At 47.0% G+C, this 1,153,433-nt stretch overlaps 3 protein-coding genes, 1 long non-coding RNA gene and 1 pseudogene across 7 annotated transcripts; 3 read left to right on the plus strand and 2 right to left on the minus strand.

Moving 5' to 3' along the window:
- Positions 1-57,031: 57,031 nt before the first annotated feature.
- Positions 57,032-213,928, minus strand: MMACHC (metabolism of cobalamin associated C). The gene is made up of 4 exons (XM_069642378.1): positions 213,812-213,928; positions 187,546-187,740; positions 146,266-146,418; positions 57,032-57,592 (listed from the first exon to the last, which is right to left on the minus strand). Exons 1-4 carry the CDS (start codon positions 213,881-213,883, stop codon positions 57,281-57,283), a joined length of 732 nt encoding a protein of 243 aa, XP_069498479.1. The 5' UTR covers positions 213,884-213,928; the 3' UTR covers positions 57,032-57,280.
- LOC138549941 (rho GTPase-activating protein gacN-like) lies at positions 213,899-522,418 on the plus strand. Of its 4 annotated transcripts, XM_069642375.1 has the most exons (14): positions 214,027-214,108; positions 237,443-237,581; positions 257,347-257,380; positions 275,553-275,710; positions 289,720-289,869; positions 310,809-310,890; positions 320,042-320,234; positions 337,036-337,103; positions 339,450-339,526; positions 416,706-416,831; positions 426,569-426,669; positions 445,591-445,679; positions 487,894-488,055; positions 521,417-522,418. In XM_069642375.1, exons 2-14 carry the CDS (start codon positions 237,516-237,518, stop codon positions 521,569-521,571), a joined length of 1,461 nt encoding a protein of 486 aa, XP_069498476.1. In that variant the 5' UTR covers positions 214,027-214,108; positions 237,443-237,515; the 3' UTR covers positions 521,572-522,418. The 4 variants fall into 4 exon arrangements, with proteins under 4 accessions (XP_069498474.1, XP_069498475.1, XP_069498477.1 ...); XM_069642373.1 differs by lacking the exon at positions 237,443-237,581 and having other exon boundaries at positions 213,899-214,108; XM_069642374.1 differs by lacking the exons at positions 237,443-237,581; positions 416,706-416,831 and having other exon boundaries at positions 213,899-214,108.
- On the plus strand, positions 308,210-308,626 carry LOC138522620 (small ribosomal subunit protein uS10-like; annotated as a pseudogene).
- LOC138550019 (uncharacterized) lies at positions 317,634-319,039 on the plus strand. The gene is made up of 3 exons (XR_011293790.1): positions 317,634-318,202; positions 318,299-318,330; positions 318,425-319,039. It is a non-coding gene; the product is annotated as an uncharacterized lncRNA (long non-coding RNA).
- On the minus strand, positions 522,023-782,957 carry LOC138549987 (integumentary mucin A.1-like). Its single transcript, XM_069642377.1, has 5 exons — positions 782,791-782,957; positions 678,467-678,844; positions 614,510-614,836; positions 572,071-572,237; positions 522,023-525,724 (listed from the first exon to the last, which is right to left on the minus strand). Exons 1-5 carry the CDS (start codon positions 782,852-782,854, stop codon positions 525,680-525,682), a joined length of 981 nt encoding a protein of 326 aa, XP_069498478.1. The 5' UTR covers positions 782,855-782,957; the 3' UTR covers positions 522,023-525,679.
- Between the last annotated feature and the right edge of the window lie 370,476 nt (positions 782,958-1,153,433).

Below are 1,153,433 nucleotides of genomic sequence, written 5' to 3' on the forward strand. Positions count from 1 at the left end.
TATTGTATCGGCCAGGATTTCTCCCATAGCGGCTGTTAAATCTGCCTCTTCCTCTACTGTTGCAACACATCTTTCCAAAATGTCCTAAATGTCCACATCTGTAACATTCTGCTGACACAGCTGGACAATCTCTTTCTGGATTGGCATGTTTATACCATCCACAATTTAAACATCTGTTACTTTGTCTGTACGTCCCTCCTCTTTCTTGTCTAGGTCCACTATTAGTGTCTGACCTGACTAACTTCTTAACCATGGCAATCAATTCTTCTTCCTGAGCGCTATGCAGTCCATCATCCATATCTTGAACTGATTTGATTTCTGCATTCTCCAATTTGTTTTGGACCTCTTTCATACATTTTTCACCCAGTTCAATTGACCTTGCAATTTCAATTGTTTTCTCTAGCGTAGGATTCTTCGCCTGCCACAATCGTTGTTGAATTCGTGGATCTGCCACGTGTAAAACCAATTGATCTCTCAAATATTCATCTGCCACTCCTGTGAAAGCACACGTGGCCATCAATCCCCTCAATGCAGCCAAAAAGGAGTCTGTGGTTTCCTCTTTATGTTGTTTCCTTGTAAAAAATCTGTATCTTTCAATACTATGTTAGTTTTATTTCCAAAATTCTTATTAAGTTTGTTAATTGCTGTGTCATATTTTCTAGCTCCACTCGCAGATTCACCCCAGCTCTCCTCATCATGTTCCAATTCAGGCAAAGTCCTAAAAATTCTTAGTGCCTCTGCCCCTATACAATTTAGAAGTGTAGCCTCTTTTAGGTCATCATTGAACTTTGAGCCTCCTATAGCCCTCAGGTACACCTGGAAATTGTCTTGCCATTGTTTCCATGGGCATGTCGGATTTCCTGGCAATGGCAAATACTTCACTGGGGCAGCTATGCTCTGCATGACTAATTGTATGGCAGAGAAAGTTCTTGGTACCGTTTTCTTTATTTCTCCTCTTACACTTTATTATTCACTTTATTCACTTCTCTCCTTATTCTTGTATTTTATTTCCGTTTCCTTAGCAACACTTCATTCCCACAAATATGCTGCTTATATGCGTTTTTTCCCTCAAAATGTTCTGCATTCATGAATACATTTTTTCTTTCATCTGTGCGTACAATTAAAATGCTGCTTTCACTTAAAATGCTGTCAATCCATGTCCATAAAATCAGCACACGTTTCCTTATACGCGTCCGATTTCACAATATTCTGTGACCCTTGACTCAATCGTTACTCTTTTTTTTTTCCTTCGTATCTTTGATGCTACGCGATTTCTATAAGTTGTGCAGGCCGCGTACCATATTCTTAGGGTAGCCCAGCAACGCCTAAAATGGCGGCACGCACGGCACGTACAAAGGTGCCTTACTCTAATAATAACAGCGGTTGGTTCACCGCTCGTGAAGCATTCATCCGATGCTGCTGTCGCGAGCTACATCCATAGTCAACCCAAGGCTCTGGTTACTCAATTCCACTAAATCTTTCGGTATGCCGCTCACCTCATTATTTGCTCTGACTGCTGTGCTTCATTAGTTGTTTAAAGGGAAAACCGCGTCCCTGGAATGGCGGCAGCTTTCCTAGACACTTCTCGCTGCACCCGGGGGCTCCCTCCTCCGCACTAGTTCCTCGTCGCCAATTGTTGTGTTTTCAAGATACTTCGAAAAACACATTATGCGTGGTATTATATATACTTTAGTTTTAATGGAGGAGCCCCCAGGAGGCCAACTTCCTTTACACCAACATCTTCGTGTATGGCCTCATCAACATTCTGGAACCATACACGAAGATGTTGTCATGGTTATATTCACATGCTTATGACAACATTGAACTATGTACATTCAGTATAATTATATCCTCACAGTGCTGGACGAGTGAGCTCCCACACTGCTGATATCTCCACCAGTGACTTGTGTTGATAAAAAAAACGCAACCTCGCGATCATCAGTCGGAGTTTGTATTTGCAGATGGCAGCAGAGATGCAAAAAAACAAGCATGCAGACACCGTTTTAAATGCTACGGCTAATTTAGCAAATCTAACAGTGGAGTTACACCAGGGAGCTGGAAGTGCTGTTACCAGCGATCAGCAAAGTGGTACAGTCGCATCCATCTTGGATGATGTGGCAATGATGGAAAATGAAGGAAATGAGGAAAAAAGCCGATCTGCAACCAGCAGTCAAAGCATGAATGCTACAATGTCTGATTGGTCAATGCAGAAAATAGACTTGGTCGGGCGTGAAGCAAGATTGACTGAACACCTGAAGGAAGACTATTTGCTCCTTAAAGATAAACTGACCAAGAGCTACGCCCAAAATGCACAAAAAAAAAAGACTTTTTTAGAGGTTACACACTTGTCTTCCAAAATTGGTAGAAATACGGCGTCTCGTTTCACATTTTAAAACGGTGAAAGAACTAGTACGCCGCACGCCAAAAGTGCATAGGTGAAAGCTAGTGTCCTCGAAGATAGGGCCTTGGTAAATCTAACAGACCAACAGAATCGCTCTGACAATGCAACATTGGAGGGGTCTCAATATAACGCAGATGAAACAGTAGCAACTAACAATTACCTAGCCAACACAAAGAAGTTACCAAAAGCGTCTGACACGGAAAGTGCAATGAAGGAAAACATATCCGTGGCTGCTTCCATGCAGATACACAACAATGTGCTGGCTGCTACATCCCTGGCACTGATTTCGTTCATAAAATTATATGAATCATTGAATGACTCATTGAAGGATCAAGGAGCCTTGTTGTCACATTTAGATACGAAATTGGCAAACTTGACGCACAGTTATGCCTTACTACAACAAAAGAGCAAAATGGAAACTAATCTATCATTACAATGGCAAAATAGGCTAGGAGATCCCGCAATGAAAGAGCACACAAATTCTGTTGATCTCATGGATGCCATTCTTGAATGTATGAAGTGGTTTCGACATCTAGACAAGAATTGTCTAAACGAGATACCCAAAGTGAATATCCTAGCTGGGAGTCAGTGACTTAGTGTAGGAAGATCACCTGACAGGATAGAGTCCACCGGTGAAGTGATGGTCATCAAGAGCTCGAAAACTACCAACACTGTAACAGCTGTGCCAACTGATGCGAGTACAAAAATGGTGGAAAAGATGCACGAGCAGGCGGCTGATGAAGTGGTTAGAGAGGAAGTGGATCTGGTGACGCCCAGTAAACTATTTGCAGAGCAGCCTCAAATGGTTCCAAAAGAAACACAGCGGAATAAGTTTGGCATTTTTTCAGGTTGTGCAAAGACACTGGAGTTGAACATGAACAATCCGAAAGAAAATGCTAAAGTGAAACGTGTAATAAATAAACGCTGACGTAAGCAAAATCCGGCAAAAACCAAACAATTTATACGTAACCTGTCGACACCACAGAAGGTAGGACTTTTCCAGCGCGACAGCTCTACAAAGACACAGAATCCCTCGTTAGTAAAGGAAACAAAGGTCTTGGCACTGAATGAACTGGAGCCGGTGAATGAAAGACGGGTGATAAACCCAAAAAATTGGTTGCGGTTAGATTCTGAAACAAAAGCAAATGACTCTGCAAGTGGGTCAATAGACCAATGTGAGTGATCCACATACTCACTTGATTCAAATGAAGATTCAGGGAGTGTGGTTACTGTGGGTGCACAAGTGGTGACTTCTGTCCCTGGTATCCATGCCCTAGATACATCCATCCAGATGGGATGTGGTAGAAGCTTGAACAAAAGCATGATTAAACAGATGCCTGGGGGGAACTCCGAATTAATTATGGAGCAAAACAAATCATCTGGGAGCATGAAATCAATGAGGAAAAGTTATGAGAGTCAATCAAAGGAGGGAACAACAACAACAAATTATAAAAAATTACAGACTCAAGTAAATTTAAATCCGAGATTGACCTTGGCGCAAAGAACGAAGCAAAAAGATCAAAAACCACAGGTGCGGTTCGATAATCAAAGTGTACGCAAAAATGTGAATGGGAAGGTGCGGATTGAAAACATCTTCCCAGATGGAAATGAGGTAAATCTGAATAGAGGCAACGTGATGCGTTTACTACATGTAATTCCGTCATTGCGAACAATTACCTCAGAAGACATCCGAATTGTAGAATACATATCGGAGGACTGTTCCGACAAAGTTCTGCTGCACATCAGCTCACAGGCAGCAGAAAAAAACACTACTGTTAGCGAAAGATGAACTTCTTTCTTATGGATTCGACATTTCAATCCAAAAAGAGGAAAGCAGAATAAATCGATCTGAGAGCTTGTCACCGGATGAAGATCTTCGAACGACCAATGAAAAAAGAAGAGACATTTTAAAGGTGTTTAAATTACACCCATCAAGGCCCTACGTTGTTTCGCCAGCCAACCCTGCCGCCAACACAGACAGGATTCGTCTGAAGTAACTAGACCCACAGATTGGAAAAGTCCAATGTGGGGTGATTTCCTGGAACACACGTGGCTTTGTTCATCTCTTTCAAGAATTCCCAGTCGTCTTAGAAAGTAACTTTGCAATATGTTTACAAGAGACTTGGCTACGTTAGCCACCAGTCAGGGATGGATATTCAATATCATTAAACCCGGCTGGCAAAAATCAACGCGGCCGTCCATTCTCTGGGCTACTAATAATGTTGAACAATTCCTTTGGAAGGGCAATAAAGAAAGTATACATGCCTAACCTGTTTGTCCAAGGAATTTTGATAGAACTTAAGGCGGAAAACAACAAAGAAGCAAAAAAGTTGTTATTAATAAATACATACTGGAACCCAAAAATGGTATCGACAACATCTTACCTGAAGGCTCCAACTGCTGTAATAGATGATGGTATATTGAGTTGCCACAATCTGCAGATACTAATATGTGGTGATCTAAATTGCTCATGGTTCGATAATACACAGAAGGTAAACTGGATTACAAATGTGACTGCCGACGTGAATGCTGAGAGAAGACAGCAGTGGGCTTGGCGATGGAATACCGAGATTGCGAAATGCTAAATGGGATGACAAAAAGTGACAATCTGCCAAAATCCACACTGTGGGTCAATGCATAAAACGTTAGACTATATATGGATATCTAACAACTTATGGCCCGACATCGAGGATCTTGAAATCTGTAAGGCCGCAAATAGTGACCATGATCGATTGGAACTGTCCTGGATGATTGACAGGCAAAGACCTGAGGCAATTCTAGCAACAGCCGTCGAAGTCAATCATGGTGGAAATAGACTGAGAATAAATTCGGTGCAATTAAACAGGCTATCTCAAAATATACGACTGGGAAATTTGTCACCAAGAAGTAAAATTAACTTTGCACCGATGTTAACAAAATTCCGTGTTGAATTTAAATCAGGAGGCAGAGAGTCTCAGGTATGCAAATATGAATTTAGCTCCATTGTACTTCAGGAAAAAAAGAGGTTGCAAAAAGATCCAAGGCAACTCTGGAAATCAGCGGGCAATAGAGGTTGAACTTGAAATAAAACAAAGGAAAATGAGATACAGAAATTGGATGAAATCATTTGCCTTAATAAGGGATCAAGAAAGAGGCGAACATGTGATAAATCTGATTATGCATCACAAGTCTAGAGAAATTTGGAAGATCCGAAATAATGCCTCGTTAAATCAAGAGGTGATGCAATTAAATGGAATTTCTAGGCTGACATGGGAAGAACATTTTTGCAATGTATATAGAACTTCATCTCCATGTGGAAATGCTCCAATGGCAGCCAGTGCGGAAAAATGGGACGTTACTGAGTCTGCTGAGGACATTGCATTTGTAATTCAGCACCTGAAATTTTCTCGAGCAGCTGGACCTGATGGTATCACAAACGTCATGTTGACAGAGAAAAAGGAGCAATTGTCTTGCTTGATTGCACATATGTTTCAACTAATCGCGGCGATGAAAGAAGCACCTGCTCGTGGTTAACAGCGATTATTGTTCCACTGTATAAGAAGGGCAGTCAGGAAGAGCCATCAAATTACCGCCCGATTGCCCTTCTCGACACGATTGGTAAAATATTTGCTATCTGCTTACAACGAAAACTGTCACTGTGGGCAAACTGCGCAGGCTTGATGGATTGCCGACAAACAGGTTTCACCAAAGTTGTGGGGACGGAGGTGATCCTGTTAATATTAAATTTGTTAAAATTGGAGACGATGAAAAAAAAGACAAAGTTATTTCTGGTATTCATCAACATGCGTAAAGCCTTTGACTCGATAAATCGGGCCAAACTGTGGGGAAAGTTGGCTAAATGGCGGTGCGTGTGCAAACAAATGCACAGGGTGAGCTATCGAATGAAATCGCTACCAACAAAGGTGTTAAACAAGGTTGCCCTTTGGCGGCGTTATTGTTTAAACTATTTATCTCATATTCCAACAGCACTTGGGGAAGTCACGTGTTTTCCGCCATAGGTAAATGGACAGCACTTGAGTTGGGCAATATATGCTGACGACATCGTGCTAACGGATCTTACCCAAATTGGGTTACAAAGACTTCTCGCCAGATTCCAAGTTTACTGTGAAGAAAATGAACTGACAATAAATGAAAAAAAGACAAAGACATTGATCATTGGTAAAGCAATGACAAAGAAAGATCGAGCTTTTAGGTGGAAAATCGGCAATGAAACTATTGAAAATGTCTCTTCCATTCGCTATCTAGGAGTAATGTTCAATAACTCAATAAGAGAGTGGGATTGGGCTCTTGATTTAAAACATGGCTGGTTTTGCTCTGCAGGGCGCTCGTATACATGCCGAATATGGCAAATTTACAGTAATGCAAGTGCTGACATTTTACAAACAGAAGGTGGTCCCGGCGATTAGCTATGGTGCGGAAGCAGGGTGGAATTTAAACTACAAAGGTTGGGACACATTAGAAGGGAAGTTTTGGAGACGTGTCCTCAATTTGCCTTCTTACATCTTTATAAAAGTGATCAGACATGAACTTGGTCTTGATTCCTTATATGTTACGGTGTTATGGAGATCCATTAACACGCTAAGGAAAATACACTTGAAAGACTCCGCGCCAGCCTATCGAATCTTGGCTTCGACCTCACAACATCCCCATGAAAGTCTGCTGATTTGTTGGGCCAACAGAATAAAATCCATTGTTGAGAACGACGACATAAAATGGGAGACGGTGATGTCTGTCCCAAAAATAGCCAAACAAAACTGCCAGTGATCCTGGATACAGAACAATGAAAAGCGAGCAGCTCTGAAGACCTCGCTGTACTTAGGTCTAGCAGCAAATAGCCTAGATCTTTTACCAAAATATCTCAAGAGATTTCCGTCAAGATATCACCACAATAAGTTCCTGAGACTGCGGTTGAATGTATATCAAACAAAAGATGTACTCTGGATCAAAAATGATAGTAATACATTCGACAATATTTGTAGATTTTGTTAGATCGCAGAAGAATCCTTGAAACACTTGATAACTGAATGTGTGAAACTGATAAACGAGAGATATCTGTTTCTAGGGAACTATTCCCCTGTGAACAATAACACAGACGAGTGGTGGTTTACGATGCTATCAAGTAATAACGTGCATCAAACCTGCGCTGTGATTGACCTTTTGGATAAAATTCTTCCCGATGAAAGGAAGCGGTGATCAATGTCTTAGTCTGGTCTGTAGGATTGTTGGTGGTTTGTAATAAAAGTTTGAATAAACTAAATGTTACAACAAAAAAAAAAAATCTCAGTGAAAGGATTTGGACCAAGTGTATTCCACGCTTATAGTGCCGTAGCCAGAGCCTAATCAACCTCTGGAGGTGAATGGCCACAAGGATCAGTATTTCTCCACAGTAACAAGGGTGTAAAATCTTGCAATTCTAGGTCAAGACCGGAGGCTCGGATTATGCTTTCTCTCTTTACTATAAACTCGAGCAGCATTACAACCATTACAATACATAACAATTTACACAATAAAAAGCTTCTTAGAAATGTGTTTATGAAATTGTATAATGAATGTATTATTAAATTGCAGAGTAAAATGATTTAAGTTTTAAACTATACCAATGGGGATGTGAAGGCGAGCTGCGAGTTCGTCCATTGATAGACATGGTGCACCGTTCTGCCATGGTTCCTTATTTTTGCTTGATATAATATTTGGCTTCCCACTGAGGAAGAAGGTTCCATACCCCTGAGTGGGCTGAGCCCAAATGAGATTTGAGAACTTAGAACATGCGACAGTCCTGACCAATCCTCTCACTGTTCCTCCATTATCTTGCTCTCCTTTCTCTTGTCCTTCCTCTTTCTTTGCTGCTCGGGCAGCAGTTAAGTACATTTCATTAACTCTTCTTATCATTGTGTGTTTTACGAGTTATACAATGCTAGTATAACGCGCGCGCCGGAACGATTAGTGTAATTGTAATTACGCTGCGCGGGGCGAGTGCCCAATAGATAGTTCCGACGCGGCTCTACAGGGGTCCGGCGACTCATGGAACTTTACACAAGGGCACGCTTTCACAGAAGGATCCGTGTCATTTCCGTAGAGCCCCATCTCACAGAAACAATGTAGGGAAACTGCAGAGCACCCGAGGGGGCTATAAACAGATAAGGTGTACACTGCGTACACCAACGGGATAACAGAGCAGGTCTGAGACTAACAACGTGCCATATCTGAAATAGCAACAACGATCAGACTCAGCACAACGCCACCTGGTGGCAAAATAAAAATATCACGATTTGTGTAAAAAATTCTATCACCTGCAATACAGGCAGGGAAGGCAGCAGCTATTTCACTGTGAAAGTGCAAAGCGCTATAGACGGGCACAGTCCCAAGTCAAACTGCAACAGGCATAGCCAACCCAGACTCACAGAAGCTCCAATTGAACAGGCGCAGGCCCAAGAAATCTTTATTGACCCAACACTGTTAAGAAATGCACAGGTCCAGCGAAGAATATAAGGATCCCCATATTAGTGTAAAGAACAAGGGGCAGTCAGTACAGAGTACTGAGCGCAGGACTGGAAGCATTGTCCCAGGGAAGGAGCTTGGTGGAAGACCTAATCACTTTCTCCCAAGAGATGGAGGCCCTGAGGGGAGACGCCCGAGAGAGATATCAGGAGAGGCAAGGGGGAAGAAAGAAAGCCCAAAAGACCTGAAGCAGCCACCACCCCGGGCACACAACGCAGAAAGAGAGGTGGTTTGAAAAGAGACAGGTCCTGGGTGAGGAGAGGCAAGAAATACACAGATGAAGAGTCCAACTTGGGCGAGGAAAAGTGGGAGGGAACGTCTGATGAAAGCTCTGAGGAGCGCGATATATCATCCCAGAGCACTCCAAACAAGCGTAAGGCTGCCAAGAACAGGAGGATACAAAGGGAGGAGGAAGAGATGGGCAAAGTATTCGACCCGGGCTCTCTTATCCATCACAGGTCGGCGGAGTGGGAGCCACCCACCAAGATCGCTAGTTATATAAAGAGGAGGATTTGAAATCCTCTGTCGGAGAAGGCCAGGAGCAAGATCCGGGCAGAATGCCCCAGGCCCCAATTGCCGGAAGGTATGGCTGTCACGCCCAAAATCGACGAGAAGATGTTGTCCTTTATGGGACAATATGTCGGGGACATCAAGAAGGGCATAGACAAATCTGGGCGAACATGTCAGGATAAACTCCTAGGTGTCCTAGGCCCTCTAACAAAGATCTGACCTTTGGCAGAATAGGCGAAACAGCCGGAACAGAAAGTGGACCCAGACATATTAGCTGGATGGGCACAGAGGGCAATATGCCTTCTCGGCAATGCTAAGAATGCCCTGACAACAGAAAGACAGAGGTCTATCCTGGTCAAAATAGAAGGAACCATTAGCAAACTAACCACAGTAGAATCAACGTCCAACAGTAAAGGCAAACTCTTTGGAGATGCCTTCATCGAGGCGATGGCAAAGTTCGCAAATATTTACACTGCTATAGATAAAACACAGGCATCATTAAAAAGAGTCTTCCACTCAGAAGGTTTTTGGAAGTGCTGGCAGAGGAAGGGGCCGTCAGCCAACCGATACTCCTCCTACAGGTCCAACTACAATGGCAGGAACAACTGGAGGAATCAGGATGAGCGCAAACTCAACCCCTTCTTTCAGTTGAGAGGAAGGGGTAGAGGCAGAGGCTGGAGAGGCAATAGCAGAGGCCAGCAAGCACATACAGGGACCCGAGTGATAGGTGGGAGAATGGCACAATTCTTAGAAAGGTGGCGAGAGGTGGCGAGAGCTTTCAGGAGATGCATGGGTACAACAAACGGTACAGGGTACAGAACCAGTACAAATAGAATACCCAAGACCCATAAAGTTCAGCAAGGAAGACAAAACATTGTTAGGCAAAGAGACCATACTCTTCACTTAAATCTAACTATGTGCCTACTGTATGCAAACGTTCTCAATATGTCTGCCTGTAATTTATGCAATGTATGTATTAAGTCTGCAATGCTGTTTAAATGCCCTTCACAGGCCCCTTGTTACTAAGTGCATCATATGTAACAGCGCCTCGATGCCTAAGGGCTGTTTGCCCGCTTTATACATTTAAATTAATAAAATAAAAATGTATAGGGGTAGAGAGAAAGGGCGCCATCACACTAGTATCCAATTCTTCGATTGGGTTTTTAAGCAATATGTTCTTGGTAAAAGGCAAGAAGAAACAAAGACCAGTGATAAACCTGAGAAGTTTTAATGCATTCATCATATACAGACATTTCAAGATAGAGGGTATCCAGCTCTTGAGAGAGGTGTTACAAGCAGGGGATTGGCTAGTGAGGATAGACCTAAAATATGCCTACTTAATCCGAATCACGAGGGAACATCAGAAGTTCATTCAATGCTGGTGGGGAGGTCAGACTTGGGAATTTACATGCCTCCAATTCAGAGTAGCATCATCGCCTTGGGCCTTTACGAAACTGATGAGGACAGTAGTCAGCCACCTAAAGGGAACAGGGCATCAGGTTAATAGTATACGTAGACGACTTTTGTCTGATGGGATAGGACAAACTAAGACTGAAACAGCAGGCAGAGTTAAAGATTCAATTATTGCAGAACCTGGGTTTTCTAATAAATTGGGAATAATCAGCTTTGGAGCCGGAGCCGGGATTCGTGATAGAGACAAGAGCGACTACGCTTAGCTTACTAATAGCCAAAGTGAATCTTATCAAGTAAGAGATTAGCTCAATACTAGCGAGGGAAGAGATATCAATCGGAGAGCTAGCTAGATTGGTAGGGAGACTAGCATCATCCATTCAAGCGATATTCCCGGGGTCACTACACTACAGGGCACTGCAGCACCTGAAAATCCAATACCTTTGAAAGGGTTTATCGTACAAGCAGAAAGTACAGATTTCAACGGAAGTGAGGATGAAACTATGGTGGTGGTTCAGCCACATGAAGGCCTGGAACAGGAGAGCAAATCCCCCGACCTCGTCATATAATTAGATGCCAGCCATTGGGGATGGGTGGCCCCTTATGGAGAGTTGACAATGGGTCGGTGGTCAGAGGAGCTAGAGCTCCACATCAATTGTCTATAGTTTATGGCGACGAGGTACTTCGTGGTAAGGTGTTGGACCCAGGACAGGGTGAATTGTTGCGTCTTATTGAAGATGGACAACATCTCCGCAGTCCGCTACATAAACAGGCTAAGCGGGAGGAAGTCCATGATGCTAGCAGAGCTAGCAAAGGATTTCTGGCACATGTAACTGAAGAACAAGATCAGCAACAGTGGCCCGATATACATATGTGGATATAGAATTGAGACTAGACACATGGAGATAGATACATACATCAAACGACCATCTGAAAGTTCATGGAAACCAAGTGAAAATGGTTTCCCATGTGCCAAGATGAGTATGTTCCAACATAGAGATAAAATAATTATCGGCGGGTTTGCTGTCAGATTGAATATAAGGACAATACACATTTAAATGTTCAAACATTAAAAATGGCTGAAGTCTAACATTAAAATGTTGGTGACGATAGCTCTTGAAAACATTTATCATAACCACAAAGTGCATGAACAAGTACAATTTAATTAAGCATGTGGAAACACCATGGGCCTCATTACGAGGTGGGAGGTAAGGGATTACCGGCACCGGTAAGAGCACCGGTGCCGGTAATCCCTTACCTCCTTACTACGAGTTCCCTTTGCGGGTCCTTCCTTAACGCCTGGTTTTTGCAGGCGTTAAGGACGGGACCCACAAAGGGACACCGGGGTCAAAACAGTACCACAATTTGCGGTACCGTTATTGCCGCCTTCCCATTGAGCCCTACGGGGGCTCAAATGGGAATGGGGAATGGCCTTGGTGAATGGGGAATTACCGGTCCCTCTGACCTCGGAATGGACCGGTAATTACTCCATTCACCAGGCCGGAGTCGGAAGGGTTTTGTAGGCAGCCATGGCGCTAATTGCGCCATGGCTACCTCCAACTTCGTAATGAGGCCCCGTGTATTAACATTCTAAAAGGGCCGATTACATTACGGCACAGACAAAAACAAACACAGAGGACAGGTCGGACCGCATACGCAATGTGAATGTTGTTTACAACACGTGATGCTGCCACCCCGTTGTCCGAATATATTAGGTGACATGCCCTTGTGCTTAGCAAACTAAATACTGCACAAAAGGAAGGATTCACAGAGTATTGTGGCTCAGGAAATACACGAAAAAGAAAAACAGGAGAAAGAAAGCGGACGACTGCCAACAGACTGGGAGGAAGTGGGGGAAGTGTTCCCGCCGCTTCCATTTGAATTAGTTAAATGAATGAATTAAGCAAACCAAACAATGCCAGAGACTTGGCATAACATGCTATAACACAGGAGACAGTAATAACAGGACATAATAAGCACACACTTATTGGACCTTGTCATAGATGAGAACGCACTGGTAAGCGATAAGTAATGTGGCACATGCACAATGAGAAAGTAATATGACATTCAGCCACCAAAATGGCAATACTATGACACTGTTGTTTCTAATAACAGCATAGACAACACATCAATTTTTTTTCAGTGCAGGTAGACCGCCCAAAGCTGGTTAATCACAGAGATTCCACCACGTTGCCACTAAGGGTAAGATGATTGATATGGAGAATAACAACCCACATAAGTATTCTAATTAGGATACTAGAGACAGTGACGGTTCCTATGTTTATTTTGTGTTCCCATGTAGGGCCAAAAACACGAAAGAGTATTAAGAAGAGAACAAAACCTCCCCAAAGAAAATGATGGAGTCCTTGGCTACAAGACAAATGACGCCTCAATTTTACTAGTGATCCCAACCCTAGGGCTGGGACACTGTCCTGAAGGAAGCGGTAGGACTAAGGCAATTCCCGCTGAAACCGGTTGACTAGATTAGAGTTTCAGGGTGGAATGCTGAACCTCCAAGTCATTCCGATTAATTGAGAACTTGGGAAAAAGAAATAATAGTTGTTTTAAACAGCGGATTGGTAAGTCATTGACATATATATAGATTTTAATTTTAAAGTAGTGAGTAAGGCAAGGGACATTCTCTTCTCTATCCCCTTTTCTAGATCGGCGGCACTTCAGCGCCAATTAGGGATAGTGAATAATATCTAGGGATAGTTGGAATTTCCAATAGGGTAATGAAGTGAGACGCAGGCCACTGAAAAGATAGAAGTAATGAATACAATCTCTAATAACTTCTCCCTGTGTTGTGTTAAAAACTGTGAGCATCAGGCGGAAGTTGCTGCTCTTAGGTCCTTGTCCAAGATAGTGTGTTTAGTTGTTTTGATTACTTAACAGGAACAGAATCGAAGGTGGCTGGATCCTGAGGGATTCAGGAGGAGGCCACACTAAGTTTCAGCATCTAACAGTTGGGGCGCAGGAGTTAAGGTTTGAGGCAGTCAAAGAAAGAGGAAGGACAAGAGAAAGGAGAGTAGGTTAATGGAGGAACAGGGAGAGGATTGGTCAGGACTGTCACATGTTTTAAGTTAACATATCAAAAATGGACAACCAAAAAAAATACTTGCTTGGGAAATGTATTTTGTTTTATTGTGTACATTTTATATATTGTAATGGTTATAATGCTGTTTGAGTTTATAGTAAAGAGAGAAAGCATAATCCTTTGCCTTCGTGTCTTTAATAGAATCTTGACTTTCAATAACATTAGTATGGAAAATCAGTATGTACACCCACAACAATAGGCACACTTGCATACGCCCAGAGTGACTGCCCATGGAGAGCCAGAGAAGAATGCACAAACAGAAGGAGACTGAGGGCTTGTACTTCTTTTACTACTACAAAAAGACTTTTACTTTTTAAAATAAAACATGTTATTATTTTCAGATTACAAAACAACAAACATATACCATTGCCTGACTTAATATCAACAGTAAGTTACCAGCAACACATAAGTGGTACAAATAATGACACAGATACAAGGTGAAAGCTCGTAATATTCTATAACCCCTCCCAGTTACCCCAAACTTTATGAAATTTAGAGGAGCAGCCCTGTGTATTATAAACCTGTATCTTCTGGGCCATACATATGTCAACTTCAGCAGATCATTGGCTTATCCAGGGTGTAATGAATCAGTAATGACTCCTCCTAGAAACCTGGCCTGGGACCCTTCTCATGTGGCCAGGGAAGGGCAGACGTTTACTGATCACTACTCTGGGGGTGGTGTACTGTGAGACGATCACATGGGGGTGAAATCAGGCCATGGAGACTGGGAAACCCCCCTGTTAAACTTTTCCTGTAATCCAAACCTTTTAATGGTGGTTTGTCAAACAGCAGTCAGTAGAGTCTAAATCTGTTATTGGGGACTACAAGTCTCATAATCCCATAAGTACTGGGACGAGGAAGAGGGCCGATGAGTCATGTTGTAGTCGTAGTCAGGCAATGAAGCCTAATAGCCCACTCCTGAAGTAACCTGAGAGGCATAAAAGGCCCCCGAAGGTGCAGGCAGTTAGGAGGAGTTGGAACTGTGGCTGGAGTGTATGCAGCAGTGGCAGAAGCAGAAGAAAGAAGGCACAGTGTTAGCAATTCAGGCAGAAAAGGGAGAACCAAAGGGATGCCGGGACTCTGATGCAGCAGATTTCTCCTGCCTGTTCCGAGAGGGTCATGTTCCCCCAAACTCTGGTATGCAGAGGCTGCACTGCAGAAGGCATGCAGGAAGGCTGCCTTTTCCCATGTGAGCCTAATTGCAGAGATCGAGCAGTAAGAAGCGTATCGAAGACCCTCTTGAACAGCTGTTGTGAAGCCGTGGGTCTCAAGAGCAAGAAGGGCTCCTTAATTAAGTGGCTGGACCAGGGACAGCTTCAGCAAGGAAGAGTGTGGGTCCCAAGTGAAGCCAGAAGCTGCAGAAGGTGTGCATCACGTGGATAAATGAAAACAGAAGTCGGTGAGTTAAACTTGGCATTCTGATTCCTTGCGCAAGCACCGCCGGCAATAGCATCCAGCTTACAATTCACTCACGTATCAGCAGAAGTGAGGCAAAGTTGTTTGTTCATTCTATAACAATGGGACACTTGAAATGTAGCACTCGCATGTGATCGGGTAGTTCAAGTTCACTCACGTGAAAAGTGCACGCTACGGAAAAGCAATTGTTAAACCTTTAAACCTTGTATAACATATAAAGAAGTAGTCGTGTGTGTCTAGTTACATTTCTCAAAGGGAGAGTGAACTCTGAATTATTATTCACACAGACAATTGCTTATAAAGAAAGGTCAAGTGTTTAAGCATTTTATTGAAAGTTGGAGAGAGCAAGCATTGTCCAGTATTTGCTTATTGAAATTAGCCTATCCCGAAGCCAGAGAATTATTTAAACAATATTGTGAGCCCAACAGAACCTCAGTATTGCCCAAGATGCAGGTGTGCAAGCATTACCTGAAGCCGAGATAGTGGCACCAAAGCTTCTGGGTAATTATCCTGGCTAATGTTTGGTAGAGGGATAAAGGCAAGTTTGGAGAAGGGAATCTGGCAACCTATAATAATAAATAATAATAATAATAATAACAATTTGCATTTATATAGCGCTACAAACGCTCAGGCATTTGAGTGTTGCTTATTTGTGTGTGGTGCTCATTTATCGAACTCGGAAGGATGAAAGGCTGAGTTTGGCCCAGCCGGGATTCGAACCTGCGTCAGCATTCTCTGCCCGGATGTCAAAGCGAGCACTCTACTTGCTGTGCTATCTGACCAGCTAGCATTCTTAAATAGCCTATAAAATATTCTTTGAAGTTAATACAACCTACATTGGCAAATACTGTAAAAGGAGAAATAGAAGTGTGTTCTAAAGGCAATTATAGGCTGTTGTTGGTTGCAGGCAGACAAGAGAGGCAAAGAGGCTGCTCCTTTGAAAAAGGATATTCAGAGGAAGAGTGCCTTGCCTATTTGAAGGTTTTGAAGTACCTGAAAGTGAACCTTGTCAGAACCAGAACCTGTTTGAAGTTACAAAGTACAGAAGCTGTCATAGAACAAGGCATTCCCTCTTCTGTGCCCATTTCTTCATAATATAGTTTATGTACATGATTTTGCCAAATGGATTCAGGAATAGGGTTAATCTCATTTTTAACCATGTGTTCAGTCATATGCTTATTATAAATTGGCCAAAATGTACATTTATCCTGCGAGTGAATAGCATTAATAATAATCTGCCATTGAACAGTGGCCACAGAACCCTTATGGATTTTCAGCCTTTTGTATAACACATTTTTAATTTTGATGATAAAACCCGCTCCCCTACAAAGTGTTTTGCCTGCTTCTTAATAATTCTCCAATTTGGTTGGAGATCCTTTCCCTTAAAATCTATTAATGCGTCATAAATAAAACGTAGCTTCTGTTTAGAACAGGGAATCAGTTTATGAGAATTGGATACAATTCTATAGGCCTTGCTAATCTCCTCGTAAATGTTAGGAGAACCATTTAAATTTTCTTACCATCACAGAATTAAAATGATCAATAATCTCATTATGTGCTCCCCAGAAGTATTGTTCTTAATTTGTACCTAGCAGATTAAAACTACACTTCGAAATAACATGGTCACTAAGATCATTCAGAACAATCTTAAAATCAACAACATGGTTAAAAAGGAAATTAGAAAAAGTTATCTATCCAAGAAAAGGTACAAAGAACCATTTGACCAAGTATAGTTAACCATCACTGAGCAGATATTGTTCCAAACTAAAGCTCTCAAATAAAGGACACCAGATTTTAGCAGAAGTGGTTAATGAATCGTCCAAAAAACCAGCATCAAGGATAGTAATACCAAACCCTTTTGTTTGTATGGAATCAGTCCCCAAAGTTAAGACAGACTTATATCTCACCAGAATTGGGCGTTGAAAGTTAAACTCACCAAGGACTAAATTCTGAGAGCGATGATATTCAAATAATCGTTCATTAAGAATCAGATCCACATAATTCAAAATACTTGAGTATATGTTCCGTCAGGAGGATCATAAACATTGATAACCAAAATGAACTGAGAATGAAAGAAGATAGAACAGCCGCAAAATAAAATGTATCTTATGAAGTAAACATGCAGTTAGTTATTTCTAGTCCCAACTATAAGGCCACCAGAGGGCCTGCCAGCAGATTTCTTCCTTGCTACTCTCTGGACATTACAAAACCCAACAAGCTGTAGGGGATGCATAAGTCAAGTTTCAATAAAAAAAAGCCCTTTGTAAGAAAGGAATTAAAACCTCTGGTGTTTAATGAAATACTGGTAAAATTAGGTCAGTTACCTTATTCAGTCCCCTTGCAAAGGGATTGAGTGAATTCAAGTTACATCTATTTGTCAAACAACCTCTCAGTGCCAAAACAACTTTTTGTACAAAAGATTCCACTTCCTTTATCTATATATTTGAACTCCCGTGATGTCATGATGCCTACCCCCAGGCATCCGGATCAAGTCCATCAGCCCCCGGAGCAGGCATCCAGATACTGATTAAAACACCAACAGCCCCTGCTCGGGGCTGTTTGGATTCAGTCCTGGCGCCATAGGCGCCAGGCTCATAGACTTTACTTACCTTATGCAGACCATCCTGCAAATGAGTCCAAGCCAACGTGAGGCCTGGATGGGACTATTTTATTACAGGGACTATTTTTCACTCGGGTGAGGTTCTGGGGAACTTCTTACCTGGGACTACGTTGCAGGCTATTTAAACCATGCCCGGACAGCAGCCCATGCTTTGCGTTATTCTGCATCCAGCAGCGTGACGCTCACTGTGTCTGCAAGTCAGCATCCAGTCTTCTGCCACGCCCGCCTCGAATCCGGAGCTCCTAGACAAAAGGCAAAGAAAGGAGAAGAGGTTAGATCACAGACATTATTTGATTCCTTACCTGATTCCGGACCCAGCACATCTCCGAGCCTGGAAAGGACATTATTTCAGCACGCGTCGCTTCGCCAGCAGCAGCACCGCGTCATACTCACCAGTCCACCGCATCCTTCGACTCAGCGCTGCCTCCATCATTTTCTTTGTCGAAACCCAGCACCTGGAGGGGAAACAAAAGGAATAACAAGGTGAGCTGAGAAAACCAACAAGAACAATCTCTTTGCCACCATAGGCTTACCTGCTTTACCACCAGAGGTATTATTCTTTAATTCACCGCATCTTCCTATGCCGCACCTATAAAGGGAGAGAAAACAGCAAGTTAAACTCATGCAACTTTTACCGAACTGTGTTTGGTAATACAGACTCTTACCTGAACGCCATCAGCTGCCTCCAGGCAAAATTCTTTTGGACCCAGCTGCAACCTAACGAGGGAATGGAACAAGAGTGAACATCGGACATATTGAACTCTTTGAACTTTATAGACACTAGAGTCAATATTCCTCCGGAACTCCTCCAGTACCTTCTACCCAGTGAAGTAACTGGTATCTACGCGCCCCTGCATACCATGCAGGATGGAGAGCTCATCATTTAAAAACATAAGGTGAGGTTACCAAAAGGGAATATCGGAGGCGATTAGTGGGGAGAACGAGAACTGTTGGGAGGTCATCACTAAAGTCCACGGGTGGCTAAATCTCTTTCTCCACTTGCAGGAGAATACTTCTACGAGTCCAGCAGACAAGATTAGGCGGGCCAGTCCAGACTGTCATCTCTTCACTACGCATCACGTTGGTGGAGACTGCAGCTGTCCGGGTCCGATCGACGCCCCTGTGGGAACCAGGTGAGCGTAACAGAACGCAAAGCCTATCTACAAATCCCCACCCGGGTGTAATGAAGACCTCAGAAACCGACCAACTAGCCCAATTGTTAGGAGAACTTAGGGCAGAAGTGCACTCCACGCGCCAAGAAACTAATGCCCTCAGGAGAGAACTGATTGTGTCAAAGGAGCGCACTGATGATCTTGCCAGAAAACTGCTGCAAAACCAAGCCGGACAAACACCACTACTTGGACTTGGGGTAAATTCAACCCCCGTTTCATCGAGCAGCCCTGTGCAAGTGTTTCTACCAGGGAGCATTCGTTTAGCTCCACCCGAACACTTTTCTGGGGACCCGAAAAGGTTCGCCGTGTTCATGAACCAATGTCGCTTGCACTTTTTATGCAGACCAGGAGCTTTTCCAAACGACCAAGCGAAAGTAGCCTTTGTACTGTCATACCTCAGTGGCAGCACAACGAATTGGTCAATTCCATTAGTCAACCAGGATGACCCTCTTCTTCGGAATTTTCAGGGTTTTCAATTGAGCATGGAAAGATTATTCGCCAGACATTCACAGGGGCAGGCCCTGGATAACAAACTTCTATCCCTACGACAAGGAAACCAGGACCTGCTAACTTATAATGCAACCTTCAATAGGTTGGTGGTGGAAACCGGATGGCCAGAGGTAAAGCCAATTACATTATTTCATCGTGGACTTCGGGGTGAACTCAAAGATGTTTTGGCCCAAGTTGTGAACCCACCTCAGGATTGCGCAGAATATATAGACTTAGTGGTCCAGCTAGACCACCGACTTCAGAATAGAAAAGCTGATCGAGCTAAGTTCGAGAATCGGGTATTGGTTAAACCCAATGTTACTCCCAAAGGAACAGATGCATCAGAACCAATGCAGATCGGGGAGGTTAAGTGACCCTTAACTCAAAAAGAAAGAGAAAGGAGACGACAGATGCAGTTGTGTCTGTACTGTGGGGCCTCAGGACATTTTCTACGGGATTGCCCTATAAAACCATCCAGGAAAGTAGTCGGAGTTGCTGATAGAAATCAAACAGAACCTGATTCGGGAAACAACCACGCCCGACAAGCGTAAAGGTCCGCTTGCTGAGCTTAAAGAAGGACACTCGGACCTCGCACCTAATCATACCAATGGTCCTTATTGATCCAAGGCAGCCATCACGTATGCACGCAGTTAGGGCATACATTGATAACGGGGCCGTAGGAAACTATGTGGACCACGAATTGGCTTCTAGGATGAATCTACCTCTCTGCAAAAAGACCACTTCGGATGTTATCACCACAGTCGATGGAACTGAAATTGCATCTGGGCCTGTAACTCATTCCGCCACAGAGATGACACTGTTGGGTCAAGATGGGCATCAAGAGACTATTGTGTTTGACTTAATCAAAGCCCTGCAGTTCCAAATAATACTGGGGATACCTTGGTTGGAAACACATAATCCTTGTATTGATTGGCGAGAGAAGAGAGTAACCTTCCTGGAGTGTGCACACACCCGTTACCCGGAAAAAACCTTGAACAAAAGCCTGGCCACAGTTGCTAATCCAGTCATGCAGTTACCTCAGGAATATCAAGAATTCCAGGATGTTTTCCAAAAAGAACAGGCAAACACCTTACCACCTCATAGATCATACGATTGTCAAATCGACCTCATACCCGGTGCACAACCTCCATGCAGTAGAATCTACGCCCTTATGGAACCCGAAAACCGTCACCTACGACAATACTTGGACCAATACCTTGCTAATGGCTTCATTCGTCCATCTAAGTCCCCTGCATCTTCAGCTTTAGTCTTAGTGCCCAAAAAGGAAGGTGACCTCAGAACGTGCATAGACTACCGCGCATTAAACCAGATCACAGTGAAGAACCGATATCCATTGCCTCTGATCCCCGAACTACTAGACCAAGTAAAGGATGCTTGCATCTACACTAAATTAGATCTCCGAGGGGCATATCATCTGGTACGTGTAAAGAAGGGCGACGAATGGAAGACCGCTTTTCGCACCAAGTACGGATTATTCGAATATCAGGTGATGCCCTTCGGGTTGTGCAATGCACCAGCAGCCTTCCAGTATTTTATGAACGATGTCCTTCGTGAACTCATTGACGTCTGTGTTGTCGTATACATAAACAATATTCTAGTGTACTCCTCCTCAGAATCAGACCATGTTAAGCACGTTCGTGCAGTCCTTGAGAAACTACGCCAGTACAAGTTATATGCAAAATTGGAAAAATGTGTTTTTCATACTACAGAAGTTGAATTCCTTGGATTTATCCTGACTCCAAAAGGAGTCCGAATGGACTCTCGAAAGGTGGACGCAATTCTCAAGTGGCCATCACCCAGTTCTGTTAAAGGGGTGCAAAGCATGCTTGGATTTGCTAATTTCTACTGCAGATTTATTCCTGACTTCTCATATGTTGTACACCCCATCACAGCACTTTTGCGAAAAAACAAACACTTTTTGTGGACTGAAGAGGCTGAAAAAGCCTTCCAAGAACTGAAATTGAAATTCACGTCGGCACCTGTCTTAAAGCATCCACGCCCCGAGCTCCCATACATAGTTGAAACCGATGCATCCAGTTTAGCCATGAGGGCTGTCCTGTCCCAGAAGGATCCAGAAACCGGTAAACTTCAACCAGTAGCATTTTGGTCCAGAAAATTCTCGGCCCCCGAATTAAACTATGCGGTTACCGATAAAGAGTTGTTAGCCATCAAATCCGCCTTCAAGGCTTGGCGGCATTATCTTCTCGGTGCCAAGCATACCATTACTGTAATCACTGATCACAGGAACTTGCAGTATTTAAAAACAGCCAAGGCCCAATCATCGCGTCAACTTCGATGGGCCTTATTCCTTGCCGAATTCAATTTTGTGATCACTTACCGACCAGGTTGTAAGAATGGTAAGGCAGACGCTTTATCCCGAATCGGGATGGGAGAAGCATATTCGAACCCGGAACCAGTGCCTATAATTCCTGAACAAAGAATTCTTGGGATAACTACTCTACAGACCTTAGAAGATATTCATTTAAAGATCCAACAACCTTTCGATTCAGCAGCCCTGCAGGACTGGGTTAAAAAGGGCCAAGATTATTCAGTTGTCAATGACCTACCTTACTATCAAGGGCGTCTATTTCTACCACACAAGGAACTACAAGAACAAGTCATCTCCAATTACCATGAAGCTCTGATGGAAGGGCACCCAGGTATTGCAAAAACTGAAGCTAAAATTAAAAGACAATTCTGGTGGCCCACCTGGCGAAAAGATGTAAAGTCATTTGTACTGTCTTGTGGCATCTGCGCCCAGAGCAAAAGACAAAAGAAGAAACCAGCTGGTCTTTTACAACCTTTAGATATTCCACCCACACCATGGCACACTTTGTCTTTAGACTTTATTAAAGATCTACCGCCATGTAATGGATTCAACACCATTCTAGTTATTGTGGATCCTTTTTCCAAGATGGCCCACTTTATTCCTTTAAAAGGATTACCTTCTGCTTCAATCTTGGCCAAGGAATTTCTCGAAAATATTGTTCGAATACATGGATTTCCTTCCGTATTGATCTCTGACCGAGGTAGTCAGTTCATTTCACAATTTTGGCAGAAGTGTTGTCAATTGGCACAAATCGACGTAAGGTTATCAACCAGTCACCATCCCCAAACCGATGGTTAGACGGAGAGAACCAACCAGACTCTTGAACAATACCTACGTTGTATGCTCCACCAAACCGAAGGTAATTGGAAGTACATTTTATGGATTTCTGAATACGCATACAATAACTCTGTACATTCAGGAACCGGACAAAGCCCCTTTTATACTGTAACGCTCACCTGATTCCCGCAGAGGCGCCGGTCTTGACTGGGTGAATGCCGTATCTTCAAAGGTGATGTGTAACACACGGTTGGCTCTTTGGGCTGGACCTCTGTGCACTGTATGTCTGACTCGAAGAGTAAGATGTCTGCAGATAGAAAATATGGGATTAATGAACTGGGGTTATTGGGTGCCTCTCTCCTCTTCCCTTTCTCTTCTCCTGTAGAACCCCAAAGGTTAACACCCTCACCTTAGGTAAGTGAACGCCTGGCTCTCCATCTGCCTCGGGGCAGGGTGCCGTAACCAGTTTCTTCACTGGATAAGGGTGCAGGCCTCTTGACCTCAGAGGACTGCTGTCCGTCGTTAACTGCACGAACGGTAAGTTCTGGGCACTTCAAATGTCTTAAAAGTCTTTTGTAATGATATCTCTTGTTTTGCAGGGTTCCGGCGATGGCGGATGGCGGGCTGGAGTTGAGGATCGAACCCGCGTGAGGAATAGAAGCGCCTGGAAGCACGTAAGTAAGCGCTTGTAGCCTGCTTCACGATGCACACTAACTGCCCCTTTTATCTTGCAGGTACAAGTTCGGAGCTTTAGAGAAGCTGAAGGGTGCTGGAATACCCACTGGATTCGGCGTGGGAAGGAGTAATGGCACGTGAGTAATAAAGTTGCCCAATGTCTTTAAACGCACCTTCTTTTGTCTTTCAGATGAGGGATGCAGCGCCGAAGGCCTCCGGAGCGTGCGAAGAGCTGGTAAGCTTTTGTCTTTCAGATGCCGGAATGCAGTGCGAAGACCTCCGGAGCATGCAAAGAGTAGGTAAGCCTTTGTCTTTCAGATGCCGGAATGCAGCGCGAGGCGTTGGTGACAGCCGATGGACCAGGTAAGAGATGCGCTGCCACTGAAGACCGTAGTGCTAACCTGTTCTTTCTTTGTCTTTACAGGTGCTGCTGAAGACTGGATTCCAGGATGGTAAGCCTTTGTTCCCTTAGGCCCAGGATCAGAAGCAGAAGACACAATGAGCGTTCTGCTGCAGAGAATGCAGAATAACGCAAAGCAAGATTCATCCATCGGGTGTGGTTTAAATAGCCTCCTGTAGTGCTTAGGTGTCTCCTTCCACAGCCACGCCTAGGTAAGAAAAGAGTTCCTGCTTTCCAGAAGAGTTCCAGTGTTCTGAACCTAGGGAGTGGCTCCTGCCCCACCCAACAGGAAAAGTAGTCCCAAACAGAAGAGGATCAGGGGTTCAACTGGCAGATAAGTAAGCAGCATGGTCTGCTGCAGGTAAGTCCACCCAAGCATTATGAGCCCGGCGCTTCCAGCGCTGGGACTGGGCATCTTTATGAGCCTGGTGCCACTGGCGCCAGGACAGGGTCCAAAAGGTCCCAATTGGGACTGGCTGGCACTCGGAACCGGGGTTATGGGTCTGCTTCCAAGGGAGTCGGGCAAGTCCTGATCTTTTGGAAGCAGAGATCATGACAGCACCCCCCCTCAAGGCCCCTCCCAAACCGGGCTTCTCCGGGGGTTTGGGCTTGTTAGGAAATGTTCGATGAAATCTTTTGATTAGACGAGGCGCGTGGACATATTCTGCAGGTTCCCAGAATCTTTCTTGGGGACCGTAGCCTTTCCAGTCAATCAGGTAAAATAGTTTAGATTTGGAGATCTTGGAATCCAGGATGTTTTTGACTTCAAACTCGAGTTCTCCATCAACTAGAATAGGTTTTGGAGATGTAGTTAGTCGGGTTTGAGGTTGCACGGGTTTTAATAGAGAGAGTGGAAGACCGGATGTATCTTCATGTGAGGGGGCAATTCCAACTTGACCGCTACTGGATTTACTATGGTAGTGATGGAATAGGGACCATGGTATCTTGGGTTGAATGTGCGTGGTCCTTTTAGAGGTAGATATTTGGTGGATAACCAGACTTGATCTCCTACTTGATATTGGGGGGCTTCCTTCCGATGTTGGTCTGCTCCTTTCTTGTATTGTTCTTTAGCCCTTTGAAGGTGAGAAACGGCTTCCTTAAAGGCTTGGGAGATTGTAGAATGCAGGTGGTCTACTGCTGGTGTTCCAAGATCTTGGAGTGGATCCAACTCCGAGGTTCGAGGGTGACTACCGTATAAAAGAAAAAACGGGGTCTTCCCAGTTCCCGAGTGGACAGAGTTATTGTAGGCATATTCGGCTATCCAAAGGATATCTTTCCAAGTTTTTTCAGTTTGTTGTAGCATGCAGCGCAAATACTGTTCCAGAGTTTGATTGGTCCTCTCAGTTTGTCCGTCGGTTTGAGGGTGGTGGCTGGTCGAAAGTCTCACATCAATTTGAGCCGACCGACAGCAACTTCGCCAAAAATGAGAAATAAATGGACTACCTCGATCCGAAATTAGAACTGAAGGAAAACCGTGCAGTCGGACGATGTTTTCGAGAAATTCTCGGGCCAGAGTTGCTGCTGTTGGTAAGCCTTTGAGTGGAATGAAATGCGCCATCTTGGAGAATAGGTCCACGATTACTAGGATCGTATTGTATCCGGAGCATGGAGGTAGATCGGTGATGAAGTCCATAGAAAGCGTATGCCAAGGGCGAGGCGGGATGTCAATAGGGCGTAAGAGGCCGGCTGGTTTTTCCTTTTGACTCTTGTTTTGGGCACATACTCCACAGGACATTATAAAGTCTCTGATATCTTTTTTCCAAGACGGTCACCAGAAGTAGAGCTTGATCTTTTCCGAGGTCTTGGTCATACCGGGATGTCCTTCCATTAAAGAATCGTGATAACAAGAGATTACCTTTTTCTGTAAATCTGTGCTGGGCAGGTATAACCGTTCTTGGAAATATAATAGGTTGTCCTTCACCGTAAAGTCCTTTCCCTGCAGATGCCAATTCTGTATGTCTGCTGGAGTTACCAGTAGCTTGGCTTTATCCTTAACTTCCTCTATGGATTGTGTGGCGATTACACCTAGAATTCTTTGTTCGGGAATGATAGGTACAGGTTTAGGATTGATCAAATGTTCTTCCACTACCATCCGAGAAAGGGCATCAGCTTTACCGTTTTTTGTACCAGGTCGATAGGTAATTATGAAGTCAAACTCGGCAAAGAATAGTGCCCAACGGAGTTGCCTAGAGGATTGAGCTTTTGCGGTTTTCAAATATTGCAGGTTTCGGTGATCTGTAATCACAGTAACGGTGTGTCGGGTCCCCAGAAGATAATGCCGCCAAGCCTTAAAGGCGGACTTGATAGCTAGAAGTTCCTTATCAGTAATAGTGTAATTGACTTCAGGAGGCGAGAATTTGCGGGACCAAAATGCCACGGGATGCAACTGATTGGTTACTGGGTCCTTTTGTGATAGAACTGCCCCCATGGCAAGGCTCGAAGCATCAGTTTCAACGATGTAGGGGAGTTCTGGGCGAAGATGTTTTAAGATCGGTGCAGAGATAAATCTAGTCTTCAAATTCTGGAAAGCTTGTTCCGCCTCGGTAGACCATTCAAAACGTTTGTTTTTCTTTAACAAGGCGGTGATGGGCTGGACTATTCGAGAGAATTCGGGGATGAACCTGCGGTAAAAGTTAGCGAAGCCTAACATGCTTCGAACACCTTTTACGGAGGATGGCGATGGCCATTTGAGAATTGCATCGACCTTCTTTGAATCCATACGCACTCCGCTAGGTGATAATATGAATCCCAAGAATTCAACTTCAGTCACGTTCAAAACACATTTTTCCAACTTAGCGAAAAGTTTATGTTGACGCAATCTCTCGAGGACCATTTTCACGTGTTTCCGATGTTCAGTTTCCGATGAAGAATAAACGAGGATGTCGTCAATGTAAACAACAACACACACATCTATGAGCTCTCTGAGGACATCGTTCATAAAATATTGAAAGGCGGCCGGGGCATTGCAAACTCCGAAGGGCATGACCTGATATTCAAATAGCCCATACTTGGTGCGGAAGGCCGTCTTCCATTCATCGCCCTCTTTTACTCGTACCAAGTGGTAGGCTCCTCTAAGATCCAGCTTTGTATATATGCATGCTTTTCTGACTTGGTCCAGGAGTTCAGGGATCAAAGGTAACGGATATCTATTCTTAACGGTGATCTGGTTCAGGGCGTGATAATCTATACAAGTTCTAAGGTCCCCTTCTTTTTTTGGAACGAAGAACAAAGCTGAGGAAGCAGGGGACTTGGAAGGACTAATAAACCCATTCGCTAGGTATTGATCCAGGTATTGACGGAGGTGAAGATTCTCAGGCTCGGTGAGGGCATAAATTCTACTACAAGGAGGAGTAGATCCAGGTATCAGGTCTATCTGGCAGTCATAAGACCTATGAGGAGGTAGAGAGTTAGCCTGATCCTTCCGGAAAACATCTTTGAATTCTAGGTATTCAGGAGGTAACTGAGGAGCCTCCGAGGAAAATGCTGCCAGTGCAACACCAGGTCGAGGGTGACAAGTAGAGACACATTCTGGAAACTGAACCGTTCTTGCTCGCCAATCGATCTGAGGATTGTGCTTCTCTAACCAAGGAATTCCTAGAATAATCTGGAACTGGGGGCCTTGATCACATCGAACACGATCTTCTCATGGTGTCCATCTTGACTTACTAGCGTCACTTCTTGGGTGGTATGCGTTACTGGTCCGGGGGCTATCTCCGTACCATCCACCGTAGTAATGACGTCCTTTACAGCCTTTGGACAAAGAGTCAGATTCATCCTCAAAACCATTTCATGATCCACATAATTGCCGATGGCACTGCTGTCGACGTAAGCTTCAATCGCATGTAATCGATCCGGATGTTCAGGGCTAATGAGGACCATAGGTATCACGAAATGCGAGGTCACGGAACTGGTTTTAACGCTCGGCAAGAGGACCTCTATTCTTGTCGGGCGAGGTCGTTTCCCTGCTCAGAGTTTGTGACCCTGGTAACTGCAGCTCCTACTGCCTTCTTGGCTGGTTTCACCGGACAGTCTCGAAGAAAGTGCCCCGAGTTTCCGCAATAGAGGCATAATTGCAGCTGTTTTCTCCTTTCCCGCTCCTTTTGTGTTAGTGGTCCTTTCAGGCCCCCTATTTGCATGGGTTCCCCGGAGTCTACTCCTTTGGTAGGAGTTGGTGGTTTGGAAAATACTCGAGCATCAAACTTGGAACGATCGGCCTTCCTGTTCTGCAGTCTGTGGTCAATTTGAACGACTAAGTCAATATAGTCCGAACAGACTTGCGGGGGATTCACTACTTGGGCTAACACATCTTTGAGCTCTCCACGTAGACCTCTATAAAACAGCGTAATCCTTTTGTCCTCAGGCCATCGAGTTTCCACTATCAGTCTGTTGAAAGACGCAATATAAGCCAAAAGGTCTTGATTACCCTGTCGCAATGAAAGGAGCTCATTGTCCAAGGCCTGCCCCTGTGAATGTCTTGCAAACAGTTTTTCCATACTGAGCTGAAAAGCTTGAAAATCATGGAGAACCGGATCATCTTGATTAACTAGAGGGATCGACCAGTCTGCCGCATTGCCACTAAGGTACGAAAGCACGAAAGCTACCTTAGCTTGATCAGTTGGAAAGGCTGCTGGCCGGCATAAGAAGTGCAACCGGCATTGATTAATAAATACTGCAAACCTCTTTGGGTCACCAGAAAATCGTTCGGGCGGAGCCAGAGGTACATTCCCAGGTAGGTTGATCTACACTGGGTTCGTAGAGGATGTTGAAGGAACATTTGCCCCTGATGCGGGTAACGGAGTTTGTCCGGCTTGTGACTGTAGCAATTGTCTAGCGAGATCGTCTGTTCGCTCCTTGGAAATAATCAGTTCCCTTCTTAGAGCATTCGTTTCCTGACGGGCTGCATGCACTTCTGCTCTTAGTTCCCCAAGTAACTGGGCTAGCTGGTCGGTATCCGAGGTTTCCATAGCGCCTGCGTGGGAGTTTTGCGATAGGCTTTGCGTTCTGTAACGCTCACCTAATTCCCGCAGAGGCCCGGTCTTGACTGGGTGAATGCCGTATCTTCAAAGGTGATGTGTAACACACGGTTGGCTCTTTGGGCTGGACCTCTGTGCACTGTATGTCTGACTCGAAGAGTAAGATGTCTGCAGATAGAAAATATGGGATTAATGAACTGGGGTTGTTGGGTGCCTCTCTCCTCTTCCCTTTCTCTTCTCCTGTAGAACCCCAAAGGTTAACACCCTCACCTTAGGTAAGTGAACGCCGGGCTCTCCATCTGCCTCGGGGCAGGGTGCCGTAACCAGTTTCTTCACTGGATAAGGGTGCAGGCCTCTTGACCTCAGAGGACTGCTGTCCGTCGTTAACTGCACGAACGGTAAGTTCTGGGCACTTCAAATGTCTTAAAAGTCTTTTGTAATGATATCTCTTGTTTTGCAGGGTTCCGGCGATGGCGGATGGCGGGCTGGAGTTGAGGATCGAACCCGCGTGAGGAATAGAAGCGCCTGGAAGCACGTAAGTAAGCGCTTGTACCCTGCTTCACGATGCGCACTAACTGTCCCTTTTATCTTGCAGGTACAAGTTCGGAGCTTTAGAGAAGCTGAAGGGTGCTGGAATACCCACTGGATTTGGCGTGGGAAGGAGTAATGGCACGTGAGTAATAAAGTTGCCCAATGTCTTTAAACGCACCTTCTTTTGTCTTTCAGATGCGGGATGCAGCGCCAAAGGCCTCCGGAGCGTGCGAAGAGCTGGTAAGCTTTTGTCTTTCAGATGCCGGAATGCAGTGCGAAGACCTCCGGAGCATGCGAAGAGTAGGTAAGCCTTTGTCTTTCAGATGCCGGAATGCAGCGCGAGGCGTTGGTGACAGCCGATGGACCAGGTAAGAGATGCGCTGCCACTGAAGACGGTAGTGCTAACCTGTTCTTTCTTTGTCTTTACAGGTGCTGCTGAAGACTGGATTCCAGGATGGTAAGCCTTTGTTCCCTTAGGCCCAGGATCAGAAGCAGAAGACACGATGAGCGTTCTGCTGCAGAGAATGCAGAATAACGCAAAGCAAGATTCATCCATCGGGTGTGGTTTAAATAACCTCCTGTAGTGCTTAGGTGTCTCCTTCCACAGCCACGCCTAGGTAAGAAAAGAGTTCCTGCTTTCCAGAAGAGTTCTAGTGTTCTGAACCTTGGGAGTGGCTACTGCCCCACCCAACAGAAAAAGTAGTCCCAAACAGAAGAGGATCAGGGGTTCAACTGGCAGATAAGTAAGCAGCATGGTCTGCTGCAGGTAAGTCCACCCAAGCATTATGAGCCCGGCGCTTCCAGCGCTGGGACTGGGCATCTTTATGAGCCTGGTGCCACTGGCGCCAGGACAGGGTCCAAAAGGTCCCAATTGGAACTGGCTGGAACTCGGAACCGGGGTTATGGGTCTGCTTCCAAGGGAGTCGGGCAAGTCCTTATCTTTTGGAAGCAGAGATCATGACATATACCATGTATGGACATCATCCTCGAACCTCAGAACTCGATTCGCCCCAGCATTTAGAAATGCCGGCAGTAACTCATCTCCATTCTACTATTACACAAGCCTTTAAAGAGACAACAAAACATTTGAAACAAGCAAAAGAGAAATACAAGAAAAATGCTGATCAACATAGAAGTGAGACCCCACCATATCGAATCGGAGACCAAGTTTGGCTGGCTACAAGACATATTCCTCTTCAAGGAACTCGGACGTTTAATCCTAGATATTTGGGACCTTACACCATTAAGGCCATTATCCACCCGGTGGCCCTCAAATTAGAATTACCCTCCAATATGCGGATTCATCCTGTCTTTCAAGTTTCACTTCTAAAACCAGTTCAACCTGGGACAAGATTAACCAAACCACCTGACTCCATCCTAATAGATGGCGTACCTGAATTCGAGGTAAAAAACATCTTGGACTCTAAAATGGTTAAATCAAGACTTTTTTATTTAATCGACTGGAAGGGTTACGGACCACAAGAAAGGTCCTGGGAACCTAGTGACCACGTTCATGCTCCTCGATTGGTGAAAAAATTCCATCGGGACTTCCCAGACAAGCCGGGGCCAAGGGGAAGAACAACTTTAGGAGGGGCCTTGGGGGGGGGAGGGGGGAGTGCGGTCATGATGCCTACCCCCGGGCATCCGGATCGAGTCCATCAGCCCCCGGAGAGGCATCCAGATACTCATTAAAACCCCAACAGCCCCAGCTGGGGGCTGTTTGGATTCAGTCCTGGCGCCTTAGGTGCCAGGCTCATCATAGAAATCGGTCCTGGCACCATAGGCGCCAGTCTCATAGACTTTACTTACCTTATGCAGACCATGCTGCAAATTAGTCCAAGCCAACGTGAGGCCTGGATGGGACTATTTTATTACAGGGACTATTTTTCACTCGGGTGAGGTTCTAGGGAACTTCTTACCTGGGACTACTTTTCAGGCTATTTAAACCACGCCCGAACAGCAGCCCATGCTTTGCGTTATTCTGCATCCAGCAGCGTGACGATCACCATGTCTGCAAGTCAGCATCCAGTCTTCTGCCACGCCCGCCTAGAATCCAGAGCTCCTAGACAAAAGGCAAAGAAAGGAGAAGAGGTTAGATCACAGACATTATTTGATTCCTTACCTGATTCCGGACCCAGCACATCTCCGAGCCTGGAAAGGACATTATTTCAGCACGCGTCGCTTCGCCAGCAGCAGTGCTGCGTTATACTCACCAGTCCACCGCATCTTTCGACTCGGCGCTGCCTCCATCATTTTCTTCGTCGAAACCCAGCACCTGCGTGGAAAACAAAAGGAATAACAAGGTGAGCCGAGAAAACCAACAAGGACAATCTCTTTGCCACCATAGGCTTACCTGCTTTACCACCAGAGGTATTATTCTTTAATTCGCCGCATCTTCCTATACCGCACCTATAAAGGGAGAGAAAACAGCAAGTTAAACTCATGCAACTTTTACCGGACTGTGTTTGGTAATACAGACTCTTACCTGAACGCCATCAGCTGCCTCCAGGCAAAATTCTTTTGGACCCAGCTGCAACCTAACAAGGGAATGGAACATCAGACATATTGAACTCTTTGATTTTTTTAGACACTGGAGTCAATATTCCTCCGGAACTCCTCCAGTACCTTCAACCCAGTGAAGTAACTTATCTACGTGCCCCTGCATGCCATGCAGGATGGAGAGCTCATTTAAAAACATAAGGTGAGGTTACCAAAAGGGAATATCGGAGGTGATTAGTGGGGAGAACGAGAACTGTTGGGGAGCCAACACATGGCTAAATCCCTTTCTCCACTTGCAGGAGAATACTTCTACGAGTCCAGCAGACAAGATGAGGCGGGCCAGTCCAGACTGTCATCTCTTCACTATGCATCACGTTGGTGGAGACCGCAGCTGTCCGGGTCCGATCGACGCCCCTGTGGGAACCAGGTGAGCGTAACACATGAACAGCCTTATCTGCAGTAGTTTTAACATTATTATATCGTTATGAACTGGGAATGTTAATTCATAACCCATTTGTAAAAATTCCTGGGAAAAGGACATTAAAAGGTGTACAATTATGCGATTATGATAAGTAGCAAATAATTCAACAATTTTCACTTAATTCTATAGATGATTACTGTGATTCAGTGTATGTGACATTGACAGGGTGTTTTCATTAGTTTTCCAAGAACTTCTGCAAAAGAACGAGTGGGTAGACCTCTGTCAGCAGCTTCAATCAAATCTTGAGCATCCATAACATTTAATGCGTCACTTGTTTAGACTTGTGGAGGCACTGACTCACCAACCAAAGGTAACATAGGTAAAACCTTCTTTGATTGTTGAAGCCAAGAGTCCAGGGAGTCAGACTGTTGTTAAAGGCAGTGCTTTTACCTATTTCATTAGGTGATTTTACTGTTATGTATATCTGTTAGTAGTCGCAATACACTTAAGATCAGATGGAGAAGTGACTGCCAACGATTCCTTGTTCTTCTTTCCAGCTTTGTGTATTTACGAAGGAAGGGATTAGGGATCATTACTTTTTTTGTTTCCTTGTATTTGTACTTCCTCTAGGACACATATGTTTATCATTAGCAGCAATGGAAAAGGCCTGTGGTGAATTATCTATTTGGTGGGGTGATTTTGCAGATGAAATTAAAATAACCTGTGGCCCATCAGGTATAAAATGTGTTGGCTATATTATTGTCACTAAAAAAACAAGCAACTGCAGGACGCTATTAGAGATGCCCCAACAATCTCTTATTATTAGTAGTACTGATTAGTTTCCAAGCAACTTGCAATAATTACACCCAAAAGCCTGGCAACACCTTCTTTAACACACCGTTGCTTTTTATGGATATTTGAACAAAGCATAAATAAGGCATTAACAAGTAGTTCAGGTTCCATAACCTCAGATGTAGTGGACGTTGAGCTAAATGTGTTGTCAGTTGCGTGGGAGGAGGCATAAATGCCATTAGCTGTTTTCCCCAAATCCAGCGTTTTCGATAAATCAAACCCAATCATGTTAGCCATGGGATCCACCACAGGGATGGGGAGAACTGGGTACTGGAAAGCCCAGAGATTCTCTTTGAAGGCAGTAGCACATATTTAGGAGAGAGTTATTGTTTATAGGGGGGAAGAAACAATGTGTCTGAGAAGGCACTGTAACTGCCACAGTAGCTATAATAGTCTCTGTCCCTTTAAGAGAGGAAAGGTTGTGGTTCTGTGGTAAAAGAAATTCAGTAATCTGAACCATTATGGCTTATCAATTTGCTTCGATTTGAAGCTATAAGGTCCTAACTAGCAGGTGCTTTCTTACGGTAGGTATTCCTTTTAGAGCTCACATTATTGACTGGTTGTCTATTACTATTATTATGGTATTTATTGAACACTGACCTAGCTTTGAGAAGCAACAGAGCATTTACAGAGGTATACAACAGTAGAGATGCATAACAGAGCACTTTCAGAGGTATATAACAGTAGAGATCCATAACAGAGCACTTTCAGAGGTAACAACAGAACACAGATACAGTGGGGGCAGGATACAGCAGGGCACACAGTAGGGGGTATAGATGTACATGATGGCAATGAGAAGGGCGGACGGCGTTTAGTGAGTCAGGTGGCGCGGGGGGGGGGGTGAAGTGATGGCCAGGTGCTGTGGAGGAGAGACTATTTGAAGAGGTGGGTCTGGAGTTCTTTTTTTAATTGTAGGAGCGTGGGGGCGAGTCGGATGTGGACGGGTAGGACGTTCCATTGACTTGGGGCATAGGCAGAGAAGGCTTGTTTTCTGGTCTTTTCCTTTTAGCAGTGGCAGATTTCAAGTCTGTACATGTCCCGGCTTCTGGTGGTGCACTGTCTGCCAGAGATTAACAAGTTACTTACCAACTGTAACGTTCTTTCGACTGGATGTTCCTCCCACGTATTCCTCATCTTAGATAGATATAGTCTGCCAGCTTTGCTGCTTCTCTGAAAAGTTTTCGCCAGAGGGCGCTGTGCTCGAGGCCGCGTAGTCGCAGTCCCTGGTGGGCCCCCGTCGAGTGTCGACATCATCCATTGTATAAAGGGCTTGAGCCACCCACGTTGGTCTCAGTTCTGTTCTTTTGGTGTTAATGGTCGCATCAGTTGTATCAGGCATCGAAGGATGTCAGGCTCTTAAGGAAGTACAAGTGCAAAAAGTGTAAAAACTGTACGGAGGGGTAGGTTGGGATGGTCGATGAGGAATACGTGGGAGGAACATCCAGTCGAAAGAATGTTACAGTTGGGAAGTAACTTTTTATTCGAATGGATTGTGTCCTCCCACGCATTCCTCATCTTAGATAGACTCCCACAGCAGTTGTAATTTGGAGGAGGGAGTACCAGAGTTTTTAATTATGTACTGAATGAATGACGGCTTTTCCAAAAAGGCCTCCTTGGTAAGAAGTGGAGTCTAAACAATAATGTTTTACGAAGGTGTGCATGAATGACCAGGTGGCCGCTGCACAAATGTCCTGCACAGGAACACCCCTCTGAAGAGCCGTAGAAGTTGCTATGCCCCTGGTTGAATGAGCCCTTAATCCATCTGGAGGCTGTTTCCAAGCCGATTTGTAATACTCAGATATTGCTAGAATTATCCATCTGGATAAAGTTTGTTTGGACACCCCAAGGCCGAATTTGTGTCCAGTGTAACCGACAAACAACTGATCAGTTAAGTCTAGAGATAGAGAAGCTGAGAGACCTTTTAGGGTCCTGCCTGTGGAACTTTTCCTCCTCTTTACGAGAGTGCGGAGGAGGGTAAAAGGAAGGTAAAGTGATCTTTTGTGACAGATGGAAATCTGAAACTATTTTAGGTAAAAAAAAAGGTTTGACCCTCGAAATGACCTTATCCTTGTGGAAAATGGTGTGAGGAGGCTTGCAAGAGAGCGCCTACAACTCACCCACCCTACAGGCTGATGTTAAAGCCACTAGTAAAACAGTTTTAGTAGCTAGGAGCCTTAAAGGACAAGAATGTTAATATTCAAAGGGGGAACACATAAGAAAGTTTAAAACTAAATTTAAGTCCCAAATGGGAACCTGAAAAGGTGTAGGAGGGAACACATTTGTTAACACTTTATGAAATTGAACAACTAAAGACATTTTAAAATAAGAAACTTCTTCGGAGGAGCGCTTGAAGATAGATAGCGCTGCTAAATATCCTTTAATTGTGCCAACTTGGAGCCCCAAGTTGGCCAGATGTAAAAGAAAAGAAAGCACCATAGGAGTGCTACATTGAAAAGGATCCACATTCTTATCCCTGCACCAGTCACTGAATTTCTTCCAACGGCACCGGTACAAGGATTTTGTTGCTGGCCTTCTGGCCGAAAGCAAAATCTCCATAAGGTTGTCTGGAAGGTCCCAATCCTTGTATCTCAGCCTCTCAGAAGCCATGCGTGAAGGCTGAGAGCTTTGACCTCTGGATGGAGAACTTGGCCCTCCTTTTGCCAGAGGAGATCCTCTCTTTGTGGAAGACGATGTTACGCTCACCGGTTGGAGCCCTCCCTTGACTTGGCTCCCCTGGATCGCCTCTCTCCCCCTGTTGCTGCAGGGCCTGCTGTTCTGGATGCGGGTATTGCCCCTGAGAGAAGATGAGAGGCAATCAGAATGGCGTGGTGGTGTCGTGACTTCACTCGACCCTCTCGTGCCAAAATGAAGTGCGCAAGCATTTTCCCATGCAAGCTCACCTGTTGTGTTGTAATGTTGAGCTAGCTGTCCTGTTTCTTATAGCAGGGGCGCGTAGAGTGGACCTAGTTCCTTCGCTGGTCCCTGGAAGTGTTGATCCAGACCGGCTGCGACCAATCCACTTAGAAGGTAAGTCTTTTTGTTATGATTATAGTTTATTATAATGTCTTTTGTCTTGATCATAAATAGTAATTCTTGCAATGTCTCATCTCTTCCCAATAGGTGTGGAGATGCAGATCGGAGTCGTGGAGCAAATCCGGGGATTCCCCGGAGGATGATGGAGCTCCCAAAGTAGCTGGTAAATTGGCCTTTATGATGGAACTCTAGTCTCAAGTATGGCACGGCCAGGCGTTCATTATCTATATGATTTCTAAACTGTTGTGTTCTTTTTCCCTTGCAGGAGAAGGCCGGCGGCGTAGAGCGAAGCCTGGATGTTCGGCGCAGCTCCGCGGTTGCAGGATGAAGGTACAGCGAAGGAGAAGAAAAGAAGTGGAGCTCCGAGTAGCTGGGCGCCCGGATCAGTTGAGAAGGCTCCGACTCAGATAGAGATGGGATGCGGTAAGAGGCGCGCACAGCGATGGAGCAGCTGGAAGTAGGTAAGGTGCGTCTACAGCGGTGGAGTAGCTGGGTTCAGGTAAGAGGAGCCTTCAGCAATGGAGTAGCTCAAATCAGGTAAGATACGCCTTCAGCGGTGGAGTAGCTGGAATCAGGTAAGATAAGCCTTCAGCGGTGGAGTAGCTGGGTTCAGGTAAAAGGCGTCTTCAGCGATGGATTTGCTGGAATCCGGTAAGATGTCTTCAGAGATGAGCAGCTGGAATCAAGTGGATGCACAGGTAAGGACAGCGGTAAGCGTTACGCTGCAGAAAGCAGAATAACCGGAAGCGGAGGCATGTGGATGGGTTGGCCTTATATAGGCTGGCCCTGGACCCCCCTTTAGCCCCGCCTAGTGGCTCCTCCTTGCCCCTCCCAGGGACTCCTGCACGTGCCTTCCAATGATGTTCTATGGCCATGCCCGGCCCTGCTGCAGGTGCCCTAGGCAGTGTGTGCATGGCACACTTTTTCATAAGCCTGGTGCTGGAGGACTGGGTCCATTTGGACCCTTGGAGTGAGGAAGGACCGGACCCTTGTCCAGTGGCCATGACAGCCAAATTGGAGGGCAGATGGACATGTTTAGAAGGTCCGGGTACCACGTTCTCCTGGCCCAATCCGGGGCAATTAGGATCATGGTTTTCCTGAACTTTTTCAACCTCCTGATTACTTGAGGAAAACCGGGGACTGGAGGGAACGCGTATAGGAGTGAAAATACCCACCATGAACGCGTCCCCTAGAGCTCCTCTTGGGGGAAATTCCCTTGAGCAGTACCGTTCGCACTTCCGGTTGGTTTCGGTCATGAACAGATCCACTTGAGGGGTTCCCCAAAGGGCGAAGATCTCTAGAAGGACTTCCTGAGCTAGTTCCCACTCATGGGAGGCTGTGCTCTGCCTGCTCAGAGCATCTGCCGCCGTGTTCTTCTCTACGGCTAGGTGAACTGCCGATAAAGAGATTCCTTCTTGCATTGCCCAAAACCAGAGCTGCATTGCCTTTGCACAGCGGGAGTGATCCTACGCCTCCTCTTTTGTTGAGGTAATGCATAATCACTGTGTGGCCTGTCATTATCAGGACATTCTTTCCACGTACAGAGGGCAGAAATGTCTTCAGCGCTAGTCCGATTGCCCTCAGCTCCAAAAGGTTGATGTGTAGTTTGGACTCCGATGGAGACCAACGACAGCTGATTGTCAGATCCTTGGTATGGGTTCCCCACCCTGTGAGTGAGGCATCCGTCACTACTGTTATCTCCGGCCATGGTGGACAAAAAGGTTCTCCTTTGAGGATATTTTCCTTGCAAGCCCTCCCTAGAAGATCTTGGGCCACTCTAGCCGGGACTGGCAGAAGATCTGACATCCCTCCCGATCATTGAGTCCTGAGGGCCCATTGAAGGGATTGCATCGTCAACCTGGCCTCTGGCACCAGAAAGATGCAGGATGCCATGAGGCCTAGCAACCTTAAAAAATCGCAAGCCGGCAGATGTCGGGTATTTTGAAACCTTGTTACCGTCTGCAGAATGTGGTGAGCTCTCTCCTCGGGAGGCGAGGCTTTCCCTTGGTAGTATCCAGGACAGCTCCGATGAATTGGAGTCTTTGGCTTGGAATCATTTGTGACTTCTTGTAATTGAGGGAGAACCCCAGCTTGTGTAGGAAGTGACAGGTCATGGTTAGATGTTCCTTGGCTCGTTCGGGTGAACTTGCCCTGATTAGCCAATCATCTAGGTAAGGGTAGATTTAACTCCCCCAGCTCCTGAGACTCGCTGTCACTACCGCCATTAGCTTGGTGAAAACCCTTGGGCGGAGGTCAGCTCAAATGGCAGAACTCGAAACTGATAGTGAGATCCGCCAATTGCGAACCTCAGGTACTTTGTGTTTGCGATGGATTGGCACATGAAAGTAAGCATCCTGTAGGTCCAATGATACCAGCCAGTCTTGAAGTTGAAGAGCCTGAAGGATCTGAGAAAGGGTCACCATCTTGAACTCGTCCTTCCTGAGGAATTTGTTCAAATTTCTTAAGTCCAAGATGGGTCTCAATCCTCCATCCTTCTTGGGGATGAGACAAGAAAGGGAGTACCAACCCTTAATCCTCTCTGCTACAGGTACATGTCCTATTGTACCTTTCTGTAGCAGGGTTGAAATCTCCTGCACAAGGAGCAGAACTGGAATTTCGACAGAGCTGGCTCCCGGTGGATGATATTGAAGTCTTTGAAGAAAAGGAAGGCAGTAACCATGGGTCACTATCTCCAGCGATCAGGCATGCAACGTAATACCCCGCCATTCGTTCAGATACCGAGTGATCCCGTCTCCCACCGGGGTTTTGTGGATAAAGACCTCAGAGTGGCTTTGCAGCGGCTGCAGAAGCGGCTGAGGAGGAAGTAGCCGCTGCTGGGGCTGATCTAGCACCTATTCCCTTTCCATCACGAGGGGGTCTTTTCTGTTGACCTCTTTGACTGGCCTGCCCCTTCCCTCTTCCAAAAGAGGAGTAGAAATTAAAGGGACGGTTTCTCCAGGAAGATGACCTTGCATATGAATATTGTTGGGGCTGTTTTATAGCGGCGCTGAGTGATTTAGCTGCCACTTTCGAGGTCTGCAGTTTCTCCAAACTCTCGTCCGCCTTGCTGCTGAACAGCCTCAAGCCGTCAAAGGGCATATTGAGTAACCTGGACTGTACATCAGATGCAAAACCAGATTTCCTCAGCCAAGCAAATCTGCGTAAAACCGTGCTAGACACCATGGACCTGCTCACACTTTCAGCAGTGTCCAGTCCTGACGGTTCCATGTGTTAATAACCCGCAAAAATACCGCCATACAAAAATATCGGCATATTTTTGCGGCAAAATTAAGGCATGGAACCTGCAGGGGACACCCCCGCAATCCCCGATGACCATAAATACGGTGATATTTTTGTTGGGGATAATATTACGTGATACCGTCTCGACTTAAGGCACTCCTCCATAGCCTCCTTTCCATCCCTTACTATCGCCAGGAAACCATCCCGTTCCTCACCCTCGGGGATGTGTTCAGCCGCCGAGTTCAAACAGTCCCACAGGGTGTATGTAAATCTAGCTAAAGTACAAGTTACATTAATAGATTTAAGGGCCATACTGGCCGAAGTAAAGACTTTCCTCACCCAAGCATCAATCTTCTTATCGTCACTGTCAGGTGGCATGGAAGGATAAGCTGATTGCCTATTTGCAGTCGTCGCTTGAATCACCAAGCTCTCAGGTGAGGGATGCTTAGACAGATATTCTGGATCTGAAGATGAGGGTCTGTACTTTTCCACAAATGTTTTATTGACAGCTGGTAAAGATTCTGGGTTCTCCCAATACGCCATTACTCTTTTTTGCAGAGCTTTGTGGAAAGGAAGGATCGGGTCCTTCTGTGGCCCTTCATCAATAATATCTGTCATGTCATCCTGGTTGTAACTCAGGGACACCGTCTTCCACCCCATGAAGTCGATGACCCTTCCCATGAGGTTCCTATACCCAGGTTCTGCATGGTCTGCAGGGTCTGGTCTTTCAAATTCTACCTCAGGGGAGGTATCTAGGCCACTGGCTGATTGAAGGCAGTCATAAAGGTCAGCTATTTTGGTATTTGGGTCCATTAGTTCCGCAGGAACTTCTTTTGTCCCAAATTTAACACCAACTGATGTAATATGGAGTGCATGGAACAGCTTGAGTGCATGGAATGGTTGGTGTGCACGGACCTGTTGGAGTGCGCCCGGTCACAACCACCTAATGTAAACCACCATATCACATCTCCACGCTTACTCTCTTCTATACACCACCACTCAAATAGAACACAGCGATACTATGACACATTCGGTATAGCTGTTCTCATACCAACATCTGCCTCATACTCCCCATCATCCTAATTAAACACAGCTGGCTACACACCCGCCAGCCTAGGCTTTCTCTTCAGGCCTAACGCAGCCAGAATCGGTCTGGATAACACCTGCCAGAACGAACACATACGCATGATCTCCCAACCACCACACCTACCGCTAAGAAGAAGCTATCATACGAATACCATATCCGGTGCTCACACGCACCTTATGACTCTCTCTCTCCCTCTCTCTCTACTGACTTGAACTACAGTTCCCGAGGGCGTTCAACCTACCAGCGCCTTGAGATCATACCAATGGTACATAAGGCGTTATATAAATGCAAATTAACATAACATAACAATATCCTCACCAGAGGAGTGTTCCTCAAAGATAGAGGACATGGATTTAAAGAATTCCTGCCTGGGCTGAGGATGTAAGATTTTATCTGGTAAAGCTGTTGTCATTGATCAAGGTTTAGCCATAGGTGTCAATGTGGGTATCGGTATTAAAGATTTCCTCGACAAAGGCATCAATGGAATAGATGCTGGCTTCAATATACTCGAAGGAATTCTCGAGGTCATCGAGGAAGGCTTCGATGTCATTGAGAGAGGCTTCAACACTGTGGTCGAAGGTCCCAACGCCATCTTTGGCTTCGACATAGTCATCGAAGGACGCGTCAAGTCGATGCCCATCTTCAACGACAACGCCATTTTGTCCTCTGCTAATCTCGATTTATGCACCAGAGGTTTTTGTTTTGTCTCATGAGGCGCCAGAGAATCTTCCTCCGAGGACACCCTCGACACCCTCGACGGAGGACACCCTCGACACCCTCGACGGATTTTGCGTGTTTAGTTTTAGATTTCTCTCTGTCACTCTCGGACAGGGGCATGCTCTACACACAACTTTTTTGAGGGGGTCAGGGCCACCTTTTCAAAAATCTTTAGCATTAAAGCCCTAAAGGCCTCCCATTTTTTAGGGGAGTCATGCTTAGAAGGACATGAAATAAATCTTCTCTCAGGCGAGGAGGAAGAAGAGGAAGAAGACCTGTGATGTCGCTTCTTCAATTTTTTAGATGAAGAGGAGGAAGATTTCCTCGAGCGACTCTTCGACCTCTACCTTCTCGACTTGTGACGAGATTTTCTACTCGACTCTCCTGAGTCTTTTTGTCTTTTGGCAGACTTAAGACTCCTCTCCCACCGCTAGCTTACCTTGGCGTTTCCTTAAGAGCCTTACTTGACATTGCCTGACACGAACCGCACTCGTCGACCTGATGGTCAGGGCTGAGGCACCAAAGGCAGTTGCGGTGAGGATCGGTAATGGACATCTTCCTTCCACACTTCAGATATTTCTTAAAACCCGTCTTAGGTGTGGTAGGAGTTGAGGATGAAGACATTCTCAAAGAAAGAACTGACATGCCGTTTTGAAACACGAAGCAGAAGCTTGCAAAAATGGAACTGAGACCAACTGGCACAGCTTGAGCCCTTTATACAATGGATGACGTTGGCACTCGACGGCGGCCCTCGAGGGACTATGACTGCACAGCCTCAAGCACAGCATGCTCTGGCGAAATTATTTTTCCGAGATGCAGCAAATCTGGCAGACTATATCTATCTAAGATGAGGAATACGTGGGCGGACACAATCCATTTGAGGCTGAGTTTCTCCACGAGGTAGCTGTGTGACCTGAGGGTGACTGCCTTATAGGAAGATGCAGCAAAACGAACGCGATTTGTGCGTGCAGTAGGAGCCAGTGAAGATTGATGATGACCGTGGTGATATGGCCATATATGCGTTGATCCTTGTTGAGTCGTGCGTCCGTGTGCATGATGCTTTTCAGAGGCACAAGGGAGGAAGACGGAATGCCTTCAAGGAGGGCATTGCCCGCATCCAAGTGGGATAAGGCTAGTGCGTGAGCTGTTGATCTAAAGTTGTCCGGGGGGGGGGGAAGGACTGGACTTTCCACAGGAGGGGGGGAGTTGATACCAAGTTTTCTTAGCTATGTGTGTCTTGAAGTAGAGGTGTTAGTCGATTTAAAATCAGAGGGACTTGGCACAGGAGGTGAGCTCGAGTGTGAAGCCCTCAAGGTTCATGGTTGATAGGCAGGTCTGTACGTCTGGGTGTTCGGTGTTGTTCATGAGAAGAACAAGTTACTTACCAACTGTAACTTTCTTTCGACTGGATGTTCCTCCCATGTATTCCTCATCTTATGATAAATCGTTATCTCCAGCTTTGCTGCTTCAGAAAAAAAAAAATTCTCGGCAGAGGGCGCTGTGCTCGAGGTTGCGGCATCGACTGTCCCTCGACGGGCTCCGTACTCTGTCGACGTCACTGATGGTATAAATAGCTCGAGCCGCTCCCGTTGCTTCAGTTCTGTTTTTTCGATGAAACTATAGGAGGAACACCCAAGCGTGCCTCATGACTGATGCACTCTTCGTGAGAGGAAAGTGTAAGAAAACGTAAACTGTACTGCGGGGTAGGATGGGAGGGTCAATGAGGAATACGTGGGAGGAACATCCAGTCGAAAGAACGTTACAGTTTAAGTAACTTGTTCTTCGAATGGATTGTGTCCTCCCACGTCTTCCTCATTTTATGATAGACTCCCATAGCAGTGTCAATTTTGGAGGTGGGAGTACTAAATACTGTTTTCACGGACTGAGTGAAGTACCGCCTTGGCAAACAGCCCCTCATTGGAGGAAGCAGTATATAAACAGTAATGCATGTTGAAAGGATGAAAGTATGCATTGATTTCCAAGTTGCAGCTGAACAAATGTCTGCTGCAGGAACTCCCCTCTTTAGAGCCGCAGAAGTAGCCATTCCCCTTGTAGAATGGGCTCGAAGCCCATCTGGTGGGTCTTTTGCCGCTAATTTGTAGCATTCCAGTATAGCTAAAATGAGACAGCAGGATATGGTCTGTTTGGTCACTGATAAACCCAGTTTATGACCAGTATAACCCACAAAACGCTGGTCATCTTGGCGTAACTTTGACATCCTTGAAATATAGAAACTAAGAGCCCTCTTGGGGTCTAGTCTATGTAGTCTCTCCTCTTCTTTGCCCAAATGAGGAGGAGGAGGATAGAAAGCTGGTAATATTATTTTTTGTGACAAATGAAGTCGGAAACCACTTTTGGTAAAAAGGAAGGTTTAACTTTGAGAACTACCTTGTCCTTATAAAAAATAGTGTATGGAAGTTTGCATGAGAGAGACTGAAGTTCACTAAACCTGCGGGCTGATGATTATGACACAAGAAGAACAGTCTTTAATGTTAGAAGTCTCTATGGACAGGAGTGTAGAGGCTCAAAAGGTATACAAGTCAGAAACTTAAGTACCAAATTTAAATCCCAAGCTGGGACATGAAAAGGTACTGGAGGGTATACGTTAGTAAGTCCTTTTAGGAATTGTATTATTAATGGAATTTTGAAGTATGAAACCTCTTCCGAGGTGCGCTTGAAAATGGACACCGCAGCAAGATATCCTTTAATTGTTCCTATCTGGAGCCCCAGATTGGCTAGATGCAAAAGAAAAGAAAGCACCATTGGGGTGCCACATTGAAAAGGGTCCACATCCTTATCCTTGCACCAGTTACTGAACTTATTCCAGCGACATCGGTACAAAGACTTTGTTGCTGGCCTTCTGGCCGAAAGCAAGATCTCCATTATGTCATCTGGAAGATCCCAATCCTTGTATCTCAACCTCTCAGAAACCATGCGTGAAAGTTGAGTGTCTTGACCACTGGATGGAGAACCAGACCTTCCTCTTGCGAGAGAAGATCCTCTCTTTGTGGAAGATGTATTGGAGGGCAGATGGACATGTCTAGAAGGTCCAGGTACCACGTCCTCCTGGCCCAATCCGGGGCAATTAGGATTATGGTTTTCCTGAACTTTCTCAACCTCCTGATTACTTAAGGAATCACGGGGACTGGAGGAAACGCGTACAGCAGTGGAAACTTCCACTCCACTATGAATGCGTCTCCCAGAGCTCCTCTTTGAGGAAATTCCCTTGAGCAGTAGTGATCGCACTTCCGGTTGATCGCGGTGGCGAACAGATCCATTTGAGGGGTTCCTCAAAGGGTGAAGATCTCCAGAAGGACTTCCTGAGCTAGCTCCCACTCGTGGGAGATTGTGCTCTGCCTGCTCATAGCGTCTGCCGCCGTGTTCTGCTCTCCGGCTAGGTGAATTGCCGATAGAGAGATTCCTTCTCGTATTGCCCAGAACCAGAGCTGCATTGCCTCTCTGCACAGTGGTAGTGACCCTACACCTCCTCCCCTGTTGAGATAATACATGGCCACTGTGTTGTCCGTCATTATCAGAACATTTTTTCCCTGTACAGAGGGCAGAAAGTCCTTCAGCGCTAGTCTGATTGCCCTCAGCTCCAGTAGGTTGATGTGTAGTTTGAACTCCGATGGAGACCAACGACCGCCGATTGTCAGATCGTTGGTGTCCCCACCCTGTGAGTGAGGCATCCATCACTACTGTTATCTCCGGCCATGGTTGCCAAAAAGATTCTCCTTTGAGGATATTGTCATTGCAAGCCCACGATAGAAGATCCTGAGCAACTGCGCTCGGGACTTGCAGAAGATCCGACATATTCCCTGAGAACTGGGACCACTGAGTTCTGAGTGCCCATTGAAGGGATCTCATTCTCAATCTGGCTTCTGGCACTAGGAAAATGCAGGAAGCCATGAGGCCGAGCAACCGCAGAAAATCGAAGGCCGGTAGATGTTGGGCATTCTGGAACTTTGTCACCATCTGCAGAATGTGGAGAGCTCTCACCTCGGGAGGCGAGGCTTTTCCCAAGGAAGTATCCAAGACTGCTCCGATAAACTGGAGCTTTTGGGATGGTATCATGTGGTACTTCTTGAAATTGAGGGAGAAGCCCAATTTGTGAAGGAAGTGGCAGGTGATCGAAAGATGTTCCTGAGCTTGTTTGGGTGAACGTGCTCTGATCAACCAGTCGTCCAGGTAGGGGTAGACGTGAATCCCCCCTCTCCTGAGACTCGCTGCCACTACCGCCATCAGCTTGGTGAAAACCCTCGGGGCGGAGGTCAACCCGAATGGCAGAACTCAAAACTGATATGAGAGTTGCCAATCGCGAACCTCAGGTACTTTCTGTGCTTGGGATGGATTGGCACATGAAAGTAAGCATCCTGAAGGTCCAATGATACCAACCAGTCTTGGAGTTGTAGAGCCTGAAGGATCTGAGAAAGGGTCACCATCTTGAACTTGTCTATCCTGAGGAACTTGTTCAAGTTTCTTAAGCCCAAGATGGGTCTCAATCCTCTGTTCTTTTTTGGGATGAGAAAATATGGGGAGTACCAACCCCTGTTCCTCCCTGCTACAGGTACCTGTTCTATAGCACCTTTCTCTAGCAGGGTTAAAATTTCCTGCAACAGGAGTGGGTCTGGAATTTTGACAGAGTTGGCTCCCGGTGGATGATTCTGAGGCCTTTTTTGGAAGGGGAGACAGTAACCTTGAGCTACTGTTTCCAGTGCCCAAGCATCTGAGGTAATGCCCCGCCATTCCTTCAGATGCTGAGAGATCCTGCCTCCCACTGGGGTTTTGTGTAACAAGGTCTCAGAGTGATTTGAAGGCGGCTGCAGGAGCGGCTGAGGGCAAAGATGCTGCTCCTGAGGCTGGTTTCGCACCTCTTCCTCATGCTCCACGAGGGACATTTCTTTTGCCTCTTTGAAAAGCCTGTCCTCTTCCTCTACCAAAAGAGGGGTAGTATCGAAAAGAACGACCCCTCAGGAAGATGAGCCGGAATAGGGTTTCTGAGGCTGGCACATGGAGGCACTAAGATTTAGCTGCCGCTTTTGAGGTTTGGAGTTTTTCTAGGCTTTCATCAGCCTTACTGCCAAACAGCCTCAAGCCACCAAAGGGCATGTTGAGAAGTCTGGCCTGCACATCTGGTGCAAACTCGACTTCCTCAACCACGCAAATCTGCGTAGAACCGTGCTTGCAGCCATGGATCTGCTGATACTATCAACAGTATCCAGTCCAGACTGGAGACATTCCCCCATTGCCTCCTTCCCGTCTTTGACTATATTCAGGAAGCCTTCCCTTTCCTCGCCTTCCGGAATATGATTGGCCGCCGCCGAAATACAGTCCCACAGGGCATGGGTGAACCTGGCCAGGGTACAGGTAACATTGGTTGATTTAAGGGCCATGCTGCCTGAAGTGAAAACGTTACGGGCCCAAGCATCAATTTCTTTATCCTCTCTATCCGGAGGGATAGTGGGATATGCTGTTTGGTTTGATGTAGATGCTGCCTGAACAAATAGGCTTTCTGGAGTCGGATGCCTGTTTAAGTATTCAGGATCAGAACCAGCTGGTCTATATTTCCTGGGAAAATGACTGTTTGCAGCAGCAATAATTTCCGGATGTTCCCAGTTTTTTTTCCACTGTCCTCTGAAGAGCCCTATTGAAAGGGAGAACTGTATCTTTTTGAGGACCTCTGACAATTATATCTGTCATATCATCCTGTTTGAAAATGGGTGAAGTGTTACCCCAACCCATATATTCAATTACTCTAGTCATAAGACTCCTGTACCCTGAGTCTGCGTGTTCTGCAGGATCAGGTCTGGCAAATTCTAATTCTGGTGTCGTGTCAATGCCACTGGCAGAATGCAAGTTATCCCTCAGGTCTTTCATGTTAGCCTCTGGATCTATAAGTTCCTCTGTAACTTGGTTTATGCCATATTGAACTCCAAAAGGATTCCTCATAAATTGAGGACATAGACTTAAAAAAGTAAGATTTGGGTAAAGGAGTAAATCTCTTCTCTTCCTCCACAATACTTGTCGAAGGAATAGAAAAATCCTTCGAAGCTGTCGAAGGAATCTTCGATGACTTCGATGAAGACTTCGACACAGGCGTCGAAGACGCTTTTGGCTTCGATGCTGAAGCGATCGAAGCCGATGGCGTCGACAAAGTCGTGGAATCCTTCGATTACTTATGTTTTTTTATGTGGCACCGGAGAGGTACTCGACTCTCGAAGAGTCTTCGACGAGTTGGCGTCGACTCGAGTTTTTCAAGTATCCTTGACACTACTGGCTTTAACCATAGTAGTTTTCGACTTCCCTTTAAGTCTTCCAATGGAGCGACTTTAGGGGTATGGCTCTTCTGAGGTTTATTCGAGGGGGTCGGGGCCGCATTCTCGAATACCTCCATCATCTTTTTTCGAAATTCCTCCCATTTTCTAGGGGAATCCGATTTTGTCGGACATCGAATTTCTTCGGTCGATGACTCAGAAGATGATGGAGGAGACCTATGTCTCCTGTTCAGTTTTTTAGACGAGGAAGATGACTAGCATCTCGACCTGCTATGAGATTGAGATCTCTTGGAATGTTTACGGCGATCCGACTCCTTCGAATCGGTCGATTTTTTATGTTTTTTGGACACAGCCTTAGCTTTAGAAGCTTCCCTCTCCACCGACAGTTTACCTTTCCTCTCACGAAGGGCCTTCTCCGTCATAGACGGACAGGAGCCACAGTCGTCGGTTCGATGACTTGAACCGAGGCACCAGAGACAAACTCGGTGAGGATCCATAATCGACATTTTCGATCCACAATCGATGCACATCTTAAACCCAGTCTTGGGTGTCGAAGGTGTAGCGCGCCGTTCTCGATAGCAAAGCGATCGGAAAAACAGAACTGAAGCAACGGCCGCAACGCGAGCTATTTATACCATCAGTGACGTCGACAGAGTAAAGATCCCGTCGAGGGACAGTCGACACCGCAACCTCGAGCACAGCGCCCTCTGCCGAGAATTTATTTTCCCGAAGCAGCGAAACTGGAGATAACGATCTATCATAAGATGAGGAATACGTGGGAGGACACAATCCATTCGAAGTAGGAATTTGGTCTTGGAAGGGTTGAGCTTCAAGTATGCACTGGACATCCAAAATTGGATCAGCGAGAGGCAGGTTTTGAGCCTGCGGATGCGATTGATGGAGTCGATATTGAGGTATAGCTGTGTGTCATCAGCGTATTGGTGGATGTTGCGTGTGGCTGGGAGGGCTTGAAGCAGCTCCATGTACAGATTGAAGATCACTGGGGAGAGGATGGAACCCTGAGGGACTCCACAGGTGACGGGTATCATTGGAGATCTTGTGGATTCTATCTGAATAAACTGCTGATGGTTGGCGAGGTAGGACTTGAACCAGCGTAGGACAAGGTCGCTGATCCCTATGCGCCAATGTAGGGTGTCCGTGAGCACATGGTGGTCTACTGTGTCGAAAGCGGCCGAGAGGTTGAGTGGAACCGGGAGGCAGGCGTGGCCGTCATCAAGGATGTTGAGGGCATTGTCAAGCACCTGTATGGTTGCCATCTCTGGGCTGTATCTGGGTCTGAACCCGGTTTGATAAGTTTGGAGAACATTTTTGGTGTTGTGTTACTGTAGTTGTGTCGCTACCACTTTCTTGATGGTCTTACCTAGGAAGGGAAGATGAGTGATGGGCGATAGTTACCTAGGTTGTCGGAATCCAAATTTCTATAGTAGATGGAGGATTTGTCCTGTCTTTAGTGTCGTGGGAAGATGCCTTGAGTTAGGGAGCTGTTGATGATCCCAAGGTAGAGAAGGAGCGCTTCTGTGGAGAGGGTCTTGAGGATGGATGCTCAGAGGATGTTGTCTGTATATGATATGGCTTTGAGGACGGCCAGGATTTCTACCAGGTCCTCTTTAGAGAGTGTCTTGAATGTTGGCCAGGGTGTGGCAATTTCGCAAGGAGGGATGTGAGGCGGGTGTGAGGAATCAGAAATGTGAGGCGGACAACTTTTGGAGAATTTCTCAAAATACACCACTTTATTAAATCATAAGTTTCATCAAATGCCTCACTATCCCTACTCTGGCGAGGATTTCCCTGCCTATCAAAACTAAAGGAAAACACTAACACAGCATATCTGGCCCTCACACTTCGACACAAAACACACAAAGAATATATGGTAATTCACAACAATAGCAACAGTTGCACTTCTGATATATTCACAGTCTCTCTTGGTAACCTGGGCGAATTCCCCTTCCCCAGGTTTCAAGTTAGATTCAGTTCAAATGTTCAGCAAAAGGAAATCTGTGCTTTAAACAGTCTCATTTCAGTGGATCTATGTGATCACTGAGACCACACATAATTACGACGGCCGAAAACGGCGACTTTTTTTTTAATTAAACGCTCTTTGCACCACATAGATATGCGGGGGGGAGACCCCCGCAGCTCCCCATATTACTATTCTATCCCATACCCCCCCACATATATGTGTGGTGTAAGGGGGGGTATTAAAAAAAAAGGTCAGCATTTTCGGCCGTCGCAATTTTCAGGTCGACATTTTTGTATGATTCCATTTCAGTTCTTGGCTATTTCAAGATTTCAAAATAAAGATTTGTTAACCACAGTTCAACCAATCAAAAGGTTCCAATTCTTCCTTGAATAATGAATTTCCACTTGATCAAATAGCATCAATGTAATTTCAGGCCAAGATGCTTTGTCGCTAACTTATAAATGTCAAAGAAGAAATACAGTTCCCTATTAGGTTTCAATTGACACAACTTCTGGTTAGGTTATTAAAACACAGCGGGACTCATTACAAGTTTTCCGGTCCAGTAACTACGGTACCGGTAAGTTTACTGATACCGTAGTTACCGGACCGGCAAACTATGAGTTCTGCTTGCGGGTGCCTTCCTGCCCGTCAGGACTGGCCTGGCGGGCGTTCCCGCACCCGCGAGCAGAGCATGTCAGATGCACCACCACCATTCACGAATGGTGCCGTTGCATCCGGCTTCCCCATTCAAATGGGAATGCGGAAGAATATTTTTCCAACCCGCAAATGGGTAATTATAGGGTCCGGTGGGGCCGTAATGACCTGGTAAGTGCACATTCGTGGGTGCCGGAACTTTTCACAAGTTTGCCGGTAGCATGCCTCTTTTACCAGCAAGGCTACCACCAAACTTGTAGTGAGGCCCAGTGTATATCTTGGTCAGGATGACTACACAGAACTTCTACTTCACATGAACAACTACCATATCAGGTTACCTTCTGTTAGACTTCATTCTGCAGGTCTACTCATCTGCCCCATAGAGGTCAGCATTCTACTGTGCTTCTGAAGTTTGAAATCCACTGACCACAGACAGTAATACCACAGCTTCAACAATTGGTTTCTTTGTGACTTTAAACAGATAAGACAAGATTCACTTTAGTTAAGCTCAATGGCGTCGTAAGCAAGTCACTCTTCTTCTGACATTCACTTTCCAGAGGGCAGTCATGTAGTGTGAAGGAAGTTGCATTTTCCTTGGGCGCTTTAGCCTGCCGAGCTAACCATATTACATATTAGGTCCTTAGATGGCTGCATTAACAGCTAAGACTAATAGCTTATTCAAAGTGTGTACTAAATGCTGAGATAGACCTTTACAGAAGGATTAGTAATGCTTAGTAGCGCCTACATACCAAGCATAGTGAGCTACATTTAACGTGCAGGCATTAAAGGGGTGGAAGGTTACATTCATAGCTTGCAAAAGGCAGGGCAGAGGCCCAAGTTTAGTAGCTAATAGAGACCTGTATTTGAGTGCTTAAAGCATTATAGCGCTTAGATAGCCAGTCTTGTAGTATCAAGACACTAGCTAGCAGAGTGCAGGCCCAGTAAAGCTTGCTCACTAGGGTTAATGCAATGCATAATTATTTCAGCTTCTACTGGTATACTCTTTCTTTGCAACTGTAGTACTGCCAGCCTCCCTAAATAGGCCCATGAGAAGAAACAGCACAGCCTTGCCCGCGCTGATAAGACAAATTCCTGAATTGGCAGATGGGCTCCAACAGGGGGCGGGGAGCTTCTTAGAGAGTTAGCAAGCTGGGTTTTTCCATCAGTAAACCTGCTTTGCACAGAAAAAGTTCTAGAATATTGCGTCATGCTGACTGGCAGCCCGAAGGTACAAGAATGCACGCACACATGACCCAGGGGGGATTCTTCCTTGGACTGCCGTCGAGCAAGCGCCCGCAGCTTAATGTTGCCCCTGCAGCTCCTTCTAGCGCTACCATCTAAGAGCTGGCTGAAGGATATGAGGGAAGCCACCTGGTTGATGGGCAGCAATTCATTTAAAATGACCTGGGTCTCCAGCGCTAATTAGATACATGGAACGTGAGACTGTGTTCTGAGTATTTGTGATTTTCTCTAACTTGCATTTTGATTATTCCCAATTGCTACTAAATTACTGTTATTTCTTATAAGTTGCTTTCTTTCAAATAAATGCTAAGTTTTATGCTGAAGGTGTCATCTCTCCAACATTGAGTTCATGGTGAGTTCATGGCTGTCGCGCAGAGTCAGACCTGTATGGGGGGGAGGGGGTGATGGGGTGTTTTATTGCAATCAGGGCTGGTCCCTAGGTGAACAAATGCCCTTTTCACTACAAGCCTCTTTGCCACTCTTGTCTGTCTGCAACAACAACCAAAATGCCGTAAATATGCAATTCTCCTGCTCCCCTCTTGGCTTTAGTAATGTGAGGTATATCAAATTGTAGAGAACAATCACAAGCAGTAAACTTCTGTTCCCTACCTTGTCTTTGCCTCTTTGTATTTTGGCCAACCAGTTATAGAGCTTCTCTGCTCTCAGGACCCTTGACTGCAAGACTCTTCCCAGCCACGTTGTCCAGCACGTCTTCTGCTGTGCAATCTCTGCAATTAGGTTCACATGATGAAAAGCAGTCTTCCTTCATGCTATGATGTTCTGATAGTAGGAGGCCTTGGCTGTGTTAATAAGTTGTTGACGGATTACTCTGTATTGCTTGAGGATCGCCAGGTACAATGCGGTCCTGGAGCAGCGCCAGGTTTTCTCTTGCTTCCTGATGACTCTTTTTGCTGACGTTGACCAGGGTTTCAGTTTGTAGGTGCGTTGTTTCAGAGGCATGTGTCAGTCGATGGAGGCTGAGAGGGTGGTGATGAGTGCTTCCAGTAAATAGATGCAGGTCAGTTGGGGGTGTTCGGTCCATGTGAGGTGGAGTTTGCGAGGTCTTCAGTGAGGGCTTGCACCGGGAAGTTATGAAGGACTTGAGCAGAGCTTTGCAGTTGATAGCTTTTATGTTTTTATGTTATTGATAATCAGGACCCAGACACCAAGAGTCCAGGTGTTCTTTATGACCCAGACACCAAGAGTCTAGGTCCTCTTTATGCTCTCAATTAAGACTTCAATCGTTCACCCTGCTACAGAACCCGTTTTCTGTGTGGACTAAACGTACCATGTCAACCTGCCGAGCCGTGTAACTTCACTTATTGTGCACTTACGAAGCATTACCTTATAAAGTAATGCTCAGGCACTCGCTGGAATGACCACAATTCCAGTGACCATCGCAGACCTCTCTTTTTTCCCACTCCACTCCAAAAGAGAGCAGAGTATCAACTTCAAAACATCAACCGTACCAAACTATTAATAGAAAGCACAAGAGCATAGAATACCAACTTCAATGTACCAGAGTGCATGATTTTTAAATCAGATGCAATTGACGATAAAATAAGAGCCAAATGGCTCCAGGTGTACAGCACAGGGGTACAGAAGTGCGATGTTCTACTCAAGCTCAGCCAGTGTTACACACCCACACACCACACCTCACTCAACCTCGCTGACTTCCCTGCACTCAGCATTCCAGTTGGCTTAAGGCATGCAGCGTAAGGTCAACGTGCATGTACCGTGACCACACGGTCCATAGTGTTAAAGACAGTGCCTAGAGCTCACCCCAGCAAGACTCTGGCAGTACTCTGGCGGCCATCTCTGCTATTCACTACAGGCCATCTCTGCTACTCCTCTGAAAAGTCACCGGTTCACCGGCAACCTCAGCCTCAAGCTAGAGGAAAGAACCCTCTAACGTCTCGCATCAGCATCAAGCCACACTGCTCTGCTCTCCAAGATCCATAGCAGCCGCTTCCAACACCATTTAGTGCTAAAGTTGTCCACATTAAGTTGTCACTTAATCTAGTCTACTGTCAGAGAGAATATTAACTGTGAAATCCTAAAGATGCACAAGGGGGCAAGAACAGGTAACAAGAGAGGTAATCTCATAGTGCTGACACTGCAGAACCAAGTAGATTGTGTATATGATATTACACCATTTGTGCCTGGTATAGTCACAATATCACAGTTGTGATAAAACAATGCAATATGTGATGAATTCAATGGAGTCATCACAGATTCCCGGCAGTGACCGCCTCCCATGTGGCCAGGGGACGGTAGCCGCTGGCCGATCCTGTCCCTGGGGGTGGTGATATGAGGGATGATCACATGGTAGGAGAACTACTGGGGAGACGTTTTGACATTGGACAAGACATTATTCCCCCCTTTCCCATGAGGAGGACCCTCTGATACAGAGTTCTTAATTGCCTATTGTCATTCTGGTCAGGCCCTCACCTTTGACCCAAACACCAACAACTCCCACATGACGCCTTTTGTTTCTGATGTGCCTTTATGTGAAATCTTTGAGAAAAAACATCTTAGAGATAGACTCCAACTCCCATCACTACCCCCCAGGAACAGAGACGAGGAAGAGGATGAGGGAGTGTGTGCAAAGTGACAGGAGCTCAAAGTACAACATGCAGGTTAGTTGTTTTGCCAAGTCTTCAGTGCACGGTATATTTGAAGATGACGACCACACTGTTGCATCATGGAGTTCAACCTCAAAAGAGGTTGAACTCCATGCTGAGGCTCACGACCGCAAATTACATGGGCAGACTTGGTGGAACGTAGAAGGCCACCGGGACAGATGTAGAGAAGTCGCTTGCAAGCAAGAAGGGCCGTGAAGACTGGGAGCCGTGAAGGAGCTCCTGGATGTTGGGCTGCTCGAAGAGACAGCACCTTCAGGCCGGGCCGAAAAGGAAAGCAGGCGCGTGACATAGGAGCCGCGCAGGATGCTGGAAGAATGTCAACACACTCCAAAGTGGGTGAAGGAACCACACCACAGAGGCGCAAGCAGAATCAGAGATGCTGAAAGGAACCAGTAAGTCCAACCAAAAGCAGCTGGGGACCGCAGGGTGTTCTGACAAGCGCACCAACGAATGTTTGAATAGTACGAAATTGCTGATGCAGAAATATCCAAAGTTTGTTTGAAAGCAGTCAAGGCAAAGTACAAATTCAACACCCAATAAGAAGAATGTTTGAATGTAGACAAGGCAAAGTACAAAAGCAAACCCCAATCAAGTACAGATGCATAAGGTGCCAGTTTGGGGGGAAAGGATTGAGCAATTGTTACCATAGATACATATACAAAGCACCTCATGGTATATGCTATTGTGGTATAACAAAAGAACTGTGAAATGCTTAAGAAATCCTGGCAGACAAATGCACCAGGCAGCTGAAATTTTATAAAGATTCCTGTTAGGGGAGTGTACCAGGTGATATGAAAAACCATAACGGAAATCTTGGCAGTGGAGTACACCAGGTAGCTGAAATTGAAAGATTTCTGGCAGGAGAGTATACGAGGCAATATACAGAGTTAAAAGAAATTGTACAGAATGATGGTTACAGAACATAATGCTTAAAGCAGAACTTTGTGAGTCCAGTGAAGAGACAAATCTTCAAACTATTAGCTAAAGAGGCATTTTGCCGTCCTATTTAAGAATCCAGGATAAGAGGACCACCCTCTGGATCCAAAGGCCTTTACCTTGGAGAACATTTTCTTTGGAGTCATTGTTATACTATTTGTTTTGAACACTTTTGCCAACATTAAGGTAAAGACGTTTCCTTGCACCCCTTTGTTTTTCTGTTTGTATTGCAAGGGTCAGGATAGGATGTTTTGGACACAATGCACCTTTTCGGTTGCTGACATCCTGACACAGACAGATCCTTAGTTTTGATTTCTAGGTGGGGAAATTCCTCTTTAGAATAGTGCTAGAAAGGTACAAATGTCTTTGTTTGAAAACATGACTGCCTGTGTTCAACACTCATTTCTGACCCCTCACATATACCTCTTGGTCGAACCTTAGATTAAGCACTAATATGGCATGAGTCTTTACAGACTGCCTATTTCTTCTTGACATTTTAGTGCTGCAATGCTATAACTACTATTTATAATGGAGACTGCCATTTCATGGTGTCCATTTGTTCACTACTTACACAACCAGTTTTCGATAAGCGCCAAGCAAGAAAAGAATCCTCACATGTCAGAGAGCTGCTACAATGCCTCAGGGACTCCCTTCATGACTCAAAACACTTCTTAAACAGCTCAGAAACATCTACTATACATTGTAAGACAGCCTTCTACCGATGTCAAAGCAATGCAAAAGGCAGCCCAAACCAAGACAGCATCCCAGAAGGCCCAAAGCAGTGCCCTACATATAACTCAACCAAACGACCGCTACACGAGCCCAGGATATTACCCTAAATAACCCCAAAACACCAATACCCATAACATTATCAGTCCACATATATGACGCATACCACTTGCCAAAGTCAACTGAAGTGGGCTATTTGACTTTAGTGCGCCAGAAATCTGCAACTCAAATCTTCGACAAAAAAAAAAAAAAAAGGAGTGATCCATATCCATATCATCCTCCATATGACCCAAAAATCCATAACATCCTCCATATGACCCAAAAATCCAACATTTAAATAAAAAACAGCAAAACATTAATCTCTGACAAAAACCTTGAAATCAAGCAATTATTTTGGCCATCTTGTCAACTGGCCTGACAAAGAAACAGAACCCACCAGTGTCCCAGTTGTGACCCAGTGAGGCTACACAGCACTTGTGCACACACAGTGCAAGAGAGATAGGGCCTAATTCCGAGATTGGCGGCAGCCATGGCGGTATTAGCGCCATGGCTGCCTCCAATACCGGGTCCGGGTCTGGTCTTTTTGGTTGGGGACTTACCGGGTCATTCCGACCCTGGAGGACCCGGTAAGTCCCCATTCAACCAGCCATTCCCCATTCCCATTTGAGCCCCATAGGGCTCAATGGGAATGGGGAAGGCGGTAATTACGGGCCTGCTCATAGCAGGCCCGTAATTAGCGCCCTGGTCCCTTAGCGGGACCCGTAAAGAATGTGTGGTCAGACCACACGTCCTTTGCGGTTCCCGTTAAGGGACCTCGGAATTGGGCGGTAAGGGATTACCGGCACCGGTCTCCTTAACAGTGCCCGGGATCCCTTACCGCCCAACTCGGAATGAGGCCCATAGTGAGGGACACATTGTGAAGGACACATTATAAGTTGGATTCTCCACAGACACAACTCCACTGAATCACGTGCTATGGCTGCGTCTATAGACCCGATGCTCCATTTTGATTCAAGGAGGTGCTGAATCACCCATCCTGGCTACAATATTTGACACAAACAACAATGGAGGCAGACATAGGGCACCCTACAAATATACAGCAACCAGAATAACGCAACAGTGCGGCAGTGCCCACAACTTCTAGACCTATCCAAGAAAATAAAGAATAAAAGATGCAATTTCTAGAAATCAGGTTTCTCTAAGGCTTCAAGCACAACCATCACTTGAAGTACTCATATAGTGTGTAATCAATTCTAAATGCTTGAGGCACTTCTTTGGAAATGACTGCATTTGGTATCGTCTTCCTGGGAGGAGTAACATTGGAATCCTCCCTGATCAGCCAGTATCCTCTCTCCTGTTGCGAAGAATGTGGTGTTTAAAGAAAGGCTGTTGGAGTAGCTGAAATGTTAAAATAATTACTTGTATTATAAAAAAACTTTACAATGTACAACATGAAAAGTAGACACATATATCCAGTTACATCGCTGTGGTTTAAGGCAATGTTACCAGACATTATTTGACCTTATAGAAACGGGTAGTAAACACCAGTTTAGGAAGGCACTCTGCGAGCATATGTGCAGTGGGGCAGTGATGTAACAGATGGAGTGATGTGGACTTCCCCTGAGTCATTTGACCTTTGATGTTACTGTCTCAGTAGTGAGAACTCTCGGTTAACTCTCCATCCAGTCCAAGCAGTTTCAGCCTCTCAGAGGGAGGCGTGGCAAAGTAGGTCTTCTGCTCCTCCGAGTACCTCTCTTGCACGTCGACAATGTCTCGGTATTCCCAGTCCTGCCAGTGAAAATTGAAGCTTTCTAGCAATGCAATTCTCTTCTCGTTGGTGGTCACACAGTCAATTGGGGGTCTTTGCTCCAGGAATGGGACCAGGATATCCGGGAATACAAGTACAGCGCGAATTGCAAACCATCCCCCGAACTCTGGATGGATGCACACCCCATAGATTTTCTGAAAGGCAGAAAAAAACACATTTTTACTACAAAAACAAATGTCCTTTTACTTTAATGAAGAGGATAGATTAAGTAATATTTCTTGGGAACATCATTTCCCCGCTATGGTTAAAAACAATCAGATGGCACTTGATGACATCCAGGAATATCCTGCCTGCTCATAGCCCAGAAACCCAACTTGGTCTCCAACCTCATTCCTGGCAATTCAGTACTGGTGATCTTCTGTATGTTACAGACATTGTTGGATCTATTTCCTCTTTCTGGCCTAACCACTTGTATTTACACCTTAACTTTACTCTGGAGCCTCTACCTACCTCCCGCGAGCCTCAAATTCTGTCCTGGCTATTATGTGATGTCATACACAAAGTGTAAAACTATCCAGGATACGGATAGTGTTCTCCCAAGTAAAACCTTGGGAGTGTTCATTTACAAAAAGGTACCATTGTGAAATAAGATCATGTGGGACTTCCCGAACGGAGTGGCAAAGGTAAGAAGCAGCTCCTAGTAGGTCCCATGAAATCAAAATTGCACATTAGTGCATTGCCCAAATAAAGCGCTCCTGCATACGTAGATTTTGTTCCCTTCCCCTGCTTCACAGCCCGGCCCTAGTCCCTCCCTCCTTGCTCCCAGCCCCACCCCTGTTTGGTCCTTTCACCCTTTTAAACAGCCACCCAGGGCAGCCCTCTGCCCGTGCAGCCCTGCGGCGAAGGGCTCAAGGCAAAGGGCGGCTCCTGAAGTAGCGGCTACAGTCAGTGTCTGCAGGTGTCGCAAGGGGCCTCCCTCTAACACCCTCCAAAGACTACCCACTTCTTCCACCTTCCTGTGGCTTCCATAAGCAGCGTGCCCTTTCGCATAGCTAGCCCTGTTTAAGAAGCACAAGACTAATCCATAAACCCACTACTACAGCCATCTAACAGTGGCTGCATAGTCATCTCAACAAACCAGCAATTGTGACAGGCCACAGCACCCTGACAAGACCATGACAAGTAGGCTCCCATCTACCAGCATCAACGGATAAGGTAGGAACAGTCTATTCTAAATTCAACATACACTGACACCATCATACAAACCTGATACCATACTGCATTGTGAAACATAGGCCTCTTAGGCTTTATACTGCTTTTGAACTTGCTTTTTCTACTTAGGCCTCTCTACCACTATACAGGAGCCCTCCTCGGGTGCCCTGTATTTGAAAGTGCACTGAAACTGTTGAAACTGCATTTGAACTGCATTTGAAATCACATTTGAAATTGCTTTTTCTACTTAGGCCTCTCTCCCACTATACAGGAGCCCTCCTAGTGTGCCCTGTATTTGAAAGTGCACTGGAACCGTTTTAAATTGCATTTGAATTACATTGGAAATTGCTTTTCAATTTAGGCACCACTCCCACTATACCGGACACCTCCAAGTGTGCCCCTGTATTTTGAAAATGCCCCGAAACTGTTCAAACTGCATTTGAACTGCATTTAATATAGAAATTTAAGCTCAGGTCTCTTCCCAGTATACAGCACCTTCTAAGTGTGCCCCCCTATATTTGAGACTACACTGAAACCACATTTCAACTTTGAACCTCCTTTGAAACTTGGGCCTCTCTCCCACTATACAGGACTCCCGAATCTCAGCGTGCTCTCCTGTAATATACTGCACCCTGAAACCTAGGCCTCTCCACCTCAATACAAGAACCTCAGGTCTAATTTCCCTCCTGTATCAATGTGCACTGTGAAAAGACTACTCTAGGTGTCCCCCCTCCATCTCATAACTTAAACCTGCCACCTTGTGAGGCCAGAGCCTCTCCCGCTATCCAGGTACTCCAGCCTAGGCATCTCAATTGCTGCCTGGGTCTCCCAGTCTAGGTTTAATTGCTGCCGGCCACTTAGAGCCTTGAACCTTCCTCCCGATATCTAGACGTCAATTTTGGCCTTAATTACCACCATCATCCTTTCAAACCTAAACCACTCCTTATACCGAGGCATCTCCTACCTGATACTTCACCACCCCTGCCATCTGCGAGGCCAAACCCTCTCCCGATAGATTAAGGCTCAATCTTGATCACAGCCTGCCTTGCGGAACCAAACCTACCCAGTGCTGTCCAAGAATCAGAATCAAACCGTTCAATCAGCTTTGGATCCCGTTGAAACCTACATCGCTTCGGACTTCTGATACCCCACTCCCAATAATACAATCTCATTGTAGACCACCTGTAACATTTCTGAACTCTCAACCTCTTCTCCCGTAGTCGTCTATGTATTACCAGTAGCTGCTACTACTGAATCATAGGAACCTGACACCCAGGACATCCAGGAAGCACAGAAGCCTGTAACTAGTACCATAATCCCCTCCACAGTTACCTGCACCCTCAGCACAATCCATACGCCCTCCCTATAATGTACAATACCCCAGGACAGCCCTCCCGCTGTAATAGGAACACCATATCCAACTGACTGAACAACGACAAACCCTCGAAAACCTCCAGACAGAACAACTTAAGAGGACTGGAAACAACTGACAGATCAAAGTCCCACTGACCTAATACCCAACTGACTGGAAAAGACACACCCTCGGAAACTATCAGACGGAACAATTGAAGATTAAAATCTACACTAGCCTGGCACGAGGAACACCTAGATCAACTCCTCCCAAGTAAGACCAAAATGACCCGACGCGGAATTGGAGGCAGACAAAGAGAAAAGGAACACGGTACAAGCAACACGGATACACAAGCTGAACCAGTCCCAGCAGAAGAGGCCTCCAATACAGAACACACCCGCAAAACAATACTATCAACAGAACAAACTTCACAAGAGAAAAATCCTTATACCTTACACCGTACCTCGCACCAACCAAAGAACCTAGATACTCCAGCATTACCAGATGGATAAATAAAACACCAGAACAATGGAACAAAAGAAGAGGACCAGAGAAGAGAATGAGATGACGCCAACTCCTTACATCACAAGAACAGATGGGCACTATCGATACCCACACCAAATGACAAGAGATGAAGAAACAATAGTAGTCAGTGACCCAATTATCAATCTCACAGACCAATTCAACAACAAAGCCGCCTTCACAGAACCTCTACCGCTCGAAGGCAACATAAATCCACCCCCACTGAATGCCCACAAACCAAAACCGGGAACAAAAAATACACCAAAAAGAACCACTGTAATCTTAACGCAAGATAAATGTCCAAACACGCTACCGAAATCTATGACCTCCTAAAATACAGAGGCATCAACATCCTTTTTGTAACCGAAACATGGCTAGAGGACAACTACACGATCACCCTCAATAACTCCCTGCCCAATACCTTCAAGTGCATCCAGGTAAACAGAAAAACCAAAAGGAGGTGGTGGACTAGCAATCATCCACAGGGAACACCTGGAAATTAAAGCGGAAGACCCATTAAACATCAACAAATATGAATCCCTCATCATACGTCTATCAACAAATCCCAAAACAAACCTGAAATTCATACTGATATACAGACCACCAACGTACGATGCGGCCTTCCTAGACAACTACACAGAAGCAATCACCAACTAGCCATCGAGCGTAACCATCTGATTATCCTCGGAGACTTCAACATCTGGATTGATGAAGAAACCACAACCTCACAAAAATCGCTTACTGGCCAACTAACAACAATGGAACTACATCAGCTGGTCAAAGGAGCAACCCATACGACAGGACATACACTAGACACAATCTTCGCCAACAGAAAACTAATTACCACAGCACCACCGATTCAGATCCTCTGGAGCGACCACCTCATCATCCCATTCGTAATCAGATTGCCCTCCCCAACTACCAACCATCATGAAAAGAAACTGGAGAACCATAAAAAAACTCCAATTTAACGGAATGACTGGAGATCACCAAACCACAAACAGCGACCATGGGCAAAGCTGACCTAGACACTAAAATAAATATACTTCACAACTGGATCACCACAACAATTAACGAGATCGCAAAAGAAAAACCTTTCAAATCATCCCGCAAAACGGCAACAGCAAAATGGTTCACCCGACTACTAGACGCCATAAAAAGGAAAAAACGAAACTAGAACTAGAATGGAGGATCAATAAAGACTGCAGAAAAAAATTCAAACTTCAACAACATACCCGTTCATACAAAAAGGAAATACAAAAAGCAAAAAGGAAATATTACGGCATCAGAATTCTCAAAGCACCAAACACCCAAAAAGATGAAATAAAAATCCCACCCAGCTGCAACAACACTCCAATACCATCGAAGAAATTATGCAGTGACCTCGCAGACCACTTCAAAAATAAAATCATGACCATCCAACAGACCATACAAAACAGACCATGCAACCACTACACTGAAGACACTGACCGATGTAAGGAACAACGCGCGCACCTGTCGCAAGTACTCTTTAAGTACTGCTTGGCTGCCACGGCTACTCCTTCGGCTGCTCCTCTGCCGCTTTTGCTGCTCTTGCTGTTGGACCCTTTAAGGAGGTGAACTGGATTCAAGCACGAGCACTTTGTGAACATCGTTGACTTTGACTTTGTGGACTTCTTTCTCCATTTACTGATACACTATTTTCTTTCTTTTTAGAGCTCCTCCCCCCATTCAAATGAGTTTGGGCTCTTCCTACTTAAGCCATTTTATGCGCGCACCTGTCACAAGTACTGTTTATGTACTGCTTGGCTGCTTAGCTGCGCAGCCAGCGGCGATGGTGCCCTTTATTATATTTATTATTTTTTTTAAATTTATTGTATGTTTTATTCTCCTAATCGGTTTTGGGAGCGTTGGAAATTGCGTGTTAATCTGTGCCCGCTAAAAAGCCTGCTTGTTTGTTTTGCTGTACCAGTGTGTACTGTGTTGTGTTACTAATTATAACTTTCTTTACAGGCCAGTACACGCGTTCTTTTGTGCTAGTACACGCTTATGGCGTATTTGTTAACAGCGGGTATGCCCTTAACTTTACACCAGAAGGGGCTGACTATACCATTCGCACGCCTCTCATGCATATCTCGTAAGACCATCACTCTCTCTCCTGTAAATACGTTGGTCAGCACCAAAAGTACAACCGTGCTAGCTGGTACAAATACTGAAGTTCCACCAGATACACACACCTCATTTCTTTATGAACCGATAGCGCAGGTTCAATCAAAGTTTGATGCAAATGTGGCTGCGCTCCCTTTATCAGATAATACTATGTTGCACACTCCGCTGCCGTGTTTTTTCACCAAAAGGAAAGGTTCTCGACAGATGGTGAGGCCCCTAACTTCCTCCCCGTGTTTTTACCCTGATCTCTCAATTCATGCTAGCCACTGTGAGTCTCAAAACTCCTTGGTCACAGATCCACATGTAATAGATCTTATTTCAGGCACGGAGTCTTTGCTTAGCCTTCCATCCATTTCCTTTGTCTACCCCACTCCCAGAAGAGTGCAGGTTCAAGATACACAAGAGTGTTCCCCTCAGAGTCCGCTGGAAGATTGCATCTCTCCAAACATGCCTATCTCCCTCTCCCCCTGCACATTAGATTTGTTCGTTGCGGCCTCTATTGCCGCCCCTCCCGTGCTAACAATCCCCCCAGCCCAAAGTGTGCAGACTGTGCCCCCGCCTTCTACATTTGAAACTGTATTAGTGGTGGCTCTTGCCTCCTCTTCAGTGCTCAATGTCACCCTAGCCGCTATGCAGCTAAATCTGCAAAGTCTGTTCAAATTATTTGAAGGGCTAGATGCAAAAGTAACAGAACAATTGGTGCGGGCCCATCAAATCTTGTCTTTATTAAAAATCCTGGTTTGCCACCCCAAATCGAATTTGCATGGTACTCAGACTGCAGATAGAGCTTCAGGCGAAGAGGTCTCAATTATTACTATTGGCTCGCCCGGACCTCCGCCTTTCATCCATTTGCCCATTTCAGCTCTTCCTGCATTTGCTGACATTATCACTCCAGAGGGTCGCGTGAGTGCTCCCATTGGCCCTGCTCCTTTGAATAAATCGTGGGCTAGCCTCCCGCCTTCCCCACGTGCTTCTGGGCCCCTTCCTACCCCAATTTCGGTGACTCTCACGAATCTCACCAAGGAAGGGAATAGCATACCTTGTTTACCGGTTATGAGAAAAAGAAAAAAGGCCTTGAAGGTGTCTCGCCCCGCAACCAAGAAAAAACCCAAACACCTCACACTGAGGGTTCGGAAACAAACAATGAAAACCTTCTTTCAAACTTTGAAACCAGTGTCAGTGACAACAGATGACGTGCAAGCCACCCAGTCTTCAGTGCCTCTGCTAGTCCCTGCACTCCTGATGCCAATACCTGCCCCTGCTCTGCCATCCACTGCTAGCTTCGAGAAAACTGGCCCACCTGTGCATGCGCTCACAGCACCTTTGGCAGTTGACTCAGTGCTACCATTAAAAGAGAACCTGCCTGCTCCACCTTTGAGACAGGCCCTTTTGGAGCCCCTTCCCAGGCCCTTTGCCCCAGTGGTACAGCCAGCGTCTAGTATCACCGCAGCTTTGTTCTACCCTCGCTTGGATGTGCTATTCCGCAAATTAGATTTGGCAGCTGCGCGAAAGCAACCCATCCCTGATAAAAGCTCCATGGGCCAGGTTGAGTGCGATAATATCATGACCCCTGTTACCAACTCGAGATCCAAAACTGCTTCTGAACTCTCAACCACTCAAATACGTGAGGCGGTGGATGCATATTTAGCATCCTGTACCCAGCCCATCCTCTCTATTCCACCCCACAAGCCATGTGAAATAAATTCAAATTTGCACCAATGGCTCCTCCCAGGTCCCTTGCCAATGATAGCTGGCATTCCTCAGCATTCTATGTCATCTCTCAGTCTGCCCCAGGCTGCTCCAGCCCAGCGCATGGAAATGCCTAGACATCAACCTACCGATGCTCCTAAACCTGTTAATCTTCAGCCACGAAATGACTCGGCATTGACAAACAAACCCCATGCCCTAGCTTCCCGGAAATGTCACTCATTGATTTTAAAATGTCGGGGAGGGGTTTTTGGCACCTACGATCTCAATCGACGTAGCGTGCTTAATATTTTTTCCGAACTAGTGGAACTCGAAGATATTTGTTCAAGTGACATCGAACAAATTGAATTTATCTCTGAGAACACTTGTTCGGTTGTATGATTGTGGATACCTTCGGGAATCGTTCTAAATACTGTGTGGAAATCAAAAATGCAATTGTTTAACATGGGCTTTTTACTAGCACAAGATCTAGCACGTATGAATGTGGGAACCGATGTAAAACAAATGGCTTCTTACACCAATTCGATTGAATCAACTGTAAATAGCATCTATGGTGCTCAATCTCACATGTCATAACCATCAGTGACATCGAAAGAATGCCTCATTACTGTTGCTAGTTGGAACACCCGAGGCCACGCACATTTGCAAACTTCCATTGCTGGTTTTCCGACTGCATTTGATATAATAGCACTTCAAGAAACTTGGCTTTTGCAAACCCTAGCATGGAATAACTATGAGACAGTTCTACTTCCAGCTATGACTGGCCAAAAGGGCCCACCGTCATCAGGCCTACTAGTGGGAGTAAATATGTCTAGAGGCTTTGCTATCCAGGCCTGGGCCTCGGTATCAGTTTTTATTCAGCTTGTAAAAATCTCATGCCCATTGCATACTATTGCACTAATCAACATTTATCGTAACCCTCTTGGGCTAACTGATATTGCCTTCTATGCGAGCCTGACTAGACTTCTGGATTTGGTACTTCTCCCTTCAGACATTACGGACACCCTTATTGTGGGGGACCTCAATTTAGATTGTCTCCATCCTAAAGGGAAAACCACAATTGATAAGGTTAAGCGGTGGTCTTCCTTTATTATGGAACGCAATTTCCACATTACCAATGGTGCAATACAAGTTGATATCCCAGCCCAGCCAACGTGGCAAAGAGGGTCGGTATACACTACAATAGATTATATGTATACTCATACCAACCTAACTGGGCAGATAAAATCTTTCCAAATTATCCCTCAGGTACATAGTGATCACCATTTGCTGGTTCTCACAATAAATTGGAATTATGTAGCTCCTCACAAGTCCTACTATTCGTCTGAGCTGGTGGTCAACAATGCTAAGACGCGTTTTCGTTGGTCAGTTAATAACTTATCAGCCTTATTCCATTTGGTCATTTCGAACAATAACTCTGATAATCCAAAACAGTACGCTAATCTAATCACATTTTGGCATTTAGCGAAACATGGCAATCAAACAGAGACCCCCCCACAAACACTCTTTCAATCCTCTAGTCAAAGCTAGAAAGATTAAATTCCACTGTGAAAAAAGGGTAATCTGTAAATTAAATCAGGCTAATTGTATTCAGCAATTGAGAGCAGCCAAATGCAGATACCGCAATTGGATGTGTCAACATCGAGCACATATACTGCAAAGGGATAGTGAGCACATGCTCAGACTAATAGCGAACAAAAATACAGCTGAAACCTGGGTTATCTTCAACCAATGTGCCCACAAGAGCCAGAGTGCTCTACAGGTTCTTAGTGTATCTGAGGCCCAGTGGATCGAGCACTACACCAATCTATATGCGGATCCGTCCTTTGTGCATCAGGCCCAGTTACCTGATAGCCCTCAGAGTTGGTCTCTTGATTGCTGCCCGCTTATTCTTGAGTATTACATTAAACATATTAGCTCTTCTAGAGTCAAAGGACCTGATGGCCTTAGCAACTTTATGTTTAAATCGAATCCTTCAATGTGGACTAAAATCTTGAACAATCTTTTTCAAAATATTATTTTCTTTCGTAACATTCCACACTCATGGAAAACCTCCATCATCGTACTAATCCACAAGAAGGGTGATCGTACCCTTCCCTGCAACTATAGGCCTATTGCCCTTTTAGATGCTCCAGGTAAGCTGTTCTCCAAACTTATCCTTCGGGATTTTAACATATGGACTAAAGCTGCCCATACAAGAGACCCCTTTCAGACAGGCTTTCTTGCTGGCCTAGGTACAAACATCAATTTGCTTTGTCTTTATGCTATTAAATCCCAAGCACAAAGTTCCAAACAAGCACTATATTTTGCCTTTGTGGATCTTCATAGGGCATTTTTTTTTCTTAAATCAATTTTATTGAGTTTTCATGTGAACAAATGACACATCGAAATTAAACAACTGTAGGCGAAAGCCTGAAAAAAACACTCATGTGAGTCGGTGGTAGGCCGACTATCTTGGGTTAGTCATCAGATGTTCTGGGCTCGGATGGGTTTTGTGGGGCCGGGTCGCCCCTCTATGGGGGCATCAGGTTTCGTCCCCTTTGTTGCCAAACGCCTCCATAAACTGTAGCCACTCAGATTCTGTGCGTGAGCTCGAGCCCTGGATTGCTTCCGTTAGCTTTTCCATGTAGTAAATGTCCTTGGCCACTGCCACCCATTCTCTCTTACTGGGGAGGGCAGCTCTTATCCAGGTTCTGGCTCACGCGGGTCTGGCCGCCAATAAGAGGGAGTTTGTCAGGTCTGGAAGGTTTTCCCAATGTTCATCTTTCTGTTGTAATCCAAATATTACAAACCTGGGATCTAGTGGGTAGGGCCCCTCTCCTGCCTCTCTCAGCCAGCTGAGGACCTCCGTCCAGAATGCTTGGACCCTATCGCATGACCACCACATGTGCCAGTAGTTGGCTTTTTCTCCACAACCGTGCCAACACTTGGGGACCATATCGGGGAACATCTTGGAGAGTTTAACTGGATCATACTGCCACCTATGAAGAAGTTTGATGGCATGTGTCTTGTACTGGCAGGAGATTGAGGTCTTGTATGCCCTATTACAGAGGCGTCCCCAGAGTTTGTCTCCAAGTCTAATATTTAGATCCCCCTCCCATCTCCTCCTGAGGCCCCGGTTCGATCCTTCTATGGTAGACAATAAAGCTCCGTAAAGGAGAGATACGAGTCCCTTCATTTCCACTTGGGTGTCTTTCAACTGGGGTGAGCTTTCGTTGCACACATGGTTTTAGTTTGGGTTTCATTAGGATGCCTTTAAGTCGTAGATATAGGAGAGGGGAGAGAGTACCAATCCCCAGAGCCTCGTCTATTTCTTGGATACCTATGAATGTCTCCTCCTTTACAAGTTGGCCGGCCCTGCTTAGTCCGGCATCGAACCAGGGTTGATAGTGTTCGTTTCCCGGTATCATCTCCAGTACTGGTGTGGATCAAATGTGGCTCAAGGGGGAGGGCCATGTCATTATTTTGTCGCTGTTGCCCTTACCTGCCAATGCCTTCCACATAGTGCCTAGAATTGGATGGGCCTTAATTCTGTGAGGGAGCTTTTTCAGAGGGACCCATAGCCATTCTCCCACCGTGACCGGACTCAGAAGGGAGTTCTCTAGATATATCCATTGTTTATCAGGGTCTTCCCTGAGATGGGGGCCAACGCTCTAAGCTGGGCCGCTCTATGGTAGGCTTGAAGGTCCGGGAGGGCAAGTCCTCCTCTGTCTTTGGGGAGCGTGAGGGTTTCGTATCCCACTCTGGGTTTCTGGCCTTGCCATATGAATTTCAGCATACGTCGTTTAGCTTCTATGAGGTAGGCATCAGGGGCTTCGAGCGGGAGCATTTGAAAGACAAAGTACCCTGGGAAGAAGGTTCCATGTCTTTGAATATTTTATCAAACAGGGGAGGGTAATTGGCTTGATTCAAGTCTTTGTCGGGTCTGACAATCTTAATTCCCAGGTATGTTAACCCCTCGGTGCAAATTTGTAGTCCCGGAGGGTCCAGTTCTTCCAGGTTCCTGTCCGAGTCCGAGGCAAACAGGAAGATCATTGATTTAGCTATATTGATCTTAAACCCTGAGAAATCACCAAACCGTTCAATCACCTGTATGGGGGCGGGGACCGACCTAGCGGGGTCTCTCAAGTGTTGCAAGATATCATCGGCGTAAAGACCTAGTTTGAAGGTGCGGTCGCCTACATCAATGCCTCGTATACTAGCCGATCCTCTAATACATTCTGCTAGTACTTCCATAGTAATAGCGAACAGAAGCGGGGAAAGGGGGCAGCCCTGCCTGGTCCCCCGCTGGAGGTTGAAGATGCGAGATAGGCGCCCATTTACTGTAACTCTGGCTGATGGGGCCACATACAGGGCCCCAATCGCCCGGCGGATTCCCTCTCCTAGTCCCAGTTTTTGGAGCACGCTATGTAGGAAAACCCAATCAACCGGTCAAATGCCTTTTCGGGGTCAATGGACACCAGGACCGGGTTACTCCCCCTTGGCACTGCCTCCCTCATGAGATGTAAGGTCTTCCTAAGGGTGTCCGCCCCCCGTCTTCCTTTTATGAAACCCACTTGATCCGAGTGGATAAGCCCGGGCATATGATCCTCCAGCCGGTAGCAATGATTCTAGTGAACAATTTGGCATCCACATTCAAAAGAGAGATCGGTCTATAAGAGCGACAGTCTGTCGGGTCCTTCCCCTCCTTTGGAATCACTGTAATAAGAGCTTTCCCAGTTGTCATTATATTGGAAAAGAGGCCTTCCAGGAAGCCCGCCAGGTGGCCCGCAAAGGCCTTGTAGAAGCCTGCGGTGAACCCGTCCTCCACCGGGGCTCTATCCAGTTTCAGTCCCGCAACTGCCCCGAGTACCTCTTACTCTGTTATTGGGGTGTCTAAAGTGGTCACCACCGTGGGGCTAAGGGCTGGGAGAGTGACTTCTCTTGATCCATGTTCCCTTCCCTTGTGTACAGGGTCTCATAGAAACATGCAAAATTTTCGGCTATGCCTTCCGGGTCCGATCTCTGCTCCCACACTACTTGTTATCTTGGTCACCCATCTATCCGCTCTCTGGCCCCGCTGTTTGGCTGCCAGCATGGCGTCAGCCTTGTCACCTTTCTCGTAGTATCTTTGGCGGAGGTGTTGTAGGCCGGCCACCACTTTGCCCATTTCCAGTTCCCTCAGTTCCTGTCTCTTCCCTCTTGCATTATCCAGGTCTCTTTCCTTCTCCTCCTCCCCCCTTCCCTCCGACTGCTCTAGTTGGAGTATTTCCGACCTCAGTTTATGTGCGAGGAGGGTCCTGAGTCTTTTCTTGGAAGCCCCCTCTCTAATCAGTCTCCCCCTCCAAGTGGCCTTCGCTGCTTCCCAAACCATCTCACAGCTAACTTCGCCCGTATCATTAAATTCAAAGAATTCACTGATTGCTGTTATTTCCTCCTTGAAAACTGCATCTCTGAGGAGGAAGTCATTGCATTTCCATAGGGAGTCTCTGGGTTTCAGGCCTGCCATGCTGATGTCCGACCAGACCATGGCATGGTCCGACCAGCTGGACGGCCTTATCTCACAGGCCTCTATTCTACTCATAAGCTGATGTCCCGCAAATAGGTAGTCAATTCTGGTTCTCGTACCATTGGCCATGGAGAAGAAAGTGTATCCCCTCGTAGTAGGATGTAATTCCCTCCAAATATCTACCAGCCCATAACTCCACATCAGGTCTCTGAAGCCACCCTGGGGTCCTCTTCCATGATTGTCTCGGGGGGCGTTTTCACCGCTATGGTCTCGTTCCCAATCCGCCCACATATTGCAGTCTCCCCCCCATGAGTTGGAGTCCCTCCGCCTTTGCCATCACTTCTCCGAGCGCTTCTCTGAGGAATTCACTCTGGCCTACATTGGGGCAGTATATTGTTACCAGGGAAATCCTTGAATCACCTAGGTTACCCGACACCACCATGGCTCTCCCATCTTCTCTTTCCCACCGTGACACTTAGGTGATCTTTTGGTCTCTATGCAGAATGATGCCCGTACCCCCTTTTTTAGAGTGGCCAGATGCCCAAAAGGTCTGTCCCACGTGTGCTCCCGGAATGGCCCTCTCCTGCCCTTTTAATGTTCTAGTTTCTTGCACCATGAGGACATCTAATCTTGCGTTTTTCATTTCCCTCCCCAGCAGGGAGCGCTTCGCTGGCGAATTTAGCCCCTTAACATTGAGTGAACTCAGCGTAAGGGTCTCGACCCGGCCCCTCTTCTCACTGTCTAACATCAGGACTTTTCCTCATTGTCCCCTCCCATCCGGCGTTGTGGGAGCTGTACCATGCTGAATCCGTAAGCGTGAAAAAAGAGTGTTCCTGTCTCCACCCTCCCCCGCAAACTTAGGACGCCTGCCAACGGGCAAGCCATCAGGGTGAAAGTGTGACCATCCACCACAGTTCTCCTGCTTAACTCTGTGTCCCCGGTCGGGGGTGTAGAACTGTTACCTTAACCACTTTTGTTGGGACGCGATCATCCTCTACATCGTTCCTCGTTGGGGTATTTGGTTTCCTGTATTTTCTTCTACCCTTCGCTCTCTTCTTCGTGGACCAGGGGCCCTCCGGTTCTCTACTGTTCTCTGCTGAAGCTTGTATTTCCTCTTCATTGTTGTCTGTCTGAGTGTCCCCCTTTAACACTTACAACACTTGTGAGGCCTCCTTACCATTAATTACTCTGTAGTCCACTCCGGCCCTCTCAAAGGAAAGAGCGAAGGGGAACGACCATCTTTACCTTATGTCCTGACTTGTCAGCCATTGTGTGAGCGGGCGACAGTCTCTACGGGTGAGCGTGAGTGCGGACAAGTCTTGGAAGATTTTAATAGGGTCCCCTTCGAAGCAGAAGTTGCCCAGCTTCTTAGCTTTTTCCAAGACCTCCATCTTTCTCTGTAGTGGAGGAAGCGCACCACAATCGATCTAGAGCCTCCCCCTCTGGCACCAACGCCTCGATGCGCTCTTTCTAGCTGGACTTCCTTTCCCCCTTCCAATGCAAAGAGTTGATTTATTAGGCCCTGGACCTTCCGCCCCACCTCCGCTGCCGTCTCTCCTTTTTGCTGGGTCACTCCTATGATGCGTAGGTTGTTACGGCGTTCCCTGTTTTCGAGATCATCCATCTTCAGGAACATGTCCTCTTCTCTCACTTCCAGGTCCGTCAGCCTCGCCTCATATTTCATGTCCAGTAGATCCATTTGGAGATGATTGTTTTCCATGCCCTCCATTTTATCTTCAAGAGTTTCAACTCTCCCCCTTAGGTCTACCACAGCGGCCTGGATGTCTGTACGGATAGCCTTGATCTCGCAGAAGATGTCTTTGAGGTCATCTCTGATAAGTGCCGTGGTAGGGGGGGGCGTCCTCTGCCGACATGGTAGATCCGGGGTTGCCACTCTGGGTTGAGGGTGCCCAACGTAAACGTTGAAGTGAGCGGATTGAATTATGGGGCGAGGTTTGCTCCCGGGTGGCTCCCTCTATGTGTCCCTCAGGACGGTGTCTCTGGTGAGGCTCCTCCTGTGGGATTCCGTGGGTCCCCTTAATGTTGGGGCCACCTCTTCGCCCTGGGAGCGCCCCTCTCCGGTGTGGAGCTCTCTGGCGGCCCCGCAATGTTTTGCCGGTGGTGGTGTCATGGGCCGGGGGTTGTATCCCGTGTTCTTTTTAACACGGGTGAATTTGCTCCCACCCCCACACGGGGCTGGGGCGGGTCTGCGTTGTGTCACCAGGTGGCTGTGGCTGGGGGGGCTCCAGAACGGTGCTTTCCCATTTCACCGTGGCATTATGCAAGCGTTGATTTCATGGGTAGGGGGTATCCCCTGCTCCTTACACTGCCAGGCGTGTGGGTGATGCCTCTCAGGCCCAACCCCAGAACCGGGACAGGTCCGCGTTGTGGCGCTGGATAGATGTGGCCGGCGGGGTTTTCTTCTCCTAGCCCCCGTCAGCCCGGCTCCCTCCTCGCCTCTCGCCGTTTCCGGCGCGTGTCTCTGGGCCCAGGCTCGACCCGCATAGGATCACGAGGGAGGGGGGGGGGGGGTGCGCTGTTTCTGCCCGGGAGTCGACGGGCGTCTGGTGTGCCCTCCTCACCTCAGTTGGCCTGATGTTCCTCTCTTTGCTGCCGCCCCCCGGACAGCCTCCGTCTCCTCCTCTGTACCGTATTGCTGCAGTATTGTGCTCCGGTGCTCTCGCCAACACAGGATCCCTTCACGAGGGGTTGCGTCCTTCGGGGGAGCTTTTCTCGGCGTCTGGCCTCCGCGTACACCTCTGTGTGTGCAGCCGGGGGTCCCGCTCCTCCCGGTCTTCTCCGGGCTCTCCTCCGGGGCCCGGGACCCTAGGGTGCGAGACGCCACCCGGGTCCGGAAAGCGTGGTGCTCTGGGGGGGCGCACGCCCCGCGCCGCTCTCTCAGGCACTCAGGTGATTTGGGGTGATTTTGCGGGATGGGGTCTCAGCATCTGTGTGGCGCCTCGGGCGGGCCGCTCAGGGGCCGACCTCTCTCGGCTTTAGCTCCAAATCCCGGCCGGGGATTCTCTCAGCCTGCTAGGCCCTGTGGTGGTGGCGGAGCTCGAGTCTCAGAGGTCCGTCATGCTCCGCGCCCCCTGGTGGTCTCCCTTCATACGGCTTTTGACGCCATTTCTCATCCCATTCTTTTTGCCAAACTCACTAGAGATTAATGCCCCCAGACATTACAGCAAATTATTCAATCACTTCATTGCAAGACATCTGTGCGCATTAGACTAAATCTAGAAGGTCTACTATCTAGAGCCATTCCAACTGCCCGCGGCCTAAAGCAAGGCTGCCTCTTGGCATCCGCAATCTTTAATTATTTTATGTATGATGTGCGTCAGGTTTTCGAGGCAATATCATCGGACTCACCCAAAATAAACAACCATAAAATTCAGACTCTTATGTATGCTGACGATTTGGTGTTAATTTCCAAAACCCCACGTGGCCTTCAAAAACGACTTGATGGTTTTAACAGCTACATAGTGGCTAAAGAACTGCGGGTTAACACTGCTAAAACCCAAATTGTCATTTATAGACCACATAACACGGCTAGATCCGCGTCATGCTGGTCTATTAACCAAATAAAATTGGCTACGGTATCGAGTTATGTTTATCTGGGTATGATCTTTGATGGTAGTGCCTCAGTTGTTGCTCACTTGGATGTTATGAAGTGTAAACTTGATTCGGCCATCTCACAGACTAAAATCATAATGCACCGTTTTGGTGCTTTTACTATGAAACCGGCAGTACTCTATTGGAAACAAAAAGCGACTCCATGTATTCTATATGGGCTTGAGTCACAATCACCCTGGCAGTCAGGAGTCTTAGATAGGCTAGAAGGTAAATTTTGGAAAACAATTCTTCAACTTCCACAATGCATCCCAATAGTTTGGGTGCGTTATGAATTAGGCCTAACTTCCCTGAATGCACAATACCAGTGGAGAACTTGTGCCCTCCTTCGGAAATGTCTGATGCCTAATCGGGAATATAATGTTTTGCAATTCCTGTCGAATTATATTTTTCACACTACACATCATTTTGTCAAGCAGTGGTTACGTGCCATTTATCACATTCTAGTGGAAGCGGATGCATCTCTTAATATGCTTTTGACAAATCCCAACAAGGTAAAACAGCTAATTTATCGTAATGATTGGATCAAGACTCGATCCAAATGTCTTCAATACAAATCTGCAATACCCAAAAAATTTAGGCACAAAAGGTTGGGATATATAGAACCATATCTTCTAAAGTTACCTTGTAAAAAAATACGATCAGGTATTCTGAGAATGCATCTGAATTTATGGCATACTCGCGAACTACTTGCCCAACGCAAGAGTTGCGAGGGGGTTGTAACTTTCTGCAGGTACTGCCCAAACACTAAGGTCACAGAAACCCTGGAACACATTTTATCGTCATGCCCAGCTCTAGTTCAGGAGCGCCTGAAATATTTCTCTCGTCATTGTAGCTACTTGGGGAATTTAGATCCAGTACAAAGATGGTCCACTTTACTGTGCACGTCAAAGGTCTCCTTACAAATTGCAATTGTCAACTTTCTCTATGCAGTGAAATTGACTTGTTGAAGAATTGTGTTTACTTACTGGTACTCTTGTGTGTATCTCGTCAACTTTTAATTTGCTTGGTGTTTTATATTAATTGAATAATTCTTTCTTCCTTTTTTGTCTTTTAATGATAGCTAAATGTGTAGTATTCATATTATGAACAGTGTGTTAAATTTTATCTATCATTAATTCCATGTAAAGTCTTATATTGAAAAGTTGATTTATTTCAACGATATCAATAAAAAAAAACACCAGAACAAACTCCGAAACCTCCCGCACATATCAGTGGAGACTTTCATCAAACTAGTAAATCAAAGCAACAAATCTGGCTCCCCCACGGATCCCAGCCCCTGCTGACATCTACAAATCAATCCTCGCACAAGGAACACCAATGGAATACAACAGGAACGTCCTCAACCAATCAATTTCAACAGGAAGAGTGCCTTAAGCCTTCAAATCAGAAAACATCTAACCACTCCTCAAGGATACAACAGGAAACGTAGAGAACCTCTCCAACTACAGACCCATCTCCAACATCCCTTACCCAGCTAAACTCCTGGAAAGGCACATCTACAGAACAACACAAGACTTCATAGAAGAACATCACCTATTAAACCAGGCACAAGTTGGCTTCAGACCGATTAGATGAACAGAAACAGCACTTATTTCAATCTGGGAAGATCCAAAGGCGAACACAAACAGCAGCACCGCTTTGATACTTCTAGACCTCTCTGCAGTATTCCACACAGTTAACCACAACTTCCTCATCATGAGACTGGAAGGATTCGGAATCACCGACAACAGCTTACTTTGGGTCAGATCCTTCCTAACGAATAGAACAGAAACAATACGGATGAAACCTTACAAATCAAGTCCTCGAGAAACATCATGCAGAGTCCTGCAAGGATCATCCTTCTCGCCACTTCTATTCAACATCTACCTGTCACAGCTAATTAAAATCATCGAAAGACATGGCCTCACCTGCTATAACTATGCTGACGACACACCAATAATCTACAAAATACAAAGACTCACAAGAAGACAGCGCAACTCTAGAGAACTGCCTTCGTGAAATATACAACTGGATGAACTTAAACTACCTCAAACTCAACTCAGGCAAAACAGAAATAATGATCATCTCAAATAACATCCCATGGCCAACTGAACTTGGTGGAACCCCAGCCCCATCATCAACTGTAAAAAACCTGGGAGTCCTGATGGACAACAAACTCACTACAGCCACAAGTAAACTCCCTAATCAAGAAATCCTTCTTTCTCCTGTGATTGGTTAAAAGGATCCTACCATTCCTCTCAATCGCTGTCATCGCCCTCATCATGTCCAGACTAGACTACGCCAACAGCCTATATCTAGGCTTGCCTGAACTACTTCCAAATAAACTCCAATGCATACAAAATGCAGCGGCCAGACTGCTCCTTAAACTACCTCGAAGAGAACACATCACACCAGCGCTGAAAACGCTACACTGGCTACCCATCAAACAGTCGATCAAGTTCAAATCAATGTGCATAACCCACAGAGCAATCTACGACCAAGGTGCAGAGTTCATCAGAAGAAAATTAAACGTACATCACACTGCAAGGCCACTCCGATCCAGCAGCGACATCCGTTTGGAACCCAAAATCATACAACAAGAAAAAACTCGGAGGATCCTCTTTTTCTCAACTCGCCCCCAAAAACCTGGAACGAACTACCAAAGAACATATGGAACACAAGGGATCACCTACAATTCAAGAAACTCCTCAAATCATGGCTCTTCACCCCATAACCAGAAAGAATGCCCATAAAGAATGCCCATAATGCCCACAATGCCTCTGGGCTGTTGTGCGCTCTATAAATATATTCATAAAGAAACAAGGACATACACAGAGGAAATTACACAGAGGAAATAGGCCGAGACAAGAGCCTGCCCTGAATCCCTAAATCATCAACCCTTATTAAATAAGGATATACGGACATGTAACATATCCATTATCAATTAAAAACAAACCTCACCAATCATAACAAGAACACCCATAGATCAATCGGAAGGGAGAACAAGGTATTACCCAGCAATGGCACCTGGCAACCCTCGAGGGCACAGTCAAAAATGGATCATAGATAGTAACACATCGGAAAGAACAGGGAAAGATAATATAACTACTACCTAAGCAGGATCATGCCCGCCCCCCGGGTGTACCAAGTTTATTAATTTAGCTGGAGGCCAACCTCATTCCCTGGCCCGGATACTAGACAGTCAGGAAAGGGAAGAGAAGCTTATACCACCCAATAGACTACCGACAGTAAATAGATAGAAAGAAGCTGGGTAATGATAATAAAACACTATTGATCTAGGGACAAAGGATTACAGAACCTTGGGTACTTTGCCAATTAATATGCTGAACCAGCCAAAGTGTCACCACAGAAACTAGATAATCAGTAAACCTAGAGAGTGATATACCAACCCATTATGACTACCTGATACATAAACTATCATACATACATAAACTATGTAGCTCATCAGCGGTGGTGTGGCCTTCCCGCTCTGTCCTGTGGGGACAGTTGCCTCGCTCAGCCTTTTGCAGCCGCTTGCTTGCTACGGTGTTTACTCTGGCTCCTTCCTCCTCCTAGCCTGATCCCTGCAGGAGGGCGCCTCTCTCGGCATGCTGCTGCTCTGTGCCTGCTGCGGTGCTTCCCCCTGGTCTGCCCGTGGGCCGCGGCCACCGTTGCCCTGCTGGCTCTGCTCCACACGCCCTGAGGCCTCTCCTCTGTGCCCGCCCTTTCCTCCTTGGGCTCACGGCAGTGGTGTGGCCTTCCTGCACTATCCGGGGAGGGCGGGTACCTCTCTCTGCTTACTCCAGCCTACTCCAGCCGCCCGTCTGCTACAGTGATTCCTCCTACTGAACTGAGGGTTTGGGCTCTGTTCTTTTCTGCTGCTACCCCCTCCATCGGCTAGACTCCACCCTGCGGACGGGGCGCCTCTCTCAGAATTATGCTGCCATCAGCCTAATATGGCGCCTCCACCTGTTGGCCTGCCAATCCTATTGTGCTCCGTTCCTATCAGCTGCTGCCCCCTCTATTGTCTGCCCTGGTCCTTGCTCACTGCCTACATACTACCTTTGTGCTCCATTCCCGTCTGCTGTTGCCCCCCTCCATTGACTGCCCTGGACCTTGCTCTCTGCCTCATGCTGCCATCAGCCTGTTACGACGCTTCTACCTGCTGACCTGCCACTGAGGACCACTGCCTGTCTTCCTCTGCCGCAGTGTTGGCTCCTGTCTGGGCTCCAACCGTGACTCTCCGGGGAAGGGTCCCCCCCAAGCCTCCTCCTCCTCCTCATTGGTGCGACGTTGACTGCTCCTGGCCCTATTTGAACCTAGAAAACTGTTGCCTGTTTTCTTTAAGTGTGTACACTCCACCTCGCTGTTGGCTCCTTCCGCCTGAGCCTTTAACCTGGGATTACTTGCCTCCACCCCCCACCTCATTTATGTTCCTCCCTCTCTATCTCTCTTGATCACACCTTTGCTGTACTCTCCTCCTCCCTCTCTTCTCTATCTCTCGTTACTTTCTGTCCTTCTCCTATCTTTACACTCTCCTCCTCCTCTAATCTCTTTCCTTCTCCTCATCCCTCCCCTACCCGGTCATGCACATTGCTAGATTTCTCCTTTCTCACCTACCCTACTCCACTCCACTCCACTCCACTCCACCTTCCCACTCCCCCACTTCCCTCCTCCGTCTCCTCCTCATCCCTTTCCTTATACTCATTCCCTTGCTCAACCCCATTCCCCGCCCTCCTCCTTCCTTTTCTTCCCCTCCTTGCTGCCTAAACCTCATCTACCCTCCAATCAAACCTTCCAGCCTTCTCAACATTGCTCATTCGAATGCCAGATCCCTTTGCAATAAAACTGCTGCTGTTTTAGACATGTTCTTTCGGCTCAACCTCCACTTCCTCTGTCTAACTGAAACTTGGATCCCTCCTCACAACTCTATTGTTCCTGCCTCTCTCTCTCCACCTCTTCCTCCTCCTCCTTTCCTCATGTTTCTTGTCCCTCTGGTCGTGGCGGAGGTGTTGGTCTTCTCTTCCATTCGAAATACCGCTCAGCTACCTCCGCTTTGTCCCTTCCTACCTTCACTTCCTCTGAATACTTGTATAAATCCTTTTCATTCCCTCACCCCATTGCCTTCCTTATTATCTATAGACCTCCTGGCCCCCTCTCTTCCTTCTACGATGACCTTGACCATCTCTCTCTCTCTCATCTCCTCCTCTCGCTCTCCCCTCACTGTCCTTGGTGATTTTAATCTTCACCTTCCCACTCCGCCCCATCCCTCTCCTCTTCTCTCAATTCTCGACTCCTACCTTCTCTCTCCTCTCCCCTCTTCTCCTACCCACTCCTCAGGCTCCACACTTGATCTCATCTTTAATTCTACGTACTCCTCCTCCCCAGTTTCCTCTCTTCCTACTTATCTGTCTGATCATACTCTACTCTCCTTCTCCCTTACTCCTTGCTCCCCTCTTCCCTCTTCCTTACCCCCACCACTTCTTTCACTCGACGTGACCTTCGGAACTTTAATCCTTCACTCTTCCTTGATTCTTGCTCTTTGTCCCTTCCATCCCCTCTAATTTCTCCTCTCTCCCTGCTGAACTTGCCCTCTCTTCCTATTCTTATTCCCAAGGTGTACCCCCAACTTATCCCCTATCTAACCTCTTTCTTCAATACTTGTCTTTCTACGGCCACCTTCCCTACTGCCTTCAAGCATGCCACCATTATCCCTATCCTTAAGAAGCCTTCTGCCAATCCCCTTGTTGCGTCTAACTTTTGCCCAATCTCAATTTTACCTTTCTTCTCTAAACTACTCGAACGCCTTGCCTATTCTCAACTTTCGACTTTCATCTCTAACCTCTCTCTCCTTCCCCCCTCTCAATCTGGCTTCCACCCCAAACACTCCACTGAATCTGCCCTCACCTATGTCCTTAACTCTCTCCTCATCGCTTGCTTCGCTAAGCAATACTCAATCCTTGTCCTCCTTGACCTCTTCGCTGCTTTTCATACTGCCGCTCTCCCCTTATTACTCAATACTCTTTCCTCCTTTGGCTTCAGTGACTCAGTCTTTTACTGGCTCTCCTCTTACCTTTCTCACCGCTCATTCGCCGTCTCTTGGGCAGTCAAACCTCCTCCACCTTCCCTCTGAACTGCGGCGTTCCCCAAGGCTCCGTCCTCTGACCCTTCTTATTCTCTCTCTATACTTCACTTCTCGCTCCTCTCATCTCCTCTTTTGGAATTTCTCACCATTTCTACGCTGATGACACTCAGCTGTTCCTCTCCTTCTCTTCCTTCACCCCTGACTTTCATCTAAAACTCTCCTCCTGTCTCACTGACATTAAAAACTGGATGTCATTGCATTTTCTCTCTCTTAATACTGACAAGACTGAAGTCCTTTTCTTCCCATCCAACACACTTCCTCCTCCCTTCCCCCCTCCTTCCATTCATTTCCCCCCATTTCATCTTCCTATTTCCGCTCATGCCCGGAATCTAGGAATCTACTTTGACTCTTCCCTTTCCTTTACTTACCACATTTCCCTTACTACTCGCTCATGTCGCTATCCCCTCTTTAATATCCGTAAAGTCTGTTCCTCTCTCACTTTCCATGCTACCAAACTCTTAATCTCGTCCCTCATCTTTTCTTGCCTTTTCTACTGTTCTTCTCCCTTTTTCGGTCTCCCCTCTTCCCATCTCGCCCCCTTAAATCCCTCTACCACTCTGCCATCCGTACCCTCTGTCTTCTCTCGCCGCAGGATTCCATCTCCAATTCACTTTCCAACCTAGGCTGGCTTCCCTTCCACTCCCAACTTAAATTCCACTTCCTTCGTCTCATTTTTAAATCTCTTCATGACCTTGCCTCTCCTCTCTTCTCTCCTTCTATGCTCCCTCTCGCTCCGTACGCTCGGCAGATCTCTTTTTACTCTCTGCCCCCCCCCCCTCCTTCTGCCTCTTCTCGTTTCCGCTCCTTCCAGCTCCTTGCCCCCCTACACTGGAATTCCCTTACTTTCACTATCCGCTCCATGTCCACCTATTCCTCCTTCCGTTCCTCCTTAAAATCACTCCTTCTTCACCCCCCTCCCTGGCTTCTCTCCCCTTCCTCCTCTTCTTTCTCCCCACTCCATCTTCCTGTTCCTTTATCTTTCCCTGTCTCCCCTATGATCTCCTATGATCTCCATCCTCCATACTACTCGCTCTACTCCCTTTTCCTTTTCCCTTTTCTCCCATACCTCTCCTCTTCTCTTCCTTCCCAAATGCAAATTGTTCCACATGCTGTTTTTCTGGTTTGGTTCATGTAGATTTGATTGCTTCTATGTTCTATGTTTTTCTTGTTGTTAAACTGTAAAGCGCTTTGGAGTAAAGAACTATATAAACAAAAAATACAAATACAAACTAAACTACAGGGATTATGAGACATACAACCCACTAACCAAAACCTCTAATTTCCACTTACTTAATTCACACAAAACCCACACAACCACCTCTCTCACAGCAAACCGCACAGACTTCACCACACCGCAACAAACCACCAACACATAGATCGCAACAACAGCACGCAAGGACCAGCTTCGATCCTATTTGCACACCCAAGCTCAGCGCAGAGTGAAAACCGAACTGAAGCTGCCAACAGTACACCACCTCTCACTTTCCTACGCCCTCTTCACCCACTAACCCACCCAGTCCACCTTTTGTTTACAGATCCGCCTGAGCGTCTTGTGACCAACTCCGTTGGTTACGGAGAGCTATATAAATACCTTTAACATTAACATGTGTGAACATCTTGCACAGTTAGCACACGCTATCCGGTTATTATAATTTGCGAGGAAAGTCTGTTTTTTTTAAGGGTGTAACTATAAATATGTATTTATGAAAGCTGTTGGCATATGCTCATTTTTCTGTATGAGAAAAACATCCTGTTGGATCTGTCTCAAACTCTGCAAATTTGGTTGACCTGTTCGCCCGGATGAGTGATTATGGCTACTACTGGAAGGGAAAAATCTTAGGGCCCGAGTATGAGTGTGGCGGTAGTAGTAAAAACTCCTGGTAATTGCTATTATAGGTTTTTTCTTAACCACACCGCCTAAATACGTGTTTCTTTATAAAAACTCTTTAATGCCAGACTGCATGCAGTAATTACTTTGTGGCAATTACTTCATGCAGTAATTACCGGATCCTATGTAGTCCCTGTGATGCTGGAAATGCATCGGAGGGCCAGGGCCACCGTATCCTTGTCCTTTACTGCTTTTTATTGTGTGATCTGTCATGTTTTCCGCACAGGAGTTCATGTGGGACTCCTGGCGGTGCAGCTCTCTTTCTTTTGGTTTGGTGAACGGACCCGTGGGATACCCTTATGGCACTCATGGGTGGGGGTACAACCCTGTGCCCCTAGTGTATGTTTTTGGGCACCTGTGGGTGGCCCGCAGAGCAGGGTATGGGCTGATGGCAGCTCCGTGCTGAATGTGATAGGTGTGCGGCTTATCCTCCATTTTGGGATACCCCGGCCCTGCCATTGGAATCCGTTGATTCCTGACAGAAAACAAGATGGCCCCTCCCTGTGTCCTCTTGCTTTCTATTCCCCAATACCTTGTTTTCCCAAAGTCCTGGGAAGCCCGGACTCTGTCCCTTCCCCCTGACTGGCTGTTGGGTGGAAATGCCATATATGGTGGTGTTGTGAAGGCCCGGCCCGACTAGCTGGAGCCTTCCCGGTGATGTATGTTGTGGGTACCTCCTGTGGGTGGGACCTGGGTGAATAGAGTGTGTGACGAATATGCATTCTGTGTTGCGGGTGTCTAGTATCTGGTGGTTGACACAATGACTGAGACAACCCTGCCCGAAACCGGTATGAATGCAGCTTGGAGTGTTGAATGGCTCGGTCCTTGTCCCAATACACATAACTTGTTGTGAGTGTCTGGAGAGAAGTGAATGCCTGATTGGCTGCCTGCCTGCATGAATGCCCGTAGTCGTGATTGGATGCTTGAGTGTGACCCAGCGGAATGAATGGGAGATCAACAGTATATCTGGGGACCTCTCACTGCTAGGAATCGTGTTCAGAAGCTGAAGTCCACTACGACGAGTAACTGACGCTTGACCTTGAAACCCCCGCTGGACGAGAAGGAGTGCTGTGGCTCTCCCTCGCAATCTGAAGGCTGCTGTGTTTCCAAGGACTGACCCAGAGAGGACCTGGTAAGGCGCCCTCTTCCCGAGCTACGAGGGACCATCGTGCACAGCTGGTCTTTGCCAACGCTCCCTGGTAGACAGACCTTCGACAGGCTGCCGACCCGATACGGAGACTGCTGCGGAACTCCAAGGAGAAGCACCCGGACTGTTGTCCGCCACCGTCGAATGACCGCCGTCGCCGACCGGAGCCGCCGTGCTCCCGTTTGCCTAAGAACTTTAATTGATCATCGGACGCTCTCGTCTGCATCGTCATCTGCTCGTCTCCCGCTGGAGAAGGCCCGACCGTCGACGAGCATCCACCGGTGGGTTTCCCGCCATCTAAAGACCGCAGAGACGCCGACGACTCGACACCCTTGCTGGGCCACAGTTCTTCATCATCTCTTTGCGGTCCAGCACTATCATCACCGAGGTGCCCCGCACGCCTCTTCCTTTCAGGACGCCAACGCTCTGTCGTCGACCAGCACCGCTAGGAACGAAGCTGACACTTCCCTGTCGTAGTTCACCCTGTTCACCGTCGGACGTTCGACGACCCGTGACTCCTGCCTTAAAGGGAGGGCACTCAAGAAGGGTCATGGATTCCCCGACACCTCTCGACGATCCGTGGCTCCCGCCTGAAAGGGAGGCACTCAAGAAGGATCGGTCGGCGCATCGTCGGAGAACTCAACTCCACCAGGTACATTGGGGGGGGGGAAACCTTAATAGGAAGAAGTAAGACTATCGAACATTATATGGACTGGGCTTGTGCTATATATCTTTATTTACAGGTTGCCCAGGTGGGGGGATCTCCACTCAGGACTGCGCCTAGCGGTAGGGGTCAGTGTTCTGCCTATTGTTCCAACCATCTTACGTTCCTGCCTATCTCTATTGCTGGTTTCCTCGTTATTAATCTGTGTGACATTTAAACCGTACAGTTGATGCACTTTAATGAGATTCGATAACACTAGTGGTACCCCTTTAGAATTGTATATATTTATCATTATTGACTTCCAAGTACAAAGTGCGTTATTGTGATCGTGTACATACCTTTGAATATTAATTATATAAAGACTGTGTTTTCAGTAATACAGTGTGTGGACATTCCTTTGTGGGGGTTCAGGGACTACACTGTACGTAAGAACCAGCCTGCATCACCTCCTGAGAAGCTAGGCCTTGATTGCTCGAACACGTACCAATAATAGAGAATCTTGGCTGGGGTCCTCTGTGCCTCTCCTCTACCATATAGAGAGCAGAAGTACAGACACCCCCTACCAGTCCTTACACTCCTACGGGAAGACAAAATGGGGAATAACAGAAAGGTCCCAATGACTTTTAATTATGCTGACCTACCGTACCACCCGGTAATGAATGCATGAGGAAATAGTAATACCTTCAAACTCGTAATCAGACCCTTTGGGGCTCATGTTCCAATTGGGTGTAACGTTCATTTTCCATGCCTGCGCAAAGGCTTAAGATCCCTATGAAGTACACCTGCTTTATGCAATAGCATAAAGCAGGAAAACGCCTAGGGATCTATTGTACACGCTCCCTACCATGCTTGCATGGCAAGGAATGTGTACAATTACAATTAAACCCTCTTTGGGGGGGGGGGTTAATTTCAATTGGGAACACTGCTTACCATGCAAGCATATCGGGGAGGGTTTCATTTAATTTGTGAGTGCCGTCTGCCATGCGAGTATTGTAAGCAGCAGCGTTTACTCACTTTGCACTGCTGAGTGCAAATGTGGAGGGCAAAAGGCGGCATACACGCTTGTACGCCGCCTTTTGGCCTTTACATTTTCACTCTGCAGTGCAAATGAATATTTGGTGGCAGGAGGGTTGTTTATGTTGCTGTGCAAACATAACGGCTCTCTGTCATCAAATTACTCATTTATTGAAAATTAACAACTTTGTGTATGAACGGGGGATAAGGAAGATGAAACAGTCGGGACAGAGGGAGGGGCAAATGGCTGGAGCAGCTCCATAATCAGACTTTCTGTATTAAAATCATTAATGTTACATAATGTTTAATATAAGCCTACCTTCTACTTAACAAACATTTTGAATATTTAAACTTCGTTTAATTTTTCATGTGTAAATTATGCCTGGTAATATAACATATAATACCTGCACCCTGAGGAAGACAATCCACATTTAGGCTGAATATCTGAAGCATGTTAGATGTCGGTGAAGATAATACATGCTGCAGAAATTAATGGCTCTAGATCATTGACCAGTGCAGAAATAAATGGTCTGGGAATTTATTAACCCAATTTAGATTTCAATAGAACAGTAAAATCCTGTGGAAAAAAAAAGCATAGGCTCTAAAAGGAAAGGCAAACATATTTGAAAACTTATGACACTGGAAATTAATTGCGTTAATACTTTGTTAAATGTTTGCATATCTACTCTTTCGGCAGAAAGATTTATGTATGCACACATTTTATGAAGGATTTTAATGTGACTTTGATATGACTATGTTTCAATGTGATTTTGTTTCTTAGTTTGTATTGCTTGGTTGGATATCACAGTAATTGTTGTGTTTTGGAATTAAGACATTTATATTGTGACAACTCATTTTCTGGTTTGGTTTTTATACTGAAAAATGATCTAAGATTTGCGGATAATATTGGAAGTGCCGGGATCGGTAAGGAACTCATGGTGGCAACAGTAAAGACAGACACAAGTGATACAGTTTTAGGGTGTTTATTAGACTGTAAATGCAGGGTGGAAAAACACCTAACCTAAACCTAAATCTAAGATGGGAGCAAGCTTCGACCATCAAATAAAAATTAAGGCAGTCCTTGTGGAGTCTTGTCAAAGTAAAAGGCCTATACTAAATAAAACTACTGCCAAATCCTTACAACTAATTACAGACAGCGTAGGATAGGGAATTCAATAAAGAAAGAAGTGTTCACAAATAATAAGTCAGGATGCGATTGCCAGGGTCTCACTTCCCCACGTTTTCAGCACGGGACAAGGTGGATCTCCTGAGCAGAGCTCACACTCGAGTTTTCACAGCACAAGCCGACAGTTCTGTACCTGCTATCAGGTTCTTCGATGGTTAAATATGGCTTTTCTAGCATTTACAAATCTTAATGTCTTTTTCAAATAGTTCACTGTGGACATCCCTCGGTTGGGCTCACTCCTGTCAACACACTGTTCATGGGATTTCAGGCTTTGCCCCTTTTTGTTAGCATCCCTGCGTCGGGTTCACTCTTACCAACCTTTGCTACACACTGTTCATGTGCTAATTTCTCCAAGTGGGATTCATTTCCCTTAGCTTCACAATCATCTGTCGGTGAACTTTCAACTGTACAGAGGATTGTACAAGACCCCTGTATGACCACTTTGACCCCTTTTTGCCTTTTTCCAAGGCCTTCTGGTTATGGTAGCTTCAACAATCGGGTAATCGGCCAGAGTTCCCCGAGTGAGCACCCACGTGGTGCCAGACTCCCCTTCTTGCATCAACAGCTCTATCGGCCGTTCACAGTTCAATTTAGCCCTTTGTAGCAGTTTCTTATCGACTTTCTCCTTGACTCATCGGCTGTGATGAACCGCTTGGCTCTCATTCTCATTGGAGTCAAGCTTGGTACCACAGAGAGAAGCATCTCTCCCTATCTTGGTTATCAGCGGAGGAAGGTCTTGTGTACCGTTGACATTTGCTGCAACCTTTGCCTGACTCTTGCATTGGGACATGTCAGGTAAACGACTCTGGTGTTAGTCTGTTGTCTCTCGTGTTGTGCGAAAGCGTTCATGTCAGAAAAGGAGGGGAGCAGTGTTTTAAAATGCCCTACGTGGGGGATACTGCGTCTCACCCATCAGTGCCCCACTCCCCAAGGACCCCCCATCCAGGTGATCCTCCCTCACTGGTCCACCCCCAGGAACTGGATCCAATAGCGATGGCCATGTCCTGGCCATCTGGGTGACAGATCCCCGGGGACTAGCTAGGGAGACAACTTCAGGTTTCGCACAGATCTCATAAGAAAGGAACTGATACCTCTAGCCCCGGATTATTTAAAGAAGCCTCTCTTCTATATTCATATTTCTGAGACAGAATGCCTTCTGCAATTGCATATTGACTGGATTTCTTTTATTTCTGATATGTAAAATGAAGGAGACTATGTTCTGCTAAACAGACATGGTTTCTATGCATGCTCTTGGTAAAAGGTAACGTCTATGATTACACCAGAGCTGTTTCAAGGTCTGTTAGTAGACAACATAAAAACTGATACTCAAGTATTGTACAGATGTATACTTCTGTCATGCACGATTTACAGATACAACAGCTGCTGAAATGTGAATGAGCCACATTTCAAATCCAAAAGTATCTTGGCACTTTTAATGAGCACATTATGTAGCACCTTCCCAAATTAAGTTTGCCTTTAGCAACTCATTTTGGCAATTGGGATACCACTTAATCTCATATAATGTCTACTGACACCCATTCTATGAAAGTAATCTTCTAAAGTAAGACAAAATATGCTATGATTTTAAAGTTTTCTTATGCTACATTTGTATGTAAAATGATGCAGCCTGATTCCAAGTTGGCGGCTGGCGTAGGAGGACGTGTATGAGCGTCTCTCCCCACCGGGCCGCAACTGAAGCAATAAAATAAAGCTACGTGGTAAACACAGATTCTCCTCTTTTCCAGAAACAAACAAGCAGAAGGAGAGGAACCTCTGATACTGGTATTATGTTGATACACGGGCATGTGTGACCGGCAATGAAATCTAACATGGGAGAGGCCAAGAAAACATGTGGATAGTAGAAGCCATACAGCGAGCCCAACAGTAGCAACACGGCCGGAAACAAGCAGGGACCGTGAGAGGGAGAACACAAGGATTACTTGGTTGGCCTCCGGATTGCATTCAAAAGACACTGAGAATGCTCAAAGGGATACGCTGAAAGAATAACAAACAGGACGCGAAACAGGAACACCCGAGCAGTGGAGCAAAGTCACCTCTAGTCCATCCCTCCAAGTAAGATAGATAAAATGGACTGATCTACATTTTACATCTAAACGTCTCTAACATCAGGTAAGACTGTGGCAAGACACGCTCTGGTCGCACCATCACAACCCCTAAAACAAAATAAGCAGAACAGATATAGATCTGTGCCCCCTAGATAAGCTACGGCCAGGCCGTCATTGAAGGGAGGGGAATCCAATAAGGAATCCAATAAGGCGGCAAATATCAGCAATATATAGATCAAAGAAGCACCACAACCCACGTGAGGGATTTACAGACCACGGGGTGACCGCACGAGAGGAAACGCTGCCAAGAAGGCTGAATAGCATAACAGAGGAGATAGCCTCGCCCCAGCAAGAAAGAGGACTACAGCAATCCATTTTACAAAGGATTGCCGGAGCCGGGATAGCAACCAAAGGAGATATCTGCAGCGTATAGCAAGAGAAATCTCTCTCCCCAGCCAAACAATAAACCCATACAAGTGAATGGAGGCGGGCAGGCAAGAGGGAAATAAAGGAAAGCCCAATCTACTGGTTTCACACCACGAAAGAATCTCTAGGGATTAAAGAGAGAAATCCTAATAGACAGACCCGGCATATTGGGATACTAGTCACAGGAAACGCAAACAGGCGCAAAATCTGACTGAGAAGATCGCTACAAAGTGGGGTAAAACCCCTGGACGAAGTGTGGGATATATTTACCCACTCAGCTGTACTCCCTTCCATAACCCAGCTGCACTTCAGCAGAAGCAGCAAAATGGCTGCGCTGGCTCCTGTGAGCACCATTGCCTCACACCAAAACTGCGTTTTGCAACTGCAAAAAGATGGCTGCACTAACTTGCCAAGCACATATTGGGCAGGATGGAACAAGGGGCACACTGAAAAAGCCTGCCAGTATGCTGCTTACCTGTACAAAATGGGAAGGCAGATGGAAAAACCGAATTTGAAAGGAAAATGCGAGCAGCTGTCACCACATGTGTCAAAAATGGGCTTTTGCAAACTAAAGAAGAAAAGGCCTGTTTTAAAAGTACTATGTTGAACAAAAACTTATCCTTGCCTAGCAATGTGAAAGGGGATTGTGCTGTGAAATACATGTACGAGATGGTTTTATTCAGCAGGTTTTCTTCTAATTCAGAGCAAAAATAAATAAAATAATTTAAAATGCATTGGCAACCTGAGACAAATCAGCCCAAAACAGGTTTCTGCTTGGAGGGGGGGTGCTAGTAACAGAAGGCAATTCACAGTAGATCCTAACACACAAGTGATAAATGCTACCTTTATAGAATTTGGTCTGTGCTCCAGTCTCTTACAATGGAACTTCTGGGACACCAATCTGTGAAGTCCTAAACCTTCAATCAAACTGGGAAACCACCCCCGCCACAATGAGCTGAACTGACATTTGATGGGTAGCTGAAGAGAAAAAATGATTCCAGTGAAGGACAAAGGATGCCCATTTGTTTCAAAGACTATGTTATTAATAAAACTTGTAAGACTGTTATCTTTGCAGCAGGTCTTCGCAAAAATGTGAACGTTATACAGTTTAAATATGATTTTTGTGGCTTTCAAATAAGATATCTTGGCTGTCAATAGCATGTATGGGACACGAACGCCAGAAGAATGTCAATCATGGGGAAAGGACATATGATGGAACGTTAAAAATTAACAGAAATAGGCCCCATGATAGTATGTACACACACCTAAAGTTATAGAATTATAGGCCGAATGTTTCACATTAAAAATGACCAAAGATTATTAGAAGGGCGAAACAAGGTCCTACAACTGTGAGGATTGGACGGCCATGCTCTGCATAACATATATAATCTGCCCATCTGATTTGTTAAAGTGCCACAACTATACAAATGTGTAAATTATGTTACGACTGATTTTTGGCAAAAAAGACTGTCGGATGGCTTTTCACCTCATAAAACGGAACCTCAGAAACTGGGACTCCTACTCGAGGAGGCAAATAACTTAGGCTGACCTATCCGCGTCTTGGAGGTAGGCCTAGCTCAGTTCTGCCCACCAATAATTCTGTGATGTCACCCTGCTCTATATAAGGGGTGGTTGACAGAACTGTAGGGTTCTTCCTGAATTTCCTGTGCCTGCGTTCCTGATCTTCTACATTCATCTTGCCAGACTCCAGATCCCACTGAAAAGCCAGAGCATAGCTGATCCTATCCCAGCAAGGTCAACGCATTGCTGACCATCCCAGCAAGGCCTCAATCCTGATACCCAACAAAAAATCTCAAGACCCAAAGGGAGATGCTGTGGTATTTTTTTGGGAAGCGTTCTGGCACCAGCCTGGCTTTTGCCCACTAACTGCATGCCCGCTGCCACCCTGCCATCCAGTCACCCGAATTACCCAGCTGTACTTGCCATACGGTGACCAGAATTGCCCAGCTGTTTGATGTGAGGCGTGCCCGCCGTGTGGTGACCAGACCCAGTTGGCTGTTCCAAAATTCCAAACCCAAGCGTGGAATGAGAGTATCTCCTCATCCAAGAGAAACACATAGTCTCCTCATCTTGACCCTTTTGTCTTTATTCCACTCTGTAAGCAATCCTATTCATACCCTGATAACTTAGATAGACTGTTAGAATTCTCTGGGCACCCTATTCTTGTTTCCTAGTGTTAGCCCAATTCTTTCATTCATCTTCTTGAGTAACTCCTTTGTCATATTTTGAGTAATCAAACTAATTTTCACTTAAAGTTGAACGCTGGGGGTGACAAGGTTGACTTCACAAATAAACCTTGGATCTTACTGGATCTTGGATCTTACTGTGTCCCTCTTTAACAATTATAGTCTTAATAATCTAGTTTAAGTAAATTTTGCCTTTCATTTTAAAACCGATTTTCTCTTTGTAACTGCTCTATTTTCCTAAAAATGAACCTCATGCTACCTTCCAAATCTCTCTCGATTCACCACTTATACCCCTCATTTCACCTCTATATTGTCCCTGTGATATACATCTATCCCCCAGCCCAAAAATCGCATTCGAATTCTTTTTGCATTTAAAACTGCTTCTGTGTAAAAATGCTAATTTCCAACGTGTGATTTGACTTCACTGGGTTTTCAATTTAAAATCTGTTTTGTGAACTGTGTGCTTTTGTGATATCTTACCTTATGGTGGCTGGTGATATAACATCCCTGATACTGTGATAAAACGTATGCACAGCATTATTTCAAAACACATATGATTAATTATGTATCAAAATCCGAGTGTCATTTTAGGCCTTTGCAAAATTATTTTGTGAGGGAAGGTCAGATTTTGATTCTGTTTGCTGCCTCTTATTCCTGACTACCTGCTGCTTCTTTCTATCCACTCAGAATTCGATTATGTGTGGGTTGAGGGAACATTGCAGGGGGAAACCTTAACTTGGGTGCTATCTATCCTAATTCAAAAGATGCTCCTATTATGCTTTAGATGTGTTCTATTAGAAGGTTAACCACGTGCATTGCTTCTATTCCCATTGTAATTATCACCCCTTTGGTGATTGCTTGCCAATATAAAAATGTGTGTGATTTTTTGTGAATTTTCTAACTAAATAAATACATTTTGTATTTTCCACCAACCGGCTTGGTTCCTCACCCATTGTGACCCGGGGTGTATTTGTAAAATGGGGTGAGACGGGTCGGGTATTGGCTCAATTTGAATTAAAAAAGCATTACAATTGCGCGCCACATCACAGGATAAGACCAGAGGTCCTGGTCCGGTGTGTGACGCCCAATTCGTGTAGGAACTGAGAGTGGACGTGGCAAAACTGGAAGAACGGACATGTTGGAAAAAGTGGTACAAAACGTGGAAGAAGATGCACAATAAAGCGGGGAAGCCCTAGAAAAGTATTTCATGTCTCACACATAATCTAGAGACTCAATGCGAGGACCTGGAGAACCGCTGTCGAAAGTCCAACATTAGAATTCTAAACCTTGTGGAAACAGTGGAGGCTAAAGACCTGAAAGGTGCGTGCCAACAATTCTTCACAGACATTTCAGCAAGCAATGGGGAAGAAGAGATTAGACTGGACCAAGTTCACCGCGTGGGCCCACTGAAAACAGGAGATCCGGGCGTATGCCAAAGGGACGTATTAGTAGCACTTACCTCATTACTCCCAGAAGGAACACATTCTAAGGAAAGCGAGGAGGGCGGGTCAAATCCGAAATTAATGATGAGGAAATACAACTTTATCAAGACCTAGCACACTCCATGCTACAAAAGAGGAGAGGGATGAGCCCAGTGGTGACATTTCTAGCTACGAAACAAGTAAGATATAAATGGACATTCCCATTTGGCTAGCTATTTACATGGGAAGGAAGACAAACTAGAACTACGACATGTGAAGAGGGACTGCAGATTTTGAATATACAAGAAGTGAGTGAGGAATCGGCGGAGAAACAAAGAGGAGACAGCGGGTGTAGAAGATCATGGGAATGGAAAACCACGCACAAAAAGTGAAAAGCAGCTTTAAGAAATGAAACAATGAAACAGCGACACAAGAGGGCGAGCAATACCAGCACACAAGCCAAAGACAGAGGGGAAAACGGACACAAACGACTCCCCAGGAAGGGGGTAAGATGGTAACACGTACTATAAGGCATGCAGCCCACGTGGGTGGGGATGGGGGGAGAATCTTGGAATCCTTAGTGGGATTTAGAATTCCCCACAATGACTTCTCTGGGTGAGGTACCCAGCGACCATAGGAACCTGAGCCCTCCTCGGGGGAAGGGTAGGGATAGGAATCACTGAGTTGGGGGTTGTTGAAGGAAGGGGAGGGGCAACCAAGGGACATGGGGGGAACGCCTGAAGAGAAGAGGAGGGGTAAGGATCCGGAACAAAAGGGGGGAAACACAAATGGAGGAAATTAAAATTCTCACATACAATGTAAGGAGGCTGAATACCCCAGTAAAAAGGAAAAGGCTTGAAAACTTTCTGTGCAGGAAAAAATGTGATATCCTCATGTTGCAGGAAACACATCAGTAAAAAAGATAAGGGGAAAATGCGAATCAGTGGGTACACTCAAGTACATCAGGCAAACGCGGGAGTAAAGAAAGCAGGGGGTACTAATATCATTCCATGAATGACTGGGCATACAAATTCAAGACTCGAAGGTGGATAAAGAGGGAAGGTACATATTTTTGAACGTGACCCTGGAAGACAATTTGCTTACTTTGGTATCAGTATATCCCCTGAATACAGGTCAGGATGCATTTATATGAGGGATGTCATAGCTAAGTTATAGAACTTCACCAAACGAACTCCGCACAGAGATTGTCTCCTTTCTTGAACTCAACCAGGGCTCTGTCTCATCTGCTGGAACATTATGGGAGGCCCTGAAATGCTACATCAGAGGGGACAAAGAACTTGGAATACTGAAACTCATTAGACAAGAACTTACTCTAAGCGCAACCAACTTAAAATATCTTGAAAGGCAACCCTCGACATCAACCGACCCACACACAACCGCTGCATTAAAAAAGGAATTGGACAAATTTAGGGCAGCAGAAGACCGCAAAATAAAATTCCTATCACACGGCCACCGTATCCGGCAATACGGAGAAGGCCAGAAACCGAGTGCCCATCTCGCAAGACTGATTGCAGCAGACAGAAAGCCCCCGGCAATAGAGCAGATACGAGACTCGCAAGGCACACTGGTGCACACAGATAAATAAATCTCGGAAACCTTCTGAACATTCACAAGTCCAACTACACCGCCAGTCCAGAGGAGCTCAACCGACACCTGAATGACATCGAACTCTACTGGGTAAATGCCTCGCTAAGGGAGCCGCTAAACTAACCCATCTCATCAGAGGAAATCCTCCAAGCAATAAAAGATCTACCGAACACTAAGGCTCCTGGCCCAGACGGACTGATTGGTGAGTTTTACAAATCATTCGCCTCCATCCTTGCCCCCATAATGCTGCGGGTATTTGAGGAGGCGCTTGAGACAAGATCTCTACCCCCGAACCTCCGAGAAGCGAACATGATCCTACTGCGCAAAGCTGCTAAACCCCCAGAAGAATGCAGCTCATACAGACCAATCTAACTGATCAATCTCGAACAAGATCCTGGCCAAGATCCTTGCCACTAGATTACTTCCCCTGATGCCTGCACTGGTACTGGCAGACCAGGCCGGATTTATTCCTGGCCGTAATACTTTATTTGGGATAAGGCGCATGTTCGGTGTCATGGAAGCATTAGACCCATCACACCAAGCGATAGCAACCCTCCTAGACGCTGAAAAGGCCTTCGATTCCATTGAGTGGCCCTTCCTGTTCGAAGTCGTAGGGCGAATGGGCTTTGGAAATCACTACATTAGGCTGACCATCCTTGTGTACACACCACATGCAACCCTGGGAAGAACAAGTTACTTTCTTACCTGGTAACGTTCTTTCGATGGGATGGTCCGACGACGTATTCCATATCTATGACATGTAATCACCACAGCTGTGCTGCTTCGGAAACTTTTTTCGGCGTCTGCGTCCTGCATCGATGACGTCGATGCGCCGTCGTGGAGGACCTCCTCGACGTCCGACGTCATCCGATGTGATAAGTAGGACGCACGACGCCCGTAGCCTCAGTTGTAGTTTTTTCCCCCAGAACGTGTGACATTAGTCAACTGCCAGTCAGACACAAAGCCTTGCGGAACGTAAGTTGCAATCGCAAAAGAAATTATGCAGCGGGGAAGGCAGGGCGGGAGCGATATGGAATACGTCGTCGGACCATCCCATCGAAAGAACGTTACCAGGTTAGAAAGTAACTTGTTCTTCGAGGGGATTGGGTCCTCCGACGTATTCCATATCTATGACAGACTCCCAAAGCAGTACCAAGCAAGGAGGAGGGAAAGAATTTAGAATCAAAATTTAGAATAGCCAATCAAATAGCAGAGCAAAGGACCGCCTTGCCAAAGGCCAGATCCTGTCCTCGGATGGAATCGAGGGAATAGTGACGTACAAATGTATGTACTGAAGCCCAGGTGGCTGCATCACAGATGTTGCGAATAGGAACACCCCTCTGCAGGGCAGTAGATGCAGCCACATCCCTGGTAGAATGGGCCCGCAAGCCAGCCGGTGGGTCCTTACCCGCCAAGCGGTAACACTCCGAGATGGCTAAAATAATCCAGCGAGACAAAGTCTGTTTCGTCACAGCTTGCCCCAAACGCTTTCCAGCGTAACCAATAAAGAGTTGATCGTCCACTCTGACCCGGGACATGCGTGAAACATAAAAGCTTAAAGCTCTCCTAGGATCAAGCCTATGGAGCCTCTCCTCTTCCTTACCAGGATGCGGAGGAGGATAGAATGCCGGAAGAACAACCTTCTGGGCCAAATGAAATTCCATCACTACCTTCGGAAGAAAAGAAGGACGAACTCTAAGGACAACCCTGTCCTTGTGAAATACAGTGAAGGGTGGCTTAACTGAAAGTGCCTGTAACTCACTCACTCTGCGAGCGGAAGTAACCGCAACTAAAAACACAGTTTTCAGAGTTAACAGCCTCAAAGGGCAAGAATGTAAAGGCTCAAACGGAGCACCCATAAGAAACTTAAGAACAAGGTTTAAATCCCAACCGGGCACCAGGAAAGGTGACGGAGGGAACACATTAGTGAGCCCTTTCAGAAACTGCGAAATTAAAGGGATTTTAAAGTAAGAACACTCTTCAGACGAGCGCTTAAAGATGGACAGCGCCGCCAGGTAACCTTTAACGGTACCCACTTGCAAGCCCCTGTGGGCCAAAGAAAGTAAAAAGGACAGAACCATGGGGATGTCACATGCAAAAGGATCCACATTCTGAACTCTGCACCAGTCGCAGAACTTACGCCAACGGCAACGGTACAGAGACTTTGTTGCTGGCCTTCGGGCCGAAAGCAACACCTCCATCACGTCTTCAGGGAGGTCCCAATCCTTATACCTCACCCTTTCAGAAGCCAAGCGTGAAGGTTGAGGGATCTGACCTCTGGATGGAGAACCTGACCCCCCTCCCGTGAGAGCAGATCGTCTCGGTAGGGAAGACGACGTGGAGGGCAGATGGACAAGTCGAGAATGTCCGGGTACCACGTCCTCCGAGCCCACGCCGGAGCAATGAGGATCATCCGGGAACCGAACTTTCCGTAACCTCCGCAGCACTTGCGGGATGACGGGGACTGGAGGAAACGCGTACAGCAGCGGGAATGACCACTCCACCACAAAATTTTGGAGGAAATTCCCGCGAGCAAAACCTTTCGCACTTCCGGTTGACACTGGAGGCGAAGAGATCCACTTGAGGGGTCCCCCAAAGGGCGAAGATCTCCAGGAGAATCTCCTGAACCAACTCCCACTCGTGAGAGATCGCGCTCTGCCTGCTCAGAGCGTCCGCCATCACGTTTTCGTCTCCGGCCAGATGAACTGGCGAGATCGAAACTTTCTGCTGGATGGCCCAGAACTCGAGCTGCATCGCCTCCCTGCACAGGGGAAGTGACCCTGCCCCCCCCTTTTTGTTGAGGTAGTGCATGGCCACTGTGTTGTCCGTCAGGCTCAGGACACTCTTTCCTCGCACAGTCGGCAGAAAAGCCTTCAGGGCTAGCCTGACGGCCCTCAGCTCCAACAGATTGATATGGAGCCTGGACTCCGACGGAGACCAACGACCGCTGACTGTCAACCCGTTGGCATGAGCTCCCCATCCCGTGAGGGATGCATCCGTCACGATCGTCACCTCCGGCCAGGGAAGCCATAATGGAGCCCCCTTCATCAAGTTGCCTTCGACGGCCCACCACAGAAGGTCACGGGCGACCGAGGGCGGCACCTGAACCGGGTCCGACATCCTGCCGGAGGACTGCGACCATTGCGTCTTGAGTGCTCACTGCAAAGATCTCATCCGCAGGCGAGCCTCTGGTACCAGAAGAATGCAGGATGCCATGAGGCCGAGCAACCTCAAGAACTCGGACGCTGGGAGCGTCTGGGCATGCTGAAACTTGTGCACCATCTGCTGAATGTGAAGAGCCCTCACCTGGGGATAAAAACACTGCCCCAGGGAAGTGTTGAGCACTGCTCCGATGTACTGGAGCCGCTGTGTTGGCGTCAAATGGGACTTCTTTAAATTGAGGGAGAAGCCCAGCCTGTGAAGGGAGTGGCAGGTGACGGACAGATGATCCAGGACTTGCTCGGGAGAGCTCCCCCTGATCAACCAATCGTCCAGGTAGGGGTAGACGTGAATCCCCCCTTGCCTGAGATGCGCTGCCACCACCACCATGAGCTTGGTGAAAACCCTCGGGGCGGAGGTCAATCCGAACGGCAGGACCCAAAACTGAAAGTGCGAGTCGCCAACCGTGAACCTCTGGTACTTCTTGTGCTTGGGATGGATCGGCACATGGAAGTAAGCATCCTTGAGGTCGAGTGACACCAACCAGTCCTGAAGCTGAAGGGCCTGGAGGACTTGAGAGAGAGTAACCATCTTGAACTTGTCCTTCCTGAGGAGTTTGTTCAAACCGCGCAAGTCCATGATGGGTCTCAATCCCCCGTCTTTCTTCGAAATCAAAAAATAAGGGGAATACGATCCCTTGTTCCTCTCTGCTACAGGCACCAGTTCTATGGCGCCTTTCTCCAGCAGGGCTTGAATTTCCTGCGCAAGGAGCGGATCCGGACTCTGCAAAGAGAGGTTCCCCGGTGGATTGTCGCAAGGCCTGTGCCGAAAGGGAAGACAGTAGCCGTGGGTTATGATCTCCAGAACCCACACATCTGAAGTAATGGCTTGCCACTCTACAAGATGCTGCCCCAGCCTTCCCCCAACCGGCGAACCATGGGACATGGCCTCATGACTGAGAGGGAGCGGCTGCGGCGTTACCTGAGGGCATAGAGGCAACTGCCCGAGCGGCCTTGGCACCACGGGTACCCTGTCGTCCACCTCTGGTACCCCTGCGTTGGCCTCTTTGACTGCCAGCTCCTCTCGCTTTACTGAAGGACGAGTAATAGCGAAAGGAACCACCCCTCCACTGCTGTCCCCTAGGACGAAAAGGCAGAGGTTGGTGAACTGCAGCGCCCAACGACTTCGCTGCAGCTTTTGAGGTCTGCAACCTCTCAAGGCTCTCGTCAGCCTTGCTGCCAAAAAGGGGTTCACCGTCAAAGGGCATGTTCAGGAGCCGGGACTGCACATCAGGAGCAAACCCAGACTTCCCCAACCACGCAAACCTGCGTATCACGATGCTCGCCGCCATGGAGCTACTGACGCATTCAGCTAACTCCAAACCCGACTGAACGGACTCACACATGGCATCCTTACCATCCTGGACCATAGCAAGGAAACCATCCCATTCGTCCCCTTCAGTAATATGTTCAGCCGCTAACGCAACACAGTTCCACAGAGTGTGTGTGAAACTAGACAAGGCACAAATGGAGTTGGCCGCCTGAAGCGCCATACCACCAGAAGAAAACACTTTCATCGCCCAGCCATCAAAACGTTTGTCGTCCCTATCAGGAGGGATGGTAGGGTATGACGCCTGCTTTGCCGGGGCCGTGGCCGCCTGCACCACCAAACTCTCCGGAGTGGGGTGCCTGGTCAAGTAGCAGGGGTCGCTACTGGCTGGACGGTATTTTCGCGACATGGATCTACCCACTGCCGGGAGACTCTCCGGAGCAGTCCAAGCCACCGCCACCCTTCTCTGTAAAGCCATATGGAACGGCAGTACCGGGTCAGTTGGGGGACCAACATCAAGGATGTCCGTCAGATCATCCTGCACAAACTCCCCTGGGGGAGCAGACCATCCCAAGTACTCAGAAACCCTAGCCATAAGGCGCCGGTACGAGGAATCTGCATGAGAGCCAGACTCAGGCCTACAAAACTCCACCTCCGGAGAGGTGTCCAGTCCACTGGCATCATGCAGTGACTGCCTCAAATCGTCAAACTGACTATGGCCCGAGACAATTTCATCTGGAACCTGACTAGGAACCAGGCCATCAGAATCCTCATCCGCCTCTGAAATATATTCCAGGTGGCGAAAAGAAGGCACCCGAGAGTTCTTGCTCTTAACCAGAGCCTTCCTAGGGGGTTCCCCCGTGCCACGGGGTACCTCTGACACGAAAGGCGTCGATGGCGTCAAGCGAATCGGCGCCGACGTCGAGAGAACAGGCATCGGCGCCGAGAGGATCGGCGTCGAGGAAATCGGCGTCGACGTCAGATGCAGCGCCGCCAGCTTCGGCGGCGTCGACAGAGCCCTCAAAGCCGGAGCCCCGAGCGTGTCCCTCGACGACCTCAGCGTCGACGGCTTCGACGGCTTCCTCGGAGCCGGAGCCTCAAGAGAGCCTGTCGACGCCCTCGACGCCTCAGACGTCGATGTCTACCTCGAAGACCTCACAGGTGCACACGGTCTCGAACGCGTCGAGGACCGGGACCTGGAACGGGTACTTCGAGAACCAGTCTCCTTGTCCGAACGGGACCTCTCCCGTGACTCGTGCCGACCACTCTTCCGAGTGGTGTCTCTCGACCTCTCACGACCGACCCCACTCGGGGGCGCGGACGGCTTAGTACCCTGCGACTCAAGAATCGCAAGCATTTTCTTCCCGAAGGAAGCCCATTCCTCCGGCGTCGCACGGCTGGTGGGGTACGCGACGTGCCGGGCAGAGTCCTCCGAAGAGGACCTGGAAGACGACCGGTGTCGGCGCTTCCGAGAATGCCTTGAAGAGGCTGAGGAGTGGCGAGACCGACTCCTAGAAGGAGACCCACAAGACTTCCGACGATGACGCGGAGAGTCACCCCTCGAATCATCCGTCGAAAGCCCCGCAGACTTCGACTTCCGGGGCTTGGACACCCGACCTACCGACTTCTTCTTCTTACGTTCGCGTAAGCCTTTGGACGTGAGCGACTGGCAGTCGATACAGTCATCCGTGTCGTGGGCCTCCCCGAGGCACCAGAGGCAGGCGTCGTGCGAGTCCGTCACCGACATCTTGGACCCACACTCCCCGCACTTCTTGAAACCCGGACGCGGGGTCAAAGACGAAGTAGAAGACATCTTCACACAAAGGATTTTCACAAAACGAACAGGTTTGAAGAACCGAGAAGAACAGAACTCCAAAGAGTCGAGGCGTTAACCGAGATTCACGAAGCAACACGTTCGCGGAAAAAACGGAACTGAGGCTACGGGCGTCGTGCGTCCTACTTATCACATCGATGACGTCGGAGGAGGTCCTCGACGACGGCGCATCGACGTCATCGACGCAGGACGCAGACGCCGAAAAAAGATTCCGAAGCAGCACAGCTGTGGTGATTACATGTCATAGATATGGAATACGTCGGAGGACCCAATCCCCTCGAAAAACCAGATCAGCTCCTATAGACCTGCAGAGAGGGACCAGACAGGGAAGCCCCCTGTCTGCCATCTTGTTTGCGCTAGTGATGGAACCCCTCGCAGCAGACCTCCGTATGTGACATATACACAGAGGCCTCTCCTTCGGCCCATACACAAACTAATATTCTCCTTATATGCAGACGATGTTGCCCTCTACATCTGTGATCCTATCGAGAACCTAAACCCAATGATGCGGGACATCATTAAATTCAGATCCCTACCCGGCTTGTGAATAAACCACATCAAGTCGATAATATTTCCCCTGACCCCAGCAACCCGAGTATTCCCAGACGACTATGGTTTCAAATGGGAGCATACCAACATCGGATACTTAGGCATCAAACTGTCCAGAACCAACTAAAATCTCTTTCAAGAGAACTATGGCAAAGTAACTGCATTACTCCAAGAGAAAATAAGCAGATGGAAAACGCTACCACTCACCCTCTGGGGGCAGGTGTCGCTGGTCAAAATGGTGATCCTCCCCAAACTTCTATATCTCTTTGGGAACCTCCCTCTGCTGTTGTCCCAGACATTCCTCCAACAGTTGCAAAGTCTGGTCCTGGAACTGCTATGGGCTGGAAAACCAGCTAGAATAGCATATAAGGCATTGATCCAACCTAGATCAATACTACTGGGCAGCACAGGCCCAATTCCTTGGCCACTGGTATGCCACTCACTTTGTCTGACCTCATGTCCAGCTCGAGCGGGCTCTCGCATCACCTAATATGCTGAGGGCAGCTATCATCGGCCATACACACATACCGCACGATACTCTAAACACGGTGCTCTCCACCATTGCAATCTGGAAGAAAATAGCACAGAGATGCGACATTGCAGTCAGATTCTCCCCCCCTCCTCCCGATAAGATTTATCCCCGGAATTCCACTGACCTCGGAGAGAGTTTATCTTAACTGGACCAACAAGTTACAGCTCAATATCATGGGCGATCTGTTTAGCGACGAGAACTTCATCACTCCAGAACAGGCCAGGGCCCGTGGAGCCACCACCACCCTAGACACATTCATCTATTTCCGTCTCAGGTTTTCTCTCCAGGCCCTCTTCCCCTTGTTCCCACAACAACCCCCAACTTGGCAACTATTACACGGGGTAATCCAGTCACAAGGGGAGGGTAGACTTGTGTCATCAATCTACAAAACCCTGCTAGCTAACACGACTCTGCAGCCCACAGCGCCAAAAGCAAGATGGTAGAAGACCCTACAATTTGACCATACCAGATGAAGACTGGGACTACATCCTAGCCCAGACACAGAAGGTATCACTAAATACTCGATACAAACTAATTCACCTAAAATACGTACACCAGGTATATCACACCCCGCCAGATTTTTACACTCCCACCACCCCACTAACCCACCGTCTTGTAGCCGCTGCAACGCCCCATCAGCAGACTTTATCCATCTTGCATGGTCGTGCCCGGCAATACACCAATTCTGGAAGACGGTGCTCGAGAAGACAGCAGCAATCATAGATACACCCCTCGAGCCAGACCCCAAGATCACACTTCTAGGACTAACCAAACATCTGCCGCCCTCAGTACGCAAACTGTGCTGGTTGCAATTGTTACTGGCCCGTAGGAGGATCGCAATGACATGGGGGGAAAAGGACCTCTGCCGACAATACAGCAGTGGCTAAACGACATAACATACTGCCAAGATACAGAATCAAACTTCATTAGACTTTTGGCACTGCATGCTTGACCCCCCGATATCTGGGGCCCATATATCGCTTACCTAATGTCCACCTCGAACAATAACTCCTCACGAGACTCATCCCCACGACCCGCCACCAGCGAGTCTGCTCATACCATAGACCAAACCAGCGATGGGAATGACTTCCGACCATGAAGTGCATTGGATCCGGATCATCACCAGGGGGAGGTAGAGCGGGGGCGGGTCCGCGGGCTCTAAGGCACATGTTTCTGTTTTTATCGCTTTTTCTTTTTTATGTTTAATGTTGTATAACCTGTTGGAAATAATGTTTTTTTAAAAAAAAGAGAACTTCACCAAGTGAGAGATAATAATGGCAAGGGATCTTAATATGGCATGGCAGCCCCAACAGGATAGGAGTGGTAACTCGACAAAGGGAATACGAGCCCTATCAAAGTGACTGCGGCGGAAAATAGACACACTGACTCTCCAAGACGTATGGAGAGTAGTAAGGAGCCAAGAGCAGGGCTTCATCCATTATTCTCACGTGCATCTCTCTATATCCAGAATAGATTACATTTGGGCATCAACGGGGCTACTGGGGAAAGTGCGAAATATAGAATTGGGATCAATCTCACTATCAGATCATGCCTCTCTGTGTTTGGGCATCTCCTTGAAAAATAGAAAAACGGGGCTTTGGCAGTGGAAACTCCCCAAAGATCTCTTACACCACCCAATTCAGGTAGCTACTATCAGAGACAAGATCGAACGGTACTTTAGTCAAAACAAGACAGAAGAGGTCTCACAAGAAACAATATGTGAGCCTTCAAGGCAGTTACGAGGGGACATTTGATAGCATTTAAAGCAAGGAGAGATAAACAAAGAGATCAGTCAGAAAAGGAACTAGAGGGAAAACTATGTGATATCCAGGGAGAATTATCTAAGAATCCCAGCATTGTATTGAAAGGGTCATTGAATCACGTCTAGGGAACAATTGGAAGCTATTAGAATGAAACAGGCAGAGATAGGTCTTCTAGATCTAAAACATTGGCACTATGTGAAGGCTAATAAAGCTGATAGACATCTGGCCAGGCAATTGCGGGACAAACAAAGCACACAAACTATTACAACATTACAAAACAAACTAGAGCGGGCACAGACAAGGAATGAGGACGCTGGGGAAATATTTAGGGAGTACTACTAAACCCTATATACATCAGATAACCCATCAGGTCAGGATCAGGAAGATTATCTGATGAGACCATCACTCCCACAGATATGGAGAGAAGAGAAAAATCTCCTAGAAGAAGAAATAAGGGAGGAAGAAGTTAAAAAAGCAATATTAAAATTACTATTCAACTAAGCCTCTGGCCCGGATGGATTTACAGCGATCTTTTATAGAAGTATAGTGACATTTTGGCTCCAATTCTCACAAAACTATTCAATACATTTAAAATCAAAGTGAATAGCACGCCATCAATGAATGAGGCCGAATTGTTGGTTTTCCACAAACAGGGCAAAGACCCGACCTTCCCAGGGTCCTATAGGCCGATAGCGTTAATCAACCTAGATGCGAAATTATATACCACTCACATATTTGCTTCCCAAACTCATAGGATATGATCAATCAGGATTCATTCCATCAAGACAAACATTCAATAATATGCGCAGAATTATCCACTTGATAGAGAAAATTAGGATATCTCAAAGCCCTGCAATATTAGTTTCACTTGATGCAGAAAAAGCATTTGACAGGGTCGAATGGTTCCTTCTGTTTCGCATTCTAGAATACATGGGATTTGGGGAAAAATGTATTCAGATGATGCAGCCAATTTGTAGCACTGGGACGGGGAATTAAACAAGGCTGTCCCACATCACCCCTGCTCTATGCGATTTACCTAGATCCCTAGCTAAAATCTGGGTAAGCGACCAGCTTCGAGGAATAGGCTTGCGGATGACATGCTGATAGCACTGACAGACCCAAAACAATCACTCCGGGCGCTAAATACATGAGTTAGATATTTATGGAGGGATATCGGGTTTAAAAATCAATAGTCAGAAATCAGAAATTTTAAATCTCTCGGAAGACCAGGAAACGATGGATAGGCTAGCCACAAAAATGCAACTAAAACAAGCAGAAAAAAGTATTACATATTGAGGCATTACCCTTACTAAAACGATAGGGCAAAAGTATAGTGCTAATTACCTGCAACTATTAAAAAGAATCAAACTTGATCTTGTAAAATGGAACCCTCTGACAGTATCATTGTGGGAGAGGAGGACATCGGTAAAAATGAAGGTTTTGCCGCAATTATATTACTTCCAGGCATTGCCTATCAGAGTTCCAAAGACATTCTTCCAGTCCCTCAACAAGGCAATATCATCATTTATTTGGAAGAAAAGACCCCTGAGAGTAGCAATGATAACGTTAAGAGCAACAAAAAACAAGGGGGTCATGGCCCTTCCACATCTTTATAAATACTATGAAGGAGCACAGATACGGGTCGTGAGAAAATGGTCAGTGGAAGATTGTTAAAACAGAATGTTCCTCAGGCAGCTCAGGTAAGGCAGTGCTTCATACTTTATTAAGTTACATTAAACAGGTACACAAGTTGACAGAGCAAGTAGAGAAGCAGGGAGGAAGCCTACTGGCTCCCACCACCCAGGCTACATGGTTTCCTACTGCCTATGGTGGAACACTCATACCAGACAACATTCCACTCATCCAACATTCCACACATGACATCACTCAGCCACAGACATCAATCAAGCACTGCACACACTCCGGTCCAGTCAACATAATCAGGTTCAGTCATAACAAAGGCCTACACAAAATTTGGGCTAGAAAGGATAGAAAGTTTGCGGGAACTCCACTCTCGGGCTGAAACGAAATAGCCACCCTAATCTTAGGATCAGTGAAGTAATAGGGGTTGGGGTGGATGCATGGGATTCGGCAGTAGAAAAAGGGGTACTTACGGTGGATCCAGCCCCATTCTGTCCAACGTTCGGGAATCCTGATGTCCAACTGGGGATGGAAAAAGGGGCATACAAGAAGTGGGAGGAAGCAGGATTATTAAGATACAAGACATGTACCAGGGACAAACTAGAAGAGCATTTGAACACTGTATCCAAGAACTGGACCTGACAGGAAAAGATAGGTTTAAATACGAACAACTGAAGCACTGGCTGCCCTCCCCAACCATTAAACAAGCGGCAACAAGACAACCAACACCATTCAAAACATATATAACAGCCCACTCGGGCTCAAGTAATCTGATCTCTAACATCTATGGATTCCTGAATGAACACAAGGAAGAGATTCTATGGAATTATATGAAAATAAGGGGAAAACCCCTTAGGGAAGACAATTTCAAAGAACCACTGGGAATACCTGAGGGGGGCTACCCTAAAACTAACTCATGCCATACAGCTAAGAGAAATGTGGATATAAATCCTCTTACAATGGCACTACACCCTCGAGAGGATACATGTAATGTTCCCACAGGCATCAGAGCAATGCTGGAGAGGATGCACGAAAGTGGGGGCCTGGAAAAACATATGGAGGGAATGCCCAGAGTTACGTACATTCTGGGACACGGTTAAAACTCAAATGCAAGGGATGCTTCAGGGGGTGGATCAGCTAGAAGAAAAATTATGGTTGTGTGGTATGTGGGAACCTAAGACGAAAGTTCCAACTAAACCACAGAAAAGGGTGTTCATGATTTTATATTAATAGTGGCATGGCTGGTGATTGTGCAAAGATGGAAACAACAATCACCACCCACACTCCAAGACTGGATGCAGAAAGTTTGGACTTTCGAATCATTGGGAGGGGTAACATACAAGATCCAAGGAGACCAAGAGGGATTTAAGAAAGACTGGGGTTCTGTACTGAATTACCTACAAAGTGACTACATGGACCAAGAAGATTAGAATATTGGACATTGCGGGATCCTGAGAAAAATACATTTATACGGAAAGAGAGACTATTCTTCTGGTGGGGAGGGATGGAGTGTGTAGGGGGTGTTATCTCTTAAACTGTCATGACGAGGTTTTAAAATATGAAATCCAGCAAAAAATTATTTAAAATAAAATGTAAAGAAATGATGCAGCACAATCTAACTTAACATAGGCCCATCATTTTTGTCTAGAATACCTGCTGTGAGTCTCTTTGCATCCTCAGATTCGGGGGTAAAGGTCTAGCAACATAAAGAATCTTTCATGCAAAGAAACTATCTGTACTATACACAGAAACAAAGTTATGACTACTTCCGCATTTATTCTTTTTTTTATGTGAAGCAGTTATTCATGTTGGCATACATTGGCTTTTTAAATTGACTAACAACCGATGGCAAGTGTAAGGAACTCATGGTGGCAAGAGTAAAGACAGACAAAAGTGATCACAGTTCAAGGGTGTTTATTAAACTGTATAAATGGTTTGGAAAAATGCCTAATCTAAGCCTAAATCTAAAATGGGAGCAAGCTGCAACCATCAAATAATAATAAGGCAGTCCTAGTGACGTCTTGTTAAATAAAAGGGCCAATACTAAAAAAAACGATTGCCAAGCCTTACAGCTAAATTCAAAAAGAGTGTGGGATAGTGTTCACAAGAAAAGAAAAAAGTGTTCACAAGTGATAAGTCAGGATGTTATAGCCAGGGGTCTCCCTTCCCCATGTTTTTAGCACCGGACAAGGCAGAACTCCTGAGCACAGCAGACACTCAGGCTTTTCCAGCACAAGACTACAGTTCCGTTTTCTGGTATCAGGGTCTTCGGTGGTTAAGTCTCTTTTCTACAAAAAAGTCTCTTGCCTCCGAGGACCTGATGGGTTCAAAATAACAAAACAAAAAGTTCCTTTCCGCATGTACATTGGGTGATGACTTTTCACTCCTGGATCCCCCTCTTCAGGGCTCAGACCTTTCTCGAACGTTAGCCTCCCACCGTCGGGTACACTACGGCTTTTATTCTAGATTTCACCTGTTGCATTCACAAGTCCCCATGTCTTTTTAAACAATCCACTGTGGACCTCCCTCAGTCGGGTTCACTCATGTCAACACAATGTTCATTGGGGTTCTGCAAGCATCCCTGAGTCTGGTTCACGTTTGCCAGTTACACAGTTCCCTTTGCTGTATCACAATACAGTATTTATTTCCCTTAGCTCTCCAATTATTTGCGGGTCAAATACTTTCGACTGTACAGGGGTTTTTAATCGACCCTTGACCTTTTCCTTGCAGCGTTTCTAGGGCCTTCTTTTATTGGTAGTTTCAACAAAAGGGGGAAGGGCAGCCAGTCTTTCGAGTGACCACCCACATAGCACTGGAGCACTCTGCAGCTGGCCTTTCCCCTGAAGTTTTAACAGTTCTTTGATTCACCTTATTTTGCCATTTGCAAACTTTGCTCAACACAGTTCGGTTTTTTTACCGGTTCTCCCTCCGACTCACCGGCTATGATGAACCGCTTGGTTTTTCTTTTCTCTGGAGTCAGGATGGTACCACGGTAGCAAGCGTCTCTCCCCATCCTAGTTATCAGTGTAGGAGTTCTCTATGTACCGTTGACGTCTACAGCACACGCTGGCTAATCTTCGCGGTCTTATGAGGTCTCCTTTCACTGAAGCTTTCCAGGTCTTGGTCGAAAAGGGCATTGCCACTTCTCTCCTTGTCGTCCATTCGGTTCTAGCTGCCTTTCTGCTCCTCTTGAACGGCCATCCTGGAATAGCTGTCTCGTTGTGCGGTCTGCCTTGCTCGTAGTGTGCTCTCGTGCTCCACCTTTTATCCCTGTAGGGAAGGGAAAGGGCCGTCAGGTGTGTGTGGTTATTAATTGCCTGACTCTGCCTGACCCTTGTGTTGGGACATGTCAGGTAAACGGCTTTGGTGTTAGTCCGTTGTCTTTCGTGGTGTAAGAAAGGGTTTGTGTCGGAAAAGAGGGGGGTAGAGTTTTTTAGTATCCTACGTGGTAGGATGGGGAAAAGGGACTATAAGAAAGGGGATACCGCGTCTCACCCGTGGGTGTCCTACTTCTACTACCCGAGTACCCCCCATCCAGGTGATCCTCCCGCACCGGTCCACCCCCAGGATCCAATAGCGATGGCAGTGTCCTGGCTGCCTGGATGACAGATCCCTGGGGACTAGTTAGGGAGACACCTTCAGGTTTCTCACACAAGATCCTAGCCTCATATACTTCCTCCTACATCCCGTCACTTTTTCTCCATACTCATGGAAGATTTCAAAGCAACATACTTTAGAGGGTGTATAGAACCACTTATGAGCCAAAAAGGTTGTGCCGGACTACTTGACCAAAATGAGCAGGGAGCCTGCAACTGAGGTCCATGGCATAGTGCTTGCTAAAGACACGCACATTAGCCTAGATACAGTTATCTGGCAGGAGAACATGCCCCTGAAGGCCACTGAGGATTGCTTGGTGCCAACCAGACGCACATGACTGTCCTTAAAGGGCAACAAACTCCTGAGTTTGTATCATTCGACATTGTAGGCCACCTGCCTGTGATGGTATCCATAGATGCTTCAGTGACCCCAACTACGTGATCCAAATATCTGAGGGTCTTGAATATTTCAAGTAAAACGCGAAAGCCCTGGCCATATTCAAGCTGTGACAAATATGTTCCCTCTCCTGGTTGAAGTAAAAGAATAACACCACGTTGGGGATAAAGGAGGGGTGAGCGTGAATGGTCACAACAAAGAAAGGACAAATAAGGTTCCAAAGTGTACAGAGCTTGGAGCTTGTTGGTTGTCCAAAATGACATGACAGTGACCAACCACGGTGTCTCCCAAGTAACAAAGCACAATGTCACCAGTACCAAGGGTTCAAATGGCTTATGTGCTGGTGAGAAAAGAACAATGTCCACGTCTCAGGGATGGTGAGAAGTCCCTGTCAGAGGGTGAAGCCTCAATAGGCCACTTCAAATGTCTCTTGACCACAGGGTTTCCGAACGAAAAGCAGAAACACCTGCTCTGAGACACGAACCAATTGCTGAGAGATAGGTGCAGCATGAACCCAGCCTGTGGTTGCCACGGGCATGAATGACAATATCTAATCCAGTGAAGCAAAAGGGGTTACCACCCTGTCCAGACTCCCATAGCAGAACCAAGATCACTTACATTTTAACAGAGAATGAGTGGCATATGTTCTTGCTACCTTGGATGCCTAGAGTTTCTTAAGGTAGACAGAATGAGGTTGATGGTGCGACTGAGTTTCTCATGTGCAGTCTGGAGTGGGAAACTACCAGGTTGGCGGAGGCCATCAATCCCAGCACTGTCTCAAAGAAGAGGGCAAAAACATAGGAGTAATTGAGAAACAGATTGCACAGCTTGTGGGTGCCCCAGACCTTCTCCGAGGGGTGAGACCAATGAACTGACTGTTTGAGAAGGAGACAGGAAATGCTCCTTGTAATTCACTGACAGGCCCAGCACAGAGCCAAGTCAAAAGTGATCTGCATGGAAAGGAGAGTCTTCTGCTGTGTTGCTGCTCTCTCCAAACAGTTGTCCTATTAGGGATAGCTATCAAAGCCCCTCTGATGCAGAGCAGGCATGACGACTGCCATCATCTCTGTAAAAAACAAAACATGGGCTGAGCTGAGGTTGAAGGGGATATCCTTGAACTAATAATACTGACTGATGGCGTACAGCAAATACTTGCGGTCAGGCAGCCCAATAGGGATGTGCAAGTTAAAGTTCCGGAGATCTAGGGCGCATAGCCACTCCCCCCGTTTCAGGGATCTGCTAGATCTGAACTGAATTTACCATACTGAAACTCTTCTACTAGAAAGAATAGATTACGTTAGGTTAGATGATCTGCCAACCCCCTTGTCTTTCTTCAGTGCTGCAAAAGAGACAGACTTTTGCCTACAGATGAAGTAACTTTTTGATCTTACTATGAAGTTCAGATGGAAGTTGCTACAGTGGAAGGCAGTATCACAATCACAGAAAGGGTAATGACTGCCCCAAACATTAGCAGAAAAAGGTGGCCCTAGGCCTGGAGCTGATCAAATTTTAGGCTTGTCTACGGCCGAAACATGGTACCCATAAGGAACCCTTATTCCACTGCTGTTTCCTCTGAGGGCCCAATGGTGGTTTCCTTCTAATCCCTGTTCTGGGCCTTGACCAGAGTTAGGGAGAATTCTTCAGAATAGCTAATTTCCCTTACCTACTGAGTCCCTCAGCAGCTTTGCTGGATTTCTAGGATTTATTCTCACCTGGTAAGAGTGTGAGCCTTTTTTTCCCACTCTTACATGTGTTTTGCTGTGTGTGTTTTACCTTTTTGTGTGATCTTGGGATATGGAGCCTCACCTACTCCATAGGCATCATCTTTTTAATGTGTGTTACACAGCACCTTCAGTGCAGGGACACAGGGTTGTCTTTCCCACGGACTCAATTTTTCCTGGGACTGACTACTGTCTACCAGAAACATGTAAAGTTGCCATTAACTTTATTTCGTCTCTTTAAACCACAGACCCAGTACACCCATCTTACATGGAGTATTGGAAAGGGTTAATACTTATCCCTTTTTGTCTGTTTCTCTTGGAGCATTGTTTCTCTCCCTTTTCATCAAGACTTGGCTGGTGGCAGTGGTAACTACCCTATTTTTCATACCGTGGTTAACTTAAATAACCATGGTATTGTTTTAGGCTATCTTGGTATCCTCAAACTTAAACCGCTTGACCATATACGTTTTTATACGGCTCTGGCTGGGTTTAATTCACCATTTCTTTTTGTAAAAAAGTCTTTCTCGTGTTTTACTCTGCGCGTCAAACTAGGTTTGGCCCCTTTGTTCACCGTCTTTTCCCAGGCTTCTGCACAGAAGCCCTCCTTAAGGCACCTGAAAGTCTGGGTTGGCAGGATGTGAGGGAGGGATCAGGACCCCTGCCATGGGTTCCCTTGGTAACCCAAGTCACACTCCTGTCTGATTGTCTAGGTGACTGTGCGGCCAGGACCTGCTGTGTGATTGACAGCCAGGCTGTGTGAATGGGGGGGAAACTGCATAAAAAGCAGGTCTCTGGGATTGGAAAGACAAAGTCGCCACTGGCACAAAAGAACCGACGACCCCTACGACTGAACCGCCCGGTGAAGCCCTGCTGCAGGTCAAATCTTCAGAATCCAACGACAGAGAAGATCCTCCAGGAATCTTCTTCCCTTGAGCTGGTGGTACCAACCAGTTCGCCCAAACTGCAAGCCAGGACTCCCTCCTCTGGTCGAATTCGCTGTACAGAGCTACAATGGGCCGGATTGCCAGGAAGGTCGGACCCTGCTTGGGTTTTAAAGGAGCGCACCTTTTATTTGTTGCTGTGCTCTGCTGCTGGTTTCTTCCCTGGGTAGTGCAGGACCCTCCAGTTTTCCTACTTCGTGTCAGTCCGACAGTCGCTTCAGGAAACGTGAGCCTGCAGGAACTACCAGGAACGTCCGCCTCAGCTACAGCTTCTTCTCCATTTAAAAGGTACTGTGCAAATCCAGTTGTTCGTTTCGTTCAGCCGCGGTGAAAGTGTGTGAAGTCTTTCTCCAATCCAAGGGCTTGTCCTTCTCTAATCTTTAAACTAACTTTTCTGCTGACCAACTTTGTCCGGAACTCTTGGCAAAGACTTAACCTCGAACTTCCCTGAGCCGTGTGATCTTGAGCAAAATACTTTTGACCTATTGACTTTGGCCCCAAGCCTATTTGATTTGATCCTATCAGTGGAGTTCCTTTTTCTAGATTGCCCTGCTTACTTACCTGTTGGCGCTGCTCAATTTCTGCCTAACTTTGTCTTTCCCTCCCTTTTAAATTTTTGGAGTGCCATTTTGCTCCCACTTCATTTGTGAGCTTAACTTGTCTGAGTGGTGTGGTGTATTAAGAGGGTGATTTCTGAACTGCTTTACTTTAGTGAAATGTTATACAACTGATGTGTAAATAAATGTATATTCTTTTACTCAGAAACCTTGAGTCAGTGTAGTTTGAATCATAGTAATTGCTGTCCTTTGTATAACTATTTGATACTGCTCACTTACTCTTGAGATAAGTCTGGCTGCTCAGCCATCGCTACCACTTTACTGTGTAGTACAGGCTTGTACCAAATGTGAATTTGTACTGCCACTTGTAGTCTTAATTGCATGTGGTGTTCCCAAAGGGGACTGCATAAATTATGCCTAACAACCTAGAAGCTTCTGAATCCTCCAGAGCCATGCTTTCCATCCCACTTCAGGAACAAAGTTGAAGAGGTAGATTTTGATGACTGTTTCCTAATTGCGGAGAGTGATTTGGCTGTAATGGTATATATATATTTTTTTTTAAAAGGTCTTTGTCCTATGTACAATGTAATAGTGCTTTCCCAACCAACAGCAGAGCCCTAATTTCCCCCTGGGTGCACTGTATGAACTATGTGGTCCTCAGCCAACCTAACCTTGTTGTGTCCAGTCGAAAGCATTTTCTCATGTCCTTGGTAAACGTGACCCAAAGTCACCTCCAGGAAGTCATGGACCACCGACTTGGCCTCAACCAGTCCTGAAAGAAAGTGGTCTCGTACATCTGGGGGCAGATCTGGGGCTTCAGGTTGCAACACCCAATATGGGGTCGGCTTTGGCTTGGCACAGGTGAAGGGCGATGTTATGGTAAAAGGTTTCCCTAGCGAGTTTAAGAATGTATTCTCCATGTGGGATGTAGACAGTACCGAGTGTCCAAAGGATGAGGAGGATGTTTCTTCTGAGATAAGGCAGTTCAAAATAAGGCAGAGTCCAGGGTAGAAGCCGAAATTTGTAGGGGTCACCAAATGCAGAGAAACCCACAAAATCATTACAACCAACCGTATTTCTTGGAAAAAAAATAGATACTTGTAATTATCGGACCTATGGGCCTGGGACCAGAACCTCAGCAAGTACCCCTGACGCTGCTTGCGGTTATGCACAGGAGCTGTAACTGACATGCAAATGAAGAGCAGACCATGCAAAGTCCTAGGTGTGGTCTGCCTTTGGACACTCAAGACATACGTTGTGCAAGCCTACCACAGAAATACACCACTACAAGAAACACTGTTTAAATCCAGGATCATTTGGCAGAAACGCAAGGATCACATTGTAAAAAAGAGCATTTTTGAAAATGTAGGTACTTCAGAGCACAGCTGCCTCGCAGAGCTGTAGAATGAAATGTGGGGCAGTGACCATGTGTATGAAAGTGTCCAAGTGAGGGGCGAGCCCCATTGGTGTACTGGGTGCCCCCGCAGCCCCTGTTATGCGGGGGACCCGTAAGGAAATCATACTGACAATAGTAAAGTGATCACAGTTCAAGGGTGTTTATTGAACTATAAATGCAGGGTGGAAAAACACCTAACCTCAACCTAAATCTAAGATGGGAGCAAGCGTTGACCATCAAATGAAGACTAAGGCAGTCCCATTGTGTCAAAATAAAAAGGCCTATAGTAAGACAAACCTATTGCCAAATCCTTACAACTAATACAGAAAGAGTGTGGGATAGGGTTTCAATAAAGAAAAAGACGGGTTCCAAATAATAAGTCAGGATATGATCGCCAGGGGTCTCCCTTTCCCCACGTTTTCAGTAAAGAACAAGGTGGGGCCTTGGAGCACAGTATACGCTCGAGCTTTCTCAGCATGAGCAGACGGATCTGTTCCACCTAGCACAATACACGCTGAACATGTCTCAGCACAAGCCGACAGTTCCGTTCCAGCTGGCACAGCACACGCTTGAGCTTTCTCAGCACGAGACGACAGTTCTGTTCCAACTATCAATTTCTTCGATGGTACAGTCCCTTTTCAATAAAATCTCTTGCCCTCGAGGGCCTGATGTATTCCACAACAAACAAACACAAAGTTCTGCTTCACGTATACTTTGGGGGATGACTTCACCTCTGGGCCCCCTTCTGGGCGTAAATCCCTTTACGAATTGTATTCAACAAAACAAATGCAAAGTTCCTTTCCAACTGGAGCTTTGGGTTGTTGACTTTCCACCCCTGGATCTCCCTCCTTCGGGTTCGGACCCATTTCATATGTCAGCCTCCCTCATTTGGGTTTGGATGCCTTTCGTACGTCAGCCTCACTCCATCGGGTCCAGTGTGGCTTTTTTTACTTTCACGAATCTCTTTTTGAACAGTTCTTCAGGCTCTGGCCCCTTTTGTCGGCTTCCCTCTGCCAGTTTCAACCTCGCCGACTTTTACAGACAGTTCACTATGGGACTTTAGACTTCGCTCCTTCTCGTTAGCATCCCTCCGCCGGGTTCACTCTTGCCAACTTTTACGGACAGTTCACTGTGGACTACCCACTGCCGGGTTCACTCTATTCTGTGGGACTTTAGACTTTGCCCCTTTCCATCGGCATCTCTCTTTCGAGTTCACTCTTGCCAATTCTTGTCTACACACTGTTCATTCGCAAGTTTCACCAAGTGGGATTAATCTCCCTTTGCTTCTCATGATTCGGTTGGTCAAAGACCCTTGACGGTACAGAGGATTTTACAAGACCCCTGTATGACCACTTTGACCTCTTCTCAAGGGCTTATGGTTACGGCAGTCTTCCCATCATCGGGTAATCGCCCAGAGTTTCCTGCCTGAGCACCCACGTGGTGCTGGCCTCCTCCGTTGCTGGTTTTCCCCCTCTTTAGCTTTTTAAAGTTCAATTTTAGGCATTGGCTATTTATCGTTCAACACAGTTCGGTTTCTTATCAGCTCTCCCCTCGACTCACCAGCTCTGATGAACTGCTTGGCTTTCTTCTCCTTCGAGTCAAGGTTGGTACCACTGAGACAAGCGTCTCTCCCCGGCTTGACAATCAACGGAGGAGGGTCTTGGGTACCATTGACATCAGCTGCAACGCACGCTGGCCTTTGTTTGCAGTCTTATCTTTCCATTTGCGGGGGTTTCACTGGCCTGGCTAGTAAAGGGCAAGGTCACTTCACTCCTTCTCACCCTCTCGGTATTTGCCATCCTTCACCTCCTCTTGAACTGCCATGCTGAGTTAGCTCTCATGTTGTGCGGTCTGCCTTGCTCGTCCTGTGCTTCAGTGCTCCACCTTTATCCTTGTGGGGATGAGAAAGGGCCGCCAGGGGTGTGTGATTCTGGTTAATTGCTCGACTCTGCATGACCCTTGTGTCGGAACATGTCAGGTAAACAGTTTTAACATTCGCCCCTTTTCGGTTACCATGCAAGCAAGTGTTTGTGTTGGAAAAAGAAGGTGGTAGGATTTTTGAGTATCCTACGGAGTAGAATGGGGAAAAGGTATTTTCAGAAGGATGAGAATGGTGGGTTTGTGAAACAGACGAGAATGACTGGAGTTCTTATCGTGGCCTGAATAGGGGGAATTTTTGGAATGGTAGTGTGTTGTCAAAGCGGACAGGGAGTTTGGAAAATAAAAAGGAGAAGAATGATCAGGAGTATTCGGATAGGAAACAGTGATTCTGGGATATATACTTTGTGTGTGCAACCGGGTTTTGGACCTTAGAGGATTGGTTGAGTACGGAGGGGTTGCTGGATCTGGGCAAGAGAGTTTTAATGGGAGGAAGCGAGGCAGATGTAGTATAACCTATAAAAGATCTTCGGAATCTCGTCCTCTCCTTCCTCTTTGGTGCTATACCGTGTCTCACCTGGGGCTTTTCCCCGACCACCCTGAGGGTTGAGATCGGAGAGCGCCAGCCCTTCCCTGGCCACCTGAGTAAGGGACTCCCGAGGTCTACATGAGAGAATACCCTCAGGTTTCTCACAGCCACTGGTGGACCATGTTCTGGGGGAGGCCCTCAGAATTCAAAAGGAAATCATTTCTTTTTTAGCCAAATTATTTCCATTATGTTTTTCCATAACAGAAATAATTTCTTTTGGAAGTCAAGCAGGCCTTGTAAATTTGTACACATCCCACTAGACCTGCAGGGCACGTTCCTTAGTTTACATACTCGACCTAAGAAAATGCACTTGCCCCATGGTGACGGGTGACAAAATATTTACCAGTGTTTTATGCAAAATGGAGCATGTCATCATAAGCACATATCATATAATATCTTACTAGCTTGCGTCACATCTAGACAGGATTATGTATATTGCCAGTGCCACATTTAGATAGAATTGTGAATATTAGCTTGCGTCACATCTAGACAGGATTGTGAATATTAACCAGTACTGCTGCAAGATAGAAATGTGGAGAAAATTACAGAAAGAATTTGGAAAGAATTTGGAAATTATCAAGTATCAAGTATCACATCTAGATAGCGAGACAACTAACCAACCCACCAACAATCCCACCTTTCTGCATACACAAACTCTAACCAAACATAACACATCCCTAAAGCACAGCAAAACACACAAACTTCACTAAACCGCAACAACAAAACAAATCATAAATAGCTCTGTACAACAGAACACACCGGCTTCCAACCAAAAAGCACACCTTAATTTACTTTACTTTATGTTATTTTTAATGCGCACCGTGGACCCAGAGGCATTAGGGCGCGGACAATAAACAGAAACATAAAACATGATAGTGCAGCTGTGAAACCAAATAAACAGTGGCAGGGTATAGAGGGAGTCAATGCATGTATTTAAGAGAATAACAGGGTTTTTAGGTCTTTCCTAAATGCAGTCAAAAAGCTTTGGCTTCTTAAGGTTGCAGGTAACGGATTCCAAAGCATAGGTGCCACTAAAAAGAACACACTATTCTCGGCTTTCTTTGTTCTACTACGAGGGAGAAACAGGTAGTTCTGACCGCAGGACCTGAGCGGCCTTCCGTTAACTTTCTCAATGATGTGAGCCTGTAGGTAGGGAGGCATAAGGCCCAACCTGCGTTTAAAAGGTTATAAACAATAACCTGAACTTGGCTCATGCCTCCACCGGGAACCAATGCAAAGAGCGCCTAGCCTTTGAAACATGATTATGGCGGGACAAACCAACCATGACTCTGACTGCCCTGTTTTTACAATCTGTATTCGGTTTAGACCGACCAAGAGACTTCTACAGTAGTCTATCTTAGCCCCTATTATGGCTCTAGCAATGGTTTCCGAGCTGGCCTGTGTAATAAGGGGTCTGAGGTGCAACAATTTTACATAATAAACTGAGGCTGAAACCACACTGGTGAGATCTCATGGAGAGTGTCTGGTCAAGGACCACCCCCAGGACTTTTATTTTAGATAAGGAGGTGATATTGTCATCCCCCAGCCTAAAAGATCTATATGCCGGGTCCAGCTTGCCTAACAAGGCAGAAGAGCCCACAATCATCAGTTCCGTCTTCCCTTTATTCGATGCTAGATTATTAACCAGCATCCACTTCTCAATGAGAATGAGTTCCAGTTCGTCCTGCAAATGATTGCCTGTGAGAGGGACAACACACTGGGTATAGTCTGCATAGTTCGAGAACATGACCTCTTCTTGCTCTAAGAAAGAGAAGAAAGGAGCCATGAAGATGTTGTAAATGCAGGAGAATGTACTAGCCCCTTGCGTAATCCTAAAAAGGACAGGAATCGGGGTGGCTTCTGCTTCCTCAGAGCACCCTCTGCTACGTCTATGCACCTAAGCTCAGCGAATGATGCTAAGCGAACTGGAGCTGCCAACAACACATCACTGCTCTCTTGCACTTTTCCCGCTCGGTCCCACTAACTCACCCCAGACCCTTTCCTTTTCAGATCCGGCAGAGCGCCAGGGGACCACTCCGGTGGTGATAGTGCACAGTACAAATGTCCTTTAACATTACCATAGTTGGTGCAATGCTGCCACCTAAAAGGCCAGGCATGCACAGTGAACATTTTATTTGCCAGCTACTGGTTTGCCGTAAATGTCAAGTAAAACTTTCAAACATCACCATACTCGCCAGCAAGGTCGAATGGTATTCGTCTCTCATACAATCTACTTGCCAATGCGAGTGGGCTAGTACATTTTAAGTACTAAAGCCTATATGGCACGGCACCTGCATACCTTAAGAATAAATTCAGCTGGTACGAGCCGAGCCGTAGCTTGAGATCTGCAAAACAAGGATTGATCAATCCCAGCCCTCCAGGTAAAGCCACTGGTCTCGGCCGAGCCTTTCCGAACCTGGCGACTTTCCACTGGAACAAACTGCCTTGCAGCCTCAGATTGGAAAACAACCTCCAACGCTTTAGGAAACAATTGAAGACCTTTCTCTTCATATAATTAGACAACCTCCACACCGCTTCTAGTTGCCATCGTTCTGCTTCCTCCCTCTCTATGCTCTCTATGTGTTGTCCCGTTCTTCTTCGTCCTTGTGTCCTTGTCGCGCCCTGATGCTTGCGAGCTTCGGCGCGTTACAAATAAATAAATAAATAAATAAAAATAAGTCCAAGGCTCCCCCAACTACACACCAGGTCAAGGACAGAGGCCTGTTCCTGTCTATGTGGAGCAAGGACCCGAGGCCTGCCAGCAGAGTCCTTTGGAGCGACGGATTCGCTGAAAAAAGGTACTTTAAAAAAAAAAAAAGCCTGTGCATGTATGCATGCAAGGGTGTGGGCTTATGTATATTATGTTATGTGTGTGAATGAGTGGGTGTATTATGTATGGGTGTATGTATGTGCGAGTGTATGGTTAATGGGTGCACATGCAAATGAGTGAATGAATGGTGAGTGAATGTGTCTGTGCTTATGTTTAATGCTGGGCTGAGAAGCTGATTTTGGAAGTTGGGGAAGATGGTGGGAAGAAGAGGTGACGTGTGGGGCGCTTAGGGGGTACGGTAAATCTACTTTTAATGGGCATCAGTGATAAAGCAGGCACGATATGAGTTATTAGTGGCTAGACTGCATTTTGGGTCAGCCAGCCTAGTCAATTCTTATTGTGGCACAACATTTGTACTGCCCATCTATGATAAACCAAACATAATATGTGGTAATACTTGGCTAGACTGGCATTTTGATGCAGCCAGTTTGAACATGTTGTCTTACTGCGGCATGGTATTTTGAATTGCATAGCTAACAAGAGTATGTCCTTACATGGGGTACTCCCATATACTGGCAAAGCCAGCCTAGCCATGTTTTCATATAGTATCATTACTGGTATAATGCACACAGCACACACTGTTCTTATATGGGAATACTGGAATGCATAGGTGTATTCATCATGGACATGAATGGGCACAGACAGCGTGAAAGTGTTTTTGTACTGGCATATCCTGTGGGCAAAGGCATCAAAGAAATGTGTTTGGAAATGCTCGTGTGCACTGTTGGTGAATTGCATTTTTTTTATTAGAGTTAGTCAACAAGACCAATTCTACATTTTCTGGCTTTTTACCCAATTTTTCAAATCAAGTGTTAGGGAGAATTCTCCGTTTAGGCTGAATTTCCTAACCTAGTGAGTCCCCCAGCAGCTTTGCTGGATTTTTGGGGTTTATTTTTTTCTCCTGCCAAGAGTGAGACTCTTTTACCCTCACTCTTGGACAAGATTTGAGTGTGTTTCTTTGAATCTAGAAGTGTTTAATGGGCTATGGGGTCTTTTACTCCATAGGGTTTCATGTGTTTTTGTGATGTGTGTTACACAGCACCCTCAGTGCAGTGACACAGGGGTGTCATAGTGACCCCCCAGTATAGACTCCATACCCTGGGACGGACTACTGTCTCCCAGGGCATGTAAAGTCACCATTGACTTTACTAGTCTTAAATTCTGAACAGAACCAGTACAAACCATCATATTGTGGACGTACTGGCTGGGGCAATTCGATTGCCCCAGGGTCTTTTAGTCGAGGGGGCACGTCTCCATCCCCCCTGATCGAGTTTTGGCTGGTGGCAGTGGATACTACTTTTTATATTCAACCGCAAATATTTTCCTATGGGATTTCCCATTGTTTTAGGCTACTATCTTTATTTAATTATTTACGGTAGCCTCGAACATACTGCCGGTTTATTTAATTAATATTAATACTACGGTTGGTATTTTTTGCCAAAACTTGATTCTAAAATGGCGTTTGTGTTCTCTTCTGTGACTCCAACCCAAGTCGAGCCCTTTGTTGCACTTCTTGGCGGGCTTCTCCACAGAAGCCCTCCAAAGTGGTGCCACTCTGTCTGGGGTACTTAGGAGGGGTGGAGTGAAATTTAGGCACCCTGGACTGAGTTGCCTAGGCAACTCACGTCGCACTCCATCCTGATTGGCCCAAGTGGTGAGCCGGCCGGCTCACCACTTAGCATGTTTGAGTGACAGCTAGGCTGAGTGAATGGGGTTTTGCTGCATAAAAGCAGGGCTTTGGGGACTGAAACTTCAGAAGTCGCCACAGGACCTAAGAATCCAACGAGAGAGAAGCTGAGCCGACCTGCCACGACACCACCACCGGTGGAGCCCTGCTGGACTGCCTCACCACTTTTCCCAACGACAGAGGAGATCTCCCGCCGGAGAGTCTTCTTCCTTTGACTGGTGGGGATAACCAGCTTCACCGTCTTTTCGCTTTTCCGACGTATCTCGTGGCCGCCTTGCCCGTGCCAAGCACCCCGGCAACCGGGATACCACGTTTTACTACGACCGCGAAACAAAGGTACCAGCTTTAACTGGAAAACTCTGCAGCTGGTTTCTTCCCTGGTAGTGCAACGACCTTCATCTTTCCTCCAAGTCGAGATCTTCTCTTCCCCTGGACGATGACGCAACTTGCACCCACTACCCGGAACAACTGCCACCGCTGGAGGATCCTTCCCACTCCATGTCCCGCCTGGCTTCCCTTGCTACCGACTGTACGGGGTAGATTTAGCCCCCGGCTTTCGAACCTGGGTTAGCCTGGGACACCCGGGCTAAACTTTTCTAAGCCTCTCTCAACTCTTTTTGAACCCTCTGCAAGACCTTCTAAGCCTAGTGTAACTGTGTGATCTTGGGCGCATTTGTGCTCTGCTCTCTCTAAGAGTGGGCCCAGCCTTTGGACTTTGGCTCACCAGTGACGTTTTGCTCTCTGCCTTGCTAACAGTGTTCCTGAATCGTAGAGTGGTGTACCTCTTCATATTCTGTCTTTTTCCTTCCCTTTCTCACAAACTTATTAGAGTGCAATCTAGTTAAGCGCTCACCTCTGTATGAACATAAGTGGTGTTTTACTGTGATTTATCTGATAGGGAAAAAGGGGTGTATATATTACAATAGTAACTGTGTTTAGAATATTTTACAATAAAAGTGCTGGAGTGTTTCAACCGTGTGTTTTTAAATAAATAATTATATACTTTGATACCAAAGCTCTGGTCAGTGTTTGCTTGTATTATTGTATCTGAGTGCCTATTGAGTATACTTTGCATACTGCCTAACTCTTCTTGAGGGAAATCTGACTGCTCAGCCACAGCCAGGTAAATCTGGGTGGTACAGACTGCTACCAAGTGGGTTTACTGCCAACACCTGTAGTCTTAAATCTTTTGCAGTGGTCCCTAAGGGAACTGCACAGGTAAAGTATGCTTTATAATGTACCATTTTAACCCATTATTCAAAAATATTTCTCTGGGAGGATGGCACCCCCAGACCTCTGAACCACCTTTGGTTGGTTCGCGATCTCTTGCTAAGTTCTGGCATATTTGGGGGAAATGTGTACACACCCCAGCCACCAACGGGTGAGTGGCTGGGTATGAATGTATGCGTGCAAGACTGGGGCCCAGGCAAGGGGCAATGGAGCATGGATGTTTTTCGTACATGTTTTACTGGTATTTTTGGGCAAAGCCCACTTTATGAATGTTATTACATGGAGGAAGGTTTTGGGTGGGGGTGTATAGCACAACGGGGCCAAGCAGACTAGACATTTTCTTTGGCATGGCATTTTCTTACTTGCATAAGGGGCAACGCCAATATGATGTGTATTCTTACACACAGAGGGCACAGGCACTTGTGCAGTCAGCAAGTAAATGCTTTCTTACTATGGCAATGCATGTTTTACTGGTGTTTAAGGTAAGGTCAGCATAATGAGTGCTCCTACATGTTGGGAAGTGGTATAACCTATATCTAAATAAATAAATGGCTCCTTACTGTAGCACTGTATGTTTTACTGGTATTGAGGGCAAAGTCAACATGAGTATTCAACATGGTGGTGTGGGGGTTGGGCAAGCACTTGTATGACAGCAATAACATGTTTTTGTTCTTGTGGCAGTATAGTTTTACTGGCATTAAGGTCAAAGCAAAAAGAGAATGCTCGTACATGGGGATACTGGCAGATCCAGCATGAAAATGCTTTCTTATGGTATCATTACTGTGCATAATATGACTGGCCACGCAGATAGCTGGCTGGTATATTCAGGGTCAGGACTCAGGAGCCATGCACAGCCACCTTGTTTCTATGCTGGGTGAAAGATTTAAGGCTTGATTAAAACACATACTTCCATCTTTCGCCATTACAGTGCTCAGTGTGTCCCTACAGCAGCATGATCCTCATGGGGGTCCAGGCCTGCCCAAAGTGTGGCGCGGCCTGTGCTTTGTTGTCGGACTTTGAGGGGGGGGCCCTCAGCATGGCTCGCAGGGGACCCCCCCTACATTTTGTGTTACGCCACTGGTGAGTCCACCGGAGGAGCTTTCACCAAAGTGCTTTTCTTTTTTAGTTTGGGCTATTAGTCACGTATAAGCCAAAATGATTGGATTAGCGTACAGGTGGGGAGAAATGACGTTTGAAGAGGGACACACAGTTTGTAGGTGTTGTTTGGTTATTTGCCCACCCATTGACTGCCCATGGCCATGCTAATACCTATGGTCATTCCCACCCAGTTCTTGCCCCTACCCGCCCAAAACAAATCGTCATGGGAGCTCTTTGAGCTCACTTTAATCAAGCCTTACCATCAAACTTTGCACTCAAAGTGTCTGTCAGTGTTTTCAATGCAGTCTTCAGGGACTTCATTTCTTAATTGGCGCCGTCAACCACGGTACTGGTATAATTAAAATGTCTTAACCAGGTCTGCACTCGATCTATAAGCACAATGCAAGTCCTTCTCTGAAATCCTGTTAAAAACAAGAGTTGGCAAAGCAACCATTTAGTGTAGTGACCTGTTCATAAGTAGAGGCATTTGCCAGGCACTGCTATTAGATGCCCAGCTAGTCACGCCAGCACCTGCTACCATCAGTGGCCAGTTAATACCACTATGGCAGTGCCTGGCAAGTGTCTTTCCCAGGCCTAAACAAAACCACAAACTATTGGCATTGCCTATGCTTGTTCAATTAAATGCATCTGTGCATCATGCTCCCGTCTTGTCTTTGTTGCAGAAAATGTCCCAAGAGTAAAACTGGAGTGAAACGTGGGTGTAGGAAGTTATGGCCAATCTCTTTATATGAATCTTCTTTTGACTATTTACCTTCCCATGGATTGACTTCTTAGATGGAAGAAACAAATGCTGAATGCATTTCTCTTATTATAATGGAACCTGCAATTGAGAAGAGCAACATTGTTTCAATCCAATCTAAGAGTGGACCTACCGAAACATGCTTTTGTGATTCCAAGATGGCCGCTGCACTGCGAGGACGTGCATGCGGTCGCTCCGTCTCTCTTTTTGCAGCATTTCTGAAGTGAAGTACTCCGGGACAATATCTCCGGGGCCACATTTGACTGCAGCAATGACGCAAGATGGCCTATAGCAGTGGATAGCAGGGACTGACGCCCAATTTGGTGTGCAGTGAATCATCTAGCTGGCTGCTGCAATCCTCCCCCCTCCAAATGGAATGTGATCAGCCGGGACTCTTTCATAAAGCGCAGGAAGTACCGGTGCTCCCCAGCACAGGGATTGAAAGACCTGGAGTGCCGGGAGTCTCATAGATCAAGGTCAGTCACTGCTAGAGAGCACAACACTTCGAACACTGAGCAGTGTGGGGGGAGACATAACCCCTGTATTTGTCCATTTGCCCTTATTGCCAATTAGTCCTTTGCGCATGTGCATTCGCTGCGCCTTATTTCTTTCCAAGCAATGAATTGGCATGACACAGTATTTTCAAATGGCAAACTTGGCTGCAGTTTTATTTCCATAACAACAGAATTATTGTACTCATTTGTGAACTTCAGTCTGAAGTGTGGCGCTTGCTAAGTGTGGTGCTTGCTCCATGTCGGATCTCACCTGCTTGCCCCTATAACTTTGTATAGTTTTCATAGTAGACCCCCAACTCCTCCGACCCTTTGTACCTGAGCCTATCCTGTCCAGGCAGGTGTCCGTGGGTGGGGAGAGCGCAGTTTCTTTTTGGGGGAAGCAGAGCCTTAGTTGTTACCACTAGACGCCCCCACCGTTAGGCCCCCAAGAGGCGCTGGTCCGGAAGAGCGAAGACCCATTCCGGTTTCCTTCTGGCTCATCCGGAGTCTATCATTTGTGCTTGGTCGCCCAAACACCGCCACGCCACTAGGTGAGTTACCGCCCACCGTGGCTCCCCTTCTTCGTGTCTCCTTCTCACAACTCCAGCAATTTGGTACAAATGTTCCAGAAAAAGAGCTCCATTCCCATTGCAGATAGGTGCACCCCATCCTTTAGAAAGTACTCGGGAGAACATTCCCTTATAGAGGTATGGAGGTTCTGTCATCCAGGAGAGCGAGAATACACATTATTCTGCGGTGCACAGGGGATTCTCCAGGTTGGACATGTTCTTGGTGTCCGATAAATTAATAGCCCAAACAATTGATGTCGATATACTGCCCAAGGCATTGTCAGATCACGCCCCGGTCCTGCTCACGTTGGCTTCTCTTCAGACCCAGCCAAGCCCACCACGATCCTAGCAATTGAATGAATTCTTCCTGGAGGATCCCCAGTTCCGTTCAAGTATTTCAGAGGCAATTAACCTTTACTTTAGTGAGAATGAGACGGAGGCACTGCTGTATACAAAGATATGGGATGCAGCAAAGGCTGTGCCTCGGGGACAGGTAATTGCTTATTCTGCAGAGAAAAGTAGGGCCAGGAAACAAATACAAGCCCAGTTGGAGTAGGAGCTCCGGGAGAGGGAAGAGGCACATAGGTGTAGACCTACTCAGAGTCGGAAACGAGAGATGAGGATAGCCCAGAGAACCCTTGAGACCCATCATATGAGCCGTGCAGCGTATGCCATGATGACAGTTAAGCAATACTACTATTCTAAGGGTAACAAGGCCAATCGCGTATTAGCAGCCAAGTTGAAACAACGGGCGAGTCGCAACAGGTTTGAGGCACTTGTGGATGGGGAAGGAAAGAGGGTCACATCTGAGAGGGAGAAACTTCGGGTAGTGGAGGAGTATTTTAGGGCTCACTCGGCCCCGCAGCAGACAGATATAGGTATGGCGGAGGGGTTTATACGGGAAGCGCATTTGCCACAGCTGCCTCAAGCAACCCGTGAGCTTCTAGAGGAGCCAATTACAAGGGAAGAGATAGAAAACGTGATTCGCTCCCTTCCCCTGGGTAAGGCCCCAGGGCCTGATGGGTTCTCGAATAAATTCTATAAGATTTTCAGGGTTCATAGACATAATTTCGAATACAAAATATTCGAAAGTCAAAAAGTCAAAAAAAAACCGTCGAAATTTTTTTTTTTTTTTAATGACTTTTTTTTCGAAATGGGGGGTTCCCCCCACCCCCCCTTTTTTTTTATTTTTACCTTTTTTTTCACAGAAACTAGAGCCCAAAAAAAAATATTGAAAAAAAAAAACAATTCGACTTTTTTTTTCGACATTTTTGATTCGACTTTTTTGACTTTCGAAATTATGTTTTCGAAATTATGACTGGACACCGATTTTCAGGGCTGAGCTTTCCCCTGATTTGTCAAAACTGTTTAATAACATCTGGGCAACGGGGTTGATCTCGGAGTCTATGGCAGATTCCACTACGACATTGGTTTTGAAACCCGGGAGAAATCCGGTTGAATGTGCTTCCTACCGCCCAATTACTTTACTAAATACGGATGCAAAACTACTAAGTAGGGTGATAGCTGGGCGCCTTGGGGAGATTCTTCAGACGCTAGTGGAGAAAGATCAAACGGGGTTTATACGGAATCGTTCGACACAAGATAATATACGTCGGACGATAGATTCGATAGCTCTGGCCCTTAGACTGCCAGGCAAATTGTTGCTGTTATCATTAGATGCCCACCGGGCATTTGATAGTATGTCTTGGGGTTACTTACAGTTGGTGCTAGAGGGATTCGGGTTTGGCCCCAGATTCTTGAGGTTAATCCTTTCCAGTTATCAGTTTCCCTCCACTAAAGTCAGAGTGAATACGAACATGACCTCAGCGATCCGTTTATATAGGGGCACTAGGCAGGGTTGTCCCCTGTCCCCTTTTGTTTTTGCATTAGCTTTAGAGCCCTTAGCACAACATGTCCGTTTAAGTAGGGAGATCATGGGCTTTGAATTCGCAGGACAATACCATAAGATAGCGATATACGCTGATGACCTGCTATGCTTCTTAAAGGACGCAACTACAGGGCGGGGCAGGTGGCTCCTATGTTAGCCTGGTGTCATGATGCCTACCTCTAAGGAGCCAGGCCGGGCCCAGCAACCCCAGAGGCAGACATCATTTTCCCCAGGGAAGTCTCAGCGGGCCCAAGTCGGGGCCCTTTGGACTCAGTCCTGGCGCCTTAGGCGCCAGGCTCATAGCGGGCGCCAGGCTCATAGAAGAGGATATGTGTTTAAGTGCTTGGGTGCACACTTACCTGATGCAGACCTTGCTGCTTCATCCAGGCCCTCTTGAGGCCTGAATGGGACTACTTAACCTGTAGGACTACTTCACCACCCGGGTGTGGTCGGGGAAGGATACATACCTGATTGGTGGAAGGTTACATACCAGGAACATCTTCCAAGGCTATTAAACCCCACCCGAACAGCCACACATGCTTTGCGTTGTTCTGCACCTAGCAGCTGGATGCTCACCGTGTCAGCTCCTGCATCCTGACTTCAGCCACGCCTGCCAGCACCCTGGAACACCTGCAAGGGGAGAAAGGAAGAGATTAGGAGAAGAAAAGCCCTTACCTGCTAAATCTGCATCCCGGAGTCATTTCTCCAACGGCCCTGAAAAGGAAGACATCATTTTTAAGGCATTTCGTTTCGATTGCTGCAGTGCTGCATTTTACTCACCTTTGCAAAGCGCTTCCATCTTCAGCGGCGATCTTCCGGATTCAGCTACTCCCCGGCGCCTAGAGGAAAAAAACCAAGAACAAAGGTGAGAGGGAGAAAAGGAATAAGGAAAGCTCAGTTTCCTTTTAAGTCTTACCTGTTGGATTATTCCCACTGCATTTCGGGTCCTGCCACTTCCTGGCATCTCCGGACCCCGGCCTCTAGGGGGAAAAAGGCAAAGACATTAAATGAGCGAATGCAAAGACATTACCTGAGCGCTCATCCAGAACTGTTTCACTTCGGGTCGGCGCCACATCTCCGGCACTCCGAACCCCGGCCCCTAAGGGGAAAAAGACATAAGCATTAGCGCTTGCTGCAATTAGACAACGAACATTATTATTAAGCTTGAACTTTTGAACAGAACTTTTACAGCGCCTTACCTGAACAGTCAAGCTTACCTGAACTCCCATCAATCCTCAATCCATGAAGTAACTGGGTTTCAACGCGCCCCTGCATCAGAAGCAGGATGGAGAGCTCATCCTTCCAAACCCTAAGGAGGGTATCCAATGAGCCAGGGAAGCCAGAATAGAGGGGCCCTTCCTGTCCATCTTCAGAGGTCTGCGCCTTCGACGCCGCGCCTCCCTGGGAACCAGGTGAGCGTTACAGAACGCGAAGCCTTACCACAATTTCCCACCTGGGCGCTATGGAGACTTCCGAGACAGATCAGCTGGCCCATCTTTTAGGGGAATTACGGACAGAAGTGCACTCAGCCCGCCAGGAGGCTAATGCTCTCAGAAGGGAACTAATCCTATCCAAGGAAAGAACTGATGATCTGGCCAAAAGATTATTGCAGGGCCAGGCAGAGCACACTCCTTTACCTGTTTCCGAAGATATTTCTAAAACAATGGGTTCGAATAACCCGGTACAAATCAATCTACCTGGACACATGCCTTTGGCCCCGCCGGAACGTTTTGCGGGGGATCCCAAGAAATATGCCGTTTTTATGAACCAATGCCGTTTACACTTTTTATGCATGCCCGGGGCCTTCCCCAACGACCAGACCAAAGTAGCCTTTGTACTATCTTACCTCAGTGGCTGTGCTGCCGATTGGTCTATTCCATTGGTAAATCAGGATGATCCCATTCTCCGGGATTTCCAGGGCTTCCAGGCCAGCATGGAAAGATTGTTCGCTCGACACTCGCAGGGACAGGCCCTTAACAACGAACTGCTATCCTTACGACAAGGTAATCAGGATCTTTTGTCCTATATCGCCACCTTTAATAGACTAGTTGTGGAAACCGGATGGCCTGAAAATAAAAGGATCACATTGTTTCATCGAGGCCTGCGCGGAGAGCTTAAAGATGTTATAGCTCAGATAGTAGATCCACCCCAGGCCTGCGCAGACTACATAGACTTAGTGGTTCAACTTGATCACAGACTTCAAAATAGAAAAGCAGATCGGCTCAAGTATGAAACCAGAGTACCTATCAAGACCCACGTTAACTCCAAGAGTACTGACGTTTCCGAACCTATGCAAATTGGCAGTGTTAAAGGACCATTAACGCAGAAGGAACAAGAGAGAAGGGGACAAATGCAACTTTGTCTGTATTGCAGAACTTCTGGTCACTTTCTGCAAAGTTGTCCAGTTAAACCACCCAAGAAGGTGGTTGGAGCCACTGATAACGAGTTATTGACACCTGGTTCGGGAAACGACCTAGCCCGACAAGCGTAGGGGTCCGCTTGCCGAGCTTGAAAACAAACTCTTTGAACTCGCATTTTGTCATGCCAATGGTGCTTGTGAACCCAAAACAGCCTCAGCAGTTGCATGCTATAAAAGCATACATAGACAGTGGAGCTATTGGAAATTACATAGACCGTGAATTGGCTTCCAGTATTAAGCTTCCTCTCCGCCTGAAAGTAACCCAAGATGTAATTACTACAGTTGATGGAACCGAAATAGCCTCAGGGCCTGTAACGCATTCCACAGTTGGAACCGAAATAGCCTCAGGACCTGTAACGCATTCCACAGTTGAAATCACTCTGGTGGGTCAGGACGGACATCGGGAAGCAATCGTGTTTGATGTGATCAAGGCCCCACAATTTCAAGTACTTCTTGGAATCCCTTGGTTAGAAACACATAATACGAGAATAGACTGGCGAGCAAAGAAGATAACTTTTCCTGATTGTGAACCAACCTGTTACCCAAGGAATCCAGCTATGGGTCTAGCCTCTGTAACTTCCACCCCTGTACAGCTACCATCTGAATACCAAGAATTCCAAGACGTTTTTCAGAAAGAGCAGGCTAACACCTTACCTCCCCATCGATCTTACGATTGCCAAATCGACTTGGTACCCAATGCACAACTACCTTGTAGTAGGATTTATGCTCTTACTGAACCTGAGAACCTGCATTTGCGCCAGTATTTGGATCAATACCTGGCCAATGGTTTCATTCGCCCATCAAAGTCACCAGTCTCTTCCGCTTTGTTCTTCGTACCTAAAAAGGAAGGAGACCTTAGGGCCTGTATTGACTACCGCGCCCTAAATCAGATAACGATTAAGAATCGTTACCCTTTGCCCCTGATACCTGAGCTTATCGACCAAGTAAAAGATGCTCGTGTGTACACCAAGCTAGATCTCCGAGGAGCTTACCACCTGGTACGTATAAAAGAGGGCGACGAGTGGGAGACTGCATTCCGCACCAAATTTGGGCTCTTCGAATATCAAGTAATGCCCTTCGGTTTGTGCAACGCACCTGCCGCCTTTCAGTACTTTATGAATGATGTTCTTCGGGAACTTATCGATGTTTGTGTCATCGTTTATATTGACGACATCCTGGTGTATTCCTCCTCAGAATCTGATCACAGAAACCATGTTAGGGCAGTTCTTGAGAAATTGCGCCAGCACAAATTATTTGCCAAGCTCGAAAAATGCGTTTTTCATACCACAGAAGTGGAGTTTCTCGGATTCATCCTGACACCTCAAGGAATCCGAATGGACTCGCGGAAAGTGGACGCCATTCTCAAATGGCCATCTCCTAGCTCTGTGAAGGGAGTGCAAAGCATGCTTGGCTTTGCCAATTTCTATCGAAGGTTCATCCCGGAATTTTCTCGAACTGTTCAACCCATCACATCTCTCCTAAAGAAAAATAAACGCTTTGAATGGACTCTTGAGGCTGAACAAGCCTTTCAGGACCTGAAGACCAAATTCACCTCTGCACCTGTATTGAAGCACCCGCGCCCAGATCTCCCTTACATCGTGGAAACCGATGCATCCAGTTCGGCCATGGGAGCTGTCCTGTCGCAAAGAGACCCAGAAACTAACCAACTACACCCTGTAGCCTTTTGGTCCAGAAAATTCTCTCCACCTGAACTCAATTACGCAATTACCGACAAAGAACTACTGGCTATTAAATCAGCTTTCAAGGCTTGACGTCACTATCTTCTCGGTGCAAGACACACCATCACCGTAATTACGGACCACAGAAATTTGCAGTATTTAAAGACGGCCAAAGCTCAATCTTCGCGACAACTCCGATGGGCTTTATTCTTTGCGGAATTTGATTTTGTAATTACCTATCGCCCTGGCTGCAAGAATGGTAAGGCAGATGCCTTATCCCGGATAGGCATGGAAGAACCAAATTCGAGTTTAGAACCTGTGCCAATCATACCGGAACAAAGAATCCTGGGCTTGACTTCATTGCAAACCATTGAGGACATCCAAGCTCAAGTAAAACAGCTTTTTGACTCTTCTGCCTTACTGAAATGGAGTCAAAAGGGTCCTCACTACACCGTTAAGGATGATTTACCCTACTTCCAAGAGCGGTTATTTCTGCCAAGTAAAGAATTGCAGGAACTTGTCATTACCCGTCATCATGAATCATTAATGGAAGGACACCCCGGTATTGCGAAAACAGAAGAAAAGGTCAAACGCCACTTCTGGTGGCCTTCTTGGAGAAAAGACATAAAGTCATTTGTGTTGTCTTGCGGAATCTGTGCCCAAAATAAGAGTCAAAAGAAAAGGCCAGCCGGCCTACTTCAACCTTTGGACATTACACCAGCACCTTGGCACACCTTGTCAATGGACTTTATAACTGACCTGCCTCCTTGTGGTGGTTACAACACGATTCTCGTAATAGTGGATCTATTCTCCAAAATGGCCCATTTTATCCCTTTAAAAGGATTGCCGTCAGCTTCCACCTTGGCCAAGGAATTTATGGAAAATATAGTGCGGTTACATGGTTTCCCTTCCATATTAGTCTCAGACCGTGGAAGTCAATTTATCTCCCACTTTTGGAAGAAATGTTGCCAACTAGCACAAATAGACGTGCGGTTATCCACCAGCCACCAGCCACCACCCCCAGACCGACGGACAAACCGAGAGAACCAATCAGACTCTCGAGCAATATCTGCGGTGGATGTTACACCAATCCAAGTTGAATTGGAAGGACATCCTTTGGACTGCAGAATATGCATACAACAATTCAGTGCATTCTGGAACCGGACAGACTCCTTTTTATACCCTGTATGGTCACCATCCTCGGACCTCTGACCTAGATCCACCTCTGACCCTGGAGATGCCTGCAGTAAATCACCTACATTCCACAATAACCCAAGCCTTCAAAGAAGCTACAACCCACTTACAGCAAGCCAAGAAAAAGTATAAAGAAAACGCTGATTTGCACCGAAGTAAAACTCCTCCTTACCAAGTAGGAGATCAGGTATGGCTAGCAACTAAACATCTACCCCTCAAGGGTCAGCGAACTTTTAATCTCAGATTCATTGGGCCTTACCCCATCAAAGCTATTATCAACCCAGTGGCCTTTAAACTCGATTTACCATCCAACATGCGGATTCATCCCGTTTTTCACGCATCTCTTCTAAAACCAGTACAACCTGGAACCAGACTGTCTGAGCCCCCAGGCCCTGTCCAAATTGATGGAGAATTAGAATTCAAAGTGAAAGACATTTTAGATTCCAAGATAGTTAAGTCGAAACTCTTCTATCTTGTTGATTGGAAAGGATATGGACCTCAGGAAAGATCTTGGGAACCCAGTAACTATGTTCACGCACCACGATTAATTCAAAGATTCCATCGAAGATTCCCGCACAAACCAAAACCCCCGGAGGAAAAGACCTTGGGAGGGGCCTTGAGGGGGGGGTACTGTCATGATGCCTACCTCTAAGGAGCCAGGCCGGGCCCAGCAACCCCAGAGGCAGACATCATTTTCCCCAGGGAAGTCTCAGCGGGCCCAAGTCGGGGCCCTTTGGACTCAGTCCTGGCGCCTTAGGCGCCAGGCTCATAGCGGACCCCAGTCCTGGCGCCTTAGGCGCCAGGCTCATAGAGGAGGATATGTGTTTAAGTGCTTGGGTGCACACTTACCTGATGCAGACCTTGCTGCTTCATCCAGGCCCTCTTGAGGCCTGAATGGGACTACTTAACCTGTAGGACTACTTCACCACCCGGGTGTGGTCGGGGAAGGATACATACCTGATTGGTGGAAGGTTACATACCAGGAACATCTTCCAAGGCTATTAAACCCCACCCGAACAGCCACACATGCTTCGAGTTGTTCTGCACCTAGCAGCTGGACGCTCACCGTGTCAGCTCCTGCATCCTGACTTCAGCCACGCCTGCCAGCACCCTGGAACACCTGCAAGGGGAGAAAGGAAGAGAATAGGAGAAGAAAAGCCCTTACCTGCTAAATCTGCATCCCGGAGTCATTTCTCCAACGGCCCTGAAAAGGAATCATTTTAAAGGCATTTCGTTTCGATTGCTGCAGTGCTGCATTTTACTCACCTTTGCAAAGCGCTTCCATCTTCAGCAGCGATCTTCCGGATTCAGCTACGCCCCGGCGCCTAGAGGAAAAAAGACAAGAACAAAGGTGAGAGGGAGAAAAGGAATAAGTAAAGCTCAGTTTCCTTTTAAGTCTTACCTGTTGGATTATTCCCACTGCATTTCGGGTCCTGCCACTTCCTGGCATCTCCGGACCCCGGCCCCTAGGGGGAAAAAGGCAAAGACATTGAATGAGCGAATGCAAAGACATTACCTGAGCGCTCATCCAGAACTGTTTCACTTCGGGTCGGCGCCATATCTCCGGCACTCCGAACCCCGGCCCCTAAGGGGAAAAAGACATAAGCATTAGCGCTTGCTGCAATTAGACAACGAACATTATTATTACAGAACTTTTACAGCGCCTTACCTGAACAGTCAAGCTTACCTGAACTCCCATCAATCCTCAATCCAGTGAAGTAACTGGGTTTCAACGCGCCCCTGCATCAGAAGCAGGATGGAGAGCTCATCCTATCCAACGAGCCAGGGAAGCCAGAATAGAGGGGCCCTTCCTGTCCATCTTCAGAGGTCTGCACCTTCGACGCCGCGCCTCCGTGGGAACCAGGTGCGCGTTACACCTGGGGAAGCTCCACTGAAACTCCTAAATGGCAGGAAATAGAGCAGGAAGCTACTCCATTGCTGTTAGAACATTTCCCTTTCCTGCCCAAAGAGGCGCGAAATTATCAGGGGGAACTCCTGCCCACAACGCTTGCTACGCTTCAAAGCTGGGATAAGGCGAGAGTGCAAAGAGGGATAGCTTTAGGTCTGGGTCCACTGTCCCCTGTGGCACAAAACCAGGCATTTACACCGGGATTGGCTACCAACTCATTCCAAGGGTGGGAATCAAATGGACCACTGAGGCTTAGGGACTTGTCAGCAGAGTGCCCTTTGGGATGGAACTGAGAATTCTTGAGAGACAGAGCTCTCATAGGCTGGCGGCTTGTTATGGCCTTCTAGAAAGTGTCCCTGAGGGTGAAAAGCTCCCCTACATGTTATCGTGGGAAAGGGAGTTGGGGGTTGAAATCCCAGAGGAAGTGTGGCAGCGCATATGGCATAGGGCCCACAAGAGTTCTAGGTGTACATTGGTAAAGGAGAACGCAATTAAGATATGCTTCCGTTGGTACTTCCCGCTGACTAGATTGCATGCCATGAACCCTGAGTATCCGGATACATGTTGGCATGGGTGTGGAGAAAAGGGTGACTTGGGGCATATGTGGTGGCATTGTGCAGTCATCCGGGACTACTGGCTAGAGGTCTGCTCGAAGATCAAGGACATTACGGGCACGCTGCTTCCTATGGACCCGCGTGTACTAATCCTTGGGGATGTGGATGTGCCGGTGGATGGATCCTTCCCGATGACGGGGTCCAGAGCAGCCCTAATTGCGCAGTTGCTTACTGCGGCACGAATCACCAGGGCGTGGATCTGGAAAGCGGTGGAGGGACCACAGGTGGCATATTGGTGGGTGAAGGTGTGGGAATTGATGGGTCTTGAAAAGCTCAGCGCTATATTAGAAGGGAAGCTATCGAGGTTCAGGCGGATCTGGACCCCTTTCTTGAACTATGTGGAGGATATGGAGCAGATGTATTTTAGGTCAGATCTGATGAGGCACTTTATGAACTCCTGACAGACTTGAAACTGCGTACTTTGCACAGAACAGATATTGTTACGGATTGCGCAGCCTCCGATTTACTGTTTTTTTTTTTTTTTCTTTTCCCACTGTTTTTGTTTGTTCACGATTGCATTGTTCTCCAATTGATTGTTGACAAATGAATTGTTAATGACCTAGTTAAAGTTGAATTGATGAACTGATAATGCAACATGTTTTGCTGAATACAGATGGACTCGAGGGAAGGTATTCTGGACTGAAAATTGATGAATTGACATATGTGCTGCTTCTCTTTGCATTATTATTGTTGGATTAATTCTGTTTTCTTGAAAATGTATAAATAAATAAAAAAAATAAAAAAAAGAAAGTACTCAGGAGTTTTCCCGTTGATCAAGCCATGCCTGATTTGATGGAAGCCTCTGCCCCTGCAGAATTTTGCCACGGCCCTATTCAATTTTCTCCTCGATTTTTCGACTGCTGAATGGTTCTCGGCCCCTCTCCATTGCACCCTGGGATTCACCTCAGACCACACAATCTCCGTTTCGCCCCAACTGTGCCGAGATCTCCTGTAATAAGCGCATAATGTCCATCAACAAAACCCCCCCTCCCTAGGCTGGTTAAGTCGCCCCCCCCCCAGTGGATCACCAGCACTTCGGGCTTCTGCTGCCTCCCCAGCAATTTCTGCAACAACCCTTTTAGCTGTACCCATTTCATCCCCGGCACCCCGTGCCACTCAATCCGGAACTCGTCGGCTGTCAGCCCCTTCTACTGCCGAGTCCAGCTCGCCTTGGCCCTTGAGACGAACGGGTGCCCCACTACCCATACAGTGCGCTTCCTCTTTCCCTGTGGCACTGCGAAACGAGAAGTGGAGGGAACGGCATGGTTACTCACAAAAGATATATCAGGCCAGAAAAGATGTAACACCCCGAGGCCCATCTCCCCAACCTCATGATGTCCTCCGCCCCCAAACCCCCGGCTGCCGCGGAGGTGGCGGCTCCTATCCGGAATTAATGTGTCCCAAACCAGGCCCTCGGTTAACCCAATCTTTGCCAGGCCCTGGCCCATCACTTTTTTAAACTGGAAGCGGCTTAATGCTGACTCGTCCCTGTGTAAGAGCAACGGTGCCTCTGCCTCTGATGGCTGCCGTTGCTGGAGGAAGTTGGCCACCGCCGCCACTGGGCATACTCTGCTTGTTTGGATGGCCTGCAGTGTTAATGCCGCCCCTTTCCCCTTCTGATCAGTCTTTGTTTTTTTTTTTACCTTCTCACATAGATGACCACCTTGGAGCTGCTCACCTGTACGTCCCTCAACCGCAAAAACCCGCTCCCCTTGCCGTTTTTATTCTCCGGCACCAGCTCGCTGACCCCGAGAGCTGCAAAGAATGCCACCGTAAAGCCAGCTGTAAACAGTACCCTCTCGCCCTTGTCGTTACACACCGTGTCCAGGCATTTAATTAACCTATGCAGTTTTAAGATATCAATGGGGCGCCTTTCATCCGGTTTTGGTGCCGTTTGTTTAGCCCAGCCTCTCATGGCCAGCGTGATGCAGTGTTCCTTGGTGGGGTCCTTCTCCCCTGTAAGCTTGGCGTAATGTGCTACGGCCGCCAAGTGGTACGACACCCATGCTCGGGTCTTCCCCGTCCTCCAGCACCAGCCCACAAAGGCCCGTACCGGGTTCTCCCCCTGACCGCTTGGCAACACCTCTACTTGAAATAGCGTAAAACGCTCCCAACATGCCCTGTACCTCTTCGCCGTACCTGGCGCCAATGCAGTCTCTACCAGGGAGCTCAGATCACCCCAATCATCCCCCACCACTGGTCCTCGAACGGGGCCATTTCCTTCCTTGCTTCGGGGAACCTGTCCCACTGTAAACGAGACAGAGAATCAGCAGCCGTATTTTTTATACCGGGGATGTGCCGTGCCGTACCCTGACCTCAATGTTCAAAGTTAACATACTTTTGGTGAGTTCCCTGAGTAGCCTTAGCACCCTAAGGTTGCTAGAGGACCCCGTGTTGATAATCTCGACCACTGCCAAGTTGTCTGACCATAAGGCAACCCTTTTGTTCTCTAGGAGTGCCCCCCACAACTTGAATGCCACTACTATGGGGAATAGTTCCAACAGCGTAATGTCCTTTGTGACACCTTCTCTGTGCCATTCAGGTGGCCATGCCTTGCCACACCACCTGTCCTCCAGGATTGCACCAAAACCCAGGGACCCTGAAGAATCGGTAAAAGGTTTGAGCCTCCGACTGCTTGCCCAGTCTGCCCTCCAGATCGCCACCCCATTGGACTCAGTTAGGAAGGTATCCCACATCCTGAGATCCTCCCTTACCTCAGCTCCTTACCGGACGCGCTCCGAGGCGTGTTGCAACCCTACCGTTTTCATCTCCACACTTCTGGCAAACACCCTGCCCACTGGTATTACTCTCCCCGCAAAATTGAGGTTTCCCGCCAGCGACTGCAACTCCTTCAGGGTTGCCTTGCTTTTCCCCCCCAACAGGCCTCGTACCATGACCTATAGTTTCTGTACCTTGTCCTGTGGGAGCCTACACTCGCCTTTTACTGAATCAATCTCGACCCCAGAAATGTCAATGTAGTGGTTGGACCCATGGTCTTCCCTGGCGCCAAAGGCACCCCCAACTGTCCCATCATCCCCTGAAATTCCTCCATTAGAGCCCTGCATTCCTCCGTCCCCCTTCTACCAATGAAGAGGAAATCATCCAAGTAATGCAAAATTCCCCCCTCCTTTGTTTTCTGCCTCACTGTAAATTCCAAGAAGGTGCTGAACGCCTCGAAGTATGCGCATGATATAGCGCAGCCCATTGGTAGACATCTGTCGTAATAGTAGTCATTGCCCACCTTGAAACCCAGCAAATGGTAACTGTCTTTGTGAATTGGCAACAATCGAAATGCTGACTATGTCTGCTCTCCCCAACAGAGCCCCTTTCCCCGCTGCTTTCACCATTTGCACCGCATCCTCCAGCGAGGCGTACTGTACCCTGCACAATTCTTCAGGTATGCCATCATTCACTAACTGACCCTCGGGAAAGGAAAGGTGGTGGATTAGGCGGAACTGGCCCTCTTCCTTCTTTGGTAGCAACCCTAGTGGAGATATCACCAAATTGCCCATGGGTGGCGCAGGGAAAGGGCCTGCCACTCTTCCCAGTCCCCCTTCCTTTTCCACCTTCCTCTGCACCACCTCTGGCTTCTCCAATGCTGACCGTAGGTGGGCCGCCTCTTTCCCCCCCTGGCTACCTGCCCCCAGGATCTGAAAATCCCACCTGAACCCTTGCCACAACAACTTTGCATCAACCTTATTGTGATATACATTCAGAAAGGGAGTCATGGCCAGGAGGTTAACCGGCGTGGGTAAGTTCCATTTAATCACAATTTTGTCAATCACAGTTTCTCCCCCATTGCATTGCTTTGCCGGCACTTCAATCACTATTTGCTTTCTCCTTTGGTTTGCTACTGTCTTTGTTTCTGGCCTCGCCTGGGGTGGGTCTGTGAGGACCAGCGCCCCCTCCCCTCTGGTGCTTGTACTTGCATGCTTTACCATATGAGCAGTACCTCTCTGCAAAGCTCCAGCTGTTCTCTTGCTCCCCCTGGTTTGCTGCTGCCCGATACACCAAGGAGGAGGGCCCGCAAAAGGATCCCCTCCCCCGCTGTGTGTACCCCCCTCTGCCCCTCATGCCCGGGACATCTCCCCTTGTGGCTTGTCCTCCGGCTCCCTGGAGGGTACCACCTTGTCGATGTACCCCCCCACATCCAACTCATCCCATGACATTGCTGGCCATATTTGCATCTTCAGCCTGAAACCCCGGTCATAATCCAACCACCCATCACCCCCATATTTCAGATACAAGTCATGCACATACTGATCATAAGCTATCATTGCTAGTGCATCCTGTGGATACCTTTCCAACATCACTGACATGTACATCCTATACGCTTTGAGCCAATTGTTAATGAGTGCTCCACCTTGGTTCTCTCCATGTCCCTCTTTTCTTTCTCCTTTTCGGACAGCTCTTTCAGACCTCCCCCCACGGGAACAATCCCCAGCAATTCGAAGATTTCTATAAACTCTTTCCTCCACAACCTCTCTTTGACCGCCCATGGGATGTGCCATACCAAAGAATTCACTGTTGCCCACATTGGAGCAAACCCTGGCATTGGTCTACCATACTGGGTGGCCTGCCCCCAGGCTGCCCCTGGTGTAAAGGTGCTCGTGCCTGCTGCTGGAAGCTGAGCTGTGCTCTGAACTCCTAACAGGCCAACCCCGGGCCGCAGCCCCATTCACTCTGGCCTGCTTGCGCACTCGCTGGGGCCGGTACCACCGGCAGCTGTGCCACCCCAGTGGTGTTAGGCGCCCCTGGCCCTTGACTCCACCCCTCTTGTCCCCCTGGTTCCCCTGCTGCGGCGGCCATCTGAGCCTGTTGACTGCCGCCCCCCCCAGGTGGACCCACGCTAGGCAAGCCTACTGATAAAAAATCCCCAGGCGGAATCCCGCTTTTTTGAGGTAGTTGACTTATCATCCCTACTGGGGACCATGCCTGCCCCCCGGTTCCGCCCAGCGACCCCCCCCCCCCCAATGCCCTGGGATGTCCCTTGCTGTGACAACGCTCCCCCATTATTCATCATTCCTCCCATCATACTGGCATTAGTAATTACATTTGGCACTTGCCCATTCTTTCCCCATGCTTGCATGCATTCCATCACCATACCTTTTACCATCTCCAGGGATGTGGTTCCTTCCCTAGCTACGTCCACCGTTCTGGTTGCAGGAGTGCTGGGTGGGCTCACACGGTTCCCTGGAGCCTCAGCAGGTGTAGGTGCCGTTAAGGCCACTTCCTCCTGCGCCCTCCCTTTCTGACGTGGTCTCTTGCTGTTGCTGGCCTGTTCTTTGTTTGCTTTGGCATTTCGCCGTCATTGTCCTTTTCCTTTTCTTCACCTGGACCTCTTCTTCTTCGTCCTCCTCCACGCTGTGCATCTCCACCTCCACCACTGTCACCTCGCTGGCGCTGTCCTGAAACATTAGTGGTGAGATATCTACCACCTGGCTGAGCCCGTTCTGCTCCTGCCCCGGTTGGGCCACGATTGTCTTCATCCAGTCCGGCCCATGTGTGGCTGCTGCCGCCCTGGCCATCTCCAGAAAGGCTGCCAGTTCCATTGCTTGTGGGTATTTTGTTGGACGAACTGCCTGCTCCCTTTCCTCACTGGGTCGCCTGTTGCTGTTCCCCATGGCTGTTTACTGCTCAGTGCCTCTTTCCTACACCCTGGTACCACTTTGCTGGCTGCCTGCTTGTTACCAGCCCTTCAGGTAGTTCTGGTGCGTGGGCGGTTTGGGGCTGTGTGAGGGCGAACCCGGCCCTGCGCGTTGAAAAAAGGGGGCGGGATGATTTGGGATGATGTGCAGGCACCCGCCTGCCTGTTCGCCTCTTCGCTTCAGCTGATCCCCCGCCCTTCGGTGTGCTGATCAATGCGGCCCGCCAGCGGTAGCCCGCTCTGGCTGTCCGTGTTCTCCCGGCGGGCCGTAGCTTGCGCAGGGATGTGCGGGAGCCCGCAGTGCGGTATAAAGGCAGCCCGCTTGTGGCCACCCGCTTGGGTAGTCTGTGTCCTCCTGGCGGGGCCGCAGCTCCAAATGTATGAGCCGGCATCCGCGGGGTGGGCTTGACGCCGCCTGCCCGCGGATATCGGTCCTGGTCCACCGGGCAAGGCCGCGGCTTCAGGCCGTACCTGAGGTTCCCTCGCATGCCTGTGTTCACCTCAGTCGGCTTCCTGGTCCCCGCCTCCAGGTCGCCTCCTCCTTCCGGCCTCGTCAGCTGGGCTCACCCGCGTCGCCGCTGCCGATCCTCAGGTCACCTGAGCACCTGACGCCGAGCTGCCTTCGGGACCGTGTTGTTCACGCTGGTCCCTGGTTGCTTCGCGTTGCTTTCCCCGCGGCAGTAGGGGAGACTTCTGGGCAGCACTCCGTCCCGACAGACCGAAATCCTTCCTCCAGTCATGGCGAGTCAGCAGGGTACCACTGCAGGAGCGAGATGTTTCTGCAGTCGGACCCTGCTGATTTTAAAGAGGCTCACCCAGCCCCTTTCTTTTCTTTTGCCCTTTGCGGGCTTTGGGGAGTTTGGCGCAGTTCCGCCCTGGCACCCTCCCCTTTCCTAGGGGGAGGGGAACAAGTTGTATTGAGGACCCAAGTTGTATTGAGGACCCTGCAGCAGTTACCATGCTGCCTCCTCCATTTTTCTTCGGGTCTTTCCCGTCGTCAGCGGCAGAGTCCAGACCTTTGGAAAATTGGATAGGACGGGAGCACTACCTCGGTAAAGCAATGCGTGGTACCTAGATAGGGTAGACGGTTTCCAGATTTCTGTATTGGGCATAAGCCACTCCACGGCAGGGACAGATTATACTCGAGCTGCATTGCTCGCTGCACACCACAGCGCGTATTCTCTTTTTCAAATGTATCACGATAAGAAAATCTGAAGAAAACATCAAAACCTAGCGTCACTGGGGCATTCCCCTGTGACTTTGAACCTGCTGCTGCATGCCTCATTTTATTGTGGATATATGGACATTATAGGTGATTAGAGGAGTCAAGTACATGACAAGAGGTATGAAGAAGCAGACCCCGGCCAGCCGAACACAACCTCTCCGAAAACCAGCTGCCCCCTTAGAAAAACTCTGGGGGAAAGACAATGATAGAACTGCGACAGCCGACCGCTCTGTTGAATTACTCTCACCAGAACTACACTGAGAAGAAAGCCACATGGCAGCATCTAAGACAGACTTTCCAAAAGCCAAAAGCTTTTAAGACTTCCAGGACAAATTCTAAAATTTCCTTTCAGACACAATTCACTTTGTTTACCTCAGAAATAAGACATTTGCTTGCTGACTTTAGTACAGAAATCTCATTCCTGGGCGAGCGTCTAGATACAAATGAGCGGGCGATACAAGAACTGACAGAACAAGGTAAACAGGCCGAAATGGCTCTGGTGGACTTACCCAGAATTACACGTAACCTCGAAATTCAATGTGAAGATTTAGAAAATCGCTCTAAGCGCTCTAATATTTACATAAGAAACCTCCTGGAAACAGTGTCAGATAGGAACCTCAATGAGGCAGTCACTCAGATTTTGGTGGTTAAAACTCTTTGCACACGTGATATAAAATACAGATGGACATTCCCATTTGGATTGGCTTTTTCACTGGAGGGGAAGCAACATAGGATTAAATCCTGAGAGGTTGGAATTGCGCTTCTTTAAATTGAGAAAGAGGAATCAGATGATATTCCAGAAGGGGCTTCATGAACAATGGTATCTTGCACCAAAAAAGTCTAAACCGTGGGAATGGTCTACAGTAAATCGACGCAGGAGACAGAGAGGAGGTACACGGAATGAGAACTGGAGAGTCTGCCTTACAGGGCCTCACCCTCAAACAGAGGCATAGAGGCCTCTTAAAGGAACACAGAAGAGTACAGTTCAGGCACGGCAGAACTAAGAATACAATCAGAAGAGATGAAGTGTTCCATCCTGGAATTGCATCCATTCAGGTAGCGGATAGGAGTGTCAAGAAATCCTGCACTTTGCCTTGGGATAATAGGTGGTTCACGGCTGGGGCTCATCACTCCAGGATACAATAGGTACTGTGACTAGCCCCAGGGGACTATATGGGGTAGGGGGGGGGGGGGTTTTGGGGCAGAAGGTTGTGAATGTATGTTGGGGGAGGGGAACTGGGAGGTGGAGGAGGGCAACCGCTGTGCTATGAGGGCTTTAGGAGTTTGCAGGGATCAACGCCATGGAAACTATCACAATTTGTTTAATTCAAATGTTTCTCATTGAATATTAGGCGGCTTAACAACCCACCGAAATGCCGGAAACTGGAGGCCTTATTGGGATGCTACCACCCGGACTTGGCAGTGCTCCAAGAAACCCATATTCGGCAAGCGTTTAAGTATAAACTTCGCTTGCAAGATTACCCGACTATTGTACAGACAAATACAGAGGGGAAGGTTGCAGGCATGCTTATTGCAATTAGAGCTGGGGCTTGTATTCAAGTACACCATACTAAGATTCACAAAGAGGGCAGATTTATATTTATGAGCCTTGAATTACCTTCATTCTAGCTAACCATGGCTACTGTCTACACCTCTAATACTGGTCAGGAGGAATTTCTGAAGTCCACCCCGAGTCAGCTGGAAATTTTCAGAGAGGGGGAAATATTGCTTCTGGGAAACTTCAACCTGGCATGGGACCCTGCAATAGATCGTAGTACATTTACACGTTATGCTCAACCTCCCCCTTCTGTTTCACTGAAGCACAAATTTACACAACTATCCTTGGTCAATGTTTGGTTGGCTCACAGAGCAGCAGATAAGGGTTGTACGTTTTATTCACATGTACATCGCTCCTTTTCGCGTACAGGCTATGCATGGGCCTCGATCACATTGTTGGGTAGAATTATCCACATCACTACACATCCTATTACTCTGTTGGATCACGATAGTGACAGAGATAGATGTATCCCAAAGAAGTCAGTGCTTATGGACCTGGAGAATTCCTGGAGAGCAACTGAGAGATCTAGTTATTAGTAATTGCAGAGCAGATACAAGATTTCTTTTAGTTAAATCTGGTAGGCCAAACCGCTATAAATACTACATGGGACGCCTTTAAAGCGACCCTTCAGGGTCTTTTAATAGCAGAAGCGGCCAAATGACACAAGCAGAAATTAGCGTGGAAAATAAAATTGGAGGAAGATCTCAGTAGGGCAATTAAGAATTTTTAAACAAACACGGGTCCAATCATGCAAAAGACATATAGAGTCGCAGCAGGTAGGATCAATGTATACAATACAAAGAAAGCGGAAAAGTCCCTGCTATATCTTAAGCAAAGGTATTATGTCAAGGCTAATAAAATGGACAGATTGCTGGCCAATCAGCTTCGTCGTAAAATGATATCATGAACTATACAACATATTCGGCTACCCTCAGGTGGCATAATTACCGAAACGTCTGTCATACTCACACAATTTCACGCATTTTATTCAGATTTATATCTCTCAGAACATCTAGACTCCCAATTACAGAAGGAATATCGGCAAAAGATTGACCTTCCTTGCTTAACACCATTAGATAGAGAAGCGTTTGAACAGGATATCACACAAGACGAAATTCTTAGGGTTATTACAGATCTCGCTCTGAATAAATGTCCAAGTCTGGATGGATACCCGGCTATATTTTACAAAAGATATTAGAACTTATTAGCCCCCAGGTGAACCCAATTATACAATTCCTTTGCGCATACCAGCCGTATTTCCCTTACTATGGAAGAGGCGAAAATGGTTATATTCCCTAAGCTCGCGTAAGACCAGAGTAGCTGCAGGTCATATTTCCCAATTTCTCTAATAAATTTAGATGCAAAAACGTTTATAAAATACCTCGCCAATAGGATGGGGGATTTGTTACCCTCAATAATACACACACATCAGACAGGTTTTATTAAGCAGCGGCAGACACATGATAATATAATGAGAGTGTGTCACATTATAGAGAAGGTAGAAAAGAAAAAAAGATTCCCACACTGCTTTCTCAATGGACTCTGAAAAAGCTTTTGATCGGGTCGAGTGGTCATTTCTCTTTCTCACCCTGGCAAAAATGGGTTTTGCCCCAAAATATGTAAGTTACATCAAAGCCAACTATATAAAACCCACTGTGAGACTACTACTTAACGGTCAATTATCCCTTCCCATCATATAACAAAGGGGAACCAAACAAGGATACCCATTATCACCACTGTTATACGCACTTCACTTGGAACCATTATTGGCCAGGGACAGACAAATGGAGGAGATTAGGGGGATCGGCTTCGGGGGCTATGCGCCTAGTTATGGCTTACGCTGATGACATGCTTATGTTGGTAAAAACCCAGTAAGCACTTTGCATGCAGCAGCCGAAGAGTTTTGGTGGTTTGGAAAAGTAGCAGGCTTAAAGATAAATTAATCCAAATCCGTGATACGTGTTCCTCTCTCATATTGAAATACTAGAATTAAGCGCACAGACACACGCAATATGGTTGGGCACAGGAGGGGAACTTTTCGGGCTAACTATAACCCCAACATTAACAGGGTTGTACACAGCTAACTACCCTCCCTTGCTAAAAAATATTCAGGGTCAACTGTTGAGGTGGGGTCCAATGTCCGTTTCTCGGCTCGGATGGATTAACTCTGTCAAGATGGTCACACTGCCCAAGATACTCTATGTGTTCCAAGCCCTGCCAATTCGGGTCCCAAACTCCTTACTCAAGCAATTGCATGAAGCAATCTCAATTGCATAAAGCAAAAAGAGAGCATGTATCCAGTGCCCGCAAGGAATTGCACTGGCTTCCTGTTGCATCTAGGATCCGCTTTAAAGCCATCACCATGACTCACAAGTGCATTTCTGGCAACGCCTCTAAATACTTGAAGGAGCACCTAATGCCACACATTACACTGATGCCCCTCCGCTCCAGCACAAACGAGTTGCTTGAGTTACCTAGAGCAAAAACGTGTAGGGGACTGGGAAATACTTTCCCCGTTCTAGCAGCCCAACTTTGGAACAACATTCCACTTGGACTACAGAAAGAAACCCACTTGCAGTGTTTTAGAAAACTTCTAAAATCCCCCTCTTAACCTAGGCTACCCCCAGAGGCCATCTCCCCCACCCCCCCTTGAGTCTTATGTACGTCCTGTTTTTCACAGTCCTTGTGTCTTTTTGGCACTCTGATGCCTACGGGCTTTTGGCACCTGATAAATAAATAAATTAAATAAATAAATGCCACGATCAATGAGGGCTGCTGTCTGTAATTGAACGGCTGACTTAATAGGATCAAGGCTAGGATTGTAAACACAGGCACCAGGATGCAGACCTACTCTAGCGTCTACTCTCTGTCTACCCATCAGGAAACACACATCTATTACTGTCTAATATGAAACTCGAAAGAAACAATGTCAGGTGGCAGCCTTTGCAGTGACAGGACCTGTGTCCTATTAGAACGTCCTCTTGGTCCGAGTGTGAAAATATTGGCATCTTCTCTTTGGATGGTGGGTCCATATTGGGCTAGGTTACTTCCACATGCAATTGGATGATGTTCTCTTCCTAGTGGAAGGTTCCTTCTGGGCTGTGGTGGAACCTTGCTGCTGCCTTTAATCTCTCTTTAGAGCAGTACATGGCTGTCTGCAGTCGTGTTGCAGATTATGTTCTGTTCTGGCTATTCGTGTGTCCCTCTCTAAGTTTCTAATGAGCCCAGGCGCAGACTACTGCTTCTTTCAGCTGCCCCCTCTTAAAGAGCTCTGAGTAAGGCAGATTAATGTTTGATACACTGCCTGCCTATTGGCATCTGGGCAAAAAGTAGGCTCTAGTCTGAGGAATCTTTCACTTTACTTTTCATGCACCTCTACAACTAAAAGGCTCATTTAGATGGCTTCCTAGAGGAGATTGTCCATGGTTTCCGGTTCTCGGACCCTGTTTTTGACTCTCCTCCGAACTCATGGATGGCAAAGTCTTCTAGAGGATTTAGTAGGACCAGACCAACATGGCCAGGAGTAGACCTTTTCTATAGAATCAGTGCCCTTTCTCTGACCTCGACAATCCGTTTCACAGTAAGCAAGCCATTCAGTACCTGAGGATTTAAGGCCTTTGATTCTGCAAATGTGTCCCTGTACAAATTACTCTTGCTTGCCTGGGAGGTACCCTGAAAATGTGCTATCCCAATGTGTAACAAAAGAAGCGAAATTGAGTCAGACTTTAAAAGAAAGAACATGTTTTGATTTCTCTGAGGCAGAAGGCCCTGTCCTATGCAAACAGTCCTAGCGCAACTAGAAATAAATCAGTTGTAACAGTTATTAAGAAATTATGCCCCAAGTTGGGCACCCCAGTGCTTCCCCGTATGAAATGGTGCAGTCTGCCACCCCCAAAAATGTGGTCCTTTTGCATGAGCAGGACTTGCTTCTAGAGGCTAAGATTGTGCCCTTCTTGAGCTTTGACAGGTATATGTTTCTTGCCCAACCAGTCTTCCCAAGGATACCTTGTCCCCATTTCTTTGGATTGACCGCTTGAATGACGCCACTCTAAGGTCAGAGGATGGAGGAGTTTGTATGGATAGGCTGGAAGCATGGAGCATGCATTACAGGTGTATGTACAGTGATCTAATTGATGGCCCCCATTACATACACTAGTTTCACCTACATCTTAAAAACAGCTACTGGTCTGGTATCCTCAGGTATAGCCAGTGCCATATCTGCAAAGACGAGGAGCACACGTACACCTGCCAGCTCCGTTTCTCAGCAGTACTTTTATTCTTAGCAAAAGGTGCACCTACTACGCTACCATAACAGCGATGCGCTTTACCAAAGAATTGACCTTAAAGTAACATTGTTTCATGACTCCCCCACCTTTTCACCCCATGGGTCCTTCTGGACGTCTTTTCTTTGGTAGTAATAGGCCGCTCCAGACACATGCGCCGCCGTCTGGGCCAAGATTCTTGGACGCCGGTTTGGAAGCATCTCATAGTCATAGATCACGTCCAGCTTCTGGTCTGGGAAATTCTGAAAGGAAAGATCAGACAAAACCCAGTTAGACTTTTAATTGCCATAAACATGTAGCCTCTGCAATTAGCTGCTTTGTTTCACTGTCAGAATAGCGCAGTCTGGAGGTAATGTCTGACGGTGAAAGAATGATTGTTCAGGGGCATCTCCCTCTTCAAGAGTGCTGTAAGAGAAAGGAAACTTGAAGCACATATTTTAGGATCCAATGCTGACGTGCACGGGAAACAAGACACTAGATGAGCCAGGATCAAACCTCAGCACCAAAACATGGGGACTGGAGCATACAGCCAGTGGGTTAGCAACCCTGACAGGGGCATGCTGAAGAGGTATAGAGTTTAAAGCCCAGTATTAGGAGTAGCCAATCCGCAACCTGGGATGGCCTCTGTGAGCACAAAGTAGCCTCATCACAAAGAAAATACTTCTTTCAAGTGGGAAGGTAGAACATCACCAGGGTACAAACCGCTATAGCCCTTTCCCGGGTGAAGACACCCACCACTCGGGGAACAAGACTTCACGTAACTTGGCTTGTGGGTGGACAACATTAATTACAAGTGATGGAAATAACACTGAGAAGCTAAACGCAAAGGCTCTAAACACAGCAGGCTGTAACGTCCTGACCGATGCTGTCAATCTATCCGATCACATCAATCAAAGGCACATAATTCAACAAAGCCTTGCACCTTCAGGGTCAGAGCACTGCAGGTTGAAGGGGCAGCAAAGGCCCTTGGCCTCAGTGTTAATGATCACCCACTCCCTCACAAGTGACTGACTTCACATGAGACATTCTAAAAATAATGCAAGCCTGTTTCAGCATTACTGCTTTCATCCTCCCGACTACCCTCATCAACAGTGGAGGCACAGCAGCAGAGGGGGGGAAGCAGAGGTCTCGTGCAGAGGGGATGTGACTAAGCAGGCTGCACTGCCCCTTTTGGGGTGGGACCAAGACTGATTTGCATATGGTCTTTCCCCTTTTGGAATGGCTTGGCAGGCAAAGAACAATGTTCTGGATGGATGCCCAGAGCAATGCCAGAGGTTAAGATTTATTCTAAACCTTCGAGCCATTTATAAGTCATCTGTGCTTGTTGCAGGTTTGAAATGCCAATAAAAACACTTTAGAAATGAACCTTCGAGGGAGCCACCAGGGGGCGCCGAGATGTGCTGACGCTTCTCGGTCTGTCTCTGCCTCGGGTTGCCTAAAAAATCCAAGCGGAGAGGAGGGTGTCATCGGGTGAATCCCGTGTGGGATTGCACTATTCTAAAGATTTAGTGCTGAGGAAGTGCTGGTACGAGATCTGAGCTCCCTCCATCGTGTGACTATCCTTGAGATGGCCGGAGGTGATTTACTCCTCGCCGGCGCAATCGTAGCAGTGCCTGGGGGCGCTGCTCGGCGGTGGATCGGGGGCTGAGATCTTCCGGGGTGCCGTGAAGCAGCGAGGAACTCCACTCTGGGGAGCGCTGGCAGCTCGGCCCATGGAGTCTTGTGTCCTGCGTGGTCCACGTTGGTCGGCACCGGAGTACCTGGCACGGGAGGAGGAAGCCTGGAGAAAGCCTCCCGTTGGTAAGCACCGCCCGCCCCCTGGGGGCGTAAGTGGCCCGTGTGAGACTGTGGTCGGAGTGGCTGGGACTCTACCCCTGGGCATTTTTTTTTTTAAACAGCTCTGGCTTACCTGGTTTTGGGCTTGTTCCATGGATGTAGTCGCCCTACTGTTGCTTGGAAGCCTGCATGCACCGGGGTACTCTGGATGTTCTAATCTCTACTCTTGGTAGCTCATCTCACTGATCCTGAGTGCCCATCTCTGCCTTTGGAAAACCCTGGCCATCCCCTCTGGCAGGCTGCCCAATGCTGTCCTGAAACAACTTGCAGATGCCTGTTGCATCATGAGTGCAAAGTTATAGACCTGCTACATAATTAGAGCCAGACACAGACTCACCATTCAGGCCATCCAGAGACAGGCAGAGCAATAACACCGGCGTCAGCGCCAGAGGAGCCTCGCGCCACGATCGCCCTGTAGTGCACACCCCCTTGGACCCTCTGTGTCCTACAATACTGTAGACCATCAAACCCTCATTATACACCTGGAAGAGGTCAGGGACAGCTCTGGTCGGCGAACATACCTCATACGCTGCAGTTGCGCTCTTGTGTCTTGGGGGAGCTGGCCCGGTGAGGTGTTAGCTGTGCGGGCTAGCGGCCCCCTTTTGATTGGGCTGATCGGGTTCCTCCATTGCGGTGTCTTCCTGTTTGAGAGCTCGTTCCCCCCGGGCCTGGATTCCTGCGGTGGCCTGTGGCGGCCCCTTTCTCGAGTGTGGAGGGGAGAGTCTTTGGGCTCCCTGGTCCCCCCGCTGAAGGTGGTGGGGAAGGGAACGCCTCCAAGGACCAAGGCCACTCGTGTCGGCTTGGCCCGGCGGTCTCCGTGGCTGTGCGGTTGGGAGGTTCTGCCTGGGGGTTGGTGTGGGGGCCCTTGGAGTGCTGGCATTGGGGCGAAGCTGCTGGTCAAGTCGGTCAAGAAATTGGCAACAGTGTCTACCTGGTGGTTGGCCCGCTATTTAGAACTGCTTCTCATCACTGCCTTCTTCCCCTCTTCTGATGGACTGGTCTCAATCTTTACGGAGGTTTCGGCACTCCCCTGAGCAAAGTATGGATAGGAGCGATACACTGCCTGTGTCCCAGATGGATGCTATGGAAGCGCAAACAATGAGTCAGAATATGGCTGCCCTATTGGAGGAGATAAGAGGTTTCAGAGCAAACATCAGCAAGAGACTTGACTCCCTGGACAAGAAGCTAGATGCTGTTGATGATCGAGTCCAAGCCTTGGAGGCCAATCAAACGTCATTAGATCTCTTTAAAACTCAATTTGATATGCACCTAGCGGAGTTGGAGAGAAGGGAGGAGAAGATCTCCCTTAAATCGGACGATAAAAATAGGGAACAATGCTCTAACCTCAGATTTCTAGGCATTCCAGAGCAGGACGGAGAAACACAGGCCGACATCATGAGAGCTGTCAAAGCAATTATAAGTAAACTCTTTGACAGGGGTAATACTAGTGAGCCGACAATTGATAGAGCGCATAGAGCAGGAGGTCGTGCTGGAGCCCCTAGGTCAGTCCTCATCAAGTTTCACTATTTCTCCGAGAAGGTCAAGATCCTGGATTTAGCCCGGAAGAAAGGCCACATTGCCTGGGAGAGTTCTAAAATAATGATCTACAAGGATCTTTCGGCATTTCCTCTGGAGCGTCGGAGGCTTTGTGGCCCCTTGACTAAATGGTTGCAGTCTAAAGGGGTGCGATACAGATGGGGTCATCCCTTTTCTCTCGCTTTCGAAGTTGAAGGTTACAAGTACTCCCTCGTCATGGAAGCCGACATACAGAGGGTGACTGGCGAACTCTTAGGAGACTCAGATGGGGGTACTGGAAACCTAGACGGATCTGGAAAAAGGTTGCTGACCAGCGGAAGCCCTCTCGATTTGTGGAGAGGCGCCGCGTCCGAGGTCATAGGAAATTTAGAAGGGTGACACCACCTTCTCTGAGCAAGCCGGCCTCTTGACCCATCTGGGAGGGTTGTCTCTTATAAGGTGCTCTGAGGTGTCCCCGGGTTCCATTGTTCAATAGAGGGGAGGTCCTGGGGGTTCTTGGGGCTCTCTGGGGTGGGCTACGTCTTGAAGAGGGTAACTTAAGCTAGTGTGGAAATTGTATCCGTGAATGGGGGTCAAGAAGTGAGTTCGAGCACAGTGTGCGGGGGGGGTTCAGAAGGATGTGGTATTTTTTTCTTAATTTTTTACATCTTGGGCGGCCCAGGCGGAGGCGGCCAATGGTGGCCTGGTGTGGCAGCGGTTGGATGTTGCTGTCTCGCCAGGTGCTCAGTGAAGTAAGGGGTGGGGCGAAGGGGGGGGGTATGTTTTTTGTGGGTCATGGAGATCAGTTGGGTTCCATGTGGTTTGGGGTGTTATTGGTTATTGTAGTTGCTTATGCTTGGGGGAATTACTGGAGAGTTTTTTGTCAAGATTTTTTTCTGCGAGTTTACTCTTTCAGGGACCAATGCTTAGACTTTATTTTTTGAATGGGTTAATGTGATTTCCCTTTGGTGCAGGGCTCATTGACCGTGCGAGGCCTCAACTCTCCATATAAATGGTCTCTGGTGGCAAAGGAGCTCAATAGGCTGAAACTTAACATTTTGTTTCTTCAAGAGACTCATTGGGTGAGGGGAGCAGAACCTGTTTTGAAGGGAAGGTCCATACATAAGGTTTTCTATGCGTCTTCCAAGGTCAATAAGAGAGGGGTGGCAATAGTGATCTTCCAGAGGGCTCATTTCTCTCTTCGGGCCCAGGTCAGCGATCCTGAGGACATCTTGAGGGCCGCTTTGTTATGGTCAAGAGCGATTGTAGAGGAACCAAGGCGAGCTTGATCTCCGTTTATGCGCCCAACGAAGCCCAGGATCGCTTCTGGTCTGAGATGAAGCTCAAAATGATTACCTTTACTGAAGGGGCGTTAATGGTGGGGGCGACTTTAACATGGTCCTCGATTACTTGAGTGATAGGTTGCCCAGTCGCCCGGTTATAGATTCCCAGCTGCAAAGGCGCCTTGCGTCATCCTTCCAGAGCACCAATGATGTCTTAGGGCTTTTGGACTCGCACTCGGCCCGGGAAGGTCCTGAACCCCTTTTTTACTTTTTTCTCAAAACCCCACTTGTAATTCTCCAGAATCGATTATATCCTGGTCGATAGGGGGCTTTACGACAGAATTTCGGAGGTTCGAGTGGAGGTGACTCCGTGGTCTGACCACGACTTGGTAAGGGTCCAGTTGGGGATTCCCCTGGCACTCCCAGGGCCGAGGCAGTGGACCTGTAATGACCTCCTGCTGAAAGATAAGGAGCTAGCTCAGACTGGGGAGTTTTCTTTTAGTTTAATGATAATGGGCAGGTGAGCCTGGAGGGGGTCTGGGAAGCCTTCAAGGTAACGATCAGGGGTGTCCTTATCGGGTTGGGGGCGGCAAGGAAGCGAGAGAGAGGGAGAGAGGAAAAGCTTCTTAGGGAAAAGATTGGAGCTATCCAGCCGAGGGGTAAATTGAGATCCCAGATCTTCCCAGGGAAGTTGGCCGAGCTCGAACAGCTTAAGGCGAAGTTAGCGGCTCTCCTGGTGGGACAGCCCGAAAGGAAGCTGTCCTTTCTTAAGCAAAAGTATATGGAGAAGGGTGAAAAAGCTGACAAAATCCTAGCATGGAGACTGCGTGGGCTTAGGGAGAGTAGGCGAGTAGAGGCCCTTACCCTTCCGGATGGTAAGCGCTGCCGAGAGGACCCGGGGATAGCTGACGAATTTCGGAGGTATTATGAAAGCCTATATACGTCTGACTATAAAGGAGATGGGACCGACATAGATGAATTTTTGGAGGCCTTGCCGGTTCCTTCCCTTCCCCACGAGAAAGCCTCCCTCCTGGGAACCCCATTTCGCCCCAGGAGGTGATAGACACTATAGGCGCTATGAAATCGGGTACAGCCCCGGGGGATGATAGGTTCACTGTTTTTTTCTATAAAAGATTTTGTGTTGCCCTGGTCCCTTTCCTGGCCAAATTGTTTAATGGTGTCCTTGACTCGGGTCAACTCCCCCCGTCTATGCTTTCGGCCCGTATTGTAGTAATCCCCAAGGAAGGGAAGGACCCGAGAAGTTGTCAGTCGTACCGTCCCATCTCTTTGCTTAACACAGACGTGAAGATTTTAGCCAAGCTCTTGGCGAACAGGTTAGCGTTTCACCTTCCTGCCTTTGTTCATGGTGACCAGGTGGGTTTTGTCCCAGGGAGGCAAGGAAGCGACAACCTTAGGAAGTCGCTCGGGTTGATGCAGGAGGTGGCTCTGACCAGGGAGGAGGCTTATTTGCTATCTTTGGACTCGGAAAAAGCCTTTGACCGAGTTGAGTGGGCCTACCTGAGCAAGGTTTTGGTGAAAATGTGTCTTGGTCCTAGATTCTGTAGATGGATAGCAACTTTGTATAATGGCCCCTCGGCCAGGGTGGCTGTCAATGGGGTATCCTCGTTTCCTTTCTGTCTCTCGCGTGGCAGGGTTGTCCGATCTCACCTTTGCTTTATGCGTTAGGGATCGAGCCTCTAGCTATAGCGGTCAGAGAACATGGGGGTATATCGTGGTCAGGTGTGGTGAGCTGTCTTTAAGCTTTTGCTTTTTGCTGACGACCTTCTGGTGTATGTGACTAACCTTAGACAGTCGCTCCCGAGTCTCTTCAATCTGATGAGCGCCTTTGGTTCCTTTTACGGGCTGAAAATGTATCATACAAAATCGTGTTTAATGCCTAAGGTGGGGGAGAGGACTACTTGGGAGGGTATCAGGGTCGAGCGGGAGGCAACGCTTGATTTGGGGGTCTGGATCCCGAGAGACCTGACAAAGCTTTTTGAGGTCAATTTCCCTCCGGTTCTGGCGAGGATTTTCGCTGATCTTCCATGACGCTTTCTTGGTTCGGCCATATGGTGTCGATCAAAATGAATGTTCTTCCTCGTCTGCTTTACTTGTTTTCCTCCCTCCCGGTCATTATCCCAGAATCATTTTTTAAGGCTCACCAGTCGGAGGTGGTTCGCTTTATCTGGAGAGGAAAGAAGCCGAGGGTTAGATTTGATACTTTAACTCTCCCTCGTTCGCAAGGGGGCTTTAGCCTGCCTGATTTTCGTCGGTACCATAAGGCGGCTCAGTTAAGGGTGTTACTGGAGCATTTGAGGGATGAGATGAGAACTTACTGATCATACATTGAGGATGTCCATGTCCATCCCAGAAAAGTGAGAGTCTTCCTCTGGGCAGTAGGAACCCCCCTTCCTAGAGCAGTAAAAGTGCATCCCACCTTGTCCGTGTTGTGGTCGCTGTTGAAGAAGAACAAGCGGAATGCATCCCTTTCTTCTTGGCCCTCCCCCCTGTCCTCGGTGTGGGCACCCCCATTCGATTTGGGTAAAAGAAACCTTCAGGGTACTCAGGGATGGTCGGACAGAGGTTTGGAACGTGCAGCCCAGTTATTCAGGCAGGGGGTATTCATAGACTATGATCCCTGGGCTCTCCTTCAATTTCTATGTTTGACTACCTGCGAGTTAAGGGTATTATGACTGATACCCAGTGGGTTGAGGACCTAACCAGCCCCCCTACTCCGTTGGAGAAGGTGATAGTTGATTCCAAAAGTAGGAAAGGCTCCCTCTCTAAGATCTACAAAGCGCTGATCACGGCAGATGTAGAGCCTAGGCAGTCCTTTATGAAACATTGGGGGGGCTGGGTGAAAGGGGAAATAGGAGCGGCTACTTGGTCGGCCATTTTTAAGATCCTTTTTTCGGGATCCCTATACATGGCGGCAGCGGAGCATAACTTCAAGATGCTGCATGCGTGGCACCTTTCACCTGAGAGAATAGCTAAAATGTACTCAGGGTCCTCCCCGCTTTCCCCGAGAGGTCGTGGTCAACAAGGGTCCTGGTTCCACCTTTGGTGGGGATGTCCTTCTGCCCAGTTCTTTTGGTCTGAGCTCCTGAGCTGGATTAAGGAGATTACGGGGGCCGACTTACCCTTGCAGCCCCTTGTGCTTCTCTTTGGTGTGCTGGCCTCGGATGAGGGTAATGAACCTTTGTCATGTGTATGCCATGTTGCGGGCGGGGAGGTTGGCCTTGGCTCAGAAGTGGAAATGCTCTGTGATGCCTTCTAAAGCCGACTGGTTAGCTAAACTCTGGGTGATCTTTACGCATCAGAAACTCTCGGCGATCACTCATGACACCATGAACTCATTTTTGCAAGACTGGATGGTGTTTCTGCTCCATGAAGATTGTGAATCAATGAGACTTTAAATGATAACTTTCATTTGCCTGTAAAAGTTGTGAGGCCACTTGGGTTGCCACTGGCTGTCCTCTGTTTCCATGAATTGAGCCCGTTGTGCCAGTTTTGATTGCATATTTTGTTTTGCTATTGTCACCTCGAGTGTTACGGGTATGCACAGACGTGGATCCTGTGTCTGTTGGGCCAAGTGATCCAAGCTACTCCTTACTGGCGACACCCAATGAGGGCTAAACATGCCTGGGGGTGCTTGCGGTCTTGTGCAGAAGAGATGTGACCATTCTGTGAATTTGTACATTAATCCTAGGCTACAGTAATGGACATTAACATTCCCCTTTACTGTCCTGCATTTTAGGTATCTATGTATGATCATAGCTGAACTGCATAGGGAAGACTACAAGGGCACAGATTGGCAGCTAAAGGCAAACCTGTTGCCTGATCACTGTGTCAGCATAGTTGTCATCTACTATGATTGCCAAGCTCTGCGCTGCAAGTGGAAGACTGCATGTACTACTCTACCTCGCACCACTCTAGCATAGGAAAAAAGAAATCCTTGCAGCAAATTAGTACATTTAACAAAAGGCAGTGTCAGTTTATTACATTACAATGCAATTCAAAGACCAGCATCGTGTCCTCTTCTAAACTTCAGCCAAAAACTTCAGCCCCTGAAGCCACAACTGAACTTCTTATCTTGTCCGTAAAATGCTGACAATGCCCCCTTATTGAGTACATAATTTTGAGGAAAGTGTTGCAGGGGAAGTGCATCACAAAAGTGTAATCTATGAGAGTGACAAAAAGTGATCTTGCTCCCAATCATATTTACATTGAAGTGTATTATAACATTGTGCTGTATATTATCACCACCATGGTGATTGCTGCCCTAAATTTCGCTTGATTTTGCATTTGAATTTAAAAATAAATATTTCATTATTACACACCGGCCTGGTTCATGGTCCATTGCGACACAGGGTGTTTGTCAAGGAGTGCGTGAGACGGGTTGGGTGACTTCTCAAAGCAGAATCCGAAATAAATAAAATTAAAAGCATTTTTATTGTGCGCCACATCCTTTGCCAGTGGAAAGAGTCCTGGTCTGGAGTGTGCCGTGTCTTAAATCCATTACAAATAGGATAATCTGTAATCAGGATTTTCCTCTCCCTTAAGAAGGCGCCCCGTCAGAAGTTTCATTTCTTAAGGATCTTGGGTGTTTTCTCAATTCCCTTTTCCGCAGCCAGGTTGCTAGATCAAACTGGTATTTAAGGCTGAGAATTGTCTTTATTCCTCCCACCTGAGGTTTATCTAATTCCCAGAGGAAATATTTACATTTGTCTGGTTGGCACAGTGCTGTTAATTGTTCCTACGACTTAACCACGAGTGCATTTTTTAGATTTTTGTTTAACTGATCACCTTCTCGTTTAAACGTAACACAATTTCCACCCTTGTTCACCACAAGATTAGTCTTATACCCTCCTTCATAAACATCCTCAAGGTCAACATATTATGATCACTTCTCAGGGTGGATCTAACCTCTTTCCTAGAACTGCAAACAAGTAGATCTCTAGACTGAATTATATAATCAAGAATGGATGTTCCCTGGTTTCCCACCCAATTATAGGCTGGAGATAAGTCTTCATTTAAATTATGGTTACACACAACCAGATCCTAGTCATTGAAAATCCCCAACCATTTCTTGACGTTCACTACAGCTGAACCAATCCCATTCCTCCAGTGTATTTGGTCTAAACAACACACGTTAAGATCTCCCACAATTAAAATGTTCGTACCCTCACCCAAATCCACCACATCAGACATTTCAGATACTTTCTCCAGAAACTCATTCAAAAAGGGAACAAGAGGTGTTATAGTAAAGATTAAGCACCACTACACTCCTTTTACAGTGGTTAACAAAGAGCTCAATTTTTTAGGCTAACTCCATAACAAGAATTTGTTATTTTTACTATCTTCTTTATTTTGGAATTACGAGCAGCGGTTATTAAACCGACTGACGGTCAACCCCCTTTAGAATTGGTCGTAGGTTGCCTCAAAATGGTAAAACCATCCAACTTCAATTCTGTGAGCAACCACGTTTCCTGTAGCAACATCAGGTCAAATGAGCCAAAAATGTTGTGACTTGTTTCCTCCTCAATAAAGCCTTTATAACCCCTCGTGTTCCAACACAAAACATCCAAACTGCTATTCACTAAAGTAACACATTATTTTCATCCAGTTTCTGAAAGATATGGGCCAAAATCTCTGGCACCAAAGTCCAAACTGTACTTCTACTTTTCACCTCTTCGTCATTTGCCTTTGTTTGCATCACACTAGACTTTAGAGAGACTTCAGGGGAACCAACCTAGAGGGTCGTCCCTGAGAAACAGACTAGAATTATACAAAAGACCATTCTGGCATAGAAATTGTGGTTAACCGCAACACACATGCAGGACCTAAATTAATAAAGTTTGCTAACGCCATATTTAGATTAAAAATGCCCCTGAAGATGTTCTCAAAATATTTTCAATTTGTGTAACGAGAACGAAAAAAAGTTGGGTTATATTATCAGCTATATGAAGATAGTAGAATACTAATGAAAAATTCCATATGTGAACTGCAATATAGTGTTAGCCATATAATATTTTTTTTATAATTTAGTTATATCGTGAAATTGATGCACAAGACACTTTTTGGGATGCACTAGTCACATTGGATAAATTTATGTATTTAGAGAACTATATTTGTAATATATAAATCAGGAATATTTATCCTGGTTTGAGAGTGTCCTTTATTACTTTGAGACCTGCCTGTGTGTTGCTGTTAACTACAATTTCTAAGCCAGAGGGGTCTTTTGTTTGCACCACACCTGATTCTCGCTCCCGATTTCTTTTTCCACTTTCATCTAGGTTCAATTCTGGTGTCCTGTTTTCCTTGTCGGGACAAGTGACTAGGTCACGAATTTCCTTTGATGTATTATATTTATTCATGGCAGATTTTTCTCTTGTTACCTTAGGCCGAGCTCCTTTCCCGTGCCAAGTCAACTCCTCATCAGCTCTTATTTCATCGAATTGGTCCATGTTTCTCAGGTACTGTCTTGATCCCTTAACGTTTTTACCTGTTTTGTTGATTTTCTTTTCTTCCTTTTGACACCTGGCGTAGCATCACAATAAACCCTATCCCCTACTTCCAGGGTACCAGCGGAACCATTTGATTCGGGACACTCCTCTGACAGGCAGGATCCAAATTGCCCACAACCAGTTTGGTCACTTGCGAGGCGGCCTCGACACCAGCCGTACCTCTCACCACTTCCATGTTGAGGATCTGCCCCGAGAAAATCTCCTGAGTTTCATCTGCTGCATCTGGTGGGTCTTCTCTTACTATATTTTGTTTTAAATTGCGTCATTTTCAGACAATGATGCAGTTCTATCATGTTGGAGAGTCTTTCTACTTTCTGATTCAAAGCATCGTTTAGAGACACCATTTTTAAATTATGTAAATCATTCTTAGCCTGATATTTTCCCAGCGCTTTTACCATGGCACCAAGCTCATACTTTGGATCTCCTATTTCCGTAGAATTTATCAAGAGAGAGTCTTGTATATTCTCATAGAGATTGACAAAGGAACTTAGCACCAAATTTAGTGCAGATATTGTAGGAGCAGTTATTTATTTTTTCATCCATGCCTCTTAATGATTCATGTAACCCATTGCCAATGGAGTTAGCCCGTGCTTCCATTGAATCAAAGGTTAGATGTTCAGTCAATATTGAAGCCGGGTCACCCACAAAGTCGATGCCAGCCTCATCAGTGGGTTTGATTTGACTCAGGTCAATAGTTGCCACAGCGCCTACTAGTGTCTTACCTTGGAGGGTCCACTGGCGTCTCTGGGACACTCTGCAGCCTCGCCAATATGCCAATCGACCATCACTGTTGGGGGCCGCCATGTTGCACATTGGTCCAGTACCCGGATTCTGCGCATTTGCAGTGAACAGGGCATGGTTTGTTACCACAGCAACCAGCGCATCCGTTTCCAATCTTCATTGGCCTCGCTGCCCCATTTACCCTCGGCAACCACGGCGCTCGGTGCGTCGTAACCTTTTGTTGAGATGCTGCACTCCATTCCGTCCTTCCTTGCTCCTTCTTGTTCGCTGTGCCCTGGCTTGTCCCTTTCCTCCTTGCTGGCTTGGTCTCCCTTGATCTCCTCCCTCTGCAACCTGGGCTCCTGCTTGGCTGCTTGCAGTCTCCTTGCCTTGTCTTGCCTTGGGCGAATTTCTTCTTTCCTCTTCTTTACTCACCTGAGTATTAAGGCCTCCCACTTACAGTGCTTGCACTGCCTGGTACCATGTTCTAGTGGCAAGGTCAATTACCGTGGTGATGTGGAACCGTTCCCGTTTTCAGGCTGGTAGTTTATTTCCAGTCTGGCTCTGAGGATGGGATTCCACACTGCTCTCCCATCAGGACCGGAGGGGTACCCAGACTGGATTCCTCCACTGTATTGAACATACATTACCAGATTGAACATCCTGGATTCTCCACGTCGTTCCACAGGTATTCGGGAATCACGGGGCACAGCTTGACAAGTTTCAAAACTTTATTATTAAATGTTCAGATGGGTGGTCATATTCCGCCTTCTTGGCACTTTGATAACCCAATATCCTCTTTCTCATACATGCACAGTTCAACATAGGCTTCCCTCCGTCAAGCTTGAACCTGTCTTTCTCAATGGCAATTTTTGTGCACTTAAAAATAATGTTTGCTCTCTGTTCACTATAACAACCAGCATGTACTTCTTCCTTTGCCTTTTAACTTCATACTTAGAATGTCCACTTCCAGATCTCTGCCCCTCTTCAGTCACACGCATACCACTGGGTTCCTCTCTTTCTGACTCATCCAGGTAGCACAGCGCTGGCAGGTAGCCCCCTTTGGATCTGTGGGCTGGGGCCAGGGTCCCACCGCCTGCCCCTCAGAAACCCTGGGGACGGCACTGGCCCCAAGGTAACGAGCAACTGTCCGGGACTCGCCAGCAGGGTCCCGTCTGCCTGATTCCAATACTTAGGAGGCATGGCTCCTGTGACATGATGCAGCCCTTTATTCTCACCTGGCCAGCATCGTAGCACACTGTCCTTTGGATCTCATTAGCAGCCCCAGCCTTTTGGCTTCTCCACTCCAGACAACCTTCCCAGCTCGCTTCTGGTGTTTGGGATTTGAGGAGGCATCCTTTGTCAGTCTCAGCCCTGCAGCCTCCCTCCTGCTTTTCCAACTGCATCTGACTTCCCTCCCTCAGCGGCCTCCCTTTGTACACCATGTGATGTTGATTGTCTGCAGGTCTGCAGGTGTGTGGTAAGAGTTTGGCCTGCCTGACCTTGCCTGTCCTCGTTAAGGGGACAGCCTGCTGTCAGAGTGTTGTAATCTGTCCTCTGTGTCTTAGTGGCTTTTAACTGGTAATCTGCATCCCTGCAGGTTGCCTCTACTTCTTCTTAGTATTATGCGAAAATGGGGTCAGCGGGAGATGTTGTGCGTTTGAAAATACCCCAAAAAGACAGAGGGGGTGTGTGATTGTGGATAACAGGAAAAAGGGGGATACTGTGCCTGGCCTAATGTATTCCCATGAGAATGATCCCGGACACCCTTACAGAGGTGATCCCCTCCCCTGGCCACCGGAATAGAGGATTTTCGGGGTCCAAATAGGACAATACCCCCAGGTTTCTCACACCCCTCAAAAGTATCCAGTTGTCTTGTTGCAAAAAGGAGGGCTTCTAAGATACTTCTATCGGACACTTGTAAGGAAAGCATGGCATCAACAGTAAGACAGACACAAGTGACCACAGTTCCAGTTGTACTTCAAAAAGGGTATGACAAACGCCTATCTAATCCTAACTCTACAGATGGGAGCAAGCTACGACTATCAAATAATAATAACCTAGTGGTGTCTTGTAAAAAATAAAAGGTTTTATACTAAAACACCCATTTCCAGTCCTTACCTCTAAATACAAATCGTGTGGTAGATAATGTTTTGAAAAGAAAGAAGTGCTCGAAATGATATGTCAGGATGTTCAGGCTGGTGCCCTCCCTTTCTCACGTTTTTAGCAATGGACAAGGCAGTTCACTCGTGCATAGCACAGTCTCTGGCTTCTTTAGCACAAGGATACAGTTTGATCATTAGCATCAGGATCTCCTGTATGCAAGTCTCTTTACTTCTCAAAGTCTGCTCATTCAGAGGGCCTGATGCAACCAAACAAAAAAAACTGTTGTTTTCTTCTTGGGATTTTCAGACGTATTTACTTTAGGTGATTCACTATTTTCCATGCTCCCCCTCAGCCGGACTCAGATCTCTTTAGTACAATGTTTGTTTCCTTGTGATCCCCCCCACTCGTCTCAGATCCCTTTTTCACAATGTATGCATGATATTTTTTTCAGTTGACTAACAGTTCACCCATGATCTCCCCATAGCCGGGCTCAGATCCCTTTTCCACACAATTAGTCCCCCTAAACCGGGATAGGACCAATTTCAATTTTACATCAAGTTCTGAAGAGTTTCGAATGTGCATGGGGTTTGGCTTGACCCATCACACGACCAATTCGATTTTACAATTCCTTCTCTGTAATCCTATTTTATTTATTTTTTTATTAGAAAATTGTTTTTGGTTGACACATCAACCTTTGCAATACAATGATTTACATTATTCCTAAAACACCATGCTCTCACTAAGATTAACATCAGAAGCGATATTTCAGTCATGTTTCACAAATTGATTATGTAAACAATATTTGGTAAAATACTCTGTTTAGGATTTCATTTAGATGTAATTAACATCCATCAAAATAAACTCAAGATTAATTCCTAAAATAGAATACAATACACATAAAAATCATTCAAGATTTAATACAGAGTTATTTTTCTAAAACTTTGGTCTAAAAGCAGTACAGTATAATACAATTCACTATTTAAAATCATCATTGCATTTATCAATTTACTTCAATAAAATTCAATAAAATTCATAGACAATCTTTTATACATTAAAAGGTTTGAAAAGTTTACAAATGTTAATCCTCTGTAGTCTGTGAGCATTTAGGATCAGTCTACCTTGTTAGTCAGGTTATTCTCTATGTCCTAATTTAGGTCCCTAATGAATTGCACAGTATCTATGATTAACGCTGTTTTGGTAGCATTGAAAACCTCATTCCATAGCTGTTCCTTAGTAAGTAAACCTTTATTTAAAAAATGTTTGTGGAGATATCTGGCTCTCATTTTAATCGTCATTGAGCATTCTGTAATCAGATGTTGTAATGTCTCTTTGTAAATAATGTTTCCACAAAATCTGCAAGTTTGGTCTAAATTACAAGTCTTATTATATTTGGCTGAAACTACTTTTGTCCGAATCAAGTTCATGCACGATCTTAAAAAGTTGTCTGCATATATTCAATCATTCATGGCTTTGTCTAGGAAGGCACCCACCTTGAAAGAGTCATAGGTGTTGCATCTTTCCCTTGTGGTGATCCAATCCCATCGCCATAAATTTAATTTTCGCTTTTTCAGGGTTTTCTAACTAAAGGTCATGACTAATGTCGGCCTTAAGCAGTGTAGTTATGCAGATTTCTTTCCAATGCTGTAGAGGTCCTGGTAGAGGTGTTTCTATAAGCTTTTTCAATATCGGAAAAAGATTTTGGGTATTAGATGTTGCAAGAAGACACTTTCTGTATAAAGACAGCATTGACCATAATATTATTGTAAATAGTGACGTTAAGCCTAATTCACATCTAATTATTGCTATTGGCATACTTTGGGGTATTGGGAGTATGTACTTCCAATATATCCCTTCCACCGAGTCCCAGTTATGTGCATCAGGGCTATCTTTTGTCTGGTTACCATAAGTAATTATTGGGACAACTTTTTGGAGCTAGAAAATTCTTGCTGGCAGAATTGAAAATTTCCCAAATTTCTTTTGTAAGGTGCTCCCTTTAATTGCTAAGAGTCTCATTCTTGAATTGATTTCAATTTTATATGGTAAATCAGTAAGGTGAGAATTAGTATTAACCCCAAGATATTTATATTGCTGAATTTGAGTTAAGGACATTTTTGAAAGTTGCCAATTGAAATTATATTCTATTTTTTTGGCACAGTGTTGGAATATAAGTATATTTGAGTTTTGGATGTTAATGGTAAGATTATTCTTTAGGGCAGATTTGCTCAGAGCTGTTAATTTTCTTTGCAGACCAATGGGAGTTCTGTCCATTACAATCAGGTCGTCCGAATATAATAAGTAAGAGATTTCAGTGTTTCCTAACTTGGGTGGAAATGATCTGAGTTCAAAGCAAGGTGTAGATCATTAATAAAATTAAAAAGGATGGACACGAAGGGGCAGCCCCGTTTCAGGCCAGTATTTGTTAGAATAGATTTTGTTAAAAGTCCCTTCGTAGTCAGTTTTACTTTAATAGAGGTATTGGAGTAAAATTGTTGTATTAAAAAGGAAATGCAAGGAGGGCAGCTGTTTTTTGAACGTTTGGCCCATTAGATTTCACGTGGTACTGAATCAAAGGCTTGCTTGTAATCAATCATTGCCAAGAAAAGTGGTTGTTTTCGTAGGAATGCTTGTTTTTTTAATGCCAATCGAATTGTTTGATTTAGCGCTGTTCCAATGCCTGTTACGAATCCCGATTGATTAGAATCTGCTAGATTTTCCTGTGCTAACCATTTTAAAAAATCTCGGAGCGGGAGTCTTGTAAAAATGTTGCCAAGGGGGTCCAATAGGGCAATAGGTCTATAATGTTTTGTTTGATTTCCATCACCCTTCTTAAGAATGGGAATAATAATGGCTTCTTGACATGATGTTGGGATTTTACCATTAATAAGTTCCAGGGCTGATGACCATGCTTCAGGGTTGGCTTTAAATATATAGTTCGATACATTATCTGGTCCCGGAACTCTCAACATACTTAGTTTTTTATTATTTTATTATTTTTTATTATTATCAGAATGTCTAGGGAATCGAACATACATTTTGACAGATCAGGCGTTTCAGAAAATAATGGAGTTATTTCAACTGTATTGTCCATTAGAAGATATTCGAAGTGCGTCATTCAGTCTTTTTCACTTATGGTGTTTAATAGAATCCATTTGGTCGCACTTCTGGGAGGTGGATTAATTATACTCCATATTGCACCCGCTGATTTCTGCATAAGGGCTTGAAGCATTTTCTCTCCATCTTGTCGTTTTCTGGCTGCTTGAATTTGTTTGATACTATTTTTGTATCGAGTTCTAAGGTTAATTCGAGCTGCCTTTTGTGTTATGGGTGATAGGAGCCTTGTTGCTCTGTGATAATTCGTTTTTAGCTCTTTAATCTGCCAATCGTTGGAATATTTATGGCTATATTTGGGTTGGGTCTTTGATTGTATTGATTCTGTGATAAACTGAATCGAATTGATGTAACTGGTAGAGGAGTTCATCTCCGGCTTGTTTGCTTCTGTTAGATTAATTGTGAGAGATCTGACAAGTCTATAGTTCCAGCGGATTCGATTTCTGGCATTGTTCATTTCTAGGGGGTATGCAAAGAATTCTCCCTCCCGAGTGTCATGCGGAACCCAATGGGTTGCTAATATGTTATGATCACTGGACATAGTAGGTAATACTTCAAATGAGGCAATGTATTTATTAGCATTATTCGAGATAAAGACATAGTCTATCACAGAGGTACTCTTGCCTCTGGACCATGTCGTAGCTGGTGGAGAATCCTTTGATGATGATCCATTTAACATCTTAAAATGTCTTGTTTCCATTAAGGAAAGCCATCTTGCTGCCCGTGTGTTGGACTCAAGATTGATTGGTGTGATGCAATTCATGTTAAAATCTCCTGCAATTAGGGTAGTTTGAATGGAGTTGTCAATAAGTATCAACTCTAAAATGGTTTTTCCCAGAAATTGTAATACAGTTGGCGAGGTCGGATTGCAATAAATATTTAATATTACAGCTGAGGGGAACACAGGGATGACCTTTTATAGGTTTTATTGCCGTTATTGAAACAATTTCACGGTTGCTCCACATGGGGATAGTTGTCATCCATGTTTCTTGTAAAAGCACAAGATGAAAATCATCTAAGTCCGATGGAATATTTTTTAATAAGTGTGAAAACCCTCTTGTATTCCAGGAGGCCATTGTACCAGAGTGAGAAGTAATCTTTTTATCATGCTATTTGTTTTGTAGGTTATTGGTATTCTCTAGCGTTTCGGTGACCCATGACCACCTAGATTTTGGACGAGTTTGACACGTTTGCTGATTTACCTTACAATTGCAAGAGGAATTAGTGTTTGAATTGTTTTTAGGTTAGGTTCACCATTCGTTTGATTTTACGGTCCACTGCACCATTTTGCCTCAGGTTGCTCTGTACAATTTATTGCCTCTAATAGGAGGCCTTTACGGTGAAGCACTGTTCTTTCCTGCCACAGTAGGTTCTTGATGATTCTGGAGGGAATGTTTATTTCTACTGTGTCTTGGATTGCTGGGTTGGGGTAACAAAGCCAGCCAATATCATAGGATCTTATATGTTGTAAGGAAGGAACCGAGTTAAAGATAGTTAATAGGGTCATCCCATTAGGGTAGGTATCATAATAGGTACGTTGTAACATAGTGATCTTTATAGTTTCTTCATGTAAAGTTATTGAAGAACCTGTAATGTGCTTAGATGATGGACAGTTGTGATTGTCTAAGTTGTGCGGAGCAGGAAGGGCTGCAGGTTTGTCCAGTATCGCATCAATGATGATAGGAACTGATCAATCTGCATCTGTTCAACAGATGATGCAGGGCGTGATGGTACTACTTCGGGTCTTTGGTCCAAGGTTTTGAACGATGCCGGCGCACTGTTCAGATTTACAAAAAAAGTTTGGAGGGGTTTGCACTCTGAGTTATTCACATGGAGACTTTGATGGACCGAGTCTATAACTGATATGTCATTGTTAGAATAGACTGAAAGGTTCATAAGATCCTCATTAGAAATGTTATTTGCTTTAAGGTTATTTTCAGTTTCTTTTTTATTCATACGTGACTGTGGAGACAAGGACACTGCCTTACTGGGCTTACCTTGTGGTGGCACCACATTCGAGTCTGAAGGAAGCAGAGCCCTTTTTTCCGATCCAAAACATGACAGTCGTGGGGTTGAAGGACAGGCAAAATCTGTTTCCGGGGACAAGCTAGGATTGGGCTGTTTAACGGGAGAAGTCGAGTCGTTCAGATAGATTACTTTTTTGTTGTTTTTAGATTTTCTTTGAGCCAAAGGCATTTTATCTAATTTTTTGTTATTTTATTTAGTTTTTGGGATTTTTTGCTTTCAGATCAGCTGAGAGCACCGATGTGCGTAGTCTATTTCTTTTTCTTTTATTGCATTGTGCTTTTTGATTGAATACATCATAAAGTGGGATTTCGTCCACTGGAGCCTCCACTAGTGGGGGTTCAGGATCGAGTTCCATATTTATAAGTGAGAGGGGGTTGTTTCAGGCGAATAATTTGCAGTAGATGGAATAGAGGAAGGTTCATGGCAATTTTTTCTTATCTTGTGGCACCACCACTTTGGTATGCCCCATCAAATTGGGATCACAAGTGCTATTTGAAGCCTCTACAGGATTTAGATTCATGAGCGTTGGTAGATTACAAACTAACCAGTCCAATCTTTTAGTAAATATATCAATACCTAGCAACTGCGACATCACCTTTTGGTCAAGGACTTCAAATAACTTAGTGAGTGTGAAGATGCTAGTATTTATTGCTACTAGCGCTGCATCCAGGGCGCGGGATTGGGTTTGGGAAAGAAGCTACCAGAGAAGACTCTGAGTCCACAGAGGAAGTGGCGTTGTTACACTCTGGATAGTTGTTTGAGAAAAGCACCAGTGAGGTAGAAAGTCTAGAGGGAGTATTGCGACCAAGAGACAGGGGTTGACATGGTGAGCATTGAGCTTCATTCAGTGCACTTTGAATCTCGATGGAGGCCGCTTGGGTGGAAGAATGCCCCGGGGGTATCTGCCGCAGTAACGGATTTTAGTGGTGCGATAGTCGGCGACAAATTAAGTGTATGTTGTACCACCTGGGAGTAGAGTGAAGGCAGTGTTAGGGCATCTATAGCATGCAACATTATAGGGCCTTGCATGGAAGGGAGAGATTCCGCGGTGTAAGTTGGGGTGATGAACGCTTCTCCGTCTCCACCAACAGGTGAAGGCATGGTGCAAGCTTGCAATGTGGCGTCAGACAGCAGGGGGCAGTTTTCCTCATCCGAGGCCGGTTGTCTGGGCAATGAAACAGACAATACTGTTGGCCACTGGTGTATTGTGATTGATTTCGAAGGAGAAATTGGGGGTGGCATCAGCATTTTTTCGCTTTCCGCAAGGAACTTCCCGATGTCAGCGTTTGTCGCTCCGAAGTTCAGTGCCGGGCAAGGCCTGAATAAAGCATGTTGAAGTTGGGATTTTGAAGGCAACTTGCGCTGGGGAAGTCGCGGTGAAGGCAGCGGCATGTTGGTGGTAAATCTGTAGGCTGCCATGTTGTATAAGTAATAACAGGTGTAAAAAGAAGAGGGGAGAGAAATTGGAATGCTGCTTACTTGTGTGGTGTGAATGTGTGCGGCTATCCCTCAGATTTTATCAAGTGGCCCGACGCAAGACTGCTACGGTGAAGACAGTGAGAGTAAGAGCCCAACCGAGCACTGCACTGCTGCACACGGCACAGCAGTCAGTACTTGGTTGGTACTTGGGCGCCCTGGTGCGTGCAGCAACTGCCTTTGTGGCGGTCACATGGCATGTGGTGTGTCTAATTGAGGAATACAAAGAAATAGGCGCTTGATAGTGGAAATACTAACAAACATTTTACCAGTGTGTTTAGAGAGGGTATACAATAAATATTGTACCCAAAGAGCCGGAAGAGAGTTCAAACAGTCAATGGTTGTTGGTGCAGGCGTAGAGCGTTGATGCACAGCAGAGGAGCAGGGGATCCGAGCAGTACAGCAGGCAGTACTAGGTTGGTACACTGCCTGGTGCACGCCTATTAACCTTTATTACCTTTCAGTTTTGATACCTAACAGAGACTTTCGAATGAACACCCTTGTGGTGTCGGACCCCTCCGTTTATGGCATGGAATTTAGCTTCAAAGTTCAGTCACTCATCGGTTGCTTTAATTCTATTTCCCACTTACACTTCATGCAATATTCTTTTCAATTTCCTTTATACAATGTTGCCGCTTGCAACCTTGGTTTCCACACAGCCCGAGCTGGTATCAGTCTCCCCAACTCAACGGCTGTGCTGGCTTCACTGGTGTTACTTTGTTGTAGGAGCCAAGGACAGTACCACTGCAGCAAATGATTCTTCCAGCCTTGACTATCGACGCAGGAGTGCCCCGGGTACCTCTGACACACAATATAGGTTTCTTCAGCTTTAATTCCAGGTCTTACTTTTCCCATTCTCGAAGGCTCACGAAAGTTAGGTATTTCGGTGAAAAGGTCAAGGGCTCTTCCCTCCTTGCAATCCTCTTCTGTCTCGCCATATTTCGCCTTGTATTAAACTGCCATCTTGGAACTGCTGCTTCCTCGTGTGCTTTGCCTCGCTCAGCGTTTGTTTTCATGCCCCGCCTTTTATCCATGTGGGGGAAGTCTTCCTTTCCTCTCCTTCCCCCAGAAGCTCACTGTCTCCAGAGCTCTGGTTCCCTCTAGGCTGGACTACTGCAACAACCTCTTTCTAAATCTGCCTGCTTCTACTCTCTGCCCTCTGGAGCTCATCTACAACAGGACTGCAAGACGTGTCCCTGGTCTCAAGCCCAGGGATCGTATCTCTCCAGGACTGTAATCTCTGCACTGGCTCCCAGTGGCTGCGAGGATTAAGTTCATAACCCTCTGCATCGTCCACAAGGCCTTCTGGGGCCTTGGGCCTCAAAACCTTCAACTCTCTCTTCCTAAATATCTTCCTTTTCAAGCTCTTTGCTCATCCCCCTCCAACTCCCTCAGGGTCAGTCGTTACTCCAAGCAACGATTTGGTGGTCGATCTCTTTCTTTGGCGGGGGCCTCCCTCTGGAACAGCCTCCCTGCCTCCCTGAAACTTGAGGAGCACCATCTCCGGGTCCAGAAGCACTTAAAAACCTTCCTCTTTGCTTCTGCTTTCTCTCCTCCTCTCCCCTGCTGAACTCCTGGCAGAAACTGAAACTGCACTGGTCACCTGGCTACCCTCTGATCTCGGGCTCAGGTACCCTCCCGTCAGCTGCAAACCTGCACTGCCTCCCTGGCATCCCCCACACTTGGGGACTGTTTTCTGTATCCCTACAGTCCCCTACCAGCACTTGACACCTGATGTGTGCACTTACCCTTGCACTTCCCACCAGCTGGCCACACTTTTACTTATTACTTTTATTTATTCTATTTATCTTTACCGTCAATCCCATGTACTGCACTGCCCACTCCTCCTCCCCCCTCACTTTTCCCCTTCTCCTGCACTTGCACAATCTCAATGTCATCTGGCCTAGTAAGATCGTTGTCGGTCTTCCCTCTGTTCCCCCTCCCTTACCTCGTCGCACCGTGAAACACTTGTGGATAGGCGCGTTATAAAAGTCATATCATATCAAGTGTGATGGAAGTCAAGTGTGTGTAATGATCAGTAATTGCATGACCCTGCCTGACCATTGTATTGGGACCCGTCAGGTATACAGCACGGGTGTTCGTTTTCCCTCACAATCAGTTGTCCATGAAAACGTGTTTGTGTCGGAACCAGGGGGTGGGGGTGGAGTCTCTAAGGTAATCCTCCTGCACTGGTCCACCCCAGGAACTAGATCTAAAAGCGATGGCCATGTCCTGGCCACCTAGATGACAGATCCCCGGGGACTAGCGGGTGGTACACATTCAAGTTTCTCACACACTCCCAATGGGAAATCCAAGAGTTCTTGTCTCCCCAAGTGCCTGGCCATTATAGACCTACCTCCTCACTTTATAAAAAAAAGTCTTTCATCTTCCTCTGTGATTTACTTACAGATGTAATTGTTTCAACTGAAGCCACTAAAGGGGTGACGGGACGGAGGTTAAGGTTGTTGTGTACGTGCGCTTTAATTTCCGTTGTATGTGTGAGCTTTGATATATTTATATCTGGCAAAGCCTGACGGGCCACAGCCCCCATTTCTACTGTTGAAGCTAAAACTGCAATCGGAATCTAAAAATTCTGGCTTTAGGGGTTGACACTGAGCTAGCTAGGTAAATGTTTTCTGTTGTTCACGGTATTATGGTAAATCCAGCTCCCCTATGCTAGCGGCCAAATCATGGAATGCCCTACCCTTGACTATTAGAGCTGACACATCATTCTGGTCGTTCTGAGCTAAGGTCAAGGATTTACTTTCAACTCAGCACTAGATCCTCTTCTACACGCACTCCTCACTGGCACTCTGATACTCTGTGACATAAAGAGGTAGCTCCAGTTTTGGCAAAAAACCTGTTGTTACTAATACATAATTCTGCACAGACTTTATGTAACCGGGTCCCTCATACTAACTATTGTATTCCCTGTATGTGTGTGCAACCGTCTCTAACAGTGTGGTTCCCAAGAAAATGCGCCCAGCTAGCTGAGGATTCGGCAGCGCATTACTAATAAACATTCTAAACTAAACTAGGTCAGCTTACTTCCAGCTACTTCTTTCACATCCTTTTGTTGCGGTATATGTTGTTGTTTTACTTAAGATGAAAGGACCATCTCCCCCTTCATTTGATCCTTTCGAATCGATGTCAGACATGGCACAGCAATCTCAAGCGCATTCTCGGGTGCCATGCTCTCTCCCCCAGCCTCTGGAGCCAAACTCAAGGAGGCAGTCATTAAAGGGGCCAAGGCTGGGATCTTAGAATCTAAAAGTACAGCCTGAGTACTCAGAAAATTGTCAGTGCTTTTTTGACAATCCCAATGAACTTGTCGTTTGGTGTTTGTCCGTTGTAGTTGGAGGCCGCGTGCCTGCACATTTTTCAATCATTTTACACTGCGGTCCCACTGTTTACCACTTTGTAAATGTGACATGCGACAGTGGCTTCAGACTATATTTAAGCCAAGGTTCAAGAATCAAAAAGTAAAGTATACCAGCAGAGTAATTAGCCACACACATTCTGCCACTCTCCTACCGATGCCTCTCCTCTTCCCCAGACACAAGCACAGCCCTGGCAAAACCATGCTAATTCCAGCGTCCCGTCCTGTTTTTTTTAGTTTTTGTAAATAGAATTTTATTGTAAATCAACAGGTGCACATAACACAACAAAGCGGTACAGAGTGCATACAGCACGTGATTGATTTGGTTTTAATTTTTTCTTTTTCTCCCCCCACCTTTCCCCCTTTGCACTTAACAATCAACCCACAGCAACAACAGGAAGTTAGTGTCACGACCCTCAGCCCTGATCCCCACTGGCAAGCGCATTGGCCAGGTGGAATCAGAGCTCGGATCACTAATAAGGCCTGGCATCCACTTCTCAGGCCCTCTTGGGGCCAGTCCTGGCACCTTTGGCGCCAGGCTTATAAATAAGGAAAGACATCTGCTTGAGGAACTACTTTATTTAGGCTTTCAGGCAACATGGAGGCATCCACATAGCTTGATTCCCAGAAGCAAGCTATGCGGTATAGTGTTTTGGGTGTGGTGTCCTAGGGACTACTTTACCTGGACTACTTTGCAGTGGCTATTTAAACCACACCCGAGCAAGACAACACGCTTCGCGTTACTTTGCTTCTAGCAACTTGACGCTCACCGTGTCCAGCGTTCTCACGAGCCTGGCGAATTCCGGACCTGCAGAAAACAAAGAACATCGTTAGAAGCAGAATCTTACCTGCAATCATCATCCTTCACTGCTCGCAGCTCCTGGGCAGCTAAGTTTGAAGAGTTCGCCGCCCGGATCGAGGGACCTGAGAAAAGGAGAAAGACAACATAAAAAGGAGGTAGTATAGACATTGCAACCACAAAGCGCTTAAAGACTTACCGGGTTGGTTGCTTTTCGGCCGGCATAGCTCCGGAACTCCATCTGCGCTGGGAACTCGCCGCGACCTACGAAAAAGAGAAAAGCACAGGTCAGTGAGGACAAGACATTGTTGCGCTACGTAAAGCGCCTTCTTACCGCATCATAGCGCTATTGCGCGCCATCATCTACCAGTGAGACCCAGCCTACCAAGTTCTCCAACCGGACACTCCGCGCACCTAAGGGAGATGAACAGAGACATTTTAGAACATCGAAAAGGCATGCAAGAATAATAACGTCATCAATTGCAATAAGGCCTACCTGAAAAACACTACAAGGGTCGCAGTCAGTGAAGTAACTGGACCGCCCGCGCCCAGACAATGAGCACAGAAAATTGTTCACTATGCAAAGGATATATAGCTATGATTTGTAGAGCTGTCTATTGGGAAACCGCAATGGCACGTTACTGAGAGTCTGAGGGCTTTTTCATATGGGGCTTTAGGGCGTTAACTTGTTCCTTTCCCAATACTCCAGGAAGCCAAGCAAGTGAGAATCTATGTGTGAGTGGGATTCCAGTAGCGCGGCTGGAAGGCTCTCCATGTCATAGATTTCTTTTGCCTTTTGGAGACAATCTATTTTTCTCTACCGCCCACGCGACCCAAAAAAGGACCAGAAGGGGGTAGCTGCTCTTTCAATTCCTTCTATGTCATGAATCTAGCCCAGGATTTATTTCCAGAATATTTGGATACTGCGCGCACCCAAGGAAGTACAGAAAGTACTGTTGGCTGTTTGGAATCTCTGCTCTCCACGTTTGAAAAGTGAAAGAAAGTCGAGCAGGAGGACGTTTTTGAATGCTGCCCCGCTTTTGGACTAAAAGCCTGCTGGTCCTTTAAGAAAGTAAATACAAACCAACTTTTTAGAAAACTGTTGTGCTAACACAAGCACATTGTTTGGAGTTTTTTTTTTCTTTTTCCTCACTGTAGAATCCTGATCCTTTGATCACGTAACGTCCTTAACCCGCCCTCCAGGAATAGTCACGCGCACCCAAGGAAGTACAGAAAGTACTGTTGGCTGTTCGCTGGTGAGGCTGGGTTGACTCAATTGAAAATGTATGTTTGCTTTGAAGTTTAGCAGGTTGATATGAGTAAGTAAGCAGTTGCTATACCCTGTACTTCGAATTTATTGTGAAGACTTAGCTTCCCGTTGTGTCTAACAGTTGTCACGTGACTATTTGGCTGTGCCTCCCCCAGTTAGCCTTCTCCCAACAACTCTACATTAGGAGTACCACCCGCGCTTTCGTGTGCGTGCATATGTGTTAGGGATTTCAAAAGGGTTGTTTTAGCTGCTAGAGCGGGTGAGTGGCAAGGGGTGAGGCTTGATTACAAGTGTTGACTTGTTTTGTGTACAAATTAATTGTGTAAGTGGCTAGCCGTGGTTGATCCTAGTGAAGTGTTGTGAATTCCTCCACTAAGTTGAGTAAATGTTTACCTTATGCACAGGCATGCCACCAAAAGGCGCTAGAAATGATGATTTTGACACTGTACTGGTTACTCCCAAACGTGCTAATAGCATCCCGAGCGCTCCACGCAGGAACGTATCGCGTTCCAGATTGATATCCAACATGCCGGATATTCGGAAATTCTACCAAGAATGCACGTCTTTAAGTGTTTCAACAAAAGTGGTATCTAATGGCGGGCGGGCAGTTCAAAATCTAACTGATAAGGTGGAGGGTGAGGTAAATACTGCAATAGATTTATGCTCCCCCTCCGATTCCCTGATGATGGCCTTCTCTCTCTGGGACCTTTTGGGTGAATTTGTCGTGCCGGCAAAATCAGGGCCGGTCTTATCGCCCGCATTAAATGAAATAACCACTGTCCAGATTCATATACCGGTAACTGCCTGCCCTCAAGAGGGTTTTAAAGGGGCGAAAGGAGAGACCGTCAAGATTGAGGAATTACAGAATGGATGTGGGGATGTGTGTGTAGAGGAGGCTAATGATTCGAACATGAATATTCAGAATATGCAATCAGGCGAACTGGATGAAGGATATCACCTATCGCAATCCCCAGTGATGTTTCCTGACTCACAACATGAGTCCTCAGTACTTTCAATTTCTTTTACAGATCCTACACCACGACAAGGCAGGTCTAAAGAAATGGATATAAACGAAGGTGGAGGGCAAGCCGCACCATTAGGGACAGAAATTACTTTCAAGGCCATAAATACTGCCCTTTTTACACTGGCCAAACTATATGAATCTTTAGACTCTCGTCTTACAGATCAAAACTTTTTATTGAAAGGATTGGTTGAACCAAGATTGATAAATGATCAACGGGAAGTAAGGAATGTGCTGCTAATACAAGGGCACAATAAACAAAATGAAATCATACAAACTCAAATAGTAGAGGCTGTGCGAGCGATAATGCGTTCTGATAAAGAAGAGCAAGCCAATGAGGTGGAGGCAATAGTTACAAAACCAAAAAATTAAAAAAATGTAAAGGACAAACAAACGGTTGTGCGATCCATCAGGAAAAAGGTGAGGAAATTCTAGAGATAAGTGATCAAAAAGAACAAAATAAGGTAAATATCAATGTTCCGGAGCATAAGGTGGTCACATCAGAAACTCCAGTTTATAACATATTCTCTGCAGTTATATTCTAAAAAAACTGCTCATAGGTCTAAATCATTAACACAAAAAGAAAGAAAAGAATCCGAAAATAACGAAGCTGCAGAAAAGCAAAAACTCCAGGCAATTTATAAAGTTATTAACCTTGCCTGATAAACGAGTACAGGATAAAAGTGCGGAAATTGTGAGAAAATATGCGGCAATAGCTAAAATAAAAGGGCCTTTCAACGCAACACACCCAGGTTGCGATGGAAAAATCGGATACCTCTCAATCTGAACTAAAATAGGCCCCGTTGGATAATTTGGTGCTAGAAATTGGCAAAAGGAACGGGGAACAGGTGGGGGTTAAAAGAATCGAGGTTAGAACTGGCGAGGTTGAACAATCTTCAGAAGTCGGACGACTTGCACTGCTTAGTCAAGAGAAATATCTGACATGAGAGGAAATTGAAAAATCACTGCGGCAATATTTGATACAACCGGTAATGACCCCTAAACACATGGATGAAAACCCCCCAAAGTGGTTGAAAGAGGGGAGAATGAATGTGCCCTTGAAGGCTCAGTCGAGTCATGTGGAATTGAATAGAGGGGGGTGCCGGCAGGCAAGTTGAGGTGAGGTTACCTCAGATCCCCTGTGCCCAGAACACTCCCGGCATTAACAGAACTTTTAATGGGAGATACAGTGAAAAGAATGAGAGAATGAACGGCAGACATGGTAATTGTAATGACTTGACCCATGTAAGTTAGATAATGCAGTGCGGGGGTTGGGGGAGTTTGGGGTGTACGATCTAAATAGATCATCAGTTCTAAACATTCTGGGAAATGTTCCACGGCTACAAAGTGTGAAGTCATCTGATATAGCTCAAATTGAATTCATTCATGAATATGATAGAATGGTGGTTAATATCTGGATGACGTCTAATATGGTAAAGGATGCGATTTGGCAGGAAAGAATGGAAATCTATCAGATGGGATTCACGCTGCTAAATTTGGCTGAGAATACGCAGAGAATTGAACTAACTCAATCGAAATCGTTCAGCATGCCTGAAGGTAAACCTTGGAACCAAAACCCAGTTTCAGTCTCGTATTCTAATATGCCTGTCAAACAATCACGAGTAGTGACCTTTGCAGCTAATGATGTAATGCAGAGGAGATGCTAGCTAAATAACATCACAGAAAACCAACTTGTAAGGGCAGCATCTTGGAATACGAGAGGTAATGCACATTTGTCCTCCTCTTCTTGGGTACAATTGGAACAATATGATTTATTAATGCTCCAAGAAGTATGGTTGGAATTTGTGCCAGTCTGGGAAAATCATCAATTGGAATCGATACCAGCGACTAGTAAAAATCATGGTAGACCAAAGGGGGTCTTTTGGTGGTACTTAAGACTGGAAATGGATGGAAGTTGATGCCGTGGCACTCCCCAAACAAGCATATTCAAGTTGTAAAAATTACTTATGGCAAGAAAAACATAGCCTGTGTGAATATCTACTGGAATCATTTGGATATTAAAGATAGTACCTTTTTAAAAGATATGGGGGACTGTTTAGACTTATTAGCAAGAGATTCCACGATAAACCACACTATTGTGGCGAGTGTTTTGAATATGAACTGTTTGAAGAGTGACAGAGGCAAACTATCGGCAACTGCTAGGCAATGGAACTTGCTAATGAGTGAAAGAGGTCTAAATATGGTAAATGGTGCAATATCTGAAGACATTCCCCCTAAGCATACTTGGCGAAGAGGCAAGTCAACGTCTCTAATTGATTACATCTTTGTCGATAACAATATGTTCAATATGCTGACTGAGCTCAAAGTGTCAGAGCTTAAACAGAGTGATCACAGCATTTTGGCAATGAACTGGCAATGGAATGTTGACATGGTGGGGAAAGTCAGGGAATCATATCCCAACTCCGTAGCCGTTTCTGTGAAGGGCAATCGTTTCAGATGGACTCCGCCTATGTCATCAGACTTACTGAAAATCATCTCATACCCAAAAGATATGTTGGAGCCAAACCTACTATATCAAGAGGGGAACTATCTTCCGGCATTGCATTTACTCAAAAACAAAAGTGTTAATGGGGGGCAGAATGATCATAAAACTCGTAGACATGTGAGTGATAATGAGGTGTCCTTAAGAAAAACGCAACTCAGGAAGGATACGTAGAATTACGACATGGGACCCTGTACTACATAAAGCAGCAACTATTAAATTGAACAACTCTTACAAAAAATGGCTAAAACAACATCGAGCCCATATGATTTCTCAAGATGCAAAAATCATGCTATATTCACTGACAACTAAAAGCTCTGCTTTGATTTGGGGTTTGATAAAAAGTGTATATGTTCCTGTTCAATCGATTAGCCAAGTCAATGCTGTGCCGGAGGAAGTTTGGACAGAGTATTATTCATCTCTATATGCGAGTAGTGTTTGGGCAAAACATTTACCAGGCCAGGTTCCTAGGGGATTAGTACAACTAAAAATCATGGAGGAAGATATATTATACTATATAAAGAAATTGAGCTCTTCAAGAGCAATTGGCCCTGATGGGCTTTCAAATTCCATGCTAAAAGACCATCCGGAAGCATGGGCTTCCATTCTGCATGTAATATTTGAACAAGTAATATATACAAACAAACTACCAGCCTCATGGCAGAAATCGATACTAATCCCTATATATAAAAAAGGGGATAGAAGGAACCCCAGAAATTATAGGCCGGTGGCATTATTGGATGCACCTGGGAAAGTGTTTGCCCGTTTTGTGTTGGAAGAATTTAACCAGTGGACCATCAAATCTGGAATTAATGATCCATTTCAGACGGGCTTTCGCCCCGGGCTAGGAACAGCAGTTAATCTACAGGTCCTTCATGCCATCAAAAAACACGAAATCCAGATTAATCAAAATTTATACATGGCGTTCATAGATTTTTAAACCTTTGACTCTGTGTCTAGGCCCCGGTTATTTAGGAAGTTAGAACTCAGGAGGTGTCCAGAACATGTGAAACATTGGATTCAGGAGTTCCACACGAATACCTCGATTCAAGTGAAATTTCACTTGATGGCACCCTAACTCGCAGCATTCTTACCTTTAGAGGGTTGAAGCAGGGGTGCTGAATGGCTTCATCCTTGTTCAATTTCTATATTGCAAACATAGCTGAGGATTTTAAGACTGTGGTGGCGGACTCTCCACGGCTGGCTTCAAGTGTGATCCCCTGGTTGTTTTAAGCAGATGATTTGGTTCTGCTATCAAAAACAGCCAGGGGGTTACAGAGGCTGTTGGAAGTAGTAGGAACGTTTGTCAAACAAAATGAATTAAGTATAAACTTGGCAAAGTCAAAGACTATGATGATTGAAAATAAGCACAAGATAAAGACTGCTCATCTCTCCTGGTTTTTGTACGGTCAGCGGTTAGAAGATGTCAAGGAATATAAATACCTAGGCCTCAATGTAAATACTACTGAGGCGGACACACCTTATTACACTGAAATCAGACAAAAAATGAAAACAGCCAATGCCCAGGCTACTTTATTGAATCATAAATATGGAATGTTTTCATGGAAACCTATTATCATTTTTTACTGCCAGAAAGCAGTACCTACAGTAATCTATGGTGCTGAAACGAGATCCTGGAGAGATGATAGGTTTTGGTCTGTGTTAGAGGGTACTTATTAGAAAGCGCTATTGAAGCTTCCTAAATCGGTGTCAATATATCTAATTCGATATGAGCTCAGGTTGACATCTCTCTACACAATGTATATGTGGAAACTCTGCTGCATATATCGCAAATGTCTTATCTCAATAGCAGAAAACTCAATCATGTACATATTGTCAACATATATTCTAACGAAAACTGAAGGAAAAAAATGGCCAGTTTAAAAAAGAAATTGTTGAATGAAAGTGTGTCTTATTTAGTAATGTAAAGGGGTTATGTTGTTGGTGATAATACACACATGGGATAGTTTATTTTACAGGTTTGTTTAATTCAGGGCCCAAAATAAGAAAATAAAGATTTTAAAAACACATGGGCTGAATATGCAGGCTCTCAAAAAACAGTTATTCCAGATGGCAGAGATCTCAAAGCTTCCCCCTAAGGAAGGGAGCCACGCCATAAGCTCTCAGCATATGGAAATAACAGTTGGCAGTAGTTTAAGGGAAAAAAAGGATCCAGTGACAAAAGACTGCATTTGTTTCCAAAGACTATTTCATAAATAAACTTTAAAGACTTTTATCTCTGCAGCAAGACTTTGTAAAAATGGGGACAGAAATGGCAAAGGATGGCGGAATTTCAAGGAAAGTATCCATGTTGCAAATGCACTTTTTTTGCATGTACATCCCTTATGATAACCCACACCCATGTATAAAGTTTTAGAATTTTGACTAATATAAATCCCATTGAAAAGTGCGAAAAACTGGTAGAAAGGCAAAACAAGGTCTCACGGACTGGAGGACTGGATTAAAATGTGCTGCACAAAATCTGGAGCCTGTGTATATAATTTGTTAAGAGACTACAATTGTATAAATGTATGTTTGTGGCAAAATCTGATTTTAGTTAAAGTAACTGTGGGAGGTTTTTGCACATTGTAAAACTCGCACCATAAATCTGACATAATTTTCCTGAAATCCAACCAGCTGAGATCGAGGCAGAGACTTTCACCTTCGTCCAATCCCGTTTTTAGATGCGCGTTTAATTCAACCTGCCCCGGTCATATACTTTGATGATGTCACTAGGCATTATAAATAAGAGTCCCTGCCAAGACTCTAGACACACACACTCGTCCTGATTTTCCTGCGCCAGCGTGTCACGCCGCCGCCTTCGGGTGGCCGCTGGCGGCTATGGAACGCTTGCCGTTGGCGGCGCCATTAGGTGGTGCCGGGGTTTTCCTTCTCACTTCCTGGTTTGGCGGTCTAGTCTTTTTGTTTTGGTTGCCCATTTCCGTATTTAGCCTCGCCCCTCTCTGGGCTCTGTGCGTTGCAACTTTGTTTCTTTTGCTCTGCTGCCGTGCTTCTTCGTACTTTCACTCCGCTGCCTTTAATGTTGTTGCTTTTCGCTTCCCCTGTGCGCGTGGATCCCTTTTCCTGTGCCGGTTCTGCCCATTCCTTTTCTCCCCTCTCTCTCTCTCTCTCTCTCTCTCTCTCTCTCTCTCTCTCTCTCTCCTCTTGCGGTTTACGTACCTGCTTGTGGCTTCCCTTCCTTGTCTGTTTCTCTCTCTGGCATCTATCCCTTACCTTTTCTTCCCGATCCTGCCTGCTGCCATCCAGACTGCTTATTTCATTTCTGCTCCTGGTACCCTTGCAATCCGGTACCCGGACCCGGTGTACTTACTACGTAGTGGAACTCGCTCTCCTGTCCTGGACGCTGCTATCCGCTCCTTCTCCGATTCTGCTTCGGATCCGGACCTTGTTTTCCTGCTGCGTTATGGAACTTGTACCTCTGTCCAAGAGGCTGCCTTCTGCTCCTCTGCCTCGGAGCTATTGCCATCTAGTCCTGACTACCTTGACATCCATCACAATCTGGACGAGTCCATCTGCTGCTACATCCATCACGTTCTGGACGAGTTCAGTTGCTGCTACATCCACAGAGGTTTTTTTAAGCGGCTGCTTTTTTCCTCTCCAATTGGTCCCTGCGGGAAGGGGGTCGGCTGCTTCCCTGTTTAGCAGGGAATTGGGGTGGCTTCTTACCGCGGATGACCGTATCTCTTCTCAAAGAAGAAAGAATCAAAGAAGAAGCTTGCCAGGCGAGAAGTGTCCTCAGAAGATACAGGTAAGGCGGAGGGGAGGTGGACATTGATATTGCCGATAACCCATGTATCACGTCTGAGCTTGACACAGCGTCCTGTTCCTGTTGCATCCATCCAGATCCCAACTTCAAGACCAAAGCATTGCTGACCCTACTTCAGGGCCCACTGCAAAACCCAAGCATTGCTGATCCTGCTCCAGCAAGGCCTAAATTCTGAAAACCCACTAAAATTCCCAAATAACCAAAGGGGAAAGATGTGGTGTTTTTGGGAAGCATCCTGCAAACCTGCCTTCCAGCTGATCTTTAGCATCCAGTGACCAGACTTGGCAGTCCAGTGCCCTTCGGTGACCAGAACTGCCCAGCTGTTTGCCAGGCGCCCTGTCGTATAGAGACCAGAACCGTTGACTGTCGAAAATCCAAAACTAAAAAGTGGACTGAGTATTTCGCCAACCCATAGAAACACATAGCATATCTTGCCTTTGTCCTTATCCCACTCTCTAAGTCATCCTATCCATACCCCGATAACTTGTAAAGCTGTCGGAATCATTCTTGCAACCCTGTTCTTGATTTCTAGTGCCAACGCCATCTCTTTAGTAATTTTGTCTTGTGTAATCTTAAGCCATTAGTCCTATTTCGAGTGATCGGAGTAGTTCCGCCAGGGTTGGGTGCTGTGGTGATAGGATTGAACTCACAAATCAACCCTGGAGCTTACTGTGTCCTTCTTTGGTGGCCTAACCTGAATACTCTAGTGTAGAGTAAAACTGTTCTTGTCACAACTGATTTCCTTTCCTTTTTCACCGCTTCCTTTTACTCAAAGCGCACCTTTCTAGATCTTGCATAACTCACCCAATTTACCAGCTAGAGACTTACTTTCACTTCCATATTGTACGTGTGATCTATAGCCATCACCCAACCAAAAAAACTCTCCAAGTCAGTGTATTCCACCCATTTTTATTAAAAACCGTTTGGTTAATTTTAGGCGGGAATAAAAAAATGCAACTTGCACACATGTCATTTTGCTGCAATCTGTGTTAAACCTTCCACTCATTTTCGAACTGTATGCTCTTGGTATCCATTCTTTGTGATTATTAGTGTGTTTGCTTTGTTGCTTTAGTGAGGAATTATATTTGCTTCAGGGTTTTTAACACACATTCGTTATTTATTTGTCCATTTCCGAGTGTCATTTCATAACATTGCTAAGGGTTTAAAATCCGTTTTTCTCTCTTATTTGGGGAGGGAAGGACAGATTTTTAATCCGATTCTTGCCTATTATTTCTGATTACCTGCTGCTTCAGTTTATCCACTCGGAATTGATTATTTGTGGGTTGAGGGAACATTGCAGGGGGAAATTCTAACATGGATGCTATATTTCCCAAATCAAAAAGTGCTCCTATTCCGATGTGCTGTGTATCTGTTCCACTAGAAGGTTAAACCCAGTTTATTGCTCACCTTCTCATTGTAATTATCACCCCATTGGTGATTGTTGCCCCATATTAAAAAGTGTATGATTTCTTTTGAATTTTAAAATAAATAAATATTGTATTTTACCAACCAGCCTGGTTCTATCACGCCAATCAGGACTATAATGGCAATCAGATTTCAATGTATGCCACAAAGAGGGACTCGGAATCACTAACCTGGTCAGCAGATGTCTTTGCGAAGATGAGAATCCCCGTAGGGTCTCTACTGCCCCCAGCCTACCAACGGAGGAACTGGGTACCGTAGAAATCCCAGGGAAACCCTCTGGGGTAGAAAACCCTGGTGCTGCACGTCAGGAGACGGGTGGATTGTCGTCACTGGAATGGTGTGCGTAGAGGAGCCAACTCAGGCGAGACAGGGAGGTAAGGTGATCTTCCCGCGAGTGAAGGCTGGTGTCTAAGAGGTGGATATGAAATAAGGTAAGTGAATGAACACATTAGAGAAAGACAGCTGTTCAAAATGATCAGGAGTGAAGGAACGGATACCTGGGAACGAGTGAAATGCATAGAGCGGGAGAGACCTGATTCTCCTTCCACAGTTCCGGAGAATGGTCTGAATGCTTGAAAAACAACAGGATTTAAGAGGTATGTTTTCCTCCTGCTGATCGGCTCGAGTTTTAAGTCTAAGAGAGATAAAGGAAGGGGTTAGTATTGGATAGCTAGTAAAAGGTATCGAAACCTTCAAATATGTTTCCTACCGTTTCGAATTAAGAGTGATTCTTGGGCTGAAGATGTGCAACCGCAGAGAGGAAGGACCGGCGTCTGAGGAATGTACGCGGGGGGGAGGGCCCTGGTACACGTGCCGAGAAGGGAAGTGTGTTCAAGGGATAGAATCTCTGTGTAGATACAAAGGATTAATAGTAGGCAGAGGTAAGGAGTAGACAGAAATTATGAAGCTTCCAAAGAGGAGTCCTAGAAGCAAACTTACGGAGCGTCTGGCAACAGTGTAGCAACGCATGGAAGTGCGAGTTCCTGATTGAAATACGGTCACCTGACCGTCCGAGGGTGGAGACTCCACTGTGATAGAAACTGTAGAAGGCTGGAGCGGTATAGGTCTGTGAATTGGGTCAAGTATGAGATCTCTTATTGGGGGCGCCCAGATGCAACATAAGGGGAAGGCCAAGTGGTGAGTCCTCTCATGTCCGGTTTCTTTTTCCAGAGGGCCCACAACACCCTAATATCGGGTGTTCCCGGACTCTACGAGGCAATAGTTTATGTGGGACCCATAATCATTCTCCCAGTGTTAATGGTGAAAAAATAACCATTTTCTAATTTGACCCATTGCTTGCTTTCTGATTCTGTGAGGTGGTCAAGCAGTACCCTAAATTGGGCTGCCCTGTAGTACTCATACATTTTACGGGTACGCCATGCCCCCCTTGTTCTTTCAAAGGATCATGATTTTATAAGCGATTCAGGGCCTTTTCCCATCCCAAAGAAATGTTATCAAGACGTGTTTGATTTCAGCATGAAAGAAGTCTGGAACAACGACCAGGAGAAACTGAAAGAGAAAGAGAAGCAGCGGAAGCACATTCATTTTAATAGTTGTGAACCACCCCATGAAAGGTTTGGTTTCGACCGTTTTTGATATCCCTTTTTATTACTGACCAGAGCGGGCGTAATTGGTCTGATATAAATCTCCTAGCTGATTCGTTACCGTCACCCCTAGGTATTGTATAATGCTGTAAGACCGCTTTAGGCCCCATGTTTCTGTGCAAGTATCTAAAGGGGGGCACCATTGTCGAGTGGTAGGACAAGTGTTTTGTCACGATTCACACGGAAACATGAGTGGGTTCCGTACTCCTCCACTACAACTAGAAGTGCAGGAATAGACTAGGAAGGGGGAGTCAGATAAACTAGGACATCGTCCACAAATAACATAAGCTTATATTCCTTTCCGAACTTGGTAATCCCCGTGATTGAGGGATCTTTCCATATAGTTTGGGCTAAAGGCTCCATTACCAGTGCAGGGTGATGAGGGACAGCCCTGTCTGGTCTCCTGGCCTAGGGTAAAGGGGGGAGATACCATCTCGCAGACTATGACTTTTGTGTTGCGATACAAGGCTTGTGCACCAGTAATCCAACAAGTCCCCAGGTTAGCTTTCCTCAGGACCGGATGCATAAACGGCCACTCTGCCGGATCGAAAGCTTTCTCTGCATCGACCGAAACAAGGGTGGGGTCCTTGTCTCCGGGATCAATTGACGCCATCAGGTCTAGGGTCTTGCGGACATTGTCTGCGCCTTGTCGCCCCTTGACATACCAGACCTTGTGGTTATGTATTAGCTTTGGTAACACATCGCTTAGCCTGTTGACTAGGATGCTAGCGTATACTTTGGCATCAACGTTCAACAGGGAGATTGGCCTGTAAGAAGCACAGTCAAGCCTGTCTCTTCCTTCCTCTGGGAGAACAATTATTCTAGCCTCTGTAAAAGGACGCAGGAGCCTGGCCAGTCTCCATAATGTTGTTAAAGAGAAGGGTCAAGAGGGGTGTCATGGTGCCACAAAATATTTTGTAGAAAGCTGGGGTGAAGACGCCTTGTCCCGGTGCTGACCCTGCCTTCAATTTGGAAATGGCAGTGCTAACCTCCTCTGCCGTTATAGGAGCGCTCAGTTTGTCAATGTCTGGGCTCTACAGTGGATCAAATGCAGAGTTTTCTAGGAATGCATCTAAGCTGTCCTGGGTGGAAGCACAGTCAGAGGAAAATAGTTCTTCATATGTTATGTTATGTTAACCAAATTTATTAAGCGCACATATGCCCAAGGGCACCATGGCGCTGGAGCGTGAGCAGGAGTCTAGAACACAAGTGTTTCCAGTGATCCACGAAAGGAGAGGTGGTGGACAGTCTCACGCAAGGTTAGAGGAAGAGCGGTCCATGCCTTGGTGGCAACCACTGAGAAGGCACACCCGCCTATCCGAGACAATCTGAACCGAGGAACCACAGCAAGAGAAGCGGACTGTGAGCAGAGACAATGAGTAGGGGTAAAGTGTGGAAATTTAGCCCAAAGGTATTCTGCCCCCGTGCCATAAAAGGTGCAGTGCACAATACACATGGATTTAAACAAGATCTGACTTGCCACTGGAAGCCAGTGGAGCTGTCTCAACAATGGGATCATGTGGGATCCAAAAGGAGGATGAAGAATGGCCCTGGCAGTAGTGTTCTGCAATAGCTGGAGCCGATTTATCAAGTTACGCGTTCATAAAACTGGGCAAAGCAGGTTATGATCTCAGTGGGATTTTCTAGTATTGTCCCCTCTGGGTCTTTAATTTTGTATACTGCTCTCTCAGCTCTCTACTCCTAAAAGTGAGTATGCTTTATCTCCCTTTTTTGTAAAATGTTTGCTTAACGTAGCAGTGACTGGTCAGTGTTTTACTACTCCACACCTCTTTCAATTCTTGACTGAGCTCTTTAATTTCTGCTAACGCTTTGACTATGTCCCCACCCCACTTGACAGGATGGCCTCTTTGTTTCTCATTTCTCTCTTTAGGTGGTATTCCCGCAGGAGGCTGGCTCTCTTTACAAATGTCCCTCGCGATATCAGGAGCCCTCTTGTCGTGGCTTTGGCCGCTAACTAGATTACAACTCAAGAGAGGTCACCTATGTCATTACTTTAAAAACAATTCCCCGATTTCCTTATCAAGAAATTCTCTAAAGACCCGATCTTTAAAAAGTGTCTCATTACAGATCTCTCTTTTGTCTGTTTTTGTGCTTGAATCTAGGTCAAGATCAAGAGTGCTCATGTTGTAGTCCGACCAGCCCACTAGTTCGATGGCTGCCCCCTCTACATTAAGTTCCAGTGAGGCCTCTGTGAATATGTCATCTATGCGAGTGAATGCTTGGTGTGGGGGTTAATAAAATGTGTATGCTTTTGTTTGCGGATGACGTGCTCGCCACGTTTCTACCAGGAAATACTCACGCAAAAGATTTTGAAAAGCCCCTCTCTCCTGGGGAGGAACGTCCCCCTCCTGTAAGAGACCCAGTCAAGGTCTAGGTCCATCACCCTGTTAAAATCCCCTCCACAAATCAGGGCCCCGGTTCTCCATCCTTCCAGGAAAAGGAAGAGCTCCATACTGAACTCGATTTGATGGCTATTTGGTGCATAATCCAAACCGAATGTAATCGGCCTTGATCGAATAGAGCCGTTCAAGGCTATGAACCTGCTGTCTGTGTTTCTGTGGATCTTCACTATTTACAGCCCTAACGAAGCACGGTGCAAAATGCCAACTCCCCCTTTCTTGACAGGGCCTGATGCCCTTTCAACTCTGAAATGTAGTTTCCTCCACAAAGCGTATGTCTAGTTTAGACTGATTAATCACTGTCAACATATACTGCTTTTGGGGCGAGTTTAGGCCCTTCACATTGAAAGATCCGAAACGAACTGGGTCAATCACCATGGCTTCGAGATGTCTTGAACCTCATTTGTAGCTGTACGTCTGGGTCCAACTGCTGTTTATTCTTGCTCATGATCTCTACAACCGGATATCCTCTGCTTCTCTGTATGTGTGCTGTTAAAGTGCGTGCACTGCGTGTTATTTTGCGGTGTGGTACAGCCTGCTGAATTTCCTTGACATCTATCCCCCCCGCCACTCCTCCACCTGAGCCACCCTCCACGAATAGAGGGGTAAACTCTCCCCCCCCAGGATGGAGACGCCGTGGAAAATAAAAAGTGGATAGGGGGGAGGAATGCCTGCCATTGCAGTGAAGTTCAGAGTCTGTGACACAACCTTCCTCGCCACGGTCTCATGACTCCAGAAGATCAAACTATAAGGTTCCTGAACTCCCTGAGTATCAGAGAGTGTTGTATCTCCTAAAATTTCTTGAAACTTTAGCGCGTCCTCTCTTCGGCCAGGGCCCTATGTTTCCTAGATGGTTCCGAAGACGATGGAAGTTCTTCTCCTCAGCTCGGCTCGCTCCCCTGATAAGCCTTGTAGTACGCGGTTTGCGCCCTCTGCTGAAACTGCTCTGTATTCCTCATTTTCATGCTCGAAGGAAAGTGTAAAGGGAAAGTCCCACCTGTAGCGTAGTTTATGTTTGCACAACCAAGTGGTTAGTGGGTGACAGTCTCTTCTTTTGAAGAGGGTGGATGCTGACAGGTCTTGAAAAATTCGGACCTGCGAGCCTTCAAAGTCAATATGGTCTTGCTCTCTTGCCCGTTGTATGATATCAACTTTGTGTTTGTAGTGGTGGCATTTGGCTAGGATTGATCATGGGCCATTTGGAGGGCCTCCCCCCCCCCCCGGTGCACTCGTTCAAATTCCAAGTCTGGTGGTAAGGGAGAGGAAAAGAGGGAGTTCACCAAGGCTTTTCTCCAGGCTCGATGGCGTTTCATTGGGACATTCTTTCGGGCAGTCAGAGGGAACATCCACACTCTTCTCGTTTTATCCGCTGCTCTCATGCGCTCTGGCCGTCCGGCTGGGCTGCCGGCTCACATGCACACAGGCCTTCTTGTGTCGAGGCTGGGGGCAGGGCTGAGCGCTCATGCCACGTTGTGTTGAGGGGTTTGCCTTCACCGATTTTCCTTGGACCTGCTTGGGCCCGGCAACTTCCCCGACTCAATTCTCTGCCTGCTGGGACTCTAGGGTTGACAATGCTTTGGTGCGCTGCCGTTTTGTTGTGGGCTTTTTCGGGACGACGAAGGCTCAAGCAACCATTTAGTCTGCACTGTCTGGTGGTCTCCCGTCCGCTTTTAATGCAGGGTGCACTTACACTCACTGCACCCCACGGGACGTTGCAGGTCCGTTAATTGATCGGAAAGCTTAATGCTTTAAGCTTAGTGCGTTAATAAGAGGATTCTGGGGAGAGAGTGACGGGGAGAGGGGTGTCCTTAAACCATAAGCCATTACTTGGCCAGTGCGTGGAAAGCCAAACTCGTTCACAGGCTCCTTCAGACTTCCGGCTCACAGGTCAATGGTGCTGCGGGTCTGGCGGGCTGGAGAGAAGCACAATGTACTAGCGAAGACCTGTGACCCAGCACCTCCGTTGCTTCTCGCCTCTGCGTCTGGTCAGCTTTGCTCGCCCCTTCGGAGTAGCTATAGGGAAGAACCTCAAAGCATCCTAGAACGGATCATGTCTGCCAAGCGCACCACAGAGTAGCCGCTTCCCGCAAACCACTGCCAATCATGCAATTAATTATTTAATTTAATAATGATGCATAATGCAGACATAACATTGAAATTAAGACAGGTGAAATATTAAATCCTGCATTAGGTTATATCAAACTTAGCATACTTAATTACTGGTTGAGAATTTCATCAAGGAGCATGTTTCTCTTCCCAGTGAAGAGGAAGGACTGCTGAAACAGCTAGACCTTAAGAGATGGAAGATGCTCAATTTACTGAATGGAAGGGGCCATTAGTTGTGAGATTACCTGTGTAAGAAGAAAGTATAAGTGAAATGGCAATGTTCTCAAACAGTTCAGCTGGTAGCGCTTGCTGCTATACTAAATGGGATCAGAATGTGTCGGTTGAAACAGTATTCAAATTACATACATAGTCATGTTCCCTACATGGCACCTTCCATTTAGACATGTCACAAACTTCAAATACACAGCTATTCCCGGCAGGTGCTCAGAGTCTTACCCCCTTTAGAAGGGATAGGTGATAGGACACACACTCATCGACTGGGTCCCTCACTCGCTGCAACCGCTGCTGCTTCATGAAAGGCTTGAATGCTTTTTCAAACATGGATGGTGTGCTTAGAACAACGTAGGCCAATGCGTCTTCAGAGTATGGGAGATGAAATCCAGGCTGCAGAACACCATTGTACCACCCCACCTAAACAGAGACAAAAGGACATGCACGTTAGGTGGCGTTAGGTTCAGAAGCATGGTCTCCTCTGAAATAGCGACTTGGGCACAGGAGGCCTTCTACGGATAGGAAGTGTACAGAGAGACATGAGGCTGAAACATTCGCAGGCATTCTGATCTGATCATAAGCATTGCTTCACCCGAGACATGGGCAGCAGTAGCATTTTGCAGACAAGCATTGCTCCATCTGTGAGGTTGTCATTTTATTTGCTATACCACACCATCTTAAGTTGCTGCTTTTAAGCTACGGAACACTTTCATATAAATAGTGTTCCTTCTGGGGACGTGCACTAATCACATATTTACGAGTAGTGGGAAAAGAAACCACACAAGCACATAGTCACTTGCGAAGTCCAGCTACGTTTTTAGCTGTTAGCAGCTGATAAGGCAGAAAGCCTGTGTCTTAGAAAGGCTCAGCTTCACCTCACCGATGAGCCACGACTAGGCCAAAACACGTGTCTGGCGTTGATGATGGTACTCTTGCTCAGGGGAGATTTGCCTAGCATTTCGGTGCTGGACTACCCTTGTGGGTGGGACAAAGACTGATATGCAAATGGATTTTCTCCTCTGTGATGGGTGCAGTGAGCTCAAACCTGGCTTTAGACCCTCCCGAATGGAGGAAACGCCATAGAACAGGGTATTTGACCCATATTTGTTCTCAGTAGAGGGGCTCCCACACTCCTTTCTAACAATTATAATTAGGGGCTGAGAACCAAGGTTGCTAACCTTCCTCTTAGATAACAAGGCCACAAACAGAATGACAGATCCATTTTGGTCTTTAAGTTATTTCTAGCTTTTGAAATGTTAAGGGCTTTTTACGAATTACAAGTGTATTTTGGTTTGCCATTGTATATTTCTCTTCTCAGTTTTCAGCTATTCAGCTATGAAAGCTCCTGGAACAATAAGCACACTGCGCATTATACTAACACTGACAGTGTGTGGACCCTGTTTGTTCTACCAGAGTATTTGCATCCTTTCCATAATCTTCCCTACAGACCAGAGACAGCCGGATAATGCAAACCTGACACACCCACACTAAAGATGCAAACGAGGCATGGACATCAGGTGACACTATGTGATCATCCTTACTAGAGTCACACAGAGACATCTGAACAGAGTCACTCAACATGAGCATCATGAAGTATTGTGCAGAGATGCATTGTGTCACATTACTTAAGAAGAGACATGCATTATGGGGCATTCTGAATAGGATGAATGTCACCAGTGTTACTCAGAGCACACATGAACTTAACAACAATCACAGTGACTAATAAATAACCAGCAGCACTCACAAAGCAAATCAATCAATAACCAGTAAGACACATTGTGCATGCAAATCTATAACCAGCTTCACTTGCAGAGCCTATGAATCCATAATTAGGTGCCTCACGTAGCCTATGAATCTATAACCAGAATCACTCATAAAACCTATGAATGTATAACGAGCATAGCCAACATTACTAACAGGGCCTATAAATAAAATACACTTTGTGGCTCTCGTAATGTCTATATTACTCACATAACCCATCAATATATAACCAGCATGCCTCGGTACGGAGACGGACGGACGGACGGACGCACGCACGCACACGCACACACACACACACACACACACACACACACACACACACACACACACCCCCCCCCCCCCCCCCCCCCCAAGTCTATATCCTGTGTGATTCAGTGTCTATGGATCCATAACCAATGTAACACACAGGGTCTATGAATCTATAGTAAGTGTGACTCGCAGAGGCTATATATTATAGCTGCAGGTCATACTTTCATAGGCACCCATGGCGATTATGAAAGTATGGCTTGCAGGAACTCACAGAGAGCAAGAGATGTCTTTGCGAAAGCAGGAAGTGGCAGGAAAGTTTTTTTAGAAAGTGGATGGTGGCAGAATCCAGTTGGGTACATGGCCATGATGAACAATGGCACAGTCTCTGCCCATCTTGTTTGGATGGTCTTCTCATTGAATTCTTAAGCCATTGGGGATGAGGACATCTAGGATGCGGGTGGAGGTGGATGTCATCTATGTCTTGGTAATGAAGATGGCATCCAGGTTATACATGTAGATGAGGGTGGCGACTTTTGCTGCATGGTTGATTGCTAAGGGTACATTGGTGAACATCAGTTTTAGTGTAGTGGTGGATGATGGGGTGTATGGTGATGGGAGTGAAGTTGCTGCAATGCTCCATCCATGATGTTGCTTAGGAGCAGCATGGTTCGCAACAAGTGGCGCTGGTGGTTTGGGTTGTTGGGAGAGAAGGTGAAACACATCTTCGATGCTAAGCAGTTGAGGTGAAATCTGGTATGAAGCGGGGTAGATGAGAACCAGGGTAACTGTGAGGGGTCCGAAATGCAAGGTGGCAAGTAGAGTTTTTTCAAAAGTAGCCATTTTATTAAATATTAAGGGTGAGACAAACGCTTATCTTTCCCTAACCTAACAAGGATTTACCCACCTGCCAAACGAAGGCTATAGGAAAGGGATCTAATATCCAAAGGCACCTGTCCCTCACACTTATACATACAACAAAAATCAGAGAGGTAAAAATCATACAATAAAAATAAAAATAATAGAGGTTATCTGTCTGTTTAAACCTCAGAAAATAACAGTTCTATTCAAAGAGAAAATGTATAAACATGAATCCTTCTAACCAGGGTCGAATCCCCTTTCCCAGGATCAATTCAGGATATTTCAAACCAAAGTCCCAAAATCAAGAAATTTATTTTCAATAGCCAAGTTCTACTCTTTAATGACCCTCACAAGGAGACCAATGTTGCAAGCCTATGGACAGTTGAGCGCGTAGTGTAGACGTAGAATTATTCCCTACAATGCAACTCCCAAAAGTACAGAGGGACTATTTGGAAGGGGGATTGTTTGGAAGAAGGAAATCGCCCCGGGACACAGCTGGCTGCACAGAAAGAACACAATGTCAGGTTTCAATGAAACAAGAGAAAACAACATGAAAAACCAGTCCACTAGAAACTCACGTAATGTGTTTCTTTTTATGCCACTGTATTCAGGTAATAATCGGGCCGTTTCCTGCAGCAAAATAAACCATAAAGGGTATCTTAGCTAAGGCAATATAATGAATGTAATAGGATCACAATGATATCACAGGATCTTACCTAAACTACGTGGTAGATCGGGGATTAGATGAAGAATGAAGATGACCAGTTCTCCGTAAGTAGAAAATCCAAATAGAAGAACAATCCAAATATGGAAGCCAACCTAACCCCGCCGGCACGCGGATGCCTAAGGTGTGCAACGGCAGTCTCTAGTTTACACACCAATGTTCAGAGTTGGTTTGTGTTGTCCATAGATCCTTTAAAGATGAAACATAGGTTGAAAAATCTGTGCAGTTCCAAAAACAACATAGCAAATATCTTGAGGCTGAGGCGTGGTCAAGCAGAATTCCGTGGTTAGCAAGGAACCGGGCAAAAGGATTTCAGACGTGAAGCAAGAGCGGAAATATTTGTAGCGGTCCAAGAGTCGTCAACGTTCCGGGCAGACAAACAACAGGACGTGAGGCAAGAGAAGAGTGGTTTTCAGCGTTCCGCGGTCGAGTATTCCAAAAGTACAACAAGTTGAACAATAGCGAAGGGTGAAGCAGGGGAAATCCGTAGTCAAGAAAAAGGGTCAAGACGCTAAATAACAAGGTCCGTAATTCATAAAGCTCAAGAACAAACATTCAGAAGCAGCGTCCGTTGTCATGAGCGGTGCTTATATGGAAAGCAGCACGTTCATACGGCGGGACGCTGAGAACGATGTAACATTGCGCGTTGGTATTCCGGCAACCATCGTTTCCATTACAACCCCCAGCGTGGTCTGAATGAATGGAAATGTATGGGAACAGTGCGCCTGTGTATCTTCCTTGGTGCAAAGGCAGTAATGGATTTAGATGCGGACAAAGTGGTACGCAAACGAGAGGAAACACAAGCTGCTGGACGAGTGCTTTTCATAGAGGATGAATCATTACCTGATTTCCTGACATACTCCAAGTACAACATTATTTTAATTTTATAAGTCCTTTACTTGGCAATTTGATTTTCTTATTTCCAAACAGGATCTCCCATTCTTCAATACAATTGTTAACGTTTCCGCAAACTTCCAAATGGACTTCATCTTCACACACCAAGTCAATATTCAATGCAAGTATTCTCTTCTTTAAAGACCAATCACGTTTCCTCGCATCACATTTTTTCTTCATAAGCAACAAAGCTTTGTTAGGATGGTTCTACAACAGGTCATTAAAATACATTAGTGGACTTGCCACTTTCTTTCTACCACAACCTTCTACCACACTGCAGTACTTTAACTATCTGCTTCCTGCTCAACTCACCTGCCAGACTGACCACAAAAGTGATGGGTGGAAGGTTTCGAATGAATCTAAACCACTGGCAATTGCTCTGGGCAACCTTCCACACCACCGTTTTTTAGCCCGTCTGCGCCATTGCAAAAGGGGACCAGCCATGTGCAAATTAGTCAGCAGCTGCCGCCACCGAAGGTAGCAGCCCAGCCCGAACTGCTAGGCCAGGTCCCCTCTGCACAGAAAACCAAGCAACCCCAGACATGTTTCGGCTTTGTTGGACCTCCTCAGTGAGGTGCAGCCTGGTTCCCTGTGGCGCAGCGAGCAAGGGACCCACGTCTGGGCATACCCTCTCTCACAAGGAGAAACAAACTGACCACAAAAGTGATGGGTGGAAGGTTCTAACCACCAATTGTCCCTTTCCTGATGTACTCACTTGCCAGGATAAAACTCCTTCTATCACTACTACTACTACTACTAGTAATCTGTGGTAAGGTTTGCTTCAAACTCCCACAATTACATCCTCAATGGGGAAAGTTAAATCAATAACTGCTTCTTGTATAAGTCTTTTGACTTTCAGCTTCACACGCATAGAAATAGCATTTGCTAATTTACACAAGTTTAAATGTCAAAACGGTTTGAAAAACAGGTGAAATAGACAAAATCGGAATGCGGTTTTTATGCTGAGGGACAAATGCACATCACAGGGATAATATGAAGGTGAAAGAGTGACTCTAAATTACTGACAGGAGGAGATTCTCAATGGGAAAGGAAATTCGGCTTTAAAAGTGAAAGCAGTGGACGGAGAAAAATCGGTTTGAAAAGGAAAGGACAAGTCTCACTTAAACTAGATTGTAGTGGCTAGATAAGAGAGACGCCACCCGTGAATAGAAAGGTTAAGCTGCAGTTGTAACCCATCCAAGCTGTGTGCCTCTTTTAGGGAGAATTAATTAAATCAAAATAGTACTAAGGACAAAAATTAGTTGAAAGGATGGCGCTAACAGTTGGAGATCAAGAACAGGATGCACAGAGGATTTTGACAGTTTTAAAGATTTCTGCAAAGGCAGTTATGAGATTTCTATGGGATTGAACCTTATACAAGGTAACAGAGCCAGGATGCAGTTTGTGGTAGTTGGGGGAAGGGAAATACAACAAGCACTTGACCGTGTTTCTGGACACCAAGGCAATATCTGGTCACTGGTCACAGCGGCATGCTCTCCTAGAAAAGAACAGCTGGGCAAAGGTCTGTTCACAGCACAGTGGCACCTCAGCTGGATAAAGCAGGGAGCAAGGCAAGCAGGCAGCACTGGATACTCCTAATGAGGATTCAGCCACCTTTCCCCTTTTTCACTGAGATACCGGGATTTTTAGTGGGGTTTTTCTCGATCAATGGTCCTGCCTGGATAGGGTCAGCTATGCTCTGTTCTGGCAGTGGAATCTGGAACCTTGCAGAATGAACATGGAATGTCTGGATATGCAGGAGCTGGAAAATTCAGAAGAGTGTGCCTTTTGTCTCTGTGAGCCTCTACCTTTTATAAAGGTGGGTGACATCACAGGATTTACTCTGCGGCAGACCTAAGCTACAGCTACCTCTAAGAATCAAATAGGTCAGCCTATGTATGTCGCCTCCTCCCTAGAAGCAGATTGGACTGAAGGAGGGGACTCAGTTTTATGGGGTGTGTTTTTATGAGGTACAGCGCCATCCCACAGTCAATCTTGTCAAAATCAGTTATGACACAAAAATGCACCTTTTACAGTTGTGGCACTTTTGAAAATCACACATTTCACACAGAGCACGGCATTCCAACTCCCAAGTTTACACGGTATCATTTAGCCCTTCTAATAATCTTAATGTTTGGTGGGAAATATTTGACTTGAAATTCTACAATTTTATATATGTGTACCTATTATCATAGAGCATGTTTGCATTAAAGGATAGTTCCGGGACTTTTTTTTTTATTGTCCCTACGGTTCGGCCATGTGTTTTTAAGCATAAATCGGTAGATCGTAGAAAACTTTCCTATGGACCTTACCCGACTTTTCGTCCATTAACGCACTCGAAATCAGCCGCCATTTTCTGATAATCCTATCATTTCCCCCCATCGACCTGGCTCACCTGCTTTTGCGGCACTAAATCAAATCCCCCGCCCCTGAGCCTGACATCAGCAGACGCGTACCGCCCATTTCCCAACGCCAAAGCACATTTCGTGTCAACAATCGCTGCGCCTCAGCTAATGAAGTGTCGCCATGGAAATGGCAGGACGCCTCTTTCCTCAATAAGTATAAAACACACCGTTTCACAACACACAGCAGCAGATTTTCGATTCCATTACTCTCTGTGTGTTACTTTGAGTATTCTGTGACTAGTTTCTGTGCTCTGGTCAGCTACCTCTGCCGCTTCTAGGCCTTGGAAACACCTGTACCATCTCTGTAAATTATTTTACTTTCTTTACCACACAATGGCTACAATAATGCCGTATATGTACGAGCCCGAGTACACCGAGGAAGAACTACTGGAAAGGCAAGCACGCGAAAACGATGGGGATTCGGACGGCAGTTGGGAGGACCAGTCAACGGATGAAGAGCCTGGACCATGTCGCATGGACGGCGTCTCCACCTGGTGCACGTGCAATCGGTGCGAGCTAATGCCAACTGAGGAGGAGAACTGCTGCTGCCGTGAAAATTCCGGGTGCTTGGCCTACATTTCGGAAGGCGAGCCAAGTCCGCAATGCATCACCGAGCTGCCAGAGTTCAGGGAAGCCTGCCTCTCACGGACCGTGTTGAGGATGATGATGGTGCTTATGCACGAACTTCGCGGCACTGTTCGTCCGCGTAATCCGAGTAACGAGTAAGTATACTCTGGTTGTGATGTCAGTGATGCCACTACTATGTCATGGTCGTCTCCCACATATAAAATTACATCTACATATCATTCGAATGCATGTAAATTGGTTCCATATTGTGCATTTTCTAGATAGAATTTTTTTCAAAGCAGAATGACATTTTTTACCTGAATCGACAGTGATAAGAAAGTTTTGTCATTTTAATACAGTTTGCATCTTTCATTTTCACAGGTGGTACAGGCTGGTGGCCTATCGTTGCTTCACTTGGTGGCTTCAAGGGAGGCTCGGACACCGCGTTCGGAGAGTAATACCTGCCTGTGCGGTACTTGCCATTAGACAACATTTCCCCAGCGACAGTGGACAATACCGCGGATTTTCCCTGGATGTGCTGCAACCGGAACTTTACAATGTGTAATGTTTATTATTTATGTTCAATTGAAATTAATATCTAAAATAAAACCCAACATATATTTTAACAATGGTTGTTTTGATTTTTTAAATGAATCTAGTGTGTCTCCATTGAATTGTCTTCCTGTGCCTTGTCTTGTCACACCACATGTCTCCGACCAGCATCCTCCCTCACGCTGGCCGCCCACCTTCAATCCACATAACCGTTGAACCCATATGCAGCAGACATACATATGTTATTTTGCGGGTTGGCATCAAGCCTCCCAGCCTTGCCTCCTCCCCCAAAAATACTTACCACACCACTTTGTTCAAGCGTTGGCAATAAAAGGCCGTTGGATTTTATTGATACAAAACATGGTTATAGGTAAATAATCAATATGGTTGATCATAATAAATCATCCTTTTGGGCACCGGGTACAGAGATGACCCCCTCTGGCCCGTGCCGCCTTGCCACCACAGGCCAGCCTGCTGCTGACTAACTGCCTAGGCATCCAGGGTCTCCAGGGTGAACTGCACCCATATATTCTCCTGGGAGGGTGAGGTATTTATAAACTCACCCCCCTGCCTTCCATGTACTAGATCCTGCAGCCTGCCTCTTACATGCAGTTAGATGGCCTCTCCTTGGTGAGGCCCTGCGGCAAACGAGTCTTGTCTGCACGACCAAAGCACCAATCCACCCCCCCGCCCTATCAAAAGCAGTTCGCACCGGGGTACTTGCGCTGGCAAGTGGAGCTGTCAGGGAGCGATAAAGGCCAAGAGGTGCCAAAGACCATGTACACTTCAAAGTGGTCTATAGAGCATGGGTTGTTGTTCCCATGTCTACCTCCAGACCCCGTGTCTCCTGCCAAGCATCCCCCCTCACGCTGGACGCCCCCCTGCAATCCACATAAGTGTGTCTCCATTCACGAGTCTTCCTGTGTCTTGTCTGCACGACCACCGCCCCAATCCACCCCCCGCCCTATCGAAGGCAGTTCGCACCGGGGTACTTGTGCTGGCAAGTGGAGCTGTCAGGGAGCGATAAAGGCCAAGAGGTGCCAAAGACCATGTACACTTCAAAGTGGTCTATAGAGCATGGGTTGTTGTTCCCATGTCTACCTCCAGACCCCGTGTCTCCTGCCAAGCATCCCCCCTCACGCTGGACGGCCCCCTGCAAACCGCATAATGCCACGACATATACACGTCATTCATTCACAAACACACCCCTGTTTCGAATTCTTTATAACCCACTTCATATTTCTAATGAGAACTTCTTTGCGCTTTGCTAGTCAACCCGTGAAGGTGCTGGTTATCTGCTCTTCGTCTCTGTGAACTTCCGTGACCACTTCGAGGAAACTCGTCAGTTTGCAACCTGTGAACTGCTCCCTGTTCTACGACAAGAAACTGCTCTGATCCCTGCATCTAACTGTTTGTTCGTCAAGGTAAGGCCATGTACCATAATCATTTTGCGTCCAATTTCTTTTCGTTCAAGACAGTACATGCAAGGAACTAGTCACATGTTCTGAGTTTAGTCAAATTATTTTTCTATTTTTTTAAAGTTATTCAAATACTTATCCGCATGTGAATAACGTGTATAGTTACAAGAACCAAAACGAACCTTGCATTGAACCTTTTATGTGTCATTCAATTTTTTAACACATTGGTATTCATAGAGAATTGTTGATCTTTACTTTTCAGAACTTTCCACAATGCCTGCCTGTTCCATTGGCGGTTGCCCTTCGAAGACCCATAATAAATCTGAAGGTACTATAATGCATGTTTTCCCTAAGACAATAGATCAGATACGAGAATGGGTCCGATATTGCGTATATCCACCGTCTGAGCTTGAAAGTAGAGTCCTAGAAGTCTTTGCGGACAAGAGGGGTGATCGATACCGCATCTGCAGCAGGCACTTTACCTCTGACATGTACTCCACATCATTGCTAATAAAGAAGAACACACCGCGAGCGAGGCGAAAATTGCTCTCAACCGCTATTCCCACTCTATTCGTCCACATCCCTCCACTGGTGAGTCAAGTTTACGTATTTATCTCTCGGCCTTGCGGTAGTGTGTAGCATTAGCTAACAATAATTTCCCCATTTATGTATCCACTCAATATGAAGGCGGAAGATTCTCCATCCGTGTCGTTATTGCAGTCATCAGCCACTTCAAGCGCCTATCGGGTAATCTTACTTGGCTATTCTGCCACTGACTGTACTCGTCCTCTAGTCTTTGTTTTCAGTTATAATTATTGTTATCCAAAATAATGCAAGTACTGTCTTTCAGGGAGATGCTGAGGAGTCCAACGTATTGACGACTACCGTTGATGTCACTCAGATGCTCGAGGTACGTTTCCGGACAGTTCCATCGATGGAGATCATCAGATCTTGCATTCTTGTAGCGTGATTGTTACACACAATGTTTCTTTCGTTTTTAGTCATTGATATGTCCTTCTGTCGTCGCCCTCCTATGTCTCTTCTTTTTTCAATATTGAGTTCATTACTAACGAAAGTCCTATGTTTCAGGGAGTCGATGGAGCATTAGTCCAAGAAGAAGCGGGAGCATGCAGTTACGGGTCGGCGCAACAGCTTGCAGAAGTGTGCACCGCAGTTACATCGTCCCTTGATGTTCTTATGCATTTTGAGGTATGGATACTGACAGTTCGATCAAGCGAAATCATATGACGTGATTACATCCGCTATACTTCCTTCTTTATTAACGCAAGTACTATGTTTCAGGGAGATGACGGAGCTTCTTCTACAAGAACATCACCCCTAGTAGTTGATGCAGATCTCTGGGTGGTGACACTTCCAACGATCGAGCAAATCGAATCATATTTACATATTCATTATTTATTTTAGACAACTGATCATTTGTGCAGGTCTATTTAGATGAGCCGTTGACGCCTGCACAAAGTTTATGTTCTTTTTAACAAAATAGAAAACCATACTAATGCAATTACTGTGTTTCAGGGAGTTACTGAAGCATCATCTTCAATAATATCATCAATGGAAGTCTATGAGGAGCCCGAGGTATGGATCTTGACAGTTCCATCTAACTAGAAAAACAATGCGTGAATAATTGTGGTTTGAATGTCTACACAAAGCGTTCATTCGTGTTTTGCTATTGAGATGTACGTGGGTATTGGTCCCCAAGTACATTTTGTGTTTTCGATATTATTATACATACTAATGAAAGTTCTATGTTTCAGGGAGTCGATGGAGTGTCAGTGCGTGATGGATGTGCTTATCATGAAAATATAGTCGTTGCAGCGCAAGAGGAAGTGGAGACATGCACACACGAGTCGGAGCAACAGCGTCCTGATGTTGAAGTTCGAGGCAAGAAAGTTTCAAAGAAAAGAAAGCAAAAGAAGGTTAGTGTCCTGGTCACTATATTATGTTGTTTTTCACTGTTAATAGTTCAATACTGTAAGTTGTGTTTAAACTGAACATCCCTTTTCCAATCTGTCCTCTAGTTGCGAGTGGGTGTACGAACTAGATCTACACAGACAGTGAAGCGAACAAGAGATGTTGCTTGTCAAACCTTTTGGCAGGGACTTGAGACTGGAGATGCATCGTGCCAATGGGAAGAATATGAAGTGATTGACAACGGAGCTATACCACATCCAGCCATTGATAGTGAATGTCCTCCTGGTAGTTCGGATGCAGTCGGAGATCAATTCACAGAATCCACACCCGGAAAAACTAAGACCGCGAGAAAGTTGAAGAAATTGTTTTATTCACCCATCGCCGGAGAAGGAACAGATGTTGCAATGGAAGAGAATGAAGTGGACGACAATGAAACACCATCAATATCACTGAACATAGCGGAAGACGATATCAGAGATTCTATCTTTCATGTGAGTGACATGTCCTCAACGTTACAGGCCGAACCAGCTGGGATGCAGAGTGACAGTATAAGGAAAGAGGCCAAATTCATTGTATTCGATAGTTGTTTGATTGATATTATTATTCGGATGAAATGTGGGCATTCGGTTGGTGGGGAAGTATGTGGGGAGTCATTGATTAATGTGACTCGTGCAATTCGAGGCACTAACCTTAAAATACATGCCACCTGTACAAAATATCATCCTTTCTCATGGTCTGCACAACCCATGCTGGGGCAACTGCCAGCAGGCAATCTACTTTGTGCAGCGGCTGCACTTTTTAGTGGTTCAAGTTTTAAAAAGTTAGAGTCTTTCTTTCAGTTTGTGGGAATCCATTTCATTGCGAAAACTCAGTTCTACAAATACCAAACCGATTATCTATTTCCAGCCATTAGCGAAGCTTGGAGAATGGAAAAAATGTCTATTGATAGTACATTCGCGGGCAAACGGTTCAGGCTAGCCGGTGATGGACAGTGCGACAGCCCAGGATTTTCAGCCAAGTACTGCACCTACCACTTTCAGGACATGGAAAGTAAGAAAATTGTGAGTTCGGTGGTCGTGCAGGTGTCACAAAGTACATCCTCAGTGGCCATGGAGAAAGTTGGCTTTGTAGCATCATTGCAAGAACTACAATCGCGGGGAATGGTGATCGACCTGATAGCCACGGACAGACACGTTTCAATTGCCAAGACAATGAGAGAAGAGTACAAAAATATAAATCACCAATTTGACGTTTGGCATCTTGCAAAAACAATCAATAAAAAAATGTCGGCTGCAGGTAAAAAAAAAAAGATATGCAAGGTATTTCACAGTGGTCCAAGTCAATCAGCAACCATCTTTGGTGGAGCTCAAAAACATGTGGAGGGTCGTTGGAAATTCTACTGGAAAAATGGCGGTCAGTAATGCTATACTGTACCAACGTTCACCGTTGGAACACAAACCAACATTTCCACAATTGTGAACATGGCCATTTGTCCACAGAGGAGGCACGGAAGAAGAAGTGGTTGATTCCTTCATCACCCACTCACAAAGCCATTGAAAAGATTGTATTTGATAAAACTATAACAAGAGATTTGAGGGGACTCACGGAATTCTGCCACACAGGAGATTTGGAGGTGTTCCACAATATGTGCCTAAAGTACAGGCCAAAACGATTGCATTTTGGCATGGAGGGCATGATAAATCGGACTCTTCTAGCGGTCTTGGCACATAACCATAATGTTGGCCGTCAACAAAGTAGGACGACCGGAACTTTAGGGACGCTTCGCTACAATAAGGCCTTCACTAAAAGAAGTAAACAATGGGTGATCAAACCAGTGTTTGAGGATATGCAATATGAGTTTGAGAGACTTATTGTTGATGTCCTAGATAGGCACATACATGGAGTTGTGAATGAACCTGTGCAGGGGACAACTGCATTGCCACCCAACATTGCCTCTGTTCCATGTCCACCTAAAGAAGAGCTCATTGAGAAATACACATCACGGTTTAAATGATTGTAATTTGATTGTCTGTTCTCTCGAGTCTCCTCATGTCGCAGGCCCATTGAATATGTGTATCTATGTAATGTGTAAATAAAAGTGATTGCTCAGTGTACATGCAATGTGTCTCTCCACCCTTGCCCCTCCCTTCACCGTGCAGCAGTGCGAACCACCCGGGTGTCACCTGTGACTTTGCTCTCGAGTCTCCTCATGTCGCAGGCCCATTGAATATGTGTAGCTATGTATTGTGTAAATAAAAGTGATTGCTCAGTGTACATGCAATGTGTCTCTCCAGCCTTGCCCCTCCCTTTACCGTGCAGTAGTGCGAACCACCCGGGTGTCACCTGTGACTTTGCTCTCGAGTCTCCTCATGTCGCAGGCCCATTGAATATGTGTAGCTATGTATTGTGTAAATAAAAGTGATTGCTCAGTGTACATGCAATGTGTCTATCCAACCTTGTTCATTTGCGCATTAAATTAAACCAAACAGTAATATAAATCATTTTTCAAAAAATATAGAATGTCTCCGTATTTATGGTTCTCTGGGGCTGCAAAGCACGCAGACAAAATGCAAAGATGGAGTGTAAATTTCAAGTCCTGTGAGATGGCCTTACACTGAATGTAGCTAACTAGGAATGTGTGCTCGTTCAAAGTGAAGGTCAGCTGCTTTGATTTTTTGCTCGGGTGCCGGAATGGCCCACGACTCAGTATAAGGTTCTATTGTTATTTGACCTTGACAGGCCGGGACCATCCCGAAGAGACTTTTTTTTGGGGGTGTGGTGCAATAACGTAAGAAACGATAATGAATAAAATTTCAGAAACGATAGCCATTTAATGTTCGTTCATTAGAAGAAATAACGTCGGCATAGAAGGAGTGGTATTTCGGGGCTGCCCTACGCACAGAAACAATGGAAAATGCAAATATAATGTAAGTAACTCTTTAGATGAGTTTATACCGCAATTTAAACTTGTTCGTTCTATGTGGCATATTGTTTTGTACCGCGCACTATCTTGAGGAGAACCATCTCCTTTTACGGAAGCACCTCAAAACCTTCCTCTTTGCTTCTGCTTTCTCTCTCCCTCTCCCCTGCTACAACTGGTCCACTGTCTGCGACCTCGGTCCTGGGCCCTTCCACTCTCCACCTGCACTGCCTCCCTGTCAACCCCTGCACTGGGGGACTGTCTCAGTATCCTACAGCCCCCCCTTGACGTATAATACCCAGTTGCACTGTCCTAGCTATGAAATAATTTCCCGACCGAATATATAAAATGAATAATTTTAATAAAGATCTGATGGTGAGACTAATTTCATTTTTTATGTTTTTCAAACAGGTACATCCTTCATTATTGCATGTGTCACGAGTACCAGACACCGGCGGATGGGTTTTTCAACCACCAGTTGCTTCTCCGCGTGAACAACGTTACCACCCTGACCATTTTATGGGACGATCGCCAAGTACAAGTATGCCCTTACGCGGTACTAACGGCTAGATGCAACATACAGACCGTTGTGGTGGCCTAGTGCCTCGTTGTTGGAACAGCCATGCGATTATCAGTGCGACCGAAGAGCTTATTTTATCGTAAACCAACACCCTGTGTACTGCACACGTACATCGCTTGCCTCAAGACGAACTATTTTTGATCGAGAGCAAAGAAAAATGCAAATCGCTGAATATTCTCTAAACATTTGATGTCCAATAAATGTACTTTGCCAAATGTACAATCTTGCCGTTTGCTTTTAAACCACAGTTTCATATTCCGAATTGTGGCGCTGTATTGTGAGATGATCTAAGACCCTGTGTACAGCAAAGGAACATCGCGTGCCTCAAAACGAACTTTTTGGAACGTGAGCAAATAAAAATGCAAATCGCTGAATATTCTCAAAACATTTGATGTCAAATAAATGTACTTTACCAAATTTACAATCTTGCGGTTTAATTTAAAAGTACAGTTTCATATTCCCAATTGTGGCGCGCTGTGTTGTGTGAGCTCATCTGTGTTGATTTCCGGGTTCTGTGTGGAGTCGCGTAGAAAACGCCTGGGCGCGTTTGCCTATGCAGCTCAGTCACGTCACGGATAGAGGCAGGGAATATGAATGTTTTGATAAAGTCTGTTTCAGGGGCGGGGGATTTGATTTAGTGCCGCAAAAGCAGGTGAGCCAGGGCGATGGGGGGGAAATGATAGGATTATCAGAAAATGGCAGCTGATTTCGAGTGCGTTAATGGACGAAAAGTCGGGTAAGGTCCATAGGAAAGTTTTCTACGATCTACCGAGTTATGCTTAAAAACACATGGCCGAACCGTAGGGACAATAAAAAAAAAAGTCCCGGAACTATCCTTTAAATTTCAAAGTTATACCATGTACACTTTTCCCATGAATTACACTTTTCTGTCGTTTGCGTCCCATACATGCTAGGGAGAGCCACAATATCTTGTTTTAATGCCACAAAAAAAAATCACATTTAAACTGTTAAACTTTTGCAATCCTGCGTTTTACGGTTGCAGAAATAAAAGTCTTAAAGTTTATTCATTCAGAACAGTCTTTTTCCCCAAATGGACACGCACTGTCTTCCAAAGAAGGGCTTTTTTTTTTCAACCCACAGCCAACTGTCAGGCACTAGCCCTGTTTTGCCATGGATTTGTCTTTGAAACTCACACCCATGTGTCAAAGAAATCCATTGTACCCGGCTGGAGCACTGCCACAGAGTCTGATTAGGGTGTGAGATGCTTCACCCTTGCATATTCACATGCCCCAGATGCTGGTATACCTGGGGGTTCGGGGGGGGGGTAGATCCTGTAGTCAGTCCTTTGATGAAGCCAGGGCCTAAAAAAAACTGTCCTTCTGGTTTCACAGTAAATGTATTTATTTTTTCTTTCCTGAACCAGAAAGCAAGACTGTTGGACTTAAACATCTTATATATGTTTTAAAACAAGCCCCCGTCTCATTTATATGCAAGCACAGGGCCTTAATTCAACATTTCACTTTTAAACAGATATTTTCTTGTTTGTAAAAACACCAATTTACACGTGGTTCATTTTCCTTGGCTGTCACTTTACAATGCACATTTTCTGAGCATTTCCATGGCCATAGTCAATTTCTACTACACAGGAAAAGCAAGGGTCCAATGAAACTGACATGAGCAAAGAGAGCGAGAGCTTCTCATGAAGGGTTTATCTGTGTCATTTTGTTGCAAAAAGGAAAGCATTTTACGTACAGATTGAAGTAAAGCTCTTTATTATTTCACAGATCTTGCCTGACACAGCCAGTCATTCAATGAGAAATGCTCCCTTTTTGCTGGAGCACAACCTGAATATGGAGGGACCTAGCTGGATCTCATTGGATCAGAACTGTGTACTGTTGAACAAATGAAAAAGAGCATCAGGGCGCAGTCATTTTAAAAATGCAGACTATTTTCTTTCTCAGTGAAAAGGTTTGGAGCTGGCAGCATAGCAGTGCTGCCTTTGAATTATTTTCTTTGGTGCAATTGAAGAAAATACTGGCAGCAATTCTCGGGGTGTTCTGTGTTTCATCTTGCCCCATGTGTGGCTGGTAAAACGGCGCAGCCATCATTTTGGAGACTGCAAAACGCAGTTTTTATGCAAGGCGATAGTGCTCAACAGAGCCAACGCAGCCATTCTGCTGGTGACTGCTGAGATGTAGTTTGGGGAGGTTGGGGAGTTCTGCTGGGCTGGTCAATGTTCCCCACAATATGCTTGAAATATTGGAAATGGTATTGGTACCCACAATTGTAACACAACAAGTACAGCTAACTGAACCCTAAAACGCCCTAACTTTAATACAAATAATAGAGTTGCAAGGATGCACCCACAACTTGAGCAAGAGCTGTGGACTAGGAGAGGGTGCACTTTATCACTCACTGACAATGACCTTGTTTGGAGACAGAGGTCTGTGGTGAAAAGGGGGGTTACAAAAAAAAAAAGACAGGATTTTCAGCAGTTGGATTTCTCGAGGTGACATTTTGGTATGTTTCCGCCGGCCACAGATACCAGAGAAGAGGAAACACCACCAGAAGCATCAGCGCTGCTACCACCACCACAGATTTACCCGGGGGACCGGGTACTGATTAGGATTAGATTTCTAGGTCTGTTCATCACTGAGTATGCTACAACAAAGGTAGTGAAACTCCAGGGTCATAAGAGATGGGTCCATCTTTCTGACGTCAAGAGAGATAAGAGCAACGCCCCTCTTTCCAAAGACAAGGAGGGCGTGAAAGGGAAGTGTTGCGAGATGTAACTGTTTCGTACTGTATGCGTCCACTTATTAACAGTGACTCCGAACATTCTATCACACAGCACAGGAGGTGCAAAGAATGTATGGGAAATGTGCTCTGTGTAGCATTTATTATTATACTGTGGTGCAGAGCAATGGGTTAATAAAATAGAAATATATGAAAATAAAACTGAGTGAATGACCAGGACACAGAGAGAGGTCTTTGACCCTGAAAGATTTGAGGGAGATACAAGTGAGGGATTCTCTACTGAGATTGGAAATATGTGGTATGGCCATATGCAGGTAGTGGGAAAGGAGAGATCAAATGAAACCTGTTACATGTGCTCTCTTTTCCCCCATGCCACAGGCTTCCCCAAACTGTTTATAACGCAGGAAATAAAACCGGAAACTGCACACTGTCTAGCTCATCTTGCCTTATGCAAGACGAGAGGTTTATTTCAGGGACATTAGGCATATGTAAAATGGGAAGACAAGTCTGTATTTGTTGTTGACTTCATGAGGAAAATGGCAGGTATATTGGGACCAAAGGATAATGGAATGCACTATACACTCGAGGGTCCACACCTGGGGTCAGGGGTAGTAGCATTTAGGACTAGGAGATCAAGGAAACGCACAGATGCACAAGGAAAAGTGCTGTCCTGGTGCACAAAGAGACCAAAAGGTGCACATAATAGGGGATGTACTTCATTGAGGGAAATGGAAAAAGGTATAATTGGATGCAGAGCAGAGATTATGGTTGGATTAGCAAAAGAAACAATTACGCACCTGAACAATATATGTCTCACTGAATGGAGGCAATATGTAAAATTGTTAACATGTATGAATGCGAAAAAAGAACCGTTTCACATTAAACGTCTTATGCACCCTTCATTATGTTTCAGATATAACGGAACAGTCAAAGTGGGAACGACTACTGGGTGTAAAAGAATAATGGACATGCCAGCCTTTAAATTGGGGACACCAGTCCGTATGGACCAGTAATGGTCCTGTGGCACACAGGCCTACACGCAGCTCCAACCGAATTGGAGTGGTTCTTACAAGTGTACAACTCTTCATTCACCGGCATTGGTGGTGCACAAAGCCACATTGTTTCAATTGCCGACCACCGTGCCTTAACTGATGCGAACTATCGCAAACATTGAAAAGGAGTATGCAAGAAAATCACATTTCAATTGCTACTAAATAAAGATTATTCAGCAAGGCCGGTGTCGCCTTCTTCACAACGCAATTAGCACCTGGTATTCAAGAAGAAACAGACACGAAAGGGGGCAGATCACTAGATGGGAGCTGCTCCAGCTTGCTAAGACCACACAGAAAGGACTGAATTCAATAAAAGAAGAGCTTAGGGCTGTCAGATCAGCCACTCTCCAAATAAATAGGTCTGTTTTGAACCTCCTTACCACTATGGAAGGAGGTGTATGTGCAAAATCGGCACAAGCCGCTGTACATCCGCACCAGCAAACGATGCACAAAACGGCAGCTTAACAGACGCCATTGCTGCCCTGCACACGTTCCACACTACCATGGAGAAGGAGAGTGGTCCAGATGTTGATGAAGACTGGTATCATGTTATGTTTTCCTGGGTGCTCTCCGGACTGAGCAACATTTTTAAAGTACTGGTTCCAATCTTCATTGCCCTACTCGTAAGCCACTGCATTTTACAAGTGGTTTTAGGGAATTTAAAAGGGGATGGGAAGAACAAAGTACACACGCAAATGTTGTCACTTACATTAGGATCTCATGATGCCACTGTCCTCTAAATACATGCTCATTGTTAGGCAGAATAACATACCCTTGGGGAACACTACACGTTATTAAGATTACAAGTGTCAGTACAATTTCATCTTTGGTATAAAGTATAAGCCTGTACTACACAGTTATGTGGTAGCAGTGGCTGAGCAGCCAGACTTATCTCAAGAGTTGAGTGAGCAGTAGAACAAGTTACACATAGGACTAACAAATACATTGATTCAAACAAACACTTACTCAAGGTTTCCTGGTAAAAGAATATACATTTATTTACACAGTCAGTTTGAAAACATTACACTAGCAAGAGCAGGTCAATATCATCTACTAAAATACTACAAATACACAACCAATAAGTTACTGAACAAGTTCAGCTCCCCTGAAGTGGGAGCAAAATGGCACTTCAGATACTTTAAAAAGGGGTAAAAAGACAAGGTTATAAGAATCAACAGCACAAATACTTTCATAGGCAGGGGAAAGGGTTTCAGTAAACTACAACCAGCAATTCAGTTCATAGGCCTGGGCCAAAGTCAATGGTTCTGAGTCTTTGTATAGGATAGCACAGTTCTGGTAGTAAACGGTTAATTCTTTGCCATGGATCTTAGAATTTGGTCAGGCGAAAAGTTAGACGAATATTTAGGGAAGGGCAAGCCTTCGAAGTCGGGAAAGTTTCACAAACTTTCACCGTGGCCGAAAAGATTTCCAGTCCGCGTTTGCACAGTACCTTTAAAGTGAAGAAGAGAATTAGCTGAGGCAGTTGTTCCTGGCAGTTCGAGCAGATCTCGCTGTTCCTGAGCTTCAGTCGTGGGGACAAGGAGAATGTCGGGAGGTTCCTGCACTGCCCAGGGATGAGGCCACAAGCTTGGCAAACCGTCGGTTTAAGGTGTGAGTGTCTTAAAGTCCACGAGCTGGTTTCCTTCCCCCTGGCTATCCGGTTTTCAACAGCACTCTGAAGAAAATTCAACCAGGAGGGGGACGATGTCCAGGTGGCTTGCGAGTTGGTTGTTCCCACGAAACTCAAGGGAAGAAGTTAACCTTGAAGGGCTTCTCTGTCGATGGAGTTTCAGGCATTTCGGACCTGCAGCAGGGCTTCACCCAGGAGTTGCAGCGGTCCTCTTCCTTCAGCTCGTCTTCGGTTCTTTCATTCCAGTGGTCGACTCTGCTTTCCAAGTCCGAGAGACCTGCTTTTAAACAGTTTTCCACCATTCATTCCAGCTTGGCTGTCACTCACACAGCAGGGTGGCTGTCTTTGCCGGGGGTGTGTAATGCATTTACCCCAACAGATGCCTATGACAGAATGATGGCTGAAGGTTAGGTTTATCGGTTAGTAAACTAACCAGAGGAGGGAATGTAATGGCGCAAATAGGGCAAACATCACATCATGCACTGCACCCTCCGCCAACCCCAAAACATGAATGTAAATATAAGATAAGGGAGCCCATTTAAATGAAAGTTTTAGGCCTTTTATGCACCCAGACTGTTCTCATGAAGCCTGGAAAAAACAAGCAATACACTAACACAAGTAGAATAGGGACACGTGTTTTATTATGTTGCTTTTCAAATATAAACACAAGTAGAATAGAATTGGCCTGTAACGCTATAGGTAGTTGTGCCACATTGAGGGAGTTAAGTTGCAGTATACACAGAGAAGATCATTGAGATATATAGGGTGCCAAATACACTGAGACAATTACCAAGAGTTAAATAAACAAAGAAAGAGTATCACTGATGACCATAAAATGTAGCATTGAGCAGAGGATCCGCCATTTTGCAACAAACGTCCTATTAGAAGCTGCACAACCAGTTACTTTAGAGCTTGCGCTCTGCAGTGCTTAAATGTGTCCAACTTTAGGAAAAGCCCATTCTCGCCTGAAAGTATGAGACAGCCATGGTTACAGTGTAAGGGAGTATAAGATAGTATGTTGTTCCCATTTCTGGCCCAAACAATAATTGAATAAACATGCAGAAGCTTTGATTGCCAGGTGTATGGTGCTCCAAGGAGAAATATTGCCAAATACCCTAAATTACGTTGTGTACACAGTGCCCCCTATGCCAGTCAGTGCCATTACACCATGTATTAAATACAGTACAATGGCAGAAATCATCCGGCAGACAGTGCCTCACTGTTATTTATCCCATGATCCAATTAAAAGAGTATGCACATGCGTCTGCAGTTTATAAGGGACAGTAACATAAGGCAGGTCAAATCAGCATTGTATCATCCCCAAGCCAAAGGGCTTGTGGAAAGAACCAATAGATTTATAAAAGTGGCCATTCAGCTGGCACAGGCATCAGGTAAGGACCCACGTATGACAGTAAAAGCATAAGATGGTAAAGGAGGCAGTAGCCACTCATGGGCTCACTGCCAATGGAACCACCATGGTGTGTCCTTGCACATGCTAAGCAAGCAGCATAAGAGCAGCATTGATGTTACTGACCCAATGACTGTCCAGAGTGAGGGTAGACGATACGATTAACATGGAAGAGGTGGTGTGGAGGATCAGGAAAAGTAAGGACCACATGAAAGAGTGGCATGACAATCGCAGGGCAGTGCAAAGGACTGAGGTAGAGAGGGAGATCTGCTGAAGATCCCACTACTCCACAAGGACTAAGTGATATGGTCCCGCTACAGTCAACCCATCAAGGTCGTGAGGAAAGGCACAAATCATGTGTGCACCCAAATTAGTAAGAGAGAGTAGCAGTGTTTGGAAAGGGGACTGCAGTGCAAATCAGTTCACTGCCTCGCATGCAGGAAATCAAAGGAAGAAGGTCACTCAGGGAATGCGAAGAGAGCTCCGAAAAGAGCAAACAAGGAACAGCGGTAATCCTAAGGCACGAGATGTTCAGTTGAGTGGATTCAGTGACATTTCACATACACGTACATATTCGTGATAAATCCTGCTGACTGCGCATGCGTGTGCATGCTCAGTCATGACTTCTAGTTAAGCAGTGGGGGCAGGGCCGCCGAAATAGCAGAGGAAATCGTTAAAGTTTCATGTCGAGAAAAAAAAAAAAAAAAGAATATGTTTTCTGCATTTTCCACATCCTGAACGGAAGCCTACACCAGCATGAATGGTATTTCACAAGAAATAGTCAACGAAAATAGATTACGATCACCAGGTTCAAGTTATGGGGCACCATCTAATCTATGCATAAAAACAGCAAATGAAGCCTCGTTATAGGGGAGGAGAAGTGTTGAAATTGCACTTTGCAGGTGGAGACATTAATCCTTGCACCACCTTAACAACCATCATATCTGGACCTCTTGTTTGGGAAGGAAGCTCAAGGTACTGCTCCTGAAACGGTGTGATTGATAATGTAAATGCATCTGTCAGATAGCTCAGTGAGTTCAGTGCTCTCTGCTGAGAACTGTGCTCATCCTCAGATCTGTCAAGTCTGGCCAAGCTAAGATCAGTCAGGGTCTTCAAGACAAGCCCCTGCTGGGTTGCTACAAACCAAATGGCCTCACGCTACCCCTGTGAAGGCATGGGGTGGAGTGCGCCGAAAGCTGATGCCTTGCTTTCCCCTGCAAGCAGCGCTTAAAGGACACGCTCACCCTAATAATCATGCCCACCTCACCCTAGCATCTTCCAGCACCCCACCTAAACACCCATCATGCACCTCAGCACAGACCACCACCCACCCTGATTTGCTCCGGATCTACAACCCACACCCTCAAGCTCACCTCAGCAATGAACTATCCAAGCACTCTTGCCACCCACCACAACCCTTACTCACCGCAACAGCTCATGCCAGCCAACCTCTCCACACCACCCACATAACCCACCCACGCTACCTCAGCCCGCTTCCTCACCAACATCACCCCAGCCACCCTTAACCCACCATCTTGCCCACTCCATCCACTAACCAAAGCAAAACTCTCTTACCTAATCCCACACATCCTTACCGCACCACTTTACCCAACATGCACAGATCCTAACTCACTACAGCCCGCCACCCATTCACCTTACCTCACACAAACACACCCACGCCATGTCATCCCAGCATGCTACCCACCCTGGTTTGGTTCAACACACCAACCTGCACACCCAACAAAACTTACCCCAGAACACCTCAAACGACCCCTCCTACCTCATCCCCAGCACGGTATAGTCATTCCATCTCACTGCCTTCCACCGTATCTTGACACAGCATACCTCCCAGCGCTCTATACATCATTGGTATGACATCAAAGTGCTGGTAGGTTGAACGCCCTCAGGAACCGTAGTTCTGGTCAACAACTTAACTGCCTCAGCTTTGCCCTTCCTCCATCCATGTACCCTAGCACATGGCAGCCTAAAGCTCACCACACCCAACTTCACTTCATCCACCTAGCCTGTCCCAACGACCTCACCTCACCCTAAACCCTCACCCAGAAATCTCAGACTGCCCACAATCACCCCACTAATACACCTAATTCCACCCAACCACTGCCTCTCCTCAACCAAACCAACCCCCCCACTACCTCACATCACCCCATCTACAGCACCCACCCAACCATGTCACCTGCTCACCCAACCTCATCACATTTGTTCGCCTCATCCAACATAATATCACCCCACCACCTCACTGACCCCAGGACCCCTCTCACCTAGGCTAACAATAGCACATAAGCTTGAGGACTCTAGCTTACTCTAGCACAATACCCGCCTACCCTACCTCACCCAGGCACAACAACCCATTTTTCATAACTAGCCGCAGAACACCATAGCTCACCCCAACACCCCACTCACACATGCTAGGTCACCTCAAAGTAACACACCACCCACCCAACCCAGCGTGCCCCAGCAACCCAACCAGAGCTCATCCCAGGAGTCCACCCACCCAAGCATCTCAATAGCTCACCCACAGTTTCTACCCCAGGATCACACCTAATCCTCTACCCACTCTTCCTCACCTAGAATCCCCCCTGCTGGTTGCAACATCACACCAACACACACAACCTAAGAACCCACCCAAGCTCACTCCCATACACTAGCCCACCCCATACCCTATGACACCCTGATCACTCCCAGCCCGGCTACATCACTGCAACACATGCGGCTCACCCCAGCACCCCAACCACCCCTGCGCACCCTAGCAAACACTAGCTCACCACAGCAAACCTACCTCACCCCAGCACAACCCTAGCTCAGCCAAGCATTCACCCCAATGCAAATGCAATAAAAACAAGCATAACTCATTCAACATGGCTCATCCCAGGAGCCCACCGCTCGAATCACCATCAAACCCCTCCCCAGAAAACATGAGTTCACCCCAGCGCCCCATTCTCCCCAGTCACACAACCTCCCTCACACCACCAAACTTCAACAACCCACTTTGCCTCATCCTACACAAGCTTACCCAACAACGTCACCCTGCCCTAGCTCCCCAGCATAACACCGACGCACCCTAGCTCTCCGCAGCAAGCCACCCATCTACCCTAACTAATCCCTGCACAATACATATCCACCCTAGCTCCCTCCAGTACATAAACCTCCCGGCCTAGCTTGCCCTGGCACAATACTTATTGTAGCTCACCCAGGGCACCATAAGCTGCCTCAGCAAACCAATCCACACACCAATCCCAGCTTGCATCAGTACACTCCTGACTTTTCCTCTCTCAAGCTCAAGACCCACCCACCCTAGCTCATCACATAGCTCACCACAAAATAAACATTCCACTCACCCACCCTAGCGCACCCGTACAGTACAACCACCCTCCTCTAGCTCTTAGCAACACCCCCTGCACCCTAGATCACTCCAGCACAAGATCACTATAGCACCCAATCTGTCAACTCAAGCTCACCAAAGCATCCAAGTATCCTATCCACCATAAGCTGCCCAACACTGCGCACATGTTAACTCATCTCAGGCCCTAGCCACTCACTCTAGCTCACCACAACACAGCACACACCCACCTAGCTCATCAGGTACAACATCCACCGACCGTAGCTCACACCAGCAAAATGCCGCAGCCTAGCATGACACAGACTAGCACGCCGATCCTAATTCACCCCAGCAAACCATCCATCCTAGTTCACCCTAGCCCCACAGCCACCAGAGCTATTCCCACCAGCCCCACCCACCTACACTAATTCACCTCATGAGCCCACTGGACCTAAGCTCATACCACACCCAGCCCACTTAACCTAGCCACCCAGCATCTGAACAAGCTTACATAGCTTATCACAACACATCACCCACCCACCCTAGGACACTAGAGCAAATAACGACGTCACCGTGGCTCATCCAAGCACCCCACCGTAACTCACCCCAGCACAGCACCCACCCAGTATAGATCACCCCAGCAGCCCACCCACCCACATAAGCTCACCCGAGCTGTATAGCCAAGCACCCAATTACATCCCATACAGGCTCCTCTCAAGACATCACACACCACTCTAGATTGCATCTTCTTGAGGCCCGCCCACACTGCATTAACCGAGCAAACCCTAGCTCACACAAGCATCATATACCTCACACAAGCATCCCCTAGATCATACACGCATCCCATAGCACACACAAGCATCCCATAGCTCGACCGAGCACAACACACACCCAACTGAGCTAAAAGCAGCACACTTTAGCAAGACTAAAGCAATATAGATGTACAGTGCATTCAACTGTTCTGCATGCATGATGCATAGCATAATATGCATGCTGAATAAAGGGTCTCTCTAACCCATGTGTTGAATCACCTTTATCAGGCCACAAGAAGTACCATTTGGCACAACCAGATCATTAAAGTGCTCGGTTTACTGGACACATTCGGTGGGTCCTATGGGTAGGGCAAGAGCTACCAAGATTACCAAACAAACATATGGTCATTTATAGGTTTCTGTCTTTATTCTAGAGGCCCTTAAATTATTTTAGCACTAAAATTGGTTTTGCATACCGTACGTTTATATTTCTTCTTTAAACTCAATATAAAAAGATTATTTATTTATTTAAAACTCTAAAAATGCACTGCCTCACTGACACCAGAAGAAGCCTGACAATGGCTCCTCCCACACACTGAGAGAAGGCATGGAGCTGGAAGAGAGACAATGCACTTCTCCAGGCATGAAAGACAACCTGCATGCGGGCACTGCCTGTCATTAACCGTCTAGTTTTATCACGGGGTGGTCTGCTGCTGCTGCAGTCTCTGCTCTACCTTCAGCGGATAGACCTCAAATCCCAGAGGTGCCAATGAATCCCGAATCGCCTGCTCCAAGGGTGTCGCCATGATTCAGAGCCAAGTATGGCGTGCTACCTGTTGAGTCCAAAGCCCGATGGGAGCGCGAGTTCCACAATGAGAAATCCCCCCGCGCATGCTGATAACCTCACGCGGCGGCAGACCACAAGCCCCACGATGCTATGCGCGAGAGACGTAGAGGGGCGGGATCCTGCGTTGCCTGGAGACAGGAAGCGTTTGAATGCAGCCAGGGGCGTGACGTCACAGCGGCAGAAGGTAAGTCTGCTCTGCTCGGTGTTGTTATTATTTGTGATGCGTCGCAGCTTTATGCTGCACGGGACGGGGTTCTTTAGAAGGAGATGAGGGTAGGGATCGGACTGTTTGTAGTTATTTGCTAGGATAAGTGGCGATATGTGATGTGGGAGCACGTTTAGCATTCTATTAGTGGATGGGAATGGGCTACCCCGAGCCCTACTATCTTGTGTTGCCAGATCGAGAAAAAATAAGCTGAATGCCCTTCCAAAACAAGCCCAAACCAAGCGGCCTCTCCTTAAAATAAGCATCAAAACAAGCGCACACTTAAAACGCAGCGGATAGGTTTCAAAAGAAAAAAACAACACAAAAATAGCATAAATATACATAGAGAAATCCGACATAGTGTGTTAGAACAAAAATATTTGATTATAATTGCTTTTTTCTGACATTTAGTATCTCCATTTCTTCTCTATATGTTATTTAAATGTATCTCATTGGCTTCTCTGGTCCATCGCCCAACTGGTCCTTGGCGAACTGCTCTCTGAGCCCTCTGGTCCTTGGCTCCCTTACATAGTTGTCAGGTAGCCCCAGGTCATGTGTGACAATGTGGGCCAGTCTGGGCATCTCCAGTTGAAGGCTGAACTGCCATTTTTGTGCTTCCCGTGATAGGCATGGCCTGCAAGTACCAGCATGCAAGTGAAAATCAAGGACTGGATTCATACATGAATCGGGCCCACTTGCCAACTGTTCCCTTGTGAGCTGCGTGTTGCTCCTCTGGTCTGTCGTACTTCTGGTCTTTGACTCCCTGGTGTGTCATTCTCTTCTGGTCAGTCACCTTTCTGTTCCTCACACTACCATCCTTGCAAGCTCATACTTTGAAAAGCCTTTCCCTTGCATTGCAAGTTTTTTGACACTGCTAAGTAATCCCAACATACCTAATGTGACTGCACGTTCTGATGTAAACGCAGTGACTGGACAGGGGCTAGATAGGGCAACGTGCTTTGTCTGCAGGATAGTGCACTCGTAAAGCCTATTTACCGGAAAGGTACTGAGGCAGCCAGAGTGAGCAATTCCATAGGTCTTTGAATGTCATCAATAGGGCTGAAGTCCAGAAAAAAGCATGGGGGATCATTAACATTGACACAGGGACTGAACGCATCCTAAAGTGAAATACGCAAATTTAATTCAACTGGCCTTTTTTAATAGAAGAAAATTCAAAATAGAAATGAGCATTGTCTTTCACAAAATCATGCGCTGAAAAATAACAGCTAGAGGATATTTTTCTGGAACACTTCTGGCAAAGTAAAAAAGGTGTGCACCTTTTAACCCAAAATATATATTGAAATATTCTATGGAAAGCAAAATACCGATAGAAGGCGTGTGCTTTGAAGACACTTTCATGTGGTCTTGTGGGTTAGTGGGTTCAAATTCTGGTGGGCGAAAAATTGAACAAACAAGCTTTCTTTGCATGCTGGCCTCAAAACACCCATGGGGGATGGAGTCGGCACTGTGAAAAAAGTGGGCGGACACTGTAATCTCAACTTTTACCCTGAAAATCAGCAGTCCAGCAACCTCTCTTCCCACGTCCATGGACCCGGCAAATCATCCCAACAAATGTGCCCTCTTCACGACGTTTGGCTTTTAACAGCACTCCGTTTTATAAATCGGAATTGAAAAGTACACACATTATAATTGCAGTACTCCGGCAATATAGGAATCCTTATAGAAATATGTTAAGCAAAATATGATGCCAGGGAAAAGTGACATTCTTCCCAAAAAAAAAAAAACATTTATCACACCGAATGTGGACATATAAATACTATTGAAATAGTGCACAACTCTTTTTTTTTGGCAACATATTTTATGGCAATTAGATTTTCGATATGTGGTTTCAGTATCAAATGCGCCTTTTCAAGCACTTGTGCACAACAAAGGTTTTTAAAAGGACCATTACTTTAAAAACAAGAGTGTGAATAAAGAAGTAAACACTGATGCACTGCGATCAATGTGCTGCTGCTTGCTTTTGCTGCGTCCCGTCAGGGCGAGGCCTCATTCATAGAGTAGTTAACTTCCCCCAGCCGTCACTATAAGCTTTCTTATCTTCCCTTCAATGACCCCTGCTGCTAATGACACTTAGCAGCAGGGCTCGGACTTGGCGCTGCAGCAGTGATTTAAGAGGAAAGAAAACGCAGAAAGTGACGGACGGCCGTGGAAGTTAACTCTAGTGCATCCCTGTTTATTAACCAGTGCCGCGACGGTGAAGTCATTGTACTTGTTGCAGTTTTTGTCTGCTTATTACCACTATCAACTGAACAAGCGCAACAATACGTGGTTAATAGAGGTAAAAAGTGGACAAAAACTGCAACAAGCGACCTCTAAATATTATAAGCGACTTGTCGCTCATAATAAGCGGACCTGGCATCACTGCACAGGGACGTCATTTCACCAAGATGCCTGGGGTAGCAGAAGTGACATCAGATGACTCTTGACCGCTGATGACCGCACAGGCAGTAATGTCATGTGACCACAACCCGAAGTGGCATCACAGGGAAACGATAGAACACGACCGTTCACCCCTTGACAAAACAGGAAGTGGCATCACATAGCATTGTTAAGTACACTACGAAAAATATGGTTACGATATCACTGTAATGTGATATACATCTCATACAAAAATGGATCACCATATTTATCGTTAAATCAGTGTGTATAGGCCCATATTACCAAATTACTGTGAATGAAAGCAGACGTCCAAGGCCAAATGATAATGGTGTGTTATCATATAGCACTTATGCTTAAGCGCTTTGTATAGTACAAACATACATAAAATATCACCCAAACTGTATTGGTACTCATTTATCGACCTCAGAGGATGAAAGGCTGAGTTGGCCTTGCCGGGATTCGAACCTGCAACCTGCAGATCACACACACATCACAGTAGCGAGAGCTCAACCCTCTAGTAATGTTCTCAAAGTCAGAAAGCAAATTACATTCTGTAGTGGATACCATTAAACTGTTAATTGAGATTTAACAGCAGGCCAGTTCATCTGCAGGTCTGGTGCAAAGTTGGCCACATGTCAACCCTGCGTGGATCTACTTTTCAGGCTTCAGAGGTTGGCAAAATACATACCATTGGGAGGGTTCATAACACTGTATTAAAGAATTTTTAGATTAGCGTGGAAAATGCAGCGCACTCACCTCACATCCCGTACTCTGGGCCCTCTTTACCTGATACATGCAAACAAACATCCTGAACAGTGTGCCAGGGATATAGGAAAGATTCACACATTACAACAAAGCATTAATTGTGGCACAATGAAATCAAGGGCCACTTTGTGTTTTATGGTCAAATATTTCTACACTGTACACAAGCTTTTAGGCACAATGATTTTGTCAAGTGACTGAGGACACCGAGATGGAATGTCTTGTGATGATCGTAACAGAGACAACGGCAGAAAAAAACATGCCATAACTGCAACTTGCAAAAAGCAAAATACATAGTCCGAAATGGATGCTTATTCTAATATAAATGCTTTTTGGACGTTTTTGTCTGCATTCTGAATGTGAGGTGTTTAAGAACGGACCAAATCAGTGACTCGCCCCCTGAAGTGTGCCTGAAATAAACCTTTAATGAGTCTAGCAATTATTGTGTAGAATTCTAGAAAGACAAATTATTTGTTATTCCTATTCTTTCTGTTTGAGGGTCACTGCTCAAAGTATTACACTTGGGGAACTCCCTGTTTTTTTTAAGAGGCCTGAAAAAGAAAGCCAGCTGCTCCAGAAACAAAGAACCACATGGCGCTGGCCACAGCCCAGGAGCTTCCAGTTTCTTTTTTAACGGGTATAAAGGGAGACCATGGGGTCGTAACTACGACCCCTGCCGACCCCCAAATGACATCCCTGATACTACGATTTTTTAACTTCCACACGCAATGCCCGTTTGCGCTTTCAAACCACGACCAGACCATCTTAAACCACATTCCTGGTATTGTATCACTTGTTTTACATAATCTATAAGGAGAGAACCATGGCTAAAAATTGATGTCACTGTGAGTGACATAAGAAACTTCAGCCTGTGGAAGCACTATATAAATGTTCACTATTATTGTACGACAACGTTTTTATTCCGGAGACATTCGTATCCTTGATACTCACAAGAATTGACTATGCAAACAGCATCTACTTAGGAATGCCTAAAAGACTCACCAAGAAACTCCAAAGGGTGCAAAATACTGCAGCCAGAATCCTATTAAGACTAAACAGAAGAGACCACATCACTCCAGCACTGAAAAGCCTATACTTACTAGTCTAAACATGCATCAAATTTAAAGCACGCTGCATATCCCACAAGGCCTTGCACAACAAGGAGCTGAATTTCTCCAAGACAAGATTAGCTTGTATCGTCCAGGTCGGGACCTAAAATCCAGCAACGAACTACAAATAAAGGCAAAACACTAAAAAAAAAAGAAAATTTGGCAGAACAGCGTTCTTGCATCAATTTGCTAACATCTGGAACACCATGCCCAAAGAAATTAGAACCACAGAAGATCACATCATGTTCAGGAAACGGCTCAAAACCTGGCTATTCTACTGACAATGACAACCTCAAGGGACACCGGCAACAATAACACCAAAGACATAAAACTAGATTGGACACAGGAAGGGCCAAAAAACCACAACCAAGAACTGGGCAAGATATCGTCAAGCGGCAACCAAAGAGCCGCGCCAGAGGCTCCAATCAAACCAACCGACTTACTAATCCATTCTCCGCTTCCTGCTCCTCTAACATAACTGACGCCATACCAGACCTTGGGCCAGCCACACACACATAAACCAAGAATCAATTCTATGTTCACACCGAACGTCTCTCTATGCTGAAGCACACCTAGAGTGACCCACCCACATAGTGCATAAAACCATCAACAACGTGATTACACACCAAGACACCAGATAATATTACAGTTACGGCCACCTGTGACTCTGGATCCCTTATGGACATTATCTAACCAGTGCACACAACCAAACCCACCACAACCCGCCTCCACCCAGTAATACCAACACAAAACACTACCACACACCCGAGGCACCGAATCTCACCCATACGGTTACAACACACAAGGCCTCCCACACGAACTCCCACATGCAAAACAACACTCACAGACGCCAGTTCCTCCTGGTTCTGGGCCTATCCTCACTAATCTCCCCACACCTCGTTCTTGCAGAGATACAGGAGTGGCTGGAGACTGCCCCTGAGTAGTAACGGTGCGCAGTATAAATCAACATAACATAACATTCGTGCAATCCTGGCTTTAACTTTTCAGTCTGTGACTTGTGGTCCTGGCCTCAAACGGGCCAACTACAAGTCCCAGAATTGAAAGCTAACAGCAGGTCAGAGTCAGTGTTGGCATATATGACCTATTGAAGAACTGCAGTCTATTAAACCTGTATGAGTGAGTCGCTGTAGCACATACCTAAATTCACTAAAACCCAATCACAATTTTGACATATCGGGGAAACCTTAAGGCACAGTGATATATGTCTTCCTTTGCCCCCACTAACCCTGGTGAGATACGTGACCTCCTCAGGGCTAATCCTTTATGTACCCCCATCAATTCTTTCCCCACACATAGGTCCTCATTACAAGTATGGCGGTCCCGAATTAAGGGTGCCGGTAGCAACGTACCAGCACCCTTTCCAGACCAACATACTACAGCTGTGCCGGTAGGGGCCACGGATTCCCCGGCAGGCCTGACCTTCCGCGAGTTTAGGCCCCTACCGGCATGGTTGTCATGGAAGCATCGGCACTGTTAGTAACGGTGCAAGTGCTTCTGTGTCTCAATTTTCACGGAGTCCTATGGGACTCCATGGAAATGGGGAGTAACCGTTACTGGCGCCACTTGTGATATCTCAGTGGGTCCAGGCTATCATGTGGCAGTAACAGTGTTACAGGGTTGGTGGCAACCCGCCGGTACTACCAACCTCGTAATGAGGACCATATTGAACCTCATACCTCCAAGTGCTGCACCATATCTTACCTCTTAAACTCATCTCTTGACAGTGCCACTTTTCCATCATCCTACAAGTCGGCTATTGTCATCCATATCCTTAAGAAACCTAGCCTAGATCCAAACGGTCACTTTCACCCTGTCTTTCTTCTTCCTCAGTATTCCAAAATCCTAGAGCGTGTAGTTGTCATCTGAGTTCCTTGGCACACACAACCTCTGGGATCCTTTTCAATCTAGCTTCCGACCTCTGCCCTCCACTGAGTCAGCTCTCTCCAATATCAGCAACTACAGCTATTCCGCTTATCATGCTAACCACTCTTCTATTCTTATTCTTCTCGACCTCTGTTTCCTTGGATGGCATTAACCATTTTGACCATCTCTCGGCATTATCTGTCCTAGGCATCAGGGCAAGACCCTCACTTTGTTTGCTTCATCTCTTGCCCCCAGACACTTCTAGGTGCCCTGGGACATCCTTACCTCCCACTCATTCCCTCTTACTGTTGGTGTTCCCCAAGGGCCAGCCCTGGGTCCAACTCTCTTGACTCTCTATAGCCCCTGCTTTGGCACCTTGATCTCCTCCTATCGCTGACGATACTGAGATCTCCTTCTCCTCCTTACCTGATGAGCTATGGTAAAAAATGATTAACTGTCTCTCTGTCATCAAATAATGGATGGCATCTCACTCGCTCATGCTCCACTAAGACTGAAGTTCTCTACTTCCCATCCAAACAGGTTATTTCTTCCTCCCTATCGTTTCTGACTAAGATATGCCCCTGGCAGTAGTTTATAACCCGGTAGACTGTAATCTATCCCGTGTTTTCTGATTAGCAAAGCGGATTGGACCTAGTAGATGGCAGTTCCTGGCACGTAAATCGATCCCAGGAGTACAATGGCAAAGTGTGTGCACATTATAAACCATCGTTCTTTATTCTCACTGTATGTTTCTGATAGGTTGTATGATTAATTAAAATGATAATTGTTTTCCTAACCTTAGAAGTACGAAACATCATGTTAGATTAACTGACCTATATACGACACTTCTTCTTGAAAAATTGCAACTTCTCCTTGTCTACTTTACATCCCTTGTCTGCTAAAATAGTCATTAGCTGAATCGAATCTTGCCTGCACTCATCTTCTGGCATGCTACAAACAAGAATATCATCTACATACTGCAGCACAACACTTTGTAAATCAATATTGCTTGGGTACATCTGCAGGACCCTACTAAACATCAATGGAGACTCACAGTACCCTTGGGGCAAACGAGTGCTCTTCAGCTTAGTTTGCCAAAACGTAAATGACGTATGGTCTTGGGAGTCCTTATGTAACGGGATTGCGAAAAACACCTTTTTTGAATCAAGCTCTTTGAAATATCGTGCCTCTTCTGGGACACTACATAAAACGTCGCTGGATTCGGAACTAAAGCAAACTCTGACTCTACAATCTGGTATATTGGTGTCATTTCTTGAATAAATCACCACGACCCTCACTTCGATTTTATTTTTTAGAATTTTATTTTTATCGGATACACCGCGGTGTTACACAGTGACTCTGATGTTACTCAAATACCTTGTTCCATCAGGGCTGATATAGTCTTGAAAATACCCTCATCCGCCTCTCGAGACATTGGGTATTGTCTTGCTCGAGGTAAAATTGCTCCTGGCTTCAGTTTAATCTTAACCTCCCCTATCCCCTTCAATAGGCCTACGTCATAGGGGACTGTAGTCCATAAAGAATTTGGCACCTTTTCCAAATCTTCATCAAAAAATGTGGTGCGCTGCCGCACTATCGCCATTCACTGTGGGATTTCTCTCTTCTCTATTCTGATCCAATATGTAATACTCATCTCGAATACTACTTCATCATGTGTGGGATCATCTCTAAACATGTCTTCATCTGTGACATCAGTCAATCTATACCCTTCCCCAATAGCAATCACTGTTCTCCATGGCCTGCCCTCATCATCCGTGCCTGCCCTCGTCATCCGTTCCTTCGAGCATGACCAATTCCCCTTGTACTATGGCTGCATTTAACTCTAGGGGAATAGTCTGTCCCCCCTCTTTGTCCATAGGTATCTGTGACCTGAACAGAAACTCATCAGGTATTCTCCTAATCTTTCCCACTAATCTGGGAAGCCATGTCAACAAAATGCGTACCCCATAAAGAAAGATTTCTGGCTCTAATGGCATTTCTCATAGAGCAATTTGCCCTGTAAACGCCAATATAAATTCACCCACATTCATATAATTTATCCTGGGAGTAGAACACACTATGCCTTCATCGGTAAAAGAAATCGTCATATTTAGCTTTGTCATTAAATCTCGGCCCAGAATATTAAACAGTGTCTGCCTTGAATACAATAATGGAAGAGCCATGTCACACTCTCCTATGGAGACTGATAATTTATCAGTAAAAGGAACTCTGCTATTAGCTCCAGAGAAACCTTGTGCATTCATGGCATTTCCCGACATTGGCTATTTGCCCTCTCGTATACATGAACGACTAGCCCTAGTGTCTATTAGAAAGGAAAAAGACGTGCCTCCTATGGTCACATCAACCCTTGGTTCCTCTTGGGGGTCTGGTGTCACCGATAGTACTGAACACATCAAGTCACCCTGTGAGCTGTCATATTGTGGGTACATGCTTATCCCTGTACCTGTAAAAGGACTTCCTCCCACCACAGTGACACCCACTACTCTAGTTGTCACTAACTGTCCCGTGTTTGCATTCTGCTTTATCTGCATGGATGCGTGCTGTGACTACCATTGAGACAGATTCAATGTTGCTTGCTGTGGTTGCAATGCCTGTTGCATTTGCGGCGCTTTTGCTTGATACACTGTCTGATCTTGGGAAAACCTGTCCCTATTTTGTGAGCTAAATGCTGGAGTATAAGCTGTCCCTCATCTTGAAAATTGCCCATTCTGTACATACCCTTGGATTGTCCAACATACAAGAGGAGCTCTTCTGACTAGCCCCCCCTTGATTAAATCCTCCTTGCACATTTTGATTATCATTCTGCATATTCTGAAACTCACCTTGGTTATTTTAAAAACCACCCCTTCTTATGTAGCCCATTCCTATTCCCTCCTTGGTCCATCTGGCGTTGATTATTCGCCTGCAATGCACCCACTGCTTGCTGCGTTCCCAGCTCCTCTCTGCTTGTCAATACCGCCCCTTCTATGGCATACTTTGACAATTTCTTCTAAACTAACTTGGCTTCCTCAAGGTTTCTAGCATCTTTCTTCTTATTATTTTTCTTTTGTAACAGCCGGCAGTGATGCGCTATAGTCAACTGTATCTCTGCCCATGGCTTCGCTTCCATTCCCACTAATTTCTTGAGCTGTCTCTGCACCTGTTCTGGCAAAATGTGGTAAAATACTGCCACTGATTTCGCCCACGGCTCCCTCATTTCAAGAGTCCAGCGTTCCTGAATACTTTGAATGTAAGCAAGCAGATCCTCGTCATCTTTCATCTTACATGCCATAATTGCACCCATATCTGACGTATCAGGATACTGTACCCTGAGCGCTCTCCAGACATCTGCTCTACAATTATTAAATGGCACTCCATCGTGCACAGTGTTCTGTGCCGTGACACTTGAGTAACCTGCTCTCGTCCAAATGTCATCAGCCCTTTCCCCAAGAATGGCTGCTAGGAGACCCTTAATGTCCCCTATTGCTAGAGTATTTCCTCCGTCCTCTTTTCTAGCTCATAAATCCATTTCCCTGAACCCGCCGTTAAGCTGGGAAGTTTGCATCTTAAATTATCCTTATCCATTTGTGGACAAGGGATATTCTGCGGTCTGGCCCCTCCTTTCTCCAATAAAGGGAACTGCGTGAACCCAAATTCACATTGGCTCCCATCGTCTACCTATCCATAGTGGGGACAATGGTTCCTGGTCGCCTTCTACCTGGCAATGACGTCAGCCTACTCACATATGGTGGCGACTCTCCCTTCTCACTATGTGATCGTCCTTTAGGGTGCTCTGGATATGATATAGGATCTGGCGTCCTATCCTTAGGCAGTTCTAAATCCACCCATCTCACTTCCTTGTCTGTCTAGAGATATACAGTGCTTAATTTGTGCCGGTGTTTGCCGGTAGCCAACACCGGCACTCTTTTGCCGGCACCGGCACTCTTGAGTTGGCAGACTGCTGCAGAGTTGTTGGCATTTTTTTGGGTGGGTGGGGGAATCGGATCTCAGTGCAGGGTCGGACAGGCCCCATCAGCCTTTCCGCCGCCTGTGGCCGGGCTGGATTCACTTGGAGACACGAGGGGCTGGTTTCTAAGCCCACGCCTGGGCCTGTTTGTTACATTGCTCTGCAGGCAGCCCTGAGTCCGCGCGAGACACCATGGTGCCAGCCGCCAGGTCTTAGACAAGTGCAGTGTTACTTTTTTACAAAACACCTGGAGCGGGCGGGCTGGGCGGGGCCGCCTCAGCCCGCCCGCTCCCAGTGAATTGTAACATGAGTCCCTTCAGTTACTCGTGCATTAAGGTTGGGGGTTGGGGGTTGGGGGATGGGGTGGACTGTCTGTCACTGGGCGGGCCGGACTCATGAGAGAAGCTGAGCTGATCCTGTCCATCGACTCCGGTGCTGCAGACAGTGCGTTTCCAATCACGGAACATGCAGCGACAAGGCAGCAACTGCTCTTTGGTGCCCGATCCATGCCAGGAGACCTGGTGGGGGGTCCGCACACGTTCAGGTAGGGAGAGAGTAGATTAGGAATTTGGTTCCGTGTATATAACGGAGGATAGCAGCGATAACGCTTGCATGGAGCAAGGTGGTTAACAAGAACCTGCATACCCGCGATGCTCATTCTAATGGCCAGAATAGAATACACATTCACGAGTTTGTTTGCGAACGTGGTACCACACACCAAAGGGCACCTTGGGTATGATAGTTAGCAGTTACAAATTAGAGTGTAGGACCACAATTACCGTCATGCACCGTAATGGGGTTCACAGTGCGCTGGGGCTGGGGTTAACATCACTCGGGATCAGGAATGGCATCGAGTTTGCCTTGCTTGCTGTGTTTTTCATGTCGTTCCTAGGGGACTTATGCTGCCATTTACATGGTCGCTGGACACCCCTGGAGTTCCGCTATACTTCCCGCTGCATTGCATCCTTACAAGAAAGATAGAGCACCTTCTAACATAGGGCACTCGTAATCGATCCATATCGTCTTAATTTATTTTTATTTTTAAATAATGCCATTCAATTAGCTCCCATAATAGGAAATCTTAACTTGACACAAATATGACAAACAATGTTGCTAATGACAAAAGCCGAAATAACAAATCACGGTTCGCAAGGCGGTGACTGTGCCATTTACCAGGTTTTTTACATTGTTGAAGCAGCGATTAGCCTGAAATGTTCGAATGGACAGTGCACTCACATTTACTGTGGCTATAATGATGCAGTGTTACCGTTGTGTGCCGCCAGGCATACGAATTGCGGTAATATGTTATGGTGGCAGTCATCATATCTAGAATGATCTATCAACTAATAGCACGGCTTGTTTGAGAGGAGCTGGTGTAAATGGAAGCCCCGTGCATACAGATATATAGTTTAATATATTGGCCATGGTTCTGCTGATTACGGATATTTCACTAAGAAGCAAAGCGGCCACTGGGGCATCAGAGGGATATGGGTGCGGTTTGAATGAAGGGGTGATGTAAACCTATTCTCTGACCTCCAGTGGCTATTTTTTTTATTTGATGTTTACAGTTATAGAAAACGTTTACATATAAATTATCATTGCACTTATTACATTGTATCTACATACAAAAAAGCACATCAGTACAAACACAATTCTTATCACAAAATCCAGTGGCTACACGTTGTGCTGTCATTCATAGATGTATAGCTTAAAAGTTGGTTCACGCCTAGAGTCGCAGAGTAGCTATGGTGGGGAACTGCATTTATCGGTGCTGGGGAGCGGGTGAAGATTGCGGGCCCGGTGTCTGCACAAGCAATCATTTACCTGGGGGCTCCAATCACGGTTTGTAGTAGTTGGCTGCCACTTCCTGAGTGCTAATCGGCATTGCGAAGCGATAATTACAAATGACCTAGGGCCCATTCTTAATGAACAAGCACACCAAGACAGGACGTCTCATAGCTCCGAAGCTTCTAAATCCAAGATTAATGAAACAGTAATCAAGGCTGTTTTTTCATCATGTGACGATGGTACTTACTCCCTCGGCATCGGGATGGCCACAACCACAGCCGTAGGGTGTCATGCCTGCTGGACATACCTCTGGACCAGGAACGACCTCTCCATACAAAATGAGTTACGCCCATAGAACCATTAGACCATTCTACTCAAAATGGAGGTTGTTCGATGCATTGCCCGGAAAACGACGTCTGCATTTTTCACGTCGTTAAAATTCACGTGACTTAGGTCCGTCACGTGTATCACGGCAGTGCGTACATAAGCAGCGTGGAAACTCCGATCGCTGATTCTGATTAAGTCAATTTTGCCGTTTTGGTAGCTGAACTCCGGACCTGCGTTCTCGCATTCCCTTCAGCAACTTCTTTGGCCTATTTTGAGCGTGTTTCCCTACACACGCTAATTCCGGAGCTGCGTGAATCCTGTTCGCGTGCCAAATCTCCACGCGGACGCTGTCTGCAAGCGCGGCTGTCCTGTGCTGCGTGAATCCTGTCCGCGTGCCAAATCTCCACGCGGACGCTGTCTGCAAGCGCGGCTGTCCTGAGCTGCGTGAATCCTGTTTGCGTGCCAAATCTCCACGCGGACGCTGTCTGCAAGCGCAGCTGTCCTGAGCTACGTGTATCCTGTTCGCGTGCTAATATCTACATGCGAACGCTGTTTTCAAGCGCGGTTGGTCTGGCTGCGTGCATTCTATCGCTTGTTATCCTGCACGTAGTTTTCTGAACTATTTTTGAACTTTTGGTACCTGTGACAGTTAACAGGTGAAATTCTTATTTCTGTTCATTGTGGGAAAGGAAGTATTTCATGAACTATTGGAAAGCTATTGTGCACAGTACTTTGGACGCTATCCTGTGGTGCACCAACCCGGTATCTAGCGAGAGCCTCATGCCATTCGGGATAAGTCTCCCTTACTAATATTCCCTTCCTTTGTCGTTTGTTCAACTCCTGGTTTTCTTCAAGGAACTTCGTGGATTACTTCAGTTTTTGCCATAAGGTCAGTGTCTGAATTAATGCTAAAACTGTGTTATCTTAATAATTCGATTGGGACAGTTTCTTATGATACTTTATCTATCCTAGGCCTACTTCCTACACAATTCCCACGCCCTTTCCAGTGATCCATCTCTCTGCCTGTTTCATCCAGTCAGAGAGTTGTATCATTTGGAAGGTCTAAATTGACCTACCTACAATCAAGTCGTGTGAAAAAAGGATCCGGAAGAGCCCTACCAATTTGTATCCTTTTTTGGTTACCGTATCCTTTTCAATTGATACATTGGTGATTTATGACAGAATCAGAAGCCATGGAGGGTACGGATCCTTTAACTGTTTTGACAGTTAATCGCTGACTTGAGAAATGAAATGATTACGGCACAGGATGTGCTACGGCATCGAATGGATGTTATGCAAGATGCCATGCATGCCACTCCTCAGGGAGCACAGGTTCCAGTAGCCACGGCATCTGGATCTGGGACTACGGCACCATCATTATCACAGGAAACTCTTAAAGTGGTTATGCCCACACAGTTTCCCTTGGCTCCCCCGGAAAGGTTCACAGGTGATCCTAAAACCTATAGAACTTTTGTTAATCAGTGCCGACTTCATTTCCTTTGCCGACCTAATTCGTTTCCCGATCTAACTACTAAAGCAGCATTCGTGCTTTCCCATTTGGGGGGTACAGCTGCTGCTTGGGCAAATCCTTTATTGGAATCAAATAGCCCTTTGTTGTACGATTGCGATGATCTTCTGGCTGCTATGAACAAAGTCTTTGACATGCGCTATGCTACTCAAGCCACAGATGTGGAGTTGCTGAATTTACAACAAGGCACTCAAACTCTGTTGGCTTACATTGCACGATTTAACCAATTAACAGCCGAAACTCAATGGCCGGAAGACAAGAAGACGGCTGTTTTCTACAAGGGTCTTTCAGAAGAACTCAAAGATGCCTTGTCCACGGTCCCAGTGGTTCCGCAGGTTTTTCAGAATTTCTTGATTTAATCTTACAAATTGATGCCCGAAGAAATGCCCGCAAAGGGGAGAGAAAACCTTTCCTTCATGCACCAGTTCGTTCTGATACACCGGCACCTTCTTCGAATGATCCTGAACCAATGCAAATTGGTGCGGTGAGAGGCCGGTTGTCTAGAACCGAAAGAGAGAACCGAAGAAAAAATAACTTATGTATGTATTGCGGTTCATCTGAGCATTTATTGGCGGCATGTCCTAAAAGACCAAAAAAGCCTTCGGGAAACGCCAAAACTCGACAGTAGCAGGAGTCCCAGTGTCCAGTGTTACATCGGACTCCATTACGTTTCCAGCGCATGCACCAATAGCTGTTGAGATGACTTTACGTTTCAATGATCAAGACTTGGTTTCCAAGGCTATGGTTGACTCTGGAGCCACTAATAATTACATCGATATCACATATGCCAAGAAATGTTCTATACCCCTTATAGACAAGAACAAACCCGAAACTGTTAATACTGTGGATGGATCGGTCTTGATTTCCGGTATGGTAACTCAGGAGACTGTACCTATTCAGATGACTTTATCAAATGGTCATTCGGAGGAAATAGTCTTCGATGTCATTGCGGCTCCTCAATACAAAATATTACTTGGACTTAATTGGTTGACTCTTCATAATCCCGCCATAGACTGGGTTACGGGATTGATCCAATATCCTTCCGTTTTTTGCAACAAACATTGTTTTACCAGCCAGGTGGTGTCAAATAAATCACATATGTTGGCCTCTATTGAGGGAATTTCCACTATTAGTGTGGTACATCAGAGCGGTACACATATACCAAGTGAATATGCAGATTTTGCTGATGTGTTTGACAAAGGTCAGGCAGAACAGCTGCCTCCACATAGGCAGTATGATTGTCCAATTGAATTAATTCCTGGAGCTAAAATTCCTACTGGTCGAGTTTATTCTTTAACTCTCAAAGAAGATGTTGTCTTGAAAGAATACATCGATAAAGCTCTTGATATGGGATTTATACGGCCATCTCAATCGCCGGCTGCTTCTCCTTTATTCTTTGTTCCAAAGAAGGAAGGAGATCTAAGGCCTTGCATTGATTACAGGGCTATTAACGACATCACCATAAGGAATCAGTACCCTTTACCACTGATTAATGTTCTGTTAGATCAATTAGGAACTTCCAAGTATTTCTCTAAATTAGATTTGCGCGGTGCTTACAATCGCGAAGGAGACGAATGGAAGACCGCTTTTAAGACGCGGTACGGCCTTTATGAATATTTAGTGATGCCTTTTGGTCTTTGTAACGCTCCCGCCACATTTCAGTTCTTCATGAACGATATCTTCAAAGATATGATGGACCAATTCGTGGTGATTTACTTGGATGACATTTTGATATATTCATCATATTTTCCAGAACATGTTAAACACGTCTTAGCTGTCTTACAAAGACTGAGAGAGAACAAACTTTTTGTTAAAGCCGAGAAATGTGTCTTTCATACACAAGAAGTGGAATTTCTGGGTTACGACATTACCAATCAAGGTGTTCGAATGAGTCGTTCCAAAGTGAAGGCCATATTGAATTGGCCTGTTCCACACAATGTCAAGTCATTACAGTCATTTCTAGGTTTTGCGAATTTTTATCGCAGATTTATTCGTTCTTTCTCCAAAACAGTGGCCTCATTGACAGCTTTAACTAGTTCTAAAATTCCATTCTGTTGGAACCAGAATGCCCAAGCTTCTTTTGAGAGGTTAAAAGAAGCATTTACCACTGCACCTGTACTTCAACATCCTGATCCGGATGGTCAGTTTATCGTTGAAGCAGACGCCTCCAGTGTCGCTACAGGAGCTGTACTCTCGCAGGTTTGTGCAGAAACTAAGGAGGAGCATCCAGTTGCTTTCTTCTCACGCAAACTTACCCCATATGAACAAAACTATACTGTCACTGAGCGTGAATTACTTGCAATCAAGGATGCTTTCCAAGAATGGCGACATCATCTTCTTGGGGCCAAACATCAGGTGGTGGTGTATTCGGATCATAGAAATCTTCAGTCATTCAAAACTATGAAATGTCTTACAGCTAGACAGGCCAGATGGCATGTTTTTTTTGCTCAATACGATTTTCAAATTACTTATCGCCCTGCCAGACAACATGTCAAGTCGGATGCTTTGTCTCGCATCGGTGAAGAGGTGAAGGAAGAATCATCGCTACAAAATAAGTTGTTGGCAGATCACGTGATATGTAGTTGTTCTGCACAACCTTCCCTAAAAAACGAGTTACAGGAGTGGGTGAAACTAAATCCACAATTGATTCAGGAATTGAATATTGATATATACAATGGTTTGCCTTTTAAACAAGGAGTACTCTATTTACCAACTGGTACCACTCAGAACAAGGCCCTCAGTTGTGGTCATGATTCTTTGATTGCCGCCCATCCTGGACAGAAGACGACTCTGGAGTTACTGAAAAGATGGTGTTGGTGGCCGTCTATAACACAAGATGTTATAAATTATGTTTCAACATGTTCGGTATGCAGTCAATGCAAGAACACTCCTGGCAAACCAGTGGGTTTACTCCAGTCTGTACCTGTTCCCAAAAAACCATGGGACATGATATCAATGGATTTTGTGGTTGAACTTCCAAGAAATAAAGGCTACGATACCATATGGGTGGTCGTGGACTACTTTACAAAATTGGCGCTTTTTATCCCCTGTATTGGCAGCTGCTGGTCTGGCTGATCTATTCATCCGGCATATATTCCGGTTTTTTGGGCTACCTTCAGTGATAATCACTGACAGGGGCTCACAATTTGCGTCACGTTTTTGGAGAGCACTAAATTCGGCATTACTAATTGATGACAGATTGTCTAGTGCTTATCACCCTCAAACGGATGGACAGACTGAGAGAGTCAATAGCACTATGGAACAATATCTGGGATGTTTGTGTCTGCAGTTTCAGTCAGATTGGCTCAATGTTCTGCCGGCAGCGGAGTTCGCCTATAACAATTCCTATCATAGTGCCATAGGTACTTCACCTTTCTATGCTTTGTATGGGCAACACCCACGATCCATTCCTTTGGATTCCAGTTTGTCTCTGGATACTCCTGCAGCAGGACGTAATTTTAGAGATCTTAAGAGTCTACAGAAGAAAGTTAAGCAGCAATTGGAGCAAGCTAAAAAACGAGATAAGACCTATGCCGATGCTCATAGAACCCCTGCACCTATCTACAAAGCAGGTATGAAGGTATGGCTGTCCACAAAAAACTTGAGGATACCCGGTAAAAAGAAATTGTTGCCTAAATACATCGGGCCATATGAAGTGCTCCACGTTATAAATCCGGCTGCTGTCCGTCTGGCTTTGCCACAACGGTGGCGAGTGCATCCTGTATTCCACGTGTCACTCATCAAACCGTGCTCGGATGCTACTAGATTGCGTATACGGCCTGTTGCTATTTCTGTGAAAGGGTCAGACGAATATGAAGTACAAGACATTCTGGACATGAGGTTATGGTCTGGGAAACCATATTATCTGGTGGATTGGAAAGGATATGGTCCCGAGGATAGATCCTGGGAACCTCTGTCTAACATTCATGCTCCAGCTTTATTAAGGCGATTCCACTCGAAAAGGGGAGAGGCTGCTCCTTTGGGGGGTGGCACTGTCATGCCTGCTGGACATACCTCTGGACCAGGAACGACCTCTCCATACAAAATGAGTTACGCCCATAGAACCATTAGACCATTCTACTCAAAATGGAGGTTGTTCGATGCATTGCCCGGAAAACGACGTCTGCATTTTTGACATTGTTAAAATTCACGTGACTTAGGTCCGTCACGTGTATCACGGCAGTGCGTACATAAGCAGCGTGGAAACTCCAATCGCTGCTTCTGATTAAGTCAATTTTGGCGTTTTGGTAGCTGAACTCCAGACCTGCGTTCTCGCATTCCCTTCAGCAACTTCTTTGGCCTATTTTGAGCGTGTTTCCCTACACATGCTAATTCCGGAGCTGCGTGAATCCTGTTCGCGTGCCAAATCTCCACGCGGACGCTGTCTGCAAGCACGGCTGTCCTGAGCTGCGTGTATCCTGTTCGCGTGCCAAATCTCCACGCGGACGCTGTCTGCAAGCGCGGCTGTCCTGAGCTGCGTGAATCCTGTGCGCGTGCCAAATATCCAGGCGGACGCTGTCTGCAAGCGCGGCTGTCCTAAGCTGCGTGAATCCGGTTTGCGTGCCAAATCTCCACGCGGACGCTGACTGCAAGCGCAGCTGTCCTGAGCTGCGTGAATCCTGTTCGCGTGCCAAATCTCCACGCGGACGCTGTCTGCAAGCGCGGCTGTCCTGAGCTACGTGTATCCTGTTCGCGTGCTAATATCTACACGCGAACGCTGTTTTCAAGCGTGGCTGGTCTGGCTGCGTGCATTCTATCGCGTGTTATCCTGCACGTGGTTTTCTGAACTATTTTTGAACTTTTGGTACCTGTGACAGTTAACAGGTGAAATTCTTATTTCTGTTCATCGTGGGAAAGGAAGTATTTCATGAACTATTGGAAAGTTATTGTGCACAGTACTTTGGACGCTATCCTGTGGTGCACCAACCCGGTATCTAGCGAGATCCTCGTGCCGTTCGGGATAAGTCTCCCTTACTAATATTCCCTTCCTTTGTCGTTTGTTCAACTCCTGGTTTTCTTCAAGGAACTTCAGATTACTTCAGTTTTTGCCATAAGGTCAGTGTCTGAATTAATGCTAAAACTGTGTTATCTTAATAATTCGATTGGGACAGTTTCTTATGATACTTTATCTATCCTAGGCCTACTTCCTACACAATTCCCACGCCCTTTCCAGTGATCCATCTCTCTGCCTGTTTCATCCAGTCAGAGAGTTGTATCATTTGGAAGGTCTAAATTGACCTACCTACAATCAAGTCGTGTGAAAAAAGTATCCGGAAGAGCCCTACCAATTTGTATCCTTTTTTGGTTACCGTATCCTTTTCAGTTGATACATTGGTGATTTATGACATAGGGGTCTGGACACAGAGGAGATGAAAAGGCTAGGGAAGTGTCAGGAATAATGATGCTTCTCAAAGTACATTTGCTCTAAAGACCTGTGAAACAAAATAACGCCTACTGCACCCTTTCCACACATCTGAACCTGTGGACTGACAACACGTGGTGTGGATGATTGAGCGCTCCTTGTGTCTAGGGCAGAGAGGAGAACAAATCAGTGACAACAAAGAAAGGCCCCCGTTTCCCACAACGCATTTAGAGACTAGTCAGACAAGCCATATATGAGGTGGGAGGATATGGAAACATGCATGGCCAGCTCCTCAGCTTGCAATACAAGCCAGATACTTTTGGGAGGCCACCTTTGCCAACTTGCCATGACACAGCTTAGAAAAAGATGGCCAGAATAGAAATATTATGGTCAGAAATGATCCCCAGGCTCAAGCAGCATGAAGTGTGTGCCAAACTGCCATGGGCAAATCATGTGAGAAAATGAATATGGCGATGGGCAAACTCTGTAGAGAATTGGGCTTTAGCCCCGTTCCACATGGCCTCATTAATTAAGAGTGCCCGGGCACTATGGGGTACCTTGCATCCATCTCTTAGATGTAGGGCTGGACCTGTTCTTAAGGACTCCTTAGTCTACACAATATCACCTAGTAGGGGGTTAAATTCTCGGTTACCCGAGACCACAATCAGCAGTTTAGCCACTTGACCGTCTGCATAGTAGAGCCTTTCTACTGAAGGACAGAGTGCATTTCACAAGAGGCCAATATTTCATAAAGGCCACTCTTGCTGGGGCACAGTCAGTCACATGTTCTCAAACTTGCCACAGCCATATATGCTTTTGCACATGGTTCAGCCAGTCGCTGCCTGAAAAAGAGATAATCAGTGAGTAAGTGGAATGGCGCACGTTGGCTCAAAATACTCAGTACATAAGTAGGATAGGTCAGCAGGCTGACCTCTTGTTGTTGCCATCTGTGTGTGATATGCAGGTCGGAAGGGTCAAATCCCTCAAGGCCAATTTAGCCTTTCATCCTTCTGAGGTCGGTAAAAGAGTACAAACTTTGGTTGTGTGATAATGTTTTATGTTCTAAGTACAGTACTTTGGTGAACGTGCTATACAAATAACAAATCATCATTATACATGTTAGTATTAGTATATGTTAGCTGGGGTAGCAAGACTATAATACGTGAATGCAACATGCAAAACATGGTTGAAGAGCTCATACAATAATTGTATTTATTCGTAGGGTACACGAAGCAACACAGGCTCTAACATGATGCAGTGTGATTCTATTATTGTTTTATATATTTAACTGTAATACCTATGTACTGTCTTTACGTCAGTTTCTAAGTGTAATTGGTCCCATTGAGATGCACAGCGTTAAGTAGTTTTGTCCACAGTTGCAAAATGTAGTGCAATGTGGGGCGCGGGGGGGGGGATCAGGGTTAGAAAAAACGTCACCCCAACATAGTTTGCACTGCAAACCACATCTCTTGCCAACCATTTCCTTGTGGTACACTGGACTTGTTAACCGGGACCTAATATAAACTGGCCATGCCATGCTAACTGGACCTAATGAACCAGATAACACTGGGCCTAATGCAATACATTCATACTATGTTAACTGGGCATAATGGAATTTGGTCATGCTGCTCTAATTTGGCATATGGATCTCAGCGCTAACTGGGAATTCTGGAATGTTGACATTTTAAACTATTGCAGCTCATTGTGACATGGAGCAAGCAGCAGTATGATGCGCTGGTGGTGGGCCGATCTAGCACCGAGCTGGGCTGCCGGCGCCGCCGGGCTGGCATTAGTGAGCATGGCTTTCATCCCCATCACCCTTGTTTAAAGTCAGCCTGTCTAAGGACAAAGCTTTATGCTCAAGACTGAACGGGTCTCTTTTCCTCGCCTCGTGATTGAACGGCCAGGGATTGCTCTCCCTTCCCTCGGCTTCCCATTCTGCAAATTTCCCTTAAGTCTTGATAGGCTTTTTCGATTCTCTCCCCGATGCCCCCTATGTCAAAATTCTCTGTTAGGGTTATCCTAGATGGTCCTGCCGTTGCTTCCTGCGACGGGAGGAACTTCTCTATATGGCTCCATGATATTACTGGACTTGATTCCATTAACTCTTTCTGAATGTGATCAATATTGCATTCCCCTTGTCTTCTTTTTTGCTCCACAGCTTTGTCTAATTCTCTTTGCGTTCTTGCTTCACGTCTAACCCTATCTTCTTCTTGTCTCTTCCATTTTTTTCATTCTCTCTAGTCTCTTCTTCTTCTTCCCTTCGTCTTTGTATTCTTTTATCCCATAATTTCTGTGCTTCCTCCTCTTCTCTCTTCTTTTCTTGCCTATCTCGTTCTTCGATTGCTCTCTGTTGTCATACCTCCCTGTTCTTCCTGATACATCTGTTCTCGTCTCTGCCTATTATTTCTCTTGTGCTCATCTTCTTTCAATCTTTTCCCTCATTCCCTGTCTTTTCTATCCTTTTCATCTTGATCTTCCTTTTGCCAAACTACCTCGATACTTTTCCCATCGAGCTAGAGCAATATCTGTCCACCCATCCATTCGATCTGTACGAACGTTACCTCGTCAGCTTTATCCTTTTCTCCTTTCCATCTCTTAATCTCTCATTCTATGTCTGCTGATATATTTGTTCACTTTTTTCCTCCTTGTCCTGTAAGACCTTAAAGATCTCCTCCTTTCTTTTAGTCTTTTCTGGACTATCGTCACTGCAGTAGGCAGGCAGTTCATATATCGGATTACTATATCCTGTTGCCTTTTTTAGTTCCTTTAACGGATACAAACCTACGTCGTCTGTACTATTGCTGTTTACCTCGGGCGAGGTAAGGGGAGCAGAAGGCTCAACCCCTTCCTACCTACACTGATTAAGCATCCAGTCCTCCATTTTCCAAAGCTCAAAACCTCTATTACGCACTCTGCAGTGCAAGTTAAGTAAATTCTGCCTGCCATTTATGGATGACAGGCAGCATTTACAAAGGATTTGTACAGAATCTGCCTGTTTTTGCTGGTGTAAAAAGCAGGCAGATTCCATAGGAATCCAAAGCATTTGCACAAGCATGAAAATGTTTGGGCCAAATGCTAGTTTATTAGTTTGGGCTATTAGGTGGCGCTTGCCAGAAACTATTGCATTAGAGTACATATAGGGTGAAATGGCATATGAGGAGAGACACAAAGTTTGTAGGTGTCGTTTGGTTATCTGCTCACCCATTGACTGCCCATGGCCATGCTAATCCCTATGGCCATTCCCAACCAGTTCCTGCCCCTCATCTCCCAAAACCCCTCCTCATGGGAGCTCTTTGTGTTTGCTTTAATCAAGCCTTACCATCAAACTTTACACTCTAAGTGCCTGCCGGTATTCTTTCAAAGCAGTCTTTTCAGATTTAATGACTTAATTGGAGCTGTAAACCCGCTACTGGTGTAAATAAAATGTCTTAACTAAATCTGCCTTCAGCCACTCGATTCTGCCTTCAGCCACTCGATTCATAAGCACTAAGCATATTTTTCACTGAAGTCCTGTTAACAACAAGCATCGACAAAGCCAACAGTTTTGGCATGTGTATATGTATTAGGCATTTGCCAGGCACTGCTATTAGATGCCCAGACACTTCCACCATTTTGCACCAGCTACCATCAATGGCTAGTTAATACCACTACGGCAGTGCCTTGCAAGTGCCTACACAAGCCAAAACTATCAGCATTGCCAATGCTTGTTTATATTGCATAGAGGAAGGAAGAGGCAGAATCACAAATTATGATCTATGTCCCCTTCTCCGCCAATAAAATGAATGAACATGTGACGTGGCATCAAATGCATGCGAAACATTTTTACATATGCCTTTTGCGGTACTCATTGTGCATGTGCCCCACTCTGTTATAATATTGGACTCTTTACAAAGGGAAGAGCTTTTGTGCAAATAAAGCAACCGTCGTCATGCAAGAAGTTGTAAATAGTCACCTGAATATGGAGACTCAGTTGTATCAGAGTGTGAACTTAATAGTGTGAGCAATGGTGAAAATGTGATTGCTCTGTTCATATAATACTAGTGCCGGGCACCAAAGCACTATTGGGGATTTTTATGTCTGATCCTATCTTTGGAGGAGGGGGTACTGAAATTGAAGAAGGACAAATACAAGTGTATTTACCTATCTTTGAATATTTCAGTGACCTTTTACTTGTCCGTTTAAGCTTCCCTCAGAACGTTCTTAAAAGTTCCTATCGCCCTCCTGAAGGCTTTGACCCACTGCAATCCTGTCGGGCCATGAACTGGGACACACAGATCAACTCCATTTTGACTGCGACAGATAGCAATGTGGCCTCTATTAAGGTAAGTCCAATCTCTGGTCACTTCTATGGGAGAAACTTCATTTTTAAAAGACCTTTTACCTAGTTGCAACCTCCTAATGGTGTCCTTCAGTGATCGAACACGAGAGGAAACTTCAACTCCTTGAAGGAACCACCCGAGTACGATAACGCTTCAAAAAGATGAGTGATCCCCCCAGCCATCCTTTCGAGTAGGGAATGATTGGGAGACCCCAAGTATAACTTGGATTGCCCAAGATATGTCCTCCACATCACCTTTACTAATAACGTGGATCAAATGAGTCCTTCAATTTACATGCAAAGGCAACCTGTGTACCGTAAACCAAACTGTTCATATGTAAGACTTTTAAAACTACTGTCACACAAATACTGACACCGGTAATTGTTAAAGGGTTTTTATCACGCAACAGTAATACATAAAACTGTTGCATGGAAATTGGTTCAGTATGGCTGTAACTTAAAGCTCAGCAGGAAATGTGAACGTTAAACTTAGATTCAGATATGAATGACAGCAAACAGTGGTAAACAGACATTTCCATATAAGAAGATGTCCTGCTTAGTTTGTTTTAGAACTCGGTGCTTATCTCTTCTTCAGAGGACTACAAGGCACTGCTTCTGTTGTGATATTTTGGGGCTTCCTCCCCCTTGGCAAGTGTCTCAAAGGTCCTCCCCTTCACTGGTGCTTTACCTCTCTCTGTTACTTACTCGCCACTGCCAGGAACAAGTGCTGTCTCCCTCTTTTGCATGTTCACCCTTCCTGAATCACACCCACTCCCTCTCTCTCTTCACTGGAGCACCCCTATTCTGGGCCTCTCCTCTCCCTCCTTGGATCACATTTCTTTTCTGGGGTTGAAAGGGTGTACTTCGCTCTGTTATATATCCCCTCTCCCGGTTATCAAAATCAATCACTCTCTTGCTACATTTAATTTCCCCTCACCTCTCTTTGGTCACAGGTCTCTGGGGTATCTCATTCTTCTGGCCTCAAGGGGCACCCCTCCCTGTCACTGGAGCAGACACCCCTTCTGGGCTTAAAGGGGCTCTCTTCAAGATGCACAGTGCTCTCCTCCCCCTCCGCAGCACACCCCTCTTCTGGGGTTCATTGGACCTATCCTCTTCCTCACAAGAGCACATCCCTTTTCTAGGCTCAGTAGGTTCCGCTCCCCCTAAACTGGAGAACACCCCTCTTCCTGGGTCCCATTGGCTCCCCCCATACTCACTGACAAACACCCTCTTCAGGGGTCCAAGTGTTCACATCTTCTGCACTGATGCAGACCACTCTTCTGGGCTCAACAAAGGGTTCCCCTTCTCTGGTGCTCTCCAGCTTCATCGGTAAAATCTCCCCCCTCCCCCCCCCGTGCCCAGCCTACAGACAGTGTCCCTGATTTTTAGCCTCAGTTTTAAGACCCTTCCAATCTCTCATTGGCTGAGGCACACTTTCAAATTGAGTGGATAATTAGTTTCCTAAGTCCGGGGAAGGAAGTCTTTAAAAGGCAGCCATTTTGTATTTATTTCACTCCAAGGCGACTCCTGCTGGCCCCTCGACAGAGCCAGAGAAGACGTACATCCCACCATGTCCTCTAAGACCAGCAGGCAATCGGTTAAGGCTCTGACCCGCAGTCCTAAAAACCTGAGTATAAAGGCCTCTGAGATGTCTATTCGACTGGTGTTGACACCGCTGAGTCAGCATCACATCCTCTTCAAAGGAAGTTGAAGGTACCTTTGACGTCGGCCTCAGATTCGACATCCAGATATAACCCGCAATCAAAGACGGATTTCTTTAAATCCTTCAGTTCCATTTTGAAAGAGGAAGAAGTGGATGATGTTATTCACTTTAGGTATGAATGTTTTGGTACTCCGAATGTTCTGGAGGAATTAATTTCGGAAGGTTCAAGGCTGGAAGACCTAGTCTAATGCCTAAAAGATACAAGTGGTCTAGATACTTCCCCTGAGATTAAGCTTGAAACTTCAGATGTGCATGTGCATTCTCATCCAAATTGAGCCTATAGAACTGTAATGAACAGAGTCCTAGGGTATTTGGGATGGGGTAGTCCTGCGAAGGGCATTACCCACTGTGGCCTAACCGACGTCTTAGATAAGAGCCCTCGTAAAGAGCCTGTGCTACCCTTTCATACAGCACTAAAGAATCCACTTGTGGACCTCTGGAAGAAAACAGAAACTACTCTTGCTGTGAATAAGGAGTTGGTAAAAAAATACAAACCTCCAGTTGACCCTAATTTCTTATCTAATCAACCTACACCAGAAAGCTTGGTGGTACATACTGGTACTTCAACATTCAAAGCCGCAGCTTATCCTACCATCCCTCGAGATTGGGACAATGCACGTTATGATGCCCTTGCACAAAGGTTTTTTTTTCAGCTGGAAGTATTGCGTTAAAAGCCATCAACGCGGGGGCAGATTGGGGCACTGTTGCATGATGAACGAGTGAAGACATGACCTGCGGCGAGCCACCAATATCCTGCTGAAAATCCTGTTCTTTTTCCCAGGGTTGGCGTACAACCTTGCTGGTACTATGCGTAAAGGATCTGCAGGCACTGCAATGTTGTGTTTTCCTTGAAAATCGGAAAACAAAAAGCCCAGCAAATCTGTGCTGAATGTACCGACCCACGCCCAACGCCATCTTGTGAAAAACCAGCAGAAGCACAGATAGCTTGAGATTGGCTGCAAACCATCATCTTGAGGCAGGCTAGGAATGCTATACCTGCCGAGGATCCAGAGGTGCAAGTTATGGAAGGCGGTGCAGTCCGACGTGATAATCGGAGGCCCAGATGGGGTCAGAAGGAAGATCTGTTCTGCTCACCAACCGCAGTTGGACCAGTCGAGGGGAGTCAGTGGTTTCGGTGGCAGCCCGGCTGCCAGGATGAGTCCTTGAGCGAGCCTTCAAGTATCCGCTCCTCGCTGCAGGCCGATCCAGCCCACTGAGAGCACTGCGATTTACACCGGGATTTACACCGGGTCTGCATTGCACCGATAAAGGAAAGGAAAGTACAAGGACAGAAGGTATTTACCGAGCTGCAAATACTGCACAATCAAAGTGTTTTACAAATATGGGGCCCCATCCGACTTGAACAATAGTTAAATAACGGTCTGTGGAAGGGAGGAGCCATAGCTGTAGGAAGGACAAACTGGGTGACGGCCGGGGAATTCAAAACAATAAAGGAAAAACCGATCCACCATTTTGGAAGATACGATGGGGGAACCGAATCATGCTGGCGTTGCTGCTATTAAATGTCTTCCTTTGAACACTGTGTGCAGCAAATAAACTCCCTCCCCCCCCCCAACCTACCCCTGTCAAAACCTCCTCTTAACACTGCCAAGCACACAAATCGTTAATAACAAGGCGACTAGCGGTGCTTACTGGTTTCGAGTGGTATAAGATCTCCCACTATTGGAGAAGCTCCAAATATGACAGCAACACCATTCTGATGGGGTGATACAGTGACAGTGTTTTGGATCTGAATCATCCCCAACTTGAAGATGGACTGTGTGCTACCCATGAGGTGCAGGTGAGGAGGACAATTCCCGACTGGGTGGTGCTACTTTATGATAACCCGTTACCTTCTGATTTGACATTAAAGTACTGTAAAACAAGCTTGGATCAACGTCTTGTGCTGAGGTTGTGCTGGATACCTCACCCTTATAACATCCCCAGCCCAAATTGAAACGTTGGAAGTTGGCTTCCGAATACATTTCGTTGACCAGACGGCACTCCCCGGAGTCCCATGCATTAACACTGCGTCCTAACCCTCATCATCTTTGCGATTCATGGGCAATCAAGCAACATCCTCTGAGGCCAACAAACTACATCACGGTCAAAGGCAAATCTAAAAAAGTCTCCACCCAAAGTAAAATGGAACAGTATGCATCATGTATGGTCGGCATTCCCAATGAGCTGGCCGTGCACAGGGGAGTCACACCGATGGAAGAGAACATTTCTCTTAATATCATGATGGCAGCCTTTGGAAACACTCGGTCGTCCATGGAGGAGAAGATAGACGGCCTTATCTCATTGTATCTTTCTTACTGCATGACTTGCAGAAATTGGAGAGGCCGAACATCGCATTTCTGATACAGAGGATTCTGTTAGGGCTATGGAATGCCAAATGTCGACAGTGGTGCAACGGCTCAAACTGATGGAAAGTCGAGTTGATTAGGGAAAATGCAAATCTAGCGGAACAACATTCGCATTCTGCATCTCCCTGAGAAAACAGAGGGTCCTAATATGGAGCTATTCTTCGAACAATGGCTGGTAGGCCTGGTGGCACATTTTCAAATTTCTTCTCCACAGAAAGGGCCCACCGAATGCCGTCAGGACTACTAATGATCTCTGCCTCAATGCCAGTAAAACGGAGATCCTCCTCGTCGGAACACCAGCTCCCTCCTTCCCTCTCACTCTCTGGCTGCTCATTTAGTGTCCTCTTCCTTCTCCTACCTGTGAGGCAAACTATGGGGTCATCTTCGCCTCTTCCCTCTCCTTCTCTCCTCACATTTCTGACGTCTCTAAGAAGTCAAACTATCAGCTGCACCTCCTCAGAGGTATTCTTCCTTTCCTCACTTTCCCCCAGAAGCTCACTGTCTCCTGAGCTCTGGTCCTCTCAAGGCTGGACTACTGCAACAGCTTCTTTCTAAATATTCCTTCCTCTACTCTCCGTCCTCTACAGCTTATCCAGAATAGGACTGCAAGACTTGTCCTTGGCCTCAAGCCCAGGGATCGTATCTCTCCAGCTCTGAAATCTCTTTATTATCTCCCATTGGTGGCAAGGATCAAGTTCAAGACCCTATGCATTGTCCACAAGACTTTCTGGAGCCTGGGTCCACACTACCTCCAACTCTCTCTTCCTAAGTATCTCCCTTCTCTCGCTAACCGCTCATCCACCTTCAACTCTCTGAGGGTCAGCCGCTTTTCCAAGCAGAGAGTTGGGGGCAGATCTATTTCTTCGGCTGGGGCCTCCCTCTGTAACAGCCTCCCTCACTCTCTTAAACTTGAACAGCACTAGCTTTGGTTCCGGAAGCAACTCAAGACCTTTCACTTCGCTTCCGCTTCCTCTCTTCCTCTCCCCTGCTGATGACCTGTCTGTTCCATGCACTGGTCACCTGGCCACCCTCAGAATTTGGACACAGGTCCCTGCCTGTCCAGTTGCACATCACACTGCCTTTTGGCCCCCCAGCACTTGTGGTCTGTATCTGTAATCCTACAGCCCCCTCTCTATGCACTTATGAGCCACCTGTTGGCTACACCATCTGATTACCAGCACTTAGCCCCACGCTGGCTGCACCCTGTTACCTACACTTCTCCACGCCCCCCTCCCTTTTGCACTTCTCCACCCCCCTTTTGCACTTCTCCCTTCCCCCCTTCCTGCGCTTGCACAATCTGAATGACACAAGGCCTAGTAAGGTAATATTTTTGTCCTGCCTTTGTTTCCCCCTCCTTATCTTGCTGCGCCCAGAAAAACTTGTATACAGGTGCGTCATAAATGCCATATTATATCATGCATGTCGTAGCATCAAGGACTGCATGGACGTAACGTGAAAAGCTTGACCAGGGAAAGATTTTATGAAGGGGTCTACACTGGAAGTAACCGTTCTTGGTTATGCTTGGTATTTCATTGGAGAAGCAGGGGGTTGCATCAGAATGAAAGCCAGTTGCCTCACGTGTTGAATCAGCTGTGTTGGCGTCCTGAAGGCTGTCGATCTGACTGTCTTGTTATCCTAATTATGTTTCCTTTTGTTTGGGGAATTCCCCCATTTCCTTTCAGTTGGCCCCTGTGTTGAGTTAGAGAAATTCCCCATCCTTTTGTAGGAGAAGGACGAGTCACAGGGGACTGGGTTGCTCTGCTGTTTCCCGATGTGCCTGCCAGAGTAAATAGTGTTAGATTCTGTGGGCGTGTCTTCCCATCAGAGACGTGCTATCTCTTTGAAGTTGAAAGAATCAACTTGCTCTATAAAGAGGATTCGGAACTACATGTTTCAGCATGGCCTGGCAGAGTCAAAATCCAATTATTTAGACCGTGGCATATGTAACTGCAACATGGATAATATCAGAATGCCCACAATGAAAACAACAGAGGTTATAAAACACATCCCAGGGGTGGACGTGCCTATAGGGGACTCAAAGGAAAAGGGTTGGGCTTACTGAAAATGTGTAATTTGGGGCCACTGTGAAAAAAAATTCCAGGGCCTCTTTTGGTTCCCAGTATACCCGTGATCCCAGCAAGGATGCATAGGACTGCAGCTCCCATCCAGTAGTCCCAAAGACCCCTGCTATCCTAGTATTGTAACCGGCCTGCAACTCAAAGAAAGAATGAAGGCAGAGCTTCATTGCAGCGTGGAAAGAAACCAAACCATGTCGAACTCATTCAAATAGCTTGCCCTCTGAGTAAACTCTTTATACTCTCGCAATCGCATTGCTTTGATGTTTTTCTACCCTCCCCCCTCTGAAAAAATTTGAATCAGCACAAAACAGCCAAAGGGAAATGTATACGATCATCCAAAAATGTAAAAACGACAGCCTGCAACACAACACCTAATCTAGCATAAGAACTCTGCACATTTCTTTTTTTTTTAGAACTTTATTTTTAATATTTTCTGTATGTAACAAAAAGCGAAATCAAACATTGCACCAACAGGGTGCATATTAAACAATATCCCTCATACCCATCTCTTCCCAGTTACCCCCCCTCCCCCTCGCATCTCCCGTATTCTGTGCAGATGCCTTGTCAACACTGTGTTTGATGCTTTCACTCCTGAGTGATCTTCTCTAAAGGACCAATTATCCCGGTCTGTCCTATTTGAGAGTTTGGGGTTTCTGAGTCTGAGGATTCTATGCTGTTCGTCAGGTATGACACATATGGACCCCAGATATCAGGGGGACGCGCATGTAATGGAAGCGTTCTAATGAATTCTGTGTCTAGGTCTTGACAATATATGATATCTTTTTCCCAGTCTTCAATCTTGGGGAGCGGGCCTTTGCCCCATGTCATTGCTACTCTTCTCCGGGCCAGGACCATGAGGAGTGCCGTCAGTCTGCGTGATGCTGGTTGCATGTGTCTGGTAAGTCCCAGGAGGGCACCCAGAGGGAGCAGGGTTACCTGCTCTCCCACAATTTTGGAAGTTTTCTGAATGACGGCGGACAGAAGTGGTGCACGCATGGGCAGCTCCATGCCAGGTGGAAGAAATCTGCGTTATCGGATGAGCATCTTTCGCATTGGGCCGAAGTCTCTGGGTGGTGATACTTTTTCTTGGCTGGAGTATAGTACGTTTGGTAAATGAAGTTAAAGTGGATTAATTTATATCTTGTATTTAGTGCGATTTTTTGGGTTTGTCGGAGGATGTATGCCCAGTCTTCTGTGGGTATTGGCTCCAGAATGGCTGTTTCCCACTTCCGCTGGGCTCGGGGGTTGGGCTTTCGAGTGTCTTGTGTAAGGGATTTGTACAAGGTTGACACCAATCTTCCCTCTCCCTGAGCTTGGATCACACTGTGTAGCAGGGTCCACGTGGGAGGCTGCTGAGGGAACGTGGGGAATACCCCTTGGAGGGTGTGTCGTAGTCTAAAATAAAGGAATACATCTAGGGATGAATTAGCTCCTCTGTCCTTGGCCATTTGTGGGGTTAGAAAGGTGCCCTACGGGAACAGATCTCCCAGAGATTGAAGGTTCAGTTTGTCTACCCATATGAGAAACACTTTTTCATTTGTGAGGGGTATTCCGGGGATGAATTTAATGGGAAGTAGGGGGGAATACCGTATGGTTATGCCATATTCTTTGGCCATCTTTTTCCAGATAGCATATGTGGATAGTACTGTGTTTAGTGTCTTGTGTGGGACGGGGAGATTGCTAATAATGACCGCGCTGAGCAGGTCAGGGGACGCTAGGGCTCTTTCCACTTGCACATGCGGGCGGATGTAGTGAGCTGAATACCAATGACTCAGAAATTTTGCCTGGGCCGCCCAATAGTATTTTTCAACGTCTGGGAGGGCCAAGCCTCCCTTCGCTGTTGGCAAGGTTAGGGTGTTGTAGGCCACTCGTGCCGGTTTCCCGGCCCAGAGTAGTTCTAGAATCAAACTCTTAACCTTTTGAAAGAAGGATTTGGGTACGAGTAGTGGGATACTCGTAAAGAGATAGAGCAATTTGGGGAGGATAACTATTTTCGTCAGGGAAGTCTTGCCCCAGAGCGTCAGCAGAAGAGACTTCCATCTCTGGACACGTTCTTGTATGGAATGTAACACTGTTTGGTAGTTATCTCTAAATACCTCGTGATGATTGCGGGATATATAAATGCCCAGGTAGCGCACTTTGGACTTTTCCCATTTGAACCCATGGTCATCCCTGAATTCTGTCGTGTGAGGGGTTAAAGGAAACACTATTGATTTAGAATGATTTGTTTTGAGGCCTGACATTCTCCTGAATTTTATCACTTCCCTCATTACAGGGTTCAGATTGTTTTGGGGATCGCCGACGAATAGCATGACGTCGTCGGCGTAGAGGGAAACTATCAATTTATGGGGCCCTAGTTTCAATCCGCAGTGACGATGTTCGGCCCGTAGCCACGACGCCAAGGGCTCCATCACCAGGGCGAAGATGAGGGCTGAAAGCGGGCAGCCCTGTCTTGTTCCGCGTTCCGGTGTGATGCCTGGGGACCTAGCGTTACCTACTGTGATGTAAGAGCGTGGCTTGTTGTACAACAATGTACTAGTTTAAGGAAGAAGTTGCCTAGACCCATCTGCCTGAGCGTTGCAAACATAAAGGGCCACTCGACGGAATCAAGCGCTTTTTCGGCGTCCAAGAGGACTGCAATTGCCTGTTGTGACGGGTCAAGAGCCTCAATAACGCCGAACAGCCTCCTGATGCCATAGGTTGTGCTACGACCTGGGATGAAGCTGGCCTGGTCGCCGAGCACCAGGGCGGCATCAGAGGGAGCAACCTTGTTGCTAGAATCTTTGCCAGGATTTTATTGTCTAGATTTATTAAAGAGATCGGCCTGTATGAGGCACAATCCTCTGCAGGTTTGCCGGTCTTATATATTACCATCACATTGGCTTCGCACATCGTGGGTGGGAGTGAACCTCGTTCTATCGACTCCTCGAAGACCTGACCCAGAAGGGGAGCCACAATTGAAGCGTGTGCTTTGTAAAATTCTCCAGTAAGGCCACCTGGACCCGGAGCTTTCGTGTTTGGGAGGGCCTTTATTGCATCCTGGATCTCTTCCAGTGAGATCGGAGCGTTCAGGGGTTCTCGTAGTTCTGCGCTGACCCAGTAAAGTTCAGTGTCATTAAGAAACCCTTGTATTGCTCCTGGATCTGCAGCACCCTTTGAGCTGTACAAGGTGCGGTAGAAGTCGCAGAATGCCTCGCAGATGTTTTCTTCCGTATATACCAGTTGGCCTTGTGCATTCTTTATACGTTCGATGCGAGGCGGAGCTTTATCGATCGAGAGTAGGCGGGCCAGCAAGGCTCCAGGCTTTAGACCCTCTCCATGTTGCCTAATCTGATGTCTGCGGCCCAAGAATTTTAGTTCTCTTTCGGCTGTTTCTCCAAAGTTCTTGAGTTCCACTTTCATTTTAGCTTGGAGTCATGGGTCTGGGGAGACAGAGGATTTGAGCTCTAGGTCCTTTAATCGATGCTCACTATCCGTGAGTTCTCTGCTTTAGCATGCTGTTTTCTTTTGCCAGGCATATTCCTCTCACATAGCATTTGAGTGTTTCCCACACTGTACTGGCTGAGTCGACTGAGTCTTTGTTCGTATCAAGGAAGGAGATTATTTCCTGGCTTAGTTCTGCTGCGAAGACGGTGTCAGTTAATGAACCTGTTTTAAATCTCCAATGAAGACCAGGGATTGTGGAGCCTGCTAGGGTGGTTTCAAGTATGACCATGGAGTGGTCTGAAAAGGACCTTGGCATGATTTGGCTTTTCCCCCATTCAAACGGGCTGTGGGCTGAGGCTAGGATATAGTCGATTCGTGAACTAGAGTGGTGAACTGCCGAGTAGAATGTGTATTCTTTGGTGTTCTGGTTATGGTTCCTCCATGTGTCTGTTAGACCAAATGCGTGGCAGATCTCTTTGACTTGGGCACTGGCTTTCGAGGGCGACCCTGACGTATTGTGTGATTTGTCAAGCTTGGGGTCGAGTGGGGTATTGAGGTCTGCTCCCCGTATAATGCTTGTTGCGTTCATCTCTCCCAGTCTGGACAGCACCCAATTGAAGTTATCTGGTCCGTCTGTGTTGGGAGCGTAGGAGTTAACCAGGACCACCTCTTTCCCTGGTAGTATTCCTCTCACCAGCAGAGCTCTCCCATCGGTATTTCTCCTTGAGTCGATCAGACTGAAGTTCGTTCTCCTATCTATCAGTATCGCGACTCTCCTGGCATATGACAAGTAGGATGAGAAGTACCGGTGGCAGCCCAATGAGATTCCGAGGACTTCGTAAAATGTGTTTCTTGTAGAATGGCAATGTTAATTTTGTGTCTTCGCAAGTATTGGAGGATCTTTCTCGTTTTCGCCGGGTGGTTGCCTCCACGAATATTCCATGTGGCAATCTTATATGTCGTCATTGTCTCGTGAGGGAGATTTCATGGACATGCTGGGCCGAGATTCAACGGTAGGCGTGGAGTCAAGGCATTCGGGAGGGATCTGAGGTCTTGGCTTCTGCTTGCTTGATTTCCGTGGTGAGGTTAGCGGGAGATGAGGGTGCGAGATACTTGGTGACTTCTTGGAACTGGGATCTCTCCCTTGTGTGGCCAACCCCCAACTGGCCCATACTGAACTAACTCTGGTTGGCAAAACAGCCAACTTTGCTGTGCGTGGGGCGCTGGTGGCCCTCCAAGAGGGGCTGGTTCCCCACGTCTGTTACTAGATTTGTTCCGTGGTGGTGAACGTAGTTGCGCTTGGGTGATACTTTGCCTTAATAATGTGTAACCGTCTGGCGAAAGTTACGGAGGGTCTCTTCTGGGTCCATTGCCTCTTTGTGATCTGCCGTTATTTGTGACAGGTCTGCATTCGGAGCGGTCCAGATAGTCACTTGTTTCTTCTGGTGTATTAAAAAATTGGGTTCTGCCCTCGTGTTGGATGCAGAGATTGGCTGGGAACCGCATCGAGTATTGAATTTGATTTTCCTGCAGCCTGCATTTCACTGTTGTGAACGACCGTCTTTGCGCCTGTACCGCTTGAGAGAAGTCTGGGAAAAACTGAATTTTGTCCCCCTCGAATTGGAGGTCACCTTTGTCTCTGGCAGCTCTCAGAATTGTGTCGCGATCTTTGTAATTAAGCAACTTTGCTATGATTGGACGAGGGTTCGCTCCTGGGATTGGCCTTGTATTGGGTATTCTGTGGGCTCTTTCCACGACGAACATCTTGGAAAGGACCTCTTCTCCAAACAGCTCGATGCAGATTTTTTCTACATGATCTTCCATCCTGGTAGCCAATTGGTGCTCTCTAACGCCCACTATCCTGATGTTATTACGCCTAGAGCGGCCTTCCAAGTCTTCATTTTTGGCACACAGCGCTTTCATTTGCGATTCTAGTGTGGTCACTCTGGATGTTAGGGAGGTCGAGCCGTCTTCGAGGTCAGATACCCTTTGCTCCACTGTGTCCAATCTGTCTGCGTGCTTGTCTAGTCTATGCTGGAGCATGTCTACTTTGGATGAGAGGGTGTCGAGTTTGCTCCCAAGGCTGCCTATACCGGCTTTCAGGTCGAGTAGGATTTCTCTAATATCAAGATCCTGCGCCACAGCCTCATCTTGGATAGTGCTGTGAGTAGGGGACTGAGAGCGACTACTAGCCGCAGGTGCCTTGGTTGAAGAGCTGCCCTCGAAGTTGAGTTTTTTCTGAAGCCTGTCTGTCTTCCCCATAGTTGCTGTTGTTATGGAACCTCCTGTACCACCTTTGGTGAGCAGTGCGGGTCTAGGACCTACTGGTGGAAGTTCGGGAGGGGCTGTGGGAGCGTGCCGACTGGAAGCAGGAGCGTTGGCTAAGGCGTCTGCGTTCTCAAACTAATGTTAGTTCCACTGCTGGGACCGCTGTTCCTGGACCCCCACGGAGGGAAGCGTCGACTTGTTGCCTCGCAGGTTAGGTAAGGATTTGGCGTGTCTATGATGGCTTTTGAGAAGCTGGGTTGTTTAAGGTTGTGGTGGTCTTTTTCATTGGGGAGAGAAGGTGCAGTGCCGCCGGTGTCTGCCGCTTTACGGACCGCGGCCCCGTCTCCGCTGCCGCTCGCGTGTGCCCCTCCTCGCTCCTCGGGTTTTTGCAGCTGCCTGGGCCTCCTATGTTGCCCAGCGTCGCCTCCTGAGACCGCGCGACAGCGCTCCTGGAGCTCCACTCCAGGAGCTCCCGGGCTGGGAGCCGTCTAATGCTCCGATGGCCTCCGATCATATGATTGTCACTCGGGCAGACCCAGGGATTTGTGCGACGGCTGCTGCGGCCACGGGGACGTACCTGTCCGCCCGGGCCGGGCGTCTGCCTTCTTCTTTTTCTCTCCTGTCAGCTCGTCCAGGCTCCACTGGTTCCGTGTTGGCTCAGCGGCCGTCAGACCTCTTGCCGCTCGGAGCACCAGCTGGATGACGCTGACTCCCTCTGGGTCGAGTCAGCGCACGGCGGGCCGCTCCTTCGCTGGCCGCGCGGACGCCCGCGCAGGCCGCACCTTGCGTCCGCGGAGAAGGGGGGGCGGCACCTTCTTGTGGGAGATTCGCCACCCACGTCCACAGGATCGATGAAATGAATATATCCCCCTGCAAGGAATCGCTTTCTCTACAAGGGGGAGGCAGCGACTGTCGGAATACACCCCACGGAAGCAGCGATTTTTCAGGATATTCGTGGGAGCTACACCGAGCTCACAGGGAGGCCGCCATCTTGGACGGCTCTCTAGCGCCCTTGAACTCTGCACATTTCAACAAAAAGATCCTTGCCATCCAAGATCACATTGACATCAAAAGAAGCTCTCACACTCATATATCACAAACCACACTCCACTGGCTCCTTTCTTGACCTCCTCTCAAACTTCTCTATCCTCTTTCTAGACTTACTTACTACCATTAACTCATGTAACCCAACCAGATTGCCAGAAGATGTGTGTCCACCCCTACACTTTACATATCCGCCATGAAATATCCAGCACCTACGCCTATTTTCCCTTGCTTCCTCAATGACTCCATCAGTACCGGAAGTGTCCAGACTCAGTTGGAATCTGTATACATCAGACATCTGCTCAAAAATCTCGCAACATACACAAATCACCCAGCTAGCTACCGTCCAATATTAAACACTATTTTTATTGGGAAGCTACTGGAAACATAAATATACCGTCAACTGTAGGACTTCATCGAAACAAACAACTTCCTGCATGAGGCACAGCATGGTTTCACACAAACTGATCGGGGACACACTTAAAAACAATGCAGATGAAAATTCAGGACGCCCTCATCCTGCTGGACATCTGTGCTGCTTTTGACACCATCAGTCACAAAGTCTTCTCAAAAATGCTGGAAAACATTAGTATCCAATGAACAGCTCTATGCTAGATCACCTCCTTATGGGTAAAACCAAAACCACTATCATGGGCCCTTACAAACACCAGCCTCGCCTAATTACCTGTGGCGTACCCAAAGGTTCCATGCTCTTAACTCTTATATTCGACATTTTCAGGACACCCCTAGTGAACATCATCAGCAGATCTGGCCTAACCTGCTACAACTGGGTGGATTGCACACAAATAATCTACAAACTTAACAACAAACGCTCCAGATATTAAAACATGACTTGCAAACATGGAGGCATGAATGACAGCAAATAGATGAAAACTCAACCATACCAAAACAGAGCTGATGCTCTGCAATCCAGCAACCTCTAAAACCTCTACAAACCTTTTGCCTGATGAGATGGGCCCATTCCCAGTACCAAACACCGCAGTAAGAAATCTTGGAACCACAATGGACAACACCATCACTCATAAACCGCTGCTTTTTCCTACTCCACACTCTATGCCACATCTTCCCTTAATTAGCGTTCACTCACAGAGCCCTGGCCATGGTTTCACTAATACTATCCAGACTAGATTATGCTAACGGCCTCTATCTCAAACGTGCGGTTGAGGGAACTACAAAGAGTCCAAAATGCTGTGGCCAGATTACTCCTCGGAAGGAAGATATTTGAACATATGACACCATCACAATGTATTCTTCACTGTCTGCCCATCAAGAAAATGAAACCTTGTGCGTCACCCATCACTTATACCATCAAATTGGCCCTCTCCTTCAGAAGAAAGTTCCAGCACTGCACACTTTCCAGAACACCAAGGCCCAGGAATGCTGCACTAGTCCTAGTCCCCAGCTTCAATAAGAAATGACAAGCGGACCCCAATTCTCCATTTTGGCTATGAAACCCTGGAGCACCCGACCTAAATATCTTCACCTGGACGTGAACCACCTGATGTGCAGGAAACAGCTTAAGACTTGGCTCTTCAACCAACCATTGTGAAAGAAATGAATGAAAACAGCGACCAACCAAGCACCATGCAACAGATATCCCCTTGACCCTGGCACCATGCCAAGTAAATGGACAAAGGGGCCAGCACGTCACGCAAACACATCATGTTGTGAGAGCAACCTCCTTTTAAATCCTGTTAGGGAAGAGCGTAGACTCCCAGCACTTGCTACTTCATACGGATAGGCGTTATCTGGACTAATAACACCTCAATAACATATTCACATTCATATTCAAATCAACATTTTCTGATCCTTTTGAATCATGGTGATTATGTGTTAAGCGACACAAACCTCTCCAGGCTACCTTTCATGAGATATCCCATCGAATTGTTGATGCCTTGCTGGATGACAATGGACAGCACCTGCATCTTTCAAAGAAACCTACAACCAAGAGCCAGGAAGCAACAATATCTTAACCCCACCCCACCCACCAATCACTCCCATCCTTCAACTAACTCTGTACTTAAATCTTGCAACCTGACATATCACTCACCGTCTTCAGACGATCCACCAGGTCAAGTGTTACTCAAAAGATGTCTACCCTTTCATCTTTGATCAACAGCCACTCTCAATCGGTGCTTCACACTCTGGGGCAGTTGTGGCTAACCTGCACCTGTCTATACCCCTTACAGTTTTCATCTCAGCACACATGTAATGTGTACTTTAAATCTGCACCAATCAACACCAGGTTTTCCACATCTACCTTCCCGCTTCTAACAACACCCATCCGCTTTTCCTACAGAGCCTTGCGGAGCAGGGCCAACAATAGTGGCAGAAGTGTGCAATATAAGAACACTTAAATTACATTACATTACATCTTTTCTCAAATTGGCACCCCCTCAACTATGGACCTTTGATATTATATTCTTCCTTTGTATTGTCACAAAGTTCCCCATTTCACTTATTCCTTGTTTTGGGGACATTCATTCTTCAACCCTAATCATATGCCTCTTCTGTGGGTTGGCCTCCTATGTCTTAGTTGCTAAGCGGCCAGTTTTGGGCATAGTCAGTTGGACTGTGCTATCGACCTCTGCCGTTTCTTATTTTGAAACGTTTACCTCATAACAGTCTATTTTTGAATAGGCCAAACTTAGTCTTCAGACTTGGCAGTCCCTGAATTAATATTCTGGAATTCGACCTGTGGTATGAGGAAGTTATGCACAACCAAATAAATCACTGAAACCCAAAGGCCTGCCCATGGCCATCTCATGCCCCTCATGGAGCCAGATATTTCATAATGTACTAATTTCCTGTTCTATACATGTGCTTTGTATCACATTCCAATCATCCCCTACACTTTAGGACATTAGTCATAATTTCTTCATCATAAATCTATGGTCCAGATAACAAGAGTGACACGCACCCATGACATCACAAAACATTCTTCCCTGCTGCACCACTCCCTCCTTTATATCTGCGGCACCTGTTTCCTCTTTCCCATCCTCTTATCTTTACCCTGGCCCTCTCCCTTCTGCAGACTAAACAACATGTCAAGTTACAGACAAGCCTGGGCACTCTGAGGCTACTACATTGATGACCTGGCACAGTCTAAGAGCCTAACAACATAAGATAAACAACACAGCAACCCCTCTCCAAGATGTCATTTCTTCTCTGGTCACTGCTGTCAGCAATGGCTGTGGTGGCTCTGGCAAGTGTGCCCCTGGCAATGCAGATATCTTGAAGGAGGGAGCGATGCTGTTGTTTCTGGTTAATAGTAGAGTGAGAGCAGCAGTGACAGAGGCATCCCCCGTGGTGGTGACTGGCCTGGTATTTGCAGATGTACATTGTATTGCGTGTGTCCTGCAGGTAGGGTGCATTGTATATGGGAGGAATGTAAAGGCGGTTAAGCTCTGCGGGTACGTTTTTGATGGATCTTTTAAGGGAGCAGAGGACATGCAACTGCATTTGGTGGTTTCAATTATTTTAGAATTATTTGTTTCTGTACATATTGTAACAAATGTGCAGGCTCATTTGCACTACCAACCAATCATTAAAAACTGTGCATGCTTGAATCACTATTACCATCTCCAACAACTGACTCATCGCCAAATTACTAGACTGCACAGCCTATTCCCAGCTCAGCCTATTCTCTGAGGCCTGTGGCCTTCTCGACCCTGTCCAGTCTGACTTCAGACCTCTCCACGGAACTGAGTCATCCCTTGTCTCTATCTGGGACGACTTGAAAAGAACAGCAGATTCTGAGACTGCACTGCTCTCATCCTTCTTGACCTCTCAGCAGCCTTCCACACAATTGGTAACCACTCCATCCGCATGAACAGACACTTTGATTTTGGCATAAAGGACTCCACCCTCAGATGGACCCCCTCTTTCCTCTCTGACTGTTCCCAAATGGTCTATCTCGGTCCTTTCTCATCCGCCCTCTGCCCAGTCCACCACAGAGTCCCCCAGGGAGCCTCCCTCTACCCCCTTCTTTTCTACCTCTACCTCTCCGCCCTCCCCAAGCTCATCCGCTCCCACAATCTCACCTGTTACAACTATGTGGATGACACCAGGATTCTCCTCGAGATCCCCAACTCCACCTCCTCGCCCCTCCCAGACCTTGCATCCTGTCTTCAGACATTGACCTCTGGATGACGAAGAATCACCTGCTCCTCCACCCGGAAAAACAGAAATCATAATCTGTGTCAAAACAGCTCTCCTTCTCCAACCAATCCCTGGGCCGCATTCTGTCAAAAACCTAGGATGCACTCTTAGCTCTGACCTGTCCCTTTCCCGTCAAATCAATGCAGTCTCTAGATCATGCACATTCCAACTCGCCATCCTCAAGCAGATTTTTCCCTTACCCCATAGAGTATCCGCAGTCATGGCTATCATACTCTTGTGCCTCGATTACTCTAATTCCCTCTACCTGGATACGCCCACATACCAACTGAGAAAGATCCAATAGATCCAAAACTCTGCAGCAAGCGTCCTCCTCACACTCTACCCCAGATAACACATCTCCCTTGCACTCAGGACAACTCTACTGGCTGCCGATCAGTTGATAGACCTTTCTCAAGGCAATGTGCATTACCCACCGCACTATCCACAAGAAAGTCCCGGAATTGCTCCAAAACAAGCTCTCTCACTACCACCCCACCAGAAACCTCAGATCATGCTCTGCACACCTCCTGGTAGTCTCTCCTTTCAAGTTCGGCAGACTAGGAGGCGTCTCTGTCCTTGCACCCACATTCTGGAACTCCTTCCCACTCACGCTCCACCTCCTAGAAGATCACCTGGCCTTCAGGAAAGCCCTCAAAACCTGTCTGTCTCCCCCCCCAGCCTCATGACCTCCCCTCCCCTCCGCCCATTGCACACCGCCTGCCTAAGCCAGCAGACCCCTTCACACACCACCTGACCCACACCCTCCCCACCTGCCTACCTCAGCCACTTCTTCGTTTAAACACCCAGTTCTGGTATCCTACCACCTGGTGGAACGCCAAGCACACATGGAGGACGCAGGTAGTCACTCCAGCAACTTGCACCTGGACGACCCCTGACAGTGGGCCAGGTATTGCACCCATATCAGCTTGGAGGGTGGCAATGCATCGCACTTCAAATGCGCATCTCGGCCATCTCACTCATGGTTGGCACGGCATGTAACTCTAAAGCACAGGATGACGAGCCATCCTGCCACACGTAATCAGGAAACAGGCTTAGAAGGAACTAAGGATGACAATCTCTCCCTATAAGAACCCAGCAGCAGGAGAATATTGTGCATTTTCAAAGCACTTAAATCACCTGTGATATGCAGCAAAGCTCCTTGTATATAGATTGAACCCAGGAATTATTAATTGTTGTTTGTACAGATAGCCCATTTCTCCCCTTGCACGCTGCACTTTTGCAACTTAGTGGAAGGCACAGCTCCACTCCACACACCCTGCACACACATACAACGCAAACACAACGCACCTCACCTCTGCCATAAGAAGGAAGCTACTTTTATTATTATATATTTATTTATTTGTATTTGGTTCATTACAAGCTACTTTTAACAAAATAAAACAGAACTGTAGCTTCCCACATATTCTTCTATCGCCTTAAACACAATCCCCCCTTAGTCCATAGTATTCCTCCGCTTCGTCCATACACACGCCTTTTGGATATGGGTGACTACCAGAGTCATGGCCACCCTTTATCAACAATAATGGCTGAAATGCACACACTCCCCAACTTTCCCAACATTGTTTGGACTCCGATGCCTCTGAGGGCGTTCAACCAAAAGTGCGTTGTGACCATAATTATGGGAAAAAGCACTATAACAAATGATAGAATGAATGAATGAAGTACATAATGCACACTGGTCTTGGTGCTCATTTCATTTTTCACAACACTAACCCTTATATTAAAGTGTTTTTAGCTATGAACAATATATACTCATTCGGAAAGACTCCAGATATGGATGCGAGGATCGCATGGCTGTGTGCCTGGCTTACACTGAAACAGACGGTGCAGTTGTGCAGAAGTTTTAAAGAAGAGGGCAATCAGGCCCTCGGGCTAAGGAAATACCAGAGGAAGTTAGATGAATGATTTTGTAATGTCAGTATTTTCCTCAGAATCCCACACTCACATCTCAACACCCTTGAATTCCACAACACTAACACCTAGTTCCTCACGCTGATATGGCTGTGTTGGAAACATTGGAGTACAAATGCTGAGCTGGTTAGTGGAAGGGGTTTTCTTAATGACCTGGACTTAAAAAGTACCCAGTGATGTCCCTGTCCGAGAGGTGATACCATGAGTCATATTGGGGTCTGAGAAAGCAGGACCCAACTTATTCTTGCAAACCCTCAATTTTGCTTCCATTAATATTTTTATATTAATGTTAAAATCCATACTGTTGTGATGCCATGTTCTTTCTAGAGAGGAGCGCCTGCTACCTTTTTTGTACACTTTGCCTCATCGGTTTCATACCACCCAGCCGAAAACTATTCACACCATCTGCTGTATAATTCAAGTGCTGGACATCAGTGCACAGCCACATCCATATTTCAAAGGTGTGTCCTGCGCAGGTGATTATGACACATGGGCTATGTGCCATAGTTACCTTCACAGGACACACCTTTCAAATATGGATGTGACATATATGCACATAGCCTCAGACCATTATCTTTAGAACTAATTGGATGTAGAACAAACGTTTCTGGACAGAGAGGTGTTTTGCTTCTTAACTGCTCATTTTTGTCCAAGGATTCTAAAGCATTCATGTTTTGGTGAAATATTATTGTAATGTGAAGGTCCAAAGACAATAATCTAAGATGGCTGTTTTTCTTTCTTCTGTAGCAGAGACTGAACCCAGTACGCAACCTTACTAACGGTAAGTCTCTCTATCCGTCCTGTCAAGTTGCAATTTTTCTGTGTTTGTGGCTTATTCTGTCCATTCCCCTGGGCACAGCCGTAAACCATTGTAGCCGTGATGCATAATGAAGTCACCAATGAGATCTACTCCAGTTCTAGATTTGTCCATTATTAGGTGATGCAGTACTCTCTTGTTATGCAAGCTTTGACAGGTTGAAATTTGATGCCTAGTGATAGCTGTGTGAAACCTGAAAGTGTCTCACGGGGATCTGTTGTCCAGGTGGCCAGGACACGGCCATCGCTATTGGATCCAGTTCCTGGGGGTGGACCAGTGTGGGAGGATCACCTGGATGAGGGGTAATCAGGGGGTGGAAGTAGGACACCGAAGGGTGAGAAGCGGTACCCCTTCCCTATGACACCTTTTCCCCATCCTGCCAGGTAGAATATTTAGTAACTCAACCCCTTTCTCCCTTCCCGATACTTTCTCACGGACGACCCACCAAGAATGACAAGACTACCCCCCCCTTTCTCGAGAGTATTTCTCTGGATTTTCCTACACTTACTAGTCAAAACTACAATCCCCCTAATTCCTCATCTCTGTTCTTTTCTAAAGTCACTGAGACGAGGAGGAGAGAGATTGGGAGGATGAAGATTACCAACAGGGAACCACAGACACAGAAAACAGACTCTCCCCTTTTTACAGCAGTCTGTCCCATTAATGAGACCAGGCTAAGTCAGACCTCCTTCTTTAATTACTTGCACCTGACTCCACTTGTCTCTCCTCGACAGCATAAAAGGTGGAGCAGGAAAGCACACTTTGAGCGAGTCGGGGATGCTGGAAGTTGCTGGAAAGAAGGAGAAATCCAGAGTGATCTGCAGAAGCCCTGAAAGACCTGGAGGAGGAGAAAACCATCCAAACACTGGCCCTGCTATTTGAGAGGAGGCTGTAGTGTGGAGGAGGTAGTTGTACTTCCAGAAGGCAAGACCAGGGGCAGCTGGGATTGCATGGTGGTACCTGTAGCAGAACTCCTCCCCTGGGGCCAGACATACAAATCGAGGTACATGAGGGGCAGGAGGTAAAACACTGACATTATTGATACATCCTCATTGTGGCTCCTACAGCTCCCAGAACATTGAATTCCATTTTGGGGAGCTGTGAAGTGGGAGCAAAATTATCACAAGGGCATTCTGGGACTGGGGGTCCAGAAACTTTTGAAGATTGTGAACTTTTTGAGAGGAGTCCAAGCCTGGTAGAAGGAGACCTTGTGAACATTTGTTAGAGAAACTGGCACCAGTGATAGAGTGGTGCAGTGCCACGTGGGTGCTCATTCAAAGGTCTCTGGCTAGTGCCCCCTCTCCCGGACCAGGAGAAACAACAAGTACCAAGAGGCCTTAGGGGAGGATGGCGTGAGGTGTCAAGGTGGTCATACGGGGGTCTAACCAAACCCCTTGTACAGTCGGAAGTCTTTGACACGTTGTGGAGACAAACATGAACCCGACTGAGGGATGCCTGCGAATTGGGGTGAACCCTAACGCACCATATAACATTGTGATGAATGAACTGTGCGAAGCCTGATGGCGGCTTTAGAGAAAACCTGACTGGGGCTTTAGAGCAAGACTGACTTGTGGCTTAAGGGAAACACTGAATGGTGGCTGAGACCCGGACTCTGGTAAAAGGAAGAACCTAAGGAGTCTAGAAATGTGAACTTTGGAAAGTGTGAACCCGACTGAGGAAATTCTGAAACTGGCGTTTGCGTCCAGCTGAGGGGAACGCTGTGCGAACTGTGATATTGTGAAGCATGCACTTGCCATAGATTGAATAACAGAGTGACCCTGTGAGACATAGTTGCCCTTTTAAATTGGCAATTGCTTTGAGAGGCTAATGCTGAAAGAAGAATCGGAGCTCAGCTGAGGGGGATCCTAGGGGTGAAGAGTAATCACTCAACATGAAGGTTACCCGAAGGAACTGTTTGTTTTATTGTTTTTCGCATATCATGCCCTCTGAAGCAACTGACTTTGCATGAGAAGAGACTTGGGCACAAAAGGCCCTGATTTAGATAAAAGGGACTATAAACTTGTGCCAGAGAAGCCCAGAAATGTACTGTGCTCGAGTCCTGCCTTGTCCATGCTAAAAACGTGGGGAAGTGAGACCCCAGCCATAAAATCCTGGTTTATCATTTTGTGAACACTTTTCTTTTCTTGTGAACATTATCCCACACTATTTTTTAGCATAGCGGTAAGGATTGGCAATAGATTTGTTTTTGTCTAGGCCCTTTTATTTGACTACACTCCACTTGGACTACATTATTTTTATTTGATGGTCGTAGCCTGCTCCCATCTTAGATTTAGATCAGGCATTTATCTCACACATTTTTACAGTTTAATAAACACCCTTGAACTGTGATCACTTGTGTCTGTCTTGCTTTGATACCAAGCCTTCCTACATAGCCGTGATACATAATGAAGTCACCAATGAGATCTACACCAGTTCTAGGTGATCATTAGGTGATGCGACCGCTAGATATTCCTAGGAACCGAAGGAATCTCCTGTTATACAAGCGTGGCAAGTCGAGGTTCGATGCATAGTGATAGCTGTGATGCATGATGAAGTCACCAATGAGTTCTGCACCAGTTCCTAGACTCGTCTGTCATTAGGTGATGCTACTGCTAGATATTTCTGGGAACCGAAGAAATCTCCTGTTATACCAGCTTGTCAGGTCGAGGTTTGATGCATAGTGACAGCTGTGATGCATAATGAAGTCACCAATGAGATCTACCCCAGTTCCTAGTCTCGTCCATCATTATGTAACGTGACAGCTATGTCTTACTGGGAACAGCAGGACTCTCCTGTTATGCAAGCTTTGGCAGGTGGAGGTTTGATGCATAATGATAGCTGTGATGCATAATGAAGTCGCCAATGAGATCTATACCATTTCCTAGACTTGTCCATCATTAGATGATGCAACCGCTATATCTTCCTGGGAACCGCAGGACTCTCCTGTTATGCAAGCTTTGGGAGGTCGAGGTTTCACACCCACAGCTGCCAGGTTGCACAAGGCAGTAAGTGACATTAAGCATTGAGTCATTCGGCAGGAGGGTGGCAAGGGAAGTGGCTAGAAGATGAGTGCATCACCCATGTGCAACGGTCTTGTCATCTTCACAGTAACCTCCTGTGGTGTGTTGCGTACATCAATTTCATATGGGGTTAACATCCACACGTTTTTTGTATTTTCGGGACAGGAAATCAATCTCATTCCTGGATCTGATCAGGCTCAGGTAATATTCAGCAGGACTTCAGTTCCTTTTTCTCTCAAGTACACAGTACCAGGCCACCAGATCCTTTCCCTTTGGGCCTTCTCCAGCCCTGCAGCTTCAAGGACTTTGGGCTCTTTACTGCATACCCAGAGGTAACACTGTGGATTTTTATCTTCCACACATGGTTTGCTAAGATGGCTTCCATCCATGCCTGCCAGAAAGGGAAGGTCCAGTGAAATGTATCACAGAGGGGATACTGTAGCAAGGGCATAGGTTTAGGAGACTAGCCGATGGGCCTTTGACAGGCCAGTCAGTTGTATGGAAATTGGCGCGGAGGGATAGTGCGATGGATTACAGCAGGGTTGTTCATGGAAATAGATCCTGTAGAGAATGTTCAATGCAGTACATTCTCAGGGGACACACCTTGGACTCGATCAGAGATGAGCAGCAGATGGAGCTACAGTAAATAAGGCATTGTGGATGTTGAAGGGTATCAATCCAGGTATTGAAATTGTGAACACTGATGACAGCCGGTATCCACGACTGTCCCCACAGGCATCCCGAATGCACTGTGGGAACAGTAAGTGACAGCTGAGGAGGTGTGGGAAGTAGCTAGCAAAAGCCAGACTATGGTCTATTATGGGGGACACATAGATAGGCTAGGACAACTCAGTGAGTTTGAGTTCTAGCTATAGTAACAGGCACACTTTCTGCTGGTGATGGGGGTAGCATATGGGTGATTAAGGGTTGTAGAAGGACACATTGGGCGATGGCCAAGGGGCTTTGGCTACCAGCTGCAGTAACAGTTAATCTCTGGGCTAGTAATGGAGATGGTCTAGGTGAGTGAAAGGATCCAAGGACCCAGTGGTAGCTGATGGCGTGTTGGTACTGTCCATAATGGCAGTCTTTGGAGTAGTAATGGGAGGGTTCGGGGGTGTGAAGGGATCCAAGGACCCAGTAGGTGATAGCTGAGGGTGTGTTGGTACTATCTATAATGGCAGTCTTTGGACTAGTAATGGGCAGGGTTCGGGGGAGTAAAGGGATCCAAGTACCCAGTAGGTGACAGCTGAGGGTGTGTTGGTTCTATCTATAATGGCAGTCTCTGGGCTAGTAATGGGGATGGTTCAGGGAAGTGAAAGGATCCAAGGACCCAGAAGTTGATAGCTGAGGGTGTGTTGGTACTGTCTATAATGGCAGTCTTTGGGCTAGTAATGGGGAGGGTTCATGGGAGTGAAAGGATCCAAGGACCCAGTGGTAGCTGATGGTGTGTTGGTACTGTCCATAATGGCATTCTCTGGGGTTCGGGGGAGTGAAGGGATCCAAGGACCCAGTAGGTGATAGCTGAGGGTGTGTTGGTTCTATCTATAATGGCAGTCTCTGGGCTAGTAATGGGGCGGTTCAGGGGAGTGAAAGGATCCAAGGACCCAGTGGTAGCTGATGGTGTGTTTGTACTGTCCATAATGGCAGTCTTTGGGGTAGTAATGGGGAGGGTTCGGGGGTGTGAAGGGATCCAAGGACCCAGTAGGTGATAGCTGAGGTTTGTTTTTGAACCTTGTAGATAAAAAGATTCTCACGCTGGTTGCTGTGTCTCAGAATGTGTTTCTTTTATTGTTCATAGTATAGACATATTATCTAAAAAGGTGAACAGCCGACACGTGTTTCGACCCCGGAGGGTCCTTCTCAAGGCAAGTTAGGAATGGTTGGTCTGGGTGAAGTTAACCCATAGAAATCAAGGGATGCCGTGTGGCAAAGAGTTCAGGTGCAAAAGCGGTCGGTTTTCCTGGCTGTTGCTGTGTTCCTTCAGGTATGCTGTGTGGGAAAGATACGTGTTGGCTGACCACCTTTTTAGACTATGTCTATACTATGAACAATAAAAGAAACACATTTTGATACACAGCAACCAACCGCCCGCTGCAAGGCAGCCAGGACTTTCTGCAAATTCTCAGTTATTTTTAGCATCACAACATCAGAAATTTGAAATTGGGTACTTTTCAAAGGGGAAAGGGAAATTATAAGCACATGCGTTGTTTGATTTTTGCCACACATTATATTAAAGTATTATTGTTAGAATACCTTTAATTCGTATGTACGAATAATGGATTTCTTTCAGTAGAACCGTGGGATTGCATGGTGTACTGACCACTTTTGATTTGAAGTTCTTTCACATTTGAACATATTTATTTTGGTCAAAATATGTACACACATAAGCCTTATTTAAATACATCTTTTAAACCAGAATGTTTGCCCTTTGATTGCACATATGTAAACTCGATAGGCTCTGTTAGGTCACTCCTTTAATTACACAGGCCTCTCTTCTTATTAGCTACTTGGGATTGGAGGCTGCACAGACCCTTTTTTAGGAATCGCCCCCCAAATATTGCATCACAACGCATAAGAGTCCTCCCTCAGTTTCTTATCCCACTTTAATAGCCTGGCAGTTATAAAGCACTGGTTTTCTTGCACTGTGGTTCTTCTATTGAGTACTTTGGGGCCACTGCAGCTGTGTGGCATCAGTACGGTAATGGTGACTTTTCACAGATCCTAGTGCTAGGGAGTGTCAGCCAGCCCACATCGTTGTATGGGTGGACCGTCGTTGCTGTCCGCGCGTACACAACGCTACGCTATGCTGGGGCGTGGGAAGGGGCGTGATCCGGGGTTTGGCAGTTGCCGCCTAATGTTAAATAAAGAAGGTTCTGTTACACATCTCAGCTCCCGCGTATCATTGGGAGTGGGCCCTCCAGGTATGGCGCACGAGAGGTGCCGATCCAACAGGGAGCAGCGTAGGTCCAAGACGTAACTTTTTTTGGCACCATTTTGAATTCTCGTGCCACCAGAGTATTTTGCCCCATAGTATTTTGCCCCTTGTCCTCCCGAGGCGCCTTATGAAGGAGCCAGCTCTCACAAGGGCCGGGAACGTGACGAGCTGCGTTCCAATCGCAATTGCAATTGAAAAGGGACAGCATGCAGCAGTGGAACCATCATTCTGTCACTGCCGCGGAGCTGCTAGTCGCTATGCCCCAGGGCTCGGAGGAAAAGCTAGCCCTTGTGTTTGGGAGGAATAGCTTCGAAAGGTTAACAGCAATCTTGCATTGTTTTGTTTGCCTTTCTGCATAGTAATGTTGCACACAGGGTTGCGCAGCGCATTTGGAGATATTTCTTTAATTTCAAATGTCAAGTTGCAGCCTGAGCCTTATGAGGCCTGTCATACTATGGGCCTTGGTGCCCTGGTTTGGTAATCTCAGTTGATTAGCTTCATAAATTTATATTGTTTTCCCATATAGGTGGCAGTAGTACCAGAACATAGAAAATACCAAGGCCCTGATTCACAGAGTGTTTTCCAATGGAGTTTTGCCATTATAAAATGCTTCTGTAAATTAGGCCCTAAGTGTGAGAACCATCAGGTGGGAGCTGTTAATCACAGTGACAACCACTTAGTACAAATATGGGGAAGTAACCCGTTTATGTACAAGTTGGTAAAGTGATTATACTATGTGAATGATGCATCACAAGTGGAATGTTTTCCATCAGCCACCTTAACAATTACAGTGCCTGGTATGTGATAGGGCCATGAGGCTTGACCCCATGAGGGGGGACAGGGACCTCTCCCAGCCTCAGCCAGGAGGCCTGTCAGATTTTTATAAAACCAGGTCCTGCCCCAAAGGAGGGGTGAGTGAGTTTGGAGTCTCTGTCTCCCTGGCATGTACCGTGTTGAATGAATATGGTGCCGCTGTCAATCATTCAATACCTTCCATTTTGATGCTAAAGTTGTATTTGTATTTGAGGAATTTAGAAAGTGCAACATACTCCCAAAGGGCACCTTGGTACTAGGCAGCAAGCAGAGAGAACTATCATGACCCACCTCAAAACAGGTTAAATGACAGGTGGTCTCTGATGGAACTAAGTGGCAGAGGAAGCAAGTTCCACAGTTTGGCAGCAGCAACAGAGAATTCTAGTCCAGCAATACACACAAACTTGACACGAAGGACCAAGAAAAGACAGGCATGGGCTAAGCGCAATGCACGAGCTGGAATATAAGGGCGAAATTTCAATCGCAAATACTCCATGCTCAGCACAATGCACCAGAGGGAATTTGAAATGAATCTGCTTGCCCATAGGGAGACAGTGGAGGCGGCAGAGTACTAACATAGTATGAGAATAAGGAGGGGCGGAGATAGCCCCTCTGGCTGCAAAGCTCTGCAAAACTTGAAGTCAGTGTATGAGGTAGGCAGTTGTCCCAAACAACCCAGCATGAAGGAGGTGGTTGTTAGCAAAGATTTCGTAATTGTGGGTAATTTTCCTTCCATGTGGCAACCCCTAAACTTTTTGCTGTTGTTTTCACCAGGATCTAGGCTTTGCCAGAGAAGTGCAGCCTTCTGCCGCACTCCTCTGGGCTTTTGCTCCATTCTTACGGGGAAACTGTCATGCCCTTAAGACAGTCAGTACCGGGAAACGTTGTTTTCCGTAGTTTCTTTATCATGTTGCAGCTTTCGTGCAACATGACACAAGAGGGCACTGTAAGCTAAGTTACTGCTCTCTTGGGTCTCTAGTCTTCTACAGGCCCTAGATACTCTTTTTGGATTGTAAATGATCGGTGCAAGTGCATCACGGACGGGACTGGTGGCAGCGATCGTTTCTTGTGTTTTTGAGCTCCTTTTGGTGTTTTAAGCGCGTTTCTCGCGCTTAGCCCAAAATGGTGGCCTGGCTCCCAAAATGGCCAGATCACGAGGCTCTTTGTCCTGTCCGCTGACCGTCTTGCCCCCTTCACCTCCCCCAGCTCGAGCCGACCCGGGGCCTTCCTTATTTGGGCATGTACTTTCCCACGAAACACAGATGCTTTCGCGGGCTTCTACAGGCCTTGTGTGTGCCTCCAGGATGTGGGCTGGGATGAATGCCTGGGACCACTGTGGTCCGTGATAGGTCCACGTATGGTGTGAGTGTTTTGTGAGCAGATCTCCCATTGGGTCCCCTCCGTTTTGGCGCAAAGGGAACCGTGGATAAGAGGAGGCTGGAAACACCACTACCATGTCGATCTCCTGAGTTCTCACAAACAAAGGAATACAGGAGCCTAGTATCCTGCAACAACGAGGCTGAACCGAGGAATCACTGGTGACCCGCTGAAGGACTGCTCCTCTGCACTGCTGTCGCTTGGTGAAACCCTTTCTACCTCTGATCGAACGAGAAGGCCTGTACTGGTACTTCGACCCTTGGAATAGCGGGAACAGCTATTCTCGGCACCTTCACCATCTCCTGCACCTATGCCTTCGGAAGTGTCTCTGGGCCATCCAGTGGACTGACCAGCCTACACAGGAGCCTTGCTCTGTTACCGCCGTCAGGTTGCGTTGTATTCCGAGTCCCCGACACTCTCACCCGCTTCGTACACTTGGCGTTCCCAGGTCTGAAGTGAGAGTGTGCACCGGGCTGAAATACACACGGCTGCATCGTTGCCCTGCTGAGGTAACAATCTGTGCGGGTTCACTTCGTTTGGGACATCTTTAACTCAACTTCTGCTGCTGCGGAATCTACACGACGCCGAGAGTCCCCTGCTCGCATCTGAACCTGCCAGCACTGAAACGGACGCGGAGAAGCCTGGGTCTGTTTGCATTGGGGACCGGTGAGTAGCATAGCTAGGAACTGGTCGCCCTCCTGCAGGAGCCCATAGCTTTTCCCCGCTGTGTCAAAAAGCACACCTTTCCGCACTCGCGCTCTGCTTCTGCCCACAGTGGAGGCTGCGCTTGAGTCGCTGATCTTTGTCCTTCATTTGTTCACCGATCTGAACTGCCTGACGTCCTCGCAGAGACTTCCTTTTGCCCATTGGCACCCGTGTGTGCAGGTACTTTTGAGCACAAGGCTCCACTCTTCGTAGGGCTCGGACTTCCTTCTAGTTAGGTGCCTCTGAAGGCGGACTGGGTCTAACCTGTATTCGCACTGCCTGTTTTCCTCCCCATCTAGGTGGTCTGCATATTTCGTGCGTCTCTCTCGTTAGACTCTTTGGTATTGTGTATATATTGTATTGAGTGTGATGTATTGGTTTACTGGAGTTTTATTGTGATTTCTCGCTACGGTCAATGTTACAAAGGCCTTGTAATAAATGTGTCTATTTTTAATATAACACCTATTTGGAGTAATTTGTAAGTGTCCTTGCTTTGTGTGCTCATTGCAGGCTTTCAGTCACCCTCACCCCTCTTGAGACCTAGTCTTGACTGCCGCGATCGCTACCCTGATTGGTCTGGCTTGTCCAGAGGTTACCCTGTTCCAAGAAACTAGGCTGGCCTTCTGAACCTCTGCGCCTCCAGGACAGAGTTCAGAAATCCGTTTTAACAGTGGTCTCACAGAGAGTCGTATGGACCAGCAAGGACAGAGGGCCCACAGCCCTTCGGCCGGGACAGGCACAGAGAGGCTTAGCCTTGTACTCCGGGTGCCTTAGACGGATACTTTATGTTGTGTTCAATAAAAACCCTTGAACCACACCTTTGAGTATAGGATTTTGTAAAGCCATCCATGACGGATACAGCTTACGTCATATATCTTTTGATAGTTTTAGCACTGGGTATTATTTGCAACGGTCAGTATGATTAGGATCACTGTATTGCTCGGTGCAAATATGGTTATCCGCTTGACCGCATATCTGCATAAGAAAACCTCCCCAGATGAGGTTTCTAGACCAGTCCAATCCATGAAAGTCTTGTCAAAACAGGTTATCCCCCTTCCTCCAAAACCATCAAGGACCACATTGACACCCTGGCTCCTGCTCTGGCTGACTTCTGCAACCACTTGAGTCTTCCCTTCCCCCCTCAAGCAATCTCTTGTGCACCCTCTTCTTAAGAAACCCTCAGCCAACCCCTCCTGCCCGGCTAATTATCGCCCTATATCCATCACTCCTTTCCTGGACAAACTCTTGGAAAAGCTGGCCATCTCCCAACTTAATCTTCACACTGAATCTGTTGGTTGCCTCCATAACCATCAGTCTGGCCCCAGAGCTGCCAGAAACACGGAAACTGCTCTCCTGAACATCCGTGAATACCTGCTCTCCAACCTCGATTCTAATACACCCTGTTGCCTCATCTTACTTGACCTCTCTTTTGCCTTTGATACAGTCAACCATGCCATGCTGCTCAACCGTCTCCGTAATAACCTCGGTATCACCAATCAGGCCCTACCCTGGCTGAACTATTTCTCTCTGATCGACCCTCCCAGGTCCAACTTGGTTCCTTCCTCTCCTCTATCTCTCTCCTTACCTGTGGTGTTCCCCAGGGGTCTAACCTCTCTCCCTGGGTGTTCAACCAATACATGGCACTTTTTGTCCATGCAGCGCCCCTCTCTGCCTCAACCTTCAGTGCTATGTGGATGACACTCAGCTCATTGTCAGGCTCCACTCTGCCACCTCTTCTCCATCCCTCATTTCTGACTGACTGTCTGCTATCCAGGAGTGGTGGGCCGCCAATGATCTCTGCCTTAATGCCAGTAAGACTGAGATTCTCCTCATCTGCACACCTGCTCCCTCCTTTCCTGTCACTCTCTGGCTGGCCTCTCTAGGCCCTCTTCCTGCACCCACCTGTAAGTCTAAAAACCTCGGGCTCGTCTTTGACTCCACACTGTGCTTCTTTCCTCACATCTCTGACGTCTCTAAGAAGTCACACTACCACTGCACCTCCTCAGAGGTAGTCTTCCTTTCCTTTTCTTTCCCCCTAGATGCTCACTGTCTCCAGAGCTCTGGTTCTCTCTAGGCTGGACTACTGCAACAGCCTCTTTCTAAATCTGCCTGCTTCTACTCTCCACCCTCTGCAACTCATCCAAAACAGGACTGTGAGACTTGTCCTTGGCCTCAAGCCCAGGGATTGTATCTGTCCAGGACTGAAATCTCTTCCGGGCTCCCAGTGGCTGCAAGGATTAAGTTGAAAACCCTCTGCATTGTCCACAAGGCCTTCTGGGGCCTGGGGCCTCAATACCTTCAACTCCCTTTTCTTAAATATCTTCCTTATCGAGCCCTTCGCTCCTCCGCCTCCAACTCCCTCAGTGTCAGTCGCTTCTCCATGCAACAAGTTGGTCGTAGATCTCTTTCCTCGGCTGGGGTCTCTCTCTGGAACAGCCTCCCTGCCTCTCTGAAACTTGAGGAGAACCATCTCTGATTCCGGAAGCATCTCAAGACCTTCCTCTTCTGCTTTCTCGTCTCCTCTCCCCTGCTGAACTCCTGGCTGAAATTGAAACTGCACTGGTCATCTGGGTACCCTCTGATCTCGGGCCCAGGTCCCCTCCCCGCCAGTTGCACTCCTGCACTGGTTGCCCCCCTGGCAACCTTTGCACTCGGGGTCTGTTTCTGTATCCCTACAGTCCCTTACCAGCACTTGACATCTGCACTTACCCTTGTACCTCCCCTCTACACACCACTACTTCCCATTGCCACATTACTACTACTATTGCCTTCTTTGCACTACTCCACCCCTTTCATACAACTACTCCCCTCTCCACACTACTACTACTCCCCTCTCCACACCACTGCTACCCATCGCCTCATTACTACTACTATTGCCCTCTCTGCACTACTCCACCCCTCTCACATGGCAACTACTCCCCTCACGACTACTGCTCCCCTCTCCACACCACTACTACCCCTCCTCATTACTACTACTCCCTCTCCACACCACTACTAGCCCCCTCTCCACACTACTACTGCTCCCCTCTTCATACTACTCTCCTCCCATACCTTCTCTCACAGACGCCCTCTTTTCAATCTTCCAGTCACCTTACAAATCACTCCCTACTCTATCACTCTCACTCCTTTCATGCAGACTTATAAGAAAGTACCACTTTCACTCACCAGCCACTACCTCACCTTGCACACTCCTTCAGCAATTCCCTGCTACACTCTTCTCCACCGTCCTTCTTCTGTCTGGTCTCTGGGTCCACTTCTCCCACCCGAAATAGCCCACAACTTGCTGTTTCCTGTCCCCATCTTATCTCCCCCACCCCATTTTCCCTTTCTAATGGCTCTCTGTTTCGCCTGGTTCCCCCGGGCCAACCGCTTACTTTCCTTTCTCCAGTAAATGGATTGACAGCAGGACCGCTCTGCTTTGGATGAGCGCGTTGAAATGCTGGCTGGAGCGCTCTGTGGTATTGTGTTAGGTGAAAATGTTGTTAGAGTCTGGGGCGCGTGGGGCACTGGGGCTACCTGACTGGTGTATTGGTAATTCTTCAGTCTGGATCTTTCTTGCACTATCTTTCCCAGTCTGGCTGCTCGCTCGCTCGCTTGCTCGCTCTTCCACTGCTGGGTCTTCTGGGAGCTTTAGTTTCCTAGGGGAAACAGATGCATCTGCATCAGGAGGTACAGGCATGGGACAAGAGAATGTGCTACTCATTGCTTGCATGTATGCATTTGAGAGGTCTCGGAGACTGGGGTCCCACATTCCCTCCTGACAGGCTCATAACCCTGACCCACTTCTTATTGAGAAGGTAGTCTCTTCTTTCCCTTGGACGCGACAGGCATAAAACAGTCCTAGGCCAGGCGGCCACTTACCATCTGACAGGACCACTTGGGTGCAGAGGTCTCTCCCAGCTATTGTCCCCTCATGCCCTTTAAGCATTTTGGTGGGCTGAATCTTATAAACTAGACATGGGGCTCAGCCACTCGCCCCAGAGGGATGACAGGTTTCATTTACAGTTTACCCGATGTAAGGAACATGGTTCCACCTGGTGCGACACACAATAACAGCCATTATGGGGCTTTGTTTACATTTTTTCAAAACACAGATTCAGAGTATAATAAAGCAAACAAGTAATGTATTGCAGTTTAAGGGGAGCTACAATAAAACAACAAAGTGAAATTACAATAACATTTGCCTTTCCACGCTCCCATTTTTTCCATACAATATAATGTTTTACAATCATCCTTGAGTGTTTGTTTGTTTGTGACTTTCCACGAAGCACAGTGCTGACAATCGGCGGTGGTAACACTATTACTGCCGCATTTAAGAGTCTGTCCAATCTCGGGTTGGCAGCATTTACCTCCAGCTCTAAGCTCAGCCCAGCCGCGGACCATACCTGTACTTAATACTCACCAAGCCAATCCCGATCATAAACCCTTCTCCTTCTCCCCGCTCACCACCCTTGAAGTAGAAGGAATCATAAACAACCTCAAACCATCCAATTGCCAAGGCGACCCATGCCCGGCACCCATCATCAAGGAAGCACCTCATGACTTAGCCCCTTTCATCACAGCATTCATAAATGCCTCTTTTAAGACGGGTATAGTCCCAGATAACCTAAAGGATGCGTGGGTTATACCACTTCTCAAAAAACCCTCCCTTGACCCCAACATCCCAACCAATTTTAGACCAACCACCACGGTCCCGTTCCTTCTCAAGATCTTGGATCGTGCAGCCTACCTGCAGATTCAAGAATACCTCGAATCCAACAATCTTCTAGGGTTAAGACAATCTGGATTCCGTCCTAAACATGGCACGGAATCAGCCCTGATTGATCTAAAAACTCAGATGGACACACTAAAGGGCAATGGGAAGTTAGCCCTACTCCTTCTCCTTGACCTCTCTGCGGTCTTCGATTTGGTCAACCACCAAATACTATGCCAACATCTTAAATCTGCAGCCCACTTCTCTGACTCTGCTAATGCTTGGATCCACTCATTCCTGAGTAACAGATCCATGAGGGTCTTCTCACCTACAGCATCGGCAGAGCCCTCTCCCATTCATTGTGGCATTCCTCAAGGCTCTTGTGTGTCCCCTACGTTGTACAACGTATTTACCAAGCCATTCTTTGATGTGCTTGACTATCTGGGTGTATCCTACACCAACTACGCGGACGACACCCAGATACTCATTCATATCACAGGTGACTACACAGCCGACACTAAAGCCCTGAATGATGTCTACCTGGTCATCCAGGCCTGGATGGCACATCACGAACTTTGTCTTAACGACGATAAGACCGAGCTCTTACTACTAGGATCAAGCCACCGCCTTAACAAATTAGATCAAATCTACAAGTCTTTCACCATAGACGGCAATGTTATCAAGGTTTCCAAAGACACGAAAACCTTAGGCGTCTATCTCGACTCCACGCTTTCCTTGAACAGACAAACAAATGCAGTAAGGGCTGCCTCAGCTTACACCTGTAAGCTCATCACCGCCTGTAGACCATTTCTAAACACCATCAACTGCAGTAGTGCTCTCTACCTAGGGACTAGTCAATCCAACCTCAATAAATTACAAACTGTACAAAATAATGCCATAAGGTCAGCCTTAAACATCCCAAGACGATCTCATATCTCCACCGTCAGATCTGACTTACGATGGCTCCCGGTAAAACAAAGAATTGCCTTGAAAACACTAGCCTTAACCCACAAATGTCTGAATAACAACGCCCCACCCTACCTCTCCTCCCGCCTTACACTTCACTCCTCCACTTGACCTACTAGATCAGCACTAACTCATAGCCTCATCTTGCCCAAAAATGTAAGCTCCAAAAAGCGGGTGGCGTAAGATTCCCTGTCCTTGCCTCCAAACTGTGGAACACGTTGCCTACCCCTATTGGAACTGAACCGTCGTTCCTAACCTTCAAGAACAACACTAAAACCTGGCTGCTCTCACATGATTTATGAATCCCCTCACTCTGGCCTTGCTCCTAGTTTAATACTGATTCTGTGTATATACACTCTTATTGCACTTGTATTTTCGATTTGCCAATGTTACTTCTCTGTACTTTTTCTGTATATTTGTGAAAAGATTTTGCATATGTACTGATTATTGTAACCTGTTGTCAAGATTATGTGCCCGGTTGCCCCTGGGCCTGGTTGGCGTTTTATACATAAACTAAACTTCAAACTTCAAACTTCAACCCATGATCCGACGGGAATACAGTTGGGCGGAATCCCAGTGGGGATTCCGCCCAACTCGTGATGAGGCTCAATTAATGTCACTTGCGACAGAGCGACCCCTACTTTTATGTGAGGTTACAGCAGGAGCACAGACGTGGCTATTTAAGGAGTCCGCGAGGATTAGCTGTGGGACATTGAGGATCAGAGAGGATCTCTCCTGAGTGGGATCTGTCTGGCATCTGGTACTCATGACCAGGGGTCTTCTTCAGACCCTCTGTTCTGCGGCAAGGGTACCTGACACTGCTTGGACTGTATGTTATTCTTGAATCTGAACACACGCTGGTGTAATGCAGTCTTTCTCAGGGGTCTGCTCTTCCCCTTTGCATGTAATCTTTAAACAAAGACTTTCCACAATCTTTTTCAATGCATAAAGGTGATATACCACTGTTATCAGACGATTGGCAGCTATTTTGCCAAGGGTCATGACTTTGGACAACCTTCGCCTAAACAAGCTATTTGCTGATATAAAAAGCTGGCTGCTGCGAAATTGCACTAGCCTAAATGGTTGTCTAACCGAGCTTGCTGTTATCAACACTCTACGCAAAACGAAGAGAACAAAGGCCCTCACACATGATCTTGGACCAACACTTTGAAATGTCTATTCGTGTAAGTGTCTTAGGTAGCAGTAGTTGTCTAAACATTTTTATTTTTATGTTCAAGCAAATACACCCGTATCTGTGTGAAATACATCTTTGTAATATCACTAGAGCGAATGTTTCCACAAACCAGGATTTTGGAAACTCTCTTAATATTGGTGCAACCAAACATCTTAGCCAGAAAAAACAAATTGTGCAAAGTCATTTGGCCAGAACTGTCCCTAAATCTCATTTAACACCCATATCATGCCAATTGTACTTCATCCTAACTGGCTGCCTATATAATCAACAGTCAAACCTAGCACAGCCACTGTAGTCCATTAGTCACCATTGCACTGCCTCCAGGCCTACCACGCACTTAGGGGCTGCACCTGTAATCCTACAGTCCCTTGTTCTCCTTGCACTACCCAGAGCCGCGCTGCCCTGGCTGCACTTACTCAGAGCATTGCTGCCCTGTTTTCCCCTCCCCTCTCCTTGCACTTCCTCCTTCCCCTTTCCCCTTGCACTTCTCGCTCTCACACTTGCGCGATCTGAAAGACACAAGGCCTAGTAAGATTGTTTGTCTTGTTCGCCCTCTGTTTCCCCTCCTTGTCTTATTGCGCCTAGAAACACTTGTGTACAGGCGCATTATAAATGACATATCATATCATATAGCATCTGTGGATAGGCTGCCGATGAAGTGCCTAAGCAATTTAAACTCTACCTACCAATGGGCTCTTTAACCGCTCCTCCGCGGGAAGTAAGTGTATAGTTGTAAAGGATGCAAAGCTACAGAAGACATTTCCTAAGCATTTAAGAAAAGATTCCGATTTAAGAAGCTTTAAGAAACCATTAAAAATTCAATTGATTTGCTTACATCTACATTCTTAATACCTTAACTTGTCTCATGTCTGTATTATTTTAGCAACATTAAGATCTCTGTTTGCGCTATAATTTAGCAGTTTATAAATAAATATAGCAACAATAATATGTAATATTTTCTATAGGTTGCCCCGGGTCTATGTGATTTGGTTGAGTATTTTTCAACGATGTAGAATTCGATGATTTTTTTTTCTTTTCCTGGTTGATTTTGCCACAGATAAATGTGGGGGGGGGGGAGACCCCACAAAGCCCCTCCACATTAATTATTCACCTAACCCAAACCCCCACATATATTTGTGGCAATATCTGCTATAAATAATTCGATGAATTCTACTTCAATTAAACATACTGGGGAAAATCTCCCATTCCCGGTTGTCCTACCATCCCATATAGAAAGCTATATAGCTGGGCTATTACACAGAGAGCAGCATCGAATCCTTACCAAGCTAATATTAGTGTTCCTGTCAATCTCTGTAGTACCATTAGAATAAGGGTGCATTCCCCGACTTCACCTTCACAGGCTATAAGATATTCCTCCCACCTTTACTTTTGAGGAAGCTCCTACCCGCCTGTGTCTGGCCTTGTGAGTGAGGAGGACACCGCGGCTAAGAGCAGTACCTGGATCACAATACCTAGTCAGATCTGTGGAACTTAATATTACGTTATCCTGGGATAGATTAAGTAACATGCAAACAGTCCTGCTCTATTCTGTCCAGTTTCCGGGGCCCACAACAGTAAGCCAGTGTCACAATTGCTACTATCGTTGACTGTTCTGTCTGGAGGTCAAGTTTCTAATGTGCACTGCAGTGCCTATGATATTAGGCTGCAGATTCAACAATGTGCCCACCTGCCTGGGGATAGTAACACCCCGTTAAACAACCAGGTGTGCTGAGAAATTGCCCTCCAGCAAAATCCTTACAGACCAACAAAACATGGCAGCTAAAACCTGCCTTCAAGTCACCCAGCCAAAGACCTTTACCATGCAAACTAACACACATACTGATAGCACCCCCCCCCCCAAAGTCCAAACTAAGAGTAAAATGCTGCCGCACTACGCTGTGTAGGACTACATGTGAAACTAGGGAAACCTCACTTGCTACCAAAACCAACTGCAGCAACATAAACCTAAAACAAAGGCGGAAGCCACAATGGAGTCCGGGATATCCCGGGCAAGCTAGAAATCTTCACAGATCAGCCTACAGCCAACATGCACCTGCCCACCACAGAGCCTCCATAGTGCCCTGCTCTGTGCACAGGTGTCGGTTGAACACTTAACAGTCCAAGCCAAACAATGTGGGTTTAATAAGATTTCTGCTCCCGTCATGTTCTGGACATATGGCCACATTAGATAAGAACTTGGGTCCGGAGGGAAGACAGCACAGCGAGGCTGGCACTGCCTCTCCACCTGCTGTGGCTGCATGGGTTACTTTCAGCACTCACAATCTTTCACCTTTGATGTTCAGCAAATTTACACACAAGAAAAGGAAATGAGCACCAGGTGTAGCACCCTGTTGGACTGTCTAAAATCTATTTCATTTTGTATCTAATGTGAATAATTAACTTTGTTCCTGTTCTCTTTTTCCTCTTGATAGAGTCACTGTTTGATAAACTAGATGTCAACAAAAGCTGGATTGGTGACTCATTGGACAGACCGTGGGACTTTTGTGACACCTGTGCTGAAAAGGCACACCCGATAATGCCCTCGGAAGACTTGGCCGCCATGAGCAGCCAGCTCCAGTCCCAAGCCAAGGTACAGGCCCCGGATGCAAACATAAAAATACAAAAGCATTGATGTGAAAGTGTAGTTCAATGATTGTTTTCTGATATGGTTATTGTTTCTTAAATAGGTATCCTTTGATGGAGATCTGTGTAACTTCCTGAAATCCTGATACATTTAGACACCTGTTAATAAGAATATATGAGAACATTGGTGCTTTCATTGCTTGGCTCCTGTTTCTGGAGAAAGAGTTGACTTCTTGGGCCGAATGTATCCTCTGCATGCTACTTAGTGTGAGAAACCTAAGGGTATTGTCACTCCTACTCCCCTTGGATCCTCTAAGCAGGTGGCCAGAGAAAGGCCATTGCTTTTGGATCCTGACCCTGAGAGTGAAGGAGAAGCGAGGGAGGGTCACCTGGGTGGAGGGTCCTTGAGGATTGGGAGTGGATGCCCATGGGCGAGACATGGTATGCCGCTTTTTCCAGTGACAGTCAACCCCGGGGAGAGTTTGCACTCTCCCCCAACTTTCATAGGCTGTTTCTGGCCAGTTCCCCCTCCTTATTCCACACACAACACCTGACATAACTGAGACGAAGAAGAGTGATGAAGATTACCCCTCATCACCACTTGGGTACTGGGATGAGGAAGCTACATCCCGAACACTGGGAAGGTCAGGCATGTCTGCCTAACTATGGTCGGGCAGTTCCAAATGACCAGGCACACCTGCAGCTTGTTAGAAGGCTGCAGGTATATAAAATGAGAGGTGAGGGGCAGGGAAAAAGGAGTGATCCCGCCAGAGATCCTGCAAAGGAACCCGCAAGAGAGCCCACAAGGAGAAGCATGAAGAAGAAGCAGGGAGGCCAGCGTGACAGAGGCCAGTAGAAGACCCGGTCTTCGTGGGAGCAGCCATGGTGGGACTGGATGCCAAACCAGGCTCCCAGCAGACCCGGACCACAGAAGACATTGCCCGTGTCTGCGAGAGAGCTGAAGTGTGAGCAGGGTTTGCATTGGCGGTATTCCCCGCCCCAGAAACAGAGCGGAGATAGCAGCAAAAGCTGCTGGGAGGAGGGGCAGAGCACTGGTGAGTGTCAGAGGGACACGTAGTCACCGGGGAGCTCCAAAAAGGACTGCAGGCAAGTGCCCATCCATATATTGAATACCGAACTATATGAAAAGTTAACATTGCAAGAAACCAAGGTATACTGAATACCGACCTATATGAAACTTTTACACTGAAATGAAACCCATACCTATTGAACACCCCATTATAGGGAAAATTCCCATTGAAGTAACTGAGCACATTGAAGAGCAAACTTTAAAATGCTTTAACTTTGAGACAACGTGAGCGTGCAGTGAAACTTGAATTTAATTAAGCAACATAGGAACACTTTTTAACTCTGAACGGAAATCCAAATCATAGTAAACCTATGTTGCACAAGTTTCATCTAACCTTACAGTTGACTACATTACTGGCTATAGAAACATGAAAAATGAACTTTTAATGAGTGTATGCAGTGTGGCAACGCAATAACTTGGCAAAGGGTGTGTGATGGGTGGACTGCGTGGTCTGACATATGCGCCTAGACCAGAGGACCCTGAATGGTGATAGCTGAGGACACCATGAAACAAGCTCAACAAAACCACTGCAACACTTTTAAAAAGACTAAAGTGAGTGAAGTCTTGGGGAAGGGAATCCTGAGACTTCAAGAACTGTACTTGTTGTCTTGGGAACAGAGTCATGAGACCCTTTTTGTTTTGGATTATTCAACTTAAAACTTGGGGCAGGGAACCCCAAGGATTTGTCATGAACTATATTGCCTTGAACTGGAGAAGGTAACCTTTGAGACTTTTCTTTCATGGAACTTTCTTATGCTTGGGCAAGGGGAGCGGAATGAAACTTGTGAGCTGAAAGAAGCTCACAATTTTGAGTTGAACACTGTTTCTTTTGAGTGTGACATCCCTACACATTGGTTTATTATAGTTGTGAAGGCAAGGATAGGTTTTGGACATGGACAGACTTTTAAGTTGAACTCTTTGACACAGAGTTTCATTAGTTTCGTTCAGGTAGGGAAACCCCACCTTAGCATAGGGCAAGTTAGGCCTTCAACCATCCTCACATTTCAGTTCAATACCTTTTGTGTAAACATGAAATCTGTTTTCTGAGTCGTACTTCATGATACCTTCACAGTAGAAAGATCTGACTGGGTGTCTGTGATCAGACTTCACGTGTGTCTATTACCTCTAGAGATCTCTCTGACTGCATGTTACTTGTAGTGCTCCGTCTGATACCTGTCGAACATTGATTTCAAGTTCAGCTTGGACCAACCTGCTTTGAAAAACGAAGTATAGAATTTAGCACTGTAAACCAAGTAGCAATTTGCTGTGTTTGCGAATAGGCGTAATCAGTAAAATTCACCAGCAGCTAGTAACTAACTACATTATAAGTCATAATGAGTCATCCCAATACAGCACATGGACCAACTGGTAAGCTAGGTACAAAAAAGGGATTGTTGGGATCAGGTCACCCAGGTAAATGTATCAATTGGAGTCAACCAAGAAAGAAAAAGCTATGGGAGTGACTGCATTAGGCTAGCTGTGTTCTATTTAGTAGGCCCAACACTACCCAAAGCACACTGGCCATAGAACATGGGCATTCTAGAGTGTGTCATGTACTGGGGAGACTCTTGTCATTTTGAAGGGGTTCGATATTTGGTCTGAGTAACTTGACATGGCTAGAAAAAGTGAATATAAGGATTAAGAGGAGGATGAAAAAGTTCGCAGACCCCTGGTAAAGGGGTGTCCAATGGGACAGGAGCAATCAACGCTTACGTTTGCGTACACAATCGCATACACTCATGAAGTCATTGTAATTGGTTATTTATAACGCGCTTAATACCCAGAGGTTTCAAAGCGTGGACCCGTGGAACGAACCTGTGTTTCTCTGCATCGTTGGTTCCCAGCAGCGATGGCACCATAAAAAATCCTGAGATCTGTAGTAGGACTTGCCGACGTGGCGTCGGTGTGTCAACCTAACGCTGCAACCTCACTCTACTTTGAAATCTGGACTTCCAAAACACTCCTCCATAACTATGGGTACATTCCCTACTCGGGACAGGCTTGTCCCCTCTTTTGCCTCAGCCCCCTTCTCTGCTTGTCCCCCATGTTTGCACTTCTGATTACACTGCGTGTTCAAACCCACTGCTAACTTCTGTATCTGGGTGCTTCTCAAATTTGGCTGTGTTTTCTCATGCATTTAGCTAAATTCAAATATGGCTGTGTTTTCATGCATTTAGTTTAGTACATGTTTTGGCTGTGTTTTTATGCATTTAGCTAAGTTCAAGTTTGGCTGTGTTTTCATGCATTTAGTTTAGTACATGTTTTGGCTGTGTTTTATGCATTTCGCTTAGTTCAAGTTTGGCTGTGTTTTCATGCAACTTTGCACTCCTCCTGTTGGTTCAGAGTCAGATCAGAAGAAAGATTAACTCCTTCTATTTTTCCATCTAAAGGCTGTCCCCTGAGAAGGTCAGTTAGAGGCCCTCCTCTTGATCAGATGCTAATAGCAAAGCTCCCATTTCTGGTCTGGATACATATGCCTTTAGGCGGTTGGTGTGAAAGACCTTGGGGGCCTCCTTGGGATTGCCCAAGTTCACCAAATAATTGACCTCTCCAAGTTTGTCCCCAACCTTGAAGGGTCCAATCCATTTGTCCTGTAGGGCCCTCTGCCTTGTTGGTACCATAACTAGAACTAGCTGGTCCTGAGTAAACTCAACTATGTTGGCCTTCTGGTCATGCCAATGTTTAACCTGCTTTCAAGTTATCAGATGCTTCTGTCATCATGTGTGTCATTCTCCTTCGGATACCTAACACATAGTCAGTGACTCTCACTGGCTTGTGGGAAGGAACACACTCCAACCCTTCCTTGATTAGGGCCAATGGACCTCTTACGGGATGACCATAGAGAAGCTCAAAGGGGCTAAAGCCAACCCCTTCCTGAGGGACATTTCTATAAACAAAGAGAAGGCATGGCAGTAGAAGGTACCACTTTCTTCTAAAGGGTTCTTCTAAAGCATCTATCATGCTCTTCATAGTTTTATTAAACCTCTCCACCAACTCATTGGTTTGGGGATGGTAGGCTGTTGAGAACTTGTAGGTCACGCCACAGTTTTTCCACATGGCTTGCATGTAGTGGGACATAAAATTGCCCCTCCTGTCTGCGATAACCTCCTTAGGAAAACCAACCCTGGTAAAAATACCAAGGAGGGCCTTAGCTACTGCCTGATCAGTAACAATTCTCATAGGTATAGCTTCAGGATACCTGGTAGCATGGTCTACCACAACCAATATAAATCGGTTGCCTGAAGATGTGGGAGGGTCTAGGCGACCAACAATGTCAATCCCTACCCTCTAAAAGGACACTCCCCCCACTAGTAGAAGCACCAAAGGTGCCACATTCTTGGCCTAACTCCCTAACAAGGCTTCTGCGAGATGCTGTGTCTGTTTACAGTTTAGCCCGAGTGATGTACAATAGTCTAGGTTGTTTTGTTGGACGTCTGCTTACATTCAAAGTAATTTGGGCCTATACACACTGATATTAGCTCTACATATGGTGACCCATTCTTGTTTGAAATGTATATCATATTACAGTGATATTATGACTATATTATTGTGAGTGTACTGAGGAACAATGCTATGTGATGCCACTTACTGTTTTGTCAAGGGGTTAAAGGTTGTGTGTCACCACTTACCATGATGTCACTTGGGGTTGGGTCAAATGACACCACTTCCTGTGATGTCATCAGAGGTCAAGGGCCATGAGATGTCACTTCCGCTACCCCTGGCATTTTGGTGAAATGACGTCCCTGCTGATGGTTCTCATGGCACTTGGGAAATATTGACCCTAAAACAAGAGAAAAAAGAAGACCGAGAATAAATCGACTTTCTGCTCTAAGGTTAGTGTGCTACAAATGTGTGTGAGTTCACAGTTAAACAACTGCAGACCCAGGACTGTAGAACAGTTCAACAACATATTAGAAACCGGAGCTGAGTCCCTGATCGAATAACAGCTGTGAAAGCACTGCCCAGGAGAAGGTGGCCACTCTGGGAAGAAGTAACAGTCTTGAACCCGCTGCATATGTCCAACAAAGGTTGAGTGACAATTATATAGTCTAGTGTAGGGGTTGATTTATCTCTTTTCCATGTGAATTTGGGGGCATTAGTGTTCGATAACGCCAGATTTAGACAATGTAAATCCCACTCAGACATGAGATTCTCCCATCTTCACGTGCTAGCAGCTAGTATGGGGTCCTCACCGTATTGGTGTGGGCGTTTCGACTCATGATTTCTCCATAGTTACAATTTAGATCGCCCACAATGAGCAGGTTCTCCGAATTGCCACCACTGAACCATTTCACCAGTATCGGTAGTATAGGAGGCCTGATAATTTCAATATAAATTAATGATAAGGAGATTTCCCTCTGGACCATGCTCAATTAAAGTACTTGTTTATACCACTGCACAAATCCCTTGCAGGGATATAATCAATTGACTGCCGAGCACACTTAAATCATTCTTAATGGTGGTGAGTAATCCATCATTTAGGTACCTCCTGTAATGCAGGTTGAATGAATTTTTCTTATCTGTCTGTTAGCGGGGCCTCCTTTAGCCAGACGACCTAATGGTTAATAATATGATGATATAGGAGGGCACAGTGCTTTCCAGCGCTTAACAAATTACTATGGCCTTGCATGTTCCACAAGGCTATATACATAATATGCTTTACACCTAATCGCACCCTCAGTTATATCTGCAGCTAAGAACTTTGGGACCCATGTTCAGTCAATACCATGTGGAACTTTATTCACTATGCCATCCTCTGTGAATATCATTCTGCAGGGACTGTGTACTTTCCCGGGCTCCTCCCACTGCTCTAGGGGCATCCATCACAGGTATGTTCTGCGATTTTACATATATCATTCATAATCCATTGTTAAAAGGGCTTCTATTTCGGCGAGCATTAGATCCAACACAAGTTTAGACAGAATGTATAATAATAAAAGGTCAATTCATTTGTGGTCAGGAAACTTATCAGTGCTAGATCATTGGAATATAGATTTCTAAGAGTGGGAATGTTCGAGAAGAGATCCAAAACATTTTACCTGTTTAAAACAATATTGTGGTTCACCCTCAGAATATGTTCCAGCCCAGAATACTGTAGACACCGTTGTGATTCATAGCTTTCTCTGCACGTCCAGATCATATTCACTTTGCTGGATGCAAACTGGCCGATCTTGTGAAGGAGCCGAAGTTCTGTGTATAACAAATGGTTTTGATAGAATTACCGCCAACTCTTGGCCTTCATCCAGTAGGTTAGAGGTGTCAGTCTCTACCGTATTGGGAGGTTCGATAGAAGTCTGATTGGCTGGAATCTTCATCCTCATGAGTAGAGAGGTATTCTATGTCCAAAAGAGGATCTTGGATATGTGAGGGGTCCGAAATGTGAGGGGGACCACATGGTGAAGTTTTCTCAACAAATGCCATTTTATTTTAGTATAAGGTTGGATGACGACTCACAATCCCTACCCTGACGAGGATTTCCCTGCCTAACACAAAGTAATATCCTTTTGCTTAACAAAGGATATATGTCCCTCACACTTGTACATACAACAATTAAGCAAGGAAAACATATACGGCAGTTAAAAACAATAATGGTTGAATTCAAAATATGAACACAGTCTCTTTTCATAACCTGGGCGGACTCCTCTTCCCTAGGTTCCTACGTACTTCAGCTTCAAAGTTCAAGAAAGATCACAGTCTTGATTCGCAACAACACAGTTCAATATTGATTCAACTTAACATAAAAATCCCACAAAGAAGATACAAGTCTTTTCTTCTTTTTTGAATACGTTTTCAAATCCTCAATGGCAACAATGATAGTCTCTGTCAGGATGATTTACCCGTTTAACAACTCAAGAAATATAATATCTCTAAAAGCCTTGCTTGGCTCTTTCTTTGACTCCACGCACAACATAAAGTGACCACCTTGTAGCACTCTCTCCCTTGGCCTGCTCCGGCCACTCTTAAAGGTTGACCATCTGCATACACTCCACTGCCCGAACAGTTTTTCAACTGATAAGAATTCATAACAGCTTCACAGCATTTAACAAATTACAGCTTCAAAACATTCACCAACCTTTCAGGTTAACCCAGATTCACATTAATGCTCTTCAATGCGTTTCTGCAAATGATGCGCCTTTCCTTCTGGCTAACTGTTCCTAGAAGGGCAGTACTTTGGCCTCTGTACAAGCAACCAAAGAATGATAGGGATAGAGTCTCTTCCTGTCCCTCCCCTGGGTTTGGCAAGGTGTGGGTATCTCAGTTTGTACCAGATGTTGCATATAATACGAGCAACACGTTTTAGAATTTATATTTCTGATGTTTGTTAATCTGCTTAGAATCACATGCTGTGCATAGGTCCGACATCCAGTGGTCACTGCGGAGTATTGCATTTTGTTTTTCATAGTCGAAAAGGGGACGTCGACAAGGCGTGTCTGTAACACTATCCCTATAGTGACGTGCGTTGTACCCATAATCCCTCACGCGTCGAGGTCCCTCAGATTGTTTTTTTCCGCCCAGCTTCTGGTCGCCTTACGCGGAGCTCCTAGAGAGACATTGCAAATACTTACTACGGACCTCGGTCCTTAATTATACTTATTATATTGTTAAAGATCCCTCCCCTCGACGTTAGCTGTGAAGCTGTTTCTCCGCCGAGCAAGTTTTCGACGGAGGGGAAGAGACGGAGGAGATCCTTCGGCGCTGCCGAACACGTGGCCTGGCCTCGCCGGCCAACATACAGTAGGGAGAGTGGGGGTTCAAACTTTTATCTTCTCTTTGAGAATGTCTTTCTTTCTCCCCTATCTTTCCCTTGGGGTTGTTATCACCAGTTATTATTGCCTCAGCTATGGAGAGGACACCTTTTAAGTTTTGCCCACGGTGTAGGGGCAAATACACTTGGAAGGACAAACACAAGCTCTGTAATTGTTGCTTGCCCCTCAATCATAAGGAGGACAGCTGTGCGGCCTGTAAGCTCTTGAAACCAAGAACTCTTAAAGAACGCAAAGTTAAGAGGTGGGCGGACTACGCTATGTCGAAGTCAGTTTCCTCACCCGCCGCCGCTGTTACAGAAAGTGACGAGGAGGGTGATAACTCGACATCCGTTACGGAAGTCATTAACCCCCAGAAGGAGCGCTCGCGCTCCTCGACGTCCGTCCCCGGCCCCGACGGGCTCGGCTCACGCCCTGCTTATGGGGATGAACACCCCGGCGACAAGGACGCACACAGACCCCATAGGCCTAAGCACACAACCCACGGCTCTTCTTCGTCGAAGACGAAGGATCCATCAGCGCCGAAGGGGACGCAGGGCACTCCGGCGTCTACCTCAGACCGTAAGGGTCTCAAGCCCCACCCGCAAATGCAGCCGCGACCAGCGATTGGGCTTTCATCAAACACAGGCGCTACCCCAAAATCATCCGACGTAACGCTCCATAGAGCGGCTGTCGAGGAACAACGCGGAACGCAGGCTACGTCGACACCAGAGTCCTCTACTGACAAACTCGTTGTCGAGAGCCTGGCGAGAATTTTTTCCGAAGACAAACGTAAGCGGACGACGAAACAAACGTCGAATACCGCACAAAAAGCTATGGAAACGCCGAAAAAGCACAAGAGTAGCCAGGAACTGCCCCCTTCATCTAAGGGCACTTCTGAACTACCGGAGGGCTTTTCAGAGGGCGACGGAAACCTTTCTTCGACGTTGTGGGAGCGTTCTAAGCGTTTTGAAGGTGACAACACTGATTTCCCCCCTCTAGACTATTCAGGGGTCCCCCATGAGACCCTTGAAAGACTCCATTCTTGTATGGAGAAAATGGAAAGGTTTTTGGGAAACCAAAACCCACCCACACCCAAAAGACCAAGAGAATGGCCCCAGGATGACCCTAGGGTCAAGATTCCTAGGCTGTTTCCCCCATCTACAGACGTATATGACCTCACTGAAGAGGAGCAATACCTCCAGGAAGATGAGGAGTGTTTGGGTGGAGAGGAAGAACATGAGGAAGAGGGGTTTGAAGAAGATCCTTACACTAGTGCAGGAGTTTTCGAAGAAGATACAGCTACCTCGCAGCCCTGGCAATCCCCATCAGTGCAGCCTTGGCAATCCCCATCAGTGTACTCAGACCCTGATGTCTTTCACCCTTCTCCTCCCAAGGATTCACCTATTGGAAACACCTCTCCCATAGATGACCAACCTTCACTTAATGCACTATTGCGCAAGGCAGCAGCGCATTTTGAAATAGACAAATGGGAGACTCTTCCTGACATAGACTTTGTAGAGAAAGTTATTAAAGAAAAAGCCCCTTTTAGTCAGTCTATTCCGCTCCTGGCTTCTATAAAGAGAAGAATAACTCCTTGCCTTTCCAATCCTGCCTTAGTCAGAGGGGTCAACCCTCGGATAGAAAAGCTCTTCAGCCCTTCGTCCTCTGACCCCTTGTACATCAGAGGCCATTCTATTCCGGACTCCCTCGTAGTTACTAATACAAGGAAAAGAGCAGGGGTACCACTATCCACTAGTGAGGCACCACCTGACAAAGAGGGCAAAAAGCTCTATGCACTTGGGAAGAGAATCACGACGTCCGCCGCCTTTTCAACTAGGATTGCAAATAACAATTCCCTACTAGCTAGCTACGCAGATGCACAGTGGAGCAAGCTGCGCAGCGAAGCAGAGGACGCACCAGAACCCCTGCGTTCACGCCTGTTAGCTACAATCTCAGAGGGAACTCTTGTAAACCAGGGCATCGTAAAGAACTCCTTAGATGCCGCAGAGACGGCTGGCCGTTCCCTGGTTCAGGGAATACTTCTCAAACGCCATGTCTGGCTGCGCAATTCGGGATTTAAGCCGGAAACCCAGGCTTCCATGATAAATAAGCCCATAGAACAAACACATCTGTTTGGGAAAGCAGTTGATGAGGCCCTAGAACATGCGAAGAAAGAGTTTGATACCATCAAGACTCTTGACCAAATTTCTAGGCCCCCTAACGGACGCGGCTATGGCAATAGACGCTCCTTTCGTGGTAAACGCCAGCAGCAAAACCAACAGCAATTTTACTCTGCTACCAACTGGCCCTCTAACCAGGGTAACAACACCCAGTTCAGTCAAAGAGGCCAACGCCGTGGCAGAGGAAGAGGTCGCGGCTCCAGCCCCAAAGGTTCCACGCCCAATACCAACAAATGACCCGAAGATTCGGGTCCCTTCCCATGCATCACCGGTCGGGGGCCGGCTAACATCGTTCCTTTCAGCATGGGAGGGAATATCGTCAGACCGCTGGGTATTATACACCATAGCCCACGGATACTGCATCGAGTTCAACGGTTCCCCGAAGTACAGACCCCACGGAACCGACGCATGACACCGGAACACCTCACCATTCTTCAAGAAGTAGAAGAGCTACTGAAAAAAGAAGCTATAGAGGCTGTCCCCCTATCTCAGGTAACAGAAGGTATTTATTCAGTGTACTTCCTTGTACCCAAAAAGGACTTAACCATGCGCCCTGTATTAGATCTGCGCCCAGCGAACAAGTTTGTCAAACCCCAAAAGTTTCGTATGGTGACCTTGCAGGAAGTAATCCCACTGTTATCACAAGGGGATTACATGACAACACTAGACATGAAAGATGCATACTTTCATATTTTAATGTTGCCAGTGCACAGAAAATACCTCAGGTTCAAGATAGAGAACAAACACTACCAGTTCAGAGTACTACCCTTCGGGATAGCATCTGCACCAAGGGTATTCACGAAAGTACTGGCAGTGGCAGCGGCCCACCTGCGCAGGTTATCCATCCCGGTATACCCTTACCTCGACGACTGGCTCATAACTGGGGATTCTTACGAAACATGCTTCTCCAATACCCAAAAGACTGTAGACCTTTTGTTCCAACTGGGCTTCTCCATCAACGAAAAGAAGTCCAGCTTAGACCCCAGCCAAATCAAACAATTCCTAGGGGCTCTAATTCGAACAAAGGACGGCCTCGTCTTCCCCTCCAACGAGAGGGTCCAAAACATGCTGTTTCAGATCCCCCATTATGTGGCAGGTCGAGAGGTGACGGTACGCAAAGCAATGCGCTTGCTAGGGATGATGGCGTCATGTATTTATTTGGTACCTCACGCGCGCCTGCGCATGCGCCCAATGCAAGAGTGGCTCAACAGCCAGTGGTGTCAGGCCAGCGGACAATGGGATGATCTAGTGGTGGTCTCGCAGGCCTTGGTTCTCTCGCTACGGTGGTGGACAAAAGAAAACCTGTTATTAGGGAAAACTTTTGCCACACCCGCAGTGGAAGCCACTCTAACCACAGACGCATCCCTTACAGGATGGGGGGGCTCACCTATCCCATCAGACTGCTCACGGAGCGTGGACTCCGAGCTTAGCATCCAAGCATATAAACCTGCTGGAACTACTAGCGGTGTTCAAAGCACTGAAAGCCTTTCAGGAACACCTACAAGGAAAGACAGTGATGGTCCTCACAGACAGCACCACAGCCATGTACTACCTCAACAAGCAAGGGGGCACTCACTCTCCAGGACTGTTCAAGCTGTCCCAGAACATCTGGAAGTGGGCTCTCAAACACAACATGTTCCTACTATCACAACATGTACCAGGGGAACTCAATCTGCTAGCAGACAAACTCAGCAGAGACTTCCCCCTGCCCGTAGAGTACGAATGGCGGTTACAAGAAGACATCGTCTTTGACGTCTTCACACAATGGGGTTTCCCAGAAATAGACCTGTTCGCAACTCTGGAAAACTCTCAATGCCAAGATTACGCCTCCAGGTACCCCCAGAACCAGTCCAAGGGGAACGGTCTATCGATTCCATGGTCAGGGAAATTTGTTTACGCTTTTCCCCCGACTCCCCTTCTCAACAAGATAGTGCACAAGATGCACCAGGAACAAGTTACCATGATACTGGTGGGCCCGACAGCCATGGTTCGCTCACTTGTTGAAGATGTCTCTATCTCCTCCAGTGAGACTGCTCTGCCCGTACAACATGCTGTCACAAGACAAGGGCAGGACACTGCACCCATGCCCTCAGACCTTGAACTTAGCAGCCTGGCTCCTGAGGTCATAGAATTTGGACATTTACAACTTCCACAGAGGTGCATGGACATCCTCAGAGAGGCCAGAAAGCCTAACACTTGTCACTGCTATTCTAGCAAATGGAAAAGATTTGTCATCTGGTGTAGAGGGAAGAGTATCAACCCCGTTGACTGCTCTCCCACACAAATTATGCTGTACCTGACCCATTTACTGGACTCGGGTCTAGTATTCAATTCTATTAAAGTACACCTGGCAGCGCTTTCGGCTTACACCACTTCACAACACAAACTATCGTGGTGGAAGATCCCAGTAATCAAAGCCTTCATGGAAGGGGTAAAGAAAATACACCCTCCAATAGCAAACCCAGCTCCTGGCTGGGATCTAAATGTGGTACTCAATAGGCTCATGGGGTCACCCTTTGAACCCATGCACAAGGCAACTCTTAAAGATCTCACTCTTAAAACTGCTTTCCTAATCGCTATTACCTCCATTAGGAGAGTAAGTGAACTACAGGCCCTTTCGGTTTTAGACCCCTTTGTAACAGTTCACAAGGATAAAGTGGTTCTACGCACACACCCAAGGTTCGCACCGAAATTCATCTCCAAATTTCATGTCAACCAGTCTATAGAACTACCAACGTTCTTTCAAAATCCTTCAAATCTAGGAGAAAAAAGCCTGCATACACTTGATGTGCGCAGAGCTGTCATGTTTTACATGGAAAGAACTAGTCCACTGAGAAAGACTAATCAGTTCTTTGTCTTGGTGGCAGCAGGAAGAGAAGGAGATGCAGTTTCAAAATCCACTATATCTAGATGGATTGTACAATGCATCACTCTCTGTTACACTCTTGCTAAGAGAGAACTACCCTTCAAGCCAAGAGCACACTCTACTCGAGGCACTGGGGCATCCATAGCATTCATTGCAAATGTTCCCCTTGAGTCCATCTGCAAAGCGGCAACCTGGAGTTCTGTACACACCTTTACAAAACACTACTGTCTAGATGCCCACTCTAGATCTGATTCCCAGGTGGGACAAGCCGTATTAAGACATCTTTTCTCTACTGTTCCTTCTCACAACCCACCTCCAACTCCGGGTACTGCTCGCTAGTCTATGCACAGCATGTGATTCTAAGCAGATTAACAAACATCAGAAGACAATGCATTACTTACCGTAAAAGCATTTCTGATGGTTGTATCTGCTTAGATTCACATGCGCCCACCCTTCCTCCCCGCTCGGATGGAAGGAACATAGACATCCTTTTCTATATCTCTCTCTTTTCTGTACTCACTCACGTCTAGAAGGCTCCCTCAGGGCAGAAAAATACAAACAGAGGGACCTCGACGCGTGAGGGATTATGGGTACAACGCACGTCACTATAGGGATAGTGTTACAGACACGCCTTGTCGACGTCCCCTTTTCGACTACGAAAAACAAAATGCAATACTCCACAGTGACCACTGGATGTCGGACCTATGCACAGCATGTGAATCTAAGCAGATACAACCATCAGAAATGCTTTTACGATAAGTAATGCATTGTCATTTGGCATTAACCCCCTTCTGCTGTTGGCAATATTGTTTAAATTGTGTTTTTCTTGGCTATGGTAATGCTTGCCAACTCTTAATAAAGTCGCCCCCACAGTTGCTTGGGTTCTCCACAGCCTTGTACTTTCAGAATTACAATCACTTGACTTTGATTTGCGATAGTTTTACTGCTTTGACCTGGTTTGCTGTTTATATGAACTTGGGAATCACTTCCATTTGCAAAGGAATACTGCTGCTGCTGTTTTACAATAGTGCGATATGTATTAGTAACGTTTGATTCGCTTTCAGTCACACGCGCCTTCTGATACTGCTTCTTTCTATCAATACTGCTTCTACACGAGTGCAATTTACTTGCCAGGTCCCTGCTTTCACCACGTTGCTGGGTACAGAGCGCTCCCGGGTCACTAACAAGCAGCGGACTCACAGGAAGAGACGCTCACCTCTGTTTCCCTTGCTGATCACTGGACTTCAGCTGTTGTGGCTCCACTCAAACCAGCAAACCACTTTGGTAAGTCTGCCTTTGTCCACACCACTTCCAGATAGAGCGTCCCCTGCTCCCGATGCACTCTGGTGCACACCAGCTACCGGAGACAGCCTCCTACATGCTTCCTGCATTCTTCCTGCTCTGCCACATCTGCAGATCAGGGCACAAGGGGGAAAGCTTTCCTCCGATACACCTTCCGTTGCGCAAACTCTCCATTTCAGATTTCTGGAGGCACAGACCCTCTCAGAACCTGCAGTTGTTATCTGCCCAGAAAGGGTCCCAGTGTCGTCTTGCTCCTGCAGCTTCTGCCTGGGCTGCCAGCACAGACGACGCTGCTTCTTCTGCTGACTTCTTCTACTCTCCACCAAAATGCCAACTCTATGGCCTGCACCTGAGGGGGCCTTTTAAGCCTCTGTCTCCCTCGGGTGCGAGCCATCTGCTCTAATGAACGACCACTCCTACAACATTGTGCCTCTTCCTCCCTCTTCTTTGTCCCAGTACGTAGGGAATTATGGGACTTGAGCCCCAACAATAAAATAAGAGTTTTGCATTTCTGTTTTTACTTTTGAACCTCAATTTATTTTGTATACATTTTTTAAAATGGACATCAGTAGAGTTAGTCATTGGCTTTAGTTGTACAGGGGAAGGCAATTATTTTACGCTGATGTTCAAATTTCCTTTCACTGACCCTTTTGGTGTTAAGGAGTGTTTCAGTTTTAGAAATCTCCTGACCTTTAGAAGGATTTTGATTTCTCAGTCCCAGGAGTGTATGATTGAGTTCACCCCTATTTATATGGATACGTTGTGGACCAGCAAGATGGTAATTACAACAAGCCATTATATACTTGGGTATTGTAGAGCCATCCTCCTCAGAGGAAGACGCATACCCTGTCTCATCCCCCGGATTCCACTCTCTCTCCCTGGGCCTTTTCTCCTCACAGGTGTTCCTCCTGCAGAATACCGCCACCAAGGTCAGGATCAGAAAGTGTCTGCCTTTCCCTGGACACCTGGGAGGAGATTTTAGGCAGGGGTTTAGTGAGGGATCCATAGGATTCATCACAGATATCAACCCTTTGCAAAAAAGTTCAAATATTCCCCTCTGCTGATTTGGAGAAGAAGTCCTATCTCTGTTTGTGACAAGGATCCTTTTTTCACCTACTTTTTTTGTTATTTGTTGTAGAACACTGATTCAGTTTCTCCACATTGCCATCCACAGAATAGGTGTTTGTGAGCTGTTTCCATAAATTTCGCAAACATTTCCCAGAACCACGATTTTCTGGGAGTTTATTTGGTATGGGGAAAGCCATTGTGGGCGGTGAGGAGGCTTTGGTACGAGTCACCACTTCATTATCAAACCCTGTCTTAGCGCCATTCATTTCAAGGCTCATAGACCCATGGGTCAATACGTCATCTTCCGAATGGAACCTGATCAGGGACGAATTCAGGGCCGTCCGGAGGTCAGTTGTTTGGTAGGTCATCGACACATGTCGAATTTCATGACCAGAAATGTAAATTCCTGAGTTAACATGTGGAGTTGGGCAGGACATTTAGGTCCAGGGCTAGGATCCAGTCCAGACTGATGTTTTGTGCTCCATGTCTCAGATGTTTGTGCATTGATTAAGCTTTTCATGAATCTCATTTGGCGCTTATGGTTTTCAACTGTGTTTTGACGTCCCTCATGTCATAGTTGATATTCTCGTACACCCTTACCAGCCCAACACAAGGTTTAAGGCAGATATGGGTGACCCAGCGGCTATGTCAGGGGGAATGTTATAAGTTGAGTTCCTTAAATTAAGGTCCTCCTTGTTGGTTATGGACTCTTTTAAAGAGTGTGATAGTCTGAAAAGGTCAGGGATTTTTCAATTGAGTTAGGTGAGAGAGTAGTGTGCAATCGAGGAGGTCAGTGATAAAGGGACATTGTTGTCAGATTTGGTATCCGCTTTTAGAATACTGTCTGTTAGATTTGCCATGAAAAACTGGACCGTTTTAACAGGAATCTGCATGGCTACGGATGTAAAGATCCAGTGCAGCCGGGTAAGCCGTAGTGGTCAATTCCGATATCAAGCATGCCCCGGTGGGCGAAATACGGTCCAGGTAATTGAGAGTAGATGGGTCCCCGCCTGCGAACGTGCCCTCGACCAAGACAGCACCTGTACCTGAGGGAACAGTCATACTGACCGCCCCTGATGGCTACAAGTAGCTTTAGAGAAGTTGTTTGTAATTTTAAGAGCTCCCCGAGTTTTGGTGCATATTGATTTACTGCGGCTCAGTCTGCGGACTGTCTAATCCAACCGAGATATTTCTTCAGAAGCTGATAACACACCCGGTAGGTTCTCCCTCTTTTGCAATACTGCCTTTCTTCTGAGAGTATAAGATGACATTTTCGGGTTGGAACGTACTCCACTGCTAGGTCCAGGCCCCCTGCGTCAACTGTAACAACTGCACTTGGAGTTCACTTAGCGGACACTTTGCAACACTGGTTCCTTTTTATATCCTGCTCCTCTTCAGGAAATGGTGGGGTACAGAGAGAAAGGACTTCCAGTAGTTTGTACAACTACTCCTCAATACTTTAGTCCTATGGCACAACAGGATTCCAAGCAGAATCACGGGACACTAGAATAAGGCTCTGTTTCACTGCAACAACTGTGCTTGGAGTGCACTTCGTGGGCGAACAACCTGAAAGCATTCAAGAGTGTCATGTATAAAAATGTACAGGTAAAGCCTTTTATATGCCCTTGCAATGATTCCTCTCACACTTCCTCTGTGCTTTGATGGATCCACTTATCCTGGCCAAAGAAGTACAACGGGCAGCATAAGTTATCTTCATGCACTTTGCAGAAACTCAGTACCACTATAAGCTCAGTGTTTTACCAGCACAGGGAAAGGTGAAAGGCTTACCTAACAAAACTACATCATGGTGCCTCTTAATGGTTTAACCATGTAAAAGATAAATGTATCTTGCAAAAATGTGTTAACAATGGCATATTTCAGCCTGAAAATATTGAAACAATCAAATAACAAGAATTTGGAAAAACTGGCCAAGTTATGCCCTTGAGCAGTTTACTATCTCAAGGTGAAGGCAAATGGGAGCCTTTTGCTTCTTGTTTCCAAAGCTCTGTAATTTAGTTTTGCCTCTACATTACTGAAGCAAGCATTCAAAATCAGAAATTGGTATATTTGGCAAAATGCTAATCTTAGGCCATACACTAGAACTACAGACATGGCCCCACGATTACAGTTGCTGCTTACCCAGCAGTCAAATCCTGTGGGATAACCTGGGTCCTCCAAACTCTGCCCCCATCTGGACCTTGAATGCTTTTGTGAAGTGTGCCCTTGTGTTCTTGTACAGCTGGTTTAGAAAGGCTTATGACCGCCCCTTCAGCTCATCTGGTCTACCCCTATTTTCTTGTTAGGCAAGCCCCCTGGGCTCAACGGTACAGGTGTTTGCGCTCGCAGTATGCCGGCTGCATTTACTTTTCACCTGTGCTGGGGCTGACACCTGTTGTCATTTTAGGCATGCAGTGCCTTTCCCTACATAACCCACTCCATCAACCCGCAGTGGTGAAACCCGCTGTGGTCAAGGGCGTGGGTATTTGCACTGGCAGGGTGTTCGCGCTTTGGGTGTCCCAAGCTTTCTGGTCTGTTTATACTGTCCCTGGTGCAGCGGTTCTGCTGAGTTGTTCGGGACATTGGCTGCAGGCTAATCAGGTGAAAATCGACTTTATTCCTGGTGTTGCTGGACTCATTTAAAGATTTATGTATACTGAAGCCCAGCTGTGCAGGAGTTTCCAAGTAACTCTTGCACCCAATTGTATACAACTGCAGTGAACAGGGTTGGATTTCCAACAATGGTTACAAGCGGGGATAGGGAGACGGACAACATTCCCCAAGGTTTTGCTTTATGCTAACAGTGGGCCCCAACTGGCATTCTTTGCCGTTTGCGCATTATTAGTGAATAGTTGTTAGCTGTGTGGTTATTTATTTTATTCTTTTCACACGATTTTGTCCAGCTACGGGGAATTGATTGAATCTTTTAATCTGCCAATTTCTGTGTTGTTTTGTTTTGTTAGCCAATATTTTTCTCCAAGTTGCCCGCTGTGAGAATGGCCAAGACGAATGCTTCCATGTCCATCTCCTCGAGGAAAGGTCCGAATGAAGGTTTTCAAGATCTTTGAGTCGGATTGAAATGAATGTGCTCATCACTGAGGTTAAGGAGCTCTTAATATGGCATCGAAGTTGTGGGCTAAGGCAAGAACAGAAATAGGGGCAAGGATTATAGGGGGACCAAGTCCAATTGCACATCCAGTGCATTAGAAACTGATTTAATAATAATAATTGTTGTGTTGGTACTCATTAATCGACCTCAGAAGGGTGAAAGGCTGAGTTGAGGTGTTTTAAGAACAGGCTAAATCAGTGACTCACCACCTGAAGTGTGCCTGGAAATAAACCTCTATGAGTCTAGCAATTATTGGATAGAATTCCAGAAAGACAAATGATGTGCTATTCCTATTCTTTCTTATTTCGCGTCACTGCTCAAAGTCATTCACTTGTGGAACCCTGTTTTTTTTAAGAGGCCCGACCAAAAAGTCAGCCTCTCCAAAAATAAAGAGCCACATGACACTGGCCACAGCCCATGAGTTTACATAAAAAAAAAAAAAGAAGTTTAAAAAAAAAAAGATTGGAAATCTTTTTTTTTTTTTAGGGTTAGCAGGGTAGCAAGGGAGAACTCAGGGGTCGCAACTGACATCCCTGCCTGACAGCCAGAAAGAAAGCTCCACGGGTGTCAGAATGCCTGGGGAGTCAGCTGTATGAAATTGAAAGGTGGCGGAGCTCCCACGGAGGAGTTATGAAAGGAACAGTGGGAGCACAGCGGACCCCTGCCAAGATGGCGGACAGGACTGGTGTCAGAGTCGTGGGAGACGTTGGACTGCCCTTGGATAAATATAAATAAATATAAATATATAAATATGAAGAGAGCCGAGGAGTGGGCAATCTGACGTGGCCCTGAAGTCGAGGGAAGTGCCCCGCTGCGAGCTACCAATTGTCGGCTGCGGAGTGCCTCGTCTCGCAGAACGCAGGCAAAGTCGTTGCGACATGAAGCCCTTCTCCCGGCCGTGAGGGCAGGAAGCCTCAGGACAAGAAACCGGAGACCAGACCGCAGTCGGAACTCGCACATGACGAGCCCAGTAAGGAGGTGCTTATGGCGGCAGGGATAAAATAATACGCAGCAGCAAAGCTAAACATCTGAAAAGCAGACTGTTAAGATCACCCGTGCCCCAGCCGGTATGCCGCGAAGGATGTGCGGGGAAGGGCTGAGCTAGCGAGGGCAGCTCTGAGCTACCCTGGAATCACCCAGCAAATTAAAACTGTACACATTAAGTCTGCGAAAGTGGCTGGGGAACACGAGATAAGCAGCAAATGAAAAGCTCACAGATCACAACATGTTCTCAAGTGCCCTAGGTGGGGAAGAAATACCAGGGCATGCCACTGAGCAATGGAACTCTCCTAAGGGAGCTAAAAATAATCAAGGGCAACCCCGAGGCCCTTTAGCGGTGGCTAGGCAAACGCTCTCACTGTCACGGCAAGGTAGACAGGGAGCTCTGGCAGACACCTGCTAGCTAGCAAACTAAGGCATCCCCCAGAAGGTCCATAAACATGGTTGGGGACCATGTCATACCAAGACAAGCAGTAAAGGAAGGGCTCACTGATCGCCACATGAGCTCAAGCACCCAATGTGGCGAGGAAATATCATGGCATGCTCCTGAGCAATTGAACACTCCTTAGAGGACAAAACTAGCAAAGGCAACCCCCGAAGCCCGGCAGAGGTGGCTAGGCAAATATTACCACGATCACGGCAAGACGGACAGGGAGCTCTTGCAGATGTCCGCTACCCTGCAGGACAGTACCTATAGAGAATCAGTGTTGAGCAATAGGCAGGGCTCAATTGAAGGCCAGCAGTTCCTGGATCACACACGCTTGTCTCTAGGAGCGTACATAACACAGAAGTAACACCACATTGGAACAAGGGCGACATCATCATTAGTGCAGACTGGCAGAGGACCCACAACATCCAGGGTGCAGCCAGCTCAGCATAGGCAATAAAGGGACAATAATGGCGCTGCCCAATACTGGAATAGCAATCGGGAGCACTCCATGTCCCCTGCACAGACAAAATGGCCAAACGGGCAACAAAAGCGAAAAGTTCAGCGTCTGGGGATATTAAAGCCCTGATTCAATCTGCAGAGACCCACAAACGCAACCAGCTGCAGTTGACGGTCCAAATACACTCCCCTCCTCCAGAGGGGTCAAGAGAGTCTGATGGCCCACTTATACGAAAGTCGGACCTGCTGGGAATGCTGCAGGAGCTGAAAAGGGATTAAAGACAGCGCCTCCGACCTAGCTAAATCCATCGCGGACCTTAACAAAGGGGTCATGGCTGTAGAGAAAAAGGTCGACGAGGTGGAGACCACGATAGCAGAACAAGGGCAGGAGCAAGATGAAATGGCCAGAAGGGTACAAGAACTCGAACGACAAATGGACCGTGTCCAGAGCAAACAGGAAGACGCCGAGAACAGATCTAGGTGAAAGAACATACGGATCCGGGGGATCCCGAAGTCTGTGGCAGACACTGACCTGCAACAATATGTAGTAGACCTGTTCCTGCAGATCCTGGGCACGGCGGATGGAAGAGACATTGTATTGGACCGGACGCACAGGGTTTACTCCACATTTCAGCTCAACAAAAATCTGACCCCGGACGTGCTGACCCAGATACACTTATTCCAACTGAAGGAAGACATTATGCAGGCTGCTCGTGAAAAAGGAACCCATAAGCTTCCGATCTACACCCATCAAGCTATGACAAGATTTAACCCAAGCTACCCTCACAAAGATGAAATGTCTGAGGGTCATTACGAACTAGCTGAGAAAGGACAGCGATACACAATCACTAAGGAAGAGGACATTGACGACGACATGAGGGAGGACGATAGGATCGAAGGCAACGACAAAGAAAGAATCCCACCTGGATGCACCGAAAGAGAAGACAGACCGGAGAGGGAGCAATGGAAGCCAGTGCGGCCCCATCTGAGAGGTTGCAACAAAGGGCCCAAAACTATTGATCCCACATGAATAGTAGATCTGAAAGCAAGAGGGGATCCGCTTGGGAATCTGGAGGGCTAGGGACCGAGGGGGTTACTCACTCTCATAGTGCAAGCCACCACGGCGGATGGTAGAAATGTAACCGCTTCAGAAGATACGAGTGGGAGGGGTGGGTGCCGGCGGGGGCGATCAGTTCCTAAAATTCCCGGGGGGAAAACAAACCCGGTGATTCACTGTGGTGTAGCCATGGTGAGAGTTATTGGTGAAGTTCAAGGGGTTGTTGTAAGTTGGGGAGTTGGGGGGTGCACAAAGGAACATAGCATTTGGATTGATGTTCTGCACAACATAGGCGGGACAATCAGGTGGGCGGACTACATCCCACCAATGGCTGACCTAACATTTGTGACACTAACTGTCCAGGGGCTTCATTCTCCAATAAAAAGGAAATCAATCATGAAAAGGCTCTCTGATCTTCAGGCCTCAGTGGAGTGGGTACAAGAAACACACTTGATCCCTGAGGACGAGCACAGACTAATGCATAGAGCCTCACAATACCTAGCCTCAAGCGGGACCAAAAAAAGGGGAGTGTGCATACTGCTGGCCAAAGGAATTCGCTTTGAGAAGCAGTTCATAAAAAGGGACCCAGAGGGCCGTTACCTGGTGTTGGGGGGTTACTGATGGTCCAACAGGTCACCCTGGTGGCAAGTTACTCCCCCAATGAAATACAAGACTGGTTCTTGCTAGGGCTGCTGCCCAAAATCGCAGATTGGGTGGTGGGGCAGGTCATGATAGGAGGCGATTTCAATGGTGTAATGGATGCCTCAATGGACAAAACCCTCCCAGCCACCCCTAATAACAACATATACAGACAAGGCCTGGCCCGATTCCTTAGGTAACTACAGCTAATAGAAACTTGGTGGTTCTTTCTGCTCACACGAAAGATCCTATACTCATTATTCAGCCGCACACAAGGGCTTCTCACGGATCGACATGATACTTATCTCAGAGTCCATGGTCCCACAAATCACAGGGTTGGATACCGGGGTTCGTTGTTTATCAGACCATGCACAGGTCTCTCTAAAGATGGAGCCGATAACCCAACTGCCGCAGACTCGAAAGCCATGGTGTCTAAACTAAATAATCCCAAAAGACCAAGCTCTTAGAGCGGACATAGATTCGGCCCTGAGAAATTACTTTCAAGAAATTGTCACACAGGGGATCGACTGGGGAACTATCTGGGATGCTAGCAAAGCAGGGGTACGGGGCGAGTTCATTGCACACACATCAAACTACGTGAAAAGTATAGCGAAAGTGAGGCGGGAACTGGAGGCCGAAATAGGGACGGCTGAGGCACACTATAAAGATAAAGGATCATAGAAGGCTTGGCGGGAACTTAAAAAAGCTAGGGCGGCCCTAGAGACACATCTGGCTGATGAAGCCGCACAACTCCTCCTACAAACGAAACAATCCTACTATATAAATGGGGACATAGCTAACCGATTCCTTGCGGCCAAATTAAGAAAGCAGAAAACCAGCAACCACATCACCCAACTTAGAAATCAGGGAGGCGACATAATGAGGGGGGAAAAAGAGATAGCCGAAATCATGTATTCATGCTACACAAGTAACCTGAAGGGGGAGGACCTAGAGAGGGAAGCACAGGTAGTGTTTTTGGGACAAGTGGCCTTACCACAAATCACAGAATCAGACAGACAATTGTTAGAAGTGCCCGTATAGGAGGAAGAGGTAGGGGAGGTTATAAGCACTCTGAAAGGACACAAATCCCCAGGCTCAGACAAACTATGTAATGCATATTCTAAAACATTTAAGACCATCTTGGTGGGACCCTTAACAAACCCTTTTAATCACATACGAGACACGGGTGAACCTCTGGGGACATGGGCCCAGCCACCACTGCTCTTCTGCTAAAGCCGGATAGAGATCCATCAGAATGCACAAGTTACCGCCCTATCTCATTACTGAATGGGGATGCTAAAATCTATTCCACTATCTTGGCCCAGAGGTTAGCAAACATCCACCCGGATCAGGCAGGTTTTGTGAAAGGGCGGCACACTTACGACAACAATCGTGGAGCCATAGATGCCATCGAATGGGGGCGGATGACAGGCCAGCGGTTCTCGGTGCTGGCTCTGGACGCTTCTAGAGCCTTTGATAGCCTAAATTGGGTCTTCCTGCAACTGACACTTGAAAAATGTGGGTGGGGGCCGATCTTCACCCGTATGACCTTAGCTAATTATGGGAACCCAACCACACGGCTAATGATTAATGGGCAACTCACAAACAGTATCCCGATCCGCAAGTGTACGAGGCAGGGGTGTCCACTGTCACCACTGATCTTCGCCATGGCTATGGAACCCCCTGGCGCAGAGGGCTTGTGATGAACAGGGAATCCGAGGGGTGGAAGCAGGCACCAGCGGGTCCCAGAAAATAGCCCTCTATGCAGATGACATCCTCATGTTTTTGAAGGACACCTCACACTCACCCCCTGCTGCTGGATAGGTTTGCAAAGGTCTCCGGGTTCCATATTAACTACCCTAAATCCAAGGCACTCAACATTACTGAGGACCCAGAGCAAGTGTCAGAATGGGAAAGATGCTACCCACTGAAATGGGAATGAAGATCTATAAAATACCTAGGAATACACATAACATCCACGTATGGGAGGCTATATGGGGCAAACGCTCCAGACCCGCTGAAAACTCTGATAGAGGATCTTAAAAGATGGGATAGGCAGGAGCTATCCTGGCTCGCATGCATAACAGCAGTCAAGACGTCCCTCCTCCCCAGGTTCCTATACGTGATGGGAGCTCTCCCAATACGTATTCCAGGCCCAGCAATTAGAAACGTACAAAAGGAAGTTATGTCCTTCATCTGGAAAAAGCCCGGGGTACCAGGAAAGTTCTGTTATGGCCACAAGCACTAGGGGGTTGGGGTTAACAGAATTCTGCAGCTATCTATGGGCAGCTCAGATGGCGCTGATGTTGCAATGGGTGCCCAGAGAAAACCAAAACCGATGGGCAACCCTCGAAAGGGAGGCAACTAAGACCCCCCCCCTAGATAGTCTGGGATTCCTAACAGCAAGGTACAGAGGTAAAGGAGGTACACTATTGGAAACAGCTAAGGCCACCCTATGGTACTGGGATAAGACGCTATGGGGAAAAGGGACAAAAATAGGGGGAGGCCCTCTCACACCAATGGCCCATAACTCTGACTTCGCACCGGGAAATCAAACATAACTTTTGGACATATTGGGGAGGAGGGCAACCACTGACACTCAGGGAATTTTACATAGAGGGGATACCCTTAACATTCGAAGGATGCAAGGATAAATTCCAAGCGCCCGAAAGGGAACGCTTCCGCTACATCCAAATTAGACATTGGATCATGAACACAAAGGTACGGGAGGGGGCAACTCGGGGCCCAATAGGGCTGGAACTCACAGTAAAAGAGGGGATACCGTAGAAAGGGGTGTCTAGACTACCGGCTGATGTGTGGGGCGGATCCGGAAGAAACTCTATCATACATGCAGAAAGGGGAGCTAGATGTAGGGAAACCAATATCGGGGGAAACAAGGATCCAAATATGGCGCCGAGCCACAAAAAGCTCATAATGTGTCTCATTTAAAGAGGCGGCTTCGAAAATCTGTCTGGGGTGGTACATGACACCACAACGAATGCACTCCATCAATCCAAAATACCCCCCAACATGCTGGAGGGACTGTGGGCAACCCGGTGACTTAATCCATATGTGGTGGGCCTGCCCAGTGGCGGGGACGTACTGGAAGGAAATTCTGAGCCATATCAAAGAGCTGGTGGGTGTACAGCTGACTCTCGACCCAACAGGGGTTTTGCTGGGGGAGGCAGTGGAAGGAAGTTCTGCAAATACAGGGAATAGGGCTAGCCTCATCACCCACATGCTGAGTGTGGCCAGAATTTATCTGGCACAGGCGTGGAAAAATAAACAAGGACCGGTGATGGCCATGTGGTGGGTGAGACTGTGGGGAGGGATGGCTATGGAAAAGGTGACTGCACTGGCATACGGCTATTATTCGAAATACCTGAACACTTGGATGCTGTTTTATGAATTTATGGAGGACAGGGAACAAATGTACTTTAAACCCAGGCTTCTCCGCAAGTTCTCAATTCTATAACAATGTAAGCCCCGGGAGGATGGTCTGGTCCGCAGTACATTCAAATGTGTTGAGCAAAGACACTTGGCTTTATCCAAATGCTGTAAAGTTACAATGGTGAAAGGGGGGTAGGGGGGGAGAGAGAGAGTTATAACTGGTGAACTCATGTGCCTTTATAAACAGGGATGGGAACTGACAGAAAGAACGAGGACAAGGATATTGTATACTGCTCCCATATGTATGTCTGTAACTTGAGCTCTTGAGAAATAAAGTTTGTAAAAAAATAAAAATATTAACCACCTGGTATCCCTGCTAGACTAGTATGTATTAGTTGTAGGGAAAATGGCGGGTTGGGGGGGGGAGGAATTTTAAGATCCCTGTGCCTATAGCGGGGACAAGGAGGTGTGGTGGGTCATAAGCACGCAGGGTCATCAAAGTACATATCCCTTAGGATAGTTTTTTGTCTAGTTTATCTAAGTCATTAGATCTCCGTGATCTGACGCAAACTGTGGCCAAACTGCGAGAAGGTGGCGTACTAACCTCTTCAACCAACTCTGCTCACCCGCCTAATCTTATTTCTATTGCCCATTCTATTGTTGCCCCTGATATTGCTTTGTCCAACCGGTTTGCCATTTTAGAGGATGAAGCCGATTCAAATGGAGTAGATTCACAGGGGGTGGCGAACTACTGACATCCCCACCTCCTGTGCTTAAAGATGATACCTCACTTTACGTTCCTATGACAAGTGCATCCTATGTCCCCAGAGGAAGTACAATGTTGTCCATTACTAGGGAGGAACCCCAGTGCAAGGGGGTGAGTGGTTTGTTTGCATGCACAACAAGACTGGCTAGGGGCTGCTTTGAGAAGAGGAGGCACTGACCAACAAGTGGGTTATAGGTCAAAGGTTCGAATGAAAAGGATTGAATGACAAAAGGGTCGAATCAAAAGGACCGAAAACAAAAGGGTCGATTTTTTGGGCGGGGCCCCCCTCCAAGCCCCCTTTTTTGTGGTAAGAAAAACATTTTTTTCCTATACGGAAACCCCCCCCAAAAAAAAGAAATTAAAAAAAAAATGTGACCCTTTTGTTTTAGGTCCTATTGACTCGACCCTATGGCATTCGATCCTTTTGGATTCAAACCTTTGACCGGACACCCAACATGTGCATACATCGGATTCATCACACAAGGGAGTATTTCCTTTATACATGATGGCATTCTTCTGTATTGTGTGCGAGGGGCAATGCCTAATAGTAATAGTGATTTTAAAAATTGTGTTGAAGAATGCTTATCTTGTGGATGGGCTATTAACAATTGAGTGTCGGTCTTATCCACCCCGTGGTTCGAAGACCTCCATGAGACCCCATATGCAAACTTTCATGGGTATCCCTAGGGTACAAAACTATCTAACCCTAGTGCGATTGAGGTCAGAAGACTATCGGATGAGGACTTGGATGAGGTGGATTGACTCCTGATTCCTCCTGAGATTTCCCACGTGGGCAACCACCCAGCATGTATTATGCTGGTGTGCAATATTGGTGGGGTAGGGAAACGCGTAATCGACACAGATTGTTGCAGCTTTGTTCAGGGTTTCGATCTGGTATGTTTCCAAGAGTCTTGGTCCTTGGATTTGGTTGAGTACCAGAGATACAGAGTGTTAGTGGAGTCCCACTCGGAGGTAAGACTTTATTAAGCTATCGCAATGGTTGGTAGATCCCCAAAGCAAAACATCCCAAAACACAACCCTAGCTAAAGGCAGTTTGGAGAGGGCTTAATGTCTTAACAAGTATCCTGTGGATACTTTATAATCTCTAGTCTTTAGAATGTAACGAGATTAAACCAATGTCAGAGAGCCTGTTAAAGAATCGCTAAAGGGGCACAAGCAGTGGCTTGAGTTGAAGGTAAGAGGGGGTACCCTGGACACCTCTACGTTGACTCCAACGCTCTGGGGCGACTGCATGGATCAATGTAAGCACTACCTTTCTCCCCACAGTACCTTAGGTTAGAAGAAAAGATTGTGACTGGATTCTACTCGATGTGTCGGCGCTGGACCCGAACTCTGGCATCCTTAGTCTGATAATGAAAGGCGGGACAATGGAAGGGATCTCTCAGCAGCAGTCTCGAAGGAGGCTTTTATCAATTTCCCTGGTCACTCTGCGGTTTTATTGCCTTTTATGCAGCACCAACAAAGGGCACAATTCTCCCGGTCAATCTTCTTCAGTTCCTGCAGTCCCACCCTCTGCTGAAGGGGTCTGGACGAGTTGAATTGTGTCCTTGAGGGCTTAGCAAAGACTTGGACGAATTCGACCTCTCCACAACGACGCACTCGAAATGGGCAGCAGTTCTCTGGGTATTGGGGTTCCGCAGAGCTGGAAACTCAAAGGGCCTCGGGAGATGGCTCAAATCAAAGTTCGTTTTGGAACTGGTTGTTCCCACCAGTCAAAGGGAAGGTGTCCTCTTCGGAGCATCTCTGTCGCACAAAAAACCGGGTCAGGATCGCAGTGGTCGCTTCACTGTGTTTCAAAGGGTCTGCAGGCGTCTCTGGTCATCTTCTTCTCTGGTTACTTACTTATTCAGGATTAAAGAAAAAGGTCAAGAAGTCCAGCAAAAAGTGCTGTGGGTCTCACTAGGAGAGGGGGATGAAGCATACAAATGATAAATCTCCCTAAGCCAGAGCTTCTGGCGAACCAGCCCAGAAGGGCCCAAAGGGTAGCCCAAAAGGAGGATTGCTCACATGGGTCAACTCAAGCCTTAACTACTGGGATATACAAGCCGACGAGACTGGTTACTTGAGCTCCAACATCTAATTGTGAAAACCAAGCAAAGCAATATCTTAGTTAATTCAACGCTGGGCGCATCAGCATCATGTACACCATCACATTTTGGTTGAATTTTAGCCTCTGAGAATGCTAAATGAGGTACGGGACAACCACGATTGTGCTTGGAAGATCCCATCTCTTGTGGCTGACCAACTCCATCAAACTCATAAAAATGCTGTTGATACAGCTCAGATTTTATATGATTTAAATTCGAAGGGCCTGCAATGGCCGTATAACTCCTGATCTACCGGCTAAGAAAACTTATGCTGGCGATTATGGCTCATCCCTTATTGATTATGTCCTAATCCTTGCCAAGATTGCGGCCTAGTTGAAGCTTTTGAAGTCTTAGACTTAAAAACATGCAGGAGTTTGCAAAGCGCAAGGCTGCGGCACTTAAATCTTGCGATAGCGTGGTTTCAGGCCATGCCCAACTTACGGTCCAGTGGGCCAAGATTGATTTCTTAGAAGTGATTTGTTAAAGAAAAGGTAACTAATTTACAAAGTTGAGGTTTCTAATATCGAGACTATATGTGGCACATCAAGCTCTGATTGGCTTATATTAAGTATGTTCAATAGTTTGGTCGATTCTTTTTCCCCCTTTCTGACCAGTACGATCAGCAAAAAGAAGAACTCAGTGATCTGAAAAGAAGGTTGGTTTAATGCAGATTGTAGGGTGTCTAAAAGGGAATGAATGGCCTGCCTTGCGGATGGTACAGCCGTTGAAAAGCTGTGGCTGTGGGTACTTCAAGCTAATTATAAGTCAATGATTAGGAACAATGAAAGGTCCTTTGAACAAGCAAACTGGGATAAATTATTGGATGCTGCGAAAAGGGGTGACTCCTCCACATTCTGGAAAATCGTGTCTGGGTAGGAAGTGAATGGTGCTTAAACACTGCATTGTAGCATTGGACCTGACTTATGGTGGGACCATTTTAGCGGTTTGTATAAGGCCCCCCAGGCTATAGCCATCGATCACTCCCTTTCTGTCCTAAATGGCGAAGATGGTTTGGTAGTGACCCTGGGGATTTCCCCCTCTCATTAACCAAAGTTATAGAGGGTTTGCTAAGGCCACAGAAAGCCCCAGTCTCCGCTGACGTACATAAGGATGAGCCTTTAGTGTGGGCTCCAGTTTTATGTCGACGCTTCAATGCTGTGCTAAGATCTAATATTATCCCCTCCTCCTGCCGCCAGGTGATTATCATTGCAATTCATAAAAAGGGGGTGCAGGGATTTGCCAAGCAATTACTGCCCGATTCCCTTACTGGCCACAGCAGGCAAACCTTTTGCCAAAGTTATATTGAACCACTTCCAGTCGTGGGTTGACTCAAATTGTATAATCATTCACCTACAACCAGGGTTCCAGTCAGGAATGAGTACCATCGACCAGAGTTTTCGGCTCTCCCTAATTCCCCAAAGTTACGCTGACCTGAAAAAAGTAAATTTTTATGCAGTCTTCATAGCTCTGAAGACTGCGTTTGATAGTGTCCCCGTGATCTACTGTGTCAGGCACTTAGGAAGTTGGGCTTTGCGGGTCCTTTGCTGTCTGTTGTCTGCCAGCTGTATACCGACAACAAGGCGGTTGTGCGCTGGTAATTGGGTGGGGGGGGTGAGATGACAGATGAGTTCAAGGTTGTAAGAGGAGTGAGGAAGGGATATAACCTTGCTCCGCTCCTCTTCAATATTTTATTATTAATATTAATGAGATAATCAAGGAGCTCATTTTGAATTACCTCAAGCCTCCTAGGTTGGGTATGGACAGGTACCTGGGGCTATTCTTTGCCGATTATGCTGTTCTGCTCACCACCACCCCAATGGGATTGAAGCACACACTGGGTCGCTTTGTTGTTAAGTGCATTCCGCTAGGGTTCGAGCTAAATGGAAACAAAGTAACGGTCTTTAAAAAGAAATTGTCGCAAACTCATAGTCTGATTGTAGAGGTGGATAGCCAAAGATTGGAGCAAGTCAGCCATTCTAATTACTTAGGGATCCAACGCTAAGAGAATGGTCTTTGGCAAGCGCAGCTAACTAAAGCATGCGTCTCTTTGGAGAAAAACAGTAGAGGAGTACGGAGGTTTGCTGCAGAGCCGTGACTCCAGCCTTTGAGATTTATAATATGCAGGCCATATCGTCCGCTCTTTACAGTGCTGAAATGTTGGGCTATGTAAATTGCCAAACCTGGCCAGTAATTGAGAATACATTCTGGAAGTCGACTACCTAATAGCTCTCCAAATGCCCCTCTTCATCTGGAGTGTGGAATTTGTCTAATATTGGACCTAGAATAGCTCTCCAAATGCCCCTCTTAATCTGGAGTGTGGAATTTGTCTAATATTGGACCTAGAATAGCTCTCCAAATGCCCCTCTTCACCTGGAGTGTGGAATTTGTCTAATATTGGACCTAGAATAGCTCTCCCAATGCCCCTCTTCATCTGGAGTCTGGAGTTTGTCTAATATTGGACCTAAAATAGCTCTCTAAATGCCCCTCTTCATCTGGAGTGTGGAATTTGTCTAATATTGGACCTAGCCCTGTTTAAGCCTGCGTTGCTCTGGGTAAGAATGTGGGCAGCTCCTGAATTAGGCAACTTATATTAATGTGCTGAAGGCTAAAAGTCAAATAAAGCTGGAATGAACTGCACTGTTGGGCAATGCAATCCTAACAAATGGGGGTCATTTATTAATCAGCTGCACTGGTCGTCCTGTTTGTTTCCATTGAAGTCAATTTTACACTGTTAGCTGCGCATATTTAATCTCACACTCTGCCCAGAAAACTGGGCAGGATTGTGTTCAAACTGGGAATCCGAAGATTAGTGCTGCCCCTTCCTCACATACTTTCAGCTTATCTAATAAATTGTCCTTGCTTCACTTCTGTTTCTCATTGTATACCACGTAGTCCCCAAATGTTTACCTAACCAACTTTTCATGACATGTGCCGCATGCTATTAGTATCTGCTTCTTATGACTAACAGTTCATTAGTAAACATTTCTTCTGCTTTTCTTTTTTTAAAACATATTTTATTATATTTTTAACATGAATGACAGAAATAAGAACACATTGTACTTTTAAAAAACATTAAAAAAATTAATAAGAAAAAATCCAAACAGAAATTTCACATGAAAAGATAACATCCAGAATCTGAGGAAAAATATACGAAAAGCAACATATTTACAGAGAATTAAGAGGGTAAATGGGTAGAGAACAAGAGGTGAGAAAGAAGCAGGTGAAGAAAAGGAAGAAAGAAGAAAGAATACAAATCAAAGATGGAAGTGGAGGAGGGGGATGAAGCTAGGGAACCTAAGGAATATCAAACATATAAGTCATTAAAGGCATTCCAAATCGCAAGATAGTTTTCCATTCTTTTTATTCGTTGATAATTGGTTTTCTCTCTGTTTGATAGAATGGACAGATCATGTAACCAGCAGTGGTCGAAGTGTACGAAAAGAAGTAGTGGAACTATGTTCCCTACTGGCCTGCAACGCTCACCACAGACACCATCGCCGCGCCCCCTCCCATGCACAATAAAACCCCCAAAACACATGTGCCTGCTCTTTAAGGAAACGTCCTATGCAATACACTGGAAGTGCAAGTTTTAACTTCTTCCTAGACTTTTATTTTAAAACGAAACCATTCCGGAACAATTTCTTTTTAAAATAAAAGTATAGGAACGGTAAAACTTAATTAAAAGAAGTAGAGGAGCACTGCTCCCGACCGCTCCCACCCACTTCGACCACTGGTAACCAGCTATCAATCGTTGGACGAGTAGCACTTTTCCAATACTTCAAAATCTGTTTTTTAGCTATTAAAAGGGCTCTGTAAGCCCAGTAAGATTGATCAGACATAAGTTGGAGACTCAGTGGAAATAACCCTAACACACACATACGGTGTGAGCAAGGAAGTGACCGCCCAACCCCTGCTCCATTCGCTGCAAGATCCCCTCCCAAAAACTCACTACCTTTTGTACAGGACCAAAACATGTGTAAATAGTTTCCAACCTCCTTCTTACAATTCCAACATGTATCTATCTGCATCAGCTTACAGTTTCAACCTTGAAGGTGTCCAATAGATACCATGATTAACTCCCTTTTGAGTGAACCGCAGGTTCAAGTCAACCTTGCACTTAGAGGGCCCTGCGCATATTCGACTCCAATCTCTATCCAAAATTTCAAACCTCATGTCTCTTCTGCTTTTCGATCCACACAGTGAGCGTTAACGCATATTCGACTCCAATCTCTATCCAAAATTTCAAACCTCATGTCTCTTCTGCTTTTCGATCCACACAGTGAGCGTTAACGCCTGGTCCTGGCTCACCGCTGTTTGTGTCTTTGTAGGGACGAATAAGTTGGCCAGGAAACAAATCTAGCTATGGCATTTAAAGACGCCGGCAAAGCACCTGTCAAACAGGAAGTAGCAATCCACCGTATCAGAATCACACTGACCAGTCGCAATGTAAGTCACTCGAAAAAGTGTGTGCTGACCTAATTAGAGGTGCCAAGGAGAAGTACCTGAAAGTTAAGGGACCAGTATGTATGCCCACTAAGACTGTGCAAATCACTACCAGAAAAATACCCTCTGGTGAAGGTTCCAAGACATGGGATCATTCCAGAGCGAATTCACAAGCGCCTGATTGACCATCCTAGTCCTCCTGAGATTGTGAAGCAAAGCACATCATATCAGTATTACGCCTGGTGTAGAAGTGGAAGTAACAATTGCTGATGCATAAATGACATACTAAATTTCAATAAAATCTATTAACTTACACATAAAAAATAAAATGAAAAAGTCAACATTTCTTCTTAGCATGACATCACATTAAAATATGACAGATTTTTCAGATTTTCTGACTTGAATCTGGTAAAGCGAGAATGAATCTGACCACTTTCCAATTTACAAAGTGGTGCTATTGGACAGAATGAAAACACACTGCTCTTGCAGTTCTGTAATACATATTTCCAAAACAACACGTGTTTAACAAACAGTCGTGTTCTTCTGTGTGTTCATAATGAAGCAAGAGAAATTACACATAAGTCACTATGCACGCTAATTTTGGCAAAGCATGATGCAATTCTCTGACAAAAGGAGTTCTTTGCAAATAGAACATAGAATGACCCCTTTAGTCGTTCCTCTACCTCTTATGCTTTTTGCATACATCATTCTTCTGGTTTTAATTCAGAACCATCGCATGCCAATTGCAGTGGACTTTTGTTTTCTTATCACGCATTGGAATGGGTTTATAATAGTTTGTCTAGTTTACCTTGCTGAAAGGAAAAGCTGTGAAAGCAAATAGTTCTACATCTGTGTATGGGAATATGCACCTCTGTGTGTTTTACGCAACCCTGCCAGTCAATAGGCAGGTTCCAGGAATATGTGGCTTACATGAACCCTACACCCCCAGCAACAGTAAAACATGTCCTATACCTGTGCAAATCGAGAATAGAGCGAGAAACTGCAGCAGGTTCTCTCTTTCAGCCTCCTTACAGGAGTGTCTGGGTAACAGCTATGCAGGAGTATCTCTCTTTATTGTCCTTGCAGGAGTGTCTGGGTAACAGCTATGCAGGAGTATCTCTCTTTATTGTCCTTGCAGGAGTGTCTGGGTAACAGCTATGCAGGAGTATCTCTCTTTATTGTCCTTGCAGGAGTGTCTGGGTAACAGCTATGCAGGAGTATCTCTCTTTATTGTCCTTGCGGGAGTGTCTGGGTAACAGCTATGCAGGAGTATCTCTCTTTATTGTCCTTGCGGGAGTGTCTGGGTAACAGCTATGCAGGAGTATCTCTCTTTATTGTCCTTGCAGGAGTGTCTGGGTAACAGCTATGCAGGAGTATCTCTCTTTATTGTCCTTGCAGGAGTGTCTGGGTAACAGCTATGCAGGAGTATCTCTCTTTATTGTCCTTGCAGGAGTGTCTGGGTAACAGCTATGCAGGAGTATCTCTCTTTATTGTCCTTGCAGGAGTGTCTGGGTAACAGCTATGCAGGAGTATCTCTCTTTATTGTCCTTGCAGGAGTGTCTGGGTAACAGCTATGCAGGAGTATCTCTCTTTATTGTCCTTGCAGGAGTGTCTGGCGGTGTAATCCTTGCGAAAGAAGATCATGAAAAAAGTACTGGGTTTTAAGAGTGTGGCAAGTAGAGCTCACAATTGGTCACCGCTTGGCACCAATACAATGTGAGCTTTCCTATAAACCCAATGTCTAACGAGCCTATAGCTCATCGTCAAATTAATTATACAGTGAGCCTCCCCAATTGACAATGGTTTCTATACCTATAGGTACAATTCTAAAGGATTTGCATTAAACTAACATACTTATGCTCGAATGCAGGACTATACAGGATGCTACAGCAGGATATCTGGTCTCTAAGCCGAATTAAGCAGTTGTTCAAGTTTCTGTCTGTTACATCAGTTTACTCTGGCCAGCAGGTCCAACATTCTATTGTGCACCATATAGAACCAAAATGGAGCATGAACAGAGAAGGTTTGCATTGCTGGCTTTGGGCAATGACATTTCGCACAGACTCCAATCATTCTGTCTTGTGCTACGATCGGACTAAGATGTAATTGCCTGCTTCAACCCCAGATCACTTGTTTCTCTATCTTCTGGCTAACAGCGACCATCAGATCTATGTAAATATAGATTATATTACCAAGAAAATACAGCTAAGATGCCTCTGCAGCAGATGTGCAAATGTGCTAGTTGAATTGTATTGTGTGCTTTCTTAAGATATGCTAAATAATGTGTGTCCACATAGTCTGTTCGACTTAATGTAAAAGTTTAGACTGGTTTATGTGCTGTTAATGGACAGGTATGAGAAATAGTCCTGGAGACAAGGTGCATCTGGCTATGTTCGGTATATTGGTTTGTCTCAAGTATTATTGATATTTCTCACTCAAACTGAGTATTTCGCCCACAGACCATCATGTCCCTGAACCAGGCAGTCAAGAGGTTGGAGAAGGAGCGTGAATTCCAACACCAGAGGATCCAGAGTCTGGAAGGTGGGTGGGTCAGTACATTCATTCTGCACAGGCAAATTCACCATGCCACTCAGGTTGAACACAAACCCAGAAGTCCCAGACCAATCCATTCATTCTGCACAGGCAGATTCACCATGCCACTCAGGTTGAACACAAACTCAGAAGTCCCAGACGGATCCATTCATTCTGCACAGGCAGGTTCACCATGCCACAGAGGTTGAACACAAACCCAAATGTCCCAGACAGATGCTTTCATTCTGCACAGGCAGATTCACGATGCCACTGAGGTTGAACACAACCCAGAAGTCCCAGACCGATGCTTTCATTCTGCACAGGCAGATTCACGATGCCGCTGAGGTTGAACACAACCCAGAAATCCCAGACCGATGCTTTCATTCTGCACAGGCAGATTTACCATGCCACTGAGATTGAACACAAACCCAAATGTCCCAGACCGATGCTTTCATTCTGCACAGGCAGATTCACAATGCCACTGAGGGTGAACACAACCCAGAAGTCCAAGACCGATGCTTTCATTCTGCACAGGCAGATTCACTGTGACTCTGTGGTTGAACACAAACCCTGAAGACCCAGACTGATCCAAGCATTCTGCACAGGCAGATTCACCATGCCAGTGAGGTTGCACACACACCCAGAAGTCTCAGACCGATCCATTTATTCTTCACAGGCAGATTCACCATGCCACAGAGGCTGAACACAAACCCAAATGTCCCAGACCAATTCTTTTATTCTGCACAGGCAGATTCACCATGCCACTGAGGTTGAACACAAACCCAGAAGTCCCAGACCGATGCTTTCATTCTGCACAGGCAGATTCACCATGCCATGGAGGTTGAACACAAACCCAAATGTCCCATACAAATGCTTTTATTCTGCACAGGCAGATTCACCAGGCCACTGAGATTGAACACAAACCCAGAAGTCCCAGACCGATGCTTTCATTCTGCACGGGCAGATTCACCATGCCACTGAGGTTGAACACAAACCCAGAAGTCCCAGACGGGCGCTTTCATTCTGCACAGGCAGATCTACCATGCCACAGAGGTTGAAGACAAACCCAAATGTCCCAGACTGATGCTTTCTTTCTGCACAGGCAGATTCACGATGCCACTGAGGTTGAAGACAAACCCAGAAGTCCAAGACCGATGCTTTCATTCTGCACAGGCAGATTCACCATGCCACTGAGGTTGAACACAAACCCTGAAGACCCAGACCGATCCAAGCATTCTGCACAGGCAGATTCACCATGCCACTGAGGTTGAACACAAACCCAGAAGTCCCAGACCGATGCTTTCATCCTGTACAGGCAGATTCACAATGCCACTGAGGTTGAACACAAACCCAGAAGTCCCAGACCAATGCTTTCATTCTGCACAGGCAGATTCACCATGCCACTGAGGTTGAACACAAACCCAGAAGTCCCAGACGGGCGCTTTCATTCTGCACAGGCAGATCTACCATGCCACAGAGGTTGAAGACAAACCCAAATGTCCCAGACCGATGCTTTCATTCTGCACAGCAGATTCACGATGCCACTGAGGTTGAACACAAACCCAGAAGTGAAGTCCCAGACCGATGCTTTCATTCTGCACAGGCAGATTCACCATGCCACTGAGGTTGAACACAAACCCAGAAGTCCCAGACCAATGCTTTCATCCTGCACAGGCAGATTCACAATGGCACTGAGGTTGAACACAAACCCAGAAGTCCCAGACCGATGCTTTCATTCTGCACAGGCAGATTCACCATGCCACTGAGGTTGAACACAAACCCAGAAGTCCCAGACCGATGCTTTCATCCTGCACAGGGAGATTCACAATGCCACTGAGGTTGAACACAAACCCTGAAGACCCAGACCGATCCAAGCATTCTGCACAGGCAGATTCACCATGCCACTGAGGTTGAACACAAACCCAGAAGTCCCAGACCGATGCTTTCATCCTGCACAGGCAGATTCACAATGCCACTGAGGTTGAACACAAACCCGGAAGTCCCAGACCGATGCTTTCATCCTGCACAGGCAGATTCACAATGCCACTGAGGTTGAACACAAACCCGGAAGTCCAAGACCGATGCTTTCATTCTGCACAGGCAGATTCACCATGCCACTCAGGTTGAACACAAACCCAGAAGTCCCAGACCGATGCTTTCATCCTGCACAGGCAGATTCACAATGCCACTGAGGTTGAACACAAACCCAGAAGTCCAAGACCGATGCTTTCATCCTGCACAGGCAGATTCACAATGCCACTGAGGTTGACACAAACCCAGAAGTCCCAGACCGATGCTTTCATCCTGCACAGGCAGATTCACAATGCCACTCAGGTTGAACACAAACCCAGAAGTCCCAGACCGATGCTTTCATCCTGCACAGGCAGATTCACCATGCCACTCAGGTTGAACACAAACCCAAATGTCCCAGACGATGCTTTCATTCTGCACAGGCAGATTCACCATGCCACTCAGGTTGAACACAAACCCAGAAGTCCCAGACCGATGCTTTCATTCTGCACAGGCAGATTCACCATGCCACTCAGGTTGAACACAAACCCAGAAGTCCCAGACCGATGCTTTCATCCTGCACAGGCAGATTCACCATGCCACTCAGGTTGAACACAAACCCAAATGTCCCAGACGATGCTTTCATTCTGCAATGGCAGATTCACCATGCCACTCAGGTTGAACACAAACCCAGAAGTCCCAGACCGATGCTTTCATTCTGCACAGGCAGATTCACCATGCCACTCAGGTTGAACACAAACCCAGAAGTCCCAGACCGATGCTTTCATCCTGCACAGGCAGATTCACAATGCCACTCAGGTTGAACACAAACCCAGAAGTCCCAGACCGATGCTTTCATCCTGCACAGGCAGATTCACCATGCCACTCAGGTTGAACACAAACCCAAATGTCCCAGACGATGCTTTCATTCTGCACAGGCAGATTCACCATGCCACTCAGGTTGAACACAAGCCCAGAAGTCCCAGACCGATGCTTTCATCCTGCACAGGCAGATTCACCATGCCACTCAGGTTGAACACAAACCCAGACGTCCCAGACCGATGCTTTCATCCTGCACAGGCAGATTCACCATGCCACTCAGGTTGAACACAAACCCAAATGTCCCAGACGATGCTTTCATTCTGCACAGGCAGATTCACCATGCCACTCAGGTTGAACACAAACCCAGAAGTCCCAGACCGATGCTTTCATCCTGCACAGGCAGATTCACCATGCCACTCAGGTTGAACACAAACCCAGACGTCCCAGACCGATGCTTTCATCCTGCACAGGCAGATTCACCATGCCACTCAGGTTGAACACAAACCCAGAAGTCCCAGACCGATGCTTTCATCCTGCACAGGCAGATTCACCATGCCACTCAGGTTGAACACAAACCCAAATGTCCCAGACGATGCTTTCATTCTGCACAGGCAGATTCACCATGCCACTCAGGTTGAACACAAACCCAGAAGTCCCAGACCGATGCTTTCATCCTGCACAGGCAGATTCACCATGCCACTCAGGTTGAACACAAACCCAGAAGTCCCAGACCGATGCTTTCATCCTGCACAGGCAGATTCACAATGCCACTCAGGTTGAACACAAACCCAAATGTCTCAGACTGATGCTTTTATTCTGCACAGGCAGATTTTTGAATGCAAACTGAAAAGTCCCAGACCGATGCTTTCAGTAAAGGCAGTGATCTTTCTAGGGCTCCTAAGCAGGGTACAGTTTGCTGCCCTATTGAGTTCAGTTTTGTTACTCTTGGTGTATTTGCCCCCGACAGTACTTAAAATGGAAACGCCTATCTATCCTAAAGTCCTGGTAGATCATGTGTTTGTTTTACACGTCAAAACTTATGACTTGTGATCGTTGACATAATGCAAGTTTTTCCTGTGATCGTTTACACATTGTAAGTTTTCCACACAATGTAAGTTTTCCAACTTTGAATTAGTAAACGTTATGGCTATACAGGTCCCCATGCAGTCTCAAGCCTAATATTTGGTTGCTCGGTACGATGGCTTCTTCTTTTAAATGTTTTATTTCCGCTCTCAAAGCATTAACTGCATGTTGAGTTGTCTGACGTTTGCAGCACTTTTCGATCTAGACCAGAAAGCCAGTGAAATGTATTGCCCAAATGTGCTAAAGGTTTTGAGCCTGTGTTTTGGGTACCAATATTTCGGTCTTATTTTTGTAATTGTTTTTTTTTAATGTGCAACTGTTCTGCTAGCTGTAGTGTTCATGGGGCCGATAATAGTCAGTCCATCCTTCACCTGGAAGGAACACACACATCCTGGTTGCTTAAAAAGTACAATTGATACGTCACTGTGAAGTCGTTTCACTGTAAACACTGGCGTAAGTCCCTTTGTTAAAGGTGGGAATAAGCACTGAGGGGGTGAGGGTGTTCACACTAGAACTCACATTACATACTTAAATACCAGCTTACTTTGTTACAGATGCAGACTGTTTTGTATGTGCATCAGGTGAGATGCAGCCTGTTTTGTATGTGCATCATGTGAGATGCAGCCCTGTTTTGTATGTGCATCAGGTGAGATGCAGCCTGTTTTGTATGTGCATCATGTGAGATGCAGCCCTGTTTTGTATGTGCATCAGGTGGGATGCAGCCTGTTTTGTATGTGCATCATGTGAGATGCAGCCTATTTTGTATGTGCATCAGGTGAGATGCAGTCCTGTTTTGTATGTGCATCAGGTGAGATTCAGCCCTGTTTTGTCTGCATCAGGTGAGATGCAGCCTGTTTTGTCTGTGCATCAGGTGAGATTCATTCTGGTTTGTCTGTGCATCAGGTGAGATGCAGCCCTGTTTTGTCTGCATCAGGTGAGATGCGGCCTGTTTTGTCTGTGCATCAGGTGAGATGCAGCCCTGTTTTGTCTGCATCAGGTGAGATTCATTCTGGTTTGTCTGCATCAGGTGAGATGCAGCCCTGTTTTGTCTGTGCATCAGGTGAGATGCTGCCCTGTTTTGTCTGCATCAGGTGAGATGCAGTCCTGTTTTGTATGTGCATCAGGTGAGATGCAGCCCTGTTTTGTCTGTGCCTCTGGTGAGACCCATCCAGGTTTTGTTGAGCATCAGGTGAGACCCATCCCGGTTTTCATCCCGGTTTATTCTGTGCACCAGGTGAGACCCAGCCCGGTTTTGTCTGCATCAGGTGAGATCCACCCTGTTTTGTCTGCATCAGGTGAGAACCACCCTGTTTTGTCTGCATCAGGTGAGATGCAGCCCTGTTTTGTCTGCATCAGGTGAGATGCAGCCTGTTTTGTCTGTGCATCAGGTGAGATTCATTCTGGTTTGTCTGTGCATCAGGTGAGATGCAGCCCTGTTTTGCTGCATCAGGTGAGATGCGGCCTGTTTTGTCTGTGCATCAGGTGAGATGCAGCCCTGTTTTGTCTGCATCAGGTGAGATTCATTCTGGTTTGTCTGCATCAGGTGAGATGCAGCCCTGGTTTGTCTGCATCAGGTGAGATGCTGCCCTGGTTTGTCTGCATCAGGTGAGATGCTGCCCTGTTTTGTCTGCATCAGGTGAGATGCTGCCCTGTTTTGTCTGCATCAGGTGAGATGCTGCCCTGTTTTGTCTGTGCATCAGGTGAGATGCTGCCCTGTTTTGTCTGTGCATCAGGTGAGATGCTGCCCTGTTTTGTCTGTGCATCAGGTGAGATGCTGCCCTGTTTTGTCTGTGCATCAGGTGAGATGCTGCCCTGTTTTGTCTGTGCATCAGGTGAGATGCTGCCCTGTTTTGTCTGTGCATCAGGTGAGATGCAGCCTAGTTTATCTTTTGCATCAGGTGAGATGCAGCCTAGTTTATCTTATGCATCAGGTGAGATACAGCCTAGTTTTTCTTATGCATCAAGCGAGATTCAACCAGTTTTGTTTCTGGATCAGGTGAGATTTAGCCAGTTTTGTTGTGCATCAGGTGAGATTCATTCTGTTTTGTCTGCATCAGGTGAGATGCTGCTCTGTTTTGTCTGTGCATTAGGTGAGCTGTGCATCAGGTGAGATGCTGCCCTGTTTTGTCTGCATCAGGTGAGATGCTGCCCTGTTTTGTCTGCATCAGGTGAGATGCTGCCTTGTTTTGTCTGCATCAGGTGAGATGCTGCCGTGTTTTGTCTGTGTCTCTGGTGAGACCCATCCCGGTTTTTTCTGTGCACCAGGTGAGACCCAGCCCGGTTTTGTCTGCATCAGTTGAGATCCACCCTGTTTTGTCTGCATCAGGTGAGAACCACCCTGTTTTGTCTGCATCAGGTGAGATGCAGCCCTGTTTTGTCTGCATCAGGTGAGATGCAGCCTGTTTTGTATGTGCATCAGGTGAGATTCATTCTGTTTTGTCTGTGTATCAGGTGAGATGCAGCCCTGTTTTGTCTGCATCAGGTGAGATGCAGCCCTGTTTTGTCTGTGCATCAGGTGAGATGCTGTCCTGTTTTGTCTGCATCAGGTGAGATGCTGCCCTGTTTTGTCTGCATCAGGTGAGATGCTGCCCTGTTTTGTCTGCATCAGGTGAAGTGCATCCCTGTTTTGTCTGTGCCTCTGGTGAGACACAGCCAGGTTTTGTTGTGCATCAGGGGAGATGCAGCCTATTTTGTCTGTGCCTCTGGTGAGATCCAGCCCGGTTTTGTTGTGCATCAGGTGAGATTCAGCCGGTTTTATCTGTGCATCAGGTGAGATTCAGCCGGTTTTATCTGTGCATCATGCGAGATTCAGCCAGTTTTGTTGTGCATCAGGTGAGATGCAGCCTTTTTTGTCTGTGCATCAGGTGAGATGCAGCCTGTTTTGTTGTGCATCAGGGGAGATGCAGCCTATTTTGTCTGTGCCTCTGGTGAGACCCAGCCCGGTTTTGTTGTGCATCAGGTGAGATTCAGCCCGGTTTTATCTGTGCATCAGGTGAGATGCAGTCTGTTTTGTCTGTGCATCAGGTGAGATGCAGCCCTGTTTTGACTGCATCATGTGAGATTCAGCCCTGTTTTGTCTGTGCCCCAGGTGAGATTCAGCCTGTTTTGTCTGTGCATCAGGTGAGATGCAGCCTGTTTTGTCTGTGCATCAGGTGAGATGCAGCCCAGTTTTGTCTGTGGGTCAGGTAAGTGCAGCCCTGTTTTGTCTGCATCAGGTGAGATGCAGCCCAGTTTTTCTTATGCATCAAGCGAGATTCAACCAGTTTTGCTTCTGGATCAGGTGAGATTTAGCCAGTTTTGTTGTGCATCAAGTGAGATTCAGCCTGTTTTGTCTGTGCATCAGGTGAGTGCAGCCCTGTTTTGTCTGCATCATGTGAGATTCAGCCCTGTTTTGTCTGTGCATCAGGTGAGATGCAGCCTGTTTTGTCTGTGCATCAGGTGAGATGCAGCCCTGTTTTGACTGCATCATGTGAGATTCAGCCCTGTTTTGTCTGTGCCCCAGGTGAGATTCAGCCTGTTTTGTCTGTGCATCAGGTGAGATGCAGCCTGTTTTGTCTGCATCAGGTGAGATGCAGCCCTGTTTTGACTGCATCATGTGAGATTCAGCCCTGTTTTCTCTGTGCATCAGGTGAGCTGCAGCCTGTTTTGTCTGTGCCTCAGGCAAGATGCAGCCCTGTTTTGTCTGTTTCTTAGGTGAGATGCAGCCCTGTTTTGTCTGTGCCTCAGGTGAGATGCAGCCCTGTTTTGCCGAATGCATCAAGCAAGATTCAGCCAGTTTTGCTGTGCATTAGGCGAGATTCATCTTGTTTCGTTTGTCCATCAGGTGAGATGCAGCCTGTTTTGTCTGTGCATCATGCGAGATTCAGCCATGTTTTGTCTGCATCATGTGAGATTCAGCCCTGTTTTGTCTGCATCATGTGAGATTCAGTCCTGTTTTGTCTGTGCATCAGGTGAGCTGCATCCTATTTTGTCTGTGCCTCAGGTGAGATGCAGCCCTGTTTTATCTGTGGGTCAGGTAAGTGCAGCCCTGTTTTGTCTGTATCAGGTGAGATGCAGCCCAGTTTTTCTTATGCATCAAGCGAGATTCAACCAGTTTTGTTTCTGGATTAGGTGAGATTCAGCCTGTTTTGTCTGTGCATCAGGTGAGTGCAGCCCTGTTTTGTCTGCATCAGGTGAGATGCAGCCCAGTTTTTCCTATGCATCAAGCGAGATTCCTCTGGTTTTGTTTCTGCATTAGGTGAGATGCAGCTCTGTTTTGTTTGTGCATCAGTTGAGATTCAGCCAGTTTTGTCTGTGCATCAGGAGAGATGCAGCCTGTTTTGTCTGTGCATCAGGTGAGATGCAGCTCTGTTTTGTTTGCATCAGGTGAGATGCAGCCTTGTTTTGTCTGTGCATCATGTGAGAATCAGCAATGTTTTGGTTGTGCATCAGGTGAGAATCAGCCCTGTTTTGTCTATGCATCAAGTGAGATGCATCATGTTTTGTCTGTGCCTCAGGTGAGATGCAGCCTGTTTTGTCTGTGCATCAGGTGAGATGCAGCCTGTTTTGTCTGTGCATCAGGTGAGATGCAGCCTGTTTTGTCTGTGCATCAGGTGAGATGCAGCCCTGTTTTGACTGCATCATGTGAGATTCAGCCCTGTTTTGTCTGTGCATCAGGTGAGCTGCAGCCTGTTTTGTCTGTGCCTCAGGCGAGATGCAGCCCTGCTTTGTCTGTGTCTCAGGTGAGATGCAGCCCTGTTTTGTCTGTGCCTCAGGCGAGATGCAGCCCTGTTTTGTCTGTGCCTCAGGCGAGATGCAGCCCTGTTTTGTCTGTGTCTCAGGTGAGATGCAGCCCTGTTTTGTCTGTGCCTCAGGTGAGATGCAGCCCTGTTTTGCCGAATGCATCAAGCAAGATTCAGCCAGTTTTGCTGTGCATTAGGCGAGATTCATCTTGTTTTGTTTGTCCATCAGGTGAGATGCAGCCTGTTTTGTCTATGCATCATGTGAGATTCAGTCATGTTTTGTCTGTGCATCAGGTGATATTCAGCCATGTTTTGTCTGTGCATCAGGTGATATTCAGCTGCATCAGGTGATATTCAGGCGGTTTTGTCACTGCGTCAGATTAGACGCATCCTGTTTTGCATGTCCATTAGGTGAGATGCCCTCTGTTTTGTCTGTGCATCGGGTGAGATGCAGGTGTTCAGTCTGTGTCGTTGGTGGATTGTTGCTAATGTGTCTTTTCTCTCTCTTTATTGTGGGCTCTCAGAGGATGTTCAGCGGTTGCAGAGTTCTGCTCGTGGTGCCTCGGATGCTGCGCTGGAGAGGAAGATGGAAGACTTGAGGCGCGAGCTCTCCAGCCAGCTGTGGAGTCTGAGGGAGCAGGTGCTGGAGATTCCTGATCGAGGAATGACTCGAGGGCAGTCCTCGGTCACCACTCTGATAGAGGAAGTGAACCAGAGGTAAACGCAGAGTGAATATGTGTAAGATTACTAGAGAACTCTAAAACTGGGATGTATATGTATGTATATTTAATAAGGACGTAGTGTTTAGATCATACACACAGTACTCTAGGCAGTCCTGCAGAGAAGTGCCTCTCAACATTTTTTCCAACTGGGATCAGTTGGCACATAACCAGTTGCGGGTGAAGGTTAAGAGACCAGCAAACTGGGACAAAAAGAACGTAACATATATTTGATGGGTCTGAGGGGGATATTCACATGTAGATGTGATACGGAGACCGGCTACAAGGGATATTATATTTTCTTATGAAAAGTGGGCTCTTTCGAGGCACATTACATTGACCTTTGGGACTGAATTGAATCAGTGAATGTTGGTTGGATTTTTGATGTCAGCAGAAAGGGTCTTCCAGCGGAGGGGCTCAAGGAGTGAGAAGAAGTAGACAAGCGAGGCTGCACACGGCTGGAGGAGGATTGACAGATTGAAGAGGGTGTGAGATGAAAGGTTGTGAGGAAGACTGTAGTGGGAGATGACACAGACAGTCATGAAGATGGCAGGTGGGAGCGGAATGGGTAAGGTTTTACACGCTGTCTGTGGTGAAGTTGGGTGTTTTTCCAAGTAGAGTAAATGATTGGGGAGGGATGCCTAGAACGAGACATGAGCAGTAGTCATAACGACCGAGTACAGAGTAGAGGTTCGGTAGAATGGTAGGTTTAGATAGGACAGTTCTTCTGGGTGTTGTGAAGATTGATTCTAGCAACAGTGGCTGTAGAGGTGATGACCTGTTCGAGCTTTTGGTTGTTGTTAAAGAGAACCCCAATGCTTGTGTTCCTTGGAGGACAAGTGCGAGCATGACAGGGGGTAAAATCATTTGGAAATGTGGAAAAATGAGAGGCATTTAGGGCTGGGAGATAGATGACTTTGGTCTTCCAGGAGTTGAGCATAAGACAATGAAGTGCCATCTAGTGACGGGTGGTGGAGAGGCATTCGGTCTTCCTCAGGGAGAGGTCATGGTGGGAAAGGATAAAAGATTTGGTTCATAAGCAAACCCAAAAGGTGAAGGTGTTAAGCCTCAAAAGAAGTGTTTTCAGGGCAGAGCTTTTGGAGACACTCCCCTCCATATAAGATGGAAACAAAAGGCACATCCAGAATTTCAGCCTAAGTTTCATCTTTACTGCCCTTTCTTTATTTTCAATGTATCTAAGAGAACAGACTCAAGACAGCTTCTTGCCTCTTAGAGTGTGTACCTAATATAATCCATTGAGTATCCATTACTCAATGGGTTGTGTCTTCTGTCATATTGTTCGATCAGAAGGCAAACGGGCATGCCCGGCTGGTCTAGTGCTTGCTCCTTTCATCCAGAGCACAAGTGTCAGCCTTGCTATGGGCTGTTCCTCTAGTAAAACCTTTGAAGCTGACAAATGGAAATCCGTTCACACTTTCTGCAAGCATTACTCCTCCAACTGTAATGCTAGAATGGACTTGCAAGTCGACCGAGCATATTTCCTAGTAATCCATCTTGGCGAACAATGCCTCCACCTGACCTGCATTCTACACACACACTATTCAAGAGGTAATGAATAGAGGGAGGATTCCTGGCTGGAAAAGCAAATGGTATGGTTCCGTAACAATAGCTTTTCGGGGCGGATACCTGTGCCAGATTCCTTTTTGGACCTGCCATTCCTCTGCACCTCTTTGAAAGATACATTGAGGATGGGTAAATCTTGTGCAATGAGGCAAGCCCAACAGTCTTTAATAAAATGTCTAAAAATGCAACCTCTCTCTACCAGGTGCAGGCTGTAACAAAAAAATGTGTACTCCAGTTTATTAAGGAGAAGGAAAACATTGTTTTGAGTCTTATATTTTCAAGTATGAAAGTGTGCTGAGTCCAAATGGAAAGCCGGGAATGGTTTAAGATCTTATGATATTGGGTAGAAAGCAAATGCCTGAGAACTATTATTACAGGAAGTAGCTTTCCTTTTTCCTGATAACTCACATGACTTTTATGTTTTCTTTATTTACTATGTTAAATCTTCCTGATAGACTTAACTCAACCTGATCTATCATAATCTGTTTTGTAATATAGTGTAGACTTTTTCTCAATACATACTCATAGATTGCCTGTGACTTCTGTACAACAATTTGCCCATAACATGCTACTCAGACAGCGTAAAGTTAACCAAATTGCTCTACATAGACGTTGCTTCATAGGTAATTAACATGTACTGTAAATAGGCGAATGGCCAAATATTAAGGAAGATGGCAGAACCCTTCTAGGCTTCATGATGGCTCCCTCGTTCAGTGCCTAGTGTGTAAAGAAAACATTTATTCCTGCCAGAGCAGGAGCCGGCAAGCAGTGTGTGGAATGCAGTGGACCCGTTGTTTGACAATGAATGAGAAGGAGTGCACGGCTAAGTCGTATACCAAAGCGAATCGTTTTGTGGTAATTCACTTTGATGTAATTACTTTGTGTGGAGGTAATTTAAATATCTATCTTTGGGGGCAAGGGCGATAAGGGGTTGAGAATGGTATGGGGTGGGTGGGAGTTGGGTCAGGGGGCATGGGTGAAGAGCACTTCCGTTATATATAAAAAAAAAAAAAACTAAATAAAAGCTGAAGTAATTGCAATGAAGTCAATTACCACTAAGTAATTCTCTACAATGTATCAACTTAGAACCATAATTCACTACAATGTAACAACGTAGAACCGTGCAGAAGATCACTTCTGACCAAGAAAACTAGCCTTGGGATGGCATCCTCGCAATAAGATGGCATTTCTGCCCAAAGCGAGGAGGCCCCATGGCTGTACCTAGTAGAAATGGTAACAGGATCAGCAGCTGCTATACACCTGGGGGACCGGTTGCTGCAGTGGCGTTGACTGGGGAATCCAGTCACATGAGAACAAAAGGAGCTGACCCCCATGACAACTTTGAGTAGGTGATGCGGTTGCTGGTGAGCGGCCCATCTTGGCAGAAGAGAAGTTAAAACAAATTTTGGAAAGCGATGAACTGTGGAATTAGTGTAATTTCTTTGATATGATTAGCTACAGGAGATTTTGACTAAGATGGGCCGATCATGGCTTGTAAGAGAAAGGGAAGAGGTTCAGGCACGGACTTGACAACAGTGCAGCTATTACGCTATTAGTACAGAAGAAGAGGGCATCCCCAGATAAAGGGGCCACAAATGGTGAAATGGCAGGCCTGTCCATAGGTGACAGAGCACCTATGTATAGCCTCCATGCACTGTGATGAATCCAATGATGTCAACACGGATTCCCCCTCGGTTACCTCCTCCCATGTGGCCAAGGGACGGCACTCGCTACCTGATGCTGACCTGGGGCGGTTTTATGAGGGAGGCTCACATGGGAGTAGACAACTACCGGGGAGTTGTTTTGACTCCATTGGTCAAGATGCTGTATCCCTCCCCTCCCCCTTTCCCGTGAGGAAGACCCTTTGATACCTGAGTTCTTAATGGCCTATTGTCATTCTAGTCAGGCCCCCACCTTTGGCCCGAACACCCACATCACCTTCTGTTTTTAATATGCCTTAAGCTTATGTAAGGCAAAAGATTTGTCTTACTGTTGAACCAAATAAAGCCTTTATAATAATAATAATAATAAATAATAATAATATAAAAATATGCCTTATTGTAAAAATCCTGGGAAAACCATTTTGAGAGTTAAAAGCCCAATGACATTCATGGATTCCAACTCCCAAATCACCATGCAGGCTAGTTGTTTTTCAAAGCCTTCAATACGTTGGACATTTAAAAATGGTAACCACGCTGTCAAGTCGAGCAGTGTAGGAGAGGACGGTGAACTCCAGGCGACAGCTCGCGAAGGCGTGGCTCACAGAGAAGGCTACCGGGACAAAAGGAAAGACTCAACAGACTAGCAGTAAAGGCGGTGGGAACGCTGGGAGCTGCGCAGGAACTCCTGGTTGTTGGGCCGCTCAAGGAAGCAGTGTTCGTCAGTCCAGGCTGAGAAGGAAAGCTGGCATGTGATCACAGATGCACAGAAAGCTGGGGAGATTTCTGCTGACTCCAGAGTGGTAAGCGGGTAAAGTGGCTACTCCACAAAGGTGCAAGCAGAGTCGGATATGCTGGAAGAGATCAGTGAGTCTGCCAAAATCAGCTGGAAACCATGTGGCGTCCCGACGAGCGCACATGCAAGTGTTTGATTAATATGAGATTGTTAATACTGAAAAGAACAGAAGAAGGCTGTTTGAATGAAGTCAAGGCAAAGTCAAATTCAACATCCAATAAGAAGAATGTTTGAATGCAGTCAAGGCACAGTACAAAAACATATATGCCCAATCAAAACATAATCCAATCCAGTACAGATGCATTAGATGCCATTGTGGGGCAGAAGTTTGGGAAAGTGTTACCATAGGCAAATATACCAAGTACTTCACAGTATATGCTATTGCGGTGTAACTAAGAAACTGTGAAACGATGGAGAAGTCCTGGCATGCGAGCACACCCGGCGGTTGAAATTATATAAAGATTCCTGGCAGGAGAGTATACCAGGTGATCTGAAAAGAACTATGAAAGAAATCCCGGCAGGTGAGTACACCAGGTGGTTGAGATTGAATAAAGATTCGTGGCTGGGGAGTACACAGGTCAATCTGCAGAGTTAAATCCTACAGAAAAACTGTTACCGAAAGTATTGTTTAAACACAAACTTTGTGAGTCCAGTGAAGACACAAAGGAACTATTAAAGTGGAACCTTTGCCATCCTATTTAAGATTCCAGGGGAACAGGACCACTCTTTTGATCCAAGTGTCTCTAGCCTGGAGAACATTTTTGTTGAGTCATTATTATGTTTTAGTTTTGAAAACCTTTGCTAACATCAAGAAAAAGACATTTCCTTGCACCCCTTTGTTGTTTTGTTTTAGTGTGGGGGTCAGGATAGGATGTTTTGGACACAAGGACGGCTTTTCAGTTACTAAATTCCTGACACAGACTAATCCTTAGTTTTGATTACTAGGTAGGGAATTACCTCTTTAGAATAGGGCCAGTTATCCAACCCATTTTTATTTTAATAAATGTCTTTATTTGAGAATATGAATACCTTGTGTTCCCTCACAGCAGGCAATGCATAAGGCACTAAACAAGGTACGTTTGAACATGGCCATGGTGGAATCTAGAGTAGAGGCGACGGATGAGTGGCTAAATAGATTTGAAACCAGGCTGAAGTAATTGGAGAAATCCAGTACTTCAGTCTTAGGCGAGTAGGGGCGTTTCCAAGAGCACCAAGTATGACATACAGTGTTTAAGTATTGTGTGGCCCCTCCATCATCCAACTGGGACGCAAGGTGGATTGGCTAGAACATGAGAACTAAGCTGCGGATATTCGACTGGTTAAACTGCCAAGACTCTGAATGTTTCCATTTTATTTCTAAGGAGGTGAATCAGCGTTATGAAGGAGCTCCTATTGTTTTATCTAGAGCATTGGCGTGGCTAACGAGGAAACTGATTACGAGATGGAAGGTTCTGGGAACTGCCATTGCTACATCAGTCATTAGAGATAAGATTTTGCCTACTGCTGCAATTAGAAAAAGTGGGGAATTCAGGAGTTCCTGAATTCTGTTCTTCTCTCATTTATGCCCTGTAATTTTGACCAATCTGCTGCAAAACCTTTGGAAGGACAATAGAATGTCGTGGGAACAATCCACATTGTGACGTGCCAGCTAAACTGAGGGTGACGCATACAGGGAAAAACTTTGAAGTGAAAGGTTAAGAAAATCTTTTGGGGATATTATCTCGTCACCCCTTGAAGACTCCTGAATGGACTGTTTATATATAATGTTGCTTGCTTGTCCCTAACTTTCTTTTCCAGGGAGCTAATCTGTCAATGCTGTTATGATGTTTTATCATCTAAAATGTATATTTTTGTATGACTTGTATTTTTGATGCATTGAGTGGAAAGATATGGTATACTATTTGATGTGTTTGTCCGTCTCAAAAAAGATTTTTCAAAAATGCAGTAAATATTTCCTAATTGAAGGATCTACTTTCTGTTTAATTCCACACATTAAATATGTACAACATCCGACTCTAGCCTTTAATTATGTTTATAGTCCTTCCCTGGATTTGCTAATTTTCTATTTTTTGGTGTTTTTTTAAATTGTACTAATGCAACCAAAGTTATTATTGTCAAATACTGGGTAAAGTATGATTTACACATTTGCGTTACTCGTTATAACACTTGTAATACTAGCCATTGTTGCCTTTTGGATACCTGTGACCGGACAGATCATATCTAAGCTGTTGATCATGGTTTGTGCCCATATCCGGTACAGTTGCTGTAAGCTGGTCTTGTACAGCACATCTCTTACCTATAAGTTCAATTTTTAATTGTACAATAGCTCTGCTTGTCAAGAACCTGCCTCAGACTACTGTGTTGTCTTTGTCCCTCTTAGTTTTGTATACAATGTAGCCGGTTCTCAATCCACTCGTTGTATAAGTCCTACATCTCTTTTCTTGATATGAGTGCAGGGCCACTGTGTACCAGTACTTGTGTGGCAAGTGATCTTCATGTTTCATACACTCTTCCTCGTCATAGTACTTTCAGGTTTCCTATAGTTCTTTACCTGATAACAATACACAGATTTACTCTCCAGGAAGACGTTATTTAAGTAAAGGGAGGTAAGACTTTGTGGGGGTGTGTTTACACTGCAAGGGCTGTACCCGATAGGGTTGTGCTCATCCCTAGAGAGGTAGACCCTCCCCACGAGATCCTCCCACATTACACCACCCACAGGCGGACTGTTGGGTAGAAGCCTCACCTTCTTGGCCTCGTTGGAAGGGGCTCCCCCTTGGGGAGAAGTGACACCTTATTAAATAGTCACACAATGATTGTAGATTCCGATTCATATTGTTTTCAGAAATTGAAAAGGTTTCAGATGTGGTGTCCTTATAATGGTATATTCCAAGCCAAGCTGATGTTCTGTAGGGCATTTTGGGTATTTTGTTGAAATATCTGTAGCGTTCCACTTCTCTGAACTACGTTTGAAACTATGTTCCTCACAAGGCTCTACAACGCTCCTGTGGGCGTTGCTATTTAAACGTGCATGCGCGCGCACGCGTGGTGTCCTGGAGAGTCCTGCTTTTCCGCTTCCTCGCGAGATGCGGTGACCGGACAGGAAACGCGTTGGTTTGCTTTCTCGTGCCTATTTGTGTCACTGTTTGAACGTCTGTCAATTTTATCCTGTTTTTTAACGTGCATTGCACGTCGCATTTGGTTCAAGCAGTGTGATTGTGTGCCGGTGTTTAGTGTTCAGTGTTCAAGTTTGATTTAGCTGTTCTTACAAATCATGCATACCTTAAAATCTGGCATGCCTAGTGTGCCAGACCAAGTTCTTGAGAAATCAATTCTTGTGTAACCCCTACAACTCCTCTGTAACTCCAGTAAATGGCTCTGTACTAAAATCCAATGATAAAACTAAACGTGCCACTCGCACTTCTAAAAAAAAATATCACTCTCACGCCAGCCAATAAAACCCCCTCACATAACCGGGATATTCGTAATTTTTACGAATTTACGAATAAATAAGTGACACTCCCATTCTAAGTCAAGTGGCTCAACACATTGAAACTACCACACCTCAATTGGCTTATCATAATTCTGGCCCAATGGTTCCTGATCCCGTAAGGCCGGTTTTACCATTGTTTCCTATGATCATTCGCCCTGTGGAGTGTGTGGATCATACAACTGAAAAAAAGAATGATTCTTGGGTTAGTTGTTCCTCAAAAAATGAATTATTGTGAAGAGGTCCCTCAGCAAACACAAAAAAAAGGCAAGAAAGCGTTGATCACTAATAAAGCTAAAATACTGGCAAATAAATGGTCAGCTGTAGGTAAGGCTAATAAAATCAGTTCTAAAAATTCACATGAACCAAATCCTCCCTTAGCGGTGTCTTCTATTTCTGGTCATGATATAGCTGCATCTATACAAGCGACCCGAGGTAGCACTGCTCACCTCAAGATCCATACCCTTTCCGTTCCTAAAGTGCCTAAAGGCGTTACTTCCCTGTCTGTGCCACTGCCCTGTGTGGCAACACAGGTGCAGATTCTGCCTGCTTCGTATATTCCTCTGAATGAGCTGGTGGAATTACTTGATAATAACTCGCACATAGCGCCTCCCGCTCATCATAGAAGTCCTGCTGAGATTTTGCCATACATTCCTACTCGAACGGTTGCCACAAGCGTTGATGAATCTCATACGCCTGCACTTGCTTCTGATTCAGGCTTTGAAGATCGCTTGTCTAAACCAAAATCTGCGGTTGATGTATACCTACTCAGAATGTTAACAGAGGTGCTACCAGAGGCCACTCCGGTGAATGACAATCGTTTGACTATACAAAAAGATTCCTTAAGCAGCCAACTGACAGCCCTCCCATGTAAGGAAACTGCTATGGCATGCCTAAAAAAAACAGCTTAAGCCAATCATGGCAATATTTGTAATGCGACCCCACAAAATAATCTATTGACTAACGAGAATCGTAATTTAAACTCTAAACTTCATACCAATAAGCAGAAGGATTCCAATACACAGAGATTTAAGTCCTTCTACACTTTGATTCCGAAAGGTTGTGATGGTTTGTTCCCAAAATATGATCTATGTCGCTCAAGTGTACTAAACATCTTTGGAGATATTCAGGCACTAGAAGATTTATCCTCAAGTGACTTTTACCAAATTGAATTCCTGTGTGACAGAAACTTATCAATTGTCCGATTGTGGATCAAATCAGGTTTGGTACGTAACACCTTATGGAAGGCGAAAATTGATCTGTTTAATATGGGCTTTTTGTTAGCCCAAAATCCAGCCCGTCAGAACCAACAGGAGGTTGACTGCATGGTGGCGAATGTAGTTCCCTCAGCAGCACCTGTTTGTGCTTGCCCATTTTGTAGTACAGAGAACAGCACGCAGTTAGTGTTAGCCTGAAATAATCAATCGTAACCACTAACTAGCGATAAAAGTGTCGGAATTTCACTGGCAAGTTGGAATGCGCGAGGCTTTTCACATCTCCAATGGACCTTAAATGACCAGTTGAATTGTTTTAACATTGTGGCACTTCAAGAAACTGGATGCTACAATCCCCCATATGGGATGACCATGATCTCACCTTACTTCCTGCAGTGACCTCTGGTAAAGGCAGACCTACTTCAGGCTTGCTAGTAGCGGTGAAATCCAGTAGTGGCTTTTTGGCCTGGCTGTCACCAAACAGGTTTATGCAATTGGTCAAGGTCACTTTTGGATTACATACGTATGCACTGATCAATCTTTATCGCAACCCAGCTGGTATCACTGATGATGCTTTCTATCGTGCTTTGTCCCGTCTCTTTGAAACAATTGCTCAACACGAGAAGATCGCTGGTATTTTGTTGGTGGGTGATCTGAACCTAACATGTTTTCAGACAAACAATAAGGGCATTAGTAGTGCTAGTCTGAGATGGAATCTGTTTGTTAAAGATCTCAATCTAAAGATGGCTAATGGAGCTATTCAGGGTGACATTCCTCCTATGAACACGTGGGAGAGAGGAGACTCTAAATCCACATTTGATTATATTTTCTTGAGCAACAGCATTTTTGTGAACACCAACAAATTTGTTATTGTTAAGCAAACTCGAAGTGATCATCACTTGCTCTCTTTACTAAACATTGGACCATTTTAGACCAAACTTGTACAACATCCCAGAAATGGCCTAAACAAACCCTGATAATCAATAATGGTAAAAATCGATTTAGATGGTCTTCTGATAAGTTAACATTACTGAACTCCGCCATCCTGAACAATCAGAGGATGAATGGCGTCGATTCTTATGTGGATGTGCTAGACACATTTAGGAATATCTTTCCACCTCATAATAGATTGTCTAACACTCACACTCATGGTTTTGATCTCGCACTTTTTAAACAGAAAAAAACCTATAAAAGAGAGATATGAACAGTACGCAAATTGCCCTTGATTGACAAGATTTAAGCCATCAAAGCGGCCAGTTGCTCTTATCGCAACTGGACCCGATCTAGAAAAGCCCACCTTTTTCAAATTGATGGTGAAAACTTCATGTCAGCTTGCTATAAGAAAAATTCTGCCCAGGTGTGGGAACTATTAAACAAATGTAATTCTGCCTCACAAGTTGACTTTCAACTCAATGGGGTTACGGAAGCACAATGGTTTACCCATTTCACCAAACTCTATGCCGACGATGGGATGAAGAGCTTTATCTATAAAAACAGATCCTTTTTGTGCTGGCATTTAGCATGCTCGGAAGATATTGTGAAATATTTTATAAATAAATCTTCCTCATCAAGAGCAGCAGGTCCCGACGGCCTCACGAATCACGTGTTTAAGCAAAACCGCCATGAGTGGGCAACTGTCCTAAATAACACCTTTCAGCATATCTTGCAAAATAAAGCAATACCAAATTCCTGGCGCACATCATTAATAGTGCCTATATACAAAAATGGTGATCGTAAGGACCTTAAAAGCTTTCGCCCAATTGCATTGTTGGACGCCCCGGCGAAAATCTTCTCTCGGTTGGTCTCAAAAGGCATTCAATACATGGACGACTAAGGTTAAGCAGCGTGATCCAGCACAGACCGGTTTTGTAGCGGCATTGTGAACCTGATCACTTTAAATGCTATTAAACAGCGTGCACACATTATGAAACCACCAATCTATTTTGCATTCGTGGACTTGCACTCTGCTTTTGATTCAGTTTTGAGACCGAAACTTACGGACAAACTAAACAAAGCGGATTGCCCCTCCATATTGAGTGACATTATCTTTGCACTCCAATCACACACAGAGGTGTTTATAAGATTGAAGGCAGAAGGTTTGTTGTCAAAGGCTGTTGCAACTGAACGAGGATTAAAACAGGGATGCATTCTCGCCTCGGCTCTATTCAATTTCTTTATCAACGCTGTCAGATGGATCTTTACTAAGGTCCTTGCTGATGCTCCAAAATTGAATGGTGTGGAAGTGAAAGCCCTTTGGTACGCTGATGACCTTGTGTTGATTTCAAAAACGCCAATTGGCTTACAAAATCTATTGACTGCGCTCTGTTCCTATTTTAGAGCCAATGAGTTGGTAGTAAATATTTAAAAAACTCAAATTGTTTGGTATGCACCCAAAGGCTCCCGCCGACACAAATTGGAGTGGAAAATTGAAAACACGACACTTGAGGTAGTTTCAAATTATATATATCTAGGCCTCATATTTGATGGGTTCCCATCGTTCAACTCCCAATTGTGCAAAATTTAACAGAAATTAACTGCTGCTATACATCAAACAAGACTAATAGTGTTCAAATTTGGTAAATTTTCTATAAAGTCTGCTATTATATACTGGACACAGAATGTAGTAGCCACCATTCTATATGGTCTAGAAACGTACAAAGTCATTCAATCGACTTATTTGAATCTATTAGAAGCAAGGTTTTGGTGCACCACTCTTCATCTTCCTCATTGCATCCCTGGGGTTTTGATTCGATATGAACTAGGGCTAACGTCCTTAACTGCCATGTATAACTGGCGCTTGTGTACTTTATTCCGGAAATGCCTATTGTCTACTTGGAACAATTCCACACTAGCTACAGTATCAAGCTATCTACTTTCATCATCTGAAGAGTTCCCCAAGCAATGGTCTAAAAATATCTTGTCTATATTGGCAAATGCAGACATTTCCCTTGATAATCTTGTGTGCAACCCTGACCGAGCTAAGAAAAAACTCTACATGATGGATTGGATTGACACAAGAGCTATCTGTTTAAAGTACAAAGATTTCGATACCTCTGTGTTTGGCCCAAAGCGATACAGAGAAATAGCATCTTACCTCTGCATCGCACCTTCTCTCGTTGTCAGAAACGCAATATTGCGCTATCGATTCAATATATGGCCGACCTGTGAAGTTAAAGCACGAAGAAAACAGATTGACCCGGACTCCAAGTGGTGCCGCTATTGTAAAAACGTTGCCATTGTAGAAACATTGGAACACGTAATTGTAAATTGTCCAGATTTTATGTATTTGAGACAAATTCACTTTGGTAAACATTTGGCATACTTTGTACAAATTCAACCAGAAAACCGTTGGGTCGCAATAGCAGCCACCAATTGTATGAGCATTAGATTAGCAACAGTACATTTTTTAAAATCACTGAAAATGGAATACATTTTTTTAAAACAGTGAAGAATACATAATGACTATGTTAGGAACAACAATGGCAATATCATAGCAACTTGTATGACTTTGAGAAACATCAAAAGTAATATCATCGTCAAGCTTTAAGTACAAACTTTTAATCGCATCTGATCAATCAGCTCCTATGTTATTACTTTGGGAGAATTGCTTCTGTGAAGTATATTGAATTGTAATTTGTAGTTGTGATATATTATCTTGTATTTAGCTTTGCTGTTCCTTAGTTATTTTTGTCTAAGTTTAAAATATTTTAGGTAATTGGATTTTACTTGTTTTCCTTAACATTTGTGTTAAATTGATGTAATTGTGATTTGATCCTTGTTTCATGTCTTTGTATACTGTTTAATAATTTGATTGTTGAATTCTTATTTTGTAATATTTGAAAAAGTTGATATATTTCAGCTATATTCAATAAAAAGAATAAAAAAAAATATTTGCTGTCTCTTTATACGTAGTGGCAGCAGAAATAAATACTATTTGGCGTATCCTTAAAAGAATGTATCTGGGGCCATGGCTTGAAGCGCCGGCAATGTGGTCACTTCCCTGAGAGCCTCTGTGGGATGCCCTGGTTCCCGTTCAAATTCTGCTGCAATTGAGCTCTGTAAGAGGAATTGAGATTCACTGCAGGTGGCGTAGTACCAGCAAAATAAAGGGGCACAATCGTAATGTGCAGCACTGTGTAAACTGTGCAGCAATGAGGCGCCCACTATCCAACAGTCCAAAATGGTGCCTGCCAAAGCGCATGGGGTCCCTCGACCACCCCCAACCTGGTGCTCCCTCATCTGCAGCAACGCCAAATCGCCCAGTTGAGGGAAACACAGCACCCACTAGCAGCCTGACACCCCCCTCCCCCGAAACAGAGGGGCGAGCCAGGCAATACCCAGACATCAAGGGCGGTGTACCCCGGTGGGAGGGAGGCCACTGGGTCCCGAAGCCAAGGGGAGGAAAGGCTGCAACTTCCCAGCAGCAGAGGTCGGGCCCCTGCGGACGCTGAGAGAGCCGCTCGCAGCAGCATCATTCCAGCAACAGGAGACAGGCTCTTGAAGGCGCCGGGAGAGCCGCCAGCACGGGACTAGGGGCCGGGAAAATTCCAAGATGGAAGCGGCTGTGGGCAGAGGAGACATGCCACGGACCTCTCACCACACATAGCAGCCCCAGCAGCATCCACAATTGTAAGTCACCCCCAACAGCCCTGGAGGACAAGCTTGCAAAGTCGGCTCTGCCACACAAAGACAAGCCCCATCCTCATCTCCTGCCGGACTCGCGCACTGCAATACCAAAGAGAAGTGCAGCGGCAACCGTACACAGAGCTACTCTCTGGCTCCAGCTAACCTGGTAAGGCCAGCAGCTAGCCAACAGTAATGCCCCATAGAGGAGAAAAAAGGGACGCATTCCCCCCCCCACACCCCTGCAACACTTGACAGTGTGTCCAGGCCGGGGACAGAGCCCCCCCCCCCAACTCAGCGACACCCGATCTGGTCAACTACATCAGACTAAGAGACAATGGGGAGACTCGGGCCCGAAACGCATGGGCCGCAAGCCCCAAGACATAGACGATCCATTCCAATGGACCCACCAACTTCTGTCTCATCACATCACTCGCTTCCCCCCTGACCACCCCCTCGCCACATACAGCCACTAGGTAGGCGCAGGTACATACCCACAAACAGCCGGGGTGGCGGGGGACCCAGAAACTAACAAGACTCAAGCCGAAAACCTAGAGTGACTCTAGGCCCAAGCACCTCAGCCTCGCCCCAACAGCCATACTCGAGATGGCTAAATACCAGAAGCCTCATAAAGCAGGGGATATCACCAGCATGTTACAACGACTGGGAAAGAATAAGAAATCCGACCCTGAGAGCACCCAGGTCCAATCCCCCGAGAGATCTCCAGGCCAATGGGCCACATAGGACGATATACAAGCACTCCTATCGGACATCAAGTCGGAATTGCATGACTGAAGTTTCAGCCAAGATAGAAAGCCTGGACAACCAAATGGAGGAAATGGAGTGTAGGGTCAGCGAAACAGAGGCCCAATCCCTGGATCATGTGACACAACCCACAGACTTGCGGAGAAAGCTCCAGGCCCTGGAGGAAAAGAAAGAAGGGATGCAGCTCAAACAAGAAGACCTCGAGAAAAAGGGCCAACAGGAATAACATTCGGATTAGAGGAGTGCCGACCTCAATCTCGGACCAGGTAATTCCAGTATACATTGGCAACCTTTTTCAAACCCTCCTCCCTGACTGTGACAAAACGTTGCTTCTGCTGGACTGCACTCACAGACTGCAGAGTCGTAGGGGCTCCCCGGCAACAGACCCACCTGAAGTGATCACCCGGGTCCACTTCATTTTTACCAAGCAGGAAATCATGATGGCAAGTCACGCCGAAGGAGACCTAGCTTTTCAAGGTGCCCCACTACAAATCTACCAGGAACTAGTGGCCACAGCGGTCCAGAGGCGTAGAGCCCTTAAACCCCTCTCAACCTTCCTCCAGGACCGGAAAATTAAATATTGTTTGCTCTTCCCGGCATCTCTCCAATTCTCATTTGAAGAACAAGCTTGCATAATTCACTCATTGGAGGAGGCAGGTGGTATTCTCGGAGGGTAAGCTGCGACCCCGTACGAAGACCTAATGAGCCCTTCTCTGGCAAAAGGAACGGGAGATACGCTGAAACCGCAACAAAATGCCTGGATAAAGATTCCCAAAGAAGGTAAACCACCACAACATCTGAAACGCGTATGAACTGTCTACCCGCGCCCGGCGAGACTTTCTCCGCCAATACGGAGTCTGCATAGATCAACCCACACCTCTTGCAAGAACATATCGATGGAACTCGGATTTCCCACGGCCTGCCCCAGCCGAGTACATGGACATATACTACAGCCCAAGGCCCCAAGGGCCTAGTTTGGATTTATTTTTTTCTTGGTTTTCCTCATTTTCTGGTCAAGGTCGTTACCAGGTTGCAAAGTTAAAACCCTGGTCGCAGCAGAAATGGATGAACATCAATACTTGAGAAGGCAGAAGCTAGTCGATAACCCTCTTCCACTACCCCATCGATAGCTGAGATGGGCCGTCAGAAGCCGCCCCACCACGATATGTCTCTCTAAACGCCAGGGGCCTAAAATCGCCCAAGAAATGCAAATCAACCCTCCGACGCTTGGGTGACCTCCACAGCTCAGTAGTCTTCCTCCAGCAGGCACATTTACTCCCAGCATCTGCCCCGATTACGAGACAGAGCTTATCCCAAACAATACCTGGCATCCAGTGGCTATAGGAGGAGCAGCACAGCAATCCTGTTGGTAAGAGGAACACTGTTCACAGAACGTGAGGCCGTACAGAATCCAGAGGGAAGAAACATTGCGGTAAAAGGGGAGCTATTGGGCCTATTGCATACCCTTGTCTCAGTGTATGCTCACAGTGAAGGCCAGGAAACGTTCTTCACTGAACTAGAGTCCAAGCCGCTCCCCTTCCTGGAGGGCCAAGTGGTCATAGGAGGAGACTTTAATGGTATCCCAAAACCCTTAACAGATAAATCAAACCAGCTCATGCCCAGAGACCTCAAAATTACCTTGGGTCTATGCCACCTGTTCAGATCTCAGGGGGCAGTGGACACGTGGGGGGTCCTTCACCCGGAAGCAAACGGCTTTTTGTTTTTCTCTCACATCCACTGCCCCTCCTCTCGGATTGACATGCTACTGGCCAACCCCCAACTTCTCTCTCTTACTGAGTGAGACATTTTATACGTCCTCAGGGCCCCCTCCCTCAACATAGGAGGGCCACAGCTATCGGGAGGGTTCCTGAGCCTTGTTCTGGAGGGGAGAGGGTGGATGGAGGGGTGCAGTCTACATAATGTGATATCTGCCTCTCGTGGTAAATCTGTATGTAATGTGTTGCAACCAGACCTTTTAAACTTGTTAAAAAAAAAAATACTAAAAAAAAGAATGTAGCTATGTAATGGGAAACCGACAGCTTCATTCTTTGAATTAATTTGTTTGTTAACACTTTCTTCATCACTGACCTTTATATGTTGCTTTAATACCCTTTGAGGCTTTTTAGCTTTTAGTCTGATGGTGCCCCAAGATGATCTGTAAAGGATCAGCTACAGGTGGCAGCGCCTGCCTCTCATGATATGGAAACTGAAGTCACTGCAGCAGAGGACCCTTCACTCTGCTTTACCCTGTTCTGTAATGTGCACTGTGCATGCAGAGGTCTGCCTTAAGGGGCTTAAGCGATCTGTGCCGCATGAATGCCTTATGTTTGACACCCCTGATTTGGAAATCTCTGACAAGGCCTTAGGTTACTATCCAATGCATGTTTTTCTAGAAATGAGCCTGATGTTTGTTTACTTGTTATTGACATTATTGTTTATGAAAAACCTTTTATTCACCTAATCTTGTCATATATTTACTGCTGTTTAAATGAACGTCTGTTCTTTGGATCCTGTGCGAGAGATACAGTTTATGCTGCGGTACGATGACTTTGCCCCTCTCTATCATGTTATCAGCCTATCTGAGCTCTTTGCTAAATCCAATAGGAGGATATTGCTGGTCCCTTTGAGTTAGATTTACTAATATTTGTTCCCATATTTTTGTATTTTAGTAAACGGACTGTATGGAAGGAATGCGAAAGTGTGCGACGAGAGATAGACCAGATGAAGCAAAAGATCCGTAAGCATCACTTTTTGTAGGCGTTCTTCCCGCCAAATGTGAGCTCCATCTTTAGGGACTAGTGAGCCCTCTGTTGAGTTTCTAGTACGGCTTCTTCTGGGTACCCAGCAGGAATCTTGGATTTACTGCACAAGGCCTCTAGTAGGCGGCATGGTAAGTAACCAGCTGGGTATCTCAGTAGTGTTTGGCTGGCTGCCTCATATGCCTCTTGTTTGAGTGCCTTGTAAGTATCTCATGTAGTCGCTTGACATTTCATGGGTTTCTGGCCTGGTTGTACTCTCACCATATGCTAACGCATCAATTTCCTTAGTTGCTGAGGACAAATACAATGGTAATACTGTAACCAGCAAGGCTCTGTGGGTTTATTGTTGTTATTTGGCATTTATATGGCGCTCTATATATGATTGGTATGATCTCAAAGCGCTTGAGGGTTGTACGCCCTTGGGGACTGCAGTCCAGGTCGGTCAAGAGAGTAGGGTGGTATAGGGTGCTTGGGTGCACTCAGTATGTGTGCAGCTCGTGTGAATTGCCTGATGGTAGCTGCATCCAAACACTAGGTGCGGTCGTAGTGAGAGATCAGTTGAATGTGTGCAGTCAGGTGGTTGTTTCCGACTGCATTTTGGCACTCCTCACTGCAGGTCAAATTAAGTGGTTGTATGCTCTACTAATTTACCAGTTTACTGTCCCATACCAAGCCTATACTGTAAAGCCTTTAGTAAAATCTTGTGGTCGATTGAAACGCACCAAGAACAGAATAACTGGTTGGCCAATTAAAGGTGAGAGAGTGCCTTCCAAGGGCCAGACTCTGATGAGCCAATCATCTAGCGAGAGATAGATGTAGACCCCATTCAACATCCCTCGCCCCCCCAACCCCACCATCAGTTTAGTAAGACTGTGGAGTTAGTGAACAGACCAAATGGAAGAACACAGATTGGGAATCACTGATTTGTTGTCGCAACCTGGAAGAACGGGCAATGTCATTGGCATTTCAGTATATGCACCTTGCAGGTTTACGGCACAAAGCCAATCGTAACCTTGAGGAAAGTAGAGGATTTGAGCCTGGGTGATCCTCTTGAATCTCCCTCGAAGGAGGCATTGATTGAAATCCCATTGGTCGAGGGTTGTACACATCTTAACCTTCTTGTGTACTGCAAGAAAATGAAAGTAAGAACATTCTCAAGTCTCAGAAGCATGCACCATCTCGACTGCATTCATCCAAAGCTGTTTTGACGTCTCTGTCTTGAGATTCGACGAAAGGTGCTGATGAAGATGAAGAATTATGGGATGGGCAGTTGCAAGAATCAGTTTGCAACCCCTGCTGACCACCCAAATTAGCTATGGATTCTAGGAGATGTTTATCCAGGAGTCTAGAAAGAGGGATGATCCCCCTCTTCACTTGCCCCCACAAGGTGGTATGCTCCCAAGCCATTTGACAGACCTGTGTTCTCTTGTTGTCTGAGAAACAAATGCAGGGGGAAACTCATTGGAAGTTCACTATCATTTTATGGCAACAAACCTGAGAAGACATGACAGTGGTTCAGCTGCTCCTGGGCTTTGACCTTGAAGCCACAAACCTCCTGAAAAGAACCACCTCAGTCTCCCTCAAGCACAGCACAACTGATTTGTTGGCGGCATTAGTCCTGTATAGGACGTATATGTGTGCAGCTAGGCCGATATTGAACGTATATGTGGGCACCTAGAATGATTGTGAACTTCCAATGAGTTTCCCCTGCATTTGTTTCTCAGACAACAAGGGAACACAGGCCTGTCAAATGGCTTGGGAGCATACCACCTTGTGGGGGCAAATGAAGAGGGGGATCATCCCTCTTTCTGGACTCCTGGAAAAACATCTCCCAGAATCCATAGCTAATTTAGGTGGTCAGCAGGGGTTGCAAACTGCTTCTTGTACTTGCCCATCCCAAAATCCTTCATCCTCTCCCAAGCTGAGGATTGTCAATTTTCACTATTACTTGCTCTTGCTACTTCGCATTTGCAATCAATTGTAAATCGATATGCATTCTTGCAATCTCCAGCGCTCTGTATGATGCGCTTTCTTCCCCAGATACTTGAATGTGTGTTATCACTGTAAAACAGTGTATTTATTATACCCTTCTCTGCATTCTGATGCAGCCCCACTGCAATCTAGCACTTAAAAAACACCAAATAAGTACATTATTTGAAACGACTCTGACAGGATTGCAATCATAGCTGTCTATATGGCACTGGCAGGTCTTGTGCTCTGTTGCTGTGTGGCCTTGTGCCAACTGTGTGTTAGTGGGCAGCGAGAGTCGAGTTTAACTTGTAATTGGGATGGGGCCTTGACTTGGATTTGTATTCTCTTCACAGGCCGACAAGAAGAGGACCTTCTACACCAGATCTCTGACAGCCAGGAATCAAGGCGGGGGCATGACCGGAACAGTAAGGTAGGAACAGAGGGATTATTGCATCTGCATCGCCTTCCTGTCACGGGTTCAGTAGAACCGCCATAGCTAAACGAAGAACGCTGGCCCTAATAGGGAGGATGAAACCTCCCTAGCTGGAAGTAATGTTCTAGTACACGTTTCCTGTGACTGGGTAGCAATCAGCTGTTGGCTCAGAGGCCAGAAGACATCTCTTCTAGTTTCAGTACAACGCAGAGTTTTGCTGTGCTAAAATGGATAGATTAATCAGGTTCAATTCTTCACCTCGTGAAAGCTCAAAGCACGTGTTCCTCACCAGCACATACCACCATTGAATCTCATTAGATAAGGTGTTACTTCATGTACTCACTGGCTCTGCAACACGTTCACGATAGCACATATTTTAAAAAGTGATAGAGAAGAACAAAACAAAATGGCATAATTGAACAGCGGCATGATACTTCAACACAACACAGTGGGGCTCATGATAAGTCTGCTGGTCTGGAAAAATAGTGACGTTAATAACGTTTACCAGCATTTTTCCAGACCGTCAAATAACGTGTTTCCGGTGGGGGCTACCAGATTTACCTCCAGCTAACAGCTGGATGTAAATCATTCCCCCACCAGCAAAAATAGCCGGTATGACCGGCATTACCAGTGCCGTTAATACCAGCAAATCCCCCCCATTGAGTCCTTTGAGACTCCATGGAATGGGGATTTACCGGTATTACTGTCGCCTATAATATGCTACCGTTGCCTGTAATATAGTGGTAATACCAGTGTATCAGGCTGTGGGAACTGTAGTACCGTTTGCCGGTATCCCGCTGGATTTACGGACTAACCGATGCAGAATTTCAATTTAACATGGAATCCGTTATAAGACTTGATCAAAGAAGAGCCCTAAAAAGCAAATTGCGTACTAGTTTTTTATTTGCATTTACATCCTTTGAGGATACATGTGTTTCAACAAGAAATAATAATAATGTATTTCTTATATAGCGCTACACACCCATAGGTCTCAGAGCGCTGAAATAACAGAAGACATTATTGCAAAAGCAACAAACAGTAACCGAGGCAATCTTGAGTCTGGCATTACACAATCTGGGGAGCAAGAGATGGTTGTTGGCAGTTGTATAATGGGAGAGAATGTTATAGAGATTGTTGGCAGAACGAATAAGACAGAATTTGATGTGCGCAAGTTAGCACATACAGTATGGTTGAAAGCAGAAAAGTCAGGGAGGAGCAGTAATGTGGAAGAAGTTAGAGGGAGTCCCTTCTTGGTTAAGGCGCTGGAACCTAAATTTGTATTTGTGGGAGAGGATTTTAGCAGTAGAGTTTTTAATGTAAAGGGGAGGGAGGTCCAGTGAATCAGGGGCCCAGGAGAAGGTGCAGAAGGAAGAAGAAGCACATGGAGGATGGGGGACAGGGAAAGTAGGGAGTGTAGAAGAACGACGGAGTGTAGCACGAGGTAGAGTTGGGTAGATAGGGGATAGCGATTCCATAAAAGTATTTTTAAAGAGAGTTTTGTTTTTCATTAAGAGCCTGCTGCCATGAAGGCAGTATTTGGAGGTGCAGGAGGAGAAGGAAACATTATAGATTGTAAATGTGAGGATCTTGTTGAGTGGGGAGGAGAAGTATAGAGAGAGGCCAAAGAAAGTGATGGGACAGTAGTCCAGGTAGCTAAGAACCAAGGTTAGAATGTGGGTTGTAGTTAGATTATAAATAAGGAGAGTATAGGGTTTTCTTATGCTGCAGTATAAGTAATAACATGATGAACTTTAAAGTCATTGGGCCTCATTACAACCCTGGCGTTAAGGGGTTAACGGCGCCGTAAAAGGCTGCGGCGCCATTAAACCCTTAACGCCCGATTCACACTTTAACGCCTGCTTTTTGCAGGCGTTAAAGTCCAACCCGCTAAGGGACCTTGGTGCTAATTACGGCACCGTCATTTACGGTGCCGTAATTAGCGCCTTCCCCATTCCCATTGAGCCCTATGGGCCAAAAATGGGAATGGGGAAGGGGCCATGGTGAATGGGGATTTACCGCCCCGCCAACCTTGGAATGGGGCGGTAAATCCGCCATCCACCATGGCGGAATCCGGCATGGACCAGGGTGCTAATAGCACCATGGTCCAACGCCAGGGTTGTAATGAGGCCCATTGTCAAAAAGGAACCCAAGAATGTTACTGTATTGGAAGGGATGGATGAGAGGAGTATAGGTGGGGGAGGAGATTTGTGGTGGGACGATGGATCGCTTTGGTTTTAGAGAAGTTTAGCATTAGTCAGCAATGTGGCATCCAGTGGCAGATAGCAGAAAGAGAAACAGATATACAGACAGAGACAGGTTCAAATGAGACAATTTCTGTGGCTTTCAGCTGCAAAGATACAGTGATGATTCCCAAACAGCACAGTGGCGATTTCTCCGCTCCTGGTGGATGGATCAGGCGAGTTTCACTGCAGCAGGCTTCAGGGCCAAGAGGGGCACAAGTGCAGCGCACCTGAAATGTTTGGCGACACGCTAACCGCGTTCACTCCGGTTCAGGCTCTCGCTCTTTACTCCAGACCTGGGAATGCCAAGTGTACAAAATACGGTGTGAGAGTGCCGTGAACACAGAGCTAGCGATGTACCAAGTTTCAAGGGTCTCCTCGAAATGGCGGCGGTATCAGGGCAAAGGTCCTGCGTAAGCTGGTCAGCTCAAGGTTTTTCCCAGGGACACTTCCGAGAAGGCTTACCTGCAGAGTTTGATGAAGGAGACGAGAATAGTTGGTCCCACTATTCTAATAGGTCGAAGCGTCTTCTCAGCCCTTCTAGTTCGATCAGATGCAGAGGGGTCCAGCGGGACGACAGCGGGCTTACGTGCCAAACCTTCCAGTGGATCACCAGCAGTTCCTCGACTCGGCTTCTTGGTTTCAGGATACTTGGATCCTATCCTTCCTTCAGTGAGAACTCCAGAGATCAACATGGAATGGCTGCTTGGGGGCCTCTCTTATCCAAAGTCTCCTTTGCGCCAAAACGAAGGGGACCCAATGAGAGATATGCTCACATACAGGCACACCATACGTGGACCAATCACGGACCGCTGTGGTCCCAGGCATTCACCACACTCCAGACTCTCTGGTACCCAGGATGTGTATTGGACCCAAACAGTCCAGCCCACATCCTGTAAACACACACACAAGGCATTCAGAAGCCCGTGAAAGCTTGGCGCTTCGCAGGAAAATGCATGGCCAAATAAGGCCTGACCCAGTCGACTCGACCTGGGGTATCTGAAGGGGCAAGATGGCCAAAGGACAGAACAGAGAACCTCGTGGCATGGCCATTTTGGAGCCAGGCCACCCTTCAGTGCCAAACGTGGTTAACGCGGTTTTCATGGCAAGAAGGGGTTAAAAATACATGAAAAGATAAGCTGCCACCAGCCCTGTCGATAGCACATCCGCACTTCTCCTAAAAAATCCTTCGAGAGTATATAGGGCCTTTGCAAATGACAACGAGACCCAAGTGCACTGTATGGTAAAATACATTGTGGACTTGCAACATGTTGCTAAAAAGTTGCAACACTGACAAGCACCAAGGGAAACAAAGTCTCCCAGTACTGACTGTCTTTAAAGGATAGTTCCGGGACTTTTTTTTTATTGTCCCTACGGTTCGGCCATGTGTTTTTAAGCATAACTCGGTAGATCGTAGAAAACTTTCCTATGGACCTTACCTGACTTTTCGTCCATTAACGCACTCGAAATCAGCCGCCATTTTCTGATAATCCTATAATTTCCCCCCATCGCCCTGGCTCACCTGCTTTTGCGGCACTAAATCAAATCCCCCGCTCCTGAAACAGACTTTATCAAAACATTCATATTCCCCGCCTCTATCCGTGACGTGACTGAGCTGCGTAGGCAAACGCGCCCAGGCATCTTCTACGCGACTCCACACAGAACCCGGAAATCAACACAGATGAGCTCACACAACACAGCGCGCCACAATTGGGAATATGAAACTGTACTTTTAAATTAAACCGCAAGATTGTAAATTTGGTAAAGTACATTTATTTGACATCAAATGTTTTGAGAATATTCAGCGATTTGCATTTTTATTTGCTCATGTTCCAAAAAGTTCGTTTTGAGGCACGCGATGTTCCTTTGCTGTACACAGGGTCTTAGATCATCTCACAATACAGCGCCACAATTCGGAATATGAAACTGTGGTTTAAAAGCAAACGGCAAGATTGTACATTTGGCAAAGTACATTTATTTGACATCAAATGTTTTGAGAATATTCAGCGATTTGCATTTTTATTTGCTCACGTTCCAAAAAGTTCGTTTTGAGGCACGCGATGTTCCTTTGCTGTACACAGGGTCTTAGATCATCTCACAATACAGCGCCACAATTCGGAATATGAAACTGTGGTTTAAAAGCAAACGGCAAGATTGTACATTTGGCAAAGTACATTTATTTGACATCAAATGTTTTGAGAATATTCAGCGATTTGCATTTTTATTTGCTCTCGATCCAAAATAGTTCGTCTTGAGGCACGCGATGTTCGTGTGCAGTATACAGGGTGTTGGGTTACGATAAAATAAGCTCTTCGGTCGCACTGATAATCGCATGGCTGTTCCAACAACGAGGCACTAGGCCACCACAACGGTCTGTATGTTGCATCTAGCCGTTAGTACCGCGTAAGGGCATACTTGTACTTGGCGATCGTCCCATAAAATGGTCAGGGTGGTAACGTTGTTCACGCGGAGATGCAACTGGCGGTTGAAAAACCCATCCGCCGGTGTCTGGTACTCGTGACACATACAATAATGGATGATGTACCTGTTTGAAAAACATAAAAAATGAAATTAGTCTCACCATCAGATCTTTATTAAAATTATTCATTTTATATATTAGGTCGGGAAATTATTTCATAGCTAGGACAGTGCAACTGGGTATTATACGTCAAGGGGGGGGCTGTAGGATACTGAGACAGTCCCCCAGTGCAGGGGTTGACAGGGAGGCAGTGCAGGTGGAGAATGGAAGGGCCCAGGACCGAGGTCGCAGACAGTGGACCAGTTGTAGCAGGGGAGAGGGAGAGAGAAAGCAGAAGCAAAGAGGAAGGATTTGAGGTGCTTCCGTAAAAGGAGATGGTTCTCCTCAAGATAGTGCGCGGTACAAAACAATATGCCACATAGAACGAACAAGTACAACTTAACCCGTCTTTAAAGCTACTGTACAGTAATTAAATTGCGGTATAAACTCATCTAAAGAGTTACTTACATTATATTTGCATTTTCCATTGTGTCTGTGCGTAGGGCAGCCCCGAAATACCTCTCCTTCTATGCCAACGTTATTTCTTCTAATGAACGAACATTAAATGGCTTTCGTTTCTGAAATTATATTCATTATCGTTTACGTTATTGCACCACACCCCCAAAAAGAAGTCTTTCGGGATGGTCCCGGCCTGTCAAGGTCAAATAACAATAGAACCTTATACTGAGTCGTGGGCCATTCCGGCACCCGAGCAAAAAATCAAAGCAGCTGACCTTCACTTTGAACGAGCACACATTCCTAGTTAGCTACATTCAGTGTAAGGCCATCTCACAGGACTTGAAATTTACACTCCATCTTTGCATTTTGTGTGCGTGTATTTGCAGCCCTAGAGAACCATAAATACGGAGACATTCTATATATTTTGAAAAATGATTTATATTACTGTTTGGTTTAATTCAATGCGCAAATGAACAAGGTTGGAGAGACACATTGCATGTACACTGAGCAATCACTTTTATTTACACAATACATAGCTACACATATTCAATGGGCCTGCGACATGAGGAGATTAGAGAGCAAAGTCACAGGTGACACCCGGGTGGTTCGCACTACTGCACGGTGAAGGGAGGGGCAACGGTGGAGAGACACATTGCATGTACACTGAGCAATCACTTTTATTTACACATTACATAGATACACATATTCAATGGGCCTGCGACATGAGGAGACTCGAGAGAACAGACAATCAAATTACAATCATTTAAACCGTGATGTGTATTTCTCAATGAGCTCTTCTTTAGGTGGACATGGAACAGAGGCAATGTTGGGTGGCAATGCAGGTGTCCCCTGCACAGGTTCGTTCACAACTCCATGTATGTGCCTATCTAGGACATCAACAATAAGTCTCTCAATAAAGTCATATTGCATATCCTCAAACACTGGTTTGATAATCCATTGTTTACTTCTTTTAGTGAAGGCCTTATTGTAGCGAAGCGTCCCTAAAGTTCCGGTAGTCCTACTTTGTTGACGGCCAACATTATGGTTATGTGCCAAGACCGCTAGAAGAGTCCGATTTATCATGCCCTCCATGCCAAAATGCAATCGTTTTGGTCTGTACTTTAGGCACATATTGTGGAACACCTCCAAATCTCCTGTGTGGCAGAATTCCGTGAGTCCCCTCAAATCTCTTGTTATAGTTTTATCAAATACAATCTTTTCAATGGCTTAGTGAGTGGGTGATGAAGGAATCAACCACTTCTTCTTCCGTGCCTCCTCTGTGGACAAATGGCCATATTCACAATTGTGGAAATGTTGGTTTGTGTTCCAACGGTGAACGTTGGTACAGTGTAGCATTACTGACCGCCATTTTTCCAGTAGAATTTCCAACGACCCTCCACATGTTTTTGAGCTCCACCAAAGATGGTTGCTGATTGACTTGGACCACTGTGAAATACCTTGCATATCTTTTTTTTTACCTGCAGCCGACATTTTTTTATTGATTGTTTTTGCAAGATGCCAAACGTCAAATTGGTGATTTATATTTTTGTACTCTTCTCTCATTGTCTTGGCAATTGAAACGTGTCTGTCCGTGGCTATCAGGTCGATCACCATGCCCCGCGATTGTAGTTCTTGCAATGATGCTACAAAGCCAACTTTCTCCATGGCCACTGAGGATGTACTTTGTGACACCTGCACGACCACCAAACTCACAATTTTCTTACTTTCCATGTCCTGAAAGTGGTAGGTGCAGTACTTGGCTGAAAATCCTGGGCTGTCGCACTGTCCATCACCGGCTAGCCTGAACCGTTTGCCCGCGAATGTACTATCAATAGACATTTTTTCCATTCTCCAAGCTTCGCTAATGGCTGGAAATAGATAATCGGTTTGGTATTTGTAGAACTGAGTTTTCGCAATGAAATGGATTCCCACAAACTGAAAGAAAGACTCTAACTTCTTAAAACTTGAACCACTAAAAAGTGCAGCCGCTGCACAAAGTAGATTGCCTGCTGGCAGTTGCCCCAGCATGGGTTGTGCAGACCATGAGAAAGGATGATATTTTGTACAGGTGGCATGTATTTTAAGGTTAGTGCCTCGAATTGCAGGAGTCACATTAATCAATGGCTCCCCACATACTTCCCCACCAACCGAATGCCCACATTTCATCCGAATAATAATATCAATCAAACAACTATCGAATACAATGAATTTGGCCTCTTTCCTTATACTGTCACTCTGCATCCCAGCTGGTTCGGCCTGTAACGTTGAGGACATGTCACTCACATGAAAGGTAGAATCTCTGATATCGTCTTCCGCTATGTTCAGTGATATTGATGGTGTTTCATTGTCGTCCACTTCATTCTCTTCCATTGCAACATCTGTTCCTTCTCCGGCGATGGGTGAATAAAACAATTTCTTCAACTTTCTCGCGGTCTTAGTTTTTGCGGGTGTGGATTCTGTGAATTGATCTCCGACTGCATCCGAACTACCAGGAGGACATTCACTATCAATGGCTGGTGGTGGTATAGCTCCGTTGTCAATCACTTCATATTCTTCCCATTGGCACGATGCATCTCCAGTCTCAAGTCCCTGCCAAAAGGTTTGACAAGCAACATCTCTCGTTCGCTTCACTGTCTGTGTAGATCTAGTTCGTACACCCACTCGCAACTAGAGGACAGATTGGAAAAGGGATGTTCAGTTTAAACACAACTTACAGTATTGAACTATTAACAGTGAAAAACAACATAATATAGTGACCAGGACACTAACCTTCTTTTGCTTTCTTTTCTTTGAAACTTTCTTGCCTCGAACTTCAACATCAGGACGCTGTTGCTCCGACTCGTGTGTGCATGTCTCCACTTCCTCTTGCGCTGCAACGACTATATTTTCATGATAAGCACATCCATCACGCACTGACGCTCCATCGACTCCCTGAAACATAGAACTTTCATTAGTATGTATAATAATATCGAAAACACAAAATGTACTTGGGGACCAATACACACGTACATCTCAATAGCAAAACACGAATGAACGCTTTGTGTAGAACATTCAAACGACAATTATTCACGCATTGTTGATCTAGTTAGATGGAACTGTCAAGATCCATACCTCGGGCTCCTCATAGACTTCCATTGATGATATTATTGAAGATGGTGCTTCAGTAATTCCCTGAAACACAGTATTTGCATTAGTATGGTTTTCTATTTTGTTAAAAAGAACATAAACTTTGTGCAGGCGTCAACGGCTCATCTAAATAGACCTGCACAAATGATCAGTTGTCTAAAATAAATAATGGATATGTAAATATGATTCGATTTGCTCGATCGTTGGAAGTGTCACCACCCAGAGATCTGCATCAACTACTAGGGGTGATGTTCTTGTAGAAGAAGCTCCGTCATCTCCCTGAAACATAGTACTTGCGTTAATAAAGAAGGAAGTATAGCGGATGTAATCACGTCATATGATTTCGCTTGATCGAACTGTCAGTATCCATACCTCGAAATGCATAAGAACATCAAGGGACGATGTAACTGCGGTGCACACTTCTGCAAGCTGTTGCGCCGACCCGTAACTGCATGCTCCCCCTTCTTCTTGGACTAATGCTCCATCGACTCCCTGAAACATAGGACTTTCATTAGTAATGAACACAATATTGAAAAAAGAAGACACATAGGAGGGCGACGACAGAAGGACATATCAATGGCTAAAAACGAAAGAAACATTGTGTGTAACAATCACGCTACAAGAATGCAAGATCTGATGATCTCCATCGATGGAACTGTCCGGAAACGTACCTCGAGCATCTGAGTGACATCAACGGTAGTCGTCAATACATTGGACTCCTCAGCATCTCCCTGAAAGACAGTACTTGCATTATTTTGGATAACAATAATTATAACTGAAAACAAAGACTAGAGGACGAGTACAAGGGTGTACCATTAGGTAAAATAATTACACGATAAATTAAAACTATTGATTTACATGCCTAAAACAAGTCAGTGGCACAATAGCCAAGTAAGATTACCCGATAGGCGCTTGAAGTGGCTGATGACTGCAATAACGACACGGATGGAGAATCTTCCGCCTTCATACTGAGTGGATACATAAATGGGGAAATTATTGTTAGCTAATGCTACACACTACCGCAAGGCCGAGAGATAAATACGTAAACTTGACTCACCAGTGGAGGGATGTGGACGAATAGAGTGGGAATAGCGGTTGAGAGCAATTTTCGCCTCGCTCGCGGTGTGTTCTTCTTTATTAGCAATGATGTGGAGTACATGTCAGAGGTAAAGTGCCTGCTGCAGATGCGGTATCGATCACCCCTCTTGTCCGCAAAGACTTCTAGGACTCTACTTTCAAGCTCAGACGGTGGATATCCGCAATATCGGACCCATTCTCTTATCTGATCTATTGTCTTAGGGAAAACATGCATTATAGTACCTTCAGATTTATTATGGGTCTTCGAAGGGCAACCGCCAATGGAACAGGCAGGCATTGTGGAAAGTTCTGAAAAGTAAAGATCAACAATTCTCTATGAATACCAATGTAAACTCAGAACATGTGACTAGTTCCTTGCATGTACTGTCTTGAACGAAAAGAAATTGGACGCAAAATGATTATGGTACATGGCCTTACCTTGACGAACAAACAGTTAGATGCAGGGATCAGAGTAGTTTCTTGTCGTAGAACAGGGAGCAGTTCACAGGTTGCAAACTGACGAGTTTCCTCGAAGTGGTCACGGAAGTTCACAGAGACGAAGAGCAGATAACCAGCACCTTCACGGGTTGACTAGCAAAGCGCAAAGAAGTGCTCATTAGAAATATGAAGTGGGTTATAAAGAATTCGAAACAGGGGTGTGTTTGTGAATGAATGACGTGTATATGTCGTGGCATTATGCGGTTTGCAGGGGGCCGTCCAGCGTGAGGGGGGATGCTTGGCAGGAGACACAGGGTCTGGAGGTAGACATGGGAACAACAACCCATGCTCTATAGACCACTTTGAAGTGTACATGCTATTTGGCACCTCTTGGCCTTTATCGCTCCCTGACAGCTCCACTTGCCAGCACAAGTACCCCGGTGCGAACTGCCTTTGATAGGGCGGGGGGTGGATTGGGGCGGTGGTCGTGCAGACAAGACACAGGAAGACTTGTGAATGAAGACACACTTATGTGGATTGCAGGGGGCCGTCCAGCGTGAGTGGGGATGCTTGGCAGGAGACACGGGGTCTGGAGGTAGACATGGGAACAACAACCCATGCTCTATAGACCACTTTGAAGTGTACATGCTATTTGGCACCTCTTGGCCTTTATCGCTCCCTGACAGCTCCACTTGCCAGCACAAGTACCCCGGTGCGAACTGCCTTTGATAGGGCGGGGGGGTGGATTGGGGCGGTGGTCGTGCAGACAAGACTCGTTTGCCGCAGGGCCTCACCAAGGAGAGGCCATCTAACTGCATGTAAGAGGCAGGCTGCAGGATCTAGTACATGGAAGGCAGGGGGGTGAGTTTATAAATACCTCACCCTCCCAGGAGAATATATGGGTGCAGTTCACCCTGGAGACCCTGGATGCCTAGGCAGTTAGTCAGCAGCAGGCTGGCCTGTGGTGGCAAGGCGGCACGGGCCAGAGGGGGTCATCTCTGTACCCGGTGCCCAAAAGGATGATTTATTATGATCAACCATATTGATTATTTACCTATAACCATGTTTTGTATCAATAAAATCCAACGGCCTTCCTTTTATTGCCAACGCTTGAACAAAGTGGAGACACACTAGATTCATTTAAAAAATCAAAACTACCATTGTTAAAATATATGTTGGGTTTTATTTTAGATCTTAATTTCAATTGAACATAAATAATAAACATTACACATTGTAAAGTTCCGGTTGCAGCACATCCAGGGAAAATCCGCGGTATTGTCCACTGTCGCTGGGGAAATGTTGTCTAATGGCAAGTACCGCACAGGCAGGTATTACTCTCCGAACGCGGTGTCCGAGCCTCCCGTGAAGCCACCAAGTGAAGCAACGATAGGCCACCAGCCTGTACCACCTGTGAAAACGAAAGATGCAAACTGTATTAAAATGACAAAACTTTCTTATCACTGTCGATTCAGGTAAAAAATGTCATTCTGCTTTGAAAAAAATTCTATCTAGAAAATGCACAATATGGAACCAATTTACATGCATTCGAATGATATGTAGATGTCATTTTATATGTGGGAGACGACCATGACATAGTAGTGGCATCACTGACATCAAAACCAGAGTATACTTACTCGTTACTCGGATTACGCGGACGAACAGTGCCGCGAAGTTCGTGCATAAGCACCATCATCATCCTCAACACGGTCCGTGAGAGGCAGGCTTCCCTGAACTCTGGCAGCTCGGTGATGCATTGCGGACTTGGCTCGCCTTCCGAAATGTAGGCCAAGCACCCGGAATTTTCACGGCAGCAGCAGTTCTCCTCCTCAGTTGGCATTAGCTTGCACCGATTGCACGTGCACCAGGTGGAGACGCCGTCCATGCAACATGGTCCAGGCTCTTCATCCGTTGACTGGTCCTCCCAACTGCCGTCCGAATCCCCATCGTTTTCGCGTGCTTGCCTTTCCAGTAGTTCCTCCTCGGTGTACTCGGGCTCGTACATATACGGCATTATTGTAGCCATTGTGTGGTAAAGAAAGTAAAATAATTTACAGAGATGGTACAGGTGTTCACAAGGCCTAGAAGCGGCAAAGGTAGCTGACCAGAGCACAGAAACGAGTCACCGAATACTCTAAGTAACACAGACAGAGGAATGGAATCGAAAATCTGCTGCTGTTTGTTGTGAAACGGTCTGTTTATACTTATTGAGGAAAGAGGCGTCCTGCCATTTCCATGGCGACACTTCATTAGCTGAGGCGCAGCGATTGTTGACACGAAACTTGCTTTGGCGTTGGGAAATGGGCGGTACGCGTCTGCTGATGTCAGGCTCAGGGGCGGGGGATTTGATTTAGTGCCGCAAAAGCAGGTGAGCCAGGGCGATGGGGGGAAATGATAGGATTATCAGAAAATGGCGGCTGATTTCGAGTGCGTTAATGGACGAAAAGTCGGGTAAGGTCCATAGGAAAGTTTTCTACGATCTACCGAGTTATGCTTAAAAACACATGGCCGAACCGTAGGGACAATAAAAAAAAAGTCCCGGAACTATCCTTTAAGGGCATGCCAGTTTGCCCATAACAAAGTGAGTGAAAAGCCCAGGGGAATGCAGACTATGGTGTTAAAACTATGCAAAAAGTTGGGGGGTTCACAACTGGAGGGAAAATTACACATGAAATGGAAATCTTTCCTAACACCCACTACCAAAGGCAGCTGGAAGGTCAAGTAGGAAGATTGTTTGGAGTGGTGAGGAGAGGTTGAAATGTCAGAGGCATGGTTGAGGGCTGTTTCATTGGAATGGTGGCTACGAAATATTCTCTGATATTGTTAGAGTCCATGTAGGTGACAACGCTGTTGAGATCCTGCACAAGATCTCCAGCCCCCTCCCCAACACCATCACCACCATATTCGCCCTTGCACTCACCTTATACAATCTCTATCCCACCAACACACACACTAACCTCACCGGCATGCTCCCACCACCACATCACAGTACACCTTCTCTCCCTCTACTCGCCACCATGTCCACTTGCACTCCCACACTGATACCCATCCACACACCCACTGCCTCGCCTGGCTCAATCCACCTCAGACGCTCCAGGCTCAGTACCCGCACTCACCCACTCGATGTCAGCTGCCACCGTATAGCTACTGCACTCCGTAATCTATGCCTAGGATCACGCTCCACCCTCTATGGCATGCCGCACATTGAACGTACACTTTCATCTAGTTGTACACCATCACTAGCGCCGCCGCTTGGACCGACACCAACCACTACCACAGAAGCACCTAGCCCCGTCACCAGCTCCAAGTCCTATAATATACCTACACCTCTCCTTAAATGTGCCATCTTAAACGTCCGCTCACTCCCGGCACACACCCTAGAAATCTATGATCTCCTAGATAGTCTCAACCTTGACCTGTTGGCCATCACTGAAACCTGGCTTCATGAAGCATCAGGTCCTTCCATTGCTCTGGCACTCCCACCAGGTTATCTCATCTCCAAAGAAGCACTCTCCCTCAGATCCATCACTCACCCCTGGGATAGCAACTCAGACATGTTATCTGCCAAGCTTACTCTGTCCCCCAACAGCACCATCAACATTCACATACTTTATCGGTCCTCCCGGCCTTCCGTCGGATTTTTAAGGGCCACCTCCTACATCTACTAAGTAACAACATCAAAGGCTCCACTAAGGCCCTACTTCTCGGTGACCTAAATCTCGGTTTTAATGACCCTAAAGACAAGACTGCCACCTCCCTCACCAAGGAACTTAAACTAGGATTTACACAAAACGTCTCTGGACCCACACACACCAAAGGCTGCACCCTCGATTCGGTCGCTGACCATAACTGCCAGACCTCCGTAATCACCAACTCAGCACTACCCTGGACCGATCACAATTGCATTGAGTTCACCCTACACACCTCCTCAAACACCAAAATCCTCACCCCCGCATCCCCAACAATAGTGCGAAGCTCCAAAAAACTCGAAGAGGACAGCCTTCGCCCACACCTTTGCATCCCAGCACTAGCCCCCCCCTTTCTCTAACGGAACTACCGCCCTAGCTGACATTTACAAAGATGCCCTATCTAGAGCCATTAACGCCATAGCTCCACTCGAATGCAGTGGAGTCCCTATGCTCCCGTAAAAGGGAAGCCCAAAAAAACTGGCTAGCACACCTGAGCGAGGATACTAAAACCTGTTTTAACCAAATCTCCCAACAATACAAAGATGCCATCACCAACGCTACAGCTAATTTCTTCAATGTCCGTATCATTAATGCCAAATCGCAATCTAAAGAAATCTTTGCAATCTTCAATTAACTCATCTCTCCCCCCCAACACAGCAGATGAGATTACCAAAGATGAAGCCTGGTGCTCTACTATTCAAGCTGCCATGCTAAATAAAATAGAGCTCCTCCAAAACAAAATAAAGGGTCATCACAAAGCCCTAGCCCACACGCCTGGGCCCATACAATCTTACCCCTCGCCCCCTTCAACTAATTTCAAACCACTTTTCACCTTTAAAGATATCTCAGATTTTGATGTCACCAACATCCTCAAAAACTTAAAACCCTCTATATGTAAAGGAGACATCTGTCCTCCCAAACTTATCAAGGACAGCGCAGACCTCCTTGTCCCACTTATAACAGCGTTCATTAATGCCTCTTTCAGAACCGGAATCATCCCTGCCAGCCTCAAAGAAGCGTGGGTACGCCCCCTTCTAAAAGAAAACACCCTTGACCCCACACAGCCAAATAACTACCGACCCATAATCACTGTGCCATTCCTCCTTAAGATCTTGGATAAAGCTGCTCACTACCAAATCCAACACTTACTTTAAACCCACTCAATTCTTGGATCTAGACAATCTGGGTTTCGCAAAGGACATGGCACGGAAATAGCGCTGGTAGACCTAAAAAACCAGATCACTCAAATCATGGATAAAGGCAAGCCAGCCCTCCTGTTACTCTTAGACCTCTCAGCGGCTTTCAATCTTGTAGATCACAAGACACTTACATCACACCTTACCCACTCAGCCAACTTCTCTAAAGAAGCTGCTTATTGGATCACCTCCTTCTTAGAGGGCAGGGCAAAAAGTATTATCAGACATAGCCCATTGTTAGGCAGAATCCTGTGCAGTTCCCTTGGGGAACACTGCAAAAAGATTAAGACTGCAGGAGTAAGCAGTAAACCCAATTGGTAGCAGTCTGCACCACCCAGATTTACCTGGTAGCTGTGGCTGAGCAGTCAGACTTCTCTCAAGAAGAGTAGGGCAGTATATAGAGTATACACAATAGGGCTAAAAACACAGTAGAGCAAACAAACACTGACCAGAGCTTTGTATAAAAAGTATATAATTATTTATTTAAAATACACTTTAGGCAATATACTAGCACTCTAAATCAAAAGCAAGTTAAAACACAGTCAGGTAAAGTATACACACCTCCCTTGATAACTATCACACAAATCAGAGTTAAAACACCACGATTTGTTAAACAGATGTGAGCACATAACCTGATGGCACTCCAATAGTTCGGTTAAAGGGAGAGAAAGAGGCAGAGCATAGAAATAAAACAGGTCCCACACTTTAAGAGTTCTCAGCAAGGGAATAAAGGCAGTAAATACTGTAGAGCCAAAGTTCATAGGCCAGTCCCACTTTAAAGGGAGAAAAGCGAAATGTGCCCAGGATCACACGGTTTAAAATGCACTAAAAGTCTTTACAGAATGTTCAAAAGAGGTTGGAGTGATTCAAGAAGGTAAAGTTAGAAGGCCTGGGGCCAACCCAGTTGGCAAGCCAAGGATTTAAGGGTCAACTTGGGCAAACCCAAGAAAGGGAGGCCAGCCAGGACACAGTACCTTAAAGGCATGGTCTAGTAAAAAATGTTATTGTCCCTAGGGGTTGGCCATGTTTTTTTAAGCCTAAGTGGCTCGTTTTTAGAAAACTTTCTTATGGACCTTACCCGAGTTTTCGTCCATTAAACGCACACGAAAACAAGCGCCAGGGAGCCGCCATTTTCTGATAATCCTATCTTTTCCCCCATCGCCCTGGCTGACCTGCTTTTGCGGCACTAAATCAATTCCCCCGCCCCTGAGCCTGTCATCAGCAGACTCGTACCGCCCATTTCCCAACGCCAAAGCACGTCTCATGTCAACATTCGCTGCGCTTCAGCTAATGACGTGTCGCCATGGAAATGGCAGGACGCCTCTTTCCTCAATAAGTATAAACAGACCGTTTCACAACACACAGCAGCAGATTTTCGATTCCATTCCTCTCTCTGTGTTACTTTGAGTATTCTGTGACTCGTTTCAGTGCTCTGGTCAGCTACCTTCGCTGCTTGTAGCCCGTGTGAACAGATACCAGTACCACCGCTATAAATTATTTTAGTTTGTTTAACACACAATGGCTACAATAATGCCCTACATGTACGAGCCCGAGTATACCGAGGAGGAACTACTGGAAAGGGAAGCACGCGAAAACGATGGGGATTCGGACGGCAGTTGGAAGGACGAATCAACAGATGAAGAGCCTGGGCCTAGTCGAATGGACGGCGTCTCCACCTGGTGCACATGCAATCGGTGCGAGCTAATGCCGACCGAGGAGGAGAACTGCTGCTGCCGAGAAAACTCGGGATGCCTGGCCTACATTTCGGAAGGCGAGCCACGACCGCAATGCATCACCGAGCTGGCAGACTTCAGGGCAGCCTGCCTCACACGGGCCGTGTTGAGAATAATGATGGTGCTTATGCACGAACTTCGCGCAACTGTTCGTCCTCGTAATCCGAGTAACGAGTAAGTATATTCTGCTTGTCATGCCACTCCTATTTCATGTTCTTCTACTATATCCAAAATTACATCTATATATCATTGTAACGCATGTAAGTCGTTCAATAGTGTGCATTGTCTAGATAGCATTTGTCCTTGCAGAATGCCATTAGTTACAAGAATTGTCATTGACAACAAACGTTTATTAAACTTATCTTGGTCATTTAAAAACATTCCTTTTCACAGGTGGTTCAGGCTGGTGGCCTATCGTTCCTTTACATGGTGGCTCTACGGGAGGCTTGGGCACCGCGTTCGAAGCGTGATACCCGCCTGTGCCGTTCGTGCCATTAGAGAAACGTTCCCGAGTGACAGCGGTCAGTACAGGGGATTTTCTCTCGCTGTGCTGCAACCTGAACTGTACAATGTTTAAAGTCTTGCATTTTTGTGTCATCAAAATAAGATGCAAAATAAAACACCACATATATTTTAACAACGGTTGTTTCGATTTTTTAAATTAATCAAGTGTGTCTCCATTCAAGGATGGACGTCAGACATCTGTGCTCCGAATGGGTGAAGGCCTGGTCGCTGTGAAGCAGGGTGGTCACTATCTATCTAAGCTAACATAACATATTCTCGATAATGCATGCAGTAAATAACACTTGTTCAAAGTCTTTCAGTGGGTTATGTCTCTATAAAAGTCACACATATGTCTATACTAACAATTACCATTGGATTATACAGGCCTTAGGGTCTTGACCACTATAATACATCGGTTGAAGTGTGGGTCTGTGCTCACATGAATCTCCGGTATGTTGCATTTGTTATTGATAAGCAACGATATGCTATCATTGATTTAAAGACGGTATAATATATATTGATATAAAGGCGGTTTGCGCCGGTGGATGCGCGCTGGCATGGGGGGCTGTCAGGGGCGCGAAAGGCCAAGGTGCCAAACTACATGTGCACTTCAAAAGGTGTCCCACGCCAAGGGGCCATCGGTCACATGGCCTCCTCAGACCCCGTGTCTCCAGCCAGGCCTCCCCTTGAAGCAGGCCGCCCCCCCTGCAATCCACATAAGTGTGTCTCCATTCAGCAGTCTTCCTGTGCCTTATCTGCACGCCCCAGGCCCATCCATCACAACCACCTGTATCAAAAGCGGTTCGCCCCGGTGGATGCGCGCTGGCATGGGGGGCTGTCAGGGGCGCGAAAGGCCAAGGTGCCAAACTACATGTACACTTCAAAAGGTGTCCCACGCCAAGGGGCCATCGGTCACATGGCCTCCTCAGACCCCGTGTCTCCAGCCAGGCCTCCCCTTGAAGCAGGCCGCCCCCCTGCAATCCACATAAGTGAGTCTCCATTCAGCAGTCTTCCTGTGCCTTATCTGCACGCCCCAGGCCCATCCATCCCACCCACCCTCTATCAAAGGCGGTTCGCGCCAGTGGATGCGCGCTGTCGGGGGCGCGAAGGCCAAGGTGCCAAACTACATGTACACTTCAAAAGGTGTCCCACGCCAAGGGGCCATCGGTCACATGGCCTCCTTAGACCCCGTGTCTCCAGCCAGGCCTCCCCTTGAAGCAGGCCGCCCCCCTGCAATCCACATAAGTGTGTCTCCATTCAGCAGTCTTCCTGTGCCTTATCTGCACGCCCCAGGCCCATCCATCCCACCCACCCTCTATCAAAGGCGGTTCGCGCCAGTGGATGCGCGCTGTCAGGGGCGCGAAAGGCCAAGGTCCCAAACTACATGTACACTTCAAAAGGTGTCCCACGCCAAGGGGCCATCGGTCACATGGCCTCCTCAGACCCCGTGTCTCCAGCCAGGCCTGCCCTTGAAGCAGGCAGTCCCCCTAAGACCACGACATACATACATCATTCATTCACAAACACACCCCTGTTTAAACCACTTGATATGTCTCATGAGAACATCTTTGGCTTTGCAAGTCAACTCCTGAACGTGTTACCTGGCAACCACTGAGATCTACGCTAATCTGCTCGTCATCGTGCTATCCGTGAACTTCTGTGACCGCTTAGAGCAAACCCATCAGTGTGCTACCTGTGGCCACCCACCTATTCTCCTGCAACATACTGCTCTGCTTGCTGAATCCAACTGTTTGTTGGTCAAGGTAAGGCCATGTATCCTAGTCATATTTCGCAGATTTTTAAATTTCTATCTATTTGCGAGTTGAGTACACAATAGTGCTAGGTTCATTGGTCTCATTGCTATTGACTTGAGTTTCCATTGCTATGCTATAAATAGATCTATTTATTTTCATCTGTGTCTATTGTCATCGAATTGCACCCTTCGGGAGTCCAGTCTATAATGTAAGCATGTTTCCTTTTCGTGCAATACAGAACATCCAAGCGATGAGTCACATGTTCAATTTTTAGTCACATCATTTATACATTTCTGCAACTTATGCAAATACTAAGCCGCACATAATGAACTGGTATAGTTCCTGCGACCAAAACAAACCTTGCATTGATCATTGCATGATTCATTTACTTTTGTATCAAATCTTTATTCTTGAAGATTGTATAATAATGTCGATATTTACTTTTCAGATTTATCAATAATGGCTGCCTGTTCGATTAGCGGTTGCCCTTCGAAGACCCATGCTAAATCTGAAGGCACTACAATGCATGTATTCCCGAAAACTGTTGATCGAATAAGAGAATGGGTCAGACATTGCGGATATCCACTGGATGAGCTGGAAAGTAGAGTCCAACAAGTCTTACAGGACAAGAGGGGTGATCGATCCCGCATCTGCAGCCGGCACTTTTCCTTGGACATGTACACAACATCTTGGGTAACAAAGGAGAATAAACGGCGAACGACACGGAAATTGCTCGAAAACGCTATTCCCACTCTATTCGTCCACATTCAGCCACCGGTGAGTCAAGTGTCCGGATTTAGCTTTAGGCCTTGCGGTAGTGTGTAGGTATCCGAACGGATTAATTGATATTGTAGGTGTTCTATCCCTTGTAATAATTTCGATATTGATATGAGTGTATAGTTTTTTGAATAATGACATTTACCAATATATTCTTTTTCGATTTCATAACCCACAAACGCAATGTATATATATGGGAACAGGGACTGAACTGTGCTGTATTGAGCATTTTACAAGTATTCTATCGCCTTACATGGCTATTTTTAATATTGGCATTTCATTATCAATCATTAATTTACCTTTACATCTTCTTGACTATCCCTTGAATCTGAAGCAAGAACATTCTACATCCTTGACGTGGTCGCAGTTATCAACCACTTATTTATTTATTTTATTTAATTTATTGCATTTATTACTCGCCCAAACCCTTGGGTACCACGGCGATGTTATAGACAGCTTGGTTAAAACATTTCTTGGACTTTGCCAATCGGGCGCAGTGCATGTGAATACAAAATAATCATACACGAAGACATTAAATGCAGGGTTTCAGTACAATGATATTTCCTGAAGCATGGAGGGGGATTTTTTAGTCTTGGTTAAATAGCCACGTTTTCAGGGATTTCTTGAAACCTGAGAATGTTTGCTCATTTTTGATGGGGAGGGGAAGAGTGTTCCAATATGTGGGTGCGAGGTATTGGAAACTACTGCCTCCTGCCTTGGTTGTCTTGTAGCGAGGGATAGCTAGGAGTAATTGACTGTTAGATCTGAGGGGCCTCTTAGATACTTTTCTGGTGATGGCGTGGTTGAGGTAGATGGGGACACATGAGTGGATGCATTTGAATGTGACGCACAGAGCTTTGAATGTGACCCTGGCTTTGATGGGGAGCCAGTGATGGTTTCTTCTAATATTTGAGATATGATCTGACTTCCTTATTCCAAGGGCCGCCCGAAGGGCTTTATTTTGGATAAGCTGTAGTTTGTTTAGATTGGCTTTTGAGGTACCCAGGTAGAGTACGTTGCAGTAGTCGAGCCTGGATAAGATTAAAGCTCTTGCCAGCGTGATACAATTGGTGGGTGTCAAGAATTGGCGACTGAGAGCAATACGTTTTGCGGTGTAGGATGTAGAGGAAGAGAGGGCGTTGATGTGCTTGGTCATGGTGAGGTTGGCATCAAGGTAGACACCTAGTGTTTTCACTTGTTTGAGTACTGATATGTTTGTGCCATCAATGTTGATGGATGAGTAATCAGGATGTAATGCTTCTATTTTGGATTGGGAGCCCATACAATCAAGGGGAATGCACATAGCCACGGATAGACACGTTTCAATTGCCAAGACAATGAGAGAGCAGTTCCCACATATTAAACATCAATTTGACAGTGGCATCTTGCTAAATCAATCAATAAGAAAATCTCGGCTGCAGAGAAAAAAAAGGTTTTGAAAGTATTTTGCAGTGGTCACATTCTATCACCAACCATCTTTGGTGGAGCTCAAAAACTTGTGAGGGGTCAGTGGAAATACTACTTGAAAAATGGCGGTCACTGATGCACCACTGTACCAACGTTCACCGCTGGACAGCAAATGAACATTTCCACCAATGTAAACATGGCCCTTTGTCCCCAGAGGAGGCACGGAAGAAGAAGTGGTTGATTCCATCTTCACCGACACACAAAGCCATTGAGAAGATTGTTTTCGACAAAACTCTATCAAGAGATTTGAGAGGACTGACAGAATTCTGTCACACAGGAGATTTGGAGGTGTTCCACAATATGTGCCTAAAGTACAGGCAAAAGCGCTTGCATTTTAGTTTTCGGGGCATGAAACATCGCACTCTACTAGCGGTCTTGGCCCATAACAGCAATGTCGGACGTGAACAATCTAGGACTAGGGGTAAAGTAAGGATGCCTCGCTACACTAAGGTGTTTTCAAAACGAAGTAAGCAATGGGTGATCAAACCAGTCTATGAGGAAATGCAGTTCGACTTTGTGAAAGGCCTTATTGTTGCTGTGTTAGAGAATCACAGATATGGAATTTTGGACGTTTCTGTGCAGAGCAGTGATCCATTGCCACCGAACATTGCGACTGTGCCATGCCCACCCGAAGCACAGCTGATTGTGAAGTACAAATCCCGGTTTAAATAATTGCAATACGATTGTCTTTTTGTAAATAAATGTTATTGTACAGTGTACCTGTAAACCTAACCCCTACCTTCACCGACATGGGTGGCGAACAAGCTGGGTGTCATCTTTGAATTCTCTCTATTCACCTCACATATGTGTATGTATATATTTTTCTCATGTCTCATCTCATGTAAATGTAAATGCTGCGCATTGTTAACGGAGAGGAGGCTTGCGTATTGCAAATAATAAAACAAACAAACAAACAATAAATCTCACTTTTAACTCAACTCCTGTGGTACTTTATACTTTCCCTGACCTTCCGCAAAAAATGAAATGTCTCAATTTGGGCTGCAAAGCTCGCAGACAACGGGGACAAAATTGGGGCACTTAGAATGCGCCAGCCAATGGCAGTTCGCATTTGCACATTGAGGCGCACTACATAGACGGATTCTAAACTTCAAGTTCTCACAGATGCCTATACTACGTGATGTTGCAAATAAAGAATGCGAAGGACAGCGCCCAGATGAGGCCCACAAGTCGCACTGGAAGTATAAGGGTCTATTGTTTTTTGACCTTGAGACAGGGACCATGCCGAAAGAACTACATTTGAAGGGAGTGCGCAATAACGTAAGAGACGATAAGGCAGACAATTCAGAAACTAGACCGAGTTTCATTTTAGTTCAGTATACGAAAAATCGTTGTCAAGAGCATGGTCCGTTTTACAGACTGCATTACGAAGAGACACAATGGAAATTTCAAATATAATGTAAGTAAATCTTTACACGCTTTTATACCGGAATGAAGATTTAATGAATGGATGCATGAATAAATGAATGAATGAAGAGCTAGGAAAAGCAAGTAAAACGTGTTTCTTAGTGGGCACATGGGCATGCAGGTCCACTGGTCTCACCGATCTCGGTCCTTGGCCCAGCCACTTTTCCCTGCACTGCCTACCTGCACTACGGGACTGTCTCTGTATCCTTCAGCTCCTTCTCCCGGCATTTACCTTGCACTTGCCACCAGCTGGCCCTATTATTTAATGTGTATTCAACTAACCATGTACAGCTCTTCCCCATGCGCGATCAGAAAGACACCTGGCCTAGTAGGATCGTTGTCTGTCTGCCCTTGTTCCCCACCTGCCTCGTCATGCCTAGAAACACTTGAGTATAGGTGCATTACAAATGCCATATCATATATCATATCATTCCTCATGCATGTAGACTAACTGTCGTTTATCATTGTGTGTTGGCCTCGATTTATCTTGTTACTTTTCGCATTGATTTTTAGAGACAAACATACTCCATTGAACTATCCTTGCAAGCAAATAGTTTCTGAGCGGCCGTAATAAATGAAATGAGTAATATTAATGAAGTTCGGCTAGCGAGACTAATTATAATTTTTTTGTTTTCATAACAGGTATTTGATCCCATTCTGCCACTGCCATCTGTTTGAGACACCGGCGGATGGATTCTTCAGCAGACACCTGCAGCTTTGTGTCAACAACTGGAGCACGATCACCATATTATGGGACGATCGCCAAGGGCCCACATGCCCTTACGCTGTACTAGTGGCTAGAAGCAACATATCAACCTTTACGCTGGCCTAGTGCCTACTTGATGGGACAGCCTTGTGGTTCACCGTGCTTCCAAAGTGATTCGTTTTACGAAAATGAACACCCTGTGTACCATAAAGGAACAGCGCGTGACTCAAGATGAAACGGAACAGTTATTGCGGATACAGATAAAAGAAAATAAATGGCTTTCGGAGTTCATATGGCAATTGCTGAATATTCTCTAAACATTTAATGTCAAATAAATGTACTTTACCAAATGTACCGTGTTGCTGTTTCATTTTAAAGTACAGTTTCATATTCCGAATTTCCGGCGCGCTGTGTTGTGAGTTGATCTGTGTTGGTTTCTGGGTTCTGTGTGGAGTCGCGCAGAAGACGACTGGGCGCGTTTGCCTACGCAGCACAGTAACGTCACGGAGAAAGACGGGGAATATGAATGTTTTGATAAGGTCAGGCTCAAGGGCGGGGGAATTGATTTAGTGCCGCAAAAGCAGCTCAGCCAGGGCGATCGGGGAAAAGATAGGATTATCAGAAAATGGCGGCTCCCTGGTGCTTGTTTTTGCGTGCGTTTAATGGACGAAAACTCGGGTAAGGTCCATAGGAAAGTTTTCTAAAATCGAGCCACTTAGGCTTATGGCCGACCCGTAGGGACAATAACATTTTTTACTAGACCATGCCTTTAAGAGAGAGGAAGCTCCAGCGGTGGCAGTTGTTCCTGGCAGTGGTTGCGTTCGTTGTTTCGACCAGGGGAAGAGAGGATCTCGTCGAGGAGGAAACGTGGATTCGTTGCACTGCACAGGGATGAAACCAGCCTCTGAGTTCGTCGATAAAAGGTGCGTTCCTTTTATTCGCGGTCAAAGTGGTGAAGCTTGGCCTACCCGGCCGCCGGGGTGCTTGGCACGGGCGATTCGACCAAGAGATGTCTTTGGAATGCAAAAAGGATGAACTGGTTGGTCCGACCAGCTCAGAGGAAGAAGACTCGTCCAGCAGAAGATCTTCTCTTGTCGTTGGGAAAGTGGTGAGGTAGTTGCAGCAGGGCTTCACCGGTGGTGTCGTTGGTGCAGATGGCTCAGCTTCTTCCCTCTTCGGATAATTAGGTCCTGTGGCGACTTCTGAAGTTCCAGTCCCAAAGGCCCTGCTTTTATGCAGAAAAACCCCCATTCAACAGCCTAGCTGTCACTCAAACATGCTAAGAGGTGAGCCGGGCGGCTCACCACTGGCCCAATCAGAACAGAGTGCGACTTGAGTTGCTAAGGCAATGCAGCCCAGGGTGCCAATGCCCCTCCCCACCCATCCTGTGGAACCCGGACAGAGTGGCACCATTTGGAGGGCTTCTGGGGAGAAGCCCGCCAAAAAGTGGAACAAGGGCTCGACCTTGGTAGAGTTACAGAGACGGACACGAACGCCATTTTAGAAAAGAGTTCTGGCAAAAAGACCCAACCGTTGATTTAATATTAAATAAATAAACCGGCGGTTTCTTTAACATTGAACCAAAAAGTGGTGCGTTTAAAATCAATTGGAAAATCCCATAGAGAATATTCCGGTGGAATATTTCAAGTGAAAAACCACTGCCACCAGCCAGAAACTCGACAAGGGGGGACTGGACAGTGCCCGCTTGAAAACAGACCCAGGGGCAATATAATTAACCCCTTCCAGTACTTCCACAATATGATGGTTTGTACTGGTTCTGTTCACAATTTAGGACAAGAAAAGTCAATGGTGACTTTACATGCCCTGGGAGACAGTAGTCAGTCCCAGGGTATGGTGTCTATGTTTGGGGGTCACTATGACACCCCTGTGTTACTAAAATAGATGATACCCTATGGAGCAGAAAGAAAACCCCATAGCCCATAAGGACACAAAAAGTCAAAGACATACCTCAAATCATGCCTAACAGTGGGAGGAAAAGAGTCTCACTCTTAGCAGGAGAAAAAAAAACCATAAATCCAGCAAAGCTGCTGGGGGACTCACTAGGTTTGGGAAATTAGCCTTATAAGAGAATTCTCCCTAACATTCGCCCCCTCCCCCCCAGACTAAGGGACCGGAGGATTGAATCCACTCCTGGATGAATCGCATACCTCTAGTCGGTTATAAACATCCTAGAGAGACCATCGGCATTTTGGTGGTGACACCATGACCTGTGCTCAATGGTAAAATCAAACCCCTGAAGGCAGATTGACCATCTCAATAGTTTTGGGTTTTCCCCTTTCATTTGCATTAACCATCTCAAGGGTTGGTGGTCAGTCTGAATAACAAAAGTAGAACCATACAAGTATGGCCTAAACTTCTTCAGAGCCCACGCAATGGCAAAACACTCTCTTTCAATAGTTGTCCACCTTGTCTCAGGATCCTTCAGTTTTCTACTGATGAAGCAAATGGGGTGTTCCCTACATTCCCCATCCAGTTGACTAAGGACTGCATTAGAAGCATATGTCTGTACAATGAACTTTTGGTGGTAGTCAGGAGCTCGTAGCACTGGAGCCTGACAAAGGGCTTTCTTCAGGTTTTCAAAGGCCTGATTGCACTCCTCATTCCATTTGACCTTTTTAGGGAACTTAGGCGAGGAGATCACATTCAGTGGAGAAGCTATGGTCCCATAGTTCTCTATGAAATTCCTGTAGTGCCCAGTGAGGCCTAAGAAAGCTCTCACCGGGGTCTGAGTAGTAGGTGTTGTCCAATTTTGCACAGCTTCATTCTTGCTGGGCAAAGGCCTTATTTCTCCACCTTCTACCTCATGTCCAAGGTAGACCACTTTACTCTGTCCAATCTGGCATTTACTTGCCTTTATGGTCAGATTGGCCTGCTTTAGAGCCTGCAAAACATGTCCTAGGTGGTCAACATGCTCTTCCCAGGTTTGGCTGAATACTGCAATGTCATCCAAGTATGCCATGCAGAAGTCCTCCATCCCAATCAGAACCTGATTTACCATCCTTTGGAATGTAGCAAGTACATTTTTCAGTCCAAAAGGCATAACCTTAAATTGGTATAAGCCAACTGGGGTAGAATATGCAGTTTTCTCCTTGGCCTGGTCTGTCACGGCTATTTGCCAATAGCCTGATGTCAGATCAAATGTGCTGAGGTACTTGGCTGAACCAAGTCTATCCACCAACTCATCTGTCCTTGGCAAAGGATGGGCATCAGTCTCGGTGACTGCATTAAGAGCTCTATAGTCCACACAGAATCTCAATTCTTTGGATCCTGCATTTGGTACTAACACAACTGGGCTAGACCATGGACTAGTAGAGGGCTCTATGATCCCGAGGTGAAGCATCTTGCTGACCTCTCCTTTGATGTGGGTTCTTACATTCTCTGACATTCTGTATCCGCTGCTTTTTACTGGCAGACAGTCACCAGTGAGAATATCATGCTTGCCCCAAGGGGTCAAGCCTGGTGCGGTGAGAACAGGGAGGCAAACTGATTTAACATAGATTTGCACTCCTCTTGTTGCTCAGGTGTCAGATTTGAAGAGAGATTAACTCCTTCAATCTTTTCATCCAAAGGTAAGCCTCTGAGGAGATCAGGGAGAGGTTCACTCTCTTATTCCTATTCTGCTGAAGCTAGAAGCAAGGCTCCTACTTCAGGTCTGGAGACATATGCTTTTAGTCTGTTGGTGTGGAAGACTCTGGGAGCCTCCTTGGGATTGCCCAAGTCCACCAGATAGTTCCCCTCTCAAAGTTTTCCCACAACCTTGAAGGGTCCCATCCATTTGTCTTGCAAGGCCCTCTGCCTTGTTGGAATCATAACGAGAACTAGCTGGTCTTGAGTGAACTCAACCATGTTAGCCTTTTGATCATGCCAATGCTTGACCAAAGCTTGACCAGCCTTCAAGTTATCACTAGCTTGAGCCATCATCTGTGACATTCTCCTCCGGAGTCCTATCACGTAGTCAGTCACTCTGACTGGCTTGGGGGTAGGAGAACTCTCCAACCCCTCCTTAATCAGGGCCAATGGACCTCTGACTGGATGGCCATAAAGAAGTTCAAAGGGACTATAACCTACTCCCTCCCGAGGGACTTCTCTATAAGCAAAGAGAAGGCATGGCAGTAGAAGATCCCACTTTCTTTTAAGGAGTTCCTCTAAAGCACCTATCATGCTCTTCATTGTTCTATTAAACCTTTCAACCAACCCATTTGTCTGTGGGTGGTAGGCTGTAGAGAACTTGTAGGTAACTCCACAGTTTTTCCACATGGCTTTCATGTAGTGGGACATAAAATTTGACCCCCCTGTCTGAGATTACCTCCTTAGGAAACCCAACCCTCGTAAAAATACCAAGGAGGGCCTTAGCCACAGACTGAGCTGTAACAGTCCTCATAGGAATTGCCTCAGGGTACCTAGTAGCATGGTCTACTACAACAAGGATAAACCTGTTGACTGAGGAGGTTGGGGGGTCAAGGGGACCAACAATGTCAATCCCTACCCTCTCAAATGGGACTCCCACTACAGGGAGGGGCACTAAAGGTGCCACATTCTAGAAACCACTCTTACCAGAAGTTTGGCAGGTGTGACAGCTCTTGCAGAACCTATCTACCTCAGCCCCCATCTTTGGCCAATAAAAGTAGAGAGAGAGCCTTTCCTTAGTCTTCTTGAAACTCAAGTGACCAGCCAAAGGAATCTCATGGGCTAACTGCAAGAACTGGAGTCTGTTTTCTTGAGGGACTACAAGTCGTTTGTAGTCTCCAGGTGCAGACTCAGTCAGTTCACTGTAGAAGAGGCCATCTTCCCAGTGCAACCTATACTTCCCAGGCTCTTGTCCATCAGCCTGAGAAGCTGCCTGGTGGCGGAAACCTTCCAGAGTTGGTCATTCTCTTTGTCCCTTACGAAAAGATGACCTGCTAGGTCCACCTTCTGCCAGTAAAGACTGCAGCTCAGGATGGTCAGCAGGGTCCAGATCTCCAATAAGTTATTGGCCTCCTACTAGCTCTTCTTCAGAGTCTAGTTCAACCACACAGGGTTGTACCTCCCTCTCAGCCTCAGCTGGAGGTGGAGTTATAGGTGTAACTTTGGACAACCTAGGGGGAGTCCTTGTTGGAAGCACTGGAGTGCTTGCTGCTGGTTTCCTTCTGGAAGTCTTGGGTTTCCCCTTTGCTTCTGGTTGTTCAGCTATAGCAGTAAGAAGCTCCAGTGGAGTAGGAGTGATTTCTTCTTCCATCATCTCCTTAGGAGAACCTCTCAAGGTCCTATCCCTTGCAGGTCTGGTTAGTTCCTGTAACCTTTTACTAGGAGGTCTGGGGGTATGTGACACAACTCCAAGAGTTTTTAGGTCATTTCCCAACAGAACCCTTCCTGGTACCTCACATTGTACACTGACAGGTATCTTCACATTCATATCATTGCACTGGAGGAGAACTGGTAACTGGGGACACATCTGCACAGGCCCACCAGCTAACTTGGTGAGGCATTTGGGTGCCTTAGCAACCTCCTCTGCCTTGAAAAAAGATTCATCCACCACAGTTATGCAGGCCCCAGTGTCCCTAATGGCAGGAGTCTCCTGACCATTCACTTGGACACTGTCCTTATAATACTCTTTAGTATTATCTGGGATAGAATTATATACATCTAAATTCTGTTGTTCCCACAACCCCAGGGACACTAAAACACTGGCTGAGACTCCAATGGGATCATCAGCCAGTAGTAGAAAGCTTCCACTTGTCATTGGTACTTCCTCCACTGGAGCGAAGGCTAGGGAGAGGGTGGGACCCCTGAAGGTTTACCCTTTCATCTGGGATCCCCTTTCACATGGTCAGTAGCCTTACAAACATAGCATGTTCCAAATGCTTTTTGGAATGGTGGCTTGTTCTGACCTCCTTCTGGTCTGGGACCAGAAGGTACACTAGCCTGATTTGGTTTCTCCTGTGGTTTACCCTTATGGTGCTGTTTGGGGCCCTCTTCGGAATTGGAATTATTTGAATTCTCTTTGGAGTCCTTTTTAGGCTGTTTTCCCTCATCCTTTTTCTGAGTTACCCCAGAATCCTTGTGAGTAGCCCTGTTGGCAACGCACAAGTCAGCAGCCTTAGCTAGCTTCTTGGAATCTAGTTCCTTTGAATCAGCCAAGTGCTGTCGGAGCTCAGGAGAGCAGGCATCATAAATTGACTCCAACATAACAAGATTTCTCATTCCCTCATAAGTGTTCACTCTGTAACCCTTAATCCATCCCTCTAGGTTTTTCAAACTTTCACTCACCCAGGTAGCCCAAGGGGTACCATCATGCTTTTTGAGGGTCCTAAACCTCTTAAGGTACTGGGAAGGGGTCTTCCCAAATCTAGCTATTAAAGCTAGCTTCACACATTCATAGTCCATCCTATCCACCTCCCCCAACTCCATTACCACATCAGAGGCAACAGGGGGGAGCCTAGAGAACAACCAAGGAAGCAACTGATTCCCTGTGATGTCCTGGAGCCCATGATTATATTCAAACTTAGCCAACCAATCCAACGCATCCAACTTAGGTTCATACATACCCACAATCTCTTTAGGCATCCGGGCTCTTTTGGGACTGGAACTCCTAGAGGATCCGGGGAGAGAAGTATTTTCAACAGACAATTTCTTCTCTAGCTCATGCTTGAGCTCCATTTCTCTGAGCATTAGTTCTTGGTGCTTTTGTTCAGATTGGGTACTAATTCTTTTTAACTCTAATTCAAGCCTCATTCTTTCTAGTTCAATGAATGCCAGACTTAGTGTGGTACCTGACAAAGGTCCAGTAGACACAGCTTGAGGTGCTAGAGCAGGCAGAGGGCCAGGGGGAACAGTTATATTAGTTTCCTCTTCCTCTTCCAACTCTACAACAATACTATCATTACTTTGATTCATATCATCCTCAGGACTGTGGTTTCCATTTGCTGGGGAGGTAGGCTCCTCTAAACCACTACCCAGACTTTGATTCTCTAACAATCTTTCTATCAGTTCCATTTTCTTGCCTTTTACAGGAAGATCCTTATCTCTACAAAGAACTCTTAAACAATCAGCAGTCTTTGCAGAAAGGGACTCCTCGCTGTAACTTTCCATAGTTTACTTGTTAAAAAAATAGCTTTTACAGTGCTAAGCTTTGTGGTTAGCTGCACTAAAGTCTTTAGAAGCACTCTAAAATGTATACTCAACACAAATCCCACCGCTGTACACCAGTATTGGGCAGAATCCTGTGCAGTTCCCTTGGGGAACACTGCAAAAATATTAAGACTACAGGAGTAAGCAGTAAACCCAATTGGTAGCAGTCTGCACCACCCAGATTTACCTGGTAGCTGTGGCTGAGCAGTCAGACTTCTCTCAAGAAGAGTAGGGCAGTATATACAGTATAAACAATAGGGCTAAAAACACAGTAGAGCATACAAAACACTGACCAGAGCTTGGTTTAAAAAGTATATAATTATTTATTTAAAAACACACTTTAGGCAATATACTAGCACTCTAAATCAAAAGCAAGTTAAAACACAGTCAGGTAAAGTATACACACCTCCCTTGATAACTATCAGACAAATCAGAGTTAAAACACCACAATTTGTTAAATGGATGTGAGCGCATAACCTGATGGCACTCCAATAGTTCGGTTAAAGGGAGAGAAAGAGGCAGAGCATAGAAATAAAACAGGTCCCACACTTTAGGAGTTCTCAGCAAGGGAATAAAGGCAGTAAATACTGTAGAGCCAAAGTTCATAGGCCAGGCCCACTTTAAAGGGAGCAAAGCCAAATGTGCCCAGGATCACACGGTTTAAAATGCACTAAAAGTCTTTGCAGAATGTTCAAAAGAGGTTGGGGTGATTCAAGAAGGTAAAGTTCGAAGGTCTGGGGCCAACCCAGTTGGCAAGCCAAGGATTTAAGGGTCACCTTGGGCAAACCGAAGAAAGGGAGACCAGGCAGGACACAGTACCTTAAGTGAGAGGAAGCTCCAGTGGTGGCAGTTGTTCCTGGCAGTGGTTGCAGTTTGTTGTTTCGACCAGGGGAAGAGAGGATCTCGTTGAGGAGGAAACGTGGAGTCGTTGCACTGCACAGGGATGAAACCAGCCGCGGAATTCGTTGATAAAAGGTGCGTTCCTTTTATTCGCGGTCAAAGTGGTGAAGCTTGGCTATCCGGCCTCCAGGGTGCTTGGCACGGGCGATTCGACCAAGAGACGTCTTTGGAAGGCGAAAGGGGTGAACTGGTTGGTCCCACCAGCTCAGAGGAAGAATACTCGTCCAGCAGAAGATCTTGTCGTCGGGAAAGTGGTGAGGTAGTTGCAGCAGGGCTTCACCGGTGGTGTCGTCATTGCAGATGGCTCAGCTTCTTCCCTCTTCGGATTCTTAGGTCCTGTGGCGACTTCTGAAGTTCCCGTCCCAAAGGCCCTGCTTTTATGCAGAAAAACCCCCATTCAACAGCCTAGCTGTCACTCAAACATGGCCAATCAGAACAGAGTGTGACTTGAGTTGCTAAGGCAACACAGCCCAGGGTGCCAATTCCCCTCCCCACCCATCCTGTGGAACCCAGACAGAGGGGCACCATTTGGAGGGCTTCTGTGGAGAAGCCCGCCAAAATGTGGAACAAAGGGCTCGACCTTGGTCAGAGGTACAGAGACAGACACGAATGCCATTTTAGAAAAGAGATCTGGCAAAAAGACCGAACCGTTGATTTAATTTTAAATAAATAAACCGGCGCTATCTTTAACATTGCACCAAAAAGTGGTGCGTTTAAAATCAATGGGAAAATCCCATAGAGAATATTCCGGCGGAATATTTCGTATGGTAACCACTGCCACCAGCCAGAAACCTGACATGGGGGGGCTGGACAGTGTCCCCTTGAAAACAGACCCAGGGGCAATATAATTAACCCCTTCCAGTACTTCCATAATATGATGGTTCGTACTGGTTCTGTTCACAATTTAGGACTAGTAAAGTCAATGGTGACTTTACATGCCCTGGGAGACGGTAGTCAGTCCCAGGGTATGGGGTCTATGTTTGGGGGTCACTATGACACCCCTGTGTTACTGCACTGAGGGTGCTGTGTAACACATACACTAAAACAGATGATACCCTATGGAGTAAAAGACCCCATATCCCATAAGCACACAATAAGTCAAAGACATACCTCAAATCATGCCTAAGAGTGGGAGGAAAAGAGTCTCACTCTTAGCAGGAGAAAAAAACAAACCCCAAAAATCGAGCAAAGCTGCTGGGGGTCTCACTAGGTTTGGGAAATTAGCCTTATAAGAGAATTCTCCCTAACACCCATGCTGCCCCCACCACCATCCACTGTGGAGTCCCGCAGGGCTTGTGCACTGCACCCACTCTATACAACTTGTTCACAAATCCTCTCTTCGTCAAGCTTGACGCCCTAGGTATCGCGTATGCCAACTACGCTGATGATACTCAAGTACTCTTACCTCTCACGGGCTCCTACAATAGAGATGCCCAAGCACTTCACTCAATATACACCACCATCCAGGCTTGGATGGCAGCCAGTGGCCTCTGTCTCGATGGAGAAAAGACCGAAATAATCATTCTAGGCCTAAGAACGACACTAGCCAAAATAGATAATCTGTACTCCAACTTTACCATTGACAACACCATCATCCCTGTTTCCACCTCTGTAAAGACCCTAGGCGTCTACTTGGATTCCACGCTATCCATGTCCAGACAGGTTAGCGATATTACCTCTGCCTCAGCACACAATACTAAACTCATAAATGCAGTAAAACCATACTTATCCAAGCCCAACTGTCTCGCAATTGCCAGAGCTACTATTGGTGCCAAACTTGACTACTGCAACGCACTCTTAGCAGGTACCTCCAAAAATAATCTAAATAGACTTCAAATCACACAAAATAATGCCCTCAGAGCAGCGTTAAGCCTTCCCAAAAGGGAACACATCTCCCAAGCTAGACAGGCAGCCCACTGGCTCCCTGTTAAAGAATGCATCAGTTTCAAAATCCTCACCCTCACTTACAAATGCCTCTCCTTCTCAGCACCGTCATATCTTGCGCAAACCTTATCCAAATCCGCTCACTCCAGATCTATCAGGACACACTACACCAATCTCTTACACACTCCCCACATTAACAGGTACAACGTGGGAGGACTAGGTTTCCCATACATAGCCACTAAGCTCTGGAACACCCTACCCACAGACATCAGAACAGAAAACTCTCTACTCACCTTCGACAAAAAACTCAAGACCCTCCTCTTCATCTGACTCTATGTATGTCTCATTACATGCTTGTATATATGATTGCAACTGTTCATCACTTCTGTAACTAAGTAAACTGTCTGTAACCAGCACCACAATGCCTCCAGGCTGCTGTGTGCTTAACAAATGCGAATGAATGAATAAAATAAATAAATAAAACAACACCCTCAAGGACTCAAGCCTAGAGGGGATGCAGAGATAGCAGATAAATGGCAGGATTATTGGGATCATTTGAGGGCTTTTTAAGGTTACAAAGAACAGTTGTGAGCTAGAAAGAGACAATGAAGGGGGAGGAAGGAGCTGTAAGCTCCTTAACAGTCTTGGATGCAAACGGGTCAAAGGAGTAACAGGAGGAGTTGGCAGTCCTGAGGATGGGTGCAACTGCAAGAGGAGAGGCTGGGGAGAATGAATAAAGCAGGATGGAAAAGGGAAGCTCCTGGAGGGATAAGAGAGTTAAGGGTGTTCTTTTTTTTTAGAAGAGAAGTAGTAGGCTAAGGGGAGATGGAGGAATAGATCACTGATATGATAGGTTATTTATAACACGCTTAATACCCAGAGGTTTCTAAGCGCGCACCCGGGGATCGTACCTGTGTTGCTTCGTGTCGTCTTGCTTCCAAGGCGAGCACGTTGCCCCTGAGCTATCCTCCCGGCATGGCTTATAGTGTGGAGGAGAGTTTGTGTGGATGAGAGGATGGATTGGCAATTAGGTTGGTGAAATAGGTTACCTTGGCAGATTTAAGGGCAATGATGAAGGAGAGAATGGCTTTCTTGTAGATGAGGAAAAGAGAGGAAGTGCTTCCTTTGCATCACTTATGCGGGTAACGTTACCTTTGTGTTTTGAGGTTCCCTGAGGGGTAATTGAGGGGTTGGGGGCATAGAGTAAAAGGGCTTTAGGTATGAGAGTTCCATGTCCCTATCCCCATATATATGGTCACCCATATAATATTGCCACAACCTTTTCCCGGCGATATTATGTACGGCGACCATATATATGAGGATAATATTACCTGATACCGGTATGAGAGGGATAGTGAAAATCAAAAGGTTGAGGATTAGATTAATGTCAGAGAAGGCATGTCGATGGAAGAGGTCAGACGAGAAAACTGGTGTGATTATGGTAGTGATGTCAAGAGTAGTAACAATAAGCGTAGTGAAGGAAGCATGCTTGAGAGGAGGGAAAGGAGCTGGCAAAAGCAAATCTATGCAGTGTATTTGAATTTGTAAAGTGTCATATACAGAGTTAACTGTGTCAAGACTCTGCGGCCCTCATTGCAGTTTTGCCTGTATCCCGCCGGTACTTCCTTACCATTCCCGCCACCCGATATCCCGATATTACTGGGATATTATGGACGGCGGAGATGCCGGTAAGTTCACATTCCATGGAGTCTTATAGGAATCCAAGGATGAGATCGCCAGAATCACTGGCACCGTTAGTACCAGTGCCAGTGATTCCAGCATTTATTTTCCGGTACGGGCCTGAACTCCCAGCAGACCAGGGCTGCCGGTAGACCACTGCCCCCACCGGCAAACTTGTGTTTCCATCGTCCATAAAAAATGCTGGTGGTGGAATTACCAGCATTTATTCTGGATTGGGGAAATTATAATGAGCCCCTATGATTGAATGACCATAATATAATGTTAGGTGTGTCAATAGAACAGTCAAGTCTTCAGTGGCTTTCGAAAGAGTCAATATTTTGTCTCGGAGATAGTGAAAGTGAATTCCATAGATGAGGGTCAGCACGGCAATTTGATCTCCTCTGTATTTATATCTTGATTTAGGAATGATGAGGAGATGGAAGCGCTTCTGACCATTATTTTGTAAGTAGTCTGGTGCTTACCGTGAATGCATTTAAAAACTAGACTGAAGATCTTAATAACAATCCAGCAACTCACTGGGAGCCACTGTACAAATTGATTGAAGGGGCAATAGATTCAGCCTGTGGAAGATGAAAAATCAAACGGCAGCGTTTTAGACTTTTTGCAATCATTCAACTTGGTAGTTAGGGATGTCTAAATCAAGAGAGTAGCAATAGTCAATCCTGGCATTAATTAAGGAAACACCCACATTTGGAAAATGTTATTTCTAAATATATGGAGCATTTCTCTTGGAAATGTCAAACAGTATTGGAGGGGGTTTGTTGTTTCTGAGTATGGCAGATTGGATTTAGGGCCAAAAAGAATAATGTCTGTCTATTGGGGTTCAACTGTAGGCAATTCGCTAACATCCATGATTTAACTTCATTTAGGCAGATAATCCTATTTCCAGGTTTCGCTGCAATACAAGAACGTATATTCCCTTGCATTCCTAAAATTTCTGTACACAAATATTTATTTATGGCAATGCAATTCTCATGGGCAGCAGGAACTGCTATTCAAGTCTTTCTGCATTTAGAGAAAGCTTTTTTTCCCCTAAAAAATAGCTTTTTAAAATATTTAATGCATATTGGGCCTCATTACGACCCAGGCGGTAAGTTACCGCCTGGGCCGTGACTTTACCACCATGGCGTAAACTACGTTTACGCCATGGTGGTTGGCGGACTTACCGCCCCATTCCGACCTTGGCGGGGCGGTAAGTCCCCAATCCCCATTTACCCTTCCCCATTCCCATTTTTGCCCCATAGGGCATAATGGGAGTGGGGAAGGCGTTAATTACGCCACCGTAAATTACGGTGGCGTAATTAACTCCATGGTCCCTTAGCGCCATGGATTTTAACACCTGCTAAAAGCAGGTGTTAAGTCCGCCATGGCGCTAAGGGACCTCGTACTCAGGCGGTAAGGGTCGGCGCTGTTAACGCCGCCGTAAAACCCTTACCGCCTGAGTCGTAATGAGGCCCATTGATTTAAGATCAACCAGTCCTTATGATTTTAGATACTTTCATATTCTTTCCAATTTGAGTAGAGCTTTTTCATGACAGTTAATTGATGGGAATACCATGGTGCTGATTTTAACTTGGTGGTTTATGATGATATGTTTAATGGCCTAGATCTTAGCATAATTTTGAAAAAGAGGAGTAAAGGCAATCCATAAATTCATTATAAGCTAATGAAGGATTAATGTTCAGTTGTGCAATCTGTTTGATGTTTTTTATGATAGAATTTATTTGGATGCAAAGGACTTCTAGAGTCATGGGAGGATGCATAATCGCTAGTAAAACACCTGATAATAATGGTCCGTCCAGGGAACCTATGAGATATCACCCTGTGTTATCTTTATATTTATACAGAACACTAAAGTGGGTGGAGGCCACCCCCAGGTGATAGAAAGTATGGATGTTAAAAGGATGATGCACATATTTAGAATCTGTGTTGTTATCATGGTCTAGCTAGATGTTTAAGTCTCCTAAAAATATAAGTGTGCGCGGTTATATGTGATCTTACCAACCACAATTATAGAGTGGTAAAATTAATCGCGGACAAACACCGATTTTATTGTTTATTTTTTTTTAATTGGGGGTTGGAGGGTTTCCTCTCAAACTCCCCTTTTTTCCACCCTTTTAAAGCCACCCCAACCCCATCCCGACCCATTTTAACCCCTTACCCCACTACCCTTTAGTGGGGTAAGGGGTCCTGTCCTTCCTCTGGACTCTTTCGTGACTTGTGTGACTCTCTCTCTCACTCTCTATTCTCCCCTCTGGCCCGTCTCACTCTGCAGGCCACACTCTGGATGTTCTGATCTCTTCAGACCTCCCCCTTTGTATCCCTCTCACTACTCCTCTCTCCTGGAGTGATCACGTTCTCCTTTCCTCCCAGCTCACCCTTTCACCCCTCAAGCCAAGCCAACTCCTGCACTGCCACCCACCTTCTCGGTTATCGGACCCATCAAGCGTGTGTCAGTTGAGGCTTTCGCCGCTACTTTCGCACCCCTCTCCCCCTTTGGCTGACTCACACCGTGACACAGCCCTTTCCATGCACCAGTCTGCTATATCTGATACTCTCTTTGTTCTTGCCCCTGTCATGAGGATCCGCTTGAAGCCCAAAGCAAAGTGCAACTCCTGGTATGACTCAGACCTCGTCACCCTCAAACGCTGAGAGGAAATGGCGTGCTTCTGGTACATCCTCTGGCAAACCGGCCTGCCGCTTGCTCCAAAGGCAATACCGGCTCTCTGTTCGCACCAAGAAGAGAACTCACATCCAAGCCTGCGTCTCTGCCGCATCTAACAACTTGGCCGAACTCTTTAAAATCTCCAAGGAATTGGCTAATCCTGCTGCAGTCTCTACCTCTCCTGTCCCCTCCCAGGCCCTCTGCACAGCTCTTGCTTCTCATATCATCTCTAAAACTCAGAACATCCTGTCTTCTCTCTCTTCCTCTCTCCCTCCTTCCTCTATTCCCTGCTCTTCGTCTGGCCCTTCTTCGGCCACCTCTCCTCCCTCCTTCTCTGCCTTTCCCCTGTTCTCCCCAAACGAGGTTTCTAGACAAGTCTGATCTATGAAAGTCTCGTCAAAACAGGTTCATCCCTGTTCCGCCAAAACTATCGAGGAACACATGACTCCTTGGCCCCTGCTCTGGCTGACTTCTGAAACCACTCTGTCACCACTGGAGTCTTCCCTTCCCCCCTGAACCACTCCCTTGTGCACCCTCTTCTTAAGAAACCCTCTGCCAACCGTTCTGCCGGGCTAACTATCGCCCAATCTCTATCACTCCTTTGTTTGGCAAAATCCTGTAAAAGCTGGCCATCTCCCAGCTTACTCTTCACACTGAATCTGTTGGTTGTCTTCATGACCATCAGTCTGGCTTCAGAGCTGCCAGAAGCACGGAAACTGCTCTCCTGAACATCTGTGAAGGACCTGCTCTCCAACCTTGACTTCAGCACCCCCGGTGTCCTCATCTTACTTGATCTCTCTTCTGCCTTTGACACAGTCAACCATGTCATCCTGCTCAAACGTCTCCGTGATAACCTGGGTATCACCGGTCAGGCTCTGGCTTGGCTGACTTCTTTCCTCTCTGATCGACCCTGCCAGGTCCAACTTGGGTCCTTTCTCTCCTCTATCTCTATCTCTACCTGTGGTGTTCCCCACGGGTCTGACCTCTCTCCCCAGCTGTTCAACTAATACTTGGCACTTCTTGCCCAGCGCATTGCCACTCAGGAGTGGTGTGCCGCCAATGATCTCTGCCTCAATGCCAGTTAGACTGTGATTCTCCTCATCGGCACACCTGCTCCCTCTTTTCCTGTCACTCTCTAGGACTGAAATCTCTGCACTGGCTCCCAGTGGCTGCGAGGATTAAGTTCAAAACCCACTGCATTGTCCACAAGGCCTTCTGGGGCCTGAGGCCTCAATACCTTCGACTCTCTCTTCCTAAATATCTTCCTTCTCAAGCTCTTCGCTCATCCGCCTCCAACTCCCTCAGGGTCAGTCGCTTCTCCAAGCAACGAGTTGGTGGTAGATCTTTCTTCGGCTGGGGCCTCCCTCTGAAACGGCCTCACTGCCTCCCTGAAACTTGAGTAGAACCATTGCCGGTTCCGGAAGCACCTCAAAACCTTCCTCATTGCTTCTGCTTTCTCTCTCCCTCTGCCCTGCTGAACTCCTGGCTGAAACTTCACTGTTCACTTGGCCTCCCTCTGATATCGGGCCCAGGTCCCCTCCCCCGCCAGTTGCACACCTGCACTGCTTCCCTGGCAACCCCTGTGTTAGGCAAGATTTGGAGCAGTACCCTTTGGGTGCACTAAAACAACCTTGACCTCCTGGCAATAGGAACCCAACCTTTGGTATAGTATAAAGCAGCGAAGGTGGCAGGCCAGAAGCCTGATGTGTGCGCTAGACACAAACCTGATTGTTAGGGATCGAGCTGCGTATTCAGGTCAATATCTGGGCAGGCCTGCTAACACCCAGAAAATAGTGGAGTCAGTACAGAACAATTGACCTGAAAAGAAGCGCGCTCTCCCTCTCCCTATATATTAATATACGAACCGATCTAAATATCTAGGATAAATCCTGAATCAAGGAAGCATAGCAGAAAGGTATATTCATATATTAAGCTAATGGCACACATCCTTATAGATCTGCAAGTCAACATCGCACAAATGCGTTAGAATCCTCCATAATACGAGCTGTACATCTTCCACCAAAGACAAAATCATTTGTCCCATTGTTCAATAATAATCGTACAATGATTGAATGCTCATTCCAATTTGCCCATAGGATGCAAGCCTTGATAACGACTTCATAGTCGAAACACGTGTCGGCTGAGATCTTTATTAAAGTAATACCTCATCATAAAAGGCTGAGATGCAATTTACCTTAATTAAGTACTTTGGATACCTATAACCTGTTTCCAACTACTAGTTCAATGTGTGTTTTTTTCTTTTCTCTCAAACATAATACAGTCCAATTTTGTTATTTGGAGGGAGAGTGCGCGTCTTTTCAGGTCGACTGTTCTGTACTGACAATCTTTGGTATAAGTCTGTACTAGACAGGTTGGTAGTGTAGCTTAACAGCCAGGCTTATCTCAAGAGGGTTCAATGTGAGCAGTAGGGGAGTTTCACAGAGATTCACAGTGACAAGTATCCAAATAAACACTCACACTCAAGGTTTCTTGATTAAACAATTATTAATTTATTTAACAGTCAGTTTGAATACGCCTTCTTCAGAAGGGGCAATATAATATTGACACACAATTACACTCCAAAATACACACTCTTAGTGTCTCTAAATCAGCAAGTACCCATTTGGGATGGCACACAGACACTTCCTACACCCTCAGGTGACTTAAATAGCTAGGACACTGTGGACATTAATATCACTGGTACATTTAGAGCAATACTGAGATGAGTGTTAAAGTAAAGAGGTTTCTGAATAAAACAAGAGATCACACAAATATTCTGAAGCAGGCAAGTACTTTTGAACCCCCCAATGGAAAGTAAGTTAATCCTTTCCTGGAAGGAAGGTAAAAACACAAGATCAGAGGAGAGAAGAGTCATTGGGGGAGCCAGGCCGGCCCATGTCACTTGGGTAAAATTCTAGGTGAGCGGAGGCACTTCTTGAAGGTAACTAAAAGTCTTGCATAATGTTTTAGAAGTCTTTGTAGAAAAAGTAGAATCAATATAGGGTCACAAGCTGCGAGGCTTGTGAGAGGTAGAAGATGCAAGCAACTCTACAGAAGCACCCAAGACAAGTCTCAACTGAGATCAAGTAAGGCTACCACAACAAGAGGTAAGTTCCCTTAGACTGTACAGTACCTTTGTTTGTTTGTTTGTTTATTTATATTGCGCACCAGACCCAAGGGTATTCGGGCGCGAAGGCAGAAAGAGGGTTGTTCAACTTAGGTTACATGTTACAAATAAACAGGGCTACAGCTACGGTTACAATGCTGTAGACATGTAATGTCAAAAAATCACAGAAGTATGTACAGTGAGTTAACAAGAATGCAGAATGCTTTGGTTAGAGGAAATGGTTCCAGCTGGATTCTGTTCCTGTGTGGCTCTGCAGATCCTGTTGTTCCTGTGCCTCAGTCGTGGGGACAAGAGGGAGGACTTCTGGGGACTCGTGCAACACCACGGGACGGTCAGCGACAGAAAAGGACAAACATCTATTCACCAACCAAAAAAGTGATGGGTGGAAGGTTTGGAATTATTCTGGACCACTGGCGTTGCTCTGGACAACCTTCCACACCACAGTTTTTTAGCCCGTCTGCGCCATTGCAAAAGGGGTCCAGCCATATGCAAATCAGTCGGGTACTGCCACCAATGGGAGCAGCCCAGCCCGAACTGCTAGGCCAGGTCCCCTCTGCACGGAAACACAAGCAACCCCAGACATGTTTCGGCCTTGTTGGGCCTCCTCAGTGAGGTGCAGCTTGGTTCCCTATGGCGCAAACATCTATTCAGCGGCACTTCGCGGTTTCAGCTCCTCGCGTCTCAGCAAATAGCACCAGTACGGACTCTCGGATACCACTCAGGACTTTCCTCGCATCTGTGTTCAGCACTCTGTTGAGGTGGCTCTGGCTTGGTCAGTCCTGCTTACTGGGAGTCCGGAGGATTTTTCACAAGCTCGGGTCCGACTTAAAAGTGACGCACTCCGTTTGGTGTTCCTCTCCCTGGCACTTCGGCTCCAGCAGCAGCAGTGGAAGTACAGCCAGCTCCGAGAGGATGTCCAAACAAGCGCACTTTGGAGTTGATTGGTCCCACCAACTCAAGGGGAGAAGTCGACCTTGCAGAGCTTCTCTAGTCGAGGCGAATTCGGAGCTTCGGCACAGCAGCAGGGCTTCACCGGGCAAACCAATGGTCCAGGAGTTGCAGCAGGCGTCCAGTGGTCGACTGTGCCTTCCAAAATAAAAAGCCTTGCCTTTTATGCAGATTTCTCCCTTTCATTCCAGCCTAGCTGTCAATCACACAGCAGCGTGGCTGTACTTGCCGGGCAGCAAGCCGACCAATCACCTTTGGGTGCATTCCTGTAACCAAGGGGATTAAGCACAAGGAGTTTCGGGCACCTCCCTCACTTTCTGCCCCTGCCAGGCATACTGGAGCCAGAGGCGAGCTTCACTCATGAATCCCGCCAAAGACAGCATTTTGGTGATTACACCCTGACCTGTGTACTATGATAAAATCATGCGGGTGACACTCGGATTATTATGAGTTTAATGCAATCACTGCAGCAATATTTAAATATTGTGTACCCATACTCACCACTCCTCTGCAGCACACAACCCCTGCACGTTCATCTTCTAATTAATCAAGAATGCTGCTGGACAGTGTTTACTTTTATTCCCACGTGCAGTCTATACTCTACCTTTGGCTGTCTAAATTGGTGCATTTTCTTCAAATGAGAAGGCAAAGTATTCTGCTAGAGGCCAAAGAAAACATCCCTACTTAGCATTCTGGACATCATGCCATGGTGCTATCATGCCACGGTGCTAATGGCTGACATAATATGGCGGAGGCGGATAAAATCAAACCTCTGAAGGCTAATAGACCATCTTAACAATTTAGGATTTTCCCCTTTGATCTGCATTAACCATCTCAAAGGTTGGTGGCCTGTTTGAATTACAAAGGTAGATCCATACAAGTATGGTCTAAACTTCTTCAAAGACCAGACAATGGCAAAACATGAACGTTCTATGGTTGCCCACCTTGCTTTAGGGTCCTTCAGTTTCCAACTGATGAAGCAGATAGGGTGTTCCCTGCCTTTCTCATCTAGCTGACTCAGAACTGCACCTATACCTGTATTGGAAGCATCTGTTTGTACAATAAAGGATTGGTTGTAGTGAGGAGCTCTTAAGACTGGAGCTTGACAAAGGACTTTTTTAAGTCCTTCAAATACCTTTGTGCACTCATTCTACCTGACCTTCTTGGGGAAATTGGATGAGGAGATCACATTCAAGGGAGAAACTATGGTGCAATAGTTCTCAATGAAGTTCCTATAGTAACCTGTGAGAACTAGAAAGATTCTTACTTGGGTTTGAGTAGTAGGGGTGGCCCAGTCTTGTACAGCTTGTACTTTGCTAGGCAATGGCCTTATTTCACCTCCTCCTACCTCATGTCCAAGGTAAACCACTTTATTCTGACCAATTTGACACTTGCTTGCCTTTATGGTCAGATGGGCCTGCTCAAGAGCCTGAAAAACATATCCTGGGTGGTCAATATGTTCTTTCCAAGTAGGGCTGAACACTGCAATGTCATCCAAGTATGCCATGCAGAAGTCCTCCATCCCATTCAGAACATGATTTACCATCCTTTGGAATGTAGCATGTGCATTCTTTAGTCCAAAAAGCATAACCTTAAACTGGTAGAGGCCTCCTGGGGTTGAAAATGCAGTTTTCTCCGTGGCATGGTCTGTTAGGTCAAATGTACTGAAGAACTTGGCTGAACCAAGTTTGTCCACCAGCTCATCTGTCCTAGGTAAAGGATGGGCATCAATCGTGGTGACTGCATTAAGAGCTCTATAGTCCACACAGAATCTCAACGCCTTTGGTACTAGTACAACTGGACTATCCCATGGACTTGTAGATGGCTCTATTACCCCAAGATCAAGCATTATTTGGACCTCCTCCTTTATGTGGGTTCTTACATGGTCTGATATTATGTAACCCCTGCTCTTAACAGGGAGACAGTCACCAGTGATTATATCATGCTGGCCCCAAGGGGTCAAACCTGGTGTTAGTGAAAACAGGGAGGCAATGGATTTAACAGAATGTTGCACTCCTCCTACTGTTGCAGAGTCAGATAAGAAAATAGATTAACTCCTATCTTCCCATCTAAAGGTTGTTCACTTCCCCAAGGAGATCAGGTAGAGGCTTACTCTCCTCCTCCTCTTGATCAGAGGCTAGAAGCAAAGCTCCCAGTTCTGGTCCAGAGACATAGACCTTTAGGCGGTTGGTGTGAAATACCTTGGGGCCCTCCTTGGGATGGCCCAAGTCCCCCAAATAATTGACCTCTCCAAGTTTGCCCACATCCTTGAAGGGTCCAATCCATTTGTCCTGTAAGGCCCTCTGTCTTGTAGGTACCATAACTAGAACTAGCTGGTCTTGAGTAAACTCAACCATGTTGGCCTTCTGGTCATGTCAATGTTTAACCAGAGTCTGACCTGCTTTCAAGTTATCTGAAGCTTCTGTCATCACGTGTGTCATTCTCCTTCGGAGACCTAACACACTCTCACTGGCTTGTGTGAAGGAATACTCTCCAACCATTCCCTGATTAGGGCCAATGGCCCTCTAACCGGATGACCATAGAGAAGCTCAACAGTGCTGAAGCCAACCCCTTCTTGAGGGACTTCTCTATAAGCAAAAGGAAGGCATGGCAGTAGAAGGTCCCACTTTCATCTAAGGGGTTCTTCTAAAGCACATATCATGCTCTTCATAGTTCTATTAAAGCTCTCCACCAACCCATTGGTTTGGGGATGGTAAGGTGTTGAGAACGTGAAGGTTACTCCACAGTTTTCCCACATGGTCTGCATGTAGTGGGACATAAAATTGGTCCCCCTGCCTGACATAACCTCCTTAGGAAACCCCACCCTGGTACAAAATACCAAGAAGGGCCATAGCCGCTGCCTAAGCAGTAATAACCCTCATAGGTATGGCTTCAGGATACCTGGTAGCAGAGTCTACCACAACCATTATAAATCGGTTACCTGAAGATGTGGGAGGGTCTAAGGGCCAACAACGTCAATCCATGCCCTCTCAAAAGGTACTCCCACCACTGGGAGGGGCACCAAGGGTACCACATTCTTCTCTCCACTCTTGCCAGAAGTCTGACAAGTTTGACAGCTTCTACAGAATGTATCTATATCAGACCCCATTTTAGGCCAGTAGAAATTTAGAGAAATTCTTTCCTTGGTCTTTTTAAAAGTTAAGTGACCAGCTAAAGGAATCTCATGGGCTAACTGTAGAAACTGAGGTCTCACCTCTGGAGGCACTACAAGTCTTCTGTAGTCCCCTGTGGTAAACTCTATATGCTCACTGTAAAGGAGGCCATCCTCCCAGTGCAGCCTGTGCTTCCCTGGCTCTTGCCCATCGGTGCTTAACTGCAGCTGCGAACGCAGCCAGAGGTAAAAACTCCCAATGGTAGTTAAAAGTAAACCACTGCCACCAGCCATTAATTGTAGAAAGGGTAACATAAAAATGTTACATGAGAAACTAGACCAAGGGGATACTAAATATGATAAGTGTTATTAACTAGCTAGACTGGCATTGTAATGCAGCCAGTCTAGCCATTTCCTATTGTTATATGACATTTTATATTGGGCAGCTTTTATAAAGCAAGCAGGATCAGTGGTATTAATATTGCTGTGGCATGCCATTTTGTATTGGGCATCTTTGATAAAACAAGCATAAGTATTATTATGCAGCTAGACTGCAATTTAAATGCAGCCAGTTTTTGTGTTGGGCATCTTTGATATAAAAAAACATAAATGTTATTATGTAGCTAGACTGGCATTTAAATGCAGCAAGTCTAGCCATTTCTTACTGAGGCATGACATTTTGTATTGGAAATCTTTGACAAAGCAAGCATGATAAGTGTTATTATGTAGCTCGACTTCCATTTTAGTGCAGCCAGTTTGGAAATGTTTTCATACTTTTTAATGGTAAAGCCAACAGGAGTATGTTCTTATGTGGGGATACTGCCATATATTGGCAGAACAAACATGGACATGTTTTCCTGTAGTATCATTACTGGCATTATGCGCAAAGCAAATACGGGTGCGTTCTTATATGGGAATACTAGGGTATAATGGTGCAGGCAGCATGGAAATGTATGGGCACAGCCAGTTTGAAAATGTTTTATACTGCCACATATCGTGGGAAAAGGCATCATGAAAATGTGTTGGAGATATGCTCCTGTGCCCCGTCGGTGACTTGAATCTATTGGACTTTTTCTTGAGTTCCCCTACAAAACCAATTGCAAACTGTTGGGCATTTTACCCACCAAGTGTGCGCTAAAATGCACCATTTTAACCCATTATTTTAAAAACATTTGCGGAGGCGATCCCCCCTCCCCCTCCCAAATCCTCACTTATTAATGCAGGATCCCACGCTTAGCTCGGTCGCTGTGGCATATCTGGGACATATATTTAAGCCCCACCAGTTAATACATTCTCCAGGGGCCACGGTTAAATAATATCCCAAAATGTACTATTGGCAGCAAGAGCATGCCTAACCATCCACTGGAAAAGGTCTAGAGTGCCCACCTATAAGGAATGGGTTGCAAAAAGAAAGGAGTTTTATGAGATGGAAAATCTCACAGCACTGCTCCAAGAGCATCCGAGTGCTCTGGGGATGGAATGGCTGACTTTCATGATCAAACTTGATCTGAGGATGAAGAGGAACCGAATAGAATTTTGAAACATTTTTAGTGTTATGAAATTGGAACTTTATTATGGATCGGGAGTGTCACTGGGAAGGAGGGGTAATAGAGAGTCGGAGGGCGAGGGAAGGGAGGAACAGGGGAAGAAGCAGCAGATATAATGCTTGCAGGAAATTGATGTGAGTCACCCCCTATTTTTGTCTATGTATGGAACAAGATGTTAACTGAAAATGCCTGATTATAAAGCAATGGAAACTGATTTAAAAAAAAAAACAATAAAGAGAGTTTAAAAAAACATTTGTAACAGGGAGAGACTGAGAAGGAACATTTAGGTTCAGGGCTTATTAAGGGCTTCTGCAGAAAGAGTTCTTGTTGTGCGTTAAGAAGCATTTGCATAGAGGATGTCTGTAAATGGGAATATATGCCCAGAGCAAATGCAAACTGATGTTAAATAACCAGCTGAACACCAGAAGGCAGCTCACAAGAGAGCACAGTAAATCATTCTCAAACCGTGACTACAACACCAAAATGCACAGTAAAGGGACAGAAACCAAATAAAAGTCTTATGCTTACCACTGGCTGTACTATGCTTACACACACTGGCTTTCTAGAGGCAGGACACATTGGACCACAGTGGGAACCCTTTGGAGCAAAAAGTGTTGGCAAGTGCAAACTCCTTTTCTAATTTAAGTAGCAAGTAGTTACAATGGTTTAGCCTTATAGTCCGCGGAACCAGACATACTGATATTGTTACCAGGATCTAGAAGTGCAAACTTGTATTCAAATTACAGCGGGAAGCAACACACCTAGAACAGCTATTGTTGTGCAGTGGATACACGTGCAAACCCTGAGTCTAATGAAAGCTGAAAGAAGCATTCATGTATTTGTAGTCAGGGGCGTTGCTAGGGGGGGCTAAGGGGGCTATAGCCCCTGATCTTTTGGTTGTAGCCCCGGATAGAATCTCAGGAGCTACAGCCAAAAGACTAGCTAGCCCCCAGTCCCAACAGTACTGACAACAGTTTAGCCCCGGGTCTTTTTCAGACCTAGCAACTCCCCTGTTTGTAGTGTTCAGTATTTTCAGAACAGCAGTGCATGTTGCCTCCCTGGCAACCCCTGCACCTGGGGAATGTTTTCTGTATCCCTACAGTCCCCCTACCAGAACCTATGTCTGCACTTAACTTGCACTTGCCACCAGCTGGCCGCTTTTTATTTAGCGTATTTATTCTATTATCCCATGAACTGCACTTCCCCTCTCCCTTTCCCCCACGCACTTTTCCCTTCCCCCATCCCTTGCACTTGCACGATCTAAATGACACCTGGCCTAGTAGGATCGTTGTCTGTCTTCCCTTTTGTTCCCCCTTCCTTGCCTCGTCGCGCCTTGAAACACTTGTGTATAGGCGCGTTATAAATGACATATCATATCATATATCATATCATGGAAACCAAATGAAGTCAACGAAAGTAGCAAACCTCATCAGTGTTTCACTAGTTGGTATCATGCAAATTGAGTGACTGCAAAAGGCATTCACATTGTTAAAATTGCACAATAAAATGCATATCAAATACTGCAGTGTTGCACAGACAGTTCTGACAGCTTGGCAGATTAATTTCTCTGACAGGCTACTGAGTTGGTCTCTTATGACTCTTCTTTGCCAGCCTGCTACTGTGTTAAAGAAAAGGATAATTGTGTAGATTCACTACTAGTAAATGTTGAATTCCAGTCCCTATTTTCACCCCTAGTGAAACCATATCTCTTTCTAGCCATCGTCACTTGTACAACCTGATCTCTTTCTAGCCATCTCCCCTTGTGAAAGCTGCTCTTTCTAGCCATCTTTGTTTGTTTTCCTCTACAGTTCCTTGGCTCCTGATAAACTCCTACCATTTGCTTTCACTCCCTCCACAAAATACCGGGAAATCACTCACACTTGTGGTACAGGCACATATTTACAAAAAATATATAGTGAGAAATAGGTGGGACGGGTATTGTCATCATAGCTAGCTATTAATTAGCTATTTCATGATGAGTAGTGTTAATGACATCATTAGGATGGCTTTCAACAAAGTACATAAAATATCAAATATCGGTTATTTTTGGATGAATTTTAATATCCAAGTACTCATTTGAAAGGTATATTCACGCTCAAATAGTTTGAAAAAGGAAACTGGGTTGTGAGGAAATCTAGTTTTCAATGTTGTATTCTTAGAGCTGGTGAAAGACTTCAACATCAAGCAGAGATTTGAAATTGACTTTTGGTTTAGTAGGCATAACACCACACCATAGGGCACTTGCATGCTATTTTCTTAACAGGAACCATACATCTGACCAGACATCGAGCATAGCAAGGTGACAGATATCAGGATACCAGGGCAACTAGCAACAAAAAATCATCATTGCAAAGCTAGAGAAGCCTCAAACAAGGAGAAGGGGTATTGCAATAAACACAATGCTTATTGAATTTAATAAAATTAAAAACCATTTTCATATGATGGACGTGAGCTTGTCAGCATTGCAACCAAGGCAATCTTTAGTGAGAAGCTCAATGCTCTTGGCATTAGATTGTCTGATATCAAAATACAGAGGCTTATTTCAGAGAGTGGCACCATGAATTTATTTATTTATTTTAATTTAAAAATGTTTCAGTTTAAAATAAACTTTTCATTTTATCTTGTCTAACTTGTTATGTTTAAGTTATACAGTACGTACGGTGGCAGTTCATTGATGGCTCTGGTTTCTGTTTTACTTGTCAGATTTTCTTTATATCGGGTTATGAATTGTATTTATCCAGTCATTATACATTACTTGTTTCTTCGCATATTGGGGTCTCATTTGTAGCATTTCTTCTGTTAGATCTTCGTTTCTTAATGCTATTATTATTTCTTGTTTCCATTTTAACAAGACCCTAGCATTTATAGGATGAGATTTCAATAGAAACATTTCTAACGCTGGCACTTTTTGTTCCCATGTTATTTTTCGGTAAAGATCACATTTTTTCCAGCGTACCACAGATTTCAGTGATTGAACTGCGATTTCAGCTCGAATTCGGGCTGTTGGAAATGATTTAGGCAGCCTCATTATTTTCCGCCAGAAGGTAGCTTCCAGAATGGGCCATATTTTTTCAGACAGATTTATTAGTGTTTCACTTCCGTATGTAAGGATTGAAATAACCTTACTCCTATAGAATGTAGTTATTGGTCGGAACGAGAATTTACCAAATTTTTCATGGAGTATATAGCCTTGTCTCGCCAAAACCATTACTTTATTTTTTTAGATGTATCTCCCATTTTTTTTCTTCCATTGTTTGACTAATCATAATTCCAAGGTACTTGTACGATGATACAATGTTGATTGGACAGCTGTTAATGTGTATCACCGGTTTCTTTTCATTTTGTTTCGGTTTCATAATAGCCATGATTTTGGTTTTTGCTATATTTATTTTTAAGTCGTTTCTTTCCATGTAGTCTGCCAACAATCGAAGACTCTCCTGTAGACCTTTCCATGTTTTGTCAAGTAGTATGATGTCGTCTGCGTACAACATTAGTGGTATCTTTACTGAGTTTATTTTTGGGGGATATGTTCTATCCGACTTCATTTCACATGGAAGATCTGATGTGAATAGATTGAAAAGGGTGGCTGCGAGCGGGCACCCCTGTTTCGGCCCGTTTCAGGTCTCAATATAAGCGCTCATTTGCCCATCTTCAGTTAGTCTTACTCGTATTTTTATTGAAGAGTAGAGTAGCCTTATTGGTTGCAATATATAAATGAATTTATGGGATTATCTAGATTAACAAATTAAATCTTTGTTTAAGGGCCAAGAATAAAATACAAATACAATTGGCTGATGCTGCTACAGAGTTAACGGCAGTGTAAGGGTGTAGAAGTATGGGATGGACGAAGAGTTGGTATTGGTGTGGTTATAAACCCTCATTGGTCTTGTACCTCCACAAGTTTGGTAAAGAGGGCTTGTTCTAGTATGCCCTGGTGGATTTTCCCACCAGCTTTTACTCTGTATGTTTGTTTCCCATTGTTTTGCAGTAGGAGTTTTCTGTCACCTGTATAGTCTAGGTATATTACGCCAGCCATTACGTCTAGCCCATACCTCCATGCTAACCCAGACTTTGACAACAGTCCTATGTAGGTGCCCTTGGGTGGTGACAGACCCAATCCTGTAGGTACTAATTGGGACTCTCTGGCTTTTATGGAGCTATCCGACTCCTGGGCAGGTCATACCCTATGGATGCACTAGTACCAACTGTCGAATGATTGGCTTGGTTACGCAGTTTGGGGTATCGCAGGGTTCATCCATTTGTATCAATCGGGACACATCCCACTACTGACACCATATGTAAGGGTGTAGAAGTAATGCATTAGTTTGGAGAGGTGGGGAGAGCTGATTTGGACACAGTGCAACTTGTGGAAGTGTGCACTCAGAAGCAGCCCCCGGAGGGGTACGGCTTGACGGTCTGACAGCTGGGACACTGGCAGGGGAGGATGGAGTGACAATGTGAGTGTTGGATGGGGTACAGGGCATGGAGTTGAGACTGTGACTCTGGCGCATAGTAGTACACTCCACCCTGGCCCTAACTCTATCATCACCTGTACCCCCAAATTGGCCCTGTGCCGCTGGACGTTCTACCCTTAAGTGAAGTTGTGCCGCTGCACGTTTCTCCTGTTTATATCACTTGGTTTATCAGCATGCCCACTGGTGCTTATTTTAGCACAGGAGATTTTTGGGGTATTCTAGTGGCAAATAGTCAGAGGTGTCCAGAGGCTGGTTTCGGAGTGGAAAAACAGGTGGAGTACGCCTATATGATGTATCTGAATTTAAGAGGGGCAATGTGATGGTGATTTCCTCTCCCAATCGAAGGAAGCTAATGGATGTTCTGGCCGTTAGTGCCAGTAGAAGAAGGCGACTCCAGGAGAAAAAACATGCTCCTTTATTGATGAATTGGAAATAATGAAAGAGGGCCAAGTTAAACAGTGTAAGGGAGGCATGGCATGAATAGTAAGACAGACACAAGTGACCACAGTTCAAGGATGTTTATTGAACTTTAACAAGGGTGTCATAAACGCCTATCAAATCCTAAATCTACAGATGAGAGCAAGTTATGACCATCAAATAATAACAATGCAGTCCCAGTGGAGTCTCGTCAAAATAAAAGGGCCTATACAAAGAAATACTATTGCAAATCTTTACCGCTAAATACAAATAGTGTAGGATAGTGTTCATGAAAAAGAAAGCAGTTGACCTCCATTACCCATGTTTTCAGCACGGGACAAGGTGGTTCACTCGAGCATAGCACACTCTCAGGCTTCTTCGGCACGAGGACACAGGCCCATTACCAGCATCAGGGCATTCTGTGCCCAAGTCTCTTAAGTTATCAAAGTATCTTGATGCAGAGGGCCTGATGTGCCAAAACAAACGAAAAGTTAATTTGCTCTTACAAGTACTCAAGTTAGGTGATTCACTCTTCACCCTGGATCACTCTCAGCCATATTCAGATCCCTTTTATATCACAATAGTTACTTTGGATCCCCCTCTCCCGGGCTCAGATCCCCTTCTCCAATGTTCAGAGAATATCCTTTCTCAAGTGACTCATGGTTCACCCCCGATCCCCCTCAGCTGGGCTCAGATCCTTCCTCTTACACAACCAGTCTCCCTAAGCCGGGCTTGGACCAATTGCAGTTAGTATCAGCTATCAAAGACTTCCGAATGTGCACAGGATTTAGCTTGACCGTTGCAGGACAACTTCCATTTCACAATTCACAGTTTACATTTTGCCACCTCTCAGTTGGATACCTAACAGAGACCTTCGAATGAGGACCCATGTGGTACCGGACCACTCTCTATATGGCATCTATCTTGGCTTCAAAAAGTTCAGTCATTCCTAGGCTGTTCAATTATATTCGCGTCATTCATCACATATGCTTCACGCACTGTTTCTTCTGATTGCTACATACAAAGTTGCTGCTTGCAACCTTGGTTCTAACATAGACTGGTCTGCTATCAGTCTTCCTGCCTCACCGGCTATGCTGCCTTTACTGGCGCTGCTTTGTTGTAGAAACCAAGGACAGTACCACAGTGGCAATCACTCCTCCTCGCCTTGGCTATCAATGCGTGAGAGCCCCAGGCAACTCCGACACACAATACACCTTTCGTCAGCTTTAATTCCAGGTCTTACGTTTCTTATTCTCGTGGGCTCGTGAAAATAGCAGTTTTCCCCCGAAAAGGTCAAGGGCACTTCTCTTCTTGCAAACCTCTCTGGTCTTGCCATCTTTCTCCATGTATTAAACTGCCATCTCGGAACTGCTGCTTCCTCGTGCGTTTTGCCTTGCTCAGAGTGTGCTTTTGTGCTCCGACTTTTATCTGTGTGGGGAAGTGTGATGGAAGTCAGGTGTGTATAATTATTAGTAATAGCCTGACTCTAGTGTTGGGCCTGAATGACGACAAAACTGAGATACTGATCCTGGGCTCCGACTCCAACCTTAGAAAACTTAGCCCAAACTACCGTGCCTTTAACATTGATGGCAACATAATCAAAGTAGCAACAGAGGTAAAAACACTAGGTTTCTACCTCCACTCCACGCTATCTCTCAAAAAACAAGTTAATTCCCTAGCGTCCTCCACAGCTTACACCTGCAAATTAATCAGGGCCTGCAGACCCTACCTCTCGAAATCTAATTGCATCACCCTAGCCAATGCCTTAGTAATGTCAAAACTGGACTATTGCAACGCCCTCTATGCAGGAGCTAGCAAAACTGCCATAAACAAAATGCAAATACTTCAGAATAATGCTCTTAGAGCAGCTCTGGACATACCCCATAGAGCCCACATCTCTAACATCAGAAAAGGCCAGCATTGGTTAAAAATCAGTGATAGAGTTCTTCTTAAGACACTATCCCTCACCCACAAAGGCCTGAATAACAATGCGCCCCCATATATCTCGGCCAGACTGACAAGAAAATCCTCCACTCAACACACTAGAGCCGCTAACCAATTTCTGCTTGAAACACCCAGATTCAGACTATCCAAAGCGGGTGGGGCAAGCTTCCCGGTTAGAGCTGCTCACGCCTGGAATGCACTGCCCACCGCACTGAGCCAACCTACCCTACACCAGATTTAGATGCAAAGTGAAAAGTTGGCTTTGGACCAACGACGACTTACAATAGCGTTAGGCCAGGACCTATCAAAATACCAAACTAGGAACTTGTACTTCACTTATCCAGCACGGAAAGCACTCTGTATACCTGCTCTGTAATTTCTTCATGAACTGCACTCCCTCTATGTATTCCATGTATGTAACCTAAGCTCAAGTATTCTTATGACTGCTGCGCCGGGCTACCCCTGGGTTTTGTGCGCATTATCAAATAAATAATACAATACAATACAATGTCAGGTATACGGATCTGGTTTTAGTCTGTTTTCTCTCACAGTGAGCTGACTGTGAGAACGTGTTTGTGTCAGAAAAGTGGGGGGGAGGGGTTGAGCTCCTAAGTATGCTGCCTGGTTGGATATGTAAAAGGTTTTACAGGGAAGGGGATACCGCGTCTCACCATCCGGTGTCCCACTGCCCCTCCCCGAATAGACCCATCATCTAGGTGATCCTCCCGCACTGGTCCTCCCACAGGAAATGGATCCAAAAGCGATGGCCGTGTTCTGGCCACCTGGATGACAGATGACACTTTCGGGTTTCTCGCAACAGGGAGATGGGGATGGGGACGGGGACCTGCTGAAGGATAGCCTGTATTATCTGGCCTTGCCATTTCTATGCTCCGACTTGCCCTACGGTCTTGTGGAGAAAAAGAAAACAAAAACCTTTTCAACTCTTCCTTCAATAATCCCCCCCATCTACATTTGTTTCTAGAGGGGATAGAAGATTCTCAGTGTATGGTCCCAGACTTTGGAACAGTCTACACAGGGAAATATGGAATTTAGACACTGCTTCATTTTCAGAAGGCCCTAAAGACCTTCTTGTTCAAATATACTTATGAATACACTTTGTGCTAGCTTTCTTGAGTAAGAAATACCATCTGCGCCAATATGCGGTTAGGTCTGTTCTGAGCGCGCTACAAATTCCTCAAAATCAAAAATCTAAATTCTCAGTGCTTGATGGATTCAGCTGGGATATATAACGTGCAAGCTGATAATATTGAACCAATGTGGCCCATCGGCAAAGAGAGAATAATTGCCGACCTTCAGAAATGTAACTTTCATGACTTCAGTGTATGGCTGGATGCTTTAGATAAATCTTCACAATATATTATCCCTGTTAAGGGAGACAATTCATGTCAATCTGATTTGTATCTGAATGCTGAAATGGTTCATAGGAGCTGCCAAACCTCCTTGGTGGACTGTAGTGAACTGGCATGTACATCTAATACGGAAGTTCAGTTAGTGGACACAATGAAGCAATGGAAAATGGGTGGAGGAAAAAGCCTTTCAGACAGAGCGGGATGCCGCGCATATGGCAGAACCTTTAAAAGTGGAAAATGTTGAGCAGACGTACCTCCACTTTACGGTACTAACCACAATGCATGTAGAGGAAGGGCAAGCTCGTTCATCTACAGTTGGATGCCATACCACAGATAATGACCTTCGATTAACCTCATTATTGGGTGCCCATTGCAATGATAGTAAGATTAAAATTGGGCCCACTATGAGTATTCGAATTGCCAAGACACAGATGCCCCTTATTCTAGATGATCCCCTGAGAGAATGTGTCTTAGACCAGAGAAACTTTATTATTTTCAATGTTAAGACATCGGTAGGGTTTGAACGCAAGGAAGCCCTCGGGAATAAGGTTATGGCCTGGCCCAGTCAAAGGACTGGCCCCCAGGATTATAAGAACTTTGAACTCTAAAGTCTTATGGAGAATTAAGATTTACCAATGGTGCTCACATGTGGACAGAGATTGCATATCGGTCGGTTGTGGTCGTAATAACCTTCCATTGTTTTTAGCTGCTCTAACAACTTCATTAAGGTGTCATCTGAGTTGAAGTTGATTGTAAACACCACTATATAAGGTTCTTATTGGAAGTATGGATTGTGTATGTCTTGGTTTTAGTCCACATTATTTCTTTGCATGGGCGAGTGTATTGTTTCTGTTTTTAGGGCAGACATTGATTTGTATTGACATTTCATCTGTGTATTGTAGCCTATATCTGTGTGTTGTTTTTTTTGTTGCCTTATGTCTGTCATTAATTCATGCTGTATTTGTTATTCATGTTAGCGGGCCAATGCTCTAAATAGCTGTCTGCTTCTAATCAGTTGACGATGCTTGTTTGATATTTTTCAGTTGTGACGTTCTTGGACTACCTGTTTATTGTCTTTGTTTGTTCTGTGCCCGTATGCCTACGGGTCGCTTTGTGCACAATATAAATCTAATAAATTAAAGTAAAGAGGTGGCATGGTTGTGGTCATACACTGTTATTGAACTTTGCAAACACCTATCTATCCCTAACTCTATGAGGGGTTTCCCAGCCTCTTCCTAAAACTAAGGAAGTGCCAGAATGTCCATCAAATAATTCACTGTCCAAAACCCTACTTCGAAGGGATTGTGTCCTCCGACGTATTCCTTATCTTTGATATAATCCATTCCAGCTTGCTGGCTTCGGAAATTTTTTCCAGTAGAGGGCGCTGTGCGTCGACGTCCCTCGAGTTGGTGTCCCTCGACAGCCTCTGTATGGGTGCCGACGTCATCATGAGGACAAATAGACTCACGCAGCGTCGGTTGCTCAGTTCCGTTTTTCCGCGCTTCATGAGCCTCGGAAATGTAACGCTCGGTTCCTTTCTTCATAAAAATCTTCTTATTCTTCGAAAATATTTAATTTACACGATGGCATCTTCATCCAAACCATCAACTTCACAGTCCGGTTTTAAAAAATGTTGCGACTGTGGGAAGAAAATGGGCCTCATTACACGGAAGGCGGTAGGGGATTACCGGCACCGGTAAGGGCACCGGTTCCAGTAATCCCCACCGCCCTACTACGAGGTCCCTCAGTGGCTCCCGTCCTTAACGTGAGGTCAGACCACACGTTAAGGACAGGACCCGCTGAGGGAATTCAGTGCAAATAACGGTACCGCAAATTGCTATGGGGGCTCAAATGGGAATGGGGAATGGTTTCCGGAATGGGGACTTGCCAGTCCCGCAAAGGTCGGAGTAGGCCGGTAAGTCCCTATTCCGGCGACCCGGCTTCCGACGGCGGTAAGGCGGTAAGCTAATGGCGCCATGGCTACCGCCTTTCGTGTAATGAGGCCCAATGTCTTTAACGGATCCTCACAGGATCTGTTTTATGGTGCCTGGGATCGGAGCACCATTGTTCGGAGTGTGAGGACTGTATGTCCATGACGGCGAAAGCCTTGAAGGAGCGTAAGGGGAAGCTAGAAAGAAGTAAGGCTTTTAAAACTTCTATCCCTTCAAAAGTTTGTCTGAGTCGAGGCATTTGTCTCCTCGTCGTCAAAAGAAACATTCTCGATCGAGATCTCAAAGCGGTTCCCATCATTCTTCGAGATCGAGGCATTCTAAGAAGAGGCGCCATAGATCTCCCTCTAGTTCCCCGGAAAGGGTCACCTGCCCCATGAAACACAGCTCTCATGGTAAGTGGGAGGAATTCCGTAAAAAAATGCTTAGCGTTTTCGAGAAAGCAGCCTCGACCCCTTCGGAGACATCTAAAGGTGATACCCTGGGTGAAAGACCCGAAAAATCAAAACGCGGCGAGTCGTTGAATCCGGCAAATAAAAATACTCGAGCGTCATTAACCCTCAAGTAAGGGCAATAAGACTGCCTCATCGACGCCGTTGTCGACGCCGTCTTCAACTCCGATGAAGGATAAGTCTAGGACTGCCTCTACGTCACAGGCACCCGAGGTGTCGAAAGCCCCGACCATGACGTTGAGATTGCCATCGACAATCTCAACACCGCCGAGTAGGATTCCAATCCTCTCGAGTTCATCGAGGCCTTTTCCAACGTTTCCGACCCCTTTTACAGGATTGTCGAAGCCTACAATGTCCACGTCGACAACCACAACGTTTTCTCAGGCTGTTAGAACAAATTTGGCTCCTTCTTCTCTAGAATTGGGTTTTACTCCATATCCCAATTCTGATTATTTTAAAGCCTTGTCTTCCATATATGAAGAAGGGTAGGACTCTGACAATGAGAGACCTTTTGGTCAACAAAGGACTACAGTACCCATTCCAGAGGAATTCATCTCTGAAGAAAATAGGTTAAAAGACTTACAAGAATCTCTACATGAGGCAAGTGGTATAGCTACATCTCCAGAAGTAGAGTTTGCTAGACCAGATCCTGGAGAACATGCTGAGATACCTTATAGGGCTCTAATGGCCGGAATAATTGAATTTATGGGGTGGACTACACCTGCACCTTCTTTTCAGCAAGATGACCTTACTGATATATTGGATAAAGGACCTCAAGAGGATCCTGTTGTTCCTTTTCATGCTGCTCTGCAAAGGAAAATATCTGCAAATTGGGAGACTCCTGAAGTTATCCCTGCAGTAAATAAGAATTTCTCTGCTAAATACAGAGTATCGGCTTCAGATCCAGAATATCTAAGTAAATATCCAACTCCAGAAAGTTTAGTTGTGCAGGCAGCGACTTAATCAAACAGTAAGTCGGCATGCCCCACTATTCCACAAGACAGAGATGATAAAAGATTTGACGCCATGTCAAAAAAAGTCTTTTCGGCATGTAGCATGGCACTGAAATCTATCAACGCCACTTGCACGCTAGCAAAATTCAGCCACACACTTTGGGATTGTGCTTCATCTGCGGCTGACTGTCTCCCAGAAGGGGAAGAATGGGAAGCATTCTTAAACATCATCAGGGATGGTAAGGATGCAATGTGTGAGTCCCTTCAAACAGGCATTGACTCTGCTGACAGCATCAGCAGGGCCATGGCAGTGAGTACCACAATCCGCAGATGTGCGTAGTTGCGGAATTATGGGTTTGTTCCAGATGTGCAAGCCAGACTTCTGAATATGCCATTTGACTGCACTTCTCTATTTGGAAAGAAGGCTGATGACAGTCTGGAGAAATTGCAAACATCCAAAGCAGCAGCGAAATCCCTTGGGGCTGCAATCAGTCAAACTCCAAATCGCCCCATAGGTACTTCCTGGAGGGGTAAGTCCTTTCGCTTTCACTTTTGCATTCGGAAAAAGCAGGGGACAGCCAGCTCAAAGGGGCCAGAGACGTTTCACCCGTGGTGGACGGGGAAAAGGTACAAAATCTGCAACAGCAGGTGCTACTTTACCCTCAGCATCTGCGTCAGCCGCTTCTTAAGCCCTCTGAGGTCTCTCCTCACACGACACCAGTAGGGGGCAGGTTAACTCAACATCTGGCAGAATGGCAGGCTATTACGTCAGATGCTTGGTCATTGGGGACAGTTGCCCAAGGTTACTGCCTGCCTTTCCTACAAACCCCTCAGAGTCATCCACCAGGGAACAACTCTTTGAAGTTTCCAGACCCGCTCATTATGCAGGAGATTTGCTAGAGAAAGGTGCCATAGAACCGGTACCTGTAGCGGAGAGGAACAAGGGTTGGTATTCCCCCTACTTTCTAGTACCAAAGAAGGACGGAGCATTGAGACCCATCTTGGACTTGCGAGAATTGAACAAATTCCTCAGGAAAGACAAGTTCAAGATGGTAACCCTTTCTCAGATCCTTCAAGCCCTCCAGCTTCAGGACAGGTTGGTATCTCTAGACCTTCAGGATGCTAATTTCCATGTGCCAATCCATCTCAAACACAGGAAATACCTGTGGTTCGCAATTTGGCACTCTCATTATCAATTTCGAGTTCTGCCATTTGGCTGACCCTCCGCCGCGAGGGTCTTTACCAAGCTAATGCCGGTTGTGGCTGCAAGTCTAAGGAGGGTAGGGATTCACGTCTACCCCTACCTGGACGACTGCTTGATCAGAGCAGTATCCCGGGAACAAGCTCAGATCCATCTAGATTACGTTTGCCACTTCCTTCACAAGCTGGGCTTCTCCCTCAACTTAAAGAAGTCACAGATGATACCATCACAGAGACTCCAGTTCATTGGAGCAGTCCTGGACACATCCCTGGGAAAAGCCTCGCCACCAGAGGTGCGGGCTCAAGATATTCAACAGATGGTCACCAAGTTTCAAAATGCCCAACGTTGCTCTGCCTCATGGCATCCTGCATCTTCCTATTGGCAGAGGCTCGCACTAAGGACCCAGTGGTCACAATTCTCAGGGAGAATGTCAGATCTCCTACTAATTCCGGACAGAGTAGCTCGAGACCTTCATTGGTGGGCCTGTCGGGAGAACATCTTAAAAGGAGAACAGTTTTGGTAACCATGGCCAGAGATAACAGTAGTCACAGACGCTTCACTCATAGGGTGGGGAGCCCATACCAATGACTTGACCATCAGCCGCCGTTGGTCTCCATCGGAGTCCAGACTACACATCAACCTATTGGAGCTGAGAGCGATCAGAATAGCGCTGAAAGCTTTTCTGCCATCAGTACAGGGAAAAAATGTCCTGATAATGACGGACAACACAGTGGCCATGCACTACCTCAACAAAAGAGGAGGTGAAGGGTCACTGCCACTGTGCAGAGAGGCAATGCAGCTCTGGTTTTGGGCAACTCAAGAAGGAATCTCTCTATCGGCAGTTCACCTAGCCGGAGAGAAGAACTTGACGGCAGACGCTCTGAGCAGGCAGAACACAGTCTCCCACGAATGGGAACTATCTCAAGATGTCCTTCAAGAGATCTTTGCCCTTTTGGGAACCCCTCAAGTGGATCTGTTTGCCACCAGCATCAACAGGAAGTGCGATCAGTATTGCTCAAGGGAATTTCCCCCGTGAGGAGCTCTAGGGGACGCGTTCGTAGTGGACTGGGAATATCCACTTCTGTACGTGTTTCCTCCAGTCCCAGTCATTCCTCAAATGATCAGGAGGTTGAGAAGATACCGGAAACCCATGATCCTAATTGCCCCGGATTGGGCCAGGAGAACGTGGTACCCGGACCTTCTAGACATGTCCATCTGCCCTCCGATTCTTCTTCCGCAAAGAGAGGATCTTCTCTCGCAGAAGGGAGTACAGGTTGAGATACAAGGATTGGGATCTCCCGGATGACGTCATGGAGGTGTTGCTTTCAGCCAGAAGGCCAGCAACAAAGACTTTATACCGCTGCCGTTGGAACACATTTTGCAGCTGGTGTAGAGAAAAGAATATTGAACCCTTTTCATGTAATACACTGATGGTGTTATCTTTCTTGCTTTACTGAGTAAATTCAGGTCTCCAAGTTGGTACAATCAAGGGCTACCTCGCAGCGCTGTCAATCTTTAAGGGTACTGCTGAGGGGCATTCATATTGCAAATTACCCTTAGTAATTCAATTTCTGAAAGGATTAACTAATGTTTATCCCCCAAAACCTTTTCAAGTTCCACTGTGGTACCTTCACTTAGCCTTAAAGTTTCTGATGGGTACTCCTTTTGAACCCTTTCATTCCTATTCATTAAGGTTTCGCACCTTAGAACAGTTTTTGTAGTGGCTCTAACCTCTGCCAGAAGAGTGAGCGAATTACAAGCTCTATCTTGCAAACCTCCTCATTCAATCTTTCATAAAGATAGGGTTGTTTTACAAGTGAAGCCCAATTTTCTCCCAAAGGTGGTCTCTGAATTCCACATTACTCAGAAAATAACTTTACCCTCGTTCTATCCTCCTCCCTATCCAGGGGAAGAGGAAGAGATTTTACACAGGCTGGATCCAAGGCGTGCCTTAAGCTGGAAGCAAACAACAATAATGCCCATATTCAAGCACAGATCCACAAAAGAACAGAGAAACTACCGACCACTAGCTTTACTTGACCCCATGGGGAAGATCTTTGCAAAACTCCTACTAGGGAAATTGGACAGGTGGGCAAATAAAGAAAAGAAATATGCAACAAGACAAATGGGGTTCATGAAAACGGTAGGCACCAATATCAATCTGTTGCTACTAAATATACTGAAACATGAAGAACAAAAACACAGATTTATGCTGCTTTCATAGATTTATGACTGGCCTTCGATACTGTGAATAGAGATTCCCTATGGGAAATACTGAATGCATGGATGTGCCCAATTGACATCATCAAACTTCTATACGAAAACACCAGTATAAGAGTTAGACTATCAAGAGACGGCACACTCACGGAAAAAATCAGAACATGGAATGGCCTGAAACAAGGATGCCCACTGGCTGCTACTCTATTCCATCTTTATATGGCAGACTTTGAAACAAAAATATACACTCCACAAATAAACCCCCCAAAAATAAACAACACAGCGATACCCCGTATCTTGTATGCTGACGATATAGTGCCACTGGCAAAAACACCCAGAGGATTACAGATTGCACTAGAAAAACTAGAAGAATACATGACAATGAACCAGCAGGAAATAAACACACAGAAAACCAAAATCATGTCATTACAGAAAGAAACCAGGAAAAATGGACAGCTGCCCTCTTTTCGCATAGGAAAAGATAGAATGGAACAAGTAAAGAACATAAAATACCTGGGAGTATTGATTTCTTCATCTCCAACTGAAGAATGGGCACTACAACTTAAAGAAAAAACACTGTCCTTAGCGCGACAGGCGAAACTAATGCACCGAAAGTATGGAAAATTTTCCTTGAACCTAGAAGTTACATTTTATAAACAAAAAGTAATGGCTGTGTTAGCATACGGAGCAGAATCCATGATAAACATCAACAACTCCATCTGGGATCAATTGGAAGGGAGTTTCTGGAAGAAAGTGTTAAACTTGCCTATGTCGCTGCCCACAACACGTATCCGAGCTGAACTTGCCCTCGAATCGCTCGAATCGATTGTACTGTGGAAACAGCTTGATTTATACCGGAAAATTATGTGTAAATCTCATGCACCACCGCTTGAAATATTAAGAAGTGAGAAGATCGACAACCCAGATCATGCTTTAGAAATCTGGAAAAGATCGATAGAAGCAAAAAGAGAAGAACAAGACATCTCCATGGAAATGCTACTAGAAAGACCCGAAAAAGCGAAGATAAAACTCAGAGAGAATGGCTAGCTGAACACCAACCAAGCCAAAGCTAAATACCAGCACGATATACATGGTGCATCTGAATATAGATGAATCAAACTACCATCGTATTTGCAAATCTTCCCTTCATCGAAAAGAAGGGACATGTTCATGAGACTACGACTAAACATCCTCCTGACTCGAGAAATAATGGCAGTGTTAGGCAGAATCCTGTGCAATTCCCTTGGGGAACACTGCAAGAAGATTAAGGCTACAGGAGTAAGCGGTAAACCCAATTGGTAGCAGTTTGCACCACCCAGATTTACCTGGTAGCTGTGGCTGAGCAGTTAGACTTCTCCCAAGATGAGTAGGGCAGTATACAGAGGATACATAATAGGTCTAAAAACACAGTAGAGCAAGCAAACACTGACCAGAGCCTGGTATCAAAAGTATATAATTATTTATTTAAAACACACTTTAGGAAATACACTAAGCACTCTAAATCAAAGCAAGTTCAAACACAGTCAGAAAAAGTATACACACATCCCTTAATAATTATTAGACAAGCCTAGGTCACAACACCAGTATTTGCAAAAACAGATGTGAGCGCGTAACTTAGATGGCACTCCAATAATTAACTTAAAGGGAGAGAAAAAGGCAGGTCATGAAAATAAAACAGTTCCCAACACTTTTCTAAGACCACAGCAAGTTAGTGAAGACAGAGTCTACTGTAGAGCCAAAGTTCATAGGCCAGGCCCACATTAAATGGAGCAAGGCGAAATGTGCCCAAGATCACACAGTTTAAAAAGCACTCAGGTCTTTGCAGAAATGTTCAAAGGAGGTTGGTTTGATGCGAAAGATAAAGTTAGAAGTTCTGGGGCCAACCCAGTTGGAAAGCCAAGGATTTAAGGGTCACCTTTAGCAATCCGCAGAAAGGGAGGCCAGGCGGAACACAGTACCTTATAGAGTGAGGAAGCTCCAGCTGTGGCAGTTGTTCCTTGCAGCAGGTGCAGTTCGTGGTTTCAACCAGGGAAGGAGAAGATCTCGTTGAGGAGGAAACTTGGAGTCGTTGCACTGCCGAGGGAAGAGACCAGCCGCGGAGTTTGTTCGGTTAAAAGGTGCGTTCCTTTTATTTGCGGTCACAGTGGTGAAGCTTGGCTAACCGGCCGCCGGGGTGCTTGGCACGGACGATTCGACCAAGGGACGTCCTGGAAGGCGAATGGCGAACTGGTTGTCCCCACCAGCTCAAAGGGAAAAGACTCTTACAGCAGAAGATCTTCTCTTGTCGTCGGGAAAGTGGTGAGGTCGTTGCAGCTTCTCCCCTCTTCAGATTTCTTTGGTCCTGTGGCGACTTCTGAAGTTCCAGTCCCAAAAGCCTTGCATTTATGCAGAAAAACCCCCATTCAACAGCCTAGCTGTCACTCATACATGCTAAGTGGTGAGCCGGGCGGCTCACCACTGGGCCAATCAGAACAGAGTGTGACTTGAGTTGCTAAGGCAACGCAGTCCAGGGTGCCAATTCCCCCACCCACACATCCTGTGGAACCCAGACAGAGTGGCACCACTAGGAGGGCTTCTGGGGAAAAGCCCGCCAAAAAGTGGAACAAAGGGCCCAACCTTGTTTGGAGTTACAGAGACGGACTCAAACACCAATTTGGAAAACAGTTCTGGCGAAAAGACCAACCGGTGATTTTATATTAAATAAATAAACCAGCGGTATCTTTAACATTGCACCAAAAAGTGGTGCGTTTAAAATCAATGGGAAAATCCCATAGGAAATATTCTGGTGGAATATTTTGCGTGGTAACCACTGCCCCCAGCCAGAAACTCGACAAGGGGGGACTGGACAGTGCCCCCTTGGAAACAGACCCAGGGGCAATCGAATTAACCCCTTCCAGTCCTTCCACAATATGATGGTCTGTACTGGTTCTGTTCACAATTTTGGACTAGTAAAGCCAATGGTGACTTTACATGCCCTGTGAGACAGTAGTCAGTCCCAGGGTATGCAGTCTGTTTGGGGGTCACTATGACACCCCTTTGTTACTGCACTGAGGGTGCTGTGTAACACATACACTAAAACAGATGATACCCTATGGAGTAAAAGACCCCATATCCCATAAGCACACAATAAGTCAAAGACATACCTTAAATCATGCCTAAGAGTGGGAGGAAAAGAGTCTCACTCTTAGCAGGAGAAAAAAACAAACCCCAAAAATCCAGCAAAGCTGCTGGGGGACTCACTAGGTTTGGGAAATTAGCCTTATAAGAGCATTCTCCCTAACAGGCAGCAAGGAAACAAATCCCGGAAATAAAAAAATACTGTTGATTTTGCAAGGATCTAACGATGACAGAGAGTCGATATGATATATTTATGATATGCCCTGCATTGAATGGAAAAAGACATCTATCCAGAGAATGGTTCATGAAAACCCAAACAATACTATCACCTGATGATCGCCGGGCGACCATGATTGCTGGAAATGAAAAAAAATTGGTGTTTGCACTAATATCATTCTGGAACAACATCATGAACAATAGACAAACAGGATAACGCAACTCGCAGATGAAGAAACATATAAAAAGGAAGGCTGATTCCAGAGTCTCGACAGCCTATTTTAAGTAATTTGAGTAATAAATGGATGAGAAGACAACAAGATGAGAGGTTTGAATGTAAACCAAACATTAAAAAAAAAGAAAAAAAAAAAGTTACCATCGTTCTATCCTCCTCCCCATCCAGCAAAAGAGGAAGAGAGATTACACAGGCTGGATCCAAGGTGTGCCTTAAACTTTTACATTAGCAGACTTGCAAGAATCGGGAAAGCAGACCAATTCTTTGTGGGATATGCAGGGCACAAATTAGGTTTGCCAATTACAAAACAAACCATTTCAAGATGGCAGGAAAAGAGCCCCCTCAACATTTTAAGGCTCATTTAACCAGGGGTATCGCAGCCTCTTTGGCTCTCCAAAGAGGAGTTCCAATTAAGGACATATGTGCGGCTGCCACATGGTCGTCTGCACACACTTTTACCAAATTTTACAGTCTTGATTCTTCCTCTAACCAGGAGACAAAATTTGGAAAAGCTGTGTTCTATTCTGTACATCTTTAAAGGGAAACATTTAATTTTTACTCCCACCTCCTCTATATACTACGGCTATGGGAGTCTATCAAAGATAAGGAATATGTCGGAGGACACAATCCCTTCGATGAACAAATTACTTACCAAACTGGTAACGTTCTTTTGATCGGATGTTCCTCCAACGTATTCCTTATCGCCCCTCCCATCCATCCCCGCAGTAAAACTTCCCTTGTAGTTGCAGCTTATGCTCCTTCAAGGTTACTAACCAATTATTGCAAAGCAAATCTAAACTTGGAAACGGAACTGAGCAACGGACGCTGCGTGAGTCTATTTGTACTCATGATGACGTCGGCTCCGATACGGAGGCTGCCGAGAGACACCGACTCGAGGGACGTCGACGCGCAGCGCCCTCTACTGGAAAAAGTTTCCGAGGCCAGCAAGCTGGAATGGATTATATCAAAGATAAGAAATACGTCAGAGGAACATCCCATCGAAAGAACGTTACCAGTTTGGTAAGTAACTTGTTCTTCTATCCCTTACACTTAAATCTAATAATGCTAAATAAAGTAAAGTCTTCCACCAGGAGAATGACTCCCTTTTCCTCATATTCGGCATAGTTAAAAGTCAACAGAATGTCTCCCTTCTTGTGTGTGAAAAACCTGAAGGTGTTTCACGACTCACTCCCCGGGGATCCCTTATTCAGGAGGCCATGCAAGGGCCACCGCTATTGAATGCAGACCCTGGGGGTGGACAAGCGAGGGAGGATCACCTTCGAGGACAGTCCTCGGGGAGTGAGGAGGAGACACCAGAAGGTCAGACATGGTATCCCCCATTTCCTGACAGTTATTTACCCCATATTCCCTCTACCTTTATGGGATACTACAACTTCCATCACTCCCTTCCTTTCCTTATCAGCCCATCTACTGAGAGGAGGAAGAGGAAGACTGAGACAAGGAAGATTACCACTAGTAACAGGATATGATATGGCATTTATAACAAGCCTGTACACAAGTATTTCTAGCCTTTTCCTACTAATAAGGTCAGACTACGCATTGAAGGATAAAGACATTGAACTGAAAGCTTGAACGTATTTAGCCGACATGAGACCCAATGAGAAACAAAGTAACGGAGCGGTGCTGTGTGAAAAGGCACATTTTGAAACGCTTCTTGAAAGATTACTGAACAATGACTAATGAACGTGAAATGTGTTAAAAGCCATTGAAGGGAAGGTCACGAGGGAAAGAGCGTGCAGAGATTGCGAAAGGCTAATGTGAAAGTGAACTGCTATTTTTGTGAAACGAGGAACTGAGTGGCCGTGGGCCCGTCCTAATGAACAATATGCTTTTGTGAAATAAGGAACAGAGTAGCAGAGGGCCAGTTTTGCAAAAAAAGTGCAAGAGGCACAGCCATTGAGAAGTCAACCCTATTGTCAGAGTGGTCACGCATAGGGGTGAGAATACTGTGCAGTTGCGAAGGTCTCTGACAGGTGAACCTTGTGGAGGAGAAGTGTAAAGGTTGGGGAAGGGAGTTTGCCCCAAGCCCTGGGAAGTGCAGCGGTTTATCTGGAAATCTTTTCAGCCACGTTTAAGTGTTTGAAGACAGGGGGGGCAGCCTGTGAAAATAACTAAGAAGGAACTTTGTGAAGATCTGTTTGTTTGAGAATTGTGAAGCCAGGTGAGGGAAGACCGAAGCAATCCATTGAAGAGACCTGTGATGCACGTTGAACTGACATTGAAATAGGCGAGGGAAGCCTAACAGATTTATGGAAAATCTTTGAACTGTGCATACTATCCACTGTAAGGAAACCTTGGTATCAACAGTAAGTCGACAGACACAAGTGATCACAGTTCAAGGGTGTTTATTGAACGTCAAATGGGTTTGAAAAACGCCTATCTAATCCTAAATGTAAAGAGGGGAGCAAGCTACGACCATCAAATAATAATAACCCAGTCCTAGTCGAGTCTTGTCAAAATAAAAGGGCCTGGGTTCCAAAATGGCAGCAGAAATTGAATAGATGTGCCGACGGCTGCTCCGCCACCCCACTACAGCTACAGGCGGATTCCACCACCTCCGAGGGCTAAAAACAGAGGGAGTGAGCAGCAGAAATCTCCCCACAGAATAGAGTATTGTGTGGGAGGACAGCCCAACTCCCGGAGAGGGACATATTTACGCACCCGGCAGCGCAGGAGACCAGGGCAGCTTTGGCGGCTGGACGCGGCGGACTCTGCCTCCTACACTGAGAAGAGCGGAGGAGCCGTTGCCCACCGAGGGAGAAGGGGTGAGGTGGGAGAAAGCAACGCACCGGGGATCAGAGTAAAAAACTGCCCGGCACGGAACCGGGTACTTACAGCAGGTGGCCGCGGACAAGTTGTTAGTGCGAATTCTCCAGAATGGTTAATTCCCCTTACCTACTGAGTCCCTCAGCAGCTTTGCTGGATTTCTGGGATTTCTTTTTTTCACCTGGTAAGAGTGTGAGCCTTTTTTCCCACTCTTACATTGTTTTGCTGTGTGTGTTTAACATTTTTGTGTTCATAGACTGTGGAGCCTCATCTACTCCACAGGCATCATCTTTTTACTGTGTGTTACACAGCACCTTCAGTGCAGTGACACAGGGTTATCTTTTAGACTTCCCAACTCAGACTCCATTTTCTGGGACTGACTACTATCTCCCAGAACATATAAAGTTGCCATTAACTTTATTAGCCTCTGTAACACCGCAGACCCAGTACATCCTATCTTACATAGAGTACTGGAAAGTGTTAATACTTATCCCTTTTTGTCTGTTTCTCTTGGAGCGTTGCTTCGCTCCCTTTTCATCAAGACTTGGCTAGTGCCAGTGGTAACTACCCTATTTTTCCTACCGCGGTTATCTTAAATATGATATGATAGTTTATTTATATAGCGCCTATCCACAATGTGTTTCAAAGCGCTTCAAGGCAAGGGAGGGAACAAGGGAAAATACAATGACATTCTTACAGGCCATGAACAGTAAGGATGTGAAATTAACTATCGTACTCAGCCTGGCGACATTTCAGATAGTGCAAGAGCTAAGACATAGAAAAGGAAGGGAGGGGGAGAGTGGGAAGGAAATGGAAACAGACAGGCGACTACCGTACTAGGCCTGATGACATTTCTGGTAGAGCCAGAGAAAAACAAGAGGTGAGGGAGAGGGGTGCAGAAAGGTAGGGGAGGAACAAAACAAGCAACTATCCTACTAGGCCTGACGACATTTCAGATAGTGCTGGAGGGGGGGTGGGGAGGAAAAAACCAGTAAGGGGAGGAGACAGACGAGGTTGCTATCATACTAGGTCCAGGGACAATTCTGATAGAGTAAGCGCATAGAAGAAAGTAAGGGGAGGAGATAGGAAAAGGGAGAAGGGAAAGGAGCAGTCAACAGAGAGTTAGCAGTCAAAAGAGTGGAGAAGCAAGAGGGGGGAGTGAATACAATTGCAGAAGTCAGTAGTAGCACATAATGTTGCAAGCCAGGATACAAGATGAAGATGGGAACAGCATGATTCAGGGCCACCATGAGTACATGATGCAAATAACCTTGGTATTGTTTTAGGCTATCTTGGTAGCCTCGAACTTAAACCCGCTAGACCATATGTTTTATTTCGGTTCCGGCTGGGTTTATTCACCATTTCTTTTTGAAAATGTCTTTTCTTGTGTTTTACTCTGTGCGCCAAACCAGGTTTGGTTCCTTTGTTCACCGTCTTTTCGTGGGCTTCTACGCAGAAGCCCTCCTTAGGCACCTGTATGTCTGGGGGGGACAGGATATGAGGGAGGGGTTTAGGACTCCCTGCACAGGGCCTCCTTGGAGACCCATGTCGCACTCTGAACTGATTGGCTGTGGTGACTGTCACGGTGGGACAGCCACTCTGCTGTGTGATTGACAGCCAGGCTGAGTGAATGGGGGAAAACTGCATAAAAAGCAGGTCTCTGGGTCTGGAAAGGCAGAGTCGCCACTGGAATGAAAGAACCGACGAGGAGCTGATGGAAGAGGACCCCTGCCACGACTGAACCGCCCGGTGAAGCCCTGCTGCAGGTCTGAATCCTCGAACTCCAACGACAGAGAAGATCCTCCAGGAATCTTCTTCCCCTGAGCTGGTGGGACCAACCAGTTCACCCAAACTGCAAGTCAGGACTCCCTCCTCTGGTCGAATGCACTGTACAGAGCTACAGTGGGCTGGATAGCCAGGAAGGTCGGACTCTGCTTGGGTTTTAAGGACCGCACCTTTTATTTGTTGCTTTGCTCTGCTGCTGGGTTCTTCCCTGGGTAGTGCAGGACCCTCCAGTTTTCCTACTTCGTCAGTCCGACAGTCGCTTAAGGAACCGTGAGCCTGCAGGAACTGCCAAGAAGTCCGCCTCAGCTACAGCTTCTTCTCCATTTAAAGGTACTGTTCAAATCCGGTTGTTTGTTTCGTTCAGCCGCAGTGAAAGTGTGTGAAATCTTTCTCCAATGCGAGAACTAGTCATTCTCTAATCTTCAAACTAACTTTTCTGCCGACCAACTTCATCCGGAACTCTTGGCAAAGACTTAACCGCAAACTATCCTCAGCTGTGTGATCTTGAGCAAAAGACTTTTGTCCTATTGACTTTGGCCCTAAGCCTTTTTGATTTGATTCCATCACTGTAGTTCCTCTTTCTAGATTGTCCTGCTTACTTACTTGTTGGTGCTGTTCACTACCACTTTTACTGTGTAGTACAGGCTTCTACCAAAGGTGAATTTGTACTGTCACTTGTAGTCTTAATTGTGTGTGGTGTTCCCAAAGGATACTGCATATAATTCTGCCTAACACAAGTAACTGGCCCAGGGAGGTCCTCCACCAGCTGCAGGAGTGGCAAATCGAAAAGTGTAGAGGAACAATGTCCGGAGGCCGAACGGGGAGGGGAGCCCAGCAGATCCCCACTGGTGGTCGGCCCCTACAGCGGCAGGACAGAGAAGGCAGCTCAGTGGCCCCCCTAAGAGCAGAAGAAGGTACCACAATGACAGTCGGTCCTGCGGACCCCCGGGAAGCACACAGAGGAAACTACTGCGGGGAGCCTGCGTATCCCATGACAAAGACCAGGAAAAGCAATGTCCCTATAATGGAAACGCAGAGGCCACAGGAACATGAGAGATTGGCAGCTCAGCTGTTACAGCGGGAGAGGGCGCCGGCACCATACACCGCGCTAGTCAACCCATCGGAGGGAAGCCAGCTGCAGTGGGCACGCCCCGCGAGCATCAGAGGGAAGTCGCCGAGGGCAGGCCACGCGACTACAGCCCACCGGGAAGATCGGAGGGGGCAGGAAGGCGGGAAATACGCAAGTAAGGAGAGGCGAGTGAAAGGGGAAAAGAAGAGGATTATCTGGAGGGAGTCCAGACTGCTAGAAGAGGGGAGGCTTGCATAGGTCGGTGGGTCTACATCGGAGGAGAGGCCTGAGGGGGAGATCCGTGATAGCGGAGAAGAGGTCAACTACCAGCTGCACACCCAGACTGTAAGTGCGGTGAGGGAGCTGCCTGCACACCCAGACTTCAAGAGTGGAAGGGGCTCACCCTAAGGCCTCATAGGACCACCTATAAGTCCGAATATCAAGGCCGAACTGAAGAAGGGGCAGTCTGTAACAACCTGAAAGGAGGAAGGGGTAAAATTCCATCCGCCAATAGAGAGGGGAAAGGCAGAAGGACCCCAGACGGCACGTGGAGACCCGGTCTCGACACACACGGAAGCACGGGATAGAACACCCCCGGTACCAAAGAAGGGAGGGGCAGTAATCAGGATTGATGCCAGAAAAGCAGAGTCTCACCCCACGGTGAGAGAAGGATGCATCCCCCTCCTGCCACAACCTAAATAGCCTGGGGAAGAAGCACGGGGGATACCCCACAAATGGGAGTGCGTCCTACCCCGCCAAGTAAGGCGAAGAGGAGCAGGCATAACCCTAAGTCCAGGTGTGCACACGAGAACAGACTGAGGCCCAGACAGGAGACCCCCCTGGTGTGGGGAAATTAGCGGACAACAGCCACAGAAGGAGGGAAGGGCACCACTAAGGAGAAGAGGAAAAGGTGGAAGCCTTAGGGCAGAGAAGGAAGCATAAAAGACGGAAAGGGAGCAGTAAGACTGTGTAGCCAGACCCTTACTTAAAATCAGGGCCCACTCGCCCCAAGACTCACCCTGACCCCCAGAATGCGACCTCTGACCCCTAATGGCAACCAAGGCGAAAAGCGGAATAGGGAAAGGAGGCCCACCAGCAGGAGATACCCTGGGCACTCTCAAAACCATGTGGCCGGCACTGGAACCAAGGGAGCAGGCAACCAAAGGGGGATTGGACTGAGCAAAGGACCAGGGAGACAAGGAGGAGGAGGAAGGCAGCACCCCTCTAACAAAAAAGGGTTTCAAAGGAGAGATGCTCCTACTCCAGACTACGCTGGCTAAGACCTTCCAAGAGCAGTTCCAGCTGATGAGAACAGACCTCAATGCAGCACTGACCGAAAATGAGACAGGAGGTGGGTCAGCTAGGGGAGTGGACCGACATCTTGGAAAGAGGGCTACAGGAAGTGGAGAAGGAGACGATGGACAATATTGAGGCGATAGAGCGCCTGAACACAGCAACACAAAATCTGAAATTGCAACTTGAGGACTTAGAGAACAGATCACAGAGAGTTAATATAAGGATAAAGCAACTGCCGGAAACAATACAGGACAATGAGAGGAGAGGCGCAAAACATCTTTTCTGAACTTCTGGGGGGTTGGGGGCAAGAATCCAGACTCAGTGGAACTGGACCGGATCCACAAAGTAGGGAGGCTCAACAGGGGCCCCAATGCTAGACCGAGAGATGTCCTTCATGAGGTACGGACAAAAGGAGGTGGTGCTAAGGGCGGCCAGGCAGCAGGAACCGGTGATATACAAGGGCCAAGAAATAACATTATAACAGAACCTGGCGAGCAGTACTCTGACTAAAAGAAGACTCATGAGCCCTGTCCTGAGAGAACTGTCCAAGAGGGATATCAAATACAGGTGGACCTTCCCATTTGGTCTCCTGTTTGACTACGATGGAGTACAGAAACGGGTCACCTCCCCACAAGAAGTGGCAGACATATTCCTTGTGAAACTGGAGGAGGGACCATCGAGTGAGTAACCCTTACGGATGGAGAACAGAGCTAAATCTCGACCTTGGGAATGGTCCGTAGTGGGGGAGCACTGTAGAAGGAGAATCCCCCTCAGAGGGGCGGGCCTGATAGGGGAAGGGGGAGATATAAGGAATTACAAGGGATAGGGTCGTTCCCAGACAAACCACGCAAAACAAAAAGGGAATGTTGGACCTGAGGAATTGATACTGGGCAGGGGAACAAGAAGTATATAACATAGTGTAAACAGAAAGGGTGGATGTACCTGAGGGAAAGGGGAGAGGGAAACATAGGGTGATTACAAAGTTGGGGGGGGAATGAGGAGGGGATGGGGGCAGGCAGTAGGAGGTCAGGGGAAAGGGTAGAAGCACCTAGGGGAAAGGGCGAGGACGTGGGCAAGTTGGGCTCCTTCCAGAGTGGGGGGGAATGAGAAGGGAGAGGGGAGGAGAGGAAGGAAGGGGAGGGGGAGGCAGGGAGCAGAATGGCAGGGGAGGGGGGAAAGGCCGAAGGAGTAAGACCGAGTGCAGGAACAGGGGTACACCTAAGATGGGAGAAACAAGGAGACACTCCTCAGAAGATAAAGGGAAATTAGGATACAAGGGGATAGTGAAGGGCTCAGGGGGTGACACAGTTAGTTCAAATGCATGACACACAATGTGAAGACGGCTTAAGACCCCTCTCAAGAGGAAAAAACTTGAAAGGTTCACAAAGGCAACGGGGCCGGAGGTGCTTGCCCCTCAGGAAACCTATCTCCTGAAGCAAGACCAAGGGCGACTCAAACTCAGAGGGTATGGGCAGGTATTTGGGGAGCATCGGGCCCTACTAAAGCAGGGGGGGGATGGCATTGCAATTTTAGAATAGCCTCGACTTCAAGGCAAGGGAAATCATCAGGGATGCAGGGGGGGAGATGCGTAATAGTCAAGGGGGACCGTGGGTGAGAGGACTATACAATAGTATCAGCTTATGCACCTAACAGTGGTCAGGAAAAATTCATGGGGAATCTACTCCAGAAGGTGGAGGACACTGCCAAGGGAAACATAATCCTAATGGGGGACCTTAACCTGGCATGGGACAAGAGGATAAACAGAACTATAAGAGAGGGTCATGGGGGGGGCAAGTGGCATCCCTGCAGCTGCGAGACAAGTTTGAGAGACTGGGACTGAGGGACGCTTGGAGGATGCTAGAAGGGGAGAGGGAGGGACATATATCCGGAGTACACAGTACCCAGCAAGGATTGATTACATCTGGATTACAGCTAGCCTGATGGGGAGAGTAGAAGAAGTAGAAGTGGGGCCACTGGGGAATGCGGATCATAAGGTGGTAACAATAAAGGTGAGCGTACCAATCCACAAATCAGGGATGTGGAAATGGAAGCTCCCCGGGGAGATCCTTAGAGCCCAGGTGAGGAGAGACGCAATAGGGGATAAGATCAGGAGTTTCTTCGAGGAGAACAAGAGTTCGAAAAAAGCCCCAACACTCTGTGGTATGCTTTCAAGGCCACTATAAGAGGGGAATTCATAGCACAAAAGGCCAAAAGGGAGAAACAGTTAAGGGTACTGGAAGACCAACTTGCAGGGGAGGTGGAGGAGACACGCCTAAAGGTAGCCGACTCCCCAACGAGAAAAGCCCTGAGGGAATATAGTGGGGTGGTGGGACAACTGGAACTACTGAGGACCAAGAAGGCAGAAAGCACCATGCTATTTATGAGGCAGAAATAACACGCCAAAGGGCGGATACCCTTCGAGCTAGATTACTGAGGGAGACCCAGGGACAAAATACTATAGTGGCGGTAAAGGATGAAGGGGGACAGATACTTACCCGAACCAAGGAAATACAGGAGCGTTTAGCCAGATACTATAAGATTCTGTACCCATCGCAGAACCCGCTGTCCCAGAAGCAGACTGACTTCTTGGAGACCATACAATTACCCACATTCACTGCAGAGGAACAGGAGCGCTTGGGGCAAGAAATCACAATAGGAGAAGTACACAGAACGATCCAGGCGCTGCCACGGAACAAGGCTCCAGGCCCTGATGGGTGTACAGCCGCCTTTCTATGCCTATATATTAAGCCCTCACCTAGCGCAGTTGTTCAATACATTAAAAACCTTGTGTTCTATTAGTGCAACAATGTAAGAAGCCAAGATCACACTCATCCCAGAAGCCAAAAAAGACCCCCTAGAGTGCTGCTCATATAGGCCTGTTGAACGTATTAATGTAGATGCGAAAATATACGCAAAAATCCTGGCAAAGAGAAAGGAAGCATTGCTCCCTACGCTGGTACACGCTGACCAGTCGGGATTTGTGCTAGGCAGGCACACGGCTCACAATATAAGGAAGGTGGCGCATCCGTTAGAAAAATCCAAAAGATGTCCACTCCAGCGGTTCTACTGGCATTAGACGCTGAGAAAGCGTTCGACCAGGTGGAGTGGACCTTTGTATTTAGAAGTAATGGAAAAAATGGGTCTGGGGAGGCGGGGGAGGAGTTCCTTAAAATGGTGCAAGCAAACTGCAGGAACCCCAAGGTGTGCCTGGCTGTGAATGGCTCCATGTCCCTATTAGTTCAGCTGGGTAGAGGCATAAAGCAGGGGTTCCCGCTTTCCCCACTTCTCTATGCAATATATCTCGAACCCTTACTTCAGGTAATAAGGGAGGAGGAGAAAATTCAGGGGATCCCCTTCAGAGGGGTTCAGCATAAAGTGGCGGCATTCGCTGACGCCATGATGCTGTCCCTCACGGACCCCAAGACCTCGATAGAAGCTTGTGGGATCTTATTGACCTGGAGGTAGCGGGCCTGAAAGTCATCCTGGATAAATCGGAATTGATGAACCTAATGTTAGGGGAGGAGAGGGCCTAGGAGTTTAAATCAGCATCCCCATTCCAGTGGAGTCCTGCCTGGATTAAATACCTGGGGGTCAGAATCACCCCGTCCTTATAGCGGTGGTATGCAGCAAACTACCCTCCCACACTGAGGGCAATCGGGTAGGATTACCAGAGATGGAAGAGCCGAAGGGTCTCATGGTGGGGCAGGATGGCAGGAGCTAAGATGATTACGCTGCCAAGGTTGCTCTATCTCTTTCAAGCGATCCCCTTTCTAGTTTCCCAGTAGTTGTTCAGGGAATTGGGGAAGGCAAAAAGGGACTTGGTTTGGGAAGGAAAGAGAGCCAGGATAAGCCGACTGCTCCTAATGACACGGAGTGGGAGAAGAAGATTAGCATTTCCCAACTTCCAACAATATCACGAGGCAGCTATACTCTGGGTGATAAGGGACTGAATCTCACAGGGGGAAGACAAGCAATGGACGTGAATGGATAGAGCGGTGGCGCAGCATGACTTTGGGTAGGTCCTATGGCTCCCGCGTCAGGGCAGGCCCAAACACTTATATAGGAGCGAAATCACCAAGGCCATGGCAGACACCTGGGATCGAGTGGTGCAGATGAAGGGGATCACAACCTTCCCTTCCCCATTCACCCCGATCTTTAACAACAATGAGTTCATACTGGGTCTGGAAGGTGGGCATTAAAGGGATGGTGTAATGGGGGGATGTAGGAAAATTAGAGATATGTTTGTGGGGGATAGAGTGAAAACATTTCAGGAATGTAAGGAGGACTTCGGGGTGTGGGAAGGGGAAAGACAGGTATTTCAAATAAGGCATTGGGTTATGAGCGGGGCAATTACACAAGCCGCCACACGTCAGCGGACTATTTTTGAGAAATTCCTGGTGATGAAAGACCGGGCCAAGGGCCTGATATTAGGGCTATACAATATAGTAGAGGAGATCTCTCTGCAGCAGAAATGGCCATATATGAACTGCTGGGAGACGATGCTGGGTAAAGAGAGCTCGAGAGAGGACTAGGAAAGGTTATGGAGAAAAATCCCAAAGGTGGCGAGGGCAGCACAACTCCAGGAGGCCTGGTATAAATACTTGTTGGGGTGGCATTGTACACCGGCACACTTCCACAGAATATACCCAGAGGTCTCCAAAGACTGTTGGAGGGGCTACGGGGAAGAGGGCACAGCAGCACACATTTGATGGGAGTGTCCGAGGATTCAGCCATTTTGGAAGGAGGTTAGTCAAGCACAGGCCCAAGCGTTTGGGGAGGGGTACAAGGGGGACCCTAAACACGTCCTTCTAGGATTGAAAGATGTGGGGTTATAAGGGGGCACCGGGGGAAGAGGCAAGGCAAAGGTAATTCTGACAATGGCGGCAATAATCCTCATTGCTGAGAGGTGGAAGAGCCCGACAATCCTGACAGAACAAGAATGGCTCCGGAAAATATGGGAGTTGATCGCCATGATTGCCATACGCCATGAACGATAACCTTCAGAAATTTACATTGGAATGGGGAGAAGACACAGACCATCCTGAAGAGAGACTTCCGAGTGTAATGGTGCCCCCAAAGACAAACTTTTGGACTTGAACTAACGATCTCGGAGAGGCCCAAACTACAAGAGAAAGTGACATCCAACCTGCCAAGGGTGGAGGGTGATTGGGAGGATGACGACGGGGAGGAGGGGGGGGGAATGTTTAACATATTGTAAAACAATAAAGAGAAGTTAAAAAAATAAAAAATAATAGGGCCTATACTAATAAACCTATTGCCAATCCTTAGTTCTAAATACAAATAATGTGGGAAACAATGTTATGCAAAAGAAAAGTGTTCAAGAAATTAAATGTCAGGATATGCAAGCCTTTGGCTTCCCTTCCACGTGTTTTCTGCAAGGGACAAGGCGGCACACTCAAGCATAGCACACACTCTGGCTTCTCTAGCACGAGGATGCAGTTCAAAACCTCAGCATCAGGGTCTTCTGTGCCAAAGTCTATTTGCCATTCAAAGTCTCTTATTTCAGAGGGCCTGATGCAACATGACTAAACAGTAGTTCTTTTCTTCTTAGGATTTTCACGTATACAACTTTTCTGGTGATTTGCAGCTCACTCCAGATCCCCCTCCGCCGGGCTCAGTCCCACTAAACACAAAACCTTCAATTGGTCTCCCTCTGCCGGCATCGGACCAAATTTACGTACTTTCCCAAACTTTCTCTATTTCATCAAAATCAAAGAAATCCAACTGTGCGCAGGATTTTGCTTGACCTGCCGCAGGACCACTTAAATTCACATGTATTCCTTCTCTTTCAATTGGTCTCCTTCTGCTGGGCATGGACCAAATGTATCTACTGTTTTTACTTCTCATCTGTATACCTTACACAGACATTCGATTGAGCATCCACGCGGTGCCAGACCACTCTGTCAAAGGTATTGTAGCTTGCTTTAAAGTTCAATCACTCATCAGCAGTTTAACTTCACTCGCATATCTTATCCCACACGTTTTAAGAAATGTTAGTTCCAGCACTCACCATACAATATTGCAGCTTGAAACCTTGGCTTCAACAGAGACCTGACTTGTATCAGTCTCCCTAACTCACCGGCTGTGTTGCTTTCACTGAAGCAGCTTTGTTCTTGGAGCCAAGGATGGTACCACAGTGGCTGGCGATTCTCCACGCCTTGATTATTGATGCGGGAGGGACCCAGGTATCTCCGATACACAATGCAGGATTGGATTCTTCAGCATGGCTTCCTGGTCTTACGCTTTCTGTCGAGTTTTCGGAAAAGTAATGGTTCCTTGTCGAAAAGGTCAAGTTAATTTCCCCCTTTGCGATCCCCTTGCCACATTTCCTCTCTTGCTCAGCTGCCGTCTCGAAACTCCTTGTGTGCTTTGCCTCGCTCAGAGTGTGCTCTTGTGCTCCGCCTTTTATCTGTGTGGGGAAGTGTAATGGAAGTCAGGTGCGAGTGATTGCTGATAATTGCCTGACCATAGTATTGGGACATGTCAGGCTCAGGTGTTAGTCTGTTTGTGTTGTAAAAGGTGGGGGGGGTCGAGTAATTATAGAATTAGGGCCAGCTAGGAAGTCTCAAACCCCAGTCAAACTTAATAACGGTTTTGAAACTTGTACCTTTTGTGTCTGTGTCCTTACTTGTGATACCATGCCTGCCTCACACCTGACACAGTTCAAACACAAAAGATCTTCAGCCAGGTTTTTACAATGTCCGACCTCTTCATGTGGGTTTCAGTGACTTTCCTCTGGTCACTGAATTGAGGACGTACTTCTCTGTTGCTTCTTTCAACTATTTTAGGGTCACAGCCCCTTCTCTGGTGGTCAGTGGTTTCTCTCTCTTCACTGAGACGAGGAAGTACTCCTTGAATGCAGTTTCTATTCCTTGTGGGGTCCCGACCCTTCTGTGGTGGTCACTGGTTTCGCTGTCACCACTGAGATGAGGAAGCATTCCTCGGATACGCTCTCTGTTTGTTATAGGGTCCTCGACCTTTCCCTGGTGGACAGTGGTTTCACTATCTCCACTGAGATGGGGACGTAATCCTCAGATGCACTCTCTATTCGTTATAGAGTTCCGGACCCTTCTCTGGTGGTCCGGGGTTTCACTGTCTTCACTTAGACTAGGAAAGATTCCTCGGATGCATTCTCTATTCGTTATAGGGTCCCTGATCTTTCTCTGGTGGTCAATGGGTCCGCTGTATCCACTGAGACGAGGAAGTATTACTCGGATGCGCTCTCTATTCGTTATAGGCTCCCCAACCCTTCTTGGCTCTCTTTCAGCTTTGCCATGTTGATGGCTGGAAGCTAAGATCCCTTGACTCTTCTCTTGTCCCCACCGGGCAATACGTGCTTGCCATTACATGTTGGGAGCTGCTTGCACAGCGCTGGTTGTTCCAGGGACTGACGTCTGTCTTTTCCTGGCATCCCGTGGTCTTCAGTGGCTTCATGGCGTTTTTGTGTCTCTTGGCTCCCTGCAGTCTCAGCGTAGTTGTGAGAGCACACGATCCACCCCCTACGGAACGTCACGCCACTGCCTCGCCTTCTTCGACCGGTCCTTGGACCTCCTGCCATTGGGCCCTCTGGTGACGCTCTCTGCTTCTTGCTCCCGTCCCACAGTCTCTGATCTTCACCGCTTCTGGACTCCCATGTTTGGCAGCTTCCTCGTCTCTGGCTTGACCCAGCTGGGCTTGACGGTTTGTATAGTCCTTTGTCTCTTCTTATACTTTTTTGCCAGCTCCTACGTGGCGAAAGGTCCTTTGTTCTTTTTTTTACATTTGCATCTTTATGCCTCCTCTGGGCCACCTCGTACCAGTACTTTCCTGACCAATACTTATCAGAATTTCTGGGATCTTCCTCGTCCTAGTCTTTTCTACCTTGGCCATACTGAAGGTATTCAGTAGTACATATGTTTATCTTCAAGTAAGGGGTTTGTGATGGAAGGGGGGCTAGAGAATGTTGGAGTGTGATATCAACTGTGGGCCTATAACCTAGGTGATCGTACTTGTCCCAAGGTGTGGAGTTCCTCCCCATGAGGTCCTTCTGCATTAAACCACCCCAGTGGAGACTATTGGGTATCAGCATTACCTCATGGGAAGGGGCAACCTAGTGAATCATCACAGCAGACAGATTACTATTTGCAACCAATGTCTTTTTGAGGATATTTAGATCTATTTTTTCATCCAAAGCTCTTCCAAATTCCTGGGTTAAGTCGATAATTATTCCCATACACAAAAAAGGACCCTGCACCGATCCCAATTCCTTTAGGCCAATTGCCCTTATTGATGTCGCTGCCAAGCTTTTTGCCCTTCTTCTACTTAATGAAGTTGAGAAACATATCAAAACAGATAAAGTTCTAAATAAAGTACAGACGGGTTTTAGAAAAAATATGGGGACTCAGCTGAATGCTTCTGTCCTTGCTCATTTACTTGCGGAGGCTCATAATTCTGCACATGGTCCGATTTTCATTGCATCACTCGACTTATCATCAGCATTTGATTCTGTAATTCGTAATAGGTTGTGGAAAAAAATGATAAATCTCAATTTTCCACAAAGTTTGGTAGCGCTCATTGCTCTTTTGCACCAACACACTTCCATTAGAGTGCGCATTTCAAGTAAAGGTACTCTAACAGATTCTATTCCAACGGCAATTGGCGTTAAACAGGGTTGTAATCTTGCAGCAGTGCTTTTTAACTTATACCTCCATGACATTGAAGGTATTTGGGATTCCTCTAAATCTTATTCTGTAAAGTTCGGAAAGATTCATCTCTCGTGGTTGGCTTATGCCGATGATATATTACTATTTGACAGCACGCAATCTGGGCTGCAAAATAAATTAGAGACATTTGTGCTGTATTGTAGGAAAAATAATCTCACTATAAACCCCTCAAAATCAAATATCCTGATACTTTCTTCGAAAAAAAAGATTCGGAAGTTTCAGTGGCACTTAGAGTCCTCTATTATTCAAATTGCAGGCCAGATAATCTATTTGGGATATAATCTGTCAAATAATTCATCTGCACTCTTTTGGCAACGTGCGATTGCAGAAAAAGTGATACCTTTACAGAATCAAATGCGAATTATCTGTCGTAAACTTTGTAAATTTTCTTTGAGTCCACTATTTGAATTTTATTCAAAAAAAGTTGAATCTATCATTCTTTATGGTTTAGATATGAATTTAAATGATTTAGCGAGGTTTTTGAATAGACTGCAAGCCAAGCTATGGAAAACAACACTATGTCTTCCTTCTTCTCTTCCGAATGCAATACTTCGTCATGAGCTAGGTCTAAACTCACTGGCAGCACGATATAAATGGCGTCTTCTGAAAACTTATCTGAAAATGAGTTTCCCAGAGGAAAACTCATTGTACGAGGACTTTTGTCATATGCTAAGAGCATCGCAGCTGCGATCTATTGCTGACTTTAAGCGGCGTACATTGTCCGTCCTTGAAAGTATTAATATCTCTGCTGAAGATCTTCAAAGCAGTTTTCACATTGCACATAAGCGTGTTTTTTTGAATGACTGGGCAGAGACTTGCACTCAAATATCGAGTTACTCTTCTTTCTCTGAATATGCACGTTTTAGGCACGCTCAGGTGCCTCGGCAGCAATATCTTGTGCTTATTCCGAGTGCGGAAACTCGTTCAGATTACATGCGCTTTCGACTCGACTTACTGCACACGAAAGTAAGAACCAAGTACTGGGGCACTAGAGATAGAGAAGAGGTTGATATTAGTTGCAGATTTTGTAAAAAACCTGAATGCACAGAGACTCTGAAACACCTTTTTTTGTTCTGTACAATTTTTGAAATGGCGAGAGTTAAAAACATTTCAGCATTTAGTACTACTATTACCCATATGGGAAGAGAATTAATTTGGACCCGGTGTATGTGGGGCTCTAGTAATTCCATAATTTTGGCAACGGTGCGATTAGTGAAAATAATTGAGTCCGCACTTTTTTCTCTGTGTTGATGGTAATTGTGTGGTTGGGACATTTTGAGGACGTTGTTGAGTCCCTGTGCTTCTGCGTTTTATGTTTTTATGTCGGATGTGTTTTTATGATGCGACGGGTTTTGTGGCATTTGTGTAAGTAAAGAATATGTTTGTAATTAAGCAACAGTAAGGGAATATAAATGCCTGCTTTATATAAATGCTAGTTCTTAAACAATATGTATTAATGTGAAATGTAATTGGTTGTAAGTGTTGTAAACTAATTTTGTAAAGATGCGTTAGCATCAAAAACAAAATAAAAAAATAAAAAAAAAAAAATAAAAAATAGATTACTATTTGCAACTACTTGTAAGCCAATCACAGCATCAACTAGTTTAGCATGAGACGTTGGGGCTCAGTGAATTCTCTGCTCCACCACGATTACTGTTTAATGACGATGGAATCTATGCATCTTTGCCAGCAACAAAGCAAACAGATATAAATCTTGAAGTTGATCCCACCACTGCAAACCAGCAGCAGAAACACCTCTAGCAACAGAAGTTGCAAATTGTTAGGGAGAATTCTCAGAAATGAGCCAATTCCCTCTACCTTAGAGACCCCCAGTAACTGTGCTGGATTTTGAGGACTTGATTTTCTTTATCTGGAGAGAGTGAGCCCTTTTTCTCCCACTTTCTTGTGTATTTTAATGTGATTTCTGACCTTCATGTTTCTTTTGTGGCACCTTTAGTGCAGTGACACAGGGAAGTCTCTTAGATTTCCCCAAGGTTTAAATACCATCTCTGGGATTAAATGACTGTTTCCAAGAGCAGTAAAGTGAAATTGACTTTATTTACATTTGTAACTTTCTAGACCCAGCACACAGTATATTACAATAGGGTGCTGGAGGGGTTACTTAGTATCCCCTTTGTCTAGCTTTTTATGTAAGATTTGTATGTTACCCTTTCCTCACTGAATGGCTGGTGGCAGTGGTTTTGTTTTTACTACCGTGGTGTGCATTTACTGCGGGCTGCGTTTGCAGCTGCAGTAAAGCACCCAACGGTGCCATTTTTGTCAAAATGGCCCGGTCTTCTTTTTTCACCATTTCTTTCTGGAAAGGTCCTTCTTCAGATTTACTCTGCATGCCAAACTAGGTTTGGTTCCTTTGTTCGTTTTGCCTTTGGTGGGATTCACGAGTGAAGCCCGCCTCTGGCTCCAGGGTGTCTGGGGTAGGCAGGCAGTGAGGGTGGTTGCCAAAACTCCCTGTGCTTAGTCTCCTAGGAGACCCAAATGCACTCTGTGATGATTGGCTGGCTGACTGTCCGGCAAGGACAGCCACCCTGCTGGGTGACTGACAGCTAGGCTGGAATGAAAGGGAGAGAATTGTATAAAAGTGAGTCTTTTGGCTTGGAAGGCAGAGTCAACCACTGGACGAAGGAACCGGAAAAGAACTTGAAGAGGACGCCTGCTGCAACTCCTGGACCGTTGGTTTGCCCGGTGAAGCCCTGCTGCAGTGCCAAAACACCAAGTTCGCTTCGACAGAGAAGCCCCTGCAAGGACCACTTCTCCCCTTGAGTTTGTTGGGCCAATCAACTCCAAATGAAGTCACCTTGACATCCATCTCGAAGCTGGTTGAATTTCCACAGAGTTGCTTCTGGAAACCGTAGAGTCAGGGAGAGGAACACCAGTTTGTGTGTGCTGCTTTTAAGTTTGGCCAAGAGCTCCAGGAAGATCCTCCGGACTTCGAGGAAGCAGGACTGACCGGGCCTGAACCTCCTCAACAGAGTGCGGGATCCCAGAAGCAAGGAAAGTCCATCTCGACAGCCAGGAACCGCGGTGTTGCTATTTGCAGTAGGCGGGAGGAGCTGATACACTGAACAGCCACTGAAAGTGAAGTTTGCCAGTTGCAAGTTTTGACCGTCCCAGTGCAGTGCAGGAGTCCCCCGACATCCTCCCTCTTGTTCCATGACTGAGGCCCAGGAACAGTGAGACCTGCAGAGCTGCACAGGAACAGGAGTCATCTGCTGCATCTTTTCTTCATTTTAAAGGTACTGTACAAAGTCTTACATCTTGCTGTAGAGTTGCTTGCATCTTCTACTACTCGCAAGTCTCCCTACATTGATTCATCTTTTTCTTCAAAGACGTCTGAAACATTGTGCAAAGACTTGTCTACTTACCTTCAAAGAAGTGCTTCAGCCCATATAGACTCTTGCCTGTTGACTTTGGCTTAGCCTGTTTTCACTGAATCACTCTTATTGGGGGATCTGAAAGTATTTGCCTGCTTAAGAAATATGTCTGGTATCTTGTTTGGTCTAATAATCTTTCCCCTTTTTGCTTGCTCTTAACTAATTCTGAATGCCACCAGTAATACATTGATGTCAACAGCACCCTAGCAATTGAAGTCACCTGTGGGTGTAGGTCTATGCTGTATGCCATCCCAAATGGGTATTTACTGATTCTGAACTTGAGAGTATATAATCTTGATGTATATTTGTGTGGTGTTTTATAGTGCTCCCTTCTGAAGAAGGCTTATATTAACTGACTGGTAAATAAATTAATAATTGAATTATCAAGAAACCCTGTGTGTAAGTGTTTGCTTGGATACTTGTCACTGTCAAACTCTGTGTAACTCCCCTACAGCTCACATTGACCCCTCTTGAGATAAGCCTGGCTACTCGTCCACACTGCCAACCTGTGTAGTACAGACTTATACCAACGGTTGGGTTACTACTGCCAGGTCAGGGTTGTTGTAGTGCACCCTAATGGTACTGCATACAATCTTGCCTAATACCAACACTCCACATGAAAGATGCTTATCTATGGCACGTGTTGGTAGAATGGCAGAGATACAAGCTTTAGATCAGTACAATGGCATTCAGACATGCAAAGATCCTGTTGAAGCATTGATTAAAACTATCACATGAAGTACTAGGAATATAATAAAATACTGTCAGTATAGGACCAGACAAAAGAAGCTCCTGGGCATTGGGCTAACCCTCTGCAAAATCATTAACAGCACAGAAATAGCTAATGCTACTTTGAAGGAGCTAAATTCACAAATAACAAAGATGAATGGACTGCTTACCTAGGCCTTCAACATGCACAAATGACCAAAAAACGACGTTATAGTGGTGTGGCGCGCAGAAGTGGCAGCCTCACAGTGTTCTTTGGTGAGTCCGTAGGCATATACAAAGATCATTTGTCATGCGACCCGTGCCATAGAAAGTAGACCTACAAAACTCTATATATTTGCATAGAACACAGATGTTTTCATTCTTGCTATGAGAAGGTATCCAAAACTGCTTGTGAGTCTTACTTTGTGCGCATTCAAATCACATTGTTCCATTTGAAGAGATATTTCTCTAACTAGGTTCTTTCAAGGCTTCTGCATGAACACGCCTTGTCTGGATCTGAATGCACAGGTACTTTGACAGGACAAGGTAACATTTCAAACTAAAAAGCATTCACTACAGTGGCTAAAGACACCCTTTTGGCACCTAATCCATACGGAACACATGAAAACATCCCTCAACTGCTACTGGATAAACTGGAAGCATTCCTTTGCCAAGTCTGTGCACTTGGTGGGCAGAGAAATAGCTCTCGTTCTCTGTGAAATTGCATGTGCTACAGACTTCATTCTGCAGTTCATAAGATGTTTGTATGTCAAGAACTGATGCAGTCTAACATGAACGTTTAGCAAACACCAAAGGCCTCATCACAGGTTGGGCTTTATCCCGGCTGTAATAGAGCCCGACTGTAATAGCCCTAGCACCGACCGGTCCGGCGGTATTACCGCCGGATCACGAGTTGGGTGTTAACGGTAAATCCCCATTCCCCATTGGGTCCATTGGATTCAATGGGGCATTTTCAGCGCTAATTATGCAGGTATACAGCTGGCGGTAATACAGCCGAAAACAGGAGATTTTCACCTCCAGAGAAAGGCTGGAGGTAAAACAGCCCATTTAGCGCCCAAATCATGATAGGGCCAGCCCTTAAATGCGGCGGTAATACCGTTACCACCGCATTTAAGGGCTAGAGTCCAACTCGTGACAAGGCCCCATGTGCGAGTATGCCAGATGCACTGCACTTTGTGATAATGATTCTCTCACTGTATAAAACTCAGCAGACTGACCGTGAAGATGATTTCAGCCAACATGATGTTCATCAGAATTGGAGAACTACTAAAGAATGCTATATAATTTGTATCTCATGGTTAGTTATTTAAACAGTTTAGTCCTAGTTCATAATCATATTTGACAAGCTTAACTAGGAATTGTTCAATGTGTGTTTTGTTTCTTGTGAAACCACCAATTAAAAGTAGCACGTATTTGCCCTTTTGTTATTACAATTCCCACTTTGCGGGGTGCAGACCAATCACGAGGCTGGCAACGCATGCTGAAACTATCAATTTCAGCCAGTGTTCCAAGCTGTCTGATGGCTGGTTCGCCAACCCGCCATCTTCCCCCCCAACCTCAGTTCCTTTTTTTTAAAAGAATTCTCCCCTCCCAAAATACCTGATTGCAGCAAGTGCGACCGCCACAGCTGCTGCAGCGCCCTCCCCTTTGGTTTGGCTGCCTATGAACCCCGCCTTCCCATTCCATGGCAGCCATCTTTGAACAGTCTTTTCGTTCCATGAATGGGACACCGCAAGACAACTCGTTCACAGAACTAAACTACTTTAAATCCACCCTGTCCAAGCCCATGGGACGGTTGCTAATAGAGTTAAGCACCCGTTCCAAAGGCTGGAACGGATGATAACGTCCCCCCAGGGCCCTGGTTAAAGGCCCTCGCTTAGCTTGGGACTTTAATGCTGGCCACCGGGCCATTGCCACCTGTTCCAGCCCTTGGAACGGTTTCTTAACGCCATATTAAATGGATTAGTGCGAAATTCATGCCTCTCAGCTCTGGCATTGTGATCAATTCACTTCCAGAGACAGGACCCCAATCCTACATTGCAAATGTATATTGTACATCTTCCTGTTGAAGTGTTAACCTTTGTGATGCAAGCACGCTTTTCTGGGGCCTTCAACGGGGAAATGGGGACAGAGTTTCTGTTTGAATCTTGAAACTTACGCATTTAAATTGATTGTTATTAACAAATAATTTAATTAAGTCTGAATGTAGGCTCAGGCTGCAACATTGGCAGTGGGCTTGCACTCCTAGAATCCAGACCAAAAGACCCAACTACATCATGCTTAGCATGCTTCCCATGCAGATCACATGCCACTGTCATGCTGATTCACTGGCTCTCTCATTTGGACAGTGGCTGGCCAACCACTTCCTCCTTCTCAGCTGACATCACCTTCTAACGCCCATAGAACTTTGGGACGCCAAGGGGTAACAAGCTGCACCACATTATCTTGGGATGCACCTGATGCTACTTGAAAGACATTGACAGTCAATGAACTTGATTAATTTACTGGCATCTGTTTTATCATTCTCTTGTTAGCTGTTTTGCTTTTTGTTTCACTTCTCTCCCACCCTCCCATTCCTGCCCACCATACAGATGCTTGAGGAACTGCTGGATAACTATCAAAGGAATTCCATGGATCTAAACAGAGCCAAGGCTGAATCCCAAGAGACACAACTGGAACTTCAACACATCAAGTACGTCTAAGAAGGGGATTTCACATTAGAACATTCAAGATGGATATAAATGTTTTTGGATGTGCATGCTCAATTTTTATGTCTGCTTGAGGTCTTGCAGCAGTGTGTAGAAGGGCCCTTGTGGTTATTTGCTCCTCCGTGATGCAGAAATATTGCATCATAGTGAAATTTATTTTTTACTCTACTTGTAGAAGCTTGTGCATGGAGAGTGATTTTGAATGTTGCTTTTAGGAGCTACTTCTGTTTCCATGATGCTTGGTACACTGGGTTTTTTCTCACTTGTGTGCTGCTTTAAACTGTGATAACATATAATAGTGGGTATCTGGACTTGCCATCGAAAATGTATTCATCTAATACATTTCCATCGAAACGTATTCATTGAATTGCTTTTCCAATGAAAAGCATATTCATTGAATACATTTTGATGGATAATTAGAGTTAGGGCTAGGCTTCGATTAAGGGTTAGAGTAAGGGTTGGATGAAGGGTTAGATTTAGGGTTAGGGTTGGTTTAGGGTGAGAGTCTGGGTTAGGTTACGGTTGAGGGGGGGCTGCGCGAGGCTTGGGGGGGGCACCCCCAATATACAATTAACATTAAGGGTTAGAGTCAGGCTTAGGGTTGGAGTTAGGCTAGGGTTAGTGGGGTGTGCATTGGGGTTGGGGGGCTATTGGAGAATGCCCCCAATATATAATTAAACATTAAATGTTACAAGGAGCTGGCCAGTGCCGAAGTGCCAGCACTAGACAGCTCCATGTAATCTTTTAACGTGCAAAATAAATGCATCAAATTGCTGTCTTTTACATTTAAAAATACATATCCATGGAAACTTGCCCATTCCTATATTTGAGAATTTTTGATGGAGATGTACTTTTAATGTAAAAAGATAGCCTTTCCATGCAATCATTTTCAATGCATTTTGCTTGGATGGTTTCACTGTTCGATGGATCTTTTTCGATGAAAAGACCATAAACCAAAATAGTGAGGTTTCTAATTCATAATATTTATCTGCTCCATGATGCAGTGAATGATTTTCATTAGGACATTGAATCTTAACTAAAGCAGCATTTTAGGGTCGCCATTTTGGAATGATGGGATATGTGAGAAACCAGAAAGTGTCTCACCTGCTAGTCCCTGGTGATCTGTCATCCAGGTGGTTTAGTACACGGACATCGCCTTTGGATCCAGTTCCTGGGGGTGGACCAGGGCGGGATGATCACCTGGGTGAGGGGTCTTCGGTGAGTGGGACCCTGGATGGTGAGACGTGGTATCCCCTTCCCTGTAACACCTCTACCCCATCCTACCAGGTAGGATACTTAGGAACTCAACCCCCCGCCCTCTTTCCTGACACAAACACTTTCTCATGGACAGCTCCCTATGAGAGAAAATAGACTAAGACCTGGGCCGTACTACTGACATGTCCCAATACAATGGTCAGGCAGGGTCAGGCAATTACTGACCGTTACACCGCGTGACTAAAAGAAGGAGAACGAGAGCACACTCCGAGCAAGGCAAAGCACACGAGGATGTAGCAGTTGCAAGATGGCAATTTAATACAAGGCGAAAGACGGCGAAACAGAAGGGGATCACAAGGAGGGAAGTGCCCTTGACCTTTTCAATGAGGGACCGTTACTTTCATGAACCTTCGAGAATAGAAAACATAACACCAGGAAACAAGGCTGACGAATTGTGTGTCAGAGTTTCCCGGGGCTCTCCCTTACCGCCGTGGTACTGTCCTTGGCTCCTATAATAAAGCAGTGCCAGTGAAGTCAGCACAGTCGGTGAGTTGGGGAGTCTGATACCAGACTGGTCTGTGTTGAAGCCAAGGTTACAAGCAGCATCATTGTATAGTGAACGCTGAAGCGAACAGTGTATGAAACGTATGTGATAATCGACGCAAGCACAATTGAACAGATGAGTGATTAAACCTTGAAGCCAACATACGATACCTTAGACAGAGTGGTGCGGCATCACGTCCATGCTAATTCGAAAGTCCCTGTAAGGAATCTAACTGAAAGGTGGCAAAAGTGAAAGAGGGACAGAGAATTGTGAAATCGAAGTGTTCCTGCAACGAGTCTTAAACCCTTAGGGTTTTGGAAACAGAGCTTTCTCCAATATTACTTGAGCTATTTTTTCTCCTGCCTTTACTTGATATGGTATTTTCCATTATTGTGAATCACTATTTTGTCATCCCCCTGAAATCAGGATCAATTACTCCTGCCAATACATCTATGCCATAACGCCAGGCTTGTCATCATCACGCACAAGTCCCATTAATCAGTTATCCATATAAGTGTCCTATTATTAGTGGGGCTTGGGGCTGCACAATCGCCAAGTATTGTGGTGTTCCATGTTGTCTGTGCCATGCAAATGTTCAAATAAAATAAATAATTACACTCACTTGTGTAATTCTAACCACAAGGATAGTGTGGTTAATCTGGCCCATGTTCATTCTTTCTTCAGGACTCTCTAACTTAGGTGGCCCCACCACTGTGTACCTAATTTGCATACCGTTGTTTGTTCTGAAAATGTGGTAAACCAGGGTTTTCTTCCCCCGCAGGACTCTCCAACTTAGGTGGCCCCACCACTGTGTACCAATTTCGCATACCGTCGTTTGTTCTGAAAATGTGGTAAACCAGGGTTTTCTTCCCCCGCAGGACTCTCTAACTTAGGTGGCCCCACCACTGTGTACCAATTTCGCATACCGTCGTTTGTTCTGAAAATGTGGTAAACCAGGGTTTTCTTCCCCCGCAGGACTCTCTAACTTAGGTGGCCCCACCACTGTGTACCAATTTCGCATACCGTTGTTTGTTCTGAAATGTGGTAACTTGTGCTTGCTGCTCTCTTCCTGTCAGCGTGCTCTCGCATCGTCTGTCCTCCCCCCCGAACCCCTCCTACTCCATGGTGCTCTCTATCTCGCCTATCTTCTCTAATTGCTTCTCTATTGACTATCCTGCTCTCCTCACTAAATCTGGTAGGAAAAAGTTTAAAAAGGACATCCTGGTCTCCAACCCAGGCCTCCCTATTGCTGACACCTACACTAGTGCCTGCTCTAAGGAAACTCTCACTGACATCCTCTTTTTCGTGCCTTCGCCTGACCTATGGACCCTTCATATGGTCTCCGTGCTCTCTCCTTTTTCCTTTTCTCCCATTAATGGTGGCACCCGTTGGGATGTCCTCTTGGCCTCCTTCCACTCCTCTAAGGCCATCATTAATGTCTACGCTAATGGGACCGTCTTGGTCCAAGGCCCCCAGGCCAACCTTCACCTCTTTGATAGACGCTTCCCACGCCTCATCAACTTCCTTTCCTCTCCTGCTGTCCCCCCTCCTCTGTCCTAGTCTACCTTGCCTCTATCCTCCCTCCCTGCCCCCTCTCATGCTCCTTCTTCACCTCCTTCTTCTACACCTCCGCAGGGCGTACCTCTGATCTGTACCCCTCCCCGGAAGGCCTTCAAGGTTGGCAACCGCCTCCACATTGCCACTCTCGCTCTGCCATCAAGCAATCCTCTGATATCTGTTGCCTTCTCGAGGAACGGGACCTTGACGTCCTCGGTCTCACCGAGACATGGTTCACAGCCAGGTCTGTCACTAGCTTTGACACACTCCTACCTGATGTTTACATGATCCTCTCCGTTTCCAGGCCTAACCGTGCTGGGGGGGGTGTTGCCCTTATCTTCCCTGAGTGGATTCCTGCCACTGTCATTCCTACACAGACGTACTCCTCTTTTGTCTGCCGACTCTCTCTCTCTCCCAGCCATTCCCTTACCGTGGTTACCATCTATCGGCCACCTGGTCAAATTTCCCCCTTCCTCTCTGAGTGGGTTGACCTCTCCTCCTCACTCCTGTCCGCTACCACTCAACTCCTCTTTCTTGGTGACTTCAACATCCACCTGGATGCCTCCTGTCCCCCCACTGGACTCTTTCGTGACCTCTGTGACTCTCTCTCACTCTCTATTCTCCCGTCTGGGCCTACTCATTCTGCAGGGCACACTCTTGATGCTCTGATCTCTTCTGACCTTCCCCTCTCCGTCCCTCTCTCCATTCCTCTCTCCTGGAGTGATCACTTTCTCCTATCCTCCCACCTCACCCTCCCTACCCCTCAGGCAAAGCCACCCTCATCATCGCCACCCACCTTCTCGGCCATCCGACCCATGAAGCGCGTGTCAGTTGAGGCTTTCACTGCCATCTTCTCGCCCCCCCCTCCCCCTTCGGCTGACTCCCACCCTGACACAGCCCTCTCCATGCTCCACTCTGCTATATCTGATACTCTTGATATCCTTGCCCCTGTCATGAGAATCCGCCTGAAGCCCAAAGCCAAATGTAACTCCTGGTATGACTCGGATCTCGTCACCCTTAAACGCAAGTGCAGGGTGGCAGAGAGGAAATGGCATGCTTCGTGTTCATCCTCTGACAAACTGGCCTGCCGCCTGCTCCAAAGGCAATACTGTCTCTCCGTTCTCATCAAGAAGAGAGCCCTTATCCAAGCCCGCATCTCTGCGGCATCTAACAACTCGGCTGAACTCTTTAAAATCTGCAAGGAGCTTGCCAACCCTGCTGCAGTCTCTACCTCTCCTGTCCCCTCCCAGGCCCTCTGCACGGCACTGGCCTCTCACTTCATCTCTAAAACTCAGGACATCCTGTCCTCACTCTCCTATCACCTCCCCCCCTCTCTTCCCTGCTCTTCCTCTGGCCCTTCTGCAGCCACCCCTCCTCCCTCCTTCTCTGCCTTTCCCCTTTTTTCTGCTGACGAGGTCTCCAGACAAGTCCGATCTATGAAAGTCTCGTCTAAACAGGTTCACCCCTGTCCCTCCAAAACTATCAAGGACCACATCGACTCCCTGGCTCCCGCCCTGGCTGACTTTTGCAACAACTTCTTCGCCTCTGGAGTCTTCCCATCCCCCCTCAAGCACTCCCTTGTGCACCCTCTTCTTATGAAGCCCTCTTCCGACCCCTCCTGCCCGGCTAACTATCGCCCAATCTCCATCACTCCCTTCCTGGGCAAGCTCCTGGAGAAACTGGCCATCTCCCAGCTTAACCTCCATGCTGAATCTGTTGGTAGCCTTCATGACCATCAGTCTGGCTTCAGAGCTGCCAGAAGCACGGAAACTGCTCTCCTGAACATCCGTGAAGACTTACTCTCCAACCTTTATTCTAACACTCCTTGTGTTCTCATTTTGCTCGATCTCTCTTCTGCCTTTGATACTGTCAACCATGCCATCCTGCTCAACCGTCTCCGTGATAACCTGGGTATCACTGGTCAGGCACTGGCGTGGCGGACTTCTTTCCTTTCCAATCGTCCCTCCCAGGTCCAACTTGGTTCCTTCCTCTCTGACGTCTTCTTCTCCACCTGTGGTGTTCCCCAGGGATCTAATCTCTCTCCCTGGCTTTTCAACCAGTACCTGTCACTCCTTGCCCACTGCATCGCCGCCCTCTGCCCCAACTTTCAGTGCTATGCGGACGATACCCAGCTCATTTTCAGGCTACCCTCGGCCTCCTCCTCCCCTCATCTCTGACTGTCTGTCTGCTATCCAGGTATGGTGTGCCGCCAATGACCTCTGCCTTAATGCCAGTAAGACTGAGATTCTACTCATTGGCACACCCACTCCCTCCTTCCCTGCAGCTCTCTGGCCGGCCTCTCTTGGCCCTCTCCCTGCTCCTACCTGCAAGGCTAAAAACCTCGGGGTCATCTTCGAATCTACACTCTCCTTCTCTCCTCACATATCTGACGTCTCTAGGAAGTCACACTTCCAGCTGCACCTCCTCAGAGGTATTCTTCCCTTCCTCTCCTTCCCCCAGAAGCTCACTGTCTCCCGAGCCCTGGTTCTCTCGAAGCTGGACTACTGTAACAGCCTCTATCTTAATCTGCCTGCCTCCACTCTCCGCCCTCTGCAACTCATCCAGAACAGAACTGCGAGACTTGTCCTTGGCTCCAAGCCCAGGGACCGTATCTCTCCAGGACTGATATCTCTACACTGGCTCCCAGTGGCTGCGAGGATTAAGTTCAAAACCCTCTGCATTATCCACAAGGCCTTCTGGGGCCTGGGGCCAAAATACCTTCAACTCTCTCTCCCTAAATATCTTCCTTCCCGAACCCTTCGCTCATCCGTCTCCAACTCCCTCAGGGTCAGCCGCTTCTCAAAGCAACGAGCTGGGGGTAGATCTCTCTTCGCGGCAGGAGCCTCCCTCTGGAACCGCCTTCCTGCCTCCCTGAAACTTGAGGAGAACCATCTCCGGAAGCACCTCAAAACCTTCCTATTTGCCTCTGCCTTCCCTGTCCCTCTCCCCTGCTAAATTCTACACTGAAATTGCACTGAATCTGCAACTGGGCCACTCTCACCAACCTCGGTCCTGGGCCCAGCCACTCTCCACTTGCACTGCCTCCCTGGCATCGCATCCCCTGCACTGCTGGACTATCTCTGTATCCCTACAGCCCCCCCTTCCAAGCACTTGCCTGCACCTACCTTGCACTTGCCACCAGCTGGCCCTATTTATTTATTTTTATTCTACTTACTTGTACTGCACTTCCCCCTCCCCTTCCCCTTGCACTTTTTCCCTTCCCCTACCCCTGAACTTGCGCGGTCTGAATGATACCTGGCCTAGTAGGATCGTTGTCTGTCTTCCCCTTGTTTCCCCCTCCCGCCTCGTCACGCCTTGAAACACTTGTGTATAGGCGCGTTACAAATGCCATATCATATCATATCAAGGTCGTATCAGATCTTTGATCTGAATGGAGCAAGTTTCATACTGGGCCATCATTTTTAGACGCAAGTATTATGCTCTTCTAACAAACTTTGTCCCTACAATGTTCTAATGCTACCTTCCAAACTTACCTGGAAGAAGACATGAAAGAGACATTAGGCCTCGTTACAAGTTTGGCGGTGCAGGAAAAAAAAGTGGAGGTAATTCTGATGTTTGTTAATCTGCTTAGAATCACATGCTGTGCATAGGTCCGACATCCAGTGGTCACTGCAGAGTATTGCATTTTGTTTTTCGTAGTCGAAAAAGGGGACGTCGACAAGGCCTGTCTGTAACACTATCCCTATAGTGACGTGCGTTGTACCCACAATCCCTCACGCGTCGAGGTCCCTCTGATTGTGTTTTTTCCGCCCAGCTTCTGGTCGCCTTACGCGGAGCTCCTAGAGAGACATTGCAAATACTTACTACGGACCTCGGTCCTTAATTATACTTATTATATTGTTAAAGATCCCTCCCCTCGACGTTAGCTGTGAAGCTGTTTCTCCGCCGAGCAAGTTTTCAACAGAAGGGAAGAGACGGAGGAGATCCTTCGGCGCTGCCGAACACGTGGCCTGGCCTCGCCGGCCAACATACAGTAGGGAGAGTGGGGGTTCGAACTTTTATCTTCCCTTTGAGAATGTCTTTCTTTCTCCCCTATCTTTCCCTTGGGGTTGTTATCACCAGTTATTATTGCCTCAGCTATGGAGAGGACACCTTTTAAGTTTAGCCCACGCTGTCGGGGCAAATACACTTGGAAGGACAAACACAAGCTCTGTAATCGTTGCTTGCCCCTCGATCATAAGGAGGACAGCTGAGCGGGCTGTAAGCTCTTGAAACCAAGAACTCTTAAAGAACAAAAGGTTAAGAGGTGGGCGGACTACGCTATGTCGAAGTCAGTTTCCTCACCCGCCGCCGCTGTTACAGAAAGTGACGAGGAGGGTGATAACTCGACGTCCGTTACGGAAGTCATTAACCCCCAGAAGGAGCGCTGGCGCTCCTCGACGTCCGTCCCCGGCCCCGACGGGCTCGGCTCACGCCCTGCTTATGGGGATGAACACCCCGGCGACAAGGACGCAGATAGACCCCATAGGCCTAAGCACACAACCCACGGCTCTTCTTCGTCGAAGAAGAAGGATCCATCAGCGCCGAAGGGGACGCAGGGCACTCCGGCGTCTACCTCAGACCGTAAGGGTCTCAAGCCCCACCCGCAAACGCAGCCGCGACCAGCGATTGGGCTTTCATCAAACACGGGCGCTACCTCAAAATCATCCGACGTAACGCTCCATAGAGCGGCCGTCGAGGAACAACGCGTAACGCAGGCAACGTCGACACCAGAGCCCTCTACTGACAAACTTGTTGTCGAGAGCCTGGCGAGAATTGTTTCCGAAGACAAACGTAAGCGGACGACGAAACAAACGTCGAATACCGCACAAAAAGCTATAGAAACGCCGAAAAAGCACAAGAGTAGCCAGGAACTGCCCCCTTCATCTAAGGGCACTTCTGAACTACCGGAGGGCTTTTCAGAGGGCGACGGAAACCTTTCTTCGACGTTGTGGGAGCGTTCTAAGCGTTTTGAAGGTGAAAACACTGATTTACCCCCTCTAGACTATTCAGGGGTCCCCCATGAGACCCTTGAAAGACTCTATTCTTGTATGGAGAAAATGGAAAGGTTTTTGGGAAGCCAAAACCCACCCACACCCAAAAGACCAAGAGAATGGCCCCAGGATGACCCTAGGGTCAAGATTCCTAGGCTGTTTCCCCCTTCTACAGACGTATATGATCTCACTGAAGAGGAGCAATACCTCCAGGAAGATGAGGAGTGTTTGGGTGGAGAGGAAGAACATGAGTTTGAAGAAGATCCTTACACTAGTGCAGGAGCTTTTGAAGAAGATACAGCTACCTTGCAGCCCTGGCAATCCCCATCAGTGCAGCCTTGGCAATTCCCGTCAGTGCACTCAGACCCTGATGTCTTTCACCCTTCTCCTCCCAAGGATTCACCTATTGGAAACACCTCTCCCATAGATGACCAACCTTCACTTAATGCACGATTGCGCAAGGCAGCAGCGCATTTTGAAATAGACACAGGGGAAACTCTTCCTGACATAGACTTTGTAGAGAAAGTTATTAAAGAAAAAGTCCCTGTTAGTCAGTCTATTCCGCTCCTGGCTTCTATAAAGAGAAGAATAACTCCTTCCCTTTCCAATCCTGCCTTAGTCAGAGGGGTCAACCCTCGGATAGAAAAGCTCTTCAGCCCTTCGTCCTCTGACCCTTTGTACATCAGAGGACATTCTATTCCGGACTCCTTCGTAGTTACCAATACAAGAAAAAGAGCGGGGGTACCACTATCCACTAGTGAGGCACCACCTGACAAAGAGGGCAAGAAGCTCTATGCACTTGGGAAGAGAATCACGACCTCCGCCGCCTTCTCAACTAGGATTGCAAATAACAATTCCCTACTAGCTAGCTACGCAGATGCACAGTGGAGCAAGCTGCGCAGCGAAGCAGAGGACGCACCAGAACCCCTGCGTTCACGCCTGTTAGCTATAATCTCAGAGGGAACTCTTGTAAACCAGGGCATCGTAAAGAACTCCTTAGATGCCGCAGAGACGGCTGGCCGTTCCCTGGTTCAGGGAATACTTCTCAAACGCCATGTCTGGCTGCGCAATTCGGGATTCTTGACCAAATTTCTAGGCCCCCTAACAGACGCGGCTATGGCAATAGACGCTCCTTTCGTGGCCAATGCCAGCAGCAAAACCAACAGCAATTTTACTCTGCTACCAACTGGCCCTCTAACCAGGGCAACAACACCCAGTTCAGTCAAAGAGGCCAACGCCGTGGCAAAGGAAGAGGTCGCGGCTCCAGCCCCAAAGGTTCCACGCCCAATACCAACAAATGACCCGAAGATTCGGGTCCCCTCCCATGCATCACCGGTCGGGGGCCGGCTAACATCGTTCCTATCAGCATGGGAGGGAATATCGTCAGACCGCTGGGTATTATCCACCATAGCCCACGGATACTGCATCGAATTCAACGGTTCCCCGAAGTACAGATCCCCACGGAACCGACGCATGACACCGGAACACCTCACCATTCTTCTTCAAGAAGTAGAAGAGCTACTGAAAAAAGAAGCTATAGAGGCTGTCCCCCTATCTCAGGTAACAGAAGGTATTTATTCAGTGTACTTCCTTGTACCCAAAAAGGACTTAACCATGCGCCCTGTATTAGATCTGCGCCCAGAAAACAAGTTTGTCAAACCCCAAAAGGTTCGTATGGTGACCTTGCAGGAAGTAATCCCACTGTTATCACAAGGGGATTACATGACAACACTAGACATGAAAGATGCATACTTTCATATTTTAATGTTGCCAGCGCACAGAAAATACCTCAGGTTCAAGATAGTGAACAAACACTACCAGTTCAGAGTACTACCCTTCGGGATAGCATCTGCACCAAGGGTATTCACGAAAGTACTGGCAGTGGCCCACCTGCGCAGGTTATCCATCCCGGTATACCCTTAACTCGACGACTGGCTCATAACAGGGGATTCTTACGAAACATGCTTCTCCAATACCCAAAAGACCGTAGACCTTTTGTCCCAACTGGGCTTCTCCATCAACGAAAAGAAGTCCAGCTTAGACCCCAGCCAAATCAAACAATTCCTAGGGGCTCTAATTCGAGAGAACCAAGGCCTGCGAGACCACCACTAGATCGTCCCATTGTCCGCTGGCCTGACACCACTGGCTGTAGAGCCACTCTTGCATTGGGCGCATGCATGGTAAAATTTAAGCTCTAGAATGCAAGATAATGCCAACCAGAAAAATCTAGTTAACCCCACTGTACTTTCAGTGATTTAAGACATGTATTAAAAGAAGATTTGTAATAAAAAAAGGTAGATATGCAGATTTTTTGTCACAAACTTCCAGCTCATTGTTATTCGTGATGTTGAAAACATTTGATAAGTGACTTAAAACAACTTTGTTTTGCATATCAAGATAGTATTCATCATGGATATAAACAAATCTTTAAATGGATGCTTTGTGTTGCCCGCTTTAACTAGCACAGATTTTCAAGGTGTTTTGTGAGCTCTTTGAATTGGAAATGTTCCATCATGCATATGAAAAGCTCTGCCACTGATAAAAGAAATGGGTTTTCAACCTGAGCAACTTAGCGGACTTCAGAGCCACCGACGGCGCACGCTGTGTGTGTGACTGCCTACCTTTGACGTGGGAATCTGGCAGTGCTTCAATGTCCGGCCTGAGCCGATTCTATATTTGGCTCAGGAGAAAGACAAAGCGTCAAGGACGCGTTTCTTGAGGCTTTGAACTAAAGGTACACTCTGTACAAATTAATGTATGTGTGCCAATGAATTATACTACACTCCCATCTCTGGGTGGATCATATTCTAAATAAGGGAGATAAGGCCCAGCATTGCCAAATGTTTTTCGGAAGTGGTTTGTGATGAGATCTTAGGTTGCACAGATTCTTTTAGCACCTTAGCAAAATAAATCTGATGACACACTCAAGTAAGGGTGAGCCCCAGTCTTCATGTCTGCTTGGGAATCTGTTTTTGGTCCTGCGAGATCTGGAGACAGACGATTGATGTCTGGAGGTAAGAATTGTGGGTAATGAGAAGGCCATTGCTGGGTGTCCGTGAGCAATAAGAGGTAGCAAAAAGTAAGAGGACAAGGCAAAGTAGATGTGAACCTAGAACTAGGAAATGGATTTAAAGTACCAATGCATGCAGTAAAGAGTATGGGAGATGAAAAAAGTAGACACTGAATTCTGCAAGATAAAGTACCAAAGTGTTTACAAGTGACTCTGTGAAAGCGATTTTTCTGATGTTTATTAATCTGCTTAGAATCACATACGGTGTGCAGTTAAAATGTCAAATCAATAATGTCGAATGCATTAATTTAAAAAAAAATGTCAAAAAAAATGTTGAATATATTTTTTTTTTTATTTCATATGTTTTTTTGGGGTTTGGCTAGTAAAAAAAGGGTTATTTTAAAAAAAAACAGAGGGTTGGGGGGAACCCCCCCCATTTACCCATTTAAAAAAAAATTGACTTTATCGACATTACTGATTCGAAATGAATGCTTTCGAAATTATTGAATTCGAAAATATCACTATAAACCATCACATGCTGTGCATAGTCCGACATCCAGTGGTCACTGCGGAGTATTGCATCTTGTTTTTCGAAAGTCGAAAATGGGACGTCGACATAGGCATGTCTCTAACACTATCCCTATACTGACGTGTAGAATACCCAATATCCCTCACGCATCAAGGTCCCTCAGATTGTTTTTTTCCGCCCAGAATACTGGTCGCCTTAAGCGGAGCTCGTAAGAGACATTGCCATTTACTCGACCCTTGGTCGATTTGTCAGTTATTGTTAACTTATCACCTCCAGCCTTCTTTCGACGGCCACTCAACTTCCCCGCCGAGTCAAGAATCTTCGACGGCGCTGGTTTCGACGGAGGTGATCCTTCGGCGCTGCCGAACACGTGGCCCGGCCTCGCCGGCCTACACAGTAGGAAGAGTGGGGGTCGGATTGGACATCTCTGATTCTTCTAGATTGCCTTTCCTTTTCTCCCTCCTTTCCTTCCGGGTTGTCATCACTGGTTACGTCCTCAGCTATGGAGAGGACTCTTTTAGATTTTGCCCACATTGTAAGGGCAAATTTCCATGGAAGGACAAGCATAAGCGGTGTAACCGCTGCTTACCCCTCGACCACAACGAGGCCGGGTGTACGGCCTATAAGCTCCTTCATCCAAAAACTTTGAAGTAACGCAGGGTCAAAAGGTGGGCAGCCTACGGCATGTCGAAGGCTGATTCCTCGCCTGCGGCGGCCGCCGCCAATCATGACGAGGGGTATAGGGATAACGCTACCCCCGTAACGGACGTTGTTGACCTCTCATCAGAGCGCTCCCGCTCCATCGCGTCTGTCCCCGGTCCCGAAAAGTTCAGCTCTGGCCCTACTTCTGGGGAGGTACATGCCGGCGACGCTGACGCACACGGAAAAGTCACTAAACACACAGCCCACGGCCATTGGTCGATTAAATCGAAGAAGGCCACAGCGCCAACGGAGACGCTGAATCAACCGGCTGCCTCCGCCGACCGTAAGGGCCGGCAGCCCTCCCCGCAACCGCATGCACGCCTAGCGACTGGGCCGTCTTCAACTAAGTGCGCTACCACTAAAACATCCATCGAAACGCCTCGAAAGAAGGCGTCCGTCGACGGCAAGGTTCCGGCTTCGCCGAAAACTGTTCACAACCAGCCCTCGACGGAGAAGTTAGTCGTGGAAAGCATAGCTAGAATAGTCTCCAAAGACTCGCAGAAACGGCTGGTGAAGGATTCGCCGAAGCCCGCCCAAAAGGTCAGGGAGACGCCGAAATCTACGGTGGGTACGCCGGAACCTCCCCCCACGTCGAAGGGAAGACCCAGAGATACGTCCCCATCATCGGTCCCACAAGAAGGTTTCTCAGAGTGCGACAGGGGTATATCCTCCACTTTATGGGAGAGATCTTGACACCTAGAGACAGAGGAGCAAGCCTTTCCTCCACTAGACCGTTTTGTGTCATCCCAGTGGACTAGGGAAAGATTTGAATCATGTATGAACAGGCTATATAGGTTTGAGTCCACTTCTGAACACATTTCACCTAAAAGGCCAAGGGAGGTGCTCCCTCAAGACCCTAGAGCCAAATTCCCAAGACTTTTTGACCCACTTGAGGAAGAATTAGATACATATGCCCTCACTGGAGAGGATCCACACTTTAAGGAAGAGGAAGAATTCTTAAATACTGAAGATTTACAAGACCCTGTAGGGGACTTAGAGGAAGACCCCGACAAGACCCTGTAGGGGACTTAGAGGAAGACCCCGACATATGTGAACCACAGCCCTGGCAGTCCCCAGGGGCGTCGACAGACCCGGATGTTTTAGATCTGGCCTCTCCTCGGACCACACCTGTCAGAGACCCTTCGCCTGTGGACGATCAACCCACATTTAATACAATGCTACGCAAGGCGGCAGCACATTTTCAGATTGATACAGGGGACTACCCCGGAAGTCGATTTTGTTGAAAAAAGAATCAAGGAAAAGCCACCTGCTAGCCAAGCCATACCCCTCCTTGCCTCCATCAAGAGATGCCTCGTTCCCTCTATCTACACCTGCATTAGTTAGAGGTGTCAATCCTAGAATCTAGAAGCTTTTTAGCCCCTCACCTTCTGATCCCTTATATATTAGGGGTCATTCCATACCAGATTCCCTGGTAGTAACCACCACGAGAAAAAAGGCTGGGGTTCCACTATCCACTAGCAAAGCACCTCCGGACAAAGAGGGGAAGAAGCTCTATGCCTTAAGGGAAGAGAATTACATCCTCGGCAGCTTTCACCACGCGTATTGCCAACAATACAACTCTGTTGGCTAGTTACGCCGATGCCCAATGCGGACTGTTGCACAAAGGCCTACAAGAAGTCCCTGAGCCCTTGCGAACCCGCTTATTAGCCACTGTGACAGAAGCAAGACCCCCTAATAAGCACCGTTATGGCAACAGGCGCTTTTTCCGTGGCCAACGACAAACTCAACAACAATACGCCTCAGCCAGCAACTGGTCCTCCCCTCAGGGAAACAGTGGACAGTATGCTCAAAGAGGACAACGTTGTGGCAAGGGAAGAGGTAGGCCTCACTCCTAGAGGCTTTCCGGGTACCACCACCAAATGAGCCGAAAATTTGGGTCACCTCCCATGCATCTCTGGTCGAGGGCCGGTTAACATAGTTTCTGCAAGCATGGGAGGGAATTACCACAGACCTTGGGTACTGTCTACAATAGCCCACGGTTACTGTATCAAATTCAGTCTGTCCCCAACATTCAGACCCACAAAGGGAAGACGTCTATCACCAGAAACCTCTCCATCCTTCTTCAGGAAGTCGAATTGCTGCTGGAAAAGGGAGCCATAGAGGTGCCTCTATCACAGTTAAAGGAGGGTATTTATTCAGTGTACTTCCTTGTACCCAAAAAGGATCTAACCATGCGCCCTGTATTAGATCTGCGCCCAGCGAACGAATTTGTAAAACCACAAAAGCTTCGGATGGTGACTCTACAGGAAGTAATCCCCCTGCTCACACAGGAGGATTACATGGAAACACTGGAAATGAAAGATGCATACTTTCATATTTCAATGTTGCCAGCGCACAGGAAATATCTCAGGTTCATGATAGAAGGCAAACACTATCAGTTGAAAGTGCTACCCTTCGGCATAGTCTCAGCGCCAAGGGTATTCACGGAGGTAGTGGCAGCGGCACACCTGCACAGGTTGTCCATTCCAGTCTATCCTTACCTGGATGACTGGCTCATAACAAGGGATTCTTATGAAACATGCTTCACAAACAACCAAAAGACTATAGACCTCCTGTTCCACCTGGGCTTCTCCATCAACGAAAAGAAGTCCAGTCTAGACCTCAGCCAAGTCAAGCAATTCCTAGGGGCTCTAATTCGAACAAAGGACGGCCTCGACTTCCCCTACAACGAGAGGGTCCAAAACATGCTGTTTCAGATCTCCCAATATGTAGCCGGTCAAAAGGTGACGGTATGCAAAGCCATGCGATTGCTAGGAATGATGGCGTTGTGTATTTATTTGGTCCCTCACGCGTGCCTGCGCATGCGCCCAATGCAAGAGTGGCTCAACAGCCAGCGGACAATGGGACAATCTAGTGGTTGTCTTGCAAGCCTTGGTTCTCTCGCTGCGGCGGTGGTCGAAGGAAAACCTTGTGTTGGGGAAATCTTTTGCCAGCCCCGCAGTGGAAGCCACTCTTACCACAGACACATCCCTCACAGGGTGAGGGGCTCACCTATCCCATCAGACTGCACACTTAGTTTGGACTCCAATTGTGGCATCCAAACACATAAACCTGCTGGAATTATTGGCAGTCTTCAAAGCACTGAAGGCTTTCCAGAAACTCCTACAAGGAAAGACAGTGCTGATTCTTACAGACAGCACCAAAGCCATGTATTACCTGAACAAGCAAGGGGGCACTCACTCTCTAGGACTGTCCAAGCTGTCCCAGAACATCTGGAAGTGGGCTTTCAAACACAACATGTACCAGGGGAACTCAATCTTCTGGCAGACGGACTCAGCAGAGACTTCCCTCTACCAGCAGAGTACGAATGGCGATTACAGGAAGACATCGTCTCCAATGTTTTCGCAGAATGGGGCTTCCCAGAGATCGACCTGTACGCAACTCTGGAAAACACACAATGCCAAGATTACGCCTCCAGGTACCCCCAGAACCGCTCCAAGGGGAACGGCCTCTGGATAACATGGTCAGGGAAATTTGTCTATTGCTTTTCCCTCCCCGACTCCCCTTCTCAACAAGATAGTGCACAAAATGCACCAGGAACCAGTTTCCATGATACTGGTGGCCCCCATGTGGGGCCGCCAACCCTGGTTCGCTCATCTGATGGAGATGTCACTGTCTCCTCCAGGGAAACTGCCCTGCCCGTACAACATTTTGTCACAGGACAGGAGCCGAATGCTGCATCCATGCCCACAGACCCTGAACTTGGCAGCCTGGCACCTGAGGTCATAGAATTTGGACATTTACAGCTCCCTCAGAGATGCATGGACATTCTCAGAGAGGCTAGGAAACCGAACACTCATTACTGCTACTCTAGTAAGTGGAAACGGTTCGTCATCTGGTGTAACTCAAAGGGCATCAACCCCGTTGACTGCTCTCCCACTCATATTTTGTTTTATACCTGACTCACTTACTGGACTCAGGATTAGTCTTTAATTCTATTAAAGTTCACCTAGCTGCGCTCTCCGCCTACGCTACGTCTCAACATAAGGTGTCATGGTGGAAGGTTCCAGTCATTAAAGCCTTCATGGAGGGAGTGAAAAGAATTCCCTCTCCTATATCTAACCCAGCTCCCGGATGGGACCTAAACATTGTGTTAACCAGATGGAGGCAAAAAGTCCTGTTTTTCAGAACTGGAAATCTATGGTCACTTTGAAAATTGAATGTTGGCTGGTTTCAGGATCTCACTCTTAAGACTGCTTTCTTGATAGCTATCACCTCCATTAGGAGAGTGAGTGAACTACAAGCGCTCTCCATCTTAGATCCCTATGTAACAGTTCACAAAGATAAGGTGGTTCTACGCACACACCCTAGGTTTGCACCGAAATTCATTTCCAAGTTCATTCTTTGGGGGAAAAGAGCCTACACATACTAGATGTGCGGAGGGCAGTCATGTTTTATATGGAAAGAACTAAGAAAGACTAATCAGTTCTTTGTCTCAGTGGCAGCAGGAAGAAAAGGGGATGCAGTCTCCAAATCCACTATCTCTAGATGGATTGTCCGCTGCATCACTCTCTGTTACACTCTTGCTAAGAGAGAACTACCCTTCAAGCCTAGAGCACATTCTACTCGAGGCACTGGGGCATCCATAGCGTTCATTGCAAATGTTCCCCTAGAGTCCATTTGCAAAGCGGCAACCTGGAGTTCTGTAAACACCTTCACAAAACACTATTGTCTAGATGCTCACTCTAGATCTGATTCTCAGGTGGGACAAGTGGTACTAAGACACCTTTTTTCTACTGTTCCTTCTCACAACCCACCTCCAACTCCGGGTACTGCTCGCTAGTCTATGCACAGCATGTGATTCTAAGCAGATTAATAAACATCAGAAGACATGCATTACTTACCGTAAAAATTTCTGATGGTTGTATCTGCTTAGATTCACATGCGCCCACCCTTCCTCCCCGCTCGGAAGGAAGGAACATAGACGTTTTATTACTTTCTCTCTTTTCTGTACTCGCTTACGTTAGACATAAGGCTCCCTCATGACAGAGAAAATACAAACAGAGGGACTTCGACGCGTGAGGGATTTTGGGTACTCTACACGTCACTAGAGGGATAGTGTTACAGACATGCCTATGTCGACGTCCCCTTTTCGACTTTCGAAAAACAAGATGCAATACTCCGCAGTGACCACTGGATGTCGGACTATGCACAGCATGTAAATCTAAGCATATACAACCGTCAGAAATGCTTTTACGGTAAGTAATGCATGTCATCTGAATGCTTAAACATTGCCTATGGAAAACAAAGTGGATTTCTTTACTATGTGGATAAGTGGCTTTTTTTCATGAGTCGAAATGACATCCTGAAAATACTGGATGATGAAGTATCAAAGTGTTTAACAGCGACTCTGTGAAAGCGATTGATCTGAATACTTAAACATTGCATCTGGAAAAATTCTCAAATAGATAAGCGACTTTCTTTCATTAGTTGAAATGCCATCCTGACAGTACTGGGAGATGAAGTACTAAAGAGTTTGCCACCGACTGTGAAAGCGATTGCTATGAATATTTAAACATTGCATATTGAAAACACAGGTGATTTTTTGATAAGTGACTTTTTTCATGAGTCAAAATGCCATCCAGACAATATTGAGAGATTAACTACCAAAGTTCACAGGCGACTCTGTTAAAGTGATCGATTTGAATGCTTAAACTTTGCATAAGGAACATGAGCCAATTTCCTAAAGATGTAGATAAGGGACTTCATTTCATGAGCCAAAATGCCATCCTGACAATACTGGGAGCGGAATTAGAGAAGTGTTTGCAAGCGGCTATGAGAAAGCGGTTGATCTGAATTCTTAAACTTTGCATGAGGAAAATGAAGCAAATTTGCTAAGGATGTAGATAAGAGACTTTCTTTCATGAGCCAAAATGCCTTTGTGACAATACTAAAGCAATTTCCTGTTTGAAAAAGTTAAATAAAACCTTTGAAAATAGAATTAACTGTTAATGTGAACTTATTTCGCCGGTTCTCCACGATACTATGTCGGGAGTGTATTGTCAGCACCACACAATGTGTATGTACTAGATCAACACCACACATTCATAGGCTTTTCAGCACAAAGTGCCATCGCTACACGGAAGGTGGAGTACATTATTAGCAGCACACACAGAAGAGTGAACTGTTGCATTGACACAACGTTGTATACTGTCTGCACCACACAAAGAAGACTGCACACTTATCAACACCACACATGGTGTTGCGTACACTGGCAGCACCCCACCTAGCAATTTGTATCCATCATTTTCAAGCACTGAGCCCAACTTTCAAGAGTGTTTGGAAACACGCACAACTGCTATATATAACGAACATGTGTCCTCCTTTCTTCAGGACTACAATATCCAACATCAAGGATGAGATGAGGAAGCTTCATGCACAAAGCAGCCTGCCCCGCCCCGCCGCCAGGAAGGAGAGAAGCCGTAAGTGCCAGCAAGGCTCCCTCAATCTGAGGGCAATGTCAGAGCAATGCCGCACCTCACAGACAATGTTCTTACACTTTTTAATTACATTGGCAGCAGCACAGTTTCTAGCATGGGCTCCCTCAGAGGATCTCTTTCAGCATGGCAACTGGCATTGTGGGACACACCCACATGACAATTTGCAGGAAGCCCACTTACCTTGTCAGAATGTATAGTTTTTGTGCCCAGATTATTGTTCCACAATCTGTACAAGGCAGTCCAGGCTGTATGCCCCCTTCAGCTGTTATTTGGTATATTCTCGTTATATTAGTCTCACGCTTGGTGGGCTGCACACTTTCACTGTCGGGTGTCATTTGATTTCTTTTGATTGCCCAAGTGTGATTATGATTGTTATTCCATCACAATTATTATATCACAATTAAGATATGTACAAGATTTAAAGTAGAGCACTAACCCATGCACTTTCAGGGAGCCCCATTAACACCATGCAAGAAGGTTTGAGCACATGATAAATTATCACACTATCTTATTTACAAACACACATCAAACGTGGCTCCATGTTGGTCAACAGATATGAGAATTAGTAGCCATACGAAAAGGTCCAGGGTGCCTTGTAGAACTGCACGTAATATGAGCAAACTTCACTGCACTGTTACATATGCATTTCATGTATGGTTGGAGACAAACAAAATTCAACTAGAGGCACAATGAGTGGAAACTCATGGCATAGAAAAGTACCTTGCACTGTTTGTACATAAAAGACACAAGGCGTCATTACAAGGTTGGTGGTGTGGCAAACACTGCATAAGGGACAGGAGCGCAGATGCATTTGTCCTTACTCCATAGGCCCCAAACCACCACCATCTAGAAGCAATAAAGCTGGGAGGAAATATAAGTACTTTAAATGAGGAAGGGATTTGAAAAATGGCTCTTCTGGGAGCAGAACCTTGGACCGGGCTGTCCAGAAGTTCTTGAGGCCTGCTAAGAGATTTATAGGGAGGGTTATAGTGGTATGAGCTGCTAAATTCCTCTTAGGCTGAACTCTTTGGAGTTCATTGGCACAGGTGGATAGGATAGGATAGGTATATACAAATGACTCGGAGTCAGAGGCTTCCTTATCCTGTCTTCGCCTGACTGCTTTGTAACACCATTTAGACATAAACAATGTATTCAAATTAATTAACCCTATGGTCTGAGTCCCTATGTCTAGCTAAATGTCCCTATATTTGTTAATTGGCCCTCTCTACAGGTAAGGGGCTCTCCCTCGGTGGTTACTAATATTACACCTATCAAGGGTACACAAAAAAGGAGGTGAAGTCTCTCCCTATCCTTGCTCACTACTTTCCTGTCTGCTAAAATGTTGCACACATCATCAAGGTAGATATTTTTACTTTATTGTCATCTCCTTGGATCTGTGTGGCTTACCGTACTCAAAGCCTTGATTTTACTAATCAAGGAATTTATAAAACCAAAAAACAGCTACCAATCTTGTTGGGGCTGCTTATCTTAAAAGGATGCTACTATGTCTGTGCCGTGTCTACTGTCAGAAACTGTTGCTGAAGGATCCTGCAGGAGTGAAGCTGGCCCTCCAGACCCCCTAAGCCTGCCAGCCAACAATACTGATTCTATAAAACTATTGGACAGGCAAACCCAAGGGGAAGGGGGAATGGAGAAAACAATACAGGAACTCCTACTGCAGGCACTTCTGTCTGTCTTCACAGGAATGTCTTTTGTGTTTATACAGTTGAGAACCTAAAATGAGAAGGCAATCTTTTTAAATATATTTTCTAACTCTCTACACATGACTAAAGCTTTCTTAACAACACTGTTCTAGTTACCTGTAGCCTAAGATTGATAGCTTTTAGGCTGTTTCCTTACGTGTCTTTTATATTGACTGCAGACTACTGTAAAATGCTTTTCTTCACAAAGATTTGTAATGTCAATATTCAAAAAGTACTTCTTCTTCAGTTCTTTTTTTCACTTAATACTCTTTCCTTTAGCACACGAATAATTGTCCTTAAATAAATAAATACCCTTAAAAAGATGTACTGCTAATACTAATCTTAGTCTTTGGTAACTTTTAAAATTTAGAATATTGTTTCTTTCTTCATTAAAATACCTGGTGCTGTATTTGAAAAAAGAATAATCCGATTAGGATGTCTGAAATAACAAAAATCGGAAAAAATAACCTCCAACTGGAAAGTCTATTAACTCCAAAGTCTCTTGTAAGAAGCGTTACGGAGATAACGGAAAAATCAACGAAATCCAAAATGGCTGCAAAGCATGCACAACGTTGTATCCAAAATGGCCGCGACGCACGCACGACGTCGTAGGGTCCTTTTCGCTAATCGCACGCATAGAACAACATGCAATGTACGTGTAGACTGATAGCTTGCGTCTTGCGCCCGGTGTAACAAATAACAACAAGTTAGTAACGTTAATAAATGTTTTGGAAGTTAATAACACGGCGAATCAGAACCGCACACCCTATTAATTGTAATTAGCAAAAAATACACGTGAAATTGAATATTACATCAAAAACCCAAATAACAAAATTTACAGTTCCAAATTCAGTTTAAAAACTTGAGTTGTTAAATTACAAATTCTTGAATCCTTTACAAAATAAATTCTAAAGATCCAGATAATCACTTAGCTTATTCTTTTTCTTGTGGACAGGATACTGAGCTGCACTACAATCAGACTCTCTTGGGTTTTTCTTTCTTCTGCTGCAGTCTTCTAACTATGAGTGGGTATTATACTTAGATGAGATTAAAACTAAAAATATTCAGTAGTCTACAACTATTAAATAAAAACTGTTACTTTAATTACTGGAGCTAACTAAAACACGTCTTACTCGGAAAGAAACTTTAATGAAAGGCAGTTTAGAATTATAGAAAAGATTCCAAGTGACAACACAATGTTGACTGCAATTGTCTAAGCCAGTCACTGCTGAAAAGGTGTTCCACCATCTTGGCTTGGGAGAATTACATATTTCTAAATGAAAATCAGTTAAGGGAAGATAAACTATGAAAATTACTACACTCAAACCAGAATCTTCCTAATACTTAAACCAACCTCCCCTTCTAGTTCTCCAGAAAGAATGCCTGAAACGCCCAAATCTCCTAGGCCCTTGCAAGTATGAAGTAAATAATGTGGAAACCTGACATCTACCACTTCCGTTTGTATCGAACACGGAAGCTAGGTCATCACTCCTGGATCTGTTGTCAACCGGTTTCAAGGGTATCTCATTACTTCCCGCTTTCTTCAGGACATATACTAATTTCAGCGTTACTGGTCTCAATTCTTAATAACAGAACAGCAGAGCAGAAAGACAACAACAACAAGAATGGTGACTATTCGTGTCCTGTGAGGCCACATTTATAGATTGTGGATCCTTTTCCCCAATTTTCTGTTGGCCGTGGCATTCTGGTCACGTGCCCTAAAGGGGAAGAGAAAGAGAAAAGGGGGAGGTGTTTGTTTGTTTTAATCTAGTGTGTGTAATACTTATTTATTAATACCACATATGGTTGCATATGAGGGAGGATTTCTCACCTGTCTTTTCTTTTGTACAGATGATCTTATGTGTGCTTTTCCCAAACGTGTGATTCAGGTATCTGTGAAACATTCAAATATTTGTTTTGTATTTATTTTTTATAGGAATATCCTTTTTGTCTCACCACTGCTTACATGGTGTGTACCTGTATCGTCCAGGGTCTGTAATTTCCTATTCTCCGGTTCTTTTCAGCAGAACTATTGTGTATGTGACCGAGAAGAATATTGATTGATTGATTGATTGATATTTTATTATTATCGCGCTCGTACACAACTGTTTCAGAGCACGACAAGGCAAGGGTCAGGAGAGGAACAGGGGAGAACAAAAACAGTGATCTTACTAGGCCCAGTGACATTGAGAACGCGCAAGTGCATGGGAGAGGGGGAAGGGGAAAAGTGCATGGAAGGGGGAGAAGTGGAAAGTGCGAAGCAGAGGAGAAACAGATAAATAACAATAAAATAATAAAGGCAACAAACAGTGGTAATGCAGACAGCAATTTGCAAGTGCTAGGTTTAAGGCAGCAGACAGGGTAGGTCTGATAAGTGCAGGAAGAAAAAGGGGGGCTGTATGGGTACAGATACAGACCCCAGTGCAAGGGGGGCCCGGAGGCAGTGCGGGAGGGTGGCAGGATGAGCAGGTACCTGGGCCTAAAAGACAGAGGGTGGCCAGGTGCACGGTGCCAAGAGAGAACAGATCAGCAGGGGAGAGGGGGAGCGAAGGCAGAAGAAAAGAGGAAGGTCTTGAGATGCTTCCGGAATCGGAGATGGTTCTCCTCAAGTTTTAGAGTGGCAAGGGAGGCTGTTCCAGAAGGAAGCCCCAGCCGAAGACAGAGATCTACCTCCAGCTCGTTTCTTAGAAAAACGACTGACCCTGAGTGAGTTGGAGGTAGAGGAGCGAAGAGCTCGAGAGGAGAGGTATTTGCGGAGGGATAGCTGAAGGTATTTTGGACCCAGGCCCCAGAAAGCCTTGTGGACAATGCAGAGGGTTTTGAATTTAATCCTTGTATCCACTGGGAGCCAGTGGAGAGATTTCAGAGCTGGAGAGATACGATCCCAGGGCTTGAGGCCAAGGACAAGTCTTGCAGTCCTGTTCTGGATTAGTTGCAGAGGGCGGAGAGTACAGGCAGGTAGATTTAGATAGAGGCTGTTACAATAGTCCAAGCTAGAGAGAACCAGGGCTTGAGATACCATGAGCTTCTGAGGGAAGGAGAGGAAAGGCAGAGTACCTCTGAGGAGGTGCAGTCGGAAATTTTACTTTTTAGAGACCTCAGAGATGTGGGCGGAGAAGGAAAGAGTGGAGTCAAAGATGGCCCCGAAGTTCTTAGCCTCGCAGGTGGGGGTAGGAGGGCCAAGGGAGGCCGGCCAGAGAGTGAGGGGAAGGATGGTGAAGGTGTGCCGATGAGGAGGATCTCCGTCTTGCTGGCATTCAGACAAAGATCATTGGCGGCACACCAATCTTGAATGGCAGTTAGGCAATCGGAGATGAGAGAGGGAGAGGAGGTGGCAGAGGGCAGCCTGAAAATGAGTTGAGTGTCGTCAGCGTAGCACTGGAAATTTGAGCAAAAAATGGCAATGCAGTGGACAAGAGTTGTCAGGTATTGGTTGAAAAGCCAGGGCGAGAGGTTAGACCCCTGGGGAACACCACAGGTAGAGAGAAAGATAGATGAAAGGAAGGACCCAAGTTAGACCTGGGAGGGTTGATCTGAGAGGAAAGAGGTCAGCCAGGCCAGAGCCTGATCAGTGATACCCAGGTTTTCATCGAGACGGTTGAGCAGGATGGTATGGTTGACCGTGTCGAAGGCAGAAGAGAGATCGAGGAGGATGAGGACAGAGGGAATGTTAGAGTCAAGGTTGGTGAGCAGATCTTCACGGATGCTTAGGAGAGCAGTTTGCATGCTTCTGGCAGCTCTGAAGCCAGACTGGTGGTCATGGAGACAGCCAACAGAATTGGAATGAAGGTTAAGCTGAGAGATGGCCAACTTTTCCAGGAGTTTGCCAAGAAAGGGAGTAATGGAAATTGGGCGATAGTTAGCTGGACAAGAAGGATCAGCTGTGGGTTGCTTGAGAAGAGGATGCACAAAGGAGTGCTTCAGAGGGGAGGGGAAGGACTCAGAGGCAAAGGAGTGGTTGCAAAAATCAGCAAGGGCCGGAGCGAGGGTGTCAATGTGGTCTTTGATGGTTTTAGAGGAACAGGGATGAACCTGTTTTGAAGAGGCTTTCATAGATCGGACTTGTCTAGCAACCTCGTCAGGGGTGAAAAGAGGAAAGGACGAGAAGGTTGGTGGGAAGGTGGCTAAAGGAGGGTCAGCAAGCACAGATGGAGAGGGAAGAGGAGGAGTGTGGGTGGGGAGGGTGGACTGGATGTCCTGGGTTTTTGAAATGAAGTGAGAGGCAAGGGCATTGCAAAGAGCCTGGGAGGCAACAGGAGGGGTAGAGAATGCAGCAGGGTTGGCCAGCTCCTTGCAGATTTTAAAGAGTTTGGCCGAGTTGTTAGATGCCGCAGAGCCACGAGCTTGAATATGGGCTCTCTTCTTGGTGAGGATAGAGAGTCGGTATTGCCTTTGTAGCAGGCGACAGGCCAGTTTGTCAGAGGATGAACAGGAAGTCCTCCATTTCCTCTCAAAAGCCCTACACTTACATTTAAGTGTAGTTAGGTCAGAGTCATACCAGGAATTGCACTTGGCTTTGGACTTCAAACGGATCCTCATGACAGGGGCAAGAGCATCAAGCGTATCAGAAATTGAAGCGTAGAGCAGAGACAGGGCTGTATCAGGATGAGAGACAGCCAAAGGTGGAGGGGGAGAGAAAGTGGCGGCAAAAGCCTCAACTGACACACGCTTCATGGGATGGATGTCCGAGAAGGTAGGTGGCAGTGTTGGGGTAGGCTTGGCTTGGGGGAAGAGAGGGAGAGATGAGATGAGAGGAGGGAGTGATCGCTCCAGGAGAGAGGCGTGGTCAGAGGGATGCAGAGGGGGAGGTCAGAGGAGATCAAGACATCCAGTGTGTGCCCTGCAGAGTCAGTCGGGCCAGAGGGGAGGATGGACAGGGAGAGGGAGTCGCAGAGGTCACGGAAGAGTACAGAGGGGGAGCAAGGAGATTCTAAATGTATATTTAGGTCACCGAGGAGGAGTTGCCCGGTGGTAGAGGCCAGGAGGGAGGACGAGAGGTCTGCCCACTCAGAGAGAAATGAGGTGATTTGACCAGGAGGCCGGTAGATGGTAACCACAGTAAGAGAATGGGTAGGCGAGAGAGAAAGCCTACAGACAAGGCATTCAAAAGAGAAGTAGGTCTGAGTGGGAATGATAGAGGCAGGAATCCACTCAGGAAAGATCAGGGCTACCCCCCCCACCGGACCGGGAGGATCTGAGTGCTGGGAGGATCTTGTAGCCATCAGGGAGGAGAGTGTCAACGCTCGTAACAGAGCTGGCCGTGAACCATGTCTCAGTAAGACCAAGGACATCAAGGTCTAGTTCTTCAAGGAGGTGGCAGATGTCAGAGGAGTGTTTGACGGCAGAGCAAGAGTTGAGAGTGGCAATATGAAGAAGGTTGCCAGCCTTAAAGACCTTCCGGGGAGGGGTACAGATCAGAGGTACCCCCTGCAGAGGAGAAAGAGCCCTAGGAGGGCAGAGGAGGAGGAGAGAGAGGGCAAGGTAGCCAAGGGGGAGAGGAGGGGACAGCAGGAGATGAGAGGAAATTGATGAGGCGAGGGAAGCGCCTATCAAAGAGGAGGAGATTGGCCTGAGGGCCTTGGACCATGACAGTGCCATTTAGGTAGACATTAATGATGACTTTAGAGGAGTCGAAGGAAGCCATGAGAACTTCCCAGCGAGTGCCACCATTAATGGGAGAGGAGGAGATAGGGCAGAGCACAGAGACCATAAGTCCATAGATCTGGGGAAGGAACGTCAAAGAGGACGTCGGTAAGGGTCTGTCTGGCGGAAGCATTGGAGTAGGTGTCGGCGATAGGAAGACCAGGATTAGAGGCCAAGATATCCTTTTTGAACTATATGATATGATAAACTAACCATGGCAGAGGCAACATATTTAGCCTTTGCAGAAGAGCTAGTAGAGGGAATACTAGCAAATCCCTCAATCTTAGTGGAACGAACTTGAGGCACTACACAAAAATCTCATAAGAACCGAGTTGCATGGTGTAATAATGACAGAGTACTTGAGGTCCCATATAGCCCCCAATGGTCTAATCATCAAAATAGAGCCCAGACTATTCCTTGATCACATACAATTCAGGAAGGATTGGAGTTTCATGGCAAATAAATGTACGGGGGATTGGATCTAGATGCCCGAGCTACCAAAACCATAGTGTGCAATTACCTAAAAAGCATGGCTGCATTCGATGCCACAATGAAGGAGTTCAAAGAGTTTAATTCCAACAAAGAAATTATGAAATTAAAAAAAGACATAGCTTTTTCACATGAAAAGAAATACCCGTACACAACCAACGAATATTATGAAGCAATGGCCCACAGAGAGGGAGGCGATATCAACAGAGAAGTAGACCCAAGCCAAATAACTGGACCTTATCAAGTGGAAGCTCAGATGAGGACTCTGGAAGAACCAACAAGAATCTCTGCTTCGAGGATATAGAACAAAACAGAAGTGGGAACAGTCTGGGTTTTCAGGGACCAAGAGAACGAGACAGACAAAGAGGCTGGTGGCAGGAACAATCCACCAAAGTGACCAGGAACCGATGGAGGGGGTGGTACGAGCGCAATGACACACAACAATAAGGGAACAAAGACAGAAAAAACACAATGAAAAGAAAGGACAGTCACTAGTAGTCAAATTATCGGACATCATATTGACACAAGACCATCTAAGTGTGTAACAAAAAGGCCTGTCTTTTGTCCCCATGGCCAAACACAATCCTTTTCAAACAAGAATCGAATTGACACAACTCATGAGAAAAATCTGCTTAAAACAACACTTTGTGAAGAGTACGTATGAAGGAGCACAGGATGTAACTAACCTACATAACAAGTCATCTTATTTCTCACCGTCCCATGCAGTCACAGCGGAATCGACAACATTCGAGAATCTTTTGCTGAAAAAACTGGCTGAGATAGAGAAAGAAGAAAGAAGAGCCTTCTCTAATATGAACAGAGGTGAATCTACAGCTCTAAAAGAATTACAAAACAAGGAAGCATTAGTTATAAAATCTGCGGATAAAGGTGGAGCGATAGTGCTTATGAACACCAAGGACTACCCGAATATGGTGAACACACTGATACAAGACAGAAATACATACCATAGGTTAGGTTCAGATCCAACAGAAAAATTGAGACACCATATCAATCTGATCATTGAAGAAGCTGAGGGAGAAGGCTACATAAGTCAGAAGGAGGCGGGGGGCGTGGCTTAAGAGCCATGCAGTAGGACACGCTTCCGAAGGGCTCCTGCCGATCCGTTATGATCCTGTGTACTAACTGTGGCTATATTTATTTTTTTATTTTTTACATTTGTAAAGCGCACTGCAGCCCGGAGGCATAGAGGTGCTGAAAGCGGTGTGTAAGAAGGATTGATTAATGGTTACAAAAAAGCCGCCCCGGAAGAGTTCTTAGACTATACATACAGTGTTACAGATACATGGGTCCTAGGTAGCGGGCAAAAAACAGGCACATTATTTGAAGAGACTAGTCTTGATGGCCTTGCGAAAGGCAGTGTGAGAGTCAAGTAGTCTGATGTGCGGTGGAAGGGAGTTCAAGAGGGTGGCTGCCATGGTGGGGAAACTAGTGCCACCAGCACGCACTCTGCAGGTTTTTGGCACAGTTATCAAGTTGGAATAGCCCACTCTGGAGGGTCTAGAGGGATAGGGTTTAGAAAATCTCTGGACGAGATAATTAGGGGCCTGATCATGAAGACATTTGTGCGTGAGGGCAAGGGTTTTGAACAAGATTCTTTCCTTGACCGGTAGTTAGTGGACCGGACGCCTGAGGTCAGAGATGTGGTCCCTGCGTGATAGTCCAGTGGCGGCCCTTAGGGAATTGTTTTGGACTAGTTGAAGTTTAGCAAGGTTTTTTCCTGCAACCCTATTAGAAGGGCGTTGCAATAGTCCAATCGTGAGCCAATGATTTCCCCGCGATAGTTAGGCAAATATGACACGTTTGTGCATTTAAATTGCTGCCTGGATGCATGAAGTGGCCGTGCAGACAGGCAATCGATCTGCAGACTGGAGGGAATCAGATCGCCTGAAATATGTGCAGCAGAAAGTCTGTGACACGATAAGATGTGGGCGAACAAGATGGCGGAGGCTGGACAACAAAGGATTTGGTAGTTGCTGATGGAGGCAGCGCGGCTCTGCAGTGGCGAGTCACCGGTGGACGCTGCGCACCAGAGCGAGTATTGCTGACTAGTCCGGAGCCGCAGGTGACCCGTTAAGATCCAGCATAAGCGGCTTATCGGATTGTGGCGGAGCCCTGGGGGTGCCGGGACTGTGAGTAGCATGGCGTATGTCATCGCTGCTGCGGGTGCGGCATCACACCCACCGAAGAGCCACGGATGTTGTATTAATGAGGGGCAGTGTTCCGCTGTCCCAGCCCACAATGTGACAGGTCTGCCACGGCCCAGTCAGCTGTACCAATTGAATGTAAAGCCGAGATAGACCAGTGGAGTAAACTAAAGAAGCTTGGGAATGAGGCAAGAGCAGACACTGCGCAGCTTCCACTGTGGTCTGCCTGTATTAATTTGCGACTGCGAGGTGCTATGAACTGTGAGCGTTTTCCACTCTGGTCCGCTCACAAGAGCGAACGCTGCTGACTGCATGAGGGAAGCAACACGACGTGGGGTCCCATTACAGTCCTTCACTAAATGAGGAGCGAGGCCTGACTGATGTGCAGGGCGCTTCCATTGTAGTCTGCTCGATGGTGGGAGGTGTTGTCTGCATGTAACATTCAGCTGCAAGTCCGGCCCATGCTGATGCAAAAAATTGTCAAATATGCCCCTCATGAATAAGAGCAGTGCACAGCTGTTATAAAGGCAAGGGGAAGGAGACACCCCCTAGCCTGTGCAGTAGGCAAATAGCGGGGCACAGTGAAGCGTGCCTGACGGAGAGCGCCACAACTACCACGAAGGGGAAGGAGGGAACGGTGACCTGGCGGAGCCTGAGACTGATACATGTTGGGCCAGCACTAGTACCCAAACAGAACTATAAGCACTGGGGGGTGCGCCCATGGAACCAGACCAACAGTGGCTGGGGCACGCAGACTGAGCGGACGGACCCGCCCAAGCACAACTACATGGGAGGACACAGCCCACTCCAGGAGCAGATTTGGTTGCTCAAGGGAACTCTTAACACTGCCTGTTGGGGCCCTGGCACCAGAAGCAGTCAAGTCTAGCCAAGACCAGAGGCCACACGTTGCGGGGCTCGCATACACAGCCCTGACACACCGAGATGGCTAATAAACTGCCTAGAGCGAAGGGCAAGCAACCCACGCTTGATGAATACGCCAGATCACCACCACGGGCAGAAGGAGCCAGGAGCAAAGACAAAACCCTCTCTGGGGGTATGGACACTGTGGGAAAAGACCAGGAGATCCTTGCTGCGATTGCAGACCTAAAAGTGGCTTGGGAGACCAAACTAGGATTGGCCATGAATGAGCTGAAGGCGGCTCTAGAGCTCAAACTCGGGGCAGTACAAGACGAGGTGAACCTCCTCCGGTAAAACATCAGAGCGCTGGCTGAACGCACAGGTGACCTAGAAAAAGAGGTGGCCCCGAACACAGCGGTGTGCGCAGCCCACAAATCTGAACTTCAGGCTCTAGTACAACGCGTGGGCAACCTGGAAAGTAGGGCGGAGGAGGCAGAGGGACGCGCCCGAAGGAATAACATACGCATCATCGGACTGCCGGAAGGAACTGAGGGACCTAACCCTACGGAGTATATCAAATCAATGCTACTGCAGGAAATACCCGGGACTGCTGACCCAGGGGTTTGCCATGGAAAGAGCGCATAGGGCCCTGATGAGGAAGCCGCTACCAGGAAACTCCCCCAGGCGGGCGACAGCTAAGATTCTGAACTATCGTGACCAGGAGAAGATCCTTGAGCACTTCCGGAAGGGTGGAACGATACAAAGGGCGTTGGCAAACATAACTGCATATCCGGATTACACCCTGCAGGTGCAACGCCGACGCATGAACTTTGGGGCCGTGAAAAGAAGGCTGCGTGAAGCAGGTCACAAGTATATGCTGATCTACCCGGCAAAACTGAAAGTGTTCCACAAGAGCAGAACATTGTTTTTTGAAACCCCGGAAGACGCCACGGAATGGCTAGACATGCAGAGCTGCCCTCAAGAATCAGGCATCCAGAAGGAAGACGGCGCAGATAAGTAACGTGTGACTGTGGCACCTACGGTGTCGCAGTCTAAGACATTGGGACTTGAATATAGCAAGGGACATAGCCCGCTGGAGGCGTGAGACCAGGGCTATACCTAGATGCATGATCTTTGTGTAAGTGGGACTTAGCTAATGGTGTAGGAGCCTAAGGCAAGTAAAGTTCTGTCCAGGAACTTTAAAAATATTGAAAGAGCCGACTTACAACTCTGCATCAATAGCATCTTAGCTGACATTAATGAAAAAGAGTCATGTGACACCATAATCAAAAAATATGATCAGCAGATTCTCACGTTAATCAACCAGAAAGCACCCAATCGAGAAAAAACTGTAAGGCCCAACCTTAACCATCAAAAATGGTTTTCGCCTGAACTCATCTCTCTTAAGAAAGAAAAAAAACGTAGTGAAGTTGAATGGCTTAAAAACCAAACAGAGGACCACAAAACAAGCTGGAAGTCACTAGAAAAATCCTACAAAACAAGGATCAACGAGGCGAAAAAGAAATATTTCAACAGCCAAATTGAAGCATCATCCAATTCAGCCAGTAAGCTATTCGACATTCTTAAATCCTTAGAAAAACCTAAGGCGTTGGCCCCGGAATTTATTCCATCACAAACTGAATACGAAAATACTCACGCTGCATTTGCGAATAAAATATCCAAAGCCAGAGAACGAATTACATTATCACAAGCCAATAAACATTAACGTAGCCTACCTGCAGAACAACTAATAATAACGGGCAAGGAGAAGTTTCAATTTCAATCCATCTCTTCAGAAATTATGTTAAAAACGTTAGCAACTATGAAACCATCCTCCTGCGCTGAAAATCTACTCCCGCCTAAAATCATCCTACAATATCCCGAAATTTATGCGCAACTCTTTACTAGAATTGTCAACACCTCATTTCGGGACCAAGTAGTACCCAACAATATAAAAAAGGTTACCGTCACACCCCTGGTTAAAAAACCGACCCTTGACCCTCGCGACCCTAACAACTTAAGACCCATCACAAACTGTAATTTCACACTTAAAGTACTAGACAAAATAGCAACAGCCCAACTCCAAGAATATGTGGAAAGCCACGAGATTCTACACCCTCAACAATCTGGCTTCAGAGCTGTGCACAGCACTGAAACCGCCATGCTGGACTTACAGTCCAAAATGTCGGAAATTATGGACCAGGGAAAGGCTGGCTTACTAATCTTGCTAGATCTAAGTGCCGCCTTTGACCTGCTTGACCACAAGCTCCTGAAACAAGCACTGGAGAAGGTCGCTAATTGTTCCAAGGAATCTATAAGCTGGTTAACATCCTTCCTAGAAAACAGAATATATAGAGTACACTGGGGCGACAAATTCTCCTCTGAATTTAACATCTTTTGCGGAGTTCCACAGGGAGCTAGTCTATCCCCTTTGCTCTTTAATCTGTACATCCGGTACCTATGTGAGCTACTACAACAACTCCAGATATTCTTCACCAACTATGCTGACGATGCTCAGCTGGTCCTGTAACTGAGTGGGGATTACGCTAAAGATAGTACGACTCTAAATACACTTTACGGAAACATCGAAGACTGGATGGACAATAACTGGATGTGCCTGAACGGAAATAAAACCGAATTAATGGTATTCGGTTCCACCCAGGCTCGTGCCAAACTTTCCGCGGAATATCAGGCTTTCCAAATCAAAGAAACCCTTATTCCAGTGACAGATAAGGTTAAAACATTAGGCATGACGCTGGAAGCATCCCTCAATTCTGATGCCCAGGCGACGTATGTTAGTAAAAAGTGTAACTATTACATCCAGTTACTTAAAGCTATCAGACCACTATTGAGTGAGAAAAACTGCGCCACAATAGCAAGAGCGACCGTCATGTCACGCCTAGACTATGGTAATCCTCTCCTGGTAGGAGCTAGTAAACAAAACATTCAAAAATTCCAACTGGTCCAGAACAACGCGATCAGAATGGTCAAAAAGAAAGCAAGAAGTGAACATATAAGTGAAGCTAGACGAGACCTTCATTGGATGAGAATAGAGGAACGTATTCAATACAAGTCTATGTGCCTTACTCACAAGTGCTTATATGGCAAGGCACCAGCCTACTTGAAGTCCAAACGTACGTTTTACCATCCACGTAGGGCATTAAGATCAGAAGCAAATGGACTCATAACACCCCTGAAATTCAAGAAAGAACTCGGCTTGGGCAGAGCTTTCCCTTACTGAGCAGCCTCCAACTGGAACAAATTGCCTAAACACCTTAGATTGGAGTCCAATCTTCTGGTCTTTCGAAAAAAACTCAAAACAGAGCTTTTCAAGTAACCTCCTGCCTAGGCCACTCTGAATCAGTTATCTGGTATATATATGCCTTCCGTCCCGTCGCCTCTTTCTGGCTCCTTGAGCTTTGTTTATGTCTAATTGTAAGCGCAGTCGGCGCTATATAAATATAAAATAAAACTGAACCAGCCCTCATACCCCCATAACGAATAGATTAGTTGGGTCACTGGTAGACCGGTGACACCCTGCCGGGTTCCTGTCCTCGGCATCCGGAGGCAGGACCAAAAGCGGGGGAGCCTGAGATCCAGGGATGGAGATGGGCACTGGGTGGGGTGGGGTGGGGTAGGGCGGGGGGAGGGAAGAGGTGTGGCGTGCAGTGGTTGATAGCTGTGCAAGAGGGAGAGGGGGGCTAGTTGGAGAGTTTTTGTTGGGAATGGGAGGGGAACGAGCCCAATCTTGTGTCAAACCAAACAGGAGGGGGAAACTGGGAGGGGAGGCGGGACAACCCACAGATGGCATCGGGTAACCTTAGAATGGCGACCTGGAACATGAGGGGCCTTAACAGCTATTTGAAGCGGAATAAAGTAATGATGCAACTAAGGAGGCTGAAGATTGACATAGCACTATTACAGGAAAACCATCTCACTAAGGAGAAGCTGGATGTGGTCAAGAGAAAGTGGAGACCACAATAGATCCAGAAGGCAGAATGACAGTGGTGCGGGGGGATGCTGGAAAACAGGGAAGTATTATACATTTATACGTCCCCAACCAAGATACAGCGGCATACTTTAGGACCCTATATGGCAAAATTGGCCCCCTACTGGGTGGTGCGATCTTATGGGGCGGGGACTTTAACTGTACATTAAATCCTAAAATGGATTGGATCCGAAAGGGCGAGTACTGTGCTGTTTTGGTGCAGTGTTTTTGGCATGCCCCTTCTGCAGCTTCTACAACGACAACACCTGGAGGTGCGTGTGCCTTTAAGTCAGCAGGACCAGCTGACTTTAAAAGAGCCGCCTCCTCGCCCTTGCGGCGTAAGCCCTCGGCGAAAGGGCGAGTACTGTGCGGTTTTGCTGTTCTGGTGGTCTGCGGCGAAAGGGTGGTCTAGTTTCAGTTTGATACTGCAGCAGCACGGATGATTGGTGACTCTCCCGTACAGACTGCCTCGTCAACTTTTACAGTCATGCACCCTGTCAAGACTCGTGCACAGTCAAAGAAAGGGATTTCCACGGACTCACAGCAGGCTCCCGCGACTAGGACAGCAGCTCAACGCCACGGCTATAACTCAACGTCAGTAAGTACACCACGTATGCAAGGCGCAGTGACATCTGACGACACATTCACTATTGTTGAAACCAAAGCTAATAATTGTGTAATCATCGCTCAGGCCGTACCTGCTGCAGCTGTGATAGAGTCTGAATTGCTCACGTCGTCTGACAGACGTAATGCAGTAAATAGTAGTAACGTGAAAACGCAGATCTTACATTCAGAACATTTCGCGAACACTGCTGAGCACACTACTTATTACCCCACTGTATATTTAACACCTGACCACAGTAAAGAGGCAGTTGTGTCTAAGTCTGTGACTGAGCATCTAGAAAAAGGCAGTGACACGGAAGGTAGATGTGCGAACCAACACTGCTCTGAGACCACTGTAATTGACAACTTTGAAAATGGTGCAGCCAGAATTATTGAATCAGATGTTTGTAGCTGTAAATCACACGAAACACGTATTAATCGTGAAGCTGCTTCAGGAGGTGATAGCATGGAACGTGCGGTTCCGTCTATAACAACTTCACGCTCTACGCCTTTCCACTGATGTAACCTCAATCAATATAAATCGCTCTTTTTACATCAGCGCGTCGGTTATACCCTGAGAAAAAACACCATACAACTCATGCGATGAGGTTTTTCTGAAAACTTGTTTAATCACTGATGAACCGATTACTTCTTCATCAATCAATCCGAAACTTTGTAATGACTCATGCACCCCTCAGGGCTCTGAGATGCGTAGAAACTCACTTGATATTGCAAACAAGCTAATCTCTGACTTAGCATCAATGAACAAAGCACAACAAAATCGGCATGTTGAAACGGCGACTTCTGTCATCATGCCACACACAAACGAACAGATCAAGCACGGGGCCGCAAACTGTATGCAAAAATCCACAAGTAGAGCCACTGTAGGAGAGAAACCCAGACGGATTAACATAAGCAGTTCACCATCTCTGCAATGTTCTCAAGTAAAAAAAAACTGAAAGTTACCCAGAAACAGGTGTTTCGCAATGCTCAAATAAGTTTCGAGACCTCCTCTCCAGAACATGTGGAGCCTTTCTCAAAAGTCGTTGAACATCAACTTCAACATACTTCTGCTTCAGAAATTTCTTCCTCTGACTCCTCAATTATGGAGCGTCCATACCCTAAAATCAGATCAAGCAAGCGCACTTATCCATTAAAACAAATTCGTTCTAACTGTAGTAAAGATGCTTTTCCTGATCCATCTAATTCTAAAGAACTACAGTCCACTATTATAGCATCCATGGGATTATCCATTGCACCCTTTTTTAAACTTTACGAGCACATGAACGAAAACATCAAGGATCTTTCAACTTTAACTGCACTTCTTAACACAAAAATAATAGAAATGGAAAGGAAAGAAACAAACTGTAAAACCGAGCTGACTTCCGTAAATGGTAAAACCGATCAAATTTTAAACTCTGTTTCTGGCTTCACCTCAAACAACGAGGATAAAAAACTTTTGGCAGAAGTGGCGTGCGAAGCGTTAAAACTTTTTAAGGAAAATCCAGCAAAGTCCAAGCCGATTGCAAGTCCAGAAGTACCTGCTGCAGACAAAGCACATAACAAAAAAGGGTGTTCGCTTGATGAAACATCCTCAAACTCCATGTTGCTGCAGGACAACCGAAATTGGACATCATCTTTACCTGCTATGAAAAAGCAAAACGCAAGAATAGATCAATTTACGACACCTTACCTACCAACGAATATCGACAGGTCCTTGGGTTCTCACTTGCAGCACCTGGCAGTTGATTTAACGTCTAACATATGCGACAAGGACCTTTTTCAGCAAACGGTTTCCTCCTTTGATGAGGTGGTTGAAATCAGTCAACAACCGTGCAACCTTGCACTCGCAGACCCTCAATCAGCTTCTTCTTCAGGAAGCAAACTATTGTCTCAAGTAAAAGGCTCAAATGATGGAAAAAAACTGACGTGCATAGGTGATTCATCTACCCCCAGAATTGTGGAGATATATGACATCTTTAAAAGGCCCAAACGACCGCCAACTCCAGTATCCACACTTGTTGTTGGGAAGCCTGCAATCTGCGGAAAAAATCCTAAAAATCAACCTGCAACCAAATTTAGATGTGGAAACGGCTCTAGGAAATTTTTGCGCAATCTGAAAACAGTAAACTTATCAGTTCACAATACAGGATGCAAAGTTTCTACCGCTCCAAACCCAAACACACCGCACGAAACTGAAGTCGAAGTAAGTCCATCTGAAGCAACTCTGAACGTCGATTCAGATTTGATAAATCTGTCTACATACCAAGACTTGGAAGAAAATTCTACAGCTGAGCAGACTGACTTAATGAACAAGAGTCCAGATATACCACACGCTAGAGTTGTATACACAAATTCGGGCTGTTGTGCAGACAAGTCTCGGCCTGATGATTCATCAGGTGTTCTAAAATCATCGAAGCCATGGCGAACATGCACGATTGTTAGCCCTGATGCTATAACTACAGAATCGAATAATGTACCAGACCTACCATTCATAGTCATGGCGGAAAGATGCCGTAAACTGGTGAGTAAGAGATCAATTGCTCTCAAAAGTGAAATCAATCAACCTAAGGATCTTCATACGCCCACAGACAGCGGAAAAATCTGTATGAAGAATTCACACCTTATGACTTTTCAGTCTCAGTTCCTGCACGGACGGTCCAAAGATGTAACACAACCCATCTCTAAACGTAAGGTGTTGAACTCTAAAACACCGAAAAAGGCATCTTCATTTGAAAAACTAATTCTGGAAAGACTGGATTCTAGTGACAACCTGATACTAAACAGGCAGTATTTAGCTAAGCTATTCTACCTGATACCCAGTCTGCGAACGCTTCGCTCTGACGACTTGAAAATAGTGGAGTTTCATTGTGAGGAAAGAAACGACATGGTGACTCTGCACCTTGCATCTAACATAATTCGTGATATATTACTGGATGCAGTACCGGCATTGCTGTCATTAGGTTCCGATTTATATCCTCAGAACCGAGCTGTCAAAGCTTCTGAGTCTTCTTATAACAACTCGAATTACAAATATCAGAAAAATCAAAGGAAACCAACATCTACGAACATAAACCATAAAGAATTTAAAGATTCAGAGTCCAAGATATATGTTGAAATCGAGACTAAACTCGAAGACAAAGAATTAACTCAGTCCTTTGAAAATGACCAAATTCATATAACAATTGAAGGTCTGAATATAAACGACGGGGACTCGTCTAAAAGGGATACAGAAAATGGAAATTGGGCATGGCTGGCTGCTAACCTGAATAACAAACACTGCGATTAACGATCGGAACGAAGTTCGCTCCAGCTTTTCAACCTTGGATCATGGAACACGCGCGGATTTGTCCATTTATTTAACTCTCCTTGGATGTGTAACTTAGATCTCATATGTCTACAGGAAACATGGTTAACAACTTGTCCTATGTCACCTGCCTTTGAGATAGTAGTAAACCCAGCTGTTAAACCACTAAAACGTAGGCCTATGTTTGGCCTCCTGATAGCGGTAAAAAAGGATCGTGGACTCAGGATAGTAGAGACGGTGAACGTCTCACCATATATACAAACTGCTAAAGTGAGATTTATTAACAGCAAACCTGAGTTCCTATATATAATCAATCTCTATTGGAACCAAATTGCAACAGGCACGCTTACCTTCATTGATCAGGTGACTTCTATCTTAGACAACATAATGGAAACCTCAAGCAGTGCCCAAATTATCCTTTGTGGCGATCTTAACACAGATCGCTTGAACATCAAGCCAAAAACAAAGTCATCGAACAAAAAGGCCAATGAAGAAACGGCCAACTTCTGGATGACTGAAATGAACTCGAGGAACCTAACACTCTTGAATGGGAACACGCCTGGTGACATTCCCGCTCATCCGACATGGAGACGCGAAAACCACTCTTCAACTATAGATTACATTTTCGTGTCAGAACTTCTGGCAGCAAAAGTTCATCGGCTCGAGATCATTATAATGGAACACAGCGACCATGACATGCTCAAGTTGGAGTTTAATGCCTGCAGTGACTCACTTCAACAACTATGGCCTCATGTCATCTCCTATCGTTCTGGAAGGATTCGTCTAAATCTGGAAACAAGGGAGATTAATTCGCTAACATCTGCCTTGGAGGCCATTCCCGACGAGACAGAATACCAACATCTGTTGAGTCAATTTGCAGAACGCAAACAAGGCTTTAAACATAAAATACAGAACAAACATAAGTTCGACTTACAGGTGTTGCAACATAAACGCACACTTCGTAAAGAAATAAGGATGCTACCACGAGGTAACAAAGATTATCATTGTGCCCATTTTCAAAAAGGGCAACAGATTGGATCCGAGAGATTACCGACCAATCGCCCTTCTAGACGTAATGGGCAAAATTTACGCAACCCAATTGCAACAAATGTTAAAATCTTGGGCACTTGAAAATCACATTAATGACCCACGACAAGCGGAATTTGTCAAGGGTGTTGGGTGCGGTCTTAACACCTTATTGCTGAACCTCCTAAAAATGGAGTCAATAAGAACCAACACTGCGATCTATGTTGCTTCCATCGACCTTTCACATGGTTTTGATAGTGTCGATCGACACATTTTGTGGCAGAAACTCAAAACCTGGAAGTGTCCACCTGACCTCTTAGATGCAATCAAAGAGCTACACTCTAACACCACAGTCCAAATTAGATTAGATCAAGGAGGCTCCTTAACACCCTTGATTCCAACTTTTAAAGGAGTGAAACAAGGCTGTCCTTTGGCAGCAATTGTTTTCAATCTTTTTATTTCCGACATGGGTTATGCACTAAAAGAGGTAACAGCATTTTCACCTAAAATCCATGGATCTCAGTTGGGCTATCTTTTATATGCCGACGATTTACTGCTTTTGGACGTTACGCCTGTTGGTCTGCAGCGTAAACTAGACTCTTTAGAAAGATACGTAAATAAAAACAAGCTGTGCATAAATAAGAAAAAATGCAAAGTCTTGATTTTACGTAATCTGGCATCTCATAAAAGAGGATCAACACAATACATTTGGCATCTGGAAAAAACATCTCTTCGGATTTCTCCCCACATAAAATAGCTGAGATCTCTGATAAGTGCCAACATAAATGACAACTCCTGGGTTGATGCTACTAGGAGAAAGTGTCAGCAATTAGCCTGCCAAGCTGCGACCATAAATAGAAAATTTGGAAAATTCTCTATAAAACCCTTGATTAACTTCTATAGACAAAAAGCTATACCAGCTCTGATTTACGGTGCTGAAAACATGTTTGGTTGCCCACACGAGCTGTGGAACATATTAGAAAACAATTTTTGGACCAGAGCGCTGCACATTCCTAAAGGGTGTCCGACTAGTAACATAAGAATTGAACTGGGCTTGACATCCATACAAGCGAGAGTATGTTGGAATGCTTTAACTCTATACAGAAAGTCGCAGCTCTCGAACTCAGCCCCACCATTCAAAATATTATACAAGCCGGACTCGGACCCAGAGTACACAATGCTCACAAAATGGAATCAGTTATGTATGGAAATTTTGGATGCTAACAACATTAAAATCACCACTCTACTTGAAAATCCTAATAAGGCGAAACTTAAACTGTGGGGTGCTGATTGGCACCAAACGTGTGCCGATAGATCTAACAAGCAAGAGATTTGGACAAACTACAACCGTACTTGTTACAATCTCCGGATCAGAATTCAAGACTATTATACTTGTACTTTCGACTTAACCTTTTTCTGACCAGAGATCGTATAAGCACTTGGTCCCCTAAAGAAACTGTTCACCTGACTTGTCGTTTTTGTAAGTATCCAACAGAGACTTCAAAACATTTGACTTTGTATTGCCCAATGTTTCGCTCCTTACGAACAAAATTGTTGGGAATTCTCTTTGAGACTCGCGGTACCTACACGGCTAATGACTGGTGGAAAGTTATGTGTGAAGGCTCTGATTGAAAAATTATGTTTGGCTTAGTAATGTTTTTGAAGGACCTGAAATTCCAGCTGAATGAATCGAACTCCGCACCAATGAAGATACTTGGAGAAAGACTGTAACGACAAACGGTGTGGGTTCGTATGGAGTGAAGTAAATGGAAATGGCTTTCTTAATTTTTGCTTTCTTTTTAAAGGTTTCTTTCTGTAAACCATATAAAACTTAAAAAAATTTAAAAAAATGGACAGATCAGATGGTAAACTAGACAGACCCACTATGGCCGCAAAGGTGTTACAGGCCCTGCTGAGAGACTTTGGACTCTAAGATATTTGGAGACAGCTACACCCAGCAGATAGGCAGTATTCACACTATGCAGCCCCACATAACCTGTACACGAGGCTGGATTACATGTTTGCTGCTTGTGAATCCTGACATGGAAGCTCAGAGCTGAGGCCCTGCAGGACTCAGGATTCCGAGAGGACCTGAGGGAGGCGATCACTGAATATTTCGATACTAACACAGGTAGTGTTCAATCGGTGGGAACCTTATGGGAGGCATTCACAGTAGTAGTACGGGGCGTAGCCATATCAAAATTCAGAAGGCTCCAAGGGGGCATAGAGCGGGAGTTGCAAGAAACAGAGGGAGCTGGAAGGTATAATGCGTAAGGGGGGCACCTCACAGGAGAATGAGGAAAGGATGACGCTGTTACACCAAGTTAGTAGTGAGCACTGGGATAGACTATGCAACCTGAGTTAAAAGAAATACGTCGAAAGGCAACACGCGGGTGGAGACAAGCCGGGTAGGCTGCTGGCCTCGTTATATAAAAAAAATGCAACACTAAGGCCGGCGATCAGGGAAATCAGAGGGGACGAAGGCCAGAGCTGGGACACCCAAGAGGGAGTAAATGAAGGGTTCCTTAGATACTGTCAACGTCTTTACGGGGACGCAGGGGAAGAGACAGATCAAGAGATTCAGGAAACCCTAGAGGCCATAGGCTTGCCCAAATTAAACGATCAGGAGCGGGAGGATCTGGACACCCCAATCACGTTAGAAGAATTGGAGATAGTGGTCTAGCACCTGCCTACGTGCAAAGCCCCGGGGTCGGACGGGCTCCCCAGTGAATTCTATAAAACTTACAAACAAGAGGTGCTCCCCCCGCTGCTGGCTATGCTTAATGAGGCGTTTGAGCATGGCAGGTTGCCAGAGTTCCTACGGGAGGCGGTGGTCATCCCGCTCTTAAAACCAGGTAAGCCAAGCACAAATTACGGGTCATACAGACCCCTACCAATGCTTAATCAGTATAGCAAAATCCTCACAGAAGCACTGGCAAACAGGCTTAAGCGAGTCATTGGTAAATTGATACACCCCGACCAAACGGGCTACGTTCCTGGTAGGACCATAACCGACAATCATAGGAGACTCCACATCATTATTGAACAAACAGAGAAGGACCCCGGCGAATTGGTAATAGTCTCGCTGGAAGCCATTAAGGCCTTCGACTCGGTGAGATGGCCTTGGTTGGTAGCGGCTCTGAGAGAATATGGGATGGGGCCAGGATACCTGAACTGGGTTGAAATGCTATATAGTTCCCCAATTGCCAGGGTCAAAACGGGTGCCACAATCTCAGATAAAAGCCAACTTCGCAGGGGCACGCGACAAAGCTGCCCCTGGTCGCCCATGCTGTATATCCTTGCGTTGGACCCACTGGCAGTCTGTCACAGACAACAGTACGGGGAGATAGGTATGCATACTGCGGGGGGTTCGCATCTTATATCATTTTACGCTGATGTTAGGAAAGATTCTCTTTACTGCACCTTTCCTTCCATCTTTATGATGGAACCCCCAAACCTTTTGCTTTTATTTTTCAATCTGACCTGTACTTTTTGCAGTACAGTGAAGCCTTAAGCTTTAAGCTTCATTGTACTGTCCTTTGCTCACACAATATGGAGAAACTGATATGTCCTTAAGGCGATCAGTACTGGGAAACAGTGTTTCTTGTGACTATGTTGCTACGTGTGGTTTCTTTTGTATCACAGGTGGTAACGTTTTATCATTGCTTACAGCAGCTTACACTGCAGTGCAATGGGGTTCATTTTTGTTTTGCCCTAGACTAACTCGAAGGATTTTTTGGTTATTCTGAGGTGCTTAAAAGATGGGCTGGTGGCAGCAGTGACCTTTCCCCACTTTTTGGGGAATTTCGACTTAGCTTAACTGCGTTTGGCTACTTACTGTGGCTACTGGTCAAACATGGCTGTGCCACGAGGTTTTTCGCCCATTCTTTTTGCATCTTGTTGTTTAGTCTTCTTCCTGGCCTCAGAGGTCAGAAAGATCCTTATAAGGACTTCCAGTGCCCGGGAAAGCAGGAGCTTTTGGCGGGCTACTGGGGGGCTTTGTGCGTTTGCAGGCAGGATGTGGGCTGGGTCAGTCTGACCCCAATACTCATCCTGGTTTCTGTGTGTCTGAGTGGTATGCATGAGTGTTCCCGCCAGTGGACCTGTTTGGACCACTGTGGGGTGTGTGCGTGGGCTAGTTCTGCCATTGGCTAGTGGGAGTTTCGACTCCTGCCTGGCTTTTATGATAAGAAGAGGGCTCCTGCATGCAATTCTCAGAGATCCTGGAAGAACCTGAAGGAACCAAGAATCCGTCCAGCTGAGAAGACCCGCAAAGAAACCTGTAACCTGTCTGAAGGGGGCCTGGCAACCAATTTCTTCTGCAGTCTTGGTGGAGCCCGGTCTGTCTCTTGATCTCCAGTAGGCCTGCGAAGGTGCTACGACCCCTGGATTGGAGGGACCATCCATTCCCGAAGCCTACTCAGTGCCATGCACAAAAACCACCTTCGGAAGTGCCTGGGAAGCGTCCTGTGGCTGACCAGCTTCATTTTTGGGCTACTGAGTTATCTTCGTTGCCGTCCCGAGTTTCCGCCTGAAACTTGGCACACCCTCAGCTGCCACGGCAAAGACACACTCTGCGAAATTTCAGCGTCCTAGCACCAAGGGGACACGAGAAAGACCGGAAAGTCCGACCGCGGCTACTGAGTCCTGCTGCATCGCTATGCGCGGCGTGCACGGTCCGAAACTGAGTCCTGACCCACCTCCAGTCCCGAGAAGGGCGCTGCATCGGTTGTTTCTGCATTTCTTCATCAAGAGTCCTTGCACCAGCAAAAGATCCTAACTGGAGAATCACTCGAACCTGCAACCCGTGGAAATCGAGGGCCGCGGAATTCGGCGGAAAAAGCAAGCCAGGACACCCTTCCTCTGTTCTGTAAAGTCTTGGGAAGATTCGGAGTGAGGGGGGTAAGTTATTGAGCTTTTAACATACCCCTACACTCCCATTGTAATTCAATGGACTTACAATACTCTTTATCTTAAACCTATTGGCTTTGCCAATACTTGCCTTGGCAAGACTTCTAACTGTTGGGGGGAATTTTGGACATTGTCTCTCTTGAACCCTAGGTCTAAGAATCCATCACTGGACCCCAGAGACCCTACCTACATTTTCTCCTGCCTCCTGAGTGCTGTATCTTTGTATCCTGAACAATAGGGCACAAGGCACCAGGCAAATTTGGGTTGGACAATATTAGTTAGGGGTAAATTCTCTGTGGACCTTTTTGTGTTCGATACTCATCTATTCATTCCCTTGCAGGAGTACCTTGAGTTGTATTATGCACTTGAACCTGTGATTGTATATATGTATTTTAGTTTGATAGTATTGTTTGATAAGTCAACATGCTTGTGTTCATTTTTCTTATAGTGTATTTGGCCATAATTAAATAACTGTTTTTATGCATCCTGTCTAAGGGTAATTTGTGACTCCCATTGTGCGACCTCATTGTGGACCCTCTACAATCTCACCCCTCTGAAGATCTTAGCCTAGACCGCCTGTCACTGCTACCTTAAACTGGTTTGGCTACAGCTTCCCAGAGTTGCCCCAGTCACAATATAGGTTGGCCTTCTATACATCTGTCCACCAGGCCAGAGTATAAGAAATCTGTCTTAACAGCTGATGATATACTTTTATATCTTTGCTTCCCAGAGGAAAATCTACAATATGTCCTGGAGGTGATGGAACGTTCTGCCACCTTCTCGGGAATAGCAGTGAACCCCAAGAAGTCGAGTATGTTCCCCCTGGGGAGGTATAGACGCACCCTGCCAAGGAGCCTACCGGTCTTATCAATACCCTGGCAGACTGAGACGTTCCGATACTTAGGAATAAATATATACCACACAGCGGAAGAGGAACACAAACACAATACGGTAAAGGCAGTCAAAGGTATTAAGAATAGCATGGGGTTTTGGTCCAGACTACCCCTGGCCATGATGGGTAGAGCGGCTCTGATCAAGATGGTAGTCCTGCCCAGATTGTTGCATTTTTTCGAAAATATCCCGCATGTGATCCCCAAACGCTTTTTTGTCACACTCCACAGCCTGTGCAGGGGTTTCATATGGCACAACTTTAGGAACAGGGTGGCCCTTTGGAAACTAACTCGTGACGGGTCGGGGGGGTATAAACCTGCCGAACTTTGAGTTATACTACTTGGCAGGACAGCTACAATACGTGGCCAGGTGGTTGTCTGAAGAAGAAACGCCGAAGTTAGGCTGTTGTGTAAGGACCCGGCCCCTTCTACCTTAGAGAGACAGTGTGGATGCCTAAACCAAAGGTGCTGGGAATGGCGAGACTGCTGGCGCTAGGCTGGGAGATTTGGCGCAAAGCATAGCAAATAGTGGGAAACACAACCTCACTCTCCCTGCATGTGCCTCTAGCGGCACTATGCGGGGAGGACCCCCAAATGATAAAAGGGATCCGCAGATACTGGGAACCGATGGGCCTGGCGACCCTTGGAGATATATGGCCGGAGGGGGAGGCACTAGACTTTCAGAGATTAATGGAGGACACCTGGGTGCATATACACATTACTTATACCAGAATTATTAAACGGGTGCGAGAAAGGTGGCCTGAGGCAGTGCTTGCGGAACAACCATCGAGACGATGTATGATATTTCAGAGGGTGGGCATGAAATATCTCGTTTATATGAGCTACTGGGGACTAGGGTGGAAAAAGAGCTGCTCCAACTGAGGCGAGACTGGGAGGAGGAGATGGGAGAACCCATGTCGGATGGGCAATGGGACAGAGCCCAGAGGTATCACAAGAAGGCGTCCCGAATCGCGAGACTCCAGCAGATCCAACTGTATGTCACTCATAGGGCATACATGGCCCCTAATCGCCAGGTTTCGAGGCCTGGTGGCACAGAAATGCCCGCGGTGCGGGGAGGAGGAAGCAGGGATGCTACATATGCTTTGGGGAGGTTTTGGACAGAGCTGAAGATACGCCTCGCGGGTAAAGGGATTACGCTGGAGGTGGAGTCAGCTTGGGCATGCATGCTGGGGCGTTTCACCAGAACACGTAATCTGAAGCATATCAGTAATATGAAAGACCTGGCCTACATCTTGGCCAAATGGAGAATTGCAATGTGCTGGAAGGCAGCTCAACGCCCTAGAATTGAGATGTGGTGGGTGGACCTCAAGAAGTGGGCAGAGGCAGAAACGGCTGCTTGGTATGAAGCAGTCAATGGGGGGGGAGAGGAGGTGGGACCCCTGAGAGCATGAAGACAACTGGTGGCCTCGATGATAGGACTCTCCGAGGCCATATCATCTTCTTCCAGTGAAGATGATCTGGAAGAGATAATTGAAGTAGACACGCCTGGAGATAAGTAGGACAGTGACATGGAAACAGGGGCGGGAGGACCTAAATGGACCCAAATGTTTAATTTGGAATATTATGATGTGAAGCATAAATGTAGATGTCCTCAACATTTTTATTGTTTGGAGTGTTAATAAAATAATTTTTTTTTTTTTTTTTTAAAGTCAGTAGGAGGCGGATTTCCTGTGCCCGAAATACGAGATGCCCGGCATTTTATTCCCTCCCTAAAATACACAAGGGGGTTCTTTCCCCACCGGGACACCCTATCGTGTCAGGGATATGATCGATATTGAAACCACTTTCCCAGTTTGTGGATTTCTTTTTAATGAATTAAGTACCACAAATGAAATCTTACACCAAGGACACCACGGCAGTACTACTACACCTGGACAGTGTTGTCATGGATAGTGAGGACATCCTGATTGTCACCATGGATATCAAATCCCTTTACTCGAAAATACCACAGATAGAAACTCAGAGTTATAGAGAATCTGCTCCTCAATAAACCACAACCGACAACAATGCCAACCGCTTTCATAATGCAACTGGCAGAAATTGCATTAACTAAGAATTTCTTCATGGTAGAAGAGAACTAGCATGAGCAAATAGCAGGGACAGTGCTGGGGGCCACCTTGGCCCCAACATTGGCAAATCTATATGTGTCCGATTTTGAAGAGAAACATATAAACCAACAAACCAACCCTTTCTCAAATAACATCCTAAGTTGGTGTCGATATATCGACGATGTACTCATGCTGTTTAAAGGAACAGAAATTATACTCGCAGAATTTATCTCCTAGTTGAACAAACTTAACCCATTTTTACGATTTACCTATGAAGCAAGTAAGAAGGAAGCAACCTTCCTGGATTTAAGGATCAAGAAATGGACAAAATTTGGAAACCACTGTGTACCAAAAAACCAAAGATAGAAACTCACTACTGGAGTATAACAGTTTCCATCCAAAGTCACTCCAAGAGAATATACTTTTCGGACAATTCCTCCGGTATCGAAGGAACTGTACTACGAGGGGGCAATATGACAAACAAGCAGAGAGGCTCACAGAAAATCTCTGAGAAAGAAATTATCCAGAAAAGACGATCAAACATGCCTGCAAGAGAGCTAGAAATATCCCGACAGAGAACATTGATGCAACATGGAAAAAGGGATCAGGAAGAAAATATAACAGCAGTATTCAGCCATTCACCGATCATTAATAGACTCAAAATAGAGATTAAAAAAAGCTTGGTATATATGAAACACAGGAGAAAACCAGTTGAAGACCACATTGTTTGCAATAAAAAGAAGGAAAAACATCCGGGACGGTTTGGTACACACCTACAAACAAAAGAGAAAAGAAGTAGTACGATCCCTTACTAACGGCAATACCACCAATGTAGTATATCTCATTCATTGTCCATGTGCCAAAAGATATGTCAGAATGACGACCAGACCAGTGAGAACGCGAATTTGTGAAGACAGGTCCAACATAAGAACAAAACGCATCACAGCTCCATTAGTTGAACACTTCATCCAAAATAACCACTCAGAGAATGATCTTGAGTGGACAGTCTTGGAAAAATTACTAGTACCGAAGAGAGGTGGAAATGCACCAGCCTTGTTATTAAAACGTGAGCAAATGTGGGTTTATAGACTAAAAAGCCACATGGAAGGCCTAAACGAAGAAATTTGCTGGCAAGAACTAGCAGTACTATAAGGACTAAAATCGGTGAATCCAAGACGAAGATCACTAGCAGTAGAATAACAAGCACAATAGGTGTATCCCAAGAAATTAGTTTTGAGGAAACTGCTTGGGAAGCAGACACCCAGATAAATAAGAGATAACACACCCCCTCCATGCATTCTGAGCCCCAGCCACTTAGAAACCGGCCCGAAGAATAATGTTACAAGTGTAGCAGAAATAAAGGCTATCACTATACGTCACCCCACAGCACAAGTTCCAAGACTAAAGAACTGTGGAACCAACTAGCATAAGTATGATTATGATATACATCATCTGCCTTAGACAGTGAGTCGGGGGTAGGTCAAAGGCAAATTTGCATGTAAAACCAATAAGCAGGTAGAAAATTAAGCATGGGGGTTTTTTAAGTGTTGGAGTTGCACCAAGTAGCTAAGAGGAAATCCTTGGCACAAATAGACAGAAAACGAAATAGCCATTGTCAAAAAAGTACAGTTCCCATGACACCTAGAGTCAGCAGTAGTTCATAAGTCTAGCTGACCCGAACACCGCAAACAAGGCGAAAAACAGGACAATGTGATGTATCAGTCAAACTTTTAGAAGTAGGAATCAGAGACATTACTTGAGAGAACAAATAACCTAAATTCGTAGCAATACAAAACACGGAATGACCCGTGATCACGTGACCACCGTGTATATAAATAGGAGCTTTTCCAAAATGGCGGCCGCACGAGAGACAGCAGAGCAGCGCCTGTGGAACTTGAAAGCTAGGTAAGAGCTGAATACATTAAATATAGCGGGGTTGGGCACATGCTATAAGAATAGTGGATAAATACAGAAGTGGCGCTATAAGTATATGCAGAACCCGGGCATACACATCATAGAAACAATGTGTTTCTCCCTTGTTTTTAGTCAGTGGGAAGCACGGTGAGAAGGCAGTAGTCTGGTTTATCCATAACCACGCACATGGGGGGAGATGAAAAGAACCGGAGAATAGGAAATTAAAGACCCTGGAAGATACAGGTACACACCATGTAAGCAGTGGGGAGACAAAAAGGATATTCCTATAAAAAATAAATACAAAACAAATATATGAATGTTTTACAGATGCCTGAATCACACGTTTGGGAAAAGCACACACAAGATCATCTGTACAAATGAGAACCTAGTTGAGAAATTCTCCCTGATATGCAACCATATGTACTATTAATGAATAAGTATTACACACACTAGATTAAAACAAACAAACATCCCCCCCTTTTCAATTTCTCTTCCCCTTTAGGGCATGTGACCAGAATGCCACGGCCAACAGAAAATTGGGGGAAAGGATCCACAACCTATAAATGTAGCCACACAGGACAAGAATAGTCACCATTCTTGTTGTTGTTGTTTTTCTGCTCTGCTGTTCTGTTAAGAATTGAGACCAGTAACGCTAAAATCAGTATATGTCCTGAAGAAAGCGGAAAGTAATGAGATACCGCTGAAACCGGTTGACAACAGATCCAGGAGTGATGACCTAGATCCCGTGTTCGATACAAACAGAAGTGGTAGACACGGCACAGACATAGTAGCATCTTTTTAAGATAAGCAGCCCCAACAAGATTGGTAGCTGTTTTTTGATTTTAGAAATTCCTTGATTAGTAAAATCAAGGCTTTGAGTACTGTAAGCCACACAGATCCAAGGCGATGACAAAGTAAAAATATCGACCTCGATGATGTGTGCAACATTTTAGCAGACAGCAAAGTAGTGAGCAAGGATAGCGATAGACTTCACCTCCTTTTTTGTGTACCTTTGACAGGTGTAATATTAGTAACCACTGAGGGAGAGCCCCTTACCTGTAGAGAGGGCCAATTAGCGAACATAGGGACATTTAGCTAGACATAGGGACTATTAAGTAATTTGAATAAATTGTTTCCGTCTAAATAGGATAGGATAAGACCAAAGAGCGGGAGGATAGCTCAGGAGCAACGCTCTCACCTTGGAAGCAAGGCAACGCAGAGTAACACAGGTTCGATCACCGGGTGCGCGCTTAGAAACCTCTCGTTATTAAGCACGTTATAAGTAACCAATTACAATCTAGCCCAAAGCATTATGGATTTGGTTACAGAAGGGTTGTCATTTAACGCATGATGTAAGTGATTTCTCATGATAAATTTCACAATGGCTATAAAGTATTACATATAGCAATTGAGAAATATTCAGAGTCCATCAAAGAAAGGGTTCTGTAAATTATGTCATGGCATGACAAATCCAGGTATGTAAGTGGTAGCTTCCTGTAAAACATATGATTAACAGGTACTGTAAGTGCTTTCTTTTGGTATACAACATAATACAACATTGGCTCTAAGCGAATAGGTACCGGTAGTGACAGCAAACTCATTACTCCATCATATTTAATAGTGCAAGGCATAAGCGTCTAAATCTAACCTCACTGGCCTCAGTTTGACTGGAAAATGATAGTTGAAACCTAGGCAATTTTATTTACTTATTTTATTCTATTGGGCATGTGTAAGGCGATTATACATCAAGACATTGTTTCAAAGCACCCACAAGTCAAGGGAAGGGAACAAGGTAAAGCAAGACAGTGTCATATGTTAAACAGTGATGAGCAAAAAGTGCAGAGAGAAGTGATAGGGGAGGGGTACATGCTAGAGGTTCCACAGAGGGGGAAGTGCCAGAGAGCCAATTGCAAAGTCAACAGGGAAGTGCCAGGGGGTGACAACTTGGTGGAAGGGGGGTCACCAGCCAATACAATAAGTGCACGCCTCTAATACGTCACAAATGCAGGGGCTGGGTGGATGCTGCGGGAGATTGGATTTACGGCCAGGACCCAGAAGGACAAATAAGGACCCATGCCACCAATCACAGGGACTGTGGGGGATTAGCACGGGAAGGAGCGAGGGAAGTAGGGCGAGAAGAGGAAAGTCTTGAGGTGCTTGCGGAACCTGAGGAGATCAAGCTCAAGGCAGAGAGAAAGGGGGAGACTGTTCCAGAGGAGGGAGCCAGCTGAGGAAAGAGAACGGCCACCCGCTCTCTGCTTAGAGAAGTGCTTGGCAGGTAGAGAGTCGGAGCTGGAGGATCAGAGGGATCTAGAAGAAATGTATTTGGTGAGAGCAAGTTGCAGATAGTGTGGTCCCTGGTCCCAGACAGCCTTATGGATGATGAAGAGGAATTTAAATGTGATTTTTGCAGCAACCGGAAGCCGTGGAGAGATTTTAGGGCTGAAGAGATACAGTCCATGGGCTTGAGGCCATATTCTGGATTAGCTGGAGGGGGCCAAGGAGACGAAGAAGATAGATTGAGAAAGAGGCTGTTACAGTAGTCCAGTCTGGAGAGTACCAGAGCTCTGGAGACATTAAGCTTCTGGGGAAAAATGAGGAAAGGGAGGAGGCCTCTGAGGAGGTAGAGTTGAAAATGGGCTTTCTTGGCAAGGTCCAAGATGGGAGGAATGAAAGAGAGAAAGAGAGAGAGAGAGGAGTTGAATATAACTCCCAGGTTTCTGGTTTCAGAGGAAGAAGAGGGGGGAGCCCATAGAGGGTGGCCACAGTGAAGGGAGAAAGGTGGGAGCAGGAGTCCCGATAGGAAGAATCTCAGTCTTGCTGGCATTGAGACAGAGATCTTTGGAGGTGCACCAGGACTGGATGGCAGACAGACAATCAGGAATGACAGAGGAAGTTGGAAGAGATGCAGAGGGTAGTCTGAAGAAGAGTTGGGTGTCATCTACATAACACTGGAAGTGCAGGGAGAAAGCGGAGATAAGGTGAGCAAGATGGGAGAGATTGATGTTAAAGAACCAAGACTAAAGGATAGAGTCCTGGGGAACACCACAGGTAGAGACAGATGAGGGTGGTGAGAAAGAAGCCAAAATAACTTGGGAAGGGTGGTCAGTGAGGAAGGAGGTCAGCCAGTACAGTGCCCGCTCCAAGATACCCAGGGTATCATGGAGCAGCTTTATGAGGAGGCAGTGGTTGACCTGTCAAAAGCAGAGGAGAGATACAGTAGAATGAGAACAGCGGGTAAGTTGCAGTCAAGAGATGCAAGCAATTCTTCATGGGTGTTCAGGAAAGCAGTTTCCGTGCCTTTGGATTCTCGGAATCGAGATTGATGATCGTGTAGGCAACCAACAAGCTCAGTAATTTGGGTGAGTTGTGGGAAGACCAACGTCTCCAGAAGCTTCCGAAGGAAGGGAGTGATGGCGATGGGGTGATAGTTAGCCGGGCACGTGGGGATCGGCAGAATGTTTTTTCAGGAGGGGGCGCACAAGGGAATGCTTGAGGGAGGAGGGGAAAGACACAGTGGCCAGAGAGTGATTGCAGAAATCACAGAGTGCAAGAGTAAGGGAGCCGATGTTGTCCTTAATAGTTCTGGAAGAACAGGGGGAGGAAACCTGTTTGGAAGAGACCTTCATAGAGTTGACAACTCTAGTGACTTCATCCAATGTGACAGGAAAGAAGGAGGATAGAGTGGGAGAAAGGGGGGTGGCAGGGCGGTGGGCTGGGCGGGGGAGAGAACTCAGTGGGTGGCCAGTGCAGTGCAGAGAGCCTGGGAGGGGGAGGCGAGTTAGAGACTGCAGTTGGATTGGCTAGTTCCTTGCAGATTTTTAAGAGTTCGGCCGTGTTGCTACAAGCTCCAGAGATGCAGGCCTGCATGTGAGCCCTCTTCGTGGAGCGAATGGAGAGACGATATTGCTTTTGGAGAAGGCGACATGCCAGTTTATCAGAGGATGAGCCTGATGTCTGCCACTTCTGTTCCGAAGCTCTGCATTTGCGGTTCAGGGCTGCTAGATCAGAGTCATACCAAGTGTTTCAGGGAGATCCTCATGACTTGGGCAAGAGTATCGAGAGTGTTAGTGATAGCGAGATGGAGTTTGTTGAGAGCAGAGTCATTAGTTGTGTCGGTAGTGGGAGGAGGGGGTGAGATGACAGTGAAAGTGAATGCAGCAAACTGACATTCATTTCATCGGCCGGATGACCGGAAACGAGGTTGGCAGAGCTGGGGGAGGTGGCCAAGGAAGGGCTGATTTGCTCAGATCCTGACCCTGGGGGCAAAAGAGTGAGAAGGGATCACCTGGATGGGGGGACTCAGGGTTGTGCTCGGGGAAATGCCACAGGAGAGATGCAGTATTATACCAAAGAGGAAGGTGAGGAGGACAGAGTCCATGTGGCTTTTGTAGGCTGTACCACATGTGCCTCCCTTCCTCACATCGCATCTCTCTTGCCCAAATCCAACAAACCCTCCATATATAACAAATCCCCTAGGATTCTGAACCCCTGTACATTCAGAAACTATCTGAATACTCCCAGTCATTCTCCTTCCCATCCCTCAGATTATTATTTCCCTTGCACGAAAAAAGAATATCATTCCTCATGTCACCACTCCCCCATTTTCCAACACAAAACAAACACTTTCTCCCGACACAAAAGAGAACGGAATAATATTAAAGTCGTTTACTTGATATGTCCCAACCCAAGGGTCAGGCAAAGTCAAGCAATTGGCCATACCCACACACACCTGACAGCCCTTTCCTTTCCCCACAGGGAAAAAAGGTGGCGCACGAGAGCACAATACAAGGAAAGCCCAATATGAGCAAGGCAGACCGCACAACGACATGGCTAACTCAGCACAGCAGTTCAAGAGGAGAAAGACAGCACGAACCGAGAGGGTGACAAGGAGAGAAGCGCCTTGCCCTTTACTACCAAGGCCCGTGAAACCTCCACAGAAGGAATCATAAGACCACAAACAATAGCCAGTGTGTGTTGCAAGCAGATGTCAACGGTACACCATGGCCCTCCTCCGCTGATACCCAAGCCGAGAGGAGACGCTTGCCACTGTGGTACCGGCCTTGACTCCAGACACCAGAAAAGCCAAGCTGTTCATCACAGCCAATGAGTAGAAGGAAGAGCCGATAAGAAACTTGAACAAAAATAGCAAACTGCTAATTGAAGAAAGTACAAATAACTGTTGTACGATACGAGAGGAGAACACCAGTTACAGAGGGGTTAGACACCACATGGGTGTTCACTTGAGAAACTCTTCGCGATTACCCTGTGGTTGAAACTACCGTTATCAGAAGGCCTTGGGAACAGGACAAGAAGAGGGTCAAAGTGGTCATATGGGGGTCTAGTAAAATCCTCCGTACAGTCAAATGTCTTTGACCAGCAAATGAAAGTGGAGCTAAGGGAAGTGAATCCCGCACTATTTGAATTGCAAAAGTTGGCAAGAGTGAACCCGACAGAGGTATCCTGATGAAAAGGGGGCAGAGTCTGAAGTCACAGCAAATAGTGTGTTGACAAGACCGAACCCGGCAGAGGGATGTCCATAGTGAACTGTTTAAAAGACATTAAGGTTTGTGAAAGTTACAGAGGAGATTGAGTGAAAAGGCCTAGTGAACCCGCCGGAGAGAGGCAAACATTTGAGTGTCTGAACCAGGAAGTGGGAGATCCAGGGGGTGAGAAGCCATTACCCCAACGTTACAAGAGAGAAACCTTTTTGAATAAAAGTCATAGTGAACCTGACAAGAGGGAGGCTGATATTCGAGAGGGGTATGAGCCCAGAAGATGGGGACCCAGGGGTGAAGAATCATCACCTCAACTGAAATCCGAAAGTAACTTTTGGTTTGTTATTTTGAGCCCATCAGGCCATCGGAAGCAAGAGAGTTAACCACCGATGGGCCTGATACCGCCGAGAACTGTTTGTGGATCTAAGCCCGGAAGAGGAAGATCTTCAGGTGAAAAGGTATCACCCAATGTAGAGTTTGAAAGGAACTTTTGTTTATTGTTCATCTCATCGAGTCCTATGGAGGTAAGGGACTTTTTATAGACAACAGACTCAACCACTGACGGCCCTGATATCTGAAAGCGGAACTGTTGTCTCGTGCTGGGAAAGCTCAAGCGTGTGCTGTGCCCTGTCTTGTCCCGTGCTCAAAACATGGGTAAGGGAGACCCCCAGATACCACATCCTTACTTATCATTTGTGAACACTTATTTCTTTCTTGTAAATCTTATCTCACACCTTTTTGTATTAGTTGTAAGCATTGGCAATAGGTTTTTCTCAGTACAGACCCTTTTTATTAGAAAAGATGCAACTAGAACTGCCTTATTTTTCATTTGATGGTCGTAGCTTGCTCCCATCTTAGCTTTAGGTTAGGCATTTTTCCAACCTGCATATCTAGTTTAATAAACACCCATGAACTGTGATCACTTGTGTCTGTCTATTCTTGATACCATGTCTTCCTTATGGAGAGGAGGGAGTGGTCAGACCAGGATAGAGGGGTTCGGCAAGGGATAGAGAGCAAAAGATCAGTGTAGATGAAGGCATCAAGAGTGTGTCCAGCCGAGTGGGTAGGACTAGAGGGGAGAATAGAGAGATGCAGAGGGATGCAGAGGTCACAGAAGGAGTAGTTTAGAGGTGGACGTCAGGATCGAGGAGGAGAAATTGGCCCATTCTGAAAGGAAAGAGGAGATAGGGCCCGGTGGCCTGTAGATCGTGGCAATGGTCAGAGAGGAAGTAGGAGAGATGCCAAGCTTGCAGGCCAGCTTGCAGACCAGGCTTTCAAAAGAGGAGTCTGGCTGGGTGGGTATGAGGGAAGAAGGGACCCACTCAGGGAAGATCAATGCTACTCCACCAACAGCCTGTCTTGGACTATTAGGTTTCCCGCCACACTTGGGCTTCCTACCCCTCTTAAGCTATTTGGCTGCTTGCCTACACTTGTGCTTACTGCCCCACTCAGGCTATTTGGTTTCTTAGCCCTTTTTAGGCTCTTCAGTTCTTCACCCCTTCTAGGGTTATAGTTGGGCCTGACCGCCCTCATCCCACTTCCCAGGACGCATTGCTTAACTGATTTTTTGCAGCAGCGCCCTTCAGGTAAAGCGGTCTCTTCGTCAGAGGCTTCTCCTTGGTCTTCTGCATCGCTGAGCTGGCGTCAGCATTTCCTGCCGGTTTGGCGAGTGACTTCATGTCAGTTCCAGTAGGTGCTGGTGGACCACTGAGTGGCTGCCTCTATTCTTTTGGGGGCAGGCCCTAGCTATTCCAGCTCATAGGCTCTTTCCAGGCAACCGCGCAGCAAACTTTCTCACTCCACTTCATACCTCACCATCTGTGAAGGGGGGTGGGGTCTTCTCTACATGGCAGGCTGCGACTCTCTCTCCTAGGTAGTTCAGTATAAATATTCAGAGTTGTCTGGTGCAATCCCCACAACATAATCTATGAAGACATTATCTGCCTGGGACAAGGGAGGATAACATTCCCGGTTAAGAGATGGCCTAGCCTCTGCGGGATGGGGGGAATCCCCCCTATTGGGATCCTGCTTGCTCTGTCCACTGGGGTGTGTTCGGCTTAGCAGGCTCACCTCCCTAGTCCCAAGGGGGGTGACTACCCCTTGGGGAGAGCGGATGAATTCCCTGGATTTGTCACAGAAGCCAGAATGATTGCCTCTGAAATGGAAGTGAAAACCAATAAACAAGTGACATGCAGGATTCAGGCCTGAAGCCCAACATCTAGCCCTCATCATGCATCATGTCCCCAGTGCATCTAGGTGGCCAGGACATGGCCATTGCTATTGGATCCAGTTCCTTGGGGTGGACCAGTGCTGGAGGAACATCTAGATGGGGGGTCCTCGGGGAGGGGAGGTGGGACACCGAAGGTTGAGACGCTGTATCCCAACGGACTAATACCCGAGCCATTTACCTGACATGTCTCAACACAAGAGTCAGGCAGAGTCAGGCAATTACCGACAACTACACAAACCTGAATACCCTTTCCCTTCCCCCATAGGGATAAAAGGCATTGCACAATCCAAGCAAGGTCGAACACACGAGGAAGCAGCCATTCCAGGACGGCAGTTCAAACGGAGAAGAAAGGCGGCGAGACCTGAAAGGACGTCAAGGAGGGAGTTGCCCTTGCCCTTTGCAACCCAGACCCATGAAGCCTCAGATAAAAACAGAGTAAGACTTGGAATCACAGGTGGCAGATGGTATGACAGATGTCAGCAGCACTTGGCACCCTCTCGCACTGATAGCCTTGGCGTGGAGACCTGGTGGCCATCGTGGTACCATCCTTGACTCCAGCAGCAAAGGAACTGCCAACCAGCTCAGCACAGCCAGTGAGTTGGAAGAGCCTGATAGTCTACCGGACTGTGTTAAGCTGAAGGTTGCAGTGGCAACAGAAAAAAGATAAATAGAAGGTCTTTTGTGAACAAACTTGGTACCAGAGATAGAGTGGTCCAGCGCCTCATGGGCGCTCAGTCAAAGGTCTCTGGCTGGTACCCCTCTCCGGAACAAAGACTGTGTTGAACATTGTAAAGAAACTACAAGTACCGAGAGGCCATAGGGAAGGCCGCTAGAAGGTGTTAAGGTAGTCATACATGGGTCGAGCCAAATTCGAACAAAGAAGTTTTGTTATTGTGGAACAGGCGTTTGGGCCCGCCTGAAGGGAACGCTGTGTGAACTGTGATGGTGTAAAGCCAGCGATTGCCAGAAGCTAACAGAGTGAGACGAGATCGCCCTTCGGAAGTCTCTGTAAATTGGCAAGCGCTCTGGTTGGTATGAGCCCAACTGAGGGAGACTGATGACAGAGCAGGAACGGAGCCCAGCTGAGGGGATGCAAAGGGGAAGGATAATCACCCGACATAAAAGGTTAACAGAAGGAACTTTGGTTTTGTTGTTTTGGCGCATCAGGCCCTCTGAAGCAAGATACTTTGCATGAGAAGAGACTTGGGCACGGAGGGCCCTGATACTGAGAAAAAGAGCTGTAAGCTTGTGCCAGAGAAGCCAATGAGTGTGCTGTGCTCGAGAGTCCCGCCTTGTCCCGTGCTAAAAACATGGGGATGGGATAACCCGGTCACAACATCCTGACTTATTATTTTGTGAACACTTCTTTCTTTTCTTGTGAACATTGTCCCACACACTTTTGTAGCATAACAGTAAGGATTGGCAATATATTTTTTAGCATTGGCTCTTTTTATTTGACTAGACTACACTATGGGCCTCATTACAAATCGCCCGGTATGGAAACAACGGTGGCGGTAAACCTGCCGCCACCGTTGTTTCCATGCCGGACGATCACAACTCCTGCAGGCGGGAGGTGATGTTCCCGCCAGGTCTGACCTGGCCGGTTTAACACCGCCCGCCTGCAGGCAGACTAGGAAACACCAGCAGCATTACGAGATGCTGCCTGTGTTTCCATGATCCAATGGGAATGGGGATTAACACCATTCCGCCTCCGTGATTCCCGGGAAACCGGGGTTGTAATGTCCCAGTAATTCCGGGAATCACAGAGGCGGAATGGTAATACGAGTCCGGCGGTAACAAGGCGGTTTTACCGCCTCGGTTACCGCCGGACTCGTAATGAGGCCCTAGGACTTTATCATTATTTGATGGTCATAGCTTGCTCCCTTCTTAGATTTAGGGTTAGATTAGGTGTTTATCTCACCCATTTTACAATTTAATAAACACCCTTGAACTGTGATCACTTGTGTTTATCTTACTTTGATGCCATGCCTTCCTTACTTATGGCGTCAGGAATTGGTTCTGACTCAATTGGAACTAAATGGGAAACCCTACAATTTCAAAAAACTCAGTCATAGAGCTTCTAACCCCTCTATTGCCATGAAAGAATTTATAGGTTTTGATATCTGTATCAGTAGGGAGGCCGTTATTCCCCCCTGGGAAAAAGAGGAATGATTCTTACCGATTTGGTTCCGATACCCCCACCAGGGTGTTACATAAGGTTGGCCCCAAAATCTGGCCTAGCGTGGAGGTTCAGGATGGACGTCTTAGCAAGCGTCATCAATCTGGACTTCCGGGGAGACATATGGTTCTCTTACAGAATCATGGCGAAAACCCATTTGAAGTACGTCGTGGGGATCAAATTGCTCAAAGAATTTTGGAAAAGGCTCTATTTCCTCAGTTTAAAGAAAGTGAACAAGACGAAACAGAAAGAGGTACATTAGGCTTTGGGGAAGCTGATAAACCGGTAAACATCGAAGAAAGTGAACGAGAAGAATGAGATATGGGACACTGGCCAACGAGAAGAATGAGATCAGGGACACTGGCCAGCCCGCCCTGCTGCTCCTTCTAGAATTATCGGCAACTTTTGACTTAGTAGACCATAGTATACTATGCCACCATCTCACATCTGCAGCTACCTTCTCTCCAGAAGCAGCATCCTGGATTACCTCCTTGCTAGAAGGTAGAGTCATGAAAGTATTTTCCGACCAAGCATACTACTTATAGTGGGGCCTCACTCTGTACTAAAAAATAAAAAAACTTGACCATGAGTATACAGCATTCAACATCCACGGTACCAAGATCACTGTCTCTTCTGCTGTGAAAACCTTAGGTGGCTATCTTGACACCACCCTCTCCCTCTCTCGCAGAGTAAATGCCACATCTTCCTCGGCAGCATACTCCACCAAACTCCTTACTGCGGCTAGACCCTTCCCCTCTGTAGAGAGCAGTCTAACTATTGCCCGGCCGGTGGTTGGAGCCAGATTGGACTACTGCAACTCCCTGTTCGCCAGTACATCTTCACACAATATACAAAACCTTCGGACTATTCAAAATAATGCCCTACAAGCTGCCTTAAATCTACCCGGAACTGATCACATATCAGATGCCTGGAAAGCAGTACACTGGCTTCCTATTCGCAAAGAATCCTATTTAGCATCACACACAGGTGTATATCAAAATCTGCCCCTCCGTATCTGACCCAAAAAACTGGTATGTACCCAACAGATAGGCCAACTAGAACTCCCTACACTCACAGATTGGTACAACCAAAATGAAAGCGCGCAAGAGCTGGAGGCTCTAGTTTCCCTGTCCTCGCTGCTAAACAATGGAACGCCCTCCCCCCGACACGAAGAGCAGAAGAATCCTATTTGGCCTTCGTAGAGCCTTCAGTAGAGCACTCAAAATCTGGTTACTTGCACAAATTTCTGTCAGGACGTACTAAACTGCACCTTTTTTGTAACCCATGAAAGAAAATGTGTTTTTATGTTACATGCATGTCTGTACATCTGAATGCATATCTTTGATGAGCAACTCATTTAAGAAGTGGGTGGCCAATGGGCCTCATGTAACTGCTTTTTTTCTCAAGCTCCCTGTTGCCTGAGAGTTTGTGCGCACTATATAAATGTAAACAATAAATACATAAAATAAATAAGAAGAGCCTACGATCTATCCCGACCTAGCCTTCGCACAGCAAAATTATTCAGCTCTCGCTGAAGCCTTTTTAGAGGCTATTCCGGAAGGAGAACGTATAGAGAAAGGAAGCCCCCTTTTCTTCTCAAAACAGGGGCTGATATATAGAAGAGAAACATCTACAGAAGGCTTAGTGAAGATACAGCTAGTAATCCCCAACACAAGGTTGTACTGGAGATTGAGCACTCCCATCTTACCGGGGTCACTCCAAAATCCAAGCACATATCAGTGGGAAGTTTTACTGGCCAGGTATCCACGCTGACATCAAAACCTTTGTTCAGATTCATGAAATCCCCTTTTCAAGATTTGGATGGACATCATTGGACCTTTTAGAAATATCTCGATTAGGCAACAAATATGTCCTGGCGATTGTTGACTACGCAACCAGATACCCAGAAGCCTTCCCTATGAGACAATACCACACAACAAATCCTTAAACACCTCAAGCAGTATTTTCTTGGGGTCGGCTTTCCCAAAGAAATACTAACCGATCAAAGTTCAAAATTTATGAGCAAGCTTATGGCAGAAGTCCAAGAGCTGCTCCATCTTACCACCTTACGAACCTCTGTACACCATCCCCAAACCGATGGCTTGGTGGAAACATTCAATAAAACACAGAAATTAATCCTACAGAAATTGGTAGATAAGGACAGGAAAGACTGGGACCGAATGATCCCTTGGGCATTATTTGCAATAAGGAAAACCCCTCAGGTCTCTGCAGGATTCTCTCCTTTCGAACTACTTTATGGTAGAGAGCCTAGAGATGTCCTGAACATGCTCTGGGAAACCTGGGAAGAACAAGAAGAGGCACCCATTCCCATCTCGCAAACCGCTAACAGTCCACATTATATTTTGGGGCATAGAATCTAGTTTTCTCTTCCCAGTTAACACACCCTCTGTTTCTTGCAGCTAGGTGTACACCCCACAGAATACAAGCTCTAATGCATGCCATCTTGGACCTCACTCCCCATATCTGTTAACTTGCAACCAGTGTGAAATGGCGCCGTCTGTCAGTACAAATACTACGGTAAGATTACCTCTTTCATGCCATCAGTGATGTCACTTCCAGTGCATATTACCGAGATAAAATAAGCCTGCTTTGTCTGTGTGTGGTCTGACTGAACCCTCTTCGTGGCTTAAAACCAAGCTTACCTTTTGCTGTTCATTGTTTCTTAAACCAATGCTGTAAACCCAACTTCTCTCCCGTTCTAGGTCGAGCCAAGACCCACCTGAGCAAGACATCCACAGAGCGCAAGAAATCCACAGGGAGCTCCTCTGAGGACGACGATTCAGCTCCAGAGCTTAGTCTTGGGGACATCAGCTCTGAAGATATCTCTTCTGTGCTGGACTTTGGGATGGGCATTGGAAAGCATGGTAAGTTCTCCCACCAGGGCTTGTACCAAGCTGCTATGGAGTCTGTCTAGCATTTCTTTACATCCGTCTTCTTTTCCACATTGGCATCAGGATTTCATTGGCTTGCATGGCTTACAGGCTCCATGTGTTTTGACACGAGACTCTGTTGCACGGAGCTTTCTATAGAATCTCTGTGAATCTTCTCCATCTATGATCTTTCCATATAAGAATCTAGACTAACATCCCATTGCCCTCCGCTACGATCATGTCATGGAGGAGCGGGGCAACGTCAGGAGCTATGGGAAGAAATCCTGTAAAGTGGTCTTGAGTCGAAAGCATAAGAAGCAATCCAGCGCATTCGTAATACCCATTTGTTTAACCTCTTCCAGAGTAGAAAAGCGCCTCTGAAGACAGAGATCTCCTAATTGGGAAATACTTTACATACTCATAAATTGTACATATCCTCTTTGGTTTGTCAAGGGTATCCGTGTAATGTGTACTACTGGCAACAGGCGAGGGTATAGTACTTCATGACACGACTTGAATTCTATACGTTGCCAAGCTCTGCAAGTACCCCCAACTAAATGTTCTGCCCTGGCGGTACAGCGCAGGGAGTTAAGTATCACCGACCTCGGAAGCGCCAGTGATGCCAAGGCTTTATCAATTTGCATGTGCGGCTTGTCTGAGTTGGAAGCGAACCAGTAAGATAGAAAAGCAGCCTGTGCCGCAATTGTAATAGGTTTCTAGGTTGGGAATCGCCAGCCCACCCCTATTCAGAGCAGCAATTAGTTTGTCCCATCCCACCCCAGCTTGCTTACCCAGCCAAATAAACCTTGATATAGTGGAGTTCACCTCCTTGAAAAAGAATCGCGTTATCAATAAGGGGACGCTTAAAAAGATTAAGAGAAACTGAGGCAAGAGAAACCATTTTAACAACAGAAAACCTGCAACAACAAAAAAAGGGAAAGCGGAAGGTGTTGCCATCCGTCAGTCATGGAATGGGTCTATTCCAGTAATTTGACCACACATTTTGGGAAAAGGGTGGTGGAGGATCTTGACAGCTCTATTCCCAAATACTGAGTACTGTCCGAGTGCCATTGAAACACAAGTCCATCCTGATAAACTTCCATCCGGTCAGTGGAAAAAACACTGATTTAGTGGGATTCATTTTTAACCCAGAAAACTTCCCAAATTCAAGAACATCTAATGGGTGTCAAGTTAATAGCAGGGTCTGAAATATACAATACCATATCAACTGCATATAGCGACATCACAAGCTTATGCGTAAACAATTGGAACCCCGTGAATATGCCGCTCCCTAATCAATTCAGCTAAGGGCTCGATAGCCAAAGCGAATAACAGGAGGGAAAGGGGACAGCCTGTTTCGTGCCCACACCCAAATTAATCGGCTCAGAGAGCTGCCCTTTGAAACGCAAACACACGCCACAGGGGCAGTGTAAAACAGGGACACTAAGGAGATCAATTCTTCCCCCACCCCATAAGTCTCAGTAGGGCAGCTCCACAGAGTCGAATGCCTTTTCAGCGTCTGATAGGGTGGCTACTACAGGTCGTTGTTTATCAGTTGTTGAGAAAAGAATGAACATCCTGCGCAGTCCGGAGGAGGTGGACGTTCCATGTCTGAAACCCGCCTGATCTGCCTTTACACACTTAGTCATCAGAGGGGCTAACCTAGAAGCAAGAATTTGTGCCAGCATTTTATTAGCAATAGTAATAAGTGATATTGGCCTATAGGAGGTGCATTTGTCAGCCGCTTTCCCCCGTTTCAAAAGGAGTGGGACAACTGCCTCCCTCAGTCTCTGGCAACCTGTGATCTAGCAGTGCCTGCTGAAACACCCATGGACGGTTTGGCGTCAAGACATGCAGAGAAGGCCTTCTACAAATCGCCCGAGAAGCCCAGGGGCTTTACCTGAAGGCAGTGCATGGATCGCACTCTGAACCTCTTGTAGCATGATAGGGCTGCCCAACCACTCCTGCTTCCTTCTGATTAAACTAATAAAGTGCTATCTGATCTAGGAACCCCACATGTGGGAGGAATAGAGCACTGTGTGGAATTCCTGTAAAACCTGGGTGATCTCCTTGTCAGTGTGCTTTAGATGCCCTTATTTGCTCTTGATGGCAGTAATATGGGATTTGGGGGCTTCAACCCTCGTCGTGTCGGTCAGTAACCTGCCCGGGCACTGACTCTTAGATTTCACCTCACTTTGGGCCGCATCACGGAAGGCTTCTATTTCTCTGTGCACCTGAGCCTGCTTCTTTCGCTATGCATTCCCCTCAGATAACTAGTGCCATTTATCTTTAATTTACAAAACGGCCTACAGAGTGAAAAAGTAGAGAAAGGAATATCATTGTCATATAATGTCAACTAAAGCAGGCTCGCTCTTTTGAGCATCCCACAATACGCTGGAGCAAAAACTCTGCACACTGCCTCAAACCTTTCAGGCTATCTTCCTAATCCATTTCACAGAGCCTTCTTTTTCACTTCATGCAAACTGTTTGCTTTGCTCCAAGCTTTTCGAAAAGTTGCATGTCGAGATGAGGTGCAATTTAACATTTGTGTCCACAGTTCTTTGTTCATTCTGTCACAGATGACTCAATCACAACAGTGTCTAGAGATGGTTCAGGGGCCTATGGCCTCTTCAGGTATGGAACCTCCACCCTAACCGAGGCACCCTCGCCTGCAGGCTAGTATCTACTCCATGGTCTAGTTCAGCCTTTAGCTGGAGCTGATAACCTAAAGGCTGAATGCGTTATCGATCTAGCCCCAGCTAGGGAGAATTCTCATTTATGGCTAATTTCCCTCACCTAGTGAGTCCACCAGCAACTTTGCTGGACTTCTGGAGGGTTTTTTTCCCACTTGGTAAGAGTGTGAGCTTTTCCCCCACTCTTACCTGTGTTTTGCCATGTGTATTTCTACGTTTTTGTGATGGTGGACTCTGAAATACACCACTTCATTGGCCCCACTCTTTTTGTGTGTCACACAGCACCTTCAGTGCCGTGGCACAGGGATGTCTTTGAGGCTTCCCCCGACTCCATTTCTGAGGCTGACTACAGTCCCCCAGAAAAGGGTAAGGTTACCATTAACTTTACTTAATCTACCACAGAACCAGTACACCCCATCTTCCATGGAGTACTGGAAAGGGTTAATTTGTATCCCTTTTTATCTGTACCTCCTAGAGCATTGTTTCGCTCTTTTAACATTTAGACTTGGCTAGTGGCAGTGGTATCTAACCTAACTTTTCTACCGCGCTTATTTTATATAAACGCGGTATTGTTCTTGGCTATTATATTCTATTAGCCTTGAACATAAACCCGCTCGACCAAATTGTCTTTCTCTTGGCTCCGGCTGGGTTTATTTGCCATTTCTTTTTGTTAAAGTCCTTCTTGTGTTTTACTTTGCGCGGCAAACTAGGTTCGCCTTCTTTGTTCACCGTCTTTTGGCAGGCTTCTGCTCAGAAGCCCTCCACCAGGCGCCTGGGTGTCTAGGTGGGCTGAATGTGAGGGAGGGGTGTAGTCACCCCCTGCACAGGGTATCCTAGGAAACCCAAGTCACACTTTGCCATGATTGGCTGAGGTGGTTGTCCAGGCTGGACAATCCCCCTGCTGGGTGATTGACAGCCAGGCTGTGTGAATGGGGTTTTTTGCGCATAAAAGGCAGGTCTCTTGGGCTAGAAGTCAGAGAGTCGCCACTGGAACTACAAGGAACCGAAGAGAAGCGGAGAGTACGACGGCTGCTGTAACTACCCTGTCCCGGTGAAGCCCTGCTGCAGTCCTGAGCTATCTACCCTTCGATGACTAAGAGAAGATCCAGTCCGGAGTCTTCTTCCCTTGAGCCTGGTGGGGATAACCAGCTCATCATCTTCAGCCAGAGGTCGCCTTTGTGGTCGAAATCGCTGCACGCTGCTGTAATGTTCCGGATAGCCACCTGAAGAGCCTCTCCTGTTTTTAAGGAGCACACCTTTTATTCTTTGTCGCTGCTGCCGGCTTCATCGCTGTGTGGTGCAGACCCCTCTTCAGACGTCCTCCTTCACAACAAAGACCCAGGAATCATGGGTCTGCGGGAAACGACAAGGAACAACTGCCAGGGCACCAGCTGCCCCATTGGAACAAGGTACTGTGTTCTACTTGAGTAAACTGGGTGAACCCCTTTTCTTCATCTTCAAGGCTTTCCCTGGTCTTCCCTCCTTCTTATAACTTTTACTTCCGAACATTGACAATATCGAAGTACTTTTGGCTAAGTTGAATCGTGAATTGTCTGACTGTGATCTTCGGCAACAGGTCCCCGGTGCCACTTGACCCTGGCTCCGGCTCTTTGACTTTTGAACTCCTGTCTCTGAGTGTTTCTTGATTCTGTCTGCCTAACCAAAATATTGCCTGTGATTTTTGCCTCCAACTCCCTCTGGGTATCTCAGGTGCTAAGTGTGTTTTTGCCCCGGTAGCATTTCATGTCACGGATACGCGTTTATTTAGTAGACCGAACTGTCAAAAAGTGATTGCAATCGTGTTCGCGGTAACGTGTTTTGTTCCTAACACCGGTTCATTCAAACACAGGGTACTTGCCTTGAGACATACTGTACAAAGTGAATTGTAGTATATGTGACGTAAAGTTTAATAGAAGTGTTGTGTTTATAACATATGGTTTAAAAATATATGTACTTATATTTTTCTACTTGAAACCTTCAGTCAGTGTTTGCCTGAGTCACAGTAATTGTGGTCCCTTTGTGTAATCTCTGCTACTGCTCATATACTCTTGAGATAAGCCTGGCTGCTCCGCCACTGCTACCACTCTGACATAGTAGTACAGGCTTGTACCAAAGGTAAAACTTGTATTGCCACCTGTAGTCTTAATTGTGTGTAGTGGTCCCTAAGGGCACTGCACAGGATTCTGCCTAACAGCCCCCTCAAGGACTTCCTAACTCTTTCTACACTATCCTATGGTTAATGTTCTATATTTGTACGTTTTGTTGGACATGGGAGACAGCACAGTGGTACACGTAGGCATAAACGGATGTCACAAGCTATAGACCAAAGAACACAGTGAATAAGCAAAACACACACATGGGGTTATTGTACACTGCCTGAACACAACGGCACCCAAGTCCATGTCCGAGCCTGTATATAGCTTGGGTTTATGGGCACTGTGGTAAGCTTCTTGCGTATACTCTATGAACTTGAGCCAGGTAGCCACATAGGAAGAGCATCTCCCTTCCGCCAGAGCCGGGATCCTTTCTGATGACAGCATTTCCTATAGCTTCTCCCACCACATATCAAGCACTGGCGAATCTGCATTCTTCCAGTTCTGGGCTAAGTCGATTTTGGCCTCAAGGAGGACGTGAGTAAGCAACCTGGCTTTGCGACCCGTCAGAGGATAAAGCCCATCCCTGCAATTCCCCATTAAGATAATCAAAGGGGCCAGAGGTAAGTCAATAGCCAACAGAGCGCTGATGTGCACAAGAACCTCCTTTCAGTAGGATTGGGCTTTAGGGCATTGCCACTACAGATGGAAAAACGTTCTGATTTTCTGGCAGTCCCTCTAACAGTTTTCTGGATAGGAGGGAGCTATGTGGTGGAGTCTGTCTGGGGTGTAATACCATTGGTAGCAAAGTTTGAGCTGACACTCCTTATCCGTGGTACACCTAGAAGTCCTGTGGGTCCGTTCCCAGATGTGACGCCACAAGTCCTCTCCAATCTCCCTCCCCAGGTCTTTCTCCCATCCCACCATATAGAGTAAACTTTCTTGTGGGTCAAAGCGATCTTGCAGATTGCAATGTCGTGAGACTCTGCCCTTGATCTACCTGCCAAGTATGTGAGTTCTAAGGCATTCAGGGCTCTAGTACCCCTTCCCGAACCATTGGGTGAGACGCCGAGTGTCGCAGCTGAAGCTACTGAAACTTCTCCCCCTCCTGCACTGCAAACTCCCTTTTGCAGTCCTCGAAAGTGAGCAGGTACCTGCCATTGAAAAGCTGTCTGAGTTCCCTCCGGACTCCCAATGTCCAAGCCACAAATGCTGCAGCGTGTTTACCCGGGCTGAACTCGGGATTGTTGACCACGGGCGATAAGGGGCCTAAAGGCATCGCTTGGTAGCTAAGTTCCAATACCTGAGTGTATGAAGTGTTGATGACAAGAGTGTGGGATTGATTCTCCTTAATGTACGGCAGCTGTTTCAAGGGGACCAGGGTGGCTGTATGTTCCAATTGTGCCCACTTTGGTATTTCCCCAGACTGACCCCATGTGAGGATGTGTGAGAGGTGAGAGGCAAGCTAATAGCGGTAAATGTCGGGGACCCCCAGGCCTCCCAAATGTTCCCTATGCATCAAAACTGTTTTAGCAATCCTTGGTCTGCGATTTTATCAAATATAAGCCAAAATCTTCTCTTCTAGCCTATGTAGCTTTGGGAGTGGGACGGCAGTGGGAAGGGTCAAAAAGTGGTAGAGAAGCCAAGGAACAATAGTCATTTTAACAGCCGGGACACGCCCAAGCCACAACATTGTTTGCTTATGCCACCTCTTCAAATCAGACTCTACCCCAGCGAATAACGAGGGATAATTTGCCGTGTGTACTGATTTGATAGAGCTGGGGATATTAACTCCCAGGTACTCAATGTGGTTTCCCTTCCATTTAATTGGCCAAGTGTCCACCAGCGTGTCCGTGTCCCCAGGTGTTTGTGCAATCGCCAGGCCAAAGTATTTTGTGTAATTGACTGTAAACCCAGAGTTTATAACAGCCTTTAAAATAATTGACAATTGCCTATCAATGGGTGTGCTGGGCAAAACTATGACAGAACATAAAAAAATGGCATGACCTACATGACGCCTCCTCTCTAAATCAAAGAAATGGGAGCTTTAAAACATGGCTGAAAAAGACCTGTAAAGAGCACAATACTGAAACAAACATTGTACAATTGGCTACGTTAAAGAATAGTAGAAAATATGTAAAGTATAGCATGAGACGTGAAAGTATTCCAAGCTATGTAACGAAAATACGACAGTATATGCTCATGAAATTTAATTGTAGATACATGGCGTGTCATTAGGCCCAGACACTGCAGGAGATTGACAGATTGTACTAACGCTGTCGGAAGCGGCCAGATTACGGATGCTCTGTTTGGTGAACGTGAGCTCCGAATCGGGTGCGGCTTGACGCGTAGGAGAGGTCCCGCCTAGGATCTAGGACCTTTCCTCTAATTGCGCGAATTGCGCGAAGGAGAAGGCTCGGCTGTGGAACCTGCCTGACGAGCCGAGCTGAGAACACTGCCTCACGGGAAAGAGGCGAGTGCCGCTGCCTTTGATACGCCGGGGCCCCGTACTGTTTGGGAAGCGTGGGAGACGCAACCTTGTACAGCCGCAGCTGGCCTTTCTCTGCCTTGCCCTGCTTGCCTGCCGCCGCCTTCTACACACAGGATCGAGTGCTGCCGTATCCTGAGACAGTCATCAACTGCTAATCAGGTAATGGGCAGCTGACAACTGCCGGCTGGCAGAGCGAGGGTTCAGCAGGCGGGCTGGTCCATGAAGAGGAGGTAAAATAGAGGACGGCAGCACGAAAAGGGGGTAGGAGGTTTCCTGCCTACCTCTATTTTGTAATTGCCGCATTACCTCCACTGCTCCCATTTGTAGCATTAGGTAGCAGAGTACTGTCTAACTTTGCATGAGTGCTCATCATATGCCGGCATCGGAAGTGCCCCCTGCGTAGTACGACAGCAGTTAGCCGTACGGCAGCCACCTGAGGTGTGGCCTGAGGATAGGACCTCTCTTTCGATTGCCGGACCTGAACGCAGATTGCGGACGCCAATTGAGCAGCGCTCCAGCTCGCTCGGCTACGGGGTACGGGGAGCCCTACGGTCTCTGGGGGCGTACTGCAGTAGTGGAAGCTACACCTACGCCCTCTTTCCACGTGTACAGGGGACGATACTGCGGGATTTGAAGAGGACACCAGCGCTCCTATTTATTAATCATTAAGACATAATTGGTCGCTGAATCCGGTTGATCGGGGACAATATCTGTTGAATTAAGTTATTGCCTCTCTTCTCCCGTAATTTGTCTCAACTATATCAATTGATCTTACATAGTGACTAAACCCTTGAACTGATGGCACCCTCTAAAAAACCTTCCATTTCCAAATACAATCTAAGGGAAAAGAAACAGGAGGCAGCCCTGAGACCTATTATGGAAGAAAATAAAAGTAAGAGAAATAAAGTCAAGAAGGGAATCCCTGTTGATCAGGGAAAGATCATGGGTTTCTTCCCTTTAAATGTGCCAGTGGACATTAATTCCACTGCTCTGGAGACACCTATGGAACCAGTGGTCAACATCTCTAATTTGGGCAGTTCGCTCAACTTTGAAGACATCGACAATAACTCTTTTAGATTTGTGTCTGAATATCCAGAGAGGTATGACTCCCCAGACAATAACCCCTCTGGAAAAAGGGAATCTCGCAAAGCCTGAGAGCCCAGTTAAAGATGATGGCAAACTGCCACCTCATGATGGATCATTGATGAGATTATCAGCCTCACCTAACCTAGATATAGATACATCTTTGGCAACTGGCACAGAGAAAACCAACAGTAATTCCCTATTAGTGCCAGAAATTGCTGAACTACTGGCATCGGTGGCATCTTTACAATTTGCATTAAAAATATTGCTGCGGATGTCTGGGCGAATATTGGCAAATACAGATGTTTTGATCAGTGACCTAGAGCATAGACAGAATCTGGCTGAGGAGGCGGAAAATAACTTAACTGAAGCCATCTCAATAGCAAACGAACTGCATGAGCCACAAACCATAGCTCCAAGCATAGAAACATCCGAACATCCAGAGATATTGCCAGAGTCATTGCCTCCTCACAAGCAGCGTAAACAACGCAAGAGGGCTAAGTTAGCATCCGGTGGAGCTAGAACCAGCAGCCAGGGGGCGTCACCTCCTGAGATGGGGAAGCCCATCCATCGCTCAAAAAAAGCAAAAAAAAGAGCTGCTCGGGCAAAGAAACAGAAAGATTTAGGCAATGGCCGCCTAACGAGCTGGTTGATCGCTGGGGATACAGAAGCCCCGGACGGGGTAGACGAACTTGAAAATACAATGAACAAATCTTTATTTGAGGACGACATCGTCCCAATAAATACTCCTAAAACAGCTAGCAAACATGGAAGTCCACATTGCTCTGTATTCTCAATATCGGATCCCATAAAAGAAAATGATGCCGTCTGGGGCAACCGTACCTGTATTATAAAAAATCTGTATCAATCTGATAAATGTACCTGGCTTTCGCGCTCTGAATTTTTAAAGAGATTGTTTTCTGTCCCCCAATTAAGGGGCCGATTCATGGAACCAACGTGCGCCGAAAATCTAGGCGCAAGCAGAAAAAAACAGGCGCACGCGTGCGATTCATGGAAGTCCCTGCGCGTGTTCACCGCGGGATGTGCGCCAAACCCGTGCATGGCGCACAAGTCACTGCAACATCGCGAAAGGCGTGCGCGACGGTGTGCGACGCGCACATTGAAAGCGCACAACCTCAGCGCACACAGCAGAAAGTGGGCGGGACATGGGGCGTAACGCGCGGAATGGGGAACAACACGCGAAAATAAGGGCGTAACTGGGGATGCACTGCACGGAAGCAGAGGTAACGCCCACACGCACACGAACCACACGTATTCATGGAATGGAATAGGGCAAACCCACGCACAGCCAAAGCCGCGCACAAGCTGAAACATGTCCGCCACACGAAGGCAGGCGGTAGAGTCCCAGCGCATCAAAAAAGTGGCGCCGCGGGAAGTAAAATACGCGATTGAGCGGGGTACGTGTATTCCGGGTGTGCGCGGGAAGTGACACACGCGAATGAGCGGGGTACGTGTATTCCGGGGGTGCGCGGGAAGTGACACACGCGATTGTGCGGGGTACGTGTATTCCGGGTGTGCGCGGGAAGTGACACACGCGATTGAGCGGGGTACGTGTATTCCGGGGGTGCGCGGGAAGTTACACACGCGAATGAGCGGGGTACGTGTATTCCGGGGGTGCGCGGGAAGTGACACACGCGATTGAGCGGGGTACGTGTATTCCGGGTGTGCGCGGGAAGTGACACACGCGATTGAGCGGGGTACGTGTATTCCGGGGGTGCGCGGAAGTTACACACGCGAATGAGCGGGGTACGTGTATTACGGGGGTGCGCGGGAAGTTCCACACGCGATTTGGCCGGGTACGTGGATTCCAGGGGTGCGCGGGAAGTTCCACACGCGATTTGGCCGGGTACGTGGATTCCAGGGGTGCGCGGGAAGTTCCACGCGTGATTTGGCCGTGTACGTGGATTCCAGGGGTGCGCGGGAAGTTCCACACGCGATTTGGCCGGGTACGTGGATTCCAGGGGTGCGCGGGAAGTTCCACACGCGATTTGGCCGGGTACGTGGATTCCAGGGGTGCGCGGGAAGTTCCACACGCGATTTGGCCGGGTACGTGGATTTCAGGGGTGCGCGGGAAGTTCCACACGCGATTGAGCGGGGTACGTGTATTTCGGGGGTGCGCGGGAAGTTCCACACGCGATTTGGCCGGGTACGTGGATTCCAGGGGTGCGCGGGAAGTTCCACACGCGATTTGGCCGGGTAGGTGGATTTCAGGGGTGCGCGGGAAGTTCCACACGCGAGTTGGCCGGGTACGTGGATTTCAGGGGTGCGCGGGAAGTTCCACACGTGATTGAGCGGGGTACGTGTATTTCGGGGGTGCGCGGGAAGTGACACACGCGATTTGGCCAGGCACGTGGATTCCAGGGGTGCGCGGGAAGTTCCACACGCGATTTGGCCGGGTACGTGGATTTCAGGGGTGCGCAGGAAGTTCCACACGCGATTGAGCGGGGTACGTGTATTTCGGGGGTGCGTGGGAAGTTCCACACGCGATTTGGCCGGGCATGTGGATTCCAGGGGTGCGCAGGAAGTTCCACACGCGATTTGGCCGGGTACGTGGATTTCAGGGGTGCGCGGGAAGTTCCACACGCGATTGAGCGGGGTACGTGTATTCCGGGGGTGCACGGGAAGTTCCACACGCGATTTGGCCGGGTACATGGATTTCAGGGGTGCGCGGGAAGTTCCACACGCGATTGAGCGGGGTACGTGGATTTCGGGGGTGCGCGGGAAGTTCCACACGCGATTTGGCCGGGCACGTGGATTCCAGGGGTGCGCGGGAAGTTCCACACGCGATTTGCCCGGGTACGTGGATTTCAGGGGTGCGCGGGAAGTTCCACACGCGATTGAGCGGGGTACGTGTATTCCGGGGGTGCGCGGGAAGTTCCACACGCGATTTGGCCGGGTACATGGAATCCAGGGGTGCGCGGGAAGTTCCACACGCGATTGAGCGGGGTACGTGTATTCCGGGGGTGCGCGGGAAGTTCCACACGCGATTTGGCCGGGTACGTCGATTCCAGGGGTGCGCGGGAAGTTCCACACGCGATTTGGCCGGGTACGTGGATTTCAGGGGTGCGCGGGAAGTTCCACACGCGATTGAGCGGGGTACGTGTATTCCGGGGGTGCGCGGGGAGCAGCACACGTGAATTGCACGTGTGGGTCCTCCCAGGTGTACCCTCTACACCCTCCACGGCCCCTGCAGGTGGCTCACACCACAGGGGCCTACCCAGCACATGTCCTGCAGGCACCCCATCCACCATGGCCATGCCCACCAGCCAACCCACATATCAACTAGCACTACTGCCCACCAACGCATGTCCCCCTGCACCCCCAGCCACCAGGGGCAGCCTCCAGCAGGCCCCCACCCATGTCTCCCCCCACCCCCACCCCCCAGCAGTGCAGGGGCAGCCTCAAACAGGCCCCCACTCATGTCCCCCTGCACCCCCACCCCCTAGCATCCAGGGGCACCCTCCACCAGGCCCCCACTCATGTCTCCCACCACCCCCACCCCCCAGCATCCAGGGGCACCCCCCACCAGGCCCCCACTCATGTCCCCCTGCACCCTCACCCCCCAGCATCCAGGGGCACCCTCCACCAGGCCCCCACTCATGTCTCCCACCACCCCCACCCCCCAGCCACCAGGGGCAGCCTCCACCAGGCCCCCACCCATGTCTCCCACCACCCCCACCCCCCAGCCACCAGAGGCAGCCTCCAGCAGGCCCCCACCCATGTCTCCCCCCACCCCCACCCCCCAGCTGTGCAGGGCAGCCTCCACCAGGCCCCCACCCATGTCCGACTCATGTCTCCCAGCACCCTCACCCCCCCAGCCACCAGGGGCAGCCTCAACCAGGCCCCCACCCATGTCTCCCACCACCCCCACCCCCCAGCCACCAGGGGCAGCCTCAACCAGGCCCCCACCCATGTCCGACTCATGTCTCCCAGCACCCCCACCCCCCCAGCCACCAGGGGCAGCCTCCACCAGGCCCCCACCCAGGTCTCCCAGCACCCCCACCCCCCCAGCCACCAGGGGCAGCCTCCACCAGGCCCCCACCCATGTCCAACTCATGTCTCCCAGCACCCCCACCCCCCCAGCCACCAGGGGCAGCCTCCACCAGGCCCCCACACATGTCTCCTATCACCCCCACCCCCCAGCAGTGCAGGGGCACCCTCAAACAGGCCCCCACTCATGTCCCCCTGCACCCTCACCCCCCAGCATCCAGGGGCACCCTCCACCAGGCCCCCACTCATGTCACCCATCACCCCCACCCCCCAGCTGTGCAGGGGCACCCTCCACCAGGCCCCCACCCATGTCTCCCAGCACCCCCACCCCCCCAGCCACCAGGGGCAGCCTCCACCAGGCCCCCACCCATGTCCAACTCATGTCTCCCAGCACCCCCACCCCCCCAGCCACCAGGGGCAGCCTCCACCAGGCCCCCTCACATGTCTCCTATCACCCCCACCCCCCAGCAGTGCAGGGGCACCCTCAAACAGGCCCCCACTCATGTCCCCCTGCACCCTCACCCCCCAGCATCCAGGGGCAGCCTCCAGCAGGCCCCCACCCATGTCTCCCCCCACCCCCACCCCCCAGCTGTGCAGGGCAGCCTCCACCAGGCCCCCACCCATGTCTCCCACCACCCCCACCCCCCAGCCACCAGGGGCAGCCTCCACCAGGCCCCCACCCATGTCCGACTCATGTCTCCCAGCACCCTCACCCCCCCAGCCACCAGGGGCAGCCTCAACCAGGCCCCCACCCATGTCTCCCACCACCCCCACCCCCCAGCCACCAGGGGCAGCCTCAACCAGGCCCCCACCCATGTCTCCCACCACCCCCACCCCCCAGCCACCAGGGGCAGCCTCCACCAGGCCCCCACCCATGTCTCCCAGCACCCCCACCCCCCCAGCCACCAGGGGCAGCCTCCACCAGGCCCCCACCCATGTCCAACTCATGTCTCCCAGCACCCCCACCCCCCAGCCACCAGGGGCAGCCTCCACCAGGCCCCCACACATGTCTCCTATCACCCCCACCCCCCGGCAGTGCAGGGGCACCCTCAAACAGGCCCCCACTCATGTCCCCCTGCACCCTCACCCCCCAGCATCCAGGGGCACCCTCCACCAGGCCCCCACTCATGTCACCCATCACCCCCACCCCCCAGCTGTGCAGGGGCACCCTCCACCAGGCCCCCACTCATGTCCCCCTGCACCCTCACCCCCCAGCATCCAGGGGCACCCTCCACCAGGCCCCCACTCATGTCACCCATCACCCCCACCCCCCAGCTGTGCAGGGCACCCTCCACCAGGCCCCCACTCATGTCTCCCACCACCCCCACCCCCCAGCATCCAGGGGCACCCTCCACCAGGCCCCCACTCATGTCCCCCTGCACCCCCACCCCCTAGCATCCAGGGGCACCCTCCACCAGGCCCCCACTCATGTCTCCCACCACCCCCACCCCCCAGCATCCAGGGGCACCCTCCACCAGGCCCCCACTCATGTCCCCCTGCACCCCCACCCCCTAGCATCCAGGGGCACCCTCCACCTGGCACCCACACATGTCTCCCACCACCCCCACACCCCAGCAGCGCAGGGGCACCCTCCACCAGGCCCCCACACATGTCCCCCTGCACCCTCACCCCCCAGCATCCAGGGGCACCCTCCACCAGACCCCCACTCATGTCTCCCACCCCCCAGCACTGTGGGGCACCTGCCAGCAGGCCCCCACCCATGTCTCCCACCACCCCCACCCCCCCAGCATCCAGGGGCACCCTCCACCTGGCACCCACTCATGTCTCCCATCACCCCCACTCCCCAGCAGTGCAGGGCACCCTCCACCAGGCCCCCACTCATGTCTCCCACCACCCCCACCCCCCCAGCATCCAGGGGCACCCTCCACCAGGCCCCCACACATGTCTCCCACCACCCCCACCCCCCAGCAGTGCAGGGGCACCCTCCACCAGGCCCCCACTCATGTCTCCCATCACCCCCACCCCCCAGCAGTGCAGGACACCCTCCACCAGGCCCCCACACATGTCTCCTATCACCCCCACCCCCCAGCAGTGCAGGGGCACCCTCCAGCAGGCCCCCACACATGTCCCCCTGCACCCTCACCCCCCAGCATCCAGGGGCACCCTCCACCAGGCCCCCACTCATGTCACCCATCACCCCCACCCCCCAGCTGTGCAGGGCACCCTCCACCAGGCCCCCACTCATGTCTCCCACCACCCCCACCCCCCAGCATCCAGGGGCACCCTCCACCAGGCCCCCACTCATGTCCCCCTGCACCCCCACCCCCTAGCATCCAGGGGCACCCTCCACCAGGCCCCCACTCATGTCTCCCACCACCCCCACCCCCCAGCATCCAGGGGCACCCTCCACCAGGCCCCCACTCATGTCCCCCTGCACCCCCACCCCCTAGCATCCAGGGGCACCCTCCACCTGGCACCCACACGTCTCCCACCACCCCCACCCCCCAGCAGTGCAGGGGCACCCTCCACCAGGCCCCCACACATGTCCCCCTGCACCCTCACCCCCCAGCATCCAGGGGCACCCTCCACCAGGCCCCCACTCATGTCCCCGTGCACCCCCACCCCCTAGCATCCAGGGGCACCCTCCACCAGGCCCCCACTCATGTCTCCCACCACCCCCACCCCCCAGGGGCACCCTCCACCAGGCCCCCACTCATGTCCCCCTGCACCCCCACCCCCTAGCATCCAGGGGCACCCTCCACCTGGCACCCACACATGTCTCCCACCACCCCCACCCCCCAGCAGTGCAGGGGCACCCTCCACCAGGCCCCCACACATGTCCCCCTGCACCCTCACCCCCCAGCATCCAGGGGCACCCTCCACCAGACCCCCACTCATGTCACCCATCACCCCCACCCACCAGCAGTGCAGGGCACCCTCCACCAGGCCCCCACACATGTCTCCCACCACCCCCACCCCCCAGCAGTGCAGGGGCACCCTCCACCAGGCCCCCACACATGTCCCCCTGCACCCCCACCCCCCAGCATCCAGGGGAACCCTCCACCAGGCCCCCACCCATGTCTCCCACCACCCCCACCCCCCAGCCACCAGGGGCAGCCTCCAGCAGGCCCCCACCCATGTCCAACTCATGTTCCCCACCCAACATGTCATCACAGTCCAGATCCCTGGTCTCTATGGTCAGCCCCCAAATGCAAAACACCCACCCGAGTATTGCATCCACCCACTCATATTCTGCAATTACATCACAGAACACCAATTGCAAGTTCCAAAACAAACACATGTCCCTCACATACACCCAATTGGTGTCAGTGATTCTCAAAACACATAACATGAAATGCATGAAAACAATGAGACACCACACATTGAAGTGCAACAAATAAATAATGTATTAAAGGAAAGATGAATAGAAACAAAAATGAAGAAACAGAAATGTGAATGGAAAAAAATGAAAAGAAGCATGTCCGTTCAAAATAAAAAAAAAATTAAAGAATATAGAAATCCAAAGTAATGTAGTACAAAGTCAATGTCCACCAAACAAAATCAAATGTGAAAAAAAAATTATAAGCCATTGATCCATGGATAATGTTAAAAAAGAAAGTATGTACAAGTCCACAACTATGTACAATGCAAGAAGCCAGGGTCCATCATCCCAACAAAATAAAGGAAACCTAACTAACTACACTAACTAATAAAAAAAACTATATACAAAAATGTGGCCAATGTCCAAAAGGTGCAAATGAAATAAAAACAAAAATGAAACTTAACACTACCTACATAACTATGTACAAGGGCAGCGGGCTAGTTCCACGGCTCACTTCTGGATGTGCCGGGCCAGGGCATCATCGAACTCCTCCTCAATGTCCCGGAGGCGGTCCTCCTCCATGGCCCCGAGGGTCCGCAGGGCCGTCGACGTGTCCACCTCCAAAGCCCTGCGGATTGCCTCGAGGCACTCGACCCGCCTTAGGGCCCTCTGCATGGAGTTCTCCGCCCTGACCATTGAGAGCCGTGCCTCTTCCGCCCGCTGCCGCTCCGCATCTATGGCGTGGCCCAACCGCTGCCACACGGAAGACACTTTTTGTCCTGGGTCCTCCTGCCCTCCGGCCGATGCCTGCCCCTCCGATGTCGAAGGCCCCGAGCCTTCATGGCTCCCACCATGGTGCTGCTGCTGCTGTGCCTCTGCCCCTGCACTGCCTCCTGCTGCCTGCACATCCTCCGCCGGCTGGGGTGCAGTCGTTGACGTGGCCACCCCTGCTGGACGTCCGACTCCCGACTGTGGCAGGGATGCCTCCTCCACCAGCCTGGCCGCACCGTCCGAGGCAGCTCCACAGGGCACCCAGGTGACTGATGGGTGGGAAGATGGCACAGAGGACGACTGGCGCGTAGGGGGTCCAGCTGAGGAGGGGGTCGTGGCAAGCCCCATCAGACGGAGGAATCCAGCCTGGGTGACCTGTCCCAGCAGGCTGACGTGGTCAACGAGCCATTCGAGATGATGTGCAGTCTCTTCATGAAAAGACTGCAGGTCACCTCGCATGGCCCGTTGACGCAACGCCACTCCAGCCAGGACAGGCTCAACCCGGGCCTGGATAGCCACGTCCGCAGGCATAGGAAGGCCAGTTGACGTCAGCTCATCCCCTGCCTGAAAACTGGTCTGGACATGGGCATCCCTGCTGGTGCAAGATGATGCAGGGACAGGATCAGGGACAGGATTGCACACAGGCACCTCCGCGGCGGCCTGTGCTGCCTCCTGTCCCTGGTCCTGCACTGCACCACTAGCACCAGTGGGATCCCCACCCCCAGACCCCGTCTCCGGTGCTTGCACGGCCTCCTCCTCCACCAAACCCCCCACCAACCTGGATGACTCTGTGCCATCTTCCCCCGTTGGGCCCTGTGGGGTCCCAGCTGCCCCTTCTGCTGCCGAGGAGTCCAACTGCAACCTCCGCCTCTTGGACCTCCCCCCGGCAGCTGCGGCCTGGGACGCGGCACCGGACTCCTCACTCCCCGACGAGATGACAACCTGGGAGGGGAGCCGGGCCTTGCGTCTCCGGCTGGCGGTGGGATCCACGCCGCTGTGCTCCACAGCACCTTCTCCGCCCTCTTCATCAGTTGACGCTGCAGACAGGGAGAAACAAAACACAGGCATCAGGGCACTGTACAATGTACACATACACACATGACAGTTGTACATGAGTGGCATTGGCAAACCTCTGACATGTCATCACAATCCCCAACACACATGTCATTACAACTTGCACACACGAGCCATACCACAGCCATGTTGCAACTGCCAACACCATCCATACACATACAACAGCATCAGCAGCCAAAGGTGAGCCAGACATCACATGCAACACAGGAAGTGCACCACACATGTACACACACCACCACACTTGCATGCATGTGTACACCTCTGCTAAGTGTCGCAGTGTTCAGACGGGCATCCATGTCACATCTGCCCATCAGGCATCCACTTAAAGCTGTCACATGCATCCATGTTGCATCACTGTTGCACCCTTGTCAAATACACACACATGCACATGTACACAGCGCTGATACAATCAGCTGAAAACAACATACATGCGTGACATCACGGACATGTCTACTCACATACACATTCATACAAACTTGTGTGCCCACACAACTGCATTTGGCATGCAAGCCCACACACACAGGCACCATCCATGTCTCACACATTACAGCCCTCGCATGTGTCAGCCCCACGGCCCTGTACACCCGCACCCATACTCGACCCCATACAAACAGATGTGCAACCTGCACACTACTGAACAATCACCACACGCACTGCTCACAATCAGGATGCATGTACACTCACCGCTCGACTCCAGACGGGTCTGCCTCTCAAGGACCTGGACGTGGAGCGCTGGTGATATGTGTTCCAGGACCCTCATCTGTTCTTCCGACAAGTGGCCCCGGCGCCCCTTGGCATCCGCTGCCTTCAAGAGGCGCCGGGCCTTGGTCAGGGTCCTGGACCTGAAGTCCTCCCAGCGCTTCTTGACATGTTGGAAGTCGCGGACTGCCACCCCCTCCGCGTTGATGGCAGTCACGATGTCAGTCCAGATCCGAGTCCGTCCTTCCTTGTCGGTGCGGCAACTTCCGAAGAGGGCATCATACTGCCCCAGGACTTGCTCCACCAGGACACCAACTTCGGTGGCACTGAAGCTGGTGCCCCTCTGCCTCTCTGGCCGGGGGTTGTCAGTGGTCACAGATGGAGTTTGCCCCGACATGACAACCCCAGAGGCAGGAGTGGGTGGGCAACTGGGTCCTGGGGCTGGGCTGTGGAGCGATGGAATCCCAGTCGGGAGTCTTTGGTTCCAGCAGGGGTGGTCACACCAACAGCACCCCTGGCTGATGTGCAGGCAGCAAATGGCAGGGCACGTGGGCAGCAGGCAGTCAGGCAGCAGCAGATGGCAGGTGGGAGCGTGCTCGGGGCTCTGGGGGGCAGTAGTTCGGCCTTCTGGGCAGGAGCGTGGTCTTCCGTGTGCTTACGCGTGGCCAGCTTGATACGGAGTGATTTGGCACGTGAAAATTCTGCACGTCAGCGTGTAATTCGAGGAAAGGCCCTTAGCGCGTAAGCGCGTCTGCACGCATACGCATTTTCATTGGACCAAAGGCCCTCAGCGCGTGAGCGCGTCTGTGACGTGACGTGCGAGGGAGTATCCCTCATTGCACGTGATGACAGTACACACGTGGATCCCAACCAATCGCGTGTGAAAGTTCACGGGACCCCGGAACACACGTACCCAGGCCAATGGCGTGTGGAACTACCCGCGCACCCCGAAACACACGTACCCAGGCCAATCGCGTGTGGAACTACCCGCGCACCCCGAAACACACGTACCCCGGCCAATCGCGTGTGGAACTACCCGCGCACCCCGAAACACACGTACCCAGGCCAATCGCGTGTGGAACTACCCGCGCACCCCGAAACACACGTACCCAGGCCAATCGCGTGTGGAACTACCCGCGCACCCCGAAACACACGTACCCAGGCCAATCGCGTGTGGAACTACCCGCGCACCCCGAAACACACGTACCCAGGCCAATCGCGTGTGGAACTACCCGCGCACCCCGAAACACACGTACCCAGGCCAATCGCGTGTGGAACTACCCGCGCACCCCGAAACACACGTACCCAGGCCAATCGCGTGTACGCTCGCTCCCCTCCGATCACACGCGATGACACCCGAATACGGGAAACCAACGAGTCCGCCCACACGGAGGCGTCCCGCGCCCGCGCACAGCATAAAAGTGCGCGCAAACAACAAACGCGTATATACAGCGACGATGAATGCCCCATTTGTTGCTGCAGTGATTGTGGGACACCGCAGGAGGAGGAGAATAGCCAGGGCACGCATTTTTGCACCACGGACAGGCCTTTTTGGGATGCCTGACGACCAGGTCTACGGCAGGTATAGGTTTCCACCCCATATCATCCTAGACCTGGTCAGGGAGTGGGAAGATGACCTCACATCCCCCACCCTTTGCTCCCAAGCATTGGGCCCCTTGGAGAAGCTGCTCAATGTCTTGCATTTCTTGGCCACTGGGTCGTTTCAGCGGACCACTGCCATAGTGGGGGGGGGTCTCACAGGCCACGCAGTCACGCTGCCTACACCAGGTACTGGCAATCATGACAGCGCGCCCCTCAGTCCGCAGGCACATATACATGCCCAGAACACCCGCTGAAAGGCAGGCCGTTGTCCTGGATTTTTTCAGGGTGGCACACTTCCCCAAAGTGCTCGGTGCCATAGATTGCACCCATGTGGCCCTACGTCCACCTAGGGCCACTGAGCACATCTACCGAAACCGCAAGCACTGGCATTCCATCAATGTACAGGTGGTATGCGATGCAAAGGGAATCATCACCTCTGTGTATGCAAACTACCCTGGCTCCACCCATGACAGTTTCATATACAGAATGTCCGCCCTGAGCCGGGCCCTGGAAGCTGGGCAGCATGGCGACACATGGCTCCTAGGTGAGTACAAATGCCCTTGCACATGCATGCAAGTCACACACAGACAAATATACCAACCCTAATAATCTGAACAATTATCACCTCCCCAGGGGACAGTGCCTACCCTCTGAGCAACCACATGATGACGCCAATCCGGAACCCCACCACACCACCCCAGGTAAGATACAACGCTGCCCATATTGCAACCAGGGGCATAGTGGAGCGCACATTCGGAGTGCTCAAGTCACGTTTCCGCTCCCTTGACCGCTCTGGTGGGCAACTACTCTATCCACCAGCAGTTGTGTGCAGGATCATTGTGGCAGCATGTGTCCTGCACAATGTTGCAACACGGCAGGGCGTCCCGGTGGACATGGTGGTGCCCCCACATCCCCAACCACAGGCACAGGCGCTGCCCATGGGAGGGGACAGGGCACGTGGATGCGCATGGGTGGGGGCCTGGTGGAGGCTGCCCCTGGTGGCTGGGGGGGTGGGGGTGCTGGGAGACATGAGTCGGACATGGGTGGGGGCCTGGTTGAGGCTACCCCTGGTGGCTGGTGGGTGGGGGTGGTGGGAGACATGGGTGGGGGCCTGGTGGAGGCTGCCCCTGGTGGCTGGGGGGTGGGGGTGCTGGAAGACATGGGTGGGGGCCTGGTGGAGGCTGCCCCTGGTGGCTGGTGGGTGGGGGTGCTGGGAGACATGGGTGGGGGCCTGGTGGAGGCTGCCCCTGGTGGCTGGGGGGGTGGGGGTGCTGGGAGACATGAGTTGGACATGGGTGGGGGCCTGGTGGAGGCTGCCCCTGGTGGCTGGGGGGGTGGGGGTGCTGGGAGACATGGGTGGGGGCCTGGTGGAGGCTGCCCCTGGTGGCTGGGGAGGTGGGGGTGCTGGGAGACATGAGTTGGACATGGGTGGGGGCCTGGTGGAGGCTGCCCCTGGTGGCTGGGGGGGTGGGGGTGCTGGGAGACATGGGTGGGGGCCTGGTGGAGGCTGCCCCTGGTGGCTGAGGGGGTGGGGGTGCTGGGAGACATGGGTGGGGGCCTGGTGGAGGCTGCCCCTGGTGGCTGGTGGGTGGGGGTGGTGGGAGACATGGGTGGGGGCCTGGTGGAGGCTGCCCCTGGTGGCTGGGGGGGTGGGGGTGCTGGGAGACATGAGTCGGACATGGGTGGGGGCCTGGTTGAGGCTGCCCCCGGTGGCTGGTGGGTGGGGGTGGTGGGAGACATGGGTGGGGGCCTGGTGGAGGCTGCCCCTGGTGGCTGGGGGGTGGGGGTGCTGGGAGACATGGGTGGGGGCCTGGTGGAGGCTGCCCCTGGTGGCTGGTGGGTGGGGGTGCTGGGAGACATGGGTGGGGGCCTGGTGGAGGCTGCCCCTGGTGGCTGGGGGGGTGGGGGTGCTGGGAGACATGAGTTGGACATGGGTGGGGGCCTGGTGGAGGCTGCCCCTGGTGGCTGGGGGGGTGGGGGTGCTGGGAGACATGGGTGGGGGCCTGGTGGAGGCTGCCCCTGGTGGCTGGGGGGGTGGGGGTGCTGGGAGACATGAGTCGGACATGGGTGGGGGCCTGGTTGAGGCTGCCCCTGGTGGCTGGTGGGTGGGGGTGGTGGGAGACATGGGTGGGGGCCTGGTGGAGGCTGCCCCTGGTGGCTGGGGGGTGGGGGTGCTGGGAGACATGGGTGGGGGCCTGGTGGAGGCTGCCCCTGGTGGCTGGTGGGTGGGGGTGCTGGGAGACATGGGTGGGGGCCTGGTGGAGGCTGCCCCTGGTGGCTGGGGGGTGGGGGTGCTGGGAGACATGAGTGGGGGCCTGGTGGAGGCTGCCCCTGGTGGCTGGGGGTGGTGGGAGACATGGGTGGGGGCCTGGTGGAGGGTGCCCCTGGTGGCTGGGGGGTGGGGGTGGTGGGAGACATGGGTGGGGGCCTGGTGGAGGCTGCCCCTGGTGGCTGGGGGGTGGGGGTGCTGGGAGACATGAGTCGGACATGGGTGGGGGCCTGGTGGAGGCTGCCCCTGGTGGCTGGGGGTGCTGGGAGACATGGGTGGGGGCCTGGTGGAGGCTGCCCCTGGTGGCTGGGGGGTGGGGGTGCTGGGAGACATGGGTGGGGGCCTGGTGGAGGCTGCCCCTGGTGGCTGGGGGGTGGGGGTGCTGGGAGACATGGGTGGGGGCCTGCTGGAGGGTGCCCCTGGTGGCTGGGGGGTGGGGGTGCTGGGAGACATGGGTGGGGGCCTGGTGGAGGGTGCCCCTGGTGGCTGGGGGTGCTGGGAGACATGGGTGGGGGCCTGGTGGAGGCTGCCCCTGGTGGCTGGGGGGGTGGGGGTGCTGGGAGACATGAGTCGGACATGGGTGGGGCCTGGTGGAGGCTGCCCCTGGTGGCTGGGGGGTGGGGGTGCTGGGAGACATGGGTGGGGGCCTGGTGGAGGCTGCCCCTGGTGGCTGGGGGGGTGGGGGTGCTGTGAGACATGAGTCGGACATGGGTGGGGGCCTGGTTGAGGCTGCCCCTGGTGGCTGGTGGGTGGGGGTGGTGGGAGACATGGGTGGGGGCCTGGTGGAGGCTGCCCCTGGTGGCTGGGGGGTGGGGGTGGTGGGAGACATGGGTGGGGGCCTGGTGGAGGCTGCCCCTGGTGGCTGGGGGTGCTGGGAGACATGGGTGGGGGCCTGGTGGAGGCTGCCCCTGGTGGCTGGGGGATGGGGGTGGTGGGAGACATGGGTGGGGGCCTGGTGGAGGCTGCCCCTGGTGGCTGGGGGGTGGGGGTGCTGGGAGACATGGGTGGGGGCCTGGTGGAGGGTGCCCCTGGTGGCTGGGGGGTGGGGGTGCTGGGAGACGGGTGGGGGCCTGGTGGAGGGTGCCCCACAGTGCTGGGGGGTGGGGGTGGTGGGGAACAGGAGTTGGACATGGGTGGGGGCCTGCTGGCAGGTGCCCCACAGTGCTGGGGGGTGGGGGTGCAAGGGGACATGTGGCTTGGCTGGGGGGCGTGGCCATGGTGGATGGGCTGCCTGTGGGACATGACATGGGGTGCAGGGTAGTCCCCTGTGGTGTGGGATGCCTGCAGAGGTCGTGGAGGGGGTAGAGGGGAGACCTGGGAGGACCCACACTGCCAATTCACGTCTTGAACTTCCCGCACACCCACCACCCGCGCACCCCTGAAATCCACGTACCCAGGCCAATCGCGTGTAGACTTTCTCGCGCACCCCTGAAATCCACGTACCTAGGCCAATCGCGTGTAGACTTTCTCGCGCACCCCTGAAATCCACGTACCCAGGCCAATCGCGTGTAGACTTTCTCGCGCACCCCTGAAATCCACGTACCCAGGCCAATCGCGTGTAGACTTTCTCGCGCACCCCTGAAATCCACGTACCCAGGCCAATCGCGTGTAGACTTTCTCGCGCACCCCTGAAATCCACGTACCCAGGCCAATCGCGTGTAGACTTTCTCGCGCACCCCTGAAATCCACGTACCCAGGCCAATCGCGTGTAGACTTTCTCGCGCACCCCTGAAATCCACGTACCCAGGCCAATCGCGTGTAGTCTTTCTCGCGCACCCCTGAAATCCACGTACCCAGGCCAATCGCGTGTAGACTTTCTCGCGCACCCCTGAAATCCACGTACCCAGGCCAATCGCGTGTAGACTTTCTCGCGCACCCCTGAAATCCACGTACCCAGGCCAATCGCGTGTAGACTTTCTCGCGCACCCCTGAAATCCACGTACCCAGGCCAATCGCGTGTAGACTTTCTCGCGCACCCCTGAAATCCACGTACCCAGGCCAATCGCGTGTAGACTTTCTCTCGCACCCCTGAAATCCACGTACCCAGGCCAATCGCGTGTAGACTTTCTCGCGCACCCCTGAAATCCACGTACCCAGGCCAATCGCGTGTAGTCTTTCTCGCGCACCCCTGAAATCCACGTACCCAGGCCAATCGCGTGTAGACTTTCTCGCGCACCCCTGAAATCCACGTACCCAGGCCAATCGCGTGTAGTCTTTCTCGCGCACCCCTGAAATCCACGTACCCAGGCCAATCGCGTGTAGACTTTCTCGCGCACCCCTGAAATACACGTACCCAGCCCAGTTGCGTATGGAAACACCCGCACACCCCTGGAATACACGCTCCCAGCTCTGCGTTTGCTGCTGCCCTTTGTGCTCGGTTGGGGATTTTGATGGCTTTTCCCTGCGCGAGAGGCGTTCTTGGAGGCGTAACTGGCGCTGCTGCAGGGTCGCTGCGCAACTGTACGCCACGGCTGGTTTTGGTGGCTGGAATCCATGAATACGCTGTGCGCGGAAATGGATTTTAGCGCACGCGGCTGGCGCAGGGATTCGCACGCGCACACTGTGCGCCAGCCGCGTGCGCCACTTGTGCGCTGAATTCTATGAATCGGCCCCTAAGAGTCTTACAATCTGAGTACTTTCAATTTTTAGAGCCATTGACGGGTACATATCCCAAGGTATCAGCTCTTCATTGTAAATTTATATCCACTGCGCAATTATTAAGGACATTTAAAAAATAATTGTCAATGGTGGATATCGAGATAGATGCTGAACTGTTATATAATGAGCCAGGTGGTTCTGAATCGGAAGCTGTGATCGATAGATCGGCCGTTGCTTGTCTTAATATACCAATTGGAGAGAAGGTGGACATGACTGAAGTACAGTCTGTTTTGAGGTGGCTGACAGAGGCTCTTCCCAAGGTCTCATCCGGACATTGAAAATTACTGCTGGCTTCATGGAACTGCAGGGGCTTTGCCCATCTCCTAAATGAAGATGGGCCGATTGCACAACTATCTCATTACAATTGTATCTGTCTCCAAGAGACTTTGGCATTGAATCCCCTATACCTGGATGGTTACAATGGCCATCAGGTATTAGCCAAAAGAGGAGAAAGAGGACGCCCCTATGGAGGGCTATGGATTGGGGTAGCTAACTGGCTTGGTTCTAGAAAACTGACCGTGAATCAAGATGATCAATTGCTAGCAGTTGAAATAGTAAAAAATAAGGAGAACTCTGGTAAATTGCTAGTTGTCTGTCTATATAACCCTCCGGGGGCAGTGTATAGAGAGTCCTTACAGGAAGCATTGCATGAGCTATTAGCCAGCTGGCTAACCATTGAAGGAAATGTGGATGTTTGTGTAGTAGGAGATTTTAACACCCATATGTTAGGAGGTGAACAGAGAACGGCCAATCCAAAGATATATCCCAAATGTGCCATGGAACATCAGAAAGTAGAGAGCGAAGGATTAGATTGGGTATATTTTTTTCGCAAATGGGATCTTGAGATGATAAATGGTCGTACCAAAAGTGATCATCCGGGTAGACATACTTGGAGGAATGGAGCAATGGTTAGCACATTGGACTATGTTTTCGTCTCTCCAAGCATGCTTCTATCAGTCGAAGATATGATAGTAATCCCTAATAATTGGAGCGATCATGCAGTTTTAGCATGCTCTTTTGACAATATAGAAGTCCGTACTCAATTTTGTATGGTAGGGGATTTAAAAATTAATCATGCAGGGACCTGCATTCGCTGGTCGGACAGGAATGTATTACTGGCTTCAGATTCTCTAAATAAAAACTGCTACCCCAACATAGAAGAATTTACAAAAATGTCTATTGATGATGTAGAGAACTGGATATACCAGTTCTCGGATAAACATGCTGCAACGTCTACCGGAGGTATGATCAGCGACCAAACGAAATATCCCATTTACGACAGATATATTCGAGATGCTAAAAGAACATTAAGAGCTAATCTAAGACGAGCCAAGAAAACTAGTTTAACTTGGGAGACATATACTTTAACATCTAAGAAACTGAGGAATAAATACAGGGCAGACATCAAGGCAAAGAGAAGCCTTGATAGAAATAGATCCTGGCAAAGGCTGGTGCAGACTATTTGCACTCGGAAATCCAGTAGTATATGGTCTCTCCTTAATGAAGCCAGGGGAAACAAGGCTCGGCAGTTAGCAAACCCAATATCTAGTGCAGAGTGGACCAGGTTCCTGGAAAAGCGTAATGTAGAATCTAAATATGACGAGATGACTGACCCTTCCATAGACATCTCCTATGAATCCATCTTTTCTACGATTAAAGCACTGAAATCTTCCAGAGCACCTGGTCCAAATGGTCTGGCCAATATTGTAATAAAGAGCAACCCGGAGTTTTGGTCTGTAGTAATGAACATTTTGTTCACAAAAATTTTGAGCACAGGAAAAATCCCAAGCTCTTGGCAATCGGCCATTCTAATTCCTATATTTAAAAAAGGAAATAGATTCGATCCCAACAACTATAGATTACTTTCTATGTTAGAAAGTACAAGCAAAATTTTCGCCTCACTTTTATTGGGAAAACTCCAGAAATGGGTTGATCAGGCCAATATATTGTGTAAATTCCAATGCGGCTTTAGAACAGAGTATTCCACTACCCACAACCTATTGGTTGTGGATTATATGCGTAGTAGGGCCCTACAAGGTGGGCAACCCCCCCTCTACGCTCTCTTTGTAGATTTCAAAGCCGCATTCGATTCCATCCCACGAGAAAAACTCTGGACGAAGCTACGAAAATTAGGTTGTCCAGTTGATCTTCTGTATTACCTTAGGCTACTACATCAGAACACTAAGGTGAAATTAAAATTAGACCAGGACGGTCATGTGTCGGAGGAAGTACTACAGAATAGAGGGGTGAAGCAGGGATGCGTGACTGCTCCACTTGTATACAATCTATATGTTCACGACATCCCTTTGAAAATAGCTACTGCAAAAAATTGCCCTCCCAGCATAGGTAAAACCCCTTGTCTGGTTCTCGCATATGCGGATGATATAGTTATATTTGATCATACTATCAGTGGATTACGACGTTCGGCAATAGCCCTCTGGGAATATTCAGCACATAATGGGCTCACTATTAATACGGAGAAGACACAAGTGATGAGATACACAAGTAAAAGATCTTCACGTGTACTGCTTCGCATAGATAAGTGTTGTAATCTCATATGCCCCTGTATATAAATATCTTGGGATAGAGCTAGAACCCAAAGGTGACTATACTACATGTAAACACCACCGGAAAACAAGAGCAGCACAAATTACTGCCCTCTTCAAAAGCTTTACAACTAAACAGGGAGGTTTTACACTATGGGGAACCCGCCATCTTTATATCCAGGTTTTTTCCCCCCATGATAGTCTATGGCCTTGAATCCCTGATTAAAATGGATCTAGATTGGCTACAAATTGTGGAGGGAAAATTCTGGCGAAGGATCCTGGGACTTCCGGCTTGTATACCCATGTCGCTATTGAGATTGGAGTTGGGGCTTATATCGTTAAAAGCGCAGGTACTGAAAAAGAGGATGGGATTTTATTTAAAAATGGTGTACGGCAAGGGTAATGCCCTACTAATGTCATTCCCTTTGAAAGGTAACACTGAGGGTCCCATTAGAGAATTTAAAGATCAAATGGAACAATTACTCAAAGACATCTGTTGGACACATCGTGAAGGGTCATATACTGAAGCGATGCAATCTCTTATGGGGAGAAGGCTAGAGCTGTGGGACTGGCTTGAAAATTTTGACCATCTACGCAAGCTAAAAAGATATAGCTTTGTGCAAAATAGATTATACACATATAAGAAACCGCAGACATATCTGTCGCTATGCCCATCCCTTAGGCTCAGGAGATTTATACTGCTACTAAGAATTGAATATCTTCCCATAAGGATGAACACAGGGGTGATAGATAAGCTACCCAAGGATATACGCTACTGCCGTCTCTGTAGGAATTTGGAACATCTTGAGACAGCTAAGCATGTACTCACGGAATGTTTGGCAATGATAGATGATATAATCACGCATCTGGGAAAGCATGTACATAACATGGAAACCATAGGGGACATGCTTTTCTGGAATCATTGTATCAACACCAACAGCATAAGATTGTTAAAAGCACTTTATTCTATCTGGCTTAGGGTAGAAGTTAAGTTGGGCATATCTATATAATGCTTGGTGGGAATTGGCCAGGTTGCGCTCCTATATGGAAACTGTGATATTGCTAAGTGTATCATAAAATAGTTGATTATACCCATGACTGAGGCAAAATGATTAGTACCTCTGGTTTACATGGTAGACGATGAATTATAGAGACAGTGAACGAATCATTATAACTCTGCATTATTTGAAGTTGAATTTTTTAATGTATATATATATTGTATTGTATTGGACTTTTATTCAATGTATGGTTTTAGTATATGTGTAAAGTTTATTATTTAAACTATGTCACATTAAAATTATTATTATTATTAGGCATTCCACGATCAGAGCGCTGGTGTCGTCTGTGCAGTGAAAATAAGTTAGAAACGTTAAATAATTTACTTGTTAACTGTACAAGTTTAAATACTATAAGAAACAGTTAGTTACTTGAAAGCTTATGATAACCAATTCCATGAGCAAGCAAAGATATGGTTGCTATTTATGGATGGAAACGACACTAATTTTATGTTTTTTTTATAACAAAATTGTATTGGAAGTTTATTGAAATTTTAAATCAGATATCTGAAGGGATATTTTAAGTTAATGAAATACTTGGCGTAAATGAAATGGTAGAACAAATTATTATGAAAATTGTGCAATTGGAAATCCAATGCTTTTAAATTGATTCTAGACAGGTGTTTGTATCTACTTAGCACTACATTGGACGATACGGAAATCTGTTAATTATTTAATATTGTATTGTTTGTAACTTGTATGATACAAATTGTTAATGTGAATTTGTATATACTAAAACCATATGGTTGAATGTATATTAGCTAATAAAAAAAATATATAATATAAGCAGCAGTTGATAAAAGACCCTCAGTCTAGGCGCAGTTGTCGGACCACAAGGTCCACCCATTACAGGTCACGCAACAGATACCCCTTATCTCCTTTCCATCAACAATTGTCCATTGCTTTACCTGAACAGTTAAACGTGTTATTTTCATCAATATTATTGCCTGGTATTCCACTATGCACTTAAGTTACACCTTGTGTAGCCTTCTGGCTCTTGCCAAGACAGGTTTTCCCTTAACCTGCAGTTCCTTGAACTATTTAACTTTGCCCAACACTTGGCTTATCCTCTCATACCCTTCTTGGGGGTTTCCTTGGCTTTGCCAACACTCCTGTCTCTAACGATTCACTTTGTGGTACCTCTCCCTTGCACCATGTTATTTCCATTCATAAGGACTCGGAACTTGCTTCTGCTTTATGCAGCATTCTAAATTGTTCACAATGGCTTTCAATTCTTTCAGTATTCAACTTGTTTTTGCTTTATGCAGCATTCAGAATTGTTTGTTATCACTTTTGGTTTGTTCGCTTTTCCAAAAGCACTTGTTGCTGCAATCCAAAAGTCTTTACAACAAGTTTCAATTCATTCGGCAGCTAACAGTGCGTATTTTAGGTTCCTGGAACGCCCCAGTATTGTGTTTCCCTTTTATCACTCACCGGCTCCGTACGGCAGCTCTCTTCGGCTTCCCGCCTGATTCTCACATTGCTGTCTGGCTTCCTGTGTCTCCGCTCTTAGTCCGCGGAGATCGGAGAGAGCACTGCCTGCTCTCTTGGCGTTCTGCCGCCGCCTTAGTGTCTCGGCGCCCACAGCTCCTGGTGCGTGCAAACAAGGAGGATTGACAGGCCTTCCAGACCCTCTTGCTTCCCTCTCATTGGCCCGGCACTGCACCTCTCGCTACCAGCCACTTTCTTTCCTGCACGTGTCGGCAACCCGCCTCTGGGTTCCTTTCAGTACTCTTCCTCTTGCTGTGCAGCCAGGCTTCTTTTACCTATGGGGATTGTCAAATGCCGACAGGTGTGTGTCCTTTAGTTCCATTGCCTGACCTTCCTGAAACCTATTAGCTGGCCATGCCTGGCTATTCCAACAGCCTACTTCCATAGCCCTTTTCTTTGTCTCAGTGCCAAGGTGGTGTTGTGGAGGTTTGAAAAGGAAGTGTGCATTCCTTTGTGCTGTTTCCTACTCATCTTGGTACTTGACCGAAGTGTGCCTGCTTTAACAATAAAGTGAATATGAGTTTCTCTCACCTAAATGAGAATGTGTCCTCCCAGTTGGTCTCTTCGTCGTCCCAGTTTTGAGGTGATAATTTTGGGGGACATTTTGGAAGGAACAAAACAGAAATGGCTGACAGTAGCCTATGAAGGCTTTAGGGATAGGTTTGTTTTGGAAAGGGAATGGATCCAAAAGAGGTGATCCTCCCTCACATATCCACCTCCCGGGTCAGGATCCAAAAGAGATGGCCTTTCCCTGGTCACCCGAGATGACGATTCTGGGGGAAAAGAAATGAGGATGTCCAAAGGCTGCAGTTTGTACACCTACTTCTCACTCCAGTCGCTTCCCGCCTTCTTAGAAGCTTGGGTCGAGTCAAGGCCTGGCGTGTCCTGTCTTATTCGCCTTGCCGATGCTGGGGGCGGTCAATGCCTGACGATGTGATTTTCCAGGCCGAGGAGGAGCGACACACTCCACCTTTTGATCTGGTCTTCCTTCTGCTCATCCAACAGAAAGGCAGGACTCCAAGCACCCTCACTCCCACCTCATCAGTTATGCTTTGAGCAGATGTCGAGAGCTCTGATGCGTCTCTTCGTCCACTGCTCCCCTCTACGCCTTAGTCTCAGAAAGCCTCCTCCACTAGGTGTGCCTGGGGCACTTTATTTTCCAGCCGGTAGCCGACATCTTAAAGTCAAGCGCCTCAGTTACGTTCATGCACCCATTGAGCTGCTCGTGGCTTTCGGGTGGGTTTTGATAACTTGTTCACTGCATCCAAACGGTCATCCCTTGCTGGCCTTCAACCAGAACACCTATTATCGTGCTTGGGGGATTCAGGGTCTCTGAGCTTTTCACGCCCCGTCTACTCGGACGGTCATCTTGGCACACACACCTTCTAAATTGCTTTTGATGACAATACCTTGAATGATGTAAGCACTTGCATGGGCAATGCACATACCTAGACAGCTACTACACATCAGCCAAAACTATTGGCGTTGGAGAATAAGATATGTTCCCCATGTTGTTAACATGTGCACTCTTGTTCCTACCACTGCTTTCACAATGACTAGACCTCAAAATTGTGCCAATTTATTGAAAGTTGGAGAGTGACTTTCACTGCTCTGTAAATGAGAACTGCCCAAGGTCTTCAAAACATTAAGAGACCATTCAATACTAATTGTGCTGTCTCGACTCCCTTCCAGGACCCCCGTCAGGAGCTCTGACAAAGGTGAAAGAAGCAGATGTGTGTTGTAGAAGTGTGATTTTTTTTGCATTGATTTTTAATGTGGCCTGCTCCAAGTGTGGGGGATAATACGGTGAGTGCAAGTTATTCAGAAAGGCTACACCTGGGGGAGATATGTGGCGCTCTTATAGGCTCACCCAATTTCCCAAGGCAGCACCTGGGGTAGGGAGGGGTGAAAGATATATGCATAGTTTTGCACTTCATTTAAACACCCAAGGGAATGTTTCAGTTGTAGGCAATGCAGAGTGGCGGTACAGCTGGCAATCAATTTTTCCGTTTGCCCTACCCCCACTGCCCAACACAAATGGATTCAAGCCAGAATGTGTTGATCATGAAGGCGTGAATGTACTGAGTGAGTCCCTGTGAAGTTGCAGAACCAAAAGCTGGCGCATTCCAATGGAATCCATTGTATGCCTCCTTTTACGTACACGTTTGGACTACTCGATGCAGATAATGAACATAAAGCAAGTCTGCCCAGGATCTGCATGCGTTATTTGCACATTGGAGTGCAAACCACGAAAGCTGCACAGAGATGGACGTGCCATTAACACTTATGAGCCTATGATGGCCTATGGAAGGAAAGAGCACTTGTCCGGTCTCTGGTTTGATTATAAAAAGGTGTTCTAGAGGGAGAACTACTTTATTTCAGAGACGTCTAAATTCTCTAGTCGAGTGCATGAGTTTGTGTTCTGAATGCTGAAGAACAAATGGCGGTAGAGACTTATGTTGCAATTTGCGAGGGCTGTTACTTCCCCACTTTACTGGCACCCAGTGTGTAAGGTAGATGCTTTGTGCACATTGGAGACCACACCTCTTTGGCCCATTTCGCTGTGTGCATTAGGGGATATTTCCCCATGTTGTGATGGGTGACACCTCAGTTAATTAACGTATTTATATTTAACCGAGAACTTTTAATGATAAACCATGAAGTTCTAATACTCCATGGGACCAATGCATTCTTTGCTGCTAAAACTGAGACATTTACTAAGACTGACTTTAGCGAGATTGGGCTCGGGTTATGAAAGCTTTGATCATACACGCAGGTAAAGAGGATGGGGTCCATTACTTTACACTAAATCAGGCAGCCTTTGGTGACAGATGGCATCTCAAGATCCCCCCTCTAGGCCGTGCCTCCTGAACCCCAACAGACTGTGAAAGACTGTGGTGAGTGAGAGACAGTAACACTGCGCAGGTCCTGGTGTGCTTTATCTTCAAGAGCTTTGTGAGAAAGGGAACAGAGGTGGGTAGTGGAAATGCACCAGGTTATTTGTGACCAAAAACAGCAGAATTTGGCATTAGAAGTTTGCTGCAGTGCGTTTCCATGCATCCCCCGAAGAAAAAAGAAATGGGCCTCATTAGGAGTTTGGCGGTGCAGTGAAAAGTGGCATTATTCCATTAACTGAATTACTGCGCCTTTTTATCACACCGCCGAATTCAGAGATTGACCTTAAAGTGGAGGATTAAACTCTGGCGTGTTACTCGCAGTAAATCCTACAGTTTAAGGCCAAAAAATTATTTACTATGTGGAATTAACACGCAAGGTACATCCACCAGAAATCCCTTTGAACTTCGAAAATGGGTATTTACATCGCCATAGCACTACTCGCAATTAATGTGGTAATGTGACAGGACCAAGTAGCAGCAACAGTACATTATTCTTTTGTTAGACTGGCAGATTTACCATAAATGTACTTGCAAACCCTCAATAAGGGCCAAGTAACCTTTCCCATCAGTTGCTAAGTATTTCAGCAATTGGTCCCAGTTACCTACATTTCCAGTAATACACTTGCATTTTCGTTGCAGACTTCCAAAGAACAACCAGGACCAACGCCGATCTGGACACAGGGGGCAGACAAGAGCTTGACAGTGACCTTGACGCCTATGACGGCGGAGACCTGAGCAATGGCCTGGAAGAGTTATCTGATGGTGCGCCTGAACTCAACTTCAGTGACCTTTGATGGCAAAGACAGAAAACAAGAAACAGTGTCTGACTGCACCGTCTACTCTTGCATCCATAGTTCTTGCTCCTTCGTAAAGTCATCTGGTGCTACTCAAACTACCACAAGAAATGAGGAACTTCACAAACCTTGGGTTCCGTTGCCAGGTCTGTTAAGGATGCCCACCTCTTACCTGCATACATCAATCTTAAACATATGGGGAGACCAGCTGGATTTGAAATGTATATTTTTGGAATTACAAGACTCAACCGATCTGTGGTTTTTCGCCTCTGTCAGGTCTGCGATTGTTACTTTGGAAGCATCTACAGTAAGGGCCAACAGTGGACGATTAACACGGAATAAGCCAACAGGATCCCTTTTTCTGAATCAACCTTCAGCTGTGTTCCCTAGAGAAATGCCTGAAGAATCAAAATCAGGTTGAAGATCAAAATCACAACACACGCAAGACCAAGGGGGGGGGATAAAGCTTTATTTTCAACATGTAAGAAAACGACACAAAGTCATCAAATAAAGTGTCGATTTAACAATCCCTAATTATACTAACATATCTTCAGAACCAACAACTGTGATTGACAAAGACCCTGTAAAATTACTCAGACACTTAGTGCAAAAGGCTCCTGTTTGACACAAGGAAAAATGTCAGGAAAACAGGGAAATGAACTGTTCACCATCAAGTAAAGAACCTTTATAAAAACATGTTTTCATGGAAACTGATGTTTACCCAGGTCACATTTTGTTTACCATTCCTGTGAATTTATAAACCTGTTCATGTTCCTTTTGATTTGAAAAACTGCCTCCAGATAAGGTGCATACTTTGTTCATTTCACATAAACATTTTGGAAATGGGGATATTTTGTCTGTGTATCAGTAATTTGGTATTGTGTCCTTTCTTTGATGTTATGCCCTAAAGAAAAAAAACACAGTATCCTTCCATTATGCCCACACCCTATCCAATGTTCGAAATGTTAATTTATGTGATAAAGGGACTGGTACGAGGGGCACAGGAGGGTTCATATCCAGTGGAGCAGAGGCTACTCAGATTTATTTGCATAGAGGGTAGATATTGTAGTGCAGAAGTCTGACTTAGGGCAGCAGATATTGCTTTCGACTTCAGCCCTCCGGAGTCCATCACCTGCCGGTGTGCCTAAACACAGCTGAAACACCACCTGCCTTATACACCAGAACACAGTGCCCGCTGTGCTGCTTATATCAAAGTTCACACCTGCCCGTCTGCAAGTTAGGGTACCTTAAAGGCTGACCCTCTGTCCACCCCCACCAGAACCTGTCAATTGCACCTGCTGACAGTCCATATGAAAACCAGCCACTTGGGCATATGACATCTACACTCTTCCATTTTAGTGACTTTTTACTGGTTACGGCACAGATGAAGTGCTGTGTGCAGCACTAAGTGCAGCGCCATACTGCTGAAATTCTGGAGTGCTTTTTTTTTTTTAACACATTTTACATATTACATTTTGATAACTGGGCACTTCACAGTAATGCAATGAAATATTACTTTTCTCTTGCTCATAACCTGCTAGTTATAGACAAGATACTGTAGAGAAGGTACTTACAAGTATTGGAAAAAATACTAGTTTTAGAAAGTTTTTTTTTTAAATCCTTAGGAATTTCTTTTTCTCCCTAATTTCAAAAGGAAAAAAAGAAAAAAAAAACACTGCACACAACAATCGTATCTGGAGGCCTGACTGGGTGCTTTGTTTTAGTGATTGCGTATTGTGCAACAACATCAATTGCACTCTTTATACGCTAATTTCTGAGTACAATATGCACAAGCTCAACACATGCTGAGAACGCCAACATAAAAGCGAACAGTGCAAAGATACATTTTGTTAACTCAATAAACCATTTCTAAGCAACCAAAAACAAATACCATTTATCGCTAAAGAATCAGAAAACGGAGTCAGTGATACTGAATAACAGGAAAATATATACATGTTAACCTCATGTGAAAATGCTTCATTGCAATGCTTTGTGAACAGGAGGTGACAGTGAGTACTCCTATATTGCAAGCTCTGCAGACCTCTTGTGTGCTTCTCCTGCAAAGCTGTGGTGTCCCATCCTTTACGTGTTGGAGAGGAACCTGTCCAGGAAAGTTCTCGATTCACACTACACGTGGTTAGCAGAAAACCCAACCTGGTCATATCTTGTAGAGCACGAGTTAGGTGTGCCCCGAAATCGGGAGTAGTCTTGACCACTAATGGACTAAGGCACTTCTGGGTGTGTTGATCAGTGATAGCTACAGGTTGACCCAGACGTCTCAGTTAATATCCGATTCGAGAATCTGGATCCATCCGATGGTACTGAAGTCTTGAGGTCTAGTCGCTGGGCGGTGATGGGTACTTCTGGGTTAGAGTACATAGCCATTGATGGTAGTCCTCATGGAGGACTGCTTTTGCCAGCGGCCTGGTCACACCAGCAGAAGCAGCACATGTTATGGGCTCCTCAGTAGGTTTATCATGATCTTCATCCAACCAAAGGAGACGTTTTTTTAAATCTTGCTGGCAGTATCTCGCAGGAGAGTGGCTTCCAGGGCTATACCCAAAACGCCTTTTATTTTTTAGATGGGTCCGGTACTTCTTGCCTAATAATTTACTGTGAAATTCACTTGAGACGTCAGACCCACACATTTTGGGAGATTCAGTGGGTTTCATTTTTACTTAAATGAATGTCTTGAGAGTAGAGTCATGGTGGACGAGGGGATTCAAATGGTAAAACCTACCATGACACTAAGTAACCGGCAACTGCGTAAAAGAAGCAACGGCCTGCTTTACGCAGTCAAATCATTTCTATCTGTAGCAACAACTCATAGAAAACAATGGTCAAGGTACCATCCAGCAGCAGCTGATATTTTGCACTGTTGCACACACATCGCACAATGTCTCGCAGTCTGGCCAACTACTTCCTGTCCTGGCCTTGCCTTCACAGACATCAAGAATCTGCAATTAAAATGCCATGCTGTTCCCGCCATAAACTCCATTAAAAAGGTATGTTTGATTAAATATGATCCTGCATGCTGTTTGGCTAGGGCCCCAAGAGACGTTTTGTTAACCAGGAAAAATAATTTGCTGCCAACGCTTTTGTTTTATCCCTTGGAGGTGATCCTTAAGGGATGCTGGGAAACAGCGGATTCATTATTAATAGCAAATTTGTGCATTGTCATTTCGTGATGTATTAAGCAGGTTTAAGGCATAATAGTGTAAAAAGGGCTTGAATAGGTCACCTTCAAATCACCCCTCTCCACTAAGTTTGTTCATTGTTGGCCAAAATGGTAGTTACTTCATGAGTGTATAAAAAGGTGAGCGAGACATAAGACCCCAGACGAGTTCTCAATAACCTTATACAAGCATCCCTCACCATTAGTATTTCAGAAAAGATGCCAATTAATTTAACTGTGCTCTAGTAGGTTTCCTTCCTGTGTGGTATAGCCATGTCAATGTGTGAACTGCTGCCTCTCTTCTCGGATTAATGGAGTATACACTTGGTTGCTTTCTCTCTGCCACCTACCACTCACTTTCCAATCTAAACTCTTCATCTCTTGACATTATGCTTTTGCTGCCACTTAACCTAAAGTGCAACGCACCACGAATACAATTTAAGACATACATGGTTGCCAACTCTACTACCGAAGCATCTCTTGGTCCACCGGCCAGGTCAGGGTAGTAAACCTCAACCATGTTACAAAACAGATTTTTCACTTTTCCCCACTCCACCTTTTTCAAAGCATCTCCATCGTACAAAATGTGCTTGCAGTTGCATGAGACTTTTTAGAACCCAGCCGAACAACAAAAAAACACAACTTTGGTTAAGTCTGAAAACTTGATCAGCCTATGATTGTCACAAATCGCATATATGACCTTGTGTTACCCTGCCCCATTAATTTCCTTTCCTCCATCCTCACAGTTCAAAGATACACGAAAGGGTCCATCTTCGAGTTCCTATATGTGTAGAAACAAGAGGGTGTTTTCCAAGGAATGCCGACAGATCTCCCAACGGGGTTAACCTGTGCCTGACCAAGGCCGACCAGTTGCTGCACAGTCTCGAGGGAAGGGGAGCGAGCACACCTGCTACAATGATTCAGTCTCCTTCTTCAGTAGCTGTAGAGTGAGAGTGGGGTATCCTCCATCATATCATCCTAAGAGGAAAAACAAGAACATCTCAAACTGTGGCAGCATGCACATCCAGGCAATACTATGTTGGCATCTGCCTTCCCTATAACTCGGTTCCAGGGATCAAAATACAGATTTGATGAGCAGGAGCTAAAGGCAGGTCCTGGTATGGGCGATCATCCGATGACCAGGAGAGACCTCAGGGGATCAAAGATCCAATACAGAGAGGGACACAAATCTAACTTTCACATGAAACGCAAACCCATTTTGCATACTACATATGACCCATTATACATTAAGGTACGTATTCTCGTAGTTTCCGGAGTACAAGAAGTGGTTCTTAAATCGGGCAAAACACCTTTACGCCTGCTTTAACGCCACTTTGTAGACTCTGGAGCATTTTCATGGGGTTTGCATGTGGAGCTGGGTCATGGAACTTGATTCAACCACATGGGTTTCTGCATCATGACATTCATGCAATCATTGTAAACACAGTCTGCCTTGTGTAAATGTCAGGTGACATTCACACTTTGTACAAGTTCAAAAAAAGGTTTGATTTTTTTAGAATAGCGTCTTGCAAATGTGGAAAAGTGCGTGGGGGCGGATGATTTCCACATACGTAGGCACTCCCCTCCAGGCAATTTATTTAAAATAAGGCCCTGAATCTCTTCTAAAGATTTAGCAATGCACTGTTAAAATTGTGTGGCACTAGTAGGCATGGGGGATAAAAAGTAGATAACCTATCCTTTACTCTGTAGGGACAGAGTCATCCTTTAGCACTGGGAAAGACTATGTATGGGATTTATAATGTACAAATCGAGCTGGGCAGCAACAACTTGAAAATAATGTACAATTTAAGAAAGACCGCCTGATAAGTAGGATATCCAGGCTCCGAAGCCCAGCACTTAACCACTGTGCCACCGCTTTGCCACTGCACAGGCATCCATATAGTGCACACACATTGAATGCGTTCCAGCTGCCACAATGGCAGACTCTGGTGCAGTGTGGGTCTTTAGCATGACACCAAGTCTCACACTCCTCCATAGTACGGACTCCTTGGCCCAATAGAATGAATTGCATGTGTCTAGAAGAAATTGGGAGCAGGAGATGACAGCATTCTGATACAAAACTTGAATACAGTAGTCCTTAGAGGGAAAAAAAGGCACTTCTCCAAATAAAAAAATTGAAATTGCAGCAATGTTTAACGACTTGAGAAAGTAAATTATAAGTTACTTACCCTAGTGACTAACGTACTAACGTACTCTTAGTCCCCTTTCCTCCATACTCCGCCCTCCGGCGCCACATCTCAGTCCCCATAGACGCGTCGACAATAGATTTAACATTGCCCAATGACACCAGTTTCATTAGGGGGGAGGTTGGTGGGACGTATGGTGGAAAGGGGACTAAGTTAGTCACTACGATGAGTAACTTATAATTACTCTTACGTCCCGTCCCCTTTCCTACATACTGCATGGGCGCTTACAACTGAGTGTAGCCCCAGGATGGAGAGGAGACCCTCCTTAAGCAAACAGGTTTCTAAGAACTGCCTCTCCCGAAAGCCACGCACGCTCTAGAACCGGGATGCAAACAGTAGTGCTTCCAGAAAGCCGAAGGGGTGGCCCATGTGGCTGCCCTGCTTATGACTTGCCAGGGGTCATGCCGCTGGAAAGCGAAGGCTGTTGCCTTGGCTCTGACGGCGTGGGTGTGCATGTTGGCCGGCAGTGGCTTGTGCTGTCCTTCGTACGTTTTTTGATGGCCGTGACCATCCAGTGGGCTATGGAGGACTTGGAGGCCTGATACCCCGGTTTTGATCCTCCGAAGGTGACAAAAACAGCGTCCGACTTTCAGAATCCCTTGGTTCTGTCCAGGTAGAATTTCAGGCCACACCTGACATCAAGGCAGTGCAGAACACTGTGTGCCTTGTCTTGGGGCTCAGCAAAAAACGTGGGCAACACGATTTCTTCGTTCAGATGGAATGCAGAAGGCACCTTGGGCAAGAATGCTGGGTGCGTCCACAGGACTACTTTATCCTTGCGAAACGTAGTATATGGCTCTGAGGCGACCAGCCTGATGTCCGCGGATGCCATAGGTTCGAATGCTTTGTGCGCCAGGGCACCCAAGACTATGTTGAGGTCTCACATGGGGTGCAGCCTCTTGATGGGCAGGTGGAGGCTGGCGAGACCGGTCAAATGTCTCTTGACAATTGGGTTGCAAGAGTAAAAACTCTCCTCTGAGTTTCTGTACGCCCCCATGGCTGCAAGGTATATACCGCAGGTGTCCACCTACACACCAGAGTGAGCAAGGGGCGCTGGGAAGGAGAGTACGTCGTCCAGAGTACATGCCAGGGAGTCGATTTCCTTGGAGGCAGCCCAGTGCCAGAACCCGGTCCATTTACTCTTATATTGGGCCCTGGTAGCCTTGCTCCTTGCGCCCTGTATGATTTCCAGATTAGCCGAGGAGAGGCTGAGGTGCCTTAGCGTCACCTGTTCAGGAACCACACTGAGGGCTAGCTTCTGTGCCATGGGGTGGATGACCCTGCCCCCCTGCTGCGCCAGAAGATGTGCTGGGCCCGTCGGGAGGTGAATCGGAGGCATCTCCGAGAGGCTGAGCAGCTCCGAGAACCATGGCCTCGCTGGCCACCATGGAGCTATTAGAATGATGTTGAGCTGGCGAGACTCCTTGATCTTGCAAATCACTTTGCGAATCAGCGGAGTGGGCGGGAAGGCGTAAGCGGTCATGCCGTTCCACTGAATCTGAAATGCGTCGCCCAGGGAGCCGGGGCCCTGTGCCTGCCAGGAGGCGAACTGAGGGCACTTCTTGTGCCAGGTGGCAAGGGAGCCACCTGGGGGCAACCCCATCTGCTGAAGATCTCCTGAGTAACGAGGTAATTTAACTGCCATTCGTAGTTTTCTGCTCCCAACCTGCTGAGCACGCCTGCCTCCAGGTTGGCTTCTCCCAGAAGGAGGACTGCCGTGAGGTAGATGTTTTCCAGGGCCCACTCCCACATGCTGATTGCCAGTCTGCACAGTGGAGAGGATCTAGTGCCTCCCTGCTTGTTGACATATTACATGCTGGTCGATTTGTCTGTCTGGATGAGTACAACTTTGCACCTGATAAGTGGGAGGAATGCTCTGAGCGCCAACCAATTTATGTGGTACTCCTGCTCATGTCAGGTCCAGGTGCCGTGGACCGAGAGATTGTCCAGAGTGGCTCCCCATTCCTCGAGGGAGGGGTCTGTGGTGATGGTGACCTACGGGGTGGGAGGCCGGAAGGGCTTGCCCCTACGTAGGTTGCAGTCCATGGACCACCATGTCAGGTCCTGGTGGTGAGATGGAGGAACGTTGATCATCTCGGATTGAGAGCCCCGCTCCTGGTTCCATGATGCTCGAAAGTGCAGCTGTGTCCTTCTCATCCTGAGTCTCGTGTGGGGGACTTCTGGGTCTCTTGGCAGCAGTCCTATTAGGAGGTGCTGGTACCACCAGGCTGGGGTCACCTCTCTGCTGAGGAAGTGAGTACTGGCCCTCTTGATGGCTGCGATCTTGTCTCCCAAAGGGAACACCCTCTCGGAGCACGTGTCCCAGATGAGACCCAAGAATGTCAGATTCTACGTGGGTTGCAGCTGCGACTTCTTGAGATTGAGCGAAAAGCCCAGATTGTGAAGTGCTTTCATAAGAGCCTGGGAAGTGTGGTGAACCGCTTCCGGCGATGGAGCCCTGGCGAGCCAGGCGTCGAGTATGGGTAGATGTGGTGGCCCTGAGCCCAGAGGAGGGCCGCCACCATATTCATGAGTCTGGTAAAGACCCTGGGGGTCGATTTGAGGCCAAAAGGAAGGACCTTGTATTGGAAATGATAGCCCATGATCCTGAACCGTAGGAATTAACGATGGGGCTGCCATATCGGGACGTGTAGATCCGTGTCCTTCAGATCCAGGGAGCACTTCCAGTCTCCCTTGCACAATGTCTCAGCTAAAAAAGCCAGCGTAAACGATTCGGATTTTTGGAGATTTAAGGAGAGGTTGAGGGTGGAAAGGTCCAGCACAACTCTCAGGCCCGCCTGGTTCTTTATCTGAATGGCAAAAATCCTGGAGTAAAAGCCCAAGCCTCGCTGGGAGGCTGGGACTTCCTCCCTGGCATGGCTCTCTACAAGCAATCAGATCTCTGCCAGAAGAGTTGCTGTTCCAACTTGGAGGGACTAGAGGGGACGAGGGAGGAGAGGCTGGGATGGGTAGACGGTACCCCAAGGATACTATGAAGAGGATCCAGGAGTCCGTGAAATTCTGGCGCCAGAAATGTGCATGGAGAGTAAACCTGCCCCCCACTGGAGACACATGGACCCGGAGGGGCGTGTCATGCCTTCTTTCCCTCAGAGGCTGTTGCAGAGGAGGGGGACTGGAAAAAGCCCTTTCTCCCCCAGCCTCTTATTGTTGCTTGCTTGGAAGCCAGGGAATCCTCTGTATGTACACCTCTTGTTGGAGCGCTGCTGTGACAGGGTGCACGATTTGGGTGTGGTCTTCGTCAAGATGGATAAAGACTTGGCCGGTTTGTGAGCTATTTTTCTTTTTGTTCAGCACCTCGTCCGTGGCGGCGTGGAAGAGGTCACTATGCGTTCCTGGACGTTTGGGTTAAATTTAGTTGCACAGAGCCATGCTGTTCTTCTCATGTCCATGGCGATGCAGATGGCTCGGCCAGAGGCGTCAATGTGAGCCACGGTGGACTCCATGATGTCCTGCGCCACCAGCTTGGCCTCAGCCAATCCTACCTTGAAATGTGATTGGCTCTGCATAGGAAGCTCTGGGAGGAAATCTGCAATTTCCCGCCACAACCTCTGGTTAGCGACCGCCAGCATGGCTTCGGGGTTGAACTCACGAAGATGCAAGGAGGCGTTGGAATAGTTTCTTCCCGTATGCATCCAAGATCTTCTCCTCCTTGCCTAGCAGCGCCGCAGAGGAGGAAGCTGAGGATGACTGAGGCTTGGTGTATAGTGATGCTGCAGCGATCACAGAGGAGTGTGGCTGAGGATGGGCCGAATGTAAGTGCATCTCCCTCCATCTGCCTGTACTTGGCGTCCAGGCGTCGATTGACCAGCTGGACAGAGTGGGGCTTGAGCCAACCCTTCTTGGCTAGGGCGACTACATCGGTCTGTAGTGGAATTCCCGTTTTAGCAGAGGGGCATTGCGTGAGGACTTCTGGGAGGACCCCCTCTGCTGGTTGCTCGAACTCGGATTGAGGAAGGCCCAGGTTCTCAGCCAGCCCTGCAAGACGTTCATGGAAGGCCTTGGCTGACTATAGCGTGTCGGGGTCCTACTCATCATCCATGTCCACCTGGGGGTCAGGAGGAACCTGCACCGGTAGAGGAGTGGCGGGAGCCGGAGGCTGGGGTACTGGGACTGGAGCAGGAGAGTGTGGTGGAGGCTGGTATGGGACTACCTGAGGAATCGGTTGTGGGGCCGGAGCCGGTGGCAAAGGCTGCACCGGGGCCAGGGGCGCTGGCGGAGGAGCTTAGGTGCTGGAAGCATTGGCGGGAGCACCTCTCTGATGGCATCCCTGAGGATCACCCCCATCCGTGTGGACTTCATGAGACCGAGGAACCTCTCAACGAACCTGTCCTCACAGGCTGGAGGGATTGTAGGGGATATAGGCTGAGTAGCGGATGGCTGTTGGAGGCGCTGCAAACCCTGTCCATATGGACGCAGCGGGAACCTGCCCTGCGCAAATGAAGGCTAGGCTGTAGGCCATGTACCTGGTTGACACCAGTCCCACCTTGACACTAGTTCTTCACCGAATTCCAGTTCCTGGTGCGGCGTCGGACGCGTCCTGATGTCTGGCACGGCGGCCATCTTGTCGAGCTGCCTTCCACGTGCCTGCGTTGTGTTACTCAGCTCGCTGGGCCCAGCCTCCTCCACGACTCTTGAGGCCTAACCTGCTCCTCAGGCCAAGGCCTGGTAGGCGTAACAGCCTCGGCCCGGGGGCCGGAAGAGCTGCGTTTAGGCGCCCCTTCAGCTATATCCCCAGTACTAGGGCATGGCCCCCGAGACATATTGCCGGTACAAGGGCGTAGCCCCTCGGGTGAAGACCCGGTATAAGAACCTTCCGGTCCCTCAACCCTGTCACCGGGAGGATCCGAGGATTCCTCGACCGGTAGGCCGGTAGCCCTCAGTGCACGTGCTGGTAGTAGAACCTGTGCGGTCCCTCCCGTGCAGGCGAGTCCTTGGGAAGGAGTCTCCCTTGCGGGGTGCGATGGAGAACAGAGGCCCTACCTTGGGCCTGGAACAATGTTTGACAAAGTCCTTCAGGTCCTCTGTACCTGGCTAGCCTGTTCTTCAGAGACCTTGATGACAGGGCATTGCACGCTGTACAAGCTTGCCAACCATGGTCTGGGCCAAGGCAATGTAGGCAGAGGGTGTGGGGGTCTGAAGTTGGGAAGAGTCCGTCGCAGGCTGGACACATGCTGAACCCTGTGGAAGTCGGCATGCGCTGGGGACAAAAAAGACAGAAGTATCCGCGCATGGAATTACATGGCAGAAGCCAAACCCAGGAGCGCTGGTGAATTCTGCCCGTTGCCGTCGACGCGGAAAAGGGGACTGGGGTGCGGCGCCAGAGGGCGAGTCAGGGCAGCGCATGCTCCCAGGGCCACACCCCCGTCGCCTCTAAATTTAAAGGGGAAGGTGGTTTTTTCTGGTGAAAAAAGTTCAGTCTCCCGTCGCTTGGAAGGGACGCCCATGCAGTATGGAGGAAAGGGGACGGGACGCAAGAGTACATCTGGGTACCTCCATGTTATTATGATTATTATAATTGGTTATTTATAACGCGCTTACTACACAGAGGTTTTGGAGCCTGTGTTGCTCCGCGTCTTGCTTCCAAGGTGGCCACGTTGCCCCTGAGCTATCCTCCCGAGACTGTTCCAGCTGTCCTACCAGTAGCGCCATCATCCTTGCTGCTGCAGGGGAATTTTATGACTATAATGAAGTGGGATGGGAGATCCTAGGTAACAGTAGGCCCAGCTTTCCAGCACTGTTGCTTCCACCCACACAAATACATTTCCCCAAAATTTCAAACGGGCATCTTTCCACCCCTCCAGCTTCCCCGTGCGAATTACTGGGAGTTCCCTTATACTACTGGTTACTAGATATAAAAACCACAATTCCTTGTCTGTAATACCATCACTAGTTATGCCTCTGTTGTATGGGTCCAGAACACCTTCTGCACTACCTGTAGCAAATATGATTAAGTGGTGTGGGATACATAAAAGATAAAAGTGAGTTGGAGTAAAATCCAGTCTGGAGCATCAAAAGGTGTATGAGCCGGTGAAGATTGAAGTATCGTGAATATAAATGTGAAGTCTGGGTGCATTCTGATGCTGAAACCTGATACGAAAAGTACTCCTCAGCCCAGCCTTCCTACCTTTAGACTTAGAAGATGTTTATACATGTAGGAGGTGGCTAGAATCGCTCTTTGCACATCATATAGAAAGTGCAGTTTCAGCGCTTGAGCGTATGTTCTGCTCTATGATGCGCCTAGCAGATTCCCAGTTCTCAGTCCCTTTTTTCCATTTGAGACAATCAAGTAAGACACTTGCGAAGCTCAAGGGGATCCTTCTCATGCATATCATTTCTTAGGCACCTCGTTGCTTTTTTGAGCTTAGTGATTTTACCATTCATTTGCCTTCAGTGGATTGCATCATCCTACAGATGCCTCATCTAGATAGATATCATCCAGCAGCAGCTGTTCTTGGAAAATGAAGCATGGGTGTATTGCCTCTAAACTACATAAAGATTGTCGGTATTCTCATTTGGGATACATTACTCCTTGTAATCTAATTTGTGGTGCTTGTATCTGCTTAGATTCACGTGCTCTGCATAGTCCTACATCTACTGTAAGTCGCAGAGTATTACAAGATTTGTTTCCTAAACTCGAAAACGGACGTCGGCAGGGCGTGTTTTGTAATACTATCCCTAGTGTGACGTGTACTGTACCCATGGTCCATCACACGTTGAGGTCCCTCGGATTGTTGGTTTCCGACATGCGGTTGCATGAATTGTAGTGCGAGTACCAATGTGATAAAGAGGAAACAGTGATAATCCAGAAAACATTTATGCGCCTTCTACTCCATAGGGGAGGAAGGGTGGGCGCATGAGAATCTAAGCAGATACAAGCACCAGAAATACGATTACGATGAGCAATGTATCCCTTTTGGAGCTTGTGGATCTGCTTGGATCACATACTCTGCATAGATTAGCGAGCAGTAGCTGGAGAAGGAGGTGGGAAGTTAGAAGATCCAGCGGCAAAGATGTTTTAGGACCGCTTGTCCCACCTGTGAATCTGCTTTAGAGTGTGTGTTGATGCAGTAATGCTGTGTGAATGTATGGATGGAACTCCATGTAGCAGCCTTGCAGATGGAGCCTAGAGGGACGTTTGCAATGAAAGCTAAGGTAGCTCCTGTACATTTGATAGAGTGTGCCCTTGGGGTGAAAGGTAAGACTTTCTTGGATAGGGAATAGCAGCGCTGCACTTAACTATCCATCTGGAGATGGCGTTCTTTGACATTCCCTCTCTACCAGGCGCTATGGAAACAAAGAGTTGGTCTGTTTTCCTTAGAGGTTTTGTTTTGTTCACATAGTACAAAAGCGCACTCCTTCCATCAAGTGAATGGAAGCTTCTTTCTGCTGAGTTTGGTCGATTTTGAAAGAAGCTAGGAAGTTCTATGGAGCAACTCTATACAACACCCACTTGTCCGACGTTATCCCCTCCCATGCGTGGGTGAAGTGAGAAATTCAGTCTCCTACTGGAGTGACACGGGAGGGGACCCGAAACAGCGTGTCATTGTTTGGGAGGGGTTGAGCCTCACCCAGGTGGGATTCGGCCCCTTTTATTTCCTCTTTGAAAATTGGACGAGGAACCTTGGCCTTGTGACTGGCCCCAAGACTAGGAAAGCGGAAAAGATATGTCCAGAGAATATATATTTGAAAATTGTGTATCAAAATTTATTTGAAGTGATACCAACAATTTAAGCAATGGTGAATCAATCACAAATAAACACTGATCATTTTAGTACAACAAAACAGCAGCAACCATATGCCTAAAATTGGCTAAAACATCGTCACACATACTAGCCATTCATCGTGCACTCATTCAAACACAACTCATCATACCGTGACATACATCCAAGAAGCTAAAAAAACAAAGAAATCATGCTAAAACCCTATGAGGAGAAGGAATTCATAACTAGTCCCCATAATAACAGACATTATTGTAATGTTCGCAATCAATAGAAACAATTTCACAGATAATCTATTGCCAGGGTGGATCGGAAGAAACAGTGCAAAAGAACACATCCCTGTAGGGTGTATCTCTCGACCGGTTTCGACGTGTAGTGGTAGTAAACATAACGTCTCCTTGATACGGCATCTGTTTGACCAGTGATTTACAGACTACATCGATTTTTCGGGCTAAGCTGTGCTGCTTCCTCATTTTCCAACACATGCAGCCTTGTCCTTCCTTATAGTCCATAGGGTGCCCTCCAGGTCAGGAATGGATCCCGATTTTTCCAGCTAATTTGATCGCATTACATCGTTATGACCGTCTCAGCCATTTGGCAGCCATAAGAATGGTAACATCTACGTCCTGAGGAAGACTTTGTGTTTACTACCACTACACGTCGAAACCGGTCGAGAGATAAACCAGCACCACTCCTCAGTCCCCATTGATGCATCGACAATATTTATCATTGCCTAGTGACACCAGTATTATTAGGGTGCTTGCAGAAAGTTCACGGGGTGGCCCAAGTAGCTGCCCTGCTTATTCCCTGCCACGGTCGTGCATGTTGGCTGGCAGCGGCTTGCGCTGCCCTCATAGGTCTCTTTGATGGCCACAACCATCCACCTTGCTATGGAGACCTTGGATTCCTGATAACTGGGTCTGGAGCCCCAAAAGGTGACAAAAGGTGCATCCACCTTGCGGTAGACCTTGGTCCAAATCCAGATAGAATTTCAGAGCACTCTCTGAGCCTCGTCCTTGGGGTCAGCGAAGAATGTAGGTAGGACTATTTCCTCGTTTAGATGGAACGCAGAGGGTACCTTAGGTAGGAACGCCGGGTGAGTACACAGGATCTGATCTCCCTGACTCTGCGAGTGGATGTGAGACCTACTAGCAGAGCTGTCTTGATGACCAGCCAGATGTCTGCGGACGCCAATGGCTCGAAGGGTTTGTGCACCAGGGCGCCCAACACCACATTTAGGTTCCACACAGGGGGTGGCTTTTTCATGGGTGGGTAAATCCTGGACAGCCTCGCTGATGTTTCCTGACTATCGGGTTGGAAGAGAAGACTTCCTCCTCCGAAGTTCTGTTTGCCCCTTTAGCTGCGGTGCGACATGTGTCCACCTGTACACCTGAGTGGGCAAGGTCCGCCAAGAACGAAAGCACATCGTCCAGCGTGCACGTTAGGGGGTTGATTTCCTTAGAATCTGCCCAGTGACAGAACCTGCTTTTCTCCTGTATTGGCTCCTAGCGGCCTTGCTCCTAGCGCCCTGGATAATCTCCAGGTTATTCTGAGATAGGTTCAGGTGCTTGAGGGTGATCTGCTCAGGAACCATACTGCAAGGGCTAACATCTGAGGAGCGGGGTTAAGAACCCTGCCCCCTTGCTGGGACAGGAGAAGTGCTGGGCCGAGCATAATGTGAATGGGTGGTTGGTCCAAGAGGCTGAGCAATTCTTAGAACCGCGGTCTCGTCAGCCACCAAGGCGCTATCACTATGTTGCTGAGGTGACAAGCCTCCTTTATCTTGCAGAGTACCCTGGGGATCAGGAGTGTGGGCGGAAAAGCATATGCAGTCGTGCCCTCCCATTGAATCTGCATGGCGTCGCCCAGGGAGCCAGGGCCTAGTCTCTGCCAAGGCGTAAACTGATGTCACTCCCTATTCCTGCAGGAGGCAAATAGATCCACCCGAGGATGGCCCCATGTGTTAAAAACCTCCTGCAGCACCTGGTTGTACAATTGCCACTCGTAATTGTCCACACCCAGCATGCCAAGTCTGTCCGCCTCCCCCAGCCTGCCGAGTCTGTCTGCCTCCAAGTTGGCCTCCCCCAGGAGGTGGACGGCCCCAAGGCAGATATTTTCCAGGGCCCATTCCCACATGCTGACCGCTAGGTTGCACAGTGGAGGGGACCTGGTACCCCCCCTGCTTGTTGACATAGTACATGCTGGTGGGGTTGTCGGCCTGGATCAGGGGGTGGTCCTGCCCCTGATGAGCAGGAGGAAGGCCCTGAGGGCTAGCCAAATAGCTCTGAGCTCCAGCCAGTTTATATGCAACGCCTGCTCCTGCCAGGTCTAGACTCTGGACGCTGTGGCTGTCCAGAGTGGTTGCCCAGCCCTCCAGGGAGGAGTCTGTAGTAATGTTGAGCTGCGGAGTCAGCTACCGGAAATGGCCTGCCAGTCCACAGATTGCAGTCCTTGGACCGCCACGTGAGGCGCAAGTGGAGAGAGGGCAGTATGCTGACCAGCTCCGCTTTGGAGCCCCTCTCCTGATTCCATGAGGCTGTGAAGTGCAGTTGCAGTCTCCTCATCCGGAGCCGCGTGTGTGGCACGGCCAAGAGGACCACTGCCATGATACCCAGCAGGTCCTGGTACCACCAAGACGAAGTAACTGGTCTGCTAAGAAGTGTGTAGTGACCCCCTTGATGGCCGTAATCTTGTCCTCTGAGGGAAATACCTTCTCAGAGCTCGTATCCCAGGTGAGGCTCTGCGTGGGCTGCAGCTGAGACTTCTTGAGCTTGATGGTAAACCCCATGTCGTGGAGCGAACTCATAAGCGCGGAGGAGGTAAGGACAACCGCCTCTGGCCTTGACGAGTCAGTTGTCCAGGTACGGGTAGACATGGTGGCCCTGGGGAGAACTGCCACTGCATTCATGAGTCTGGTGAATACCCTGGGGGCGGAGTTGAGGCCAAAGGGTAGCACCTTGTACTGGAAATGACAGCCCATGATCCTGAAGCTTAGGAAGAAATCGGGACGTGTAGGTAGGTGTCCTTCAGATCCAGGGAGCACATCTAATCTCCCTTGTCTAAGGTCTCTGCAATGAGTGCTGGCGTAACCAATTTGAATTTTTGAAGAGGGAGGGAGAGGTTGAGGGTGGAGGTCCAGCACAACTCTCAGGCCAGCCTGGTTCTTTTTTTGTATGGCGAAAATTCCTGGAATAGAAGCTTAATCTTCTCTGGGAGGTTAGTACTTCTTCCACTGCCTAGCTCTCGACGAGCGACTGGAACTCTGCCAACAGAGTTGCCATCCCAATCTGTGGGAGGAGAGGAAGGCGGAGAGGGAGGTATAGGTAGGCGGTAACCCGTGGATACTACTGAGAGGATCCACGGGACCGCAAAGTTCTGGCACCAAAAAATGCATGCGAGGCTAGCCTGCCCCCCCCCACCCCCTACACTGGAGGCACGTGGACCCAGAGGGACAAGTCATGCCTTTTTGCTCTCTGATGGTGCTGCTGAGGAGGGGAACTGGAAGATGCCCCCACGTCATTTTTGTTGCTTGCGCCGGTGCGGACTCAGCGAGCGGTCAGGTTGTCTCGACCTTCGTTCCTGGAATCCCTAAACCCGCCAAACGCCCACCCCTTACGGAGCGTTGATGCGACTAGGTGTAACGCCTTGGGCGTGGCCTTCGTCAGGATAAAGACTATGCAGTTTGCAAGCTGTCCTTCTTATCGAATTCCTCGTCGTTGGAAGAGTGGAAGAGGTCACTACCCTCAAATGGAAGGTCCAATATGCAATCCTGGACGTTGGGGTTAAACTTAGTAGCCAGGCTGTCCTTCTCATGTCCATGGCGATGCAGATGGCCCGGCAAGAGGCATTGATGTGGGCCACTGTGGACTCTATGACGTCCTGCGCTACTAGCCTGGATTCTACTAGACCCGCCTTGAAGCGTGCCTGGCTCTGCACCGGAAATTCCAGAAGGAAGTCTGCTATTTCCTGCCACAACCGCTGGATAGCGGCTGCCAGCATGGCATCCGCATTGGCTTGACGCAGGTGCAGGGAAGCGTTGGAGTACAGCTTTTTCATGTACACCTCCAAGATTTTCTCCTCCTTGCCTAGGAGCGCCGTGGACGAGGTGGCTGAGGATGACTGAGGCTTAGAGCGACGCTGCTGCGATTACCATGGAGTGCGGCTGGGAGTGCGTTGACAGCAACAGTGTGTCCCCTCCATCTGTCTATACTTGGCATCGAGGCGCTGATTGACAGGCTGGGCCAAGTGTGGCTTGAGCCAACCCTTCTTGGCCAGAGCGACGACGTCCTGCATCAGGATACCTCTTAGGGAGAGCACTTCTGTCAAGACCCCCTCCTCGGGCTGCTCTACGTCGGGATGAAGAAGGCCCAGATATTCTGCCAAACCTGCAAGCCTGTAATGAAAGGCCTTCGCTGACATGGCGTTTCAGGGTCCTCCTCCTCGTCTGTATCCACCTAGGTGTCTGGCTGGTCCGCCACGGCAGGAGTGCAGGGTGCCGTGAGCTACGGTGTGGAGACCGGAGCCAGAGGTTGCTGCAGAGATTGGCTTGGAGCCGGCTGATCGGGGGGGCGGATTCAACAGAGCCGGCAGTGGGGGTTGCACTAGGGTCTGTGGTCGCAGAGCCATGGGAGGAATTACTATAGGTGCCGGGGGAGTGACCGGAGGAAGCAAGTCCCTGACTGCATCCCTCAGGATTGCACCCTTCTGGGGGGTTCGCATCAGCCCCAAAAACCTTTTGAAGAACATGTTTTAGGAGGCTGAAGAGGAGGCAGGGGATACTGATGGAGTGGTTTGGGGCTGCTGGGGCCGGAGAACACTCAGTTTAGGTTGCAGAGGGAACCTGCCCTGCGCTGCTGATGGATACACCGTAGGCCACATACCTGGTTGACACCAGTCCTACTTTGAAACTCGTTAACCCGCCATGCCTGCTCTGTTCCTAGGAGTGGCATCGGACGAGTGGCCATGTTGTCTGGCGCGGTAGCGATTTTGTCAGGCTGCGTGCCACATACCAAAGTTGTGGTGCATGGCCCTCCAGACACGGCCTCGCCCACGACTCTTGGTGTTGGAACATGAGGCCTATCCTGCACCTCAGGTTTAGGCCTGGAAGGCGTACCGCCCTATGCATTGTCGCCAGTAGTGCTGCATGCAGGCTCCCCCCTCGGACATGGTGCCGGTGCTAGGGCAAAGCGCCTCAGGTGTAGACCCGGTAGAAGAACCTTGCGGTCCCTCAGCACTGATATCGGTAGGGTCCGGAGACCACTTGGACGTAAAGCCGGTAGCTGGGTTAGCCTCGGTGCGTGTGCTGGTAACGGAACCCGAGAGGTTCCTCCCGCTTGGCCGTTTCCTCAGGAAGGAGTTGCCCTCACGGGGGGCGATGGAAAAGAACGGCCCTACCTTGGGCCTCGATCTCTGCTGGACAAACTTCTTCAAGTCCTCTGGAGGAGATGCTTGGAAGAGTTCCCGCCACCTGGCTACTGTTCTTCAGTGCCCGTGGAGTCAGAGTCGCACGCAGTGCAACCCTCCCAGCCGTGGTCAGGCCCAAGGTAGCGGAGCAAAGAGCGTGGGGGTCAGATGTGGGAAAGAGTCCCTCGCGGGCTGGACACCTGCTGAAATCCGCTGAAGTCGACATGCGCTGAAGAGGAGCGTGACGCCGGAGGACCAAGTACCTAGATGACAAAGACAAAAAGTTAAGAGAAGAATCCAGGGAAGAGCGTGTGGAATTACATGGCGAGGCCAAAACCAGGAGCAAGGTCAAACCCAGGAGCGCTGGTGAAATCAACCTGTTACTGTCGACGCGGAAAAGGGGACCGGTGTACGGAGTCAGGGTAGCGCATGCTCCCAGTGCCACACCCCCGCGTTACTCCAAATTTAAAGGAGAAAAAGGTTTTTCTGGTGAAAAAGGTTCTGTCTCCCCATCCCTAGGAAGGGACGCCGAGACAGTATGGAGGAAAGGGGACAGGATGTAAGAGTATGGCCCTCATTACGAGTCGGGCGGTACGGGGTTAACGGCACCGGTAAAGGTGCCAGTGCCGTCAACCCCGTACCGCCCGATTACGAGTTGCCCTCGCGGGACGCGTTCTGCACGTCTGGTTTTCCCATCTCGTAATGGCCCGTTCTTTGCTCCCACTCCCATTCCCATTCAGCCCTATGGGGGCTGGAATGGGGAAGGACCGTGTCCGGGTCCTTGGAGGGAGGAATTACTGGGCATGGCCCGGTAAATCCTCATTCCGAGGACCCGGACACTGACGCGATTTCGGCAGCAGCCATGCCGCCAATAGCGGCATGGCTACCACCAAACTCGTAATGAGGCCCCATGACTTTTTCGGCGACCTCGCCTTAAGCAGAGAGTTTCTTAATTAGCTCTTGCATTTTCGATGTCTTTTTTGGGGACGCTGGAACGCCTTTTGCCACCTCTTTTTGATCTCGCAAAAAGAGGGCCTTTTTATGTGCGATATCCGAACCGACTTTCACTTTCGGACAGTGAAGAATCGGAGGCTTTATCCCTGGCCACCGCATGGGCCTTGATGCTCGATGGTACCGACAAGTGTCAGCCATGGGGTATGTCCTTAGTGTAGTTGTGCTTGTGTGTTCCCTGGCTGCCGGGTGTCTTCATCACAGAACCGCCAGCCTGCTTCTTGGATTCGGGGGCCTCGGCGTCACTCATGACCATGATACTGCCCTTGCTGGAGTCTTCCGTCACGTTGATGGAGGCCTCGGCCTGCATGGCTTGAGCGGCCCAGCGTTTGGTCTGCCAATCCAAGCCCAAAGACGCTTGTGAAGGCCGCGTCTGGTCGATCAGTCAACGATGATGGTGTTCGTTGGGAGTCATCGAGCAGTCAAGCGGCAAGGCGACCAACAAAGGAAAGAAAGTCTAAATACAACTTAAGCTAATCAAAGGCATCTGCCTGGAAGAGAACTCTACATTTGCGACCGACTTCGATGGGGGAAAAAACAATCTGAGGGACCTCAACACGTGAAGGACCATGTGTACAGTATGCGTAACTAGGGGTAGTATTACTGAACACGCCACGTCGACGTCAGTTTGAGTATCGAAAACAAATCTTGTAATACTCTGCAACCTCCACTAGATGTCATACAGATCCAAAAGCTCCAAATATATATATATATATATATATATTATAAATACACTACGGGCCACTGCTTTCTCGGTTCCTTTTTTAAGCATGTTAGTTTCTCTTATTCTTAAAATCTCAGCTCTGTCATTTCTGGTACCAAGCTTTTGGGTTTCAAGCACTCCTGGGACTGCTGCTCCAAGATGTCCAGCACCGACCTGCAAAATACCTGTGTGTGGCGTTTGGGGATGGACCAGAATGGAGTAGTGTGACTGATGTCAGTCGATGAACCAGAAGGTCTTGAGGGAGCCAAATTAGTGCAAGGCTGTCCTTTGAAGTAGCCAGCCCAATCCCTCCTGAAGTCCTCGGAAGCCGACACAGGATAGCTGCCCCCCAGAGAATGGGGTTGAGAGACCAGGCGACACAAGAAGCCCAAAAAGCAATCTCACTCATGTAGTGAGCCTCACCACTCTTATTCTTCTACTCATAAGAATAAAAAAAAAGAAGCATGGGTCTCTGAAGGACAGTAGCAATTTGACAGACGATGGACCGGGTAAGTCATTTCCATCCAACAGTGCCTCCAGAGAGGAGGAGGATTTTAAGAACCAAATGTTCGATTTGTTTTCTAGGTCAACAACTGTTATAGTTTCAGCCTCGTTGGTGGTTGTGCCATCTACAACACCTGACAGAGCCCATAAAAAGGTACGAGAGTCTGGTCGTATGCACAAAGCTCGGTCATCTTGAAAAGTCAGTGCTAGCATGTAGAGAGATTGTTCTTCCTCCATTAGACTAGACCGGAGCAGACGGATCTGTTTCTTCTGTCTATGAGAACGATATTTAAGAATAAAGCTGGCCACGATCCCCTGGTGGATCAGTGGAGTTTATGGAGTATGCGTCAAGGCTCCACGATAGGAGTGGTCTCAACACGTACTCTGAGTTAGAGATGCTCACATATGTAAACACGAACGTGATTGAAAAGAGACTGAAAAAGCTGGGGCTATTCTAGTCCTTGGTGCCCCAGTGAAGCCACTACTGCAGAATGACCTGACGGCATCTGGGATAAGGGTCTTCAGCAAACAGAGGCTGTATGTTTTAACGCAGCAATTTCTAATCTGTTTTGAAAGCACCCATGCCCAACCTCAGCAGTCGATAAAGAGCGGACAAAAAGTATAAACCAGCACTCGGGGACACCATGCTTTTTTATTGAGTCATTCCACTCCTGAAGGGCTTGTGGTTCAGGCAGTCACAGTAAACTCAAAGGCGTTGACGTCGACACTCCTGCCGGAGAGAAGCAAAAAAAGGAAGGCCCAAGTAAAAAAGTGTTGACCTCATAGAGCATGGCATTGAAGGCCTTGTGGTTCCATCTTGGGAAGATGGTCAGTTTATTTTATTTTTTTACTTTGATTTTTAAGGGCATTTAAGCAGACATTGTCAACCAGTAAGACTCTTAAACCCCTTGTGTCTTAACAATTCCCTTCCTTACCCCTATCCCCCCATTCACAAAACCCTTATCAGCGTGTTCGGACAACATAAAATCATAATAAACAGCACAGTCTTTGAATCTATGTTTAGAAAGGGTGCTGGGTTTAGAACATCAGTTATTCGCCCCTGTAACCAGCGGATAGAAAATGCAGGACATTTACACTCAATACTGCTTTTCAACGTGAACGCAGTTGGAAGACGCCTTACCGCGGTAGCTGGAAGCTACCATGGAAGCATATGGGAAGGACGAAGCGTCAGAGCTCCTGACGGAAAAGTCACATGATGCAGCCCTTATTAGCCCCGCCTCTGAATTTGCCTGCTGTTTCTGAATAACGAAAGTACCTTTAAGCTATCTCTTGTTTAAAGTTGCCGAACTCTTGCATCGTTTTCACAACCTGCCTTTTGCCTGCTCCTTGTCTGATATGGTGATACTCAGTGTTCCACACGGCTTTTGGAATAGACCTTGCTACGTTTGTTTGGACCTGCCTCGTTTTTGCCCTTGTCTGTCTGTTGGAGCATTGCATTGACCCGGATTGCTTCATTGGACCGCCATTGTCTTCTCCTTGCTACTGTTTTGCCCGCCTCCATATCGACCCGAATTGCCAACTGATTGTTTCTATCTTATGCGTCCCGCACTTGAACATTTAGCAGGACGGCTGAACTACCTTTGAGGATCTACTTGTCTTCACCATCCCACAAATCAACTCCCCTGCATCCAGAGTACCTCTGCAGAAGAAAACCTACCACTGCGTCGGACTCCGCCCCCCGAGGCACACGGACTAGAGACTTCTATTGTGTGCTGGGATCGATAGGCGTCCTCGTTTCGTCGGCATAGGTTTGTTGGGACATTAGGCGTCCTCGTGCCGGAGGATAAGGTTGGAATATTCTTACTGCTTATGACCTCTCTTCGCTTCAGAACATTCATGGATTCTACACAGTAAGACTTTAATTCCTTCAACTTGTTACCCATTCTTTCCCATTTTTTTCTGTTACGTTCCCTAATCACGTCTCTCTGCATCTTACAGACCAACCGGATACCATATACTCTGTGCATCCAGAACTCCTGTTTTTTGATAACTCTGCAATAGTTAGCACAGGTCAGTCTTGTCTTTGACTTACGTTTTGATTGTCATTTGCTTAAAAAAGTATTAACCCTTTGACGCGTTTTCTTTGCAGCCATTGATGTCTCATGGGAATCCCATCTTTCAACTAATTGGTCCCTCTGTATGTCATCCTCAACATTCAGAGGGATACATTAGTGGGAAGAATTCTTCTTCTACACTACGGGTTCAAGCCGTTGAAGGAGAATTCTGACTATTGTCCTAGCAGGGACTGCTGATGGACCCTTGTTGCTCATCACTCCACTGGCTCTGACCTCCCCCCTTCCAATCTAGCCAGCCGTCAGGGGACCCCATTCCCCCATATAGGACCCCAGGTAATCATTGGCAGTCAACTTCTCCATCACCATGATATTACACAGCTTCTGTTCCCACTCCCTCTTCCTGGGGACCTCCGCAGCCTTCTTTTTTTGCACTATTGTCAAACTAACCGCCCTCAACATGGCCATGCATCCCGTCGATAGCCTGTATTCACCTTGATCTTTAGCCGGGACCACCAGTAATATCTGGAGTGCTTCTATGCTCAGCTGCACCCACGCATATTCCTTAATCCAGCTAAGGAGCTCTTGTAAAAAAAAAAAAAAAAAAAAGGTATCTTTGGACAATGCCACCACATGTGGGATAGGGAACGCAATCAGCCATAGCCCCTGGGGCACATGGGAGATGCCCGCGGGAATCTTCAATGGATCCCTGTGCCACTCTTTTAATATTATAGTTGTGTTCCATGGTGGAAGTAAAGAGAACACCATGGAATGTAATTCAGAAAATCTTAGCCAAGACTTTGTCCAAAACTTCTCCCCTGCAAGTTCCACCCAGTACCTTGTGAAAGTGTATCTCCACACCTCGGGGGTAGAGACCAGGAACTTTTATATACTCGAGAAGGAGCCCCTGTGCGCTGATACTGCATCAAACCATCTCTCAAACGGTGTGAGTTCCCGGGACATATGAGCGAGCCACTTCGGATCCATGAATATTTCTTTTAACCTCAAGTATTCAAAGACTGTGATCTTGTCCTGTCCTAGGCCTTATTGCAGCACTGTAAAGCTCCCAAAGCGGCCTCCCTCAAATAGTTGGCCGACCCTCTCCAGGCCCCCGTCCGACCATTGTTGCACACACTTCATCCCCTGCCTTGCCAGATCAAATGGGGGACCCCACACAGAGGACATGGGCGAGGGCCATGACGAAAAGGACCTATTGGCACCACACTCCCTCCACAGCGTGCCCAACGTGTGGTGTACCCTCGCCACGCCCGGAACTCGTCCAAGGGGTGCCCTTCAGGTAGTCCGTCACCTTTAGCGGGTGCACAACTAGGTCCTCCAGGTAGGGCCAGTATGTTCTCAGGTCTTCCCTAGAGTATTCCAACAACACCCTTAACTGGGCTGCTTCATAAAACTGATAGGGGTCTGCGAAAGCAAAACCTACCTGTTTATTTTCAGGCCCGAAAAGCGTCTGCAGCTCTATCTGTTCCAGGAGTTTGGGGAGAGAGGAGTTAACCTCGGTCACGTATCCCAGGTTGTCTTCCGCGAATAGGGATAGCTTGTACTCCACTGCACCACTCTGGATGCCCTTGATCTCCTGGTTTGCCCTGATTGCGATCGCTATAGGCTCCATTATGAGGGCATACAAAAGTGGCGACAGAGCCCCCTTGTCTTGTGCCACGCGTCAGATGGAAGGGGTCAGAGAGGACATAGTTTACTCGTACACAAGCTGTAAGCAGCGTACACCGGGCCTCTACCCACCTCAAGAAACCCTAATCTAGGCCCATCCTCCCCAGCACCATCCTCATAAAAGGCCACTCCACCCTGTCAAAAGCCTTCTCCGAATTGATTGGAGATCAGGCAGGCATCACCCCCCTGGGAGTGCACCTGGTGCATGGTCTTCAAAATATTGTTGGAACTCTGTCCCCCTCGAATGAAGCCAACCTGATCACTGTACACCAGTGAGGGGAACAGACCTTCCAATCGGGAACCCAGAATTTGACAGGATTTTAATGTTGCTGTTTAGCAATGGAATTGGGTGGTAAGAGGCAGGTTGGGTCCCTGCCTTCTTTGTGTTTTGCCACAATCGTGTCCTCCAACATTGTGACTGGCAGGGGACCCGCCCCACCCCCATCAACACCTCGTTGAACACTCTGGCCAGGCAAGGGGCCAGTGTGGACCTGAATCTTTTGTAAAACAGGTATGGGAACCCATCACTCCCTGGCGCGGTCCCGGTCTTCTTCCCCTTGATTGTCCGTACGATCTCCTCTACAGAGATGGGCGCCCCCAGCTGTTTAGACTCCTTCCCTCCCTCCCACCCCCCGGAAGTGACAGATGGTCCAGGAATACGGCCATCGTCGCCCACGAATTACGACGCATAGAGATTTTCGTTTAGAAAATTCCTTCCCTATTCCAACTGGGTCGTCAACCTCCCGGGCCCCCTCTCCCCTAATTGCCCCTATTGTCTCCCCCCTTTCCTACCGTAGGTTCCAAGTCAGGATCTTGCCCACCTTTTCCCCTTGCTCGTGGTATTTCTGTTTTAGGAATAGTAATTGTTTGTCTGTGTCCTGGATTAAGATGGCCTTATGCTTTGCCTTAAACAACTGCAGTTTGGTAGTAGCTCACTTGTACATTTTAGAGGTAGACTACAGCAGCACTCTAGTTGAGGTGCATGTGTGGATGTATGACGGTATGGTAACCATTATTGCGTGGCTCCTTACACACATTGCGCTTGTTACGCTGTGTGTGCCACGCTTTTACCGATGTACTCCAGAGAAGAGAGAATTCACATTGAAGTATTATGAGGACGTTAAAGACCAGCAAGGACTTGCTTCGGACATTCAAGAGGCCAGCAAGGCTTGTCACCTCCTTGGAGCTGTATATTTTAACATCCCCGACTTGGGGAAAACCTCAGTCTTCTTTCCAGAAGCATATGGCCAAAGTTGCTGACACACTATCGTTATCAGTCCCCCTCCATGCCTAAAGTCCAATTTGAATCAAATGACAACCTGGACCATTCCATGTGGCTGTGGGGGCTCTGGTGTGGTAGAGGCTCGCCTCCATGTCCCAGCCCACACGTTGCTGGCTAAGTAACACCATCCAGCTCCCTCAGATCTGCCTTTCTTGTCCACCCATGCCTCCCCAGCGAGCTTGGTGGTGCACACTGCGATGGCCAATTTGAAGACGCCCCCCCTTTCCTTCCCTCCCAACAGGGAGAGCAAGAGACTGGACGCATGGAGAAAGAAGGAGCACAAGCCCTGCTCAAACCAGGAAGGACTTCACCAAGCTCACAGTTTTTCTGACTTTTTCCATGCATACAGATCCTTACACCCATTGATTATTCTTTCAGCACAGCACTTCTGTTACATCACAGTACCAAGGAACATTGCTTGTTTTAGCTCTTATAACTGTCATTTGGAATGCACAATCCCTCTGCAACAAGTCATCCTGCATCACTAACCACCATCGACTCTTATAACCCTCAACTTTCACTGCTTGCTGTTACTGAAACACGACTGCTAAACTAGAAGCTCTCCACAATGACTGCTACTTCTCCCACTCTCCCAGACCTGTTCTAAATGGCGGCAATGTGGGGTTCCTTAACAAAAAGGCCCCCCCAACACTGCTTTTTTACCCACCCCCACACTCGAACTCTTCCTCATATAAATATGCCTCTATTCATCTCCTCTTTCCTACTCTTCTCAGTGCTCTGGCTCTATCAACCCGTGTCCCCCTAACTCCTTCCCGATTTGACCATTCTCCCTCCGTCACTGTTTCCAGACATCCCAATTGTCATACTGTGGGACTTTAACCTTACCAAACCCTCTACATCCACCTGCCGTGAAATAAAATCCCTCCCTTCCGACTACTCCCTCTATGACCATGTTTTTCCTCCAATTCACTCTTCTGACACCTCCATTGACCCCCCCCCCCCACATCCATCTGGTCACTCACACTTTTATATCTTGCCCCACCCCATCTTCTACTCCTCGTCTCCTCTCTTCAATGATTTAAGAGAAAAGTCAGACAGGACTCTTGGTGATGTGAGGGACCCTCCCCTTTCTCGTTCCCCTATTCAGGTCTCTTCTATTGACCGTGCTTTCTCGCATTTTCAGTTTACATTTTTGATGCCATTTGACCAACACTATCCTGTTTTCACATACTCACCCTTGGATAACCTCTGAAATTCAGACCCTCAACACAAACATGTGCCGTGACTCACAACGCTGGCACAAATTACGGACACCTTCCCTACTCCTAGCCTACAAAGATTCCCTTGCTGCCCTAACCTCTGCACTGGACTATGCCAGATCCTCCTACTTCACAAACCCAATGTCCTCCCTTTGCAATCACCCCACAAACTTTCATCTATGCTCCAATTTTTGCTCACACCCCCTCTGGAAATATCCATCGCCTCCTACCTCTGACTTTGCTCATTACCTTTCCTCTGAAATCTCTAAAACACATGCCATTCTCAGTCCTCCTCAGCACCTCCCCAACTATCCCTCCCTCTGCCCGCTACCTCTTCTACTCTCAACTACTTCTTCCCTACCACTCTTATAGAATTAGCACACATCCTTCACAGTGGCAAAATATCGTGCGCTAATATCTGCTCTTTTGCTCTCCACATGGTCAAAGACTTTGTCTCAATTACTTGCCCTTGTCTGAGCTCTTTAACCAGTCTCTCACCCCCCTCTTCGCTGGACTTTACCCTATCTGCAACTGTTTTACCCCATTAAAGAAACCCTCACTTCTCAACAAACTATTGCCCAGTATCTTTCCTTCCCCATTAGTCAAAAGTCCTTGAGCAGGTGGTCTTCAACCAGATCACTTTGAGGATAACGGCCTTGGAGATCCCTTCAATCTGATTTTCTGTAGTAAACGCTCCACTGAGGCTGCACTCATGCATGTCTCAAACTTTGTCTCCAATGCTCACCATTTCAAACTCTCTTCTATAATGAACCTTTTGGACATTTCTTCAGCTTTGACACTGTTGACATCTCCTCTCTCCTACTCACACCCCCCCCTAGTACATGGCGTTAGCAAATCTGCTCTTCACTGGATTGCCTAATACCTGGAAAGTCGATCCTTTAAAATCTCTTGGAACTTCCAAACCTCTGACCCCACACCTCACCCTGTCGGAATCACCAAAGGATCAGTCCTTGCACCATCATTTGGCTCTCACAATAGAACACTGAAATATTGTTCTCCTTTCCCTCCTTCACCAAAGCCAACTCTTCAAAAACAGGAGCCAAGTGCCATCCCTCCCCTATCTCCGTCCTGTTCGCCTTATCGCTCCTTCACCCAATGCTCATTATCTTGATGTCCTCTTTGATAGCGACCTCGGACAGCCTCGGGTGCTCATATTAACCTCCTCAACATACAGAAAATGTGTCCTTTCCTTTCAAACCACTCTAATGTTCAGCAAACTAACTGGATTACTGCTCAATCCTACTCCTTGGCCTTCCTTGCTACTCCTTCCTCCCTGTGGACAAAACCCTCAACTATGCTGCCCGCACTTTCTACAACCTACCCAGATCCTCCCCCACTTCTAGATACCAACAACATGCTGGTTGGCTGTCCAAACACAACCACTCTCTTTTCAAATTCCTACTCCTAGTTTACAAAGCCATCAATGGTCTTGCTCCTCAGAACACAGTGCTGGAAATGGAAAAAATCTGGTGGGGGATCCCACAAGGCCCAGGATGGGGGCGGAGTTTTGGGGTGGGCAGTGTCTGAGGAGGCAGGGTTTAGAGGGGCAGAGCTGGCAGGTGACCTCCGATCAAAGGAAATGTCCAAAATAATAGTTTAAAACAGCACAATTTCTTTCATGCTACTTCCTTTACAAGCTATATATCAATTCCACTTTAAACCACTTCCATGGTACTGGTGTACCCAAAATATGATATCATTACCACTCCCCACAAACCCCACTGCCACCCCCGCACCCTCCCACGCACAATACAAACCCCAAAACACATGTGCCTGCTAGGGTGGTCAATTGTCCCGGATTTCGCGCGATTGTCCTGCAATTAGGGACTCTGTCCTGCAGTTTGCACAGTGGCTCTGCAGGACGCAGGTTGTCCAGCACAGCCCCTCTGCAAACTGAAGTGGCCATCTACACAGCATGGCTCTGCCGCCTGCTGCTTTCTTTCCCCAGGAAGTTCTGCAGCCCCGGCTCCTTTTGAGCCTGCAGGTCGAGCTGTAATGCTCTGACACCTGGCTTAATTCAAATACTAATGCTTTGTTCCTACGGTCCTGATGGTCATGTTTGCATTTAAAAACGTGACCATCACCTCCCAAGGACAAACTATTTGCATTTCAATTAAGCCATGAATTAAGAGCCATTAAAAATATTTACATTAAAAAAGGGGCTGGTCAAATGTGAATGACGTGATGTCATCACTGCCTTGTGGGCAAGTGCCCTGAGAAAGACCATCAAAGAGTTGGCCACCCTAGTGCCTGCTGTTTAGGGAAACGTTCAGTGCAGTGCACTAAAAGTGCAAGTTTGAACTTCATCCTACACTATTTTAAAATGACACCGTTCTGGAGCGGTTTCATTTAAATTAAAAGCATAGGAACACTGAATTTTGCATTCAAAGCAATGCCCTGTGCGAGCACTGAGCACAAAGAGTGATCTACTCTGCACTGTCCTCGCACAGGGCAGATTAGATCTGCCGGTCCCACGAGGGTGCGGACTGTGCTGCTCGGAGCAGACTGCTCCGAACAGCACAGCCCCCACCTTCGCGGGCCCGGCTGTGGTGCCTGCATGAAGAACTCATAGTGAAAGTGCAGGACAGCCTTCCTTAAGAAATTCTGTTCTGGTGTCCTACTGTTGTGGATACGTAGGGGGGGCGAAGCCAGAAGAGCGCTAATGGCGGCAATGAGCTGCTCCGCCCCCCTATGCCATGCCATTGCGGGGTTGTTGTTTTTTTTGTTCTCTCCTCGAAACCCAGCTGGAGAGCATGGGTTTGGTGTTTGGGCGTCTGACTGGCCGGATCCCGAGATCCGGCTTCACATCTCGTGCCGGATCTTGGATCCGGCGAGAGCCGGCCCAATGACCAGCACTGTCAGTACATTGTAAAAAGTTTTCTCACCATCTAGCACCCTCAGATCCTCCTCTGCACTCAACCTCAGTCCCATGCCCTCCATGTGCTTCCTCTCACTTCTGCTGTTTTGCCCTACTTGCACTGCTCCACTGCCCAGAACAAAATCATAGCCAGCCGAACCATGGATCTCTTCAAAGCTTAGCTTCAACTTTACTTACTTGATAAAAAGGGGGCTCCCTCTGCCTTCTCCCCATCCACCATACCTCCCTACTGCCGCCTGTGAAACTAAATGTGATTTTGAATATTACATTTTTACTCCTCTTTAGTTTGAAGCACTTGCCTCCTTAGGCTAATCTTACTTTTGTAAGTCATCTGTTTTCTAATATATATTGTTTTACAGTTTGTTTTGTTTTCTCCATGGTACGTACATGTCCTAAGTGTTTACAGCATCCAACTGGCTCACTATTTGTTCTCATATTTATGCTATTGTAAAGGCACATTCGTGGGAATGCTTCCGCATCTGTAAATCATTGACATCCATGTTCTTCAAATAAATACAGAAAATAAAATGCAAAAGAAAGAAAAGATAGTAGGTATGGCAGACCACCCCCGTAAGGAGGCATAAAGGAAGCAGTTCAATCCTTGGGGCAAGATGCCATCACATTCTGCAGTCGGGATTAGACACAGCGGACTGTGTGGGCTGCTCAATGGCCACACAGGCACAGTGGTGCGACATCATGGATTTGGATGTCAGGCTTTGGCCTGCATGCACAGGTAAAGCTCCTGGACATGCCTTTTTACATGCACAACCTTTTCGAAGATAATGCTGACAATGTCTTGCAGAGGTTACAGTCCTCCAAGTTGAGTGCAAAGCCTTTGTGCTTTGCTGCACAACCTTCCACACCATCCAACAGAAGTCGGAAATGTCTCCTCTCTACTGCTTACGCTCCCCACGGGAGAGGTCAATCTGCTCCAGGGAGACTGCAAGGCAGCCACTTCCCAAAGGATTGAGTCGGACAGCCTGCAGTCACTGTCCCCTCAGTCATCCAGGGTAGAAAGCCCTTGTGAAAGGTCCTTCTGCCACAGGTTCCCAGTGCGGAACAGGGGGAGAATTTCCCTGTTTTTTTTTTTAACAACTTTATTCATATTTGCACACAGGTTATGCACATACTTTAGCAGCTTACTTTGATTATACAGACATATTACTTATACAGTTTATTAGCCTTCTGTGTTCAGGTTCTCCGGTTCACTGAGGTCAGCCAGATATTGCTTGTATCGCGACCATATGTTTCTGGGTCTACTTTGTGGTGTGACCAAGTCAATATACAGTTCCTAAGAATCATTAATCCACACCATATCTCTGTTCCAGTCCTCTATTGTAGGGGGTTGTACGTTCTTCCATCTCATCAATATGACCCTTTTGGCTATGAGCAAACTCAGATTCAATCATTTCCTCCACGTCAGATTCAGTTTTCCTTCTGCCCCCAACATACAAACCCGTGGTGTCCATGGCACCGGCTGGTCTGCCATCTTGTCTAGCGCCCTGCATACCCCTGACCAATAATGTCTCAATTTGGTGCAGTCCCACAGCATATGGAATATATTAGTGTTTCCAGCATTACATCTTGGACAGACACCATTCGATGTGGGGTATATCTGTTTAAGCCTTAGTGGAGTGTAATGTATCCTGTGCACTATTTTATAGTGTATCAATTTAAACCTTGAGTTACACGATATCCCTTTAGTCAGTGCGCAAATCCGAGACCACTCTTGATCGTCTATCAGTTGCCCCAAATCCTGTTCCCATCTCCCTTTAGCTGTGTGGTTTATCGCAGGGCGTGTTTGTATTATAGTTTTGTACAGCGTAGAGGCAGTGACCTTTTGGGTACCTCCTGTGAATATATAGCGTAATGCCATATTTATTTCTGGTTCTTCTGGGAATGTTGGGTGGGTTTGTTGTGCCATGGTTGCAACCTTGTGGTATTGCTGCTTATGTGTATGTGTGTCTCCCAGTGTATCCTTAATATCCTCCCAAGATATAAAATGTTGGTCCAAGAATAACTGGCCCCACTGTCTAATACCTTTAGCGCTCCAGTGCCTTGCTACTTCACTATCAACACTGAGTGATGTGTATGGATCTCCCCATATTGGCATGCTTGGATGATATAGTTTACTGGCATCATATATGTCAGTGATTCTGGACCATGCCGTGGATGTGACTTTGGAGGGGTTGATTGTATTGTATTGCATCGGGATGGGTCTGGACATTCTTTGCAGCGCCCCTATCGCCTCTCTCTCTTGTGGGGATAGGGAAACGTCAGTAGGGTTAAGAAAGGATGTGGCCCATCTTGCCGCCTGTTGTGCCTGCGCCGTCAAGTAATAAACTTCCATGTCTGGTGCCATCAGTCCTCCCCTTGGATATGGGTCTGTCAGGACTCTCCAGCTTAGTCTAGGGTGTCCTACCCAAGCAAAATTTGCGCAGGCGCTATTGATTTTGGTGAACAGAGCACGGCCGGGCCACACCGGAACCGTGCTAAAGAGGTAGAAAAGTTTTGGTAGTATCACCATTTTGATTAAGGCTAATCGTCCCGCCATTGATATTGGGAGTACACTCCATCCTTTCATTTTAGCGCAGAGAGTGTCCGCTAGTGTCGTGTAATTTAATGCTCGGGATAGTTGGGCCGTTCTGGCTATGTGGGCCCCTAGATACACTATGTGTATCGGACTCCATATAAATCAGCGAAGATTCCGGGGTTGTGGTGTGGTGTCTGTGAGCGGGAATATTTCAGATTTGTGGGGGTTGAGGCGTAGTCCTGAGTAGTCGCCAAATCTTTCTACTTCTGCCAGGATCTTGCTGATCGGTCTGTCCGGGTTTTTTAGGTATAAAAGAATGTCATCTGCATATAGCGTTATAATTTGCAGTTTGCCTTCAAGCCATATCCCAAACGAGCTGTAACGAGACCTGAGAATATCTGCCAGTGGTTCTATAAGTAAGGCAAAGAGCAAGGGGGAAAGCGGGCAACCTTGTCTGGTGCCTCCCAACAGCTCCAGTATGCCCGTGAGGGCTCCATTCACTCTTATCCTCGCGTGAAATTGTGGGCCAAACCAATAGTTTCGCAGTACTCCGAATACAAAGGGCCATGAGACTGTATCGAAAGCTTTTCTCATGTCTAGGGACACCGCTATCCCTTGAGTGGTGGCAGGAATGGAGGTCATTATTTAATGGCATCGTCTAATATTAGTGGCTGTGGATCTACCCTTTATAAACCCGGCCTGGTCTTCATGTACCATGTATGGCATATATGGTGTGAGTCTCGTTGCAAGTATTTTGGCCAGAATCTTGGCGTCAGTGTTTATTAATGATAGTGGGCGATATGATCCACATTCTGTAGTTGGTTTACCGGGCTTCAGTAGAAGCGTGATTATTTCCAGAGCTTCCTTCCAGACAGCGTGCAGTCTGGGTATAAGGACTTGACTAAACTCCTTATAGAACTCTGCTCCTAGCCCATCTGCGCCCGTAGCTTTTCCATTTGGAAGAGCTTTAATTGCTTCATGTATTTCGGCCTCAGTAATGGGTGCCTCTAGTAATTCTCTAGTAGATTCTGATATAAGCGTTGTTGGTATCTTGGAGAGGTATTGTTCAATCTCGATGTCTGTGACCGTACCCTGGGGGGGCGGGGGGTGGGGGAGGTAGTATAATTCTTTATAGAATTTATAAAAAGTGCCTTTCACTTCATTCTGGTTTGTGGACACCGTACCATCTTCTATTTGTATACAGGGTATGCTAGTGGGTCCCCTTTCTCCACATACTGTTCTGGCCAGTCATTTCCCAGGGCGCTCTCCCTCCCCGTATGTACGTGCTGCTATAGGCCTATCAAAGTATCTTATCTCTTGGTCTGCCGCTTCCCGGTACAGCTCCAGTTTAGTCTTAATTTCAGCACCCAATTGGGGGGTCGGGGTCGCGCATATTGGGTTTGTAGTGTTGCTAATTGCGTCTCAAGCCTCTCTAGTCTGGCCCTGATGTCTGAGGATTCCCCCTTCGATGGATATCGATTGGCCCCTTATACAGACTTTAAACGCTTGCCAAAGCGTGGCTTGAGTTGAGACTGAGTGTTCGTTGATTTCAAAATAGTCCTGCACGTATTGCGCCATCGAATTTTTGTATACTACGTCCCTTGGTGCTGCTGGTTTAAACCTCCATGGCAGTCTTGGAGTGGCCTTGTCCTTGATTTGCAATGTTAGTTGTAATCGGGGAGTGGTCAGAGTAGGTTCTCGGGTATATGTGAGCTTTCGTTACCCAGGCCATGCTATCCGTGTCTATGAACCACAAGTCAATCCTGGAATGCATATCGTGGACTGTTGAGTAGTATGTGTATTCTCTACCAGTAGGGTTTAGCGTTCTCCAGACATCTTTTAATTGCAGATCTGTCATTTGTGTGTTTATTGTCTGTGCTGCCTTGGTTAGTGTTCTGGTTTTTGTTGACGTACGATCTAACTGTACGTCCAGAATTGTGTTGAAATCCCCACCACACATTACCCGGGCTGTGGGGTATCTCGCTAATTTTTCAAACACTGTGGTGTAGAATTCGGGTTGGTCAATATTTGGGCCATATATGTTCAGAAAAACTTTCTTTGTCGTATAGCATACCATGTACTATAACATATCTCCCTTCGGGGTCGCGTTCAGTCCCATTACATACGAACGGAATTATTTTGTGTATTAGTATCGCCACCCCCCTTGCCCTAGTGGAGTAGGTCGTGAAGTATTGATGTGTGCCCCAATTCGTAATCAATTGGTCGCCCTGTCGAGGGCCTATATGTGTCTCCTGGAGGAAAATTATCTTGGCTTTTTGTCTATTGAGGTAAGCCATGATCTTCCTGGTCTTAATCTTAGATCCCAACCCCGTGACATTCCAGCTCAGAGCATTGATAGTTTCGGTGTTAGGCTTAGCCATTATCTCTGTAGTATTTGCGATGTTGTGTGTCTCTATATGTCTGTATTTTGGCCTGAGAGTTTCTGTGCCTGGTACCTGTGTGCTTTTTGTGCTTACAACCTTGCTTTTTTAAACAATAATCAAACTCCCCCAGTCTTTTCCCTCCCCCCTCCCTCACAGTTCCCCGAACTTCAACCGTGCCTCGATTTCCTCCCATCTTCCCATCCCACATCTTCTCTAGCACCTGCTACAGGGGGGGGCTGCGGCGTTTCCTGTGCCCAAGCCATCCATTATTATAAGCGTTGTCTCCAGTTCTGGTCTGTTGCTCTCCTTTAGTTGGCATCTCGAATCAGCATTTGTGTAATGTTTCTTTTCGTTGATTCTCGACATCCGTAGTATGCAGTATGCGGCTCCTGACTTGGAGCTGTCTCTTGGCTGGTCCTATTTCCTTCTTGAACATAATGTCTGCGAAGTTGACTCTGATTTCTCCTATTGATTTTACTTCCATTTCAGGATTGTCCTTTATTCAGCGGTATGTGCGTCTCTATGAAGGTCGCGGCTTCCTCAGGGAATGTAAAAAAGTACGCCTTATTTTGATGTTGGATCTGGAGTCTGCCAGGATAGAGCATTGCATATTGTATCTGCCGATCACGCAGCATCTTTTTGATTCCTGTGAAAAGCTTTCTCTCCTGCTGGACTGCTAGGGTGAAGTCTGGGTAGATGCGTATTGTGCTGGTTTCCCACTTAAGCTCGTGTTTCTCTCGTGCAGTTTTTAGGATCAGGTCTCTGTCTCTGTAATTAAGTATACGAGCTATAATGGGCCTGGGGTATGCTCCTGGTTTCGGTTTTGGGGCCAATGTTCTGTGCGCCCTTTCCACCATGAATACTGGCGACCATCCTGGTTCTCCTAGCAGTGTTCGCAGAAGATTTTCCACTGCTTTCTCCATCGTTCCTTTAATTGCCACTTCCGGAACACCTATTATACGGATATTATTCCTCCTTGATCTCGCCTCTAAATCTTCACACTTAGATTTAACTGTCCCCAATTCAATGGCCATCGTGGACACCGTGTTCTGCAGTGTTTCCATCTTGTATTCTACTCCGGATATTCTGGTTTCTGCCTCCGTCATGCGAGACGTCGTTTTGTCAAGCTGTGTTTTGATGCTTGCAACACTTGCCGTGATTCCGTCCAGCTTGTCTGTTAGCGTCGCAAATCCCTGTTGCATAGCTTGGAACACCGCTTGTGGGTCCATCATGGAGGCAGCAGGGGTCTGTTCAACCTGTGTTTGCATTGCCTCTTCTTCCTCGGGCCCGGAAACTTTAGGCATTGTGGTTGTGTATTTCTCAATTGTACCCTTGTTCCTTTTCGGGCCAAAGCTTTTGGGCATTGTCTCTGGTCTGGGAGCTATTCCTGTGTATGTCTCCTCTGTATACCTTGTTATTATATTCACGTAGCATGGGTTTGGTCGGTGTCCCGATATTCCTTGCATACTTCTGTGCCAGGATCGGGGTGTTATCAGCCGACCGGGGGATTTGTTCAAGTCCAGTTCAGTGTGGGCTGCATTGGCTTCACTCCGTGGGGTCGCCGAGGCGCAGGTTTGTGTAGTATCGTGTCACCTCTGTGGCAGGGGGAGGCAATGTTATTTGCGCCCCTTATTTAGTCACTCTTTAGATGCGGAGGGAGCAATCTCAAGCCGGCCTTACCCCGGTTTCAAACATCAGTCTCTTAAAGCCAGCACCGGTGGGTCGACAGTCGTCCGCCCGCCTTCCCAACTCGTCAGTTGAACCGCGGTCCCACCCGCAACCCAGCGGTGATACGCTGCAACGGCCGTGCGGCCTACCTTTCTGTTGTGGGCCGGGTTCTCGGATATTCTCCTCTTGTGTGGGGAAGTCGCTTTGTTGTGGGCGGCAGGGCGCTCTACGAGGAGCGGAGCACCCACGACACTTCCCTCCGCGCTGAGCGATCTCCGTGCATTGGGTTACGCCTCCGCTTTTGCTGCTCCCGCGCCGGACTCCTCCTCTCAATCTTGGGCGAGTGCGCCACACCTTGTCCCACTCAGCTACGGAGTCCCGATCCTGCGAACCGCTGTTCCTTTTTACCCAAGTTTTCGTGTGGGTGGTCTTGGTTCACTGAAGCAGGTTTCCCTTAAAATTCGTGCCGAACCGGAGTGTATAAATGTTATAAGCAGGCTTTGTGGCCCAGGATATCGCCGGAGCTTACACGGACACCGCCATTTTGTTCCGTGCGCAACAGCGCCCCCGAGAATTTCCCTGTTCAACGTGGAATGGTCTCGGACCACGTCCAGTGCTTGGACCTGTGAGAAACCTGAAGGTGTCTCCCTGACTAGTCCCCAGGGATCTGTCATCCAGGTGGCCAGGGCACGGCCATCGCTATTGGATCCAGTTCCTGGGGGGGGGGGTCGAGTGAGGGAGAATCACCTGGATAGGGGCTCCTCAGGGAGTGGAAGTGGGACACTGACGGGTGAGACGTGGTATCCCCCCATGTTCTAAGACCTTTTCCCCATCCTACTATGTAGGATACTCAGAAACTCTACCCCACGCCCCTTTCCGACACAAACCCAACACGAAAGACAACGCACTAACATTAAAGCAGTTTACCTGACATGTCCCAACCAAAGGGTCTGGCAAAGTCAGGCAATTGACCAGAACCACAAACCTGACGGCCCTTTCCCTTCCCCACAGGGATAGAAGGTGGAGCAAGCGGGCACAAGACGGGCAAGGCAGACTGCACAACGAGAGAGCTATACAGGTACGGCAATTCAAGAGGAGGAGAAAGGCGACGAGAATCGAAGGGGCGACAAGGAGAAAAGCGGCCTTGCCCTTTCCGACCCAGACCCGCGCAATCTCCAATGAAAGGAATCGTAAGACTGCGAACAGTAGCCAGCGTCTGTTGCAGCAGATCTGAACGGTACACGGAGCATGCCTGCGCTGATATGCAGGACAGAGAGGGAGAGAGAGAGAGAGAAAGAAAGAGAGAGAGAGCTACCATGGTACCGTCCTTGACTCCACATACAAGAAAGGCAAAGCGGGACATCACAGCCAGTGAGTCAAGGGGAGAGCCGATAAGAAATTTTACTGTGTTAACGAAAGCTGCAAAGTAGCAACACAAGGGAAATTCAAAGAACTGTCAACATTAAGGGAAAACCTTAATGAAGGGTCTGGCACCACGTGGATGTTCACTCGAGAGACTCTGGTTGATATAGTGTTTAGTTGAAACTACTGATTCCAGAAGGCTTTGGGAGAGCCGCAAGCAAAAGGGTCAAAGTTCTCATACAGGGGTTTAGCAAACTCCTGTGTACAGTCGAAAGTCTTTGACTGACAAACCATTGGAAAGCTAAGGGAGACGAACTCTGCTTAGTGAGAAAGGAGAAGGAATTGTATGGTTGGCAAGAGTGAACCTGACGGAGGGATGCCAGACAGGAAGGGGCAAAGCATGATGCCCTAAAGAACATTGTGATGACAAGAGTGAACCAGACAAAGGGATGTTGTGCGTTGTTTAAAAAGACATCAAGACTTGTGAATGTAACAGGTGAAAGTGTTTTTGTGAAAAGCCGTAGTGAAGAAGTATCACCCAAAGAGAGGCAAACAGTTGAGAAGGGTCTGAGCCCGGAAGAGGGGGATCCAGGGGTGAAGAACCACCGTCCCACTGACAGATGAATGCAACAGAGGAATACTTTGAATACAAGCCAGAGTGAACCCGGAGAGAGGCTGATAATCAAGAGGGGTCTGAGCATGGAAGAGGGGTACTCAAAGAATCATCACACCAAATGCTATCCGAAAATAACTTTTGTTTGTTATTTTGAACCTATTGAACCTATCAGGCCCTCGGGAGCAAGAGAGTCAGCCACCAAAGGTCCCGATATCGAAGAAATGTTCTTGGATCTGAGCCCTGAAGAGGGGGAATCCAGGAGTGAAAAGATATCACCCAACGTACAAGTTGAAAGGAACTTTGTTTATTAGAAGCTGAAAGGAACTTTTGTTTATTGTTGCAAACACACCAGGTTCTCGCAGGCAAGAGACTTTTTTAAATAGAAGAACAAGTTACTTTTTTACCTGGGTACGTTCTTTCGATGGGATGGTCCAACGACGTATTCCATATCTACGATAGGTAATGTCCACAGCTGTGCTGCTTCGGAAAATCTTTGGCGTCTGCGTCGATGACGTCGATGCGCCGTCCCCGAGGACCTCCTCCGACGGCCGACGTCACCCGATGTGATAAGTAGGACGCACGACGCCCATAGCCTCAGTTATAGTTTTTCCCAGAACGTGTGCCACCAGTTTTCTGCCAGTCAGACACACAAGGCCTTGCGGAACGCAAGCTGCAATCGCAAAAGAAATTCTGCAGCAGGGAAGAGAGGGAGGGAGCGATATGGAATACGTCGTCGGACCATCCCATCGAAAGAACGTTACCAGGTAAGAAAGTAACTTGTTCTTCGAGGGGATTGGGTCCTCCGACGTATTCCATATCTATGACAGACTCCCAAAGCAGTACCAAGCAAGGAGGTGGGAAAGAATTTAGAATACAAATTTAGCATGCCCAATCAAATTGCAGAATAGAGAACTGCCTTTCCCAAGGCCAGATCTTGCCCTCTGATGGAATCAAGGGAGTAGTGACGTACAAAAGTATGTACTGAAGCCCCGGTGGCTGCATCACAGATTTGACAAATAGGAACTCCCCTCTGCAGGGCAGTAGACGCAGCCACTCCCCTGGTAGAATGGGCCCGCAAGCCATCCGGAGGGTCCTTACCCGCCAAGCGGTTAACACTCGGAGATAGCTAAAATAATCCAACGAGAGTCTGTTTCGTCACAGCTTGTCCCAAACGCTTTCCAGCGTAACCAATGAAAAGTTGATTGTCCACTCTGACCCGGGACATGCACGAAATATAAAAGCTCAACGCTCTCCTAGGATCAAGCCTATGGAGCCTCTCCTCTTCCTTACCAGGATGTGGAGGAGGATAGAACGCCGGAAGAACAACCTTCTGGCTCAAATGAAATTCCGAAACCATCTTCGGAAGAAAAGAAGGACGAACTCTAAGGACAACCCTGTCCTTCTGAAACACAGTGAAGGGTGGCTTAACTGAAAGTGCCTGTAACTCACTCACTATGCGAGCGGAAGTAACCGCAACCAAAAACACAGTTTTCAGAGTCAACAGCCTCAAAGGGCAAGAATGTAAAGGCTCAAACGGAGCACCCATGAGAAACTTAAGAACGTGGTTCAGATCCAAACCGGGCACCAGAAAAGGTGACGGAGGGAACACATTAGTTAGCCCTTTCAAAAACTGCGAAATCAAAGGAATCTTAAAATAGGAACACTCTTCAGACGAGTGCTTAAAGATGGACAGCGCCGCCAGGTAACCTTTAATGGTCCCCACTTGCAAGCCCCTGTGGGCCAAAGAAAGCAAAAAAGACAGAACCATGGGAATGTCACATTCAAAAAGGATCCACATTCTCAACTCTGCACCAGTTGCAGAACTTTCTCCAACGGCAACGGTACAGAGACTTTGTTGCCGGCCGCCTGGCCGAGAGCAACACATCCATCACGTCTTCCGGGAGGTCCCAATCCTTACACCTCAACCTTTCAGAAGCCAAGCGTGAAGATTGAGGGATCTGACCTCTGGATGGAGAACCTGACCCCCCCTCCCGTGAGAGCAGATTGTCTCGGTAGGGAAGACGATGTGGAGGGCAGATGGACAAGTCTAGAAGGTCCGAGTACCACATCCTCTGGGCCAACGCCGGAGCAATGAGGATCATCCAGGAACCGAACCTCCGCAGCACTTGCAGGATGACGGGGACTGGAGGAAACGCGTACAGCAGTGGGAATGACCACTCCACCACGAACGCGTCTCCTAAGGCTCCTTTTGGAGGAAATTCCTGCGATCAAAACCTTTCGCACTTCCGGTTGACACTGGAGGCGAAGAGATCCACTTGAGGGGTCCCCCAAAGGGCGAAGATCTCCAGGAGAATCTCCTGAGCCAGCTCCCACTCGTGAGAGATCGAGCTCTGCCTGCTCAGAGCGTCCGCCGGCTCGTTGTCGTCTCCGGCCAGATGAACAGCCGAGATCGAAACTTCCTGCTGGATGGCCCAGAATTCGAGCTGCATCGCCTCCCTGCACAGCGGAAATGACCCTGCCCCCCCTTTTTGTTGAGGTAGTGCATGGCCACCGTGTTGTCCGTTAGAATCAGGACACTCTTTCCGCGCACAGTCAACAGAAAAGCCTTCAGGGCTAGCCTGACGGCCCTCAGCTCCAACAGATTGATATGGAGTCTGGACGCCGAAGGAGACCAACGACCGCTGACTGTCAACTCGTTGGCATGAGCTCCCCATCCCGTGAGGGATGCGTCCATCACGATAGTCACCTCCGGCCAGGGCAGCCAAAATGGGGCCCCCTTCATCAGATTGCCCTCGACGGCCCACCACAGAAGGTCCCGGGCCACCGAGGGCGGCACCTGAACCGGGTCCGACATCCTGCCGGAGGACTGCGACCATTGCGTCTTGAGTGCCCACGGCAAAGATCTCATCCGCAGACGAGCCTCTGGCACCAGAAGAATGCAGGATGCCATGAGGCCTAGCAGTCTCAAGAACTCGGACGCTGGGAGATCCTGGGCAAACTGAAACTTGTCCACCATCTGCTGAATGTGAAGAGCCCTCACCTGAGGAGGAAAACACTGCCCCAGGGACGTGTCGAGCACTGCTCCGATTTACTGGAGCCGCTGCGTTGGTGTCAAATGGGACCTCTTTAAATGGAGGGAGAAGCCCAGCCTGTGAAGGGAGTGGCAGGTGACGGACAGATGATCCAGGACTTGTTTAGGAGAGCTCCCCCCGATCAACCAATCGTCCAGGTAGGGGTAGACGTGAATCCCCCTTTCCTGAGATGCGCTGCCATCATCACCATGAGCTTAGTGAAAACCCTTGGGGCGGAGGTCAATCCGAACAACAGGACCCGAAACTGAAAGTGCGAGTCGCCAACCGCGAACCTCAGGTACTTCTTGTGCTTGGGATGGATCGGCACATGGAAGTAAGCATCCATGAGGTCGAGAGACACCAACCAGTCCTGAAGTTGAAGGGCCTGAAGAACTGAGACAGAGTCACCATCTTGAACTTGTCCTTCCTGAGGAGTTTGTTCAAACCGCGCAAGTCCATGATGGGTCTCAATCCCCCATCTTTCTTTGAAATCAAAAAATAAGGGGAATACCATCTCTTGTTCCTCTCCGCTACAGGCACTAGTTCTATGGCCCCTTTCTCCAGCAGGGCTTGAATTTCCTGCGCAAGGAGGGGATCCGGACACTTAAGAGAGGTTCCCTGGTGGATTGTCGTGAGGCCTCTGCCGAAAAGGAAGACAGTAGCCGTGGGTTATGATCTCCAGAACCCACACATTCGAAGTAATGGCTTGCCACTCTACAAGATGCTGCGCCAGCCTTCCCCCAACCGGCGAACCATGGGACCTGGCCTCATGACTGAGTGGTAGCGGCTGCGGCGTTGCCTGAGGGTAAAGAGGCAACTGCCCGAGCGGCCTTGGCACCTTTATTTCCACCTCTGGCACTCTTACGATGGCCTCTTTGACTGCGAGCTCCCCTTGCTTTACTGAAGGACGAGTAATAGCGAAAGCAACCTCCCCTCCATTGCTGTCCCCTAGGACGAAAAGGCGGAGGTTGGCGAACTGCAGCGCCCAACGACTTCGCTGCAGCTTTGGAGGTCTGCAACCTCTCAAGGCTCTCATCAGCCTTGCTGCCAAAAAGGTGTTCACCGTCAAAGGGCATGTTGAGGAGCCGGGACTGCACATCAGGAGCGAACCCAGACTTCCGCAACCACGCAAACCTGCGCATTACGGTGCTCGCCGCCATGGACCGGCTGACACAATCCGCCAAGTCCAAACCCGACTGAACGGCCTCACACATAGCATCCTTGCCATCCTGAACCATATTCGGGAATATGTTCAGCCGCTAATGCAACACAGTTCCACAGAGAGTGTGTGAAACGAGACAAGGCACATATGGAGTTGGCCGCCTGAAGCGCCATACCCCCTGAAAAAAACACTTTCTTCGCCCAGCCATCAAAACGTTTGTCGTCCCTATCCGGAGGGATTGTAGGATACGACGCCTGCTTTGCCGGGGCCGTAGCCGCCTGCACCACCAAACTCTCCAGAGTGGGGTGCCTAGACAAATAGCAGGGGTCGCTACTGGCTGGACGGTATTTTCGCGACAAAGATTTGCCCACTGCCAGGAGACTCTCCGGAGCAGTCCAAGCCACTGCCACGCTTCTCTGCAGAGCCATATGAAAATGCAAAACCGGGTCAGTGGGGGGACCGAGATCAAGGATGTCCGTGAGATCATCCTGAACGAACTCCCCTGGGGGAGGTGACCAACCCAAGTACTCGTTGACCCGAGACATAAGGCGCCGATATGAAGAATCGGCATGAGTGCCAGGCTCCGGCCTACAAAACTCCACCTCCGGAGAGGTGTCCAGTCCACTGGCATCATGCAGCGACTGCTGCAGATCATCAAACTGGCTATGGCCCGAGATAAGGTCATCTGGAACCGTAACCGGAACCAAGCCCCCATCAGAGCCTTCATCACCCTCTGAAATGTATTCCAGGCGGGGAGAGGAAGACCTCTGTGGACCAAAGCAGTGCCTGACCTTAGCCATAGCCTTTCTAGGGGCAAACCCCGTGCCATGGGGCCCCTCCGATACCACCGCCTCGAAAGGCGTCAAGGGCGCCGTAAGAGTCGGCGCCGGCGTCGACAGAAAAGGCATCGACGTCAGCTGCAGCACAGCCAGCATTGGCGGCGTCGACCCAGGCCTCGAAGCCGGAGCTCCGAGTGTGTCTCTCGACGACCTAGGCGCCGACGGCATCAACGACCCCCTCGGAGGCGGAGCCTCGAGAGAAATCATCGATTACCTCGGCGCCACAGGCGTCGACGTCTTCTTCAAAGACGGCACAGGATCACGCGGTCTCGAGCGCATCGAGGACCGGGACCTGAACGGGCATGGCGAGAACGGCTACCCTTGTCCGAGCGGGACCTCTCCCGCGAGCTGTGCCGACCACCCTATCCCAAAGGCGTACGGGCGGTGTCTCTCGACCGGTGCCGACCGACCCCACTCGGAGGCGCGGACGGACCGGTGCCCTGCGATTCAAGAATCGCTAGCATCCGCTTCCCGAAGGAAGCCCATTCCTCCGGTGTCGCTTGCATGGAGGGATAAGCGACCCACCGACGGGCGGAGTCCTCGGAAGAGGACAGGGAAGGCAACCTATGCCGGCGCTTCCGGGAATGCCTCGAAGAGGCGGAGGAGTGGCGAGACCGACTCCTGGAAGGAGACCCACTGGACTTCCGACGATGACGCAGAGAGTCACCCCTCGAGTCATCCGTCGAAAGCCCCGCAGACCTCGACTTCCGGGGCTTAGACACCCAACCTACCGACAGCTTCTTGCGTTCCCGCAAGGCCTTTGCCGTGAGCGACTGGCAGTCGACACAGTCATCCGTATTGTGGGCCTCCCCGAGGCGTCGTGCGAGTCTGTGACCGACATCTTGGACCCACAGTCCCCGCAGTTCTTGAAGCCCGGACGCAGGGTTGAGGATGAGAAAGACATCGCCACGAACAGGTCTTCACAACAAACCAAACAGGTTCAACGAACCGAGAATTGAAAACGGCACACTCCAACGAGTGGAGGCGTACCGAGATTCACGAAGCGAACACGTTCGCGGAAAAAACGGAACTGAGGCTATGGGCGTCGTGCATCCTACTTATCACATCGGGTGACGTCGGCCGTCGGAGGAGGTCCTCGGGGACGGCGCATCGACGCAGGACGCAGACGCCAAAGATTTTCCGAAGCAGCACAGCTGTGGACATTACCTGTCGTAGATATGGAAAAAGTCGGAGGACCCAATCCCCTCGAAAAGAGACTTAACCACCGACGATCCTGATATATGAAAGCGGAACTGCTGTATCGTGCTGGGGAAAGCTCGAGCGTGTGCTGTGCTCAGGACTCCCACATTGTCCTGTGCTCAAAACATGGGGAAGAGAGACCCCTCGGGTACCACATCCTGACATCATTTGGGAATCATTTTTGATTAGGCGTTTTTTTTTTAACCTGCATATCCAGTTTAATAAACACCCTTGAACTGTGATCACTTGTGTGTTTGCCACCAAGAGTTCCTTACAGGCCTTCTAGGTCATCCAACACGGTTGCTGTCTCACTTTCTTTCAGCCAGATCACCTTCCTTATACCACCTTATACTCCCCCCTCCAGACTCCTTCCTTATACCACCACCTTTCTTTCGGACCCCAATCTTTTTGAGGTCAGTCAGCTTTTCTAGAAGGGTGCGGTGAACTGGTGCCATACTTGGAACGAGGAAATGGTTGGTACTGGACATTTTCTGGTTCCAAAGAAAGATGGATGCTTTTGTCCTATACTAGATCTGAGGCTTCTGAATTTGTATTGAAGTTCAAGATGCTAACTCTAGTCCAGGGGAGGTGGAGGTGGAGGCGCGGACACTTACCTAGACGCAGTTTTTATGCCAGAGGACCGAGTGATTAACATCTCTCGGATGGTATATTTCCTCCAGTCTCAGTGACAAGTCCCTGCCACAGCCTACCTGCTCCTGCTGGGACCCATGGCCTTCTGCATTCTGATGGTCCCAGAGACCCGACTGCGCATGAGGTTTCGTCAATGGCTACTCCTGTGCCAGTGGTCGCAATTTCAGGGAAACACGTCAAATCTTCTGCAGGGACCAAAAAATTGTGTTGCTCGAGATCTTGCTTCGTGGTCTCTGAGAGGCAACCTACTGAAAGATGTGTTATTCCGGCAACCCTGGCCTCAGGTGTTGGTAGTTACCGCTGCGTCCCTGATAGGCTTTGGCGTTCACGTGTCAGACCTTTTTGGGCAGAAAGGCAGTGTGCGTTCTAAGCACCACTTTGTCTCAGTGAAATATTGTATAGGGCTCTGAAGCCACCAGGACTTCTTCGGCCAACTGCCACTCGTAATTGTCCATCCCCAGCCTGCTGAGCCTGTCCGACTCCAGGTTGGATTCTCCGGGCAGGCCGACAGCTGATAAGTGAATGTTGTTCACTAGTGCCCACTCCCAAATGTCTATCGAAAGTGCGCAGAGAGGCAGGGACCTGGTACCGCCCGGCTTGTTGATGTAATACATGCAAGTGGAGCTGTCTGTTTGGATGCAGACCGATTTGCTGCTGATGATGGGGAGAAAAGCCTTGAGAGCAAACCAGATGGCCATCATCTCGAGCCAGTTGATGTGCTCCAGCTGCTCCTGATGAGACCAGACTCCATGGACGCTGTGGCTGTCCAGACTAGCCTCTGATCCATCTATGGATGAGTCTGTGGTGATAGTAATCTGGTGACGGCTGCCAGAATGACCTGCCTGCCCGCAGGTTGGTGTCTGTACCCCACCAGACTATGTCCTGGTGGAGATGTTGTGGTATGCTGACAGACTACACCTGAGAGCCCTTCTCCTGATTCCAGGAAGCTAGAAATGACGCTGCAGTCTCCTCATCTCGAGTCTCGTCTGTGGCACCGCAAGGAGACATGCCGCCATAATTCCCAGCAAGCATTGGTACCACCAGGCTGATGTTACTGCTCTGCTGAGGAAATGCCCCGTGGCCCGTTTGATTGCTGCAATCTTGCCAGGTGAGGGGAAAGATCCTCTCGGCCCTTGTATCCCATATAAGCCCCAGAAATGTCATAGTCATGCGTGTGCAGGAGCTGTGACTTTTTGAGATTGATAGAAAAATCCCGGATCGTATAAGGTATGCATCAGAGTGGAATCTGTGTGGTGTACTGCCTCTGGGGACCTCACCCTGACTAACCAGTTGTCAAGGTATGAATCAATGTGGTGGCCCAGTACCCTGGGGTGGGCTGCAACCACATTCATTAGCCGTGTAAAGACCCTCAGGTCCGAGTTGAGTCCAAATGGTAGAACTCTGTATTGAAAGTGAAAACCCATGATCCTGAACCGCAGGAAGGACCGATGGGGTTCCCAAATCAGGACGAGCAGGTAGGCATCCTTCAGATCCAGGGAGCACAGCCAGTCTCCCTCGCACAAAGTCTCTGCAATGAAGGCTGGGGTAACCATCTTGAATTTTTGGAGGGGGAGGCAAAGGTTCAAGGAAGAAAGGTCCAACACAACTCTCAGGCCAGCCTGGTTCTTTTTGTGTATGGCGAAGATCGGGGAGGAAATGGCAGAATTGGTAGACGGAAGCCCCTGCAGACTACTGACAGGATCCACAGGTCTGCGATCCTTGTCTGCCAGGAATGTACATGAAGGGCAAGCCTGCCCCCCCAACAGAGACTCGTGAATCCAGATGGACCTGTCACAACTTTCCCTTCGGAGGCTGGTGCTGAGGAGGGGGACTGGAAGAATCCGTTGTTAGACAACTTGTGCTGCTTACGCTTGTGTTGGCTCTGAGACCAGTCCGGTTGCCAGGCCGTCTCTCCTGGAAGCCCCTAAAGCCTCCAAATGCCCTACTCCTGTCTGGGCGCTGGTGAGCTTGGCTATAGGACTTGGAAGTAGATTTTGTTAAAACAGACAAGGATTTAGCTGTCTGGAAGCTATTCTTTTTCTTGTCGTCTGTTGTCGAGTGGTACAAATTGCCCCCATCAAATGGCAGGTCGACGATTTGTTCCTGCACATCTGGATTGAATTTTCTTGCCTTGAGCCAGGCCGTCCTCATGTTGGTGGCGATGCATAGGACTCTGCCTTAGCTGTCAATGTCGGCCACCGTAGATTCCATTATATCTTGTGCTACAATTTTGGCTTCTGCCAACTCTGCCTTGAATCATGCTAGGCTATGGGTAGGAAGCTCTGGAAGGAAATCTGCGATCTCCCACCACAACTTTTTATTGACAGCCGTCAACATGGCACAGGCGTTGGCCTCACGTAGGTTGAGCATGGTATTGCATTTGAGTACGCCTTTTTTCCAAAGGACTCCAAATGCTTTTCATCCTTGCCCAGGAGTGAGTACGCGGATGCCATATCTAGTGAAGGCAGGGGGAGTGCTGGGCGCGAGCAGCTGTAGTGTGCTGACTGGCGGTTGCGGAGGCTGCTGAGGGGGTTGGGCCGGGAGCTGAGCTGCCATCATTAGAGCGGGCGCAGGAGCCAGGGGTTGAGCTGGACCCAAGGACTGGACACCAGCGGGGTCTCGGGGCTGCACTAGGGGAACATGACCCTGATTACATCCCTGAGGATGTTACCCATTTGTAGTGATCTCACGAGGGTGAGAAACTTATCGAAGAAGCTATCCTTGCAAGCAGGGGTGGCTGACGGAGTAAGGGTCGAGCCCTGAGGCTGCGGTGTCCTGGATGGCCCCTCTCTTGCCAAGCTGCGGGATTCATACCTTCCCTGCGAAGTGGAGGGGTAGGACGTGGACCAGGTAATGGGCATTGTCCAAACCCATCTCGATGCACGCTCACCTGCCTGATCTCCAAGGGGGTGTCTGGTGAGCCGCCATTTTGTCTGGCAGCCATTTTGTCCTGCTCCATTCCATGTGCCTGAGGCCTGGCGGATGCTGAGCTGGGCCCAGTCTCTGCTTGCATGCTGAATAGCAAAGGCTGAGACTTTCCCTGCATCTCAGGTCGAGACCTGGGAGGCGGAGTACCCTCGGCCATGGTGCCGGTAGTGTTGCGTACAGGCGCCTCCTCGGACATGGATCTGGTACTAGGAGTAAGTGAGAGTGTTACTGCTCCACAGAATTTCCCCAGCAGAGTGCTCTTGGGGACACATCTCCGGTCGACTGGACGTTCAACCTACTTTTGCGTTCCCGCCGATTACAGCTGTTCCTGTGTACGTTCATTTTGATTGCTTCAGACTGGGACCTGAGAACGTGGTACCCGGAATTGCTGGACATGTCCACCTGTCCTCCCTGGCGCCTTCCGAGGAGAGTGGATCTGCTCTCCCAGTCGGAGGAATGGGCCCTTTACCCTAACCCCAGCCGCCTGAATCTTCATGCTTGGCTGCGGAAAGGTTAGATAGAAGGAGTGGGACCAGTCAGACGACGTCCTGAATTGTGTTCCTTTCAGCCTGCCACTGACAATCTATGCCTGAAAATGGCATACGTTCTAGTCTTGGTGCCGGGAGAGTAATCTAGACCCAGTTTCATGTCCTTGTGCAGTTTTTACAGAGATTGTGCAGTAGGTTTCCTCCATGCCAGTTTGTGGCTCCAGTGTGGGATTTTAATTTAGTGTTAACTTTTCTTATGGGGGCTCCTTTTGAGTACCTGCATTCTTGTTCTATTAGACCTCTCACCTTTAAGGCAATTTTCTTATTTGCCGTTACTTCTGCTAGAATGGTGAATGAGCTCCAGGTGTTCTGTTAAACCTCCTTATTTGGTGTTCTCCAAAAAGAAGGCGACGTTGCGAGTGAGACCATCCTTCATTCCAAAGGTGGCCATAGAATTCCATCTCTCAAAAGATCCATCGGTCAGGGTTTTTTCCTCCGCCCCATCCCTCCAAAGCAGAACTACATCATCGGCAGGACCCAGTGTGGGTCCTCAGATATTACATCTCCTGGACGAGGGACTCCAGGAAAGGTTTCCAGCTTTTGGCAGGTCTGTCACTAAATGTACCCTATCAAGGTGGATAATTCTCGGCATCTTGAAATGCTATGATCTGGTTGGGAAGGATGTACCGCATTGTACCAGAGGTTTAGCTTCTACCTCTGCCCTGCAGAGAGGAGTCCCTGTCTGGACATCTGCAAGGTGGCCACATAGGCTTCTCTGCACACGTTTGCTAAGCATTATTGCTTGGATTCCCTTTTGGGGTAGGTTGCCCTCCAGAGTTTACTGGTTCAGGCGGTGTGGTTTTGCTCTCCTTCCTACTCCAGTACCACATACTGCTATGGGAGGATCATAGATGTGCAATCTGTAGGAGGAATAAAGCCATTAGAAGAACAAATTACTTACCTCTCGGTATTGTTGTTTTGATGGATATTCCTGCCACAGATTCATCATCGCCCTCCCAACTTGCCCCTCTGGGAGTATAGCCTGTACACCATTGGTCTGTCGACCCCATAGCATCAGAGTGCTACAAACAAAGGGTGAAACTGAGGTCACGGGGCATGGAGCCTTGATATATACTAGCCCCAACGTCATGCTCGTTGGATGGAGTTGACACAGAGCTGCATCACCTAGTAGCGGAAAAGTTTGACGAACAGCTACGTTGAGAATAAAATATAGATGAGAAATTTGTTGGGTGGGAGGTTGAGAGGCACATCCATCAGAAAGAACATTCAGAGGTAAGTAATCTGTTTTAATCCAGCTTTCGGGATAGTCGAAACAGAGCAGTCTAAGAAGTATCTATGAACTTTTCCCCACCTCAGCAGGACCATTCAATTACATTTTAAAAAGATGGGGATTCCGATCATGACATGGGTTCATTTAAATAGATTACTTTTTTTTCACGAAGCAAGACTGTTTATTACCAAGCATGGCAAAATCAAATGGAGATCCATCTGTGCCTTTGAGGAGCATTGAGATTCTAACACCATACAAGTACTCGCATCCATCATAGTTGTCAGGCCCAAGCGAATCTACATTCCGCCTGCTCCATACATCTGACATTTATTGCAGAATGTGTCCTACAACAGATCCATTCCTCTGTCATTCACTCTCGCTGCTATTTGCTGCCACCTCTCACAGTAGACTGTCCCAGCGAGTGCCACACTGCATACAGTCAGTCCCCATCTTCTCCACATGCAGAGATACTGTGTTCCTCACCATTGGCAGATCCTGAAGCCGCCTAAATTCTGTCCGGCTGTTTCTCTGCCTGTATCGAAGAAAACCAACCAGGGCAAGAATCCCAATCATGATGATGAACACCGATATTACAGCCACAACCAGAGGGTCTGTATTGCTGAGGACACGATTGGTGACGCCGGGAACATCTACAGAAAGAAAAAAAAAAGACCTCATCTGTGTTAATAAGCAAGAGGTTACCCGTCACCCCAATTCGTACATGTTACTAACTCAGCAAAGATCTTGGAAATGTGACATGTGGAAGTAACTGATGAGTCAGTCAATAAAATTGTATTCTGACATTGTATCCATTAACAAAAATTAAAATCAAAACAAACATGACCACTAAATGTACAATGGCCATAACACGTTAAAATACCTAAAAATAAACCTCTGACAAAACTAAACTCCATGACTCCGTGCTACATTAATCATTTTAAAAGCATCCTTAATAAAAAATGTTCTGCGACAGATAAATGTTCCTTCATTATTAATCATAAAAAAGCACATTGCCCCTGAGCATGTTATATTATCCAACGTTTGCTGAGACAGAGTTCGAGACGGTGAGGAGCTAGTGTTCAAAACTTGGGATTTGCAGATGAGGTGAACCAGTGGCGGGGCGTCGAAGGCGCAGGCACAGGGTTGTGGTTGAGTGCCCGAGGAGGCAGCGATTGTGAAGGTGGGGGGCGGTGCACAGAGCATGCCTGGTAGGGTGTAGAGCCAGAAAGGCTTGTAGAAATTGGAACATATTATCATTGCATTGTGACTTTTTATCCCTGAACAGCGGATTATCGAATGAGGTCCGGTAAGAGGTACTGAAATGTATCGAGGTAAGAGAATGGGGGGTGGGAGGGCGTTACTCCTCTTCAGCATTTGTGTAAGACACTTCCACCTTATAAGGAGAACATTTTCAAATATAGCATAGAATGGTCCAAAAGTACATTAGGTAAATTAACAAAACCATGGCCACCTTGTGGAAGTTTCTCCAATCGCTATTGACATACATACAGGGTGCTTACAAGGGGAATAAATTGACCAAACGCATGGCCATATTCGAGTTGTGGCGCATGTTTCAGGAGGGAGAGGGGGACACCGTGAGGCGGTCCGTGGATGCTAAACCAGCAGGAGGTGAAGGATGAAGGGCCCCTTTCCTCTGCACCTCCCCCAGACCCTCCAGGTGTAGTATCTGATGACACAGACTAACAGGGAATGTTCAATGAGGGAACTAAGGGCAGCAGAGGGGTACTCAAATGCGACATATAAACCACCACCATAAACTAAGAGGATAAGCCGAAGGGTGCAGGTCAGTCCGCTAGTGGTGCAGGGCGAGCAGTGAGGCACATCTGCGCGTGAAGGCGGAATTCGAGGGCATAAGCACAAACAAATTGGTAGCAGCGCAGGTACTCTTAAAGCTTCAAGGGAAGACAAATGGGGAGGCAGAAGGGGCAACGGGCAATAGCAAGCCTGAAAAGGGACAGCGACACAGACTGGGCAGATCTAATGGAATAGGAGGACAGAAGGGAAAAGGAAAGGGAAGTAAGGTTAGAGCGCGAGGACAGAGAGAGTAGGAACTGGTGCAGGAAGACAGCGAACAAAGAAGGGAAGAAGAGAAGGAACACTTGGAAAGGGAACTGGTAGAAAGGGAAGGAAGAGAGCGGAAAGGGAAATGAGGGAGAAAAGGGAGAGAGAGCTGGAGAAGGCAGAAAGACAGATAGCAGAGCAAGAAAAATGCAAGTTAGCAGAGAAGGAACAGAGGAAGTCACAAGAGAACGAGTGTGCAGGGAGGAGGACGAGCAAGCAATAAGGGTGGTGAAGACACAGGTAGCAACGGATAGGAACAGGAACAAACAGGAAGAGGACGAACGAGCTGAGCCAGATAGCACTAGTTCACGCGGCAGGAAGGAGTGGAGCAGGCCAAATATGATTTAGTAGACATCGATCTTAGTATGAGGGAGGGATATAGCACCGGTCACACTCCACACGGATAAATAAGTGGCATCAAGGGGAATTTAGGACTGACCAACAAGGAGAAGGAGGGGTTGATGCAGAAGAGCAAGCACAGCAGACGAACGACATGTGCACTACACACAACACATGTCAATAGACTAAGCGATCTCCCAGGACAATGGAGGGGGGAGACAGCCATAGCTTGTTCAAGAGGGCGATTGTAACAGACAAGTACCTACATTGGAACCAGCAGATATGTGCACACAGACATGAAGGACGAGAGAGGGCCTCGACAAATTAGATTGTACCAAAGGACACCGTAAGAGAGGGCAGCATATTCACAGATGCCTCTATTATAGGGAGGAGGGGCGAGACCTCAGTATGTGCCAAGGAAGCACACAGACAAGGAAAATGTGAAGTGTAGACTAACATCATTGAGCGCGGGAGCGGGGAAAGTGGATTTAAGAGATGGAGAAGCTGACAGCTGGTCACAGACTAGCAGTGGGTGACATAAAGGGACTTCTAGCATCGATACTAGGTGACGCGGCTGATGACGTATGGAAGAGTGTGGGGTTCTAAGGTGTCGACACAGAAAACGATGGGGCGCCATTTGCAAACTGCAGAGCAGTAGTATGGCAAGCATTACGAACACAATACCCAGACACGTCCGACACTGGGGTGATTACATCACGCAAAATGAGGGAAGAGGAAGACCCTGTGCAGTACATTCAGGAGATTCAAGAGTTTTGGCGCCTCAAAACTCGAGAGCCTTGGGACAAAACAATAGCAATATTCTATCATATTTTAGTGCAGGGACTACCAGAGTCAGAAGAAATTAGTGGGGATGGAAGCGAAGGGCTGGCCAGAAATAAAGCTCACAATAGTGCACAATTGTAGATTGTGGCATGAGTATGTTAAACAAAAGGTGGAAGAGAGGAAGGCAGATGAAGCCACACTAGCACAGTGGAAGCTATTTAAGTATGAGATGGAAGGGGGGGTCATAACCAGCCCCATCACAACCAAGGGGGCTTTCCAGGAGGGTTTCGGGGATATGGACAACAGATGCAGCAAAACACAGAAGACTTTTCAGGGGCGTCGGGGGGGTTCAGGACAATGGAGGGAGCCACCACAGTGCTGGACTTGCGGACAGTTAGGACATATTTCACGGGCATGTCGATTTAGAGGGAACATAACAGAATTGGGGAGGCCAGGGCCAGCAGCATTATCAAGGGGGTTAAGAAAATGATCATGCACAGGACTAACAGCCACAAGGGCAGATGCAAGTCATATACCCACAAATGCCACATGCACAATCACACGCACAGTCACAGGTACCACAGATGGCAGCACCACTACCACAGTATCTACAATTACCACAGATTAGGGGGAACACAACAGCTAGCACAAATACAGGATGACACACCAGAACACATGGACACAGTGGCGACAGTACCAGTTCGACGACTGGGAGGAGTTACGATAGCGGGGTACAACCCCTTTACAGGAAATGAGTTATGTTTTATCTATGTACCCTCAATAGGACAGCCCACAGACGAACTTGATGTTTCCCATCCTGTCGATCACACCCGATGTTGCAGAGGAACCTCACATTGGGTGGCGATAGGTGAAAAAACGTTTTCCTTTCTTGTTGACACTGGGGTGACTAGGTCTGGGTCTCGAGAAGTGGTTACTGATAACATCTCACTATCTAGAGGAGATCACAAAATTACTCTCGACAGACACCTGTAAAAATCTTGGGAAGACATCCTGAGCAGACTAAACATGACCATTTATTTATTCTATATGGATTTGTAAAGCGCACAACAGCTCTAGAGCATCGTGGCGCTTGTTACATACATAGCTTAGTTACATATACATGATCATACATAAGGTTACAGGCAATGTGATATTGTACATATTTACAGAGATGGTTCGAACAGTTACATTTTACTGCGCAAGGAGTGAGAGCTTGAGTTTTCTACGAAATGCAGGGAGTGAGTTTTCTGCTCTGATGTCCGTAGGTAGTGCGTTCCAGGATTTGGCAGCAATATATGGGAAGCCTAAACCACAGGCTTTGGCTCTATTAATACGTGGGATGTGGAGTTGGTTAGTGTATTGTGTCCTGGTAGGACATGTGAACATCTCATTCACAGACAAAGGTATAGTGTTCTCAACACCAGGCATATACATGTTGAATGTAAAACAGGTTGTCCAGGTATATTGTGGACGCACGGTACACAGGGGGGAGGTGATAGTGGACCCAGAGATGTTTCAATATGAAACGGACATTGCCATTGCATGGATGCTAGGTATTGCAGGGAAGGAGTGGCGAATACTAAACAAAATCTGTTCAGGCCAGAAACACCATTGAACGAGCCAGAGGGAACGATAGTCTCCATAGAAATAGAGGCAATGTTGGCAAGAGAGGATTGGATTGCTGTACATGCAGTTGACGACACTTGGAGGGCACGGAGAGCGATAATTACAGTTGCAGAAGGGTGCAGAATGACAACAGTGACAGATGATGAACTATTTGAAGAAGAGAGACTGGAATTGGAGATGGTATTTGAAATGATTAACATTCTGGTTACAGATCCATTACAGAAAGGTGCCATAGAGAAGGTGCCTCGAGAATGGCAATGGCGCTGCTCATTTTTGGAGGAGGACATGGCTAATGTACCAGTTTATGGAACACAAGTCCTTATGACGTGGGGTGCATTAAGAGCATAGGAGGGGTGAAGGTTAAAATAAAACCAGGAGCGATTTTGCCAAGAGTAAAACAGTATCCCCTAACCAAGGAGGCAGACGAGGGCATTTATGAGACAATTAACGCCCTCATTCAGAGAGGCATTCTGGTATAATCAGAATCTCTGTGAAACACAGCAGTGTACCCCGTACCCAAGGCCAGTGGGGGGTGGGGGGATCACCGTGTTTTATTCAGTATTAAGACCTCTTAACCACATTGTAGAAGCAGAATATCCTTTAGTAGCAAACCTGGCGACAATTTTGTGCAGCATTCCAGCAGAAACCACCTGTTTCACTGTCATTGATTTAAAGAATGCATCCTTTTTAGTGCCACTACATCCAGACTCAAGATTTAACCAGCTTTATGTACCGAAACCAGAAGTGGAAACATACTCGTTTGCCAAAGGGGTACTGTGAGTCATCACCCATCCTTAACAGTGATACAGATGGATCTAAACACCAAAGAGACAGAAAGCAGTTTTGCAGTATGTAGATGACAATTTGATTAGCAGTGAGACAGACGGCGAGTGCAGAAGGGACTCAGTACACATGCTGACAGTGTTAGCTGACAAAGGGTACAAAGTGGACAAGGCCAAATTACAGTATTGTCAGAAGGAGGTGCTCTACATTGGACAGGTTATATCTCAATGACGGCCGGCACATTGCACCAAAGAGAGCAGAGACAATACGCAACACACCCCAGCCCACGACAGTAAGGCAAATACAGTAGTTCTTGGGGTTGTGCAATTATTGCAGAGCATGGGTCTTTGACTACAGCACATACACCAGGCCACTACTAGGCACGCGGAAAGAGGCACAAAGGGGAACAAAGACACTGACATGGACTACAGAAATGACTGAGGCTTTTGAGGAACTGAAGGAACCCATAAGTACAGCTCCAGTGTTAGGGATCCTAGACTACAAAAGGGAGTTTTTCTTGTTTTCACACACTGACTGTGTAGTGATGAAGGTGGTACTGACAAAGAAGACCAGCATGGGCCATAAGCCAACTGCTTATTACAGTGGACAACTTGACCCAGTGATGAGAGGACATTATCCGTGCAAACAATCATTGGCAGCTGCAGCCTTCACAGAGGAAAGATCATCAGCAGTGACCATGGGGTGCACCACCACACTATGTGGAGCACACACTCTATGCGATACTGCATAAGCCAAAGAGCACACTGACTACACAGAGCATATCAGGGTATGAAGTAATACTATTGAATGTAGGACTGAAGATAGTTATACAAGACTGTGAACCCAGCACTGTTCTTGGCAGATTTTCTCAAGGCAGGAGACTATGCACAGGACTTCACAAAGAAAATAGAGATGTTCAGTGAGACACACAGGGTGGAGGAAGACACACTTGAATGGGGAGACGTGCTGTACGTTGACGGTTCATCAACAACTGATCAAACTGATGGGATGAGACGTACTGGGACTGCAGTGGTAAGATAAACAGGACGGGACAAGCGAGCTGGTTGCGAGTGCACGACTACCATCCCATTATTCAGCGCAGGCAGCAGAACTAGTGGCTCTTATACTCACGCTAGAACACAGTGTAGAGAAGTATGTGACAATCTATTCTGACTCAGCATATGTGACATCAACAGTACACTCAGGACTGGTGCTACCATTTGGCAAATTGATTGAGGTGATTGCATATCCAAAGCAGGTGGCACTAGTGAAGTGCCAGGCCCACACAAAAAGGGAAGACCCTATCTCGAGGAAATGAAGTAGCAGATTATGAAGCGAAGTGTGCAGCATATTTTGGGAAATTGTGGAAACTGGAGGAGAGACCAAAGGCTCAAGGAGGAGTGAGGAACATGGTGATGAGGGAAGGTTACAATGCACTACCAGAGATACAAATTATGGAACTGCAGGGAGCTGCACCCCAGGAGGAGAATGAGCTATGGATAAAGAGAGGATGTGCCATGTCTCCAACCGATGCCTTATGGCGACAAAACACAGGGAAATGGTCATTCCACTTGCATTGCTGAAAAAAAAACATTAGCACAATTGCATTGTCCAACACACACAGGGAAGGAGGTCATTGCTACACGCATGATGAACGTGGTTTTGCCGAAATTTGAATGAACATGTAGCTGATTTGGTAAGCAATTGCTTGACACGTCAACAGTTTACAGCAGGACATACTTTGAGAGTTGTGAGAGGAGCCATACCAAGACCTGTAGGCCCATTTCTGCATCTCCACGTGGACATGGTCCAAGTTTGTCAAAGATACCACTACATGATAGTGGTTGTCTGCCCATTCTCCAGATGGGTAGAGGCTGGGCCCTGTTCCCACGGTGATGCCCTTCGAGTGGCCTGGTCAGGGAAGGTTTCCCCGAGATGGGGCGCGTGCCCTGCAGTCTGACAACGGCCCTCACTTTGCCAATGAACTGTTTTCAGCACATCACAGCTTTGCTAGGCATCAAGCACAAATTCGCTTGTGCGTACCACCCGCAAGCAAATGGAGTGTGTGAACGCCTGAATGGAATCCTAAAGGAGTGCATAGCCAAAACCCGGCAGAGCACCAAGAAAAACTGGTGCCATTGTTTACTATTGATATTGTTTGAATTGCGCAATAAGCCAGGGTCCGACCACCATTTAGCACTCCACGAGGTGGTGACAGGACGGCGCATGCATCTTCCCCTGGCTCCTCCGACAAGGGCATTGAAAGATTGTGAGAACAGTGCAGTGCATTCATGGTGCGTCACCCTTTCTCAACTCTCACGGTGAACTTCTTTTGCATCTTGTACTCATGGTGACCCTGAATCATGCTGTTCCCATCTTCATCTTGTATCCTGGCTTGCAACATTATGTGTTACTACTGACTTCTGCAATTGTATTCACTCTCCCCTCTTGCTTCTCCACTCTTTTGACTGCTAACTCTCTGTTCTCTCCTCCTTTCCCTTCTCCCTCTTCCTATCTCCTCCCCTTACTTTCTTCTATGCACTTACTCTATCAGAATTGTCCCTGGACCTAGTATGATATCAACCTCGTCTGTCTCCTCCTCCCTCCCCTTATTGGTTTTTTCCTCCCCAAACCCCCTCCAGCACTATCTGAAATGTCTTCAGGCCTAAAATGATAGTTACTTGTTTTGTTCCTCCCCTACCTTTCTGCACCCCTCTCCCTCACCTCTTTTTTTTTCCGGCTCTACCAGAAATGTTGTCAGGCCTAGTACGGTAGTCGCCTGTCTGTTTCCATTTCCTTCCCACTCTCCCCCTCCTTTCCTCATCTATGTTTTAGCTCTTGCACTATCTGAAACGTCGTCAGGCCGAGTATGATAGTTAATTTCACATCCTTACTGTTCATGGCCTGTAAGAATGTCATTGTTTTTTCCCTTGTTCCCGCTCTTGCCTTGAAGCGCTTTGAAACACATTGTGTATAGGCGCTATATAAATTAACTATCATATCATGTGTTAGGACAGGAAACGTATGCATACACCACTTCTCGGATTTCTAGTGCTTCTTTTATCTCTCGCCAGATACAGCGGATCAGAGGAGGGCCTGAAGACAACAAAGAGATTGACTGTGATGACAGCACAAGACAATGAACTAAAACATTTAGTGAAAGTGGGCGACATTGTCCTCCTAAATAATTTATCAGGTGCTGCAATGCGCCTAGGCTCACAGGACTGTATGTTGTTGTGGAGGTTGCAGAGATAGCAGTAAAATTTGTAGGAAAGTAATCTGTGATCATCTTCAAGACATCATGTCCTACAAAGTAGTGGCCTCACTTGGCAACAGAGTTTCCATGACTGACAGGACCAAAGTCCAGGACCTTGATGAACTACAAGCACGAGCGGACCTTCCTAAGTTAGGGAGACAAGGACACCCCATGGTCCGACGATCCCAAGCAGCAGAGGCAGCAACTGAAACACCTGTACATATTGATGAATGAAACACTGTTTGTTATTTTTCTTTCCGCACACACAGGTCTACGAGAATGTAGTGAGGGTTGTATAGGGTGTTGTCCTGATGTTACCTCCCATTCATCAACCCAAAGTGTTTTCTAACCACATTGTGCACTACATACGGAGACCCAGACGATTCAGAGACCGATCCCCTGCAGTATACATCTTGTCTTTGTAGAATATTTGGCCGAAACATACCCACAACTTGAACACAGTGAATTCTGTGTTGACCACATTGAGAGTCCCCTCAGTAAGGAAGGTCTAAGAGGAGGTTCTTTGCTTTTGCTATTAGTGACTATTTAGTTTGCGGGCCGGAGGGTAATGACAAGTGTTAACAAAGTAACGCCTTTCTTTGCAAATTTCAGGCGGGCAACTATCACCAGGGTGCAAGGATTAAGCAGTGTAAATGGGTTTGAAAGAAACAATAAAGATCATCATCATCATCATCATCATGGTGTGTTATTGATTTCCAGTGGCTCAATGGGATTTGTATTTTGGCAATTTTATGTGGCTTTTAGCAGTACCGCTGTACCCTCTACCAACATTTCCCCGACCCAGGCAGGAGGGACAACCGGACGAGAAGACACTGCTGATAAGGTAAAGCGAGGTAAGGGCAGTGTTGACACTGACATGAAGGGAGTTGACATGCATCTGACTGACACAGCACGAGTATCTAACAGCATGTGGTATAAACGTATGACCAAAGTGGGTAAGGAAACCACCGGGGAGAGCTGCTATGTCTGCTCTTTAATCCCCTGCGCCATAAGTGCTTCCAGAACACTCCTAAAAATCTGAAATACCTGCAGCAAGAGCACAATGACTGATGTATCCCACGATGGTGCAGCCGCGAGGAAGATTCCAAAGGAAGACAGCAACATTGAGATGGATGTCCAAAGGGACTTTCCCATATGAAGATAAATAATAAAAAGAATTACATAAAGACATTAGACATGATGAACAATTACTGGCAGCTAGATGAAGGACTGCAATACATAACTGACACCCCTGGGAAAGGAGAGACAAAGACTATCACACTGAAGAAATTGCCATGTCCCTGGACAAGAGTTAAGGAGATTGGAGGAGAGCCTGGATGCTGGGAAAGGGCACAGATGACAATGCATTACTTACCGTAAAAGCATTTCTGATGGTTGTATCTGCTTAGATTCACATGCTGTGCATAGGTCCGACATCCAGTGGTCACTGCGGAGTATTGCATTTTGTTTTTCGTAGTCGAAAAGGGGACGTCGACAAGGCGTGTCTGTAACACTATCCCTATAGTGACGTGCGTTGTACCCACAATCCCTCACCATCGAGGTCCCTCTGTTTGTATTTTTCTGCCCTGAGGGAGCCTTTTAGCCGTGAGTGAGTACAGAAAAGAGAGAAATATATATAAAAGGATGTCTATGTTCCTTCCATCCGAGCGGGGAGGAAGGGTGGGCGCATGTGAATCTAAGCAGATACAACCATCAGAAATGCTTTTACGGTAAGTAATGCATTGTCTTCTGATGTTTGTTAATCTGCTTAGAATCACATGCTGTGCATAGACTAGCGAGCAGTACCCGGAGTTGGCGGTGGGTTATGAGAAGGAACAGTAGAAAAAAGATGTCTTAATACTGCCTGCCCAACCTGGGAATCAGATCTAGAGTGTGCATCTAGACAGTAGTGTTTTGTAAAGGTGTGCACAGAACTCCAGGTTGCCGCTTTGCAGATGGCCTCAAGGGGAACATTTGCAATGAATGCTATGGAAGCCCCCGTGCCTCGAGTGGAATGTGCTCTTGGCTTGAAGGGTAGTTCTCTCTTAGCAAGAGTGTAACAGAGAGTGATGCATTGAACAATCCATCTAGATATAGTGGATTTTGAGACCGCATCTCCTTCTCTTCCTGCTGCCACCGAGACAAAGAACTGATTAGTCTTTCTCAGTGGTCTGGTTCTTTCCATGTAGAACATGACAGCTCTGCGTACATCTAGTGTATGCAGACTTTTTTCTCCCGAGCTGGAAGGGTTTTGAAAGAACGTTGGTAGTTCTATAGTTTGGTTTACATGAAATTTCGAGATGAATTTAGGTGCAAACCTTGGGTGTGTGCGTAGAACCACCTTATCTTTGTGAACTGTTACGAAGGGGTCTAGTACAGAAAGAGCCTGTAGTTCACTTACTCTCCTAATGGAGGTGATAGCTATTAGGAAAGCAGTCTTAAGGGTGATATCTTTAAGAGTTGCCTTGTGCATGGGTTCGAAGGGAGGGCCCATGAGTCTGGAAAGTACCACATTTAAGTCCCATCCGGGAGCTGGGTTAGCTATCGGAGGGTGTATCCTCTTTACCCCCTCCATGAAGGCTTTGATAACTGGTATCTTCCACCACGACACTTTAAGTTGGGAAGTGGTGTATGCAGAAAGTGCCGCTAGGTGGACTTTAATGGAATTGAACACTAAACCTGAATCCAGTAAATGGGTCAAGTATAGAATAATGTCAGTAGGAGAGCAGTCAACTGGGTTGATGCTAGTACCTCTACACCAGATAACAAATCTTTTCCATTTGCTAGAATAGCAGTGTCGAGTATTAGGTTTCCTGGCTTCCCTGAGGATGTCCATACATCTCTGTGGGAGTTGTAAATGTCCAAATTCTATGATCTCAGGAGCCAGGCTGCTAAGTTCATGGTCTGAGGGCATGGATGCAGTGTTCTGCCCTTGTCTTGTGACAGCATGTTGTACGGGCAGGGAAGTTTTACTGGGGGAGATAGGGACATCTCCATCAAGTGAGCGAACCATGGCTGCCGGGCCCACATTGGGGCCACTAGTATCATTGTAACCTGCTCCTGATGCATCTTGTGCACCACTTTGTTGAGAAGGGGAGTCGGGGGAAAGGCGTAAACAAATTTCCCTGACCATAGAATCGACAGACCGTTCCCCTTGGACTGGTTCTGGGGGTACCTGGAGGCGTAACTTTGGCATTGTGAGTTTTCCAGAGTTGCGAACAGGTCTATTTCCGGGAATCCCCATTGAGTGAAGACGTCTAAGACGATGGCTTTGTGTAATTGCCATTCGTACTCTCCGGGCAGGGGGAAGTCTCTGCTGAGTTTGTCTGCTAGAAGATTGAGTTCCCCTGGTACATGTTGTGATAGTAGGAACATGTTGTGTCTGAGAGCCCACTTCCATATATTCTGGGACAGTTTGGACAGTCCTGGAGAGTGAGTGCCTCCTTGCTTGTTGAGGTAGTACATGGCTGTGGTGCTGTCTGTGAGGACCATCACTGTCTTTCCTTGTAGCTGTTTCTGAAAGGCTTTCAGTGCTTTGAACACCGCTAGTAGTTCCAGCAGGTTTATATGCTTGGATGCTAAGCTCGGAGTCCAAACTCCGTGGGCCGTCTGATGGGATAGGTGAGCCCCCCATCCTGTAAGGGATGCGTCTGTGGTTAGAGTGGCTTCCACTGCGGGTGTGGCAAAAGTTTTCCCTAATAACAGGTTTTCTTTTGTCCACCACCGTAGCGAGAGAACCAAGGCCTGCGAGACCACCACTAGATCGTCCCATTGTCCGCTGGCCTGACACCACTGGCTGTAGAGCCACTCTTGCATTGGGCGCATGCGCAGGCGCGCGTGAGGTACCAAATAAATACATGACGCCATCATCCCTAGCAAGCGCATTGCTTTGCGTACCGTCACCTCTCGGCCTGCTACATAATGGGGAATCTGAAACAGCATGTTTTGGACCCTCTCGTTGGAGGGGAATACGAGGCCGTCCTTTGTTCGAATTAGAGCCCCTAGGAATTGTTTGATTTGGCTGGGGTCTAAGCTGGACTTCTTTTCGTTGATGGAGAAGCCCAGTTGGGACAAAAGGTCTACGGTCTTTTGGGTATTGGAGAAGCATGTTTCGTAAGAATCCCCTGTTATGAGCCAGTCGTCGAGGTAAGGGTATACCGGGATGGATAATCTGCGCAGGTGGGCCGCTGCCACTGCCAGTACTTTCGTGAATACCCTTGGTGCAGATGCTATCCCGAAGGGTAGTACTCTAAACTGGTAGTGTTTGTCCTCTATCTTGAACCTGAGGTATTTTCTGTGCGATGTCAACATTAAAATATGAAAGTATGCATCTTTCATGTCCAGTGTTGTCATGTAATCCCCTTGTGATAACAGTGGGATTACCTCCTGTAAGGTCACCATACGAAACTTTTGGGGTTTGACAAATATGTTCGCTGGGCGCAGATCTAATACAGGGCGCATGGTTAAGTCCTTTTTGGGTACAAGGAAGTACACTGAATAAATACCTTCTGTTACCTGTGATAGGGGGACGGGCTCTATAGCTTCTTTCTTCAGTAGTTTTTCCACCTCTTGAAGAAGAATGGAGAGGTGTTGCGGTGTCATGCGTCGGTTCCGTGGGGGTTTGTACTTCGGGGAACCATTGAACTCGATGCAGTATCCGTGGGCTATGGTGGATAATACCCAACGGTCTGACGTGATTCCCTCCCATGCTGAAAGGAACGATGTTAGCCGGCCCCCGACCGGTGATGCATGGGAGGGGACCCGAATTTTCGGGTCATTTGCTGGTATTGGGCGTGGAACCTCTGGGGCTGGAGCCACGACCTCTTCCTCTGCCACGGCGTTGGCCTCTTTGACTGAACTGGGTGTTACCCTGGTTAGTGGGCCAGTTGGAGCCAGAGTAATATTGTTGTTGTTGGTTCTGCTGCTGTCTTTGGCCACGAAAGGAGCGTTTATTACCATAGCCTCGCCTGTTAGGGGGCCTAGAAATTTGATCAAGAGTCTTGATGGTATCAAACTCTTTTTTAGCACGTTCTAGGGCCTCATCTACTGCTTTCCCAAACAGATGCGTCTGTTCAATGGGTTTATTTATGAGGGAGGCTTGGGTTTCGGGCTTAAAACCTGAATTGCATAGCCAAACGTGGCGTTTGAGAAGTATTCCCTGCACTAGGGAGCAGCCAGCCGTCTCAGCGGCATCTAGGGAGTTCTTAACGATGCCCTGGTTTACCAGTGTGCCCTCTGATATTATAGCTAGCAGGCGAGAACGCAGAGGTTCAGGTGCTTCCTCTGCTTCGCTGCGCAGCTTGTTCCACTGTGCATCTGCGTAGCTAGCTAAAAGTGAGTTGTTATTAGCAATTCTAGTAGAGAAGGCGGCGGAGGTCGTGATTCTCTTCCCCCGTGCGTAGAGTTTTTTGCCTTCTTTGTCTGGAGGTGCTTCACTAGTGGATAGTGGCACCCCTGCTCTTTTTCTTGTGTTGGTAACCACAAGGGAGTCCAGAATAGAGTGTCCTCTGATGTATAAAGGCTCAGAGGATGAAGGGCTGAAGAGCTTTTCTATTCTAGGGTTGACCCCTCTTACTAAAGCTGGGTTAGTAAGGGAAGGAGAAATTCTTCTTTTAATAGAAGCCAGGAGTGGAATAGATTGGCTAACAGGGGCTTTTTCTTTGATGACTTTTTCTACAAAGTCAATGTCTGGAAGAGTTTCCCCTGTATCAATTTCAAAATGCGCTGCTGCCTTGCGCAATAGTGCATTGAGGGAAGGTTGGTCATCTATGGGAGAGGAGTTCCCATGTGAATCCTTGAGAGGAGAAGGGAGAAAGGCATCAGGGTCTGAATGTACTGATGGGGATTGCCAAGGCTGCACTGACGGTGAATGCCAGGGCTGCGAGGTAGCTGTATCCTCTTCAAAACCTGTAGCAGTGGTGTAAGGATCTTCTTCGAACCCCTCTTCCTCAAGTTCTACCTCTTCTTCTCCACCCAAACACTCCTCATCTTCTTGGAGGTATTGCTCCTCCTCAGTGAGGTCAACCAGCCTAGGAATCTTGACTCTAGGGTCATCCTGTGGCCATTCTCTTTGTCTTTTGTGAGTGGGTGGGTCTTGGTTTCCTAGAAACCTTTCCATTTTCTCCATGCAAGAATGGAGTCTTTCAAGGGTCTCATGGGGTACCCCTGAATAGTCTAGAGGGGGGAAATTAGTGTTTTCGCCTTCGAATCGTTTCGAACGCTCCCATAACGTCGACGAGAGGTTCCCGTCTCCTTCTGAAAAGCCTTCAGGTAGTTCGGAAGCGTCCTTTGGAGAAAGGGGCAGTTCCTGGCTACTTTTATGTTTTTTCGACGCGGTATTCAACGTTTGTTTCGTCGTCCGCGTACGTTTGTCTTCGGCGACAATTCTCGCTAGGCTCTCGACCACGATTTTGTCCGTCGAGGGCTCTGCTGTCGACGTTGTGTGCGTTGCGCGTTGTACCTCGACGGTCGCTCTATGGAGCGTTGCGTCGGATGTTTTTGGGGTAGCGCCCGTGTTAGATGGAAGCCCAATCGCTGGTCGCGGCTGCGTTTGCGGGTGGGGCTTGTGACCTTTACGGTCTGCGGTAGACGCCGGAGTGCCCTGCGTCCCCTTCGGCGCTGATGGATCCTTCGTTCTCGACGAAGAAGAGCCGTGGGTAGTGTGTTTAGCCTTATGGGGTTTGTGTGCGTCCTTGTCGCCGGGGTGTTCATCCCCATAAGCAGGGCGTGAGCCGAGCCCGTCGGGGCCGGGGACGGACGACGAGGAGCGGGAGCGCTCCTTCTGGGGGTTCATGACTTCCGTAACGGACGTCGAGTTATCGCACTCCTCGTCACTTTCAGTAACAGCGGCAGCGGGTGAGGAAACTGACTTCGACATCGCGTAGTCCGCCCACCTCTTAACCCTACGTTCTTTAAGAGTCCTGGGTTTTAAGAGCTTGCAGGCTGTGCAGCTGTTCTCTATGTGATCGAGGGGTAAGCAACGATTACAGAGCTTGTGCTTATCTTTCCAAGTATATTTGCCCCTGCAGCGTGGGCAAAACTTAAATGGTGTCCTCTCCATAGCTGAGGCAATAATAGCTGGCGATAACAACCCCAAGGGAAAGAAAGGGGAGGAAGAAAGACATTCTCAAAGAGAAGAGACAAAGTTCTAACCCCCACTCTCCCTACTGTAAGTTGGCCGTCGAGGCCAGGCCACGTGTTCGGCAGCGCCGAAGGATCTCCCCCGCTCTTCCTCTCCGTCGAAAATCAGTTCGGCGGAGAAACAGCTTCACAGCGAACGTCGAGGGGGAGGGATCGTTATCAGTATATTAAGTTATGACAAAAGGACTGAGGTCCGTGGCAAGTATAGCAATGTCTCTCTAGGAGCTCCGCGAAAGGCGACCAGAAACTGGGCGGAAAAAAACAATCTGAGGGACCTCGACGCGTGAGGGATTGTGGGTACAACGCACGTCACTATAGGGATAGTGTTACAGACACGCCTTGTCGACGTCCCCTTTTCGACTACGAAAAACAAAATGCAATACTCCGCAGTGACCACTGGATGTCGGACCTATGCACAGCATGTGATTCTAAGCAGATTAACAAACATCAGAAATTAGTGTATGTACGAGAGTACACTAACAACGGATGGCAAGATGGAGTGGTGGTAAGCAAGGCACTGACATTAGCACAATCGGCAGTGAACAAAGTGCAGGAAGAAAATGATAATTGCCTGAAGGAATGGGATACGAGCGCAAATTTGCTGACATAGGTGACGAATGAAGCTGGACCAATGCCAATAATTCCCCTGAAGACGCCAGCCTTGTGCTATCAGAACAATGGCAATATTGAAGTTGGTAAGACCATCGGATGCAAGACGGTCAAACACCTTGCAGCAATGATTGCAGGAACAGCAGTGCTAATGGTCCACTACTGGGCATGTGGATCAAAGGTGTAAGAAGCTGCCACCTGACCGGGGAGGAGTATGCTCCTTGGTACACATCAACATGCCTTTTTTGGTGGTGCCCAAATAGGATGTGAAGCTCTATGAGTTCCCAAAGATGGATAACAGGCAAATCAAGAGGTCGGTCAAGATAGGACCAACAGCTCAGATAGATAAGGCGGAGAAGCAGACCGGATTGAGCAGAGTGAAAAGAGGGGTGTTGGGGGGAGGGGGGGGGGGGAATTACTTCTCAGAGGCATCAGAAGCGGCCATGGACGAGATACCAGCAGAACACAGGCTGTGTAGCCAAGTGGTTACAGATCACTTGTTGGGAGTTGATGGTAACAATCGATTCTACAGTGAAAGGGTTCAACGCCATAAAAGTAGAGCTCGGAGCTATAAGGTTGGTGGTGCTCCAGAATAGGTATGTTCTGTACCTCCGCATGGCCATGGAAGGTGGAGTTTGCGCAAAGATAGGGATTTCATGTTACACATTTTTATACCAGCTAACAACGAAGAGAATGGAACTCTCTCAGATGCAGCTGCACAGTTGGCACAGATGCATGCGAAAATGGAGGATGAAGCACAAGGAACAGGGAAGGACAAGAGCTGGCTAGCGTATATATGGTCATGGATGCCATCATGGCTGTCAGACATAGCTAGAGCACTCGTGCTGGGAGCAGCATCAGTATGTGGGATCAAGATATGCATGGCAAGCTGCAAGAAAAAAGCAGAAGAGACCATTGGAATGCAGATCCTGATGGATGTGAACATAGGAGGAACAAGGGATGAGATCATTGCAGAACGAGACAAGCTACGAAGGAAGATTGCGCAGTGTGAACTATTTCCAGCAGGAAATGGCCCAAAATGTTGCCCTCACAATTGTGACAGCCGAATGCCCGACCTTTTTTTTTTTTTTTAAACACCCCCCTTTACACCACATATATATGTGTGTGTGGGGGGGGTTGGGATATTATAGTAAAATAGGTGGCTGCGGGGGGTCTCCCCCGCATATCTATGTGGTGTAAAGGGGGTTTAATTAAAAAAAATAAAAAAGAAATAAGTCTGCATTTTTCGGCCGTCGCAATTATGTGTGCAAGCAGTGATCACATAGATCCTTTCCAGCAGGGACTATAAAGCTGGTTAATCCCCATGATCCAAAGTCCTACAAAGGGAAGTGGGTTTGGTGCAACCCCGAAGGAGTATGCCATTATATACACTGGTCATTTGATGACCAAAAACTATTATAGACACCTCGGATGGGATAACAAAGATATGGCAGCCCCGAGCAATAGGGTGGTCATATAAGGATGTGGTCGACAAGTTGACCAGAGGGGGGGGGGACTGCGAAGGGATAGCCAAATTCACACCCTCCTCCTATAAGGTACATGACACGGAAGAAGACCGACCAGGAGATACCGCGATCGCCCATACTATTTCGGAGAGATTCCCAATGATCGATCAGTATGTCCAGAGGTACCCACTCAGCCAGCCATACAGACTAGGAGAGGTACAAACCTTACTGTTATGTGCTAATTCCCTTCTACCTTAGAGACCCCCAGCTCTTTTGTGGACTTTAGGACTTTTAATTTCTATCCTGGAGAGAGGGAGACCCTTTTCCCACTCTCTCATGTATTTTTCATTGATTTGAACACTGTTTCGTTTGACTTTGGAGTCTGACAAACTCCATAGGCATCATCTTTTTACATTGTGTCACACAGCACCTTCAGTCCAGTGACACAGGGAAGTCTTTCAGATTTCCCAAAGGTTCAACTACCTTCCCTTGATTAAATTACTGTTTCCAAGAGCAGTGAAATGAAACTGACTTAACCTACATTGTAACTTTCTAGACACAGCATACACTATCATACAATAGAGTTCTGAAGGGGTTACTTAGTATACCCTGTCATGATGCCTACCACTGGGGAACCAGACCAGGTCCAGCAACCCCAAAAGCAGGCATCAAGTTATTTTGAGCAATCCCAAAAACCCCTGCTAGGGGCCAGTCTCAGAGTAGAACTTACCTGATGCAGACCATGCTGCAGAGCTCCAAGCCAAATGAGGCCTGGAAGGGACTATTTTACATAGGGACTATTTTTTACTCGGGTGGGGCTGAGGAGGAATACTTACCTGGGACTACTTTGGAGGCTATGTAAACCACGCCCGAAGAGCAGCACACGCTTCGCGTTATTCTGCATCCAGCAGCGCAACGCTCACTGTGTCTGCAAGCCTGCATCCAGTCTTCTGCCACGCCCGCCTCGAGTCTGCAGCTCCTAGAAAAAGGGAGGAACAGAAGGAGAAGAGGTTAGAATAAGAGCAAAACCTTCGATCCTTACCTGAATTCCGGATCCATCGCGCCTTTGAGCTGGAAGAAAGAAGCATTTTAAGCGCGTCGCCTTGCCTGCTGCAGCGCCGCGCTGAACTCACCGGCCTTCGCAGCATCCTCACGATCGACCGCATCCTTCTGCACGTTCCCGCCGCACTCTGGCACCTAAGGGGAACACAAGAACAGCAAAGGTGAGCCAAGGGAATAAACACAGGCAATAGTAACTACCCCCATAGACTTACCTGATTACCGCCGGGGGTACTATTCCTCTTCACGGGTCGGCGCAGTCTCCATTGCATCCTCGCCGTACCCCAGCCCCTAAGGGGAACAAAAGGACAACAAGGTGAGACGAAGGGACAAACAAGGGGAACTCTTCTCACCAAAATAGACTTACCTAATTTTACCGCCGGAGGCATTATTCCCTGAACTTCATATTTTCTCGCCACACCTGAATAAGGGAGCAAGCCACAGGTTACATTCTGGCCTTATTTTATTGAACTGTGTAGGATAAGCCAAATCCTTACCTGAACTTCGTCAGCTACCACGAGGAACTCTTCGCTGGGGTCAAGCTGTAAACTGCAAGAAATCGGACAAGAGTGAAAGTCAGACATGTGAAACTACATACATTTCGGAGTCAATATTGTTCTGGAACTCACCAATTCCTTCGAGCCAGTGAAGCAACTGGTTATCAACGCGCCCCTGCGCTCAATGCAGGATGGAGAGCTCATCTTTTCAAACCATCAGGTGAGACTATTAGGGGACATCAAAGGTGATCTGTGGGGAGAACAGCGGGGGGGATTTACGCTCAACCCCACCGGTGGTTAATTCCCTTTCTCCATTTACAGAAGAATATTCCTACGGGCCAAGCAAACGAAGCTAGGTGGGCCAGTCCAGTCCGTCATCTGGGCCCTACCCGTCACATTGGTGGAGACCGCAGCTGTCCAGTTCAGATCGACGCCTCTGTGGGAGCCAGGTGAGCCTAACAACCCTTTGTCTAGTTTCTCATGTAACATTTTTATGTTACCCTTTCAATGATTAATATCTGGTGGCAGTAGTTCACATTTTCCTACCATTGTGTGTTTCTACCGCGGGCTGCAATTGCAGCTGCAGTAAAGCACCCATGGGTGCCCATTTTTGTCAAAATGGCCCCAGTCTTCTTTTTTCGGCACTTCTTGTTGGAAAGGTCCTTCTTGAGATTTACACAGTGCGCGAAACCAGGTTTGGTCCCTTTGTTCGTTTTGTCTTTGGCGGGATTCACTGGAGAATCCCATCTCTGGCTCCATAGTGTCTGGCCGGGCACGGCAGGAAGTGAAGGAGGTGCCCGAAACTCCCTGTGCTTAGTCTCCTTGGTTACAGGAATGCACCCAAAGGTGAATGGCCAGCTGGCTGTCCTTTGGAGGACAGCACCCTCCGGTGTGTAAATGAGTGGGAGAAACCGGCATAAAAGGTGAGGTCTTTGGCTTGGAAGGCAGAGTTGACAACTGGACAAAGGAATCCGAAGAAGAACTTGGAAGAGACACTTGCTGCAACTCCTGGACCGTTGGTTTGCCCAGTGAAACCCTGCTGCATTGCTGAAGCCCTGAATTCATCTCGACTAGAGAAGCCCTCCAAAGGACAACTTCTCCCCTTGGGTTGGTGGGACCAATCGACCCCAAGACAAACTCATCTGGAAATCATCTCGGAGCTGACTGCACTTCGATTGCTGCTGAAGGAACCGATTGTCAGGGAGAGGAACACCAGAATCGAGTGTGTTGTCTTTAAGACGGAACCGAGCTCCAAGATCCTCCGGACTCCTAGGAAGCAGGACTGACCAAGCCTGAGCCACCTCAACTGTGCTGGACCCAGATGCAAAGAAAGTCCACAAGGTATCAGGGAACTGCGGTAGTGCTATTCGCGAGAAGCTGAAACGTTGTGCCGCTGATCTGAAAGTTGCCCATTGCTGCCGCCGAGCCCCCAGACGTCCTCCCTCTTGTCACTTCGACGGAGGCCCAGGAACAACAGGATCTGCCATACTTAAACTGGAACAGAAGCCAGCTGAAACCGATTTCATCAGACCTAAGGTACTGTAAACTAAGGGGTACTTCCCTCTTGTCGTTTAGCCGTGCTAGCTCTCAGTGGAGACTTGTCTTGGGTGCTCTTTCAGAGTTGCTTACAGCTTTGCCCCTTACATGCCTCCCAGCTTGTGACCCAACAGGGATTTCATTTTCTAGAAAGACTTATAAAACATTGTGCAAGACTTACTTACCTTCAAGAAGTGCTTTAGCTCCCCTAGACTTTGCGCAATTGACATTGGTTGTCCCGGCTCCCTGAAAGACTCCTCTAACCTCTGACTTTGAGCTTTAACTATCCCTCAACAAAAGACACGCATTCCATAGTTTGTGTAGCTGGGAAAGGGTTAATTTACTTGGGGGGGGTTCAAAAGTACTTACCTGCTTAAGAATATTTGCTAACCATTGTTTTATTCCCAACACCTTTTCCTTTTGACACCAAACTCAGTACTGCTCTAAATGTACCAGTGCTATATTAATGTCCATACTGTCCTAGTTATTTAAGTCACCTTAGGGTGTAGGAAGTATCTGTGTGCCATCCCAAATGGGTATCTACTGATTATTCAAACTGAGAGTGTGGACCTCATTACGACCCAGGCGCTAATGGGTTAACGGCGCCGTAAAAGGCTGCAGCGTCGTTAACCTATTAGCGCCTAATTGCGAGGTCCCTTTGCGGGACCCGACCTTATCAGCTGGTTTTACCAGCCGTTAAAGTAGGGTGCCATAAAGGGACCTTGGTGCTAAGTACGGTGCCGCAATTTGCGGCACCGTACTTAGCGCCTTCCCCATTCCCATTGAGCCCTATGGGACAAAAATGGGAATGGGGAAGGGCCATGGAGGAAGGGGGAATTACCGCCACGCCAACCTTGTAATGGGGTGGTAATTCCCCTTTCTCCATGGCGGAGTCAGTAACTTACCGGCATGGACCATGGTGCTAATAGCACCATGGTCTTCCGCCAGGGTCGTAATGAGGCCCAGTGGCTTAAAACCCCTACAGAATCCAATAAAGATAAATGGAAGAAATTCGGCACTTTGTATGAAACTAAAATAACCGAAACAAAGAAAAACTATTACAATGAGCAAATTACCGGTGCATGCAACTCCACAGGGAAACTGTTCCGAATTTTATAAACCTTTGAGAAGCCACCCACTCTCACCCCACCTCAGCCAACCATGACGGATTGTGAAAAAGTTCAAACCGCCTTCTCACAAAAGATTCTAAAAGCTAGAGACACCATCCTAAATTGCAAAGTCATAGATACTCCTCTTACCCATAACAAGGTTGACCCTGAAGTTAAAGTATCTGTTAGGGAGAATTCTCTGTTTAGGCTGAAATTCCTAACCTAGTGAGTCCCTCAGCAGCTTGGCTGGATTTTTGGGGTTTATTTTTTTCTCCTGCCAAGAGTGAGACTCTTTTTACCCTCATTCTTGGACATGATTTGAGTGTGTTTCTTTGAATCTAGATGTGCTTAATGAGCCATGGGGTCTTTTACCCCATAGGGGTTCATGTGTTTTTGTGATGTGTGTTACACAGCACCCTCAGTGCAGTAACACAGGGGTGTCATAGTGACCCCCCAGTATAGACTCCATACCCTGGGACTGACTACTGTCTCCCAGGGCATGTAAAGTCACCATTGACTTTACTAGTCTTAAATTCTGAACAGAACCAGTACAAACCATCATATTGTGGACGTACTGGCTGGGGCAATTCAATTGCCCCGTGGTCTGTTAGTCGAGGGGGCACGTCTCTGTCCCCCCCGATCGAGTTTTGGCTGGTGGCAGTGGATACTACTTTTTATATTCAACCGCAAATATTTTCATATGGGATTTCCCATTGTTTTAGGCTACTATCTTTATTTAATTATTTACGGTAGCCTCGAACATACCGCCGGTTTATTTAATTAATATTAATTCTACGGTTGGTATTTTTTGCCAAAACTTGATTCCAATATGGCGTTTGTGTTCTCTTCTGTGACTCCAAGCCAAGTCGAGCCCTTTGTTCCACTTTTTGGCGGGCTTCTCCACAGAAGCCCTCCAAAGTGGTGACACTCTGTCTGGGGTACTTAGGAGGGGTGGAGGGGGATTTAGGCACCCTGGACTGAGTTGCCTAGGCAACTCAAGTCGCACTCCGTCCTGATTGGCCCAAGTGGTGAGCCGGCCGGCTCACCACTTATCATGTTTGAGTGACAGCTAGGCTGAGTGAATGGGGGTTTGCTGCATAAAAGCAGGGCTTTGGGGACTGGAACTTCAGAAGTCGCCACAAGACCTAAGAATCCGACGAGGGAGAAGCTGAGCCGACCTGCCACGACACCACCACCGGTGGAGCCCTGCTGGACTGCCTCACCACTTTTCCCAACGACAGAGGAGATCTCCCGCCGGAGGGTCTTATTCCTTTGACTGGTGGGGATAACCAGTTTCACCGCCTTTTCGCTTTCCCGACGTACCTCGTGGCCGCCTTGCCCGTGCCAAGCACCCCGGCAACCGGGATACCACGTTTTACCACGACCGTGAAACAAAGGTACCACCTTTAACCGGAAAACTCTGTGGCTGGTTTCTGCCCTGGTAGTGCAACGACCTTCATCTTTCCTCCAAGTCGAGATCTTCTCTTCCCCTGGACGACGACGCAACTTGCACCCACTACCAGGAACAACTGCCACCGCTGGAGGATCCTTCCCACTTAAGGTACCATGTCCCTCCTGGCTTCCCTTGCTACCGACTGTACGGGGTAGATTTAGCCCCCGGCTTTCGAACCTGGGTTAGCCTGGGACACCCTGGCTAAACTTTCCTAAGCCCCTCTAAACTCTTTTTGAACCCTCTGCAAGACTTTCTAAGCCTAGTGTAACTGTGTGATCTTGGGCGCATTTGTGCTCTGCTCTCTCTAAGAGGGGGTCCAGCCTTTGGACTTTGGCTCACCAGTGACTTTTGTTCTTCTGCCTTGCTAATAGTGTTCCTGAATCTTAGAGTGGTGTACGTTTCCATATTCTGTCTTTTTCCCTCCCTTTCTCACAAACTTATTGGAGTGCAATCTAGTTAAGCGCTCACCTTGTGTATGAAAATAAGTGGTGTTTTACTGTGACTTATCTGATAAGGAAAAAAAGGGATGTACATATTACAATAGTAACTGTGTTTAGAATATTTTACAACAAGAGTGCTGGAGTGTTTGAAACTGCGTTTTTGAATAAATAATTATATAGTTTGGTACCAAAGCTCTGGTCAGTGTTTGCTTGTATTGTTGTATCTGAGTGCCTATTGTGTATACTTTGCATACTGCCTAACTCTTCTTGAGAGAAGTCGGACTGCTCAGCCACAGCTACCAGGTAAATCTGGGTGGTACAGACTGCTACCAAGTGGGTTTACTGCCAACACCTGTAGTCTTAAATCTTTTGCAGTGTTCCCTGAGGGAACTGCACAGGTTTCTGCCTAACAGTATCCAAATTTCAGTGCACACCAATCTCACCAGAAATCATGCTGAATACCCTTTCTAATATGAATTGTACCTCATACCCTGAAAACATATTACCCCCCCAAATTCATCCTAGATAACGCAGGAATTGTCTCACCCTTTCTATGCCGCATGGCAATCTCGTCATTTAGAGACCAGAATGTTCCCACCAGCATAAAAACAGTTAGTTACACCATTGGTAAAAAAGCCTTGTCTGGACCAGCAAAATCCGGCCAATCTTCGACCTATTACAAATTGTAATTTTTTGTTGAAGATTCTCGATAAAATAGCTACGCACCAGCTCCAAGAGTACGTGGACAAGAACGACTTATTACACCCCCAGCAATCTGGATTCAGAAGTGCACATAGCACTGAATCAGCACTACTTGACCTTCAATCCAAAATGCGGAGTATCCTAGACAAGGGAAAGGCCGGCCTGCTCATCCTCCTGGACCTCTCGGCAGCGTTCGATTTATTAGATCATGGGAAGCACCGAGAGGCCCTAGGAAAAGCAGGAAACTGCTCTGATGAAGCCATTGAATGGATATCCTCCTTTTTGGAGGACAGAAACTCCAAAATCACCTGGGGCGGACATTCCACTAGTTCTAACTCCGTGGATTGCGGCGTCCCACAGGGAGCCAGCTTCTCCCCTCTCCTTTTCAATTTATACATTCGTTGTCTTTGCGCCCTCCTCTCACAGTGGGGATTTATTTCACTAATTTCGCAGACGACACACAATTGATCATAGAACTTTGTGGAGACCATGCTACAGACAATAGCAGACTGTCAGCCATCTATAACACCATAGAGAGTTGGATGAAGGCTCACTGGATGTGCCTGAATGGTTCAGAAACAGCACTCATGACATTTGGATCCACAAAAGCCCTATCTAATCTAGGCCCTGCCTATTCTACATTTAACATTAAAGACTCCAACATCACAGTCAAACAAATTTAAAACACTCGCCATGTACCTGCAATCCTCTCTGGGATCGAAGGCATAGTTCATACCTTAAAAGAAACTGCCAGTACTATCGGAGACTACTATGGCGTATTAGGCCATTCCTCAACGCCAAAAATAGCGCCACCATCGCTAGAGCCACCATCCTGTCCCGACTCGATTATGGAAATGCATTGATGCTTGGGTCTAGCAACAACTGCATTAAACAATGCCAAATTATTCAAAACAACACCGTTAGATCCATCACTAGGAAACCCAAGCGTGGCCATATTACCCAAGACAGAATAGGCCTTCATTGGCTCGCCATAGAGGAGCGCATTATATTCAAATCCTTGACGTTGGTTCATCGCTGCTTATACGGCTCGGGTCCATCATACCTCAAAAAGGAATTCAACTGGTACGAACCTAGCCGATGTTTAAGATCAGCTAAACCAGGGCTACTCAAATCCAGCCATACCAGAGTAAAAGCCACCGGACTTGGGAGGGCCTTTCCCACCAAGGCAATTGCTCTCTGGAATGAGCTTCCGGCTAATCTTAGGCTGGAAAGTAACTATCTTTCCTTTAGGAAGCAGCTGAAAACATTACTCTTTCAGTAATCTGTTACAAACTCAGCTACAGACTCATGTTGAGTCCTTCTCTTCTCTTCTCTGTTTTACGTAGTCCTGTGATCTCTTCAGCCTTCGGGTTTCTGTCGCGCCCTGATGCTTGCGAGCTGCAGCGCGTTATAAATATATAAATAAAATATAAATAAAATAAATTGACAGTACTGATTAAAGCGCCAAGAAGCCACATTACTGATGTCGTTAGAGTAACCACGACATAGCAGCGTTAGACAGGAAGCACACTGCCATCGCACATCGGGACACCAACACACACTCGAATAATACACAAAGAACAAGAGAGTACAGTTTTATAGTTAGAGGACAGATACATACAGATACTGTCATTGCTTTTATTATTTTGTCATTAGCTTAAACGCAGCAACACAGAAACAGCAAGCGATCCCGAGTAAAGCTTGCAGATGCTTTTCTGCAAACAACCTTATGGAACTGCAGGAGCACATCAAGGGACCTGACAGAACCATGTATGACTACATATGGAGAATATAGAATAGCATGAACATGTAGAAACCACGTTATGGCTCAGGAAAACTACAGCAGGCCACACGCCTCGCAGCAAGAGCTGAGCTAGGCTGAACAAGAGAGTAAAGGTGTGAGACAGGGCCCGCTGCTAAGGCCACCAGATACGAGTGACATTCCATTCCCTTAACAACAGAAACCTCAGCTGCAATAAACACGAATAATTCCTTATAATTCAGAGCTGCAGAAGCTCGAAATCATTGTCTCCGAACACGTGACCCGGCCGACAAATCGAAACCAGAAGGAACAAGTTCCTTACCTGTAACTGTTGTTCTCCAGCATGGGTCTGGCATGGATTCACATGCTCATGAATATTCCCCGTCGTCAGGCCGGGAATCCTCAGTATAGAAAAAATCAATATCAGTTTCGTTTCTGATCTGTCTTTCTTAGTAGTAACCAATCACTGGTCTCTGGGTCATACTGCCCCCAGCCAATGACTGCCCTCTCCCTAAGCCCCGCCTCCGGCAGCCATCCTCAGATTTTTACCGCACGTAAAGTGGCAGTATGATCAAGTGAAGAGCCGCAGAGGGGTAGGCAGAGGGTTCGCATGTGAATCCATGCCAGACCTATTCTGGAAAACAACAGTTACAGGTAAGTAACTTGTTCCTTCTCCAGCATGGGGTCTGGCATGGATTCACATGCTCATGAATAAGAGAATACATAGCAGTACACACATGCACAACCACGGGAGGTGGCAACAGGCTCAACATTAAGCAATACAACAACTCAACATTAAGCAACTCTTACCTCCTCACCAGGCTCACCTTAGGCGAAGGTTGCACAGCACTGCTTGGCCGACCCTGGACTCCTCCCTGGAGTCCCGATCGACGCAGTAGAATCTTGTGAAGGTGTGCGTCGACCTCCACGTCGCAAACCTGCAGATGTCCAGCAGGGGCACACCAGACAGGAATGCCGTGGTAGCAGCGATCGCTCTGGTAGAATGGGCTCTCGGACGGCCGGGCAGCGGTCGGTTTGCCAACCGGTGACAGTGCATGATGCAGCCGGAGAGCCATCTGGAAATGGAAGTCTTCGAGAGAGCCTTCCCTTGATTCACAGTTCCAAAGTTCACAAACAGCTGTGACGTCTTCCGAAAACTCTTCGTGCGGTCCACGTAGAACTTCAGCGCTCTAGCTACATCCAGCGAGTGCAAAGTCCTCTCGGCAGGCGACAAAGGCGACGGGAAGAAAACTGGCAACACCAAGGGCTCGTTGAGGTGGAAGTCCGACGGCACCATGGGCATAAAGAGGGGTGTGTCCTCAGCACCACCCTCGTGTCATGAAAAGTCAAGTATGGAGGCTTGCAAGATAGGGCCTGGATCTCTCCCACTCATCGTGCAGTTGATGGCCACGAGGAAAGCGGTTTTCCATGACAGGAACTTCAAAGGCGCCGAATGCATCGGCTCGAATGGGGCCCCCCCATGAGCCTGGTCAGCACCCCATTAAGCTCCCACGCCGGGGCAGGAGCCTTCACCGGCGGGAATGATCAGAATAGTCCCTTCATGAATTCTTTCACTAGGCGATGAGACCACAAGGACGCCCGTCCCGTAGTCCTGGTATATCGGGAGATTGCAGCCAGATGTATTTTGATGGAGGCGTGAGCCAGTCCAGCTTTGGCCAGCGACAGTAGGTATGGCAGTACTTGAGGGGCCGTAATCCGCAGAGGGTTAATCTTCTGTGCACGGCACCAGACAGAGAACCTCTTCGATTTATGTCCGTAGCACTTGAGAGTTGAGGACGCCCTGGCCTTTGCAAGAACCTCTCTGCAGTCGGCCGGGATGTCGTACCCTCCAAACTCTAGCGCTGCAGGAGCCAGGCCTGCAAGTTCAGCGACTCCGGGTTGTGGTGAAGAATGGCGTCTCCTTCTCTGGAGAGAAGGTCTGCGTCCGTCGGCAGCTTGACTGGTGGGGACGTTGACAAGTCCAGAAGGTCTGGGAACCAGATCTGTCTCGGCCACGCCGGTGCGACGAGGATCATCCTGCACCGGGATCTCTTGAGCTGCTTGATGAGCCGGAGCAGCAACGGCAGCGGAGGGAACGCATAAAGAAATAGGCCGTCCCAGGGAAACGAGAAAGCATCGCCCATGCTCCTCGGCTGGGGGAACCTGCTGGCGGACCTCCGGCACTTGGAATTCGTCGCCGTCGCGAAGAGATCGATTTGGGGTTCGCCCCATCGTCGGAAGAGTCGATCCACTTGATCCTGGCGTAGTTCCCACTCGTGGCACGAGCGCAGCTCCCTGCTGAGTGAGTCTGCGATCGTGTTTTTTATTCCTGCCAGATGAAGAGGCACCAGAAACATCCCTTGGGCGACGGTCCAATGCCACAGATCCTGGGCTTCCTTGGATAGGGCCGGGGACCTGGTTCCGCCCTGCTTCCGGATGTAGAACATCGTGGTGGTGTTGTCGGTGAAGATCTTCACCACCTTGCCCTTGAGGGACGGAAGAAAGGACCCGAGGGCCCAGAACACTGCGGGGAGCTCCAAGATGTTGATGTGGAGAGACTTCTGCTGCGGGAGCCAAAGGCCTCTCGCTTGAAGATCTCCGGCGTGCGCTCCCCAACCTTCCAGGTAGGCGTCCATCGTCACCGTCACCTGGTGAACTGGGGTCTGAAAGTCCGTGCCCGCCGACAGATGGGAGCGGGTACCCCACCACCGGATCGCCTGACGGAACGTCTCGTTTAGAGGGATCCTGTCCTCGAAGCTGCCCGTCGACTGGACACAGCGGGCGTCGAGGAACTCTTGTAAGGGGCGCCTCCGAAGTCTGCAAAAGCACACCAGATAAATGCAGGAGAACATCATCCCGAGGAGGGATTTGATAGATCTTACCCTGGCCATGTCCGTGGCCAGCAGACGCTGCACCTTGGCCAGAATGGTCCTGGTCCTTTCCTCCGACGGCGAGGCCAGCCGCGCCAGTGTCGAGCTTGGCTCCCAGAAACAGGGCGACTTGCGACGGAACCAGGTGGTATTTTGGAAAGTTGATGGAGAATCCCAGGTTCCCCTGCAGGCACAGCCGCGCCGCCACCGGTGCACGGCACTTGGTGAACACCCTGGGTGCCGATTTCAATCCGAAAGGGAGGGCCTTGAACTGGTAGTGCCGTCCTTGGACCACGAACCTGAAGAACTTTCGGTGTCTTTTCAGAATGGGGATGTGGAAGTACGCATCCTCCAAATCCAACGACGACAGGAAATCGCCCTCCTCCAACTGTCCCAGCACGTGCTGGAGGGTGACCATATGGAACTTCTGTGCCTTGATGTACTTGTTCAGTCGTCGTAGGTCCAGGATGGGGCGACATCCTCCTGTTTTTTTTACGCGGAAGTACCTTGAGTAAACTCTGGAGCCCCGAAGCCTCTTTGGGACAAGCTTGATGGCACCCTTCTTGAGCATCGCCCTTACTTCCAAAAGTAGTTGAGGGACGCGACTTTCCTTCCTGGCAACGGGTGGAACGCGAGGGCACTTCTGAAACTCGAGGGCGTGCCCTTGGGCCAGGGCGTCCAGCACCCAACGGTCGGTGGAGATGGACTCCCACACGCTGACGAACCTCGCCAGCCGGCCTCCCACCGGGGTGCTTCGGCAGGGGCCCGACCCCACAGTCGGTTCAATCTTGTTTGGAGGCCGCCTTGATTCCTTGACCTCCCTGTCGACGACGACGGGCACTTGCCGCATCCCCTGTAGGCTTCCTGGAACGAAGATCTTGCCGATTGGCGGTACGTGGAGGAGCCACTGCCGGATCCCTTGGAGGCACCTTGTCTGCCTCCGGAGCTCCGAAAGTGCCCGGGCAGTCTCCGTCTGTCTTGATGGCCTGAAGGGACTCATCAACCGCCTTCCCAAACAGGTTGTTCCCGTCGAAGGGCATGTCCAAAACCTTGGTTTGTACGTCCTGGCGGAAATCCGTGGCCTTGAGCCATCCTCGTCGTCTCAAGCAAACGCTGTTGCCCAACTGACGGAAACCGGTGTCTGCCATGTCCGTTGCCATGTCCGTTGCCACCGTGATGGCGTGGTCTGAAGCAATCTCACCCTCCTGTAGGATTTCAAGGGCCTCAGCCCTTTTGGTGTCCGGAAGGAAGTCCAACAGAGGGGCGATTTTGAACCACAACTCCCTGTCGTAGCGGGCTACGATAGCCAGGGCGTTGGCCGCCTTGATAGTCGTCGCAGCGGATGAGATGATCCGCCGTCCCATTGTGTACAACTTCCTGCCCTCGCCGTCCGGCGGGGAAGTTGATGTCGAGGCCGATGCCCCCTCAGCTTTCTTCTTTGCCGCCGCCGAGACGACCGAATCCGGGGTAGGTTGCGCCCGAAGGCACAAGGGGGCAGCGTCGGGGACCCGGTACTACTTCTCGTACCGGTCCCTCTTTGCCAGCGCCGTGGCAGGGTTCTTGAGGAGGGCGAGCCCCTCATCCCAGAGGTCATCAAGAAGCGGTACAGCGAGGACCGTCTTTCTTTTGGCCTCACGCCGTTGGTAAAGGAACCCCTCCTTCTTCTCCTCTGGGCAGAGCTGGAAGAGCTCGGATGCCCTGGAAATCATGGCATGAAAGGATCCAATCTAGTCGGGCGGGGACGCCCGAGCGGGGGGCGACGGGGGACACGTCCCGTCGTCGCCTCCGTCGTCATCTGTACCTGTCGTAGCCGTGTCCGTGCCTGTATCATCCCCGTGGGTAGTAGACCGGGGGGAAGGCAGAGCAGGCCGCAGAGGAGGGAGAGGTGGCGTAGGATGCGTCCTCCTCCTCGTATGCGGTGGACTTTCCGAAGGTCCTGGCTCCGGTTCCCCCGTCGGGTCTGGCTCAGGTACCTCTGTCGGGGGGAGGGGCAACCTTTTCCTCATCTCCGAACATAAGGACTGAATCGCTGACAAAATGGCTGCCGAAGCGTCCTGCAGCGCCAGAAACAACGGGCGCGAGGGCTCTTGAGGAGCCTTGTCGGCGACACCGTCGCTCTCGTCGTCGCCTTCGTCAGGATCCCTTCCGAAGTGGTGGGCCTCTTCCACGACTTCGATGAGCTCTTCTTCAGAGGTCGTGTCTGTATCCACGATGGCCACCAGCCCCTCCCCCACCTTTTCCAATGAGGACTTCGTGGGGGTCTTCTCAATGGGCCTGAAAGACGACTCCCTCCGCGGTGGCAGGGAGACTGCGGGTCCTGAGGGCGCCTCCACTGGTGTAGCCTCCACAGGCTGAGCCAGGGCCGCGGCGACATCCTCAATCGAGGTCTTAGCAGGGTGAATTAAGACCATCGTCACCTCCTGGACGACTGGGGCCTTCACCTTGGGGGGACCAAGCCTCGCTCCCCCTCTGCCGGAATCTTCGAGATCGACCGGGGCCTCTCCAGAAGCTTCGCCGGGTTCTCGGACTTCCTCTTACCCGAGCCAGAGCGTTGGCTCGTGATTGATGGCGCCGGGGAGGATGCGCCCTGCCCGGCAGCCAAGGAGCCTGACCGTTCAGCGCTCCCGGTGCCCGCAGACTCGCGGTGCTTAGCCTTTTGTTGGGCCCCCGTCGCCGGGGCTCCCTCACAGGACTTAGAAGACCGCTCGGGCTACTTTTTCTTCTTCTCGCCTGACGGGCTCTTCCCTTCCAGCCAGTTGGCGAGACGGAGGTGGCGATCCTTCATGGTCCGCTCCGACATGTTCCCACAAAACGCACAGTCCTTCTCCGTGTGCGTCTTGTCCTCATGGAGACAGTAGAGGCATAACAAATGCTCGTCCTCCTTGAAAACATTCTGAAGTTGGCATCCAGGGCAGGTCCTGAACAGCTTCCCGGGCGTCAAGCTTCCTTTCTCCTGGGCCATGTCCGGGGTAGGCCTCGGAACTTCTGGAATCCTCCAAAAGCGTAACTCGACGAAATCTTCACCCTTGAGGGGCGTAGAAAATTCCGAAACGGATCCCCGTTGATCGGATGTAGAAACGGTGGAGCTTGAGGCTCTATTTAACCGAAAAATGAGAAAAATCTCCTGAAAAGGCGTGAAAAGGCAGCAAAAGCTCGAGAGCTACAGCAGGAGGACTCCCAACCCTTGAACGTGCGGTAAAAATCTGAGGATGGCTGCTAGAGGCGGGGCTTAGGGAGAGGGCAGTCATTGGCTGGGGGCAGTATGACCCAGAGACCAGTGATTGGCTACTACTAAGAAAGACAGATCAGAAACGAAACTGATACTGATTTTTTCTATACCGAGGATTCCCGGCCTGACGACGGGGAATATTCACGAGCATGTGAATCCATGCCAGACCCCATGCTGGAGAATCTGGGGAAGAGTCTGTCTCACGCCGCCCAACAGACGCTTGCAACAAAGATGTTACAACGTGAGACAAGTGTTGCACGAAATGAACGGGCACCCTCAGTCTATGGTGGTACACACAAGTTACAATGCAGACACATAGTTGTTCTCATTACCTTGAAAAGGTACACCAAGAGCTGAGAATCATTGTGGATTCCAGGCCTGGGGACATCAGTTTCAGCCAACCACAGTTCAGTAGCCTATGGGTGGGAAGCAACGGGCAAGAGCCAATGGTAAGACCCTCACACAGCAACATTGTTTAGAGATAGTCATTTGGGATGGACCAGGCGAGCCACCTGTCATGTGAGAGTCAGTAGAATAACATCTATAGTTCCCATATAGGTGTACCATTAATCAGTACCCAACCCAGTAGAGCGATAGGTTTCCTGGAGAGGGGCCCAGGTTGTGATGCCACTATGACGCGATCAGGATACAAAACTGGCCTGCGAGGCAGGAGATGTTGAGAGGTCTTTGGATTCTTCGATCCTTGTACTGATCCCTGTTGGTTTTGGCTGTAACAAACCGCAGTTTTAACTTGCTGTCTGACTGGGCCTACGATCCTTTTGGGGGGAAGGTGTTGGTCCTCCCAAGAGTCTGAAAACTCCTAGTAGCCCTTGAACCTACCTGGGAGCCAACAGCATTACCTTTGGGAAGTGGGAGAACCAATTCACAGGTGAGTAAAATAGCCTTTTATATACTTTTAAGAATGGCAAAGCACATTCAAAAGGGATAGTAAAAACTTCTGTAACTGTTCATATTTCAGAGGGACAGTTACCACACCAACTCTATTGCATGCAAGTACCTTTGAAACACTTGTTGCATTTACTAGACAAAAGGCCCAACCTTTATAAGTCCTTCCCTATTCTCAGAGCATGAATGTTCTCAGTGGCAGGAAGGGTTCACTAGTCTCTAGTGGCCAGCATACAGATCAGGATAAGTCCTATAAGCTGTAGAAAAAGTCAGAGTTCCTGATGAAAGCTGTTCAAGCAAGGAAGTATTTAGCTTTAGAGTGGAAGAAAGGTTCCAAGGTTCCAGGAACTTCAGAAAAGACAGGGATTCCAGCAAAGGGCCTGGGTGAACTGGGTGAGAGGACTCCCAATCACATGAGTCACTCCAAAAGCTTCACAGGAATCACACAAGGCTTAAAAAGGTAAGTAATCCCCGAATCAGCACAGAAGAGTTTGCAGCAGGATGTCTCCAGGATCTGTAGCCAAAGACCTGGTTGATGAATTCTGTAATAATGTGACACCTGACTCTTCCGCAGCTCATTAACATAGACTTTATTATAAGATATATTAAGCTAACAGATAAGGAACCACTCGGTCCCATCACCCAGGCTCAACTGACATAAGCTAGAACCTTCACACAGCATTCATCACTAAACATTCCACATGACATCACCAGCTCTTACATACAGAGACAAGCACTTCACAACACATCTTCCTTTCGATTAACGCACAAACACATGAAGCAAACGACCTACAAGCACTTCACAACACATCTCCTTCCTTTCCAATAACGCACAAACACGGGAGGCACACCACATACAAGTACTTCATAAGACACCTCCCTCCTTACAACCACAACACAACACGTACAACCATCATTCACACAGCATTCATTCACAACTGGATGTCGGTCGCACGCTGGGTGCACCAAGGACTAATGAAAGGAGGTGGGACAGTTTCAACCACCATGCAAGACAACAACTCCAAGTGAAGCCATACGTCGTCATCCTCTTACAAAGGACAGTTGAACATTCCACCAGCTAGCACTCCTCCCTGGAGATATACAACATGTCTCACCACACATAAGGATACTCAAAATCCAAATACATATAGCCTCAAATGGGACGGTATCCCTGTACTCAATCTCACCTTAAACGGGACGCTATCCCTACACCTCTGATTGTTGGAGGCGCTACCTCCCTATGGTGGAGACGCTAGCCCTACTCTTCCATTTACCTTAAAAGGGACACTATCCCTGCACTTAGCTTCATACTTTACTTCACTGTAATGCTTCACACTATATAGGAAAGGCACTACCTTCCACTTCTGGGAGGCTATCCCTGCATTTAACCTCATACTACACTTCACTGTATTGGAAAGGTACTACCTTCCTCTTCCGGGTCGCTATCCCTGTACTTAACTTCAGTGTTCACTACCAATAATACTTCAAACTTCACTATATTGGGAAGGGCACTGCCTTCCAGTATTGGGGACAAAACGCTTCCCATGGTAGTGATATATAAACACCTTGAGAGGACGCTATCCCCTCACCATTTATGATGCCTCTGCCATATTCGCACTTCAAGCTAACATTCAATAATGCTTACACATATTGGCAGTATCCCACCTCTGATACGCTTGCACACATACCATACTTCAACAATGGCGACTCTCTCTTTTACTCCCACCTTTTGCATTTCAATATCTTATTACACGCAGCGCTTGTAATTCTGTACTTCTATGCATCTTTAATAGTCCTTACCGCCTGCTCATAGCCTTATTTTCTTTAATGCGTGTACTCATAAATCCAAAGAGTCCATGCCACCTTCTTGCAGCCTACTTTTACTTTACATGCATACCCTTTAAATCCTAAAAGTCCATGATGCTCTCGACAACATAACCCTGAAATGCCTCAAAATGTGTTACCTCTAGTAATTCCATCGCTCAAACACTAACTCCTCGTGTATAGTATCTCCAGTCTTCTTTCCATACATGTTTTTCCATAACCAGCAGTTTACAATTTCTTCACAACATTGCATATTACAGCTCATGTAAGGAAAGGATACACGGCACTGCTGCTAACTTCTCCTCAAAGTGCTCTCACTACTTCAAACTGTGCCGGACAAACGCACTGCTTCAAATTCAGACGAATGCTTTTCTTCAATATGCCTTGTACTGATTTTTTACTTCAAGATGCACCGCTTCCTCCTCAAATCTCACATATCAGGTGCCGATTCTCTCATATTGCAGTTTATCTCCTGTATCCCGTTGCACCTTCTCCTGCGCCCTTAATGCACTTCTCATTTCGCATTGGTGCGCTGTTTACTTCGTTTCCGGGTTGACCTCATCACGCTTTCTGCTCGTAGATCGGTCCTTTCCTCTACTTCTGAAACGCTTACCACCTCACAGAAACCTGAAACTAAAAATCAACTCACTAATTCTTAGGAGCGCGTAGAACAGCCATCAAGCTACGCCAGCAGAACCTCTCACGGAACACTGGGCAAGTCCATTTCTAAGCTCCACCAACTCCCCCGAACGCCTATGTGACATCATCGGTCATAAACTCATCATGGAGCAATACAGAACTCTCGCTGACCAACGGCCATTTCCTTACCCAACACACAATGTATAGCAAAATGTCTCACTTGTACAGTCTAGAAGGCGCTCGCAACGCAGTCAATTATAATCATTCCTGGATCCTGTGCCGGGTTGCCCCTTCGCCCTTCTTCTCACTTTTGGGCTTTCTCTTCGCCTTCACCTGACATTCTGCATCCCTCGCTTTTGCTTCTACTTAAACTTCTCCAATTTGGAATCCGTTTCACTTTCGGGTCTTGCTTCACCCATGGCCCCCTTCACATTGCTAGTTTTAGGATGCTTAGGCCCTCACTTCACTCCTGGTGCTTCAGGCACTTCAATACCTCAGACATTAATAAATGTCCCGGTGACACTTTTGGTGCTCTTTCTGCGCTTTGCCCCTACTTCATACTTCAACCGTTGGGGCTTGGTTCACTTGCTTCACTTCTGCCCTGAACCTGCACCGGGGATTTCTTCACTTCTCAATCCCCTATGCTGCGTTGCACCCTCTACTCCACTTGTGCCTCTTGATAGTCTATACCCCTTATCATTGCACAGCTGCGTCCCCCTTCTCCTTGCCCTGGGTGATGGGACTTACTTCTTGTTGTTTGGGGAGTAGTGGTTCCTTCTCGTCCTCTGCTGTTACCCCGCAGCAGACGACTACTTCTTTGCACAGGTTCTCTGTTTCAGTAATCCTCATCGCCAGTGTAATAATGTGACATCTGAATTTTCTGTAGCTCATTAACAGACATTATTATAAGATACATTAAGCTAACAGATAAGGAACCACTGGGTCCCATCACCCAGGCTCAAATGACATAAGCTAGAACCTTCACATAGCATTAATCACCAAACATTCCACATGACATCACCAGCTCTTACATAGAGAGACAAGTACTTCACAACACATCTCCTTCCTTTCAAATACCGCACAAACACATGAAGCACACCACCTACAAGCACTTCACAACACATTCCTTGTCGCGAAGACTGAAGACAGGGCACTGGAAGGGGATTTGCAGCAGGGATCAACGGGGAAGACTCTAGGCAATGGGTTCTTCGCAGCTGGATGCCGTTCTGTGGATTTGGTGCCCTTTTCAGGAGCCATAAGACTAATTGCCCATCGGATTCTCATCGCTAATCTGGTCCCGCACTCTGGTGAGGGTTTTTCAGGGATTCAAATCAAGTCTCTGGAGGTCCAGAAGGATGCTGCCAAAGTTTCAGCGCAATTCGGAAGATTGTACACTGCGTATTGGCTGGAGGTCCCACGGTATTGCAGCCCGGCAAGGGATGGCTCAAAATGCATGTCTCCTTGAGTCTAGTGGGTCTCACCAGGCTCCGGGTCAGGGTCGTCCTTTTCGGGATCCCCAGGTCGCTTGGAAGGAAGGGTAACAGCAGGCTCTAGTTACACAGCAGGCTCTCCGGTCGCTGGAAATCGCTAGTGCCATTGTTTCTTCATCTTTCGCTTCGGATTTCGCTCCAGTGGTCGCCTTGTCAGCTGCTTCCAGGTTCGGAGTATTTAATAGGAACTACAGTACAACTTCTGCATTCTCTCCCTGCAGTTTACAGAAAGGGGCTGTCTGGCTGTCCAATCAGGCCATCCAGCCCCCTCCATTGAGACTGGGCTCAATTCAGACAAGGTCAAAGAAAAAGGGCTGCAGAGTTTTGGAATCCTCCCTCGCTTTCTGCCTTCTCAGACACTCTGGAGCCTTGGCAGGGAATACCTTTCTCGCCGAAGACAAAACTCCCACTGAGGTCTTTCCCGTCTAGAATAGCAGGGGAAGACCACAGAAACTACAAGCGAAGAAATGGCAAAAAAAAAGGAGCCCACCATTTTAGAAAAATGGTGGCACTTCTGTGCATTACCAAGGCTGATTTAACAGTCTTTAAAACCACTACCACCAGCCATTGAAGTAAACTTGCAATTGTAACAGAAATGCTACAGGTAAGTAAGCAGGGGGATACGTATCACCCTAACCTTCCACATAAGGTGGGGTGTGCTGGCTCACTATATAAAATGTAAAGGTGGATTAAAATCCTGCTTTACCTCTTGGGAACAGTAGTTCACCCAAGTACATTAAAGAGAAATTAACAGGGTAGCCCAGAGGGTCAACCAGCCTAAGCCCAAAAGTTGTAGGAAACTATAACTTCAACCATACACTATGGAGATACAAAAAAGGTCACCCATAAAAAGAACAAAAGACTAGGCGAGAGGGGAAAAAGATTCCCACTTAACTAGGGACAAGGTAAAATTATTACCAAGTCCAAGCAAAAGGTTCTGGGGTTGACACAGGTCAGGAAGATTTATCATAATTATGAAAATCTTACCCAACTCCTTTGTGTAACTCCTCATGTCTGGTTGATATATCTGTGTGGATCTCTCACAATAGGCTTGTTCCCCACCAGGCTTGCACATCGCTCCCAAGAGGCCCAAACATTTCTCGGTTTATTCTCCTACTTAGTTAAAATACACCCCTTGCCAAAACCGCCGGTACGCTACGCGAGAACTCCTCATTTAATCAACCACACTGCCATTTAGCACCTTTCCCACTTCACTCGTGCCACACTTCCCAGGACTATGATACTAAGTGCTATGTCATGCTGTCTCATGCATCACTGTCCCTTCTTAGTTTATGCCAGTCTCAGGTTCTGCCTTTTAAAGCGTGATGCGCTAAAAGTCTATATTATGCTTCAATTGATGTTCATGTCAATGCAAGGAATACTAATGAGAATAGTGTACTACGGCCTAACAGAGAGAAAGCGCCTGTAGCTAGAATAAGCACAAGTTTCCCCATGCAACTATCCACTGCATCCAGCCAGAACATGACTCAGTAAACCATTCAGTATATTTTACAATGGTACCCCTATGGTATAGGAGGAGGTCAGGCCCTTCTGTTACATACTTGTCACACTCATTCTCTCCCCACCATGTCATGCTATCAGAGTATGGCTCTAGGTGGAGGAGATTAATTTGTCATTTAGTGACCTCCAACTTTCATTCAGCACACAGTCAACTCTTCTGTCAACTGGCCCAGTAGCACCAGGTCTCTCGATGACTCCCCATAAGGGACACGCTACGAATGACATGCATTACTTACCGTAAAAGCATTTTTGATGGTGTATCTGCTTAGATTCACATGCTGTGCATAGTCCGACATCCAGTGGTAACCGCAGAGTATTGCATCTTATCTTTCGAGAATCGAAAGGGGACGTCAACATGGCCGTGCCTGTAACACTATCCCTACATGACGTGTAGTGTACCCAAGATCCCTCACGCGTCAAGGTATCCGATTGTATTTTTTCTGCCAAGAGGGAGCCTTATGACTATCGTGAGTGAGTACAGAAAAGAGAGAAAAGTAGTAAGATGTCTATGTTCCTTCCATCCGAGCGGGGAGGAAGGGTGGGCGCATATGAATCTAAGCAGATACAACCATCAGAAATGCTTTTACGGTGAGTAATGCATGTCTTCTGATGTTTGTTAATCTGCTTAGAATCACATGCTGCGCATAGACTAGCGAGCAGTACTCGGAGTTGGAGGGGGGTTGTGAGAAGGAACAGTAGTGAAAAGATGTCTTAATTCCTTTTTTTTTTTTTAAACATGTTATTGTTTTATTCAAAACTTTTCATTTATCTATACACTCATACAATTCCTTAAAAGAAAAAGAACCAAATATGATAAAAAAAAGCAAAAGAAAATTCAAATATTAAGCAAGAAACGGAAAAAAAAGAAACTCATTCTTTCATTGTTCACAGTTTCCGAACTATCTTGTTTCATTTTCCTTGTGACTTTGAATACTACTATGAGTTCCTGTTGACAATTTATATGCTTTCCACCATAGTAATATGGTTCCAAAATTGAATTATGACCGTAGTAAGGTTCCTATTATTTCCTGACAGTATTAGATTCCACCAAAGATGTCTTAATACTACCTGTCCCACCTGAGAATCTGATCTAGAATGAGTGTCTAGGCAATAGTGTTTTGTAAAGGTGCCTCACCCTACAGACTACAGTGTGGTTTACACCATGGGTGGGTCACAGTTCACCCACACGGACAAGGTTTCAGCATTTCAAGATCATTACAGTGGTGATGTGCGCAGAATAAAAGCCAATTAACATAACATATTAAATTGAGGATAACTGACAACTGCAACAGGTCAACAGTAATATTGTTTCTCACCTACAATCTATTTTCAGGGCATCCCTGAATAACCACCTTTGCAATATTCATGGCCAAGTACAAGATGTCAGAAATCAAATAATCATACAACATGACTGCCTGGCTCTTGAACCTCAAGTACACATTAGTGATATCAACTATGCTTATTAAGACATGGCTGCTTTCAATAATAAAGAGACCAGGGCTTAAAAACAATATAATTCCTGTAGCTTGCCTCCTACGAAAACATGTACGCTACCTACAGTCTGTACAGAATTCTGTGGAGGGAAGTTTCTAGCATAAAAACTAGAATCCGCAACTTGGACTAATGCTCGTACTCGCTTGCAGGCTGCCCAGAGTTTTATGACTAATACAATAGTACTTGTGGTGCTCACAACCACTAGAGAGCTAAGGCTAGGCTCTCCAGCCATATGGTAGATTCCAAGTTCCGTGATCTCCTCTGGCTCGAAGTCACTCATATCGGTCTTGGAAACACAGATTTGGATAGACTAGTTCAGATACTTCTGCAAACCGCCAATTCTCCAAAATGCACCCTTTTCGTTTTGGCTATTAGGTGGCACCTAAGCACCACCTATAAGACAAAACTATCCGCACAGGAGTACAGCTAGGAGTGAAATGTCATCGGGAAGCTGGTCAGTGTTTGGGTATTTACCCACCTAGTGACTGTTCCATTATAATGAAAATCCCTGCAGCCATTCCTACCCATCACCTGCCCAAAACACATCCTCCTGGATATCTCTTTGAGCTAGCTCCAACAGTTAATAACATCAAACCGTGTCCTGCAGTGCTATCTGTAAGCAGGTTTCTGAGAGAGAATGGCTTAATTGCAACTGTGAATATGCTACTAATGTAATTAAATGTCTTAACCAAGTGTATCTTCAGCCACTTGATTTAGATCCGTTCCTTGCACTGACGCGTTTAAAAAAAGCATTATGAAATACACAAGCCAAAACTGTTGTCTTGTGTATAGGTATTGGATTGGCATTTGCCAGACACGGATATAAAATGCCCAGTTAATCACACCCGCTCACCTGCTGTCATCATATGGCCAGGCATTACCATGATGTGAGCGCCTGGTAAAGGCCTAGGCCAAACCTACACAAAAGAGGAAACGCATGGCTTTGCCAGTATGCATTCCCCTTCCTAACAGAGGCTCCAACAAAATCGCGCAATGTGGAGTGCTTGATGAAAAGATATTTGTAGTAGACTAAATACATCGTTGCCATAATGCACCACTCTTGCAGCTCGGTTTGACAAGAGCCAGTGAGACTAAAGCTTTATTTGCCATATGCCCGTTTAACATTTTTCAAAACAAAGCAGTACTCGTACATGTCAGCTGCTAATACACACAGATAAGTAGCACAGCCACTTCTCTTCCTTGTACCACAGACTTTCCATGTTTAAACAAGGCTTCACATACGTCCATCAGGACTTTCCCTGTAGAGGGCACGTTTAGCAGACGATTGTTCATTTGGTAGTTTGTGAACTCTTCAAGGAATTCAGTCTCCTTTCATCTTTGCAACAGCTTTCAACATGCACATGCCCCTGTAGGTTTACAAATCTGCCACTAGGCCTGCTAAGCATGTGCGTGTTGTGTCTGATGCCATAATCCATGGCAGGTTTGGTAGAAGTCTCGAAAAATCTCTTCACTAGAAATTGCCATTCTCTGCACTACCATAGTTTTGGAGTAGAATCTTCCATTACAAATGGTAACAAGAATGTATGATGCATTTGTTGGCCATGAAAGGTTTACCAAAAATGGTTAAGCTAGCACAAGTGAGTGGACTGTAAACTACAGGCCACGACCAAAGCCCCACCCAGTGCTCCAGAAGAAAATGGGATATAAAAGAACTAATATATAATTGTAAAGGGTCTCCCCAATGATAGACAGAAATAAAACATAACTTTTGCAGCAATGTCCAGGATCTGTAGGATTCCGATGGATGGATAGAGGAATTGGGGAGGATGCCCCCGCCACGCCTCCCAATGTGAAATGCAGGTCTCCTTCATCTCTATTGTAAACATTATTCTTAAGTCCCAGCTTCGACCCCCAACCCCCATCCCAGCACCTACCTGTATGCAGCCAAGCCATACATACGCTGCAAGAGGTTTGTTTTATTTGTGCGTGTCATTCAGTAGACAAAACAAAAATGTAGGTTTGTTATTTTCCCCCCATTCTTTTCTGCATCACTGGTTAAGGCTTTGTCAGAGCGCTGCTTCAGTCCACCGACTAACGTAGCAATCTCAGTAATAGTACAAAGAACATCCTCTTTTTTTTGGTAAAAGTTGCAAATTACCAATATATGAAAGAGGCCCAGGTTCTGCGTATTGTGGTACAAAACAAGTTTTGGCCGTTTAGAATTGGCTATCCCTTTTCTTAGCCCTGGTTACGCATTTTCTTCGTTACAGCTCTTCTCCTTTGTGTTGGGCTATCCAATTCTACTCCCTCCCCCAAAAATAGATGCTACAGTTCCACCGGGCTTACCTTTTCCATCATCGCCTACATCTAATACAGAGGGCTCCTGCCACCCATCTTCCGATGCCACATTGCTAGTGGCAGCTTTTGGAACGTGTGTGGTGGAGTAAAGAGCAGTAACCGTGGTTGCTGTGGATGTATCGACAGTTGTAGCTACGGTGTCCATAGCCACAATAACCATGGTGGTACTATTAAGGGTTGTCACGTTCTGAGTGGTGGTCACCCCGGATTCCACTAGGTCTTGTGTAGTCTCTCCGGTGACGTTTCCTTGTTGACCGACCGGTACTGGTGTAGTTGTGGGTGGAGTAGTCTCTGTCTGAGGGACACCGAGTGTGGCTGCCAAGAGAGAGAGGAATTATTAAAATAAATCTATACTGAAGCATGAAAAAGAAATCAATACACACGGAATTAACAAACATATACAAGCACTCTAACTTGGACAATACTATACAGCATAATTGACAGCAGATAGTTTTACATAAGAAAATCCTGACATGTTTGTCCTTTCAACTTCTTTCTGGATGTTCCTCAGGAGGAGAAGATTACAACAATTCTACTTTGCCTGTATTCTTGAATTTCCTCGAGCTTATCTTAACTCTTCGAGGTGTTTCTTATGATGAATACCCAAGGGTGTTCAAACTGATTTACTTGAATTGAACACTATGATTTACAAATGCACACTAGAATTACTATTGTTTTAAGCACTGGAGATAAATAAGGAATATAATCAAAAGGAAATTATATTACTTCACTTTTTTTGTCACAGCCAGTGTCACACGGCAAATAGTAAGTACTGCTGAATAGTGCAGACGCCAATATGCAACTGTAAAGCAATCACAGACCACATGGCTGTTACTGAATTGTGGTCAAACCCCTAGTTATCTTTAATGTAACAACTTAAACTCTCTAAACCACCTACCCTAAAACCTCCAGCCCCCCTACAGTCGCATTACATCACGCATTCATAAGCAGCTCACCATTCTTGTCATCTCACGGCAAGGATGGCGGGTGTGGAATCGCTGGCGTTATTGTCCACCATAGCATTTCCCGGCACGTCTTCCGTCCCTTCCGCATCGTTCTAGTTGTTGCACGCGTACGTAAACGGAAGTATTTAGGTCCGTACTTCCTGGTTACGGACGCGTTGCAACGTTTCCGGGTTTCTCCCCGTGTTGCTGTCGCTCCCTCTGTGTACTTGTGCTCTTATCCCTCCGTCTTGCTATTTTCTCTCGTTAGTATATTATTTTGGTATTTTTTAGCGCTTTCTTGCTCCTTGCGGTTTTCTGCCTTCCCCTCGCCTCCTTTTCCCTACTTTTGCTCCTCCCCTCTCTCTTTTCCTTATTTTCTTTCGGTTCCTCTTTTTTTCCAGCCTGCCTTCTTCCTTTACTCCTTACCTTTTCCTTTCCGGTTTACTCCTGGATCTGCTGTGTACCCGACCTCAGCCTGTCTTTTGGATTGCCCGTTTCTTGCCCTCGAGCCTACTGGATCTGCTGTGTACCCGACTACTGCCCGTTTCCTGGATTGCCTTTTGCCCAGCCCTTGTACCTACCAGACCAGCCGTGTGCCAGTATCTTGCCTGTTTAAACCGATAGTTTCTGCTCCATATTTTTCAAGTCCCTCAGCCTTCCTTGGATTGCATTTGAAATTCTGTGCGGGTGCTACCATACTCCACCGCAACCATCCACTTTCACCTCATTTCCCTGAAGTCAGTCTTAGGGGTTTTTTGTGCCTCCGGCTTTTTCCCCTATTGGCGCTCCCGGAGGGGTTACCCCCGTTACACCTTTTTAGGTGGCACGGTGGCATTCTACCGAGGACGTCCTTATCTTCATTAAAAAAATAGAGACCTACAAGCCACAAGAAAGAAAAATCAAACAAGATAGTGGAAGGTGAGGAGTCAGGGGAAGGGGGAGAAACTGTGTTGTCGTCTGAAGAAGAGGATATTACTGATGTTTGTGACAATACTAACATGCCGATAACACAATCGTGGCCACATTCCATGGCCTACCGAATTGGGAAACCTATCAGAACCATCCAATGGTCAATAATCTCTGAATATTAAGAGACAACGAACTAAAACTCGAACCGCGAGTCAGGCAGTAGTAAAGAAATCTTTCACCTACACACAATCAAGAGCATATCCCCCCCTCCCCTTCTTCACCTTCTAACACAGAACACTCGCCGTCATTTCTCTTGTCATGTTAAGAATAGCCAATTACAGCAGCATCTATCATGGAATGCCAGAATACCTTATGCCAAACTACAACAAATATGGAATGCAGCAGCAGCACTATTCTTCAGACTCACTAAGAGAACACATCACACCAGCACTGAGAACATTACATTGGCTACGGGTCAATAAACAAATTTTCTTCAAAATCTCTGCATAACTCCGAGCAATCCACGGCCAATGAGCAGAATTCATACAGGACAAATCTCCATCTACAAACCAAAACGCACATTAAAGTCCATCAATGACATTCGCCTCGAACCAAAATAATACTCAAAACGTAAATTCAGGGGAATCAGTATTCTCCTGCATAGCGGCGAGACTTTAGAACTTGTTCCCAAAGGACATACGAACAACAGAAGATCACCCACATTTCAGAAAATTGTTAAAAACATGGCTTTTTAACTCACCAAGCTAAATAGGAAACCTCATTGAAGGGAAACCACAACACAGCACAATAGAAACACCCAAAACTACAAAAACCCGATTCCCCAAAACTGGCAAAAAGAAACAACCAACTACAGACACGCCACAACACCCTGCAGGAAACTAAATTGCACACAAATCACCCCATAACACCCATGCACCATACACCACAAAACTTTGACCAACTAAAAAATAAATCAGCACAGTGACTGGCTTTCCTGAACTGAAGTTACCAACACAGCACATCAAAGCTCTCTTGCGCTTTTCCCTCTCAATCACACTAACTAGGTCCCCCTAACCCCCCTGCTTTTCAGATCCACGTGAGCATCTGGAGACCATGAAAATGGCAGCGTGGTATAAATCACAACAAGATAACGTGTGTAGTGCTATTGTCCTCAAGTCCTCTATCTGGCATCTTTAAGAGGGTTGAATACTGTCTCAGTATGACAAAGTCAACACATGACGCAGTTCTAATGATGGTCTAAAAGACATTTAAAAATATCGTTATACCAAATGACGGACATAAAAAATGTCACATGAGGAATTCAAATTTAACAGTCATTTGCTTTTGTGCCATTCAACTGCCATTCATATATTGGTTGAAAACACATTTTTGTGGAAGTCTGATATGTTTCCTTTCAGTAAGCCTAAGAGTTCCTTTTTATCTTTTTTATTACCGTCCATTGGAAAAAGTCATTTATGGTTCATTGTAGAAACAGTGCCTTTTTCATTTTGTTTTTGAGACAATCTTGTGGCTCAATAATCCTTGTTTTGACTTTGTTTGTTTTCCAATGTATCTCAATCCACAAATCCTTCAAAAGTCAATCAGATTCCAAACCAATGTCCAACTGTTACTTTGTTAGGATACAAACAGTGCATTTGCCACACACATAATGACACTCAATTCTTTCCATACCTCATTTTTGTTGGGATAGATCATCCTTAAATAGGTTTCTAATGCCAGTTTTTATGACTATGGCCCTCATTCCAAGTTGGGCGGTAAGGGATACCGGGCACCGGTAAGGAGACCGGTGCCAGTAATCCCTTACCACCCAATTCCGAGGTCCCTTAGCGGGAACCGTAAGGAACCTGTGGTCTGACCACACGTCTCTTACAGTCCCGCTAAGGCACCGGGGTGCTAATAACCGGCTTGCTAGTTGCGAGCCCGTTATTAGCGCCCTCCCCATTCCCATTGAGCCCCATGGAAGCTCAAATGGGACTGGTTTGTTCGAATGCACTGGTAAGTCCCCATTGAACAAGATGGGACTCGGACACGGTATACTAGCACCATGGCTACCGCCCATCTAGTAATGACCCCCTATGTCCCTTATAGTGGAGCTCTTCTTCAATGCAAACATAGGCACAGTTGGTTCATGTTCTTTATTTAATGTGACAAATTTGAAATGTAGCAAAACAAATAAGGAAACGTTTTAGAATTAAACGTAAACTCTGGCATCACTCTGGGAAACCCTCCAGACCATCACCCTTCGCTTGTCAAGCCATTACAATTGGGTGGGTTGAGGGCACAAGAGACGTATACATTTCAATCGGTGGATTGGGGAACAAAGACACATTTCACAAACTTCCCATCACCCCTCCCTATACTCCATCCCAACCTGAAGCATCTGTTGCCCGAACGTATTGATAGACGAAACAGTCGGCTACCAAACGGTCAAACCTGAACCATACAAACAAGCTGTGTCACTGGTCCCAAGAAACACGAATGGGTCCAGCAGCGCAGGTATAACGTGGGAGGAGCGCAGGGCCACACAGCTTAGAGTCCTAGCGTGGCTAATGCAGGTGCTTCCCAGTGGAGGCTGAATCGGTGGGATTCGGTAGGGCGGAGCCTGGGAATTTTTATTTTGGTTGACATTTGCGGGTCTCCAGTCTCCTATGTGTTGTTCCGCCCATCTTCACGCCTCTTTGGGGTCCGGGAAGTGCACTGTTGTACCTTTGTCCTGGGAACAAAAGACAGTATTTAACTATGTTAACCCTGTCCTTGTGGAACAAAGTAGAGGGTGGCTTAGAAGAAAGTGCCTGCAATTCGCTCACTCTACGAGCAGAGGTAACTGCAACCAAGAAAACAGTCTTAAATGTCAACCAACCATCTCAACGGACAAGAGTGCAAAGGTTCAAACAGAGCACCCATCAGAAGTTTTAAGACCAAATTAAGGTCCCAGACCAGCATCTGAAAAGGGCCCTTCAGAAACGGAGTGATCAGTAGGTTCTTAAAATAGGAGCATTCCTCAGACGAGCGCTTAAAGATAGAAAGCGCTGCTAGGTAACCTTTAATGGTTCACGGGGGGCGTTGTTGCGCAGCAGACCAAGATGTCCGCTGCCTGAGAGGCTTCGGCAACCAAAATATCTGCGTAAAATCCTGTCTTCCCCCTTCTCTACTCCCTCAACAACATTAGGAAGAGTCGGCTAAGTGCTTCGGCGTCCCAGGGGATAAAGTCTGGGTCAGTTTCTGCCCCCCGGTGCGCTCTAATCAAGAAGCGCGCGAAACTGTTGGACCTGAGCGTTACGTGTGGGGGAGTTGCAGATGGCCCTGAAGCAGAGTAGACGCGGAGGCTGAACCGGAGAATTGTGGCATTCGCCATCACTACTGCGACGGGGGACCGGTGGGGGTCGCAGATTGGGTGCCGGATGCCTATTGTAACGCCTGCCTGGAGGCCCCGTTGGCGAGGTGGGCGAAACCGCGGAGCCCGTGTGCGGGGTGTAGGAGAGAGGCCAACGTCCCTGAAGTGAAGCTGAGACCGTGCCGAGGCATCGCGGGGTCCGGCTCCCCAGTCGGAGCAGGAATCAGCTGGAAGACACCGGTGAGGAGCCGAACGGCTGTTGGGGCGCTTGCTGGGGTAGCAGGGGGCGAAGCGCACGCTTTCACTCGGCACCCTGAATTGAAGCCTGGTTGCCTTGTGGCGGGCTGTCGGCTCGGCTCGCACCGGGTGCCCCCCTCCTTGCTCTGAGACTGCTCCATCTAAACCAAGTGAGTGCCACGCTGCGACCCCGTCATCTGTTGCAGAAATATCCTTGTGCTGGCTCCCCTGTAGACACACGTTGGAGATGGCCCCCTGTAATCCTGAACTGCTCCGTTGAAAGGGGAGGTTAGTGGACTTGTGTGGTCTCATCAAAGCACACCGCAGGAGCCTGGATATTTCATTCCTACCGCATTTCCTGCTGGCCTCACTTGGACAGTAAGGACATGGCGGCCAGTATCTGCACAGGCGGTGAAAGCGTGTATTGGAGAAGGCACCCCTAAGCCTGTGGGGGGCGGCCGAGCGCTGCAGACGGGGGTTTGTCGTTCCTAAGAGCTGGCTGGAGGGAAATAACAAAGGCACTACTTCCCCCCCCTTTTTTAAGTAACATGAAAACCAGAGTGCTGACCCTTGGCTGGTGTTGCTGTGGTCGCTGTGAGGTTGGGAGTGGCATCTGACAGCCCCTTTGACAGTATGGGCAATCATAAAAAGCAGGCGAGAATGACCAATTTACCTGTGCCGATCAAGCTCAGGGCGAGTGCCCCAATTCTCAATCACATACTGTAGAGCAACTGGATATAACTGCCTTGAATCAGACACTATTGGCGATGAAGGACAGCACTGATAGTCTTGGGAACAAGATAGATGCCCTCACCAACAAGGAGGATATCTCAGCAGTCCAGGTCGAGAAGATCGAGAAGCTCTGCGGTCGCATGGGGGAGGCTGAACGGAGGATCAGAACAATGGAAGATAATGTCGCACAGTTGCAACGTGAAGTGTCCAGTCTGCAGCAGGCAGTCAAGAATATAGCAGCGAAGAAAGAAGATTTAGAGGGCCGCTCAAGGAGAAACAACATTGGCGTCCTGGGGGTTCCGGAGTCCACGAACAAGGAGAACATGGAATCTTTTATAGAGAAACTCCTTGTGGACATACTAGATAACCTCCCACTCTCCAAAATGTATATGGTGGAGCGAGCCCATCGCTGGCAGGCAGCGAAGCCACCGCCGGGGGCCCCTCCACGCCCCATAATTGCCAGACTCTTCTGTTACCGGGACTGAGACGCTATACTACGAGCTCCTCGGGAAAAGAAGTTAAAATGGGGGTGCCCCACTATACGCCTGTACCCGGATTTCAGCCCAGCAGTTCAAGACCAGAGGAAAACTTTTCAAGCTGCGAAGGAAGTTCTCCGAAAAAAGTGTTAGCATATGCAATGATGTACCCAGCCAAATTGGGTGTACAGCACAAGGGGTCAACAGTATTCTTCACCGCACCGGAGGCAGTGGCACAATTTTCTAGAGATCTACCAGACCCCGGAGGGTCACCTGAGCATCAACTCTGAGCTACGAATGAATTCTTTTGAGTGGAGTACCTGTGAGGGGAGAACTAGGGCCTGGATTTTCCGGTGCCCTAGGAGAAGGAGGAGAGACCAATCATATATGGGCGTTGCCCTATGGAGCACTGGGTCTGCCCTCGGAGCCCCAATAGCCGTGGAAAAGGCGGCACTGTTTGTTAAAGTTAAGGGTATGGAAGGGATGCCGGTAGGTTATAGTTTCTGGCGTGGGTGGAGTAGGAGTGGGGGAGTTAGGGGCTGCAGAGGGGTTGGCCCGAGTTCTATGTGTTGTTATACTTGGGGTTGTAGTGCTACGGATCGTCGCCAGCAGGCTCTTTATGTTAGTTCTCCCCGCACTAGACATACGAAATTGGGGCATGCCTCGGGACATGGATTCTCGTCAAGTAGCATTTCTAGCGATATATGGCAGCATTACGCTCTCAAGAAGTGGGACAGGATCACTGGTAGTAATGACATGGAACATTAGGGGATTCACTAATCAAAAAAGGATGTGTGCAATAGCGAATTTCAGTAAAACGCATAAGGTGAATGTACTAAACCTACAAGAAACACATTTGGCTGGCGATGCTCCTCTTCCCCCAAACACCCCGGATGGGGGGTGCACAGATACTGCTCGTCATACTCTACACATTCTAGAGGGGTTGCCAGGTATATCCATAGCTCCCTTCAGTTTAGACTACACGATCAAATTAGAGATGACGAGGGGCGATGCTTGATTTTAGCGGGGGAGATATACAACACTAAAATACTGCTTATTAATATTTACGCACCCAACACAGATTCCCCTGACTTTTTTCACCAATGTGCAAGGCATATTCATAAATTCCCATCTTACGAGATTGTTTGGGTGGGAGATTTTAACCTTGCCCTTGCCCTAGAGATGGACAGGTTGGCTACGGTACAGCAGACACTTCCACAGGCGGCAAAGGCATGGGCTGGCATATCCGCTTATCATAATCTGTATGATGTCTGGTGAGGTGAACACCCCGGGACTAAGGAATTTACTTTTTACTCAAGGGTCAATCATAGCTCATCGAGGATGGACTATATTATGGCGACCTGCTCCATGGCAAGCACAGTCACGGCAGCCACTATACTTCTTCGTACCCTCTCTGACCACTCGCCAGTACTTGCCTGCTTCTCAGGTTTTACACAGGCACCTAGTCAGCGCCAATGGAGGTTCAGGGCCTCGGCATTAGAGGATGGAGTGTTCAGAGAGGGGATAAGGCAAGATGTACAATTTCTTTTTCGAAACAAATATTGGTTCTGTCCCTGACCAAAATACAATCTGGGAGGCCTTCAAGGCGTATATAAGAGGGTGCTGTATATCCAAAGTAGGTGGGGTTCTGAAAATGATACGAAGATCTCTGAGCAGGCTGGAGGGAAGTATTCGAGAACTGGAGAATGAGCAGGGAACAGGGGATACCCCTGAGCTCCAACGGGAACTTTGGGACCGCAGGGAGGAATTTAAGCAGATGGCGGCTAGGCAGGAGAAATATCTGGGCGACCCTGTGGCTGCGGTGAGATACGGGGAGGGTTTTAGGCCGAGCAAGACCCTGGCCTGGGCCATAAAACAAGAGTATCACAACACTCCCATCATGGAGATTGAAGGACGGGAGGGTAGTACTGTTACAGATCGGCAGGGGATAAATAAAGAATTCTGGGGTTATTATAAGGAGCTATACAAGTCTCGCCACATTAGGGGACATGATGCCCTGACACAATACCTCGATGAGGTGGCCCTTGGGTGGTTGGAGAGGGAGCAGGGAGAGGCATTAAACGCCCAGATCACTGAAGAGGAAGTCCATAAAGCTATTAGGGCTCTTCCCAACGGTAAGGCCCCGGGCATGGATGGGATATCCATTGAATTTTACAAAGAGTATGTGGCGATGCTAGTTCCCCAATTACTGCAAATGTACGAAGAGGCGAGGGCTAAGGGTGTACTTCCAGAAACTACTAGATCAGCATTGGTGACGGTGCTCCCCAAGCCAGGTAAAGATCCGGACAGCTAGCGTCCTATAGACCATTATCATTAATCAACACTGATAATAAAATATTGGCAAAAATCCTGTCCGACCGGTTGCTGCCACACATGCCTGCCTTGATACTGCCAGACCAGGCTGACTTCATACCGGGTCGATCCACACAGAATAATCGAAAACGTCTATTCCACCTAATGCATAATGTAAACCTCGAAGTTCCAATAGCTATAGCGGCTCTTGACGCGGAAAAGGCCTTCGATTCGGTGGAATGGCTCCGCCGTTCGGGCTTAGGTCTTGCATATATTAATTGGATAAAATTGCTCTATACAACTCCCAGGGCTATGGTATACACAAACGGGGTGGTCTCGGACGCTATTTATCCCACACGGGGCACTCATCAGGGATGTCCTCTTTCCCCCATCCTATTTGCTCTAGCCATGGAGCCTCTAGCATGTCACATCCGGGAAACGCACATCCAGAAAGGAATTTGGGTGAATAATTTGCGCACTATTATATCATTATACGCGGATGATATTTTGTTATATGTTAAATATGTTAAATATCCCAATAGGAATCTAGGCCCGCTGACACAAGAGGTGGTAAGATTCGGGGAATTATCCGGTCTCAGAATCAATAGGAACAAGTCAGAGATACTCCCCCTGACACTGGGGGTACAACATGCGGAGGTAGAGGGGTATTTTCGATGGTGTCCACAAGGCCTTCGGTACCTGGGTGTTATGGTGTCCACCCAAGTGGAGACACTTTACAAAGAAAACTACATTAGGACCATGGAGACCTTGTAGCTGAAGGTGGAATCGTGGATCCGCTTGCCGATTTCCCAGGCAGCTCGGGTGGACTTAGCTAAGATGGTCATTCTGCCTAAGATGCTGTACGTTTTTAATAATGTGCAGCTGTGGCCCCCCGGGTAGTTTCTGGTCCCGAGTCAGGAAAATGGTGATTAGACTGGTGTGGGCGGGTAGACAGCCCCAAATCGCCTACGAAACTATGACAGTGGCATATGAGTATGGGGGCCTGGAATATCCGGACCTGCACCTATACTACTTGGCGGCCCAGTTACAGTACGTGGCAGGGTGGGGCGATCCACAATATCATGTACCACACGTAAAGGTACCCGCGGCAGTATCTTTTCCGGGTAAACTAATGGGCATGCTATGGGGGAGCAGAGGCCAAACCCCAAGGGATGAGGTCCACCCGGTCTTGGTGACATGTCGAGCTTGGGTACGCCTTGTGCAATTGCTTAAATCCTCACCGGATTATCATCCCAACCTTCCAATATATGTTACAGGTGTCCCGCTCACATTTGAGAAGTCATTCAAGGATCATTTTCAGAAGCTGGGGGTATGGAAGCTCAGAGATTTTGTGGTAGATGGGCGTTTTAAAAAGTGGGATGAATTGCAGACCCATGGGGAGCATAACGCAGTGACTCTGCTGCAGTACTATAGGCTTAGAGGGTTGATGAAGACGAAGTGGCCGGACGTTCCGAGGGCTCCCATCTCACATGTGGTGCAACACCATGTGGTCCAACCCCTTATAGACAGAAAGATTGTTTCTACCACGTATAAGATGATCAGGAGCGACATTGGAACAACAAGACAGGGATTTAAGACGTCCTGGGAGTCCTCATTGGGAATGGAGCTAAGTGAGAAACAGTGGAGGCTGGTGTGTATGCAAACTAGAACAATTTCGCTAAACGCAAGGCATAGGTTGGTTCATTATAAATTTTTACATCAGGCCTACTATACCCCACAGAAACTTAGCAGATTTTACCCTGGTGGGGTCATAACTTGCAAAAGATGTGGAGAAGTGGCAGCGGATTTCTACCATATGGCATGAGCATGTCCTAGCATACAATACTACTGGGTGGAGATTGACAAGGCAGTGAAAGAAATGCTCTCTATGGAACAGAACTATTCACTGGTGCTATGGCTTCTGGCATTAATCGAAGGGGAGTCACGTGCTGATAAGAGGTTGTTGGGTATGGCAGTCGGGGTGGCTCGGTATGTTGTGGGCAGGACCTGGGGTAGGAACACTCCAACTTTTACAGCCTGGCTTGAGAACATGAGGATGTGTGAGTCTAAGGAAAGCAGATATGCCTCGTCGCAACCTCTCACTAGTCGGCCATTGGATTATTGGGGACCTTTCAGACAATACATGGCGAACGAGGTACGATCGGAGCGGGCCTCAATGGCGAGTGGTCAGATGGCATGAAGGAGGGTGGATGGGCGGATGCCCTTCCTGTTGAGACTGTGCTGGAACAGTGGGGAATGCAAACTTCTATATCTAGAGATGCTATTTCTTAGACCGGACAATGAGATATGAACTAATGTAGAAGGGGTGGATGAGCCGGTTAAGGGGGAACGGGGAGGGAGGTAGGGGGGGCTTGGGGGGGAGGGGGGTGAGTGGTTTTCTTTTAATTTAGGGTTCATGAAGTTCACGACTGTTTTATGTTAAAATCAATAAAGAAAGTTTCAACAAAAAAGAAAAAAACTTTAATGGTTCCCACCTGAAGATCCCTGTGGGCCAAAGTAAGTAAGAAGGAGAGAACCTCCGGAATTGAGAACTGAAAAAGGATCTACATTCTTTGCTCTGCATCAGTCGCAAAACTTACTCCAACGGCAGCGGTACAGGAACTTAGTTGCTGGCCGTCTGGCCGAAAGCCACACCTCTATCACATCATCCGGGAGATCCCAATCCTTATATCTCAACCGTTCAGAAACCATGCGTGAAGGGAGAGAGTCTTGACCTCTGGATGGAGAACCCGACCTGCCTCTCGCGATAGAAGATCCTCTCTTTGGGGAAGAATTATTGGAGGACAGATGGACATGTCTAGAAGTTCTGGGTACCACGCTCTCCCAGCCCAATACGGAGCAATGAGGAGCATGCCGGTCCCGAACCATCGTAACCTCCTGAGAAACGTGTACAGAAGCAGGAACAACCAATCCAAGACAAATGCGGCTCCCAGAGCTCCTCTCAGAGGGAATCCCCTTGAGCAGTACCATTAACACTTCCGGTTGGCACTGGTTGCGGGTGAGGTAAAATACAGTGATGGTATTGCTGCTAGGAGTTTCAAACCTTCCCGCCTTGCCTCTCGGTCTGCTCGCTCTTCCTTGGGGAAGCTCTGAGCAGGTCCTTTGTTCATCTCCCGATGGTGTGAGGGCTCTGTTGTCGCCAGCTCCGGTAGTGTCTATGGGACAGCAGCAGCAGCAATGTTGCGCAGCAAGCCGTGACTGTTCAGTCAGGCCGGGCTACTCCCTTTGTGGACCTGTGCGTGGCACAGGCAGATTTTCTGCTCCGGTTTATTGTGCATGCCACTCCGCCGGTTCAGTGCTCCGGTAACTACTGTGGCACATCTGTCGTGGTCGACGCTTCTCACTGGCTCGACGGGTTCCCGGTGGCCATTTTGGCTGCATTTGTTCACACCATCCCGGGTCAAATATCTTCCGTTTCATGCAGATTTTGCAGCTTACAGTGTGCCAGCTTGTTCCTCACATCACACTGGTCGGCTGAACGTCTTTTCTCCTCGCCACATATGCAGGATGTTCTTTCAGGATGTTTCTGGCAGCCACGGGATCTCCTAGGGACTCGTGTCCACATAGCTCGGCGGGTAGCCATGCCCCCAAATTTTCGACTTGCTAATGTGCAAAGAAATCCTACGTGTGTTTTGATTTAAAGTCTTTGAATTCAACCTGTGCTTGTTGTAATAACTGAAAGTCCATTAGAAATATAGGTCAGTCAATTGGTGCCAGTAATTAAATTGTGATATTGGATAGTCGATTGGCGTTGGTGGCAGCTGTTTTGGTGACTGTTCTATTATTCTTTGTAAAATCTTAAATAAATATATATTCTTACTATACACCGGCCTCGTTCCTAGCTCATTGGTGGTAAAGAGGGTATTTGCTGAATGGTACGAGATAGGTTGATGGCCTCACTAAAGTTGAATATGCAAAGCGTTTTGTTGTGGTTGTGTGCGCCACCTGGCTAGAGGGTTGCGGGGGAGGGGAACGCCCCAAATTGAGAGTGACCATCGAATATCGTTACCATCAAGATATATACACGTAACAGAATTGCTTGCTGTACAATGCACGATCCCGGGCAACTTTGGATTACTTTGCCCCCTCTGTGCCCCTCCTAAATTTGATTCTTGAAGACGAAGACGCCAATGCAGTCTTAACATCAGCACCCACAACAGCAGCCAGGATCTCCCGAAAGCCTCGCTTGATCTAAGGGAAGTAAAGAAAAAAAAAAAAGACAAAAAAAAAAGAACAAAAAAAATTGCTTTTCGCTGTGGATCTGGCCCAGATTTTCCGGGACCAAATCGTCTATCCGGATCTTGTAAATCTATTTGCACCCTTTATGCATGGTTGTGTGTTTGAACGCTTTGAAGGACACTGCAGTAGCAAAACCAGGATTCGAACCGCAGTGGTTAGCATGAGCCGTGAGACACTTTCCCACGGGACCGGTTGAGCACCGGATCGCGATTCCTGTAAAGAAATTCTTCCTTTGAAAGACATATTTAAGCACAATCCAAAACATTATAGGCGACGTAATCTATTTCTGCCCTTTAAAAGCTTGTTTGGGCTTGTTCACTGATAGCGATAAAGCCCCCATACAAGCGTTTGTACCCAAACATCTTCTGGGCCAATGAAGACGAAAGTGAACGCCCGCTGCCTCCTGACATTTTGCAGCCAGGACCAGAGCAGCACTGTTTCTATCATGCATACACTGCGACCACTGGCAGATAGATAGACGTCCCCTGCTAACTCCGACCGGCCCCTATTTTTGTACAGCGAGCACATTCTACCTTTTAGCAACCCAGATATGCTCTTCCGTGTGCCCTAGGGTGCCTGCTTGGAGATTGGGGGGCCTATAGAGGCTGCATTTCCCGCCTGCAGTGTGTACGTTTGAGGGCCTCGCTTTCCTCGTGGAATTCCTAGGATTTCAGGCGGCAGCAAGGACGCGGCCACGTCAGCAGCGTGGCGAGGGTCCACAGAGGCCGTGCGGCGGTCTATGCGCCCCCACGATGGCTGCTCCCATAAACACAGGCATCCGCCGTGGCCCAGAATAGCAGCCAGGAATAGAGTCCGTGGTCACGGGCTGGCAGCGAAGCTTGGCCTCCAGCCACGGCGCCGTTACTGTGCTCGGAAATCCGGAAATGGGTGCATTCCTGTGACAGCTCCTGTGACCAGCCAGCCCAGTCTAAGGTGCGCACTTTCTCTCAGCACAGCTCCCGCCGGCACCACAGGCGCCGAGGTCCACTTGCCCAGTGCTCATTAAACACCCTGGGCATCGGTGTCATTTTGCCCCATGGAGATTCTGAAGCCAAAGACGAAACCAGAAGATCGTTGGGCCTTTTGTGTATGCATGGGGAAACTGCCCATTGCTGGTAAGATAGCTCAGTGGGTTGAGCGCTCACTGCTGCGATCTATGTGTTATATGGAGGTTGCGGATTCAACACCCAGCAAAACCAACTCAGCCTTTCATCCTTCCGAGGTCGATAATGTGCACCAACCTTGGTTGGGATGATTACGTAAATATGTTCTATGTACAGAGCTTTGGCATAAGCGCTATATAAACAAACCAATTAACCATTTATGGTAGCAGGTGTAAAATGGTGCGAGTATCTGGGCATCTAATAGCAGTGCCTGATAAATGTCTAATACCTATATGCAAGCTAAAACTATTGGTAGCTTAAAAGATCCTTCTGGACACTTATTAAACAAATCTTCACTAGATCACAATCTACTTACGAATTATCGCCCAATGGCAGGCATGTTATGGCCAGGGAAAGTCCCTGAAAAATCTGCAACCCTCCAACTTCAACAATTCATGGAAGATCATCATCTCCTGGATGTGTTTCCATCAGGCTTAAGGCCCTGCCATGGTACAGAGACAGCTCTCCTTGCTGTCTGGGATTACATCTTAAAATCAAAACTACCTGCGGCATTCGACAGTCGACTTCAATATGACATGCATTACTCACCGTAATAGCATTTCTGATGATTGTATCTGCTTAGATTCACATGTGCCCACCCTTCCTCCCCTCATGGAAGAGAAGGAACGTAGACATCTTACACCTTCTTTCTTCTATACTGCATGTTTTGAGCGCTTTCCTAAACTGCAGATTTGCCACGTTTTTTACTGTCCCAGGCAGGTCATTCCACATTTAAGAGGCAACAACCGAAAATGCACGTCCTCCAATGCATGACCTTCGAAACTTCGGAACCAACAGCAGGCCAGCAGAGGCTGAGCGCAGATGGCGGGAGGGGAGGTAACAAGTACATCTAGACTGGAGGTATTCTGCCCCCAGCCCATGAAGCGCCCGAAGTACAATACAGAAAGCCTTGAACTTAATCCGCTGCATGACAGGAAGCCAATGGACAGAACATATCACGGGAAATATGGGCCCCATACGGAGACCCTGTGGCCACCCGGGCGGCTAAATTCTGTAAACGTTCTAGCAGTTGGATTGTGCCCTTGGGTGAGCCAGATATAGAGAATTACAATAGTCAAGTCTGCTCAACACCAAGGCAGCAACCACCGGCAGATGAAGAGTAGCTGGTACCAGAGAAAGCAACTTTTTTAGGATTGTGGAAGGTGGAAATGACCAGCTTTACATACCGCAGACACTTGGCCTTTCATAGAAAGAGAAGATGAAAGAATGACTCCCAAATTCATTACTCATCTTGGACACTGAAACAGGACGAATACCAAGAGAAGAGGGCCAGAAGGAAGACACCCAAAGAGTGGGATCAGGAGGGGCCCCTACCACCATCACCTCTTTCTTGTCCCAACGCAATTTCAACCAGTTATGGCTCATTCACTCACCAACAGCAGTCAGGCACTTGTGCAGGCACGACAACACCTCTGTCCGATAGAGATCTAACCGTATCAGGATCTGGGTGTTGTCGGCATAAAAATAGCACCCGATGCCGAGGGAGCAGATGAGACAGATCATTGGCCAGATGTAAATGTTGAAAAGAATGGGTGACAAGGCGTAACCCTGTGGAACACAGCAGGATAGCCGGCAAGAGCCAGAGAGAAAAAAAAGCAAGAGATAGTACCTGCATGCGATCGACCAGAAAGGAAGAAAACCAGCACAATACCTGGACGGAGATGCCAATTTGAGACAGGCGAGTAAGCATGGTGGGGTGCACTACGTTGTCAAACGCCGCTGACAGATCCAAAAGAATCAGGGCACCCCACCTGCATCAACCAGTCTAACCATGTTATCAAAAACCAAAACCAATATGCCCCGACCAGGCCTAAAACCTGATTGGGCAAAATCAAGAAGTTTAGAGGATTCCAGAAAAGAAGACAGCAGAGGAGTGACCAAAGATTCCAACAGCTTCATAGAAAACTGAAACAAAGAAATAGGACGGAAATTAGAAGCAATGGATCCAAGGAAGGTTTTTTTTTTTTTTGTTTTTTTTTTTTAGGAGGGGAATGACCGTAGCGATCTTCAATTCTGCCGGGAGAGCCCCCGACTGACATGAGACATTTATGGCCGGCGTAAGTTCCGTAAGAAGATCCCGATAGATCCCTTTCATAATAACTAAATGGTACCACATGAAGGGGAGGAGCCAGATCTAATACGTTGCATGGCAGGATACCAAGTCCTCAGAAAAGAGTGGAAAGGATGACCATTTTTCCAGAGTAACTGGATTGTGCAGGAATATCTTACTTTTCAGGAGAAAGTACTAACGCAAACACAAGAATACTATTGCAAATAGCCTCTATTTTAGACACGAAAAACAGACAGAGCGGCACAGCGGACCTGAGAAGGACTTAACATAGGCGAATGTTTATCTGACAGAGATAATGATTTGACTGCAGCAAAGAGCTTTGGGCTGACATAAAGCTGCCCCAATTTTCTGGGCAAAGTACAATTTCTTAGCCGCTGTTAAAGTCGCTACTGAACATGCTTTGTACTCATCTTTAAGGTTGCAGTCATATGTCTTACGCCATTTGCGCTATGATTGTTTAAGTTGAAGACGAGCTGTTCTGAGATGTTCCGTGAAACATGGTTCAGAGGGAAGACAGCGAGGTTGAACAAGCCGTCGGGGGACAATATCATCTGTATCATGAACCTTAAGTACTTTCTGTGCACTGGTAACATTGAAATATGAAAGTATGCATCTTTCATAGCCCATGATGCCATGTAATCCTCTGCAATTTTACCATTCTGAATGTTTGCGGTTGACATACTTGTTCACTGGGCGCATATCTAACACAGGGCGCATGGAAAGATCCTTTTTGGGTACACTGAATAAATACCCTTGTTTACTTTGTGAATGGGGACGACTTCTATGGCACCCTTTTCCTGAATGATCTGCACCTCTTACAGCAGGATTTGCAGGTGTGGTGGCGATAGGCGACTGCTCTTTGGTGGTTGGTATTGAGGTGGCCGATGGAACTTGATGAATAACCGTGGGTGACAATCTTGAGCACCCACTGGTCTGATGTTATGCCCTCCCATGCGTGAATGAATGAGGACTACCGTCCCCCGATCGGGGAGGGTTGGGAGGAGACCCGGACTGGCGAGTCATTTTGATGGGGAGGCTGGAGAGCCACTTGAGGTGGAGTTTCTGCCTCTACCCTTGTCTCTGAGCTGTCCTCTTTGCTGATATTAGCCGTTGCTAGCTGAACCTTGCCTGGAGGACCATGGGGTACCTCCAGCGCCATATTGCCCATGGGGAGATCGGGAGAAGGACTTACCTCAAAAAGAACAACGTTACTTTGAACCTCCCCGCTGTTGGGAAGGCTTGGCTGTAATCTGATTGAAGGACATATTTCAGCGTCTCGTGTTGATTTTTTGCCATTTCCAAGGGGTTATCTACAGCCTTAGCAAACAAGTGCGACTCTTCTACAGGCTAATTTATCAGTCAGGCTTGAGTCTCCGGCTCGAAACTTGCATGTTTTATCCAGGTGTCTCTTGAGGAGAGTTCCCTGTGCCAGAGTGTGTCCCGCAGTTTCAGCAGCTTCTAGTGTGTTTTTGAGAATATTATGGGTTACCGGTCTACCCTCAGAGATAACAGCCAGCAGGTGGGTCCAGGAACCTCTTGGAGGCCTTCATGGAGCAGGCCCCATTGCACGTCACTATAACTAGCGAGAAGGGTGGTATATTCGCAATTCTGGTTGAATAGGGAGCAGATGTGGTAATATGTTTGCCAAGGGCGTAGAGTTTTTTGCAGTCCTTATACGGGGGAGCCTCTGTAGTAGACAGTGGCACCCCTACCCACTTTCAGGTGGTTGTAACAAACAGAGAATCCGGCGTGGCATGACCTCGAATGTACATGGGGTCTAATGGAGACAGGCGAAACAGTTTTTCAACCCAAGGGTAAGGTGTTTCTTTATGCAATTCAGCAGAGGAATAGCCTGACTTGTGTGAGGTTTTTCAAAAAGTCCCGCACAGTCTCCTGTGATGTGAATTGCATATGGTCTGCGTCTCTCATTAGGATGGCATTAAATACCATTTGGTCATCTATTGGCGATGGCTGCCTCTGTTGAGGCGGAGAAGGCGGGTCCAGACAAATAATGTTTGGGTCTGGGATAGGAGTGTGTGAAAGCCAAGGCCCTTGATCTACTGGTTGATTTTGTTCCCAGTCTGGGCACTGGTCTGTTTCTGACCAAAAGGATTGTCCTCATAGATTTCTTCTGGTTCAGAATACCCAAAAACCTCCTCCTGGTGAGTTTGTGTCTGAATTTGGAGCTGTTGTAGCTTTGGTGGAATGGGGCAGGAGTCCTCCTCCCTAGGTCTCTTGGGAGTAATGTATCTTTCTGAGATGTCTATGAATGACAACCGTCAAACACTTGTCTATAGGGGCGCTATAAATGCCATATCACATCAGTTGGGACATTTTATCCATATAATTCTCAAACCTCTGCCTAGTACAAAGGGATTAGGCAGTGGGGTCTGGAGGGGGGAAAGGCTATTCAGAAGGGGGAGATTTACCAGATAAAGCCCTAGAGAGGGTCTGGATGGCTTCAGAGTACAACTCTCGACAAGAGGGGGTGGTTCAGGGCTGTTCCGCTGCTGAAATAATAGCCGCGAGACTCTCGCTTAATTTCGACGGCTGTATGTTGGGTTTCGATGTGCCTGTAGGCGTCATCGCGGTTGCTGACTCTGCCAAAGCCTTAGGAGCTAACGCCCCCTTGGATAGCGTGTCAGCACTCATGTGTTTTTATTTGTGGGAACGCCCTTATGAGTAGAATACCCAGTCACATGCTGAGAAGACGGTTGCAGGGAGGGCAAGGACCAAGAGATTCGGCAGGCACCATCAAAGTCTTCGGCGGACATGTTGGCGTTTCTTCGTCATATCCGTCGAGGAGGGTCTGAGGGTTCTGTGTTTTTCCTTGCGTGGTGCATGTGTGCCCCTGTTGCCTGGGTGTGAACTCCCCATAACAGTACCAGTGGTCTTTATCGAGGCCGGGGGCGGTCATATGGGAACCAGAGGGTCAATGGCCTCCAGGTCGGAGCCATGGCTGCTGCTAGAGTCCTCATCCCTCGAAGTGACAGCGCCAACGAGGGAACAACTTTCGGCCTGCATTGCGTAGACCCGCCCACGGCTTTGTCCGCCTACCTTTTAACGTCTTGGGACGAAAGAGTTTGCAGGACTTACAGGAACGCTCGTTGTGGTCACGAGGTCAGCACCTATTGCATTTGCGATGGATTTCTTTCCAGGGATATTTTCCGTTGCACGACGGACAAAATGTAAATGGAGTCTTCTCCATAGCAGAGGTGAATGGCAGCCAGACCAGGGAGGGGAAGAGAAGGGAAAATGAAATGCATTCTCAGAAAGAATCAACCCAGGGCCCCACTCTCCCTACTGTAAAGGCCTGGCCGGATGGCCAAGGCCACGCATTTGACAGACGTCGATCGATGAACCAGTCGCTGAAAAGCAGTGGATGTCGGTGTAGGAGTCCACGAAGCAGTCGTCGAAGAAAAGACTAGACTACCATCAGTCGTGGGACAAATAAATATCTATTGCAATATCAACTCCACATAAGAAGACCAACTGGTTGGCTGGAAAAAAACAATCTGAGGGACCTTGATGCGTGAGGGATTTTGGGTACACTACATGTCACGTTAGGGATAGTGTTACAGTCACGCCTATGTCGACATCCTCTTTCGATCTTCAAAAGAAAGATGCAGACAAGCATCAGAAATGTATATCCAGACTGGATGAAGTTGCCCAAGTGTCAGAAGATGTTCTATCCCATCGGACCCAGCAGGTAAAAACGGGAGCCTATCACTCCAACTCCCTTCCCGTTCCCTGCTGTGTGCCACAGAGCTCCCTTTCACCTTTGCTTTTTAACATTTACATCCGACCATTGAGTATCTTTTCAAAATTTGGCCTATGTTAGCACTCATTTTTTATTTTTGTATTAAGTATTTGTTTACAAAGGAAACCTTCACACTACAATAAAATTCTATAATCAAATAATAAACCTTTCTAAACTTCATTCCACATGTAAATACAATCATCAAAATAAGAAATGTAAACTTGTTTAACAAAATACCACATCGATACAAAATCTTCCAAAAATTAAGAGCTAGCCATGCTTATCACTCTTTCAAATTGAAATAAAATGCTTCCACACAAAATATGCAGCATTAGTAATAACCCTAGATTGGGCGTCCACGATAGTCTATCAAAACTGATCAGTAGTTATGTAGAGTGATCAAGCAACAAAGTGTATATAGTATATAGTGAATAGTTGTCTTTTAGTACTTGACATTGTGGGTGAACATATCTAATAGTTTCTAGTGCCTCCCCGCACCGCCTACACTTTCTTTCCTCCACAGGAATATGTTTCCGAGAGCCCACAACCATTATTGTTTGAAGTAAATTGAATCATCAATACATAGATCAAATGTTAACTTAAGATAATTCACTGTTTCTAAATATACAAAGGACCGGGCGGCATATTCTTTCAAAGACGGTTTCCCCTGCAGACAATGCACGTTTTTCGCTCTATCCAAGGCGTTTGCTTTATTGATTAGCGTTCTTCTAGCAACCGTGTAATTAATTGGCGTCATCCCACACCCACCCAGATTCTCTGTGGAAAGTCTCACAGGTGAACTTCAAATTTTGCATGGACCATGTGGTTTGGTTTGTGTAAGAGCATCGCACATGATGCCAGCTGAGAATGGTCATACCATTGTCTGTCAGGATTTCTTTTTAAAATAAAATGAATCTTTTGATCTTAACTAAGGTCATCAATGAGACCAGACCAAGGTCCATTCTCAATGCTGCCGTAGATAAACATTGCGTGAGTCCCAAATTGCAACGCCACAACTTTCCTTCTAAAGCATCCAAATAACTCAGTTAAAATCTGTATAGGTTTCTAACCCACGCAATACAGCAGGAACCACGCTAGCTTTGTATATTATGAGCATACCTTCCACTGATAGACCACCCTTATTTTGAACAAACAGTTTCACGGTTCCAAATTTACATAAAGCTTTAGGGTCCACATACTTTACAATGACTTAGATGTCCGTGGAGGACAAAAGAGAACCCAGATATACATATGACTCCACCTCTTCTAATACAGGTTCCCCAATCTTCCACCTAAAAGCCTGTCAACAACATTTGCCTCTTAGGGCCATGGTCTTGGGTTTTAGCTTAATTAATTTTGATGTTGTTATCCAGAGAATATCTATACAGCGCTGTTAATGTAAGCTGGAGGCCTATTGGTGTTTTATCTAATAAGACAATATTGTTGGCGTATGCCAGCCATAATATAGGGGTTGTCGATAACTTTAGGCAAAGTTGTTACAGTTAGTTAGCAAGCGCTTTCTCCATGTCAGCCATATATAAAGATTAAAAAGATAGGGGATAGCACGTACCCCGGTTTCAATCCACCCGCAGTCAAAATGGGATGGGTGAGTCACCCTGTAGCATCCCGAGTTGTGTTGTTGTGTTTCACCATTATGTAAAGTAGAGAGATGTGTAGCGGCTTGACTGTGTACACTGAAGAGGCATTGGAATGTGGAATCTGGGAAGCCCCAGATTCCAGTGTAGTCCGTTAGACAGGAATTCAGGATAGGAGCTTGAACATGATAGATGTCTAACCTTCCTAACTTAACTATGTAACATGAAATAAAGACGTTTCCTTTTGTACTCACCGTGTATCCTGGTATTCCTGCTCTGTGTGATTCTGTCCTGAAGTCCCAGAATGCATGGTTGAATATTTCACTCCCCTCTCGGTTAAGTCCGAGCATTACGGATGCCTCCGTATAGAATTATTATATTAAGTTCAATAGTGAAGGCCTAATGCCCCAGGTGATTAGTTTGTACCAAAGTCCATCCCGCTTTACCCAGTCGAAGAACTCCATAAATGTCAGATACAGAGTTGTCCTATTGGCCAGTGCATTGGACATCAGCTGCTGCACCTTTTAGATGCTATGGATGGTGTTCATGCCCTTCCTAAATCCCACTTGCTGGAGAGATAGGTGAGCTTCCTTGACCCATATCATCAATTCAAGGATGAAAGTGCAGAGGAGCTTCCCAGGAGCAATCAACATGGCAAGAAGTCGATAATTAGATGGATAGCCATGGGAGCCCTTCTTATGGATCGGGATGAGTATAGATGTCTTCCATGATACAGGAATTTCACCTTTCCATACGACACTCTGGAAGATGCCAGCTAAAATTATTGCCCAGTATTCCGGATCCTTTTTTAAGACTAAATTCGGCGAACAGTCTGGTACCGATGCTCGCGAGGATTTGAGTTTGCTTATTCTCATTTACCCCCCCCGTAGAGACCAAATAGACTGGTTCGATGTCTGGAATGAATGAGTCAATTTCCTGGGGAAAGGCAACCTCATGATGTTCAGAATATTACAAAAAATGTACAGCAAACCATTTTTGGCTAGTTTTAGGGCATATCAAAAACTTGGTGTTAATAAGGACATCAACCCATTTATTGAATAAGAGTGGATGGTGTACATTCAATCACTCTACGAAAAACCTAGCAGTTAACACCAATGACATGTGGGAGCGCAGCCAATTCTTATACCTAGTCCGATACGGAACAAATTACTTGCCTGTAACTGTTGTTCTCCAGCATGGGCCTGGCATGGATTCACATGCTCATGAATATTCCCTGTCGTCAGGCTGGGAATCCTCAGTAAAGAAAAAAATCAGTATCAGTTTAGTTTCTGATCTGTCTTTCTCAGTAGTAACCAATCACTGGTCTCTGGGTCATACTGGCCTCAGCCAATGACTGCCCTCTCCCTAAGCCCCGCCTCTGGCAGCCATCTTCAGATTTGGTAGCACGCAAAGCGGCAGTATGACCAAGTGAAGAGCTGCAGAGGGGTAGGAGGGAGGGTTCGCATGTGAATCCATGCCAGACCCATGCTGGAGAACAACAGTTACAGGTAAGTAACTTGTTCCTTCTCCAGCATGGGGTCTGGCATGGATTCACATGCTCATGAATATAAGAATACATAGCAGTACACACGCACAACCAACGGGAGGTGGAAAAAGCTCAACATTAAGCATTACATCAAAAACTCAACATTAAGCAATTCTTCGCTCCTCACCAGGCTCACCTATGACGAACAGGTTGCGCCGCACCGCTTGGCCGACCCTGGACTCCTCCCTGGAATTGCAGTCGAATCTCGTGAAGGTGTGCGTCAACCTCCACGTAGCAGCCCTGCAGATGTCCAGCAGGGGCACACCAGACAAGAATGCCGTGGTAGCAGCGATAGCTGTGGTCGAATGGGCTCTTGGACGGCCAGGCAACGGTCGGTTTGCCAACCGATGGCAGTGTGTGATGCAGCCGGAGAGCCATCTGGAAATGGAAGCCTTCGAGAGAGCCTTCCCTTGGTTCACAGGTCCAAAGTTCACAAATAGCGGTGATGTCTTCCGAAAAACTCTTTGTGCGGTCCACGTAGAACTTCAGCGCTCTAGCCACATCCAGCGAGTGCAAAGTCCTCTCGGCCGGTGACAAAGGCGACGGGAAGAAAACTGGTAACACCAAGGGCTCATTAAGGTGGATGTCCGACGGCACCTTGGGCATAGAAGAGGGGTGCGTCCTCAGCACCACCCTCGTGTCGTGAAAAGTCAAATATGGAGGCTTGCAGGATAGGGCCTGGATCTCTCCCACTCGCCGTGCGGAGTTGATGGCCACAAGAAACGCAGTCTTCCACAACAGGAACTTCAACGTTGCCGAATGCAGGGGCTCGAATGGCGCCCCCATGAGCCTGGTCAGCACCACGTTGAGTTCCCACGCCAGGGCAGGGGCCTTCACAGTCGGGAACGATAGGAACAGTCCCTTCATAAATTCCTTCACCAGGCGATGGGACCACAAGGACGCCCGTCCTGTGGTTCTGGTGTATCGGGAAATCGCAGCCAGATGCATCTTGATGGAGGCGTGAGCCAGTTCATCCTTGGCCAGCGACAGTAGGTACGGCAGCACTTGAGGGGCCGTAATCCATAGAGGGTTAATCTTCTGAGCACGGCACCAGACAGAGAACCTCTTCCACTTATGTCAGTAGCACTTGAGAGTTGAGGATGCCCTGTCCTTTGCAAGGACCTCTCTGCAGTCAGCCTGGATATCTTACCCTCTAAACTCTAGTGCTGCAGGAGCCAGGCTTGCAAGTTCAGCGACTCTGGGTCGTGATGAAGTATGGCGCCTCCTTCTCTGGAGAGAAGATCCGCATCCGTCGGCAGCTTGACTGGTGGGGACGCTGACAAGTCCAAAAGGTCCGGGAACCAGATCTGCCTCGGCCACGCCGGTGCGACGAGGATCATCCTGCACCGGGACCTCTTGAGCTGGTTGACGAGTCGGAGCAGCTACGGCAACAGAGCGAACGCATATAGGAACAGGCGTCCCAGGGGAACGAGAAAGCATCGCCCATGCTCCTCGGCTGGGGAAACCTGCTGGCGAACTTCTGGCACTTGGAGTTCGTCGCTGTCGCGAACAGGTCAATCTGCGGTTTTCCCCATCGTCGGAAGAGTCGATCCACTTGGTCCTGACATAGTTCCCACTCGTGGCACGAGCGCAGCTCCCTGCTGAGTAAGTCAGTGATGGTGTCCTTTATCCCTGCCAGATGAAAGGGCACCAGAAACATCCCTTGGGCGAGGGCCCAATGCCACAGATCCTGTGCTTCCTTGGAGAGGGCTGGGGATCTGGTTCCTCCCCGCTTCCGGATGTAGAACATCGTGGTGGTGTTGTCGGTGAAGATTCTCACCACCTTGCCCTTGAGGGACGGGAGAAAGGACCTGAGGGCCCAGAACACTGCACAGAGCTCCAGGATGTTGATGTGGAGAGTCTTCTCCTCCGGGAGCCAAAGGCCTCTTGCGTGAAGTTCTCCGGTGTGCGCTCCCCACCCTTCCAGGGAGGCATCTGTCGTCACCGTTATCTGGTGAGATGGGGCCGGAAAGTCTGTGCCCGCCGTCAGATGAGCGCGGGTGCCCCACCACCGGATCGCTTGTCGGAAGGTCTCGTTGAGCGGGATCCTGTCCTCGAAGCTGCCCATCGCTTGGATCCAGCGGGCGTCGAGGAACTCTTGCAGAAGGCGCATCAAGATATATGCAGAAGGACATCATCCCGAGGAGGGACTTGATGGACCTCACCCTGGCCACGTCCGTGGCCAGCAGACGCTGCACCTTGCCCAGGATGGCCTTCGTCCTTTCCTCCGACGGCGAAGCCAGACGCGCCACCGTGTTGAGCTTGGCACCCAGAAACAGTGCGACTTGCAACGGGACCAGGTGGGATTTGGGAAAGTTGATGGAGAATGCCAGGTCCGTGAGCAGCTGGACGGTCTTCGCTGTGTGATCTGCGGCGAGCTCCCTTGTCCTTGCTCGGATGAGCAAGTCGTCCAGGTAGGGGTAGACGTGGATCCCCTGCAGGCACAGCCGCGCCGCCACCGGTGCACGGCACTTGGTGAACACCCTGGGTGCCGATTTCAATCCGAAAGGGAGGGCTTTGAACTGGTAGTGCCGTCCTTGGACCACGAACCTGAAGAACTTTCGGTGTCTTTTCAGAATGGGGATGTGGAAGTACGCATCCTCCAAATCCAACGACGACAGGAAATCGCCCTCCTCCAGCTGTCCCAGCACGTGCTGGAGGGTGACCATCCGGAACTTCTGTGCCTTGATGTACTTGTTCAGTAGTCGCAGGTCCAGGATGGGGCGCCATCCTCCTGTCTTCTTTTTCACTAGGAAGTACCTTGAGTATACTCCGGAGCACCGGAGCCTCTTCGGGATGAGCTCGATGGCACCTTTTTTGAGCATCGCCCTTACCTCCAATAGCAGTTGAGGGACGTGATTTTCCTTTCTGGCCACGGGTGGAATGCGGGGGCACTTTTTTTTAGAAATTCGAGGGCGTGCCCCTGGGCCAGGGCATCCAGCATCCGACGGTCGGTGGAGATGGACTCCCACCGGGGTGCTTCGGTGGGGGCCCGACACCGCTATCGGTTCAATCTTGCTTGGAGGACGCCTTGCCGCCTTGGCCTTCCTGGCAACGACGGCGGGGTCCACCCGACTTGCCTTGTCCTCTATAGGCTTCCTGCGACGAGGAGCGGGCCGCTTGGCGGTACGTAGAGGAGCCACTGCCGAATCCCTTGGAGGCACCCTGCTTGCCTCCGGTGCTCTGAAAGGACGGCTGTGGTTGCCGGAGAACGCCTAGGGCCTTAGCTGTCTCCGTGTCCGCCTTGATGGCTTGGAGGGACTCATCCACCGTTTTCCCAAACAGATTGTTCCCGTCGAACGGCATGTCCAAAACCTTGGCTTGTACGTCCTGGCGGAAATCCGTTGCCTTGAGCCACCCTCGTCTAAGGCAAACGCCGTTGCCTAGCTGGCGGAAACCGATGTTGGCAATGTCCGTTGCCACCGTAGTGGCGTGGTCCGACGCCACTTCGCCTTCTTGCAAGATCTCTAGGGCCTCGGCCCTCTTGTCATCTGGTAGGAAGTCCAACAGGGGGGCGATCTTGTACCATAACTCCCTGTCGTAGCGGGCCACGATCGCGAGGGCGTTGGCCGCCTTAATCGTTGTTGCCGCCGACGAGATAACTCGTCGTCCCATTGGGTTCAGCTTCTTTCCTTCGCCGTCCGGCGGGGAAGTTGACGTTGTGGCCGATGCCCCCCGCTTTGTTCTTGGCCACCGCTGAGACGACCGAATCAGGGGTCGGTTGTGCCCTAAGGCACAAAGGGGCCGCGTCGGGGACCTGGTACTTCTTCTCGTACCGATCCCTCTTGGCAGGCGTCATAGACGGGTTCTTGAGAAGGGCGAGACCCTCGTCCCAGATGTCATCCAGCAGAGGCACGGCAAGGACTGTCTTCCTCTTGGCCTCGCGCTGTTGGTAAAGGAAATCTTCCTTCTTCTCTTCGGGGCAGAGCTGAAAAAGCTTGGATGCCCTGGCGATCATTGCATGGAAAGATCCAATCTCGTCAGGCGGGGAGGCCCGGGCTGGCGATGGGAGCTCCGTCCCGTCGTCGGTACCCGTCATAGCCGTGTCCGTTCCCGTGTCATCCCCAGCGACGGGGGACGTGGGTAAAGGCTGAGCAGACCGCGAGGACTGAAAAGGCGGGGCTGGATGGATCCATCTTCTCTTGTTCGGAGGGCTTCCCGCCGGGCCTGGGTCCGGCTCTGGCTCCTCGGTCGAGCCTGGTTCCGGATCCTCCGTCGGTGGTAAGGGCAATTTCGTATCTCCGAACGTAAGGATTGTATTGCCAACAAAATGGCCGCCGAGTTATCCTGCGGCTCCGGAAGCGACGGGTGACTAGGACCCTCGCCAGTGCCGTTGTCACCTTAGTCAGGATCCCTCCTGTGGGGGCGGGCCTCTCCGACGCCCTCGTCAAGGCCCTCTAAGACTTCTACCAGCTCCTCCTCGGATCCTGTGTCTGTCTTTTCGAAGGGTCTGCGGAGGTAGGGAGACTCTGGGCCCTGAGGTCACCTCCACTGGTGTAGCCTCCACAGGCTGCGCCAGGGCCGCTGCGACTTCCTCGATAGAGGCCTTGGCTGGGTGAATCAAGGCCTTCACCGCCTTGGGCATGCTTGAGGCCTTCAAATTGGGGGGGGGGTTCACTGCCTCGCTCCCCCCTCGGCTGAATCCTTCGAGATCGACCGGTGCCTCTCCAGAAGCTTACCCGGGTTCTCGGATTTCCTCTTCCCGGAACAAGAGCATTGGCTCGTGGTTGATGGTGCCGGGGAAGGCACGCCCTGCCTGGCAGCCGAAGAGCCCGACCGTTCGGCGCTCCCGGTGCCCGCGGACTCGCAGTGCTTTGCCTTCTGTTGGGCCCCCGTCGCCAGGGCGCCCTCACAGGACTTAGAAGACCGCTCAGACTTCTTCTCACCTGACGGGCTCTTTCCTTCCAGCCAGTTGGAGAGGCGAAGGTGTCGGTCCCCAATGGTCCGTTCCGACATGTTCCTGCAAAACGCACAGTCCTTCTCCATGTGCGTTTTGTCCTCATGAAGGCAGTAGAGACATTTCGAGTGCTTGTCCTCCTTGAACACATTCTGCAGCTGGCATCCAGGGCAAACCCTGAACAGCTTTCCGGGCGCCAAGCTTCCTTTCTCCTGGGCCATGTTCGGGTAGGCCGCAGAAACTTCTGGAATCCTCCAAGAAGCGTAACTTGACGAAATCTTCAGCCTTGAGGGGCGTAGAAAAATCCGACATGGATCCCTGTTAATCGGATGTGGAGACGGTGGAGCTTGAGGCTCTATTTGACCGAAAAATGAGAAATTCTCTTTGAAAAAGCGCAAAAAGGCAGCAAAAGCTCGAGAGCTAAACACGAGGACTCCCAACACTTGAGCGTGCAGTAAAAATCTGAAGATGGCTGCCAGAGGCGGGGCTTAGGGAGAGGGCAGTCATTGGCTGGGGGCAGTATGACCCAGAGACCAGTGATTGGTTACTACTGAGAAAGACAGATCAGAAACGAAACTGATACCGATTTTTTCTTTACCGAGGATTCCCGGCCTGACGACGGGGAATATTCATGAGCATGTGAATCCATGCTAGACTCCATGCTGGAGAATGCATCATTCTTTTTTTGCCCACTACATACGACTATGGTACGCCTACTTATCAAACTACATATAGTGCGAACATTTTGATGTAATGTTTTCTTCTTAGCCGCCACTTTCGGATCAGATATATTGTTTATAGCAAATCTGATAGTAATACACCCATTAGAGCATTCGGTTCCAAATCTACAAGCGAATGCAGTTATAGTGCATTCACATCAATATCATGAAGCACACTCATAATTGGAACATCGGTGGGCAGTATCTCATGGAGTCTACAACTTGAGGCTCAGACCAATGGATCCTATTGCCTTGCAAAGGAGACTCGTAGTTATCAGGAAAGGAGTAGATGGAGATTACAAAAGAGTACATCTGAAAAGAAAGCATCTTATGGTCACTACACTTTGAGGGTTCTAGCTCTATGATTGGAGGATCCCACCCTCCATTATTGCGAGTGTACACATATCCAATCCTGCTAGAGAATGTCCCATTCGACCAATATCGGAATCACAGCCAGGAAGAACCTCTAAAAAGTCAAGACCAAATGACTGCAAGTGGCCATGCCAACATAGGCCCCGAGCCACTGGGCGGCTACACCCAGTCAGACCCCTCCTCTTTTCCAAGGTGGATTTTGCTTTTTCACAATACACATTTAGATCACCACATATTTATAACTTCACCACACAGTTGTAGCCAAGCCAACTCTAAGGTAAAGAGAGTCAGTGAGGGGATTGGGGTGGTAGTGACGGGGAAAGTAAATTACAAAAAAGTATTTTCTTTCCATTGAAATGGCATAGAACCACCCTAGACACAAACCAGATCTCCTGTAGTAGGAATATGTTAAAGGATAGAAGCTTTTTAATACCTGCTTAAACCCCTGCGTATTCCAACTAAGTACAGGAATAGTTTTATCCTGCAAGTCTGATTCCCAGTTCTTCACTTTTCCAGGGATATGGGGAATCGAACCCCAACATCCCTGCACAGTAGTGTACTTGGGGGTGAATCTGTTGTCATTATTAGATTGCAACATTTTGTCTCTCCTGCTCAGTCTATTCTTTGCAATAAACTCTTCAAAGGGAAAGCAGACTTTGAAGGAGTAGCTCATTCTCAAAACATAATGGTCATGTGATATGACAAACTCACGGTCTGAGTATTTTGCAGATGTAAACATGCCCAGTTTTGGTCCTTCTCAGAGTCAGGGAGCACGACCCGTGCAATGTCATGTGTGCTCAAAACCCTGAGTCGAGTCACAAAATTTAAGTCTTAAAACTTTGGCGAGGTTCAAAAAAGGGACCCTCGGGCGTAGAAAGATGTTCAATGATGTTAATTTTTGTTTCTTTTACAGTTTTTTTGCCCATTGCCTGTGTACCCCAACACCGAGGTTGATCGTCCAAGGCTCCTCAGCTCTGGTCCGACAGGTCGATAGGCTCCTCACTACTAATTTGCATAGATTCCAGGGTCACGTTCATCATGACCTCCATTGATCTCATAGGGAGGCTAGCGCCCTTACTGTCCACTTGTTCAGACATTTGTCTAGGGCCTGCATACCCAGTCATTCACGACACCTTTCTTTTTTGGAACCAAGGATTTTAAACCTCTCACACATATTCCGTACCATTGATGGCAAGTCAAAATGTTGCTTGGTTCCTGCTTATGACTTTAATGGTGTCTCAGATACCTTCATAGACTTATCTTACCAAATGCTATACTGTTTATCTTTCCCTTTAATTAGCCGGAGTATGCTTGGCTCTGCCTCGTCTGGAGGGTGGAGCCACTTGGTTTTTCCTTTTCCATTGTCTATTGTGCCTTTTAGGCGGCTCATCCAGTTTTCTCGCTGGGGCATTTTTTTTTATAGGAGTCTCCTCACATGAGACAACAGGGGAGAGTGAAGCCCGCAGTGGAGTAAAGGGCGCGGCTGTTGTTGGCTGTGCGGCTGCTGTGATCTCTCCTTACCTGCAACCGCGACTTGCTCCGATTTGTGTTAGTCTAACGGCTGGAGCCGTTAGTAGTTGAAGTGAGCACTTTTTCTTCCTGGTCTGTCACGTGACTGGAGTCACGTGACCCTTCTTTGACCACACCTACAGGAAGAACTATAAGAGCTGCACGCAGCGGCCCTTGCGGCGTGAAGCCCGCAGTGGAGTAAAGGGCGCGGCTGTTGTTGGCTGTGCGGCTGCTGTGATCTCTCCTTACCTGCAACCGCGACTTGCTCCGATTTGTGTTAGTCTAACGGCTGGAGCCGTTAGTAGTTGAAGTGAGCACTTTTTCTTCCTGGTCTGTCACGTGACTGGAGTCACGTGACCCTTCTTTGACCACACCTACAGGAAGAACTATAAGAGCTGCACGCAGCGGCCCTTGCGGCGTGAAGCCCGCAGTGGAGTAAAGGGCGCGGCTGTTGTTGGCTGTGCGGCTGCTGTGATCTCTCCTTACCTGCAACCGCGACTTGCTCCGATTTGTGTTAGTCTAACGGCTGGAGCCGTTAGTAGTTGAAGTGAGCACTTTTTCTTCCTGGTCTGTCACGTGACTGGAGTCACGTGACCCTTCTTTGACCACACCTACAGGAAGAACTATAAGAGCTGCACGCAGCGGCCCTTGCGGCGTGAAGCCCGCAGTGGAGTAAAGGGCGCGGCTGTTGTTGGCTGTGCGGCTGCTGTGATCTCTCCTTACCTGCAACCGCGACTTGCTCCGATTTGTGTTAGTCTAACGGCTGGAGCCGTTAGTAGTTGAAGTGAGCACTTTTTCTTCCTGGTCTGTCACGTGACTGGAGTCACGTGACCCTTCTTTGACCACACCTACAGGAAGAACTATAAGAGCTGCACGCAGCGGCCCTTGCGGCGTGAAGCCCGCAGTGGAGTAAAGGGCGCGGCTGTTGTTGGCTGTGCGGCTGTGTGCGGTAAGTACTCGCTCCTAATAATATATCTGGCTAAGACACTATCCTACTGTTATCCTCCCCATCGAGTGATATAACCCTTCAAATGGAGCCCATCAAACCACGAACTCGCCTCCAAGGCAAATTGGATGAAACGCTATCCTTGGCAAATAATGGTCCTACTAAAATAAATACAAAAGGACAACGAACCCTGAAATTATCTTCCCCTCCGCATGTAGATTTGGCGTTTGATTCACAGCAAGCAGATCACCAGGCCTCGCATTTAACAGCAATTCATCACTCTTCTGGAAATGCAATGCCAGTAATACAGTTAATCCAGAATACCGAGCCGGATCCTGTCTTGCCGCCACTTCCGCTCTTCCAACCTGCGCAAGTGGAAAGTAATTCTATATTTGACGACCCCAGCTATTCACAAACCCTTAGGGATCGAGCGAAACTTGCAAAACAACAATGGCAATCTTCTTATTTATTAAACAAAACGACTGTCAATGACAATCCAGAACCACTCCCAGCTCGTACTGCACGGTTATCGCTTGATATGACTGAAATCAATGCAATCATGGATTCCCAACAAAAAAGAGAAGACATTATCGGAGCTAATCAGAATTTAACAATAGCTCCAAAAATAAACACATCGACCCCAATTGTCTCTAAGGGTCTCTATGCACATATCAAAACCTCTCCAAAGACTATTCAAGATAATATAGAGCATGACTCGTTCTTACCTCCTAAGATGTCTGAAGTAACAGACGACTTTCAAGACCAACCAAACAGACTACCTACGACGATGTTGGAGCTACAAAACTCGCTAGTCGCTGTACTTTCTGTAGCTATGATTCCTTTTTTAAAATTACAAGAAGCAATGGTAGATTCTACCAAAGATCAAGCCACTCTACTGGCAATGATTATGACTAAGCAAACGTATTTAGAAAGTTTTATTGGAACTATCCATGAACGTTTAAATCATGAGGCGGAAACATCGAGGATATGGCAAAGCCGACTCGCCGAAGTCGCAAGATCAGATCGTGCCGAGAAACAAAATTTAATGGAGACTGTTTCCTCCATCACAAAAAGAATGCTAGATGAAAAAATAAAGAAACAATCGCTAGTGCTGCCCTCTCCTGCAAGTCTAGCAAAACAATCTCAAACTATTGACAGCACTGTACAAACTGACGTTCCAAAAACAGAACAACGACACGATTTTGAAGTACAACCAATCAATAGCGGTACACTAGATCCAAATCATATGATGCCTACTCCTAACTCTGAACCGCCGGCATGTATTCCTTTTGACATCTTTGATTTGACTAAACGAGGCTCAGTGGGAATATCACCTCTTCCAAAAACAAACAAAAAGAAACCCACAAAAAAAATACAAACGGGGTCACGGGCCTTTTTAAGAAAAATGCAAATTGTACAAAAGTCCGTGCAAGAAAACACAATCAATACCGGAAGGGAAAAACAAAAAAAGTTTAAATCTAGCAGCCTGTCAGCTGTTGCTGCCTCTACGTCAAGTGATACTGGACCAACCTCATCCAATAAAGATGTGGACAAATTGCAATCGGAACCACTAGATGCACTACTGGCCGTTATAAATCAAGACGCCCCTAATAAAATCATTGCATCAGTAATCGATGGCGAGAATAACTCTGATGACGTTACAACTCTTGAAGTTGTGACACATAAGACGTTCAGCTCTATAGATCCACAAGATGAGATCTTTCTTGTGCTGGACGAATGTAAAGAATCTTCCTTTGATTCTGTGGACTCGAGTTACACCTCTAGGCACTCCTCTATTATTTCTTTAGAATACTCAGAAGTGTCCGAGGATGACTCAGGGTCACAGTCAGAAGTGAACCAGAAATCAAGTGACAACATGTCTCGTTCAGCTCAACCGGACCCTCCACTGATTAGACCGACCTTTCTTAATTGGAAAACAAGGTCTCTTGCTTTCAGAATTTCTCTAGCTTCCTGCGCAGCAAGTAATGATGAGGCTGTAATATTGAATAGAGCAAATGTATTACGCCTCCTAAATGCTATTCCACAAACGGCGGATATTAAATCCCGAGATATAGAAGTAATTCTATTTCCTAATAAAAACAAAATGGATTCTGTACAGATAGATTTTTATTCCGAAAAACTTATGAATCGTGTATTGTCTACTACAAAACAATTGGAAATCCTGGGATTTGAAGTTAAAAAAATTACTGTATCAAGCCTTTTGGCTTTGAACAAATACACTCACAAACTTGCGATAATGGACTCCTATCGTCATAATAAAACAATTGTGTACAACAAAACCACAAAATATAATGAGGAAAATTCATTATTTGATCGAAATGAATTTACAAAGAAACGCGGGATAGGGAGAGATCTAGAACGGTCCCTCGACACAAATGTACTATATAACGATCATCGGTCCACGACCAAGAAAACATACTTATAACAATCAACAAGAAATCCAACACAACTGAGCGTGATTTCACTATGCTCGTGGAACACTCGAGGCCATAAACATCTTTTTAATGAAGGATCATCTGTGCTTTCTGAAACTGAGATAATATGTTTACAAGAAACCTGGCTGAAAGAGGAGGTAGTCTGCGAAGGGTTCATTACATTATCAAACCTTGCAATCTCCTCTCAACTTGGACGTCCAGCCTCAGGTATGATGATCCTAGTGAAAATCAATCCATTTTGGAAAATTATAATGAGAAAGAACATCCATCCTTGGGCTCAGTTTGTGACCATTCTTATTTCAACTTTATTTACAGACCAAGATCAATGTAAGGATAATAACTATATCACTATATTTAACATATACTGGAATCCGTCAGCAATGAACGACCATAAATTCCTGGAATCCATACTGGACGAAATTGATAATATTGTCTTACTCAATCATAGAACGGTCTTTTTAATTGTAGGGGATTTCAATTTCCACTTATTTGACAAACAAGGCCAAAAACTGGACAGAAATGCATTATCAGAGAGAGCAAAAAAATGGGTAAAAGAATTATCGATCCGTAACATCACATTAATCGACCCTGCTGTGGACAACAAAGGAATCCCGATTCCAACATGGTCCCGTAACAACACAAATTCTATTATTGACTACATTTTTTCATCAGAAGGTTTGAAAACTCTAATAACTTCGATTGAAAATCTTCCTCAACCTTCCAGCGATCACCAACAAATAAGAATCACTTGGGATTCAGCAACATTAAAATATCCACGAATAATTTTGCCACCTCTCGAGATTAATAATGCTCTTAATAGAATTCGTATTAAAAATCATCAAATACCTGAGTTACTGTCAACTTTTAAAGATTCTACACTTCATGATCATGCAAAACTTAACTATAGTTGGATTCTCGAGAAATACCATCATCCATCACATAAAAAAAACCATCCTATTGTCTGTCATAAGCATCAATTCAATCTTGAAATTGCCCAGAAGAAAAAGAAGCTTCAAAAACAAATTAGACAATTAAAAAAATTGAAAGAACCTGACTTTGAGACCAAAATAAAAAAAGAAAAACAAAAATATTCTAATTCAATTAAAACAATTAAAGCTCTAACTAAACAGAATGACGCTGAAGCAATTTTAGCGGCTCTAAAAGACAAAAACTCAAGGAACTTTTGGACTCTGCTGAATCCTGCTTCTAAAGTAACCGCTATGACCCAAGAAGTCGAAGCTCAAGAATGGATAAAGCATTTTACATCCTTGTATAACACCTATCCAAATGCGTCTCTAATTAATGAAATGCAAAACAAAGAACCTTGGAATCTCAACTGGGATGTGGAGGATATAAGAATTACCATCATGGAGTTGAATCCTTCCAGAGCACCGGGACCCGACGGTCTATCTAATGCTACCCTTAAAGCAAACCCGCATGAATGGGCATCCTTCTTTTTTCTTCTCCTCCAACTGATAGAAAAAACGAAACAAATTCCGCAAAGTTGGACGTTTGCCGTTTTGATTCCCATCTACAAAAATGGAGACCGCAAATCCCCTGCAAATTATAGACCCATAGCCCTGTTAGATCCCTTGGGCAAATTATTCGCAGGATACCTTGTTAACAAACTCACCAATTGGGCAATGGAAAATGACAAACGAGACCAAAGACAAACTGGCTTTATCAAGAAAGTTGGAACAAATGTGAACTTATTACTCCTGAACCTGATTAAACATGAGGCGATACAAAAAAAACATCAAATATATGTAATCTTCATAGATTTAAAAATGGCCTTTGATTCGGTGAACAGGTCAAAGCTATGGTCCAAACTGACAGCCTGGGGTTGCCCAGACTCTATCTTGCACCCCATCATGCAACTCTATTCAAATACTTCTGTTAGAGTTCGCTTAACGAACGACGGTACAGTTACTTCTCCTATTCAAACCTCCAATGGCCTGAAACAAGGATGCCCTTTGGCTGCCTGCTTGTATAATTTGTATACATTTGACTTTAGCAAACAAATCCAAAACTCGGTAGCAAATCCTCCTAAAATCAACAACGAAACTGTTCAGACTTTAATTTATGCTGATGACATCATCATTCTGGATAAGACTATAGCGGGCTTACAAAAATCTCTAGATAAAACCCAAGAATTCATGCAGGAGAACGATCTAGTGATTAATTGCAACAAAACAAGGACGATGAGACTCGCCCCGCAGAAAACCGATAAACCCAGCCTAAAAATATTCTTAGATGGGAATGAGATCGCCATGACAACCTCGATGAAATACTTGGGCGCGATGATCAACTCCTCTGCAAATGAACAGGAATGGAAAAATTACTTAGAGGACAAAGCCAGATCTCTGGCCAGACAAGGCTGCTTCTTCCATAGGAAGTACGGCACATATTCTTTTAAACCAATAATAGCCTTCTACAAACAAAAAGTAATTCCTGTTCTATCGTATGCTTCTGAATCCCTCATCAACTATGAATCCATTAATTGGACTAGATATGAAGCACTGTTTTGGAGAAAAACCTTATCCCTTCCAAGATCTTTTCCTATGGCTAGAATACGATTCGAACTAGCTCTCCAATCCATTAAATCCATCGTTCTATGGAAGCAAATGGACCTTCTTAGAAAAATAATCACAAAAGATAAGATCCCGTCATTGGAAATATTGAGAGAAAAAAAAACCGCTTTCCACATCACAGCACTTACAAAATGGAGCTCTAAAATTAAAATGGAAATGCAAGCTGGCGATATATCTGAGGAAATGTTAATTAATAGACCTCAATATGCCAAACGCAAAATTCAGACGAACGACTGGATCCAAACCATCGGTGATCAAGACCAATACAAAAGACATCTAAAATGCCAAATAGAATCAAGAGCCTTACACGAATTACCTGCTTATCTAAACATCTTTCCGGATTGCTATATCCGTGACCTGTTCTTCCGATTTAGGCTGAATATCCTACCAACACAAGAGTATCAAGCTATGATTGATAAAACAAACAGAATAACACCATACTGCCGTTTTTGCAAAATTGCAACCAACAAAGAAACTTTATTTCATTTGGTTATGGTCTGCACGGCCTTGATAGACCAAAGATCACTACACAGAGACTATTTTGGTATATCAAATAAACAACTAACAACCAGTGAAAGATGGGACAATCTGCTAAGAGGTCAAGATCAAAAGTTAATTTTAACAATTATTAAATTCTGGATAGCTATTAACAAATGACATTTGAAACGCACGAAGGAAGCAGAAACAAGGATTATATGAGATTCCTATTTTATAATGTCACTTTGTCTAGTTTCTTTTGTTGTATTTTATTTTTTATGAAGAAATGAAAAGTTTGTAAAATCAAACAAAACATTTTAATAAAAAAAAAAAAAAAAAAAAAAGATACCTCAATGATGTCAAGCACATTAATCAAGGCTTGAGTAGTTGATACATCATCCTCCAACACTTGCTGACCCATGTCTCCCATTCGCTGGGCATTTGAATCATGTTGGTCCAATAAAATTGAAAGGTTAGAGGCCGGAGCTGCCATAACCAGATCTATGGCTATCGGAATAGACTGACATATCAATGCATAAGAGCAATTAAGTTTTTACAATATCATAAATTACAGATGTTATCCTTATGTCTTATCATAGGGCTAGAGTTCTGTGCCGAGCAAAGAGATGTACCCATTGAAGAGTCAGAGCTCAATGAAACCAATCTTTCAAGGTTGGGAGACTATGAATATCTTAGACCAATGACATTTTTATTGGCAGGGGCCATATCTTCTATTGCTAATATGGGGCTGCTTCTCGACCCTCCCCTTCTGCAAGCTGTAACCTAAGTTAAGGAGGGAATTGTTATTGTCTAATGGGCTAACAGTCTGGGAGTTTTACAGTGTGCAATGTGAGAAACCCAACTAGTCCCCAGGGATCTGTCATCCAGGGGGCCAGGACACAGACATCGCTATTGGATCCAGTTCCTGGTGGTAGACCAGTGGGGGGAGGATCACCTGGATGAGGGGTCTTCGAGGGAGTTGGAGGCCGATGGGCAAGACGCGGTTCCGCCTTCCCTGCAACACCTTCTCCTCATCCTACCCCATAGGATACCTAGAAACTTCATTCCCCTCCCCCTTTCCAACACAAACACTTTCCTATACAAACAACGGACTACGACCAGAGCCGTTTACCAACACAAGGATCAGGCAAAGTCAGGTAATTGACAACAACTACACACACCTGACAGCACTTTCTCTTCCGCACAGGAATAAAAGGCGAAGCACGAAAGCACGCTCCGAGCAAGGCCAACAGCACAACGCAGCAGCTATTGCGAACCAGCAGTTCAAATGGAGACAAAAGGTGGCGAGATCAGAAAGGACTACAAGGTGGGAAGTGCTCTTGCCCTTTTCAACCCAGAACCGCAAAGTTTCCGCACAAGGTATCATAAGACCGAGATATACAGCTGGTGTGGAGAATGTCAACGGTGCACGGGGTCCTCCCGCGCTGATAGCCCAGGCAGGGAGGCATGCTGGCTACCGTGGTACAGTCCATGACTTCAGAGACAAGAAACCCTAAACAGTTCGAAACAGCCATTGAGTCAGAGCGCTGATAGTAAGCCGGACTCTGTTGAGCTGAAGGTTGCAATCAGCAACAAATTGTGAATGCAAGGACTAGTGAACAACAGACTTGTGTGTGAAAGCATAGACAAGGTCCAGATGCAGAGTGGTCTGACGCCACGTGGGCGTTCAATCGAAAGACTGACCAGGACCAGTTTGTTGAAACTACCGAAACCAGATTGCCGTAGGAGAGCCCCATGGGAAAGGTCAAAGTGGTCATACATGGGTGTAGCAAAATCCTCTGTACAGTCGAAAGTCTACGACCGACAAACCATCGGAAAATTCAAGGGGAGCGAATACCGCATAGCGAGAAAATAGAAAGCACTGTAACGGGGAACCAGAAGGAGGGATGCCTGCAGAACAGGGCGAAGCATGATGCCCAATGAACATCGTGTTGACCAAACGTGAACCCGACAGGGATGTCCAGTGGATTGTTTAAAAAGACATTAAGACTCGTGAAAGCGAAAGGTGAAAATATTTTAGAATACAAGCCATAGTGAACCCGATGGAGGGAGGCTGACACTCGAGAGGGGTCTGAGCCTGGAAGAGAGGGATCCAGGGGTGTAGAATCATCACCCCCACAAGGGGGGCAAACAGCTGAGAAGGGTCTGAGCCCAGAGGAGGCGGATCCAATGGTGAAAAGCCATCCCCCACCAACACGTGAATGTACCGGATAAAGTTGTTATAGATACAAGCCATATTGAATCCGATGGATTGAGGCTGAGTTTCAAGAGGGGTCTGAGACCGGAAGAGGGGGACCCAGGGGTAATAACCCAAATGCAATCATAAAATAACTTTTGTTTATTATTTTGAATTTACCAGACCCTCTGAAGGCAAGATACTAAACCAATGAAGGTCATAACATTTTTTGTGGCACTGAGCCCGGAAGAAGGGTATACTGGGATGAAACATCATCACCCAACATACCTACAAAAAGGATTTTTTTTGTTTGTTATTTTGACCACATCAGGTGCTGAGAGGCAAGAGACTTTTTTGTAGAAAAAGAGACTTAACCACTGGAGGTCCCGATACCTGAGAACGGAACTGTAGTCTTGTGCTGGGAAATTTCGAGTGTGTGCTGTGTGCTCCGCAGTCCCGCCTTGTCTCGTGCTTAAAACATGGGGAAGGGAGACCTCAGGCTAACACATCCTGACTTTTATGAACACTTCTTTCTTTCTTGTGAACCCTATCCCACTCTCTTTTTGTATTTAGTTGTAAGAGTGGCAATTTGTTTTTTTAGACTAGGCCCTTTTTATCTGACAAGACACCACTAGGACTGCCTTATTATTTGATGATCGTAGCTTGCTCCCATCTTAGATTTAGGTTTAGATTAAGCGTTTTTCCAACTTGCACATACAGTTTAATAAACACCCTTGAAATGTGATCACTTGTGTCTGTCTATTCTTGAGACCATGTCTTCCTTACAGCAGTGAGCAAGATCCGTTTGGCAAGCCATTTCTTTGTACACCCGCTTCCTGTGCTAGGTAGACTGTCTCATCCATCACCCTCTGGCCCAACCAAGAAAGAAAAAAGAAATAAGTCCTCTTGCCACACGTTGTGTTAATTTCCAGATCTTCCTGCATACTCGGGATTATCCTTTTAAGTGCTCTGGTTTTAGGCCCCTTCCCGAGGCAGGCTTTACATGAATCACCCAGTCTTACGAGGTTAGGTTTACCCCGTATATTGCCTCAGTCTGATAGCGAGGAGCCTTATTAGACACTACTGACCGGGTCATTTGTAATATAAATCTTAAAGATGTTTTAATTTTACCTTGCCTGGTGGGAAAATGCAGCTCATCACTGCCGACTGGCCCATGCATGCTCTCTGCACGAGGCAAGGTTATAGATAAATGGGTTGGGGCTGTGTGGGTCAGCAATTCCCGACAGAGCTAATCTGTGCTAAGCAGAGCTGTGTACAGGCTCCCAAGTAACACAGGACTCCCCCCCTATCCGAGGAATGAAAGAACCAACAGCACCTGGTCTCACCTCAGATCTTCACACAAGGGACAAGACGGCACAAAGCAGGGCCCCAAGCCCACGATTGAAGCCTCAGTGGGGGCCAGTACAGCCAGATGGCCTTTCACCCTGTGGGCACACCACACCTGCTGACACCAATGGTCCCGGGGCACCACACCAATTCAAAAATGGAAACAAGCACCTGCACCCCTACTCGCAAGGAACTAGAAGTGTAAAGGAAAGAACCACATCATGCACCAGCGTAACAGGCATGCTAAACAAGCACTTCATCTCCGGAGTTCCTGAATGAGGCCACTTCCGACACATCTCATATGTTGATGATACACCGATATATGTCAGGATTACTAAATACTCATTGCAGTCAACAGATTTTAGAGTGGATGTTGGCAAACAAATTGCAACTCAGTCCCACTAAATCAGGAGTCATTTTACTTGGCCCCAAACATCTTCTGGAAGAACTACATCAGCTCCTCCCTTTTCCTGCTTTATTTGCTTTGCCTATAGCTTTTTCATCTAGAGTAAAAAATCTTGTCTGCATTTGGCAGTGAAATCTGAATTGTAATTTGCAGGTCAGTGAGACTCTGAAGTCGATATACTATCGAGTCAAGACTCTTGCAACCTATTCTTCCTTTTATCGCTGAGGCAGATCGTTCAGCGGTCGGTGGAGCTTCTTTTTTTTATAAACTCTTTTTATTCATTTTAATAACAGGAACCTAAAAATAAAGAATACACAACAGCAAAAATGTAAAACAGAAGATAGTGGCTGCCCGTCTCAACTCCTTTCCCTCCAGTGCTATACAAGTCTTCTTCTCTCCATCATAATGACTTACTTTGTCATTCTTCACGTTTTAGTTTAATTTATTTAAACTAAACCTGAGGTAACTGGGCACGTGTGCTTATGACATAGTTGCAGATGCAGACATGAGAAATAGATAGCATTGCTACACAACTTCAATCTACATTTCCCCAACCTTGGACACATGCACTCCTCACCAATCGAACAGTGAACCCTCTCTAGCAATCATCATATATATTCAGGAAATACCCTCTTCAGAGTCTGACAGTCCTTTGGGATTGAGTGAGGAGATAATATTTATAAGGATCCCAGATGTTCTGGGGTCTGGCACAGGGATGTACCACTCTTCCATACTTCATCTGCATCTCGTTGCAATAAAGAATGTCCTCTCTCCACTACTCCACCTTAGGAGCTCTAGGTCTATCCAACCCCATCGCCACTCTCCTCTCAGCCAAAAGTAACAGCAACCCTGTCAATTTTCTCACCGGTCCTGGGATCTGCCTGGTATTACTCAGCAGGGCTATCTTCGGCAAGGGTTCCACCCTTTCCCCGATAATGTCGCTCAGTGTCTCGAAGACTTGTTCCCAAAATCATAACACTGGGGGGCAACTCCATGCTACGTGTATAAAGTCTGTCGGTGTTGCATCACAACTAGCGCCCTCAGCACGGGTGTCCGGAAAAAAATCCATGCAACATTGCAGGAGTATAATAAATATGATTCAGATACTTAAAATTAATCGACTGTTAAGGACTACTTTACTTTTCTCGTTTGTGCACAGCAGTATCTCGGTACCCCTTTCGATACAGTGGCTCCCAGAGAAGCCTCCCAATTCCACCTAGAGGATTCTGCCCATTCCATTCGAATGTCCTGTATTTTACTATATAGTTTAGACACTATGCTGCTGGTATCCACTCTTTCTATAATCTCATCTACTATAGGGGCTACTCCTGTTTCCCTCTGAAAAGTAGAGAAGAGACCCTTCAGGGACTACCGCAGTCCAAAATATAAAAACCCATCTAGTGATGAAAGTGCCCCTTTGTTTATTCACTCTTCCACAATTCGAAAACATACTTCCGGAACGAGGGTTCAGAAACATGAGCTTCCCGCCGTTTCATGCAATGTACGCATCCTGGTTCATAGGTCAGTGGTAGACCTGGGACATGTATGATCGGAAGCTTCGGAGAATAAACCACCTCTCCCTTTATTTTCCTCTTAATGCGAACCCAGATCGACAGGTGCTTTTGATGACCTGCCTGCAGCCCCCCCGCATCTTATGTCTCCCGGCGTTAACCCCCCCCTCCAGTGTGTTTTAGCTAGAATTGTATTCATCTCAGTTGATAAGTTAGATAGGGCTGTAGGAAAAATATTTATCCGCTGCTTTACCGGGTTTCAGCAATACAGCAACCACCGCCTCTCAGTTTCCGGTAATTGACCATCCCTCAAAGCCTGCTGGTATACCTCTGCAGGATGTGGAGCCAACTTCCACCCAAAGTGTTTATAAAACTCGACCGTGACGCCATCATGCCCCGGAGCCCGCCCAGACAACAACACCTTAATAGCAGGGGCGTAATTTTAGGAGTGACGGGTGTTTGTCACCCCCAACTTTCATGGCACACTATTTTGTCCCCATTCATTTGGCTGGGGCACCTTTTCTTCAGATGTCATGTCCCCCCCAACATTTTCATAAAAGTTACTCCACTGCTTATTAGCCAATAGGATTTATTGTACAGTTATGTACCGACCCAACCATTCTCTCTCCTCCTCAGTGAACAAGTAGAGTGCCACCCGATCGAGATAGCCGTGTGCCTCGGATTGTGAAGCCCGAGTCTGTGAAGAAAACTCGAGTCTGAAAAATGTGACATGCATTACTTACCGTAATAGCATTTCTGATGATTGTATCTGCTTAGATTCACATGCTGTGCATATAGTCCAACATCCAGTGGTAACCGCAGAGTATTGCATCTTGTCTTTCGAGGATCGAAAGGGGACGTCGACATGGGCGTGCCTGTAACACTATCCATAACGTGACGTGTAGTGTGCCCAAAATCCCTCACGCATCGAGATCCTTCCGATTATATTTTTTCTGCCATGAGGGAGCCTAATGACTATCGTGAGTGAGTACATAAAAGAGAGAAAGTAGTAAGAGGTCTATGTTCCTTCCACCCGAGCGGGGAGGAAGGGTGGGCACATGTAAATCTAAGCAGATACAATCATCAGAAATGCTATTACATTAAGTAATGCATTTCTTCTGATGCTTGTTAATCTGCTTGGAATCACATGCTGTGCATAGACTAGCGAGCACTACCCGGAGTTGGAGGTGGGATGTGATAAGGGACAGTAGAGAAAATATGTCTTATTACTGCTTGCCCACTTGAGAATCAAACCTAGAATGAGTGTCTAGGCAATAGTGTTTTGTAAAAGGTGTGTACAGAACTCCAGGTTGCCGCTTTGCAAATGGACTCTAGGGGAACATTTGCAATGAATGCTTTGGAAGCCCCAGTGCCTCGAGTAGAGTGTGCTCTAGGCTTGAAGGGCAGTTCTCTCTTAGTAAGAGAGAAACAGAGTGTGATGCAATTGCCAATCCACCTTGAGATAGCTGATTTCGAGACAGGATCACCGTCTCTACCAGCTGCCACTGAAACGAAAAACTGGTTTGTCTTACTTAGTGGTTTAGTTTTCCAGGTAATACATGACTGCCCTGCACCATCTAATGCGTGTAGGCTTCTTTCGGCCACATTAGTGGGGTTCTGGAAGAAAGTGGGCAGTTCTATTGTTTGGTTCACATGGAACTTGGAAATAAATGTAGGCGCAAATCGAGGTTGAGTGCGCAGAACCACCTTATCTCTGTGGACTGTAACACAAGAGTCCAGAACTGAAAGGGCCTGTAGTTCACCAACTCTTCTTATAGAAGTGATAGCCACGAGGAAAGCTGTCTTATAGGTAAGGTCCTTGAGACTTGCCTCATGCATAGGCTCGAAGGGAGACCCCATAGGTCTAGTCAATACCACATTTAGGTCCCATCCGGGAACCGGGTTAGAGATGGGGGGGATGAATCATTTTAACTCCTTCCATGAAAGCCTTAATAACTGGTATTTTCCACCATAACACCGTCTGTTGTAACATAGTGTAGGCTGAGAAAGTAGCTAAGAACTTCAGGGAATTAAAAACCAGGCCCGAGTGTAGTAAGTGAGTCAGGTACAATACAATGTGGGTAGGAGAGCAGTCAATGGGATTGACACCCATGGAATAATACCAGATAACAAAGTGCTTCCATTTACTGCAGTAGCAATATCGGGTGTTTGGTTTCCTCGCCTTCTTAAGTATGTCCATGCATCTCTGAGGAAGTTGGAGGTGCCCAATCTCTATGAGCCAGGCCGCCAAGTTCAGAGTTTGCGGGCATGGGTGAAATGTTTTCCCCCTTGTCCTGAGACAGAATGTTGTATGGGCAAGGCAGTTTCATTGGACGATCTAGGGGCATCTCCACCAGATGTGAGAACCAGGGTTGGCGGGCCCACCAATATCATGGTGACTGGTTCCTGATGCATTTTGTGCACAATCTTGTTGAGTAGAGGAGTAAACAAATTTCCCTGACCATGCTATCCAGAGACTGTTCCCCTTGGATCGATTCTGGGATACCTGGAGACATAATCTTGGCATTGAGCGTTCTCCAGAGTTGTGAACAAGTCGATCTCTGGGAAGCCCCATTGTGCAAAAACATTGGGAGATAATGTCTTTGTGTAGTCTCCATTCGTACTCTACGGTCAGTGTGCAGTCGCTGCTGAGCACGTCCGCCAGAAGATGGAGTTCCCATGGAACGTGTTGGGACAACAGGAACATCCTGTGTTTGAGAGCCCATTTACAAATGTTCTGGGACAGCTTGGATAACCCTGGAGAGTGTGCCCCCTTGAGGATCAGCACCGTCTTCCCCTGCAGCTGTGTCTGAAAGGCTTTCAGTGCTTTGAATGCGGCGAACAGCTCCAACAGATTTATGTGGTTGGATGCTACTTCTGGGGACCACACGGCATGCGCAGTCTGCTAAACCAGGTGAGCACCCCACCCAGGGAGAGATGCGTCCGACATGAGAGTGGCTTCTACTGCGGGGGTGGTGAAGGCCAGTCCCTTTGAGAGGTTTTCCCTCGACCACCACTGCAGAGAGAACGAGGGCTGGCGAGACAACCACTAGATCGTCCCATTGTCCGCTGGCCTTACACCACTGGCTGTTGAGCCACTCTTGCATGGGACGCATGCGCAGACGCGCGCCTGGAACTAAGTAAATGCAGGACGCCATCATGCCCAACAGTCGCATGGCTTTGCGTACCGTCACCTCCGGACCGACTACATTCTGAGGGATATAAAACAGCATGTTTTGAACCCTCTCGTTGGAGGGGGAAGACCAGGCTGTCTTCTGTCTGAATTAGAGCCACCAGAAACTGCTTGACTTGACTGGGGTTTAGGCTGGATTTCTTCTCCTTGATGGAGAATTCCAGACTGAATTAGAGGTCTATCGATTTTTGAGTGTTCGACAGGCATTTTCCGTAGGAATCCCCCGGTTATGAGCCAGTCGTCGAGGTAAGGGTAAACCGGGACGGAATCTCTGCGCAGGTGCTCTGCTGCCACTGCCAGTACCTTTGTATACACCCTTGGTGCTGAGGCAATGCCGAAGGGGAGTATTATAAACTGATAGTGCTTGTCCTCCATCATGAATCTTAGGTATTTTCTGTGCGTCGACAACATTGAAATATGAAAGTATACATCTTTCATATCCTATGTTACCGTGTAATCCCCCTGCGTCAGCAGAGGAATTGCCTCCTGCAACGTGACCATACGAAACCTTTGAGGTTTGACAAATTTGTTTGCTGGGCCCAAGTCTAGCACAAGGCGCATGGTGAGATCCTTTTTGGGTACAAGGAAGTATACTGAATCAATACCCTTGTTTACCTGTAGAAGAGGGACAACTTCTACGGTGCCCCTTTCCTGAAGGATCTCAACATCTTGCAGCAGAATGCGTAGGTGTTCTGGCGTCGGGTGTCTTGATTTCGGCGCTCTGAATCGAGGTGGTCGGCAGAACTCGATGCAGTACCTGTGGGCAACGGTCTGGAGCACCCACTGGTCTGTTATTCCCTCCCATGCATGAAGGAATGATGTTAGACGTCCCCCGACCGGGGAGGCATGGGAGGGGACCCGGATCCGAGGGTCAATTCTTGCTGAGGCCGGGGAGCCTCTGGGGGTGGAATTCTGGCCCCTAATCTTCCCACGGCGTTGTCCTCTAGGTGGATACGTGGTGGTGTTAGATCCCTGTCCGGAGGACCAGTTGTTTCCTGAATCATACTGGTTGTGAGGGGAGCGAGATTGCCCATGAAAGGACGGATGAAAGCCGCCCTCTCTCTGTTGGAAGGGCATTTGGGTAGTCTGGTTAAAGGTCTTGAGCGTCTCGTGTTCCTTTTTTTCTGTCTCAAGTGCATCATCCATGGCCCTGCCGAACAAGCTGGTCTCCTCAACCGGCTTGTTTGTGAAGGATGCCTGGGTTACAGGCTTAACTGCGGTGTTCCTCAACAAGGTGTGCCGTTTTAGTAGGGTACCCTGGGTAAAGTCCTGCCTGCTGTTTCAGCAACGCCAAAGTATTTTTAAGAATGTTGTGGTTCACCTGCTTGCCCTCAGATACAATCGCAAGCAGGCGAGCCCGACTCGGTTCAGGGACCTCTGGAAGGCCCTCTTGCAGCAGGTTCCATTGCACATCCGAATAGCTAGCCAACAGTATGGTGTTGTTGGCTACGCGGATGGAGAATGCTGCAGCAGTGGGAACCCTCTTTCCCAGTGCCTACCACGGTTTACATTATTTATCAGCGACCGCATCCTGACATATTATTTGTGAACACTTCTTTCTTCTCTTCAAAACTATCCCACACCATTTTTGTATTATTTGTAAGGTTTGCCAATAGCGCCATGATGCCTTCAGTGATAAAGCGTTATACAAATGAATTGATTGGTTGGTTTCTTAGTATAGGCCCTTTTTATCTGACACAACACCCATAGGACTGCCTTATTTTCATTTGATGGTAGACGCTGGCTCCCATCTTAGATTTAAGTTTAGACCTGCATACAGTTTATTAAACAACCTTGAACTGTGATCACTTGTGTCTGTCTTTACTGTTGCCAACGTGGGTTCCTTACATACCATACAGTTGAAAATGGCCTGAACATGATGGGAATCCCCCTCTTAAGACACGCCCTAACTTGGCGCCATGCTGCTGGACCCTTTGCATCTGTGTGCAGCCAGTGGAGCTTGAAGTCAATAATGGGTTGCCCGTGCAGTTACAACTAAGAGTAGGAGCATGAAACACATTGCAAGTCAATCCACACATTAAATAGGTCTAATGTGTGTTAGGTCTAAGCTTTCTTTTCAACGCGTCTCACTTCTTAAAAGTCAGCTTGCTTGCAACTTGGTAATCATGTGCGTCGTTACATACCGGGCTCTCTCATCACTTTGAGCTCACCGGCTGTACTTTAACTTGTTCCTCACAGTTTTTATCCAAGCTTAGGGTCTCTCCCCTCCTGCCCCTCAGACCTTTCTGGGTGGCTTTGATTTCCCAGGGAAACAAGCAATCTCTTGGTACAACGCATGAAGAGATTAACCAGCTTTTCGGTTTCCTTTGACAAACCCTTTCAGCTTCTTGGAAACACTGCTCCCTTGCCACGCTTTCTCCTGCTTCAACCTGCAGCCTGGTAGCGTCTCTGCATCCCGTTCTCTGAAGCCTGGTTTTCAATACTCGCTGCTCGTCATCTCGCCTGCTCTCCTTCTCAAACTCACCTTTGCCTTTCTGGCTTTACGTTCTCCCTTTGTGAATCTGGGTTCCACCTTTTATACTTAGTTTGGTTCTCAATTGATTCAGGTGTTTGTGATCGTAGCTAAGTGCCTGACTTCACCTGTCCTCATTAGAGGGACATTCATAGAAAGAGAAGAGTCCTTTTGAGTGCAGGTGTTCAGTCGTAATGTTATTAGGACAGGAGCAGCATTGAGGGTTCTGGGGAAACCATGGATCTGAGAATGACCCGAGGAGAACCCTCTATGAAATTAGGAAACCTCCTCTTCGACAACGACACAATAGATGAGGCGAAGATTGAGAGGATTCACAGGGCAGGATGCACAGCCAACGGTCCTGGGTCAGTCCTCGTCCGTTTTCACAACTATGGGAACAAACTCAAGATCCTTGAAAGAACAAGGAAAAAGAGCCCAGTGCTATATGTCTCAACGAAGGTCACGGTCTTTCACGATCTGTCCTCGCTCACCCTCACCAAGAGAAGGCTTTGCTCACTCACTCTCACCAAGTGGTTGAACAAGAAAGGGGTCAGATACAGGTGGGGGTTCCCGTTCTCCATCACTTTTGAACTGGATGGGTACAAATACAGGTTGACCACGGAGGAGGACAACACAGAGTCACCCGGGAGCTCACAGGGACGCAGAGACTCCACACACAACTCAAAAGAAAAGAAGGCGGTGGCAGAGGAAAAGCTCAAGGAGACATTCCGGGACCCCGGAAGTTCAGGAAGTTGAACACCCCACCTGGGGTGGGGACCTGACCAAATACTGGGCCATGTCTCTGCGACCATCACTCGCAAGATGGAGAACACAATTAAGACACACCCACATTGGACGCTCTCAGTTGTAGTTTGCTTGAAACCCGCTTGGGTGGTCATTTTGTTAATGGTGTTCTGAGGAAAACGAGAAACTCCCGGCACTGTGACTTTCTTTTCCTGAGAAGCTGCCAGGGGTGGAGGGCGCAAAGGGGGTGCTCTGGAACAAGTAGTTTGCTGAGAAAGGGATCCGACTAATCTGGTGCAGTAGGTGGTTCGGTTTCGACCAGGTGCATTTACGGGACGGGTCGGACGCCCGGGGGTAGGGGAGGGAGTCCTTGGTACGGCCTCACTCCATATTGTCTACCTTCTATGGCACAGTTCACACTGGCCCACAAACATCCTAGGTGGCATGAATTGAGTGCCCTTACGGGGCTAACGTGATGGCTAAAGTTGACAAGGGATCTGAATTTGCCCACGAAAAGATCACAGGTGGCAAGGAAATTTCACAGGTCGGAACTAGACATCTTGTTCCTGCAAGAGACCAGATTCACTAAGAGGGAAGAAATAAGGATCCCAAGTGGGCTAATCAGCCGGAAATACTGGGGCTCTGGTTCTCTAAGAAAAGCAGGAGTGGGGATTCAGGTCAATAAGGTGCTCAAGATGGAACTAACCAAGGTCTGTTCCGATGCAGAGGGGAGGGCTCTGTTGGTATCGGGCATCATAAGGAAGGTGTGTTTCACGTTTCACACGGTCTATGCCCCAAACCAGGGCCAGTTAAGATTCCTGAAAGACACACTTGTGAAAATATTGGCAGAAAGCACTGGACACCTTATCACAGGAGGGGACTTTAACATATGGGCGGATATTGAGCTAGACAGACTAGCGCAACACAAGGAGCAGGACTCTCCTAGAACAGGGTATGGTGAGCTTCAGGAGTCACTGAAGGGGTACGGGCTCAGCGACACATGGCGACACCTCCTCCCACGGGAAAGAGGGTACACCTTTTACTCACCCCCACACAGCACATACAAAAGGATATGAGGAATACTTTAAGACAAATCACGCTGGGGAAATCGAGAAGGGCGTAGTGTAGGAAGCTGGGAAGGCTACCTGGAGAGGGATTCTGATCAGGGAAGGGGCGAGTAAGAGGAAATGATCATTAATCGAAGGTAGGCTGAAGGAAGAGATGAAACAATTGGACAAAAGGGCGCATAAACCGTCAGGGAGGCCAGAGGATTTCATACTGGAGGCAAGGGGCAAAAGGGAGGAGCTGCGCTGTCTGGAAGAGGGAAAGATCATCCGAAACGTACAATTCCTGAAACAAAAGGGTACGATATGATATATTTTATTTGTATTGCGCTCATACACAAGTGTTTCAGAGCGCAACAAGGCAAGGGAGGGGAACAGGAGAGAACAAAACAAGGATCTTACTAGGCGGATCTTACTAGGCCCAGTGACATTGAGATCGTGCATGGGAAAGGGAAAGGGGAAAAGTGCATGAAGGGGGAAGAGTGAAAAGTGCAGAGCATAGGATAAACAGATAAATAATAAATACAAATAAAATATATAATGGAGCAATAAACAGGGGTAGTGCAGTCAGCAAGTGGCAAGTGCTGCGTTTACGGCAGCAGAACTGGTTAAGTCTGATAAGTGCATAAAAAAGAAGAAAATGGGGGAAATGGGGGACTGTATGGGTACAGATACAGTCCCAGTGGAAGGGGTGGCCGGGAGGCAGAGCAGAAAGGTGGTAGGGTGAGCAGGTAAATGGGCCAAGGGGACGGAGGGTGGCCAGATTCACAGTGCCAAAAGAGAGCAGATCAGAAAGGGAGACTGGGAGCAAAGGCAGATGCAAAGAGGAAGGTCTTGAGGTGCTTCCGGAACTGGAGATGGTTCTCCTCAAGTTTTAGAGTGGCAGGGAGGCTGTTCCAGAGGGAGGCCCCGGCGGAAGACAGCTCTACCCCCAGCTTGTTTCTTTGTGAAATGACTGACCCTAGGGGAGTTAGAGGTAGAGGAGCGAAGAGCTCGAGACAGGAGGTATTTGCGGAGGTATTTTGGACCCAGGCCCCAGAAAGCCTTGTGGACAATGCAGAGGGTTTTAAATTTAATCCTTGCATCCACTGGGAGCCAATGGAGAGATTCCAGAGCTGGAGAGATACGATCCCAGGGCTTGAGGCCAAGGACAAGTCTTGCAGTCCTTTTCTGGATTAGTTGCAGAGGGCGAAGAGTAGAGGCAGGTAGATTTAGAAAGAGGCTGTTACAATAGTCCAACCTAGAGAGAACCAGAGCTAAGGCGACAGTAGGCTTCTGGGGGATGGAGAGGAAAGGAAGAGTGCTTCTGAGGAGGTGCAATAGGAAGTTTGACTTTTTAGAGACCTCAGTGATTTGGGCGGAGAAGGAAAGTGTGGAGTCAAAGATGAGCCCGAGGTTCTTATCCTCACAGGAGGGGATAGGAGGAAGGCCAAGCGAGGCTGGCCAGAGAGAGAGAGGGGAAAGGATGGAGAAGGGCTGCCAATGAGGAGGATCTCGGTCTTGCTGGCATTCAGACAAAGGTCATTGGCGGCACACCAATCTTGAATGGCAGTTAGGCAATCAGCGCTGATGGAGGGAGAGGAGGTGGCCTAGGGTAGCCTGAAAATGAGTTGCGTGTTGTCAGCGTAGCACTGGAAATTTGAGCATAGAGTGGCAATGCAGTGGGCCAGAGTTACCAGGTATTGGCTGAAAACCCAGGGTGAGATGTTAGACCCCTGAGGAACACCACAGGTAGAGAGAAAGATAAAGGATAGGAAGGACCCCAGTTGAACCTGGGTCGATAAGAGAGGAAAGAGGTCAGCCAGGCCAGAGCCTGATCAGTGATACCCAGGTTCTCACAGACACAGACGGTTGAGCAGGATGGTATGGTTGACTGTCGAAGGCAGAAGAGAGATCGAGTAGGATGAGGACAGAGGGAATGTTAAGAGTCAAGGTTGGAGAGCAAATCTTCACGGATGTTCAGGAGAGCAGTTTCTGTGCTTCTGGCTGCTCTGAAACCAGACTGGTGGTCATGGAGACAGCCAATAGAATCAGAATGAAGGTTAAGCTGAGAGATGGGCAGCTTTTCTAGGAGGTTGACCAGAAAGGGAGTAACGGAGATTGGGCGTTAGCCGGACAGGAAGGATCAGCTGTGGGTTTCTTGAGAAGAGAATGCACAAGGGAGTGTTTCAGAGGGGAGGGGGAAGGATCCTGAAGCAAATGAATGGTTGCAAAGCGAGGGTGTCAATGTGGTTCTTGATGGTTTTACAGGAACAGGGATGAACCTGTTTTGACGAGGCTTTCATAGATCGGACTTGTCTAGCGACCTCTTTGGGGAGAAGAGAGGAAAGGAAGAGAAGGAGGGGGGGTGGTTAAAGGGGGGTTAGCAAGCGCAAACTGAAGAGGAATAGGAGGGGGAGCGTGGAGAAGATGTCTGGGTTTTTTAGGTGAAGTGAGAGGCAAGGTCATTGCAGAGAGCTTGGGAGGTAAGAGGAGGGGTAGAGACTGCAGCAGGGTTGGCAAGCTCCTTGCAGATTTTGATGAGTTCAGCCGAGTTGTTAGATGCCGCAGAGACACAGGCTTGAATGTGGACTCTCTTCTTGGTGCGGACAGAGAGTCGGTATTGCCTTTGGAGCAGGCGACAGGCCAGTTTGTCAGAGGATGAACAAGAAGCCCTCCATTTCCTCTCAGCCACCCTACACTTACGTTTAAGTGTAGCTAGGTCGGAGTCATACCAGTAATTACACTTGGCTTAGGACTTGAAGCGGATCCTCATGACAGGGGCAAGAGCATCAAGAGTATCAGAAATGGAAGAGTAGAGAAGGGACAGGGTTGTGTCCGGGTGTGAGTCAGCCAGAGGAGGAGAGAGGAGAGAGAAGGTAGCAGCGAAAGCCTCAACTGACACACGCTTCATAGGCAGTGTTGGGATGCGCTTGGCATGGGGGGGAAGAGAATGAAAGCTGAGAGGAGAGAAGGCAGTGGTCACTCCAAGAGAGAGGAGTGCTCAGAGGAATAGAGAGGGGGAGTCCAGAGGAGATCAGGACATCAAGTGTGTGTGTCTTGCAGAGTGCAGCAGGCCAGAGGGGAGGATAGAGATGGACAGGTAATCGCAAAGGTCGCGCAAGAGCAGAGATGAGGGACAGGGGGAATAGAGGTGGATGTTGAGGTCACCAAGGAGGATTTGAGTGGTAGAGGTCAGGAGGGAGGAGGAGGAGGAGAGGTCAGCCCACTCAGAAAGAAAAGAGGAGATTTGCCCAGAGGGCTGGTAGAGAGTAGCAACAGTAAGGGAGTGGCTAGGAGAGATTGAGAGCCTGCAGACCAGGCATTCAAAAGAGGAGTAAATCTGACTGGGAATGATAGTGGCAGGAATCCACTTGGGAAAGATCAGGGCTACACCCTCTCAGGGCTGGATTGATCTGGGTTCGGAGAGGATCTTGTAACCATCAAGGAGGAGAGTGTCAAAGCTCATGACAGAGCTGGCCGTGAACCATGTCTCCGTAAAACCGAGGACATCAAGGTCCAATTCTTCAAGGAGTTGGCAGATGTCAGAGGAATGGTTGACAGCAGAGCGAGAGTGGCAAGATGAAGGTTACCTACCTTAAAGACCTTCCGGGGAGGGGTACAAATCAGTGGTACGCCCTGCAGAGTTGTGAAGGTAGCCTGAAGAGGGGCAGAGGAGGAGGGACGAGTGGTGAAGGTAGCCAAGGGATGAGAGGAGGGGACAGCCGGAGATGAAAGGAAGTTGATGAGGCGAGGGAACCACCTATCGAAGAGGAGGAGATTGGCCTCAGGACCTTGTACCATGACAGTGCTGTTTAGGTAGACATTAAGGATGACTCAAATGAAGCCATGAGGACTTCCCGGCAAGTGCCACCGTTAATGGGAGAGGAGGAGACAGGACAGAGCAGAGATCATATGGGGTGGGAGGGGCGGGTCCATAGATCCGACGAAGGAACAACAAAGAGGATGTCAGTGAGGTTCTGCCTGGAAGAGGCGCTGGTATAGGTATCAGCAATAGGGAGACCAGGATTTGAGGCCAAGATATCCTTTTTAAACTTCTTCTTTCCAGACTTAGTGAAAAGGGAAGGATAGTTGATAGAGAAGCAGTTAGAATAGATGGTAGAAACAGAAAGCGCCATGAGTGGGAGGGGAGGAGGCAGACGGAGGAGTAAGCAAGTACAACGGTATTGAGCAGTCACTGGGCTAGCATGTTACAATCAATGGCCAAAGTTAAATGCAAAACACACCCAGGTTTGACTTTCCAATTTAAATGCAAAACACACCCACATTTGACTTTTCAATTCAAATGCAAAACACACCCAGATTTGATTTTCCAATTTAAATGCAAAACACACCCAGATTTGACTTTCCAATTTAAAAAGCAGATAAAAAGCAGGTGAAGGCAGATGCATTATTGCCGGCTAGATTAAGGGGACAGCGGGCCGATAATGGGTTGCAGAAATCGAGGATGCTGGAGGAGCTGATGAACCCACCAGGGAAGGGATTTCGGAGGCCTTTGCGGCCTTCTATGAGAAATTAGACGAGGTGCAACCCGAAACAGGTGATATAGACAGGTACCTGGCTGACATCCAACTACCCAAACTCTCACTTTCGGAGACTAGCGTACTGGAGGCACCCATAACGGGAGAAGATAGTAAAAAGGTGGTCACAAAATTACCATTGGGAAAGGCTATGGGGGAGGACGGATTAGCTGCAGGATTCTATAAGACATTTCTCCCCGCCCTACTGCTGTGCATGACGGAATTTTTCAATCACATACTGAGCACAGGGAAGGACCAGGAGTCCTTCGGTAGGGCGCTCATCACAGTAATACACAAGGAGGGTAGGGGGTGTGCATCCTAGCGCCCAATCTCCCTCTTGAACATATATGCCAAAATATACACTCAGGTCCTCGCGACTATACTAAAAGGGTACATGACGAGGCTAATCGAACCAGACCAAGTGGGTTTTATTAGGGGCCGTCAGGGAGCGGACACAATGAGGAAGACCCTCCACCGGATTCAGGCAGCCCGAAGTATGAGTGGAGGCCCATCCCTCCTGTCGGAGGCAGAAAAGGCATTCAATATGGTGGAGTGGGGATTCCTCAAGACAGTGCTAGTAAAGTTTGGAATAGGGGGAAGGTTCCTCAGAGAGATAATGGCGGTCTATGCATCCCCAATAGCATGTGTTGCGGTCAATGGCGGGTATTCACTCTGGTTCAAACTGGGAAGGGGAACTAGACCGGGCTGCCCCCTCTCCCCAACACTGTTTGCACTCTTATAAAACCTCTCGCCATGAAGATCAGAGCTGACCCAAACATGGTTGGATTCTCGCTCGAGAGCGGGGTGGGGAATAATATGAAGTTGCATTAGACGCGAATGACATGCTTTACATTTAAGGGACCCCCTGAAAACTATACCCGCAGTGATCCAGCTGATTACACAATATGGCTCTATGGCGGGCCTAAAAATGAACAGGTACAAATCAGTGCTTTTTTTTCCCCCTAGACACGAGAAGGGATGGGGAAATAGGAAGGTTCACATCACTAGGAATGCAGAGCAGCCTGCACAGAATGAAATACCTGGGTATAAAAATATCTTGGTTGGGTCTCCTCAATGCGCTAAAAATGGTTGTTCTCCCAAGGATTCTTTATGCGTTTCAAATGCTCCCCATCCAGGTCCCGGACTCATTCTTCCGAGAGATTCGGAATTTCCTCCTAAGGTTCCTGTGGCAGGGGAGAAAGGCGAGGATCCCCAGCGATATCATGGTACTACCCAAGCGTAAGGGGAGAGTTGGCCTTCCAGACATGAAGCTTTATTATAAAGCTGCTCAACTAAGAGTCCCGATACCTCACCTCTGGTCCCAACACTAGCTACGGTGGATTGCGTTGGACAACTTGCAGTTGCACCCTGCCACAGCTAGAGAATGGTTATGGGTCCCGAGAAACAAACTCCTGAGTAGGATCCCTGACCACCCAATTGTAGGGATTATATGGGACATTTGGAGACAAGGGGTGGATATGAATGGGGTGACTACATGGCCATCACCTCTGGGGCATCTCTGGGTACCAGGAGTGAGGGACGCGATCCCAAACTCTGAAAGATTCCAGAAGTGGTAAGAAGCGGAGTTGGAAAGAATATGACCGCTCTAGAGGGAGGGTAACTTCATCACCATAATTGAGCTGGAGGAGGTGCTGGGCATAGAAAAGATTTCTGTGTTCTCTTACAACTAAAAGGGGTATTCACAGGAAGGGCTCTAGGAAAAGATCTCACACCCTTCGAAGCACTCCTAGATAAGAGAACGGAGACGAGAGGGCAGATCTCGGCAATGTATGGGACTTTGGTTGGGTCGAGCAGCGGCTCCACAGAGAAATTGAGGAGACGATAGAACGGGATGTGGGATCCAGTATTGACTCTGCAGGGGAGTAGCTCAGACATCAATATCCTGCCAATATAGACACCACTCCATTAAAATACTACACAGGTGGCACTACGACTCAGTCAGGCTCTCGAAAATGTTTCAAAACTCAAGTCCCATGTGTTGGAGAGTGTGTGGGGAAAGAGCCGACTACTGGCACATGTGGTGGGGGTGCCCAAGGGTACAAATCTTCTGGGACTAAGTCCTGGAGTGGATTAAAGACCTAGACGATATAGCTAGAATCAGGAGGATGGTGAATACCCAAGACTCCCGAAAATAAGTGCAGCGTTACTGTTGGGCAGAAACCTGTGCAGTTCCCTTTGGGAACACTGCAAAAGATTTAGGACTACAGGTGTTAGCAGTAAACCCACTTGGTAGCAGTCTGTACCACCCAGATTTACCTGGTAGCTGCGGCTGAGCAGTCAGACTTCCCTCAAGAAGAGTTAGGCAGTATGCAAAGTATACACAATAGGCACTCAGACACAATAATACAAGCAAACACTGACCAGAGCTTTGGTATCAAAGTATATAATTATTTAAAAACACACTGTTTGAAACACTCCAGCACTCTTATTGTAAAACACTCTAAACACAGTTACTATTATTATATACAACCCTTATTCTTTATCAGATAAGTCTTAGTTAACACCACTTATTTCCATACAGAGGTGAGCGCCTAACTATAGATGGCACTCCAATAAGTTTATGAAGAAGGGAGGGAAAAAGGCAGAATATGTGAAGATACACCACTCTAAGATTTAAGAACGCTATTAGTAAGGCAGAAGAGCAAAAGTCATTTGTGAGCCAAAGTCCATAGGCTGGGCCCGCTCTTAGAGAGAACAGAGCACAAATGCGCCCAAGATCACACAGTTACACTAGGCTTAGAAAGTCTTGGAGAGAGTTCGAAAAGAGTTTAGAGAGGCTCAGAAAAGTTTAGCCAGGGTATCCCAGGTTCGAAAGCCGGGGGCTAAATCTACCCCGTACAGTCGGTGGCAAGGGAAGCCAGGCGGGACACGGTACCTTAAGTGGGAAGGATCCTCTAGCGGTGGCAGTTGTTCCTGGCAGCGGGTGCAAGTCTCGTCGTCGTCCAGGGGAAGAGAAGATCTCGACTTGGAGGAAAGATGAAGGTCGTTGCACTGCCAGGGAAGAAACCAGCTGCAGAGTTTTCCGGTTAAAGGTATTACCCTTTATTTCGCGGTCGTGGTAAAACGTGGTATTCCGGTTGCCGGGGTGCTTGACACAGGCAAGGCGGCCACGAGATGCGTCGGGAAGGCGAAAAGACGGTGAAACTGGTTATCCCCACCAGTCAAAGGAAGAAGACTCTCCGGCGGGAGATCTCCTCTGTCATTGGGAAAAGTGGTGAGACGGTCCAGCAGGGCTCCACCGGTGGTGTCGTCATGGCAGGTCGGCTCAGCTTCTCCCTCGTCGGATTCTTAGGTCCTGTGGCGACTTCTGAAGTTCCAGTCCCCAAAGCCCTGCTTTTATGCAGAAAACCCCCATTCACTCAGCCTAGCTGTCACTCAAACATGCTAAGTGGTGAGCCGGCCCGCTCACCACTTGGGCCAATCAGGACGGAGTGCGACTTGAGTTGCCTAGATAACTCAGTCCAGGGTGCCTAAATCCCCCTCCACCCCTCCTAAGTACCCCAGACAGAGTGGAACCACTTTGGAGGGGTTCTGTGGAGAAGCCCGCCAAAAAGTGGAACAAAGGGCTCGACTTGGGTTGGAGTGACAGAAGAGAACACAAGCGCCATTTTAGAACCGAGTTCTGGCAAAAAAATACCAACCGGAGAATTAATAATAATTAAATAAACCGGCGGTATGTTCGAGGCTATCGTAATTAAATAAATAAAGATAGTAGCCTCGAACAATTGGAAAATCCCATAGAGAAATATTTGCGGTTGAATATAAAAAGTAGTATCCACTGCCACCAGCCAAAACTCGATCAGGGGGGACGGAGACGTGCCCCCTCGACTAACAGACCCTGGGGCAATCGAATTGCCCCAGCCAGTACGTCCACAATATGATGGTTTGTACTTGTTCTGTTCAGAATTCAAGACTAGTAAAGTCAATGGTGACTTTACATGCCCTGGGAGACAGTAGTCAGTCCCAAGGTATGGAGTCTATACTGGGGAGTCACTATGACACCCCTGGGTTACTGCACTGAGGGTGCTGTGTAACACACATCACAAAAACACATGAAGCCTTATGGAGTAAAAGACCCCATAGCCCATTAAACACATCTAGAGTCAAGGAAACACACTCAAATCATGCCCAAGAGCGAGGGTAAAAGAGTCCCACTCTTGGCAGGAGAAAAAAATAAACCCCAAAAATCCAGCAAAGCTGCTGGGGGACTCACTAGGTTAGGAAATTCAGCCTAAACAGAGAATTCTCCCTAACAGTTACTGCTGGCCGCTAGGTCATGTATAGCTACGAGATGGAAAAGCGTGCATCCTCCTAGTAAAATGAAACAGACCAATGTAGCAAAAAATGTATACATTATGTAGAGAATCGCAGCGGGACTCCATGGACTATCAGGCCCCCTGGAGAAGGAATGGACTGAATTAATTGCAAAATACATGAGCCCGGACCCATAGACTGCATGGGTCTTACCAGATGACAAGTGGGGGGGGGTAAGAGATCCTGAGGGGAGGTTGTGAGGCAAACAAGTACCCAAAGGACTGGGGGACTCATGTCAATTGACCCTAAAAAAGTGTTCACCAAAAGGGAAGATAGTAGCCATGGATCTTAACTGTTGAAATGTCAAGATGCCTGAAGGTGTTCAGTGGTGTTTGGTGAAGGGGGAAAAGACGTTGCAATGGGGGAGTGGCGTTGGTGTGATGGGAAGAAAAGGGTGAGGGAAAACAACGTGAAGTCAACTCATTTTCCCAGTTGACTGTTGTATGTGACTTAATTTATTTTAATGTGATACAGTTTTTAAAAAAAACTTTACACAAGATCATACAATAAATCTCATAAAACATAATTTTGATTCAAAACAGGTAAGAAACTTAAAAATGAAATGTATATATATGATAAAGATACATACAAGTACATATCCTATGTGACTTAAGAAATAGTCCATAGGCGCCCCTCTGCGAGAACAAACACGGCCCATTGACCCGTTCTTTGGGAAGGTACCCACTCGAGAGTCTGCAGTCACACTTTGTTTGCCTATGTGACTTAAAACTTCAATAAAAATAAAATTTGAAAAAAACAAGCCTTCATTAACCAATTTCTTAAAAACTTAATCTAAAATATAGCAGAAATAATTGAAAATGTTCCCCCCAAAACAAACCATGACCACCATTCTGCTGCATTAAGCGAGTTCCTCTCTTAAATACATTTCCCTAAGAAGTGTGTTCTTATAACCATTATTCTGGGACAATATAGCATAATATGCATAAGTGTTTTAACCAGATCTCTGTTTGCACAGTGTCTACAGCTCGAGTCCAATTCAACTTGATTTCGAGAGGTTAAAACTTCCCTTGTTGGGTATAAATTTAAACAAAACCATATGAACAGGGAGCAGTAATAAAAGCTAGGACTATTTTATTAAATCGGTATCGCGTTTAAGCTCTTGCTTCATTATTTAAATACGAGAAGAGCTTATAGTTTCTCCTAGCTCCTGGGTTTCTATCCAATACTGGTGCCATAACCTCCGTTTTACTGCTCCAGGGATAGTCTACAGGATAAGTGTTGTGATTTACAAATTATCCAGAATGGCCATGCAATTATTTTTTCATTGCTCTAGTGGCCAGAAACCTGCGTTTCCATCAACATTTTTCAATAGTTCTAACGGGGATGCCACATTGTCCATGACATTTCAGAAACAAGGAAAGCGACTTCCAAACCACAACTGTATACAAGGATATTAAGCCCAATTCATGCCTTATAGTCCAGGTAATTTAGAATACGAGCAATGATTGGACGTGTTGGCACACCAGGTTTTGGTTTGGAGGCCAGCGATCTATGTGGCCGCTCAATGGCAAATTGGGGTGGCAGTGTCGTGTCGCCCAGGAGCGGCAACAGGGTTGTTATGATCCATTGTTCTCTGGAGCATTCCGTGTTAATCTCGGGGACCCCAATAATTGGATATTATTGCATCGGGATCTCGATTCCAGGTTATCGATTTTCTTTTCCACCTGGAGTACTCGTCTGGAGAGCAGAGTAAGATCCGCTCCGAGTGCAGACTTTGATCCATCCTCTCCATTCGTGCCATGATAGAGTCTATGGTGCTGGTCATATCCACAGATACTCTGCACCTTGGCAAACCTTTCCTGCATGCATGCCATCATTTGTTCCGTCAGCATGGGCTCTGGCTCCATGGTAGTCGGCGCCTGCATAACAGCAGGGGTCATAACCGTAGATTTGGTTTGGTGATTGGTTATTTATAAAGTGCTTGCCCACGAGCTAGCCTCCTAGACATTGGTTCATGGAGCATTTGTTCTTGGAGTTCCCTTCAGTCATCTTTTGCGATATGGTAAGGGGCACACACTGAAGAAGGGGCCTTTCTACCGAAGTGGCCGCCTGTAGCTGGCGGCATGTTCCGTGCTAGCAGGGTTAGTGTAACGGCCGGTGAAAATGGGAATGTCAAACACCAGTTTGTCCTCAGCCAGCCCTCCCGGGGTGTCACACTGGCCGCCCAAGTGGCTGTATGTTCATTACCCAGAAACACAAAGCTATTTGAGCAATAGGCGGGGTTGTGTCGGTGTAACTTGACTTTACTGCTAGTAATCCCAGTGGTCACAGGTCCCTGGTGGCAGGGTAGCAGTCCGACCTCCCAATTGGCAGCCCAGGGGGGAGTGCAATGATCCTCACAGAGGGTCCTGCGGAATGATTCAGCAAGTGGAGAGCGCCATATGCAGGGAAGGGTTCACTCAAGATCTGCCAGGAGCGCCCCTGTGAAGGAGCCAATGTGGTGTTGTGAGGGCCAAGTCAGCCACCAGCCCAAGTGTCCTGGCGAGGAGGGGGAGCAGGCCCCTCAGTGCAACTAACACCGGTGGCAGCGGATCGCACCCCCAGCCAACAGTCCGGGCGATGCAGTGTTCCACACATGCGGTCGTATGGAGTGATGAGGAGGCGAGTGCGCCCGTCGCCACAGGGCGCGCATTAGGTTATTAGCGGATGTAGGCCCTCTTACCAAGTAGTCCATGGGGGGAGGGTTTCCCCAAGGGCATTGCGGGCTGGTCCCCAGGGACGCTTCAGTGCCGTAGCTGGTGCAGTGTCACATGGAGGCAGCCAGCCTCCGGTCCAATTGATCGAGGGAGGGAGGGGGCAACGTCCGCTCTCCCCAGTGCAATTTCTGCCACATGTGCATCGGCAGGGAGTCGCGCAGCCGCAAGGCAACAGTGTTGCATAGTGCGGCAGGCCGGCCGGGCTTCAGCTCCATCCACCTGTCTTCACTTCGGAGTGACAGCCGCCTGCTCCTCACCTCACATGCCACCAAGTGAAGCGGTAGATGTCCCGGAACGTGGACATTCTGTTCAGGAAGCTGTGGGTCACACTGGTTATTCAATACTCATAGAAACTCATTTTACGTCCATGGATCGTGCCGGGAGAGGAGCTCTAAACACGAGCCGCCATCTTGGTTGCTGCTCAACAGAGCCCTCAAACCGTGATTAAATGAATTGACAAGAAAATGTAACTTGTCGGGGTGCTAAGGAGCATGTATGAAACAAAGACAAGGAAATGGAACTTGTAGTGGTGCTAGAAGGCATGCGTCAGGAAAGACTACGTATTAGAAATAAAATAACCAGCATGCAACAGTGTCGGAGTGGTCAGGCATGGGAATAAGTAAAGCTGTGCCGTTTTTAAAGTCTTCAACATAAACCACATGAGGAAAGCAGGAAGATTGGGGAAGGAAACACTGTATCAAGATGATGAAATAGTGTAATGTAAAATACAAAAGAGTTGAAAGTAACGAGTAAAGGAGGTCTAAGCTCCGATGAGGAAAGCTGGAAAGATACCCTCAGGAAATTGTCAAAGTAGAACTGCGTTATGCTAGAGAGTGTTGAATCAGGCAAGGGAAGCCTGAGAGAAGTACATAAACTGTGCCAAATAAGAACACTTATTGAACTGCCTTTTTGTGAACTGTTTGGAACAAACTGAACTTTTTTGGAGATCCCGAGTGACTTAAGCTTGGGGAAGGGCATTGATAAGAAACTCCACGACCATCCTGATATTCTTTCGAGACACATATTTTATCCAATAAACTACACATTGTTACGTTTGAACTTGAGGGCAAGCATAGGTTTGACAGACAGATTCTTTACGTTTGACAACCAACTTTGAACTATTCTTTCTTCTGTATTTTAATCGTCGAGACTACTCATTTAGAAATAGGGCAAGTTAGGCATTCTTTAAACCCCATTCTTATAAATAAAGGTTTCGAAAGTTGTATCATTGTGTCTGTGTCTACCTCTGAGAACCATGCCCTTCTCAGATAGTGCACCAAGTTTGCTCTACGAGGGCAGGAGGTGTGGTGGGAATGGGAGTCTCTAGCTCTCTCCGGATAGCGAAGAGTTCTTTGGTGTTGTAACCTGTGTTTTTGATGTGATCATTAAACAAGTTAGATTTGGTGGAGATGACAGCGGCCCTGTAGTTGCGTGAGGCAGTGACGAGGGCATTACAGTTGCTAGAAGAGGGCTTATTTTTGTAGAGTTATTCCAATTCTCTTGTGTTGCTACACAGGGAGAGGAGTTCCTCATTGAGCCAGTTGTTGTTGGTCTCGAGAGGTTAAGGCATTTTATGCACAGCTAGGGGCATGCATATCAATGGTGATGCGTAGACAGCAGTGATATTGGTTAGCAACATAATGGGGGTTCAAGCTAGAGCATGGGAGCCTGATTCCTATGAAGACTTACCTTCACCACTGAGCAACATCTTTTGATGGATTGTCAGAGTCAGCCCTGTGGACAGATTCTTACAGGCCATCCTGTTCTGATGAACAGGGAAAAACACAAACGTCTACCCAAACTACCAGGTGTATTGTGACTGAACATGGAGTCTTAGACTAAGAGTACCCGGTGTATGCTTAACTGAACCCTTCATCACCCTCATGCCCTCTGGCCAGCATATGGACTCGCCCAGCTAATGTCCCACAAAGAGCAAGCCTCATCTAAAAGTGCCCACTTGGACCAAATCAAACCGAGTCAAATGGAGCAAAGACTAAGCAGAATGTATGTGATGCAGCAGCCAAGGTCGTGAAGAGTAGATGGATTGCCAGTTCCCACCTGCGATCTATGCATGCTGCGCGAGACTCACCTGTCCCCTCCCCTGTCTGGAGCGATGCGTTATATGTCGGCTGTGCTCCTTCTACAGTGCTGTTCAGATCTTCGAGCACCCCTTCCAGGGTGGGGTCAGGGACTGTGCTGGCTGTACTGTTCCTGTGTCCGTCCGCTGAAGTGTCCTCTGAGCCAGGAGCCCAGGTGCTGTCAGGCATACTGCCATTGTCCACTTGGAACATACTCTGGCTTTGCAGCCGGTCCTGCTCAGTTGGGATGTTGGTGCTTGGCTGCAAGGTGCCGCTCAACGTTTGGGTCTGCAAGGGCATGGTGACTCCAGTAGGATCTTCAAAGGATGCTGGTAACACGGGACCCGTTGATGCATGAATGCCCCCATCAGTCGTCTCCACTGCAGCTCCTAAAGCAGGAAACAAAAGAAACATGGGCTTTAAAGGTTTCTAGGACTGTGATTACATGAAGCAATCCCTGTAGCCCCTGCACACTTACACACCTATGTATTGCATCTACTCCTGCAACAAACTGAATTTACAGTGTAGCATGTGGTATTGGACGCTACCATACTTAAGGGCTGGGTCTTTGCACAAGTGCAGGAGGCAGTGTAGCCTGGGAGAAAGCAATGCTGCAGGTGCCACACTGGCATACCTTTCAATCCCTTCAGTCTCCAAGGCAGGTAAAACAAGAAACAAAGGCTACCCCACTGAAATCTGTAGAAGAGATGGGCTTGTTGGAAGGGTCAGTCTTGAACAACACCAGCTTAACTGAACGGTGAATACAGAAGTGAGAAAGGAATTGGGGGAGGGGGCAGCGCTGTGAATTAGGCAGACTGAGCAGTGAAGGGGCCGGTTGAGCAGTGAAATGGGGCAGGCTGGGCAGCGTATGAGATAGTTGAGACCAGTGGATGATGCAGGCTGAACAGCGGAAGGGGCAGTGTGCATCACATCAGACAGAGTAATGAATGATGTATGGGCCAGCTAATGCAGAGAATATTCTGCTCTGGATAGTGCCATCCTCACTCGACATGGGGAAGACCAACCAAGTTGGAAAGGTTTGTCAGTAGAAAATGGCACAGACTTATTTTGTATAATATATTCACTCTGAATGCTTTTTTCAGTGCTTGTATATGGAATTTCGAAGTGCGGAATAATGTATGTAGAAGGGAAAAAAATGACAAGTTGCAAGCTACTACCCAGCCATAAAGTCACTTATGACCTGAAATGTATACAGACAGCACACGTTTCTTACTCGCCCGGCGTCCATTATCACTAGCCAATGGTTAGTGGCGAGGGCACATTTTGAGCCCTGGCAAGTATTTTCACTAGAACTTTGATCATGATCTTTTTCCAGGAACAGTGTTAAAATCAGGAAGAACGAACAAGTTACTTACCTGTAACTGTTGTTCTCCAGCATGGGTCTGGCATGGATTCACATGCTCATGAATATTCCCCGTCGTCAGGCTGGGAATCCTCGGTAAAGAAAAAATCAGTATCAGTTTCGTTTCTGATCTGTCTTTCTTAGTAGTAACCAATCACTGGTTCCTGGGTCATACTGCCCCCAGCCAATGTCTGCCCTCTCCCTAAGTCCCTCCCCTGGCAGCCACCCTCAGATTTGGTAGCACGTAAAGTGGCAGTATGACCAAGTGAAGAGCCGCAGAGGGGAAAGAGGGAGGGTTCGCATGTGAATCCATTCCAGACCCATGCTGGAGAACAACAGCTACAGGTAAGTAACTTGTTTCTTCTCCAGCATGGGGTCTGGCATGGATTCACATGCTCATGAATATAAGAATACATAGCAGTATCCACATGCACAACCACGGGAGGTGGCAAGGCTCAACATAAAAGGAATGGTCTAGTAAAAAATGTTATTTAAAAAATAGATCGGCAACATAAAAAGAAAAATACTAGCATTCTCCGTTTTAAAACTTCCTATGTAAAATTTTGAGCTATTCAAGCTCAAAATTCGCAAAAGCAAGCACATGGGCGCATCCATTTTGTGAAATGGATGCCCCTCCTGTGCTGGCTTTTGCGGCACTAATGAAGGAAAAGCCAGCCAGCTGTAGTAAACAAAAGCTACCGCTGGGTGGCTTTCCCTTCATTAGTGCTGTAGGCGGAGGACGGGGCCCGGAGACCAGAGCAGGAAAGCTGCAGCTGAATCTCGGTAAGTGCCATTTATATTTTTTTTTAAAATAAGCACTAGCTGCAGTTTTTTTTCTAAGTTTTCCGGGCTGGAGGAGCCCGGAAAACTTAGAAGTAAAACCGCAGCTTTAAAAACGTTGTATTTATGTTTGCGGTCGCTTTTGAAGCGACCGCAAACATAAATACAACGTTATTGTGTTGGAAAACGCTGCGGTTTTTCTTTCCAAGTTTCTCGGAGGAGCCTGAGAAACTCGGAAAAAAAACCGCAGCGTTTTCAAACACAACCCCAAATGGGAAATCAGAGCACCGGAGACCCAAAGTGAAAGCCACAGCAGGCAAAAACACAACGCGGTTATGTTTACATGCCGCGTAGTGTTTCTACCTGCAGCCGATTTCCCATTTGGGGCTCTCGGGCTCCCTGTGGGGAGCCCGAGAACCCCAAATGGGAAAGCAGATTCAGGCAGAAACAACGCGGTTGTTTTCCGCAATGCCGCGTTGTTTCTGCCTGAATCTGCTTTCCCGTTTGGGGCTCTCGGGCTCCCCGTGGGGAGCCCGAGAGCCCCAAATGGGAAAGCAGATTCAGGCAGAAACAACGCGGTTGTGTTGGAAAACGCTGCGGTTTTTCTTTCCGAGTTTCTCAGGCTCCTCCGAGCCGGAGGAGCCTGAGAAACTTGGAAAGAAAAACTGCAGCGTTTTCCAACACAATAACGTTGTATTTATGTTTGCGGTCGCTTCAAAAGCGACCGCAAACATAAATACAACGTTTTTAAAGCTGCGGTTTTATTTCTAAGTTTTCCGGGCTCCTCCAGCCCGTAAAAAAAAACGCAGCTAGTGCTTATTTAAAAAAAAAAAAAAAAAAATAGCACTTCCCAAGATTCAGCTGCAGCTTTCCTGCTCTGGTCTCCGGTCCCCGTCCTCCGCCTACAGCACTAATGAAGGGAAAGCCACCCAGCGGTAGCTTTTGTTTACTACAGCTGGCTGGCTTTTCCTTCATTAGTGCCGCAAAAGCAAAAGCCAGCACAGGAGGGCCTCCATTTCACAAAATGGATGCGCCCATGTGCTTGCTTTTGCGAATTTTGAGCTTGAATAGCTCAGAATTTTACATAGGAAGTTTTAAAACGGAGAATGCTAGTATTTTTTTTTATGTTGCCTATCTATTTTTTAAATAAAAATTTTGACTAGACCATCCCTTTAAGAATTACATAAACTCAACATTAAGCAACTCTTTCCTCCTCACCAGGCCCACTTTCAGGCAACAGGTTGCGCAGCACTGCTTGGCCGAACTTGGACTCCTCCCTGGAATCCTGGTCGACGCAGTAGAATCTCGTGAAGTTGTGCGTCGACCTCCGCCTAGAAGCCCTGCAGATGTCCAGCAGGGGCACACCAGAGAAGAACACCGTGGTAGCAGCGATCGCTCTGGTCGAATGGGCTCTCGGACGGCCGGGCAACGGTCGGTTTGCCAACCGGTGACAGTGCATGATGCAGCCGGAGAGCCATCTAGAAATGGAAGCCTTCGAGAGGGCCTTCCCTTGGTTCACAAGTCCAAAGTTCACAAACAGCTGTGACGTCTTCTGAAAACTCTTCGTGCGGTCATCCAGCGAGTGCAAAGTCCTCTCGGCCGGTGACAAAGGCGGCGGGATGAAAACTGGTAGCACCAAGGGCTCGTTGAGAAGGAAGTCCGATGGCACCTTGGGCATAATGGAGAGGTGCGTCCTCAGCACCACCCTCGTCTCGTGAAAAGTCAAGTATGGAGGCTTGCAGGATAGGGCCTGGATCTCTCCCACTCGTGGGGAGGTGATGGCCACAAGAAATGCTGTCTTCCACGACAGATACTTCAACGGTGCCGTATGCAGAGGCTCGAATGGCGCCCTCATGAGCCTGGTCAGCACCACGTTGAGCTCCCACGCCGGGGCCGGAGCCTTCACCCGTGGGAACTATCGGAACAGTCCTTTCATAAATTCCTTCACCAGGCGATAAGACCACAGGGATGGCCGTCCTGTAGTTCTGGTGTATCGGGAAATCGCTGCTAGGTGTATCTTGATGGAAGCATGCGCTAGTCCCGCCTTGACCAGCGACAGTAGGTACTGTAGCACTTGAGGGGCCGTAATCCATAGAAGGTTAATCTTCTGTGCCCGGCACCAGACAGAGAACCTCTTCCACTTGTGTCCGTAGCACTTGAGAGTTGCGGACGCCCTGGCCTTTGCAAGAACCTCTTTGCAATCTGCCGGGATATCGTACCCTCCAAACTCCAGTGCTGCAGGAGCCAGGCCTACAAGTTCAGCGACTCCGGGTGGTGATGAAGGATGGCGCCTCCTTCTCTGGAGAGAAGATCTGCGTCTGTCAACAGTTTGACTGGTAGGGACGCTGACAAGTCCAGAAGGTCCGGGAATTAGATCTGTCTCGGCCACGCCAGTGCAACGAGGATCATCTTGCACCGGGACCTCTTGAGTTGGTTGATGAGTCGGAGCAGCAACGGCAACAATACAGGAACAGGCCGTCCCAGGGGAACGAGAAAGCAATGGCCATGCTCCTCGGCTGGGGAAACCTGCTGGTGAACCTATGGCACTTGGAGTTCCTCGCCGTCGCGAACAGGTCGATCTGGGGTTTGCCCCATCACTGGAAGAGTCGATCCACTTGATCCTGGCGTAGTTCCCACTCGTGGCACGAGCGCAGCTCCCTGCTGAGTGAGTCGGTGATGGTGTTTTTTTATCCCTGCCAGATGAAAGGGTATCAAAAACATCCCCAGAACACTGCTCGGAGCTCCAGTATGTTGATGTGGAGAGGCCTCTCCTCCGGGAGCCAAAAGCCTCTTGCGTGAAGATCTCTGGTGTGCGCTCTCCACCCCTCCAGGGAGGCATCCATCGTCACCGTCACCTGGTGTGTTATGGTCTGAAAGTCTGTGCCCGCCGCGAGATGCGCGCAGGTGCCCCACCAGATAATTGCCTGGCGGAAGACCTTATTGAGCAAGATCTTGTCCTCGAAACTGCCCGCCGCTTGCATCCAACAGGCGTCGAGGAACTCCTGTAGAGGACGCATCCGAAGCCTGCACAGGCGCACCAGATAGATGCATGAGGACATCATCCCGAGAAGGAACTTGATGGACCTCACCCTGGCCACGTCCGCGGCCAGCAGACGCTGCACCTTGCCCAGGATGGCCTTGGTCCTTTCTTCCGACGGCAAGGCCAAACGCGCTACTGTATCGAGCTTGGCTCCCAGAAACAGTGCGACCTGCGACGGAACCAGGTGGGATTTGGGGAAGTTGGAGAATCCCAGGTCCGTAAGCAGCCGGACGGTCTTTGCCGTGTTTTTCGACGGCGAGTTCCCTTGTTCTTACTCGGATGAGCCATTCGTCCAGGTAGGGGCAGACATGGATCCCCTGCAGGCGCAGCCGCACCGCCACTGGTGCTAGGCACTTGGTGAATACCCTGGGTGCCAACTTCAATCCGAATGGGAGGGCCTTGAACTGGTAGTGCCGTCCTTGGTCTACGAAGCTGAGAGACTTTCGGTGTCCTTTTAGAATGGGGATGTGAAAGTACGCATCTTCCAAATCCAACAACGATAGGAAGTCGCCTTCCTCCAGCCGGCCCAGCACCTGCTGGAGGGCGACCATCCGGAACTTCTGTGCCTTGATGCATTTGTTCAGTCGAGGCAGGCCCAGGATGGGGCGCCATCTTCCGGTCTTCTTTCTGACGAGGAAGTATCTTGAGTATACTCCGGAGCCCCGGAACCTCTTTGGGACGAGCTCGATGGCTCCTTTCTTGAGCATCGCCCTTACCTCTAACATTAGTTGAGGGACGTGGTTTTCCTTCCTGGCCACGGGAGGAATGCAGGGGCACTTCTTTTGTGATAGAGCAGATGGAGATAGATTAGACAGAAACTGATTTGATTCAAACAGTCTTTAATAAGAGTTTCTTTAAGTTGAATTACATAGAACAACAAAAGGATATAGTGGCTTTAGAGGATTGAAACTTTGGATGTGCAGGCCTCTTTTCTGCAATGTCTGGTTGGGGTTAACCTCAGGCCATGGATAGTGTTATCGACGTAGCAGGGTAGTCAACATGCTTTCATATAAAATGAATAATGAAGCCGCAATACTCTCTCTTTGGCTTGTTCTTGTCCTTTAAAGTTGGTTTATCAATTGTCTCTTTCTTGTAGTATTACTAGTGCCTGGTAGCTGGCCTCTCTTCTTGACACTTAATTGCCCCAGTTAACTTGTAAGAGGACTTCCCCTGTAAATATGTAGGAGTACTGCCTCCGTTCCGTTTTCCCCACTTCAGGCACTCCTCTCCCATACAGTTCGTAGGTCTCATCGACACACTGCCAGCAGTAGCTCCTCACCTTGTCAGATTAAGTCTGCTGCTCTGTTTTCCGAGGAACAGCGGTTCCGCTTTATTTAGCAGATGCAGCTTTCCTGCATCACCCAAAGCTTCGCTTCACTCTGCCGTGGTTCATACCGGGACTGAGCTATGAGCTTCGCTCGAGGTCGCGTCCCACAACGATGGGGCCAGCGCAGCGCTTCCACAGGGACCGAGCTTTGGACTTCGCTCGAGATCCCGCCCCCACAACGGTGGGGTCAGCGCAGCGCTCGGCAGCTACAGCTGATCCCCGTCTTCAGCTGTGGCTGTGATGGCAGCCTGCAACAGGGTGGCGAGGCTCCTCCTCTACAAGGGTGGGGGCCGGAGTCGCTCTTGTCCGCCGGCACAGCTGATCAGCCTGTCTCCACGGTCACACGGGATCTCTCCGTCCTGGTGCAGGGGTGAGGCGACCTCAAGCCTCATAGGGACAACGCCACCCTCCTCACCCCCTCGCTCACCGTTCTTCGGATGATGACTGGCCCGGCAACGGCTTTCTGTCTTGGCCTCACTTCAAAACACCGGCTCTCTCTCTTCTCAAAATCTTATGCTAACTTCAACAAAACTTCGCGAGTTGCTCAACGGGAGCACATCTCGTCTTAACTATGGGCCGCTGGCTTAATAGGCCCATTCATACAGCGTCTCCTCTTCGGAAGGGCATCTTTCTTCTTCCCTCTTCTCCAAAGACTATCAAAGAATAACAACAAACAGGAAAGTCCAGTATTAAAAAAAAACACCTTCTATGGCACACTACTCTGTTTCTCATTTGTCCACTTGGCTGTCTTTCACACAGGAAGGCCCTCCCTCCAATCGCTTTATGACATCATACTACTAGGCCGCACTTCCTGGATACAAAGGGATTTGCTGGCTTGCCAGATTCCTGGTTAGTTGACTCTGAGGTACCTCATCTTTCTCCACCTTGTTACATGCCTCATCACACAGGCCCAGGATGGGGCGCCATCTTCCGGTCTTCTGACAAGGAAGTATCTTGAGTATACTCCGGAGCCCCGGAACCTCTTTGGGACGAGCTCGATGGCTCCTTTCTTGAGCATCGCCCTTACTTCTAACAGCAGTTGAGGGACGTGGTTTTCCTTCCTGGCCACGGGAGGAATGCGGGGGCACTTCTTTAGAAATTTGAGAGTGTGCCCGTGAGCCAGGGCATCCAGCACCAAACGGCCGGTGGAGATGGACTCCCACACACGCTGACGAACTTAGTCAGCCGGCCTCCCACCGGGGTGCTCCGGTGGGGGCCCGACTAACGGCCGGTTCAGTCATGCTTGGCAGCGGCCTTGCCGCTTTGAACTCCCTGGCGACGACGGCGAGATCCACCTGACTTGCCCCGTCCCCTGTAGGCTTCTTGCAATGAGGAGCGGGCCACCTGACGGTATGTCGAGGAGCCGCCGCCGAATCCTTTAGAGGCACCTTGCTTGCCTCCGGAGTTCCGAAAGGGCGGCCACCGTGTCGGTCTTGATGGCCTGCAGTGACTCATCCACTGCCTTCCCAAACAGATTGTTCCCATCGACGGGCATGTCCAAAACCTTGGCTTGCACGTCTTGGCGGAAATCCGTCGCCTTGAGCCACCCCCGCCGTCAAAGGCAAACGCTGTTGCCCAACTGGCGGAAACCGGTGTCAGCAATGTCAGTGGCTACCGTTATGGCGTGGTTCGACGCTACCTCACCTTCCTTTAGGATCGCCAGGCCTCTGCCCTCTTGTTGTCCGGTAGGAAGTCCAACAGGGGGGCGATCTTGTACCACAACTCACTGTTGTAGCGGGCCTCAATCGCTAGGGCGTTGACGGCCTTAATCGTCGTCGCCGGCGACGAGATGACTCGCTGTCCCATGGCGTCCAGTTTCTTTCCCTCGCCGTCCGGTGGGGAAGTCGAAGTTGAGGCCGATGCCCCCCCGCTTTCTTCTTGGCTGCCGCCGAGAAGACAAAATCCGGGGTCGGTTGTGCCCTAAGGCACAGAGGGGCGGCATCGGGGACCCGGTACTTCTTCTCGTACCAGTCCCTCTTGGCAGGCGTCGTGGACGGGTTCTTCAGAAGAGCAAGTCCCTCGTCCCAGATGTCATCCAGCAACGGCACCGCGAGGACCGTCTTCCTTTTGGCCTTGCACCGTTCGTAGAGGAATTCTTCCGTTCCATCTTCTGTTCCTCAGGGCAGAGCTGGAAAAGCTCAGATGCCCTGGCAATCATGGCGTGGAAGGAGCCAATTTCATCAGGCGGGGAGGCCCGAGGAGGGGGGGACCATCCCATCGTTGCCACCGTCGTCATCCGACCCCGTCGTGGCTGTATCTGTTCCTGTGTCATCCCCAGGGATAGGGGAAGGAGACAAAGGCTGAGTCACTGCCTCGCTCCGCCTCGGCTGGTTCCTTTGAGATCGACCAGGGCCTCTCCAGAAGCTTAGCCAGGTTCTCAGACTTCCTCTTCCCCGAGCCAGAGCGTTGGCTCGTGGTTGATGGCACCGGTGAAGGTGAGCCGAGGAGCCCGACCGTTCGGCGCTCCCGGTGCACGCAGACTCGCGGTGCTTTGCCTGCTGTTGGGCCCCCGTCGCGGGAGCACCCTCACAGGACTTAGAAGACCGCTCGGACTTCTTCTAACCTGCTGGACTCTTTCCTTCCAGCCAGTTGGCGAGACGGGTCCGACGATCCCTCATAGTCCGATCCGTCATGTTCATGCAAAACGCACAGTCCTTCTCCACATGCGTTTTGTCTCTGTGAAGGCAGTAGAGGCATCTCGAATGCTCGTCCTCTTTGAACACGTTCTGTAATCCGCATCCAGGGCAGTTCCTAAACAGCCTGGATCCGGGTGTCGAGCTTCCTTTCTCCTGGGCCATGTCCACGAGGTAGGCCTCAGAAACTTCTGGAATCCTCCAAGAAGCGTAACTCGACGAAAACTTCGCCCTCGAGGGGCGTAGAAAATTCCGAAACGGGTCCCCGTTCATTGGAAGTAGAAACAGTGGAGCTTGAGGCTCGATTGACCGAAAAGAAATTAGATAAATCTCTTGAAAAAACACAAAACGCAGTAAAAGCTCAAGAGCTATAGCACGAGGACTCCCAACACTTGAACGTGCGGTAGAAATCTGAGGATGGCTGCCAGGGGAGGGGCTTAGGGAGAGGGCAGTCATTGGCTGGGGGCAGTATGACCCAGAGACCAGTGATTGGTTACTACTAAGAAAGACATATCAGAAACAAAACTGATACTGATTTTTTCTTTACTGTCTTTACCGAGGATTTCCAGCCTGACGACAGGGAATATTCATGAGCATGTGAATCCATGCCAGACCCCATGCTGGAGAATAATGGCTTAACCTCCTCTAAATTAAGTGAAACTTGGGATTGTCCGATGTCAAAGGCACCCAACTCCTCTTCTCTCAGTCACACCAGATATTACACTTTTAATTAGGAGTGTAGAAAATATAAAGTGTTAGCTCATCAGGGAAGCCAAATGTAGGCTTGAGATCATTAGTGATGACAAACGATTGCTACAGCAAAGCTACAGGGTGGTTGACAGAGGGTGAATGCCTAAGACTGCAGGTTGTCTTATAGAGTCTCCCTTCATGAGCTATCTTGCATTTTCACTCTCCCGGCATATACTGCACCATGAAAAGGATATCCAGTGGCATTGCCGACATGTACTTTGGGCACCAATGTCAAGAAAATATTTCAAAGTGACAACAAGGGCATGCACTTTGAGCACTGTTCTTATCAAATTATTTAAAATGTGAAAAAGAAGGGAGGTCCCTCGAGGAACATCGGGGGACAATCAAGGGCACACGTATGACAATACAATTGCATAGTATCAATGAATTAGTAAATGACAGTATCGTTTTTCATAAAAAAAAGAAAGTTTTTATATAGTCATTTTCACAAACAATGCATGTGCCCTTATATAAGTGGTATGTTGCAAAACTCAATAGAATCTCAAAACATATTTCACAAGCCAAATTACGTTCAATCAATACAAGACTCATGAAATACATCATATTGGAACAATATAATTCAGATTAGATTCTCATGTGTTTTGTGGTACAAAAATTGGTATGTATAGTCTTATCCAGACATCTTGATAGGGGTTAATTGTTGAAGTGCTAAGACACTTGATATCGCATCGCCTATCCTTTCACTACGCGCTTTGGGCTGCATTCGCCCTTCTTCAGGTTTAGATATCAGGTTTATGTACTGTTTTCTGCAAATAAACAAATAATACCGTTTAATAATGGTTGCCTAAATTATTGTCTGAAATATCATATTCAAATGTCATTAATGCTTTGATCAGTTTAGTAGCTCACGGGCACTAATCTGAAGATTAGTTGAAAGCCGAGTATGAAGGCTTATTTCATTATTTCAGTCAATTACGGGTGCCTGTACTGTTGGTAAAAGGACATAGTGTGAACGTGTTATTGTTGTAGATTAATTGGGTCCCCAGCGGGCAAGGCGCTCATAAAAGCGCTGGGTCCCACTGTGGCACCCACACATTCGATTGTTTGCTAAGTGCATTATTGGCTAATAATAGAAAAATACACTCACCCAACAGGTTTTTCTGCCTGGCACTGTATATGCTACTTTTCAAATTCCCCTCAGCTGATTTTGCGGCTTGAATTGAATCTAGAATGTATCTTTTGTTAGTTTAATACATGTGGTATTAATCATTAGGTTGTTTCTCAGTATTAGCAAAGATATTAACTGCCCGTACCTTGTAAACCGGAACATTGATAACGTTCCCTCATTTTTCTTTCTTGTTACCACGGAAACATCACAGCGTCTTCCTTAATGGCTTCCTGTGTGCTCCCGATCGATAATACTACCTCGCGTTCTAAAGTCAGCCTTCCCTGTCTTTGGAATAGGTATACTATCAGTAGAAGATTGTTTCTAGAGAAGTTATACACTTTTAATAACATGTGATGTCTATCGATTACCCGTGGAGTAAGATCTAAGATCTATGCAGTGTCTATCTACGGCATGCAGAATCTCTCACAGTCCACGCATCGGGGCGTGGCTCAGCAACCCAGATGCTGGTATGTTTTATGTGCTCTGTACTGGTTGACGACGTGGCGGTATTGCGTCGCCATCTTGAGTGTATGAAATGGGAAAAGTCCCTGATAGCTTCCAAGATCCAAACCGTAACAATATTGGATCTCATTTGATTTCAATTATCTTATTAAATAATTGGCGTCTTCGCAGTAAAAAGTACAGATGATTATAGCAATTCTTAACTTAGAGGATTGTAGCTCTCAGTGCATTCCATTCATATGTATATAGTATGCCGGAACGGTTAATAAGTTAACAATGTACAATACAGATAATTATAACAACAACCAGTTCGTAATCCTTGTTTCAGGGTATAGATGGAAGATCAACACAGTTAAAGAGGTATATGCAACAAAAGGGTTATTTCTCATATCTGCTTCTGACTCACAAGTCAAGTCTCTAGGAATTGCCAGTTTAACAATATATAATATACAGTCAATGGTATAATATACTATCAAGTCTAGGTGTATAAACCCATAACTATATATGATTGGCATTATCATTGCAAACATTTTGTGTTTATATAAATTTTGAAGTCATGACGGTAAACAAAGTGACTTTTGTAGATAACAGTTCCAAGTCCCATTCCATATTCATCCCACGGGGATGCATAGTGTCAAGTTTGTCTATCCAACAGTTCTCTCTTTGTTGGAGTAGTCTCGCTGGATCCCCTCCTATCCTTGATAGAGTCACATGTTCAAGGATGACAAATTGAATTTGTGTGATAGTGCGTTTCTGCTTGTTGAAATGTTGTGCTACTGGCGATTTAGCTGACTGTTGTCTGATGTTTGATTTGCGTTTTCCCCATCTGGTCTTTGCCTTTCTGCTGGTCAATCCCGCGTAATATATTCCACACGGGCAATTTATCCTGTATATCATGTTCTTGGTATCACAAGTAGATGTATGCATTCATGCTTTTCTGTGTCCTTTATGAGGATGGTTAATACTATTGTCTTTAATTATGTTGTGGCAACAGTTACAATTGTTGCAAAGAATGGTTCCACCAAAGGTTTTTTGTTAGATCTTTTATGACTAAAGTCTGATTTGATCAGATAATACCATAGTGATCTACTTTTGCTATAGTTAAACAATGGCGGGGTAGGGAACAGATTTGCCAAGGACGGATCAAGTGACAACATCTTCCAGTTTTTGTTCACTATTTTTCTTATTCTGCTACTTTGTTGAGAATAAGTGGTAACATATACTAAATCACTCTTAGTATTTTTGGTACTTGTTTTTAGGACCTCTGATCTTGGTGTGTTCCTTACTTTTGTTGCATGTTTTGATAGTGTCTCCTTGTCATATCCTCTCTTCAGGAATTTGTCAGTGAGTTCAGAGGTGTTGAGCTCATATTCTCCTTCATCAGATATGATTCTCCTGTAACTTAGAAATTGACTACGTGGAATGCTTTCTATAGTTTTTTTGGGGTGAAAACTGGATGCTAATAGAAGACTATTTCAATCTGTTGACTTTGTGAAGATTGTAGTCTCCAATTTGTTAGATTTATGATAAACTAATACATCCAGGAATACTATGGATGTTCTACTCCATTTATGTGTAAATTTGATTCGTGGTGCAAGGGTGTCCATAAATTGAAAAACCTTTTAGTTCATCTTCAGTTCCTTGCCAGACCCCAAATCATCTATATATCGGACAAAGCATTTCAATTTGTTTTTCCATCTTGGGTTGTTAATTACTTGTGTCTCTTCCAGATGCGCCATATAGGAATTAGCATAGCTGGTGGCCATTGCTGCCCCCATTGAAGTTCCAGAAATTTGAACGAAATAACAATCTTCAAATCTGAAATAATTGTTGTTCAATACGATACTTAAAAGCTTAAGAATCAGTAGCTGGTCACCTTTTACTACTTCGCTTGTGCTAAGTAGTATCCACTCCATTGCCTCAAGTCCAGCATTGTGGATATGTTATTATAGAGACTTGTGACGTCCATTGTGAATAAGAAATCTGTGGTCTCTTCAGAATTTACAGTTTTTAATATCTTCAAAAAATGATTAGTGGCCTTAATGTACGTTGTGGATTTATGTGTTAGTGGTTGGATGATCTTGTTACTATATTGAGACAATGGTTCTGGGAGGCTGTTAGCTGCTATGATTGGGCGTCCCTTTGGTTCTTTGAGATTTTGGATGCAGGTTGGTAAGAAATGCCTTAGTTTTATGTGTGATCACCTCATCCAGTTCAGCTTCGTTTAGTGTCTTTTTGATAATTGCTCAAACTTGTTCTATTGGGTCGTTGAAGATCTCGAGGTGTCTTGATCACTCAGTTGTTTTTCAATTTTCATTTTGTATTTAATGGTATCCCAAATGATCAAAGCGATGCCCTTGTCCGCGGGTTTGATAATTATGTCCGGGTTCTCCCACAACTTTTGTAGGACCCGTTTTTCCCTGTTTGTTAAGTTGGATCACATTCTATTTTGAAATATAATTCTTTGCATGTCTTTCAAGACAAGTTTCTGAAACACAACCAGAACGGATGTACCAATGCTCACAGTACCAATGCTGACATACTTGCTTGCCACTCGGCAATCCACATAAGATTTTGAAGCAAAGAGTATTTTATTTACCACCTATTCTTTTGAAGTTGCGAGTAAAATTATATTTTGGGGAGTACAAAGCAAGGGCATTTTCTTAGGAGAGTTAAACATTTTAACTCTAAAGCACACATCGATTTGCAATCCATACTTCTTTGCATCTACTAATTCATGCAAACTGTAACATTTATTTTTTACTTAAGAGTTACTCTTCAGTTCAGGCACTAATAACAATAGGGTTAAAACATTTATCATTTGCATGCTACGAGCCAGGCAAAAAAAGTCACTTGTCCCCTTAGTTGTCTACTTACATGGATCAAACAATGGGCCTCATTACAACCCTGCCCGTCCAGTAACAGTGGTGCCGGTAGACTTACTGGCACTGTTGTTACCGGACCGGCAGAGTACAAGTTTGCGGGCTGGGTACCTTTCCGCCCAAGGCATCCGCTCGCAGACTTTGACGGTAGCACTGGCACATTCTGAATGGTGCAGGTGCTACCATCTTACCAATTCCCATTGAGTCCCACGGGACTCAATGGGAATGGGGAGTACCTTTTTCCGACGTTTCAGGGACAGCCGGGGCTGTAATGCCCTGGTGATTCCCCATTGCCAGGCGCCGGAAAAAATATTCAACTCCGGCGGCAGCCTGTCGTTTTTACCGGCGCAGCAACCGCCGGAGTTGTAATGAAGCCCAATGTCTTACTCCCCAAAAGTTATTGATCAATCTCTAATGGCCAGAGGCGAGTTCCCATTTTGTGTCTTGGTAATAATATTCAAGCCTCTTTCTATGGCACAGCTTTGCTGGTATCACTGGTTCTAAAGTACCAGTGGAGCTGCGTGGGTGGAAGCATGTAGAGCATGGAAGTGCATTCACTTCACATTTTCCTGTAGGGAACATCGGCCTGCTTGTAGTGTGTTAAAGTGCCTGGCAGCCCAGTTGCTTAGAGGGCTGAAGATATTGATTGACAACCCTTGAATTGTTAATTACTACCTTAATTGACGGTTTAATACAGACACCGCATGGACCAAAATCCGGAACAATACGAGAAATGTGTTCCTGTTGAAAGCTCAACTTCACCTCTTCTACAATTATTCATAACCACAATAAAAATGTGTTAATAGCCGCAATCTACATCAATTTAGTGGAAAAAATGGGTTCTCCATACCAAATTACATTTATTCCAAATCAACATGTTCAATTAATCCCTGCTTTTCGTCGCTCATAAAATAGGCCTCCTTCTCTTCCCTCAGTCTCGTTTTTGATGTTTTTGTCTCATGAGTTTTTATGCAACCAGATGCCTGCTGGCTTTCGGCGCGTCATAAATATATACATTAAAAAAGCAGTATTTCTAAAGGAAGCATCTTTACTAAGATCAAGTTTCATATATTGTTAGTGGCAAAGGTAAAATATCATACATGGTGCACCATAAGCCATTAACAGAAAGCATTGATCTCTCTAATCACCCTATATTTCAGAGCAGAACTAGAATAGCAATAGTAGCTAGACAATAATATGACATACACATGGTGGAAAAATCACCAAAAGGCCGATCTTTAGGTTACAGGGCCTGATTTACACAAGCCTTTTTCAAAACACATTGTTAAGGCCCCTAAGGTATGGCAGGATTTTAGCCAAATGTGAATTTACCATGAAGTTTATTTCTGTCATTTAAAATAGATTCAGCTTAACAAAAACATCAAAATCTACTGTGCTGGAAATTCAGACTTGGGAAACACAACGTAGAGAGCCCGGACAGGAGGGGGTCTGGGAAGACTGCTTCTCCATCAGTCTGCAGTACTTGATCGAGGCTGTGCCGCTGATCTTCGAAATCAGAATTGATGGAGGCTTTGTGGGGTGACCTGCACACTCTTATGGGATTACTTTACAACCAGCCTGCACGGACTATCCACAATACATTGGCCCATGACTGACAATGCACTGGCTGGTGGCAGAGGCGGATGGAGGGAGCTAAACTGTACAGTGGTCGGAAAGTGGCAGTAGTGCATGACATGCCTCTGAATAGAAGAGTTTATGGAGCCTTCGATTTTATTTAAAGTACGGGCTCGTATTGTGCTTCAGTGTGGGCGCAGTGTGTTGTGGTGAAGAGGGAAGGAGACACGCTGCCTTGGATCCTGCTAATTTGGAGTCGGATACCCATTTCCATTGCATTCACTGCTTGTATTGTATTGTTTATTTATTTGTAGAGCGCATCGGACCATGAGGCAACTGGGAGCTTTAAGGATACTAGGTTACAGAAAAATAAACTTGGAGCGGTGTTGAAAAACTGCTACACCCACGGAACACGCAATGCGCAGTGTGGTGTGGCGGTGTGCGGCTTTTGTCCGCAGGGACGCCTCGGACACCTTACAGATCCACACTAAAGTAAGTTTGGACACTACATTTTTTAATACAGCAATATTCGCTTTGCCTCATGAACAACTCGTATGTTGGTCCTACGGAGTGGCAAAATTGTATTGCCTTGTGTGCCTCCCCTGAACTTAGTTTCAGACGAAATGCTGGCAGCCATGAACCTTGCTCTTCCACCCTCGCCTCTGTCTGTGCCCACATCAATACAGCACGCCTCTTCGGTCAGTGATATTGTTAATCCATTAGCCAGGCAATTAGGGCCAAAAATTAACAAAGTCACAAGAAGCCTACTTAAGCATACAGAATATAACTCCACCTCAATTAAAACGTTTTCCCCATCCAAGGAGAAATGGACTATCGGAGCAGAGCTTGTCCAGGAATACGACCAAGCAAGACTGAGATAGAATCAGCTATACCATCATAAACTGCCAGCACAACAAGGCCCCATGCACGACCCAAAGTTCTGATTACTTTTTACATCAACTAATTGATCCTCTTCTGCCGCACGTGAGACGTGGTGGGCCTCACAACCAAGAAAATCACAAACATATATAATGTAGAAGTAGCAACTCATAAGTGTGAGCCAAGGAAAGACATTAGGAAGGTGTGTAACCGGCCTGATTGATCTCACCCACAACAACAACATTTGATAAATTCCCTCTCACAACCTCACAAAAAAGGGTTGCGGCTGAGTCGAGCTAAACGTTCCCAAAAGGAAGCAGAAGCCATGTTTGTAACTCAATCAAACAAATCGCTCATGCATTTGCGAGACTAATAAACATCGATTTGCCTCAAGTTAGTAACCAAATTAATGCTGTTGCCGAAAATGTTTGGCTTGTTCACTTTTAAACAATATATGGTAGTTTACACGCGGACCAAGCGTTAATTCCATTTGAACTAATAACCATTCCCGGGATAATGGCCCCGACACGGTTTGGCCGCAATGTTTTGTTCTCGATATCAGGAAAATCAGTCCATCTAGAGCACCCGGGATGAATAAAACTCTCCAATATTTTGAAACAATGAAGACTGGGTTATTGCCTTGTCAACTCTCTTTATAGACATAATAGTGTCTGGAACTTTCCCTTCTTCCTGGTCGTTCGTATACGTGGTCCCTATCTATAAGAAGGGAGACTGTGCGTCACCACTTAATTACAGGCCTATTTCAATCCTGGATGCTGACAGCAAGAGGTTCTCTAGAATCCTGCCGTCTCATCTTGCATCATGGGCCAGTAGACTCCAAAAGTGGCAGACATGCTTCCGCCGTAATCCAAGCACCTGTCTCAATGGTACAATAGTTAACATTGTGCAACAACTTGCTTGGGAGGGAAAGTATAAAACAGTATATATTGTCTGAATTGATCCATCATCTATGTTTGACGCAGTTGATCGCACATTACTGTGGTCCAAATTGAAGCTGTGGGGTGTGCCAGAGGGAGAACAGGTCTAATAATTGCCCTCTATTCCAACTCCAAAATTCAAGTCCGAATAATTCATCAGGGAGCCTTGTCACAACAAATTTCGACCTTTCGTGGCATTCGCCAGGGACGTGTACTAGCTGCAGGCCGGTTTAATCTATATCCATCAGATATTGGTGAACATCTAGAACCAGCCACCTTCATTTCACCAAAGATTCAGCAATTCAAACCTTTTTGGCTGCCATATGCAGAAGACTTTTTACTATTCGAGTGTACTGCGGTTGGTCTTCAAAGAATGTTGAATGCATTTACAACATATATGAGTAGGCATGCCTGAAAGTTAATTTGATCAAATAAAAAATCCTAAAGTGTAACAAAGGCCATAATAAAACCTCTCCTGTGGAAAATTAGTAAAGAAGTAATCATGAAGGCGGATTCCCTTATCTATTTGGGATTTCATCTCTCTTCAAAACAAGCCATACATGTTTGTTCGAGTGGTTGAAGAATCGTGCTCATAATCTGGCTTATCAATTTGTGAAGGTTGACCAAAAATATGGGAGATTTACTCTTAAACCAACCTTGAGATTCTATGAATGTAAAATTATTCCAAAGCTATTATATGGCTATATCTACCTATTGGTATTACTTGATTATCTTCCCACTCTAGAGTCTATGATTTGGCGGTGAGTTCTACGGCTTCCCAATTCTGTACCCATTGATGCCATCAGGTACGGCTTGGTAATTGTTTAATTGCGGGTACATGCAATTTGGAAAATTCTCTTTCCACTTACGGCACGCCCCCCCCCCTCCATTCGAAGACCTAAATACCATGTTGAAAGCCCAGTCGAACTTATGGCTACATGAGGTTTGTGCGTTTGGTATCCAGCTTTTGGCAGAATTGAGCACTCTATTTGTGAATTGAGAGATAATCCAATGCAAATTAAGAAATTATTATTTGAGTATGATTGGATTTTAACAATTGAAAAATTTCAATCGTATCCATCGCTTAGTCATCTTCAAGGTGACCATAAGAAGTTGGGAATTCTTGCTCCTTTTCTCTCGGTACATCCAGCCAAGTCAGTTAGGCACAGTTTTCTGAGATGTTGCCTAAATTTGTGTAACACTAGACAAATTCTCACAAGGCATGGGTGTCCCAATGAAGACGAGGTGGGGTTCAGTTTCTGCGAAAATCCCTCAGAATGTGAGTGTCTGAAACATCCATTTGTCTATTGTCCAACTCTTCGGCGCGTAGATGGAATCTCGTGTAACAAAAAAAACAAAAAATTTGCAGATTTGATGATTATGGGTAATGATGAGAGCATTTGGTCAATTTGTCTATCGGGACATACAACCTCATCAGTCTTAGCTACCACTAATTTTATTAATTCTTGAAGTTAATGGATATTGGATATTGAATACATTTTGACAATAACCCATTATAATGGTCACCCTTTCTCTTGTGCTTTTCTCTTTTTTTTGAGCTACTGAAAAGGAAAAGAAAACCAAAATAAGAATTGTATGTCTGCACCTTAAGTCACTTGTAATAACCATTCTTCATTGTGGTATAAGACTAAATCATGAAATGTACATTGCATGATTTTAATCGTATTTTAAGAAATGTATGAATTGAGTAATTATATGAATTCATGAATGAGTATAGTTTAATTATTCATTTTCTTACTGTGTAATGTTCATTTATTAAAGGTTGTTTTCAACCAGACTGTGGAGAGTGATCTGTGGTGACTGAAGCTGTGTGAATTGACCGGTCGAGGATGGTCGTAAGGAACTCTACTTTCCAGTCTCAATTGCAGTTCACAGAAACTGGGGAGGGTTTTGCGCTACAAAGTGGTGTAAAGCTCTGGGGGGTATCCCAGTACGCCTTTCATATTTGGGACCAAGACTGTGGGGAGTGATCTGTGATGTGTAGTGGTGCAGCAGTCGGGAGTGGGTGAGGCTGCGTCGAGTGATCTTTCTAGGAGGGTGGTGCTACAGGAGCCGGGCAGGTAATCAGTGAACGCTGTGGGAGAGAGTAGTAGAGAACGTAAGTGATATATGGAGCAGGTTGTTGTAGAGGCGTACGAGGTGGCTGAGGATTCATGGAGTGAAGGCTTTGAGGTGAGGAGGTAGGTGGTGGAGGAGTGAGCAGTGATTGGAGCAGGCACTGTGGAGTGATCTGTGCAGGGTGTTTGTATTACAGGTTGTGTGGAGTGATCTATGCTGTGAGGGTGAACAGTGACAGATTGCTTTGGCATTGTGGTGGGATCTGTGCTATGTGGTGGTACAGTAATTAGAGGAGACTGAGGCTGTGTGGAGTGATCATTGGGGGAGGGTGGTGATGCAGGAGCCAGGCAGGTCAGTGCAGGCTGTGGCAGAGTAGTAGAGAATGTGGTGAGTGATCTGTGGAGGCGGGTGGTTGTAGAGGCGTCTGAGGTGGCTGAGGCCTGAGGCTGCATGGAGTGGTCGGTGGTAGAGGAGTCAGCAGTCATTGGGGCACTGTGCAGTGAGCTGTGCAGGGTGTTTGTTGGACAGGTAACGTGGAATTCATCTCTGTTCTAAGGCGTATAGAGACAGATGGCTTCGCCATTGTGGCGTTATCTGTGCCAAGTGGCGGTACATTAGTCACAGGTATTGGGGAGTTGCTTGTTGGGGGTACATGCAATGGCGTACCGAGCGGCGAGCAGGAGGGGCAAGCGGCCGCCCCACCCCACACAGGCTCTTTTGAGAGCCTGACCAGGACTTTTGTCAGTGGGACACCTCTCCCGTTTAGAACCTCAATGAGGGTGCCCAACGGGAAAGGTGTCCCCACTGGGAGGACAATGTGTGCTGAGCAATTCCTGCTCAGCACGTTTATTGTCCTGGTAGCAGGACGCCTTACGTTTTCCAAATGGGAGAGGTGTCCCGCTGACAGGACAATGTTCCAAGGAGCTCCGGGCAGCAGCAGAGGGGCTCTCACGTTGCTCAACATTTCAATGTGAGCCATTAGGCACTGATGGGAGGGAGAGGGGACTATTAGCAGGGACTTTTGTCCCTTTAGAAATGTGCATGGGAGGGAGTGATCCGCAGTGAGAAGAAAAGGGTGCATAATGCTGCAGGCTTTATTTATGAAATAATGACTATGGTTTTACCCAAGGGGGATCTGTTAGGCTCATATTAACCTGCATGAAACTATTGTGACTTTGCATGCAGGATGGGGGGGAATACACCTAAAGCCATGCTATTATTGCTCAACATATTTCTATGATGTATATAATGTAAAGCTAATTATGAAAGGATAGTTTATTATGTAATGTGCTTTGCTTCCAAGGCATTGCTACAAATGAAGTATTAAGTACATGAAATGCAAAGGCAAACCTTAATAAATATCTATATCAACTAAACCTGTGAAGATGTGCTCAGTTGCTTAAATTATTCACATCCTGGTTTCACCATTTAACCAAAGTGTGTGATCCTGGGCAGATCATTTAATCATCCCACTGGGTCTTATCTGCAGCTCTAAGTGCTTCAGAGCTTATGTTAATTTATCATGCTTTTATTTTAAAAAAAAGCAACAAAAAAAAAGCCCGATTATAGTGTTGCTCCATATCGAACAATAGTGCAATTTAGGTATTGTGCACCACAAAGTTATCTGCCACTTGGCTTACTTATTGCAACTTCTTTCTAAAGACACATGCATGGTGCCTCCAGGTATCAAAAGACTGATGGGATGCCCTTTTCTGTGAAGTCACTTCCATTGGTGCAACCCATATGCAAGCCTGGACAGAGCTCTAACAGATGAGTTTCCTGCATCTGTAATGATTTGCAGTTATATCATTTTTTATGTTGTAAAATGCCTTCTGCCACTAATGTTACCCAACACGTAGATTGGGGCAGGGATGGGCGGTTCGTGGGCGCGAATCCCACCCCAGCCCCCCGCCAGGTGTACAGGTGAGCATGAGCAGCTTGCTAACCCCGAGCCATCTGTTAAAGGGGTGTCATGCCTAGGGCTGGTGGAGAAGGGGAGTGCTAGGGGAGTTTCTGCTGAGTCATACTGTTGGCTATGTTTACAGTGGAGTGAACCATGGTACAGGCCCCCCCTCTCCCCAGACGTTGGCGGGGATTGCCTAGACAGGTTTCTGCTCTGGGGCCCAACCCGCGCACAGACTGGTGAGCGCTGCACTAAATATAGCTCAGCCTCCGAGGCCTGGCACCGTTCAGACAAGCCCCAGCCCCGCACCAGCTGCTGCACGGCTCTGCTCGGAGCGCAGTCATGCCATCCATCCATCCACGCATTCGCACAGCCATTTAATCCTCACAATTCTGAGAGCAAAAGCCTTCTGAAAAGGAACGCTAATATTTGTGGGTTTGCTTCCGAAGGCGCACCGCACGAGAACATGGACTGAAATCCACAAATACATGTTCAGCCCATCTGGAAGGAAGCATGTGCGCCTATTGGCCCATTGTAGGTGCTACATTCCGGTGTCGCCGTTTAGCTCTATTGGTCTCCTGGATAAACGAACTCTCAGTGGCGGCAACTTTGCTGGTTCGCTAGCGGAGTCCCACGTGTTAACTGTAGGCCAGTAGCCCTTAAGTCTACAGTACACTGCAATATTTCCCACAGTATACTGTATTACGCGATAGAATTCTACAGTGTTTTGGGGGTACATACTGCTATAATAGGTGCGACAAGGGAGGGAGGACAAGACAAACGATCCTACTAGGCCTATGTCCTTCAGATCGTGCAAGTGCGCGAGAAGTGCAAAGGGAGTGGGGTGCAAAAGGCTCTGGGTAGTGCAACGAGAACAGGGTACTGTAGGGTTACAGGTACAGCCCCCAAGTATGTGGTAGGCCTGGAGGAAGTGCATGGGGGACTGATCAAGGAAGAGCCTGGTACCCAGTGAGACTCAGAGTAGCCAAGCAACCAGTCGGTACAGAAGACAGGTCGGTCAGCAGGGCAGGGGGAGAGAGAGAACGCAGAGAAGAGGAATGCTCAGGTTTGAGACGGGTACCTGTAGAGGAGAGAGATCTATCCCCCCCCAGTCTCTGCCTGGAGAAGCGGTGGCCCTATGAGAGTTGGAGGTAGCTTAGCGAAGGACTCAAGAAGTAAGGTATTCTGGAAGAGAGCGTTGGATGTAGTGCGTATCCCGGTCCCAGAATGCCTTGTGGACAATACAAAGGTTCTTGAACTTGATCCTTGCACCATCTGGATTGTGTACTGCAGAATTTACAAACTTGTGTATATTATAGCTTACTACCACATTCACAGCTGAACTGCCATCATTTATCAGATTTGGGTTAATGTACGCCCTACCTACCGTACATTATAAGGATATTGCAAGTCACAGAGCAGTTTCGTCACCAAATAGAACTGTACAAGATCACGGAATGCTGATACGTTGCCACACAACATCACACCCTTTAATGCCTGGCCTCTTTCTTAATCTAATGTAAGATCTTCCATTCGCTGATCTTTAGAATCGCTGATCTTTAGAATCAATGTAGATTCTGTTTGGATTTTAAAAGATAATATGCAGCTTTGAATGTGTTGGAGAAAAATAGTTCTAACAATTGGAACTATTCAAATGCATGGAAAAAAAGTTTTGTACTTTAAGATAAGTGATAACATGCAGCTTCTTGCTCACGTGTTAAACGTCAACAGTTCACCAATTAAACATTATAACAAACCGTCCCATGGCATGTAATCGTTTTAAAGTGTCACATTTCACTCTTTAACAAGCATGACATTTGAAAAGATTGTCAGGCTTTAATTAAGTGCAGCAGTGACAGCTGGGAATCTGACCTGTGCTGGCTCAAGCGGCAGGCATTGTGACGTTACAGAGCAGTTGTGTATTATTTTCATTACAGGTCAGTTGTGAGGTCACAGCTAGCCTGTATCAAGAACCTTATTTTCAGGCTTTTATACGGATATTGCACACTGCCATGTATAGAAACACTTTGGCACATGAAATGCATCTCTACCAGGCTGCCACATTTTGCAGTATATGGCAGTGTACACGATTATAGAACAGTACATTTGTTTGTAATACCATAATAAATGGTTTCCAAAATGTAATGTGTACACACGTGCAGTATATACTGCAGTATTCTACAGGGTTCACAGCCAAAGTAACCTGGAGTAGACAATGAATTGCATCTCTAATATGCTGCAATATGTTCTGTAGCACATGGTGCAGTGGAGAGTATTACAACATTTTTTGCCACCCCGGTGCTGCAGGTGAGTTTAAGCCTCATGGGCCCTGATCTTACTTTTGTTTTTTTTGTTTTATGCACGCCAGCCCCGATCGCGCCCTCAATGCCTTCCCCACTCCCCGGTCTCATTTCCAGGTTTGCCTTCTCCAACCTGCCTCCCATCCCACCCCCAAGCCCGGATTGGCTAGTCCCTGCATTTAGCGGTCCCTTCCAAGGTAGCCCTCTGCCAGTGCAGCCCCTGTGGCTAAGGGCCCCAAGGCAAAGGGCGGCTCCAGATAGTGTCTGCAGGTATCAGCAGGAGAAGCCAGTGGCCAGCTGTCAACCAGCAGCTACCATCAAGGTAGTTGTGGCCTGGGTGGGGAGTACAGCAATCACTGCACTCTGGAAGCCCTGCCACTCTACTTACCCTCAAAACATACCAAACCAGAATGTTAATACGAACGATCTTAACTAGATAGGTTTGTGTATTTTAGCCAATGCCACATTTTCGGTATATCTTGTTCTGTTATGTTATGTTACTTGGCATTTATATAGCACTTTATGTATCATTGGTATGACCTCAAAGCGCTGGTCGGTTGAACGCCCTCGGGAACCGCAGTTCAGGTCAGTAGAGAGAGAATGTGGTATGGTGCGCGGGAGCACCGGATATGTGTGCAGTTGGTGTGATTGTTGCATGATAGCTGCTTCATAGCGGGAGGTGTGGTGTTGAGGAAATCAGTTGGATGTGTTCAGTCTGGAGGGTGGACACTCAGACTGAGTTCTGGCTGCGTTAGGCCAGAGGAGACTCCTAAGATAGCCGGAATGTGCTCAGCTAACTGTGTTTTATTAGGATGATGAGGTGTTTGTGAACAGCTAGGCCGAATGTGTCATAGCGTAGCGGTGTTCTAGTTGAATGATGGTTTCTAGGAGAGAGTAAGCGTAGTAGTGTGATATGGTGATTTATCAGTGAAGCACCTGTGGCCAGCCATGAGAGCAGGGCAGGGGGTGTACATTGCAGTGTACATAGCAGCGTATGTATATAAATCGACAGGATGGGTAGGGTGACATGGGGATAAAGGTACATAGCAGTCGTTCCATCCACTTTCATCCGATTCCAACCAACCACTTCATCCGTTCCATCAATCTCATCCGTTCCATCAATCTCATCCGTTCCATCAATCTCATCCGTTCCTTCCACTTCATCCGTTCCATCTACCATATCCACTCAGTCAGCCGTTCTATCCGCTTCCGTCGACTTCATCGTCCACACCATCCACTTTGTCCGTTCTAACCACTTCTTCCGTTCCATCTACTTCACCCACTCTGTACACTCCATCTGCTCCGTCCACTCCATCCATACATGCCATCTATCCATCCATTGCATCCATCCATTCATCTATCTATCCACACCATCCGTCCGTCCGTCCGTCTATCTATCGACACCATAAATCCATCTATCTATCCATCCACCCGGTCCATCCACTTCATGCGGTCCGTCCACTTCCGCTCTATGCGGTCAGTCCGCTCCATCCATTCGGTCCACTCCATCCATTCGGCTCCATCCGTTCGGTCCGTTCCATTCACTTCATCCGTTCCGTCCACTCCATCCGTTCCGTCCACTCCATCCGTTCCGTCCATCTAATTTGTTCCGTTGAATTTATCCGTTCCATCCTTTACATTCGTTTCATCCGTTCCATCCATCTCATTCGTTCCGTTGAATTTATCCGTTCCATCGACCCAGTCCACTCCAACCACCCCGTCCGCTCCATCTCCTCATCCGTTCCATCCATTCGATCCACTCCATCCACCCATTCCATCCTTCACATTCGCGTCACCCGTTCCGTCCAATTCATTCATTCATTCATTCATTCATTCATCCATTCATTCATCCATCCATCCATCCATCCATTTCATCCGGTTCCACCTACTGTATTCGTTCCATCCACACTGTCCGTTCCATCCACACTGTCCGTTCCATCGGCTCCGTTTACTCTGTCCACTCCATCCATTCTATCAGTTCGATCGACTCTGTCCGTTCCATCCGCTCCATCCGTTTCATCTGCTCCACCCGTTCCATCCGCTCCACCCGTTCCATCCGTTTCATCTGCTCCACCCGTTCCACCCGCTCCATCCGCTCCATCCACCCGTTCCACCCGCTCCATCTGTTCTATCCACTTCTTTTGTTCCATCTGATTCATCCGTTCCACCCACTCCATCCGTTCCATTCAGTCTATCTGTTTTAGTTACACTATCCGTTTTAGTCTATCAGTTTAATCGACAGCCTTTACTCTTTGTTCAGCAACTTTGGTTTATATATTTGTTGCAATTGTTTATTCTGTTTATTCTAAAAGTCGATTCTTTGAGAAAAGAGCCATGTTTTCAGTAGTTTGCGTTAAGACATGCAATCTTAATATTAGCTCGCATCACATCTAGACAGGATTGTGAATGTTAGCCAGCGCCACATCTAGTTCAACTGCGAACATTTAGCTTGCGTCACACCTAGACCAGATTTGAATGTCAGGCAGCGCCACTTTCTAGTTATAACTGAATATCATCCAGCATAGCTACGGTAAGTATAACCCTGAAGACTACGGTACGTATACCTCACACCACACATGTGGACAATGGCTGCATGCACAGCCAAGCATCCATACACCGTATAATGCAGCCATGGCTAAGCTTTCCAGTCTAGCAGCACACATAGCCGTCGGACAGAAACAACTGACATACCTCAACATCTCTGCCACTCGCATACGGAAACTACCTAGAAATTTGGTATAGCTGGTCACATATCAACTCTCCCAACAATAGCAATCATATCACAAACCCCCAACAGCGCCCACCCACGTGCCTGACCTCGCTTTGGGAAGCTTAGTCGAGCCTAGCGAGCCACCCAACTCCTAGACCGGCCGAATGCACGCACACATCTCCTAATCTAAACCCTTTCGAATTTTCCAGCACATTGACTACGGTCACAGAGGACGTTCCAACCTAATAAGCGCATTGAGGCCACACAAGTGGGGACTGAGCGCCATATAAATAACCAAAAATGCAATACAACTGTGCAATTGGTTCTAATAAAAATACTCAAGTTAATGGTTCCCACACTATTTATACAGTTATACGTTTGTTTGTGGAGTATTCACATTAAAAACTGTGGCTGGAGGCACAGCCCTCTTGCAACGCTTGAACCTCGAGAAAGGTATAACATCATGCACGCTGCACGAGTTCCACCTAGGTACACCGACTCAGCCCTTCATTCTTCACAGATCGATAAATTGAGCAAGATAAATGAACAAGCCCTGATTTGAGAAAGGCTGCATAAGCCGAAACACGTGTTATCATAAAGGGCAACTGGATAATTCAATTTATCACTAAGGGCAATTTTGACAATTCGATTGAACACATTTTTTGCCAACTAATAAAAAACTATCTGTATAAGAAACTGGCACAGTCTAATGTCTGAGAAATTGGTGGATTGTTGTTACAGGTGGTTTATTTGACCAATTACTACAGCGCTTAGAGGTGGATTTCCACTAAGTCACCAGATTAGTACCTGAAAGAGATATTTTTGTAGTTATTGAGAAAGTGCCATTTAGTGGAGTGTAAAGTCTATGCTGAAAGGCTGGGTTGTGGCATGCACCAGTACCCGGTAAGGACAATATGCAAAGTATTGGCTGCTGGGGGTACTCTAGTCTTGAGGGTACTGCTGCCATCATGGACATGAGGGCCAAGTAGGGTATACTGCATGAGATTCACTTGAGAGAAGCAGATCTTTTTAAGCACCGATGTGTCGGCTTGCTGTCCTTCTTCACGTCAGAAATGTCTCTGTGTTGTCATACGCAGAGTTCAACTGCATACCATCTGGACATTAATATGGGAAATTGTGGTCTAGTGCTGTAGACCCCAAGTAATGTTTTAGTAGGGTTAAGTTGCAGTCAGTCTGGTGTCATTCCGGAGTCCCTGTGTGCGAGTAGAATAAGTTACTAACCCCTGGTAACGTTCTTTCGACTGGATGTTCCTCCCTACATATTCCTCATCTTTGACATGTAGTGTCCATAGCTCGGCTGCTTCAGAAATCTTTCAGCAGAGGGCTCCCTGCGTAGATGACGTCGGGTCAATGTCCCTCCAAGACCTCCGTCGAGGGCGACATCATCGGATGTTATAAGTAGCACACACTGCACCCTTTGCCTCAGTTCTGTTTTTTCCCCCTCCCCGTGTAGCAGAAGTGGGCATAAAACAGGCCTGACAGTACTCCGCCTTGTTGGAACGAAAGCTGTAATAGCATGGGAATTCTACTGAGGCCTAGGTTGGGAAGGCGATGAGGAATACGTTGGAGGAACATCCGGTCAAAAGAACGTTACAAGGGGTAAGTTACTTGTTCTTCGAATGGATTGTGTCCTCCAACATCTTCCTCGTCTTTGACAGACTCCCAAAGCAGTATCCATGTCCGGAGGAGGGTGAAGAATTTTGTACAGTAGAAATTAAAGTGCAGAGTAAAGGACTGCCTTACCAAACGCCGGAGCACGGTAAGTATCCAGGGAATAATGCTTAGTAAACATGTGTATCGAAGACCGTGTTGCAGCATTACAGATCGATGTTTGTTTATTTATTTGTTAATGTGCGCTAAACCCATGGGTAGCCGGGTGCAACAGTTTACATGAAGAACCCATCAGATGTTCTTGATAGGGACACCCCTTGGTAGGGCTGTCGACATTCCACCATGCCTCTGGTGGAATGAGCGTGCAAGCCCTCAAGAGGGTCCTTGCCCGCCAATCTACAGCATTCAGAAATAGTGAGGATTATCCACCTAGACAAGGTCTGTTTAGAAACAGCCTGGCCTAGCTTGTTCCCTGCATACCTTACAAAGAGCTGGTCGTCCTCTCTCACCTTGGACATTCCGGAAATATAAAACTTAATGCTCTCCTAGGGTCCAACCTATGAAGCCTTTTCTCATCCTTACTAGAATGTGGAGGAGGATAGAAGGCAGGTAGCACAATTTTCTGACTTAAGTGAAAGTCCAAAACTACCTTAGGTAGGAAGTAAGGTCTGACTCAACACAACCCTGTCCTTGTGGAATACAGTAAAGGGTGACTTAGAAGAAAGTGCCTGCAATTCGCCCACTCTAGGTGCAGATGTAATAGCAACCAACAGAATAGTCTTAAAAGGTCAACAACCTTAACGGACAGGAGTGCAGTGGTTCAAATGGAGCACCCATCAGAAACTTTAAGACAAACCTAAGGTTCCAAGCCGGAACCTGAAATGGTGATGGCGGGAACACATTTGTGAGCCCCTTTAGAAACTGAGTAACCAATCTTAAAATAAGAGCATTTTTCGGATGAGCGCTTAAAGATTGAGAGCGCTGCTAGGTAACCTTTTAATGGCTCCCACCCGACGACCCTTGTGCGCTAAAGAAAGCAAAAAGGATAGAACATCCGGAGTTGAACATTGAAAAGGATTAACATTCTTTTCCCTGCACCAGTCGCAGAACTTATTCCAACGGCAACGGTACAGGGACTTTGTTGCCGGCAGCCTGGTAGAAAGCAACACCTCCATCACGTCATCCGGGAGGTCCCAATCCTTGTATTGCAACCTTTCAGACACCATGCGTGAAGGTTTAGAGTCCCGACCTCTGGATGGAGACCCTGACCCTCCTCTCGCAAGAGAAGATCCTCTCTTTGGGGTAGACGTAACTGAGGACAGATGGACATGTCTAGAGGTCCGGGTAGCACAATCTCCTGGCCCAATCCGGAGCAATGAGGATCATGTGTGTCCCGAACCGTCTCAACCTTCTGAGAACTTGAGGGATGATGTGGGACAGGAGGAAACACTTACAGTAGCGGGAATTCCCAGTTCACCACGAACGTGTCTCCTACAGCTCCTCTCGGAGGAAAGTCCCTTGAGCAGTACAGCTCGCACTTCCGGTTGGCACTGGTCATAAACTGATCCACTTGAAGGGTTCCCCAAAGGGCAAAGATCTCCCAAAGGACTTCCTGAGCTAGTTCCCGCTCACGGGAGACTGCGCTCTGCCTGCTCAGAGCATCAGCCGTCACATTCTCCGCCGCCATGGAGATTCCCTCTTGATTTGCCCAGTACCAGAGCTGCATTGCCTCTCTGTACTGAGACAGTGACCCCTACTCCTCTCTTGTTAAGGTAATGCATGGCCACCGTGTTGACCGTCATTATCAGGACATTTTTTCCTCGTACAGAAGGCAGGAAAGCCTGCAGTGCTAGCCCGATTGCTCGCAGCTTTAAACGATTGATGTGTAGTCTGGACTCCGACAGAGACCAACGACCGCTGATGGACAAATCGTTGGCGTGAACAGCCCACCATGTGAGGGAAGCGTCCTTCAATACAGTCATCTCCGGCCAAAAAGGTTCTCCCTTCATAAGATTTTCCTCGCAGGCCCACCATAGGAGGTCCTGTGAGACCCTGACCGGAGTCTGAAGGCGATCCAACATCTTGCCTGAGGACTGGGACCACTGAGTCCTGAGAGCCCATTGAAGGGATCTTGACACCAGAAACATGCAGGATGCCATGAGGCCGAGCAACCTTAAGAAGTCGAAGGCCGGAAGACTCTGGGGACTCTGAAACCTGATTACCATTTGGAGAATGTCCTGAGCCCTCACCCTGGGTGGCGACCACTTCCCCAAGGATGTGTCCAAAACAGTCCCGATGTACTGGAGCCGTTGGGAAGGTGTCATATGGGACTTCTTGAAATTGAGGGAGAAGCCCAGTCTGTGAAGGGAGTGGCAGGTAACGCTGAGATGGGCCAAGGCTTGTTTGGGAGACCTCGCCCAGATCAGTCAATCGTCCAGATAGGGGTAGACTTGAATCCCCCCCCCCCCCTCTCCTGAGATGTGCTGCCACAACCACCATCAGTTTGGTAAATACCCTTGGGCGGAGGTCAATCCGAATGGCAGGACTCGAAACTGATAGTGCGAGACGCCAACGGCGAACCTCAGGTATTTCTTGTGCTGGAGATGGATCGGCACATGAAAATAAGCATCCTGAAGGTCCAATGACACCAACCAATCCTGAAGTTGGAGGGCCTGAAGGATCTGAGAAAGAGTGACCATCTTGAATTTGTCCTTCCTGAGGAACTTGTTAAAATTTCTCAAGTCCAAGATGGGTCTCAGTCCCCCGTCCTTTTTGGAGATAAAAAGATAAGGGGAGTACCATCCCTTGTTTCTCTCTATAACGCCTTTCTCTAACAGGGTTAATGTTACCTGCACAAGGAGCAGATCTGGACTCCTCAAAGAGTGTACTCCTGGTGGATTGGTGTGAGGCTTCTGTAGAAAAGGAAGGCAGTACCCGTGGGCTATTGTTACCAGAGCCCAATTATCCGAAGTAATGGCTCGCCATTCTTCTAGATGCTGAGACAGTCTGCTCCCCACCACCCCCCACAGGTGAGCTGTGACAGAAGGTCTCAAAGCGGTTTTGAAGCGGCAGTAGCAGAGCCTGATGGCAAAGAGACTGCTGCTTGAGCGGGCTTGGCACCTCGTCCACTACGAGGAAACTTACGTTGGTATCAGGTAATAAAATTGCAGGTAAAAAAATAAAATTGCAGCAAAAATGCTGTGGTTTGACCCTGTAAAGTTGTACCCCTTTATACCATTTAAGGGGATCTGGGGTTGCGGGGGTGTCCCCCGCACCTTTACATGATTGTGGCGGCAAAACCACAGCATTTTTGCCGCAATATTTTGTAAACAGCCATTTTTGCCTCGATTTTAAGACATGGAACCCTTACGTTGGCCTCTGACTGGCCATTCCTTCTCGCCCTTCCAAATGAGGAGTAGTAGCGAAAAGATCTACCCTCCTCCCCCAAATCCCACCAATTTCTTTTTGTTTTTATGGTCATAGTTTCTTATGAAACATTTTACAAAACCTTGCAGATACTTCGGTACTTGATTCGCTGCTCGAGTATCACTGTTTTGAGTTAAACTAGATTTCAACTTCATTTGATTTTCAATGGTCATACTCCAGTCACAGTTACTAACCTTTTTTTTACTGCACCTAGGATTGTTACACAGCGGATCAGGCGATTAATTTTGGATTTCAGGTCTTCGGTCCAATTCCATTCTCCGATTGATTTATTGATTATGACGCCGAGGTATCTGTTGTTGTCAGTTCTTACAAGAACTTGTCGATCCACTATACACTTGGGATGTTCCCCTCTGACGCCGAGTTGAGGCTCGAAGGCAATGATCTTTGATTTATCGACATTGATTTCTATGCTGATTGAATGCAGGTAAGTGCCAAAGTTTGTTAATAGGCATTGCAACCCAATTTGGGTGGAGTCAATCAAAACCACGTCATCGGCATAAGTGACTCAACTGATCGGATGTCCATTGATCCGTGGAGGGAATGTGTTGCAATTTTTTTTAATGCCTCAGGCATGTCTGCCAGATACAATCTGAAAATGAAAGCGGCCAACGGGCAACCTTGTTAGACACCCCTCTCCGTCACGAACTCGTCGGAAAGGTCACCATTGGTATTCAGTCAGACTCTAATTGATGTATTTGTATGCAGCTGGAGTAACATCTGTAAAAAGGTCAGCTGGACATTGCGAGTATGCACATTTTTCCCCACAGGAGTGCACGATTCACCCTATTGAATGCCTGTCGTAAATCCACAAAGGAGAAAGAGTCGTTTATTACTTTTTTGAGCTTCAAGCTTTAAGAAGTTGAGATGGGTGAGGTTTAATTCAACACCAACGCCCTTAGTAAAGCCGGTTTGTCTTTCATCGATAAGGTTACTCAACTGCCCATTTCGCCAATCCTTTTTGTAGGAAGGAAGCAAACATTTTTCCAATTACGTCCAACAGGGCAACCGGACGGTAGTAGGCCGGGTTAGAACGATCACCTTTTTTGAATATAGGCACAACTACCGGTGATTGCCATGAAGACAGGATCTTCCGGGTCTGCAATTTTCGTAAACAGGGTTTCAATGAAGGATGCCCATTGTTTATTTTTTTTCATGGTTAAGTTGAAAAGTCCATCCGGGCCTGCTTCCCCAGAGTTTTTAAGATTTTCAATCGCCACCTCAATGTCCGCCTTATCATGCTCCAACACCCAAGCAATGGACGGATCGTTCCAATGCTTTGCCATTTGTGTGTTGGGAGATTTGAAGACCGCTGTGAAATGCTATATCCAGTCTGCAGCACTTACTCCCATTATTAGACTGCCCAGCTGGTTCCGGGACCCATCATTTATTATGGCCCATGTTTCACCGCTTTTTCGCGAACAGGTCAGTTTAAGCATCGTCTCCGTCTGTTCTTGTTCACAGTGGCGTTTAAATGAACACACCCAGTTTCGGTATCTTTGGTAAAGTTGTATTTTTTCTTCTTGTACATCTGCAAACAAGTGAGTTTTTTTGAGCATTTTCAAGTCGTTGCATAGTTTTTTTTTCTTCCTGTCGTTGACTGTTTTACTAAACCGATATTTATGTTTTGAGTTGTCGCGGCTGAATCCAGTTTTAACTTTGATGAATTGTGTTAATGAAGGCGTAATTTAGCAGAGTTGAGATCATTTGCTATTCCAAAGCCCAATGCCAATGTGAGCTTGGAGATCTCTGAAGATCTTATTCGTAGCCAGTTTAGGCCTTGGTTTATCTCCAGTGCCTCGTTATGGGAGTTAATGGAAGATCTTGTATTCGTCACCCAATGAAGGATGACTGCGTCGTGCTCACTATGTCTCGTTTTCAAGATCTCAAGGGACTTTATCTCCACAGTGAATTCACGTGAGGCACAGATATAATCAATCATTTTGTGGGTGTTGTTTCCATTCCACGTCACACTTGCAGGAATGTCACCAGTGGTTTGCTCATTCAGCATTGTACAGTTCCTGTTTGCAAGTTCATTCCACCATGTTTTACCCTGCCTGCCTTGAAGGTCTTCATTGACATTTTTTACTTGCCCGTTAGAATCCAACCAGGTATAATTAAGGTCACCACATATGATGACAAAGTACTTCTGAAAGTCCAACATGAATCTGTCAATCATCTGGGTGACTGATGGTATAAAATTACTTGATGCAATTTTGGCGGCATTCCAGTAGAAATTGTCTAATAGAAGGAACTCATCTGAGCTTTCCTCTTTGCCTGAAATCTGGATGATGGTGCCTTGTACAAAGATGTTTGGGTGCATTGATCTGAGAACAAGCCACCGTGGTAAATTTGTTGCCAAAGTTAGTATCCCTGAGAAGGGTCAGCCTGACGCATTTTTCGTGGTTGGGTTCCTTATGACAGAGTAACCTTCACAGGTTGGTGCAGTTCTCAACCAAGTTTCCTGTAAACATATCGAATTGTGTGCCTCCCTTTTCAGTTAGTTATCCTGAAATAAATGCATGAAGCCCCTGGTGTTCCATGAAATCAGTGAACAGACCTGCAGTTTACTATATCCAGGCAGCTAATGATGGTTTGAAGAGGAGCCTCTTGGAGCAGCTGAACGTAAATTCCCATTGTTCCGCGATTTCCTCAGCACCAATTCCACTCTACCTCCTCCCAGATGCTTCTGCAATGAACGCCTTCTATTTTTGTTCCGTGAGAGGTTACACAAGCTTGAAGATGGTGTGGACTTGGATGTTATATTTGACTGTCTTCCGGAACCTGCATAGTTACTTATTTCATAGCCCAATGCTCTCAAGGTATTGGCCACCAAGCGTGAATGCACATGAAGTACGGCCCAGTCTGTAGGATGTTCTGATTTATATTCAACTATTTGGATGTCGTCAAACTCTATTAAAGCTGGAATGGAAATTAAAAGCTTCATGAAGTTTTGTCTGTTTAAATTGACTGTGTTTTTGTCATTGAGGATATAGTATTTGTTCCCCAACTCACAGTTGTGAGGCAGCTTGTCCCTTACTGACTTTTCAGCTTGTAAGGACGTACATTTGGTATTCAACTTCAAACCATGGGGGGAGCATTTATCATCGGTCGCTTTTGTTGCTAGTTTCTTGAATGCTAGCGGTCGGGTGGTTTGGTGAAGTTTTGGCACATCGTTCTCTCTTTTGCCTTTTAATGTCTCTCACTCAATATGGTATGACATGCTCCTTTGAGTGTTGGTTTCAATAACCTCTTCGCAATCATTATCGCCTGTCTCCTCATACGAACTGTCTGATGAATCACCGTCTTGGAAAGCCTCACTGATCGAGTAAGTAGAAAGATTTGCGAGATCTTCTGATGTAGAAGATTTAGGTTCATCAAGAACATCCGAGTCAAGGCGAGGACGTTTACACGCCTGTCGCTGGGGATTCTCGACCTTATCCAGCACTTGGCAATCTTGGGTGGGCTTGTCGAATAGAGAATTTTTTTTCTCGTGTCGCTTGAATATTGAGATCGGTGGTGGAGTTGATAGATTCCTGATACTTAAGCATTCGACCTAGAAGTACGGACGACTTTTCTTACTTGATAATCCTTTTTTGCTCTTGCTGCGACGATTGTTTTTTTGCCATCCAATTTTTCAACAATGATTTTTTTTTTACATCCGCAAAGATTCCAAAGGACACCGCTTTCGTGCTGCTCGTTTGAGCAGCTGAAGAGGGTAGTGTCTCATGGGGGACTCCCGTCACAATGCCTACCTTTTTGGGGGCTGTTGAAGCCATGTCGCCTCCTGAATTTAAGGAGGTATTGTACATTGAACTGGTAGTACAGGGGTTAGAAACCCGAGAAGCATGATCTGGCTCATTTGAGACCACAGTGAGAGCACTCAATCTCACTACGTCTGAAGATACAGGGCCCACATCTCTTTGGTTCACTGACTCTGTAAATTGAGTGCTCGATGACTGGCTTTTAGAACTTATCACAGGCTGGCTGCAGCAACGGCTCGGATTTCAACACTCTTTCCAGGAAGGATCAAAGGCACCTTATTTTGTTTGCAGGGACATCCACAAGGTACATCAGTTGTAGATGTTTGAAGACTATTGAGACGCATCCATTTTCCACACTCAAGGATGGCGTCAATAAGTGCAGTTTTTTGGTCTAATTAATTCTTGGCAAACTCACTCAACCAGTGTTGCCACTTAGCTGAAACCTCAGCTTCCAAATCTAGTCTTCTCGAAGTGAGGTCTGCAAATAACTCTAATACAATGATCTTCACGTTGACTGCTGCCAGTAGGGCGCTCTGGTCTTTCATGGCATCATGTAGGGCTTCATACAGCTTCATTAAAGGAATCAAGGCTGTTGAGGTTGCGGCCATCAAGTTGTTATATATTTGTAAGCCCGCCGCTACAGAAAGATGGTGTTTATTCGCTTGCTCACCCTAGGTTATGTTGAGGTGGAATGGATCGGGTAATACGATTTTCCACCTCAGAGCTTGTCTGACTGGACATACAGTTGGTAGACTTTAGAGATTCAGATGGGATTGGATGTAACAGACGTTTTTCAGTTATTTTTGGAAGAGCAAACGTTTTGGCACTTAGCGGAGTGCTGGCCAACTCTATGGGTTTAGAACCAGAGTCGATCGATGGCGAGTTACAATTTCTTATATTGGCTCAGGCTGGAATTGTCATAAAGGAGCAATGGCCCGCCGTGGCAGAGATTCCTTGCTCATTTATGTGGGAAGCGGGACCACTGGAGCTCATTAGGGTATGCTTGATATGAAGGAAATCAGCTTTCAAGTGTTCTGCCAATCGCACCTCTCTTGTCGCTGCATCAGCGAAATGAAATCGCATTGTCTTCCGGTCGCTGCTGCCTTGCGCCATGTTCGTAAGTGATGGAGCATTGTCACAAGAAAGACCAATGCTCAAACTGCGGTTCTTGTTCCTACAACTAATGTCTTTAGCCAATTTACCAGAAGCTGTTGCGTGAGCAGGGTTTAGGCTCAAATTAGCTACAACTGTGTTAATTGGCTGTATAGTGTCCACTTGGCAGCCTTCGAGCGTCTCAGAACAAATATCTTCTTTCAAAATATTTGCATCGCTGATTGCATGAAGCTTGTTTGATTGATTGGCAGAACAGGATTCCAAAATACTACCGTTACTTCACACTGTTAAATCAATTCTTTCACCTTGTTTATTTTGTTTCAGGTTTCCTCCATTACAGTGGGAGGTTGAGACTGCAGGGCATGTTCCTTTGGTGCAGTAGTGCAGCTTGCAAGGACATCAATGTATTTACTCACTTCAAGCAGTTCCCCATCAGTGAAATAATTGCTGACAACCGCTGGCTGTAGCATACAATCTGTAGAAAAATCAGCAGCCGGCTTGGTTAACACAGGTGCTGCACAACGAGGCAAGATCAGTTCATGTTGCACCTGGGCGTCGGCTGTGTTTGAAATAGAATTGGTGGCTTCTTTGACTGGGAGTGACAAACTTTACTTATTATCTCAGTAGAATCTATGTGGTGCGGGGGGCTCAAATCGACAACTGGGGGTGCGCCTTTAGTAGAAATAAGAGTGGCGAGGGAGCACTCGCATTGACCCAAAGCACTACACTCGACATCACTCTCACCTTGGTCGCACGTTGCAAAGTCGTTTCTGATGTTAGTTAAATCTCGCTTCCGCTGCTGGAGTAAAAGCTTCTGGCGGGTTAAAGGGCCCGCCTCCTGCATTATTGCTTTTAGAAGTAGGCGAATCTGCACAGTCAAAAACGGTTCAACCAAAGTCTCTACTTTAGTGAAAGATTAGACTTCAGTGTGACTTTGAAGAGCTTCGACACACGGCCTCCCGCGCCTCTCTGCCGACAGGAAAACAAAGACTCGTCCGCAGACTCCAAGTCCGCTTTGCGGTACCGAGGGATTTTTTGAACAGTAGCCAGGGAAGAGAGACTGCAAAACGTCCACAGGGCTTCTCCACAAGGTGTCTCCGACACAGACTCGACGTCAGACTCTGCCCCATTGCTGTCCGCTAGGATGAAAAGGCGGAGGCTGCCAAACAGCGGCGCCCAAAGACTTGGCGGCTGCTTTAGAGGTCTGCAGCTTCTCAAGGCTCTTGTCAGCCTTGCTGCCAAAAAGGTGAGGCCCGTCAAATGGCATGTTCAGAAGTAAGCCTGCACATCCAGTGCAAAACAAGACTTCCCCAACCACAGAAACCTATGTATCACGGTGCTCGTAGCCCTGGACCTGCTGACACAGTCTGCAACATCCAACCCAGACTGTAGAGATTCACACATGGCTTCCTTGCCGTCCTTAATAGCCAGGAAGCCCTCCCTTTCTTCCCCTTTGGGCATATGCTCAGCCGCCATAGATATGCACTCCCACAGAGTGTACCAAAATCTTGCCAAGGCACAAGCGGAGTTGGCCGATTTCAACGCCATACTCCCAGCCGAAAATAACTTGCACGCCCATCCACCCACACGCTTATCATCCCTATCTGGAGGGATGGTAGGGTACGCAGCCTGTTTCGAGGTAGCCGTGGCTGCCTGGTCCACCAGACTCTCAGGAGTGGGGTGAGATGACAGATAGCGGGGTTGCTACTGGAGGGCCGGTATTTTCTTGTCAGAGATTTGTTCACCGCTGGATTAGTCTCCAGGGTTTCCCAATTTCTGGCCACCCTGTTCTGCAGAGGCAATAATGGATCTGTAGGGCTACCCTGATCCAAAATGTCTGCGAGATCATCCTGATCATACTGAACAGGAGGTCTACACCAGCCAAAATACTCCACAACTCTCGACATAAGCCGCCTGTAAGAGGAGTCGGCATGTTCCTCTGGGTCGGGTTTGCCGAACTCCAGCTCTGGAGAAGTGTCTATACCATTGGCATTATGCAAGGTATCAAAGATCCTGCATCCTACTCTCCTCCGAGATGAGGCAGTCTGGCACATTAGGGGTCCTAAACTGGAGACCAAAAGGAGCATCATCCTCAACAGACCATTCCTCCTCTACAAAAACATTGAGTTGAGGGACTTTAAAAAAAAGTCTCTTTGGCAGAGGGGTACACCTTTTCTCAGGTAGAGCAGCCAGAGGCTTCAAAGTCATCGAGTTCGCTACTGCCTTTTTTGGAGGTTCCACCGACACCAGGGGCTGCGCCGGCAAAATCTTCACCGTCGGTGACAGCGCTGAATGCATCGAGGGTCTGACTGGGGTGGAAGACCCGATAGGCACCATCGACTGGTGTGGCGCCAATGGCGTCGATAGCTTAGAGGGCATTGAGGGTTTGGACAGTTTCGATGTAGACGAAGACCGTGACCTTGCTTCACATCTCGAACGATCCTTAAACACCTTTTCCGAACAGGCCCTCGAAGGGGGGGGCGAGTGTCCGGCCGGGACCATTCTTTGCCGGCTTCAACAGAAGGCGCGGACGGGGCCTTGCCCTGCTTTTCAAAAATCTTAAGTATTCCCACACTGAATGCTTCCCACTCAGCTGGCATTTATTTTTTTTGACAGGCAACTCACCCTCTCGTCGTGCCGCCTGAAGACGACGACAAGGAAGCTGACCAGAGTTGCCTTCTCCTCGAGCGCTTCGAGGACGAGTGGCGGGAACCACTCCTGGACTTTGAACGCTTCTTAGCCTTCTTCCTTTGAGGAGAGTCGACTCATCGGTCAAAGGCCCAGCAGGTCGGGACTTATGGGGCTTGGACACCTTGCTACGTTGAGCTTCCCCTTTCATTCCCGCAAGGCCTTTCCAGTTATCGACTGGCCCTTGGAGCATGTGTCCGTGTCATGGCCCTCGCCGAGGCACCACAGGCAGACTCAATGCGATCCGTGATTGACATCTTGGAGCCGCAGTACCGGCATTTCTTGAATCCGGAACGAGGTGTCGTCGGAGTGGAAGGCATAACGATGAAGTTCAACAGCAAACACTAGTAAAGTACGAGGCGCGCCGAGTTTCACGAAGCAAACAAGTTTTGCGGAAAAAACGAAACTGAGGCAACGGGCGTCGTGCGTGCTACTTATAACATCCGGTAAAGTCTCTCTCGACGGAGGCCTTCAAGGGACATCGACCCGACGCCTTCGACGCAGGGAACCCTCTGTCGTAGCAGCCAGGCTCTGGACACTACATGTCAAAGAGAACGCGTTGGAGGGCACAATCCATTCGAAATGCGTCGAGTTCCAGTGCATTCAGTTTGGAGTTGTTTGTAGGGGATTTGGGTATCATGTGCGTACGTGAAGGATGTGAGACTGCTAGGCCATATAGACCGCATATGGAAACTAAGGCACAATAACCATATACACTAGTGACACGACAGACACGAGGTTCGATTTCCAAACAAGTCTGCTTTATTTCAAAGTATTCTCAGTCGGCCGACTGGGACTCTATGTCTCGCAACGCGTGTTCCTGGACCTCGTGAGACGCAAGAGAGCGAGCAACGCTCAAGCAACAATATATATACAAAACATGCAATCTTTCCAAAGCAATTCGATCCGCCCATAAATGTATCGTTCAGGCTAGGGTTCGGTGATTGACAATCATGACAATGACACGTTATGACAAATCTCTATTCAGTCTAAATATAGTTATTCGAGCAATAGTAGCAGAGACAGCTTTCTGTTATGGGGAACATAGAGCTCTTAGTTCAGCAAGGATATCATGTTCGTAGGAGAGAAACATTCCTTAGCACGTTATCTGTGCGTTTCGATTCATGAACTAAGGGTCAGACAGTTCTGAAACAGAAATACCAGTCTCCGCGAATGAGTACCGCTAAAAGAATATAATTCATGCTTTAACTGCCTTTTGCTACAGTGTTTGCAAGACAGGCCGGCACCTGGACTGCTGATTAGATGCGGCTTCTGCTCACCTCCAAAGGACTTCGTGAGGGAGGAAAACAATGTATCTCTGTATAGTTTGACATTCCTGTCTGTGTTAGTTTTTCAGCATTCAGGCCGTGGCCTTGCACCGGGTGCAAGTTCGAAGCATAGAATACATTTTGCAAAGCGTTTAGACAAAAAGGAAAAAAGCAAATGGCGGACATTTCACAAATTGGATGCCCTCTGGTTACATTGACGATTAAGCGATTGCGATGTTTGTCATATGATAATATACATACTATAGGGTAGTTTCGGGTCTAACAAGACCGGAGTGGTTATAGAAGCAGGGTCATGATGTTGAAAAAGAGGAGGTAAGAGACTAGATGACTGGGGTACTGCCCATGTGAGGTCGCAGAGACGTGACCTCAAAAGGGACCTCGGGGCCTCATTCCAAGTACAGGGGTCCGGAAATAAGGATGATGGCCGCAACGTACCGGAACCCGTTCCGGACCACCATATTACAAGAATGACGGTAGGGGTCACGGATCGCCCGGCAGGTCCCTGCCGGGTTTTCAGGCCCCTACCGGCATCTCTCTCACTAAAGCACAGGCACCATTAGCAACGGTGCCAGTGCTTCAGTGTCCCTATTCCCATGGGGACTTCATGGGAATGGGGTGTTACCGTTCTGCTGCCACTTGTGGTATCCCAGTGGTACCGGGATAGTCAGGCGGCGGAATCTGCATTATGATGTTCCCGGCGAGTTACTGCCAACCTTGTAATGAGGCCCCATGTGTATTATTTCAATCCTCTACGTCACAAATGAAGTGATGTAGCATTGATGGTTTCCTTTTAATCTCTGGTCCTTTAAAACCTTTTAGTAGGATCTCAAGGCTGATCGTGTGAAAAGAAAAGAAATGCTGCCAGCATTGGGATAGGTGTTTCCATGGTGACGTTTCCACTGCTGGGATTGGTGGATCTGCCGGATGGTACTGGATTTTTTTGTTTTGATTGCTGAAGTGCATCGTAAATTACTTGAGATGTGTTGGTGCTGTGCTGCAGTATTTTTGAGTTAGAGAATAATTTAGAAGGCTTCCTTCCGGCCATGTTGTGTGGACTAGTCGATGTGCAAAATTTGCTTTTTGCTTGGACCATTTCTGCTCTGTAGAACTGGATTTGTCAATGGTAGGCACATTTGTCAGTTGGAAGGCAATTTCCTCTCCAGATTTTTGCATGCCTCAGTTTTTCTTTTTTTTAAAAAGATCACGTTTGTGGGTTAAATGCCTTAGCTGCATTTATATTTTGCGAGAATGTGAAGGAATTCTTGGGGAGCCGTAATGTCAAGGGTACTAGTTCTGTAGTTATGGATGTACACTGTCCCACATTCACATCTGGTGCTAGGATTTATCTAGCATGGCCGTAGAGGATCCAGTATAGTGGAGTGCTGGTCCATGTAGCAGAGTACGTATGGTCATGAAGTGTGTACAAGCGTGTATACGCATGGTATTTCACCATGCACTCACCGCCATAAGGCAACATGTTGGGTATGGCTAAAAGCTTATTTAGTGCCTTTACGTGGAGAGTTGCATATCATTTACTTTTAGGTGTGCTGATGGGGAAAGGGATTGAAAACGCGTGGGAGGCAGTTCACTGAGGAGCATCTGCATGTATCAGCTTTCAGCAAAAAGAGTAAGCTGATGAAAAAGTATGGCAATCACTTTTTGGATTCTTAGATCGTGTCCTTTGTAAAGTCTTCAGAATGGAGGCTCATCGTTAGTATTTCCAATCGGGCTGTGCTTCATTTTAGTCCTTTAGCTTAGAACTAATGTTCAAAGTTGCCACATAAATTGTCCAGCAGGGATTTAGGTTAAGAATCACCCCACCGAGTTGTTGGATTAACAGAATTTTATTGCAGAATGTCTTGTGAATTCAAGCCAGTTTATGGCAGGTTCTTTCATTAAACATCTATTTCTATTTGGTCTCTCTTGGCCCATCTTTTGCTCTACCTCCCTCTCACTCATAGGTTTTCGCATATATGGCGTGTAACATAGTAAGAAAGTCTACTACACCCAATGGAGAAAGGCTAACTTAGGCCTGCCAGGATTTGAGCCATTACCAAGAGTTGTACACAGCTATCTGCAACAGCTTTGTTAATCCGCTGAGTTCATAAAACTCAATGGATGATTAAAATATTTACTGAAGTTCTAGAAAAGGCGGCAAAGCTAAGGTTGTTCCGACTGCCTTCAGTCTAGACACTACGCTTTGAACCCCTCACCAGGCAATTCCGTACACAAAACAGTGCTACAGTAGTGTCCACATTCACTTTGCACCCAAACCCATCAGGTATCTATGACTATGACTCTCTCACCATCAATAAAATGTACTCATCAATCCAGGCTTGGATGGCCATGAATCAGCTACACCTCAATGACCAGACAGAGATCTTGCTGGTGGGATCACCTGCCATGCTGAAGAAGCGCAACTCCCAATTCACATCTTTCACGATCCACGGGTTACTGATCCCAGTCTCGGCATCAGTAAAAAGGCTTGACCTAGATGCCTCCCTTGATCTCGCCTAACAAGTGAATGCGATCGGATCCTCAGCGGCATAAACAGCCAAACGTATCGATGCAGCCAGACAATTCCTCACAGCTGCCTCACTATCGCCCGAGCAGTCACCGGATCAAGACTTGTGATTATTGCAACAGCCTTTTTGCAGGAACTTCTAAACATCAACAAAATACAGATAATTCAAAACAATGCACTCGCTCAGCACCACTCAACATTCCGAAGAGATTACATCTCAGCCACAAAAAGGGAGGCTCACTGGCGCCCAATTCGCGAAAGGATCATCTTCAAAACACTCATCACTCACCTTCCCAACTCTGCCCCAGAATACCCATCTCAAAAATGTATGAGAAACAACGCCACCAGACCAGTAAATTCATTCCACGCTCACCGCCTTGCACTACTGACATTTAAAAGAGCCAGAGGAGGAGGCATTAGCTTCCCCACAGTGGCAGCAAATCTATTGAACTCCCTACCGCCTGGCCTAAGAGCAGAGGAATCATAGTGGCCCTTCCGAAAGGCCCTGAAAAACTTCCTTTCGCTGTTTATCCATAGCTCGCCTTGGCACACCCTGCTGGGGCGCGGGTATGCGACCTTATGTATGTTCATGGGCTTTGCAATGCACCGCCTTAATGCAATTTCTTCTGTGGGCAACTGGTCTCGCAACAGTGCCCCGATGCCTTCGGGCTTAGGCGCTTTACAAATGCAATAAATAAAGCAGGATAACAATACTTAAAATCAATTAGTTAACAAATAAACACGGAAAAAAATAGAACACAATCTACAGTCATCAAATGTTAGGGTGTAGAGCAACGTATACAAGGGGAGTATTTTATTTCTAGTTCGAGAGAGTTTTAGCACTCCGCCAGAGCGCTGTACAATACATATGGAGCAGAGCCCTGATGACCGGCATCTTTTCCGTGATGAAGAAAGAGAATGTTCTAGTAAACACTCTGTTACGGTAGCCATTTTGTAGGAGAGAATGGCGCAGTATGTTAGGCATAGATGTGTAAATGTTACTCATTAAAGCATGCTTTCCCCATGCTGTTTGGTGCGTTGATGTGTTTTTTTTTATTTTTGTGCTACTTTATATTACTATTTTTGGTGTGAACCTATATTTATTTACAAAGCCAGAACTATTTGCTCCGGTCTTGATTCTTTATAAGTTTGACACATGTTTTTAAGCAGATTAGTATGTATTCAATGCTGCGAATTCTCAGTCACCCTCAGACTCCTTCAGAAAGATATTAAAAACAAACTTGCCTTTTCAATAGGATAGGTTGTAATTTCATGATACCACATCTGAGACATTCGACGCCGCGGTGACAGGACCACTCAAGGAGAGCAGAGACCCGATGATAAAGAGCCAGCGAGGAAAGCTGCAAGTAGCGTTGCACATTCCTTCGAGTGTCCGGGACAAGAAGGGGGCTATTTCAGGAGAACAGACATGGTTAATGCGCAGCTACAGCTGTCCTGCAGACCCAAACAAAGCAACTCTCTCACCCGGAGATAGTCTCCTTCACCTCAGGACCCTCAAATACCTCCTTCAATCCGACTGTGAAGGACACGACCCAGAAAGCGTCACGTTACTTCAGTTCCTTCCAGAATGAACTCCGGAAATGAAATCCCCCACACAGTTCGACACTCACCCTTGCACAGACCCCATTGGCAACATATGTAAAATATGGCAATAAGTCTGGGAACCCCCATACCGAGAACAAACACAGCCGAATAACCTGTTCAATGGGAAGATGTCCACTCGGGATGGTCTACAACCACCCTTGAGCTCACTGTACATTTCACAGAGAAGCTATCCATTTGCAGACCAGTCCCGCCCCACCCACATGGGCAGTCCAGAACCGAAATGCTAGGCACTTCTCCACTGAACAAGAGTACACACAGCAACCCCAGACACGTGTTGGCCTAGTCGGGCTACTTCAGTTAAGGGAAGCTGTGCCTCCCCAAGCACTGTGAGCAAGGGGACCACGTCTGGATTACCTATGGTAACAGGGTGAACTCAGTGGTACATGTAGTAGTAGAACTTTATTCCCTGCTGGCCTGCCCTCTGTCTCCACAAACCCCATCGCCACGCAACCTCCCAAGCGCAATCCAAACTCCAAACTCCTGCTGTTTCATGGAATGCACAGTGCACATTTTAACTTCTGCCTACACTTATTTTAAAACAAAACCATTTACGAATGGTTTGTTTTTAAAATAAAAGTATAGGAACACTAAAACTTAATTAAAAAAAAAAAAAAAAAAAAAAAAAAAGAAGTAGGAGCATCATTCCCAACCGCTCCCGCCCACTACGACCACTGGGTGAAACCCCAAGTTCCTAAATATTTGCAAATAGGTCTGTGAGCCCCTCGACAAAGAACAAGGACGGCCAAATAACCTGCTCTACGGGAAGATGCAAATGCAGGCATGATCCATCTGCAGCCCAGTAGTGATCGCTGGGTTATATCCAGGCGTGATCCATCTGCAGCCCAGTAGCGATCGCTGGGTTATATCCAGGCGTGATCCATCTGCAGCCCAGTAGCGATCGCTGGGTTATATCCAGGCGTGATCCACCTGCAGCCCAGTAGCGATCGCTGGGTTATATCCAGGCGTGATCCACCTGCAGCCCAGTAGCGATCGCTGGGTTATATCCAGGCGTGATCCATCTGCAGCCCAGTAGCGATCGCTGGGTTATATCCAGGCGTGATCCATCTGCAGCCCAGTAGCGATCGCTGGGTTATATCCAGGCGTGATCCACCTGCAGCCCAGTAGCGATCGCTGGGTTATATCCAGGCGTGATCCACCTGCAGCCCAGTAGCGATCGCTGGGTTATATCCAGGCGTGATCCACCTGCAGCCCAGTAGCGATCGCTGGGTTATATCCAGGCGTGATCCACCTGCAGCCCAGTAGCGATCGCTGGGTTATATCCAGGCGTGATCCACCTGCAGCCCAGTAGCGATCGCTGGGTTATATCCAGGCGTGATCCACCTGCAGCCCAGTAGCGATCGCTGGGTTATATCCAGGCGTGATCCACCTGCAGCCCAGTAGTGATCGCTGCGTTATATCCAGACGTGATCCACCTGCAGCCCAGTAGTGATCGCTGGGGTATATCCAGGCGTGATTCCCCTGCAGCCCAGTAGTGATCGCTGGGTTATAACCAGGCGTGATCCACCTGCAGCCCAGTAGTGATCGCTGGGTTATATCCAGGCGTGATCCACCTGGGTTATATCCAGGCGTGATCCATCTGCAGCCCAGTAGTGATCGCTGGGTTATCCGGGACAGGACTCGGAGCAACACAGCTATTCTGCTCAGCAACAAAACCTACACCCTGTACCTGTAGGACTGCGTTCAGTGTATTCTCTTACCGCACACAAAACTCATGATTTTTCCATGTTAAAAAAATAAAATACCCCTACAGTATAATGAAAAGGTAAACATTAAGAGGTTATAAACTAAATTGGCATTCAAAGTAATGGAGTAATAATTAAGCAAGTACAAATTAGCTGTAATAATACAATTTTAAAAATACAGCTTTGTGCAACGCATAGTGTTCTGAAAAAGGGTCTATCCACAATTAACTGAAATGATTAAATGGCTCCCAGCATCCTAAATTTGCGCCCAAGGACAGCTTCAAAGTTCAATTATGTTAAACACACTACCCAGCTGCAAGCGTATCTACTCACTAATGAAGCACACATCCTGCAATGTCTAGGTTTGGAAAGCATGTAATTATAATAGCATGCAAAACGTAGACTCGCCACTAGCCATTGGCCAATTAAATTTGAGTCATGGAGAGCAAGAAATGGTGTGCTGTGTGTGTAACATTGAGGTGGCGAGTAACCTTTTAATGACTGGCTAGTAGCATGCAGCTAATCCTGCTTTCTTGATGGGATCATAGAAACTACCAGTCTTATATTTGACACGATCCAAAGAAAACGCTGCCATATTGTTGGCGGGATGGGATGGGATGGGCAGGGCATGCTCGACGTTACATGGGATACTTCTTCACTTACTTTTTGTCGCCTGCGGAGCTATGGATTAAGGATCGTCCTGAAGATGACCCGACGCAAACCGAAACCCTAGTTTCTTTACACGACACACCCTTGAAAACTCTGCTGCTTACGATACGAGGGGATCCTGCTATTATATCCTTTAACAGCACAGTAAGACACCCCAAAAGTGGAAACAGATCAATGTACTGAAACATGGAAACAAAGAAGGTATTGAATGCAATTGAACTCTTTCTTTCAAATATGGCACATCAACTAGATTCTATGATACCAGAGTTGTCATAGTGATGCACTCGTTTTGCATCAAAGAGCAGCCGATTGACTCTAGGGAGACTCTACAAACAACTGCAGGAGCTCTGGCAAAGATCTAGAGACAACAAGCGTTGGCAATGCCAACAGCTTGGGTTTATGTGCAAGCATGGGACAGGCACAGACGTAGTAACTGGCCATGGATGATATCAGGTTCTAAATGGTGAGAGTACCTGGGCATCTAATAGCAGTGTCTGGCACAAGCCAAACCCGTTGTCTTTGCCAATGTTCGTTTTTAACAGGACTTCAGTGAAGAACATGCATAGTGCTTGTAATCAAGTAGCTAAAGGCAGACCTGGTCAAGACATTTTTATTACACCAATAGCACATTCACAACTCCAATTAAGTAATTGACTCTGATGACAGCTTTGAAAAAGCCATGGCAGGGACGAGTGCAAAGTTTGATGGTAAGGCTTGATTAAAGCAAGCTCAAAGTTTCCTTTGAGGAGGTGTTTTGGGAGGGAATGGCCATGGACAGTCAATGAGAGGGTTAATAACCCAACAACTCCTACAAGCTGTGTGTCCCTCCTCATATGTCATTGCTCCCGCCTGTACTCGAATGTAATGGTATTGGCTTATAGCCCAAACTAAAAAGGAATGGGATTATAAACACAAAGTTACTCAGCCATTCTGCGCAAAGGCAATGTATTTAATTGCACAAAATAAAACTAAGTGTAGCCGACACGTGTTTCGACCCAACAGTCTTCTTCAAGGCTACAATTGGTAATTCCAGAATATCAAACAAACATTCAAAAGCCAATTGTTTTAGTTCATAAACAAAACAATATTTGGTAGGGGGTAGGGTTTCCAAGCACAACATCAGTGAATAAAAATTATAGGTGCATATTGATGTACAATACATTAGTACAACGTAATATTGCAAAAGTCCAAGTAAATACCATAGGACATAAACAGTCCAAATTGCAAACATAATTATACATGTATAATTAGAAAACGATACAGCGTGGCAAACACAATATCATCCTGTTTGTCGATGGATTTGAAAAGATCATATATGAATTGAAAGAGAAAAGAGAAGGAGAGCACACATCTTGACGTTAACACACAAATAAGTATCATTTTCTAATTATACACGTATAATTCGGTTTGCAATTTAGACTGTTTATGTCGTATGGTGATTACTTGGACTTTTGCAATATTACATTCTACATCAATCAATATGCACCTATAATTTGTATGCACTGATGTTGCGTGTGGATTGCACTACTGCCTACCAAATATTGTTTTGTTGATTAACTAAAACAATTGGCTTTTGAATGTTTGTTTGATATTCTTGGAATTAGCAATTGTAGCCTGGAAGAAGAGTGCCGGCTACACTTTGTCTTGATCATTTGTGCAATTAAACACATTGCCTTTGCGGGGAATGGCTGTGTAACTTTGTGTTTATAATTCTAGAATTAGACACTGTGGGCATAGGTGTCGACCAATACACAAGCACCTGCTACAGGCACGCATAGGCAAGCGCACTGGGCTCTCACTGTGGGCATAGGTGTCCAGCAATACACAAGCACCTGTTGCAGGCACGCATAGGCAAGCGCGCTGGGCTCTCACTGTGGGCATAGGTGTCCAGCAATACACAAGCACCTGCTGCAGGCACGCATAGGCAAGCGCGCTGGGCTCTCACTGTGGGCATAGGTGTCCAGCAATACACAAGCACCTGCTGCAGGCACGCATAGGCAAGCGCGCTGGGCTCTCACTGTGGGCATAGGTGTCCAGCAATACACAAGCACCTGCTGCAGGCACGCATAGGCAAGTGCGCTGGGCTCTCACTGTGGGCATAGGTGTCCAGCAATACACAAGCACCTGCTGCAGGCACACATAGGCAAGCGCACTGGGCTCTGGCTGGCTGCCTGATTTGGTTTTATAAAAAGGAATGGGCTCCAATAATAAATAACAACGTGCTGTACTTTGCACATCATTCACGGGTCTAACAGCTCCCTCTCCCCGGTCGCTTGGTCATTCGCTCGTTGGGCGAGTTGTCAAGAGCACATTTGCTAGAGCTATCCCAGCCATTGCCGATGCCAGCATGATCAGAGGAAAAATCCTGATATCTTGGGGGCGTGAGGAGGTATGAAAAACCTGAAGGTGTCTCCCTGGCTAGTCCCCGGGAATCTGTTATCCAGGTGGCCAGGACATGGCATTGCTATTGGATCCAGTTGCTAGGGGTGGACCAGTGAGGGAGGATCACCTGGATGGGGGGTCCTTGGGGAGTGGGAGACCGACGGGTGAGATGCAGTATGCACTTCTTTCAACACCTTTTCCCAATCCTACCATGTAGGATATTCCAAAACACTGCCCCCCCTTTTCTGACACAAACACTTTAGCACAATACGAAAGACAACGGACTCACACCAGAGCCGTTTACCTGACATGGCCCAATACAAGGGTCAGGCAATTGACCAGAATCGCACACACACCTGACGGCCCTTTCCCTTCCCCACAGGGATAAAAGGGGGAGCAAAAGAGCACAAAACGAGCAAGGTAGACTGCACGATACGAGAGCTAACTCAGCATGGCAGTTCAAGGGGAGGAGAAAGATGGCGCATACCGTGAGAGTGACAAGGAGAGAAGCGACGCTGCCCTTTCCAACCAAGGCCCGTGAGACCTCAGCAGAAGGAATCATAAGACCGCAAACAATAGCCAGCGTGTGTTAGCAGAGGTCAACGGTATACAAGACCCTCCTCCGCTGATGACCAAGCTGGGGCGAGACACGAGTCTCTGTGGTACCAACCTTGACTCCAAAGTGAAAGAAAGCCAAGCGGTTCATCACAGCCGGTGAGTCGAGGGGAGCGACAATAAAAAAAGTAAAAACTGTGCTGAATGAAAGTGGCAAAATTAGTATGCACAACACTTTATGAAGGCACACAGCGTCAGTGACCTAAATAACTTAATGTACAAACCCACATGGCTGGTTGGTCGAGACCCTATACTTAGGCTACCTGCTCCATAAGGGATGCCAGCCCCTTCTGTTCATCTACTTCCATGTGAGCTCCTTGTTGCACGTCATCGGGCATGGAGCTACAATCGATTGTTTTTTATGTGAAGAAAAAGAATACAGGATCTATCTCCAACCTGATGTGTACCTGGTACTGCAGAGAAGGGCTAAGAGGATACTTCAAGGTCATTGCGTCCAACAGACTATGGCTCGATTCCAGACACTTGTGGCGGTCTAAAGCTCCCCACCCTCGTTTTGGCTGTTATTTTATCCCCCCTCCCACCCCCAGGGGAACCTTGCTGCCCGAATCGTGTGACCTATAGTAAGGCAACTGATCCCTTTTTTTTCCAGATGTTTTCTGATCGACTGGAGGTGGTTGGTGGGACTAACTGGTACCTTGGAATGCTAGGGGTTTTGGGATGGGGGCATTTGAGGGCCATTACTTAGAGCTGGGACGTGGAAGGTCGGAGGCCCGTGCCCTCCTTCTCGTGGGATCACTTTTCGCAGAGAGCTCTCAACCCCCTTGTGGCCTTGCATGGCGCACTCCTTCTGGGATACAAACGCTGGCGACATAATACAATAATGGTTCTATGAATCTCTGTAGCCCTTGTCTTTCTCACCGGTGCCCACGCTACAATCTGTTCCCTATTCTTGTATGCATACACATATTTCCATGTGCGTGTAGCTTGAGCGGAGACCCTGGCTGCAGCACAAATCGAGGTCTCAATTTCAATATGGCTGCTACCATCTAATATGGCTTTCGGTTTCCCGAGTACACTAAAGCAGAAACATATGCCCCATCCCCACACTATAGTCCCTGTCAATGCCCCCTCCCCCTTGTACCCTCCCTGAGTCCATACTTCACACTTCGAGGCATTTGCCTCATCCTAAAGCGTTGGGGGGCCTCGGACGATATTGCCCCCCATCCCTCCCAACACATTCCCCGCAGTATGGACAGGCCTGGTACATGGGACACCCATTTTCCTCATGTTTTTTCATAAGGAATATTGTCCTTACACTGAGGGTGCATTTTTTCTGCAGGGGAGGGTTTGGTGGAGGGGTGGGGGGGGGGTTAAGAGTTAGGGGTGTGAAAAGCCTCTGCAGAGGTGCTGGGGCTATGACAGACGGTGTAAGGGACAAGAAGACCGGTCTTCAGGGTCGACAGCTGAGTTTGTTGTTGCACACAACCAAGATGTCAGTTTCCACCAAGCAAAACGTGAACATTGACTTGGTGCTCACTAAAGAAACCGATCATTGATTTTAATCCGAGTGTGGCGCTTTCCAAGAAGCGAGGGCATAGTGAGAGGCAAACTTGAATGTATTCTCAGCAAATTAAGCAATTCCAAATTATTTAATTGTACCAATATTGTGAATTAGCACCGTATAAAATTAGCATTTTCCATCTCCAATGATCACTTCCTGTTTATAGTACTCTTTTCTGCACCAAGCACAGTATAGAAACTCAAAATAACCATAGAAATCAGGGGTCGGGAACCTCTAGCTCTCCAGATGATTTGCACTACAACTCCCAAAATGACTTAGCTCCCCATCAACTGTACTAGCTCCGGCCGGTGGAGGCAGCAGGTGCCAGATACACATTATGTTTTCATAGAGGCTTATCATTCCAAGATGGATGGTCTTGCATACACCCGTTAGGAAGGGGGTAGTGTACCAAATGCCAAAAGGCTTTCATAAAACCCAAGAGAATTTTGGCAAGATGAGAATGACCGCGCATCTTTATAGTTACATATATGCATGTGGTACAAAGGGTTTGTATTCTTGAATCAATAAGTACATAAAGCACAATGACCTTGAAGTTCATTTACATGTTTCGCAATTCTCACCCTAGCAATAAAATGTAACCTTTTACACAGATTTGAAAAGCCTTAGGACTTAGATGGGAGGATAAAAAAGCTGCAACATCTACCACTGCACTGGGGTCGGGTCTGGGAGACAGCCAGAAGCTGGCGGAAGAGGGGACTCCGGGTTTCAGGCTAGGCATGGCTATGCACAGGCCCAGTTCGCAATCCATCAACCTCCTTGGAGAATAGTATGTGCAGTACCTGGCAAGGTTTAAAATAACGCAACAGCGGTGGGACGTTCAAAATGTACAAGATAGGTTAAAGGAGAAACTCAAAATGTTTGTAATAGTTCCAAGTGGTTGGGTTGCCTTGAGAAACCCTAGCAAACACTTCACTGTGTACTGCTAAGTACTTAGTGTTTGGCACGGGGCCTTATGCTCTTGGGCAGGAGTCTGCAACCTGTGCTCTCCATATGTTTCGTACAACACCTCCCATGGTTCCTCACCATTGGCTGCAACGGCATGGGCTGATGGTAGCTGTAGTCCAAATCATCTGGGGAGCCAGAGGTTGCAACCTCCTGGTCTTGTGGAACTAACAGTGTGCAGTTCTCGGGGCATCGTGGCCAGATAGGTGATGGAGGTTGCTCTCCTGGGTCTCAGTCCAGAAGAGAAGAGTGGTGAGAGCTCCAGGGGAAAGAGTAAAGTTGGCCACTTAGAGAACCAGAGCAGTAAGAAAGTCTGATGGCCCCTGCTCTTGGGTCCCGGTGGCGGCGGATAACACCTCATCCTGCTGGCTTCCACTTTGAGGTCTTTTTTGCTCTGCACCTACCACCACGCAAAGATCGGGAGAGGGTGGTCGCCCGATCAGACGACTTCGAATAGCCATTAGCAGAGATTTCAACATACATGCTGCGATTAGCAATCTAGCTGGACGAATGAATGTTTTCATGCACGCACCAGCCCACTCGACAACTGCACATCCGGGTGTGTTCTTTTTCTTTGCTTTCTGGGACTGGAAGCTTTGCTTTCCTCAATGGAACGCCAGGCCTAGATATCACAGACTGCAATGGGGAATTCAGGGTGCATGAGCCAATACCCAAGAACAGGTGGCTATGTTGTCATACAATTATTCTCAGTGGTAAATGAAGCTATGCTCACCCAACACATAAAAGAAAGACGTGACAACATATGCGTTCTCTTGAATGTGGTGTGTGGCACTCCCTTTCTAGGGAATCGTCCTGAAACGGAGCATCTCGTGTGGTAACAAGCCCAAGCCCCAGGGAAGCACGCGTTTACCGAACAGGAATAATGACTCATGCCGAGCTCTGAATAAAAGGCAGTGACACACTTTGAAAATGCATGAAAGCAGGCGGTAGTCATCCCAGCAGAGGTCTTGCACAATCACACCTCCAGCACTCACCCTCCTACCTGTCCCCCCGCGCAGATGCCCTAGAAAAAGGAGGGCAAAATGTGTGCCCACGGGCTGGCCCTGCAGCTTCAAGCACACAGACCTTTGTGCTACGAAGTGGACACAATTCACAGCACCGTGGAAGTGCATAAACCGTGGATCCAATTTCTCGACCACTCACGCGTGCCTCACGCATTTTTCTTAACGGAGGTCAATCGCCTGAAAAAGCACTATTAATACAATAATAATATATGCTGTTTAAAACCAAATGATGCAGCTTCAAAATAATGGAATGTAATATCGACTTTTGAATCGAGCACGGTCTCTATAGGTCTCCCTCACCTTATCAATCCAACCCCCGATGTGGTATTTTAGTGGGGTGCTCCCTCTCCTCCTCTAATTCGCCTCCCACAAATAATTTCTTCTGCTGCAATTTCTATTCCCACTGGATTCTTGAGAGTTTACACAAATCCCCCAGGGCCACAGCAGACAACTTCTTTGCTGCTCGGTTGCCTGACAGTTAACTGACAAAACTGAAATCACCCCGCTAATTCTGGCGTCCTCCCTAGGCCCCAGTCCTCAACCTTCTCCAATGGTCCCAAATTCAGGGTTTCAGATAGACGCCGAGCTCTCACCACCCTCGAAAATAAGCTCAGTTGGCAGCACCCGTTTCCTTCATCTTTGCTTCCTCGAGAGGGTATACCCCACAGAAATACAGTAGTCCACGCACTAATTTAATCCAAGTTGGACTCGGAAGCAGCACCTACCAAGATCTACTATCCCTCTTGTCTACAAACTCCAAAGGGGGCCAGCGGCTGCCACTCGCCTCCTCCACCTCGAGGGAGGCAATATAACACTAACTCTGTCCTCAATACACTAGCTACTGGTTACTAAAACACATCAATAGCAAATCCCCCTGTATCACCCTTGGGGGGCGCTGTCGAGCAGCAAGCCGATGTAGACGCGGACCTGAAACGCATCTGCAGAGGCAGCCGTTATCCGGTTATAAAATCCTGCCCAGTGCCCACAGTTACCATCTGCAGTGATTTTTATATTCATGTGCATCAGAAGGCCTCGGGCACATTTGGATCTGTTTTTGAATGAAGAACTCAGGACGAAGACTCGTGTGGCGAGCGCCTGGGCCGGGCGCAATCTTAGCTGGAAGTCCGAGAGTCGGGCGGGCTGTCAGGGCGGGTGACGGGGGGCCTGGAGCCTGATGGCACCCGGCACACCGAGAGCTCTGCTGTAGTGACCTGTAGCGAACCGAGGGTGCTGCCAGAGGCCACGGGGGATCGTGGCAGACTCCGGGCCCTGTGAACAACCAGCAGCCCAAAGCAAGTAGGATGCGGCTTGGCCAGGAGGCCCTGCTCAGAGGTGGATTTGAGCCTCTGCGAGTGCCCGAGAACCGTCGCAGCAGAAGCCAAGCCTGGGGGCGGGCACCTGAATGCTGGGACAAAGCGTACAGTGAAGGACCCGTGCCCGCAGCCAAGTGGGTTGGATACTGTGAGTAGCGTGGGACCTAATCAAGGCCTGGAACACGTTGACGGTAGCGAGGGGGTGTGCCCTTGGACTTATCCCACTGATACAAGAACTTTCATACTTCTGCCCAGCAGCGGTGAAGGCAAGGCTGCTCAGAGGGGGATTAAACATGCTGCTGGGGGGGAACCATTAAACGAGGGACCTTGTTCACTGGGGTGTAGAGGGGGTGTCTTCTGCCGGTACGGTGACCATCTAAGGCAGGATCCACAGCCTACAACCCGGGCTGGAGAACCACCAAGAACCCTCGATAGGGTGGCTAAGTGAGAGGGGTGGAGGTGCAAGTACCCTCGCAGAGGGATCACAGGATTTGGATGTTCGGGGGCCACTTGTTGAGTTGAGTGGCAGTTGGGTGCCGGAACTGAGAGGTGGCGCATGTTATCCTGCAGCGGGATGAGCATGTGCTGAACCAGGCGGACATACTGGCGGACACGGGTGACGAACACAGTGGGCGAAGCTATGGAGCAGACTGCCGGGTGCGCGTTAGGGAGAATTCTCAAGAAAATGCTAATTTCCCTTACCTTTTGAGACCCCCAGCAACTTTGCTGGATTTCTAGGACTCAAACGTTTACCTGGAAAGAGAGTGAGCATTGTTTCCCACCCTTTCATGTATTTTGATGTGTGTTTTACTTTTGCGTTCTTTGGTTATGGAGTTTTAAAACAACTCCATAGGCATCATCTTTTTCTTGTGTGTCACACAGCACCTTCAGTGCAGTGGCACAGTGATGTCTTTCAGACTTCCAAAGGTTTAAATACCTTCTCTGGGACCGACTACTGTCTCACAGTGCACGTACATTTAAATTGACTTTGCTAGTCTTTTTAAATTCATAGACCCAGCACAAACTATCTTCCTACAGAGTGCTGGAGGGGTTGCCTAGCATCTCCTATGTCTAAACACTCATGTAACAGTCAAATGTGCCCCTTTCCTCTTGAAACGGCTGGTGGCAGTGGTTTTAGAACAAACTACCATGATTATTCCCGACCGCGAACACGGGGAGCTAAAAATCGGGTCAGCCATGCCCCCCCCCCCCTCTGTAAAAACAGACTCTGGTCATCTTCTTTGCCGTTTCTTTTAGGAAAGGTCCTTCTTGCGTTTATCTCTGCGCTCAAACCAGGTTTGTTCCCTTTGTTCGATGGCCTTTGGCAGGCTTCAGTGCTGAAGCCCTCCTCTGGCGCCTGAGTGTTTGGGCTGGACAGGATGTGAGGGAGGTGCCCGAAACTCCCTGTGCTTAGTCTCATAGGAGACCTGAATGCACTCTGGCGTGATTGGCTGGCTGACTGTCCGGCAAGGAAAGCCACCCTGATGGGCGAGTGACACCTAGGCTGAAATGAATGGGAGAAAAAGCAGGTCTCTGGGACTTGGAAGGCAGAGTCGACCACTGGAACGAAAGAACCGAAGACGGGCTGAAGGAAGACGACTGCTGCAACTCCTGGACAGTTGGTTTGCCCGGTGAAGCCCTGCTGCAGGTCCGAATTGCCTGAAACTCCCTTGACACAGAAGCCCCTTCAAGGACGACTTCTTCCCTTGAGCTGGTGTGAACAACCAACTCGCAAGCCACATGGACACAGTCTCCATACTGGTCGAATTTTCTTCAGAGTGCTGTTGAAAACCGGATAGCCAGTGAGAAGGATACCAGTTTGTGGACTTTAAGGCACTCACACCTTAAAACCGACGTTTAGCCAAGCTTGTGGCTTCTTCCCTGGGCAGTGCAGGAACCTACCGACGTCCTCCTTCTTGTCCCCACGACTGAAGCTCAGGAACAGCGAGATCTGCAAGAAATGCCAGGATTAACTGCCTCAGCTACAGCTTTTCTTCATCCATAAGGTACTGTGCAAACGCAGTGTGGAAATCCTTTCTGCCGCGGTGAAAGTTTGTGAAACTTTCCCAACTTTGGAGTCTTGTTCGCTCCTAACCCGACATATAACTCTTTTTCTGGCAAACTACTTCTAAGAACATTGTCAAAGACTTAACCGTTTACTACCAAAACTGTGCTATCCTATCCAAGACACTGAACCATTGACTTTGGCCCAGGCCTATTGAATTGAATTGCCTCTTGTAGTGAACTGAAACTATTTGCCCTGCCTCTGAAAGTAATTGTGTTTTGATTATTATAACCCTTGTCTTTCTACCCCTTTTGAAAGTTACAGAAGTGCCATTTTGCTCCCACTTCAGGGGAGCCTAACTTGTTCAGAAACGTATTGGTTGTGTACTGTAGTGTATTATAGTGTGATATTGAGCTGCTTCTTACTAGTGGAATATTTTCTAACTAAATGTGTAAATACATGTATATTCTTTTACCAAGAAACCTTGAGTAAGTGTTTGCTTGAACTACTGTGATTGCAAGTCCTTTGTGTAACATCTTGTACTGATCATATCCCTGTTGAGATAAGTCTGGCTGCTCAGCCACTGCTACCACATAACTGTGTAGTACAGGCTTGTACCAAATGTGTGATTGTGCTTACACCTGTAGTCTTAATTGTGTGTAGTGTTCCCAAAGGGTACTGCATGTAATTCTGCCTAACCGTCGTCAACGGAGGCAGTAGAAGTTTGTATGGGCCTCAGGGTGCTGGCAGTGGCTGGCGAGGACAGCAGGCATGGGAGGAGCTGCCGGTACGTGGAAACCACAAGGGGCACATTGTCCTCGCCAGCCAGGGGGAAGGAGGGAAAATCGGCAATAAAATAGACCAATACACGGTGTGTGCCACCCCCAATGCTCCAACGCATACCCCGACAGAAGGATGCAGTGGAGGGGACATCCGGGAACCCCAGCTCTCTCAAAAAACATCAGGGGAGCTATTGGGGAGTCCAGAACCTCGCTCTAAGTAAAAAATCGATGGCCTGACATCGGAAGTGTTCTTTTTGAGGCAGGATCTGCGTAAGCTCTCCGAAATGATCAGGGAGGCAGAGCAATGCATTTCTAACTCGGAGGACACTCTGGGTCTCCTGGAAAAGCAGATGGCGTCAGTCACTCAACAACTCACCCAGTTGGAGCGAAGGTTGGAAGACAGCGAGGGAAGACTGAGACGCAATAATCTACGGATCCTTGGGATGCCCGAAAAGAGGGTCCCATTGTGGCGCTATTCCTGGTGCAGTGGCTGGCAGACCTGTTTGCCTCTAAGAAATTATCGAAGTCCTTCTCTATAGAACGGGCACACCGGATCTCGACTGGCCACCCAGTCCTGGGGCACCCCTGCGCACTATCATAGCTAGGCTTCTGAACTATAGGCATCGCAACGCCCTGCTGCAAATCATACCAATCCCAGAAAGCCTCTGTGGTGGTTAAGTATGCCCTCTTCTTTTCAGTGCTTTTGAAGTTTGGCATGCCGGAATGTGAAAGGTTTCGGTATGTGCAAATAGTGCATGCTATGGGTGCTCAGTTCCCCTCCTTTCAGCAGGCATCCCCTCCAAGGTCACATCTACACCATCAGGTAATTACAGTGTTCGGCGCCAGGAAACTGACCCGCCTGAAGGAGAGATGGAAGTGGGACGTGGGGCTGATGGAACCGGAGGAGTGGTAGAGGCCTTTATGTTCCAGAGGGAAGTGGGTATTGCAGCCAGGCTTAAATACAATTTAAGATACTTCACTGGGTATATAATCCCGTACGGCACTGGCTGCATGGGGCATTGCGGGGAGCAATGCATGTCTCAGATGCAGAAGGGAGGGGGCACCTTTTATCATATACTGTGGGAATGCACACAGGTCCAGGTTTTCTGGGGGAAATGTGTGTGTAGGTTGTGCGCTGTGGTGAGTACTCGGGGGCCCCTGGAACCGAAATTAGCTCTGCTGGGGGATATGGGAAGAAACTGGGTTCACGAAACACAAAAAGTTGTTTCTGGCTGTAACAATGGAGCCCGCCAAAAGAATGATTGCAGCATCCCGGGGCTCTGCGAAGCGCCCGAGATTGAACCAGTGGGCTGCGGAAGTGGACCAATGTGCGTCCTTGGAGAGGAGAGTGTATCGGGCGAGGGGTTGTCCCCAGAAATTCTTTAAGATTTGGGGAAGATGGGTGGGGGAGGCCTGAGGGAATTGGCCAGTGCGCTTTGTTGCAATGCCAGGCATTTACAATGTTGCAAATTTACCCGTGGCCATCCTCTGTCCTATGTTATTGTCTTCATATTGTCCTTTGGAGACTGTTTCTATCATGTAAAGAAGTACCTAAGTTTGTTTTTGTTATCTTTGTCATAGCAAAACCAATAAAAAGTTGGGTTAAGAAAAGAAGCGTCACCTTTCCCTCATCTGGAAATCTCCATCCAGTTCCCTTGTCAAGACCCCCTCTGTCAATTCCCACACGAGCCCCGCCAACCCCAGCCCCCCCCTCATTCATCAACATCACTGCTAGAACTTGGACCATCCACCACTTTTGGATCAAGATTGCGGGTCAACTACTTCCAACAAGCCCTAAAAGCCTGGTCTTCTGGCAAAACGTCCCCACCTTCTGGATCACTACACCAAGGGACCCCTCGGTGCCGAATGGTGCGATATACAGATTTTAAAAATAAATAAAATCAGAAACCTGCGGAAAAAGACACTAGCACCTCAAAGTGCTCAGAAAGACCAGAAGAGGCACCTGAGGATTCGCCAGGAAAAGAAAGAAGATTTCGGACAGGGCAGTGTGCGGTTCATTTCTGGCTGACTTATGATGCAATTTTGGCATCTCATCACCAAAGTCATCCGTTCGGAACAAAAGGGTCAACAACACCTACTGGCGTAAAATCCAATCAATCTGCTGTAACGGCCCGACAAATAGAAGATCATTTCAAATTGTTTCAAAGACTGCATTGAATATAGGCACAAAAACGCTAAGGATGTCTGTGCAAAATCCATTTCACGCCTTTGCCACTATATGGCAAGAAAGTAACACTTTCACCTTTCAAGAGTAAGACAGTGTTTAGAGCAACATTTCACATTTTAGCAACACCATAAAACATCAACACCAGGGAAACAGGATTTCAATAAGTAGAACACGTGCATAGACCGCCAGTGTGACTTAGAGGAAATCTTGGTAATGAAAATATAGTTTTCAAATCTTCTGCAGTAAGGATATCTCCTCCTGTGATTATGTGATCAATAAACTCAGCACCCTTATCAATCCAATATTTTCAAAATATATGTCTATTGTTTATAGTTATATTTGTATTACACCATATAAAAGGAGAAAAGGCTTTAGCAGGTGTATTAAATTTATCAAAGGTGACATCTTTTAAATACGAGTTAGTGAGACACATTGTTTTAGAAAAACCCATTTGGAATCATTAAAAAGATATATTATATCCTTGATTTCAAATGGCAAAGCTAGAGAGTTTTCAAACGCCAACCAAGCAATAGGATTTATGTCTTCACCATCAGAGAACCAGTCTTTGGCAAGCTTTAGAGCAAAGGCTTTATGATCATTCTTAAAATTTGGAAAACCAACACCCCAGCAATTATAGGTGTGGAAAACTCATGGTGACACATGTAAGAGACACAAGTGATCACAGTTCAAGGGTGTTAACGAACAAAGAATAGGTTAGAAAAACGCCTAATCTAAACCTATATCTAAGATGGGAGCAAGCGGTGACGATCAAATGAAAAACAAGGCAGTCCTAGTAGCACTGTGTCAAATAAAAAAGGGCCTCTACTAAGAGGCCTATTGTAAACCTTACAACTAATATAAAAAAAAGAGTGTGGGATAGTTCTCAGGAAAAGAACCATTGCGAACCATCACGCAGGCCAAGGTGAGTTAAACTCTAGGGCCGAGGCCCAGATGCCATCCAATAGTTTAGTGCTTTAAATTAAAAACAAATGCACATACAGCGTGCTCGGCGCTTCAGTCTCCATTCCCCATGCTCGCTTCCTTCCCCAGCCCCGATCCCGCCTTCCAGCCCTCCCACACTCCCTGACTGGCCCCTCCCCTCTCCTCCATATCACGACCCCTCCCCCAGGGCAGCCCCTGCGGCTAATGGCCCTGAGGCATAGTGCGGCTCCAAGATGTGTCTGTAGGTATCAGGGGAAGCCAGTGGCCAGCCGTCAACAAGCAACAACCACCAAAGTAAGTGTGGCATGGGTGGAGAGTAGAGAATAATTACTCCACACCAGAAAAATCCTGCCACTCTACATTACCCTACCTCGAAATTGTGATTGTTAGGAAGTGCCACACTTAGATAGAATCGTGAACTTTAGTCTGCGTCACATCTAGACGGATTTGTGAATGTTACCATGTACCACATTTAGAAATGTGAATATTAACAAGTGTCACACTTAGAATGAACTGCAAATGTTAGCATGTGCCACACTGAGATAGAATCGCAAACCTTAGCCTGTGTCGCATCTAGATAGGACTGGGAAGGTCAGCAAGTGCTGTACTTAAGACTGTACTGCGAATGTTAGCAAGTCCCACTCTGAGAACTGTGAGTATTAGCAGTTGCCACACTTATGATAGAATTGTGAATGTTAGCATGTGCCACACTTTGATATAATTGTGAACATCAGCCTAAGTCGCATCTAGATGGATCTGTGAATACTAGCATGTGTCACACTTAGATATAAATGTGAACAACAATCAGCGTCGCGTCTAGATAAAACTGTGAAGCTCAGCAAGGCCGCACTCAGATGGAATTGTGAATGTTAGCAACTCCCACACTTAGTAATGAGAATATTAACAAGTGACACACCTAGATAGAATTGTACACATTAGCCTACGTCACATCCAGAAGGGACGGTAAACATTAGCAACCGGATACTTAATATAAAACCACATGGATTAAGAGAAATATAACCCACCAACCAAAACCTCAAATTTCTGCATAATTAATTCACACAAAAGCCCACACAACCACATCTCACAGCAAACCGCACGCACTTCACCACACCGCCACAACAAACAATCTACACATGGATCCCAACAACAATACACAAGGGCTCACTTCGATCCTATTCTCACACCCAAGCTCACAGCAGTGAAAACCGATCTGAAGCTGCCAACAGTACACCACCTCACTTTCCTACGCCCTCTTCACCCACTAACCCAACCCCCTCACCTCGTTTTACAGATCCGCCTGAGAGCCTGGGGACCAACTCCGTTGGTGACGGTACGCTGTATAAATGCCTTTAACATTTAACTTCTCAATCTTTGGGTGACACATTTTCACCCTTGGAACCCCTCTGCCAGGCTCCGACCCGTCTCAATTCTTAGCCTCCCCTTCACCGGGTTTACTGTGGCTTTCAATCAGGGTGACAGTGCTTCCCCCTGGGTCCCACTCTTCTGGGCGCTGACCCCTCTTTACTTTCAATGGTTCTCATTTACACAGTTCAGTGTTTGCGGGATTCACTTCCCTTTCTTTCACAGTGCTTGTAGATCAAAGAGTCTTTCTAGGGCCTTCTGGTAACTGTAGATGGGGACCGACCAGAGTCTCCAGCGCTAGCACCCACGTGATTCCGGTTTCCCTCTGCAGCTGGCATCCCCTTCCATCTTTTTACAGTTTGTTAAACTTGGTTCAAACTTGCCACTTTGCGCTTCTTATTCAACACAGCCCGGTTCTTAACGATTCTCTCCTAAACTCACCGGCTACGATGAACCGCTTGGTACTTGGCTTTCCTGGAGTCAAGGCCGGTACCACAGGTGAGGGAGCCTCCCGCGGTCCTGCTTATCAGCCTAAGTTTGCCCAGTGTGCCCTTGAATCTGCTGCAAGACACTTGTGCCACTGTTCGCGGTCTCAGGCACTCTTCCTCGAAGGTTACACAGGTCTAAAACGAAAGGGCAAGGTCGCTTCTCTACTTGCAACCCTCTCAATTCCTGCCGTCCTTCTCCTTCTCTTGAACTGGCGCGTGGTAGCCAGCTTGCTCGTACTGTACTCTCTGGCTCCACCTTTTATCCCTGTGGGGAAAAGGAAGGGTCGTCAGGTGTGTGCGATTTAGGTCAAGTGCCTGACTCATGTGTCGGCACAGGTCAGGTTAACAGGTTTTACATCAGTCCATTGTCGTGGGTGTGAAAAAGTATTTGTGTCGGAAAGGGGATGTTGGAAAGTCAGAGTATCCTACGGGACGGGATAAGGAAGGTTTGTGTAATGGACGAGAAAGAACAGAACATAGGGAATAGTGGGAACAGTAGTGTAGGTTGGGATTTTGGAAAATTACAAACAGGGGGAAAGGATTGGTAGGGTTTGCAGGGTAAGCGGGAATGGCTGGCTTTGTGACATGAACAAAGGGGATTGTGGGAATCGTAGTGTTTTGTCTGATCAGGTTGGGAATGTGGAAAATGATAATCAGAGGAACGGAAAGAAGAGTATTCGAATGGAGACCGGTGAAACAAGGATTCTGGGAGTTATGCTTTTTGAGTAACAGAATTTGGGACCTTAGAGTATTGATTACATACAATGGGGTTGTTGGATCTGGGCCGGAGAGATACAACAGGTGGAAGCGAGGCAAATGCAATTCAGCCCATGAAAGCCTCATGTATTTTCTCTCCTTGTCTGGCACAATACAGCGCCTCACCTGGGGTATTCCCCACCTCCCCAGAGCATAACCCCAGGTTCCCCTACCCAGGTGATCCCCCGCCACTGGTCCACCCCAAGGAACTGGATCCAACAGCGATGGCTGTGTCTTGGCCACCTGAATAAGCGATTCTCGATGTCTTATTGGGAGAATATCCTTAGGTTTCTTGCATAGACATGTTTAGGTTTACTACAGGCAATCCTTTTCTTAGGACCCCAAAGGAAGTCAATGAGTATCTTGTTAATGGATTTAAAAAGAGTAGAGATGGAGCATTTGTAAATAGTATAGAATCACAGGCTAGAGCATCATCTGGATGGTCTCTGATCTTCCCAACCATGATAAATATAAGGGGCCCATATGGTTACTGATTCATTTAACTTGAATTGCAGATTTTGTATTTTTATCTTGATCATATGAGACAGTGAAAAGGCAATTGAAATACCCAGATATTTCAAATAGTTTTGGGTTACAGCTGCGGCCACAATTTGTAAAATCCGCTTTTATACAGTATACATTAAGCAGAAGCTTTTCAGATTTATCTTCATTTAACTTATAGCGCGAGAAATGAGAAAAAGTCAATAGTATCTAATAAATGAGGAAGTGTGCTCAGATTTTCAAAAAAGATTATGTCATCAGCATATGGACAAGTTTAAATTAAGAACTACCGCTGCTAATCCCCAAAATATCTGTATTCCTTCGTATTAATTCTAAGAAAGGTTCAAGGGCCAGGACAAATAAAATAGGGAATGGGACAACCTTGCCATGTACCACTATGAAGGGAACAACGGGAGGTGGGGGGGGGGGGGGGAATTGGAGAATTCAGAATGTAAAAAATTTTACCAATTGAATAAAGTCATCTCCAATTCCCTGCAATTGTAAGGCCTGGAAAAGAAAATCCCACTCAACATGGTCAAATGCTTTTTCAGAATGAAGTGCAACTGGAGTTTGTTGGATGGCTTTTGTTTATACAGTGAATTAGATTAATAAAAAGTCTGAAATAATTCTTCCTTTAACAAAACCTACCTGATCGGATTTAACTCATGTATGCATAAAGGATTTTATTCTATTAGCTAACATTTGATCAACGAGATAGGCCTATAGTTTTTGGGTAGTTCACTTTCCTGCTTTCTTCCTTATCTCCTGGGAAGGAGTATTGCCGCGTGGGTGTAGGAGTCCATCACTGCCTGGAAATCCATCCGGAGCAGCGCTTTCAATGAAAGGGTAAGGTCCCTGACATTGTAGAGTGCATTGAGCTCGCTATCCGTCATTTGTTATACGAAAATTCTACAAACTTCAAATGCAGCTCGGGGATAGTTGAGGAATTTTTCCGGTCTTTTCCAACTCCAGCATGTGGGTCTAGTGAATGTATCCTGCTTACCCTCTGACCTTTTAATCTTAATGTGCTAGCTTCCATAAGGACTTTAAAGAAGGAAGGCCTAATTCCAAGCGTAAAAAGGTGTCACCCTTGAACGAGTTAGGATGACCCACTAAAATACGCAAAAACTTTCCTTTGACACAAGCAGTCATTTTGTATACTTCTCAGAAAGGTTTCCAGGCCATATAGAATGCTGGGAATTCCACCTTTCTTACAGACTTCCAACTTACCTTCAATCGAACTGCTGCACTTCCGGTTAATAAAGTTTTTGCCATTTTGGGGGCAAAAAATTCTTTGTTAAATCGTGCAGTGGGAGGAGCTTTAAAAAGGTATTGCCAGGGGGGGGGAACGTGGCCAATCAGGAACAGATGCAGACGTGCCTTCTGTAGGCTCCGTCGATGGGCATCCAATTAACCCCCAAATTATGATTTGACTACTTTTGCCCCCTCAGACTGAGCGACTGTAGCCACCACCGAAGTGGGCTCTCATTTGTGCGAGATTGAGCACCGGGACCCCCTGATGCCAGAAAGCGCATAGTGACCACCTCCGCGATCAACATGTCGGCCCGCGTTGAGGGTCTTGGAGGCAAGCAGTGAGTGGAGGGGGAGCAGTTGCTGAAGCCTGTGCAGATCGGAGCTGGGGACCGAGGGAAACTCCCACCATCTGCCTCAAAACCCACAGAAAGGAGCGTACTAGTGTGTTGGAGCTCTCACCCCTCCCCTTCAAGGCAATAGCAGCAGAGCTGGGTGAGCTCCTCCGCAGGCTTGGGGAGTGCTGTATGCAGCATTCACTGGCTCCTGCCTCCAGCGGGAGAGAAGAGCCTCAGTGGTCACTGGCGACCCAGGAGGGCAGACTATCGGAGTGTGGCGTAGACATCCCCCGTTGCGGTGGGGCCTGGCATATTGTAAGCGATATTCAATCAACACTACAAGCTAAGTCAATGCCTAGTCTGGGATGCTGAGGAAAACCCTTATTGATGTATTTTTATGTCTAGTTCAGTACTCTGGACGTCAACCCTTGTATAACGCCCCCTCTTAGAATCCCCCTGATCCCACTGAGCCAAGAAGTAGGTGTGTTTTGCAAATTAAAAGGTTTATTTGAAAATTTAAACATATATATATATCACACTTTATAATAAATTAATATCTGATAGTACACTTAGACATATGATGTTGATCAACAATGTGTAATCTGGCACTAGCACACTTGTTTACAATCAAAGAGGAGTTAGTATAGGATGGATAAAGTAGCAAAAATACTTTTATGGTTTCAAGGGAAAAGCAATGAGGAATAAAATGCAGTACAGAAATACTTGATATGATTTTAGCAAAAGATAAGATAATCACTTTCTCTGGCAATTCACCCCCCTCCCCTATGCAATGTAAGAAATGGAAGGAGATGGAAAGAGGAGCACACAGTTCTCAGGAGTGCAATCAAATACAATACGAAATTCAGTTCCCCCCCAGCAAGCTTAGAGGAAACAGGTAGGAGTTTGAAACACAGGCCCAAAATGCTTTTTAAATGTGATGGCAATGAACGGGAAAATGTGCCAACTGATTTTAATTCCCTCTAGAGATTCAGGGTGAGTGGGAGATGCAAGTTGGTATTAGTTCAGGCTCACTTTAGCAATGCTCTATGAGTTATTACCAAGTTGCAACGGATTTTAACAAAAGAAAGAATGGAGCTGCTATTTTGACAAGTGGAGAAATTGAGCCAAAATCGCGGTAAATTTCGCGAGTGCATGAATCGCGATTGCGGTAAAAGTATAAGGAGTAGCAAGTCAGTTCTAGGCTTGTTGGGAAGCGTAGATTCTAAGCTTTCAGAGTAAAGTTAGATCTCGTTCCTAGCCCAAACGGTTCCAGAGATAAGGACGATTTAATAAAGGTCGTTTTTCGGATTTAAAGTAAACTCAAAATGACAGGTGACAGCTTGCAGCTTTAAAAATGACAGATGACACGATTTCTAGGAGGCTGTTCTACTTAGGTTAAAATAGTTTGGATTAGATTATATTAACTAAGAGATTGGTTCTGCACAGTTCTGCTAGGTACTCACAATATCAGTTTGAAATAGGCCTCGTCACGGTCTGGTCAGGTTGGACGGGACTTCCGGCGGGTGGTTCTGAAGTCCCGGCTATCTGGGTCAGCTCTGCTCTCTGGGTCTGTCAAGCACCGGATCTGCTCTCTGGGTCTGGTTTGTGGTTCTCTCGGGTTCCGGATACAGCACTGCTTTCTGGATACTGCTACAGGTTCTTGCAAAAATTCAAACAGCTCGCCCGGCTGTTGAGTAGTTTGGTTGGTTTTGAGGCCTGCTGAAGAGGATTCAGCTGGTGGATTCAGGCCTCTCTGCTACAAATTCTGGAGTTAATTTCTGCTACAGGTTCTGGAGATTGATGGATTTGAAGTCTGGATCTCTGGATGTGAAGTCGTCGGTCAGCATGCTCTGCAGCAAATGGAACTGAATGTCTCTACCTGTCCCAGCAGTCTCTTTTTATGTGTTTTGAAAATGGGTGCGTGCCTGGGCCTAGCTAAGCCTGCCCCGCTCTACTTGTCATTGGCCCAATTCTCCCCTCTCCCATGATTGGGGGAAGGAAATGGATTGTCATCATGATGAGGTCTGTTTATGGGTCAAAGGATCCTCCCTTGTTCAATTTGCCCACAAATCTATATTTGATTCAAATACATATTTCCCAGGTACACAAGTGGTTGACATTACATGTACATATATATTCCTTATGGTCCATTCTTGTCCGCCTCTGATCTTCCTGGGGGCTTACGTTCAAAAATGACATTTTGCGCTCTTTGACTGGTTTACCAATATCGGACATTTACCAAAATGTATACACATGTGCGCAAGGAGTATGGACATTAATTGATGAAGTGTCAGATTTTTAACATGCAGACATTTGGAGTAAGACCCTATTTTCCGCTAGCAACCACCCAGAATACACCACAGGGTCCTAACGCCTCTTAAAACGTGCACAGAAAAATCACAAGAATAATGGTATTAATTATATAATTTTGACCAGTCCGCACTATGAGTTATCTATCGTTTTAACTTATGCCCTGGTCAAAAAAGGGTGTGGCTTCCCACATCACATGGTGGAATAACTGGTTTATCCACTTCCCCCAAGCCAGCTTGCTCACAGAGGCACAGCTGCCCCCCAGTTTCTCCCAAGAGGAAGTTTTTTACGACACCCCCAATATAACATTTGCCTAAGTCAAGGAAGTTGCATTGTTCTGTCCCTTCCAGTTCCCAGGTGCTCCACCCCTAATCTAATCAGAGAGGTGTCAACTCCTTTTGGCAAGGGGCAGCAGGATGCAGCTAGGCCTGGGAAGAGTGGCTGAGCAGGTTTCCCCTGTCGGGAGTAGTTGTTAGGCAGAATTCAGCTAAATGTCACTTTAGTTCCCAGTTTAAATCAAACTTACAATTTTTACCTATACATTAAATAATTACTTCCTTCAAGTAATTTCAGAATATAGTTTTACATTCTTCCACCTCTTAGCAAGTCTTTCCTTGGCCTGGTTTTGTTTAATTTGTTCAATTTTACACAAAAGTCTGGTGGTTTTAAAAAAAACGCCGGTTTTCTGATAGTGGTGAATACCGGCATTGCAACCATTTTTGGGATTAAGAAAATGAATTCCCCACAGTTCTGAATTGCTCTTTGGCAATCAGCATTGCCATTCCCAATGGTTTCAGGCTACTGTGTATGTAGCCCAATGGTGGTTTTAGGCAGTGCCCTCCTGTGCTCACAACATAGGCAAAAATGGGTGGCAGCCTATTCTTCATGTTTTCCCTGTGCACGCTCTGGGAAGTTCGGCCATCATGATGTTTTCCATGCCAGTACTGCACAGTTTAATTTTACCGCAATTTGGTTAAAAATCCAGCCACGTGTGAAAACAGCAGCTTCATTGCTTTCCTTTGCCAAAAATTCGTTTAACCTGCTAGTTACTCCTAGATCCTTGCTAAAGTGAGCCTGAACTCATCCCAAGTATATTTCACTCACCCTGAACCTCCTGAAGGGAATTAAAAGCATTTTCAGCATATTTCTCACTGCATTGTCACCATATTCAAAGCATTTTTGCCTGTGTTTCAAAACTCCTATCTGTTGTATAAGCTGCTGGGGGGGGGAATTGAACTGAATTACATTTGATTGCATTTCTGAGGACTGTGTGCTTTCCTTCCATTTCCTTGCATTGCATAAAGGGGGGGGTGAATTGTCCAAGAAAGTGATTACATTGTCTTTTGCTGAAACCCTATCAAGTTATTTTCTGTACTGCATTTCATTCCACATTGCATCCATTTGAAACCATCAAAGTATTGTTGCTATCGTATCCATCCTATAACCACTCATCATTGATTATAAAGAAGTGTGCTAGTGCCAGACTATCCATTATTGATTACTGCTCAGATTAAGTGTGATATTCAATTATTAATTTATTATAAGTGTGATAGATATATATATTGTTTAAATTCTCAAATAAACCTTTTAACTTGCAAAACAGAACTACTTCTTGGCTCAGTGGGGTCAGGGGGATTCCATGAGAGGGGTGTTATATAGGGGTAGTCATCCAGAACTCATGAACTGGACATAAAGATATATCAATAAGGGTTTCCATTCAGTATCCCAGACTAGGCATTGACTTAGCTGTAGTGCTGGATTGAATCCTCTTACAAATTGGGGGCTCGAGCCGGACGTTTGGGTTAGATCTATCACTTGTGCAGATTAATACAGCGTGCCAGCTGACCAGATACACATATCCGGTCAGATCACCACGCTGTGTTACGTTGTAAAGCACTCCTCAAAGGAACGCTCTAAGGAAAAGGTCTGTTTTGCAAAAATAAAATACAAACTTCTGTAAGTCAGGACAGAGACCAATCTCTAGAATGACGACCTTGGTAGATATGAAAATAGCCAGAGAACACTTCTTACATAAGCTATTTGTGAGAGGTGAGTGGACTCATCAGGACCAAACGGTCTGGTTGCAGGCAATCGCGCAACAGGTCACTGAAAAAGGGTCAGATATATGGGGAGATCAGGGTCCCCTACATGTGGCCCTGAGTGAACTATACATGGCCCCGAAGGCCAAGGATGAGCACCACAAGATTGCCAGGGTAGCAGCATATTTATATTTACATATGGGAGCCATGCAGGACAAATGTGCTGAAGGCCAAGATCTGGCGAGTAGGCAACTGCTGGCATTACAGAAGGCCCAATCTGATCTGGACTCTTCTGAGCAGAGGCTGCTCAGGAGCCAGGAGTCAGAAAATGACAGCAGACGGTACATCACTAAAATAAAGGAGGATATGGATGTGCTGCAACAGGAAAAGGCGGACCAGGATACCAGATTTCTGCCCTTGCAGAAGGAGTACCAAGAAGGTTTGGACACCCTACTGCAGAGCCAGAAAAAGCTGGAGCAACAGTTAGACTTCAATAGGGCATGTGCTGAGCAGGTAGTCACCCTGCAAAGCCACCTAGATAGGGAGAAGGCAGAGAGCAATAAACTGATTTTGAAAGACCTGGATACCCAGGCAGAGTTTGACCAGGAGCACCAGAAAGCTGGTGCCTTCCAAAGGCAAAGGGACGACCTGGCGGCACAGATGCAGGCTCTTAGTCAGGAAAGGGATACCTTAGGCCAGGAAGTCTGCCACTTAAAAAGGAAAATGGAAGAAAATCACCTGGCCCTCCAGGGACTGGGTGACCTCCAAAAAGAACACCATAACTTGTAGAGCACACCAGGAAGGTGGAGGAAGCTCTGGCAAGAAAGGAGCAGGCCAATAGGGACACAGCTAAGGAGGTAACCCTCCTGCAGCAAAGATTGGCCCAGTGCTCCAGGACCAATCAGGAAACGCAGAGAGAGAATGAGGCTCTCTGCCAGCACAATGATAGGCTCCAACAACAGGTAGCGATGCAGGAGAGACTGATAGAGTCTAGTAAGGCCTTAACTGAGGAACTGAAGGCGCAGGCTCTTGCATTGCAACAGGAAGCAGGGGCGGATAGAGACCAGGTTCGCTGGGAAAGGGAAACTCCTGAGCATAACCTCAGGAGCCCTAGTACCAAAGGCCTTTATCTCTCTCAGTCCCTGGACTCTGCCACCCCCCTGTCCCCTGGCGCACATGAGCACCGGGCCACAGGGATGGCAGATTACTATCCAGCCAGAAGCATGGGGCTCATAGGCCAGTACCTCCCAGGAATGGATGGGCGGGCATCCGGGTATGGGCACCCAAGCACAGTGCAATTTAGTGGGGAACCCCAGGAGAATAGGCCCATTAAGGGCATCCTGAAAACTTCTGCCCAGTTAGGTCAGTGGGGGGGAGGGGGGTACCCATCAAATCCTGGCAGCAAGGAGGAATCTGAAGACTCCTCTGAACGGCGCAGGACACAGGAGACCTGGTCCCCACATTCTGCCAGCCATTCCCAGGCTCGCAGAATCTGGGAAAACCTGGAAGATAAGACAGGAACCCCTGGGAGCAGTGCCTCTGAGTCAGAGGATGAATGGACCAGGGTTACCCGAACCAAAAAGGCCAATAAGGCAAAAAGGGCCTTGCTTAAGGACCCATTGAAACAGATTAAGACAATAAGGAGTGTCATCACGCCTTATCACAAGAACGCCAAGTATTCCGTTTGGGAACACTTGGAGCTCTACGAGCAAATGATGGAGACTTTTCATTTGAAGGACAGCCAAAGCTGTATTCAATATGTAAAGTGGACCTTCTCACCAGAATACCCCAGTTTCTTTGCGGGGCTGGAGGACCAAAATCATTTAAGGTGGTCCACATACAGGGCGGCCATCTTGAAACATTTTTCTGTGCACCGAAATCCTCAAGAGGCTCGCAAGGCGGCCTACAATTTGCAATGTGGGGAGGATCAGGCCCCACAAGAGTTTGTGCAAGAATTAAAGCGTGCTTTTGCGCAGACCACCAGAAGGGTGCGCACGGACAGCAGAGAATTTGTTAATACTTTTTTCCATGCCTTGCCCAAATACATAATGACCCAGCTCGTGAGAGATTTTCATGAGAAAAGATCTTTAGAATGGGTCATTGAACAAGCCACCCGCATCTACGAGGTGCAGAAACCGGTGGAAAACAAAAACCAGCCCAAAAACCCCAAAACCAACAGCACCCCTGCTGCTGCCAAGGTGGCAGAGGTAAAGGTTGCCCCCGTTTTGGATTTGGAGATGGGGGGGGGGCCTAAAAACCTACCTGCACCTAATAATGCTAGGCCCAGAAGGTCCTCGGGCCAGTCACAGACAGGGAGCCAAGGAAGCAGCCCCACAAATGGGGTCCCTCGCTCTCCTGATTATGTAAATCCCCGTTACAAGGGAAATCGACCCATCCTGGGTTATGTGTGGACTCCTCCAGCCCAAGGGGGGATCCAGCCAAGCACCTGACCCTGGGAACTTCCCTCCTAACTTCCCCCAGGAGGGCAGAAATTCTCCAAATCCGGGGCAGAACTTTTTCCCCAGGTATCCACCCAACTTCCAACCCCAAAATCATCCATCCTTCTTTCCCCAATTCCCTGAGCCCAGACAACCTAATCCGGGAGAGGGGAGGCCAAGGGTAGAGGGGTACCCAAATCTTCCCAATCAGGGGTATTACCAGAGAAGGGATAGCTACCCTTCCCGGGATCAGCCCAGGGGAGAAAACAGGGCCCCGTATCAGCCTGAGCGGGTTTCCCAGTTAGAGCGCCAGGTTCAGAACATGGCACAGGACCTGGGTCGCGTGCTAAGGGCTCAGCAGAACCCTCAGATGGGCATGCCGGCACAGAATGCCCCTAACTCTGGACCTGGTGCTCCAGAACAATGACGGGGGCAGCACCCCGATAACACACCGGTTCCCAGGGAGGAGGCACAAGGGGAAGGGGGGTGTAAAGCCTTGGAGGAAGCTTCCTTCCCAACTTGTAAACAGCCCCTGGAAAACCAGGAACCGGAAACAAAATCTCCTGCCCCTGAAAGCCTGCCTCCCAAGGAGCAGAGGGGGGGTAGGAGAAACAAAGGACCCAAACAGATCCGTTTTGTGGAAGAAATACAGATCTTCCAATTTGAAGGAGAGGGATCCCCAGAGGATCCTGGGGAAAGGATCTTCTCCTTCAGAGGTGGGGGGGAACTCCTCCCAAGGAAAAATGGGTCCCAAAAGATTCCAATATAGACTGGGGAGATGTGGAGACTGAGCTACCGCCGCCCACTATCTTATCCCAGAACCAACAATGCCAAAATCCCCTGGTTCCAACCCATCCTGGTGACTGCCTCCAAAAAGGGGGAGGCGGCCCGGAACCCGGGGAACCCACAATGGATCTGATCTCCAGTTGCCAACTTTTTCTTTCAGATTCCCAAGGCTCTCCACAGAAGTCTGCCCAAATTTCTTCTCCTGCAATGTCCAAAACCAGAAAATTAGCCCACCAGTTGTCCAAAAATGTGCATTATCTGTGCCCCCTTGAGGAGACGGAGGGAAGATACTATGCCCCGGTACAAGTACAGGGGCAGGGTACAATTTTGGCGCTGGTGGACACGGGATCTCAAGCTACCCTTCTGTCCAGAAGGGCCTTTGATGAACTGAATGCAGGAAGGGGAGGGAATTACCAAATTCTTCTCAACTCACTTCCTGGACACCTCCAGAACTTTGACGGGAAGGAAATTCCCGTCGAGGGGACGGCAGATTTGGACATTAAAATTGGGCGACACAAGTTGAAACACCCGGTCATAGTTGTGACTCCAGAGGGCACCCCTTGTTTACTAGGGAATGACCTCCTGAGAAGGTTGTCACCCCTAATAGATTGCGTAAACAAGGTCCTCTGGACCCAGACTAGCCGACCCATAAAATTAAAACAGAGTGTCAACCATGTTAGTTTAAACAGCACATGCCACATGGTTGAACAAAAATCTGACCAAGTAGAATTCCACTTCCAGAATAACCACATTCCAGACGTGACAGTAATAGCAGTAGGACAACAGACTGGTGATGGGGGGTCCTCTCTATGTCTGAAAATCAAGCTTCCTTCCAGTCTAAAGTGGTATTCCACGCTGAAAGGAAACACTCTGAAATTCTATACTAATCCACAATCAGAAACTCCCACTCCTATAGTCCAGAAAGATGTGAAATCAGCTCAGAGCCTGGGTGATATTCAGCTAATTGGAGAGCAGTTGTTCATCCCTGTTCAGTTAAATGATGGGAAGGACTCTGTTCTCGCCCGAGTGTGTGTGAGCAACGGTAAGAGCTTCATCAGCGTAGCCATGTTCCGCCAACTCCCAAAAGATCCAGCCATTCCCACATTCAAACTGATAGACAAATGGGAAATGGACCTGGAAGCGCCTAATTCCAAACATCTCCTGCCAAGCAGGTGTATGCTCAAAATCTCCATTGGCAACAAGAGCATAGTCCATAATTGTTGGGTCGTGCGAGACGTCACTGCTGCCTTTTACTTAGGCAGTGACATTCTCAATCACTTTGCCATTAGTTTGGACCTAATAAACTTCAAAGCTTGGTCCCGATTAGCGGATAATCCCATGGGCTTTGATGATCCAGAAAAAGCATTTAGGTCAGCTCAATTGCTACCTTATGCAGTTGAAATTCAGATTAAAGAGGACGTCACCATCCCAGAAAGGACCCGACAATTCTCCCTGGAAGTGAAAGTTAAAAAAGAGGACAATATTTGCAAAACCCTGATGCTTACATACATCTAAACGCTTCTCTCCAACAGCAAGGGTTGGGGGTAAACCCAACTCCATTAGTCAACATAGAACATGACACCATTCTAATAGAGGTGGATAACAGCGACTTAAAGAGTATTACTCTAGCGCAGGCACCATTATTGGAATGGCGGTTGATGACCGACATTTTTCCATCGATTTAGGAAATTAACTGTTAGGACCAATCCCCAAGGACTGTTTTGACAGTGACAGTGAGGACAATACAACACCAGACAGGATTTCTACCCGGCTTGGGGGGAACTTCCTGGTGTACACTTCTTGCCCTTATGGTAGGGAAGACGTGACTTGTGACTTCAGAAGGGATGAAGTGGTTTTCCAGGTTCATGAGGGCTGCCTTTCCCACCTGAGGCCTCCCGTCCAAATCAGCACTCTGACCAGGGACTTCTCCACCCAGCTGGAGGAGGCCGCTGAGATAGCCAAACCAGAAGTCTTTCCAGGCTTCAGGCAGATGGTGGAAGAGAGAGTCAACCTAGCTGATGCCTGTGTGACTCTGGAACAGAAGCAAAAGTTGAAACAAGTTTTCTTGGATTTCCAAGATCTCTTTGCGGCAGACTCATGACTGTGGCCGCACCGACATCCACACAACAACAATCCCCACGGACCCTGGCATGACTCCAGTGTTTGTGAAGCAATATCGCTTACCTCTCGCATCCATGGAGTCCCTTACTGAAATAATTAAGAACCTTGAGTCCAGGGGAATAATCCGTCCCGTCCACAGCACCTTCAATAATCCGGTGCTGGGAATATTAAAGCCAAACGGCCAGTGGAGACTCTGTGCCGACCTCAGGGAGCTCAACAAACGGGTCCATACTTCCCGATGGCCTCTGCCCTACATTGACCAAGGGCTGGCCCAGATCCAGGGGTCACAGGTATTCACTGCAATAGACCTGACCAATGGATACTGGACTGTGCCTGTCAGTAGGGAGGACCAATACAAGCTGGCTTTTACCTTTGGGGGCCAGCAGTACACATGGACCCGGACTCCCTTCGGAAACCTCAACTCCGGCAATGAATTCAACATTTTCCTACATAAGGCCATGCCCGACCTGGGTGCAAAGGGTAACCTGGCTTATGTAGATGATGTCCTCATCAAAAGTTAATCTGTGGAGGAACACATAGCAGAGATCCGTTATGTTCTGACCCAGTTGAGAGCCGCCGGAGCAAAACTTTCCTTTCAGAAAGCACAGTGGTGTAGAACCCGTGTTAATTTCTTGGGGCATGAGATTACTCCTCAGGGTCTCTGTCCCCAGGAAAAGAAAGTGGAAGCACTTCAGAAACTGAAAGACTCCATAACTCTGCGGGAACTAAGGAGCCTCCTTAGACTGACTAATTACAGCAGAAAGTTCATTGAGGGCTAAGCAGAGATCACCAGACCCCTGATTCATCTCCTGAAGGGGGGGGTCAAGTGGGAATGGGGTCCAGAACAAGCCGAGGCGGTAAAACAACTCAAAAGAAGCCTCTCACAAGCGCCTTGCCTAGCTTACCCTGTCAGAAACAAGGAGTTCTTCCTGGAGACGGGGTTCTCTAATACGTGCTTGACGGCAGTATTATACCAGAAGCATGACAAGGTCAATAAAGTAATCTCCTATGCGAGCAAAACTTTATCCTCTGTGGAGGAAAAATTCAACGATTGTGAGAAGGCACTCCTGGCAACGGTGTGGGCATTGAAGAATTACCGCCCGTTTATCCAGGGGGAACACATCATAGTGGAGACCCCACACCAGCCTCTGCAATATCTCCAAAGTGACAGAATCCGGGCCGGAAATGTGAGTAATTCCCTAATTACTTCCTGGATTCTGTCAATGCAAGGCTTTCCCGTGGAGGTCAGATATGGCCAAAACAAGAAGAGTCCCCTCGCGCAAGTTCTGGCTGACTTGCATGATTGTGCCAGAGAAAACTGTCTCGAGGACGAAAGTCTAAAAATCAAGGACAACACGGAGGCATACTTTAATTCCCCACACAAAGTCTTTGAAGAGGACAAGTGTGAGGGAATGCCCACTGTCTATGTGGATGGATGCTCTTACCATGTTGACAACAACGGGGAGAAAGAACTGGTGGCCGGCGTAGGGAATGCATGGGTGAATGAGTCCCCAGAACCCTCCGCTGGATACAAAATTGGTCCCCGAAGTAGTCAGGTGGCAGAATTGATGGCTGTGCATCAGGCCATCCTCACTGCTGTCCAGCATCAACTCCACGAACTGGTCATAATCACAGATTCGGATTATGTACGGAACGGGTTTGTGGAGCACCTGGTTAATTGGAAAACCAGAGGCCTGTTATGTGCTAACAACAAACCCTTGAAACATGGGAAGTTGATCCAAAACATTGATGATCTGGTCACCTCGAAGGGGATGACCATCTATTGGAAGAAGATCAAGGGTCATTCCAAAGTAGAGGGACCAGACAAAACTGGAAATGACTTAGCTGATCAGCTGGCCAAAAAGGGGATCTAATTGAGATTGAGTCCCTGTTGGGGGAAATCCAGGTCACTGCTATCACTAGGTCCCAGACAAATGCTCACAATGACCTTTCAATTGCACAATGGAGTAAGGAGACCCCTGATGCCGATTTGATTACAGCTCAGAAGGGGGATCCAATAATTGGTAAGTTTTACCAGCACATTGAGGACCCTGAGAACTTTCCCCTGACGGATAACGATTACATTGGGAAAGAGGACCTAAGAGTGCTGATGAAATGTCCAAAAATGTTCCGAATCCAAGACGGTTTGTTGGTAAGGAAATCGAAAGCTGGCCACGATCAGTGGGTGGTTCCTACCTCATTCCGAAGCCTGATGTTAAGTCACGCCCATGATGCGGCCACCGCCAGTCATAGGGGGTTTCACACAACACTGGAAATCTTGAGAGGTTGCATACTGGCCACACATGGGCCAGGACCTCAACCAATACTTGAAGGGTTGTCTTGTGTGTGCACAATTTCAGCCAACATCCCTCACACACCAGGCACCTCTCCAAAAGAGGGGGATGACACTGCCATGGTCAGATTTACAAATCGACTTCGTAGGCCCTGTGATTCGCTCGTCTAGAGGAAATAAGTACATGTTGACTGTGACATGCTTGTTTACCAAGTGGGTGGAATGTCTCCCAGCCCCAAATTGCAAGGCAGAAACAGCAGCTGCCCTGATGATTAACCACATCTTTTCCCGTTTTGGTCTACCTCAAAGGATTGAGTCAGACAGAGGTAGCCACTTCACCAGTGAAGTAATGACAAAGATGTGGGAGATACTGGGGGTCAAGAGAAAGCTACACATTGCTTACAGGCCAGCTTCTTCTGGAGCAGTGGAACGCTACAACCGGACAATTGTGAGCATCTTAAAAAAGTTTGTGGCAGATTCTGGGCCAAGTTGGGATATCCAATTACCTCTGGTCCTAATGGCCATCAGATCTACCCCTTCGTCTGCAACCAAAATGTCACCATTTGAGTTGATGACTGGACGCAAGATGGTGCTTCCTCAGCATTTGCTCTACAGAACCCAAGAGCAAACGTTGATAAATGCCTCCACAACTCATGAGTATGTGGAGAATTTAAGGAAACACCTTCAACATGCTTTTGCCTATGCTCAGCGGAATCTAGAAAGATCAGCTGATAGCATGAAGACCCACTATGACCTGAAAACTTCCAGGAAGGAATATCAGGGGGGGGACCGGGTCTATTTATACAATTTCCAAAGGAACCAGGCCAAACAGAGTAAATTTTTGCCTACATGGAAAGGACCCTTTGAGATTATAGACAGGATCTCCCCTGTGGCCTACAAGATCCGCATCCCCAAAGGTGGTTTGGCAGAGGGGGAAGACAAGTGGGTCCACATAAACCAGTTGAAGTGTTGCCATCCCAGGCACACTTTGCAGCAACTGGAGGAGTCCTCGGTAATCCCAGAGGGCGCCGCTCCAGAGTAATTCAATTCCAACCCCAAAAGATCCTACCTATAGCCTATCAAATTCTGTGTTTCTCAAGTTTATGTGTTCCTGTCTCTTAATTTAAAAAAAAAAATGTGCATGTTCATATCTGTTGAGTTCTAAAATATATATGCCACCCCACTATATCAATGGTGGGGGAGAAATGTCCATGAATAGGTATTGCAGCTCTTCCTTTGTCGTCCTAGGAGAAAGAAAACCTGGAGACTGGCCAGGGAGGACGATCCGGAGACCGGGAGCAGAGACGCAAGGGGCCCGGGGTACCGCCCAATCTTCCCATCAGGACCGGCGAGGAGAACCGATCGATCCGACCGGATGGAGAAAAAGATGCTGAACTGTGCCATCTACCGGAAGAAGATGAGGAAACATCCCAGATCTTGCGAGTTCCATCAGTGAAACAGAATGGCCATCACAAGAGGGGGGCTTGTGGGATGTTTTTACCCATGCATTCGAGCCCTACCACAAAAACTGTGCAGTACTGGCATTGAAAACATCATGATGGCCAGAGCTTCCCAAAAAATGCCCAGGGAAATGCATGAAGAATAGGCTGCCACCCATTTTTGCCGATGTTATGGGCACAGAAGGGCACTGCCTAAAACCACCATTGGAATACCTATGCAGCAGCCTGAAACCATTGGGAATGGCAATGCTGATTGCCAAAGGCAACCTAGAACTGTGGGGAATTCATTTTCTTAAATCCCAAAAATGGTTGCATTACCAGTACGCACCACTATCAGAAAGCCTGCGTTTTAAAACCACCAGACTTTTGTGTAAAACTGAATAAATGAACCCAAAGCAGGCCAAAGAAAGACTTACTGAGAGGTGGATACAATGCAAAGTTATATTCTGAAGTGACTTGAATGTTCATAACAAGACTGGCTGAGCTCTGCAGGTCTGCAGCAGCCTAACTGAAACTGGATTTAAAACAACCAAAAATCGAAAATGTTTAAATTAACTGAGTGACCTACTTTTGAGTGTCACATAGTTTGTCACTGTTGAAATGTCATCATTTTGAACTTAGAATCAGCATTCTAGCTGCATATGTAAAAATTGTCTTGACTTAAACTGGGGAACAAAAAGTGACTTATCTGAAACCTGGCTTAATGAAACTGAATTCTGCCCACCAGCTACCCCCGACAGGAGTTGAGACTTGCACAACAGCTGTGTTCCCAGGCCTAGCTGCATTTTGCTGTTCCCACCAAAAGGGATATGACACTTCTCTGATTGAATTACCTGGGCTCGGCAGGAAATTGAACAAAGCCCTGTCCTGACTCAGGCAAATGTTTTATTATGGGGGTCGTAAAAGTGGCTTCCTCCTGGAAGGAAAGGGGAGGAGCACTGCCTGTGAGAGCAAGCTGGCTTGGCAGAACTGGAAAAACCAGAAATTCAACCTTGTGCTGGGGGAACCACACCCCTTTTGGGGCCAGAACATAAATCTAAAAAGATGGATCATTCATAGAGCGGACTTGTGAACATTTTATAAGTGATATCATTATTCTTGTGATTTTTCTGTGCACATTTGAAGACGTGTTAGGACCCGGTGGTATGTTCAGGGGGGTTTTTAGCGGAAGAGAGGATATTACTCTAAATGTATGTATGTTAAAAATCTGACACTCCCCCACCTAATGCCCACATGCTTTGAGAACATTTGTGTAAATGCGGGGACGAATCCAATATTGGTAACCCGACCAAAAAGTGAAATATTTTGCCATTTTTGAACCCAAGCTCCTAGAAACGACAGAATTGGAACAGGGGCTACCATCAGTAAATACATGATGTGTGCATGCAATGCCAAACAACTGTCTATCTGGGAAGTGTGCATTTTGATCAAATATAGATTTGTGGGCAAACTGACCAGGGGAGGATCCTCTGACCCATAAAACCTACAGCATCACTCTGACTCACAGTTCCTTCCCCAATCATGGGAGAGGGGAGAATTGGGCCAATGACAAGTTGAAAGAGGGGCTGGCTAGTGATGCTGCACACACACCCACTTTCAAAAGACATAAAAAGAGCCACTGGAAGCTAGAGAGGACCTTCAATTCCATTTGCTGCAGAGCATGCTGCCGGACCGTACCACATCCAGAGATCCAGACTTCAAATCCATCAATCTCCAGAACCTGTAGCAGTACCTAGAAAGCAGAGCAGTATCCAGAATCCAGAGAGGCTAGACCAGCAGAGCAGAGCTGACCCAGACCGCTGTTAGCCGAACCAGAGAGCTGACCCAGATCACTGTGAAGTGCAGAGACCGGAACCGGAGTCCAGTCCAAAACCTGACCAGATCCGTGGCGAGGCCTATTTTTAAATATATTGTGAGTACCTAGCAGAACTGTGCAGAACCAATCTCTTAGTTAAAATAATATAATTCAATCTATTTTAATCTAACCAGAACTGCCTCCTAACTGTCACCTGTCATTTGCAAAGCTGTCACCTGTCATTTTCTAGCTGCAATCTGTAACCTGTCGCTTTGAACTTTTAAAATTTCAAATCCGAAAAAATACCTTTATTTAATCGTCCGTATCTCTGGAAATGTTTGGGCTAGGAACTGGTTTTAACTTTCCTCTGAAATCTTAGCTTTTCAGCGAACCTAGAACCGACTTGCTACTCCTTATACTTTTGCCGTAATCACGATTCTCGCACTCGCGAATTTTACCGCAATTTGGTTAAAAATCCAGCCACGTGTGAAAACAGCAGCTTCATTGCTTTCCTTTGCCAAAAATTCGTTTAACCTGCTAGTTACTCCTAGATCCTTGCTAAAGTGAGCCTGAACTCATCCCAAGTATATTTCACTCACCCTGAACCTCCTGAAGGGAATTAAAAGCATTTTCAGCATATTTCTCACTGCATTGTCACCATATTCAAAGCATTTTTGCCTGTGTTTCAAAACTCCTATCTGTTGTATAAGCTGCTGGGGGGGAATTGAACTGAATTACATTTGATTGCATTTCTGAGGACTGTGTGCTTTCCTTCCATTTCATTGCATTGCATAAAGGGGGGGGGTGAATTGTCCAAGAAAGTGATTACATTGTCTTTTGCTGAAACCCTATCAAGTTATTTTCTGTACTGCATTTCATTTCATTCCACATTGCATCCATTTGAAACCATCAAAGTATTGTTGCTATCGTATCCATCCTATAACCACTCATCATTGATTATAAAGAAGTGTGCTAGTGCCAGACTATCCATTATTGATTACTGCTCAGATTAAGTGTGATATTCAATTATTAATTTATTATAAGTGTGATAGATATATATATTGTTTAAATTCTCAAATAAACCTTTTAACTTGCAAAACAGAACTACTTCTTGGCTCAGTGGGGTCAGGGGGATTCCAAGAGAGAGGTGTTATATAGGGGTAGTCATCCAGAACTCATGAACTGGACATAAAGATATATCAATAAGGGTTTCCATTCAGTATCCCAGACTAGGCATTGACTTAGCTGTAGTGCTGGATTGAATCCTCTTACAGTATGCACACCGGCGAGTTCAAACATTGCCCCACCACGGGTACTCTAAGACAGAGGGTTCTCTACAGGGTTGAGAAACCGCTCATGTTTATTACGTTATGTGCAAATACACCACTTGGTGTCCAATAATGGTATCAGGCACGCAAAATTAAAGAGATCACTGGCAGCCTGCTCCCCATGCGTCCGCTGACCCTCCTACTTGGGGATATCCCCAAAGATGGCATGCTTCCAATGTCAGGTTTCAAGGTGGATTGGATTTCCCATTTATTGATGGCAGCAAGGATCAACCGGGCTTGCTTCTGGACGACAGCAGAGGGGCTGTGCATCTCTTACTGGAGGGATAAGGGGTGGGAGATTATAGTGATGGAAAAAATGCCAGCGCTTACTTCAAGTGGAATGTTAAAATTCTCCCAGACTGGGGCCCCCTTCCTGGAGTAAGTCTGTTCTTTTGGCTGCAATTATTGAAATACCTATCCTTGACGTAGTTAGGGCTCTGGGAATCATTGAACGGGTGCGGGATACCGCGGATGCTAAGCTTGGGCGAGCAGGCCCGCCAGAATAGGAAATTGAGGCCTGGAGAGAATGTATGATACATAAAATAGGGTTATTATCCTTAGTCGTGTGCTTATTATTTATTTTTATTTTTTTTATCTGCTGGTTTTTATTTGCTGGGGGAATGCTCGTTTGTCATGTTCAGAAAATAAAAAAGACGATGCTCAACTGTGATTCTGGATTGTTTCATGCTATACTTTGTACTGTTTTCATCAAGATTTCAATAAAATATAAGTTGGAAAAAAAGGAGGCACAGAAAAATATAGGAGTCAATGTTATCAAGCATTTCAACCTAGGATGTCCTTTACCAATCCCTGTAGCTTTGCATGTATATACATCTTCAAGCACGAAATCTTTCATTTAACAAGTTTCTTGTAAAAAAGAAATACACCAGTCGCACGTAGCACATTTAGACCTTCAAGATGATAAGGGAAGGATTTGTGGCCGCGTGTATTCCAAGACATGAATTGCAATGGATGATATATATATATATATATATATATATATATATATATGAGCGAGGGAACCAAGTGCCGGAGCCCAGTAATTGAGTTTCGATGATTTGCACTGTCTTTGGGCTCAATGAATGATGTTGGGTTTATCAGGTTGGGAAGAGATGTAGAATCCCTACACGATGTCACCCATCACCGGTAAACCTCCCATTTCTATTGTGATTGGAGATTTATGTGCAGGTAGATTTCTGTGCCATAAAAGGCTCCTGTATTTAATAGCCTATTTTTCAACTAGATGGGAAAAGATGCATCCGGTCCGCAATGACAGGAGATATGAAAGTGACAATTGCCCAATAAGTATGGCTATCCAAAGCAGGCAGTTCAACGCATTCAATATCACTGGGTGTTAGAATATTACATTCTGGGATTTGATGCAGTAAATGTAGTATGCAGGATAGATTTAAAAAGGAATTTCATTAGTGTGGGAGGTTTCCCAAACATGTCAACGTTTACCAAGCAATCCCCTATAATATTGCGTTGTATTGATGCCACTGATGTGTTCAGGGTTAAAACTTATCTTTTGAAATGAACAATGTGCGTTCTGTAAACAGGTTATCCGTATGTGTAGATTACGAGCTCTTTATTTGGGGTGAAAGAATCCCCACTTTGAACACCCACACTAGTATTGTTAGATGGAGGGAGACGGACAGGCTCTTCAGTTAATTGATCTTTTCCGGGAATTGGAGCCATTTATCCAACGTGCCCAAGGCTCTAATGATTGAACTTTCGAGTTTACAGAGTTTTAGTGACACAAACCGAAGCCTAATTGAGTTTCAACACAAGTAATGGCAGAATTTCCCCTTCTCAGCCAAGGCACAGGCATTTTTCCTGGTTCTCACGGCAGGGATGGAAATTAAGATTGGATAAGTAGGAGCTAAAAGCAGCTCCTGGGTATCTAACATTAACCAGTGACCAGGAGCTAGTACATACTCTTCCACAAATCTAACTTCCAGATAAGTTGCAAAACTATCATTTTGTACATCATGTATGACCCCTTTTGCTTTAAGTGTTGTATAGATGTGTCCTAATGTTTATTTATATATTGTCCGAATTCAGATTTCAATTTGCAAAGGCGTTTGTCGCCAACGCGTTCTCAGGTGAGTTTTGAGGAGCAATTGAAGTCCAACGCAATGGATTGCCAAGCTCCAAGGGAAACCCATACGAATAACAATCTGATAGACTCTCACTTTGACTGCCCAACCTCTGCTCACACTCAGCTCCAAGGCATCAATGAGAGACAAAATAAAATCACACCCAAGACATGGTTTCCGAATACACAGAGATTTGTCACAAAGTCAACGAGCAAACCAGGATATGACTAACTGTGTAATGTTAAACACAGCTGAAGCAACTACAAAACGATTACAGAACTATACAGGGGGATGTAATGTACACGTAATGATACAACTGGTTGGAATGTTAAAAAAAAAAAGAATTCATTGGCAAAATCCTACAAACAAAACGCATGCCATAACTCAGTGGCATTCACCAAAATGTCTCAACAAAAGCCAATGAAGATGAAATGCCCCAACATCTGGAGATAAGCTTGAACCACCTGCCGAACGGGACATTGACATGCATCCCAAAACATAGGTGTGCAACTTTCAGATGTTTCAGACTACAGTTACCATGATCGGCCACCACCGATAATGCAAGCTAGGACTGATGGGAGTTGTAGTGAAAAACATCTGGAGAGTCCAAGGTTGCAGACCCCCGTCTGAAAGGAAACAGGTGTACAACCACAACTTCTAAATATGAAGTGTGACCCTGTGGTTTTACCCATTAGTATGTCCAGGTCTTAATTTGCACCTGCAACTAGCCATTGGCCAACGACAATTGAACATTGGCGAATAAGAAATGGTGGGCTGTGTGCATATTGAGAACAGAGGGTGCAAGTGACTTTTTATACCTGGCTAGTCGCATGACATTTTTACCCCTTATATTTCCACACTGAGAAATCGGCTGGCATTTGCAAATGAAGCACGCTGAAGACAGATCAATAGCCTAACAACAAGAGTTACACAACTGCAATTTTACTCACATCCACTATCACAGAACTAAGTCAACATCAAAACAGGGTGCATCCTTTTTATCCACTTGTAACGCCTCCGATTGTAACTATATGGGAGGGGTGTAGAACGCACAGTAGATGAGAGGGCCTAAAGCAGAGCTCCAGAGCAGGAGCCATGAATATTCCCCATTCTCAATTTCAAAGTACTTTAAGGAGATACAAAAAAAGAATCATGAATCGATGACAAAATGGAATACCATTAGAAAGCCAATCATACTTCTAACTTTCAGATATACCTCTGCCTGGCCCAAACTGTGCAAGAGCTGCTTGATATTTTGAAAAGAAACATACGCGTTTGGTTATCTCTTATGTCGAGGTCATAGGATTCAAGAAGCTTGGCATTCCTCATTCACATATGCCCAGCATGCCAGACACAAACTCATAGATCAACCCCGAAGATGATACACAAATAGGTCAGTGCTGAACAACCTCCACCCCCCCAAAACACAGACCCTCAGTAGCTTTGAATCATATCTTCACCATGCATAAAGGAAGGAACCTACAGTAAAGGAGTCCCAAAACACTGATATGGCAGTGCACATGCTTGCCATAAAGGCAGCCAATATCGATTGGGAGCATTGTAAAGATGTATAACATAGCTCCCAATCCACTGCTATGACTACTTTCTTTAACTCCTATAGGAGTAGCTTACCTCGTACCTCTAGCATTAAAATACAGCAACAACCTATGACAATTTTCAGTCTAGCTGGGCACGCATCATTTCCCTTGCACTAGCTCAGTCTTAACCTCCCCTCAGCACCTGCCAACATGCCAGACCTGTTGGGTTGCCTATAGGAGCCTAGCCAGCCCACCTAATTCATAATCTTGCCCAAATATACACACACACTTTAAGCCTCTGAGACGATGACTAATCAGAAAAATAGACACCACAAACATGACACATATTGCAATGCAGCACAAAAGTTGTAAACACAGCAATGAACCAAGCAGCATGGAAGCAACACAAGATTTTAAACCTGTGGGATGTTTTTACCCATGCATACAAGCCCTACCATAAGACTGTGCAGTACTGGCATGGAAAACATGATGGCCAGAACTCCCCAGAGAGTGCACAGGGAAAACATGAAGAAGAGGCTGCCACCCAGTTTTGCCTATGTTGTGAGCAAAGGAGGGCACTGCCTAAAACCACCATTGGGCTACACACACAGTAACCTGAAACCATTGGGAATGGCAATGCTGATTGCCAAAAAGCAACTCAGAACTGTGGGGAACTCATTTTCTTAATCCCAAAAATGGTTGCATTACCAGTACTCCCCACTATCAGAAAGCCAGCGTTTTAAAACCACCAGACGTTTGTGTAAAACTGCACAAATGAAACAAAACCAGACCAAGGAAAGACTTGCTAAGAGGTGGAAGAATGTAAAACCATATTCTGAAATGGCTTGAAGGAAGTCATTATTTAATGTATAGGTACAAATTGTCAGTTTGATTTGAATGTAGAAAACTGGGAACAAAAAGTGACATTTAGCTGAAACCTGGCTTAGTGAAACTGGATTCTGCCTGATAACTACCCCCGACAGGAGAAACCTGTTCAGCCACTCTTCCCAGGCCTAGCTGCATCCTGCTGCCCCTTGCCAAAAGGAGTTGTCACCTCTCTGATTAGATTAGGGGTGGAGCACCTGGGAACTGGAAGGAACAGAACAATGCAACTCCCTTGACTCAGGCAAATGTTATATTGGGGGCGTCGTAAAGTGGCTTTCTCTTAGGGGAAACTGGGAGGGGCAGTGCCTCTACTAGCAGCTGAGCTTGGGGGAAGTGGATAAACCAGTTATTCCACCCTGTGATGTGGGAAGCCACACCCCTTTTTGACCAGGGCACAATTTTAAAAAGAGATAACTCATAGTGCGAACTTGTCAGAATTATATAAGTAATATCATTATTTTTGTGATTTTTCTGTGAACATTTTGAGAGGCGTTATGACCCTGTGGTGTATTCTGGGGGGTTGCTAGCGGAAAATAGGGTCTCACTCCAAATGTCTGCATGTAAAAAATCTGACACTTCATCAATTAATGTCCATACTCCTTGCGCACATGTGTGTAATTTTGGGTAAATGTCCGATATTGCAAAACCAGTTAAAAAGCGCAAAATGTCATTTTTGAATGCAAGCCCACAGGAAGATCAGAGGCGGACAAGCATGGACCATAAGGAATATATAATGTGTACATGTAATTTCAACAAATTGTATATCTGGGAAAGATGTATTTGAATCAAATATAGATTTGTGGGCAAACTGACCAGGGGAGGGTCCTCTGACCCATAAACAGACCTCATCATGATGACAATCCATTTCCTTCCCCCAATCATGGGAGAGGGGAGAATTGGGCCAATGACAAGTAGAGAGGGGCAGGCTTAGCTAGGCCCAGGCACACGCCCATTTTCAAAACACATAAAAAGAGACTGCTGGGACAGGTAGAGACATTCAATTCCATTTGCTGCGGAGCATGCTGACCGACGACTTCACATCCAGAGATCCAACACTTAGACTTCCAAGCTAAACAGAGACTACAGAACTTTGAACCAAGAAGGCCCACTGCAAGCAAAAGTATTTGCCAGCAGGCCTCAAAATCATTTGCAAACTATCCCACAGCCGGGCGAGCTGTCTGAATTCTTTTGCCAAGAACTCTTGCCAGTACCCAGAAAGCAGTGTTACATCCAGAATCCACTTGATCCGGACCGGAAAGCAGAGCAGTATCCAGAACCAGAGGCCGCTGAATCCAGAGAGGCTAGACCAGCAGAGCAGATCTGACCCAGATCGCTGTGAGCAGAACCGGTGCCTGATTGACCCGCCGAGCAGACAGAACCGCAGCCGGACGTGTTGACCAGATCCGTGATGAGGCCTAGTTCAAATTTATATTGTGAGTACCTAGCAGAACTGTGCAGAACCAATCTCTTAGGTTAAAATAGTTTGGATTAGATTATTTTAACTAAGTAGAACAGCCTCCTAGAAATCGTGTCATCTGTCATTTGTAAAGCTGCACAGCTGTCACCTGTCATTTGGAGTTTTACTTTAAATCCGAAAAAAAACTACCTTTATTTAATTGGCCGTATCTCTGGCACCGTTTGGGCTTAGAATCTAAGCTTTCCAACAAGCCTAGAACCGACTTGCTACTCCTTATATTTTTGCCGCAATCACGATTCACGCACTCGCGAATTTACTGCGATTTGCGATTTTGGCTCAATTTCTCCACAGCAGCTCCATTCTTTCCTTTGTTAAAATCCATTTGCAACTTGGTAATAACTCAGAGCATTGCGAAAGTGAGCCTGAACTAATACCAACACACATCTCCCACTCACCCTGAATCTCTAGAGGGAATTAAAATCATTGGCACATTTTCCCATCCATTGCCATCACATTTAAAAAGCATTTTGGGCCTGTGTTTCAAACTCCTACCTGTTTCCTCTAAGCTTGCTGGGGGGGAACTGAATTTCGTATTGTATTTGATTGCACTCCTGAGAACTGTGTGCTCCTCTTTCCATCTCCTTCCATTTCTTACATTGCATAGGGGAGGGGGGTGAATTGCCAGAGAAAAAGTGATTATCTTATCTTTTGCTAAAATCATATTAAGTATTTCTGTACTGCATTTTATTCCTCACTGCTTTTCCCTTGAAATCATAAAAGTATTTTTGCTACTTTATCCATCCTATACTAACTCCTCTTTGATTGTAAAGAAGTGTGCTAGTGCCAGATTACCCATTGTTGATCAACATCATATGTCTAAGTGTATTATCAGATATTAACTTATTATAAAGTGTGATATATATATATATATATATATATTTTGTTTAAATTCTCAAATAAACCTTTTAATTTGCAAAACAAACCTACTTCTTGGCTCAGTGGGGTCAGGGGGGATTCTAAGAGGGGAGTGTTATACAAGGGTGGTCATCCAGAGTACTGAACTAGACATAAAAATACATTAATAAGGGTTTTCCTCAGCATTGCAGACTAGGCATTGACTTGGCTGTAGTGTTGATTGAATATCGCTTACAAACCACATGAAAACTCTCCCCCAACTGAAAAACTTCCACTTGCTATTAAAAAATGACTGCCACTATAACAGAGCGTTCATTATAATGCACTCGTTTTGCATCACAGAGTAATACATAGACATCAGGGACACTACAATATGCATCCTCAAGAACTCTGGCAGAGCGTTAAAGCATTTTTTTTAGCCATACCTAAGAAACAGGTCAGGGGAAGATCAATGAAGAGGAAAAATATAGGGAAATAGAAAAATAAAAAAATAACCAAAGAGGAGCGGATCCCTGAAGATAAAAAAAAAATGTAACTAAACTCCCTGCACTTTTTCCAAAATAAATAAATCCTCTAGGGAGAATATGCTAAATGTCATTAAAAAAGGCAGTTCAGTATTTTGAAATAACACTACACACGAGGGACTGCAAAAGAGGCTTTAAGGGGGGCGTCTCCCCCCTCAAAACCTTCCGTCTCTAGAGCAGGCTGCAGGGGACTGAAATGTGCAGCTCATCGATATGGAGCGAGAGGCAGGGGTGTGGGAAAGAAAGCAGTAGTTATGTGCTTGACTGAAGCTGATAATCGGGATGGATTACTCTACAGATACTGAGCTCCGAAAAGCAACATTGTATGGTTGTCTCAATACCCTGACTGAATGACATAAATGTCCTTTATGATGATGTGGCGAGTACTTAAAATGCAAAACTAGCACACAATACAAACAAATAAGAGCAAAATAAACACAGTTCTGTGAAGCCTATGTTTGGCCTCTTTCTATTACCCTGAGAGCAAAGGCAATCATTTGCTATTAAGAGTAGAGAAATCTATACATAGAAAAAGAAAAGGAAGCAAATGGAAATTCCACAAAAAACAAAATATATGAACTGTATTCTGCGCTAAGTATTTCAAAGAAACACATTCAAGGAAAGGTTGTGATGTCAGCAGACAAGCTACAAAAAAGTGCATTTGTTCACAGTAAATGACAAGTCCTATATTGAATCTTTCCATATACAAAGAAGTATACAGCAATATGTATTAATAAATGGAAAACAGTCGATCTAGGATGAAAAAGCACAGCATTTTAAAGAAAAGTGCAAATCATTGGCATCTGGCATTTGTGAAAAACAGCTAGTATAAATCACTTAAGAGGCCCATTTCAACATTTGGGCTGAGCAGCCTCATTTCATGTAGTGTCATGTCCAACAGGCTTTTCAGGGGGTCATAAATGGCCCAGCTTTGCGCCTCAAAGGACTGACACCACATGGCTATCTGCCAGGCCAGGGAGCACAATTTAAAATTGTGTTAAACCCATTACATGGACAGGAAAATAGGTATCTTTAAATCTTACATATGGCATCATATTCTCCTGAATATCTTTTGATAGGAGTGTTTTAGCAACTTATCTTTTTTTAAATATGCAAATTATACGAATGTAGATGGGTTTACACAGAAAGGTTGCATGTTGGTGAATCTTATATCCCAGCGTCTGTACCAGCTAGGCTGAAATTGCGAGCTGGCAATAGGAATAGAATATTTGTGTGAAATTATCAGAGACTAAAAAGCAAAAATCTGTCACACGCACATCACATGTTGTGGTAAGGTGAGACGAACTAGCATCATTTTATTTGCCTGAGTGAGAGCAATCTGGCAGGCAAACTAATTAGTAATTTAATCAAATGTGTGAAACATAATGTATTAGCAAATCACAATTGTTTAATGTAAAATCTCCAAGATGACACCACATCATTGGGGAGGGAAACTGGGTTTGAATGTTAATCTCATTGGACTGCCCTCTTCATTAATATGACCAATTAGTACAAAGGGGATGATTTATTGTGATGTCACTTTTGGAACATTGCAGTATAATGCCAAGGAGAAATAGAAGTCTGAGGGAAGGTGTAATCTAAAAAGAATAGATTTACTGAGGGGGGTACATCGATTGACTGTACATCCTGGGCAATAAGCAAATATTTCAAGTGTTAGCGCTTCTACACACCTAAATGTGGTGTACATTGTGAAATCCACAACTCACTTTTCTGTGCAATGGCCAAGTACAGACTTGGAGTAACTCAAGATCTCACTTTCTGAAAAGCTGGCACCCGTTTACCGTACATTAAATGCCTATTAGCACTCCCACCCCGCCTTCCCATCAAATCAAATGTTGCGTCCTTCCCACCACTTATCTGATTACCTCGGCCGCAGCTGTGCTGCTACTGCTCCGTGGCCACCATGGAAATGGAAGAGGGGCTCTGTATGGAGCCCCACCTTCCTGATCCATGTCGGCCATCTAAATGAAGTATTTTGATTCAATGAATGGTACACCGTGAAGCGTTCCATTCAGTGAAACAAAATACTTTGCTCTTAGTACCCCGGGTTTCCAGATTACAAACCCGGATGCTAATAGCAATAATACCCGATTCGATGGCTGGATTGGGTGACAACAGCAGCCAGGCCCATCGGTAAGGCCCTTGCACCATTTCCAACACGATTCGTCTCGCCGGACATCACGGAAGGAAGGAGGATCAGGGATACAACACACGCTAGTGCACAATGCTGGGAGAAATAGGCCTAAATCAAGCCAAAGAAATCAAACTAAACGGGTCAGAGACCTAGAAATTGCCTCAACTGCGAGATGAGGATTGAAATAAGGCTCTGTTGCAGGCCATGAGGTACATGTTAAATAGATCGGTTACACACGACAATGTCAAGCAGCCAATCTCTAAATTGAGTTTCCTAAAATGCTGTTTGAAACTCTGACAAATCCATTGACGGGGAAAAAGGAGGCATTTATTTTTAATAAATGCAAAGTAGAGTGATTTAAACAGGCACCAATGGTAAACATGCGCTTAGGGTAAGCCAAATGTACATATGGCGATGTGTGTGTTTTTTAAAAAGACTACATTGTGGAGTACAGTTCTGCAGTAAGGGCTGCCAATTACTGCTCCTTGGATTTTGTATTTCTACAGTTTGAATCACCGGTAAACTGTTCCTCCCACCTGTATGGAAGAAAGCTACTTAAACTGCCTCTTGCACGCATTGTCGAGTGCAGTTCTGTTCAGTGCCCAGATTTTTAAAATCACAATCCATAATTATGCATCAAATGCGTAGTAGAAAAAGACTGCTAAAAACTGGAGTAATGGAGAATAGTCAGAATTTCCAAAAAGGGTACGCAGTAAACTTCATACAAACGTTAGTTCCCAGGGTATAATAGCAGCGGTTGAAGAGAACAGATCGCAAATACAACAAAGAGGCGAACAAAGTAAAATCCATTCTTTTCTACAGCCAACAACTCCAGCACCTGTTCCCGATACCTCAGTGGAATTAATACCTGCAAAAAGTGAAGCGCTAACCCAGAGGGAGTCATCGATGATTGAACCAATTGATAACAACTCTTTGCTTAATTTATGTTTAAGCTTACAACATGATTCTATTGGGGAGTATCTTCAACCGATGAATCATTATAATTTTGATCCAGCAGATAATCGGATGTACTCCACGTAACTCCTAAAATGTATCAAAATGACCAGGTTTGGTTCGTAGATCAGTAAGTCTATATGCATCTTCACCAGCATATGAGTCCCCGGCCTCATTTAGTTAATCAAATTCGTCAATAACGGATGATCAGACAGGAGAATTTATGATTATACTGAGAGCACTGCTTGTACTTTGTAACAATCTTCATAAAGAACAGCAAATTATAAAGGTTGGTTTAGTAAAATTGATTGATGTGGCGCTAGCCAATCATCACAGTGAAGACACACATCCGCATGCAGGCAACGGCTGTGGATGATAATGATACTTCATTATTGAATGGTGAGAGAGACAAGGGCATCAGAGCCGTGAAGGTCATGTGGCGAGCGAGAATATTGAGATTACATACATTAATTCTCAAATGCAGTCTATAGCAATAGACAATAATGTGTGCAATGAGCAGACAAATCGTTTTCAAGTGCTATCAACTGTGCCGGCTCAGTCCCTATTGAGAGACTCGGATGTTTTCATCTTTCAGGAAACCATGCTCACTTGTGAATATAACTTGGACGGATATTATACCATACACAGATAGGCACGAGTAAATTCGTGTGTATAATTACTACCCCAATTGATCAATGTGGTCGAATTCTGATAATTAATATCCTCCTGGAAATAGGGAAAAGATTAAAATGATAGCGCATGTTGAATTAATAGTTAATGAATGGCCCTTACATTATAACCAGTGACCTTCATTTTCATCGTTATCCCTCCAGGCCGGTCGATTTGAGCAAGGATAGCTGCATTCATTCAAATAAAAACTGCCATGATGTTGTATCATTAGATTTTGAATTGGGTGATGACAGCGTATCCATGTTGAGCCAATGGGAAATATGTATTATTAATTTTAATCTTTTACAACTGTATTTAGATTTAAAAAGGCATATGGCCTTTTACTTGGACAAATAATATATACAATTCATTGATTGATTACGTTTTTATACAAGAATATTTTTTAGGAATATCGAAAGTTTTAATCTTATTATGAATACTCCTAGTGACCATAGCTATTAGAATGGGAATCCAAAAAACGATGAATAAGGAAATGGTTCAACAACAAGGTCACTATACTGTGAATACAGCTGCCAATAGAATAGTTTGGACTGAAAGAAATGTACAAAAGTTGCATGTAGCGGCTATGAGAAAGCATCAGTTAACTTCACTTAGCAGAGCACAATCATTTTTTTCCACTGCATTCCAAAGTCAGATGGCGTTTTCAGATCAAAGTTGTTTAAGGGCCTCCAGCAAACAATATTTCTACCAGCTACAGATAGAAGTTCAAGTGCCTGAGGTGCAGAATTCACATCCCGCCCTGGAATTTAACTAAAGGTGTGCTCCAGACAGGATTGCTAGCACGCCATCGCGTAGGGAGCAAGATATTCCAGTCAATCCATGGACGGGCCACAGCCATTTTTGCAGCAATAATTCTATGACAAATTTTTATAAAATTGCCTTGAGTCCCCAGTCGGTACATTACTTGCAACTTAAGTGTAGCTGTTTCTTATGCCAGGAAGCTGGCACTGCAGTGTATCTGGGCTATGTGCATGGATCAGAGCGAGTACTCCGCTCACCGCTCCCTACAGGGGCCGGATGCAGCGGTTAGGAACTCAGATCCTCTGCATGGCACTAGATTCCCCTAGAAGTGAACAGCTCCGGTTGGGTGATACTGATGCAAGGGTGGTTGCTAAGCAATATGGTGGCCAGGGCAAACAGCTAAAATGCCCTTCCCCTTCGCACGGTCCCCTCCATCGCCACAAACGTGCCCCTACGCGCACTCTCTCCCAACACCATATTCCACATGAACGTGCCCCTCTTGTCTCAGGCACAAACATGACAGCAGACGCAGCTTCAGATCCACTGAAGCGCCTGGAGAGAACGCAAATGGCTGCAGTGTGTGGCAAGTATAATTCCCAGTAACTAAACTCCAAAGGTCTGCCGCTGGATTCAGCTTCCGAGCCACCAACTTTAGTCTGGGCTAGGGCAACATATACCCCTTCAGGGAGGGATCTGCCCCATGAAGACCCAACTCCACAGCAGGGAGACTACAAGAAGACACCCCATCAAGCACCTTGGTCTCTCTCATCTGGTGTCACGTTAGGATCTAGCAATCCATGAGTGCGTTACCTACCAACTGTAGATGTGCCCACTTCCTATAAAACCGTGCTTGCAGGATCACCTGGCACAGGCGCATACATACACGCGTTGCTGACCCCCTGCTCTTCTGCTGAAAGCACTGCAGAGTTAGCGGGGGCCGGGCAGTCTTCGCTGATATAGGGGCTCACTCCGTGCCCCTGGGGACAGGATCGTTTTCGCAGAGCAGTTATTGTTTTGTCCGGTCCTCCCGTGCGCAAGGTGGGATATCCTGAACATTTATTTCCGTATTGTTCTCACTGGGTGATGAGGAAGGGGTTTGGAATTGTACTATTCATTTCTCTGTTTTGTTAATGCAGAAGCTTATTTGAGTGTATGACTATTTTAAGGATTACGTTGATGTCTGGTTTCTGGGGAATTCATAATTATTTTACATTTTGTGTATTTTAACCATGTAACAAGAAGACAGCAGTGACCCCACCTCCCACTCCCCCCCTGTACATGTAGGGCAAGGAGCACGAGGGTTGCGCCACTGCACTGCGAGCAGAGACATGTTGGAGAGCACAGACGGCCAGGTGCAGGCGCACAACAGCTGAGCCCAAGAAGGCCGGGCTGAAGGCACGGCGGCAGCCTGTGAGAGGCCCGTCGGGGACCCTGCTGCAGATAAAAGGCATTAGGCACAGAGGCCGCTTTAAAACGGACAGGTGGATGCCTCCTACCCAACCCATCCCTTATGCGCAGCTTATGTGTCAAGGTCAGGCTTCAGGGAGTTCAGGAAACCAACCTCACTAGCCCAATCTTCATGGGAGCAGAGCCCCCCCGGAACCTACGGAGGCAGCAGCGCCACAGACCATCCTAATACAACACAACTACTCGTGATCTTCGACCCCCCACCCCGGACTTCCGGGACAGCAGGGCTACAACATCCTAATACAACACAACTACTCCTGATCTGTGCCCCCCAAACCCCGGGACTTCAGAGACAGCAGGGCTACAATATCATAATACCACACAACTGCTCCTGATCTTCGACCCCCCCCCCCCCCGGACTTCAGAGACAGCAGGGCTACAACATCCTAATACAACACAGCTACTCCTGATCTTTGTCCTCTTGCCCCCCCCCCCCGGACTTCAGAGGGGCTATCGCCCATTTTCTTACATGCTCACGCCATAAACAGCAGAGCTGTCTCTTCTGATATTACTATCACTCAAGCAGAGCTGTCGCGCTTCCGATCTTATAGATGCATACTTTGAGCAGCAGGCCTATCCCTCCAGAGCTAGGACAGCTGGGCTATCCCATATCCAGTAGATCTGACTGACCGGCGCCACTATAAACCTGATATTCCATGCAGATCTCACAGCCGGGTACTGTGAAAAGTGTAGCTTTTCTCCCAGGTGTAACTTCCCACCACAGGCAGCAGCGTTCTGCACCTCACGGCTATTCACTTTAGCGCTGTGGGCGCCAGCTCTCCCCATCCCACCACGAGCACACCTCGCATGAATCCCCGGTAAAAAAAAATAACAAGCAGTCACAAGGGTCCCTGCGCCTTAGCGCCTCCAATTACATCAGCATACGCATGCTACGAAAGCCGGGGAGGGGTCTTTCTAGAGCGCCCGTGCCCTCTTCACCCACCAGTAACTCGCAACCTCAATGAGCTCCTATTCAAGGTCTCCAAACTCTGACACTACGAAGGAAAACAAACAAGTGGCGGGCCAGGCTAAAGTGGGCAACTGGGCCCCAGAGACCAGAAATAGGCCTTCAGCAAAAGCCGCATTGTGGAGGCGTGAAGAAAGGGGGCATTGAGGGCAGCGGTCCTGAACAGCATTCGTGTGTTTCTCCTGGCGGCAGCCGAGAGAGGCCGAGCTGCACAAGCTGGGGATACGGCCCTACACCGCGGGGACCAGGGCACACTGCTCCAGGGAGCTGGGAAAGAGCCCGGAGCACACAGAGGCCTACACACGCTGCTCCATGGAGCAAGGAAAGGGTCCACAGCACACACAGGCCTCTACGAGCAAAGGACTACCGCTCACTGAGGCCTACACACACTGCTCCATGGAGCAAGGAAAGGGTCCACAGCACACACAGGCCTCTACGAGCAAAGGACTACCGCTCACTGAGGCCTCCACACACACTGCTCCAGGGAGCAAGGAAAGGGTCCACAGCACACAGGCCTCTACGAGCAAAGGACTACCGTTCACTGAGGCCTACACACGCTGCTTTAGTGAGCAAGGAGAGGGTCCACAGCACACACAGGCCTCTACGAGCAAAGGACTACCGCTCACTGAGGCCTACACACACACTGCTCCAGGGAGCAAGGAAAGGGTCCACAGCACACAGGCCTCTACGAGCAAAGGACTACCGTTCACTGAGGCCTACACACACACTGCTCCAGGGTGCAAGGAAAGGGCCCGGAGCACACACAGGCCTCTACGAGCAAAGGACTACCGCTCACTGAGGCCTACACACGCTGCTCCAGGGAGCGGGCAAAGGGCCCACAGCACACACCGGCCTCTACGAACAAAGGACTACCGCACTGAGGCCTACACACTGCTCCAGGGAGCAAGGAAAGGGTCCACAGCACACACAGGCCTCTACGAGCAAAGGACTACCGCACTGAGGCCTACACACACTGCGCCAGGGAGCAAGGAAATGGTCCACAGCACACAGGCCTCTACGAGAAAAGGACTACCGCTCACTGAAGCCTACACACACTGCTCCAGGGAGCAAGGAAAGGGCCCACAGCACACACAGGCCTCTACGAGCAAAGGACTACCGCACTGAGCGAGGCCTACACACACACTGCTCCAGGGAGCAAGGAAAGGGTCCACAGCACACAGGCCTCTACGAGCAAAGGACTACCACTCACTGAGGCCTACACACGCTGCTCCAGGGAGCAAGGAAAGGGCCCACAGCACACACAGGCCTCTACGAGCAAAGGATTACCGCTCACTGAGGCCTACACACACTGCTCCAGGGAGCAAGGAAAGGGCCTGGAGCACACACAGGCCTCTACGAGCAAAGGATTACCGCTCACTGAGGCCTACACACACTGCTCCAGGGAGCAAGGAAAGGGTCCACAGCACACACAGGCCTCTACGAGCAAAGGATTACCGCTCACTGAGGCCTACACACACTGCTCCAGGGAGCAAGGAAAGGGCCCACAGCACACAGGCCTCTACGAGCAAAGGACTACCGCTCACTGAGGCCTACACACACTGCTCCAGGGAGCAAGGAAAGGGCCCGGAGCAGGCCTCTACGAGCAAAGGACTACCGCTCACTGAGGCCTACACATACTGCTCCAGGGAGCAAGAAAAGGGCCCGGAGCACACACAGGCCTCTACGAGCAAAGGACTACCGCTCACTGAGGCCTACACATACTGCTCCAGGGAGCGAGGAAAGGGCCCGGAGCACACAGGCCTCTACGAGCAAAGGACTACCGCTCACTGAGGCCTACACACGGTGCTCCAGGGAGCAAGGAAAGGGCCCACAGCACACACAGGCCTCTACGAGCAAAGGACTACCGCTCACTGAGGCCTACACACACTGCTCCAGGGAGCAAGGAAAGGGCCCGGAGCACACACAGGCCTCTACGAGCAAAGGACTACCGCTCACTGAGGCCTACACACGCTGCTTTACTAGTGAGCGGCCAAAGGGCCCAAACACTGCTACAGAGTATGAGCAAAGGACCCTCCTCCCCCAACCAAGGCCTACACACAAACTCCGCCTGGGAGCACGGGAGGTAACCAATGTGCAAGGAGGCCTCTATACACTGATCCACAGGGCGAGCAAAGGACGCCCAGCTCACTGCGGCCTAGAAACACTGCTTTAGTGAGCGGGCAAAGGGCCCAAACACTGCTACAGAGTATGAGCAAAGGACCCTCCTCCCCCAACCAAGGCCTACACACAAACTTATACCGCCTGGGAGCACGCGAAGTAACCATTGTGCAAGGAGGCTTCTATACACTGATCCACAGGGCGAGCAAAGGACCCCCAGCTCACTGTAGCCTAAACACTACTCCTGCAGGGGGCAAAGCAAACAAATGAGCGCTGGGCCAACAGACAGTTCCAGAGGACGAGCAAAGGCCCTATGCCTGCTCCCAGGAGCAGTGTGTAGGCCCAAACAAGCAGGGGCCGCACTGTTGTAGCAATGTTTATACGTCTGTCTTAATTGGGTCCTTTGCATTCTCCCCGAGACCTGGACCCTACTTCACAGGACAGAGGACCCTGGCATACGCAGGGCCTATACGAACACTGAACCACAGGACAAGGCTACAGACAAGTAGTATTCTACATGTCAGGGTGTTGGTGTTGAGGAAATACATTCTTCAGAATGTGAGACCATTTAAACTGAACTGACTGTAGTGCTGGACCCAAGTGGTCGTACCTGTGCATGTTACCATCTTGTACCTAGCACTAAAGGCACTTACCTCACTAGGTGGTCTTGTGGTACGGACTCTACCACACACTGCTACACAGGGAAAAAAAACATGACGCACTTAGGCACACACTGCTGCAATGAGCAAGGAAATGGAGGCCCATACATGGGTGCACAGGGGAAAGGCTCTCAGTACGCACAGGTCTGCCCACAGTTACTGCTACACACGGAAAGGGCCCAGCTGGCTGAGGTATAAACACACTGCTCCAATTGCTAACACACAGGGTCGGGCTGTTCGTGAACTGGGCTTCGCCTCCCGCAAGGCATAGAATAAATACTGTGCTCGGCAGCTCCACTAAACAGGGAGCCCCGCGTCACCCCCAAAAAAAAACACCACACATATCCAATCCCACCATCAAAACTTAAAGTCCACGGAGGAAGAAGACGAGAAGCACCAGTAGTGCAAGCCGCACAGAGGCGCTCTATGTGTGTGTTGTGGCAGATCTGCGCTCTGCCGACCAACGGCAGATATTCCAAAACTCCAGAATGGACTCCATTCCTAGTTATTGGTGGTCCTAAAAGCCATAAAATATACGTATTGCGTGCACTTTATAAATCCTTAAATATAAAACACATCGTAAAAAATGAGACCCTTATTGGATTTAGTGTAACTTTGCATTACCAAAAATAATAAATTAAAAAAAACAATACTTTTTAAATGACTTTTTATTTGACTAAAATTAGCCCAGTTAGCGTGAGAACTACCCTTTTTCTCCCTGATAATTCCTTTTACTGACCTTCCAAAAGGAGGGAGTTCAATACTTCTGCCACACAATGTGATATGGAGCCACAGCGCTTAACAACGAATGAACAGGGAGGGAGATAACCAGCCCTTGCCAACTAAGGCAAGGGTGACAAGATCCCTGGGGTTTTATGAGGGCACTGTGAAGGACCCTTTCAGTAATCAAAGTTTATACTACCGCCAACAGATGCCAACAGATGCAAGACGAAACAAGGATTGGCAGTGCCAACAGTCTGGGCCTTTGCGTAGGCATGGGAGGCACTTGCCAGGCACTGCCGTAGTGGTATTAACTGGCTATCAATGGTAGCAGGTGAGAAAAAGGTGCGAGTACCCGAGCATCTAATAGCAGTGCCTGGCAAATGCCTAATACTTACACACAAGCCAAAACTGTTGGCTTTTCCAGTGATTATTTTAATAGGACTTCAGTGAAGGACCTAGTCAAGAAATTGTTATTACACTGGTAGCACGTTTACAAATCCAATTAAGTCATTCACTCTCTGAAGACAGCTGTGAAAAAACACTGGCAGGCACTTCAAGTGCAAAGTTTGATGCTAAACCTTGATTAAAGCAAGCTCAAAGAGTTCCTGTGAGGTGGTATTTTGGGAGTGGAGGGGCAGGAACCGGGTGGGAATGGCCATAGGCAGTCAATGGGCAGGCAAATAGCCAAACAACTACAAGATTTGTGTCCCTCCTCATATGACATTTCTCCCCATCTGTACCCTAATGGATCTGTTTCGGCTTATGGGTGGCACCTAATAGCCTAAACTAAAAGACATGACAACGGTCCTTCTGCTACACAGACTGGCTTAATATACCGAGACTGGCCACGCCTCTTGTGCGATTCAGAAGGGAAGTTTAGCCAACGCGATTCCAGAACACCTTATTGCCTATTGACCCCGAGAACAACACTTTCCGCACCCCAGAGCTCAGCATGTCCGTATCTCACACTATTACCCCCACCCTTTTGTACAGCTTGCTAGGTTCTATATAAACACCGCCTACGTGATGCCCAGCTCTTTATCAGAGGTTTAGGTAGAAGGGTGTGCCATCTAGATAAAGAATGCATACACTGCACCCACTAATATATATTGTACTTAAAGTGGAAGTTCACTCTAAAATGTTATTGTTTCAAAAGATGGGCCATATTAAAAAATATATAGAAAAAATATTTGTAAAGAAAGTTCCTATGTAAAATTATGAGCAAATAAGGCTCAAAGTAAAACATTTCAAACACTAGGAGACATTCATTTTGTGAAATGAATGAGCCTCCTCTGCTTGTGTTAAGCTGTGCTCTTGCCCAATAATGACGCAATAGCCACCTACTGGTAGCTTTTGCTTATTACAACCAGAGAGCAGAGAATGCGGTCAGGCTCCTTCCTCCTATGTGCTGCTTTTCCTGTTTTCGCGGGCTCCCCTGAGTGGGGGGAGCCCGGGAAACTTAAATCAAAAGTCCAGGCAAATATGATAGCTGTGGCTTTCGTTTCAAGTCTCCCGAGCTCCCCCGAGCCGGGGGAGCCCTGGAGACTTAAAGTGAAATTACGGCAATTATAAATACAACCCGGTTATATTTATAATTGCTTGTACATTCTTTTAAGTCTCCTAGGCTCCAACAGCTGGGCGAGCCTGGGAGACTTAAGAAGGAAGTCCAGGCAATTAGGAGTACTTCGCCAGCTGCGGGCAGAGTCTTCATAATCCCGCAACTTTCGTTTTCAGTTTCCCGTGCTCTGGAAAATACTGCTTTAAAATCGACATGATGTGCTTACATGTAACATTTTAACATTATATCCAAGCCTGCTGTTCATAAATACAATCTTTCTTTTCTACTATATTAGAACAGAGACAGATTAATTCTTAATCTAATGCACACAAATAGGCCACAGTTAACATAGGAAACCAGTGTTCACTGCTACAAAAATGAAAAAGACCTTTCTCTTTACAGGCTGTAATTTTATATAATGAAATGTAGTCTCTTTATTCCTGATAAATGCAATCTTTCACTTGACTTTATTTCTTAAATGTCAGGCATCATTCCTCCTTGGTATTTTTCACATGCCTATCCTTTCGAAGTATATTCTCACATGTGTACTGTTGCAGTTTTGAATCTGCAAAAAGGTGCCTTTTACCAGTTAACACGAAGTCAGCATCTGCAGCACCTGTGTCTTTTTGTTTGCCTCCATTGGACACAGCCGAATCACAGTCCTAATGCCCACGCTCCTTCAACTCTGTGTCTTTGTATTTTATTTTAAAATGGCTTTTATATTTCAATGGAACAGCACATTAGCCAGTGTCATTCTCACAATAGGGGCCTAGCATGGCCTCTCTGTCTGTTGCTCAATTTCTACCCCAGAGGGGTATGATTTTATATTGGAAACTCCTAGCGTAGAATATTTGGGGAAAGTGTTTTTACTGAGGATGCCTTTTTTGGGAAATGACCCCCCCTTGCAGCCATTTCCCAGACAATGTTATCACTGGACACCAGTTAAAGTTAACCAATTGAAGGAAACAAAAACCTGTGTAATATGCTGGATGGTAGGTGCGAAAACAACTAACTCGGAACCACCTCCTGGCTGTCCTACATGGTATGAACTAGGAGGTTATTGCCGATGTCACCTGATCTCATACATGTGCTAATGGGCTGAGAAAATGGGGGCCTTTGAGTTAAGGTGGTTGTCACCCCCAACACCTGCCAAATTGAATGATTTTTGCTGCGTTTAATTGGTTCATCTTAAATGTGTCTCAACTATAGTTTTTTCCCACTGATTTTCAAGGGTTTTGTTAATACTATATAATTCTGCACCTGTATACGTAAATAGCCTTGGCTTTGGCGATACCCATTAACCACTGTTCACTTTGAAACCTTGAGGCAAAAGGCTATGGCCACTTCACCCAACATTGAGTAAGTTTGGCACTGGCCAATGCCACTTTTCCTCCATGGCAAAGGTCTACTTTAGTAATAAACAACCATGTCCCACTGAAAACGGCCTACGGATGCGATAACTGACACTTGCAGCCACAGGGGGATACACGACCATGGGCACAGGCCACACCCCAAGTCCAATGCCACTTTCCATGCATTAGCCCAATCGGCTGTGTGTGCTTGCACTTTTCCAGCCATTATAGTAAAAGACTGTGTGCCCATCACGATAAAATCCATGGCAGAGTTTTCTTGCTTATTCTGTTTCTTTTATTTTAATACTGCAAGACTTCCCATGGGAATTTCCCACAAGAACCCATGTGCTGGCAGCTCGTTACCGTGGGAATTATTCTTGCGTAAATGCAATGTGTTATGATTCTCGCACTAAATTGAAAACACCATTGAGACCCCACATTTTTTTTTTAAAGGTCGTGTTTTAAAATATCCAGTGGGCACAGCCAAAGGCAATGGCTTGTAACCCGTAAAAAACAATGATATAACAAAACCCTTGAAATTCAGCAGATGCCGTTAGTCATCTCGGTGCATTCCCATTGCAAAGCCTATGAGCACATCCATATTGTAAGAAAAGGGATTCACAAAATGACATACAACATGGCATTAGGGGGGACATCAACGGGAGCATGCTGGGTTAAGCTGATCATGCCTTCCCACATCCGCTGAATTTTAAGGGGTTTGTTGCGTTAAATCTGTGCAACTTAACTAAAGGTTTTTTCAATGTATATACACACACAATAGAGTACCTATGCTTCAAGGGCAGTGCACACATCCCTCAGGTACAAAAGCACCATCCACCACAGGGGCACATATAAATACACTGAACCTATGCACTCCAATGCCCCCTATTGCACAATAGCAAATACCCAATCTGCTACAGAGGTAAATACACGACTATAGAAGTGCCATGCACCAATTTAATTAGAAGCTGCAAAGTCCTCTAAAGACCGGTATCCTATTTTATATACACATATATATATATATATATATACACACAACAGCACCCATATTGTATCCTCACAGTGGCCCTATAAAGGATGCACATCTATTGACCCATAAGGAAATAAGCCCTTAGCGTGCCCCATATAAACCTACATAGAATGTGCCAGACAGTGCTGTATAACGGTCTTCTATCCTTGACACGACTACACTGACCCTATAGCGCGCCACTATCCCGTTTCATATGCGTATAGACTGCGCCCCCTACAGCATTAAGCCCCATGCATATAAACGTGCGGTACTAGAGGACTGCATGGTGTGTACCACGCAAACGTGCATGCCATGCACTGCGGCCACCCCATAGGCGGAGGGACACATGGCCTTACCCGCTCGCACAGCTGCCAGTACCAGCCAGCCGAGCAGAGGCAGGAGGCCCCTCGCCCGCCCCATCCCTGCGCGTCTCAGCGACCTCCCGTGACAGCCATCAGTCCCGCCCGCAATGAGCGACAACCAAACGCTCCCGGCCCCGGCACACAAAGAGAGGTTCTGGCCATCGGGCCCGCCCCCGCCGCTCCCGTTTGCCGAAGCCCCGCCCCCGCCGCGCCTTGCTGCAGCAGCCCCGCCTCCGCCGCGGCCCGGTTGGAGGAGCCACGTGCCAGCCACACCCTGCACGTCGCTTCATTGGAGTACCCTGGCTTCGGTCGCGCCTTCGCCTTGGCCGGTTGTCGAAACCACGCCCCGTCCACGTGCCCCTTGTATCCAAATGGAGGGGGGGTGGGGTCCGATTTCTGACACGGGCGAGACGTGTCTCCCTTTGGCTCCCCTTATTGGAGGGTCGGATCTTCGAGGCGCTCCATTGGAGAATCCGTCTATTCACGGGGGCCTATTAGAGTAAGCGCGTCTGGCCAGCATGGCCTGAAGGGTAGTAGGCAGAGCCTGGCCTCGCGCCTCTCCACCCCCTCCACCCCCTCCAATACTAAAGTGATATGAAATGATTACCCCGAGGCGCCCATGTTTTAGTTACGCGCCGAAGCCAGGATTTCACTATAATCATAATTTCAGACACTTGCCCATATGTGTTCTCAGCCCTAGCTGATGCATACAAACATGGATTACCTTAGCTTTAAACATAATACTCTATATTATACAGATTGCACTAACCACTTAAAAAATATGGCTAAAAAATAACTACATTGTGCTAAAGTAAGCACAAATCAACCCTTTTGCGGCACCTATTTGACATTAAATTATGGGCCGATTAGCACAAATTAAAAAAATACAGTGGGTGCACTTTTTCATTTACGCTCATTGCTGAACTACGCAGGTCACCTGAACAGAGGCACAAAGCGGCGCTGTCCAGTCCCTTGTGTGATGTCGTCATATAACGCCCTGGTCACGTGGAGAGGAACACGGGGCCGCAGGAAGGGGAGGGACAGGATATGACGTGTGTCAGGCAGTTCCTGAGTAGGGGGATACGAATAAAGATGTGTTAATGAAGACTCCGCGTCCGTCCATTATTTGAATGTGAGAAGTGCGTGTAGAGATCTTTACACATCTCGACACTGGCGACGAGCGAATTCACGCAGTACAACTACTTTCCCGGCGCTTCAGGCGCAACGGCAGTGTACGGCTGGTGGGAGTGAGTATACTCCCCGCCAGCTGAAACTCTCCTCAGGAGTCCGAGCGGGGTTTCACGAGTACCCGCCAACGGCGACAAGAAGATTCGCGGGTGGAACGCATCGGCTCCCTGCAGTTCTTCACGTCCGTTTTTGCAGGTGGAGCGCATCGGCTCCCTGCGACTGTTCGCGTCCCGAGAGGTGGATTTGCCCGTGAGTAGAGCGCATTTGGGTCCTCACGCAGAAGCGCGTGAGTGGAGCGCGTCGGCTCCTCACAGCGTTCCCGCCAACGGCGACAAGAAGATTCACGGGTGGGGCGCATTCCCTCCCTGCGACGGCTTGCATCCCTTGAGGGGGATTTGCCCGTGAGTAGAGCGCATTGGCTCCTCACGCAGAAGCGTGTGAGTGGATCGTGTCGGCTCCTCACAGCGTTCCCGCCAAAGGAAGTGGCACCAGTGGGTGGAGCGCATCGGCTCCCCACGCTTATAGAAGGTACGCTCACTACAAGCGGAGCACACGCGAGTGGAGCACATCGGCTCCCCACAGAGATTTTTTCTCTCTCTTCCAAAAAAAAAAAAAATTTTTTTTTTTCTCTCTCTCGCTCCTCTCCTTGTGAAACATTGAGGAACCTTTTCAAATAATTGAGGAAGCCACGTGGGTGGAGCGCATCGGCTCCCCACACACCTTTTACGTCACTCACAAGACAGCCACCCATGCTCCTGCTGATCGCAGAAAAGGGAGTAAGCACAGAACATCCACCATTTTCAAGTCAAGCATCAAGAGAAAACGTGGCTGTTGTCATCTACTACCACACTCAGTAAGTGCACAGTTGTATAACATTTGTCATGCTTGATGACTCGTCTGAGGAATCACTAACAGTACAAGTAACTCCTGCTAGAGCACACGCACAAGCATGACGGACGGCCTCATAACACAGCTACCCCCCAATTTTGACCTGAGTGACACCAGCACACTGGGGCCAAGGTGGAAGAAATGGGTGAGGGATTTTGAAGTGTGTCTCAAGGCGGTAGGTCCTTTGGAGGATGAAAGAAAACACAGCTTACTCACCCATGCCATAGGATCAAATGTGAGAGACATTCTAGATGAAATTCCTGAAGATGACATAGACACCTACACCAAATTGAAGACAACCCTTACCAATTATTTCACGCCACACACAAACGTGGACTATGAGCGACACATCTTTCACACCACTAAACAACTAAAAGGTGAAACAATGGATGCGTTTGTGATGAGACTAAGAATAAAAATGAAACACTGCGATTTTAACAATTACTCAAATGAGGAAGCACTTCGCTCACAGATAATAGTAGGGTGTGAAAGCAGTGATTTCAGAAAACGACTTCTGCAAAAACCTCGAAACCTTGAAGAGATTCTACTCCTGGCTCGATCCGATGCGGCGCTGACAGCACAGGTAGAAGGTCTTGATGGCATCACCATCATTCATGGGAAGCACGAGAATCTACATAAACTTGAGAGCACTACCAAAGGAAAAACAGATCCATTTTGCTATCGTTGCGGACATGAATATCCTCATGAAGGCACATGCCCTGCCATGGGTCAAGTTTGCTCTGCCTGCGGGGGAGAAAATCATTACAAGGCTGTATGTTTCATATACCGTAGCAAAATGCGAGGAAGTGGAAGAAATAGACGCTCCACACCAGAAAGAGAGCCGAGACGTCTGAGTCCCAATCGTGACTCACACTACCAGAATGACGCGACACGCCGCAGACAATGAGAAGAACCGTCGGATCGAAAACAACCAAGGACCTCACAGGAATGGCGAGACAACAAATCTACATCCTCAGGACGAAGAAGACGTCCTCGGAGATATGTCAGGTGTTTGGTAGAACAATCACATTCTGACAGCATCTCTAGCACCTCCTCAGAGGACAAACCCAAGAAGGAATTAAATCTACGAAGAGGAGAACCACGGATAAAAGGCTACCTATATGCACTTGGAAACCCCACTGCAAAAGAAAACAGCCCTACTCTCATCATCAATGTCAACCAAGTGGCTGCCGAATTTCTGGTGGACACGGGAGCCACAGTCAATGTGGTGAGTGAGGAAGTATACAACAACATGCCAAATGCACCATGCTTGCAACCAGCTAGAGCACTCATTTTTCCGTATGGCTCCAAGACGCCGCTACCGTGTAAAGGCTTCTTCACGGCATCATGTAGATACAAAGATCACGTAAAAGAAATACCCATGCATGTTCTTGAAGCTGCCACAGACAGTGGATGCATTCTTAGTTACAAATCTGCGGTCGACATGGGGTTAATTCATGTTCTGTATAGACTCATGATGCATAAGCATCTGGACCCCACTGCCAACATTGACAACATTTTCCCTGCATTGTTCAAAGGACTAGGAAAATTGAAGGACAGACAAATTGAACTACATATAGACAACAGCATTCCCCCTGTAGCGCAGCATTACCGCGGTATTCCCATTAATATACAAAAGCAAGTGGAAACCGAACTAATGAAACTTTTAGAAGCAGACATAATTGAACCTGCTGAAAGCCCCACCCCTTGGGTAGCCCCCATAGTGCCAGTCCCAAAAAGGGACTCCGCTGACATTCGCATTTGTGTGGACATGCGAAGACCTAATGAAGCAATCTTGAGAGAACGTCATCAATCTCCTAGGATAACGGACATGGTACATCTGCTCAATGGAGCCACAGTGTTTTCAAAACTGGACCTCAATAAAGGATACCATCAATTAGAGCTCCACAAAAGGTCCAGATACATCACCACTTTTGCTACTCACCTGGGTCTCTATAGATATAAGAGGCTCAGTTTTGGAGTTTCTTCAGCAGCAGAAATTTTTCAATCGGAAATTCATAACATAATCAAACACGTGCCCAATTGCTTGAACTATAGCGACGACATCTTAGTTTTTGGACAAAATCAAGAGCAACACGATGACACACTTATGCGTGTGTGCATGGCACTGGAGGAAGCACACCTCACCCTGAACAAGGACAAATGCGAATTTAGAAAGCCAACCCTACGATTTTTCGGCCACATTTTCTCTAAAAGTGGAATGACACCGGATCCTGAGAAGGTCAGTGCACTCACGAGCACGACACCACCAACCTCCGTCACCGATCTGCGATCATTTCTAGGCCAAGCAAGTTATTGCACAAGATACATAAAGGATTTTGCATCGGTCAGTGCACCCTTGAGAGCCCTCACCAAACTTAACGCCGAATTCCGATGGACAGATGAATGCCAACAAGCGTTCCAAGTCATCAAAGATCGCATTGCGGATGCCAAGAATATGGCATATTTTGACCCACGGAAGCACACAGAATTAATAGTGGATGCTAGTCCAGTTGGCCTAGGGGCCATTCTAACTCAACTTGATCGCAAAGATGGCCAGGCCATACATGTAGTATCCTATGCCAGTCGCAGCCTCTCAAAAACTGAACAAGCATACTCACAAGCCGAGAGGGAAGGTTTGGCTGTTGTGTGGGCATGCGAGGACTTCCATCTTTTTCTTTATGGGAAACCTTTCACAATAGTCACAGACCACCAGGCATTACTATTCATCTATGGCAATGCTCAAGCCAAAATGCCTCCTAGAATAGCTCGATGGGCTCTAAGGCTACAAGACTACCAATTTAACATCATTCATCGACCGGGAAAAGAACAAAAGCCAGCAGACTTCCTTTCGCGTCACCCCAGTCAAGATTACAACCCCAATCCATCCATTGCAGACCAATACATCATGTATGTGGTCCAAGAAAGTACCCCACAAGGTTTGGACATGGAACAAATAGCCTGAGAAACCAACTCGGACCATGCAATGCAGATCATCATGAGATGTCTTGAGACAGGTCACTGGAAACATGCAAAGCAACTCAAAGAAGACGTAGGAGAGGAAACTAGACAATACATCACCTGCCTACTAACAGTAAAAGAAGAGCTTGCTGAAACAGAAGGACTATTACTGAAAGGGACAAAACTAGTGATTCCTCATTCGGTGAGAAAAAGGGTCCTTGAGCTTGCGCATGAAGGACACCGAGGAATAATGTCCACCAAGAGGATGTTGCGACAAAGAGTATGGTTCCCTCAAATGGACACACAAGTGGAAGAACTGCTCAAAAACTGTCCCACGTGTGTGGTTCTTAACCCTCAAACTAGACCTGAACCGCTCAGAATGACTGAATTGCCTAAAGGAACCTGGGAAGAAATTGCAGTAGATCACTATGACCCTTTGGAAGGGGGTGAATATGTCCTTGTGGCAATCGACGAATATTCAAGATTCCCAGATGTACAAATTGTACCGTCAACAGCGGCATATCATACCATCCCTGCATTGGATAGAATGTTTGCTACATACAGAATTCCAAAAGTAGTGAAATCAGATAATGGACCCCCATTTACAGGACAAGATTTCAGAACCTTCGCAGAATACATGGGTTTCCATCACCGAAAAGTAACACCGTTATGGCCTCAAGCGAACGGTACAGTTGAACGATTCATGGGAAATGTTAAACGCACCACGCAGATAGCTCGCCTGACGGGAGAACCGGTGGAGAAATTACTGTGTAAGTTAATGAGAGACTATCGCAATACCCCACACAGCACCACTGGCAAATCACCATCAGAAGTCATGTTTGGAAGAAATGTGAGAACCAGACTACCCCACATAGAACTAGAGGAAGAGAAGTACAAAGGTGACGCTGAAATGAGACAGCAAGATGCGTCCCGGAAAACGAACATGAAAGACACAGCGGATAAGAAAAGAAGGGCCGAAGAGAATGATTTGGAACCGGGAGACATCGTCATTGCGAGACAGCCACAAAATCGCAAGAACATGGCAGCGTTCAATGAAGAACCCCTCACCATCACACAGAGGAAAGGCTCTCTCATCACGGCTGAAGGAACTACGCATGTAATGACAAGAAACAGCTCTCACTTCAAAAAAATGCCAGGGATCATACCCCTAGTCGAACATTACATGCCAAGAGACACTGTGGTGCGGGATGCACCCTATGAAGGAGACCAGGAAGATTCCGACACTGATGAGCCCCGTTGGCTACCTCAGGAACCGAGTGAAAGGAATAACTGGAGACCTCAAAGAACTCGAAGAAGACAACCTCGTCTCATTGAGGAGATGCCCTGATACCGAACTTGATGTTTAGTATCGGGGGGGGTGTGATATCGTCACATAACTCCCTGGTCACGTGGAGAGTAACACGGGGCCGCAGGAAGGGGAGGGACAGGATATGACGTGTGTCAGGCAGTTCCTGAGTTGGTGGGATACGAATAAAGATGTGTTAATGAAGACTCCGCATCCGTCCATTATTTGAATGTGAGAAGTGCGTGTAGAGATCTTTACACATCTCGACACCTTGCCATACATATCAACCTTTTTAGTCTGCTAGGTGTGTGCAAACAGAATTTTATTTTGTGGTGAGGGGAGAGCCTGGCAGCCAGTGATAGAAGTGTACCAAAAAAGTACTGTACCTGTGATTCTGGCGGGAGACTGAGTAGGAAGGGAAGGAGCAATGTGTAACACATTTTTCAAGGGTTGCAGCTGGTTGACAGCAATTGAGTTGAAATCGATATCAGTTTAGCTGTAGCTGATATCCCGTGCTAAAGTGGAAACATGTGCTTTAACTTCATAAAGAACAGTTCCGGAATGGTGAAAATGGTTGCAAAAAGTAATGGAACTGTTAACAGTAAAATAAAAGTAGTGGAACACCGCTCCCGACTGTTCCAGCTCCTTTCGACCACTGCTGGCGGGTGAGAGAACTGATAACAAGGTGGGTGACAGCCACCAAAACCATTGTGGGTTGAGAGGTATGCCTTACATACATTTGTGTAAGGAACTCACTTCCAACAGTAAGGTATGACAGGCTCCCAGTAACCACACGGTTGTGGCAAGTGTATTTCACAGACGAGCCCTTAAAGAGTTAGGGCATCATCATGAGTTGGGCGGTAAATCAGGACAATTTCAGCTGAGTGGAAATAGCAGCAGTATTAGCACTGAATCATAACCTGGCGTGAACGCACGTCCCATTCTGGCGGTATCACTATTACCGCCAAGTTGAAACTGCACCAAAATACGGGTTCCTGCCCAAATCCCAGCGCTAATAGCCCTACCGCCGGCTATCCCGGGGCTATTAGCGCTGGTGAAAATTGCATCACTGCCGAAACGGGAAGCAATGCGGTGGCCATTTTGAAAAACACAATCCATTAAATATACATATTAGGTCCATTTCCTGCAGACATCCTGCCCTGAAAAGAAGCAAGAATATCCCAGCAGAGGATTAGAGGCAAGGTAGTACAACATCGCTGGCGCAAACCCAAATTTAGAGAGGGAGAGTTGGTGCTCCTCACAGATGAGGTAAGTGCCCACTTTGAGGAACTATATAACATTCGGCAGAGGAAGACCACTGGGCAGCGCAGGACAGCCATCTGGGATCTGGGATACCATCTGGGATACCATCTGCCAAAAGGTGTCAGTGGTGGCAAGTGTACCCCATGATGGAGAGGACTGCTGCAAGTGGTGGAACCGCCTGAGGGTCAGTGTGCGGGGAATGCTGTCCCAACCACTGCCAGGAGCCCCTGGTGACTGGAGGGGGCATTGTGGAACCTCTGGTCCTCACCGCCTGGGAGGAGAAATGCCGTACAATGCTGGACATCGAAGGGATAGAGGGAGCCGTCAAGACGGAGGCCGGGGCCAGCAGCCAAGAGGCAGGAGGTAAGTCAAACCCCCCCAATACAAGTGCATGCACAAATGACAGCCCAGCATAAAATGCCCCAGTGAACAGGGAAACATGTCAGCATACCCAGAATCTTGGCATGCCAACACGGTGGAGTCACGGGGTGGCACATCAGGCACCCTCCACAGCAGCCATGGGGAAGGTCACCAAGGGAACCTCTGAGTGTCACAGCCACAGGAAGGGATGGCAAGGGACCCAACCAAATGCCATGTGTACCACACTCTTACTGGTGCACCCTGTTCCAGCGGGATTGAGGCGCGTGAATACCACCAAACCGTGCAGACGTCACACCAGCATGTTGCGGGCCCAGTTGGCCTGCCCCATGTAGGCATGGCAGACAAGCAACAGGGAAGTACATGTCCCCTACACTGACATGTGCTCAGCATGGCAATCACCGTACAGCACAGTGCAGCCTTGCTGGCTGCACAGCAGGGCTCCATACAGCCATGCCAGTACCATGCACTAAGCTCCCAACCCCACCATTTGAGTGTCACCCGGGGAGGAGATGTGGGAGCATGAAGCACCACCAGCATGCATGCCAGACACCAGCTACCCCAGGATAGACATCCAGCCCTCCCCACACACAGTCCAAAGACCATCTGGCCCTGTGTCACACACTCATAGCTACAAGCAACCCCATGATGCTTGGCCCACATGCAATACCCCCTGACCAACCATGGCCATGTGCCCATATGTCAGGGGTTCGACTCTACCATAGCAAATGTGTCTTGCATGCCAACACACATGGGGGACCCATACCTGACACCATTTACTATATCTCCTACAGGCACCCATGCATCGCCAGAGGCATCAGAGGAGGAGGAGGTTGCAGGCCCATCGGGGAGCCATGCATCCAGGCCCTAAAGGTCTGTCACCATCACCACGCAAATGGCCACTCTGTTACGCTCACCTGGTCTCTGCGGAGGCGTTGGGGCACGGTTGAACCCCTCCCAGGATTTATATCACCCCCGTCCGGTATTTCCCTCTGCGGATAAGTTGTGAGCGGCGGTAATTGGTGACACTGCTCCTGCGTGAATATGAGAAAACGTGAGTGCACTGATCAGTGATTATTTTGGCGCTCAAACCCTCCTACCCAAGGTGCGAATTCTGTAGGCATATACCAGCCCATAGGGCTCACCTGTCAATTATTGATGGTAAGCTCTCTGTCCTGCTACTTCTGGCAGGGGCACTTATCAATGGGATCTAGTTCCTTCACTGATCCCTGGTAAGTAATAGTCCAGTCCAGCTGCGACTAGGCTTCTGTTGTCTCTTCCCCTTTCTGTTTTCTCTTTGTCTCTTCTCGTTTTCTGTCTCGGTATTATTGCTTTCAATATTGATGTTAATTCCTGAATAACATTTTCTCCCCTGTTTTCTTCCCAAGAGGTGGAAATGCGGTTCAAAAGCAGTTGTGGGGGGCACGGAACACGGCCAGGAAGAAGATGGTGGAAAGCGCAATGTCTGACAACAGGTGAGTGATGGTTTAAGGCAAAGCGCGAGGTTTGGTGGTAGCGCAACCTTAAATTGAATGTCTTTTAAGTGTCTAACCTTGCCTTTTGTTTTTACTTGCAGGTGCTGCTGTCGCTGGCAAAGCGCGTTGTGTTGCGGTGCCAACATGAAGATTTCAGCATCCCAGAAGATTTGAAGATGAGCTGTGGTGCCAGGATGAAGATGTCAGTGTTCCGGGATCCTTGAAGATGAACTGCGGTGTCAAGAAGAAGATGTCAGCATTCCGGAAGCTTTGGAGAAGAATGTCAAGATGAACGAAGACACGCACAGGTGAGAGCAGGTTCCCCAGTTGGTAAGTATGAATGCTGGAAGCAGGATTTCCAAAGGTAAGTTTAATCCCAGGCGGCGGTGAGCGTTACGTTTCATGGAAGTGCAGAAAAACTCAAAGCGTCTGCCTCAGGGATCGGAGCAGCTTATATAGCTGTGATCGTGGGCACACCCACTAGGCCTGGCTTGCCTGCCACACCCTGCCACTCCCAGAGAGTCAGCACATGCAAGGCAACCCAATAGCAGCAGCAGCCCCACCCTGAGTTCACGTGGGGCTGCTTTAGTGATGAAAGTTTCCATGTTAAATGCACTTTGCACCTAAATTAGGTGTTATGTCCCAAAATAAAAGCATTCTTGTCCCAAATAAATGTCTTTGGTTATTGTTAATCATGAGCCTGGCACCAAAGGCGCCAGGACTGTGTCCATCCGGGGTCCATGTGCATGTGGTCCTTGAATGTTTGCGTTCTTGGCCCGATGACCATGACAGCACTACCCCTCAAGACCCCTCTCAAGGGTGGTCCTCCTCCCGGTCCTGGTTTGGTGGGATTATTGCAATGGAACTGTCTGATTAAACGTGGAGCATGGACGTGTTCGCTGGGTTCCCATGTTTGGTCTTGAGGTCCGTAACCTTTCCAGTCTATAAGGTAATACAATTTGGACTGAACCACCTTGGAGTCCAGGATGGATTTGAATTCATACTCTGGTTCCCCATCGAGTAATTCGGGATCTGGTGGAGGACTAATCCGTGTATTTGGTTTCATTGGTTTGAGGAGAGAGACATGAAATACTCTGTGAATCTTCATGTGCGATGGTAACTCTAATTTCATGGCGGCAGGGTTGATTATTGCTTTGATAGTATAGGGGCCCAAATATCTGGGGCGGAAGGCACGCGGTCCTTTCAATGGTATGTATCTGGATGCTAAACAGACTTTATCCCCAATCTGGTAATCGGGAGCTTCTTTTCGGTGCCAATTAGCAAACAGTTTTTGTCTTTCTTTGGCCTTAGTCAAATGTTCTGTCACTTCCTCAAGAACCCGAGTGATGGTTTTATGCAAGGTTTTTATTGTTGACATTTCCAAAGTATCGGGTGGATCAAATACTGATGTCCGCGGATGTCTTCCGTGCACAGTATAGAATGGAGTTTGTCCAGTACTCGTGTGAACAGAGTTGTTGTGTGCATACTCGGCTACCCAGAGTGTGTCTTTCCAGGAGTCTTTGGAGTGCTGTAACATACACCTTAAATACTGCTCTAACGTCTGATTAGTTCGTTCGGTTTGCCCATCAGTTTGAGGGTGATGGCTTGTGGACAACCGGAGGTCAATTTTGGCCACTGTACAACACTTTCTTCAAAAGGAGGAAACAAATTGAGTTCCACAATCCGATATTAAAATTGATGGAAATCCAGGTAATCAGACAATTTGTTCTAGAAACATCATAGCGAGAGTCGATGCAGTTGGGAGTCCCTTCAGAGGGATGAAATGAGCCATTTTGGAGAATAAATCCACAATGACTAAGATGGTGTTGTAACCATTGCAGGGAGGAAGATCCGTAATAAAGTCCATTGATAGAGTATGCCAAGGTGATGGTGGTACCATCAAGGGACGTAGTAAGCCAGCAGGGTTTTGTTTCTGAGTCTTGTGTTGTGCGCAGACACCACAGGGGTTGCAATAAACTGGGGAATGTCTTTTCTCCAAGTTGCCCACCAGTAGTTTTGCTCTATCTTACCCTGAGTTTTGGCTATTCCTGGATGTCCTTCCACTAGTGAATCATGATAGTTCGTGATGATTTGATTTTTTGTCCCGGATATATAAGCGTCCTTGAAAATATGGTAGGTTGTTTTTTGGGGGGGGTGTAGCTACATGGCCACGTAAAGGACGTGCATCTCAGAGCTCCTGTCGATCCGAAGATGATCCGTGGCCTTAAAACATAAAGAAGTCGAGATATGCGTGATAGAATGGCAGCTGTGTACGTCTGAATGGCCTGCGCACAGAGTGCTGAGAAGTCAGAGTGGAAACTCGCAGCAGAGATGGAGTCCGGGACTGAAGAAGATTGGGAGAGATGGCGAGCTGGCGCAACAAAATGGCGCCTGCCCCAGAACAAAGGAGATAAAAAGCTGCATAGTGCCTGATTCACCAAAGAGGCACCGCTCGGCATGAAAGCCGCACCGGAGTGAATGGATAGCAGCCGCATGGAAGGGAAAGCTGTAGCAATCCAGCTATAGCGCAGTGACAAGTGGCGTGCCGGCAGGCGTACCCTCCATAAGAGACGGAGGATACATTGTGTCGGCAAGCATCAGCTGAGCGAACAGTGAGCGGCTGAAGGAAGACACGCGGCACCAGAGCTCACAGAGCAGCTGGGCTAGGAACGGGGCCCTCGTGAGATGGTGTGATCATGTGTCTACCAGTGGATCACTAGCGGGAGCACAGCGGGGCTGAGTGGACAGGCCTGCGTAGGAAGTGGCTAAACTGGGCGGAAAGCCAGCTGATGGGACTTGCAGGGCCTCCGGAGGCATCTGGAGAGAATAAAGGATTGAAGCGGTAACAGGCACTTTCTCCAATACACATACGCACAAAGCGAACAGGAGAGCAATATAGCTTGCATAAAGGAGGCATGGCGGAATAGAGGAGCAGAGAGGCTACGAGACTCCTAAAGTGGGCAGTTAAGGTTAGAAGTGTCCAAGGGAAGAAGGGGAGACCTAAGCCTTGCCCCAGCCAGGGGAGGACACTGAGGAGGCTATTGGGAAGGAGGCGCAAGGCTCACTGTATGAACGGCAACCAGAGAAGCTGATGTTACACTGGAGGCTCACTGAGGGGCATGGTCGCTGGAATGCTAATGCATTCCGTGGGGGAAATTAACACAAGCTGGTCACAGTACGTGATAATATCGGATCTGTGGCAGCTGGCAAGCTGTTATATAAGACATTGGAACTTCGGGTGCCAGAGACCTGGTCCGAAATTGCGTGTGACGGTAAAAGAGCGGTAGCACTGACCGACCACCGCCTGAGGAAAGCGCAAGTGGTGCAATGAAGGTGACAACCACACTAATGACCATGAACTACTACCAGTGAGCGACAACGTTCCAGTGTGCCTGCAAACACGGATACTCTGGAGTTGTAGAGCGGACCCTCAACATGGAGGAAGGCAAACAGGTGACCTCCTAAGTCCCGAGACGATAAAGAGAGGACATATCAAGCACGGACCAGCCGGAGCCAAGACAAGGGTGCTCGCCTTGGACACTGCCAAGCGGGAGAGGAGAGACCTGGTATAACCGTAATATCGAAACGCCCACAACATGGAAGAATACACATTAACACTCCCAGGGACTTTGCACGGTCCCCAGCAATATTTAACACCACAGGAGCCGAGATAGGAAGGAATGAACACACATGGTTACGTGGGAGGACACAGTCCATTCCGGAAATAAGATAAGTCACCGGGGGATACCCCTGACATGATCGGGCTGGGCCCGGGCATCCTGGGCAACTGGGCACGTTCTAAAAGACAACCGCACGCGTCGGGGCTAGCTCACCTGACCCTGACGCAACAAGATGTCCAACAAACCCATCAGACAGAAAGGCAAGCAGCCCACACTGGACGATTTTGCCAAAACACCACCAGGTGCTGAAGGGGCCAGGAAGAAAGACAAGACCCCTGATGGGTGCCCAAACACTATGGGCAAACATGAGATACTTGGGGCGATTGCAGACCTGAAAGTGGCCTGGGAGACTAAACTGGGTCTGGCGATGACCGAATTGAAAGCTGCTCAAAGTTGGAGCAGTGCAGGAGGACGTAAATCTTCTCCGGCAAGACGTAAAAATGTTTTTTTTTCTAGTGCAACGTGTGGGCAACCTAGAAAATAGGGCGGAGGAGGCAGAGGGACGCGCCCGGAGAAACAATATTCGCATAGTCGGATTGCCAGAGGGAGCTGAGGGAACCAACCCTACGGAATACATCGAGTCTATGCTATTGCAGGAGATAACTGGGGGAGCCCTGTCCCAGGGGTTTGCTGTAGAGAGGGCGCACAGGGCTCTGATGAGGAAGCTGCCGCCGGGAAACCCTCCTAGGCCAGTGATCGCTAAGATCCTAAACTACCGAGACCGGGAAAAAATCCTTGAACACTTTCGGAAGGGTGGCACGATACAAAGAGGGACAGCAAATATAACGGCATACCCGGGTTATACCTTGCAAGTACAGCGCAGTCCCATGAACTTTGGGTCCGTGAAAAGAAGATTGCGCGAAGCTCGCCACAGGTACATGCTGCTCTACCCAGCTAAACTGAAGGTATTCCACCAGAGCAGAACCTAGTTTTTCGACTCCCCAGAGGATGCCATGGGATGGTTGGACGCGCAGAGTTGTCCCCAGGAACCGGATATCCAGGGAACCAAAGGTGTAGATAAGTAACATGCGTTGTAGCGCCCTAGGTGCTGCAGCTTATGACAATGGGACTTGAATATAGCATTGCATATAATCGGCGGAGGAGTATGCTTAGAGCTACACTTACATGGTGGCACTGGATACCTTTATATAGACATAGGAGCTACACAGAGCATGACCTCATACCCCCATAACGAGTAGTTTAGTTAGGTCACTGGTAGTCACCCTGCTGGGTTCTGGGCCTGGGCTTTCCAGGGCAGAACCAAACGCGGGGGGGCCTGAGATCCAGGGATGGAGCTGGGCACTTGTTGGGGTTGGGGCCGAGGATGGGGGGGGGCAAGGAGGGTGTGCAGTGGTTTGAAGTTGGGGAATGGGGTGTTGGGAAGTGGGTGGGGGGGAAGTTTGATGGGAGGGTAAGGGTAATGAGCCAAAACGTGAATCTTAACAGGCGGGATAGGAGGCAGAGAAGGAGAGCGGGACATTGTGATTATGGCGCCAGTGTGCCTTAGAGTGGTTACCTGGAATGTCAGGGGCCTTAACAGCTATCTGAAATGTAACAAGGTGATGATGTATCTAAAAAGGATGAGGATTGATATAGCACTATTACAAGAGACCCACCTAACCAGGGAGAAATTGGAGGTGATCAAGAAGAAGTGGAGGGGGTGCATGGTGGGAGCCACATACTCGGCCTACGCTAGAGGAGTTATAATCTGGGTGGCGCCGCAGGTGCCATTTCAGCTGCTTCAGGTTACGGGTGACCTAGACGGCAGACTGATCGTGGTGAAGGGTATGTTGGAAAACCGAGAAGTGTGTATTGCAAACTTATACGCCCCTAACCAGTACACAGCGGCTTACCTTAGGACCCTGTACGGTAAAATCAGCCCTCTGCTGGGTGGCGGGATCCTGTGGGAGGAGACTTTAACTGTGTACTCAATCCCAAGGTTGACAGATCGGATAATAAGATAGACAAACCCACCCCAGCAGTAAAGGTGCTACAGGCCCTCCTGAGAGACTTCGACTTAGCTGACGTCTGGAGGCAGCTTCATCCAGTAGATAGACAATATTCACATTATACGGCACCACACGATCTTCACACAAGATTAGACTATGTGTTCGCCTCCATGGAGTTGGCAGGAGAGATGGAAGGCGCGGAATACAAAGCCAGGGTGCTCTCGGACCACTCCCCCCTGGTCCTGGAGTGGCGACAACAACCTCTCAGGGCGCGGATTCCCACTTGGAAACTCAGAGCAGAGGTTCTGCAAGACCCGGGGTTCAGGGAGGATTTAAGAGAGGCGATCATTGAGTATTTTGAGATAAATACTGGCAGTGTTAGCTCTATGTAAACTGTATGGGAGGCGTTTAAGGTGGTTTTGCGGGGGGTTGCCATATCGAAGGCTAGTGGGCTCCAGGGGGGCATAGAGCAGGAGTTGAAGGGAATCGAGGATGAGCTAGAGGGCAGGATGCGTAAGGGAGGCACCTCGAAGGATGACAGAGACAGGATAAAGCAGCTACAACAAGCTAGTGGGGAATGCTGGGACAGGCTATGTAATTTAAGCTATAATAAATATGTAGAGCGACAGTACGCAGGGGTAGATAAGCCGGGCAGGTTGCTGGCCTGGTTATACAAGAGCGAGACGCCGCGAACGGTGATCAGGGAAATTAAAGGGGAGGGAAGGCGGACCCAGAATACCCAGGAGGGGGTGAATGAAGAGTTCCTGAGAGTCTATAAACATCTCTATGACGACCCAGGCGGCTTGAGAGACCCCGAAATCCAGGTAACACTGGAGGATTTGGGTTTACCCACCTTAGATGAGGCGGAACGCGCAGACCTGGACGCCCCTATTACAATTGAAGAACTCGAACTAGTAGTTCGCCACCTGCCCACCTGTAACGCCCCCTGGTCGGATGGGCTTCCGAGTGAATTCTATAAAACGTATAAACAAGAGTTGCTTCCCCCGCTGCTGGCCATGCTTAACGAGTCGTACGAGCAAGGCAGGCTACCAGAGACCCTGCGAGAGGCGGTGATTATTCCGCTTTTGAAGCCGGGCAAGCCTAGCACGGACTGTGGGTCGTACAGACCCCTATCGATGCTCAACCAGGATAGTAAAATACTCACTGCTGTACTAGCAAATAGGCTTAAGGCCGTCATTGGTAAACTGATACATACTGATCAAACGGGCTACGTCCCGGGCAGGAATATAACTGATAATCTCAGAAGATTGCATCATATCATAGACCAAACAAAAGAAGACCCAGGTGAATTGGTAATAGTTTCACTAGACGTGGTGAAGGCCTTCGATTCAGTGAGATGGCCTTGGCTGACTGCGACCTTAGAGGGCTACGGAATGGGGCTGGGATACCTAAGGTGGGTGAAAATGTTATACAGCTCCCCGATCGACAGGGTCAAAACCGGTGCTATCATATCGGACAAATGGCAACTAAGGAGAGGCACTAGACAGGGCTGCCCGTGGTCGCCTATGCTATACATATTAGCGCTGGAGCCACTGGCCATCTGTCTAAGACAGCAATACGAGGGGATAGGTATCCGTACTGCTGGTGGCATGCATCTTGTTTCTTTATATGCGGACAACATACTGTTGTATTTGCGCTACCCAGAAGAGAACATGCAATACATTCTAGACATGATGGAGCAATTTGCCGTTCTCTCTGGCATAGCGGTTAACCCCAAGAAGTCTAGCGTGTTTCCCTTGGGGAGATACAAGCTTGTCTTGCCCGGGAGCCTGCCAATATTACCAATACCCTGGCATACCAAGTCGTTCCGATACCTCAGAATTGACATATACCATACAGCAGAAGAAGAACATACACGTAATATGGTAAAAGCTGTAGAAGGAATTAAAAATAGCATGGGATTCTGGTCCAGGCTACCCTGGCCATGTTGGGGAGTGCTTCTCTGCTTAAAATGGTAGTCTTGCCCAGACTGTTGCATTTCTTTGTTAACATCCCGCATGTGATTCCGAGGCGCTTTTTCGCTAGCCTCCATAGCCTGTGTAGGGGCTTCATTTGGAACAACTCCAGGAACAGGGTGGCCCTTTGGAAACTACAAAACTTGTGTGACAGGGGAGGGATAAATCTGCCAAATTTTGAGCTATACTATCTGGCAGGGTAGCTGCAGTATGTAGCGAGATGGCTGTCCGACGAGGAGACGGCAGAATCTCGGCTGCTGTGCAAGGAACCGACCCCTTTCTTCCTTAGAGAAGTGGTGTGGCTGTCCAAGCCAAGGGTCCAGAGGATGGCTAGGCTGCTGGCACTGGGACGGGAGATGTGGCACAGAGCGTGGCAGATAGCAGGATACCCGGCTCCATACTCTATGCCGGTGCCGCTAGAAGCACTATGTGGGGAGGATCCCCAGCTGTTACAAGGGGTCCGCAAGTACTGGGATTCAGTGGGCCTGGCCACTTTGGGAGACATATGGCTAGAAGGGGAGGCATTAGAGTTCCCGAACCTGATAGAAGATATGGGGGTGCATAAGGGGCAGTATATAACTTACACCAGAATTGTCAAGAGAGTGCAAGCAAAGTGGCCAACAGTGGTGCTCACCGAACAACCGGATGCCACCATGGAGGCGATATATGATATTTCAGAGGGTGAGCATGAGATTTCCCGCATATACGAGATGTTGGGGTACAAGGTGGGGAAGGAACTGACCCAATTGAGACAACTTTGGGAGGAAGAGGTGGGAGAGCCCATGTCGAATGGGCTCTGGGAAAGAGCCCAAAGATATCATAAAAAAGTGTCCCGGAACGCAAGGCTTCAGCAAATTCAATTATTTGTCACACATAGGGCATACCTCACCCCCAGAAAGATCGCCAGGTTTGGTGGCCAAACGACACAGAAATGCCCTAGGTGCGGGGAGGAGGAGGCTGGGCTACTACACATGTTCTGGGCCTGCCCTGAGGTGGGGAGGTTTTGGCTAGAATTGAAGACACGCTTAGCAGGAATCGGTATTACACTGGACGTGGAGTCGGCCTGGGCATGCATGCTGGGGGGATTCCCTAGGCCACGCAACTTACGGCACATAAGCAAGCAAAATGAAAGATCTAGCATATATCCTGGCCAAACGAAGGATAGCAATGTGCTGGAAGGCAGCCCAAAGGCCAAGAATAGAGTTGTGGTGGGCTGACATCTTAAAATGGGCAGCTGTTTGGTTCGACACGGTTTGCAGGGGAGGGGAAGAGTCAGTAGGACCCCTAATTGAATGGAAGCAGCTGGTGGCTACTATGAGTGGCCTCCCCCAGTCCGATCAGAGTGATGCTGATAGGGATACGGCGATGACGATAGACCCGCCTGAGGAATCACAGGCAGATGACACGGACATATTGGCTCAAGTTGGGGGGGAGGGAGGAAACGGGACTGAAGAATGCTGAATGCATTGTTATGATGTTGAATTGAATATGGAAGTCCCAAGTATTGTAATGTTTGGTGTGTTATATAAAATAAAAACTGTTGTTTTTTTTAAATGGTAGGTTGTTTTCGATAAAAGCCATTCCTGTTGTGTTGACTGATTCATCTGCGATTGCAAACTGGTTTTTAAATCATCTATTTTGGTTTTAGATTAGTTCTTCGGGAATGATGGCCACAGGATCTGATGTTGTAAAAGCCCCTTTTTCTTCACTCACACGTGATAGTGTGTCTGCCTTTCCATTCCGTACTCCAGGCCTACACGTGAAAATAAAGTCGTATTCTGCAAAAAAGAGAGCCCAACGAAGTTGACGCGAGGATTGTGCTTTGGCAGTCTTCAAGTACTGTAAGTTACGGTGGTCCGTGATGACGGTGACCGTGTGTCTTGACCCAAGAAGATAATTATCCATGCTTGAATGCTGCTTTAATCGCCAGTAAGTCCTTATCTGTGATGGCGTAATTCAACTCGGGGCAGAAACGTGCGAGACCAGAATGCAACGGGATGTTTCCGGGTCCCGTAGGGACAATACCGCTCCCATTGCTACGTTTGAGGCATCTGTTTCAACCATGTATGGCACATCTGGTCGATGGTGTCGAAGAACTGGTGCTGAGGTAAATGCTAGCTTCAGCTTCCGGAAGGCTCTTTCAGCTTCTGTGGACCAATGGAATTTTTTGTTCTTTCTCAGCAGGGAAGTCATTGGGTGTACGATTTGCGAGAACCCAGGTATAAAGCGATGATAGAAATTAGTGAATTCGAGCACACTTTGTACTCCTTTCGTGGATATTCGTGAAGGCCATTGGAGGATTGCGTCCACCTTTCGCGTGTCCAAATGTACGAACTGTGGTGTGAGCATGAAATTGAGAAATTCGACCTCGGTCACATGGAAGAAACATTTTTCCAGTTTGGCATACAACTGGTGTTGTCGAAGCTTTTCTAGAACTGCCCGGACATGACCAACATGTTCTTCCTTGGAATTTGAGTAGACGAGAATGTCATCTATGTAAACAAGTGCGCAAACGTCCAATAGTTCACGGAGCACGTCATTCATAAAGAAATGGAACGCCGCGGGGGCATTACATAACCCAAAGGGCATGACCTGGTATTCGAAGAGGCCATATTTCGTGCGAAATGCCGTCTTCCACTCGTCTCCTTTTTTGACTCTCACAAGATGGTATGCCCCTCGTAAATCCAGCTTTGTGTAGACCTGAGCGTGTTTCACCTGATCCAGGAGTTCTGGTATAAGTGGTAAGGGGTAACGTTTTTTTACTGTGATCTGATTGATTGCTCTGTAGTCAATACAGGTTCTTAAGTCCCCCTCCTTTTTAGGCACGAAGAAGAGGGGCGATGAGGCAGGGGACTTGGATGGACGGAGAAAACCGTTTGCCAGATACTGATCCAGGTAAATTCTAAGGTGTTGGTTTTTCTGCTATGTTAGAGTGTAAATCCGGCTGCAGGGAATCTGGGCTCCGGGTACGAGGTCTATTTGTATTGTAAACAAATAATCAGGATGAGGAGATCCAAAACAGAGACACAAAAGTGCTGTGTGTGTGTGTTTATTATGTACTCACACAGGAAGTAGTTAGTAGCTCAACAATTTACTTTACATTTCTTCCGATAAGCACGAAAGATGGTTGAAAACGACGGACAAAGTTAGTTATACAGTAGTGACACAAATCGGTGTAGGCCTCTGGAGTGTAGAGGTCAAAACTACATTGGGATACATGTTTCCTTATAGATCGAAGGGGTATAAGAACCCACTGGTACAGGAAAAACACGAGCCTGAGACTGGGGATGGTCTGAGGCGTAGTAAACAAAAAGTGCACACAACAATCTTCGAATTTGACACGTACAGGGTAGTGATACAGTTGTGTCACGTAGTTCGACACAGGGTGTGACACAGGGTGTGTTTCGGCCAAAGAAAGTGGCTTGGTTGTAGCCGTCTTTGTGCTGGCCTTCGTCAGGAAATGGCACCAGTGGCGGTGCTGTCCGTGGTGTCTGTGGGTGAAACAGAACTGTTAGGATCTCAGGTGGTTGTTCATAAAGTACTAAAGGTATTAAATACGGGCCAAATAGTGCCCTGGTGATACACCACATGGAGTATCTAAAGAACAGCTTACCTACTGCTTGTGTAGCAGAGGGGTGCTGTCGGGAAATCCACGAGGAGTGCAGGATAACCGGTGCTAAGTTAGCACTTGGTGGATCGGCTGTAGTTTCCTAAAGGCCGACGTGGTTCAGAGTCTCACGGTACCGGAGTGGGACGTTATTAGACCCAAGTCTGGAATGAGAGTAAAAACAGGTGTGTGGTAACCTGTGGAGGTAGGGATTCGAGAGTGCCGGGGAGTGTGAACGGCACTAAAGGTGGCTTCTTGGTCAATAGTGTCGAAACGGGTCATTGGGAAAATCAAGGGTGACCCTGGGTATCTTGGACACGCGAGGCGGTGCTGTAGTAGCTCTAGAAACACTGAGTGCAAAAGTGGGCTCAGTGGTAGTGCCTGGGGTCACGCGTTGGTGAACATGACTCGGGTGTGGTGCATGAGTGATTCATCTCAAAGACTTAATTAGCGGTTCATCTCCACAACATAGTAACCCGCGCGGGGGTGGATGCAAAAATAGCCGAACTAAAGGGAACGCCACACAGAGATGGTGTACCCTAATGGAGAACCAGAATAATGGCGGCTGCTTATAAACAGGAGCGAAGCCCTGGTGAGCTGGTGGATGGGTGCCTCAGGTGAGACTAATCGCTACGTTACAAATAGGCAGGACGTGTTGGTATAGTGGTCTAGTGCGTGCTATCCCGCGTACGAGTCGGGGAGAACTTACTGTGGTCATGCTGGATTCTATTTGGCAATCCTAGGGTTTGTGCGGAGGCAAAACATTGGCTTGCTCTTTTTGGAAGACATCCTGGTAATCCATGTATTCAAGTGGTAAAGAGCCAGTGAGACCCAGCACAATTCCTTTCTTTGGTTTCCGGTTAACAACGTCTTTGTTGTAACAGGTGTCGGCACATATTTGAGAAAAGGTCAGAACTAATTTTCACCAGTCGATCCTAGGATTATGGGTCTCCAGCCAAGGCATTCCCAATATCACCTGGAACTGAGGAGCACCAATGAGATCGAAGGTAATGTCGTCTTGATGTCTGTCCTGCAACAGAAGCTTGACTTTCTCTGTGTATTCTGTCACCGGGCCGGAAGATAGCTGAGAACCATCTACCGCCATGACGTTTTCCGATTTCAGCTTTTGTTGGCGAGGGAGGCCTATTCAAATAGCCAGATCTTGGTCAATGTAGTTACGCACAGCTCCACTGTCAATGTACGCCTCCAAGGCATGTATCTTTGACGGTTGCTTGTCATTCACCAAAAGTACCGGAATGACTAGATGTCTGCACGGATTCCTTTTTCTCGCTCGACAAGTGGACCAATACGATTGCTGGGCATTGGAGTTTCCTGAGTCCTGTACTTCTTCTTTGTCGTTTTCATCCATTGCTCGAACTATTTTCTTGGGTGGTTTTACCAGACATTCACAGAGGAAGTGACCTGCTTTACCACAATATAAGCAGAGCTGTTGCTGCCTTCTTTTCTCTCTTTCCGCCTTGGTAAGAGGACTCCATAAACCACCAATTTGCATTGGTTCCGACTGTTCGTGTGGTTTGGTTTTCACGGGGGTCGTACATACACTGACCTTCCCTCTGTTCTGGCTCGATCCAATTTTCTATTCTGCAACCTATGATCGAGTTGCACTGTTAGGTCTATATAGTCCGCACACCCCTCAGGTGGGTTCACAACTTGAGCCAACACATCTTTAAGTTCCCCACGTAACCCTCGATAAAGAGCGTAGTTCTCTTTTCTTCTGGCCAGTTGATCTGGGCTACGAGATGATTGAAGGTTGCGATGTAGGTTAATAGATCTTGATTTCCCAGTTTGAGTGACAACAATTAGTTGTCCAGAGCTTGTCCTTGAGAATGTCAGGCAACATTTTTTCCATCTCATGCCGAAAATCCTCAAAGTTCCGAAGCAAAGGATCATCTTGAGTGACCAATGGTATTGACCAGTCCGCTGCGTTGCCTCCTAGATATGAGAGTACGAATGCAACTTTGGCTTGATCGCTAGGAAAGGCTCCTGGTCTGCATAAGAAATTAAGGCGACATTGGTTTACGAATATGGCAAACTTGTTTGGATCGCCGAAAAAGCGTTCGGGCGGGGCTAAAAACATCGTTCCTGGAAGGACCACCTGAACCGGTGTTGATTGCTGTGGTGTGGAGGAATGGGATGTGGAAGAATGGGCTTTCCCCGGCAAGGGAACCTGCCCTGCTTGTGCCTGTAGCATCTGTCTTGCCAAGTCGCTGGTTCTTTCTCGAGTTACAATAAAATCTGTCTGTCTCTGAAGTCTCCATAACGCCCAGGCAGAGAGTCGTAGAGGCTTCGCGTTCTGTTATGCTCACCTGGTCTCGGCGGAGGTATTGGGGCACGGTTGCAGCCCTCCCAGGATTTAGATCACCCCCGTCCGGTATTTCCCTCTGCGGATTAGTTGTGAGCGGCGGTAATTGGTGACACTGCTCCTGCGTGGATATGAGAAAACGTGAGTGCACTGATCAGTGATTATTGTGGCGCTCAAACCCTTCTACCCAAGGTGCGATTTCTGTGGGAATGTACCGGCCCATAGGGTTCACCTGTTAATTATTGATGGTAAGCTCTCCATCCTGCTACTTCTGGCAGGGGCGCTGGTCGATGGGATCTAGTTCCTCCCCTGTTTTCTTCCCAATAGGTGGAAATGTGGTTCAAAAGCAGCTGTGGGGGGCGCGAAACGTGGCCAGGAAGAAGATGGTTGAAACCGCAATGTCCGACAACAGGTGAGTGATGGTTTAAGTCAAAGCACGAGGTTCAGTGGTAGCGCAACCTTAAACTGAATGTCTTTTAAGTGTCTAACCTTGCCTTTAGTTTTTACTTGCAGGTGCTGCTGTCGCTGGTGAAGCGCGTCTTGTTGCGGTAACAAGGTGAAGATTTCAGTGTCCCAGAAGATTTTAAGATGAGCTGCGGTGCCAGGATGAAGATGTCAGCGTTCCGGGAGCCTTGAAGATGAACTGCAGTGTCAAGAAGATGTCAGCAGTCCGGAAGCTTGGAGAATAATGTCAGGATCAACGAAGACACGCACAGGTGAGAGCAGGTTCCCCAGTTGGTAAGTATGAACATTGGAAGCAGGATTCCCATAGGTAAGTTTAATCCCAGGCAGCGGTGAGCGTTACGCTGCATGGAAGTGCAGAATAACGTGAAGCGTCTGCCTCAGGGATCGGAGCACCTTATATAGCTATGATCGTGGGCACGCCCACTAGGCCTGGCTTGCCTGCCACACCTTGCCACTCCCAGAGAGTCAGCACGTGCAAGGCAACCCAATAGCAGCAGCAGCCCCACCCTAGACTACACGTGGGGCTGCTTTAGTGATGAAAGTTTCCATGTTAAATGCACTTTGCACCCAAATGAAGTGTTTTGTCCCAAAATAAAAGAAATCTTGTCCCAAATAAATCTCTTTGGTTATTGTTAATCATGAGCCTGGCGCCAAAGGCTCATGATTAACAATAAATCCAAAGGCGCCAGGACTGTGTCCATCCGGGACCCCTGTGCATGTGGCCCTTGAATGTATGTGTTCTTGGCCAGATGACCATGAAACACTCAGGCTACACTGAGGCGGATGTCCCGCCCTGTAACACTGCAACACAGCAGGGCTAAGCCAATGCCACCAGGAGGAGTGCAAGACCCATTGCACCCATACCCGCAGCTGGAGGCACGGATACTGGAGCCACACCTGCTGGCAGAGGAGTCTCAGGAGGACACCAGCCTGGTGTCAGCAACTGCCAAAGGGCCACAGACCCTGAAGAGCCCTCCATGCCGCCAGCGTCCACACTACCCGGATAGCCCTCCATGCCGCCAGTGTCCACAGGCCCAAACAGGGGTGTAGGAGACCCATAAAAACTATTGGGGGGACAGGGGACACCTTGGCACTTTGCTTTTTTTATTTTTGTATTGTGGTTTCGGTGCCCGAACCTTTGTGGTTACATGGGGACTTTAAATTGCCCAACATTACATTTCGCCAGAACTGCACCAAATTTAAGCTCAATATATGTATTTTGAAGCAACCCTGCACAGCGCCCACATACGATCCCACAGGGGCCTATAACACAGAAATGTGCGACACAAAGACCGCTTCCAGAGCAATCCTATGGCCCGTGACCAACCTATGATCGAGTTGCACTGTTAGGTCTATATAGTCCGCACACCCCTCAGGTGGGTTCACAACTTGAGCCAACACATCTTTAAGTTCCCCACGTAACCCTCGATAAAGAGCGTAGTTCTCTTTTCTTCTGGCCAGTTGATCTGGGCTACGAGATGATTGAAGGTTGCGATGTAGGTTAATAGATCTTGATTTCCCAGTTTGAGTGACAACAATTAGTTGTCCAGAGCTTGTCCTTGAGAATGTCAGGCAACATTTTTTCCATCTCATGCCGAAAATCCTCAAAGTTCCGAAGCAAAGGATCATCTTGAGTGACCAATGGTATTGACCAGTCCGCTGCGTTGCCTCCTAGATATGAGAGTACGAATGCAACTTTGGCTTGATCGCTAGGAAAGGCTCCTGGTCTGCATAAGAAATTAAGGCGACATTGGTTTACGAATATGGCAAACTTGTTTGGATCGCCGAAAAAGCGTTCGGGCGGGGCTAAAAACATCGTTCCTGGAAGGACCACCTGAACCGGTGTTGATTGCTGTGGTGTGGAGGAATGGGATGTGGAAGAATGGGCTTTCCCCGGCAAGGGAACCTGCCCTGCTTGTGCCTGTAGCATCTGTCTTGCCAAGTCGCTGGTTCTTTCTCGAGTTACAATAAAATCTGTCTGTCTCTGAAGTCTCCATAACGCCCAGGCAGAGAGTCGTAGAGGCTTCGCGTTCTGTTATGCTCACCTGGTCTCGGCGGAGGTATTGGGGCACGGTTGCAGCCCTCCCAGGATTTAGATCACCCCCGTCCGGTATTTCCCTCTGCGGATTAGTTGTGAGCGGCGGTAATTGGTGACACTGCTCCTGCGTGGATATGAGAAAACGTGAGTGCACTGATCAGTGATTATTGTGGCGCTCAAACCCTTCTACCCAAGGTGCGATTTCTGTGGGAATGTACCGGCCCATAGGGTTCACCTGTTAATTATTGATGGTAAGCTCTCCATCCTGCTACTTCTGGCAGGGGCGCTGGTCGATGGGATCTAGTTCCTCCCCTGTTTTCTTCCCAATAGGTGGAAATGTGGTTCAAAAGCAGCTGTGGGGGGCGCGAAACGTGGCCAGGAAGAAGATGGTTGAAACCGCAATGTCCGACAACAGGTGAGTGATGGTTTAAGTCAAAGCACGAGGTTCAGTGGTAGCGCAACCTTAAACTGAATGTCTTTTAAGTGTCTAACCTTGCCTTTAGTTTTTACTTGCAGGTGCTGCTGTCGCTGGTGAAGCGCGTCTTGTTGCGGTAACAAGGTGAAGATTTCAGTGTCCCAGAAGATTTTAAGATGAGCTGCGGTGCCAGGATGAAGATGTCAGCGTTCCGGGAGCCTTGAAGATGAACTGCAGTGTCAAGAAGATGTCAGCAGTCCGGAAGCTTGGAGAATAATGTCAGGATCAACGAAGACACGCACAGGTGAGAGCAGGTTCCCCAGTTGGTAAGTATGAAAATTGGAAGCAGGATTCCCATAGGTAAGTTTAATCCCAGGCGGCGGTGAGCGTTACGCTGCATGGAAGTGCAGAATAACGTGAAGCGTCTGCCTCAGGGATCGGAGCACCTTATATAGCTATGATCGTGGGCACGCCCACTAGGCCTGGCTTGCCTGCCACACCTTGCCACTCCCAGAGAGTCAGCACGTGCAAGGCAACCCAATAGCAGCAGCAGCCCCACCCTAGACTACACGTGGGGCTGCTTTAGTGATGAAAGTTTCCATGTTAAATGCACTTTGCACCCAAATGAAGTGTTTTGTCCCAAAATAAAAGAAATCTTGTCCCAAATAAATCTCTTTGGTTATTGTTAATCATGAGCCTGGCGCCAAAGGCTCATGATTAACAATAAATCCAAAGGCGCCAGGACTGTGTCCATCCGGGACCCCTGTGCATGTGGCCCTTGAATGTATGTGTTCTTGGCCAGATGACCATGAAACACTCAGGCTACACTGAGGCGGATGTCCCGCCCTGTAACACTGCAACACAGCAGGGCTAAGCCAATGCCACCAGGAGGAGTGCAAGACCCATTGCACCCATACCCGCAGCTGGAGGCACAGATACTGGAGCCACACCTGCTGGCAGAGGAGTCTCAGGAGGACACCAGCCTGGTGTCAGCAACTGCCAAAGGGCCACAGACCCTGAAGAGCCCTCCATGCCGCCAGCGTCCACACTACCCGGATAGCCCTCCATGCCGCCAGTGTCCACAGGCCCAAACAGGGGTGTAGGAGACCCATAAAAACTATTGGGGGGACAGGGGACACCTTGGCACTTTGCTTTTTTTATTTTTGTATTGTGGTTTCGGTGCCCGAACCTTTGTGGTTACATGGGGACTTTAAATTGCCCAACATTACATTTCGCCAGAACTGCACCAAATTTAAGCTCAATATATGTATTTTGAAGCAACCCTGCACAGCTCCCACATACGATCCCACAGGGGCCTATAACACAGAAATGTGCGACACAAAGACCGCTTCCAGAGCAATCCTATGGCCCGTGACCCCAACCCTCCCCATCTCTCTCTTCCACTGGCTGCTCATTGTGTGCAAAGGAACCATTTGTGCTCTTTTGTGGATAAAGGCGTTTGCCCACCCCTGCACGCATGTGGCCATTTGTCCTAAAGAAACGAAAAATGCCTACATGCCCTACCATTTAACGACCCACCATCCCTATTACGAACTAAAACTCCTTCCTTATATATTTACCTCCTGTACTTTGACCACGACACGACGCTCCTTCCTTGCTGGAAACTGAAACCCTCCTTCACTCGAACACTGAAACTTGAGGACACCGGAACCTTTCCAGCACCCCTAACACCTGATTATTAAAGAGGAATTATGTCCATTGCCACAATAGGAGATACCATCCTACTAACCGTAGACCTACTGCTCTTGCTTGGCTCACTCATCGTGCTCCTTCCATTAATTTCGGTTATTATACTGCACATATTATACTTGGCCTCCCTCCTACCCCCACCTGCGAGGCAAAGAAATTGAGGTCATCTTTGACTCCACACTTTCCTTCTCCTCCCACATCTCTGAGGTCTCTAAAAAGTCAAACATCCTACTGCACCTCCTCAGAGATACTCTCCCTTTCCTCTCCTTCCCCCAGAAGCTCACTGTCTCCCAAGCTCTGGTTCTCTCCAGGTTGGACTATTGTAACAGCCTCTTCCTAAATCTACCTGCCTCTACTCTCTGCCCTCTGCAACTAATCCAGAACAGGACTGCAAGACTTGTGATTGGCCTCAAGCCCTGGGATCGTATCTCTCCAGCTTTGAAATCTCTCCATTGGCCCAGTGGATCCAAGGATCAAATTCAAAACCCTCTGCATTGTCCACAAGGTTTTCTGGGGCCTGGGTCCAAATTACCTTTAGCTATCTCCTCCGCAAATACCTCCCCTCTCAAGCTCTTCACTCCTCTACCTTCAACTCCCTCAGGGTCAGTCGTTTTTCAAAGAAACGAGCTGGGGGTAGATCTCTGTCTTCGGCTGGGGCCTCCCTCTGGAAAAGCCTCCCTGCCACTCTAAAACATGAGGAGAACCATCTCCGGTTCCGGAAGCACCTCAAGACCTTCCTCTTTGCTTCTGCCGTCGCTCCCCCTCTCCCCTGCTGATCTACTCTCTCTTGGCACTGTGCACCTGGCCACCCTCTGTCCCCTGCGCCCAGGTACCTGCTCACCCTGCCACCCTCCTGCACTGCCACCTGGCCACACCTTGAAATGGGGATTATATCTGTACCCATACAGTCCCCCACCGTCCCCCCATTTTCTTTCTTTTCTGCACTTTTTCAGACCTACCCAGTCTGCTGCCGTAAACATTGCACTTGTCACTTGCTGGCTGCACTACCACTGTTTATTGACTCTATTATCTTTGTATTTGTATTTATTATTATTTATCTGTTCTCCTCTGCTCCGCACTCTCCTCTCTCCCCCTTCCATGCACTTGCTCCCCTTTCCCTTTCCCATGCACTTGTGATTTCTCAATGTCACTGGGCCTCGTAAGATCGTTGATTTGTTCTCCCTTGTTCCCCTCCCTTGCCTTGTCGTGCTCTGAAACACTTGTGTATGAGCGCGATACAAATAATATATCATTTCGTATCATATCATATCATATCATTGTTAACTGGCAGCTCCCCAGCATGACCTTAACCTTTCCATTCAATTCATGCCCCCCCCCAACCTCTTGTCCTCTGCAAAATGTAGTGCGCGCCTCTCCTTTGAGCGCAAACTACAACTCCCATAATGCACCTGAAAACATGCCAGAACCCCTTCTCCATTTGCACCCCATGTAACCCTTTCATTGTAATATGTTGATTGTTCTACCCGTTAGGTGACTTGTGGCAAAATCCGATGCTACATTGCATTTGGCTAAAACCACTTTGCGTGTCTTACCGAATCACCTTGTCCTTCAAGTGCTTCCGGACTAGGAACAGGGCAGGCACACACATTACCCGCGACTATTTGAAACTTGCCCAATCATGCTAAACCCCCCCCCACCACAGCTGTATCACAAGCAAGGGCATGTTCCTCCAAATCCACTTGTCCTATGTGGCAGCCAGCAAGCCTGGGGCCGTTCAGTAGTGGAGTGGCAGCGTTTTGTCAGCCCATCCAGGTTGTTTCTTTCGTTGAAAGGCAGTATCAAAATGTATTCAGTTTCAACAGAAGTAAAAACCAGTTCGTGTTGAGAGGTTCAACGAGGAAAATCTAGCTCTGAAACAAACATAAATTCTCAAAATGCTTTGAAAATGTCATCATTCAAGAACCAGTCTCTAAACGCAAGGCAGGATCAAAATGTATTGAAAGATTCAGAGGTGAAAAAACAGCTCCAGAGCAAGACCTAGTGCTCAAAATGCATTCAAAGAGTCATCAGTGAAAAACTAGCCTTTAGACGCATAGGAGGAGAGAGGGACAAACTAGCTCCGAAAAAACACATACACGCTCAAAAAGCATTGAAAATGTCATCATTCAAAATCCAGCCTGAAAACTACAAGGGAGTACGCACATGTGTTGAATGGATTAACGGATGGTAAGTACAAGCTCCAAACCACTCAGAAAAGCTTAACCCCTTAAAATCCAAGGGCAAGGTATCCCATCCTTGGGATTACCTCCCTGTTGCCAAGCTTTGCACTTAAGAGGTTAATGAAACAGAAAACGTTAGATGGCATTGATTGGCGAAAAACCAAAATCACCAAAAAAGGGCTTGGCACTGGGGGGGGGGTGAACCCATGGCAGTTAAAAGGTTAAAATGCATTGAAGATTTCATCAGTGAAAAAGCAGCCTGTAAACAGCAGTACATTTTGATCTTCCCTTGTTGGAGAAGAGTTGTTAAATATATCATGATTCGAAGTAACAAAGCATGGAAACCCAATACAAAATGGGAATCCACCAGAATTTGCATTTACTAAAACGCGAGTGAAGGGTGTATTTTGAAGCTGTTTTTGTTGGTCTTTGGAACGTTTCAATACGTTTTGTTCCTCACTAGTAGTTTACAGACTATGGGCCTCATTACAATTCAGGTGGTCCGGAAATAACGGTGGCGGTAAACGCGCCGCCACCGTTGTTTTCGGACTGCCTGATCCCGAGTCCTGCAGGCGGGAGGTGATGTTCCCGCCAGGTTTGACCTGGCGGGTTTAACACCGCCCGCCTGCAGGCGGACGAGGAAACACCGGCAGCATTACGAGATGCTGCCGGTGTTTCCACTTCCCCATTCCCATTGAGTCCAATAGGACTCAATGGGAATGGGGATTTACCGAATTCCGCCTCCGGAATTCCCGGGACACCAGGGTTGTAATGCCCTGGTATTTCCGGGAGTCACGGAGGCGGGATGGTAATACGAGTCCGGTGGTAACCAGGTGGTTTTACCGCCTCGGTTACCGCCGGACTCGTAATGAGGCCCAATGGGCCTCATTACAAATCAGGCGGTCCGGAAATAACGGTGGCGGTAAACCCGCCGCCACCGTTGTTTCCGGACCGCCTGATCCCGACTCCTGCAGGCGGGAGGTGATGTTCCCGCCAGGTTTCACCTGGCGGGTTTAACACCGCCCGCCTGCAGGTGGACGAGGAAACACCGGCAGCATTACTAGATGCTGCCGGTGTTTCCATGATCCCCATTCCCATTGAGTCCCATAGGACTCAATGGGAATGGGGATTAACACCATTCCGCCTCTGTGATTCCCGGGAAACCGGGGTTGTAATGCCCCGGTAATTCCGGGAATCACGGAGGCGGAATGGTAATACGGGTCCGGCGGTAACCAGGCAGTTTTACCGCCTCGGTTACCGCCGGACTCGTAATGAGGCCCAATGTGTCGAATAATGGATTTTTCAATGCATTCTGAGCACTTATGCGTCTGTTGGAGCTCATTTCTTTGTGTCTTGGCCTATCAAGAGGTGGTAATCCTTCCTACTGGTTTACAGGCTGGATTTTGACTTTTGAATGCATTTTGAGCATTTCGACGTGTTTTGTACCTGTTTTTTTCATTCCGTTTCAATACATTTTGATCCTGCCCTGTGTGTTTCTAACAACAGGAAGTGTAAGAAATACATCAGGATTCGAATTTCCAAAAAGCACAGAAACTAAATGCATAATGTGGCTGTAGAGTTGTTAGAAACCTTCCAGAATTATTTACCAAAACCGACGTGATGACATGAAGGAAGAAGGCAGTGGGAAGAGAGAAGGCAGGTAAGAGGAAGGGAAAGGACACAGGATCACTAGCATCTAAACCAGAGAGCAGGGAAGCGAGTGGTTGCAACACGAGGCAGTTCAGTGAGTAGGGACAGTCAGAAAGGTAGAACACCTCTGTGCAGCTGGTAGTTTCAGGGGGTAATTTGTTCACTCTTCCAGCTATGGGCAGCGACGTCGCAGCAGCGGGAGGCAGGGAGCAGTCTAATAGACTCTCATCTCAGGCTCACACACTCGAGGCCTAGCAGCAAGCCTTGCTGCAGCTGCCTGCTGCTATTGCCGGCTTCTGGAAGGTGAGGAGGAGGAGGCTGGCAGTCTGCGCAGCAGTGCACTGCGCACCTCAGGCATGGCTGGGCTGGCCTCCCCAGGGATGGGGGAGGAGGGGAACGCACGAGCAAGAGTTGTTGTCAACAACTCTTGCTCGTGGTCCTGGGTCGTCCTCCTCCCCCTACCCCACTGTTGTTGTGAATGGAATGGATAGAATCCACCCGGCCGGGCCCGCGTCTGCTGCGTGCAAACTTCAGAGTCACTTCGCAGTCTGAAGTTTGCACGCACCAGTGCACATGGCTCGCTGCTGCAGAGCAGCCCAAACTGGAGGGGATAAATGCTATTGTATCACCGCCACTTAAGATTGTGGGAGGGATTTGTCCCCCCCCCCATGTCCTACACCCATGGGCCCAAGGCAGCCGCCAGCGTGCACAGTCACCTGAGCCGGTCATTGATGCTCCCTCATATAGCTCCCCTGAATTCAGCCCAGGGCCATTGAAGAGTCCTTCTCCCCCACAGCACACACCGACATTCAGCATACTATTACAGAGGTTTGAGGACATGGAGCGCAATTGGCCACATGCACTCCAAACATTTGCAGGCCATTAGGGACAGCATTCAAGTGGCCACCTGTAGGATTGTGCAGGCCATCGCATGGAACAGGGCCGAGACAACTGCCAGCATGGCCGCCCTGACGCTGTACACCCAGAGGGTCAGGGAGATGACGGAAGGCGTCTCTGCTCTGGCAGAGTCCATCCAGCAGAGCACAGAGGTGCAACACCAACAACACCTGGGGACAACCTCTGTTCCTTCCACTTCAACCACACCCACAGAGGGGTCGCAGCAGGGCACATGGAGGCCTCAGGCATTGCATCCTCATCATCTGGGGGTGGCATGTTCACACCAGAGGGTAAGGGTACATTCCTTCTTATGCGAATGTTGTGTAGCATGGCACACACAGGCACTATTCTGCCACCCTTATCTGGAGCGCACATAAGGGCTTCGCCTGTACGATCTAGGCAACAAAAGCGTGCCTTAAGGAGTCCAAAGGTGTGCACAATGCACACACGGGTACTGCTTTGTTCGTGGTTGTATGCAATGTCATGCAGTGTTTGAGGATCAAGCGCAGGGGTCATCAGCCTGCCCAGCTGCGCGTATCCAAAGTCACCTGCATGGGGAGAGGCACAAACATTAGTCACTGTGAAATGTATGGGGGTGGATTTACACAGCATCAGGGCAACAGACATCATGTGCATGCATATGGTGCTTCATCACATGGCATGTGGCTCTGCTATGTCTGTGCATGCTGTGTCACTGGTATCATGCATTGTTTAGACTTCATATGGACCATGTTAAATTGCAGCAGATGTTTTGTGATGTTTCTGTTGGTGACATGTGTTCATGGTGGCAGTCTTGTGGCTGTGTATTGCTTCTTGCATGTGGCATGCTGGGTTGCCTATTGGCCTTCCCTACACTTCTGGGAGCAGTAGGTCTGTATTGCAGAGTGGGTGTACATGGGTACTTGGCAGTGGCACTGGCAGGGCTGTTGTGTGATGCAATGTGGCACTTTGTATGTTATTGCTTTGGATTATGCATGATGCATTGTGGTACCTGTAGTCATATGTGTGGTGTGTATTACTGCTGTATGTGTTTGTCAGAATGTGTGTCCTGGTGTGTCCGACATGTGCATGCTCCCTGGGCTGTACTCTCATGTGTGTGCGGGGGCTGGACAGTGTAAGGAATGCATGGTATCAAAGTAAGACTGACACAAGTGATCACAGTTCAAGGGTGTTTATTGAACTTTATCAAGGGTGTGCAAAACACCTATCTAAACCTAAATCTAAGATGGGAGCAAGCTACGACCACCAAATAATAATAATAATGCAGTTCTAGTAGAATCTAGTCAAATAAAAAGGGCCTATACTAAAAATAACAATTGCCAATCCTTACCGCTATGTTACAAATAGGTTTATAGAGATATTTTCGAATGGCATATTTTCGAATGCCATTATGTTGACGCAATTTTGCCAAATTTTTTATTTCTATTTTATGTTTAAAATGGGGGGGGTCCCCCCAAACTACCGTTTTTTTTAAAACACTTTTTTTTACTTACCAAACAAAAAAAACCATATAAAATAAAAAAATATATATTTGGAAAAAATATTTGGCAAAATGTTTTCGACATAATGGTGTTTCGAAAATATGTATTTGAAAATATGACCGGATATCTTACAAATAGTGTGGGATAATGTTCACAGAAAGAAAGAAGTGTTCACAAAATGGTAAGTCATGATGTTTAGGCCGTTGGCCTCCCTTCGCCATGTTTTTAGTACAAGACCAGGCCGGTCACTCGAGCACAGTTCCTTTTACCAACATCAGGGCCTTCTGTGTCTCCAAGTCCAAGTCTCTTTTATTCAAATTCTCTTGCTTCAGAGGGCCTGATGTACCAGAAACAATGAAAAAAAGTTATTTTCCAAACAATAAAGTTGGGCGATTCACTCTTCATCCTGGATCCCCCTCAGCCGGGCTCCGATCATATTTACAATTAGGTTCCCTCAGTTGGGTTCAGGCCAGCTTTTATTCGTAGGCATCCCTCAGTCGGGTTCACATTTGCCACAGCAAATCTTCTCAGGTGTGTTACTGTTCACCCAGGATCCCCCTCTTCCGGGCCCAGACCCCTTTTTCTACAATTAGTCCCCCTCAGCCGGGCTCAGACCAATTTCTGTTTACAGACAATCGAAGACTTTCCAATGTGCACGGGATTCAACTTAACCCGCTGCAAGACCACTTTGACTTCACAGTTCAATCATTCTTACACGCTCAGGGGGGGTACCAAACAGAGACCTTCGATAGAGCACCCACGTGGCGCCGGACCACTCGGTATCTGGTACCTAGTTCAGTTTCATAAAGTTAAATCGTATACAAGTTCTCTTTCTTCATACAGTGTTGCCGCTTTCAACCTTGAGCATGACACAGTCCGGTCTGTTATCAGTTTCTCCAACTCACCGGCTGCTGAACTCACTGGCGTTGCTTTGCTGTCGGAGTCAAAGACAATACCACAGTGGGAATTGCTTCTCACTGCCTTGGCTATCAATGCGGGAGGACCCTGTGTACCTTTGACACACACTACACCATTGGTCAGCTGCAATTCTCGGTCTTACGTTTCTTTTCCTTGAGGCTTCTTGAAAGTCGCGGTCCTTTGTTGAAAAGGGCATGGGTAATTCCCTCCTTGTCGTCCTCTCTGGTCTCACCGCCTTTCTCCTTGGTTTAAACTGCCATCTCGAAATTGCTGCTTCCTTGTGCGTTTTGCCTTGCTCAGAGTGTGCTTTTGTGCTCCGCCTTTTATCCATGTGGGAAAGTGTGATGGAAATCAGACGTGTGTAATTATCAGTTATTGACTGACTTTGCCTAACCCTTATGTTGGGACATGTCAGGTAAACAGCTCTGGTGTTAGTCCGTTGTCGCTCATGATGAGCTGTCAGGTAGAAAGTGTTTGTGTCGGAAAGGGGGGGGATTGAGTTTCTAGGTATCCTACCTGGTGCAATGGGGAAAAGGTGTTATAAGGAAGGGGATACCGCATTTAACCCTTCAGTGTCCCACTTCCACTCCCCAAAGACCCTCCATCCAGGTGATCCTCCCGCATTGGTCCACCCCCAGGAACTGGATACAATAGCGATGGCCATGTCCTGGCCACCTGGATGACAGATCCCCGGGGACTAGCGGATGAGACACCTTCAGGTTTCTCACATAACCATCCTCTATGCGATGTAGCTGCATCTGTTCACAGGCGAACCCAGAAAGGAAATCTACATTCTCTTGGTCTTTGCCTTTTCGGTGTTCCAGAATGAATCAGAAGGGCTGCAGGTCTAAGAACCATCGTATGACATGAGTTTTGAAGTCTTTTCGTTGGCTAATCCAAACTAGTGGAGAATGGTCCATGACAAGTGTGGTCCAAGAGGTAGTATCTAAGGTGGATAATGGCCCACTTGATGGCAAGGGTCTCTTATTCCAGCACAGAGTAATATTTTTCACGTGGGAGAGGTTTGCGACTCGTAATCAAGATGGGATGTTCGAAACGGTCACAGACTTGTGGTAGGACTGCTTCTAACCCTGTAGGGAAGGCGTCTTTTTGCAATACACATTATTTTGAGAAATATACTTCCTTTAGGATTGCGTTCTGGCACAGGGTTTGTTTTAAGTTGTTGTAACATATATCATCCTCATCAGTCCAATGAAGTTTCTTGGGTTCGGCTTTCTTAAGTTTGTCTATTAGCCTAGCTGTTCTGTATGAAAAGTTTGGGATAAACCTACGGTAATACCCGATTAACCCTAGAAAGGCTCTTAACCCTAGAAAGGGTCTGAGATCTTTTAGTTTTAGGTGTAAAAGCATACTAAGATGGCTTTCACTTTCTCATGTTGAGGTTGTACATTACCATTCCCTACAAAGAAGCCGAGGTATTTCACGGCTGACTGGACCAGACTGCATTTGGATGGATTAGCAGTTAGACCGGCCTATCTGAGAGATTTCATAATAATAAAAAGATGGAAAAGGTGGTCCTCCCAGGTTTTACTATAAATGAAGATATCGTAAATATAAGCTCCACAGAAATCAGAGTAGGGCAGTAATATTTTGTCCATGAGTCGTTGGAAAGTGGCTGGCGTGCTGTGTAACCCAAAAGGGAGGACTTTGAATTGAAATAGTCCTAGGGGCGTTGAGAAAGCTGTCTTTCCCTTATCATGCCCATATACTGGGACCTGCCAGTATCCTTTTGTTAAGTCTAGGGTGGATAGAAAATAGACATTTCTGAATTTACCAATTAGGTCATCGATGCGTGACATGAGATAGGGATCGAAGTCGAAAATGGCATTAACTTGACCGAAATCTATGCAAAATCTGCTGGAATGGTCAATTCTGGTGACCAATACAATAGGGGAAGACCATGGGCTCAAAGAAGGCTCGATAATCTTTGCTCTTAATATCTTATTCACTTCCTCAAACAATATCTGTTTACAGGCTTCCGGGAGTCTATAGGTTGTAGATGAGCCACTTTTCCCTTAGGTGTTCTAATATAGTGATAGGTGCCTTTTACTCTCCCTGGTTTTTCTGAGAATACATCGGGAAACGATGTGACTGCATCTTTTAGATCTTGATATGATATGATATGGCATTTATAACGTGCCTAAACACAAGTGTTTCAGGGTGTGAAACACACCTTCTTGTTGTTGATTAGATAGTGCTGGAGGAATTAATTCAAAGTTGTCTATTTCTTCTGGAACCAAACAGGATAGCATTGTGGCATGGGTGGCTGATGGGTTCTCCTTCCACTCTTTAAAGAGATTCACGTGATATAGATGGACCTTCTGTTTCCGGTCTATTTGGGCTACCTTATAAGAACAGGTTCCCGTCCATTCCAATATTTCATATGGACCGTGCCACTTAGAGACACGCTTGTTTTCTGAGGTATGTAAGAGGTCTAGTACTTTGTGTCCTTTGGAAAACAATCTTAAGGTCACCTTCTTGTCGTAAGTGGATTTTTGTTAGACCTGGGCTTTTTCCATATCGGTACAGACTACATCTCGTACAAGTCTCATATGCTCCCGCAATCTGGTAGCGGTATGCAAGAGGGGAATGGGCGCCTCTTCTCGTTCGTCCCAGGTCTCCTGGAGCATGTCCAGGACATCTCTAGGTTCTCTGCATAAAGTAGTTCAAAAGGAGAGAATCCAGTAGAGGCCTGAGGGGGATTCCTTACTGCAAATAGTGCCCAGGGGATCGTTCAGTCCCAGTCCTTCCTGTCTTTATCTATTAACTTTCTTAGGATCAATTTAAGTGTTTTATTGAATCTTTCTACCAAACCATATTTATGGGAATGGTACACAGAAGTTCATAAGGTGGTAATATGGAGCACCTCTTTGACTTCAGCCATGAACTTGCTCATAAAATTTGAACCATGATCTGTCAGTATTTCCGTAGGAAAGCCAACCCTGGAAAAATACGGTAGGAGGTGTTTGAGAATTTGCTGGGTTGTATTATTCCACATAGGGAATGCCTTGGGGTACCTGGTTGCGTATTCAACAATCATGAGGACATATTTGTTGCCAGTCTAGATGTTTTTAGAGGCCCAATGATGCCCATCCCGATTCATGATAAAGGGACTTCTATGATTGGTAGATACCTGTCCAGTAAAACTTCCCACTGATATGAGCCTGGGTTTTGTATTGTCCTAGTGTCCCCCGGTTAGATGGGAATGTGCAATCTCTAGTACAACCTTTTGGTTGGTTTTGGGGATTACTAATTGTGTTTTTTCTAAGCCTTCTGTAGATGTTTCATTTCTATATGCAACCCCTGCTTTAAGAATTAAAAAGGGCCTCCCTTCCCTATACCTTCTCCAAAGCCTAATGTACCTCTTTCTGTTTTGTCTGGTTCACTTTCTTTAAAATGAGTAAATAGAGCTTATTCCAGATTTCCTTGAGCAATGTGCTCCCGACGATGTACTTCAAATAAGATTTCACCATGATTCTGTATGAGAACCATTACGTCTCCCCGGAAGTCGGGATCAATAACGCCTGCTAGAACGTCTATACCGAACTTCCAAGCTAGTTCAGATTTTGGGGCAAAACTTATGTAACACGGAGGGGGAATTAAAACCAAATCTGTGGTGAATCATCCCTCTTTTCCCAGAGGGCATAATAGCTTCTCTACTACTACAGATATCGAAGCCTATTGATTTTTTCGTGGCAACAGAGGGGTTGGAAGCTCCATGACTAAATTTCTGAAATTGTAGGGTTCCCCAATTTATTTCAACTAAGTCATCTTATTGCTGACACCATAGGTAAGGAAAATGATTGTGTGTTGAGGTGCACACTCAATAATTATTTAGATTAAAAAAGAGTTAAAACTCCAAGTGTATGTAAACTTATGGTTATTTAGGTGCTCCCAGTCTGATCTTGACTACAAGATCGAATCTATAATGTAAAGGGTAGGTCCCTCGAGAAATTCAGAGGACATGACTTGTGCACACTATAGTAATGACATTTGCCTAGATTAATTAAATCGTCATTCACTGATTTCTGAAATATACCATTTTTTACTAATAAATAAAGTTTAACAAAAAAACAATTCAAAATAAATTGACGTCCATTATATATGGAGAGAAACAATATAAACATTCCTTTTAGCACAGTTAGAAAGTAGTTTACATAAAAATGTGATTTTGTTGCATATAACCTATACAGATTTGATGTTTTCACCAATTTGAACAGTACAAGTTGAATATATACAATAAGTGTACTGAAGTAACATTCATAATAGAAAAAAGGGATAAAAAACACAGATATCTAAGTGAGGAAGAGTTCGGTGCTGAGGACGGATGATGAGTCTCAGTGGGTCCCCTCCTGTTTACTACGACGTGTTTCAGGCTATAGGGCACTTCATCGGGTAGGTAATATCCGTAGGTATATGTGTTTCCTGTAGGTTAAAGTGATCATGTATAAGTGCGGATGTTCATTAAAGAAAATTATATCAAGTATGTACCATGCACACGATTAACTGGCCTGAGAGTTTGCAGGGAGACTGCTAATGAGTCTTCATTGATTGGAGAAACTTCACCGTATCTGGTGATAAAAATACATGCTTTTTAGATGGTTGAGATTGTGGGGTCATGATAGTGGATGGGCGCTCAAAACATGGGGCCAGTCGCTAGTACGTAGCACTGCATCCCACGCTTTGACCACTTTAAATGACTGTGACATACTACATGTCCGTGTAATAGCATAAAGGGCACTCACCAAGGTTTGGAAGCTGACAGTTGCACTGCAGCAGGAATTTACTGTATGATTCTCATGCAGTAAGCGCGCTATTCCTGTGGCTCAGTAGAGGTAGTTTGGTATGAGAGTGCATGTCCTGTGGGACAAGAGAATCATTTTTTTTATAAGTTACTCCACTTCTAAAGTAAGGTCTACATGAGTATGAGTATGTCAATCACTACCTGGAACAGGGGTACTTGGATAAATCCAAAGAAACTTACCGATATAAGTGCACCGAAGGATTAATGCTGGTCGGCTTCCGTGTTACCTGGCGCATCAGGTTGCAAGGCAGCCCGTGCGCCTGTGCATTGGCGTAAATATACGCAGAATGCATCAGGTTGCTGAGCAAGCCTGAGCACATGCGTGGTTGTATGAATTAGATACCTTGGACTATATGGTCTCGCAAAAGCAGCATGGCATCTTGGAATTTTATTTGAACAATGCATTAAACAGCTGTGGCTATTTGCTGCAAGTTACGGCAGCGGATGCAATGTGTTTATGACCAGTGTGAAAATTACACATTTAATAGGGAAAAGTAATTCTTCCAATTGTTTGTACCAACTTACTAGCCTACCTTACCACAATTCACATGAATTATAAAGCAATAAAGACAAACCAATGGTGAGTCATATTAAGTACAATAATACCACATAATATGTTCATTCCAGTGATTATGTAATGATGTCACAGATTGAGGGGAGGATTACAGAAAACAGCTCAAGTCCCAATCCAAATTTATTCCTCCAGGGGACATGGAGTCAAGCCGCTCTATCCAGTAAATTTCCCTTTGTTGTATTAATTTATTCAAATCACCAGCTCTTCTCGGAAGACTTACATGTTCCAAGATTATAAATTGTATTTGCGCAATGGTATGTTGTGCCTGATTAAAATGCTGTGCCACAGGTGATCTTTCAGATCCCTGTCTGATGTTGGATTTATGTTCCATCCACCTTGTTTTAGCTTTCCTGGCTGTCAATCCCACATAATATAATCCACATGGACGTTTGATCCCATAAATAACATTCTTGGTGTCACACGTGGAAGTGTGACGGAGTACAATATTGAAGCCTTTGTGCGGATGAGAGGATATGATATGATATGGCATTTGTAACATGCCTATACACAAGTGTTTCAAGGTGCGACGAGGCAAGGGAGGGGGAACAGAGACAACAATCTTACTAGGCCAAGTAACATTGAAATCGCGCAAGTGCAGGGGAGAGGGGAAAAGTGCCAGAGGAAAAGGGAGAGGGCAGTACTGTACATGGGATCAAAACAATAAGAGAAGTGCGGCCAGCAGATGACAGGTGCAAGGGTAAGTGCAGACAGCAGATGTCCAAAAGTGCAGGTAGGGGGACTGTAGGGTTACAGTACAGACCCAAGTGCAAGGGTTGCCAGCAGGCAGTGCGGATGTGCAACTGGGTGGGCAGGGACCTGGGCCCGAAATCAGAGGGTAGCCAGGTGACCAGTGCAGTATCAGACAGGAAATCAGCAGGGGAGAGGAAGAGAGAAGTCAGAAGCAAAGAGGAAGGTCTTGAGGTGTGAAAGTGGCCATTCCCCAGAGGTTACAAACCAAAACTCTGGGACACACCCCGGTAGGGAATGAGACCAGGAGAAAGAATGCAAGTCAAACAAAGAGTTGCTTTATTTAATAAATGTGGCATGCAGAGGACTTTGCATCTCCAAGAGCGCTCTGCCAACAATACAGAAACATGACATTTTATCCACAATAATCCTCATTGGTGACACTTTCTATAAGTGGTACATGGTGGCACTTCATTGGCTCATTCTGCTAGCACATTATATACTATAAGGAGATGGTACTGCTCGATTGGCTGGTGTTAAACGTGTTGCTTCTTGTGGCATGTGGGTCAGCTGGGCTCATCTGGGAGGGATGAAGGTCAGGTTGAGTCCACACCGTCAGTCGTCTAATCTAAACTACAAAGTAATCACTGGCCTGTAATGATTAAAACAAGACATAAAGCATTATATAAAAATATGCAGGATCGTCTATGAATTGTAGAAAAAGGTGTGCATTCTTGACCCGGGCCTTAGAGGGGACAGGGGCACGATGGCTAAGGTGCCTTATCTGAGTGCGCCCTCCTGAGATTTATTCACATGGCGTCTTAAGGTTCAAACAAATGGGTTGATAGGGGTTAGTACCGGGAGAATATACAATCACTCCGGATTAGTTATATGGGGGAAATCTAGGTTGGCCCATGGGGAAGGGTCCCACCAACTGCTACATGAAAGGAACGCCTTGGGGCGAAGTTTATACAGGCAATAATTCCTAAAGGTGGGGGTCAGAGGAGTAGGAGCATGTATTGTGGAGACGGTTGAATTTTGCAGACTGGGCTCTAGCCCGGTCACACACAGGGCAGTGATCTCAGATGAAGAATAAGAATACAGTGTCAGTTTGCAACAATTCACGCCCATGCTTCCGTGAGAACAGAACAGCCGCGGCGCAGCCAGTGGGGGAAGCGGGGGATGGCCGGGATGACTGTGTACAGCGCTGGAAGAGGAGAGACAGAGCGTGTTAGCAATTTTCGTGCAGTCTAGTTAAAAAGATGGTGCCAGGAATACACAAAAATGGAATCTGGGGATGTACAAAATGGAGTCAATATGTGTCATGCAATGGCTTCCGAGCTACGTCATCAGTAGTCCGGACAAGGGACGTCTCCAACAAGTGAATGAGCATAACATCCATCTTATATGGAATGTAGGGGGGTCAAAAAGACCCTTCCTCACTTACATTCCCCACTTTCATTACATCTAAAGTAACGAAGATGCTAGGGCTCTCAAATGTTTCCGTTCTTCTGCCTCTAACACAACTTCATCCCAGGCTGGGGTCCCTTTGATGGATCCAAGCCCAGCAAACGGATCGCAGGCTTTGTCCTCTCCTTGCATATTCATCAGGGGTGCAAGTCATATAGATGCACCTACTTTCCCCACCCAGGTCCACCCAAACGTCTTTGTACCATTCTAATTCATAGGGTTCTTTAATAGTAATGTGGTGCAGGTTATCTACTCTATTGCCAGTGTTATATACTGCTGTCATTTGATATTTAGGTTCTGTGCTATCTCCTGTTTGCACTTGGGCAGCTACTGCGTCCTGAAGCTTCTTCGCTGTACGGCCCATTATCACCCTCATCATTGTACTGTTGGGAATAGATTTCGCACAACATCTAACCCCTACGTGGCACACACAAAAAATCTGCAGCAAAACTACTACGATGGGTACCAGTAGCTTCATGGTAGTTCCAAGCCACAACAGCACCCATTCACAAATTGTGTCGAACCAGTTGCTTGCCTACACGCCGGCCTCCTTCATCCTTTCTCCGAGATTATGGACTGCAGCTATCAAGTGTGATAATGTTCCATTGTCAGCATCAGCACGAGGCACGAACGTGCAACATGCACTCCTGATTTTTAGGCAAACACTGCCGTCCATTGCTGTGAGCAGGTCCAGCACATAACGGTTTTGCATGGTCATCAGCCGCAGGGCTCCGAGTTCCACCTAGATGACGTTTAGCCCTTCTTCTGTGTCATTTGCCAATTGGAGCAGCTCCCAGTGGACGATTTGGAGCCATTTGGCATTTGCTTGAGCTTGGATGCTTGGTATGAAAGATGCCAAAAATGTCTCTGCTGAGTTAAAGAGTTTGAAGCAATCAGGTATTTGCGAAAAAAGTTGGGAAGAGTCGGTGGAGATGTAATTTGATGCCCTTCTTTTTCGCGACACTCTGCCATGCAGCTGATCTTCCGACACTAGGTCATATGTAGGGGGTTCTTTGGCTGTTGACTGGGGTGTTGGAGACGCCTTCGCTTGCACCCTCTCCCCTTGGAGGTGACTCTCAGGAATTACCATCAGGGCTGAATGCAGCGAGAATGAGTGCAGAATGAGCGCAGAAAAAGTAATTAGAAAAAGTAATTAGTTTTGATGACAAATATGTCACAGAACTATTGGCACATACATCAATATTTACGGAAGAAGGCAAAGGGTCTCTTATCTCCAACCTTAGCAATTGGGACGAATTATTACAGCTAAACAAACGTCTTGTGAGGACCGAATTACATGGGTCCATAATGATTGAGTATGTAAGGGCCGGAACCCTCCCACAAGGATTAGTTGTCCAGAACGAACATTGTTTGTTTTTGGATAACAAAGACTTTATCATCAAATGGAGTTACATTGCCAACAAGTGTGGGAGGGACTGGATAATACTCATAATCGATACGGCCAGCGGAATGTCAATTAAAATCACAGATGATTTGCTGTTAATAGAAGCGGAGATAAAAAAAAACTAGTGCCCCTTGAGACCTTCAAGCGCAGATTAGATGAAATCTTGAAAGAAATGGGGGATTTTAAAGACTTTACCAATAGAGAAAGAATAAAACGCATGAAAAAAGATCTCACAGAATATTCACATGAGAAGGCTTTCAAATATACTCTAGAAGGATATGATCCTTCCAAGAACCATGTCGGTTACTTTCAAAAGCAACGGAAGGTTCATTTTGGAAATACCTCCTATTCATCAGGTTCTTCGAGCGATGAGAGTACAACTAATACAAGGGGGAAGACCCGTGGCAACAGACCATCTAGACAACAAAGGGGGAGACAAAATGGAGGTGGTAGGCAAAATTATAACAGACAAAATCGAGGACGGCAAGGTCCACCACCACCACAGAGACAGCATTTTTTAGATCAGGACCAGCAGAACGAGGACTGGGATTATGCACCACGACAAACCAGGAGCAACCAAGCCTACTGGTTAATTTATCTAGTTATACACCGACATCTACAGAAGAAGTTCTTCTGAATAAAGGCTTAGGTTTCGTACCGACCACCAGTTATGATGGGTTTAAGATGAGAGCCAAATTGCATCAATTATTCCGAAAAATTCCTCTTGCACAATTTTTTGACAGCCAAATCTATGATCAACAAGAGAACAAGAGTGGTCTACGAAAGCCCTCAATTTTTTGTCCTCCTGTCGCAAGCCATACACCAGAAGCAATAGTGTTCAAAAAACGAGTGTTATCAGAACTTAAGGCACTAGAAAGAAAAAACGAAACCTCATGTCCGTTTCAAAATCTCAATAGATTGGAAAGTCAAGCTCTACAGAGTCTCAAAAATAATGATAAAATTGTAGTAAGAAAGACGGACAAAAGCAGCGCAATCGTATTATTAAATCGCGATTTTTATATTGAAGAATGTGAATGTCAGCTTAATGATACTACTTTCTACAAGAAAATACAAGAATACCCGACACCACGTAGGAAATCTCTGATAGAGTTTAAAGTGGAGAAAGTATTGGAGCGAGGGTGGATATGTAGACAAGAATACACATTCTTAATATCAACAAAGCCTAGTATTTCGAGTTTCTACATTCTGCCTAAAATCCATAAATCCCTAAGCAATCCACCAGGGCACCCAATAGTGTCGGGCCAAGGTTCTTTGGTAGAACCTTTGTCTAAGTTTGCTGATCACTATTTGAAACCTTTTGTGCTTGAGATGTATTCCTATATCCAGGACACTACTGAGGTAATTAATTTGATCGAAAATCATCCTTTCGATGGACATACACAACTCTTAGCAAGTCTGGACATTGTTTCCCTGTATACATGTAACCCTCAAGACATGACATTAGCAGTGCTAGAAGAAGTTCTGCTCACCAAAAGAACTGAAGGAGCTACCCCAAAAAGCTTTATCTTAGGGTGTGCAGAGATGGCTTTAAAAGATAATTATTTCTGTGTCAACAACCAGTTATTTCACCAAATACATGGCACTGCGATGGGGTCTTCGGCCATCAGCAGCAAACCTATTTGTAGAGTCCTTTGGAAAAGAAATTATCTACAGTACATCCAATCCATTTCTACCCTGTCTGAATGTATGAAGAAGATTAATTGACGACGGTTTAATAATCTGGGATGGTGATGTCTTGAAATTTAATGAATTTATAGAATGGATCAATGTACAGAATCAGTTTTTAAAGTTCACTGCTACAAGCAGTGCAGTAGACATCAATTTCTTGGACATTACTATTTGGGCCAACAGGTCGGAAAAAACATTAAAGGTAAAACCTTACCATAAACCAATAGACCGGAACTCCTTGTTGAAATTGATAGCTGCCACCCCACACACCAGGGAAAACTTGCCTATAGGCCAGTTCCCCAGACTTAAGCGTAACAGCTCAGATAAGCAGACCTTTGAACAAGAAGCAATAGCTTTGAGTTCTAAATTGAGTGCAAGCGTTTACCCAAAACAAATCATTAAAAAGGCACATAAACGGGCTAAGAATAACAATAGAGAAGCCTTATTAGAATACAGAGGAAAATCACAACTTGGAAATCAGATTGTGTTTATCAGCACATTCAACTCTTTGTCAAACAAGGTTAATGCCATTGTTAAAAGGAATTGGCACATTCTAGATGGCGGAGCGGGCCCTGTAAACAAACCACTTTGTGCATTTAAGAGAGGAGCCAACATCAAAGATTTAGTTACACAGAACAATATTGCCCAGAAACAACCTCAGAAAACACTGACGGAAGCATGGGGTGTAGGAAAACCAGTAAGCCAAACGCCATGCGGTCAATGTAGCTGTTGCTTCAACACAAAGCAAACCAAAGAGGTAGATCTGGGACTCAAGAAATTGTGGAAGCAAACACAATTTACAAATTGTAATTCCAAAATGGTGATTTAAGCCATAGGGATGACAGAGAGAAAGGTAAAGCAACGTATCATCGAACATAAATGTTGCATAAGGAATGCAGTTACACACGCCCCATTAGTGGGTCATTTCCTCATTTCCTTGCGATGGGACACAGCCCGGACTCCTTTACATGGACGGTACTAACACAAATCAAACAATCAGAGGGCACTGCTACAAATAAAAAATCGACTGGATCAGAAGGAGCAGAGACTTATTTTGTTGTAATACAGTAGAGAATGGACTGAATGATCTTATCGATTGGTCCACGTTATAAACTTTCAAATTCTTATGAAATGCCCTTGGCTGCAGATTCCATCCACCTGCAGTCCAGAGGGGTGCAAATGTAATTTAGGAAAGAAGCAAGGTGCAGTGCTTAGATTATAGTTAATTACTACATCAGGATTTCAAAATTAGAACTTAATGCCCACCCTTTAGAATCGCTTAGCAGAATCTGAATTGATCCGAGTACTTTCGCTGAGAGCTAAATGTCTTTTCTGAGGACATACATATTTTGAACGCATATAGGTTATGAATTATGTAAAAACTCACGGTTCCTATGTATGTAAGGCCAGATGTTTAGGGAATAGGAATATGTTTCATGGCGTTTTGAACATTGCACAATAGGAAGCAAACTCATTTTTAAACACCAATTGATAAAATCTAAAGACCAACATATGGTCCTGTGTCTCTGTGGAATGAAGCCAACTTCTGGTGGTACGAGTAAGAAAGGTACAGCAGCCTCCATGCGCATTGTGTTCCAGGGAGCGGATCAGCATTTGAACGCCGGCGAGTGCATAGTTCCAGAGTATCCTGCTAAGGTCAATAAAACCACAAACCCAGTTGTAAAGTCGGGTAAATAATAGAGCTTTTCGTTTTAAATAACCACCGCTCAGTGAACACGCAGTGTTTTTCTCTGAATGTTCAGGGTTTGTGGGGCCAGCAGGAGCGTCCCAAAATGTAAGAACGTTTAATAGTTCATTAAACCTCAGTATTTACCATGGTGACTTTCACGGTTCACACGGACATTATCGCTGCTTTATTTTAAGACGGCATTTGTGTGACTAATCCACATGGAATTTTGAAGCCGTTTGTTACAAATAATCATGCTCTTGTCCCAAAGGCGGCAATGTGTTTGAAAACCTGCCTAATATAAACAACAAGCCAAAAAGAACGAACATGGTTCTGATTCTTTGATGGTTAATCAGGGACGTCATTTCACCAAAATGCCAGGGGTAGTGCAAGTGACATCACACGACCCTTGACCCCTGATGACATCACATGAAGTGATGTCATTTCACCCCACCCCAAAGTGATATCGCAGGGAGCGATGGAACACGACCTTTCAACCGTTGACAAAACAGGAAGTGGCATCAAATAGCATTGTACACTATGAAAAATATGGTTACAATATCACTATAATGTGATGTACCTTTCATACCTGAATGGATCGCCATATGTATTGTTAAGATCAGTGTGTATAGGCCCATATTACCAAATGACTGTGATTCCAAGCAGATGTCCATGACCAAATCATAATGATGTGTTATTATATACCACTTAAGCTTAAGCGCTTTACATAGAAGAAATATACACCCAATATCACCCAACCTGTGTTGGTACCCATTTATCGATCTCAGAAGGATGAAAGGCTGAGTTGAGGCGTTTGAGAACAGACTAAATCAGTGACTCACCCCCTGAAGTGTGCCTGAAATAAACCTTTAATCAGTCTAGCAATTATTGTATAGAATTCCAGAAAGACACATTTTTTGGCATTCCTATTCTTTCTTATTTAGGTTCAGTGCTGAAAGTGTTAGACTTGTGGCCCTCATGTTCTTATTTTTCTTCTTTTTTAAGGGGCCTGAACAAGAAAGCCAGCCACTCCAGAATTAAAGAGCCACATGGTGCTGGCTACAGCCCAGGAGCTTGCATTGCTTGCGACCCCTGGCGACCCCCAAATTACGTCCCTGTGGTTAATTCTTGTAGATAACTACAGGGACAGCTGCATTACAACAGAAACCACGTGTTTTTTGGAAAATGACCAACCATTCCAGCACAGTAGAAGTGAACTGCTTAAAAACAGACAAGTAACAAACACCGCTGAGAACGGTGAGTATTAAGTGCACCATACTAAATAATGATATTGCCATAGACACCCCTATCAGTTTACATTTAATAATAAAACCGCTTTTCAGCATGGCTAGTTGTCAAGCAACTGTCCTTGGTTGTAAACATAGAATATGTTCTGCTATTGAATACCGAAAAGCATGAAGTGCGATATACCAAATAATTACACTGCCATTTGAATAGACACTCTTATCAGTTTACATTTAATAATACAACCGCTTTCCAGTATGGCTTGTTGTCGTGCTACTGTTCTTGTTTGTAAACATAGACTACGTTTCTGCCACCGAATGCTAAAGCCTCAGTTAGACTTTGTACTTTGCCGGCTCCTATTATATGAGAAAATTAAGATTTTTGAAAAACTTTGAAAGCAATAATCTCTTTAAAAAGAAAGTATATGATAATTGGACATACCGTGTAAAAAAAGAAAACAACCTGTAGAACATGTGCTCTCCTTTTTATTTACAGTAATCCGGCTTCTATTTTAAGAAGTTCCATGATCCACTTTAATCAGCGACTTCGGACTGATGTGTGGTAAGCTCCACCGTTTGTACTTTGACAATTTCGGTGGGATGACTGCCAGTATTTATTAAATGGCAATACAACTTACAAATTGTTTTGATATTCCCCTAAATAACTGCATAATGTATAGCAGTTGAACTTTCCACAAGGCTTGTTTTCAGACAAGCCGTTCCCAAAGCTGGAGCCACAGTTTTAATGAACTAATATTGTAGACACATTGAATGTTTTATTATGTTGACCCCCTGATGAATTTCCCCTGAATTAATGAGAACTTATTCAGGAATGAAACATGTCGGGCTAGTAAAACTGTGAGACATGTGTCCACAGATTTAATAAAGTAGTAAAGCTAAAAAAATGTTTACCTGTACTGACAAACCCTATAACAAAATGTTGGGTTGTGATACTAGACATGAGCATGAGTAATGATTCTAATTGCTAGTTTCATTTATTGTGTCGTCTTTTAGAAGAATAGAAAAACTATTCACTGTGAACCAGATATTACATTATTTTGTTTTTTTGTTTAAGAGCTAGGTGATTGTATCATGAGTTTGGTTTGATTTAAGATTAATTATTGTGCGTAGCTATTTATTTGTTTACCCTTCTGGTTCTTTTTCTTTTTCTCTTCTTCACTTTTGGTTTTTGAGTTGTCGTTGTCACATTTTCTTAGAGTAATTTATGTAATTTTAGAAAGTTAATTTGAATGATATCTATGATCTTTTTTTTATGAACAATTGATGTGTAATGAAAAGATGTATTTTTGTATCTATTTTGTGAAGTTGCAATGAGTATATTCACATAAGTTTAAAATTCTGGTATGCCTCCACTGTTCGGAGGTTTGTCTACTAATCCTTAAGGAACCTTGGGGAATAATTAAAAGGTGACAGGATCTTTTTTTGCTTAACAAAAAATTGTTCCTTTATGGAGAGTACTCCTTGTGGCCTGCTGTGGCACGATTTTTCATTTTGGAGCAATTGCAACGAACCAGTGTGTGCTTGGAAGGTACTCCGAATTCTACACAGTGCAAGATGAATAAGACATTGAGCCCCAGCAATAGGTATGTCTTGGGGTATTAAAACTTTTGGCGTTCCCGAAGTGTGGGGTATCAAGGAGCACACATAGCAACTCTCATTAGTTGCCTGCTTAGCCATGGTGCTCATGTCAGAATACAATTTGTTTGATTGATTTGGGTGGCGTGGATCATCTACTGCATCTAAGCCAAGGCCATGATAGGCATCATATCTTTTCCGCCCGCCCCCCTTTTCCGTCTACTATTCCCCCATACACCATTATACAATTTTTGTTAACCTCTGATAGCGGATGGGGAAGATCCCAGCAACCACCTTTGCATTATTTTTGTAACTTGGCTGCCAATACTGTGTGTTGAGGAGGGTGAGTGAGGTTGGAGTTTGAGTTTCAGAATGCATGTAACTGCCACTTGAGGTAGGTTCCAAGGCTCTATGTACATTAACATGTGGCAATACGAACACATCAGGGGTTAGATTCTCTGCATCGTATTCATTAAAGTAATTCTCATCCGCATCAAGTATTGCGTATTCAACCAATGGCATCCTAACAGTTACGTTTTTATGCAGTGTGGTAAGGTTTGTTGAAACGTTGAGGGCCCAAATCAGTTTGAACCCATCCCACACTATATGAGTTCCTTGTTGTACCAGTATTACTCCCCCCCTTCTTTTATCTTGTCAAAAATAAATGAAATTGCCCAGTACAATCCTACAATCATAGACATAACAACATTGTTGAGAATACTACTGCAGTGAAACATAAGCCACACTCATAGGAGTATGCTCTAATTGCACTGATATTTCCCCTACGGCTAAATATAGTCGCAGCGTTGTCATTGAGGGCCCTCGTTTCTGCCATGTCTGTACCTACAGAGTGAGATATAAGGGGTTAAGTACACATTCATTTACTTCAATATCTTTTCACTTTTCCCTAGCAGATAAGCATAGTTAAGACAGTGAAGGATGAGATAGGGAGAGATAGAGAGAGAGAGAGAGAGAGAGAGAGAGAAAGAAAGACATATTATCCCCTTTGTACATTTTGCTATTTATATTTTTTACTATTTCATATCCTCATCAATTATTTACATTCATTTACCAGTACTCTTTTTCTTTTCATGTGCAATTTGCATTTTTATTTCATTTCTTTCCCTTACGGTGCAGCAGTGTCCTGTTCACCTCGCTGTTCTTCTTCGGGTGCTATGCTGTTGTGTGCCTTTCTTACATCGGAGAGGTGTATCCAATATTTCAGGCCCTTAACTTTCACCGCTGATGGGGTGCAGTACACAACTTCATAAGGACCATGACATCTTGCAGCATTCTATCTCCCCACAAAACTCCGGACGTACACCCATTCCCCAGGCATTAATTGAGTGTTGGTGCTATCTGCAGCAGCAATGTCCATATCACTTTCATTGTTACGTGTAAAGGGTGGTGCAATCTGTTTTGCTATCATCCTCACTGCTCTTGTCTATTGTGTTAAATACTCTTGAAACTCCTCGCCCAGTATTGTGGCTGTTCTATGAGTGTCTGATGCTCTTCTGACAGGAGATATTGGAGTTTGCATGTGCCTCCCTGTCACTATCTCGTGGGGGGACAGGTGGTGGTCTTTACCTGGCTGTGTTCTCAATTGAAATAATGCTAAGGACAAGCAATACACCCAATTTTTCTTGAGGGTGTGACACAGTTTTGACAACCTACTTTTAAGGAGGCCGTTGATCTTTTCGACAATCCCATTCGCTTGCAGGTGATAGATGAAACATAACTTGTGTTTTGTTCCTAGCAGGGACGTCACTTCTTTGAACAGGTCATTTACAAAGTGGGTGCTGTTGTCAGAGCGTATGATGTCAAAAATGCCCCAGCGGGGAAAAACGTCTCTGACCAAAAACTTTGCTGCACATTTCGCATCTGGGTGGGCGCAGGGACCTGCCTCCACCAAGCGTGAAAAGGGGCAGACCACCACAATATCTGCATAATTAATGTGCAATTCATGGAAGGGTCCGATGGGGCAGGGCAGTGTTCCTCTCAGTATGCTCAAAGTTATTCCTGAATTGTATGTCTGACAGGTAGTGCATTCAATTGTCATTTTTGTCACATATTCCTGTAACCTTTGGATAAACCAATCCTCCTGAATGTCTGCCGCTATGTGTTGTTTTGCCGTATGGGCTGGGAAGTGCAACTGTTGAAATGCAAGCTGTAGCACCTCTAATGGCATTGCCACTTTTCCTGTGCTCTCTTGGCGCCACAGGAGGTCCATTGCTGATTGTGTGCACTCTCTCCTTGAACACATTTCTTTTTCTTCTATTGGTGCCCTAGTTTGCAAGTCTATTAATTGTGCAATTGCATTGAGTTATACCCCACCTCTCTTTCCTCTTGTGTGTTTTCTTTTAGTATATACTCTCCTTTTTGGGGTTTTTGAAAATATGCTGCTTGTTTCGCAGCGGCATCTGCCGCTGTGTTTCCCAATGAGATGACGACATTGTTATTAGTGTGGGCCTGGCACTTCACTAGGGCCACTACGAAGGGTTCTGCTAGTGCTTCTATTCATTCTTTTAGCAGTTCTGCGTGTTGCACTGGGGATCTGTCTGTGGCCTCCTGAACCCCCTCGTCCCCCACCTTGACAACCCACCATGTACCGTTGTGGTCATATACGCTGAATCAGAATATATTGGCACTGCGCACCCTCTTGCCGTGTGTAATGCCTCAATTAATGCTACAAGTTCTGCGGCCTGTGTGGAGAAATGCATGGAGAAACGTTTCTGTGCAATTGTTTCATATTCCCCATCTTCCAACCTCACTACTGCTGCTCCTACGTGCTTTTCCACTGTTTCTGGACAAATGGACGCTGACCCATCCACAAAATATGCCTTACCTTCTTCTACGGCTTTCTCATTTGCTTTGGGAATGTCACTTTCCCCTTCGTATGTGGCACAATCATGATTTTGCATGTCCTCTACTGTGCACGACTCTCTGAGAAATGTTGCAGGGTTTACTGTTTTACAACGCACAATGTGAATGTTGGAACTTAAAAGTATAATTTCATTTGCTGTTGCCCTTTATGTTGTGAGTGTGGACTTGGATCTTTCAAGTATGGCAAATAGGGAGTGCTCCACGAATAGTGTCACTGAACATCCCATCACAATAGTTGCTTTTTTTAATTGCAAAGGCGGCGGCCGCAAGAGCTTGTTGGCAAGTGAAGTGTCCTTACATCACCGCGTCAAGTGTGCCGCTGTAGTAGGCTAGAGGTTTGTGTCCTAGGGATGTTTTCTGAGTGAGGACCGCCGTCTTAAGTGTCCCGTCACAGTGTGAGAACAGGAAAAATTTGGTGGAAATTAAATTTCCAATGGGCCTCATTACGACCCAGGCGGTAAGTTACCGCCTGGGTCGTACCCTTACCACCATGGTGTAAACTACGTTTACACCATGGTGGATGGCGGATTTACCGCCCCATTCCAAGGTGAGTGGAGCGGTAAATCCCCATTTCCCATTTTACCCTTCCCCATTCCATTTTTGCCCCATAGGGCATAATGGGAGTGGGGAAGGCGCTAATTACGCCACCGTAAATTACGGTGGCGTAATTAGCACCATGGTCCCTTAGCGCCATGGATTTTAACGCCTGCAAAAAGCAGGCGTTAAACTCACCATGGCGCAAAGGGACCACGGAATCAGGCGTTAAGGGTCGGCGCCGTTTACGGCGCCGTTAACCCCTTAACGCCTGATTCGTAATGAGGCCCAATGTGTTAAAGGCCGTGTTCATCTCTTGAGTCCATGTGATCACAGACATTTATTTCTGTGCTTCTTTCAGAGCTTGCAATAGGGGCCTTGTGTAGGCTGCATAGTCTAATATCCATACTCGGCAATAATTACATATGACAAGAAACTTTTGCATCTCTTTTACCCTGTGAGGTCTAATAGTTTCACATACTGCTGCTGCTCTGTCTGGGAGTATTTGTTTGCCATCTTTTGATATTGTCCTAAGTACAGCACTTCTGTTAAGCAATACTGTAACTTTTGTTTGTCTACCTTGCATCCGTTTTGTGCCAACAAATTTAACAGTGCAATTGAGTCTGCTCTGCACTGTTCCTCACTTTCACCACAAATTAGGATGCCGTCTACTTATTGTAGGACTGTGCTCTTTACATCAATGTTACTAAGGTATTCATGTAATATCCTGTTAAAAATGCTTGGACTTTCACAATTGCTCTGGGGTAGCCTGCAGTGCTCGTATCTTTTGTCCCCTAGGGTAAAGGCAGTCAAGTATTGTGATTCTGGATCATGTAGTACTTAGAAAAATGATTTTTTCAAGTCCACCACTGTAAAACACGTGGCATTTGTTGGGATGCTGCACAACATGCATGCAGAGTTTGGGACAAGGGGAAACTCCTTTATGACTTCATTAAGTGGGCATAAAACCTGTATCATACTCCAAGCCCCGCCCTTTGCTTTTTTAATCGGATACATCGCAGTATTACAAGGTGAGTTTGATGGCACAATAATACCCTGTTCCAATAAATGTGTTGTCTCTTTTATTCCCTCTTCTGCCTCTCTTGACAGGGGGTATTGCTTTACCCGGGGCAGCACAGCACCAGGCTTGTGTTTTATTTTGACAGGCGTCACTTCCTGTAGGAGCCCTACATCATGGGGATTGGTTGTCCATATTTTAGAGGGTACCTGCTGCATGTCTCTCAAAAAATGTTGGGGGTGCACTGACAATGGCCATGAGGGGGTTTGTTACTCGTCTGTTCTGGATCATTATTTCGTAAGGAATGCAAATCTCCATTATTATCTCTCCATCACTGTCATCGTCAGTGAATAACTCCTCGTCTGTCAGCTTACGCAGCGATATATTGGGGTCTATGCATAGGACTGCCCGCCATTCGCATCCATGCGTGTTCAAACCTAGCACCGCAATACGCTGATCTCATACTAGTACCCCCTCTAAATCTAAGTACAATATAGTCCCAGGTACCACCTTGGGGGCTGCTACTGGGCAGAAGACAAAGTCAGAAGGTATTCTCCATTCCTGACGTGCTATTTCAGGCACTACTCTCGCCAAAACCTGTCTGTTTGTTTGTTTGTTTTATTCACTTATAATGCGCACCAAACCCGAAGGTAGCCGGGCGCAGCAGTACAGACAATGCAAGGCTTAAGTTACAAGGTTGCGGATAATATACAGATATATACAGTTCTATACAGATTACATACAGGCAAAATATATACAGGCCATGGAAGTTAGAGATTAAACAAGACAGCATATATACAAGCGCTGGTAGGACAGCGAGGCGATGGCCGGACGGGGAGTATAAACACATGGGCAGAACTAGGCGGGTATCTAACATATCTGCACTGGGAGGTCTCAGGAGTAGGTAGGAGCTAGTGAGCTAGTTATCGGCAGCTTTCAGGAGATTGATGTAGTTGGATCTAAATTTCAAAAAGGGCTGCTCCTCACGTAGAGGGTGAGGCAGTGAGTTCCATAGATGGGATGCTCGTACCTGGAAGCTGCCTCCCCAGCCTTAGTCAACCTGTATCTTGGTATAATGAGGCTATTGGCATTGGAGGTTCTTGCTGGTCGGGTGGAGCTTCTCTTTAGGAATTTGTCTGTAAGATAGCTAGGTGCGGCATTGTTCAGAGCTTTGTGGATAAGGGATGCTGTTTTTAAGTGGATTTTATTTTGGGTGGACAGCCAGTTATTTTGCCGCCTGGTGTTGGATATATGCAATCTTTTGGTCACGTCAAGCGCTGCTTGCAGGGCATTATTTTGTAGAATTTGGATTCTGTGGATGATAGATTTGTTGGCACCAATGTAGAGAGCATTACAATAATCGAGCCTTGGTAGAATCAGGGCTCTGGCTAAGATGATGCAGTTGTTGTCTGAGAGAAAGTGTTTGCCTGCTCTCAAGAGCTTACTAGTGTAAGCTGTGGCAGATGCCATGGACTTCACCTGTTTATTGAAGGAGAGGGTGGAATCCAGATAGAAGCCAAGTGTCTTCACTTCCTTGGGCACCTTGATGGTATTACCATCGATCACGAATGAAGAGAAGTCTTGGGCTAACTTTTTGTGGTTAGAGTTTGTCCCCAGGATGATAAGCTCTGTTTTATCATCATTCAGGCATTGACCATGGGTTGCCACCCATGCCTGGATGATGATATACACCCTATTCACCAAGGCCAAATCCTTGTTGTAATCCCCAGAAAGAGGGAGGAGAATCTGGGTATCATCTGCATAGTTAGTGTAGGTGATACCAAGAAGGTCCAGATCATCAAAAAGGGGCTTGGTAAATATGTTGTATAGGATAGGGGAGACGCAAGAGCCAGTAGGATCTCCGCACAGGATGGGGATTGGGTCAGCCGCTGCCGATGGGGAGAAAACCCTCATGGTCCTGTCGCTGAGGAAAGTCTCAATCCAGGTTATGGCCTCTTTAGAAAAGTGTGCAGCTGAGTCTAGGTGGCTGCATAGGACCCTGTAGTCCACAAGGTCAAATGCAGCTGAAAGATCCAACAACAAAAGGAGAGCCATTTTACCTTTATCTCGTAAATCATCTATTTGTGCCTTCAAATCAATGAGGGCAGTCTCAGTGCCGTGTTGGGGTCAGAATCCTGATTGACGTGCTCCTCAGAGTTTATGTTGTTCCAAGAATTTTTTTATTTGGCTATAAGCTATTTTGTCCAGGATTTTAAGCAGAAAAGGTACTGTCACGATGGGATGGTAGTTAGTAGGTATAAGTGGGTCAAATGTTTGCTTTTTAAGCAGAGGCAGTATCCAAGATTGTTTCAGATTGGTCGGTACAGTTTTTGAGAACATGAATCGTGAATCTTGATCCTGTTCCTTAGAAGGGGGGTCTATGTTCAGATTGTTGGTCTGAGATGGTTGGATGAGAGTGGCTTTTCTCTTAGATATTTTCTTTTGGACCATGGTTATTTTATTTGAGAGTGCTTGTTGAATATCAGAGCACCATGTTTTATCTTTGGAGCATGTGTCCAGGATGGGGATGGGAGACTCTAGTTCCTTGAGGATGGTGAACAGTTCCCTCATGTTCGATTTAGCATTAGAAATATGCTTATTGTATGAGTTTCGCCTGGCTAGGTAAATTTCCTTTTTATATTGGGAGGAAGTTTACGTTAGTTTATTTTTGTGGTATTCTGAGGGGATTAGCCTCCATGCTGTTTCGCAGCCCCTCTTAAGTAGTCGTAGATCCTGTAGTTCAGGGGTGAACCATTTATTTAAGTGGACTTTGGGTTTACTTAGTCAAGTTTTAGAGGGGCTATGTTGTCAAGGGTGGTTAACATGATTTTGTTATACTCATCGACGAGTGTTTCAGGGTCTAATTGATCCAATAATTGGTTAAGAGTAGGTAGGATTGCAGGAATCACTTTATCCTTGGTGATATTCTTTTTATTTCTTGTTGGACATGGCGGGGCCAGGGCAGGTACTGGCAAGAGTGGTCTAGAAGTGGATAGTTCGAAGGACAAGAAGAAGTGGTTTGTCCAGGGTTGTGGGACGATGGATTTGATATTGGCGGTGCAGTTGTAGTCTGCTAGCCAGTCGAGGGTTCTCCCTTTGATATGAGTGGGTTTGAGAGTTTTTGAGTTATGCCCAGATCTGAGAGAATATTGGCGATGGTGGTGGAGTTTTTATCTAAAGGGTCATTGTAAGCAAATTAAAGTCCCCTAGGCCAAGTAGTTGTGAAGAAATGTTGAGGTTGTTAGAGAATAGATTGTGGATATCCTCTTTGAATGTCCCTATGGGTCCCAGTGGTCTGTAGATGAGGTGGATGGTCTGTGTCGAGAGTTAAATAGAGGAAGTTTGATGGTAAGCGCTTCACATGATTCAGAGACTATAGTGGCTGTGGTTCTCATGCCTAGGTTAGTCTTAGCGATGCCGCCACTGCGCATATTAGTTCTGGTCTGTCTCAGTATAGTGTAACCATCTGGGATTGCTATGGAAAGTAAGGGTCCTGCAGCGTCATGCATCCAGGACTCTGTGATAGCGAGAAAGTCCAAATTCTCGACCAAAATCAAGTCACAGATATCCGTGGCATGTGCAGTTAGGGATCTGGCATTTATTAATCCTCCTTTAAGGGGGAGGCACTGTGGTGGAATGGTTAGGTTCTATTTTGGTAGGAATGGTTAGAGGAGTCGAGATATTGAGGGGAGTGATATTTGCCTTCTGGGTAGACAATCTTTTGTTGGCAGGAGGTAGGGTTCTAGTCAAGGGCTCATGCAGTCTCGAGAGTCTTGCTCTGAGTCTAGAGTTTCTGAGGGGTAAACTATATGGATTGCTTTGAAGCCCTCTTGAAGGACTCCGATATGGGCGTTCCATAATAGTAGGGGTGGCTAGGGATATATTGGTGGAGTTATGTGGAACTTTCTTGAACGCTATGGGGAGGCTACTGCCCGATGTCTGGAGGGTAGTGATCAGTAGACATGTGTAGGTTAGCAGGCTATGGGCTATGAGGCTCATGATGTGGAATAATGTATTATGTGGCACGTTCTAAGTTGAAGTACCCTCTAAGTGATGGCATATGAGTGCACTCAGCTATGCTGGTATGAAATAGACACAGAAGGCTGCAATGGGCTAAAATCAAATAGGCACAGTGGGCTGCATTTTGCTAAGTTCAAATGGGCACAGTGGGCTGCATAGGCTAAAATCAAATAGGCACAATGGGCTGCATAGGCTAGAATCAAATAGGCACAGAAGGCAGCAATGGCCTAGAATCAAATAGGCACAATGGGCTGCATAGGCTAAAATCAGATAGGCACATAAGGCAGCAATGGGCTAGAATCAAATAGGCACAAATTGGCAGCATAGGCCCTAAGATCCAATAGGCACAGAGGCTACAATGGGCACAAAGGGCTTGCATACACAAGGACAAGGTGATTGTGGTATACCATGTGTAAACAAAAGACTTTCATACAATTTGTGAAAGTAGCACATTTGGGAATGAGTGTACAATAGCATAAGGTGCACAGGGTGGGGCTTATGCCAGGTTAATAATTGCATTGTACATGGGAGTCAGTACTGATAAGGTGGTAGACCTGCTGGCGATAGTAAATACAGTAACAAGGTGTACTGACACTAATTGTTTGGAATGTAGGAGACTTGCAGTCTTACCAGGTCGCTGGTTGGGTGATTGGAAAAATGGTGTGGTTCCCATTCTGGTATGAATCGGGCATTATGTCTGGCCCTGGGCTGTGTTTGGCTTATGGCAGGCTCAGGACAGGAGCCTTCGTTCTCCGCCTTAGTGCGGACGCCGGCTTGCGCCTGCCGGTGTGTCAGGGTTCGGGATAGACTGATGTACAACCAATCAGGCGTATTCCATATACAAACATGTCTGTGTCGACAGACACTCCCCAGACGGCTATTTCATTTGCAATTGAATTAATGAATAACATTGCTCTGACAATATTCACAGGATTGAACATACTATCCCTCGTTCAGTAAAGGAGATTGTCATGTTGCGCTTCCTAAGGAGGTCCCTCCCCAGCAAGTCTATCAGCGATTCTTCATTATACAATAAGGGTGCTCGCACTGTTTTCCCACCTACAGTTATGTCCAAATATTTAGTGTATGGAACCTCGACCTCTGCCCCAGAAAATCCTTGCGTTTCCAACCTCCGGCCTGACAGCGTAAATCGGCCCTCCGTTAGACCCGATTTTTCCACCCCCAAGTCCACCATAAAGATGAACTGTTTATTTCCTATCTCCGCCCCCACCAGTGGTTCCTCGTCTGAAAGTAGGGTAGTTGATAGGATTGGACACGCAAGCGCTCTCTGTGGGTTGTCCGAATCTGGATGTGTGTTTGTTCCTGGAAAACTAAAAACGTTTCCCCCCACCATGGCTGTTCCTCTGAAAGGTTCTGGCGCGCCATTAGCAGTCATTGCGAAGGAATTGCTGTGTATGTTTAATTGTTACAGTTCGTATGGTTCACGCCCATCCTATCACGCCCATCCTAGCTCATCTCTGCTAATAGTGTTTACGTGTGTGTGTGTATATCAACCGATACTATGAACTTTGCAATATCATATATTTTGATCACCACACAAAAAAATAACCATATATGAAAACATTTTTGATAACTTTTTTAAATTGTGAACATTTCACAACACTGCCATATAACCAAAAAACCAACGACAGAGACGTAACCCACTGCCATACTCTACGCACAACGAATAACATAGAACATGTGAACATGTGCCCTATCTACCCTCTACGTCTGCTATCCCTTTCCTTAAACCCAGAGTCTTCCCTCTCACTCGCTTCTTGCACTCACCCTTCCCTGGATGAACAGTCAGACTTATCTCAAGAGGGAGATGAGCAGTATTCAGAGTTTACACATTAGGCCCAATAGACTATGGAACAAGGAAACACTGACCAAAGCTTTGTAGTTAAAGGATAGTTCCGGGACTTTTTTTTTATTGTCCCTACGGGTCGGCCATGTGTTTGTAAGCATAAATCGGTAGATCGTAGGAAACTTTCCTATGGACCTTACCCGACTTTTCGCCCATTATCGCACTCGAAATCAGCCTCCATTTTGTGATAATCCTATCATTCCGCCGCATCGACCTGGCTCACCTGCCTTTGCGGCACTAAATCAAATCCCCCGCCCCTGAAACAGACATTATCAAAACATTCATATTCCCCGCCTCTCTCCGTGACGTGACTGTGCTGCGTAGGCAAACGCGCCCAGGCGTCTTCTACGCGACTCCACACAGACCCCGGAAATCAACACAGATCAGCTCACAATACAGCGCGCCACAATTCGGAATATGAAACTGTACTTTGAAATCAAACCGCAAGATTGTAAATGTGGTAAAGTACATTTATTAGACATCAAATGTTTAGAGAATATTCAGCGATTTGCATTTTTATTTGCTCATGTTCCAAAAAGTTCGTATTGAGGAACGCGATGGTCCTTTGCTGTACACAGGGTCTTAGAGCATCTCACAATACACAATTCGGAATGTGAAACCGTGGTTTAAAAGCAAACGGCAAGATTGTACATTTGGCAAAGTACGTTTATTGGACATCAAATGTTTAGAGAATAATCAGCGATTTGCATTTTTCTTTGCTCTCGATCCAAATTAGTTCGTCTTGAGGGAAGCGATGTTCGTGTGCAGTAGACAGGGTGTTGGTTTACGATAAAAATAAGCTCTTCGGTCGCACTGATAATCGCATGGCTGTTCCAACAACGAGGCACTAGGCCACCACAACGGTAGGTATGTTGCATCTAACCGTTAGTACCGCGTAAGGGCATACTTGTACTTGGCGATCGTCCCATAAAATGGTCAGGGTGGTAACGTTGTTCACGCAGAGAAGCAACTGGCGGCTGTAGAAGCCGTCCGCCGGTGTCTGGTACTCGTGACACAGACAGTAGTGAGTGATGTACCTAAAAACATAAAAAATGAAATTAGTCTCACCATCAGATCCTTATTAAAATCATAGCGAGGACAGCGCTACTGGGTGTACACAAGTGTTTAAAGGCGTGGCGAGGCAGGGAGGGGGGGGGAGTGGAGTACAAGGTAAGTAGCATAAAATAATAAATAAATAGGGCCAGCTGGTGGCAAGTGCAAGGTAAGTGCAGAACAAGTGCTGGGAAGGGGGGCTGTAGGATACTGAGACAGTCCCCCAGTGCAGGGGTTGACAGGGAGGCAGTGCAGGTGGAGAGTGGAAGGGCCCAGGACCGAGGTCGCAGACAGTGGACCAGTTGTAGCAGGGGAGAGGGAGAGAGAAAGCAGAAGCAAAGAGGAAGGTTTTGAGGTGCTTCAGTAAAAGCAGATGTTTCTCCTCAAGATAGTGCGCGGTAGAAAACAATATGCCACATAGAACAAACAAGTACAACTGAACCCGTCTTTAAAGCCACTGTATAGTAATGAAATTGCGGTATACACTCATCAAAAGTTACTTACATTATATTTGCATTTTCCATTGTGTCTCTGTGTAGGGCAGACCCGAAACACCACTCCTTTGCCGACGTTACTTCTTCTAATGAACGTGGCTCATCGTTTCGTTTCTGAAATTTTATTCATTATCTTTTCATAGTCTTTCAGGATGGTCCCGGCCTGTCAAGGTCAAATCACAATAGAACCTTATACTGGGTCGTGGGCCGTTCCGCCACCCGAGCAAAACATCAAAGCAGCTGACCTTCACTTTCAGCGAGCACACATTTCTAGTTAGCTGCAGTCAGTGTAAGGGCAGCTTGTCTGCGTGCCTTTTTTTTTATTGTCCCTATGGGTCGGCCATGTGTTTGTAATACGGAAACATTCTATAATTTTTGTAAAAATGATTTATATTACTGTTTGGTTTAATTGCAATGGGCCTGCAACATGAGGAGACTCGAGAGAACAGACAATCAAATTCCAATCATTTAAACCGTGATGTGTATTTCTCAATGAGCTCTGCTTTAGGTGGACATGGAACAGAGGCAATGTTGGGTGGCAATGCAGTTGTCCCCTGCATAGGTTCGTTCACCACTCCATGTATGTGCCTATCGAGGACATCTACGATAAGTCTCTCAATAAACTCATATTGCATATCCTCAAACACTGGTTTGATCACCCATTGTTTACTTCTTTTAGCGAAGGCCTTATTGTAGCGAAGCGTCCCTAAAGTTCCGGTCGTCCTACTTTGTTGACGGCCAACATTATGGTTATGTGCCAAGACCGCTAGAAGAGTCCGATTTATCATGCCTTCCATGCCAAAATGCAATCTTTTGGGCCTGTACTTTAGGCACATATTGTGGAACACCTCCAAATCTCCTGTGTGGCAGAATTCCGTGAGTCCCCTCAAATCTCTTGTTATAGTTTTATCAAATACAATCTTTTCAATGGCCTTGTGAGTGGGTGATGAAGGAATCAACCACTTCTTCTTCCGTGCCTCCTCTGTGGACAAATGGCCATGTTCACATTTGTGGAAATGCTCATTTGTCGACCATCGATGTACGTTGCTACAGTGCAACATTACTGACCGCCATTTTTCCAGTAGAATTTCCAACGACCCTTCACATGTTTTTGAGCTCCACCAAAGATGGTTGCTGATTGACTTGGACCACTGTGAAATACCTTGCATATTTTTTTTTTTTCCTGCAGCCGACAATTTTTTATTCATTGTTTTTGCATGATGCCATACGTCAAATTGGTGATTTATATTTTTGTACTCTTCTCTCATTGTCTTGGCAATTGAAACGTGTCTGTCCGTGGCTATCAGGTCGATCACCATTCCCCGCGATTGTAGTTCTTGCATTGATGCTACAAAGCCAACTTTCTCCATGGCCACTGAGGATGTACTTTGTGACACCTGCACGACCACCGAACTCACAATTTTCTTACTTTCCATGTCCTGAAAGTGGTAGGTGCAGTACTTGGCTGAAAATCCTGGGCTGTCGCACTGTCCATCACCGGCTAGCCTGAACCGTTTGCCCGCGAATGTACTATCAATAGACATTTTTTCCATTCTCCAAGCTTCGCTAATGGCTGGAAATAGATAATCGGTTTGGTATTTGTAGAACTGAGTTTTCGCAATGAAATGGATTCCCACAAACTGAAAGAAATACTCTAACTTTTTAAAACTTGAACCACTAAAAAGTGCAGCCGCTGCACAAAGTAGATTGCCTGCTGGCAGTTGCCCCAGCATGGGTTGTGCAGACCATGCGAACGGATGATATTGTGTACAGGTGGCATGTATTTTAAGGTTAGTGCCTCGAATTGCACGAGTCACATTAATCAATGGCTCCCCACATACTTCCCCACCAACCCAATGCCCACATTTCATCATCATAATAATATCCATCAAACAGCTATCGAATACAATGAATTTGGCCTCTTTCCTTATACTGTCACTCTGCGTCCCAGCTGGTTCGGCCTGTAACGTTGAGGACATGTCACTCGCATGAAAGGTACAATCTCTGATATCGTCTTCCGCTATGCTGAGTGATATTGATGGTGTTTCATTGTCGTCCACTTCATTCGCTTCCATTGCAACATCTGTTCCTTGTCCGGAGATGGGAGAAAAAAACAATGTCTTCAACTTTCGCGCGCTCTTATTTTTTGCGGGTGTGGATTCTGTGAATTGATCTCCGACTGCATCCAAACTACCAGGAGGACATTCACTATCAATGGCTGGTGGTGGTATAGCTCCGTTGTCAATCACTTCATATTCTTCCCATTGGCACGATGCATCTCCAGTCTCAAGTCCCTGCCAAAAGGTTTGACAAGCAACATCTCTCGTTCGCTTCACTGTCTGTGTAGATCTAGTTCGTACACCCACTCGCAACTAGAGGACAGATTGGAAAAGGGATGTTCAGTTTAAACACAACTTACAGTATTGAACTATTGACAGTGAAAGACAACATAATATAGTGACCAGGACACTAACCTTCTTTTGCTTTCTTTTCTTTGAAACTTTCTTGCCTCGAACTTCAACATCTGGACGCTGTTGCTCCGACTCGTGTGTGCATGTCTCCACTTCCTCTCGCGCTGCAACGACTATATTTTCATGATAAGCACATCCATCACTCACTGAGGCTCCATCGACTCCCTGAAACATAGAACTTTCATTAGTATGTATAATAATATTGAAAACACAAAATGTACTTGGGGACCAATACCCACGTACATCTCAATAGCAAAACACGAATGAACGCTTTGTGTAGAACATTCAAACGACAATTATTCACGCATTGTTGATCTAGTTAGATGGAACTGTCAAGATCCATACCTCGGGCTCCGCATAGACTTCCATTGATGATATTATTGAAGATGACGCTTCAGCAACTCCCTGAAACACAGTAATTGCATTAGTATGGTTTTCTATTTTGTTTAAAAGAACATAAACTTTCTGCAGGCGTCAACGGCTCATCTAAATAGACCTGCACAAATGATCAGTTGTCTAAAATAAATAATGGATATCTAAATATGATTCGATTTGCTCCATCGTTGGAAGTGTCACCACCCAGAGATCTGCATCAACTACTAGGGGTGATGTTCTTGTTGAAGAAGCTCCGTCAGATCCCTGAAACATAGTACTTGCGTTAATAAAGAAGGAAGTATAGCGGATGTAATCACGTCATTTGATCTCGCATGATTGATCTGTCAGTATCCATACCTCGAAATGCATAAGAACATCAAGGGACGCTGTAACTGCGGTGCACACTTCTGCAAGCTGTTGCGCCGACCCGTAACTGCATGCTCCCCCTTCTTCTTGGACTAATGCTCCATCGACTCCCTGAAACATAGGACTTTCATTAGTAATGAACACAATATTGAAAAAAGAAGACACATAGGAGGGCGACGACAGAAGGACATACCAATGGCTAAAAACGAAAGAAACATTGTGTGTAACAATCACGCTACAAGAATGCAAGATCTGATGATCTCCATCGATGGAACTGTCCGGAAACGTACCTCGAGCATCTGAGTGACATCTACGGTTGTCGTCAATGCGTTGGACTCCTCAGCATCTCCCTGAAAGACAGTACTTGCATTATTTTGGATCAATTAAAACTATTGATTTACATGCCTAAAACAAGTCAGTGTCAGAATAGCTAAGTAAGATTACCCGATAGGCGCTTGAAGTGGCTGATGACTGCAATAACGACACGGATGGAGAATCTTCCGCCTTCATATTGAGTGGATACATAAATGGGGAAATTATTGTTAGCTAATGCTACACACTACCGCAAGGCCGAGAGACAAATACGTAAACTTGACTCACCAGTGGAGGGATGTGGACGAATAAAGTGGGAATAGCGGTTGAGAGCAATTTTCGCCTCGCTCGCGGTGTTTTCTTCTTTATTAGCAATGATGTGGAGTACATGTCTGGGCTAAAGTGCCTGCTGCAGATGCGGTATCGATCACCCCTCTTGTCCGCAAAGACTTCTAGGACTCTACTTTCTATCTCAGAGGCTGGATATCCGCAATATCGGACCCATTCTCTTATCTGATCTATTGTCTTAGGGAAAACATGCATTATAGTACCTTCAGATTTGTTATGAGTCTTCGAAGGGCAACCGCCAATGGAACAGGCAGGCATTATGGAAAGTTCTGAAAAGTAAAGATCAACAATTCTCTATGAATACCAATGTAAACTCAGAACATGTGACTAGTTCCTTGCATGTACTGTCTTGAACGAAAAGAAATTGGACGCAAAATGATTATGGTACATGGCCTTACCTTGACGAACAAACAGTTAGATGCAGGGATCAGAGTAGTTTCTTGTCGTAGAACAGGGAGCAGTTCACAGGTTGCAATCTGACGAGTTTCCTCGAAGTGGTCACGGAAGTTCACAGAGACGAAGAGCAGATAACCAGCACCTTCACGGGTTGACTAGCAAAGCGCAAAGAAGTGCTCATTAGAAATATGAAGTGGGTTATAAAGAATTCGAAACAGGGGTGTGTTTGTGAATGAATGACGTGTATATGTCGTGGCATTATGTGGATTGCAGGGGGCCGTCCAGCGTGAGGGGGGATGCTTGGCAGGAGACACGGGGTCTGGAGGTAGACATGGGAACAACAACCCATGCTCTATAGACCACTTTGAAGTGTACATGGTCTTTGGCACCTCTTGGCCTTTATCGCTCCCTGACTGCTCCAGTTGCCAGCACAAGTACCCCGGTGCGAACTGCCTTTGATACGGCGGGGGGTGGATTGGGGCGGTGGTCGTGCAGACAAGACACAGGAAGACTCGTGAATGGAGACACACTTATGTGGATTGCAGGGGGCCGTCCAGCGTGAGGGGGGATGCTTGGCAGGAGACACGGGGTCTGGAGGTAGACATGGGAACAACAACCCATGCTCTATAGACCACTTTGAAGTGTACATGGTCTTTGGCACCTCTTGGCCTTTATCGCTCCCTGACTGCTCCAGTTGCCAGCACAAGTACCCCGGTGCGAACTGCCTTTGATAGGGCGGGGGGTGGATTGGGGCGGTGGTCGTGCAGACAAGACACAGGAAGACTCGTGAATGGAGACACACTTATGTGGATTGCAGGGGGCCGTCCAGCGTGAGGGGGGATGCTTGGCAGGAGACACGGGGTCTGGAGGTAGACATGGGAACAACAACCCATGCTCTATAGACCACTTTGAAGTGTACATGGTCTTTGGCACCTCTTGGCCTTTATCGCTCCCTGACAGCTCCACTTGCCAGCGCAAGTACCCCGGTGCGAACTGCCTTTGATAGGGCGGGGGGTGGATTGGGGCGGTGGTCGTGCAGACAAGACACAGGAAGACTCGTGAATGGAGACACACTTATGTGGATTGCAGGGGGCCGTCCAGCGTGAGGGGGGATGCTTGGCAGGAGACACGGGGTCTGGAGGTAGACACGGGAACAACAACCCATGCTCTATAGACCTCTTTGAAGTGTACATGGTCTTTGGCACCTCTTGGGCTTTATCGCTCCCTGACAGCTCCACTTGCCAGCAGCGCAAGTACCCTGGTGCGAACTGCCTTTGATAGGGCGGGGGGGGGGGTGGATCGGGGCGGTGGTCGTGCAGACAAGACCCGTTTGCCGCAGGGCCTCACCAAGGAGAGGCCATCTAACTGAATGTAAGAGGATGGCTGCAGGATCTACTACATGGAAGGTAGGGGGGTGAGTTTATAAATACCTCACCCTCCCAGGAGAATATACACTAGATTCATTTAAAAAATCAAAACAACCATTGTTAAAATATATGTTGGGCTTTATTTTAGATTTTAGTTAAACATAAATAATAAACATTACACATTGTAAAGTTGAGGTTGCAGCACATCGAGGGAAAATCCGCGGTATTGTCCACTGTCACTGGGGAAATGTTGTCTAATGGCAAGTACCGCACAGGCAGGTATTACTCTCCGAACGCGGTGTCCGAGCCTCCCGTGAAGCCACCAAGTGAAGCAACGATAGGCCACCAGCCTGTACCACCTGTGAAAAAAAAGATGCAAACTGTATTAAACTGACCAAACTTTCTTATCAATGTCGATTCAGGTAACACATGTCATTTTTCTTAGAAAAAAATTATATCTAGAAAATGCACTATATGGAACCAATTTACATGCGTTCGAATGATATGTAAATGTAATTTTATATGTGGGAGACGACCATGAAATAGTGGTGGCATCACTGACATCACAAACAGAGTATACTTACTCGTTACTCGGATTACGCGGACGAACAGTGCCACGAAGTTCGTGCATAAGCACCATCATCATCCTCAACACTGTCCGTGAGAGGCAGGCTTCCCTGAACTCTGGCAGCTCGGTGATGCATTGCGGACTTTGCTCGCCTTCCTGCAGACTTTGCTCGCTTTCCGAAATGTAAGCCAAGCACCCGGAATTTTCACGGCAGCAGCAGTTCTCCTCCTCAGTTGGCATTAGCTCGCACCGATTGCACGTGCACCAGGTGGAGACGCCGTCCATGCGACATGGTCCAGGCTCTTCATCCGTTGACTGGTCCTCCCAACTGCCGTCCGAATCCCCATCGTTTTCGCGTGCTTGCCTTTCCAGTAGTTCTTCCTCGGTGTACTCGGGCTCGTACATATACGGCATTATTGTAGCCATTGTGTGGTAAAGAAAGTAAGATAATTTATAGCGGTGGTACTGGTATCTGTTCACACGGGCTACAATCAACGAAGGTAGCTGACCAGAGCACAGAAACGAGTCACAGAATACTCAAAGTAACACACAGAGAGGAATGGAATCGAAAATCTGCTGCTGTATGTTGTGAAACGGTCTGTTTATACTTATTGGGGAAAGAGGCGTCCTGCCATTTCCATGGCAACACGTCAATAGCTGAGGCGCAGCGATTGTTGACACGAGACGTGCTTGAAATGGGCAGTACGCGTCTGCTGATGTCAGGCTCAGGGGCGGGGGATTTGATTTAGTGCCGCAAAGGCAGGTGAGCCAGGTCGATGCGGCGGAATGATAGGATTATCACAAAATGGAGGCTGATTTCGAGTGCGATAATGGGCGAAAAGTCGGGTAAGGTCCATAGGAAAGTTTCCTATGATCTACCGATTTATGCTTACAAACACATGGCCGACCCGTAGGGACAATAAAAAAAAAGTCCCGGAACTATCCTTTAAAAAGTAGATATATATTTATTTTATACACTTCTAATCAACATGTATCACAAGTATCAAGCAAGTTAAATTAAGTCAAGGAAAAATATACATACTCCCTATATGAATTGTAGACCAAGTGAACCAGAGTGAAAACTGAGCAAAACGGCACAGTGACAACTACATGGTGGCACTTCATTGGCTCATTCTGCTTGCATATTGTATGCTATAAGGAGATGGTGCTGCACGATTGGCTGGTGTTAAACTTGTTTCTTCTTGTGGCATGTGGGTCAGCTGGGCTCATCTAGGAGGGGTGAAGGTCAGGTTGAGTCCACACTGTCAGTCGTCTAACTAATCTAAACTACACATTAATCACTGGCCTGTAATGATTAATACAAGACATAAAGCATTATATAAAAATATGCAAGGTGTGCATTCTTGACCCGGGCCTCAGAGGGGACAGGGGTACGATGGCCCAGGTGCCTTATCTGAGTGTGCCCTCCTGAGATGTATTCACATGGCACCTTAAGGTTCAAACAAATGGGTTGATAGGTGTTAGTACTGGGAAAATATACGATCACTCTGGATCAGTTATATGGGGGCAATCTAGCGTGCGCCATGGGGAAGGGTCACACTAACTGTTACATGAAAGGAACGCCTTGGTGCGAAGTTTATACAGGCAATAATTCCTAAAGGTGGTGGTCAGAGGAGTAGGAGCATGTATTGTGGAGACGGATGAGTTTTGCAGGCTGGGCTCTAGCCCGGTCACACACAAGGCAGTGATCTCAGAGGAAGAATAAGAATAAAGTGTCTGTTTGCAATAATTTACACCCATGCTTCCATGAGAACAGAACAGCCGCGGCACAGCCAGTGGAGGAGGTGGTGGGTGGCTGGACTCACTGTGCGCAGCGCTGGAAGAGGAGAGGCAGAGCGTGTTAGCAATTTTCGTGCGGTCTAGTTAAAAAGATGGAGCCAGGAATACACAAAAATGGAGTCTGGGGATGTACAAAATGGAGTCGATATGTGTCATGCAATGGCTTCCGAGCTACGTCATCAGTAGCCCGGACAAGGGACGTCTCCAGCAATTGAAGGAACATAACATCCATCTTATACGGAATGTAGGGGGGGTCAAAAAGACCCTTCCTCCCTTACAGGTGCTTCCGGAACCGGAGATAGTTCTCCTCAAGTTTCAGAGAGGCAGAGAGGCTGTTCCAGAGGTAGGCCCCAGCCGAAGAAAGAGATCTACCACCAACTCGTTGCTTGGAGAAGCGACTGACCCTGATGGAGTTGGAGGTGGAGGGATGAAGAGCTCGAGTTGAAAGGTATTTAGGAAGAGAGAGTTGGAGGTATTGAGGAACCAGGCCCCAGAAGGCCTTGTGGACAATGCAGAGGGTCTTGAACTTAATCCTTGCAGTCTCTGGGAGCCAATGGAGAGATTTCAGTGCTGGAGAGATACGATCCCTAGGCTTGAGGCCAAGGACAAATCTCACAGTCCTGTTCTGGATGAGTTGCAGAGGGCGGAGAGTAGAAGCAGGCAGATTTAGAAAGAGGTTGTTGCAGTAGTCCAGCCTAGAGGGAACCCAAGCTCTAGAGACAGTGAGCCTTTGGGGGAAGGAGAGGAAAGGAAGAATACCTCTGGATGTTTTATAGAGTTGCCTTTAATCACGTTATGGCAGTTATTGCAGTTGTTGCATGATAAAGTACCCTTAAACTGTACTTTTGTCTTAATTTTTTTTGGTTGTAAAGTTGGCTTTAATTAAGTAATCATGTAAAGATTTGCTTTTGTTGTAGGCAAATAGTGGTGGCTTAGGGAACAATCTTGCTAGCGTAGGGTCAAGAGATAAAGTGCTCCAATTTGTACGCATGATCTTAATCTGAACGCTTTGTTGCGAGTATCTGGTGACATGTACAGGATCATTTTTGTATGAGCGTTCATTCAGTTGGTGTGCTTCAGTTCTCATGATGTTTTTAACCTTCTCTGCGCATTCACATACCAAGTCCGGCTTATAACCTCTTTTGCTAAATTTCTCTGTCAGTATTTCAGCTTTCTTAGAGTAATCTTAACCATCTGAGATAATGCGCCTGTATCTCAGAAATTGGCTTAGTGGGATGCTTTCAATCGTTCTTTTGGGATGAAAGCTTGTCGCGTATAGGAGACTGTTCCTAACAGTAATTGTGGCAAATATTGTTGTTTGCAAGTTCCCTGATTTGGAATAAACCAATACATCGAGCAATTCAATGGATGTCAGGCAAAATTTGGAGGTGAAGTTAATTCTAGGAAATAAGGTGTCCATGAATGAAAAGAATTCAGATATTTCCTCAACCGTGCAATCCCAGATGCCAAAGATGTAATCCATATATCTTAAGAAACATTTGAGATGTTTATTCCATATCTCATTATCTAATACTTGTGTTTGCCTCCAAAAAAGCTGTGTACGTGTTGGTATAGCTGAGGGCCATGGAGGCACCCATCGAGGTGCCAGAAATCTGTGCAAAGTACCTATCTTTGAACATAAAGAAATTGTTACTGAGAACAATTGTAAGCAGCTTTAGAGTCAGTAGTTGACCAGCTTTGGGAACTTTTTTTGTAGTAAGTAAAAGCCATTCCATCACTTCCAGTCCAGTACTGTGCGTGATATTCGTGTAAAGGCTTGAAACATCCATAGTGAACAGGATGTTGGCATTTTCTTCATAGGTTGTCTCATGTAGTTTGCTCAAAACGTGATTTGTCTCTTTAATGTAGGTGGTAAAACTATTTGTCAATGGTTGTATGACACAATCTATATATTGAGTCAAAGATTCTAATAGACTATTGTTTGATGCTATTATCGGCTGACCCAGTGGATTTAATAGATCTTTGTGGACTTTAGGTAAGATGTAGATTACCGGCATTGTTGGATGCAGGTTTGTTAAAATGATCCTGGTATGGTGAGTAATGAGTTCATCAGCTTCATCCAGGACTCTTTTGATAATATTCCATACCTGTTCTGTTGGATCGTTGAAAATGTCCAAGTAAGTGTCCTGGTCAGACAATTGTCTCTCAATTTCGGTTTGATATTTGATTGTGTCCCATATCACCAGGGCTCCTCCCTTGTACTCAGGTTTAATGATGAGGTCTGGATAATTCCATAGTCCCTCTAACACTTGTCGTTCACGGTGCATGAAGTTAGAGTGTCATCTTTTTTGATATTTTAATTTCTGAAGATCCTTAAGGACTTGCTTCTGGAAAGCATCTAGCAAGGAGTTCTGAATCAGAGGCATGAATGTGCTCTTTGTATTCATTTCCAGAAAATCGGAATCTGATTTGTTATCTGAGAGTTCAATGGTATCAAAGAACACTTTTAAAAGTGCTAGATGCTTTCCAGAAGCAAGTCCTTAAGGAAGGATCTTCAGATCACCTGTGGCACAGCATTTTATTCAGGCACGCAATACCATTGCGAAAATACAGTTTATAATCTTGGAACATGTAAGTCTTCCGAGAAGTGATGGTAATTTGATTAAATTAATGCAACAAAGGGAAATTTACTGGATAGAGCGGCTTGACTCCATGTCCCCTCGGGGAATGAATTGGGACTTGAGCTGTTTTCTGTAATCCTTTTATCAATCTGTGACGTCATTACATAATCACTGGAATGAACATATTATCTGGTATTTTGTACTTAATATAATATGACTCACCATTGGTTTGTCCTTATTGCATTATAATTCATGTCAATTGTGTTAAAGTAGCCTTGGAAGTCGGTACAAACAATTGAAAGAATGACTTTTCCCTTTTAAACGTGTAATTTTCACGATGGTCATAAACACATTGCATCCGCTGTGTAACTTGCAGCAAATAACCACACCTGTTTAATGCATTGTCCAAATAAAATTCCAAGATGTTGCACTGCTTTTGCAAGACCATTTAGTCAGAGGTATCCAATTCACACTACCACGCATGCGCTCAGGGTTGCTCAGCAACCTGATTCATTCTGCGTATATTTACGCCAATGCGCATGCGCACGGGCAGCTTAGCAACTCGATGCGCCAGCTAACGTGGAAGGCCACCTGCATCAATCCTTCGGTGCACTTATATCAGTAAGGGCCTCATTACAAGGTTGGCGGTAAGGCAAAAACGATGCCGGTATTCTAATACCGGCATCGTTTACTGCTCCGGTGTATTCTGACCCGGCAACCCGGTATTAGCGGCACCCTAAATAACGGCACCGCTAATAGCGGCATGGGCGCGTACACGCGCCCCTTCGGGGAGCAAATACCGGCATGCCGGTAATAGGGGGACATCCCAACCCACGCGGACATGCAAATACCGGCAAACAAGCCAACTGCCACAGGTGCACACAATCCCCACAGGTGGAGGCAATGGAGGCTGGGCCAGTATAAAATGAGCACACCCACACACCACACCCCTTCCAACACCAAAATGCCACTACTAGCTGTTGCAATCATGGTGCTGGAGGACATGCCAATACTGCTACAACTACAGCAACAACACCAACTACAACTACAGCAGCAACAACAGGCAGCACAGAGGAGACACAGGAGGAGAAGGAGGGTGAGACAGGCCCAGCAAATACCACCAGCGCAGCCAGCAGTGCCTCGTAGGCAGCCACCAATCCCTCGCACCAGACTCAGCCCATTCAACCTAACCCCTGAGCAGATCCACACCCTGTACCGGTTGGACAGGGACACCATCACCACCATAGTGGACATGATACACAACGACATAGGAAGCCTCATAGAAATACGCACTGCCATCCCCCCGCTACTAAAGGTGGTGTCCGTGCTCCACTTCCTGACCACAGGCACCTATCAACACACAGTGGGGCAGCTGCATGGCATTTCCTAACCACTTTTTTCACGCATGTTGAACCAAGTGCTGGATGCCCTCCTGAAGCACGCAAGCACCCACATATCCCTACCACTGACTGGCCAGGAGATAGCCGGCACCAAAGTAGGCTTCCATGCACTGGCAGGCATGCCCAATTGTGTTGGTGCCCTGGACTGCACCCATGTTGAATTGGTAGTCCCCCACGCCATACAGGCAGTGTACCGCAATCGCAAGCAATACCACTCCATCAATGTGCAGATGGCATGTGACTCCAGCAAGATCATCACACATTGCTGCGCCCGATATCCCGGATCAACACATGATGCCATGGTACTGCGCAACTCCACCTTACCCCGTCACATGGAGCTACATGCTGGACCACGTGCCTGGCTGCTTGGTGAGTTGCACAACTGGGCAATGGCAGTGCTCTGGGGTACTGATGTGTAAGGATGCATACTCCACCTGGTTGGGAAAGGGGTGGGGGGATGCATACCCCACCTGGGTGGCAATTGTCGGTGATTGGAGAATGCATGCAGAGCTAAACACTCCAGACCTGAACCTCACAAACGGAACATGACACATCACTGGCACAAATTAAAGAAATAATGCATATCGATGACAACAAGTAAGAGGCACAACCAGGCCACCATGGTGATGGCAAGCAATGCATGACTGCACAGGATGGCAACTAGGCCAATGTGGCTAGTGTGACCATGCATAGAACTAACTGCTTGAATGGGAGGCTAAACATTGTCGTACTACCACAGTACATCCGCCTCAGCATGCATGATTACACCCTGCATCATCTATTGAACGCCATCCAGACTACCACACCTCATAACAGTTTAGAATGCATATAGGTGAAAATTTTGCATACGTACAGGGACATGTGCATGTCCACACCAAATTGCTGCCGCCATGACTGCTTCCTGAAGGTGCCAGCTCAGAGTGACACACACCTATTTGTATTTGCTTGCAGGTGACGGAAGATATCCATTGAGGCCGTGGCAACTTACCCCTGTGCGGAACCCGCAGAACAGCCATGAAGAGGAGTACATTCGTGTGCACACCCGCACCCGTGTTGTGATAGAGCAGACCTTTGGCCTGTTGAAGGCGCGTTTCCGCTGCCTAAGCAGGTCTGGTGGGGCACTCCTATATAGGCCTGAGAAGGTGGCAAAGATCACCATGGCCTGTGTCATGCTGCACAACATGTGCGTCTGGAGAAATGTACCACTGCCACCTGACATTGACATGCATGCCCCGGGTGAGGATGATGAGGATGGAAACGGAGGTGAAGTAGCCTCCCTGCTAGTACATGATGCTTGGGATGGCCATGCAGTACGCCAAGCACAGATTCACGAATACTCCTGCCCACAGGGATTATGAAAGACATGTGTCAGTCAGACACTGGGCCAATGTGGACATGCTCACAGGGAATGTTGGGAGTTGGGCACTGAACACCGTAACACATTAAATGAATGCACACGCAAATAACAATGTCCAGCCATGGATTTTTCTTATCACAACGTGTGTATTATTTACAACAGCAAAAATGTGCCCAATCCCCCCTCCCTAACTCCCCCAACAAACTCCAAAACCCCCCCAAGCAACACCAATACCCCCAATAGACCCCACAAGATGCATCCCTTCACCCCCAACCTTGTGTCCCACTCCCATTGTCCGCCCACACTACTTCCGGGACTTCTTCCTGTCCGGAGGTGGAATTTCAATGTGCCTTGCACTCCTACGTGTCTGGCGCACTGGGCTGGTGGGGACAGATGAAGCTGGTGTGGAGGTAGTAGGTGAGTCGCTGGCAGGATCCACACCTCCACGCATATGGAGCAGCTTTGGGCAGCATTGAAGTCAGCACCTGTGTCACCGCCCCCAGGCAGTCCCTCATTAGCCGAGCCGATGCATTAACAGCAGCTGTGTTGCTGCGATGGCCGCTGTGGTCCCCGCAATTGCTGTGGCAATACCCCGCCTGGTTTCCTCCCCGTCCGCTATGTACTGGCAGAGTAGGTCTAACATGGCCTCCTGTCGGGCCTCCACCGTCGACAATCGTGTCTCCAGGGTTTTGGAGGGGGCTGGAGTGGTGGGTTGTGCATTCATGTGGACGGCATTTTCGGGACTGTACTCATCAGAGGTGGGTAGGTCACAGTCACGGAGGCAGGGATCAGCTTCACTGCAGGTGGGTGACTGCAGGTGTTGGGGCGAGGGGGTGGGCACGGTGCTCGGGGTGGCCGGGCATGTCACCTCGGTGTCTCCCTCAGGCTCCACACTGGCATCAAGTTCTTCCCCAGTGGAGGCGGGTGCTTCCAGGGACTCCCCTTGGACAGGTGTGGCCTGCTGGTTCAGTAGTGTGTTGCTGGCTGTGTCCCAGCTTGCACAGGCACACTGGCAGTGGCTGTGGCCTGCTTGCCTCCAGCGGAGGTGGTGGTGGTGGTGGTAGCCCTCCTCTTAGGGTGTGAGGTGGATGCCCTTGCGGTGGTCTCCTGGGTTGCTTCTTCCTCATCGGTGCCTGGGGGGTAGAAGAGATGCAGGGCATCAGTGATGGTGTGACATGGCAGAGGCATACGATGGTGCTGTTCATTATTAATTTGATCATGCATTCATGTTTTACAGGTGTGTCATGCAGGGTATTCAGAGGGGGCATGTTAGCATACACTGCATGGCAGGTGGCATGCCGTTGATATGGGGTTTGTGTGTTGGACTACACGGGCACGGTCCTGGTATGTTGCCCGTGTGTAGGTTATGGGATTGGCACTCAGCATGCATTTCTGTGTGGCAGGGTTTGGACCGCAATCTTGACTTGGATATGTTGATGTGGGTGTAGGGACATGCATTGCCTTGCCTAGTCTCACATCCACGTCACTAGTGCTAAGTCATGTTTTCCCCTACAGGGATGTGCAGGGTCACTCACCTCTTTCTGTGGATGATGCTGCACCCATCTCCATCTCTCCGAATCCCTCTATTGACTCAGGATCAATAAAAGTGCTGGCAGTCTCAACCCAGGGCATCAGTTTAGCAGGTGAATGTGGACCCCCACCTGTCTACATGGCCGCCCTCCTGTTGCTCGATAGGATGTTTCGCACCCTCAAGCGGAGGTCGTCCCACCTCTTGCGGCAGTCACGCACGGTGCGTGGGGTGGTCCCCACGGCTGACACCTTCCGGGCAACCTCCTCCCAGATTTCCTTTCTCCTCATCTGGGCTTCTCGCTTCATATCATTGCTTTTCATTATGGCTGCATGTGCAGCCAGAGTGTCAGGAAGCATATTGAGCTCGTAAGGAGTCTGAAAAACGCTTCTTCTGCTGCCGGGTGGTCGTCTTCCGGGTGGCCTTGGACATCCTCAGGGTTTTCCAACACAGCACGACACGAAAAGACTGGTGGTTAGGGAGGATGGCAATGGATTGTGTTTTTAAAGATGGCCGCTGGCCCATTTCCCGTTCCTGTGCGATGACGTAATTTCCGGGTCCGGTTTTGCGAACCCGTTATTAGCATGGTGGTATTACCGGGCCGGTATTTAGGGGTTGCTCTGAGGCGGTGCCGGTATCGGCGGGTCCCGTGATGCAGCTATCGGGGGGTTGGAGGGCCTTTAGCGGCATTCCGGTATTACCATTACCGGCATGGGGGTACGCGCGTGCTCGCGCACTTGTAATCACCCGCTTTTAGCAGGTTCATACGAGCACGGACCCGCTCTTACCGGTATGCCGGTAATGAACCCGTTTTTACCGGGCTACTCGTAATGAGTCCCTAAATCTCTTTGGATTTATCCAAGTGCAGCCTGTTCCACGTAGCGATTGACATACTCATACTCATGTAGACCTTACTTCAGAAGTGGCGTAACTTATAAAAAATGGGTACTCTTGTTCCACAGGACATGCGTTCTCATACCAAGCTACTTCTACTGAGCCACAGGAATAGCGGGCTTAACGCATGAGAATCGTACAGTAATATCCTGTTGCAGTGCAATTGTTAGCTTCCAAACCTAGGTGAGTGTCTTCTATGCTATTACACGAAGATGTAGTATGTCACAGTTATTTAAAGCGGTTAAAGCGTGGGACTCAGCCCTACACACTAGCGACCAGTCCCATTTTTTGATCTCCCATCCACTTTCATGACCCCACAAGCTCAACCATCTAAGAAGCATGTATTTTTGTCACCAGATACAGTGAAGTTCTCCAATCAATTAAGAAGCATTAGCAGTCTACCTGCAAATTCGCAGGTCAGTTACTCGTGTGCATGTTACATACTTGATATCATTTTCTTTAATGAACATCCACACTTATACATGATCACTTTAACCTACAGGAAACCTATACACCTACAGATTTAACCTACCTGTTTAAGGGCCCTATATCCAGAAACACGTCATAGTAAACAGGAGGGGACCTGCTGAGACTCACCATCCAGCCTCAGCAGAACTCTTCCTCACTTAAATATCTGTGTTTTTGACCCCTATTTTTCTATTATGAATGTTACTTCAGTACACTTATTGTGTATATTCAACATCAAATCTGTATAGGTTATGTGCTAAAAATAATTTATGTAAACTACTTTCTAATTGTAATTGTGTTAAAAGGAATGTTTATGTTGTTTCTCTCCATATGTAATGGAAGTACATTTATTTTGAATTGTTTATTGTTAAGCGTTGTTGATTAGTAAAAACAGTATATTTCAGAATTCAGTGAATGACGATTTAATTTATCGAGGCGAATGTCATTGCCATAGTGTGCCCAAGTCATGTCCTCTGAATTTCTCGAGGTACCTGCCCTTTACACCATATGTAAGGAAGGCATGGTATCAAAGTAAGACAGACACAAGTGATCACAGTTCAAGGGTGTTTAATAAACTTTACCAGGGGTGTGAAAAAAGCCTCTCTAAACCTAAATCTGAGATGGGAACAAGCTACGACCATCAAATAATAATAATCCAGTCCTAGTGGAGTCTAGTCAAATAAAAAGGGACTATACTAAAAAACCTATTGCCAATACTTACCGCTATGCTACAAATAGTGTGGGATAATGTTCACAAAAAGAAGAAGTGTTCACAAAATGATAAGTCAGGATGTTTAGGTCGTTGGCCTCCCTTCCTCACGTTTATAGAACGGGCCAAGGCAGGTCACTCAAGCACGGCATACTCATGGGCTTCTTCGGCACAAGGTCACAGTTCCTTTTACCAACATCAGTGCCTTCTGTGCCCAAGTCTCTGTTATTTAAAGTCTCTTGCTTCAGAGGGTTTGATGTACCAGAAACAATGAAAAAAAGTTCCTTTCCAAATATCCAAGTTAGGCGATTCGATTCACTCTTCACCCTGGATCCCCCTCAGCCGGGCACAGATCCAGACCAGCTTTTATTCGCAGGCATCCCTCAGTCGGGTTCACATTTGCCACAGCAATATCTCCTTGGGCGTGTTACTGTTCACCCAGGATCTCCTCTTCCGGGCTCAGACCCTTTTTCTACAATTAGCCCCCCTCAGCCGGGCTCAGGCCAATTTAAGTTTACAGACAATCGAAGACTTTCGAATGTGCACGGGACGAAATTCAACTTAACCTGCTGCAGGACCACTTCCATTTCACAGTTCAATAATTCTTACCCGCACAAGGGGGTACCAAACAGAGACTTTCGAGAGAGCACCCACGTGACACTGAACCACTTTGTATCTGGTACCTAGTTCGGTCTCATAAAGTTCAATAGTATACAAGTTCTCTTTCTTCATACAGTGTTGTCACTTGCAACCTTGAGCATAACACAGTCCATTCTGCTATCAGTTTCTCCAACTCACCGGCTGTGCTGAACTCGCTGGCATTGCTTTGCTGTCGGAGTCAAAGACAGTACTACGGTGGCAATCGATTCTCCCCGCCTTGGCTATCAATGCGGGAGGGCCCTGTGTACCTTTAACACACACTACAACATTCGTCAGCTGCAATTCCTGGTCTTATGTTTCTTTTCCTTGAGGCTTCTTGAAAGTTGAGGCCCTTTGTTGAAAAGGGCAAGGGTAATTCAATCCGTGTCGTCCTCTCTGATCTCACTGCCTTTCTCATCTGTTTAAACTGCCATTTCGAAATTGCTGCTTCCTCGTGTGTGTGGCGGGACAGGTGCAGTCTATTTCTCGGGCTGCATATCATGAGCGGTCCAGGGATGTAAAGCAGGCAAGCCGTTGAGAGAGGGCGGGCTCAGCAATTGTCCTGCGCCTCTCCTCCTTCCTGGTGAGGAGCAATCTGTCATATGGAGTAGCCGTGTGGCATCAGTGAACTATGTGGTGCCCTCTAGGCAATGGGTTACTGCATAATGAAACAAAGCCCCGGCGAGGCAGTCACTGGGGCGCAATGCCCCTCATGGTAAGGAGACGGTGAATCATAGAATAGAAGCCCTGGGTAACATGAGTGAGTGCAGCGCCTCTACAGGCAATGGGGCACAAACGATCCTAGGCAAAATCAACTAGGCATTTGCCACAGAGGTGAGGAGTGGGGCACCAGTTCAATCCTCCAAAGTAAGGGCCGTTTTTAACTGTTTTAACGGCACTCCAGCCGCACCTTTATATGCCAGCACTCAGTTGTTTGGTTTTGAAGGGACCCATGCACAGCACAAACACCTAGGGAGTCTTCAATGAAGGTGCAGCCACGGTGGATCCACTGCTGTATCACGTTTACAAAACACTTGTGCCTCACTGAAAGCTCCATTATTAGGCTGCGGGGGTTTCATGAGGATTAAAGATAGGGAAGTCTCCTCTTTTTGTAGCATTCCTAGAATACTCTTCAACCTTCGATAGGATCTGCAGAGGTTGTCTATGCAAAAAATATATGTGTTTTGCACAGATAGTAATTTGCTGAATTTAATAAGCTAGTTGCATGAGAATATAATCAGACATATTCATCTAGATTGGAATGGCTCTTTTCTTAAAGGTAAAGAACAAAGCAAGGAGTAAAACAGTGTTGCGTTCATGCTCCATTGCTTTGATGCTCTGCAAGGGTGTGCAATCCTAAGTTTTTTGTGATTTATTTCTATGCAAAATGATGGTTGTTTTCTCTCTCAGAAAGTAGGCTCTGCTTAACAGGCCTCACTTTCAAAACTCTCAGTGCTGACAAGTGTACTTCACACATGTGTACTTTGCTGGGCCCTATCTACTGACACACCAGCAGCTGCTAAAACATCTTGCTGGAAACAAATTCATCCTATGAGCGATAGGCTGTCTTTACAAGTACTGGTACTCATGTTCAAAATACCTTTAACTGCATAAACTCATTTGTTTGATGACAGAGCGTTGGTTACAGATACATATAAACTTATATCAATGTTTGATATAGTGGCAGATGTAAAACTACTTTAAAAGAAAAGTGTTTTCATTTGCTGTAGTTAATTAAAACCATATACACAATCTCATCGTACAATATATCCTACAATAAAAGAATACAATGACTTAATTCATGTTACAACATCACCTTACAAAATAGAATCACAATTCATAAAATGACATCACTTAAAATCCTTTTCCATAAAAAGTAAGCAGCACCAATATATACCAATGAATGAGCCGAATATATAGCTGCCCAAAGGTGATCAGTAGTGATCATTGCCATATTACTTACCAAATCCTTATAGCCTCTACAGTATCAAATACTCAAATTTGGACACCCAGTAAGCAAATGTCTTGCTGTTTCAAAACCTTGTTCACAATGGCATTTCCTAAATTCATAGGGAATAGAACTCCATGCCCCAGTATACTCTCAGAGTTTAGAAATCCATCTTATCAGGTGAAAACTCCACACCTTGCTCCTAAAGAGAACTAAGGGTCGGGGAGAATTTGTTTGTTCCCAAACTGTGAAACCGCAAGACTCTCTGATGATGCTACTCAGAGTAGACCTATATTTTCAGGATCAACTTGTCTCCGATGTCTCTGCCCTCATAAGATTGTGAAGCTGCTGGGAATTTTCCAGATGACCATTGGGCCTCAGAACATCAAGTCGGAAGAGAACCAACTCCCATCTTGATTTCGGTGGAAGGTGTGGATTGTACCCCCTTCGCCTCACGACCCATGAAAGAACGCACATCGGAATTAAGACTGCAGATTTCCTCTCACACAGAGGTCATCAGATTTGACCTGATAAAGGCTGCACATTATTCCATAATATTGGGTCTCCCTTGGCTCAGACAACATAATCCCTTCATTAACTGGACAGCTGGCAATTTCTTTTAGATCCGAATACTGTCTTTCACATTGTCTGGGTCAAGGGGCTATTGGATTTCACACTCATGATGACACCAAGAAAGAAAAGACCATCTTGTCTCTGAAGCTGTTAGCCCCAGGGTATCATACCTATCAACAGGTGTTTTCTGATGATGAATTAAAGAACTACCTTCTCATAGATCTGAGGATTGCACCATCAATCCTCTACTCGATTCTCCATTACCCTTCGGAAGGATCTATACATGAGAAAGAAGATCTGAGGCAATATCTATAGACAAACCTTCGCAACGGATTGATTGTAGTAGTCTCGATGTTTTTAATTCCCAAGAAAGACACCAAGTAGTTACGCCCACGCATAGACTACCATGGACTGAATAAGATCACTCTCAAAGACAAGTATTCACTTCCCTTGATACCTGACATATTGGAGGCTGTACAGGGTGCTTCCATCTTCACAAAACTGGACCGAAGAGGCGCGTACCACCTGCTCCGGATTCGTAGTGGTGATGAGTGGAAGACTGCCTTTCGTACCCATTCGGCCACTACAAATACTGCGTGATGCCCTTTGGTTTGGCTAATGCCCCTGCGGTCTTCCATTGATTTATGGATCAACTTTTCTCAGACCTCATTCTGCACTCAGTAGTCGTTTATCTGGACAACATCCTGACTTTTTCCAGTAATTATCAAGAACATCAACCCACGTTTCTGAAGCCCTCTTGCGTCTTTTACAGAACCATCTCTATGCCAAATTAGATAAGTGCCAATTCCATCAGGCTTTAGTGAGTTATTTCGGGTTTATTCTCTTCTCAGCGGGTGCTGCTATGTATCCTAGAAAGGTACAGGCCATTGTGGAATGGAAGGAACCTCATTCAGTGATTGCAATTCAAAGATTTCTAGGCTTTTCACATTTTTATCGCAAGTTAATACCTAACTTTTCTAAGAAAATTCTTCCGTTTACCACCCTCCTCAAAAAAGGGGTGCCTTTTCACTGGAATGATGCTGCCACAGAGGCTTTCCAGGAATTGAAAGAACATTTCATTCGGGCTCCTATTTTGCGACTGCTGGTTCAAACTTGCCGTTCATTTTAGAAATGGATGCCTCAAATTGCGCAAAAGGAGCAGTCCTGAAACAAGTATTCGAGGATGGTTGTGCACATCCTATTGCCTTCATGTCAAAAACCTTGTCCCCTTCCGAACAAAACTATATTGTTCTTGAGAAGGAACTTTTGGCAATCAAACAGGCCAGTATTCAGTGGCATCACCTTCTCTTGGGATCAAGATACCAAGTCACAGTCAGAACCGACCCCTGTAATTTGAAGGTTCTTCAACAGCAAGAATGCCAGAATAGCCAACAGGCCCGATGGGCTTACTTCTTGCTTCATATGACCTTCTTTTCAACTTTCTACCTGGTGTAGAGACCCAAATGGCACATGCCTTGTCGAGCATAAATGTCAAAAGAGGTATTCAGAAGGAAAAGCTACTGCCTAAAGCATCATTTTGTTCATGATTTCCACATTTCTACAGAGGATTCGTCAGACAACTGAAAATCTTGAACCTACGGGTCAGGAAGTTAAAAAGAGGAGCAACCTTCATGCAGATCAAGGGTTGTTATTTCATGGGCAAGAGCTCTATGTACCCACCTCTTCTTTGCACCAGGAAGTGATGCAGATGTGCCATGACGCAAGAACAGCTAGTCATTGAGAAGTCTGCGTCATATTGGAGAATGTGAACGGCCATTTCTGGTGGCCTGGTGTACAATGAGATGTCTGAGATTACGTGACTGCATGTAACATCTGTCAGCAAAGTAAGAATCCCTGGAGACTCCCATTGGAGATGTTGGTACAGCCAGCATTAGCTGCTGGTCCTTGGCAACACGTCAGTACTGTCTTTATTGTTGATGTACTCTTTATCTAGTAACCAGACCAATGTAATGGTAATCGTGGACACTTTCACCAAAATGGCCCATTCTACAGCCCTACCTGAAGTTCCCTCAGCTCAACACATGGCTAAAGTCTTTCTCCATACCATTTTTCATCTGCATGGTTTGTCCACCGCCATCTTGTCTGACCGAGGGCTACAGTACACCTCTAATTTCTGAAAACACCTTTGCAAGTCACTAGTAGTTGAAAGGGCTCTGACCTCAGGACACCACCTGCAGTCTAATGGACAAACCGAAAGGTTGAACCAGTCATTGGAACAATACCTGCGCTGTTTTATCTCAGCTGCCCATGACAATTGGGCTGAATTACTTCAATATGCTGAATTCGCATATAACAATTCCGTTCATACTGCTATTGGTATTAGCCCCTTTTTCTGTTCATACAGATTCCATACTGTATGCATTCCTTCGGTTATCCCCTCAGGATAAACATATTGATAAAATCCAAAATGTCCACGCCCTAGCTCGACAGGTCTTGCAAGATGCCAGGGCCATCAGTAAACATTATGCATATCCCAGGCGTCTGACAGCTCTGGAAATGAAAGTAGGGGATTTGGTTTGTCTCTCCTTTCATTACTTACCCCGCCATTCGGTGCCATCCAAATTCTCACCACGCTATTTTGGTTCCTTCAAGATTCTACAACTGGTGGGTAAGGTATCTTTCATGATCCAGCTACCACCCTCCTGGTCAAGAATACATGGAATACATGCAGTGTTCCATGTGCCACAATTGAAGCCACATGTCGCTGATCACTTTTGCAGACAGGACACAAGACCTTTGCTCCTCTTGACACCATAGTTGGACCTGAATATGAAGTCAAGGAAATATATGACTAACGTTATCGCAGATGGCAATTGCAATATCTTATTGATTGGAAGATGTATGGACCTTCTGACCGTTCCTGGGAATCAGCCTCATCGGTTCCCACCCCACTCCTCCTGCACCGGTTCCATAGATTCTACCCCTGGAAACCGGGTACTCTACCCTCTCAGAGGGGGCATACTGTCAGGACTTCCTCCTCTTCCTGGTCACTTTGGCAGCAATGGCGACGCAGACCTCTGCATGAAGTCTATGCTTCCTCAAGATGCCGCTCAGTAAGTGCTGTGCAGAGAACCGCTAGTAGTGCTCTAGTGATTCCCAAAATGGACGCTCACTGCAGCGCGCTGACATGGGAGGAAAACACCAGATTGACTTCATATACGGAGGATCAATGTGGGTTCCTTGCGTCGCTTCGCTTCTTGTTGCCTTGATGCTCCGTAGTTCACTTGTTTTTGCTTGCTACCTGTCTCCTGCCTTGCGTCTTAGTTCTGAATTGCAGCCCCCCTGCTTCCTCTCCGCTTGAGCCCTGGTCTGGACTCAGTCTTCTGCTGTCCTGCTGCTCCTTCACCCCCCACCCCGCTATTCTTGCTACTCCGGGCTCCTGGATTCTTTCTGCTCTTCTTGCTTCTCCGGCCTCCTGGATCCTAATCTTCCTTTTCACTTCAACCTACCTACCAGCCGGATACCATCTGTTGCAGTCCGTCCTCCCACCCACTGGATACCATCGCCATCTGGAACAGCCATCTACTAACTGAGGACACAGGGTTTTCCCTCATTAGGGTTTTTCCCCTTGGTCTTTGTCCACTGGGTGCCCATTGCTCACAGTATTTTACTGAGACTGTGGACGCCTTCTGAGGCATTGATATACTATCACGTTTTCCAGACTCCTGAGACACTCAAAGGAATCTACATTACTCAGGTTAGTCTTGGGTTTGCTACTATCCTAACAGATGGAGGCATATGTTGTTTTTTGCCCTGTCCGAGATAGACTGTTTTGGTGTTTTTCCAACCTTGGGAGATGAATGATGAGTGAAGTACTGGACATGCAGCCATGCACAGTGGTGTGAACTGCTATGGTTGACTTGATTACAACAGGATCACATGTGCAGTTAACAATGGGTTAATAAACGTTTTGAACATAGGTGCAGAATGCATGATTTGCTACTATGGCTGGTGACATACAATGTCCCATGTTTTTGCAGTGATCCTGATTCATCTAGTGACTGCACTCTGTGAATGGTCCACCCTGCACCCTTTCACAAATGTGGAGGTACAGTTTCCGGTGGAGGTGATGAGGGAATCACGTCAGGGCAGCTCTGTCAACAGGCAAGGATGTCACAGTGAAAGTCAGTGCAGATGTGTGTTTGACCAGGAGGGCACTCGAGTGCCCGAGCAAGATGGCCACGGGTCCTTGAAGCTCTGTGCGGGCCCGCCGTCACATCATGTGAATATCTCACTCCATCCCCCGGAGTGTGGGGAACAAACACATCCGCATGAAGCAGAATCAATTTCCTGAGAACTTCAACCGCCTACGAAGTCGGTGAGATGTGGTCAGACCACGCAGCCAACTGGGTCCTCCAGCAACCGCGGCCCGGCCAGTGAGGGTGCAGCTGGAAAAAAAAACACCCTCACATATGGCCAAACAGCATCTGAAGAGTGGAGGAGCTGAACCGGGTCTCCCTCGCGGCTCTCTTACAAAACCAGACCCAGGGTGAGAGGCTGGCAACACTGCCCCCGAACCGCTGACTAAGTAGGGCGCCCACCGAAGGGAGAGCAGAGCTGGAGAAGCACCCTGCAGAGTGGGCTCCCTGCTGATCATCGATCCCGTGTCCGGACGGATCAGGGAGCAATATCTGGGCTAACAGAACCCTGTCGCCACAGTGCTCCGGATCTGCAGCGTCAAAGGACAAGCGGTGCAGCCCAGGACAGAGGTGAGGAGGGGCACTGTGGTTCGGACATGGAGAGGTGAAGGGTCATGCTTCGACCGAGGCCCACAGGTGAGGGTCACCCGCCCCGCTCAAGTACAGAGGCATATTATACACCGGGGGCCGGAGAACTCCCATCCAGGCTAGCCCCAAGCTCACCGCAGCACCACACGGCCTGAGCAGAATCTCGGAGCATCCCACTCCCTCTCTCCCACCTGACGCCAGATCCCAAGGAGAACCGCTGGTCCCCCTGCCGCCCAGCGGCCTGCATATAGACAGGATAGATGCTTCAGCGGCCCCAGGAGCTTCAGATTTCTCCTCTGAAGAGACAGTCCCAGGGCATCTGCAGACCGACCTCAACGTCGCCACCTCACCGACACCAGGGGGGCCACATCACAGCGACTATGGCCGGCTGATTCAGGGTCTGCCAGGCCACTGGAACGTACTACCCAGGCGGAGGGACTGGAAGAAAATAGGCATGCTAGACCTGTCCCCCGTAGCGGGCTTACTTCTGCGGTGCAACACACTCCGGATACATCACAGGAATGGCAACGGCCCGATTGAGCTATGGTACTGCTGATCCCACTCTGCCACTGTGACCCCCCCCAACACCATCTGTCATCTAAGCTATGGCAGGGGGGCATTCCCGGGGAGACCCAATCTATAGTCACTGGGGAGCCCTGCCCCGAGGCGCATGCCAACTGAGGAGGCCTCATAGATGCCTGTCAAGCGCTCCATGGCCGACAGCTCCTGAAGGAAACATCCGCCTGTACCATCTCTCACCAGCTGCACGGCCACAGGGGGGCTCACAACACTGTGGAACTGCTTAGGCACCAGACCTCGCACAGAAGATCCAGGAGAGATTGGCACCCTAAACACAGAAGGAACAGCAGGCACACAGGCCGCCTCCCACCTGGTTGCCCCAGGGGCTGTACTGGTGCTGCTCCAGTGGCGGGATACATACAGCAGATCTGAAAAGGGACCCTCTACCCCTACCCGCCACAGTGAACCCCGCCTGTAGCCAGGCACTCAGCCATCCTCGCCTAATCTCTGTGCTCCCAGAATGTTGGGACCCACACATCGTGGAATGACATATCGCCACGTAGGGGGCATCCGCTGGACTGGCGTCTATGGGGACGAACTTCACAGCATCTTGGCCGACCCTTGCATGAAAGAATAGCCCGTTGAGTACCACCCACCATCGCTCCCGGCCCCAGGACGCCTCCCCACGATTAAACATAGTGCCGCAAGATTTTGCAGGCCTGCTCTACTGGGACAGAAGCCAATAAAGGACCGCCATTCAGTCAGTGTGCAGGAAAGCAGAGCATGAGGGTAGACTCTGCCCAACCAGCAGCACTGCTGCAATCTTGCAAGGCACACACCCACAGAGTTGGTGGATACACATACCAATGCTTAGGGGTGGCACCTGGGGGGATATGCAAAAAGGGCCCATAAACAAACAACCGAAGTTCCCAGGAGATACTGCCGCTGCAGCACCCCCATCCAGACGGTCCGCAAGGCGCACAGCAACTATGGACGTCCCGGTGCAACTTTAATCTATTCTTGCTGAAATGAAACTCATCGGACAGTGCATGCAGGAGACTAATACCACGGTACAGGACATAAAACGCAACCTTCAGGACATCCAGACGAGACTCACCATCCAGATCGAAAGAACGACCGACAATGAGCAACTTTAAGCTCCCTTGAAGATAATCAGGAGTCAACCGTCACCGAGCTGGACGGTGTCATCAAGGAGGTCCAGCGTCGATAAAATAAAAAGGTCCTTGCGGAACAATTTCAGGCTGATTGGCCTCCCGGAGAATGCTGAAGGACCGGACCTGGAATCCTTCCTGTATAATTTTCAACAGAGCGTACTCCACATCGAAAACCACAGGGAACTAACGATAGAAACAATCCACTGTACACCTATACCGAAACCGGCAGCTGGAGAACGCCTGCAACCGATTACGCGCAGACTTTTAAACTACCAACATAAGATGGCGATCCTGAAGGCGTACCGGGCAGTGGGGCAGGTAAATATCAAAGGGGTTCCCATCAGGCTCTTCAACGATTACTCAACCGAGGTGTCTCGCCGGAGGGGAGGATTCAATCCACTGTTCGAGGCGCTAAGGGGCTGGGAGCTGCAACACTATTTGAAATTTCCAGAAGTGTGGTGCGTGCAGATAGACCACCAAAGACATTCCTACGATGACCCGTTAGACACCTGGCGATTCCTGCAGCGCCAAAACCTAGTCACCACGTATTACCCACACGACTCAGACCAGAGAGCGCAGGCACCACGAGCTTCAACCCCATTTCGCATATCAAGGACCAGAGTCAGGAAGCATCGTATGGGCCGAGGGCTAAAAGGTCTGGACCGTGGACGGAGAGAGCCAACAATGTGAATCCTGTCATTGGCAGCACCCGCTGCTCTCTGCAGACGATCACAGTCCAACTGGCACATATCACCCACACCAACGAACTAGACCCAACTCACCCACCATGACTCCAGGAGCATGCCACCTGCTTCAACTTCCACTTCAGAATGAAAAACCTGCCACTCCTGTGAACTCCCGGGGGGAGTGACGCGAACTGCCAGCTGCAAACACAACTGCGGGTCCATGCGGCTGAATGGCCTGCGGTCCTCCGACGCCCCATTAACTCAAACTTGGCGATCCCCTCATCCTTCATGTTGGTGCCAACCATATCCAGTGGGCCACACCGGACCAGAGCTCGGCTACAAACACTGTCATCGCTACGTATGCAGCACAGCTCTGGCATCCTGGTCGACCCACAAACCCATGGGCCACTGGAGGATGGGGTCTCGTCATGCATGGCATTGAGTGCGGTCTTGGGAGCTCGCATTCTAAGGCACCATGCATGGGCTTTATGGCCTAATATTGGATGTGGCTTACCACGCCCAATGTTATAGGGGAGACGTTTCGCCCAGTTATTTCTAGTTAAGGTTCAATGTTCTGTTTACTCATCGGGTCTGATAATCAGTGACGACTTCAGGGCGACCCTTACACACAACCATACTGTAATCTACCTTAGGGGGCAGATGCAAGGCCGGGTCCTTAAGCTAGGGGACATGTGGAAGGGCCGGGTAGCATGGGTTGATGGTTAAGATTACATTAATCACCCTGAATGTGCAAGGGCTGGGCCACCCCATCAAGCGCAGGCGCGTCCTCAATCATCTACGTGATCTGCAGGGGGACATCATTTTCCTTCAGGAAACTCACCTCAATGAAGATGAATCAATGAACCTCCAGAGGGGATGGGTTGGGGCGGCCGCACATGCCCCCTGTCGAGGTAAAAGAGGAGTCTCCATCCTGGTTCATAGACAGGTACCCCTTCTGATCCAAAACACATTAGCTGACAAAGAAGGGAGATATGTCCTGATGCAAGATCTTTTAAAGCGGCACCCTATTACACTTAACAACCTCTACGCTCCAACGCCCGACACCCCCGCATTATTTACACATGCTTTCGCCACTTGTGCGCCCTTGATGAGGTGACTCACTCTAGTGGGTGGCGACCTCAATGTTGCACTCCACCCAGACTGCGACAAACTAAGCCCCAGCATACAACCCAGTGTTCGACCAAAGAAGACCACCGTCCTCACCTCCCTTTTTGCCGACGTAGGACTGGAGCCCAACTCGGATATCGTTGAGATTATACATTCTACTCGTCCAGGCTACATTATTGGTTTACCCCGCGCACAGCAGCACACCTCCTTGAAGAATGCTCCATACTCCCAATCACATTGTCTGACTACACGCCAGTCCGGGTTAAGCTTACTCTTACAGACACGCCTTGGAATCCCCCAAACTGGCGCCTCAATCTAAGAGCCCTGACATACCCGGATCTTGTAGACCACCTAAGGGGGGACATGTCTATGTTCTGAGACACCAACATCTGCCCTGCTTACATCGCTTTTGCATGCTGGGACGCGTGCAAAGCTTTTATAAGAAGACAATGCATCTCCAGGTGGGCACACAACTTAAACAATGGCGCGGTCAGGAAAATCAGCTCTACAAGCACTAGAAAAGCAACATAAAAATGCCCCGGACCAACAAACGCTCCTGCAACTGCGCAGAATACAAGCGGATATCAGGGAAATCACTACAACTGGAGCCCAGAAATATTTTTCAAGTTGGACCCAAAGGTACTACCTGGAAAATGATCGACCCCTGCGCCTCATGGCACTCGCTCTGAAACAAAGGCAAGCGGCCACGATGATTACCTCTATCAGGGGCAGGGCGGGGAACATAATAGAAGGGGATGAGGGCATTAATGGCAGATTCGCACAGTTCTATGCACAATTGTACGCTAAACCCAAGACCCTCCACCCACAGGTGATGGGTGATTTTCTGAGCACCATCCAACTGCCAAAAATCACCCCGGCCCAATACGAGGCGCTGGACGACCCCCTAACAGTAGCCGATATCCACCAGCAATTTAAGCGTTGAACACGGGCAAGGCCTCGGGCCCTGACGGGATACCGATAGATCTGTGCAAGAATGTGGTGAACGATATCGTCCCCAAACTCCATGCAGTGTTTACCGAGGGTGGTCAGCTGCCAAGGTCGATGATGACCACTAACATAGTGGTGTTCCATAAAAAAGGGAGGCCCAAAGATGAATGCGGGTCATATAGACCCATTTTCCTGATCAACGCTGATGCCAAGATTCTCGTGAAATGCCTGCCCCAGAGGTTGGAGGCAGTTCTACCACGCCTGGTCCACGAAGACCAGACAGGGTTTATCTGAAAATGACACGCAGGGGACAACGTGCGCCGGCTGCTTCACGTCATTGCCGAGGAACCGGGGCGAGAGGACTCGATCCTCACAATCGACGCGGAAAAGGCATTCGACAAAGTCTAGTGGGACTTCATGTTCCTAGCCCTGGCAGACTTTGGCCTCCCCCCCTCTGATCGGCCTGATCTGTCGGCTATATAAGGACCCCGAAGCGACAGTAACCACCAACGGCCTCACATCGGCCCCCTTTGCACTTTACTCCGGCACTTGTCAAGGCTGCACCCTTTCACCTCTTCTCTATGCCTTGTCCACTTAACCCGTGGCAGAGATACTGCAGTCGGACCCTCAGTGGCGGGGGTTGTGGTGAGGGGGAGCCAAACATCGAGTCTCCCTATACGCTGACGATCTCTTACTATACATCGGAGACACCCCCACATCCCTCCCCAGAGTGAAACACCTCCTACATAAATATGGCCCGATGGCGGGGTATAGGGTCAACTGGACCAAGTCCGAGATTCTGCCGCACAGGTCGGACAGCCCTTAGGACCCAGGGGGTGGGTGTATGGCACCACTCCGATTACAGACAGACTATATTAAATATCTAGTAGTCAACATCGGCGCTCTCCCCAAAGATCTCCGCAATCTGAACTATCCGCACATAATCGCGCGGAATTGCTCTGATCTCACAAAATAGGTCTCCCTATCCCTATCTATGAATGGCAGAATCAATGCGGTCAAAATTGAATTTGATGCCTAAACGTATCTATCTGGCAATAATGCTGCTGTGTGGCTAAAGCCTGAAAATGTACCAAGCTTATGAGGCTTTGGTTGCGAGGTTTATCTGGCGGGGCAAAAGACCATGCATACGAGCGGCGATCCTCACGGCATCCAAACTGGATGGGGGCCTGGCGCTTCCGTCGTGGAGGGCCTACTTCATGGCAGCCCAAGTCTGCTGGGCCAAACGCTGGCTAAATCCTGAAGACGGATCCAGCTGGAGAGCGATGGAACTCGAGCTGCTAGGCCCCTCATTCCCACAGAATATACTCGCCACTCCTCTAGCGAGATTACCACGACAGCTCAGATCGCACCCTGTAGTGGGACCGACGCTGACTCAGTGGCACAGACTCTGGGCCCATCAGGGCATGAACACCACAAGGGCACCCTCGTGGATGTCGACTAGGGGCCTCCTTCTTCTTGGTCAGATACATGCACTTCACCCACTACAAAATACCCTGTGGGCCTGTTGCCAAGCATTCAGGGGTTAAGGAGTGCTGCCCCCACCGTTGTGGGGGCGGAGCTATGATACGGCGGGAGGACGAGGGGAAAGGGGTTTATGGGTAAGGCGCGCTGAGCGCCAGTTAGAGTTACGTTGAGGGAAATAAAGAAGCAGCCTGCAAATCTCCGTGTGTGCGCGTCCTCCTTTATGAGGCCTCTACAAGGCAACACTGGCGACGAGGTTTCATCACCGTGCGCCCACGGAGTCCTCCTTGGCAATCCGCCGCTCCTCCTTTGGCTTTCCACCACTCGCCGCGCCGCAAGCGCGGTCAAAGGCATCCGCATTGGCAGTCCGCCAATTTTCTCGCCTTGAATGCCCCGGGCCTCCTCCTCCTACATCCTGACGACCCACACGGGCGGGAGCCCTCTTCCTCCTCCCAGTACTTTCCTCAACACGCCCTGAATGCCCCCAGGCCTCTTTTCTCCTACATCCTGACGTGCTACACGGGCGGGAGCCCTCTTCCTCCTCTCCGTACTTCCTCAACACCTCAAGAGGGTCGCCGGTGGATCCTGGGAGCCTGCGTGACCACCACACACACCCCTGGCGCAGCGCAGCACAGCGCAGGGAAGCATTGGACATCTGCTGCCAAGCTCCACTAGCCTACCCGAATCAGGCCAAATCAGGCACAAAGTACATATTTTTCCGGCATCATGAGCACGCCAGCCTCCGCGTCAGGGTCCAACCCAGGGTCGCCGACGCCGGCTCACGTGGTGCAGCCGATTCAACTGCGTCTACCACCCCCTTTCACCATGACCCCACAAGCCACGAAAGGACCCAGATGGACTGATTGGATGGAAGATTTCCAGCACTATGTCAGGGGATCTGGTGATGGAAATTCCCCCAATATCAGAGATATCTTCCTTAATCTGGTGGGGGGCGAGATAAAGACTGTGGTCAAGACTATTCCTGCAGCTGAACAGAACACTTTCAAGGACTTAATAAAGGCCCTAGACAAACTCCTCATCATAGAAGTCAATCGCGACTATGAACGCTACCTTTTCAACAAGTGCACTCAAATGCCACAGGAGACTGTTGATGAATTCATAACCCGCCTGAGAGTAAAAGGTGCAAATTGCCAATTCGACGCATTTTCTCTGGAAGAAGCCATAAGATTAAGGGTCATTGAAGGTTTCTTATCCCCTGCCCTCAAGAAACAGCTCTTGAAAAAACCCCTCTCCATCCAGGAAGTGAGCGAGCTCGCTCGCATACATGAGAGGGTCGATGCCCAAGCTACATCCATGGCCAGTTCAAGCAACCCCAAACACGACGCAGCGGAACTGGTCGCAACCATACAACCATCTCGTCCAGGTGACAGGGGGCCACAGCCATACAGAACTCAGAACATTCAAACACCCCGCCTACAGATACAATGCTATCGCTGTGGGATGTCTTTTCTGCATGCAGGATCTTGCCCAGCTCTCTCTCAACGATGCACAAACTGCGGAAGAGAAGGCCATTTCCACTTGGTGTGCAGGGAAGGCGTACCATTTCCTCCCGTGAGACCCCAAACGCCAGTCAGGACATTTGTCCGTCTGCCACCTCCTAGACACTTTCAACCCCGATACTACCAGCAAAGCCAAGGACAGAGACGGTACGTCAGAGCCATTGACGAATACCATACGCCTGGGTACCCGCCACAGCCAGAGCAGACTGATCGGACCAGATACTTCACCGATGAATATGATCATCCCCCAGAGGAATATGGGCCTGAGACTCTCTACCAGGAGGTGCAGGGAGCCGCATATGACATGCCGTATGACTCATACGACCAAGATGAGTTTTTCAACCTCATACTCGACACTGAAGAGGCCAGAGAAGCCCCGAAAATCCCCATCAAAATGGGGAATAGACAATTCCAATTCATGATTGACTCAGGCGCTACTGTTAACATTATGGGCGAACAGGACTATGCCATACTACCGAACCCACCTGCACTTCAACAGTCCCGCTCAAGGATATTTCAGTGGGGCGCCACCACCCCCCTACCGACAGTAGGATGTTTCACACAACGCCTTCTCCTGAATGGCCGGAAAGTAGACACAACAATACACATCATCCGGTCACTTGCTAGAAGCCGATGCCTGCTCAGTTATCACACGGCGTCCCGGTTGGGTTTAATCGAAAATACACGTGAGGGCGGGAGACTCCATCACAGCAACCTCCGAGAGCACAAACGCGAGAGATACAGTTGGCGCCATCGCATGCTACCAGCTGCAGAACCTGGTTACACAGGCTGACATCACAAGAGACTTCCCCAACCTCTGTACGGGGCTGGGCAAACTCAAGGCCCCTCCCATCCGACTCCACATTGACACATCGGTGAGGCCGGTACCGCAACACCCCCGGAGAGTGGGTTTCCACCTGCAAGCGGCAGTATCAGACGCACTCCAACAACTGTTGTCTGATGGCATCATTGAAGCAGCCACAGGTCCGACACCATGGGTTTCCCCACTCGTGGTTGTACCAAAAGAGGGAGGAAAGATCCGTTTGTGTGTGGACATGAGAGTGGCAAACACTGCCATTCAGCGCGAGAGGCATCCGGGCCCTTGCATCGAGGACATGATCGTGCAACTGAACAACGCCCAGATGTTCTCCAAACTCGACCTCAACCAAGGATACCATCAGCTGGAGCTGCATCCGGAATCCAGACCCATCACGACGTTCGCGACCCATGATGGTCTCTACAGATATCAGCGCCTGAACTTCGGCATCTCATCAGCCGCAGAAATCTTCCAAGAGGCCATCCGGCAGGTGATCAGACCCATCAAGGGCACACTGAATTACAGTGACGACATCCTCGTTTTTGGATCATCGAAAGAGTCTCACGACAAGGCTCTGCTCGCTACATGTGCAGCACTCCAAGAAGCAGGCCTCACCCTCAATATTGCAAAATGCCGCTTCAGCAAGACCAAGCTGAAATTTTTTGGACACATCTTTTCCAGCGAGGGTATGATGCCGGATCCTGATAAAGTTGACACTATCACCAACCTAGAAGAACCGCGACAGGTTGCTGACGTCCGCTCGTTTCTCGGCATGGCTGGCTACTGTGCGAGGTATATACCGCACTACGCGTCCCTCACCGACCCTCTACGAAAACTCCTCCAGAAAGAAACGGTGTTTGAATGGACCCCTGCGGGTCTCCAGGCTTTCTCCGACATCAAGCGGGCCCTGATGGAAGCACACCGCCTGGCATACTTCAATCCCGCATGGCACACTGAAATAGTGGTGGACGCGAGCCCGGTGGGCCTTGGTGCCATCCTAGCCCAAACCAGCGGGGCGGATGTCCACCCGAGACACGTTGTCGCGTATGCGAGCAGGGCCCTGTCCACCCCGGAACTGGCCTACTCCCAGGCGGAAAAAGAGAGCTTAGCCGCCGTCTGGGCGTGCAAACATTTCCATGACTTCATCATTGGAAAAAAGTTTACTTTAATAACGGACCACCAAGCCCTGCTATCGCTCTTTGGCAACCCGCACACCAAGATGCCTCCTAGAATCGAGCGAGGGGGAATCCGTTTACAGGAGTATGACTATGACATCGTGCATCGTCCCGGGGGCGACCTTAACCCCGCTGACTACCTGTCACGTCACCCAGTTGGGGCCCCACTGACCCGTGAGGGAGACATCGCCTATGTACAATACATAGCGTCAAACTCGCTACCACCGGCGCTGTCCCTGGAGAGAGTGGCTGCCGCATCAGCTGCTGACCCCGCCATGGCACTCGCCATCAGCCTCACATTGTCCAGCAAATGGAGGGATCACCATAGAGCAACGCCGGCACACCCAGGAGCGTGCAAACAAGAAATTGAAAGGTTGGCCAGGGTACACAGCGAACTGGCCGTCAAGGACAACGACATCCTCCTCAGAGGGTGCAAAATCGCCATCCCCGCCACGCTCAGGAATGAAGTAGTAAGCACGGCCCATGAGGGTCACAGAGGAGCAGAAAACACCAAAAGGCAGCTGAGGCGCCATGTCTGGTTCCCGTTCCTGGACGCTGCAGTAGAAGAATGGGTGAAGAACTGCCATGCCTGTCAGTGCACAGCCCCTGCGGAACATCCACCCCCGCTCCAACACACACGGATACCCGAACGACCATGGGAACGTGTAGCCATGGACTTCTATGGACCCACAGAAGAGGGTGACTACCTCTTGCTCCTAATAGATGAACACTCACGTTTCCCAATCGTCAAAACGGTCACCACCACCGCATTCCCCCAAGTAGCAGCGGCAATAGAAGAAGTGTTCAGCGAGTGGGGGATCCCCAAGATAGTCAAATCCGATAATGGGCCCCCGTTCAGTGGACATGAATTTGGAACACTAGCAGAACACCTAGGATTTGTACATACGAAGATAACTCCTCGCCACCCTCAAGCGAATGGGATGGCTGAACGATTCATGGCATCGATCAAAAAAACGAGACAAAGAGCCAGAGTAGAAGCGGTCGACCCACACCAGGCGCTGTGCCGACTCCTACGGGACTACAGAAACACTCCTCACGAAGCCACCAACAAGACACCGGCCGAGCTCATATTTCGCTACAAAGTACGAACCCGCATACCGCACAACCCATCTGATGAGGAGCCGCTTACATGGACGTGCTCCGAAGGGATGCAGAAGTCAAGGAGAGAGCGAGACGAGAGACAGACGCCCGCCGCCATGCAGTAATACAAGACTTCCACATTGGAGACGAAGTACTCGTCCAGCAACCAACGCTCAGAAAGACAGATCCGCGGTTTGCTCCAAGTCCCATGAGAGTAACCGCAGTGAAAGGCACGATGGTGACAGCCGAGGATCAAAGTAGAGCTGTCACCAGGAACTGTCAACAATTCAGACACTACTCCAGACGAGAAGGAACAGAGCCGCTCCAGCGATCGGCCTCTCCAGAGCCGCGAGAGTCGCGGGATGACTTGTGGATCCCACCAGGAGGAGACCCAGAAGGGACAAGCAGAGAAGTGAGGACCACGGAACTGCAAGAGGCAGGTGACCAAGAGGAGAGGCCACGGAGAACTGTAAGAAAACCTGTGAGACTTGTTGAAGAATGTTGATCTCGATGTTTGAATATATTGTTCGGGGGTGATGTTGCCAAGCACTCAGGGGTTAAGGAGTGCTGCCCCCACCGTTGTGGGGGCGGAGCTATGATACGGCGGGGGGACGAGGGGAAAGGGGTTTATGGGTAAGGCGCGCTGAGCGCCAGTTAGAGTTACGTTGAGGGAAATAAAGAAGCAGCCTGCAAATCTCCGTGTGTGCGCGTCCTCCTTTACGAGGCCTCTACGAGGCAACAGGGCCCAAGTTAAAATACTTGATCTATGCGACGGCCCAAAAATAAATGCTTTCTCAGAGGCAGCCAGACCGTTAAACATGCTTGAGGGGCACTGGCTATAGTACTGCCAATCCACGCAGAAATTACACGATTTACTACGGCAACCTCTAGGCAGGCCCCTCTGGCCCCCTGTGAACTAGAACTTGAACACCAGGCCGGCGCCCAGCCGCAGTAACGCACATTGTATTCTATGGCCATCCCGAATAATGTGGGAAGGAACTCCGCCCTGGCAGACACTTGGTCGCTCGACCTAACCACCCCAATAGAAACAGGAGACATATACCAGTTCTTCGCAACTATCCCCGGGATGTCAATGAGTTTAAAAAAACAGGGAAATACAGTTCAAAATCATCCAGCGCTTATACTACACGCCGTCCAGAATGCACAGACTGGGCTTGGTGTCCTCTCCCCAGTGCTAGCGCGGCTGTGGTGCGCCCTGCACCTTGGGACATGTACCATGGTCTTGCCCAAAATTAAAAACATACTGGCAAACAGTGCAGAAACTACTGACCTCCCGTATTCCTGATGTAGACATTGCACAGACCTCTGAAGAGCTGATATTCGGGGCCAACTACAAAGACTGGCACACCGACACCCTAGCCTGCAAAACCTTAAACTCTGTGGTGTTCGCCGCCCGTAAGCTCCTGATAATAAACTGGAAGGCGGCAGCACCTCCCACTGAAACACAACTGACCCTCTTTCTGTCCAGAATGTGCTCCCTAGAGCGTAGCGCCCATAAAAGAACAAACCCAGCCAGAGCCGACCTGACTCGGAAATACTGGGACCTGTTTGCCCCCTCCCTGGGAAGCACGCCCCCGGCAGGGATGGTCGGCAGCGGTAGGATTAGAATCCCTCTCAGTCACTCATGGCCCCACTCTCTCTCTCGCCATACCTCAGTAAGCCCAGGTCCTCCCAACCTGCATCCTGCACCTAACAAGCTCATATACCCCATATAACATGAGTGACTCCACATGGCACCCGTGACACATATACCCAACTCTTCCACATGGCACCCGTGACACATATAACCAACTCTGGAACTACTTTGGATCGCGAAATTGTTGTAGTAGGATTATCAATTGTTGTAGTTGTTAATTAGGGGGGTTCAGGTGGGGGGAGTTGGATGTTAGGGAAAGCGGTTACTACGCGTAGGAACAGTGAACCCGCATTGGTCATGCGGCCAAATGACCCAATGGACAAGGAAGGACCTGACCAGGAACCTCTCTCCAATTCTTCAAGGGAGCGCGGGGACATGGCCTGGAGGGATCTCCAATGTGTGTTGGGAATAAATACCGTTCATGATATATGTTGCATACCAATGTTTATGCCAAAATACTTTCAATAAACAGAATTTACAACAACATCAAATGTGTGTTTGACCACATACATGTTGGTGTATGTATTCTTGCACATCCATGTGTGTGCAATTATTTTAACTTCCACAATGGACAGCCAAATAATGGGAATGTGCAGCACTTATCACACTTGAGCCATTGGCAGTATTTGCCACATTCTCCATCAACATCCTCATTTATGTTTTTTGGTTGATAACCACTTGCCTCACTGACAGCTATGATGTCTTCTTACTGCCACCCTTCTCCTTCCCCCACCCCATGTGTCCTACAGGGCCCTGCAGGTGTACTCCCTGTCCACATAACTCTTTGACCTGTGCCAGAGCCCACTCCACACCCGTATCCGCACACATGTCCTGCCATACTACAATTCCACATCTTACACACACGTCCATTCACAGGTCTACACAACCTCGGCGGCTCACCTTATTGGCCTTGCGTCTGGTAAGACACATCTGGCCATTTGTCTCCATTGACTGCACAGGACAGGTTTGGCACACTTGGTGCATCTAGGGGTTTGTGCAGCTATGCACATGTAGACCCCTGACAGACTTTACCTGTGTTCCCCAATGAAGTGACTTGTTGTTCATTGTTGTTTTCGGTATGTTCTCTCCACTTGAATGTATTGCATGACTTTTTTTTCTATTGCTTGTTGTTCAAATCCAGGGCTGTGAGTGACTGCAGGGTGTGTGTGTACATTGTGGGCACATGCATGTGGTCAATTTTCCACTCCCACCAGCTTCTGTTAATCTGTTGTCCCTGTAGGTATTGCCAGTGCACCCATTCATTCCCACACACTTACTGGGACTGTCTCGTCCAGGGTGTGTGGTCTGTTGGAGGGTGAGACAACGACTGGGTATTATTGTCATGCACATTTACTGTGATGTCCAACAGACAAGGTTGGTGGCTGGTGCAGAGTCTGTAGTTGTGGTTGAAGAGTCTTATTTGCTTTGATGTTGTGGACATAGGTCTCTTTCTCATTTACATGCCATATAGAGTTGAGCATGCTGTTTTTGTGATGAGAAGCTGAGGGTGGCCCTTTCACAGGTGGCCTTTGTTTTCCAGTCTGACCTTCTCCCTCATCCCCTGTTGTCATCTTTCTCGTCCCCAATGTGTGCTATTTTTCTATCAATGTGCTTTCCAGGCTCTCAGACCATGCAGCATTTATTTCATTTTTTCATGTCTCTGTCTTCCTCTCTTCGCCACCTTCTCTCTGCCCTCACTCACTGTAACGGCCACCTTCTCTCACCTCATCTCCCCACCAGCTAAATTCCTCCTTGCATGACGATTCCCCTGCCCCTCTCTCTCTCCCGCTCTCTCGACTATGCAGCTACACATTCATCACTTTGTGTCCTGTCACCCTCTTGCCCTCTGTCATCCTTCACATCAGCTACAACACCTGTACAGCCACTCCCCAGACCTTCGCCTCCTCACTTGGTGTCCTTTTCTTCCCCTGCATCCATGGGTGACCCAAAGGCACATGTGACGCCTGACAGTGGGTGTGCATAACTTGCATGCCTGCAATCAATGGCCTGACTTGTAACTGTATCCCAGGGATGATTGACACCTGTTTTCAGAGTGCATGCCGTGCTGTTCTTGAAATCTGTTTGCTTCACTGCCAGTAATTTCTATTACAATGAGTTTAGATGTTGTAAGGTTGATAGTTGCTCACAGTCTGTTATTTGGACTTTCCGACATTGACAATGGATGGTCCATGACCTTTTTCCATATGGAAGTTGCCAAGGCTGTCCAGTTTCTTTACTTTAATGCCATGCATGTATTTGCAAACTTAGAATGTTGTTTCAGGTGGAATGCTGTGGAGGCGATACAGGTGGGTACCATGTGCAGGTAAGTTTGAGGCACTCAGGGTGGCACATGTTGTGTTGTTGGGGGCAGGGAGTATGGCACTGTGTGGGGAGATTTTTCATTGCCTTGGATTGGGGTGAGTGGGTCCGGCTTCATGGGTGCGGGGACACATGGTTATGGTAGGCTGGTGAGTCTATGCTTGCTGTTTTTGTAAGGCAATCAGGAAGGTGCTGGATGCGGGGTGCTTGTTGTGACGGAGGTAGTCACTGTGGGGTGTTTATTGTTGAGTTGTCACACATTGAGGGACACATTGGGATGTGGTCCAGCAAGTAATTGCTTGCAGTTTTTGCACGTGTCTTGCCTGCCACATGGCATCCGATTCACTCCGTTTTTCATGGCATGTCTACCCATGCCAGCAGTCTACTCCTAGCACTTCTGCCCCTTCTGGGGGTGCTGTCCCAAGACCAATCCACACACAGTATGTATGGTCAGACTCCTTTGAGAGGCTAATTTGCCAGGCGACACTTTGGTAATGCTTGATTTATTTATTTTGAGCGTTTCTAGTATTGTTGGATTGTCGCATCCAATCTGAGTTGGGTGGTAGGGGGTCTACAAAACCACCTAGGAAGTGAAATAATGTTTATGTACACTCAGAAATCAAGGAATGCACCATAATTTTTAGTGCCATAAATTTTAATTTCACGCCCCAGCAGCGCGAACGCGAGAGACGCCGGAGGGATTTACTCGAGGGATTGGACCCTTAAAATGTAACTCAAACAAATCAACAAGGACAGTAAATGCTAAATTGCTGTGAAGTATCAATAGCCCTGATTTGAAAAAGGCTTACAGTAGCCGAAACACATGTCATCACTAGGGGCGTGAAATTAAAATTTATGGCACTAAAAATTATGGCGCATTCCTTGATTTCTGAGTGTACATAAACATCAATCCACACACAGCATTGCAGGCCATTTGGGAGATGCCATGTCCACAACAGACATCAGGCACACAACATTGGCGTGGTGGTGTTGTATGCCATGGGGACATGTACCATGCACGAAACACCAGCAGATATTTTGCCACATCTTGACAGCTGCTCAGTGCATCTCAACGGTCCTTTCAGAGTTTGGCTCATTGGTCCCCGTTCAGTCCAGTCCCTCTTCTGTGTTCCCTTCCTCTTCCCTGTTCCCTGCTCACTTTTGTGTGCTGGCCTCCTTGACCTCCATTTCTCATTCCTTTCTCTTGTCTGCTTCTCTTTTAATTGCCTCTGTGCCCTGCCTTCCTCCATGACTGCTGCCTGTTTGCCCAGCTGCCTTCTGCCAGATCCTGGCTTCACTGCAATTGATGAGACATTTGCATTCCGTTGTCCTAGACATTACATCATCGGCTCCTCTGCCAGTGTTCACTGCACTGTCCTGTTGCCACGTTAATCCGGGGATGCCATATCGTGGCATTTGGATTGCGTTCAAGGGGATCCTGGGTTCCCAACCTCTAAGTGATCTCTATTTGGGAGTCCTCTCAATGTCATTCTGACTCCAGCCGGATCAGAGTATTCACAATGACCCCACACCACAGCAAGGCATTGGTGGGACCTGTTTGTTCACAGCATGGCACTCAGGGAGGCAGGCAGTGTAGGTGTTGTGTGTGAAGAAGGTGTCACTGTGTTGGGTGCTTTAATTGCATTGGCCTTAGATGAGCGGGTCCGGCTGCATGGGTGCAGGGACCCATGGTGATGGGTGGCTGGAGAGTTATTGCTTGCATTTGTTGCATGGCAGGTACTCAGGGGGCACATGTTGCAGTGTCATTGGGTGCATGTATGTATTACCTGCTCTGACAGTGTGTTGTTTTTTTATACTGAGGTATTCTGCATGAGAGGATGGTTGCTGATATTCTGGAGAACAGTGCTGTCGGATGCCTGAATGCAACACGCCAGCAGAGTAGGCTGGTTTGTAAGCTTATTGAGGGGATGAAGGATACATTCCAGGGTAAAGCTGCAGCAGGCACACAAGGGAAAAGGTGTGAGATGAGATGTGCATCTTTCTTGTAGTGAACCAGTAATTTCATCATTCTGTATGACTATTTTTATATAGATGTGTATTGTGAGGGAATGGAGTGTACACGCAAGCTGTTTATGGTTGTGAGTCACGCATAGGGTGGCCAGAGAAGTCCACACAGGTGTTGGTTGTGGTTTTAATTTTGCTCTGTGCCTTCCCAATTGTGTTCTTCTGAGTGTTGTTGGGGGTCTTCATGCACTATTGTTGTTGGTGGCCAATGCGAAAGTGGTCAGGGATTTCGCTGCTTGTGTTGTATGCTTTGGTGTGTGCAACATGGACACTGTTGTTTACAGTTGCTATGACTGTGTCAGTGTTTTGTTCCCGTTGATTTTATGGCTATGGCATGCACAGTTTGCCTCTCCCAGAATCACATTCTCAGGGTGTTGTTATGGGCATGTAGGATTGGCCCCAAGTCATCATTGAATGTCACAGGGGCAGGTTTCATGTGAAGTATGTTTGCACAAATTGATTGCATGCAGCCTCTCCCTATGCCCTTTGGCCAACTGAGGGAGATGAACCTCCTGGATTTTGACTGGTATGCCACACTGTGTGACAACATTGTGCAGGACACATGCTGACACAATGATTTTACGTACTACTGGTCGGGCATTTAGCAAAACCCCACCAGGGTGGTCAAGGGAGCAGAAACGTACTTGAGCACTCCGAATGTGTGCTCCACTATGCATCTAGTGGCTATATTTACTGCACTGTACCTTACCTCAGCTGGTGTGGCAGGATTCCTGAATGGTGTGAGCAGGAATCTTGATAGCCAGTAGGCACTGTCCCCTGCAAATGTGTAAACGGTTGTTAATGGCATTTATTGTCATGGTCTGTTGCTTAGTGTGTCACGTGAATGCATGCATGTGCACAACAGTTCATACTCATCAAATGAGCCAAGTGTGCCAAAGGTTATCAAATGCCAGGGCCAAGTAGAGTAGTGTCTGTTGGTAAATGTAGCTGTCATGTGTGCTTCCAGCAATTGGCATTGACTTGCATGATTACTCCATTTGCATTATAGATGACTTGCGCATTGGAAGAATGACAATGCTTCCGGTGGCGGTAAATGTGCTCCATCAATCAGGGGGCGGGGCATAGTGCAACAGGGGTACAATCAATGGCTACAAGTGCACGTGGGAAGTGTGCAACCACATAGAACTCCTGGCATACCCTCTGCCTTTTCTGCAGTGTGCGTGGCATGTATATGTTCCTACGCTCACACGCACATGACGTTATGCAGGCCAACAACTGGTGGAGACAGCAGGATTATGTGGACTGAGATATGCCACCAACAATAGCTGTGGTGCGCTGAAAGAAGTCTGTGGCTATGAAATGGAGTGCTGTTAGCACCTTTTCCAGCCGGGTGAGGGCATGGCAGCAGATGGTGGGGGATGCAAGGTCTTCTTCCCAATCCCTGACCAGTTCTAGTGTGACATGGGGTGGGAACCGGTAGCTTGCATACACCTGGTCGTCTGGCATCCCAGAAAGTGTGGTGTATGATGTGAAAATCCAAGGTCTCTGCATCCTCCTCCTCCTTCAGTGCCCATGTACGTTGGCTTCCAGTATTCCTGCATTCATTGTGGCTATCCGACGTTGGAATGGTGTGCATTGCTCGCTTCATGCACATTGTTTCCTTCTCGAGTTGTACTTTGCGTGTACTATCATGTGGCAGTGAGATCATGAGGTTTGCCTGTGGCTTTTCCTGACGTGACGTTGCATGGTAAAATCTATGCATTCGATTATGTTTACACTTGGATGAGTGTGTAGTTTATATGCATGTCCGTGCCTCAATACACCCATGCTTTTCCTTATTCTTCCACATTTTGCCGGGAGAATGGGGAATATGCATGTTCCGCCAACTATTTATTTTGTTGCGTAGACCCGTCCCATACTTTGCGTCGAATGTTATGCACAGCGCTCAAATGCATGCAAAGACGTGACTTGCCTGCACATAGCCACGGAAAGGCATGCAAAGTCCGTTCAATTAATCACTGAGTTTTGCTTGCTGATTAGTGCACAAAGTCACTATTTAGCAAGCAAAACATTCTATAAATCAGGCCCTGAATGTGGTGGCAGATTGTATCCACAGGCATATAACTTTTATTCAACAGTATGTTAATTATAATATTTGTATAGCACCTTAATGTTTTAAGCGACTGAGGACCAAGGCACGCTGTATTTCACAGTGTATCTATGGCTCTACAGTTAACTTCCTAATGCCATTGATGTGGACGGGGTTACAGGGCAAGCATCATGCATGTGGGCGGGGCAAAGATTTCTGAATGCCTGGGGATGTAATCTGCCTTGTGCATTCATTACCTCCACGTCCACTCTTTCTCGTTCCAGTGCTTACCTCATGAGGCCCCTGCTTCTGACACAGGACCTTCTTTTATTTCTTTTAATCCCTATAACTCCTCCCCCATAACCGCGTCACTCACTTCAATTTTTCCTGCCTTTGGCAGGTTGGGCTGTTATTTTTTACCGTGCGGGGCGCTGGCATGCGCCAATTGCTGGCCCCCTGGTGGGGCTGTCTAGCAGGGACTTCAACTCCCTCAGGTGCAGCAATACTCCCGGGTTCCCTGCGGGGCTCTGGGCCCAGTTGAGTTAGGTTGCCTTGCCTGGTTTCTGCGGGGCTGTGGCTGGCGCAGGGCATCGCAACCTGCGTCCTTGAAGAACGGCCCGGGTTGAGCTAAGGGGTTTTGGGGCCATGTTTCTCCTGCTGGTATGGCCGTACTTCATGGGCGGCTTTGCGCAGCTTGTCGGCGCCTTTTGTGAATATCTCTCTGCCTTGCTCCAAAGGCGGGTGCACTCCGCCTCTGGTGCTGTGAGCAGTGTTACCATGGGAATAAATTGGTGTTATTCCTATTGGTTATTGTTCTTTCTGGTCTCTATTGGAATGTGGGAACGGAAAGTTGGAAATTGCTTGTATGTGGAGTCTTGGTTCAGTGTACAAAGAACTGTGGTGGTGAAGCAGGCTTCCTTTGGTCACCACATGGGTACACATTCTGCAAAGAGCAGGCATCTGGTCCTGTCTTCTTCTTCGTCATCTTCCTCTTCACCTGAGTTATACAGAAAGGGAAAGAAGAAGGCTAAGCGGATTTCCCTGACCAGAAAGGAGTTGAAGAAGATACTTAAGCATCATGGAGGGAGTTGCGCACATGCACACGGACACAAGCACAGGCGTCTGTCTTCCTCATCTTCCTCTTCTTCTGGCACTGAGTCATCGGCCTCTTCATGTTCCTAATCGGCTGATGCAGAAGGGAAGTATCTGGACCGAGAGGGAGTGGAGGAGGTGCTTGCTCAAGTTGGGGATTGCATGGGATTTTCGGAGCCAGTATAGACATACCCTAGAATGGGGTTGCCATTGGTTTCTGATATCCAGGATAAAATCCTTCAGGAGTAGTATGACCCTGAGAACATTGCAATGCCCTGCTTCATGTCCAAACTTTACCCATTAAAAGGGGGCGAGACTTTGCTGTCTGATCCAGTTGAAGTAGACGATATCCTCACCTGCCTGGTGGGTCGCTCATCTATGTTGGCCGAGGGGGCGGCTGTCTGGGATCCAGTGGACCGTCGGGTTAATTCCAGCCTTAAGAAGGTTCATGCAGGGGCACATCTGGCCCTTAGGGTGAATTTCTATGGTTCCTACACAGCTGAGACAGTGCTAAATGGTTTCAGAAAATTGAAGAAGGCTGTCGACAGAGGTACTGATTGTGCCCCTTTGCTATCGGAAATTCATAGAAACCTGGAGGGTGCGTTTTAGGTTTCCCATGAATCTCTCCGCTGTTCCGTTAGCCTGAGGCCACAGTGGGGTGATCTTGCGATGTTGGAAACCAAGATGTTCCGCAAACATGGCGAAATCGTGTCCGCTGAACGGAGGACCATTGTCTGATTTTGCTATAGACGGGATGCCATAGTCTGCAAAAGTTTTATCTAGTGCTGGTATCACTGCTTGGGCACCGGTCGACTGTATGAGGGGCACTTCTGGGAATCTGGACATCTCATCAGTGATCATAAGTACATATTTGCCGTTTGCCAGTGGGCCGAACAGGTCAACGGCAACTTCATCCCACACTTGCAGCGGCATCAAGGACATTTTGAGGGGCTCAGGAAAAGTGCGTGGGGCAACCGTTTTTCAGGCAATGCATTTGCCTAGGAGCTGTTCCTCCCTTTCATCCATTTGGGGGAACCATACCTTGGTTCGAAGTTTCCAATTTATTGAGGCAATTTCCCTGTGACCAGAGGGTGCAAGTGCAAGTACTCGTTCCTGCATGTCTGCCGGGATAACAATCCTGTTCTCTTTCAGTAAGGGTCCTTCAGGAGATATAGATAGTGTGTGTCTGATGATCCTAAAAGAATGAAACTGCCTCTCTTCCGTCGACGACAGAGTCTGTCCCCGAGTGACCCGACCTCAGACATGTTTGTATCTTCTGAAGTAAACAATCGCCCGTCAAGGCCTCGATGAGTTGGGTGCACATGATGGACTTGAGCAGTGCATTGTCTATTAGATAATTTATGTATTGATTTGTCTTGATGGATTGGCGCTCATCGTGAGCTGGTAGCGGGTGTCTGGACAGGAAGTCTGTTGGGTTGTTCTCCTACCACGGGTGGTGTATTATCTTGAATGAGTATTCCTGTAGCCACCTTGCTATTCTTGGGGGCATCTTGGCGGTTGGTTTACCCTATATTGTGGTGAGGGCTTGATGGTCAGTGATGATGGTGAACGGGCTGCCATATAGGAACAGGTGGTAGTGTTCACAGGCCCACACAACTGCCTAGCTCTCTTTCTCTGGTTGGGAGTATGCACACTTGTTCGTTGATAGACTGTGACTAAGCGCCTTGGTGAGTCAGGGGAAGCACCTGATGTCGCTGGTGCTAGGATTGCTTCTAAACTGACAGGGCTTGCGTCAACAGTTCCTTCAGTGTCAAGGTCGTAGTATGCCATGCAGGTTGCAGATACAATACGTGTTTTGATTTCGTTGAAGGCTTCTTCACACTCATTTGACCAGTAGAAGTTTTGGCCCTTTCCAGTGAGCAGTCGAAGGGGCGTGCTCACTGACGTGAAGTCCTGAATGTAGCGTGTGCCGTAGCTCGCCATGCCAAGAAATGATCGGACTGCAGACACTGATGTGGGTGTGGGAGCCGCCACTAAAGCTTGCACTTTTTCTGGGTCGGGTTGCAGTCCACTGTTTGAGAAGATGTGACCAAAGACTTTTAAGGTTGATTTGCTAAGTTCACCCTTGCCCGCATTGAGGGTGAGATGGGCGTCCTCAAGGGCCATGCATACTCTCCTTAGTGTGTTGTTGTGTGCTTCCTGTGTGGTGCCGAAAATCAGGATATCATCCCTATAGTTCAGGCAATTTGGGATATGTTTATGACTTGATGAATTTCGTTTTGAAATATTTCAGTCGCTGATGACAAACCAAAACTTAGGCGCCTATACCTGAAAAGTCCCGGGTGAGTAGAGAATGTGGTGATGTACCTGAAGGACGGATGGAGTTCCAATTGGTGATAGCCCTTATTTATATCTAGTTTCGAAAATATCTTTGCCCCGTGGAGCAGATGCATCATGTCTGTCATCCTGGGCACAAGGTGACGTTCTCTTTCTATATTTCTATGGCTACATTGGGCGCCCTCATATCTACGCAGATGCGGATGCTGGTGTTGTTTTTCTTTTTGGGCACTGGCACTATAGGAGACACCCAGGGCGTGGGTCCAGAGCCTGGTTCAATTGTGTCCTGTTCTAATAGCGATTGTATTTCATCTTCTACATGTCGTTGGATGTAGAGAGGAATTCCTCTATAGTATTGTGCGATTGGTTGTATCTGGGTATTTATGTGTAGCTTGATCTGCTTGTCTTTGAGTTTTCCTAACCGTTTAACCAATGTTGGGAACATTTTCCGTATCATTTCCTTTGGGTTGATGGTGTAGGCAGACATGATTTGGTACATTATGTGAATGATGCCCATTTGATTGGGTGACTGGAAGCTAAGGATGCTTCCTCCTGGTACCTCTCCTTTGATCACGTAGATGTTGATTTTGAAGCTTTTGTCCTTGTATTGGCATAGGGCTGTGAACATGATTGGCAAGTGAGCAGTTTGTTTGATCCATATGGCTTGATCTCTGTGTCTGCTTTCTTTAGTTCCTTCTTTCTGTCCAATGACTTATATGTGTCTTCATTGATCACGTTCACAGTAGCTCCTGTGTCTATCAGGAATTCACGGATTTGGCCATTTATCTGTATTAATAACGTCTGGCTGTATTCCACAGCAGTATCGTTTCCAATGGCATGAACATATCCTCTCTTCCGATCACCACTGGATGAGGAGGACTGTGAGTCATGTCGGCGTCGGGGGGATTTGTCCAGATATCTAATTTTGTTTCGTGGAGGCTGTTTTGGCGTGTTTTGTCTGCTCCTGTAGCCACTAGAATGCTCTCTTCTGTAATCGCGGCGTCTTTCTCTGCGTGATGAGTCGTGGGAGCTGTTGCGTGAATTGTATCTGTTAGAGGTGGAAGATCGCCACGTGTGGCGTCCTGGGCTTGCCCGCCTTGAGTCGCGGCCATCTTGCCTTCTGAAGTCTCTGTTGGCTTCTGTTGGTTGGAAGAATCTAATGTTCTTGCAGACTGATTGAAATGATTCTCACCACCGCATTTGTCACAGTGATGACCAATGGCAGGGCAGGGCCAACATGTGGGAATTTGTAACCACAGCAATAACACTTCTTTTGTTCTGTAGCAACATCTTGCGTGAGAATAGGGCATATGGTTGTGGACGATGCAGACTTTGTTATCTTGATATTACTAAGTGATTCCATGTGTAATGATAGCGCAGAGTCTGCTCTTGCTAGTTGAAGAATTTTGTCCAAAGTTCTGCTTTTTTGGAGCAATTTCTTACGGAATTCCGGTGACCCGCAGCCTGCTATGGCCTGTGACTTGAGTGTCTCTTTTGCCGAATATCGGTCAAAGACACAACATTTTGCCCGTTTCCTCAGTCTCATTACAAAATTGTCCACGTTTTCCCCTTTATCTTGAGTGGTTGTATGGAATATGTGTCTCATAGTCTACATTTCTCAATGGTGTGATATAATTGTTCAGGGATCAATTACACCTTGAAATGTGTCGGTATTGTTTTGTGCCATCTCAAACACGATATGTCTTACTACTGGGCCAAGTGAGTGCATAAGGATACCTCTAAGTCTGCGTTCCTCCCTGACTCCTGTTGCATCAATATATATATTTAGCTCCTTGAGCCATCTGGCCCACCTGCGCGCTAAACTGCTGGTGTCTGAAATGTCAAAGTGTTGCATAGCTTGAAGCTGTAAGGAGTCAGTGCCACCCTCTTCTCTGGGGGCGGGAGTGCGTGTAGTGGAGCTGGACTGAGGGCTTTGAAGGCTGCTGTCTGCCTCATTCCCCGACATTTTAGCACAGTTTCTTTGAATGTTAACTCTTACTTTGGGGTGTTGCAGCGGAGATGTACCGTAGCCGTCCTGCTTTTTCTTTGTGCAGGGTGGAAAACTGCTTCTGTCTGTGAAGTTGCACTTGGCATTAGGCTCCTTTGAACGTGCTGCTGCTCTTCAGGAAGCCGTGGGAGTCCTTCACGTTGCTTGGTTGTTGATGTGCCCAAAGGTCAGCACGTGTGATTATATGGAACGGGTATGTTACACAATGAGGCTTTTGGCGCCAAATGCGCGTCGTGTTCGTTGCTTCCTTTATTTATGGCAACGTGAACGTTGGGAAAATCCAGAGCGGGGCACGCTTGCCGGCGAGATGAAATAGGGAGGCATATGGGGAGCAAGGGCTGTAAGTACCATTTATGTGCAGTGCTTATGCATGTCAGACTGTTGCAACACAGCTCATGAATGCCCAGGCCTCATGTATGTCGTCCGTGTGCTTACTTGTCATGGGGCACAATTGGTCTTCTGCTTGATGTTGTGATATGGTATGTGTGAGTGCAGGGGCCTGGTGGAATCCTCAAGTGGAGCTTGGAGTGTTGGGGCACATTAGGGTTCCAGGAACTGAAGGTTGGGACTTGGAGCTGGGCAGGGAACCAGGGTGGAGGCCTGTAGATCTTCTCTCCTACCTTCTCATATATTCTTTGTAACTAAGAGGCAATAAAGCATGTTCCTGTTTGTACATACCTGGGTCAGCCTGGTTCCTGCTCCTTGTACATCACTGGTCCAGGCACAACTTGCAGGAAGCAAGATACATCATCTTCCTTCCGTGGTAGTGTACTTTTCCTTTGTTCATACGAATTTCTCCGTCATCGCTGAATGCAGTTGAGCACTGTGGGACGTTTCTTCTTTTAACACGGTGTAAGAGAGGGCGGGGGAAATTGACCACTCAGGACACTAGTTAATTTGAACTGAAATTTAATTTCTTATCTTCTAGCTTCAGAAACAAACTAACCTTTTTCTACTTTGTATCAGCACTTTCTTCTTTAGACGAGAGTCTTTGGGTCTCTTGGTGGGACCTCCGAACTGGTTAGGTTTGAGAGACCCTTTGGTCCTTTCACTTGAATAGAGACTAATCCCAGCCTCTGCATTTTATAAGGAGGATTTCCGTTTAACAGTCACTTTCAGTCTTTCAATATGATGGGGAAGTATGGTAAACATGGTCATTGGATGGCCGAACAACTTCATACCCATTCATCTTTTGTTTACATTAAGAATGTCCTTGCCCAGACTTCCTTTAGCCCCCGTTAGGAGTTCAAGTTCTTTTATTCTCAAGCCTTGACAAAAATTCCTTTGGCTTTATCCCTCTGTTTTTATAATTACTTTCTTCTCACCTCTTATTCCAAAGGCTCTGCGCCCTACCGGCAACTCTGAAGGTCTCCGCTGTCCTCTTTCCATTAGCTGCGTTAGATCAGCTGCCCGGTGTCAAGCGGGGCCTTCTATAGTCATCCGGCCCCTCCTCTGTGTGCGAACCTGCACAAGCTGTCCTCTTGACAGGCGTCGGTTTCAGCAGACGGCCCGGACCTGCGTCGCAGAGATCCCTCAGCTGGGCCCAACGTCTCAATCAGCCTCCCTCCGTAAGCTCCTCCGCAACGGTGGGGGCCTGGAGTGAAGCCGCGTACTCTTCGCCAGCTGCTCTGACAGTTCTTACTTGGCAGAAGAGTAGCTGGAAGAGGCGACGCACCGTTGCAGCTTGGCCTTTCTCCGTCGCAGCATTCGGTCTGCTTAATGGCTGCAAACATCTCACTTCACGTAACTTTAGATTAACTTCTATTCATAACATATATAACGTTTTCAACTTCTTCAGACGTCGCTCAATGGGAGCGTATTCCTTTAACCTGGGCTATGTATTTCGGCTAATAAGCCCACTCGTAAACGATATCTTCTTCTGGTGGAGACCCGTCCTCTTCCTCCTTTTCAACCGCCTGAAATCACCATCACAACCACAGAAAACAAAGGAAAAACAAACCAGCATTAGAGAAGAGCACTTCTTTCATCTCCCATTGGCTCATCCTTTCATGACACTCGCTGCTGACATCATAATCACTCCAGTCTTCCTGGCTTGATGGACCCTTTTAATTGGCTCTGACTCTGAACAAGGCTCTGATCTCCCTTCTCTTTTCCAGCTTCATCACACACGGGCTCAGAGGGGCCACAGCAATCTGCTTTGTCTCACAGTGAACTGCTCACTCTCGAGCCGACGTGGAGTCCGGGGCGTTTGCCGTTTTGCGGCGACCTCCGAGTAGGAGGTGTAATGCCATGAAAATAAATGATGGGTACACGGTTGGTTGCTCACACACGTGAGTGCCTCGTCGCCATTGTTGAATCGTTGAATGGAGCGAATAATGTGACACCAAAATACAATGAAACACAGAGCCATTTGACTTGACTTCTCTACTCTTTACTAATGAAGCGGGAACTGGCCCTAGGGGGGCGGGGGGTGGGATGGGGGCTCCCACATACACACGTGGGCTGTAGCCCTGGAAATACCAACAATAGAAATGAGCCAAACGTCTCCAAACAAACGAAAGGAGTAGAGTTAGGACACTACAGGAGATGAGAAATAATCATGCTTGGATCCCTTGACTGGTAAGAACCTGTGTTTTAGGAGGCACCACATATCAAAGGAACTCTGCACGGTGCACTATCCTGCAAGTACTTGGGATGTGTTGTTTTTTATGACATGAACACCCTGCTCTTCACAGCCATACAATTATACTCATTTTGCTTAACATATACCTACAGGGGTTTAAACATTTGTGAAGTTCGTTTATCACGATTTGTATACTTTCATGTAATCGCTTTAAAACAGAGTAATCTTGAAATTCATTTAACGCATTAAACGAATTAGACCTAAGAAAATGTGCTGTCTACACTCTAAAGCGCACACTGCTCTCAAATCCTGGCTTTCCCACTTAAATCAAGTGTATTAACCTGGGAAAATTGGTTTATTCTTCTGTGCTTTATTCACGTGGGTTTTATGCGTGCGTTTTTTGGTTTTGGTGTATTTTGGTAGCCATTGGTGAAGAGAAGAGAGAGAGAGAAGGGGGGGTGTGCCAGAAATCTGACATTGTGGTCTGCATGACAACTGGAAATGCTGTGGCATAATCGTCTGACACATTAAATGTTATTTCTTCTTCTGTTTCACTGATGCAATCCAATAGTGGCTTATGTAACTCATTTCCCCCCAATTAGGATCACTGTACCATGTCACTGTGTCTACTTTCAAAGCTGGAGCTGCATAGCAATGAAGATTCCCCCTGCTAATAGCGCAGGGAGCTCTTGATTCTATTAAAGACAAGGAGGCGAGCATTATGCTTCATCTTCTCATTTATTTGCTCTCCAGCAGTTTCAACAAAGTCAATAAAATAAACATTTTTTTTTTCAAACTTCCTTTAAAAACTTCATTTCCCATCAACCCTAGGTCCCTGTTCCCAGTGTCCTGGTCATGTGACCTAGTCCTTCCTCTTCCTGTAACCTCCTCTTCTTTGACTGCTTTTCAACTGCAATCATAACCAATACTGAACTGTCAACTTGTTCCGGAAAGTCTCTGAACTGTAGACCTCAGCGGAAAACGATCCCTCGCCTTCTAACTTGCGATCTTGATCAACTTGTCTCGTTCTTCTCTTGAACTTCTTCAGTTGTTCTTCGAATCGTCTCCTGAGGCGGAAACAACAATACATGTTACGGCAGCGGATACACACCCTATTCTGAGAGGAAAATCTTGTTATACATCCAGATACATAACTCAGCACATTACTTTGTCCCCTCTCGGTCTCTCCTTTGTATCTAGGGCGGGAAAGTAATGCTCGCCTCCTTGTCTTTAATAGAATCAAGAGCTCCCTGCGCTATTAGCAGGGGCAATCTTCCTTCTATGTCAAGACGGAGGCGAGCATTATGCTTGTTCAAAGCTTTTTACCATAGCTTCTGCTAGTGAGCTAATAGGTTTAAAGTAAAACGTCTTGAACGTATTATCACTAGCCCAATCAGCTGCTTTCAGTATATCCTGTAACGTTGCGCCCTGCTTCAGCGCTTTGGATGCTCCTGCTCCTCGCACTGAGTGTGCTCCAAATTTTGCCATGTCTTTACCTGCTAGCGTCATAACTTCTCTAACCCACCTCTCTATGGTGGCTGTTGCTACGCTTTTATGCGGCTTCCTGCGCGCTATCAGCAATTGCGTCGTCCCCATCGGCATTAGCTCAGCTGTCTTATGCATGTACTCTCTTATACATGCGGCCACGCACCATTTAGGATGCTCTTGCATATACGGGTACAATATTGATGCAGAATCTGTCTTTGTCCTCCGGGCCAGATGAAAAGTCACTCCATCTGGGCCGTATACCATTCTGTCTATATCAAGGGCTCTGACATCTGCTACTCTTCTACAGGAAATCATGCACAAAAGCATTGCTAGCTTTTCTGACAGTCTGCCTCATGACATGTATCTATTACTGGGCCAGTCTGCTAGTAGCCTTAATACTACTGTAACGTCCCATAGGGACTTGTATCTTGGCTGCGGCGGCTTCCTAAATCTAATCCCTTTTAGAAGCCTAATCACCGCTACATTCTCCCCTACTGGGGATCCCTCTATAGGAGTATGACCTGCTGATATTGCAGATCTATACACTCCAAGCGTTCTATAGGCTTTGCCATCCTGCAAAAGCTCTGCTAAAAAATTCAGAATCTCTACTAAAGGGGCAGAAACGGGATGAAAACCTCTCCTCCTGCACCACCTTGACCATCTGCTCCATGCTGCGTCGTAGCTCCTTCTAGTCAACGGAGCCCATGACTCTGCGATGAGACGCGCAGCCTCTGCCGAAATTCCTGGGAGATTCCAGCGTCTCCTGCTATTCTGCACGCCATCAGGGGCAGCGCCCCCTTCGCTCTCAGAGGGTGATACAACCCAACTGGGTCCGTGAGAAGGTTTTCTCTTTGTGGCAATATTCTTGGATAGTCTGCTATTAGTTCCATCAGCGCTGGAAACCATACTTGCGACTTCCATATCGGGACTACTATTATCAGACTCGCTGCCTCCCTGCGGACTTTCGTCAAAGCTCTGCTTATCATTATGAATGGTGGAAATGCATAGAGTATCTCCTCCCTCCAGTCTTGGAGTAAGGCATTCGTCCCTGCTGCTGCTGGGTCTAACCTCCAGCTGAAAAATCTGCTCTTCTGAGCGTTCAGTCTGGACGCAAACAGATCTGTGTGAATCGGTCCCCACAGCTTTTCTATCTGTAGAAAGACTGTCCTGTCTAGTCTCCAGTCGCTGGAGTCTGTTAGATGTCTGGAGTTCCAGTCCGCCACTACATTCTGGGCGCCTGGTAAATATTCTGCTATCACTGCCGTCCCGGACTCCAGACAGGAGTGCCAAAAATCCTTGGCTATCTCTGCTAACAATCTGGACTTCGTGCCACCTAAGTGATTTATGTATCTGACTGCTGAGATGTTGTCCATCTTCAGCAGTATACAAGAATTCACTTTGTCTTTCGTGAAGGCTCTGATTGCAAAAGAGCCTGCCAATAGCTCCAGGCAGTTTATGTGCAGCTTGAGTTCCTCCGAACTCCATCTGCCTCCCGTTTGGAGCTCCCCACATCGGGCCCCCCAGCCTTCTCTGCTGGCGTCCGATTCTATCACTATGTCTCGGCGATCGCCGAAAATGGCTCTGCCGTTCCATGCCTCCATGTTCTGGAGCCACCACTCCAGCTCTGTTCTGGACTCTTGGTCCAGCGGTACCTGCTGGTGATAACCGAGCCCCTGCTGCAGGTGTCTTATCTTCAGCCTCTGTAGGGCTCGATAATGCAGGGGTCCTGGAAAGATCGCTTGGATCGATGCTGCTCACAGGCCCACAATCCGTGCTATCGTTCGCAGAGATGTGGTCGGGCTGCCGAGACAGTTCCTTATCTCCCTTTTTATGTCTCTGATCTTCCTGCTCGGCAGCTCCAGGGTCGCTGTCCTGGTATCTATGATAAAACCTAGGAATTTTATCCTTCTTGTTGGCGCCATTTCCGACTTCTCTATATTCACGAGGAAACCCAGGGAAGTTAAGAGGTTCGCTACCCAGTTGGTCTGGTAACGGAGAATATCTGCGCTGCTCGCCATTATTAGGATATCGTAGATGATAAACCGTATTCCTTTCTCCCTGATCGCCGCTGCTACTGGCTTCATCAGTTTCGTAAACGCCCAGGGAGCGGACGCCAACCCGAACGGCATCGTGGCAAACTGCCATAATCGCCCGTCCCAGTCGAAGGCCAGGAAGGATCGGTATTCTTTTTCTACTGGAATCGTGAGATATGCATCCTTCAGGTCTATTCTGGCCAGCCAGTCGCCCTGTCTGAGTGTGTCTCTCAGCTGGTGCGTCCCTTCCATTTTGAAATGGTTGTAAACTACCCACTTGTTCATGTCCTTTAAATTTATGACTGGTCTCACTTTTTCTTTTCTGTGAACCAGGAACATATTGCTGATGAACTTCGGAGCCCTGCACGGCTCGATAGCTCCCTTCTTCTCTAGGCTTTGCAGTTCTGCGTGTAACAACTCTCTCTCTACTCTTGCCGTCACTATAGGTCTGGGGCATTGCACTGGGTCGGGGTCTGGATAAAATGTATGTGTAAACCTCTGACTGACTGTAGCACCCAAGCGTTGTTGGAAAGCACGCGCCAGTTTTCCCAGTACTTCGCTGTCCTCCCCCCTACTGCAGGATATACGGATGCTCTCACCTGAGGGGACGTACTGTCCTCTTCCTTGACCTCTTCCTCTCTTTCCTCTGGGGAAACGGCCTCTGGGTTGGAAGAAGGTGTCTGGTTTCTTATCCTTCCAGTATTGTGCTCTGTTTGAATGAGGCCTTCTGGACGTTTGATAGCGACCGGCCGCTCGGCCTCTGTATCGACCGGTCCCTCCAAAAACCCTTCCGGGAAAAATCTTTCTTATTGAGGCCTGTGCTTTTTCTAGCGAGGTGTAGGTCCCTACGAACCTCCCCATCTCCTTTCCGAATGTTTCACCAAAAAGTAGGCCCTGAGCCACTTCGCCCGCTTCGTAAGAGGATAGGTCTCCTAATTTCTGGTCAATTTTCAGGAGTAGGCCTCTTCTGCGCTCTGAAGATATCGCACAGTTTGCATTCCCTAACAGACATAGGGCTCTTTGAGCCCAGTTTGCCAATACTTCCGGGTCGATCTCTTCTCCTGTATCCTTCGCTCGTTCTGCTAGGTCCATAATCTTTGCTGGAGGCCCAGCTAGATCCAGGACCTTCTCCTGGCAACTCCTCCAGGAGCGGTCAATCCCTTTTCTCGGATCTTTATTTGACTTAGCTACAAAGGCTAGCATTTTGGGGTCTAATTCCGGTGCTTCTGCCACCTTTCCTGGGAGTTCCGGTCTGGGGCATTCCGCCCTCATCCTTTGCCTCACCTCCTTTTCCAGAGCTTTTCGAAGCCTCTGTCATATATCGCGCCACTCTCGGAGAGGGCACCCATTCTGAAGATTTCGGGTTTCTGATCTCCTCTGGCTGAAACATGCCAGAGGTTTCCTCCTCAATATTGTTCAACTTTCTCAGCCTCTTTTTTGGAGGTGGCAAGCTCCCGTCATCTCCTTCTTTCTCACCTTCCTCCTGCGAGGATGTCGGACATTCGGCAGGTTCCTCTTCTAGAGGGACCTCTTCTTCTGTATCTCCCATATTATCTTCCCCTGGGTAGGGGGTCATGAGGCATGGCACCCCCGACTTGGACATAAAAGCTTCTTTCAGTCTAAGGAAAGCGTTGGATGCCTCTGGGGCCTTAAGATCTACCCCGTCAAGTTGGCCCGGGGGGTCAGAAGAGTTTGCGTTCTTCCGGGCCTTACTACACCCCTGAGGGCCCTCTGGCGCGGCCGTTGTGGACGTGCTAGGTCGTGGTGAGGTGCTTTTATTTCTTTGACTCAGGAAAGATTCGATCGTGTACAGGCGTTCCTGCAGGGGTCTAACCCCAAGAGCCACTGCCTCTATGAGTGATTCGCCTAGCACATCTTTGAAGCTTTGGGCTAAGTCTTCTGAATATGTGGCTTCTTGCTCCTCCTCACTCCATTCATATTCAGCCATGATGTGTGTGCTGGCTGGTGCCCTGTAATACCTGTGTAGGTGTCTTGGCACGTCCACTAGTCACTCTCTCCTGAGGCTGCACCTGTGATGCAAGGCAGTTTCTATGATGGTGAGTGCAGGGCACTGTAGTAATGAGAAAAGCTCTCACTGAGCTGTAAATCTGCAATATTTCGTTTTGAATTATTTTCTTTGAAGGCTCCGTGCCTCTAAGAAAAACTATTCACGAGTTCACGAGTGTCACAGACGGGAGACCCGAGCGCAATGCCCGCGAAATGCTCCGGAGCGTTTCCGGCTCCTCCTTCCCAAGGGAGGGGGCCGAGCGCTCCTCCAATCCTAACGCCGGTCTCTCGGAGTCAGGCTCCACCCACGTGAAGGTGGGGGCTGCGAGCGGAGCTCTGTTCGAGCTCTCGCTCCGCCCCCCCAAGGGTGGGGGCCGCTGCCGTGCTCGCGTGCGAGCGGGCCGCGGCGCAGACAGGCTCGAAGCCTCTGTCCTCCTCCACCCGAAGGGTGGGGATCAATCCTTCGCTCGCGGACTGCGAGCGTGAGGCGAGGAGACCCTCACAGGCTCCTCCGGGTCCGCTCACGGTTCCTTCGCGCTGCAGGCGCTGTGAAACCGGAACGTTCTGGCGCCACCCCTGAAGTGCTGGAAATGCAGCACGGGGCCGCCGCGTTAGCAAAACTACCTAATCCGAACTCGGAATGATACGCTGCGCGGTCCCTGCCTTCGCAGCTCATATGCTCATATACAGTTCTAAAATATAAATTAAAATACTATCAAACCCTCATACAAACGCTGTGGTTTTACGCAGCTAGATGAAAAGGGTACTTATCTCTGGAGAGCAGGAAAAGAAGAGGAGGTTACAGGAAGAGGAAGGACTAGGTCACATGACCAGGACACTGGGAACAGGGACCTAGGGTTGATGGGAAATGAAGTTTTTAAAGGAAGTTTGAGAAAAGAAAAAAAAATGTTTATTTTATTGACTTTGTTGAAACTGCTGGAGAGCAAATAAATGAGAAGATGAAGCATAATGCTCGCCTCCGTCTTGACATAGAATCTTTCTTTTTGCAGCCAGCGGAAGTTGGGCTACATTGGGGCTATTTTGCTGGCTCCTTTGGGCTAGATTAAGTTTCCTTTTCTGGATACTGTTAACATACAAGCAATTATTTATTGGGGCGTTTCAGTACCACTGACCACATACAGATGGTCTCATAAGAAATATGAGATTTCTTTTTTTTTTTTTTTAAACTTTTGTTTATTGGCAGGAGATCAAGACAGGTACAACACGGATAGCATGTAGGAAAGCAAACAGCATAACAGCACGTATATGCATTACATCACAACTAGTATCAACAACACATATCAGCGGGGGGGATATTGTGGAATAGCTCGAATGGGTCGTGCCTCATGTTGAGTCCGGCTGAGCTGGTGAGGGGGCTGAGGTCCACTCAACCCCGTCTTTATTGTTTAGGTAACTGCGAAATTCCGACCAAACATTCCTGGGGTGGGAGGGGATGGGCAGGGATCCGATGTACTCCTCTTCACATGTTTGCACCCACGTGAGGGCCCTCAGCCACATGTTGAAGGAGGGGGGGTTACGGCGCTTCCAGCATTGCAGTATACATTTTTTGGCAACAATAGCACTTACATTTAAGAATTTTGACATTTTTCTTTCATCCTCACCCGACCAAATACCAAACAGCAAGGCTAGTGGGTTCATCTCAACTGGGGAGCCTATTATCTCCGAGAGCGCTTCTGTAATCTCAACCCAAAACGTCTTCAGCGCAGCACAGGACCAGAACATATGACCATGATCTGCCTCATTCAATTTGCATTTCGGGCATATGTGTGTCGAATTGGGTGTGAATTTTGCCACTCTGTGCGGCGTGTAATAAAGCCTATTGAGAAGTTTGTATTGCATGCAGCGCAGCGGAACCTGGAGTTAATTGAGACTTTGCGCGTATGTGCGCACATTTTGCTCCACATTTCGTCGGAGATCTCCGTGTCTAGTTCCTCAGCCCATGCTTGACGTGTGTCTGGGGACATATTACCAAGTTTGTCCAGCTGCATTTTATACAGGGAGGATGTTATGCCCCTACAGCCTGAGGAGTTAGCTATGTACTGGAGTTCAGGGGAGTCTGGAGGCTCATCCGGGAAGGAGGGCCACATTGCCCGTACCGCTGCTCTCAGCCTGTAGTATTGCAACAAGTCGAGCGCAGAGCTGGGGTGTCCTGAGCGCCATGTTTGGGGGGTGATGAATGTGCCATCAGGATAGAGATCTGTTAGGGCCCGATATCCCAGGCCTTCCCACCGCTGAGAGAGATGTCGATCATGTGTAGGTGGAAGGCCAGGAAATTGCCATAAGGGGAGTCACTTATAATATGGGCGCTGCTCCTGAGTGGAGGAGAGGATATTATTCCATGCCCTAATCGTGGCGGCCACCGGGTCCGATGGGGCATCCGCACGGTATGTATAGTGTAGTAGTAAAGTCATGGCGTGGGTGCCGTCGCCAGCCATTTTCTCTAATTTGACATGTGGGGGCGGATTTGGGTGTGTGTACCAGTGGGTGGCGTGCTGGGCCTGTGCGGCGTTCCAGTAGAGAGTTAGATCAGGGGCAGTGAAGCCCCCTCTTTCGTAAGGCAGGGCCATATGTAGCCACTTCTTGCGGACTGCTCCGGAATGCCATAGAAATTGAGCAAACGCTGTGTGAAGGCTCTTGAAATACAGCTTGCCTGGCCACACTGGTACGTTGGCGAATATGTAGAGAAGCTTGGGGACCGCGATCATTTTAATTAGGGAGAGTCTGCCCGCTAGGGATAGAGGTAGGTTGCGCCACTTGAGCATCTTGGATTCGATGAGCTGAGCCGTGGCTGCGTAGTTGTCTGCCAGCAGGGTAGCTTTAGCCAGTGACACCTGCACCCCGAGATTCCGCCCGGGGACCAACGCAGGGGGAACTCACAGGACGGTTGCTGAGTTGTTTTAGTTAGGGGGAAGATTTCGGATTTGGAGTAATTTATGGTAAAGCCCGAGTACGTGCCTATTTTTGTTATGTCGCGAATGATAGGGTCCAGGTATATGGAAGGCTGTCTGACGTAGAGGAGTACGTCATCCGCATATAAGGAGATGATTTCTGGTGTATCCTGCAAGCGTACGCCCTTACGAGTATGTTGGTTCCTAACGTGATCGGCCATGGGTTCGATGGACAGCGCAAAGAGGATGGGGGAGAACGGGCAGCCCTGGCGGGTACCCCTGTGTAATTCGAAAGGGGAGGAGGGGACGGAGTTCATTAGCACCCTAGCCGACGGTCTCGTGTACAACAGCTTTATATAGGAGATCATGTTCGGTCCTATCCCCATTTTCTCCAACACAGCCCATAAATATTGCCATGAAACCATATCGAACGCCTTTTGAGCATCTAATGTGACTGCCACTGCGTCGGCGTTTGGATCAATTCTAGACAGGACATTAAAGAGGCGCCGGATGTTGAGTGCCGTAGAGCGACCAGGGACGAATCCGCTTTGGTCGGCATGGACCAAGTAGGGCATGGACGGGAGAAACCTATTGGCAATTACTTTGGCAAAAATCTTCGTGTCGGTGTTGATAAGCGACAGAGGTCTATAGGAACCACATTCGTCTGGGGGTTTTCCAGGCTTAGGGAGGACGGTGATTAATGCTTCTCTTAAAGAGTGAGGGAGAGTGAGTGAACGGAGTGATTCCGTCCAGACCCTGTGTAGTATGGGCGCTAATATGGCAACATGCTCTTGGTAGAACTCAGCTGTGAGCCCATCAGGACCAGGGGCCTTGCCTTTTGGGAGATCTGAGATCACCCGGACTATCTCCTCTAGGGAGAACGGGGCGTCAAGGAGTTCTTTGGTGTTTTGGGAGATTAGGGTCATAGGGATAGACTCCAATAGGTCATCAAGGTCGCGGGTTGTGTGCTCTGGCTGGGGACCATATAGGTTGGCGTAAAAGCCGGCAAAAGTGTCGAGGATAGCCTGGTCCGACCAGTGTCTCACGCCCTTCTCGTCAATAACACTATCAATCCTGGTCCTACTTCCCTCAGATCGCACCAGTTTAGCCAGGGTCCTGCCCGGCCTATCGCCTTCACCATACCTTCGGTCCGCCGCGGGGCGAGCATAGTACCTCACTTCACTCAGGGCATGTATTTCAAATTGTTCCAGTTCTGTTCTAATCTTCGCTAGGGTTGCAGGTGCTGGATTGGAGGCGTACTCTCTTTCTAGGTTTTTAAGCTTAATTTCAGAGTCATTCAGAGCCTGCCTTACGGCCTTGAGGACCCCTGCTTCCCTGGAGATACACATTCCCCTGATATAAACTTTGAATGCCTCCCACCGGGTCCCCTCGGGCGTGTCGTAGGTGTTGTTATTTTCAAAGAACAAGACTATGTCCGCAAGAATCTCAGCCCTAAAGAGTTTCTGAGCGTGAGTCTCCTGCAATAGGAGCACTTTGATCCCATGTCTCTGTGCGTACGCCGTTATCCTACGAGATTTAGTGAAATTGGTCAGACCCCGTACATTCCAGGTCAGCACTCTAGTAGACATACCAAAGAGTTACGGAACATCCCAAATGTAGAATCTCACTTCAATAACCACCAGGAGCGCAAGAATGAAGCAGATCCACCACCCTGCCGCACCCGTCAAGACCATCCTGCCTTTTTGTGTAAAGCAAACCCCAACTGTCCCTCCCCCCACCCTCACCGCCCAGTAGTGACCAGCAGTGCTTCGACACCCACCCTTAAAACAACCTCCGTGCCATCCCCAACTCGGCAACGCCAAAAACGTAGCCCAACCGGGGCTTGGTAACACAACCCTCGCCATAAGTGGCATTGCAGCTGCAGTGGGGGCTGCTGCTGCCGTCTAGTCCACCATTGTGTGATCTTTGCATGGTAAAGCATTGTTACAGTTTTCAATTTTTCCCGACCAGTAAAGTGGGGGTTACAAAAAGGAGGGTAAACCATATTGTTCGAGATAGAAAGGACGAAATTGGAGCCAGCAAGGACAGTGCGTAACAGTGCGGCCCAGCTCACAGCCTCCAGGCCCGGATTGTGGGATCAGAGACCCAAGATACAGGTAGACAACTCCCGCCGGAGATGAAATGCTAGATATGGGGCCATGAGGCCGAGGCAGGCCAACCAGAAGGAAGTCGGGGGGGGGGGCAGCAACAGTTCGCAGATGGGCAGTCCCCGGTCGCCCCGAACACCTGAGGTCCACGAAGGAGCACAGGAATTACAGCTCCAGTCGTCTCCAATTAGCTCCTCCGGGGGATTTGGCAGTGGGATCTGTGCTTCGATAAACTTAACAGCCTCAACAAGGACCGTAAAGAAATAGCTTTTATTGCGGTGGATGAATTTCATACGAGCAGGGAAAAGCAGAGAGTATTCAATTTTTCTCTCTCTCAGCATTTTCTTCACCCTGCCAAATCGGCGCCTCTCCATTTGTACTCCCACCGAAAAGTCAGGGAAGATCCTGACGATTTGTGATTCAAGCCTTAGCTCCCCCTTCTCTCTGGCCAGTCGGAGTATATGGTCCCTGTCTTTGTAGCTCAGTAGCTTTGCAATGATCGGTCTGGGGAAGTCGCCTGGCTTAGGCCGGGGTGCCAGGGAGCGGTGCGCTCTCTCGACTGTAAAGAATGGCGAAAACTCGGGATTGCCAAGGAGATCCCTGATGAGCTGTTCGACCGCCAGCTCCATGCGACCCTTCAGTGCAGACTCGGGAACCCCCACAATGCGAATGTTGTTCCGCCGTGATCTAGATTCTAGGTCATCATTCTTGGCCTTGACCTGTTTCATGTTGTGGACGAGCTCAGTAACTGTGTTTTGGAGAGTATGAATATGATCCTCGCTGGCCCCTATCCTCTGCTCCGTTTCAGTGATCCTAGTCCCGTGTTGGTCAACCTTAGCTCGTAGGGAGGCTACATTAGTGTTAGGGAGAATTCTCTGTTTAGGCTGAATTTCCCTACCTAGTGAGTCCCCCAGCAGCTTTGCTGGATTTCTAGGGTTTCTTTATTTCTCCTGCCAAGAGTGAGACTCTTTTACCCTCACTCTTGGGCATGTTGAAGTGTGTTTTCTTGGTTAAACCTTGTGTTGAATGGGTTATGGGGTCTTTTACTCCATAGGGCCTCATGTATTTTTGTGATGTGGGTTACACAGCACCCTCTGTGCCGTAACCCAGGGGTGTCCTAGGGACTCCCCAACATAGACTCCATACCCTGGGACTGACTACTGTCTCCCAGGGCATGTAAAGTCACCAAAGACTTTACTAGTCTTAAATCCTGAACAGAACCAGTACAAACCATCATATTGTGGACATACTGGCTGGGGCAATTTGATTGCCCCAGGGTCTGTTAGTCAAGGGGGCACGTCTCCGTCCCCCCTGATCGAGTTTTGGCTGGTGGCAGTGGAAACTACTTTTTATATTCGGGCGCGAATATTTTCCTATGGGATTTCCCATTGTTTTAGGCTAACACATTTAATTATTTATTTACGGTAGCCTCAAACATACCGCCGGTTTATATATTTATTATTATAACTCCGGTTGGGATTTTTTGCCAAAACTTGATTCTAAAATGGCGTTGGCGTTCGCCTCTGTAACTCTGACCCGAAGTGGAGCCCTTTGTCCCACTTTTGGCGGGCTTCTCCACAGAAGCCCTCCAAATTGGTGCCACTCTGTCTGGGGTACTTAGGAGGGGTGGAGGGGGATTTAGGCACCCTGGACTGAGTTACCTTGGTAACTCAAGTCACACTCCGTCCTGATTGGCCCAAGTGGTGAGCCGGCCGGCTCACCACTTAGCATGTTTGAGTGACAGCTAGGCTGGGTGAATGGGGGTTTGCTGCATAAAAGCAGGGCTTTGGGGACTGGAACTTCAGAAGTCGCCACAGGACCAAGAATCCGACGAGGGAAGAGCTCAGCCGACCTGCTACGACGACACCACCCGGTGGAGCCCTGCTGAACCGTCTCACCACTTTTCCCAACGACCGAGGAGAACTCTTAACGGAGTGGCTCCTTCCCTTGACTGGTGGGGACAACCAGTTTCCACCTTCTTTCCGCTTCTTCGAGGTATCTCGTGGCCGCCTTGCCCGTGCCAAGCACCCCGGCAACCGGAATACCACACTTTTACCACAACCGCGAAAGTCGGTACAACCCTTTAACCGGAGGACTCCGCGGCTGGTTTCTTCCCGGGCAGTGCAACGACCTTCTTCTTCTGCTCTTCAGCGAGAACTTCTTCTCCCCTGACCGACGTCGAGCCTTGCTGCCACTGCCTGGAACAACTGCCACCGCTGGAGGATCCTTCCCGTTTAAGGTACCGTGTTCTGCCTGGCTTCCCTTGCCACCGACTGTACGGGGTAGTTTTAGCCCCCGGCTTTCGAACCTGGGAGTGCCTGGGACACCCTGGCTAAACTTTCTAAGCCTCTCTAAACTCTTTCTGAACTCTTTTGCAAGACTCTGAATCCCTAATAACTGTGTGATCTTGGGCACATTTTCGCTCTGTCTGCTCTAAGAGTGGGCCCTGCCTAGTGACTTTTGCTCACCTGTGACTTTGTGCTTCTTTGAGCCTACTGAAAGTGTTCTTGACCTTAGAGTGGTGTGTTTATCCTAATTCTGCTCTTTTTCCCTCCCTTCTTTGAACCACTAGAGTGTCATCTAACGTTAAGCACTCACCTCTGTTTGAATTATGTGGTATTAACCAAGAGTTGTCTAGTTAGGAATAAGGGTTGGGACTGCTTTCCATATAACTGTGTTTAGAGTGTTTTTACTATATATATATTGCTAGAGTGTTTTCAACGTATGTGTTCTTAAAATAAATAACTATATACTTTTGAAACCAAGCTCTGGTCAGTGTTTGCTTGTACTATTGTGTTTGAGTACCTATTGTATATACTTTGCATACTGCCTAACTCTTCTTGAGGGAAGTCTGACTGCTCAGCCACAGCTACCAGGTAAATCTGGGTGGTGCAGACTGCTACCAAGTGGGTTTACTGCTATACCTGTAGTCTTAAATCTTTTGCAGTGTTCCCTAAGGGAACTGCACAGGTTTCTGCCTAACACTGGTGTACAGCGGTGGGATTTGTATTGAGTATACATTTTGGTGTGCTTTAGATACCTTAGTGCAACTAACCACAAAGCTTAGCACTGTAAAAGTAAACCTCTAACATGTCAGTTATAGAAAGCTATAGTCAAGAGTCCCTTGCAGCCAAAACTGCTGATTGTTTAAGCGTGCTCTGTAAACATAAGGATCTCATGACTAAGGGCAAGAAAATGGAGCTGATTGAAAGATTGTTAGCTAACCAAAGTCTGGGTGATGGTTCAGAGGGACCTACCACCCCAGCAAATGTAGATGACAGTATTGAAATTGACATAGAACAAAATGTTGATGATTTTGAGGAAGAGTCAGAAGAGGAGGGTGAGGCTGTTGTGACTGTCCCCCCTAGGCCTCTGCCTGCTCTACCTGCTGTGCCTACTGGGCCTTTACCAGGTCCCACATTTAGTCCTCAGTACTATGAACTAGAGAAAATGAAACTAGAATTGGAGTATAAAAAACTTAATGCTCAAACTGAAAAGGAACTAAGGCTAAGGGAAATGGAGCTCAAGCATGAGCTAGAAATGAAGAAATTGTCTGTTGAGAATGCTTCTCTCTCTGGCTCCTCTAGAAGTTCCAGTCCTAAAAGACCCCGGATGCCTAAAGAATTGGTTGGTATGTATGAGCCTAAGTTGGATGTGTTGGATTGGTTGTCTCTGTTTGAATATAATCATGGGCTCCAGAACATCACAGGAAATGACTTACTCACCTGGTTGTTCTCTAGGCTTCCCCCTGTTGCAACTGATGTGGTAATGGAGATGGGGGAGGAGGATAAGAAGGACTATGAATGTGTGAAACTAGCTTTGATAGCTAGGTTTGGGAAGACCCCTTCCCAGTATCTTAAGAGGTTTAGGAGCCTCAAAAAGCATGATGGTACCCCTTGGGCTACCTGGGTGAGTGAAGGGTTGAAAAACTTAGAGGGATGGATTAAGGGTTACAAGGTGAACACTTATGAAGGTATGAAGAATTTGTTTATGTTGGAGACTATTTATGATGCCTGCTCTCCTGAGCTCAGACAACACTTGGCTGATTCCAAGGAATTAGATTCCCGGAAACTAGCTAGGGCTGCTGACTTGTGGGTTGCCAACCGGGCCACTCACAAGGACTCTGGGGTAACTCAGAGAAAGGATGGGGAGAAACAGCCTAAAAAGGACTCCAAAGAGAATTCTAATACTACAAATTCCAAAGAGGGCCCCAAACAAAACTATAAGGGTAAGCCACAAGGGAAACCAAATCAGGCTAGTGTACCTTCTGGTCCCAGACCAGAAGGAGGTCAGAACAAGCCTCCATTCCAGCGAGCCTTTGGCTCATGCTTTGTTTGTAAGGCTACAGACCATGTGAAATGAGATCCCAGATGTAAGGGTAAACCTTCAGGGGTCCAGCTTGCCTCCTTAGCCTTCGCTCCAGAAGAGGAAGTACATATGGCAAGTGGAAACTTTCTATTACTGGCTGATGAACCCACTGGAGTCTCAGCTAGTGTTTCTTTAGTCTCTCTGGGGTTGTGGGAACAACAGAACTTAGATGTCTATAACTCTATCCCAGATAATACTAAAGAGTATTATAAGGACAGTGTCCAGGTGAATGGTCAGGAGACTCCTGCCATTAGGGACACTGGAGCCAGCATAACTGTGGTGGATGAATCATTTTTCAAGGCAGAGGATGTTGCTAAGGCACCCAAATGCCTCACCAAGTTAGCTGGTGGGCCTGTGCAGATGTGTCCCCAGTTACCAGTTCTCATCCAATGTAATGATATGGCTGTGGAAATACCTGTCAGTGTACAATGTGAAGTGCCAGGTAGGGTTCTGTTGGGTAATGACCTCAAAGCTCTTGGAGTTGTGTCCCATACCCCCAGACCACCTAGCAAAAGGTTACAGGAGCTCACAAAACCTGCAAGAGAGAAAACCCTGAGAGGGTTATCTCAGGAGATGATGACAGAAATCACTCCTCTCCCACTGGAGCAACTTACTGCAGTAACACCCAGATCAGGAGCAAAGGGGCAACCCAAGACTCCTAGGAAAAAGCCAGCAGCAAGCACTCCAGTGCTTCCAACAAGGACTTCCCCTAGGTTGTCCAAAGTTACACCTGTAACTCCACCTCCAGCTGAGGCTGAGAGGGAGGTACAACCCTGTGTGGTTGAGCTAGACTCTGAGGAAGAGCTAGAAGGAGGCCCAAACCTTATTGGAGATTTGGACCCTGAGGACCATCCTGAGCTGCAGTCTTTACTGGCAGAAGGTGGACCTAGCAGGGCAGCTTTTCGTAAGGGGCAAAGAGAATGTCCAACTCTGGAAGGTCTCCGCCACCAGGCAGCTTCTCAGGCTGATGGGCAAGAGCCTGGGAAGTATAGGTTACACTGGGAAGATGGCCTCTTCTATAGTGAACCAACTGAGTCTGAACCTGGAGACTACAAGCGCCTTGTAGTCCCCCAAGAGAACAGACAACAGTTCTTACAATTAGCCCATGAGATACCTTTGGCTGGTCACTTGAGTTTCAAGAAGACCAAGGAAAGGCTCTCTCTCTACTTTTATTGGCCAAAGATGGGGGCTGAAGTAGATAGATATTGTAAGAGCTGCCATACCTGCCATACTTCTGGTAAGGTTGGTTCCAAGAATGTGGCACCTTTAGTGCCTCTCCCAGTTGTGGGAGTCCCATTTGAGAGGGTAGGGATTGACATTGTTGGTCCCCTTGATCCCCCAACCTCCTCAGGCAACAGGTTTATACTTGTTGTAGTAGACCATGCTACTAGGTACCCTGAGGCAATTCCTATGAGGACTGTTACGGCTCCGGCTGTGGCTAAGGCCCTCCTTGGTATTTTTACCAGGGTGGGGTTTCCTAAGGAAGTAATCTCTGACAGGGGGTCAAACTTTATGTCCCACTACATGAAAGCCATGTGGAAAACCTGTGGAGTTACTTACAAGTTCTCAACAGCATACCACCCTCAAACAAACGGGTTGGTTGAAAGGTTTAACAGAACCATGAAGAGCATGATAGGTGCTTTAGAGGAACCCCTTAAAAAGAAGTGGGACCTTCTACTGCCATGCCTTCTCTTTGCTTATAGAGAAGTCCCTCAGGAGGGAGTAGGTTATTCTCCCTTTGAGCTTCTCTATGGCCATCCAGTCAGAGGTCCATTGGCCCTGATTAAGGAGGGATTGGAAGGTGCTCCTCTCCTCAAACAAGTCATAGTGACTGACTATGTGATAAGTCTCCGGAGGAGAATGTCACACATGATGGCAGAAGCAAGTGACAACTTGAAAGCTGGTCAAGCTCTGGTCAAACATTGGCATGACCAGAAGGCTAACATGGTTGAGTTTACTCAAGACCAGCTAGTTCTAGTTATGCTCCCAACAAGGCAGAGGGCCTTGCAAGACAAATGGATGGGACCCTTCAAGATTGTGGGAAAACTTGGAGAGGTCAACTATCTGGTGGATCTGGGCAGACCCAGGGAAGCTCCTAGGGTCTTCCACACCAACAGACTAAAAGCATACATCTCCAGACCTGACGTAGGAGCCTTGCTTCTAGCTTCAGCTGCAGAGGAAGAAGAGAGTGAATCTCTCCCTGATCTCCTCAAGGTGTGCCTTTAGATGAAAAAGTTGAAGGAGTCAATCTCTCTTCAGACCTGACACCTGAGCAACAGGAGGAGTGCAAAGCTATGTTAAATCAGTTTGCCTCCCTGTTCTCACTGTCACCAGGCTTGACCCCTTGGGGCCAGCATGATATACTCACTGGTGACTGTCTGCCAGTCAAAAACAGAGGGTACGGAATGTCAGAACACATCAGAAACCACATCAAAGGAGAGGTCAAGAAGATGCTTGATCTCGGGGTAATAGAGCCCTCTACTAGTCCATGGTCTAGCCCAGTTGTGTTAGTACCAAAGGCAGGATCCAAAGACTTGAGATTCTGTGTGGACTATAGAGCTCTAAATGCAGTCACCAAGACTGATGCCCACCCTTTGGCTAGGACAGATGAGTTGGTGGATAACCTTGGTGCAGCCAAGTACCTCAGCACATTTGACCTTACGTCAGGCTATTGGCAAATAGCCCTGACAGACCATGCCAAGGAGAAAACTGCATTTTCAACCCCAGTTGGCTTGTACCAGTTTAAGGTCATGCCTTTTGGATTAAAAAATGCACCTGCCACATTCCAAAGGATGGTGAACCAAGTTCTGGCTGGGATGGAAGATTTCTGCATGGCATACTTGGATGACATTGCAGTTTTCAGCCACTCCTGGGAGGAACATGTGAACCACCTAGGACATGTGTTGCAGGCTCTTGAACAGGCCCATTTGACAATCAAAGCCAGTAAGTGCCAGATTGGTCAAAGTAAAGTGGTCTACCTTGGACATGAGGTAGGAGGTGGAGAAATAAGGCCCTTGCTCAGCAAGATTGAAGCTGTGCAAAATTGGACAACACTAACTACTCAAACCCAAGTGAGAGCCTTCCTAGGCCTCACTGGGTATTACAGGAATTTCATTGAGAACTATGGGACCATAGCTTCTCCACTGAATGTAATCTCCTCTCCTAAATTCCCTAAAAAGGTAAAATGGAATGAGGAGTGCAATCAGGCCTTTGAAAAACTGAAGAGAGCTCTTTGCCAAGCTCCAGTATTAAGAGCTCCTGACTACCACCAAACTTTCATTGTACAAACTGATGCTTCCAATGTAGGTATAGGTGCAGTTCTAAGCCAACTGGATGAGAAGGGTAGGGAGCACCCCATTTGCTTCATCAGTAGGAAACTGAAGGATCATGAGACAAGGTGGGCAACAATCGAAAGAGAATGCTTTGCTATTGTGTGGGCACTGAAGAAGTTTAGGCCATACTTGTATGGTTCTACTTTTGTTATTCAGACTGACCACCAACCCTTGAGATGGGTAATGCAAATGAAAGGGGAAAATCCAAAACTATTGAGATGGTCAATCTGCCTGCAAGGGTTTGATTTCACCATTGAGCACAGGTCAGGGTGTCACCATCAAAATGCTGATGGACTCTCTAGGATGTATATCATCGACTAGAGTTATGAGGTTCATCCAGGAGTGGATTAAATCCTCCTATCCCTTAGTCTGGGGGGGGCGAGTGTTAGGGAGAATTCTCTGTTTAGGCTGAATTTCCCTACCTAGTGAGTCCCCCAGCAGCTTTGCTGGATTTCTAGGGTTTCTTTTTTTCTCCTGCCAAGAGTGAGACTCTTTTACCCTCACTCTTGGGCATGTTGAAGTGTGTTTTCTTGGTTAAACCTTGTGTTGAATGGGCTATGGGGTCTTTTACTCCATAGGGCCTCATGTATTTTTGTGATGTGGGTTACACAGCACCCTCTGTGCCGTAACCCAGGGGTGTCCTAGGGACTCCCCAACATAGACTCCATACCCTGGGACTGACTACTGTCTTCCAGGGCATGTAAAGTCACCAAAGACTTTACTAGTCTTAAATCCTGAACAGAACCAGTACAAACCATCATATTGTGGACGTACTGGCTGGGGCAATTCGATTGCCCCAGGGTCTGTTAGTCAAGGGGGCACGTCTCCGTCCCCCCTGATCGAGTTTTGGCTGGTGGCAGTGGAAACTACTTTTTATATTCGACCGCGAATATTTTCCTATGGGATTTCCCATTGTTTTAGGCTAACACATTTAATTATTTATTTACGGTAGCCTCAAACATACCGCCGGTTTATATATTTATTATTATAACTCCGGTTGGGATTTTTTGCCAAAACTTGATTCTAAAATGGCGTTGGCGTTCGCCTCTGTAACTCTGACCCGAAGTGGAGCCCTTTGTCCCACTTTTGGCGGGCTTCTCCACAGAAGCCCTCCAAAGTGGTGCCACTCTGTCTGGGGTACTTAGGAGGGGAGGAGGGGGATTTAGGCACCCTGGACTGAGTTACCTTGGTAACTGAAGTCGCACTCCGTCTTGATTGGCCCAAGTGGTGAGCCGGCCGGCTCACCACTTAGCATGTTTGAGTGACAGCTAGGCTGGGTGAATGGGGGTTTGCTGCATAAAAGCAGGGCTTTGGGGACTGGAACTTCAGAAGTCGCCACAGGACCAAGAATCCGACGAGGGAAGAGCTGAGCCGACCTGCTACGACGACACCACCCGGTGGAGCCCTGCTGAACCGTCTCACCACTTTTCCCAACGACCGAGGAGAACTCTTAACAGAGTGGCTCCTTCCCTTGACTGGTGGGGACAACCAGTTTCCACCTTCTTTCCGCTTCTTCGAGGTATCTCGTGGCCGCCTTGCCCGTGCCAAGCACCCCGGCAACCGGAATACCACACTTTTACCACAACCGCGAAAGTCGGTACAACCCTTTAACCGGAGGACTCCGCGGCTGGTTTCTTCCCGGGCAGTGCAACGACCTTCTTCTTCTGCTCTTCAGCGAGAACTTCTTCTCCCCTGACCGACGTCGAGCCTTGCTGCCACTGCCTGGAACAACTGCCAGCGCTGGAGGATCCTTCCCGTTTAAGGTACCGTGTTCCGCCTGGCTTCCCTTGCCACCGACTGTACGGGGTAGTTCTAGCCCCCGGCTTTCGAACCTGGGAGTGCCAGGGACACCCTGGCTAAACTTTCTAAGCCTCTCTAAACTCTTTCTGAACTCTTTTGCAAGACTCTGAATCCCTAATAACTGTGTGATCTTGGGCACATTTTCGCTCTGTCTGCTCTAAGAGTGGGCCCTGCCTAGTGACTTTTGCTCACCTGTGACTTTGTGCTTCTTTGAGCCTACGAAAGTGTTCTTGACCTTAGAGTGGTGTGTTTATCCTAATTCTGCTCTTTTTCCCTCCCTTCTTTGAACCACTAGAGTGTCATCTAACGTTAAGCACTCACCTCTGTTTGAATTATGTGGTGTTAACCAAGAGTTGTCTAGTTAGGAATAAGGGTTGGGACTGCTTTCCATATAACTGTGTTTAGAGTGTTTTTACTATATATATATTGCTAGAGTGTTTTCAACTTATGTGTTCTTAAAATAAATAACTATATACTTTTGAAACCAAGCTCTGGTCAGTGTTTGCTTGTACTATTGTGTTTGAGTACCTATTGTATATACTTTGCATACTGCCTAACTCTTCTTGAGGGAAGTCTGACTGCTCAGCCACAGCTACCAGGTAAATCTGGGTGGTGCAGACTGCTACCAAGTGGGTTTACTGCTATACCTGTAGTCTTAAATCTTTTGCAGTGTTCCCTAAGGGAACTGCACAGGTTTCTGCCTAACAATTAGCATTGATGTCGTCCAACTTTTCATGGAAGGATGCAAAGTTTTTCGCCATGGACTCCATCAAGGTGGTCAGATCCGGGTGGGCCTCGCTATCTTCCTGTGTCGCAGAGGAGGACGCCGGGTCCGCCCTAAGCGCCGCTTTGGCAAACTTGTCCATGGCGCCCACTTTATTAGCACCCCGTGCTCTGCTGGACATGGCCAAGGTAGGGGAACCCGTTCACCCCGGCAGAGATGAGGATGTTCGGCGGCTGGGGCGTTGCGAGGGGGGTGGCAGCAGGTCAGCGGCAGCAGTCTATGGGTGTTGTGGGATCAGAGAGCCTGGTAGTGCGGCGACTGGGCGGAGAAGGCGGGTTATGGTGGCAGCGAGGTGGCGTAGTCTTGAGCGGGAGGCGACGAGGTGGAAGAAGTGGGAGAGCAGGCCCAGTTGATAGATGGAGCTGTGGGGGTCGCGGGCACCCAGACACTCACGGGGCTGGCCCCGCCGCCAATCAGGTGAGTGGGGCACTGTCCACTCCGGCGGCACCACGAGGTCTGCCAGCCAGCTGCTGGAGCCCCGGAGCGGCGACTTGCAGTGAGAGATCTGGCTAGGGCGTAGAGGTGGGCACCGTTCCAGCGGCAAGGCGAGGTATAGGGGGCCGTAGAGAGCCCGGCTCCTGTGTAGGCAGCCCCACAGTGGGCGATGTAGGTACACAGTTAAGATGCGAGCAGCTGAGGGAATGGGGCCCGCACCCGAGGGAAGCAGAGGGGGGGGCCCCCAGCGTATCACCCAGCACCCACCTTCCAGCCCGTAGGGGGGGCGAGACCGTTGTGTCCTCCGGAGGTAGCAGGGGTACAGGTCTGCAGGCGGCGGCCGTCCGGCGGCGCGATCTTTGTGGGCCCGGGGAGGCGGTAGAGGTTTCCCCAGAAGCGCCTCCCGGATGGCGTCGCTGGCGCCCCTCTCCGCGGGGGCGCCCGGGGTCACGGGCGGCCGCAGACACGGTCAGCGGTACAGCCCGCACCGGCCACAGGCACCAGGCTGGAAGGCGGCGCCCGTATGGAGGGGCAGTGGGCCTCCGGGCCGCGGCGCACAGGCAGGCCGGAACGTTGCAGTGTCACGGCAGCAGGCGGCCCGCAGAGTCCGTCGCCCCGCCACAGGCCAGCGACCGGCCCACAGGCGCTCCGGGGGACGGTCTCCGCAGCAAGGAAAGCCTCAGGTGGCTGCGGATGGCGGCATACAGGAGTCAGGTGCCGGGGCGCCTCCCGGAGCCGGTGGTCGCAACAGCAGCGGCGAGGTCACGGAGGGTGGCCGCACTCCGATGACAACCGCGCGGTCTCCAGGCTCCGATTCAGCCCGGGACTGCGGGTGCGTGTAGAGGGCGGTTTCAGCAGCAGAATCGTAGCAGTGACTGTAGCTGGCAGTCCGGATCAGCACCGATGCGAAGAGGATTCTGGTGGACCACGACGGAGCTCACCAGCTAAGCAGCCATTTTCCTTGGCTGCTCAACAGCACCCCCGAAATATGAGATTTCTTATGAGGACATCTGTATGTTGTCAGTCAGTGGTACTGCCCTTCTCTATTTTCAATGTGACATCTGTATGTTGTCAGTGGTACTGCCCTTCTCTATTTTCGATGTGATTTCTTATGAGGACATCTGTATGTTGTCTGTGGTACTGCCCTTCTCTATTTTCAGTGTGATTTCTTATGAGGACTTCTGTATGTTGTCAGTGGTACTGCCCTTCTCCATTTTCAATTTGATTTCTTATGAGGACATCTGTATGTTGTCTGCGGTACTGCCCTTTTCCATTTTCAATGTGATTTCTTATGAGGACATCTGTATGTTGTCAGTGGTACTGTTCTGATTACTTACCGGTAATCTTCATTACTCCTAGTCCTACTCTTCCTTGTCACAGTACTTACCTCATGCGGCACCGGCCTCCGACACAGGACCTTCTTCTATTTCTTCTTATTTCTATAACTCCTCCCCTACACCCACGTCACTTAGTTTCATATTACCAAGCTGTAGCATGGGACCTTCCCCGCAGTGAGGGTGAAGAGGGTCGTCAGTACTGTGACGAGGAAGAGTAGGACTAGGAGTAATGAAGATTACCAGTAAGTAATCAGAACATTACCTCCACTTCCACTCTTCCTCATCCCAGTACTTACCTCATGAGGTATACCAAAGCAACAAACGGGGAAAAAGGTCCCAATGAGACACAGAGTCAAAAGAAACACACACCTTTAATAACTCCAATTTTACATCCCCACAGACAAAACTCCAACCCCGAAGGAACCAACCCCAGAGTGGGAGACATTCAACCTATAGTGGTTGATGAAGGTGCTCTGATCAGCCCAAGTGGCAGCTCTACATATCTCCTGTAGAGAAACCCCCCTAGCATCGGCCCATGAGGCCGCCAAACCTCTGGTGGACCGCCCCTGAACGTGCGCAGGCACAGGCAGGCCCGAAGCCACATAGGCCATGGAGACCACAAGACGGATCCATCGGCTAATGGACACTACAGATGCCTTACGCCCAGCCCCAGCCGGGCCAAAAGTAATCAGAAGACTGTCAGAGCGGCGGAAAGGGGCAGTTCTAGCCAAGTACTCCAACACCGCCCGCCGCACATCAATGTTATGCCAAGCCACTTCCTCTGGCGTTTGCGGATTTTGAAAAAAGGCAGGGAGAACCAGATCCTGAGAGGTGTGAAAACGAGAAACAACTTTAGGAAGAAACTTCGGATCACACCTCAGCACCACCGAGTCCGGCAGAACCCTCAGGAAAGGGGGGTGACATAACAGAGCCCCAATCTCCCCAAGCCTACGGGCAGAAGTTATGGCAATCAGAAAAGCAGTCTTCAGAGTCAGATGTTTCATATCAATTTCGGAAATGGGCTCAAAGGGAGGCCCTTGAAGAAACTTTAAGACAAGAGGGAGATCCCAAGGAGGAAGCCCCTTATAAGTACAAGGACGGGAAGAAGAAAAACCCCTGAGCAACTTCCCCACCAACACCTCCCCATCCAAGTGCCCATCAAAGTCCCCCAAAAGGAATTTTATGGAGGCCCACTGAGAGCAAAGCGTGGAAACCACCAGACCCTTGTCAAACCCATCCCGGAGGAATTGAAGGATAGCGGGGAGGCCAGAACGCAGGGGGGGGGATCCCAGACCGCCCACACCAGTCCCGGAAATGGCTCCAATGTCTGCTGTAAGCCTTCAGAGTGGAGGGTCTAAGAGCATTTATTATGGAATCCACCACAGGACCAGAAAACCCCTGAGATATCAGCCTAGCCCGTGCAATATCCACACTGCCCATTGTATCTGGCGGACCCCCAACCGTAGCTCCCCCAGAAGGGGACAAGGCCACGTCGGAACCAGCCAAGGCTCCTGGCACCGAAGCTCCAACAGAGAGGGGAACCAACTCCGGCGGGGCCAGTACGGAGCGAACAACAATACAGTCACCCTGGAAATTCTGATGCGCTGAACCACCCGAGGCAGAAGAGGAATGGGTGGAAAAGCATAAAGCAGACCCTGAGGCCACTGCACAGAGAGGGCGTCCACCCCCCACGCACCCTCTGTCTGAAAACGAGAGCAGAAGAGGGGAATTTTGCTGAGGCTGGAGACGCAAACAGGTCCAGAATAGGGGTCCCGAACCTGACACAGATCTCTGCAAAAACCTGGGTCGAGAGGACCAGTTCCACCGAGGAGGGAAACCGGCGGCTGAGTAGATCCGCCCGAACATTGTCCACCCCCCTGATATGTGAAGCCACCAGGGACACCAGATGTGATTCCACCCAAGCACCTATCTGAGCTGCCAGGGCATTCAAGGAGCAGTCGGAACCCCCTTGGCGGTTGACGTAAGCCAAAGCTGTCGTATTGTCCGTCCGGACCAAAACTGCCCGGCCCATCAGCAACCTCCTGAAGTACACCAGAGCCCGGAGAATGGCACACAACTCTCGCCAATTGGATGTCCAATGGCTCTCTTCCGGATCCCACAACCCCTGAGCAGAGAGGACTCCCAACGTAGCTCCCCAGCCCCTTCCACTGGCGTCGGTAGTAAGTGTGGTCACAGGAGGAATGATCAGGGACACCCCAGCCCGTAGTTTCGGAACCCTCAACCACCACTGCAGGGAGACCCGCAGCGCCAGAGACACGGGAATGAAAGCCTCGAAAGCTTGAGATGAAGGGAGCCAGTGGGAGAGAAGGTAGGGCACCAGGGGGCGTAGATGAAGAGGGGCCCAGGGAACTAGAAACACGCACGAAGCCATGTGCCCCTGCAATTTCAGCAATAGGCGGGCCGGGACATACTGCCTCCCGAGAACCCTGCCCAGAACAGTCAGCAAGCGACGGACCCTCTCCAGGGACAGGAACACCTTCCCCATCCTGGTGCAAACCTGTGCACCAATGAAAACTAGATCCTGAGAAGCCTCCAGTTGGGACTTCTGCCAGTTCACCAGGAAACCCCAGTCCTGCAATGCCTGGCAGACCAATCGGAGATGAGAAATGACAGTCTGCCGGCAGGACGCTTTGATCAACCAATCGTCCAGGTAGGGAAATATCCGAATGCCCCGCAGATGTAAGTGCGCCACCAGGGGAGCCACCAGCTTGGTGAAAACTCTGGGGGCAGATCGCAGTCCGAACGGGAGCACCCTGAACTGAAAATGTCGGGATCCCACTGCAAAGCGGAAGAACTGCATGTGCCAGGGACGGAGAGCCACATGGTAATAAGCGTCCTGGAGATCCAGAGAGGTCATCCAATCCTCCTTTAATAACATCGGAAGAATGTTCTGTAAAGTCTCCATCTTGAAGTGTTCCTTTAGGACGAAGCAGTTCAGGGCTTTGAGGTCCAGAATTAGACGGTACTTCCCCAATAGTTTGGGGACCAGGAACACCCGTGAGTAGAACCCCTGACCCTGCACAGGGAGAGGAACGGGCATGATGGCCACCTTCAACACTAATTCGGAGAGCGCGGCGTCCATGGCCAACCTCTTGAGCTGAGACCTGGGAACCACAGTCCGAACCATGCAATGCTGGACAGGAGGAGACAGGAAATGCACTCGATACCCCCATTGTACTGTGTCCAGAACCCATGAGTCGGAACACCACCTTTCCCATACTGGAAAAAACTGCCGGAGCCGCCCGCCCACCGGCAATTCCAAACCGTCAGGACTTAGGTGCCGGCCCAGGACGTGAAGAGCGTGGAGGTCTCCGACCCCCCCTAGCTCTCCGAAAAGAATGTGATGAGGAGCCAGGAAAAGACCTGCTGGTCACTGGACCAGCCCCAGAGGAAGATTTCTTGGCCGTTGAAGGAGGCTTGTGTCGAAGTTTGTCAGCATGTTTGTCCGCCCTAAAAACTTTGTGCACCTTATCCTCAAGGCAATCACCAAAAAGCCTGGACCCAGTGAAAGGAAGTTTCAGGGCAGCCGCCTTCTGAGACCCATCAGTCTTCCAGTCCCTTAGGTGCAAATGCCTCCGGGCAGATATACCAGCCCCCATGGCCATGGCTGAACCACACACCCCATCAAAAGCCAGATCGGCCAAAAACTCAACCTGTCTCTGCATGTCTGTAAGCAAAGGGGCACAATCAGAGCCTTCATTGACAGCCTTTTTCAACTCCCTGAAACCATTCAACACTGTTTCAGCTGTGTAGGAACCATAGATATTTGCTCGAAGGGCCAGATGCGCCCCTGCATGAACCTTCTTAAGGCCGGAATTAACTCGGCGGTCCACTGGATCCCGGACGGCCGCCTCCTCGGCCGACATAGAGGAGCGACCCACCAGGCTGGCGAGGATATTGTCGACCTCAACTGGATCAGACAGCAAAGTCTCGCCATTCAAAGGGTAAAGTTTGGACATGAAGCGGGGCATTGCAATCTTCTCCAGGTCATGCCTTTCCCGGAGGATTTTTTCCCGGATATCGGAAACCAATGGCAACCCCTTCCTAGGTGTATGCCTATACGGGCGAATAGAAGGGCCGGCCCCCACAACCGGCACCAGGGGCTCTGGAAATCCCATGCAATCCCCAACTTGAGCCAGCACCTCCTCCACTCCCTCTCTGTCCAGATACTTCCCTTCAGCATCAGCCGAAGAGGAACAAGAAGAGGCCGATGACTCAGCACCAGAAGATGAGGAGGATGAGGAAGACAGACGCCTGCGCTTGTGTCCATGAGCACGTGTGCGACTCCCTCTACGATGCTTAAGCAGCTTCTTCAACTCCTTTCTGGTCAGGGAAAAACACTTAGCCTTCTTCTTTCTCTTTCTGTGTAAATCAGGAGAAGAGGAAGACGAAGAAGAAGAAGACAGGACCAGATGCCTGCTCTTTGCAGAATGTTTTCCCATGTTGAGTAAGCTCAGAAACAGTGACCAAGGAAGCCTGCTTCGCCAAAGACCCCTGTACACCGAATCAAGGCTCCACATACAAACAATTGCTAACGTGCCTCTCCCACATTCAAATAGAGGCCAGAAAGAACAACAACCAATAGGAACAACATCAATTAATTCCTATGGCAACATGCCTGCAGCACCAGAGGAGGAGCCCACCCTCCTCCGGAGCACGTGGCTCAAACAAGAAAAAGGAGCCGCCAATCCGTGCACAGCCGCCCATGCAGCATGGCCATGCAACAAGAAAAACATGCCCCCCCTTCTCCTTACCTTAACCCGGGTCCGTTCTCCCAGAACCCGGGCCACGATGCCCTGCGCTGGCCAAAGCCCAGCAGAAACCAGACAAGGCAGCCTGACTCAACCGGGTACCAAGCCCCGCAGGGAACCCAGGAGTCTTGCCACACCTCAAGGAGCCGTAGGCTCTGCCACTCAGCCCCACCAGGGGGCCAGCATTCGGAGCTCCCCAGCGCCCCGCACCAGGAAGAAAAAAACAAGCCCAACCTGCCAGAGGCAGGAAAAATTAATACTAAGTGACGTAGGTGTGGGGGAGGAGTTATAGAAATAAGAAGAAATAGAAGAAGGTCCTGTGTCGGAGGCGGGTGCCTCATGAGGTAAGTAGTGGGACGAGGAAGAGTGGACGTGGAGGTAATGCCCTTCTCCATTTTCAATGTGTAAAGTGTCGGTGAAGGTGGATTCGGGGAGTCTGGAATGGAGGAGGGGGGAGGAGGTGATGCTGAATCGGTTGAGGATAGGGCATGTGGGGCTGAATGACTGTCTGTTTCGAGTGGGGAAGCGTGAGTCGAGGGACTGTGCGGTGTGTGGGGTGCCTGAGACTGTGGGAGATTTTTTGCTTAGGTGTGAGAGACATGTTGAAGAGAGAGAATTGATGAGGGTTTGGTTGACTGCGCTGGGTGTGGCTGAGCTGAGTGGGAGGGCTTTGCTGGGAGGTGACGAGGTGAGAGGCAGGAGGAGGAGCAGTGTGATGTTGGATTTTGTGAGGCAGACGGGGCGGTGGGAGGAGTTGTTAGTTTATGTGTGCTAAGTATTGATTGGTGGATCTGGTGCACGTCATCCTTTAGGATGGGGAAGCGCCTGCGTGGGTCCGCCCACACCTCCGATAATTGAGAAGAAGAAGATTTCTTATGAGGACATCTGTATGCTGTCACTGGTACTGCATCTCTCCAATCCCATTGTGATTTCTTATGAGGACATCTGTATGTTGTCAGTGGTACTGCACAGCTACAATAAAAGAAATTGTGAGGACATGTACAGGTTCATTCAATAGGTACAGTACTACTGACAACATACAGGTGTCATTGTATGACATCACATTAAGATAAAATCAACAACATAGGACGACTACGACCAAAGGCTGCAATTCTACATTCAAACAACTAATTATACTACCCACTTGCGCTGCTGTTCCTTTCCCCTTGTGCTGTACCTCCCCCTTGTATTGTCCCTTCTTCCCCTTGCAGTGCCCCTCAGCCCTTTAATTGTCCCTCCTCCCCATTGTGCTGTCACTCCTTTTCCCTTGTGCTGTCGCTCCTTCCTAGTGCTAGTTCTCCTTCGCCCCCTTGTATTGTCTCTCCTCTCCCTTGCACTGTCCCTTCTCCCCCTTATTGTCCCTCCTCCATCCCCTTGCATTGTTTGCCAATGCTTGTTTTAATTATGAACAAATTAGGACAACCACCACCTTCAGCAAGTAGGAGAATTTTAAATACAAGGGAGGTGGAACAGTACAAATACCAGGTTTTCTTGATTTTCTAAGCATCGTTAGGTAAACCATAGTAATGGAGTATCTAGTATATTAACATCCACGAATATTATGGTAATATGAGAGACTAATAGACACAATATGGTGAAGTCCTGAAAGTCTCGCCGGGCGTCTTAACTATGCCTTTTTTTCTTTTTTTTTTTTTTGTTCTATAGGAATACGAATGCCTGCAAATGTGCATAGGAAGTAAGAGAGACTTGATGTGTTTATCATATAAAACTTTCCCATTACAATATTAGAGCTACTTTGTAATGTGTAGATTAAATCGAAGTAACATTCCTCAACCGGCACGCGGTTAATGTATATGTGTTGCCAAAAGTCAAGAGTATAAACCAAGCCGTGGTGGGTCTGTGCAGAGGATTGTGGGTATACTGATTGCCGGAGACATTATAATATCCTGCTTCCCATTGCAGCGTGCGGGACCTGGTGTTGGCAATCTTGGGCCACGCCTACGCAGTAGCCCTCGCGCCGAGCTACCAGGTGGGTGTGGCTTCGAAGATTACCGACTACCAGGTCCTGCACTCTATCACGGGGAGCCTGACTTCCTTATCTCTGCCAGAGATGGTTATCATAATGTATTGTATAATACACGGCTCCCCGTGTTAGAGCGGAGGCCCTGGTGTTCAGCAATCTTCGGACACGTCTAAAGGAAATAAACGGACGCTGCGTAGTCCTGCCCAGCCACCACTCACTGAAGCTCTGACACAGGAAGCTGGATATTATGTAGCGTCCTGTCCTCTTTCTGTGTCAGGAGATGGCAGGGCGGCACGGGAAAGGAAATGACGGAAGTGGGCGGAAAGGGAGGGACAGAATAGAAAAGCCAATCCAGGTGCGCAACCGTTTGTCTCGGCGCGTTTATGGAAGCGCGCGTCCTCATCGAGTATCGTTGCTCATCTGATGCGCGGAGGCGCGCAAGGATAGGAGTTAGCGAGTGTGAGGAACCGCTGAATAAGGCCTGCCTGGCGCTCACTGATCTGTGGATGTGTACTCGAGCAACCGGACGCCTCGGCTCCTTGAACGACTTCCACAGAGGCTCAGTCAGAGTCCAGAGTTGGCACGTCATTTTCAACTGGACATTACAGCGAGTGGCCTCTAGTATTTTTGGGAGCAGGTGAGCACGCATTTGGGCTTTCTTTGCCTTTTGAATACTTCTAATTGAATTCACCATGTCGGAGGAGGACACAGCCCTAGTGCCTCTGCCCACCCCTTCGTCATCCTGTGATAGTGAAGTAGATTTTTTGTCAATTCGGTGGCAAACGCTCCCTCATTTTGACATTGCGGATTCCAGTAACTTGGGACCAAGGTGGACTCGATGGCTCTGGGAGTTTGGTCACTTGATGGATGCGATGGGTATTCAAGATGACCAACGTGCAAGGGCCATGCTAATGTGCTATGTGGGCCCAATGGTGAGGGATATTGTCGATGTACTGCCACAGGAGAGCACATCCACCTTCTCCGACTTAAAGGATAGCTTAAATGCATATTTCGCCCCTTACAAAAACGTGGACTATGCAAGATTTTTATTTCATTCCACCACCCAAGCAAAAGGAGAAAGTTTCGATAGTTTTGTGATACGATTACGCACACGCCTGAAGCATTGCGACTTTGACAAATATTCAAATGAAGAAGCCATACGATCTCAAATTGTTGCTGGGTGCGAGTCAAATAGTTTTCGGGAGAAACTCCTCCGTAAGACGAGAACAGTAGAAGAAATCCTGACGATGGCACGAACAGCGAAGGCTGTGGAAGAACAGGTTGACACCATTGAAAAAATGAAAATAAGCCGTCGCTTAAATGCAAAATAAATTATGCACCAAAGCAAGCATCCTTAATGAAACGCCCAAGCTACCGATGTGGGTACAAATTCCCCCATGAAGGGCTATACCCTGCCATAGGAAATATTTGTTATATGTGTGGTCAAGAAAACCGTTAAAAATTCTTCTGTAGAGCATACAATCTACCCTCCAAATGCAAGGTGGAAATGACTGCAAACCACGACCAGGCTATAAAATATGTTTTAGAAGCCCTCACCTGATCGTAGGCGTTCATACCCGACATAAACCTACAACTCCACAGAACTTGCGCTAATTATTTTGGATCCCCTGAGGCGACTTGCTTACGTCGGACACTTTAAAATGTTTGATATATAGAAACACCTAGCCATGATCAAGAATCTGAGTCTTCATCCAGTGATAAAAGGAAAAGAGATTATGTTTTCGCATTGGAGAACCCCACTGCAATAGGAGAGAACCCACTTACCTTACTAAAACTTAACGAAAATATATTCTCCTTATTGAGACACAGGCTACCGTGAACGTTGTTAGTGAAAATCAATGTCTCGACCCCATGCTTTTAAACCTGCTGACATTGATATTTTTCCATACTGATCTAACTCGGCACTTCCATGCAAGGGTGTCTGTTCAGCAACGTGAAGATTACGAGGCAAAGATAAATATTTATCTAATAAAAGTTAAATGCCTGGGGGCTACATACTCTTCTCTGTCTCTGGTGTTAATACGCAGTATGGGGAGTGGTCATATATTTACTCTGGTCCCAACCAATATATATGTACCTTGTAGTCCCTCACTGGACACCTCCATAACATTTGATTGTGATGTTGCAAGATGTCATGGAATGGACACACCCGTGGTACTTTGCTTCCCCTGTCTCCTAGGTATAATTCACAGTAACACAAGTGGTCATCCTGTTTTATATTTGCTCTGGCCCCAATCAATGTCTATGCACCATCTAGACCTTCCTGGACATCTTTTGATTGTGGGGATGTAAGGTATCATGGCCTGAACACCCACATGGTAATTCCCCCCCCTACCCCCTCTCTGGTTAATTCATCAATTAATCTTTTGTAACGCTCCATACTGGAGACCAGTCTCTAAGCACAGGACCGGGAATCAAACCTGCGTTCTCTTGCTTCCATGACAAACGCTTTGGCCCTGAACTATCCTACCATCCCCTGGTTAAGTCGCAGTAAAGCAAGTGGTCATCCTGTTTTATATTTACTCTGGTCCCAACCTATGTATATGCACCATCAGGCATCTCTTTTGACACCCCATGCCTTTTAATTACAGGGAAGCCCTATCATGGCCTCACCACACCCATGGTTAGTTGCATCCCCTGCCTCCCTTTGTGTAATTCACTGTAACACAAGTGATAATCCTGTTTCATATTTGCTCTTGTCCCAGCAGATGTATGTGCACCACCCAGCCACACCCTGGATACGGCCATACCTTTTGGTTGTGGGGATGCAAGATATCATGGCCTGTACACACCCATGATAATTTGCATCTCCTGTCTGGTTAATTTGCAGTAAGGCAAGTGGTCATCCTATGTTATATTTACTCCGGCCCCAACCAATATATATGTACCTTAGAGTTACTCATTGGACACCACCATACCATCTGATTATGATGTTGCAAGATGTTGTGGCCTGAGCACACCCATGGTCATTTGCATTTCCTATCTCGCTTGGTGTAATTCAAATGAACACATGTGGAGCTCCGTTTTATATTTACTCCGATCCTAACTGATGTATGTGCACTATCTAGCCCTTCTCTGGGTCCCTGATACCTTTCGATTGTGGGGATGCAAGATATAGCCTGGAAAAACCATGTTAGTTATCATCCCCTGCCTCTGAGGGTCCTTCACACAAACACAAGTGGTTATTCCGTTTTATTTTTACTTTGGTTCCAACCAATTTATATGCACCATATAGCCCCATTCTGGACACCCTGATATATTTGATGGCGGAGATGCAAGATATCATGGCCTGAACACACCCATGGTAATGCGCATCCTTCTCTCTGGACGTAATTCACACTAACATAAGTGGTCATCCTGTTTAATGTTTCCTCTGGCCCCCTCAACCGATTGTATGATCCCCACCAAAGCCTGCTGAATGAAGATTATAGGGTTATCAGGTCGGCCAACTTGGGGTTTAATTTTAAACGTCTCCTGCATGAGAAGATGGCTACTGCCTTTGTCAGCAACTTGCTGACACTGTATTGAGGCAGTTTCCTCCTCACTACCGTGATTGGTTGCCAGCATCATCTTCATGGCCACTGGAGAGCTGGCAGGCGAGCTTGGCCCACACTAAGGCCCCTGTCTGGCCTGTCCAGCCATGGCTGCATGGGCCGGGGCGCCCTCTTCAATCCGTGGTCTGTGTTTCCCTCTCAGCTCATCCCTCTTCTGCGAGGGTAAGAAAGCTGCCTGGCGTACTATTCCTGACATCGTCCGGCCTGCGCCTCATCAATTAGCTTATGGCGCCCTTCTTCAAGCCTCACTTGCCTCCGGCACCTTCTGCGGCTGCCCTTCAGTTCACAAATCGGGCCTTGTAGCAGGACCTGGCTTCCTGTGCGCCCCTTAATCCACACCTTCTCAGTTGTCGCCTCTCTCACGCTGCCTCCCGGCAACCAGAAACTAATGACTCACTGCAGGTTTGCAGCCTCCCCCTATCCGGCACAATCTTCAACCTTCCAGGGTCCTCTGTCCCCATCCCTGCTAAACTTCTTCAATTACTATCACCTACTGGACCTGCTACCTCCTCCTCCTGTCCTTGGTCGCTCACTGGTCTGCTCTGAAGTACGTTTTACATGTCTGCCATATTCCCCCTTCAGCCCCACGATTAACTTATGCCTCTCTTTCTACTTTATTCTGAATACCAAAGTTTCGATGCCCTATATGCTCGCTCTGCTTTGATTCAAGAAGCCCTTTTTAATTTCTCTAGTTACTATACCGCTTGAAACTCAAATCTGGTTGTGCTTTCAAACCTGCACTTTGACTGTTTTCCGCTGCATTTGAGTGCTTTGCCTGAAAGTCAGTTTAGATGTGCCTTTAAACCTGCACTAAGTGTGCTACCTAGTTCTGGGTGTTTAAAATTCTGCTACCCTTGTGCAAATCTTGTTTAAAGCACCTCTTTCATCTGTCGCTACTAGGCAGCCTGTGAGTTCTTTGTGCACTATGCAGCTCTCCCCTAACCTCCCCCCTAGGAATTTTCTGCCCCCCCTCCAACATATCCATGGCGCTCTCCATCCCCTATCTATTCCCTATCTATTCTAACTGCTACTCTATTACCTCTCCCCACTCTCTTTCAGAGCCTGTAAGGAAGACATTTAAGAAGGGTCTCCTGGTCTCTAATCCATGTCTGCCCTTTGCTGACACCGATGTCAGTGCTCTTTCCATGTAGACTATTACTGACATTCTCTTTGTCGTTCCCTCTCCAGACCTATGGGCTCCTCATATGTTTTCTGTCCTCTCCCCTTTCTCTTCCTCACCCATTAATAAGTGCTCTTGGCACACTTCCCATCATCCACGTGCATCATCAATGTCTACTTGAATGGCACTATCTTGGCTTAGGGCCCTCAGCCCAACCTCTTCCTCCTTGACAGGTATCTACAGTCTCTCGTTAGGATTCTTCCTTCTCCTGCCACTCCTTCTCCCCCCCTGCCTCCGTCATTCCTCCAGTGATGGCTCCTCGCCCCTGTACCCATCCTTTGGGGGATGGTGGACCTTTAAAGGAGGCAACCAGCTTCACTTAGCTACCCTCCACTGTCAAGCACTCCTCCGACACCTGTCACCTCCTTGTAGACTTTGACCTCAACGTCCTTGCGCTCACCGAGACGTGGTTCAAAGCCAGCTCTGGCACTGCTTTTGACACTGTTCTTCCATAGGGCTACAAGATCCTCTCCAAGTCCAGGCGTAACTGGCCAGGAGGCGGAGTGGACCTTGTCTTTGCTGAATGGATCCCTGCCTCTATCATACCTATCCAATCCTACTACTCCTTTGAACGTCTTGTCTGCAAGCTTTGCGTCTCTCCTACCCTTTGTTACTCTTGCTATTATCTACAGGACCCCTGGACCGGTGTGCCCCTTCCTATCTGAATGGGCCAACCTCACATCATCTCTCCTGACTTCTACCTCTAAGCTTCTCCTCAGAGACTTCAATGTTTACCTTGACTTTCCTGGCGTGTCCTTAGCCTTATGCAACCTCTGTAACTCCTGCTCCCTCACCATTCCTCCCTCTGGCCCCACTCACTCAGCCGGGCACACCCGGATGCTTTCATCTCTGCTGACCTCACTCTAATCCTCTTGGTACACCTCTCTCTTGGTCTGATCATTCTCTCCTCTCACCTGGAGCTCCTGGACTCCCCAGCTAAGACTCTTGTCAGCCTCCTTCTCTGTCATCCGACCAGTGAAGCGAGTGCCAGTTTCTGCTTCTTTTATTCCCCCCCCCTCAACCCCTGCTATTGATTCTCAGTCTGAGTCAGTCCTTGCTAACCTTCACTTCTCCATCTCCAACACCCTTGATATCCTTGCCCCTGCCATGAGGATCTGCATGAAGCCTGCCTCCAAGTGCAACAGTTGGTATGATTCTGACCTTGCCTCGCTGCAAAGCAAGTGCAGAATTGTGGAACGGAAGTGGTTGGCTTTGCGCACATCCTCTGACAAACTGGCCTGTCGCATGCTCCAAAGGCATTACAGACTTGCCATCCGGTCCAAGAAGCAGGCCCTTTTTCAAGCCTGCATCTCTGAGGCCACCAATCACACGGCTGAACTTCAAAATGTGTGTGGATCTTGGCAATCTTACTGCAGTCTCTTCTCTTCCTTCCGAGGCCCTCTGCATGGCTTTGGCCTCACACTTCTCAACAAAAAAACCTAGGGCATCCTGTCCTCATTCTCCTCTACTCCCCTCCCTCCAAATGCACCTTGGCCTTCTTTGGTCCCTCTCCCTCCATCCCACATCTCAACAAAAACTCAGGACATCCTTTTCGCCCATAGCACTGAAGGTGGTCACCAAGACGGTTTGCTCTGTGAAAGTCTCCTCCAAACAGGTGCTTCCATGCACTTATAACTATCAATGACAACATTGCAGCCCTTGCTCCCTCTCTGGCTGAGTTGTGCAATCACTCTTTTGTCACCCGCTCCTTCCCATCACCTATTTAGCACTCCCTTGTGCATCCCCTCCTAAAGAAGTCGCCTGCAGACCCTTCCTGCCTGGCGAAGTACCGCCATATCTCCACTAGCCCCTTCTTGGGCAAACCTTTTTGAGAAGTTGGTAATATCCCAACTAATCTGTCACACCAAATCTGCTGGCTGTCTTCACGACCAACAGTCTGGCTTCAGAGCAGCCAGAGGCATGGAAACTGCTCTCGTGAGCACCAGGAAGACTTACTCTCAAATCTCGAGTCCAACTCTCCCTCTGTTCTCATCCTCCTTGATCTGTCCTCTGCCTTTGACACGGTTAATCATTCCACCCTCCTTAACTGACTCTGTGATACTCTGGGCATCACAGACTTGGCGCTGGCTTGGCTGACCTCTTTCAAATTGGCTCTCCCAGGTTCAAATGGGCCTTTTTTTTCTCTCCTCTACCTGCGGCGTCCCTCAGGGGCTCTTTAATATTTACTGTGCTCCTCATGCCCACCTGATCTCCTTCTCTACTCATTTCCAGTGTTCTGCGGATGACACTCAGCTCTTCTTTAAGCTTCCCGCCTCTTTCATTCCCGACTGCCTGACTGCTATTCAGGAATGGTGTGCTGCTGCTGATATCTGCCTTAATGCCAGTAAGACTGAGAAACTTCTCATTGGTACTCCACCCCTTTCCCTCTCCTCCACTTGCTGCCCCCCCTTCTTGGGCCCCCGCCTTTAATCCTCCTGGGTTGCAAAAAATCTGGGGGTCATCTTCGACTCCTCTCCTTCTCACCTCATATTGCTGACCTTGCCAAGAAGGCTCACTCAGCTTCAACTCCTCAGAGGCATTTTCCCTTTCCTCACCTTCCCCAGAAAATCAACGTCTCTCGAGCTCTGGTTTTCTCCAGGCTGGACTACTGTAACATCCTCTTCCTTAATCTACCTCTTTCCTCGCTTCTCCCCCTTCAACTAATCCAGAACGGGACTGCAAGACTTATCCTTGGCCTCAAGCCCAGGGACCACATCTCTCCAGCCCAGTTTAGTTTTACATATCATGACTGTGTTGGAAATAGTTCTAAGCTAGGTACAGTAATAGATTTGTGGGTGCGGTTGCAGATACATTCATGACAGTGTCTGAAATTAGACCCCATAACAGATCACATTTGAGTATGCGGTTGTGGAAGTCGTGACAGCACTGGCAATTGGATAGCAGTGTAGCTGCAGCTGCATATGTCATGACAATGTTATGCTCCCTTTTGTGCCGAGTGTCTGCCTATTTTCTGTCCTTATCAGCCAGTTAACAGAACCCCCCCCCCCAGTGTTCAAAATGTGTAGGGAGGGGCAGACAAATGCCTCTAGTCTATTAAGCTGTTAACTTTGCTGGCGTTTCGAAGACACTCTCCGAACTGGAAAGAAAAGGTGCACGGAACAGGCGTGCAGGGGAACAATATTTCTAGTTTTCTTTTGCCCGAGTTGAGAGGTGAGGGTCTGTTGGCAAGCTGCTTTCCGCAAGATATCACACCAAGACTGCACCAAAAGGGGGGTTTAGGCAGGAGGCCGGGCCGTGAGCAAAGTGCAATACAGCTGAGCAGGGGTGCCGAGTCTGTCCAGTCTCGGTTGGAGGTTTATCTTTTTTGTAGCGTCAGTTATATTTACACCCAAAACAAAATGGGATTATTGGAGGGCAGGTCAATTCTGCGTGGCTGGCTGGAACCAAAGGCGGGTGGGCTCTGTGTCCTTGGAGCAATTTATATTTACAACTTTTAGCACGGACATTCAGGGAGGCGGGGCCAGCCATGCTGCTGGGGGCTTGGTTCGTTTGTTTAATGCTAAAGACGGCACCAGGGTTGTATTCTCTCATTGTGGGAGGATGCAGAAGTAATGGAAATCATGTACAGCAAAGGCAGGCGTTGGGGGGCCTCTGATGCAAGAACTCCCTTTACTAGGAGAGGCTATCCTGCCACATCAGCTGACGCAGTGGCTAATCTGCAATGCGGCTGTCTAAGACAGTGCAGATCAACAAGGTTTCGAAGCATGCGAGGCACTTAGACACTGGCACGAGGGTCGTTATTTAATTATATAAAATATTGGTGTGTAGCACAACCACCAGAGGAAGAAAAAATCAATCCCGGGGGACGTTTTTGGAATTTATCATGGCCTAAACACACTCATGGTAATTCACATTCCCTACTACTCTCTGGGTATAATTTGCAGTAACGCACGTGGACATCATGTTTTTATATTTATTCTGGTTCCCTCAATGTATATGTACCATCTAGAGCACGGGTGCACAATTTACGGCCCACGGGCCAGTTGCGGGCTGCCATGCTGTTTTGTCCGGGCTCGCCTGAGTGTTTGTTTTTGTGTGAAGTGCAGTGTATTTTGTGATGCGGTTGGGGTGAGTGCCGGATCTGCCTAAGTGTTTGTTTTTTTGTGAAGTGCAGTATATGTTGAGATGCGGGTGGGGTGAGTGTCGGATCTGCCTAAGTGTTTGTTTTTGTTTGAAAGTGCAGTGTATGTTGTGATGCAGGGGTTGGGGGCTGTCGGGTCTGCCTGAGTGTGTGTTTTTTTGTGTGAAAGTGAGTGTATGTTGGGGCTGGGAAGGTTTGGGTCTGTATGGGTGCAAAGTGCATTGGTGTATGCTTGTAAGTTTGTATGCTGAGTTGGGGGTGGGGTTTTTGGATCTGTATGGCTGCATAGTGTATTGGTGTATGCTTGTGAGTTTGTGTGCTGAGTTGGGGGTGGGGAGTTTGGGTCTGTATGGGTGCATGGTGTATGCGTGTGAGTTTGTGTGCTGAGTTGGGGGGTTGGAGGGGTTCGGGACTGTATGGGTGCATAGTGTATTGGTGTATGCTTGTGAGTTTGTATGCTGAGTTGGGGAGCTCGGGTTTGTATGAGTGCATGGTGTATGCTTGTTAGTCTGTATGTGGGGGGTTTGGGGTCTGTATGGGTATTTGTGCATGGTTCATGCTTGGTGGCATGGGACATAGTGTTTGGTTGGGGGTGGGGGCCATGTGGCATAGTGTTTGGTTGGGGAGTGGGAGCCATGGGGCTGAGTGTTTGGTTGGGGTGAGGGGGCCATGGGGCATAGTGTTTTGTTGGGGGTGGGGCCATGGGGGATAGGGTTTGGTTGAGGGGTGGGGGCCATGGGGCATAGTGTTTGGTTTAGGGTGGGAACCATGGGGCATAGTGTTTGGTTGAGGGCCATGGGGCATAGTGTTGCACTCCAAGAGTGAAGCCAATAATAAAGCTAAAACAGGCACAGTTAGGAGATGTACATCCTTTGCTTTTTGTGGAAACCTGACTCATCGAAGGCCATACTCCTCTTGGGCAACCCAAACAGCAAAGCATAGCAGTCCAAAAAACAGACGATATGCAATAACTAAATAGAAATAAATGACAATGGAAAATGTGTAGTACAAAATGTAAGTTTGAAATATAATTAAAAATCGTTACACCTCAAAAACATATTCTTTTTCCATGTGTTTTAATAATTGGGGGTTGAAAAAGCCTCCTGCCATGCCTACCGCCCCACCCACATTTACTTTTCAGCCCACTAAAGCCATCATGTAAGGTACTTTCGGCCCTCTGTCAAAATCAGTTGTGCACCCCTGATCTAGAGCTTCCCTCAACACCTCCTTACTTCTTGATTGTGGGGATGCAAGATATCATGGCCTGAACGCACCTATGGTAATTCGCATCCCTTGCCTCTCTGGGAGTAATTCACACTTGCGCATCCCTTGCCTCTCTGGGAGCAATTCTCACTCACAGAAGAGGTCATCCTGTTTTAAAGATACTCTTGTTCCACCAATTAATGTATATGTTCCATCTAGCCTCTCCCTGTGGATTAAATGGTCTTAAAACAGCCACTTCAAGTCCTCTTATTACTGAGTTGAGGAAGAGGAGTCCAGAGTTGCTAAACAATAGTGAGCAGTCTATTTGTGGTAATGACTCACACCTGAGCTGGGCCTTTGAACATTTAAAGGCCCTTCAGGTGCAGGTGAGTGGGAGGAAGCAGTGGGAGCAGCAGAAGAAAGTATAAGTGGGAGCCGCCGCTGTACAGAGAACGCGGCAGAGGTCAGAAGTTCCTAGAAGATGCAGAGGACGCACAGTGGGAAGCGGTGTTGAGCCTAGCTGTCCCGAGGGAGAGAGAAGCATTGTGTTCTGCAGCTTTCCCCGTGTGAGGTTTTCACTGGAGCGCGTGTGGAGCTGTGAAAGCTCAATTGACAGGCTGTGCGAGCAGCGGAAGGCTGACCGTAGCTGTCAAACACAAGAGAAGTCTAGACAGAAGAAGCGGAAGTAGCGAGTCAGAAGGAGACACCAGGAAAGACCAGTGAGTTGGTCTGATACAGGTGACCATGGGGCGCTCCGAAATAGACCGCTGTGTAGAAATGTACATTTTAAAGACAGAATCTTCGAATTAAGGCACACTGGGTGCAAGGAGTCAATAAAACAAAGGGGATACAAATTGCCGAAAAGGGATATCTGACAAGGGGACATTATAACTTGCATTGCCATAGCCAAAGAAAGCTGAGAGTGACATAAAGGCCAATTGAATGTAGCAGTCCCAGAACAAGATACCATGTGGGAGAAAGTTGTAAACTACATTGCCAGCAGCAATTAGGTTATGTAAAAGGAAAGCAGAGACTGCAGGAGAAAGGCCCTCCTTGTGGAAAGGATCAAGGAGCATTGTCCGTTTGTATGATATACGTGTATAAGGGCTTGTAAACCAATTGTGTTGAAATTCAAGACGCCGATTCAAAAAGCAGTTATTGATTCAAATTTCCCCATTAAGGAATTAAGTGTAGAAAGTTTAGAACAACCTCACCACATAGTACAAGTCGTACTAGCAGGAGTTTTATCCTGGCAGGTGAGTATACCAGGAAAGGGACAAATAGTGAATAGTCCTGGCAGGTGAGTGGACCAGAAAGAAGATGAATTGAAGTACTGCAATGTGGTAGAAGGTTGTGGTGGAAAGGAAGTGGCAATAACACTACTGTGTTTTGACAAAAAGTGTTGATTAAGAAGGAGATGTTTTTTGATGTACTGTTGTATAATGATCCTAACAAAAGTGTTGTTTAATAAGAAGTTTGTTTGATGAACTGTTGTATAACCATCCTGACAAAAGTGTTGCTTAAGAAGGAAATGTTTTCAGTTAACTGTTGCACAATAATCTTAAATAAAAGGTGTTGCTTATGAAGAAGAAATGTGATGTAATAGAAAGTGTTTGGCCTTCAGAGCAAAGGAAATTTACATTGACTTTTGATTTGACGTATGAAGAGAGTGGACCTCATTACAAGTGTGGTGGTCTGGAAATATCGATGTCTGTTGCACCGTACCGGCATCCTTTTCCGGACCGCTTTACGAGTTGCAGTGCCGGAAACACTGTTACCGCAAACAAGACCCACAGTGCCACTGTTGCCGGCAGCACCATAACCGCGACCAGTGAAACACCAGCACGTCGTTTGTACGGGCACCTTCTGAGTACCGCCAGCACGGAAACACTGGCATAAAATGCTGGTGCCACTGTGTTCAGTGCGCCCAGAAACGCTGGCATCGCGGATCAGGTCGAAAGCAGTCAGGAGTGTAGCTACAGGCCACAGGTGTACACAATCAGCCCAGCTACATACCATTAGTACTGAGATGCTCAAAAGCACCACACCCCACACACCTCCCAACACAACCAGTCATAGAGCTGGGGAACCTGCATTTAGGGCTCGAATATGAGGAGGATTTGGAAGAGGCACAGAGGCAGAGAAGGCGGCGAAGCAGAAGGAGAACAATGGCCATGGCTATCAGGTAGCACCTCGCAGGCAGCCACCCATACCCCGCTTAAGGGCCACACCCTGGAACCTGAGTGCAGCAAAGATCTGCACCCTGTATCGGCCGGACAGGGAGACCATTACACACATGGTTGATTTGATCATCCGCAGCCTAATCAACATCCGTACTGCAATACCTCCCTTTCTCAAAGTTGTATCGGTGCTGCATTTCTTGGCCACAGGCACCTTCCGGCACACCATGGGAGAGTTTGCACAGGTCATCCCAACCCTGTTTCTCCAGGGTACTATTCCAGGTCCTGGATGCACTCCTGCAGCATGTGTCAGACCACATAGCCCTCCCCAGAACACCTGCCCAGGTGAATGCCACCAAAGTGGGGTTCCATGCACTGGCAGGCATGTCCAACGTAATTGGTGCGCTGGTGGCCAGATATGCAAATGAGGTGGTCTACCGCAACTGCAAACTGTACAACTCCCTGAATGTGCAGGTTGTGTGTGATGCAGATTTCCTAATCACCCACTGGTGCGCACGTTTCCTTAGTTCCACGGATGATCCCATAGTGCTGCAGAACTCCATGCTCCTAGGTAACATGGCACAACACAGTGGGGAGTGGACCTGGCTGTTGGGTGAGTCAAAGTACCATGGCATGTGCACTGTGGAAAGGGGGGGCTGGTTGTACCCTATCAACAGTGCATGTGCGTAATTCAATGTCATGTACACAGCATGCATGAGCGGGAGGGCATGTCTGGCATGCGGTGCATGGGAAAATGAGCATAACCCATCTCAATTTTTGCACAGATAGACAGGCACAGCACATGCACTACAGGTACCAGAATGCAATTCACCCATGCCACCCACATCAGCATCTACACACTGTGCACATCCCCACCACCTGCACCACAGCTATGTCAGACTAATGTAACCCCCCCACCCAAGTACTGTACTCAACAGCATGTAGACAGATCACCTGCCTGTCACAAGTGTACATACCCATATGCATGTGAAATAAAGCATAACAATGTTTGAACACAGATGAACGAATGGGTGAGATGGCCATTTTATGACCTGCAAACGGAACCAGAAGTGGCAGACGCAATGGACAAGATAGAAGCTGGTGTTGCAAGAGGGTCAGTGGGAAATGTGGGTTTGAAATGGTGAAGGAAATTTGAACGGAAAATGCCCCCCCACCCCCCCCTTACATCATGTTACAGGCTTCTGGTGCATGGCATACATTATCTGGCATTTCCGTCTGCATTCATCTACATTTATTTCTGGGCCTTCATTCTGTATTCAACCACATTTATCTGGTGTCATATAATAGCTGAATTCTCAAGCAGTGTTAATCTGCCTTCATTGCAAATCAAAAATCCATTAGTTAAAGCATGCATGCAGACATATAGGAAACAGATCCTAGCTTAATTTATTCCATAGCAACAAATGATAGCTCCTGTGACTCTTCCTGCCTTAAGATATATGCTGTCAGCAATTCTACAACCTTCACTGCAATTTCCATACAACTATTGCACTATCCATGTTGCCAATCTGCAATGAGATTGCCCTGCGATTTACGAGTGACATCATAGAAAACCAGACAGAGACCTATTTTACCCTTATTTACCATTTACATGAATAAATACAGACTGCAAGCAGGTTGATTTCCGTCTGCATGAATGTGTAAAAATCAGTAAAAACAGGAAACTGAAGACTTCAACATAATGCACCGGATACTAGAGTCATCTGTGCCATTGCCTACGTCTTGTACCAATCCCGTGTGACACAAACCAACATACAGACTTGGCTTCCATGACACTACCACCACCACAATAATGCCTTTGTCCCCCTTGTGTCCCCCCAATGCAGGTGATGCAGGATACCCATTGATGCCATGGCTGATGTCCCCCGTCAGACAAGACCAGCACGAGCATACCTACAACCGTGCACACAGCAGAACACGGTGTGCCATAGAACAAACATTTGGGCTGCTGAAGCCAAGGTTCTGCTGCCTGAGTAGTTCTGGGGGTGCACTCATGTACAGCCCTGTGAAGTTGGGCAAGATAGTGCTGGCCTGTGCTATGTTACATAACATGTGCATCAGGCGCTACATTCCTCTTCCTCCAGACATGGACATGCACCCGGCGGAGGACGACAGTGACAGCGAGGATGAAATTGCATTGCCCCATCGCAGGGACGCCATGGATGGGCATGATGCACACTATGAACTGATCAGCAACTACTTTTGAGCACTTCACACATGCACATGGCCTAGGCCATCAACCACAATATACACCTACACCAAATAAATCACATACTCATATGAAAAATGAATGCCCTTTCATGATTTCTATGCAGAACCCAGTGCATTTATATGTCTGATTAGAAATAACCAGATGACCAACACCCCCTCCCCACCTCCTCAACTATCCCTCCCCACACCCCCTCCACAACTTGTGTCACGTTGTCCATGATATCTCAGCTCAAGACACACCCATGGCACATGTTAGTCCTTGGCCTATTTACGGGCCCGTTTGCCACCTGGGCTGCCCTTGTGTGGTGTGCCTGACAGGCGCATCGACCTCTGTCTTGGGCTGCCATGGAGAGTACTGGCAGACGTGGATCTTGTGGATGGGATTTGTAAAAGGTCACTGGCCAGTTGATCCAGGCCCGCCTGTAGGGATATTGCCATCAACGCTGCCATGGCCGACATGATGCTGTTGCCCTCATGGCCCCTCCATGCCATGAGGAAAATAGCAGACATAGCATGTCCAAGGGTCCGTGCAGTTGGCCGCCCAGTAGCCTGCACGCTTTCACGCATCAGCTGGGCCTCAGTGTGCAGCAGGGCTGCCTCCCCACGCATCAGCCAGGACTCCTCAAAATGCTGCTGAACCAGGGCAGTTAATCCCTCCTGCCGTTCCTCAATCCGGCACAGACAGCCGTCCATGTCCCTGACACTGGCGAATGGTGGGCGTGGGGAGCTTGAGAGGTTAATGGGGCTGAATTCAGGTTGCTCATGGTTTGTATGGTCGGTGGTGTCTCCTGCATCGTCAGCTGCCTCCTCTTCACTGGAGTCATGGACATGTGTATGTGACTGCTGTGGTGGGGGTAGTGTGCGTCCTCCTACTGTTTGCCATGCAGGCAATTGCACCACCACAGGTGCTGGCAGGATGGAGGGGGCAGCAGGCGTAGCCACCACAGGTGCTGGCAGGATGGAGGGGGCAGCAGGCATAGCCACAACAGGTGCTGGCTGGAAGGAGGGTGCAGCAGGCATAGCCACAGCGGGTGCTGGCAGGGTGGATGGGGCAGCAGATGAAGCCACTGAAGGTGTAGCCTGGGTTGGAGTGGCAGTTGTGACAGTCGCAGTGGTTTCTGTAGTCTCCTGGGTGGTGTTGGTGGTCCGTGGAGTTGTCCACCATCGTCGCCTGGTACCTCTTGAGGCACCTGGTTGCACTCCGTCGTTGTCAGATAAGCTTCCTGAGGGTGGAAGAAAGGAATGAAGTTAGGGACCAGTGTGGGTTCAGGATGCACTGTTACATGCAATGTGTAGGTTGTGAGGCATGCTGTAGAGGGGACATGCCATTGAACATGGCATGGTGCACACATGCTTCAGTTGTGCATACTCAGCTGCAGGTTGTTGGTTGTTGGTACATGATACACTGCTCTACAGGGACTATTGGCATGGTGTTCTGGCATTTCATTGGGATAGTGGTATGGGGGCCCTGTCGGAGTGTGGGGTGTTGGGATGTGGAGGAGGTTTGGGGGGGGTTGGATGGGGCAAGGCTGGGCCTGATGGATGACCCATTTGCAGGCCCAGTATGTGTATTGGGGGTCTTTGTCAGCTCTGGCAGGGACGTGGGGGACACGTGTTATTGCCATTGTAAGGGAGGGTGGCCATGTGTGGATGTAGATGAGGGACGACATTGTTGTGTTTTGGTGCCAGTGGTGGCATGCAAGGCACGCATGTAGTACGGTGTGGCAGGGTTCCAGGGTGCCGTGTGTCTGTGTGGGGGAAGAGGCTTCTACACTTGGAAGTACAGGGTGCCTGTACAATGTTCAACATGCATTACAGGCATGGGTCATTGTGAGTAGGCAGGGTGTATGGCAATGACAGGGCCCTGAGTGTTGGTTCAGGTGTGGGTGTGTACCTACAGGGTGTATTCTGGGGGATGGAGAAGGTGAAATTCTCATCTTAGTGATGTGGTGGTACGGTGGTGGGGCCAGGGTGGCCAGGAGGGTTGTTCAGTATTTTGGGGCTAGTTGTACTCACCAGCCTCGTAGGGAATCCTGGCCTCGGCCACTGCAGCACCAACCCCTTCTATGGGCCGCTTTTTCTGTGGTGTGTTGACAGGAGGTTCTGGACCCTCGCCGGAGGTCATCCCACCGCTTGTGGCAATCCCTGACTGTGCGTGGGGTTGTCCCCACTTCTGAGACCTTCTGTGGCACTTCTTCCCATATGGACTTTTTTCCGCTGCTGTGTTTGGCAGCTGGTCTGTTGAGAATAACTCCCCTGAATGCAGGACAATGGTCTCAGCAAGCATATTGAGCTCCACCTCACAGAAGTCCGACTTGCGCTGCCAGGTCTCACGGATATGAGTAGACATGGTCCACTATGGATTTATGCAGTTAAAAGGGGTGGATGGCAAGTGGATGCTGCAGATTGCAATAGATTGTGTTTTCTGCAATCCCTTTATTTCCGGTCACGGTAATTCCGGTGCTGCTATTTCCGGTGTCGCTGGCTCTGGCATCATGATGTCCCCGGTGACGACAGTGTAGTCGTTGGGGGCCACATTCCACAGTGTTTCCGTGATGCCAGTGTCACTGTGTCCGGGATGCCGGAATGCGCGTGCCCGACAATCCGTGATCGTCCATTATTTCTGGCCTCACGGGTTGCCGGAAACGGTGGGATCGATATCACAGAAACTATAATTTATTACCGGCACACCTGTAATGAGGCCCAACGTCTTTTGGTTTGTCAAGGAATAAGAGGGGCAAAAAGGAACCCTCTTTTTTGTTGAAGGGGGGCCTGACTCTAGAGGGTGAGTAGATTGGCACAAGGGAGAGAAAGAGTCAAAAACAACCCCTATTCAGAGACTCAAAGGGGCTAGGTATGGGATGCAGCATGGACTAGGTTTAGCAAATGGCTAGTATTTGCTGAACCTAGTCCATGCTGCATCCCATATCTAGCCCCTTTGCGTTTCTGAATAGGGGTAGTTTGTGACTCTCTTTCTCTCCCTTGTTTTGGTTTGGCAAGCCAAAGGTTGTGGAAGGTTTAATAATTATCTACAAAGTGAGAAATCCTGATGGAACTAAGTTAGTCACTTTGCCAAGTAAAGGACATATTATAACAGTATTTTATACTTGGAGTGGTACGTGGCTAGTAAAAAGAACGTTCTCAGAATTGAACTTTGCGTTGAAACATTCCGAATGGATACAGGGGAAAGAGGTCCTACCCTGGTCACATGGATTCCTGTTCTCTATACTTTTGTTGTGTGTATTAGTGTGAGGAACAGATATTTGGGGCCATTTTCCTTTAGCCTTAGTTTATTTGGTAGGGCTAGGAAAAGATGGTCATCTCACACTTTATTATTTATTAAAATGGCAACATCCAATGACTCTTATCCACTCCTGCATTCCAATACAGGCCACTAAGACCTGTTGTCATAACCTACAACTTCCCCTTTCTCTTTGCCCAACTCCTCCTCACCTGAATCTCTGGTGGAGCTTGTAGAAGTTGCCCAATCCTGTCTTCTTCGGTATTTCTTTGATTCCTTCTTCTTTTTGGTTTTCGTTTGACATAAAGAAGGACGTGGCTCCACAGAGGCCACCGTGACCGGATGGATACCAAATCCGGTGAGCTCCCAGGAGCCAGTCCCAAAACTCCAGGGAAAAAGCCGTTGGCTGAAAAAACCCTGTGTAGCAGATGTTCTTCAGGGTACTGCCGCAATGGATAAGTACCAGTAGAATCCGTCTAAAGACGTAGTCCTATTTGTTAACTGTGGTTCCCACTTGTGGTGAAAAAAGGCATGGAGTTGTAGATCTGCTGAAGAATGCGATGCAATCAGATGACAAGAACGGACTTTGTAGTATGGGAAGGAACTGCAAGATTCAGCATGCACCGCAGGAGGCAGACGTTGTCGTAGGAACTGCAAGATCCAGCAAGCACCGCAGGAGGCAGGCGGTACGTAGGACAAGCGGTTCCGTAGGAACTGGCGGTACCAAGAACTTCGGTACCGAAGAAAATGAAAGCGGGCAAGAGAGGATACCGGTAGGAGAACTCTGGAAGCAGATAGAGCCTCGGACACACGGAAGACAGAATAAGGGTAAGTAGATAAGGCAGAATCGGAAAGGAAGAAAAGGATTGAAGGGTTTAGAACCGAAAGACAGGTAAATACACAAGTAGAAACGAAAGATGAAGGGAAGGAAACCGAAGAAGGGATAAAAGAAACTCCTGTGATCTTACCAGAATAGTTACCGCTGAACAAGTAATACACCTGAAAGGAATAGCACCGTGAGTGATTGCAGAAAAAGGCTGAAGGCAAGGAGGAAGTACGGTTTTCTGTATAACAGAGAACACGAGCAAAAAGGGGCAACGAACAAAGTTACTAGTTAACGATGATACAACGCACCGCTGTTACTGTGCGTGATGCGTATATACGCTCCGGGCGCCATCTTGGTGGAAGACTAGACCGTAACTGGACACTGAAGGCATCCATGTTAGGTGTATCTCCATCGATACCATAACTTCCATGGCTGGTGCATAACAGTATGCCCCCTTCGATGCCGGAACCCACCCGGTTTACTGGGATACAGTCTGTGATACTTCTCTATTAGTTCTGGGGCATGAATATGCGACCTAGGCTCCCAAGTTCTTTCGGAAATTGGGTACCCTTCCAATGAACCAGGTATTGCAATGTTCCTTGTTTGTAACGTGAATCCATCAATCTGGCTACTTCATACTCTTCTGGAATCGGGGACGTCTTGATGTCCTTCTTTCTGGTTCTTCTGCGGAATGGATCCTCGATATGTTCTTTCAACAAGGAAGTATGGAATACAGGGTGTATCCTACTGAAACGAGCAGGTAGCTTTAGTTTGTATGCCACAGGATTGATCTTAGCCTCTACCCGAAAAGGACCAATATACCTCGGGTGAATTTGCCTAACCTCGCCCACCTGGGTAAGTATCTGGTGGATAGCCAGACTAGTGACCCTGAACCCCATTGAGGGACTGGTCTTCTCTTAGTGTCAGCGTATTTCTTGGAGTTCTTTCTACTCTCTTCCAAGGTATTTAGAGCAGAAGCATGTATCTGTTGGATCTCAGCCAATGTTTTGTCCACAGACGGCGCCTTGGTATCGCTAAAACCGGTCTTGGGAAAGAAGTGAGGGTGATAGCCGTAGGTACACAAAAAAGGACTCATACCAATAGCTGTGTGGCAAGTATTGTTGTATACAAATTCTGCCATGGGGATCAAAGAATCCCAATCGTCTTGTTCCTTATTACAGAAACAACGGAGGTACTCTTCAAGAGTGGCATTGAGTCTCTCCGTCTGTCCATTGGACTGCGGGTGATAACCCGATGACATTGCTCTATGGATTCCTAGCTCCTTACAAAGTATGGACCAGAACTTTGAAGTGAACTGAACGCCCCTATCAGAAATGATCACTCGAGGTAGTCCATGTAGCCTTACTATGTCTCTAAGAAACACTGAGGCTGTTTCTGCTGCCGAGGGTACTCCCTTTAAAGAAGAAAAATGAGCTTGTTTGGAAAACGAGTCAACCGTTACCATTATTGCTGTCTTTCCCTGAGAGGAAGGAAGGTCCACAATAAAATCCATAGAGATGTTTTCCCAGGGGCGAGTGGGCAGATGAGGTTGCTGTAACAGACCGATAGGTTTCTGCCTAGATACCTAAGCACTGGCACAAACTGAACAAGACCTGACATATGACTTAACGTCAGAATTTACCGAAGGCCACCAAAAGCTTCGGGCTAGCAGCTCATGTGTGGCCTTCTGGCCTCTATGTCCAGCCAGTGGAAGATCATGACATAAGCTGAGTGCTTGTTCTTGAAGGTCTGGAGTGGGTAGAAAAAGAGCTGACTTGTAAAACAGATAACCCTTCTCTCTCTTGTAGACCCTTGGAAGCAGGTGTCTGTTTTGTGCAGGATTTATAACCTTCCTGTACCTTCTGGAGATAGTGATTGATCACGGCTATGAATCTTTGTTTGGGCAACAACCTCTCTTCATTGACCAACACAGCCTTCTCCTGTCCGGGCTCAGGCCAACTTCTGGAAAGAGCATCAGCTACTCCGTTCAACGTACCCGGTATGTAGGTAATCTGGAAATCAAAGGTCGAAAAGTGATAGGCCCAGCGGGCATGACGAGAGTTATGACATTCCATCTGCTGGAGGACTCTTAGGTTTCTATGGTTGGTACGTATGAGGAATGGATTGGTTGCTCCTTGTAAGAGGTGTCTCCATTCTTCACAAGCCATTCTCATGGCCAGCAATTCTCGCTCAAGTACAGAATAATTCCGCTCACTGATGGTAAGGGTTCGTGAGTAATAGGCGATAGGGTGTTCCTGGCCTTCTCTGTCCTCCTGTAAAAGCACAGCTCCCAGAGCGCCGCCGGAGGCGTCAGTCTCAACTATGAAAGGCTTCGACTGGTCTGGTTGTATAAGAACAGGAGCTGTGGTGAACAGTTCCTTTAGTGTGGCAAATGCTTTCTGGGCCGCTGGATTCTAGGAAAAAAGAACTCCCTTCTTAAGGAGTGAGGTTAGAGGTAACACCATCTCAGAAAAATGTGGAATGAAGCGGCGGTAGAAATTCGCCAATCGAGAAAGCGTTGGACCTCCTTGACAGATGAGAGTACAGGCCATCTGAGAATGGCCTTAACCTTATCTGGATCCATCCGTATACCTGTAGATGAGATTATGAATCCGAGATAAGGTATCTCTGTAACCTCAAATGAACACTTCTCAGGTTTGGCAAATAGATCGTTCTCTCTTAGCCTGCGAAGAACCTCCTTAACCTGAGTACGGTGTTCATGTAGTGAGCTGGGAAATACCAGGATATCATCCAGATATACTACAACAGATATGTTGAGCATGTCCGAAAACACCCGGTCCATGAATCTCTGGAACACCGCTGGGGCATTCACTAGACCAAAAGGCATTACGCAATACTGAAATAACCCCAGCGTGTTCGAAAGGCGGTCTTCCATTCATTGCCATGACGTATCCTTAGCAAATGGTAGGCACCTCGTAAGTCAATCTTAGTGAAGATTTGAGAGTCCTTAACAGCTTCTAGGATATCCCTGATGAGGGGCATGGGGTATCTGTCCCGAACAGTAATATTGTTCAATCCACGGTAATCGATACAAGGACGGAGTTCTTTGGTACCCTTCTTTGCTACAAAAAACAATGATGCACCGCCTGAGGACTTCGATCTTCTGATCAGTCCATTGCTGAGATTGGAATTGAGATATTCCTTAAGCGCAATACGTTCCAGTTGGGATAATAGATACATCCTTCCAAAGGGTAAGGGTACGTCTTCCTTTAGCTCGATGCTGCAGTCCTCAGGGCGATGAGGTGGGAGGAGTTTGGGCAGAACATCTTCGAATACGTCCTCGTATTCCTTGTATTGCACCGGAATAGCTGAAATCGTTAACTGAGGTTGGGCTACCAGGTAAGCGGATTGTACCTCAGGTTGTGGTACCTTGATACAGTTGTTACCGCAGAACTCAGAATCAAAACTCAATCGGTTGGCACTCCAGTTGATGCACGGGTTGTGAAGTCTCAATCAAGGTATTCCCAGTATGAGAGGGAAGTGTGCTGCTCTAATCACATCAAAAACAACCTTTTCGTGATGGTTACCCATCGATATCTGCATGGGTAGTGTTTCCATGGTGATAGGTCCAGAGGATAAAGAACGGCCGTCTACTCCTTCTACTGGTATTACCCTCTTCTTGGGTTGAAGAAGGATCATGTTGTCTTTAGCCCAGGAAATATCAATAAAGTTGCCTGCTGCTCCGCAGTCCAACATGGCAAGAACCGAAATACATCTTCCTGTTGTTGTGGTTAATGATACTTGAAAAATCATTAAACTGTTATCCTCTGCTCCTTCTCCTGATCCTGTGGGGTTGCAAGGACTTGTGCTACTCTCCCCGTTACCTCCCTTGCAGAGGGACGAGGTTGAGCATTTCCCGAACGCGGAACGGAATCTCGGTACAGTCCTTCAATTGATGTTTGGAGGACCCACAGTACATACATAAGTTTAGTTCGCGCCTGCGTCTTCTTTCTTCTGAAGTCAAAGGTCCACGAGTAGCACCGATCTGCATTGGTTCCTCAGTGGAGGATCTATCCTTTGGAATTGAAGGAGGGTTATAGTTCAGCTGGCTCCTCGGACTCTCTTCCTCTCATGGCGTCTCTCGTTTATTCTGAATTCGATCCGTAGAACCAAGGTTACTAGTTCAGCAAAAGTGTCAGGCCTGGCCACTCGAGCTAATTCGTCTTTTATCTCCTCTTGGAGTCCTTTACGGAATATTGTCTGCTGAGCAGTATTTGGCCATCCAGCCAAGGAAGCCAACCCTTGGAATTGGGATACGTAGGATTGCACATCTTGGTTCCCCTGTCTAACATCCAACAATGCCTCATATGTTGAGTACTGAACTTCTGGCCTTTCAAACCGTGTCTGTAAATTGCGAATAAACAAGGCATAGTCATTCACTGACGGATCCTCAGCCGTCACCAAAAGTGTTGCCCATCTCAAGGCATTACCTGTCAGGTTGGATATCAAGAACCCTACCCGGGCTCTTCCAGACTCGAAAGACCTCTTTCTGAAAGAAAAGTATACTGAGCTTGCATCAAGAAAATCCTTTATACCCTTAGGGTTTCCGTCGTACTTGGGCATGGAGAAAGGCATTGCTGGTAATTCACCTCTTCCTTCATCTCTGATAGCGACCTGGTTACGCAATGCTTGGTTTTCAGCCTGGAGTGCCTGCATATCGATTCGTAGGCCTTGAATGGCATTACACATCTCCTGTATCTGTTCTGGAGTAGCCATTGGAGTCTTCTTTAGGTGTTATATACTGTCATAACCTACAACTTCCCCTTTCTCTTTGCCCAACTCCTCCTCTCCTGAATCTCCGGTGGAGCTTGTAGAAGTTGCCCAATCCTGTCTTCTTCGGTATTTCTTTGATTCCTTCTTCTTTTTGGTTTTCTTTTGACGTGAAGAAGGACGTGGCTCCTCGGAGGCCACCGTGACCGGATGGATACCAAATCCGGTGAGCTCCCAGGAGCCAGTCCCAAAACTCCAGGGAAAAGGCCGTTGGCTGAAAAAAACCTGTGTAGCAGATGTTCTCCAGGGTACTGCCGGAATGGATAAGTACCAGTAGAATCAGTCTAAAGACGTAGTCCTATTTGTTAATTGTGGTCCCACTTGTGGTGAAAAAAGGCATGGAGTTGTAGATCTGCTGAAGAATGCGATGCAATCAGATGACAAGAACGGACTTTGTAGTATGGGAAGGAACTGCAAGATTCAGCATGCACCGCAAGAGGCAGACGTTGTCGTAGGAACTGCAAGATCCAGCAAGCACCGCAGGAGGCAGGCGGTACGTAGGACCAGCGGTTCCGTAGGAACTGGCGGTACCAAGAACTCCGGTACCGAAGAAAATGGAAGCGGGCAAGAGAGGAAACCGGTAGGAGAACTCTGGAAGCAGATAGAGCCTCGGACACACGGAAGACAATAAGAAAGAAAAGGAAAAAGGGTAAGTAGATAAGGCAGAATCAGAAAGGAAGAAAAGGATTGAAGGGTTTAGAACCGAAAGACAGGTAAATACACAAGTAGAAACGAAAGATGAAGGGAAAGAAACCGAAGAAGGGATAAAAGAAACTCCCGTGATCTTACCAGAATAGTTACCGCTGAACAAGTAATACACCTGAAAGGAATAGCACCGCAAGTGATTGCAGAAAAAGGCTGAAGGCAAGGAGGAAGTAAGGTTTTCTGTATAACAGAGAACACGAACAAAAAGGGGCAACAAAGTTACTAGTTAACGATGATACAACGCACCGCTGTTACTGTGCGTGATGCGTATATACGCTCCGGGCGCCATCTTGGTGGAAGACTAGACCGTAACTGGACACTGAAGGCATCCATGTTAGGTGTATCTCCACCGATACCATAACTTCCATGGCTGGTGCATAACACCTGTATTGACTCTCTGGTGCAATATGTTTTTGAATAGGGGAATTTAGCTGGTAAAGAAGTTGGTTTGGTTAATACATATGGACCGAACATTGACGACCAGAATTTTATAGACAAGTAACTGCTGTCCTGGCAAAATCTACTGACACTCACATTATCTGGGGAGGAGATTTTAATACCATTCTGGACACTTACCTGGACCGTTCCTGTGATGCTTCCCGCTCCCTCTCAGCTGCAGCTTTGGCAATACTGGAAATAGAGTCTCATTTACTTGACGTGTGGAGAGGTTCTCACCCGATGGGTAGGGAATATACTTACTATTCAGCGGTCCATGGTTCGATGTCCAGAATTGATTATTGACTACTGTCATCTGGCTTCTCACCTGCTGTGGAAAACTGTGAGATTTTGTCACTCACCCTCTCAGATCATTCCCGATGTGGTTGCCGCTTGCACTAGACATTAGTCCCAAACACCGTCCGATCTGGAGGATGTCCCTGACTATGCTACTTGATCCCAATCTCGAATACTCTTGCTCAGAAAATTGTTTTGCCAACAATGGAATCCACAATATGGGAAAAATGTAAAGTGTATATACTGGGGGGAATTCTTATCTTGCACGGTTGGTACAATTAAAACTCTTCAATCGGATTTACAGGATCTTAAAAATCAGATAAGGCAGTTGGAGAATAAATATGGGGTCAATATGAATAGTGCGCTGCTAGGAGTGATCAAGGGTAACTTATTAAAATTCTGTGAGCTGGTTGAGAAGGAGGTATACTATATATTTAAACCGGTTCTTGCTCGCAGATAGAGGTAGGAGGAAAGGCACGGTCGATCCCTAGCCTAGACGATTAGGGAGGAAAGGAATACACAGATAAATCCACAGCATCAGCTTGCAGTGTTATCACTGCTGCGTAGGGTATAAATAAAGAATTCTGAAATTACTATAGGGCATTATATGCTAATGCTGATACATGTTCAGATGAATGCGTGATAAAGTATTTGGAGGATGTTGATTTGCTGCAATTACCTGAGGAGGCAAAACGTGCGCTTGGCTCACCTGTAACTGTTGAAGTCATTTCTGTGATTTCAGCACTAGCGTCTGGCAGATCGCCTCGGTTGGATGGTCTGGCGGTGGAATTTATAAGGAATTCAATCCAAGTCTAGTGCCTCATCTACTCAAACTGTGGGAAGAGTCATTGGAAACCGGTGAGCTTCCACCATCATTGAGAGAAGCAATTATCACTGCCTTGTTAAAGCCTAATAAGCCTCCAGGTGATGTAGTCCCATACCGTCCGCTCTCACTAATAAATATAGATGTGAAAATCTTTGCTAAGAATTTAGCTTTTAGGACTCTCCATTACATGGCATATTAGTACATCCTGATCAGTAGGGTTTCATTCCAGCCTGGTCTACTGCGCTAAATCTGAAGTTTTCTTGTTTGGTATTGTATAACAAATAAATCCATGTGCCAGGACAGTGGCAGCTTCACTGGATGCCGAGAAGGCTTTTGATTTTGTGTCTTGGAAGTATTTGTTCCTGGTTCTATGGTGATTCCAGTTTGGCCACTACTTTCTCAGCTCTGTTTGGCTTCTCCCGCGGCAAGGGTTTGCACTAATAGCTCCTTATCTTTGGGTATACAGTTCGGTAGAGGGATGTGTCAAGGAAACCCCCTACTTCATTGCTTTTTGCTCTTTCATTAGAGCCATTAGTGGCACTTATATGATCAAGGCACAGGCATAGAGGCATCCCCATAGGTGGACCGCCTCAAGTCATCTTGTTATATGCTGATAATACTTTGTTGTAAGAGACCCGGAGAGAAACCTCGGCCCTATGATGGATGATGTGCACACATTTTCAAGATATTCTGGATACAGGGTCAATAGGGCAAAATCAGAAATGTTTCCATTAACTAATGCTACAATACCATTCCCTGACTTGATGGGGTTTAGATGGGTTACCTTGCATTTCGGTGTCAAGGTCTACAGAACATTGCAATCTCTGTATGTTGACAATTATGCAGGGTACCTACCTTATCTTGCTGCAAAGCTGAACGTATGGTGTGGACTACAAATCTCGATGTATGGCCGCCTCTCTTGACTGAAAATGGTGGTACTCCCCAAACTCTTATATTTCTTAATCCAACATACCCATCTGGCCTAGCAGGACATTTGTTTTATAATGCTGCGTTCTCTGGTAACAGAATTTCTGTGGGTGGCAGGAGTGGCCAGGATGAGCTGGGAAAAACAAGTGAAACCTTATGAGCATGGAGGGCTGGCAACGGCAGATTTTGAACTGTATTTTATTATTATTAATTGTTTTTTTATAACGCGCCTAATACCGTATCTGAGTTGGTTTCTAAGTGCGGAACCAGGATTTGAACCTTGTTGCTCTGTGTGGTCTGTGTGGTCCAAGACCAGTGTGTTGCCCCTGTGCTATCTTCCATTCATATTGGTATTCTCTTTTCCTCAACTGCAGTACATTTATGACTGGAAAGATACGGAGCAGTGCCCACCAACCTAAAATCTGTTATCTTTAGTGATAGATATGTGGACTCCTGTACCTTTGACCTCTTGTGAACCACAGTAAACGCGTGGTCCAGATTGTTTCGTCTATTGGGCATACCCGTTTTATACAACCGAGGAATACCTCTGTGGAATTTCCCAGGTACTGCCCCGTCATTTGATGATGATGCCTGTATGGATTCGGAGAAAGAGGAACATTTCCTGCTTGGGGATCTATTCCCAGAGGGGTGGTTTGTCTCTTTGACTGATTTCACAACCAAACTGGGCAATAATCCCACACTAGTACTGTAGTACTATTGCATGAGGGCGGAGTTTAGATGGCAGTGGCCATACTTCCCCCATGTATCGCATCCATGTATAGAAAGTATAGTTACTGGCGAGAAGCCTAGGCTTATGGTACCTAAACTCTGTAGTCTCATCCAAATCTGTCAGGCTTCCAGGATTCAGGTACGCTTGAAATGGGAGAGAGATTCGGGAACCAAACCGACTGACATACAGTGGAGAAGATGCTGTCTCCTAATTAAAGAGGTTTCAATGAATGCAAGATATAGATTAATCCAATTCAAGATTCTGAATCGATTACAGTATACACCAGCAAGGACTGCAAAATGTACGCTGAAGGCCAGTGAAGATTGTTTGAAGTGTGGGGTGTGAGAAACCAGAAGGTGACTCACTCGCTAGTCCCCAGGGATCTGTAATCCATGTGTCCAGGATACGGCCATCGCTATTGGATCCAGTTCCTGGGGGTGGACTAGTGTGGGAGGATCACCTGGATGAGGGGGCTTCGGGAAGTGGAAGTGGGACACTGAAGGGTGAGACACTGTACCCCCTTCCTTATGCCACCTTTTCCCCATCCTACCCAATAGGATATCTAGAAACTCAACCCCCCCCCCTTTCCTGACACAAACACTTTCTCACAGACAGATTACCATGAAAGACAACAGACTAACACCAGAGCTGTCTACCTGACATGTCCCAACACAAGGGTCAGGCAGCGTTAGGGAAATGCTGATGACTACACACACCTGACTTCCCTTTCGCTTCCCCATAGGGATAAAAAGCAGAGCACAAGAGCACACGGAGAGGAAGGCCAAACGCAGAACGGCAGTAGAAACAGAGGAGAAAGGTGGCGAGACCGGAAAGGACGACGAGGAGGGAATTGCCCTTGCCCTTTTCCTCCCAGACCCGCAGAGCCTCAGAGAAGGGAAACGTAAGACCGGGAATCTCAGCTGGCGAATGGTGTGAAGGATGTCAGCGGTACATGGGACCCTCCCGCACTGATAGCCAAGGCTGGGAGAAGTGGTTGCCATCGTGGTACCGTCCTTGACTCCAGAGACAAGAGATGCCAACAGAGTTTGGCACAGCCAGTGAGTCGGAAAAGAGCTGATAATAGACTGGACTGTATTGGGCTCAAGGTTGCGAAGAGCAACATTGTATGGAGAAAGAAGACTAAAGTACAAAGGTCTTTTGTGAGTAAAATTGGTATCAGAGTTAGAGTGGTCCGGCGTCACAGTGTCGTTCATTTGAAGGACTCTGACTGGTGCCCCGCTCCTGAACAAGGAGAGTGTATTAAACTGAGAAATGGAAGTGGTACTGTAATGGGTTATGTTGAATCCTGTGCATAGCCGAATGTCTTTGGTTGTTGTAGAAACTACGAGTACCAAGAGGCCTTAGGAGAGGCTGGCATGAGGTGTCAAAGTGGTCATACGAGTGTCAAGCCAAAACCCTTGTACAGTCAAAAGTCTTTGGCACGTTGCGGAGGCAAATGTGAACCTGACCGAGGGATGCCAACAGAAAGCTAAGCAAAGTGAACTGTGTATTTTTTGTCAAATGTGAACCCGGCTGAGGGATTCCTGCGAACTAGGGTGAGCAGTAATACACCCATGAACATTGTGATGATAAGTGTGAACCCGACTGAGGGATGTCCACAGTGCGTGATTTGTCTGAACTCGACTGAGGGAGGCTAACGTTGAGAGAAGGATCGGAGCCCGGCTGAGGGGAATCCAAGGGTGAAGAGTAATCGCCTGACATGAAGATAAATAGAAGGAACGTTTGTTTTGTTGTTTATTGCACATCATGCCCTTTGAAGCAAGAGACTTTGCATGAAAGAGACTTGGGTACAGAAGGCCATGATATTGAGAAAAGAACTATAATCTCGTGTTGTAGAAGCCCAGGAGTGTGCTGTGCTCAAGAGTCCCGCTTTATCCCATGCTAAAAACGTGGGGAAGGGAGACCGCGGCCATTACATCCTGACTTATAATTTTGTGAAGACTTATTTCTTTTCTTGTGAACATTATCCCAAACTATTTTGTAGCATAGTGGTAAGTAATGGCAATAGTTTTATTTTTTAGTATAGTTATGTTATGTTATGTTAAAGTTATTTGTACCGCGCACCGTCACCAATGGAATTGGTCCCCAGGCGCTCTGGCGGATTTGTAAACGAGAAGGTCGGGTGGGTTAGTAAGGTGAAGAGGGAGTAGGAAAGTGAGAGGAGTGGTGTTATGTTGGCAGCTGAGCTTTGGTGTGAGTATCGGATCGGTGTCAGACCTCGTGTGCTGTTGGTGCGGCTTATGTGTTGTTGCAGTGTGGTGAAGTGTGTGCGATTTGTTGTGCGAGAAGTGGTTGTGTGAGGTTTTTGAATGAGATAAGTATCCAGAAAGTTTGTGCTTTTTTGGTTGGTGGTCTCTATAACATTTAACATGCTAACATCCACAGTTCTGTCTAAGTGTGGCGCATGCTAACATTCATAATTACATCTAGGTGGGGCACTTACTAACCTTCACAATACTCTCTTGATGCGACACCGACTAATGTTCACGGTTCTATCCAAGTGTGGCACATGCTAACATTCACAATTCCATTTAAGTGTGGTACTTGCTAGCCTTCACAATCCTATCTAGATGCGGCAGAGGCTAATGTTCACAATTCTAGGTAAGTGTGGCACATGCTAGCATTCGCAATTTAATTTTAAGTATGGCACATGCTAACCTTCACAATCCTGACTAGATGCGACGCAGCATGATGCTCACAAGTCTATCTATGTGTGGTGCTTACTAACCTTCATAATTCCATCTAAGTGTGGCACTTGCTGACCTTCATAGTTCCATGTCAGGATGAACTACTAAGTGTGGCAGATGGCAACATTCATATTCCATATTTCTATCTATGTGTGGCACTTGCTGACATATAGTATAGGCCCTTTTTATGTGACTAGACTCCACTAGGACGGTATTATTATTATTTGATGGTCGTAGCTTGCTCCCATCTTAGATTTAGGTTTAGATTAGGCATTTATCTCACCCATTTTACAGTTTAATAAACACGCTTGAATGATGATCACTTGCATTTATCTTACTTTGACACCATGCCTTCCTTACAGGGGCAACACCGGCAAACTTTATACATATGTTCTGGGAATGTCCATAAATTGTACAATTCTAGCAACAGGCAGCTGGAACTTTATCTGAAATTACAGAGTCTTTCCACTCTTTCTCCAATCCAATATTTACTGGGGGACATAGGTAAGGTTCCAACAGTCACCCGGAGGCTCTTTGATGTGGCATGTATTATTGCTAAAAAATGTATGTATACTAAAATTCATCTAAAAACGATTACCTGAGAAACTTATATGCACGCTGATTCTTAGATTTGTTGGGTAGTCCACAAAAGGAAACTCTGGAAGACCTTCAACATCTATTATTAAACAATAGGTCAGCTGTCAAAAACAGATTTTTAATACATGATCTAATTGTAGAATCTGATTTTGATCTGCTCTTCCTGACCGAATCTTAGATTCCGGAATACAATCCCATCATTCTTTCAGCTCTTATTCCTAGGAATTATAATTATATCTCAAAGTACTGGATCAATAAACAGGGTGTGGACTTGCTATTATTTTTTAAATCTGAGTTAAATATAACAGCACTAACAAGACCAACAAACCTAGCTGCAGAATGTTTGCCCTTACAACTGAAAGCCAGACAAGCTGAAACTATTAACTTCTTCTTGGTATATAGAGATCTTGGCCCTAAACAGGACTTCTTTGAAGAACTCTTGAAAAGCATGGCAGATCTATTTATGGAAAATACTGGACTAGTTGTCCTGGGCGATTTTAATCTTCGGACCGAATCAAAAACAGACAGGAATGTCCTACAACTGCTTGACTCTTTACAAGACTTTAGTTTAACAGCTATCGATAAATCCCCTCCTCACAAAACGGGCCCTACCTTAGATCAATTGTTTATATGGACACCAGAAATTCATTTCTCCACACCAATTCCCTTCTCCTGGACTGACCGCCTCGGTATGACTTTTTCAATTCCCATTTTACTGATAAAAGGTAAAATAACCCCCCCTAACCCCTAAGTACTGTCTCGTTCAATTGGAACAGAATAACAAAGCAATCTGTATCCGGTCCATTTGCCACTCTACAAGGAACCCACAACTCAACTAAGAAAAACGACACATATAATTTGCTTGTTAACTTAGATCTTCTCACCGCACAGATGATTAATCAAGTGGTGCCACCTTCTCTGTTTAGACCCCATCCGGTACAAACAAGTACTAGATGGGGCCCTCATTCCTCTTTAGGTAAATGTTGACAGGAGGGAATGTCCTCTTTGTGTCTTTAGTCCTGCCCCCTTTTGATAGGCTTTTGATATAAATTTTAATATCAAAAGGTTTTGACTTCAAAAAGATATCAAAATGCTATTAAATGTGTATTTTTATAGGAAGTTTGATATGTGTTGATATGAAAAGGGTATCATTTATATCAGTTTGATATAAAGTTTACATTAAAATGATTTTAATATAACATTTATATTAAAATGTTTTTTTTATTAAACATTTGTTTTGGTTTCTTAAACCTTTAAAACATTGTACAAAACAATACATTCAATATACAGAAATTTCCTTTAAAATCCATTAACCACAGTCTATAAAATAACACAGATCTAAACACAGTATAGTAAGGTTACATTGGGTTCATTGCAAAGCTCATCTACCACGGCAAATACCTTCTTGGTTGGATTGTGAGCAGTGGCAATTGTATAGCCATAAAAAGCTTTTTTAGCCTTTACAATATCTTGTTTGCAGATTGATGTTTACTCTAAGATACTGACTTATCATATGAGAATGTCACCACTTCCTCTCTAAATTCCTGACTTTACGATGTAAAATATGAAGACGTGAAGTAAACCATGTTTTATTTTATGTTTAGATAGTAGATGGGGCCCCCTTTCCTCTTCAAGTCCATTTTGACAGGTGGGAACGCCCCTTTTGTGTCTTTAGTCCCGCCCCCTTTTGATAAGCTTTTGATATACATTTTAATATCAAAAATATTTATATCAAAAAGATCTCAAAATGTTATCAAATGTGTATTTTTATGGGAAGTTTGATATGTTTTGATATGAAAAGGGTATCATTTATATCAGTTTGATATAAAGTTTATATTAAAATGATTTTAATATAACATTTATATTGAAATATTTTTTTTAATTAAACATTTGTTTTGGTTTCTTAAACCTTTAAAACATTGTACAAAACAATACATTCAATATACAGAAATGTCCTTTAAAATCCATTAACCACAGTCTATAAAATAACACAGATCTAAACACAGTATAGTAAGGTTACCTAACGTTACTCAGAGACAAACTATACAGGCGATGTCCTAACAGTCAAAGATCAAAAGAAGTCATCAGTAACCCCCCCATCAAGTTATCTCACAAATTATTTCTTAAAAGGACACCACTCTCAATTGTATTGAAATTAAGTCGCCATGCAGCATAGATAACCAAAGCTGATCTCTAAAAACGTGTATTATGCACAAATTGCACAAAATAAAGCAACTGTGCTGAAGCCAAAGTAGGACATACAATTAGCAAATTAAATAGAGATTCCTCCACCCCAGAAATGGAGCAAAATCTACAATATTTCCGGGTACTGGCCCCTTGTAACCTGCTATTCAGAACTTCCTGAGTACTTAAAACATTAAAGCTATCGCATTTTGTCATTACGCAAACTTCTACGGTATTTCATCGGGTAGGTCTCCATCTCTGGACACCATTTAAATGAATGACCTGAGAATATAATTTAGACTAAAGAATTTCACTATTGTTTACAAGCCAATCATTCGCTATGAGGAGATTTTTTTTATTTTAGTAGGATTCTGGAGAAGCGTTTGGATGGAAGAACCTAACTGAAGTAGAATTTCAGCACCATCCTTGCGTAAATCATTCATGAAACCATCAGAGTCATTTTCTCCCAATCTTCTCCCAATAGGCTGTAAAGACTATCTTTAGGGGATAAATCACATTTTCTGAGTAGTGAAAGACGTTTTCACTGCATAAAGCTACCTAAAGATTGCAGACCCAGTTCATACCATATTAATTGAATGGGCACACAACTTTCAGGTGAGGAAGGATCCATAAGGGGATCAATTCCAGGCCATAACACAGCCTTGGTAGAACTTTCGTGCAATAAAACTCCCTACATGGTGTCATAGTGAATTTGCCAAATTTTCGTTCTATCAACCTCATCTATCTAGCAGCTGATGTAGCTTTTATTTTCAAACAGTTTTGATAAAAAATGTTCTGAATGTGTACCCGAAAAATAAAATACCCAAGATATTGCAGGGTCCTTTTGCTAACAAGGACCTTGTCCTCCCACTTTCATCTGAACTTAGAATGTCCTGAGTACCCCTTCCCAGTTGCAGAATAACTATTTTTGACAGATTAATTTTCAACTCAAGCCCCTTCATATAAATGCCAAATGCGTTAATCAGTCTCTGGAGCCCTATAGGCATACAATCCATCAAAACAGAATCGTCAGCATACACCGCCCACTGTATTCTAGAGTCCCAAAATTTTGGAGAAATTAAGCCACTAAAATCGAGAGCTTTGCTGGTTCCGGCCACATACAAGTTAAACAATGTAGGAGCTAATATGCACCCCTCACGAAGCCCATTTTGTGTGGAAATACATGCAGACATTAAGCCATCAGAGTTTAGTCTGACCTTCATCTTTGTGTTAGTATGTAGATGAATGAGGATACAGAGCAAACCCCTAGGGATGCCAAGGACCATTAGCTTTTTCCGCAAGAGAGCTCTATTGACCGTGTCAAACGCCAAGGATAAGTCCATGGATAAGTCCATGGATGTGTTAGTATGTAGATGAATGAGGATACAGAGCGAATCCCTAGGAATGCCAAGGTCCATTAGCTTTTTCCGCAAGAGAGCTCTATTAACCGTGTCAAACACCAAGGATAAATCCATGGATGCGACAAAAACAGGTGGGGCATTACGGCGCCAAGCATTCCTCTGTAAACATGTTAGCAGGAGACCCCCGCAATCCGTACCCACGTTTCCTCTGAATCCGATTGGTCCCTTGTCTAATATATTATTTTGATCGCACCAGCTCTCTAGATGCTCCAATATGATGGAAGCAAAAACCTTTGATTCTACGACCATAAGGGCGATTGGTCTATAGTTCATAGGACATAGCCTGCTTCCTTTTTTGAAAATGCGAATTCATGTACGAAACCTGCCACATAAGGGGCACGGATTTCCTCACTATCATATCCCTAAAATAGATGTTAAGTAATTTAGACGAAAGGCTGACATCTTACTTCAGGATTACGCAGGTCAGGTTGTTAGGGCCTGCTGCTGTAGAGGCATTTAGTGATAATTTCTCGAGATGTTTTCGATAGATAGATCCAGGAAGCATTCATAGCTCCCCACCTTAGGGATTTCGATCACCAAATTAGGAGCCTTATAGGTACTCAAAGTGTTTTATCCAAATATCCTCTGTGATGAGATTGATGACTAGCTGGATTTGCTGAACTTCTGTGCTATACACTAATGAGCAGAAGTTATGAGTATTATGACCTCTGAGTGAAGCCAGCATTTCTTTGCTATCACGTTGATATAACATTGACCTGTGGTCTTTCAGCCAATTTATGTATATTTCCCTGATTTTCCTTATCTGTAGTTTGAGAGTGGACTGTGAACCCCCCTCCTTTTTTTAATTGTACTTATAAGCCGCCTTGCGTTCTTTCACCCTCAAATCGGGTTCATGCTTATATTTACCAGGTAGTCCCTTAGGGGAGGGGATGGGACTAAAGAGACTTATCATTTTAGTCTCAAGGTAACCAGGAAACTTACAGATTGTATTATTCAGTATTTGTTTTCCAGAGTAAGGGAGTTAAAATCATGCAACATTGTCGCATTCAATTTAACAGTCTTATTCATGGACCATTTTAACCTGTTACCTCTTACATTGACTATCAAGTTCTCACAGACGGCTCCAGAATGAGAAGCCCTCGGTCGCCATTTCAGATTTAAGCATAACATTGAATGACCTTAAACAAAGAGGAACATATCCCAAAGTCCTCTTACCTACCAAACAGTTGTTTCGAGAGGAATATGTAATCGATTAAGGAACTAACCACTCTCACCTGCCATGCTGGTGTATCATTCTCAACCAGCTCCAATCCCCATGCCCCTGTAAAAGTGAGCCATAGTGCCACCCGAATTGACTCCTCATATACGAAGAGTTATATTTTCCGATGTGAGATAATAACTCCTCTATATCTGAGGTAACCTCATGACAATTGGCATTCGATTCTCCTGCTAATATGATCACACCACCATGAAGCCTGCATAGACAATCATTAATCACTGTACTCACATTACCCAACACAATTTCCAGTTCAGTTTCATCTTTCAACAGAGCGTTCCAGTAGACATTGATTAAAAACATATCAATGATTCCCCCAGGGTCCTCCAAATGAATTGATATGAGCAAGAAAGCGTCTATAATACGCCATTCTCTCAATTTATTCATGTTGAGGCCCTGCCTGTAGGCAATAGCTAAACCACCCTTGGGGTGTCCGTTCTCCCTCTGCTTCTCATGAAGGCAAGTTACCTCAAACCTATCCCATAGTAGATTCCCTTGCGCCCAAGTCTCTTGCTAAAATATCAAGTCATAAGACTGCAGATCTTTAATCAAATTCTCGTTAGAGATTAGGTGTGAGTGCCCTCTTGATTCCAGGACATCACACTCAGCCTTCCATGATTGCTAAAGTGGTTGGCGCAACGTCTTCAATTGAGCTATAGAATCTCTTAACTAGAGCGCTAACCACCCCCAGTTTGGGCCATCCAGTATAGGATCTTCCGCCTCAACCCTCAATTTTCCTTCAATCCTCTTATCATACCCCCCCCCTTGGGGAGCAATGCAATTATTCCACTGCTCATTATGTTCCAAAGTTGGTTCCTTAAAACAGGTAATGTCATAACCCCTCCTTAAGGAGTGTAGAACGAACCAGCGGGGAAGGTATAATAAGTCTGACATAGCCATATCTGTGAGGATGTATGAAATCTGCTAACTTGACATCCGCTGAAGTGGTCAGTCTTAATTCCGGGATGTCATCAAAGAGGGAAAATAAACTGGCTCTATTTAGGGACGGAGGGCCACCGTCCTCAAATAGATAGTTTAAAATAAGGCTGGGTTCCTCTGGAAACACTGGATTCCCTAAGTCTTATGGGAGACTCATCCTGACCCCTCCCCTCAAACATCTTAGTATAGCCTGGATGCTGATCCGCATCATCCTCTTATCAATTGCTTTGCTATAGGATTCCTCATGAAGGGAGGGGTGCTGATCATTTCTATGCATATTAGAAGTGGCAATATTTCTCTGTTTCACTATTTGGTCATCCATGGATGTGCCCGCGGAAATAATGTTCTTTTGTTGAACAAGTCTGATCTATGAAAGTCTCGTCAAAACAGGTTCACCCCTGTTCCTCCAAAACCATCAAGGACCACATTGATACCCTGGCGCCTGCTCTGGCTGATTTCTGCAACCACTCCTTCACCACTGGAGTCTTCCTGTCCCCCCTGAAGCACTCCCTTGTACACCCTCTTCTTAGGAAAAACTCAGCCGACCCTTCCTGCCCGGCTAACTATCATCCAAGCTCCATCACTCCTCTCTTGGGCAAACTCCTGGAAAAGCTGTCCATCTCCCAGCTTAATCTTCACTCTGAATCTGTTGGTTGTCTCCATGACCATCAGTCTGGCTTCAGATCTACCAGAAGTACGGAAACCTCTCTCCTGAACATACATGAAGACCTGCTCTCCAACCTCAATTCCAACACCCCCTGTGTCTTCATCTTACTTGATCTGTCTTCTGCCTTTGACACGGTCAACCATGCCATCCTGCTCAACCTTCTCCGTGATAACCTGGGTATCACCGATCAGGCCCTGGCTTGGCTGACCTCCTTCCTTTCTGATCGACCCTCCCAGATCCAACTTGGGTCCTTCCTCTCCGCTATCTCTATCTCTACCTGTGGTGTTCCCCAGGGGTAGAACCTCTCTCCCTGGCTGTTCAACCAATACCTGCCACTTCTTTCCCACCACATTGCCGCTCTCTGCCCCCACTTTCAGTGCTATGCCAATGACACTCAGCTCATTTTCAGGCTCCCTTCTGCCACCTCCTCTCCTTCTCTCATCTCTGACTGTCTGTCCGCCATCCAGGAGTGGTGTTCCTCCAATGATCTCTGCTTTAATGCTAGTAACACTGAGATTCTCCTCATCGGCACTCCTGCTCTCTCCTTTCCTGTCTCTCTGGCCGGCCTCTCTTGGCCCTCTTCCTGCTTCCACCTGTGAGGCTAAAAATCTTGGCGTAATCTTCGACTCCACACCTTCCTTCTCTCCTCACATCTCGGACGTCTTTAAGAAGTCACACTACCAGCTGCACCCCCTCAGAGGTATTCTTCCCTTCCTCTCCTTCCCCCAGAAGATCACTGTCTCCAGAGCTCTAGTTCTCTCTAGGTTGGACTACTACAACAGCCTCTTTCTAAATCAGCCTGCCTCCAATCTCCGCCCTCTGCAACTCATCCAGAACAGGACTGCAAGACTTGTCCTTGGCCTCAAGCCCAGGGATCGTATCTCTCCAGGACTGAAATCTCTGCACTGGCTCCCATTGGCGGCAAAGATTAAGTTAAAAACCCTCTGCATTGTCCACAAGGCCTTCTGGCACCTGGGACCTTAATACCTTCAACTCTCTCTTCCTAAATATCTTCCTTCTCGAGCTCTTCGCTCATCTGCCTCCAACTCCATCAGGGTTAGTCGCTTCTCCAAGCAGCGAGTGTGTGGTATATCTCTTTTTTCTTCTGGGGCCTCCCTCTGGAACCGCTTCCCTGCCTCTCTGAAACTTGAGGAGAACCATCTCCGGTTCCGGAAGCACCTCAAGACCTTCCTCTTTGCCTCTGCTTTCGCTCCCCCTCTCCGCTGCTGATCTCCTGACTGAATATGAAATTCCACTGGCTATCTGGTTACCCTCTGATCTCGGGCCCATTTCCCCTCCCCGCCAGTTGCACACCTGCACTGCCCCCCTGGCAACCCTTGCACTCGGGGACTGTTTCTGTATCCGTACAGCCCCTACTAGCACTTGACACCTGATGTCTGCACTTAAACTTGCACTGCCACAAGCTGGCCGCACTTTTATTTATTGTATTATTACTTACTGTTATCCTAAGTACTGCACTACCCCCTCCCGTTCTCCCCTGCACTTTTCCCCTTCCCAACTCCCCTGCACTTGCGTGATCTCAATGTCACCTAGCCTAGTAGGATTGTTGTCTCTGTCTTCCCTCTGTTTTCCCTCCCTTGCCTGGTCGCGCCTCGATACACTTGTGTATAGGCGCGTTATAAATGCCATATCATATCATATATCATATCAAGTATGCTGTTCACTAACAACCTCACCTCTTCTTCTGTCATAGTTTTGGTGCAGAAGTGCCCCCATCTCTTTTAGTCAACAGATGGGCCCCTGATGTGAACAAAATGACTGGTTCCTCGGTTGTCACTCTGGAGGGTCCCCCCTGAGTTGTGTGAGTAGCCCCATCACTCACGGACGAGAGAGGGAGCCCCAATTTGTCCGAGGGAGGTCCGCCTTACATGCGGTCTCTCAGGTACACTCTGCCTCATTAAACTATGTCCTGCAGCTGTAGGAGAACATTGTACTGTTTGAAGATTTCAAAAATGTCTCTGCCCCCAGGATTCACAAGCATTGGTTTGTTAGCTACTCTTCCTGAGTTCTTATTATTTTTCAAAGCCTCTGACAAACAGTTTGGACCATCCTCATACTCATGTAGAGATTCCTGTGAGAACCCTCTTTTGTGGCCCACGGGACTGGATGGACTTTTAGCTTTTGTCACCTTCTCACAGGACACCTCAGAATCAGAAATCAGCACGGCACCCTCCTCAGCTTCATTCTGATCAGGGAGGTCACGGAGAGCTATTCCTCGTAGAAACATGCGTGATGAGAATTTAGCTGCCCTTTGTTCCACAGCAAGTTTTTTCTACTTTTCCCGTTTCTTCGATATCTTAGAACATATAGTAGTGAAGTTCCCTGAGTCAGACGCCCTCTCAGCATTCCTCCTGCCCACTCTGATTGCGGTCTTGTTAACCACAGCTACACCGGGAGATGAGGTGATCCCCGATTTAGCCGCTACATTCCCCTTTGGGTCTATGCCCACACCCAGATGTTGATCATTAATCTTAGTTATTTCTTTCTCCTTCAGAGCAGCAAGGAAACAGCCCGGATTTGCGACCAAAACCTTAAGTGCCTCATTCAATGTCACTGGGCCTCATTACAACTCCAGAAGGTAACTGTGCTGGTAAAAATGGCTGGTTGCCGCCGGAGATGTGTATTTATTTTCCAGCGCCTGGCTATGGGGAATCACCAGGGCATTACAGCTCTAGCAGTCCCTGAAGCCGTCGGAAAAAGTTACTCTCCATTCCCAGTTGAGTCCCATAGGACTCAATGGGAATGGGGAAGACGGTAGCACCAGCACCATTCATAATGGTGCCGGAGCAACTGTCAAAGTCTGCGAGCGGGTGCCTTTCCGCCCGCCAGGTTTGACCTGGCAGGCGGGACGGCACCCGTCCCGCATTACTCGTAGTTTGCTGGTCCGGAAACAGCAGTGCCGGCAAGCTTGTATTGAGGCCCACTGTCTGACATTTAATTTCAACCATTAATTCATCTTTCCATTGAAGAAGTAGATTAGATAACGATGGCTCCACCAATGCTTTTAACCCCTTAAGTGCCAAGGACGAGTTATCTCGTCCTTGGGATTACCTCCAGGGTGCCAAGGACGAGATAGCTCGTCCTTTTTGGCACCTTGTTTTGAGCAAACTGTAATCCAACCCCCGGGCTATGTGAGGGGGAGGTTCCCCCTCACTGCCAGGGGGATGGATTACCTTCAGTTTCACGTCGGCGTGCGTAATGCACGGCGGCATGAAAGTGAAAGTAATTTCACTGCGGCAGCCATTTCGGGCTGCCGCGGTGAAGAGAGAAGGTGAGTGCCCTTCTCCCTCTGTCTCGATCTCTGGCTGTATTTCAAGCCGGAGATGGAGGCAGGTGTCGTTGGAAAGGGGAGATTCTCCCCTTTCCAACAACACCATTTGTGGAAGCATTGCTGCTCATGGATTGGGTGCAGAGCGCTCGATCCGTGGGCAGCAATGCCATTAGACACCAGGGATGTCTTTTGAGTATGGGGGGATGGGGGAGCTGCTTACTAGGTAATCGGCCCCCTCCCCCCCGAGGCCCCAAAGCATGGGGCCACATGTATGGAGACCCCTGGGGGCAGATGGGTAACCATCTGCCCCCAGGGGTGGGGAGGCAATAGAAAAAAAAAGAAAAAAAAGAACGCAGTGGGAAGGTGGTAGGGGGCTGGGGACCCTAGCCACCATGGATTTTTGTTTGGGTGGTGTCCTTGGAAAGGGGAGACTCTCCCCTTCCAACGACACCCTGTGTGACAGCATTGCTAGTCACCGATTGGGCGCAGGGCGCTCCATCCGTGGCTAGCAATGGCCACTAGACCACCAGGATCCCATTTGAAGCGGGGGGGGGCTGCTTACTAGGTAAGCGGCCCTCTCCCCACCGAAGGCCTAAAGCATGGGGCCACATGTATGGAGACCCCTAGGGGCAGATGGGTGACCATCTGCCTCCAGGGGTGGAGGCATATGAAAAATAAAAAATAGAACACAAGGGGTTTGGGGACCTCTAGCCACCACAGATTCTTTTTTAGGGCATGAAAGGGTGGTGGCCCTCTCCCTCCCACCCCAAGTGGAAAGGGGGGACCCCTTGTCACCCTCCCTGGGGGGCAGATTTCTCATCCCAGGGAGGAGTACATGAGGTGGCCCCCCATCCAATATGGTGGGGGGGAGGGCCACCAGGAAAGTGTGGGGAGGCCCCTCAAACGATGGGGCCTGCAGGGTAGGGCCCCCCTGGGGCAGATGGGAGCCCATCTGCCCCTAGGGGATGGGGGCAAAGAATATAAAAATAAAAAAAATGTCATGGCTGGTCTTGGGGGAGTGCCCCCCCTCCACTGGACACTGGACCACCAGGGATTTTTTGTAATGGAAAGGGCCCCCCCCCACCCTTAGTGGACTTGGGGTCATGTCATGCAGCCCTCCCTGGGGGCAGTTATCTGCTCTTAGGAAGGGGCATGTAACCCCACAAAAGGCTGCATGAGAACCCCCCCTCTTATCTGCCCCCAGAGAGGGCTGAATGAGATGCCTCCCCCTGCATTTGGTGTGGGGGGAGAGGGTCACTCCCCATTACATTAGAAAAGTCCCCGGCGGTTTATGGTGCCCCTCAGCCCCCCCTGAAGTGCAGACTGCCATTTTTAATTTATTTCTTTGTTTACCAAACTTGCCTTGGCGCAGATGGGCACATTGGTGTGCCAATCTGCCCCCATGGTGCCCAAACCATACTGCCCCACCCACTGGGGCACCTGTCCCATGCTTTTTGGTGGCCCTCTCCCCTCCCACCCCAAATGGAGTGGGGGGCACCTCATGCATCCATTTGGGGTGGGGGGGAGGGCCACCAAAAAACATGGGACAGGCCCCCAGTGGGTGGGGCAGTAAGGTTTAGGCACCCTGGGGGCAGAATGGCACACTATTGTGTCCATCTGCGCCAAGGGGAGTTGGGTAAACAAAGCAAAAAAGTGAAAATGGTAGACAGCATTTTAGGGGGGGGGTGCTGTGGGCACCCCAAACCGACGGGGAATATTGTAATGGGAAGGGGTGGTGGCCCCCTGGCCCCCCACACACAATGGAGTGGGGGCCATGTCATGCAGCCCTCCCTGGGGGCAGATATCTGCTCCTACGAAGGGACACCTGACCCCAGGGAGGAGGGCATGACAGCGCCCCCCTTATCTGCCCCCAGGGAGGGCTACATGAAATGCCCCGCCCCTCCATTTGGGGTGGGGGTGGAGAGGTGCACCCCCAATTACATTTCAAAATTTTCCGGCGTTTTTGGGTGCCCCTCAGCCCCCCCTAAAGTGCAGCCTGCCATTTTCAATTTGTTTCTTTGTTTACCAAACTTCCCTTGGCACAGATGGGCACATTGGTGTGCCAATCTGCCCCAAGGGTGCCCAAACCCTACTTCCCCATCCATTGGGGGGTCTGTCTGAAGTTTTTGGGGTGGGCTTCTCCCCCACCGCAAATGGAGTGTGGGGGGCACCTCATGCAGCCCTCCCTGGGGGCAGATATCTGCCCGTAGGAAGGGGCAAATGGGTTTTCACTGGGGGTGGGGGGTGAGGTTCAGTAGACCACCACGGATGGCTTGCAAGGGAGGCATGCTTGGAAAGTATTGATTTGTTTTTGCTGGTGTGACCGTAGGTAACACATGTTTTTTGTTTACAGCTTTTTCTGCGCGAGCATCTGCAACGTTATGTGAGTACTGTTTTTCATTATTCTATGGTTAGGTCCCACTGTCAGTGGGATGGGTGAGACTGGGGCTGGATTGTTGGTGGTGTGGGTGGGAATGGGCTGTCTGGGCAGATATTTTGGTGGGCTAGGACACAATTGCAGAGGCAGGCCACAAATTGCCCCCCATGCCAGCAGAACATTGGTGTTTCCCTGGGAGCGGATGCCTCTCATGTGGGTTGTCCGTCTGCGAGCCCAGGCTGCAGCTCTGGCTGTGCTACGTTACAGGTGTCACCTCCAGGGAGGAATGGGGATCCTGCCGGGGATCCCTGGAGCTGCCGCTGTGCTTAGGGGACGGTACACCCACATGGTGCATGGATGTCCAAGGCCGGTGACATCACCTCCAACCGTCCTGGAGTTGTGGCTGGGCTGCATTACAGCTTTTCCCTTCGGGGAGGTATTGGCACACTGCCGGGACTCCCTGGTGGGGAGAAGCTGTAACGCAGACTAGCCAGAGCCAGCGGTAATATCCCTGGCCTAGGGCACCCTTCTCCCATGTGGGTCTTTGGCGGGGCTTGTGGGTAATACATTCTGGGGAGATTTGCGCAAGTCAGACATCTTTGGATTCCCACGGGTGTCTTCTTTTCAGAAATGCATGGGGTTCCCTGTTTTCCTTGCTGGCGTCGACACCCTAGGCCCAAATCTGTAGGTTGCCCACATGAACAAAATGTGCTGTGCCGAAAGGCCGAAAGCCTGTGAATATATAGTTTATAATATATAACACAATAAAAAGTTAAGATCTAATTCCTGGGCTACAAAAAAAACACAGGCAAACACATGCAAAATGCTGGGGCACTGGATGCTACCATTCTCCCTGTTGTGCAGATATCAGTGTTCCAGCTACTCAGCTGCAGCGGCAGGGCAGAGAATTCACAGATAACGACACACAGAAACGAGGCTGGAGCTCTGACTCAACTATCTTGGTTTCTCTGTTTATTACAAATTCTCTGAAACAACACCAGAATGATCCAACCTTGCAATGATGCCCGAGGCTATTGTAATCACGTGCCGCCATGTGCCAGGTGTGACTAAATTGTATTTGCATGGCCCCATTCATTGTAAGGGAAGCGTAGCCCCAAGGCATCTGTAATCTTCAGCCGACACATGAATGCTGTGCCTAAAGGACATGTGAATGACCCATTGTCTTCTAAAACTCCCTGTGACTTTTCAAAGGAACCAGCAGCCTGCACAGTGAATAGGCCGGATGGGGGGTATTCTGCTGAGGGGGCCGGTGGGTCTTGGATGTCTTTAAAACCCATGCTTTGGAAGCCTGCCAGAACATCCCTGCGGATTTCGGGACATTTGCAAGTCCCAGCTGGAGTGGAAGATACCGGGACATCTAAAGTTTGGTGACGAAAGAGGCATTCTACTTTTAAAAAGTGAGTTGATTCAGTGTATTTGCTGCAAGCTTGTAAATAAATAGCAGTATTTTAAAAGTGAAAAATATTTAAACAAGATTTGGAAACCATTAAAAGTGTATGTTCTAGAATCTAGCCCTGTGTACTTTTATTTAGCGGTGCAAACAGAGCTTTTAAAACAAAATGTGTGTATTCTTCCGATGCAGACAGGATTAACTGTTAGCCTGCATTTTTATATATTTAAGTTAATGTGCGCCTGGAAATGGACAACTGTCTCTGGAAGCTGACTGGCGCGATAAGGTCATTTTGAAATCCGCATTTTATGTTGTTTTGTTGGAGCGGGTATTAGACATGTATAAGTATTTAGAAAGTGCACAACACTTTTGGATCTAGGAAAACAGCTGTGCACACACGCTGTAGGCGCTTTGTGTGGTGCGGTTTTTAATTGTGGACCCTTGATGAAGCGAATAGGTGTGGTGAGCCCTGATTAAAGTAACAACAGTGACAAAATGAAAATGATACGTATGTACCTAGGGCCTGAACCTGTATGCACATGCTTACATGAAAAAGACATTGGGCCTCATTATGAACCTGTTGGTCCGGAAACAACGGTGGCGGTAAGCCCGCCGCCACCGTTATTTCCGGACCGGCAGATTAAGAGTTCTGCAGGCGGGTGGTGTCACTCTCGCCAGGTCTGACCTGGCGGGAGTAACGCCACCCGCCTGCAGATGGAAATGGAAACACCGGCACCGTTAATTAGGGTGCCAGTGTTTCCATGGTCCCCATCCCCATGGAGTCCTATGGGGCTCCATGGGAATGGGGAGTAACGTTATTCTGCCTCCGGAATTACCGGATCACCGGGGCAAGTCCAGAGGCGGAAATTCATTCTGGGTTTTGCGGCAGCCTAACGTTTTTTCTGGCACGGCTGCCGCCGGATTCGTAATGAGGCCCATTGACAAAGTATTGTAGCGAGATTCACATAGCATAGCAAGCCACAGGAGTGTGGCGAAATGCGTCAGTCATCCTCTCTGACATGCACGATTTTGGGAAGCTGTTTTTAAACTGCATTACAAATAAAGTTTATATTTTCTACGACTTCGTTGGGCAGTGTAAGAGTTGTTTTTTTCCCAACACATTTATTTTTCGGCAACTTTTGCCGTGCATCTGTTCAAATCCACTTCGAGGGGAGTGCAGCTCTAAAGAATGGAGGCTTCTTGCCTTTTTGACTCGTAAATTTATATATATATATATATATATATATATATATACAAAAAAGGTGGATTGGAAACCAATCCGAGTTACACAGGCACTCCGGCTGATCCACACACTCGACAAATCCACACACAGGCTTTGTGTACCGTGCAGTCAAAGTGTCCTTTATTAATTGAAATGCATGGACAAAGGAGGCAGCAACGGTCCTTGGTGCAAGAAAGGAACGACGCGTTTTACCCTACTCGGGCTTCGTCTGGTATGTGACACAGAGAGAGGACTGTAGTGTTATAGAAGAAAGTGTATAAGTCCATCTTTAGTGTTTAGCACTTAAATAGAGTAACAATTGGTAGACAAGAATGCAACCATATTGGAACTGCATGACCACCCATTTCAGTGCACTCTTGAAAGACACATTGTTTTAAATGCACTATAGTAATTCAAAACGCATTTGTCACAAAAACCAATTAGCCCATGTGGGTTGAGGATGGACAAATTGCACGGAATTACTAGTTTCAAATGCTATAATTTCCATCCTAGTGTTCATTAAAAGAAACGATTATACATCATTTTCTAATACACTTGGCTTGTTTCTTCAGCCCTAGTGGGCCGACGTAGTGTCTTAGCTTGAACTGAAATGTGGTGTCAAAAAGTTTACAAAGTACATGTTGCAGACATCAGTATCAAAGTTGCAGATATTTCATAGGTAATAAAGTGCTAGGTGCTATGTAAACATTAAAGGACTATTAGTTGGCAAAGTGCTGAGTGCTATCAATAAAGCGCATAATATAAAGTGCATGTTGTGAAAACCGCTAGTAGTTGGTACTTTGACCTTTGAGGCTGTATGTAACCCTTGCGGGTGCCTCTATGGTATGTTCTATCATACTCAGATCAAATCAACTCAACATAAATGCGCTAAAAAATGCTAGAAAGGGAGGCATAGAAGATCCTTAATATATGTCAAAAATATTCATACTAAAGCACGTAAGTTGATCCAGTACAGCACGAATAGGCAGTGTGTTACCCTTGCGGGCGCCCATGTATTACCTTGCGGCTGTATGTAGTCCTTGTGGGTGCCTCTGTGGTATGTTCTTATCATACACAAGTCAATTCAACTCAACATAAATATACCAAGGAAAACATAGAATCCATAATATATATTGTGAATATTCATAATAAAACATTGGTTGTGTGGTTCAAACAAGAAGGCAGTATGTTACCCTTACGGGCGCCTATATATTGTAACTTGGCCAACCTGTATATTAGATAATGTAGTAAAAGGTAACTACTGTGAGTATAGGAATGGATGTTACCTTTTCAAATTGTTATAATGACATATCTAAAATGTTAGAGTGCTCGATGTTGTTTGTTAAAATCACATTTTATAGTTGAAAGACAAACAATTTAAATATATAACATGGTCCATAATGTATGAATATATCACTTGATGAATTGAAACCTTCAACTAAAGATTTAAGGTGCAAGGTGCTGGATGCCACATTCATATGCCAATGTTTTATACCTAATGATTTCAGTAGATATAGAACATAGTATTTTTAACATTCAAATTATTACCCTATCCCATAACTCTATCCCATCAGTTATATTCAAAGCAATCCTGCAATTGATAAACATTATTTTGGGGGGACTTGTCATGCGATTGACGACTAGATGATAAATGCACTTTACATATTAATAAAAACAACACTCAGTTTCTGTGAATATAAAACATCCTCTCCCTATTTTCCAAAAGTGTGTGCTGAAATGTTAATTTTAAAATTATTTGTGATCTAAAAAACACACAATAAAAATAAAAAATACTTGCAGAAAAAAACACAAAAAGATGCATAAGCGTCCAAATCAAACATAATTTCCTAAAAACCTTATTTCATTATGCATGCACACCAGATATATAAAAATGCAGAAAATTTGGACAGGCTCAGGTATACCAGTGATTTAGATTTTAAAGTCTTAGAATTTTCAAGATCCCAGAAATGCATATAATTCTTCGTCACGATTGTGACCTCCCGGATACTTGGTATTAAAATCTACTATATATCTGGATTCCATTTGTCTAAGGGTTCGCAGTTTATCCCCTCCTCTTGGGTGAATTTTTACAGAGTCAATGATAAAATACTTAAAAGAACTAATGTCATTTTGATGAACCTCTTCAAAGTATTTTGCAAGTGGGTAAGACATATCATGATTTTTAATTGCACGTAGATGTTGCAATATTCTTAGCCTGGCTTCCAGCTTTGTGCTGCCAATATACCATAAATTACAGGCACAAGTAATCACATAGATAACAAATTGTGTAAAACATCTCAGATCTTGTTTGATTTTAACTTCTTTCTTTGTTCAAGGATGTGAGAACATTTTCATGTTCATTCCATGACGACATGCTTTACATTTGGCGCAGGTATGAAAACCTGATATTTTGGTAGTTAGCCAGGTGTTGGTACTTTGCTTGGGTGATTGGAACATACTAGGTGACAGTTTATTTTGTATAGAAGGTGGTCTTCTATAAGTCACAGTAGCATGTGTTGACAAGTGTGGACTGATATCCTGATCTCGTTTCAGAAGGTGCCAATGTCTCTTTAAGATCTGTTTTTTTTCTTTTGCTCCAGAATTGAATGTGGTGATAAATCTGAGTGAACAATCTTCATGCGGTTGATCCTTTGTTTGATTCTTAGATGGACTTTTTTTAGCCAGAATCATCTCACGGGTTTTGTTGCAGGTTTGGTTATAGGCTTTATTTATAACTGTTTTCTTATAGCCTCGAATTAAGAATCTGGCTGCAGTTTTTTTGGCATTTATTTCCCATACTTCATTCTCACTACAGTTTCTTTTTACCCGCAAGAACTCACCGTATGGAATACTGTCTTTGAGACATCGTGGGTGCGCACTGGTTGCATGTAGTAATGTGTTAGTACTCGTTTCTTTTCTGTGCAACTCTGTGCTTATGCTGTTTCCAATGATTTTCACCTGAATATCTAAATAAACTATTTCTGTTTTGCTATGATGTTCCGTAAATTGTAGGTTCGGCTGGTTCTGATTTAGAATATGAAAAAAAGTTGTCCATTCAGTATTTGTCCCACTCCAAATAATAAATAGGTCATCAATGTATCTTTGCCACATAATTACTTTGTCTGTGTGTTCTTTGTAGTTGTCATTATGGAAAAGATCTTCTTCCCATGCACCCATGTACAGATTCGCAAAAGTTGGAGCCACTGCTGTGCCCATTGCCGTTCCACAAATTTGGTTATAGTATTTTGAATCAAACATGAACGTGTTATGAGTTAAAATAAAAGAAAGCATGTCTAAGAGCATAATGGAATGTTCTCGAAAACTCAGAGATCTAGTTGACAGGAATCTTTTAACTGCTTGTAGACCTTTTGAATGAGAAATGCATGTATAAAGGGAAACAACATCTAACGTAACCAAAAGAAAGTTAGGTTGCCAGGGAATGTGTGCAATCTTGTTCAAGAATGCTATAGTATCTTTTGTGTACGAAGGTAAAGTTTCCACAAAGGGGAACAAAAAATTGTCACCAAATTTTGAGGTATTTTCAAATAGAGAGTCTATTGATGCCACAATGGGTCTTCCCGGTGGTCTAATCATTGATTTATGAATTTTCGGTATAAAGTGTATAATTGGAGTTTTAGGATGGTTTTTGGTTAGATATTGTTTCTCTTTAGTAGTAATGAGTTCCAAACTGTACCATCGGTTCAACATGATGTCATATTGTACTTTATATTCCGGGTAGGGGTCACAGGACAGTTTGACATAATTACTAGTATTATTTAACTGCCGAGCTGCTTCTTTCTGATAGTCCTTGGTATTAAGAACTACCACATTTCTACCTTTATCTGAAGATCTGATAATGATCGATGTGTCTGCTTGTAGATTTACCATCGCTTTGTGTTGCAGTCTCGTCAAATTCTGGACTGTACCTGGTTTGATCGTCAGTTTTTTGAGATCATCTATGACAAGGTCTTCAAATAGATCTATCGTAGGACAAAACACATTAGAAGGATTGAATTTAGACTTGTTTTTCATGCCACTGGGAGCTGCCATACAGGTGTCTATTTCTGTTGGTAATTCAATTTGCCACTCATCTTGTGCTGCATGTTGAAGAGTCTGAATGATCTCTTTTTCTCCTAAGTTTACAAGATCTCTTAAGGCCGGTATGTCACTGATGTTTAGATGTGAGGGAATTATGTTCAGTCCAGGCATTGACACGTTGTTCAAATTAGCATGAAATTTAGTCAATCTTAGTTTGCGGATAAATCAGTATAGATCAATTATTACTTGGGAGTAATCGAAGTTAGCTGTAGGGCAAAAAGTCAGACTCTTTCCTAGTACTTCCTGTTCGTATTGAGTTAGGGATCTGTCTGATAGGTTAATTACTTGCATTGTGTCTTTTACTGGGTATTCTTTTTGGTTTTGCCAGAGCGTGTCAGACGGCCTGTCGATTTCTCTCCTTTTTTTCCCCTTTCCCCGGCGCCCCCTTGTTGACCTCCTTTTGTTGACATTGTTTTTTGGAATTGCTTGTTTTTGTTTGTATTTCGCACTTGTGTTGTTTTTGTAAAAGTCTCATTTCCTCTAAAAAATGTTAACCTAATTGGGGTGTCCTCACTGCTGGAGTTTGAGACATCTGTGGAAGTGCTGGCGTCCTCTTCGAATTCTGATTCTGTCAGACTTGCATTTTCATCATTAACCTCTGCCTTTTTTTGAATGACTTTGCGAACATTGTCATATTTTCTTGCAAATGTACAAATACGACCTGTGGCGTAGTCTTCCTTGTCTTTTAAAATCTTTCTTTGTTTACGTTCCTTTATTTCTTCTTCATATTTGCCAATATTGGTTTGCATTTGGGTCTTAATTTTGCTTGCTGCTTCAGCATCTGGACCATTGTATACATCTTGCTCGAGCACTTCAATCTCCTTGAGTGCTTTGATTCTGTCACTCTTGGCATATTTGACCAATATTGTCAACATTTTAAAAGAGCATTCACTGGTGGCTTCCCCCCATTCATTTAACATTGCCGGATCCGGGCCTTCATACGTTGGTATAGTGAAAATTCTAAGGCCTCTTGGTATTCTTCGATTGTCCAGGTAATTTTGTAAGGACTTGATTTCCCACTATTTGTTTGTTTCCTTTTTATGTAGTTTTTCCAATTTTAACATCTTCTGTTGTATCGTTCTCATTTGAGGTGGCATTGCTTTCTCAGCCTGTTTTGGTATTAGTTGCAAGGTTTCATTAAATAAAATGAATGCCTCTATATATGTATATTGAAATACTAATTTTCAGGACCCTGTGTTTGGTTGTTATACAGGTTTGATATGGTTGTGTGTGTGCACAGGGGTGTTTGGAAAACATGTGAAGGCTGAATTAGAGTGTTAGTATTTTTAAACATATAAGAGTTGCACTGTGGGTTTATTCATTGTGTGAAAGGAATTGAGAATATAATTGCAACGTTTATAAAATGGTGCTTCTGCCAATGTGGCGCAGATTACACATTGACAAAGTGCTGTAGCCGAGATTCATATATATATATATATCAGGATCCTGTGTTTGGTTGTTACACATGTTTAATATGTTGATGCTGACTCTATGTTTTATGTTTTTTTACAGAAATGGTTCTTAACAATTGGATGTTGCAACAGGGCGCTTCTGGAGAAACAGCCTGCAGCGGTGGGCCACTCGGGGATGTTGGAATGGGGCAGCCTGTTGTTTCTGGATCAACAAACCTTGGATGTTTTAACGACCCAGGATTTGGGGGCCCGCCGCCACAGATGTCTTTTGTAAAATTATCACTGGGCCCGCTTGGTTCTGGAGTTTTTGTAACGCCGTCCGGAATGTCCGGGGGCCTTACTATTGATCAAAAAGTCTCCAAAGATTGATTGATTGATTTATTTATAGAGCGCTTTACACCAAGGCGCCTGTACAATGGAACAACAGAATACAGTATAACAACAACACTTAACAATGGGAGCAAAATTTACATCTTGAATCATTCAACAAAACAGTGCAAAGAGCAATTAACTGAGGGGGTAGAAAGGGGAGTGGGGAGAGGTGGGGGGGGAGTAGGAGATAGACAGGGCGAGGGAAAATGAAAGGGAGAGAGAGAGAGGTGTAGGAGAGGGGAGAGAGGAATCAGGGAGGGGGAGGAGGGGAAATGGAGAGAGCAGAGGGGAAGTTTTCAAGGGGGAGAATGGAGGAGGAGGGATTTAAGGGAAGTGCCAAATGTGGACCAGAACATTCTGAATGTTTTGAGAGCACAGGGATGGGTTTGCCTGTCTCTACCGGATCTCTTGCGGGCTCTGGGATGGGGCTTGTTTTGCATGGATCAACAGCTTTGGAATGTTTCAATGACCCATGGATGGGGTCTGACAGTGCTGTTACAGCGGTAAAGCCCAATGGATCTGGGGGGGTCATATGCCGCAGAGTTCTTTTGTGAATTCATCAACAGGCCCGCATGGCTCTCTTGGGATCAACAAATCATGAATGTTTTAAAATGCCCCAAGGATGGGTGGTCCAATGTTTTTGATGCATCAGCAAGGACCGGTGGATTTGGGGGGGGTCCCGACGCTAAGGAGTTGTTTTGTGATTTCATCAGTAAGCATGCCTGGATTACAGCTTGCACCCATTGGAGTTGTTTTTTGTTGTTTTTGATTCATCCAGAGGACCCCAAGGAATGTCTGAGGCCCGAAACGTGGAGTTATTTTTGTTTGTGATTTAGCCCGAGGGGCCTGAGGAGTTTCTGGGGGGCCCCAAAATATGGAGGAGTTCTTTTTGTTTTTGATTCATCTAAGGGGCCCGAGGAGTGTCTGAGAGTCCCCGAAGCATGGAGTTCTTTTTTTCTTGTTGTTTTTGATTCATCCAGAGGGGCCAGAGGCCCCAACGAGCAGAGTTGTTCTTTTATTTTTGAAAACATGTGTCATGACACTGCTAACAAATACCGACCCATTGTTTTTTACAGGTGTGATCAGTGTTTTTACAGGTGTGATGGGATGCTATATGCTGAATGATTCATCATAACTTCCAAAGCTATGTTGTGTGTGTTATATAATACATGTGTTTTATACAGTTTTTAAGATTTATACTGCATCATGTTTTTATTTACATCTTTTTTATTTTTAATTCAGTGTAAGTTTCCACATAGCGCTTAAACGGTAGATAAAAATGCGCAGATATAGTAATGTTTGTTTCATCAACTTTTAGAAGCTTGAAAGTCTAGCTATCCGAGGTGATTTAAACTCGCCCGAGAAGCTTGCACATGGATATCTGTACATACTTCGCTACTGCAAAAGTATTTGTCATTATGGATACCAGGCTACAACACCCCTTTGCGTGTGTGCTGGCCGGTCCCTCTAGCTGCGGAAAGAGTTACTTTGTCAAAAAACATTTAGAAAACGCCAACACCACGGTGTCACTTGTCCCCGAAAATATAATTTGGTTTTACAGTTGCTGGCAACCTCTTTACAACACCCTGCAACAACAGTTTAAACACCTTCGGTTTGTAGAAGGTATGCCAGAGAGTCTCAACGACGATTGTTTATTACCGCCTAGCGTGCGAATATGATTATTGAGGACGATTTGATGACCGAGGGGGTCAGATCGCCGAACTAGACAAAGCCTTTACTCAATATTCCCATCACTGGAATCTGAGCATATGTTATATTGTGCAAAACGTATTTAACAAGGGGAAGATGAACAGAGGGATAACACTAAATGCTAGCTATATAGTGTTATTTAAAAACCCAAGGGATAAACAGCAACTATCTGTGCTAGCCCGCCAGATGTATCTGACCAAAACAAATTTTTTCATGGAAGCTTTTGAAGACGCGACCAGTAAGCCCTATGGATATCTCCTGGTTGATTTAAAAACAACCACTCTAGAGGATTATAGATTGTGCACTGATATATTTCTGCCGGAGTTGCCCGTTGTTTACATCCCAAGAAAGACATCTAAAAAACAACAGTAAGTGCAATAGCGAGTCAGTACCTGGTTGCGCTTTCACCATGTCAACACGCATATGGAGAAACATTGCGCTGTTGAAAATTCTTGTTTATGCCACCCCTCAACAATGCAAGGCCTATCTAGCCGCGTCCTCGGACGACTTGGTGGCCGCTATTGCAGAGATTGCTCAGAACCCTTTAAAGGGCCATATCCCCCTAACACACCACCAAATAAGTGTGTTGAAAAAGAAAAAGAAGGTCATCAAGACAATAAGAAAATATATCGCCACAGGCTAAAAGAAAAGTGGTCCCGCAATCCGGTGGGTTCATAGGATCACTCATTGACATAGCCTTACCGCTAATCACCAGCTTGCTCGGGGGTCAATAATGGAACACACCCATAAAATGTATCTGACGGACAAGCGTCAGCTAGAAAACCTGACGACTCCCACACCCCCGACGGATTGGGATATACGATAAGTTGATACCATGCGTCTCGACTCGGAAATGAAGGATGTTTTAAACAGATCTGATTTATTGGCGCATGATAAAGCGGCGTTATACTTGAATATTCTACACAGATACTTAAACCACGCCTGACAAAGCGATGCAGAGAAAAACAAACTAACTTTATCATGCCACCAGAAGAATTTAGCTGTGCGGGGGAACCACCAGGGACAGATCCGGTTATGGCTGATGTGGTAAACACTCTTAGCCAATGCTATAAACCTAATGCGGAACTATTGCTACATAAGATGCAACTTGCAAAGGATGTGGTGCGTGGACCGATAGAGGGGAGTTTATTTATAAAGGCAGGATTTTAAGGGGTTCGATCTTGCACGATCTAGTACGAAGTGTTACAAACCGAAACCCCACGGCTACAATAAATGCACCCATCGGCTGGAACGAGTGTATGCAGGCAGTGGGCGATTTAAATATTCCGACTTTGACCCAGCGACTCCTTCTGGAGCGGCTAAAAACTGGTGTTGCTGCAACTCCTCGCCAACAACATAGCCCATTAAGCACCCCCATAAACAGTCCCCACTCACCCAGCCCCGAAAATGATTGGAATACCAGTTGTCTTAGGGATTCTTTATCCACCTCCGGCATGCGTGCCTCTGAAACGTCTAGACGACACCACGGCCACGGCAGGCCTATATGACAATCTGAATAATGTGACTTCAAATCATTATTGAACGTATAAGTTTCTACACTGCGATATTTTGCTATAACCTTTCTTTTCTTTCATTATTAAATATGTCTTTTTAATTCATAAACATGAATGGCTGTTTATTATGTTATATTATTTAGTTTGTATAATAACGTACAATGCATGTTGATTTTTAAAACTATTTTATTGCTACATGTATCAGTCTATAGACAATCCACATTTACATTTTTGACACACTAAACATTTTGCGAGATCTATACACATTAGATAACATCTTGTTAACAATTCTGGTCACCATATGGTTGTTTTGCATGCAATTGCTCGAATACATTTTCAAAACAGCCACCAGCGATTTACATTCTGACATTTGGCTGATAAAGAATATACAGTGCTGACCGCAGGTCACCGCTTTAGAGTCTGGAACCGGTACATTAATATAACATAAATAATTTGCAATGCTTTTTACATAGTCCATTAAAACTCTGGCGTATATGGGGTGTTGCGAGAAGTGCGCCAAACTGTCAAACACCGTTAGCACATTTCCCTCCAGCCACAAAGTTATCAAGTGTGTTCCAGCCCGGGCCTGAGGATTTACACACCATGAAATGTTCTTCGAGCATGTCTATGTTTACGTAAAAATCCTTGTATCTCTAGAGTACCCATTAAATATCAAAAAGTATGTTTCTTTGCGCGTTGGTCTCCAGATTAGCAGGGAATGTGTGGCGGTTAGATTTCCTTCAAACTTTATTTCAGCGGGCAGGTTTCTGCCACTCATGAGGTTAAAATGACCCGCTGATGCGTTATCGGGTCTTAGATCAAAGGCCAGCAAGGTATAGCCGAGTGCATACTGCTGCGTGTGAATGAAACTGGTACATCAGGCATGTGCTTTCCAGTGACAGCCACAAACCCCATGTACTCTCTGATTATGTTCTGCAGTACAAAATTGGATATATATGCTTTGCCAGGAATTAGAACACTGTCCTTGTGCAGAGCCGCATAGTTCATGTTACAGTGTTTGAAGTCAAAGGGTTTATTATCATATATACCGGTAAGCGACGTTGTTTCAACAATTCCCATGATGATTTTCTTTGGGAGCTGCCTCAGAAACAGGTTGTCTTGACTGGTGCTGCGGCTACTGGTAGCAATGCTGAAGACTTTAAGAGCGACCCGCTCCACAAGATATTTCACGTTAGATATCTGCAGCGCCTCTGCATGCACCAGTCTAATAGTCGGAGAGACGCTTACACGTTTAATGAATAAACTGGCCCATATGAGGGCTAGTTTGTACTGTTAGTTGTCCCCGCTCATGAGAGGCAAGAAGCGCCTGTGTTTCTGGATAGTTTCACTTTAAGAACAACACTGTAGATCAATAGTTTATCCTGAAAGAAACGGTCAGCGTGTAGGCGGCTCAGTAAATCAAATACTCTACTAGTCCTGGCAAGATAGGCTCTTTTCACGAATCCCCTATTATCGCCGTCCAGAGCTGTGTTGTCAAAAGGCTGTGCTTTATCGCAACAAAAAAGCCCCGCCGAGAGCTACTAATCCAGGACATCATGCCCATAATTTAACAGACTCTGTATGTAGGCCCTGTAGGCATACATATTATCGCTATGTGTTATCATTCGATCGCCCAACATCATGTCCACCTGATTAAACATGCTGGTTATCGGGTAAGCAATCGTACCTGAACGTGCTGTAGCAGCTGTGTCGGTTCCATCCGCCTTTATTGTTTTACAGGTTAGATGCAGCAGCGTATCATTCAAATCCAGATACATATTGGTTGAGCTGGATACAAAAAATTCTATGGGGGCTAATGGCGATAGAGCCGCCAGAGGTGAGACCTCGATAAAGAAACTATTATCGATGCTGGTCTGTGTCGGGGGCACTGTAAAAAGATTGAGTTCTGATTTTACACATTCCCCTGAGGTTCTGTGTAAGAAGGCTATTGTTCTTTAAAAAATATTGCTGCCCTTGTGTCTTTTAGAAATAACACGTTTCTTCTTCTTCCTGTTTGCCTGTACGCCTCAGGATTTTGATCTGCTTTTCCTGGTGGGTTTCACAGGGCCGTGCAAAAGAGACACCGGCCTCTTCCTCTTAATGCTTCTACATGGTTTATAAATGAGGCCAGATCCGTCCTGCCCCTGCTTTTTCTGTTGGGCAAGCCGCTCAGCAACCGCAGCTGTCACTCTTCCCACAACGTCTTTTGCAATATTGCTGGCAGCCGTTTTCACATGCGGTTTAACTAATTCAAAACCGTGATGTAGAAAAGGCATTGGCCCCACCCCATACATGACAGGAGTTTCGCTAAAATATGGCTGATTGCCGTAACCGGCCTGGTACATGTAATATTCCATATAGAGACCGGGGGTCTCCATAGTTCTTTACCACAGCCATTTAAACGCTGTTCTATTAATCTTTCAGGCGGAGCTAGTCGCAAGTGCAACCACAGCCAGATTTGTCCGTATTTAAATGATACAAACTGCCCTTGGTCGTCTCTTATCTGTATGTTGATGTTGTTGTTCCCTTTAATCTCCATGGTTCTAAGTAGCGGGGCGTAGCTATTCCCCACCCGTTGATACTCCACAACATCGCTATAGAGCAATAAGCTATAAAAAAAACTTGAATGTTGGTGCAGGTATTAAGGTATTATCCCATAGTTCTTTACTATCAATGTGTTGCACAGTCTCCAGTATGTTGCGCAATCGCCCCACTGTTGAAAACCTAACGGACGGGTCTGGACCCTGTAGAAAAACTTTGCGCTGCTAGGGCTCTAGTTGTATCATTGTGTCCTCATATTCGCGTATGTTTGATACAGCCTTGTTGATGACTCTCACAAGTTCCGGTATATTTGAATAATGCCCCTTGGTAAATACACCCAGCCAGAGCCTCGGAGGGTTTGTTCGTTTTATAATAAAGGTTGCTTCCCCCGGAGCTAAAGTGTCCCACGATCGGACGTACTGAACTTCGGTGAGCGCCAACGTCCACTGCCCCTCCCGATTTACGGGTTTGGCCAGCTTCACAGTGAAGTTGGATATTTTGTTACCTGGAAATGTCTCGGCTGAAGAGTTGCTGGGAAGCATGATATAAAAAGATGCAGACTCCATTTTGACCACTGTTACACACCCATGGTCTTTAGGGATCCGGCTAATGCCCAACTGTTGAAACGATCAGGCCACCCCCAGCCATTTAACTAGATATTGTTTGCTTTTGGTATGTCCTGACTTTCTGGAAAAAACAATTTGAACACCCTCGCCCGAATAATCAGTTAGCGTGTATATATAGACACCCTCCCTCTGAGTCACTCCTTCTAAAATAAAGATCTTGTTGCTTTAGTTCTGCTCATACCCCTTTGTAAAGACGGCCTTGTGTTTTGAAATCCGTACATGATCCCCCTTTTTAAGGGGTATAGGTTTTGTCTTTTTAAAAAGTCAGGGCATTCTGTGACATTACATCAGCAGGATTGGTTTTAATAAATCTATGATGCGTATTGTTATATATATTTATAAATGGGGGTAGCACCTCCATATATCTTCGGGTGTTTTTAGCTGTAAAGAAATAACCAGAGTCGTGTTTTAAATGTTCGTATCAAACATTCTACAATGGAGGCTTTAACTTCAGAGTATGTTACAAAGTGGTGCACAATGTGTTTTTTTTAGAAGATTCGGCAACAGCTTATTTAAAAACTCTACCAGTGTCTGTCTGTAGTTTAGTGGGAACCCTACCTTTGTTAAATATGCGCTTGAGCTTTGGAGATTGAAAGAGGAAACATCTTAAAGAAAAAGGATATAGAGATGGAAATGCTGATGCTAAATCCAAAAAAGGCAAAGAGGAAATTTATGCCAGGGGATTGGATCTCTACCCAAGATCAATGTGAAAGCCTTAAACAAAAAAGACCGCAGACCGCAGAGAGGAAAGAACTAAATGTCCTTCCTAGATACCTTCAACAATTCCCATCCCCAAGGTATAGAGACGTATTGCTTAGATGCCGCCTAAACATCTTAGACACTAAGGAGGTGCAATGGTTAAGAAAAACCCCAGGAGTGGAAAACACTCAGTGTCGATACTGTAAGAACAATGATACTGTTGAAACACCCATGCATCTGATAACTAATTGTGAATCATTAAAGCAAATTAGAAGTGCCTTCTTGGAGTAGTTTGAATCGATGGGTGAAACCCTTAATCCAATGGAATGGTGGGAATGGGTGTTAATAGGGGAAGAGACCAGATTGGTAATTGCTGTAATAAAAATGTTGAATGTGTGCTACGATCAGTGTCTAGATAGGAGCCAATGAAGCCAGTTTTAAGGATGTGCTGTAGTGATAGTTAAAGAATGACTATGGAAGGAATGTTCATGTTGTAATGTTAAAGGTTTTTACTTTGTTTTTACTTACAATATATTTTGTTTGTTTGACTTTGATACCAATAAAACATTTTTTTAAAAAGAAAAAATATGCGCTTAAAAGCCATTGCCACGCTGTGGCCGCCTTGTTCGTCAAAGCCTCAACATAAGCCTATTTTGATAGAACGTTGATGACGGCTAGAATATATCGAAAACTATTGTTATCTTCACGAAACTGACTCAGATCCATAATATCTGCCTGACACTGCTGAATGACATCGCATACCACTGTCATTTGCTGTTTAAAATGTTTTAGGCCGGTTTGTATAGCGTTTAGGCATCCTCCCCTGAAAGCCATATCTTAACCGATCCCTGTGACACCTTCTCACCATCGGTTCGCAGTTTACGACACAGGCTATAAACCCCTCCATAACTACCAACACCTCTTTCATCATAATATATTTTAGACAGATTCAGGGTAGACATGTTAGCCCGTGACAGCCAACATAAAGACCCAGTCAGTTTTTATAAACAACAGATTTTTATTCACATTTAAAACAGCAATTTTTATTCAAAATATATGCATATTAAAATACTAAAATAATAGGCCCGGGTATAGAATACATAATACATGTGAATACCGCACAAACACATTGCATGCTGCCTCTTCGTTAAGTGATTGTGTTACACTCCATTAGGTGCTCATTTATATATACTTTATCCCCGCCCAATTGGGAACTGTTTTCTCGATGATGTTTCTAACCCCCATCGAACGCATGTGTCTAAACTGCTTCATTTTCAAGAGAGAGTTGTTAGCAGATTCTATACCCCATAATGTTTTCGATATGCATCGTTCAGTCCCAGTACCGATCCTTATCTGTGTCAATGGCTGCGTCAAGCGCAGCAAATCTATAATGCATTCAGGGCTCAACTCAAAACATATTTTATGTAGCGAATTATCCGTGTGAGATAGTTCCAGACATTCATGAGCATCCTGTTGGGGATCATTAATTTTATGTCTGTAGCACCATCTGTAAAAGTATTGTTTTAAACACTCCTCAGCCACTATGGCTGTGACCCCCTGAACGGCTCGAATATCTGCGCAAAGTGGGGCCGGTGTATCCATATCAGTTTCCATTAACGTAAGACATTCCTTACACAGACTGTTACCCACGGCTTTCAATTTGTTTTGAGCAGCAAGTCCACTGAATAATAGCACTGTCTTTAAGGCTATCGGTCTCCATCAGCAGCAGATGATCTTACACAGGCTATTTTCACAATAACCTGTGTTTTCATGTTGGTTTGAACAACCAACACAATAAGTGTTAATAGTCCCGGCCGCTGCCTGGATCATTCCACACACATCCTTGTTTTTTCATCATGCTTCCAGGGAGCGGCATCCATCTCCGGCGTCATCGCCTCATACACCTGCAGTGCCATAGGTTCACAGTCTTTGTCTTCAGAGCTTGCATCACCCACAAATGGCTGCTCCATCACCACATCATCATTGTCCCAAAACTCTTCGGGTTCATAACCAAAACCATAACCATAACCATCCCCTCATACACCATAAAATCCACAGGGGCTCCTGGGGTTGTTCTTCCCGCGTCGTAGCTATAGCTCATCATAGTCACCATTTTCTGAACAGCCCTTGGTTAGCTCAGAAAGGGTAGTGTTATCCACCCTGTCGCAGAAAGCTATATATCCGGGTTCTAAAGCCCACCCCTGTGTCACCCTAGCCTTAAGCTGGCCCTTTCAATCAAATGTTATATTAAAAGGAAATAAAGTTTATATAAACTGTATTTAGGGATTACCAAATGTATTCCAGCTTTCTATAAAAATAATATAAAGTTTTTTAAAATTATTATAATTTTGATATTAGTTTTTTTGTTTTTGTTTAATTTTGATATATAAATTCAGATATAATATATAAAAATCAAAAAATATTTTGATATAAAAAAATGTGATATCACAATATATGGATATTAAATTTGTTTCATTTTGATCTAAAATGTTTGTAACATTTTTATATAAAAATAGTTTTAAATGTTGATATCAATTTTTTTTCAAGACCTGATAGGGTGCTGCACCGGAGTAATATATGCCCTGCTTTGGAGTGCCTCACTGCAGGCTACTCCCTCCTTTCTCCACTGTGGGATTGGGCGTGAGCTTTTTCCTTGTTAAACCTGATGACTACATCTACCAGAAGCCCTTGCAGCAGAAATCATCATTGATTATCATCACCTGCACTTGCTGTGAGCTGCAAGTTAAGACAGCCTCCCTGATGACGTGTAAGAGCACAGAAACCGGTCGGAGAAGAACACTAATGGCTGAGAAGGTTGTGCAGGGAACTGGAGGGCGCCCCTCTCCTCGTTTTACCATATTTCCAGGATTTTGAAGGGTGGAATCTTCAAGACCTGATAGGGTGTTGCACCGGGGTAATATATGCCCTGCTTTGGAGTGCCTCACTGCAGGCTACTCCCCCCCCTTTCTCCACTGTGCGATTGGGCGTGAGCTTTTTCCTTGTTAAACCTGATGACTACATCTACCAGAAGCCCTAGCAGCAGAAATCATCATTGATTATCATCACCTGCACTTGCTGTGAGCTGCAAGTTAAGACAGCCTCCCTGATGACGTGTAAGAGCACAGAAACCGGTCGGAGGAGAACACTAATGGCTGAGAAGGTTGTGCAGGGAACTGGAGTGCGCCCCTCTCCTTGTTTTATCAATTTTTTTATATCACATTTTTTGTTTACATTATGATATAAAAAATGTGATATCAAAAACGTTTAATTTTGATATAAAACAAATATGATACAATATTGATATAAAAATGTGATATCATTTTTTTTTATATAAAACAAATTTGATATCACATTTTTTAAAACATGTTATGTACTTTTTTGTTTTTTTATATCAAACATTTTTGATAGCACATTTTTTTTATAAATAGAAATAAGATAAAGTTTAAAATTATTGAAAGGCTTATCAAAGGCCAGCTTTATATAACATCATGACGTCATACCATCAAGGCCACAAACCACTCCTGCATCATCAAAGCATCACCAACACCTCACACACGCCGGCTAACTCCTCACAACTCACTATGCCCTCGACCAAGCAACAGTGCACATGCCCTCTCCCACGCTCTCCCATAGTAAAACCATTTAAATATAAACTTTATATTAAAATCACTTTAATATAAACTTTATATCAAACTGATATAAATGATACCCTTTTCATGTCAAAACCTATCAAACTTCCCATAAAAATACACATTTGATAACATTTTGATATCTTTTTGATATAAAATGTTTTGATATTTAAATGTATATCAAAAGCCTATCAAAAGGGGGCGGGACTAAAGACACAAAAGGGGCATTCCCACCTGTCAAAATGGTCTTGAAGAGGAAAGGGGCCCATCTACTATCTAAACATAAAATAAAACATGGTTTACTTCACGTCTTCATATTTTGCATGCATCGTAAAGTCAGGAATTTAGAGAGGAAGTGGTGACATTCTCATATGATAACAGTCAGTATCTTAGAGTAAACATCAATCTGCAAACAAGATATTGTAAAGGCTAAAAAAGCTTTCTATGGCTATACAATTGCCACTGCTCACAATCCAACCAAGAAGGTATTTGCCGTGGTAGATGAGCTTTGCAATGAACCCAATGTTCCTTCTATCACCCCATTTACAGTTAAGATTGAGAAAATCAGAACAGAGTTAAACCACACTAATTTAACAGCATAGTATTCCCCACAGATCTTACCGTCACATTTCAAATCTACTGCCCCAATCTCAGGCAATGACAAAACTGCTCAGTTACTCACTGCAGTACCAACACAGTCAAGTATCTATATATGCAGTGGTCAAAGTGTACGAAAAGAAGCAGTGGAACTATGTTCCCTGATCGCCTGCTTCCCACAAACCCCATCGCTACACCCTCTCACACATGCAGTCCAAACCCCCAAACAAACACCTGCTGTTTAAGTGAATGTTCAGTGCAGTGCACAGAAGTGCATGTTTCAACTTCTTCCCACAGTTTTATTTTAAGACAAACCATTCCGGAATGGTTTCTTTTTCAGAGTAAAGGAACAGTAAAAAATGCGTTTTGAAGTAGATGAGCACCGCTGCCACCCACTTCGACAATTGTATATATGCACCCCATTTCTCAACCTTCCACGATCTTTACCCACTATCGTAGCAGTACTTTGTACAGGAGCTGTTGGATCGGACTCGAGCTCAGCTCTCATTCTACATTGCAATATGTTGGAAATATAGTACTGTTCTATGGAATGTTCTTTCTGGGGACTGTATTCTTCCTTTCACGGAAAGGGGCTGGGAGGGGTCCAACCACCTGGACTTATATTGTTTATTTTCCAGTTCCCGCTGGGACGGGTCCAACCACCTGCACTTATATTGTTTATTTTCCAGTTCCCGCTGGGACGGGTCCAACCACCTGGATTTATATTGTTTATTTTCCAGTTCCCGCTGGGACGGGTCCAACCACCTGCACTTATATTGTTTATTTTCCAGTTCCCGCTGGGACGGGTCCAACCACCTGCACTTATATTGTTTATTTTCCAGTTCCCGCTGGGACGGGTCCAACCACCTGCACTTATATTGTTTATTTTCCAGTTCCCGCTGGGACGGGTTGAACCGCCTGCACTTATATTGTTTATTGTCCAGTTCCCGCTGGGACGGGTCCAACCACCTGGATTTATATTGTTTATTTTCCAGTTCCCGCTGGGACGGGTTGAACCGCCTGCACTTATATTGTTTATTGTCCAGTTCCCGCTGGGACGGGTCCAACCACCTGGATTTATATTGTTTATTTTCCAGTTCCCGCCATGTTAAAGAGGACACTTGGGTAGACTCCCGAAGGGGCTGTGTATATTAGGTTTCGCTTTTGAGTATACATTGTGGAGGACTCCCATGTTGAGGGCTTGGCTCTTGTTATGGTATGCAGTAAAAAAAGATATTTAAAAACAATAATTAAAAAACACACTCATTGAAGTGAGGCACAACCACAGCTCGGACATAGGTAATGGAATTATTTTAGATTATGATATCTTGGACTCATTTATTGAATGTTCAACATATTAATTACCACACTGTTCAAAATGCATACACATTGGTAGGTTTGTACTACACCGTTGAGATGACCCCGAGCCTTATTTCAATCAGCATACATGCCGGAATGCATGCGTATTTAATATCCACCAGGCTTTGGTGTGTGATTAACCACTGTAATATCACCAGTAGAAGTCTACTCGTGGTTTCCACTATGCCTTTGAGATGACCTTAAACCTTACCCTAGTTAGCATACATGCCGGAATGCATGCGTATTTAATATCCACCAGGCTTTGGTGTGTGATTAACCACTGTAATATCACCAGTAGAAGTCTACTCGTGGTTTCCACTATGCCTTTGAGATGAACCTAAACCTTACCCTAGTTAGCATACATGCCGGAATGCATGCGTATTTAATATCCACCAGGCTTTGGTATGATATTAACCACTGTAATATCACCAGTAGAAGTCTACTCGTGGTTTCCACTATGCCTTTGAGATGACCCTAAACCTTACCCTAGTTAGCATGAATGCCGGAATGCTTACGGATCTAATATCCCCCAGGTTTTGGTGAGATTAACTATTGTAACATCACCTGCATATGTCCACTTGTGGTGTGTACTATAGCATTACTAAAAGATGCTTGTGTGTCTTAATACACATTAGGATATAGTGCAGACCGCTATTACAGCCGCACGCTCACTCGCACCATAATATTGACATATGCGTCATCACATGGATATATGATGCCAGCATATGACACGCACTAGAAATGGTGGCCATTTTTTCAACGCCAGCTCCCGCTTTGCGAGATGCCAGTATTCTACTACTGAATTTACTGGATGTATTGACCTTGTATAAGGCCCCAGAGCCTTTGCTAATAACATGATAGGCTTATGAGACCCCTAGGGGTCTTTACTCTGACAACAATACAAGACTGATATTCCTGCATTCTTAATCTTTAATTAATTTCCTTATTGTGATGTCGGCTTGCGGGGTTGCATGCAGGCTTGACATTTCAGGAGTGCGCCGTGCAGGCCGCTGGCAGCGCGCGGGGCAGGGGCTTCGCTGGCAAGGACGACACGACCACTTGGTAGGATGCATAAACCCGGACTGGCGTTCTAACGCCAGTTCCGGTGATTCCTTTATTTCCGGCGTGTCACGTGACCTGGAACTAATGGGCACGTGACACCACACTTATATCCCCACATAACATATTTGTAGCCTCTCATTTTTTAGTTGCCATAGACTTCACATTTGATGTCATGAGCGTTGTATCTCAGCATGGGGCATTCCGCAGGCCCATGCGCTGCGCTGCGAGCGCCCCCCCGGCCAGCAGAGCAGACTCCGGACAGTGTTCCACGCTGGGCTCCAAAGACGCTATTGCACGCACGTGACGAGCCCCTTTTAATAATCACACACAGCGGAGTTACGTCATTCCGACGCCTGTGTCTTTCTTAAAGACACAGGCACCAAACCCCTCCTTTATCATATCAACAAAACACAGCACACCAAACTTTTAATCTAACGTGAAGAGGACATTTTCCTGTTGGTGCCACAACAGGTGGCTTGGGTCCATATGCTACCATGCAGCTCAGTTCAGGAGTTCAGTATATAGTCACTGAGGTGGGCAGGCCTCCCCCTACCCTCTCGCATATTCCTCCCTCTGCCCACGTAATCACAAAAGGGGAATATCTCTTAACTATGGGCCTCTTTACAACTGTACCGGTCTGGAAACAATGGTGCCGGTAAGCTTACCGGCACCGTTGTTTCCGGACCGGCACAGTACAAGCCTGCCTGCCGGAGCCGCTGTGCCCGACAGGTCGGACCCTGGCGGGCACAGCGCCCATAGTAGCCAGACCGTCACGGAAGCTTCGCCACCGTTATTAACGATGCCGGTGCTTCCTTGGTTTGCACACCCATAGAGTCCTATTGGACTCTATGGGAATGGGGCACAGCCTTTTACCAGCCCCTGACTACCTGGACCTGCAGGGTTCGCACCCCCTGCTGTTACCGGCAAGCCAGATGTCGGTAAAATGCACCAGTCTGGCGGCAACCTGCCAGTTTTACCCACTTTATGATTGGGATCACTGCTGCTTTGTAGAAATGTGAGGGTTGAGTAGGTGTTTTTACTACTATTCATCTTTGCACTCCTGCAGAGCAGAGTGTCAATTTGTTACACGTGGTGTGTGACTGCTGTAAGGAAAGATTTCTCTTTACTGCAACTTTCCTTCCATTTTTATGGATCCCAAAACATTTTGCTTTTATCTTTGATCTTGACCTGTACTTTTTACAGTGCAGTGAAGCCTTAAGCTTCACTACACTGTCTTTTGCTCATCTGTTATGGGGAAACTGACATGTCCTTCAGGCTATCAGTACTGGGAAACATTGTTTCCCTTATTCTTGTGACTTTGTTACTACGTTTTATTAACTTGTTATCACTTGTGGTAACTTTTTAATCATTGTACAATGCATCTTACAATGCCGTACAATGGGGTACACCTTTTGTTTTGCCCTAGACTAACACTCAAAGGATTTTTGGTTACTCTAGGTGTGCTAAATGGACAAGCTGGTGGCAGCAGTGACTTTTTACCATTTTTTGGTGCTTTCTGTTTTAGCTTTACCACGTACTAACTGCAGCTAGTGTCGAAACATGGCCATGCCACATGGCTTTTCGCTTGTCCTTTGGCCATCTTGTTCTTTAGCCTTCTTTCTGTCCTCTTAGGCCAGGAAAATCCTTATATGGACTTTCAGGGCCCAGGAAAGCAGAGGCTTTCGGCAGGCTACTAGAGGGCTGTGTGTGTTTGCTGGCAGGATGTGAGCTGGGACTGTCTGGTCCCAATCCACAAACTGGTTTCAGTGTATCTGAGTGTTATGTATGAGTTTTCCCACCAGTGGTCCTTATTGGACCACTGCTGTGGTGTGTGTGTGTGTGGCTAGCCCTGCTATTGGCTAGTGGGAGTTTGGGCTCTTACCTGGCTTTTAGGATAAAAAGAGGCCCCCTGCACCTATTTTTTAGAGAGCCTGGAGTAAGCGGACGGAGCCAAGACTCCTGTCCAGTTGTGAGACCCGTGAAGAGACCGGAGACCCGAATGAAGGAGGCCTGGCGACCAACTTCTGCTGTTGTCCTGGTGGAGCCCTGTGTTGCTCTTGATCTTCAGCAGTCCTGCGAGGGAGCTGTCCCCCTTGGAGTGGAGGGAACATCCATTTCGGACGTCTGTTCGGTACTCTGCAAAGAAGAGCCTTTGTAAGATTTCCAGACCCGTCCTGTGGCTAACCAGCTCAGAGTTTGGGCTACCATGCGGCCAACGTCACTGTTCCGTTTTGCAACCTGGAACTTGGGGGATCCTCAGCATGTCCTTCAAGACTTACTTCAGAAAATTACGGAGTCCTAGCTTCAAGGGAACCCGAGATAGGAGGGAAATACTGAGCGCGACAAATGAGGCCCTTTGCATTGCTATGCTGCGGTGACCACCATCTGAAACAGCTTACCTGACCCAGTCCAGTCCTGGGAGGGGTCCTGCATCGAGTTTTGCTGTATTGTTCATCCGAGAGTCCTTGCACCAGCGAAAGACACCAACTGCAGATCAGCTCGAACCTGCAACTCCTGCGAATCAACGACTGTGACTGATGGCGGGAAAAGCAAATTCAGACCCTCTTCCATTGACTTGTCAAGCCAGGGGAAGAATTTGAGTACGGTGGGTAAGCTACAGTTGTTCTTACCTGCCCCTAAACTCCCTTTAAAAGTTTTCCTAACTTTGACAACACTTTTAATGTACTTTGGTTTTACCATAGCTTGATGGTGCAAGCATCTCGAAAATTGGGGACATTTCTATTAGTTAGAATATATTGTCCTCTAACCCTTGGAACCATTCACTGGAACCCAGAGACCCTACCTTCATTTTTTCTAGCTTCACAAACTTTGTCAGAACTTTCCTGAACATTTGGGCAATAGGCCCCAGACAACATATGGAAGGACATTTGAAGTTAGGGCTAACTCTCTGTGTAACATTGGTGCATAATCTAATCTGTACTTTCTTTTACAGGGGTTTGATTTGTATAATGCCATCAACCAGTGATTGTATATATGTAATCTAGTATTAGTGTTGTGTGATATTTCTACCTGTTCATAGTCATTGCTCATAGTGATATTTGAACATAAATAAATAACTGTATACATCCTGTCTAAGTGTAATTTGTGATTCCCATTGTGTGTATTAATTGTGGACCCTTTACAAGTTCGGTATCACACACGAACAAGGACAGGCACACATTACTGTTTGCTTTTAGTCTATGTTAGGGAGAATTCTCCAGAATGGCTAATTTCCCTTACCTACTGAGTCCCTCAGCAGCTTTGCTGGATTTCTAGGATTTTTTTTTTCACCTGGTAAGAGTGTGAGCCTTTTTTCCCCACTCCTACATGTGTTTTTGGCTATTTGGTGTACATTGTATGTGTTCATGGACTGTGGAGCCTCACCTACTCCACAGGCATCATCTTTTTACTGTGTGTCACACAGCACCTTTAGTGCTTTAGTGCAACACAGGGTTGTCTTTTTCAGACTTCCCACTCTGAACTCCATTTTCTGGGACTGACTAATGTCTCCCAGAACATGTAAAGTTGCCATTGACTTTATTAGTCTTTTTACATTCACAGACCCAGTACGAACTATCTTCCATAGAGTACTGGAAAGGGTTAATAGTTATCCCTTTTTGTCTGTTTTTCATGGAACATCATTTCGTTCCCCTTTCTTTAAGATTTGGCTGGTGGCAGTGGTATCTACCATTTGTTCCCTACTGCGGTCTATGGAAATAGCCTTGGTACTGTTTTAGGCTAAGTTAGTAGCCTCGAACTTTAATCCCCTGGACCCCTTTTATTTTATTTCGGTTCCGGGTGGGTTTATTCACCATTTCATTTCGTAAAGGTCTTTCTCGTGTTTTACTCTACGCGCCAAACCAGGTCTGGTTCCTTTGTTCGCCGTCCTTTGGCGGGCTTCTGCACAGAAGCCCTCCTTAAGCACCTGTATGTCTGAGGGGAACATGATGTGAGGGAGGGGTATGAGACTCCCTACACAGGGTCTCCTTGAAGACCCATGTCGCACTCTGTATGATTGGCTCTGGTGACTGTCCCACCTGGACAGCCAACCTGCTGTGTGATTGACAGCCAAGCTGTGTGAATGGGGGAAAACTGCATAAAAAGCAGGTCTCTTGGACTTGGAAGGCAGAGTCGCCACTGGATCGAGAGAACTGAAGAGAAACTGAAAGAAGAGGACCACTACCACGACTAAACCTCCCGGTGAAGCCCTGCTGCGGGTCCGAATCTCCGAACTTCGACGACAGAGAAGATCTGCATGGAATCTTCTTTCCTTGAGCTTTTGGGACCAACCAGTTCACCAAACACCAAGCAAGGCCTCCCTCCCCTGGTCGAATTTGCTGTGCACAGCTGCAGTGAACCAGATTGGCAAGAGGACTGGACCCCGCTTGGGTTTTAAGTAGTGCACCTTTAATCATCGCTTTACTCCGCTACTGGTTTCTTCCCTGGGCAGTGCATGACCCTCCAGTTTTCCTCCTTCGTGTCAGTCCGACAGTTGTTTCAGGAACCGTGAGCCTGCAGGATCTGCCAGGAACGTCCGCCTCTGCTACAGCATTCTTCTGCTATTAAGGTACTGTTCAAACCCGGTCGTTCGTTCCGTCCGACCGCGGTGAAAGTGTTTGAAATCTTTCGCCAATCCGAGGGCTTGTCCTTCTCTACTCTTTTAAGTAACTTTTCTTCTGACCAACTTTGTTTCGAACTCTTGGCAAAGACTTAACTGCGAACTACTCTTAACTATGTGATCCTCTGCAAAGACTCTGAACCATAGACATTGGCCCTGGCCTATTGAATGGAATCCTCATTGTAGTAAGCCTTTTCTAGATTACCCTGCCTACTTACTTGTTGGTGCTGCTTAATTTTGTATAACCTTGCCTTTCCCTCCCTTTTAAATTACTGGAATGCCATTTTGCTCTCACTTCATTTTGAGCTTAACTTGTCCAGAATTCATTGGGTGTTGTGTAGTATATTAAGATTGTGATTTTCTGCTGCTTTACTTTAGTGAACTGTTTTATAAATGATGTGTAAATAAATGTATATTCTTTTACTTAGAAACCTTGAGTCAGTGTTTGTTTGAACCATAGTAATTGCTGTCCTTTGTGTAACTTCTGATACTGCTCACTTTACTCTTGAGATAAGTCTGGCTGCTCAGCCATCGCTACCACTTTACTGTCTAGTACAGGCTTGTACCAAAGTTGAAATTGTACTGTCACTTGTAGTCTTAATTGTGTGTGGTATTCCCAAAGGGTACTGCATATGATTCTGCCTAACAGTCTATTAGCAAATTAATGTGTCCACTACATGCTATCCCTAATCAGAAGCACACCCTATCCCTATGGGGTAGGCTGTCCCTAGACAGGAGGTGGTGCACCGCCTATCTAACAGAATAGGATAGAGGGAAGCTGCCCCTACCACCACAATGAGCCTATTTGCTGCTCCTCGATATCACAGATCCAAATTTTGAGTGGCACTTGCTTATTTGATAGCAGTATCATCCTCCTGTCATCCAGTCATCGTAACCTTTGTATACTACTCTTTGGCCCTCATTACAACCCCAGCGCTAAACCATGGTTGGCGGGCGGTATTTCCCCATTCCACCATGGCCCTTCCCCATTCCCATTTTCGCCCCATAGGGCTCAATGGGACTGGGGAAGGCGCTAAGTACAGTACCGCAAATTGCGGTACCGTAATTAGCACCGAGGTCCCTTTGCAGCACCCTACTTTAACGGCTGGTAAAACCAGCCGTTAAGGTCGGGTCCCGCAAAGGGACCTCGTAATCAGGCGTTAAGGGTTTAACGGCACCGACACCTTTTACGTCACCGTTAAACCCTTAACGCCAGGGTCATAATGATCCCTGACTTCAATACCTGGCTAGAACTTCACTCCAACAATCTTAGCAAGTAGTAGCATAGTCCCTAAATTGCAGGGTTTAGATATATGCCTGCTTAGCACAATGCTGAAGATACCCTGGACAGCATTTTCTGCTCTACTCATTTCCTTAGGTCCATGTCAATGCTTAATCTATCTTATTCTGATCACTCAGCCAGATTTTTCTCTATCAAACATCAAACATTCTACCCCCTCCCTCTAGTTCATTTCGCTGGTAGGAAAGTAACATTAAATTAGCTGGAAAGCTATAAAGATCAGAGAAGAACTTATCCCTTCGCTTCTCGGCCATGTCCTTAGCTTATCCATGCTTTCCAACCGCTTAAAAGGAGTGAATGCCTTCTCTTCCTCCCTCACCTTCTGGCCTAATTCTAGGTGCATGCAAAAACAGAAACGTATTCTTCCATGAATGAAGAACACTTTTCTTAAATGCACCATATTCTGTCAAAGGGAGAATGTGAAAGCCTGGCAACAAGGCCATGACTTTTGCATGTTCCTGATTGACAGCTTACATTCTTAGCAACTATCGGGGATGCACGGTAGGAGGGTCTGCATGGGGATTCTCCTCCCAGAGCCCCTGTTTTGCATGTATAAACAAGAAGTTAAAATACAGGAACGCTGAGGTGTCGTTCACATCTACCGCACGCTTTTTCCTTTATAATATAGGCATTTCTCAGTATGCAGCAACCCTTTTTTTTAATTTACTGAAGGTTCAAGGACACTTTTGCAAATAATAAAACTGGCCGACTTTTTAGAAATGCGCACACATTTGTTTGTTTATTTATTTATTATTTATTTATACCGCGCCATAGCCCACAGGCATCCGGGCGCGGTAAAAATATTGGCCCCATAAGAACAGATGTTATCCGCTTTTACAGCTGAAAAGCATGCCATTGCCCCTCCAATCTTCCCACCTACCTCAGAATGGTGGTGTTGAAAACTGGAGGGGAGAAAGTCGCCTTAATACACTATGGCCCTCATTACGACCCTGGCGGAGGACCATGGTGCAATTTGCACCATGGTCCATGGCGCAAAGCTGCCAACTCCGCCATGGGGGTTGGCGGACTTACCGCCCCATTCCGACCTTGGCGGGGCGGTAAGTCCCCAATCCCCATTTACCCTTCCCCATTCCCATTTTTGCCCCATAGGGTATAATGGGAGTGGGGAAGGCGTTAATTACGCCACCGTAAATTACGGTGGCGTAATTAACAACAAGTCCCGTAGCGCCATGGATTTTTCCGCCTGCAAAAAGCAGGCGCAAAAATCACCATGGCGCTACGGGAACTCGTAGTCGGGCGGAGAGGTACGCCATGGTTTACGCTGGCGTAAACCCCTTTCCGCCAGGGTCGTAATGAGGCCCTATATCTGTCCCGATCTCAGAATCGGCCCTCCGTTGCATGTTTAATGTTACCACTACTGCCCCAAAAGCCGTAGTATCAGAGTTTGTTATGGGTTTGCAAACGAAAGTGGCAAAGGGGGTAAAGTCAATTGCGACTGGCTGGGAAGGAAAGAATTTGACTGAGGTCTTGTTGGCTGCGCAGCACTTTCATGAAACGGCCAAAAGACAGAAACAGAGTACAGAACCAAAACTCCTGTCTCTACTGATCCAGCAGTTGCAACCCTCTCACGGGAGAGGAGGCTTTCCAGCCCACTTGCGTGGGGGCGGGTACGAGGGTGGGGCGAGAGAAGCTCGTCTTCGCAGTCGGCATTTGGGAACACTGATGAGAGACAGTTTGAGAATGCAGATAATGATCAATGTAATTATTGTAAAGAGTTGTGTCACTGGAAAGCTGAATGCCTGAACCGGCCACTGCCACAGGCAGCAAGGCGGAGCCGGCAGCCCACAGCCCCAGCCTCTACTGCATTTCTCCCACTGCCACCATAGGCTCCAACAAACTCCTGTTAGGACAGCCAGGGGGACCGTGAGGTTCTTGGCCCACTAATACTGCTCAACCCTACAGCTCCTTATGCAGACTGTGCTGTTGGAAGACAAAAGGTTTCATGCTTGGTTGACATCAGGGCAAAGCGTCTGAATGTCCTCATTTTGTATGCACTAATGAAATTATTAATGCTGTTGGTATTGAGGGTACTCTGATACCCCACCTCTGACTCAAGGACTTATTTCTGTAAAACATGCTTTTCTGCTAAGTGCCTGTACTCCCTTCAATTTGTTGGGGTTAGATTTCCTGTGCAAGATGAGTTGCTCTATCTATTGCTCACTGGAAGGCATCTTTCTCAATGTTCCTGTCCACCAGGAATTGGAGGTTTTGGCTGTGTTGCAGGAAGGGGCAAATGTGAAACCAGAAACCCAGAATGATTATCCCTTGTTGCAACAGGGATTGTTGGACAGAGTTCCTTCCAAATGATCGCCCACTCATGTGAACGATGTTGATTGCATACTGAAGCTGAGCTTGTCAAGATCATCCTGGACCTAACCAAACCCCTTCCATGTGTGCCCCAGTATTCTGTCTCCAAGCAAGCTGGGGAAGGGATCTGCCCTGTTATTGAATTACTGCTCGAGCAAGGAATTAGTGTGCCCATTCGCAGCTCTTGCGACTCTCCTATTTGGACGAAGAAACAGGGGAAAGATGTCTATCGTTTTGTACAGAACCTACGCTCAGTTAATGCTGGGGTATTACCTCTTTCCCAGTAGTTCCGAACCCAGCCACCATCTTATCCTGCATCCCAGCCAACGCCATTCATTTTACTATTGTTGATTTGCGCCCTGCTTTTTTCTTCATACCAGTACACCTGGATAGTCAGTATTTGTTTGCCTTTACCTATGCAACATTGCAGTACACTTTCACTAGGCTTTCTGTGGGGTATGTAGCATACATGCCAACATTCAGAGCCACCTGGGAGGGAGATGTTCACAGGGAAATCGGGAGAACTACATCTCCCCATAGGAATGTATTGGGGCTAAAGTAATTTTAGGCGGGAGAATGTGAAAAAAAAGCTATATTTTTCACAGAAAAATCGGGAGTCTCCCGCCTAAATCGGGAGGGTTGGCATGTATGTATGTAGAGGGTCCCACCATCTTCTTGCAGATACTAAAAAGAGATCTTGACTCACTCGAGTTCAAAGGAGGGCATATTCTAGTGCAATAGGCCGATGACCTCCTATTGGCATCTCCCTCCTTGAAAGGTTCTGAACAAGATTCTCTTGATGTATTGACAGCTCTTGCTCAAAGGTCCCAAGGTTTCTAGGGAAAAGTTGTAGTTTTGCTTGCCCTGTGCATGCTATTTGATATATCGGCAGGCCAAAGACACTTATCCCAAGATCGTATTAAGCCAATCCAGCAAGTGCCCATGCCCCTGACCTTGAAATAGATGCAGGGATTCCAAAAAATGCCAACATTCGGGAGCCCCTGAGAGGGAAATTTCACCACAGCAATCGGGAAAATGTATTTTTCCCATAGGATTGCATTGGGGTTATCATAATTTTAGGCGGGAGACAGTAAAAAACAGCCCGATTTTTGAAAAATCGGGAGTCTCCCGCCTAAATCGGGAGGGTTGTCATGTATGGATTCCTCTTGATAGTTGATTACTGCCGAAAATGGGTCCCCGTGTATTCCACCATAGTTAAGCCACTCCAAGTTCTCACAACGATTCGATTACAGAACCCCTGCCATGGTCTAAAGAGGCCGACGAAGCCTTCATCATCATTTATTATTATTTTCCAAGTTTATTTTTACTATCCTGTTACTTTCATTTGGTTGTGCTTATTTTATTTTGGTTCCTTGTACTGCCTTTACCGGCTGGAAGATGCCTGGCTTCCTACTGCAGGCATGCACTGCGGTCTGTTGTTGCTTTTTACTCTGCTAAGTTGGAGGGGCTTGACTAGTGCGATACTATGTGCCTAAAAGAATGATCACGCGCGCTGCGGGCTAGAGCCCCGCGTGCCAGTCGCGCCTAAGTCTAACCCGTCTGTGCTCCTCCGGGCTGTGGGAGGGCCATTCTGGGGCTGCTAGGCGCAGTACTCAAGTGGCAGTGTCGGAACAGCTGATACAGGCGGCACCAGCGAACACAGAATGGCCTGCCGGTTTTATACGCACACCTGCTCTTGCTAAAGAAACCCCCCACAAAGGCAATCACTCCTGTCTTCTATTAAACTATTCTTCTATTAAACACCCAGTCCTTAGCAGCGCTTGCACTGTCCTGCCATGATTTACTGGAGGAGTATGCTCCAGATATTGCATGCTTCACTGAGACCTGGCTACGTGAACACTCTGGCCCTGCCATAGTACAGGCGCTTCCACACACTGACCCGACAGCGGGGGGTGGGATTGCTTTTATCCACAAATCTACTCTGACCGCCAGTGCTATCACCTGTGATCACTGGGTTAAGGTGCAAGCCTTATTGGTTCATCTGCTTGTCACACCCTTCCAATCCTTTCATTTCTTGACAGTTTACCGTCCTCCTTCTTCTGACTCTCTTTTCTGTGGGGCATTTCTAAACTTTGTGGCTTGAATTGCGGCTTAAATGTAACTATCTAATAATAGTGGGGGATTCTAATTTAAAGATTAACTCTCTAGAGGAGCAGCCTCTTTTGTGATGTCTGTCCGGAATGGGGGATCTGGATTTAGCTCAACTGGTATCAGGTGCAATTCATTGTTTGGGGAATCCACCTGATTAAATCTTTTCGCCACCCACTTCTGTTTTAGTTTTCCCTGCCCTCCAATTGGTATGGTCTGACCACTTTGCGATTCCTTTCTGCATTAAGGTGGAACGCTCTCGCCCCTCCAGGCTCTCTCTAAGCCCAAAATTTGAAAATATAACTGGCGATCGGTGGACACAGCTGCTGTTTGTCAGTTCATGATATCTAGGTGCCAGGCCCTGCCAGTGGTGGACCTGACGCCTTAGGCCCAGATGTTCACTGATACAGCTGATCCCCTGGCCCCTGTCAGACTATCTAGACAGCCCGCTCGTCAAGCTGAACCATGGTTTGACGATGTATTAAAACTTCTCTCTTAAGCGGCGGCAGGCTGAACGTAAATTGAGAGGCTCTTATTTTCATGCAGATCGAGCCCTTTTTACGTCAGGCCACAACAGTATTTCACAATGCAGTTGTGGCTGCAAAGAGCAGATTCTGGCAGAGTGGAGGCTGCTCTTAACCAGCCTAGGGAGTTATTTGAGCTGGTACGTTCATTATCTTCCCCCGCTGTGGCCCTGACAGGGGTTGTCCCCTCACAGGGGCTCTGTGACTCTTTCTCGAGTTTGTTCACTGGGAAAATTGTGAATATTCACGATCTGAATGCACGCTTGGGTACAAGCCAGGGGGTGGGGGGGGGGGGGCGTAGGTGCATCTGTCTACCCTTCTTTGAGGACATGGGCCACCTTCCCTCAGTTCTCAGTTGAGGAGATTGTAAAGGCCACGTCCATGCTTAATCCTTCTTCAGCCTTAAATCCTATACCTTTGGCGGTGTGTATGGATATAATGCTGACTATTGCCCATTGGGTGACTCAAGCGACTAACCACTCCTGCCAGCCAGGTTCTATTCCTTCACAGCTGAAACATGCACTGGTGATTCCTCTCTTGAAGAAACCTTCCTTGGAACTTGCTTGCTCTGCTAATTTCTATCCTATTTCATTACTCCCTTTCTTTATGAAGCTTTTGAAGTCTTTGATCTCTCCCCTCCTGAGCTCCTTTCTGGAATCTTATATGTTTTTTTACCCTTTCCAGTCTGGTTTCCATCCCACTCGGAGCACTGAGAGTTTGCTGGTTTTGGTGGTGGATTACCTGGCACATCTCTCAGATCAGGGTGGAGTGGGGGCCCTAGTTTAATTAGATCTTTCTGCAGCCTTCGATACTGTCGACCACCCCATCCTGCTTGCTCCTCTGGCCGGTGTGGGGATTACTTGACAGGTTCTATCTTGGTTCTCCGCTTTCCTTGCTGATCGGGCACAAACTCTTTCTCAACCACCTTTTCGTTCAGTGTCTGCTCCTCTGTCTTGTGGGGCCCCCCATGAATCAGCATTGTCCCCTATGCTATTTAATTCTTACATTCAACCCCTGATTAGGCTGTTCCGCTCCCACAGCCTCCGAAGCTTCTCTTACGCTGAGGATACCCAGATTATTCTGCGGCTTGATCTTTTCCATCCAGATCCAGCGTCTCGGCTGCAGAGTGCCTAGAGGATGTGTGGTGTTGGATGGGCTACAAAAGCTTAATGGGGACAAGACTGAGATCATGGTGGTCGGCCCCCTTCTGCCTCTTCTCTTTGGACCTCTGCCTTTTGGCCTTCCCCTCTTGGCCCTTGCCCTAGGCCGGTTTCCATTGTGAAGAATTTGGGGGTAAAAAACTCCTCCTCCCTCTCCTTGGAGGCCCAGGAGGCCTCTGTGTGTCAGTCTGGGCATTGCAAGTTGAGAGTTTTGCATAGGGTGCTGGGGTTTCTCCCTCATGATTTCATGCACCAGTGGTGGCGGCACTGGTGCTGAGCGTATTAGACTACTGCAATTCCCTCTACCTAGGCAAGCCATTATATTTGATCAACCGCCTCCAAGTATGGCAGAATGCGCTAGTTAGGCTGTTGGTATGTACCCCTTATCAGATGTCTATCTCACTGGTACTCCGGCAGCTTCACTGGCTCCCTGTGGCCCAGAGAGTGCAGTTCAAATCTATGTGCATTGTGCACCGGGCCTTCTATGGCAGGGTGCTGGTTAACTACAGTGCAAGTTTTGCCCCTGTGTTCCCAACCGCTCACTTCGCTCTCTTGAGTCTTGTACTTTTTCTATTCCTCGGGTGCGGCTCGCACAAGTTGGTGGGCGTGCTTTTTCTGTTGCTGCAGCTAGGTGCTAGAATTCTCTTCCATTCTGTGTGATGCTAGAAATGCATTGGAGGGACAGGGCCTCCATGTCCTTGTCCTGCACTCCCTTATCATGTGTGTTCTGTGTTATTTTCTGCACAGGAGTCCATGTGGGATTCCTGGCAATGCAGGTCTTTCTCTATTTGTTTTTATTGAACAGACCCTGGGGGATACCCTTATGGCACCCATGGCTGAGGGTAAAACTCTGTACCACTATTGCATGTTTTTGGGCAACTGGGTGTGGCCCACAGAGCAGGGAATTGGCTGGTGGCAGCTCAATGTTGAATTTGACAGGTACTCTTTCTCCATTTTGGGATACACAGGCCCTGCCATAGGAATCAGCGGATTCCTGATAGGGGACACGATAGGCCCCTGTGGCCTCTTGGATTCTATTACCTGTTACCTTGTTTTCCCAAAGTCCTGGGAAGCCCTGACTTTGTCCCTTCCCCTGACTGGCTGTTGGGTGGAAGAACCATATATGGTGTTGTGGGGATGTCCAGACCTGACTGGCTGGAGCCTTCCCAGTGACTGTATGTTGTGGTGGGACCTCGGTGAATGTAGTGTGTGACCACTATGCACTTCATATTAAGGGTGTCTGGTATCTGTGTGTGTGACACAAAGAATGAGACAGCCCTGCTCGAAACTAACTACTTGACCCAATCTACATTCCTTGTTATGGGTGTCTGGATGGAAGAGAATGGCCTGAATATACTGTGAGCCTAATTGGCTGCCTGTCGGCATGAATGCCCTTCTGAATGATTGGCTGCCTGAGCTTGTCTCAGCAGTGAGAATGAGAGACGGAACTGTATATGTGGGTACCTCTCTCTTACCGGAATTGTTCAGAATCTGAAGTCGAAACTTGATGCTTAACCTTGAAGCTCAGCTGGAAGAAGAAGGTTTTGCTGTTGCTTGCTGTCATCGAAATCTGAAAGCTGTCGAGTCTGTCAAGGACTGATCCAAGAGAAGACCTGGCTAGGAGACCTCTTCCCAAGCTGCAAGCGAACATTGTCTAGAAAGCTAATCTTCACCAAGGCACCTTGGAAGCAAGTCCCGAAAGACTGTCGACCGGAGACGGGGACTGCCGAGGAATCCTGAAGTGAAGAGCCCGGACATCGAAGTCCATGGTCGTCGACCAGGGTGCAGAGGGTAGCTGGACTTTCCATCAAAAATGAATTCATCAAATTAATTTCCATCGAATTTTATTCATTGAAAATACTTTCCATCGAAATGCATTTTCATTGAATAAAATTCGATGGATTCCGATGGATTTTAGGTTTAGGGTTACGGTTAGGGCAAGGGTTAGAATTAGGGTTAGGATTGGGTTAGGGTTTGGATTAGGGTTAGAATTAGGGTTTGGATTTGGGTTTGTGTTAGGATTTGGGTTAGAGTTAGGGGTTGGGTTAGGGTCAGGGGGGACCCCCCATTAAATAATACACACTAAAACGTTACATGAAGCTGGCCAGTGCCAAAATAATTTGAGGGTTTCAGCACTGGACAGCTCCATGTAACGTTTTAACGTGTAAAATAAAAGTATGGACATGCTATCTTTTACATTTAAAAGTACGTATCCATTGAAACTTGTCCATTCCTATATTCGATGGGCATGTACTTTTACATGTAAAAGATACCAATTCGATGCATTTATATTCGATGCATTTCTATCGATGGATTTCCTTTTCGATGAAATGTTTTCGTTGAAAAGATCATAAACCGGTGCAGAGGTTTGCCGTAATCGCTGGAAGCCCGTCGATTCATATTGCCTAGAAGCGTGGACAGCTTGACGCCGTGCTGCTCGACGACCGGAGCCGCAGCGCTCCACCATTGGCTAAGACATTTGAAATGGAGGACTCCCTTGTCATCACCGTCAACCATTTTGTCCCGCTGGAGAAAGTCGAGGTCGTCGACGAGCAGAGGAGAATCCGCCAGTGAGTTTCTCACCACCCGTAGTCCACAAAGATACAGACAAAACAAGATCCTAAAGCCAGCTTTGAGTCCCGACCGTCGACGCCAACGTTGACACCTGCCGGGCCTACGTTCTTCATCGATTTGCTTTGCAGCAACAAACTCTTGTCATCGAGGTGCACCGCACGCCTCATCTTCACAAAACGTCCATGACCGATCGTCGATGAGCATTGCAAAGGTCAAAGCTGCTCTCTTGATGACAGTGTTCATATTTTCATCTAGGAATCTTGATGCCCTGTGGCTTCTGCTTTAAAGGGAGTTCACCCATGAGGGATTCGTCAACGAACAGTCGAAGAAACTCTGCTAAAGCAGGTACATTGGGTAGTAAAACATTTTTAGCAGGAAACAAAACTATTTTAAACATATATGGACTGGACCTGTTGATACACTTTATTTACAGGTTGCCCAGGTGGGGGGATCTTCACACAGAACTGTGTTTTAGTAGCAAGAGAACTATTCTGCCATTGTTTAGCCTAACTTGTCTTCCTTCCTATGTCTTATGTTGATTCACATTCGCTATTTAACTTGTTTGCCATTGAAACTGTCAGCAGTTGGTGCATTTTAAGGGAGTCAAGAGTTAACTGTGGTACCAAATAGATACTGTACATATTTACCATATATGATTTGCCAAAGCACAAAGTGTATTATCGATTGTTTATATATATTGTACCTTATTTATATAAAGAACTGTGTTATCACATAACATAGTGTGTGGACATTCCTTTGTGGGGGCTTGGGGACTACACTGTACTTAAGAACCAGCCTGCATCACCTCCTGAGAGCTTAAGCCTTGGTTGCTCATCCATTGCTACCAACAATAGAGAACCTTGGCTGCGGTGCTCTTTGCTTCTACTCTGCCTTATAGAGGGCAAGAGTACAGATACCCCCCTCCAGTCTTTACAGTCTGTCTTTGGGCAACTTCTCATCATCTATCTTTCCGCCGGCAACTGAAGACATTTCTCTTTGCTTAAATTATAACAGAGGATCTGAGCTTTGTAGGTACCTTTCTTAGTGCCATGGTGCCCTAGGGTGAACGTGCGCTTTCTGAATTAATGTAAGATAAGATAAGATAAGCAAGAGCTCTCAAATGCACCGGCTTTAGGTTTGCTGGATTATCACAAACCTTTTGAACTGCTTTGTGGTGAACGTGATGGCTTTTCCCCAAGGTGTTTTAGCACAATTGTATGGTGGCAAGCACCAGCTTGTATCCTACTACAGTATGCCATTAGATCCTGTGGCTGCCATCTGGTCTGTGCGCAGTCACTGCCACGGCTCTATTGGTAGAGAAAACTGATGTATTGGTTCAGAGCCACACTGTGACTGTTGCTGTACCACATGCAGTCCTTGCCCTCTTACTCAAGGGAAAGACACAGCATATTGCCAATTCCCAACTCACTCAGTATTACAAGCTTCTTATATGTTGCCCATGCAGATTTAAAAAACATCACTTTACACAACCCGATTTAATCTTCTTTGTGGATGGTTCTTGTATAAGAGATTAGAGGGAGTGGAAACTGATGTCTGGCTATGCTGTCTGTTCTCCCCATGAGGTCTAAGATGCGTATTGCCTGCCAAATATTAAATCCGCTCAGGTAGCTGAACTTACTGCCCACACTCTAACATGCAATTTAATCCAAAGAGAAGTCTGCTAACTTTTGCTCGACGCCAGGTATGCTCATGGGCAGCAAAGGGGTTACTTGACTTCATCAGGGACATAGATTCTGACTGTAGACAATGCTTATTCCCTGGAACCCTATAGAGGACATGCGCTTTGTGAAGTGTAGAGATCAGCGCTTTCAGAGACTAGCATAGTTAATGGGAGAAGGGCACCTGGCTGCCATCTTTGGATTTGGGCAGTTTGGACTAGTTGTAACAATGGAGCACTATTTCCCAGCAGATGTACACCAGGAGGCAGTGGCCTGACGCCCCTCGCAGCAGAGAGCAGCAATACAGTGGGCGAGAGGTGCCAGGTATTGATTGCACAGCTAGGGAGAGAGGTTAGACCCCTGGGGAACACCACAGGTAGAGAGTGAGATCGAGGAAAGGAAGGACTCAAGTTGGACCTGGGAGGGTCGATCAGAGAGGAGCGAGGTCAGCCAGGCCAGGGCCTGATTGGTGATACCCAAGTTATCACGGAGACGATTGAGCAGGATGGCATGGTTAACTGTGTCAAAGGCAGAAGAGAGATTGAGTAAGATGAGGACATAGGGGAGATTAGAATCAAGGTTAGAGAGCAGGTCTTCACGGATGTTCAGGAGAGCAGTTTCTGTGCTTCTGGCTGCTCTAAAGCCAGACTGATGGTCATGGAGACAACCAACAGATTCAGTGTGAAGATTAAGCTGGGAGATTTTCCAGGGGTTTGCCCAGGAAAGGAGTGATGGAGATCGGGGGATAGTTAGCCAGGCAGGAGGGGTCAGCTGAGGGTTTCTTGAGACGAGGGTGCACAAGAAAGTGCTACAGGGGGGAAGGGCAGGCTCCAGTGGCAAAGGAGTGGTTGCAGAAGGCAGCCTGGGCAGGAGCAACGGTGTCTATGTTGTCCTTGATGGTTTTGGAAGAACAGGAAATAACCTGTTTTGACAAGACTTTCATAGATCAGACTTATCTAGAAACCTCGTCAGGGGAGAACAGAGGACAGGAAGTGAAAGAGGGAGGAGAGGTGGCCTTAGGGGGCCAGAGGTAGAGGAGAGTGTAGAGGGAGGAGAGGACGAGAGGGTGGACAGGATGTCCTGGGCTTTAGAGATGGAATGAGAAGCCAGGGCAGTGCAGAGGGCATGGGAGGGGACAGGCGAGGTAGCGACTGCAGCAGGATTAGCCAACTCCTTGCAGATTTTAAAGAGTTTGGCCGAGATTTTAGATGCAGAAGAGATGCTGGCTTAGATGTGGGCTCTCTTCTTAGTGCAAACAGAAAGCCAGTATTGCCTTTGGAGCATGCAGCAGGCCAGTTTGTCAGAGGACGCACAAGAAGCTAGCCATTTCCTCTCAGCCACCCTGCACTTGTGTTTAAAGGTGACGAGGTCAGAGTCATACCAGGAGTTGCACTTGGCTTTGGGCTTCAAGCGGATCCTCATGACAGGTGCAAGAACATCAAGAGTATCTGAGATAGAAGAGTGGAGCATGGAAAGGGCTGTGTCAGGATGCGTGTCACCCAGAGGAGGAGAGGGAGAGAAAGTGGCGGCGAAAGCCTCAACTGACACATGCTTCATGGGTCGGATGACCGAGAAGGTAGATGGCAGTGCTGGAGTTGGCTTGGCCTGAGGGGTAGAGAGGGAGAGATGGGAGGAAAGGAGAACGTGATGGCTCCAGGAGAGAGGAGTGGTGAAGAGGATGCAAAGGGGGAGGTCTGAGGAGATCAGAACATCCAGAGTGTGCCCTGCAGAGTGAGTCGGGTCAGAGGGGTGACTAGAAAGAGAGAGAGAGTCACAGAGGTCCTGAAAGGGTCCAGAGGAGGGACAGTAAGCATCCAGGTGGATGTTTAAGTCTTCAAGAAGAAGGAGTTAAGTGGTCGAGACCAGGAGTGAGGAGGAGTGGTCCACCCACTCAGAGAGGAAGGAGTAGATCTGACCAGGTGGCCGATAGAAAGTAGCCACGGTAAGAGAGTGGCCAGGAGAGAGAGATTGAGCATGTAAACAAGGCATTTGAAAGAGGAGTAGGCCTGCATAGGAATCACAGAGGCAGGAATCCACTCTGGGAAGAACAAGGCTACACCCCCTCTGGAATGGTTGGATCTGGGCGTGGAGAGGATCTTGTAGCCATCAGGGAGGAGAGTGTCAAAGCTTGTGACAGAGCTGGCTGTGAACCATGTCTCGGTGAGACCGAGGCCATCGAGATCACGTTCTTCCAGGAGGTGGCAGATGTCAGAGGAGTGTTTGACAGCTGAGCGAGAGTTGAGAGTAGCAATATAGAGAAGGTTTCCAACCTTGAAAGATTTCCGGGCGGGGTACAATCAGAGGTACTCCCTGCGGAGGTGTAGAAGGAGCCTGAGGGGGGCAGAAGAAGATGGAGGAGAGGGCAAGGTAGCCAAGGAGGAGGCAGAGGGGGGAGGCAAGGTAGCCAAAGAAGGGAGAGAAGGGACAGTAGGAGAAGAAATTAAATTATTGAGGCGCGGGAAGCATCTATCAAATAGGAGAAGGTTGGCCTGAGGGCCTTGGACCAAGGCGGTGCCATTCAGGTAAACATTAATGATGACCTTGGAGGAGTGAAAGGGGGCCGGAAGGGCCTCCCACCGTGTGCCACCATTAATGGGAGTAGAAGAGAAAGGAGAGAGCACAGAGACCACATGAAGAGTCCATAGGTCTGGCGATGGAAAGACAAAGAGGATGTCGGTGAAGGTCTGTCTGGAGGAAGAACTGGTATTGGTGTCTGCGATAGGGAGGCCTGGGTTGGAGACCAGGATATCCTTTTTGAACTTCTTCCTCCAGACTTAGTGAGGAGAGCAGGAAAGTCGATAGAGGAGCAGCTTGCAAAGATATGAAAAGTTGGACGGGCGGGTTCGGTTGGCTCAGGTGGTGGAGCATGGTGGGATATTTTCTAGTCTGTTGGCTTGCAAGTCAAAATAAATGAGACTCCAATTTGTCCATTCCTTTTCAAGCTACTTAGTCGTCTCGTTCTTCTTTACTTTGATAGATGATGCAGTGATTTGGATTTGTTTTTCAATGCTGCATGCTTCCGGACCCTGAGAGCCTCCTCCTTGATACCTGTCATGATCTCTGCTTCCAAAAGGTCAGGGTTTTCCCAACTCCCTTGGAAGCAGATCCATAACCCAGGTTCCGAGTGCCAACCAGTCCCAATTGGGACCTTTTGGACCCAGTCCTGGCGCCAGTGGCACCAGGCTCATAAATATGCCCAGTCCCAGCGCTGGAAGCGCCGGGCTCATAATGCTTGGGTGGACTTACCTTCAGCAGACCATGCTGCTTACTTGCCTGCCAGTTGAGCCTCTGATCCTCTTCTGTTTGGAACTACTTTTCCTGTTGGGTGGGGCTGGAGCCACTCCCTAGATTCAGAACACTGGAACTCTTCTGGAAGGCAGGAACTCTTTTCTTACCAGGAACTCTTTTCTTACTTAGGCGTGGCTGTGGAAGGAGGGACCGAAGCACTACAGGAGGCTATTTAAACCACACCCGGTGGATGAATCTTGCTTTGCGTTATTCTGCAACCTCTGCAGCAGAACGCTCATCGTGTCTTCTGCATCCGGTCCTGGGCCTAAGGAAAAAGGCTTACCATCCTGAATCCAGTCTTCAGCAACACCTATAAAGACAAGAAAGAACAGGTTAGCATTCTGGCATCTGAAAGGCAAAGGCTTACCATCCTGAATCCAGTCTTCAGCAACACCTATAAAGACAAGAAAGAACAGGTTAGCATTCCGGCATCTGAAAGGCAAAGGCTTACCTACTCTTCGTGCGCTCCGGAGGTCTTCACACTGCATTCCGGCATCTGAAAGACAAAACAAGGTGCGTTTAAAGACATTGGGGAACTTTAATACTCACGTGCCATTACTCCTTTCCACATCTAATCCAGTGGGTATTCCGGCACCCTGCAGCCGCTCCGAACTCGTACCTGCAAAATAAAAAGACAGTTAGAGCGCATAGTGAAGCAGGCAACAAGCGCTTACTTACGTGCTTCCATGCGCTTCTATTCATCACACGGGCTCCATCTTCAACTCACTTCAGCCCGTCATCCGCCATCGCCGGAACCCTGCAAAACAAGAGACATCATTACTAAAGACTTTAAAGACATTTGAATGACTCGAAACTTACCGTTCGTGCAGTAAACGACGGACAGCAGTCCTCTGAAGTCAAGAGGCCTGCGCTACCTATCCAGTGAAGAAACTGGTTACAGCACCCTGCCCCGAGGCAGATGGAGAGCTCGGCATTCACTTACCTAAGGTGAGAGCGTTAACCTTTGGGGGTCTACAGGAGAGGAGAAGAGGAAAGAGATAGGGACACCCCAATAACCCCAGTTCATTAACCCCATATTTTCTATCTGCAGACATCTTACTCTACACGTCAGGCATACAGTGCACAGAGGTCCAGCCCAAAGAGCCAACCGGGTGCTACACATCACCTTTGAAGATACGGTAGTCGCCCAGTCAAGACCGGCGCCTCTGCGAGAATCAGGTGAGCGTTACAGAACGCAAAGCCTACCGCAAAACTCTCGCCCAGGCGCTATGGAAACCTCGGATACTGACCCCCTAGCCCGGTTACTTGGGGAACTAAGGGCAGAAGTGCATGCAGCTCGTCAGGAAACAAATGCTCTAAGAGGGGAACTAATTATTTCCAAGGAGAGAACAGACAATCTTTCTAGACAAGTGCTACAGTCACAAGCCGGACAGACCCCGTTACCCGCATCAGGGGCAAATCTTCCTTCAACATCCTCTATGAATCCAGTGCAGATCAACCTACCTGGGAATGTACCTCTGGCTCCGCCCGAACGATTTTCTGGTGACCCAAAGAGGTTTGCAGTATTTATCAATCAGTGCCGGTTGCACTTCTTATGCCGGCCAGCAGCCTTTCCAACTGATCAAGCAAAAGTAGCTTTTGTACTTTCGTACCTTAGTGGCAATGCGGCAGACTGGTCGATCCCTCTAGTTAATCAAGATGATCCGGTTCTCCATGATTTTCAAGCCTTTCAGCTTAGTATGGAAAAACTGTTCGCAAGACATTCACAGGGGCAGGCCTTGGACAATGAGCTTCTTTCGTTGCGACAGGGTAATCAAGACCTTTTGGCTTATATTGCATCTTTCAATAGACTAATAGTGCAAACTCAATGGCCTGAGGACAAAAGGATTACGCTGTTTTATAGAGGTCTACGTGGAGAGCTCAAAGATGTTTTAGCCCAAGTAGTGAATCCCCCACAAGACTGTTCGGATTATATAGACTTGGTCGTTCAAATAGATCACAGACTGCAGAAGAGGAAGGCTGATCGTTCCAAGTTTGATGCTCGAGTATTTTCCAAACCGCCAACTCCTTCCAAAGGAGTAGACTCCGGGGAACCCATGCAAATAGGGGGTCTGAAAGGTCCTCTAACACAAAGGGAGCGGGAAAGGAGGAAACAGTTGCAATTATGCCTATATTGCGGAAACTCAGGGCACTTTCTTCGAGACTGTCCGGTGAAACCTGCCAAGAAGGCAGTAGGAGCTGCAGTTACCAAAGTTACAAACTCTGAGCAGGGAAACAACCTCGCCCGACAAGAATAGAGGTCCTCTTGCCGAGCGTGAAAACCAGTTCCGTGACCTCGCATTTCGTGATACCTATGGTCCTCATTAGCCCTGATAATCCGGATCGATTACATGCAATTGAAGCTTACGTCGACAGCGGTGCCATCGGCAATTATGTGGATCATGAAATGGTTTTGAGGATGAATCTAACTCTTTGTCCCAAGGCTGTAAAGGACGTCATTACTACGGTGGATGGTACGGAGATAGCCTCCGGGCCAGTAACGCATACCACTCAAGAGGTGACGCTAGTAAGTCAAGATGGACACCATGAGAAGATCGTGTTCGATGTGATCAAGGCCCCTCAGTTTCAGATTATTCTAGGAATACCTTGGTTAGAGAAACACAATCCTCTGATCGATTGGCGAGCAAGAACGGTCCAGTTTCCAGAATGTGTCTCTAGTTGTCACCCTCCACCTGGTGTTGCACTGGCCGCAATTTCTTCAGAGACTCCCCAGTTACCTCCCGAATACCTAGAATACCAAGATGTTTTCCGGAAGGATCAGGCTAACTCTCTACCTCCTCATAGGTCTTATGACTGCCAGATAGACCTGATACCTGGATCTACTCCTCCTTGTAGTAGAATTTATGCCCTCACCGAGCCTGAGAACCTTCACCTTCGACAATACCTGGATCAATACCTGGCAAATGGGTTTATTCGTCCTTCCAAGTCCCCTGCTTCTTCAGCTTTGTTCTTCGTTCCAAAAAAGGAAGGAGACCTTAGAACTTGTATCGATTATCGCTCCCTGAACCAGATCACCGTTAAGAATAGATATCCGTTACCTTTGATCCCTGAACTCCTGGACCAAGTCAGAAAAGCATGCATATATACAAAGCTGGATCTTAGAGGAGCTTACCACTTGGTACGAGTAAAAGAGGGCGATGAATGGAAGACGGCCTTCCGCACCAAGTATGGGCTATTTGAATATCAGGTCATGCCCTTCGGACTTTGCAATGCCCCGGCCGCCTTTCAATATTTTATGAACGATGTCCTCAGAGAGCTCATAGATGTATGTGTTGTTGTTTACATTGACGACATCCTCGTTTATTCTTCATCGGAATCTGAACATCGGAAACACGTGAAAATGGTCCTCGAAAAATTGCGTCAACACAAACTTTTCGCTAAGTTGGAAAAATGTGTTTTCAACGTGACTGAAGTTGAATTCTTGGGATTCATATTATCACCTGGCGGAGTGCGTATGGATTCAAAGAAGGTCGATGCAGTTCTCAAATGGCCATCACCATCCTCCGTAAAAGGTGTGCAAAGCATGTTAGGCTTCGCTAACTTTTACCACAGGTTTATCCCCGAATTCTCTCGAATAGTCCAGCCCATAACTGCCTTGTTAAAGAAAAACAAACGTTTTGAATGGTCTACCGAGGCGGAACAAGCTTTCCAGGATTTGAAGACTAAATTTATCTCTGCACCAATCTTAAAACACCCTCGCCCCGAACTCCCCTACATCGTGGAAACTGATGCTTCAAGCCTTGCCATGGGGGCAGTTCTATCACAAAAGGACCCGGTAACCAATCAGTTGCATCCCGTGGCATTTTGGTCCCGCAAATTCTCGCCTCCTGAAATCAATTACACGATTACTGACAAGGAACTTCTGGCTATCAAGTCTGCCTTTAAGGCTTGGCGGCATTATCTGCTGGGGGCCCGACACACCGTTACTGTGATTACGGATCACCGAAACCTGCAATATTTGAAGACCGCAAAAGCCCAATCCTCTAGACAACTCCGTTGGGCATTATTCTTTGCCGAGTTTGACTTCATAATTACCTATCGACCTGGTACAAAGAACGGTAAAGCCGATGCCCTTTCTCGGATGGGAGTGGAAGAACACTTGGTCAACCCTAAACCTGTACCAATCATTCCCGAACAAAGAATTCTGGGTGTAATCGCCACAGAATCCATAGAGGAAGTTAAGGATAAAGCCAGGCAACTTGTAACTCCAGCAGACATACAGAATTGGCATCTGCAGGGAAAGGACTTTGCAGTAAAGGACAACTTATTGTATTTCCAAGAACGATAATACCTACCCAGCACAGATTTACAGAAAAAAGTAATCTCTTGTTATCACGACTCTTTAATGGAAGGTCATCCCGGTATAGCCAAGACCTCAGAAAAGATCAAGCGCTACTTCTGGTGGCCGTCTTGGAAAAAAGATATCAGAGACTTTATAATGTCCTGTGGAGTATGCGCCCAAAACAAGAGTCAAAAGGAAAGACCAGCAGGCCTCTTACGCCCTATTGACATCCCACCTCGCCCTTGGCATACGCTTTCTATGGACTTCATCACCGATCTACCTCCATGCTCCGGATACAATACGATTCTAGTAATCGTGGACTTATTCTCCAAGATGGCGCATTTCATTCCGCTCAAAGGCTTGCCAACAGCAGCAACTCTGGCCCGAGAATTTCTCGAAAACATCGTCCGACTGCACGGTTTTCCTTCGGTTCTAATTTCGGATCGAGGTAGTCAATTTATTTCTCATTTTTGGCGAAGTTGCTGTCGGTCGGCTCAAATTGATGTGAGACTATCGACCAGTCACCACCCTCAGACCGACGGACAAACCGAGAGGACCAATCAAACTCTGGAACAGTATTTACGGTGCATGCTGCAACAAACTGAAAAAACTTGGAAAGATATCCTTTGGATAGCCGAGTATGCCTACAATAACTCTGTCCATTCGGGAACTGGGAAAACCCCGTTTTTTCTTTTGTACGGCAGTCACCCTCGAACCTCGGAGTTGGATCCCCTCCAAGATCTTGAAACACCAGCAGTAGACTACCTGCATTCTACAATCACCCAAGCCTTTAAGGAAGCTGTTTCTCACCTTCAAAGGGCTAAAGAACAATACAAGAAAGGAGCAGATCAACATCGGAAGGAAGCCCCTCACTATCAAGTAGGGGATCAAGTCTGGTTATCCACCAAATATCTATCTCTAAAAGGGCCACGCACATTCATCCCAAGATACCTTGGTCCCTATTCCATCACTACCATAGTAAACCCAGTAGCGGTCAAGTTGGACTTGCCCCCGCACATGAAGATACATCCAGTCTTCCACGTCTCTCTGTTAAAACCCGTGCAACCTCAAACCCGACTAACCAAATCTCCAAAACCTATCCTAGTGGATGGAGAACTCGAGTTTGAAGTCAAAAGCATTCTGGACTCCAAGATCTCCAAATCTAAACTATTCTACCTAATTGACTGGAAAGGCTACGGCCCCCAAGAGAGATCCTGGGAACCTGCTGAATATGTCCACGCTCCTCGCCTAATCAAAAGATTTCACCGAACATTTCCTGACAAGCCAAAACCCCCGGAGAAGCCCGGTTTGGGAGGGGCCTTGAGGGGGGGTACTGTCATGATCTCTGCTTCCAAAAGGTCAGGGTTTTCCCAACTCCCTTGGAAGCAGATCCATAACCCAGGTTCCGAGTGCCAACCAGTCCCAATTGGGACCTTTTGGACCCAGTCCTGGCGCCAGTGGCACCAGGCTCATAAATATGCCCAGTCCCAGCGCTGGAAGCGCCGGGCTCATAATGCTTGGGTGGACTTACCTTCAGCAGACCATGCTGCTTACTTGCCTGCCAGTTGAGCCTCTGATCCTCTTCTGTTTGGAACTACTTTTCCTGTTGGGTGGGGCTGGAGCCACTCCCTAGATTCAGAACACTGGAACTCTTCTGGAAGGCAGGAACTCTTTTCTTACCAGGAACTCTTTTCTTACTTAGGCGTGGCTGTGGAAGGAGGGACCGAAGCACTACAGGAGGCTATTTAAACCACACCCGGTGGATGAATCTTGCTTTGCGTTATTCTGCAACCTCTGCAGCAGAACGCTCATCGTGTCTTCTGCATCCGGTCCTGGGCCTAAGGAAAAAGGCTTACCATCCTGAATCCAGTCTTCAGCAACACCTATAAAGACAAGAAAGAACAGGTTAGCATTCCGGCATCTGAAAGGCAAAGGCTTACCATCCTGAATCCAGTCTTCAGCAACACCTATAAAGACAAGAAAGAACAGGTTAGCATTCCGGCATCTGAAAGGCAAAGGCTTACCTACTCTTCGTGCGCTCCGGAGGTCTTCACACTGCATTCCGGCATCTGAAAGACAAAACAAGGTGCGTTTAAAGACATTGGGGAACTTTAATACTCACGTGCCATTACTCCTTTCCACATCTAATCCAGTGGGTATTCCGGCACCCTGCAGCCGCTCCGAACTCGTACCTGCAAAATAAAAAGACAGTTAGAGCGCATAGTGAAGCAGGCAACAAGCGCTTACTTACGTGCTTCCATGCGCTTCTATTCATCACACGGGCTCCATCTTCAACTCACTTCAGCCCGTCATCCGCCATCGCCGGAACCCTGCAAAACAAGAGACATCATTACTAAAGACTTTAAAGACATTTGAATGACTCGAAACTTACCGTTCGTGCAGTAAACGACGGACAGCAGTCCTCTGAAGTCAAGAGGCCTGCGCTACCTATCCAGTGAAGAAACTGGTTACAGCACCCTGCCCCGAGGCAGATGGAGAGCTCGGCATTCACTTACCTAAGGTGAGAGCGTTAACCTTTGGGGGTCTACAGGAGAGGAGAAGAGGAAAGAGATAGGGACACCCCAATAACCCCAGTTCATTAACCCCATATTTTCTATCTGCAGACATCTTACTCTACGCGTCAGGCATACAGTGCACAGAGGTCCAGCCCAAAGAGCCAACCGGGTGCTACACATCACCTTTGAAGATACGGTAGTCGCCCAGTCAAGACCGGCGCCTCTGCGAGAATCAGGTGAGCGTTACAATACCCCCACGTGTACTCAAGATAAAAGAAGGTAGGAGACCTTCTTAGACAAATCTCCAGAGCGGCTTCCAGAGGAGGATATCGGGGCAGGTTAGCGTGCATGCAGAGCCGCACCTGGAACTGAGTGTCCCCTTTGGGACACTGGGATGAACAAACCGGAAGGGGATGTTGTAGAAACTGATAAAATGAGGAGCCTGGGATTGTTATCAGTAGAAGAATCATAAGACCCATTATTAGAATCAGTACTCTCTGTAGAGAACCATTACCCATTATTAGATTCACTGTTAGAGAATCATTAGAATTACCATTACCCAATCATTACTCTTTGCTATGGAATCATTCCATGATTGCATTCTGTTTAGTTCTGAGTAGTACATTATTGAAGTAGACACTATCCACATTATTAGAGTGCCACCTTTGTATGCATTTGCGATTTGCGTTTAGAATTATATTTTTGCATATAGTGCTTGCCATTAGGAGAGAAACATGGTAGACACTTTGCCATTTGCAATAGAATGACACTTGCACCGTATTTTGAAGTGCCATCATTGTGCTTTTGAGACACGATATATTTGCATCATGATTTTCTATGTATTTATGTTTGCATTAGAATGTAGCGCTTAGGCTGAGAGAAACTTATTGTTTGCAGGAGAGCAGAAGGAATGAATTAAGCCTGGAAATGACACACACAGTGTATATTTGAAATGCAATGAAAAGCCATTCAGATTGTTATGCTTTGTAGAGACACATTTAGAGACTGTCATGTATGTATGTATGTATGTAGAGTATGCGCATAGAATGAGTTTGAATTCTGTAGTTAGTGCTTGCATTGCGAGAGAAATTGTAAACGTTAGAAAGCATTAGGCTGGCATTTGAATCCATTCTGAAGGAGACACATTAGAAGCGCACTGGGCTCAGCGCGAAGATTGTTATGGAACACTGAAAGATAAGAAGTCAGCCTTGTCCAAGTAGAGACGGCCTAGGCTTATCAGCATCAGCATGGCTGGTGTTCGCGGAGACAACACAAGGGTAGGGGCTGCACCAGAGAGAGCGACATGGAGAGATGGAGGAAGTGCTTTTGCATGAAAGAGAGATGGCCTATCTTCTGGACAGAGAGAGCATTTCTTGATGCCAACAGAGCCAACAGTGGAGTAATGCAGAAATATAGGCAATAGATGGTGTTTTTCACTGTAGACACAGATGGCCATGAGAGAAGATACAATGTTCCAATGTCACTTTGACACTCTTTGACACAGGACATGGCGTGAAAGTACACGAGACAGGAACACATAACACAGTCAGGCAGGCATTTTTGCTAAACGCTGACAGACATTCTTAGCTTATAGAATGTGAGTAACCATAGGGATGAGTGCGTCAACAAAAGAGTATAACCAAGGAGGCTGGAATTGGCTGGAGTGAGTGCCTGAGGAGTTGCGAAGTTGTTGGTTGCTGAAGGGGAGTTCGGGAGAGTTGCAGAGAGTTGGCTGGAGATGGTGCAAGACGAGATGAGAGAGAGAGGTGTCTTGGTGCAGCAGAATCCGTTGGCTTTGATGAGATCGAGAGATTGGCAGTTGGCAGTTACCAGAATTGAGGCATGCCACTGACTGGCTTATTGCAGAGTTGTGCTGGCAAAGACAGAGCTGGAAACACATGCAAATGGGAAGTATGGTTTCGTATGGACTAACTGATTGATTAGAACAGACACTCACATAAGCGGAGAAGGGGAAACCAGACAGGGATTGTGTGGAGTGAGAGTGGGAAGGATTGGTGTGGATTGGTATGGATTGATTTTGCATGAAGGAGCGCTTGCATTAGACTGCATTAGAACCACACACTTGCAGCACAGGCTTGCATTAGAAACCTGTAAGGCTTAAAAATATTGCATGGTAGATTTGCTTTGCACCAGAAGCATAAAAGGTGCAAATTAGACATAGCATTAGGATTGCCTGCATTGTTATGCTTTGCATTCTGTGTGATCATAAATAAATGTATTTCGTTATTATAATTGAATCGATTCATGTGTTATTTTTGTGTTGTGTCTTATGTTATTCAGTTGTTAAATGTAATCTAGGAGTAACACAGTGCACATAGGGCCTGAGATACGAATGCAGCCAGGGGGGGTATAGTGATCCATAACCCCCTAGGAGATTGTCAAAGATTGTCTGAGACCGGAGCATGCTTGCCCGGGGGGGGGCAAGGCGATGGTTAAGGATTTGTTTTTTCAGACTGACAAATGGAGGGGACACCCGGATCTTCACTAAATGCTCACTGATAAGATGTTTTGCAGCTGGTTTTTTGATACACTTATCGGTTTTGCAGCGGTCAAAGTTTGAACATTTTGTGCAACTGTGTTTTGTTTTTTCTTCTGTTAGTTCATTGTGGGAAGAGATTTTTTTGTTTCATGTTTTGTCTGTCTTGGGGATGTTATGTTATTGTTATTGAGCATGCTGTCTGCAATTTCGTTCATCGTAGGAAGGGGAACGTAATTGTTTGACTTTTTGCTGGAATTGGTTGACATTAGTTGACATTAGTTGACATTGACCGAGAGCAGTATTTAATGACTGGCAATGTTTTATGAATAAATGTACATTGATCCACCGAGTGAGAGAAACAGTTTTTTTTCTTAAAGACGCTCGTGGTACTTGAATCTGCAGAATGAGTTCATTTCTTAGTGACCTGAAGGCAATAAGAAATCGGCTTAAAAATATGCTTGAGGCCTGGGATGTATCACAGGAATCAACTGTATTGAAAGTGAAAAGTGACAAAGCTATGACAGAGAGGAGCCGATATATTGTTGATTTGCATTCAGTAATATATCGTCTCAGAGATATGATTAGTAATGCATATTGTTTGTGGGGAGACAGAGTTACCTCAGAATAATGGGAGAGATAGTGCAGATTTGACAGACATGAGCCTAGTGAATTGGCTAGGGGAATGCATAGAGGTGTTGCCTATGTAGATTTGAGGCATTGTAAAACTGTGTCATTAGAGAGACGCCTGCATGAAAAGAGTTATGTGCATGAAGGTAGTTATGTGAAGATCTTTGATTTAAATAGAAATAGCACTGACAGTTTTTGCATATGTACTTTGCCTACCTTTTCGAGTGAGAAAAAAATATTGTCGAATGACATAGATATTTGACAGCATTGCAGGAGAACGTTGATAAAGGGAATCGTGCTAAATTTGGATGTTTTGAAACCTTGCATGCCTGGAATTTTTGTAGTTTAAATGTGTGCATGGAAAGCATGTTTGTTGACATTAGAGATTGCGCTGGACTGGCAGACTGTGTATTTGAAGCACGAGTTAGCAGTGCATCTCTCCCAGGATTGCAGGAATGTAGTGTGAATGTGAATTGTATTGTATACGAGAGAGGCTGTTTGAATGAAACTGATTTGATTTTTCAACATGTAGTAATTCAACATAGTGAATACTTAATGATGAAAAATGGGGAGAGTGTTGTGGCTAGAAGACATAGAAGTGACACAGAGAATGCAGTCGTGACATTTTTGAATGTGCAGCATTTGGAGTATGTGAAACTGGTTGTTTTGTTTTGAAAAAGATCGCGATGGAGGCAGGAGTCATGCATTAAGCATGCATGCACTATGAGGCATGGAGAGACAGGCACAGTAGTTAGAGGCACTGACACATTGATAGAACACACAGGGGGAGATAGCATTGATGTCCTTTGAGAGACATGAGAAAGTGCAGAGGAATAGATGTGCACTACAACACACAATGAGAAATGCTGTTTTATTTTTTGGCTTTGAAAACACCTGAAACTGATTTAGACTGATACTTGCACTTTTGTTTTCTTTGCATGAAATCTGGAGACACCTTGACCAGACCGAGATTGCATTGATGACCAGACCAGGTGGCATCGCTGCATGAAATGACCAGATGTTAAGTGACTTCAATTCAGCAATCCTACTAAGTCAGTGCCTCGTCTGGGATGCCCAAGGGAAGCCCTTATTTATATATTTTTATGACAAGTTATACTCTGGATGATAAACCCTTATATAACGCCCCTCTCTTTGAATCCCCCTGACCTCACTGAGCCAAGAAGTAGGTTTGTTTTGCAATTTAAAAGATTTATTGGAAAAATTAAACAATATATATATATTACACTTTTATAATAAATTAATATTTGATATCACACTTAAGAATATGACAGTGATCAACACTGGGTGATGCTACACTAGCACACTGATTTCATTACTTAAGAGTTGGTATGGAAAGGATAAGGCAGCAGAGAATACTTTTATGGTTTCAAGGAATGCAGTGATGGAAAAGAATGCAGCACAGGAATAACCTTGATTTGATTTCAACAAAAGACAATGTAATCACTTTTCCCCTTTTGGCAATTCACCCCCCACCCTATGCAATATAAAAAGATGGAAAGGAGAGCACACAGTTCTCAGGAATACAATCAAATGTAGTTCAAAGTTCCTGTTTCCCCCAGCAAGCTTAGAGAAACAGGGATGATTTTAAACACAGGCAAAAGTACTTTAAATGTGGTATGCAAAGAAGGGAAAAATATGCTTAAAATGATTTTAATTCCCTATAAGAGATTCAGGGTGGTTGATAGCTACTTTAAATTAGTTCAGGATCACTTTAGCAATGCTCTATGAATGATTATCAGGTTGCAAACGAATTTCAGCAAAGGAAAGCAAGAAGCTGCTATTTTGACAAGTGAAGAAATTTGAGCCAAATCGCAAATCACTGCACTTTTTCCGAGTGCGTCGAGCGCGATTACGGAAAAGTATAATGAATTCTGGGTTCCTGGGAAAGCCTAGAATCTTAGCTTTAAGATGAAAGTTAGAACTTGCTCCTAGCACAAACGGTTCATGAGATACGGACGATTTCGTGAAGGTAGATTTTCAGAAATGAAATTACAGTTTCAGAATGACAGATGACAGTTTTGCAGCTGTGAACTCACATAATAGACACACGATTCCTTATGATGCAGTTCTAATAGGTTAAAATAGTTTGAATTAGATTATTTTAAACTAAGAGATTGGTTTTGCACAGTTCTGGCTGAGTACTCACACTATGAATTTGAAATAGGCCGTCAGGGTCTGGTCAGGTTGGGACTGGACTCCAGGCGGTTGGTTCTGAAGTCACAGCTATCTGGGTCAGCTCTGCTCTGCTGGTCTGGTCTGGATCTCGGGTTCTGCTCACAGCGATCTGGTCTGGTCTCTCTGGATACAGCACTACTTTCTGGGTCTGCTACCGGTTCTGGCAAAAGTTCTTGGCAAAGAATCCAACAGCTCGCCCGGCTGTAATATAGTTTGGTTGGATTGCTGGATTCTGAAAGCCTGCTGAGAAGAGTTCTCAGCTTGTGGGTTAGGCCTTTGCTTTAAGTTCTGTAGTCTATCTGGAGTCTAAGTTCTGGATCTCTGGATGTAAATTCTGGAATATTGATGTGAAGTCGTCCGTCAAAATGCTCCGCAAGAAAGTGGAAATTGAATGTCTCGCCTGTCCAAGCAGTCTCTTTTTATGTGTTCTGAAAGTGGGTGTGTGTGTGGGCATAACTAAGCCTGCCCCTCACAACTTCTCATTGGCCAAGCTCTCCTCTTTCCCTTGATTGGGAGAAGGAAATGGAGTGTCACCGTGAGGAGGTAGTTTATGAGTCAGAGGGTCCACCCATGGTCACTTTGCACAACAATCTATATTTGATCCGAATACACATTTGTCTACGTACAATTTTTATAATATTATATGTCCAGTTAACATATTTTCTGTAGCACCAAACTATCCGATCCCTGTCTTTGTAAGATGTCGTTTCCACTTATGACAGAATTCTGCCCTTTTCATCAAGAACACAACCTCTAAACTTTTCCAGAATTTACACAAACATGCACAAGGAATATGGGCATCAGATGATAAAGTGTCAGATATTTAACATACAGACATTCGGAGTAATACCTTATTTTCCACTACTACCCCCAAGAACATACCACAGACTCCTAACACCTCTTAAAATGTGCACAGAAAAATCACAAGAATGATGATATTATTTATATAATTTTGACAAGTCTGTACTATGAATTATCCATCTTTTTAAAATTATGCTCTGGCCCAGAGGGGTGTGGTTTCCCAAAGCACATGGTGGAATTTCTGGTTTGTCCACTTCCTCCAACTCAAGTTGCTCACAGAGACACTGCCCCTCCCAGTTTCTCTCAGGAGGAAGCCATTTACGACCCGCCCTAATTTAACATTTGCCTGAGCCAAGGAAGGCTCATTGTTCAGTTTCCTGCAGTCCCCAGCTGCTCCTCCCCTAATCCAATCAGAGAGGTGTCATCTCCCTTTGGTGAGGGCAGGAGAATGCAGGCCAGGCCTGGGAACATTTGTTGAGCAAGTTTCAACTCCCGTCGGGGGTAGTTGTCAGGCAGAATTCAATCTCTTTAAGCCAGGATTCAGCTAAATGTCACTTTTGTTCCCAGTTTTTCTTCATCCAAATCAAACTTACAATTTTTACACATGCCGCTAGAACGCTGATTCTAAGTTCAAAACTATGACATTTAACAGTTGCAAACTATGTGACACTCAACAGTAGGTAACTCATTCATTTTAAACATTTAGATTTTAGTGTCTTTCAGTCCAATTTAACTTAGGCTGCTGACATCCACAGCTCAGCCAGTTTCATTATGAACATTATTTTAGGCTCTTTCTCTTTCCAGATTTTGTATGCACACAAGTCTACCTTCTGCCAAATGTCTGCTGGTGTTCATTGAGATTTTTGAATATCTTGCAATGTTTAAAATAGGCATTTTTAGCTTGCATTTCAGAGAAACAAAGGTGATTTCAAAGCGCTTTTTGAACCAACCGGCACTGCTGTTTTCCTTTGGCACACATTTCACTCATGGCACTCCTGCCCCATCACGCTCGCACTGGTGGGTGGCAGGTCAGGGGAACATTTTGGTGTGCGCCAAAACTGCGTGGTTTTCCTGGATTCTGGCGCAATGTGGGCTTTTTTGGCCATCTTGGATTTTCTAAGCCCACAGCAGCACATGTTGCAGCATAATAGTCCAAATGTGGGTCAGGACACCCAACACAGACCATGAGGCAGCAGCATGATGCCTGAAACCAACATGACCAGACCAGATTGATTCATGATGGCTGACACTTTGTGACTTTGCAGAACCAGAAAGAGACTGGCTTTTGTCACCTTGTAATGTGACTTTGCATTATGGCTGTTTGTTTGCAGCAATGATGAGACATTGGCATCTGACCATTTGACACTTTGCAGCAGTACTTTTGGGGAATGCCGACCGACTGATTTGAGGCCTTAGGGTTTGGCCTTGTCAAATGGCTGTGCTCTGAGAATGTACACAGAAAATCTGCTTGCTACCCAGGCTAAGCAGACTTTGTGGCATGACACATATTGCCATGGAGAGTGAAGATTGTGACCGACTGTGCAGAGAGAATACATCTTGCAGCATCCTGTGCCAAGTGAGAGAGAAAGAGCAGTGAAAGAAATTGTTCAACAGAGAAGAAGAGAAGAAATTTGAATTGCTTTGTGAGCAGCTTTTGTAATCTGCAGCGAGAAGAGAATCCATTTGGAATGCCTTACCTTTTGCACCAGACAAGTTTGTGCCTGAGCAGAGAAAGAGAAAAATGCGGCAATGAGCAGGAATACACGCTCTGAAAGCATTTCTTGCCTGATCCACATTTGAAAGCAGTGAAGCTTTTGTTCTCTTGAGTGAAGGAGATTGAGCATTGATCTATGGTGCTTTGAAAGCATTTGCACTCGCATTTAACGCTGGCTGTCCCTCATTTGAAGAGCATGGGATTGGCTGGCATGGCAACGGCTGGCAACAGCATGAACTGGCGAGGAAGAAGAGAATTCGAAAATGGAGATGGGCCTATGGAGAAGGGCCAATGTGCATGAAATTGCAATGTGCATGGAATTGCACTGGAGAGTAACCATCTTGTAAACACTCTGAATGAGTGCACCTGTGCTTAAGGCCTAGGGAAAAGGGAGCGTATGCATCAATTTGCATCAGTTGAAAGTCCTGACAAGCGGTTTTCCCAGTGCTACCCTTGAAAAGTGAAGGGCATGTGTGATCACCCCATGGGGACAAATAGGGCATATATGGTACAGACACTTGCTTGCTCTTGTCTTTTTGGAAGTCTGTGCAAAATCTCATTTAGCTTGCTGCCATTTATCAAGCAGGCTAACCTGAATTGGCTTGTGCATGTTTCTGCCAGTCTGAACACTATTGGCTTGAACACTTTGCTGCTTCACACTTTGATGCTGTGGAGAACTTGCTACCTGAACTTTGAACCTTTTGCTGAACACACTGATATGCTCTTAGTGAACACTTTATCTGATATGTGAACACTTGCTTTATTGACACTGCATCTTTGTTGACATTCCTTGGCTGAAACCTTTTGCATTAGACTTGATTTGTGCTGACATGGAATTGTGCATGGTTGTGAGGCCACACATACCTCATGAGTGACTTGGAAATACCTTGGACTGGAATATAACTGAATCGGCCTATATGACCAATACACTGGTGGAATACACTGATATGTATGCATTTATCTATGGAAAGTTTGGCCCGTTTGGCTACTGACATCTGTACTGACCTTTGACACCTGTGAAAGTGATTGTCATATTTTGTACTCGACACATTGAATTGGAAACACCTGTATCCACAGTACTTATGCATTGGTTCTATGAATTGCATTTTCGTTATCTGCTTTTAGAGACACTTTCACACCTTTGGCTTGTAGACACTTTTGACTTCTGACTTTTGGCTTGACTTTTGACCTTTGACATTTGGCTATGCTGTTCTGATTTCTGACACATTTACAGTTTTGCATTTGATATTTTAGCTTGCCACTGACAGAGTGAAATGCTTGCATTTTGAAAGAATGTTTTTTCTGCATCACGAATGATATATGCTTTTTCCTTTTTTCTGCAAATTTGCTTGGTATTAGCATACCACATTGCTATGTTATGTTATGTTATGATTATCTAACGATAAAAGGAGAGAATTGTAGAAAGTAATAAAATGAGGAGCCTGGGATTGTTATCATTAGAAGAATCATAAGACCCATTATTAGAATCAGTACTCTCTGTAGAGAACCATTACCCATTATTAGGCTCACTGTTAGAGAATCATTAGAATCACCATTACCCAATCATTACTCTTTGCTATGGAATCATTCCATGATTGCATTCTGTTTAGTTCTGAGTAGTACATTATTGAAGTAGACACTATCCACATTATTAGACTGCCACCTTTGTATGCATTTGCGATTTGCTTTTAGAATGATATGTTTGCATATAGTGCTTGCCATTAGGAGAGAAACATGCTAGACACTTTGCCATTTGCAATAGAATGACACTTGCACCATATTTTGAAGTGCCATGATTATGCTTTTGAGACACGGTATATTTGCATCATGATTTGCTATGTATTTATGTTTGCATTAGAATGTAGCGCTTAGGCTGAGAGAAACGTATTTTTTGCAGGAGAGCAGAACGAATGAATTAGGCCTGGAAATGACACACACGGTGTATATTTGAAATGCAATGAAAAGCCATTCAGATTGTTATGCTTTGTAGAGACACATTTAGAGACTGTCATGTATGTTTGTATGTATATATGTATGTTGAGTATGCAAATAGATGAGTTTGAATTATTCGAGAGAAATTGTAAACGTTAGAAAGCATTAGGCTGGCATTTGAATCCATTCTGAAGGAGACACTGGGCTCAGCGCGAAGATTGTTATGGAACACTGAAAGATAAGAAGTCACCCTTGTCCAAGTAGAGATCAGCATCAGCATGGCTGGTGTTCGCGGAGACAACACGAGGGTGGGGGCTGCACCAGAGAGAGCGACATGGAGAGATGGAGGGAGTGCTTTTGCATGAGAGAGAGATGGCCTATTCTCTGGACAGAGAGAGCATTTTGTAATGCCAACAGAGCCAACAGTGGAGTAATGCAGAAATATAGGGAATAGGTGGTGTTTTTCACTGTAGACACAGATGGCCATGAGAGAAGATACGATGTTCCAATGTCACTTTGACACTCTTTGACACAGGACATGCCGTGAAAGTACACGAGACAGGAACACATAACACAGTCTGGCAGGCATTTTTGCTAAACGCTGACAGACAGACATTCTTATCTTATAGAATGTGAGTAACCATAGTGATGAGTACGTCAGGAAAAGAGTATAACCAAGGAGGCTGGAATTGGCTGGAGTAAGTGGCTGAGGAGTTGCAAAGTTGTTGGTTGCTGAAGGGGAGTTCGGGAGAGTTGCAGAGAGTTGGCTGGAGATGGTGCAAGACGAGATGAGAGAGAGAGAGGTGTCTTGGTGCAGCAGAATCCGTTGGCTGTGATGAGATCGAGAGCTTGGCAGTTGGCAGTTACCAGAATTGAGGCCTGCCCCTGACTCGCTGATTGCAGAGTCGTGCTGGCAAAGACAGAGCTGGAAACACATGCAAATGGGAAGTATGGTTTTGTATGGACTGACTGATTGATTAGAACAGACACTCACATAAGGGGAGAAGGGGAAACCAGACAGGGATTTGTGTAGGTGAGAGTGGGAAGGATTGGTGTGGATTGGTATGGATTGATTTTGCATGAAGGAGCGCTTGCATTAGACTGTATTAGAACCACACACTTGCAGTGCAGGCTTGCATTAGAACCCTGTAAGGCTTATAAATATTGCATGGTAAATTTGCTTTGCACCAGAAGCATAAAAGGTGCAAATTAGACATAGCATTAGGATTTCCTGCATTGTTATGCTTTGCATTCTGTGTGATCATAAATACATGTATTTCGCTATTATAATTGAATCGATTCATGTGTTGTTTTTGTGTTGTGTCTTATGTTATTCTGTTGCTAGGAGTAACACAGTACACTTAGGGCCTGAGATACAAATGCAGCCAGGGGGAGGCGGGTGGGTATAGTGATCCATAACCCCCTAGGGGATTGTCAAAGATTGTCTGAGACCGGAGCATGCTTGCCCAGGGGGGGTGCAAGGCGATGGTTAGGGATTTGTGTTTTTCAGACTGACAATGTTTGTAGGGGATATGTTAATATGGGATGGAGGTTCTGGGCTGGGTATCTGATACTGGTTGTGGGATTTGCCTGTTTTATAATGGTGGTTCTTTTTACTATGCCATACTTTTACCCTGAAATAAGTCTGACAAAATATCGACATTAAGGCTGGTTTTATTGGGACCGGTGAGAGGGTCCCTGTTGGAAAAGTGACCTTAGGGACTGACAAATGTGTGCAGAGTGAGAGCCCTTATTCCTGTCAGGACCACTCTGCAGTGTCTCCGGTTATCAAAATTAAGCCCTCCTCTCAGGACCACAAAGGAGTGGAGTAATTCCGGATTGAAAGGACTTTTAACTTAGACAAATTGGGTGCCTTTACAAGGGTATTACAGGCGGAGGGAGTAAAAAACATCACTAGCACTTTGGAGGGCTTTTGCAATGTGGTTAGAAGAGGCCACGGTGTAGAGAAATAACAGTAAGATTAAGAGACTGTGGGTGGCGAATGACTGAGAGGACAAATAACATCTCTGAGAAACAGGAGGGAGATGGATAAAGTAGTTCCCTTGTGTCCCCAGACGATTCAGGGTAATTGGTTGGAGAAGGAAAAGACAATAACAAACGGAAAGACAATGATAATGAAACATTGGAGGACATACTTGAGTTCTTAACCAGTTTGAGACCACCTACGGGGGTGAGACAGGAGAAAGCACAGCTTTCTCCACCAGGGCACCAAGATTAAGTGGACAAGGGCCTATGGAGGGGCAGGTGACTCTGGGGAACCTCCCTCATAAGCCCAATCCATGACAACAGGATGCCTACCCAGTGTAGGGAAGAGACCCGCAAATCTTTCAAACTCCCATCAGGCAAGTACCATCTGGCCATTAGGATGGAGAACAGCAAAAACCAACCCTTGTTACTGTTCATGGCCACTGGGGACCTCAGGACACTGGCAAAGGAGTTTCTGAATATTAGAGAGGAAACTCACCGGTTTGTCGTAGAACTGCAAACAGGTTTAGCGTGCTATAACCCTCATGGGCAGATATGAACCAACTCATGGGAAAGGTGATGCCACAAGAAGTGAGACAGAGGATGACTGAACGAGCGCTGTGGCCAGCCCTTGAGCCAGGTACAGGGGATACCCTGGTGCAGACAAACAAAATGATAGTGACAACTAACACAGAGGTTGGCCCAAGGAAAACAGATTGGGACAAGATATCAAACTTTAAGCAAAAGAGAGGTGAATCATCTGTGGATTATATAGACAGGCTGAAGGTAGTGTTTACTATAACATTCTGGGATCACCAAACCAGATGTGACTGCTCAGGAGGCTATAGCAAATTCATTTGTTTCTGGATTGCTACTGTCGTGTGTCTTGTCTAACGAGCAACCCGGCCAGATGAGAACTCTGACCTCACGCTCAGCTCATCTCAGAAAAAGTTCTAGCGTGCCTCTAATGCAACGGGTGAAACTCTCAGCCACTGAACTGACCGCAGATGATGCCTCCCCTTGACCAATTCAGAGCTGATTCTATGCTCATGCTACAATGATTAGTTCTATAATTCGTGGGCCTCAAAGTGTGTTTCCTCCCCCATTCACTGTCACAACAATTTACAACCCTCAAAATGTGACAGTTTTCTCATGGGTTCTGCAACCATTCCACATCAATTTGTGTGTCACTTCCTAATGCACACATAGGGATAGAGACATTGACCAAACAGAAAGACTTCGGAAGAGAGGCAAAATGCAACACATAACGCTGTGCTGTTGATAAGCTTTTCACTGTACCAACATATCCCAGACGCAAGAATGATCAACCTTGTATATAAAATGAGTATTTTATTTACATTCACAGTTCCTCAGTTCATCTCGCTAAATCAACACATCGTTCAAACATATTCGTCATCATCAATGTCCCTAAGTTCTTCTAACTAGTTCAACATAAGATTCAAGCACATCTGTTTGGTAGGTAACAAGTCCCTTTTCTTTAGCTAAATCAATTAACATCAATACTCTCATCTAGGGGCTTAATTCACATTCCCAATACAAAAAGCCCTGCCCATTCTGTATCCTTTCTTTAAGAAAAGGTACAACACTTCTAAAGTTAAATCGTACTGCTCTATTCACTGAAGCATTATTGTCTGGAGCAATGTTGTATAAAGGGACTCAAACCTATTCTACCATTTCCAAATTAAACCGAAAGCTTCAATCAATAAAGCAATCATACACATCTCAATATATATGACAATATTCAATGCAAAGCACAAAATCACAGCATCGACCAGAATTGCACATATTTCAATCAAGGCAAATGCAAATGCAGCTTAATAAATGACAGGACGTCAAGGTGTAGCTCAGAGCTCACACTCCCTGTAGCCCCTGGCATGGTGGAGCAGCATATATATATAGGGTCTAGTGCTTGGAAATCCCTCTTACATAAATGGTATCACTTGGTGGGCAAATCCTCTGCTTCTGACTCTGACTTAGAAGTACCTCCCTATTAATTTGTATGATATAGGTATAAAGTATGGAAAAGTACTTCTCGGCTTGCTGCCAGATGAGAAGTGTCGGCTTCTGGCCAATTTATCTCTAACAGCTACAAGCCGAATTATTTACAGTCCAAGGTTTAGTAAAAGCAACAGCTTAACACGTGTTTCGAGCCTTCCACGGCTCTTCATCTGAGGCTATTATTAAACATAGGATACAATAACAAAATGGAGCGTGCAACATTCAATAATATAGTGACACCATAGAGTAACATAAGCAGGACAAATAAAGGCATAGCATCCAGGGGAAAAGCAGGGGATGAATGACCAAAATTAAATGTATGCAATTTGCAATGGGGTTAATGCAAGACAAAAACAAAAATTGAAAGCCTATTTGACAAAAGAAAAAAATACAAATGTAATAAATTTAAAGCCATACCAAAAGTGGTGCAAGTCCATTAGGAGGTGGATGTTGAAATATTCAAAATAGAGAGAAAAACACATTTGTGCTAGGGTTACAATTTATTTGATGGAATGACTGCAGCAGTGCAATCAAAAAAATAATGCCAAAAAATAAATAATCTAGTGTAAGTTTAAACCTTATAAACCAGACACCAATTAATGTGAGGCAGTATTACCTTAATAGGGATAGAGCCTGAAATTTCAGCTGAAGGGACAATGCCCAAAAAGTACTCTGCGGAGGAGAAACAAACAAACAATCTATGGAAAAATGGCCAAATTGTTGCAATTTGAGGGATGGAAGAAAAAAAAGGGTCATTCATTAAAGTACCTGAAGGATTTGCAATTGCGGTTAAAGCTGCAAAATAAAGAAAAGGAAAGGGAAGAAAAGAAACAAACTATATCAATGGATTGAAACAAAGTATTTACCAGGTACTGAAAAGCAACAGGTTAATGCAACAAAAAGAGCACACGCAATCAAAAAGAGGTACCCATTAGTAACACTAAACTGAGCAGGTTTGAAGAGGTTACCTGGTAAATATTAACTTAAATTTGTTTCAATCCATCAATATAAGGTGTACATTTACACTAGATTATTTATTTTTTGGCATTATTGTTTTGGTATGGCTTTAAATTTATTACGTTTGTAATTGTTTCTTTTGTCAAATATGCTTTCGATTTTCGTTTTTGTCTTGCATTAACCCCATTGCAAATTGCATATATTTAATTTTGGCTCATTCATCCCCTGCTTTTCCCCTGAATGCTATGCCTTTATTTGTCCTGCTTATGTTACTGTATGGTGTCACTATATTATTGAATGTTGCACACTCCATTTTGTTATTGTATCCTATGTTTAATAATAGCCTCAGATGAAGAGCCGTGGAAGGCTCGAAACACGTGTTAGGCTGTTGCTTGTACTAAACCTTAGACTTTAAAGGCTGTTCTTTCATACAAATCACTTGGACTCCCGATTTTTATTTTGCTATACTTGGCGCAGTGAAACTGTGACTTGTTTGTGTTGCAATTGTACTTACCTCAGTGGAATTATACTGGCAGTATATCCACACTACCCCGATACGTGCAGCCTTGACCCTCTTTGTCTAATTTATACTTACACGTGCTGTGGATCGTGACTTTTTCTGACAATTTGTTCGAATTATTTAAAGACCTAATTCAAGGATACAAGCCATGAGTTGTTTGTCTTAGCTAAATGCTGTTTATTCCTCTAACATAGAAAACCAAGCAAATTTGATTTCACTGCCTACCCATTATAGCTATATGTTATATGTATGCATATGGGTTAATGTACTGGCTTGCTCAACATTACATATGTAAGCGTGTTTGCATGCATGTATCAACCTGCTTAGCGGTTTGCTATATTAAATGGTTACATAAATGAATAAATGGATGAATGCATTGTAAGTGTGCAGATGTACGAGTCTGACACAGTGGTTGTATGCTTGTTGGCAAAGACTTTTATTATCAACGTAAAAGAAAAGGAAAACCCTATCTTGTTCTATATCTATGAGCGGTGGTCCTACCTCAACAAAAATACTAAGGATTCTGTCAGGATGTCCAGTAAAGTAAAATGTCCACCGTCCTATGCCCAACCTTATTTCGGTCCCTTACACTCTAAACTAATGAAAACTGAGTGTCTTCTCTATCCAGAAGGAGGCCCCTCTCGTTTCTCGATATAGACTCGAGGGTTCAATTCTTGATGAGAAAATCTTGTGAGCAAATCTTTAACTTAAATGTTCTGTTCTTAAATGTTCCTTCCAACGTATGCAAAACACAGACCAGGAAAAAAGGGGGGAGCTTCTTTCACTGTCCTTGCTACAGCTTATAAACGTAACATCAGGTCTGGTTCACTATCCTGCCAGACCTGACTGTAGACCTCTGTTTACAAAAAACACAATGTCCGAAATATCTCCAGGTCATCAATGTGGTATGAAGTCTAGTTCACCATCCTTGTAAATAATAAGGGTACCTGTCAACCAAACAATCCCTCAGGTAAATAATACAATTGTATTTAAAAAAATGGATCTTGTTGGTGATGATGGAGCAACACGGTACACACAAAATTCAGTACAAATACATCGGTTTAATTCAAATATTATATCACAAAGTTAAAAGCCACACAAATTAATATACAAAATCAATCATGTTCTTAGACATCTACCAATTCCCACCTTTCATACTCATTCAAACTATCACACATCCATAGTCAAACAAAGTACAATCGATACACAGGAAAGTCCAGCTACCATTGAGGTCTTCCTTGTATTCTTAAACAAAACATTATATTCTTTCTATTACACCCTTGATTGCTGATGGTGTGCATATAAGTCCAATGGCTTTGCTTATAGACTGCATCTACATATGTTTCAGTCGGTTAGCACTAGGCCCAAAATTATAGCCCAAAGAACCTCATTTTAATTTAGCGGCATTGAAACTTATGCATATAAACCATTAATGATTGCAGTAGCTCACACTCACCTCCAATATTGATTGTTGGGGTTGGCGCAAGACGTGGAAGTGAATCCAAAGTGCTCCATTGGGAAGTATACCGAGGAGCCTGTAAAACACATAGGCCCAGAGTGAACTTGCAGCTAACCCAGTATAATTAGGCTAACCTAGCCCGGTTACTAGCATAACAGAATTTACTCTGACTTACTGGAATTGTTCAGAAGCTGAAGTCGGAACGTTATGCTTACCTTGAAGCCCAGCTGAAAGAAGAAGGCTTTGCTGCTGCTTTCCTTCAATGGAATTGGAAAGCTGTTGTGTCTCCAAAAACTGATCCAAGAGAGGACCTGACTAGGAGACCTCTTTTCGATCTACGAAGGAATATCGTGCACTAGCGAACCTTCACCAAGGCTCCCTGGAAGTCAGTCCTTGCAAAGCTGGCGACCAGAGACAGAGAGCGCTGAGGAACCTGAAGTGAAGCACAAGGACGTCGAGGCTGTAAATGACCATCACCGTCGACCAAGGTTCAGAGGACCGATGTAACCTCATCGACTGGAGCTGCAACATTCCATTGCCTAAGACACTTTGAAATCAAGGACTCCCTTGCTCATCACCGTCGACCACTTTGTCCTGCCGGAGAAATTCAAGGTTGCTGACAAACTGAGGAGAATCACCAGTGGGTTTCCCGCCACCTGAAGTCCACAAAGACGCTGCCGAAGATCCGAAAAGCCAGCTGTGGTCGGGTCCCGATCGCCGACGCCAAACGCTGACGACCCGACACCCTTGCTGGGCATACGTTCCTCATCAATCTGCTTCATCGCGTCATTGAGGTGAACCACACGCCTCATCTTCACAGGACGTCCACGACCGATCGTTGACGAGCACTGCAAGGACTGAAGCTGCTGCCTCAACCACATTGTTCACCTTTTCCTTGAGGAATCTTGACGATCCGTGGCTCCTGCCTTAAAGGGAGTTCACTCAAGAAGTGTCCGTCGATGACCCGCCGAAGAACTCTGCTAAACCAGGTATATTGGGGTAGTAGAACATTTTTAGAAGGGAACAAGACTCTGCTAAACAATATATGGACTGGGCTTGTCAATATACTTTATTTACAGGTTGCCCAGGTGGGGGGATCCTCGCACAGAACTGTGTCTTTGGTAGGGACAAGTATTCTGCAAATTGTTTAACCACTTGTTTCCCTCCTATGTCTGGTGGTTCACATTTCTATTAGACTTATATGTATGTAATGTATGGTGCATTTTAAATGAGTCAAGCGTGAATTGAGGTACTACATAGATATTGTACATATTGACCATTGTAGGATTGCCTGAGCACAAAGCGTATATATGTTCTGTATATATTCTGTACCTTATTTATATATTTATATAAAGAACTGTGTTATCACTAACATAGTGTGTGGCCATTCCTTTGTGGGGGCTTGGGGACTACACTGTACTTAAGAACCAACCCGAATCACCTCCTGAGAAATTGAGCCTTGATTGCTCATCCATTGCTACTGCTTAGAGAATCTTGGCTGGGGTGCTCTGTGCTTCTACTCTGCAATATAAGGGGTAGATGTACAGATAACCCTCCTCCAGTCTTTACACTGTCCCAGGGAACAGAAGGAGATATCGGAATCAGAGAACCCGTCCAGCAGCTCCAGAACTGCTACCCAGCCAGCAACAGCATACCCTGCTAGGTTCTGCCAGCAATCTTCCTAAGTGGGAAGTGCCGGAGAGTATCTGAACTAAGGAAGGACAAGGCCGTTGCCTGCAAACACTCTCCTGAGCTTTGGGCCATCCGCCTTGAAAGGACATGAGCCCTGTGAAGAAGCTAGGAGGAGTGCCACACAAGCATCATCCGACGTCCATCTTTTAAGAACATTTTTGAGACAGTCGAATCCTCGTACCGTCATGCCGCAGTCACCAGAGCCACCCGAGATGCCTCAACCAGTATTCCAGATCCACCAACCAGCACAGAGATAATGATTCTTGGCCCAGAGCGGCTGCTCTGGACAGCCTGCAGACGTCCGTCCAGCCTTGCTTGCCAAAGTGCCTGCCGCCTGGTACCCGCAGCTCACTCCCGCCACTAACTTTCTCAAGGGCTGCGAAGCCCCTGGAACCGCCTTGATGCTGTCAAGCAGCAAGAACTTCTTCAGCACCCGGTACATTGTGGTTCTGACCCCCCTGGGCCTTCTCCGAAGGCCCCTAGAGACAGTCACTACGCTTTGCCCCCTTGGTGATGAAACCAAATAACCTTGAACTGCAAGACTGATTACTTTACCAACTACCCTCCTGTCAGTATCCAGAGTGCATCCCTTTTCTTTCTTGAAACTGCCTGTCCTCTGCATTCCTTTGCAGGGTGGGTTGTATTTGTACTGTGCTAGAACTGTCTGTTGTAGTAATAATAAAGTAGAAATTTTTATACAACCATGTCTGGACAGTCCCTGATATCATTGGGTAATAATTGTATTTTCGCTGTGTTGTAACTAACTAACGATCCACGCCCTTGCGGAGATAAGCCTGCTGTTTCGACCACGTTACCAACATTGGACAAGGAGGTCTTATAATTCCCTTGTATTCCAATCTGTTTGGATCCCTTCTGGTGCATCAGAGGTGTGGGGCTGATTGATGGTTTAGAAACCGATGTTAATCTCGGAACCACTGGAGCTCCGGAAGTTGATTCCTCACACCTGGTCTGTAATAATAGTGTATATCTGACGTCCATGTGTAGCAAAAACAACCGGAATAGGATAGGGTGCACTTCTTGCATGTAAGCAAGTGTAATCGTAAAACGTTGCCCATGCTATTTACCTATTGCTATTTTAAAGTAGTCATTTGCATGCTATTTATGGGCTCGAACCAAGCTCCATTTCCAGGCTTCTCTTGCTATCCGAATACTCGGATATTGTTAACGGGGTATTTTGTAGCGTGTCAGACAAAGTTGGCATATACAGCCAGTCACGGTACGTTTTGTGGCCGCCACAGCTGATGACTTTTCCCCAAAATCCGCAAAATCTGGAAAGGACATCTCATGTATCACCCATGTCCCCTCAACATATCCTCACAATCCTTCTCATATCCCTCTGTAAACAGAGGAGTTACTAGGGATGATGAAATGTAGCCATGGTGTTTTTGTATTATACTGTAATAGAGTGAAGTAACAGATGCTGTTACCTCTAGGTCCCGCAAAGCTAGAGACCACCGCGCATCTCCAAGAATAGGGCCTCATCACGAGTTGGGCGGTATCCAGACGGTATTCCCACCGGATTAACGCCCGCGCTAATAGCGTTACCGTCAACGGGTCCGGTGGAACGGGAATTCCGCATTCCCCATTTGGCCCATTCGGGAATTCCCCATACCCCATTGAGTCCAATGGGGAATTTTAAGCGCGACTACTATCTGCGATATTACCGTGTGGTAATTGCGCCAAAAATGGGAAAATTCTCGTCAAATTTACCCCCAGCACAGAGCTGGGGGTAAATCCTGCCAGACCCGTGATTTGGTGGACCCTTAAATGCGGCGGTAATAGCGTTACCGCCGCATTTAAGGGTTACCACTAAACTCGTGATGACCCCGTATTTCTAGAGGACCCTCTATACATGTGCAATAGCACTCCATGTGCAAAAGGTGCAGTACCACAGGTCGTTACTAGATGCCACTGCGGAGCCAGAATAGACGCTGAATGCAGAATGGAGGTCCCAATGCAGCCCAGCAATAAATACAAAGATGTTAGTTTCATTGCAACAAGTGCATTCAGCGGCTGTGTCAATAGTTTCTTTGGTGCAGCATATTGCTTTATACAGTGATGATGTCGTAATTAGCAAAATAGATTGTGTTATGTCCTGTCTTCTCTGCCTGTGTGTGCATGAATGGAATCCTAGGGGTTTGGCTGCTGCATGCTCTCTTAGGATGTCCCCTGGGTGTTCTGTTTGGGTTTCCCGTCTGTCAGCTGGTCAGAGTCTGCTGCCTTTCCCTTGGGTACGGATGCTCAGTTTTTCTGTCCTTCTTATGCCTAACTGGACTTGCTGTACGTGCGTGTAGGCACATCAGTGAGGCATGTATGAATGTGGCCTGAAGAGGCGTATGTGCATGCATACAGGCGTCATTCATTTACACAGCTGCCTCACTGCATTCACACATACTTTATTCATTCACAAAGCATGTGCGCACACTGCTTTAATGTTTTAAACAGGCACACACACACACTCCTGATCAGCCTACACGGATACAAGCCTCACTGCGTTTATTTTACATGTCACGTCACCGCGCACTGCAGGATGTGACTAGTCAATAAAGACCCGGAAGGGCCGGGCGAGGCCAGGCATTTTGGGGCTAACACTGAAACTGGTGTGACGTGTCTTATTAGAGCTGCACGCTCGGCTCTGCGGCCTACATCAATGGTGCACCGGAGCTCTATCCATAACAGGGAGTCCCACGATAAGACAAGACAGGCAACAACGGCGCAATACGATCTATCCACGTAAAACAGGTTTATATGATCTGGAAAGAATTATACACATTTTGGAGCCACGCTGCGTCGTGCAGCGTTTTGATATTCACGGGCACATACAGGTTCAAGCATCGACCTACATGAGTCCTTCAAGCTACATCAAAGCCTGAAAACAACATATAAAGACTGGAGCTTACAGCAAACAACACCACAAATAGCTACCTACCAGGTGAGATGAAGTGGCCCCAACTATCAGCAAGTCACACCATACCAGGGGATAACCACGAAGGCAAACATGGCTACAGGCATGTTGACTCCGAGGCAAGGCACCCCATCAAGAATAGAAGAAACACTCGCCTCACCTGCACCAGCACCACACAATCAGGGCAGGGTTACAGGGGCACTAGGACCATTTGATCCCTACACAGACCCCTAATCTGTAGGACCCAGGTAGATGATCTGGATACAAAGTTTGAGATGGCAAAGGACTGCAAAGATGTGACGACACCGAGAAAGATGAGGTCCCATCTGCTACTAAATGTGGGGGATGATGTGCTGCACATTTTCAACTCCCTGGCTGTAAGAGTTGGCACAGATAAATACTGGTCTGCAAAGGACGCTCTAACAGCACATTTCATGCTGCAACTAAACCCAGACTACGAGACATTTAATTTTTGCACCACAGTCCAGACAGAGGAAGAAACACTTGACGCCTACCACACAAGACTACGGCAATTGGCTTTATCCTGCAAGTTCGAGGACATACAAAAGGAAGTCAGGTGCCAAATCATAAATGGCAGGAACTCTGAAAAACGACGACGATTAGTCCTGAGTGAGAAGGGGATCCCCTTAGCGAAAATACTGGAGTATGGACGCCAGCGGGAACTATCACATGCCAGAGCTGCTCAGATGGGCAACACACTGCAAAAGCTACAACTCGCCCACCAACCACAGTAACACAAATCACTAATCGTTCATCAGCCTGAGACGAGAACAATTAACCTCACACAGCCCCACGATGGCAGCCAAGGATACCTGGGCCGAACGAATGTCAGTGGCGTGCGCCATGGAAAAAAAAACTGCCCATCCCAGGGCACTACGTGCAGCTCATGGGGCCACCGAGATCACTACGCACAAGTGTGTTGATCGTGAGGACAACCACAGCAAGGTCAACCTCAACTGCCAAGACCACAGCCCAAGAAAAAGAAACAAGCAGAAACCGGCTTGTTGTGGCTGGGATCAACTCTTCCACTGATGAATCCGGGGATGACCACGATGGAGTGGTGGCAGCGGTCGAGTCCAGACGCACAAGGAGAAAAGGCAAGATCAACCTTGTTTCGGCCCTGGAACAAGGCAGCACAACACAGAGCAAAAAAAGGAGACCCATTTGCTTCATACACATGAAAGGTCAGGAAAGCGTAATGACGATTGATACAGGAGTGTCTGTAAATGTAATGCCAGTCGAGACATTTAAACAGATGAACCGCAGCCAGACCTGAAACATACAGACACATTACTATTTGCATATTGATGCAAAACGCCATTACCTGTCGTGGGACGGTTCCAAACAACTTTGAGAAGAGGGGACACAGAGGTGAGATACAAAGTGTACATCGTGAATGTGGGTATAGAATGCCTACTTAGTTGGGAGTCAGCAGAAGAATTGGGACTAATCAAGTTCATATCCGACGTCACTGACTCCACGGACATCAGTGATCTACTTACGGGACACCACAGCCTACAGCAAGGTATAGGGTGCGTGAAAGGTAAACTGATGAAGTTGCACATTGGCCCTACAGTACAACCCAGAGTGGTGCCACACAGGAGGATGCCATTCCAAATGCGAGATCTAGACGCCAAGGAGCTGCGCGAACAGGAGAAGGCAGACATCATAGAACCAGTATCAGGCCCCACACCATGGTTATCCCCCATGGTCGTCACTAAGAAGCCTAAGCAACCAGGGAAAGTGCGAATCTGCATCGACATGCGCCTACTGAATGTGGCCGTAAGAATAGAACGGCACATTACCCCAACCCTGGATAAAATCGTGACGGACCTCACAGGGTCCCGTTTCTTCTGAAAGCTTGACCTGAAAGCTAAGCTACACCGTGATTCAAGATACATCACAATGTTTTCGACACATCTGGGCCTGAGATGCTACAAAAGACTGCACTTCAGAATATCTTCCGCAAGTCCCGGCAAGTCCCTCTTTGCCTCTGGACTCTGTGCGAGACGCTGCTGAATCGCTCTGTGCTTAGTATTACTGAACCATTGAATTACATACTACGTTGACCACACCTACTGGCTGACGTCCTAATAAAAGGACCCCTTCGCGTGCACCAGCGCACGCGCACCGAGCAAGTCCCGGTAAGTCCCTCTTCGCCTCTGGACTCTGTGCGAGACGCTGCAGGATCGCTCTGTGCTTAGTATTACTGAACCATTGAATTACATACTGCGGTACTTTTACTTTTGAAAACAAAGACTTATGTATTGTGAACTAAGTATTTCACTTTAAATAATTATTGGGAGTCTAATACATCCTATTTCTTTATTTTTAAAGTTGACCACACCTCCTGGCTGACGTCCAAATAAAAGGACCCCCCCGCGCGCTCCGAGCAAGTCCCGGCAAGTCCCTCTTCGCCTCTTAGCCTCGGAGTCGCGGTGTCGCGGACAAAGCGAGGGGGACTGCTCGGCTTGCTCGGTGCTGCAGAAGGATGGTGTTAACTCTCAAGGCAGGAATGCCTAGAGGTTTGCTTCCGACTGTCCTGCCTAAAGCAGGGAGTAGTGAGGGGTGTAACGAAAAAAGGCGTTTTTTAAATCGCACGTCTACACCAAAGGGAGTGTGGAAAGCAGGACCTGGACAAGTGGATTTAACCAAATGCATGGACATTAGGACATTTTGCAAGGAGGTAGCTCCTCCTTCGAATTCTTCACGGATGAACAATGCGGCGAGCGTGAAAACAATGACAAATTCTTCTGTGAATGAAAAGATGCCCTCGGTGAGTCAAAAAAGAAATGTAATTGTTGATAATCAATTACAACGTGATGGTCAGCAAGTGGTGAATAATCATTTATTGTGCTGCCAGTCACGGGTTGTAAAGACTATAATGAATACTTCAATAACGGACAATAGCCTTTTTTTTTTTATCTTTATTTAATGATTGTGGTACATGCCATTGCAACAACAACATAAATTGGATATCTTCGAAACATCAGCTTTCAGTTAGGTAACATTAAAGCATAAGCATTATTTACTGATTTAATGGAGTACTTGATCCTACCGGGCTATTACTGTTCGAGTTAGCTTCGCTAAGATACACTCTAAACAGGGCCCATATATCTTTCGGTTTGCTTGGATTCGGGATAGTCAATATATAGTATTCTTCACACTCATTTACATACATCGATTCTTTAAGGAAGTGATTCACTCTCGGTGCCTGTGCACTCTTCCATTTTTGCAATATACACTTTTTCGCCACTGCGCATGTAATATTAAAGAGTCTCCTTGTCACCTCTGATTGTTTACCAATGTCCCCAAACAAGTATTTTTGCGGTGTGAGGTCTGCAGGTATTTGAGTCACCTCCTCCAGGATATTAGCCACCTCGCCCCAAAAAGCAAGCACAAGAGGACAGTTCCAATACATATGCATCGAATCAGCCCGATTCATCCCGCACTTTGGACACGCCCCAGACCCATTGTTTGTAAACCTCGCCAACTTCTGGGGGGTATAGTGTAGTTTGTTCAGCATCTTAAACTGGATCAACCGGAGGCCGGCATTCATGGATACTTTCTTGGTCATTTCGCAGTACCGTTCCCATTGTCTGTCCGTTATATCCTCACCCAGATCTGTCTCCCAGGAGGCCTTCATTACATTTAATGTTGGGGTACTAGTCTGCACAGCCACATATAGTCCCGAGATGCTAGTTCCAGCCCGGGTTGAAAGGGTCAATAGACATGGGTGTGGTGGGGGCTCATCTGGGAACGTTGGCCAACGGGCCTTAAAAGCCAATCTCATTCTATAAAATTGCAGAATCATCAGCTGATCCCTCCCCATCCCCGTCCTGAATTCCTCCAGCGTTATAAATTTCCCATTGGGAAATATGTCCTTGATTTTAAATTCTTCATCTGGGTCCCATTTATTTTGTATACCTGGGTCGTATGTGGGTGTTATGCCTGGGAAGTTCCAGAAAGGGGCCTCAGCATAATAAGGCGTCTTTACCCCCAGTCTTCGGAAGATCTTGAACCATGCCTGAGCCGTCGCACTAACTGGATCGAATGGGCACTCGTCCCTATGTTTAACTTTAAAAATGACTGACCTTATGTCGGTCGGCGCGCTGCATGTCTTTCAAGACAGATGTGGGGTGAGGTGTCGTGTTCGTCATACCAGTGCTTAGCAAATTGGGCTTGTGCAACCAAATAATATAATTCAAAGTCGGGAGCCGCTATGCCCCCTTTATTGTATGGCTCCACCATTTTCTCCCACTTCATCCTAGCCGTCCCCCCGCACCAGATAAATTCCACCGCCAGGGACCTCGACAATAGCCTTTTGAATTCAGTGCAATGTACCGCCGCGGTGGAAGCGGCAAAGGCAGTAACTGAATGTAAGGAATTTGATGCGGTAATAATTGATTTGAATTTGTCTAATTCTGGGTTTTCTCCACAATTGCTATCTGAAAATGTATCTAGATCACCTGTAATGTTTTCTAGCAATGAAGCAGAGTACTCGAGTATACATGTATCATTTTGTGTACCCACGCCCAGGAAAACTTGCGTGCCGTCTGTATTTACATTTGAGGAAGTACCAATTTGTTCTCCTAATGTACCACTCCCGGCTTTAAATGTTTCAGCTGTAAATCCAACACAACATACAGAGACCGAAAATCTGGCGCCAAATAATTACGCATTAATGGAAACTGCGTTAAAGGCCACTCAGTTTTCCCTGTCGGTTTGGCTTAAACTATATGACACGCTTTCTGAAAAAGTCTTTAAGCAAACCATACAAATTGATCATCTTATAGAATGGCAAAAAAAAGCTATGCATAAATTGCAATATTAATGTACAATCGCGAGTACCCATGTCCCAATTTCTGACAAACCTACAACAGATATGACTATGAAGCCTGCTGGGCCACAACCTTTATTAGTGGATGGCTTGGTGCCGGCAGCAGGGATCTCGGTGTTTAAACCGGTGCCCCAAATTAATAATATTATTGGGGAGGTTGTTGATACGGATGATCCACAAGAACTTGAAAAGCGGGCTGTGGAGGCTACTGTTAGTAAAGGAAATCTAGCTGGCTCTGTACAGGAAATGGCTATGAAGTCTGACCAAGTGGCAAACACGGTCTCTTCAAAATTAGCTAAAAAATAAAATGGTAGTAAAATGAAAATCGTCCCCGCTACGAAGCTTTCAAAAAATCAACCAATGAATAAAAACAAACAAGATGTGAATATACGCACTTTCATTAAGAACTTAAAAACACCAATCTCTAATGCAATTACAACTGCCCACTTGATTTCTAAGAAATATTAAATGTTTTATGGTGCCAAGAATAATAGAACCATAGGTGGGCTACCAAAGACATCTATAACATATGCTCCTTTAGATGTACTTGTTGACGAGGTCAATTTACAGACCTCACAGACAGGTGATAATATGGGAAAAGCATCGTCGGAGATGACACTTATAGCCCGACAATCCAATGATGATAAGGTGGCATTGAAAACTAGAGAGTTCCATCGACAAGAGATAAGAAAAGCTGTAGATGAATACATGAGTGGACAATCTATTACTAAGAATGACGATCAACTCCCCGCCCTTGAGAATACTAATACCAAAAGCGTCAGTTTTAAACAACAAGTGGTGGAAGGAAAAGATATGTTGCCTGAAGTACTGGCTAGGCATGCTATGCAAAGCAATATGGAAATGAATAGTGTAAATATGAATGGTAATATGTTAACAAGTCAGGCAAATGCAGAAAGGGTAGAATATGCCTCAAGTACCAACACGTAAGCAGTAGCATGTTCTGCATCATCACAGAGCAACGTATTGTCGCAGATTACACCTGAAATTCTTCAGATAATCCAAACTGCCATGGGTGCGAGTCACAGACAGACAAATTCTGCGTCCCAAGCAACACCATGTTCCCAACACGTGTCTGCACCAATCTCCTTGAATCCCAATAAGAGACTGCTGGCCAACTTCTCTTTGAGGTTGGCGTGTAACACATCACCTGCAGTACAATATGATCTAAATAGGAGAGTAATTTTAGATATCTTTTCTGCTATCGCATGTTTGGAAGATATTGATTCTGCGGACTTTCTGGTAATCTTTAGAGTGTTTGACTGTGGTTCAATTCAAGGTTGGTGCAAAATACTATTTGGCTGGCAAAGAAAGAGTTGTTTGTGCTGGGTTTTACACTTACCAGCGAAACAACAGTGAAAGATGTGTCAAAAATGAAAGTCCAATATCAAACAAAGGTGCATGGTCCCATTAAGTCCATACTTAAAAATAATGCTTCCCAGTGGAAACCAACTAATTGCAATTGCAATCGATCAACTAATCAATCTTAACTAGCTCAACCTGATGTAGAACAAAACATTGCTCTTTTAAGTTGGAACACAAGGGGCTTTTCTCATCTGATCAATAATGATAATAGTAATTTGACACAATTTAACATTTTAATGTTACAAGAAACGTGGTTAAGAACTGTACCAGTGTGGGACAAATACGATCTCTTTTTGAACCCGGCAACTAAGGCGACACAGGGGAGACCAACTTCTGGTTTGTTGATTGCGATTACGCTGGGGGAGGTTATTTGTGCACAGCCATGGGCAATGCCTAATGAATTTTTGCAACTGATAAAACTGAAAGTTAACAATAAATGTTACACTCTGATAAACGTGTACTGGAATTCGGCAGGAATATCGGATGGGCTTTTCATTAAATCTCTCAGTGACTTATGTAGTCTAATTGCACTGGATTCAGATGTAACACGAATAATAATTGCGAGAGATTTTAATTTGGATTGTACAATTGAACAGCCTGCTGTAAGTAATCCTAGATTGGAAAAATGGGCAGCTTTTGTGTCCTCAAATAATCTGATGAGATTAAATGGAGCATTCTCGACTGACATTCCGCCTCATCCAAAATGGCATTATGGTAATAGTGTATCAATAATTGATTACATTTATGTGAACTTCAATATGTTTCAAAGCATTACTGAGTTTAGCATTTTGGAGAACACTTATAGTGATCATAACCAACTGACAATGCAATGGCAATCTATAGGTGCACTAGTGATGGAAAAAGTGAATCGATGGAATGAGAATCTCATGGTAAACAACAATGGTAATCGTCTATGATGGTCAGAGAAATCCTTGACATTGTTAAAAGATCAGTTATCTTTGTATGATAGGTCAGGGTCAAATGATCCGCAGCTCTGCTATTCTGACATGTTACAATTCTGTCAGGGAGGTGGAGCGGGTAATGGTGCATGCTGCTACCATAGATTGAACCCGAAGTTACAGGTTTATGATTTGGCTACAAGAGAGAAAATGTGTGATTATCGTGGGCAATTGAGAGCAGCCTATAAATTGACACCTAATGAGAGAGTGAGTGTGGTGGCTCACATCAAAACAACATATAAAAATTGGTTAAGATCAACTAGAATGCATAGACTACAGGATGGTGAACATATGCTGTCTGTAGTACAGTCTAAAAACCTTGGTATGACATGGTCATTGCTTAATAAATCAACACACCTATCGCAAGACATAATGCAAGCAAATAATGTCACAGAAAAAGCGTGGATTACTCATTTTTATGAACGCTATATGGCACCTCAGAGCAATGTAATATATCCTCCTAATGCTCTGGGACCATTTCATCAAAAATTTGATTTGGATGATATACGCTTTTACATTAATAAAATCAGCAAATCAGGGGCATGTGGTCCTGACTGATTATCTAATAGGACTTTTAAGAAACATCCAGATTTATGGTCCAAAATACTTTTTCAAATATTTATGATAATTAATACAACTCAAAAATTGCCGACATCCTGGACACATGCGATAATTATTCCAATTTATAAAAAGGGTGACCGGTAATCCCCACTGAGCTACAGACCAATTGCGTTATTGGATGCTCCAGGAAAAATCTTCGCTAGATTGGTACTGCGGGATTTTAGAGAATGGGCGTCCTCTAATGGGCTGTTTGACCCTTTCCAAACGGGCTTTGTTCCCGGTTTGGGCACGGCTCCAAATCTGATGGTACTGAACATGATTTAATTAAAATATGCAGTAAAAAATCAAGTTCTTTATATTTGTCATATAGATTTATGTTCTGCGTTTGAGTCTATTGATCGGAATATCTTGTATTATAAACTTAAACAACACAAATGTCCTACCTCACTACTCTCTCTAATCATGCGATTTCACAGCAACACAACAGTTCAAGTAAGGTTAACATTGGCAGGAAAACTTACTGCAAAAATTGAAACTTCTCGAGGGGTCAAGCAGGGATGCATTTTGGCTTCATCAATTTTCAATTTTTTTTTGCATGATCTTGGTGTTGAGTTACAAACGGTCCAGTGCGATCCACCTAAACTAGGGAAGCACAACATTTCACATTTATTCTAAGCTGACGACCTCATTCTTCTATCTCAAACGCAAATAGGGTTGCAGCGGCTGTTGAATAAGCTGAATGATTATGTGTCAGGTAATAATTTGGTTATTAATTTTATTAAAACCCAAATCATGGTGTGTTTGCCACACAGTAACACGAAATCTAAAGAATATAAGTGGAAATTACAAGATAGGTGTCTCTCGAAGGTCTTACAGTATAAATATCTGTGGTTAAGAATTTCAGTGCTTGTAACCAACACAATTAATGAATTGGATAGAGTTAATAAACTTCAAACGTTGATATGTCAAGCTAAAATTCTTAAAGGTAAATATGGGAAATTTACTTTGAACCATATTATGACCTTTTACCAGCAAAAGGTCGTTCCAGCGTTATTGTATGGAACCGATTGTCTTATGCCTGTGAAGACGAATTGGTCAAAACTTGAGTCTCACTTTTGGAAAGAGCTATTGATGTTAGCTCGATCTGTACCCTTGCCACTTATTAGGCACAAACTAGGTCTGTTGTCACTTGAAGTTCAAAATAAATATTAATGAAAAGCATTTTAGGCCTAAAAGCGAGTAACCTCCTGGGAATAATGGCTGAAAATCTGTGAGCGCGCGATCGATTATTCACCAAAGTGTGGTGTGATCATATATTGCATGCCTTAGCTGATGCATCTATAACCCTTGATCTTTTGCTGAAGAATCCAGAGTGTGCTAAAGTCAAACTATACCAACAGGATTGGATATTAAATCGAAATTTGTGCTTTAGCTATAAAGGTTTTAGGTCAATCCCATTTATACATAAGCAGCTGCGAAGCATGGCATATTACTTATATAAATGTCCAAATCCTCAGTTGCAGAATTTTTATTTAAGATTTAGGTTGAATCTGTGGCCAACGCGTGAGATTTTGGTAAGAAGGCAAGACATTACAAAAGAGTTATTTTATTGTCGTTTTGTGAAAATCTAACCATAAAAGAAAATTTGGAGCATTGTTTAACTGTGTGTCCAAAGTTATCAAATCTAAGGAGAATACATTTTAAAAAATAATTGGTTGATCTATATAGTAATATGGAACCTGAGATGGTCTGACTCGATTTGTTTAACAATACCAAGCTAAGAGTTTGCATAGCGATTATTCATTTTTTGTTGGCCATTTTTCCTGATATGTTAAATTTTTACTGATATGTTACATTTTTATTAATGGATGTTTTGTAATAATCTTGCGATGTTAATTGATGAATTTAGGATGTAAATGATGATGAATTGATATATATGATGACGTTATGTGTAAATAATTTGAAAGGATGATTTTATTATCCAATACAAATAAAAAAATATACATATATATCTTCCGTAGCAGAGGTTTTCCAGCAAGCAATCCAGGATGTCATCCAAGGAATACTGGGAGTGTTGGGTGTCAGCAATGACATCCTCGTACATGCCAGCAGCAAAGAGGAACACCTACGCAGACTGGAAATGATACTCAACAGGCTAGAAACAGCTGGACTCACAGAGAAAAGTGTGAATTCCTGAAGGAGGAAATTACTTTTTCAACAGCAATGGTGTATCCGCTGACCCCCTCAAACTCGCGGATGTCAAAGGAGCCTCTCCTCCCAGCTCTCCTCCCAGCATACTTTTATGGAGAATTCTCATTCTATGGCTAATTCCCCTTACCTATAGAGTCCCCCAGCAGCTTTGCTGGATTTGAAGGCTTTGTTTCTCCTGCTAAGATTGAGACTCCTTTTTCCCACTCTTAGGCATATTTGCTATGTGTGTTCTACGCTATTTTTTGTGTTTAATGTCTATGGGGTTTATCTCACCCTCATAGGAACCATCTTTATACACATGTGTTACACAGCACCCTCCGTGCAGTAACACAGGGGTTTCCTAGGGACCCCCAAAACATATACTCCATACCCTGGGACTGACTACTGTCTCCCAGGGCATGTAAAGTCCCCACTGACTTTATTAGTCAATCTTTATGAACTAAACCAGTCCAACCCATCTTACTATGGAAGTACTGGGATGGGTTAATAGTTTTTCCCTGGTGTTCATTTTCGAGAAGGTACCGCACAGTCCCTCTCTCAAATGTTTCTGGCTGGTGGCAGTGGTTACTACCAAAAATATTCGACCGCAAATATTTCCCTATGGGATTTTCCCATTGTTCGAGGCTACCGCATTTACTGACAGCCTCTTACATACCGCTGGTTTATTTTTATATTAAATTTACTCCGGTAGGTTTTATTTGCCAGAACTTTTTTTTTTTTAAACATATCTTTATTATTTTCATTAGTCGTAACTCAACAAAACTGAGAAAATTCGTGCCAACATTTCTCCCCCCAACTCCCCCTCTCCCCTCCCCCCTCCCCCTCCGGGACCTTGGGACTCAGTTCGTGGACGTCTTTATGCGTTGAAAATGTCCGTGACCTTTATGTTGTGGGGGCACCATTGTTCCATAAAGTCTGATTGCAGGTGTTCCAAAACCCCTCCCCATTCTTCGGAGAACCTGCTCCTAGTGTCTTGGATTATGTGGGTGACCTTTTCCATTGCTAGCTGCGCCCATACTTTTTGAAGCCACATAAATATTAGCGGTGTTTCCTTCTTTTTCCAGTTTTGGGCAATTGTTGTCCATGCCGCGATGAGGAGTCCCATAAAGCTTCTTCGTTGTGCTTTCGTGTAGCTTCTTGTAGTGTCATCTCCCATGCCACACATCCATACGCTCTCATCTATTTGTCCCACATCTGGAAAAATCTTGCCCATTTCTCCTTTAACTTCTTCCCAGAACGGGACAATCCCCTTGCAGGCCCACCAGATGTGTCTCCACGTTCCTACTTCTCCGCACTCCCTCCAGCATAGGTTAGATGTTCCTGGAAACATAGTATGTAGCCTCTCAGGCGTGTAGTGCCACTGAGTCACTATTTTTATCCACATTTCTCTCATCTGCACTGCTCTCGTCAGTTTGGGGATCTGGGCCCAAATGTCCTCCCACTGTTTCCTCGTTGGTTCCCTTCGAAGCGTTTTATCCCATTTGCGCATATATGCCCATTTGGTCTCTTCATCTTGTTTGTTTATAAAGGAGTATAGTGTCGAGATCCATTTCTTTGCCCCTGAATTGGTTGTGATGTATTTCTCAAATGGGGTTAGGGTTCTCGTGGCCGCCTTCGCTATTTCGGGAGTTTTTAGCCAGTGCTTGAGTTGTTCATAAGTATATCTGTTCCGTGTGGTTCTTGTTGGGAGTGCAAGGCACGATTCGTATTGAATAATTTCATTGTTGCAGAACATTTCCCCTATTTTTGTTATGCCCGTCTCTTCCCATTTGTCTGATGTTCCTTGCTCCAGGCCTGGCGGAAACTGCGGGTTCCTCCATATGGGAGTGAATGGGCCTGTTGCGTTGGTCATTGTGCCCTTTCTTGTTTGGATGTCCCATGCCTCCAGGGTCGTGCTCAGTATAACGCTTATCCCTGTGTTGGGGTCTCTGTGTTGTTTCTGCTTCCAGAGTAATTCTACTAGTGGGGTTCTAGCCACCGCCCTATCTTGTGCGGCCCATAGTTGTTGTGGGTCCTCTCTCAGCCATTCCCGGAGCACCTTCAATTGGGCCGCTTGGTGGTATTTTTGAAAGTGGGGCAGTGCCATCCCTCCTTCCCCAGTAGCCGCGGTTAAGACCGCCCTAGATAGCCTCGGAGTTTTCCCTTTCCACACAAAGTGTGAGACTACCCTCAGGAGTGATCTGAAGAATGAGCGGGGAATCCCCACCGGCAGGGCTTGGAAGTGGTACAGAAGCCTTGGGAGTATGGTCATCTTTACTGCCTGTATTCTACCCCACCATGATATTAGCAGTGGGTTCCATCTTTCTATGTCTCTTCGAACGTTAGCAAGAAGCTGCGGGTAGTTTCTGCTGTACAGTTGGTCTACCTTGTGTGTGAGAGTGATTCCCAGGTATTTAATACCCTCCTTTGCTATCTTTAGGTTGAGTGCCCTTGCTTCTCTCTTAATTTTATCCCCGTCGCCTGCTAGTATTAGAATTTCCGATTTGTTTCTGTTAATTTTTAGTCCCGAGATGGCCCCGAAAGTTTCTAACTCTCCCATTGCTGCTGCTAGTGATCGATCCGGCTCCTCTAGTGCCAGCAGCATATTGTCCGCATATGCGGTAATCTTGTGTTGCATGCCTGCCATCGCTATCCCCTTAACATCCCCAGCTTCCCTAATTTTTATCAGTAGTGGTTCCAGGAATATAGCATATAATAGGGGGGAGAGTGGACACCCTTGCTTAGTTCCCCGAGAGATGTACACCTTCTCCGATACCTCCCCATTGATGGCCACCCTGCACGTTGGGGCATTGTAGTTCGCTTTTATTCTGGCAATAAAATGTTCCCCAAATCCCATACATTGAAGTGTTTTAAACAACATGGACCATTCCACCCGGTCAAATGCTTTCTCGGCATCAAGTGCCAGGAGGATTGCTGGGATTCGTTTTATACCAATCTTTTCCACCAGATGGGTGACCCTTCTTAGATTGTCATGGGTTTGTCTCCCTGGGATAAAGCCTGATTGATCTAGGTGAATTAGGTTAGGGAGTAACGGGGAGAGCCTGGCTGCTAAGATCTTGGTGTATATTTTAGCATCTAAATTTATCAGTGATATTGGTCTGTAAGAGGCCGTGGAGGAAGGGTCCTTCCCTTGTTTGTGAAATACCAGGACCTTCGCTTCGTTCATGGAGGGGGTCACATTGCCACTTTCTTTAAAGGTGTTAAATAATCTGGTTAGAACCGGGGTCAATTGGGCCGCATATTTTTTATAAAATGGGGCCGTATAGCCATCCGGTCCAGGGGCTTTATTTTTCGGTAATTCGTTTATAGCTTTTCTTACTTCTTCTTCTCTTATGGGGCCTTCTAAGGCCTGCTTGTCTGCCTGTGTGATTTGCTGGAATGTGAGGTTTTTCAGATATGTGTCCTGTGCGTCTGCTCCCGGTTGTTCTGTGGTATACAGTTCCTGATAGTATTCTCTGAAGGCTTCCCCTATGTCTTGTGTGCGTGTACAGTGTTCCCCTTTCGTGTTTGTGATACTTTTGATTGTTATGTCTTTCTGTTTGGCCCGCAGTTGTCTCGCCAGTAACTTGTCTGCTCTATTTGCTTTGATGTAGTACCTCTGTCTCAGATATAGGAGGCTCCTTTCCGCTCCCTTAGTGCGCAGCGTTTCTAGCTGGCCCTGCGTGTGTCTAAGGGTCCTCTGGAGTTCCCTGGAGGGTTGTGACAAAATTTTCTTTTGTATCTCAGTGATTGACCTTTCCAATTCCTTCTCCCAGTCCGACCTCTGTTTCTCCCTCGCCTTTTTTAGTGCCATTATTTTCCCTCGGATCACTGCTTTGAACGCCTCCCATACTGTGGAGGTGGATACTTCCCCAGTGTCATTGTCCGTAAAGTATTCATCTATCATTCCCCTTATAGTTTCCCCCATGACCACGTCCTGGATTATGTCCTCCGGCAATCTCCACCTCCACAGGCCCCCAGATTTCCCCTGTAGTTTCATATCAAGCCACACGGGTGCGTGATCCGATAGTGCGATTGCCCCCTTTTCCACCTCCTGAATTCTGCCCATGAGGCCTACCGAAGCCCATAGGTAGTCTATTCGTGACATCGAGTTGTGGACATGAGAGAAATACGTGTATCCGTGTTGGTCCCCCCTGAGTTCCCTCCATACATCACTCAGGGTCATCTGATCTATTTGTTGCTTAAGTCTTTTCGATGGGGCCCCCTGACTATATGCCCCTCCGGTACTTCTGTCCCTTTGTGGGTCCCACGCCATATTCAGATCTCCTCCCAGGATCACTTCCCCCCTTGCAAAGGATTCTAATTTGTCTAGGGTGTCTCTTAGAAAGCTGTCCTGTCCCACATTGGGCGCATATACTGACGCTAGGGTAATCCTCTGTCCCTCCAGCAGCACATTTGCGAACGCATACCTCCCCTCCCTATCTGTGACAGAGTTCTCCAGTACGGCGTCCCTTCCATTCCTCATAGCTATTATGACTCCCGCCCTCTTGTCTGTGGCGTTAGCTTGGGCCCATATTGTAAATCCCCTTATTCTTGTCTTTTGCTTGTCTTTTGCTCTTATGTGTGTTTCTTGTAGAAGAAGGAGGTCCGCTCCTTCCCTTTTGAAAAATTTCTCCAATTTCACCCTTTTTGCAGGGTGATTCATCCCTCTTATGTTATAGGTCACTATGCGTATCTTCCCCATTTTGTTAGGTAAATGTTCAGAGTACTTGTCGTCCTTTCCTTCTCCACTGCCCTCTGGGTGTTGTCCCGATCCCTCATCCCCCACCCTCTCAACTCCCCCCCCAGAGTTCTCCGGCTTTTCCCCCTCCCTTGAGCTCCCTCCCCCCCCCAACCCCCCTTCCCTTGTACTACCCTTCCCCCCCAACTTTGAACTTTAAAACAACCAAACTGTCCCCCGAGCAGGGCGAGGGTTCCTATTGACACTAGGGCGTTGCGCCCTTCGCTCCCTGCCCTCCATACCCTCGGGGGGTGTGTTATGGGGATTCCTAAACCCCATTGACTCATTTGTCTTTAGCGAGTTCCAGATCGTTGGGTCTCGACCAGACCGCCGTCCTTGAATTGTCCGTTCGGCTCCGTTCCCACGCCCCCCCCCCGACCGGGTCCCAGAGTAGCGTTTCCATATCTGTTCCCCTCGCATATGTTTTCCTTGTGTTCTTCATGGTGTCTTTCCCCGGGTGTCCCTCTCTGCGTTTGCCTTCTTCTGTTTGGCGTATTCCCAGCCCATAGGTCTCCTCGTTCGCTCTCTCTTGTTTGTGGCCTCCCTCTGTTCCAACACTTCATCTTGTAGTCCCATTGTACTGAGGCCTTCTTCCAGTGTGGTCACTCTTTTCTGTTTTCCTTCCCACGTGAACAGTAACCCAAATGGGAAGGTCCATTTGTAGCGGATTCGTTTTTCTATTAGGGTTTTCACCAGTGGGGCCATTGCTCTCCTTTTTTGGAGGGTTATTAGTGCCAAGTCTTGATACAATTGGATGTTTTGCCCATTCATTTTGACATGCTCCAATTCCCTGGCTCTCCTAAGAATCTGTTCTTTCTGCGGGTAGGACGATAGAGCCACCAGGACGTCTCGAGGTCTTTCCCCTGGGGCCCCCGCTCTTTTTCGGTCCCACCCTATGGATTCTGTCGATTCCTATATCTTCAATGTCTTGTGTTCCCAGAATGTCTCTGAACACTTCTCCCACTGCTTTCTTCAGGTCTTTGTCTAGCACTGACTCCGCCATATTCTTGATTCGGATATTGGAGCGTCTGGAGCGGTTCTCCAAATCCTCACATTGTAGTTCCAGGTTGTGAGTGAGTGTTACCAGGCGTTCTTGCGTTTCGCTTGTTTGTCTCGTGTCTTCTTCCAGGCTTTGCACCGTTTTTTCCACTATATCTGTTCTTTCTTCTAGGTTGTTTATATCAGTTCTCATGTCTTGTACCGCTTGTTTCATTTCGTTCTTCATGGATGTAAATTGTTCCTGGACTGTTGACATGAATTTTTCTTGCAGGTCCATGAACCAGGTTTGCATGTCCTCCCTGGTCGGTGGTTGCTGTTGCTGGGATAGTGGTTCTGCGTCCCCCGTGGAGTCTCCCTGGTTTCTCCCTCTCGGTTGTGGTGTCCCCTCTGTTGACCACATTTGTAGGATATCGGCCCCTTGTTTCGCCGTTTGGGGATTCTGCTGGATGGGGTTCCCCTTTCCTTTTGCTCTAGACATGGTCGAGCACTCCGGCTGGCTGTCTGTTGGGGCTCCTGCGTCCTCTTGTGGCCCTCCAGTGGGGCCTCCTCGCTTGCCTGCCCTCCGAGAGGTTCTTATCTGTTGGGGGTTCTGCAGTCGTGTGTCCCTCCTTCCTGGGTTTCCCCCCTCTCCACACCTCTGTCTTGTGGGCCTTGCGTCCTGCCTGTGTGGGTGGGGGGGCCTTATGTTGTTATTCCTTGTGTCTCCTGGGTGTTGTGATTCCTTGCGTCTCCGGGGGGGATTAGTTGGAGCCGGAGAGAGAGGTATGTCTTTTTTTTTTTTTTTTTATTTTTTTTTTTCCCTTTGTTCTCCTGTTGTCTTAGGTCCCCCCCGGGGTGTGTGCGCACGGGCGGGCGCCTTGTTTCTGGTCCCCCCTCCGGGCCAGCTCACCTCTTGCGCTTCGTTGTCCTTGTGCGCACTGTGCAGGGCGGCCCCCGCGGCTCCTCTCCCGCGGTCCGCCCCGCTCACGCTGTTTCCTCTCGGCGCCGCCGCGGTTCGGCTGGACGCCGCTCCTCCCTCGCTTCAGGGCGATGTGGGGTGATGTGGGGGCGGATCTGACCTCCGGGTCCGCTGTGTCCCCAAACTCACTCCCTCGCCGCCGGCGCTTCCCGGACTCCGGTGCCGCGCTGGATGGGCTCCTGCGACGGCCGAGACTCCCCTCCTGTGCCGGTGGGGGAGGGGCAGTCAGCCCCGCTCCTTCAGTTTACAGTGGCGCTCGCTTCGCCGCCGCGCCTGTTTCTTCTCCGGGGGGGGGATGGTTGGGGGGGCAGCTTTGTGGTCGGGGGGGCGGAAAACGGTCCGTCACGGCATTCTGTCGTGCTATTTTTGGCGGCCCGGGCGGAGCGCGGATTAGCTGCGACTCCTCACCCCGGCGGCCATCTTGGAATCATTTGCCAGAACTTTGATATAAATTCTTTCTCGTGTCTTTTTCTAAGATCCTAACCCAGGTCGGAGATCCTTTGTTCGTCCTTTTGGCGGGCTTCTGGCAAGAAGCCCTCCTATCGGCGCCACTGAGTCTGGGGTGGACCCATTGTGTGGGAGTGGGAGTAGGCCCCCTGGACAGGGTTGCCTCAGCAACCCAAGTCACACTCTGCCCTGATAGGCTGGAGGGTCTCCCGCCAGGATGACCACTCCACTGTGTGAGTGACAGCTAGGCTGTATGAATGGGGATCTTTTTGCATAAGAGCAGGGTCCTGAGGACTGGAAGAGCAAGATGTCGCCACTGGAACTAAGAAACCGAAGAAGAGAGAAGCCAAAGACATCTGCAACGACTGAACCACCAGTGAAGCCCTGCTGCAGTGTCTCACCACTTTTCTCCACACGACGAGAGCAGATCTGCAAGAACCTTCTTCCCTTGAGCTGGTGGGGCCAACCAGTTTGCCAATCGCCTTCTAGGACCTGCCTTGGTTGAATCGCCAGTGCCCTGCACTCGGAGACCGGATAGCCAGGCACCCGTCCACCATGACCGTGATTTAAAGGAGCATACCTTTTAATCCGTTTCGGCATCACCGCAGCTGCCTTCTTCCCTGGGCAGTGCAGTAACTCGAACCTTTTTCCACGACGAGAGCCTCTCTTCCTCTGCTGGACAACACAAACTGCAGCAACTGCCAGGAACCACCGCCACCGCAGGAGCCGCTTTCACTTTTTCAGGTACATTGTTCCGCCAGGCCTCCCGTTTCGTGGGGTATTGCTAAAGGTGTTTGAAATCCTTTACCTACCTCCTGGGTTGGCCACCCCTATCGACTAACATGGTCTTTCACTTTCTGCAACCACCTTTTAGAATCGTTTAACAAAGACTTAACTGTAGCTATAAGAACAGTTTGCTCCTAGGCACTTTGCCCTGGACTACTGACTCTGGCACAGAGTGAGTAGTCTCTGGATAAATCTATTAGAACTGCCTTCCCTAGATTGCTTCTCACCTAGAAATGTGTTGGTGCACCTAACTCTTATAACCACCTTTTTCTTCCCTCTTTTTAAACTTGTGAAGTGCCATTTTGCTCGGTTTTCACCTCAGTATAATACATGCTAAAGTACTGCCTTGCCTAAACTTGTTCATAATCTTATTGGGAAGTGTTCCTATAGTGTTTAAGAGTATATGCCTTTATAACTTGTTCTTTCCTTCCCTTGTGAGAAATTGCGAGAGTCCCATTTGTGTTTGGTTTTCACTGTGGCATTTTGCTCAGTTTTCACTCTTGCTCAAACTTGTCTACAATTTAATCAGGGAGTTGTGTATACTTTTCTTGACAGATTTTAACTTGCTTTAATAACTGTGATTGACGTGTTGAACTAGAAGTGTGTAAAACAAATATATATATATATTCTTTTTAATACAAAGCTTTGGTCAGTGTTTCCTTGTGCCATAGCATTGTAGTCCTATTGTGTAAACCCTGAATACTGCTCATCACCCTCTTGAGATAAGTCTGACTGCTTAATCACAGCTACCAACTAAATATTTGTGGTGCTGACTGATACCAAAGGGGATTTATTGCATATACGTGTAGTCTAAACCTTCTGTAGTGCTCCGTAAGGGAACTGCACAGGATTCTGACTAGCACATACCCACAGAGGTGCGCAGTTTCCTAGGCATGGCGACCTACTGTGGCAGGTTCATCCCGAATCTGGCCTCCATTTCGGTACCTCTAAGAGAGCTGACCAGGGCCAATACCAAGTAGGACTGGAAGACCCGTTGCCATCACGCTTTTGAACAAATCAAGGCAGCGCTATCAGCGGACACCAGCATGCCTTACTACGACGCCACGCTACAGATTGAATTCTAGGTGGATGCCAGCCCCGTCGGACTGGGAGACATTTTAGTACAGCCGTCACACACGGGAGACGTGAAGCCAATTGCATATGCTTCACAAGCTCTGACACATATTCGCAGATCGAGAAGGAGGCCACTGCAGTCCTAGGAGGCTTTAGACATTTCCATCTGTACCTCTACAGGCGAAAGATCAAGGCATACACTGATCACAAGCATCTACTACCAATTTTTACAGGGTCATCCTCGCACCCACCAGCCAGAATTGGAAAATGGCTTCTGCACCTCCGACTTTAACTTGGTGTACCAAGCAGAGGTGGACAGACCAGTGGACTTCCTGTCCAGACACCCGAGCGCAGCCACACCAGAAGAGGTGAAAGAGTTGAGGGAGACCGAGGAACACATTTGCCAAATCGTGAGCACAATGAAACCCAAGACTGTCAGCGTTGCCAACATTCTAGAAGCAACCCAAGCTGACCCATGCTGTGACATAATACAAATGCAGTGCTGGCAAGAGTGTGGAAGTCATCCCTCCGCAAAGTTCACAATCGCAAGGCACCCGCCAAGGACTTCCTCACTGGGGTATTCCCGGTTCGCTAGAAGCTATCAATCACAAGCAAGGGGCTGATTTTAAGAAGCACACGCATCCTCATTCCCACCAGCCTACAGGACCGAATCGTCATTATGGCACACGAGGATCACCAGGGAATAGTCAAAACCAAGGACAGGATACGAAACAGGGTGTGGTTTCCCCAGATCGACACGAAAGTAGAAAGCATCATCGCCTCATGCCATCAATGCCAAGTAGCTGTGGCACTGCCAAGACCGGAACCAATACAGTCCACGAAAAGGGTCACAGCGCGGTGGGAGGCGATCAGAATCGACTTCTGCACAGTGCAGGAAGGTACCTACCTTCTAGTAGCAATTGACAATTACAATACTCCGAAGTGGAAATCCTATTGTTGACAGCAGCCGAGACAGTGATCCCAGCTCTAGAAAAGATGTTCACTATGCATGGACTACCATAGTACATCAAGAGCGAAAATAGCCCGCCCTTCCAAGGGAAAGAACTAACAAAATACATGGATGACCTTCACACCCGCCACCACCACATCACCCCAAGGTGGCCACAAGCTAACGGAGATGTGGAACGTTTTATGAGACCGATAAACAAGGTGTTACGCATAAGCAAAGAGCAGAACAGCCCATGGAGAGTTTATTTGTACCGGTTCCTGTGGAACTACTGACTGACCCTGCACAGGTCAACGGACAAACCCCCGGCAGATCTGATGTATGGGACATTATTGAATCCATTAATTCCGCACCATCAGAGCAGGGCGGTGAAGGAACTAGACATGGAGCGCCCTCATGCTAAGCGAGTAGTAGCCAACAAACACATGAACACCAAGCGACACACAAAGGAATCAAGCTACAAGGTGGGGGACCAGGCACTGGTGCTGAGAAATGCAATGAAGTCAAAGCTGTCGAACCGCAATGACCTTACTCCCTAGAGGGTGGTCCGGAGAGAAGGAACTATGATAACAGCTGGCTGGGTACAGGAGACCATTACGAGGAATGCATTGTGGTTCAAGCGAGTTCCAGACGACATGTGGACAGAAGACCAGAATCAGCCATAAGTGGAGAGCGAAGGCGCACCACCCACCCTGTGGCAACACAATGAGGAAGAAGTAGAGCAAGGTCATGATCTCGTTGACCAGACAGACGCAGAGGAAAATGCCCACCAGCCAGGAGGGCAAGCAGAAAGATGAAGAGTCTATTGTCACCATGCACAGCCGGCATTGCAGTGGGTATGACCGGAGGGTGGCCCCGTAGGCACCCGGTAAGCTAGGAGACTATGGGCCTGATTTATGGAGCATTTTCCTATGGGTTTGTAAACTGCTTATGTGAATCAGGCCGTATGTATGTAAAAACAGACTGGAGATTAATAAAAGCAATAACACTGTGACATTTGTTGATTGTGCATGTATGTTTTGTTATTTGGAGGAAAAGAGGAATGTTACTTATGCATCATATCACCGCGCAGAGTGGGACGTGACGCATCAATAAAGACCTGCAAGGGCAAGGCTTGGCAGTTTGGGGCTAACACTGAAACTGGTGTGATGTGTCTTATTAGAGCTGCACGCTGGGCTCTGCGGCCTATATCAATGGCGTACCAGAGCTCTCACTCCACAACAGGGGGCACGATAAGACACAACTGCATTTGTGATTTTACAAATGTTAATACATTGAAACTGGACTGGGCAATACCTAGGGCCAGCATGCCCCTCCTTGGAACCCAGAACACATACCTGATGTTCCCCCCTTGAAACCTGGACACGCACCAGATGTTGCCTCACTGGAACCCACCACGCATTGAATGTTCCCTCCATGCAACCCGGCAAACATGCTGGATATTCCCTCCATGGAACCCGGCACACGCACTGGAGGTTGCCTCCCTGGAAACCGACACACACTAGATGTTCTCTCCTTGCAATCTGGTACACACACTGAATGTTCCCTCCATGGAACCTTGCCCACACACACACTGGATGTTCCATACCTGCAACCCGGCACACACACTGGATGTTGCATCCTTTGAACCCAGCATACACATCAGATGTTGCCTCCCTGGAATCTGGCACCCACACCGCATGTTTCCTCCCTTGAGACCGGCACACACTTGCAATTTGACACACACCCTGGTTGCTCCCTCCATGGAACCCAACACACACACTGGATCTTCCCTCCTTGGAACCTGGCACACAATGCATGCTCTCTCCTTGGAACCAGGCACCCACACCGTATGTTCCCTCAGTGTACAAACATAATGACATCAGTTGTTGTCAGTGTTCAGTGATGTTAAAGTTGACGTATTACTGAGTTCAATTGTATATCATCTCCACATGCCATTTCACTAATATATGTAGCTCCAACATCCTACTTTCTAAGGACATTTAATATTACCACAGCAATGTTATTCTTGAGTTGTCATTTGCAATGTGTCATTGTTTATGTCGTTTTAGCTTTGAGATGGGATCCTTCTGTCCCTGCTCATTTTCTCTTACTGTTTGTGTTATGTGAATTTGAGCGTAGGGGCCCGATTCATGGAAAAGTGTGCATAGATCCTGCAAAGCCTGTGCGCCGAGAACGGCTCTGCATGAGCCTGCGCGTATACGTTCTTCTGCGCACTACACATATTCATGGAATTGTCCCTGTAAAGTAAGCCTATACTCAAGTTGCGGCCGGAACGCCCCCCGCAAAGCAGATAAGCCACTAATACCTACCTGTGCGTGGTCCTTGGGCGCACACTTATGCACTCCTGTAATCCTGCATGGGGTCCCCCAGCAACCAATCCAGCATCCCGGTGACACTGCGTAGTATCCCTCAAAACTATTCCCAGCACCCCATCAACATGAGTAACATGTATTGTAAAAGTTAAAATTTCTCGGACAATATGCGTGCACATCCCCGTCAACCATTCCTGTACCCCGCTACACTGCTTACGCACACCCCTAACTTCGATCGGAACCTTGACTGCATGTACGCATTCCTAAATCCAACATTGTTCTTATAGTCCAACAAATGTCCTTATAGCCTGTGCACACAGTATTTAGAAACATTTTCTTCATGTCGGTCTGCGCATCTGTGATTGAATGCTATGGCAGATTGCATCTGCCAGGCATATAACTTTCATTCAATAAGATTGTGGTGTCGTAAAAGGACTCACATCACGTGACAAGGGACCAGGGGACACGGGAAGGGGAGGGGCGGGAATCGGGAAGGGGAAGGCAGTTGGAAGTTGGTGTTATGGAATAAAGGTTGTGTTGAACCTCGCTCTGCCCCTGTCTCGTATGTTCCAAGAATGCATGCTTGAGGCTATGAGGGAAGCTGAATGGTCCACCAAATATTCCACATTGGCGACGAAGCTGATACAAACCCGGAACGTTCATACACCCTGTGCTTGTGGCATAGGAAAGGACGCCACTCGAGCAGCGGTGCCCAAATCCAGCATCGAGGCAGAAGAATGTCCCGCCAACAATGAGAAGCGGGTCAGAGCTCGCAAAGGCTCCCTGGGGTGGTTGGTGTGCCCCCCATCCAGCAACTCTGGCCGGTTGAGTAAATCTCCCGCCGACAGCAATGTTTTGCTCAAAGCGGGTCGGAGCGCAAAGGCTCTCCGCTGTCAAGGAACATCCGAGCTGTTGTCCCGCTTGCAGCTGTCAAAGTGAGTCGGAGTACAAGGCCCCGCTAATACAATATACCATGGTCACGACGACCACGACCCCAACATTCCAAGCCCCAGACAAGCAAGGCGCACGTGGCGCACAACTATGTTAGTAAAAGGAGACGGTACTGCGACCGCTGCACACTCCGCAAAAGAGGAAGCACCAATGTACGTGGCAGGAGCTGTGTGAAAGCAGAGGCGTGGAGATCACACGAGGCAACTCCCCAGTATACCAAAACATGTGGCCTCACCTACAGCCGGTCGGGAAACAACGAACTGCCACATCTTAGCACACATCAAGCTCACAAGAAAGAGAAATATACCGCCATCCAGCTGGAAAATGAGGTCGGTTGGTAAAGAGCTACATTTTTAAAGGACATTATCACACTAAGCAAAGTTCTTGTAAGATAGAGAGGCAGTCAAAATGTCAGGGAATGACACATTAAACGACCCACTGACGCCCGCTCAGGCACTACCCGCCAGGATGCATGAAAGATTTATAACACAGCTACCCACCAATTCTGACCTTTCCGACTCCAGCACATTAGGCCCACGCTGGAAGAGGTGGATAAGGGACTTTGAGGTATGTTTAAAGACCATTGGCCCGGTAGATGATGAAAAAGAACATAGCCTACTAACATTCTCGATCGGCTCAAATGACAGAGACATCGTAGATGAACTTCCCTCAAGTGCCACTGACACCTATTTGAGCCTAAAATCAACACTCACAGACTATATCACTCCATATACAAATGTGGACTACGAGAGAAACATCTTCCATTTAATCAACCAAACAAAAGGTGAGACCATGGACGCTTTCGTGATGCGTCTGAGACTCAAAATGAAGCACTGATACTTCGACAATTACTCCAACGAAGAGGCGCTGCACTCGCAATTTATTGTTGGGTGTGAGAGCGCGGACTTTAGAAAGCGACTACTACAAAAACCACAAAATCTGGACGAAATCCTGCACCTAACTCACTCAGATGCCGCTCTGGCGTCACAAATAGAAGGACTAGATGAAATAAAGATCACTCATGGCAAGCACGAGAGCGTCAACAAGCTGGAATGCACCTCAAAAGGAAATACTGAGCCGTTCTGCTATCAGTGCGGCTATGAATACCCGCACAAAGGACAATGCCCAGCCATGGGTCAGCAGTGCGCAACCTGTGGTGGAGAAAACCACTACAAATGAGTATGCTGCATATACCGCAGCCAAATGCGAGGAGAAGGAAGGAGTGGGAAACAATCACAGGACAGGGAACAAAGACCACAGAGTCCACTCCGAGCAAGCGCCAAGGCGTATGAAGCTCCTCAATGCAGACACAGGGAGGAAATGTCAGAGAGAAGACGAGAACAGACATCAGGAGACTGGTGAGACAGCAAGCCACCTACCTCTAGACCAAGAAGGAGACCCAGACACTAGTCAGATACTTAGTCTAACACTCACAATCTGACAGTGGCTCTAGTGCGTCTTCAGAGGAAAACTCTAGAAGGAACGAGAAGTCACGGGAAGAACCATAAAGGAAAGGATACCTATATCCTTTAGGCAACCCGACCGCAAAAGAGCACAGTCCGACACTGATCATACAGATGAACAAGACGGCCGATGAGTTCCTGGTAGACATGGTAGCAACTGTGAATGTAATAAGTGAGGAAATATACAACGGCATAACACAAGCCACACGCCTGCGACCCACAAAAGCATTGATGTACCCCTATGGCTCAAAGACACCCCTGCCATGCAAAGGCTTCTTCATTGCGCCGTGCAGCTATAAAGGACAATCCAAGGACATTCCCATGCACGTGCTAGAAGCCGCCACTGAGAGCGGGTGTATTGTAAGGTATAAGGCCGCAGTCGACATGGGCCTCATCCACGTCCTCTACAGACTCATGGTACACAAATACCTAGACCCCACTGCAAACATCGAAAAAGTATTCCCCGCACTTTTCAGAGGATTGGGTAAACTGAAAGTATGCCAGATCGAACTGCGCATTGACACAAAAGTCAACCCAGTCACACAACATTATTGGGGAATCCCCATAAACATAGTGAGGCAAGTGGAAGAGGAACTAACAAAATTGCTAGAAGCTGACATCATCGAACCAGCAGATGGTCCCACACGTGGGTATCCCCCATAGGGCCTGTACCCAAAAAGGACTTGACAGACATCCATATATGCGTGGACATGCGGAGGCCCAACAAAGCCATCCTGCGAGATCGCCATCGAGCACCACGCATCACTGACATGGTGCACCTCCTCAAAGGAGCAACAATATTCTCCAAGTTAGACCTCAACAAGGGATACCATCAATTGGAACTCCAAAAGGCATCCCAATACATCACCACCTTTGCCACTCATCTGGGGTTGTACAGGTATAAGAGTTTCAGCTTTGGTGTCTCATCGGTGGCGGAAATATTTCAAGCTGAGATCCATAATGTCATTAGACATATACCCAACCGTCTGAACTACAGTGATGACATTATGGTATTCGGGCAAAAACAAGAGCAACACTATAACACCCTCATGAGAGTGTGTATGGCCCTCGAGGAGGCCCAACTTACCCTAAACAAGGAGAAATGTGAGTTCTGGAAACAGACACTTTGTTTTTTGTCACATATTCTCCTCCAAAGGGATGACACCAGATCCAGAAAAGGTCAGTGCCCTCAACGAAGCTGAACCACCCAACTCCACGACAGATCTACGGTAATTTCTTGGACTAGCAAGCTATTGTTCACATTACATAATAGATTTTCCGTATGTCAGCGAACCTCTTAGGGCACTCACTAAACAAAACGCAGAATTCAAGTGGATCTAAAAGTGTCAGCAAGCATTCCAACCAATAAAACAGCGCATATCAGACGCCACCAACAAGGCCTGCTTCAATCCAAGGAAAACTACTGAATTGGTAGTGGATACAAGTCTGGTGGGTCTTGGGGGCATTCTGACTCAACTTGATGAGAGAGACGACCAGCCAAAACACATTAATGGGCCTCATTACAAGCATGGTGGTCCGGGAACTATGGTACCGGTAAGCATACCGGTACCATAGTTCCCAGGCAGCTGTACCACGTGCTGTGCTCGTGGGTGCCTGACAGCCCACCAGGTTTTTCCTAGTGGGCAGACCGGCATCCACGAGTACAGCACGTCGGATGCACCGGCACAACTCTGCATGTGCCGGTGCATCCGACGTCCCCATCCCCATTCAGCCCTATGGGGCAGAATGGGGATGAGGAGGCCCTTGATTCCAGCACCCGAAAATGGGCATGTACCAGGTCCGTCTAACTCGGCATGACCCGATTCTTGCCCATTCACGGGTGCCGGAAAAAATGCAACTCTGGTGGCAGTCGTGCCGTTTTTAACAGCACGGCTACCGGCCAGAGTTGTAATGAGGCCTATTGTGTCCTATGCCAGCAGAAGCTTTTCCAAAACCGAACAGGCTTATTCCCAGGCTGAAAAGGAGGGATTGGCCTGTGAACACTTCCATCTGTTCCTATACGGGAAACCATTTACAGTGGTCATGGACCACCAGGCGCTATTATTCATATATGGGAGTCCACAGACCAAGAAGCCCCCGCGCATAGCGAGGTGGGCCCTGAGACTGCAGGATTATCATTTCAACATAATCCACAGGCCTGCGAAGGATCACAACCCGGCTGATTTCCTCTCAAGACACCCCTGCAAGGAGTCACAACCAGCCCCATACATTGCGGACCAATATATCCGCTACGTGATACAAGGAAGCACCCCGAAAGGCCTCGGCTCCCATCTAATAGCTCAAGAAACAAGCAATGATCAAGGATTACAGATCATCCTGAGATGCTTGGAGACGGGACACTGGAAACAGGCCTGACAGTTAAGGGAAAGAATGAGGGAGAGGGTAAAACAAGACATCACTTGTCTCGTGGCCGTCAGGGATGAACTAGCAAAATCCGAAGAATGCTTACTGCTAAAGGGCACCAAACTAGTAATTCTCCAGACGTCGAACACAAAGTTTTGGAACTGGCACACGAGGGCCACAGAGGCATAGTGTCCACAGAAAGAATGCTGAGACAAAAACTCTGGTTCCCACAACTCGAGTCAGAAGTAGAGGATCTACTAAAACACTGCCCCACCTGTGCAGTTGTAAACCCACACACAAGACCAGAACCCTTATGCATGATGACCCTTCCAGAAGGAGCGTGGGAAGACATTGCAGTGGACTTCTTTGGACCACTAGAAGGAGGAGAGCACATTCTAGTAGACGTAGATGAATATTCTCGATTTCCGGACATCCAGATAGTGCCCTCCACCTCGGCATCCCACACCATCCCAGCTCTCGACAGAATGTTTGCCATCTACAGCATCCTGAAGGTAGTACAGTCGGATAATGGGATCCTGTTAACAGGGCAGGACTTCAAGACATTCTCCGAATACATGTGATTTCATCACAGAAAAATAACGCCACTGTGGGCCCAGGCCAAGGACACAGTGGACACGTTTCATGAGCAACATCAAGAGAACAGTGCAGATTGCTCAACTGACGGGAGAGCCTGTGGAAAAGATGTTATGCCAGCTTCTAAGAGACTACCGAAACACTCTCCACAGCACCACAGGAAAGACACCCTCTGATGTGATGTTTGAGAGAGGTATACGAATGAGGCTTCCACACATAACCTGAGAAGATGTAAGATATAGTGGAGATCGGGAAATGCGAGAGCGAGACTCTCAAATGAAAGAAGAGATGAAGAGAGGGGCTGATGAAAAACGGAGAGCTACGAAAAATGACCTAGAGCCAGGAGATGTGGTCATAGCCAGGCAGAGTCAAAGCCGCAAAAGTATGGCCGCTTTTGGAGAAGAACCACTGACCGTGGTTCAAGTGAAGCGATCCCTCGTCACCGCTGGGGGTGACAGGAAGACTACATCCAGAAACTCCTCACACTTTCGGAGAATGCCTGGAGTCGTGCTGGTTGCCGATCGCTCTTCACCAGTCACCGACGCAGAGTGGGACTTATCTTATGAAGGGGACAGAGAAGATTCCAGTACAGAGACACCGCTGTGGCCCCACGAGGTTTGTGAAGAACAAGGGGACAAAAGACCCCAAAAACTGCGAAAGAAACCTCAACGACTAATTGAGGAAATTATCTAGAGCGAACTTCATGTTTAGTACGGTGGGGGGTGTGGTGTCGTAAAAGGACTCACATTATGTGACAAGGGACCAGGGGACACAGGAAGTAGAGGGACGGGAAGTGGGAAGGGGAAGGCAGTTGGAAGTTGGAGTTACGGAATAAAGGTTGTGTTGAACCTCGCTCTGCCTCTATCTCGTATGTTCCAAGAATGCATGCTTGAGGCTATGAGGGAAGCTGAATGGTCCACCTAAGCTGAATGGTCCACAAGTATGTTAATGAAAATATTTTAATAACATCTTAATGTATTTAAGAGACTGAGGTTCCGAGGCACACTGTATTTCACGGTGTACATATAGCTCTGTCACCAACTTTCTAAAGTCATTGATGTGGGCGGGCCGCGGGATATATGTCATGCATTTGGGCGGGTCCCAAAATTTGCTGACTGTATGTATGTAATCTGCCTCAGGCATTAATTCAGCATACAGCAATGGAAGTTTCTAGGTTAGAATCGTCCATTTGTTTTCACTTTTAGTGAGAAAGGTTCCATGGAGGAATGTATCTGATGCTTGTTTCTCCTTGTAAAGGGGATTGCTGAAACTTTCAGCAATAATTAAATAAAGAAAGTAATCACCATTTGGCTATATTCAGTGGAATAATTCTGCTTTACCCAGGTTCGGACTGGCCTATAGGGCAACGCCCGAACCAAAAACGCCAAATGCTTGTGTGGGCCAGTTTTTTGGTTCAAAGTGGGGGACTTTTTTGCCAATGTGGGCCAGTTTGATGAGTTACTTCACTATGCGGCTAATAGTTTTGACCAGTGCTGCTGAATAAATATTCTTTAAAATGTACAATTTGCATACCATTTGATCAAAAACCTCCCGCTTGGGTACTATTCAAACAGCGTCACAAAAGGAATGAATTCCCATTTGCAACTGTGGGCCACTTTTTTGTTGGTACCCAAGACAATTTTGTGCCCTAGTCCGATCCTGGACACTTGGGGTGGCTTATAGGGCAATAGGCCCATGGCCGAACCAAAAATGTAAAATGCTTGTGTGGGCCAGTTTTTGGGTCAAAGTGGAGCACTTTTTTGGCCAATGTGGGCCAGTTTGATAAGTTACTTCACATGCGGCTAATAGTTTTGACCAGTGTTGCTGAATAAATATTCTTTAAAATGTACAATTTGCATCAAACTTTTTCAAAAACCTCCCTCTTGGGTACTATTGAAACAGCGTCAAAAAAGGAATGAATTCCCATTTGCAACCGTGGGCCACTTTTTTGCTGGTGTCAGAGACAGTTTTATGCACCAGTCCAACCCTGGGTCACAAACCTGTGTCTTAGGAGGCACCACGTTTCAAAGGGATCTCAGCGCTCTGCCCTATCCTGCAATTACATGGGCAGTGTTTTTTTTTATTGACAGAACTGCCCTGCTCTTCACAGCCATACAATTATGCTAATTTTGCTTAACCTATTCCTACAGGGGTTTATACATTTGTGAAGTTCGTTTATCACGATTTGTGTTCTTTCATTTAATCTCTTTAAAACAGAGCATTTTTGAAATTTATTGTACACATTACTACGAAGAAGATCTAAGAAAACGTGCTGTCTGGTCCATAAATTCCATGCTGGTCTCAAATACCGGCTCCACCACTTAAATCAAGTTTATTGTCCTTAAATCAAGTCTATCCTTCTGTGCTTTATTCACGTGCGTACTATGCGTGTGTGTTTTTTGGTTTTGGTGCATTTTGGTAGCACAGCCACCAAAATATCAACAACACCATCGCTAAAGAGAAGAGAGAGAGAAAGGGAGTGCCAGAAAGCTGACTTTGTGGTTGGCACGACAACTGGAAATGCTGTGTCATTATCGGTGAACACATTCAATATTATTTGTTGTTCCATTACACGGATGTAATCCATTAGTGGCTTGTGTAACTCATTTTTTCCCAATTAGGAGTGCTGTACCATGTCACGTGTCTGTGTCACTTTCATAGCTGTAGCCTGAAGAAACGGCGCTCTCCCTGCCCATGAACACCTGCAAGGGCTGGCGGGGCTCAGGCACAAAGGGTTGGGAGAGTTGGGCCTACTGTGGACTTTGTGCAAGAAAAGGGGGAAGCAGGTTATTGGACACGGAGCAGGACCCGCATCTTCAGAACTATTTTCACTAATGTGTGCAGTGTTCATAGTGATCTTTCTTTTCGCAACAAGAGGAGGTTGGGCTATATTTGGGCTATTTTGCTGACCCCTTCGGGCTACATATAGGTTTTCCTTTCTAGATACTGTTAACATAGAAGCAATTATTTTTTGGGGAGGTTCAGAACTACTGACAAAATACAGATGTCCTCATATGCTGTCAGTGCCCTACTGCAATTTCAATGTGATTTCACATGAAGACATCTGTATGTGCCAGTGGTACTGCACCTCTCCAATAAAATAAGTTGTGAGGACATCTGTAAGGGGTAGTTCATTGGAGAGGTGTATTACCACTGGCATATGTTTTCACCTGCTCACGACCCATTTCTATTTCCTGTTTACTGGGTCTTGTCTATTTTATTTCTTTGAGCGATATAATTCCACTGACAGCATACAGATGTCCTCCTAATAAATATCAATGTGATTTCATATGAGGGCATCTGCATGTTAGCAGTGGTACTGCAGCTCTCCAGTCTCAATGTGATTTCTTATGAGGACATCAGTATGTTGTCTGGGCTACTGCAGCTCTCCAGTTTCAATGTGATTTCTTATGAGGACATCTGTATGTTATCACTGGTACTGCACCTCTCCAATAAACTAGGTTATAAAGACATCTCCAGGTTGTAGTTCATTGGATAGGTGCAGTACCACTGACAACATGCAGGTGTCATTGTAAGAAATCACATTGAGATCAAAACTACAATATAGGACAACTATGACCAAAGACTGTAATTATACATACAAACAACAGATACCACTTCCCACTTGTGCTGCTGTTCATTTCCCCCTTGCACTTCCCATCCTCCCCTTGCCCTGTCTCCCTCCTCATCCCCTTGCGTTCCCTCCTCCCCCGTCACTCCTTCCCCCACTAGCGCAGTCGCACCACCCACCTTTGTGCTGTTGATCATCCTCCCCTTTGTCCTGCCACCCTTCCCCCTTATATAAGTTTGGATACTGTAGAAAGGGTTGTGTGTACGCGGAAGGCAGTCTTTGAGAAATCCTGCCCTCGATTGCAGCTAGATTTGAAGCACAGGCTACTCTCCCTGCCCTGTAGGACCATTTATCTCCAACAAACGACTCTCCACGCAGCTCACACTGTACTTTTGTCAACACATGCAGCCACCCGATAGCAACAGGCGGCCCTACAAGCGGACCAATCACTTTTTTTTTGTTGTAAAAATATCTTTAGTAAGTGCTTAAAGATGATACATGGGTAATATATTTGAATCAATAAGAATACTTTTGTGGCAATTGCATTCCCCCCTCAAAGCATAAGGGGTGGTTTCAGTTTTACTTTGGGCATTTGGGTGGGTACATATATATTTTCTTTTTCGGAGTCTGTGGTTTACACAATGTTCGTGTTTTTGCCTGAGTAGGCTAAGAGTCTTTATTTGGAGGATTGCCTGGGCTGGGGGGTTTACTCAGATCTTCCAGGTTGTCTTTGATTTCGTAGTCTCTTAGTAGGCTGTGTACCATCCTGCGGCATGCCTCTGTAAGAGGATTCAATTCAACACTACAGCTAAGTCAATGCCTAGTCTGGGATACTGAATGGAAACCCTTATTGATATATCTTTATGTCCAGTTCATGCGTTCTGGATGACTACCCCTATATAACACCCCTCTCTTGGAATCCCCCTGACCCCACTGAGCCAAGAAGTAGTTCTGTTTTGCAAGTTAAAAGGTTTATTTGAGAATTTAAACAATATAGATATATATCACACTTTATAATAAATTAATAATTGGATATCACACTTAATCTGATCAGTAATCAATAATGGATAGCCTGGCACTAGCACACTTGTGAATAGGAACAGAAGAATAAGGTGGTAGAGAATGCTTTATATAAGTTCATATGGATGCAATGTTGAATGAAATGCAATACAGAAAATACTCAATATGATTTCATCAAAACAATGTAATCACTTTTCTCTGGCAATGCACTCCCCCCCCTTGACGCAATGCAAGGAAATGGAAGGGAAGCACACAGTTCTCAGAAATGCAATCAAATGTAATTCAGTTCACCCCAGCAGCTTAGACTACAGAAGTTTACAACACAGGCCCAAAATGCTTTTATATGTGCTGGCAATGAAGTGAAAAATACGCTAAAATGCTTTTAATTCCCTCTTGAGGTTCAGGGTGAGTGGTATCAAGTTAATATTAGTCCTGGCTCACTCTAGCAATGATTCAGGGATGGTTCTTAAGAGGCAAAAGAATTTTTAGCAAGGAAAGCAAAGAATCTTCTGTTTTCACACGTGGAGAAATTTGCAAATCGCTGCAAATTCGCGAGTGCGTTTTTTGCGATTGCGGCAAAACAATAGGGAATCGGAATGCGGTTCTAGGTTCGTTGAAAAGCCAAGATTCTAAGCTTTCATAGGAAAGTTACTTCAAGTCTCTAGGACAAACGGTCACGGAGATATGAGCGATATTGGTCGTTTTTCAGATTTGAAATTTTAAAGTTCAAAAAGATAAGTGACAGCTTTGCAAATGACAGGTGACAACTTCTAGGAGGCAGTTCTGGTTAGATTAAAATAGATTGAATTATATTATTTTAACTAAGAGATTGGTTCTGCACAGTCCTGCTAGGTACTCACAATATATTTAGAAATAGAATGGGCCTCGCCACGGATCTGGTCAGGTTTTAGACTGGACTCTGGTCTGGTCTCGGCACTTCACAGTGATCTGGGTCAGCTCTCTGGTTCTGCTAACAGTGGTCTGGGTCAGCTCTGCTCTCTCTGGGTACAGCACTGCTTCTGGATCTTTCTGCACAGCTTTCTCTAGAGATTGATGGAGGTAAAGTATGGATTTTCCCGGCAGAGCGTCCCGCAGCAAATGGATTTGAAGGTCCCTATCTGTCCTGTCTGTCTGCTTTTATGTGTTTTGAAAATGGGTGTGTCTGAGCAGCATCACTAGCCAGCCCCTCTCCACTTGTCATTGGCCACTTCCTCCTCTTCCCCTTGATTGGGGGAATGAAATGAAGTGTCACCATGATGAGGTCTGTTTATGGCACAGAGAACCCACCCCTGTCAAATTACACACAATCTATATTTTGACCCAAAAGACATATTTGCACAGGTACACATTTGTTTAAAATTACATGAGCTTGCATTCAGAAATGCAAACATATTTCTCTTTTTGGTCAAGTTACCAATATCAGATTCTTACTCAAATTTACCCAAATGTGTGCAAGGCATGCAGGCATTGATTGATGAAGTATCAGACTTTTCACATGCAGACATTTTAAGTAATACCCTCTTAACTGCTAGTTTGCCCCCAGTACATCACACAAATTGGAGTTTGGGCTTGAATTGAAGGTACATTTTTTAAATTAAGGCTCTCAAAGTTATACATTTCTGTCATTTGATTACAAAGAGTTATCAGTGTTTCTGTAAAATATATATTTTGCTTTCAAATCAGTTCTCAGAGTGTTGGAGTCCACCTCCAAGACTTGGGTGGGTCAGTCACATGTGTCTTCTGGCAGGCAGGCCTTTGTTGACAGGAAACAGTCAAAATCAACATATCCTATTCAATTGCAAGAGCCTATTGTGTGGTCTCCAGGAGGCTCCCAGCCAGTCTGCCTTCTATCAATCAAGAGGTCATGTGAGATTCTAACTCCTGGTGTGAATCTCTAGAGGTGAGAGGGTTTCCCAGGCTTCAGGCCTCTGGGAACAGCAGGTGGCTAATTTTTAATTAAATGCAGCCTTTGAAGTCAGCTGAGTCAAATCGCGTTGTCAGCAACTGCACTCAGTTCTCCTGTCAGAGTTTAGACCGCTAGCGCCGCCTTGAGGATTTTGTTGGTACTGCATGCAATTTTGGGATCTTTCTTGGATTAATGCATTCTAAACAGGAATGGTTCTTACATGGTAGTAAATCCTTGCTTAACATTGTTTTGATGGGGCTCCTTACAGTAAGATGATTATGTGGAACCCCACAAAAGGGTTGAATCTTTAAAGTGGTCCAATGAGCCACGATTTCAGCAACTTTTTGACATCAGTAACAGTGGATTTTGTTAACAAAGATCTTTTTTTACACTGGTGGTTGGCAAGTTAGGTGACCATTTTGGTGTGCGCACAAACTGCGTGGTTCTCCTGGATTCTGGCGCACTTGTGGGCTTTTTGGCCATCTTGGATTTTCTAAGCCCACAGCACCAAATGTTGCAGCATGATAGTCCAAACGTGGGTCAGGACACCCAACAAGTCCCCCCACGTGACTGCCCTTTGAGTTTGAGTCGATGGGGAGCCGGGTGCACAAGGGTTTTGACCCACGCACTGGTCTGTCCGCATAATCTTCTTCCAATTCTGCAAATGGCACAGTTCAGCATCTTTTCCTCCATCCAGTACTGATCGATCGGTTCTCCTCGCCGGTCCTGATGGGAATATTGGGCGGTACACTAGGCCCCTTGCGTCTCTGCACCCGGTCTCCGGATCATCCTCCTTGGCCAGTCTCGAAGTTTTCTTTCTCCTAGGACGACAAAGGAAGAGCGGCAATACCTATTCATGGACATTTTTCCCCCACCATTGATATAGTGGGGTGGCATATAAATTTATAGTCAAAACATATGGACATGCACATTTCTTTTTGCGTTCAAAAACGAAAACACCCACATTGAGAAACTCAGAATTTGATAGGCGATATGTAGGATATTTTAAGTTAGAACTGAATTAATCTGAGACAGCACCCTCTAGGATTCCAGAGGATTGCTCCAGTTGTTGCAGAGTGTGCCTGGGATGGCAACACTTCAACTGGTTAATGTGGACCCACTTGTCTTCCCCCTCTGCCAAACCGCCTTTGGGGATGCGGATCTTGTAGGCCACAGGGGAGATTTTGTCTATAATCTCAAAGGGTCCCTTCCATGTAGGCAAACATTTTCGCTGTTTGGCCTGGTTCCTTTGGAAATTGTATAGATAGACCCGGTCCCTCACCTGATATTCCTTCCTGGAAGTCTTCAGGTCATAGTGGGTCTTCATGCTATCAGCTGATCTTTCTAGATTCCGCTGAGCATAAGCAAAAGCATGTTGAAGGTGTTTCCTTAAATTCTCCACATACTCATGAGTTGTGGAGGCATTTATCAGTGTCTGCTCTTGGGTCCTGTAGTTCAAATGCTGAGGAAGCACCATCTTGCGCCCAGTCATCAACTCAAATGGTGACATTTTGGTTGCAGATGAAGGGGTAGATCTGATGGCCATTAGGACCAGAGGTAATCGGATATCCCACTTGGCCCAGAATCTGCCACAAACTTCTTTAATATGCTCACAATGGTTCGGTTATATCTCTCTACTGCCCAGAAGAAGCTGGCCTGTAGCAATATGTAACTTCCTTTTGACCCCCAGTATCTCCCACATCTTTGTCATCACTTCACTGGTGAAGTGGCTACCTCTGTCTGACTCAATCCTTTGAGGTAGACCAAAATGGGAAAAGATGTGGTTAATCATCAGGGCAGCTGCCGTTTCTGCCTTGCAGTTTGGGGCTGGGAGACATTCCACCCACTTGGTAAACAAGCATGTAACGGTCAACATGTACTTGTTTCCTCTAGACGAGCGAATCACGGGGCCTACGAAGTCGATTTGTAAATCTGACCATGGCAGGGTCATCCCCCTCTTTTGGAGAGGCGCACGGTGCGTGATGGATGATGGCTGAAATTGTGCACACACAAGACACCCCTTCAAGTATTGGTCAAGGTCCTACCCCATGTGTGGCCAGTATGCAACCTCTCTTAAGATTTCCAATGTTGTGTGAAACCCCCTATGACCGGCGGTGGCCGCATCATGGGCGTGACTTAACATCAGGCTTCGGAATGAGGTAGGAACCACCCACTGATCGTGGCCAGCTTTGGATTTCCTTACCAGCAAACCGTCTTGGATTCGGAACATTTTTGGACATTTCATCAACACTCTTAGGTCCTCTTTCCCAATGTAATCGGTATCCGTCAGGGGAAAGTTCTCAGGGTCCTCAAGGTGTTGGTAAAACTTACCAATAATTGGATCCCCCTTCTGAGCTGTAATCAAATCAGCATCAGGGGTCTCCTTACTCCATTGTGCAATTGAAAGGTCGTTGTGAGCATTTGTCTGGGACCTAGTGATAGCAGTGACCTGGATTTCCCCCAATAGGGACTCAATCTCAATTAGATCCCCTTGGATGGCCCCGGTTTTGGCCAGCTGATCAGCTAAGTCATTTCCAGTTTTGTCTGGTCCCTTTACTTTGGAATGACCCTTGATCTTTTTCCAATAGATGGCCATCTCATTCGAGGTGACCAGATCATCAATGTTTTGGATCAACTTCCCATGTTTCAAGGGTTTGTTGTTAGCACATAACATGCCTCTGGCTTTCCAATTAACCAGGTGCTCCACGAACCCATTCCGTACATAATCCGAATCTGTGATTATGACCAGTTCGTGGAGTTGATGCTGGACAGCAGTGAGGATGGCCTGATGCACAGCCATCAATTCTGCCACCTGACTACTTCGTGGACCAATTTTGTATCCAGCGGAGGGTTCTGGGGACTCATTCACCCATGCATTCCCTACGCCGGCCACCAGTTCTTTCTCCCCGTCGTTGTCAACATGGTAAGAGCATCCATCCACATATACAGTGGGCATTCCCTCACACTTGTCTTCTTCAAAGACTTTGTGGGGGAATTAAGGTACGCCTCCATGTTGTCCTTTATTTTTAGACTTTCGTCCTCGAGACAGTTTTCTCTGGCATAATCATGCAAGTCAGCCAGACCTTGCGCGAGGGGACTCTTCTTGTTTTGGCCATATCTGACCTCCACAGGAAAGCCTTGCATTGACAGAATCCAGGAAGTAATTCGGGAATTACTCACATTTCCGGCCCGGATTCTGTCACTTTGGAGATATTGCAGAGGCTGGTGTGGAGTCTCCACTATGATGTGTTCCCCCTGGATAAACGGGCGGTAATTCTTCAATGCCCACACCGTTGCCAGGAGTTCCTTCTCACAATCGTTGAATTTTTCCTCCACAGAGGATAAAGTTTTGCTCGCATAGGAGATTACTTTATTGACCTTGTCATGCTTTTGGTATAATACTGCCGTCAAGCACGTATTAGAGAATCCCGTCTCCAGGAAGAACTCCTTGTTTCTGACAGGGTAAGCTAGGCAAGGCGCTTGTGAGAGGCTTCTTTTGAGTTGTCTTACTGCCTCAGATTGTTCTGGACCCCATTCCCACTTGACCCCCCCCTTCAAGAGATGAATCAGGGGTCTGGTGATCTCTGCGTAGCCCTCAATGAACTTTCTGCTGTAATTAGTCAGTCCAAGGAGGCTCCTTAGTTCCCGCAGAGTTGTGGGGTCTTTCAATTTTTGGAGGGCTTCCACTTTCTTTTCCTGGGGACAGAGACCCTGAGGAGTAATCTCATGCCCCAAGAAATTAACACGGGTTCGACACCACTGTGCTTTCTGAAAGGAAAGTTTTGCTCCGGCGGCCCTCAACTGGGTCAGAACATAACGGATCTCCGCTATGTGTTCCTCCACAGATGAACTTTTGATGAGGACATCATCTACATAAGCCAGGTTACCCCTCGCACCCAGGTCGGGCATGGCCTTATGTAGGAAAATGTTGAATTCATTGCCGGAGTTAAGGTATCCGAAGGGAGTCCGGGTCCATGTGTACTGCTGGCCCCCAAAGGTAAAAGCCAGTTTGTATTGGTCCTCCCTGCTTACAGGCACGGTCCAGTATCCATTGGTCAGGTCTATTGCAGTGAATACCTGTGACCCCTGGATCTGGGCCAGCCCTTGGTCAATGTAGGGCAGAGGCCATCGGGAAGTATGGACCCGTTTGTTGAGCTCCCTGAGGTCGGCGCAGAGTCTCCACTGGCCGTTTGGCTTCAATATTCCCAGCACCGGATTATTGAAGGTGCTGTGGACTGGACGGATTATTCCCCGGGACTCAAGGTTCTTAATTATTTCAGTAAGGGACTCCATTGATGCGAGAGGCAAGCGATATTGCTTCACAAACACTGGAGTCATGCCAGTGTCCGTGGGGATTGTTGTTGTGTGGATGTCAGTGCGACCACAGTCATATGAGTCTACCGCAAAGAGATCTTGGAAATCCAAGAAGACTTGTTTCAACTTTTGCTTCTGTTCCAGAGTCACACAGGCATCAGCTAGGTTGACTCTCTCTTCCACCATCTGCCTGAAGCCTGGAAAGACTTCTGGTTTGGCTATCTCCGCGGCCTCCTCCAGCTGGGTGGAGAAGTCCCTGGTCAGAGTGCTGATTTGGACCGGAGGCTTCAGGTGGGACAGGCAGCCCTCATGGACCTGGAAAATCACCTCATCCCTCCTGAAGTCACAAGTCACCTCTTCCTTACCATAAGGGCAAGAAGTGTACACCAGGAAGTTCCCCCCATGCCGGGTAAAAATCCTGTTTGGTGTTGTATTGTCATCACTGTCACTGTCAAAGCAGTCCTTGGGGATTGGCCCTAACAGTTCATTACCTAAATCTATGGAAAAATGTCGGTCATCAACCGCCATTCCAATAATGGTGCCTGCGGCTAGAGTAATACTCTTTAAGTCGCTGTTATCCACCTCTATTGGAATGGTGTCATGTTCTATGTTGACTAATGGAGTTGGGTTTACCCCCAACCCTTGCTGTTGGAGAGAAGCATTTAGATGTATAGAAGCACCAGGGTTTTTCAAATGTTGTCCTCTTTTAGCTTTCACTTCCAGGGAGAATTGTCGGGTCCTTTCTGGGATGGTGACTTCCTCTTTGATCTGAATTTCAACTGCATACGGTAGCAATTGAGCTGACCTAAATGCTTTTTCTGGATCATCAAAGCCCATGGGATTATCCGCTAATCGGGACCAAGCTTTGAAGTTTATTAGGTCCAAACTAATGGCAAAGCGATTGAGAATGTCACTGCCTAAGTAAAAGGCGGCAGTGACGTCTCGCACGAACCAACAATTATGGACTATGCTCTTGTTGCCAATAGAGATTTTGAGCATACACCTGCTTGGCAGGAGCTGTTTGGAATTAGGTGCTTCCAGGTCCATTTCCCATTTGTCTATCAGTTTGAATGTGGGAATGGCTGGATCTTTTGGGAGTTGGCGGAACATGGCTTCGCTGATGAAGCTCTTACCGTTGTTCACACACACTCGAGCGAGAACAGAGTCCTTCCCATCATTTAATTGGACAGGGATGAACAACTGCTCTCCAATTTGCTGAATATCAGCCAGGCTCTGAGCTGATTTCACATCTTTCTGGACTATAGGAGTGGGAGTTTCTGATTGTGGATTAGTATAGAATCTCAGAGTGTTTCCTTCCAGCGTGGAGTACCACTTTAGACTGGAAGGAAGGTTGATTTTCAGAAATAGAGAGGACCCTCCATCACCAGTCTGTTGTCCTACTGCTATTACTGTCACGTCTGGAATTTGGCTATTCTGGAAGTGAAATTCTACTTGGTCAGATTTTTGTTCAACCATGTGGCAGGTGCCGTTTAAACTAACATGGTTGACACTCTGTTTTAATTTTATTGGTCGGCTAGTCTGGGTCCAGAGGACCTTGTTTACGCAATCTATTAAGGGTGACAACCTCCTCAGGAGGTCATTCCCCAGTAAACAAGGGGTGCCCTCTGGAGTCACTACTATGACCGGGTGTTTCACCTTGTGTCGCCCGATCTTAATGTCCAAGTCTGCAGTCCCCTCAACGGGAATTTCCTTCCCGTCAAAGTTCTGCAGTTGTCCAGGAAGGGAGGTGAGAGGAATTTGGTAATTCCCTCCCCTTCCTGCATTCAGTTCATCAAAGGCCCTTCTGGACAGAAGGGCAGCTTGAGATCCCGTGTCCACCAGCGCTGAAATCGTACCCTGCCCCTGTACTTGTACCGGGGCATAGTATCTTCCCTCCTTCTCCTCAAGGGGGCACAGATAATGCACATTTTTGGACAACTGGTGGGCTAACTTTCTGGTTTTGGACATCGCTAGCGAAGAGATTTGGGCAGAATTCTGTGGAGAGCCTTGGGAATCTGAAAGAAAAAGTTGGCAACTGGAGATCAGAGCCATTGTGGGTTCCCCGGGTTCCGGCTCCGGGCCGCCCCCCCCTTTTTGGAGGCAGTCACCAGGATGGGTTTGAACCAGGGGATTTTCTTGCTGTTGGTTCTGGGATGAGATGGTGGGTGGCGGTAGCTCAGTCTCCACATCTCCCCAGTCTGGATTTGCATCCCTATGGACCCATTTTTCTTTGGGAGGAGTTCCCCCATCTCTGAAGGAGAAGATCCTTTTCCCAGGATCTTCTGAGGATCCCTCTCCCTCAAATTGGAAGATCTGTACCTCCTCCTTAAACTGAGTCTGTTTGGATCTTTTGTTTCTCCTACCCCCCCTCTGCTCCTTAGGAGGCAGACTTTCAGGGGCAAGAGATTTTGTTTCCGGTTCCTGGGTTTCCAGGGGCTGTTTACAAGTGAGGAAGGAAGCTTCCTCCAAGGCTTTACACCCCCCTTCCCTTTGTGCCTCCTCCCTGGGAACCGGTGAGTTATCGGGGTGCTGCCCCCGTCATTGTTCTGGAGCACCAGGTCCAGAGTTGGGTGCGTTCTGCGCCGGCATGCCGATCTGATGGTTCTGCTGAGCCCTCAGTATGTGACCCAGATCCCGCGCCATGTTTTGAACCTGGCGCTCTAACTGGGAAACCCGCTCAGGCTGATACGGGGCCCTGTTTTCTCCCCTGGGCTGATCCCGGGAAGGGTAGCTATCCCTTCTTTGGTAGTACCCCTGGTTGGGAAGATTTGGATACCCCTCCACCCTTGGCCTCCCCTCTCCCGGATTCGGTTGTCTGGGCTCAGGGAATTGGGGAAAGAAGGGTGGAGGATTTTGGGGCTGGAAGTTGGGTGGATACCTGGGGAAGAAGTTCTGCCCAGGGTTTGGTGAGTTTCTGCCCTCCGGTGGGAAGTTGGGAGGGAAGTTCCCTGGGTTAGGTGCTTGGCTGGATCCCTCCCTTGGGCTGGAGGAGTCCACACATAACCCAGGATGGGTCGACTTCCCTTGTAACGGGGGCTTACATAATCAGGAGAGCGAGGGACCCCATTTGTAGGGCTGCCTCCCTGGCTCCCTGTCTGTGACTGGCCCGAGGACCTTCTGGGCCTAGCATTATTAGGTGCAGGTAGGTTTTTAGGCCCCCCCATCTCCAACTCTAAAACGGGGGTGACCTTTACCTCTGCCACCTTGGCAGCAGCAGGGGTGTTGTTGGCTTTGGGGTTTTTGAGCGCATTATTTTTATTTTCTATTGGCTTCTGCACCTCATAGATCCGGGTCGCCTGTTCAATGACCCAGTCTAAAGATCTTTTCTCGTGAAAATCCCTCACAAGCTGGGTCATTATGTATTTGGGCAAGGCATGGAAAAACGTATTAATAAATTCTCTGCTATCCGTGCGCACCCTTCTTGTGGTCTGTGCAAAAGCACGCTTTAACTCCTGCACAAATTCTTGGGGGGCCTGATCCTCCCCACATTGTAAATTGTAGGCTGCCTTGCGAGCCTCTTGAGGATTTCTGTGAACAGAAAAATGTTTCAAGATGGCCGCCTTATAGGTGGACCACCTTAAATGATTTTGGTCCTCCAGCCCCGCAAAGAAACTGGAGTATTCTGGGGAGAATGTCCACTTTACATATTGGATACAGCTTTGGCTGTCCTTCAAATGGAAAGTCTCCATCATTTGCTCAAACAACTCTAAGTGCTCCCAAACAGAATACTTGGTGTTCTTATGATAAGGCGTGATGACGCTCCTGATTGCCTTAATCTGCTTTAAGGGGTCCTTAAGCAAGGCCCTTTTTGTCTTATTGGCCCTTTTGGTCCGGGTAACCCTGGTCCATTCATTTTCTGACTCAGAGGCACTGCTCCCAGAGGTTCCCGTCTGTTCTTCCAGGTTTTCCCGGATTCTGTGAGCCTGGGAATGGCTGGCAGAATGTGGGGACCTGGTCTCCTGTGTCCTGTACCGCTCAGAGGAGTCTTCAGATCCCTCCTTGCTGCCAGGATTTGATGGGTACCCCCCCCCCCCACTGACCTAACTGGGCAGAGGTTTTCAGGATGCCCTTAATGGGCCTACTCTCCTGGGGTTCCCCATCAAATTGCACTGTGCTTGGGTGCCCATACCCGGATGCCCGCCCCTCCATTCCTGGGTGGTACTGGCCTATGAGCCCCATGCTTCTGGCTGGATAGTAATCTGCCATCCCTGTGGCCCTGTGCTCATGTGCGCCAGGGGACATAGGGGTGGCAGAGTCCAGGGACTGAGAGAGATAAAGGCCTCTGGTACTAGGGCTCCTGAGGTTATGCTCAGGAGTTTCCCTTTCCCAGCGAACCTGGTCTCTATCCGCCCCGGCTCCCTGTTGCAATGCAAGAGCCTGCGCCTTCAGTTCCTCAGTTAAGGCCTTACTAGACTCTATTAGTCTCTCCTGCATCGCTACCTGTTGTTGGAGTCTATCATTGTGCTGGCAGAGAGCCTCATTCTCTCTCTGCGTTTCCTGATTGGTCCTGGAGCACTGGGCCAGTCTTTGCTGCAGGAGGGTTACCTCCTGAGCTGTGTCCCTATTGGCCTGCTACTGTCTTGCCAGAGCCTCCTCCATCCTCCTGGTGTGCTCTAGCAAGTCCTGGTGTTCTTTTTGGAGGTCACCCAGTCCCTGGTGGGCCAGGTGATTTTCTTCCATTTTTCTCCTTAAGTGGCAGACTTCCTGGCCTAAGGTGTCCCTTTCCTGACCAAGAGCTTGAATTTGTGACGCCAGGTCGTCCCTTTGCCTTTGGAAGGCACCAGCTTTCTGGCGCTCCTGATCAAACTCTGCCTGGGTATCCAGGTCTTTCAGGATCAGTTTATTGCTCTCCTCTTTCTCTCTGTCTAGTTGGATTTGCAGGGTGGCTACCTGCTCTGTGCATGCCCTGTTGAAATTGATCTGTTGCTCCAGCTTTTTCTGGCTCTGCAGTAGGGAGTCCAAACTGTCTTGGCGTTCCTTCTGCAAAGCCAGAAATCTGGTATCCTGGTCAGCCTTTTACTGTTGCAGGATGTCCATATCCCTCTTTATTTTAATGATGTGCTGTCTACTCTCATTTTCTGACTCCTGGCTCCCCTGCAGCCTCTGCTCAGAAGAGACCAGGTCAGATTGGACCTTCTCTAACGCCATCTGTCGCTTATTCGCCAGATCTTGGCTTTCAGTACATTTATCTTGCATGTCTCCCATATATAGGTACAGGTATGCCGCTATCCTAACCATCTTGTCTTGTTCATCCTTAGCTTTAGGAGCCATGTATAGTTCACTCAGGGCCACATGTAAGGGACCCTGATCTCTCCATATATCTGACCCTGTTTCCGTGACCTGTTGCGTGATGGCCTGCAACCAGACCATGCGGTCCTGGTGAGTCCACTCACCTCTCACAAATAACTTATGTAAGAAGTGCTCTCTGGCTATTTTCATGTCTACTAAGGTCGTCATTCTAGAGATTGGTCTCTGTCCTGACTTACAGAAATTAGTATTTTATTTTTGAAAAACAGACCTTTTTCTTAGAGCGTTCCTTTGAGGAGTGCTTTACAGCGTAACACAGTGTGGTGATCCGACCGGATATGTGTATCTGGTCAGCTGGCACGCTGTATTAATCTGCACAAATGGTAGATCTAACCCAAACGTCCCGCTCGAGCCCCCAATTTGTAAGAGGATTCAATTCAACACTACAGCTAAGTCAATGCCTAGTCTGGGATACTGAATGCAAACCCTTATTGATATATCTTTATGTCCAGTTCATGCGTTCTGGATGACTACCCCTATATAAATCCCCTCTCTTGGAATCCCCCTGACCCCACTAAGCCAAGACGTAGTTCTGTTTTGCAAGTTAAAAGGTTTATTTGAGAATTTAAACAATATAGATATATATCACACTTTATAATAAATTAATAATTGGATATCACACTTAATCTGATCAGTAATCAATAATGGATAGCCTGGCACTAGCACACTTGTGAATAGGAACAGAAGAATAAGGTGGTAGAGAATGCTTTATATAAGTTCATATGGATGCAATGTTGAATGAAATGCAATACAGAAAATACTCAATATGATTTCAACAAAACAATGTAATCACTTTTCTCTGGCAATGCACTCCCCCCCCCCTTGACGCAATGCAAGGAAATGGAAGGAAAGCACACAGTTCTCAGAAATACAATCAAATGTAATTCAGTTCACCCCAGCAGCTTAGACTACAGAAGTTTACAACACAGGCCCAAAATGCTTTTATATGTGCTGGCAATGAAGTACAAATACGCTAAAATGCTTTTAATTCCCTCTTGAGGTTCAGGGTGAGTGGTATCAAGTTAATATTAGTCCAGGCTCACTCTAGCAATGATTCAGGGATGGTTCTTAAGAGGCAAAAGATTTTTAGCAAGGAAAGCAAAGAATCTTCTGTTTTCACACGTGGAGAAATTTGCAAATCGCGGCAAATTCGCGAGTGCGTTTTTCGCGATTGCGGCAAAACTATAGGGAATGCGGTTCTAGGTTCGTTGAAAAGCCAAGATTCTAAGCTTTCAGAGGAAAGTTACTGCAAGTCTCTAGGACAAACGGTCACGGAGATATGAGCGATATGGTAAAGGTCGTTTTTCAGATTTTAAATTTTAAAGTTCAAAAAGACAAGTGACAGCTTTGCAAATGACAGGTGACAACTTCTAGGAGGCAGTTCTGGTTAGATTAAAATAGATTGAATTATATTATTTTAACTAAGAGATTGGTTCTGCACAGTCCTGCTAGGTACTCACAATATATTCAGAAATAGAATGGGCCTCGCCACGGATCTGGTCAGGTTTTAGACTGGACTCTGGTCTGGTCTCGGCACTACACAGTGATCTGGGTCAGCTCTCTGGTTCTGCTAACAGTGGTCTGGGTCAGCTCTGCTCTCTCTGGGTACAGCACTGCTTCTGGATCTTTCTGCACAGCTTTCTCTAGAGATTGATGGAGGTAAAGTATGGATTTTCCCGGCAGAGCGTCCCGCAACAAATGGATTTGAAGGTCCCTATCTGTCCTGTCTGTCTGCTTTTATGTGTTTTGAAAGTTATACATTTCTGTCATTTGATTACAAAGAGTTATCAGTGTTTCTGTAAAATATATATTTTGCTTTCAATTCAGTTCTCAGAGTGTTGGAGTCCGCCTCCAAGACTTGGGTGGGTCAGTCACATGTGTCTTTTGGCAGGCAGGCCTTTGTTGACAGGAAACAGTCAAAATCAACATATCCTATTCAATTGCAAGAGCCTATTGTGTGGTCTCCAGGAGGCTCCCAGCCAGTCTGCCTTCTATCAATCAAGAGGTCATGTGAGATTCTAACTCCTGGTGTGAATCTCTAGAGGTGAGAGGGTTTCCCAGGCTTCAGGCATCTGGGAACAGCAGGTGGCTAATTTTTAATTAAATGCAGACTTTGAAGTCAGCTGAGTCAAATCCCTTTGTCAGCAACTGCACTCAGTTCTCCTGTCAGAGTTTAGACCGCTAGCGCCGCCTTGAGGATTTTGTTGGTACTGCATGCAATTTTGGGATCTTTCTTGGATTAATGCATTCTAAACAGGAATGGTTCTTACATGGTAGTAAATCCTTGCTTAACATTGTTTTGATGGGGCTCCTTACAGTAAGATGATTATGTGGAACCCCACAAAAGGGTTGAATCTTTAAAGTGGTCCAATGAGCCACGATTTCAGCAACTTTTTGACATCAGTAACAGTGGATTTTGTTAACAAAGATCTTTCTTTACACTGGTGGTTGGCAAGTTAGGTTACCATTTTGGTGTGCGCACAAACTGCGTGGTTCTCCTGGATTCTGGCGCACTTGTGGGCTTTTTGGCCATCTTGGATTTTATAAGCCCACAGCACCAAATGTTGCAGCATGATCGTCCAAACGTGGGTCAGGACACCCAACACCTCAGTTGTCAGTAGCTCATCATTGAGGACCAGGCGTTTCCTTGCATAGAGGAGAATGTCCTTCAGGCAGCAGAGGATCCTCCAGCAGTCCTGGATTACCTCTACTGCGTGGGTCTGTGCAAAGAGTCCATACAGCACAGACTGGTGTATAATGTCTTGGGCGGGATGTGAGCACTCAGCTCAGTGTTCAAGGCCCTCCGCAGTTTCCTTGCAAAGGGGCATGCCCAGAAGAGGTGGTATGCTGTTTCCTCTGCCAGGCACCCCCTTGGGTAGCTCCTGTGTGGGCAGAGGCCCCTCCTGTGCATGAATGCTCGCACAGATAGTTCCCCCCTCACCGTCAGCCAGGCAATGTCCTTGTGAATGTTCAGGAGTCTGTTTGATGCCACATTTTCCCACACCTGGGTAACTGTGGCCACTGGCAGGTCCTCAATGGGTTCTGTGGTGTCCTGGGTCCTGCTCAGGTTGTCGATCATACTGGGATACCAACCAGAAGCCCCTTCCCTTCCCAATCGAGAAGTATTTCATCAAGATCCTTGGGGTCTGGTACGGGAAGGAGAGGGCAGCGCTGAAAAGCTGGAAGGAACGCCTGGCCAAGGTCAAACAGAAACTGGGTCTCTGGAGTCTCTGCAAACTGAGCATGGAAGGGAAAGCTCTGGTGCTGAGAAAGGATGCGCTGCCTGTCCTGCAGTATGTGGCTCAAGTGTGGCCTCTTCCAGCCAGTGAGGCGCGGGCCTTCAACGCCATGGTCTTCCACTTTGTCTGGGGCTCAAATATGGACAGAGTTAAGAGATTGTCCATGTACAAGGAGCCTCGCAAAGGGAAGAAAGGAATCCCAGACCTCCCTACAAGACGGCGGGCCTGCTTCGCCTGCACCTGCGTCAGGATTTCCCTGGATAACACCAACAAGACCCACTCAGCCTACCTCTTTTTCCGCTTCTTCCTCACACCAACATGGAGGAGGCTGGGCTGGGACAAGTGGGAAAACTCTGTTCCATACAACTGGTCGCACCCTTGGTACTACAGGGAGATGGAAACGTTCATCGCAGATTTTGGTCTTCAGGGCGTGGTGCCTACATTGTGGAAGCAGACCAATCACTTTTTATTTTGTAAAAATATCTTTATTAAGTGCTTTAAGATGATACAAGGGTAATAAAATCAATTCAATAAGAAGACTTTTTGTGGCAATTACATTCCCTCCTCAGCAGAAGGCGTTGTTTCAGTTTCACTTTGGACATTTGGGTGGGTACATATATATTTTCTTTTTCAGAGTCTGTGGTTTACATAATGTTCGTGTTTTTGCCCGAGTAGTCTAAAAGTCTTGCCTGGGCTGGGGGTTTTACTCAGATCGACCAATCGTCACTGCCACACAATAAACGAGAACAACCTGCAGTTTCGAAGCGTTCGATGTGTTTATCATATAGAACTCTTCCATTAAACTATTAGAACAACTTTGTAATGTGTACATTAAACACCTATCTAAGGTAGATTCACAGTATCAAAGTAACATTCCTCAACCAGCACGTGTTCAATGTATATGTGTTGCCAAAAGTCAAGAGAATAAACCAGGCCGTGGTGGGTCTGTGCAGAGGATTGTGGGTATACTGATTGCCGGAGACATTATAATATCCTGCTTCCCATTGCAGCGTGTGGGACCTGGTGTTGCCATCTTCAGGGCCACGCCTACGCAGTAGCCCTCCCGCAAGCTACCAGGAGGGTGTGGCTTCGAAGATTACCGAATACCAATCTGTATTGTATATTATACAGCTCCACGTGTTAGAGCGGAGGCCCTGGTGTTCAGCAATATTCGGCCACGTCTAAAGGAAATAAACGGACGCTGCATAGTCCGGCCCTGCCACCACTTCCTGGAGCTCTGACACGGGAATCTGGATATTATGTAGCGTTCTGTCCTCTTTCTGTGTCAAGAGACGGCAGGGCGGCACGGGAAAGGAAATGACGCAAGTGGGCGGAAAGGGAGGGACAGAATAGGAAGGCCAATCAAGGCTCGAGTTATGCGCAACCGTTTGTTTCAGCGCGTTTATGGAAGCGCGTGCCCTGCACTCATCTGATGCGTTCTGCCCGACCCCAGCTACTGCACAGGGCACTGGGCAGTGGGCAGTACTGAGCCACGCACTGCGGTGGTGTCTGTGCCAGGAGGCTCACAAGGATAGGAGTTAGCGAGTGTGAGGAACCGCTGAATAAGGCCTGCCTGGCGCTCACTGATCTGTGGATGTGTACTCGAGCAACGGAACGCCTCGACTCCTTGAACTACTTCCACAAGTGCTCAGAGGCCCATTCAACTGGACGTTACAGTGAGTCTTAACTACACGCCCCTCTAAGATTTTTGGGAGCACACGAGAAAACATTGGGCTTTCCTTGGCTTTTCAATACTTAAAATTGAATTCACCATGTCGGAGAATAGTGAAGTAAATTCTGTGTCACTTTGGTCGCAAACGCTCCCTCATTTTGACATTGAGGATTACAGTAACTTGGGCCCAATGTGGACTCGATGGCTCAGGGATTTTGAACTCTTCACGGGTGCGATGGGCATTCAAGATGACCGACGTCTAAGGGGCATGTTAATTTGTTCTGTGGGCCCCATGGTGAGGGATATTATCTATGTGCTGCCGGAGGAGAGCACATCCACCTTCTCTGACTTAAAGGATAGCTTAAATGCATATTTCACCCCCCCCCCGAAATGTGGATTATGAAAGATTTGTATTTCATTCCACCACCCAAGCAAAAGGAGAAAGTTTAGATAGTTTTGTGATACGACTACGCAAACAATTGAAGCATTCTAATGAAGAAGCCATACGATCTCAAATTGTTGCCGGGTGTGAGTCATCTCATTTTTGGAAGAAACTGCTCCGAAAGACAAGAACATTAGAAGAAATCCTCACGATGGCCCGAACGGCGATGGCTGTGGAAGTACAGGCAGACGCCATTGACAAGATGACAATAAGACGGAACCCGCCGGCACCCATGTGCAAAATAAATTATGAACCAAAGAAAGAACCCTCAATGAAACGCTTGTGCTACCAATGTGGGAACAAATTCCCTCATGAAGGGCTATGCCCTGCCATAGGAAATACTTGTAATTCATGTGGTCGAGAAAACCATTTTAAATCCGTCTGTAGAGCATACAATCTACCCTCAAGAATGCAAGAACGAAATAACCGTATACCACAAACCACGACCAAGCATTCAAATATGTTCTCGAAGCCCTCATCTGAACAGAAACGTTAATCGCCAACACAAACCTACAGCTCCGCTGATTGAGGAAGGTCATCTCACACCAGTTATCGCGGATCCCCTGAGAGCCGCTCACGTCGGACGCCTCAAAATATTTGATATATACAAACTACACCTAGACATGGTCAAGAATCTGAGTCTTCATCCAGTGATGAATGGAAAACAGGTTGTTTTGCATGGTGGACCCCCATGGCAATGGAGCACAGCCCACTCCTCTTACTACAACTTAACAGAAATCCATCAGAATTCCTTATTGACATGGGCTACTGTGAATGTGGTTAATGAACATTCTTCCATATCAAATGGCTGAACCCAACCTGAGCACTTCCATGCAAGGGTGTCTTTTCAGCATCATGTGAAGATTACAAGGCAAAGATAAATGTTTATGCAATAAAAGTGGCAAAACCCAGGGGCTGCATACTCGGCTTTAAATCTGCACTTGAAATGGGGCTTATTTACATACTATAAACTTATGATGACTTGTACCACAAATACAAATGACATGGTTGCACAATTATTCCCTAACAACGTATTCCAAGGATTAGGGACATTAAACGACATAAAATTGCACATGGGTGAATCAGTAAAACTGGTAGCACAGCACTAGTGAGGGATAACCCTAAACCAGGATTGTCCAACTCCAGGCCGGAAACATGTTGGATTTTCCGGATACCCCTCATTAATATTCATGAGATACATTTGCATGCAATGATTTTAAATGTATGCACATTTCTTCTCATGAATATTAATGAGGGGTATCCTGGAAACCTGTCAGGATTATGGCCCTCGAGGCTTGGGGTTTAACAACCCTGCCCTAAACATTCAATTATAAGTTGAAGGAGAACTACAATCACTGCTAGACCAAGATATCATAGAGCCAGTGCGTGGTCCTACACCCTGTGTATCACCTGTGTTACTAGTACATAAGGCAGCACGAATTACCCTAGCTCAGGGGTGGAAAACGGTGGAAGGCCCAAAAGATCTGGGGAGTGATGGCTATGTAGAAAGTATGCGCCTTGATAGCGGGAATGTATCAGAAGTTTTGGCCGTATTGCGGCCATTTCAAGAATATGTGAAAGGTAGGGAAAATCGCTTTCACAAACCAATGTTACTTAGGAGTGTTCACGTGTAATGATCTAAGGAAAAGGAAGGCAAAGAGGTCTGTCCCCCTGTGGGAAGGACTATGTGACTTTAAACCCGGAGTAAGAAAACCAAGCCATACAAGTTGGGGTTAGGGAGGGGTATTGGGGAGGTGGGATGGGGAAAGTTGAAAAGTTACTGTTGAAAGTTTTTCCTGTGATCTAGAAAATCTCATGAGCACTATAGCTGCAGGATATGATACCAGATGTGTTATACATAAGTCCATGGAGCAAACTCACAAAACAATACTGCTGGTGATGTGATTGAATTGTGTTCATGAGTGAATAAACAAAATTCTTTAAAAAAAGAAAGACCCAGCGGGTTCAATTTGCCTGTTAACATGTGCGCACCCAATTGTGCAACCCAAAAAGAGACATTTGGCACCAAGACTGGCCGGCAATGATGCACCTAGGACATGGTGCAACAGTATTTTTGAAACCGTACCTCAATAAAGGGTTTAATCAATTAGAGCTTAACTCTTCTCAATGAAAAAATAAATTTTGAAACTCACATAGGTTTGCTCGAGTACAAACATCTTTGTTTTGGTGTTTCATCTGCCACCAAAATATTTCAAGGGGAAATTCACATGGTAATACGTCAGATTATCCCAATGCCTCAAATATAGTGACAATATTCTAGTATTTGGGGCCACACATGATTTCACACTGCAAAGAGTCTCCATGGTGCTAGAAGATGCCCACCTGTTGTTGAATGCTGACAACTGTGAATTAAACAAATCAACATTAAAATTCTTTGGCTTAATTTTCTCAGATAAAGGACTACAACCGGACCCAGAAAAGGTCCAAGTGCGGATCTCAACATCATGCCCTACAAATGTTTCTGCTGTGCTGTCTTTCTTTGGTATGGCCAGTGTCAGCCAACGGTACATCTAGGATGTTGCATCCATCAATATGCCTCTTTTGTTAATTACAAAAAAAGGTTCTGTATTTGAATGGACTCATGAGTGCCAACAAGCTTTCTTCATGATCAAGGCCCTAGTTGCGTCTGCAACATGCATGGCATTCTTTGGTTCTGATTTACACACAGAACTTACTGTCGATGCCTGTCCGGTACGTTTGGGGGCAATTTTAGCACAATACAAACTGGATTCCTCCTTGCCATGCCGGCTTGCTTCATATGCCATTAGCTGATTTAGCGAAACAGAACAATCTGACTCGTAAGCAGTAATATGTGTGTTTGACCACTCACTTATTCCTGTACAGAACCACATTCACTGTGGTAACAGATCATCAAGCATTGACAACGATAGATGCGGCTGCAAGAATATCGTTTTGACATTGTCCACAAAACGGGGAAGGACAAAAAAACATATTTTCTGTCTAGATATCCATTACCAGTGACAAACCATGTCAAACACTGATGAATACATTAATTCAAAAATCATGCCCAACCTCAAGAACTTTCCCTGGGTGTAATTATTTGTTTTGGTTATATTTATAACCTTTACAAAAAGAATTCACTTTAAAATATTGACAAAATATGAAACATTACAAAAGAGTAAAACATGATAAATACATACATATATACAAAAGCATAATAAAATGTTATACATTCAAATTCATGCTTTAGTACAGTTAGTTCCAGGTAGTTAAAATTCATAAGTTAATACAATTAATACCAGTTGGTTAAGATAAAACATTTGTACAACAAGATGTGTTCAGGATAACTTATCGGTACTATTACAAAAGTTTACATACATCTGTTAAGAATCTCACCACAGTAAGATGAAGCGAGACAGAGCCATTGTGCAACATCTCCCACCAGAGCAGGTCTAAGTCAACTCTTTGAATGTTCCTCACATATTTACTGAAGAAACACATACGGTCTTGTCTTAAGGCAGAACAACCTATTAATAGCTGTTGTAGTGTTTCTTGACAATCAATCAGATGACAAAATATGCACTTAGATTAAACAGAACCCAGCCTGCCTCCAATGCCCCTGATCTCCCCCTTAAGAAGGACATTGAAATGAAATTGCGTTGCCGTCTTTTCTCAGGAAACTGTACAAGGTAGGGTTCTGGACTGCCCATTCTTTTTTTTAGTGAGAAACCAACTGGGAGAATAACTTAGCATTAAGCTCATCCTGCATTGTCTTGGCCCATTCATCATACTGTAGTAGCTTTTAAACTTTTAATGGGCTCCTGATAAGAAATTCCAAGGCTAGTCACAATTACTCCAGAATATCACTACATTCTTTCTTTAGGTTGGACAAAAAGCCCATCTCTGGGAGGCCTGATCTTAGGCCCTTACCTAAGATTGCATACAAGGTATCATTAAGACCTACCAGAAGTTTCCTACAGAGGGAGAGTCTTCTGCAGTCTATACAGCTTCCAACTGACCGTAGACCCAATTCGTAGCGGATGGCTACATGCAAAACCAACTTGGACAGACGGTGAAAGATAGATCTCCCAATTTTTGCCTCATTGTTACATAGTTCAGACTGTTCCCAGAGAGGAGATAACTCCAGACCGTAGCACATTTGGGGAGAAATCTTAGTTTTTTAGAAATGGAGTAAGGGAATTAAAGAAAACTTCCCGTACTTATAATCCACTTTTTTCATCTGTGCTGTGGACTTATTTACCTTCCCCTTTTTTAATTCTGCAAAATAGGGAACAGCAGGTATCTCATAGAGGCTCTGAGTGCAAGTTTCTCGTTGTTCAGGAACCAGGCATAGCCCAGAACTGTAGTGCTCCCGCTCAGCCTCATTATAGCTTATTTCTTAACATTAATTTCAAGGCCATTCCTCACAATGTTTAGTTTATTTTATTTATAGAGCGCACCTAAGCCTGAGGTATCTGGGTGCTTACACTTGAGCAATGGTTACAGAAATAAAAACAAAGCAGTTGACTTGTGTTACATATCAGGTCAACATACCAGATGAGTAGAATGTGAACAAGGTAAGATGAGAAAAGTCAAGTCATCAAGCCGGGTAGCGGCTGTGTATACCAAACATAAAAATTGCAGAGGAAAGCAATTGGTACAGATAAGTTATCCTGCCAGAAAGCGGCTAAGTATATAGGACATAATAGTTGCATATAGTCAATCTGTACAGATAATCCGACCTGGAAGGAATTTAAAAGATTTAGTTTTGCTGTGCGAAAAGTCATTCTTTTACTCTGTTTCTGAAGGACCAGAAGGATGGTTCGGCTCTAAGTGCAGTGGGGAGGGAGTTCCAAAGCCTGGCAGCTAGCATGGGGAAGCTATACCCGCCAGCTTTTTGAAGTGTATTTAGGAATGTTGTGGCAGTGTGAGTAGTTTGTTCTGTTGGGTCTGTAAGATTGGTTCCTGATGAATTTGTCGACCAGGTATTTTGGTGCCGTGTTGGACAGGCATTTGTGAGTAACTACTAGAGTTCGAAGTGAGATTCTATCACGCACTGGGAGCTGGCGTGTGTCTCATCTTATTGCTGATACATGGTTAGTTCACGGGATGTTCAAGGCTGTTCTGAGTGCGTTATTCTGAAGCTCTTGTAATTTGTTCAGGTTTCGTACATTGGAACCTAGATATAGAGTGTTACAATAGTGGAGCTTGGATAGGATCAGAGCTCTGGCTAAAGTAATGCTGCTCTGAGTAGATAGGGTTTGCAGGTCTTGATCAGCTTGGTAGTATAGGCTGTTGCTGAGGCAGTAGCATTGACTTGCCTTGTGAGGGAGAGGGTGGAGTCTAAATAGATACCAAGAGTTTTGACCTCACTGGAGACTCTGATGGTGTTACCATCAATGTTAAACGATTTGTAGAGTTTATCTAACTTTTTTAGTCGAGGTTGAGAGCCTATGATAAGTAACTCAGTCTTGGGCGGCCATCCACACCTGGATGTGCAGATAGATTTCCATCAGTATTTTAGCGTCTTTGTCATAGCAATCTGTGAGAGTGATGAGGACTTGGGTGTCATCTGCATAGTTAGTGTAGGTGACACCCAATCAGTCGAGGTGGTCGAAGAGGTGCTTCGTAAAAATGTTGTATAGGGTGGGAGGGACACAAGAGCTCTGAGGGACTCTGCAAGAGATTGGTACTGGGTCAGCCGTTGCCCAGGGAGCAAATACCTGCATGGTCCTACTAGCTAAAAAGGATTCAATCCAGGTGGCGGCGTTATGGGAAAAGTAGGCTGCTGTGGTTGGATGTTTGGGGAGGATCTGGTGGTCAACAAGATCAAAAGCTGCGGAAAGGTCCAGCAGCAGGAGGATGGCAAGATTTCCTTTGTTTTTTGAGTTGGCCATTTGGATTTTAAGATCAAGCAGGGCTGTTTCAGTGCCATGTCTTGGTCTGAATCCAGATTGACGTAAGCCTAGGAGGTTATTATCTTCTAAGTGCTTTTGTATTTGGTGGTATGGGGCTTTGTCATTGATTTTCAGGAGGAAGGGAACTAGTTATGTGTCTGTATTTGGAGGGCGTGTTTGGATCAAGGTTTGGTTTTTTTGAGGAGAGGCATGACCTATGCCTCCTTGAGATTATTTGAGACTGTAGGTTTCAAAGGATGCATTAATCAAGGCTGTGATGAATGGCGCGAGATCCTTTGCTCCATCTTTTATAGCCGTAGCTGGGCAGATATCCCCCTGGTATCTGGAGGGTTTTGGCTGGCTATGATGTCTTCTACCTCTTTAGAAGTGACTGGTGAAAATTGAAATGGGAGAAACAGTATACGCTGTGGGTCATGCGGTTTATTTAAGTTGGTGCTTAGGGTCAGACTTTGCTTTTTTGCTTCAATTTTGGATATTGGGACACCACGAGGTATCTTTGGTGCAAGAGTCTGTAGCTGCAGCTGTAATCTCCAGTTCCCTTAGGATAGTAAATAGTTCTTTTGACCCTGATTTAGCATTATGAATTCTGGCATCATAAGCTTCTATTTTAGTATTTAATATAGCTGCTTTCTAAGTGGTAGCAGCGATTAAGAACATTTCCTTGTTTGGGACAGTGAGTGTTTTTTTCCAAGCGGCTTCTGTGATTCTTTTAGAGCTATATAGGGCTTTTAAGTCTGAAGTGAACCACTTGTTAAGTTGGGCTGTTGATTTTGTTTTTCTTAATTTTAATGGGGAAATGTGTGATTTTACAGATCCACCAGTAGGGACGGGTCATTGTTGAAGCTTTTAGCGGGAGTGGTAACGGGATGTAGTAATGGTTGTAAGTTATCCGCAGTGATGTTATGATTGTTTCTAGACAGGATCTGCGGGGCTAGGATAGTACTAGGGGTATGGCAAGAGCTGCCTTGTATGGTAAAGGAGATGCAATGGTGATCTGAGCACTTGCAGGGTGAGTTGGCAAGGATCATGGAAGTACAGTTTAGGTCTGCCAGCCAATCCAGGGTTTATTGTGTGTGGGGCCACTGGCGTGGTGTTCAAAGCCAAGCTGAGAGATGGCATTCTCTACGGATGTTGCATTGATGTCCTTCACATTGTGAAGACCTAAGTTAAAGTCTCCCAGAAAAACAATTTTGGAGCTCGGTTTGGTGTTGCAGGTGAGGAGGGAAGTGATGTCTTCCTCAAAGGAGGATATTGGTCCCAGAGGTCGGTATATGAGATGTAGCAACAGGGTACGAGAGGCTGTCAGAGGGAGTTTAATTGAGAGGAGTTCACCCGACGGGAAGCCAACCTATACAAACTCTCACGGCACCTGGATACATCCCTCACCCTCGCATCCATTGAATTATTTTTCAAATCTGTATGGACGCTTGCCCATTAATGTATCTTAAAATGTCTACCCCAATGTATACTATGAATAATTTGCATTAATCTACCCCATAGTTGCCTATTTGCCTAGCACACAACTGTATAGCTATGCATCACTGTCCTTGATTCGTGTTAGCATTCTACTTCAGGCCACAACCTGCTTCTTGCTAGATGTCTGTGATACCTCTGTCTTCCATGTTTACCCCACCAACTGCTATTCTGCTTGTTGAATGTTGATTGATTGTTGCACATCTATGCTCCCATGACATTGGGCCTCATTACACGGACGGCGGTAAGGGTTAACGGTCACCGTTAATGGCAACGGTGACCGTTAACCCTTACCGCCGTACTACGAGGTCCCTTTGCGGGTTGGAGGATTTAACGCCTGCTTCTTGCAGGCGTTAATATCCAACCCGCTAAGGGACCTCGGAGCTAATTACGGCACCGCAAAATTGCGGTGCCGTAATTAGCGCCTTCCCCATTTCCATAGAGCCCTATGGGGCAGAAATGGGAATGGGGAAGGGCAATGGCGGAAAGGGGATTTACCGCCCCTCCAACCTTGGAAGGGGGCGGTAAATCCCCTTTCCGCCAAGGCGGTGCCGGTATTTTACCGGCATGAGCCATGGCGCTAATAGCGCCATGGCTCACCGCCTACCGTGTAATGAGGCCCATTGTGTCACCTATCGCTGTGCATAACTAATATTACAGCTTGCGGTTTTTAACTACACCCACCATGCTGCTTAAAGTCACAAGCAAGATCTTTAGCCCTCGCCTTCCCAATACTACCACTATGCTTGCTCTCTTATTTACTCTCTCCTCATTTTATCCTATAGCGACCTATACTAAATCTTCCTGCGCATGACCACCACCTGACACCACCCCTGCACTCCCCCACGCACCGCCATGCCCACTCTTACCACCACTCAACAGCTTTACTACTCGCACACAGCTACCTCATGTCTACTGCCTCAGAGCCTGAACTCAGCCACTAGAATTCAGCTGTCTTCCCACGCTCACGGCATCTAGAAACCTCTGATTAGGCTCCCGCACCACCCGTAGATACACCCTCTACTGCAAATGCCCTTTTGTACCACACCTTACATCCACTCAGCCCCTAAGGCCTTTCACCTCGACTCCACCCAGTACTCCAGACTCAGCCATGATCCCTACTACCATAAAGGCTAAAACTATACCCACACCACATATTAAATGTGCCTTCCTAAACGTTTGTTCCCTCTCTGCCCATGCCTTAGCAATATACAATCTCTTAGCCAGTCATGACCTTGACCTACTGGCCATAACAGAAACCTGGTTACATGAAGCATCCGATCCTGCCGTCGCGCTTGCACACCCACCAGGCTATACCATCCTCAGACAAGATATATCAGCTCGCCTAGGAGGCGGAGTAGCCCTCATCTTCAAAGAAGCACTTTCCCTCAGACTTATCAGTCGCCCATGGGCTAGCAACTCAGAAATTCTGTCTGTTAAGCTTGCACTGTCCCCAAATGGCACCATCAACATCCACATACTATTTCTCCCCCCAGGCCTCCCATCAGATTTTTAGGGACACCTCATCCATCTACTTAGCGATAACATCAAAGGCTCTACCAAGACGTTACTACTTGGAGACGTAAACCTAGCTACCCTCGCTAAAGAACTTAACGATCTAGGATTCACACAAAATGTCTCGAGCCCTACTCACTCCAAAGGCTGCACCCTGGATTGTGTTGCAGACCATAATTGTCTCACCACCATCATCTCCAACACGGCTCTGCCGCGGACTGATAACAATTGTATTGAATTCACTTTACCCACCACCTCAAGCTCCAAAACCCTCACCCCTGCCCCCCAGCACAAGTAAGAATCTCCAAAAAGCTCAACGAGGACAACCTCTGCCCCTATCTGAATATCCCAGCACTAGCCCACCCCCCTTTCTCCAATGATCCTAACAACCTAGCAGACCTCTACAAAGATACTCTCGCCAAAGCCATTAACTCCATAGCACCAATTGAATAAAAAAAAAAAAAAGTCTCTGCACGCCAACTCCTGGTTCACTGAAGAACTGCAGTCCCTACGCTCATGCAAAAGGGAAGCACTAAAAAATTGGAGCCAAAGCTAACTCCTTCAATGTTTGCATCTCAAATGCAACTCGCAATCTAAGGAAATCTACGCTATCTTCAATTAACTCATCTCTCCTCCTAATACCCCAGATGAGATTGTCAAAGATGAAGCCTGGTGTGCCAGTATTCAATCCGCCATGCTAAACAAAATTGATCTCCTTCAAAAGAAAATTCACGATCACCACAAAGCCATACCTCACCATCCTCAGAGACATCACTGAACCTGAAGTCATCTACCTCCTCAAAAACCTAAAACCTTCTATGTACAAAGGGGACATCTGTCCACCTAAGCTTATTAAGGACTGTGCCAGCTCCCTCGCTCCGCTACTGACAGCCTTCATTAATACCTCCTTCAGGACTGGTATTACCCCTGCAAGCCTCAAAGAAGCTTGGGTCCACTCCCTTCTAAAAAAAGCCCTCTCTAGACCCTTCACAGCCCAATAACTACCAACCCATAACCATTGTGCCTTTCCTCCTCAAGATCCTGGATAAAGCTTTCCACAGCCAGATCCAACACTTCCTTGACGCACATTCTATTCTTGGGACAAGGCAATCCGGCTTCCACAAAGGACACAGCACTGAAACAGGCTTGGTGGACCTAAAAAACCAGATCACCCTGTTGGGGAGAAGTTGGACTCCCACCAGGGCTTCTGGGGGTCAGCTATGGGAGACCCTAACGCCTCCCATTTTGCCCAAAGAAATGCAGCAGAGTCCCAAGCAGGCAGCAACATGTTCCAAACTGCGTTTATTTCTGGGCAGCAAAAAAAACACTGAGAGCTTCGTGCACAGCGAAAATCCAAGCACCGTCTCCCCCCGGGGCTGGCTTGCAAGCCAGCTTTGTGACACACTGCAGGCTTACCTCACAGAATTGGACCAGCTCCCAGAAACCTATCTCATCCTGTTATTGGCTGCTAAGTGATAGGTTACCTATGGCGCCCTTATAGGGAGCCTGATAATTGGACATTAGGACTTTTGCGTCAGTGGGCTGGTTTTAACTGCGCCACCCCCATTACCTAATTCTACACTTGTTGCATTATGGACTTGTTCCCATCAGTTTTTGCTTGGATAGGCTTTTCGCCCCTGGGCTCTCAGCGTTCATTGTCCAGAGCTGAGCCATTCTTGTTACAATTATGTTTCAAATGATGTGTGGGTCTTGCGAAAATGTCTTCCGTTCCCAGGGAAAAAACACTGGGCTCTGGATGTTCTGTCTGCCAGAGTTCACTGTCGTTCAAAGAAACAAATCTTATCTTACTGTAAGACCTTGGCTGCTGCTGGTTTTGCGAGGAGCATTGCTGAAGTCAGCACGAATCCCCACTGCGGCTGGTGTTCAGTGAGACAAATGCAGTTGGCTGTAATTTTCCTGAAACATGGCTTTACACTGTGCAATTAGATCAGGTTAATTCATATAAGCATCTGCAAGCCTAAACAGGGATTCTTGTGTTTTGTAGATTCTGGTATTGCTGCATTGAGGCTAATGTAGCAAATAGGTTGCAATGTTGGTGAAGTGGGTGTCTTTCAGCATATTTGTCACCCATGGGTGCACTGGGGCCTGGTTCTAATGATAAGTGCGCTCCTTATTCTTCCTGCTGTTCTTTCTGTTTATGCGCCTGGGGTGAGGGGGCAGGGGTTTGATCTCGATTTTCCCTCTTGAACCCAAATCATGGATAAAAGCAAGCCAGCCCTCTTGTTACTCCTAGGCCTCTCGACTGCCTTCGATCTGGTGGATAAGACACTCACCGCACACCTAACCCATTCAGCTAACTTCTCCAAAGAAGCAGCTTTCTGGGTCACCTCCTTCTTGAATGGCAGGGCAATGAAGGTATTCTCCAACATAGCTAGTGCAGCCCCCACCACTATCCACTGTGAAGTCCCACAGGGCTCTTGCACAGCACCCACACTGTACAACTTGTTCACGAAGCCCCTCTTCGACAAGCTGGACGCACTTGGTATGGCGTATACTAACTACGCTAACGATACCCAGGTACTCCTACCACTCTCTGGCTCGTACAACAAAGACACCGAAGCACTTCACCTAATATACACCACCATCCAGGCCAGGATGGCGGCCAATGGCCTCTGCCTCAATGGGGACAAGACCGAAATTATAGGTCAAAAAAACACATTAGCCAAACTCGACAAGCTGTACTCCAACTTCACCATTGATAATATGATCATCCTGGTCTCTACATCTGTGAAGACCTTAAGGGTCTACCTAGACTCAATGCTATCCATGACTAGGCAGGTTAGCGCCATCACCTCTGCCGCGGCACACACCACAAAGCTCATTAATGCAATAAAACCGTACCTATCCAAGCCCAACTGTCTATCAATAGCCATAGTGTAAAGACTGGAGGGGGGGTCTGTACTTCTGCTCTATATGGTAGAGGAGAGGCACAGAGGACCCCAGCCAAGATTCTCTATTACGGTAGCAATGGACGATCAATCAAGGCCTAGCTTCTCAGGAGGTGATGCAGGCTGGTTTTTAAGTACAGTGTTGTCCCCAAGCACCCATAAAGGAATGTTCACACACTGTATTAGTTAAAACACAGTCTTTATATAATTTATATTCAAGGTTATGTACAATATCACGATAACTCACTTTGTACTCGGTTATCTATAATGGCAAATATACAGTTCTACGTGGTACCACAATTATTATTAGATCTCTTTAAAGTGCATCAACTGTACGGTTAAATGTCACACAAATCAATTCGTAAAGGAAACCAACAATAGATATAAGAGGAAAGCAGTTGATTAGAACAATTGGCAGAATACTGGCCCCGTTAGCTAGACACAGTTCTGTGTAGAGATCCCCCTACTTGGGAAACCTGTAGAATAAAGATATATCACAAGCCCAGTCCATATATTGTTCACAAGAGTCTTTCCAATAGTTCAGCAACCCGAAAGTACCTGGCGTTGTAGCGTTCCTCATCGGGGAATCGACCGCCCTTCTTGAGTGCCCTCCCTTTAAGGCAGGAGTCACGGGTCGTCGTACGTCTGGCGAAGAACGGGGTGAACTACGGCGGTGAAGTGGCAGTTTCTTTCCTAGCGGTGCTCGTCGACGGGGAAGCGTAAAACGTCCTGCAAGGAAGAGGCATGCAGGGAACCTTGATGTCGATAGTTCTGGACTGCAAAGAGTTTGAAGAACTGTGGCCCAGTAAGGGCGTCGAGTCGTCGGCGTCTCTGTGGTCTTTGGGTGGCTGGAGACCCACCGGCGGATGCTCCTCGTCGCGTCGACGGCCTGGCCTTCTCCGACGGGATAAGGCGGGCGGCGGTGCGGATGAGCGTGCCCGTGAATTGAAAGTTCTTAGGCAACGGGAGCACGGCGGCTCCGGTCGGCGACAGTGGTCGGCGACGGTGGCGGACAACAGTCCGGGCGCTTCTCTTTGGGATTCCGCGGCAGTCCCCGTCTCTGGTCGGCAGCCTTTCCTAGGTCTGTCTACCAGGGAGCTTTGGCAAAGATCAGCTGGTGCACGATGGTCCCTCGTAGCTCGGGAAGAGGGCGCCTTACCAGGTCCTCTCTGGATCAGTCATTGGAGACACAGCAGCTTTCAGATTGATGAAGTAGAGCAACCGCAATTCTTCTCTTCCAGCAGGGCTTTAAGGTCAAGCTTCAGTTTCACTCCAGTTACTCTTCGTAGTTTGGACTTCAACTTCTGAACACGATTCCTAGCAGTGAGAGGGCCCCAGGTATACTGTTGATCTCCCATTCATTCTGCTGGGTCACACTCAAGGAGCCAATTACTTCGAAGGGCATTCAGCAGTCAGTTAGCCAATCAGGCACACAGTGCATTCAGGCCATTCTTCTCCATCCAGACACTCACAACACAGAATGTGGATTCGGAAAAGTACCATGCCATTCAACACTACACACTGCATTCATTCCAGTTTCGGGCAGGGCTGTCTCAGTCATTGTGCCAAACACTAGATAAAATTACTTGTGTGTCCACATATTCGCCAATCAGTAACGATCTTCGCAGAAATGTTCTAAAAAATTGGTCCATTATACAAACTGAAGATTTCTCTGTGAATAAACCACGGTTTGCATTCAGACAAATGCCAAACCTGCGGGATAAACTGTTACATACATACAAAGTGGTAGGACAGTCCCACATTTCTAAACAAACAACTCTATGGCATCTTCCACCAGTCAGTGGCCATTTTAAATGTGGTAATTGCTCGGTCTGTAGACTCACAAATAATCTAAAGACTGTTGACCTAAAAGGCTGCATCTGGTCTTTAAAAAAATTCACAACTGTAACACCTCTTGGGCTAGCTATGGGATTAAATGCCCATGTGGACGATTATACATCGGCAAGAGTAAAAGACCCATAAAACAAAGAATTTGCGAGCATCGCTCTTGTGGAAAAAACTCTGTTGCTGACAAACCTTTAGAAGCCCATTTTGTTAAGGCTAAACATACTGAAAATGACATGGAATGGTTTATAATCCAAACTGTACCAGCTCATCCCAAAGCGGGGACCGATATCTCAAACTTAAACAACCGGAACCAAAATGGATTCATGATTTAAACACGGTTCAGGCAGGCCTAAATGTTAGCATTGAGTGGAACGTATTTCTGCATAAGCACTAATATATGCAATACCACCCTTGAGGTTGTTCCCCCTAATTAGTCATGTTGGGCCAGCCCATTTCAATACATTCGTTTAAGTATGTATGCCAGCAGTCCAGGTGCGAGCTTGATGAAATAAATTAGATATGTGACCTGTTTCTGTCATCAGTCCTGTCAAATTGCATGGGTACATGCCGTCTTTTATACGGTATCTTTTGGAACATACACATCTATATCTGTTTGATATGGGTGCTTCTATTTATTTAGAAGAACAATAGGTTTAGTCCTCTGCCCACATAATCCTTGTTTCACCTATACAACACTTCCATTCAATTGAAACGTTGAGTTATACATTGAATGGCAGCATAGTAATAGCATAGGCAATTTTTTGGCGCCACCATCGGCAATTTGGGTCAACTTTGTACATAATACATACTCGGGTGACTACATTCGACTAGTGTTGTGACACCCGGTATAAAAGATGATATGTGCAATTTTGCATGTATTAACATTTGTCCTACACTCACTTCTATTCAATACTAATAGAGCCATGTTATGGGCACTTGAACATTTATGTCAACTAATTTCTATTCAATACTAATACAGCCATATTATGGGCATTTGAATATTTACGTTATTATTCGCCTCTTGTGCTAATATCACGTGAAATATTGAAGATAGTATGTAGGAGTACAATGTGAATAGACCGCCCATATACATAATTTTTATATATATTTTCCACCAAGTTGGTGGGTGCGGTATGTCCTTGAACAGTCAATCGTTAGGTTGAGTGGTCCATTTCTTTTTTTTAAAACTCTTTTTATTAGTGGTCACAAAGTTACACAGCACCGTTACATCGTTTTCAAGTGTAGTAAAATCATATGGTATACATCTCATCGAAGTGTTAAAGATTACATAGTTTCGTCATCATCAGAAATCATGTCACCCAAGCACATTCTGAAGGGTCCCCATATATCTTTAGGTCTGCTTGCCGCTGGGCGGGTGAGGACAAACTGCTCTTCAGCTTTGTTTACATATGTCAGTTCCTGAAGGAAATGTTTCATGCTAGGTGGTCCAATACTCTTCCACTGCTGTAAAATGCATTTTTTGGCCACTGCACATGAAACGTTGAACAGTCTTCTGACCTTTTCAGAGCACTTGCCTATGTCTCCAAACAGGTATTTCTGCAGGGTTAGTGTAGGGGGAACTTGTGTGATTTCTTCTAACATATCCGTCACCTCTTTCCAGAAAACCACCACTATCGGGCACCCCCAGTACATGTGGAATGCACCAGCCAGAAATGCTTTGCATTTAGGACATTCCCCGGCCCCATCTGGTGCAAACTTGGCTATTTTGGCTGGAGTGTAATGTAGCCTGTTTACAATTTTGAACTGGATTAGGCGCAGGACAGCGTTCAAGGAAACCCTTTTGGTGAGCGAACAGTATCTGTCCCAGATTTTATCATCTATGGAGATTTGTAGATCTCTCTCCCATTTATCTTTAACCAGGTTAGTCGTGGGGGAATGTGTTTGGATCGCAGCATATAATCTGGAGATCCCCAGACTGTCCCTGGACGTTACCAGCTGTATACATGGATGCGTAGGGGGTTCCTCTGGGAAGAGTGCCCAGTGTTTCTGGAAGGCCGATCTCATGCAATAGTATTGAAGTATCTTAAGTGGACCCCCGCCCAATGCCCCAGTGACGTCCTGCAGGGTCGCAAATTTCCCATCGATGAACATGTCACCCAGTTTCATTTCCTCATTGGGATCCCAAGCCTCGTGCAAGCTGCTATCATGTGTTGGCGGTATGTCAGGGTAATTCCAGAGGGGAACCTCTGGGTTATAGGGGGACTCTACTCCCAATCTCTTAAATATAGCCCTCCATGCACCAACCGTACAGCTCACACTCACATGTGTCTCTATAATGTGTGTCAAAAATCACAGACTGTATATTCGTGGGGTGTGTGGTGAGTTCTTCTATCACCACGTGGGGCGGACCATCGATTTCACCATACCACTATCTCGAGAATTGGGCTTGGGCAGTATAATAGTATAGTTAAAAATCAGGTGCCGCTATGCTGCCCGAGGAGTATGGTTCAGTCATTTTTTCCCATCCTATTCTTGGAGTCTTCCCATTCGAGAGAAAGGGCGTCGCCATTGATCTAAGTTTATTGAAGAATGGTCGACCCGGCCATATAGGGATGTTAACGAAGAGATATAATAGCTTGGGTAAGACTATCATTTTTAGAACCGCGATTCTTCCATGCAATGATATCGGAATGTGGTCCCATAGTAGCAGTTTGGTATTTAAGGCCTGTAGCGCGTTTTCGCAGTTATCTGTATATAGCGTATGTTTATCTCTTGAGACAAGTATCCCCAGCTATCTAATGCCTTGTTCAGACCATTTCAGTCCACATAGAGAATTGGGGCATTTGGTTGCCGGTGTAAGTGGGAATATTTCCGCCTTGGTCTTATTTATGGAGTATCCGGAGTGAGCAGTAAATTCCTGAATCTTTGCCATAATGGGTGCAATATTGTTTTCTGGCTTACAAATATATAAAAGCGTGTCATCCACATATAGAGAGATTAGTTGGGTAGAGCCTTTCAGATTTATACCCTTATTTGAGTGTCTAAGCCTGACCGCAATCGCCATTGGCTCTATTGTTAATGCAAACAATATGGGTGAGAATGGGCATCCCTGCCTGGTGCCCCTCTTCAACAGGAATAAGTCAGAAATGGATCGGTTGGTCAGCACTCGTGCCCCAGGTTTCCGTGTATAATAGTTTCACATACCTAATGAAGTTAGGGCCGATCCCAAATGCCTCCAGTGCCGCTAACAGGTAAGCCCATGACACTGAATCAAAGGCCTTTTAGGCATCTAGGGATATGGCCACTGCATTTCTCCCTGGGTCTATTTGTGCCATGATACCAAAAGGTCTATGAAGATTGAGGGCCGTGGATCTAGCGGGGATAAACCCGTTTTGATCGCGGGGAACAAGTTTCGGGACTGCTGGTAGAAGCCTATTGGCCAACACTTTTGCAAATACTTTGGCATCCGTGTTTATAAGAGAAAGAGGCCTGTAGGACGATATGTCCTGTGGTGGGCGACGGGGTTTAGGGAGTACGGTTATTATGGCCTCTCTCATCGATGGGGGCAGTATATTGCTCTGGAGGGCTTCCTCCCATACCTGCAACAGAACTGGCACTAGCTGCTCGCGGAACTCCTTGTAGAATTCCGCTCCCAATCCGTCAGACCCCGGAGCCTTATTGGATGCCAATTCTTTAATCGCTTCAGCGATTTCCTCAGCAGTGACAGGCTGTTCCATTGCCAGCTAGGTCTCCTCTGGGAGTTTCGGCATCATCTGCTCATCCAGAAGGACCTCCCCCTGCGGCGTTTGTATGCTTGTGATCCGGTAAGGGTGTCTATCTTGTATTAATAAATTGGACAGCGTCCTACCAGCTTTGTTACCTTCGCCATATCTACGGGCGTGGACCGGGCCGCCATATATTGAACTTCCCTAGCAGCCAGCCTGCCAAATTCTTGGAGATGTCTTTATCTCAGCTAGTGTTGTCTTGTCTTGTGTACGAGTATAAGCTTCCTCAAGCTCTCCCAGTTTATTTTCAGTTTGGGTTAATTCAGCTCGGACCCCCTTCAGGAGACCCACCGATTTCGATAATAGGGTTCCCCTAGTCCATACCTTAAAGGACTCCCAGACCGTGGCGTATCTGTCGACCGAGCCTATGTTTCTGCTTAGGAACTCCGCAATTTCGATGTGTAGCCACTCTACAACCCCAGGGTCACCCAGCAACCCCCCGGGCATTCTCCATCTTCTGACAGGCCTGGGGCAGTTATGGAACTTAACCTCAATCACTACCGGGGAATGGTCAGACAGTGTGCAGGACAGTATTTCGCATGACTGTACCGCAGTGATTACAGCAGGGGAGACAAACCAGTAGTCAATTCTGGACTCAGAATCATGAACCGAAGAGTAGTATGTGTATCCCCTTCTGTTTGGGTGCAGCACCCGCCAGGCGTCTTCAAGGGAGAGCTGAGGTAGGATGTGTTTCGGAGTAAGAACAGCTTTACTAGGCGACCCTATGATCATACTGGATCTATCCAATCTGGGATCGAGAGCAACATTGAAATCTCCTCCCCACAATGTAGTAGTCACATCAATTGAAGCGATTAATTGGTATATATTTGTATAGAAGGCTGGGTCATCAATATTAGGACCATATGTGTTAACCAACAGTATTTGTTGACCTGTAATCTCACCCCATACAAGAACATACCTAGCAAGGGGGTCAGCTTTTTGGCCTTCCAATTTGAATCCCAAGCTAGGGTGTATAAGAGTTACGACCCCCCTGGACTGGGATGAGTGGTGTAAAACCTTGACTTGCTCCATCTGGGCAATATGCATTCATTATTCGTATCCATAGTATGTGTTTCTTGCAACATAACAATCTGAGCACCATGTCTGGCTATGTAATTCCCCACTTTCTTAGTTTTTAACCGATTATTCAGATCCCTAACATTCCACGACAGTCCGTAACCAATGTCTTATAGAGAAATGTTCGTACGACATCACACACTTCAATACTGCACCTCTCGTATAACATGGATCGTGCCCGACTCTCCGAGACCACTTGTTTAACCATTAACCAATAACCTGTTTCTCCCGTTCCTACCCCAGGACTGGGTTCCATAAGATGGGGCCCATTCCTTGTTTCAAACCATAAATCTGTGCAACAACAACAACTTATTCCATACCCTTTAACCAACCCCCCCTCATCGTCACCCCCAACTTGACGATGTTCCCACTTCAACTTGTGGAGCATTCCAGGGGTAGTCATGTTGCCTCACATGACCGCTAATCCCGGGTCCCACTGTCCAACCTGTTCATAAATTATGGGGCCGTCTGCAGCGTCAGCCAGTCACGGACCAGACGACAAAGGCATCTGACAAATAGAACATATATCTTAATCAGTTGGACGGGGTCTGTTGTTCTGCGCCGGTCTGCCCCCTCTGGGAGGAATGGGTATAGAGGACTCTATATAGGTCAAGGCTTCAGTCGGGTTTTCAAAAAAGTGTGCTCGTCCAGCATGCTGAATTCTCATTTTGGCCGGGAACATCAAGGCATATGTCATCTGGCGTGCTTTCAGGAGTTTCCTGACTGGTTCATATGATCGTCCACTCACCTGAACAGAGGCGGAAAAGTCTGGATATGTATGTATGCGATTACCTTCATACTGCAGTGTTCCAGCCTCTCTTGCCAAGCGAAGGATTGTGTCTCTATCTCTATATTTGAGGAGACATGCAATTATCGAACGTAGCGGTGCTCCTGGCTTGGGTGCCGGCGCTAGGCTGCGGTGTACTCTCTCCACCAGAAAATGTTCTGAGAGTGCTGCCAGCCCAAACAAGGATCTGAACAGCTCTTCCATTTGTTTCTCCATTTGGCCCTTCCCAAAGGACTCTGCCACACCGACCACTCGAACGTTGTTTCTTCTCGATCTAGATTCGAGATCCTCGCACTTGCTTTGTGGTTTGCTTATTGTTTCTTTGATATGGGTAATGTCTCGACTATGATGGGCAATAGTATCCTCATTCGCGCTTATCCTGTTTTCAGTCTCTGTGACACGTTCACTTTCTTTGTCTATTCTGGCCCTCATGGAGCCTATAGTGGCAACTATTTCATCTAGCTTCGTGTTTACTGCCAGGAACCCATTTTGCACTAATGTGGCCAGTTTATCTTCTCAAACTGCTCCTCCAAGTTCGCCAGTTAGATTGGTCTCTGGATGTATTTCCACTGCCACGGTTTGATTCGAAGTGCTGGTATATGTGTCCATTGGCACTTTTTTTTTTACTGCCGAGGGTTTTGGATGCTTTGTTTGCTCTGTTTGGTTCCCCATATCGGCGCAGGACTGCGTGACTGTCCCAATTGTATTTCTAGAGACGTTTTAGGGCTATGATTTCAGAGGATGGTCTTGTTCGGCACGAAATGACCGGGGGATATGAATATGCCTGCAACCCCAACCAGTGCTAGGTCTCCAGGGAGGACCTGCCTCGAGTGAATTGTGTCCTCTCACGTATGCAGCTCCCAGTTGTGCTTTCTCGCGACTTTTAACCACTCTGCCGAATGACAAAGTGTTGCAGGGCTTTATCTGTATGTTTCAGCTGCCCAGAAGGAGCTGGTGTGGTAGCCGTTGGATGTTTCTGTAGCTGCCTCAGAATGCGAAATATTAAAGTTCCGATGTGCCCTCCGTAACGACCAGCAGTCAGGCCAGTCAAAACGTGCGTGTACGCCACGGGGGTCAGAACCCCAAAGCATAGTCGTATTGTTCGTGGTTACCAATGTTCATTATATCATGGCCGCTTAAGTATCAATGTTCGTTCAGCCACGTATACTGCAGCTTAATTAGTAGTTTTCTTCGCCATCTGACCTCGCATGTGCCAGTATAGTACGCCCACCAGGGTACCCAGAACGTAGAAGTGCTCCGGTCGTTAGACCACGGCTCGGCATGGGTAGGAGATAAACAGGCACCCGACGGATGAGCCAGTTCACCCCGGGAGATCCGTTGAAGCGGCATCCGGGGGGGGTGGCAGGCATCCACAGCGGCCTTCAGCCAGGAGGTCCCGATCAAGCCCAGGTACTCAGTGCGGGAATCAGGCACTGTCGTCCCGTAGCGTACCATGGGTGGGAGCCGTATGTCAGAGCTAGGCGTGAACCGCCATCGCAAGCTCCGCCCTCTTGCAGCCCGCCGTTCACAGCATCCATGGCAATCTGGTGAATTCACCTGGTTCTATGTGTCGGCCAGACACAGTGCCTCGGGTCGGTGAATTTTCAATCGGGCTATCTTGGCATTCCCATGCAGTAACAAGTCCGGATTTTCCCTGGTTGTAACACCTAGGCGGTTGCTCACACAGGTTTTCGGTCTTCCAGACGGCCTTAGAGCGGATAACTTAGCGCAGGATATTATGGCGGGGCAGGAGCTCCGAAACAAGGTGGCCATTTTCCTTGTGCGCAACAGCGCCCCTCGAGTGGTCCATTTCAATCATAATACTCGGCTTTTTGTCAAGGTTGCGATTGATAGTGAATATAGTAACCTATATCACTTATCACCAGCACGAACATCATACAAAATGTTGAAGATACATGTGATATGTATCAATACACTGTGTAGGCACCGCCATTTTTTCCACCAAGATGGCGGGTGCGGGAGGCCATTTTACAACCAAACTCTGGGTCTAGTTGTTCAATATAACGAACAAACAAACCAACAAGGCTTTGGCGTCCACCTTTCCCGGTATCGAACGCATAGCACTTGTTGGACATAGACAACTTGTAGCACAAAGGTAAGGACATGGTCCTTTGAATGCCGGTTCATTTAGATATTCTCGCGGACCACCCCCTACACAGGGAACCTATTTAATTTTGGCAACTTGTTGTTACAGAGCGAGCGCGACCTGAAATATGGTATGCTTCGGAACTTTAAGCATCTAGCCCATAGACTCAAATGTAAAGAGGGGAACGCGAGCACTTGGAGCCCAGGTACCAACTTAGCTTGGTTGATTGGTTGAACTTGGATTGACAATTAAAACATGGGCATGCTTGATGTGAATAATTGACAGAGAAGTAGATGCATTGGTGTTGTAAAGACAATAGCTTGATAATAAAGACTACAGTTAGCGGCTATAGTGGGCACATGGGAGTAAAGCATCACTGTGATCTCTTTACACATAAACATTCGTTTTCACGTTTTTATAAATATTTATGATATGTGACAAGTGAGAAATCAAACAAATTTGACTGATGTGAAATAATGTGACATCTCACTAAGAAAAACAAACAAACAGTTTAACTTTACAGCGATGTGCTGTTGAAGATTGAGATAATTGTTGAATCAGCAACATCTGCTAATTGATTGCAGATGAAGCCTTACACGTCTTTAAAGAAATTTGAAGGTTAGTGTCGCTAGTTGCATTTGCCAATATATAGAGAGATAATACAAGAAAAGATTTTATTCTGTTACCAACACGTTTTTTCGTTTTGGTTTTTAGATTGTTGCATGTGAAGGGTCCAAATTCATGGGACAGCTTTAAACACTCTGTGCCACTATACAGTGTCCTGAAGACGGGTCCAGCAGACATCAAAAAGCATATTAAATTAGCTATAGACGGTCACATATTGTTATGACTGGTACCCAGAAACACATGGTTTAGTGTCGACATAGTCAAGCATAACTAGACAATAATATGAGGATACGTGAAATGTTTGAAATGTTTACCCCATGTCCCAACTAACCACACTACCATCGTGTGATTAGGAGACTTTCTTCCATTCATATCAGGGGCTTATTGATCTTAGTCCTATTTTGGTTGATTTCACAATGCGTTTTATGTGATGATTTTTATGTAATGTTCTTTTTTAACAATTCTTTATATTTCTTTGTATATATTAATTAAAATATGTAAATTCTCTCTATTACTCTATCTGAATATATCTAATGAATTGGGCCTCATTACACGGTAGGCGGTAAGGGTTTACCGGTACCGGTAAGGGCACCGGTACCGGTAAACCCTTACTGCCTGATTACGAGGTCCCTTTGCGGGTTGGTATTTTAACGCCTGTTTTTTAGCAGCCCACAAAGGGACCAGGGTGCTAATTACGGTACCGCAATTTGCACCTTCCCCATTCCCATTATGCCCTATGGGGCAAAAATGGGAATGGGGAAGGCCAATGGGAGAAGGGGGAATTACCGCCCCGCCAACCTTGGAATAGGGCGGTAATTCCCCTTTCCTCCAAGGCGGTGCCGGTATTTTACCGGCTTGGACCAAGGTGCTAATAGTCCACCGCCTACCGTGTAATGAGGCCCATTGTTTTTCTGTTGGCAACCTTGCAATTAGACACACCTAGCACGTGTAGAGGTGGGTAGCTGTTGTGGAATCCCCCTTTGTATGTAAACACTAGATACCAGACATCCACAACAAGAAGTGTAGTGTAGTGACACTACATTCACCCAGGTCCCACCCACAGGTGTACCCACAACATACGGTTGTTGGGAAGGCTCCAGCCATTCTGGTCGGCACTTCCCCACACTACCATATATGGAACTTCCACCCAACAGTCAGTCAGGGGGAAGGGACAGAGTCAGGGCTTCCTGGGACTTTGGGAAGATCAAGGTAACAGGCGATGGAAGGCAAGAGGCCACAGGGGCCATCTTGTCTCCATCAGGAATCTATCAATTCCAATGACAGGGCCTGGGCATCCCAAAATGGAGGACGCTCAGGAGGACACTCAGGGCACCAGTCAATTCAGCACGGAGCTGCCACCAGCCCGTACCCTGCTCTGTGGGCCACCCACAGGTGCCCAAAAATATACACTAGGGCACAGGGTTGTACCCCCACCCATCAGTGCAATAAGGGTGTCCCATGGGTCTGTACACCAAACCAAAATAGAGAGCTGCACCGCCAGGAGTCCCACATGAACTCCTGCGTGGAAAACATGACAGAACATACGATAAAATGCAGTAAAGGAAAAGGATACAGAGGCCCTGTCCCTCCGATGCATTTCCAGCAGCACAGTCGCCCCCCCCCCAGACTGAGGTTAGGGTGCCTAATCTCCCACAGGATAGGCACCTTTATCCAAACGGTCAACATACCTTCTGGAAAGGCCATCTGCATTATCGTGCCTCTTCCCTGGTCTGTGCTCTATGGTGAAGTCTAGCCCTTGCAGGCTAATGGACCACCTGAGCATCTTCGGGTTTTCACCCTTCATCTGCATAAGCCACTTCAGGGGCTTATGATCTGTTTGGACCTTAAAGGTAGAACCGGTAAGGTAGGGTCTAAAATGCCTAAAGCTCCAAACTATACTAAAACATTCCTTTTCAACCGTAGCCCACCTAAGTTCTCTACCCTTAAGTTGTCTACTGATGAATATGATCGGATGTTCTCTTCCTTTGTCTTCAAACTGGGACAAGACAGCTCCAATTTCCGGTGTTGCAGGCGTCAGTTTGAACGATAAAGGACTTGCTGTATTCAGGCGCTCACAAAATGGGTGGCCTACACAGACTTTCTTTCAAGCCATCAAAGGCCCCCTGACAGTCCTTCGTCCAATTAACCTTCCTAGGCTGCTTGGGTGAAGTCAGAGCTGTTAGAGGTGCAGCTATGGTTCCATAGTCCGCCATGAAATTGCGATAGTACCCAGTGAGGCCCAAAAAGGCTCTCACCTGGGTTTGAGTAGTGGGAGTCTCCCAGTCATGTACATCCTGTACTTTACTGGGGAGAGGTTGGATTTGACCCCCTCCTACCTCATGACCAAGATACGTGACTTTCCCCTGAGCTATCTCGCACTTGGTGGCCTTCATGGTGAGGTTAGCCCTTTTCAAGGCCTGCAACACCTTATCCAGATGTGTCAAATGCTCTTCCCAGGTGGAACTGTAGACGGCAATCCCGTCTAGGTAGGCCACACAAAAGGCCTCCAGCCCACTGAGCGCATGATTGACCAATCTCTGGAAGGTGGCAGGGGCATTCTTCAACCTGAAAGGCATGACCCTAAACTGGTAGGATCCCTCAGGTGTTGAGAACTCCGTCTTTTCCTTGGCATGGTCCGTCAGAGCTATTTGCCAATAGCCTGAGGTAAGGTCAAAGGTGCTTGCAAATTTGGCAGCACCTATGGTGTCCACGAGCTCATCAGCCCTGGGAAATGGGTGCGCGTCAGTCTTGGTGACGGCATTGACTCCTCGGTAGTCCACACAGAACCTCCAATCCTTGGTGCCTGCCTGGGAACTTGCCTTGGGGACAAGGACCACAGGACTGGACCAGGGACTGGTTGAGGGCTCAATAACACCCAGATCCAACATCTTGGCAACCTCAGCCTGTTTGTGGTTCTTAACGGTATCTGACATATGGTAGCACCTGCTTTTGACAGGCACACTGTCACCAGTGTCAATTCCGCGCCTACACAACGGTGTTAGGCCTCGCGTCAGTGAAAACAGAGAGGCATACTGCCGGAGCAAAGCCCTGCAGGCCCTCTGCTGCTCTGTCGTCAGATCGGGAGAGAGATGCACTCCCTCCACTGAGCCATCCTGAGGGTTGCTAAGCAGCAAATCAGGAAGGGGCTCACTCTCATCCTCTTCTTGCTATGAAGCTAGCAAGAGACATGAGACTTCGGCTCGCCGGTGGAAAAGCTTGAGCCTGTTAACATGGAATACCTGAGGGGCTACCCCAGGGACTCCCATGCCAACCAGATAATTGACCTCGCCCATCTTGGAGATTATCCTGAAGATTCCAGTCCATTTATCTGCCAAAGCTCGAGGCTTGGTAGGCTCCATCATGAGGACCACCTGTCCTGGAGTCCAATCCACTTGCGATGCTTTAAGGTCATGCCAGTACTTATTCAATTGCTGGCTGGCCTTGAGATTTGCTGTCACCTGAATCATCATCTGTGTCATCCTCCATCTGAGGCCTAACACATAGTCCCCCACTTGCTTGGCGGGACCTGGAGGGGTGGCTTCCAAACCTTCTTTGATCAAGGCAAGGGGCCCCCTCACGGGATGTCCAAAGAGTAACTCAAAAGGGCTGAAACCAACACCCTCTTGAGGTACCTCTTTGTAAGCGAACAGCAGGCATGGCAGGAGGAGATCTCATTTCCTCCTTAGGGACTCTTCCAAAGCGCCTAGCATGCCCTTGAGAGTTTTATTAAATCTCTCAACCAGACCGTTGGTCTGCAGATGGTAAGAGGTGGAGAACTTGTAGGTTACCCCACACTCTTTTCACATGGTTTTCATGTAACTAGACATGAAGTTGGATCCTCTGTCAGAGACAACGTCCTTAGGGAATCCAACATGGGTGAAAATGCCCAGGAGAGCCCTGGCAACCACCTTGGCAGTAATAGTCCGAAGGGGTATAGCCTCAGGGTACCTGGTGGCATGATCAACCAAGACCAGGATGAACCGATGTCCACCTGAAGTGGGAGGCTCAAGGGGACCAACAATGTCAATGCCCACCCTCTAAAACGGTGTGCCCACCACTGGCAGTGGTTGCAGTGGGGCAATGACACTGCCTCCAGTCTTGCCAGACAACTGACAAGTGGGGCAGGTCCTGCAGTAGGACTCCACTTCTACTCCCATCCGTGGCCAGTAGAAATGGGCAGAGAGCTTCTGCTTAGTCTTCTTGGTACCAAGATGACCAGCCAAGGGCACCTCATGCAGTACTGCAGCAGGAAGGGCCTGTAAATGTGAGGTACCACCAACCTCTTGAGGACACCAGGTTCAGGCTTAGTGGGCTCACTAACTAGGAGCTCACCCTCTCAATAGATTCGGAATGCCCTTGGAACTTCTCCTCGTGCCTGGGACAGGGTCTGTTTCCTCAGACCCTCGAGAGAGTGGCACTCTCTCTGACCCTTGCAGAAGTCGGCCCAGGAGGGTCCCCCTTCAGCTGACAAGCTTTGAAGGTCGGGGTGGTCCTGCGGGTTGAGTACCTCTTCCACAGGAAAGTCTTCTGGCTCTTCTCCCACAGGAATTGAGACGGGGTTCACCACTGGACCCAGCCCTTCCGGAGCATGGATCCCAATGGGTGCTGTCGGAACAGCAGGAGTCCCCTCCACAGAGGTGGCCTTCTTACTCTTCCATTTCCTTCGTGCCTTGGGTTTCCCCGTCGGCGAGGGTACCGGGGTCGCAGCCGGACCCAGTGTGACCTGCGATCGGGTGACTGCCACAGCAGCCATGGGTAGACCATCCGTGATCATCCCCAACCCGACCAAATCGTTACCTAACAATATGTTCGCAGGCACGTTGTTCTGAACAAGGACCGGAAGCTTTGCTATCTTGTCTCTGATCGTGATGTCGACTAAGGCTACAGGCGATAATTTGGGAGGCCAACCAGCTAATCTGGTGGTTCTTAGAGGAGCACCTAGATAGTCCTCTGGCTTGAGAAGGGTCTTGTCCACCACTGTCATGCTTGCCCCAGTGTCCCTCAAACCAGTAGAAGGCTGGCCATTCAAGAGGACACTTCTCAAAAACCTATGGGTGTTCTGTGGGATAGTTGGCAGTACTTCTGCGTACTGGTCCCAGGCCCCAAGGGACACTAAGGAAATCTCTACGGGAGCACTAAATGTGATCCCTGTAGAGGAGGGGAGGACAGTGGCCTCCACCTCAGGTACGGAGTAGGGGTAGGTCAGGCTGTCAGCCTGGACTCCAAGTGCCTTACCCTTACACTTGGGGTCACCCCTTCTGTGATCCAGAGCCCCACAATTCCAACAAGTGCCGGGAGTGCGGGGTACGGTACTGGAACCACTGGGACCCTGCTTTGCAGCAGGCAGACCACTATTCCTACTCCCACCCACAACAGACTAATCCCCACTAGGTTTTTGGGTCTTAGGAGAGGAAGGTTTTGGTTTACCCGACTGTGATTGCTTCTGGGACTCCTCAGCTTTCTGAGAGGTCACCTTTTCTTTGTCCTTGTCCTTCCCAGTGGAGTCCTTACGGGACACCCGGTGGGAGACCCACTTGTCAGCCAACCTAGCCAGTTTAAAGTGGTCCAAAATGTTCTGGTCAGCAACATACCGACGCAGCTCTGGTGAACAGGTTTCCTGAAAAATGCTCAAAAAACAAAAGGTGGGACAATTCAACAAACGTGGGTAGGTGTTGTCTTGCCAAACTTGGCAATCACAGCAGACTTCATGCACTCATACTGACCCCTTTCTTCTACACTCAGTTTTAGAATACAGTCATATCCAGTCTGAGGCACTCTGCTTAACAAACACTTAGCCCAATCTCTTTTATCTACATCATGAATCGTACAAGCCATCTCAAATGCTTCAATCCATTGGAGGATATCAGAACCCTCCGCATATACACCAACCAAATCTTTCATAAACTTGGTTGCTGGGGACCTGACACTCTCAACTGGTTTAGCTGAAGTCTCGACTCTAGCTTTCTCTAGCTGGATTCTCAGACATTCAGTGTCCTTGTTCTTGAGTTCAAGGTCCTTGTCTTTGAGTTCAAGATCTCTATTCTTGAGCTCCACTTGTTGTGCCAACTTCTCTTTCTTAAGCTCAGCATCTATTTCCAGCTTGCGATATTCAAAGGCCTTAATAACTCAAGTTCCAAGGAATTGCTGGGGTTTGGAACAGAGGCAGCAAGAATAGTGGCGTTCCCAGAAACAGATTCAGCGACAACCCCGGGGCAGAGTTCTCATTGGTTGCATCCCCCCTTCAAGAGTTTCACCATCAGTCTGGTAGTCCACCAGGGCAGCTATCAGCTCAGCCCTAGACTTATCCACAAAGTCTAACTCCCTGGCTTCACAAGCACTCTGGAGAGCCTCTAAGCTCATCCGAGTCAATTTACCATTCGCAATAGATTCCTTTGCTGCTAATGCAGTTATCTTGTACACAACTAAACCTTAATTTAACAAAGTGCAGATATTTTGTAAGTGGCACGGTTATACACTAATTCTTAAAACCATAAGCATCCCACCGCTGCCACCAGTGTAAAGACCGGAGGAGGGGGTCTGTACGTCTGCTCTCTATATGGTAGAGGAGAGACACAGAGATAAAAGCTATGCTCAAAGGTCAACTAGGAGTACTTATTTCCCACTCCCTGTACATATTTGCCCTCCCTGATAACCTTCTATTCTTTTACCCGCTGTACATAGATCTCTACGATTTGAACATGCGCTGCTTTGTAAATAACCCTACCTGTATTGTATTGCATTGATTACTGCTCTTAACTACATGTACCTCACTGCATTAACTATGTAACCTTGGCAAGCGCCTGGATGCCCCAGGGCCAGGCGGCGCTATACAAATAATAAACTAAACTAAACCCCAGCCAAGATTCTCTATTACGGTAGCAATGGACGAGCAATCAAGGCCTAGCTTCTCAGGAGGTGTTGCGGGCTGGTTCTTAAGTACAGTGTAGTCCCCAAGCACCCACAAAGGAATGTCCACACACTGTATTAGTTAAAACATAGTCTTTATATAATTAATATTCAAGGTTATGTACAATATCACGATAACTCACTTTGTACTTGGTTGTCTATAATGGCAAATATACAGTTCTACGTGGTACCACAATTACTATTAGATCTCTTTAAAGTGCATCAACTGTACGGTTAAATGTCACACAAATCAGTTCATAAAGGAAACCAACAATAGACATACGAGGAAAGCAGTTGATTAGAACAATTGGCAGAATACTGGCCCCGTTACCTAGACACAGTTCTGTGTGGAGATCCCCCCACCTGGGCAACCTGTAGAATAAAGATATATCACAAGCCCAGTCCATATATTGTTCACAAGAGTCTTTCCAATAGTTCAGCAACCCCAAAGTACCTGGCATTGTAGCGTTCCTCGTCGGGGAATCGACGCCCCTCCTTGAGTGCCCTCCCTTTAAGGCAGGAGTCGCGGGCCGTTGAACGTCCGGCGAAGAACAGGGTGAACTATGGCAGTGAAGTGGCAGCTTCTTTCCTAGCGGTGCTCGTCGATGGGGAAGTGTAAACGTCCAGCAAGGAAGAGGCGTGCGGGGCACCTCGATGTCGATAGTTCTGGACCGCAAAGAGTTTGAAGAACTGTGGCCCAGTAAGGGCATCGAGTCGTCGCGTTTCTGTGGTATTTGGGTGGCGGGAAACCCACCGGCGGATGCTCCTCAGCGCGTCAACCGCCTGGCCTTCTCCAACGGGATAAGGCAGGCGGCGGTGTGGATGAGCGCATCCGTGAATCGAAAGTTCTTAGGCAATGGGAGCATGGCGGCTCCGGTCGGCGACGGTGGCGGACAACAGTCCGGGCGCTTCTCTTTGGGATTCCGCGGCAGTCCCCGTCTCCGGTCGGCAGTCTTTCGCAGGTCTGTCTACCAGGGAGCTTTGGCAAAGATCAGCTGGTGCACGATGGTCCCTCGTAGCTCGAAGCTTACCAGGTCCTCTCTGGGTCAGTCCTTGGAGACACAGCAGCTTTCAGATTGATGAAGTAGAGCAACCGCAATTCTTCTCTTCCAGCAGGGCTTCAAGGTCAAGCTTCACTTTCACTCCAGTTACTCATCGTAGTTTGGACTTCAGCTTCTGAACACGATTCCTAGCAGTGAGAGGTCCCCTGATATACTGTCGATCTCCCATTCATTCTGCTGGGTGACACTCAAGCAGCCAATCACTTCGAAGGGCATTCAGCAGTCAGTTAGCCAATCAGGCACACGGTGCATTCAGGGAATTCTTTTCCATCCAGACACTCACAACACAGAATGTGGATTCAGACAAGTACCACACCATTTAACACTACATACTGCATTCATTCCAGTTTCGGGCAGGGCTGTCTCAGTCATTGTGTCAAACACTAGATACCAGACATCCACAACAAGAAGTGTAGATTCGTCACACACTCCATTCACCCATGACCCACCCACAGTTGTACCCACAACATACGGTCGTTGGGAAGGCTCCAGCCAGTCTGGTCGGCACTTCCCCACACTACCATATATGGAACTTCCACCCAACAGCCAGTCAGGGGGAAGGGACAGCGTCAGGGCTTCCCGGGACTTCAGGAAGATCAAGGTAACAGGTGATGGAAGGCAAGAGGCCACGGGGCCATCTTGTCTCCATCAGGAATCTACCGATTCGAGTGACAGGGCTTGGGCATCCCAAAATGGAGGAAGCTCAGGGCACCAGTCAATTCAGCACAGTACTGACACCAGCCCATACCCTGCTCTGTGGGCCACCCATAGGTGCCCAAAAACATACACTAGGGGCACAGGGTTGTACCCCCACCCATGGGTGCCATAAGGGTATCCCATAGGTCTGTACACCAAACCAAAAGAGAGAGCTGCACCGCTAGGAGTCCCACATGAACTCCTGCATGGAAAACACAACAGAACACACGATAAAAAGCAGTAAAGGACAAGGATACGGAGGCCCTGTCCTTCCGATGCATTTCAAGCATCACACATAGACTATTGCAATGCCCTCCTAGCAGGTACATATGCAAAAAATCTAAACCGACTCCAAGTCACGCAGAACAACGCGTTATGAGCAGCACTAAGCATCCCCAAAAGGGAGCATATTTCCCATGCCAGGCAGGCAGCCCATTGGCTCCCGGTTAAAGAACGCATCACTTTCAAAATCCTCACCCTCACCCACAAATGCCTCAGCCTCACAGCGCCATCATATGTATCAGAGACAATAACAAAATCCCCTTCTACTCGACCTACTAGGACCCGCTACACTAACCAATTGTACACTCCACACATCAACAGGGTCAAAGCGGGCGGGTTAGGCTTCTCTTACATAGCCACTAAGCTATGGAACGCACTTCCCACAGATATCAGAGCAGAAAACTCTCCTTGCTTTCCAAAAAAAACTCAAAACCTCTCTCTTCATCTAACCCTCTTTATGCACTGCTCTTTTTCATGCCTGTACTGAAAATTGCAATTGTTTTCTTACCCTGTAACTAAGAATGCTGTCTGTAACAAGCGCCACAATGCCTCTGGGCTGCTTGCACGCTCTACAAATGCAAATAAATAAATAAATGAAGGATTCTTTTGTGAATTCTCTAAGTCTGAGTTTAGGTTTAGCTATGAAAGCCACTCCCCCACCTCTGCAAGTATCTCTGTCTGCTCTGGTAATGGAGCCGTTCTCTGGGAGGGCTAGGGACAGAGACGGCCCTGCCGCTGGGTGTAACCAAGGTTCAGTTATTGCCAAGAGGTCAAGTTGGTTATCTAAAATGAGATCTGATATGTCCAAGGCATGAGCAACAAGAGACCTTGCGTTAATGAGTGCTCCTTTGATGGTTGGTGCAGTAGCCGAAGTTCTGGTTGCATGAGGTAACATGTTTTTGATAGGGTGGCTAGGCTCGAGTGAGGTTTGGTGATGGTGGTGCTGATATGTTAGCACTTAAAGAGGGATATGCACAGCAGGTTGATCATCTTTGTGCGGTTGAGGCGCAATCCTAGTCAGGTGTTCCTGATGCTTAGTGGGCAGGGTAGGTTAGGTGTGGCCGGGAATGCGTAGAGGTGAATTCATTGTGCAGAAGTGATAGGGCAGTGGGCATTGTTAGCAGTAATAATATTAATGCTGGGCAGCGGTAGGTTAGGCTTGACTAGGGGCAGGAACCTAGTAGGTGAGGTGTTATGGTGTTGAATAGAGGGAGGAGTGTAGCCATAGTAAAGGTTTCTTTGCATAAGACAACCATGTGTGTCAGCGGACTTGTAGCGCAGGCTAGGTCCTGTTGGGGAGAGTGCAAGTAGTAGTAGTAGATGGGCCAGTATAGGGGTCAGTGCTTTCTGAGGTGTGCCAGTCAGTTAATGTCGGTAGTGGTCCCCGTGTGTTGTAATTCAGACTAAGCAGAGGGTAAAGGCTCGAGAGCCGCTGTAGAGGTTAGCTGCGGCCGATAGAGGGACATCTATGCTGTCTATGGGCAAGGCAGGTCCCAGCAGAGTGTACACGCAGTAGGTGGGTCAGACGTCACAATAGCACGACAGTGGTTCAACAGTAATCTGATGACAAAGGTGCGCTGAGTGTAGGTGGCTCGCAAAGGAGTATTAGAGTGATCACTGCTTTGGCAGAACCAATAAATTAATGGTGTATTCATTAAAGGCATTGAGCAAGCTTTTCAGATCTTTAGGTGTTAAATCAATAAGCAGATAATCGTCCGCATACGCTAACCAAGACAATTTGACCCCTTCCATTTTCGGGGACGCGAAAGCGGCCTTCTCCAAACATCTCCCTGCATCTGCCATGTATAAATAAAAAAGCGTAGGAGCAAAAATACATCCCTGTCGGAGGCCATTCGAGATACTTATGGAACAGGACAGGAGGCCCTCTCTGTTAAGCTGTGCTTGAACCAGAGATCCTTGATGACGGTGGAACAAAATTGAGACAAGACCTAATGGGAACCCTAGTTCAATCAATTTCTCGCAATAACAAATTGCGATTGACTAGATCGAAAGCACAGGAGATGTCCATAGCTGCGATGTAAATGGGGGGACTATTGGGCATCCAAGCCGTCTCCTGCATAGTTGTCAACAACACCCCGCCCACATCAGTCCCCACACTTTTCCTGAACCCAATTTGTTGGGGTGACAGAATATTGTGAATCTCCGCCCACTCCTCCACATGTCTGACCAACCGCTCTAGACACACTTGCTTTAACAATACGTTTTTTTATCTCCAAAATAGAGAATCGAAAATCCCAAGGATGCTCTTTTAGACCATCGAGAGTCCCTAGATCCTGTGAAAGTCCCTCATTTCCAGAGCCAAAATGTCCCTTCCATATCTCTTCATAAATCGCCATGGTTTGGATGGAACTTTGGGAGGTTTCCATGGTGTTAATCAAGCTCCAGAATTGTCTGGACGTCCCATCTTTCAGTGCCTTACACATTTGCTCACTGTCTGCTTAGTATATAGTTTCACGGTAGCCCCTTACCCAGTTTTTTGATTGCTTTTTCACCTTTCTAACTTCTAGCTCTTTGACCTCGGGCAAGAGTTGTGACTTTAGTATAATCCTCACTCTTTTGCGTATCAGCCTTTTATGGGCTTGGATATGGCTATCAAAAGTGTGCGATGGTAGCGAAGATCCTAGGGCCACAGATGTCCCCATGACTGATTTCTTTATTAATCGGTCCCCATAATTACCAAACTGGTCATGAGAACGTCGGAATAGTTTGGTTCCCACTGGGAAGAGTTAAAATCCAGAAGAAACACATTATTGAATTTCCTAACATTCCCCTGATGCCATGAGATTCTTGTTTTAGCATTATTGATCATCAAAGTCCTACTGTATACATCCTTTTGTAACTTCCCAATCCTCATTGAGAATATAGTTTCCAGCATTAGATGGTCACTACATGAAGAGCTCCTCAAGTTAAACTCCAGTACCATGGGCCTCATTACAAGTTTGGTGGTAGCTTTGCCGGTAAAACCGGCAGGCTGCCGCCAAACTTGCTAATTTTTGGCGGACCCTGTAATTCCCCATTGCAAGGGGTCGGAAACTTTTACTCCCCATTCCCATTTGAGCCTGATAGGACTCAATGGGAATGGGAAGGCTGGTAGCACCAACACCATTCAGAATGGTGCCGGTGCTACCGGCAGTGCCTGCTAGCGGGTGCTGGTATGCACGCCAGGTCAGACCTGGCGGACGGGAAGGCACCCACCGAGCAGAACTAGTAGATTGCCGGTCCGGTAACAATGGTACCGGCAAGCTTACCTTTACCGTTGTTATCGGACCGGCAAACCAGTAATGAGGCCCCATATCTATCAATGATTTCGACAAGTAAATATAGTCAATCGTTGAGGAGCGGGAACCATCCATCGAGATTGTCGGGTCGGCAAGGGCTTTCAAAAGAGCTGACCGTGTAACTTCTTCCTCGAACATCCGGGCGGACCTCCCCCAATTACATTTTTGTTATGCCCACATGTAGTGATTAGGAACCCTATATCTTTTCGTCAGATTCCCCTTTCACCCCTGCCCTTTTATTTTTTCTGCATTGTGATCTCCTACAATGATAATCAGCAGACCTGAGGTGGTCATTAGCCGATCCTCTATAAAGGAATTTATTGAATCCAATGTGACTCTCTTTTAGCTCGAGCAAGACAGATGAGCCACAACTGAACACAGCAACTGTTTCTCTTACTATCAAGTTTACACCAATCCTGATGGCAATCATCAATTCCCCCAGAAGACCTACTTCTCAGACCCTTAGTAGCAGGTTTTATGTGGACTTCAAATCCATTCAGAGAGTGAGATGTAGTTAACCATGTCTCCTGGATGCAAATAATAGAGTAATTAGAAAGGATTATGCAGAGTTCTGGGGAATTACACAAGTGCCAACCTCCTGAATGGCATGATAACAACGAAAAAGGCTTTCTTTGGCTAAAGGGTGGACTTCAGTGTTTGTAATTGTGAAATGGAGTCCCGCAAACTCATAGCCAACCACCTCCAATTCATGTCGGGTTCGTCGCCACCCCAGGGACCAACAGTCCTGTTGTTGAATGATCTATCAGGGGCCCCACTTTCATATCTTACAGGATTCCTCATGAGTTCGGCACTCTGAAACCCTGGACTGAAGGTTAAAATGTCATATCCCAGTTTGTTAAATTGATTGACCCCCCTCAGTAACAATTCATAAACAGTGCGCAAATACAAAACCAAGCGAACATGATCGTAACCACCAACTTGATGTCGGCCGAAGGAACCAATCGCAAACTTGGGATTTCATTAAGTAGGGCCAGAACCCTCCATCTATTGTGGGAGTCCAGGCCCCCATAACTGAACATACAGTGTATGATGATGTTGGGGTCATCAGGTAAACAAGGCTGTCTCCAGGGGACGTCATTAAGGTCCCTGTCAAAAATCGACTTGTGGGCCCTCACTTCTCCCTCAACCAAATGGCTCCTTTCCTGCATTGGTTACATCCCCGACCCTTACCGCCCTCCGGGGAGAGGTGGACCAATGCCACTGATGTGAATTCTTTCTCCCAGTGGCTTGCAGCCCCCATACACCGTTGCCTGGTCCAGCACCCCCCCTCTTGCTTTTTGTTTTCCCCGCAGACGAGGGCAGGTTACTTAGACCTTGTATCCGATCACCCACATTTACAATGGGGCGCGAAGTCCCCTCAAGGCCACTAGAGTTTGCTATAGTAGGGATCTTAGATTGTGAACCCAATAATTCAGTTAAAGTCTTCTTTATCATTGATTTGAGTAACAGGTTATTCTTAAAATACTCTCCATCAAATAGTTCATTGTGACTATTAGCTCCAGGAATTGGGCATGCAAAGGGAGTGGACTCCCCGGTAGTCTCAACATTTTTTGTATGTTCATTATCTGGAGGTGGCTTGCATTGTCCAGCCCTGTTAGTATCCTGTGGGAAATGTACTCATCTCACCTTGATAGTCTCCTCTGTGGCAGTACCCGGAGTTGACCTCATGTTAGCCGCCATCCCGTTGCTTACTTTGTTAGGATCAGTAATATAGGGGGTCTGGCTTATCCCTGAGTGGAACCTCCTTTTCTTGATTTCTGGTAAAGAGGTTATACAAAGGCATGCATGTCTTGATTATGGGCGCCTCAACACCAGGGGCATTTATTTTATGATTTTTTTGTTGTTGTTACAATTCGTTTTCCCTTTGTGTTTCATGGAATCTGTCAGAGTGAGGGTGGCATCATAAGCCTCACCCCACAAGAGAGATCCCCAATTATACAACAATCCGGCTCTTGCCTTGCCTCCAGCATGCCTGACTCAAGGTCCTGAGAGGCACACACCTCCTCCCTCACCATATTCTACCAAGATTTACGGGAGGGCCTATTAGAGCCTTTCGCAGAGACCAATTTAAGCATTTTATTCTTTCTCCTGCTTTCTTTTGACAGGGCCGGCTGTACCAGTGGAGAGGGTCCCGCTCTAGTGGGGTTAACAGTGTCCCCTACTACTCCCCCCCGGATTCGATCCCAAATCGACTAAATCAGAATTGTCCACATCTTTAGCAGGGATACTAATTACTAATTACATTGGGGTCTCCAAACGCCCCTCCCATTTCAATTCATTAGCAGAGTCGGCTGCTGTGTTTTTTTACTTGCTGCACGGGCAAGCACAGGGTACTCCTTGCCCCTGCTTTTGAAAATTCATTAAAAGGATAATAATACCGCTTAGGAACTTAGTTTGTTCAGTGAATTCCTTTCGAAATTCATCAGACACCCCAGACCCGCCCACCGCACCCCCCCCCAGGCTAAAGGGACTTGTGAAGGAGGGGAGGGAGGAAGGGGGAGGGCCAATGCCCTTCGCATCGTGTTCTTAACTGGCGTGAACACGAGCAGGGTTGATAGGATGTTATACATCCCCGAAGATTTTCCTTTTCTAGTCCTAGGATAAAGCAGCATGTTAGACGGTATGTTGCAGTGAAATGTAATGAAAAGCCTCCAGGGGTTTAGCAGGCGGCTTAAGTCAAACAAAGCCTATGTCGAAGCCAATGTAGGAGCTCACCTTTCCGCCTGCTAGCCAGCTAACAGACTAACAGGCACTCAGGTGGCACTCCTGGTGCGCGCTGCCCTGTGCCTAAACAGAGGAAGGCACCGCCAGGTGGGCGGGCCCTGGCGCCGTGAGATGTTTTCAAAATATCTATAAATGTAGAAAAGGAAACATGTCGATACACGGAAAGGTAAGAACAGTCTCAGATATCCTTGGATATCAGTGTCCACATACTTTCAAATCTGGGAAAATCAACAAGAACCAGGAGCGTATTGCGAGCGATTCAGCAGCAGTCCATGAAAGCGCCCAGCGTGACCAGGCGTAACATGCACTCAGGTGGCTGTCGGATTGTCCAAATTGTTTTGTGGGCGGGCCTCGGTTGAGGCCCAATGGACATGACGTCCCGGACGTGACGTCAGGGGTAGGGGCGGGACAGGGCACAGGGTTCGGCAGTTCCGCCGATGCTGTTAATAAAGTTGGTCACGCAGCAACCTGGCTCCAGCGTATTACTGGTGCGCGCGCGAGCGGCTGCGAGCGAAGCACTTCAGGCGGAAGTGCAACACTGGCGACGAGCGGGAAAGGGCCCTGCTAGCACCGTGCCGAGGTCTGCGGTCGAGCAGTCCAGCGCGGCGGTGCGCCTCGGCCATGGTAAACGACATCCGTGCTGCCCCGCCTCCCGCGTGACAGAGGGCCAGGCACAGCACGTGAACATCCCACGCTCGCCTCCTTGAGGACGGAGGTGGAGCACACGCGTGGAGATGCGGCGGTCCTGGAGAGGCGGCAGAGCCGGGGAAAGAGCCCAGGGGAGCTCCACACCTCAGAACAACGTGCCACCGTGCAGGCTCAGTGAAGAGGGCCATGCCAACACGCACACGGAGAGGGTGAATGTAGGAGGCACCCTAGAATCAGCAGAAAGGCAGGAAAGCAGACATCCTGCGTCACGTGCAGCAAGGCAATGAACTGCAAGCGTCAAGGCCAGCACAAGTGTGCTCCCAGGGCCATAGTCACTCGCCTGCACACGGGCCCACCAGAGTGCGGCTGTCATGTCGGACACGGCGAGCACCACAGCCTTCTCCACCGGAGGGGCGGGAACGGCGGCAACAGCGTCAGGGAACGTAGATACAGCACAAGACAACAGTCAACAGGCACAAAATGAGGGAGGTGCATCCCAAGTCATGCATATTGTCATGATCTCTGCTTCCAAAAGATCAGGACTTGCCCGACTCCCTTGGAAGCAGACCCATAACCCCGGTTCCGAGTGCCAGCCAGTCCCAATTGGGACCTTTTGGACCCTGTCCTGGCGCCAGTGGCACCAGGCTCATAAAGATGCCCAGTCCCAGCGCTGGAACCGCCGGGCTCATAATGCTTGGGTGGACTTACCTGCAGCAGACCATGCTGCTTACTTACCTGCCAGTTGAACCCCTGATCCTCTTCTGTTTGGGACTACTTTTCCTGTTGGGTGGGGCAGGAGCCACTCCCTAGGTTCAGAACACTGGAACTCTTCTGGAAAGCAGGAACTCTTTTCTTAGGCGTGGTTGTGGAAGGAGAAACCTAAGCACTACAGGAGGCTATTTAAACCACACCCGATGGATGAATCTTGCTTTGCGTTATTCTGCATTCTCTGCAGCAGAACGCTCATCGTGTCTTCTGCTTCTGATCCTGGGCCTAAGGGAACAAAGGCTTACCATCCTGGAATCCAGTCTTCAGCAGCACCTGTAAAGACAAAGAAAGAACAGGTTTTCAGTGGCAGCGCATCTCTTACCTGGTCCATCGGCTGTCACCAACGCCTCACGCTGCATTCCGGCATCTGAAAGACAAAGGCTTACCTACTCTTCGCATGCTCCGGAGGTCTTCGCACTGCATTCCGGCATCTGAAAGACAAAAGCTTACCAGCTCTTCGCACGCTCCGGAGGCCTTCGGCGCTGCATCCCGCATCTGAAAGACAAAAGAAGGTGCGTTTAAAGACATTGGGCAACTTTATTACTCACGTGCCATTACTCCTTCCCACGCCAAATCCAGTGGGTATTCCAGCACCCTTCAGCTTCTCTAAAGCTCCGAACTTGTACCTGCAAGATAAAAGGGACAGTTAGTGCGCATCGTGAAGCAGGCTACAAGCGCTTACTTACGTGCTTCCAGGCGCTTCTATTCCTCACGCAGGTTCGATCCTCAACTCTCATCAGCCCGCCATCCGCCATTGCCGGAACCCTGCAAAACAAGAGATATCATTACAAAAGACTTTTAAGACATTTGAAGTGCCCAGAACTTACCGTTCGTGCAGTTAACGACGGACAGCAGTCCTCTGAGGTCAAGAGGCCTGCACCCTTATCCAGTGAAGAAACTGGTTACGGCACCCTGCCCCGAGGCAGATGGAGAGCTCGGCGTTCACTTACCTAAGGTGAGGGTGTTAACCTTTGGGGTTCTACAGGAGAAGAGAAAGGGAAGAGGAGAGAGGCACCCAATAACCCCAGTTCATTAATCCCATATTTTCTATCTGCAGACATCGTACTCTTCGAGTCAGACATACAGTGCACAGAGGTCCAGCCCAAAGAGCCAACCGTGTGTTACACATCACCTTTGAAGATACGGCATTCACCCAGTCAAGACCGGCGCCTCTGTGGGAATCAGGTGAGCGTTATAGAGCGCAAAACTCCCACCCAGGCGCTATGGAAACCTCGGATACCGACCAGCTAGCCCAGTTACTTGGGGAACTAAGAGCAGAAGTGCATGCAGCCCATCAGGAAACGAATGCTCTAAGAAGGGAACTGATTATTTCCAAGGAGCGAACAGACGATCTCGCTAGACAATTGCTACAGTCACAAGCCGGACAAACTCCGTTACCCGCATCAGGGGCAAATCTTCCTTCAACATCCTCTACGAACCCAGTGCAGATCAACCTACCTGGGAATGTACCTCTGGCTCCGCCCGAACGATTTTCTGGTGACCCAAAGAGGTTTGCAGTATTTATTAATCAGTGCCGGTTGCACTTCTTATGCCGGCCAGCAGCCTTTCCAACTGATCAAGCTAAGGTAGCTTTCGTGCTTTCGTACCTTAGTGGCAATGCGGCAGACTGGTCGATCCCTCTAGTTAATCAAGATGATCCGGTTCTCCATGATTTTCGAGCTTTTCATCTCAGTATGGAAAAACTGTTTGCAAGACATTCACAGGGGCAGGCCTTGGACAATGAGCTCCTTTCATTGCGACAGGGTAATCAAGACCTTTTGGCTTATATTGCGTCTTTCAACAGACTGATAGTGGAAACTCGATGGCCTGAGGACAAAAGGATTACGCTGTTTTATAGAGGTCTACGTGGAGAGCTCAAAGATGTGTTAGCCCAAGTAGTGAATCCCCAGCAAGACTGTTCGGACTATATTGACTTAGTCGTTCAAATTGACCACAGACTGCAGAACAGGAAGGCCGATCGTTCCAAGTTTGATGCTCGAGTATTTTCCAAACCACCAACTCCTACCAAAGGAGTAGACTCCGGGGAACCCATGCAAATAGGGGGCCTGAAAGGACCACTAACACAAAAGGAGTGGGAAAGGAGAAAACAGCTGCAATTATGCCTCTTTTGCGGAAACTCGGGGCACTTTCTTCGAGACTGTCCGGTGAAACCAGCCAAGAAGGCAGTAGGAGCTGCAGTTACCAGGGTCACAAACTCTGAGCAGGGAAACGACCTCGCCCGACAAGAATAGAGGTCCTCTTGCCGAGCGTTAAAACCAGTTCCGTGACCTCGCATTTCGTGATACCTATGGTCCTCATTAGCCCTGAACATCCGGATCGATTACATGCGATTGAAGCTTACGTCGACAGCGGTGCCATCGGCAATTATGTGGATCATGAAATGGTTTTGAGGATGAATCTGACTCTTTGTCCAAAGGCTGTAAAGGACGTCATTACTACGGTGGATGGTACGGAGATAGCCTCCAGACCAGTAACGCATACCACCCAAGAAGTGACGCTAGTAAGTCAAGATGGACACCATGAGAAGATCGTGTTCGATGTGATCAAGGCCCCCCAGTTCCAGATTATTCTAGGAATTCCTTGGTTAGAGAAGCACAATCCTCAGATCGATTGGCGAGCAAGAACGGTTCAGTTTCCAGAATGTGTCTCTACTTGTCACCCTCGACCTGGTGTTGCACTGGCAGCAATTTCCTCGGAGGCTCCTCAGTTACCTCCTGAATACCTAGAATTCCAAGATGTTTTCCGGAAGGATCAGGCTAACTCTCTACCTCCTCATAGGTCTTATGACTGCCAGATAGACCTGATACCTGGATCTACTCCTCCTTGTAGTAGAATTTATGCCCTCACCGAGCCTGAGAATCTTCACCTCCGACAATACCTGGATCAATACCTAGCGAATGGGTTTATTCGTCCTTCCAAGTCCCCTGCTTCCTCAGCTTTGTTCTTCGTTCCAAAAAAAGAAGGGGACCTTAGAACTTGTATAGATTATCGCGCCCTGAACCAGATCACCGTTAAGAATAGATATCCGTTACCTTTGATCCCTGAACTCCTGGACCAAGTCAGAAAAGCATGCATATATACAAAGCTGGATCTTAGAGGAGCCTACCACTTGGTACGAGTAAAAGAGGGCGATGAATGGAAGACGGCCTTCCGCACCAAGTATGGGCTATTTGAATATCAGGTCATGCCCTTCGGACTTTGCAATGCCCCGGCCGCCTTTCAATATTTTATGAACGATGTCCTCAGAGAGCTCATAGATGTGTGTGTTGTTGTTTACATTGACGCCATCCTCCGTAAAAGGTGTTCAAAGCATGTTAGGCTTCGCTAACTTTTACCGCAGGTTTATCCCCGAATTCTCTCGAATAGTCCAGCCCATCACCGCCTTGTTAAAGAAAAACAAACGTTTTGAATGGTCTACCGAGGCGGAACAAGCTTTCCAGAATTTGAAGACTAGATTTATCTCTGCACCGATCTTAAAACATCCTCGCCCAGAACTCCCCTACATCGTTGAAACTGATGCTTCGAGCCTTGCCATGGGGGCAGTTCTATCACAAAAGGACCCAGTAACCAATCAGTTGCATCCCGTGGCATTTTGGTCCCGCAAATTCTCGCCTCCTGAAATCAATTACACTATTACTGATAAGGAACTTCTAGCTATCAAGTCCGCCTTTAAGGCTTGGCGGCATTATCTTCTGGGGGCCCGACACACTGTTACTGTGATTACAGATCACCGAAACCTGCAATATTTGAAAACCGCAAAAGCTCAATCCTCTAGGCAACTCCGTTGGGCACTATTCTTTGCCGAGTTTGACTTCATAATTACCTATCGACCTGGTACAAAAAACGGTAAAGCTGATGCCCTTTCTCGGATGGGAGTGGAAGAACATTTGATCAATCCTAAACCTGTACCTATCATTCCCGAACAAAGAATTCTAGGTGTAATCGCCACACAATCCATAGAGGAAGTTAAGGATAAAGCCAGGCTACTGGTAACTCCAGCAGACATACAGAATTGGCATCTGCAGGGAAAGGACTTTACGGTGAAGGACAACCTATTATATTTCCAAGAACGGTTATACCTGCCCAGCACAGATTTACAGAAAAAGGTAATCTCTTGTTATCACGATTCTTTAATGGAAGGACATCCCGGTATGACCAAGACCTCGGAAAAGATCAAGCGCTACTTCTGGTGGCCGTCTTGGAAAAAAGATATCAGAGACTTTATAATGTCCTGTGGAGTATGCGCCCAAAACAAGAGTCAAAAGGAAAAACCAGCCGGCCTCTTACGCCCTATTGACATCCCGCCTCGCCCTTGGCATACGCTTTCTATGGACTTCATCACCGATCTACCTCCATGCTCCGGATACAATACGATCCTAGTAATCGTGGACCTATTCTCCAAGATGGCGCATTTCATTCCACTCAAAGGCTTACCAACAGCAGCAACTCTGGCCCGAGAATTTCTCGAAAACATCGTCCGACTGCACGGTTTTCCTTCAGTTCTAATTTCGGATCGAGGTAGTCAATTTATTTCTCATTTTTGGCGAAGTTGCTGTCGGTCGGCTCAAATTGATGTGAGACTTTCGACCAGCCACCACCCTCAAACCGACGGACAAACCGAGAGGACCAATCAAACTCTGGAACAGTATTTGCGCTGCATGCTACAACAAACTGAAAAAACTTGGAAACATATCCTTTGGATAGCCGAATATCCCTACAATAACTCTGTCCACTCGGGAACTGGGAAGACCCCGTTTTTTCTTTTATACGGTAGTCACCCTCGAACCTCGGAGTTGGATCCACTCCAAGATCTTGGAACACCAGCAGTAGACCACCTGCATTCTACAATCACCCAAGCCTTTAAGGAAGCCGTTTCTCACCTTCAAAGGGCTAAAGAACAATACAAGAAAGGAGCAGACCAACATCGGAAGGAAGCCCCCCAATATCAAGTAGGAGATCAAGTCTGGTTATCCACCAAATATCTACCTCTAAAAGGACCACGCACATTCAACCCAAGATACCTTGGTCCCTATTCCATCACTACCATAGTAAATCCAGTAGCGGTCAAGTTGGACTTGCCCCCTCACATGAAGATACATCCGGTCTTCCACGTCTCTCTATTAAAACCCGTGCAACCTCAAACCCGACTAACTACATCTCCAAAACCTATTCTAGTTGATGGAGAACTCGAGTTTGAAGTCAAAAGCATCCTGGATTCCAAGATCTCCAAATCTAAACTATTTTACCTGATTGACTGGAAAGGCTACGGTCCCCAAGAAAGATCCTGGGAACCTGCAGAATATGTCCACGCGCCTCGTCTAATCAAAAGATTTCATCGAACATTTCCTAACAAGCCCAAACCCCCGGAGAAGCCCGGTTTGGGAGGGGCCTTGAGGGGGGGTGCTGTCATGATCTCTGCTTCCAAAAGATCAGGACTTGCCCGACTCCCTTGGAAGCAGACCCATAACCCCGGTTCCGAGTGCCAGCCAGTCCCAATTGGGACCTTTTGGACCCTGTCCTGGTGCCAGTGGCACCAGGCTCATAAAGATGCCCAGTCCCAGCGCTGGAAGCGCCGGGCTCATAATGCTTGGGTGGACTTACCTGCAGCAGACCATGCTGCTTACTTACCTGCCAGTTGAACCCCTGATCCTCTTCTGTTTGGGACTACTTTTCCTGTTGGGTGGGGCAGGAGCCACTCCCTAGGTTCAGAACATTGGAACTCTTCTGGAAAGCAGGAACTCTTTTCTTAGGCGTGGCTGTGGAAGGAGACACCTAAGCACTACAGGAGGCTATTTAAACCACACCCGATGGATGAATCTTGCTTTGCGTTATTCTGCATTCTCTGCAGCAGAACGCTCATCGTGTCTTCTGCTTCTGATCCTGGGCCTAAGGGAACAAAGGCTTACCATCCTGGAATCCAGTCTTCAGCAGCACCTGTAAAGACAAAGAAAGAACAGGTTAGCACTACGGTCTTCAGTGGCAGCGCATCTCTTACCTGGTCCATCGGCTGTCACCAACGCCTCGCGCTGCATTCCGGCATCTGAAAGACAAAGGCTTACCTACTCTTCGCATGCTCCGGAGGTCTTCGCACTGCATTCCGGCATCTGAAAGACAAAAGCTTACCAGCTCTTCGCACGCTCCGGAGGCCTTCGGCGCTGCATCCCGCATCTGAAAGACAAAAGAAGGTGCGTTTAAAGACATTGGGCAACTTTATTACTCACGTGCCATTACTCCTTCCCACGCCGAATCCAGTGGGTATTCCAGCACCCTTCAGCTTCTCTAAAGATCCGAACTTGTACCTGCAAGATAAAAGGGACAGTTAGTGCGCATCGTGAAGCAGGCTACAAGCGCTTACTTACGTGCTTCCAGGCGCTTCTATTCCTCACGCGGGTTCGATCCTCAACTCTCATCAGCCCGCCATCCGCCATCGCCGGAACCCTGCAAAACAAGAGATATCATTATAAAAGACTTTTAAGACATTTGAAGTGCCCAGAACTTACCGTTCGTGCAGTTAACGACGGACAGCAGTCCTCTGAGGTCAAGAGGCCTGCACCCTTATCCAGTGAAGAAACTGGTTACGGCACCCTGTCCCGAGGCAGATGGAGAGCTCGGCGTTCACTTACCTAAGGTGAGGGTGTTAACCTTTGGGGTTCTACAGGAGAAGAGAAAGGGAAGAGGAGAGAGGCACCCAATAACCCCAGTTCATTAATCCCATATTTTCTATCTGCAGACATCTTACTCTTCGAGTCAGACATACAGTGCACAGAGGTCCAGCCCAAAGAGCCAACCGTGTGTTACACATCACCTTTGAAGATACGGCATTCACCCAGTCAAGACCGGCGCCTCTGCGGGAATCAGGTGAGCGTTACACATATGCCCAATCCCTTTGAAATACGTGATACCTCAAACCTAGGACCCAGATGGAACATATGGCTCTGAGACTTCAAGTTTTACACCGGTGCCATAGGACTGACGGATGACACGAGACTCAAAAACACTTTATTTATGGCCGTAGGACCAGCGGTAAGAGACATTGCGGGAGAGCTGCTGAACGTGAACACAGTCACATATGGGGAACTACATGTCAAGTTGTCTGAATATTTCGCGCCACACACGAACGTCGACTACGAACGCCACATGTTCCACACAACCAGACAAGAAAAAGGGGAGTCAATAGACAACTTCGTGATGCGCCTCCGCATCAAACTGAAACATTGTGAGTTCCATCGATATTCAAATGAAGAAGCGCTCAGATCACAAGTAATTGCTGGGTGCATTTCGCAACCATTTCGCAAGCAATTATTACAGAAACAAAGGTCCCTAGAAGAAATACTAGCGTTAGCCCGCATGGAAGCGGCGGTGGACTCGCAACTGGACAGTCTAGGTAAGGTATCTATACAACAACACAGTGAAAACACTGAAGCGATCAACAAACTGTATACCCACCCCTCTCAAGGTAACAAACACCTCGAAGCCACGTGTTTTAAATGCGGATACGAATACCCACACACGGGGGAATGCCCAGCCGTAGGTCAAAAGTGCGCCGCATGCGGGGGAATGGATCACTTCAGGGCCATGTGCAAGAACGCGCCAACACACGTACCTCTCAAACATCGAAATCAGGACAGGCATCGATACTCTCGTCAGAGTCCGCCTAGATCCCTAGGCGATAGCGATAGAAGACACACTAAGAAGGAAGACAGCGACCGCAGAAGCAGGTACACTCGCGAAGACAAACGATCGTCGGAAGACACCAGACGATCACACAGACGGCGATTCGTGAGGTATGTCGAAACCCGGTCCCCCACCAGCAGTGACACCCGATCATCAGAAGATGATCAAAGGAGAAAAGGATATGTATGGGCCCTAAAGGACAATACGGCGGCGACCCAACACAGTCCTATACTGACACTTCAAGTGAACAACACTCCTCTAAAATTTCTCGTGGACACTGGAGCGACGGTCAACATTATCAGTGAAAGCACATACCAATCCCTGACCGCTCAGCCCAAAATCAAGAAAGCCACAGTAGACATTTATCCGTATGGCTCCACCACCCCTCTGCCATGCAAGGGCATGATCACAGCCTGGTGCACCCACAAAGGACATTCTGCAAAGGTACCACTGTACATCTTGGACACCGAAGCCAATAGCGGATGCATACTGAGTTTCCGGACCGTGGTAGACATGGGACTGGTACACATCCTCTACCAGCTGATGGCCCACAAGTACTTTGCCAAACCGGATGCAATTGAAAGCTCATTCCCGAAGCTGTTCACTGGCCTCGAAAAACTGCGAAACAGGAAAGTACACCTGCACATAGATCCTCAGGTCAAGCCAGTGGCCCAACACTATCGAGGAATTCCATTCAATATCCAGCGTCAGGTAGAAGAGGAACTGGACAAGCTCATCAAAATGAACGTTATAGAACCTGTGTCAGGTCCAACACCTTGGGTTTCTCCCATCGTCCCTGTCCCCAAGAAATCACCGGAAGGATCTATACGCTTATGCGTGGACATGCGCCGAGCAAACACAGCCATTGAAAGAGAGAGGCATCAGGTGCCCAGGATCACCAACATGATCCATCTTCTCCACGGCGCGAGAGTTTTCTCAAAATTAGACCTCACGAAAGGGTACCACCAGATAGAAATCGCGCCTGAATCTCGATATATCACCACATTTGTCACCCACCTCGGTCTATTTCAGTACAAAAGACTTAGTTTTGGCATTTCCTCTGCCGCTGAAATTTTCCAGGAGGAGATTCATAAGGTGATCAGACACGTCCCCAACTGTTTGAATTACTCGGACGATGTCCTGGTCTACGGCAAGTCTCAGGAAGAACACGATGTGGCACTACACAGGGTGTGCCAGGCGCTGGAGGAGGCAGGGCTAACCCTGAACAAAGCCAAGTGTGAATTCTCGAAAGGCTCACTACGATTTTTCGGGCACATCTTCTCGGACAAGGGCATGAGACCCGATCCAGAAAAGGTACAGGCCCTCAACTCAGCCACGCCCCCCGTGAACACCACAGACCTAAGGTCGTTTCTAGGCCTAGCCAGCTATTGCTCCAGATATCTCAAAGACTATGCCACCGTCAGTAATCCCCTACGCCTACTCACCCGAAAGGACACGCCGTTCATATGGTCGAGAGAATGCCAGGTAGCGTTCGAGGCAATAAGGAAGGCCATATCACAAGCGGAAGACATGGCATACTTCGATGCCAACCGCGACACCGAACTGATCGTGGACGCCAGCCCGGTGGGACTCTGCGCCATACTGACCCAGAAAGACCCCAGAGAGCCACACATCACACACGTGGTTGCGTATGCCAGCCGGAGCTTGACGACCACAGAGTAGGCGTACTCGCAAGCGGAAAAAGAAAGCCTCGCGGTTGTCTGGGCTTGCGAATATTTCCATCTCTTCCTGTTTGGCAAGGAATTTACCATCATCACTGACCACCAGGCATTGCTCACCATATATGGAAGCCCGAAAGCCAGAATGCCGCAGAGGATAGCCAGATGGGGCCTGCGCCTCCAGGATTACAGATTCCAAATACAGCACCGCCCGGGGAAAGAAGAGAACCCCGCTGGTTATCTCTCCCGACACCCCATGTCCACGACCGTGTCTCAACCGTCCATAGCGGACGCATATATAAACTACATCATACACCACCTGCAACCACTTCCAGTAGGGTGGCCCGAACTGTCAGTGCAGTCAGCGGCGGACCCAGCGCTTCGAATAGCAAGGCATTGCCTACAGGCGGACAAGACAACCCTCATGAGACAACAGGCCCGAGGGGAATCGGAAACAACGAGTGAAGACGTCAGGTGGTTGGATCAAGTCCGGGAAGAGCTGACGGTGGTGGAAGACAACATAATACTGAAGGGATGCAAGGTCGTCATCCCGAGATCACTCCGGGAGAGGATCGTACACCTGGCACATGAAGGGCACAGAGGAGTAGTTGCCACGAAGCGCCTTCTTCGCCAGAAAGCTTGGTTCCCGCAACTCGACCGCCTGGTAGAAACCATAGTGGGAAGCTGTCACATCTGTGCACAGGTGGCGCCCCCGCCGCATCCAAACCCGCTACAGTCATCACCAATGCCGAACAAGGTGTGGGAGGAGCTAGCGGTAGACCTGTTTGGACGACTGAGCAACGGGACGCACGTGGTCGTCGTCATGGATGAACACTCGAGGTACCCGGATGCGCAGATAGTAGAAAGCAGCGCCACATCGAGTGTCATCCCGGCACTCGACAGGATGCTTTCCGCTTACGGCATCCCCAAAATCATAAAGTCGGACAACGGCCCCACCTTCATAAGTCAAGACTTCCAGAACTTTGCAAAATACATGGGGTTTCAACATCGACGAATAACACCCCGGTGGACCCAGGCAAACGGCATGGTCGAAAGATTCATGGCCAACATAAAGAGAACCCTACAAATCGCCCATGTTCAAAACAAGCCGTTCGAACAGGCCCTCAATCAACTACTACGAGAGTACAGGCACATGCCCCACAGCACGACGGGAGTGTGTCCAGCAGACCTGCTGTTTCGGAGGCCGATCACCACAAGGCTGCCGGAGGACCCGAGACCACAAGAACCGACGCTGCTGGAACAAGAAGCGAAGGCCAATGACACTGTGCGAAAAGCAAAGATGAAAGAGGTCACAGACAGGAAAAGAAGGGCTCGCGAAAGCATCATGCAACCAGGAGACGAAGTATGGCTCAGACAACCCAAAAATCGGAAGGAAGAAGCCACTTTTGCATCCACCCCGCTAGTCGTGACACACAAGAAGGGCACCATGGTCACAGCACAGAGGGACGACTGTTCCGCGTTGACCAGAAACAGCTCACACTTCAAGCGGGTCAGATCGACACGGGACGGTCCCTGGATAATGGACCATGACAGCGACGAAGACAGACCTCAAGAAGAGGCCTATCAAGGAGATGGCGAAGAGTCAACTGGTGAGACGCACCTCCCAAACCTCGCCAGGGAAAGATCGACCCCCAGCAGGGCAACATGACCTCAGAGAAGCCGCATGAAGCCAGCGCGACTCATCGAGGAAATGGGGTAAGAATGATGCCCAGGACTCACATGCTAAAAAGGGGGGAGATGTCGGATTGTCCACATTGTTTTATGGGCGGGCCTCCGTTGAGGCCCAACGGACATGACGTCCCGGACGTGACGTCAGGGGTAGGGGAGGGACAGGGCACGGGGTTCGGCAGTTCCGCCGATGCTGTTAATAAAGTTGGTCATGCAGCAACCTGGCTCCTGCATATTACTGGTGCGCGCGCGAGCGGCTGCGAGCGAAGCACTTCAGGCGGAAGTGCGACAGTGGCACTCCTGGTGCGCTCTGCCCTGTGCCTAAATAGAGGAAGGCACCACCAGGTGGGCGGGGCCTCGTGCTAGTGAGATGTTGTCAAAATATCTATAAATGTAGAAAAGGAAACGTGTCAATACACGGAAAGGTAACAACAGTCTCAGATATCCTTGGATATCAGTGTCCACAAACTTTTAAATCCGGCAAAATCTACAAGAACCAGGAGCGTATTGCGAGCGATCCAGCAGCAGTCCATGCAAGTGTCCAGCATGACTAGGCGTAACATGCACTCAGTGGCTCTTCGAGTGCGTGTGTGTGGTTGCGCGTGGCTGTGTGTCTAAATAGAGGAAGGCACCACCAGGTGGGTGGGCCTCGCGCAGTTGAGAGCTTTTCAAAATATTTTAAAATCCGGCAAAGTCCCCAAAAACCAGGAGCGTATTGCGAGCGATCCAGCAGCAGTCCATGCAAGCGTCCAGCGTGACCAGGCGTTACACGCATGGGATGAGGAGAGGCTGCCCCCTGTTTCTCCCCAGTGAAGACGGTTGGCTATGCGGCATCCCCGCACCGTGAGGGCAGCGCATGGGCCCCCCGCAGTGAGTACAACGCAGGTCATAGCCCGCAATGGGGTAATGTGGTGCTGTCCCTGTCCCACCGGAGCCGCAACATGAGGCCCGCACCGAGAAGGTGAGTCTGCTCTGAGGAGCAGAAAAGGAGGCGGCGTGTCCGCGGGCCCTGCCCGTTCACCATCGCAGGAGAAGAGCTGCCTGCCCCTCCCCGCTGGGAGGACGAAGATAGCCCTGGGGCCTCGGCCGCACCGGCGCGAGGGGTGCTGCCGCCAGCATCACTGGCTGGGAGGCGGCGTGTGTGTTCCCCCCCGGCCTTCCCTGAGGCATGGGGAGAGGGGAGGTGCACGCTCCCAAGAAGAGGAGGACGGAGCTGGTGCGGAACACCCACGAGGGAGGTAGGCGTTCTGCCCCCGCACCGCTGGGATGATGGAGCTGTCTGCCCCCGTGTGGAGAAGTGATCGGCGGCATCAGCTGCACGGGGAAGGCGGCGGTGGCCACGTGAGCTGCCCTCTGATCCATCTGACGGGGACTGCCCGCGGCCTCAGCCGCACAAACAAGGGAAAACGGCAGTGGCCTCGGGCGCTGCAGTGTCCCCACCTGGGGAGAACAACTGCACTGGCCATTACCAGAACTGGGCCCTCCGGCGGTGAATACTGTAGTGCTCCATCTCGGAGCGGAGAAAAGAAATGCCCGGTGGCCGCTGCGCCGGCAAGCCAAGGGGGACAAACTACCAGGAGGAATTGACCATGCAGGTGGAGGCGGACCCACCTAAGTATAGCATGGTGCCCCCCCCTGCCCACAAGGCCGCACTGAAAAAAAAAAAGAAGTGGGTTGCAGCAGCACCCCGTCGGGCGCACAATTGGAGAAGTACGGGGCCCACCAAACAGCTGGGCCCGCCAGGAAAAAAACATCGGGGGAGAACGTGGCCTGCAAAGGCCATGAAAATGGATCAGTGAGGCGGGTCGAGTACCACCTGAGCCTGTGTGAACAAAAGATTCTGTGAACTGAGGCCATCGAGGTCTGAATAGGACAATGGAGGGGGCGGGGCCTACAGCATGCTCGGGTCTGCAGTGATGTGAGAGCACGGCAGCTCAGCAAAAGGGGATCACAACGAAATCCCTGACCAACAACATGAGTTGCCTGGTGCCTGCCAGTTGAGTGCTGTAGTGGCCCCTCCGACAGCATGGGCAATGGTGGCGGCAGGCATGGAGGAGGGTTCCAGTTCTCACGAGTGCTTGTGCGCCCTCTGTGCGCCCTCTACTGGGATGAGCAGCAACCTAAGGGAAGGAAGTGGCCTGCCATCCGGCCACCAGCCCACCAGGGCACTACAATGAGCACCAGCAGGAAGAGAGGAAAGGTGACCAACAGCACCCCGCCAAGAAGAGTTGCAGGAGACATGAATGGCCAAACACAATGCCAACAGCCCCTATGTGATGGGGGAAGTGTGAGGAGTGGCCTAACGTCCGTCACCCGTGCCCTGCCGCGGGTTGCCCCCATACAAGTGGACCTAGCCGATGTGGCCCCTGGGCCTCCCCAGGTGTGGCTTTGCCGGCCCTGTTTTGACTCTGGTGAAATTTGGCGAGGGCTCAGACTGTGTTTACTGCAACTCCACAGGTGTGGAAGATGGACATCCCCATCGACATCCCCATGAAGACTGGAGGCCTGCAGACACGGACTTGCTTTAAATCGCCCAGTTGGTGGGCATTGTGATGTCGTGAAAACCCACACCTGTAGAATGCGTCCTGTGGTGCCAGTAGCCCTCATCAGTGTTGCAGCAGCCACGTGACCAACATAATAAAAGAATCGAGCCGCTTCCGGCTCAGAAGTCACACCATACTCTGGCTCCGGTGTGGTTCTTTCTGTGTGCCTGCCTGTCGCAACGCTGCGTGGTGTAGGCCCAGGGACCGGGCCAACCACGAGGCCGGCACCACTGCTGGGCAATTCGGACCTCCACCGTCTGTGGACCATGTGATCATGGCGATTGGGTGCCCCCAGCCCAGTGTGGGCTCCAGTGACCTGGAGCGCAGTGGGGTGATCCCCATTTCCCTACCCGCGGCGTGATCGCCGCCCAACGGAACCCGTCAGGTGATCCCGACCTGTGTCTGGGGTTGCCCGGTGTCCCGGAGCAGCCCCCCTAACAGATATCAAACGACTGAATATCCAGAACAAGCATTTCAATGGGGCAATTAGCGTGTTTGCAAGTCATTCAAAATATTTTTTATCCCACTTTGGAGCGCACGGAGGTGAATCCAGATGCTTAGCTACAAGGCTACAGCAATATCATATCATATAGCACTACATTGTCCCATGTTTATATATATTTTGTTACAGATTCTTGGACATAAAAGGTGTTCACCTTTTTCTTAGCATGTTACCACTTCCTGTGATCTCACTTCACCATTGCATTCGGCCTCAAGCACCCACTTTTCCTTTTAGGACTGGCTGTGTTGACATTTTTCACAAGAGAGAGAGGAAAATGAGAGTAAAAGCTACTCTCCTCTCTGCCTTAGGAAGGTTTAAAAATGCATGCAATTTAACTTTAATGTAAAATAATCCTCAGAGTTTCTCCCCGCACGCTTTGCACCTTGGGGCACGCGCTTCATTGTGTTATATTATTAAGTATTTGTACGGTGACCATCACCAGTGTAGTGGTCTTTCCGTGCCGAACCAGTGGTCTTCCCATGCCAAATCTTGTCCACAAATATATATGCACAATCTGGCCCAGGGTTGTCCCAACTGCAGGCATCTAGGGCCTGAATCCTGGAAGATGGCAAGGATACCCCTCATTCATATTCATGAGAAGAAATTTGCATACATTTAAAATCATTGTATGCATGAATATGAATGAGGGATATCCAGAAAATCCGACATGTTTTCAACACCCGAGACCTGGAGTTGGACACCCGGATCTAGCCCTTCACAGGGCACCCCATACCTTTTGATTGTGGGAATGCAAGATTTCATGACCGGAACACACCCATGGTAATACGCACCCCCTCTCTCTGGGTATAATTCGCAGTAACAAGTGGTCATTCTGTTTTGTGTTTACTCTGGCCTACCCAAGTGATGTATATGCACCATTTAGTCCCTCCCTGGACCGATACCCCCCCATGCATTTCGATTGTTGGGATTCCAGATATCGTGGCCTAAACACAGCCATAGTAATTGACACCCACTTTCTGTTTGGGTTTACTCACAGGTAAGGCAAGCCGCTATTCTGTTTTTTATTTCCTCTGGTCCCAACCGATGGGTAATTCACACAAAAACAAGCAATCATACAGTTTTATTTTTATTCTAGTCCCTACCAATGTTCATGCACTATGTGCCCCCTACCTGGACCCCCATACATTTTGACAGTGGAGATGCAAGATATGAGCACACCCATGGTAATTTGCACCCTCTCTCTCTGGGGGTAATTCTCACTAAAATTAGTGATCATTGTGTTTTATATTTACTCTGGTTCCCCCAACCCATGTATAAGCACCATCTTAGCCCCTCCTTGGACACCCTGATACATTTTGATTGTGAGGATATTCGTTATAATGGTCTTAACACACCCATGGTAGTTGTATCCATCCCCTCTGTCTCTGTGGTAATTCACTTTATTATTATTATAATTGGGGTACAGAAAAGAAACGCCCGTTCTTTCACTATTGGACAAAAGGTCCTTGCTATACTTCCCACATCAGAGCTTAAAATGTTATGTCATTGGCATGACCCGCAGACTGCACCGTGCAACTACCGAGTCTCTCAGCATGATAGACACCCTAAATTCCAGATCTATCTAGAACATATTTTAAAAGAATGGAGACAGTATCAAGTAGAGTCCTCTTCGGTGGTCATGGCAAGTCCTGTTATCCAAATGGAATGATCTCCTGAACCTAATGACCTCCCGCACCACAACAAAAATACTTGCAAGACTTTCTGGATTAGTTCCCAGATGTGTTCAGTTTTTTACCTGGGAGAGTTAAGGAAATGTACCACCATATCCATACACCCTTGGAGAAGGTTATACATTTAAGGCCATACTGGATACCAGAGGCACGGTGGGAAATAGTTATTCAGGAGCTTGAGAAGATGTTGGCTAATGATATCGTAGAACCATCACAGAGTCCATGATCCTCGCCAATAGTCCTGAATGCCAAACCAGGTAAATCTTGTGGGTTTTGTATCAATTTCCTGAAATTGAACACAGTGTCCTAGTTCAATAATTAACCAATGCCAAGAATTGATGACCTCATTGATCTGCTGGGACCCTTTGTTTGTATCTCCATGTGTGATCTGACCAAGGGCTATTGTCAGGTCCCTCTGAACCCTACTGATAATGAAAAGACTGCCTTCTCCACCCCTACATGACCATTCCAGTTCAAAGCCCTTCTCTGTGGGCTTCACAGTTCTCTGGCAACCTTTCAGAAGTTAATGGATCACTTACCTCAACCTTACACCAGTATCTGTACTTGGAATGAACATATGTCCATCTACACCAGTTACCAGAGCCCTAAGGCACGACGGACTAACCGCCAATCCAAAGAAATGTCACCTGGCCCAGTTGGCTGTAACATGCCTGGGTTTCCTTGTGGGTAACGGCATAGTCAGACCCAGTTGTAGAACGTTAAGGCCATAATGGACACTCCCACACCATGAACTAAGAGGAATTTAAGGGCTTTCTTAGGGTTGGTAGGCTACTATGGACGATTTATTCGAATTTCATTGTCCATTACCTTGTACTCTGGGGTCCTCCGATTACGCCATAAAAAACTCATACTCAAAAAGGAGTACACACCAGGCAATAAGCAACGCTGTTTATTACAGCTGGGTAACCACAAAACAAACAGAACAGTGGAGTAGAACTGATTGATGAGAGCTGACATCTGTTCATACAATGAATGTTAGTTTTATATTCTGAATACAATGGCCTAGGCATTTGACACAGTTACAGCTTAAAGGTTTGCATTGTCTGTCGTCCCCAAGAAATTCATTGGCTATGCTACGTCATATCCTTAGAGCTAACATACGATAGTAGAAACTGATTGGAGCTAAAAGATGAACAGTATCCCAACTCATCGTCTCCCCATGTGGCGCCACATCGATTCTCACCCCTCCCAGGAACAATCTGCAGTTAACCGCCATAGGGCAGCACCATTGAGGAAAGAACACAAGACACCCAAATCCTGGTGTGAAGGGAGACATTCACCTGATACCTGCTAGATATTGGCCTTCGCACACCCCATAGTGCATACTCTGAAGGCTGGCCACCTCTCAATTACGTCGAAACGTGTAAGGAAGGCATGGTATCAACAGTAAGACAGACACAAGTGACCACAGTTTAAGGGGGTTTATTGAACTTTAACAATGGTATGATGAACGCCTATCTAATCCTAAATCTACAGATGGGAGCAAGCTACGACTATCAAATAATAATAATGCAGTCCTCATGGTTTCTTGTCAAAATAAAAGGCCCTATACTAAAAAAAACTATTGCCAACCCTTACCTAAAAATACAAATAGTGTGGGGGTAGTGTTTATGCAAAAGAAAGAAGTGTTTACAAAAATGATACGTCAGGATGTTCAGGCCACTGGCCTCTCTTCCCCACGTTTTCAGCACAAGACAAGGCGGTTCACTCGAGCGCGGCACAATCTCTGGCTTCTTTGGCACGTGGATACAGTTCAGTCACTAGCATCAGGGCCATCTGTGCCAAAGTCTCTTTACCTATCAAAGTCTCTTGATTCAGAGGGCCTAATTCACCGAAACAAACAAAGAGTTTGTTTCTTCTTACAAGTACTCAATTCAGGTGATTCACTATTCACCCTGGATCCCCCTCTGCCGCGCTCAGATCCCTTCAATACAACGATCGTCACTTTGGACCCCCCTCTTCTAGGCTCAGATCACCTTTCACAATGTTCGTAGAATATTCTTTCTCGGCTGACTGCTGGTTCACCTCAGACACCCCTCAGCCGGGCTCAGGTTGTTAGGCAGAATTAGGACTACAAGTGGCAGTACAAATTCACCTTTGGTACAAGCCTGTACTACACAGTAAAGTGGTAGCGATGGCTGAGCAGCCAGACTTATCTCAAGAGCAAGTGAGCAGTATCAATAGTTACACAAAGGACAGCAATTACTATGATTCAAACAAACACTGACTCAAGGTTTCTGAGTAAAAGAATATACATTTATTTACACATCAGTTGTAAAACATTTCACTAAAGTAAACCAGTTGAAAAATCACACTCTTAATACACTACACCACACCCAATAGATTCCGGACAAGTTAGGCTCAAAATCAAGTGTGAGCAAAATGGCACTCCAGCAATTTAAAAGGGAGGGAAAGACAAAGTTAGACGAGAATTGAGCAGCACCAACAATTAAGTAAGCAGGGCAAGCTAGAAATAAGGAACTACAGTGAGGAAATCAAATTAAAGGGGCCTGGCCCAAATTCAATGGACAAAAGTCTTTGCTCAAGATCACACCGTTCAGAGTAGTTCACGGTTAAGTCCTTGCCAAGAGTTCAGGACGAAGTTGGTCGGCAAAAAAGTTAGTTTAAAGAATGGTGAAGGACAAGGCCTTGGATTGGCGAAAGGTTTCACATACTTTCACCGCGGCTGGACGAAACGAACAACCGGATTTGAACAGTACCTTAAATGGAAAAGAAGGCTGTAGCTGAGGCAGACGTTCCTGGCAGGTCCCGCAGGCTCACGGTTCCTGAAGCGACTGTTGGACTGACACGAAGTAGGAAGACTGGAGGGTCCTGCACTGCCCAGGGAAGAAACCAGCAGCAGAGCAAAGCAACAAATAAAAGGTGCGTTCCTTAAAACGCAAGCAGGGTCCGTTCCTCCTGGCTATCCAGTTCACTGTAGCTCTGTACAGCAAATTCGACCAGAGAAGGTAGACCTGGGAGAAGATTCCTTGCAGATCTTCCCTGTCGTTGGAGTATGAGGAATCGGACCGGCAGCAGGGCTTCACCAGGAGGTTCAGTCGTGGTAGGGGTCCTCTTCTGTCAGCTCCTCTTCGGATCTCTCGTTCCAGTGGCGACTCTGCCTTTCCAGCCCCAGAGCCTCATTACGACCCAGGCGCTGGACCATGGTGCTATTAGCACCATGGTCCATGCCGGTCTCCGGCATGGTGGATGGCGGAATTACCGCCCCCATCACAAGGTTGGCGGGGCGGTAATTCCCCATTCACCATTTGCCCTTCCCCATTCCCATTTTGCCCCATAGGGCATAATGGGCATGGGGAAGGCGCTAATTACGGCACCGTAAATTACGGTTGCCGTAATTAGCTCCAAGGTCCCTTAGCGGGTTGGATTTTAACGCCTGCAAAAAGCAGGCGTTAAAGCCTCCAACCCGCTAAGGGACCTTGTAATCAGGCGCTAATGGTTTAACGGCGCCAACGCTCTTTACGGCGCCGTTAAACCATTAGCGCCAGGGTCGTAATGAGGCCCATGCTTTTTATGCAGTTTTCCCCCATTCACACAGCCTGGCTGTCAATCACACAGTAGGGTCACCACAGCCAATCAGATCAGAGTGCGACATGGGTCTCCAAAGAGACCCTGTTCAGGGAGTCCGAAACCCCTCCCTCACATCCTGTCCCCCCCACACATACAGGTGCCTAATGTGGGCTTCTGTGCAGAAGCCAGCGAAAGGAAGGCGAAAAAAGGAACCAAACCTGGTTTGGCACGCAGAGTAAAACACAAGAAAGACTTTTACAAAATGAAATGGTGACTAAAACCAGCCGGATCCGTATAAAAACGTATATGGTCTAGCGGGTTTAAGTTCGAGGCTACCAAGATAGCCTAAAACTGTACAAGGCTATTTAAGATAACCACGGTAGGAAAAATAAGGTAGTTACCACTGCCACCAGCCAAGTCTTAATGAAAAGGAAGCGAGACAATGCTCCAAGAGAAACAGACAAAAAGGGATAAGTATTAACCCTTTCCAGCACTCTATTTAAGATAGTTTGTACTGGGTCTGTGAGTTTTAAAAGAGACTAATAAAGTTAATGGCAACTTTACATGTTCTGGGAGACAGTAGTCAGCCCCAGAAAATGGAGCAGGAGTTGGGAAGTCAAAAAGACAACCCTGTGTCACTGCACTGAAGGTGCTGTGTAACACACAGTAAAAAGATGATGCTTATGGAGTACGTGAGGCTCCACAGTCTATGACCACAAGAAAATATTAAACACACACAGCAAAACACATGTAAGAGTGGGGAAAAAGGCTCACACTCTTACCAGGTGAAAAAAAGAAATCCTAGAAATCCAGCAAAGCTGCTGAGGGACTCAGTAGGTAAGGGAAATGAGCCATTCTGGAGAATGCTCCCTAACACAGGTCTTTCCTCTTACACAATTAGTCTCTCTCAACCGGGATCGGACCAATTTCGGCTATCAACAACTATCGAAGACTTTCGAATGCGCACAGGGGTTGGCTTTGCCCATTGCAGGACCACTTTGATTTCACAATTCCTTTTTACATTTACCACCTCTCAATTGGATACCTAACAGAGACTTTCGAATGAACACCCACATGGCGCCCGACCCCTCTGTTTACGGTATCTGTCTTGTCTTCAAAAGTTCAGTCACTCATCTGTGGTTTGACTATATTTCCATCTCTTATCACATACGCTTCACCCACTGTTCTCTTCAGTTTTCTCTATACAATGTTGCCACTTGCAACCTTGGCTTTAACACAGGCCGGTCTGGTATCAGTCTCCCCAACTCACCTGTTGTGCTGACTTTACCTGTGCTGCTTTGTTGTAGGAGCCAAGGGCAATACTACAGCGGCAAACGCTCCTCCCTGCATTTGCTATCAACGCGGGAGCGCCCCGGTCACCTCTGACACGCATTGCAGGTTTCTTCAGCTTTGATTCTGGGTCCTATGTTTCTTATTTGCAAAGGCTCTTGATAACAGGCCTTCTCTGAAAAGGTCAAGGGCACTTCCCTCCTTGCAACCCTCTCTGGTCTTGCTTGTATTAAACTGCAATCTTGGAACTGCTGCTTCCTTGTGTCCTTTGCCCTGCTCAGAGTGTAATTTCGTGCTCTGCCTTTTATCCGTGTGGGGAAGTGTGATGGAAGTCAGGTGTGTGTAATGATCAGTAATTGCCTGACCCGTGTTTTGGGACATGCCAGGTATACGGCTCGGGTTTTAGTCTGTTTTCTCTTACAATGAGTTGTCTGTGAGAAAGTGTTTGTGTCTTATCCAGGTGATCCTCCCGCACTGGGCCACCCCCAGGAACTGGATCCAAAAGTGATGGCTGTGTCCTGGCCACCTGGATGACAGATCCCCTGAGACTAGCGGGTGAGATACCTTCAGGTTTCTCACAGCCCTCCAAGGAACGCCACTCAGTCCAGTTTCCCCTGAGTGCCGCAGGATTGTGTTGCCTCCCTATCATTACATCACCCAGTGTTGTCTTAGCTGTTTTAGATGTACTTGGGATGGGCAGCTTGAGCTCCACCTCCACCGTCCCTGACCTGTGGGGTGTTAATCATGTGTTTAGAGCAGGGCTTCCCAGGCAGGGTCCTTCCTGGGGGCATCCCTGCTGAATGTGTGTAACGGAGCATTTTGTCACTCTCTAGTGCTAATTATAGAAAGGTCCCTTGGGCCGATAGTACCTACAATGCATCCCCCACCCCCATGTTTCCCTGCGAGGCCTTCCTTTATGGTGTAACTGCAGTTTGTTTGTGTTCCTGTGGTTTTGCTTTCTTCTGTAGGTGGTAGGTGTGCCCCCCCAATCTGGTGCTCAATTAGCACCTTTAATACAATCATATGGGAAAAGACTGATCTGGCATGCTTCAATTCCCTCAAATCAATTTTATGTAGTAAAAGCCTATCCTTAAAGTGCCAACTTTCAGAAGTTTGTTCTACAAACAGACGCCTCAAAGGTGGGCCTGGGGGCAGTACTGTCTCAAACCTAGAACAGGATAGCACACCCTATGCTGTATATCATCCACAAGTTATTCCCTGGGGAGAGAAACTATGCCACAATAGAGCTTGATGCTTTGACAATTAAGTGGGCAGTGAGTCCTCTCCGCTATTACCGAAATTCACTCTAGTTACAGACCATTCCCCTCTCCTGTGGCTTAATTCATTGTGACGAATCCCATGATGTGATCACTGCTTCCAAAGCAGGATCCCCTTCCCATGAGGCCAGGATGGTGAGGCTGCAACCTGGTGTTGGTACTCAGTGAGTGGATCTCGTGGGAGGGGAGACCCCCTTTTGGACCTGTGACGACCATCTAGGGAGAATGCGGTATTCCTACACAACACATGACCCTGGTGCCCCTTTCCAAAGTTACCACACCTTTCCTTCCTCCCCTCATTCCTCTTCACACTTACAGTCACATCCCATCTACTTTGCTAAGGCAAATGAAATAGAGAATATTGAAACAAAGTGTAATTCTAGTGAGTTACCATCTCAATACTCACTTAGTACTGAGACGAGGAAGGGGACTAGTGAGTTACCATCGCAATACTCACTTAGTACTGAGACGAGGAAGGGGACTAGTGAGTTACCATCGCAATACTCACTTAGTTCTGAGATGAGGAAGAGGACTTGTGAGTTATCTCAATACTCACCTGGGACTGAGACGAGGAGGGAATGCAGAGCAATACCGAGTCCACATTGTAACCACTCGCAGCTTTCTAGTTGTTCATGGTTGGCCGAAGCAAGATAAAAACCAAGGAAGGACTTGACAGTGTGCCAAGCCCTCCCAGGAAGAAATGCAAGAGCCAAGGGGAACCCGACGTGCAGACAGGCACTGACCGGGACGCGGAGCAGAGGAGGAGAGAATCCAAGGCTAGTCCAGGAGTGACCACGCGGCCCAGAAACGGAAACAAGATTCCAGGTGACCCAAAAACCGAAGAACCACTATTACGAATGAGCACGCCGGCCCCGAACAAGAGACCCGTGTTAGGGAGAATTCTCATTTGTGGCTAATTTCCCTCACCTTGTGAGTCCCTCAGCAGCTTTGCTGGATTTCTGGGGTTTATTATTTCCACCTGCTAAGACATTGAGCCTTTTTCCCACTCTTACATGTGTTTTGCCATGTGTATTTTTACTGTTTGTGTGATCTTGGGCTCGGGAGCTACACCACTCCATGAGCCCCACTTTTTGTGTGTGTTACACAGCACCTTAAGTGCAGTGACACAGGGTTGTCTTTGAGACTTCCCACTGACTCAATTTTTCTGGGGCCTGTTACTGTCCCCCAGAAACATGTAAAGTTGCCATTAACTTTATATAGTCACTTTAAAGTACAGACCCAGTGCACCCCATCTTACATGGTGTATTGGAAAGGGTTAGTTCCTATCCCTTTTTGTCTGTGCCTCCTTGTGCTTTATTTTACTCTCTTAACACTAAGACTTGGCTGGTGGCAGTGGTATCTACCCTAACTTTTCTACCGCGATTATACTATATAAACATGGTACTGTTTTAGGCTATTATATTAGCCTCAAACTTAAACCTGCTTGACCAAATAATTTTTATTTCGGCTCCGGTTTGCCTCCTTTGTTTGCCGATCCTTGGTGGGCTTTTGTCCAGAAGCCCTCCTTTGGCATCTGGGTGTCTAGGTGGGCTGAATGTGAGGGAGGGGTTTAGTCACACCCTGCACAGGGTCTCCTTGGAGACCCGAGTCACACTTTGTGTCGATTGGCTGAGGTGGTTGTCCGGGCCGGACAACGCCCCTGCTGGTGGATTTTGGCATAAAAGGCAGGACTCTTGGGCTGGAAGTCAGAGTCGCCACTGGAACTGCAAAGAACCAAAGAGAAGCGGAGAAGAAGACGGCTGCTGCAACTCCCGAGTCCCGGTGAAGCCCTGCTGCAGTCCTGAACTATCTACCCTTCAACGACAAGAGAAGATCCAGACCAGAGTCTTCTTCCCTTGAGCCTGGTGGGATTAACCAGCTCACCTTCCACAGCCAGAGGACCCTCTTCCTGGTCAAAATCGCTGCACACAGCTGTAGTGGTCCGGATAGCCATCTTAAGAGCCTCTCCTGTTTTAAAGGAGCACACCTTTTATTCACTGTTGCTTCGCTGCTGCTGCCTTCATCCCTGGGTAGTGCAGATCGCTCCAGATGTCCCCACGACTGAAGCTCCAGGAACCGTGAGTCTGCAGGAACTACCAGGAACAACTGCCGTGGCACCAGCTTTTCTTCAAACGAATAAGGTACTGTGTCCGACTTCAAGGAATTGGGATGAACCCTTTCTCCTCACCTAGGGCTTGCCCTTGTCTTCCTTCCCTCTTATAACTTTTGCTTCCCTTGTGACAATATCCAAGTACTCCTGGCAAACTCAAATCGTGAACTGTTCTAATCTTGTGATCCTTGACAACAGGACCCTGTCCCATTTGACACTGGCGCAGGCCTATTGACTGTTTTCTACGTTTTAGAAAGTGTCTTCTGATTCTATCTGCCTTGACAAAAGTATTGCCTATGATTTTTATCTCCTATTCTCTTGTGTTAATTCATGTCCTAAGTGTATTTGACTACGGTAACATTTCTTCTCGTGGGTACGCCTTTCTTTCGTAAGACGGAACTGTCATTACTGTCAAAAAGTGATTGCGTAATAACCCACGGTAACGTCTTTTTTTCACAACACCGGTCTGTCAAATCCAAAGGTACTTACCTTGAATTGTTCTGTACAAGGGGAATTGGTTGTGTGTAGTGTATTTGAAGTGTGGTTTTAATTTAATAGAAGTGAAGTGTTTTGTGAACAGATGGTCAAAAAAGAAATGTACTTTTACTTTTTTTTTCATAACAACATTTTATTAGGTTTTAAAGTATGCGTTATACACAACAACGAAATGCATCAGGGAAGTGTACACAACATCAACAACATTGCAATGTTCATTAGTAATGCCGAAACAATAATACAGTTTGCGCCATGGGATAATCATGATTATTTGGCTAAGGCCATATTTGTGTTTGTCCATGCCTGATCTTTTCGCAAAGTTGGAGACTGGAGGTCTCTACATCTGGTGTTTTCCCCCCTGTGGCTTGGGTTTATTAGAGTATCCCCCCTTGAAGCCATCTGGTTAGCGGAGGCCTTCTAGTGAGGGCTGGGTATTTTGCTGCGTAGTCCAAGAATGGGGCCCAGATGTTTAGGGCTTTATTCAGGAAGCCTGTCCGGATTTCCGTAACCTTTTCGGCGACTGCTATGTCCCAGCATTTAGAGCACCATAATGCTACTGAGGGGCCTTCTTCATTTTTCCACAACCGGGCCATCGTGACTTTTGCTGCCAGGAGGAGGTGCGTGCACAGGGGAGGTATAGGGCCCGAGATCGGGAACGCCCCTCCCCCTGTTTCGCCCAGGAGGATTATACCAGGGTCCCAGGGGATGGATAAGCCCGTGATTTCCTTAATATGGGTCAATACTTCTTTCCAGTATGTCTCTGCTCTCGTGCAGGCCCAGACCAAGTGGAACAGGGAGCCGGGGGATCTGCATCCACACCAGCAAGAAGCGGGTATGTCCGGGATGGCTCTATTTAATTGAACTGGGGTGATGTAATATCTGTAGCATAATTTATAGCCCCCTTCCCTGTTTGTAATGCACTGAGTGCTCTTATGTAGTCTAGTCCATATTGTCTCCCACTCCTCGACATCTATCTCTCGGCCTAGGTCTTTCTCCCATTCGAGCATATACCTTTCTTTTTTTGAGGGGTCCGACCTGTTCAGTAGTCGGTAGAGAGCCGAGGTTCGGCCTCGCAGAGTTGGGGATGTTAAGGAGAGTTCTAGGGCTATCAGCTCCCTGGCGTATCTCCTCTTAACCTCTCTGTGGGACATCCAGTGCCGGATTTGGGCATAGTGGAATCTTTCCCGCTCGTCCACTCCAAACTTAGTCTTACATCTCTCAAACGATATTTGGATTCCTTCTTCCAGAAAGTCACTGGTTTTTGACAGTCCTCCCTCTTTCCACGGTTCGAAGCCCAGTGGGGGGTTGCCTGGTGAGAAGTTGGGATTGTTCCAGATGGGGGTGAGAGGGCCCAACGTATCCCGGACGCCCCATTTCCGGGCTGCGGCGTTCCAACTATGGACGATTGTGTTTGTCGCGGAGAGGGGGCCGCTGTTCGATTGGGATTTTATGGTTGGTAGGTGTGGGAGCTCTGATGGGCCAGGCCTCCGCAAGCTGGATCCACTTTGGCTGATCCGTCGTTTGGGCCCAAGTGTATGCATGCGATAATTGCGCCGCTAGGGCATAGGAATATCTAGCCACGTCGGGCACTCCCAGACCCACCTGCGCCTTCCCCCGCATCATGATTCTCCTGCCAATTCGGGGCTTCCCCCCCATACGAATTCCTGTACCTTCTTTTGCAAAGAGGCCATGTTGGACCCCGGAATGTGAATTGGCAGTGCTGTGCAGTAGTACAGCCACCTGGGGATTATGTTAATTTTTATGGCTGTAATCTGCCCAAACCAGGAGATTTCATGGGACTTCCAGCACTTTAGATCACTGTGGAATTCGTTAATTAGCTGTGGGAAGTTGTTTGAGCACAGGCGGGATGGGTCTTCGGTGATCTTTACCCCGAAGTAGTCCAGTGCCCCTTTAGCCCATGGGATTGGCATTAGTGGGATAAGGCTACTTTTTTTCTCTCTTGGAGAGATTAATTGCTAGGGCTGAGGATTTGCCAAGATTCACCCTGAACCCTGACATTGACCCAAATTCTTTGATTTCCTCCCAGAGGGGCCCCAGGAATATTTTCCCGTTGTTGTTCAATAATGTAATAGGTCGATAGGATGCGGCTAACTCGGGGTCTTTCCCGGTTTTATGCTGCAGTACTGTGAGCGACTCTGCCATTGATTTGGTGACCGACTTGGAAGACAGGAAGGAATTGAACAGGGCGGACATGTGTGGTATTTTTTATTGAAGTTTGGAGTTAGGCCGTCCGGGCTCGGCGCAGTGTTCTTGAGGGACTTGATGGCATTGATGATTTCTTCGGGGGTAATAGGAGATTCCAGGGTAGCTAGATGGACTTTGGTTTGGGGACTGATGGGCTGCAGGAATTTTGGCAGGTTGCCTAGCGGTGTGGGCTGCCCAGACATTAAAGCTTTGTGGTGTTGCACCAGTTCGCTAATTTTGTCTGCCTCTGAGTAGTGGACCTTGCCGTCGTCTCCCACCAATTTGAGAATATTATTCCTATTGTGGATCTTTTTTAATTTCTACGCTAGCACTTTGTTTGCCTTATTCCCTTTACTGTAATAGAACTGTCTAGTGTAAGCTAGTGATTTGGCGGTTCGATCGGCCCAGTGCATTTCTAGTGCTATTTTGGCTTTCCTCAGGGCTCTCTCGGTTTTCGTGGAGCTTCGGATTTTCAACTCTGCATCCCACTGCTTGACCTTTTCCTCCAGTTTGGCTGCAGCAATGTTCGAGATCCGCCTCTGTTCCGCTCCTAGGCTAATCAAGGACCCTCTGACCACTGCTTTCATAGCGTCCCATACGATGTCGACGGGAGTGTCGATAGTCGTGTTCTCCTTGAAGTAGTTGGATAATGTTTCGCCAATTTCCTGCCTGATGCACTCGTCTAGCAGTAGGGAGTCTTTCAGTTTCCAATGTCTCTGAATGGGCAGCTTTCGGCAGGATACGCTGAGATTCGCTGAAACTGGGGCGTGGTCGGAAATCATGCATGTGTGTATCTCTGCTTTATTTACACATGGGTATAGTACCCCGGAGATTAGTAGGAGGTCTATTCTTGAGAACCCTTTGTGTGGGCATGAGTAGTGGGTATAGTCCCTTGACGATCCGTTGAATAATCTCCAAGCGTCGACCGATTCAGTTTCCCTGAGCAGCTTTGCCATGGATAGTGCTTGTGCAAAGTCAGCGTTCGTGGGCGGGAGGGTTTTATCCACTTGAAGGTTTGGCGTTGTGTTGAAATCCCCACCAATGATGAGGTGCCCCTCCTGAAAGGAAAGGATGGTTGGGATTAGGTCAGAGATGAATTTATTTTGGGACATGTTTGGGCCGTAGATGGAGATGATTGTGATAGGCAGTTCCTCGAACATTCCCTTGAGTAGGAGGAAATGGCCTCCTGGGTCTC

This window comes from Ambystoma mexicanum, chromosome 1q (assembly GCF_040938575.1).
Source record: "Ambystoma mexicanum isolate Mex_15411 chromosome 1q, UKY_AmexF1_1, whole genome shotgun sequence".
Taxonomy (NCBI): Eukaryota; Metazoa; Chordata; class Amphibia; order Caudata; family Ambystomatidae; genus Ambystoma; species Ambystoma mexicanum.

Excerpts from the sequence above, each read along its gene's own strand:
- MMACHC (XM_069642378.1), bottom strand. The coding sequence starts at position 213,883 with ATGGCGACACCCTTGGAGCAGGCGATTCGGGATTCATTGGCACCTCTG. Across the intron at positions 187,741-213,811 it reads TTGAGGTCTATCCGCTGAAG|GTGGGGTGGTACAATGGTGT; the intron begins GTAGAGCAGAGA and ends GTCTCTGTTTAG. Across the intron at positions 57,593-146,265 it reads AGGACCCATGGGGTGAAAAG|AAAATCTATGGGGTGTGCAT; the intron begins GTGGGGGAGTCA and ends TCTGCCTTTCAG.
- LOC138549941 (XM_069642373.1), top strand. The coding sequence starts at position 213,899 with ATGGCGTGCTACCTGTTGAGTCCAAAGCCCGATGGGAGCGCGAGTTCC. Across the intron at positions 289,870-310,808 it reads CAAACCAGCAAACCACTTTG|ACCATCATGTCCCTGAACCA; the intron begins GTAAGTCTGCCT and ends TTTCGCCCACAG. Across the intron at positions 339,527-416,705 it reads GGCATGACCGGAACAGTAAG|GATTTTCACGTATACAACTT; the intron begins GTAGGAACAGAG and ends TTTTCTTCTTAG.
- LOC138549987 (XM_069642377.1), bottom strand. The coding sequence starts at position 782,854 with ATGGGGCGGGCGAGGGGCCTCCTGCCTCTGCTCGGCTGGCTGGTACTG. Across the intron at positions 614,837-678,466 it reads CCAGACAGGGGAGGGGACAG|CCACACTCGGTGTCCCTCAG; the intron begins GTGAGTCTCGCG and ends CTCTCTTGGCAG. Across the intron at positions 572,238-614,509 it reads TGTAGGCGATGATGGAAAAG|ATGTTCCCGGCGTCACCAAT; the intron begins GTAAGCCCGGTG and ends TTCTTTCTGTAG.